This window comes from Artibeus jamaicensis, unplaced genomic scaffold (assembly GCF_021234435.1).
Source record: "Artibeus jamaicensis isolate MK-2021 breed Jamaican fruit bat unplaced genomic scaffold, CSHL_Jam_final scaffold_537, whole genome shotgun sequence".
In the NCBI taxonomy this organism is placed as follows: Eukaryota; Metazoa; Chordata; class Mammalia; order Chiroptera; family Phyllostomidae; genus Artibeus; species Artibeus jamaicensis.
Window position 1 is genome coordinate 14,855,832 of NW_026522047.1, and position 1,153,433 is coordinate 16,009,264.

General features: G+C 41.4%; 5 protein-coding genes, 1 non-coding gene and 2 pseudogenes across 21 annotated transcripts; 4 read left to right on the forward strand and 4 right to left on the reverse strand.

Moving 5' to 3' along the window:
* Window positions 1–28,616: 28,616 nt before the first annotated feature.
* LOC119034975 (histone-binding protein RBBP4-like) lies at window positions 28,617–29,536 on the reverse strand (annotated as a pseudogene).
* A 49,495-nt stretch (window positions 29,537–79,031) lies between these two features.
* On the forward strand, window positions 79,032–135,040 carry IL15 (interleukin 15). 3 transcript variants are annotated; one of them, XM_053658499.1, is made up of 7 exons: window positions 79,032–79,051; window positions 125,136–125,234; window positions 126,181–126,278; window positions 127,675–127,759; window positions 129,020–129,064; window positions 131,478–131,615; window positions 134,626–135,040. In XM_053658499.1, exons 2-7 carry the CDS (start codon window positions 125,223–125,225, stop codon window positions 134,740–134,742), a joined length of 495 nt encoding a protein of 164 aa, XP_053514474.1. In that variant the 5' UTR covers window positions 79,032–79,051; window positions 125,136–125,222; the 3' UTR covers window positions 134,743–135,040. The 3 variants fall into 3 exon arrangements, with proteins under 3 accessions (XP_053514474.1, XP_036981970.1, XP_036981969.1); XM_037126075.2 differs by lacking the exon at window positions 79,032–79,051 and adding an exon at window positions 79,416–79,497; XM_037126074.2 differs by lacking the exon at window positions 79,032–79,051 and adding an exon at window positions 79,712–79,983.
* A 102,541-nt stretch (window positions 135,041–237,581) lies between these two features.
* Window positions 237,582–753,312, reverse strand: INPP4B (inositol polyphosphate-4-phosphatase type II B). 5 transcript variants are annotated; one of them, XM_037126042.2, is made up of 26 exons: window positions 753,115–753,309; window positions 667,572–667,634; window positions 516,529–516,593; window positions 505,184–505,394; window positions 503,093–503,137; window positions 482,042–482,160; window positions 479,737–479,853; window positions 416,113–416,163; window positions 409,279–409,358; window positions 390,174–390,285; window positions 383,829–383,901; window positions 371,793–371,940; window positions 359,379–359,509; window positions 358,907–359,011; window positions 349,690–349,798; window positions 332,219–332,396; window positions 322,820–323,023; window positions 310,296–310,452; window positions 295,785–295,957; window positions 294,500–294,623; window positions 293,317–293,434; window positions 290,241–290,381; window positions 288,954–289,051; window positions 284,212–284,324; window positions 280,757–280,911; window positions 237,582–243,624 (listed from the first exon to the last, which is right to left on the reverse strand). In XM_037126042.2, exons 4-26 carry the CDS (start codon window positions 505,272–505,274, stop codon window positions 243,492–243,494), a joined length of 2,775 nt encoding a protein of 924 aa, XP_036981937.2. In that variant the 5' UTR covers window positions 505,275–505,394; window positions 516,529–516,593; window positions 667,572–667,634; window positions 753,115–753,309; the 3' UTR covers window positions 237,582–243,491. The 5 variants fall into 5 exon arrangements, with proteins under 5 accessions (XP_036981937.2, XP_053514157.1, XP_053514158.1 ...); XM_053658182.1 differs by lacking the exon at window positions 237,582–243,624 and adding an exon at window positions 243,657–245,024 and having other exon boundaries at window positions 753,115–753,312; XM_053658183.1 differs by lacking the exons at window positions 237,582–243,624; window positions 753,115–753,309 and adding exons at window positions 243,657–245,024; window positions 725,064–725,199.
* LOC119034974 (V-type proton ATPase subunit D-like) lies at window positions 676,481–677,090 on the reverse strand (annotated as a pseudogene).
* Window positions 753,313–866,129: 112,817 nt separating the features above from the next.
* USP38 (ubiquitin specific peptidase 38) lies at window positions 866,130–892,817 on the forward strand. The gene is made up of 10 exons (XM_037126061.2): window positions 866,130–867,317; window positions 869,111–869,246; window positions 874,451–874,580; window positions 876,293–876,394; window positions 880,307–880,465; window positions 882,554–882,747; window positions 885,453–885,546; window positions 886,220–886,326; window positions 887,404–888,760; window positions 891,610–892,817. Exons 1-10 carry the CDS (start codon window positions 866,636–866,638, stop codon window positions 891,769–891,771), a joined length of 3,123 nt encoding a protein of 1,040 aa, XP_036981956.2. The 5' UTR covers window positions 866,130–866,635; the 3' UTR covers window positions 891,772–892,817.
* A 78,544-nt stretch (window positions 892,818–971,361) lies between these two features.
* GAB1 (GRB2 associated binding protein 1) lies at window positions 971,362–1,082,766 on the forward strand. Of its 9 annotated transcripts, none has more exons than XM_037162345.2 (12): window positions 971,362–972,438; window positions 1,049,097–1,049,391; window positions 1,057,787–1,058,009; window positions 1,058,381–1,058,461; window positions 1,061,790–1,062,391; window positions 1,063,588–1,063,673; window positions 1,063,876–1,064,179; window positions 1,072,341–1,072,430; window positions 1,074,188–1,074,281; window positions 1,075,987–1,076,110; window positions 1,078,360–1,078,482; window positions 1,080,804–1,082,766. In XM_037162345.2, exons 1-12 carry the CDS (start codon window positions 972,367–972,369, stop codon window positions 1,080,960–1,080,962), a joined length of 2,253 nt encoding a protein of 750 aa, XP_037018240.2. In that variant the 5' UTR covers window positions 971,362–972,366; the 3' UTR covers window positions 1,080,963–1,082,766. The 9 variants fall into 9 exon arrangements, with proteins under 9 accessions (XP_037018240.2, XP_037018244.2, XP_037018243.2 ...); XM_053658349.1 differs by lacking the exon at window positions 971,362–972,438 and adding an exon at window positions 976,664–976,785; XM_053658346.1 differs by lacking the exon at window positions 971,362–972,438 and adding an exon at window positions 987,945–988,121.
* A 10,621-nt stretch (window positions 1,082,767–1,093,387) lies between these two features.
* SMARCA5 (SWI/SNF related, matrix associated, actin dependent regulator of chromatin, subfamily a, member 5) lies at window positions 1,093,388–1,128,384 on the forward strand. Of its 2 annotated transcripts, XM_053658399.1 has the most exons (25): window positions 1,093,388–1,093,596; window positions 1,093,744–1,094,008; window positions 1,097,115–1,097,189; window positions 1,100,747–1,100,913; window positions 1,103,244–1,103,344; window positions 1,104,736–1,104,836; window positions 1,105,590–1,105,769; window positions 1,106,925–1,107,080; window positions 1,107,168–1,107,299; window positions 1,108,584–1,108,652; window positions 1,109,969–1,110,078; window positions 1,112,346–1,112,572; window positions 1,114,759–1,114,880; window positions 1,114,966–1,115,118; window positions 1,116,686–1,116,818; window positions 1,119,658–1,119,806; window positions 1,119,999–1,120,118; window positions 1,120,936–1,121,046; window positions 1,121,975–1,122,088; window positions 1,122,279–1,122,401; window positions 1,123,112–1,123,244; window positions 1,123,851–1,123,969; window positions 1,124,385–1,124,597; window positions 1,126,298–1,126,405; window positions 1,127,140–1,128,384. In XM_053658399.1, exons 2-25 carry the CDS (start codon window positions 1,093,832–1,093,834, stop codon window positions 1,127,203–1,127,205), a joined length of 3,159 nt encoding a protein of 1,052 aa, XP_053514374.1. In that variant the 5' UTR covers window positions 1,093,388–1,093,596; window positions 1,093,744–1,093,831; the 3' UTR covers window positions 1,127,206–1,128,384. The 2 variants fall into 2 exon arrangements, with proteins under 2 accessions (XP_053514374.1, XP_037018246.2); XM_037162351.2 differs by lacking the exon at window positions 1,093,388–1,093,596 and having other exon boundaries at window positions 1,093,603–1,094,008.
* A 5,992-nt stretch (window positions 1,128,385–1,134,376) lies between these two features.
* Window positions 1,134,377–1,141,897, reverse strand: LOC119061742 (uncharacterized). Its single transcript, XR_008390234.1, has 4 exons — window positions 1,141,818–1,141,897; window positions 1,139,865–1,139,950; window positions 1,138,996–1,139,074; window positions 1,134,377–1,135,759 (listed from the first exon to the last, which is right to left on the reverse strand). It is a non-coding gene; the product is annotated as an uncharacterized LOC119061742 (transcript).
* Window positions 1,141,898–1,153,433: the final 11,536 nt, after the last annotated feature.

Below are 1,153,433 nucleotides of genomic sequence, written 5' to 3' on the forward strand. Positions count from 1 at the left end.
ATTTTACCCCCAGTTCTTAACTATTTTTTATGAAAACCAAACTATGGCTAATGTTTTTTTCTAATTGTTGTTAGATTCTGGGAGGAGTAAAGTCAGCAAAAAGAGTTTCCAATTTTTGTGTGTGTAAAAAGGCCTTTATATCCTGTAATTTCTATTAGTGTTGATAAGAAATAGTGCTGCTTTGAAAATCCGGCAGAAACAGGTAGAGCATAAGCAGACAGAGGTCTAGTTGTGTCTTTCATTGTGGCTCAGCTTTGTACACACAATTGGTACAATTCTGTCCTACGAATCCTGAACTTCAGAGAAACTTTGGTCAGTCCCGGTGACCAAATAAACACAAAGCGCTGGAAGCTGAACTCAGACCAGAGTAAATAAAATGACCTTTCCTTTGTCAGAGAGTAAGAAAATCATTTCTTGTTTTGATTACTTTCTGAATAATTCTTGCCTGTCAATTCTTACTTCTGTTTTAGTCTGACGCGCATCGTCTTTGGTTGATTCACCAAGTAAAATTTGCATCTGGCCATAGGGATGTCTGCTCTCTGGCGTTATCAGTTGTCTTAGACGACTGACTCCTGGGATTGTTTGCACAGCACTGTCCTCGGGGAAGGCAGCACAGATGACGGGCCGGCAGAGGGTGGCGGAAGGGAGCTCGTGCTCACCCCACAGGCCGGACTTAGTGCGGGAGGCCCGCACACGGTGTCTGGGCTGCTCCTTCCTTAACATGCAGCCAAGATGCAGCCGTGTCTGGAGCACGGTCCCTGTTACATGGGTGATTTCATGCCCTCTTTATTTGATTAAGACTTAGAAGACATAGCATGTTTTAGAAATTATCATAAAAACTGTCATAATAATTATTAAAATAATTAAAATGAGTTATTCCCTTTATGCAGTTGTATGCACAGTACTTTTCTAAGACCAATCTATCCTCTTTTGGCATCTAATTACACTATTAAAAAGGAGGAGAAGCTTGCAATCAATTAAGCAAACAAGCTCAGTATGTAGTTTTTTATAGTGCCTTTTTCTGACTTTGATTACAAAATTACAGTGCAAGGAAGTTCAAATGTAATCAGGGAAAAATAAAAAACCTTCTAAGGGAGGTGGGAGAAGAATGTTCATCTCATCTGGTTAAATTATTCTTAAAAATGTTCACTCTGGTGTATTGATACATCTGTGTTTTTAGTCACCTCTGCTATTATTTGTATGATTGAGAGATCGAGTCAGAATGACTGTGGCTGGGACAGTTAGCCACTCAGACAGCCAACAGTCTGGAACAACTTTTCCAAGTACGGAGCACAAATACTGGACACCCTAGCGATTTTATGTGGTGCTGCCTCTTCCTGGGAACACAATGTTTGCGATCACAGCCAAGGGTCAAGCAGGGCAGGACGGGCCTAGGCTAAGGGAGAGAGCAATTATAAATCTACGCGAGTGAGTTTCGATGGCACCCTATACTCTTTGGGATGTTATCAGGGGGTAGTGAATCCACAGATTCACAACATGTCCACCTGGTTCTGGAGAAATCCATTGAGTTTCTAGGATACTTGGTGCTCCTGGATGAATTTCCATTGCCAAATTTGCTTTGGATCCTCTGCAAGGACCGCCTACCTGTTTGTTTGTCTGGCAAGGGATTTTGCAACATTTTTACAGAGTGGGATGGCGGGTTCCACAGAGTGATTAGATGCTGGCCATCATTTCTTGGCCTGTGATTATGGCACCATTTCAGTCCCTCTTGGAACTGCCCATTCCATCAAGGTTCACCGGCACAATGCTATGCTAATTCTTCCAGCAATCAAGGCAGAACAGCAAATTGCTTGTTTGTAGCCTCGGCTACATATTTTTGCCTCTTGGTTAAAGGAACAGTGGTCAAAGTGATAAACTCTATAACTCTCTGCCAAAAAGATGCTCTAGACATCCAAATTGTTTTCCTAGGTATATTATATTATGTGAATGTGTCATGAGGCAAATGTTCTTCTGATAGTTACATAAAGTAAGGGTTGTGGCAATAGCCTGCTTTGATGTAAATGCTACATGATTTTATCTTCATTGTCCTAGTTAGACTTTAATAAAAACAGAATATTTTATTCAGTTTGTAGGAGACATTTTGGATAGATTACTCACTTCTTTTATGTCTCTTTTAGGTCATTCTTAAAGTAACTATAATAAAAGCATATACATTTTTGGCCTGGTTGGGTAGGTGAGCTCATTTGGTTAGAGTGTTGTCCCATGCAGTAAAAAGTTGCGGGTTCAATTCCCATCAGGGCACATATCTAGGTTGAGGGTTTGATTCCTGGTTGGGGCACATACAGAAAGCAACTGATCTGTCTCTCTATCACTCACTCATCTTCTCTCTCTCTCTCTCTCCTTCCCTTCCTTTCTCTCTAAAATCAATAAAACATATCCTTGGGTGAGGATTAAATAAAAAGGATATACATTTCTATGGATCAGCTTGTAAAGACTTACTGAATTTGATGAAGAAAATTTTGCATTTTTAATTATTGCAAAATAAAAATTGGTGGTCTTTACTGTTGTATTACTACTTTATATAATGTGTTATACAGTTTATAAGTTTTAAGCAACAAAAATATTTAAAATGATACATATCACATTTTGAATTATGTAGCTAAAAGTTATGTTTACATAACATCATCACAGGTTCTACTGCCTACCTAAACAAATTCAAAGCATCGTGATGGAATCATTATGGGACAGTGTAACAGAGCCAAGAGTTAGCTATTTGTCCCTTGCCCTTCTGGCTTGCACAAAATTTTTTCCTTGCACAAAATGATTTCCTGCAAAATCATCTACTCCAAAACATTAGCTTTACACAGGGGGACATCAAGATCAGAATGGACTCAGGAAATCATTCAAGGTCCCCCAGCTAGACAGGCATAGAGTCAGACCCAAAACTCTGCCTCTGGTCAGTAGGATTCATGGGCCGTTGGGCCAGTGAATCCCATATTTGATTTCTGATTTTGACAAGTGACCTAGAATTGCTCCATTTCTTCATCCATAAAATGGGAGTAAATGACCTGCTATATGGGACACCATATGCCATGGTGAAGTGCCCAGTATATCTCCTGGACTACTCAACAGGTATGACTTTCCTTCTCTCCAAGGCTCTTTGCAGGGTAACACTGAGGAATAAATGTTCTCCTCAGCTGTTCCTTCTCCTCCCACTGGTTAATCCATGTAAAATAACATTTCCAGCTGTATTTATAGGTTTCTCTAAGCACCAGGACAATAAGAAAGTGATCTTTGCCAAACATTGTAAATCACTTTTTTAGCAGTTGTGTTATCTTGGACTTATCTATTCTAAACTCTAAAAGATACCCTCACAGTGACGTTTAGGAGATAGTGAAGTTTAATTTTAGGTTTGGCACAGAAGTTCCAATGACTCGAGGTGATGACAAACTCCTCGCAGTCTAAAGGGCCTGAGGCGTGTAATCCATTCTGTGGCTGAAAGCTCACAGATCACCAAGATGAAATGAATGAAGAGGTTTTCCAAGTGCCCTGGTTGTACTTTCTGTTATTAAGTAAATAGAGATTCTTCAGATCCATTAAAAGTCATTTTTTCTTTTTTTAAAAATTTTATTTCGTTATTTTTCAAGTACATTTTTTTTGTCTATTTCTCCCATCCCAGCCCCCCTGCCCCGGTCTCCCCCCCTCCCCCCGGCCCCCCCCCCCCCCCCCCAGTCCTCATCCCTGCGTCTTTCATGCTTGTTCCTCAAAATCCCTCCCCATTTTTCCCCTTAAATTCCCTTCCCTATCCCCTCTGGTCACTGCCCCCTTGTTCTCTATTTCAGTGTCTTTGTTTTTATTCTCTTTGCTTGTTTATTTTGTTGTTTAGCTTCCTATTAAAGGTGAGATCATATGGTATTTGTCCTTCAATGCCTGGCCTATTTCACTCAGCATAATGCTTTCCAGTTCCATCCATGTTGTTGCAAAGGGTAGTAGCTCCTTCTTTCTCTCTGCTGCATAGAATTCCATTGTGTATATGTACCACATTTTTTTGATCCATTCATTTACTGAGGGGCACCTAGGTTGCTTCCAACTCTTGGCTATTGTAAATTGTGCTGCTATGAACATTGTAGTACACAGGTTCTTTGAAATTGATGTTTTAGGATTCTTGGGATATAATCCTAGCAGTGGAATTGCTGGGTCAAAAGGCAGTAATTTTTTTCTTATAAACAGTGACAGGATGGCCATGGGTACAGCAAGCCCCTGCCAGATGGTAGTACCTGCGTGTCTGAGAAGGAAAGCTTTGTTCTGTGATTACCGCACTGTGAGGAGCACTGACTGTGTGCCAGGCGCTGTGCTAGAAAACGTATTCTCCCAAGGGTTCAGTTTAGAGCTGACAGTCCTATACCACGTATAAGGCTAAGATACAGTTTAAAAAAGAAACATTAGACTCACAAACCAATGCTCATTTCTCCATACCAGTTGCGTTTCCAAACCAACTGTTTCTGTGACTTCCTTTGCTAAATGGAAGATTCAGTCTGAAATACTCCAGAATCAGAATGAAGAAGCTATTGTACTACTAGTACAGTGGAATTGGAATGGCAGTGTTGATTCCTTTTTATTACCCTTGGCTCCTGAGTTTCTAAGCTGTGAATTTGTTGGTCTTGTTACTGGGGAGAGCCCTGAGTCAGGAGGTAACCCCCTAAAATTGTTCTTTAATTCTTGCCTTGCTGGCAAGAGACAAATTCAAGAGGGAGAAGAATACATATAGTGGAAACGAGAGACGAGTTTATTTATGAAACACAGGCAAACATGAAATGGTGAGCAGGCACCTGCTAGTCCAAATGCCCTGCATATGGAGCAAATAAAGTTGTTAGTGAGTCTGTTAGTCTGTTCTGTGCACTTGAGCTGAGGCTACAAGTGGGCACTCAGCTAATTTGAGTTCGCTATCTATTGGGGTTCAGGGGTCATATAACTTACTCCGCTTCCAGTTTCCCCTGCTTCTCCCTGTTCTAAACCTCAGGAACAATGCACAGCTGTGAAGGCTTTCTTTCTCAGCTGGTAAAGGCTCTTTGTCTTAGAGAAGTTGTTATAGAGGCCCCCTGGCCCAGCACAGAGGCTCAGGACTCCCCTTCTCCTGCACTATCTCTGCCTGTGATGTTCGGATCACCCGGCAAACTTATTGGATGGGTATCAGGACTGCCACGTTGGAGGGTGAGACACATCTCTCTCTCTCCTCCCTGCCTTAGTCTACTACTTGTCCTGCCTAACATAGCAGTCTTGTTCTAGAAAATAATTAGTTTTCTAAACTTTTTTTTTGAGCTGCTAGATCCTTCAATGTTGGCATAATAAAACAGTTGGAATGTGGCTTCATCAGGAAGGATGAGGAAATTCCAGCCATTTATGGACTGAGCTCAGAGGAGAAAGTGTGACAAAGTGAACAGTTTTCAGAAACAGAAAAACAAAATAAAATTATGCTTTCAAGTCTAACATTTTAGTCTTTAATCCATTTTAAGTTTATTTTTGTGTATGGCATAAGAGGACTTAAATGTTAGACTTGAAACCATAAAAATCTTGTAAGAAATCATAGGCAGTAAAGTGCCAGACACCTCTCGTAGTGATAGTTTTTTCTGATACATCTCCTCAGGCAAGGGAAGCAAAAGAAAAATAAACAAATGGGACTGTATCAAACTAAAAAGTTTTTGCACAGCAAAGGAAATAATCAACAAAATGAAAAGACAACCCACTGAATTGGAAAACATATTTGTCAATGATATATCTGATTAGGGGTTAATATCCAAAGTTAATAAATTAATAAAGAACTTATAAAACTCATCACCAAAAGAATAAACAGTCCAATTTAAAAATGGGCAAAGGACCTGAACAGACGCTTCTCCAAAGAAGACATACAGGTGGCCAATAGACCTAAAAAGATGGTCAACATTACTAGCCATCAGAGAAATGCAAATTAAAACCACAGTGAAATGCCACTTCAGAATGGCCATCCTCAATAAATCAACGAACAACAAGTGCCAGCAAGGATGCAGATTGCCTCTGGCCATCGCTGTTGCCTGTGTCCATGGGTATTTGTTCTTTAGCTAATATCTTCTGTTTCTTTCATCTGGTTCCCCTCGATCTCTCCCCTCTGACAGCTGTCAGTCTGTTCCATGTATCCACGCCTCTGTTGCTATTTTGTTCATCAGTCTATTTTGTTCATTAGATTCCACAGAGAAGTGAGATCACATGGTATTTGTCTTTCACGGACTAGCTCATTTCACTCAGCATAATACTCTCATGCTTGTCTGCATCACTGGGGCTGCAAGAATCTGGATGATCTGTTTAAGTAATGCAGGGCAAAAAAGAGAGAGGGGGGTCATGGAAGGGGAAGAGGGCAAAAAGGAGAAGGAGAAGCAAGCAGCATAATTAGGGAAAGGGAGACAAGGGGGGCCAGGAGAAAGATCATACCAACCAACACTCTCATTTGTACTCTGGTGCAGATGCTCCCTGTTCTGACTGGGCCGCAGCCCAGAGCTCTAGCCTATTGAACTACCTTCTCAACTGCGAGCAGTTTATGAGTTTAATTATCACCTCACATCTCATGTCCACTCATTGAGGAGAAATATGTCTTTAGAGTCCCTTTAAAATTGGATTGCTTCTGTGGGCTTAAACCTACAGGAGCTTTTAATTTGGACTATTTGTTTCCTAATAAGGAGGATTTGTTTTTCTGCTCCTACAGAGAAATTGTAGAAGTCACAGTGTACGCACTCCTGATGTGAATCAGCTCCGGAGGACACTCAGGGCATATGAGGGCCAGGTGCTGGGTGCCGCTGTTTCTACTGCCTCAAAAATTAGAGATGGAAATGCCCTGTTCATTCACCCAGTACAGCTCTCTGCCAAGGCAACTAAATCTGAGCATTTGTTCCTTTCTGAGCAAAGTCCTTTCAGGACTTTGTGTAGTTCATAAAGCATCAGGCTCATACAATTCCTGGAAAACCTGGTCTGCCAATGTGCGTTATGACAATGTGGCTAAAGGGCAGAGTATGATGACTCACTGAGGGCTGATGCGTATACATGAGAACAGTAAAGATTGATCAGTTTTTGGACACTCCTAAGATTCGTAAACAGCGTTTTATATTGTGTTTTGTTTGCCAAGGTATTTTTTTCCCATATTGTCTGGGTCAGTTCTTGTGTCATTCCTATTAAGATAAGCAAACCCTCGTCCTATGTCCCTTTCACAGATAAAGAACTCGAGAGGTACGGGTGGCGGAGACTCACGGGTGATATTCATGTCATGTGTTTTCCTGTCTGTCCCTTGTCCCATTCACCTCATCAGCTTAGCCGAGGAATGTTCCCTGGCTTATTCCCGAATGCCCACTGTTGCTTTGAAGCAAGTGACACAACAATTGTGTGAGAAAGTAATTAAACCAAGTCATGGGATGCGAAGAAAAGAGATGTGTCTGTGGCGACGAAGACAGGGAACCATGAAAGGAATTCTAAAGTGGAGGGGCTGCCTGAGCACCCTGCTGTGTGGGGCTGAAAGACACAGGTTCCGCCGGACTTCCCTGGAAGATTAGAAACCGAGATCAGTTGCCCGCCACAAGCCTGTTTTTTTTCTAATGGCCCCCTTCCGTTTTATTTGCTGTATATTTGTCACATTACAGTATTTCCATGGTGACGAGCTATGATATTACAAACACTAATCAAATCAGAAGGAAGAAGACCAGGGAACAGAGGACTTCCCGGTCACTCAAAAATAACCTTTAATTACCAGCTCTAAGACAGCTTAAAGGAAAATGAAAGGGTGCCATAAAACAAAAAGGAATTATGATTATTCAACTTGCCAAAGGTCTTAGATGCAGAAAACATGTCAGTTCTCATACTTAGTAAATTTAACAGTTGATTCTCAGCACACTTTTTAATTCATCATCTTTTAAATTCATTTCCATAATTCGAGAGATGAATTCAGTGTTATTTTTAAGTGGCTAAGAAGTAGGAAATATTTTAAAGGTGTTAAATTTTTGCTGTGGTCAACAGAAACAGCTACACAACAGCCCCCGAAGTCTGTCCTTTCCCAGGAGTGACATGTGCCGCTGCTGCCTTTCAGAGGCAAGCGTCCCCCAGGCTGCGTTTATTTGTTCACAATGCAGGTGCCAGCACCTGCGTGACCTTTCAGGAGACTGAGGCCAGTTTTCTGCTCCTCTGAACAGATTACCACTTGTGAAAGAAATCAAGTGCCCTTTACGTGCATGTCAGCTGACCTGCGCCACGCATTTCTTATCCTCTCTTTGGAGAATGGAGTGGGATTCGGGGTCGCACAGACCTGTCACTGCGGAAGGAGTTGGTTCAGTCACGTGCACCAACCGAATTTCCAAAACAATAAAACGCTTCAAAGTTCATTAACTCATCTGTTCACCCACTTATTCATTTAGTTGGCAAACGTTTACATAGTACCAGCCATTCCAGGTATGTCAGCCCGGGATCTCAAATATGATAAAAGCCTACAAGGGGAGATCATAGCACAAGCCCTATATTTAGTGTTTCAAAGGCAGTTCAATGCAAATGTGCCTGCTCTTCACAAGCACAAACACACTTATTTACACACACACCGGAAATCTGAACTAGACTATGAGCCCATTTAGGAAGCAGTAAGTGCTCCACAATGACATTTTAAGAATTAAAGATTCCATAGATTAAAAAGCATGAAAGGACCAGTGATGGGTTGCCAGCCATTTAAATTGTCAAGGAAAGATACTAATTCTGCAGGACAACTCCTGTTTACTATCACTTTCATTTCTTTCACCAGAGGATATGAAAACACCCTTTTCCTCCCCGAACAGGAAGGACTAGTTCTCAGAGTGAAGTAATCCACGCCAATCGACTATATTTAGCTGAATGAACAAGTCACCATGTTGCTTTTTTGTCTCCTTCATTTACTAGAGGACACTTGCTCCAGTTCCCGTTGTACACACTTCCCAGGTGCTGGCACCAGTCCATAAACTGCATTTTGGGGACAATGGCAGAAAGCACTTGGGCGCTGCTGCTCTGTGATCAGCCAAGAGGCCCACACGTACATCCAGTCTCAGGCACTAATTACTGTCAGATCTCGGTCACGTCGCTTTCCTGTTGCTCAACTGGAAAATGGGGATTCTAATGGAATTTGTAAGGATTAGATTATATAACCCATGTAACATTGTTACAGTGCCTTCCAAGTAATGCTCAGTTGACAGCTATTGTGACAACGGAGGTAGCTCTAGGTGATCCAGATGCCCATGCTTTCCGTTCTCCTCCCTGGCTGTCGAAACTGTGAAGAGCCTGCGAGTTCAAGCTTCCAGGCTCACAGATCAGTCTGTTGCCTCTTCAGGGATGCTGGCAAAAAACATGACTCTTGGTTCAGACACAAAGGAGAATCACTCATAGCAAGAGCAGTAGCCAGAGTATGAACATTTGTCCCCATTCCTGAGCCCTGGTCCCTACAGACAAGTGCTAGGAAGGCGAGGGGACTCCTGAAGAACATGGTGGGCTACATTCCAAAGAGGAACCCTGGGCATAAGGACAAGTAAGCCTGCCTGCTATTTTCCCTGGAGAGAAAGATTATGTTTTTTACATTGAAAAGTAAGCAAACTTGCCCTTGTCAGAGAGGATGACATCATCTCCACCTTTCAAAGCTGTTTCCTATACAAACATCTTTGAAAAGATAGTGGAGATAAAAGGCAGTCAGTGCCACCCTGCCAAACAGCAGGTGCAATAGAGATCCGTGGAGAATGGTATCCTAACTCTCCCTACGTAAAAAAATTAATGTCTTTTAAAACTCAAGTTTTTAGGTCAGTTTTAGATTTATAGAGATATTGAGAGGAAGGGTCAGTGATTTCTCACCTATTCCCTGCTCCTACACATGAATAGCTTTCCCCATTATTTTTGCTATAATGGATAAAGTTATACTGATACATCATAATTGCCCCAAATCCACAGTTTGCATTAAGGTCCACTCTCGGTGTGTCCTTTCTATCAGTTTGGACAAACATGTGATAGCATGTATTCATCATTAGAGTATTATCCCAAGTAACACTTCATACTTTTCATAAATTGTATTCAATTGATTGTTCCTCTTCTCCCATGTACATTTGAATTCTTTTCATTGTAACTGGATTTTCCCATAAACAGCAAAAAATTCTTGAATATCTACATTCCTAAAAAGGAAAAAAGCATGTGCATATCCAGTTTTTTGAACACTATTTATTAAAGAAACTATCCTTTCCCCCATTCAGTATTCTTAGCTTCCTTGTTAACTGTTAGTTAATCACTTATGTGTAGGTATATATCTGGGCTTTCAATTATATCCCATTGGTTTATGTATCTGGTTTTATGCCATTACTATACTGTTTTGATTACAATTGCTTTGCAGTATAGTTTGAAGTCAGGAAGTGCAATGCCTCCAGCTTTGTTCTTCTTTCTCTGTATTGAGCTATTTGGGTATTTTGTGGTTCCATATAAATTTAAGGAATGTTTTTTGCAATTTCTGTGAAAAGTGCCATTTAGAATTTCGATGGGGACTACATTGAATTTATAGATGGATTATAGTTTTGACATTTTAACAATATTTTTTCAATTCATGGATATAGTATACCTATCCATTTATTTTGGCTTTAATTTCTGTCAACAATGTCATATAGTTTTCAATGTACATATTTTTCACCTCCTTGGTTAAATTTATTCCTAAGTATTTTATTGTTTCTGATGTTATTGTAACTGTTTTCAGATGGTTTATTGCCAGTGCAAAGAAATGCAACTTGTTTCTATGTGTTAGCTTTGTATTTTGCAACTTTACCAGTTTATTGAGTAGTTGTAGCAATATTTCAGTGGAGTGTCTAGGATTTTTTTAATGTATAAGATTATGTCATCTTCTCTCTCTCCTCCCCCATCTTACATACATATATATATATGTGTATATATACATGTATATGTGTATATAATTGTTCACATACATTAAAAAAAGAAAATCCTGCCATTTGTGAGAATGGGGATAAAATCTGAGGGCATTATGATCAGTGAAATAAGTCAGAGAAAGACAAATACTGTATCATCTTACTTACATGCGAAGTCTGCAAAACCCAAGTTTTCATAGAAACAGAGTAGACTGGTGGTTACCAGAGACTAGGGAGTGGAGGAAATGAGACGATGCTGGTTGAAGGGTATAGACTTCCAGGTATGAAACAAATAAGGCCTGGGAATTCAATGTACAGTGTGGTGGTTATATTAGCAACAGTGTCTTGTATGCCTGAAAGTTGACAAGAGACTAGATCTTAAATGTTCTCACCACAAAGAAAATAACCAAGAAGACAAACAAACAACTCAGTAACTCTATGAAGGGATGGTTGTGTTAAGTTACCTTATGTGGTAACCATTGATATATATATATAAAATCATTGCATATATATTGCATTATATATGTATATATAATCATTGCATTGTATATCTTAAACTTAGTTTATCTTATATATCATTATATATCAATAAAACTGAAGGGAAAAAAGAAAACCAATTAACTCCTTTGTACTTCTTGTCTTCCATCTTCTCCTAGTTACTATTGTATTCTCTTCTTTACAACACAGTTTTTCAAGATGTTTTGTGCTTGGTTCCCCATTTAACTATAATCCCTTTACTCTTTTTATTATTAAATAGAAAACAAATACAGGAGAAGTGCACAAATCACATGTGTACCTGTGTAACCTCTATCCAGGTGTAGAGACAGACCAGTATCAATACCCCTTACGATCCAGTAATTTTAGTCTTAGGTAGGTAAGCTGGGGTACATGAACTAGGACACGTGTACAAGAAGGTTTATAGCAATATTTTTCAATTTTGTAGAAGTAAAACAACCATCTACAGAACAAGTATAATCTTCCCCTTATCATACCCTCATAATTCTCCCCTGCAAAACTTACTTCTTTTACAGATAGCCACTGTCCTTGCTTACAAGATAATAATGTTGTTACTAGGCTCTAAATTTTACCAATGTATTTTAGTCTTTACTGATTTTTGAATTTTATGAAAATAGAGTCATAATTTGTATACTTTTGTGTCTACATCTTTCAGACCACATAATAAGTAGGAGATTTACCTATATTCTAGGCATACCTGAAGTTTACTGGTATGGTTTATTCCTTTTCATTGTATATAGCATTTTATTGCATGTGTATTCTAAAATTTATTTATCTATTCGTTTGTAGATGTTGTTTTCACTGTTGTAATATTAAGCAATTTCACTGTAAACGTTCTTAGAAATGTGTCCTATTGTATGTACTCTAGGTTATATACCAGAAGCAGAGTTGATGTATTACAGGCTCTGTGCATCTTTAATGCTAGTAGATCATTGCCAACTGTTTTCCAAGCCTTCATTCCTAGTGTACAAGCAGAATAGTAGGGTTTCTGTCTTACAACATTTTATTTTATTAAAAAGTAAACAGTAATATATGTCAGACAATATTCTTAGCACATTGACTTAAGTTTTATAATATAATAAAGGTGAGCTAGTATTGCTCTTCCCAGTTCCAGGTAATGAAATGGAGGCACAGGGAGGTGAAGTGAATGAACGGCCTCAATTACCATGTTTAAAAGTGGCAGAGTTCCGTTCAAGAGATTAGGTTCTTAACCATTTGGAGATGTGCCTTTCTCTTCTATGCTCACATTGATTTTCAGACTTCAATATTTTCAACAACCTTGTTCATCTGTAATGGTAAACTTATTTGTAGTTTTAATTCACATTTTCTTTAATATAAATGAGATTGAGTGGCTTTTCAAGTGTTTGTTAAGCATTTGGGGATTCTCTTTTGAGGATTTCAGGTGGAAGTCTCTCTTACCTCAGGTTCTATTGGATATTTTGTTTTTTCTTATAGATTTGTAGGAGTGTTAGAGGCTTTCATTTTCTTAATTGGCATCTCTTAATGAACAAAAAATCATTAATAATTATAATGTAGTTAAGTGTATGTTATTTTCTCTATAGTTATGCCTTTTTTGTTCTATATTATAAATTATGTCCACCAATAATTATATGTATAGATTATCTATATTCTTGTCCATACTATTCTCTATACATTTTACTTTTGTCGAGATTTCTAATACATCACAAATTCACACTGCATATGTTATAATAGTTAATTTTATGTGTCAACTTGGCTAAGATAGGATGTACTAGTCTGGATGTTGCTGTGAAAACATCTTTAAGATGTGATTAACATTTATGGTAAGTAAAGGATATTATCCTCAATAATGTAGATTGACCTTATTCAACCAGTCGAAGGCCTTAAGACAAAAAAAATGAAAGAAAAAAAAAACTGAGCTTACCCATAGAAGAAGAAATTCTGCCTCAAGTTCGTAACTGCAATCCTGCCCGTTTCAGCCTGAAGCACATCCTATGGGCTTCAGATTCAAGACGGCAGCGGTGACCTGAGTGTCCAGACCTCCGGCCCATCATACAGATTTCAGATTTGTCAGGCCCCACAGTCATGAGTCAGTTCCTTAAAATAAGCCTTTTAATGTGCATGCATACATATTTCGTTGCTTCTGTTTGGAAAACAGTGACTTTCACAGATTTTGGTACCAGAATAATTCTAGATGAACAGAATCTTAGGGGTGAGTTTTCTGAGTTGGGCCTGCAGTTTCTGGGGCCAGTTCTCCAATATGATTAGATTTAAAGACACTAATAACTCTGTTGTCATGGGTAAGGGGGGCCCTGATAGTTCACAGCACGATGAAGCAATGGAGGTGTAAATGCCATCACTGGACTGGCTGGTTGGCACTGTGTGTGCTTAACAAAGCAGGGGAAGAAAAGGACAAGCCCAAGTCCTGCATAAACAACTTACAGGTTTCACTAAGTCCTGAAAGAAAGCCTCATCTCCTGTAGCTGCAGAACTTGTATTTGATCTTTCTGAATAGTAAGACACACAGTAAGCTTGTGAGTGGCCGAACTACACCATAAATTGAATTTCTAAGCTGACAAGATATCTGCGATTAAAAGTGAGTGTATTGATCATGATGGAATGGGATCCTGAAAATTGCAATGGGAATATATGTTCTTAAATTCAGATGCATCCTCTTTGCCAACAGAAGAGGCCACTCCATCCCCTCCAGAGGTTGGCTGTGCTTTGCTCGAGGAAACTTTAATGGTGTCACCTTGCACACACTGCTGAGTCCCTTCAGGACACCCCACCCCTACCTATTTTTGCTTCTTGAGCTCTAAGTAGACACAAGTCCCAACAGATTTCTGCCCTCTTGTTCCAGTTTCATCCAAATCATAGCTCAGTTTTAGAGTTCATTTTGTCCTGGAAGGACAAAGGGCTTCTGGGATCAATTAGGCCTTGAGTGCCCTGCTTACCTTGTTCTCTGGGTTCTTGTTTTCTCATACATTTTGAGCCGATAATTCTTTACTATATTATGAATCTTCCATGTTGAGAAACTATGCTATTCCGTATTTTCCCTTGTTTTTGAGGTGCGCTGTGTGTGTGTATGTGTGTGTGTGTTTGTGTGTGTGTGTGTGCAAATAGCCTAGCCTGCTGGGATGAAACCATGGAAATCTAAAATCTTCTTGTAAGCATGTTAAACTTTCGTTTGGGAAAAGGTGAAACCTTACATTCCCCAGTGACGGTTGCCAATCATATGTTCCTAAGTTTTTATTCTACTTGTAAACTGATGATGCATTTCTGGTTATTTTGGAGATGTGCTTTTTTAATGATAATTGGATGGTATGAAAAATTCAAAGTAAGACTAGAAATAAAATAAAATCAACCACTTTTGTTATGTTCTAGTATGGCATTGAATTCATAAATAGGAATGTCAATAGCTCTTTAGAAGCGGAAGCCATTGTCTGCTTTATTTAACACTGAGAATATAGGTTTGAAATCCAAGTGATTACTGAGTTCTGTCATTCTTTTAAATATATTTTATTAATTATACTGTTATAGTTGTTCTAATTTTCTCCCTTTACCCGCCCCCCCACCCAGTACCCCCATTCCCTTCAGCAATTCCCCTCTGTAATTCATGTCCATAGGTCATGCATATAAGTTCTTTGGCTTCTCAATTTCCTATACTATTCTTAACTTCCCCCTGTCTATTTGTACCTACCATTTATGCTTCTTATTCCCTGTACCTTTTCCCCAATTCTACCCCTCCGATAACCCTCCATATGATCTCCATATCTATGATTCTGTTCCTGTTCTAGTTGTTTGCTTAGTTTATTTTTGTGTTTGCTTTTTATATTCAGTTGTTAGTAGTTGTAAGTTTGTTGTCATTTTAATGTTCATAGTTTTGATCTTCTTCTTTTTCTTAATAAGTCCCTTTAACATTTCATATAATAAGTCATTGGTGATGATGAACTCCTTTAACTTCACTTTGTCTGAGAAGCACTTTATTTGCCCTTCTATTCTAATTGGTAGCTTTGTTGGATAGAGTAATCCTGGTTGTAGGTCCTTGCTTTCCATCACTTTGAATACTTGCCAGTCCCTTCTTGCCTGCAAGGCTTCTTTTTAGAAATCAGCTGATAGTCTTATGATAGGTAACTACCTATCTCTTTGTAGGTAACTCTCTGTTTTTCTCTTGCTTTCAAGATTCTCTATCTTTAACCTTTGGTATTTTAATTATGTTGTGTCTTAGAGTGGGCCTCTTTGCATCCATCTTGTTTGGAACTCTCTGTGCTTTCTGGACTTGTATGTCTATTTCCTTCACCAAATTAGGGAACTTTTCTTTCATTATTTTTTTCAAATAAATTTTCAATTTATTGCTCTTTCTCTTCTCCTTCCTATGATTTTGATGTTGGTATGTTAGAGATGTCCCAGAGGCTCTTTATACTACCCTCATTTTTTAAAGTTTTTTTCTTCCTGCTGTTATGGCTGAATGCTTATTCTTCCTTACGTTACAAATGGTTGATTTGAATCTTGGCATTATCCCCTCCATCGTTGTTTCCCTGTAGATTTTTCTTTATTTCACTTAATGTAACATTCTTATCTTCCCAGGTCTTTTATATGCTGTTGCCGTACTCAATGAGTTCTTTGGGCATCCCGATAACCAGTGTTTTGAACTCTACACCTATTAGGTTGATTATCTCCATTTTGTTTAGTCATTTTTCTGGGGTTTTGTTCTGTTCTTTCATCTGGGCCATATTTCTTTGTCTCCTCAATTTGGCAGCCTCCCTGTGTTTGTTTATGTGTATTAGGTAGAGCTAATTTGACTGCTCCTGTTTTAGTAGTGTAGCCTGTTGCAGGAAAAGGCACCTGTAAATTGTATGGAATGGAGCCTTAGGTAATCACCAGGGTGAGGCAACCCACTTTACCACTTTGTATTCTTTGTGGGGGAAGACTCAGAGGAGGGACAATGCTGCTGCCTGGCTTCTGGAGATTGGACCAGCACTTGCCCTGTTTTTAGTCACTTTACTTACTCCCCTTTGACACTGGTGCCCTTCCAGTTGTTGCCCTGGTGCTGAATCCCAGTTTTAAGTCTGTATAGGCCCTTTAATCAGAGTCTCCTAAAAATCTCACAGTTTCTTCTGCTGCACCAACCCCTACTGATTTTTACAGCCAGAATTCATGGGGATTTTTCTTCCTGGTGCTGTGACCCTAGGCTGTGTGGTCTGGCCTGGGGCTGGGGTCCTGTGCTCCTGAGATATCCTGTCCGATTTTTATCCACCACATGGATGTGGGCCCACCAGTTCTGCCTCCTCTCTGTGTCACACTGAGTCTCTGCGCCTCTCCACCTGTCTCTGCATCCCCCACCTCCTACCCTTTGGATGAATGTGCTTGTTTAAATCATTGGTTGCCAGGCTCAGTACAGCTCAATTCTCTGACAGTTTTGGGTGTTACTTGTTTTCAGGTCTGGTTGTGCTATTTTCTGTAGCTGTGTAAGAAGGTGAAGTGTGTTTACCTATGCCTCCAGCTTGGCTGGAAGTATTTTGCTTGAATTCAGTCATTCTGATGAAAGAGTTATTGCCATGACCTCAAAGTAGGAAAAGGGTCTGCCTTAAATGATAGTTGCATCTAGAAATATATATATATGTATGTATGTATTTATATATATTATTGTTTATAAACATCAGAAGTAAGTTTTTAGTTATATATGGCACACGTTTAACCCCTAGACTTTTGCTTTTGATGCATTTATACATATAAAGAAGGATTTTGCAAACAGCTACAAAGAGGTAGTAATAAAATTGAAGTCAAGATTTACAACTCAGGGGAAAATGTTAAGGACACTAGGGGTTGTTTGGGGGAAGAGTTGGCTGAAGGAAAGAGCACTCATTGGAGAAGAGACATGAACAATGCAATGTTTCTCCCTCCAGAGCAGCAGTTCTCTGACTTGGCCTCACACTGTGCCCACCAGGGAAACGTTAAAGATATGTTGGTCCCATCCTCAGGTTTTGCAACTTCATTGTTTTGGGATCTAACTTGGCCATCAGGGTTTTTTGTTTTTTTTTTAAAAAAAACTCTCCACGTGATTCTTTGGTGCAGGGAATTACTCACTATAAAATTAATTTAAAGCAAATTCCTGACGTGCAATGGCTCAGTCTGTAAAATTTAGGTGTAACTGTTCTGGTACTCAGAAATACCACGAAACAGAGAATACAAGAAGATGGGATATCCATGTTTCTACTAAAAACAGAACAAAAGATACAGCGTTTCCACTGCAGCATGAGAAAATTTCACTGGAGAAAAAAAATACTTCCTTAAAGTTTGGTATGCAAGATTCTGGAATGGCTAACCAAGGCATGTTGTGGCACTTTGTTATTCGTATTGATTCCAGGCGGTTTTGCTTCAGGCTCTACATTCATGCAGAGCTGGGCTTGAATTCCTATCCCTGGACTAATTATGTGTGCAACCGTTGGCACAATTAAATGCTCCACACCCAAGTTTTATTATTCATTCAATTATGAAACAAATATTTACCAATTACTACCAGGCAGATACTGCACAAGGAACTGGAAATAGATCAGTGAACAAAACAGTGTGCCATACGAATGACACACTGACCTTATGAGACTATTTGCAAAGATTACGTGAAAGTATATGTAAAGTGATCAGTAGAACACCTGGTTATTATTATTAAAATTATGTAAAGTATTGTCTAAAAGGGATACGTAGCATTAGATTGGAGTTAAAATCAGTGGGAATTAGTGGTCTATGACAGTGGTTATAAATTTTGCTACCCTCTGTATTTCAAGTACAGCTTAAGACAAAAAGACAAAGGAAAGGCAGTCCTCCCAGAAACAATCAACCACCACCACCACCACCAACTACAACAGCAACAAAAATTCCAAAGCATATGCTATGTCCTAGGACATGGAGCCATCAAAATGGCTCAGAACCACACTTTGGAAGTCATCCACACACTCTTTAACACAGGATGTAATAAAGTACTTCTTTCAACCTCCCTTCGTTTCTTAGAAGAGAGGATGTTACTGATAAAAAGACATGAAATCCATGTATGTGAACTGGACAGCCCCAGAGTATTAGCACTAAGTATGGAGCTGAATAACTGGTTTAGGAACAGTTTGTCTGCCTCATTAAAATATAGAGAACTCTCCTTTAAAAAAAGGATATACTTGGAAGAGAGCAAAAGTTTAAAGCGGAATAATGTTCAGGAACATCTATGTTGCTCCATAAGGTGTGGGCAACATACTTAACAGCTGAAGGAGGAACTATGGAGTGGGAATCTGTTATGGGAAGCCAGCAGGGGTCTATAGGAACCTCCATTAACCACCATCACTGGGAAATGTCAACCATTTACAGGCATGTAAATTGATCACATTTTTTGGACACAACTTTTTATGTAAAATTTGTTAGAGAGCTAATAGAGCAAAAACATTTGAATTTTCTTCATAGTTTTACAGCTCCTGGCATACAGTAAATTCTCGACAATGTTATTTTCTTTCCCCCTCTCTCTTCACTGTGTTTATGTACTCTCTTCTGTGCATTAGACGATCCCAGAAAGGGCTGGTGTAAATCAATACCACACCTGACTGTGAATCAGTCTCTGGGGCTCCTGTGTCGGTAGATGTGCAAAAAGAAGGGCCCACCAGGTAGTGCACCTACTCTCCTGAAGGCTTGCTTGTGTACGGTCAACCGAAGGGTCCTTTACTTAATCTATTCTGTGGAAAATCCTCAGTCTGGGCACGTTCAGGCCCATGTGCACCTCACAGAGACTGATTGAAGTTTCTAACCTGTGCTGATCGGGGCAATAAAATGATCTGCATCAGGACATCAAACTCCTCTTTGAAAGTCTGATTTAAAACTCCCAGTGTTACCATCAATGGTAGAAATTAATTTGTTTCGAAGACTGCTTACATAAGTGACAAATTTTGCTGAGTTTACGGGAATGGAATTATAAAAACAGTAATAAAGGAGGGGAGACTGACATACTAATTGAGCGAAGTCGTTTTTAGAGCATCTTGCCATAATATTTTACTGTATACTACTAGCCTCTCTATATAGTCTTCAGCATTATTTTAAATACTGTAGAATAACATTGTCCAATGAGAAAGGAACAGGTGAGCATGGTTTGCTAGGATGGGGCAACCCAGGTGCTGCTGAGATAAAGTCGAATTGAGACCCTTGGCCGTTGCACCGCCCGCTCTGTTTTCCCGCTGCTCAGCCTCCAGCTTTACTGCTGTGCCCGCAGAGGCCCCCTGCTTGTGTTTCTCCTTCTCCATGGACCGCCTTCCACACGCCCATCTTCCAGTTCTCTGCTCTTTCCTTACGGTTCCTCACACTTGACCTCTTGACCTCTTACTCCATTATTCTTTTCCTGTGCCTGCAAACAAATGAGACTAGGACAAAAAGGAAACAAAAAATATTAAAGTTTTGTTCATTAACTTATTTTTTAACTTTCATTGAATTTATTGGGGTGACAGTGGTTAATAAAATTATATACAGGTTTCAGGTGCACAATTCTACAATACATCATCTGTATATTGTATTGTGTATTCGACAGTTTTTAAATTAAAAATGTTAATTTTTTCACCTCAGTTTTTCTATTTCCTTAATAGCTAATGAGCTAAACTTTTAAGGGCATAATTATTACATTTTATGATTATGCATTTACTCATTCAAACAATAAGTATTTGTTGGGAACCTACTTTGTGTAAGACATTATAATACCTACTGAATTTAAGCCCTACAAATTTTGTTATTATTCGGACTTTAACATTATGTCACTGGGAAATAAGATCCTAGTGGGAAAGGCAGAACTGTGCTAGAAAGCAATACACACAGAGTATCTCTATGTTCCATACTCTTTTCTGTTTTTTGTAAACAACTGAATATTTTAGTGGCAGACTAATAGGAAGATAATTACAATCCTGTCCAAACTCAAGCTGATAATGCAAGTTATTGAGGTGGATATTCAAGGACACAAAACAGATTCTGGGCAGGCAGTTGGAAAAAGTTACTGGAAGCTAATGTTTTGTTTTCTTTTTGAGAGTCAGAATGAATCTTTTTTCATTTAATCAAAAGTATATGTCTATGTATATATATTTACATTCAATATTATTTTGTATTAGTTTCGGGTGGACAGCACAGTGGTTAAACAATCATATATATATCACAGCATTCCCATGATACTTCCAGTACCCACCTGGCACCATTCGTAGTTATTACAATATTATTGACTCTATTCCCTACGCTCCACTTTGCATTCCTGTGACTGTTCTAGAATTACGATCTTAACTTCTCATTCCCTTCCCCCTTTTCATCCTGTCCCCAAACCCTCTCTTTTCTGGCAACCGTCAGTCTGTCTGTTCTCTGTGTTTATGAGTCTGTTTCTATTTTGTTGATTTGTTTTGTTCTTTAGATTCCACATACAAGGGAAATTGTACGTTATTTGTCTTTCTCTGACTTGTTTTGTTTTCTTTAAACAAAACATAAATGAAAACTCTTCGATCCTAAAGGACTATAAATTAAAATCTATACTTCATCATGGCTTATTGATTGTGAAGGTAGAAAAAAAAGAAGAAGAAATGAATTGTCTGGGGCTTGGACCTTCTCCCTTCACTTCCCATAACAATCGCTCCTCTCACCAAACCCAACCAGGCCTCCTGGACAGTGGGGAGAAGGGGTGAGAAGAGAGGAAATACAGAGATTCCATTCTAAGACACTTGGATGGTGTAGCTGAATTAAGAAAGACAGTACTTTAAGCAAGGATTTGCGAGGAAAATGTCAAGAGGAACACAGTAAAGATCTAACACCTCTTGGGTTATATTGTGCCTGTCATTGTTCTGGTCCCTGCTGCGACTGCTAATAATAGCCATAAACAGACTACATTGTCTTCAGGCACCAGAGCAGGAGCCGATTTCCTGCAGAGCCCTCAGATTCAGCGCGCTGATGGCAAAGCCCGGTCCCGTGGGTTCTCTTTTCCTCACTGTTTGGTCCACATCCAGCCCACAGCTCCGGCAGTCAGAGCAGCTTTGTTCGAGAGGAGGCATTTCCTCATTTTATGTTGACTACATTCAATGTTGTGCAGTTCGAGAAACTGGACATCAAGAGACTTGGGTTCTAGCTCCGGCTGGTGTGGCTCGGTTGTTTGGAGCATTGTCCTATACACCAAAAGGTCACAGGTTTGATTCCTGGTCAGGGCACACGCCCAGGTTGTGGGGGTGATCCCAAGTTGGGTGCATCTGAGAAGGCAACTAATTGATGTTTCTCTCTCTCTTTCTCTAAAAGCAATGAAAAAGTGTCTTACCCTCACCCTCAGGTGAGAGTGAGAGAGAGAGAGAGAGAAACTCAAATTCCAGGCTGTTACCTGTGGAATGAACCTTAAAATTCACTTGGGGAAACACTTAAATTTTACAGCTGACCAAAGGAGGCATGAGAGGCGAGGTGACTTACCCCGGGGCACCCAGCTGGGAAACCTGAGAAAACTCCCATAACCCCCTTCCCTGCTTTCACTCCACCAGGGAGCTTCCCTCTTGGTGACTCTATCTGTCACAAAATTGAAGTCTCAGTTTCCCCATCTGTGAAGTGGAAATAAGATAGGTATTTTGCAACATTGTTATAAATAGAAAATACTTTTGAATGTCCACTGAGTAGTATAATGCCTCAGATATTCAATACAGTAACTCCCCTTATCCACAGGGGATACAGTCCGGGACCCCCAGTGGATGCCTGAAACCTCAATTAGTACCAACTGCTCTCCATACTGTTTCTTATTATACACGCATCTGTGTGATAGTAATTTGTAAGTTAGGTGCAGTAAGAGAGGTGAACAACAATAACTAGTAATGAAACAATTACAACAATATGCTGTACTACAAGTTGTAGAATAAGGGTTACTTGAACTTGCAGTCGATCTGATAACCTGGACAGCAATTCAGTGACTGATGGACCGGGAGCTTATACAGCGAGGATGCGCTGGACACAGGGACGATTCGCCTCCCTGGTGGCGACAGAGCAGGATGGCATGAGATTTCATCACACTACTCTGAATGGCACATGACTAAAAAGTTGTGAATCGTTCACATCCAGAGCCTTCCATTGAACATGTTGGATTCACGGTGGACTAAAAGGAACTGAAGTCGTAGAAGGCAAACTGCAGCTCAGTGGGGCCTGCTGCATGTTCATCTCGTCACCCTGCAGAGGGCTCCATTGTGTTGGGTGCAGCACAGCAGACAGCCGTGTCACCGGGGGGCTTTCAGAATGTCTCCACGTTCCTGGTGGAACACCTTTTGTTGATGAATCAGGCTGATCAGAATAGAACTGAGTCTGTTTTATACTAAATTGTAATGAACTGTGTGTGTGTCAGGTCTTTCCTGTAATTTATTTGTTAATGCCGTCCGAGTATGACTGTGTATCTCTAAGTCCATTGACATGGTATCGGTGGCTTCTCTAACGTTTGATCGTTGGCAGCATGAGGAATGCGACAGGTTGGAGAACTGCTCTGTAGACAGGACTCCTGGGTGTTTGTCCCAGTTCCCGTAGTGTGGCCTGAGCCACATGAACTCCTCTGATGGATGATTTCTCAATGCCTTTCTAATTCTAACACACAAACGAGTCTCACCTGTGGTAAACAGAAATAAATGTGGAGTAGTATGGCATTTTCCATGAAATTAGTCTAACACTTTTTTTTGCCTTAAAGTTACTGAAAATTAAAGCAAAAGAGCAGAACACCTTAAATCAGTGGCAGTGGGCTTTCTCTGACCATGAAATGTACTTGCTTGAAATTTACGGTAGTGGTAGAATGAAAACAACCCTTAACTCAGAAACACAAGAATAAAGTCTATTAAGAGCTGGACTGAATTTAACTGAATCCTGTGAGCGGTGAAGGAGAGGCCCACATGTGAACACTGAGAACACCGTGGATGATTCGGGATTGTAGTACTCGCCTTTCTGTGAGTGGAGACCCAAGTTCCTGCTGCGTGTGTGCCGCGTTGATTAAAGAAGCTATAGTTCCACGGGCATGGACGTCCAAACATCAGACTTCAGAGGTTTTGAGGGTTTGGTCCCGCACCACCACAATAAAGTGAATACCACAAAAGCAAGTCACGGGGATCTTTTGGTCTCCTTGTGCACATAAAAATTATGTTTTCACTATGCTGTAGTCTACTGAGTGTGCAATATATCTAAAAAACGTACAGACCTTAATTAAAAATAATCTGTTACTAAAAAATGCTAACCATCATTTGAGCCTGTTGGAAAAATGGTGTCAACAGACCAGCTTGATGCAGGGTTGCCACTGATGTTCAATTTGTTTTTTTTAAAAAAGTGCAAAGTATGTGAAGTGCCATAAAGCACATCGCAATAAAATGAGGCACGCTGGCGTCCAAGAGCACCTGTTCTCGCCTGGAGGAGCCCAGAATAAGTTCCTGTCTAGCACTTGGCTCCCAGGGACCCACCCTTCCCAGAGACTGAGCCTGCTGACTCCACACTCCTGCCTCCGTCTGGCTCTGGGAGTCCAGTACACGGAAGGCAGGAGGGGCAGCTGCACATTTGGTGTCCGCTGGATTTGACGTTTTGAATTTTTACTCTAGCAGCTTGCTCATTGTATGAACTTGAGAGGAGTTGCTTACCCTATTTGAGCCTCTTTCTTTACCTTCAACATAAGCTTAACAAATGGTAACTGTTACGTTGTCCTGTGTGATATTTTTGGCTTAGTCTTTGCTTAGATTTATATTACAGTTTGGGTGTCTGGTCTAGTTTACGACAGGTTTTCATGCTTCCAGATTTCACTCATGGGGTGTATATATATCCTAGCCTAGTACCTAAATGAGGTCCCTGTTCTTTTCCAGTAGCCCTCTACTCAGTGCCATTTCTTGACACCTAAGTTGTACCCACACACATATCACAGTCAGGCAAGACAGCACAAACCCTTAAATAAGGGATAGCTATTTCCAAATAAAACATAAGAAGTATATAATCAATGATTTCTTCACTAATAAAATCCAAATATTCAATCAAGCAAAAGACTTAATTCAATTTAATTCTTAAATATAACTATGGTGGCCTAGTATAAGCCCAGACTCACAACTTCTCCCTCCAAACTTCTGAAAATATTATATCTTTTAATATTTTATCTATCATTCAGAAAAGCAAATACTTAATCACTTTTCCCAAATCACTAAATGTTCATCTTAGCCTCTTCATTTCTCTGTGTTGGTTTCTTTTTCCCTTAAGGGAAGCCGGGGGGAAATCACCCTGCAATGGGATATTGCTCACAAGTCTGAAATTGTTCCTTCTCATGGGATCATAGAAGAATAACAGATTATAATTAATATTCTTAAACAGGATGGACTAAATCCACTGAATATTTTTCTAAAGGACAGACTGTTTACATTGAGATAAAATGAGCAGACCTACTAATTCCTTGGCTGATGACCTTTTGGTTTAGGAAACCCAAGCAAATGCTTGCTCAGACAAAGCATTAAGGCGAAATCTTCATTTTTGTTCACCAAATAAAACAAAAGAAAATTACAACTGGATTTTTCTGTGGGCCCACAAGTTCTTCCTAAGGGAGAATCATGCAAAAGATCAGAGCATGCCTCCATTTCTAGAACCAGTCCATCCCGCAGACCCTGGGTTGTAAGGTGAGGGCAGCCCCTCTCTCACCCAGGGAGTGAAATCAGCTCGGGGGTCCTGTAAACATCAGACTCCCGAAGATTCCCACTTTAGAAAAAGGGTTGGCAAGCAGGTGAAGACTATGGCAGCTGGTAAGACCTTTGATTCGTACTGAGTCTTACTGTCCTGGAATGTTAATCTTATTGCCATAGGAAAGATACGAGGAGGGTCCTGCTCAGAGACTGAGAGGGACCCTGAAAAATACACACTCAACGTGGTCCTCCTGAAATCCGAGGGCATGCCTTTCCATGTCAGACAGCAGACATTTTGTTTTCAAATTCGTGTTCATTGCACCACCTAAAAAGGTTTCCTGTCACAGAGCAAGAATTCACATATTTGTTTTGAAAAGATCTTTCTTTAGAATCCTTCTACCCAGAATATATTCAAGAAGTGTTTTTGAAAACAAACACCCCTCATAGAATGCCAAGCAAATCAATATTTAGGACAATTCCCTTCTGCCTTTTCCCCCTTCCCCCCACCAACTCTATGATTCTGGGGCACACACCTATTGGAAGTCTTGCTCGCCTCGATGGATGATCTTTTAAAACCTGGAGTTGAAAAACACTATTGTCAAATACCTACTAACATCCCTCTAAAATTTCCCTCTCCATCTAAGTAAAAGAGCAATATATTTTTTGTCCAAAAATGTATTATGAATTCATGGTAGTAACTGCTTTGTTTCCATTCTCAGTTGAACAACCAGCATTTCTCCAGTAACTCTTTCTCTTGTGTTTAGTTAGATCACGACAGGGTGAACTTGACTGTGCTGTGGATAGCAACACACCACTGTCCTGCAATTACATGTCCACCTGATGTACCGCGGCAGGAAGTGGAGAAGGCACCAGCCTCACCTTCTGGGACTCGGCTGCCTTCCTTCCCTTGCTCACTTCAACAAAGATTGAAAAGGTAGGCAGGCTGTATTTAAACAGAGAGGTAGCTATTTCATTTATTTTTGGGAGGAAATAGTTGTTTTAGATACTTTAAAAAGAAAAGAGCCCTCTTGGCCCTTGTATTTAACTATCAAAGTCAAGAATAAGACAGATAACATTTGGAGTAATTGTTTTAAAGTCAGGAATTTAACATGTATTTATTTCCCTTTCTACACACCCATGTCCCATTTCCATTTCCTGTTCTTTTGTATTTGAGACTGTGGACTCCAATTACGGATTTTCAACAACATTAAGTTTAAAGTACGGGGTTATTATTGAGTTTTCACTTAAATTTTGAAAATTTTATGAAAACATTAAAAAAAATCTCTGCATAGTTGTAACTAGTTTTATTGTTCAACGCTAACCAATTTGCAAGTCCTTCCCCATTTTAGAAACCTTTATGATGATCAGACTCCCAGTGGGGTGGAACACACCTCCGAGGTTCTGTTTTGTTTCTCTAATTCGTAAAAGGGGTATGGGTGTTATAATTTTTTGAGCTTTTGCATGTGTAAGAGCAGTTACTATCACACATGAGTGACATCTTGGCTTACTTTGGGATCCTGTGTCCCAAACTTTTAATCTCAGACATCTATACCAATTATCCAGTTTCCTACTGGAATTTGGTATTCAAGAAAACACCCTACTCTTCATAGTTGTATGAAAATATTTTATTATTTTTTTCTGGCATGCAACAGATTTTGGTGTTTCCTGCCTAGCAAAATATTCTTCTGTTCTGTCTTTGAGTATAGTTTCTTTTTTTGTTATGCTTCCATTTTTACAACATCTTTTATCAACATATTGGATCTCTTCTCTCTATTCTTCAAATATTATCAACCAACCATTTTTATCATTTCTCTCCCTTTTCTGGGAGAAATTTTCAGGTTTTTATATCACTGATTTGATTTGCTTGACATCAATTCTGTTCTACGCTGACTCCAACAAAGACTTTAATCCTGTTACTACAATGAAAAAAAATTCTTTAAAGTTTTTTGCTTGTTTGTTTTCTGGGTTTTTTTTTGTGCGTGTATTTTAGCTCATTCTGCTCTTACCTTAGTCTCTGCAGTTCTGTTTCATGCTGCTATGGAGTGACCTCTAGCTGGGTCTCTGGATGGCAGACAACCTGGCGTAGATCGCCCGCAACCACGCTTACTGTCACTTGTGTATTTGTAGAAACCACCCTCTCAACTGTGTACAGTGTTAGTGCAATTTTTGGTGCCTCGGAAACGCGCACCTGGCCCTGAAATGGGACACTCTGCTCCTCTCAGCGTCTCCATCGTAGGAGAGAGAACACAGGCAGCCACCCACTGTTTCATCAGGTGCCGTCCATGAAAAACCAGTCCTCAGCCAGTGGCATTTCCAGGGCCCTTCCTGCCTCTGCTTCTGTGTGATCTGCTTCTGTTTCCTGCCTCCGCTTCTGTGTAATTTGTTTCTGCTTCCTGCTTCTGCCTGAGCTGTGTCTGAAAAGTCATTATCTTCGGATGCACATACTGCTCTCCATGGCCTTCTACCCGTGGCCTTGTTATATGAGAGGCACTGTGTTGGATAAGGGCAGTTGAGAAATAAGGGACAAGGTCTTGGCTGTCTGAAAAGATGAGAGGGGGTGGCTGTTCGGTTTTCTAATTAATGTGATGCTTTAAAAACAAGCAGTGAAGATGAATCACAGCCTCATGGTCAGCTGTGTCATTCTAGTTCAGAGGGTCGACTGCACGCAGGCTACTGATACTGTTCCATCCAATTGCTACAGGGTTAAAGTTGGTGGAAATACCTGTCTTTGTCTGGCATTTGCATTTGATTCTTGGCCTTATTTTTTTAATGTAGAAAAGAAATTTATTCCACTATAAGCACTTACACAGTTAGTTATGGAGAGTAACAGGCCGCTGGTGACACTGGTCACCCCAAACAGACATGGTATTTTTTTAAAGCAACTTTTATCCAGGATTAATTTAATTTAAAAACACATACAAGACATTGTTTCACTTTTCTGTACTTAATTGGACAGTCTGTCTACCTACGGTATAATTGTCAGGTAAAAACATAATATATCTTTACAACTTGATCGTCCCAAGTTTGTTTTTTTAAAACATTTTACAGAAAGGAAAGGCATGATATGAAAACAGCTCAAGAAATACACTAACAAGCAAAAATATATGGAGGAAAAGGATCCCATGGTTCCAACCTAAGAACTGGGAGGAGACTGGTCTACATAGCGAAGTGTGCATCCCGAAAAGTCAGCCGTGCAGGTGTCAGAGTAAGGATTTATGTGGCTTGAATCTTTGCGGTAGTTGGCCTTCATGGCTCAGACACCTGACTCACTTGGCTGTTTTTTATTTCTAGCCTTTACTTAAATGAGACTGGAAAACACGGGGATATAATATAAAAAAATAAAATAACCACACACAGTATTCTTTTTTGGTGGCTACTTCAAATCTTTGTTACTAGAAAATTCCTGAAGTAACTTCAAATACGAGTCAGTAGTGTTACTGAATCCAGCCCCCGGATGATGTTTAAAAGACACCCTCAGTTTGGGCTAACAGCAGTTACAGGGGGTAGCTGAGCAGAGTCTGTGTCTCAAAGTCAGTGTTAAATCAATGTCAGGGTTGAGAGAAACAAAGGGGTGTCCAAAACCAAGGAAGTGCAGATATAACTAAGCCCCCTGCCCTTCTGGATCCCCACTTCTTTCAGAGTCTTTGTCATTACATGTGTTCTTTGCCATCTGTCTCACTTGCATGATATTTTCTTCTGACACAGAACAGATCATCCCACATTCATTGGGATTCTAGGAGAAATTAGGTATCTGGACAGAGTGACCACCATGAATGAACAGTTCTGGTGGCACATCTTCTGCATCTTCCGGGGACTGTTCTCCTCCACTTTTACTCAAATCTCAGACGTTCAGTCTACCATCAGTACCACTGGAAGCCAAAATAGTCTCATTCTGAGGTGACCACTGAACCTGGAATGTTTCATCCTTAGGTGATTCAAAGGAATGCAGCTTAAATTTCAGATTTATCAGATTCTCAGTTTTATCAGCTAATCCTGTGGTGAGACTGAATTCACTATAAGGATTAAAAGAAAGGCAGTTCACTTCAGCAGTGTGAGCATCAACTGAGCTGCTTGGTCTGGACATATTATTTTTGAATGAGTGTCCCAGATTGTAAGTTTCTGATCTTCAGCAACTGATCTACACAGAGACTCATGGAGCAGGCAACACAAAACATCTCCTGCGGTCACATCCTGTGAGATGGTCTTTGCAGCCACAACTTTCCCTTCCTCTGGAGCAGCACTCGGGCCCCGTAGGCAGATGGCGTGGTCCTCTGAAGCACTTAGTACGTGCCCTATGACATTTGGGTCCCAAGAAAGCCCACAGCCTCCCATGTGATGTCCGTGGAGATGCAAGTCTGGGTTGCACTGTCCAGGAGGATCTGGTTTAGAGGGACGCTTTGTATTGCCAAAAACAAGAATATCACCAGATGGAGCGTCTGCTGCAATGATGCAAGGCTTCTGTGGCATGCACTGTGCCCTTTTTACGTCTCCTTGGTGGTTAATCTTTATTTCTATTTCAGTTTTTTCATATTTTGTACTTTTCCTATATTTTGTACTTTTTGTTGATCACACATTCTTCTGCATCACCGAGGCTGCTCCGTGGCCCACCATGGCAGCCTGGCAATCCAGGGGGATTCGGGTTCTAACATGGTGGGAGGGGGAGGCTATCGGTCCTCACTCTTGTCCTTTTTTAAACTATTGTTCATCATGACCTTTCTTTATGGTGCTGTCTGTAATATTACTTGCAAGTTGGAAGATAACCTATCATGATCTTAATCAAGAAGTCAGAGTCTTCTAAATTCAGGGGTAATTAACAAGCCAACAAGTGTTGTAGTCATTTTACCATTGACATGGGAACAGTCAACAAGTCCATGCTGAAGCAGTGTTCCTGAGTGGAAAGAATGCCAGTGGCAGAACACTGACAGTCCCCCACCGCTTTATTATGTGACCATAAAGAAGTCACTTAACCTTTTAGAATCTTTATTTTTTCATAAACCAAGCGACATGCTTGGTCTGAGGACCTCCCATGGATGTAATGAGGATGAAATGAGTTAACACTTGTTAAAACTCCTTGGAATCATTAACACTCTCCACCCAGTTATGGGTTAACTGTGCTACCAGGTCACAGAAGTGATTCATTAACAATTTATTTCTGAATTTTCAAGCCATTACCAATGTAGGTTTTGGACACCAAAAGTCAATGGTAATTGTGAGTGCTTCAGCCTCTGTCAGTAAAAGGGAAAAATAGGGTTTTGTGTTTGCCAGGTTGTTAAATTTACAAGACTTTTTACAAGAATATTTATAGGCACATCTTGGAGTTCTACAAATAGATGCTTTCTTTCATAATTTTTCTTCATTATTCATAAGAACATGTAGATTTTCACCCTCTAACTGTACTGCCTCTTAGCAGCACAGAGGATGAACCAAAGGAGATCAAAGAGTCACGGTTCAACTTTAGCTGCTGTTATTACATTTGAATAGAACAGAAAAGTAGGCAGTTAAAATTAGAAAGCATTGTGTAGAAAAGGAGGCAATAAAAAATTTATGTTTAATTGTCTTTAAATCTAATTGAAGGCAGGGACTTCTAAAGAGAGTTATAATTTACAGGCTAATAAATGCCACAGAAATCTTATTAACATGAAAATTAGCAAACATACAAGGAGAGACTAGTTTGGAGTATGGCAACTCTAAGGGCATGGAAATAAAACACACATTAATTATGCATTTTCTTTTTAATTGCTGTGTAGCAGGTGTCCCCAACCTCCCGGGTCAGGGATTGGTATGCTTCACGGTCTGTTAGGACAGGGCCGCACAGCAGGAGGTGAGCGGTGGGTGAACGAGGGAACCGGTTCCTGGTGCCAAAAGGGTTCAGGACTGCTGGCGTATGGTGCTCTTTTCTAAACGAAGAGAATAACAATAACCTCTAGGCAGTTTACCACAGTTGCAGGTGCGTTACATCAAATGGCCTGCCTTCACAGCAGAGCAAACCACTTATTTTAAAAAGCAAGGCTCTTTATTGGAATCTGACGAAAACTTTTTTTTCCTTCATCCCTAAACTATTGAAAGACTGTCTTTATTTTCTATGCTAATATGACTTTCTCCTTCACTTTCAAATAGGAAAACTGAGATGAAGAGAAATGGAAGAATATCATTTTTAAAAATCCTTTTCCACTTGGTGTTATTTTGCATGTCTTTTCTTCCTGACAAACTAAGTATGTCTTGAGGAAAAGACCATGTCTTACCCACCACAGACCACCACAGACCACCACAGCCCTGGGTGGGGTCCCTTGGTGTGCACCGTCTCGGAGCTCCAGCCCTAATGCTTGCTGCTCATGCATGCCTGGAAGGAAATGGTGAAGAGTAGGCCTGGGTTCTTTCTGTGAGCCTCTGGTGTTCCTTGAAACATCATTTTAGGAAATTTAGGTTCCAGGAGAGTCCCAGTGAAGTCTTGGGGACAGTGCGTGCTTCCCCCACTAGCGACGTGTGCCAGTAAATGCCAAGTATTGCCACGGAAGCCTGCTCAAGCCTCGGGGTTCAGATTTTATTTCAGCTTTATTGAGGAATAGTTAAAAAACAAAATTGGAAGACATTTAAAGTGTATGTTGTAATTATTTGAAATGTGTGGACATTGTGAAGGGTTCCTCCCAGGTAGTTAATCAACATGGCCCTCACCTTATTTGTTGTTTACTAAAAACATTTAAATTCTACTCTCTTAGAAATTTTAATTATTTGGTTCAGTATTAGAAAGAGAAGTTGGTGAAAGGGTATGCACTTTGAACTCCAAGGTGAGTAAGGGTTGGGAATCTAATGTATAACATATTGGTGACTACAGTTGATGCAGTTGGTGACATTGTGTTGCATAATTGAAATTCGCTAAGGGACTTAGAAAATTTTATTGGGGACCAACCATGTAGACATGGCTGACTATCCCTGACTGCCCTTTGTCCCAAGTCCCTCCAGATATCAAGCTGATACTGCATGGCCCAAGGCTCCCATCATAATAGAAATCGTTAGCGTAGGCAACTCACAGGAGTCTCTGACCTCCAGTTAAACACAGATATTCCTATAACACATAACATTCCAAGAACTGAGAACTTATTACCCAGGAGCTGGGGACAAAGGGCAAGGTTAATCCTTTACTGCATATATGCACTCTCTCTGTTATTTATACACTATTTATGACATCAGGACTATTTCCATTATATTCAAAATAAATAAGAATTGGTTGAAGTTGCTGAGTACCTCACTGTTGAGATTGTACATGAAGTCATTGCAGCTGCACTGGAGCCAGACCTGAAGGCCCAAGAGACCCCAGAGTGAATGGCTGCTCCGAGCTAAAGTGGTCCCTGGCCAGTCAGCCTCTTCTCTCGTGACCACAGGCCACCAAAGGAGGAGAGAGATGGAAACCACGTCTAGTGGGAGTAGCAGGACCTCCCCTTCGATGTTGTCAGTCAGATTGCCAGTTGGGTTTTTGCTTTATGTTTTCTATCTCATATCCTTTATTCCAGCCAAGTAAACTTGGTGCTGGAGAAAGTACACTGTGTCCTGTGGATTTTATTATGAATCCCAACCCAAGACGCCTGCGGATGGTCGAGCAGATTGGATATTAGACTATGTAACTAATATTTGTGGTGTCTACAGTGTGGTTGACCCTTTTAATTTTCTGATTAATTGCTTTAGTTTCTACTAAACTTTATTAGTAGTAAATTTATTCTCTCTCCTTTGAGATCTTCTACACTATTATTCCCATCCCTGACCTGGTGAACTGTTCAGGAAACTGAGAAGCAAACCCAGTCAGTGCCACTATAGTTCATGCTGACCCACCACGAACTGGGGAAGATTTAGATCTAGGGCTCTTCCTTAGAGGATCTTGGGTTTTTATATAGATAAGTCTATAACAAGGAGAGAAGGGAGAATTGTGGGAAAATGATTTTTGGTGAGGATCCCAGGATCACTTAAAGGGGAAAGGACAGGCTTTTCTGCACACAGTGGTGGAAAAGAATGCAGCTGGGCCCTTACCTAACACCATATACAAAACTCAGCTCTAAATGGATCAAAGCCTTAAATGCAAAAGACAATAGTAGAAGAAAACACAGAATAAAGCTTCATGTCAGTAGATTTGGCAGTGATTTCTGGAATACGACACCAAAGGCACAGGCAACAATTCATGAAAATTAAAATTTTTGTTCATCTAAAGATAATACTAACAAAGTAAAAAAGCCACCCACAGAATAGGAGAAAACATTTGCAAATCATTAATATGACAAGAGATTAACATGCAGAATACAGAGAAAACTCCTCAAACTCAACAATAAGGAAAGAAAAAACCCAATTTAAGCACAGGCAAAGAACTTAAATAGACATTTCTAAAAAGAGAATCTACAAATGGCCAATAAACACATGAAAAGATGTTCAAACATCACTAATCACTAGTGAAATGCAAATGAAAATTACAGTGAGACACCACCTCACACCCATTAGGGTGTGTGCTATTAAAAAACAACAGAACCCAACAACAACAACAAACAGAAAATAACAAGTGGCCAGGAGACAGAGGCAACAAAACCCTCCTGCACTATTGGTGGGAACGTAAAATGATACAGCCACTATGAAAAGCAGTATGGAAGTTCCTTGAAAAATTAAAAATAGAAATGCCATATAACTCAACAATTCCACTCCTGGATACGTAGCCAAAAGAACTGAAAAGAGGGTCTTCAAAAGATTTTTATACACCTGTGTTTATGGAAGAAGTATTATAATAGCCAAAATATGGAACCAACCCAAGTGTCCATCAACAGATTAATAGGTAAAATGTGGTGAATATATATATTTCTATATATATATACATGAAGAATATAATTCAGGCTTAAAAATGAGGAAGATTCTACTATAGGCTACAACATAGGTAAACCTTGAGGACATTTATGCTAAGTGAAAAAATACTACGTGATCCACTTATATGAGATACATAAAATAGTCAAAATCATAGAGACCGAAAGTAGAGTGTGGTTGCCAGGAGTGCGTGTGAGGAGGTGCACAGTTATTGTTTAATGGATACAGTTTTAGGTTTACAAGATGGAAAAAGTTTAGGAGATAAATGATGGTGACAATTGTGCATCATGAATGTATTTAGTGCCACTAGACTATACAAGAAATAGTAAAGATGGTAAATTTTATGTTATGTGTACTTTGTCACAATAGAAAAAAATGGGAAGAAACTCTGCTATAAGTCAAGGGCAATACCACAAACGAGAAGAAAAAAATGTTATATTTTAGTATCTATAATGGCACTTCCTTTCTGCTTTTTGTCAAGTGGCCCTGAATTTTCATTTTGTAATGGACATTGCAAATTATATAGCCAACTCTGTGATGAAAATGTCACTCAGTCATTCAAAAATACATTACCTGATTGGACCAGCTAAGATATAGATGAATTAGCTGACAGAATTCTTCAACAAGTGCAGAGAAATAGAAGCAATGTAATAAACATACAACACAATTGAACTTGCCAGAGTCTTAAACCTGAATCAGATAAGTATGGTGGGACCCAGACTGTCTTTCTAGCTGAGAACATATCTCATATCTTAAACACTGCTCATTACAGTCATTTTAGGTTAACACGATCACATATTTTAGGCTAATTTAAAAACCCTCTGGTGTAGATTTTGAAAGCGGTATTTTGAAAGCAAAAACATCTGGAGAACGGATTTCTGATTAGGGCACTTTGAAAGTTAACCAACCAGCCTAGACTGTAGATTAAAATTTGCTTGCATACACATGCATTCAACTATTTCAATGAAAATACTGCTCCAATGATGTAAAGCCCAGGCAAATGCCTCTTGGGAGCTCTAGAACTCTTCCCTTCCTGCTAAACAGTGACTGATTGCCTTCCACTAGCTTTTAAATATATGTAAGTCTAACCCATCTTTATTTTATTTTGTTAACATTTTTTTATTGTTGTTCAAGTACAGTTTTCTGCCTTTTCCCTCCACCATCCCCACCATCCTTTCCCTCCCCTCCTCTCTCCCCTGTTTCCACCCCCTTGTTATTGTCCACGTGTCCTTTATCACTGTTCCTGCAAACCTTTCACTCTTTCCCCCTATAATCCATCTTTAAAAGCAAACATGCTCCCATCTCTATCTTAACCTTTCTCTGACACACACACACACACACACACACACACACACACTGCCTTGACTCCAAGGTATCACACCATTGCCACCAAACCATTGAACCTCTCCATTTCTTAGTTTCCTTCCCTATAAAATAAGGACACTAATATTTACTCTGAGAGAATTCTATATCCTTTCTCCCATTTTCAGTGTAAGTATTACTTCCCCTGGAAAGCCCTTCCTGGTTTAGTTGTTCTTCCTATTTCCCTTATAACACTCTGGCTCCCCTTTCATATTACTCATTATGCTCCATGTTCCTTCACTTGTCTGTGTACCTAACGCACCATAAGCTCCGAGACCAGCAAATTCTCATACATTACTCATATCTGGCTCTCTAGTGCCAGGCAGAATGGCTGCCTAATGAGTATTACTTTAATATGTTTTTATTCATTTAGAGATATCTATATAGTTTGCAGTTGCATCTGCTGTTATATAAAGAAAAGTGTCTTATTCAAGCTGCCTGTCATCTTTTTTTAGAAGATGCAGTACTTTGTGATAGCAATTCACCTCTCTACATGTTAAGTGCTTATAAAGTTTAGACATGCCTTCTGGCTACCTTGGAAAAGGACATTTGTAATATTATATCTATATATCTTCTTCCTATCCGTGTTCTACCCTCTACCACCCCCTCCCAAAGAGATACATCCGTTTGTGTTCCCTGGATGTCTGTGATTGATAGCTTTAGCCAGACTCCCTGCGGCTTGGTCATAGCCGCCGGAGTGTCATTCAAGCAAGACTGATGAAAGCAAGACTGAATATCATTGTTGATTGAGTTTAATTGTCCCTGAAAAACTCTCCCAATGTTCCCTATGGAAAGAAACAATTAGGAGAGTTTAAAGTTCCTAGCATTCTCAGAGTTTGAGTTTTTTCACCTTTGAAATATAGGTGATAACCTATAATAAATTTAAAATTCTGAACTATAACTTCTTGACATTGTCACCATTTCTATCAACAAACATAAAAACATATGAGAGAACAATTATAAAAAAGTAAAACACTGTGGAAAGCAACATGAAGATTCCTCAGACAATTAAAAATGGAACTACCATATGATTGAGTAATTCCACTTCTGGGTATCTATCCAAACAAAATGAAAATACTAACTCAAAAGGATATACACCCTCACATTCATTGCAGCTTTACTTATAGTAACCAAGATATGGGACCAATCTAAGTGTCCATCAATGAATGAATGGGTAAAGAAAATTATATAATATACACATATAATTAATTGGTGTATATTATATATAATGAAATATTATTCAGTCAAAAAAAGAAGAAAATTTTGCTGTTTGTGACAACATAGATCAACCTTGAAAGTATGACTTTAGTAAACAAAGTCAGGCATAGAAAGACAAATGCCATATGGTCTTTCACCCTGGCTGGTATAGCTCAATGGATTGAGCACAGGCTGCAAATCAAAGGGTCACCAGTTCAGTTCCTAGTTGGAGCACATGCCTGGGTTGTGGGCCAGGTCCCCAGTGGGGGCCACATGAGAGGCAACCACACATTGATGTTTCTCTCTCTCTTTCTCCCTCCCTTCCCCTCTCTCTAAACATAAATAAGTAAAAGTTAAAAAATACCATAAAATACCATATGGAATCTAAAAACAAACAAACAAACAAACAAAAACCCAAACTCATAGATACAGAGAACAGATTGGTGGTTGCTAGAGGAAGGGCGGAGGCTAAGGGTGGGGGCTGGGCAAAATGGGTGAAGGAGGTCAAAAGGTGTAAATGTCTAGTTATAAATAAGTGATGAACGTGTAATGTATATAGCATGGTGACTATAGTTAATAGTATTGCATATTTGAAGATTGCTAAGAGAGTAGATCTTAAAAGTCCTCATCACAAGAAAAGGAAATTTTTTCATGACTACCTGTGTCACTGGATGTCCCCTAAATTTACTGCTGTCATTGCACAGTATACACAACTATCAAATCACATTGTGTACCTGAGCCTGACATAATGTTATCTGTCTACTATGTCTCAGAAAATGCATACAATCAAAAGTATTAAAAAAATAATATTATGCCCATGGACAAAAATGGAGTCTTAGAGTCTCACACAAAGTCATGGTTCCTGGGTGACGGTAAACACAAAATCTCAAACAACCCACTAGAGTCAGCATTCTTCTCACTGTGAAAAAAAATGATGCAATAATGTAATCCTTTTGTATTGAGTTAAATTGAATGGGAAATATGTTTATAGAGTTAATTAATCTAATCATAATTTCTCTATTGTAAGAATTATTTTACACTTTATGATGTGAAAGATGCGTTCCTTCAAATCTTTAATCAAGCTCCATAACTCATTTCACCATTAAAGTGTAACATATGTCATGAAAGCATAATGTGCCGTAGATCATTCCCCTGACAGGGCTTCATAAACCATGGAGTCCAGGAAAGTAAATCATGTTGTCTTCTACGCCGCCTTGAAGGCAAACATGCAAACATGAATACGTACAGAAAGGAAATACAAAAGCAAAAGCACAATTGGAGGATAAAACATAAAATGTCATTAAAGACTTTAATGAACATTTATGCACTTTGTGCGAAAATAGAGTCCATCGCAAGTTTTTTTTATTCCCCTTTAAAGACTGAGAGGATTAATTCCTGATTATTACACATCTCAGTTCTGTGACCATATTCAACTATCTTGGTTCTACGGTGAAGACGGTTCAAGGAGGCTGGTGCAGTGTAACTGGACCGCGGGCCACCTGGACACGGCTGCACCACTAACCGTCCTCCAGAAGCCAGTTCTGAGCAAAGTATTCTCTGGCTCAAAAATCTGAATGATTCTCCATGTGCTTAAAGAACAGTCTCAGAATGGAGCTGCTGTCTCTTACATTATGCTCCAGCCAAACTTCATTATTCCCTTAGCTTCCCCTGCTGTGCGTTTTCCATGTTGCTCCCTCTGCCAACAATTTCTTCTTTGTTATGAATCCTGTTCTCCATACATGGTTCTTCGAAACCCCTGCCTGTGGTGGTTACTTTCTATCCTAAGTTGTGATTTGTTTCATATTGGCCTTAATTTCTTATAAAACCATAAGCTCTGTGAAAGTACGATTCAGAAAAGGTTAATTTTTGAATGCTCTAGAATGTATTCAATAGAATATTTGCTAACTAAAATTAAATTTTACATCTCTGGGACTGAAAAAGGAAATTGATTCCCATTAGAGTAATTCTTGCTTTTCATGCCTACTTAAATCTGGTGCTTTTAAGAGACGAGGGGTGAAACAAAGAAGAAAACAGCCAAAAGCAGTGGGTTCCCTCTGGGTTTTTTTGTTTTTTGTTTAGTTTTATTTTTAAGAAAAAAATGGCCAGCTTTCTGCCTCACTACTTATTCATACTTCAAATTTTTAACTGGTCACTAAATTTCATAAATAAGTGAGTCTAAGCAAAGCAAAATGTCAATTAATTGTTAGTTGGAAAAATAAGAAATCATTCCTTTAAGTGCAAAGAAAATATAAAATGGAAATGGAGCAGATCTATTTATGTCCCCAATATGTTAACATACAATTAAGACATAAGACTTGCAGAGTTGAGCAAATGCTCACAATTCCTGGGAAAAAGCTCTATTTTCCTCAATGACAAAAAGTTATAAGAACATTTAAAAATATCACAAATGTATAAAATTGAAGAAGACCTGATATTTAGCTCAGACAGTAAAAATCACACCAAAATAAAATGAAACAGTAATTATAAAGCTCCACATTTTGGAGGAAGATCACATTTTAGAGTTCAGAATAAAGGTAAATTCCACACTCCCTAAACAGACATATTTTTTTCTAATTTCCAAAACCATTTGTCAACATGTTTCAGACATTGGCTACCATGAATTACAACACCGAAAAATCACACTTAGATTGGAAGCGAAGTGAGATTACTGTTAGATCATATCTTATTTTCAAGCACTCATCTCAAAGCAGAATTTGGTATGGTGAGTGTTCCTTCTCTTTCAATCTCCTGGGAGAAAATTTTCAGTTATTTTAAGTCAACTGAATAATAAAACCCCAAAAGATGTACTATCTAACTCTCTTCAGAGCACCATAAAATTCATATGTGGTTGCACAGAAAAATGTTAGGGCTCTGTCTTCAAATTGATTGGTCGTGAAATTGGGGGCCTCTCTGGCACATCAAATGCCCAAGGACACCTGTTCAACTAATTTCAATAGGAACTTTCGCTTGCTCTAAACTCTTAATTTCATGCCCTACATAGTATATAACATCTTGGGATGAATTTTGCGTAAATTTCACTTATGAAAGTGGTAATAATATGCTCTCAATTTTCAAAACTTGGGGATTCAGATTTTGTTGTCTCTTTGTATTTGGGGTTCTCTGACATGATTAGCGTCAGTCCAACCAAACACAGCCTTTGACTCTGTTCTGCCTTATTCTCACACGTTGCTGGTGTTCTTCTGTTAATATTTCTGTTAACATACCCTCTCTCGACATTAACCTTCCATTGCCTCGGAACGCACTTTAACTCGGTTCCCATGTGCAACCGCTCAGATGGAATTGCTCCCTCAGGTGTTACCAATGACGGCCTAAATCCAGAACTCTCTTCCTAGCCATTCTCCTTGACCCCTACAATACTTGGAATTGTTGGTAACCTTTTCCTTCTTGAAACGTTCTCTTCCTCTATGAATCTGACTATTCCTGCATACCTTCATGGTTCTTCTCTATGAACCAGATTATTCTTTCTCATGTCACTGGACTTACTGCTCCCTAGGTGTTCGCATTTCTCTGGGTTCATTCTTGGTCCTTTCACCTTTAGACCTTATTTTCTTGGGTGATGTTGAAGACATTTCAGAGCTAATAAAAGCAGAGTTTATTAAGGCACTGCAGCTACACACTGCATAATGACATTTCAGTCAAAGTTGGACTGCGTATATGACAGTGGTCCCATCAGATAACAATGGAGCTTTCCATCACCTAGTGACACTGTGGCCATCGTGATGTCATAGCGTGGATGCATTACTTACGTGTTTATGGTGACACTGGTGTATACAAAGTGTTTTCTTGATCACATTTCTAGTAATTCTGTTTCTACAGTGCAGGAATGCATAACTATCTACTTTATATGAGTATTTTTAAATAAGCCTTTCAGTAATGGTGAAATAAAAAAATACACAAAAGCACAGATATCTAATTTATTGTTAAAATGACAATTTATTTTCAAGTTATATTTTATAACTTACATTTGTCTAGAATTTGGCATTCTGCAAGAAACTTTGAAAGGAGTGGGAACACTTGGGCAGAAATAGATCCACATGAATCCAGGTCACTGATCTTTAACAAAGGAGCAAAGGTCATACAGTGAAATAAATATACTCCTTTTAACAAATGGTGCTGGAACAGCTAGACATCTGCAGGCCAAAAAAATAAATAAATGAAAAAGAATCTTGACACAGAACTTACATCATAGAGCTAAAGATAAAATGCAGAATCACAAAACTCCTACAAGATGATACAGGAGAAATTCTAGATTACTTTGGGTTTGGCAATGGCTGCATAGACACAACATCAGAGGCACAGTCCATGGAAAGAAACAATGGGTAAGTTGAACTTCATTAAAATTAGGAACTTTTCTTAGGAATGAGAGATCAGCCACAGACTGGAAGGAAATATTTTCGAAAGCCTACCTGTAAAGGAACTCTATTCAAAATATAAAAAAACTCTTAAAGCTCAACAATAGTAAAATGAATAACCTAATTAAGTAATGAGCAAAACACCTTAACAGACACCTCACCAAAGATACAAAGATGGCAAATAAGCAAGTGAAAAGGTGCTCCACATCACAGGTCATCAGGAAAATGCAAATTAAAACATGATACCACTGCACACTTACTAGAACGCCCAAGGTCCGAATGCTGTCGAGGATGTGGAACAAGAGAAGCTCTCACTTGTTCTTGGACGGGAATGCAATTGGAAGACTGTTGGTTTCCTACAAAAGTAAACATACGATCCATTAACCATGTTCCTTGGTACTGACCCAAAGAAGTTGAAAACTTAATATCACACAAAAATCTGCTTATGGATGTTTCTAGAAGCTTTATTCATAATTGATAATTGCCAAAACTTGGAAGCACACGAGATGTTCTCCAGTAGGTGAATGCTCAGTAAACTGTGGAACACATCCAAATACAGTATATTTAGCACTGAAGAGAAATAAGCTATCAAGCTGTGAAAAGACGTGAGGGCCCCTTCAGTGAATATTAGCAAGTGAAAGAAGCCAGTCTGGAAACAAACTGCATACTGTGTGGTTCCAACTATACAACATTCTGGAGCACACAAAATCATTAAGATGGTAAAATGATCACTGGGGGCCACGGATTAATTAGGTCACCATTATGTTGTTAACATCATCATGAACATACCTTCCTTCATCCTGCATTTCCTTCCAGGTACCACCCTACTTACCTGTTACTCCCTCACAATCAAAGTTTTTGACATTTTTTAAAAAGAAAAACATACACTGTAGTTTGGCCATTTCCTCTGTAAAAAGCCTTTTATAACTAACTTTGATACACGTACATGGACCAAAAAAAACAAATACTTCGAGGACCACATCATATATTTCTAGTGCCCTCTTCTAGTCCAAGCTCTGGAGTTGCAACCTCAACTTGATTCCTCATTCAGCCTTAGCTGAGCTATAGCTACTCTTGCGCTTTGAACAAATCATTCATGAAATACTCTCTTCTGCCTTAGAAATCATAGTTTACAAATCGTTGAATTTTATTTCGTTCTGCAATATTCTTCCTTTTCTCTAAATGGCACATTCTTTAATCACACAAGTTATTTGGGAACTCGAGAAAACACAATTATCTGGATGCCAGAGCAGCTTTCGGAAAATAAACCATTCTTAGCATAAAATCTATAAATCCAGATCCTGCTATTTTACCACATAGAATAAAATCCACTTATAAAGTCACCTTTGAAGTGCTTGCATGCAGAGAGAAGATGATCTCTCAGAATTACAGCTGGATATTTATCTTTTATGGGAAAATTCAAGGAGTCCTAGAGACTCTGGACAAGCATATTACAGTTTCTGAGAAATTTTCAAGAGCTGATTTCTTAAGAGAGTGTGACATGAGTGGGTTGGCCTTAAACAGTGTCTGTTTTCTTTAACCCCTTTGCCCACTGGAACCAGCACTAATTAGGCAGGTTGGAGGGGCAAGTTTCCTGCAGCCCTCCCTATGGTGCATGCACGGTGACCACTGCACACCCGTAGTTTTGAACTTCATCTGGAGCTTCTTAAAATGACATTTCTAAATGTACTGCATCCAAGTTTCATGAAGAAGAGTTCAGGCATCTCTCCTTGGGATTCTGATGCAGAGTAGGGGGAAACCACTTCCCTTACAATGGAGCCACCGAAGCTAGAGGAGGAGAGAAGGATAAAGAAATGGATGCAGGCTTATTGAGAACCTCCTCTGAGCTGGGTCCTCTCTCTGTTTCTCAGTTAGGACTTGGTTAGGCATTAAGACTTGTGCTTTTCTTAATTCTTAAAAAAAAAGGTACAGAACAACCAGCATTGCAAATTCATGTAATTTTCTTTGTCCAGCTTTTTAAAGTTTATTTTCGAAGTCAGTTTGGTTCTTGGATTTTTTGAATACATTGGTTTCCCAGTGGTGTTTTCCAATTCTATTCAGAAATGAAATGTCTGAGAGGATAGCGTTTTATTAGTGAGTTCTTATGAGTACGTTGTTGAAGAAGAAGTTAAGAACGTTTTTACTTTATCAAATGGAAATTTTATACCCAATAATTAAGCGTTGGGACATTAAGACAATATCTTGGATCTTCTTTCTGACTTTCTAAGCCTCAGTTTCTCCATCTGTTAAAGGAAGTTGTCTTTCTTTGAGTTTTCCTGGAAGCTGACTTTGAAACAGGAATTTGAGTATAAGTACTTTATTGGAAAAACAGAAAAAAGAACAGTAGGAATGAGTAAAAGTGAGACAGTGAGGGAAAGTCAGCCAAAAAACTGTGTGTTCTGGAGGAGTTAATGTGTGAGACTTGAAGCTGAGTCCCGCTGGAGAAAACTGGGGAGTCAGTGCAGTTACCCCACAAGAGAGGGAGGGGCAAGTGACCAGCTCTGGTCAGTCTCTGGAAGAAGGCTGCTGCATGGGAGTACATTCACTGCTGGCTCCCTCTTCCACGAGCCGACAGTAGAGGCGAGCACTGTGGCCACAGCTAGAGAAAGCGGGGGGCGGGGTAAAGATTGAAGAAATGCATTTGCTGCAGGTTGGATGTTGGACAGTGCGCACTAAAACAGCAGGGAAAAGAGAGTGCAGGTGGGACAATAACTGCCCTTACTTCACAGGGTTCCTGGGAAGAGTGAGTGAAGCAACGCCTATCAAACACAAAACATGCTGCACACCCAATGCCTGTCCCTCAGCCTCATGTGCTTAAAAAGCTTCATCTACTTACTTTCTTGAATATCTGTTGGTTCCTTTTTTGTGCTTAAATGTTAACCTTAACTTAATTATTTTGTAATAATGCAATAAATGGATGATCATGTAAAATATATTCTTTAAGAATCAAACTATTTTCATAATTATAATCTCTTCCTGGTAGTATATTAAAGTAACAATATAGTCCAGAAAATTACTACATTTCCCCTGTTTTGTGTACATTTTCCTAGACCAGGCTGTTTAATGACATAAAAAAATGTTGTGTTCTTGCTACTATCATAGAGCAAAGTCAATACAGCAGTGAAAGAACAAGCTGTGTTCTATTCTGTCTCATTTATCAAAAAAATTACCCCCTGAGTTCAGACATGCTGTGATTTCAGATAGATGGTGATGTATTGACCTGCAGTAAATAGTTGGATTCCCAGGTTACAGTTCGGTTTATGGCAAAATGTAGTTTGATTTGTAAGGAGAGGTAAAATAATAGGAAAGGTATTGATATGAAATACATAATAGCAAGGCACTATTTTTAACTGTTTATTTTAGACTATCAAGAGTTTTGAAAGACGTGATTTGGTCTATCATTGTTTGACAAAGCTGTAAAAGCAGAGAATAACATCTTTCTTCCAGTCTATTGATAAGGCCTATGACTGCCTGATGGACAACCTTTAGAGAGAGAGTGTGAATTTTATGGCATGACTATCTCCATTATTGGCAGGAGAATTGTAAATAGAAGTTCAAAACATGAAAGAAGTTAATCTGGCCCATGTATAAGATAAGTGAGCATCTCCACAGAGTTTTAATTTAAAAAAATCTTCTATCACCATCTGTTCCCTGGATCTAAGGAAGCAGTGGCAGTGACTTTGAAAGCTCTCAGATCTCTGTTTCATCTTTCCCTAGGAGAAGCTCCCTACACTCACTGGTGGAAATGGGACTAAACTCTTGTCCTAGTGAGAAGTTCTACTTCTTCTATTTCAGTTCTCCTTGCCTCCTCAGTGAGCCTTTTCAAAAGAAAGTCGATAAGTTTGTTAGATGCTGACGTGTGTATGAGTGTCTATGAGGCCACGTTTTCAGGAACAAGGAAGAACAGAATGTATGGAATTAGGCCCTGTGGTTCCTAGGATTCTTTCTGGAAAGTCAAATCAATGCACCAAAATGAGAGCAGGCTGGCGTGTGTCCTCAACCACAGCTAAATTCCTGTGATATTCTGGGAAAAAATTCAGCCAGAAGGCAGCTAGATCTTGGTATAAAATTTGGTTTAAAATGCTCAGATCTTTGTAAAGCTGATAGATGTAATATTAAATTTCATTAATCCTGGGTGGTATTAAGATGTTTAAGGAAGCCAGGAAAGTGTTTAGAGAATTATCTTTTGTGTTCCTGAGATGAGTAAAGACAAAGAAAAAGTGTTTTATTAACAAAGGTAACACATTCAAATCTGATGAGGAGGAAAATTCCTCTTGATTATATTTCATTAAGCAGATGTCCCATGGAAGATGTTGTTTTGCCATTTGTAAGAGAGATAAAGGTGAAGAAGGAAATGTAAAGTTTATTTTTATGAAAATAACTACCCACTAAGATCAGATTTGAACATCTGAAGACAAACCCCCTGAGTATGTACCTTAGCCTCTGGCTAACACACCGTGTCCACCTGCCCTCATCCATTCTAAGTCTAGAGCCTCAGCATCCTTCTCCTCGTCTCGTTTGCTCCCACGATAAACACCTGAGGGCTTCTCTGATGTGTGATGTACCAGGGGCTGTATGTTCAAGAGCATCAACAAACACAGTTGTGTTCTTTAGTCTGTAGACTTTAAAATAAGAATGACACATGATCAAATTCATTTCGCAGCTAGAGTTGTCATGGCCACACAGTCTGGATGGTGGCTTGGAGTGAAAGGGACTGGGCCTCTGAGGTCCAGGGTTCAGATTATCAGTCCAAAGTTGGGGAAGGTGGATGAAGGTAGAGAAGCAGGGATAGATTTGAACATCATTTTTGTGCTATGTCAGTAGATCTGAGTGAGTAATTTTACATGTTTAATGAGAAAGAGTAGTCATTTTTGCTTCCATTTCTCTAGCATAGCAGGAAATCTACATAACAGACATGATTAAATTTCCTTTACAGAAACTCAGAGGAAAAATAGTAGAATGCCATATTCCCATCTTAATGCTTCTTGAGTCATGCTGGGGATTAAGTAACACGTTATTCATGAGACCGATATACAACTCACAGAACCTATAAATATATGGCTACCATTGTTATTCTTGTGGATTAATAGTACTCAGTGCTTTCTGGTTTACAAAGTGCTAGTGCATATTACCATCTGATATCTCCTTTGTCCCCATAAATATGCCAACTTCTCTCCCACACGGCATGTTCGTTCATGCTGTTTCTTTTAGTGGGAATGCTTCAGCTGCTCTCTTCCCGTGGTCACCGGCTCACCCTTAAAGTTGTGGCTTAACTGTCACTTTCTCATGGACGCCTTCAGTGCTCCTCCAATTTCAACTATGTCCTTCTCTATATCCTACCATCATATGAGGGGGACCCCCCAAAAGCCAGAATTATTTTATGGAGGGCGGGCCCCTTGTAGTACGGGCTTCCCCTGCTAGGTGAGTGTTCTAGGAACCCAGCTGTATCACTGGACCTGCTGGTGGTGTTGTGAGAGGCTGTGTTTGGCTTCAGTAAATTTTTTGAAGACTCAGCAAACACGTTTGCCTGTTTCTTGACAGGTGATTTATGAGCACACTTGCTCACACCATGCTCATCGGTCAGCAGGTTTTGACCAAAGATGGCACAAATCCCATGCCCCGCCCTCCCTGTTCTTGATCTCACCACCAGTGACTTTTTTGTTCGTTTCTCTGGGTGAAAAGTCCTCAAAGGGAAACTTTTTGTCAATGTGGAAGAGAGGAAACAAAAAATGTCAGAAGCACTGAAAGATATAAAAATTGATGTGTTCAAAAACTGTTCTGAGCAGTGGGGAAAAAAGTCTTGATAGGTGTTTTTTATCCAATGGAGAGTACGGAAGGTGACTGAAGTTTAAACATGTGAGAATGAAAACACAAACTTTTATAAGTAAATTTTGGGGATTCCCCCTCGTTTACAGAAAAGTGCTTTTCCTTCAGAACACTGAACACTCCTTGTAACTGTCTGTCCAAGTGCGATTCCACTGTCAATGGCTTCCTCCCCCACACCATCAGATGCACAAGGGGGTGGTTTTGTTCCCTGCTGCACCTCCAGGCCTCCCCACAGTGACTGACTCAGTGCAAAGAAAATAAATATTCCTTTGTTAAAGGATGAAGACAGTTTTTTAAATTCCCTTTTGCATATGGAAGACACATTGTACATCTTTCACTGTATTTGACTTGAGATACTCTCAGGGTTGTGTTGGCATCGTTATTATTAACACTGTGCTGATTTGTAATTATTCTGGGTTAACTGGAGCATGAATCCCTTGAGAGAATTTTTTCACAGTTTATTCACATTTGCACTTCGTTTCTTAGTTGAGGGCATAAAATAGAGTAGGTCCAAAAGTTTGCTGACTGAATGAGCCATTGAAACCCATAAGGATATTTTCCAAAAATTCAAGAGAATGTGATGACTTGAATTAAGATTGTAAATTGTATAAATTGAGGTCACATAGAAACAGTGATTCTGTATAAAGTAGAAGCAATAAGGCTAGACAACTTATCAGCTAATTATGTGTAGCAAATGAGAGCATTAAAGAATGAAATTTCAAGTGCAAGGACAGCCACTTTGGAAGGAAGATGTTACATTTTATTAGGGTGAACCATGTGCAATTCTTGTTTTCATAAGGCAAATGCAGTCAGTCAGTATTGCCAGTTTCATGTGGTTCAACAGACACATTGGATTTTTACAATGCTGGGTTTGAGATACTGGGAGTATCTTTGCATTCATTCCATATTTAAATGGAAAAGTCTGTGAGATTTTGGAAATATTTACAATTTGCACTAGATTTTTCAGTCCGGTAGTCATTTGAAATACAGTCATGAGAGTATAAGGAGGAAAAGGAAAAGAATCAAGAAAAATCTTGAAGAAAATATATACTGATGGGCACTTAAGCCGGTTCTACATTTTTTTCTGATAGTGACCAATGCTCTACATTTTGGACAAAAATCTTATTTTTTCAAGCGTCCCTTTTTTATTTACCGAAATGTCAATAATACCAATTTCTATGGTCACTCCAGCTAACTCAGTTCTATAAATATGTATTTGCCCACTGCCGCGGGGCTACGGCAGTAAACCACAGGTAGGGCGGCACTCTGTGAGGAGTGATGATACCTGTGGCACGCGAACCCGATGTGATGAGCCCTTTATCCACAGCTACAGTCAGAGTTACGTTACTTGAAGAAACGAGAGGGGTGAGTCTTAAAATTGCTCTCTCTCTTTGGCTTTTTAATGCCATTCACAGCAATTTTTTTTAATGCAAAAATAAGAAATTTGCAGGAAGATTTATGCACAGTATTGTTCAATGAGTTATTATGTTTATTGGTGGAAATTTGGAAACAAATGTGTAAAACAGAGTATGAACATTCAGTTGATGAAGCTTTTAAAATTCATATTTTTGAAAAATATTGATAGGAGAAATGTTCATTATATAAAATTAAGTGAAAAAAAGACCATAAATCTCTAAGTACTGAATAATCTTAATTTTTAAACACACATGGGGAAAAAACTAGAAGGAAGTATGCCAAAATAAATTATTAGTGGTTCTTTCAATGGTGTTGTATTATGAACAATTTTATTTTTTTCCAGTCCAGGTACTTTATCAATCATGGAAAATGAGCATATATTATTTTTATAATTAGATAAAAAGACATACCATATTGATTACTGAGTGCGATGACATATTATTGTAGAAGAAAAAGCAGATATAATTTTTGCGCCCTTGAGAAGCCTGCACAATAAAGTTCTAGAGATGAGTTATACATTGTGGGAAGTTTATAATTAAGACTAAGTACAACAGTGAAAAAAAAGGATGGAAAGAAACTTAATTTGTATACCTGCTAGTCAGGCCCGTGCTAGGTACGTTCACCAACATCAGCCCATTTCTGTGTACCAACAGCCCTGTTGGGATTATCTTCGTGATGAGAAAGTTGAAGCTCATTGAAACTGCATATCTCGCCCCCTCTCATCTGGAGCTACGACATGGTAATTTGAGGATTCAAGCCCAGGACAGAGTCATTTTTGTAAAAAAACGGTGTTTCCACCTTGTGTGCTCTTCCAGTGGGAAGCTCGAGGAGAGACAAAGCATAGCCATCACCCTGAGCATTTCAGTGGAAGCCATGGAAACGCACTCATTTTTCTTGAGACATTTAGGGATTGTCACCAACCAGAAAAGCTGAAAAGTGTTTTTTAATCCACTCAGGGACTAGTTCAGTGAATGTCTTATATACCCATCGTGTTATGAGTACAGAATTTTTGTGTTTCTGAGAGTCGATTGCTTTCAAAGTCATAACTTGACTCTCTGTACAGTCATCAATTGCTTCTGCAAAAGGGGAGCTCTTAAACACCACAGGCAAAGCAGCGATGGGCGACGGACGGCTGTAGGCCGATGACTTTTCAGGCGATTCTCCTTATCTACAAGTGATATAAACTGGCACAAAGCCAGAAAATGGGTGTGCTAATCAATCCAGCTTTCACCTGTGACAGCTCTCTGCCCGAAACAGTGTGGGCAGTCGTGGGTCCTCCCGCTCATTTGTCTATATCACGGGGTCTTGAGCTGCATTTTCTCTGACACAAGAGAAGAATTTATTCAAAATAATGGCTCTCATTTAGCTGGGGCCATTAGATCTATCAGCACGCCCGGACAGCACAAGCAGACCTAATTCTCCCTCTATTACACAAATAAAACCTCCCCCTGGGCTCTGCCAGGAGCTCAAGATTGATTAGTTCGTCCAGGCCTCCATTGCAAGATACCGAGAATTTCTTCTGTTGTTTGATTCAGAATTTTAATCACACAAAAGGGTGTGGGAGTAGAAAAGAGGGGAAAATGTGGAGTGTGTTTTATTTAATAAAAAAGACAGTAAATATTTGATTTCACTTTAACTTTTATACATTAAAGTGCAAGTATATGGTCATTAGTCTTATTATTTTAAGAACTGTCATCTCTTTACTTCTCTCTTAATGGAATGTTAAATGGCTTGGGGAAACAGGTGAGTTTCTTCACCACCAGAAAAAGTGGAATCTCATTTGGAATTTTACCAACAGGTCTAGTACCCTGAAATGAAACAATTCATTTTCTTATGTTACAATATTATTAAGACCGACCGTTATTTGTGTGTACCTGAACCTCTGAAAACCAAGTATTTTTTTCCTTCACTTTTTAAATGAGGATACCAGGACTAAAAACATTTGAAAAAGTTATTCTAGGTACTAATTATTTGACTTAGAATTCTAACGGAATCTTTCTAAATTAAAGATCCTATACATCATGCTCTTTTCCATATGCAATGCTCACTTTTACATAAAATATACTTGTTGAAGCACATGAAAATATGTTCATCACTATTCATTACAAATATGCAAGTTGTATTAAAACCACAATCACATGCCATTAGGAGGGCTATTATAAAAAACAAACTGTGGAGAGCAGGATCAATAAAATGGCATTGGTCCGACTGACATAGCATTAAGTATATAAAACAAAGTGGGGTCCCTCATGCGAACCAACATAGCTGCCAGTCAGCCAGGACACTTTGGTTCAAGAGAGAAACTACCTAAGTCAGAGCAGACATGTCTGGCAAGGAGACACACTTAAGATGTCTGCACACATGATGAGAATAACCATGTCTGCAGAGTGGAGTCACCCATAGATACGCTCCTGGGGAAATTCTACACTGCCATAATGGGTGCCAAGAAGAACAGCCATGTGCCACCCATAGGCTCCTGGATAAATTCCCCACTTGGCATCAGAGGTGCCAAGACACTTATCAAAAGACCCAGAAGGGTGGAGTACCCCACTTTCAAGGTACAACTGAGGCAGGTTCCAGACCACAGATGAGAAGCTGAGCTCCACACCCCAGAGGGCTGCTCCATGCCACGCTGATATCCCTTGGCGTCAACTACCAGAGGCTCTGCCCTGCTGGACTGAAGACTTTGTCTGCCCTGCTGCCCACCTGGCTCTGGAGACCCCTCCTTACAGGACGCTGGCAGGTCCCTCACCCACTGTGCTGTCTTCCTGACCTGCAGACTGAGACTCTGGGACTCGGGTTCATTATTCCCCTCGATTGCTCTGTGTGTGTGTATGTGTGTTATTTCTCTTAGATCTTCAAAGTGCAAGTAGGATATTAATGTGTGTCGATGTGCTACTTGAGTGACCCTGCATTCAATAAAAGCTGAGTGAACAGCATAGTCACCATGGGTGACTCTGGTCTGTTCCTTGGTGCTGGGCTGCTCAGCAGGCAGCTCACTGAGCAGTTGCCTGGTTGACTTATAGGAAAGATTATGTCATGAACATACACTCGTGGCGCAAACAAACAAATGACAAATGTTAGCAAAGAGGTGGAAACATTAGAACTGTTTGCATTGCTGGGGAAATGTGAAATAGTGGCACCACTGTGGAAGACAGTGTGGCGGTTTCTCAAAAAGTTAAACACGGAATTACCATGTAATCCCACAATCCCACTTCTGGGTGTGTACCCCAAAGAGTTGGATGTGGGGGTTCAAACAGATAATTGTACACCACTGTTCATGGCAGTGTTACTCACAATAGCCAAAAGGTAGAAACAAACCAAGCGTCCATGAAGAGATAAATGGATACCTAAAATGTGGTATATACATATAATGGAATATTATGCAGCCTTCAACACTAATTAAAATATGATACTGGCTATAGCATGGGTGAACATTGGAGACATTATACTACGGGAAAGAAACTAGACACAAAATGATAACTATTGTATGATTCCACTTATATTAATTATCAAGAACAGATAGATTGATAGAGACAGGAAGTAGAATAGAAGTTACCAGGTGCTGTGGGGAGGAAAAATAGGGGAGAATAATTATTTAAGGAGTATAGCATTTCTCTTCAGGGTAATAAAAAATTTAAGGAATTGAATAGTGGTGACAGCTGGAAATTTTTGTTAATGGACGTAAGGCATTGAACTGCACATTTAAAAATGGTTCAGCCCTGACTGGTGTGTCTTAGTTGATTGGGCTTCATTCATAAAGTAGAAAGGTCACTGCTTTAATTCCCAGTCAGGGCACACCCCTGGGTTGTGGATTTGTCCCTGGCTGGGCACGTGGGATAGGCAACCGATCAACGTTTCTCTTCACATCGAAGTGTCTCTCCCTCACTTGTTTCCTCCCTTTCCCTCTCTCTAAAAATAAATAAAATCTTTAAAAAATATAAATACATAAAAATGGTTAAAACGGTAAATTTTGTGTTATGTATATATCACAATAGAGAATGTAACGGTTGAAAAATGATAAAATTGGGGTTTCCAGAGCCCTCTCTCTGATGTAGATTTAAGAAGCTGAGCTTCTATAATTGCATGACAATAAGATGGCACATATTCAAAATGTCAGACAAAGTTGTGAGGTGTGCTGATGACTGGGTGCACTAGGAAGAGAATGACTGGACAGAGAAAGACAAGATTACGGCCGCCTCGGTATCACTGTGCATCTGCAGCCACACAGTCTCCAAAGTGGAAAGATGGGAGCATTCAATACAGCAGTAACAGGATTAGTTGAAGGAAGTCACATAAAGCTTCACTGGGGATACAGAGGTGAGTCCATGCGGATGAGGTGGAAGCACTGGACACGAGTGTGGATCTGATCAGGGGCTCTCGGGCAGGAGCAAGCAGGTCAGGCTGAGATTCAGAAGATCGCTCGGTATGTATGTAGCTCTAGTGTTTTGTCCCTGAGTTCTCACCCTTAAGTAATCCTATTATTATCAATGATGGTCGATCTCTCCTCTCTGAAATGCTAAACAATGCTTTACTTGATGAATGTGTAGCTTATCAACCACAGAAAGTTGGACATTAAATACAGACATTATAATATATATTAGCCCAGCAGCATTTATATACTTTGACTTCAGGATTTGGAATAAATTTTTTAACTATTGGGGCAGTTTTATGTATTTGGTATCTAAAGAATTTATAATGTTTAACAGAGTTCTTTGAGTGAAAGCATCTGAAGGTAAATTTAAATGTTTAATAGACTTTGGAATTGCACTTTTAAACTAAAACAATATCCAAGAATTTGACTAAATCTGCAAAAACTGGAGATGCATTATTCACAATTACACTATATTATATTTGCAAGACAGTTTTAAATGTATAGGCAGCCTTTTCTTGTTATGGTCTGCATTGGTAGGAAGTTTTCAAAATGCTGTCAAAATAAAACAAATTTATAAATACAGTCTAAAATATTTTAGAAAAAGTGACTTACTAAATTTGTCTAAGGGCTTAATTATTTAAAGTAGTTTAGTCTATTCTATCTGAATTAATTGTACATTCATCAGAGAAAATGTGGAAATAATTGCTCCTTGCTTACTAGTTTTAAAGAGCGGAACAGGGTTTGTTAGTTAAATGAAGAGCTTAAGAGTTTTCCGTTATCATTACAATTTTAACAAAAGTTATATTAATACAAAAACTAACTAATTATGCATAGTATTTGCCATGCACAAACCCCTCAAGACAATTAAAACCTCACACTGATGACCTTGACACAGCAACTGCACTAATATTCCCAATGGTCTCTTCCCCATTACTTCCCCCTCCCACACATTATCCAGACACAGCCTGGGGTCTTCCTGCCGCCGCGCTCCTCACTAAAGAAGGGAATCGGAAGTTTTTTCTGTGGGAGCTCTTTCGGTAGGGAAAAGTCACCATTTCAACCAAAAAAGTGCCTCTTCTTCCTTATTTTTCTCCCCCTCCTTATTCTTCTCTTCCTCCTTCTTTCCTCCTTCTCCTCCCCCTCAAAGATCATTTTCTCACCATAAGGGATTATACTGTTCCTAAACTCTTTGCTTGTGTAATTTTCTAATGGCCATTCCATAAAGCATTCCTTGCAGGTTGACTTGTTATAAATGCAGGGAAAGGCCATTCTGGAAGGCATCAGTTCTATGATTTTGCTTGTTAGATTGATTAGTATTTTTCAAGTCAGAATTAATTTGAATGGTAGAAATACAAAGATACCTCAGTGCTCATCATTGATTCATTCCAGTGAAGCAATGGGCGATGAGGCATTTTCTCTTGCAGGACAGCATTATGATTCAGACAATTTCTAGCAGGTGCGAGGAGTCCCGAGCAAGTGTGAAGTACTGAGACATTTTTTTTCTTGTAAAATTTGGTGAGTACAGGGTCTGCTGAGCTCAGAAGCTACTGAGTATTTGAGGCGAGACTTGTAATGCCAAGGTCAGGCATAAGGGAAACACAGTTTCTAAGAAGTGGTGAACAATCACTTAAATTTTAGCATGCTCTTATAATCCTGCTTTCCTTTCTCATTGACCAAAAGAGAATCATATTGGATAAACTCACCTGATGATCTTGAGTAAGAGATATAGGATTCATTTGTTCAAACGACCCCCTTTCTTCCAGACTGGCGAACCTAGTGAACATTTACTAATAAAGTCCGCATCAAATAAGCCTGGTTCTCAGCACAACGTAAAACCACCCAGGGCAAAGTTCCCAAGACAGGCTCCATGGACTTTTGATGGGCTTGCCATAAAAAGACGGTTCTGGGGTGAGATAAGCTGGTTAAAGTTAAACTAATTAAAAAACTACCAGAAAGACACCTGGTATTCATTCGGATGTAAATTCTAAGGAACACATTCCCACCTTGATCTTACCGTGGCCGAGTTCCATAGCATTTTGCTGCAGGGAGTTTTGATTACTGCTTGCTCTGCGTCCCCTCATGAAGCCCTCGAGTTCCACAGCATGCAGTTCAGAGCAGATCATCTAAGTGTGAGAGACAAAAGCGTGTGCTGTGCCCCTTATTCCTTTTGCTGTCGTTTAGCTTTCCCGTCTCTGTGTGACCTTAGGGATGCTTTTAGGAGGGTTTTATTCGTTGTCTTATTTCTATCCATGGAGTGAAAAGTATTTCTCCAGTGATGAATCTTAAAGGGAAGGGCAACTGGGGTGCAGAGCGCAGGGGAACCCACCCCCGGACCCAGCCTCCCAAGGACACACTGTGGGAAAGTTCAGTCAGTCGGCTGGGTTAAGGCTGCACCTGTAACTGAAATCATAGGTGAGAAAATAAACATCCATTTCATTCACAATCTGATGTCACTTCCGGATGCTTCGAGGTGAAGACTGGAAGTTCCAAGTATTTTGGAAGACTTTTCACTAACATGCATCGGGTTCCCTAAACTGGCACAGCTAATGCCACGTGTCTCTGGCTGTGTCTGGCTTGCTGAAGCACCTGCTGGTTTCCAAACACCAAACTTGAAGGATCTTTTGGTTCATGGCCCCTCTTGACTCCTCTGCTTTTTCTTACCATGTCCCTCGGGCCCATCTTAGTCTTTGCACGTCACATACGGGCAGTAAGGAATCAGGAGGATGGAATCATTCTTATCCCCATCATCACTGAGTCCAACTGCTGCCATGGCTTCAAACCACGGAGGACGACCACCTGGCTGACAGTCTCGCCCTAGGATTCCTGAGGAAGTATACCACAACCTTTGTCTTACTTACTTTAATGTCTTAAATTCCTTTTACCAGTTAGCTTTGCTAAAATGGAAGAAAGCTGTATGACAAACAACTAACAAATCCTAGAGGCATGCAGAGTTATATGCTGATTGCTCACACGTCTGAAGTTAGCTGGGGATCAGCTAGGCAGCTTGCTGATCTTGGTGGGGCTCGCTCACATGTGTGGGGGTTAGCTGGGTGTGCTCTGTGCTAATCTGCTTTCACAGGTGCAAGACAACTCAATTACGATCCATGTCTTTCTCATCCTCCGGCAGGCTGGCCTGGGCATGTTTTTATGGTGGTGACGGAGGCCCAAGCTGACAAGCAGAGACAGGAATTCTTCTTAAAGTTCAGGCTCAGAACGGCCTCACTGCCATTTTTGCCTTATCTATTGGCCAAAGCAAGTCCAAATTCAAGTAGCAGGACAGCTCAGCCTGTCCACAGGGGCGGGCCCTGCAACGTTACATGGCAAAAGAATTTAGATACAGAGAGAGATGAGTAACGCAGTCAGATGATGCGATTTGCCACATCTCGGTCCCAGACACATTTGGAGTTGAGAGAGGGCCAACCAGAGCCTTGGTGTTTGTCCTTCTGTCCTTCCTCTGCCTCAGTTTTGTATATTCGCCAGGACCCTAAGGGGCTGGCTCCCTCCCCTGCCTCTTATCACATGGACGGACCTCCCTTACACATCCTTGTTTGGTTAGGCCCATCAAACAAGCCTCTTTCGTTATGAAAGAGTGAAATAAAATAACTTAGGAAATTCTTTTCTATTTTCAACAGCTGGCACTCATGACTGAACTGTTGCTAGAGAAAGCACAAAATTTAAGTTTGAATCTCAGAGCCGACTATTGGCCTCTCGCTCTTCTTCCCTTGAGAAGTAAACCTTAAGCTTAACTTCGAAAATTTAAAGCTGTTAGTGAATATGATTTAATGGAAAAATAAAAATGCATCACTTTAATATTTACAAAATACACTCCTATTACATTTTATTTCTAACTCCAGGTACAGATTTTACTTCAGGCAGTGGATTTTGTTGCTTGATTTCAGAGTTTATTCCATGGATATTTACATTTTGATATGGGACTTAAGCTGTTTCATCTCTCTGGGTTTCCATCTCCTCATCTATAAAATGAAAGGTACTGGAATTAAAATGTAAGAACTTGAGAAAGTTACTTAACTTTTCAGGGTCTTAGTTTTCTCCCTTGTAAAATAAAAGTTGCTACTGGAAATCCTTTGCAACCCAATACCCTGTTATCCTTAAAATTTCAAGAACGTTCAAGACCTAAAGTCAGTACTCAAACAGTAGCAGTGGAACACATTTAATCCTGAGCAAATGGGAAGGTGGCTCTTTGGAGACAAAGGCTCTATTCAGGGTGGTTCAAATCCAACCAGGAACTACAATACAAGTTCTAAGTCCAGCTCTGCTGGCGACTGGAACACCACCTGGACAAAGACAAAAGAACTGGGGAATATCGACTTTCCAAGAAAACGAGTCAGGCAAACCTAGTCTATCTGCATTGAAAGCAGCTAAGAGATTGAGGGAAGATTGAGAGTCCATGCAGGGTAGAAGGAGAGTCAACTGGGAGCACAGAAAACAGCAATAGCGGTGGCGAAAACAAAGCTTGTTGTTCGGTAGTTCTGTAATTTATTGCACTTCAATATTTCACTACCTTCATTTTTCCACTAATATTCACAAATACTCTGGGTGCCTGTCACTTGTAGTCACAGCATCCTATTGACACACTGGCCTCACCCAGAGATATTAAGAGATTACTAATAACTTGATAAAAATATTTGTGATATAAATAAAATTACTAATATGAACAATTTGCAATTATTTCGAAGAGAGACATGATGCTCGTCACTGGTAATGCATCATAAGTCAGTTTCTTCAGAGGGGTAACACTAACCAGAGTAAAGGGGTTTTATGTTTGATATTGCATGTGGATAAAGAAAAAAAAAGACTTTATAGAAAAGAAAAGACTTTAGAAACATGGATCTAAACAGGCACAGACATAATTAGGATGAAGGGAGTACCCCTCCAGAACTTCCTCCTGTGGGCATCCAGAGATGGTGGGTTATAAACACAGGGAATGCTTCTCATACATACTATTTCCTCCTTAAGGTTTAAAAATAAAACCTTGAACAGCAGTTTCCTTCTGGGGCAGTAGCCAATGGGAGAGGGCAAGAGAACTTTGAGTTCTTTGGCACAGGTGACATGATTTTCCCCTCCAACTTGAGAATCATGCCCTCTCTTCTAAACAACTATAGGCGGGACTGGTATAGGCCAGGACTCAACTCTGGTAACTACCTCATTATATTACTAGTGTAGGAAATATCTGTCTACCCAACCCCTTTCTCTCCTCTCTTTTCCTCTCTTCTTCTCTCATCTCTCTCTCTCTCTCTCTCTCTCTCACACACACACACACACACACACACACACACACACACACACACACAATGTTACCTGACAGCTGCAAACAACTATACAAACTATGCTGTGTAAAGTAGTAATATTGGAACAAACTGACTGGCATTTTATATCATGGATATAATGTGCCATAGGGTATAAGGGAAGAACTTGACAGTATAAAAACAATTCAAAATTGCTTTAAATAATAGAAAACATAGGAAATACAAGCTATAAAAATAAACATGTTCAGACAAAAGCTACAATAATATATTGGCTAAATCATCAGATGAGTAACAGCTGACAAAGAAATTAAACTAGTGTGTTGAGCAGCACATCAAGGAGTTCCCCCAGAGAATAATAATAGGAAATTAAAAGATATGACTAATAGCAATAGAAGACTGAGTATAGGTACCCCAAAAGAAGAAAAAAATAGAAAAGAGGAGGAGGCCCTGGCTGGTGTAGCTCAGTGGATTGAGTACAGGCCTGTGAATTGGAGGATCGAGGTTCAATTCCCAGTCAGGGCACACGCCTGGGTTGCAGGCCAGTTTCCAGCAGGGGATGCACAAGAAGCAACCATACACTGATATTTCTCTCCCTCTCTCCTCCCCTTTCCCTCTAAATATAAATAAATAAAATCTTTTTAAAAAGAGGAGGTAATGCAAGAAATGATGAAAATAATCTTCATAAAATCAAGGATGAGAGACTCTGATTAAGAAGGTTAATATTGAAACAGGTTAATAGGAGAAATGTCAAATGAAAGACAAAGGAAAACTCCAGACCCATGCACACTGGGGTGACACTGAAGAAACTTAGAGATAATTTCAACGGCTTCAAGAGAGCAAATAACATACAAAAAAATTAATCAGAGCCAGATCAAATTTCTCAGCGGTAGCACTGTAAGAAAGAAGGAAATAGAAGAATACGTTGAAGATACTGAATGAAGTGGGGTTAAGGGAGGGGCAAGTGGAGAGAAGGGGTTAAGGGTACAAACTTCCCATCATAAGAAAAATATGTGCCAGGGATGTGAGGTACACCGTGATGACCAGAGCTACCACTGCTGCATGACATGTAGGAAAGTGGTCAAGAGAGTGGATCCTAAGAGTTTTTGTCACAAGGAGAACTCTTTCCTTTATTCTTTTCTGTGCATTGAATCTATATGAGAGAATGCATGTTAGCTAAACCTATTGTGGTGATCACTTCATAATACATGTAAGTCAAACCATCACACCGTGTGCTTCAGACTTACAGAGTGGTGTGTCTGTTATTTCTCAATAAAATTAGAAAAACCAACAGGTATCAAGTGAAAATAATTTTGGACGTAGAGCTTTATACTTAGTCAAATTGTCATTCAAATGGGAGGACATAGTAGCACCCGAAGTTGGGGCGGGCAGAACTGTAAATGCCCACCAAGGTCCCCGGCCGGTGTGTACACGCCCATGCAATGCTCTGGCCCGTAAGCGTGATGGATTGTACCGCCGTGATGAAGTCATGTTGGATGGTGGGGTTGACTTGGAGAGAGTTCATTCAGGAAGGCTTTGTCTGATCACCTGAGCCCTGTAAGTCTGGATCTAGAAGTCTGAAACAGGGAGATGCAGGGACTTAAAAGAGCAGAGACATTCTCCTGCTGGCCTTCAAGAAGCAACGGCCACGTTTTGCAGAAGGTGACATAGCAGGGAATGGCAGGCAGCCCCCTCAGAGCTGAGAACGGCCCCTTGATCAACAGTCAGCAAGAACTGGATTCCACCAGCAACTTGGAAGTGGATTTCCCCCCGGACCCTCCAGGTAAGATCTCAGCTCAGCTAACACCTTGCTTTCCGCCACGAGAGACCCTGAGCTGAGGACCCAGGTCTCCACGCAGAGCTCTGCCCACTGAAACTCTGAGCTATTAAATTTGTGTGGCTTTAAGGAGCTAACTTTGTAATATGTGGTTACACAGAAACAAAACGAATGTGGATGTGTTGCCACAGAAATACTTTTTTGAAAACAACTGGAGTTGTTTTCAAGTAAGAAGAAAAATCCAGTGAATATTTCAAGAGTAAGACAAATGAAGAACATAAAAGCATACTTTTATTTCACTAACAAACATGGTTGAAATATCTTAGAAAAACATTAGCTAATTAATACCAACCATGTAGCTTTTTAAAATCATGGGGAAGTACAGTTACTTAGTTGTCCCAAACTTAAACCACCATTTTATTTTGCTCCAGGCTTTAGAGATCAGGAGTCTGGAGAGGACTGACTGTCACAGCTCGAACTCAGGGCCTCTTCCCCCTGCAGGTAGGTGTGAGCTGGGGCCGTGGTCTTCTACTGTATCTAACAGTTAAAGGCGGTGACCTTCAGCTTGGCCCTGTACTAAGAAGAATGGCAGGGATTTCAAATGGCTTCGTTGTGATCTGATTAGAGTCTTTAAAGACTGTTATCTTGCCTGGGACTCAAAAATGCCATTTACCTGTCAAAGCTAATGACTTTATTGTTCTAGCTGCCAGCTGCCTTTCCACCAGAAAAAAGTTGGGAACTATAGAGCAACAGAGTCTATAATTTAACCCGTTATGCATATTTTAATGTCAAACACACACAGAGACCAGCTTTGAAAATTTCCTAATTTGCTTAGTCATACAAGCAAAGCTTAATTTAGTTTATTTTGCAATACTGACTTGACTCAGGTCATTTCTTGCTTATGTGTCTGGAAATAATAAACAAAACTTGAACTGCTCCTCAGGGGTGATATGAGGTAACTACTGAAATTTCTATATAATCAATCACTGTAAATATAAACAGTCAGCTCTGGCTGGTGTGGCTCAGTGGATTGAGTGCCAGCCGATGAACCAGAGTTCAATTCCCAGGGAGGGGTACGTGCTTGGGTTGTGGGCCAGGCCCCCAGTAGGGGGCGTGCAAGCAGCAATCACACATTGATGTTTCTCTCCCCCTCTTTCTCCCTCCCTTCCTCTGTCTCTAAAAATAATAAATACAGTCTTTAAAAAATAAACAGTTAATGCTGTCTCACTGTAATAGCTACTTCGACACAAGATATCCTCAAGTCTCATTCCATAGTTTGGTTTGAGTACTCCAGGTTTGCAAACTGTCTTGTAGATGTGTGCACAATGCATTTTGGGTAATTACTACTTCAATGATGTATTGGTTTACTCTGGCTATTTACTCTTGGACAAAAATTTCACACCTAGTTTTTATTTACTACCAATCTCACTGACTCTATGCTAAGTTCTATGTTACAATCTTAGCCTTGATGATGAATAAGACCACATTTCTGCCTTAGAGGAGTTCCTAGCCTCAGGGCAGAGACAGCTGTGCAAAGAGCTAATCACACTTTCACGTAAAAGGTCCTCTAATACTGGCACCAGCAAAACTTTATGAGGACACGGACAAAGCTCAACTAAAAGAACTCAGGGAATAACGGCATCTTAAGCCTCAAGCGTGTACTCCTGCTAAAACGAAACTATTTCACTGGTGAGAGATGACATGATTTAGCAAGGTCATACGGTGTGTTACAGCCAGGGGACAGAAACTGTCACCATCCTTTATTGGGAAGAAAAATAGTTTCTGCTCAATGCAGAGTGTTTGACCTGGTGTCACATGAAGAAAAGCAACCAGTTTTGCCCTTTTTATTTTTTGTTTGCTTGTTCGTTACTTTTTAAATTATTGTTTAATTGTATTAATTAAAAGATTGCTTTCTAAAACTCCATTGTGCTTGCCACTCAAAACCCCAATGAGATATGGCCCCTGTTAGAATAGCTGTTATCAATAAGACCAGAAATAATAAGTGCTGGCGAGGATATGGAGAAAAGGGAACCCTCATTCACTGCTGGTGGGAATGTAGACGGGTACAGCCACTATGGAAACCATTATGGAGGCTCCTCAAAACATTAAGAACAGAGTCACTATATGACCCATAAGTAGCAACCCCTCTTTTGAGTACCTAGTTGGAAAATTTGAAAACATTGATTCATAAAGACACATCTGCTGCTGTGTTTATTGCAGCATCATTGATGGCAGTGAAGACATGAAAACAACCTAAGTGTCCTTTGAAAGATGTTTGGATACAGAAGATGTGGAACACAGGTACAATGGAATACAACTCAATCATCAGAAAGGGTGAAATACTGCCATCTGCAACAACATGGGTGGATCTTGACAGTATCATGCTCTGTGAAATAAAACAGACAGACAAGGACAAGAACCAGTTTATTTCACTCATATGTGGCACCTAAAACAGAAAAGGAAAAAATGAACAAAGGAAACCCACAAACTCACACAGACAACAGTAGGAAGGTTATCAGAGGGGAAGGAGGCTGGGGGAAGTTGAAGAGGGTGAAGGGGTCAAAGACACAGTAACAGAGGGAGACTAGACCTGGGTGGTGCAGCACGCAGACGATGGTTTACAGGATCTCACCCTTGAAACTTACATGATGCTGTTTACCAATGTTACTCTAGTACACTTAATTCAAAAAGAAAAAAATACACCATTTTCCTAAGATCATTTAGTTAAAGATGCACATAATTTTGTCTCCAACAATTAAATTTATCTCTTTTAAAAAATTTTAAAATCTCTTTGGCTATTGCAATTGCCTACTATATGTGAGACATTGATGAAATGCTGTTAAACACGTCAACAAGAAAAAATATAATCAGTTTCTAGCCTTATGAGTCTTCTAGAACAAGAGACTATGGTGCAAAAATAAATTTACTTCGAATGAAACTAACACCATCAACATGTTGTGGAAAATAAGATGAATGTGCTTTGAGTTTTGATCTTCCTGCTTATTGTTTTTGGTTGCTGTCTGTCATTGCAACAACATAATGTAACTTCAGGTTTAGGCTCTTAGTAGCTTTATAACTTCATCCTTAGAACAGAATTTTAGAATGTGAAGCAACTCTAGATGAGGACAGTAAGCATCAGAGAAGTTTAGTTTTCTGGCTGAGGTCACATGGGTAAGGCACTAGGTTCTGACGCAATGTTTTATACTGTTTACTCTCTACATCAGGCACAGCAAGTCTGGCTGGTTGCTAAACATGGCTCATGGCTATGTTTAGCAACCAGTATTTTGTTTAGCTACTCCAGTATTTCAAAATAATATCTTTGATTATTCATGCAGGACATATCTTCAGTTATATCCTGAGTGGGACAAACATGACTTTAGAGTTATTTGTATGAAAAATAATATAATATGAATAAATAATAATACAAGAATAAACTCTGTTTTTCACATACTCACAAGGATAAATCTACTTTTGCCCCACCCTGTATATAGGAATGATTGGAGCATTTTACAATAGTGAGTCTCCAAGGGTAGCTGAGCCTGAAATTCCTGCTGAATCTGTGTTATCATAGCACATAGCATGTACTGCATGAAATGCACTACTTGCAATTCCCAGACCTGCTAGGCTCTTTTTAGCTTTTGGGTCTTTGCATTTACAGCACCCACTTCTTGTGACAAACATTCCCAACTTGCCTTTTCTCACACTGGGTACTATTTATTTCAAGTCTCTGCTGAGGAGTCACCTCCCTAGAAGTTGGCCTGGTCTGACTTGGCCACATCTTCTACTTGTAAGCCCTGCAACCTACAGGCAAGTCTAACAAAGCGCATCAATTTTATAGTGTACTCACCTTTTGACTTCCAAACAAACTGAGGGCAGGTATTACCTACTCTTCTCGGGACCTCTAGTGCCACACAACCTCCGTGATGCACTGAAAAGTTTCAGTAACTGACAAATGTTACTATGTCAAACCGTGAAAAGATGGCGAAAGTGGCATGGTAGTTAGTTCCACATTTATTCATGCAAAGTACTCTAGCTCTTAGAAAACTACTCTAGCATAGCACTTTCTTTGGATTTGTGGTTTAACATTGTATGCTTTTTAGTATTTCATAATGTGTTAAAATCCTCCAGAGAAAATAATTATAAATCTTAAGTTACATAGTCAACATGGTGTTGAAAAATGCAGCATACAGATGATGATTTACAGAATTTCACACTTGAAACTTACATAATGCTATTTATCAATGTCACCCTAGTACATTTAATTTAAAAAGAAAAAAATACATCATTTTCCTAAAATCATTTAGTTAAAGATGCATATAATTTTGTCTCCAACAATTAAATTGATCTCTTTAAAAAATTTTTAAAATCTCTGGTGTTGGAAAAAGGGAGAATAGGCAAAAAAAATTTACTACCTAAAAACAAAAATTTTGAAAAGTATGGCTTAATAAAGTTGAATCTAGGCTAAACAGAGATAAAATGTACAAGGGTGTAGAAGAAGAAGATCAATAAAATTTAGAGTGAAGCTTCTTGCAGAGAAGGCTTTGAGCTCTGAGTCTCTGACGGATGGTTTTGCCAACTGAAGACTCTGCCCAGGCAGGCAGCTCCCTCAGAGGTGCACCCTGGGTTTGGGGTTTATCACCACTTTCTAATCACATCTAGCTACTAGCTCGTTCTCAGCAATGAACTCCCAACTCAAGGAGCCCTTGTGTCTCTCTGGCCTGCTATTCCCTTTCTGAAAGCAGAGCAGAACTTGGAGAGAGAGGAGGAAGTGGGGGCAGAGAAAGGCAACCTATATCAATATTGCAGATACATACTCAGGGATAAAAGAAAACTTGTTATACTGGCTTTTCTCATTCTTATCAGTTTGCTAATCACTTGTGATAGTTGTGCTTGGTTGAAGAGTTGATTTAAATAGTAACTTAAAAAAACCCTTGAGTCAAATCATAATTTCTAGATAAGTTTCAGCTCTGAGTGGAGTAGAGTTACTAGCAAGTTTGATGGTCTTTGCAGCTGTGAGATTAGAACTCAAGCACCTGGATTTTACCGAGCAGTATTGTTCCTATAAACTCTGACTCTGTGCAATAGTAGAGGGTGCCAATCAAGGGCTGGAGCAGAGCCGAGCCCCAGCACGGGCAGTGTCAAGCAGTCGCACCCTTGTTGATCTGATGTACAGGACTGTACGGATCAAGTGAAGCGGTCACCTCTCGTACAGCAGGCAGAGGCACTCCATAGGACTGAAATGTATCTACACACTGAAGCACAGGAAACCAAAGAACAATAGGCACAGACCAGAATAAGCTAATATTTTTGGTGCGAAATCACTGGTACAAGATCCAAGGAAAAGGCAACTACCTACAGGGAAAGCAGCAATATCCTAAGAGGAATCTAACAACTGCTCTCTAAAATCTTGAAAAATGTATCTGTGTGCTTTCTGGACATTTTTATCTCCCTCTGCCCTTTCAGCAAGTATGCTAAAGGCAGATGTTTTCCCTCTCTGTTTCTACAGTGGGAGAATGCAGAAGCAAAAATAATGACCCAGAGGAGCCACTGGCACAGAAGGATTACCACGTGCCTTTGCAAGGATTTTACTGCTTGTAGAAACTGACTGATTGGGACTGAGGGAAGAAGACAGCACTGAAAGGAAGGGCCCGGCCAAGAGGTAAGAGGTAGACAAGACAGCGCCACGATGAGAGACTCAGCACTGAGCAGTCTCTCTGTGTAGAGCCTCCCTGGAATCTGCTGTCTGTGTCCAGCCCCCTTTGCAAAAATTTTAGACTTTTGTTTGCTCATCTGAGTGTGGAAGTATCTTGGGTGGAGATGAAGGGATGAAAGGAAAACTCTACTCCTGACCAGAGTAGAAATAAACAGAACCATTTGGGCATTTCTCTGTGATCTGGACCAATAGTGAATATGCTGCCAGTGTTAAAATCTTCATATATGAGGTCATCAACTTCAAGCAACATAATGAGTTCTAGGAAATTCTGAGAAATTCCACAAAAGAAGTAAAAAAATCTTTCAAATGACGAATGCAATTTTTTGAAAAAGCAATCACTAAATAAGTAAATGGGATGTAAGATATTGATAGAAAAGCTCTGAAGCCAGGAATGAAGAAATGACACAGGTCCAGAAAGGAACTGAATCCCAAGGCTGCCCAGTGACCCAGGGAAATAGACCTAAGTAGCTCGGAGCTTCTTAGACTGAAGGCAGGCAAGACCTAGATTAGAGCCACTGTATGGTGAAGAATGAGACTGAAGATGTTGGTGTAAAGCCCAGAGTTATAAACACCCGAACCATGGAAAGGCTGGCACAGGAGGCCTCTCTGACTAGGACTGAGTTTGGCTAAGGGGAGAAGAATAGTTTTCCCCAGATATTTTTGCCCATAGGCCTGCTTCTTAATGGGCTTGTAGCTCTCTGGGACATAGAGAAAGTAAAATTCTTTCTGAGTGAAACATCCTCGTATTGAACCTCAACAAATTCCCACAGCATGTTGCCAGTCGCGTGCTCAGAATCAAAGATCAGGAAGCACATAAATAAAACGAGGACTCGTGAGTGGTGGGTAACAGGACCGACAGCAGAAAGTGACAGATATTGGAGTTATTAGAAATATAAAGTGAGCATGACTCATACACTTATATCAATAAAATATGGAATAAAAAACATGAATAAGGATCAAGCACCTTTCAAAGATGAGTAGGCATAGTTGAAAAAAAGCAAAATTGAACTTTTAGAAATGAAACAGGTAGTCAGTGAAATTAAAACAAAGTTAACAAAGTAACAGTTTAAGAAAAATTATAAGGCAGGAGATAGAAATGAAGAAATCATATAATTGCTACAGAGACAAAGTGATGGAAATTTGTGAAACCAGTTGAAAACGTGAAAGATAGAAAGAGCTCGTCTAACACATATCTAATCAACGTTCTGAAAAAATAGACTGAAGAGACCATATTTAAATGGGCAATGGTTGAGAATTTCATGAGAACTAGTGAACTCATTCTGATGAACACCAGCAAGTCCCCAATAAGATGAATTACTTTATATAGGTACAAAACTTTTCATCAGTGAACAGATGTCGTTTTCTGCATCTGATTTTCAGCAGGGCCCAATGTATTATTGCCATTGTGCTGGCCAGTTTTCCTTCCACCTGCATCCCTTTAATTCTCAGCTTGTTATTTTTATGTAGCATCCTACTGTTCTATTCATAGGAAATAAAAAACTTCAGAGCACCAAATAAAACAACAGGTAATTAGAAAAAGCAGAGAGAAGAGGTGGATTATGAACAAAGAATTGGCAACTAGTCTAACATGTGACTTCCGGATAGACTTGTCAACAGAAGCCAGAAGACACTAGAATAACATCTTCAACATGCTGCAGGTTTCTTTCAATCTAGATTCATCCCTAGCAAAAACATCTTTCAGACAAAGCCAAATAGAGACATTTTCATGTAATAAGTGGTCTACCACAACATATTCTCCCTGAAGGAGCATCTGAGAAATATACTTTAAGGAAAAGGGAAAAGGTGTTACGGGGAAGGTCTGAGATGTGTAGGAACATGGGACCCGAAGGCAAATAATTGGAGAGGACTTACAAGAAGCGTAGCAGTTTGGATGATACTCTGCTGCACGGTATTCATGATATATTATGTATGTTACATGTGTTCTTTAATGGACTGAGTACATTATAATTTTGTTTTATTTTTATCTAGGAGATGCTTTTATATACAATCATTTTTTTTTAGTGACAAAGCATCTTATAAAAATCAAGGGGAAAAGCTTATTCAATAAATAGCTTTGAGAAAATTGTACATCTATTTGGAAAAACCACCACATGAAATATCAGTATGACATGATATAAACAAACATCAAATTCCAAAGAGGTTTGAACTACAATGTTCCTAAAGAAGATACAAAAAATACTTGTATAATTTTTATATGAAACAAAGACAAATTTGAAACACCATGAGCAAAATTAAAAGATAGGAAAAGGCATACTGTAGCATAAGAGAAAGAAGAGCATAATACTGTGAAAGTCCAGTGAAAATTAAATCTTTGGGAAACTAATTTATAAGAGGGAAAAAAACTTTTAGGCAACTGTTTGGCTTCTGAAACCAGACTCGTGTGTTTGCTGTTCCTGAGAAACATGAGCCTCAGTCGCATGCGTAGAACATGCTGAGAAGGAGGCAGCTGCGTGCCACACTCAGGTGAGAAGCTGGGAATGAAAGGGAGGCGGGCGGAAGGACCACTGGTTGACGCCGTGGCGATAACACAATGGGCCTCGCTGAAGATCTGATGCGAAGACAGCATCTGTGTGTTGAAGAAAACTTCCAGAGTTCTCTTAGAATAAGAAACAAAGTAGCAAGGTGAGAGAGACAATAAAAGAACCATAAACATGCAAAAGAGAACAGAGAAGCAATTTTAAAAGTATGGATAGTCCCGAGGAAGGAAGCTAATAGTGGGAACATCCACAACATGTGTAGTGAGTACCTCCCTTTCACAGGACCTAGGCTAACACACACGTCACATCGCTCACTAGGATACTTACTACTAGGTGAAGTCAGCATTATTTCTTTGATTACAATACATAAGAGGAAATTGAGCCTAAAAGAAGTGGCTTACTAAAGATCACATGGTTGGAATCTGAACCCAGGTTTTTTTTATTCAAATGTTTGAATTGTTTATCTTTCCCAATAACATCAACAAAGTTAAAATTCAAGTTACTTTGGTTAAGAGTCATTTTTGTATTCATAACAGGCAAAATATCAATGAAAAATATGAAAACTTTATACTTCAAATAACATAGCATAGAAATATTATGTATATATCATATAGATCAAAGGAGAAAATAAACACACCAATACAATTTGAGTGTTAATGCAGATCTCTAAAATTAAATGAACAACTATTGAATTCAGTAGTTGACTTGCAAAATCCACATACATCATTTAATCTTAAACTTTATATATATTTGATGTAAATATGTCAAAAGAAAAAATGTAACATTCATGTAAACCAAACAAGTTCAATTGCAAGGTAATATCAGTTGTTCCCTAAAGACATTTAATAACTTTAAAATGTCTCTATGATAAAATGACTTATTAAATGAGAACATACTTCTTTCAAATGATGAATAGTATTTTTCTAACCAACAGATGAAATTACATTTAAAGGTTAAAATACCAGAATAATTCCCAATGAAATCAACACACAAGGTGGTTGTACCCCTTCATGCACTCACCTGGGAAAACAGTGTCAATGAAATCATGTAGTTATTTGATCATGTGAGATAGGACAAGAGTCTCAAAGCCAGGGCAGTTCTTACTAAATGTTATTCCTGCTAAATGTTAAAACGTATCACAGTATTTTGCAAATACAGCTGTAAACAGGAGGAGCTTGACAGGAACCTAACAGGATAAGTGTAGCCATAGGCAAAGAAGAAATTGGCATGTAATTAAACAACTCGTGTATATAGCCGTGGCTAAGCATCCCTTTGGGAGAACAGAACTTTGGATGTGCATTGCCTTCCTTTACTTAGCAAGTAAATGAAACTACCTAACAAGCACCATGTTTCACTCTTGCATAGAATACCCCAAGTGGTGAACCCCTTGAGTTCAGTGACAATGTGGCTATTGAGAAGCAGGATATGTAATATTATATAATCCTAGGACTATTCAACATTCAAACATACAACAGAAGCCTGAACCATATTAAAATTGCTGAATTTTATATGGTTAGGCTTCCTGACAACCAACCTGTGGGGGCAGAGCTCCCCTGAGATGCTGTGGATGAGAATAAGTCTACCAAGACATGATCTGCTAGGGGAGGAAAGATGGCCAATCTCTCAAAGGGGAAGGGCCTTGAACCTGTTCCTCAATGGGCTTTTATTGGGTTTAATTTGCACTGGAATACAGTAAAGGTCATTAATCACTATCAGGCAGTAATGATCAAATAACAGATAACATACAAAGAACTAGGAGGGCTTATTCTGAGTCAGGGTCAGATAGCCAAAAGGTCATAAAACTTTGGGGAACAAAATCATTTTATGCTTGGACCCTTATCATTTAAATTGAGGGTATTATAACAGGTTTCACAGGATTTTATGCATTCTTTCTTAGGACTGATTGCCCTGGAAACTGCCCATTCCAGCACAGGGCCTCACCCGCCTCCAGCATTGTTTTAGGCTTAAGTTGGTTGGGGTTGCAGGCAGCCAAGAGATTAGGAGACTTTTTATAGAGAGAATGAGGACTCAGCCTAAGACAAAGCTGAGGGGTGAGGGTCCATCACCCCTTTTCCATAGACCCCTAAGTCCTTCCATGATGGCCCCTTTGAGACTGTGCCTGTCTTAGGTTGTCCCTCCCTTGAGGAAATTTACCCATCATTGGCTAACCAGTCATCCACCTGGGAGTCAGGCAGAGTGAAGTAGGCTGCACCCCTGCTGGGAAGATAAGTTTTATCTCCTTAGTGGCTGGTGGTCTCAAGGTCTTTTTACTCAGCCTTAGCCATAGGGGGTTATAGCTTCTGAAACCAGGCAGGGCAGTTCCCAACACCAAACAACCTGTTCACCCCAATGAAAACTTCATTGTGTGAATTACCTTAAGTTAAGTCTCACACTGCTTGGAAAGTATGGTGCGCTTGTCAACAGTTTAAATGTGGATACTGTAGCTGCAAATGGACTTGTCCAACATCAAAAGAAATGAGGTGGTGAGTTGGTATTTGACTCCAGGTCTCTCTCTCCTTCTCCAAAACTCCCTGTTCCTAGTCTACACTTACCACTTACTATGTGCCGGGCACTCAGCTCCAATCCTAAAAGTAGCACCACAAAGAAGAGGTTAGTAAATAAACCAACAAAACACCCGTTTTCTTTTCAGCCTGTCCCAGCTCGAAGACATTTACTCATCTGGTTTCCGAGGTTTCTGACAGGCATCACCAACCTGATAGCACCCTCTCAGCAAGGAAACAGGTAGAGCAGGCTGGGACAAATCACGCCATCACAAACAAGCACCAAGGAATTATTCTAAACAAGGAAAAATGTGATGTGAACTTCAAGGAAAGTCTCCTTGAAGGAGAAACCTCTTGACATGGCCTTTGAAAGAGGCTTTGGCTTCATGCATCGAATATTAACCAGAAAAAAAATGCACCTCACTTTGGAAGGGACAGAGAAGTAGGAGGTAGCAAAAGGGTGCATTCTCTAGGGTAAATATAGTTTTACCAATGTATAAACAGAGGTGAAACTCAGTGGGTCAGCTAATGTAAAGCTTTAAAAATAACGCCCTATGGAATTAGTATCTGGTTTTTAAGGCAATTGCCTTAAGGTTCAGCTGTGACTGCCACCCAATACGTGAGGTTGCTGCTTGATCTTTTCCTTTTGCAAGTCAAAGTAGCACTTTATCATCTGCTCATGTTAATTCAAAAAGCTACTCAATGAAATCTGCTTTACTTCTTACACTGAGACTTTTTTATGGAAACTTGAGGTGCAGACATTATTTTGTCTCTACATATGAAAGGTTACTAAATTCAGACTGCACCCAAAAATTGGATGGCTCACTTACAAAGCTGAATGCTTTATCAGTTCCCAGAGAAAGATGTTCATTTTGTAATTACTTTGAAGTAATATCACGAGATGGTTTTAACAGGGTTGTTTTTTCCCCCACGGTTGTTTCTTGATTTAGTCTCCACGAAAATGTATGTAAATTTGTGTGAACTCCAGTTTTGGCATATGTAAATTGGAGACACAACTCCCACCTTGCTGAGTTTAGTTTTAGGATTAACCATGATGTATATTAAGCCACAGGGCTGTACCTGCTGTAGTGCCGGCAGTGAGTACTGTAACCGTTGTTAATCATACACGGACCAGCGCTCACAAAATATTAGAGAAGCCCGGGCTTTGCTCACGGACATGGTTTCAAATATCAGATTCAACACTTAATTTCTGATCCTGGACAAGTTATTTTGGATCTTCAGTTTGCAAATGAGGCCAAATGGATTTTAAACTGGGCGCACATTAGAGTATTTCCCAATTATGTATTTTCCAATTATGCCTTGCCGTGCTACCATCACAAAACAGTATCTTACCACTGTGAATCTACACCTGTGAGTTACGTTTGAATACTTAACGGTACTTGTTTAAATAGATTAGTGTCTTTGAGCCTTTAATTCCAGGACTTTCTCTCAGTTCTTGAGTACATACAAATTAGTATATATCTGGCATGAAAACTCCCACTAAACAATCATAAGAAGAAAAGCTAGCTAATTATGATTATATTGTGATAGTACCACAAAGTAATTTTGATAGAAAATTATAGAGAAGATTTTTGTGCAGGGTTATTTGCAAACCACTACTTGTAATTTCATTACCCTACAAAAACCAAGCACAGCACATTGGAAACTTCTTCTTGTGGAGGTTAGTCACACACTTTCCCTTTGGAAAGGAGGGGCTATACCCTATACTAGGACTGCTTGTCTCTAGTCTTTGGTACGTAGTAACTTCTGAGTGCAGAGTTACCAATGAGTAAATGTTAGGGAAAGGATGATTTGACACCATTAGTTTCAGGCTTGTCCAGGCCCATTCTGAATCCACAAATCTTAGATTTCCCAAACTAAGCAATTTATAAATGGAAACAAAAGTAGATTTTAAAGGCAAGACCTGTATTTTGGGGGTGAGACAAGCAAACAAAACAGCAAAGCTTCCAACACAATTCCCATGCCCGTGATTAGCTCTTTGCGTATGGATGAAAATACCTTTAAATAGCATGCACAACTGTTTACAACACTTCCATTTTCACTGTATTTGAACAGAAAAGTTAACTTGGCAAGAATAAGATTTTTCTTTGCCTGCGCTATGACTTTATTTCTTATTCATGTTTCAAACAGAAAAAATCTTGCCAACCCTCCCCTTTGAAAGCCATGTTTTAGGAAAATAGCCATTCATTGTTTTTGTAGGTTGCTCATCAATGGTAAATGCAATCAGTGGTAAATTTTGAAGTGCTTTCCTGGAACATAGCACCATTTTCTACATGCAGTAATGGGCAAGAATCCAGACAGGCATGATATTACACATACGTAAGTAACACTGCTTTGCCGTTTCAACTGAATGGAGTGGTTAGTTACTGCTGTGGTTTGTTGCATGAATGCAGTGTTTGTTGACAACCCTTTCTTACTCTGGCTTGTGCTGGCTTTTGATGAGTCCTTATTGGAGATATTTTGAAATGCAATCATTATTGTCTATTTTAAGATCTACAGCTGAGGAAATTCAGTGATTTCGTGATCCCTTCTTAAGGCATCAGTTCGGAGGTCTACCGTTACTTAGATATTTCACTAGATACAAGTTACCTCGTTTCTCAATGCCCCAGTTTCTTTCAAAATAAAGGGGAAACACAGGCTGAGTTTCTTTGTAAGACTGAGGCCTCTTTCTGCATGGCTTTCAGACTCCTCTGATCAGACGAAGTGCAATCTAAGTTGACACTTGAGATTCTCCAGGTGAATTTTCTATGAGGACGTCTTTGTTTGAATAACAAATATGTTAAGCTGTAAATCATTATTAGTGGGTGAATAGTTAAGTTGTACAGCTATCACAAAATGTTGGCTTAAAATAACGTTTAGTGTCCTAGAGAAATATGCATAATTCCCAAATATTAAAAATGCCACACTAAAAGGTACGTGAATCAAACACAGAATGTGTTCCACAACAGCAATAATTATTTGACGGTTACGGCTCCTCCCCCTCGACCAGCACTAAAGTTTATTCCAGAAGAAAGCCATGTGTCTTCGATAACACTTTGCAAGTGTGTGTTCCGAAACACAAGTTCTGTAAGTGATTTGTTGGTGTTCTACTGTAAAATGGTTCTCAGACTAATAAATTTGAAAAATGAGCCAAATAATATCAAACAGGATTTTAAATTGCAGGATTCTCTGGAACTTTTAGTATGTTAGTAATCATTTTGGACTCTAAAGAGAGAAAAATAGTTCATATTTTGATACAAGTCCAAATATGTCACTTTTTTCTATTCATAATACTTTTTCTGTGTTCTGTCCAAATCTTTCCTTACCTCAAGATTGCAAAGATTTCCTCCTGTGCTTTCTTTACAGTCTATTTTTTAGTATTTACATTTATTGTATTAGTTTTTATGAGTGATACGAGTTTGGGAGTGGACAATTTTTTTCAACTAAAACCCCAGTTGTTCCTCTACGGCTTGTTGAATAGATTATTGTTTCACTTTCACCTTTAGCACAATTGCCAAAACAAATTAGCCGTGTAACTGTGGGGTGTTTTCCTGACCTATTTATTCTGTTCCATTGCTTTTCGTGTGTATTCTTATGCCCTTACTACACTACTCTATTGCTCTGGTCTTTTATAACTTTATATTTGGTCTTGCTCCCTGGTAGTATAAATTCTCCCACATTGTTCTTTTTAAAAAGTGTTTTGCCTCTTTCAGCTTCCCTGTACGTGCATATTAATTTCACAGTCAGCTCCTCCAGTTGTACAGGAAACCCTGCCAGGATTGCTTGGAATTCATAGACATATGCTGGGGGAAGACTGCAGTCTTAACGTTGAATCTCTCAACTCATGAATATGGTATCTCTTGGGACATTTAGATACAGAGTTGATAAACTTTATCTGTGAAGGGCTAGGTCATAAATGTTGTTTAAGCTTTGATAAATTATATGGTCTCTTGGAATGTCTCAACTGTGAAAGCAGTCAAAACTAAAAGAGACACATGAGTGTGGCTAAAAACAAAACAGGCTGCAAAGCTGCAGGCCAGAGTCTGTCAGCCTTTGATGGAAGTCTCTCCAGCTTCTCACTGCAGTGTCCTGTTGTTTTCAGAGTGCATGCTGTTAAATGTGTGCTTTTGTAAATTATACTTAAAAAATTTTAACTTCTAATGATTGATATATAAAACCTATACATCAATTACTGGTAGGTTCCTCAGGAACTGATTCTCTGCAAATAAAGACCTTTCACACATTTCTTTTCATTCTTTGTGACTTTTATTCTTTTCCTACATTATTGCACTGTCTAGGCTCCCCAGTATCAGTTGGATAGGAGTGATGAAAGCAGACCTCTTCACTTGGAGCTGACTTTAGGGGTCAAGCATTCATCTTTCACTACCAAGTAAAACAGTAACTATAGACTTCTTTGAAGTTCCTCTTTACCAGGTTGAGAGTTTCCCTCCATCTCTTGTGTGCTGAGGGGTTCATCATGACCTCACGTTGAATTTGGTCAAATGCCTTTTCTCCTTTATTCCATCACTACTGAGCGTTACACTGATTGGCTTTTAAATGTGAAATCAGCTTTGCATTCTTTGCATGGATGATATCCCCATTTGTTCCTGCTGTGTTATCCTTTTTATACACTAGGTTTGATTGTTAATATTTGTTAAGAATTTTTGTGCTATGTTCAGAAAAATATGCTGCTGTAGATTTCTTTTCATGGAATAGCATTGCTGGTTTTGCCAGAGTAATTATGAACTCATAAAATAAGTTGAGAAGCGTTCCTTTCCCCTATATTTTCTTAAAGAGTTTGTAGAAGATTGGCATTATTTTTTCTTATTTGTTTGAATCTGCCAATGAATTCGTTCATGTCTGGAGTTTTATTCTGTGGGAAGGATTTTAATTATGAATTAAATTTCTATAATGGATAGAGATTAATTTAGACATTGTTTGTGTGTATGTATATGTATCAGCCTTTGTAACTTATGGCTTTCAAGGAATTTGTCCCCTGAAATGTCAAATTTATTGCCACCAAGTTGTTTTTTATATTCTTTTTTTTTTGTCTATGGTGTATGCAGTGATGTCTCCTCTTTCAATGTTGATACTGGTAATTCTGTATTTTCTTTCCCTTTTCTTTGAGCAATTTAGCTACAGGTTTGCAAATTTTATTGATTTTTTCAAGTAAATAACTTGTTTTCATTGATTTTTCTATTCCATTTTAGCTTTTTATCTATTGTTTCCTTCCTTTGTGTGTATTTTCCTAGTTTGAGGTGGGAGCTTATTCTATTAATTTTAACCTTTTTATTTGTAATGTAAGTGTTGACAACTGTACATTTTTCTCTAAGTTGCATCCTGTAAATTTTAATATGTTTTCTTTTCATTATCATTCAGTTCAAAGTATTTCACAACTTCCTCTATGATTTTTTTCTTTGACACGTGGTTGACTTCAAACTTTGTTTAATTTGGAGAATTGTCAGAACACACATCAGGAAACTATCACACATGGCTCTTGTTTAAATTTAGGACATAAAGCATGGGCAGAAGATGGCCTCAGGAGTGAGTTAATACGACACTCTCATATGATATATATGCATGGATATACATTAGATAGGTACTGACATAGATATATGCAGCCTCCTGTTGTAAATCTAAGATAATTTGAACTGGACTTTTATTGACAAAGGCAGCCTTAAAAGACTGTTCAGAGTCACATTATCAGCACATCCACTTTTTATTTTATTTAAACCACTTCTCCCCCCTACTGAGTACCAAAACAGTTAGGATTCCACATACTTTTAAATATAATAAGAATTAAGTCTGTCACTACCTAATTGCTTTCAATTAATCTGAAACTTGAAACAGGGGTCCTTCACACCTTTGCACTTCAGAGCAAACCAAACCATCCACCTCTAACCAGACCTGGCAGGAACCTGCCCGCTACTAGTTCTGCTCTTTCTGACTCTGCCAGCCTCTCATCAGTCAGTCACTGTATTCAGATAACCTGTCTGCGTCAGTCCTGTAACACCCAGGGCAGTTTCATCACGGACGCGCAATGAGATCAGGAAGCATAAATGCAAGAAGGGAACTGGTGAGTTTCCTTCCATGTAGTGACTAATATTGCTCTGCAGCAAACAAAATTGGATGGAGAGCTACCACCTGCGAGGCTTTTGTCCTCAGGAACTGTCTGTGTTACAGGCAGGGGTTGTCAATTTAGAGGCTGCAGAGAGGAGGGGATGTGTACTCAAGCCAGACTCCCAAGTTCAAATCCTTGCTGGGCCACACGATCACCTGTCACTTCAGGCATGCCCTGTAATCTCTCTCTGGGCCTTGATTTCTCCACTTGTATGATGGACAGAATAATAGTTCTTATCTCACAGCATGGCTGTGAGGGTTTAATGAGTTAATAGTCGTGCTTTGCAGGCACCTAGGGATACACCCTAGGGACAACAGAAATATTAACCGGTACTGCTACAGCTCTGACAAAGCAGTAGTTTAAGAAGTGCTTGAAAGTTTAAGTAATCTTTAAGAGAAAGAGCATTACCCCATCATCAGGACCAGCAAGGAATCAGAGAGGGGAGCAACCTTGAGGCAAGGCTACTTTTCACAGGTGCTTTAACCAGAATAGAACTTGGGAATATCTTAGGCCATGTTTTCCGAAGACCAGAAGATCAACTTGTTTTCTTGGCCTGGGGTTTGCTCTTCAGAAAATCATAAATAGAGTCATAATCATGGACTTTGAACACGAAATCAGATGAGCTCACTTTAACTTCTTCCACGTAGTCTCGGAAGCTATAGAAAACATTTACTGGAAATTTATTTTAAAGGCAACTGCCCAATTGCCAAACGTTGTCTTTGGAATGAAAAATCAGATACTAAAACGTACTAAACTATAATTTTATTGTTAATTCTTTAACTTCAAATAAATATTATGGTCACTTCTGTGAGTGTAGTTAATTTCTGCTGCTTTCCACATTATAATTTATTAGTTCTCTTAAGGCAGTCTCAAATTATGTCATCAATCTTAGTCTCTGCATTTAACATATATGGTGGAATTTACTGGTTCACTGGTGTGAGTAATTTTCAATATCTTGCTAAACAGCCTGTGGCAACTGGAAAACAAGCTGCATATATTAGCCATTTCTGTTTGTGCACAGGGCAAAAAGAATTTATGCTGAACACCCAATGTTATTGAGTTGCAGGCACTTACATAATTAATTCAAAAATACTCTTCTTCCTGTAATTGAGAAAACAATATTACATATTTGGTAGGCAAGCAGTAGAGCAAAGCACTTATTATGGCAACACTTAGTTTTTATTTCACTTTACTGTTATTTACATTATTTAATCTCCCTAATCCAACTAAATATTTTGTATATCATTCTGCCCATCTCCTTCCAGAACTTACATATAGTAGAAGCCCAATCGATATTTGTAGACCAACTTTATTATCCAGTGTACTCAGATGGTGCTTGAAAGCTTAGCTCTGTGGAGAAAATCCCCTGCAGTGCCAGTGTGCTGTGAAAACTCCCCTGTAGCTTAGCACATTCTAGGTGGCTGTATATTAAAAGTGTACTGCCAGCCATTGATTCCCCTCAGTCCTGGGGACAACTGACGAGGTCCTGCCGTTTGCCAGGTAGTGAACCCGGCTAAGATCAGATCCTCGCAGTTCTCCTGGGCAGCCCGAGCGAAGCCGGTTTAGCAGGTGAGGATGAGTCCTCTGGCGGCAGCCATGTCTGTCTCTACCAGTTGGTGCTGAGTGTGGCCAATAAGGTGCCTGCCCGCCTGGACATCTAGTTGTGCCACCAGCTGCAGGGCACACAGCACCTACAAGGGAGGCGGAGGAGGTTTGGAAGGAGTTCACTGTGCGGGGGCCCAAGAAGCTCTGCTGTTGTGCAAGTTGAGGCTGGGGACACAGGCCCATTTCTCTGTCCCCGACCTCTGTGTTCACACGGACACGTGCTTTAGTCCTTTTGCGGTTGCCATAACTTTTGCAAAGAGCTCCAATCCCGACGCAGGTTCCCCCAGTGTTCTGGTTCTGCCGATGAGAGAGTCAGTATGCTGCTACGCATGGTCTGACTGGGCTTGAAATCATTGGCTCCATCACAAGAAATTCAACACTACATTGTTTTGGACAGAAAAAAATGGTTGTGTCATTCAATTATAATTTCTAACTATGGTAAAGTGTTGCAAGGTTGTACGAAACTGTTTTTACACTTTTATAGCTCGCTTATTTTGTTTTATGTGGAACTTTATGCAGTTTGATATTTAAATCACTTCTAATATTTTTATATTTTATTTTTAACATGTATGTAATTTAAAAAAGCACAGATCAATGTTTTAATAAGCTCCACAGAGCTTTATCTTTTTTTCTATGACATAACTTTAAAAAATTTCGTGGAGTGCCTTCCATTAGGGATTTTTGGTGGTTGCACAAGTGTGCAAGGTTCTCCAAAGTACTTCCACAATTGGGCAGAGCCTTCACTGCTGATTCTGGCACGCAGATTACTCAGCTTCAACAATAAAACACTGCAATAACAATTTCACGAGATGCCATTAAACGGGATCACGTGCAACGTTTACATCCGACTGCGCACCAGACTGGGAAAGTGACCAGCAGACTGGCTCATCCTTCAAGTTCACCCTCCGTGCTAGTCGCCTTGGACAAAGTATTAGTTACCCAGCGTTTTCTCTATTAAGACTTCAGAGCCTGACTTTTTCCAGCCTGCGCAGCGAGCCAAGGGTCTGGTCTGTATAGAGTCCATCCCAAGCCAACACATATTTCCCTTTTTCCTGGGGGGCTCTGACGCGCCCCATGCCGCGCCCACCCCACCGCCGCCCCCCGTCCGTCCCCCGGTCGGGGCTTCGCTGGGGAAGCCTCCCGCCAGCACCCCACCCGGCTTCCTGGACGCAGCAGGTGGGCTCTCCCGTCGTCTCCTCGCTCTTTCTCCGCAGGTGCACAAGGAGGTACAAGCCGAGGCAAGGGGGCCAGCGCTCCCGGACCACCTCCGGCCAGTCCTCCTCGTTCCGCGCCCCCCCGGGGTGGCAGTGGCAGAAACCTGACCTGCGTACCAAGCCGAGGGGGCGGGGGCCGCGACATCAGGGGTAGTTACCTTCGGGCCGCTGCCATCCCTCCCTTCCCCCCAGTCGCCGGGACTGTTTATCTTCGCCTCTGCTCCTCACTCTTTCTCTTTCACTTTTCTTTTCGCCGTGGGGGGGGGGGACTCCCTGGCTTCGGAGCGCTCTGGGGAATCCCAGTTCCCTCGCTCCCTGTCGTCGTAGCCCAATAGAGAAGGGAGCCGGGTGGCCGTGCCCGGCTGCGCTGCCCGCCGCCCCCGACCCTGCAGCCGGGACTCGATGGAGGTACAGAGCTCCGTTTCTCCGCTTTGGGAACTGGGGTGCTGGTAAAGAGGGCGATACAATTTTGCCAGCGGAGTCTCCGCCTCGGGCCCCTCCCAACTCCAGTTGGACCCACCCGTTTCCCCCAACAGGCTGCTGGCCGGCTGCCCCGCCCTCTTATGGGCAACACTTGACCGCAACTTCAGTTTTCGCTTGCACTTCGTGCAGAGGTTTTCCACCTTCTGGCCCTTTATATCTCTCGTGCGCTGTTCTCGCCATCCTCCACTTCCAGAGGAGCGCAGACCGCTGGTCCACCTGCGCATCCCGCGGGCTCCCCAGTGCGCTGCCCTCTTTGCGCGTTGCCAGCTGCCGGCGAGCCTCCAGGGCTGGCTGACAGCAGAGACGTGCGCCTGGCCAGCCTCGCCAAGCCACCGGTTCGGGAGAAGACGGGGTCTGGCAGCACAAAGCGCTGAGTTTCTCACCTACTTGAGCTCAGAAAGTTCAAGAAAGGTACCGCAGCTCCCTGCTTCTTCTCTGCTCCCTCCCAAACTCGAGGGCCAGTGCAAACCTGTGTGAGTGTGTGCGCCTGCGCGATTGCCTCTACCTTTGCTGAGAAAATCAAATCGCCCTCCTCGTCTTTAATCAGGACCCCCCTTTTTTCCTCCCAGGGAGAGGAATTTGCAGGAATGGTATCTGCTTGACAGTCAGCCTTGGATCTATATTATTAGTTCCAACCCCAGACACTTGTCTCTTAGAAAAGCAGTATTAGGAACTTGGAAGAAACGTAGACTTGTACTGCCATCGAATCCCTTATTCAAAGTGGCTTTTCAGCCACCGGGCAGAAGCTTTTGCCTTCACTTCCCTTGCCTTCGGGGTCGAATTCATAAATGTTCTCTCTGACCAAAGTCTGTAAGTTTAGCACCTGGCTTTTCTTCTGCCTGTTGTTTCAGATCTTATATTTGGGTTCTTGATCTATTTTGAATGATTTTTTTTTGTGCAGGGGGACAAACTGTGGATTTAAATGAAAATCCGGTTTTTCTACTGTTATTAAAACTACATATTGTGAGTGTATAGAATATATTTGAATTTAACCATGTAATTCCATGCATGTAAGAGTTTGTTAACTTCAACATCTGTCTTCAGGAATGCTTATAACATTATTCTAAGATGAGCCAGAAGTTTTGAAACTGGAAGTGAAGTGGTTACCACTAGCTATTATTTTTCATTGTGTTTTTTAAAGCTACTTTAAAAAAATTACTTTATTGTGGTGACATTGGTGAATAGCATGTTATAGGTTTTGGGGCACAATGCTGTAATACAGCTACTTTCTAATGTCACGGTATTGGTTATGGCATCACCTGGTAGCTGGTGGGCATCTTCGTCTTGTTGGTGTGTCTAAAGGGACGGGATCGAACCAGTAAGTCAGGTCTGGTTGGTTACAGCATCCTGCTGTGCAGAGCTGAAGCCAAACCGTTCTACTAAAAGCATGAAGTGCAATGTTGATTAAATGTTAAACACCTGCCCTTGTACTAAAAAGCACCTTCTGTGGCCATGGTAGACAGAGGGAGGAGGTACTAGGGAAAGAATGTGAAAATATATGAAGGAAAGGACTGTAAATGAAGCTATCGCCATTTAAGATTTCCAAAGTGATGAAAAATTTTAAATTTTACTTTATTTAGTTAAAAAGTCTCAAAAAGTTCTGAAGTTTTGTTGCAATAGTGCTTTAATGCCGTATCCTTATCTTTCTCCCTCGTATCCTTCCAAAGTTCTGGTCGTACACAGAGTGACCTTTCCTGAAGCAGCATCTGCTTTGGGACAGAGAGACCAGGAGGAGTTGGGATGGCCCCTGGTGGGGAAGGTTTAACAGGCAGAGTGTTCCCGTAATTCTACTCAGCTTTTCAAGTGGGTCTCTGACCCCAAACCATTTCTAAAACATTGGAATTCACTGCTCCGCTGACTGGAAGTGGAAACTCCAGAATCCGATTTGAAGTGATAGCGCTGGAATTTGGAATTTTCCTACAGATTACTGGTGGGTTTAAGAAAAACAAGGGGGTGCTTTTTGTTCTAATCTGTGGGATTAATATATAAATGTCAACAGCTGTGTCCATGACATAATGAAATGCATGTTTATACACTTCTTTGGAGGGTGGGTAAAACAGTGGTTTAAAATCGACTGAAATAGAGTTTGATAATTGAAGGATTTTAAACCCAAAAGGCTCTTCATCTCACATTTACTGGCTCTGAGCAGACCCAAGACCTAAGAAGGCTGGGAATGAAGCCCTGAAATTTGGGTATAACTGGATTTTTCTGAGGAAAATACCCATAATTCTAAGCAGTTTTTAAATGGGTCTCAGACCCAAAAACACTTTGGAAAAGTTTTTAAAATTTAGAAGACCATCCTTGCTGTTAAATTGTGTTCATTATGTAACCATTCTTTTTAAAAAGAATTTGTTCATTTATTTTTAGAGATGGGGGAGAGAAAGAGAGAAAAAGAAACATCAATGTGTGGTTGCCTCTTGCGCACCCCACACTGGTTCTCAACCCAAGCATGTGCCCTGAGTGGGAATTGAACCTATGACTCTTTGGTTTGCAAGCCCACACTCAGTCCACTTAGCCACACCAGCCAGGGATGTAACTGTTCTTTTGAAGGTTAGGTAACAGGGTAATACAAAAATTGTCTTTGGGCCCACAACTTGAATGATAGGAAATGGTACTAATCCTGGTTAATTTTTTGAATCCTTATTAGCTATCAGATGTTGTTCTAAGAATGTATTTTTTAAAATTGTCATAATAAATTCATGTGGTGGTAGGGAATGCATTTCAGAGCAGAGGAAATGGGAGCATAGAGTAATTATATAACTTTCCCAAGGCTACAGCTTGAGAATGGTGGAGCTGTGATTTGAACCTGGAGAAGTTTGGTCAGTGGCATTTGTGAAGGTTGACATTATTTCCATAGAAACACTTTCCACAATTTGACAGTTACCATCAACCACTATTTTATTTTGATGCAGTGTTATAAGGACAGAACATCGGGTTTAAAGGAATGCTTATATGGTGCTTAACATGATTGACATGATTAAATATATATTTAAAGATCACCTTTATGACCAAATAATATTTTCATGAGTGTGTATATGTGTTTGGTTCTTTGGAGAAGTTTCTTTCATGCTTTCTGAGTGAACACATTTGTCTGATTTGTACTGTTTTTGCTGACAGAGCTTGACAAATGTAGTAGGCAAATGTGGATTGATCTGTATTATCCATCTATCTGTGTACTTATCCATCCAAACAGAAGCCTGGGATTCATGGAGAGATCAATCAGGATGGAAGACTTCCCATTATTATCACGCCGGCGGTGGGATAGTCAGCTTCAGGGGGGTCCCCTTTCAGAAGGCTTTCTGGTGTGAGGGTTGATGAGGAGCCAGCTTATTTCTTCAGCTCAACTATTGGCTCTCAGATGAATATACCCAGTAACTAAAGATTCCTGCCTGAGGCTGTTGAGACTAGACCATTGCCGAAGTGCTCCCTGCGGCCCTATTTGATGGGTCAGTTGGAAAAATTCCATACGATAGTTGAGAGAGCATTTGGGGTGGTAGCTAGTAGTACTGGAATGTGTTCTCCCCTAACTATTTAATGGCGAATTGTACTAATTAACTATTAAAACTAAATAACTAGTATACCAATTATTTTGTTTATGTCAAGGAATGGTACCCTTTGTTTAAAAAGTTCTTTAGCGCTAGAATCAGAAATGGGGAATAAGAGGCTCTTTGGTGTCAGTTCAGTTCAATGATACTGTTTGTGCACATTTGATCTCAGGAGGCAGGGTATTTGTATGCCTATACTGTCCAGTGTTTTAACCCTCTTCCTGTCTCCTGGTGTCTTGCCGATTATTTTAGAAGGGCAGGGGACCATATAGAAACCACATAAAAGTAGACAAAAATTCGGAGTCCCCATTAGCTGGTCATGTTCTACAATAGAACAGGTGCCCGTTGCTTCCTCTCAACACTGAGGTTCCTCCAGGGTGCAGACGGAATGCGGGGAAGAGCAGGAGACTGACAGGAGGTGCTCACTCACACAGAGAATTGTGAGGCTGGTGGTAGGGGGAGCTCTGTGCACCACAGCTACCTGAAAAGAGACAGGTGACAGAGTCAAAGATCCCTTGTGTCATTGCACTCTCCTCATTGGGTCTCCTGCTGAGAGACCATCTCCTAGGAATTTGAGACACAGACTCCCCCTCACACACTGTCAGCACTGACCTCTGAAGTTTTCCAGCAGTTATTCTTTAACTGAACATTTTACAGTTAGAAAGTTCATAGTATAGTTTCCCAGTTTCTTGGCTGTCCTCCCTCCTCAGCAACAAAAATATGTCACTTAAATTTAATTTTGAAATAAATCCTTTCATTGTTAAAAATGATTATGTTTCTTTAAATATTAGTATGTAATTAACCAGAATAACTCATGAACTTACAATGAGAAATACTTCGGCATAAAACTAAACTATATATAGAGGTAGTTATGGCTGGTATGAGATTAGTGAGCTCATCGGAGAAGGTTTCTCTGATGTCACCTTTTCCAGTTGTCCCCGAGTTTGGCACTCTGGAGAGGCAAGGCATGGGGTAAGGTTCTGGATGGGGAGAAAAATGCATTTTTTTCATAAAATGAGAGAAGGGTGACTATGAAAGGGGAACAAGGAAAGGAGAACTTGCTAGAAATCTGCTTGTCTCAGGCACATTTCAGGCATACCCTTCATTAAAAGGTATAATAATTAACTACTACAACTATATGGAAAGAGCGATCTGCAGACTGGTTTCTTTAGAACTCTTTGTGCCTGCGCAGACCTTGCAAAGTCGTGGGCTTCCCCAGGAGCACCTGCACTTCACTTTGAGGGTCTCTGGTCCAGCTCAAACTTATTGTCCACACCCTTCCCTTGGTTTCTGGGTTACCATGGTGCTGGGGGGAGGTTGAACAGTAAAGAGTAGAGCCTGGCTGCTGTACAGGCTTCCTGTTTAGAGGGGGCAGGGTGGGGGGTAGGGTGGGAATGGGTTCCAGCTGGACTTGGGGGCTTGCTTGGCTTGCCTTTGTAGGCTAGGCTCTCCCAGCCTCAGCTCCAGACACACTGCCCTGGCTGTGCTCTGGACACATGAGCTGTTCCTCGCACTTCCCGTCAGCCTTCCTCTGCTGATCCTCGGCAACTTTGGCTGCTCCCTCTACTGCCCAGGCTGAAAGATTTCTCCCTCATGTGAATTTATCCGGTGCTGTCTACATTCCCCTATATCAGCTTTTGTCTCTTTAAATTCATCTTTTTATGTGTTTGTCTCTACAGTAACGTTTTTGATAAAAAGGTAGGAGAGTGGGGCCCCTGTGTCCAGCCAGGAGTTGGCCGTGTAGCTACTCTGCACGGACTTCAGTGAGAGCGAGTCAGGTCCTTCAACGGCTCGATGGCTCAGCAGAGGAATGTGAAGCGTGTAGAAAACATAAGTAAATATAGCAATATAAACAAGACAGTAATAAAAACAATGTCAGCATATGGTAATAAGTCAGCATTTAGGAAATTTCATCTGGGGTAGGCCTTATTGAAGAAATGACAAATCAGAAGTAAGAAAACTGGCCCTACACGTGGCAGTCTTTCAGGTGTGGAATCTCCTGCCTACCATCTGCTCGAGGGCACAGCTCTAATACTTTACCCTTTCTTTCCACCATCACTAGTTTTCTCTCTCTTATGGGTCTTTCCCATCCATATACATCCCTGCTGTAGTTTTTTCCATTTTATAAAGACCCAACTCTCTTGACCTCGTGTTTCCCTCCAGCCACCACCTAGTTTTCTGTTCCCCTTTTATGGAAAAATTTCAAAGGCAACTCTACCCTCTGTCTCTAATTTCTCTCTTCTCTCTTGAACTGTTGGCCCTGGCCTCGAAGCCCGCAGCTCCACTAAACGTGCAGTTGTCAGAGGTCGCATGAACCCCCAGGCTAAATGCAGCGGCTCGGCCTTGCTTCCCTTCCTGTGCATCACCCGAGAGTTTGGAGTTGACTTGCTGGCCTCCCCGCTTCCTTATTTCCTTCGACCTCACCAGCACCTGTTAGTGTCCTTTACTGGTTCTTTATTCCCATAACCTTTTAAGGTCTAATCTTTAGGTCTTTCCTCTATCTGCACTCATGCCCTTGGTGATCTCATTCAGTCTGGTGGCTTTTACTGTCTTCATATACTGCTGATTTCTAAATGTCTCTCTCCAATCATGACTTCTCACTGAACTGCAGACTCAGAAAGCCAACTGCCCTTCAACATCTCTGACTGAATAGCTAGTAATCATCGGATTCCTGACGTACCAACACCAAAACTGCTTCTTCCACCATCTTCCCCGTCTCCTTGACAGGCAGTTCTATTTTTTTTGACATGCAGAGGTTGTCCGTAATGTCTCTCACATCCCACCTACATCTTCCCCTAAAGGTCTCAGGGTGTCATTGCAGCCAGCAGGTGGTCTCCCTGCTCCACACGTCACCCCGTATGCAACCCCCCTTCTCCTGTGACACAGGGGCCAGGATGTTTCCCTTAACCAGTTTCCAGTTCCTGCCCTGCTTCCATTAAATAACAAAAACCAAAGTAAACGCACCAAGCCAAAGAAACAAAAAGAAGCCCCTGAAACCAGTGACTTAAGAAAACAGTAATTTTTCATTGTCATTATCCTACAACTGGGCTACCTTTGCTGGTCGGTTCCCCTTAGGTTGTTGGAAACGAAGCATTGAAGTGAGAGCTCAGCTGGGCTGCCTGGGAAGTGAGAGCCTCCTCCTAGGATTCTTCCTCTGTCCAGGAGAGCTCGCTCTTGTTAGCAGCTGGGAAGGCTGCGTCCTGTTCAGAGAGAGTTAGCCATCTAGAGACGTGTTTTCCCTTGTGTTTAGCCAGTGGTGCTTCTTGTAGTACAACCTTCTTATAAACCGTGGGGGTTTCCCACATATTGTTACCGAGGTTTCTTCTCTTAGAAAAGAGGTACCCACAAAACTCCTAAGAGAGGCTCCTCTTAACTTTGGCTGCAAGTCGGAAAAGCCCTTGGGATCTGCACTGGTGCTCTGTCGTGGCTGACAGTCTCCCTGAGGCACTGCGTTTTGAATCTCCGCAAGGTCTCAGCGAGGGGTGTTTTCACCTATACACTGCACTTGCTCTTTAACCTGAGAGCACATGGTACTTTTGGACCCTGAATTTGATCTTGGCCCTAAGACTATTTCTTTCTCTGAGAATCGCCTGCTGCTTAGACAGGCAAGCATGACAGTCAGTTTTATTTCCCAACCTAGCAAGTCCCAAGTTGAATGATTTCCTTTAAATTCTGCCTGAGCCTGAGCATTTTAGTTCATTCTTTTCTTTCTGTAATTAACCCCAGGCAACTAAATGAAGTCACTTACCACATTTGGAAGCCTTAACCAGATCCAGAAGTTCATGAGGCACATGTCCTTAATTCTGTATCATTGCTGATGACACTTATGTTTCTTCCTACTACCTAACTCGAGCTTCCCTCTCTCCAGCCTCTGGTGATGATCCCCTCAGTGCCTTTCTGGCTGTCACTAACCGTGTCCTTGCTCCTCTTCAGGTGCCTCCGCACCACCTGGTCTCCTATCCATTTCAGCATCAATTCTGAATTGCTAAGAAATAATCTACCCCAGAATTTACTAGTGTAAAATAGGAGCCATTTAATTTGTTCCACGTTCCCAACCTAGAAATTTGGACAGGAAACTGGCAATGCCTTGTCCCCACTCCACGATGTCTGTGGTCTCAGCTGATGTGACTGTAGAGGCTGACTGTCTGAGATATCTCAAGACATTGGGTGTTATATACGAGGCCCCAGTGCTGGCTGTTGGTGGATTCCTTCATTCTCCTCCACTTGGCCCTTCCACCAGGCTAGAATAGGCTTTCTCGGAGCACGATGGCCTCATGGTTGTAGATGCCGTCCACAGTATCCAGCTACTATAAAAAAGGAAGTGGGAGCTTCAGATGCTCTTAAGAGGCCTGGATGTGGAATTCACTGACTGTCACATTTGTCTCATTCCATTGGGAAAGGCAAGCACAAAGGTTCCTCCTGGATTCAAGGGGCGAGGAGGCTGACTCTGTCCCTCGATGGGTAAGTGTGCCTTGCTTGTTCAGGGCAGGGAGGCACTGATGCATGGCAGCTATCTTTTGGAAACCTGCCATGCATTGTGATCCTGTTTAAATATTAATTAAGTCAAGCTACTCCTCTATTCAAAACTCCCACTGCCTTCTCGTTTCACTTCATTATAAGCCAAGTTCCAGTGGTTAATGAGGCCCTAGAGGATTCGTGCCTCTATTATCTCATCCACTGTTTCTCTCTTAGCTCACTAGTTCAGTCACATCGACAACCTTTCTGTTCCTCTACCGTCCTGCTCTGTCCTTATCTAAAGGGTCTTTGAACTGGGTGTTCCCCCAGCTGAGAGTGCCGAACGTTCTCTCAGATACATTGCATTCCCATGACTTATTTATGTGCAAGCGTAGTTAGTGCCTTTTGACACCCTTCATTCATTTCACCCACCCCCACCCCTGCTGCTGGCAACCACTAATATGTTCTCTGTCTCTATAGCTCACTTTCTTTTTGCATATCCATAGTTAATGAACCACTTCCTTATGAAGTTCTCTGGACAAAACCCCAACTTTACCACCTCTCTGGCCCCCTGAAAAATATTGACCATATTCCTGTTTGTGTTCTCCCCACTTGATAGACACATTTCTAATACTGTGCTCAACATTGGACGCTATTGACTTGTGTTCACACTACCTCTCTGGAGTAAATGATATAGGTGGTACTAAGGATAGCAAGAATGGGTTGGTGGAGTTGGAAGGGCTGAAGTTTGAGAAACATTGTGTCCTGTGCTCAGCACCTGGCCTAGCACATAGTAAACCTCCAATAATATGATTTTGGTTGTCAGTAGTGATCGCATATTGCTAGGAGTTCAAGGGATAGAAGACTCTGAGCAAAGGAGACTGACTAGATTTGACCAGAAATAAGCCATCCGTGGTCACGGAGCTTTGGGAAACCATTCCCTGCATATTCAAAAAAGGAAAACAGAATTTCCTGAGGGCCAGGCTACAGATAGCATCCTCACATTCATTATTAGGGTGATGTTCATGAGCTCTTTAGATTAGCATGAATTTTATAGAACTAAAAAAAGGACTGTTGAATATTTTGTGCCAGCTTGATTATTGAAGGGATAATTGTATAAGTTGCAAAATAAATCCTCAGTAAATGCAAGGAAATAGAAACAAGTCACACCCTATTCTCTAACTTCCTTGAAATCTGAATCCTTTCATTTCCTTAATTCTACTTACCAAGTGTTTAGAAAATAAGTTTCAGTAGACAAAATAGATGACAAAATAGATTACTACTATTTGTAAAAATAGTAGATATTCAATGTATTTAGTGCCTCTTCTCTCCAGGATTCAAGAGAACAAATATATAGCCATAACATTACTTTGTCACTTTAAAATTTGCTGTAACCCCAAGTGCAAGGTAAAAAAATTATAGTTTATGTCTTTAGGAGTTAACTCCCAAAAGCAAGATTCTAGTTCTCATTGTTTTGTGAAGGACCTCTAAAACTTTAGGCAAGAGACTTTATGATGGCTTTTTGCTCTTTAGATTTGATATTGAAGTATTGCTCTTCTCAAACCTTGACCTTTTAAAATTCGCGGCACATCCCTCTCACTCTGCTTCCAAAATTCATAAAACATTTGCTCCCATCCTTGGGGTTTGAATCTAGGCAAGCAAGCAACAGACCCTAAGGTCTCCTCAACAACAGCAGCCTGAAGAGCCTATACTGCTGTCTTCCGGGTTTAACGACTCCTTGACTGTCTACTCTTCCAATACATTGCTCCCCAAAACTCCTTCCCAGTCTTTTGCTCTGGTGAAAGGATGAGCCATTCCTTGGGTCTAAGCCATAGACTTAATGCAATTGCATCGCTAATTTTCAGGTTCTGTGTGCCCCACCACCCAGGCTCAGACCACAAGTACCAGTCAAGGTTAACACATGCAGTGAAGCAGGCTTCTCCCAATCTTACCTTTCTGAGAAAATAAGGGTGGGAACAAGGTACAGCAACTATAACCCTCCTCCTCATCTCTTCCTCCACTTCTGGGTCCCGACTGTCCAGCTCAAATTGAGACACAATTCCCTTCTCTCTCCCACAGGATTTTCACAGATTTGGCATCAGTTCCTGAGCATATTTGGGCATTGCACAAACTACCTTATTTCTCTGGGACCTACAGGGAAGATTTCCAAAGAGGGAGCCATCTGCCCTTGCTGATTCTTTATCTAAGTAGGAACTGGGATTTATTGCCTTCCCTCCTCCCAGCTGTTTTATACAAGAAACAGTTAGCTATGAAAACATATGATAATATTTGCCACTATTATCACGAAGCCATGTTGGGCAAAAATCCCAAATGTTTGAGTGTGAAAGGAAAAGTGCGGTGCCTTAGCTACAGAGAGAAAGAGATTGTGAACATTCCATCTTCTCGTTTGTCTAAGGTAGAAGGGCAGTGACTTGCTGCAGTGAGATAGGGAAAAGCAAAGTAGTTTGAGAGCACTTGTGGATGGCACGACTTCTTTAGTTGTTCTGACCCACAGAGTAACTATATGGAAATTGGTGGAATCAGTAGATTGCACTGTTGAAGTATTTTGCTGGTGGGGCTGGTGCTGGTGCAGGATAGTTACATCTAAGACCTGAAATTAAAACAATTCGAAGTCTACTAAAACAACCCTTCAGTTATTGTCAAAATATAGGGGCTTATAGACTCCCTGTTGTAACCCCATATTTTAGGGGTAATTGGACCTCTTTTAAAATTGAAGCTAATATGGAGAGACAACACATGTATCACACATGCCTCGTGCTGCCTGTTCACCGAGGGAACTACCAGTGAAGAATTAAACTGGGAAGCCGACACAGTCAGCCCCAATTTTACTTCTTTGTGTAAAAGTACAACAGCACGTTGAGCTTCCTGGCACTTGAGGAATTCCCTCAGGGGTCAATTCTGATGGTTCTGAGGTGTCACCCAAGACAGATGAATCCCATCATGTGCTGATAACCAATTGTGACCTTCGCAGATGTACTGAGGCCCTGGAAGGAACTTCAGACCTGGTCTGACCTCGCCCCCTTATTTTAAAGACAAAGCAACTGAGGTTCAGAGACATGAAGGACCCTGCTAGTGTCCCATAGCCGTCCAAAGACAGAGTCAGGACCAGAGCCCCAGACCCCAGAATTCCAGAGCCTCGAGGATCTGGTAAGATCAGGAAGGCTGCCAACATCATCCAAGAGCCTTCAATCTCAATATCATGTGAACTGTCATTTTAGAAATTATGATATGCTAATGATGCATGATGAGAAAGATGGTGGTCTTCGTGGAGTCTAGTAAAAGACGCTGAACACCACTGCCATGTTTACACAACACGTCGAAGAGAGATTCTGTCTGTAGAAATTAGTGTTTGTAGTCCAAGCACATGATAGCAGTGCCTTAATTGTTAGTTGCCTAGGGCCTATGTTCTAAAACTGGATGGAGATAATTTTCTACATTGCATTCTAACCTAGATGATATATTCTACAAGACTTTCCAATTTTCTTTGTTCCCACCCCTTGTTTGTCAAAGAATCTTATCAGTAGCTTGGACATTTAAGATAATAATGCAGCCTCAGTTATTCTCCATTGGCTCTGGTGCAAGAAGCGGTCACTACACCTCTTCATGCCCCCTTCCTTCTAGAAAGCCCCCAAAAGTACACCCAATAAAAAGGGTCAAAATCTTGAAGACAGTAACGCATGTGTAATCTTATGGAAGGAATGAGGCACATTGGGTGTTCGATGGTGTTAATCTAGCCCATGTTCTTTGCGCAAAAGTTAAGGATCATGAAAGAGAAACCTGGAAAGCAAAGATTAGAAAGAAGAAAGGAATGGTAACCTATTCATAGTGGTTTTGGGAACTCACCTAACCCGGGGGCAGGCATTCTGTTAGCTGTGTCTCAGGTGATCAGATACAGCTGTGGGCAAGAGGAAAGAAGCAGCAAAGCTGTGAAAGACAGATAAGTCCTGCTGTCCAGTTCAGGGACAGAAGGCCAGCAACCATATGGACTGAACTGGCCTCAAGAGCCCAAGCACTTGACCGGTTGGCAGACAGGCTGCCAGAATGGAGACAGTGTGTACCTCAGCAGTTTTATAAGCACTATTGCCTCGCCGTAGTCTGCTTGTCAGGACGCAGCCTGGCAAGCACTGCTTTAGAAACAAGACTTATGGGACTTTTATAGCAGATTTGTGGCCACGGTGCTGATTCAGAGATTCAAAGTTCAGGGTAAATCAGCTGCTACATTTCATACAATGCCACGTATTTAGCGTAGGAGATACCAGAAGCCTCATTGGCAGGCATGATTAAACACTGGAAGCGTGACAACCAACTCCAGTGGAACTTTAGGGTACAGTGTGGTCTGAAGTGCCTCTGTGTTGAGAAGACCAGCTTTGCCTTCGACTTTTTAACTTTGCTGTGTGGTTTATGAGGATTGTGCTAAACATACCTCTTTGCTTCTGTGAGGGATGGGTGAGAAGCAATGGAAATGGTCAAATCCAGTTATCTGCCAGCAGGGGATGTAATTAAGTCATTGCTTTCATCAATAGGCTATTATCAGCAGGTAATAAGAAATGTGCCTCGTTACAAATTGTCGTATGGCATCTCATGCTGCACCAGATGAGCTGTGTCTTCCGTGGCAGCACCAAGCAGTCACACTGAGATCGGTGTCTTTGTGGCTACTGTAAATCATAACATACACTTTAATAGCTAAACAATTATCTATAGTGGCTGTACTGGAAAATTGTTTGGTAATGATTGGCTGGTTTTTATGATGAAGAACCATTTTAATGTGGCTCTTTTTATATAAATACCTGAACGATTCAAAAGAAGAAAATTCATTTTAAACATATTCTTGGGAACTTTTTATTGGTCATTTGTCTTTAACTGAAAATGTTTGAACAGCCAGGAAGTCACCCAAATAGCTTTGCATATCTGTATTTTTAGAGTTAAAAGTTCTGTGTGCGTAGTATTTCTTCCACATAAGGATGTTGTATAGTCCGAGCAAAGAGGCAATGACCGGTCGCTGCTAAATTTAGACCTGTCTCCTTTTCTATTGCGTGGAAGCTGCAAGTTAACAAGGGGGGGAAGAAAATATTTCTTCTCAAAAAAAAAAGAAAATATTTCTTCTCAAAGGGCTAAAACTACAAGGCTTCTTTCCCTCCTCCTGTTTTTCCCTTCTCTTGGTATTGTTTCTTTTTCCACTTGCCTCTCTTCCCTCATCATGACTTTATGTTCTTCTTAAGTTAGCTCCAATTTATTATCTATAAAAACCTGACCTTGCCTGGACTGGTGGTCTCTTCTGCCCCGATTCTGCGGTACTTGGCTGTGCCCTTTTCATGGCCATCTGACAGCCTTTTTCTTTGTGAAATTTTAAAATTCTATCAAGAAGTGGAGCTCACCAACTAGATCCGGGTGACTCAGCCCCCCTGCAGCCGAGATGTGGCGCCCTGTGGCTTCTGGGTTTTCCCAAAACTAAAGTCACCTTTGAAAGGGACAAGATTTCAGACGCTGAGGAGATTCAGGAAAACTGATGGGGCAGTCGATGGTGATTCCAACAAAGGATTTTGCAAAGTGTTTTGAACAGGAGAAGAGACCCTGAGAGAACTGTGTGAGGTCCCAAGGTGCCCACTTTGAAGGGGACTGAGTCGTCATTGTCCTGTGCATAGTGTTTCTTGTAATCTTGTATGTTCTTCAGTAAGTGTCTCTATTTTTCATTTTATATGGCTGGATACTTACTTCCTGGACAGACCTTGTATATCTTCAGAAATTTTTTAATGAACATCTTGGTTAAGGAAGAAAATGCCATTTGTCATAGACTATGTAAGACGTTTTCTGAGGACAGAGAACATTGCATATATCAGAGGTAGGCAATTTTTTCCCCTGAAAGAGCCAGATGGTAATATGTCAGGCTTTGTAAACCAAATAATCTCTGTCTTAACTACTCAGCTCTGCCTTATTGCTGGAATGCAGCCCCAGACATGAATGGGTGAGGCTTTCTTCCAAGAAAACTTTATTTACAAACCAAGTGGCAGGTGAGGTTTCACCTGCAGGGCACGGTTCATTGACCTGTGACACGTAAGATGAAGAAATTCTGCATTGCACTTTCTGCTGTTATTTAGGTTAATTTTAAAGGAACTGGAGTGCTTAAAATTAAATAATAAGTATACTTCAACTATTCAGTTTCTGAGTGATTTTACCAACATCAAGAAGTTAGAGACTAATGTGGATTGAATTTTTTGAATGGCTTATTGACACTTCTGAAAAATATTTGGGAATAATGTAAAATCAAGTTTAGTCCCAAGAACTACACAAAATAAAACTACAAACATGGAAACCCAAAGAACTGGCTTTCTCTTGACAAAGTAAACACAAGTATTTCATTTCTACTTTCAGTTCATTTAACTTTTTTGGAGAAGATCTCAACCATGTGCATACATGGATATAGGCAGTAAAATGCAGGGGTTTATGAAAACTGAAACTCTTCATAAGAAAACTAAGAGGAAAAAGGCAATTCCTGTCTTGGATAATCACTTCTGGCATCAGGAAGTAGGAAATATAAATGGAAAGAAAAAGCGTGAAGAACATGCTTTCTATTTCTTGTAATTATTAACAAGGTAAAACTTATTCTTTAACTTCATATTCTTCCTTGAAACTGCTCCACTTCCCAGAATTGTTTTTGGGAATTACCAAACTTAAGAAACTTACTAACAGTCTCAGGGAAAAACACATATGAGGTGTTGCTACCATTAAGGGACCCAGTAACTCATTAAAGGAGCGATAGATCATGATAGAACAGAGTTCCTTTCAGGAATGAAAGATGAGGAAGTCTTAAGAGTAACTCATCATATTAATTGATATACGGGGTAAAAGCATGTGTTAATTTCTATAGAAGCTGAATAGTCATTTGACAAAATTCAACAACTCAACAACTGTTCTGGATGTTTAAAGAAAAAAGAGCAGACAACTAAACAAAGCAAGTGTTAAATATTTTATAACCATGACAAACTGACAGACTGTGGACTAGCATATACACACACACATCCGAGCCCAGAGACAGCATTTTAAATAATGTCAAAATGCTGGGTGCATTTTGCTGTCCCCCCTCCAAATACTAATGAAGTAAGGGTACACAGTCCTCCCCCCTACCATTTATGGTTTGCCAGAGTTATTAGTCAACACAGCTAGACAAGAGAAAGAAATTCGAAGATGAAATTTAAAAAGGTGAAAGTAAAACTGTTGTTTGTAGATTACTTAATACTTAGAAAACCCAAAAGAATCTGAAAAAATTTATTATTCAATTTTGGCATCTAAAAGTAAAGAAACATAAATGTGACTCATTAAAAAAATTCTTTGGTTGGCAAAAACAAAATCAAAACAAAACAAAAAAAACCCAACTTACTCTGGGGAAATTCTAAAGGAGAATGATAAACTGGGAAAACTATTCGCCTCTAAAATCACCAAGATATTTTCTCTCTAGTATCTTAGAAATTGTGAGAGTGTGTGAGGAAATATAAAGCAATAGAACAGTAGAAAAAGACTATGAGTGGACAGTTTACATGAAAAGAAATACCAATTGTGAAACTATAAAAATCCTAGAAGAAAACATAGGCAGTAGATTCTCAGGCATTTCTCAGAGGAATATATTGGATGATGCTATGTCTCCTAGGGCAAAAGAAGTAAAGGATAAAATAAACAAATGGGAAGCGAATGGGACCACATCGGAATGCACCATCAACAAAATGGAAAGAGAAACCACTGCACTTCATGGGTGAAGAACATCTTCACCCATGATACATCTGATGAGATACTAACCTCCAAAATATATAAAGAGCTTTACAAATCAACACCAGGAAAACAAACAATCTGATTAAAAAATGGGCAAAGCACCTGAATAGACACTTTTCCAAAGAGGTCATACAGGTGGCCAAAAGACAAACAAAAAAATCTTCAACTTCACTACTCATCAAAGAGATGCAAATAAAAACCACAATGAGGTATCACCTCACACCTCCCAGAATGGCTGCTATCAATAAATCAGTAAGCAGCAAGTGCTAGTGAGGATGTGGATGAAAGGGAACCCTCATGCACTGTTGGTGGGAGTGCAGACTGGTTCAGCCACTGTGGAAATCAGTATGGCGTTTCCTCAAAAAATTAAAAATGGATCTGCATTCTGACTCAGCAATCCCACTTTTGGAAACATTTCCTAGGAATCCCAAAACACCAATTGTAATGAATATATGCACCCCTATGTTCATAGCAATGTTATTTATAATGGCCACAATCTGGCTATTATAAATAGCCCAAGTGCCCATCAGTAGGTGAGCGGGTAAAAAAGCTGTGGTACATTTACACATTGAGATACTACATGGCCATACATAAGGAGGAAACCTTACCTTTTACAACAACACGGATGGACCTGGAGATTACCAGGCTAAGTGAAGGATGCCAGTTAGAGAATGACAAGTACCATATGATTTCACTTGTATGTGAAATCTGATGAACCAATTAGACACAGAAGCATGGATGCATAGGACACACTGACAGCTGTCAGAGGGGAGGGGTTGGGTGGAACTGGATGAGAAAAGGTGAAAGGATTAGCCAACAAATATGTATACATATATATGTATATATATGTATATATACATACATATATGTGTATACATTCGATTGCATTTTTTAAGGACACTTTCAAGGATCCGCAGGAACTAATAAAAATGGTTGTTTAAAATGAAATGGTGGTGGGGGAGGGAAAATAGGGAGGATTGGGGAAGGAATGAGGGCCTGATTTCTAAATGAATACTTCATACTGTTTTGTTTTTCAACCATGTGAATATGTTACCTTTACAGAAAAATAGTATAAAATGTTTATATTTGCAAATTATTAAAGTGACAAATTTTAGTTTGTATTCTAGATTTTTGTAGACATTGAATTTCTTAAAGTGTTTAATTATGTTTTCACTTTTTAAAATTAACTTTTTAGTTCCCTATATTTAGGGATATTTTTCTTTTTTGAAACCAAATTTTACAATCCCTTACAATATAAGAAGCTAGTACATTTTAACACATCTCCCTTTTTTTAGTCTGTTCATCTTATCATTTTGTTTACTATACATTAACTTAACAAGACTTAATGATTTCTATTTTGTCAACTCTCTCAGTCTTATTTTTTAAGCATTTAAAAATTGCTTTAAAGCCTGTTCAGAACCCTGGCCAGGTAGCTCAGTTGGGTAGGGCATGATTCTGATACTCCAAGGGGTCGACAAATCCATGTTTCTCTCTCTCACTCTTCTTCTCTTTCTAAAATCAGTAAATTTAAAACAAAAGTTTCAAAAAACCTATCCAGAATTAGATACTTACATATTTTTTTCAAGCTGTGTTTTTTTAAAGCTGGAATTTGTCATATGATGTGAGGTGAGCATTTGCTCCTGGTAGCTAACCAATGACTTCTCACAATCTTTGTTAAAAGTCACGTTCCTTTACCTGCTGCTTCATGAATCCGTGTTTGATTTAGTCATCTACCCATGCTTCAGTGACAAACTTATTTTGATTCTGCGATAAATTTGAACATCTATCAGATCTAGTTCCTCTTTAGTACTTTTCCATCTCAAAATTACTTCCACCAGTAGATTTTTCTCTATCAATGTTAAGATCCTAGTATCAATTTAACTTTCTATGTCAATCTTAGTTCAATTTTACTTCCCATTTTATTTCTTCTAATTTAGAAAAATATCTCTGTAATATACAGTGTGTCTCTCCAGTAGTAAAGTATGCTTCTCAAACTGTCTGTCTGCTTTTGTTGACTTTTTATATAATGTTCAGAACACTCCTGATCATATGCATTCCTAGCTGTCATATGATTTTGTCATCAGGGTCTATCAGGGGTGTCCAACCTTTGGCACTCCTGTGCCACACCACAAGAAGGAGAGTTGTCTTGTGCCACACATGAAATACATCGTGACACATAATCTCAAAAAAAGTATCATAATGTTTTAAATAAATTTACAATATCGTATTGGGCCACATTCATAGCCGTCCTGGCCTGCATGTGGCCTGTGTGCAGCTGGTGGGACGCCCCTGGTAGATAAGTTTTTTTACATATTTTTCAAGTATAGAATGATGAATATGAAAATTATTGGTTATGTAATTTTTATTTATCATTATTTTGTTCCAAACCATCTCATAAAACTTGCTGTTTTCATTCTTATGACACCTTATGTAATTTGCTTAGCTTAGTTAATGAAATAATTGTAGAATATGCTGGTAGTGGTTTTAGCCACGAGTAATCATAACTCTAGTTTCTATTTTTATGCCGTTATTTGCATTAATTGAAAACTCCAAGAAAATGCCAAAGAATGTCACCAGAGTATCTTATTCTTATTCCTGAATGCAATGAGAATACCTATAGTGATTTGCTAGTAGGCTTGAAGTTGGTATTAGTGTAAGGAAGATTTTATTATCTTAAGAAATTATTATTTTATTTCTTTAATTAAGGACTCATTGTGTTTTTTAAAAGGATGGGTGCTGACTTTTGTCAAGTACATTTTTAGGGCACAGTTGGTAGAGGGTCTAGGAGATTGGGTTGCCCGGAATTTGACGCTGGCAGTTCCATCACTTGTCAGAACGATCTGTAGGAGTCATTCCTGCCTCATCCAGGTTCTATAAACAGCACAGGAGCTACAGCCTTTACCCTGATACACATGGCTCTTGGATTATGGTAGGTGCTTACTAAGCAATAACGGTTATCATCATCTATTCAGATGATGGCATGGCTTCCCTATGGGACAATTTAAGATGAAAGAATTTGAGTAAAGCAAGTCTTACTCAAATCTCAGATAACAGTGGCTCATCTTATTAAAGGCAAGTGCCTGACTACCCTGTATTCGAGCATCTATGGTTCAATTTATACCTTATGTTTTCGCTCTTGGTATGCCACTCACCTTGAAAAAAATGAGTTTGCTTTGTCTGTTCAGCAAGATTAAGAAACAACTTTGTTTTCTGCTTTTCAGAGCTCTGTTTATTCATTTATAGGAAGGAAATGTGGCATTAAAGCAAATACTAATTTTTGACATTCTTTGGGATTTTTTTAGTTATAATGAGAGAGAACATGGAGTCCATTTATTTTTGTCATGTAATGTGTGTATACACACAAGCATATTTTTTGTTTGGTTGGTTTTTATTTTTATTTTTTTTGACACCAGAGGTGTCAGAGAGGAAGGTGCTTGTGGCATGTAATGAGTTTGAACCGTCAGGCAGGAACTAGATCACGTATTGCCATAGAGTTTATTCCAAGTATTATTTCGAACTGAATCCCAAGGGTACTGCGGAACGTTCAGAGGGTTTTTTAAGTGGGGAAAAACATGATACAATCTATGTTTTACCAGGATCTCTAGTCTGAGAAGAGCAACTTCGGGGGTGGGGTGCCCTTGGATGGTGAAGAGGGCAAGTCTGAGTGAGGGTGGATGGTGGTGTAGACTCGGACTGAAGGAACAGTGTGGCAGGTTGAGAACAGTCAGAGGAGACAGAATAAAATGCCTAAAGCTGCATATCATCGAAGTTCATCGGCCCAAGGACTACTCGGTACTCTGTCATTTGACATGGCTCAAGCAGATCAGTAGCCTTTGCTTTAGATAACAGTTGCCCAGAAAACCTGGCTTATAGCATCTTTCCTGCAGAGTGCTTTTGAAGTAACCATTGGCCTCCTGTACAAAGTTTGAAATGCAAGTCTGCTGTGCTTGAGGACAGGTGAAAACTGCGTTGGGGGAGAATCACTCTCTGTGAACTGCCTGGGACCCTCGCAGGCAGTGGAGGTCACCCTTAATTTAACTAGTAACTTATTATGGGCTAAGAAACCAGCTAACCAAATTTGCTAGGGAGATTTATAACACAAAGACTTTCTGTGCATTGATTTTGTGATACCTTTGTTGTTTGTTTGTTTTTTTAAATTGTTTTTAATTTTATTTTTTCTTTTTACCCTTTGACCCCGTCACCCACCTCTTCACCCCACCCCTGCCTCTGACACCCCCCAGTCTACACTACAGCCACAATGTCCCTTTGTGCCCAATTCAGCCACTCAGCACAGTTCCCCCGAGGGTGGTGCGTAGGTTGTGTCTCTGCATGAGCTTTAGGAAGCTGTGAAATGCCTGTGAGGGTTAGTCACCCACACTGTTGCCATCTGCCATGAGTAAGGTTAACCCTCAGTTTTAACTTTCTGATACAATAGGTTATGTAAATATTCCGTGGAACCCTAACCTGACATTGTTAACATGTGTTATGGGACATTAAGCTTTGTCTACTGTCACTATTAGTAGAGTTCACTTTACAGCAGTGTAGTTTGTGTATTAACAAAGTGTACAGGATGTATGACCGCAGTTTATTAATGGGTTGGTTAAATCACTTTACAATTTTATAAAAAATTGTGAAGTGATTTTGTGATAGAGATAACATTTAATGCTGCATATGCTGGAAAATAGATGCACATCCTTATGAAGCAACATTTTCTTTAGAAGGGAGGGCCTTTTGAAAGATAGATGCCGGAGAGCCCCTGAGCCTCGTTTGTTTACCTTCCCTGGCGGTGCTTTTCAGGCGTCTCTGCTGTGCCGGGTTCAGCTTGCTCCGCGTCACCTCGCCGCTGCCTCACCCATACACGCCTGGGGCTCCCTCTTTGGCCATCTTTGCTATTCCCTATGGGTTTGGGCAGATACTTCTGGATTCCTTCCAGAGAGAAAGCTTGGGTGTATTCACCCAGTCCTTCTCTTTGCTTATCTGATGCCTGCCTTTGTTTTTTACTCACCTTTGGCTTCCTCTTGAGTGGGCTCCGCTTCCTGTTGGTATTTATCAGTGGTCTAAGGTGGGTAGGGACGGTCGGGGGCCGGACTAAGCCTGCCACCAGATGTACTCTCCACCCGCTCCCCTGAGGGAATCAGTCCTTGCGTGGAGGAGTTAGCGTGTCTTCTTCTACCTCTGTTTCCCTTAGCTTTCTCAGGCTCCTGCCTGCAACATCTGCTTACACATCTTTTTGAACCTGAGGGCAGCCTGTCTTCCAGCCTTCCTAGACAGACAGTGTTTTCACTCTCTACTCTGGAAGCAACCCTACTGGCCAAGTTTCATTTTCAAGGTAGGAGCCGCAGACACACTGGGCAGTAGGCGTTTTCCAGGCAGGAGGCGGCGTTGGTTTACTTCTGAGGAGCGCAGCAGAATGTTAGGAACGTGGCTGCCGGCCGGGCGCCTGGTGCCCGCTCCGGGGCTGCTGCTTACTGCCTGTGTGGCTTGGGGCAAGTCCTGTGCTTCTCTGTTCCCCAGATTTCTCACCTTTGAAATCTATTGATGACAAGACCTTTGTTACACAGTTGTTGTAGTGAAAACATTAGTAGATGTGGAAATAGCTCCAAACGATAACTGATAAGTAGCACTTGTTAGCAATTATTCTTTTACTATTACCATTAATAGTAAAAATTATCTTTGTTTTATGTATTTGAAGGCAGAGCATAAGTAGAATATGGTAAATTGATAAATGTAAATATTTTTCCATATAGAGTGGGTAACAGTTGTATTTTTTGTATTTCAGTAATTATTGCTAGCAACTAATAATATGAAATGAGGTATAGTTTAAGGCCTATATAGTTTATAGTAATTTATAAATCATTAGTTGTTTATAATTAAAGAACTACTACAACAACTTCTAGCCACTGTGTGGCCTCAAGGATCTGTTTGCATGTACGAGAAAATGTGCTAGTTTGAGAGTCTTAAAGACTCATTATTGATCATCGCACTGTTTTCAGTGGATTCACAATACAAAATAAATTATTAGCTCTCACTCTCACCCCTTCATGACAAAAAGTTAAATGTATTTTAATTGTTTTTCTTTTATCTCAGTCTATAACAGAGGCTTAGAGAGCATGGTGTCGGGATGGAGAGTGACTTTGTTTTCTGTTTGGTCGAAATCTAGTAGTGTGACCAAACCCAGGCCCGCGGCCTGCCCCAGAAAAACACAAACTCGTGAGGCGGGTGCTGGTGAGGAGGAAAGCGGTTTATTCCATTGCCGGCTGCCTGAGAAGACGAAGACAGGTGTCTCGGAGCCCGTCTTAGCATCTCAGTGCAGGCAGAAGTTTTTATAAGGAGGGAGAGGGAAAGCAGAACAAAGAGATCAAGGAGAGGGGCTTGAGAAGTTCACTGTCAGCAGACCAGCAGGGTCCGCTCCGCCGAGGATCTCAAAGCTGGCCTGGCAGTGTTCTGGGGCGGGGCATTCTGGTTCCATGTCATCCTGGTTTTGTGGTGGTCGAAGGTCAGCAAATCTCCCAGAACTGGGGTGACTGAAGATTAGAGTCTGTCACTTTTTAAGTGAGTTCCTAGGATTCATAGGCAAGTGTGCTGTTTATCTTTAAGCCACATATTAGTCAGAGAAAGAGTTTTTCTAGAAACAGTGCCAAAAGAATTGCAGGGTGGGTACAGTTCTCCACTGTCCTAGTAGTTGCAACGCCATCTCTAACTTTAGTCTCCTTTCTTTTCAAGTGACCTCACTACAAAATATCACTTGGTGGCATTAATCCATCTTTGTTGATTTGTGATCTCAGTAACTTACATGCCACAAAAGCTTGAGGGCATCTATGACAAAACACAAAACACAAGCTTATCCATTTTGCTCAAAACTAGGGATTTCAAACACTTGGGAGTAGCAAGAATTATCTGTTGACAAGCATTCACAGGATCCAGATGGAACAGCAGACTTCATACATTATCACAGGGGACACTCTTAACTGCTTACAGTTTGGTGCTGCCCCATTGGAAAAAAGAAACACAAACAAAGTGATAACAAAAGTAAAAAACTCCAGTTTGCAGACAATTATATATGTTGATTATAGTCTCTGAGCTATAGGGAACAGCTTTGATTCCCTTGAAAAATGCAACACAGTTCTCAGTCTTCCGGCCTCTCGCTATGCCACCCCTCAGCTCAGAACATTGCCCACCCTCTTCTTCCAGAAAGGCTGCGTGTCCTGTAGGCTGTGTGTCCTGTAGGTGTCCCAGCGTCTGCGCTATTCCTCCAGAGAGTCTCACCTCTCTTGCGTGTTTCATAGCGCCCTCCTCGAATATGCTCACTATGCCATAATTGCTGTGGGTTTTTCTGTTTTCCCCACTGGACTGGGAGCTCCGTGAGAAGAGACATGACATTGGCCTTGACCACACGGCAGCTTCACTTTATAGCACAGCCCTTAGAGCATTCCAGTGGGGAAGCAACATTTGTTGAATGAGTTAATTTTTTTTAAATATTTTATTTATCTTTAGAGGGGAAGAGAAGGAGAGAGGGAGAGAAATATATCAATGTGTGGTTGCCTCCCGTGTGTCCCCTGCTGGGAACTGGCCTGCAACCCAGGCATGTGCCCTGACTGGGAATCGAACTGTGGTTGCTTGGTTCCCAGGCCCGCTCTCAATCCACTGAGCTACACCAGCCAGGGCTTTGAATGAGTTAATTTTGAAGTAGACTGGAATAGAAATTTGTTTTTTCTTTATATTCTTTATCTAATTAAATATAAAATAGAAGCCATTTTTTTTGTCCTGGATCAGGACCCGTAGTTGTTTGGTATTGAGTAAGAGAAGACATATAGCGATCTGTGTTTTTAAGTATTCACATGGTTTCTTGTTAAATGGTTGCTTTATATGATTGAGGATGTGATGATACTTGATTGACTTCGTATTTTTGGCCATTCCTTTAGCATATGGCTATGGGAGTTATGGTCCCCCAAACCAGATTCCTCTATTTTGCCATTCTGCATCATGGCACCTCCTGCTTTGACCATATCTTTCTGCTTCCTGTAGCTTTTCAACAGCTTCCTTGGGCCCCCCTGGAATAATGATAATCTCAAGGTCCCACTGTCCTCAGAGGGAGATTTCTCTGTTATTAAATGACAGCTTTTCTGTCATGTCTGCCTCTTGTAACATAAATAAGAGATAATATGTTTATTATCACCCCACAGTATATTTCAACTCCCATTCTGTAGTTCACCCCCTTCCCCTAACTCTGGTCTACGTATCTCATATGTACAAAAATGCCTGCTGCATCCTGATAGCAATCACTGAGACTCACCCTCTAAGTTTACCATATAGGTTTTCTTCTCTCAAAACACTCTACTTTTTTAATCCCATTTCTACCATTCCAACATAATTAATGACCTGCCCTTTTCTCTTAACCTACACTTGTACATATTTAGACAGTTATTTAGACACGTTATTTAGACAGTTGAACAACGTAAGCAAACAGAATGTTCATTAAGAACGGGATCTTTCTCATTTGGCTCCTAAATTTAGAAAGTTTTGCTGAAGTTGATATTAGATTTATGCGCAGGTTTCAGGTAACTTTTCAGCTGTTCTTTATGGTAATAGAGACCCACAATCTGCAGCACCCGTGCCCCGTGTTTACCTATGAGGATCCTAATCCTTTTGAAGGGGATCTAGTTGTTGTCATCCATGTTGTCGTGTGTTCAACTGGTGTTCAGCATGTTTAGAGTGCAGTGCAAATTAACCACTTATTTCAACGTGTGTTTTGTGGAGTCGCCTGGTCAATTTATTGTCATATCTTGGATGAAACTTGGTTTTCATTTCACACATCTGTTTTAATTTCACAAACCTGTAAGTCTCTTAAAGGTATAGGGGAACCTAGGCAAAAGTGATACCCAGACAATTTTGCAGGGTATTTCCCAAAAGGTCGACTTCTAGAATGTGTCAGAAGTCTCTGAAGTTTCATAAAATAAAGTATTTAAAGGCACAGTAACTGCATCTGAAAGTCTTACTGCATGCTCTATACTGTGCTGGGTGCATTGCCTACATCATCTCTTTCTCCCCATCATGGCCACTTCAGATTTGTATCAGTTCTGTGTTTCAGAAGCTCTAGGAGTTAAATCAATTGACCTATGTGTTTGTTTTCTATCCTGTGTTATAAATCATCACAAACTTAGTGACTTAAAACATCACACTCATTAATTACATCACAGTTCTTCAGATCAGAAGAATGGATATGCTTGACTGGGTATTCTGCCCAGGGGCTGACAGGTAATAATTAAGGTGTCTGCCCGTCTAGGCTTTTACCTGGAGGCTCTGGGCAGAATCCACTGCCAAGCTTGTTTGGGTAATCAGCAGAATTCAGTTCCTTGGAATTGCAGGAGTGAGGTCCTTGTTTCCTCGCTGGCTGTCAGCAGGGGACCCTCGCCACTCCTGGAAGCCCCCAGCACTCCTCCCATGTAGTTCCCTCCGTCTTCAGACCAGTGAAGGCTTGCGTAGTCTTCCTCATGATATGAGTCTCTTTAGCTTCTCTTTCTGCCACCAGCCAGGAAAATCCTCCCTACTTTTGACGGTGCATGTGACTACATTGACCACTGCTCCCTCTCCCCTCCCCAGTAATCTCCTCACTGTGCCACATGTGCCCTGTGACAACACAACCGGGGATGATATGACAGTCACATTTAGGGTGGGATTTCTGCTTCCCGCACCCTATTACTCAAAATAGTAATTGGCAGAGTTGAAGGCCAAGCCTAGGTTTGGTTGAACTACAGAACTTGTTCCTATACCACATTCATCAGAGGGCCTGATTTTATCCATGGGCATTAATTATGGAAACCCGCCTTATTGTGCTCTACCCAGACTGTGTTGGCACCAGAGTGCTATAAAAAGTATTGCCTTAAAGGGTTCCAACACAAGCGTTACATGCACATTGGTCTATCAAATACGAGATCCAGATGGTCAAGAATCACATGAATTGGGTTTTATTGTGCTCTACAAATTTCTGTGAATTGTACTTAACATCAGTTTAGCTTGCCCTATTTTATTTTAAGCTTTGGTTTGTGCTTTGTTCCCTGTCTCTCCCTTCTGTTTATCTTAAGAACACACTTGAGAAACTTGGTCGTCTGAGATCCATGCTCATTTCAGTTTCTTTTGGAGATTTGTGTGCAGTTTTAGTTTTTCTCCTTATTTAAACACTTTTCAGAGATCATTGGCTTTAATTTCCACAGCAATGTGCTAAGGGAGCTGCTAAAGATATAAAGTCAATCAAGAAAAATCCCATTCTTGATCACATAAAGCTACCATTAACTAGAGACCACATGGACTTTTATGAAACAGAATATTTGATCTGGTGCACACAGTGATGAAAAAATAGCCTCGTGCCATTTTGTGGATTTTAAATAACTTAAGCACATATGTGACATATATTTCTTAGGTTACTGAGTGTATGCTATTTATTTGAAAGAACCATTGATTCTTTTGTTGTCACCTTTTGAATCTTCTCTTTTTATTCCTTCAGATAATGAGAGGAATCTTCTTTTTCCCCATGATTTACCAGATCAGACAGGGCATCAGACTGTAACCAGTTCAATTGTGTTAGAACATTGAGACAAAGCCAGTCCTGGCTACCTCAATAGCTAAGTCATTTGGGACAAGTCACTACACACCTCTGAAACTGATTGTCCCTGACTATACCATGATCAGTTCAAAAATTCTATTATTATAAACATATATTTGACATACTTTGGTCAGTTTCAAAGTTGCTGGAAATATTTAATTTATGTCAACTTCACTGCCTAGAAATTTGTTTCTTGGATCTCATAAAGATATGTGAAAAAAGTTTACAGTGTGCATGAATGTTATAGCAAAATTGATTGGCATGTGCCGGGGCTTATCATAACTAATCAAGTTACTTTTTTTCTTTAAAAAGTAAATTTTTCTTGGGTCCCAATTTTTTGTATACTCTGCTTTTCTTAAATATATTTTTTGTTTCTTTTTTCTGTTATTTCACCAGAAATATCTTCTACAGTATTTGAGTGTTATTTGGTCACAATTTATGCATCACTGTCCTTACGTTAATGAAACATTAACATTTCTACTGTCTAAAATAAATCGCCAAAATCCTGAAACACCAACATCATGCATGATAGCTGACTATAGCCAGCGTGGCGGTGTGTTGTCTTAGTGAACTTGTTTTTTCTTTCTTTGTGAAATATGTTGTATGAGACCCTGGTGGTGTCATTTGGATGGGTTTTTTTCTCAAAATTGATGGCCCAGTTGTGACAAGTCAAAGCATCCATGTGATGTTTTAAAGTGTTAAAGAAAATTAAATGAACAGTTAAATTAGAAATGGGGTCTGAGCTATAACTTCTCTCCCTGGAAGGGAGGCTATTATGGGCAACCTGCACATAGGGAATGGTTTTTCTGGTAATAAAGTTGGGAAAATAGCAACTGGAATAGAACAAAACTATTCACGATGCCGTTCAGTATGCAAAGAACAAAAGGAATTTTCACTATGCAAGAACCTCTACTACTATATGTTTGCAATGATGCTTTTGTGCAAGGGGGAAACAGATGTTTATCTGTTTTTCTTTTGGTTTTATTTTCTCTTAACACTGCCATTCTGTCAGTACGTGGCTTCATAAAACTGTAGGATTCTCATAGGAAAACCACCGAGGCCATGTGCTCTGGAAGCCAATGTGTTGATTTTCTAGCTGGGTAGCAATATTTTATTATAGCCGGAGGGAGTGTGTGACTAGGAGTGTTCAAGGCAGGAAGCCTAATACCACCAACACCAAATCCAGAAGTGAGCTATCTCCTGTGTTTTATGTGATTCATTCTACTGGATGAATATCGTATTACGACTTTTATTATTTTGTGGTTTGACTATCAGAGACTTGTCAGATGTTTCTGTTTCTTTCTAACCCTCGATGGGAAGTTTTGTTGTAAAGCTTCCTTCGTGGAGATGACTTTATGTCTTGGTGATAAAGAAAAAGTCCCATAAAACTTGATCGGAAGCTGTCTTTCTGAGTTGCCATCCTGTGTGTTATTAAGAGCTCAGAGCTGGAGCGTTAGTTTGACCTCAGAGCTGTGCTTGCCAGGGGTATCTTTTGGACATGCTCTTCATCTTAATGCTCTCTTTCTACAGAACATCTCTCCCACCAACCTTCCCCCAGGGTCTCAATGGCCTTGTCCCACCCACCCCTGCTGTACATTAGAACCAAGCTTTGTGGGTATCGTCCTTGGCTATCTGCATCATCAGCACCATATACCATTAATGTTCAGCCACTCACCTCTTCTATTATTCTAGCCAGGGGTGTCCAACCTTCTAGCATCTCTGGGCCACACTGGAAGAAGAATTGTCTTGGGCCACACTAAATACATTGCAACATGTAATCACAAAAATCTCATAGTGTTTGAAGTAAATTTGCAATTTTGCATTGGGCCTCATTCATAGCCATCCTGGGCCTCATGCAGCCAGTGGGCTACAGGTTGGACACCCCTGCTAGACGTCGCTCCGAAGAAGTGTTTCCTGCTGAGAGGCCCCAGTGAGTATTAATTGAACATTTGGAGGAGATTTTTTCACGTTAATGCCATTCCTTCCTCATTAAAACTTCTTTGTTTTCCACTTGCACTTTGTGGCCATGTCACCTGGGTTTACATCTTTCCTGGTTGGTATCACTGATGCTCAGCCCAACTGGCACACACAGGGCTGTACCCTGCAACTAGTCAGTGTCCTGTCTTGTGTTACTGAAGTGGAGCCTCAGGGAGTCTTCCACGACCGAGCATTTTTACTCTTTCCCCAGCGTACCTTTCAAATGTTTCTCTGAACTCCTCTGTGAGATCCACTGTGAAACAGGATTTCTTCCCTTTCTTATTTTTTCTTATCAGTTTCGCTTAATTAACCGGAGTGAGAAGAAAGCAGAGAAGACATTTTCTTTAAAAAGGGGAATAGAAGTCACAGTCATCTTTTGCTTTCCCTGGAAGCAGGTAGCTCATCATCCGAAGAGGAGTCTAAACTCTACGGCTATCTCTCCACCTTTTCCTTTAGAAATAAGCAGACAAAGGGGGCAATGGCAGCCCTGTCTGGGCAGGCTGGCTCCCTTGCCTTCGTGGCTCCCAGTCGCTCAGATCTTGAAATGCTCTGAGTGGGAAAAGAATTTTCTTTCATTTTCCTTTCTGCTAATAGTGTTTATTTATGTAAGTATTCAGTATGTAGCTCGAGAATGGGTGTCCCAGGGAATCAAAGTGAAATAACAGGGTTCTTAACATATTTTTCATTCCTGCTTAATTTATGCTTCATATTTTTTCTAGTAGAAACTGAAAACATGTTTGTTTGTTTTTTCCTTCTCAAAAGGCAATAAGTCTGGAGGCCTTGTTACCCTATGATAGGACCGTCTTTTTGGACGATAACTCAGAGATAACTACAGGTGTTCATGTTCAGCTGTTAACTGGCTTGACATCAGTGCGCATTAGTGCAGAAAGTGTGTTCTACCCTTTGGTTGTACATAACTCCCAGGCTGTAACAACCCATTTTTTCTTTTTTGAGGCCAAGAATCATGAGTTTCTTTAGGCATCCTACAGACTTCAGATTTCAATTTAATTTACAAGCTTATAGCCAGTGTTGAAGTAATTTCTGGTGAGAAGTGACTTTTTTAGATAGTTGTTCACATTTTTTTGTGGTTAACAGTCAATATTTGATACAGCATCTGAATAGGTATACTCCATTATCAATGACCAGTGTAAAACTTGGTTCTTCTAGTTGACCTTTGTTCCCTTAGAAATAGTTTTTGCTAAACTGTAGGATTTTCTCAACGTTTGTTCAGAGTTAACAATGAAGACACATTTCACTTATTATCTTTGCACAGAAGTGATTAATACAGCTCCAGCTTTGTTCTCCTTATTTATACCTCCCTCTTCTTAAATGAAGATCTCTAGTTGTTAAAAGAGAATGTGAACACTAAGAAAACTGGGTGATGATAACTCTGAATTTTGTGTGCTAAGTCTAACCGTGGAAAAACACTGGTAGTGAAATTCCACAAATAAAGTTAATTTTACCTAGTTACAGATTGTTCTCCTGTTGAACTTTCGAACAAAGCTGCTTAGAGTATGAGATACTAGCTAGAACTTTCCGTCAGAACATCAGTGGTATTTTACCTCTGCATGCTTAAACCCATATGCATAGTCTGTAGTCACATTTAAAATATGTAAGAGCTATAAGAGCAGAGCTTTTTTTCTCTTATTCTCTGCAGTGGCAAACACATGCACACAGCAGAAAGCCCGCATTGGAAAGTTGCTTGAACAGTCAGGGAAAGGAGAGAGAGCGTGTAGCATCCCAGAGACAATATGGACTTAGCATCTCCTCTGGGTTGTTCTGCTAACTATGGGAATCTGGAAGAGGTTATTTCATAGCTTCTGGCTGATGTTTATCTTGGCCATATATTAAGACAACTTTTGAAGTTGACTTTTACATCAGTCGATGGTATGATATTTGTTTGAAGGTGGAGAAGGTGATGCTAATGGGGAAAAACAGAGCTTTTAGGCTGGAGGGGGGGTAGTAGAGATTTTCTGGGGGGAAAAGCACTGGCCGCTTTTCACTTTTATCTCTAGGCACAGTTCTGAAGGGGGCTGTAACCCAAACTACTGTGAATGGGTTTATACAGAGATTGAATAATGACCAGCAATACAGAAACAATATGAATATTTGCTAAAGCAAATCTTAAAAAATACAGTTAAGGAAGCAACAATAACACACAGGGTCACAATGCAGATGGAAGCTCCTACAGGGCATGTGTGCTGGGTGGGCTGGGGAATTTCACCAGGATTTTACCTAACTGTGACCAATCCTGTGCCTGTCCAGCTAAGAATGAACATGTGGGCGCCTCATGCCATTAGCTGCGAATTCTCCCTCTTGCAGAAGTGAGACTCTTTCCTTTCCTGTAACAGGGATTAGTGTTGATGACTAGGAATCCTAAATTAAGTTATGAAAGTAGCAGGATATTTAACAGATTAGAGCAATGGTTTGTCTAACAAGTAAACAACTGACATGAGTGTTTATACTAGCTGCTGTTAAACAATTATTTGTGACTTTTTCATTTTGGTTATGCATTTGCAGATGCACCATCACTATCTGAGAATCTGAACTTGTATTCTATCACCCAGAAAATTAAATCAGATTCCTCAGCTTGACTGTGAAGGTCATGTGCCATCCAGCTCCAACCTGCCTCGTCAAGTGCGTTTTCTTCCAGAACTTTGCAGTCTGTGGCGCTTCTTCAGTTTTCTCGTACTCCAATCGTACTGTCGATGCTGGGTCTGTATTAGCTGGAGCATCTTCCCACTTCAGATTTGAATTTTATTCACTCTTTAGTATTAACCTCACTTGCTACCCTCTCCACAGCCTTCTCCACTTGCAGTAGCATTTATCCATTCTTCTTAATTATTCATGTATTCAGGTAGTTGCGATCACTGCACAAGTGTTTATTGAGTACCTTCTATGTTACAGGGATATCCTTTCCTAAACATGAGTTTTTATTGCATGTCTAGTCCTATCTAAGTAGTTATACTGAGACTGTACTTTAGGGTTTGTTTTACTTCCCCTATAAAGGTGAGCTCACAATGGCAATGATGATGGGTTGTCTGTTTGTTTTTATTAAGGAGAGATTATGAAAGTGTAAGACGTGACCAGGCAGGGAGCATGTGGCTGGCTCTGTGTCTCCTGTTGGCTATACCATCATTTTAGGGTACTTAAAATCAAGAAATTTATTAAGCTTCTGTTGCAGTGCATATATGGATATGAGACACCCAGATAAACCTATTTTCTGTATGTTTGTTACTGACATGAGTTACAAAAATTATTTTATAGGGCCAGCAGTCTAAAAGAAGGGTCCTTAACCTGAGATCCTAAGACTTCTAGAGGGATGAACATTTTAACTTCAGATGATTTTGCCCAAATTGTTGGATATGTGTTTATGTGCATTTTCTGAGGAATTGATGAACAGCTTTTAAATGATAAAGGTGTCATTAATCATTAAAAAATGTTCAAAAGCTCCCAATCCCACTATGTATAAAGCAAGTAGCCCACGAAAGAACAAGAGCCACAGAAGAGCAATAACGCCCTCAGCTGGGGTGGGGAAAAGGTAAAATGGTATCTGACTGTGGTCCTTAAGGAAAGTCTTCCTTAAAAAAAGGTGAGTCTTGGAGTAGATGCCATGAATCTTTTCCCTTCGGCTTCCTCATAGAAAAAGAAGATAAATGATAGGACCTCAATTATTTCTTTCTTCTTGATTAGATCACTAAATGCCTGTCAAAATGCCAGTCACATCCTGGGCATTCAGAAAACATCTGTTCATTACTCCTGAAATGAAACTTTTAAAATGTATTGTCCCAAATATACCCACTGTCTTGAGTTAAATGTTTAGACCATGATAGCATGAGCTCCCCAATGTTCTGCAAAGGAAAGGTAGGCTCATCAGAGGTTTGAGTGTCATTGCTCACACTCTTTCACTCGGCAGATAGGAACATTTAATTCACTATTTCTCCTTTATTGGTTCATAGCATTTTTAATACCTTTATATTTAATTATGCACTTTGGGTCTCCTCATTCGTCTTTATGGTTTGTGAGGGTAAGAACTATCTCAGATCCACCCAATATTACCCAGCACCAAACGGGAGCTTGGTAAATGTTGAATGCCGAGTGAAGGGTGCATATCAAAGTACATCGAAATAATCTGTCAATGGCCTAGTTCAGAATATTCCAGAAGGCAGGTTCAGATCTCAGCACTGCCTTGTCCTCTGTGAGTTACTGTTGGCAACTTTCTTAAACTCTTTGCCCTCAACTTCCTCACCTGTAAAGTAGAATAATGGCAGCATGGACCTCATAAATTGACCTGATTGGATCAGTTAAGTTAGTAAGAGTTAACTTAGTGAGCAATCAGGTTTATGGGGCCTCAATGGTGTTTGGCTCTCTTTATGAAAAGGAATGTTAAATTATAAATACAAAATATGTCACCTAGAACATTTTTAAGGCTTTATTTAGATAGGAAGAAAACTGAAAAATACGACGAGTATCACAAAATATTAACATCATGATTTTCGAACATCTGAATCATTTTTGTATACTTTATTTCCTACAAAGTTTTATCTGCATACACCTGTATGTCCTCTTTTATATGATAATGAAATTTAATATTTTCTATAGGGAGAATCAAAATAAAATATATTTTTTGAATATATTTAATATATTCTACCAATATATTCAATCTACCAAAGTAGATTGAAATTTGTTATTCTTATTACTGATGGCTTAGGAAATATTAATTTACCACAACTGCATTACTGGAAATAACACATTTCGAACTTCCTCCACAGCTTCTTGCTCACTCAGCTCGTCTTTGGAGGGAAGCCTGGGAGATGCCCAGCTTTTGGGCTGCACTGGGCAAGACCTCAGAGCGGCCTGTGCCTCCGAAGGGGCTGCAGCTGGGCCAGGTAGCCCCTGCTCTCTCCCGACTCTTGGTCCTCCGCCACTTCTGGGAGGTCCCACTGTGAGAGTTGCAGGGGGAGGGTAAAGTGGCGGAGAGTCTGGGACATAGTGGCGGGGAGGCCTTTTGGCAGTTAGATTGTGCTTGGAATCCAGATAGATTGAAGGACGTTCTGGCAGCCTGCCTGTTGACAGCACCTGCTGCAAACCCAGAATGACTTCTGTGAGGTAAAAGGCGACCACCCTCAGGGGCTTCCCTCCATGTCCCCCTACCTCCCCAGGGCTAGGGCTGTGGCTTCCTCATTATAGGCATTGCAAAAAGACGTCGAAGCCCCGCTGATTTTGTGTTAAGTCTGCCTCTCGTTCTGAGTGCTCCATAAGTCAGCACTTAGCACTGCTCTCTGACTCTTTCATCACCAGAGAAGTTTTCAGTAAATCCCTAGGAATTGTGCAGTGAATACCTTTGTGGTCTTATGTCCTTTTTTTGTTTAACTTTTAGGAATAATTCTTTCTCTTTCTCCATTTTATTCCAATCAGGGTAGGATTTCAGATGACCTGAACTTTTACTAAATGGGACTTTTAAATAGGTTGTGCCAGACAAAATTTGTGTTTAATACTTCATGATCATGTTACTATGAAACCCTGTTGATAGGACATGGCCATATTTCCTATCCTATTTCCTGTGATAGGACATTCCTTTGGGAGTGAAAAACCTGTGGTCCCAGATACTGAAAGTGCTGCTTCCTAGTTTTCAGTGGACAGTCCTCTCTGGGAAAAACTGTCCTTTTAAAGGTCACACCCTCTCCCCAGGGGCATCCTCCATCCAGTGTTCTTTGAAGGGAGGGGAGCATTAGAAAGGTCCTGTGTTCCCAACTGGCACAACTGCAGAGGACTGCCCCAGCTTCAGGGCTCCACAAAGCCCAGGCAGTGACTGTAGAGTGGCCTGCATTCCTCCTCTGCCCAGTGAAGCTCTCTTGCCTTCCCCAGTATGCCTCCTGCACAGAAATCAATCAGAATCTCCTTCCCAGAGAACCTGCCCCAAAACACCATCAATTTTTGAAGAAGTGCACTCTTTTTAATCACAGCTCTTCTGGGGATGAGGATAGAGATCATTTATAAGATGTGACCCAATTTCAGAAACGTTCAAATTGAAAAAGCGGGCTCCTTACATTCCAGGGAGCACGAGCCACACAAGTGCTGGAACAGTTTGCTGCGTGGTCCTTCGGGCCCTGACCAATAACCTGAAGCACTTAGAAGGCTTTCGCTGAAGCCATTATCTAAAGGAAGGTTAAAGACTGTTGTTCTTCTTTCCTTTCCTCACTGCAGTTTTCTCTCTCCATGTTCTCCTGGCAAGATCTCCTCTGAACTCAAGGTTTTAAGCCAGTGTGTTCTACCTCCAGCCCTGCCAGCTCTTGAACTTCTAATCTGCTGACTCCTCTGCCCTCCGGCACATTTCTTTGCTCTCCCACCAACTTTCCAAACTTAAACACATCTGGGTGAGTCATCTTCCCCTCACACAGCTCTGTCTCACGTTCAATCTCAATTACTGGCCCACGGCTTTGACCTTGCAAACCATAAAACCTGTTAATCATCCTCGACTCTCCCTCCTCCCACGCTCTGTATACCCAGGTAGCCAGCGAGACCTGCCAATTTTGCTGGGAAGTAGTATTCTAATAAGCAACTTTATTACTGCGTCTCAGTTCCTATTACTACTTCCTTAGTTTCATTCCTTAAGTGGACAACTACAATAATCACTGACACGTTTTCCTACCTTCAGTCTTGATTCCTTTCAATACATCTCCTGCACACTGGTCAAGATAGTCTACATCCAGCTGAGATTTGATCATGCCCCTGCCCTCGTGAACACCAGGAAGAGCAAATCCCGCGGTCAGGCAAGGCACTGTCCACCATGACTCCAACCACACTTCACTTATCACGGTGCTCCCATGCCCGCCCCACGCCCGTTCTCCAGCTTGACGTGCTAGTGAAATTGGAGGGCTGGGCCGCACGTGCCTGCTTCCTATTGTTTCAGGCCCCTGTGCCCTTGCCCATTATTTCCGCTCTGCCTGGAAAGCCCCTTCACTTTCCTTAGACTGGCTAACTTTAATTATCCTTTAAAGTATTCTCGTCATCTCCTCTAGGATGTTTTCTCTCAGTATCAAAATCTGGAGACCCAAACTGTCATGGCATTTATAGCACATAATGAACATATGAATGTGTTTCTGTGCTTTTCTAAAGGGCAGGGACTACGTTTATTCACCTCTGTAGCCCGAGGGCCAGGCACACTGAAGGTGCTCACTCAGTAAATGTCCGCTGAGCAAACTAAAGAGGGAGGAAAGGAGGTCCCTGGTTTTCTTTGCTGACTCATTGCTTATTTGGTATATTATCAATATTCCATGATTCTTCCAAGATCTCTGTCCTGAAATCCATTTCTCTCTCCATCTCTAGATAAAACTGGCTAATAATCATGAAACTGATTGTTTTCAAAACTGAACTCCTGAATTTTTACTCAGACCTGCTGCTCTTTCAGCCTTTCTCATTTTTATTGCTGGCCGTGGCGTGTTGGAGCCAGCCCTCATGGACCGGGATTAACTATTCACACATTTTGTGAACCAATGGTTAAACCATTGGCTTGGAATCAGTGTGAAAGGGTATTTACATAACAGAAATTGGCAAATGTTACAAATCAGTGTGTGTTTTTGAAAGCCAGCTTACTTGCTTACCACAGACCATGGCCCTGCTCATTGTTAAGTATAATTTTCTAAAAAGTGTTTTAATACCCCCTTATTTTTCCTCTATCTAGTTTGATTTGAAGCTATGTTAGTAGATGCACAAAGATTCATGATTATTGTATTTTGTCGTAGGTTGTAATTTTTATCTGTGTGCATTATCTTTTGTGTTGCTTAGTCCTTATCATTTGAAGCGTAATTATTCTAGTATTATTATTACTATACTTATATTTGCTTAACATACCTTTTTCTGTTCTTGCATTTTCAAGCTTTTTGTAGCATTCCTTAATTTGTTTTTTATCCTCACCCAAGGCCATGCTTTTTGATTTTAGAAAAAGGGGAGGGGAGGGAGAGTGAGGGAGAGAAACACAGATGTGAGAGAGAAACATCAATAGATTGCCTCTCACCCGCCCCAACCTGGCACTGAACCTGCACCCTACAGCCTAGCATGCACCTGGACAGGGAATCAAACCCATGACCTTTCAGTGTATGGGACAATGCTCCAGCCAACTGAGCCACACCAGCCAGAGCATTTCTTTACAAAAATTATTAAATTTTTTGAGGTGACAGGTAATCAAATTGAATAAGTTTCTAATGTGCAGTTCTATGATCCATCATCTGTATGTTGCCTTGTGTGCTCACCACCCAAAGTCAAGTCCTCGTCCATCACCATATATTTGCCCCCCTTTACTCTTTACCTCCCTCCTCCCCACTCCTCCTCCCCTTTGGTAACCACCACACTGGTGTCTATACCATTTTATTTTTTGTTTCATTTCTTATAAATAGCATAGTTTAAAATGTATCTCTTTGTCTTTCTGCCTCTCTACTTTTAAAACACAATCCAGGTGTCCGTCTTTTAGCAGATCGGGTTTTTGTCACACCTTTGCATGTGTGGGTAAATGTACTTGCATGTTAAGACTGACTCCTCACACACTATGTTTTACGGGTAATTTTTTACTGGGCTTCCTTTTTTTTCTTTTCTGCCTACAATTCCCCAACTGCCTTCCATTAGATAGCTTAAGTATCCCTTTGTTTGTCTGGTAATTAGAATAATATAGCTAGGGTTTTCTTTTTCTGTAGTAAACTTGGTTTTTGCAACTAATCGTCGTGAATGTGTTGCACATTCTCCAAATGAAATGATAATCTTAATGTGAGTTTTCTTCTTTTTTTCCCCACATCACTTCCCGTATGTGTATTGCTCATGTTTTTTTCTTCCACATTGCCAGTTGGAAAAGCACATTTGAGGTCAGCCCCTGGTGGTGGGAGTGACTGCAGGTTGGCATGAGAGAAATTTGATTACAGGTATTTTTTTATAGCCATGGTTGTGGTGGTGGTTTCAATGATGTATACGCTTGTCAAAGTTCTGCATGTCGTATATCTAAAATGGGTGTGCTTTATTATCTTGACATTATTCCTCAGTAAAGTTGATATTAAAAGTGTGGTGGAGAATATCAGAAAGAGCAAGGCTGTAGGGTATAGAAAAGATCCATTAGAGGCTGCATCTCAGAAATTATAATGGCACATTTCTTGTGTGTCATACTTTGTAGCTTGGAATTTGAAACTGGCAAACTAAAAGTAGCAGAAAGACAAAATGTGGGGGAATTTAGGGTGCTGTTTGGGGTCATATTTCAGGGACTGATGGGGATACCCGCTGGTTAGGGGGACAGGTGCAGCTACAAGGCCGACAGTTGTGGGAATGGGGACTGGGCAGTCGTCAACAAGTTAAAAATCAAATCCAACAAAGATGTTACATATTTTATACATCATGGATGCTTTGATGCATTGGAGCTACAGGACCGAACAAGATAAACAGTTTCTAACCACAAAAAATCTCACATTTTTGCAAGATAAATGAATGAATGAGATAAAAAATGGTACTCAAAGATATTGTCATTAGTTATTTAGACCCAAATGTAAATGTGAACTCATTTTATGCCCCATACTTCCTTACTTATCGCATATCTTTTTCTTTTTTGTATAACTCTTTTTCCTGGAATGCATTTTCACGTATTTTTTTCGCAGACATTCTGTGGAGCCTACATTTCCTAAGGTCTGTTATGAAAGAATGCTCTTTGCCCTCTTTCTCCAATATCAACAGCTTTCTAGGTTTAAGTTCATTTCCCCTTAGACTCTGCAGATTCGCTCTATCTATTGTAAGCACCATGGTCGGATTCATCCTGATTCTTGTCCTTGAGAACTTATGTTCTCTCAATGGGGGCTGTCAGCATGGTTTTCTCTGGGAATTAAGAAATTTATTTAGAAATGACCATGGTTTGTATTCATCCCTTTACTTCCCTTCAGTGTGACAGCTAGTGTTTTATTCCACCTTTATGAATTTTTTAATAATTTCTGTGATTATTTCCTCTTCTGTTCTCTTTGCTCTTTCAGGAGTTCCTTTTCAGTGCTATGTTGGCATCTCTAAACCTATCTCATAATTTTCAGCTCTTTGTTGTTTTGTAAGTACTATGGTTTGAAGGAATCTCTTCACCTTTCCCAAGTCTTTTAAGGCAGCACTTTGGGAGCTCGCTGTTCCTGGACAGCAGGCTAAGTACCACAGCTGGGCTGCTCTTGGAGAAGCTGTCCACCTTAAAGAATTGTGCTCACTAGCATTTTCCAAAACCACACAAAACCTTTCCAGGAATGTTTGCACCTAATGATAAAATAACCATGGGAACGCATTGCTGCACAGAACTGTGATCAGAGAGATGGCCTCCAGCTATACATATGCATTTTCATTGTCTATTTTATATGACAAACTTCACCCTTTATAATACCATCCATTTAATGCTTTTTGACTAGTCAGAGTAGCTAAGGTGTCCAAGTTTTATCATTGCCTTTGCCCTTGGCAGTATAGATATTTAAGTGTTTACAATTTGCTTTGGAAGCATTTTCATATAATCGAGCAATTGGTATTGTTTTAAGCATTCCCAAGAACTTAAATGTTTTATTAAAAATATGTACTTTATTGCTGTAGACTTCTAGTCAAGGTGGAGGCATAGGTTGACACTCATAGCCTCCTTGCACAACCACAAAGATAATTACAACCAGACCTCAAAACAAATACTGTATTTTGCTATGTATAATTTGCAGCCATATTTTTGGCCCAAACTTTCACGAAAAAATCTTTTGTTTTAATTTTTTAATTAATTAATTAATTAGTATTTAGATACTTGTTTTTCTTGTATTATTAAGGAGTTTTGGCATCTATTTTTGAACATGTTATGGTACAAGAAATTTTATGTGACAAATAATTACAAAACACAAGATACAAGTTATAAGAAATTTTATGTACTAGTAACAAATTAGTACTGCCTGTGTATATTGAGCATCCTTATTTTTTCCTCAAAAATTTGGGCAAAAAAAGATGTGTATTACACATGGTGAAAATATAGTAACAGCCAGAACCATCAGAATATGAAGCTGTATGGAAGTCTAACAACCAAGGATTTAAAGAAGCCACATTCATTCAGACTGGTAGGAGGGGTGGAGTTGCAGAGACCTTTGTGACGTGGAGAGGTGGTAGTGGTGGTGGCAGAGTGGGCAGCCCCACATTCACATGTGGTGGATAAAAGTCAGGAGGGGTACCTTGGGAGCCAGTGAACCCCAGCCCCAGGCCAGACTACACAGCCCTGGGTCCCAGCGTCAGGAAAATAAATTCCCATAACTGCTGTCTGTAAAAACCAGTGGAGTTTGGGATGGAGAAAAAAACTGCCAGGTTTTCAGGAGAGTTTATTTAAAGGGCCCACATGGACTTAGAATATACACAAACCCACCCACTCTGGGAATTGTCATCAGGGCAACAGCTGGAAGGACACCAGTCACATGCAGGAAGTGGCTGAAGTGACTGGAAATGGGATGAGTGCAGGGCATTCCTCTAGAAGCCAGGCAGTGGCATTGACCCTTCTCTTAGCCTTCCCCCTACACAGAACCACAAAGAGGTGAAGCATGTTGCCCCACCCTGGCTATTACCTAAGGCTCCACCCCACATAATTTATAGGTGCCTTTTATAGGGAGTCCAAGCAGCTCTACCTAATACATAGAAACAAACACAGGGAGGCTGCCAAAATGAGGACACAAAGAAATATGGCCCAAATTGGGGCCATAAATCTGTTGTTTAGAAAAAGAACTAAACAAAATGGAGATGACCAACCTATCGGACTGAGTTCAAAACACTGGTGATCAAGATGCTCAAAGAACTCACTGAGTATGTCCTCATACTCAGATACTCACTGAGATAACTCTCATACTCACTGAGAATTATGGCAAAAACATAAAGGAAGAAATGAAGGTTACACTAAGTAAAATAAAGAAAAATCTACAGGGAACCAATAGTGAAGAGGATGAAACAAACAATCAGACAAATGATTTGGAACACAAGGAAGGAAAAAGCACTCAGAACAGCAGGAGGAAAAAAGAATTAAAAAACTGAGGATCGCCTTAGGAACATCTGGGACAACCTTTCAAATACGAACATGTGCATCATAGGGGTGGCAGAAGGAAAAGAAAAGCAAGAAATGGAAAAGTTATTTGAAGAAAATAATGAGAGAAAACTTCACTAATTTGGCAAGAAAAAAAAAAAGACATACTGTCCAGAAAGCACAGAGAGTCCCAAGCAAGTTGGACCCAAAGAGGACCACACCAAGACACATCATAATTAAAATGCCAAAGGTTAAAGATAAAGAGAGAGTCTTAAAAGCAGCAAGAGAAAAGCAGAGCGTTACCAACAAAGAGTTCCCATAAGACTGTCAGCTGATTTCTCCGAAGACTTTACAGGCAAGAAGGGACTGTGAGGAAGTATTAAAAGTGATGAAAAGCAAGGACCTGCAACCTACATTACTCTGTCAAGCAAAGCTATCATTTAGAATAGAAAGGCAAATAAAATGCTTTCCAAAGTAAACCTGAAGGAGTTCATCATCATCAAGCCATTATTATGTGATATGTTAAATGGACTTATTTAAGAAAAAGAAGATCAAAACTGTGAAGGCAACAAGTTCACAACTGAATCTAAAAAAACAAACTAAGCAAACAACCAGAACATATTAACAGCTGGGAGTGGGAAGGGAGAGAACAGGGGAAAAGATGCCAGGATTAAGAAGTATAATTGGTAGGTACAAAATGGACAGGGGTATATTGAGAACAGTATAGGAAATGGAGTAGCCAAAGAACTTATACGCACAAACCTTGGACATGAACTAAGCGGGAGAGCTGCTGGAGGGAAGGGGGTAACAGGCAGAGGGGAGCAAGGCGGAAAATTGTGACAACTGTAATAGCAAAAATGATAAAATATATTAAATAAAAATAATAGAATATATATTTAAAAATGCATATATTTTATAAACCTTGTACAAAATAGTATTTCTAAAATAGGAAAATCTACCTAGTCATTTATTTTTGTTGTTTCAATAAACTGTGAGATTTATAGTCCCTATTAAACATGTTGTGTGGAATTATAAGAGCAGTAAATATCAACTTTAGATATTATATTTGTATGAATTAATTTTTAAAAATCACAGTAGTAACCGTGGTAACATAGTTCATAATGAACACAGATTGTTTCATGAAATTTTATATTTGACATTTTTATAAGGTGGGTGCCAATTGAAAGCAATTACTGCAAAATGCTAGTTTCCTAATGACAGGAAAATTTGAGACTTTAAAGATACCAGTTTCTCAGCTGTACTTGAATGAGACTGATTAACCAATCCTCAGGCATCATGGGTCCACAAACTATGCACTAAAGGTCAAATTCACGGAGTGTCTGTTCTGACAAATGAGGTCATATTGGAACACAACCGTTCATTCATGCATTGTCCAAGGCTGTTTTCTCACCATAACAGCAGCCCTAAGTCATCATGACAGACCCTGCAAGACCTGCGTAGCCTGATGTACTTACTATCTGGCCCTTTGGAGAAAATGCTTACCAACACCTGCTTTCTACAATGGCCACTGTTTTGTCCACTCTCACCTGCCACTGCTTTCCTGCTGTTATAGAATGACTCAGCACTTCTCTCTGAATACGCATTGTGCTTGGCTGTGTGTGTTCTTGCTCCAGCTTTTTCCTCCACCTCGAATGTTATCTGCCCTTCTTTGAGGTGCAATTCCAGTAACAGTTTCTCCATGAAGTTTTGTAATAAAAAGAAAATAAAATTCCCTAGATATAGCTCCCTTAGGCTCCCTGACATATACTCTACAATCTCCTGCCTCTGTATCTCTTGCTTTCCCCTACAGGCACACACCACCATGATGAAGTTTTCTTCCTATTCCTGGCTTACTACTCCTTGCAGTTTAATGTGGCCAGAGGAAGCATACATGAGCATGCGGACTAGCCTTACTTTCTGGCCATTCATGACCATGGACTTCCAATAGGCATGGCTGTCATCCCATACTTATATTAGTTCCTTCTCTTTCTTACCTTGATGGCTATTTCTTTTATTCTTTTCTGTCCTCAACCCCAAACACATCCTCCTCACCCTCCTTCTCTGCTGACAGCATTTAGTCTTAATGAACTGAGAAAAGCAGAGCAATAGTCGAGAACTTACAGCGCCACGTCGACCTCCCTGCCAATAAAGGACAGTTGTACTCTCTTTCTTTGTATTCTACACTCAACCTTGGTTTGCCCTTATTTGTAGTGTTTTGGGTGAATAAATAAATGTCTTTACTGCATAAACCAATACTCATAACTCTTCTTTTGTTGCTAAGTCTATTAAAATTTATATTACGTGTGTGACTAGGCAAGTAAATAATTACATAGAGTAAAACAAAATAGCAATGTGCTAGATGATGTTTTCTCACCGGGATAAAATACAGTATTGGCATAGAATAGAACACGTTTACAGTTCTTTCTGCAAGTCACTGTGTGTTAATGTGCCTGTCCACTCTTCCAGACCTGTTACCCCTGGGCAGGGACGTCCCCCTAGGCTGGCAGTGCTGGTCAGCATCAGGCCTTCGGGCCAGCCAGCACCCTGCAGTGAGACCCAGTCACGGAATTCCACAAAATCCCTGTCTGAACCCTGTGAACTCTCTGAGGGGTGGGCTGAGAGGTCATCTTTTTTATTACAAGATACAGGCATCCAGGTGAATGAAGGCCAAACCAAAGATGCTGATCACGAGGGCATTTTATGACCACATGCAATTCGTGTGTCAGGATTAAACACTGCTGCCGTAGTTCTCCAACAGTATCTCAGAGCAGGAAGGGGACAGTTTGTTTCACCCCTGTATTTGTGTCTCATAAAGCAATTCACTCCGTGTCAGCCACTTCTTTTTGGTGACAGTCAAATGAGATAATGCCCCAGGGAAGAACTGGAGTTCTGTTTTGCATCAGAACTGTTTTTAAAGGTCTGTTTCTAAACTCCCAGAGAGCAGCATGTTTTTATTTTTCACATGGGATGGGCGAGATGGGCCAGGTACTTCCTACAGGGAGTGGCCTCCATTTCTCAACCACAGAACTTGAAATTTCTTGTTTCCCTCCTCTCTTTGCCCAACCTGGATCATGAAGGAGATGTTTTATGGCTGCATGTGCGACATTTACCTGAAGCAAACCACTTCACCTCTCAGAACCTATTTCTTCACGATATAATAAGAGTGATAGCTCTCACATAACGATATTGTCAGGGTTGAATTTGATAATGTACAGGAATAATTTTGTAAACCTGAGAGCACTAGGTAAGCAATACTTAGTCTCATTAATATCACTATCATGATAGTCATTTTATTAATAGTGCACATTGAGTCCTGGCCAAAGAGAAAGGGGTAGAATAGTTTCCCTTTTCAGGCGTTTTTGACCAACATAGGTCACACACGCACACACACACTTTTAGTAAAATCATTCCCCAGGAAGTAAGAGGCAAAGCAAATGCTCCCAAACCTGCTGTGAAATCCCGATTCTTTGCTGTGGGCCCAGAAAGCTACCTCAGTTCTGTGGCCAAATGATAAGCTGTAAAAGTTTCCTTCTTGGCTGCACTGGCCTCCATATCGTCAGCATTCTGGTGAGAGGCCTTAGTCTTCCTTGATGTGCACCGGCTGGAGGTGGCGGACGGAGCAGGGAGTGCAAGTCCGCTGAGACGGTGGTGAGAACTGGGCACCTGCTTGTCTGAGACCCGCACGGCTGCAGAAACCCGGCACCGGGAACACCATCGTTCACTCCAGTAGCTTCCTAAGGCCTTGTTAACACCCTCAGTACTGCTCAGTCCCATGGTGATAAATACTGTTTCTGAACCATATGGAGTTTGGGACACCACAGCTAAAAGGGAGGGAGGGGATTTAAGAGATCTTGGGTGAAATTACAAAGATAACTTTGAAGTTTTATTAAACACATTTTTGAAGCTCTGAGGTAATGTAGACAGAGAACTGTTATGAGAGTAAAAAGAAGAATATGCTTCAATTAAGCCAGCTGATGGAAGACTTCGATCATATGTGACAGAAGGATAATATTGAATATGCTGTAGAAAAGTCCTGTTGGATATACTTTTACAGTGTCTTCTTAGTGCCTAGATAAGTGCTAGTTTTTCCAGTTAAGAGTTGTATGCTTCATCTGGAAAAGAAAATTATTTATTTGAGTTTACAGAATTTAACCGCAGTGAATACTTATGTGAAGGAATGCAGCCGATTTTGATTTTTGCTCTGGGGGGTCAACAAACACATAAAATGAGAGAAAAAACTCATTGTTTATGTTTTTATGTTTTGGCTTTTAATTTTTTAATAAAATGGCATTAGATATGGAAAGGTATAATCATCTTCTCCACTTCTTTGAGTGAGAAACATATAATTGTGTTACTTACAAAATTCTCAAGTGATGATTCCGTTAACAGTGACATATTTTGTTCAAGAACAGAATTCAACTGAGTCAATGTGAAGCTCTACTTGGCCTTATTGACTCATGAATTAGACAGTACCCCGTCTAGGGGCAAAAGAGCGAGGGGGTATGTAGACCAGGCCCTCTGTCTTTGTGGCAGGATGGCAGCCCCGCTGTGTTTTCTGTGGGAGATGCAGAGGCCCCACGTGACAGTTACCTCCTTGTCCACCGGAAAACGTCACACTGGCTGACGAAGACGATAGGCCTGATGTCCGGGAGACTTTGAAACAGAAATGGAGTCGGGTGTTAAATCCAAGTTTGTTGTCGTGGGCTCGACCACAGGCGATGTCATTTGGGGCCTGAGGTTTGCTCTTTCACAATTTCAAAGACTGAAAACCTCTATTCATTTCTGCAGAAGTGGCTCCTTCTGTTGTAAATTAAATGATCGGAAGTTTCTATGGAGCCGTGTGTTTGGTTGCTTCTATTTTTCACTACTGACTTTAGAATTTGCCAATTCAGCACCTGAACATAGTGGGAAGGGATTGGGCTTTATAATCAGACCCGGTCTCAAATCCTGGCCGCCGTCTGCTTGCCGTGGGTCCGGGGCAGCTTACCAAGGGGCTGCTGACCCTGCCCCACAGGACTGCTGGGGGATTAAATGTGACGCACATATTCAGTGACTATTAGAGTGCCCATGAAAAAGTAGGTGCCCAGTAAATACTGACTTCCCTTTCTTCTTCCCAACCCCCACCAATTTACTTGTGTTTTTAATGGATCGCCCTTTCCCCTGGCTTGTGTCATAGGAAGTTTTCTGGATGGATGGCTTCTGGGAACCCATCGTCATAGCCAGCTCTTCTTCAATGTGTAAGGATTCACCCGGGCATTGAGTAATGAGAATTTCGGTAAGAATACTTAGATAAAGGCAGTGCATGGACTCTCCTCAAATGTCGCTTAAATCTCAGCTGCTTTATAATATGACTCTTCTCTCGAGATCTTGGGGTGTAACAGAGGCCCGTTCACACTTGGATTGTCCTTATCTGGGAAGTAAATATAATACATTTTTAAACTCTATGAGCCACCTCGATAGCTTGGTTCTTCATGTCCTGCAAATGTACTATTTCTGGTATCTTGCCCATTGTTCTTTAAACACCCATCTCCTCAGTGCCATGCTCAGCCTTTGAGGACAAGGTCTGCTTGTCCCTCACCCTTGGGGCATAGAGTGAACGAGTCACAGAGTTTGAGTGGTTGAGGGGACAGCCCGCACTACTGTCTGCTACAGCTTCAGTGACAGGAAGGAGGCAGACAAAAGTGTCAAAACTCTGGGAAGTCTTTAGATAAGTGTTATTTCCAAGTCACCAAGAAATATGATTATGTGGTGGCTCTCGTGATAGTATGGAGTGTCTTCAGTTGGCCCTCTTTCTATCCAATTTTTCTCTAGATGATATTAATTCATAATTAATTTTCATATAGTCATATGAAATTAATACAGAACTATAAGCCCATATTAATAATTTATGTTACTAATATGCACTGCATTAAAAATGTTGAACTATTAAAAATGAAAAGAGGAGAGGGAGATTAAGGACAACAGAAAAAAATTAGTGGTATTATTAGTAAATATGTAAATTCTCTTAAAATTCATGTGTATTAAAAACATAGTAAAGAATATTGCCCACAAGAGGCAGAGCTGGAGGGGAGGGAGCAAAAAAGGTACAGTCCAGTTTTATTAATTCTGATAAGGAACATTAATTTTTAAATTTTGATCTAAAGAAATGATGAACCATTCATTTAAATAGCACTTCATACCTAAAAAAATGTAATCATTTTCTCTATGATTATATTTTTCAGAAACCACATTTGAGAAGTACGTCCATCCAGTGCTATTTGTGTTTACTTCTGAACAGTCATTTTTTAACCGAGGCTGGCATTCATATCTTCATTTTGGGGTAATTTTATCTTTAGGCATAAATACCGCCATGCTAACGGCCTTGGGCATTTTTCTCCAATATTTCCTCTGTTGAATCGGTGTGTGCTCGGTTTGCAGTCAGTCTTTGGGGTAGGGCAGAGGGCAGAGTGTGGAGGCTCAGAGAAGGTCCGGTGAACGCTGAGCGTGTCCGTATTCCAGAAGCACAGAAAAGAGTGTTAACATCCTGCGGATGGATTGGACCTCTTGGTATACAACTACCTTTGGAAGTACATGCCTTATTAATATTCTACATGGTTTTCACTAAAGTAAAATATACATCTTGGTATATGTAACTGTACCGAGAAGTACATCCTTATTAATGACCTGCATGATTTTCATTGGAGTAAAAAACAAACAAACAAACAAACAAACAAGGCTCACTCATGTTACTTTTTAAATCTATTTCTTGACACTGACTTCTTCTATCCTTGCAGTCCTGTCCTAGTTCATTTGGAAGCATTTCTTTCTTTCTTTAGGTGTTTCATTTTTCCTCCCAATAAGCATTCACATTTCCCACTCCTATTAACTCATTTCTTTTTTCTTAGATGGAACTTGTACACTGCCCCTGTTGGCCTACAAACCCAACCCATAGTTCCGTAACCTTACTCAGTGCAAGTTCACGGAGTGGGGAACCAAAGCTTTGTGCAGATAAATCTCCCTCGCGAGAAAGATTAGTGTTGGTTCTCGTGCTTTTGTAAAAATCTGTCAGGGCCCAGGTATTTTTCATGAAAACGTCAAGCCACTTGTTCCATGTATGTGTCTTTTGCCCAGATAGTAAATTTCTGTTATGCCAAAAGGAGTAAGGATATGAGTAAGCGCATCCCCCTCGATGGGCTAACGTCTGTGATGTTTACGGGCAAAGCCGCTGCGCACAGAGCGGTGACGTGCGCAGCACGCAAGGGGCACGTTTAATCCACGGCCAAGAACGTTTAAAATCAAAACCATGCTGCAAAAATGGTTATTGCTTATTTTAAGATTTTTACCTGCATAATAGATTTGAGAGTCTGGTGGGACTTCTACTGAAAGAAAAATTAGTAATTCATTCAAAAGCATTTCTTGAGCACTACCACACACCAGGTACTGTTCTCATTTCATTGTAAGAAAGTGCACCCAGTTTTTTATAAGTGATCCCTTCAAATTAGGTGTTTCTCTCATCTGGGCTGGTCAGTCCCCAAGTTAGCTTCAAGTGTCAAGGTTGCCCCATGTGACTGGTGTTTCTGTTCATCCACAAGGCTGTTGAACACACAAAGGCAACAATTGCACTCATCTTTTCGCTTGTGAGAATAAAAAAATCTGGCTTGCTCTTTTGCCTTTTGTATTCATCAAGACAGTATTATGTTCATTCAAAATGCTGTCCTTTTTGGTTTTGCTTTCAGCTGTATCAGTGCAAGTCTTCCTAAAACAGAGGCGAACTGGAATGATGTAATGAGTGATTTAAAGGCAATTAAAGATCTTGTTCAAGTAAGTACTTATGTTTCCATGAACAGCCTGGCATCACTGCTGAGGTGTGTGACTTTTCCTGTGTTTGGGTGTCTGTCTTAATCCAATCACACTTGAAACAATAACACTTTTGTAGAAGTGTGTGAGCCTTCTAAAGCCTCAAAGGAAATATTTTACTTACAGTTTTCAGATCCCAATTATCTTTCGGCTCAGTTTATTAGTGGCCCAGCATGAAGAGCTTGTCACCACACGCCACAGATTCACTGCTTGTGCTGCAGAAACCAGACACCTTTTGGCACTTGCAAGGGGAATGGGCTGGCCCAGGGAAAGGCTCTCTGATCTGTGGGCCCGAGATCCCCACTCCACCCCAGTCCCCCACAGGCCTGCAATAACCTGCAGGGGGCTGGGGACAGAGAAAAGGAGCCACTGACAACTGTGTTTAAGGAAGGGTCTTCTGCCTCCGTGGGTGACATGGCAGTGCCCAGGGGAGTCCCAGGGGCATGAAGTGAGCCAACCCTTCCATGTCAAAACCACAAAAATCCTGCAAACTGAGCTGTCACTGGAAGCCCACATCAGAACCTGAGTGCCACACCTAATCAGGGTGGCTGCAGGCTGCAGTAGAAGACGTAGGTAGGCCCAGGGTCTCCTACTGTGGTAGCCCAAATACTGGAATGCAACTGGAAATCGCTCCTTATAGAGAGAAGCAGGACAATCACAGCCGGAATGAGAAGAGAAGATCGGCAGACTCTGAAGCTGACATGGATTTGGTGTTGGAATTACGAGACAAAGATTCTAATGCAGCCATTACAAAAATGCACAAGCTGGGAACTGCAAACATCCTTGAAACAACAGAGGAAATCAGAAAGTCGTAGCAGAGTAATACAGTATGTAAAAGGGACCAAGTGGAAATTACAGACAAGGAAAAATACAATAACCAAAATACAGAACCACTGATAAAACTTCATGGAACTACACACACACACACACACACACACACACACACACACACACACTTTAGTGCACATTAAACTGGTGAGATGTGAACAAGGCGGGCAGATTGTAGCAATGTAATTTTCCAGTTGTACTCTGTGCTTGGCGATGCAGGATTGGGGGCAACTGTGAAGGGACTCTCTGTAATGTCTCTCACAATTGCACATGAATCTAACATCATCTCAAAGAATTTAATTTTAAAAGCTTAATTTAATATTGTCAGTGGGTTATTCTCATTCTATCTAAAATAATGCATAGTGTTTCATGCTTGCTAATTTTGTCCTCTTGCAGTCTGTACACCTTGATGCCACGTTGTATACTGAAAGTGATGCTCATGTGAGTATAGTTTTTCCAAAATTGCTATATTTTCCAGTTTTGGAAGTTTAAGAAGTATATTTTTATAAATGTACTGAAATATGTATAGTTTTAAAATGTACATTTTAGTGTGTTCTTATATGACTAATGAATCTTCGTAAGTAATTGTTGGGATTATGTGATTTGGGGACAAAGAAGTACACAGGTGCTATTCTTATAAAATTTATAAAAGCCTTTTCCATCAAGGTCAAGCAAACTATGTTATATAATTTGGGGATGCAATTAGATCCTGATACACTTTAATGCAAGAATCATGTTAACTGATTCCATTTAAAATTATCCAAAATGTCAGTTGTTTCCAGGGCAGTAGTTTATTACCACCTTTAACCATATTTTCTACAAATTGCTCACCTGCATTTATAGTCCATGCGTGGCATGAATCTTTACAATTGTCAGTAAAGGGTTCTGGCTGTTCACTCTATCTGTGAGAAAAGAAATATGCACAATCCAGAGAACCTATTAAATTCAAAACTAATCTTGAACTTGTTACATTAATACACTGCACTGGCATTGCAGAAGCCATGATTTCTGTCATGTTGCTGGTTCTTTCCCTCCGAACTGGTTACTAAAAATCAAGAAACAAATTCCTGACTTTTTCACCTCTTGCACACAAACTCGGTGTTATGTACATTTGGAACAGTGAGTCCTCTGTGTTATCCCTCAATTAGAACATCCCTGAAATAGAAGGACTTTCTAAACATTGGAAGGAAGCCACAGCCAGACACTAAAAAAAACAGACGTTCATCAACCACTTAGATTAGTGCTGTGCACAGAGAAATTGCCTCCCTCCTTCAGCGTCTGCGTGCATTTTATTTTTCTTTGCATTTTTCCTAAGCAGAAAGCAGTTAACCACCAACACTCAGCATCTTGAGATTGCTTTTTTTTTTTTTTTTTTGCATAGAAGATAACCTTGCAACTCATGGGTTGTAGAAAGAAGCTGAGATTGAAGTTGAGATTTAAATCCTGACTCAGCCACTTCTTAGCTGTATTACCTTGGAAGTCACTAAACATTTCTGGACCTGTTTTATTATTTATTTTATGATTTTTTAAATTTAGTATTTCTTTTATTATCAACTTGTGGTAGCATTTGCTCTTTTGCTCCTGAGTAGCTGCTGTGGGGGGAAAGGAATTAGTCTCCCCTTATCCTTGCACGATATGACACGTTTCAAGAACCCCAGTGGATTCTTGAAACCGTGGATAGTACTGACGTTGCTACATACTCTGTGTTTTCCCGTGCCTGCCTAAATACACATGTGAAAGTTATTTTATAAAGTAGGCCCAGTAAGAGAGTAACAACAAACCAGAAACAAGTAACAATAAAATAGAACAGTTACAACAATGTACTGGCCTCTCTCTTTCATGATGTCTTATTGTACTGTCCTCACCCTTCTCGTGGTGGTGTGAGATGTGCCCACGTGATCGGATGAAGTGGGTGGAAGGCGCAGCCATGGGAACATAGTGCTGAGCTACTGTTGACCTTCTGGCAATGCATTGGGAGGATCAGAGAGCCATGCCCTATGCGTTATTTCTGGAATTTTCCCTTTAATATTTTCACACTGTGGTTGACCGCAGGTAACTGAAACCAGGGAGAGTGAAACCACAGGTAGAGGAGGGGCTGCTGGGTTGCCAGACACAGGCCCATGAGCGTGTTCCTTCTTTCACCCCCCGGCAGTAAGCACACACTCGGCGCCCACTGGGATCCGCACTGTACTAGGTGTGGAGAACACAAATTTGAGCAAGGCCTAGGTGGGCGAATGCCCAGATGTTCCTGAAATGTGTCCTTCCTTTCGGCTTAGGCCATTGTTGAGGTTAACCCTTGTGGAAAATGTGTTTTTGTGGTACCTGAAAGGTAAGCTTCTGATTTGGCCAGCCAGGTACTACCCTGCTCTGGTGTTTGCTAATAAATTTCATGGAATCACACCTGCCTCTGAAACTTTGGAACCTGCAGGTATAACATGATAGGCAGCTCCCGCTGTTTAACATGTTAACAGTGCAACCCAACTATAAAACTCCTCCCACTATCAGTGATAGTGTTGTCCGAGTCTTTGGCCAGCGCCATTACCCTTTCACACAGAGATGTGCTCGGTAAGTAAAGGTCGCCTATGATTTCCACGTTTTCCAGTTTCGTGTTTTTTTCTTCTCCACATATCACCATCCTTCTTGTTGCTTTGTAGTCAGTTTGTTTTGGTTTCGATTTCAAAGCCAAAAAAAAAAAATCAAAGCTGCTTTCTATATAAAACTTTTTAGGGGTGTTGTGTTTCTTTAAAAATATTTGGAGTGGCTTTTTTTAAAAATCAAAATTGCATCTATGTGAAAATGGAGACTGGGGAAATAATTCACTTTCCAAAACCGTTCTTTGTAACTCTATTTTCAGCCCAGTTGCAAAGTCACAGCGATGAAGTGCTTTCTCCTGGAGTTCCACGTTATCTGTCAGGAGACCAACGATGAGGGCATCAGGCAGATGATAAATAACCTTATCTTCCTAGTAAAGAACAGTTTACCTTCCGATGGGGTGAGTTCTCCAATAGCCACAGAGTCATTCATAGCGGATGCTTTGGGCCGGCTGGTGGAAGTCATGATGCTGGGAGGCAAGCAGGTCCTCCCAAGGGAAGGGGAGTTTTTTTTCAGGGGAATGGCATTCCCAAGAGTCAGCATCAGGGACCTAAACGGCTCACCGACTCATCCATTCACAAACGTGTGATACACGCCGCCAGGCTGTGTGCTTGGTGCCACAGTGCCCGGGGTCAGCCTGTCAGGTCGCTGACTTCACGAAGCTGATCACCAGGTGCAGTGCACAGACGTTCATCTCATTGCATAATGAAGGGTTTGGCGTGGATAATAGTAGTCCCCCTTTATCGAGTGATTAATGCTGTGCCAGACACGTTCAGTCTTCAGGGGTCGAACTGCTGGCAATCCGCCGGCCGAGTCCTCGCCAGAACTCTGCCAGGTAGTTGTTACCTCTGACTGTTCGCCAGGCGGAAGGAGCTGAGCGCGGAGAGCTCCAGTTCCCGCAGCTCAGAGAATGGGGAGGCCGGCGGATTGCCGGCGGCAGGCCCAAACAGTTTCACTTCTGAGTCTGTCCACTCATCTGCTGAAAGGATAAATGCTGCAAAGGGGTAACAATAGAAATATGAAAACTTGAGTGTTAATTATTAATAATTTAGGTGATGGCAGGCAACATGAGCAATATGGGGTACCAGGAGGGCGAATCCTGGGAACTCCCATAATAGGCGGGGGAGGGGGAACCAGCCACGCAAAGGCCCTGCGGTGTGACGGGTATGGTTATGGCTTTCATGGCAAAACACTGGTGGCCAAATCATAGTGGAAGCAAAGAAGTTTTCTGAACAAAGAAGCCATAATAATAATTAATTAATATAACAAATCATTTTTAAGGTTTTCATTTGTTTATTTTTAGACAGAGGAGGGTAAGGGAGGGAGAAAGAGAAGGAGAGAAACATCTGTGTGCGGTTGCCTCTCCCACGCCCCTACATGTATGGCAACCCTATGCTTCACACTCCAGAGCTGCATCCACAGAGACACGCCAGCCAGGGCTAACTTAACCAACACTTTTTGGGCCTTATTGTATCTAGGTCCTCAAGGAAAATGGAAATGAAAAAAAAAAGACAGATGGTTCCTGCTCTGTAGAGGGGGAAGCCTAAATAAACCAATCGATAAGCCAGTGAGTGTAAGTCAGCTACTTACTAAATCCAATGGCCCCAAAGAAGGCTGGAAAAAGCGCTGGGATTCTACTTAAGCGAAGGTTCACCTACTAAGCTGACATCTGGTAAAGACGTGAGCTTACGAGCCTTAGGTCTGGGAAGCGTGTTCCGGTGGCGGCAACTCCAAGTGCAGGGCCCCTAAACTGGTGTGGCTGGACACCTGGGATTTTCCCCTAAAATTTCTGGGCTGCTTGAAGTCTTGCTCTAATGTCACCTTCTCAGTGATGTCACACAGTCCCATGGCCATGGTCCACGTCAGCATGCCCACTACCTGATATACCATGTATTTTACATAATGAATATTTTCTGCGTTTCCCTAGTACAAGGTCAGCTTCAAAGGGGAAGGTTTTTTAAATTTTCTTTTCAGTGCTGTATCCCAACTCCCAGAACAAAGCCTGGCCTATACTAGGTACTTGACATATTTATGAAATGAATATATTCATGTTTAAAATACTCTCATGATCTGTTATCTCTATCTTACTAATAATTCATAATGGTATCAATGGTCAACTCTTTTATGCAATTCTCACAGTCACCTTCAACATCATGACACAGTGTGGTACATGTAGGGGAAAGAGTGGCCAGGACTGCACAGTCAGAAGACCTGGCTGTGGGAAATCTCCTTGATCAGGTCAACCGTGACAGGCCTTTTGACATCTCTGCTTTCCTGTCTGACATGGTTGTTTTCAGGATCAAAGAAGGCAGTGCAATATGAAATGGGGCCAGTGCCTGGCATAGCATCTGTGCTTGATAAATATTGCTGGACCTGAATTTCAAATGCTTAATGGATATAAAATCTAATTTTGATTTTTCCTGGTACAGCTTTTCCTGGTTCAGATGATCCCTGAAAAGTGTATTTTATTATGCTGCATTTGGAATATTTCCTGGTTCAGATGATCTTTGGAAAAGTGTGTTTTATTATGCTGCATTTGGAATATTATGCTGCATTTGGAATATTATGCTACATTTGGAATATTCTAGTTATCCACGAAACTGTGTTGGGATTACAGCACTTTGTGGTCTTCACCTAAGTAGTTCCATTCAGCCGGTAACGATTGTGTGAATACCGTGTGCAAAGCCCTATGCCAAATGCTAGGGAAGCAAAAATACATGGCCTTGCTGTCCTGGAAGAATTTAGAGAACAGTGGTATAGAAAGCATAAAATTCCCTAACATCAGTGTAATGTGTGCTGTGAGGGTGAATCTAACCCGGGGATGGTGAGAATGTAGCAATGGCACTTTTAGCTGGATCACAGGAGCTCACCGGTTCAGGAAAGATCCTGGGGAGACAGCTGCTGAGTCATCGTGGGTGTGAGTCATAGTAGCTGACACAGGAAGCGTTGAACAGACCGAGAAACATGAAGGCAGGGAGGCACCGAGGAAGAGGCACACGGCCTGTGCAGGGGGGTGGAGGCACAAGCTCAGGGTTCCTAGGGCCTCATGTTTGCGGCAGTGAGGAAAGCGTAAGACGTAAGTGAGGGACAGCTCCGGGAGGGCCTGCGTGCCCTGCTGGAAGGCGTGGACTTCATTCCAGCGTGGATGACCAGAAACCTTGGGCTCTAAGCAGAAAGTCCATAGTCTAATAGATGCGGCATGTTTTCCAGTGTCCTTAATCCAGTGTCCTTAATCCATTATAAGAATAATAAGCCCACATCGAATCTCCTGGTTCTTCCTACTAGGATATTAACCCGCCCAAGTTTTCCTTTCTCAAGACTTCACTCACTATAAGGTTCCATAGGTGTAACATTCCCAGGAGAGAAATACGTCAGACTCCACACTTTAACCTTTTCTTTTCATTTGGCAGAATATCACTGAATCTGGCTGCAAAGAATGTGAGGAACTGGAGGAAAAAAACGTGAAAGAGTTTCTGGGGAGTTTTACGCACATCGTGCAAATGTTCATCAACACGCCATCGCAATGATCCTCTGCAGCGCTTCTGTCGCTCACAAACGGCTTGCTGTTGCTTAGAGGCCACAGAGCACTTTGCATTTCCAATGTGCCGCCAAAACAAGCTTTTCCGGCAGGAAGATCATCAGGACTGTGGGTCAGATGAACTCTTAGAAATGAAGGTGAAAAAATGGCGTTGAGGAACATGGTGTCTATGAACTGCCTGCAGACTTATTTTGTTCATTTATGTTTAACTTATTACTGAATTGTACATATTTGTAGCGTAATATTAAATGTTGAATAAAATTGTGTACATGTTTTATCCTTTGAAATTGCCCTGACGTTTTGCTTCTTGTAAGAAAATAGGGGACATTTGTTTGAGGGTAAGAGTCAAAGTATGTAACAAGGACTTGGGCTGGGACCCCTGGTTCAGGTAGACGGTAGGTTCCAACCAGTGCGGCCAATGCCTGCCAGCCTTTCTTTACCTCTCCACGGGGCGTGGCGCCTGGAGGAAGAGTTGGCTGACTACCAATGAGAGAGGAGGAGCGAGGTGTGAAACCAGGGCTTCCCTCCCTCATTCAGTTACTGACGTAAAAAGAACTACTGTGAAAGAAAGAAACTGCAACATCTGGCACATAATGTGCATCAATAAATCTTAGGTGGGGGTGGCAATAAAACCTTCACTGAGAAGTGGACTTACTATGGGATGCTAAAGTACAATGATGTCTGTATTTCATGTTTTCCCAAGTACAGGTACTTCATTTTCAATTTTTGCCATATTTGTATAATTATCTACTGATTTGTTAGCACCAACACTTTCTGACATGAAATAATTGCTTATATGTTTTTGCAATACACTGTCTAAAATTTGCAAGCTCACTTTTAGTGAACTGTGACTCAAGCGAAATATTCTTGTTTCATCACAAACTTCTTTCAGCCAATTCCCTTCTCGCCGTCTGCACTGAGACACTGGCTGTAGGGTGGGGGCTGATCTGTGGGTTTGTTCTCTGTCCATGTCGCTGGACAGACTGGTTCTCTGCTGGGACATTCCCTTACCACCCGGTGCCCCTTCTATGCTCACACACCTTCATCGTTCTAATCGATGTATGCCTCAAAATTTCTTTGAAGATAATTTCGAAGAAATCTGTATTCTGTTTGACTTTCAAAGAGTCATGTGGTTTGGCTATCAGTTTGCTTTTTGATCTCCATCCAGACAAATAGTATTTGGCAGCCACACTTCCAAGTTTAGGGATTAGGAGAGTGGCAATTGTTTGTTTGCTTGTTTTTGTGTTTTTTAAAATGTTATCTGAGATGGAATTTTTAAAATGTATATATATATCCCCCCCTTAGTTTTCTATTGCTGAAAAGTAGGGAAAAGTCACCATTTTAAACTATAATTTTTCAATCCAACCCTTAGACAAAAGTCAGCCTCCCTGCAGTGTTTGTGGGGATGGGGAATAAAAATGATAATGGCAGTCACGTCAGCATAAGATTTTATGGTGACCGATTATCTATTCTGGTCATAGAACGGTTTTAAAACTTGGCATTTTCAGTTCTCAAAATTAGAATCCCTCTTTCATTAGTTATTTAACATGAATCAATTCAGTCAGTCTTAAGAACACTCTTAGCTAACTTTAGAATCAAGTGATGATGTAAAACACTACGTTTTATTTTTCATTCTTGTATTTTTAGCGAAATTAGTCTTTCATTTTTGTTTCACAGTTTTCCCTTCTTGAGCTGCCCTCAATAATTAAGCAGCCCAATGTCATTTGTCTGGACCAGCAATTTTTCAACTGGTGCGCCGCAAGAGTTTTTCGAACATGCAAAATGTGGCCATTCAGTCAGGGGCACGGACCTCTTTTCCATTCGATTGTCATATTTTAAAAAATGACAACAGCCAACACAACACTAGGCACCTGGTGTGAATGAATTGCAATAAAATCGACTTTTTGTCAGCTTGGCCAAAAAGTACATAATTTTTGCTAAGCCGCACAATTTGAGTCATTAGTTCACGTGTGCCCTGAGGTTAAAAAGGTTGAAAAGTCCTGGCCTGAAAACACAAAGATTCTGTGTTTATGTCTCACCTACTGCCCTAAATGCTAAACGTGTTTGCCATGCGTCACACAATAAAACACAAATCCGTAGGCTTAGAACCTCAAATAATAAAGGTAAAGCTAATAAAAATCAGGTTTACAGTCCAAAGTGCTACTCTTATCTTCATTTTAAATGCAGAAAAAGGTGTACAGGAACATATTATTTCTCACCTCTCCCACAATAAGCAAAAAGAACCAGAAGGTAGAGGACCCGGAAGCGCAGACAGGTACGAGACAGATTGGTGAGCCCAGAGATTTTTAAAGCCCAGGTCTAGTTTTATAGTCTTATTCTTTACCTTAGAACAGAGAATCAACATGGAATTGTTTTGTTTTGCTGCCATTGTGAGAGAAGCTTTTGCGTTGATGTGTTACTAAGTATGGCCATCAAACTCGATGGTTCACAAGGAGAAAGTGACATATACAACATGAAAATCAAGCAATATTTTAAAAATCAAGTGATATTCTCTCCCTCCAGACAGAAGCACTAGGGAATGCATTTTTGTTCCTCCATCTGTGTTCTATCAGGCTTCCTGTAAGCTTTCTGCACTCACATGTGAGTCATGGTCGGCACACATATGTCATGTGTAAATACTTTGCCCAGAGGCAATCCCATTTCCATAGATACTTGGTTCAATGCTTCTGAGTGTGTCTGATGACCTAATTTGGTTTTTAAGAAGAATAATTATGCAAGGTAAACTTTAAGCTTCATTGAAAAGTCTGTGTAATCTATCTGATGCAACACAGGAGAAAAATTAATGAATCATTAATGAAGAGCTGTGATATTTTATTTCTTCAATGCTGGATTTCAAAAGAAGTTAACTCTGAGAAGAACCGAAGATGAAATTTTTTACACAGATGCAGAATCAAAAATTATACATTCAGTTTTTACAAACTTGTCAACATTTTCAGAATTTTATCTTCATTGTCACGCTCCAGGTGGTTCACCTCCATCATCATCACTATCTTCTGTCAGGTAAGAATCATCTGGTCTGATGGGCTCTGGTAAGGATTTTGCTTTAACACTCCAAAAGAAAGAGACTGTTATTCTCATGTATGAAAAATACAGGAGGCATTGTTTGTAGTGTCTAGAGAAGAGTTGAAGTCAAAATCTCCTTCCCACTAAATCCCAGGACAATAAAATTATTTCTAACAACATCATCTTGCATGGGCCTCATTAATTGCAGTCATTGAATGAATTCCGTGCAACAATGAATGGAGATGAAGTTCAGCATGTATTTAATTATTTGCTCACTGTCAACAATAACAAACCTGCTTACTGTACATGTGACATGAGAGACAGAGGTCACGGGGATGAACATGTAAGCCCACTGCTGGGTTCTGAGTTTTACTGGTGGTTCTTGTGGTATCACAAGCAGAAGAATTTCCTGAGATTCACATGGAAAGACGGGGCTTTGTGGTAAACTTTATTGATGACATTAAATGAAGGAGGTTCCCCTCCTGACTTCCCAATGACCCAGCTGCCTCCATCTTGCCATGGAAAAGGTCCAATCTTGTCTTCAGAAGGGCCGGAATAAGGGCCACTGCCCAGAGTTTCTGCTCCACGTTGAAGTTCAGTGCAGGCCAGCAACCGGCCAGCTCGGCAGGTGTTTCCAGCTGTGGTCCGTTGCCGTGCCGCAGTGTTCGGGCTCCCTCCTGGAGCCTGCGTGTGGAGACCACATGGCTGTGGGCCATCCAGCTGCTAAGAGCTCATGGCTATGGAGAGAGGGGATGCATAAGTGCACAGTGAGAGTGCAGGTTTCAGGGTGGGGGTGGGAAGAGAGAGAAAACACTTCTTTGTTCCCCTCAGATTATATTAGCTTGGGCTTGGAATGAACCAGGTGCTTTTTCAAAATGACCAATTTCCCAAACTTTTGTAAGCTTTGGATGGGTCCACTCCCCCTGGTCAGACTGACGGGCCTCTTTGGTCAAGTACCTTCCCCTGTGCCCCCCCAACAATCCCATACTAGAAGAGAGAAGGGAGGAGTGTTTATTCCCTTGGTGGAGTGATGCCGTGGTCCCTTGGAGCATGGACCTGCAGTTTTCTGATGGAGCAAACAAGCTCATGCTCCCCAATTTATTAAACTCAACATCTAAGTCCCTTTGCTCCCCCTTTCATCATTAATTAGCTAAATGCCAACAGTAATGTGAGGACAATCAGAATGGAGCAGTGGTCAACATCTTAACACAGGGAAGCCTTCTTGAAAGAGACTTTAAAATCCCATTTTAATAAGAACTATTTGATATGATGGAGGTGAGTCCTTCTCATCCAGAGAAAGAGGGTAGAGGAAGGCACCAGCTACTGTGGACAGGGTAGAGTTAAAACAGGAAGTGGAAGGGGAAAGGCGGGCGTGATGGGAGAGAGCCCAGTGACACAGATTCAGGGGCGCTGGGGTTACGCTGTATAGTGGCTTAGAGGACACAAAGGCTGATGCGTTTAGGGACAGGGTAACGAAGGGGCACTATTTCTGAATAAGTGACAGCTAAGCGCCTAAAGGTGAGACCGGAATGTCAGCACAGTGATGGCTCCACATGACAAGTCCTATCTTTTCAACGGTTTGAAAGATCATGATCATCAGCCAAGTTCAGTTTTCTGAGTTGATTTAATAACGTCAGAGAGCCCCAGTGTGGCTCTCTGAGGACACACCAGGCTGATGGAAATGATAATCCTCTTACACTTTTATGGTTCTTTAAAGTTCACAAAGCACTTTTATCTGTATTATTTTATTTTATAACAGTTTCTGTCCCCTGTGGGTATAGATGAGAAGAGATGCAGAGCCTATAAAATATTTTGCTTATGTTACTGATGTGTAAAACACAAAAAAGGAAGAAATCACCTGAAATTTTGTTTACAGTCAGCTGTGTATTTATTCTATGCCCTGTTGCCTTTGATATTTTCTTTCAAATAAGCACGGGCATAATACTTGGGGTGGAAAATTATTTGTAGTTAAAGAAATAAAAACAGAGTTAAGCGCATATTGTGATTCCATATTTTGATTATTTTTTCTTCACACAGTTCTATTCTGGTGTTTTGTTTGCTTTTGTCCAGATGGCAAATGCACCATTAAGTTTATCCAGCCTGAATTAATTATCTTTTTATAATAAAAGAAAACACTTTTCTTTTGACAAGTAAGATGTTTGTGCTGTATTTATGAATAAATAAAAGCAGTTGTTATACACAGCATTATTAATAGCATTGCTTTAAACATCTCAGCTAAAAAGAAATCCACTCTATTCAATATAAGGTAGGCTCTTGGTGTCCAAGAGTTTATTAAACAGTGAGAAGAAGCACAGGCCTATTATCCATACTACACTATAATAAGAAAATATTACATTTTCTACCAGAGAGGCATTCAATTCATAGTTGCAGACACAGGCAGTGCTCTTGTGAGTAGTTGTTGTCTTTGCTTGTCATTTGAGTGATTTTTCAGAGCTTCACAGGTGAAGAGTGTGGAGGTCAGCAAAGTGGCTTTCTCTGGACACAAAGCGAAGAGGCAGCTACAGACAGACATTACTGAAACGGCCACAGAGATGCTATTACCCGTGTTTCAGTTGAATGGCTCGTGGATGGGTGACGTGGTCATTGGAGGAGGGATTTTTCCTTTGGTAAGAGAGAGTAGGTTTGTAAGCAGAGGAAGTCTTTATACTCAGAAAGACTTTTGAACTCTGAACAAGAAAAGGGAAGATAAAGGATAACCCTTGTCGCCACCATGAGATTATTTTTCTTGGGGACATCTGTTTGGCCTTCAGACTTTCCCTGTTTGAAGGAACTTGGTTTTCTATGAAGTCACACTCTTTCTCAGAAGAGCTGACTTGTCCCTAAGGATTTATTTCATTCCTTAACTAAGGAATGAAATAAAATGTGCCCAAAGGAACGAGCAGTTGCAAACAGTGCTGGCCGAGGGCCGGCCGTGGGAGCCGTAGGCTTCGAGGGCGTGCACTGTCTGCAGAGAACTGGAAAGCAATCATGGGACGGTACACTCGAAACCTATGTGATCTCACTAATCGATGTCACTCCAATAAATATACGAAATGCAAGAAAACGGACTGGAAGTCTGTCTGCCTTTATGATCACACTGTGCCAGTGATTCTGAACAATGCCGGTGTTAAAATACAGATGGTCCCGACTTAAAATGGTTCAACTTAATGATGTTTTGTCTTTACCATAGGCATCCAAGTAGAAACCATGCTTCACATTTTGAATTCGGATCCTTCCCCAGGCCACTAGCGTGCACTACAGTACTATCTCCCGATGCTGGACAGTGGCAAACTTTGTGCTTTTCAAACTCTGTACTGCTTTGATTTCTCTGTCGCTTTATCATCTTTCAAAGGCATGTTTAACCTGGGTCCTACGGTAACGAGGCTATCTGTGTATAATTTTAGGAGCTCTCCAACCCTCAGGAAGAAAACACAAGTGTGCGTGACAGTGTGCGTGTGCTGTTTCTCTGGAGAGGGTCCATAGTTTTCGTCAGAGTCTTGGTGTGTCCCATGAATCAAAAAGATTAAAGAATGCCTCTTGGGAAATACCCTTTCTTCTCTGTTAAGTTGAAGGGTCAGTCAGTATTGTGTCACGTGATACTTGTGTTGTACTTTAGTGCACATCTCAGGGTTAGAGGGTGTGTTGCTGTTAGTCTGTGGGTCACATGTTGAGCCACAAAACTATGTGGCTCACAGTTTGACATCAGGCAGCTTTGGCCTCTGAGCTGTTCCTGAATAGACTCCCCAGAGACAGGAAGCCAGATGTGGTCTCCACCAGCTCATCCTGGGCAACCTAACCACTCAGAGCCTGTTCTCTTATCTCTAAAAAGGCACTCGCGACACCATCTGCCTATCAGGACCATTGTGAGTTAAATCAGATGCTGACTATAGCTCTTCACACAGAGTAGGTACTACATATCTTTCTCCCTTCTCCTGAGCCCTTTTTTCACTTCCTTTTACTCTAGTGAGGTGATTACTTAAGAGTTATACTCAGCAACACTGAGGATAGCCCCAGGTTGAAACAAGTACTGTACTTCACATGCTCAGAATTTTCTTGAGAAAGTTCTATTTTAACACCTTCTGGTCTTAAGAGAACTAACATGCTAGCCTTTTTTACCCATCAGATTTCACCAGTCAACTGCCAAAACAAATTATCTATGTTTTGTGCTTTTCAGCTTAGCAGCAGTTCGCCCTGGGAAATTTGGCTCAGAAGGGCAGAAAACTCTGAGTTACAACTCCTGAAGTTCTGCAATGCACGTTACAGAAACAAAGGGGAAATGCTGAGGCTTTGCATTTGCAAAGTCTGTCCAATGGCAAGTTACCATGCAACAAATTCTATTAGCCTTCCTAACAATGATTTCCATAAATTTCAATTACTTCCAGAATCAAAGAATATTCTATTGCCCAATTTTTGCCTGAGAACAAACATCAGGTCTGTTACTATTTCCACATGGCAGAGTCATCAGTTTATATCCTAGTTTTATTGATGAGATAACTGAGTTTCTGAAAAATCATATGATAGTTCTACAAGGAGTTTTATTCCTAGAGATTTGTTCTTCAAATTGTCTCTTTGACATTCTCTGAATGAATTTTACTATTGCATTTCTTGTCTCCAGCTGTGAATGGCCATGCACAGCTTCTTTCTCCCTCTCTGTCCCTCCCCAGTTAGATATACATGTGTATATACATAACCATGTATGTGGTTATATATGTGAACAAGTGCAATGTTAACAATACTAGCACAGATTTCTTCAACTATATCTGGACAGTCAAGCATCAGGGAGTTCTCGCGAGGTCACACTACTCCCCGAAGACAGAGGCCCTTGGTGACGTCAAAACACCCAGGACTGAAGAACTAACACACACCCAGGGATTGGGTGGTTAAGTAAATCCTCCCTTTTGAGACAGAGACTCTAAAATTAAGCAATAGTGTTAGAAACCACAAATCTTTGTTTTTCCTAGATCAGCACCCCGGACCCCTTTCAGAAAGGGGAAGAGAGCCCTGGCTGGTGTAGCTCAGTGGATTGAGTACAGCCTGCGAACCAAAGGGTTGCTGGTTTGATTCCCAGTCAGGGCACATGCTTGGTTGCAGGACATTGTGGGCCAGGTCCCCAGCAGGGTGCACACAAGGGACAACCACACATCGATGTTTCTCTTCCTCTCTTCCCTCTGTCTAAGTATAAATAAATAAAATTAAAAAAAAAAAAGAACGGGGAGGAGAGCACTCTGACCCATGTCCCAAGGGGATGGTATTCATCATGTTAATGGCTGTGGCTTCCAGAGAGACCAGAGAGGCAGCATGTATTGTCTCTGATGCACTTGATGGTTCAGGGTTCCCTGTGGAAAGGGTATTCATTTAGAAGCTAATGTAAATTAAAGTACCTGTCTTTGTATTGCAGTGATTTGAAGTGACATTCTATTAAAGGTGTTCCTGACAAAAACAGGATTAGGTAGTAATGGGACAATTAAATAAGAATTATGCTTGGCTGGTAACCTTGAGCCTAATAGTCTTCAAGAACAACACAAGTCTTCCTCGCGCTCCATTGGTTTTACACCATAATCACTTTTTACAAGTGGCAACTTCAAAACCTGAAAAATGATAGGTTTGGGCTTCTGTTTTCTACCACCTTTTTCCACTACTATCTGCTCAGAGAATTTTGCAGTGATGAGAATTTGATAGTAGGTCAAATTAATGTAAGTTCCATGTTAATTGCAACCTTGACACTTTGCCAATAAAGAAAGTAGTGACCGAATCATCCTGGCGAGAGCATGAAATCCTTCATTAGCAAGGGCCATGATCTGAACTATAAGAAGAAATAACCATGACCTCTTCCCAGGCATGCAAGCCCCCCACTTCACCTGACATGGGAGTTGGGATGCAATGCAACTTAGATGGTCTGAAAAGGACAAAAATTAAGAAGATGAGTAAACAAGATCACATATCAAATCAATTAATATCACTAATGTAATTAAGTTATTACATGCGGCGGCACTAATAAGGTGACATTGCAGGTTTTTGGTGTAATGAGATAGGTGAAATCTAGCAGATGGAATGGCTTGAAAGTGACTTGGGAGGGAGGATAAGGATTTGGGATATTGTGCTGTTCGCTGTAGTAGGTGAGAGTTAACCAATATAACCGGTGCAACTGAGTGTTGACATTGAAATAAGGTGAGAGAAGGCAATGGTAGAACTGTCTTAAAGGCCTCAAGGAGGATGGGACTGGGAAAAAGGAGGCAGAGTCACACTTCTGTCTTCTCTAACTCAATAGTGTACTACATGGAAGTCTACTGGTGGATACATTCTTAGAAGTCTTGCAGGAACTCAGGAGTCTTGAAAGGAGCTTGTTGGAGGTTAGAGCATGTCTCCTGGGAGAGCTAACATCAAACATTTCATGGATGAGTAGAAGTTCTCCAAAGAGCGAGTTCTAAGCATCCCTTCCAGTACCTTTGCCCTGACCTCAGGGTTTTCACTGAAGCCGCTTTGTCCCCCTCACTTTCACCTGTTCTGCGACAGTCTCCTGCTCAGGGACTGTCTTCCTCACTCATGTGGAAATGTATACATCTCTCCTTTCTGGCTCATTTTAAGTAAAGTTTTTACAGTGTCTTGACCTTCAGTGTTTTGCAGGTTGTTTTCTGTTAGAACAAGGATAATATTATGTCTTATTTTCTACCCACCATCACTTTCCCTAGGGACTAAGAGTTTGATCTTTTCTACACACATTTCCCCAAATAACTTCAGAAAAAACTGTTACTCCGGAGCAGCAGTTTTCAAACTTTTTCATCACTAATTACCAAAATTAGTTTATGCATGAACTGATTATCAAAATTTTGTAGTACACAAAAAATATGTATTTTTGCCAGTCTAACAAAAATAGGTATAATTTTGATTCATTGACACAGGGTGGCTATTGTGTTAGCTGTTGTCAATTTTTTTATCTGACAACCTAAGGGAAAAGAGGTCAGTCAGTGCCTCTGATGAAACAGTCATGTATGCTGTGTTTTAAAAATTCTTGCAGCATACTGGTTGAAAATCGCTGCTCTGGAAGATCCTGCTTGAATTTCCTAGCCATCACTCACAGAAAAATTAATCAATCCAAAATGCTGCTTGGTGTTTGAAAGAGGAGGCGGTTTCCACAGAGGGCCAGAGCTGGAAGAATTGCCAGGGAGTTCTAATGGCTCATTCTTCATGGAGGCTGCTATACTCCGGGGCCAGTTACTGAGTGCATGAACCCTGGCTTTTCTAATAATTGTTGAGACTGGCTTAGATCTTCTTTTGTGTCATTGACATTTCAGACATTCTGGTGACTTTTTGAGGTCCCTTTGTGGTTTTATGTAATTCTCAGGTAGTCCCATGTCTTTTAATTGACAGCATAGGCCCTGTGCAGTCCCAGGTCCCTCTGCCCCTGCCTGGTTTGCGTATCTGTACAACTCTGTGTTCTCTAAAGCCATCTGGCTGGACAACCAAGGAAAGACCATGACGCTTCAGCTTTACATTAAGGTGTCATCTCAGAAACCCCAGACAGGGAGCACAGATTCAGGCTGCCAGTCACCTTCTGCAGAGAGGATTCTGAGGAAGATGCATGTACATAAAAAGAAGGCAGGCAGCAACTTGCATTAGCAGCTATTGCTACTTTAAGTTTTGGTACTTCCAAGTCCCCATATGGAACCTTTGTCACCTGTTCTGGATGATAGTACTACGGTCCCTCTGGACTTAGACACTATAAATTTAAAAAATATCAGTAAGGAGCCCTGGCTGGTGTAGCTCAGTGGATTGAGCATGGGCCTGCGAACCAAAGGATCGCAGTTCATTTCCCAGTCAGGGCACATGCTTGGGTTGCAGGCCAGTTCCCAGCATGGGATGCATGAGAGACAACCATACATTGATATTTCTCTCCTTCCCTTCCCCTCTAAAGATAAATAAATAAAACCTTTAAAAAAATCCGTAAGGAAAAATAAAGAATGGAATGTTTTCTTCGTCCTTAGATAGAGGAAGGTTAGCCTGAATGACTACACAGCCCGTGAGAGGAGGAAGGTTCTTACAGAGAAGAAGCGTCAAAAATACAACCCCCAACACACACACTCCCGGACGGACTCGGACCTGTAATTCCTTCCCCATCACATAAACTCTGCAGCATCATTTAGCACAATGGTCCAACAGAACATCTTGGACCCTGGCCATACTGTGTCATTGAACTTACAGGATGTTTCTGGGTGGCCGGTGTGGCTGAAGAGAAGTGTTGAGAGCTCACCTGGCACATCGGTCTTGGAGAGGATCTTGTTGGGTGGGGCTGATATTGCCCGGAAATGGTAAAATAGAAGTGGAGCATCCTTGAGCGCCCTTAAAGCACCCAACAGTGGGTGCCATGGGAAAGTTGTGGGAGATTAACTGAATTATTGAGACTGGTTCAAAAATTTCTCTTAATTTTTGAAGCTCTCTACAAATGTCTCTATCTGGATTCTGAAATTTTGCATTAAATGGGCTCACTTAAATTTTCCAGTCTCATCTCTCTATTTCCCTGAAGTTTCCTCTTCCCTTAACCTCATCAGTTGTGACATCCTGGAATTACTAAGACCTTCCTTCCTGTGAGTCTCCATCCTGTACACTCTAAGGCTCAGGGTAAGCAGCACTTTCTCCAAAACTCTTTTTCCAAGACAGCCTAAGACATTTCAATCCACCACCTTTTCATAATTCTCAGTAAAAAACCTATGCATCATGCCACGGTATCATATTATCTTGTGAGTGTAATCAACTTATTTTCAAGCAGGTATGATTTGTTTCTCAAAGCAAGCATTGAGTTGGCAAGTTTCTCTCAGGAGAAATCTCTGTCTTTTTTGCATTCCCAGGGTACGAGGAAATCATGCGAGGAATTGTTCTGCTTGCCAATGTGTGCAACCAGATGGGTACGAGCAAGTCTGCCTACCTCCAAAATCAGCTCACCCAGCCAATGACTGCGAATGATGTAGGGTCAAAAAGAAAAAGATAAAGCTGATGACACTCAGCACTTCAGAAGAAATCCAGTGGAGAGAGACCAATAACCATTCCTAATCGGAGGCCCACGTGCAGCTTTCTGAATTGGTTATTGAGTAGTTGGGAAGTGGCTCCTGCATAGACCAGATACTGGTACTGTTTTTCGATTCCTGAAACAACTACACCTTTCATCTTGGCTGATGCAATCAACCAAGATGGCTGCTTGCAGCTTGGCTACTGTTCTTGCATTGATTTTTTTGGATTATGTAAATCCTATGTGTTTGTTATAGGAAGATTTGATAATTCAAGTTTTAACAGAGGAAAAAAATTAAACTTCAAGTCCTGCATAGTATTGTTCTGTAGAAATAATCACTGTGAACAATTATTTTTTAAATAATTCGATTCTCTACTTGCAGTTAATTATTTTCCCAAAGTTAATCAATTGCATTTTGTTACATGATTACTCTTCCACATGTACATACTTAAATACTTGCCTAGACGCTCTTTAATGTTTTTTCTTTATCTTCCTGTTAATCTTATTATTTAAGCAGACCAAAACATTCTGCAGGTACTGGCAATATTAACAATTGAAAATGTGGAAAAATAAAATGAAAGGTAAGATTTGGAAGAAATTGTAAAGGAAAAGTTTTACTTCTGCTCTTTTTTACTACTGCCCTTCTCTGATTTTACTTGTTCCCTTTGTTCTGACTTGCTGCTCAGTGAGTAATCGCTGAGTAAAAGATGACTTCCTATTGGCTTTCTAATGGGGAGAGAAGGTTCTGGTCTGAGGAGGCAGGTGTCTGACTCCTTGGCAGTTATCCATCTCATTATAAATGTTTACATTTCCATCTTCTTATGTGTTTGCTCATGTTGGTACCACTGAGATTTGGGTCTCACATACAGAAGCCGCATAATGACTACACGATAGTTTTTCTCTGAGCAGATCTAACGAGAAGATAGGTAATAACTACTTATTCGACTCTAGTTTCAACTGAACCCAACAATTAAGATACCTAAAAGTACAATTTCTATACAAGGGGAGACCCCTCCCAACCCTGAATTTATTTATAAAAAATGTGTATTTATTCTTACACATTTAAACTTTAGTCACCTTCGAAGGAGCAGTTCTCTCCATTTGCTGCGATACACCCACTGAGATATTTTTTCTGTTGCTCAAAACAGTTTTGGAACTTGTCAAATTTGATGCCTTTTAGTGCTTCCACTGTTTTTTGTTTCGCCTCTTCCACATCAGCAAAACGTTTCCCTTTGAGGACTTCTTTCATCCAGGGAAACAAAACAAAACAAAAAAGTCACTCACAGCCCTGGCTGGTGTAGCTCAGTGGATTGAGCATGGGCCTGCAAACCAAAGGATTGTGGTTCGATTCCCAGTTGGGCACATGCCTGGGTTGCAGGCCAGTTCCCAGCAGGGGACACATGAGAGGCAACCATACATTGATATTTCTCTCTCCCCTCCCCTTCCCCTCTAAAGATAAATAAAATCTTTATTAAAAGGTCACCCAGGATGAGATGGTGTGAATAGGAAGGATGGGATATGGGGGCCATTTGTTTTTGGTCAGAAACTACTGGACACTCAACGCGGTGTGAGCAGGTGTGCTTATGAATCACTCATCATGAAAAGGGCAAATGCATTTAAGGAGTCTTAAAAAAATTCACTGAAGCTGAATGCAGCCTCTCACAACAACGCCAGCTGGTACACCGATACAGATGGGTTCCTAGAACACTCACCTAGCAGGGGCAGCCTGGGCTACAAGGGGCCTGCCCTCCAGAAGACAATTCTGAGTTTTTATGGGTCTCCCCATATTTCCATAAATTAACATTCACTCCCGTTTTTCTATTTTCAATAGGAAGAAAACAGGGTCTCTGAGCCCCTCACTTGAATGCCAAATGACTTTAAGGGAGATTTAAGAGCTTACACATATTATTTGCCCCCCAAAAGCACACTCATGTTAAAAATATATTAACTCCTCTTAGAAAGAGTACAGGCTGGTATAAGAGTTCAGAAACCCTGAGCATCCGATACGCAGCACAGCCTACACTGCCTGCCAGCCTCCCAGCACAAGACCTCCCGGGTGCTCACCAGAGGTACCAGTGGCCAGGCAGAACGGGAGGCCCTGCTAGGTGCATGTGTCCCAGCCTGCTGCAGTCGGAGGGCAGAGCAAAACACTCCAGGCTCTGTGCTGAACAGGCCATGGCAGCAGCCTTCGACTGCAGTTGGGGCAGGATGGCTGAGAGAGACCCTTCAGAGGTGCCCACGGAAGGAGGGTTGTCTAATTTTGATGGCAGGAATGGGATCTGAGAGCAACTTCACAGGAACTGCCAGCTTCCCACCACCCAGTGCTGTGCAATGGTGGTCAGTCATTAGAGGAAGACTGAGAGCTGAGAGGAACCCTCCCACAGGTGCAAAGGCACTGTGGTTGAGGAGGAAAACTGAAGTGAACCCCTAGCAGCCCGGGTCTTATACTGGAGACCAGGCAGTCTCTCCTGAGGAATCTGCAAACAGACCTGCCTGTAGAGGTCAAATGGTTTCAAACAAGGATACCAGAGCAATTCAATAGACCAATCTTACAAGAAGCAGTGCTTGAAGAACTGGATACAGAAAATAAAAACATTCATAACATACATGAGAAATAATTTGAAATGAATTATGGTCTTAGACCTAAAGCTAAATGTATACAGTTTCTATGAGATAACAGGAGAATCTTTACTACTTTAATTTAGGCAAATATTTATTAGAGCAGACTCAGCAACATTAACCATAAAGAATCATTGATAGACTGCAGGTCATCAAAATTAAAACTTGTGCTCATGAAAATTTGCCATTAAGAAAACAAATACGGGAGCCTCAGACTAAAGAAAGTGTTCTCAACACGAAATCTGACCGAGGGCTCTTTTCCAGAATATATAAATAACTCTTAAATTTAATAAAAGACAAAGAACCCAATGTGTAAAAGACTTAACACATACCTCTCCAGAGAAGATGAACCGATGGCCAATAAGAACAAGATAGTATGCTCAATATCGTTAGTTATTAGGGAAAGGCAATTCAAAACGCCGGTGAGAATCTGCTACACACCAACGGAAATGGCTGCCGTGGAAAAGCCTGATAACACCAAGTGTCGGAGAGAGATGTCCTGCCATGTTCATTGCTTCGGGATGTGTTGAAATGTATGACAAGTTTGGAAAACAGTTTGGCAATTTCTTAAGTAGATAAGCATAGACAATGCCCAAGTGTGCTCCTAGAGACAAAAACACTTTATGGCACTTTAATTCACCATTGTCCTCAACTGGAAACAGAACCAGTGTTCACCAAAAAGAGAACAGATTAATAAAGTGTGATATACAACTGAATGCTAGTCAACAATAAAAAGGAACAAGTTGCTAAAATATGCAATAATATGGGGGAATCCTGAGATTTTATAATTATAAAATTCACCAAAACTGTTATGCTAAATAATAGAAGAGAGAGCAACAAAGGACCTAGTGTAAAATTCCATTTATTTAACGTTTTAGAACAGGCAAAACATATCTATGGCATTTGCTTCAGGTGCAATTTTAACAGGAAAGTGGTAGGGGACTCAAGAGTTGGAAAATTTTTATTTGAAGGTGAATAGTTAACAAGCCTAGTAGGTAATGCATATGTTAAAGGTATTGTTTCAGGAACAGGCAGGTAAGGCCCACCACTCCCAGGAGAGACAGCCAACCTCTCCTGGGGCGCAGCTGGAGACATCCCAGCCATTGTGTTCCAGAGAGAGACAGACGCCACCCGCAAGTGCCCTGGAGGACAGCTAACTGCCCAGGGCAGGAATGCCGAAGTATTTTAATTTAATTTTCCCTGAATTTCCCAACCCCTTACCACACACTTTGTGCTCCGTTGTAAAGAGGCTGGCTTGGAAGGAAACGTAAGGGGTCTGTTAGGGTGTGAACCCTCCTTCTTCTCAGATTGCGTCCATCTGAATAAAGTGCCCATGGAGGTTCAGTCCCTGTCTCTGCTCATTGGGTTTCATGTGTGACAGGCAGCACCCAGGCGGCTTTTCTGGTTTCCTATTGACACAGGAAACTTCTTGTGTTGATGAAAACACTCTGCCCTGACGGTGGATTATACAGATGTATGCATTTGTCACAATCCTTGACATGTACACCGAAGATTTCTGTATTTCACTGTATGTAAATTACATTTGACAAAAAATTTTAAAACTTTCCAATCTTACTTTTAGTCAAATACACATGACCTGAGACATTTTTCCCTCAGTGGAGTTAGTATAGTCAGATTTAATCTTTAAAAATTTTTTTTAAAGAATATCTTTTTCCTCCTAAGACTTATACATAATTCATGTTCACAGATATGAACCCAACCTTAAATTGAACTGAGCGCACTGAGTGAGTGAAGTTCACTCCCTAGCAGGTGTACGGCAGCTGCTCGGTGGGGAAGTCTGAGTATAACTAGCAGCCTGACTAATGGATTCATTATCACATGGAGCTTGATTTTCCAGTGCAGCAATTGTGTTAAAATGTTCAAGCCAGGGGACTTAGTCCCTATTTTGCTTTGATGTCTTAAACAATGGAATATTCTAAAATATTTAGTCATACATTCGCTAAGAATTCACTGAAGACACGGCCCTTCCCAGAGCTGTTTTTTAAATTCCAATAGCACGCTGAGACCGATCTGCAAGCCAGCATGCCAGTCTCATTTATCTCAGACAGGGCTGCCCTTGAAGGTCCTTGGGTTTAGGTCCTCATCTAAGTGATAATCTTTCTGCTCAAAACTTTAAGAGCTAATTTTTAAATCACAGGAAATGTTTACCACAGATCTCTTAAAATCGGCTTTATCATATTCTTTATTCAAATATAGTTCTAAATATATTTGAATCCCCTCTAACTGTGGCAGCCCAGAAAGGCTGGAAAAATACAGAAGTGCTGGCAGGTGTAGCCAATTGTGGGAGGAGTCCCACATGGGGCTGCAGAAGAAGGTTCACCCTGGGATTTAAACACAGGTGCAGCAGCCATGGGGATGGGAAACCACGTGGTTTTGGGGGGAATTATGTGGTTTGGGGGCTCCCTTTACTATGTGGCTTAGAATGCAGGACAGGCCACGCAGGAGTAGGGACAGGGACAATTTGAGACCTTGCAGGGAAGGAAAGGGGCAAAAGGACTCTTGCTGGTGGGGCTTGAGAAGGTGCCACGTGAGTCTGGATTAAGACCTGGAGAGTCCAGTGACACAGCTGCTGGTGATGAGAGCCATGGGAGACCTGCCAGCTGAGTGCACATGACTAAGAGGAACCTGGAGAAGCGTGCGGTGGGCTTCTATTTTTTTCCCCCTGAGATATGGTACCCACGACTGGCCTGCCAGGGCAAAGCAGGAAGAAAGGACTGTGTGGTTTCTGGGTGTTTTAGGGACTTTGAGTATTTAATGGCACCATTAAGTCATTACTCTAAACCCATATAACTTTCGAATAAATAGTTCCTTTCACTTTCACCAAACTCTGGCATTGAGAGCCATAATTCCAATTCCCTGGTGGCAGGCAAAGGGTCCCACAATGACAGAGGGACCCTACAAGTAACCCCCAGGTACATTCTGTAACATCCTGGAGTCAGGGTAGGCCACACCTTCAGTTCCTGAAACAATATCTTTTTAGCTGTATTAGCTACCAAACTGATAAACTATTACTTAAAACTAAAATTCCCCAACTTTTGAGTTTCCCCATCAGTAGGACACGTTAGAAGTTTCAGCTTTATCCTACCAAGTAAGTATAGAAATCAAAGATTCTTAAACAGGGAACTAATATATTCATATTTGTATTTCAGAAAGATTCCTTTGCTGCCCATGCCCAAGGTCTTAAGGTCTTTTTTAGATTGAATGAACGTTAGATAGGTCTCTGGAAATACATTTTTGGAAGAGAGCTCCGTGGATTCACTGGGCCACCAGAAAGATGAACAAGTGGTTCTAGAGCAAATTAAGCCTAAACTCACGGGAGGCAGAATGATAAGACAGAAGCTGCCCTACTTCGGGCACATCACAAGAAGGTAGGGTCCCTTCTAATAATTCCAGGTAAAACAGAAGGGACAAGAAGAGAAGAAGACCAAACATGAAATGGACTGCTTCCATAGACGAAGCCATAGACACAAGTGTAGGGGACCTGGCCAGGAGTCAGAGCCAACTCAGTAGGATGGCGAGAAACATGTACAAGTTCCTGACCTCCCTTTTCTTAGAGTATTTACTTTAGAAAGCTTAAATGGCAAATTCTTTCTCTGTTCCTATGAAATGTATATAAATCTCATTAAAATCCTCTTGGCAATTTACAACCTGGGGAATACCTTTCTCAAGGACCTAAAAGCTGTCCCTTTGAAATGTAAACACCAGGAAAGATCACTCTCCTATCCCCCAGTCTCTGTGGGAGGTAGAAACCTAACTACCTTGAGCTACTTGTTCCAAGTTGTAAAACTACTTCCTGTCACGAGGCTAGGAGAGAGGTTCCTTTTTATTTGGGTTAGGTCAATCGGCAAACATAGGAGTCATACAATTCCTCCAGCCCAAGCTCTTAAAGATTCTCCAGCTTCTCATTTTAGCAGAGAGCAGTCTCTCCTTCCCATTGCAATAGTCAAGAACAAAGTCTTCCTCACCTGTTTAACTATGTCCATTGCAATTTTTTACATCGACACTGGTGTGGACAACTGTTTAACAGATAAGGGGGAAGGCTCACTGAGTGTAGGTAACTAATTATGAATATCATATGCAGCCAGAGCTGTTGAGATTTCACGAAGAAATTAGAAGAGGAAGAAACAGAAATAATACATATTTACAGAGCAGAATCTATGGGATTCGTTGACTATGGATTTTTAGATCATGAATGAAATCGATTCTCAAAAGTTTTTTTTAGACTTGTTTTTTTACAAGAGTCAAACCTTTTGATTGGGCAAACGATGCTAAGACATCGTAATGAAAATTCATATATGAAAATAATGATGGTTAAGTGCATTTTCCTCACTGCAGCTGTCTGTGTGGGTGTTTGGAGGCCTGCAGGAACTCCACCTGAGACAAGGTTCGCCACGTGGGCTGAAGGCACAGTTGGCAGGGAGAAGCCTGTGGTAGCGGGGGAGGCTGGCAGGGAAGGGGAATTTCGCTCCTAGTCTTCCTTTCACTGCCCACCACGAGCTCTTGTAAATACCCTGCTGGTCGCTGAGGACTGTTAGGAGACAAGTGTCTTGCACCTGACCTCTACATCCATCAAGGCAATCTCATCACTTCTGTGTTTGATTAGATTTAGTGCTGGATAAAGAGAAAATGCCCACTTGAGAGAGATTGGCTAATAATAGCACTGAACAGATTCAGATTTTTCTGCATATTTTCAACCAGAACATAAAACTCTGTCTCGAGGGCCATTCTCCACATTTCATCAACAGACGGTGTCACAGTCGATTGCTGTGCTCTTGTACCAGGGTATAAACTCTGAAACAGCCATCCAAGGCAGCATTAAATATAAAATGGCTGAGTCATTCTGTCTTACAAGGAAACATATGGGAACCTTTGCTTCCTAATAAAGAAAACAATAGGGGTGGAGACAGTAGCCAGGGATTAATCTGAATCATAAAAGCTTCCACACTCAGCAGACAGCTTGAAATATGCAACAGTTTTAGACTGTTAAGTTTCAAGTATAATGAAATTTTAGAGGGAGAGTACTCGATTTCCCAAAATTTCCAATAAACTCAGTCCCTCATTGAGTCCCCAAAGCCCAATTTCTCCCAATATCATCCCAGTTTACTCCCAGATTTTAACCGTCTTCCCAGCAAGAAAAATCCAGAAAGAACATGTTTAATCTCATCTTTCCATTTGAAACTTTGAAGAGCCAGCCTGCTGGGGGTGAGGCCATTTGGCTCTATTACTGAATGATTTAGTGCTTGGAATGAGGACAGAAATGCAAGAACAGAGAGCGTGTGGTCATATAACCAGTGGGTTCTAAGGGCCCAGAAAATTCATATTCCTTCTCCCATTGTTTGGTATCATACCTCAAAATAACAGAACTCCAAACCACTGGGCATCGAGAACATATTCAGGGAGAAAGAATGTGCAGTTCTAAGTTGGAGCACAGAAAACATTCCCTAATTTAAAAATACAATAAAAATGAAAAATTTTGAACAATTTATTTTGAACAGTAAAAACTAATAAATACTGGGTGAGAATTTTTCCTTCACACAGTCTTCCTGCCCTCGCTCCCCTTCTCTGCCTTCCTGAGGGGCCCCTCCTTTTGCACCGACCACTTTCCCTTCCAACAGCGGTCAGCAAGGAGGTCGGACTCCCTCCTAACCGGGCTTCTGGAGATAAACCCAAGTGAGTATCCCCGTGTCTTTCAGAGACTTTGTGCTCTGTGGGGGCCAGGATACGGAGCTTCTGTGATGGTCCCTGAACGTACTCTTTCCACAGCAAACCTCTGGGCATTACATTTATAGAAAACTCATGTTAGCAAAATGCTTCATGTTTTCTTTTTCCTCAGGAAACAAGAGCAGAGTATTTCATCTGTTCAGTGATGGAAAGGAGGTGGAGGTCTACTTATTCAGAATTTTTGTAATATTTTCTCCAATGAATGTGTTTTCAGTCAGTTTTCTATTAATTATTACTGCCTCTTAATCTGACTTCTGTCTCAGTTTTTTTAAGGTTATATTTTAATTTTCTTTAATTAAGAAAACTATACAAATGTTCATACACTGACCTTGTTATCGATTACTAAGATTATTGTCTCCTTTTAGAATTTTTTCAGGGTGATTTTTTCCCTCCTCTGAAATTTACTTTTGCAAATCCAGGGTTTATTTCTTTTCTAAGTGAAATCATACGGTGACTATAATTGGAGTTAATTCTAGTAAACCAGAAAATGATTACTATATACCCAAATTAGCAATCTGGTCCTCTTTTACAGCCCTTATTTCCAAAATTGCTTCCTTTTCAGCCTTATACCTCTGGGTAGGGCGTTCCGATGTCACTATTACCACTTACAGCACTGGTCCCCAGGGGCTCAGAGATGTTTTCCCAAATGATTTCCGAACTCAATCCATCCTTCGGTAATTACATTTGTAGATAATGGAAGAGAAACTATTAACAGAGAGTGCTTCTAAATCATAATTAATTGCACATGCAAATGCACTGCTAAATTTGGATGCTCAATTAGACAGCTAATTGCATCAAAAATGAAAGTGTGCCCTTAAATTGACAACGCGGGCCCTGGTCCACCACGTGCGTCCTCACACTTAAATAAGCAACCGTCCCCTTTCTTGATGCAGTTGTAGGTATGGAAAGGGAAAGAGCGTGTCACCTGCAGAAGGTGGAAGATACAGCCAATTGCAACTGCCCCACCATTGACATCTGTAATACAGACGGTTTATGGTCTATTTGAAACCAAATCCCCTGAAGATGAGGCACCCTGGAGATCACAGGAGTTTCAGGGCTCTCTAAAAACACTCATGAAGCAAATGACTTTCTTATGCAATAGCTTATTCTTTAAAAACGCAGGAGACATTTTCCCACGGGCCTTTAGCTCCCATAACATTTAGTGTCTTGAAGCTCTGTGATAAGGAACTAGGAGTTAAATTGGAATACTTAAATTACTATAACCAACATTAGTGCTCATTGCTACATTGTCTCATATTTGTATAGCAGTGAGAATCAATATGTGAATATATATTTGCTCATCTCATCGTAATTCCAGGAGGTGAGTAGAAAATGTGAAATTGTCTATACATTATAAGGAAACCACCATTCAGAGGACTGATGTGGTTTACCTCTCAGAAAGCCAACAGTAGAAAAGCAACTCCAATTTCCACCTTAAAACTCAGTCCTGGGGTCTTCCATTAAACCAGCAGTGAATACTAAAATTATGCTTTGTGAAATCAGTGAGCCTAAAATCTCTAGTTCTCTAAATTTAAAAATTTGAAATGACTTTGTAATTTGAATAGAAAACCACTTTAAGAGTAAAAGCAGTACGTTAGGCAGAATATTGGCCCCCAAAGATGCCTGCCTATGTGCTCATCCCCACACCTGGGAATATGTTAGGCTATATCACAAAGGGGATATGGGAATATGTTAGGTTATATCACAAAGGGGAATTATAGCTAGTTATCAGCTGACCTTAAAAAGTGATCTTAACACTATGTGAGCAGGCCTGATGTAATCACAAGAGTCCCCAGAAGTGGCCAAGGGAGACAGGAGAAGAGTCTGAGGGCGCTGGGACTGCAGCAGAAAGGTGCAGGCGGAGTCAGCGTTGCAGATTTGAAGATGGAGAAAGGAAGCTGTGGACCAAGGAATGAGGATGAGCTCTAGAAGCTAGTAAAGGCCAGCACACGTGTTCTCCCCCAGAGACACAGGGAACACAGCTCTGCTGACCCCTTGAAGGTGGCCCAGGGAAGGTGGCCGTGCCAGGCTCCTGACCTCCAGAGTGGCAAGATAAACAATTTGTGTTGTGCCAAGCCACTGAGCTTGTGGTGAATAGTTATGGCGGCCAATGGGAGGTTCACACAAATCGTGTCTAACACGGACACTGCTGAACTGTAAACTAATGCCCGGAAAAGAAATGAAAGATGTCTCCTCAATGTTGCATCTGTATCAAGGTGACATAATGACACATGGCATTGGCGACTCAGCCCATCTCACTCCATTAGAGCTCAGAACCCATTCTTGACCTTTTCTAAGAGTTTATGCACAGTTACAGAGACTGCTGGATTCGCCAGACCTCGCTGTGCAGACCATCGTTGTTATTTTCCATTTTGCCCACACAAGCCTCCTCGGGCTCTGTTGGCGGGGGCCCACATTGCCGTAAACCGCTTTGATCGCCGACTCTCTTTTGGACATTAGGCTTAGTATCTTGAATTGATTTCTCACTTATCCCTGGGAGAGCCTAAACATAATGTAACAGAAGACTTGCTCAAAGGTGTAAGAAGTGAGATGAAAGAGATGATTTGGATTTAGCTAGAGTGAATTGCACCTTGAAATTAACCAATTTGTGTCCTGGACAACCACCGTCAGAGGAAAAACTTGGCCAGTAATAGAATTTCATTGATTCCAAGACAGTCAAGCTTTCACACTTTAGTGAGTTAGAAATCAACATTCACCGTAGGACTGATAACATCTTACCACCCTTCCCAGACAGATAGCTGTATACAACATCACTATTCTTAATTTTTCATTTCTCTTTGCTTGCTATTTTGTGCATTATTCTGACCCCAGGTCAAATCTAATTGGCCATGAATGAGAAGCTGGTATGTAAGCAAAAAAGGCACAAAAACCCAGCAGGGCATACATTTGCTCTTAGTGAGACAAATATTTGTTGCTGGCAGAATAACTAAAAATATACATTTCTTTTCTTTTGGCAAATCAAAGGATTAGAGAAAGAAAATACTGACAAATAAATAATGAAGCTATATTATACTTTCTTAGTGATACATAAACAAAAAGATTGCCTTTTACATTCCAGACAATACAATTGAAGGCAGGGGAAATTGACTAGTTCCTCTGGAGAGATGTAAAAAAAAAATTCAAGGCAATGAGAGTCTACTATGACTAATTCATGAATTATGCAGGACATTCATTACAGCATTGATTCATAACTTAATCAGCAGCATTCTTTCCTAGTAGTACAGTCATTGATATCTCAGAGTAGAGAAACAGTAATGAGGAGAAGAATGGAGGAGCAAGATGGGTGATTTAGTTTATACATGGCTCCTATCACATGGCACAGAGGTAAGAGTAACAGAATAGGGAAACATTTCAAATCATTACAAATTAGGTTTTACTCCTTAGCTTTATTCCATAAAACTAGAGCAACGTAACTTCTCCGAACCTGTATTCCGATGTATAAAATGAGATCATATTTACTTAAAGCTGCGAGGCAAGGCTTAAATTCACTTCTCCCCTGCTTCTCTTCCCCTATAGTCCAAAGGAATGCTCGTGGGTCAATCGCAGGGAATTTCCACGGGATCTGGAATCAGAGGCGGGAACTCAGTTCCTGGCTCCGCCCCTCGCAGTGCGACCTTACCCTGGTTAGCTGACTACTCTGTTCTGGGGGAGGTCAGCCTCCGGGATGGCCCTCGGTGCGCCCTTGCGTAATCCACTCCCTAACCACCCAGAGAAAAAAACCGCAGAGGAACTGCGGTTTCGGTCTCAGGCAGCATGTGCTTTGGGGGAAGCCAGCTGCCTCGTCTTGAGGTTCCTCAGACAACGCTGTGGAGAGGCCCACATGGAAGGAGCTGAGACTCCAGACGAACAGCCAGCAGGGAGCAGAGGGCTCCAGCCAAGAGCCATCGCAGCAAGTCTTCCTGGAAGCAGAGTCTGGAACTGGAGTCAGGCTTTCCAATACAATGCAGCCTCAAGTGAGTTCACCCCGTGGGATACTGGGGGCCACAGTCACCCCGCGAAGCCGCTCTGGGGCTCCAGACTCCGAAATTGTGAGGTGAGGTCTTGTTTGTTGTTTTAATCCAATAAGTTTTGATTCATTCTTTCCATAATAATAAAAATGAATACTGTCTCTCATCTAAAAAATAAATATAATATTCACTTCCTAGAGTTTTGGGAGGATCAAAAGAGAGCATATGGCAAAATATCAATACAAATGTAATTACCAGGATCTTGCAGGTCTATATAACACGCCTCAGATACCCTGGCTGCTCTTAGATGTCCCCTTAACTCTGAACAAGCCACTAAGAGGTGTTTTGTCAGGGACCCCAAGTCCATCTTCAGGTTTAAGGATTTGCTAGAAAGATTTACAGCACTGGTATACTCATGGTTATGATTTATTACAGTGAAAACATACCAATTAAAATCAGCCAAGTTAGAAGGAGCCTAAGGCTGAGTCCAGGAGCGGCCAGACGCAAGTTGCTGGTTGTTCTCTCCCAGTGGGGCTGTACGGACAGCACTTAATTCGTCCACTAACAATGCGTACTGACACCTACAGAGCAGTCAATCAGAGGAGCTCACCTGAATCTTGGTGTTTAGGGTTTTGATTGGGGATCATCACCTTGGCACAGAGCACCCATGTGGATGATCTTACTCACCCCTCAGCTTCTTCAGAGACCAAACTGATACAGTGTGGCTCAGACCCTGCCCTCTCCACCCCCACATATATGACCTTGTTAATGTGAACTCTCCAGTGTGATCCAAGGCCCATACAAAGACACTCATCACGGACGCTATTCCAAGGACTTTGAGATTCTCTCCCAGGAGCTTGCAAAGGCCACTTTCACTTAGAATGTGCAGGATTTGAGCTCCTTGACCCTGCTGAGTTAACCCTTTACTGCGTAGGTATGGTCCTATAGATTTACAGGTTTACATTTACTCCTTCAACTATGAAACATCCTCACCAGGCACTCTAAGCTGCCTCTTAATATCCAGTCATGATAGGGCTATGTTGGAATTACACTATTTTCATGCATTACGGGAACATCTGGGTGGCTCTGGTATGCAATGGAACTGAACTGTAAAGATTCCCATCTTTTTCCGAGAACCAGTAGAAAAGCCCCAGACGTCCTTACTGGGACGGCGCCTCAGTGACGCTGCGTGGTGAGCTGGCTGCAGTACCCAGACAGAAGACAGAAGCTTACTGTATTGAGGAAGTTGCAAATGTCAAAGTCAGCTCTTGGCATTCTTGTCTTCTTTCTACCTAGTCATATAAATTTCTCTTTGTTTGAAAATTAATCATGGTTGCAAATTAAAAAAATAAAAATAGAAATTTGCTCAACATGTATTGGGTATAATGTATGGTTTTTGGTGGGAGGGAAAAAATGATGCACACTAGTTTAAATATTTTTCTGAGAAAATGTTGCAGATTTCTGAGTCAGGCCCTGGCATGATTAGCGTTAACCTGGGAATGGAGTAGGCTGTAGAATATACTGGAGGTGGGAGAAAGGGAAAAAGCCAGACTGGAAAGTCAGACTCATTGACTCAGGTTGCACCAGTGAGCAAGGAGGCAGGAGTAGATTTGGAGGAAGCATCCAGCCTGGCAAGTCTCCCTGCGAAATCATGAGGTGAGCTGCTTAGCAGTCCTAGTTCAGGAAACGCCAGACAGTTCAGAGGCTCCACACTTAATCAGTCCCCTGTGGCACATTTAAGTTGTTATTAGACATTATTAAGAAAACACACATTGTTCTCCAAGGAAGGGGGTCCTCCCCGTGATCCCCACTTTAGCCTAAATGATTCAGGCTTTTCAGCTGACTGCGTTTAGCTTCCAACCTGTCTCGTCACCTCTTAACCTTGCTGCATATTCCATCCATTTTTATCCTCCCCTTCCTGTTTGGACTTTATATTCCACACGTTGATTGTCCCGGGTCTTCTCAACAATCCTTCCATGTTGCTCCACTGCCTGTCTATGTTCGCTGCACCCTGTCTGTGCTCCCCAGACCGCTCCTCTTCAGTCGGCTGAGAAGTCCATCTGCCTGGTGCCTGCGAGGTTCTCCTGACATGTGAGTAAATGAGAACTTCGATTTATACCAAACTATAGAGGGGCATAACCTTAAACCCTGGGACAATCAGCTTCGTGTTTGAAACTGTTTTCTTCCTCCGTCCCCACTGGGTGACCTCCCCTGCCTTTAGGGGGATTTCTGTGGAGGACTTTATTAAGGTGAGAAAACTGGCTTGTAACCAGAGGCTCTACATTGCCCCACACAAAACTTATTTATGGAGGTGAATCAGTGTTCATGTTCCCAATTCATGTTCCACAAGCTTAGCCTCTATATTGTAGAGTTTAGCCTCTAGCCTCAAAATCCCTTTTATCTGCTACAAAATATCACATGATGATCCCCATAAACCAGACTTATATATGGTTGTAGGAAGGGATGAAGTACAAGTTCAGCCTGAATGAAATAAAAGGAGCAGGTTGCCAGGGTAAGCAAGCTGCTTCCCAGGCAGTGGAGTTCAAGGTCCGCAGCACCTTATGCCCAGCTTTTCACAGATAAGCAGTCACAAAATCAGTTTTTTGATGACTTAAAACTAAACATAGCATCATCTGTTCAAAGGTGTGACCACTTCGAGCTTCTGGAACTTGCTTGAGTATCCATCTTTAAGAGGTCAGCTCATCTTCTCTGGCTGCATGCTTTATCTTAAGTTGTCCTTTTAGCTCCTGGGCCACTGTTTCAGACCTGGGCACATCTCATAATATGCCCTCTCTGATACCCCTAAAGTTATTACTGCAACAATCCTCAAAATTCCAAGTGATTTAATGTTTCATTTGAGGTACCACAAGGAAGCTGGGAGAATAGACTCTACTTGCCTCATCTTTGAAGGGAGCGATGGCAAGAAGTAGATGGCAAAGGTAAATCACCAAAGCTGCTGTGGGGGTGTCCGGCCTTTAGTGTCTCTGGGCCACACTGGGAGAAGGAGAGTTGTCTCGGGCCACATATTAAATACATTGCAACACATAATCACAAAAAAGTCTCATAATGTTTTAAGTACATTTATGATTTTGTGTTGGGCCGTGTTCACAGCCATCCTGGGCTGCGTGCGGCCCACAGGCTGTGGGCTGGACAGTCCTGCTGGTAAGGAAAGCCCTGGATACTTGAGAAGGAAGAAACAAGTGGCAGAAAGATAGTTATGGGGCTTGATTAGAGTGAGCATATGTTCTGGTCTGCTTGGAGCAGAATTTGTGTATAAATATTGCCCTGGAATGATTGTTAAAAGCACCAGTTTTACTCCAGAAGGTATCCTGGTTTAGATGATAAGTTAGATGGTGGCCCTAACCCTAACTGGCAGGTGGCCCACCTGGTCACACCGGGAGAACTGAGAAGCAAGCCAAGCGGAGCACTCTGAGGCCTAATGAGGTGCGTGATCCCTGAATGCCCCAGGATGTGGGCTGGGCAAGTGCCGACCGTATCACAGAAAAGGTGATAATTCAGGTTGAGAAGACAGGATTAAGGGAGAGATTAGGAGCTCCCGGGAGATGTCCAGGGAGCGGCTTCTGAGCGTTTCTGAGGCAAAGGCTGCAGCGGAAACCGGAGTGAGTTAGAGGGTCTGCAGTGGCCCTGTTGTGAAAATGTGATAGTTTGAAGAAGAGAAGGAATAAAAAGGGGGGCAAGCATATAAATGAACTGATCCTAAAAAAAGAGAGATTGAAATTTAAAAGGCTCTTAAACATATGGAAAAATGCTCAGCCTGAAAAGGTGATTGAAATTAGAATGATGCTGCAGTAGCATCGTGTAACTGCCATGTTGGCCGTGTGCAAGGGAGGAGGCCCCGCCCTCTCACTGCGGGCGGTGCGTAACTTACTACAATCTGAACGGAGAGCGGCTTAGCACTGTGAACTGATATAGAAAATGCATGTTCCGCTTGACCTAGACATTTCTGCTTTCAGAGAGTATCCTCCAGATGTTCTTCCATGAGTATGAGATATTTACTATAGAATTATTTGTAACATTAAAATATTGGAAATGACCTAATGCCTTCCAATAGGCAACTGGATAAATGTTAGCAGAAAAGTGTTTCGTGCTTAGTATGTAACAGGCATCATTTTAAATGTTTTATTTGTATAGACTATTTTATTTTCTCTAAACCTGTGAGGTCAGATGACAATTACTCCCCTTTTATAAATAAGGAAACTGAGGCACAGAGTGGTAGGAAACTTGGCCAGGGTAATATAACTGTTAAATGGGGGATTTGGGATTTGAAATTAGAGCCTCATCTCCTAACCATTGGCATAAACATCCCTTGTTCTACAAAAGAATAAGGCCTTTTATTGTTTGCATTTTGAAAAATGAGGTACACTTATGTGTACTTGCATGGCACCATCTCTGAGACATAATTTTAAGTGAAAACAAATTGGTGAAAAACATTGTATATTATATGCTATCACTCAAGTGAAAAAAGGGATCTCTGCCGTCCGTGCAGAGACCCCCCCAAGAAGACCACACAAGAAACGGGTCGTCTCTGAGAGGTCAGAGGTCGGGAAGACACATGATGCTGTATATGGTTTTGTGCCTTTTGGGTTTTATACCATGTGTTTCTATTACTTTTAAAATAAATGTTTAAAAATTAAAGTATAGTGGACACAATATTATATCGATTTAAGGTATACAACACAGCGATTTGACTTTTATATACCTTACAAAGTGATCACCATGTAAGTCTAAGAACCATCTGTCACCAAAGTTATCACCATGTTATTAACTATAGTCCCTATGCCGTACATTATACCACCGTGGCTTATTTATTTTATAACCGGGCATTTGTAGCTCTTAATTCTCTTTGCCTTTTTTACCTTTCACCCCACTTCTCTCCCTTCTGGTAACCCCCAGATTGTTCTCTGTGTCTATGAGTCTGCTCCTAGTTTGTTTTGTCTGTTCATTTGTTTTGTTTTTTTAAATAAAATTAATTTTTTAGAAGTAAAAGGAAAATGCAGGTGATAAAACAATAAGATACAGTAAGTAATAATGACAAAATTAGACGGTGATTGACCAAACCTGGGCTGGAGGCAGGTGAAAAGCTTGGATGATTGGATGCTCTGATGATGGGCTTAGAGAGAAGGAAACTGCCAAGGGAACAGGAGGCTTTACACCAGTCCCACCACGCGTTGTTTACTGGTTAAAATACATCTAAGATGAGGTCTGGACCAATTTTAAGTATACAGTATAGTATTGTTACCTCTGTGCATATTTTTGTACAGCAGATTTCTAGAACTTACCTTGCACGACTGAAACTTGACGCCCATTTGTATTAGTCAGCTCAAGCTTCCATCACAAACTATGTTAGACATTTCTTTTCTCACAGTTATGGAGGCTGGAGGTCTGAAATAAGGAAGCAAGCAGCTCGGGCTTCTTGCCAGGTCTCTCTTCTTGGCTCGCAGGCGGCTGCCTTCTTGCTATGTGTTCACATGGCTTCTTGGGCGTGGGGTGGAGAGAGAGAGAGCGCTCTTGTGTTTGTTCTTACAGGGCGTTAATCCCATTAGACCAGGGCTCGGTTCTAGTGACTATATCCTATCTCTGTATAGTCACATAGGGGTTGGAGTTTCAACATATGAATTTGAGGAGGACACAGTTCAGTTCACAGCACTGTGGGAAAATACCCCTGCATTTCCCTTTCCTCTCAACCCCTGGAAACCCCATGCTACTTTCTGCTTCTATAAATTTGACTACTTTAGATATCCCATGTAGGTGGAATCATGCAGTATTTGTTCTGTGACTGGCTTATTTCACTTAATATCATGTCCTTAAGGTTCATCCATGTTGTAGCATATGCTGGGATTTCTTTCTTTTTAAAGGCTGAATAATATTCCAATATTTGTATATATCATATTTATTTATCCATCCACCTGTCTATGGACATTTGGATTGTTTCCACACCTTAGCTGTTGTGAATAATGCTATAATGAAAATGGATATGAGTCTACGGCCATACCACTCTGAACACACCCAATCTCATCTGAAAATGAATATGATTCCTTTGCATTGAGGTTGTAAATTCCCAAATAGAAGGGTTTGCTGATGTTTTCTCAGGAGCTTATAATTACTTCATCCCTCTGGCATCTGTCTCAAATACTGCAGTTACAGTATTATAGGTTTCTTTATTTGTCTACATCAGTGAATTTCAACCAGTATGCTGTAAGAATTTTGAAATATGCAACACCTGACTATTTAGTCAGGGGCACTGACCTCTTTTCCTTTAGACTGTCACATTAAAAAAATGACACCAGCCAACACAACAATAGCTGTCTGGTAGGAATGAATCAAAATTATACCTACTTTTGTCAGATCAGCAAAAAATACATATATTTCTGATGCGCCATAGAATTTAGTTTATGTGTGTCATGAGGTGAAAAAGGCTGAAAAGTGCTGGTCTAGAAATTCACCTTTAATGCAGGTTGTCTGGAGATGCTGCAGATGATTCTGCTGTCTTTCGTTCTCAGTGGTCCCGAGCTCCTGGAGCATGCTGGTTCCATCAGCTCTTTTGAGTTGGGAGAGTCAGAAATTAGTCCTTCCAGCACTCTCCTGAAAAGCCAGAGCATTTGAGCCATGTTCCCACTCTTTTCCTACCCAGGGAGAAGCTGGGAGCTGGGCTTTCCTCCTGCTGTTCCTCCGGGACCCAGGAAGAGGAGCTGCAGTGAGTGAGCGCTGTTAGTCCAAACCTCTGCCTTTGTTCTCAGCAGATTCCAACCTGATGCCCTTTCCCGTCAGTGCTTAAAAAGCTTCAAGCAACACAGAAACCATTTCCTTGGGCAGCCCCCTGGAATGTCTGGCAAATATTTCAGTCTCGTGTTTCCCTCGCCATGGGGAGACCAGGAGCTGAGAGTTGTTTCCCAGCTGTGCCACGCCGAGCGTGGGGGAGGGACTATGGCAAGTGGGTGCCACGACTTTTCCCACCAGAGTTGATGTGGCCTATTTCATGCTCACCTGGGGTGCAGGAGCCTCTGAACTGTTGTCTAGATTTCTCACAATGGAATTGATCCGTGTATTGTAATTGAGTCAGTGACTCTGTGGGGGGTCCTAGGGCTTCCTACTCTGCCATCTTGCTAATGTCACTCTGACACCATCAAACAGGCAAAAGTTTGGTGAAATGTGTGCATGTCCTAATGTGAATGACACAGAATTTTGAACAGCTCAGTCCACGAGGCCTGCTGCCAGAAAATTTGGAAAAGGCTCAGTGTGACATGAGATGGTCACCAAAGAAAGACCTTGTCTTCTGGAAATTTTTACAGCCTTGCCTTATTGTCTCAGGAAGAGGAAAAGAACTCAGCCCGAGATTGGCAGCTCTACTCCAACAATGACGCTGCCCAGTAAATGGGCCATTAGCCGTGGTTGCTTTTTACAGATCGGGACTGCTGTGGTCCTGTGGTGGTGACCACTGTACAATGTATATATTTTCTCTTAAATGTTGCTTTGGATCTCATTGTTTCTTTTTAAGCTTGTGGCCAGAAATTCTCAGAAGAAGTTGAAATAAATCCAAAATTACCAACAAGGTCTGACTGCTCTAGTCCTGGCTTTTGCACAAGGAGACTCTGTAATAACGATAAGGATGTTTTGAAGTTGAAGAGAGAAGTTGTGAGTCGAAGGAAGCAGAACAAACAACTGAGAATAGCACGTGAGAACAAGGTGATTTCCCTTCTCTGAACTTTTTGATGCATAAGAATTGGGTGGGGAGAATGTCCCTTTCAAAATGTTTTTCAGAGTTGAAAGAGAAGTGATTTCCTCAAATCCTGTTCTAGTCAATGTGTTCCATTAGCACAGGGGTTCCAGAGAGCTCAGAGCAAGTGGCCATGGGTTGCATTTAAGGGAGCAAGGACGAAATCAACAAAAAAAGAAGAAAATGGGGACAGTTAGGAATGAGATCACCCAAAGCCCGCAGTAACTGTGGAGAAGCTCCTCAGGGCTAGTAATTGTCAATCGCACATTGATTGGAGGGTCGAGCCTGGGCAGAAGTTGAAAGGGCAGGATTGCAGAGTTGACGATTATTGAAACGTGTGTGAAATTAAGTAATCCCGAGGTACCCATTTAAAATAATTCCGCTCCGGGATTTATGATCCAGGTATTAACTTTTTAGTACTTAAGATTTATTGGGCTTTGGTCGTGGGGATGGTGATGGGACAAGCTGACAAAACCTTTAGAGAATATATTTTTTCATCAAAAGTAGAAATAATATGCAAGAACTCTTTGACTTGTTTTGGAATTGAAATTGGTCTTCGTCTTTGCCTTCTCAGTCAAGGGCGTCTCCCAGGCCCCTTGACATTGCAGCCGCCTTCCCTCCAGTCGTCTCCAGGGACCTAGAGCCCTGAGCCCTAGAGCTCAGAGAGGGAAACTTGCTCCTTTTATCATGCCAGGCTTTTGAATCTCACATAACTAGGATAAGTTTCTTGGTAAAATTTGTATTTGTGAAAGGAACATGACCATGTTATAGAAATCCTGAAACACAGGCAACACTACCTCTGATTTATTCATAATCTATCATCTTGAGAATCCATGATATGATGTTGGTATATTTTTTCAGGATATTCATACTCTTATATATTTTAGATTGTGTAGTAAATTCAGTTTTGTACTTTGCTTTTTTATATAGTAACTTAGGGCCATCATTTTCCATTTTTTTGCATAACATCGCCATTATTCACTGATCTTCAGGAGTTCTCTAGAATTACCCATCATCATCAATTTTTCACTTCTGTTTATATCACCACTGAATAGCTTTGCACATACGACTTTTTCTATATGTTAGATTATTTCTCCAGGCCAGTGTCTCAAATGTGAATTACTGTGTTTAAAAAGTATAAACATAATGGTATTTTTATTCTTGTTGTTGATTTTACTGAACACTTTAGGTACATTTTTAAAAATATCATCTCTATACCTGAGGTTGGTGTTTCGATCTCGTATCTGGATCATAAATCTGAGCTTGAGAGGCGAAGTAGCTTACTTGAGATCACACAGCTGCCAGGTGGGTGGATGGGATGTGAACCCAAAGCAGTGAACCAGAAATGAGAAGTGAAAACCTTGTACAAGTTGCAACCCAGTAAGAAGATGGACGTGGTCTCTGCTGTTGAGATCTGCTCTGTAAAGGGAGAAATGCTCTGTAAAGGGACAAGTCAGCCTTTTGACTCGAGTGATTTTGTTCTGTATAAGGAACCTAATAGACTCTATATGCCCTTACCAACCAGAGAATAATATCAAAGCATTCACTTTATCAGTCATTCCTTTGAACTAAGGGAAGATTGTACAAAATGTTGACAGCTGAAATACACCCATTAAGCATTAAGGTGGCTTTGATTATTGGCTTAATGGATAACTATATACATCAAACCAAAAGCCTTAAAAACTGCATTTTTGACTCACTTAATTCACTGACACCTTTTTTTAAAATTATAGGTATTTTAGGAATGTAGTTCCCTTTAGAATTAATCTTCTGTCAATAAACCGAACTAAATAATGTCCACTAATTTCAAACATAGATTCCAACCAGTGTAAACCTTAAAGTACCATGGTTAAATTAAATTAAGATATTCAATGATGTGGTCTAAAAATTAATATATCTGTTTTTAAATGGGGGCCTCAACAAATGACTATGAATAGGTACATCAGAATTGCAGAAGTGTATTATGGACACTGAACAAAGGTACTCAGGATTTTCTTCAATAGAAACTGTTATCTGTACTTCAATTAGAAAGCAGAGTCAACTCTTGCCCAAGACTCTGTTTGGTTCTTTTTAATCTCTAATCAGCATTCTGTACCTTACTAATGAGTCAAAAAATATGACCTGAAACCAAGGCAGTAGACTCTGCTCTTTTTTTTTTTTGTGATTTCTCAGAGGATTCACCAGAAACAAAATGAAATTCAATCCTATGAAAAGACTTTTAGAAGCTTCTACAGTGAACTGACATAATGTGGGAAGAATGAAAAAAAAATTACCAAAAAAGAAAGAATTGGCTTTTAAAATTCTAACAGGAAAATATTCTGCTGCTACCTAAGAAATGGATCATTAGGCTATGTACCACTATGTGGAGGAGTTATTCCTTCATCTTTCTGTAACACATGCTATAGAATTTCTTGTTTCTTTATCAGACTTGATATAGTTCTGTTCGAGTCTGGAGGAGACTAAGCTTTCTCTCTCAATATTGTTTGCTAGCTTTTTTTTTCGTGGTGCTTCTACATGCTTCCTCACTTGAGGTTTTTATAAGATTGTAAATGAAACATTAAGGAACAAAATTTAAGAGGAGGAATTCACAATGCTCCCAAATATTTAAATAAAGTATATGTCCTGTACCAGATACAACAAAAAACCTTTGCTATTTAAAGTGGGTACTCCGCAAATGGCCCTTTATGTATGAAGGACCCATGGACAAAGCCAAAGGGGTATAGAATTGAGAGTCAGAGGTGGGGGTGGGCAGGGCAGGGGAAAGTGGTGGCTGCAAGATGGAGAAACTGTACTTGAACAGTAATTAATAAAATTAAATTAAAATAAAAGTGTTTTTGCAAAATGCTTTTCCAGTACCTTGAGCTCATGTTTATCTGAACTGACTGAACACTGTGGGTTTGACTCTTTCATTTTACAGCCTTACTCAGAAGTACAGAGATACAGCTGGTGATGAAACAGAACAGGTCAGACAGGCTGACATAGTTGGAGTGACACATTGTTGGAGTGAATGAATGGCAAGGCCTACAAGTTCCTGAAAGAAGGGTGAGAATGAAGTTGACTATAAGCCAGGCCCGAGAAGGCGTATCACGGTGGGAAAAGGAATCCAAGTGGGAAGTTCTCCCATCCAATATACAAGACTGGGACGGGAGAGGCACAGCCATAAGGAACTATGAGGACTGACAGTCAATGTTAAATTGTTTATTTGAGGTTGATTTGACCTGTTGGTGCAATGTCTTGAGTTTTAGTGACTGAAAGAACTAGGTTCATACGATACATATCCAGGTATAAACCATGCTAAAAAATGCAAGATCCTTTATCAGATTCAAAACCAAGTCTCTCTGAGCCAACAATAACAGGTACAGAAATCATGTCTGTTGTGGTAAATGTAGGTAAAATTCAAAGCTTCATGTCAGGAGCCAGATGGGTTTGAAAGACAGATCCCCTTTCTTTTCTCTGCATTCAGTCTAATCACCGGGGAATCTTCACCACTTACCAGTGTTCAGATTGGCTAAGGTATACACGAATCCATAATCCCAAAGTTGTTGTATGACACTGAACTATTAGTAGTGGGCACCAATGATGTGTTCTTGCCTCAACGCATGGTTATTTCTGTGAAAATTTTATATGGAGGAGATTCTGTGTTAAACTATATCTCAATTAATATTGATATTACTTAAATTTTACTGCATTGGGGAAGGGAAGCAGGGAATAAACTATATTTTATTGAGATACTCTCCCAAGTGCAGGGTTAATTTTTATCCCATATGTCAATTCTTGATTTCCGGGAATAAGATCCTGAAGACAGAATTAGAAGGTCAAGATGTTGATTGGGAAAACATCTGTGCAGCCTATAGGGGAGATAGGGGCGTGGGAGAGAACAGAAGTAGGCTGAGCATTCCTTCAGGTGACATTCAGGTAGCATGCTTGTTGAAGGAGGGAAAAAGAAGGAAAGATGAGTGAGAAGAGTGGCAAACTACAGTGAGTCTCTGGGAAAGCTTAGGTCAGGCCAGTGAGGAGCCGCAGGGCAAAGCCTGTGCTTGGAAGAGCCTCACATCCAGTAAAAACTGCCTGGTTCTAGTGCCCTAGCCACGCTCATTAATTAGCTCGGAGCAGCTAGGATGCTCCCGGCCTCATTGGATCCCAAAGGGGTCACAGACGGGTCACAGATGGGTCACTCTTGAAAAAAGACCCTGTACCTCCATAACCACCCAATCATTTCCATCACCCTGAACTAGAAATTCACCTCCCTCCATCTATTTCCCAAACCTGGTTAAGTCCAGACCAGAGATGGAAAATTCATGGTCAAGTTCTCCCTGAAGACACTGCTAATCAATCAGCGTAATCTTCCCTGCTAATCTCAGACACAGATACAAGGTTATTCTTCCGAACAGCTCTCAAGGAAACCACTGCACTATTTTTGGCATGTGAGATAAAACCCAACGGCTGCTTGCGGTTAAGTCTCTGATCTTTTTATATGGACAGGAGCAGGGATATAGGTCAGAACAACATGGTACAAAAGTGAAATTTGGGCCTTCACATGGGGGGGGGACATTTTCAGTGTCTTTACATATGACCTGTTTCAAAATATATATACAATATGCTAATAATACATGTATGTGTATATATAAACATTTATACATATGAGATGCATATACAGCTATATTTATATCTTTGTGTGTATATATCTATCTATATCTATACCTAGATCTATAATAGCTTTTTAACCAAGAAAGCCAAACCCATACCCATTTAGTAGGCAATCTCTCCAACCTCCCAGTGATGGTTTTTATTCATACATACATGGTTTCTGTATTTTGGGGGTGGGACCGCCCACCCCAACCGCCGTGCTGACACGGCACTTCCCACACATCATGCCTGTGCTGCCCTGAGCGCGGCTGGCAGCCAATCAGAGATGCCTGCTGCAAGGTCTGTATCTTTTCACGGAGCACTTGGCATAATCTTCACATTACGGATATTATTCTTTAATGCAAAAATGGAATAATGCCATTACAGTGGAGATCAAATTGGGTTTTGCCTATCCAGTTCTAACATCTCTTTGAAAATTTTCATTTCCTCAAGTTTCCCCTGGCTGGGGAAAAGAAAAACTCTCTGGAGCATGAGCTCTCTAAGGAGTTATGCTTATGTATTAAATTCTTGCCACTGGGCAAATCTCCTGACCAGGAAAGATGTATTCTAAAACTTTTATAAATAATCCCATCCCTTTTAGTAGGCTTCTCCCTGCATTCTAATTACGTCTTTGAGAGAGGCGAGAACAAATTCGATGGCCGCTATTCTTATAAGAGATGGGCCAGTTTAGACTGAGCTGAATACAGCCCACAGCCCTTCTCAATATTTTCCCCCCAAATCTTTATCAGTGTGTGGAGCAGAAGTTATTTGTCCCGATTTGATTGGATTTTTGAAAGCAAGAGGATTTAGAAATGCTGCATTACTCATTTATGACTCAGTGTGGGGTTATTCTGAAACTATACACTGGTTCAAGCGGACCCAGGGGTGTGAGCTGAACCCCAATTTCACTTGGGTTGTCTGAGAAGTGATTTCGCTCCCTGTCCCCCCACCACAATTAGAGGTACTTATAATTTGCACGTGAATGTGTACTACAATCTTAACAAACTAAGGCTTGACCACGGAATTAGGCAGAAAAGAGGCAACAGAAAATGGTATGGATTGTTAGAATGCAGTGAAACTGCTGGATTGGAGCTCGTCTTGGCATGAGGATGCTGAGAAACCCAGAATCAGGGCAATGCTTGCTTGATTCATTGCATCTAAACTTACTGAATTGCTGTGTCTCACAGGAACATTTACAGTGTAGATGCCAAGTACATGTCCTGGCTTCCTGAGGGCCTGGCTAAGAAAGCGCAAGGGGGCCAGGTGGCGGTAGTTGTCTTGAGAGGAGTTAGATAAAGCCCCTCACTTTTCGACCTGTCCCCAGCAGGTCCGCAGTAACCCTCTGCTGTGGTTGGCCCAGCACCCTTTGTTTTCACCTGGGTTCATGGATGACACAGAATGCAGAGAGGCTCCCACGACTGGGAAAAGTATCAGAGATCTGGCTTTGGTCTTAGACTAGGCTTTAAACAGACACACACACACACCTTCAATGTTTGGTTAAGTAACATCCTCGTCCAATTGCCAAAGGGGCCTCAGAGTGAGAGAGCAGAGGGACTTGGGCACAGAGCTGAAGGAATGCCAGACGGCCAGAGGGAACATCAGATAAGCTGACCACAAGAATGTAATCACCCCAGCACTTCTTAGAACAAACGCAGAAGTAGTTATTCTTATCTCCCTTCTGACCACTTATCTCTGCAGACATGCAAACCACTGCTCCTCAGCCGTGCTGGTCAAGCTTTGGCTGCTGTACAACCTTCCTGGGTGGCAGCAGTGAGCTATCCACTCCTCCAGCCCTCACCCTGCAGGGGTGAAGACAGTTGCTAAGCAACCTGACAGAAAGGGGAAACAGCTTGACTTTGACGTGGAAAATTCCACTCTCTGCCCTTACCTTGCACAAACCTGCCCTGTCCCCAGCTTTATAAAAGCAGCCAAGCAGAAAGCCTCTTCGAGGGCCTTCCTTTCCTCTGTGCTGCCTCGCTTATACTCACTCCAGCATAGGCTTCATAAAATTCGTCTCAACTTTTCTCTGGTGGCTCCCCTGGATGTCTATGTTGGGGAACCCAAGGACCCCACCGCCAATAATGAGAGGACCCTGAGAAAGAGGCCTCCACAGAGGATAACAGTTTATAGGCAGAGCCAGCCCCTCTCATGGGCCTAATCTGTGGTGGGAAGATGGATGCTACCCTACCCAGGTGTGGCTGCTGCTGCAACCCAGCCAGCTTCCCAGGTGGCAATCTGTGCAGCCACACAGGGACCCACGCCCAGAAGGCTCCACACTTCACTGAGTGCTCTACTGCCACTGTATTACATTTTTGAACAAGGGACTCTGCATTTTCATTTTGCACTGAGCCCCACAAATTACAGGGATATAGTCTGTTCCGGCAGCAACTCTTTCTCTAGTTCCTCCCCAGTTTCTATTTATTGAAATAGTCCTTCACTGAACTGGCTCCTCCCTAAGGGGAAATGCTGTCTGGTGGCGGTAGGGCTGAATCTCGACTCTTACTAACTTGTTATGTCCTGAAACTCAATCAGAAAAAGGAAAGTTGCTCAGGGTTTGGAGGAAGAAGTGATTCAATGACTATTGGATTACCTACTCAATCTTTCCAAAGAAAAATGATCCAATCACAAATCATAATAATTTTCTCACCAGATTATGCTGACCAGTAGAAAAAAGAACCACTTTTCATTTTAAATTAAGGAAGACAATTAAATTCTCAAAAGTACCCTCTCCGGCACAAGAACATCCCACTTCTTACACTGAGCCTAAGTTGTTGCTATGTCTTTTTGATATCCATTTCCAAAAGAGAAAAATGTAATAATCTGCTAATATAGAATGAAAAAGTAGGTTTGAGAATTCTGAGCTGGGCCTAAATTTGGACAAAGTATGAAAAGAACTCTAATCTTTAGATCCTCAGTGGGAGACTTGGCCAGTAAAAGGATGTTTTAAGTAAATGTCTAGACAGCTGATACCTCATTGTCAGTACGAACCTGAAGTTTCAGTTTTTATAGACACGTGGTTTCCCCTCACTTTTCAAAAGTCTGCATTATGCCACTTTGCTTTTAGGAATGACCTACATTAGTACCACTTTTCACTAAATAAAAGAAATCCAAGGACAATTTTCCCTTTTAGGAAAAAAGGGGATAAGCAAAGTCAGGGCTCAGCGTTTGTTTTGCATGAAGCATTACAGAGGCAGCAGCACCCTAAGTGGCTGGAGGGGCCCCCCAAGCTCCTTCCCCCGAAACTACACGCAGCATCACGCCCCGAAGCTTTGAACTGAGTCTCTGAGCATCTGTGCTGTATTCCAATGTATTTTTGTGCATCTGTTAGCAAGATGTGTCCTGCAGTATCAGAAAAACCTAAGAAAACTCATAAGGGTGTTAATGTTTATCATAAAACTGGATATAACTAAGTATATTTAGTATGATTTGGCAGGTTGTTTTGAAGGGTCTTGAAAAGCTAAACAAATTGTCGTGTAAATTAATGGTACTTGCTTTTTCACTTGGCGCAGTTTCAGCTTAGGAGGTGGGATGCTGGGGGTGGACCTGTGGTCTGATCCAGGCTTAGTTCACGTCTGGTCAAGTCAGCACATACTGCCTTAGTTGGCAGTCACCCAGCTATCTTTGTGGTTTTCTAATAATCTTTGTTTAGCTTTGTAAAAGCAAGAGCTGTCTAAATTGCTTTGTTTTCTGCACATATTCCAACACCAGAGATAAATCTGAAGTGACATGAATTCATCTCCCTCCTCACTTCAGACTTTACTTTTAACGTTTATAGGAACGGTTACAAAAGGAATAAACACACATCTTGAATAAAGTTGAAAATACTGTTTTAGTATGTCTTTGTAAAATTTAAATCTGATGAACACTTTTCTCAAAGTTTTCAGGGGAAGGATTTCACACACGAAGGGTGTCTTGTGCAATAGTCTGAAATGAAACGTTTCCTTTGAAGGAAAGGTGTTGTTGAGAACATGGGAGAAAGTCAAAGGGATTCCACTGAAAATGTTGTCCGGCCCCAAAGGGAAACTGCACTCCTGTGATTAGTCACATGGATAATGGTCCTCTGCAGGAATTCCATCTTTAAAAATCACAAAATAATGTAAAGGTTAAATTTCTCTCACATTGTTTATTGAGCAAACACTCCTTTCATACTTTGACCTTGAATGAATAGTTGAGTGTGTAAAAATTTGAAATTGTGGAAGAGCTATACAAAATGTTGTTTCTTCTTTCATTGCTGGAGACAAGAGACAAAAAAAGCAAGATACTTCAACTGTGAATCAGAAGCTTATTTAGAACAGCAAGGTTAAAGTCTCTATAGTACTAAGAAAGTACCTACAGAGGCATGTTGAAAGTTTCCCCCAAATTATCTTCTGCTTTTTCAGAGCCTGTGAGGTAGGAATGGAGATTATTTGAACAATCTGCAGAAACCCATTCCTAAATCTTTTCTCTTGGCTTCTGTGCTCCCCAGGGAAAAGTTCTTGTGTTGGAGAGGCTATTTCAGAGAATTTAATTGTGTTCCTTACCATAAAATCAGACCTGTCTGCAACACTTCAAAGCAGTTAGGAAACTGTCATCCATTTTGTTCTTTTTAAGTAGTGGCCACCAGGGAAAAATGGAAAACTGTCACAGTGGCAATCGCGGGCATTCTTTTTCCTTTACCTTTTCCCACTGACTCCTAATCCAAGCCTCATGCAAATATGGTTTTAGGGTTTATAGAAGAAGAGCAAAACTTAGCCTTAAACTTATTTTCTGGTTCCATGGTTTCCTCCCTCTTAATATTTCACAAGGGAGCTGACTTCCCCATTTCATATGCCTGAGAAGGAGCATTAGCACATCATTGCGAAGGACCAAATTAGCTCCCATTATCCCTGGGGTTGGCCTGTGGAAATTGATTCCTGCTCATCATAGAGATGGAACTGCCTGAGTGTGGGGAAGCCAAGCAGTGAACTAACAGATGCCTAGTATTTCTCTAAAGAACTATAAAAATGACTATCGCTTAGGTCCCTGTAGAAGAAGTCATTTCATGCAAAATAACATTAGCAATGTGATTGGAATCTTTTATAATTAGTTATTATTTCTGAAAGCAAATGTGCTTGGGAGAGGTCAGTACCCCTCACTTTTCAGCTCTCATCAGTAGGCATAGCTCTAGACTCAAAGGCCTTGGGGAAATGGCTCAGTAAGTATCGCCTCCAAGTGTTACTTTGAGGAGCCGCTTATCTTCTCCTCTCTTTCCCTACGAATTTCAGTATTTCTGTCTAGGTTCTGTTGGGGCCAATGTCAGGCATCGGGGTGGGAAGTGGTATCATTTTCAGGCTACCACAGTGTGCAGAGTTAATGTGGCAGGTCTGAGCCTGCTACCCTTTGGATAGCAAGTTTAACCTGAGGGCAAGGCTGGCCCTGGGCTGCTGTCTGGGACCTTGGATTTCAGGAGTGTTCCCACCATTCCAGGAACTGATAAGACTGATTCACTGCACATTAAAGTGTTTGTACAAATAATGTGGTCTGTGTTGAACACCTGTTTTCCCTCTGGGTGTCTGGAGTTTTGGCAGGTGCTAGGCAGAGGGTGAATAGGTTGCTAGTCCCCAAGAAAAGCCTTGGGCACTGAATTTCGAATGAGCTTCATGTAGACAACACCAGCAAATGAACAGGTGTTGCTAAAAGAAGTAAGTGCACCCCACATAGATATGCTGGGGGCGGAGTCTAGAGTCTAGGAAGCTTGTGTCCGGTTTCCTCCAGACTGACTACCCCCCCGATGCACCTTATCCTTTGGTGACTTTGCTTTGTGTCTTTCACTGCAATAGGTCACAGCCATGACTGCATTGGTCTGCTGGGCTCTGTGAACCTTCCTCATGACTCATCAAACCTGGGTGTGGTCTTGGGGAAAGAGGAACATACAAGGTAGAGTAAAGAGGACACTTGACCCATCTTTCACCCAGACTTTTAAAATTATAGTCTTAGGATGCATCCTTTTTTATTATTTGCTGTCATTTCAGAGAGCCTCTAAAAGAACTCAAACACAGCATTGTGTGATTTCTGATAAGCTTCCATACAAGCTATAAACTTGGAAATAAGGCAGTATTGTAGATTCTATATTTAAATTAGTTATTTCCATAATAGTGTATTATTGTCTTCTACTCAAATTGAATATTGTGGCAGCTTTCATTTTTAAAGAAGTTATCTTATGAAAAAATTATTTCCTCAGTAATGCTGGTTGTTTGTGCAATGCTACCCTAAAAAGACTAGGGAGTTTGATTGCATTTGTGTCCCTGGAGAAGAACTTGGAGTTGAATTTTCTGAGAAGTGGAAATAAAAATATGGTATCTGGGAAAATATATTAGGGACTAGAAGCTATAACTCTCTCAGGATATCTTTTCTGTTGTCTGAAATAAAGAACTATAGCTTTAGGTGGTTGTATTAAACATTGCATTAGATTATGTCAAAGTCCTTCAGAAATTCTTCAGATGGCCATGGATATTACTTAAATTTTTAATAAAATTTAAGTGCAATAGGATGGGTGAGGAATATTAGATTAAGTTGGTTACACAGCAAGCACAGAGCAAAAGTAGGAGAATGAGACTTCTCCTAGGAATAGTCCACTCCCCACATCTTCTCCACTTGCAGGCATCTCGTATTCAGTATCAGTGGATCTCTGTGGAGGCAGATGCTCTTGTGTGTATAGATGCAAACTTAGAGCATTTTGCTATCTCCTAGTGCCAGGATAAAAGTCCATTTCTACAAAACTGACTCCTCCAGAGCGAGAATAGATTGCTTCTACTATATGTAAACAATAATATGCTTCAGTCTGCATTCCCACCAACATGCACTAGAGTTCCCTTTTCTCCACATCTTCTCCAACACTTGTTTGTTGATTTGTGGATGATAGCCATTCTGACCAGTGTGAGGTGATATCTCATTGTGGTTTTAATTTGCATATCTCTGATGGCTAGTGATGCTGGGCAGCTTTCCATATGTCTCTGGGCCCTTTGTATGTCCTCCTTGGAGAAGTGTCTGTTCAAGTCTTTTGCCCATTTTTTAACTGTTTTTTTTTTTTTTTGTCTTCCTGAAGTGGAGTTGTGTGGGTTCTTTATATATTTTGGAGATCAAACCCTTGTCCAAGGTATCATTGGCAGATATGTTTTCTCATATAGTTGGTTCTCTTTTCATTTTAATGCTGTTTTCTTTAGCCGTGCAAAAGCTTTTTATTTTGATGAGGTCCCATTTGTTTATTCTTTCCTTTATGTCCCTTGCTTTAGGGGACATATTCGTGAAAATGTTGCTGCTTGGAATGTCTGAGATTTTCCTGCCAATGTTTTTCATAGAACTTTTATGGTGCCATGACTTATATTTAAGTCTTTTAACCACTTTCAATTTATTTTTGTGTATGGTGTAAATTGGTGATTGAGTTTCTTTTTTTTTTTTTTTTTTTTTTTTTTTGCATGTAGCTGTCTAGATCTCCCAATACCATTTGTTAAGGAGGCTATTTTTACTTCATTTATGCTTCTTCCCCCTTTGTCAAATATTAATTTACTGTAGAAACTTGGGGAAAACAGTGTGGAATTTCCTCAGAAAACTAAAAATGGAACTGCCTTTTGACCTGACAATTCCACTGCTGGGATTATACCCTAAGAGCCCTGAAACATTAATTCAAAAGAACCTATGCACCCTAATGTTCATAGCAGCACAATTTACAATAGCCAAGTGCTGGAAGCAACCTACGTGCCCATCAGTAAATGAGTGGATCAAAAAACTATGGTAAATTTACACAATGGAATTCTATGCAGCAGAGAGAAAGAAGGAGCTTCTACTCTTTGCAACAGCATGGATGGAACTGGAGAGCTTTATTATAAGTGAAATAAGCCAGGTGGTGAGGGACAAATGCCATATGATTTCACCTTTAACTGGAACATAATCAAGAAAAGAAAAAAAGAAACAAAATATAATAACCAGAGATATTGAAATTAAGAACAATCTGACAATGGCCAGAGGGGAGAGGGGAAGGGGACAGTGGGGGGAAGGGTTTTCAGGAACTACTATAAAGGACACGTGGACAAAACCAAGGGGGGGGGATGGAAGCAAGGGAGGGAGATAGGTTTGACTGGAGTGGGGGGCAGTGGTGGGGAGAAAATGCAGACAACTGTAATTGAACAACAATAAAGTAATTTAAAAAAATTTTAAAAAGAAAAGAAAAGAAAAAGTAATATGCTTCAACCTTTATCTAAACAGAACTTTATCTAGATTATTTACGAGAATCAATGTGCTTTAATTTTGGGATTTTGGGCCAGATACCAAATCTGCTTACCAACCAAAGGATGGGGCTTTGGTCACATTGTTAATTTTTAAAATCTTGCTTTTATAACCCATAAAACTAGAATAACACCACCTAATGCACAGTCTGTAGCAATCACCAGATGAATTACCAGTATGTAAATACAAGAGCTACAGGCTATGCATGGAACATCGTGGTAGGTATTAAATAAGTGGTCAAAACTCTGGCTTATCCCTTGTTGTGTGGGAGAACCATAACCTTTGACAGACAGATGGTGAAGGAAGCATGAATGAATAAAATACATTTCTACTCAACTCATTCTAGAACTATTCATTAAGTTTCCCATGTAAGACATGATATTTTGGTTGAAATATCAGTTTGGATTTCAAAGCATTTCCTCTCTTGATTTGTGAAGACTGTTTCTTTCACCACGCAGCATTTTAACACCATGGAACATTCTCCTGATTAATAATCACATGGACCTCCATTGAACCTTGTTTTAGTGTGAGGAGGAAAGCCTACTTCTTCATGGTCATCACCTGCTATTTACTGGAGATGATAACGACAGACACTGATGCTTGCTCCTCTCCCTATCTCTGATTAATGTGTTGACAGTGTAAATGTCTTCAACTGTCACTGGCACTCAAGAACAATGTGATCCAGCATATGAATTTAAAAAGTGCTTCTGAAACTTCATATTATATAAAAATGTTTGGAGACAGAAAGCTTACAAAATAAGGCAAGCCTTAGATAATGAAATTAGAGCAAGCAAGGGTTAAGAAGTGATGGGAAAGGATTGTGGGGAAGCTGGAGAAGTAACAGAAAGTCAGAGAAAATGTTTCATAGCACTAACATGGGAATATGATAGGAAAAGGCCAGAAGGACCTGAAACCACAGAGAAAGGGCAGGTTTGCTTTTGGGAGTGATGCCATGAAGTTCACCGGACATGGAATAATCCGGACTTCCTGCCTATCATGGGCCTCCTGTACCCTTGCCACACTGAATGCGTGGCATCCTTGATATACCCTGTTGACATTGCCAAGCTATTGATCGTGCTGCTTCCTTCATCTATGGATCTGTTTACCCGAGATGTGCTCAGCATTGAAGACTTAGTTCATGCATCATTCTGTCTATGAAGACTTTCTGAGCCTAATCCAGATAAAACTGATCAGTTATTCCTTTGGATCACCTCTGTACTAATAATCACTTAGATTAAATATCTGTAGTACACTCTTACACTGGTTCACGTGGTTCTTTTCCTTTTTGTTTTTTTAAAGATTTTATTTATTTATTTTTAGAGAGAGGAAAAGGGAGGGAACACAACAGGAAGAGAAACATCAATGTGAGACAAGAATATCAATATAAGAGAGAGATATTGATCAGCTGCCTCCTACACACCCCCTGACCAGGGACTAAACCTGCAACCCAGGCTTGTGTCCTGACTGGTAATTGAACCAGTTACTTTTTGCTTTATAGGGTTATGCCCTCCCACACCAGCCAGGGCTACATGGCATTTTTCTTTTTGTAGATTATAATCTTCTCATGGGCTAAGAAACTAATTCATCTTTGTGTGTGTCTGACACAAAAATATATTTTAGATTAACGGCCACTTGCAAGAATAAACACAACAAGAAAAGGGGAAAACAAGAAATAAAATAAGGAATGCAAAAGACTTAATAAACTGAATAAAGTGGTAGAAAGGTAGTAATTTTCTTAACCTAGGTGTACCAAAGCTATGAAGACAAAAGTTTCTCCTCTGAGGCCAGTGTTCAAAACTGAGGCCAGTGACTGATTATTAAAAAAAAGGTCAAAAACATTAAAAAAAAACCAAAATCTAAACCTTTAAAAAATTAAAAAGTTATGAAATTTACATTCCAAAAATAAATTTAAATAAAAAATTTTTAAACACTAAAGCCAAAGCCTGGCATTCATATTTTTTAATAGCAAAAACTTCTTGAAAATGAAGATGGTTCTCTGACATTGCAGTTGAAAAGTCCAAAGCCAAGTGAGGACAGACACTAAGGTTGGGCAAGAAGTTCAGAGACATTCAGCTTCCTGCAAGGCCAGGAGTAGCTCCCAGAATTTTACCTTAGCATTGTCAACCTCTTTCACCTGTCTGGTTTTCCACTTGGAATTGCACTTGAAGCACCAGTGATTTTCCACAATGTAAAAGCATGGGCTTGACAACCATGGTTCTTAAGGCTGTCAGAACTCTGCATTCCAGCACTGGTCACATGAGAAGTTTATTGGCACCAAGATACTTTATCGTTACGCAACACCCAAGAGTGAATGCTTCTTAATGAATCTGACCTAGGGCTGGCAGTGTTAGTGCTGAAGCAAACAGTAAATTTTCAGCAGCCTCATTCTATGTAATCTTCAACTTCAAAGTTGTAGTATGAAGGCCTATCATTGGATATAACTAAATACATGGATTCGCCAGCTGCTGAGACTCTGTAGGTTTTGATATCCAGCCATCATCACCTGCTCTCTTATTAGAGAGTTCTCCTGATCAACTTGTTGTTTAGCTCTTTGTGAAGCTGTCAAACTCTGGTTTTCTAAAGTAAAACTTGAACAAAATATTTTATATTTATAGCATTTCTTAATTTACCACTCCAAATATACATTATATATAACTGAACTAGAAAAGGGAGATGAAATATATATGTATTCAATTCACATATACCCATATTAAATAACTATTAAGTATCAGAAGGCACACTGAGAATTAACGCAATATAAAAATGACTCTTGCCTTGTTTCTGCTCCAACAAACACGCAAATAGTGGACGAGGAAGAGAAAGATAGCAGCATATAACTAAAGCAAGAAGGAAAATGATAACTTTAAAATGACAACTATTCTATAGGGGTTCAAAGAAACAGAAATTCTCATAAATCCGGGGATAAAGGTAGGGGATGGAAGTAAGGAAACAGTCCATGCAAAATGTGAGAGGGTGTTGAGGGAGAAAAGAGATTTGAAAAAATAAAGGATGCCTTCAAAAATAGCACAGACTGAGACAAGGTTCACTTTGGATGAAGCAAGGGAAATTGAAGACTGAAGGAAGAAAAGGTGGGAAAGGTGGGCTTAATCAAGTTCATCACATCAAGTTCAAACCAGAGGAAGTTGCACTTACTTTAGTTTCTTAAGGGGATTCATTGGAAGTTTTTGAGACAGCTAATAACATGTAATGACATGATCAGAGTTGCATTTAGAAAGATTGATCTAAAATTTGGATTGTTGGACAGGAAAGGTGATTGATTGGAAAAGTCAAAATAAAACAGAATAAAAGCCTGAACTTTGCACTTGAAAGTACAATTGGACAGAAGAACATTCCCTTACATAGCAGTAGAAAACTCCAATATTTGTCAAATGATTGGATGTAGGTATTGAGAATAAGAAAAGAATCAAGAATCAGTTCAAGATCTTTTTTCTTACCTAACAATCATAACATCAACAGAAGCAGGACAGGGAAATTCTGGGGGTAGGGAATGGGATAGATGTGATGTTAGATTAGGTTTTGGATGTGTTGATTTTAAGGGAATATTTGATAATTCAGGCAGATAGAAGTCTATAAAAGTTTATAAGATATGTTGGTAAGGCTTTTAAACAGTACACAGGGCTAGAAATAAAAAGGATCTGTATTCACGGGCCAACTAGTGATAAAACTATATGAATTGATAAATTCACCAAGGGAAAGAGTGTAGTGAAGGAAGAGATGCCCAAAACAGGGAACTTTGGAAAAGTAGATGGTGGGAAAGAAGAGATGGATAATGTAAACATAAAAGTGAAAACTAAGGAAAATCCAAAGGAAATGCTAGAAATGAAATGACTATATCTTTATAACAGAAATGAAAATACCTTTGATGTACATTAGTAGGTAAGATATAGCAGAGGAAAGACTAGGTGAGCTTGAAGATGGGTCAGTAGAAATTTTCCATAATAAATGCAAGGAGAAAAGAGAAATAAACAAACATACCCCCAACCAGAACAGAACATCCAAGAACTGTGGGGCAATTTCAAAAGGCATCATCTCCTTGTGCATAAGTATCCTCACCTATAAAATGGGAATAAATACTAACAGTTTTCTCATATGGGTGTTGGGAGGGCTAATGGGCTAGTACAGGAGAGTACTTAGAATGTCGTTGCACACAGACAATTCATCATCAACACTGTCATCAAATAAGTTATAAAATGCAAATTTGAACATGACAGTATCACATGTGCCACCTTCCCTGGGGTCTTTTAAAGTGAGAGATGGTTTCCCTAACCCCTCAAGCTTCTATTAAACACTTTCCAGAGCCCATGGTTGTATTTAAGCTGTGAGGCATGAGCAAAAATGGGGAGGTGGTGATGTCCAGTGTTCCTGTTTACAGTCACTACCACACTTTTCTTCTGCTGGTATATCTAAGAGAAAGAAGACGGCCATGTATAGTGTAAGCAAGCTTCAGGTGGGGTTAAAGCATCAAGGGACAAAAAGTATCCTTCTGACAGTAATAAGAGGTGATGTGAATTTTTTGCTTGCATTTTTTCTCTCTGCTCTCAGACAGGGACAATGCTTAAAAGGACATTTTGTTATCCAAGGCACGATAGCTCTTCTCCAAAGATGAGTTATTAGTGTGACACCCTTTTCTGGTTGTCACTTTTCTTTGTGTCAGCTCTGCACAGGCTGACAGAATCACATAAACTGTTCAATGCAAACATTCAATCATTGAATTAGGTAACATTAAGGTGTCTTCCAATTCTGAGATTCTATGATTTCAACGAATGAAGGCAATGTTGGGAAATAGTTGATTAACTCCTGTTTCTGTGATAGTAACTGGGGTCATTTTTCAGACAATGATAATTAATGTTTTTTTCTAATTAATTAGGAAAACAAATCCTTATATCCATTAATAAAGGGGTCTAATATTCTGAGGTTTCATTTAACATTTTCTTTTTGTGTTAATGACTTTTCTAAATGTAAGAGAAATATTTGATCCTTGAAGGAGAAAAAGTTTTGCAGAGCAATTGGTAATTTTGAAGGTTTAAGTACAAAATATAAACATATGCATATATATGTACATATGTGTAATATTAGATTTGAGTGGAACAACAAGCAATAATAAATTTTTAATAATTATTATTTATCCTAAAATGAGAATGATGTTTGTTTTTCCTCAGTGAGTCCAGAACCAAAAGAAGTAATATTGACAAACTATTGGAGATTTCAATTTAGTACCTGAGAAAAATTTCTGGAAGAGTAATGATGTTGGAGTGAATGCCAATGTAAAGGTCATTTTCTGTAAGATAATCTGATAGTGGAGTGGGTGTGTTGCTGATTCGATGTTTCCTGGGTGATCAGAGGAGGGTTTAGAAAATGGGCGGATTGTCCCATCCACAATTTAAGACGTATTCAAATACCTGTCAACATCCAAATTGAAATCTTTTATAAATTAAAGATGATGTAAATGAAACAAACACAGTTTAGGTTAAGCACAATGCCACATGCAAAAATTGTATGATTTTTTGACTTATCATTTCTACTGTCACCATGTAAGTATAGAAAGTACAGGTATATTTATTTCAAAGCTTATTGTGGTTAATTCTATGTGATTTTTTCTACTTAGCTAGATTATTCAATAAACATCTATTGATACTTCTATATAGCTTTAAATATTTATATTAGAAAAAAGAAACATGTGATATCAATTTGCTAATGTTTATTTTTAGTCTTAGAAAATGAATACCATAGTTAACCCAAAGGAAAAGTTTAAGAAAGCTAATAGAGCAAGAGCTGTGATTTATGAAAACAAAAGTGGTATTTTAACTAGAATATAATTATAAGAAAACATCAAATGGAAGAAATCAACAACCTAAAAGATTGAAACAGCTTTTCTCTTAATCTTTCTCTTACTCAGGAACATTGACTTCACTTCTCTTTTCCCCTCGGCGTCAGCTCTATCTGCTTTCAATGGCAGGGTCTGCCGCCACATGAAAGGAAGGTGCCCCCCTATGACAAAGAGTCACCAACATGGGAGGTTCAAGGCACCCAACCACAGTGCACCCTCAGGTTCCAGGGGGAAGCACTCCTGGGTTTAATTTGCCCATACAATGCCTCATTTTTGCAGAGAAAAATAAAATTGGGGGGGATTTGCTGTTATGAAATGCAGGCACTCAGAAGGATAGGCGCTGAACATCCTAGCAAAGGAAGTCTTGACCTACACCCTCTTTCGTTAGCTTCTGCCAGTAATATGCTCGTATCTCATCATTGAGCAAGCTTCTTAAACTCCCCAAAGAGCAGACCTCTTTTTGGAGGGACTTCAGAAAGATGTTAGCTTGGATTTATGTGTCTTTAGTTTGTGTTAAATATAAACCCTGGCAGACTTCCTTATTTTCTACCCTACTAATGCGAGACATGGTTCCCTGTCTCTGACTTCACCCTGGCACCCTGGTTATGGTGATATGAACACTGGCTCGTGCCACAGTTGGTAAGTGTCCTGTTCTGTGTTGGATCCGAATGTCAGAAACAGTCTCACATTGTTGGCTGGGGTGGGGGGAATGTATATGTACACACTTATGTATATGTGTATATGTGTATATATGTACATGTATATGTATGGATGTGCATGTGTATATAAATAAAATGGTGTGCTATAACCTGGAACGAGTGGGGACTACGGCACCAGGAGTTCAGTGTTCTTTGCACACACTAAGGGAATCAAGGAAGAATTCTTCTTCCCCCCTCCTGAGAGTCTGGGGTTATTTAGGGTAACAAGTGTTCCGGCTCCTTGTTTGCAGACTTGCTTATCACTAAAAGTCATCTAAGTGCTAGTTAAAAATGCAGACTCCTGAATCTTTCTCAAGAGCTTCCAATTGAGGTGGTCTGGGATACAGCCTAGGATTCCCTATTTTTAATGTGCGCCCCCAAGGTGACTTTTACAATTAGACATGTTTGAGAAACATGCTCTGCCTATTTCCGAGGTCTAACAAGTTGAAACCATATGCACAGTCTTTTGAGACTGTTTTCATTGTTTTCTGCTTGACTTATCTGATTTTATCAATTACTCCAACAGAAGACAGGGTTCGTTAACCTGCTGCAGTCACTTAGTGCACCCCTGTTCCTTAACCTCTCCAAGCCTCACTTTTGAAGCTGAAATGTGGAGACAATATTAACCATACTATCCACATGCAAAGGGTTTTTAGAGAATATAATAAACCAGTGCCTATGAAATATTTAGCATAAGACTTAGAACAGAGTAAGCCTGCAATAATGTTGGCTGTGGTTATTATTTGATAAAATGATCTTTCGCTTGTCTAAAGTAATAGATTATTTAGAAAAATGTTGTAATTATTCTCCTCCCTGTTCTAAGTGTCTACACAATGTGACTTGGCTGTGACTCACTCTAGGAGATGGAGCTTATTTTCCCTATACTTAAATCTAAAATTCTTGTCGATTGCTCTGACGGACTGAGTGCAGTGGCAGAGTGAAGTTGTGCTAGTCCGAGCCTTGGCCTCAAGGGGCCTGTGTAGTTCCCCTCTATGAACAAGCCCATACTAGCCTGCTGGAGGTTGAGTGACCATGTGGCTCAGCCCAGCCCCAGAGATGTACGGAGCCCAGTCAAGGTCAGCAAATCGCTACCCAACCTACAGCCAACTGGAGGCAAATAAGCCAGTCCAGTGGGGATTGTTTTAAGTATAGTGTTTGGGGATAATTTCTTACACAGGCACAGATAACTGCCAGACCTGCCATACAGCCATTACCAGCAAATGCAGACACAGAGGAGATGGATAAGTTGAAGCACAGATCTGGAGGGACGACAGGGAGCTTCCACACAGCTGCGGCTCTACAGAATGTACTGCTCAAGTTCTTCCATCATTTGCTTCTGCCCTGGCTGCCTGGAAAAGCTCCTAATCTACCAAAGCCCAATTCAAGAATCCTTCTTCATCTTTTCTGTGCACCAGAAGGCTGACCTCTGAGGACTGCACCATCCCGGCAGGGGCTGATTGAACTTGACCAAGGAAACACACACGAGGTAGAGATTAGAGTGTGAAAGCGAGGTAAATCTGGGTAAAAATTCTCCTGGCTTCTTCCTTGCAAGGCCATGAGTAAACAATGGTTGCATTCCTCTACAAAGACCACATCTGCTTGGCAATCCTCCCTCAGCTACATCAAAACCACAGTTCTCTGTATATTGTATTACAGAATTGTACACATGAAACCTATAAAATCATTAAACGATGTCACCCCAATAAATTCAATGAAAAACTGTAGCTCTCTCATCCTGTGTGCTCAGCATCCTGTGTGCTCAGTCATCCTGTGTGCTCAGCATCCTGTGTGCTCAGTCATTGTGTGTGCTCAGCATCTTATGTGCTCATTCTGTGTGCTCAGGCATCCTGTGTGCTCAGTCATCCTGTGTACTCAGTCATCCTGTGTACTCAATCATCCTGTGTGCTTAGCCATCCTGTGTGCTGTCACCCTGTGTGCTCAATCAACCAGTGTACTCAGTCATTCCCACAGAAATTCCTTTACTCTGCCCCCAGAATTGGAAATAATGGCCTCTTTCAATCCCCCTCTCCCTTCTTTATATAAAGGAATAACTGATTTATTGAAATATTATTTATATACCATACAATTCACTCATTTAAAGTATGTGATTCAATGGTTTGTAACGTTTTCATAGATTTTCATCAACCCTCCCAAAAACCTTGTATCTTTTAACAATCATATCCCCATTTCCTCCCCCCAGTCCAGACTAAAGAAACTGCTAATCTATTTGCTATCTGCATGGTTGCACTTAATGTGGACATTTTATATAAATGAAATCATGTAATATGTGGTCTTTTTCTGACAGGCTTCTTTCACTTACGTTTCATTCATGTTGTAGTGTTTATCAGTATTTCTTACATTTTAATTGACAAATATTTTATTTACAGATATACCACACTTTATCCATTTATCAGTTGATCAATATTGGGCTATTAAAATAATGTTGCTGTAGACATCTGTGTAAAACTTTTTACATGGACTTATACTGTTATTTCTCTGAGCACATATACAGAAGTGTAACTGCTGGATTGTATGATAACTCTGTGTTTAACCATTTGAGGAACTGTCAAACAGTTCTATAATATAATTACACCATTTTACGTTCCCAACAGCAATATATGAAGTTCCCATTTTCCATACACTTGCTGACACTTCTCTGTCCTTTTTTATTAGTCATCTCAATATATGTGCAGTAATATCTCACTGAGGTCTTGATTTGCATTTCACTGATGGGTAATGATGATGAGCATCTTTTCATGTACTTATGGCTACTTGTCTATATTTTTTTTGGAGAAATACCTGTTCAGATCCTTTGCTCATTTAAAACTCCTAGTCCCTGAAACACCTCATTTGTTTTTGCCTAGATTCCTACTAGGACCCTAACTGATTTATATCACAGGACCATCCATATGTATAGGACAGACTTTACTTCAATTTTGTGAAGGGTTAGAGTAAGCCACTCATGCTAGTTGTGCAAACATAAAGGGGAAAATCATTTCCCTTTCACTACATCGACCTCAGCAGTTTTTTTTGAATTGAGGCTGTATCTCAACGTGGTCTCTTGATGATCTACTTTCCATTTCAATCATTTATTGCTGCATCACCCTAAAAATAGAAGACTGGATAACTCTCAGTCCAAGTCATAGGAACTGGAATTTCAGAACTCTGATTTTTTCAATGCAGACTTTTCTGGTGTGCTTTAAAAAGCCCTGACATTTGAAACATCTTAATAAGAAAAACTAGGCGAGCTTGAAGATGGCCTCTTCTTGTGAAAATAATCCAGACTTTGGTAAAACCCAGCAGTTCCAATAAAGTTGGGGTTTGGAGCCACACAGAACTGGGTCTAAATATCCACTCTATTGTTTATTGATTACATAAGTTTGTACAAGGTTCTTGACAGTTTCAGCCTTAGTTTCCTTATCTCTATATCATATATAAAATATTTGTGAAATGGAAGTGGAATAGCACAAATGAGATACCTAGAAAGCAAAATAATAAATAATTATTCTAATACAGTTGTCCCAATTTTTCTGCATTAACCCTCCTCTGCCCAGGACTGCCTTCCTCTCCCCACCCCCCGCCAGTCAATCCCCACACTACTGTCTATGTCCATGGGTCACTCATACATGTTCTTTGACTAGTTCCTTCCCCTTCTTTCCACCATTATCCCCCTCCTCCCTCCCCTCTGGTCACTGTCAGTCTGTTCCATGTTTTCATGTCTCTGGTTCTGATAAACAGTTATTTCTTTCCCCACTGTTCTTGTATTGCTGTTTCACATTAGTCTGTTTCTGGTTCTAAAAAGTATCTTTGACCTTCATAATGCTAAGTATGTAACACCAGAATTATGTTACAAAAGACACAATTTATCTATGGGATATATGAATGCATTCAATTATATGCTTTATTATTAAAACTCTGAGATGCACTAAAAACTCATTTCCTTTTTATCATAAATATCTTTAAAAATGTGTTTAATGGTATTTTTTCATGACCATTTAGTCCCGTTATACCTCCCTTGCCCCTGCAATCACCACACTGTTGTCCGTGTCCATGAGTCCTTTTTCCTTTTTGCTTAATCCCTCCACCCCCAACCCTCTCTCCCTTAGCTGTAAGTCTGCTCTCTATCTATGAGTCTGTCTCTATTCAGTTTGTTCATTAGATTCCACATATGAGTGAAATCATTTCCTCTTTTAACACAATAAATAAGACAAAGTGATAGGCCTCAGAGAGTTCACATTGTTGTTGTGAAGACAGGCAATCTATCTACTTATAAAATTGTAGACCAAAAAAGTAAAACTGTGCTTTGGGGTCTCTCCACAAACCTATAACCTTCAGAAGCAGCCTCGCCATTTGTCTAAAATGTGGAAGAGAAGACAAGGTTGAAAAAAAGGAGCATCAGATCCTCCATTTATAATGGGGAGTATGTTACTATTTTGTATTGACCATGCGCCAAGTGCAACAGAGCAGTTCTCTTCTCAACTCATCCCTCTGAGCTGATGAATTATGAATATGGAGTGAGGAGCCTGTCTTAGGATATTAATGCTCTATGTCAAGGAAGCAAGAGAAAAAGCTCTGACCTTTGGGAACACAATGAATTTACAGGGAACCAGTTCTCCGGGCACCCATCCTGAAAAGTGGACTCTTATCGAAACACTGCAAAGACAAGATACCCTCTTAACTCAGATAATAGCCTGTCTCCATCCTGAAAACTGGGGAACTATGGTTGGACTATAAAAGAATCCAACTGTGCAAAGAGCTACACAGGTATTTGAATCTTGCAAGCAGAGATATATTTTTCCTGAGTGTAAATGGAACATCAAACAAGCACATTTTAAGTACGCAGGATGCTGGCAGTTGCAGAATCTGGTTCTGGTTGCGCTTGTCCTTAAATTATGTATAACCACTTGATTAAAGTGAGTCAGTTTGAACTCAGAGACTTTACTTATTTTTACCAGTTTCTACTAAGTTCACTCTGTGGAATATTTTTTGATACCCCCGGATTAAAATTCATGTATATTCCACAGTGTTCGCACTCACTCTGGGATGATAAAATCTCCTTTTTCTTAGGTCCTAGAAAGTCCTATCAGGTTAACTACCACGTCCATCACCTAGTATTATGTTACTTGACCATGTTTCACAATTTCAACACTCGTATTCCATGATCTCCAAGCTGTTTTTTCCTGCCTTCTAGTAAATAATTTACTGATTTTATTTATTTTCTGTTTTCCTTCTCTAGGAAGTTCCTTGAGGCCCTCAAGGACTCTCATTTTTCTGCATGTGTGGACGTTGTGTACTGATAGGTTCCTTGAACCTAAACCAGTGGTGAGCACATATTTGTTGAAACGGACAATGAAAGACAAATACCACATGACCTCACCTATGAGTGGAACCTAATCAACAAAACAAACAAGCAAGCAAAATATAACCAGAGACATGGGAATTAATAACAAACTGACAGTATCCAGAGGGGAGGTGAAAGGGGGTAATGGAGGAAAAGGGGAATGGTCATCAAGGAACATGTACAAAGGACACAGGGACAAAGCCACAGAGGGGGGAGGATGGAGGATGGGAGGTGGGATGGCTGGGGTGGCAGGGGAGTGGTGAGGGGAAATGGGGACAACTGTGCTTGAACAACAATAAAAAAAGAGAAATCAGTTTAAAGTTTGTTTCTTTTCCTGGGATGGGGGTTCCCCTTTAGTGGGATGCTGTGATGGACAAGGAAGTTGGGGCGGCCCCTGTATCCCTCACTCCCTGACTTCCCCCCACTAACCAGCAGCTACTTGTGGCTGCCAGAGGCAGGAAAGGTGATCAGGCAATACAAAATTTTCTATGGGTGTACTTTGTTGTTGGACACCATAATCACAATGGCAACAGGCACACGGTTTGCTAATACTTTTCTCTGGGGCATAGTTGGTGGGTTCTTAAGAGATGTCACATTGTGGACATTCTTTCACCTGCATGACTCAGGTGATGCCTTCACAGTACATAGGCTGCTGGTGACACTATTTTGCTTCTGCTTCCAATATTTTATTTTTGGTGCTTTAAAGTACAGTCATATGAGCTCACTATAACAAGCAAAATATTTATATATCATAAAGGTTTCTGTAGGGAAGACAAAACTCTTCTCTTTATCCCCCAAATAAACCAAATCAATGCTAATAACTCTTTTCTACAATTTCCTCTTTATATATATATATATATATATATATATATATATATATACACACACACACACACACACACAAGCATACATGCAAATATGGAATTTTTGTGTGTGTATTTATTCTCACTTAAAACTATTCTCTGCTCATTACACTGATAAATTGCACCTATGGTGGTTCAACCGTTTTTTCTAATGTCTCCATTCAGATAAAGCCAGCATGCTGAACAAGCATGATTAATGGCATAATCAAACCAACTTCGCCTTTTGTCTTGTATCTCTCCCCCCTTTTTATCAGTTACTTAGGGCCTTTGATCTTTCCTTACCCCGGGATGAAAACTAAGGTCACTTTAAGTCTCAGATATAGATTCAGTGAGATAAATATAATGCTCATTCCTAGATATTAATCAGATATTCAGAGTTCAGTTAACATTAAAATTTTCTTCATTTTCCCGGCTTGGGTCCACCTTATTACTTAATTTTAATGTAAGTTTTAAATGCAGATGGAATTATTGTCGTGTGAGAACACTGCCAAGCAGGAGCTACATGGGGTAGTAGTACCTGGGGACAGGTGAGAGCAAGTTGAAACCGAAGGAACAGGCTTTTACATGGCAGGCAGGGTGGGGAAATCTAGGTTCCGAGGGCTTCCTAGGGATTGGCTTATTTGAGTAAACACAGTTTTTAGAGCATGGCAGCTGGACCTACCGGTTGGGTACCTGGTCTGGGGTAGTTGGGCTGTGTGCTGCATAGCTGGATAGCACGGGAAGTGGTTGTGGTGGGGGCTCAGCAAACTGACCGCACTGGGGAATTGGGAGTGCTGGCCGCAACGCCAATACTAAGTCATGACAGCACTTGTGAACGATTGTATTGCCAGAAACATCAGCTTTCCAACACAGCAGTGACAGATGGGAGTGGAAGATTTCAGGTTCAGCCTTGGGTGAGCCTGCCTGCCCCTTGGCAGAGTGAGCCATGGCTTTTGCTGGAGGAGGCCAGTGGTGTCATTTCGGAGGCAGACTGTGTGTCCCATAAACCAGATTCTCTGGGCCTCCTGCAGAATCTCCTGGAGAAATAAGGCATGGCCCATGCAGTGAGGGAGGCTGGCGGGTTCCACCATCTGCAGGATGAGTCAGCAAGGTAGGGACCCGGGAGAGGCCGTGGTCTGCGTCAGGTTTGTGTCCAAAGGCCTGATAACCTCCAGAGCCCAGAGCTCATGGTTGTCTAGTCGGAAAGGGAGCAGGCTCCAGACCCAGGAAGAGCCAATGTCTCAGCTGAGTCTGAAAGCAGTGGGGGGAAAAAACCCGACAGACAATGTTCCAGCTCAAAGGCCCTCAGGCGGGAAGGATTCTCTCCTCCTCTGGGAGACAGCCAGCCTTTGTTCTGTTGAGACCCTCCCCCAACTCCCTGAGTACTACCTGTGAAAGGCAGTCCGCCTCCCTCGGGGCTGCTGATTCCAAAGTTAAGTTTGAACAGAAACACCCTCGTCAAATCACCCAGATGATGTTTGACCAGATATGTGGACCCAAGGGCCCAACCAAGTTGACACATTAATTAACCATCACACATTTTCCATGTATTTAGTTTCTATTTACTGGAGTAGCTTCTGTAAATTCTTTGGATTTTTTACTTAAAATCGTAACTGATACAAGTACCGGTTTAAATTTGACATTTAATGTTTCACCTTCTATCATGCGAGTTTAAATTTAAGTTAATAATTTAAGTTTAACAGGATGTATATCTCTGAGAAAAGCTTTTGATATGTCCAATAATGTTAAACATTTCTCCTTTTTATTATTTTTAGATAGATCGCCCTTTTAAAGTTAAATTTCTTTAACTTTAAAGAAGTTGATTCATCCACTATTTCAAAGTTAATTTTATAATTTTTAGGTAAGGGAACATTTTCCCCCAAACCTTATATCTAGTTAAGATTAGGGAATTGGTCTGTAAGATTTTTGAATTTAAGGTTTTTTTGTGTCCAAGTTGGTAAACAGAATTTTTAGAAGCCCAGTGAAGATACAAAAAACTTTTTATTCAAGTCATTTAAAGTTCTATATAATATCACTAGAAATTTGGACAGTTGAGTGCTATTACTCATTCTCATTTATAATACTGGTCCTATTTTTAAGGAAGTATATTGAAATATATTGTTTTAATAATTTGTTTTTGCTTTTTAAATGGCTTTTATTTAATATATTTATAGGGTTTATTCAAATGCGTGATTTTTTTTCAAAATTTTACATTTTAATATCTCTTATTCTGGTACGTGAATTTAATCTTAAACCCCTCCCTGTATACTAATATTTCCATTTCTCTTTTTTTAATGATTACAACTACATTTGAATAGTATCTTTTCAACCCAAACTAATACTTTATTCCCCAAAAATTTTATTTAAAAATGTAAATATTGATTTTCACCTTAAAGGAACTACTGTGTCAATTAAGTTACATGATTTTATTTCTTACATGTTGTATTATATGTGCTATTATTTTACTTTTTCTTTATTTTCAGTGGTTTCATCAGTTCACACCTGACTTCGTTTTTTTCTCATTTATGTAAGAGTTATAAGTTTATAACTTTCCAAAGTTTATATTTTTTCCATTTCATCAAAGTTTATATTTTTTCTCATATTCATACAAATGTCTCTAGTGTTACATAAAAAGAATAACACTAATAATCCCACACAGAATGGGTCACCTTTCCCATCTCCTCCCTGTTCTCTCCCACCACTTCCTTTTTTCTGCTCAATACTCCCTAATTTCCAAGTTTTACTTAGCTAGCTTCATACTTTGAGATTTAGACTTTTAAAATAATTCTTTTGAAATTTCTCGCAGCTATTTTAAGAATTCCTATTTAAACCATTTATGTCTTACACTTCATTTTGCTGATATTTAAACCAAAATATTTCAGTGCATTTTTGCAAAGGCCAAGGCCAGAGGTGTCAGAACAGAAGTCAGAGAAGTCGGTAAGACCAAAAGCTTGTGATTCCTGCCGAACTCAGGCTGCGCAGACCAGACATGGACCTATGACAGGGAGAGGCCCCCGAGATCCGACCGGGTAGGTTTCTGTAGCTGGGCCTTAAGCCAAATGCTTCTTGTGTGGTTCCACCCAGCTTCTGGAGGGGAGATGGATGGGGTTTCTGATAGACCCTGGCTATGGGCTGTACAGGCAGGAGTGTGGCATTTATAGTCACATCGATTTGCTCTCAAAGACCTCCTCTACACTTCTTAGCAGGTGACACAGGCAGTCACTACTGGCCTCGACAGTCTCAGTTTCCTGTCTGTGAAGAAGAAATAGTAAAAACCAACTCATAAATTGCTCTGAAAACATTTAAGACCACAGCCCTCTGAGATATGTGCTGTTAGGCATTCAAGTAACACTGGGTCTGTGTCTTTCCCCTTGGCCGCACCTGATACTCATTTCCAGACAGTAAAACTAATTTGAAATTCATTTCCCCGCTGGGAAGAGGAGTCATGGGAAAAACAGCGCCTCTCCCCTCCAGCCAGGGATGCCTGTTTCATTTCTGTGTTCGCTTCCTGTCCCTGCCCAGACACACCTACAGAGTTGGCAGGGCCTCCAGCTGGCAGATTTGTGACTTGCAAAAATATTCTTTTGGCTTTGACGGGCAAGTACTTTTTGGCTTATCTCTTCCTAGTAAGAGGTGTTCATAAGTCACTGGAGTTTTCACTTTGAACCCAAGATCTAGTCAACTACACAGTAAAACAAAAACTCAAGGTAGCTGAGGGACAACACTAAATTTTGATTAATCCGGTATCTTAGAGTGTCTCTAGGCAACACTAACCGCCTTACAAAATGATTTACTGCCTGACACGTCAACTTGGGAGATACACTCGTTTTCAGCTGAAAGGGGCTTTTCCCCCATGCCAGGCCGACGCTCGGCCTCCAGGCACAGAGGTTTGTCACATGTCAACACCTAAGTCCTCTCCTGCCCCCACCCCCTCCAGTTTAAAAAACTTATTTCTAAACATACACTAAATAAAAGCTTATTTCACAAATAATTCATCAAGGAGCCTTTAGTTCAACTCATCTAACTGGTTATCGACTGAAACACTCTCCCCATCAAAAGGAAATACAGTTGGTTGTGGTTCATGCATTTGTAAAGAAATATAAAACACTTGGGTTATGTTTAAGCTTTGCACACATAGCATTGTATTAGAGTCACCTCCTGCAGTGGTTAGCTGTGAGGTTTTGTCCTGGGTATGTAATGTGGGGAACTGCAGGCAGGGACATAGTGGTCTTTGAATTACGGTCCCCAGACAGCCATTAACGGAAGCTTATTAGAAATGAACATTTCCAGACCTCACCACAGGACCTACTGAGTTAGAAATTCCTATCCGTGACTTCAAAAGCCCCCAGGGTGACTGTGATACATGTGAAAGTTGGGGAACCAGTGGGTTAGCAGACCAACCATCACATTTCTGGGGTTTGTCACAGAATCAAGGAAAAAGGCCGTGCGTGGCGCATGGTGGGTACGTTGGAATGTCAGGCAGCAGCACTGCCATCGACAGTCATCCAGAGACCCTCCCGGGCTCCTTTCACATATTCTAGATTGAGAAGCAGGGATTTAAGCCAACAAGGGGGACAGTGTTAGCCATTAAGTCACACATTAATTTGTAAAAGTGTCCATCACACAGACTGCAATGATGCAGGGATCCATGTGAGGAAAAGAACAGAGCGTGAGGTAGAAATTCCAGTCGCTACCCGAAGCAGATACCCAGTTTTGAATTCAAGTTCCCTGGCTCCTCTGCCTGGGAAGTCATCCCTTTGGGAAATCGTCCAGGATCCTCTTTGTTAATGGATTCTTCCAGTGGTTCTCAAACTCAAGTGTGAACAAAATGTCGTCTGGAAGGCACATTCCTGGGTCTTCCCCCTTCTTCATAAAACACTGAGAAAATGCAGATGAGGGTTCTAAATCATATTTGGATAAATGTTACTAAGTCCACCTCTCTCTACCCATTTTCCCTGTCATGCCAGGGCACTCACACTATAGTGAAAACCAGATCGTGCCAGCCTCCTCCGAAAAAATGGTCGATGACGCCCAACCACCTGGAAGAATAAACCCTAGGTCTTTAGCGAGCAATAGTCCCTGCCTTTGTATAGGTATGGATGCTTGCCTGACATTTTCCCAGAAAGTGTTTAAAGTAAATTATAACAACATATGGGCTGTAGTAAAAGAAAGACATGGTGGGCATGGAAATCTTTGCGGAGAAAAATGAACATGGGAAAAGTAAGATGAAGGCAAGAGTGAGAGCACTGACCCGGATGGGGTCTGCCCAGTGAGGCCCCGTATGGCTGCTCTGAGCCGGCCCCCCGTGGCTCTCGAGGTCTAGCAGAAAATGCAGGGACATGCATGATCGGTTGACTAAGTCGTAGATTCCAGAAGTGAAACGTGTATCTAACTAATGAGGAAAAGTATGACTTGTCTTGATAGTGAGACCAGAGAGAATGTGTTTTCGTGGGGCTTGAGAAAGTGGATCCCTTGCAATATAATGAACACGGTCCTTATACTAAGTATAGCAATAGGTTCTGAGGGCAATTTCACACATTCTTACACTGGACCAGTGGTACGCTGCCAGACATGGGGCGTTGAAGGGGTGGGGTGTTCACGCCTCTGTTTCAATTGAGGGATGGATTTTAAGGTATCTAGAGGACAGTTCTACAAATTTTACTAGGAGTGGGGCGTGAGTTAAATGAATATGACATTAAATTTTAATCTAGCAGCTATGAACATTACCTCACCTCACTGAGCTTTAGTTACGTTCTAAGCAGCAACAACTTCCAGGTCGTACTCTGAAACAAACACCCGAAGCACAGCCCTGGTCCCATGTTGTTGGAGTTTACGCAGAGGCATTGAACAGACCGCAGTAACGGGTGGAAAGGGCCGAGGTGGGTTTGCAGTGCCGTCTCAGCCGGACCTTCCCCGAACCTCCCAGATGGGCGTGGTCTATTTCTACCCCACGTCTCCTTCTTGTCTTTATCCTGTTGAAGGAATGGCTATGACTGGTCTCGCATTACAGCCAAGTTTCCTGGCCTTTTAATACTTAAAATCTATCAATGTCATGAAGACTTTGATGACCTGATTAAAGATAATTTTTAAAAAATAATATAATGCAATATTACATATGCTTTTAAAACCTTTATACATTATTACTACTCTCAACATATTCTGTTATACTTTTATGTGAGATATTGTTTATCTAACGTTAGATTCCCCACTACACAGACACACAAAAACACTCATGCACACACACTACAATAACATATTTCTCTGACAAATTTTCTCAGAACAAATTTTGAGCCTCTGTGGGATGCCTTATTCATGCATGTACAGCCAGTGGCTAAAAATGAGACTTATGTACACAAGACAGGCAGTAAGTAGATGAATCAATGACAGAAATAACATGTGAGCATACATTCTGTGTCAGTGGACTTTCCAGTCCAGCCACAGAGACATGACTCATATGAAAGGCATCTACAGCAGACTCAATGAAACAACTTGTCCTCGGTTGAGTTTCCTTGGTGGCCAATTGGGATCTTTGCAACATAGTTTACATGCATTCTTCCTAGCCAAATTTTCTGGCTGTATTCATCTAGAATTTGTATGTGTTTTGTAAACCTAAACCCTGGCTAAAGATGAAAGTGACATCCTACTGCAATTTGGTTTTGTTGCCTTTAACATAGTGAAGCTATGTTAAAGGATTGAGTGAGAAGCATTTCACTGGCCCACGCACAGGAGACCATAGTGTAGCAAGATTTAATTAGGTAGAAGGCTGCTCCTGTGTTCCATCTGCCTGTCCAACTGTGGAAAAGTCCAACTGTGTCTTCAGTGTGGCCAAAGCAAAGTCCAGAGTTGTGTCATTTTAAAGGGTAGTCCTTTGGAGCCTGCAGGCAGCGGCTAAGTGGTCTTAGTCCCCATCCGGGTACCTTAGTGCTGTTACTGGCTGTACCGCTGTACCGAGCTACTGCTTGGACCCTGGGCTTGGAGTCTGCACAGCTGTTGGCTACAAGGCATTAAGGCCACATGGCCTTGCAGAAAGAACATGCAAGCTCATGGGGCGAGTGCAGGTCACCGAGAGAGAGAGAGAGAGAGAGAGAGAGAGAGAGAGAGGGGGATTGTGTTTTTCCTTAGATTATATTATTTGGGGAATCCAGGCCAGGAGCTTTTTCAAAATAACCAATCAGCTTCCCAAGCTTTTGTGGGCTTCTAAAGGGTCAACCCCCTTGTTAGATGGACAGGCCTCTATGGTCAGGCACCCCTGCTGTGCCATTTATCTTCCACTGCACACGTGCTTCCCTCCCCTGTTCCCCACAACGACCCAGCAGTAGGGAGCGGGGAAGGGAGGGGTGTTAGTTCTCCGCAGGGCAATGATGTGATCCCCTACAGTGTGTAAAGCCCTGCCTTCCTGGTTAAGCTAACAGGCGTCTGCCTCCTGAGTGGTGATGCTCTGCAGTGTCCAATTCTCTTTGCTCTCTTCCTTATTAATAAGTAGCTATCTACAGTAAGAGTTCTACTAGAACGTTTGTAAGTCATAAAAGCTTTACAGCCAATATGCTCACCATCCAGCTCTTACCCAGGTGATCGGGTCTAGTGCAGGCAATGAGAAGGTAAAGAAAAGTATCTGACGCCGTGAGATTTATAATGTAGGAGGTTGCAGTGAGGGTGAAGAGGAAGGGGAAAGAATAGTGGGTCAAAAGCAGCACATTAGTTGGATGATTAAAATCTTCAGATATTTCAGATAAGCAACAAGAGTGAGGTCAGTGAGGAAGCTGCTATACATGAAGTGGCTTTGCAACTATGCTATCTTAAAAAAAACCTGGTGTTCCAACTCCATCCTTAAAAAAATTTGTATCAGAACTTCAGAGACCCAGGCATCAATGTTATTTTTTAACTCCTAAGATGATTTCAAAGTACAGCAAAGGGTTCACCCCTGCTATCATTGAAACCGACCTAAATGCAAAAGCCTGGACTTGGAGAAAAGCCTGTGTTGGCGGTGGGCAGCCTGTTAGATGGCTTTGATATCATTCCTCGGGAGGGGGGAACATTCCTTAGAGCCCATATGTGGGTTGTGACAGCAGCTACTTCTAAAACCCTATTCACGGTGAAGGTTTGTATTAGAGAATTTATTTGGTTTAGGATGAAAACAGTGACCTGGTTCAGGATGCTAGGAAATAAAGTATGAAAGCTGATGTCTCAATGACAGGATGGTCTCCTTCCCCTTGGACTGGGGTCCCCTTCTCCTTTCTTCTACACACTCACGTAGCACAGAAAACACAGCAGATGCATTTGCATTGAGCAAAGATCACAGATTTGTTTTAATCACCACCTTTCCTTCTTATGGGGTGTAAAATATGTCAGCTTCATCATTCGTAATCAGAGCCTGAAACAGATGCTGAAGGTTTAATTTAAAATGATACGTGTCTTTATAATAACCGGCAATGTGCTCCCCAAGGACTGTTTACCTTCCCCCTTCCATAAGCTCAGCAAAAGGAAGCTTAATCTTAAAAGCATTTGAGGAAAATTCAGCCCAATGAATGCGACTTTCTTTAGAGGTAACATTTAGTGGGGTTATTGCATAACTATGCAGGGCTTCCTATGTCTGGGTTGAGTGGGCGTTTGCCGGAATGACTTGGTTTCACAAGCTTTTATTTCCTGGCTTATGTGATTCAAAGTGCTGGTACGACTATTGGTCCTAAGGAGCTTTGCTACCAACACGTGGCAGTCACGCTTTTACTTTCTTCATATTTAAACACGAACTGTTATATGACCAACACATTGCTAGACCTTCAAGAAAAAGATTTTGTCCATTGGTTACCATTCATTGACTTGCTAAATTTAAATTTTCTTCGAGAAATGATTTTACTATTCTTATTTTTAACTTCATGCTTGCTTTGCTTTGTTTTGTTTGACTATTTACAGAGGTTTAAAAAATGGACAAAATTTCAGCAGATGCGCAACAGCTTCCATTCTCTTTGCCATGTCTCCCTATGCTATGGCAATAAGCCTGCTGGGCTAGTTCTCATATGGAGAGGGGAGGTGAGAATTCTCTCTGAAGTCCATGGAGTAAATACATCTTCCTACATCTTCCACATACCTAACTGGAGCTATGGAGTCTGAAAAGGAAGTAGGGATTTTTGAGAATGAAAAGTGACTTGATTTACTAGCTTCTAAATATTATCTCCTTTAAAAATAGTGTTCAAAAATCCATGCTAAGCGATAAGAACCCCCCCAAGAAAAAAATCAGAAGAAGCTGAGCAAGAAATTCGCAAAAGAAGAAGTAAATATGTTAAATCACATTTAAGTTGACAAGTAATCAAAGATATACACAATTTAAAAGCACAAAACCTTATTAAATGGACAATTAAAAGAGCATAGTCCCCTGTGTTGGAGAGAATGTTCTGAAACAGGATTTTTATATAATGCTGCCATCAATATTAATTTGCTTAAAATGTCTCCAAAGCAACTTGGTGACAAATGTTTGTATTCTCCAAATTATCTCCTAAGACTGTTAGAAAAATAAATATGCTTTTAAACAAAGATAAGTAACTCTCCCCAGCATCAACCAGTGCTGACTGTTAGTTGCCTGAGTGGGCTTGGCGAGTGTCCTACTTAACGTTTCATATTGTCCTTAATGCAGCCCCCAGGCATTTGTGTCGGTAACAGGTGACAGGTGGCCAGTGACAGAGAGGTTGTGCGAACCGTTTTAACAAACTACAGAAATGATCCCTGAAAGTATATTCTTTGCACTATGAGTTTTAAGGAGCTCTAGCTTTTCCCCATCCGCTGAAATTCCATCCATTTTTTAAACCTCTGTAAATAGTCAAACAGAACAAAGCAAAGCAAGCATTGAGTTAAAAATAAGAAGAGTAAAATCATTTCTGGAAGAAAATTTAAATTTAGCAAGTCAATGAATGGTAACCAATGGACAAAATCTTTTTCTTGAAGATCTAGCAATGTGTTGGTCATATAACAGTTTGTGAAACAGACTTTGTAAAAAGAATCTCACAACAGTGGCATGAACATTTGTCAAAATGAAGATGAAATCTGAGATTAAGTTGGCAAGTGTTCAGGTGAATCACTGTCTCCTCTGACAGGTAACATCCCAGGGATGGCATTAGCATCTTAGAGAACCAACGCAGCACCTCTTCCTTCCTTAATTCCACGATGCTGTTTTCGCTGGGGAATTAGTACAGACTTATCATTGTACGTGCAAAGAATAAAGGATTCAGAAAGACTGAACAGAGCCAGAAAAATACTATCCTCCTGCTTTTTAAACCTTTCTCCAGGAAATTTGATCTATATCTATATCGACTTTCTAAAATTAAAAGTGTGAAAAGATGTTTTTCCTGGGCTCTTATATGAAGCTAATAAAAAGGGCCCTATAAAAAGAAGTGTATATTATCTGCTTCAAAAAATGTGACCAAGAGAACTCTTGTTTAAAGCTGGATTCCTTTAAGTTAAACGAAAAAGCATTTTTTTCCTTCAATTCTATGTTTTTCTATAAAACATTAAAATCTTTGGTTCCCTAGTGTAGGAGTTTATAGAAATGGAGAGTGAGAGTGAAACCACCTTTTATTGTCAAACTTGAGAAACGTTTATTATGAAGCCCTTCTGTTCAGGATTCACAGCACAGGATGCTAGGGACACTGTCAATGCCCTTATTTTACAAGGGAGAGCCCGGAGGCTCAGAAAGTCACATTAGGGAGGTGATACAGCCAGTCAGTGCCAAGGCAAGATCTTACCAGGGCTTGTGACCATGGCTCCTTCAGTTGCATCTCCAGCCTGGGAATATACACTGTGAAAGAATGATGTGTTTTCTTTCTCAGGCTGAGCAACAATGATGTACTGGGGGTCTGTGACTTCCAGATGGGTCTAATGGAGGGCAGAATGCATCCGCAGTGTTTCAGGTTCCAAGCTCCTCTTCCCCATTCCCTCCATTTCTCTGTCCTAAGATCCCTGACTTGCCGTGGGGTCTGTTGCTTGAAGAATCTGACCCTGGTTGTAACTTTATATCTTATACAAGCTTCTTGTGTAATTCCACAGAATAGGATTTTTTTTTTTTGCAGAAATACGATTGCCAATGAACTTGAATCTTTCTGTGACTTTGTCTAGACTCATCCCTTAACATCTACCATTACATGAGATAGTACCTACAAAAGGGCTTACGCTGGTGCCTATGGAACAGATATAAATCTAGCTGATTGATGAAGCATTTATTTTATAGCTCTGACTCTTCTTCTAGTAGTCCTGGGACCTTGCAATCTTCTATAACCTAGACCAGAAAGTTCCTGCAGTGTAACCCTTCAAATTGCAGGAGGGTGGAGTGATAATTTACTTTTCGCCGACACATCCTACACACCTTCAGCAGTACCTGGCACGGTGTAGACTCTCAAAGTGCGATTCCCAGTGAACAAACAGATGAGTGGGTGCAGAGGGAGGAGGCCACAGTGTCAGCCTCGAGTCCAGCTCTGATGCTTGAAGCCCAAGCTCACAGGCAAAGCAGCTGCCCAGATTGGGGGATGGAACTTATTATTTGGGGGCAAGAGGTCTGATTAAGAAACACAGCTTGTGAGAGGTGCTTCCTTTCACAGGGTTAAAGGAATGAAGGAAGGTGAGAAATGTCAGTAAGGATGTCTATGGCACTGCTCCAACTGTGAGAATTTTTCAGTTTAATTCCTGTTTTAGTCAAGGTGATTTATCTTATATTTTGGGCAGAATTTTTTCATGTAAATTATTTTAAGAAGAATTGAACAACACTGGCCTCAAACCCAGCAACACACTGGGTACAGTTTCATTTACTTGAAACTCCTGGCTCTTAGATAATTTCTCCATTAGCCAAATCTCATCTTTCCTTTTCTTTTTAAAAAAATATTTTTAGAGGATGTCCTCAAGGAACAAAGGTATATTTTAAAAAAGATAATATTTAATTTACCAATGTGACTCAGATTATTTACAAATGAACTTTAATGAGAATAGTCTACAAACTTGCCTTAAGATAATTTAAAAAGTAATGACTAGATTTACTAAGTTAAGTTGAAGTCCTTGAGTTAATGAAATGCCTGATATTATTAGGAAGACATTTCTAATTTTATTAAATGTTTCTAGGCATTAACTTGGATTTTGGCCCAAACCTGTGAGATTATTGTAAAATGGTGAGGGTCTCATCCGTGGTATGGATTTTTATACATGGTAACCTGGTATAGAGCAGTACTATATATGTGAATATAGTGTGAGCTACAGATACCATTATCCAGTTTTCAATCGCCTGGCTAGGAGCTACATTCAAAAGGGTGAAACTAATTTAATGCTGTGTTTAACCCAGCTATGCTAAATATTATTATTTTTTCATTAAGTAATCAATATAAGGATCTATTTGTCTTAGTCTGTTCAGGCTGCTGTAACAAAATACCACAGACCGAGTGGCTTATAAACAACAGAAATGGACCCTTCACAGTTCTGGAGGCTGCATGTCCAGAACTGAGGTTGCTGGCATGGTCAAGTGAGAATCGAGGCTGCAGACTTCTCATTGTGCCTCAGGTAGTGGAGAGAGCAAGGAAGCTCTGCTCTGTGGGGTCTCTTTCATAAGGGTGCATGTCCCAATCATGAGGTTCCACACTCATGACCTGAGCACTCCCCACAGGTCCCGCCTTTACATGCCATCACATGGGGTATTAGGGTTTTGACATATAAATTGGGGGGGGGGGGCATAAATATTCAGACCATAGCACTATGAATGAGATATTTCTCATTTTTTGGTGCTAAGTCTTCACATTGTCACTTTAGACAGTCACATTTCAAGAACCCAAAAGCCACCTGTGACTGGTAGCTACTATCACAGACAGCACAGGTCAAGAGGCTGAAAGATTTTAGAGTGGGACAGTTCTGGATGTATTTCCTGGTGTAATCATTGACTAACTGAGACACTGAAGAAATTGAAACTTTCCAGATGCCCATTTCAGCAACCCTAACATGGGAATAATTTATTGCTCCACCATTTCTGTGGAGATTAGAAATTATATATATATATAAAGCATCTACTACAGTGTTGGGAGCTCAGGAGCCATAACTTCCTGAGGAAACTCAAGTTTCAGTGCTTGAAACATGATTTCTACTAAATGCAGCAGCTGTAAGTAACCATCATCACTTGATCCCTTTGAAATTACAGCAAAATTCTCACAGCTAACCCTCTTCACCAAGAAGCCAATATTGTGTAGGTATGTGGGAGGGGCTCTCCATAGGGAAACAGCTGAAAGGTGACCTCATTAGCACGCAAAAGAGAGATAATACCGTGGTCACTGCTCAATATGCATTTATCACAAGGCAGCTCACTTTTTTCATTAGAGCTCACAGGACAAGGGACCGGCGACATATTCACTTTGGGGGGTATTCTGTATTATCTTTATTAAAAGGCACACATTGCCTTGGTAAAATAACACAGTTCATTCTGAAACAAGTTAAAGCATTTCTATGCACTCTGAAAATTCATTTCCTTTTGTTTCAATTCACATTCATACCTCATCAGTTCAATTCCGATCTATAAGCTTGATTTCTCCTCGTCACCATTCTTAATAATAACCTCAAGGAGACCAATTCTGGGTAGTTATCAAGGAAGAGTGTGAATTTATACTTCCAGAAAGGATTTGAGTAGACTCTGGAGGGAAAGACAGAAGATTTAGTTTTAAAACATAATGGCAAAAGAAAGCACATTTGCTAGTTATCTGAGCACCAGTCGGCTTGGTCTGTACCATGGAATGCTAACACAGGCCATACAATTAGAGTTTGCACAGTACTTTTTAAACCTTGCAAATTTTTTTCTCATGCTAATGATAACACTTAATCAGAAAATGTATATCTAGGGATAAACGTTTACTGAATTCTGGTAAAACTTGCTTGTTTAGTCTGCAATACCCAGGTAATTAGATCTATACAGAAGGAAAATGGTTTTCTATGAGAATGCCAAGACAGATGACAGATTTTTGAAAACTCTGCCATTGTTATACAGTGACAATTCAAAAGAAAATAGGTTTTTCCTTCCAGTGGATTTTGTTAAGATTCAGACTAAGGGAGTTTAACCTCAACAAGCCAGGTTTTAAAATGGAGACCTCCACTTTGGATGCTTCATTGAAGCTTACATTTAGGAGATTTCTCTTTAAAAGGACACAATAGAATCATAGAAGTAGTTGGAGGTTCTAGAGAGTATCATCTTCCTCACTTAATAGGTGAGATCCAGGAAAATGGAGTGAGTTATCCAGAAGCAAAGTGATGGCTGGGGACAGTGGGACCGTGTGAACCCAAGCAGTGTGACTGACTCTCCCTTCAGGCCTCCTGCTGTAGAAAGTTGCCGCTAATTAGGGAGATGATGCACAGGCTGGGGTGGGTGACAGCTGAGCAGAAACAATGGGAGATTTCTTGACATTTTATCCGTTGGCTTAATGTGTTCACACATAAAGTAAAAAAAAAAAGTAATTAAATACTTTATTCTCAGGCACTAGAAAGTAGAATTATGGAAATTATGTGGGGTTTTTTTGGTGGAGGAAAGTTGTGATTTATTCAAATCATTATTTCAAAGCCGAGCTTTATTTTGACTAGGGACGCCATTGTAATATATTCAGTGTCACTTTCATTGTCAATTGTTCTGTTATTCATGGATTGTGAGCAGAGGAAGACAAGTTGTTGCTACTGAAGCATCTCTAGGAAATTCTTCTGGGCAATTAGGCAACCATTTCCTCCCTCCATCGTGAATCACTGCAAAGCCACAAGGCTTAAGTAATGGATTAGATGAACACTTGCTAAGAAAATAACTAGCTGGCCTCTTATCAGGTATATGTCCTCTCTGTATCGATACTTCATTTGGGGGTTCACAGGTTCAGGCGTGCCTTGTGAAAGCATCGCAGAAGCGGGTTTGCCCACCTTGCTCTGAGATGTAAGGACTCAGCTGGTCTGACTGTGGGGACCTGACACTCCTGACCTCTCACTCACTATCTGTGGCCCCGCTGTGCTCTCTGTACACAGGAGGCACCAAAATGATGAGAAACGTATTTTTCCAAAGCAAATAATAAGTTAATGTAGAAAAATGTAAGTGCCTTGAAGCTAAGAAATAGAGTAAATTCAAAACAAAGATAATAATGTGTATGTGCTTAAAAGTACAAATGGAAACGTAATGGAAAACTGTTATTTAACTCCTGAGGCTGATAGAATGAAATGGAAGACTGAGTCTGACTTCAGTGGGGGCTTTACAGTGCTGAGAGCAAAGTCAAGTCCGATGTGGCTAGTCAAAGTATAAAATAAATGCCCATAACTTAACCAGTGTTGTTCATCTTCACTAGGAAAAATAATAAAGGTGAGACTTTCAGGTTCGAGAAGAAATTTCTCCTTATTTTCATAAGAGGACATGCTGACCAAATTTGAATTTTCTCATGCAATGGCATTGTCTCTCTAAGCAGTTACTTCCTTTAGTATCATTGTACCTTTTGTTATTGACATGTCTCCCAGCCTATACTGACTATTATCCTCTTCTTCAGCAAAGCTTATCTGATCCCTCTCTTAGGCTCTCTAGGTCACCTGCCATTCATATCCTTTTGATTTGTAGAATTAGTGTTGGTCAAAATTGAATTTTATTATATGCAACATCCTTCTATAACATTCATCTTTTTAAGCCATAAAACTGGGCCACTAAGCCTCCTTGTTGATTAGTCCTTCCCAAGATTCTGGGATTCTTCTTGCCTGAAGAGAAAGAAGAAACATAAAATACCAAAGTCAAGAGCTCTTCAGAGTCAGTTCAGTACCAAGCCTTCCTAATTCTTTCTCCAATTGCAGTATTCCATATTGTGAATGCTGGCTCACCACTCAGCGAAGCCCCATTTCCTGGCTCCTGGGCATAACCATATCCTGCATTATCTCTGTCATGGCCCATGTTCCACTTCCCAGCTGGTTTCAGCCAGGCCACTGAGGTCTAGCCAGAGGAGTGTGATCCAAGTTGGTGTGTCACGTCCATGCAGCCCATGACAATCTCTTACTAGTTCCCCCTCTCTCGGCTGCTGTGTGCAGGTGGGCATGATGACCCTGACGTCCTTGGGATGACACTGACAGTCTTGAGATAGAGACTGTATGGTTTTTTGGAATCGCTGCTTAAAGGAGAGACACTCATCAATCAGAAATAGTCATGGAAAATATACGTGAAAAACAAAGTTCCCTGATTTAAAAAAAAACACTAACATTTGGTTCTTTAAATATTACACTAGCTATAATGACCTTATCAAAGCCAAGATACACATTCCTGCAAAAAATTCTGGTTCTCAAAAATTGGTCCCTGTTTACTGGCCCTCAGTCTCAGTTGCTCTCTGGGGCCTTGCCCTGTCTCCAAGTCCTTCCAGAGATTGAGCTCTGGGCTGGGGAACCTGATCTGTGTAACAGGCATTGCACTGACCTCCTGGCGTGAGGGCCAGACAAGCACCATGTGCTCTCTCGTTACTCAGACACAGTTTGGGAACGCCATCTGGCTTCTGCTGCACACTGCTCTCCGGGTTCCTTCTTCCACGTGCTGACTCTAGACGGTGCAGCATCTCCGGCTCTGGCTATGAGCATCTCCTTGTGGTTGTATAAACATTTCACATTTTTAAAGTTTCCTGGCTGTGGAAAACATGAATCCTATGTTGTGCTTTAAACTCTAATTGGCAGAATTATTCCTTTAAATGAAAGAAAGAAATAACACCAACAAGGAAGAAAATCTTTTGCATGGTTTTCAAAATGAAAAAAATGACCATCTTTCAAACGTATTGAATAAATCGTGATACTTTGAATGAAATCATAACCATCACTTAATTATCATAAGATGGGTGAGGAGATTTCAGCTTCTTATGATAAATGATTACAAATTTCAGTGAACAAATGCATTTCTTGCTAATAAACACCCTAATAAATGAAGTTTCCTATAACAAACAACCATGTTTTCTACATGACAGATGTGGCTACCCACTCCACACCCAGGGTACCCAGACTCTTGGAACTGGTGTCCTCGCTGGTCCCACCTCCACTGGATTGGACTGGTCCTACATACTCTGTAGGATGCAATAGAAGTGAAGCCTCATGACTTCCAAGTCTAAATCTGTAAAAGCCTCCCAGCGCCTGCCTAGTTCTCTTGAAACATATATGAAGGGAGAAGCCAATCACAAATAAGAAGTGCACCCACCACGAGACCCCCTTTCCTCTTTATGAGGACGTCCTCCTGGCCATTCGGGAGGACCCCAAGGACAAAGACAGCTGACCTTGCCATCGAAGCTGAGGTGCCAGACTTCTGAGTCATTTCGTCATCTAGCCCCAGCCACCCTGTTACTACAGCCGTATGGGAAATGCTAGATAAGACCTGCCCACTGAGCCCAGTGAAGCAAAGGATCATGATCAATAATAATCAGTCACTTTAAGCCACTTAATTTTGAGGTGGTTTATTATACAGAAGTAGATAACTGGATAGCACTAATAATTCTTTTAAAATATAAAAGAAGCTCACAACTATAGCAGAATTCTTTATTATTTAGTAAATGCTGGTGTTTTATTGTCCTCCTCTCTATATAAGTTCTAAGTAAATTGAACAAAATGTGCAGCAAATGGAGGCCAGTATATTACTTTTTTTATTAATAAAGGCTCAGGGGAGGTTGCAGGAGAGCCAAGTGAGTTTCAGAATACGTAACAGCTTAATAATCAGTCACCCACCCTGTCACAGGTCAGAGAACCAGGCAACTACCCCCACCTGGAGGGGATTACCTGAGTAAGTTTCATGGAACAGAAAAAAGAGAACGGGTAGGCAGATTTGCTTTCAACAGGAGCAAAGAGCAATTTATGTTTTCTAAGTTACCAATCAGGTAAGTCCCTGCCTCACCCAAGGTGCACACAGGCAGAGAAGGTCCATGGGTTACACCAGTCACCACCCCCTCCCACAGCTGTGGGGGAGGGAAATTTCCTTTACTGTCAACGGATCTGACAAAGACCTGACAGCTATGAGGAAGCATCATTGTCACTGAGCATTTTGACGTAAAAGGTTATAAATATTTCCTTATTGTCTCAGTCTTTTCTTTCAGCAGCGTAAGTGCTAATTCAGATCTTTGCACTGTCAGAATCACTTGTGACAATTTCTTCACTTAAATTTTCTAATTAAATGCCTTTGGAATGTGTGCCTATGGTTTTATTTATAATTTTATCCAAAGCAACGCCCAAGATCTGGACTCATAATTTATTCTTCATCGTTTATCACTGAGTGCGAATAGGTACAACAAAGGCAAATAATAAGTTACACAGGCTCTGAACATGTCAAGCCACCTTAGACTGGTTTTGTGACTTCAGTGTCCTCAATCTGGATATCATAAACACAATTTCAGAAAGTCCAAACAAGCAGGGAAAGTGGGAGACTCCAAGGTTCTACTTAGGCTAAAACAATGAGTATACCTTAGTGGCGCCATGAGTAGAAGATAAGAGAGTAAAAACCATTTCGTTTGGAGAATGAATTTTCCCAGGGCTAATGAGCATGTAAACCGTACCTGGGTGACCATCAGAACTGCACAAATAGAAATGATGGGCTTGAGTCATTTAAGAAATTCAGACTTAGTGTACAGCTATTCTGAGGTTGTAAACTTTAAAAAAAATACATGAAAATAAGAATTACAGGTCACTAATGACTGATCCAAAATGCAAATTATACACTAGACAATAGTACCACCATCTCTGTGGAGGAAGAAAGATAGGAATGATAAGAGGTATTGCTAGGATGTCCATAGTCCGTGAAAATGAAACTGGGCCGATTTTCATTTTAAATTTGCCCGTGATTAATGTGCATTTAAAGAAAGTGTGGCCTTTTTGCCCTGGATCCTTTTACATGGAAAATTTACCCTTGATTTTCCTCAGTATCACAGATTCAATCTGCTCTTTACATTAATAAGCTCTTTCAAGCTGGAGCTTTATTTAGCACACTGTAGGTTTATGTAACTTCCCATAGCTGTATTTTACTCACAATATACTCATATTTCATCACATAAATGACTGCTCTGATAGTTCTCACTCCCTCGTGGCCGACAGAAAATGTAACGTTACTGACATGGTTTGTAGTTAGAAAGGAGAGTTAAGGACCAACTACTTAACAGCTTGAGTATTGCTTTTACTGCTCCCAGGCTAAGCATAAAAACTGAGCAGTGAGAGCTTCTTCAGTTGTATTTTGAAGGAAAGAAAGTGGGGAAGAGAGGGAGAGACGGAGAGAGAGAGAAAGGGAGAAAGGAAGGAGAAGTGAAGAGATGGAGAGGAGAGAAGAGAAGAGAGCAGAGGGGAGGGGAGGGGATGGGAGGAGGGGAAAGGAAGGGGGAGGAAAGGAAAGGAAAGGAAAGGAAAGGAAAGGAAAGGAAAGGAAAGGAAAGGAAAGGAAAGGAAAGGAAAGGAAAGGAAAGGAAAGGAAAGGAAGGGAAAGGAAAGGGAAGGAAAGGAAAGGGAAGGGAAAGGGAAAGGAAAGGGAATGGGAAGGAAAGGGAAAGGAAAGAAGGGAAAGAGAAAGGGAAAGGGAAAAGGAAAGGAAAGGAAAGGAAAGGAAAGGAAAGGAAAGGAAAGGAAAGGAAAAAGGAAAGAGACTAAGCTGGGATGTCCGGTATGTGGGAGCAGGTATGAGGATGACTGTCTAGACCTTGGGACCACCAAGGATGAGACAATATGACAATAAATACCTTAGGAGCGGTAAGATAGACAAACATGCAAACTATCGCAGTAGAACAGTAATTGATCGTTGAGCCCTGCATCCCGGAGGATGTTCAGAGTCACAATGAAGCGTTCGTTAATTCTCACGTGTACTAAACATTTTCTGTATGCTAATTAGCATGAGACATGCATGCATTTGCTTTAAAAATGAAGATTTTACTTGAATTAATAAATACATTTGTACCTTTTTACAGCTTTTAACATTTATAACACCTTATATATTACGTCTTTTTCTCAATCAAGGAATTCTAAAATCTGGCTGTGACAAATGAGAATCTGAAACTGTCTAATATAAGACAGAAAAAACAGAGTCTCCTAGCCAAAGCTAGTTATATATTTTTCTTGCTAACTTTTAGCGCGCTGTTTATCCCCGACAGAATAGGTAAGTACCCTCTGCCACAAAGGCACATTTTTCTTGAGGGAGAATGGGGATTCGAGGAGAGCACCATTAAGCTGGAAATGAAGCTCTAAGGTAAAAAAAAAAAATCTCTTTACAATTTCAGGCCGACCATGAACCAACCTGTGAAATTTCACTCGGGTCTGCAGAAATCAGGTGTGTCTGAGACACAACCTGTAGACAAAGTGCATGCACACTTCCCAGAGACCCTCAAGGAGGGACTGTCTGTCTCGGCTGCATCTTAGAATTACCTGGGGAGGTTTTCCAACTCGGGATGCTCAGGCTGCACATTAGGTCCATCACATCCAAAGCAGGGGGTTGGGGAGAGATAGCCTGGGAACCAGACATCAGTCATTTTTACAGCTTCCAAGTGATTTCAGGGGGCTCCCAGGGCTGGAGTTGGCTGCTCAGAGGCCTTACAGGCTGGGGGAGCCGTCATCACATGATGCTGTGCCTGATGAGCTCCTCAAAGGGATAACAACTTAAAGATTTCACATCTGCAGCCTGTTACTCAATCATCTAAGCTCTCAAGAGACGGGATAACAGGATTTGTTGATTTGGCAAGAGGAGTTGTTAGGGCCTCTGAGGAAATATTAAGCATATCTTACCGTGTTTCCATAATCACTTTGCCTAGGCTTGACTCCAAACATGTCTCATTATTTTACCTGATAGCAGATATGGTGCACCAGAGCCCGAGTGAAGTCTGCTGCTTCAGGGAATATAGTTTTATTTTTCAATCTTCCATAACAACCCTATTGAACCATGGCATGACCTTTGTGTGAAATTATCTCATTGCATATACCTGGAGTGTTGTTTTTCTACAATTTTCTGGAATTATTTTTTTGGTGTTCAACCCCATTTCCTGGAAAAAAGTTCTCATCTGGTAGAATTTTAATATCAGTAAGTGTTTCATGAGGGCTCACTCTATGCAAGGTACGCTGCTATGTGTACATTATAAAAAACTAGATTTGAGAAGACAAGACCCTTCCTCTTAAGTAGGTCACACCGTAATGGGAATGATTAAAGAGTAAGACATGTAGGTGCAGGAGCACACATTGGAAGAACTTCTCATTCGTTTTATGCAGACATTCTGTGAAAAGAGGCTAACATGTGGAGACAGGACACGATTTATGGTGACAATTCAGCTTAGTCTTTTTAACAGTGTAACTTTTTTCTGATTAATGAATTTACATGAAAAAGAACTGAAAATATAAAAATGTATAAAGAAGATAAAAGTATTACTAGGAATTCCAGGTATATCGCATATACATATATCACACATTGACATATGTGTACACATGTTGATATATAGTATATCTGAACAGACATTTTTGTGTGTTATATATATACATACATACTTATTTGCATGTGTGCAAAACAATGTATTACACCAGCACACAGTACTCTCGCACGGCGCTGAATGACGTTTCTCACTGTCCCGGTTTCCAATCGGTTGGGAAACAAAGTGTAGAAGAGGGAAGGTTATAATAATGTTTTTGTTACTGATAAAGACTAAGTGGGGGGATGGAGTTTTGTGCGACAAACCAAAGGATCAGCTAAGTTCAGGGTTATGCACTAACGCCTACCCTCCCGACCACGGGCAATTCTGGACACTGGGAGACCCTGCTCCACTAGGGGTTGGCTGAGCCCTGGAGGAGCAGAGTGGAGGTTAAGCTCTTTGTCAGCAGGCTGGTTCCCAAAGAAAAGTATGAGTCAAGTTTAGTCTTTGAACATTTACATACAATTTATAGGTAATAACATTACATATACATAATTACAAATATGTACGATGTAGAGATTCAGCATAGTATTAGTGTTCCAATCTTCAAACCAAAGCATGGCTATGTCTGTCTAGCCAAGTTGTTCTCTATGGAATATCGGAAATATTTCAATAAAAATCAGATGGCATACTTTGGTACTCCAATCATTAAATGCATAAAGACTTTGTATTCATAAAATTTCAAGAATGAAGATGTCCTAATTTCACCTTTAAGCCCTCTGCCAATTTTACATTTCTAGGCCAAAACTAAAGTTCAAAGAATATACATGTGTACTCTTGCAAGTTAAATCCAAGTGATACAAATTCCAAAATGTAATTGCTTTGACTTTTCAAAATAAATTCAAAAGTCATCCTTCCCTACTTGCATTCTTGCTCAGTTAGGTAAAAGGAGTTCACCGCTCCGGGACAGAGTTGGATTTTTTTCCAGCAGCTGCAGCCTGGGAAACATGAGGATGCCGTAGGGCCTCAGAAGTTCTTAGCTCAGTGCCAAGACTCTCAGTCCCATCCCAAACGGAACTCTAAAACCGTACTCAGCAAGTAGGCCGAAGCCCACACCCACCAAGGTTAGCATAAAGCCAAACCCCGGCCCCTAGAGCGATGACCCCTGGGGATAATCCTGTCCCTGCATGTGGTGCTGTCCCAGGACCTCCTAGTTGGGCCCGAGGAACCAAGGCCGATGGTACTTGGTGGAGACCTTGACTTGCCTTTGGGCTGCCAGCCAGTCTGCTCTTCGGGAATCCACATCCCATGAATTTAATTGGTAGGAACCACTCAGCAAAGGATGAATTCTGTCACTGTGAATTTATTAATATGTGGGTCCCTGGGGGACGAGGGTATCCAGAGGCCTGCTCTCTCATCAGGGTGGTGGCCTTGAAAATATCGGCAACTTTGCAATGGCAGCAACCCTTCCCTAAACCAGGTGTTACTGGAAAATCCTTTCTCACGCGACTTACTGGAAACCTTCTAACTTCCACTTCCCTGTTAGCCCCCCCCCCCTGAGGAGGATCTTTACTGTTAGTATTGACTCCTGGGTCTTCTGGGAGGTATTTCGTGTCGGTGTATAGTGGCACACTTTCTTTGCCTCTCAGTATGGAAGCAATTCAGCCTAAAAATACGCTGCCATCCAGAAAAGGAATTCAACTTGGAGCCACATTTGTTTCAGCTGGAAAAGCACCCTCAGCCTTTCTGGACTGAAGCTGCCATTGAGGCTGTTGCAGGCTGATGGAGGCAGTGGCCCTGAGGTCTCAGCGACAGCCAGTGCCTCAGCCATGAGAGCCTCTAAAGTCTGAACTATCTTCTTCGTTCTCTTCTATAAATTCCTTGATGCCCACATGCCCAGCTACAATAATTATCCAGATAATTGCCCAGATATTTTTCCTACTATTCTCATTTTTTATGATTGAGCCTTTGGACTAGACACAAATTTAAGGTCAAGTGCTTCAGAGTTTCAACCTGTGCCTTCAGTACACAAGGGAGTGCCACTTACTACCACCTGAGGCAAAGGACCTTGAGCCTTAGCCATATGATATTTTAACATTTTAAAGCCAGAAGCTCCCCAGTGCTGGGTGGCTCACGTGTGACCTTGCTGACTGCCATAGACATGCAGGTAATAATCTAACTTTAGCCCAGCTAGTGATGCCAGGCCAAGCTGTACCTGCATTGCATTAAAATACAGCAGCCTGCCAAAACTTAATGTCTGCCAAAAGCCACTACCTTGCTCTAGCCCTTGCCTTGCTCTACAAGGTCAAGATCAAACTGCAACAATCTGCATGGTCAAGCCATCTGTGCTGGCTAAAGGCCCAAGCCTTTGGCACCATCTCTATAAAAGTCTTTTAGGGTCAAGGTCACAGTGAGTTGCAACCACTCGACAAAGGCAAAACCACCTATTAACTAGTGTTTAAGGAGTCTGAGCTGGGTGTGAGCAGCTCAGAGCTAACTGCTGCTTGAAACTCTACCTGGCCTCACGTAAATGCTGCAGGCCACCACCATGGGACTCCCACGTAGACACTAAATACTAAGGTCGCTCAGTTCATTCCGCATGAACTTGGCTCTCTCCATTCTTCTCGTGCCCTTTTTCAGTGTTCTCAGTGACTGTACATCAAATTTAGCAAAAATAATATAGATAGTATACATACGTATTCTCCTTAATAAAATTTAATAAATAAAACAAGTTATCTGACATACAAAAGACAAACATACCAAGTATTTATTTATTTTGCTAAATTTAGACCAGACCATACAGAGTAATATGGATTCTGTGTTCATATATTAAAAAGTATTTTAAAATCTTTCCTAATGTCAAGCCAATTTAAAAAAATTAAAATACTTAAATCACAATCCATCATGACATGGGTGAAATGCCAGCCAGTGCAGGACAGCTTTATGGAAGGACACCTGTTCTTCCCTCTCTCCTGTTCGATTGTCTAGAGGCGATCTCTTGGAACTCTGTTAGTGGGTTCTTCTATTTATGTATTTTTTGAATTGAAATATAATTGACATAATATTATATTAGTTTCAGGTATACAGCATAATGGTATAACACTTGTGTGTATTGATCATAAGAACACATCTAGTTAACGTCCACCAACACACACAGTTATACATTTTTTTTGGAGAACTGCTAAGATCTACTTTCTTAGCAACTCTAAACTTAGTGTCTGCCAAAAGCAATTCAGTATTAACTGTAGTCACCATGCTGTATAATACATCCCCACGACTTGCTTATCTTATAAGTAGAAGTTTCTACTTTTTTGATTCGTAGCTGGTTTCTTAACTGATTCTTTGGTTGTTCTTCCCCTCATCCCTAAATACCACCTGTACTGCTGTTCTTCAATTGTTCAGTTTTAGGAGTTATTTACTTCTTTGTCTCTAGTATAGTTAAATCAATATTTTAATTAAATCAATAAGCTAAGTGTAGTTTAGTTAAAAATGTATTCTTTTGTAGCTTTTTTATTTACCAAGAGGTTCTTATTTTTTAACCCTCTTTGTCTCTCTATTCAAATATTATATTTAGATTGTTTATTTTATCAGACCTTCTATGGACTGTTTGTTCACTTGTTTTACTCTTTTTACCCTGGAACATCCTGTCCCCCAACTGCCACCTGGAAAAGTCCCTTCTGAGGACAGTTTCCAAGTGGTCACCCTGGGGCTTCTTCCTGGGAAGGAGGCCTCCTTTCCTGGAACTCGTCTTTGTCTTTCTTGGATCACTACCTTATATTTCTTGAGTTAACATGTGCGGAAAGTGATATTTCTAAAAACTTGTAATTATGTTAAAAAAATTAAACCCTTAAAACTGTGTTTGTTCCAAACATTTGACTGAAAATTTGGCTAGACTTAGAATTTCAGTCCAAAATCCATTTCTTTCAGATCTCTGGAGGCTTTATGCCATGACCATGTGACATCAGTGTGACCGATGGGAAGGCTGCTACCCAAATGATTATTGTTCTGTGGGTGACCTCTTTCTCTCTGGAAACTGTGAGAAACATGTCTTTATTTCGCTGGTTCAAAAATTATACAAATACTTGTCTAGGAACAAAACTTTTTCAATATGGAGATTTATATCCTTCAAGAGTTGACTCTGACAAATTCTCTTGAATTTATTCTCTGATATATTATAACCGTCTGTTTTCTATGCCTTCTCATTATGAACTGCTATTAATCAGATCACTAGTGAGTATTTGTTATTCAATAAAGAATTTCCAAAATGAGGGACAAGTACTTGGGTTGGATTGATCATCTTGGGTCTGATAAAATAAACTCTTAACAGTTCCTTGAGTGTTGAATCATCATGCCTTCTTTTAGGTAAGATCACTGAACAAGTAGCTGAACTTCTTCAGAGGTCACAGGGAGACCAACCCCTTACTGTGCAGGTATAGCCACCTGGATAATTTACGTAAATTTGTCCGGGTCTTACAGCCAGTTAGTTGCAGGGCTGGCATTAGACTGAAGGGTCCTCCTTTCCTAGCGAGGTTCCTTTTCTGTTGTGTAATGCTTCCCCAGTCAGTCACAACTCAGTGGAGCTGAAGCACAGATTTGCACACCTTAGTGCAACCATCATGGGTATGGTATGCAAAGGAAATTGTAGGGACTGTTATAAAAACAAACAAACAGGAAGTGGAGAAGGGCCCCTGAGATGGCAGACCCTGGAGACCCCCTTCAGAAGTGTAGGTTTTACTCCTCCCTCTCTCCCTATCAATCACTGTTCACTCCTGCGAAGGCTTATGGAGCCAAGTGCCAAGATGCATAGTGGTCATTACGTGTATTTAATATTTAAATATAACATTGCTTCCTGAGAAATGATTATCAAAGAATCATTTAAGTTATTTATATAAAGTTTGAAATGCATGTGGGATTTTTTTGTAGTAGAACAGGGGCCTTAGAATAAGCATTAAGACTGAATTGCGGTGTTGAAGTTAACCCCAAATGGAGCCCACAGTTGGAGTTTACTGCTGATTCCATAACCATGAAACCCAAGCTTAAACTGTCCTGATTTCTGTGAAATGCTGACTCTGACTTCAAATAAAACAGAAGCTTTCCTTAAGTCAACATCACCTTAACCTAACAGGAATGTAAGTTTCTCGTAATCAATCAGTGGGGAACAATGCACTTCCTTACTCTTGCTCTGTACTGCTGAGAAATGAGCACTTTTCATTTTGAAGCTTAACTGTTGGCAAACATTTTGCTCAATAAAAATTCACATCAAACAAAACCTTCTGAATTCTCTCATGACCATTTCTACCACACCTGCTATGGATGTTAGTATGGAGAGGTTAGTTAAACTCTGCAACTTTCTTCATTAGTAAAATGTGGAAGTAGGATTTATTGGAATATTCCAGATACTAGATGAAATTATGCATATGAATTAACTAGCACACTGGCTGGTATCTGAAATGCACTTGTTAAGTTTTGTTAAATCAATGAATGTTAGTTTGTGTTGCTTGTTATATGGGCTTTCCATAAGATTTCTCATGCGTAGAAGTAGTTGATGAATAGTATTTCCACTAAAGGTAAAGGGAGAACTTTGTTCACATTCAAAGTCGCTGACAAGCAGTATTATCTCAATTGACTTGTTTATAAGCAAGTAAAAAGAAAGCTGCAAATGTCTAATACAAACTGAGAGAATAGTTGAGGGTATATGTCACTTCTGCTATTGAAAGGCTGTAACAGCTTGCACTAGGCTGGAGGGATGTTTCACCTGAATAAAAATATTTTCTCTCTAATTGTATATTCACAAGATTCTGGGATGTATATGTACTCAAAACATGCTATAATAATTGATCATCAGTGATAAAAGATTAAATGTTTAAATGTATAATTTAGGTGCTGCTCCGTATATTCATTCATTCAAATGATTATTCATTCATATGGTTATTCATTCATCTCCTGTATTCATTTATTTATTGCATATTTATTGAGGTCCAAGTTAATAATGCTGAGGCTATGAAGAGAAAGTCTCTCTCCATTACCTAAGTCATTTGGAAAAACAGGAACAATACAGGAAATTAGAACAAAAGTAGGCAGCTTTCCTCGCTGCTCCCATGTACTTAGACTAATCTTTGCTCTTCGAAGAGCCAAAGTCAAGAATACAAACCAGCACTGTCCAGTAGAAACAAAAACCTCATGTGTATTTTCATATTTTCTAGTAACATTTAAAAAGTTTCTCTCAAAACTTTAAAGGTGGAATTAATTTTAATGTCACATTTTCAAAGTACTACCAGTTCAACATGCGATTGATGTTATTAGTGAGATAGTCCATATATATTTTTACACCAAGTCTCTGAGACCTGGTGCAGATTTTATAATTAAGACCTTTCTCAGTTTGGACCAGCCCTGTCTCAAGTGTTCAGCAGACACGTGTTACTAGTGTTACCCTATTAATACAGACCACGGACAAACTATAGGACGTGCACATATCTTTTTGGAGGTCACCCTTCAACCCACTACATTCCCTTAGAACCTCTAGAAGAAGTGCAGTTCGGCCAACACCTCAATTTTAACTTAGTGTGACCCATTTTGAACTTCTGACCTCCAATACTGTAATAATAAACTTCTATTAACTAAGTTTATAATAATTTGCTACAGTAACTGTAAGAAACTACTAGCATTCATTTCAAATTTTGTTTCCTCCAGCCAGTGTATTTTTGTAATTGAAATTATTGAATAAGAAGCACTTTAGCAACCTGCTAGTAGGGGAGACACGTGAAGATGTCCTGCTGACAAATGAAATCCCGGTTTGGAACGTGAGAGCAAAGTCACAATTGACTCAGGAGTGGTAACGATCAGGCCCTTGCAGCGAGAGTGGCAACAGGGCCTGGACCAAGCCGGCCGGCCAGTGTATTTGGTCTTCTGATAGATTTTTCCTTTCCAGCTTTTATCCTGTAGGAAACGGCCCCCAGCTGAGGCTTCTTAACGGCAGCATCAATGAGTTTGTTTAACCAGGTGAATTACAAGGGTTAGGAAGGAAGGATGGAAAGAAGGAAGGAAGGAGGGAGGGAAGGAAATGTTTGAAGTGTTTTCATATTGCTATTCACTGGCTCCTCCCAACCATTTAAAAACTTCCTAATATTAATATTAGAATGTTCAATACCTTTTCCATGGATTTCTGAAGATATATGGTAACCAAAGATATATGGTAATCATAAGGTATATGATTACCAAAGTTTAACATGTACAGACAGCACTGACAATTTCTGTAACTTAATTATATTTTAATCATTAACGCAGCAGAGCATAAGATGCGTAAGATGAAGAGAATTTTTGACCACTTATTTCTGGTAGAAATAAACCTTTGGACACAAAGTCTATAAGAAAGTATTATAATAGCACATAGTTTATGTTTATGTTGTTTTACAAACATCGATATTCTTCAGCTGTCATTTTTGGGGATGTTTTCAAATTTGGAGGGTACACATGTCTTTTGGTAAGAATTCCAGAATATTCTATTTCAGCCACAACTCAGCCCTTTATTGCAAAGACAAATACACTGAATTTATTTGCTCAATTGTTAGTACGAAATAACACAAAGAAGGCAGAAATGGAAAATTTCATCTCAGTCAATGGAGAAAAATAAGCTGTGCACTATTCACCTTTCTCTTCATATCAAATAATTATATATTTTTCTGGGTTTTTTTTTGTTTCCATATTCTTAGATTTTTACCATTTTTTCTCCACTTCTAAAGGCATACATTTCTTCTAAGTCTTAGTATTTCCCTATTGGAACCACTGATGCCAACACATACATGGTCACTTCATTTCTTCTATGAATGTCAGATCATTAAGTTTTCAGATAACTGAGGGAGATGGATGTATAACAATGGCTACTGACACAGTTTAGGCAGAGGAAAGTAACTTGCCTGAAATAGGAGGTAGGAATTTTAGCATTTGAACCCACAGCTACCTACCTCCCAAGTCGTCCACTTTCTATTATATGATGACAAATCTGCCCCCATCCCAATCACAGCAGCCATGGTCTTGGACATCCTAGGAAAGATTACTCAGAGTTCCCTGTCACCTTTCTGCAACAGACGTGGGCAGAGGATGGGAATATTTGCTTTTGCCTTGAACTATGATACTTGTATCATTAATTAAGCTTTGTTATTGAAAAACAAACAAAAACAAAAACCCCGAAACTTCAGTGTTTTTTGGAGGAGGCAATGCATTATAACTATGATTATATATGCCCTTAGCTTCTTACAACAAATGATGTTTAGATGAGGATATGTATGTTTATTGAAGAAATTCACATACTCCTCAAATATTTCAAAATTTCTGACTTTAGTCTACAATTATATTTCATGGTTCTGATGGTCTCATAGAGGGCCCACCCTTAAACTCAATACTTTATTCATTTTTTCTAGCCAGTGAGAATCCAGAAGGGCCATTATGCCGCAGTGCTATTTACAACCACCAAGGTTTGCAAGCTGCCCAAGTGTCCATCAGTAGGTGAGTAGATAAAAAAGCTGTGGCACATTTATATAATGGAACACTACACAGCCATAAAAAGGAGTAGAATTCTACCCTTCGCATGCATGAACCTAGAGAACATCATGCTAAGTGAAATAAGCCAGTCAGAGAAAGACAAATACCATACTATTTCACTTGTATGTAGAATCCAATGAACAAACTGAACTAACAAGGAAAATGGGAACAGACTTATAGACAGAGAGCAGGCTGACAGCTCTGGGGAAGGGGGGCTGGGGAGGCCTGAGCAAAAAAGAAAAAAAGAAGAAAGAAGTCGTGGGCACGAACAACAGTGTCGTGACGATGGGGGAGGGGCGGGTGGAGGTGGAAGTGGGTTAGGGAGGGATGAATGATGGTGAGAAAAAAGTAACATAAACATATAATTTAAAAAGTGTGTTCACTGTGGCAAGAATAAATTCTATTTTCATCATTTTGTAACTTTCATTAAGTCAGAAATTGGAAATGCTTGCATATTGTTTCATTTCTGCTGAAGCCAATTATCTTGCCTCGTCAGATAAGTTATGACAATGTCAATACTTAAGACACTTTCAAAATTGTCATTACTTGCTTATTCATTTCTTTTCTTTTTTTTAAAAATTGTCTATAAATTGTGACAAGCTGCCTTCTCAGCTCTTTCAATTTAAAAGTTCACTAGCTCATGCAGGAAAATCAAACTATTCTTAATAAGGAAGCCGGTTTATTGGGTAAAACTTGCCATCTTGTTGTTGATATTCCACCTAAACCGGGAAAACTAGTGAAAACTTCACATTTGTCTACCGTGACCTTAAGGGGAGAGAATGTTCTCTGTCACACCGCAGGTCCTTAGTCCCTGCAGGAATTCAGTCTCTTGCCCTAAACTCGTCTTTGTGATTTTGCCGTCTTAGCAATATGTCAGAACACAGAGCAGAGGAGATGCTTTTTTGTTAAAATGCTTTCATGAAAATAATTAAGCATAATTTGGAAAGGAAATAAAGTGATCTATGTTGCTAAAAAGGCTGAGGTTGCTTTTGTATGATTATATGGTCCCCGCAGCTAAGTTTAAATCACCAGAAGATTTGTCAGAAAGTAAATATTCGGCATGCTGAAGACTTCTGGTAACTCTGGTTAACACTATTAACTACTTCAGGGCAAATAAAAACAACCCATGCTTCTATGAAACCAAGAACAGTGAGATTTCTTCCACATAAAAGTCATTTGGAATGCATTGGTGACTTAAAACTTGTATTTAAAAATTTGAAAATAATTAGGTTTGTGTACAAATGATTGTCCTAATAAAAATGTGTATGGAAACTAATGAACTAAGCTGTGCACTGTACAATTAACTACTTAACTTGCTTTTATTTGGTTAGTTAACTAATCGAATGAATTACAGAGATAGTAAAATTGGCTTTAAAATGTTACATTAATAGAGGCCCTGAGATCTTTCTTAAAAGTCCATCATGATATAAAATATACCTACGGAATGGAGAGATATTAAATAGGCAACTTACCCTTTCAAGTCGGTGTTGTTTGGTGAAAACGAATCTCTGTGGCCTGGCAGTTCCCAGAGCCAGAGGGATTATGGAGTGGGAGACAATCCCAACTTTAAAGATGGTAATAAGTAAGTGGCAAGCATGTATATTAGCACATAAATTATCCCCCATACTGAATGGCCACCCCATTTAAGGTGCTGAAGAAGAGGGTGAAGTTCTCTGTACCCTGAGCCCTGGTGCTGCCTCATAAAAACGGTCAAGGGATTGGAATGACACCTGTTGTCATTTGTGTTCTTATTAAACTGGGCTGCAGAAGAGATGGAGCCACTGAGAACTGTGGCGTGGGAGCCCGCAGAGCCATCTGGGGTCACCGCGGGTCACCTGTCAGTGTGTGCATAGCCCGGGGGTGCTGTTCCGCAAACAAGTGCAGTGGGCTGGGTGTGGTGGGACACAGCCTGCCGGAAATCAGGCCTGTGAAGGAGTAATGTGGAAGGAGTCCAGACAATAAAATTATAGGGTAACGTAATCCGCATTTTGGAAACTCTCATGATATTACGGATCCTGGTAAAATGATCACCTGACAATTAGGTGAGTGGTTGATAGGGAACATGAAACACTGCAATGCAGCCCCTTTCTGAGAATCTCTGGCTTGCCAGGGAGAAATGAACCAGTTTACTGGGAAACAACATTAGTCCAATGTTTCATTTACACAACACCAGGGAGCGATCAAGCAAAAAATGTTTCCGAAGTGAGTCAGTGTAGTGCCCAACATTACACAACATGAATACTCACCAGAAGAGTAGTTCTAACTCCTGGCTTGTAGAAATGACAGGGAATAGAGGAAAAGCCAGAGAAAAAGAGAGTTCAGAGAGGACTCACTGCAGAACTCTAGGCAGGATTGGGCGGGGCTGCCTCGCCTGTGCTCTTGGTGAATGGACTGGGATGGTTTCAAAGAGATTGTCATTGAAGAACAATTAAATTGAAGTAAAGAGTTTCTCCACAGCCTATGTTAGGTCAACTCCCTCATTTTCCAGATAATGAGAGTTAAGTTCAAAGGCCACCTGCGATAGTAGGAACCAATTGGCATTACCCTCCAGATTCTGAATTGTGGTGGGGCCTCCCCGTGCTGAGTGTCCCCGACACTACAGACGTGGAGGAGAAGTCTGGAGGAAAATTTAAATGCTGACACAGAGAAAATGAAATATTGAACTTGAGCCTGGACTAGACCGACACCTGTAAAGTCTTCTCTGAGGAATCCGCAGCCCCTCCTGCAGATGTTAGCTCAGTAATTCAGGAATCCCACCCCCATTTGCACTCTCGACTTTGTGTGTAGTCTTTACAAATGGATTAATTTTAAGAAAAACCTGGCTGCCATGCACAATTTCATCAAATAGCGAACCTTTTGTAGCTTCCTAGCAATAGATACAGAAAGCATTATTGTTGTGTGTTTCTCATTACCTTCAGATAATATTCACACGGAGAAATGCACTTACATCCTGCTGTCAAGTTCAATTATGTGATCACTTCATCTGCACTGCTTTTATGAGGAAAAAAGAGACATCCTATTTAAAATACTTGAAATTGATCTAGAACATAGTAGCTACATATCCTGCTCACTTGAAAGATATTTTTGTAAACTGTAAATCACAACACTGATATTCATAATTATTTCATCCACTTCTATAGTGACCTTCGTAACCATTTTGTACTGAAGCATGCTGGGTAGCTCTAGCTTCCAAATGGAATTAAAACAAAGAAAGTCCTGAAGTCACCGTTTTTTCTCATCGGGCTGAGAATCAGCAGCACCGATGGGCCGTGTGTGAAGGTACAGAACTGGTTGTAACAGAGCAGGTCGTGAGCTTCCTTATAAGATTGTTATTGCCATTGAATGTGCACCGTTGTGGGACATGGCCCTTTAAACCCCGCTTGTAAATCAATAGCCAGCCTAACAATTTTATTCTCTGTCTCTCACTCCAAGTGTATTGAAGATCTGTCCTCAAGAAAGGACTCTGAGAGGAGGTCCTCATATGCAGAGTAGAGGAATGGAGTATTGATCTCTCTTTAAAGGAAAGAACAGAGTCTCAAAGCTCAGATGTAAGGCCTACATTCCATTTTCTGCACCCAGCAAACCAAAGGAAACAGGATTAAAAAACCACAAACCACAACCACCAGGACAAACCCCTTATTTTCTACATTAACTCTCTGCGTGTCCTTTTTTTGTTGGGACCGTAATTGTAATATAGTTGCGATAGGTGAAATGCTAATAACAATGAAAACTTTTTTTTAAAAGAAGGAAACCAGGGCAGGGAAAATGAAAAAGTAACAAAACAAGAAAGAAAGGAAGCCAAGAGCATGGATATTCCCAGCCAGAGACCCACTGTCTAGTCAGCTCTTCTACCTGACTTCCCTTTATAAACGCATTACACTCAAGTTCCACACTCAGAACAGAGAACGGTACCGGGCTGTTAAATAGTTTGAGTTGTAGGCCTTGCTTTGCCACTTATTTAAAATAAAAACACTAACCACTTTTAGTTTATTTTTATGTGTAAAATGACCCTGAGAAGAAATATAATCCCTATAATAACTACCCCATAAGTGCCCAGAACACGTTGTCATTCCATCTGGCCCTCACTGCAGCTCCGTGACACAGGTGTCATTGTCCCATTTCAGGTGGAGAAACTGATCGTGCTCCCAAATGCACGTGGCAAAAAAAGTGGCCAATTGGGATTTGACTAACTTGAAAGTTATGTTCTTTTCTCTTTCTCTTTTCCTGGTCTTATTTCCTTAAGAAACTAGGTGAGATGCAGTGAAAAAAATGGGCTGGATTCTTACTCTACTTTAACTTTTAGAAAAGAGACAGTATTGTTTGCTTTGGGTTTTAAGTTCTCAGAGTTCTATAAAGTAATTCCTGGCCCTGAGTGGTGTAGCTCAGTGGATTGAGTGCCGGCCTGCGAACCAAAGCATCGCAGGTCTGATTCCCAGTCAGGGCACATGCCTGGGATGCAGGCCAGTTCCCCAGTATGGGGTGTGCTAGAGGCAACCACACATTGATGTTTCACTCCCTCTCTTTCTCCCTCCCTTCCCCATCTCTCTAAAAATAAATGAATAAAATCTTTAAAAAAGAAAGTAATTTCTTAGACTATACGTGAAATACACCTAGGAAATGGACTAAATGTGTTAGGTGGAATTTTAAATAAACAAAGAAACTCTTCCAAATCATTGACAACCATTTATACTTTGAAAATATAATCCCATTTTAGTACTGTTAGTTTAATATTACTCTGAACTTTTAGAGATGAGTCCCAAGTCATGTGCAGAGAAAAGGCTTGCAAAATTTTGTCTAAATGAAAAACATCTGTAATTTTTTAGTTTCCCACTCTCATATACCCCCTGAGAGGGATGCCTCACGTCCAAGGTTGCCTCACGTCCAAGGTCACGTGTAGTCAGTCCTCCACTGTGTGAGGAAGTTTGGGAGTGGTCTCCAGAGCAGTTCAGAGCAAAACAAGGTCTGGACTTACCCTGGAGGGTGAAAGTCATGTGTTCCGCTCACAGGTGCACCGGTCTCCCTCAGACAATTATTTTGAGGATCAAATGAGATAACCACCCTAAAGCACTGAGCACAAGGCCTGGCACGTAGTGAATGATCTGCCCTTGTTGACGATGAACAAATGTTCAAATTCCTTTAAAAATCCTACAGCTATCTCCCAATTTTTCTATCTCATAAATGTGGGTTTTCACACATTTTACTTCCTTATGGGTGCAGCTCAACCATCCTGCCATCATTCACACAGCTGCAGGGATGTAACTGCTCCGAGTGGCAGTGGGGCCACTGTCGTGCAGAGGGCACAGGTCTCGGACTCAGAAGTCCTCCGCGGGTGACCGACGATGAACTGGGTTCTCTTTCTGAGCCTTATTTCCTCAGCTTCCAGTGTTGTTCTGAAAAAACAAGGTAAAGTTAACACAATACCTGTCACTGAGTCAGCAGATAATAATAGATGCTTGACAAATACTAGTTGATTCTCCCCGTCTAAAGTATGTATTTCAGGAGTAGGAAGTATGATTTGGATTTCTCCTTGTCCTTATGTGGCTCATCGATCTGCACACTCTTCGTGTCTACCTAACAAATAGTCTCAGACTTCATGAATAGAATGTATTTCCAACTTAATTTGACTGTGTGATCAAAGAGCTGAGTATGTGAATTTGATGGTTTTCTCGCTGAAATGTCTGCAATGCTCTTTTGCATCTTATAACTTCAAGAAGGTTGCTACTTTCTTTGTTAACAATGTCCAAACAAATACAATGTTGAAAACAAATGGCAGGGAAACACAGTGGGACATGAAATTTACCAGGTGGAAGATCGAGAAGAATTAAGTGTCAGAGCTCTGGTCCACATGTCTGCAAAATTGATCTGACTTAACAAGTTTAATGCAAATGGAGTTGTATTGTTTGGGGTGTGAATGTACATACACACCTTTAGCTGTGTGAGCACATCTTGCAGTTATCCATTTAGAATTCTCATGAATAAATAAATATAAATAGGTCGTTTTCACTTTAAAGATTAGCTTTTTTATCTGGCATTTAAAACTGACCATATACTAGCATATGAACAGACAGACTTAAAAAAACATGGTCAGTTGGGACCTGCCCAAAGACAGCTCAGGAGTACCGTGTCATTCTTTGTAAAGGAAGTACTTAATCTCTGGTCTCATCTTCTTGATTAAACCTGTTTGTTTCTTACTCTTCCTATAAATCATTTTGTAGCAACCACTACTAGACTTAAAGCATGAAGCTGCTAGCAATCATACCAGTTTTTTTACTCTATAACTTTGTTAGGTGATTTGGTACAGATATTCCAGTCTGTTCCCTAGCTAAACCCATGTATCATTCAGGAATTAACTGTAGCATCCCTCTGTGAGACTTCCTTTACCCCTTCTTTCTGTCCAGGACTGGCATACCAACTTTTCTTTGCACTCTTAAATCCCTCTGTGTGATATTAAATTTGTAGCTCCTTGTTTGTTATATCTACTACATTGTGAAAACCTTGTTTACAACCTTGAATTTGATCCCCTCCCTCAGTGCCCAGTGCATGGAACACGCTCTGTAGCCATTGGTTGCAATAAAGAGAACCTATTCTTGGGCTTCTTTGTGTATCTAAATTTATTCCAAAGTGATCCCTAAGTTTCCACTGGTATGAGAAGAATGTTTCTTCACACATAACTTACCTGAAGGAGGCATTGATAGGTACTATTATGAAAGCAAATTCTGATTTGCATTGCAGTGGTGGGTTTCCAACTTCTCACTCTGGTACCCGAGAGGGTGATATACTCACCTCGTGAGAGCTGTAGCCTGCAGTTTGTAATGGGGTGAGTTCAGAGAAGGGTGCATGTGATAACTTCTGTTCTGTGTTTTTGGTTTTCTGCTTTGAAAAATAAAATGAATGATTACTTTTTTGTATCTCACAGAAAGGACCTGGACACTTGCCCTGACCAATCTGACAAATAAAAGATGGTTTTTAAATTGATCACAGGTCTTCCTCTCTGAGAGGGTTCTTTCATTTACTTGATGGTCCCAATTATCAACGTGGCAAATCTGCAAGATAAAGGTAGAAATAACAGATGACTTGAAGAACTGTGATTTGATAATGATGTATAGTGTGACTGAGAGAAAAGAGAAGAGCCAGCAAAGGTAAAATACAGCTCCTAGTTCACAGGTGGTGAACTCAAGGCCCGAGGGCCGAATCTGGCCCTCCACCTGGTTTTATCCAGCCCCGCACCTTGTTTTTACCCAGCAGCAGCGCCAGACTCTCGCTTAACTGTTAAGTAGTTCTATTTATACAGTCCTAAATTACATTCAGCCCTTTGAAGGCAACCATGAGGCTGATGCGACCCCCAATGAAAATGAGTTTGACACCCCTGTCCTAGTTAGTAGCTGTCCAATATTCAATACAATTTTATTCATTTAGGATTGCAGATGTCTTAAGGACATTTCTAGTTATCTTGTAGAGATAGAATAAGAAGATACATTTTTTATTCCTTTATTAGGAAATTGAAAAATCAGAAAACAGTTTCACTCATCAAGTTGGTATAGATGTCATCTACCAAAAATGACATGCAAAAAAGAATTCATAATGCAACTAATATTTTATCCATAAATGACACCCAAGATCCAAGGGTGCCAGATCTTTTAAAATATTATATTCTTTCAAGAAAACAAAAAACTTATGTGTGTTTTGGATAGGTAGTATTAACTCCATTTAAAAGTGAAGAAAACTAAGCAAAACACTCTTAGCTTTTCTGACACACACTAAAGCTAAAGAAGAATTAACTGACATAACATTGTTACTACTGGCATCTCTGGGATTCATTTCTCTAATACATTTATTTTGAAGTTACACTCAGAACACAGGATAGTTAGAACAAAAGTGGAAACCATTTTCTGTGGACCAACACCTCTTTCAGATAAAACAGACCTGTATCATTTCAGGCAGATGGCTGTCTATGCAAGATAAAACAAGCAAGCCAACTAACTAACTAATACACAAAACCCAGGAAAAATATTCTACAAACCTCCCAGAGATTTTCTGTGCAATAAGCAGAACTCAGCAGAAAAGGGTGTAGCACTGTTAAAAACAAGACAATGGGCCCAAAATGGAGTTGCTTATGCTAAGTCCCATATCACCAAACTGAGACCCAACTTACTTATGGTTTTGGCTCTCTTGGAAATGGAATCTTAAACCAGTCAGTCAGGAATCACCAGCTAGTGATGAGCACTAGTTGGGTCACCTGCCTGACTGAGAGTCCTGAGGGAGTGGGAACGAGGAAGTTATACTAGACAAAAACCAGGGTGGTGATTGCAAAGTCACTGTCTTTGCAGGGGTGTCCAAACCAAGGTCCACGGGCTGCAATGCAGCCCAGGTTGGCTATGAATGAGGCCCAACACAAAATCCTAAACTTACTTAAAACCTTTTTTTTCACTCATCAGTCTCCATTAGTGTTTGTATATTTAACATGTGGCCTAAGACAACTCTTCTTCTTCCAGTGTGGCCCAGAGGTGCCCAAAGGTTGGACACCCCTGCAAAGACAGTGACTTTGCAATCACCACCCTGTTTTTCTGTCTAGTATAACTTTCTTGTTCCCACTCCCTTCTGCTCCTTACAGCTCCTTTCTACCTATCAGGTCAGATGTTGCCTGATTCAGGAATCATTGAATAAAGCTAGTAAGATCTTCAAAATTTACTCAAATTTTTTTTATTACCAGATCCCTTATTTCCTTTTTCCCACTAAAGAAGAAATACATTTTATTCCATACCTTAGCACCAACAGCCTTTTCTGATCAAAGGTCAATTCAACTCATGAAGCAGTTCTTGAATACCTGTAACTGATTAAAATCCAAGTCCATGTTGAACCTTCTAGGTAGTTGAAATTGTATCGTGTAAGGAAGTAATCTCTCTTCGCCCATCTCCCTGCCTCCGGATTTAATGAGAGTGGAATCGCCACGAAAGAGAGGCAGGTGCTGTCAGCTTCCTCGATGATTGACTCTATCTCCTTCACCTGTTTTTCTAGTGCAGCCTCTGCAAGCAAAATCAATCGCACAGTTCAGGCAGGCTGTTTTTTTTCCATCTCTCAAAAATTCACCACGCATTTCAGTGTTTGGGAAAAGCGTTTTTTAATAGTATCTTATTGGTTTGGGGTCCCAAGGTATTTTGAGTCAGATGATGTGTTCACTTGCTTACATTTGTCTAAGTGCTTTCCCCCACCCTGGTCCAGAAAATTTTTAGGATTTAATCTAAGCTGATTTAAAGATTTAAAACCATTATATATGCAACATCCATGCAATTTGAATTAACTTATACAGACAAGCTTTTTTCCAATCCTCTCAGTTATAAATGTGAATGCTCATATTATTTAAATCCATGCTAAAAGATAGTAGCATACAACGGCAGAAAAAAACGAATGTGTGTTTTTATCTCAAACACAGTCTAAAAGTAATATTTACGTTACCTCCCAGGTCTAGAACAAAATGATACAATATCCTTGCAATTTTCTTCCTCAAAAAGATATTCTAAGAACTACTAATTTCAAGAAATGCCTCAAAATATGAAATTTTCTTATAGGTCATATTCATACATCAAGAGTTCTTTAAATTATATTTAAACTATTAGTTTTCTCTCAAGTCTTTATATATTATCTCTTTCTCCAGCCGTTTTCTAAAGCAGTACATTTAGAAAAGACATTTACTAAAAATATTTTCTAAAGGGAGAAATAATTCAAATAAAATTCTTATACTCAATTTCCCTAGGTGTTCTGACAATTTTTATAAAGATGAGAAAGGTTGTGCTAGAAAAGCATCTAGTCTACTAACTTACCACATTACACAGTTATAAGATAATAAACCCCACCAAGATTATTTATTAAGGGAGATTTTAGAAAATTTGTTTAGTGTATCACCTTTTTCTGTCACCTCCTGAACAAATTAGCAGCTAGACAAAGTGTAAGGTTACCAGAGATGAAGATACAGCATTTTAAAAAAAAATCAGAGGTACTTTTAAACTTACCAGAGTGGTCGAGATGGTACGGAGACTTCCTTTACAACTTCCCCTGGCTTCTCGTAACGTCACAACACCATTAACTAAACCGGAAACTTTATTTCGATTTCTCAGTGAGACTCTTTTTCTGCTCCAGGATCCAATCCAGAATCCTACATTGCATTAGTTGTCACGTGTTGTTGGATAATACGCCCAAAGTAGGCATGCACCACAATTTCCTTATCCCTTCAGGGAATGTGAATTGTTTCCGGGTTTGGGCAATTATAAATCAAGTCTCCATCAATCTCTGTGTGTAGGTTCCCCTGAGAACATGCAGTTTTACTTCTCTTAGGTAAATTCCTGAGAGCGCGTGGCTGGCTGAGGCACCACACCTGTGTTAATGTCATGGGACACACTGTCCCGCTGTCTTCCCGACTGGCTGTGCCATTTTGCATTCCCACCGGCAGCAGTGTATGAGATTCTGCCTGTTTTCATACATTAGATAGCATCTAACTCCAAAAATGCAACTTTACACAAAAGTAATTTCTATAAACAATCAGGCTGCTTTTATTATAACTTAACTCTCAATGTTAGAGCTCCCAAGAGGCCACTCTCAGGCATTTTCCTCACTGGCCTCAGTCCGCAGACCACATGGCTGTCCGTTTTCCCGTCTTTTCCTTCGGGGGTTGCTCTCCCCAGTGTCTTAGAAGGTGGTCGTTCTAAGTGCCCACTTCGCCTGCCATGGAGGTTTAGAGGGGACCCAAAGTGGTCCCCAAACAGCCCGTTGGGGGATCGATATGACTGCTGGCAGGGAGAGGATCTTTTTCCTTTGAAGACATTAGCCCGAAGTGCTCGGAGGGTAAACCTAGCAGGGACCGAAACCGTCATTTAGACAATTAAACATCAGGCGGCAGACATGCTGAAGCTCCACCCCTGCTCTTCTCCAGTTTACGAGTCAAGAAATTGCCTTTCCATTTAAGCTGGGTGCTTCGTCACTTCCAGCCAACCCGTGCAGTCTACTGCTCTGTATTTCTATTAATTTACGCGTTCTGACGGGTTACACTACTCTATCCCCGCTTCAGACTCTTCTCTGAACCCACATTCATCTCCACGATGAGATCCCAGTTTCTGCTTGGAATGGACGACTAGAGCAGCTGGAACTCTCTGGTTCAAAGCTGAACGATTGGTTTTCCGTCAAACCTACCCCTGCCTCTTTCTCCTACATCTCAGAATGTCACCGCCACTTTTTGGTCTCTCAGGTCGAAAATGAAACTCACCTGAACTACTTGCTACCCTTCACTGCCGCCCACTGCCCACCCATCAGTATGTCCTGCGGTTCTTACTGCCCAAATGTTACACAGAATCTCTCCACTTCGCTTGGCGGCTGCAGCTCCCCCCCCCCCCCCCACTTTGTAGCTTTCCAACTGCCTCTCGGCTTTCAGCTTTGATCCCCTGTAATGCAGCTTCTGCACAGCGACTGCAGTGACCTTTTAACAATATAAACTAGGTCACTGTTAGTCCTCTGTTTGGAACCTTGTAATTGCTTCTAATTGCATGCAGAACTTGGATTCCTTTTCCTGAACCAAAAGGCCTGTGCTCACTCTGATCTCATCTCTCCCCAGGCCTCGTGCTCCGTGGCCCATGCACTGCCTGCACTCAAACACGCACTGTCCCTGTTGGCCCCCTCCCTTCCTTTGCTGGATGATTCGTTTCCTTTACAGCTTAATCTAAATGACAATGACATGTTGGAGGGATGGTCCCTGCCCACCCATCTAAGGTGAGAACCCCCAACCTACACCATGACTCTGCCCAAACTCCTAGATCATTCACCTCATACATGGTGATTAATAATTATTTACTTAGCTATTTTTTAAAAAATATCTGCCTCCACCACTAGACTGGGCAATGAACTCCTTGAAGAATCAAGCCTCTTGTCTACCTCTAAACACCACTTTTCTAACTGCCTGACAGCTACACGGACACTCAACAGTACCTGCAGAATGAGTGAGAGAAGAAAAACTGAACGTATGAATCCATTTTAAAGGATACAAGACAGAAGAATTAGGCGAGTAAAGGCTAATTCCATTTGGAAGGATATGGGAAGATTGCTTTGGAACAAGAAGCATATGAGTTAAATTTTGAGAGTGGGGGATGAGAGAGAGAGAGAGAGAGACAAGCCCTGTGCATGCAGACTACTGTCCTAGTACAGTTTCATGTGGAGGATACAACTGCAGGAGGTGGAAAATATGCCTTGTGGAGAAGGTAAGGCCAAATTGTGTCTTTTACTGAATACCAATCTTCATTTAGTTTGGGTGGAATGATAGCTATGGGGGTAGTAAAGGATGCATACGAAAGAAATAGCCATGGCAATGAAACAGGGAAAGGCACAGATCTGAGGAGAAGTGGTAGATAATGAACAGACCTAGTGACACATGAAATACTATATGGCAGCAGAGATGGAAGCGTTAAAGTTGATTCAAGCTTGTAAACCTGTGTGACTAGGAAATGGATTCCATTAACAGGGACAGGCAACCTAGGAGAGCTGAACTGAGAGGAAGGCAATGAAAGTATGAATATCCTAAAGTGTACACATTCAAAAATAGCCAGTAGCTACTTGGAACGGTGGGCCCTGGAGCCCAGCTAAAATATCAAAGATTAGTTCATTGGCACCAACTGCCAAGAAGAAATGTGTGGAGTATATAAGCTGAGGGCATCGGTCCAGGGTTCAGTGCAGGAAGTAGACCTCCAGTTGTTTTCTAGCAGAAAACAATTTAGTACATGTAATAGGGGAAATTGGATGTTTACACAATCATTATAAAGGCCGGAGAAGCTTCACACCAAGAAAGGACTCTTCTCAGGCTTGTTGTGGCTTCAAGCACCTCTGAACCACTTGTCAAGATTACTATTGCCACTCACCGGTCAAGAAAATGCTGCCACCGACTGGGAAGCTGGGGAATAGGTATGGGTATGGGACTCTGACTGCTGCTTATCCACCCCTGCAATATCCACCACACTGGCGCAGAAAAGGCAAACACCCCATGCTCTCTGCTGTCTACCTCCCAAACACGGCATAGGTGGGTCTCACAGTGGTGAAACCCATATCTTCAACTCTCACAGTAAGTGTGCCAAGGACATGTAATTTCTAGTCTTAAGTTCTAAGTGATGAGCCTTCAAGGGACTAAGCCACAGTGGACATGGATGCTGAATGCTGAGTAACCCCTAGAACATGGGCAATGGGCAAAGGGCTACAGGAACAATTTCCCATTTATTTTTCAAGAATATATGTAGAGGCATTTGAGTACAGATGATAACTCTTCTATATAGCTATTTAGATGTGATTATTTATAATTTATTATAACAGTTGATAGTTGAAGGCAATTCCCAAGGAATTTTAATTAGATCTTGTTGTAAAAATTAACTAAATGCAGCCCATGCTTGCAGTTAAAGAAAGAATAAAGTTTTGCTATCTGGAGAATTTCAAGAACATCTCTGATCCTATATCAAGAAACATTCTCCTTCTGTATTATCATCAATATATGTTCATCCTAAAGTGCCTTTCTACCTGTAAGCGGGAACAATGCTGTAGATAGCCCTGTTTGAAAAGACTGACACTCCCATCAAAGTCAAGAAAACTTCTTCCAGGGCTACACCTTGGTATCTCCGGAGAGTGGATTCATGAGGGTGGGTGGATGTAGATGGAGCATGTCAAGCCAGCATTTATCTTGACTAAGTCATACTATTAGCCTTATTTTACAAATGAGAACGTGAAGGCATAGAAACATGAAGTAACTTGACACATGCCTGCTTCTAACCGAGTGAGGGAACCAACACTTGCACCTGGCGTCCTGACTCAGAAACTCCCCGTCCTCAGCCCTGTGCTGGAGTCCTCCCATTAGAAATGATGGCTGAACACCTCAAAGGACAGAGTAGAAAATAAGACAGGGAGAATGCTGAGTCTGAACTTCTGGGCTTTTCCTAAGTGTAAGAAGCAGGCAGAGGAAGCAGAAGCAGTAGCTGAGACTGAAAAAGAGACTGAAAAGTGTTGAGAAAGGAACTCAACCTCCTTGGTTGTGATGGGTGCACACATTCAACATCAAAGGAAGTAAAGGGTCACCAAGGAGACGGTGGTTTAGGGTCAATTGGTTTAAAAATGGAGAAGCTGTGATACTGAGCAAAAAGCAGATCGCTACCATCATTACTATTATTTAATTCTGAAACTAGGGGCTATACTGACAAAATCATGCCCACGAAGAGACAGAAGTAGCTTCTACTATTTGAGTACCACATTCCTAGTGTCCTACCCAAATATTCTTTTCCCTTTTCAGTTACTATTAATTTAAGAACTGGTTCTTGAGTCATCCTCATTCATGAAGACATCGAGGGAGCAGACAACTCAGTGTTTGTTGTTATAAGGAAGCACAGAATTATGTCCACTTAGGATAAGTGCTGGCTTGCCATGTTCCAACTACATCCACCCACCCTCCTGTTTCCACTCTCTGGAGATCCCAAGGTGTAGCCCTGGAAGAAGTTTTCTTGACTTGAGTGGGAGTGTCAGGCTCGTACGACACTCAGGGAACCGCTGCGTGGATGTTTAAGGTAACAGAGCATCACTTTCCTCGATTACTCTTCTAGTTTTACCACAGGCAGCATTTTGCTCTAATTTATTATGCATTGCTTCACCACAGGGCTACCTACAGCATTGATCTTGCTCAGATGTGAAAGACACATTCGTATGAATACATACTGATGATGATTATACAGAAGGGGAATGTTTCTTGCTATATAGGATCAGATATGTTCTTGAATTTCTCCAGATGGCAAAACTTCTAACTTTAACTGCAAGCAGGGGGTCTCATTTGGTTAATTCCTTTGCAACAAAAGCTAATTAAAGCTTCTTGGGAAATTGCTTTGTACTATCAACTGTAACAGTGAATTATATATAATCAGGTCTAGGTAGGTATATGGAAAAGTTGTCACCTTCCTGACTACAAAGATCGTTCAGTGACTAGTCCAATGTTGAAGGATTGGCATCTGGTGCTTGGAACTTCTTAAAAATTGTGGTTGGTCTTGGTCCCCCAGAATAGCAAGCCCCAAAAGTGCATTCTGCTAATGACTATGAGGCTAACCTTGTATCAATGCAAAGTTTGCACTGTAATCATGGTCCAGTATAAAAGTAGTTTATTCTCTTTGAAATATTGTACACTCCACTCTTCTAATATTTTCATTAATTTTTGGACATTGCTATATTTATGAAAATGAAAAAAAGCATATTAGGGAGAAAAAGACAGAAACATAAAAAATAAAAATCACATTTATTTAAACAAAAATATACACACAGTGTACAATGAATATGGTTTCCACAGAACGATAAAACGAAATGATACTTCTCCAAATGAGCATTATAAAATGATCTAACCTACTTGTGCCTCATTTCCTAGGAATACACACATTATCAGTTCATCTAGAATATATATGTAACATAAAAAGAAAACAAGTGCCAACATTTCAGATAAGTACCACAAGAATCTCAAAATTAGATGTTAGATTAAATAAAATAATAAAATATTCACATGAAAAGTGTATGCGTGCAATGAATTGCACCTGTGCAGTGAAGCGGGTGTCTTATACAGTTATAGACACGTGGAGTTTGCCTTTTAAACATCTGAAAGTTCTGTAACATGAAATATTTTTAAGTACTGACAGTGGTGTGAAAGCATTGCGGAACCGAACAGATCCTGCAGCAGTCTTGCCAAAATCCGAGTCCACATTACTTACTAGTTAACAACACGGCACCAAGTCATCATTGAAGATGGACTGTTGGACTGTGTCCTCCGGAAGTATTTAGACCCTTTCGGGATGGTTGTGAATGCATTCAGACTGTAAGTATGAGCATGCAGTGTCTTCTTAACCCCGTTTACTCAAAGACCAGCAAGATACGGTTGGTTTATCAGGCACTGCCACTTGTATTAGGCACCCTGTTCCTGACAGTCACTCTCTCTGGGTACTGTGCTTGATTGTGAACCTTGTTTTCCTCTTGGTAATTTAAAATGATAAATATTCATGTCATCTATAAAAATGCAAGCTCCAGAGAACTGATTGCATGTACTTTTTATTGGTTTTTATTGTCACACAAGTTTTCCCTATCTCCTTGTGAGGAACAGGCAGGCATAATTTGTTTCTTTGACATCAGAAATGCTTCAGGCATTCTCTTCCATGCTTAGTGTGCCTAATGTGACTCAGAAAGTAAAAATCCAAATGTCCATACCTTAACTCTATACCTAGTTGCTTTGCAGTGTTTTGTCTAAAACATTAATTTTAGCCCCGGCTGGTATGGTCCAGTGGGTTGAGTGCCAGTCTGAGAACCAAAGGATCACCAGTTTGATTCCAGTCAGGGCACATGCCTGGGTTGTGGGCCAGGTCCCCAGCAGGGGGCACACGAGAGACAACTGCACATGGATGTTTCTCTTCCTCTCTTTCTCCCTCTCTTCTCCTCTCGAAAAATAAAAATAAATAAAAATCTTTAAAAAACAAAAACATTGATTTTACTTGCCTGTTCTGAAAGACAGTTTTTTCTATAGGTCATATCTGTTTGGAAAGTTCTGACTTAAAACTGCCAAAGAAACAAAAGTGATAATATGTTGGAGCTTTATATAGCAATGAAACGTAACTATGGAGGGGTATAGGTTCTAGAGACTGCTGCTGGACAGAATGAATGTGAATTCACCCTATGACTGTCAGTCAATGACACAGGTTTCAGAAAGTCATTCTCCAGCTCTTGAGGATGACTTCAGTTTCCTGTTTGCTTCCCTCATAATTGCTGATCACAGTTTATCTCAGACCAGTTTCTTAAATCTGTGATAAAAGTTAATAGATTCCCTATAAGATTACACAGAGCACCCTGTATACTGAACTTAACAACTGATAGACCACACTATTTGGAAATCAAACACCTTAAACATCTGTGGTGACTTAGCATAGTGCCAGGGTTTAATTTGTTTAAACTAACAGTTTGGGTTTCGGTTGAGCTGTATTTATTAGAATCTGGGCACAGTAGTATGCTACTGTGTTTTCCTGCTTTTAGCAAATGCTAAAATTATAAACTTCAAAATTAGTACTAAAGCACATTTTCACTGATACTCTAATTAGGCCAACATCTCCCTGAATTTAGCCTGGAGTTGGTACTGCTTACACTGAAGCCTCACTGCCAAGATTTCCCTGGCCAAACTCAGAGAGAGAAATGCATTGAAAAGCATCCTTCTGATTAAGAAACTTAATTATTAATAAAATACAAACACCAAATGTTGCTGATAGCCTAATTAGAGTCTTCAGAGAGGTTAAAAACTAAAACAAAATTTCGGTGACCTGAAGATGAATAATTGTATTTAATACCATTTTAATGATTTTTATGGCTTCCAATTGTTTATTTTCCCGAGATAAAGTGATGATGGCATCCAGTTGTGTGCCAAGAAATCTGTAACAGCTGGCTATCCAGCAATGCCAGACCATGATCCGTAGCATTGGGATATTGCTGTGGTGTAAATACTCCCACTGTGGTCAATTTCAAGCTACCAACGTGATGTTGCTGCGTGTGGAGCCAGGAGATACGCAGCAACATTCTATCATGTAACGTTGGGGCTGTGCACATGCAATTCATAAACAACCTCAAGAATAGAGATCAATGGAAGAATGCAGTAGACTGATCAGGAAGTGGGAGCCTTGCTTATTACCTGTGTTTTCAATAACATGTTCAGTTGTGTTTTATAATTTCATATTTAATGATGGCTGTGTTTGATAACTAACTTCTAAAATGTAATGGTCCACCTTCACGAGTCAGCATTAGGTAGTTCCGGGGCCTACTGGTGCGACCTCTCCTTGGCACATATCAAATTTTGCTTGGGAAAAATGCTGTCAGTTACCCAAATATTTCCTTTTCCGTTTTGAGTCTTATTTTATGCAAAATACCATTTTAGTTGATGGAGAAAAGGGAAGTACCCCCCCCATGTAGAGGCTAGAAAACTAAATTTTAAGGATTCAGTTTTTAGAAGAAAAGGTGTTCCTCTTACAGAGTAAGCCCTGGAGGCCAGGTGCATTGTCTGGTGCTCTAAATGGGCATGTGGACACATCAGTACAATCTGTCAGCTGCATCAAATGACCGCTCTGACTCACCAGGTAACGGGACTGACCAAAGGTTTCCATCAAAGGATTGTTTGGGACGAGTGTAGTCACACTCATGGCAATATTTACAAGAAAAAAAAACCACACAAGAGTCCTGGCTGGCGTAGCTCAGTGGACTGTGCGCAGGCCTGCGAACCAAAGGATAGTGGTTTGATTCCCAGTCAGGGCACATGCCTGGGCTGCAGGCTAGTTCCCAGCAGGGGACATATGAGAGGCAACAACCATACGTTGATATTTCTCTCCCTCTCTCTCCTTCCCTTCACCTCTAAAGATAAATAAATAAAAATCTTTTAAAAAATTGTAAAAAAAAACCCACACAAGAAACAAATGAATGATGTCCCCTGAGGGTGGGGCTGCTTCAGATACTTCCCGCCTTCCCGATCAGCCACCCTGTGAAAAATCCTTTTTTAACTGTGCCTTCTGTAGGACTCTGGCAGTAGGGAACACAGCACTGATATGTACATTTGATGATATTACAGGGGGCATGTTTTTGAGCAAAACAATGATCTCATTTGGAAATGCCATTTTCTTGGTTCATTTTCCGTTTTGACATGATCTCCTAAAATCAGCCTGCTGGGGTATGCATCTTTGAAATCAATGTGTGGATAGAAAGCATGACTGTACAAAGGAGGTTATAAAAGTTTTTTGCGTAACCTTGGCTCTTTGATTTAGACAGCCTTAATAATTAAGAAATAATGAAGTAGTTTTCCAAGGATACTTGGAATAGCTCTTAGGAAAGAGCCAAGTCGATATTTTTGTCTATGTGAAACGTGAATTTCTTTGATGAAATCCACCTTTATTTATTTATTTACTTATTTATTTAATTGCTGTTCAAGTACGGTTTTCTGTTTTTTACTCCCACCCCAGCTCGAATCCACCTTTAGAAGTATGCACAAATATAGGCACCCTGCAGGGAAATGCGGGTGACTATATTAATAATAAACAATCACTCAGATGCCTTTGTAGTTCAGGAATCGCTACCTTTTGAGGCATCTACATTAGTACTTATTGTAAAAGAAAAAAACATGTTTAAATGTCTCCCCAAAATTAAAAAAAACTTATTATTGTCTTTCTAGCTAAATATTTTTCTACATCTGAGTCAAGAGTTTTCACTTTTACAAATGCAAACACAAATTCTTACGCATAAGAGTATTTACATGGTGATAACTCACTTAGGCTCTTGGAACACAGGTGCCACATGACCTACTGAAGGAGGGCTCAGGGTTATCTGGGGAGATGCCCCTCATCCCAGACCGTCCACCTCAGATCCAATGGCACAGTGAGTGTAACCACAAACCCTACCGTTTTCAAATGAAACGGAACAATTCAGAGATTATAGTTAGTCCCTGACATGGAGAATGAGGTACAAAACAGAACACCGAGGTCACTTTCCCCAGGACAGACCCACAGCGCACACGGTCGTTTGGCAACTGCCTCAAATGTAACGCCTACGGTCATTAGCAAAAATAATAGATTGATAATTCTAGTATTAAACCCCCCAGAGGATTATCTAAAATTTGTATTAATTCGAAAAAACTCACGAACCTAGAGATCTGTTTGGAATCCTGATTTCAACAAATGTCTTCTATCACATGAGCTATTGAAAGCCCATAATACAATTCCATTCAGTGTGGTCATAGCTAAGACACGTCTGTGTAACCAGTTTCTGGCATTTCCAACTGAGATTTGTGCTCTGAATGGCATGCCCCTCGAATGAGAAAAGAAAACAATGAATTCTTAAAATTTGGAGAAAACAGGATTCATTTGTTCAGAGTGTGGTCATCTAAGTTTCCAGTCGTGACTGCCGATTTCTGTTTCACTCAATAGCATTTGCCCATAACTGCCATGTGCATTTGGCTTGGCAGTTGGGAGGAGAGCTAAGCCACAGGGAAGGAAGGTAACAGGAGGCCGTCATCGCGGTTCTAAAGTTATCTAGGTAGGCGACTCGGGGCAGAGCTTCCCTGGGCTTCGATGTAGCCATTTATAAAGGTGTTACACTAGGTAATGTCTAAGGAAGCTTCTCATTTAAAATTTTGGATAGTTTATAGTGTTATTTTCCTGAATAAGGACACATTGGAAATTCAGGTTGACAAATAATTGTTTTGGTCTGTCATTAGGGATGGCTGCATCTATTTTAGAAGGTTTATGCACGTATGCTACTCTACACCAGGCACACTTACACCACCTATAGTCTACACCAAGATGACTTTTGGAAAATGTCTCAAAGACATGCTGTTGACTGTCATAAACTCGACTACATCAAGTTCAGGCTGATGAAGATTCTCACTTTGCGAGTCCTTGCAGTTTCTTGTTCCTCACAGTGTTTTGCCTATTATCCTATTAAACTTTCTCTTGTGGCACTTTTACAACAGGACCATATAACCCAGGTCAGAACTTTGAAAAGAAAGCATGTTTTTGGAAAGTATTTTCACTGCTTTACTGACACTGTTCATCCACCTGTTCAGGAGGGGTAGTCGCATCTTAGCTGGACGACAAAGTCTTTACAGGCACAGCCGCAGGCTGTCCTGGAGTCCAGACCCTGAGCTGATGCAACCTCACTTCAGCTCACTAGAAAACTGCGGTTAAACCTCAGAAACGTGCTCTAAGAGTACGTGTGAGAAAAGCGGTGAAATGACATTGCCATGCCCCCTCTCTGCACCCGCACCTGGCTTCACTTTGGAGGGACAGCAGTGCTATCTGCATGGCCTCGAGTCCCCTGTGGACCTGTTTCCTCAGAACGTCTTCCATTAACGCACTCCATCAATGAAAGCTACACATTCCAAGCTGATCTCCACCAGCAAGAGTCAATACACAGAAGCTCAGAACTAGAAAGGACAATATTATGTAAGATTTTTTAAAAAATGGATTTCTCTCAGAGAAATGTGCTGATAACCGGTTCAAGTAACTCTTATACTTGGGCAAATATCCCTGGTCATGTCCCTCCACAAATTCAAGACAATAAAAAAAAAGGTAGAGATTATCCAACAGATGCGTATTTGTGTCCCTGTTCATTTACACGGTGGCAGCCTTAGGTGTCGGCCTTCCCGTAAGTCCCCTCTGGAGGTCTGTAGTACTTGGGGAAAGCCATCAGCTGTAGCATGTTGAAAGCATACTTTCTGCATTTGATATTCTTCAGTACATTCTCTATGCGGCATCCTTCTCTGGTAAAAGGGGAAAAAGTACAACTTCATGAAACAGAATAAATAAATATCCTTTATTTGTTCAATGCAGAGTTGCAGCAACAGTCCAAGTAAAAATAACAAAGATTCAACTCTACATTTTTTCCACAAATGATGATACATCTTACAAAATTAAATCCTAGGCCAGGCCCAATACCATTATTGCCCCTCTGAAAGAGATGATTAAAGTCTCTTTGCTCTTAACAGATCTTTAAGGTTTAATAAACTCTTCAAATATAATTTGCTCCACAATACAGCTTCACTTTAATCTCATAAATATATTTGCCTTTTTATAACTCTTCCACAAATTAATTTCTTTAAAACACATTAAAATCTATATGTAGCCCTAAGGATACAGGTTCTAGGAATAAGGCATTTAATTTATTAAGTCTGGCCCTATAGATTTTTAAAGGAAAGTTCAATCTCTATTTTAGTTCATTATTTTAGCTGTGCAACGATGAGAAAAATGGCTTCCGGAACAGCCTGGTCCGAGCGTCCACTTTATAAAGGAAGTGCTTGTGCACAGACGGTACAAAAGTCACAGGGGGGAAAGGGAGCATCAAGACACAAATGAGACCTTGTTGAAAAGAATAGAAAAGTACTCTGAAAGCCAAATCAACCCAAACAACCGTTACAAACAGGTTAATTTAATTACAAAACAGAAATAGCCATTCTCTCCACAGAGCTACTCGACAGAAACGGGTTAATGGCAGCAAAGAAATAACAAGACTACAGGTTAAGAAATCAAACAGAATGTTCTATCAGCTGATGGCGACAGTGGTTTGAGCACAGTGGCAATAAAGTCTGGAACCTCCCCCATCTCTAGGATGTGTCTCAGAGTTTCAGTGTGTTGTGCAAATTCAGTCTTAATTCCTTTAATAAATTCAGTGGGAAGAGGAACAGGAGGTGCAGACCTTCAAGCTTTCAGGATTCTGTTCTTTGTCTTATTCCAAAGATAGTAATTTAAAAATTCTTCTTGAGCTAGGGAACAGTGGGAAACAATTCTCCATGGACAAAAGAGCAAAATAATTCACTGAATGCATAGTACTTCTTTTTGTAGATTTTAGGAAAAAACAAAGAAGACACAATGCCCACATCTGTTAGTTTTAAATTCTCTGAATCTTAAAATGTAGAAATGTTACAGCGTTGTCCCCATAATTTAAAGTCCGTTGTCCTTTGTAGAAAAGAAAGGAATACAACATGAAACTTATTGGTATTTGGCTAAGAGTAACGCAAGACTTAAAATAAGCCACACAACCAGCAGGTGTGAGCTGACAAGCAGCAAGGCGACAGGATAGAAGTGTCGAGAAGTTGGCTTGTTATCAGAGAGACAGCCTGTTTCAGGATCATCAGATTCACTCAGTGCTCCCTGGGTCTGTCTGCTGTTAAACAGGGTGGGGGGTGAGGGGAGGAGAGAAAATAGCATAGTGTTCACACAGCAAAGAAACTCAACCTTACACATTCTGCAGCAGAACACATTATCTTACACAATGAGCCTGTTTCAGAAGGACATTTTATGCTAAATAGTCCCAAATACATCCTGTGTATTTTTTTTTTGCATTGACAAATGTTTCTCCTTGACAAACACTATTACAAAAGGAGATTCCTTTTGCTTTTGGTGCAAGAAGGAAGGGAGAGGCACTCTGATGATATTCGCATGGGTTGAATCTGTGTGTACAATGAAGAATCAAATGAGCACAAAAGCACCAATAAACGAGACTCCAAGAATAAAACTAAAATATGAACCAGCCCATAAAAATTAATCTGATAAGTACATCTCTGGCAAATGAAATGAAAACAGTATGTAGTGAAGCAAAAGAACGTGTCTGGCATATCTGAGCACACCCTGTACTGGTACTGCACCTATATGATGTGCTCCCATTATAAAAGTAGTTTATGGAGATGGCTTGGTATTTAAAATGAATGGAATACCTGACATGCCATCCTCGCCAGCCATAAGATTAGTTTAACAAAACCCCAGTCTGTGTCGTCCTGTTCCTTCAGCTCATAAATTCCATTGTCCCCTGTGCATCTTACTTAAATATCTATCTCCTGTACCCTCCTGAGCTTAAAAGAGATCCATTTTTGCAGAACGACACTTTGAACTATAAAGGATTGTAAATTACCAGATTGTGTATTTTCTGTGTGAGTAAAAAAACGGGCATTTGTAATTGGGGTTAGAGGCAGCTACAATTATGGCAAATCTTAAACAGGCCATACTGATACACGTTGAAAATAAAAATTGTTTCCTATGGTATATGTCATCAGTATTCAGAATTTTAATCATACTTAGTTGTCAAAGGGTGGGGGGTTGATCTCCACCAGCTCCTTCAGGTTTTGAGGCAGAAAATGCATCATTGTTCAGTGTTATGAAAAGTGCCATGCAAAAGTTACTTCTAAGCAAACCCCATAGCTGACAGGGCCCCCTCTCAACAGCTGCAGCCCCTGCAACCCCCCCTAGACAGGAAGTGTTTGACCAGGTGTTGACCAAACCAGTGGCCACACTTGGACAAACCATGCTCGTCACTGTTTCAAACAGCAAATAGATCATGTCACATGTGCTCGTGTTTCCCATTGTTTAGTGACACCTGAGGACCCTAAAGCCAGTGACCAAGCGAAGTCAAAGCTGATCTGGAAGACCAAAGATTTACTGAGCAGAAAAGAGGGTTATTTTGGACTTGCAAAATTTTTATCGTCAATTATACAGGGACCTTGGTGACTCATTGAACTTCCTGCTGCACATTAGGCAGGAAACATGCATTCGATTTGAAGGTGTGTTTCTCTTTGAATGTGAGTGCGAGTCCTTGTCCTGTGTTATTTCTTCTATGGGCTCATCGGGTGCCTGAAATCCCTACACTGCTAAGGCCAGGGAGATATTTTATTCACTTGTTCAGTCGATTACTACCAAGGGGTATCTCATTCTTTTACAGTTTCTAGTATTCACGGATCCCATAGAGAATATAATAGATTAGAAGAGCAACATGTGTAGAGGCAGCTGTGATACTCAGTCCATAACAGTGTGGACTCAGAGGTCAGACCACTGGGCTTCCAGCTTGGTTCCATCATCTGCTAGTTAACTAGCCCAGGGCAAAGCATTTAACATTTAATGTCTCAATTTGCTTACCTTTAAATAGTGTTAATAATAATAATAATATCTACTTCATAGAGCTGCTATGAACTATATCACTTCATAGTTATACTGACCAAGAGCCTAGCACTGACCAAGCACTCAACAACGGTTATGATTGCTGTTACATCACTTGAAAATGAAGAAATACACGCACCGTGGTAGTGTCTCTGGAACCTTTCTCCCTAGCGGGGAAACGTGGTCATGAGTCACACTGATCCAGACCCCAGTGCTCAGGGGAGGACGAGCCTCAGAGGTGGCGAGGAAGGGGCAGGGGGCTGGTCAGAGCTGCTCGCTTTCATGTGTGTGACTGAACTATGGCTACGCAAAGAAATCCGTCTGCACACCACCTCACTGCCCACGTCGGACATGGAACAACCATAACTATTTCAAAGAGGCCGCAGAGCAACCTGAATTAGTGTTAAACACCCAATCGGCCATGCTGTGGTCTGGCTGAAAAAAATGGTGGGAAATAAGGGTTCTAACTCATGTTTGAACAATTCTGAGAATCAGGGAAAAAACACCACAAAGAAGTCCATTACCATACACCGGTCGGTCACTTTGGAGGGGGCTTGGTCTAACATGTGAACTGGCCAGGGGCGGGTGGTGGGAGGAAGCTGGGTAAAGGGCCGAGGGAGGCCGGCTGGGTGACCGGAAGGTCCCCTTGGGTTTTCAGATGCACAAAGTAAAGAGAAAGGCCCTGAAGTGCTGTTTGCCTTGTTCCCACCCCCAATCCCGCCTCCACCAGCTACACAGACTTGAGCAAATACTCTCTCTCTTTCCACTACGATCTCACCATCCACACAGGGACAAGAGCATTGTTCAAAGGATTAAGTATGATGGCGCATTAAAAAAACTTAGCACGGTACCTGGTGCAAAATGAGGCCTGGATAAATGTCAGCTATTGTCATTCCTGTTATCCTCAATATCATCCTCACAAACACACCCTTCTGTCCAGCTTGAAGGTGAAGGCAAGCTGTAGTAAATCTTAGTGACATTGTCAGAAGTACAAATGCCTATTTATCTTCTATCTATGTACATGTGTATCTATGTCTCTCTCTATCATCTGTCTCCATCTCTTTATCTATCCAATTATTTATCTATCTATCTATCTATCTATCTACCATCTATCTATAACAGTGCAAATATTAGATTCTTATTACAGAGTTAGGTAAAACATAACCACAATCTACCAATATAATACTGCAGAAATACTCTTCTTTCTGGAAGGTCCACACCTAGGTAGGCTCTGGCCGAAGGGACCTTGTAATGTTCCTCACCACAAATGCAGGAGACTAATTTATAGCAGGTGGCTTTTTCTCCTACAAGTCCAAGAGCACATTTAACATTTTCCAGTCTGCTTGTTATATATATGCCTTCTAAGCAAAAAGTACTATATTAAAAGGTTGTCTTTTTTTTTTTTTGAGGGGGCAGTTTTACCATGGAATTAATTTGCTGTTTACTGGCTTTAATCTCAGGAGAATACGACAACACATGGAAAATGCCTCCTGCATAGTCGATCCCTGACTCACTGGGATTGAAAGCAACAGCCCAGGAGGCCCCTGACTCGGTCACAGAGCAGACCCAAGTGCTCTTGGGGCTGCCTCTGTGCTTCCCGCTAGGAGGAGCAGGAATGGTCATTTCCTCGTGGGCACAAACCGACTTTTAAGCACTCTGCAAGTGCCAAGAGCAAACGAGGGGCTAAGTGATAACATCCGTAATTTCCTCACCAGCAACGGACGACCAATGATTAATTAGTGGTGCCATGTAGGGACCCTAATAGTCCCGTCACTGGCTGCTGCCCTCCCTGACTCGGCAGGTCGCCATGGAAGCACATCACAAAGTTGTCTCCACTGAAAAGGTGACATAATCAGACATTTCGGGACAGTTACTGAATCTGCAGGAGAGAGAATCATTTCGTGCTTCCAAGACCTGTCAAAGCAATCACTTAAAATAGAAACAAGGAAAGATCTCACTTTTAAACACGTCCCTGCCTACACGAGGAGACATTTCCTCTACTAAAACCCGATGTCCGTGCTCAGTATTGGCTCACGCCGCCGCCCGCTTCTGTCCTCGAAGACTGTGATCTCCTGGACCAGAGGTGCCCACTGCAGGCATCTGCTCATCCCCTTTGCACCCCTGCCAACCAGAACTGGAGACCTCCTAGTTCCCCCTGCTGGGTAATCATTCACTAATAGTTTTCCTAGTTGCTATTTTATTCCTTTGACCACTACAGCTCTTCAAGTTCCCCCAAAGGAAAATGACCAATGAAAACTGAATAGACAATAGAATACAACTCAGTCATAAGATGAAATACTGCCATTTGTAACCGCATGGATGGACCTGGAGAATATTGTGCCGAGCTACATAAATCAGACAGAGAAATTTAAGAACCATATGATGCCACTCATATATGGGATATGAAACAGAAAGCAACAGGCAAATAAACAAGCCAAAAAAAGCCTCATTGGCATGGACAGCAGAAGCGGTTACCAGACGGGAGGTGGGGTGGAGAGGTTGAAGAGGGTCAAGGGCGTCCAATACAGTGACAGAAGAATACTGGACTTCGTGTGGTGAGCACACAGGGCGATACACAGATGAGGCAGCACGGAACTGTGCACCGTACAACTTGTATGATCTTATTAACCAGTGTCACCCCAATAGATCTGATTACAAAAACTCAATAAAAAGTATTTCCTTTTGACCAAAAAGCTCCCATAGTAAAAGCTCCCATACTAAAATAAGACTATGGCATACCTAATTACACCACGCTTGGAGCTACAGACATACCATCCTGAAATCATGAGCCAAGATTTCAGAACTAATATCTTCCAGAGCTTTATTGGACCATACATTCATCTGATGAATTAATTTTAATAGAGCATCATTTTCAGGCCCTGGACCACTGGATCGGGTCCGTTTTTAAACTGGCAGATCCGTGTAAAAAAGAATATATAATGTAACACTGGCATCATAGAATCATAGGCTCTCAGAGGTAAAGGGGCTTTTAAAGAAGCTCATGTTGAATCACACATTTTATAGATGGCGAAACCAGTCCCAAGGCTTTGCCTGCACTTCTGTGACGGCAGCCTGCAAGGAAAGGAGGCGGCGGGGGCAGAGTCGCTGGGTCAGTCGGCTGCCCTCAGGGTCTGGTGAGAGAAGGGGGTGGGGCCTTTTGTTTTCAGGTGAGACTAAGGTCCGTGAAATTTAGCAACTGAAAATATTCTTAGATGACAAATGATCTACCCAATCTTTAAAAAAAAATTCTATTTATAATTAGAATGGTAAAAGTCAATTTCCAGAAGTTTTAAAAATCTGTGCAGTTATTTAACTAGAGGGGACACTTTAATAGAAGCATATTAAGTATGGGATCATTTCCAATGGCCCAGAAGCAAGATTAGCCTTGATGGCCGCTGGCTCACCAGCTACCTTTAAAATGCCTTCTTTATTTCTAACTGGATTTCAGAACCTAATTCAATTATGTCAACCATCTTAAAAAGCCCCTAAATGAAGAAATTACTTGATAGACATAAGACCGTGTCTTATGAGTGTCTGGGTAACAGAGTGTCTCTAATAATCCTGCACACATTTGCTATATAAGAAAGAGCAGCCGTGAGCAAATCAATGCACTCAGAGAGAGTGTGAGCCCTCCCCGCGGAGCAGGGGCTCCTAGATGCAGGAATCCAAGGGGAGGGCTACTCGGACTGCACGAGGCTGGAGCACGGTAACCAGGAAGGTGGTGGAGGACTCGGGAACCTGGCACATCAGGAAAGAAGGGAGACGAAGAGAAAAAGAAGAATTCCACTGCGGCGGAGAAGAGGGAAGTGTATGGTTAGAAGACTGCTGATTTCAATAGTCAAAGGTTCTGTAGTTGGAAGTCTGGGTCCCCCTGAGGAGCAACGGAAGTGCCTGAGGTAAAGAAAGAGATCTCCCCTGTAACCAGAGCTACCAGGCGAGTGCCACTTCGTACACAGCATCTCACCCACTCCTGACAGAGGGTCACAGCGTTGGGGGTGTTATCTCCACAGGCTCAGAAGGGCTGAACGACTCCCTCAAAGAGCAGGCAAGGGGTTTTCATCCCTGTCTGGCTAATGGAGAAACCATCCTCCTTTTGCTTTCCGACTGGGATTCTTGAAGCACAGGTTTCTCAGAAGCTGCAGGTGTGATTTCTTGCCAGTTGTTAGATTAGAATATGTGACCTGCAAGGCTGCTTCTGTCTCCGCCTTCCTGTGGCCCTTTGATCCTTGACAACGCAACTACAGGACTTTGGAGATGCATGTTTTTCTACCGACAGGTGGCGTTTCAGCAATAAACCATTGGGGCAGCTGCCCAAACCAAAGGGTGCAAAGCAGGTCAACATTGTATCTGGTCTCTCAGGTTGTTCCTGCTCACTCTTATCTATTTTCCTATTCTAGTTTCAGAATTAAATAAAGAGCCTCACTTATTCCTCTGTTTTTAATGCATCTCGTTGGTATCACCTTTTGGATTCTTCTTCTCATGTCACTCTTTTAGTTTTAAAAATACCTTAAGATTGGAAATATATTTTTGTTGGAAAAAACAAGGCTCCAGGAGTGAACCTTTTGGATGGTACCCAAACGCTGCCTCAAAGAGAAAGAAAGTACACGCACCCAGAAAAACAACTCAAGAAAATACAGGAAAGTGGCTGGGTATCAAGTGGAGATGTGTCCTATAAATTTTTTAAAAAGGACAGGGAGGAGACATAATGAGATGAAAGTATAATTGCTTCCATCAGATCATTATCAGAGAACTGATTGCCGTTTTGATCTCTGAATTTGAGAAAGGAGATTTGGATGAGTTCCAGAGAGAAATGTCACAAATGATGAAAGAACGGAAGAAAAACGCTGACAAGGAAGTGTTTAGGGCTAATTTTGTTTGGATAAAGGAAGACTAATATGCGGTGTGATCGCTGCATTTAAATGTAGATAAGATGGTGGTAAATACTTTTTGAGACATTAATTTGTGTTTTGCTCTCTTGTATTTCAGGCTGTGGTACAGAGGGCCTGTGTCTGTGCTGAAAGCAAGAGCAGCCTGGACAAAATAGATTTGCCCTTCTTGAATCCTGTGAAGGGGAAAACGCGAGGTGTCCACTGAGTGGGAAAGGACCTTTGAGGGCTGAGAGGGACCGGGAAGAGGAAGAAAAGGAAAGAAAGGAGTGAGGGAGAGGGAGGGAGAGGAGCAATGACTGGGGAGATGACGAAGGGAGATGACAAAGGGACAAAGTTTGGTGCCAGAAAAGTGGAGAAGCCTCGTGCATGGTTCTGAGTGGTGCCTGGTGAGGGGGGACCCCTGAGGGAGAGGCTGGCCCTGGATCATGGGCCAGCTTCGCCAAAGATTCCCTTGTTTTGAGCTTGGCTTGGATGCAGTGAAATGAAGGGGCTTAAAGGTACCATAAGGGACAGGAAATAAGCACGTCCGTGGCGGATGACTGAGACAGAGAAGCCTTCCAGCAGTTGCAGTGCAAGAGAAGGCCTGAGGCAAGAGGGGACCTGGGAACACTGGAGACTGACTTCCTGTCATCCTGGCTGACGGGAGCTGAAACGTGGAACAAAACTTGTTTAACAGAATTCTTCTAAAAAGAAGGAAACCAAAAACCTAAAACACGACATCTTACGTACCTTAGTTTGTGGGCAGGTAGGTAAATAGGCCAATTCTACAAAGGAGTAAGTACACAGAGGTAGATATACGCCTACAGCTCATTTTCTACTTCCCATACAATGTAATTGTACAGGCACACCAACAAGAGGACTACATCTTAATCGCTTCAAAGTAGCAGCGAGAGAGCACCAAGGAGACTAGTCAGGAAAACATTCTGTTTGTTGTTCAAGTACTTAAAAATATAAACAACCATTATCTCAGTGCTCTGGTTGTCATTCTCCTGGAGTTTGGCATACCTTTTGTGTGCTGGTTAAGAGGAAATTAACATGCAAAAGTAAGACCTCTGAGTCTGTTCTTGATCCGCACCAGACAGAGGATAATGAGGTAAAGCCATGGCCAGCTGGTTCCCCGGTGAAGCTGGGGGTCTGGCAGAGCCTGCCTGGTTCCAGGGGCTGCTCATAAGCTCCGAAATAAAAACAGAACTCCACACGGACCCCTGGGCATAGCCTCTGCTGTTCTGCAAGCAGCCTGGGAAACGTAGCAGGTCTCAGTAACGAGGCTGTTTGGATCCCTGTAACAGTAGAGAAAATCAAGCCCAGCTACCTAGTTAGTACCCACGCAGTGAGGCCTCAACTTCTCCCCTTTAAAAACAGAGGATGTTAACAACTAACCAGAAGGATTATTGTGAGACTCTGTAAATGCACCTCCAACCTTCTCCATAGTAGGAATAAGTAAATAAGGACATAAATACACCCTCCCCCTGCCTCCCTTTGCTAAATCTCAGGTCTTGTGCAGGCAGCGAGGACCTTGAGCAGAGCAGAGCTGCCCAGCCCCGGCCTTTTCTCATTCTCTTGAACACTGCACACTTCACCTTCCCGCAGTGTGTGCACTTTCTCTGGGTGATGGCAACCAGTCCCGTGACCTCCCTATCATCTCATGCTGATGTGTCTTAAGTGTATCTCTCTAGTTCAGACTTCTCTGAATTACAGATACATATACTATATCTTCACTTGGATGTCTAACAGGTATTTTAAGGTAGTGAAGGGTGGCCAAACAAGCCACCACAAAATACGCCACACTGGCATAAGGATTGTTTTGAGCTAATGGCCCTTGAAAAACAGCAGGTACAAGACAGTGCTCTGACCTCAGCTTTTGCTCCTGAAAGCAAGAGAGTAGAATCCCATGGAAAAGATGCCCTCCCCATGCCAAGAGGAAAGAAACATCCTTGTCACCACAGACAAGGATTCAATGCCGAGAGAATCCTATACAAGGTGACTATGTTAAAATAACTCTTATTTTTCCTCTCCTTGTTCGGCCTCGGAACAAGTATTTAGTTTTTGACACTTAGAGTCTTTGTTTTCTTATAAAGATTTCCATGTACGTATAAAATGTGTATGCTTTTTTCCTATTTAATTCTCAGGCCCAGTGGGAAATGCTCACAGGGTAGAGGATCAGTTCGACCTCCCCAACAGTTTCAAGGTCAGATCATAAATCGAGTCCGCTGCCTCTCCCACCTTTCCAAGCCAGCTGCTCCCTTCCTTCCCATCACAGAAAAGGACGCTCACCCACGCTTACACACTCACATTAAGCACTAGAGCTCTCTCTGATTCCTCTGCTTCTTTGCACCCACGTCCATCTGTCAACCATTCAGGCCACTTCGTGCCACCTCTACTGCTGCGACCTGTTGGGACCCACCGTCACCTTGCTCTTGTTCTAACAGGAGGAGTTCCCCTGCCTTCGCCACTCTTGTCCCTCTGTGTCACTAAATCCTAAGGCGTCCATTGAGACACATGGCAAAGCAACGAAGGCACATTCTAGCTGCATTTGAAAACCAATTCCCAAAGAGCTTTCCTGGAATGAAAATTCAACTGCTTCCAGCTGCCCACAGGGAACCGAGCTGTCAAAAGAGCAGGGGTGCTTCCCCATCCAGAGGGAGGTGGAAACATTTCAACTGCTCAGCACTGAGACCAGAGCTCGTGCATCTCAAGGAGGAAGTTCGGCCGCATCCTCTTGCTCCGTAACCTCCCGGGTTCTCAGTTCCTCACACCACAGACTTGTCTGTGGTATCACAGGGCACTAGAGGGATCCTGCCAACCTTTACAGAGACAGAATCCTGCTTGCTTCCGGCCTTTTGTGTTGCATCTGACACGGATGGAGTTGAGTATGAAGCAACTCAATAGGAGAAGCTGCATTCCCAGTGTCGTGTCCTAGCAAAGGTTCACTCCAACCCCCTTGTTGAATAGGAGCCTCGGAGGGAATCAATTTAGACATTGTGTCCTTGGAACCGTTAGAGTATTCATCCTTCTTTATAAGGACAGGGTCTCCTTTTCTTCTGCTCTCCAATCTCTTCCTATTTTTTGTCCCCCAGTTCTCTCTTTACTCCCACCATCCTCAGCAAACAGCAAGATGCCAATTTGTGTTATCTGCTTCTGGAACTAAAAGGCCTCTGAAAAATCTGGGGGAGGAAAGAGACAGTCAAGAATTTTAGAGCTTAGATTTGCAGACAAGTTCATGGCTAAAAACAATTGTTACACAGCTATGAAAAGGGCAGTGTGAAATATACCAAAGAGGACTAACTCCAGGGTATAACTCGAAGTGTTTTACACATATCATCATTAATCTCTGCTACAGGAAATGCGTCTTAGAGAAACAGACTTTTGTGATGGTCAGGAAAGACTAAGCAGAATTTCAATGGCTTGAAGGCTAGAAATTGGGTGGGGTTGGGGCATGTAAGTAACATAAAGAGGATGAAAACAGGAAAATATCAGATGCATATGGAAATGACCCAGTTGGCTTTGGTTATAGTAATAGGGCAGCAAGGAAATCAATGGAAATGTTAGCATACTTTCTTTTTTGTTGCTTATTTGTATATTTTAGACATTTTCTAAAATAAACACGTATTTTGCAACAAGAAATCCACCAACATCATTTTAAAATTGGGCTGGACCATGTTGCAAATGTTTGTGTTTGACGACCAAAAACTATCCCGAAAAAAATTATTGCAAAAGTCTGATTGGTTACGTGCTGTTGGACAGCACCCTGATACAACAGGTAGGATGGCTTCAGCCAGAACTGCAATGGGAGTGGAATGAACCAGAGGCAGAGACCGAGGAGGAGGTCATTGTGATAATCAAGGCAAAAAGTGATGAAGGAGGGAACCTGGAGTGACAGGGAGGACGAGGAAGTTACAGAGGCTGAAAGAGAAGTAATCTGCAAAAATAAATAAATAAATAAATAAAGCAGAGTAGCATACGGTAAGAATTTAGATAGGTAATCAGGGAGAGAAAAAAGTTGAAAAAAATGTTCAGAATTTAGGGGGAAATGCATCCTATCTAAGCATACTATGTTTGATGTGTATAATGAAATATAGATCTAGAGAGACTCTATACTGCATTCTAGGCCCTAAATTTGGAAGTTTCCTGCAAAATGTGGGTGAAGTCATGCAGGCTGGGAGCATGTGCTGAGCAGAGATGAGAGCTAAGGGCAAAATGGGGGAATGCCTGCGTTTGTAAGGCCAGTGAGGAAGGAAGCCAATGGGGACCCGGGACCGGGGCAGAAAACAGTCACAAATTCAAAGAAAGGTGTTAACTAGAGTGACAAATGCGACAGCAGGAGCAAGTACAATACAAAGTTGATAAATGTCATTGCATTTGATTACATGACTTGGAGCCTTCAACCTTCAGTAGAACTTTAGAAACAGAAATTCGTTACAAGCAACTGGTGAATAAGTGACATTGCTCGGATGACAGCATCCTGTTCTACCTCAATGACTGTATGTCCGGAGACGGGACAGTGACAGAAGAAAGCCAGCACAGATCATCTCAGGGAGGCAGCAGGGCTGGCGAGACTGTTTGAGGATCGGAGCAGTAAGCATGTTTGGAGGCACAGGGGGAAGTGGGAATGGGGGAGATGGAGGGATATGGGATAGTTGGGCATCTGATTCTTTTCAGGAAAAAAAAAAGTACAGTTATGGGTTGGAGACTAGCTGTAACACAGGATGCTTTTCCTGTTTATTGAAAAGTCCTGACTAAGTGGAAATCCACTAACCTCAAAGCGCCCTGATTCATCCGGACAGGGAACTGAAGATAAAGGCATTTCGAGGCTGGGACACAGGGGATGTGGGAGAGTGATTAGAAGCTTAAGCTCTTTGCGTTTTGTGACACCATCACAACATTTTGCAATGGACTCTCAGTGGTTTAGTTAGAAAATAACGCCAAGGTGGAATCTCTGATCACTGAACCATTCATGCCACCGTAAATCAGAACGTCTGTGGGGCTGCTGGTGTGTCCAGAGCAGCACCAGTGCGTATAACCTTGAAGCCCAATGTCACGCAGACCCCAGGAGTTTCGATGTTACATTTACATACAACTCTCAAATGAGTGTATATTTGTCCTCATCGATTCATTTTTCATATGGTTGTTTGACTGAAGCTTTCCGATGACCCTATGAACATAAACTACTACTTACTAGAAGCCAACGCTTCATCAACACAGCAAATGACTATGCTAGAATTCATTGTTCTGCTTCCTTTGTAATTTCCAATACAGCTAATGATATTAATTATTTGACACTACATTTTGTGTCCAACACACCAGCCCTGATCACGGTCATGGGGAATGCCTATAACTGACTTCCCAGAAGCAACTACTTGGGGTAAATCAACGATCCTAAAAGATTCCCAGCTGTTTTCTCCTTACCAGATGGATACTTCCTTTTATTTTTCTGCATAATGCTGAGCTTTTTCTTTTTTTTTGTAAAAAATTAGAACTGTCTTCACATGTTATAGTAAATTGACTATGGATGCTGATTAATTTCCCCTTTTGATCTGTGCCTCTCAGTCCCATCCCCAGATAAAAACTACAACTCCATAAAAATAATAATTCTCAAACTATCCGTGATAAAGTAGGTTGGGGAAATGCAAGGTTAAAAAAAGCAAACCGGATTTATTTATTTACTTATTTGTTCAAGGAACAGTATTACCGGCATCGTGCCTTGAATCAGAGTCAGATGGAGTCAGAGTACTCAGAGAGAAGGATATCGACACAGGAAAAATGGACAGATCCCAAAATGACAAGGGCCCTGGCATTTCAGGGTGAGGACTTTAGCACTCCCCTCTGTGTAGTGGGGAGAGACATGATCACCTTTGTGTAGAGCACCCTCATACAAGAGAGCACGAGAAAAGGGAACAATGAAGAGACTGCAACAGTGGGCCAGGGGAAAAGGAATAAAGGTCAGGAATAAAACAAAAGAAACATAAGCGAATGAGAGATGGGGAAGGGGGTGATCTGACATCTTGGGGAAAATGCCTTAAAAGACTCACAGGCAGAGCAGTGATTATAAATTCTAAGCACCAGAAAAGGGTATTTTATCTTAAATTCATTTTTTCCTCTCTTTCCTTCTTTGTAACTACACGGATGCAGATAACCACACCGAGTCTAACACAGCCAACATTTCTGACACTTGTTACAATTTTCTGCCATAATTCTTGAAATGGCCGTGTTGTTTGCCAAACAGATGGCTATCGAGACAAATATAAAACATCACTCACAGCCAACTGTGGTAATTGCTTAGAGTTAACTTTTTCGATTAAAATAAAAAATGTGTCAGTAGTTTCATTCTTGTAGAACCAAGAGAATCTTGGGGGCACCCGAGTTTCTTTTTTCTGCTGGTTTGGTTCAGGCTTTGTTGCACATCAGTGAGAAACCACATTCTGTATCGATTCTCTTCTCTTCAATTTCATACTACCTACAGACACAGAACTTTGAGAAAGGACATTTTCCTACTTCTCCCTCGTTTTGACAACTCATACATTGTGTGAAGCTTTTCTTCAACTCAGACTGTTGGAGCTAGACAGGACCCCTGGAGCTCACGGGGCCAATCCCTTTGTTTTTCAGATGAGGACGCTGAGGCCTCCACGGGACTCATGTGCAGAGCTGTGGTGCAGAACTGGGACTGTGTGCAGACCAGTGAGACTGATGCCATTCTTCTGTCCCCACACCACAAAACAATCTCCTCTCGGCCGCTCCCTGGCGGAGAGGAAGGAGCCGCTCTCTCACCCCGACAGTCCCGTATCCTCTCATTACTGTACACATTGAGAGGCTCATTCTCATGGGAAAATGCGCCTAGGGGTTCAGGAGGGAGCCGAGCTGGAGGCTGTCTGTGTATGACTCGTTATGATCTCTCTGTTCCTCAGCAGTCCCTACGGCTTGTGGTTTATTTTCCTGGACAATCAGGATGTGAAATTGGTCTTTCTGAACCTGCCGAGGTGGCTGCTGCTGTTCCACCTTACAAACCACAGATGATTCCAGGAAACGACAAAAATGAAGGGATGGGTTCACATGACGCTCATTCACAAAGCATCACCTAGGGTCATGGAAAGTTCTGGATAAAAGTTACCATTTATTGAGTGCTGACTATTTGTTTTAGTCACTCTCATATGCAGATGGAGAAAATTCTGAGACATGGTCCCATGCAGGAGAATATGCACATTTGTTATAAACTCCATGTGCCTTTATTATTTCACCCAGCAGTCACAAGTCTGAGAACACACCCGAACAAACACCTCCTGCAAGTCAAAATGCACGGAGTTACTCACTACAGCACTAGGTGTAATTGTGAAATATTGGCAGAGAGCGTTAAGTGCCCAATCCTGGTGATTAGCTGATTTCATAATTGCTTATCACTTCACCCCCATGATCTTTAACTTTCACACCATGACTGTGAGGTAGCTACAAAGATCCCTTTGGCAATGGGAAAACTCAGAGATATTAGGTAGAATTTCCAAGCTTACCTGGTAAGAAGAGATAGCAACAGGATTTAAATCTGGTTCCTTCTCAGTCCTAAGTCTACGCCCTTAACAACTGTGTGACACCTTCTTTTTCTATATTCTGCACTGTGCAAGAAACCATGTAGATACAGTACCCACAGACATGGCTTTACCCAAGATAGCCCATCATACTCAGAATACTTAGAGAAAAACATGTAGCATGACCCTAAATGAAATGAAGGTTTTGAATCTAAAGAGTTCTCAGTGTGGACTTAGCCTTCAAGTCCCACACCCCCTAGTTTGCTCCAGCCTATGCTTATTATGCCCCAGTAGGATTTAGGTGGAGGCCACCTAGGTAAAGGGGCATCATATTATAAAGGAAATAAAAAGGAAGAAGACAGAGGCACAGATTCATGGTGTTGACTGTGGTTTTACACACTGGCTCCGTGAGTGCGTAGGGGCTGGTATTTATGAGACAGAATGGCGAGGAGATGAGGGCGAGACAGATACGGAGGCCTGCAGGGACAATCAGGTGAGAAGGAGATGAAGTGACACCACAAGACCATACGATTCTACCTGATACACTGGGTTTTCGAAACATTCCTTTAGAAAAATACGGGGTAGGTTGAACGTCGAGAGACTGGAAACAGAAAAGCCAGTGAGAAGAATATTGAAGCAATCAAGGTGCGAGGGAAATAACACAGGGTGGCAGAGACACCCTGTCACCACAAGGGGAGGACACGGCAGAATTTCAGTCAACAGACAGATAATTGAGACTTGGGACATCGCTGTTTTTGACTCCACAGGCCCCAGCTTCTGGTGCCACTGTCACGGGCAGCAAGAGAACAACAGAAGTCAGCTTAATGCACTCATGAAGCTCTGCAGCCAAGGGACAGGAGCCAAAAGTGTTTATACTTGTTTAGAAAATGTGACGGGAGAATTGTATCATGTAGTACAGAAAGTACAGGCAAACTGAACTGTTGTCACAGGCAACTTAAGTTTGGCAAAACAGTACCATGTCACAGTGAGTGCATTAAGCTGCTTGAATTGTGTTGGTTTTGTTCTGTACAATTTGTACATTTGGTTTGGCTTTATAGGTGTACAAGAGCTAGAGGCATAAGGAGTCTATGCCTGGTTTTACGTCTGGGTGTATATGAGTAACATCATACTAAGAACAGTTTGTGTCAGAACGGAACATATGCAATGATTGCTTTCTTGAAGAGGTCAACATATGACTCCAGTTTGAGAAAGAGTCTTCTATACAAATAAGATTGCTTTTGACATCGCTGGCTTTGACAAGGAGGTAGTAGTTATTGGTGATGTACAACTTAACAGTTGACACAGACTGGTGTATTGAAATCACGTGGCAAAGGGATGGGAAGAATATGCAGGGTTAAATAACAGCGGCAGTCGAGATCACATCAAGAAGTGTAGGCTGTGCATGATGAATTATGGAGGGGGAACATAGAATGAAGAAATAAAGGTAATAAAACTAACCATATAGATTTTGATGGATGCTCATTACTTAGTATAATAGCTGCACTTGGCTAAAATATGAGCTTGCGGTTATGTGGTGGACATAAAATACATTTCTGTCCAGAAAGATGAATATATCAATAGGTAGGAAGTGTTTTCTGGACAGATTAATAAATGACAATTTTCCAGATGCACTGAAAGACAAAGCATTAAGAAATATGGAAGACAATTCAGATGCCATATCTAACTATCCAAAACCACGAATCAATTAACAAATGGCCTGTGGATCACAATCATGGACTCAAGGGGTTGATTTTAGACTTCTAGCAGGTTGCATTGTGGAGCTCATAACCTCATGGCTCAAATATGTACTTTCATTACTTTTTCTAAATAAAAATAAATAATCCATGGAAAAATCAGCTGCAAAGCAGTTTGTAAGGGGGCCACAAAGAATTGGCTTTATATAAGGAAGTTCCAAAGTTAATCTAACAGTGATCTAAGACAGTCTTATGTAGCTCTATGAAGTGAAAATGGACTGGGGTGCTTCTCTTTTTGTTTCAAAGAAACATATTCTAATGGATTTCAATTTAGCAGCAGAGGAATTTATTGTCACTCACATTACCTTAAAATATCTGCAATTAGAGAAAATGAATAAAAAGTCAACATTGATCAAAAACCAAAATACAAATTATTAGGTTATAGTTCCCAATAACTCTATAAATTATCAGTCTTTCAAAATAATTCTCAGTAGATCACACAATGTATTATATAAAGAGATTATCTATCTATCTATCTATCTATCTATCTATCTATCTATCTATCTATCTATCTATCTATCTGGCGTGGTGCTTATGTACTAGAGTTGGAAAATCCTAGCTTTGAATCTAGTTTGCCTCTTGCTACCTGTGTTACTTGGACAAGCAATATCATTTTGCTAACTTTTCATTCTGTCATTTTAAACAAGGGGATGATAATAGCATTGTGATACACAGGTTGATACGAAAGTCAAATACAAACACAAATAAGTATGCCTCTAGATAGTGTGTTTAGCATCCTGGCCTGTATTAAGTACTCAGTAAGTGGTAATTATAATTACTAGTGTCATTACAAATGTCATTAAGTTTATTTATTAAATGAGTGACAATGAAATAATCTGCAAGCTCTCTGTCCTAATGACTAATGAATTTTGAAAACCAGACAATACAACATAGAATCGTCTCTGTAAAAGTTATAGTTCACAGTAATGGTTTCAAGGGAAGAGCACAGCTATTATTTCTAATAATACTTTGTTCTTATGATTTATTTATAGGAACAAATGCATATTACATTACTCTCTCTCTAAATATTTTCCTAAACTTTATGAGTACAAATTTGAGGGGCTGTTGAAAAGAGTTTGTTTTTTTTTAACCAAAAGATAATGAACTTGTTTGCTTTTACAATTATACATCATGGAACTGTTTCCCTTACATTCCTTTTCCATGTCTAATTTAATCATATGTAAAGCAGAAGGACTGAGTCCTTCAGCCTTATGCTTTATCTTAGTGCACCTGAAATAAACATTTGACTTGGCTTATGTTATGCTCTAACAACCTTAATCAAAAATTATTAATATATATCAGGATTTTTGTTCAAATATTTACACGATGAATAATTATAAATATTTAATCTCTTATAATTGAGATGATTATTAGAGAGGTTGGATGCAGGCTGAATTATGAAAATGCTTAGGGGTTTCTAAAGAGGAAAGATGTTGCTCTTTTATTATGGAGCTGGCTTATTTATCCCCTCGGTACCACTTAAAATTTATTTCTACAGTCGTTGCTGCCTGATTGCTGAAGCACAACCCGTGTTCCTCTGTTCATCAACAGAAACAGGAGCGGCTGCGCATAGACATAAATTAAAACAAATACACAGGTTCCTTTCTCTTCCCTCCAGTGCGGCATAGACAGGCACACACTCACAAAGCAACATTATTTCCTGGAAAGATCTAGTCTAACATACATGGGACACTTTTATTTAACATCGTTTTGAAAACTATGCCTTGATTCCATCCACTGCCCAAATGTGTGGTGTTTAAATCACCTCGTTTCCTAAGGTGACAATTCCCCAAATGGGGTCCCAGGAGGTCCTGATGGACGGGCAGCACTGGGGCACCAAAAGCCCACTTCCTCTGTGGTGGAATCTTCCTAAGACTTCAGGACAGAAAGGTGTTGGGGGCTTCTGGGAGCTGGCAACAGGCCATTTGTGCCCTTGGGCGGTGAGTTCTCAGGCATTCACTGTAAAGTTAGTTATTTGTTGAAATGTACATTCATGCTTCATGCACTCTAACAGTAACATCAGTACTCTGACATGACGCACTGAGATATTCCAAGGGCATCGATGCATTGATGCATGGCAGTGCCTCACCTCAGGCAGACACTGCATGGACACTGATGCTCTGTGTGAACAGAGAGGACATCCATAAGTGGCTGGACACTAGTGGCGGGGCTGCTGGTGCTGGTATTTCGTCTCCTATTCTTTGTCCCAACAGAAGGCCACCACATCTTTACAAACATGAGCGTTAAAATTATATCCCAGCCACAGCCCAGCTTATCAAAAATGCTTCAGATATGTTGGAGTGCTTAATTCAGAATTTATCTGAATTCCTCAATTTCTGTCCAAGAAATTGTGAAAGAGAGAACCCAGACACTGCAAGGGACAGTGAGTTACTAATTGCCCACCTCTCTCCCTGAGAGCAAGAAGGTTACAGTAAGAACTCAAATTCAGGTCTTTCCTGTGTCGACTTTCACCAGTGGCATGGGCTCCAGCAACCATTCTCTCGTTCCCTGGAGGCTTAACTTAGGCCTGCTGAACACTGGCCTAAAGATGTGTAGGTCGGCACAATCATTTATTCATGTCCGTTGGATGCAATTTCGGACTTTAATAATAAAATACTAAATGACACCTAGGATGAAATGAATGTGTCTTCCTAAAAGCCCAGATGGTTTTAGGGAGTTACATGGACACTAGAAAGATATGTTGTTGTTTTCTTCTTGGAAATATTTTATGACTCTAATCAACGTATCACTTAGTGTATTTAGTTATACATTGTTATACATTATGAACCTTTGCCTTCCGCTATTTCTTAAGATAACATTGCTGACCTTTTATGCATTTAGAAACTCCTTATGGAAGTGTTCTATAGGTCATTTGAAAAACCCTCTGATGACCCTATATGCTGCTTTGCTGTCCTCTATTTTGCATAACATAAAATGCAACAAAAGCTGGCTGACTCCCCTGTGCTCCAGGTAATAACGTGCTGAGCCACAGTGCTTTGTTTTTCTATCTGCTTCTGTGGAAGTGAGCACCTTCTGAGTAGCAGCTGGAAACTCCACGACTGTATCTGAACGCTTTTATATGCACGTATGAGATAATCACTGCTGCAAGTTCAAGTTCATTACAGCCTCATTTCAAGTTCCAGCTGGGAATTAAACTTAAATTGAGACTGAAATGGGTTTTGTTATCCCTATTGTGCTGCTTAGAGGAAGACGGTGCACGTTGATGGGGAGAATGATTGCCTCCGGGGCACGACTGGAAATAGTTCACAACACACACACACACACGAATCTAAAAAGCAGGTAATTCCAAAAATAGTCCAGAGAATTTTTTTTCCCACTAGAAACTAACTTAATGGTAGGTATTCACCTGCCTGGATTAAGGGTCTGCGACATTTCTTTTAATGTTTTCTGATCCACTTCATTCCTAGTGCTGTGATTATGGGAGGCTGGATAATCACAAAGGATTCCTAACACAGGCTTAAATATATCCACAGTCAGATTAGGGCATTGGTGGGCACCAATAATTTAGGGGTAGTGATGCTAATCAACTTAAGGGAAACAAGCTTCATTACATATGGTCTGTAAAAGGGAATAGATGAAGGTCTCTCTAAGTGTGGTAACTTACTCAGAACAATCTGTTCTCCTGAGCTGGTATAGATGCTTCCAATAAGCTAATTTAAACTATAATCATTAGCTGAAGACTGTTCACTAAGGCATTTTAGGACATGAGAGTGACCAAGTACGTGTGTGTGTGTAAGACCTCATTCACTAGCTGAACCTTCTAGATTCTTGTCTTTGTCTCATTAATTCAATAAACCATTTTGGTGGACCGACTCTGTGCATTAATAATTCCAAAGTCATAGAAATCATGATGCTGTTATGCATCCGCTTTTAATAGCATAGTGGATTAAAGTTGTCTTGGTAGTTAAATAGACCATTATTAATATTAATACTAATAATCCCTGATTTCTAAGAAGCACCTAACGAGAGTTTCAAACACTGCATCCCTTTTTTTCACTTATAATGATACACGGATGGACTCTGGACTTCGCGTGTAGTACAGGCCGTGATATAGACAACCATCTACCCCAAATTCATAAAGCAAAGGAGGTCTTTGTCAAACAGCAAACTTATTTCTTATCCTTTGTCTGATTCTCACATATGCATTAAGACTAGATGAAATAGTGCCCATTAAATTCTTAAAAATGCTACAAAAAGGGAAGTACCTTTATGTTTGAGTTCACTGAAGAGACAGAGCTATATACATAATATCCTGGGTCATCAGGGTTTGTAATTATAAAGTCATCATTTTAAATCATAAGTGTGGTTAACAGTATTTGTCCAATGTCATAAAATCTTATTTAATTATCTACAAAACTGTTTCTCTCTTACAGAAAGTCTTGTTCTATGGAAAGTAATGTGAATCCTTTAACAAAAACTACAAAATAATTACTATTTGAAGAGTTTATGAGTTGGAAATCCTTTTTAAATGAGAGAGGCTTAAAGTATAAACACTGCTACTGTAAGTACATTTCATTTTTAAAAATTCAAGCCACAGAAGATGTTACATGGTGAATCTATTTTCAAAAATATTAATCTTTTGAGGAAACTTTGATTGTAAATTGGATGCAGTGGTTCATGAAGCAGGTGATGTGGTGCCCGTATAAGTTCAATTCCACTAAGGAAGTGATGGGAAGATGAAGAAGGTCAACGAGAAGGACTTTTGAGTCTCAGGACAACCCAAGCTCCAGGCCCCAGAAAGAAAGATACTACCGAATGCTTTGGCTGGTACCAACCAAAGGTGAGTGAAGAGCAATGTGGCCCAAAGACACACAATTATTTTACAGGGAAATTCACAGCTTCTAGTACTAAATTTGGAAATCTAAGTCTGCAAGGGGTTGGTAACATTAATATTTTATGTCCACAGTTAGGTTAGGATACACTGATGAAGTTGGAAGCCTGCTGTCCTCTAGTCGCATCTGGAAAGCAGAACACTAGCGACAAGCCCAAATTAAGGAGATGTGCCAACCTCGAGCTGAACTTTGCAACTCCAGTGCACCTTTGGTCTCAACCTAGTTACCTGGGGACCCTAACGTTTTTAATCGGAGAAACTTTTCACCCCTTACCTGTCAACCATACAAATGACTGAGAAGTAAAAAAAAAGAAAAGTTAACAGGATGCAAGTTTTTCTTTTAAATGTTGTTATACTCTGTTGTGTCAGGGCACCTAGATTGCAAAATGACAGGTGCCATGGAGATAACCAATTACAGATGGGGACCTACGACTACATCATCAGGTAACAATCCTACAGTTAGGAGATGTAGCATGTGTCCTGGGAATACTTAAAACGATAAAAATATTCCATTTTAATATGAGGATGTTAAAACATTAAAGATCAATCATTAGCTTTTTCTATCTGCATATTTTTTACCTGTTTGTTTTATTCTAAAGTTACAGAAACTTAATTCTGTAATTAAATTCTTCATTGGCTTCCGCTTGTACAATTGTATTATTCTTCCTCTCCAGGGTTGGTAAATGCTTGATGGCGAGAACTAATGCAAAACTTCATTCAAGCCAGTGGCTGAATGTATCCATTTCCACTCACGATTCAAAGCAGTGAAGTCTCAGCAGCTATGTTATATGCAAAAGACATTTTGACACGCACACCCCCAGGGTTGGGCTGGAATTAAGAGGTCAGTCAGCACCGACATGGATGTTAACAAGCCCCTACGCCACCAGAAATCCATCTGCCTGGGCACAAAGCTTATGGAAATGCTCACATCCCCACACGCAAAGGATTGAGGCATAAAATCCAGAACTGGTAATATTGGTAATATTCTCTTTCCTTGAGCTACTGATGCATAAAATTATATCAAAATTCGCTTTCTTATTCCCTAAAACTTTCTGCAAATCCATTCTCCCTGTGAAGTGCTCTTTTTGCTTCTTTTTAAACATTTCGAGAATCCACCATGCCTAAGTTACAGTAAAAATACAACGGATACACATATAGTCAGTCCATTATTCCTCAAGACCCAGCTCAAATGCTCCAGACGGCAGAGGGTCCCAGCGTCCTGCGGGCAGTCAGAGTCCTCTCCGTTCCACCCCGAAGCCATTCACCGCAGGAGGCTCCACATTTCTATTTGTGTGTGTCCCCTCTCTCTCTCTCACCAGACTGGAGTTATCTTAGGGCAAGAGGCGTATTTTACCTACCCAATGTGCCTTAATGAAAAGCACGTGAAAATGCACTAGAGTCAAGGTCCTCCTAGAGAGCCAGCGTCGCCCTTTCTGACGAGTGCACTGCACACGGGCCGTGTTCGTGCTGGTCAGTAACTAAACGGGTTGGGTTAAAGTTGATCGCTGAGATCACTAAGTCTTTAGCTTCAGTAAATACTGGAAGCTCATTAGCACAATACGGAGAATTAGAGTAATAGTTATTTGTACACGGATTTGATACTTTCATCGGTTTGCACTATCAAAAAGACTTTGAAAATGAGGATTCATTCTGATTTCATGGACCCATACGAGGAAAGACAATCCTTCATTTTCACAAGTGGTTTTAAAATAAACATCATCCTATCAATGGGCTTTTATTTTTTGGATCGTGACTTCTTTGTTTTTCTTTCCTTAGAGTATATTTTTGAAGAAGCTACATCGGGGCCAATCTGTCGTCTCTTCCGCCAGCAAACACTAGTTCGAGAGTACACTCTCCAGTTCAATATTGCATTCCAAGCACTGCAGAGAGGATGACTGGGCCACTCTCGCCCAACAACTATGAACAAGAGGCTCAGAAGGAAAGGTTTGAGATTTTAGAAAACCAAACAGTGAGACTAAAACAAAATTCTATTTGATATAAGTAATATTTTTAATATAACGAACACATTTGGCTCATGTAGGAAAATAAGTGGGGGGGGTCGTGGACAGACTCAGCATATGACAGACAGTCTGATCACCTGGAGGACACCGATGTCTTTGTGCATATTCGGGTAAGTGTTTCAAGACCTGGAGAGTCACACAAGTGAATTTCTGGTTTTTCTTAAGGTCACTGCTGTCTCAAAAATCGTAATTCGATAAAATAATCTACTTGTAATGATTATTGTCAATACGCCCCAATCTTAAGCCTCTAACAAAACAGGCTGATGTTGCTAGAGTAACCAATCGCTTTTCAAAAAAAAAAATCAAGAAGTATCAAGGCTCTTGTGGGGGGAATATATCCTTCCTTAATGTCCCTGTCTCATAACAATACCAACTTAAAGGTCACCCTCTCTCTGTAGCCCTGACAGTGCCCCACAATCACCACCAATAAATTAACTGTAGCCTTCTCTATGTCTCCAAAATCCTTTTATACATAATATACTAAAACCTTAACCCCTCATTATGCAGATCATATTTGAATGTGATTCTCTCCCAAGAGGTTTTGAGCTTTTTGAGGACAGGGAACACCATATTCATGCGTGTATCTTCCACATGAAGCATGATTCTGGGTAAGTCGTATGCAATCATCTGCACTCCTTTGCCATGAGCAAGAGAGAGCATTCAGTGCATCTGCTCCTTATGGTAAACGGCTCCCACCCTGGTGGAAACATGGCCTAGAATAACATGAAGCAGTTTCTGCAGAAACAATGGATGGGGTTGTGATGAATCGGGATCAGCCTTGGAGACCCTGGGTGGCAGCAGGAGGAAAATGGAGACAGACGCAGGTCCTCACCGTGCCGTTAATGGTCTTTTGTGGTGGTGAGTAGACCCGAGAGGGGAGCATCGCTCCCCCGACCCCACCATGGCATAAAACAGAGCTAGTCTAAGGGGCTGCCATCCCACCTCCTGTGCCCACCCTGGCAGGGAGGGCGGGCCTTCCCGAGGGAAAAGCAGATCCTAGGTAACCGCAGCGCTTTACTGATACCCAGTTCTCTTTGCCTGATGGTTCAGTTGGGAACTGGAATTAACTTGAACCAGTCCAAACTGTCTGATTCACCAATTTTCAAACTGGGCCAACACTTTGTGGGTTGATTCTTAGCCTAAGAACCAGCCACGAATTGGTTCCAGCCACATGCTGTGTATACACAACTAATTGTTGGTTTTGCACCTTCTGTGATTAGTTGTGTATATATAACATACACTTCAAAAAAATTAACTGAAGCTGAACACAGCCTCTCACAACAACACCGGCTGGTACACTGACACAGATGGGGTCCTAGAACACTCACCTAGCAAGGGCAGCCTGTAGTACAAGGGGCCCACCTGCCAGAAGATAATTTGGGGTTTTGGGGGTTCCTTTTTGTATATAATGTGGACATCACACATATTCAGGCCACCATAGTTAACTCAGGGCTAAGGCTGACAAGAGTAAAAATATTCACGTTTCTATTTCATTTCAAAATAGCAATTATCCCAGTAGAGCCCAGGAGAAACCTTGTTAGACAGCAGTGTGCATGGCAATGGACTACGTGTTTCAATTTATTATGCAGTGAGATAAAGTTATTTTAGAAAGATCATGCAATTTAGGGATCTGAAAACATGGAAATAAACACAGATCAAGAGAGGCAGCCCAGGCTGCGAGCAGCGGGGACCTGGAGTGAGAGGGCCTCACACCACTTTCTCGCTGGGTTTTTTTTTTAAGTATTTTATTTATTTATTTTTAGAGAGAGGGGACGGGAAGGAGAAAGAGAGTTAGAGAGACATCAATGTGTGGTTGCCTCTCATGTGTCCCCTACTGGGGACCTGGCTTGCAACCCAGGCATGTGCTCTGGCCGGGAGTTGAACCAGCAACCCTTTGCTTCACAGGCCTGTGCTCAACCCACTGAGCTGCACCAGCCAGGGCTGGGGTTCTGAGTAAGTCATCTCACCCTCTGTCGCTGCTTCCTCGTTTGAAGACTTAGTCCTTAGGATTAAAATAATGTTTAGGAGAGAAAGTATCTGTAAAGTACCTAGAAAAGTATTTGGCACATAGCAAGTGTTATATAATGAAAGGCGAGTGAGGAGGGAAGCAGGAGGAGGGGACGGAGGAGCACACGCAGACCTTTGTTCTACTTTACTCTGTGTTCTGCACATGATATTTAGAACACGGTGTCCAATTCTGCTTTTACGAAGGGCATTAAAAACAAGGAATGCATCGAGCGATGATAGAAACATCTTCTAGGAAGGGCAGGAGTTGTATCTACCTTCATACCTTAAAGGGATTAAAACAATTAAGCAGGGCCCCAGCCGAGTAGCTCAGCTGATTAGCGCATTGTCCCGATACCCCGAGGTTGCCGGTTTGATCCCTGGTCAGGAAACACAAGAATCAACCCATGAATGCATAGATAAGAGGAAGAACAAAAAAGAGACTTTCTCTCCCTCACTCGATCTCCTCCTTCCTCTCTCTCTGTCTAAAATCAATAACTAAAAATAAAATTAAAACATTTAAGCAGAAGACAGCAACCACCTTTAAACCCTGGCAGGCTGACATAAAGGAAGAGATGCTGCCATCCTCTCTGTTGGCCCAGACACAGAAAGGCATTAACGCCCAGAAGTTACAGGGCAACAGATTTCAGCTGAACATGAAAGTACATTTCCTAAATGCATAGCTGTCCAGCCACGGGATGGCTGGTACACAAGCTCCCGGCTACTGGACATGTGCAAGCAAAGGTTATCTGACAACCTGTCAGGGACGCTGTAGAAAGAATTCCTGCCTTCGCTGGCAGGGTCGCTAGATAATCTTTAAGGTCCCTTTCAAATCCTGCAGCCTTAAAATACCATTAATATGAAAAGTCACAAGTGCATAGAAATGGAAGTAGCTTGAAAACTGACTTTTAGACGAGGAACAATCAGGGCTTGAAAAACATTTATTCTGTACCAAAAGCTTGTGGTCCTTCACCAACCCATGAAAAATAACGAGCAAAGTAATCAGTCAGGTGTATTTGGGGAAGGTCGATATGTCAACTTACAGTTATTATTCTTTTCTCAGGTTGTCTCATTTCAATAACACACAAAAAAGGTGGCCTTAGGTTTTTTCCTCAAACACTGAGCTCTAATGTTGCTCCAGCAAGTCTGCGTAAATTCTCGCTGTTGCTCAGAGATTTCTGGCTCAGGAAGGGAAGGCTGGTCCCACTGCCTGAGGCCTGTGGGCTCATTGCCACCACGTTAGATTCCAGGGGCAGAATCTCCGGCTGCAAGACCTTCCTCAAAACCTAACTGGAGGGCTGTTACAAACTCAGGAGCAATATCTAGACTTAAAAACAATTACGTTGTTAGACGTTACCGTAACAGATAGTGAGGCGTCGGAGCAGGAGATATCTAGCATCCTTCCAACACCGACTCAATGGGAGGGTGTGTTTGTGAACCTCAGGGCTATATATCCTGATGGAAGTGGGGAAAACGATGCTCACGACACTTGCTCAGATTCTGTGATAAAACTTTTATCCTTTCAAAAATTTTTATTTATTTTAATTGTTGTTCAAGTACAGTTTTCTGTCTTTTACTCCCATCTCAGCCCACCCCTCAGTGCTCCCCACCTCCCTTCCATCCCCCCCACCGCCTTAGTTGTTGTCCATGTGTCCTTTATACTTGTTCCTGAAAACCCTCCTCCTTTCCTCCTGAAATTCCCTCCCCTCTCCCCTCTGGTCCCTGTCAGCCTGTTCTGTATTTCAGTGTCTTTGGTTATATTTTGCTTGCTTATTTGTTTAGGTTCCTGTTAAAGGTGAGATCATATGGTATTTGTCTTAAGTTGAGATACTATATTTTGCCCTTAGGTATCTTGGTACCAACTGAAGTATTAGGCCACAAAATGATAATGCTGCAAAAGGTTTCTTTTCTCTATAAATAAGAATTCTGCTTCAACAGTTATTTTATTTTATTCTTTTGCAGGGGCATGGCAAGCTATCAGATCTCTGAGCATTTCTCCTAGTGGAGAAATCAACATCTGTGGGGACTGCAGGCTGCCTCCCTTAGAACCACTGCCTCTCTCATCTGCTGGGGGAAATGTGCAGTCCAGACGATCAGTGCAAGCAGGAGGCTTACGTCTGTTGGGGAGAGAGAGCCCCCCCATGCCAGGAAGACCTTCCCCTCCACCCTGGGCAAAGGGCTGCAAGAGTCAGCGATGAGAGTTGACACGGGCTTTACCTTGTCAAAGCCCACATTCATCAGAAAGCTGCCTTTTCTCTCCGATCCTCTGCACACACAGGTCCAGATCCCATCATGATTCTTTTTTACTGATTGTGACAAAATTAGTTAAGTCAGAATTCTGCTTTCACACCCGATCAAACTCCAGGAGAAAACTGGTCTTGGACAACATATTGGCAAAATGTGCTGACACTATTTTAATATATAGAAGGTAAGAATATTCAAAAGATACTCCCAAATCAAGTAAAAAAGTTTTCAAAGACATGCCCATAGATTCATTTTCATTAGTACTAACCTGTCAGTATCCCAGAATTCTTAAGGCTTTTTGAAAGTATCAAATATTCCTTTTACCCTAGAATCTATTAGAACATTGTTAGTGTATCCTACTTTTGTTTACTCAAGAAATGTGGGCAAAGGTGGCAACATAAACAGACACATGCACTGAAAAACTATACACAGCAGACAGCGAAGGTCATTCACCTCACCACAAACAGAAATGGAACAGTTTCCAGTTTCCATCCTGGTCTGAAGCCATAACCTGGGCAATGTAACGTTTTAACTTATCAAAGAACTTCAAGGACTGCAATTCTGGGGAGGCTATAACTGACTATGGGAATATCAAATCATACTGTTTTCTAAAAGGACATCCATTCAACCCCCACATACAGCCCCACCACTGAGAAGTCATTTCCAGTCATGTGCAGTATCTACTCGTATGATCTGTCCAGAAACTACACAATTCGTTAACAACTTTACAGTTATTAAAATGCACGGTCAGGTTGCATCCATCCAGTCAAACCACAGATGATAAGAGAAAGAACTCAGCAAGTGCTCTCTGGGTTTGCTGCCAACCAGGGCAGGTCTCGTCAGCTGCCTCGGCAGCCTTTCGACTTCACGACCGGGTAATACTTAATCATACACACTTTGTACATATGCAGTGAGATTTTCATCTCTGGGGAAAAATAATTTTCTGTAGCGACTGGAGTTTTTGATAAATGTATCTCTTTCGGGAGCAGCTACAGTCAAGTCAGCTCCATCTTGTGAAGAGAAGGGCGGCCCCCCCACCTTTTCTGGCAAGAATGAAATCTCCTGGCAGCTCTGATACGCCTTCCTCTCACTTTTGTTCCAGTTTCTCCAAGAGAAAAAAATATTTATCACAAAAATCAAATAAAACTATCTGTGTTATATAAATTCCATCTCTGAATTTATGTTATGGAATTAAATTATGAAACAGAAACTGAGGAAAAGATGGTATCTCTTGTATTTCTATTTTCTAGAACAAAAGATCAGTCAAGGTGATTTGCAAACTCTGAAGCATATAAAAATATGCTTTTGTTTTCTCAAATAGTTGAGAAGATGGGTATCATTTAAAAACACAGAAACTAAGATGTAAGAGACTAGATTTTTTTGCATTTTGTGAAAACAGTAAATCAGTGTTATCCAACTTGGTTTGATGGGTGCTGAGAGCAAGTTTGGGAAGGGTCTTGAGCTTAGGAGAGAAGGATGCTTGATGTAAGTTTATTTTTAGTATTTAAGTCCTGCCTTGGTTTCAAAAAGAACTTAAGGCGGTTTAAATGGCTACATAATATTCAGTAAGATGTCAAGAAAGAAAAGTGAGTAACAGTAAATGCAAGGGTTAGGTTATAAAACAGAATGGGAAAGGGGGCTACTGCACCTAAAAACAAGAGCCCATTGGAGTGTGCTGTACATTTGCAGTCGATGGATCACAGTCCTGGCCCTGTGCATTTTAATAGTCTCTGCAAAAGGGGAGGTGCACAATTAATGCACCCACGCACATGCACACAATCACACCCAGCTCCCCAAGCCTACCCCAACTTATGCATGCATGCAGCAGAGTTGTTCTCAATAATTATAAGTCTGAAGTTCTTGCTATAGTAACAAATGCAAAGAATCTTCACGAAAAGGGAACTTTACAAGGTAATGAAAATTGGTCCTGGCTGGCGTGGCTCAGTGGATTGAGTGACAGCCTGAGAACCAAAAGGTCACAGGTTCAATTCCCAGTCAGGGCACATGCCTGGGTTATAGGCCGGGTCCCCAGTTGGGGGTGTGTGAGAAGCAACCAATAGATATATCTCACACGTCAATTTAAAAAATTTTTTAAAATAAAAAACAAAATTGTCTGCCAACACGGATAAACCTTGAAAATATTATGCTAAGTGAAAGAAGTCCTTCACAAAAGACCACACAGTGCATGATTCTGTTTGTACAAAATGCCCAGAACAGGCCGAGGCGAGCGGTTGTCTCTGGCGGGGAGAGGGACATTGGAGAGACACTGCGAATAGCCATGGGATTCCTTTTGGGTTCTTCTAGAACAGGTTCTAACATTTGATTGTGTTGATATCAGCACAGCACTGTGCATATACTGAAAACTACTGAATTGTGTACTTTAAATGGGAGAAGGGAATGGGATGGTATGTGTAAGTAACTTAGATCTCAATAAAACTGTTAAAATGTGCAGCAGCAGCAGCAGCATCTGGAGAGCTCATTAGAGCACTGATCACTGGCTCCACTCCTGAAGGTCTGGCGTGAAGCCTGAGAATCTGCAGTTCTAGAAAGTTCGTGGGTGATGGTGCTGGCGCTGGCCTGAAGAACACATTTTGAGAACTAGTGCATAGACAATGCCCGAATGGGCTCTTTCTTCGACTTTCTTCTAGTTGTTTGAGGATGTCACAGCAACACCCAGTTTAGGAAAAACAATTCAGTGAGAAGCCATTATGACAAAGAAGCAGCAATAATCACAACAGTGACAATCACCATTACAGGGGCATCAACAGCAGCCACACGGCATTTACTATTTACTGACCCGGACGATGTAATGAGTCAAGGGCTTCCATGAGTGTTATTTAGTTTAATCCTCACAACCACAGCTCTGTGAGATAAGGAAGTGATGCTGGTAAAATGACCACTTCATCCTTCCATATCCTGTTACCAACTTCCTTTGATACGTAGTTTCACTTTACAGACAAAGAGCCTCAGGGATCTTGGAATTTCATTCCCACTAATTAGTGGAGAGTCAGGTGGTCCTGACCACCTCCAATGTCCGTGCCCTTAACCATCACTCTGTACTCACTCAGCCTGCTCTCCACTGAGCTGGCTTCATTGTTACATTTTAGAGGATTCAAGGCAGTGATTCCCCCCCAAACAATACTGTGATACTTAACAAATGATTTGTTGCTAGTAATAAATGACTACTTTTACAAACAACATGCTTTAGAAATGAAACTCTTGATCCCTGTAATGATGTCATTCGCATGCACATGAATTCTGACCGACTCAGTGAATGGAAGGGAACAGGGTGTAATTGTGCATAATGTATTTTTTCCATAGGACTTGAGACCATTACCCTTTGAGCATAAATGTATTGTACTGGACATTTGAACTTTCCTGTCATCTGTGATCTTCCAACCTGTAGAAAAGTTTGCAATCTTTTAGCTGCTTCTCTATAAAAACTATGACCTCCCAGGCCAGGTTTCATTAAAGAATGTTCTGTGGAGATGGCGTGCTGTAATCACAATTCAGTTTAGGAGGGCTGAGACCCTTCTATGACTGCATTTATCAGAGGATAGTAAGCACTCTGATGAAGGCAGACAGCACACTAACTTCGCATTGCATAGTGTTGGATTTATTTTCACGTGTGTTAAGACAAACACACCAGGCACCTCAAGTGCGTGGATCCTTGGTGGCTGACAAATGGCTGTTCATGTGACATGTGGAAAACTCACTAGGTGGTTAAATGAATGATCGCAATCTGGGGAGCATCCTAATATGGGAACTGGATGCCCAAACCAACTTGTAAACTTTTAAAGTAAACAAGACTTGAGACAGAACCTCGATATTTGTTTCACATGCCCAAGTTAACTCTGAGTTGCTTTACTCTTTGAACACAGTATGGTGTTCAGGGGTTCGCTTTGGTTCCTGTGTCTCAGTCTTCCAGGAACATAAACAAACTTTGTAGATTTTGGCGTGACTGTTCTGTACAGATTGTTCAAGCCCGGGCTGCCTGCATCTCAGGCTTTTGAGTAAGAACAAGCCCTTTCTAGGACTAGTTCCTGCTACAACTCATTTTCCAAGTGCGAAGGCATCAGTCATCTCGCTAATAGCTGATAGGTTTCTGCCCACGTGGTCTCCTGAGATGGGGCTCCTGGCTTCCTTAAGTTGCTGGTGAAGCCTGTGGGCGTTCCGGAGTTGGGCCCCCACACGTCCCACTGCTTGAGCACTGGGACACTGTTATCAGTGGAGCACAGACAACCCCTGTTCCAGGTCAGCGGCTCCTTGATCCCCAAACCTTCTCTGCCATGATCTTGGAGAGATACGCTAAGCCTTTTAGAAACCAGGTATCAATCCTGAGACTTCTCTTCTGAGACCCTGAAGACCAGGGAAATCCCTCAATTTCAGGAGGTTCAGGGGAGGGATGTTCAGAGAAATGGGGGATGGGGAGGGAACACAGAGCACAGGTGACATTTACTAAGCAGAGCTGCCCTGGTCCCCTGGGCACGGGGACTTTAGGTACGTGCTCCCATGTAACGACGCCTACAGGACGGACAGACACTGTTATCCCTCGTTCACAGACCAGGAAACTGAGGCCTGGAGATGGAGGAACTTGCTCACAGGTGCACAGATAATGGCATTAGGGTGCAGACTCTTAACCCCAGGTGCTCCTGAGATTAAAAACCTGAGTTTGTGGCAGAAGTTAAATTTATTTTAACTACCTGCATTTATATTTATATTTGATTTCATTTAATTGAATAAAAAATATCCCATACACTTATATGTCTAGGTCCTCAGTGAATAATTTCAAGAATTGAAAGCAACGACTTATTCAGAATGGTGTGTATAAAGTAGGTAGCTGCTGTGGGCGATGTGCTCAGTACAGGGTCTTCAGTTACAAATACTTAGAAAACAAATATATACCAAGAAACTTAGGGAGAAGAAATGGACCTCAAAACCACTACTTTTTTGGTAATAAAATATAATGACACACGTAAATGTATGAAGAAGCGTGCCTAGATTAGCACACGCATTTTGTTCAAGGAGGTGAGAGTTTTTTCGAAGAGGCAGGTTATGGTGATCATTCCAGTAGGATCAATTCTCTACTGATGGCGCATCTGTGGACATCTTAAGAGTTACTTGCTCCACTATGATTTTTAAAGAAGTGTATTCTTTGCAGTATCTTTTACCCTACAGTCAGCGGGAGTAAAAAAACATCCTAAATGGGGTGGTTGTCATGTAATTATTAGCAACCCCAAGATGACAGTCACTCCATTTGGGCTTATTACTGTTATTTGTCACAGATGAGAGCTGAAGTGATGAGGCAAACACACCACAGATTCTCAAGGGAAGAGAGAACACTCAGTGACAATGGGAAAGCTATTCTCACTTATACTGTTCTGCGCAAACACATCCTTTTCAAAGAGTCAAGAAATACCGAAAAGCTTCAATTACCTATGTCTGCAATGCTTATTATTCACTTTAGTATTTGAAATAGGGCATAATATTAAAAAATAGCAGTTCTCCTCTGTCTAGTACCATCAAACTAGTACCAGCAAAGAAAAATAAGCCAAAGTAGAAACAAGACTAAGAAAAGAAGAAAGATGTTTTTCTACTTCAACACAAATGAACTACATAATTAGAAGGTGATGCCAACAAAGCACTTCTTACTCATATTTCCTGTGAGCAAGTCACAAGAAATAAATAAAGCCTTTACAGATATCAATTAATGAAAGGTCACTTACTTATAAAGCAGAATATTTAATAAATTATGTTCCCCAACGTAAAAATTTCAGGTGCAGCAGGTTGAGAACGTGACATTCAACGAGATCATAAAACTCCATAAGGATGATGGGCCTTTTAGTCTCTCTCTATGAATTAAATATTTACTAAAATAGAATGATTAAAGCCTTGTATCTTAAGGGTGATAAATAGGTTGTAGGCTGAAACACACCTTGATTAATTTTACTAACGACATATCAGCCATCTTAATTTTAAGCAGCCATTAGAAGACAACAGATTGAAGAGGAATGTAGCATAAGGAAAATAAAAGTTAGAGACAGACAAGTAAGTAATGGTGTCACCCTGTTATACAATATGAACCCATAATTCCAGACTTCCTATAAGGGAGGTAACAGTGCCCTGGCATATTCATTTCAATTTACTTCTTAGAGCCAATTAAATTTCCCGACACAATGATTTTTTGGATAAAACATGACGTTCTATGACTCAATCAAATCTGGTGCTTTAATTCCAACCCTAATGATTTATGAATCAAATGGAAGGGTGAAATCCCTACCAGAAATGCTTCTGAAAGTGCAGTAGGATGAGGTGGCATTCAATGGAGATTCCCTAACATAAAACTAAATGCTGATACTGCATTCTCTCTTTCTTTAAAAAAAAATCTGCTGATTACACAGCCACCATTTTGTAAATATCTGCTGTGGAAGATCAAGGGAGAATTTGACAATACACACACATGTCGAAATTCAAAGACAGAGTTCAGAGACTGGCTTATAGTCTTACCACAAAGCCATTCAAATCGATTACGGCAGTGTGTCTGGTTTCAGTGAGGCAGACCTGAGTCAAGTGTTCTCAACCCTGGCTCCATTCCAGAAGCTAGTTTGTCGTGGGACTCCTGCCATTAACTTTGGCACCCCAGGGTTTCAAATGGACCATGAGGGTTGAGAATCATTGTTTTGGTCTCACAACACAGGCAACTACTAAGAGTTCCTTACAGAGTCAGATGTGCTCAGACCCCTTGCTAACTTTCTAGTTTGAAAATGGCCTTCTTCCATTTCAGTCAGACTGTAACTAGAGGCTAATGTCGGGAGTGTGCAGTTGCCAAGGAAAACTGGATATGTATTCATAGAATATTGATTGAGAACCTACTATCACTAGGCATTGTTCTAGGTACTGGTGTCCTTTCAGTGAACAAAGAGAAATGGAAATACCTATTCTCGTGCAGCTTATTCTGGTGTGGGGGTCTGTAAATAATCAGATAGATAAAGCTTTATTTGTTTCTTTTTATCAACAACAGTTTGCTCATCTATATATAATAATTTGAAACTTTTACAGAGACAATAAAATGGGAAAATTTAATATAGATAAGGGAAAAATAAAAGTAGGAAGGCAGTGATATTGCAACCCCAGTGAACTTAAAAAGAATTCAGACCAAATAGCCTGAAGTGTGGCTAGAATAATTCAAAGGTAAAATAAAAATTGCAGGTGATGTTAAACAAAAATTTAAAAAACACTCCAATACATTCAAACACATAAAAACTAAAGGCCTTTAAAACAGTGATTATGATGTGCATTTTAAAGGCACTGGATGGAGGGGCCCCAGAGTGTGGAGTAAGAGGCTCTGCCAATCCTCTCCTTCCCCAAAATCATGACCCTGGAAAATGTTGTCAGAAATAACCATTACCACCACCTGAAACAAATAAGGAACAAGTTCGCCTTCCAGACAGCTTACGTTGGTTGAATCAGTTCAGTCCTCGGGTGCCTCTGGTCTATCATATCATACGTCCCTGCTCTCCTCTCCAGCCCCTTTGTCCATCTGCAGTGACACTTTCATCCTTTTTATGCACGTTAAAAGATTTCACCCTCTGATTCTAAATTTCCCCACTAGTCCTGATAGATTTTTGAAAAGAGAGATTACTTCTGAAAGAAGTTTTTTATATCAACCAAATGTGTTTTATATGGCTCAGATGTTCATGTCAGTCCTGTAGGACATCCTCGTACATCTATCAGAAAATCGTGATAGAACAATTTCCCGAACAATGGAAATGGCAAGAAACATGCAAGGGGGTGAAACAGAGAACTCGAACCTCTCATTAGTGGGGAAAACACACAGGCACAGGAAGCAGCAGAGTCTCCCTTGGAAGACCAGAGCAGTTAAAAAACAAGCAGAAGCTGATGGCATAAGCAGCCCTTTCCAGACAAGCACAGGACGTCCCTTTCTGGGAGCCAGGCGCCCGCCCCATGCATCCTGGCTTGGTTCTGCATCAGTCTTTGCGGCAAAGAGACGATTTTGTTTAACTTTTTAATTAACGTGTGTCCTTGCTGACAGACATTGGGAATGGGGCACTTTTTCCTTCCCATTATGGCTTTGACTTTAGATTTAATTACTGTGGAAATGAATCAAGAGACATGACTCCGGGCACTGCATTTTTAATGTCAGCGGAGCACCACTGTTAATTCTCTATTACCAGTGCCATCCCATCTGCACAATGCATGGTGTGAAAATAATTGTCCGAAGGAGGTTACCCACCTGGACCCCCTGCAACCCATGGGAAGATCACCCGTAGTAGCCGTTTGGAAAGGTTTTCTTTGGATTGTGACTTAGTTTTATTCTGTGCACGTTCATAACCACTTACAGACAAAGACACTGTGCTCATCAAGTATGGCATCTGAAAAGACCAGAGCCTGTTAACTTAAGTCTAAATGAGTTAACGAAACAGAATCTCCATGCATTGTATCAAGATCCAGCCACCTTCTCCTCTATTGCCTAGAATGAGTAGGAGGGGTACTTCAAAGTGCATCATCTTTCACGTCATGAGTGAAAAGCTGTAAGCCATGGAAATGCAGTGAAGTTACTACGTGGTGAGTCCTCCAGTAAAATATGGATCTGGGCAACACACAAACCAAAAAAGCAAACCGAAATCGCGCGATGACTCCCACAGAGAGGCAGTTAGACAGGTGGAGTACCTCCTCATGCAGTCCAGGGCCCGGATAAAGAAGTCCTTGTGCAGCTGGTGCTCATCTCTCAGGATGGAGCACTGCTCCAGCGTCACCGACATCGACGTCCTGTCTTTGGCACTTTTACAACAGGTGAAGCGAATGCCGTTGAGTTTGCGACAAATCTGCAACACAAACGCACACCCCACGATTGTTCACATGTCGGGCACTCTAAAGGGTGGGACTCCTACGCTCTTCCTGTCTAAGCACACCTCATGTAGCTTGGTCCACGGTAGTCTGCTGGTCCGATCTGCCCTACTGAACGCAGAAGCTGTACCTTTTCATGTCAAAAGTGAGTGGAAAGCTAGATTTTCTGTGGTTCTCTGTATGGTGTGAGGTGTGGGACTGTTGACGCTGTGTGGGGGGGATAAATATTCAGCAGAGGCAGCCATGGTCCCTGGCAGGGCTCCCAAGCTGTTGGGGTAACCAGAAGGATAGCCACTTAGGAGTGACACCTTCATTGTGTAGGCAAAAACCATCTACGTATCCTGGACTAGACACTTGATTCGAATCCTGAATAATGAATATGACCCTTTCTAGTCTTGGTTTCATGTTATGAAATTTCAAACATCCCCATGGTACCAGTGTGGCAGGTGAGGGAACCACTGACCACTCATCAATACAACTGATAGGAATGAGGACCAGTCCCATACCTATGACCACTGCTAATTGCACATCCGCTGTGTACCAGGTGCCATGCTAATAAACTTCATATAGATTTGAAATTTAATTAACTGCACATGAACCCTGGAGGAAGGTATGATTATTTTCAATTTACAGGTGATGACACTGAGGTTTGGATAGGTCAAATAACTTGTGTACAACTGATGCTAATGTAAGTCTACTTAACTCTAAGGACCAAATCTGTAACTTCCACCCTACTCTGTTTCGGTCTGTCATTCTTTCTTGCTGTTACTCTGATATAAATCAGGAGAAGTAATTGCTTTTCTCATCACCTTAAGGTGGACAAGTGATTCATTCCATTCCTTTCTCTTCTCTACCCCATGGTGTATCCCTGATATGAGATACCAATAATCAACTTTAGCATCAACAGTGCTAAGCAACATGCACTTACAATGAATCTAATGTAATATGATATAAGCCTGCTTTATTATCTGCCACCACGGAGACCTTAACAGTCGCCTGCTTTGAGGAGAGGATAATAATAATACAGTGTATCAAGGGCTTAAACTGTATTTTAATAGTGATTCTTATACTTAATTTAGGGTTTACCTTTACCAAAGGCCTTATTAGACCTTTGGTACTTTCTCACCACTTCCAGTAGAAGTGACTTAAAGACAAGGAGGAGAATGATTTCAACATATGATCTTTTTCCATCTAGAGAACTCCAATTCTTTCAAGTGAACTGTATTTTTTAGATTTCAATACAAAATAACAAAGAAGGGGCTGTAGTCATAGTAATAAAATATAAACCTCAACATCCACCAAGGAGATAGATTTTTAAAAAGAATGGGTATTTAAAGCTGTGTGGGCACTACTGCATGCAGGGGGCAATCCCACCAAGGAGACAGGCTGGGTTTGGTCTCTGCATTTCTACCACTTTCCCAAAGTGTATGAGCTTCATTTAACACATCCGATTGGTGCTTGGTCTGTAAAGTCTCATTTTTATTTTTAAAAATTCGGGTAAAATAAAATCAAGTAGCTTTAGATTTCTCAATTAGCATGTAAAACTTTATCAGGAGGAGTATTTTCACTAAGAGATTTAAAGAAGGGAGTAAGGAAACAGAGGCCGAAGCAAAAGCTTTCTGGAGAATGTCAAAGGGGATGTCTGTATTTCTTCATTCTAGCAGCATTGCCAGGTTTACAGGATATTGACACTGAGCTATCAGCCTACAGATATGCTGTTAATAATAAAGTCATGTCCCCAGAGAAGGCCAATTTCTCACATCGGGCTGCAGGTACTTCAATGCAGCAAGAAGTGGTGAGTAAGCCGTATTTGGTCAGTATATACATTTAATAAAAATATTTCATCAATAAATAGAACTATGGGAAAACTTGTTTCTACATTCAAATGGGAAAGTACATATACTAAGACAAAATACACATCGTGTTCACATGTGAGCATCCTTCATTTTCTCATATACGCAACTGCCTGGTATGTGTGGAATGACATGTATCTGTCCCTGTGCTGTCAGAGAGCATCGGTAAAGGATCAGACTTCCTTTGTGTTATCATGTAATTAGCGGGATAGCAAAAATAACTCCCAACCTGCCTTCATGAATTTTCTGTGAGAATTAACAACCACAGTAGTGTTCAAAGACACAAAGAGCAGCCACAATGGGGAGAGAGCTATTAAAAACAACCTTCATGCAATACAGTATGGCGCTAACTGGGACCAGCGTCGATGAGCTGCTGGAAAGCCACGTTTCATATCATTACCTTTAATGCTCTTCCCTGGGGCTCCAAGAGGGCAAGTAGGGAACGTAGAGCAGCTTTCCTCTGCCTTGCTCTTGGAAAGTTATTTTACATCTAGACTCATGGCAATTTATCCACTCCCTTCCCACAGAACAGAGGGAATAGTACTGGGTTATAAGTGAAGCCCTGGCAGTGGTGGGAAAGGCCCTGTTTCAGACACTACGGGTAGAGAATGAAAAGACCACACTAGAAGATGGGTCGGCCTAACTCCAAACTCCATGAGGAACGCTGAGAAGAAACCACACATGTGGGACTCATCATGGAGATTCCCAAGCTATGCCTTTCCTACGAAAAGATCCATTCCCGAGGGTCTGACTGTTCAGCAGAATCTGTAGGCTCATGTGAACTGTTTCTGAATGGTCGCCAGACAGGAGCTGACAAAACACAGGCAAGGTTCCTTTGCTCACCCTTGTAGAACTCTGTAGTGGAAAACAGGGCGATCTTTTATCTGGAGGGTGCCATTAAATGAGAAAGAACCACTCCATATATAGCTCATTACCCCAAGAGCAACCCATCAGTAATGTATTCTATGCCAATATCTAAATTAACAAACACATTTACAAGCTCATTAATTGAACAATATGTCCAGGAGCCTCACAGAGGCTGTGAGTCAGAGACCTGATCCCCACACTCTGTTAAAATCATAAGTCTCTAGAGCATGATATGGGCCATTGACATTGAAACATGCAACATCAAGAAAATTAAAGACGCTTCCTTTTAACCTCAAAGTGTCAAACACATCCAGGATTTATGAGAAAAGCCAATGAATGGGTTAGGATTCTCTCTCACTGAGTTCATCTTCTCCCAATTTGTTTTCTATTCTACTCATAGCACGACCAATGCCCCGGAAAACACTTCATCTCCTGGGTGATGGAGGATGACACCTGGTGACTCAGAGTGCGGAGGTTGGTCCCTGCCTCAGAGGCACCCAATGAGGCTCGCTGGTCCTCGTGGTGACAGTGAGCAGATTCTGACAGGACAGTGCTTACTGTTGCGGCTAGCCACATGATTTCCACATTCTTCCTTTTTTTGGCTTGAATATTCTGATGGAGATTTTCTAGTAATCCCTTTAAATCATGCTGTTCTTGAAAATGTGAGATGTCTGAAAAGGAGAAAAGGAGAAAAAACACTGTCAGTATTAAGTGCTCACGAAATTTTCCTCAATATATTTGACAATGTCATTTGGAGCAGGCTATGTGAAGATAATCATACTTATTAATCCTTTAGTTTTATCCTTAAAAATATAATTCATTTTCCCTATTCCCCATTCCATGGGACTGTGATAATATCAACTGGATATATAATACTATTACAGCAGCAAGAAAAACCATTCTTAATAATGATCACTGCTTCAATCAAAGTGTGGCACAGATGAGGCAAGGGGATAGAACCTTCCATTTTTCACTATTGAATAGCCAGTCTGAATCAGGAGAATGTATACAGTAAATATAAAAATTCTGCAAAGCACTGCTTTAGGGCAACCTGATATCCAAGATACTTAGGTGACTTTTTTTACAAGGCTCATAGTCAGAGGCAGCGTCAAATAAAAAACCTGGTCTCCCAACACCAGGAATTTCCTCCAAATCCATGCTGGTGTTTTCACAGTTAGCTGTGGGTACTAAAGAACAGTTCCAGTATTAACACAATGGTCCAGCTTCTTCAGAATTCTGAGACTCCAGAATAAAGCACAACAATTTTTTCAGAATAATTTAGTTTCATTGTTGACACAGAGAATTTTTAATCAGCCATTTTAAACCAACTACCAAGCTCTTGAACAGACATTGAGTGGCCATTCTCTGCTCTAGAGCTAGTGCTCCAGCACAGACAGACGCAACATCCCTTAGTAATTTCAGCACCTGCCCGCACGGCACGCCTTTTAGAAGGAGGATACTTTGATGTGCTTAAAGTTTCCAGGTTACTCTTCCTATATCTCTAATGATAAAACTTGCCTTATATAGAGCACGCCCCTATCAATCCAATACTTTGCTTGATGCTGTTGTTTTTCAACCTGACAAAAATCTTGCAGGCCACAGAACTTCCCAGAAGAAGTATCAAAAGTAATGACTAGTTTGTGGATTAACAGGTAAGATTTCAATGATAGACCCTGATATATCCCCTAAAAGTCACAGTCACTTGGAACATTGGTCTGAGTATGAAAATCAGTCTCTTTGAATGTAAATATCTTCAATAAATCTTGTTATTGCTACTCAGTCCCGAATTCCCCTAACACGATATTTAGACAGCAATGAATCTCTACACCTGTCTCCACAGGAGTGTTCTTTATTCAAATGGGGCTGAAGAATGTAATTAAAAGGCAAAAGATACAAGAATGTTCATTACTTAATTGTTTAATATTAAACAAAAATTAAATTGCACAAAGAGAACAGTAAACTATTATATACTGTTGCTATGTCATATATAATAGGTAAGATTAGTAAGTGCTGCATGTATCAACATGGATACAATATTAAAAACTGTTGAGCAAAAATTGTAAACTATCAGAGGATTCCTACAGGATAACGGCAGTAACACAAAGTTAAATGTGCAAAACTGTACCATATTTTCTCTAGTTACATACATTTGAAGTAGGAATGTGTATGAAGGTGCAAAACACCAAATTCAGGCGATCGGTTTTCTCAGAAATGTGAAGGTAAAAGATGGCCACCGAAAGGGAGTCCCCTTTAACTGAAAATACTTCTTTCTTACAAAGTCTGTGAGACCGAGGGATGAATTTCTGAGTATTATTTTATGATCTGTACTTTTCTGTTTGTTCAAAGCTTTAATAATTGTTCTTAAAGAATGAACGGAACCAAAAGTTCCAGAAAAATGACTTCTTGTGCCAAATCTGTCCCTGCTTTGGCGCGTGGTCTTCAGCGAGTTGCTTCACCCTCTGTCCCTATTTCTTCACTGCAAAATAAGGACAATAACCTTGTCAAGATTCATCAACTGTGGGTGGAAAACAATTAATAAAAGTCTTGGCAGAAGAGACTACATTATAAAATTATGTGTCAACTCTGAAAAACAGAGGAAGATGTTAGTAGCTCTTAAGAGAGATCATAGCCTCGGACAGGATGCCTGCTTTCTCAGGCAAAAGTCGGAATTTATCCAAAGTAGAAAATGTTCTCATCCACACACACAGGCCAGCACAGGGGTCTGGGTCACAGACATTCACACACCCAGAGCCCGACTCCCACCACTTCCCAATGGGACAGAACAGCCAAGTCCAGAGGCACTTTCCAGTACCCTCTTTGTTCTTGTTTTGTCAAACAGGACTTCTTCCTCAGCAAGAGTTCTGACCATGACACCGGCCTGAACCAAAGGCAGGGCAGGGACAAACGAGCAGGAGCAGGCCCGTGCACTCTCAGCTGATTGACCTGCAACACTAATGAGGCCAAGGCAATAGCTTCTTCGCCTCATGGTCAATGATGTTAGGTTGCCAGAGTGCTCCGAGATGAAGTGGAAATGATGGTTGTTTTCCCAGCTCCTGTTCCACCCATTTCCCACCAGCAGCAGCATAAAATGTACATGGGATCAATCACATTCTCACTCTGAAGTCAACTGGTACAACCCCATCACTCTTGAAATCAGGACCAGTTCAGGAATGTGCATGTAAATCTAAGCCAATTGAACTTGACTCTGACCTTGACCTTGACAATTGTTTCAGGGGTATGTGCGAGTGGGAAGAGAAACTCTTTATCCCTTTGGTTGGGCACAGGCGTAGGTCATGCCAGCCATCCACGAGTCACAAGGGGACCAAATGTACGACAGTGTCAACTCCAAGAGTAGCAGAGCAATGAAATGGGATGGGGAGGGTCATCTGAATATTGCAGAACCACTAAACCAACTGGGGACAGGGACATGAACTATTGTAAAGCTAGGTTACAATAGTCCGCTTTTCCTTCTCAGCTCACAGGGCCAGACAGCTCCCCCTTACAGTGCTGACCTAGGAGTTGACAACTGGAAGCATTCCAATAGACCTGTGTGACTGTATTCTTCTCCTTTGTTGGTAAAAAGGGCAAGACATGAACATTAGCACTGAGAGAGAATAGAGAGACCTGACATGATACAATAAGCTGATACGTGGTTACTCCCCATTTAAAGGGTACAGAAAGCAGCATTTCATCTAATCAAATCACCATCAGTTTGCTCTGAATCATGTAGCAAATGTGATGGGGACTCTAAAACATGGAGGAGTTTATGCTAGTGACTTTGGAAGTGCTTCCCTTAATTTATTTCATTTTATTATTTTATTTGCTGAGCTCAAATTTTAGTGTCTTAATGATCTGGGCAGATACAGAGGGGCCTTGAAAGGTTTCAGAGATCATGAAACCCAAAGGGAAGATGAGAGCAAGAAGAGAGAGAAGCCCGCATGCCTCCCCCACTGGTTCCCCAGCTGATGCACGAGGCCAGGGAGCGTGTGAGTGGAAGTAGAGTCTGATGATTAACGTGCCTCAGAGTCAAGGCAGAGGGAACAACTGTCTGAGAGCCACGTCGGATTCAAAGGCCATGTGGCGGGAGAGGTCCATGGTACACAGTCCCAGACAGAACAAACAGACTCCACAGTCAAAACAGCTCGATTGCAGACACTCGCTCCTGGATTCCGATGAAGATTCCGAAAGGATGTATAAAAAAGGGTGTGCCCATTCGTGGAGTATCCCCACGTGGCTTAAATAAACCCTTTTCTCATTAATTTCCAGTGTAAAAACAGTTTTTTTATCTTATTAAATTTTCAAGGAATTAACAAATCTGAAATTCATAAGTACGCTGGCTGCCAAAAAACCTCCCTGTACTTAATTTCATTTGGCATTAAAGATGTTTTATGGGAAATCCAGTAAAACAGCAGGTGAAGTGTTCCAGCTACACACACATGGACACACACATGCCACCATAAAACTCCGAGACTGTGTTCACTGTGCTATGAAAAGACCTGAGCACTCTGCCGCCTGAGGTAGTTCAAGCCCAAGTGTCAGGAGACAGGTATCTCCAGAGCAGTGAACATGTTGCTAGTGACTCAGTGACAGGTAGACTCTTATTATAGCTTTCGGTTAAAATATTAAAATATTTCTCACTTTATTAGAACTTAGTGTCTTTTATTGCTGTGAACATCTCAACATACCCACAGATTTTGTACCCCTCATCAATGGCCTGGGAAGACATCCCTGCTTCTCCGAGTTTGGACTGCTCAAATGCCACGTGCTTAGTTTTGTGGGGAAAAATAGTAAAACGGAACAATGGCCAAAAAACAAATACCCAAAGGTATGAATCAAATTTCTGTAGGCTTGAATGCCTTAACATTTCTCATGGTAATATTGCAGTAAGTATATTTGATAATTGGTTCCTTACGCTGTATCATTTTCTATTCCCCACAGAACTTGTATCCTACCTGATTTTCTCCTGGTATGCGCATGAGGCATCTGATGTAGCTTATCGATCAGAAACCTAAACCTTTGTTGAAGTCTTTTACATGGTCGAGAATGACATAAGGATTTCTACTGGACTCAATGGAGCTTTTAACTTCTGGCATTTTTTCTGATGGCAATGACATTAATGTCCTAACATGAGCAGGCGGTGGGCCTGGCCACCTAGGCCATCAGCCTTTTTTCGGCTCTGATAATCTCAAAATTGCTCCAACCTTCATGCTTCTTCCTTCTATTGACCTCTATGTCTGACCCTTCTGAAGATTTATAATCAAGCAGTTATTATTGTTGTTTTCTGTAATTCACACACTTACAATCAGGAGGCATCTGTTCCATAAATATCGTGTAATATTCTTTTAGAAGTTCAAAATTTTCCTGATTAATACTTTCCTGCAGAGAAACATCTCCAAACCTAAAAATAGAAAAGGGAAACAGTTCTAGGTCATAAAGTAGCCCCTGAAAGGAACACAATTTCTATTCCCTTTGAAAACAGATGGCAATGGTTTCCTATGGAGATGCTCACCTTTTTTAAGCAACACTGCACAATGGTAATTTCAAACCCATTCCAGTCCCATGGGCCCTGATTTAAGTGCCCATCCCTTCTGAAACACCAAAATATTCTTACAACCACCCATATAAACTTGAATGAGATATCAAGTCTAAGACAGCAGCCCCTGTGCTTTGTGCAGAATTGATATTTGCTTAATGCCTCCCCACCTCTGCGGGGCTGTAGCTCTGAGACATAAAATAAACTGCCCTCTCTCTTTTTACCCTCCAAGCTTCTTCTTCACCCATGGGACCGGAGGAGGACCCAGGGACGAGGACCAGACTGGGCTGCAGACAGGCTCATCCACACTGTCGGGTGCTATGGCGCATGCCGAGCCCTGCAGTCTCCCAGAAGATACTCCGCCAATATTTTTTTTTGTCTGCACTATGAAGGCCTAAGCCCTCTGCCTAAACCCACCGCACTGGCCCTCCTTCCTCTGCCTCTTTCTCAGGATAAAACTTTCTATCTGTATATCACTGATCTTGTGCCTTCATTAACCATTTTCTGGGGTAAAACTTAACACCCACTTGTCCATAACGGATGCCATGTCAATGGCTTTCAGTATGTGTGTCTCCAGGCAAATATCTCCATTCGAGTCGGGATTTTCCAGATGCCAATTAAAAACCTGAGTGTGACTGATCCTACCCCACTTCACATATAACGCACCCCAAAACTGAAACCACCTTCTTCTTGTGTTTAGAAAGAAACGTATTTTGCGGTTAACTTGGGTTCAAAATCTCGGCACCTGTTTAGATTTACCAAACTGGTAGTCACAAAACAGTCATGTGGGTGCTCAGGACAGCACAGGGAATACAGTCAGTAACACTGTGATGACTAGGTGAGGTGCCAGGTGGGTGCTGGGAACATCGGGGGGACACTTTGTAAAGTGTAGGGCTGTCCAGCCAGTACGCTGCACGCCTGAAACTGGAACGAAATAATAGTGAATGCAAACTGCACTTGGGGGAAAAAATACAATACATAAATAAATAAATAAATAAACAAATAAATAAAGAAGAAGAAAATCCGAAGGACCAAGCTCCTGCCCACAGCTCACCTCTCAGCGAGGGTCTGCTGCTCGTTGATGCCGACGTTAAAAAGCACAGGGTGCACTCGAAGTAGCTGGCCTTCTCTGACCTGCAGAGGCAGGGACTCGAACATCCTGGCGGGGAGCTTCACCTCCACCACGTAATGCTCGCTGGAGGGAGGGAGGAAGCGGGGGCGGCAGAGAGAAGAAGCGTCACTGGTTTCGTTTGTTTTCATGTTCGATTCATTGGAAACAAACAAGAGCGAACCGTCGAAACACAGCCCTGATTTAGGTTTTTGCACTGCGATCTGCTTAGTTTCTGCTATCCTATTCATTCCATGATCATTCCGTTCACTTTGCTACTAAATTACTTGGCATAAAGGGTTGTTTACGTCTTTGATTTCTCTCCATTAGTCTGAGTTCCTTTAGGGAAGGAAGAATGTTTCAGGTCACTTCTGTGTCTCAGAGCCCTGTGCATAAAAGCCTCACTATTTGTTTTCTTAATTTAGTTACTTTTAAAACCTGACCAGTATCAAGAATAACAAAGTAATTTAAGGATTTTTTAATATAGTGAATGTAATAAGTCAAATAATTTATAATATTTTCATAACCATTGCCCAAGTGTTCTTGCTGTTGATGGACCTCCCTTTTTGTGTTGGCCCTGATGAAAATGTAATAGTTTCATTATTTAAGGCTAACCTTTGGCAGTTCCTTGTCATTTTGAAATACTACCATACAATAGGTGCATTTTTAAGAAATGGAAATTTCCATTAAAAACTACTTCTAGTGTTTGGGGTTGAAAACTTAAATTAGGAATCACAAATATGGCCAGCTTGTGTATTTTGAAACTTGACAGTGTGGGTTGAACACAGGAATGTAGAGAGTGTTGCCCAGAATTTGGGGAAATCCACATGATTTCAGGACTACATAGACGGCTGAGATTGTAACACATGTATTGTGTTACACGGGGCAGTTAAAGAACCTCTTTGTGGAACCTTTTAATGTTTCCTCTGCACGTAGATAACCAGTTGTCACGGCACCATTTTTTGAAAAGCTTCTCCAAGTGATTTGCTTCGGCACCTTTGTTGAAATTGACCCAAAAGGTAATAGTTTATTTCTGGACTCTCTATTCTGTTCCACTGATCTAAATGTATATAATTATGCCAGTCCTATATGGCCTTGATCATTGCAGTTTTTTAGGAAGTTTGAAATCGTAAAATAAGTCCTCCAACTTTGTTACCCTTTTATAAAATTGTTTTCCATATCATGGGTTCTTTGTATTTTCAGGTAAATTTTAGAGTTAGCTTGCTGATTTCTGCAAGAAATACAAGTGATATTTCCATTGAATCAATAGATGAATTTGTGGAGAATTGCCATCTAAGCAACACCAACAATTCTAATTTGTGAACACGGACCGTCGTTCCACTTACTCAATGCTATTCATGTCCCTAAGCCCTGTTTTGTGTGTTATACGTTCAGTGCTTAGAGTACTTTGTTGAGTTTAGTCTGCTGTGATTATTCTTTTTTGATGTTTTCGTGAACGAAATGATCTAAATTACCACCATTTCTGACAGCTTCTCAGGAACATGCTTTTTTCTGCTTTCCAGCCCAGATCTAGTTGCAACTCCCCCTCCCCCGCCCCGGCTCTGAAAGCAAAACTGTCAGTCTACCTGGGCTGCCTTTACCTGCTAATGTGGTGCAGACAGAGCCGGGGGTGATGAGGGCAACCCTTGGCAAAAAGGCCCAACTGTCTTGTCCAATCGCACGAGTTCTCCATGAATAAGTGCTTCTAAATATGTGTGTGCATCACTCCCTCAGTCCTGAGAAGACTGTCTGAGACAGTGCTGCCCAGTGGTGATGCCACTCTCTGAGGAGCGGAGCTGCTAAGCTGCTCATGGGGCCGGGATCCCAGAGGTCCCCCTCTCACCTGCAGGCTGCCTTCTGAATTTAGACACAGCCCGGAGAGTCCCCTCAGAACCAGCATCCTGTCCTCCACTCACAGAAAATGCCCCGGTAAACGTCTCTCAAAAATTGTGATAAAAGTATCAGTTTCTCACTTTCGCTACACATCTTTATAGTTTTTTTAGAGTGGCACTATTTTCCAGGTGTATGTAATAACCAGTTTTACTCCCCTTTCTTCCCATGAATGGCAAATGAAGCATTCGTTGGCAGATGAAGTATTTAATTTTATGAGAATGTGGTTTTTCTTGATGTATAAGAAGCAGCCACCTTTCATTTCACCCTGTATCCAAGTCATTCTTCACACGAAATTTAAACTAATGATCGGATGTTTACTGTAGTCAAGAAAACAATGAATTTGAACTTACTTAGTCTCCTCCATCTCTCTCTAGCATGAACCAATCTCTCTCTTTAGTACATTCATGCTGATTCATTGTGGTCCAAGGATGTTTTCAAACACTGCATACCATCAGAAAGCATTGAAGAATGCTAACACCAGAAATGGTTAAAATTTGGAGGACTTCTGATTGCAATGATTTACCCTGGGATATAATTCTTCTTTTGGAGGTCTACATGACACACCATCATTTTTCTTAATTATTTCTGATATTCTGCTCATCATGTGCTGACCTGAGAAGCTATTTATTTAAAACCATTCTCGGAAATCTCAGTCTGGAAGTGAATAATCAAAAATAATTAAGAAAAATGGTGGTATATGCCCCTGATGTAGAAATACATCTTTTCTAAAATGTTGCTGCTTTTAACAGAATTTAATATGAAGTCATCTCAAGAATTATGGTGCTATTAACCAAATGATTTCAGCAGCAAAAGTAAAAATACCCAGACCTTTACACTGGGTAGTAATAAAGAGAAAAGTGTTCTCATGCAAGCTGTTATTTTGAATTCTTCATATTTCATAGGGAAGCAAGGCACACTCACCTCACTACTGCACGATTTAGAGTCATGAGACTTCTAGGCATTTTTCAAGATCTTCCCCTGTCACATCATCTACACTTGTTTCTCCCACAAGGGAAAACAGAACAAAGCAAGAATGTCCAAAGCAGACCTTAGTTCTCCTTGGCTCCTTCGCCAGAGTTAACACAAACATCTAACACAGCTTGGTCTTCGGGACATGGATGCCACTCACCGTCTTCCTGTTATCACCGGCAGGACATCGTTGGATTTGGCTTCGATTATTTTAAATGCGACTTTCTTCAGGTCGGCAATGCCCACCGCCATGTCCTCCAGCATTCCGATCTCGTCACCTAAACAGGGAACGGAGTCTGGTTACACGCACACTCTCTGAAGAAAAGGCACTTGGCAGCCCACCTCGCTGGTAGAATCTGTTCCAGCATTTTAGTTGACGAGATTGGGAAGGTGCTGAGTCCATTCCCAATGCCTTTCCTCAGAGGCTGAAGGTTTTCATCCGTGAGATAAGAACCTGGCCAACCGACCCCAGCAGCTCCTGCACCCTTTGGGGGGTGGGGACGTGCAGAATGCGCAGGTTGGCTGGGAGGATGGAGAGACGTTTTGACCGCTTTAGGAAGCAAAGTGCTGAGAGGGACTCTTTCTACTGGCAGGACTGAGGTTTGGCTTCTAAAAATAGGAGCGATGGCTAAACTGGAGATCCTACCTAGGAGGCTCAGGTGAGTTTTATGTGTAAATATACTGATAAATAAAACCTAGGAAGGAGTGTGACCAAGTACGATTCTAGGTCAGCACCATCCAACAGAAGTTGAATGTGAGCCACACACACAGTTTTCAATTTATTGGTAGTCACATTTTGAAAAGACTAAAATAAAAAGGTACAACGAATTTTAATAATACATTTCCCTCTAACTCAATATATCTAAAATGTCATTCCATTTATAAATTAATAGAAACTAAGGATGACTAGAACACTCTTTTCTGACCAGTCTTTAAACCTGGCAGACATGTCCAGTACACAATGGTTTGGACTAGATCCATTTCAAGTGTGCGACAGCCACACCGGGCTGGGGGATGAACAGTGCCACGTGGACACCGGACGGCTGGGCTTTGGCAACCCAGCCATGGGAACTAGGATGGCAAAGTGCCTTTTAGGTTAAAAAAGCCAGACAGCTGCTTAGGTCCCTGCTATGAAGTAATCTATAATTCGATTTTCATCCCATAAGGGGGTAAAAGCCCAGTTACCCAGTGAACACAAAGAACAAAAAGTCGCATCATTTTCATAATGCTCGATGCAGTAAAGTTGGACTTTCCATTTTTACGTTTAACAGAGGACCCCAAGGACCAAGCATCCTGGGAGGAGGAGCAAGGCCTCCCCGTGCGCGGACGCCGCCCATACTCACTGTATGTGCTCAGCAGACCTTCGTACTGCGCTACCAGCCCCACTGTGTGCAGCTGCTGCAGGAAGCCGGGGTCGTGCAGACTGGTGTGTAATTTGATGATAAAGCCACAAACCAATCCAGCAAGCTAGAAAAACAAATCATTGAAGAATTGAGGGGGTCAGCAAACTTTAATTTAAAAATATGAAAGACTTCTGAGGCACCAGAGATTTAATTAAAAAGTTTCAAGTGTGTGTAACAAGACGCTGTATTCTGTGCCCAAAACCAGTCGACAGTCTTCTGTGGGGAGAGGGGGTGGGGGCGGGGCCCCCTTGGGAAAGAGACCAAAGGATGGCTCTGGGGTCATGCAGACATGTCTACCAATCCTGTCTCTACCCTGTCCGGCAGTAAAATAACAACATGTCACTTAACACTTACCAATAGTGTTATTATTTTTAAAAATACTTTATGCACACGAGAGTAGAGACAAGGGTGCTCGTTTCAGAGTCACAGAAAAGACTGTCAGGAGCCCGTCATGGAGAAAACTGCGTCAGTCGGGGTCTCATGCCCGATGTGCAGCTCCACTTATCGCTGGACCATCCATGAAATAGTGAAGGATGGGGCAGTTTGCTTGAAATGTTCCCTGTGCCTGGAATGTTCAGAAGAAGGGGCCTCTGTCTCTCCTCTCCTTGTGGTTGTCTATAAAACTCGATCATGGGTAGAGGCAGGAGGGGAGAAGGGAGGCCCCTGCATGGCCGGCCCTGGAGCCCCAAAATAGGGCTGGGTGGAGGCAGAGGAGATGGTTCTGTCCATCCTCCTGTCTAAGCCTTCCTGCTGACAAATTCATTTCAGATATAAAAGAGGAGACCATTATGAGGCCCACCCCAGGCTGCACAAAGGAGGTGTATAAATAGTTGGTTGCACGCAGGCCCCTTTGCCAGGCCTAGCTGGCCACCTGCAGTGCAAGGCAGCTGTGCCTTTCCTCCTGCTGGGCCCTGCATGGAGACCCCAGGGCATGATATGATGACAGCGTGGGTGACTCTTTCCTCCACAGTCCCTCTGCTCCGTGAAACAGAAGGTACGTTTCAGAGACTTGGCCATCTCTTTGCAGAAATAATCATAAGCTCTTACAAGCTGTTTCCATGTAACTTTTGGTTCATATTTGTTACGAATAAGAAAAACTGGGTGCCACAACTGTAGAAAAGGATCCTTTTGAAGATGACACCGCCCAGGGAAGACCCTCAGGCTGACCAAGGAGAACCCTGAACACCCTGCACTGCACAGTGCCCACAACACAAGAGGCACCTACTGCTTGGCTGAAGACGATGTCCCTTCTCAGGGTCAGCATCAGACACTGGGGCAAGCTGTACGCCAGTTCCTGAAGGAGCACGAAGGTCAGGGACTGCTTGGCTCGGTTCACCACTTCCTCCATGCAGTCCTTCAGGGTCAGGATGAGGGGGTACAGCTGTTCATACCAGTCCTCTGGGAGGGGAGGGGTATAAAAACAGAGGCACGGGTGACAGAAGGTCTTGCAAGACAGAACCAATTTATTATTCTTTCAGTGACATTCTAACCACCATTCAGGACTCGCAAAGGTTAGAATTGAAGATCTTCCACTGAAATCTCTCCTCTGAACTCCACATGTCTATAAGCAGCCGACCGGACCCCTCCATGTGGGGGCAGTTAACCTGTTGACCTTAGAGCCCCTCCCCTGTTGGCCCATCTCTAACCTGGGCACTGCCTTTATCCCAGTGAATGGTGCCATGCAAGTCTTCCCCTGCTGGAAGCACAAGTGTCTCTGGACTTCAACAGTCTTCACCTGGACTGGGCGCCAATCCAGTGCTGCTGTTCTCATAACCCGGCAGACAGTCACCTCGCCCTCGCCCTTGGCCATCAGCGCTCACCACCCTCCCGGGACCCCTTGCTATCCCACTCCTTGACTGATCCTTCTCCCTCCAGCCACACACACTCAAATTAGTTTGAATTTCATCCCATCACTCACTCTCTGGCTTCCTCTCTTAAAATACTCTCTAAGTACTAAAGTATTCAGAATGAAGTCCAAGTACACGAAAGAGCCTCCGCTGTCTGACCTCTACTGCTGCCTAGTCTCCTCTGTCAGAACTCTGTCACTTGCGGTCTCGGTCGCAGTGAACGGACCATGTTCCTCCACACCTGGGCTTCTCCTTCGCCTCGGGGTCTTGTCTCCAACCCTGGATTACCTTTCCCGGGCATCCCTTCCCGAAAGCACACCTCTCCTCTGCAGGCTCCACTCAGCGTTTCCCTCTCCCAGGACCTCCCCACTAACTAGCATACGTAACACAACCTATTCACTGAAGTTTGGGCTGAGTTCATTTCTTTTCTTGCCCACCGCTCCCTTCTCTCTCTGTTCTAGAACTACCAATACGCTGTTGCTCAGCAAGAGAGGGAGCTCGCTGAGGACAAGGGGTTTATGTTTTAGTCACCGAATCGCCAGAAACTAGGATTGTGTCTAATACAACAACGGAATTCAATCAGCTTTAACTGAATGAATGAAGTTACAAAAATATATATAACCAATGCCTTTTAAGATAGAGACAAGCACGAGGAAATCATATTTTTGACAGTACTTGAAATTTGAGTAGGTTTCTCTTGAAACCAAGATACAAAATTGGAACCCTCTGTCCTTCGGTAAGCCTAGGTTTCTAATGCGTTTCAATGATACATTTATGACTTTGACATATGATGGAGATGTAGTTCCAGTGTGTTAAAAAATCAAAGCCCCGACACATGTCAAATATCACCAGTTCTGGACTGTATGACATTCCATTAAAATATAAGTAAATGAATAGTGTGACGGAGAGATTTAAAGAAATGAGTGCAGGATGAAAATTAATTCCGCGTCAGGATCTGAAATGATATGCATTTCTCAGCACCCAAGTGTGAGCTTCATCACGAGTAATATGAGTGGTCAGTAACCAGGCAAGGCCTTGGAAGAGTTATAGGGGACAGTAAAAATAATCACAATCACTATTACACCATGTCTACTGTCACCCATTTACATTGTGGTGTCACAGACTAAGTAAAATAAGCCAAAATGGTTGGTAGGGTAATTCGTGACCTCAACTTAATAAAAAGACATGCTCTTGCCCACACTCTCTGCCAATGCTTATGTGAGGCTAGGATGAAGGACACAGCAGGGACCTGGGGGGCTATTTAAAATATTGTAGAATTAAGTGCCATGCTATGAATAAAGTATGCTAGAGAAAGGGGAATTCAGTGAAGGCCTATTAAGTCTGTAATCATTTAATAAGGGACTTGACTTCTGGGCGGCCTGGGATAAAATATAAACAATGGTTTGATTTCAACAAGCACTGATTACCTATTGACTCTAAAGTCACCATGACATGTTCAAAGGCAGGTGGAGAACATCACCTACTTTCAGACTGAAAGACATAGCAATAGAGGAATATTCTATCTTCACAGGCTTTTCATACTGGTAGTTTTTTATGTCTCATTCTCTCTACCACTCCTTATTTAATTATTGTTCTTAATATGAATATATAAACTTTGTGCATGAATGCACAAAGAAAATAAATATTTCAATTAATTGACCCAGATGTCCATCTTAAAAGACAGAGGGCAACAAACCAATTTTGCTTGTGGAGGTCTGGAGAGATGAATTTCTACTAGCAAATTCTCAAACATAAACAAGCTCAAGCAGCAGGTGGCGCTGCTTTCTCACACTGCAGCAGTACCACGGGGTCACTGCATTCAAGAAACTGAACTTTATGCGTGTGCCTAGTTCCCCAGCAGCACCAACCTGCTCTTTCTGCACCGCACAGCCTACCACCCCGTGCAAGGGGTCAAAAACTAGGTCATGAGTGTGATATGCTCTTTCTAGTTAGAAAACGGAAAACTGACTTGGGTTTACATTTTTTCCCCTTGTTTAGAGACCAAGTCACAGCTCAAGCATAGCTGACTTTTTTTAAAGGTCTTTAACAGAGGATTGCCACAGATCTCTTTATTTCCATCAGAATAATTTCTTTATTCACCTCTTAACCTTTATTCATCTCTTATCCTTGCACGTAGCCTACTTAGTTGATTCTTAATCATAGATTGCAATCAGGAAAAAAAGGCTAATTTTTAGTCCTACTAGAATAAAAGTGAAAACCTGAGATAAAGAAAAAAAGAAAATATGTTAACACTCTAAACCTAGGAGCATCATTAGACACTTGTCTGATGCTAATAGTAATCCGGTGCCTGCATTTTACTATAATTATATAAACTTCTCATGACTAAAATGTAAGGAAAATGATCATATAAAGCATTAGTTATGAATAATAAAATCATAAATTATTGAACAAGGTAGAATGCCTTAAAGATAGTAGTGAGTTTCTAACAGAGAGTTGTATGAGAGCTAAAAATGCTTTTCCCCCCCAGCAGATGGAGAAAAACTGCAGCAGCAAATGCAAATCGCAGTGACTCCAGCTTTGCCCCTGTTAATATTCACTGGGTGCAGATCTCAGGCTCTGAAGCCGACAGGACGTGGTCTGGCAGGCCAAGGAAGGGCCAGACTCAGTTCATAAATGCCTGTTTGCTCTGACGGGCATCCAAATCGCTCTCACAAAAGAACAGCAAAAGCTTTAGTTTTCTGCTGGAAAAAAATTTTTGTGGAAAGGAAAAAGCTGCATGTTTTGACAATCTTCAGATCCAAGATGACAATTCTGACACCTCTTCCCCTTTAGCTTTGTGTCTCTCCATGTGTTGAATCTGACATGGTGTTTACATTGTCCTCGTGATAAAGCCATGTCCGAACAGGGATGAAGACGGCATCCATTCTTCACTGTTTGGTCAAAGAGGAATTCCCGAAGTGCACACCTCCACTCTCCTGAGTTTACTTTCTTCAAGAATCAGCTCAGAGCTCACACACACACACACACACACACACACACACACACACACACACCACATCATCCAGTGAGGCCGGATAGCTAAGGGGTCACTGCAATATCATCATGGCACCAACACCTCTCCAGGAGCTAATGGGTCCAGTTGGCACCAAAGTGCCCACACTTCCGATTCTACCCCCGAGCTCTTTTCTGTGACAGAGGGAAATACAGAAAGTACATTTTAGTGTCTGCATGAAAACTCGCTGAAACCCCTAACCCTGAGGCCGATCAGCAGCATGTTTCCTTGGAACTCAAAATGTGTGAGGCAGAGCTGAGCTCTGTGAACTGGGCTGGCGGCTGTCCAAGCAGAACCTATTTTCCAGCCGCTTACTGGTTTCTAGAACATTCAAGTGACGCTTCCCAAGGGATTCAAAAAATGCCCACTGGGGAGGCCCCCCTCACTGCCTCCACGCACCCTCTATTTCTTGTCTGGGACATCCGTGTCCTCTGAGCTCAATGGCACTCATGTTCCTCAGGAGAAACATAAAAGGCCAAATACCAACCAACTGCAGCAGGGTATAATGCTTTCTTTCCCATTTCTCAGCTGTTTTCTTTCTTTGTAGGTACATGGTCTCCTTTGCTCCTTTAAAACAATTACCTTCACACACGCTTGCGGCCATTGTTATTTTCATTAATCGCAACTTTTCAGACAGAAAACAAAGAGATGCTAAAACATCACCTGCGCATGAAACTTTATGCAAAGAGGCAAGAGGAGAAATGAGCCCAGCTTTGGGGACTCAGCTAAGTTAAGAAGACGAGGGACTGTCACACCAGGCAATTCCAATGGCCTTAAAGGAGACCGACAAAATTGCCAAGGTTGTGAGAAGAACAGACACCAAACCCCCAGCCAACGGGTTTTCACAGAATGCCCAGATCCCACCCACAGACCCAGGGCAGTGGGTTCATGGTTAGGGGCTGGGAGTGAGGAATGAAGATACCCCTGCTCACAGAGTCCTTATGACTTTGGAAGGACTCATGTTCCCCATCAACCCAGACATGGCAGCCTCTGTGCCCCCCTGAGAGAAGGCCCTGTTTTCAGGAATGACTTTACAATGTGCGCACCATAACTGGAGGGGGTTGGTTAAGGCTTCCTCCCCAGACACCTTATTGCTAAACTCCTTTGTATGAGGAGCATAAACATGGCTGCCTTTGGTCACAGAACCTGCTCATGGGAGCCTTCACATATCCGGATGTGTCCCCAGGTTACAGAGCACAGAAGCAGGCTGGTCCAGACACAGGGAAGGGAACACCTGCTGAGGCTTACTCCTGCCCATCTTTATCCTCCACCTCCTGGCTTTGGTCCAGGAACTAAAAAATGAACCTGCATATATCTTCGTTAACAAATGCTAACCTATCTTCCTTATATCACCTTTTTCCCCCTTTTTACTCCCACCATAAGAATCATCCTCATTTCTTAGACAAATAGAACTGTTGGGAACCGCCCTGCCTAGTTTCAGAAGCTGTAACCCCTCCATGGCTAAGGCTGAGTGAGTGACCTTCGGACCATAAGCCACTAAGGAGACAACGCTTATCTCCCTGGCAGGAGCTTGATTCTGCTCCTTTTTCCATAACTGGCCTTCAGTGCTAGGTCGGTTAGCCAATGACAAGTAAGATTCCCCAAGGGGGGAACGACCTAAGACAGGCATGATCACATGGAGGCCCCAAGGAAGGACTTGGGGGGCTATGGAGAAAAGGGGTAATGGACCCTTTCCCCTCGCTTTTGATGAAGCCTGACTTCCCTGAGTTCACAAGAAGTCTTCAAAAATTCCTTGGCTATCTGCCTCCTCTGCCTGACTTAAGCCTGAAACAATGACATAGGGTGGTGCGGCCCTGTGCTGGAGAGGGTGGGTTCCCCAGGTGATCAGGCCTGAGAAAGGATATGTAAAATCCTGTGAAGCCTGCTTTGCTAAGAATGCTCTTAGTTAAATGATAAAGGTCTGAGCAGGAAATGAGTTTGTTTCCCAAAGTTTTGTAGCCTTTTTAGGTGATAGACCTGACTCAGAAGAAGCCCTAATAGTTCTTTGTATGCTATCTACTGTTTGATCCTCACTGTCTGACAGTGATTAATGAGCTATACCTGTATTCCTGTGCAAATTAAACCCAATAAGAGCCTGTCTAGGCAAGGGTCAGGGTGCTCCCCCCTTGAAAGAGTGGTCAAGCTGCTCCCCGCTTGAGGGAGTAGCCATGCCGTCCCTTTTCCTCCACAGGACTCGGTAGTCCATGTGAATTTGTCTCATATCTTATCCATGACACTGCAGGCTGGTGTACTATGTCATAGAACCTCTTGGCTGTGAGGTTCTATGAGTGTATTTAATACTTATACCTCACAGCCCCTGTCCTCAAGGAGGTTAAAGTATAGAAGGGAAGGGAAGAGGTATAAAGCAATACCTACAATGTCAGGGAGATGGTTAGTGCTGTAAAAGATGGGATAGCAATGAAGCACATTTACAACAGTGAGGAGTTCAGAGACCAGAGGGGACATCTCTGGTGAGAAGATCATGTCCTGCCCCCATTGTATCTTTTACTGAACACTTGAAAATGTCCTGGGTGGTTGTGGTGGTGGTATGGGGGAGTTCAAGAAAGCTCAAGGCTGCAGGCGGTGAAGACCTGGAAGTGAGGCTCTGTAGAAACTGAGTCTGAAGGGGTGTCTCGTTTGACGATGCTAAATGCCACAGAAAGACAGGAGTGACCGCATGGGGGCAGGAGGGGCTGAGATGGCTCAAGGACTCGGAAAAGGCTGAATAACATAGAAGTAGATGTTGAGCCTGAAGCTACAGGGGGAAGAAAAACAATGGAAAGTGCAGTGGGCAGTCACCATAGCAGGGTGAGGGGAGGCACAAGCAGGGGTGGGAGAGAAGGGGGAAGGAGCGGAGCACTCGTGAGCAGAGAGCACAAAGATAAGACACAGACCTAATCTAGAAATAACAGGTCTCGTGTAGGGCACATGAGGAAAGCTTTATGGCAGCCCTGGGAGTTATGCTGCACCTTCCTTCGTCTCTCCCTCAGGGCAGTCTTAAAGGGCACACACATATCTTAAAACGTACTCATCCTTGTGTCTGCTGAACTATGACCCAAGCTAAGTGACTGGTCTGCGCACCTTCCAGAGGTATTGAAAAATGGGCGTACTGTTGGACTCAGACAAATGGCTGCAGGAAGAACAAAGGCCACCTTTTCTCATGTCAGGGGAGGCCCTGTTTGTTTAAACCCTGCCAGCCCGAGAACACAGCGCCGTAAAACTTTACAGGCTTGCTCTTAGAAAAATAGCAAAGGAAGTGCACCAACTGATATCCTGGTTAAACTCCTCATCTCGTAGCACGAAGTTGAAAGCCTTAAGTAAATTCTGCTAAGACGGTTTCCAGGAACTAAATCCATTAATCAAACAAGCTCTGTGTTTGGTGGAGCACAGAGCTGGGACAGGGGCTTATGCCGGACCTGGAGGGGTCACCCACACACACACATCAGGCTTGTTTTGCCTTTCAGCCTTGAAAAAACTGACCTCAGGACTCCTGCCTACATATGTGTTGAGCATTTAAGAATAAGCTGCATAGGTCATAGGTCACTGAGCCACCCGAAATCATTAAGACATCTATCTGCATCAGAGAGCTCGTCATTTAAATTTTGTCCAGCAACCAAGATTGAGAAGCGACAGGTACTGCTATGATACTGAGTTGATTTAAGCCTGCATCCAGAGGAAGGTGGACGAGATGTATTTTATCCCGAAGCGAACTAGTCAAGTTCAAGGCAAGTGAAATATAGTGCACCATTTTTTAAGAGAAATATTTCTACATACACAGCCAAGCCTCATGTAAAGAGCTGTGAGTGCTGCACATAGTACCGTTTCTCTATTCCGTTCTGCAATCATCTGCCACAAAGTTCCCAGATGGGACATACAAATCTCTTTTCTCTGTCTACCCCAGTTTCTCTGTGGGAGTGAACAGGACAGTTATGAAAGAGTTAAGTAGTTTTTCAAGTGTGATTGTGAATACATGGCAATATTTCTGCATAAAGCACAATTCCATAGCAAACTTTTAAGAGCTATCTACAGGACTGGTTTTCATGAAGTTATCTCATAAAAACAACATTTTGTGCAAAAGGTAATAGCAGAAAGTTATCTGTAGAGAGAAAGATTAGAGATGCTTTTTCCTGGAAGGAACACAGCAATGCAGCCTAGTGGTCAGAAGGGCAGGCTATCGACTCAGAGACCCGCAGGGTGGGAAGCCAAGCTCTGCCACCAGCGCAGGCAGGACAGGGCACAGGCGACTTCCGCTCTCACTCCATCACCCACGAATGTGTACAATCAGTCCTATGAGCACAGAAAGAATTAAGTAACATGGGCAGAGCCCATGTAAGTAATACAGAATATTCAGTAAAATTAATACCAGTGAATATTAAGTAATATTTTTTAAAGTTTTTAGCACATATTAAGTAACCCTGAAAGTATGAGCTGCTATCTTAAAAAAAGTGAAACAACCATAAAGAAATTTACATCACATCATGTCTCCGTACCCACCTGCCTTTGTCTCTGCTGCGTGTCCTTCTCCCCTATTTCTGAGAGAAGCCCCAAGAACTCCCGTGACTGGGACCTGCTGTCTGGAGGCAGGCCTCACCCTCTCACCCATTTCAGAGTACCACTCATCAATCAATCCCCTCCCCTCCCTCCTACATTATCGATGTTCCCTTGGTTACTGGCTCACTCCCTTTGTTAGCACACAACCATGATGTTACCTCCCCATCTCGAAAGAGTAACCCTTTCTTGACTCTCCTCTACAGCCTCCACCCTATTTCTCCGCTTCCTTTCACAGTGAACCTCATCAAGCAAACTTGTCTCCACTTGCTGTCTCCACTTCCTTTTCTTCTTCCTCCTCCACCTGCTCTACTTGGGCGTCAGTCTCTCTCCACGCTAACGAAGCTTCTCTCCTCAGTGCTATCCACGACCTCCACTCGGCTCCATCCCAAGTCACTCCTCAGCCCTCATTGCACGGGACCTATCAGCAGCATTAGGCATGTCGAACATTCCCTCGTGGGATTCCTTCTCACCCTGGATTTCAGAGGACCACACTCGCCCAGTGTCCTCGCATCTCACTGGCCTTATCCAACTTTGTTGCTGGTTCCTACACTTCTTGCTGAGACACTAACCCTGGGATGTGCCCTGTTGTGACATCAATCATTTCCCTTTTCTCTGTAAAACTTAATCCTTTGCTGACATTTTTCAGTTTCATGGCCTTAAGTGCCATCTATATAGAGACAATTTCCAAATTTTTATCTTTGCCTGTTCCTCTCTCCTGAATTCCAGAGTCTTACATCTAACTGTACTCTTGATATTTCCAGGTGAATATAACATGTTCCGAAGGAGCTCCTGCTCCTGAGCACAAAACCTGTTCCTTCCAGTGTCTTTCCTGCTGTGTACATGCCCCCCTTCCCCTCCAGTTTCGCTCAGGCCAAAAATTCAATCATTCTCGACTCCTCCTTTTCTCTCACTTTCCCTTCAAAATCAGAAAACTGTTAGTATTACCTTCTAAACGAGTACAGGTTGCAAATATGTTCATCACCTCCACTGCCACCACCTTAGCCCAAGCCACCATCACACCTCACCTAGATAATTGCGTTAGCTCTCCAACTGGTCTATACCTGCTTCTACCCTTTACATCTACAGCCTACTCACACCCTAGGAGCCTAGGTGTTAAAATACACACCAAATAAGTTTAGTCCCTGCTCAAAACCCACCCATGACTTCTCATTTTTCTCAGAGTAAAAGATAAAGTCAACACAAAAGACCTACATGATCCTTCCCCCAGCTTACCTCTAAATTTGTCTTCTGCCCTCTTTCACTTCATTGAAACCAAGTGGGCTTCCTTGTTATTCATGCTCATGGCAGACACATGTCTGTCTCAGGGCCTTTGTGCTAGCTGTCTCCCGTACCCTGGAAATCCCTCCCTCAGTATCCACAGAGGCACTTTCTTGCTTCCTGGTGTCTTTGCTCAAACACCAGCTTCTCAGTGACACTCTCACTGACTAGAACACTACATGTCAACCCCTGCCCTCCAACAATACTACCAAACCCTCCTACCTTGCTGTATATTTTCCCATGACATTTGTCACCATTGACATATTACATAATGACCTTATTTCTCATGTTATTTTTAAATGTCTCTCTGCTGCAGGGAGACAAAGTTTAGGAGGACAGCTGTTTTATCTGTCTCGTTCGTTGCTGTATCCCCAGTGTTAGGAATAGTGCCTGACACATAGCAGGTGCTCAATTAAACTGTGTCAAGTGACAGAAAGGAAAGAAGAAATTACTTTAAATAATGCAGCATCTTTATTATCATAAAACTTTATAACTGGAAGCAATTTTGAACTTTTGCAGATGATATTATTTTACCAATTAAAGTGAGGTCCAGAGAATTTATATGAGCTGCCAAAGGCCATGTAGCCAAATAAGTAAACTGTGAACTTACCAAGTTAGCTTGGCCCCAAGTCAAGTGTTGTTTTGTTACATCATTATTCACTGCACAATTTTAAGGAAAACATTATTTTCCTGATAAGAGCAGACATTCAAAAATGTCATCCTGTAAATTATTATCAGAATTCTAATTTTACAATAAAGATATCTGTGGTGTGTTTTCTTTACATTCTACTAAGTATTTTTTAACTTGTAAACGTACTTTAAAAACCGCTTCACCTGCTAACCTATGAGTTAAAAAGCCTGATTCATCCAGGCTTATTTCTCACAAAATTCTAAACGTTCATGTGTAGGAATTCATGGAATTCACAAATATTACTACTGTAAGCCCTTTGATGAAAATGATGCTCTGTGCTTCAATCTTGGCACTTTACACATGGAAACAGATTTGTTACATGGTATGAAACCAGTAAAATAATTGTCTAATATTGAGTATAAGTTCTGGAATATAATGATTTTCATGAAGGTATGTGTAAATATGCAAAAATATTGAAGTTATTCACTTAATAATATCAAGAAAAATCTGTTAAAATAAAATAAGAAGCCATGAAGATGAAATGTAAAACACAGGAAATGCAGTTAGTAATATTGTAATAAGTTTACATGGTGACAGATGGTTTGTAGACTTAGGGTGGTGACCACAACATAAGGTGTATAAATGTTGAATTATTATGTCATACACCTGAAACTAATACAATGTTGTACCCCAAATACACTTAAACTAAGAAAAAATCTGCCAAAGCATTTATGTCAGGGCTTATAGTTGGGTGCATTAGAAAAAGGTATTCAATGACATAGGATAGATGTTTGATCTTTCCACAGGGCATTTCATGGTGTTCTTGTGAAGGATGAGAAATTCAGGGCATGTAATGAGGTGAATGGATAAATACGTTAATGGCTGGCCACACCTTTCCAGAGAGTAGCACTCAGCAGGTGTATTTCAATGCATACAGTTCTTTTTAGTGCTGTTCCTCAAGGATCTGTTTTTACCTGTTTTCCCATCATTTTTATCCATTACTTCTGTGAATTGACAGAAAGCATTTATAAAATGTGAATAAAATAAACCTGGGTAGGACAATAGATATGATGGATGAAAGAAATAGGTATTTATTAGAGTGTACTAAAAAATGTATTATACTGCAGTCATGGGTTTAGACATCAATCTTTTCAGTAGAATTGAGATAGACTGTGTCTTAATCTCCTTGTGCCCCTAATATTCCACAATTTCTAACCCACAATAGTGTTTAAATATTACTTGATAAGCCTGAAAAATAGGTCAAATTTAGCAAGGTCTAGAGATATCGGTGGAGCTCGCAGTAAAATGTGGCTCACTAATGAGAATGAAGATAGTATTAATGGAATAGCCTCTAAAAGTGAGGAGGTGGGTAGTCGTCCCATGTGCCTCTGCGTTCCATGCTATTCCTTTGAAAATGACCGAGACAGTGGCAATCCAAAAATGGATACTGTGATGGCTTTCAGGTATGTTAGGTGATAATGTGGGAAAAGAAAGTGAATTTGTTAGGGCAAAGGATTAGATCTGGGCCAAGGGTAAAATGAAAGGAAATGTATTTCGATCAACAGCTAGGTTTTGCCTCTCTAGAAATAAAAACGGTTTTCTATCAGTGGAGTTGTATGGCACGGGTTAGGTGAAAATGGGCAGAGACACTGTGGGTAAGCTTCTTTGCATAATTTAGGTAGTTCAATTACAGGATCTTTAAGGGGATATCAGGATCTATGATTCTAATATTTCCTGATTTTATTCTTGAGTCCTCAACTTACTCTGAAATTGAAGGTATGTGGTGTTATACATATAGTACATGCTTCTAAATATGTTTAAGTGTATGAAAAAATAGGAGGAGAATCTCATTCATAAAGAAAACACATAAATACATATAAGTCATGAACATTTGGACCGGTTACTCCATTACTTATGTTCAGAACAGTAGAGAAGGTTGACTTCTTTCAGCACTTTTGTATTAATCCTGAGAAGACATTTATGAAGATATACTATAAAACCCTGGATCTAAAACAAGCAACCTTTGCAACCACACATTAAAACATTATAAAATACGTTATTAAAGGAAAGTCTGCAACTTGACAAGAAAAATGTCTGTGGGTTAGAGAGGAACATACATGGATAAAGGTAGACACATTCAGAAGACTGCCCGCTTAACCATGTTAGATGCACACCAGCAAAGCAAATACGAATTACAGCTGAAATGTAAAAATGGAGGGTGTTGATGGAGAAAGAAAAACTGACTGTTAAATGATTGACTTAACCTATGAGATTTCAAAATGTATCCTAATGTAAAACATAAATTGACAGAATAAAAACTCCAGAAGTTGATTAAAAATATTTGCTGAGCTTAATATTTAAAGGAAAAAAAACAAAACTCATACAACATCAGGAAACAAACCACTAATAAATGATGTTGCAACAAATGCCTATTAGTATGTACTACATCATACATTCCAATAAATTATAGGTAATGCAAATTCTTCACTGACTCAGTTTGTTAATTAATTGTAAAAAGAGAAGGATGAAATGCCTTTTCCCTGCCAGTGGTGGGCTGTGGATAAATTTGGACTATTGGAGAAATCAATTTTATCACCATAAATAATATCTTGAAATGAAATATTAAGTTATATAATGTCAAACTTCACAAATAACCAGAAATAACAAAACAATGATTTCCATCCGAAGTAGTATGAAATCAGTGAAAATAAAATGGCTGGGACGCCTGTAGTTAAAAGGGTGCTTGTAGGTACTGGTGGTACTGGTGAGAGTACCCGTCATTAACAAGAGCCATCTTGTCCACCTAAATGTTGATTTCTACATACTAGATTCCAGTACATGATACCAGGGTTCCTTGGAAATGGCTGCACCTGGCAACGGGGCAGGGAAAATACACATTTTGACTCATTTAGTTATGAAATTGGACTAAGTTCATTATTAAAACTGATACCATTAAAAGTGAGCATCCCCACAGACAGTCAGACCAAGTTGGTATGAACAGGAAGAACATTAGTGTACACTCTCCACCTACGTCAATGTACCATAGAAGGCAAGGCCCACTGACAACAAAAAGACCCTTCGAAAGCCGCTGGTTCCAAAATGGTTTGGGAATGGTTCTACTGTTGCTCAAGTGATAAAAGACTGATTTTCCCACAATTAAACTCCTGGTGAAAATGTGAGTAATGAAAAACCAGGAAACAAGTTAGAAAAATATGAATTTAACTTAAGAAGCATTCGTATTTTCTTATATTTTCTTAAAATAAGAGGAAAAGCAGGCTGCAGAAGAAAAGGGCAGGGCAATAATGTTTCTGCTCTCCAGAGACTTAGGATGTATAGCAGCGGGGCTAGGGCAACTCTGAGAGAGATACTGGGATAGAGATTCTCACCACCATTAAAAAAATGGTATTAGCCTCCACTGTTCTATCAAAACGAATCAAATTAGCAAACAGATTTTAACAACCCAAAAAAAAGCCATTTAGAGGGACACAACTATAGTTAAATGTTGATTATCACATTTGCTGGTCAGCTGTGTCAAGCCATACCTTTCAATTATTCATCTATACACCTCTCTGTCTGTAGACACACACATACACATGCCCACATATATGTGCATATATGTGCATGTGTGTATGAGTATGTACATGTATCCATGAAATCTAGACTTCTTAATATGTCTTTGGAATAATGCACAAAAGTGATTTTTTAAATTGAGTTTTATTTGTTTTTAGAGAGATGGGAAGGGAAGGAGAAAGCGAGTGAGAGAAACGTTGATGGGCCGCCTCTCACAAGCTGACTGGGACCTGAATGCACCATCCACGCATGTGCCCTGACCAGGAATCAAACCAGTGACCCTTGGCTTTGCAGAACGACATCCAACTCACTGGTCAGGTTTGAGCGACACTGGTCAGAGCCAAACATAGTATTCTTATGTGGAATCAAACCTTCTTAAATCCTTTTGAAATAATTCACAAAAAATAATCCTCAGAATAAGGCGAAGAGCAGTTTATCTATCATACTGCATTGTTTTCAGGCCCCATTCTGAGGTATTATATCCTGATATCTCTCGAAGTTTCTAAGAGATTTAAGATCAGATGCTTGTTTTTCTTCCTAATATAATCTTGGAGGAATGCATAAAAGTAGATTAAACTATGTCAGATTCTTTAAAAGAAAACACTGTGCTTCTTTCAAGAAGGTTGTTATGTGGCAAAAGAAAAAAAAGACACGAGCATTTCAAGCAGTGCTGACAACACAGCGGAGATGCAATTTGATAAGTAGCCTTCCATCATCCAAGCCAGGGCCAGAAAAGCACGCTATCAGCACTTTCATCAAAGGCACTACTGACCCTCTTTTTCTATCTCGTCTTAGCACGACTTTCTCATTCTGTTTACTCGACCACTGGAGAAAGAGATTCCTTACCCCCTGGGTGAGTTACAATGGAGTCCACGGCCGAAGGGTCCTTCTCTCCGTTCTTGCTGCCACCGCTGCCTTCACTCTCGCCATCGCTTTCGATCAGCTTATCCACCATGGCAATAATGCGGTTCAGGCTCTTCCCCACGTTGGCCCACACCCTGTCCTGAAAAGAGCATGAGTATCAATGCACATTTTGGCTGATTCCATTTTAGAGAAGTAGAGGAACAATCATAAGAAGGCGGAATGAGTGACGAGCTCCAGTATTCCCATCCATCTGGCCGGGCTATGGATAAACAAGAAACCCACTTTCCCTTAATAAAGTAAAATTTAAGTGTCATTAAATCTTTCCAGTTAGTTCACTATTTTCTTCTGTCATAAAGCAATGATAAACTGCCCTATAATATTTATCCATAATTGAGCCCAAAGCCTGACATTTTAAACTGGATATATCTATTTTTCTTATTAATATTTAGTAAGAAAGAAAAGACACACCAAGATTTTAAAAATACGTCCACCAGTTGCATTAAAAACTCTTGTTTTTTTAAATTCTGACAGGATATACATAAAGTTTACCATTTTAACAATTTTAAGTGTGCAGTTCAGGGCCATTAAGCACATTCACACTGTTGTGTGGCTGTCGCCACCATTTAACTATAGACCTTTTTCATCTCCCCCAACGGAAACTCTGTACCTTTTCAACATGAACTCGTTCTTCCCTCCCTCAGCCCCTGGCAGCCATCATTCTACTGCATGTCTCTATGACTGTGACTGCCCTAGGAAATGGAAATTCATAAAGTGCAGTCTCCAGCTAATGGGAATAAACTCTGCTATTGAGGAAAAAAGGGAGAGAGGGCTGCTCTTAATTTCCAGATTAGCTTGTACATGAGATAAATTTTCATCTCTCTTCCTCTTGCTCATGTTGAGAAGAACTTTCATTTTAACTCAAAAAAAAAAAAAAACAAGCAATATTGCATGCTGCCCTTCTTACGTAAAGGAATACAAGGGATGGATCAACTGATCTTAGTCATGTCGCTGAACAGCCTGCACAGAAGGCTGTTTAAAAGGATGATTTTCCATTTTATACCTATACGTTACTCTTCTTCCTTTATTGGTACCTTGAGTTATAGGATTTCATTGATAGGAAAAGTAAATTCTGCAGCCACTAGAGTGATCATTGGAATGAGGAGCAGAGTGAAGCGTGTTTATTGACCAAGGTCAACAGCCATATAGTAAAGGGTTATGTGGCAAACAGCAGGAAAATATTTAAACCATTGAATGCTTAGAGGGCACATGAGCTGGGAGGCTGTTTACTGGGCGTGGGAAATGGAGCAGTTCCTTACGTGATACTAATACACAGTTCATGCATAATCAGGTACCTTACTGAAGCCACACTCAACACAGCACCCTGAGTAGACCCATTGTATCCTTTACTTTTGGGGAGGAGATCCTGCCAAGCTGATGACGAGAGGACTCTGAACTTTGTTGGTCATGCTTCCTTCTCCTTTATGGCATCTACAAAGTAGATTAAAGCTATCAATTTGATTTGCACTTCTGTCTCTAATTCCAGACTATGAATTATTTGGAAGCCGCATCCTTAATCTATTGCACAGGGTCTGGAAGAAAGGCAGAGAGGGAGGGAGCGAAGGAGGGAGGAAGAGAGAGATGCCTCCGACTCAGAAATACATTGAGGGCTGCTACGTATATCACCTGGTACATGAACAGAAGCTAATTTAACCTCAAACACCATCAAATAAGTTTACTTTTAGATATAAAGAGACATCAGGTAAGAGATGTTGTTGAATAACATTAAACATTAAAATGATACAACTGGATTATAAATTCCACTTGACTCAAAAGACTTGATTTTCTAGCCCATGATTTCCCACAAAATTGTGGTACATGGTGGGAATTCTTCTTTATGAAATGACCAGAACTTGAGGACAAGCTAGACAGAGGAAGGTCGGGAGAGGGAGCCCAGGGTCAGTTACAGGTGTGTGTCACCTCACAGAAGCAAGATTCAGCTTCAGTCATCTAAGATTTAAAAATGAGCCCAATGGCAGATTCTGTACTATGACTCTACAAAAGGACAGACTGGTCACGCATACCCTTAAGTCTGAAATAAGGAGTGTCACAAAACCGGAAATGGAGCAATCATTCGGCTAAAGGGTCAGTCAGCTTGGATCATGGAACACGAGTGGCTGGTATTAACACAAGACAGAGTTGGTGTCAAGGCTCCACACCCATTCGCGAGACTGGGATATGAACAGGGAGTGGAATACAAGGGGGAAAGATGATGGTTCAATTCCTAGGAGACTGGAGTGCAAGATAATTATTTTGGGACTGGGGAGCTACAAATGAGTCATCAGGATTCTTGAAGGGAGCCTTGAATATCTGGTTTCCCTCCACTATTTGTAATATCTCTGAGAAAACATGCACATAAAGGAAAATAACCGGCAAAAATATATTCTTGTTCTGATGATTATCACTCACAAGGTTGGTTCATGAGGGGAATTTGTTTTGCTTAGATTGCCAGTATGGCTGGGGCCTACTCCACTTTCTCCCTAACTAAGGTCACACAGTTTATTTCAGACTGTTCCCATGAGGAGGAAGAGGAAGGGCTGGTCAGTGGGGAGAAGACCGCAGCAGCATAAGGATGGACAACAGTATACCTGGTGCTACCAAGCCTCCCCCCTCTCACTAGGGGAACAGCCTCCAGACCCTGTTTAGCTACTCAGCCACATGAGATATTCAGAATCAAAACAAAACAATAAACCACAAGCACAACCTGTCAGAAAAACAGACTGCTGGGCCTTTTCCCCTGAAAACAGCCGCCGCTATTCTGCTGTGTCTCCTGCTGTAAGAAAGAAATAATGGAAAATCGGTAGATTAAAAGACTAACCTTTATTAAATGGAACCTAGCTGGTGTCCTTGACCTTCATGGAGCCTTCAGACTACCCAACTTCTTAGAGATGAAGTAGCTACAATCTTTTTCTTGGCAATGCGGGCATAAAGTCAGTGGGGGAACTAGCAGTAATATTTATTCCATTCTGAGTCAGGTGCTGATCTTGGTTCTTATTTATTTCTGGGTTACAACCTAAGCTCAAATGAAGGTCAAGCTCAGTAGCAATAGATGCAAAAGTCTGATGGATGTAGCAGGGAGTAGTCAGGGGGACATCACACCTGGCAGAGTGAGCCTGGAGGGCAGGGGTCATGGTGCTTCCTTAGCATGCCACACATTTATGATCTTGGTAGCATGGAGAAAAATCTTGACTGTTTGAGTCAGTAGTTAATTTTTTTTAAGTTCAGCATTGTTTAACTGATCAACTTTTTCATCAGCAGGAAAGTGAAGACTAAACCAGCACTGATATGGGTGTCCAAAGTAGCCCTGCCGTATCTGTACCTTGTTGCACAATTCCAGAGGACTTTGATTAGAACTGGCCAGTGGATTAACATGGCCAAGTGCTGTCTTTAGAAAGAAGCTTCGGTTGATCTTTAATTGAGCGAGATTTGCACTGTGCTGGCCCAGCTCAACACTGCAAGCCTCTGTCCTTTCAATAGCTTGACAGCTCTTTTCCCTGACCCTGTGTTTACCAAAGTGGTCAAATGAAAGGATTTGCACTTAAAATACTCTATGGTACAAAGTGGCACATGTAGGGCCCATGCTCTATAATACAGACACCTGTACACACACACACATCATGTCCACTAAAAATAGCCAGACACGTGGCATCCATCAGAATAAAGTGAGGTTTCCCAACCGTGGCTTCCTCTTGATCATTTTGCCTCACTTCACCTATTTACATATGTAAAAATCCCTGACCTTCCTTTCCCATATCCACACTGCTGGCTTTATCCTGAAATTCAGCCCCTAGTCACACTGTGGATTCAGATACTCAGCCATTGTGTCTCCAGTACTGACCTGTCCATGTGTCCCTGGTTTGGACCCAGACCCACATGTCAGTTACCACACAATCAGGTCTCTGCCTGAGTGTCACATTTATCTGCATCGGTCACCACACTCATGTCACCACTCCTTTGATCACATGCAGGTTAAGTGCTGCAGCCAGCCTTCATTCTTCTCTCAGCCTAGAGGCCTCTCTCTACTTGAGTCAACCTAGAAACTTCTCTTTCTTTCTTTCTCATCAGCCTGCCAAATGAAAACTGCTAGGATTATACCCCAAGAATCCTAAAACAACAATTTCAAAGAACCTATGCACCACAATGTTCATAGCAGCACAATTTACAATAGCCAAGAGTTGGAAGCAACCTAGGTGCCCCTCAGTAAATGAATGGATCAAAAAATTGTGGCACATATACACAATGGAATTCTATGCAGCAGAGAGAAAGAAGGAGCTACTACCCTTTGCAACAACATGGATGGAACTGGAAAGCATTATGCTGAGTGAAATAGGCCAGGCATTGAAGGACAAATACCATATGATCTCACCTTTGACAGGAAGCTAAACAATAAAACAAACAAGCAAATAGAATAAAAACAAAGACACTGAAATAGAGAACAAGTGGGCAGCGACCAGAGGGGAGAGGGAAAGGAACTTAAGGGGAAAAAGGGGGAGGGATTTTGAGGAACAAGTATGAAAGACACAGAGATGAGGACTGGGGGGGGGAATGGGAGGGAGGGGGGAGACCGGGCGGGGGGGTGGGGTGGGATGGGAGAAATAGATAAAAAAAAATGTACTTGAAAAGTAACTAAATAAAATTTAATATTAAAAAAAACTTCATCAGTGTTCGTTATCTTGCTCTCCTAGCAACAGGCTCCTAAGAAGCTCACCATATATTTTCTGAGCCTCTGCTGTAAGCCTGCTTGGTGATGAACACTGGAGACATGAAGGAGATCTTGGAGAAACACTATTTCTACCTGCTTTATATGCGTAGAACGCCTTCTTCCTTGTCTTCCATCAATCCAAATCCTACCCCTTGTAAGTCTCACCATCTCCAAGAACTGTTTGCCCTGCCCTTCCTCTGCTTAGAGCTTTTTTTCTTTCTGATAGACCAAGGGCTTTGTGAGGGAATGACTATTATTTATTAATCCTTTTATTCTCAAGTCCTCCGGTGATAAACAAAAGAAAGAGTGAATGAATAAATAAATGAATGAATGAATGAAAGAAGAAAAGGGTGTATATTTTTCATCTCTAACTTTCTTAAAACTTCCCTCTAAATATTTCAATGTTTTTTTCTCTGTGTCACATGACCACAGCTACTTTGGGAATCACTTCCAATATCTCAGCTTTATGAGTGCTGGCCATTCATCTGAGTTAGGTGATATGGTTGTTGAGGTCAGAATCTACATTTTATACGTAATTTGTTTTCCCCCAAGTACCTACAGCATTGCTACCTGCACCATTCATGCTTAACTAACATCTGACTGAATAACCTGCTATTTAGGAATAAAAACAAATGAAGGTACAACTCTAAGAAGTATTACCACATCTTCAAATAAAAGTTAGAATAAGCTCAAACTCACAGGCAAAGTTCACCCCAATAAATGCTACATCATGCTAAAGATTTTGATTCAGTCAAAACATATTAAGTAAAGCATTTGTTTAATAATGAAATATTTCCATTGATTGACTAAGGCTTTTAATTTTAAGTTGGTAATTGGATGTTATCTGCACACCATTAGATAGTTACACAACTGGTTGAATTATAGGACATGATCAGTCAGTGTGCAACACACAACCAATCTGCAGGATCGATTTTTTATAAAACCGGAGGTACCTTAATATAACAACAGCCTGCCTGCATGTACCTAAGCATTTCTTTTAAAAACAAAATGAATTTTGGGGATTTGAAATTTTCCATTTTGGAAATAATGTCTTACTAGTCACATTAAAGTGTATTAAAGTTTAAGGGCACTTGATTTAAATGTAATCATAAAATTTTAAAGTGGGTATATGTAAGCTTGCGTACTTTCTACACATGGCCACTTCCAGATACCTGACATTAAAGCTGGCATCGTAAAAGTCAGGAAAATACCCAAGGGAGATGATGATACCCAATGTAAAACCAAGGGAAAATCATTATTACATTAACAAAAATGAAATATCTATTAAAAACACTGGTTCGAGTTGAAGGATGAACTGCTGATTCAGCAAATCTATCCATTCGCTTATTCCAACAATCACTCTGAAAAAAATGCACTGAACTAGTCTGGAAGAAACACTGCGTTGGGTGCTATAAAACGGGACTGAAGGTGAACGTGTTAACTGCACGTGGCAAAATCTAGAATTTGGCAGGACTTCATGAATATGCATGCACATAAAGATCTCATTTGGGGTTTCTCTTCTTTAATAGAACATTTGTGCATTTTAATGGACAGTCATGAACTTTGCTTAATCACCTTTTGTGGACTTGAACATCAAATAAGTATTCACAGCACATTTTTCCTGGGTGAAATGGGCCGGAGAAGTTCAGGAATGTTCCCATCCATCAAAAAAACAGATGATGGAACAATTCAGTTGTCACCCAGGGGACTGGCCTAATTCTCCCTGTCTTTGCCTGCCTTTTCTGATGGGGAGAGCAAACGCTTCTCATGGCCCTTCTTCATGAAGAGGATAACAAAACCCAACAATCTACTATGTGTGACTTAGAGAAGAAAATAAGGCTGGGACAAGGAGGATAAAACAGTTGCTTCTATTCATATTTGATGAGAAAAATCTAAAATTATTTCTGTGTAACAAGGACCTTTGTAATGGGCATATGAATAATCAAATGAAGTTAAAATTGCCACCACTGGCTCTCTGGAAGCTTCTGGAGGCCTTAACTCACCATGTTCTTAGCCTTGGTCATCTCTGATGTTCTGTATTTGTCTTGAATTTTACCACTTTCTATGTTTGGTGATAATTTGAAGATGACTTGAATAGTCATCTCTGAGTTGATTATGGAATTGGAAATTGGCGCTAAGAGGAGAGGACATAACTGGGTGTTCTGACTGGAAGAGAGAAATAAAATTCTTAAAATAATTCATGATTCTAGTATGGAAAAAGGTACCTGACATAGTGCAGAGTTATCTTAAATTTAAATATTCTGTTTCAAAATAAAAAGGTAAACAAGAATAGTAATTTGAGGGCAAATTTAAAAGTCATCTACTCTACAAGTGAGTAACAAGCAACTTCGTGTGCAAGTTCTCTGCTAACTGAGTAGATACAGCAGTGTAAACAACACTGTCTTTGCCCTGTAGGAGTTTACCAAGTTTATGAAAACACGTAAGAAGCAGACGTATAAACAATTGATTACAATTCAGTGTTTGTGAGGCTCAGTGATCATGGGATACAAAAATAATGCTTTCTTATACAAAATGTTTTGTAGTTGAATATCTCTCTCTATATAATATATATCATATATCTACATAGAGAAACTATATCTATGTATATACACATACATACATGTATATATATATACATTCTATCTATTACACAAAACTTGGAAATAAATGGTGATATTTTAGTGAACATTTCACTCATTTAGGTAACTAAACTATAAGGTGTTTCTTTAGAAATGCTAAATCATAGATCAGTATCCAGTTGTCTGTATGAACTAATTACCTCTAGAAATAAGAATGATTGATTTCCTTCTTATAGGCACAGGTCAGTGGTTTCCCAAAGTGTAATTCTAGGCTGTCAGCGAACTGAACAGAATCTCTTTTGAAAACCACTTTGCATAGGTGCCTGTGCGTTATGCATGGTCTAAATGATTTGTTTTAGTGGTCAGGTCTAAGATGGAGACAGAACTGGCAAGAGACGTTGAAAATAAAAGTCAGCACACAGTGCTTGTAGAGGAATCGGGCAAAATGTGTTTGTCCTCAACGGTCAGCAATATTTTATAACTATCTGTGGTCTCTGCTCCGCACTGTGGTGATATAAACAGTTCCATCAATGCTTCTGTCTAGATTAAGCATTCACGTTTGTTCCAGACACCGTTAGTAGAGACAGGTGTGATACCAGATGGACTGTGAGCTGTTCATAAAGAACCTACCAGAAACCGGGTTGTGTAAGTCTTACCACAAAATGCAGTATTTGGGAATATTGAGTTACAGATAAATGATATTTTTTTCAGTTTATAGATAGAACATTACTGGAATCCTGAAAAAACTAGAGGGGAAGGAAAGGAGAGAGGGAGAGAAACATCAATGACACATCCCCTCTCATTTAAGCCCTGACATAAATATTACTGTGAATCTGTACTATTGTTTTCATAATCTATAAAATTATTGAAAAATTATTATAGATTAATATGGATCATCTACTGTGTTCATGTGACACAAACATGTGATCTCAATAAGGCACAGCAAATGTTCTCTGAGCTTAAGAGTGGAAATAGAACTTCAAATTTGATTTATATTTACAACACAAAGAAAGGAATGAGTTAGGTAATTTGCATGCTGAAATGTCTGATACAGAAATGTAGTTCAACTAAAAAATGGGTTTGCAATATGGCTAAGTAATAATATGGTTTTCCTATTCTGCTCTTCGCTAGAATGAAACAGAATATAAAGGCTCAGAAGTTTATCTTTCTTTAAACAATTTTTTGAATGTGGATAGGCAGATTTAGCCACAAACCCATCAGGGTAGTAATGTTGAAATTAAATTATGTGTTATAGAGAATGGTATGATTACTGAAAGCCACAAAACTGGGTCAACTTAGTGCTTTGGGTGGATGGCATGCTTTTGTGTTTTGGACAAACTAATCTTGGAACCCCAGCTGTTGGGAGCATCTGCTGTAGAAATGGAAAAAAGAAAAGCAGCACGACATCTTTAGCAGCTACAAGCGAGTAGCCTATTTCTTTGTACAGATTGTCATGAAATCTCAATATTCCTTTGGAATTAAATTGTTTAGTAACTTTTCAGAAAAATCAACCTTTAAAGCACTCAATCATTGACAAGTAAAATTAAGCAAATAATAGGTATTTTAGTTTCAATCTCTTCCATATTGACTAGATAATTATTATCTAGATTCATGTTATCAATTTTGCCAACAAAACAAGTTGAAAAGAGGCAGCCTCATGCTGATTTAGAATTAATAGAGATTCTTTCTCATAACCTCAAAAAGAAAGATTTTTACATCTATCAGCAGAGTAAAATTCAGGAGTTATTTACTAACATGTATTTACTTTAAAAATATTTACTGTAAAAACCTAAATGTACTTGTTCATATTAGGTAATTATTAAAACCAAAGTCACTGTAAGAAATTAAATGAAACAAACAGATTTTTAAACATGAAGGTCCTTCTTATATGTCTAAATTTAACCCAACATAAGTAGTCAGATAATATTTTCATATAATATTACAGAAACCCAATTAAATTAATTTAAAACATTGAATTAATTCAAGAATTTGACTAGACCTGTGATCAGTGCCGAAACTTTTCTAACACCTAATTAACTAGAAAAGTAGTACACAAAATTGTTTCCAATTCATTAAATAGCACAATCTCCAAAGGCCTTTTCAATTAGCTACATTTTCTTTGAATTTCCACAACTTTTCAAAGCTAAATAAAGCTTTGCAAATAATGTTAAGTGGTTACAACTTTGGCGAAGTTTTTAAAGGGATTTTCATCTCTCCATAAAGAAATATTTCTAATAGAAAGTGGTTGGAAATATTTCTAATAGAAATAAGAACTCTCTCTAACAATCAAATTTGGTGATTACTGGCAAATACAGTAAAATTTTATTAGCAAGAGAGAGTTAGAACTAACTTTTCTGAGTGGGAAAGATTTTCCTTGTAATTAATTGTGGTAAATTGAGACAAAGCATTTGTATGCTTTCTAATAACAGTGGGTTCCAGAGGAAATTCAGAAATTATGTGAAAGGAGACGGAGAGATACATCTTCATTACTACTCCACTGTTTTGCCTTTGAAGAAAACCGAGGCAGCTTAAGAAACTGAGAATATAGCCCTGCATCAAGGGGGCGAGAAAATCAGGAAGCCTCTTCCCTAGCGGCAAGGCTACCAGGGTATTTCCAAGGTAGTGGTCAAGGGCAAGCCAGCAACCTTGCGGCTCCTACTGCCAACTTGTCAGCTGGCTGTTCACAGGGACTGAAATGATTTCCAATTTTTTCAAATCTTGCTAATAAGCTTCTCTACCCATGTTCTTTGGGGCTCATTTGAAACTTTAACGGTTCTCCTCAGCCCATCGCCCTGTACCTTTGTCTTTGTGGTTTTACTCTAAGGATAGAAGAAACTACATAGGTTAATATCCAGTAAATAAACAAGGAATTCATACAACTTAATAGAAAATATGTGCAGAACATCTCGGTAGACATTTTTCAAAAATAAACGTACAAATGGCCAACAGGTACACAGAAAGGTGTTCCACGTCACTAATAACCAGGGAAATGCAAACCAAAACCACAGTGTGATGTCACCTCACGTCGGTAAGAATAGCTACCATCAAAGAGACAAGAGATAACCAGTGTTGGCAAGGATGTGCAAGAAAGAGAAAACTCCTGTACTAATAGCAGGAATGTAAACTGCTTTCTCTACCATGCAAAACAGTGTGGAGGTTCCTCAAAAGAATTAAAAACAGAACTACCATATGATCTAGAAATTCCACTTCTAGTTATTTATCCAAAGAAAACAAAACACTAATTCAAAAAGATAACCAGCCAAAGGAAGGCCTGGAAGAGCTGCTTTTCCCACAGCCCTGGGAAGGAACAAACCAGGCAGAACAGGTGCTTAGTGAACCCTCTGAACAGAACAGTTCACTATAAACCTCCTCGCCTCACCCTACATTTTCCACTGTCTTCCATCTCAGCAGCCATAGGAAGGTTCTGCATATCACGTGTTGTGTCCAAGTCACATTAATGGGACCTGCCTTCTACCACCTGCATCTCTCTTGTCTGTTAACCTGTTTTTATTCACCACTGGACTCAGCTCTAGCACTGAAGGACCTACAAGTCCCCCAAATTATCTAAAGAAAAGGAAATAAGGAGGGAGGGTAGAAAAGGCACACTGCTGTATGGCAGGCAAGAGACGAGGTGTGAGGAAGGATGTGCATAACACAGTGAAAATCGTATAAATAAGATACTCAGTTCCAAAATCCTCACTTAACAGAAAATGGAAATTGTTTGTGAAAAGGTTAACACTATGTTTAATTAAATGCAATACAAGTTCTTTTCTACATCTACCCAAACTCTTAAAATTCACAGTACGCATTTTGTGGTAGACCCAGTTTTCGCATTTATCTCAAAGATGGCACTGGTCCTCATAATAAGAGAATGTAATTTGCATATCCTAAAGAAAGCAAACCCAGAGTGGTCATACTGGAATGATCCAATGCACTGGTCTGGGCCTTTCCAGGGGATGGAGTGTTACCAAACAGGTAAGTCATGTATCCCACGGCCACCCTAAGCTAAACAGGTGCTGTTATTTTCTCTTTACAGTGGAGAAAAATTGAACTTCAGAGAGGTTAAGAGGTGCAAATGCCTTGGAGCTGTAAATAAATTGCAGAAGAAGGTGAGGTAAAAGGCAGAAATATTAGATTTGCTCTTTTGAAAGTGCTTCAGAGGGAGAAGTGCAATCTTAATCAGCAACAACAAACACTTATTCAGCGTTTACCTCTCAGAACCCAGCTCTGGTGTCCCTCCGATAGAAATTTTGTCAGAAGAGAGAGTGAGCTGCACTTCACAGCCCTTCAGACAGCAATTTTTTGAGAGATCTGGGCCTTTTAAATCATGCACTCCCTGAACACCTTTAAATTTAAGTGGCAGGAAAAGTAACTGTTAACTGCTTAACATCTACTCCAGCTAGCATACTATTTTCTTCATTAAATATAGGACACAGTGGAGAGTTTCCTTCTGTGTGCGTGTGTACGTGGAGGGACCTTGGATAGTTCACAGGTGCTGACCCGGGACCCACACCCAGCACCTTCATGTCCCTCCCGTCTCATTCTGCCCGACTGCAGTTCCCAACCACGCTGCCTTGTTGTGTTTTCTCGGCTTTCCCTTTTCTCAGATGCTTTCATGTGGCCATCCTTCTGCTAACTTTAGAGCACCTGGAGTAGCATCTGCTTTTTAACATACAACCATGAACAAGAGGGGTTTTAAGAGATTCTTATGTCTGCTGCCATTTAAATGCTAATACTTTCTAAGGTCCACCCAGAACTAAAACACTGGACCGCAACATTGGAAATATTAATTGTATTCGAGTAGTGCATTGTAGACAATTTCTGACTCTTTTTTGAAAAAACATTTTTAATGGTTCATATTGCCTCGGCAATAAGTAAGAAAAAGCACTATAGAATCTGGCAATAGTGACACCTTTGCTTTGATGACATATTCTTGGTTATGTATATACAATTTATTTGACAGCAAATAAATTTTATGTCAAAGAAATGTGATCTGGAATAAAAATTCCATTTGTAATTTGCCCCTAAGGAAAAATGTGTCTTATTTATCCACAATTTGTACCATGACTGCTTTCTACCTTGTTTTGATGAAAAGCAGCGATTCCTATCATATGACTTCATTCCTTAGGACTGAGCACCCGGAGGCAAGTGATGTGGAAGGAACTTACCCACTCTTCCTCGTCATAGTCGGAGTGATGGGGTATGGAGTCCTGCCTTCTCACTGGTGAGGACGGACCCTGGGGACAGCCCTCCTCTGCGCTGTTCTTAGGAGAGGGTGGCTTTGTGAGGACACCTCCAGGCCTGGCAGTGTAAAGTGCTAACAGAGCGCTTCTGACCAGCTGATCCTTGAAGGCATGCACAAACAGCTCTGTCTGGAAAGAAACCCACACGGGTTAGAAACATCAGGGTAGGCATCTCAGCACAGGGCCATGAAAAGGTCAACTGCAGATCTTTTGGCACTGAGAGGGTGTGGATGGTGGGAAAAGTACACACAACAGAGAGAAAATGATTCATGGTGATGATAGAACTTAGTTCAGTTCGGGGATGTTGCCAAGGCCTTGGGTCCTGCTCTAAAAATTGATGCTGAGGTTCTATGTGCACTATACCCGCCATCTGTCTCTTCGCTTTTAGTGCCACGTCCTGTCTTCAGAGATGAATTTCACTGGGGATAACCATTTGAACACCATCTACCTTTCAAGAAATGCCAAATAGACCTTAAAAAGGTAGCCAGACTATGGATATTCGATATTTTAAAGAGTTAAAGGCTAAACCAAGGCAAGCCTTTGACACATAGTAGAGGCAGGAGACTTTTTAGTAACATGGACAGATTTCCAGAGTAGAGATGGCTTAGGCAGTCTTCCCCTGAAATCATTTGGCTTTTATTCCTTATTATTGCCCCCTAAGTCTCCTCCACCCAATGGTTTCAGTAATGCTCAGTATTAACAAGGTTACTGTAAAACCTGCCATAGCAGAGTCTACGAGCTGATGGTCAATACCTAGTACATGCTGGTGTAATGACAGCTTCCCAACAAGAACTTCACAGCTGTGCTTCTCAACTTCCCAATGAAATGTTGACTAGCTTCACCCCATAGTATACTGGAGAGGGCAGTAATTGATTTTCTATATTATAGTACTCTTAACATGCACATGCTCTAGCAATGTGATCACAGAGGAGAGAAGTAACTAAACATTGACCCACATTGGACTCATATTTATACTATGTAATCTCTTAGAATGGATTCTTTAACTCATAGCATTGTTTTTGATAATAGTGTGTCTAACCACTATTCAGTGAGACACTCTTGGATATGTAATGCTGACTTTGCTATAGCTGTTACTCTGGGTAACCCTTCATTGGTGCCTTCTCAATGCGTACTCAATACTGCCATGCCTAACTGATGGTTACTAAAATGTCTCTAACTCTCCTGTTGCAATAACTCCCCAAACAATAAAAAAAAGTTAAAAAAAGGAACAAAACAAGGGGTTAATAAGATGATGTCATTATCTGCATAGCTCCTCTTTGCAATAGATGAAGAAGTTCTAGAACTGGAAGGGACCTTAAAGTGGACCTCTTCATTAACAGATAAGGACACTAAGAAACAAGTGTGGTGACCTGCCCAAGGCAGACTGCCTTTTGGCAGCACAAATGGAGCAGATCCAAAGTTTCTAACAAATTCAATAGCTTTTCCCCTTACTCCACACCACCTACCAGCCACTGTCAACCTAGAGGTTTCCGTCCTTCCCCTTCATCCCAACCCAAACTTCCCAAGTGCTTTGAACAGCTACCAGCTCTCAAAAATTAGTATGTCCACAACTATCTACATAACGATCTTCACTGCTCAACTTTATTGGATGTTTGAAACACTCCTTCAATCTACTAGTCCCGTTGAAGGTACTTTACAGGTAAGTAGTAAAAAAAAAAAGATTATATAAGAATAAAATGTTGGACAATATTTTGATAGTAAACTAGAAAATAAAAAATAAAAAACACCTTTTTATCTTAAAAAACATAAAAAATGTTATACTTGACTGTATTCAAACAATTCAGTATAGTTATAGCAAAATGGGGGCATTTGTTTTTACATAATTTTCCATATAGCATAGATGTGTGCATCAAAGTAAATATAAATATAAAAAATGTGAATTTACTTCCATTCAGCTTAATGAAACTATTTCTCTGTTGATAGTTTAAATAAAATCTTTTGATTTATTTTTAGAGCAAAACAGCTTGCTCTCTTTGAATTCCTGCTACTATAGCTCTAGTCTCCATAACTCTCACATAATTACCATGGGGCTGAATATCTATTCACAGGCAGTGAAGTCTTGTTTGGTTCTTATAAGTGCAATCATTTTCTTCCTATAGCATGAATACACAGAGAGATTCCACTTCATTTATTGAAGTCTCATCTGGGTTCATTTATCACGAAGATGTGGAAGATAATACAGTACATTCTCACAGTTTTACAACCCTGAAGTTTGGGGCTAAAATATAATATAATATACAAAATATAATATGCACAAAATCTTAAGCAAATACAATAACAGCTGATCTTTAAATTTGTTTTTATAGTGAAAAATTTATCTGATTCCTGGGAAACTCTTAGATCACCAAGATCCTGTACATAGAGTGGCATTCTGTTAGCAAATAGAAGATACTCTATCCACGTTACCTGGACAAAATTGTAATTCTCTTGAGCAACATGACTTAGTAAAGATAGACCAATGTAGACCCTGATGACTTGCAGTCAGCTAAATCAGCTTGAAGAAACTCATATAGTCAGTCTATCCCAATATGCCTGTGTTTTGTTTTTCTTACAAATGAGATGACACTGGGGAGCCAAAGTCACGGCTAGAAGGGGGCCGTGTCTCTGAGTTGCTCATTGACTTGGATTTCTGAAAACCCTCTCCTTTCCTGACTTAGCTCATGCTACACTAAATGAAAAAAAAAAGAAAGAAAGGTTGTCTCAATGTTATTGCAAGGGTAGGCAAAACAATTCATTTAAAATATTGTTTTAACAATATACTAAAAAAGCATGAACTTAAGCAAAGGCGAAACTATTTAATTTATTTGATATTCAAAAAGAAAGAAATGTTATTTGAAAAATGAAATGGTTTTTTGCCTTACTGACATTTCTCCAATTCATATTTATATATATGTATTATATATACTATACATGTACTATATAATATATATATTCTTCAAAATAATTTACAGAATTATCCACAAGTATAAAATTACTAAAATTTACTTCTAGGAATAAACTTGCTAGTTTCCTGACTATAAGGGCAGAGGACTAGTTAGGCCTCTTTTTAACTAGTGATCTCAACAAATTAAAAGAAAGTCCCATTCTATTTAGAATGACCTTATTGTTACTGAAAACACTCAAAGCTACGTGTAATCCCACCTGCAACATGGAATTAGCCTTGGCATGAACAATCATTTTAGTTGCCATATATATGGGAGGAAATCATCCTGTTTACATTTAAATTTGATATGCTTTCATTGTTTCACAGGGCAATAGTTCTGCATTCTGACATTAGTGCTTTGATTGTGTTTACACATATCACACAACATTTCTTAAAGGAAAGAACCTTGAACTTTTGGCCAAGAGTGTTACCTGACATCTGGGCAGCCCATGGAAATTAGTTACTTGGCCTTGGATAAATGACAAAACCACTTTTCTCCAGTTTGTACGACGTAACAACTGCCTGTGAAACCTACAGGAGTTCACTGTAAACTGTAAAGTGAACACTTCTATTTAGACTTCTTCTCTTGACTGACCTTTTTTCAGTTTTCTCTGTTGATTTATAATCCCCTGCCTATTCAGCGATCCTAAAGAACCTTAAACTACTTTCTTGAAAGCTTTTTTTCCCCCAATTGGTGATGTAACTCCTTCCATAACTTCAACTATCACTTGTTTGTCAAGGTCTTTACAATCCGTCTCCACTCACCTCCTTAACCAGCCCCGTCAGCTCTTTCCACCTCAAAGTCTGTTGGGTTTCGAAGTCTGATCTCAAGAGTTTTTTTAAAAAAATAAATGGGTTCTCCATTTTTCTATCTGAGTGATATCGTTCCAATTCAGCAACTCAGAGTCCAAACAGCTGGATCATTGTCATTAATATTTATCTTCTGGATTACTCACCACTTTCTATTAGTTATATCTTTTCCATAAATTCAAAGATTGACCTTTATTTTATATTCCCACAGCTAATCCCAGTTAAGATCCTTTCTACAATCCATGTGGATACTTTCCTTAGTTTCCTTACCAGTTGATTTACTTTAACTTTTCTCTTTTTTTTCAGCCTTTTTCCAAGGCCATCAATATTAAAACGTAGACTTCATAGTCCCAGCTCAGAACCGATGAATCAGAAGTCGTTTTTTAGCAAGCTCCCCAAGAAGACTGCTGATATTCCGTGATGCTCAGTGATTCAAATCTTCTGTCTCAGCTCAGCCTGTTTCTTGCTATTGAAAATGATCTTCACAAAGTCTGCCTCCAGTTCTTCTACACTCAATAGCCTTCTCAGAGTCTACAGAATAGGCTTTCTCTTGGGTAACTATGTGTGAGATCACTAGATCCTATTGCTTTTTTTTTTTTTGCTTTATGAGACACCATTGAACTGTTTAGTAAAGTATGCACATAGCCGTGTACATGTTAGTGATACATGAGAGTTCTAGTTCATTCCATATCCTCCCCAACTCTTCCCATGCTGAGCCTTTCTGACTTAAGCTTTAGAGTAGGTGGTTAGTGGTATCTCATTTTAGTTTACATTTACATTTCTTTTAAAAATCCTGAGTTAACTTTTAAAGTAAAGTGCCTTTTTCCCCATCATTAAGTACAATAGAAGGCTTTGGTATATTATGCTAACATTGAAAGGATACAAGATTTAAAATGTGTGAGATTTTTCTCAAATATTCTGTGAGTATAGCCTCTAATATTTGTGACAACATCCTTTTTGTTGTTATTGTTCATCATTTCACATTCCATTCTTTTTGATTCTTACATTGTAAAGGTTCAGAACCATGTCTACGTAGCATTAGTCCTATAGTGTTGAGCAGCACATCTCACACACTTAGGTGCTCAGTGTTGCTTTATGATGAGCAGGATAATAATGAGCATCTGAACGAGGTTTATTAATCTCTGTGGAATGAAGAATGCAACGGGCATTTGAAACTAATGTCACACATATACCTTAGCTATGACAGACAGTTCTACCTTTTTTACATTTAGGCCCTTATTTTTTCAGTCTGGATTTTCTTATATTAGTTTTCCCTCTCTCTTTGTCCATATAGCATTGCATAATTTTAATCTAGGGAAAATGCATTTTTATTCTACTTGATTATAAACCTTTTGTATCTTATGTTAAAATGTGGCCTGTGCTTTGTCTATTGAAATGATTCATATAAACTCAGCTGTGTTTTGTTATGATCCTGTATCATAAGGAGCTAGCATAGGGACTTGAGCCTGGGCTCTACAAATACCAAGTGGTCAGCAAGCCAAGTTAAGACCTGGTGGCCAGAAAGAACACCAGGTAAGCTGATAGCAGGAAAGTCACCACCTCTCCATTCCCTTCTCAAAAACAACAGAAGTAGCTGATTTTACCTCCCTTCTTGCTGTCTGCTTCCTTGTAGATGTTGAAACTACTGACCCACATGGGCAGTTGACCAAGGCCTGTCCTTTATATGACCTTCCTAGAGTGACAGTAATAAGAAGTCTGCTATCTCACCCCCACTACACAGGGGCAACTAGAAAATGAAGTCACCGGATCTTGAAATGAAAAATTCTGCAAGCTTGCCACTTTCAAAAAGCCCACATTTTCTTGCACACCTGCCTTGTCCTCAGTTTATAAAAGCGGCCAAGCATAGCCAGCCCCTCAGCCAGTTTGGAGGCCCTTCCTCTCCTCTGTGCCATCTCCCCTGTGCTCCAGCATAAGCTTAATAAAATCTGCCTGGAAATTTCTCTGGGGCTACCTCTCTACTTCTGTCTTGGGGAACCCAAGAATCCCAATCCCAGTAACAATATTAAATAATTTCTTTAATAGTTTCACAAACTAATATGCAGCAAACAAACCCAGTTATACGCCAGAAAGTACTAAAAAATAAAGTATTAGAACAATGTAATTGAGTTTGTGCACATTAGGGCATAAAACATTTATAGACAGATTTTATTCCCATGAAACTTCAGTTCTGTCCTTCCACCACTACTTCCCTACTTGTTTCCTTAGGTCTATATGCAGTGTCTATCTTAGCACACATGGGGCATTTGACAATGAACCATAATGGTCAGCTCATAGAATTGGGAGCCAGACTTACAAGGCAGGTGATTTTGGGCTTATTACATATACTTCTGTATCTCAATTTCCTGTATCGTATAAAATGAGGATATTAAAAGTACCTACTTCATGGATTAGGAAGATTAAATGTTAAAAATTTTAGTACCCACCTCATCACTTAATGAAAATTTAAGACCTTTTAACAGTATATCAGAGTTAGTAAACTTCCAAACTAGCTATTACCATTATCATCATTGGCAACAGAACTATTAGCATTAAGAAGCTTGATTTTCTTGGGAAGAACAGGCCCGTGTCTTAATCCATTTTATGCCTTCACTGCAGGGACAGTGACTGGAAAATAGTACAAATTCAATACATATTTTTAGTTTTTATAAACTGTGTGTTTTTGTTTGTTTCTTCCACCAACAGACACTTAGAGGGATAGAATTTTCCTGGGACCTTTTGCCCTGTGGCTTGGCTGTCGGCAGCAGTAGAGATCATTTGCATTGCCTTTGGATCCACAAAACATGCCTGCTCTGGGACTCTCTGAATACGACCTGTTAGCCAGCTGGGATCTCTGTTGCCCCTTGCTCTCCCCCCTACCCAACTCTGAGTATATATTGGGCTGATGCACCCATGGCTGTCATCTCCAGATGCAATGTGTTTCCTGAGAGGAGAGATGCCATCTCATTACACCGTAACTGAATGCCTCCTTCCCCAGCACCCACGGGCTTTCCTCCGCCTTCCCCAGTCCTCCGTCTACCACAGTGAGCTCTCGCATGTCCGGCTGCTCAAAGGCTGTACAACCTTTAGAGTTCTATGATAAGTTTGAACACAGACAATTCCTATTATGTATTAAATATCCTGTAGAAGTGAGTTCCTAAGGAAACAGCTCAAGCATTTATTGTCTAAACATACCAGTTCAGATTCAATAAAAGGAACAAGGAACTATTGACAAAGAAAGGACTTTTATTCTCTAGCCCTCACTTTGCAAGATCCTGATCTCAAAAACAAAATGCTTTAAGCTAAATTTTGCTTGTATTAAATTATATTAAAGTTTAACATGGCACTAAAAACATTTGTCTTCTATGCTAGATTTGTGGATCATGCTTTATTCATTTTTTTCCATTTTTAAGAAGTGTTTATTAGGCCATCGCTAGGAAAAAATAAAACAGTCTTGGGGCATGGAGCCCGAACCACCAGCACCATGGCCAGAAAGAATGACTCATACTTCACTTTAAACCATGAGATACCTATTGTCCTTATAGACTATGCAAAACTCTGTTAACTTGGGTAATTCTTTGAAATTCCAGCCATGCATTCTTCAAAAAAAAAAATGCATGGCTTGCAAACTTTAAAAGATCCTCCTGATTTTAAGGGCTGACAGATTTATTAATAGCTGAAACTTGTCTACTCAGTAGAAAAATATGAGGAAAAAGTCGGAGCAATGCTGAATTAAAGGAGAAAATACCTGCCCTGTTTCCCCACCCAAATCACTGCAGCAGGTTGTAAATGATGCGGGAAATGACAAGCCCCCACCCCACGCACAGGAAGAGTATAAATTCTGCTCTGTGATCACTGCCGTGGTGTGCTACTCACTAACTTTCCCTGCTCAGGTAAATCCAGAAAACCTCACCTCCGTCTGCAAATTCGAAAAAGAACTGAACCAAAAATGAAATTATATTATTTTACTCTACATAATGCTCTCTTCATTTTTTCCCCAGTTTTTCCTGGCCATAACCTATTATTGACCATTAGCTAGATTTATTGACTATCAGAATATTTAAGTGTTGCAGAAGAGTTTGTCTAAAATTTTCTTGTACTTTTAAAAACTAAAGTGTCAGAACCTGTGTATGACATAGAGGGTTCCAGACCATTTCCTCCCTTCTTGGTTTCTGCCTCCTGCGGCACGGACTAGAAACTCCCTCCAGAAGCTATCTAGTCACCCAAACACAAACACAAACCTGGTGTGACTTGACTGGAGCTGCGTGATTTTGCACATTTTTTAACTTTTCAGAGTTTCATTATTTGCCTTTGTGAAATGGAAATAATAGATATCCTCCACTTGAAGATTAAATGAAATAGCATCAGTCTTGAAGCCTCTAGCACAATATTTGACAAAGTCACTACTTGTAAGATTTGGGTCAATTTTTCTTCCCCTGTCATGATGGAGGAGAGAAGGAAGGCTGCATTTTGAACTGGCAGTCTTGGGTTTTGATATTTGACTTTTCAATTTATTAGATAATTTACTTGACCTTGCTGAATAGGTATTAGCTAAATTTTAATAAACACAGATATTAGTTTTATCCTATGAGAAACTAGATAATAATGTACACTCTAAATGAAAATGTATTATTATTATAAATTAGCATATCTGAATAAAAAATATAGAGAGATAGGATCCAGGTTTCCATGAATCTATTCTTCAGGGATGTGAAGAACTGCACTCTTATTTTATTGTAAAATAAAACCAGAAGGATTTTCTTTGGTCCATCTCTTCAAGGGCATATGTATTGAAAGTGCCTCATGATAAATTGTGAGGTGCCCTTAGATTGCAGAGGTTAAGAACGGATGTATTGGAACTGGACATCAGGACACCTGATCTTGCATTTAAAATCAAGCAACAATGTTGCCTTTTTTATCCTGGTTCTCTCTACGTCATTCAGGTGTCCTAATTAGCTATGGAGGTTGATGGTAAGTGCCTGCCCAACGCCAGACTACCTTTCCTCTCTGCACGTAAGGTGTTGAGTCACCTTCGGGAAAATTGGCACTGAGGTCCCCCTGCATTTCAGACAGTAATTAATATTTTGTATCTTCTCCCAGTAGATAATGTTGAAAGTGAATCAGGCAGAGAAATCATCCCATGCCACTCTTAAGAATCCACATCCAACGCCTGCTTTCAAATGAAGTGACATTCCTATTCAAATGTATAGTTTCACATGCAAAAAAATTAGGTGATCACCAGAGGAAAATAAAGTAATCTTCAAAACCTAATTTAATTCATTCTCTAAAACCATAAATGAAAGATAATACAGGATGTCGAGGAAAAGAAAAAAATATATACCCACCAATAACGGGTTTCATGTCCTACTAGGGAAAAACATAGCACTCAGGAAGATTTGAAAAGAGAACAAGGCCAGCTCAGTTTGATCCTATGGCAGGACTTGGAAGCTCACGTTTTAACATTGTCTGTTTTACATTTCCAGGTTCCAGGAAAGGCCAGGTATGCACAAAGCAACAGCGATGGGGATTTGGGCATTTCATTTCCCCCACTGCAGGGATGGTTTGGATCTTACTTTTTCGGAAAGCATCTTTAAAGAATTCTTCAGGCTGTCTGGAGAACGCTGGCTTGCAGAATCAAGCAGGAGGTCTGCATGGGTTGCTATCAGAGGCTGCAGTTGATTGATGTTGCTGAGAACTTCCTTTGCTTTGGCTGTGTTTTCAGGTGAATAGTAAATAAACTGGTACCCAGTACTGCAACACAAGGGCAGAGGCAAGTTACACACTGAGCAGAAAGAATGTTCAGCCCTTACTATCATGTGGCAAATGATAAACGTAAGTCCACATATCTTGAGTTCTTAATGAACACATAAGAACTACTCTAAGAGATTCTTTCAATGTCCCAAGGGATTTTTTAAAGTAAAATGACCAAGATATTTTTTAAGATTAGGTAAAATAAATCCAGTCCTTATTCAACCACTAAGAATGTTCTTTACAATTACATATGTCAAGTATTGAAAATCAAAACAAATTAGTATTAGGGCTAATTTGTTCAGGACACAGAGCACAGAGGGAAAAGGCTGAGCCTTACATTCGGTGAAATCCAAATGAAAATTGAGCTCTGGTACTTACTAGCTGGGTGACCTTGAGCAGCCTTCTATTTCCTGATGAGGGAGGTAGGAATAATTATCCAAATAATTATTTATAATGATAAGAGGTGGGTAGGATTGGTGATCATTCATGTGAAGTGCCTAAAAGAGTGCTCGACAGAGAGCAAGCATCCAATTACCACTACCTATTTTCTCCCCCATGATACTTAGGGCGAGAGAGCACATATTAATAGCAGAGAAAGGAAATTAATGCCAAGTGGGCATATGGAGAATTTTATTGGATAGGAAAATGGCATTTCTAGCAGAAAAAATGTCTTTATGCTATTATTTCATCACTTTTTTTGTTCCTTGCAGTTTTTAATTTGAGTTATGAAAAAATCTAAAATTGATTGCTAGTTAAAGCATTGCTGACTTTTATAACCATCATCTAGGAATTGGCCAAGCGTGGTATGGCGGCAAGGATTCCGTGGAGGGAAGAAATCTTTGGCCAGCTTCATTAGGAAAGATAAAGGAGGCATTCCAGCAGGGAAAGGAATAAAATAGCAAAACACCAGCCACCAAGAGAGAGAAGTAACTTTTGGTACATCTGCACGGTTGGTGCAAAGCTCGCTTACATCTCTTTACATCCAACTGCCAAAGCACGTTTCACAGTATCTTGCAAACGATGTTGAGTATTAGTGAATATTTTCTCATACATTTACCAGATAAGTAATAAAAATTCCCATCATCCCATTTCTTATTTTGAAACATTAGAATCCAATAAGAAAAATTTGCATTTAGGAAGCATTCTCCCTTTCTCCTGACTCCAATGATTTTCGGGGGAAAGTATCACTTTCTTCAGGGAGACAACATTCTTTCGCAAACATTTAATGAATATCCCTATGGTGCTACTTATTTAATTTCTTCTTGCACAATGATTAAAAGGAATGTGCTTGGCTGCTTGAACTCTTCATGAGACATGACAAGAAGTCAATGAGGTGCACAGGTTTATGCAGAAAACACATTGCTAGAATGTGACACTTAAGAGAATTCGCTCTCAATTTTGTAAGTGACTTAAATTTCAGGAGCAGAAGCTTAAACAGAAAACATACCTTAACTACTTGGTATATATATTTTAATGCAAATTAAGGCACTAGACAAATAACAATGGCGAAGCGGAGAAAGAAAATAGTGTCCATGACAATTATCTAGGTTTCTTTCTGGCTCCTGGGATCTTAGGCAGGAGCCTACTAAGGCCTTAAACAGAAATCATGAACTGGGATGTCCGCCTGTTCATCTGTACTCGGACTGTATACAAAGTTTAATCCACGCAGCCTGCAGTAAACCAAGCAACCCCACGCTGTCTTTGTAAAGACGATGATTACCTGAAGGTACTGATGGGCCCCCAGGCTGGGGTTGGTGTTCAATGCCCAACAGCCCCGACAGCAGGGCGGGGGTCTTGACTGCAGACCTGCCCCGGAGAGCAGTGTGTAGTCGTCACAGGTGGGCCCTTCTCACTGATGTGCTCTTCTGTCATTCTAATTTGCTCTCTGGTGTCATCCTCTGGGTCCTGGCAGGCCTCCCAAGTGGCTCAGCTCTTATCTGGAAAGTCAGCCTTCTCAAGGCCGTGGGTGGTCTTCCACTTCTCTCTTTCCACACCTGTCCCCATTTTGCCAGTGTCCTCCCTGGCCTCCCACACTCATTCCCACGCATCCTCTTAGAGTCCCGTCGCCACTGCCTCCTTTTCTCCTCGTACCACGCTGTCCTGGCAATCCACTGCTACTTTATTCCTGACATTATCTACTCGCATTATTATCTTCTATGTATTTCTTACTCTGACAGCTCCCTTAGCATCTCCTCTCCATTTGAACCTAATGCACGCATGTTCAAGATTTATTTCTCATATGTTCTTAGGGTGAGCTCTGAGTGTTTATCTTTAAAAATGCAGATGCCATGACAATGCTGTCATGGGCCATCAGTATAACTCCTGGCCTGTCTCCTGAGTCGGTCTCTGGTGGAGCAGACTTAGGTAGCAGCCTTCAGCCCTCCTGATTAGGTCTTTTAATGATGCGTGACTTATCTAGTGAGGCTGAAAGATTCATTTTCCACAATAAAAGCCAAAGTTGGTGTCCAAGATGAAATAGTATGGTGTGGAAAAAAATCACCACCACAAAATAACTTTAAGTCTACATAAATTTCATCTACCTATTCAGTGCCTTACTTCTTAAACATGTCATATATTTTAACAGTTATAGCTTCTTAAATGGAAAGTTATGAGTATAATTTAATTATTGAGATAAAAAGAATATAGCTGAACTCTGTTTTATAGTGGTCTGAAATTTAAACTGAATGCAAACACTTGAATTAACTATCAATCAGAAGAAAACCAGAAGAACAAAATATTTTATAGGGTGTAAATAATATAGCAAAGCCTAGATAATGGAAAATTGAAATTGGTTTTATAATCATTTTCCACTGGTGAAACAATTGCTGTGTATATATGTGAATACATACATTTTAATTTCATTTAGATTTATTTACTTCTTTAATATCACTTAATTAGAATACACACACCCTTACTCACCTCCATGTGTGTGTCTGTTGTTACTGGGGTGTCATAGTGTGGAGATATAAAGAAAAATAAAGCACACAGTGAAATAACATTCACATTCATGTACTCTGATTGCCACCAAAATACAATGATAACAAAGACTGTGTTCCGTCCGGCGTCTGTACTGCACTGCAGGCACTTTTTGCTGGTCTCCTTGAGCCCGTATGGGTTGGCTTGCTCCAGGGCTCAGCCCTTGGAACTCTTTCCTTTTTCATCCCTTCTTCTTTTTTAAATCTGGTGTCCTTCCTAAATAGTCTCATTTAATCTTGTGGTTTAAATCCCTCAGTTGTGCTAATGATCCCCAAAGTCACATGTCTAACCTAGACCTTTCTCCTGAACTCCAGTTACAAAGAAAAGCCCCCTGATGCGCCCTGGAACCACGGGAGGCCCTGTGTTGGCCGAGAGGCCAGTTGAGGGGCATGTCCTACAAGGTCCCGCGCTTGCATGGCAGCTGGCTGGTGGATCAGGCCAACCTTTCTGAAGAAGACCCAGGGGTCATTCAATTTGGACACATTTGGGACTATAAGCGCATAGAAATGGATCAGGTTCTGTACAGCATAGCAGAGAAGCTTAAATACAGTGGAGTTGTTTCTCGTGTGGAAATTACATTAGTCCCTGGCCTCACAGGGTTTAGCAATGTGCTTCAGGAACTTGTGGAAGAAAAAACAACTGTAAGAACAACACCCTAATCTTTGTGCTTTTCCCCAAACATCCTTCCTAATTTTATATATTTATTTATTGTTTGTTTGTTTAAAATAAGCACTGGAGGAATAAAGCATTTGTTTTGTTTACATCCTATGGATTCCACTCATGTAAGTAAATGAGTTACATGTTCTAAGCCTAAATTGATGTTTATCTTTGAAACTACTCATTTAAAAAATATTGGTTTCATGTTGACTTAGAATCAGCATTTTTGAACACGGCTTGATTCAGCCACTTTTTAGCTCTGTGACAAGTGGTGCCATTAAGAGGGGAAAACCTAAAATTCATTTCAGTTCACTTTGCCCTCCAGGGGAATTTGCCTATTGGCTCCGACTGCAGGGGCTCCTCCTGCCTCACGTTTTCGACTGTAAACCCTCATCTGCAGTTTCTTGACCAATGAGACTGCTTGTCTATATTTACATCCTTTCTTTAGCCCTGTCCTTACCCCCGAAAAGTTTCCCAGGCACAGTTATGTGACCTTTAAATAAACACAGCCTCATGTATTTTCACTTCCATTGCCTATTCCTGCTTTATGCCCAAATCCACTTGCCCTGATTTCCTTTGCCAACATCCAAGGGGCTGGTCAGTTCCATTTCTCCTGGTCCGGGGACTATTATTTTCATGCTCACTCCCGTAGGAAAATGTGATGGAGGAACACGCAAGCCAGGTCTTCCAATTGCTCCCTGTAAAATATTTCCCAACTCCATCCTGGACTGTCCATTCATGTGCCTAATCAAAGTATAGAGTAAAGTAAGGGGAACAAGAGAAACCATTTCCAGATACATCGCAGAAACAAATGTTCCCCTTCTGGGGTGATGGAAATGCCGTAAAACTGGATTGTGATGAGAACTGCATGGCTCTATCAATTTATGAAAAATCGTTGGATTGTACACTTAAAGTAGGTCAAGGGTACGGCATACAAATTACCTCACTACCAAGGCACAGAATGGGTCGGTGGTTGCCAGAGGGTGAAGGGAGAAAAACAGGGAGATGTTGGCTAAGGGGGACAAAGTTTGAGTTATGCAGATGTGTCAGTTCTGGGGAACTGATGTGTGACGTGGTGGCTATAGTTCATAATGCTGCATTGTGTGCTTACAATTGGCTAAGAGGGTACATCTTAAGGGTTCTCACCACAAAAACAAAGAAAGCTTAATTAACTTGATTATTTCACAATGTGTGCATGTATAAAATATCAAGTTATAGAACCTGAATATATGAAATTTTTATTTGTCAATTACACCTCAATAAGGCTGGTGAAAAATAAAAGTGAATGTTCTCAGCCTAGGATATTACAGTGCTGGTGATTATGATTCTGGGATGGGAATACAGAAAAACAGAAGGTATAATGAGGGAGTCATTTTATTTTTTCCTGTTAAATCTGATAATGTTTTTTGAAGGGTCGCTAATAAAGCCAGTCATTTATACTGTAGAATTAAGACTAATAATGCGAATCAATCTTTCTCTAGCTCTCTCTTTCCTTTCTCACATTTTAATAGCTAATACATATTGGGTATGTACCACAGACCTGGCACTACGCTAAATTATTTTCAGGGATTAATCTCTGAAGAACAGATTTTATCCCATGATACACATATGGCCATTGAAGTCTGGTGGATTGAGCAACCTGGCCTGGATGGCATAGACGGAAGAACCAGGGTTCAAAACCAGGTCTTTATTATTACACGCCTGACCCTTCATTACGTTTTACAATATCATGGACATGGCAGTGACCCATTTTACATTTGGAAAAGTTATAATATGAACACTAACACAGGAAACATCTTTTCTTTAGTAACATAATGGTAGAAACAGCCAATGAATAGTAAAATAATATGTAATTTTTAAAGCACTCATCTTATTCAAACAAAGCTCTATATTACAACACAGCTTTAACTAAAATAAGAATTTGAAGATCATCTCACAAGTAAATTGCTCTCAACAAATAGCTCCCAGCGGCTGTGTTGTCCATGCACTGAGGGAAGTGAAAGGCCAGCGGCAGCCAGCAAGGTAAGCAGGGGGTGAACATAAGGACACTGTTCCTCTACAGGCCATAGATGGGGATTCTGGCAGAGCAGGAGAAAGGGAGAGACCTGTTTGCCTCATCACGATCCCCCAGGACCTTGCCAGCCTCAGGCTCTACACTCTTGTGTGCATATTTATCCTTCAGGGCAGCTGTAGATGTGGGGCTTGCGTAGTAACCACTCAGCACTATAGCTCCTTACGCTCCCAGCTCAGACAGAGGTTTAAAAGTAGTAGCAGGAAAATGGAGACCACTGTATCTGAACAGCAATTAAAAATGCAAATAAAATAAAATAAAAGTAGTGTAAAAGGATGTCATATGCATCCACCTTTTCTAGGCGTTTGCAGTCGGAAATTTTTTCCATGTAACCTACTTCCCATATTGGCTGGGAGGGGCAAAAGGGTTTTACAGAGCCATTTCTCTCAGTCTACAACTAGGTGAAAAGGAGATGAAAAACAAAACTATCCTAAAAGAAATACGACTTCGCGCATATCCATCTGTCCCACTCAAAAATAAACATATTACCCTTTTTTCTTTTGAAAACATATTATTCTTTCTCTTTTCACCTTCTTGACATTTAATTTCTTCTTTATACTTGAAATGCTCTAGTGGAAAATGATTCTACATTATAGTAAACTGTTCGAATGATATGACACACAGAATCCTTTGCATGTGCATGTGCGTGTGTGTGCAAATAGAAATAAAATCATAGTAACTAACCGCAAGGAAGCTTTCTGGAGAAGAATAACTGATTTACTCTAGTTTGTATCCTATAATCTCTCACAGTGAAGAATGGGGGGACCTGTCGAGAAGTCTCTTAACGCAGTGTCTAGCAGTCTCCCTTCTTCTAGGTTCACTTTGTATCCTTAGATTCTCTAGGACGATTCTCTAGGGAGGTTTTATTTTGCATAAATGTCATTCATGGTAAATGGGTTCCCTTCATACCTGAGAAGCTGAATGGAGTTCTGGAAGAGAATGAGCAAAAAACAGTCCCCAAAGTAGGAGCAGATTACATAGCACGCCAATTTAAGTACAACAGTATCTAGTTTCCACACTAGCAAGCATATTATCCTTTCAGAAACAGTCACCAATATGTTTAGGTTGATTTCCTCTGTGTACGTTTAATTTCATGTATTCTTTCAGGCACATTTTTGTGTCCATCCCTACATAGTTCATAACCCACATGCAAACCAAAATGACTACAGAGAGTTCTACTTTAGCGATGTAGAATATTTTGCTTATCTATTCATTCAAGTTGTTTCTAATAGTTTACTATTATGAATAGAAGCAATAAACATCTTTGAAAATTTTACTGTTTTTCTTTTATTATTTTATTGTTGGTATATCCCGAAACAAATGGTTTCCCTGAGTTGTATTTGGGAGGGCTATAAATAAGGCTGAAGTCCTAGAAATATTTTTACTGACTACTGGACGCAGCAATTTTAGGCAGACTAAATTAGTAGCAGACCCGGGTGCAAATCATCATATCGATTCACATTTTTCTTAATAGGATACATAAAGTGATTTACTTTTAAATTATAGTCTTTTAAAAGCCCCAGAGCAATGGAATGGGGTGAGTTTTGAAAATTTCTATCTGGTAGATGACAAAACCAATTCCTGGAAAGGTCATCTGTAACTAACATTATTCCATAGAACTAACATGGTCCATTTATGAAGAACATGGGTTCTGGGTTGAATACCTACTCTTTGTGGCAGGATGAGTTAGTGTGGAAGCACTTGAGAGGGGAGTGAAGTACAACTTTCCATCTCTGGTTCTGTCATTATCCGTATGGGTGATTCCATTTCTGGACCTCAGTATTCTTATCAATAGAGATTCCACATTATTTCCAACATTTAGAACATTCTTTATTGAGAAAAATACCACAGAATCATCAAAATGATTTTCTTGTTTCCCAAAACTTCTTCTCATATTGACACAGACAACTGGCTGTATTGACCAAGCAATGAAAACAAATGATTTATGACCTGTACTCCTTTTCCCAGTGGACTTGACATTTAGTCAGTTACAGAAAACAGAAACCTGAGACTCCTTCAGCCCTGCCAGGCCTCCCTCAAGACCCCATCCAGCTGGATTTAATTCCTATAAAGTTTCCTAAAAATATTGAACTCAGTAGTCACTATTTCCTCTCACCATCACTGTTATGACGGCCTAATTGTTTACCCTTCTTAGGTTCTCTACACACGGTCACTCAAAATGCAAATCTGTCCTGATGGTGTGGCTCAGTGGGGTGGCTGTCCTCCTGGAAGCCAAAAGGTCGCTGGCTCAATTCCAGGTCAGGGCACATGCCTGGGCTGTGGGCCAGGTCCCTGGTTAGGGGCATGCAAGAGGCAACCCTCCCACTCTTTATGCCCTCCCTTTCCTTCTCTCTAAAAATAGCAAATAAAATCTTTTTTAAAAATGAAAATCTGATCATGCTAATCCTCAGACAAAAACCTGTCAATGAGTCGCAATAGCCTAAAGGATGAACTACCAGGACTTGGTATAGCAAACAAGTTTCCTCAGGTTTGGCCCCTCTCTCCTTCCCAGCCTCAGACCCTCTCTCTCTTTCTCTTCTGCTTTCTCCTCATCGCTCTCTGAGCTGCTGTCTCCCTGGCGTTTCTGAGCCCAGGCGCGGCGAATGGCACTGCCACACTCCGACACACTGCACAGACCTGGCTGGGAGTCTCGGTACCTCTGGAATTTTACCTCCCACTCAAGACACACGCACAATCCAAACGCAACTGCCAAGCCCTCCTAAATATCTCATCGCCAATCTCTTTCGATCCGTCTATGCTGACACCACCTCAGGCCAAGCCATCTTTCCTCTCCACAGGTTCACTGCCACCACTACTTGCTACCACAAGCCATGTGACAGGGAAGAGGACACGGAAATTGTTCAGGCATGCTCCCTTCTAACAAAGATTTTGCAACAGGGTCACTTTTTCTCACGTTACATGAGACAATTGTACAATTTTTCCATGACATAGATCCCATAGGTACATTTTTTTAAGTTAGTACCTTTACTATAATCTTGCAAACAATGAGATACTCTACACTTAGCATCTATACTAAAAATATACAGTATTTTAAAATTTTCTGGACATTTATTTGTAGATAACTTTTTTCTTGTTGTTTGCTGCCTTTGGAATGATGGATATTAAAATATCTAAGCTAATAGCTGTAACGCAGTCTGGCAGTCACTCAATGTTTAAACTGAGCACAGCTTTCTTTCTTGGATTAAGGCCCTACCAGTTCAGGAGACATGACCGTGTCATGGTTTAAAATCTTTCCTACTTTAAGATGAAGGAGAAATGCAACTCCTGATTTACAGAAAATAGTTCCTCAAACCATTGTACCTATTCATATTTAGATTGGCTATTTTTATAAAAATCATCACCTTTCTCTTTTCAGAACACATAAAAGTATACTTTCCCTTCCTCCTGAGGTTCAAGTGAACACTAACATGCTAGTTCTTGACAAATGGCTGTTTTTAAACCCTATGAGACACTTCCCACAGTTGCGTCCATGTTTCCGTTTTTTAATTCCAAAGTCATTCCCTGTGCTTGGTACAAAGTCCAGTCACATCCATCTCCTCAGGCAGAGAGGAGATGGCCGTAGGACAGGCAATCTTTTTACTTCTTTCATTCACTCCCTTGTATTTGTTTAACAAACACTTATCAGAGCAGTTCCTGGGGATACTGGGGTTCACCAGACAGACACCCCTCCCCTCAGAGCACACACAATCTAAAGGGGAAGGCAGACAGTTAGAAAGCAGACATGGTCTAGCCAAGGAGCCAGAGACGAAAATGTAGGCAGAACTGAAAATGAGGAAGTTCTGTTAGGTTCACAACAGAAGGTGATGTGAGAAGAAGCTGGAGAAAAAAGAAGGGTCGGGGCACCCATGCATATATTATGCACCTTAGACTTTATACTCCAGGCGCGAGGTGGCTAGAAAAAGTTTGAAATCATGAAGTCACTAGATTGTATTTGCATTCTAGAAATATTGCTCCAATCAAGGTGAGAAAAATGGACTAGAGGAGAGCCAGCCTGATGAAGAGATTTTCAGGTAGACATTGAAAAGATGGGTGATTCTATGAGTTAGGTTTATCCGAAGGCATAATTCATTGTTGAAATGAATGGCTTCCTGAGAAATAAGAAAGTAGAACTGATAGAACTGATTTTGGGGGGAAGATTGGGGGGAGGGAGGAATGAAAGCAAGGGAAGAAAAGGAATCAAGAATTGCTAGCTACGTGTACATTGAACATCTAGGTGCCTGTTGGTGACTTTTATTGATAAAAGGTATCCTCAAGAGAAGGCTGAGGGTAAGGGGTGAGTGATGACTCCCTCTGTTGACTTGGAAGAGCTTGAATGACACCATTAATGAGAGGCTGTCTGCTACTTGGCTATAAATAGATGTCTGGACCGCATGAGCCACACCTGGGCTTAACACAGAGACGCCATCTAAAGAACTGTGCTCAGGAGACCTGGCAAGTGTGCCTCTTATGCACAAAGATACAAAGTTTTGGGGGGATGTTAATACGGCAGCACCTCTAAAATTCAACAACCTCAACCAAGCAATTCTACTTTTAAGAATTTATATAAAAGAAACCCTCATAAATTTTGAGAGAAATTTTGAGAATAAGAGTGTACCATGCAAACACAGTGGTTATAACAAAAATTAGAAATGGTGGAAATGATCAGCAACATTGTTTGTATTGGGTAGATAATTATTCTACATTCAATCCATACAAACCTACTTAGCTTTTGGAAAGCAATACATCTACATATATTGACATGAGACATTCTTCAGACATTTTTAGTGGAAATATTCTTGTTCGTCTTTTGCATATAGAATAGCTACAATTATTAAGCCCTCATTATATGCTAGGCAGCATTATAAATTTTTTGCTGAATGTGAAGTCATCAAATTTTCAGAACAACCCTGTAAGTGAAGAAATATTTTTTCATGCTATGAATGAGGAAACAAAAGTACAGAGAGTGGAGGTAATTTGACTAAGGTCACAAAGTCTGTAAGTGCTCAAGCCAGGATTTAGTTCACAGAGAAAGTAGAGTCTACTAATTATCTGTGATGAAAGTTTCTGCCCTGCCCCAGATCAGGGGCCAGGAAAATTAAACTCAGTTACAGAAAAATCAAGAACATTACATTCCCACGACCTGAATTGGTGAACTTGACTTCTAAATGCTGAAATCTCAAATACTTGGATGCCTACAAGAAAATGCATAGAGACATGCATTAAGCTGCTCCAATTGCTTTATTCTGGGAAGAGAGCATGAAAAGGCAGGCTTTTCACATCCCATGCTTCTTTATTCTTTGAATTTGTGTGCTACAAGCACATTTTACTTGTGTAGTTAAAATGAGAAGGAAGGAGCAAGCTGCATTACAAACTCATTTAGGATCATATGCAACTCAGCAAAAATCCTTCCATTCCTGTGGAGCACATTGAGTTCAATACTTTGAGTCCCATTATTTAGCTGGCACAGTACGCCCGAGCCTGAACATGACTATTTCATTGAAAAATTCTATCATCTCCATACTCCAGGTTATAGATGTGTGAGATAAAGCCCATTAATTCTGGAAGATCTGATGTGCACAGGGAGCTGCCTGAAGGGAAGTACATCTAGGGAATACCAGCCCGGTACCCAGTATTGGCAGACCTAGCTGCCTATTTGCTCGAATATGAACTGAATTGAGAGCTAAGAGTGGCTGAGGGGGGGACTGACTCAAAGAAAGAAAAGAATATACCCCCAAGGAATCAAGTTGTGCTCTACACAAAGATTTAAATTTCCATCTCCTTGAAAATGATGTATTGTCGGCTACTGGATATAGTTCAAAAGGAAAATGAAAGGAATGCTGGGATTTTATTCATGCTTATTCCCATTTCCATTGGGTCTGCATCATACTTTTTGTTATAAAAGGTTTTTTTAAAGAGAAGAAAATGCATTTGAAAATGAATAGGACATGAATTTTAGCTATAACCTATAAGACTGATATTTTTGTACACAAATTTTGGTGTATTGGGAATGACTTCCAAAGAACTGCAAACACTTATTTTTAAATGGAGAGCATTCAATTTATACAGGCTGAAGCAAAAGTAGGTTCATGGTTGTGAGTACACAAAACACAGAGTTTATTCTTACATTATTGTGTATTAATTATTGTATTATTTTCCACACAAACAACTGTAAACCCATTTTTGCTCAACTTTGTACACTTTGAAGAATTAGTCATTTTAAGCCATTTGGAAATTTTAAATTTATAACAAAAAATAAAAACATAGATTGTAAGTGGAAAAACAAATGAGAAAAGAGGGCACCCATATGTTGCCAGTAAATGCATTGTTGAGAAAGAAGAATATGGGTGGTTTTAATCTCCTTCTTTTGGCCTTTTTACATTTTCCAATAAGCATATTTGCAAAATTGGAAAATTATCAATAGAAAGTTCTTGTTAAAAATACATTATTGAATGATAGAAATATTTCTGCTTCAAAGACATATGACAAGATGTCAGACTAAACAACTCTGCCAAATTTCTGACAAGAGACCAGGCTAGAAGAGCCTTCAAGCAAATACTTTGGCAACAACTGCATAGTTTGCTCACACGTTACTGGAGAGAGTAGAGAAGGGGAGGGCTGGAAAAATTCTGCTATAGTTCTGCTTAGAGGCCTCAGCTCTATACTACTGACAAAAAGGGTTCAGTTGTTTTATTTCCCCTACATTAAGCAGTGGTCAGTGATTCTATCAGAAGAATATATTTCAAAGATCGTGCATCCAGTTCTCTCATTTCTGGTTTACTGGATGCTGGCTACACCTTAGGCTACAGAGAGCAACCTGAATGCAGTATTTTTCCCTTTCTTCTAAGAAGTCTCCTGTTTATAACAGAGAATGAGGAAATATCTACTCTAGTTCTCCTTACAGTAGTGAGGAAACTGTTCCTCAGAGTTTTTGCCATGTGGTGAAGTAGCCATAGATCTCATAAAAGGTAAGTCTGCTTTGTTTAACTCTTTGAATCTCTGTTTCACTTCCCTTCAGAAAATTCCCCCCAATTATAGTATAGACTCAGGTTGTTGTAGGTTCAAGGAGAGCCTACAATATTTCTATTAGTAAAATTTTAGTTCATGTTCCTTATGACTTTTCCAGATGATTACTTTCTTTCTTCCATTTGAAGCTGTGGGGTGGTAAAGGTTGATTATGATCGTCTGGAACAGATGGAGGGGGAGGTGGACAAGCAAGGGTACACGTTCAAGGTAGGCACATGGCCTGTGTGCCATTAGGATTCTTTGCAGGGGCTTCCCTCTGAGTTCATTCCAGATGGACAGGCAGATCACAGGGAATGAATACTCTCAAAAAGGAGTTAACAACGTCCCTCACTGGCTTTGTTTTTCTGTACAAAGGCTCTTGGTTTTCATGAGGTGTCTTTTCATCTTCATGAAAGAACTACGCCTTCAGGTCATGGTCCTACTGAGTGAAAATTCTGGCTGAATCTGAAGTTCCTGCTGAAATCAGAAATGATCAAAGCAGGAAAACAAGTGGTGAATCACTGCCTCCAGGATGTGTAGATGTTTGATGTGACAGGACACTCATAGGTTACAAATATCCTGGTCTTTAAAAAATATGTGTGTGATTACAGTTTTGTTCTCTTAGAAAAATCTCATGTTTATAGCATGAAAATCTCTATAATATGCTCGCTTTTATTTGTTTGGATATTACTCGATCCAAATGTACACAGATCAAAATTCTTATAGCTTTCCTCTCATTTTCCATTCCATTTTGCAACTGTTGAATGAGTTTGGAATTCATTAAACAAAATTTTGTGTTGAGAGGGTTATGATACTTTTCTGCATTTCAACAAATATTCCCTTACGTAGATTTCTTTGCTTCTGATACATGCCAATTGAGGTTTGATACATCTCTCAAGTTCACCTCATCTGCGTCACTATTCTCCTCTCTATTCTCCACCCCCTTCATCTGTCTTCTCCCTGAACTATTCACTTCCATCTGTCGTAACCCTAGCTACACGTTAGATGCACCGGGGAAGCTTTTACAACACACCGATGCCTGGGCTCCATTTCCAGGACTTGCCCCTAATCTGACTCGGGTGATATCACGGCATACACGAAATGTTTTCAAAGCCCCGAAGGTGATTCCATGGTGCAGCCGAGGTTGAAAAATCCTCACTGTCTCTATTGATCTGTTGTATTATGATTATTTGTAAAACCTTATTTCTCACTGGAATTTTCGGCACTTTAAATCAGAGATGAGACTATGCCTGATTCACAGGTGAATTCCAATGCCTGTTGAACTTGATCTATGGAACGAATGTACGCTAAGTAGCCTGTGGGGCACCTCAGAAGACCCACAATTCAAGACAGCATCACCTTTTACTCAAAACATCACAAAGTGTTATGAAATTATCGAGTAAAGACAAATCTAACACACCATAACTGTGACCTAGTAACACTACAAGGGAAATCAAAATAAAATATTAGGACACAGAGTCAAATCAACTTGAGAACTCAGGAGGGCATCATGGAGGGGGGTAAAACATTAGGATCAATCGTATAGAATTTTGAATGGGACTGCGTATATAATTTTGACAGAAATAAATGCAAATAGAGTGGAGATGAGAATGGAACCATTTCTAGTAAAAGAGAACAGAGTGAGGAAGAGGGAAGAGGTGGGAAGGTGTGAAGTCCATTAAGGAAACAGTTTTAGAGCCTTTAACGAGCAGCTTTAGGGAGAAGAATGATGGAAGTAGGAAGCCAGCGGGGTGAGTCCACAGAGGCTTTGAAGGCCCAGTGGATGAGACCAGCCTCCACGAAGGTTTCTGAGCAGGAGAGTAATGTACCCAGATATCTGTGCTTTAAACAAGCCAATCTGCCTAATGAATGACCCCGTAGCTTTTAAAATAAGTTTTTATGAGACAGGAAGTACATTATGGGAATACCACAAGCAGATAAGGCCTTTTTCATGCTAAAATCCTTTTCACGATGTGGTCAATATGTTCATCAAACAATAGATCCCTGAGGAATTGGCACATCAGTGACTGTACTCAGGTGACAGTATTTCATTGTCTTAGCAGAGAAAAGATAAATGAAGGTGCAGAAGTCAAATGGCTATGGTAGTTTCCCCTAAAAAAACTGTACTGAAAGACTTTTCGGGGGGATAGCAAAAGAAAAAAGAGAGGTAAAGAAAATTTTCTTTACTTAATGTAATTTTCTGCACTACCACATATATGTGTAAGTGGAACTCACTCATTTCATAGAGTCACATTCACTTCCTCTCCATGATTGCTCTTCACTAGCAAATGCAATGTCTGCGGCTGAGAAAACCTGCAGAAAAACAGCTTGCGCTGTGTGATGTTACTTTAGGCCTACCGCCTTTCCCAAGTCAGCTCTCACTGGGACAGTGGCTGTTCCCAAGGTCACCTGCCTTGAAAGATGTGTTCGTCCCCCACCACAGTACTGGGGAGAGCTCTTTTAAGATCTACACCAAGTTATCTGTTCGACTTTTTAAAAAATTTCATTGCATTTATCAATAAAGCAATAGGATAAATAACACACAAACAACCTAAAGCAAGTCAGTGTTTACAAGTAGCAGACACGTTTCTCTTATTTTAAATTCAGTGCAACAGCTGTGTGTGTTTATATGCATGTGAACATTCCAGTGAGAAGTGAGGGATACTGAAGAATTCAGGTATTCATGAAGGTATTTAAAACAAAATACGTTATTCAGAGTCGAACCACACAACTCGGCGCTTGTCTGCACCAGTAGCACACAGTGAAACCGAATGAAATAATATGGACGGTTCTGTGGCTCGCGGACCAACGCTGTGTGTTCAAGCAGACCTGCGGATGGTTCAGCCCTCTAATTATGTTGTACACTTTAAAATTGGAGTGAGAAAGACTAATAAATTATTCTCAAGGTAGAGATGTCCAGTTCTAGACAAGATGGAGTAAATACAATCTATTTTACTTCTCCTGCTAATCACAAAAATTACTCGAGTGAAAACATCTCAGTCATTTATCAGAAGACTCCGGGAGCAAAGGAGGAGGGTTGGCTGGGAGCCTCAGGAGTTAGGGAATGACAGGGGAGTGAGTTATAGGTTTATTTATTTATTTTTCTGTCCACCACCTATCCCAAGGGTATTAGAGAAGTCCCTAGTGCAGCCCAATGCCACCTAAAAATAGAACCCAAGAAAAAACAAAGGACGAGTAAAAGGGTGGCCGGACACAAAGGGAACTTTTACCCATACCTGTCTATTCTGGGGGGGGGGTGAACATCACAAAAATAGCATTGTCTCTCCCCCTCCACTTGAAGGCTGGCACAGCAGGGGGTCAATGAGAAGCACCATTCCCGGTAGAAACCATGGCAGGAACCTGCATTCCACTCCCATTCCTATTTGACTAAAGAGATGGCATCCTTCCCCCACGGGGTCTATAACCAAACTGACTTCCTTAATTCATGGGGCTTCTCCCCCTGAAGCCCCTGGCTGGAATTCTGCTTTCCTCTCCCTGTTAGAATGATGAAGTGACAAAACTAGTTTCTGCAGCAGAAGGAATGACCTGAAGGAGTTTCTCTGTGGCGTTGGAACAGTTCTTTGTGATGGTTGCTCTCATCCACACCTGTAACACAATTCCACTGAACTATGTACGCTCCTCACCAAAAACAAAAAGCCAAACCCAGAGAAATCAGAACATTATACACCTAATAATAAACGTATTGTGTGGTAAATATGATAAAACTGGGGGGAAAGGAAGGTTCTGGTTTTGCTACTCAGGTAAATTTTCCAGATACTATCAGTAAATCAACCATGATGACAGATACTATTTCCCCCTACCTTTCAAAATTCAGGCTCTTATTCTAAAAAGAGTGACTACTTGGAAATAAGTTACTGTTCACATCAGGGTAACACCCTGATGGTTTACAGAAGTGCAGTCAGAGCTAGAGGATGTTATAAGGTAAACTTAATGAACTACTGATGCAGTGTTTCAAAGTAGTCAGAGAAACAAAAAATTGACAAAGTATATTATAACAACAGTAGTAATACTTCAGGTTTTGTACCATACCTTTTTCCCTAAGGAATTGAATATTTTTCCCTTTTAATCTCATTATTTAACTAATAGTGTTCTGTATGGATGTCTCTTTTTTCAAATGGCACAATTATGTGCCCTGCCTCAGACCACAGCGGAAATCACCCACAATGCGAGAGTCAGAAATCAGGACTCATGATCCGCCTTCGGTGTCTGGCTGTGTAGTTACACGGGACTATGTTTTCAGCTACATCTCTACCTGAACATCATTCCATTGAATGAGCAACAGTGGATCCTAGAAAACAATCTATTTCTTGTAGCTTTGTTTACACAAAAATTTCCTGCCTGCAGAGCACTACTCAATAAGCCACATATTCAAGCGTTTATTCTAATTTAAATTCTGCTCCAGTGTTTTTGTTTTGGGAATCCAGCAACTTTAAGTTACTAAATAGGTTGAGATATAAGAACTATTCATTGTGACGGACCACGCTTCTTTATTCTAAATGGAGAAGAAAGTGTATAAACTTCCCCAAAGGGAAGATAACATCATTCGTGCATCTCGTCGTCACTTACTTTCTCCTTTCTGTTTCAAATCTGTGGAGTAGTTTCCGAAGACCGCCATTCTTAAATCCCTGAAAATGGGCAGCTGGGGCTCCCACGGTGATAACATCGTAGAGAGCATCTGGAACAGGAATGGACAAGGAGATGGACATTTTGCAAACATTTCTCTCCCGCACGCTGTTTGCACAGGAGCATACACACTGTCAGAAGTTTGAGGTGTTATTCTGTTTAATTTTGCAGAAATAACTCTGAACTCGCATCTCAAGGGGGCAAGAGGAGCTAATCCATCTTTCTAAAAGCCACCTGTGCACCTAAACAAGTTATAATATTTCCTTGATTTATGACTACATCTTAATTATATGCTACTGTGTAGAACAGTATGTTCTCTCATTCTTCTGTGTACTTACTGAGATAACATGCTAATTGGCCTTTTGTGTATTTTACTTTATTGAGTTTTGCATCACTTAACTTGCAATCATATTGAAATTCAACAATAATGAATCTTACAAGCTAAATTTACAGAGAAAAGAAGCATTTTGGTTCAAGGCCAGAACACTACTAGTGCATTTTTTAAAAATCTATATAGAGGGGTTCCTGCCTGTGTATACTAAATCTTACTCAATATTAATGCATGCTTCTGCAATTTCCTTAGATGACAGGGAAAGAGTACACAAAATGTCTCTTGATCTATTTTCCAGCAAGATACTTTGTTTTTTTAACAAAATATTCATATATTTAAAATTGAACCTCAATTCTTTGATCTTAAAAGCCACCAAGTTTGATACATATTAAGTTTTGGGCTTCAAAACACACCATCATTTTTATATTCTAATGAAAAATATTCCCATAAGAAGGAAGCCTGAGTGAATTCTTCTTGTTAAACTGCATTTTACTGAGAAACCTAATTTCGTAGTAGATCCTTCTCAGATTGATTTTGGTATTGATACATTGGCTGTTTTTCAGATCTCATTTACAGGGAAAGTGTAAATTATTTTATTAGCTTCATGTAAACACCATGACTTTTCCATAGTGGTTCGAGCACATGCACCTGTGATATTTTTCTTACTAAAAAATGTCTTCAAAATGCAAGGTCACAAAAAACAATACAACCCAAATCAATCCGACAATAAGGCAAATACTGAACAGTCACTAAATAGATTACTGGAGTGGTAATCTTTTGCCTTTTTAAAACATCGCCAATGAAGTAGAAGCCAGGTTATCTCAAAGTAACAGAATATTAGACCTCTAGCCCTGGCTGGTGTAGCTCAGTGGATTGAGTGTGGGCCTGTGAACCAGAGTATTGCAGTTCGATTCCCAGTCAGGGCACGTGCCTGGGCTGCAGGCCAGTTCCCAGCAGGGGAGGCATGAAAGGCAACCATACACTGATGTTTCTCTCCCTCTCTCCTTCCTTTTCCCTCTAAAAATAAATAAATTTTTTTAAATCTTTTAAAAAAAGAATATTAGACTTCTGTGAAATTTAAAGGTTTCTTTTGTCCAGAGAATTTTAACCGAGGCCTAAGAAATGGGTTTCAGATGTCCATTAATATACATAAATTTTATAACTGCCGCTGTTTTACTTCCCAGAAATGGGTCACAGCTTTCTCAGATGGTCATGAGACCACCCCAAAGTTAGCAACTCTGAATTTTAGTCCACCTTCGTGTATCTGCTCAGAAACCCAAGGGCCTTGAGAAGTTACCTGCTTTGGGAGGTAAAGTCCCAAAACTTTAGTCTAAAGTTTTAGACTTTAGTCTAAACTTTAGACTTTGGTCTAAAGTCCCTGAGACTCTATACTCAAGGTCTTCAGACCTCTGCCTCCAGAACGGACAGTCAGTGGTTTTAGTGACTGTCACCTGGTCCTTGGCTCTGGATCCCAGCTCTGCCACCTGGAAGTGCTGTGGCGTTGGGACACTTACTTAACCTCGCCAGGTCGCAGCTGCCTCAGCTAGAAACTGGAGTTGAAACTAGTGAAAAGTGATAAGCATTCAGTATTATTATGAATATTGTTTCTGTATGAAGTCATCCCACCAATTAAGCAAAGGAAGGTGATATCTGAACTTGTGCTTACGTTTCCATAACCTTTCAGTCTGGAAAAGAAAGTGATGCTTAGATCACTCTTCGGAACACAATCAGTTCCCATGTTCATTGGAACTAAATGCAGAAGGGAGAGTCATCATAGTGCTGTAATGAACCATACTGCACTTCTGCTGAAACCCGGGCGACCAGCCATTACCAACTGCACGCGGAACTAACTACAAGCTGCATACACACGTCCCATGAAGCCCAAACAAAAGGCATACCTAACTCAATGGTTAAAAAAAATAAACCGTAGACTCGCTGGACCCAAAAAGTTTCTTGCCTTTCCACCCCACCCAGCAAGAAGGGAGGAGTGAATGTGAGTGGAAAGAGAAAGCATTCTTAATCAATGGAGGTTCACATTTCTTAATTCTGCAAAATTTTCAAACACATGTGACCACACACATGCTGCCAGGGCCCATTGGGAGGTATGGTATGAGGCCAGGCACCGGAAGGGCCCTGAACGTAAGTGTATTAGCTTCACGGTAATCTGTGAGTTTCCGCAATTTCCAAAACTGCTCTCTAGGCACAGCAGCCTTCTCTTCCTCCACCTGCCTCACTCATCGCGGGATCCCAGTGATCTGGGAAGGAGCCAAGAAACTCTGAAGTGACAGGTAAAGCACGAGAAGCAAGCTGTTCAAACACACTCCACTCACAGTAAAGAGCTGTTTATTTATTTTTAAATCTAAATGAAGGAGTGTGTGTTTCTTGAATCCACCTATACTAAAACACTTCCAACGTTATGAACAAGCTCTTTCCTATCCAAAGTTTTGACTTTTACTTATTTCCATTCTACGTTCTATTCATGAACTCATCCCTTTGAAGGTTTTAACACTACATTTGTACTAAAGCCTATAAAATCTCCATTTCTGGCTACTTGTGACCTCTTCACTCTTAGATAATCCAATGGCTGACTGCTTTATGCACACCTCTGAACGTCAGCCAGCTATTAGGTTTAACTTGTTCTAACTCTTCCAACCTGCCTTTCCTCCCTGGTTTCCTGAGACCAGTACAGAGGTCACATTCCCTTCAGCCTTCCAGATCAAAATTCTCGAGATCTCAAGATCATTTTAAATTACTTTCTTTCCCTTAACGTTTTATCTGATGTGTTCCAACAACTCTGCTCCCCAGACTGTGTTCTCTCTTATCACTGTAAACTCTCTTTACTGTAATTCTAACCTTCCTCACTTCATGTCGGGTCACTACTGCCTCTTCCATGTCGGCTTCCCTGCCTCCACAGTGTGGACGGCTTCTCCCATGGGGTCCGGCACTCAGTCTCTCTCATATACGTCACAGATTAGAAGGACATTCAAATGTCTCAACATCACGCATACTATAGGTACTCATTAATTATGAACAAACAAATAAATAAATAGTTGAGGCTAAATTCAGTTTGTCTAATTTGTCTTTAGATTATTTAGGGAATTACTATTCTTCACTGAAGAATAAAAAGTTTAAGCTCACTATCTAGAAAAAGCAGTACTGGAATCTGGAATATACACATCTCGACGGGAATAAGACAATCATAAATCCCTCCATGAAATATATTCAGTAAAAGAACAAGGAGAGCTTATGATTACCTACATGCAAACAATTCAAATTAGACCCTTCATGCACAAAAATCAACCCGAAACAAATTAGAGCCTTCAACCAAAGACCTAAAACTGTAAAACTCCTAGAAAAAATAGAGGGAAAATGTTTCAGAATATTGGTCTTAACAATGATTTCGCAGATATCACACTAAAAGCACAAGTAGCAGAAGAAAAAAGGGAACTGGGACTATATCAAACTGAAAAGCTTCTGATAAGGAAAGAAGAATATAAAAAAGCAACATACAAAATAGGAGAAAATACTGCAAACCATATATCTGATAAGTGGTTCTGTTCCGAAATATATAAGGTACTCCTACAACTGAATAACAAGACTCCAGTAAATCTTAATATTTTGCAATTGTTATTTGCTGGTTAGCAGTTATCTATGTCACTGCACCAAGCTATCTGTTTTGGCCCCTTCACCACTGAATTTCACTTGCTATTAACTATTATGAAAACAGTAGGTAGTTCTTTGTGCACCATGGCATTTATTTCCAGGTTTCTTAGTTAATGAAGAATGATATATGAAGTACTATGTTTGTTCTTGGCTGGAGCAGACATGCTCCTTTAAATTTAGTTAGAATTAACATCCATTGACGTTTCTCTGCTAACATCCATTAGCAGAGAGCAAACACATAAAAAATCATCCATAAGAAACAAAATTCTATGATAATCTGATTAGTAATATTTGTCTCATTTACAAAACTTCTCCATTTTATCCCACTCTTTAAATTAGGCATCTTTGTAATATGAATAGTCCTTAACTGGGTATAATAAAAGCTTTCTGACTTTGGGTACTAAAAAACAATTTTAAAAATCTAGGTGGGCATGTAATTTTACAGGAAATTTAAGCAAAAAATGTTAAAGGTCCTTTTTTCCCTCTCATATAAAATATAACCTGTGCATCTTCTTTCTTTTATATTTTATACCTCAAAAATTGCCCTTGGCTTTGTGAAAATGGCATAGTGTGCATTATAATAGGGAAGAAAAATTCAAGTTGAGTCTCATCAAGCTAAAGATACTAAGTTGATTTGAAATTTAATAACAGGACTGCCTCATAGCCTTTTAAAATCCATTTAATAATAGAAATGAGATAATAAGTCTATTTTTCCCAGAAGATCTCTTTAAAATTCCTACAACTATAAAAATAGTGCTAATAAAAAAAAGTAGACACACTGATCTCATTTCAAAGAACAATTTAAGAATAATCCCTGACTCCAGAATGGCTCACAAAATGACTTTGACATGAATCACAAGACCACAGGGATTTTTAAGGGAAATCTGTTTCAAAATAGTCCAAGAAATGTGGCATCCTTATGAAACACATCTACAGGTAATTATGCTTCACTGATGAGGCGATACACCCAAACCTCAAAATGCGCAAGCGAGGGAGCTCCAAACAGCTCCTGTCATTCATCACCACCACCACCCCACCCCCATCAATGCAGGGATTAGAAGTCTAAGAGCCAGAGGGGCCGCTGCCTCTCCCACAGTCACACTGGCAGTTCTGGTGATGTCCTGCCCAATTCCAACTACAGCTTTGGGATGTCATTTAGTAGGTTCTTCCTTTTTCTTCTTTTCTTCCTTTTTTATTTCTTTGCTATGTACTATAATATGCTATTATTTATCTTTAATACATAATATAATTTAAATATATAATAATATCACAAGAGTCCATATTTTATACTATTCACACCTGCTTTTCCAAGAAAATAAAATTTACTGCCCTGCTGTTACTCAGTGGATAGAAAGCAACATAATTATACTCTCCCCCCCCCCCTTCCCCTCTAAAGATAAATAAATAAAATTAAAAAAAAAAAAGAAAATAAAATTTACTGAGGCATATTGGAGAAAGAAATTTTTTTTCAATTTCAGGATTTTGTTTTTGTTATTGTTGTCATTGCTGTATACAATCTCTATTGTAGTAGGTATTCTGTTTGTTGCATTTAATTTAAGTAATGAATAAGGATGGAAAATTAACTTCATGGGTCTGGGGGCACCCAAAGTTAAATGGAGGCTATTTCATTTGTCACTATGAGACATGGCAACATTAGTTCTGCTCAGTTACTTGTATTAAGAGCTAGACATTAGTCTCGTATTTGGTAAATCTGCCTGCTACTGTTTATAAAGCTGCCTCTCCAAATAGAGCAGGCACACTAATCAAAGGTGAGTAGATGTAGTTTACTAATGGTAATAATGAAAATAAATGTAGGCTATATCCAAATAACTCACCAGTAAAATACCTGGGCTTGGCCAATCTTACTTGCATCATTACCTTGTAAAATGTTGTCTGTAATTCAGCTAAACATTTAAAGCAGTAACAGTGGACCTTAAATAGATTTAACTGCAATTCAAAATCTGCTAAATGTATATTATATAAGCAAGCAGAAAACTTGATTGACCACCATCTACAACTTTAAAGTGTTTTATTTTGCAAATAAGTAAAGCAAAGCTCAAGGGGGTTATTCAGTTGGTGTAAGACAAAGAAGTAAGTGGTAAGGCCCTAGGAATTCAGTCATTTTCAATATCTACTCTAACATATAGTGATGATTTGGTCTATAGAGCACCTACTTTATCTGAATTCCAACTGCAAATAACTTTTAAACTTACTATAAAACTACAAAAAAATTTTAAGACACATACATTATTTAATGTTATACATATTACATACATGCAATATATACATAATATATTCTAATTATAGTATGCAATAGAATTCAACGCCTTCACATTAATTCTTGGCTGTTAAGGTATCTCATCTTTTCCCATGTTTTCTCTTTAGGACTTCAAAGGGAAGAGTCGGTCTTTCTGAAAACTACTATGTCAAAAATCCTCTAGTCTGTGAGCTGTACCTTAGTTCTTGCTTTCTTCCCTACTGCTTGATTTTTTAATCACAAATAAAAAGTCCTTCATATATCCTGTTACAGGTTAAATTGCATCCCCAAAGAAAGACATCTTAGAACCTGACCTTATTTGGAAATAGGGTCTTCACAGATGAAATGAAGTTAAAATGCAGCTGTTAGGGTGAGTCCTACTCTAATGTAACTGGTGTCCTCTCAGGGGGAATTTGGACACAGGGACAGACACACACAGAGATGATATGAAGACACACAGGGAAACACCATGTGAAGACGGAGGATCAGTGCGATGCATCAAAAAATCAAAGAAAACCAAAGATTGCCAGGGGGAAAAAAACAAGAAAGAAAGCAAGCAAGAAAAAAAAGGAGCTCGGATGAGGCAAGAAAGATTGGCCTACATGTTCCAGAGGGAGCTGTGTTCTGCAGACGCCTTGATTTCTGACTTCTGACTTCAAGGACATGAACCGACCCTTTTCTGTTGTTTAAGCCACCCTACCGATGGGGCTGTGTTACGGCGGCCCTAGCAAACTGGCACACATTCCAGACCAGACTAACCAGAACAAACGCCATTTGTCTTTCTAAACTTCTTTTCTTTTAGTTTCCGGTTTCCTTCCAGGTTGGAAAAACAGAAACTAAAGGCATTGTATTTATGCCTTGGCTCATGCCAGTCTATTTTCCAGATAGTCTCTTATGGGGGAAAAAGCATCATGTAAAAGGTTCTGTCATTTTCAAGAAATAAATATGATGGAAAAGTTCACTTAGATAAAATAATAATTTTTTGGTGGAAGTGTTTTAAGCATCACCACCAAACATTTGAATGCGTATTTAAAAATCAGTCCCCATCGATTCGGCCCCGACAAACCATTTGGTGTGACGATACTTCATCATCCATCCATGGCAGTCACCCCAGGCCATCCCTTCCTTCCTTGTCTTCTTTCTATCAGTCGCTAGGGACTTGCATGTGATAATTCTTCCCAAATGCCTCTCTAAATCATCTTGCCTCCGATTCTGGCTACTTGCTTAGATTTCATTGCCTCTTAACTGATCATTTTAACAGCCATGATAAAACCAATAGATCTATTTTCTTCCAGTGGGAGCAGCAGCCACGAGTCACAGACCCTCTGACTGTTCATTCTAGGTGTGTCACGTGCCCCAGGTCACCAAACCACACAGAGGACAATGAAGATTAGAAAGATTAACTAACGGGCTTAAGGTCCTATATAAAACCTGGTGAAGCTGCAATTCTATTCCATTTCACTCCAAAATATATGTCTTTTACAGTATCATAAAAGTCTCTTCCTACTGGCCATTAGAAAAAAATTATGTTGGTGGTCAGATAGCTTTTAAGTCCTTTAGCTTCTTTATTACTTGTTGATACTCTGGTTTTGATGATTTCCTTAAAAAAAAAAAACCATTGCATGTTATGTTCAAACTACTGACTCAGTAATCAAAAGTTCCTATAAATCCTTTGGGCAAACCCATCTAACTTTTATTAGTTCTTTCATTTTACCAGTTCTTTCATTTCACATTAATTCCTGGTTAGAAGGACTTAAGTTAAAATTTCAGATGGTTAGTAAGTGTTATCAAAGGTAATAAAATCATATATCAGAATGGTGCTTATAACTATACTGGAACTGGCATAGTAGCTGGTTGTACATATAGAATCAGTATTCCTAAGTTTAGAAAAATGTTTAATTTTTCTCATTATAAAACTTCAGATGATTCTAAAGCAGAATAGAGATTTCATTTTAACGTTTTAAAACTTCTAACCTATATATTGTGAGAATACCTGCACAATAGAATTCTGGAGGTAGAATTCAGCTCCAGATGGATCTGTGTGTGTTTGTTTACATGTGTGACACACTTATTATGGATGATTTGATGACCTGAAGCAACTTCAGGGTCCCTAGGGAGATGGGTACTAGCATTTATCATTCAAACAGAGAGACTTAGGGAGGGAAGGAGGCAGAGGGCTGGAACAACAGGCATAATATGGGACTTTGCTAAATAGGGGCAGATAGTCACCCCAAATATACATAAAACTGATATAGCAGTAAGTTAAAGAAAATGTGAGGTGAGAAGAATATTATAAAATATATATTGTTGACAAATGGTAAGGAATCATGTAGAATGGCAATGAATACAATGCCTTATTGTTCACTCTGAATACTATTCAGGTGTATATATATGAAAGCCTATACATTTTTCCTTGGGAAGTGTTTCTTGCAGCTGAGTACATCAGGATACTTGATGACCTTCTATCTAACAAACTGCCTTCTCACAGGGGAGGCAGTGATTCCGGGGAGAGGCCCACTGAGACCGAGAGACCTCAAGTGAGCCCAGGCTTGGGCTTTGGTTTCTCAACACAGGAATACTGTGAACAAGTCTTGTTTTTCCTTTTTTTTCTAATTCAGACAACAGCCCAATTGCTAGCTATTAGCCATCCCAGATATGACTTAAGGAAGTTAATATTTATTTTGCATATTCACCTGTAAATCAACTGAGATGAAGCACAAGCAACACATTGCTCAGAAACACAACCAAATGATAATAGCCCCTTTTGTAGTATTCGGGGCTGTTATCAGCTTCAATGGTCTTATCTTCATCTTTACATATTCAAATTGCAAATTCTGCCAATAGTAGAGATTTTAAAGAAACACAGTAATATGCTTTGCCCATTTTGAAAAAAAAATACTATATATTACCTTTCAGCTGAGGGCTGTGTACGTGCATTCTCTGCAGATGTAGATTTATTGGAACAAATTCTAATGTTTTCTCTCCTTTGCTGCTGCTTGATTTGAAAGAGGACCCTAGGTGGGAAAAAGTACAATAGTATCAGTAAATAAATAATAAGTGTGTGTGTGTACACATGCTAAAAAGAAAAGTCAGCATAGAAAACTGTTACAAAAGCTTCTGAAAGAAAAATGTAGTTGTATAATTTGCTTTTCTTCTCAGAAATTTAAGTTTTTAACTCTTACTTATGCTTATAATAACACCACGAGTGCTTTTTTTTTTGTTATTTTTCATCCCAAGATAAAAGCATTAGAAATAAATGGTGCTTTTTAAAAAATCTTGGCCCTTTTATGTTCATAACAATGTTTATTATTGTTTTCACATAATCTACCCTCATACATGAAGTGTAACTCAGGTTGAAAATGTAAGTTCTTGCTTCCACACCTGTTTCCTTGCTGAGCTCAGTCAGAATGTCTTGGTACATATTCACCATTTGATCACAGTGAGTAAGGACATTTTTCCGTAGATTGTCCCAGTGCGGAGAAAGTTCACCAAGTTCTTTCAGTTCTTGGTTTCTGTTAAGAATGGAAAAGAGGACAAAACATTTATTTTGCTCCCAAATTCACAGATACAAAGTGCTTAATCAGGGTTGACAAACTCATCAGAAACTGATTCACCGTCCCTTTTGGAAAAGCTCTTTGTGGTTTTAGTGGGGAAGTAATCATTTTAACCCAGAGAAAGCTATAAATAATTTAGACCATGAAAGCATAAAAAATTCTGTATGTAAAAGAAAAATACAGGTCAAATTCACAGATATAAATTTCACAAAGATGGCAAAGACTTCTGTAATGTACATAGAGGCCACTCAGCTAAAAACAAACACTGAATCTCAACAGAAAAACGGCTAAATTCTAGGCTTCAACAATCCAAAATAAAGTAATGGGGGAAGGATTATTGAACTATGTCTGAAGGAAACACAAGTTATTCAGGTAATCTAGTTTATATACAATAGAACTGTCATTTTTCAAATCCTCAACAGAGGATATGTTTTTATCGATTTTAGAGAGAAAGAATGTGAAAGAGAGAGAGAGAGAGAGAGAAACATCCATGTAAGAGAGAAATATTGATTGGTGGTCTCCCATGTGTGTCCTGACCGGGGATCAAATCCACAATATTTTGGTGTATGGGATGGTGCTCCAACCAACTAAGCCACCTGGCCAGGGCTAGATGCAATTTTTTAAAAGCTCATAAACGCTATGATCAGGTATGATTCTATTGCCCTCAGTTTCTTTCAAGAGATCAATTTAAGTAAATACTGCATAAGTTTTGTCCCTTCTTTATCAAAAGGGAAAGCTAATCATGCCATTTAGGTTTTAATTATTAATTTTATCTAGTTCTCTATCCTTTATCCAAGTTAACTTAAATAATCAGAATGCCTTTTTAACTTATAATGATAAATGGTTTTAATATGCTGCTTTGTTAGATCTCTTATTCATTTCTGTAACCTTTTACCAACAACATTTTCATGAGGCTAATTTAACCATCAATGATGAAACTTCTTTGCTGTTTTGGCTGTGAAATATGTTAAATACCAAGCTAATAAATTCAGAAGATGTAGAATCTTTAACATCCTGTTAAATGTAAGAGTAATGGATGGTGTGCAAAATTGTGACTTGGCTTCAAAGGTTCGTAGCTGCCTTTGTTGTGTTTCAATAGGGATGTGGTGTAGTTTTGCTATAACTTTCATCTGAGCTCTTTACAATTTTTGTGAACAATAATTTTATTCTCAACTGTCCCGAAGATTACCTTTCACCTCACAACATTCATGGGAGAAGAAGTAATTAATCAACAGACAGTGAAAGCAAAAGAAATTCACCACCAAAGAGTGGGTAGGAGGGAAGATTGAAAAACTGGGAAGTCAAGTCCTTGGTTGGCACTCAAATGACAGCCTATTTGAATTCAAGACAAAGCAACAACAACAACCAAAGCAAACAAATAATTCCGAAAGCTTCAGATACCCAAGTCTAGAAGTAACTGGGCAATTAGGTTAAACCTGAGGCGGACAGCGTGTATGATGTGCTGATTTGATATGTCAGGTTTCAGGCTGCAGTTCTGATAGATACTTATGACAGAAATATCAGGTATTCCCACTTAATCCTAACAGATGCACCAACAGATGATTAATACTAATAGGTTTATCATTTGTTTTCTCTGAATCCTTATCAGAAATAGTAATTAGGCCGTGGCTGGTGTAGCTCAGTGGATTGAGCGTGGGCTTGCAAACCAAAGGATATGGGTTCAATTCCCAGTCAGGGCACATGCCTGGGTTGCAGGCCAGTTCCCAGCAGGGGACGCACGAGAGGCAACCATACATTGATATTTCTCTCCCTCTCTCCTTCCCTTCCCCTCTAAAGATAAATAAATAAAATCTTTTAAAAAGAATAGAAATTAGATGAAAATATCTAAAAAAAAGAAATAGTAATGAAAGGGGAGGTGGTGAAAGATAAAGAGAGGGTGACGGTGAAGGCCCTTCCTACAGTGTGGGACCCTGGCTTGGTGACAACTCCTTACTTAAGAAAGACCTGGCAAAGTGTGGTCTGAGCATTTAGTGATCTGTGGGGAATGACTTGTGATATACTGGAATTAGTCCATAAGCTTTTTGTTTAAATTTTATCATACCCTTCCAATATGTCAAAATATATACACAGGAACACAGAGAGAAATCTGATGCTCACTGTTTAGTTGTTCTAGAAAATGACATTGAAAAGGTATACATTCTGAAAAAGACAAATAACCAACATAAGGTGTCTCTGCATTAAAAATAGTTCAACTATTGGGGAGTAAATGTATAATAAACAGAGTCAAGTAACGAGATGTTGTAAACCAAAGTGGGGCAGAGTAAGAAAGTAGCTCTAAGTTTAAAAAAGGAAAGAAACTCATTACATTAATACACTGAGACAGATAAAGAGAGAAGAGAATCCGGTGCGCCAGAAGCAGAACACTTCTCAACCAGGAAGCCCAGGGCTGTTTATATCATGTTTTGATTTGTTACTCGGTGAACAAAAACTTTGCAGTTGAAGGGCTGTGCTTTATATCTCAATCTCAGGAAGGCAGAGCCTGAGATCCAGCAATCCCAGGTGAGCCTTAGGGAGGTAAGAAGAGAAGCGTTGCAGGAAAAAAGGAAGCAGACATAGGTGGTATGTTCCTGAGCCGGGCAGAGCTTCACAGGGAAGCGCGGCTGGTTGCTAGGGCCTGTGGAACAACTTCAGGTAAGTCGTATGGAGCCTTTGCACATTGGAGCAGCTTGTTAGATGGAAGAGGAGACATGTATATGCCACTTCCTCACCGTCTTCTATGTTTCACTGGTAACAATTCAGCCTATGGGGACATTTATGCCTTTGCACTCAGTTACAAAATCTGTGTCCTTTGGATAGCTGCTGGGGAAGCAGTGTCAGTGGGGACAGAACTCTCCAGGGTCTGGCCTGATAAAACACAGGGCCAGAGTCACTCTGGCTCTTTCCATGGTAGATGCCATCGGAGGCATGCTGATGCCTGGTCTTAATCTTCAGAGACAGACACAACTGATGATGTCAGGAAATCAAGTGACAATACATGGGGCTCTCCATTGAATAAGTGGTTGGACGGTACAGGCATGTGAGGGTTAAGCCAGTATAGAAAAGCACATAAAAATAAAATGGCTTAAACTACCAAAATAGAACTTAGTAAATGTAGGAGAAAGTTTAGCGTCTCTTTAAAGCTTCTATTTAAAATATAGTTTAAAAGCCCACAGATGATGGATTCAAGAGGGGAAGTCCAACATGGGGAAAATTTGCTCTGAGCCTGGGAGCGGCAGAGACTTATGTTATTCATACTTTTTGTCCTGTCACTTATCCCCTAGGTAGAATGGACACACACAACCTAGAAATGAGCCATTGCTGAGCCCTTTTGACCTTGTATGATCTAAGTCTGTAACCCTGGATTGGTCAAGTCTTCCTTAGGAATAAAGAAAGCTTTGAAAATGCATCTTCACATGGAATTACTTACTGGGATGGTTAATTTCACGTGTCAACTTGACTGGACCACAAGGTGGGTGGCTTCAATTTCATGAAGTGGTTGGGTGGCACCATAAAACTGATGGAAGCTCAACTCCACGTCAGGTGTCAGAGCAGTTTCAACCCACAATTCAAACTGCCTGTCCTTTAACCCACATGGAAATAAAAACTGCATCCATAAATCAGAGCCTTTTTAAAAAATGCCTTTTTGTAAATGACTGTGGGGTTAGCATTGCAATCCATGAGCCACTATTTCACTGAGAAGTGACTGGAGCGGTCATTCACTCTGATTTTCACTTGACATTTGAGTAAGTGGATGTCGTACCACGCAAGTGGCTGCCGGACGCTCAAGGAGGTTCCAAGTTACGTGCACAGAGTAAGCAGTGGGGCCCAGTGACGACAGGACTTACTGTGATCCCAGGATCTCTTTGTATTTGGTAAAGAGCTAAACTCAGTAATTCCATTTCAGGTGACTACATTAGAAAAACATGAGGAATAATAAGGATGTCTCACTCCACCCTAAGAGTCTATTTGTTCTCCATGATAAAGGTGATTTGGTATTTCATTATAAATAACATCTTATTTAACCTTCCAAATTTGTTTTAACATTATAAAATGTGGACGACGTCTATTTTTTAATACCATGAAGCTCAGTGTTCCCCTTATATCAAAAATGATGGCATATTATAAGAAGTTTCTCCTAAATCCACATACATTTAAATTAACTACATGCCTTTTTATTGTGGGCAGCCATGGATGTTACCCACAGCACCTGGAAGGCTGGTAAAAGGAGTTAAGGAGCTAGAACACGCATCCCCCTTTTTGTTACTCCTGTCCTTACTTTTAGAAATTGTAAACATTTCTGGGCAGTTCACCTTCCAACTCCCACCCCTGACTCTGGAGTGCAGATGTGACCCAGGGAAGTTCCATAAGCAGATGCAATTCAGGAGGCCCAACAAAATGCCTGGCGGTGGTGATTTTTAGTGGCCACATCAAGATTTTCCTGATAATCAAGATTACTTTTATATAGGATGTATGTCTTTATTTATCTTTAAAACAATCCACAGACATCATTCTATAGAGCTGGACTAAGCCAAATTAAAAATTCAGTTGCACCCGGCACATTTCAAGCACTCAACAGCCACACAGCTCTCACACTAGACCGTGCAGTTTAGATATTTCCATCATGAAAACTTGTATTCAGCAACCTTGCTCTGGACAAGAGAGGAACACAGCTGAGAAGTGGAGTGACTTGTTCAATGCCATACTGCTAGTAAGTGGCAGAAGCAAGACATACACTCAGGTCCTGTGATTGCAAATCTTGTTCTCTTTGTTATTTTAATTCCTGCTGACTATGGCTTCTTCTAAGATAGAATCTCTAAAAAAGAGGACAAGGCTGGAACCTTCCACTTGAGGCACTCATCTGAACGTACCTTCCACCCAGGTCAATCTGGAGCTGGGGCAAATACTTGGCTCAAGTGTGCACTTATAGACAGCCTTGGCTACCGTAACTGCCGAAAGTTCAAACAACAAAAACTTTGTACTTATTTTCTAGTCATTTATCATCAAAAAATGGACAAGTTCCTCCTTTTCTGTGGCCCTGACTCATCTGAAGCCTGTCATCCCAAAGCCTCTGTTTCAGGTCCAAGCGGCAGCTTTGCGGGAGAAGACATGCCCATCCTGCTTCTCTGCCCACTTGGAATTTGTGGCACCATGTAGTAATTATGCTTAGGAGGTGTGCTCAGTTAGTAAGCTAAAGATTAAATTAAATTGTGGACTTTTTTGTCTGAAACACAATCAACTGTCAGCTAAGATGAAAAACAACAACGAGAAGAGTTTCCATATATTGAGTCTTGTGTGAATAGGATTCTTTACATCAATGGTGCAAGTAGTTTGCACGTATAAAAGGTCTGTGCATGTTTGTGCCAGGGGTTTTCATCACTTCGTCAGTAGTTCCCTACAACCACATAAACTTGTTATTTAATCCCTTCTTCACAGTCGAAAAAATGGGAGAGGAAGGCAGTTAGACCAACTGTGTCATGTCCCATCCCTGTGACAATGCCGTTGGGGGGCCAGGTCCCAAACCCAGAGCCGCACTCACACACACACACACATACTAAGACAAAACCCTATAGTTCTAAGCATTAGAATCTTGCGATTGCCCATTTAATTACTTTAGTATCTCTGCAGGACAAATAATAATGTTATTACCTAAAAAGTGAAAAAAAATCCTGGAAATTGAGACATTATACAGTTTTTCAAACATATTTATGAAATATGAAATGGTGGATTTTGAACTCAGGTCCATAACCATTCCAATTCTGTGCTTTAATCACTAGAATACAGTCTCCCCTACTCATTTCACTAGAAATGAAGAATCTTGGCACAAGAGACAAAAATGTGCCATTCACAAGTTTTGCCTATTCTGTTCCTGTGGGGACATTGTAATACCCAAGCAGCGAGATCAAACCCAGATTCCTATTGCCAGCTTGGTGATACTAAGCACTCGACAGGACCTCTCATTACATGATACCAAGAATCCCTAATGATGAACCTAACGGCAAAAGACATCTGCCTTCGGTGGTAGAAGCTGGTAGGGGAAATAGCTTTTCACGATAAATAACATACCACATGGTATTCCAACTGCACGACAACATCGCACAGAGAAAAATGAACAGAAGAAATGGCACTAATCAGGTATGACTCAAGAGTAGAGGCCTGATGGGACATATTTATGCATCCTTTTTGGATTTATAGGAGTTAAGGGTTTTTCTCAGAGCATGAAGGAAAAAGGGAGAGAGGAACACAAAGGGAAAGTGGAAGAGACATAACACTTTAAAAACATACGTGAGGTTCATCAGTTTGAACTTTATTTGGTATATAGGAAATCTAAATAGAATAGCTGGCTCACCATTACTTTCCCACTAATCAATGCTTCTTTAAGGTCAGTAAAGATTTTCAGGGTGCATTTATTTTATCCAAGGATGCAAACAATACATAGTAGAGGCATCTTAAAAGGCATGTGTTTTTGCCGTGACAAAATACACGAGGCAGAGGATGAGGCTGGAGAAGTAGGTGGGAGGAGGTCCTGCTTGCCCTGTGGCCCATGAGAAAGGGAAGTCCTGTCTGGTGATACATTTTTAAAACAGAATATAGACTACATCTCAGAAGGCTAACTTACCATGTTAAATGGAAAGGCCGGGTCACTACGTTGCAAAATCCTGCTGTATAGCTTTTGGTAGAGTGAAGATGTTTTTGAAATAGAATTTATCTGAATATATTCTAGCTCTAGTTTATAATTCCTAATATACACTTTTATCATTTTTGAAAAGGCATTCTTATAGTGTTATCAGTTTGAAATACAATAAACCTTTTTTAAATGATGGTCATAAAATGCTTTAAGGTAAGGTACAATGTCAGAAAATTAAATATCTTCTGCATTTTTCTCAAACTATATTGAGTGCCTAGAAAATCAAATTGACAGCATTATGATTCTATTTAAATAAACACATAGAACATGTCTCTGAAACATATATTTCTGGGAAGCAACCAGGTTTCCAGGGATTTTAAAATGCATTACTGACCATCTTGTTCATGGAGAAGAATACACTATGTGTGTTCAGGAAATAGATTGATATGTAGTTATATAAACACTCTAAACATAGTTCTATGATTCAGCTTTGAAAATATAGAATATAGAGTATTTTAAATATGTAGTGTTGAACAAAAAAGTGTTTTCCTTCATTAATACAAAATATTTAATTGCCGTGAATTTAGTATACATGCAACATTTACAAACACCAATATCTAAAACAAAGCATTTATATTTTCTCAACAAAGTGGTAATAAAACTTTTAAAGTTTATATGTCCCAAAAGTCTATTTTATTTTTCCTATTTAAGTATTTTGCTTCAGATTTAAACTTTTTTTATTTATAAGATTTTTTCTCTCTATGATACACACATATATTTATATGGTTTATATAAAAGCTAAGAAAGTCTCCAAGTTAATTGGTATGAAATATTCTTATCTTTCTTCTAAACTCCTAACAGTAATACCAGAAAGTTTTTCACCACCCTTGGGATCAGGAAGAAAAATACGTACAGGAAAGAGATGAAGAAGAGAAAAAGAGAAAACCACATGATATAAATCAAACCAATGTTTTCCTAGGGAGTTTTATGGATCATGAGGATCATTTTTCCTGAAATACTTCATTTAAAAAAAAACTTTTCATTCCATTAAGGTTTTCAAATATTGCTTTATACTGTAGAAATGTATATCTTTTGGAGAAAGCCTAACACCATATGGCCACCAGAGCCTCCCATCCAAACACACACATGTGCACACCATGATTTAACGCTGTGTCTGTAGCTGTCACAGAACACCAGTTCTATGGGCACCACCGTTTTGCCTAGTAACTAACATATGTCAGTGTAGACGGAGCACAGCAAAACTTTGAGGCAGTGCACCATCTGAAGCAAATACCCAACACGAACAAAATATGTGGCAACACTGAAACAAACTGTAAACATTTTAAAGGCCATAGTTTGGCCTGTCAGGCCAGAAATGATGGTGGTTGGGATTAGAGTAGATGAAATTAAAATGTAAAAACTAAATGGGTTTGAGAGAAGTTGTGGGGTGGGAGGGAGGTTGAAACAAGTAACACACTCCCTGGAACCTGAGTCCGATGAGGGTTCAAAGACGCTGAGGGAAGAACTTCGAGTAAAGCTCTGCCCAGCCTGGAGGGTCCACCCCACCGAGAAAAGTGTTCAAAGTCCTTTGCAGGATGACATCCCATTCTTGCACTTTTCATTTAATGTATTATATTATATCATGTTAATATTATAATTTATTTTTATATTACATTAGTTTGTATTTATTTTAAATATAACTGTCAAGTTATTTTCTCAGTTGGATGGCATATAGCTCCAAATAGATTTTGAATAAAGTTTTTTGGGTGACATTTTCTGAGCTCCTGCATAGTTAAGTATGTCATTTCCATTGCTTTCATTCATAACAAGTTCACAAACTGACCCTACAAAATAAGATGAGATCACAGCCTTTCTATCTCAGAAATCAGTCACTGTTACTCCATGAGCTTCTGCAGAGAAGTGTAAGGTTATCCTGATTCCAATAAGTAAAAGAAAAAAAAGTTTTTTTCTGCCTAAGTTTTCACTGTTTTTCTTTTAAGCTTTTGCGTTAATTGTTCTTCTCCCGAGAACACTTACAATTATTTGGCAGTTTCCAGCTTTGTGCCCTGAATGTCTAACATCTTCTTTCTCATCATTATAAACTTTTTTCATATTCATCCTCCATATTACTGAGATGATCCCTCAGTGTCAAATTCTTTCTGCTGACTCTGTGGATTTCACTTGGCTGCTACAATTTAAAATTTCTTTTTTTCCCTACATTAGCCTTTTCTTCTTGGCATGCTCACTAAAGGATAAGGGTTCTTTTTTTAAGGCTTTTAAAAATCCTATTCCATAACAAATTCTTATATTCCACTGAGATGACTAGTTGATTTTCCTATATATGTTTTCTGTTTCCCTTTGGGGTTCAGATTGACTTTTTTCCCCATTTTACATTAAATGTTAAAGATTCATTGTTAAAGTTTTTCAAACATGTTCTAATAATGGGAGATTGACACAGAAAAGTAGTTGGAGAAATGAAACTATATATGGAACAGGCTGTTCATCACAGTACCTAGCAAATTTTCAGACTCTCCCAGGTTTCTATATAGTTCGTTTTGTAGGGTTAAAACGGGATTTTCTCCTCTGAGCAATTCCCATTGTGTACTGATAACAGTTCCTGGTTCTGTCCCTTGAGGGAGAACTTTATAATGTGGGGCTACTGCCCACCAGCCCCTTCCATGAGTTTACGATTTTTTTTTGCTACATATGCACAGCCAAAAGAGATACAGAGAAGCAAGAGAACGGGATGAGTGGAAGGCACTCAGTGTGTTAAAAAGTAATACAATAATAATTATGGCGGCTATGCTTACTAATATTCAGTAGCTTAGTGCCCGCTTTCTCCTTGTCTCCTACCCGTCATTCCCCCGGGACTGAGAGTGAAAGGAGAGAAGGAAGAGTAGGGGCAGGAGTGGGGGTGCAGGGAGGAGCTGGGGAGCACCCTGGGGAGAATGCAGGAGTAGAAGGCCAGCCGTTGGGCCTTTGTGGGACTTCTAACCTGATGACAAAGGACAGATTGTGGCAGCAGGAAGGATCCTGATCTTCACTATCTTTCCCACTAGCTTGCTGTATCTTTAGATGAAATAGCATTAGTGGTCTATCAACTAATATTTTCAACTCTAAAATATTACCCTAAAGATTAGTCATTATGTTGTATATAGAATTATGTTAATAATAGTCTAGTGTTTTGTGCAAACTCACCATTCCCCACTGTCTGTCTTTATAGATGTCTCAGTGGGAATTTAGAACTGCTAAGTTAGATGCAATTCCAAGTCCACTTTATAAGGCGAGGCTTAGCCTTAACTTCTTAAATCTGCTTTCTCGGGCAACTCTTCTTCTGTGGTTCTCTGCTAAAATGAAGGTGCTAGGTTCTCCCTGACACCTCTAACTCAGCTTGTCTGTCAGTCCTTCCTTATTCTATGAGCCCTGTGAGGAGCATTCATTCTCTCCGTCCCTTCTGTATAAAATGGGACCTTTGCATGACTCTAGTTGGAGTGGTTCTTAGTGTCTGAGAGTCTAGAAAACGTCAATGTTGAGGATGACAATTCTTTTATGACTTCGAAGATCCAAACTTCGTTCTCCTTTGCTCTAACACATAAGCTTTCTTATCCTTCCTGGGATTCGTTTTGTCTACCAGTTACTCTTCGAGTGAGCTACAGACAGGGACAGTATTGAATAATTTGGCTCATATGAATTTATTCTTGCAGTCTGCTCCTGTAAGTAGTCTGTTTGGGTTCCTATACCTTTTACAGCCTCGCTGGGCTTGACTCAGTGACTGTTGTCTGGTTTCTGTGGCTTGCTCCTCCTCACTCTGTTACACCTCAAATATCCAACTCCTTGTCCCTCTTTCCATCTTTATTTCCCTGTATCCACCCAGTTTTCTTATAATCCAGCTTGCTGTCTGATTTCCCTAAAGCCCAGGACCTGTTTTCTTTTTCTTTTCTCACTACTTGGATATATAGTATTTGTAGTCATTCCTACCATCACAAATATAGCCATGTACCACTTAATGAGAGGGTTGCATTCTGAGAAATGTCTCATTGAGTGATTTGCTCATTGTGCAAACATCATAGAATGTATTTCCCCAACTATTTCCGCTGAGTGGCACAGCCTTCTACACACCTAGGCTCCTGGTCTAGCCTATTGTTCATGGGCCACAAGCCCAGGCAGCACATTACTGCACAAAACAACACAAGATTACATCAAGCACAAGAGAATATGATGCAACTGAGAGACACAGTAAACAAGAGATGTATGAGGTTGCTTTGGGCATAACGTGGCATATACTGTTTTGCAGCAAAAAAAAAAAATGTTAATGAGTAGGAAGAGTACACTTTTAAAATGAAAGTAGAAAGTATAATATAATAAAGATATAAACTAGTAGCATAGTCATTTATTATCATTGTCAAGTATTATGGACGGAACACGATTTTCTACGCTGCGCTTTCACAGGACTGGCAGCAGAGAGCACCTGTTTAAACCAGCATCACCACAAATGTGTGAGCAAGGCCTTGTGCTGGTGTAACATTCTGACTGCTGCGCCACCACCAGGCAACAGAAAGTTTTCAGCTCCATTGTAACCTTGTGGGGCCCAGTTGTGCATGAGGTCCCTCACTGACTGGCACGCGCTGAGGCTCACGATGAGCAGCTGTGCCCCGCCTCATCCACGGTGTGCTCACCGGTCTATGCCAGTACAGCATCGGACTGTAGGGTCTACCGAAGGGATATGACACTCTAAAAGTACCTTGACGTACTAATGGCGCATAGGCAGGAATCCAAATTTTGGACATTTCACCCTCTGTTGTGTATTTCAGCAATTAAAAAAAATGTTAACGACTAAAAATACTGGCTAATTTTCTGAGATTTAGGGCCTTAATAGTGTTCAGCATAATATAGTATTCAGCATTTTTAAAGTCACTAGAGGTATAAAAAGCAGAGAAACAAATTGATTAGTCACGGCTCAGAGAAATTCTCATCGACGGCCAGCTCTCACATTCCCCTGTTATTATAGCGATGGACTTAATTTTGTTGTACAAAAATACTGCCCATTCACAGGGCATACTTTATCAATCAACTCATAGAGTTTTCAGACCAAAAAATATGTGACAGTCTTCTTACAGATGAGTAATCCAAAGAAGAGTCGAGTAGGAATTTCTTACAGAAGCAGTTACCAAAAACAGATGAGGAAACGACACAGGGATTATTGGTGAGGCCAGAGCTCAGGTTATTGGCTAGACTTCAAGCTATTTAATAGGAACATAACGCAAACCACAAAGGAGAGTCACATATGTTACCAAAATTTTTTCTTGTGGTCATATTTAAAAAGTAAAAAAATAGCAGGTGGCATTAATAATATTCTTATTTAATCCCAGTTATGAAATCAGTCTTTTTTGTTTGTTTGTTTCTTTAGGTGCCAGAACTCAAAATCTGGTGTGTATTGAACACTTACATAACATCTCAAATTAGACTCGATCCATTTTTAAGTGATTCATAGCCTCACAGGGCTAATGGCCACCACTCTGGACAGGGCAGGCCCAGAGTTTTATGTTACCACCATACTTGAAGAAAAAGTGGTTTGTAGAAAAAATAAATAACTCATGTGAGAGGTGATTCCCTTACCTACACAGGTCTTCCTTTATGTGCAGAGAGATCAGTTCCCTGGGAACGTGGAAAGACAGCGCGCTCTCCGACATCTGCTCCCGGACCCGCATCCACTTATTGTCAGATGTGGGAAACCTGTACAACTTGCACACCGGGTTCTTCAACACTGAGGGAGAAAGAGACCTCAGTGGTTAGATGAGAGGGACACACACAGTAGATGAAGATCAACTGCAAAGTCATTAATCAGGGTACCTTCTAATTATGTATTCAACTAAAATGGTGTGGGCTTTTTAAAATCATAATCCATTAGTGTATTTGAATTCCTAAGTATTTTGTTCTTACATCTTGTTTTTTCAGTAGCTTCTAGGACATATAGTCTTCATTAAATTTTAAAAAAACAAAAGCAAACTTATAAATATGACTACTGTTCTCCAATTTATCACATACTGATTCTTTCTCTTCTAGAAATTTCCTTAAAGCACAAGTTTATATGAATATAGATGAAAATATATGTATTTTTATAATAATACACACTTTGAAAAATACATATGCCTGAATTTCTTCCAGTTGCTCTGAGTCAATTTTATGCACTTTTATAGTAGGTGACAAGTGATCATTTTTTCAGAGGCTTTGCATGACCCTACTCCTAAAAATTATTTATTTCTTAAATATCAGGGAAGTTATTCCTAGGCTTACAATCTATTAAAATTCAAACATCATATATACTTTAGAGGCCATGGATCAATAACACACTTCCCTGAAACCACATGTTATCAGAAGCAAGATAAGGAGATGCTGTACAAACCTCACTCGTGGTGGGCAGGCAGTGATTAGGGGATAAGTGACAAGGTCGTGCCATCAAGAGCTTTAACAATTTAAAGCAAATGTACAGGGCCAGGTATTAAGATAACACTTGGTTCTATTTCTGTGTGAGGCCAGCACTCCTACCACATCCCCACACGTATATTTTGGGACAGAATATTATTTCTATTTCTGTTGGGCATGAAAGTCTCATACATGAAAGCTTAATGTGTGATAAAATATTAGGTCAGTCAACAGTCAATTACCTATGATTACGTGTTTCTAATTTACCAGTAAAGCTGATCAGAAACAGAATTTGGCACTGAAATGAATGAAAGGCTGTAATGATACTGAGCACAGTATGTGAGCCAAGTCTCCTCAATGTATAAGGTAAAAAGCCTTTCAAAATTTTAGGGTTCTACAACATCCTATCTCATTCCCGACTTGGGTAAACACACAGTATTTTTCTGAACATTAAAATGAGGATCTATTCGTCCATTTCTCTGCAACTATTCATTTTCAGAGGTACAGTTTTGGGAAATTATCATTATCAGTATTGATACTATATCAGAAATCTTGATTTCAAATATCCCATTCTTCAATGCCCAGATTCAAAGCTTCCAGGGCACTTCCCTACCACCTACTAAGGATTAGCCAGAGTGTTTATTTTTCAAAAGTGCCAACAGAAGCCATAAAACATTGAATAGAATATTTCCAATCTATTCATAGACAATACTTGACATCTAAAGTTTTATGATCACATTTAAAATCATATGACCATATTTAACATAAATATAGAATGTACATTTTATCAATTAGATTATATCACAGATTCATATATATAGTTAATGATATTTAGTTTCTTTTTATTGAAATATAATTGATATATACCACTATATTAATTTCAAGCATGCAATGTAATGATTCAACAGTTGAATACATTGTGATATGATCATGAGAAGTCTGGTTACCATTTATTGCTATACGTAGTTACACATTTTTTCCCTCATGATGAGAACTTTAAAAATCTACTCTGTTAGCAACTCTCAAACATGTAATACAGTACTATTCATCATAGTCACCATGGTGTGCATTATGTCCTCCTGACTTATTTATTTTATTATTGGATATTTGTACACTTTAACCCCCTTAACTCTTTATCCCCAACCCCTTGTCAACCACCAATTTGTTCTTTGTGGCTCTGAGTTCTCTTTTTTTCTTGTTTGCGTTATTTCTGGGTTTATTTGTTTGTTTTTTAGATTCCATATGTAAGTGAGCTCACACAGTACTTGTCTTTCTCTGTCTGTTTTATGTCACTTAGCATAGTGACCTCAGGGTCCATCTGTTTTGTTACCAGTGGCAAGACTTCATTCTCTTCAATGGCTGAGTAACATTTCATTGTATGTAAGTAAGTACCACATCTTCTTTATCTGTTAAATAACTAATGGACACCTGGGTTGTTTCCATGTCTTGGTGATTAAAAACAATGCTGCAGTCAACATGGGGTGCATATATCTTTTTGAATTAGCATTTTCATTTTCTTTGGATAAATACCCAGAAGTGGAATTGCTGAATCATATGGGAGTTCTATTTTTAATTTTTTTGAGGAGACTCCACACTATTTTCTATAACGTCTGCACCAATTTACATTTCCACCAATAGTGAACAAGGGTTCTCTACATCCTTGCCAACACTTGCTATTTCTTGTCTTTTTGATAATGGCCATCCTAACAGATGTGAAGTGATGTCCTATAGTGATTTTGATCTATATTTCCCTGATGCTTAGTGATGCTTAGTATGATTTCATGCATCTGTTGGCCATTTGCATGTTTTATTATATTTTTTAAAATATCTATTAAGATACTCTATGCACTTTTTTTGGATTATTTGTTTCTTTTGCTATGGATTTGTATAAGTTCTCTATATATTTTGAATATTAGACCTTATTAGATATATTTTCTTTCATTTGAAACATAAAAACTTACAGCAAGTCAATGAAAAACTGTATTTCATTCATTTTTAATCTGACAATGTTCCAAAGCTATAAGAATTTTATTATAACATTTATTGTCATATCTCTAGAGTTGGAGAAGAAAAAAAGTATATTTTGGATTCAACAAAGTGTCAGTCAGATTAAACCACTCACAAGATGTTTTAAATTCCAATATAGTAAACATGATCAGGAGTACAAATGTATCCTTTTATAGTAAGACAAAAACTCCATCTCCAAATTGTCCAAATATTTTCTTACTAAGCTAAATAAATATTCAACTTCTTGGCTTATCTATATTCAGTATACATGCTACCTTCTTAACCTATATTTTAAGAGTAAACAAAATCACTGTTTCCTTCAAACCTTGGTTAAAAATATTTGGATTTTTCTTCCATTTTATAAAACAATAATTATATTTAGAAAGTTTATACTTTGAATTAATTAACAAATTCTAAAATTCTTCATTTTCTGTTATCACAAAACGAGTGCTACGACTTTTGATTTTACTGTGTTTTTTTTTTTGTTTTAATGTTCCTCATTGCATTCTAAATAGAAACCTTTGTTGAAATAGCTTAAGCAGAAATCAAAGAAATCAAGAGCAATTTAATTAATGATCTCTGGAACCCTCCTAGTACACAACATCAAGGATTCTATAGAAACACAGCTGTTTTTACTGGAAACTCCTGGGGTGAATAATTGAAAGTATCAACTTGATCATTAAAAAAAATCCCAATAATGTCTTCTATCTGACTTGTATAACACAATTCTGATCTTGTGAAACACACAGGTCTCTGAGCACTCAATTTCACCTATTCATCAGGATCTCAATATTGATATAGTGTGATCCACTTTAAACCTAATTCAGTCCAGTAGGATTTCTTACTGAACACCTACTATGCATAAAGTAATAACACCTACTCTGTATCTTAAAGTATCATAGAATGGCATGTGACTTAAAAAATAAAAAAACTCTGTCCTGACTTATAACTCCCACGCACATTTGTTGCACTGGTTACAAAAATGACCAGGTAACATGTTTCCAATTCAAAATTCTTGTTGGTTTGGTAGTGGGGAGATTCTGTCATCATTACACCAAAAAAAGTATGGTATTCCTGCATCAAATATTGAACAGTGGGTCATAAATGATGAATTTTTTGTCATTTTTTTAAAGCTTCTTCCCTGCAGCAGAGATAAAATTTTGACAGGTCTGCACATGCTCTCTGGCTGTGTGAATGAGTCTCTCATGTTCACCTCTGACTATCTACAGATGCCTCAAGTCATTGCCGGGGTCTTCCAGACAAGAAGAAGCTAAAGGGCTTCATCACCACCAAACCAGTGCAACGTGAAATGTTAAAGGGCCTTCTTTAAGAAGAAGAAAAAAAGATTAAAACTATGAATGATAAAGTGGGAATAAACACACATCTATCAAAAAATTGAATCTGAAAAAACAAAGTAAATGAGGAAACAGAACAGAAACAGACTCACTGATACAGAGAACATTCTGACAGTTGCCAGATGAGAGGAGGTTGGGGGTGGTGAAAAAAGTGAAGGGAATACAGGTAGTTACAAAATTGTCACAGGGATATAAAATACAGCCTAGGGGATATAGTCAGTAATATTCTAACAACTCTGTATGGTGTCAGAGGGGTAGAAGATTTACTGGAATGATCACATAGAAAGTTATATAATGTATAGTTGCCAGGGCATACACCTCAAGCTAATATAATATTGTATGTGACATGTAATTGAAAAATAAAAATGACTTTTTAAAAAGATGCATTTCTTTCTTTTTTTATTATTGTTTAATTATAATTGTCCCCATTTTTCCCCTATTACTTTCCCCTGCCCTACCCATCCCCCACCTCCTACATTTAGTCTGCCTCCCCCCACTGTCTTTGTCCATGGGTCCTTTATACATTTTCCTCGACTTGACCCTTCCCCTTCTTTCCCCCATTATGCCCCTCTCTCTTTTTCTCTGGTCACTGTCAGTTTGTTCTTTATTTCCACCATATAATAGGCTCAATCCAGCAATAATATCTATCCAACATCTATTATAAGTTCTTTTTAAAGAGAGTCCTGTGTGTGTTCTCTTTATTTGTTTCACTGCTTTTGCTAAAACAATGACCAAAAAAAAAAATATCACGTGACAGATTCTACCCAGAGAAAAGCAGCAGAGATGTTCTGGACCACATCGTGGCCTTGTGATGGCTGAATGGGGGTCAAGTTCTGCGCTGGAACAGAAAGTGATACATCCCTTGCATCCAGCACATCGGACGAATGAGCACAGAGACAGAGAGTAAATGACAGATTTCCCCCCAAATTGAAGCACAACTCCATTTTCGGTATTATTTCTCCCAGACACAGTGACAAGATACCGAGCCACCTGCTTTTTAGTGGATTAAGCGGGTGTGAACGCTCAGCTGCTCCAGTTCTGAATCACTAAAGTCAAGATGCCAAGGAAATGCTCAAGGTGGACAGGACACCCAAGAGAGGCGACTGCTGGAGAGACCTGGGGCAGAAGAGACACAGCAGGGAGACACCATGGGGGTGATTTTCTCTGTGTGTGTGTTTGTGTGCGTCTCAGTTAGGGAAGTCAGTGGATTGGACAAAAAACTTGGAAATCTGGAATCAGGCCCCAGGGGCCCATCCAAAGCCTCGTTTCATAAGATTGTCTTTTAACACATTTCTCCAGAGGAAGCACATCCGGGATTATCTCCATGTATTTCCTTGCTTTCAGGGGGTAGTAGGAGCCACATATTGAAATAGAATCTGACTTTATTGGCTTCAAGCCTTAAAAAACCATGATTTTAATGTACTTCAGATTCTTGTAGAGATTCTATTCATTCCGTAGCTTTTAATTATGCAGTTGTTTAATAGCTCAATTATTCAGCCGAATATACATACATTGCCTAGTCTCCAAATGCTGCATTATTCTTACTACAGATAAGTCTGTAATCCAGTTAGATAATGACTCGATTTTATTTGTACTTGAAACTATCTTAGATTTATATACAGCTTAAATGTGTAGGTTGGGTCTTTTTAAGATTGGGTGAGAGCGGAAAAGCCCAGTAGAAATCACTAAAACACTATCCTAAGCATGGTTACTACAGAGGAGAGAGCAAGAAAAGATAATGGGAACTCTGAAAATACAGCAAAGAGATGTCTTTTTATAAATAATAAAAATTCAGGAAGGGGGTTGGAGTCCGAATGAAAAGGTGAAGGGATTAAGCCAAAAAACAAAGCCTCACAGACACAGACAATAGTAGGGTCATTACCAGAGGGAAATGGGAGTGGGAAAGGTAGATGAGGGTAAAGAGGGGTAAATAGTGATGATAAAACACTTGAATTTGGGTGGTAAATACAATACAATGCTCATATACGGATGATATATCATAGAATTGTACACCTAAAATCTATGTAATTTTATTAAAGTGTCACTCTATTAATTCAATAAAAATTTAAAATAATAAAGATCAAATTCATTGTTAATAAACTCCCAAGGAAATTTTAGTTACTATTCTCTAGCTTTGTTATAAAATCTAAGTTATTATTGTGTGCTGTTCTGTTGCCAGTAAACAAAGATAAAAACAAAATAGAATAGGAATAGGATAAAAGATGGGTTGGACAAAGTGCTAGTCTAGTAAAACTCATAAACTCTTGACCCTACATTTTCAATTAAAGGCCAAGAATAAGAAGGACTATCATAGATATCAAGATAAAACATAAAAATAATATTTGTGGGACTTTAGCCTCCAATTGGTGATAACTGGTGAGTTGATAGTACAGAATTTAGATGTTAAATTTTGGGTGAAATGATTTGCTTCACTCTTTCTGATTTGATTTGATCTATTTAATTCTAGTTCAGTTACTAAAACAAAAACCAAAACTAGAGAAGGTAGAAGCTGGCTCATATTCATGCTGAGCAACTGAGAACACCCTGTAGCATCCTGAGCTCATCTTGTTTCTTGCCAATTTGCCTCTGTTCATGGCTTTCCTTGCAACGCAGGGAAGCATCCCACACCTCTCCCTGTGTGCAGTAAATACAAACACTCCTCAGAAATGAGCTTAAACCTTGCAACCCAGACATTTCCCAGCATTCCTTTCCCCAAGGGAAGAAGAGTGAGTGCACCAACTGGTTACATTAAGAGGGGGAAATGCAAGAGGAAGGGCAATGAAAATCTCACTGCTAGGGACCACACAGGCATCAGAATGAAGAAAGAATAAACCACAGTTGAAAGAAAGCCCTCCTCCCATTTCTCCACAGAACACCAACTTTTTGACTATATCATCTTCTTGTGTTTATTTTTCTTCTAGTTTATCTAAAGTGGGCAGTGGAGGAGGTAATGTATTTCAAAAGATAGTAGAAGCATTTGAAGGTGTTTAACAGATGATTCCATTGATTGTGAGATGGTGAAATTCACTCTTTCACTGAAGCTTAGCATCCTCAGTATATTAACACATGGTAACACATGAGAATTCCAAAAGAGCAAGGTTAATGGACTCCACATTTGTTAAAACAGCAAAGGGTAAAGAAATCGGTGAGTAAGTATATAAGATCAAGGGCCATTGCTATAAGCCAAAGTGACTCCCAATTTTATATACCAGAGAGTTAAAGATACAAGGGCAAAATCTAGTTAAACCAATGTGGATGAAATACAGCAGAGATGTCTTTATTAATACAAAATGATATCATCTAAAATTCAATAAGGTAGTAGATTTAGTACCTCAAGAATGAAAAGAAAAAAAAGAAAAAAATCTGGGGATGAGTTTTTGCCTGGAATTCATCAAGACTCAAATAAGTATAGTAGGACATTTTTGACAATCTCTTAAAATACTGAGTCATGCATAGCTTTCAATGGCAGTGTCGTGAGAATGTAACCTCAATGTTTAGCTCAGTTGTGTGATTTTGTGAAAGGCAATTAAAATCTATGTTGTGAGATGAGGAAGAAAACATTTCAAAAGGAGAATTTCGTAGTGATCTTTTGGAAAAGTAATAAATTATTTTATGTCAAACTTAAATAATTACATTTGCACAGCCTTCTCATGGAGAGGGCAATGGCACAGTTTTTTGTTGTCTGAAGAATAAATTCAAATGAGAATATATGCCTGTTCCCAGCCATCTGACAAGCATTTACTGAGTTCCTATTGTATTCTGGCCCTTGAGAGACAGAAATAAATAAGCAATGTTCCTTATTCTTGAATAGTTTATAATCTAGCATCTTCTGCAAAGCAACAGCAGTAGATGGCTTAACCTTATTTTGGGGGGAAAAATCAAAGATATAATGGCCAATTGTAATAAAAGGTGTGGTTCATCTGTGAAGCAAGAAGTAAAAATACTATGAAGTTCTCCATGTAGGGAGAGGTGCACATATGTAGGATCGAGGACAGGGCGGTCCCTTGCTTTGGTCGGATTCCAGCCGACACAGTCACAGAAATCATGGCTGTCAGGCACACCCTTGGTGACACCGAAGGACAGTGCACACATTGATACACAGCATGAAAGTGGTCTTTAAAGAATATAAAGGATAATTTCATGACTCAGGTATGGAATTCAACCAAGGAAGATGCTGTACCAGATGTACTGTTTACCGACAGCGGGAAACTCACTGAAAATGTGAAGATAATAGAAAACTTGGGGATAGAGGCTGTTCACACCATAGATTTGGCACAGTAATAGAAGGATATACCAGAGTACTTTGACAAGGAAAACTGGGACAGTTAAGAAACCCAGACAGAATTGTCATTCTGACAAAAATTTAAAAAGGCATAAGACTAACTGTGGTTAGTCTTATTAAATATCAATAACTCCTGAGACAGACATCTGTAAATGACAAGAAAGTAAAATGTGCATCCATGTGAACCTGATGAAAATGAGCACCTTTATGAAATATTGGTAAAAAAGAGATAAAACATAGCAAAAGCTAAACTAAGCTTTAGCTACTTCAATCATCTGAGAGCCTAAAAAGAAGTCAAAGGCTGTCCAGGTTGATCTGGTCATTTTTTAAAAATTGACGTGCAGAGAGGCTGACCCGTCTGTCAGGGTCACACTGCTGGTTGGCCTTGACACCAGATCTGACAGCCCGTCCAGTGCTCTTACGCTACAGCCGCAAGAGCCCATTTGTTCCTGTTCTGCTGCAGACAAGGCGCCTCAGTTGATGTGATTCGCTGCACATATTAGAGACTAACTGTCTTGGACTTCCCTGTGTTCAGAACTAACTCCACCTACTCCCCCCTCCCCCCAGCAACAAACAGATTTCAGTGTTACTACCATGTCACTTAAATGAATAAGCAAATAATGAAAGAGGTAAACCTACTGTTCTAATATCTTTATTCTATGAGTTATGTAATTAGAAAGTCAGACTATTGTGAGCAACAGCTTTACATTTCTAATGCTTCCTGTCTTCCAGTGTGCCATGTTTTGGAGTACAATACAATCCAACAGCTGAAAGGAACTTGGTTTCCTATAGGGTTGAGGTGCTTCTCTATCTTTCTTACGGAATTGCAAATTCTGCCCTGTTCCTTCTCATCGCTTCTCTCCTTCTGCCCTCAATTCCCCAGACTCCCAACATACACATTCAACCTGGGAGACAAAACAGGACATGAAAGAAATGAGACCTCAGGGGGAAGAGCTTTTGCTTTTCAGTCTTACAATAGATAACGGAATTTTCTGAATTATAAATGAAACCACTAGAGATATAAATAGAAGAGGGAAGAGCTGCTGAAAGATATGACATTCTCTTCCTCTCACTCAATAAGTACTTCATAACTCACTGGGGGCTGGCAACCTCCATATAATACATTAATGCACAGACTCAAGAAGAATGTCAATAGCTCCCTTTGCCCACAGATTTAAAAAATACCACATGGGAATATAATGGACTCATTCTAAAGTTACAGAGTTTAGACAGATAAATAAAGAGAACAAAAGACAAAGGTACACACAGGCCAAGTTCATACATATTCTATATCTGTACGACACACTTTCATATTTTGAACAGAAACGTTTCATGAATAGAACTTAGTTTGTATTTTTAATTTTTAAAACATCTAGCACACACAATGCAATATACAGATGATGTATTATAGAACTGTACACTTGAAACCTATATATTTTATTAACCAATGTCATCCTAATAAATTTAATTTAAAAATAAACCAAAAACACTAGCCTTTAATACATTTGATAGTCACTTAGTCTTATCTTTGCCAACTAAAAGAAAATATGTGTGGCAAATTTCCAGATTCTGAGTGCTGCTCTGGGTTCACTAGACTAAGATTGAAAAATGTCATTGGAACTCAGTGGAGTATCACCACCAAAAGTGTCCCCTCCATGAAAAAAGAAGCAGTCATCCATCATCTCTCCCCCACTAAGGAAGTATATTTGAATTGCAGGACGCATCTGCTCCCATCAGTTCCAGGCAGTTGTCTTTTCATGTTCCAATTTACGCATCAGGAAGAGCACCCGAGTAATTTGCAAGACTCACTGCAATTCCAAGACTCACACCTTTCAGGTGTGAGTGCACCAGTGTTAGGAGGTGCTGCTTTATTGCCCACGTGTTTCCTCTTCTCTGTCTCCTCGGGGGAATATATTCTCTTACTTAGAGAGCCATTTTTTCTTGTTTTGTCTTTGAAATTTATATTAAACCCATGAGGATTTTTAAATGATATTTCTTTTTGTGGGCATAAAAAATTACAAAGTTCACAGGAGTGAGTAGCTAGAAAAATTATAGTGTAGATGATTTTATTGATAACATGATTTGTTCAAACTCTATTGAAAATGAACTTATCTCCCACACTCAATTTTATTTCTCCAAACTGACATTTAGTAAGTTAAATAGATTGTCTAGATATATTAAAATAGAGTCATAAAGGTTTAGTTAACTTTCAGGTGGAAAAATCAATGAGAAGAGGATCCTTGGAGGATGTATTAGACAGTTTCGCCACACTGATAATTTATCAAGTGCTTCTACAGTGCATGACAGGCCTCTCTGTCTGGTAGCCCTTCACTGTTCAATGAACAGCCCTCCAACATAACATCCGTAATAAAAATAAAGAAAACAAAAAACATGTCATTTGGTCTTAAGCTGAGAAATAGCTGCTCTTCTTTGGTAGAATCCCTCATTCTGTATCAGCATAGTCAACGTGTTGTTGTTATTGTTAGATTTGACTCTGAGTTCTCTGTATGTACAAACACAGTCAAAGCCTTGTCTTCCCTCTCCCCTCCCCTTTATCTATTATTAGTGGCTTCCTTCGGGGAACACCTGTTAATAGTTTAGGGGTTATGTATTAGTAAACCTTTGATGCACGGTATTGGTCATTAAGCTCATTATAAAGCTACCTATGTCTTTGTTTAAATGTACAACACGGCAGGGCTAGAAAAATATTAAAGCTGATTTTCTTGTTATGCCAACGTGTTACTGAATGGCTTTTTAGTAATAGCACAGCCTAGTAATTATGAGCAAAGGCTTTGGGATCAAAACTGGATTTAAATTCTGAACCTGCTATTTGTTAAGGAGGTGACCTTGACCAATTGTCCCATGGGCATAATGATGACAGTGCCTTCTTCACAGCACACATCAGACATCAGAAAGCCAGGTGAGACAGGCACATAAGGCACTAAGCACATTGCCTGGCTTTGTAATAATCATTACTTACTGTTCTTATTATTACTGGCATCATAATTTACATTATTATGCAAACATTAGTTCCATATTTTATATATACATTTTATCATACATTTTTAACTGTAGCATAAGTGTCAGTTTTATTTACAAGGTCATAATTTAGCACATTGCTAAGAGCCTTGTTGAAATTCAAATATATTACTGTAAGTAATATAGCAGATGCATACACACCCCTGAATGCACAGGCACGTGTATGAATTTTTCCCACCAGGTCCCTAGATCCACTGTTCCAGCCACTTTGATTTGAGTTCTATAATTAGGAAGTCAAACTAAATAAGAGCTTCACATTTCTTACACTTACTCTGTCCTCCAGTGTGTCTTGTTTCCGATAATATAAAATCCAACAGCTAACAGGATTGATATATCCTCGTATAAAGATTTAGAAAGTTAGCTATACGTCTTTCATATAAACTTGCCAAGTCTTCCACACTCTGCAGGCCCCTCACAATTACCAGTTTGATCACTAAGTGTTCACACATGATTCTGTGAGCAGGCCACCCAGGTTCCGCAGTGAGTTCCCAGGAAATGAAAGTTCATGTTCAGGTGAAACTACGTTTCTGGAGCTGAAGTACATACCCGCATTCAACAAGGGTAAGTTGTCTTTTCCGCTCATGTTCTCTGGGGCTGTACATTCATATACCAGTGCGCACTAGAAAAAAATAAACAGGGAAAGAAAACATGTTTGAAAATAATCAAAATAAGCAAATTCTTTGATGTTGTTTGCAGAAGATGAAGCTATACACATGCTTTCAAAAAATTCTAAACAACACATGGAAAACTATTTGCAGGTTTGTCTTTATGATGAAACTGGCTTATCCTATGATTATTTGAATATGACATGATTGTATTCTATAATGACAGACTACATTTCAGTTCTAGTTAAAGATGACCCAGAAAAGGAAGTAAAAAGTGGGAAAGGAATGTCCCCGAATGTTCCTACGACAGCAAATCTCATGTGACAAGCTGAAGAATTTTGTTTTCCTAACAGCAGGGATGATTTCGAATCAATAAAAAGCAAGTTATTTTCTAGCCTTTAAGTAAAGGCAACTTTCAATATAAAATAAAATATGTTGCGATATCTAACTACAAAAGAAAAAGAAGAGTTTTGTTTCCAGCAGAACAATGCAAACACTTGCTCACCGAGCATTCGGGCAATTCATAAATCAGATGACCCAGAGGTCACAAGGCCCTGAGCCCTTTACAGAGCCGACGCCTTTCTAGACAGAAAAGAGGAAAGACTCAGAGGACAATGTTGCCGTGTTCCCAGTGAGGAACCACAAGTGAGAGACAATATTCCAGATAATCTGTTAGTAAGTGTGGGACTCTCCTTCAGCTTCCCATGAAATTGTAAGTAACCAGGGAAGCAAGAGTCTTCTGGCCCCTATTTTCACACTAGCACCAGCATTTGTTTCTTCAAATGAGTTTCCTTCTATCTCCAGCCAAAAAATAAACAAAGAAGAAGAAAAAAGCCAAGGGAAGGAGAAGAATGACTTTTCAAAGCAAATATGTCAAATATGTCAAAGCAAATGAATGCAGATGAAAACAAAACAAACAAAAACCCAAAACATCCTTTTGGTGAAGAGTTCTGAGGAACACGGCCATTGTGGTGGGCTCATGGCTTTGCTCAACCCCCCGGACTCAGCCCAGCCTCCCAGAACGGTGCATCAGAACTGTGGGGGCCGTTTCCTACCCATCCTGACCACCGGTCTCCCTCCACTCATCCTCCCCCTAGCCCTGGATGCCTGTGAGAGTCATGGCCACTGAGGTTGTTGATGATGATTGAATACATATATCCTTCAAGCATTTTCAGATGTTCGTTTAATCCTTGATTTAAATGTTACTTTCCGGATTCTTATAGTCCAATACTTCTTCTTCTATCAGAACCTTCATCACATTATTCAGAAAATTTCTCGAGTACTTATATTGGGGTCCTAGTTCACTAAAAGAATAGATAACTGCGAACAGCTCTGAAAGTGTGATGTTCTCTAAATTCTGACAAACCGGAAGTCAGAAGGGACCTCTACATTTTTTTAATCCACAGCTATTTTGGAAATGCACTTTCCAAATCATAAGAGGAGTGTGCAGTGATGCTGAGAAATCCTTAAAACCCTTTATCTCTCCGATTTCCATCATTTCCTCTTTTGTTCTGACCTACATAGGGCTGTTAAAATAATGTTTCATGAACACGACATCCATCATATTAATGGTTCTAGAATGCACAATGGTTATTTACTGACCCAGCAAATCCTATAACCTCAGACTAGAATTCACATCCTTCCCTAACTCATTTCTCTGATGTCCTTCCATAAAAGCACCAGGTGTATAGCTACAGGCCATCCTCCTTTCCAAAAGAAGATCGTCATCTACAATACAGTGTAGACAGTTGAGATGAAACCCTTTTAGGGAAGAAGTCCATTGTGCACAGGGACCAGGCTGCCATCCTGAGAAGTTGCTCCCCTGCATGGAGATGCCCTGCTCTGGGGAATCAAAGCCGACTTTCTGTTTTCTACCGGGAGGCCTGCAATATTGACAAGCGGATACAGAAATGTGATGTCATACATCCATAATCCCGTCCACACTGGGGGGAGAAAGTTAGGATGATTTTAACCTAATAGCATTCTTATCTTGCAATTTTTGTATTGTGCTTTAAAGCTCTACTATTCACAAGGGCCTCAAGATTTAAATCCATGAAACATAAATAAATTATCCCATAAATACTTACTGAGCTAATTAATATTTTCATACTTGGCCTTGGCAATTATTTTCTTCAATTGTTCCCTGAGTGTAGTTTATATCTCTCTTTAGATCGAAAGATGTTTTAAACAAAAAAAATCATATTTCTTATTTCCTTAGCCCATTTTATTTTGTTCTGCTGCAATGGACCCTAGAACCATTTTCACACTGTGCTAAGACATCACAGAGAGTGGAAACACTCAAGGAGATGAGGCATCTGTGCTGAAGGAGCTGAAGCTACATACGCTGTTCATTCTTTTCACAGTGACGGATATTTGCAGCACCACACACTTACATTGTGTGTGCTCACAGTGTAATAACTTCACATCTGTGACTCTGAGCAGGCAAGTGTCACGCACTTTTCGGACCACCTGTAGCTCCATACACCTGCTCATTTTGATGAAATACTTTGAGAAGTGCCATTTAATGGTAATTGTGGCCAAGGAGAAGAAACAAGATATGTAAAATTCTTGAAGCTTAATGATTTTAAATGTCACCAAACACATCAATTTGCTATTCACTGGGCTAGAAAATTAGCCAAATTGTAAGAACAATGATCATAAAGCTCTGCAGGAATCCCTCCAAGACCAATACTTCTTGGCAAAGCACTTTCATATCTGTTAGCTTATTCCTTAAATCCTGGTTCTTTAAATTTGGTCTGGAGTCTCCTGGAAGTCCCTGATAACATTTGTTTTTGCATCCTCTGTGGCATCCAACAGGATAATGTGACCGTGTAGAAGTGAGAAAAAAAAACCACATGGAGTAGAGGGTAAGGTGATCAAAGCAACAGGGGCGCATGTGCGGGACTTTAAGTCAGGAAAGATGTGGGCTCACACCCTCAGGGAGGTAAGAAGCCGCCGGAGGGATGGCATGTTCCGGGTTCCATTTTAATAAGTGCTCTGCTGAGCACAGACCGAGGTGGGGTCGGGAGGAGGGAGTCAGGGAGACATTTAAGAGACTATTGTGAAAATGTAAGTGACAGTCAGTGTTGGCAACAGTGTAGGGGTCATGAGTCCTCGGATTCCGGATTCACTGAGAAGTCGGAATCAACAGGATTTGCTGACATATTCACTGTGAATATGAGGAAAAGGAAGGGGTCAAAAATAACTCCAAAATGAAAAAAAAAAGTTTGGATACCTAATGCAATAATTCACCTAATATGTTGGCTCTGTCCTTGGACAGAGCCTGTTAGTATTTTTTTGTGAACTTTTCTTTCTACTGCTATGCAGCACAGACACTTTGTCTTCTACTTCCATGGATGCTTATATCAAATAAAAGTTGGAACCGGTGTAGGATGGCGAATACCCGCCCTGCTCCATCTTCCCTGGGGGAGAAATATACAGGGTGCAGCCAAAAGGGGGTTGACAGTGGCGAGTGTGCGAAACACAGAATATATCCTTGTGATATTATTAACTAACCATTGTATTATTTTTCATGCAAACAACTAGAAACTTGGTTTTGCCCCACCCTGTATATTAATAATATGATTTGAGGAAACAAGTAGGTAAATGTATATGAGAGGAGTTTGTATTTTTTTAATATTTTGTTTCATGCTCTGAAGGCTATGTAAAATTCAAAATGAAAATACAGTTTTTTATATCAAAGGTACTGCTAAAAACTGAGTTGTGTTCCTTAAAATTCACATGTGGAAGCCCAAACACCCAACATGAATGTATCTGGAGATAGGACCTTTAGGGAGCTCATTAAGGTTAAATGAGGTCATTAGGATGGGGCCCCAATCCAATAGGGCTGGTGTCCCGCCCAAGAGAGAGGGACACCAGAGCGCTCCCTCCCTCCCTCCCTCCCTCTCTCTCTCTCTCTGCAATGTACCTAAGACAGGCCACATGAACACGCAGCCAGGAGCCTGCCTACCAGGAAGAGAGCTATAGCTAGGAACTGAATCACCTGGCATTCTCACACGGGACTTCCTAATTCTCCACAACTGTGAGAAAATAAATTTTGGTATTTAAGCCACTCAGTCTATGACATTTCATTATGGCAGCTGAGCTGATTTATATGGTTATTAATCTTTTATCTGCTTCAATATGCATGAGGGACACCACGTGTCATTCACCCTCATGACTTCAGGTCTAAGAGTAGTTCTGTTTCTTTCTCCCCCACCTATGCACACCAGTGAGGGCGCTGCCCTTTCTTTCCGTGACTTCGCCTGTTCACGTGCTTCAGTCCTGGACCAGCTTCAAGACCTAAATCTCCATTAGTAACAAACTGTGTTAATGCACTTCAGTGATTTTGATTTAGCGAATCAGCAAAAGGGTCTTGGCACTGGCATTTCTAACTAACAGCCCAGATGACTGACCACGCTTCGAAAAACACGGAGATGAAGGTTATTTCTACGTGACTCATCTGAATATCGTGCAGAGTGGACTTAGCCCATGTCCCTCACTCAATCGCAAATAAGCCTAGGGAGAGTGTTTATGGCAACTTTATTTAAAAACTTGCAAAAGGTCGAAGTGTACTCAGAATCCAGACAAGACAAGGTAGTGCCAGCAGAGCTGGGTGTGCTCACCATTTTTGTCACCTGTGACTCATGTGCAACGCGTGCTGACACTGTCACCTCCTATTTCTAGAACTGCTTAGTTGAGTCTCTTTTCAGTTCACAATTCTGGGTCAGAAACATAAACTCGGGTGGGGCATATTCCTGCCTATCGGACTCTCTGGTTATGAAAGGAGTGTGATTCCATTTGTGCCACCTCATCACAGCGGCACAGCGCAGGACTCACAGGGCGGGTGAGCTCTGAGGACAGGGTGGCCAGTCATGGATTCAGAGGCAGGGACAGGAGCCCCTCTTTGAAGTGGGGGGTGTGTCTGCTCCTGGCCCCCCGCCGGCTCGCTGCGGCAGGTGCAGACACCTTCTCTGCCTGTTTCTGCTCTCAGTCCCCGCCTCTGCCCCGACTCCTCCCTCCTTAACTCACACCCGAGCAGCCACGTGGAAGTGACCGGAATGGTCTTACGCAGAACTGCAAAGAACACAAGGCTCGAATGAAGGGGACCTGGCCCCAAAACAGGGGACTTGACTGCACAGATCCTCAGAGGATCTGCTACGAAACTCTCCCACGATCCTGACATGTGGCATTTGGAAGAAATCTGATTCAAACTCCAGCCTCCTTGGGATATTTTCATGATCTATGATATGCTCCAAGGGAGAGCAAGGGAACAGAGAGGAACAAGGCTGGAGGCGGCAGATAAGACCTCAGCTTCCTCTGGGGCAAGAGCAGTGCAGTTTTGAAATGTAGTGTTAGACACACTTTGTATAATTAATAATTTTTAAGTGTTACATAAATGCCATCTTCTGTGTAATTGTTTCCTTACTACCAGAATTCAAATGCTCCCAGATAAGAGACACTAAGCCAGAAATGAAGTCAGACTAGGCCTCATCATTTAAAAAAACGTTCATTTACAAAAATGTAGGAATTATAACATACACACAAACTCATTTTCCTGAAAAAAACTATTACCAGTTTTTAAGTCTGGCCCCTGCGCTTCAGTTAAACAGGAAATTGCATTCCTAAGATGGAAATTTAGGATACTACTTGATATCAAGTTTCTCTTCCTTGGAAAAAAGGAAGTAGAAAGAAAGTAAAAAATTTGGGGCACATCTTGATATGCGTTGACCTTTATCCTGGACTTCAAGGAAGCTGCGGGGCCTCCGGCGCACGCTGCCCCCTCCTCCAGAGCTGCCCCTCTGCTGGACACTATTCCCTGCTTCTCTCTCTGCCATGGCATGAGGCACAATGTTATTGAATCTGCCCCCCTTCACGTGAAAATGAAATCCAAGTTTACACTGCATTTTCCAAAGAGCGTTCTGAGAGTAGCCAACTGCTTGCTTTTGGCAGCAGCCCTGCAGGAATTTTTCTGGGCATTTAACAAAGGGCTAATTATGGGGAAAATGCCACCCAGATCTGCACTTTTGTTCCCACTGAGAAGGTGCAGAGTCAATACAGGAGCCAGCAGTGAGGAAGGTGTTTCTGAGGGGCACCTGGCTCTGCAGAGTCCCGTGGTCCGGGGGATGAAACAGGCATACGGCACTCCAGTTCCAGAGCTGATTTCTTCTCATTTAGCTCTTGAAGAATGAGACTGCACACCCCACAGAGGTGGTGGTGACTCCAGCATCTGGCAAAGATGATCACTTCTCATTTAATTTGTGCGGTGAGCTGGCTGAGACCCTACCTTTTGTCCCTGCACATCTGTCGTGATGTGGTCGGCTTCCCCATCTTCAATCTCCCCCATCCTCACGACACTGACTTCTATGGTGCCAACAACTTTGCCACCATCGGAAGTTCTGCAACCAAAAATAAATGAAATGGAAAGGTGAGAACCTCGTCTTTCCTTAAATTACAGTTAGTCCCGCCTTATCAGCAGTCTCACTTCCTGCGATTTCAGTTACCTCCTGTTAACTGTGGGCCAAAAGTATTAAGTAGAAACGTTCCAGAAATAAGCAGTTCATGAGTTTTAAACATGCATGCCACTCTGAGTAGCATGATAAAATCTCCCAGTCCTGCTCCACCTTGCCCAGCACATGAACCATCCCTTTGTCCAGCATCTCCACCCAGGACATAAAACCCAATAAAATATTCTGAAAGAAAAAGACCACATTCACATAACTCTTACAACAGTATAACATTGTAATTGTTCTAGTTTATTATTAGTGTTGTTCATCTCTTGGTGTGCTTAATTTATAAATTAAACTTTACCATAGGTATGTGTGTATAGGAAAAACCACAGAGTACGGTATGTAGCATAGGGTCTGGCAAACCCGCAGTTTCGGGCATCCACTGGGGGTATTGAAATGTATGCCCCATGGATAAGAAAGGACTACAGTATATCCAAACATATTTGTTTCTGAAAACCACTAACACTGCTATTTACTTCATTGGTTTTAATTAAACAAATCTGCTTAAAACACATCAGTGCATGCTAATGTTGGTGTTGTTTTTAATTTCAAAAGGAAATTAATGATGCGTTTGCAAGGTGAGTGCGTGGATTGTCAACAACAACTTCCAGGGGACGAGAGCTCCGCCAGGCCTCTCATCCGCCGGGAGCCGTGGGTCCGGTCCTGTCTGGCAGCCTCCACATCTCTGTCCAGCATACGCCTCAGCCCTGCAAGCCAATTGCGTGGGATGTGGTGCCCATCTATTACAGAAAATGCAGCTGAATGCAACAGAGAGGAGAATCAGCATCCCCATATCCCTCTGTCACCAGGCCATTGGCTACAAAATCTGATGTTGTGTCTTTGCCCCAACATCATTTTTCTTTCTAAGAGACTAGGTAACAAGGACTCTCTCTGGGTAAACAAGAGAAAGTTAAGGTATACGCAGAGCGGAAATTAATCGTGGGATCATTTAGTACAACCTATTGCTCTCTCAGATTGAAAAATTAGAGACTCAAAAAGATGGAAAGACTTGCCCAAGGTAAAGGATTCTCTCATTTTTTTTCTCTGGACAAGAAAATATACAGAGTAAATGATGCCATTGTACCACGGAAATATTGTCACAATAATGATATTTCTCCCTTGAACCTTTTTTTTAAAAATAGGTAGCAAGGCACCCCCTGTTATGTGGTACTGTACCTTCTGTCTAAGAATAACTGACTAATAGTAGTCACATGACAGTTTTCTTTTTTTAAGATTTTATTTATCTTTAGAGGGGAAGGGAAGGAGAGAGGGAAAGAAATATCAATGTATGGTTGCCTTTCAAGTGTCCCCTGCTGGAAACTGGCCTGCAACCCAGGCATGTGCCCTGACTGGGAATTGAACCATGATCCTCTGGTTTGCAGGCCCACACTCAATCCACTGAGCTACACCAGCTAGGGCACAGTTTTCTTTATTTAGTCATGTTCTTTTCTGAAATTTGTTTTTAACTCTAATATGCATATGCTGTCTTTCTTTAAATCAATTCCTTCTAAATGTCACTATTTTATTATTGGAGATTTCAGAAAAGAGGCCTGGGAAAATTAGTATAAGTAGTTTACCAAAAAGGTTAATAAAAATAATAACTAAGTTAAGTAACAATTATGTTACTAGATCATGAATTATGCTTTTGAGAAAACTGAAATAGAAAATTCTGTTGACATACACAGCTAATGTTACAGTGTAATAAAATAAAGATTGTGTACACAAAAAGTTATTTACTTGTTAAATAGCATATTAATATTTCTTACTAAGACATAAAATGCTTCTTGGCAATTTTCTAAGTCAGTATAAATCATAATATTGACTCAATTACTTAAAATTGACACAGAAAGTGTATTCATCACCAAGAAGACGTGTACACAGATGACAGTATAATCTGCAACTGGGTGAAAAACTACATTAGGTTCAGCTCTGGGGTGGGTTTAAGTTATTCATTATACCCTTTCCCCACTGAAAATGACGTAAGAACTTGTCATAAATTACGATGTGACATAAGTCTATGATTTTTCAGTACCTAATAGTCAAATAGTTCATTGATTAGAAGCCTCATTGGTAGCACCTATAATTTTTTCCTAAGGGATTTGTAGACTTTCTCCCCTAAACTGATCATTAATAATAATTAAAGATATCTCTATCTTCTCAGAAGAGTTATTTAATTTTTTTTTGCTTGAACAAGCTGAGGTAGCTTAATGCACACCCTGTGTGTAATATTCTAAAGATTTTCCTTGAACTGAAGCAAATCATGCACGTGATGATTTGGAACAGAAGGCAGACTCACCACAGCCTAACCCGGGGCTTGGCGATACACCGATATGTGCTGTATCAGTTACAAGTGGGAACTCGGAAATTAGACTTCCCCTACCTGCCAGCTGCATGACCATGGGCAAGGAACTTGGCTACAAGAAACTTCCTTGGCAAAGTGCGGATGGTGATAACTTTGTTGTAAGGATTACATGAAGTGACACGATTTTTGAGATGTGCTCAAAACAATGTACAAAGTAAGCGCTCCCCCCCGTCCCCCACTTCTTCACTGAGTAGTAGTAGCAGCCGCAGCAGGATTTGTATGGTCATTAACGTGTTATAGTATATTCAATTTTATTCTCCCCAGAAATGTTTTACTAAAATAGTCATCCAACATTATAGGAAAAGATGATAGGATCTTATGTCATATGTGTTTTAACAGTGATAAAGTACTCATTAGAGATATAAAGCTTTAAGTACTAGAAGATGATGTTATAAAGCTTCCATTCTTCATAGGGCAAAGAATACAAATTTAGAAATAATTTCAATGACAGCACACATTCCAAAGTGGCAAAGTAAATGATTGAGCAATGTATTGTAGGAGTAAGCTTCTGAACCATAGTTCTCTCTATTCCTTTTTAAAAAGTATCTGGCTGTTTTTGCAATAATTTCTATGTCCCCGGACTTCCTACTTTGCTTTATTCCATAAGGCTTCCACTTAGTCCCAGAGCAAAGTCAAAGCAAGGAGCTTGGTTAATCTAGTGACATTAGAGGGATTCTAGAATCAATATCTTTCTCCAAACCATTTCAGATGGGACACCCTAAGTACCCTGAAGCATGCTTCTTCATCTGAGATTTGTGGGAGAGATAGTGGAGAATACAGGTTATTAACTAAACATCAAACCCAAGATACCCAGAGCATCGTTCACCCTGCCGACGAACCTGTGCTTAAAATGCAGAGTAAGTTCTTACTTGCTCTGTATGAATTTTCTACACACAGAATATGGACATTAAACACTTCTTTCCAATCAGGAGAGTCATGATTGAAATATCTATTCCAGGTCTCCAAAGGCTGTTTCATAGAATTTTAGGGGAAAAAAATTCTTGAATGCTTAGTTATGCTTTCAACCCATCAACTTGGGGAGGCTAATAATAATAGCTTAATCATTATTCATCACAAAAAAATCTACTGAATTTTATGTAGTAGAAATTCAGCATATCTTTATAAGAGACATATTGAAGGGAATTCTGGACTTGAATCAAGAAACCCAAGTACCGCTTCTGGCTTGAATGCTAACTGGCTATGTGACGAAGGACAATGTCACTTCAATTCTCTGGATTTTAGCTTCCTATACTGCAAAACAAAGAGTCTGTTTCTAGCAGCTGCTCTATAATATCATCAGTAACCCCACACACACACACTAATCATGCCTGTGATTCCATAGTATGACTCCACCGTAGGTACCACAGGCCATCAGAGGCTGCTAAATCCTTGGGGAAAATCTCAGACACATTCTAGTCTCTCATCCTCACCCCCCACCTCCCTGTCCAACCTTCCCCCAAAACAAAACAAACACATGAAATGCATGCTAAACCTGGGAAGACACTCAAAACTTATAGTCCAATAAAAGAGCTGGTTTTTCTCATTATATCCAATGCATACATATATATTATGTTGGCATTATGGCATCGCATCTCAGTATTTTTTATAAGAAAATAAATTTGACTGAACCAAGAAACACTTCTGTAAAAATGTATGTGGCAATAAGAACAGGCTGTGGTAATAGATAACTACCTCAATTTATGTGAAGAAAAAAAAGACTATACTATTTCAAACAGTCTATTGCCAGGTCATTACTGCTACTTAATGAAGAGAAATGTAAGAGAAATGAAAGATGGATAGTTCATGGCCGCTATAATACTTCAATCACAACATCAAGTTCTTATTTCCTTCAGCAGATACATTTAAATATTTAACAATGCCCACAAGATGAAAAAGTGGGGGATTTCAGCAACACCAATCTATACTCTCTTTTCACTTAGATTTCAGCATGCATCATACATTAGTAATTAAGATTTTTTAAAATCTGCCTTTAAAATAATTCCCCTAATGCCTCCTAATGAAACATTCAATTTCCTGGCTGGAACATGCAAACATTTTTAGAAGACTTGAAGAAAAGGGGAAGGGAGACCGTCTTTCTAACAAAGGACAGCTGAATAACATTCTTCCTATAAACTTCTTCACGACCTATTATACCATTCTTAGCAAAGCAAAAAAAAAACACTCTGGAAAGGTTAAACAGTAATGTGTAAATAATTCCTCTATTATGGAAATGCCACAGAGACATAAACCAACAAATGACTCTGCAAACATCCTGGGAAAACCCATCCTGAGCCCTGTCAGTGTTTGTGAATATAAAGTAAGCCTGCTGCTATGCACAGATATCTTCAGCGGCAAGACATGCCTTGCATTTAAACCATCTACACATGTAACTGGGAAATGAAGATCTCACCTGGATGAAAACAAACGAAGACTGTAAACAAACAAAAAGAGTGAGTGAGGGACCCAGCACACCCTGACGGTCTTTCTGGCAAACACATTTCACTGGCAATGCTTGATGTACACAAGGCTCACAAAAGTGAGAGTTCTATTTAAATATGTACAACTAAACATACCTCAATTCCAGATGAAATACATACATGTAAGAAGCCACATAATACTTTCAAAGTAGAACTCAAATAAAACTTTTTAGTAGTTCTTACTGTTAGAATTTAAACACTGAGGTTCAGTCCTTGGTGTTTATTTCTTTCTGCGTTATAAGTTGGCCTTCAGAAGTTCCACCCATTAGTATGGGATTCAGTTCTCTCTTCTCGGAGACTCTAGCACAATTCTCCTACATTCCCTATTCTGTCTTGATTTCCTGATTTCGAACTCCAATTTCCTTTTGTCCTGATAGCATCATGTCACATTCTATAAGCTTGAAACCTAGCATTTCCTTTCCTCAAACCCCAACTCACATCGACAGCCTACTATTCTCCAAAGACCAAAACCACAGAATAATCCACCTCTCTTTCTGCCTTGCCCCTGCCTTCCAATGAGTCACCACATCTGACTGATTGTTTGTCTACAAAGTTTCTTTCATGTGCTCCTCTCCATTGACAAGGTCCCAATTAGTTTCATCACCTCTGCTGTGTTACACCTGAAGAGCCCACATCTTGTCTTCCAGTAGCATTCCCTTCCATCCCATCCATGTAAGGGTTTCTTCTCAAAGCCCTGTTGCCTCTTTTTTTAATTTCCCTTTCTGTGTTAAAAATCCTTAGATGTTGCCCGATGCCAACCCAGAGAATCTGAAGTATAGCCTGTCTTCAAGTGCCTCATATCAAGACTCATTAAAAGTTCTATACAGCTCCATAGCTTTAGTTCAAACTGGTCCATGTCTTCTCACACCATTAAATAACAGTGTGCTTAGTGGAAAGTGCAGTGAACTTTTACAAAGTTCTCAGTTATGGTGTTGGCTCTTTGTACTAAGAGCTATGTGACCATGAGCAGGTACTTCTAGAAATTTGTTCTAGCTATAAATGTGAAGGTTGTAAACCATTCAACTTATCTCACCAGAGTTATGTGACCAAAAATAAAATACCTCACACTTAATGATAAAAAGGCTTCAGGGTATGGCAGTGACTGCTATACTTACACAGTCTGGGACACAGTTTCAAGAGCACACCCTAGATAGGCTGAGCACCCATTTTTCAGACTGATTGGCTTGTAGAGTCCTCTCTAATGATAAAAGTACTGCTAAAACCGCCCCCCCCCAGTAAAATTAGCAAAAGCAAATCTTCCCTTTATCATGACTCTATTAAAAATACAGACATAGATTTGAAACTTCTGTTCCAACATTAAATGTGAAAAACAAACTGTCTAACTGAATGTAAGAAATATCCTGTCAGCTAGTGAGAAAACAAGATTGACATCATAAAAATGCTTTCTTCAGGGTTCAGAGGCAACCGACATGACGTTCAAGTTAACAAGATGCCGTGATTCGCCCACTGGTAGATAAGATATTGCAGGTAAGAGGGAGTGAGCACCTGTACCCTGTCCCACCCACTGAGCGCAGCCATAAAACCTGGACAGAAGGCGCACGGCAGCCATTTGAGGATTCGAGACCATAGTACTGGTAGAATTCACTTCCTAAGGCCATATACCTGCCCCCGCCACTCTTTGTCCAGCTATGGTATGGGATGACACCAGCTCCTCAGAACAACTCCAAGTTCTCAACACGTGGCTTCTCTGCAGGCAGTTCACGAGAGGGCAGTTTTCTTTTCCAAGGCCAGAGGGAGAATTTCTCTAGTCTGCTAAGATGATATGAGTCTGATATCTCAGACACCCAGTGGAGAATGTGTTTTAAGGAGGGAGTTATCCCCTGTGCAGATATGCCAAGAGAGAGGGGCATGGAGAACTGTCTACTGGATTTAACAATACAGATGCCATTCATTCCTGATCATGACAAGAGCGATTAAGGTGAAGTAACAGGGATGAAAGCCTGGTGAGCATGGGTTCGACAGGCCATCATCAGAGGAAAAGTAGAGACAGCTCATATAATGGTTCTTCTATTAAGAACAGCAGGCTAGTGGAGTTGGAGTTACAAAGAGATGTGAGGGATTTGGCGGCATTTTTAATGCTAATAGGCATGGTCTGGTACAAAGGAAATAATCATGATACAAGAGTAAAAGGGGATAATTGTTGGCGGAATATTTTGGATAGGTGACAAAAGATGCAATCTAAAAGACAAGTGAGGGGTTGACTTTGGATGTGGAGCAGAGTTCACTTATAGTAACAGGATGCAGGGTGAGTAGGGGCTGATGGGTTGGTAAAGAAGGCGTGGGAAATTGTCAAATTCCTCTTCTCAGTGAAACAGAAACTAGATAAATGCACTGAGAATGAGGAAGAGGGGAGATATTTTGGAGGTCTCGGAACAAGGATGTGTAAAATAATGGTCGAGAAGAGCAGGAGGGCAAAAGGAGCAGGGAGACCTAGCAGGACTGTAGACTGGTAGTGAGGGCACCCTCGAAGTTAGGGGCCATGAATTCTCATGAAACCCAGAAGCACAGAATTCCAAGCATCCTAGCCTCCTCAGCTGTGAGGACACAAGTATGGAGAAAGTGAACAAAATGTTAGCTCTAAGGCATGACTTTGAGGATCAGTGCCTTGGTAGCATCAAGGAGTGACAAGGAGGCTAGTGGGAAGATCTGAGATGGGAATCAGAAAATAGAATACTTAAAATTAAGATGTGGAGGGGCGAGATTAATGACAAAATCTAGGGAGTGACCAAGGGAATGGGTTGCAAAGCAGGTAGAGAAAATCCTAAAAACCCAATGAATTGACAAGATCAATTCATAAGACGTATAGGAGGAGCAGTGATAAAAAGGGACACAGTGAACTGAGAATTAAAATCCTCATGAAATGAGGGCGGGTGATCTCTTTCAACCATCCAGGTAATGTGACAAATCCAATGAAATATCTGAGGCCATGAACCTCAGTCCACGAGAGTTCTCAGAGGACGCCCACGCTACGGCAGGTGTGAGGGCAGTGATTCAGCAAGGCTGTCAGGCAGAGAGAGCCAGCTGCCAGTTAAATGAAGAAAAATGACTGAGGATGGGCGTGGGGCTGAGGAGGGGCCTCGGGCATCAGAATAGAGTTGGGGAGCAGAAAGCACTGGGGCCAGAGTTAGAAGTGGACAAACAGGGAAAACGAGGGACGACCATGTGGAAGAAGGGTTTCTGTGTGGGGACCCAAGAATGAGTAATGGTTTGCCACAATAAGGAGACTCAGTTTAGCTGGGCAAAACATGCATGGACAGACAGGGCGGCACTTATTTGAAAATACTATGAAACCTGAAATGTCCCCTTCTCTGATTTTAGGTTGTTTTGCTACATTGTCTTAATACTGTGTTGCTAAGTCACCTGGTAATTACTTTAGAGGTCAAAATGTAAAAACATTTCATAGTAAAAACAGTCTGGATAGAACAATAAGAATCCCTGCAGAAATTTTTGTTAAAAGGAAGGAAAGTAATTAAGGCAAAATTCAAGACTCATGGCAAGTTCAAGTACATGAAAAGTGAATGTCTTTTATTCATGCTAAACGGAATCGGAAAATCAGCGGAATCAGTCAAATGTCCTGTACCAGTTTCCCAACATGAAGTGCAGGAGAGGGCAATATTTGTTATCCAAATATCTCCCTTTAAAAGAATTATTTTACCTTTTTGGATCATAAGAAAGCATATTTATTAGTAGTTAAGTGTTTTTCACATCTCTAAAAATATCCATGTAAGAAAAATAAGGGACCTGGGTATTTGGCAGCTGACATTCTCAAAGGAAGCAAAAAGAGTAAAAATTCAGTCAAAGAATTGGAATTGTCAGTTCAAGAGAGATGCTTCCATACCCTTTTGTAAATTTTTTAGAACTGAATTGAAGTTCATGTGCCAAATAAAAGTTTCACAAGCTTGAAACAACCCTGAATGCAGCGGTTTTTCTGTTTCATTCTGAGATAAACTCCTGAAAACCCAGTATTAAAACTGAGTAAAATCGGAGAACGCTTGAGCAGAAAGTAACTCTAAGCACCATCCTCTACCTTTTGTAGAAACTGAGGCCCAGGGAGATTCAGAGAAAAGGTCGAGAACCCCTCACAAGTCATCAGCAGAGCTGGGATTGGTCCAATCAGAAGGCTACATCTGATTTTTTTTATTTGTTTATGAAAACCAAAAGATGAAATGATGGTTATTTCTTTATCTATTTACATCTGGCTTCCTGGTCACTAAGTAGTAAGGCTACCCAGAACTTCTGTCCAACTTGGCTACAAATCAGGGGTTCTTATGACCATCTTCTTGGATTTGGTCATTTGCTAGAACAGTTCACAGAACTCAGAAAAGCACTTAATGTTCACCAGCTTATGATGTTAGAAATGGCATCATAAAGGGTGAAGATGCACAGCCAGATGGAGAGGTACATCAGGTGAGGTCTGGAAGGGCCTGTGTACAGGAGCCTCGGTCCTGAGGATGCAAATGCACCCCCCCCCAAAGAGCATGAATGTGTTCACCAACACAGAAGCTATTTGAGCCCCATACTTTGGGTATTTTTCTGGAAGGCTGCTCATGTAGGCATGGAGGAATGCTCACACAATTTCCAACCCCTCTCCCCTTGGAAGGTAGGGTGTGGGGCTGAACGTTCCAAGCTTCTAATCATGTCTCGGGCTTTCTATCAGCCAGCCTGTACCCAGGAGCCCAGGTGTCTGGTGCTTGGAGGAAAGATCAGGGAGCTCAGAAAGCAGGTTTCCTAGGACCTTTGGTGCGAGCTGTTGGGAGCTACTCCAAACCATCACAAAATAAATGAAAAAATTTTCAGAACAGGACAATAAATGTATTGACTGATATTAAAGCACACACACACAAATCTACTTTCTGGACATGTATGTCGAGTTAATGCTAGAATTTGGATCCTGGCTCTTTCCAGCGACGTGACTTGGTTTCCAGTCCCAGCCACGGCCTTAGGCAACCTGCATGGCCATGCCACAGCCTGCACTTGCACTTCACGGACCAGCTTGGTGCCCTGATTTATTCACACACATGACTCAAAACAGAGGGGAAACTCTTGCCCAGAATGAGTAATCGTGTGCACTTGTGAAATGATACTGGTTCTCCATTCTCAGTCTGTCCTCTAGTCTCAGAGTTCCCTGGGAGTCTATTCTTCAGATTAGTTCCAGAAGGAAACCCTCCTAGTACTTGAAAGTTCATCAGCCTTTCTTTCTGACCATCCTTCTGTACTCTGTAGCGAAGACATCAGGTGGAAAGTCTGTAATACTTTTATGGAGGAATGAACCCATAGGGTATAAAAAAGGGAAAAAAAACACTCTCCAGGATATATATACATATACATATATTTCTGTTATTTACTTCCCTTAGCTTTGAAACTCAGAGAAAATTGGTCTGCTTCATTTTATGTGCATGATTAGAAATGTTTTAAAATCATCACCCCCTCAACATTGATTGCTTGCCTCCTGTATACACCCTGCCCTGACCAGGGCTCACACCTGCCACCCAGGTCTGTGTCCTCATGGAGAACCAAGCTGCAAACTTCTGGTGTATGTGATGAGGCTCTAACCAAGTGAGCCACCCAGCCAGGGCCATGACTGGCATTTCTGAACTCAGAGAATTTATAAAAACAATCTTTGAGAAAAAATAATAATTTTATAACAAATATTATAAAGCCAACTATATGTATTTTTATTATTTTCCCTTCACTGAGGCCTTCACATATCCTTTATTATCTCAATATATTTTTTCAAATGCACTTGGCAGGGAAGATAACATTGTTTGAATAGCACCTTCTTCAGGTCCTGGCAGGGTTCAAGGGAAAAAAGGAGACGGTATGAGAAAGAAAGAACAGGGAACAAGCTTTATTTTCTATAGACATACAAAGGAATCTTTTACTTAAAACCTGGCTTGTGAACCCATAATTTAAGTTCATCTCAGTGGCATTATTATCATGAATAGACAGATGGGAACATTTAAGCAAAGTCATTCGCTCCCGGTGACAGTGTTGGAACCCCTGTTCCCTCCAATGTCACAACCACAGGCGCTCCCCTCCGCCTCGGAAGGCTCTGTCCCTTGGCCACAGAAGCGGCTCACTCCCACTCGTCCTAGAAATAATTCTCGGGAGCTGGGAAATGGAGCACTGGATGGCAGTCTGCAGGATGGCAGTCTGTAGGACGGACCAGTAAACTTGAGAAACCTGAGAAACTGCCTCTCCTATTAACTGGGAAAACCCCTGGAAGAATCTTCAATTTGATTTTAGATAAGAGAAAAATAATCCCCATCTGGCACCATTTCTAAATTGAGGATTGAAAGTTTTAATCCTGCCTTGACTTACAGAGACTACATCAATTCGGGGGAAGATGAAAATAAAATAAAGCTTAAGTTCTATATGCCACGCCTTTGATGGATGGATGAGGATGAAACCAAGTTTATTACGGTACCTCAACTTTGTTTCTATCAATATTATGTTTTAATTGAATATGTTTGTTTACTTTCCAAGTTACACATGTGAACAGCAGACAGAAGTAATATTCAGCATGCATCTCCAAGTGAATGTGGTCGTTTAATTTGCTCTTATAATAAATAATATAATGTAGGCCCAGTAGCACTTAGGTTGGGTCCAATTAAACCTGCCTTCAATCATGTCAGTTTTAAAAACTTACTGTGCAAGATGGTAAAATTGTCCCATAATATAAAAAACTCGTCGGTGACACACAAATCCTTAGTTATTTAATATTGTCTATTGATTTCAAATAAGCTGAAGTGCATTGACCAAGGGACCTAATGGGTCACCCACAGTGAGGCTGGCCCCAGTGCTAGAAGCAACACCCCCATCCCCTCCTCACCCCCACGGCAACACAGCCTTGGGAAAAACAATTTGCTTATATAGGTGCAAAATGTAATAAAGTAAAGCAAAATAAACTTGCCTTTTCTTTTTTCCTGCTCTCTTATCATTTTATCTTTGATCCCATCCTTCTCTTTTGTCTTCTAAAAATTGTTTATCATATTATTTTTGTGTATTTTCAGTCTCCCTATCTTCCATTCATAAAATAGCATTCTTCTTCCTTTTCCTGACTCGATTCGTTTATCTCACTGAAGTCTTATTGCAAACAATCTCTTTCAAGCACAATCTCTTTCAAGCACACTCTCACCACGAGACAGCCACGCTGAGCCACAGCATGAGACATCCGTGAGTTTCACTTAATGAGTCAGGGCACAAAATCCCAGGACAGAGCATCCCAACAGCGGGAACACATTGTCAAGGGTAAGGTCATTTTCTATAGCACAGCTCAGTCATGTATATTAGGAAGAACTGACAATGTGTCACTGGAAAAGCAAAGTCAAACCTCAATGGAAACACAGTTAATAAATGGGAACCTTCTGGGGCGCATTGGCCTCTATTAGCTGGAACAGGAACGATGAGCTCTGACCTGCTTCTTCAAGCACCAGCCCTGAACCAGCCCTTACACCAGCACTGAAAAGCCTGGTGCCAGAACATGGCCCTTTGGTGAAACTGAGGAGCTGATGGCGAGCCAAGGTGGAGGAGACCAGACCTTTTCACCAACGTGCTTGGAGACGGCTGCCCCTCAGGTCTTCGTGAGAGTGAAAGTGGAGAACACCGGGGTCTCGTGGCTGCACTGGTCCCTTGGGCAGGGCATAGCACAGATGGAGGAAAAATAACTGGAAGGCAGTGCGGCCAAGAACCTAAGCTGTGACGTTGACACATCAACAGATGGGTTGTCCGGTTGCCTGAAGCTGAAACCGAGCTCAAATCCCTGAGAAGAAGGGTTTGTAGTTTGAACAACACAGGTACTCTGACCCCAGTTTCAGAAAGCACCAAGGGCACACGAGCCCCTACCCATGAGGGAGGAAGGCAGGTCGTGTGGAGAGTGAAGTGTGAGGCTATGGATGAGGCCAAAAAGCGGATCTGTGGCCTTGTAGACTTTGGCTGAGGTTTTTGCACATGTTCATGTCCACGTTCCTGCTTGTTCAGAGGTGGGGGGAGTACAAAGTTTAAAACAGGACAAGAGCATGATCAGATAAGGACTTGAGAAAGGATGAGTTCAAACGATGGCTCTTATACTAGATCAGCCGAGAAAGAAAAAGCACCTCGAGGCAGAGCTCAGGGAAGAGCTCAGCGTAGGACACTTGTATTATTGGGTGACTGAATCTAAGAGTGTATCTACTTATTCAAGCTTCGTAAACTCTGTCAATGAACTTCAAAGGCTACGCATGCATTTTGTTACTCCTTCCCCATAGGTTTTGGACAAATATCACAAGTCAGTGTCTACGTAGGACCTGGTGTGAGTGCAATGCAAACTGCCGTGCCGCTGGCGGCACCTGCAGCCATACGATGGGCACGGGAGAAATCACAGGAGAGCTGTGAGTGCGTGTGCGTGTGGCACTGCGGGTGGAAGTGGAAGGGGCGTGTGCAGGAGCCAGTGCTCACTTGGGGGAAGACCGCGTGCCTGCCTACAGGTATGTGTTAAAGAACATACTTCTGGGGGAAAGAGCTGTTTTTATTTTCAACCAACATTTCGTAAGTTACAGAGCTACCTTCCTTGGGACCTGGTGTGTGTTAACCTGTGAAGAGGTGTTCCATGAAGAGAGCTTCTCATGGTCAAACTGGTTTGGGAAAAGCTGCAGGTGATGTACGTCCTCTGAGAGTCCCTGTGGACCTTGAGGACTCATGAAGGCTCTGAGAGTCTTACAGCAAGGAAGTCCACCTCCCTTTTTTAAATACAGCATTTTCAAACTTATTTGTCCATAAAACTTCATTCAGTAAACGTGCACATATAACTGAAGGAGGCTAGTGTTCAAAAAATCCTGCTTGGAAAAAGCCGACACAAAGTTTCCAGAGCAGCAGAAACACGGGTGATAGGGACGAAAGTGACTTTGGTAAGCACGGCAAACACAATGTAACATTTTCAAGTCAAACAGAATTCCCTGCAGGCCTAATCATCTCTGAAAATTATCTTCAAAGCTAAATTAGCTCTCAAACTTCCTAGGCAGGTAGGTCTTTGTGTACAGCTAATAACTCGGTGTGGTTTGCATTTTAAAAGAGGGAAGACTGCTTTTCTAAAGGAGTGGAGTTGCTGTTGAAGTCCTCTAGATGTGTGTTGTCTTGTCAGTGACTGAAGACTCAAGTTTGCAATTTGACAAATACAATGTCTTTTGAATAATGCAAACTAAGGAAGTGCTATTTGGTCTCCATGGTCATACCATTTAACTGAAGAGCCATTTAAGTGATAAATAGAAGATGGTTCAGTTGCATGAGATAAAAAATATTAACACCGATGATAATAATAATTTTAGTAGTAGGTAATGAGAATGATGAGCATTCTCTTTTACCGGCTTTGCCTCAGATACCATTTCAGGCACACAACCTAAGTTGTGTATAATATGTTTCATTCTCACCGGAAAACAGACACATGCACACACACACACAAGTCTGTGAGGTGGGCACCACTGTCACCCGCATTTCACAGATTGGGAAACCAGGCTCCAAGCAATCAGCCAGCCTGCCAGGCAACAGAAGGGCCAGGATTTGGCCTCAAAATAACATGTCTCCACTTCCTGTTATCCTAATCTGATACTATCTGTATACTTTGCATTCTCTTACCTTATTATAATAAATCAATGCAACTTTAACAGTTATGACAGCATGGCTCACGTTAGAGCTTTTGATAGTTTTAAGCAATTGAGCCCCTAAAAAACATTAACGCAGTTACATAAAAGAATAAAAGCAGTTTCAGAAGCCAACGCCCCTACTCCTGGGCTGCTGACTCCCTTCACTCTCACAGCCTGGTCCTGAGAGAGGTCTCTTGAATTGACTTCTGCAGACTGCTTTAGTATAATCAGCAATAAAATGCATGAGTAAACTCTCAAAGCAGTTTAGACGCGCTGCGTTGCAAGTATAAATTTCTGTTCTGATTTCAGCGCTGTGTTGCTAAAGTATGAAGTCGAAACCAATTTTATTTTTCCCCATGTCCATTGGGATGCTGCCTGTTTTCGCCAAGCTGCTTTCCACAAGCCTCTTGCTGGTATCTGTGCCTAAGAAATCAATTCTCGTGAGACAGTGATGACAGTCAGCATTTAGGTTCCAGGTAAGTACCCATCCCTCAGATCCTAGAAATGGCGTGTCCAGATCAAAGGTTAGGTTGACTCCTCTGCCCTTGACAAGCTTAGAGAATTGTGGAGAGAGAATCTCAGCAAACTAGGCAAGCAAACTGAACAAGAAGCAAGGAGAACGATCTCCGTAGAGGACCTTCTGCTAACGCAAGGAAGTGCACAGGACATCGTCATATTTACTGATTGTCCAGAATCACCCCCATTTCTGGGAACAGATATTAAAGAGCAGACATGCGTGGTGACGCAGTGGCTGACAAGCTGGGACTTGAACCAAAGTCTGGGGTGAAAGTCTGGTGTTCTATTACATGACATTCCTTACTGAGACTAAAAAAGAGAAACAATTTATAGTTGGACGGAATGGCTGCTGTTCCAATGTGATCACAGAAAAAAAGGCATGAGGCTCATTTTACTTCAGGAAGGAGAGCAGAAACGACCACAAGGCGATGAAACTCAGGACAACGTAGGGACACTTCTCTAACATGGGCTTGTTGGAAAATGGAAGAAGGCTTGGCCCTCCGAGTTCGAGTCCCTGCCACTACAGGTGTCCAAGAAGAAGCCGAGGTGCCAAGGTCTCTTCAGGGCTCTGCAATGATTTAATTCCAAGATACTAAACAAAACATCTATTCTCTAGAAATCCCTGATATCGAGAACCCTTCTCTCCCAGTCTCCACATCACCACCTGTCCCAGCTGCGTGACCTCGGAAACTCAGTCTGCTTAGCAGGGCAACAGGAAGAGTATCACCTTCCAGGCACGGTTACTAGAAGATCAAACACGATGGCCTTTTATATGCATACCCCTCATAAAGCTCAAAGAATGCTAGTTACCTCTTCCTACATGTCTATGTGGTCCGAGCCAGTGTCCCAGTCAGAGAAGCCACCTGGAGGAGCTGCCTGTCATGGCCACTTGGATTGCACCAGACACGGGGAAGGGAGGGCTCCCCTTAGACATGTGTCTGGTTTGGTCATGGGCATGCACGTTGTTATAAACATGTTGTACAGATGTTGTTACAAAAGTATTCAGTCATACGCAGAATTTTAAAGAATGGGTCTAGTGTTCAAAGTAAAAAGACTTGCACAACTTTCATTTATGTGCACGAAAAGAGTAGAGGTAGGAGATTAAAATTCTAAGCAAGTTTGATTCCATTTGAATAGAGAAAAAGACATTTGTCATTTAAAACTGTACCATCAGTCTACGGCCAAGGTCGGTCTCAGGTTTCTGTGGAGTTCAGACACACGCATCGCAGTCTGAGAACCAACGTACTGGGACTCACGGCCCCGTGGCCCCAGAAGGCGCCTGGGTTCCCAACACATGAGCCGCTAGCAGCAGGTTCGTCTCAGTCACGCTGAGTGCACTAGAGAAGAAAACTGTGTCCCGCCTTAAAAAGCCTTTTCATAGCCTTACTTCAGCTCTCAAGTGAAGAACATGAGTTAAAAATACGTGTTTTTTTTCCTGTTGTTCTTTTATTTTTACCAACAACAAGACTGAAGTGTGTGTGTGCATGCCTGTGCATTTATAAAGGGTAAATTAACAAAACTTCAAGAAATAAAAACATACAGATATCATAATTTGGATCTTAACTTCTGTAAGCACAAATATTTGATGATAGAAAATCCAAGTATTCACAGTTTGTGAGAAAAAAATAGCCCTAAAATCATGCAGATGGCCACCCACATATACTGCCACACAAACTGTGATATGTACATACACGCAGGAATATGTATGTCTACAAATGTTACATAAAACAGGAAAAATTTAAGAATGGACAGCAGAAATCTAATGTTTATTTCTTTAAGAGCCTTCCCCATATAACTATACACTGGAAAACACAACAATCTGAGAATTCTATTGCTTTAAAAATGTCTGGACTCTAAAAGGAATAGAAGTCAGATACAATCAGTGAAAAACAAAACAAGACAAACAACCAAAACATCCTTCTTATCTCCAGCTGGATGCTCTTCATCTCAGTACCTCAGAGACCATCAAGGCAGCAGAGAGAAAGGGAATTATGTCAGAAGTAAAAAACACGAAGCCCCAGAGATCAAAGGCGACATAAGTCTATAATGTGTCTGGTTCACAGGGACAGAAATCCCAACATGTGGCAAAGCACAAAAGGGAAAGAATAATAACTTAGCCGTTTCGAAATTGACTTTCAAAAGTTGTTTTTTTCTAGAAAACCCAATTCAATGCTGCTTAACTTGTTTTCTTATATACCATCAAAGTCAAGTGAATAGGCATTAGGAGTATTGAACCAAAGGTAGAAATTTGCCCTGGTAGCCTCTAAACCTGAGATTATTCTATTCCTATTTCTTTCCAAGGGCTGTACTCTAAACTTGAGCCTTCGGTTCCCCTCCCCCCTCAAAGGCAGCGGGTATGTTCAACTCATTTTCATCTCACTAAGAATTCTGGTCCCCGGGTTGCTGTGTCAAAGGCAGCAACTACATGTTGTGTATCATGCTGCTCTTAATAACAGTCAGGATAAACTCAAAACTGCAGCTTGTCACTCAGCAAAGGGAGGAATAAAGCTTAATGTGGCTTATCTAGAAAACACGCGCCTACTAGTAGTTCTAAGTTAGCTCAGGGTCTGATCATCTCCTGAGTTCAGCGGCCCTGGGGGCAGATCTAACCCCCTGCTAGGTTGGTAATAGGTTATTTTCTAGGGTATCAGTGATGTTCAAAGCTAGACTTGTCAGCTGGCCCTTACAACCTTCAAAATAAAAATAAACGCAACAAAACTTGATTGGGAATAACACTTGCAAACTATAAAGATTTTTTAATGTCTTGTGAATAAAATACAACACCAAAAAGAAACAGCAGATATTTAAGAAATAGCCTCAAGGAAGGCGGAGGAAAGATGGTGGCTCCATTGTGACCCACCCATGCTTATTTTTCTGCATGAAAATAAATTACTTTGTATTATTTTGTACTATCTATTAAGTCAAAATACAAAACTGTACAAGTCAAGAAAAACCAGAAAAGGAGACAGCCAGCAGCACAAATTCCAGCATAAATCACTGCATTTTTACTAAAAAAATGAGTGGTTACAAATGGGTCCTTGGCAGCTGGGTCAGACAGCAAACACACTTAAGACACTGTCTTTTACAGAGAGTAGTCTCTATGTTCAGCACAACACAAGCATTTCCCATTTGCAAGTAGGGTTCTATACCATTTTCACAGTCATTGCTTCTGTACAAATATTGCAGACAATGTCCTCCATGTACGGAACTACAAAAGTTATTATACAGTTCGAAGACAACATCACTGTTTCAAATTTAGTATAAAGCTAAAAAGAAATATTTTAATAGTCTTCTTAGTATTAAAACACTATGGTACTTCCTGAAGATTATCTCATCTTTTATATCAAAACAAATTGTACATACACTCAAAAGCAGCTCTTACCTAGTCCCTGTTTCACAATGAGTCTATTTTAACTTCTGTTTTATATGTAGGAGTACAGCAGCAAAATAAGATTTAAAAACAGAACAACCATTTCACCCTCTAGTATCAAAAAAAAAAACAAACCCTGTCATGTTGCCTCTAACCAATATATTTCAATCCTAAGAATGCACTCAATTCAAAAAGTAACATTCTAATAAACAACAAAAATTACTTAATAACATGCTCATTATTTCTATTGCTTTCTTACTTTCAAAACATGTCATCACTTTAATGATAATGCAATGTTCTACAAGGGCTAATAACCTTTGACAATCTGAAACGTGAACTTGAATGTGAACTTAAATAATGGCTGTTTCAATGTAACTTGTTGCAACGGAAAATTGTAAGCCATTTGAGAACTGACATCTAAACATGTGTAAGAACTGTGACTCTCAGAGCCAACCAGCATTCAGTAAACACCACTGAAGGTGATGAACTTGAACGGCATTATCTCGGACTGAGACCCACCTCAGGCTCAGGGCAAGCAGTCGCTCCTTCGACCTCAGCAGTTCCCCCACTTGAAAGCTGGCATAGCCCAGGAAGCTTCGCTGAGAATGAGAAAAAGAACAGTTTTCATTAACTTTGGAGGTTCCTAATATTTTTGCTGTCACACCAACTACAGGAAATTTGTCTTCGGAAGAATAAATGTTAAATCTCTTGGCCTGACAAACATTTCACAGACTGAACTATAATAATGACCAGTACCAGCACCTCATGGGGTAAGTTCCAGGGGTACAAATGCATCCTTTTCACTAAAAACAAAGACAAGTATCCTGGAAAATAACAAAATGTGTCCTACAAAAGCCATGACTTTTCCATCAGCTAATTTTCTCCCCGTATGAACACTGGGGTGAAAGAAAAATGATAAACTTTCAATAGTTACCAACACGGTTGCCGTCCCTACTAGAATCCCTCAAGTCCCTGGCAGCGGTAACGTTGTATTCCAGATATGAGCAAATCTGTTAGTTGGAGCTATTTTTATGTGGGACTCTGGACAAGTTATAAATAGCAATGCTGTATTTCTCCCCCGTCCCAGCACTGCTTAAAGCGTTCGTTTCCTTTGTTATTTCTATACTAGCACGGGACAATTTCATTCCAACACACAAAAAGAAATGGTACTCGTTCAGCTACATTTTCCAAAATTGCTTTTTTAACCTGTCATACTGCGCATTGACTATGTGTGAATATCCCCTCTCTCCACTCTTTGACTCCTAAAGGAAAGAATAAGACTCTAAATCAGTTTTTCTTTTCCAAGATAAACATCTTTCATGACTTTTTAACATTCCTGGCTACTCCTGATTTAAAAGTCTCAGTATTAGGGTAAACCATGAACAGGGGTTTTCATTCTGCCCTCAAGGTCAAGGAGTAAACATGAAACTATCAAACCCACTGCTACCCAACAGGTTGTAATATGCTACAAGAGTCAACACTGCATGTTCCAGAACATTCTCTCTCCAGAGGTCTGTTGCACTAGAATGAGGGACTGGGGGCCAGGTGGGTCTTTTCAGAGGAAAGTGTGCAATTATTCTACCCATAAAAGGCTGCATCTACACTGAATGTTTGTTGAAATAGGAAAGAAAAGCTTCTGGGAAGAATTGTCCTTCCTCTTTTCGAAGTTCTAATATGGAAGAACTGCTGCAAAAGATTAAAGGCCAACATTTGAAATAAATCCAGTTTTAAAGTTAGACATGCTTATATGTTAGTAGTGATCAACCCAATTGTTTAACTTGAATTCAAAGAGCTGCTTTAGACACGAAGTTGCCCGGGTGCTGGAAGACTATGAGACTGTTAGGTGAAGGACATCAGGTGAAAATGGGCATTTGTGGGAACCGGCTCTGAGGCCAGGTCAACGAGAGATGGATGCCCATGAACCAGGGCAGAGAAGGCCGTCCAGGAGCGGTGTGGACCAAGCACGCAGAAGTGCAGGGTGGCTTTTCAGTAAGGGGCAGAGAGAGCCTAAGAGAGATCCAGCGGAACAAAAGCACTTGTACGACTTCATCAGAAATGCCAAGGAGAATATCCTTAGAGAAAAGAACATGGAGACTCTGCTGTTCTCTAGTCCCTGTCCTGTTGGATTTTTCTCTGTTGTCACTTATTGCCACCAACACACACACACACACACACACACACACAATTGCTTACACTGTACCTGTCACCCAAATAACTGAGATTTGAGGCTCCACAAGGAGCTGTTTCGTTCTCTGATAAACTCCCACTGCCTCGCGCATGGCAGACATGTGATAAATATTTACTGACCATAAATGAATGAATGGCATGGGCATGAGCTGCAAGTTATTCTGTTAGGTACAGGAGCACCATTTATCAGCTACCACAATTCGCTGAATGTGGAAAATGAAAACAATGTTGGTGTGTAGACTGTGTACTACTGTGTAGCTTCATTGAACCTTTGTACTTTAAAGAAGTCTCACTTTCTCTTTTACTGATATCAGCATTTTTCATTTAAATTTCCACTGTACACTTCTTATCCTCCCTTAAAAAAAAAAACGTCTTAACTGATTATAAATTTCATAATGCCTCAGCATTTGCTTTTTGAGATTTTGATGGCATAGATGGTTTTAGAATTAATTTAAGAAAACCCTACACATTGCATGAATGTTATTGTAGTCTGTTCAGCAAGTAAAAGAGCAAATGTCCCAGACTGGAATGTAGCAAGGAGAGACAGGTGGAGTAGCTATTTTCAGACACGGCCAACAGACGCGCCATAAGGCGCAGCTGCAAGTAGACACAGTGGCCATAAGCCACTGGATGTCTCTCCTGTCGCCCAAACCAGGAGCTCTGTGGAAGTGAGACCTTGGCATCAGCGTCTGTGAGCCCAGGACAGTGCCCGGGACACAGGGGCGGCACCGGGAGTGCTTGTGTGAGCCACGAATGCCCGTGGGCCACTATTTCCCAGCACAGCTGTCAGCCACCTGCTCAGTCTCACGGGATAATAGGCGACCTCACAAAAACAATACAACGCATTAAAAATCAACCCAGGAAACGGCATCATAGCATTTTACATTAGGGCAACGTATCAGACCACAGGAGCTGTTATTTAGGCGTGAACGTTATCAGATTTATTTTCAAAATACCTACACTAAGACTACCTGCTGCATGACATCCCAAAGCTTCATGACGATGTATAGTTGTTTCACACTGCGACACTAACAGTGGCATTGCCTGTACATTTATTTTCTGGAAGGTTTTTATGTATTTGCTTTACTTCAAAATAATTAAAACTAGGACCCTCTGCAACCCTCGAAATTGGAAAACACGTCATTCACTCGCATGAATATTCACTGGACTCCTGGTAAAAGAAGGAATTAGAGGGACGGTAGCCTTCTCTATTTTTGAAATCTGAATTTCCATGGGGAAAAGCAGGAGACAAGAATGTAATATAAATAACTTTGTTCTGCCTAATGTAACAGAACTTAATGTAAAGCTATTTCATCTTTGTTGTCACTGTAATCATAATCACAAAATTCTTTTCATTTTTTTGTATTTTAAATTGTACTCAAGAAACAATGTTTTCTATCACTCCTTTGGTGTGGTTTTCAAAATTCTCACTTTGGAGGCTTTGAACTGGGAGTTCCAATACCAGGGGAAAGTAAAAAAGGAGAAACAAACAATGTAAAGCCTGGGAGCTGCCGCTCAGAGGTCTAAAGTGTGGTGCTAAGCCCATCATTCTGTTTAGAACGGAAATCCAGGCAAATAAACCCCTCCCCCAGGCCCCAGGCCAACTACCCAGGGACAGCGACAGCGTCACGGAGCCTTCTCTGTCTTCTCTCTCACAAACTGGGGTCTTGGACAAGCTACTCCCTGCCTCTGTGCCCAAGTTTCCCTGTGAGAAAGTTGCATATGATCGCTGTGTATCTTCCTCACAGTTTTGTTATTAGAGTCGAAGCTACCCACTTAGTACACTGCTGAGGAAATGGGAAGAAGCATCCGGGAGTATCAGCATGGAGATTGAGGTGACTTAATCCATCCCGAATCAGGTGAATTAAAAGTCTGATAAGACTGCCTTATGTACTCTTCTAAGAAGTCAGAGTATTTAAAAGTATATATTTTCTCCTATGTTCTATGAGAAATTCCTGCAATAAAATATGTATATACACATATGCATATCTATGTTTAAAAATAAAAATTAGATTCAGAAAAGTACATAAATTTAAAAAATTATAGATAAAAGTGAAAAAATTAAGATGCCAAGGGAATACGGTCCTATACAGCTACTGTCATTGAACACAGGTTACCTGTGATTCCTTATAGTTCGGATTTTTATCAGACCACGAAACGCTTGTCGGGCCTAAGAAATGTGCACCTGGCACTTGAGAACATGGAAGTTGGTTAAGTCTGTGTATGAAGAAACTGGGCCCAAAGGACTTAACTGGCTTACACGGGGTCACAGAACTAGTTAATATGCAGAGGCCAAGTCCAAGTCCAGGTTTCTTGCTTTTCCCCGTCACACCGTGCCTTGTTGCGGAGACAGGTGGCAATCTCCGTTCCTTCTGACAGGCCCTCTGTCTGCACCACTCACAGCTTCGACCTTTCTAGCCCACTCACAACAGTGCCGCGCACCATTATCCTTCTGGTCCACGCACCCAAAGCAGATGATCATTAAATGGCTTGATGCGTGATTTCAATCACTCACCTGGCTGGAGAGAGTGCTTTCAAGCAGAGTGGAAAATAGGAAGGCACCTGTCTCAATCCCTGGCTGCTCTCTGCGGGGAGTGTACAGATAAACAGTTTCTCTCAGCAGCCCTTGTGGGGACTCTGAGCAAGTCACAGACCTCCCGACCACTCACCGGGTTGCCCGCCTCCCTGGAGCAGTGCTGCACAGGGGGTCAGACGAAGCTCCATCCCCTCCACGTAGCCACAAGCTGGCCAGACCTCAGTTGTATCTGTGCATCTCCCAAAGCCTTTGCTCAAAATACAGGCTTCCTTTATACTCAAATGTAAAGGGAGCTCCGAAGGTTTTCCAAGTACCTTCTAGAGCTGCATTGTCCAAAGTGCAGCCACTAGTTTAGCGTGGTATAAGCCCTGCCTCCAAACTGAAATGTGTTCTAGGTATAAAATACACACCAAGTTTCTAACACATGGCACGAAGACAAAGAAGTGCGATTAATGATTTATTAATAAGTAATTGTATTGATTACACGTTGAAATGATTATATTTTACACATAGTCTTGGGCTAAATAAAATGTTACAATTAATCTCCCTTGTTTCTTTGTACTTAAAAGCCTGGGATACTAGGAAGTTTAAAATTAAACTTGTGGTACACACTATATTTCTGTTGAATAGGCTGATTTAGAGGTTAAGTGGATATAGCGAGGATACTTTGACCTGTCCTTATAAAACTCCATGCAGGAACTGTGGTGTAAGTTTCTGAAGGTCTTTGAGGAGTTGAAGGTGCTCTCCTGGCGCTGATGCATGACATCTCCCCTCACGTAACCCACAGGACAGTCCTTTGTCAGAGCCCAGGTACTTTTTCCTCACTGTCAACTGAACGGTTACGGTCACATGGTTTCCTATGCCTTAGGAAGAGAAAGTGGGCGCGTGAACTATTCGCACACCCGTGTGCTCACAGGAGAGCCAGCATTTGCATTATCTGCTGCACAGAGGTCTCCACCAGGCAGCGTCAGCCCGGAGCATCGAAGCAGCAGAAAGAACCCTCCCCACCCCCCAGCCCCGCGGACTAGCAGAGAGGACACTCTCCGCCCACCGCAGCGCGGGCAACCGGGGAGGGGAGGGCCGGACGTGTGAGAGGGTCAGACTCGGCTCTCCGTCCACGGCTAGGGCCAGCCTGTATGTAGCGGGAAACGGGGGCGAGAGCGGCTGGAAGAAAATAATTTAAAGTCAGAGGAGAGATTCAGCTTTTAAAATGAGCAAGATGTATTCCAATTATCTGAATGAGAAAAGAAACAGGTAATGGAAAGGAAATTCACACAAGGAGGTCAAGATGTCTTTAAAGCTTCAAGCAAAAGGACTGAATACAGAATAGTTGGGAGTGGGCGTGAGCAGTTAGAGAAGAAAATTCAACCATCTCCTCTGGGATGTCAAAAAAGAATTCCTTATAAAATAAACATTAACTTATCAATGGTTGCAAATTCCACAAGGTGTTACCTTGTTTGAAAGACTTGTAAAGGTGTGATAACTCAGTTTGAAGGAAGGTGGTCTCCAGCAAAAGGTGTCTGACCTCAGCCCGGAGCAGGGAGGAGGCAGTGAAGGCCTGAGGCACTGGAGAACCTAAAGGAAGGCCACGTAGTCTGGGTCCCCCCGGAGCCTGGCCGAGAAAGGGAGACCAGTCCAAGAAGTGAAAGAGAAGGCAGAAGACGGACATGGAGGTTCCCATGAGTCTGAGGGATTCCTCCTGCCCCCAAGAAGAAACCAGAAGCTTGTGTTAGGCATGAGAGAGCACCGAGTACCCTTTATTTATATTCTTCCAGGCACAGAGATGCCCAACACTCTTCTCAGGCAATTCAACTTTGGTGCGTATTTTTGATGGGCTGTTTTGGCAGGTTCAGATGGCGGCTGTTGCCAAGGAGGAAATGAATGGTACCTAGTAAGGGGCTCCCACACTGACCTGGAGAGGGTGTCAGTTGCCTGTAGGATTTTGGGGAATTTCAATAGGCCTGCAGCTAGGTACCCCCAGGGCTCCCTGGACCCAACATTTCTGGACTCTCTCCCCCTCTTCAAATGCACAGAGCCCTCTCAGCCTGTTAGGCCATCTTTTCAGGTACCACCACTGCCCACCCTGGCCTTGTGGAAGCAAAAATCACCTGCTACTTTCTTGCTCTTCCAACGTCTAAAAGCTGGGGGTACGGTGATTCACCTGCAACAGAAACCATTGGCAGGAATTTCCACGTAGGTGGCACCTTCTGTTTTGACCTGCATGACTGTTCCAACATGTTCTGGCAAAGAAAACACAAAACCTCACCGTCCTGTGGCTGGTGGGTTCTCTGCCTCCTTCCTGAAGAGGGTGCGCTCATACCTACAATTTTCCCAGTTGCCTATTGGTCCAGGAATGTTAGCTGGGAACTGCATCTCATCTACCTGCGGGGCGAGGACTAGCCCCGTCTCAGGCCAGATGAAGTGAATATGGATTCCTGGGAGGGTGATTTTCAGGAGATAACAACAGATGAATTCCGTGCAATCCAGCAAATATGTGACAGAGCTTCCTTGCCTAGTCACACCCTGTTCATTGAACTCTCATTCATCAGCTATTAGGCAGGAGGCCAGGGAAAACCCAAATGATTAAAGACATGATGCACGCACCTTCTGGGAACAAAAGAAACACTCACCCCAATCTCCGGCAGGGGATCTTTGTGGTCAGGCTGGACACTGGTTCGAACCTACGGAGAGAGACAAATGTGTTCCGTGAGACTCTGGAGTAGAAACCAGTGCAGATGCTTCACAGGCACTGCCTTTTATTTTGCTTCATCTGACGTCAGCTCAGACTCTGTGGTTAATCATTATGGAAGTTTCTGTGTACAATTCCCACTGCAGCGTAAGGAAGCTGACCTTTTATAGTTCCTAGATGTCCTGATTATCCTCAGTACGCAGAGCTGCCTGGATCCTCACTCATGACCACTTGCCAATGACAGAAATACCTGGCCTTTAGGTGAATCACCTTTAGTTTCCTGAAAAAGCAATCCTCATCCAATATTCAAGGGCAAGGACAGAATTGGCGGGGAAGTTATTCCATGCACGCTCAGGAAGTATGTATCCTCTTAAGAAGCACCCAGACCTTACAGGTTATCCCTCACTTCAGAATTCTAGGCCGAATTGTCAGATACCATCATCTGGATTCACTTGAAAATGAATTCTCAATTGGGGGAGAGGGAAAGCGTGTGAAATAATCCATCATCTGGGTAGGCTTTTCACACATTTGAAAAGCATTCCAAGTGACACAGCAACACCTTCAATGATAAGTAGACATCCATCTCCTACTGAGCGGTGAGCCCTGCTCCTTGCTGAGCAAGAGAATTACTGGGGACCTTTTCAAACTTTTAGTGATCTTTCCTGCCCCAGATATGGGTTCTAAAGTTCGGCTGCCAAGTCGATGGTTCTCTATGTCAACAAAAAAGCGTCCAGCCTAAGAAAAAGTCTTACGAGAGTTTATCTGAGCCAAACTGACAACTGTTGGGGAGCAAACTCCCAATGGATTGAGAAAATGCTGCAGAGAATGGCAGGGTTGCAGCTTACTCTGCACACGGAGATGGCACCTGGGGATGAGACAGCAGGGCAGTGTCCCCTTCTGCTGACCATCAAAGGTGGTTGTACCTTTGATGGGTCCAAAAAAAAACCCTGCTCTGATGTTTCAAAGGTGCACTACCTTAGATGCTCAAGAACAATAGACAATTTCAAAGGTGTCAAGGAAGTAAAGGCCCAGGAAAATCATTACCCACTGTGACCTGTGTCTAGTTAGCAAGTTTTACATTCAGGCTACCCTGTGTTACTATGGTCTCTGGGTTTAAAGGCCACCTCACGGGCCTTACAGGTCCAGTATGTGGTCTCTTTCTCATCTCCATCTATTTAAGACAAAAATATCTCATGTGAAGATAGCATGACGATCTTCCTCATTTAAGAAGGAGCTAGTAAAGGCAAGAGAAAATATAGAGCCTAGGTCTTGTATGTCCTGGTTGAAGTTAAGGGTGAGATAAACAAGCTAAGCAAATACAGGTCAATATACAACACACCCTGTTTAACTGGAGAGCAGTGGGCTGGGGTGGGGGGGGTGGTGCTGATTGGACAGAGGGACCCAGAACACCTGGATCAACACTGTAGAGGTCATGTGATCAAAACCCTCTTGGAGAGGCAGCACTGCCGAACACATTTTTCTTCAAATCCTTTCGACCCCGACACTGCTGACCCGGTCAATTCTCCCAGGCCGAAGGGATGCTTACGATCACCCTCGTGATGCCCCAAACATGGCCTGCTCAGCTTGAACAGGGTTTCCATTGCTTGAAAAAGCCTGCAGGCCATGGTAAAACAGTCCACTTCAACCTCCAGCTTAACACTCTTTACAACAGATCAGTCATTATGACACAAACTTGTTCACCAGAGGACAGAATGAATGACAAGAGAAATGTAACAGAGCAGCCATCGCAATCTGCAGAACACGTGGACTCAGGATTTCATGACTCAGCGCTCACTGAAGCATTTGCGATTCAGTAGCTACATCGATGTTCTTTAGTCCAGAATGTTCACTTGGACCATTCAGCCTCATCACGTGGAAACCATTAGCTGGCCTCAAAGGACGAGGAAACTATATATTAATAGTGAGCTGTAATGGACCATGGAGCATGCGTATATATGGTGTATCTTTCCCTCTCTCTCTCCACATGTATAGGTATATAATACATAAATAGATCACATATATGGACTATACATGTATACATACTATATACTCATATTTAGAAGGGCTATATAGACAGCGAATAAATATTCACACACTTGCAACACATAGACACGTACATATATGTGTATTTACATACCACTTTAAGAAAACATTTAATGCCCAAATAACATTAACCAAAGGGATATGCTTGAATTTAGAAATAAAGTCAAAGAAGTCAGAAGCTAGTGAAGGTCATCACATGTAGGACCTCGTTAAGTAGGTGTAAACAAACTATGTGACGTAATGTGGGGTGAAGTTAGAATTAAAGCCACGATTTCCGCAATGTGGTCATTGAACTCCTAAATTTATACTGATTTTATCAACAGAACACTCATTTCTTACAAATATGAGTAAACAAACAGAGAAAAAGAAGATTCTTAACCTGAAGTTGCAGGAATGAGAAAACTACAAAGATATTCACGGACAGGTCGCCATACGCAGCATGCGTGAGTGTGTTTGAGAAAAGAGGGGAGAGCAAATGTGCGTCACTCTACTTAGTACAAGTGTTTTTGAAAAGTAGGTCATGTCACATTTTCTTAAATCAAGGCCTGTTTAAATCAGACCTTGAGCTTCTCCTGGTTTAGAGCAACTGGAAGACCAACCTTTTATAAACTAGTTTTAAATTGTATCAAGTTGGATTTTCATGTGAAACATTTGTTTATATCAGTATATATGTCCAGTTGTAAAATATTCACATGTAAGGTCAGTACTACTGGTACCATGACACATGGGTTACACATCCATGATGCATCCATGACATTCCCTCAGTACCAGGAACACAAACTAGGTGGCAGGCATGGGGTTTGCCATTGAATAAGGGCCCGTTGCTTCTATCTGGGACTTCAGAGTCTGGTGGGGGAGACAGATGTGTGCATCGCCCAGTACAATGTGCTAAATGCTGTAACGGAAAGGTGAGCGTTTTCCCGTGAGCCTCCAGGGAGAGTAGTAACCAGTTCAGCCTGTGAGTGTCGGGGAGATGCTGTGGGTTCTGAAGGATGAGTAGGAGTTTCAGGCAATGAAGGGTGTGACAAAGCACGAAGTGCTATACACAAGGCATGCATCGCAGAGTTACAAAAGGCCACTTATGGTTGAAAGTGAGTATTTGGATGATGCTATAACATGAGGACCTTCCTGGAAGGGGCGAGAGGTGAATGTGTTTGAGGAGACAGAGTGGGGTCACGGCCGTCCAGGACCACCTCCCACGGAGCTCTGTGCCCTCTACAGGCAGTAAGAAACCACGGAAGGCGGTTGGGCAGAGGCGTCCACGCTCAGAGCCCCCGAGTCACCCCAATTCTGTTCTGAGTCACGGAGGAGCATTATTTTACCTCTTTGTGCCGGTCACCCTGATGTCAGTTACCCCTAACGTGGGGTTAGTAATAGGTCTCATCGGTTGTTGTGTTACATCTTTTCAGGACTTAGAGCAACACCTGACACAGAGGAAGAGAGGAAGGAAGTGAGAGAGAAAGGGAAGGGGAAGAGAGGAAGGAAGGGAGGAAGAAAAAAGGGGGAAGGGAGGAGAAGACAGAGGAGAAAAGGGAGGAAGGCTGAGAGGCAGGGCGGTCGGGAGGGAAGAGAAATATTTCACTGAAAAAAAAAGTTAAAGCCCTGGAGAGATGTAGAAGAGACCTCTTAATGAGAAAGGGGCAGAGCAACGGCTGTCACTGACTTGTGGAATATTTCAGCTCATGGTTAACATCAAGCCTCCTGAGATTTACTGGCCTTCCTTAGGAATTCTCTGTCCCTTTTTTGGTCTCATTACCAGTTCTCATCCCTGTTTTTCCTCACTATACCCCTCCCTGTCCCTTCCCAGAACATAAGAATGTCTGTCTGAGTACACATTTAAAATCATACAACTTCCTTTTGTCTAGATTTTCATGGTACCAAACAAAGCAAGACAGATCAATTAAAAGGAGTGATCATGCAAAAGATTATATACTTCATTTTGGATATTTCTTCAGGTTCATGTAAAACAAATTCATTTCCTGCTCTCAACTTCATAAGTTCAGAATTCTACATACTAAAGTTACCTTGGAAAAAGAAAAAATCGACAGGTAACCAGGTAGCACAGAGTGAGTTATACTCACTGTTCCATCAACACTCTCCAGACCAGCTCTTGGACTTGAATTGTTCCCAAGCAGGAGGCTGCTCGGGCTACCACAATCGCGGCTGCATGGGGCAGTCCAAGGCTTAAGTCCATGGAGAAGAGCTCCCTAAACAAGCCACCCTGGTACGAACAGTGCGGCAGGAGGCCCCCATGGGAGGAGGGGAGGCTGCAGTGGTTTCCACAGGTGAGTAACTACGAATGAGGAAAGGGTGTTTCCTCAGATGCTAGGACACCACCAGGCTCCCAGATCCAGAGAAGGGGTGGCCATGTGGCCATGACTCTGTGCAGCAGTGTCTATGTCCCGGTCTCAGGCAAATCCATCCCCTCATTGCTCAGTGGGGAAGGAGCAACTTTCACCCGGACGCTCAGCGAGAAGGCAGATCGGAAGATATCGGCAATGACAGGGGACACCCTGGGGACACAGAGAGAGCCCAGATGCTCTTCTCAGATTGTTGTCACATCTGGTAAGGTCTCTGATAATGAATATGTCACTGAAGACACCCTTTTTTTACTAATTAAAATGTTATTCTACTTCTCTGTGTATCTCGAGTTAGACGATATAGTAATATCACATTTACTTGGAACGAAACACGAAACTACCTTAATATTGAAACACAGGAAAACCTGACTAGCCCTCGTTCACACTGGGAGAAAGCTGCTCAGTCAGTATTACATTTCCTAGGGTGCCTTGTATTGGGGAATAGCCAAAAAGATGCTTTTTAAAAAGTTAACTGAATTTCAGTGCTGGAAGAGGTCTTAGACATTATCATACAATGTTTCTTAAACTCCCGTATGCGTTCTCATCACCTACAGGTCTGCAGCTTGGTGGAAGCTTGTTATAGAAGCATAGAATCTCAGGCTCACTCAGACCTACTGAACCAGAGTCTTCATTTTAACGAGGTTCCCAAGTAATCCATACACACACTAAAGTTTGAGAAGCTCTGACCTACGGGAGAGCTTATGAGTGAAATGGGTCACAGATAAGAATGGTAGATACCCATTTGCACATAAACATAATAGGAATAAGGAATGGGCTTTATTCTTCTGGCATTGAAGGTATTCATTAATTTCTTTCAATGTTAGTCATCTGCAAAAGCTCTAAATAATGGCCCTGGCTGGTGTAGCTCAGAAGATTGAGTGTGGGCCTGCGAACCAAAGGATCATGATTCTATTCCTATTCAGGGTACATGCCTGGGTTGCAGGCCAGTTCCCAGCAGGGAACGTACGAGAGGCAACCATACATTGCTATTTCTCTCCCTCTCTCCTTCCCTTCCCCTCTGAAGATAAATAAAAATTATTTTTAAAAAGCTCTGAATAATATTTTTGATCAGAGAAGTGCTTTACTTTGTTATGCAAATTAAAGAGGTACTCTGGTCATCCAGTCAGCAGTTGATCTGGGTCAGAACTGGGCTGGAATTTTGGAGAGACTGTGTTGAGGGCTGATTCTCCACCTCCCCAACCCCTCCACTCCCCCAACCACCCAAGCCCACATGCATATGCTGAAGCTCCAAATGCCAATGTCTCAAAATGTGACTGCATCTGGAGACAGGGTGATCACGTCAAAATGAGGCCTCCAGAGTAGGACCCTGATGAAAGTGGACTGGTGTCCTGATAAGAAGAACAGCCAACAGTGCTGTGGACACAAAGGAATGACCATGTAATGAGTCAGCAAGAGGGGGCCCCTGTGCAAGCCAAGAATAGAGGTCTTACAAGAACTCACCCCAACACACACCTTGATCTTGAACTTGCACACTCCAGAACTGTGAAGAAACAAATATCTATTGCTTTAACCACCCAGTTTGTGGCACTCGTGACAGCAGCCCTAGCAAACTAAGACACCCGGTCTCCTGATGCTGTAGACTAGAGTTTAGCCGTCCGGGACTTTGACTGAGAGCCCAGCTGGCCTTTGCTCTTCCACCCTGAGAAAGTGTCGGATATTCCCAGGTGCCTCCAAGCACCTCCTCTGCACAGTGCCCAGCACAGCTTCAAAATCCAACAAATAGCTTTATAGGCAGCCCAGCTATGAGCTGGAGTCCCCTTTAGTCTCCAACAAGTCTGTTGCTTCAGCTACACATGAAAACCAAAGTCTCTGCTGGGTTCTCTGTCTCCCAGCTGCAAAGCGCTGCTACTCCGACTTCTGCTGCTGTCAACGCCTTTCTAGTCCCTCGGTGTCTGAGGACTGTGTCTCCTGCTCCTTTTCTGTGGCCCCTCTCCCCAGTCTCCTAGGCACTGGGGACCCGTGGGTGGTTTCCCCCTGTTTTCTAGAAGCTGCCTGCCTGGCTTCTGAGCAGCCTGCAAAGCTCAGATTGCCGCAAGTCTCTTCCGAGAAAAAAATGGACATTGACCTGTGGTCTCTGGGCTCACTACTCCTCATTTCATCCAACTACCTCCTCCAAAGCACTGCTGGCGCCCTTTCTCTGAACAGCAGCAGCCCCGCGGGTGGGCAGAGGCCTGCAGAAGAAAACCCACAGGCTCCTGTGGGCTGTACTCCCAGAAGTCCTTCATTCCCTGGAATTTCAGTCTCTCTCATCGTCACTATTCTCACTGCTTGATGATGTTTCCAAACATGATTTCTGTAGCACGTGTGGCTGGTTTCTAGCTTGTGCTCAGGGGGCTCATTGCTTGCCCCACCTACCACGTTCTGTTTAACTTAAGCTTTTTTAATATATGAAAGTATTGGAAAGGTAAGAAATCTTCCAAATGGGCTTAAGAGATGAAAGGCAGTATTTAACAGAGCCTACTGAGATATGTGTAGGGCGAGGGAAAATCCCATTATGTGGCGGTCTGTCTATTGAGGTAAGTCTTCGATAAACCAGTTACAAATGCATAGGTAGTTCTCTTGGTAAAAACAGAGTTTACCCTGCAGCCTGGACACTATCCAGAAATAATCTGATAATTATTTAGTGTGACATGCTGTCTTGGTCTTTACTAGGTAACTGCAATTATCTTTCACATGTCAAAACATATTATACACAATTATGTACACAAGAACATTCCGTAAACTCCCAGCCAAACAGGGATAACAGGAGGACAAATAGAAACACTCTCTCAGTTTAGACACACCTAATCTTAGAGGCTTTCCATTTCTCAAAGGCTGTGGTGTTCACACCACAGCTCTCTCATCTCATGGGTTCCTCCGTGCTTAATTAGTGGCTCATTAAGACTTCTAATTTTGCTATACGAATGCACCGTTATACTTAGTTCTACCAATCATACTGGAGTCGTGTGGTTCTCCAGGTGAATGATGCCGGCAAATGTGGCCCGAGAGCCACATAACTCTGAGTATCCCTGCCATTACCCACGTTTTATTCCATTTCCCTTTCCCACTATTACAGAGATCTATGACAGGCAGGTGAAAAATTACCAAAACAGCAATAATATCTTCAGACATTGCCTTTCATTGTCAGAGCAGCTCTGAAAGATGCAGGCGCTGCTCAGAACCAGAGAGGCTGGCCCCGAGCTCTGGTTTTCGTGGAGGTCAAGGAGGTCTCTTTGAGTGGAGGTCAAAGAGGTTCTGAGAGCTCCCCGCTCTGCCTTTCAAACTCTGGAGCTCTGCACCTGCCGCAAAGGGACACGAGGCTGAGGAAGGCGGCCCTACTCAGATCCCACCAGCTTTCTTGTTCCACATCTACAAGCCACGGCCCGTCCTGGGCACTTACCTAAAGCAAAAAGGCCCAACCTCTAAAGAGCTGAACAGTTTAAGACTACAGACTTTTTTAAGTGTTAAGAAATATTTAGGTGATTTTAAAAATGAAAATAAAGAACAAAGGAGCTCTTTGCATTGCAAAAACACAAGCTAAAAATGTGTTTCATAGGCACTGAAGACATTAACTGATAATTTATTAAACAACTCTTCATTGCAAGCTGAGTGCTCCATTCCTGCTGACTTCCAAAGCCCCACGTGAGGAAATTATCGACATGTAAAATACATACAGGGTCCAAGTCAAATATGGTGCATGTATATTAACAGTTTTTTTATCCGGTCAAACCTCTATTACTGCTGCCATCTCCCTTCCCCTCCTTCTCCACTATCCCAAACTACAAACGCAATTGTGCGTTTTTCATTCAGAAAGTAGAAAGAGAGTCACTGTGACTGACCCTTGTTCCCAACACTAGACCTGGATTAGGTATGTGGCAGCCCAGAAGGAAGTATTGTAAAGTTTATCATTGATAAGTAAGGATGATGGAGTCAAAGGAAACAATAACTATACTCCCTTGACCTGTGCGTTAATTATTCGTTACACATATTAATTTTTTTCACTTGTTACTGAGCTGCGTTATTCATGTTTTGGCCACTTTACAGATGAGAAAACTCAGTTTCAGGAAACTGGAGTCATCACCCTGGGTCCCATCCACGGCAAGCTGCAGATCAGACGTCACGCGCTCTGCTTCCGAAGCCTGCGCCCCGTCCCCAGCAGTGTGCCTCTCCTGAGCCCAGACGGATGGTGACTTTAATTGTCTTCCCTCTGGCAGCTTAATGAGAGTTTTAAAAACCAAATATCTATTAGCCTCGGGGAATAGAAACAGACACAATTTATCACATTGCCAGACTCAAAAACACCGTCCTTACGTAGTAACAGCCCTCAATTAAGACCACAGTCGTAAGTTAATGAACAAGCCATTAGAGAGAGAACAGTAATATCAACACACACACACACACACACACACACACACACACACATCTATTAATCTGTTGCTCTCTGAAAGTCGTTAGTCCCAACACTATAAGGTTAAATAATTTCTATGCAGCTTTACAACAAAACAAAATCATTGTGATATTATTACTTGATACTTTAAGGGACCATTTACAACCCAGGGTTTTATAATCTCAGTCCAAAAAAGATTGATCACCAAGCCTTGAGTAAAGATCAATTAACTTGTACAATCAACCCACAAAGTACATTTCTTGATGAACAGGGAAAAAGTGGTGGATACAGGCATAAAGGGGAAGGGCTCTCAATGTAGCTGTCCAATGAAGTATTTGTCACCAGGCAAAGGCAGGACAACTGCAATAGCTCTATCCTATGATCACACTAGTTTCTTTCTCTGTGGAATTCTACCAGAGAATCTGATCATGTGATCAAAGGGGCTAAGTGTTGGCCAAACATGAGAACTGTCTGGAAAAGTTTAAAAAATGAGGGTAGCAGGGCCCTGCTTGCTTATGTTCCTTTGACTGACCCATTTCTAATCACTCAAAATTTCTCTTCCCATTTAGTCTTCAAGACAACCTTATGGGGGAACTGAGGCTCAAACTTTAAGTAGCTTTCAGGGAAATAAACTCAAAGATAAGGAACATTATCCCCAGAGTATGTAACTAGTAAGTGAAGGAGCTAATGCTTCTACATGAATCTGCTTTATTGCAATGCTTTCAACCCTCTGTTGTGCTGCCTGCTGTGTGAGATGAAATAATATCACATGTCCACGTCACACAGACAATGAAGGGAGCTTGAAGCCAAGCTCCCGGTTTCCTTGCAGAAGAGGGAAATGTGATCACGGCAGCTCAGACAGGAGTGAGGGATGTCTCTTCTCAAAGGAACATCGTGAGCCAGTGGTCAGGGGCCACTGCCAGGCTCACTCAGCATTGCCCTAGAACAAAGGCATTCAGTCAGATGTACTTGACTCTTCCCAGGGCAGGAGTAGCAATACCAATCCCTGTAACCTGTGAGGAGCACCTGGGACACAAAATGCCTACAACTCATGAAAACCACAGATCTGTGGTCCAATCAGAGGATCGACAAGGTCCTGTTATTTTCATAACAGTTCTAAGATGGTATTTCCCTTTTGTACACTTACTCTTTCACAAGTGTATAGTGTGAATGCATTTCCTATATGCATTTTAATTTTTGTAAAATACAATAATTTTAAAAACATGTATTATTTCTGTTAACATATAATGGGCTTGTTATTTGCCATTTTAAATGAATTAAGGGACATTTTAAAATTCGCTGATTTTTAATTTGTAACATGGCAAACATCATAGTTATTAAACTCCACACAAACAAAAGCCCTTTGGGATTCCTGATCATTTTTAAGACTGTAAAAGGGTCCAGAGGTCAAAAGATCAAGTATCACTGTTTATAGGTGATCTTCAACATTTAGGATTTGTCTCTCATGCTTCCCAGGTCAATGCTACCATTTTACAGGAGATTTGACATATGGGGTCTCTTTCAGAGGGGATGTGACATTCACCATGAACACCCACTGCTCCCGCCCCTCTAGATCACTGTGCCAACCTGAACTTGCCTCACTCTCTTCTCCCTCCATGTCTTTGCATGTGCTGATCAGTCGTTGTAAGTGCAAAAGTTATGGTCAAGATCACTTCATGGACTTACTTCCTAGCATCAGGAAGACAGGGTAAATAGCAAAATGAAATAAAATAGGGCAATTGAATAAAGTATTCATGGGGTGGGGGGATATTTGGTGAGAGTGGATTCCTCTGAGCAGGTGACTTTGATTAAGACCTTCATAATGAAGAAGACCCAGCTGAGAAAGAAAGAGAGAGAGAATAGTCTTCTAGACGAAGGCAACAGGAAGTGCAAAGGCCCTGAGGCTACAATGGCTGAAAGTGGTTGATTTAAAGGGAAAGATATAGGAAGTAGAGTCCAAAAAAGGGCTGGGCTCTAGCAAATATTCTATATTTCAATTACAATGGAAACTCTAGCAGGGTTTTGAGCCAAGAACTGATGTGATCTTTTTCATGCTTTAAAAATATGACTCTCATTCTACCCAGAGAACAGGCTACAGAAGGTCAAAAGTGGAAAGGATGAACAATTCAAGTCATTTGCAAATTAGTTTTATTATCATTACCCTCCTTTTCCTGCAGTCAAGATCAAGCTAAGTGTTTAGGTTTTATAGAGATAATCACTGGGCAGCCTTGAGTCATTTAACGTTTCTGAATATTTATGGAAAGCACTTTGATAGTGACAGAGAAATTAAGTGGCTATGTAAATTTTCTGTGTGTACAGCTACATTAATCTATAAGGATAATAATGTCCAACTGGTCATGAGAATATTTGTGGGTGAATAATTACTGAAATAAATGTAGTGATAAATAAGAAATGTTGTGCTATTTTTATCCTACTTACATTATGGATATTAAAGAATAGCACCGCTGTTGACATATAGAAGTATTGAGAAGAAGCCCGGTACCTTGGAGCATGAGGGAACTCAATTCCTCAGGAAAAAATGATCCACAAACCAAGTGATGAATTGCAATTACTAAAGAAGGCCCATGAATAAGACTGGTTGTGGATGCATTTGGCACTTCTGGCAGGTACCCACACGGTAGTGGTTAGGAAACATCTTCACTGTTCCATCTTTGCGTGTGAACTGCATCGGTGAGCAATGATTTGAAGACTTGTGAATAGCAAATGGTGATGTGTGTTTGAGAGACTGTGAACGGAAAAAGCAACAGCTTTGATTTTTCAACCCAAACCTTTGTTTCCAGCACAAGAATCCTATTCACAGGGCCTCTGAACAGCATCTTTCCACGTGGACACAATTTTGCACATCATTCAGTCTGACTTAAAATACACCTTGGGAATCCATCTCTGGGCCTTTTAAGTTAAGGGTGTGGAATATTCAACATATGCACTGGATCAGTAGATGCCTTTGAGGTGGCTTTTATTTTCTAATCAAAGTTTTTCTGTTTTACAAAATAAACTGGTGGCTAGAACCAAGTACACACAAACACAGAGACACATGCTCACAAATGTACAGAAGCGTTCAGTAAAGCAATTCAGTACCATTAAACTATAATCATTCAACTAATGCCAAAATAGACCTAGTCCCTCAAAACATTTAAAGCTTTTAAAATATATCTTCATGGATGTCTAAAACCTTTACTGTCTCAAAGAAACATATGAAACCTGGAATCTTAACACCTAAAATTCTTAACAGGTGGACTCTCTCCGTCGTTTATGATGCATGCATTATACGTGGAGTTCCTACTTGGTATTCTTGCTCAGTATTCCATTGCTCGGTATTCCTCTCAGTAGCGGAAGAGGCAGGCAACACTGGAGCTAATGAGTTCAGACACTTGAGAGGAAACTATTTAAAACCATGTGCTGTAAGCAAAGTCCGCTCACAGGGATAAGAGAAACAGGTGCATTATCAGATACTTTTCCTATTGAAAGTTGTACTTTTACCTTTTGCACCTCTTCCCTTGATGTTGTCAGAAGGAACCTTTCGAACATTCTCAGATAAGGGAGCTGGTTATTACTCAGACTAGATGAGACCACCAGCAGGAAATGCAGGCGCGTTAGTCTAATCGTGCTGAATGGGAGTCTGCCTTCAAGGACAGTGGTATGCAGGTAAATGTTTAACTGCATTTAACATGCAGGGGATGGGGATGGAAGGAGGAGCTCTGCTTTACAGAGCGGGCTGATTTCTGGGGTGTAAAGACTCCCACCCTGGCCCATCTCAAGCTACTGACCTCAGACAACTGACAGTCGAGTTGGGAGGTGAGCAAGCCCAGCTCCCCAGGGTCCGTGGGAGCAGACTCCACGAGGCCCAGTGCGGAAGTCGGCGCAGCAGGGGGCCTCGGGACCTGACCTCCCAGGGGACAGTGAGCCTGGCTGAGGCTGGCTCAGGCATCAACGCGAGCAGAGAGAACTTAGTACAACACAATCCTATTCCCAACAGGGGTTTGAAAACAGATCCACCTTTAGTCTCACATCTCAGGGGATGAGACCATCTCTTAAAACCCGTGACTGTACTTAATATTAATCTCGGCAGGATTCAAATATCTGTGCAAGAGGTGGCCAGTCCTACCTACTTAGTCAGATTCCCAGGGGCTGCTGAGACATTCTTTTCAAATCAGTGGAAACTTCGGTCCTGGGAAAGATGCAGAGACACACAAAGAATCTGCCTCATCAGAGCTGGTCCCATGACATCTCGGGGCCCCAGGGTCAGTTCTAAGTGCCCTGGCAGTGAGTACTGGATGCTTCGAAATCTTCTCTGTCTTCAGAGCCTGCGGTCATGGTCTTTACCACCATAGACCATGGGATGCACCAGTGTTTGGAAAAGTATCTTCAATGAATGTACCACAAAGTTGGAAAAAAACCTGAGGTTGTCAGTATATCCCCTGGTCCATAAATAAACTTGTTTATAACCAGGACTTCTAGACTAGTCTAAACTCTTAGGACGTCTTCTACTAAGGAATTTTAAACATTGGTTCAAACGAATTTCTTTAAAGGGAATTAATCATGCTGATGATGTTGCCTGATTAAGAGAAGCCAATTTTTAGAATGGTTGTCTTGTACACGTTTTATTTCTCAGCTTATTCCAAACTAAGCTATCTGATATGCTAGTTTGTGCTTGTTACCGTGTTTCTAGGACTTCCCACAATTCTACATTTTAAAAGACATGATGACATTATGATGAGACTTTATTCTCGGTTTTTGTCCATTCCTTCAAATAAGACATAAGGGAAGTAAACGCAGACATTGGGTGTGGGTTTTGTAATAAGAGATCACTGACTTTCATAGACACATTAATATTCGTGAAAAGGGCATTGGAACAGAAGAGTATTACATGTTCTCCTTAAGAAAAAGAGAAATACTCCTCAGTGACTTTGGTAAGTGAATATGTAAACTTACTGAAGAAAAACACATGGAGTAAGAAAATAAAAAAGCAGACAGAAAAAAGACAGGATCACACTCACTACTGTGAGAGTGCTCTACCGTTTATGAGTCAAGGGGTGCTGCTCTAGGAGAGACATTAGAAACTATTTAATCCAGCACTTTGAAAATCTGCAAAATGAAAACTCTACATCTCCAGCTATACTGAGGCATGTCTGACAAATAAAAACTGCATAGAGTTAAGGTGTACCAAGTGACAATCTGATACTATGTAAAGTGATCACACGGTCAAACTAGTTAACACTGCCACCCGCCACATCAGCCAGCCTTTCTGGGTGTGGTGAGGGTACTTAAGCACATTGATCCAGATGGCACCTTTCAAGCCTGCAACACAGTACTGTTCGTCATGGTCACCCTGCTGCACGCCGGAGCCCCAGGACGTCATCTTAGGACCGGACCTAGACACCCTTTGAATGCAGAGGGTGACATTATCTTTGTGTCACTATCTCTCTAGTGCCACAATTACTCAGAACAAAATTAGGTCTAGACTCGATGTTCTATGTATTCCTTTAAAAACATGTAAAACCACAGACATGTGCCTATAAGAAAACCTTGGGACACGAGACATTACATGGAAGAACCCACTCCAGGTACATCCTGATCACAGGTGTGAGGAGGGCACACAGGCTTGTGTGATTGAATTAGCAGGGACCTTACACTTGACCTCTGTTTCCTCAAAGTCAGGTCCTTGGGTCAGCAGGTTTGGGATCTCTTGGGAACTTGTTAGCAAAGCAGAACCTTTGCTCCTGCTCCAGACTGCAGAGTTAGAATCTCAGGTCATCCTGGGGTCCTCAGGCAGACCCCCCAAGTACGTTAGAGTTCGAGAAGTCCTGATTTGAAGGATGCATTCTTTCTAAATGAAGGAAAGTTTGCTAAATGACCAACTCTTTTCTTTATATCATTGGTTTCTCCAAAATCAGTTTTGTAGAAATCAGGAGGACTGAAAATTCATTTAGCACTTTTAGTTAAAACATATACAAATATTTTTTATGTTGCATCAAATAGGGTTCTCATACATAAGAAGAAAGGAAGACTTGTCCGTAGCCACCATATGATTCAACAGCATAATGCAACTGCATGGTCTGATCATTATCACAGGCGCTAAATTCGTGTGTTTTTTGTTTGCTTTGTCTTTGGTTGTTGTTTAATACACATTGCAATATGTGTTTAATACACATTTAACACTCAGGATTTAGAGTGTTTATTAATACATAAATAATATTCAGTATTTAGAGGTGAACTGCCTGCCAATAAGGAATAAATTATTTAGGGAGCTGCCATTCCTGTATCAAAATCCCTGAAATCTCTCTAGAATTTTGGCCTCCCAAGATCTCCCAGTGATGGTCCCTGTAACTGAAGCAGGCTCCCTAACGCTCTGTTGCTACTTTCTGGGAAAAAATGCAATGGAAAAAAGTCTCCGTTAAGGATCCAAGAATTCCCAAAGCAGCTGGAGGAGTTATAAAAAGAAAGGCATTTGCCCATTTCCATGGGAGCTTCTTCACTTCTCCCACTTGCTGTATTAATAGTAACTCAGATACAACCTTTCGACAGTGCAAATAAACCCTCTAGGAAACCAGTTCTGACGTGTGCTTGGGGCCTCGGGGTTGCTCCTCCCCGGCTGCGGCTCGGGTCCTGCGATTTTTCTGGTCCAAACCACCTCATGTTAACTTCTCACCACACTCCCTCAACGTCTTCACTCTTGAGAATTTAGCCATGAAAAGCAGCACTGATTCTCTTCTTCATAACCCAAGCTTCTCGTGAATCCCTGAAGGGTGTTTTTGCTTTCCATATGGCAGAAGTACCGAACCTGGCTGCAAATCTAATGGATATATACTGTATAATCACATTTCTCGTTACAGTATTCATGTGTAAATGCTCAACCGTCAAATGCCATTGAAATTTTAGAATAGTGGCTTTGGACACCCTTTGTGAGACATGGAGAGTCAATCATAAACTGCAGAACATGAAGAATGGGGAATCAATTGACTTTTAAAAAGGCGTTAACCTATTTTTATGCAGAAAGAAAACCACATGATTATATATGTACAGTTAATAAATACAAGCTACACACACACAGTTTAATAAGTACAAGTTATCACCAGTATAACCACCACCTGTGGAAGAAATAACTCAGCCATCAACCTAGAGAACCTCCGTTTTGGGCCCTTCTCACAGTGCAGCCCCTGCCTTCTTGGCCAGAGATGACTGTGGTCTTTCTGTAAAGATTTCCTTTTTTCCCTTAGAGTGATCCCACCACAGAATGCACCTGTGTAATGCACACAGGTGGTTCACAGGTGCATTGCCTGGCTTTTCACTTAATGCGCATTCAGAAATACGGGATTATTTTTTGTCTTGCTTTGCTTACTCAATGTTCTTTTTAGAGCTCTCCAAGTCACGGCATGTAGCTAAGGTTCATTTATGTTCATAGCCAGATAGGAATTTCTTGTACTACCCCAGTGTGTTCACCCCTAGTGCTTCTGGGCATGTCTGAATTATTTCCACTATTCTCCAGCACGAACGAGAAGGAGCTGCTGCTTTGAGATCCTTGCACATGCGGCTGGAGCACACGTGTGAACCACTGTCTGGGGCGGTTACTGAGGACAGGAAGTGCTGGGTCTCTGGAAAGCACATCTTCAACTGGACCGGAATGCAAAGTGGTTTTTCAGAATGGTTATATCCGTTCCTTCCATTCATATGAAAACCACACCCATCTTTCGGTCCTTCAAACTACTCAACTTTTTAATTTTTGTCAAAGAATGATATGCCATTATAGCTCATTTAACACTTCTCTGACTGCTACTAATGAGGCTGGTTCTCAAATGTGTACCAGTCACTTGAATTTTCTTTCTAGCAAAGGGCTGGTTTGAGTAGTTTGTCCTTCTTTCTATAGTTATTTGTCTTATTTTTGTCGATTTGTAGGGTACTTTGTTTACTTTATGCATAGAATGGATCATAGTCCTTTGTAATTTATGTGTGGCAAATGTCTTCCCCTCCTAACTTGTCTTCACACTCCTTTCATGGTTTCTTTGTCACCTGACTCTCTTAAACGTCCACTGAGAAAGCTGTGACGATACGAGGGGAGAGAACTATATAATCATACACCTTTACAAAACTCTATCTCAGGAAGGCATCCAATGTCATGATCTCCGACTCTGCTCCCCAGACATGGACTGTCAGCCCCTGCACCCTGCTTTCAGCCATATCGTCCCAGCATTGCCTGGGTGCTGCTACCTTGCAAACGCTTTCAAGACTCTCCATACGTCTTCCACAGGGCCCTAACACCTCGATCCTGACCTACATCTAACAAATACTCTAATTAAAAACCCAGTTAATCGAGGGCCACATAGAGACTAGCCATCCAACTGTCCTAGCAGTTTAGAATTAAAGAACACTTTGAAAGAAAATAACGTATCTTCCATGCGCAAATCCGCTCATTTCCCTTGACATGGGCCCAACAGATACATTTTTTCCTGCCTTTCAAATTCAACAAAGCGAGGCTCTCAAAGTCTCAATGTCTCATAAGTGTTAAGTACTCATTATCTATTCTGATTATCACAAGTTATAAAAATAAAGCTTATATTTTAAATATTCTAATTTCCACATGTTGTAATTTGTGCCAAATGTGCCAACCCCTATTTGGTCCTCCAGATCTTACACTCCACCATTTAACATTTTTTTTATTTATTGATTTTGAGAGAGAGAGAGAGAGAAACATCGATTTGTTGTTCCACTTCTTTTTGCATTCATGACTGATTCTTGGATGTGCCCTGACCAGGGATCGAACCTGCAACCCTGGCGTGTGAGGATGATGCCCCAACCAGCTGAGCTACCCACCCTTTTCTTCTTTGCCTTCTGCCCCCTCCCCACCCCCACCCCAGTACCACCCCAAGGGCTTCCTTGACCTCTGGTTTTCAGCTGGGTTCAGACAGTGGGAGCCCTGGCAGCAGTTTGGGGCCCAGAGGGGAGCGGAAGGTGGGGATGTGCAGGCCCTCCGTTCCCTTCCTGCTGGGCAGCCGCCCCAGCCTGCTTTGTTCAAAGTGCTCTGTTTTCCGGACACTGTGCCTCCTTCTCTCTTTCTGGCCTAGGAGTGGTAATGGCTCTCTCATTAATAAACCAGGTGACCGCGCCAGTGGTTCTACTTTGCAAATAGTCCCTTTGTAAATAAACCCTCCTGGAATTATCCTCATTTACCAGTGCCATCTGTTTCCTATTGGGACTGTGACTGATACAGGTTTAATAGCCATGTTTGTGAGCGAAGAAAGAGAAGCAACACAAAGCATTAAGGTAGATTACCGTGAGGGCTGCTTTCCTGGGCTCACAGCACACGGAAGCTCAAGTCCTCTTATCGGCGGAGCTGACGGAATAATCCGGGAGCCCAGAAACCGTGCTGGGCCCTGGGAGTATGATAAATAATGAAGAATGAAATATTCTTCCCCTTGGAAGGCTGGGTTCTTTATACCGGGACTAAGTTGTAAACCCTAATCGTCAGCTGCCAGCCGGGTAGCTCTCAGGTGTGGGTGGAAAACACGCCTCTCTCACAACAATCCTCTGCACTCCCTTCTTTAGTTTATTTGTTCTCTCTGCCCCATTTCAAAACTGAAAGGTGCATGATTTAGTGCAGGAAAGTGAATTATGCTTTCAGTGACCCCATGAATCCTGTCACAGAAGGCCATTCAGTACTTTTTCTTACTGTTTTTCTTTTTCTCTTTCCCTAAAGTAAAAAAGGCAGTTCTGTTGATGCTTATTTATCTATTCCTCATTGTACACCTCTCTTAGTTTCTCATGCCTTCATATATCATTCAACATTTCTCATCTTATTTGTAGTTCATGCAGAGCTAAAAAGCAATTAAACTGGAAAAAAAGAAACATTATAATTAGTTACATGAACAAATACCTCAGGATGCTACAGAGAAATCTTTTTATTTTTCAACTACAACACTGTTTCCTTATTACTTATTACTTTTCCTTAAGGAAAAGCCTTATTACTGATATACCACAGAAACGAAGGTCCCTCCACACTAGGGTATGTTAGTAACTGGAATCACTAACTGGAAATACATAGGGTGTATGTGATGAAGGACGAGCAGAAGGGGCCCCTCCCCACCTGTTCCCCGCGGGGGAGGCAACCTCCTCCCGCCCAGGAGACAGACAGGGAGGCTTCGTCCCGGGCCCTCGCTCCCCACCCTGCGAGGCGCTGCAGTAGGTGGCGGCGGGAGCAGTGACAGCCAGTCCCTCTCTCCCCTCTGAGTGCGGATCCTCCCCTTCCCTAGACACGTGAGCCCAGGCAGGGTCCTTCTTCTTGTCCTGCCAGTTGGCGCGAGCCTCTGGCTCCCTGCTCCCCATCTGTCAGCAGCGGTGACCAGACTAAACAAAAGTGACCCGAAGGCCCCTGAAGCAGCCACAACAACATCACGGGGGAGCTCCTTCTAACAGGTCTTTAAATGCATCTGGAGAAAAAGAGAACTGAGCACCTTTTGCTTTTTTCATCTCCCGTCCTAAAAAAAGGGCCGTCGGCAGCTACGGCGTCCGAGCTACAAGATCGAGCCCCAGCACCTTCAAGTGTGGTTCACCGTGCTCATGCCATTACTGGAGTCTGATAATAAAAATGAAGTGACACTTTTTAAACAAAGAAACACTACACAGGTTTCACTGTGCTTAGGAGTGAGCGTGCAAAGCTACTGATTTGATGGGAAAGGGCACTTTCCTTTCTCCGGTGACCCACTTGTTACTGAAAGCAGCAGACAGCCCCTTGGCGGCCATGCTGTTGGGTGTCTAATTCAACACTGCTCTTCTGTGTGTCTGAACAGAAGTGATAAAAAACACACACTTTATTTTAAAGAGTAAATCAGGATGAAGAAAGTCCCCAAATGTGGAAATTACATCAATTAAGTTATACTTTTAAAGTTACCAAGTACACAGACACAGTAATCTTATGAAGCATTTCATTTGTATCCAATGTAGATGGGAAGGCACTGTAGTTAATATATGGGCACTGAAGTTAGGAACATCAGACAGTGGCTTCTGTAGCAGCTGTGCAGTCTTGGTTAATTTACTGCGCATGGCAGACAGACCTCAGGCTGGCTCTCGGGAGCCCTGCCCACTGTGTCCCTGCCCTGTGCAAGCCCCTTGCCCTGGGCGTGGACAAGCCGTGACTTACTTCTAATCTGGAATCTGGCCAATGTGATAGAATATTACTCTTGTGATTGTCATATCACATCCCAAAGGTGTTGCAATGTCATCCTGTGATTATATTATGTTACATAAGACTGGTTTTTTTTAGCAGATTGGGGCCAGACTTCCTTCTTGCATGAAGTAAATGGCCACGTTGGAGAAGCTCCCAGGACACGAATCTAGGTCTCTAGGGCTTGAAGCAACCTCAGTCAATAGCTGGCAAAGATCTAAGGCCCCCAGTCACACAACCACAAGGAACCGAATTCTGCCGAGACCTGGGATAAATAGGGAAACAGGGTCTGCTCTACTTGGCAGTGTGGCCAAGACCCTGATTGCAGACCCTAGGCACTCAGCTAAGCCCACCTCCTAAGCCAGAGAATGATGGATTGTTTTAATGCTAAATTTGTGATGATTTTGTTACCTCTCTTCCTACCCTCAGATTCCCTGCAGGTAAAGTAGAAGGGATACAGCCTCCCAGGGTGTTACAACTGCAAATGCAATACTGTTTCCAACCCGCACTTCCCAGGACCTTGCTCACGGAAAGCTCTCAAAAATTGGCAGCGACACAATTATTGCCAGCATACTAGACAGTGAAATCTCAGAAGAGTGAATTTAAGATAAAGCCTTAGAAAGAGGTGAGGTCTACTAACATGAAAAGCAAAGATACCATCAAAGAGTGTAATGATTAACCAAGGACTTGGTAAGTCTAATTGTGTTACATCTCTTTCTGGAACAGTACTGAACAAAACTGAAAAACAGAAGACAGTGGTCTTGAGTGCTCCCCAGCCTTACCACCTTCTTCCTTCACTCTCTCAGCTCTTAGTCCAAAGTTCCTCTTAGCAGGGGTGCATGTGACGGAATAGAAAACCCACTGTAAGGTAGGGGATCTTATCATTGCTTCTGCCACACAAGAAACACAATGGCCTCTTCTGCCGGAATAGTATAAGAATTGTTGCATATTTGCACATGTTCAATTAAAGTTACAAGGAAATGTTAATAAGAATATGAACATTTTTATAATATATAAGAATTTTGAAATAGACCTCACACATTTTGTATGGAGGAATATTGCCGAAAAGACATCCTGATTACTTCATGCCAGTCTCTACTGTTATGCTTACTGCCTTGATTTTTGAAACTGAGCTTTATTTAATATTCTCATTTTGATTTCAGATCACTTTAATTACCAATAAAAAGCAAGCGCCAACACTGAATGGGTTATTACTTATGCGGTTGCTTTTAAAGCTAGAATAGTTAGTGGCCTCATTCCAAAGGTTCTATAAACCAGTTCTATAAGTGAATGCTATCATAAAAAAAATTGGGGTTGAAAACCTATTATTAGTGGGCAAATGCAAAGCAAAGAATAACTGGTACTTTAAGAGTATCAAGTGCAAATCAACATCATTAACTTAAAAGTAAAAAATGTCATCCATCCTTCAGTTTCGTTAGAAGAAATATATCATCAGTGAGCAGACGAAGGATTTCATTTCTACCCTGGCCATTCAACTGTCTGAATTAGAATAAATTTGAATATTAGCAACACAGTAGCCAGCATGCAACAGTTCTGTGGTCTCGGTTTATTGCTACAGAGCAAGCAAGATGTTTTCCAATATAACCACTCAAACAGAAACCTACCTGGTCAATTAACCAGGCATCTCAAGAACTGAGTAGACTCTATGGGCCATTCCAAAGGGTATAGTTCCTATTTTGTAATGACAATGATATTGATATTCTGGAGATGAAGGGATAGACGGATACAGGACATTTATTTATTGGATGCAAGAACATCCTTCGCTCCAGAGTTCACATAAATCCTTACACCTGTGAAGGCTTTCAAAATACCTGAAGGTTTATAATAAATCAAGCTAATATAAATTGGCCTTTCACTAAACTGGAGAATTGGAATTTTGCCTGCTTCTTTTCAAAATGTGAATCCCAAAATCAGAGTTCCTAGCTGACTGGACAGAATAGTAGCTCTGAATCACCCTAGATACTTTTTATGTCCACTTTTATTTACCCTATATTCTGATTTATTTACCTCCTCATCAACCAAAATACTAAGTTCAAAAATTAGTTACTAGCGATTGCTCATGTCATTGATTAATTATAAATTTGGTCAAAGCACCCCATCTCTTCAACCCTTTGTTTTTAGTAAAAGAGAGGAACTATCCTTTACTCTTTTCCCTTGTATAGGGACTCGAAGAGATAAACGCATGTGAAAACACACCACAAACCGTAAAGCACTGTATAAATTTAACATAAATTACCATATACACTAGTATTATATTTATGGCCCATGGATAGCTCAATGAGTATCATGTCTGCTAAGTCATAAGCTACAATTTAATAACATTTATTAACAATGAGATTTCCTATTTTTCCACAATGTCACCACTGAGCTGTTTTTCATATTGAATGTTCTTTGCTTATCTTTCTAATAATCACTATAAATTAACCTTAATCCATTCAAATTTTCTAAAATAGCCCCCTTCCCTTGTGAAGGATCATATGCATTAAAGAGAAGTAAACACACACATAAGAAAAAACTTTGCAGATGGAAAAAGAGCATTAGTCTTCTTAATAGTTAGATAATCTGGCCAGGTTCTATCTGTAACACAGAACCTAAGGGGGAGAGTAAAAAATATATATACTTACAAAATTGAATATAATGTATATTTTTAAACAAAAAGTTGTCTAGGCAGGACTTTTACTCAACATACAAGGCTTAGCAGCCCAAAGGATGGCACCATAGTGGGAAAAGTGGATGTGGTGACTTTTCCTATGTCCATCAAGCCTATTTCCAAGTAGCCCAGGACAATCATGGAGTTTTACAATAACACAGCTTCGGCAGGGCGTGAATTTACAAGAACAGAACAAGATGTCAGCTACAGCAAGAAAATCAACTCTTTTTTTCCAGCAATACACTTGTCTATCATCCAGGAAACAAGGACATAACTTTGTTTGACAAGATGATAAACATATCACTAAGACACTGATAGCTTTTCTTTAAAACGTAAAGATGTAAAATAATCCTTCGTTCCACATTTTCCCCCATTTTGTGTCATTTAGTTAGCACACAACACTATTTTCTCTAGGTGGAGTACTTTAAAATAAAACATTGTTCTCTTGGAATCTATCTTCTCATTTGATTTGCAAAGAAGTGCTTTATAAGCCCTCCTTAAATTATTCTAAGCTCACTTGGCTTGGTTGTGCCTATTTCTATGCAGTCTTAAATTCACAACTTAATAACACTGAAGTGTATCTAAATCACTTATATTTGGGAAAATATGCACAATAATAAATTCTTTATGGCAGTATCTATGCATTACAAAATCACAGTATTATTCTTTAGTGGAAAAGGAGGTATTACATAGCCACAGCCATAGTTATAACTAATTTGATGCTATTACAAGATGTACTAAAGGTGACAAATCTCTTGAAAAAGAAGACATTTCTTGGTGAGAGGAATCTATATTCACTATCAGATAACTATTTCCTAATTTTTAAATACGCCAGAGTAAAGACTATACTTTCAAGGTTCATTTCTACAGTTCATTAAAAGTGCCGGAGTGTTTGGGGAGGGTGGGAATAATTGGTGGGAAATCAAGCATTTGAAAAATAGTGATGAAAATGTAGAAGAATAGCACATACCACACGTTCATTCATTCATAGAGGGGTGAGCGGAGGCAGGAGTGGGTAAGGGGAGGCGGCTGCACCACTCAGTGCACATGGCCTTGGGCGCTAGAAAGAGTGACGCACACAAACACACACATTGGGACTTCACAACATGAACCACAGCCACGTCATTCAGGAAGTGTGGAGTCTGAGCAGAGACAAATAATTCACTTCCTACAAGTCGAACTTGAACAGCTTCGTTCCAGTAAGTCCCAGTGGTCTTCGTGAGAAACCAGAGTCACAATAATTCATACTTGGTTTAACTTAGTGATGATCAAAAGAACCAGAATGATGAAAGAAAACAGAGGCCTATGCGTGCATAGACGTAGGCTAAGGACTGTCCACTTCCTCTGCAGTTGCTAATCCTTCATCTTCCTCAGTGCCCATCGAGTTGGCCAAAAAGTTTGTTTAGTTTTTTTCCATAAAATAAAAGACGCATTTTCCCATTTCACCAGTAACTTTCTTGATTTGGATATTTTTAGTATGTCAGCCATCTTCTACTATTGGCTTCTAGTGGGTAGAGGCCGGGGTGCTCCTAGACATCTTCCAGTGCATAAGACAGCCCCATAGCAAAGAATTCTAGGGCCAAAATATCAATAGTACCAAGACACTTCAAAACCACTTTTGACATGTTCCATCAGACACAGCACCTTCTCCACACATCGCACAAATCTTTTAAAACATTGCATATCTTCTTCCATTAGGAGGGTTAGCAACAGGGGAGTGGGAGGAGGAGAAGGGGGGAGAAGGTACAGAAAATAAGTAGCATAGACAGTAGATAGAAAATAGAAGGGGGGGGCAAGAATAGCATGGGAAATATAGAATCTAAAGGACTTGAGACACATGGTCATAAACTAAAGGGGGGGGTAATGGTGGGGATGGGGGGGTAGGGTGGAGGGGAATGAAAGGGGGAATAGAACAACTGTAACAGCATAATCAATAAAAAAAATTTTTTAAAAATGGCTACACAAAAATCTACCAATTTTAGTAAGTTTCTTTTTGTAATGAACACTGATACGAGAGCTATCACAATACAATCTAACAAAATTGTTTCAAATGCAGTGATAACCAACAAAGCACTACTAGAGCCATCGGAAGAAAAAACCTAAACACACGTTTTGGCCAACCCAGCACCTGGACTAGTGAGTGGACTTCTAGGCCAATGTTCTCCTACATCTTTACTTTCCATGATGTGACTGTGGCATTTGGGGAAAACTGTTTTTCATCTCAGCTGTCCACCTCAGTTTCTTGATGTAGACATACAGTAGCAACTCATTTAAGTCATGCATATATTGTTACAACAACAAGGAAATGGAATTGGAGAAAGAAACGAACAACAGTGGAAATAGTTCTAATTTATCAGACAGCGTTATCATCCTCTTACAGGGTGCTGAGCTGGGCACTTAAGACACGGTCTCTGCAGCCTAGGGATTTATGAACTAAAACATGAATAACACACTCTTGTCCTTTTTCCAGAAGAACCGAGATCTGCCCTGTGGGCTTCAAATTAAATCCAAACATTAGAACTCCAAGATAAATTGGTCATTAGCTTTATTCCATATCACTTTTCTGCTTTTTGACTCTTGCCCTCTGTCACTCCATAATTTAAAGAGACTTTAGGAACACAAAGGCTGAGAGAAGAGATTTTTTAAAAAAACCAAATAACCTCAAATATTAAATAACATGAACAATAAAGCCAAAATGAGACTAGAAACAAGTGACGTAGTAATGATGTGGTGAAGAATGAAAGTCTCTTTCATTAACCAGACTGGCAACCAAATAAACAAAGGTGGTAAGAGAGATCATCTGGAAGAACAGAGGTCATCAAAAACTGTAAATTAAAGCCGAGAACAAAAGAGGAATAAAATATATACATATACATATACATATACATATAATATATATATATATATATATATATACACACACACACATATATAAAAGAAATAAAAAAGATGGTTGGGAGCTGTTTAGCAAAACGAATTTTCCTAGATGGAATTATGGCTTTAGCAAGTTAGCAAAACAGACCAAAGTATAACAAATACTAAATAATTTAAGCCTATGCTATCTAAATAATTGAAACATTTGGGTTAAACTGGAGTCTTGTGACATTTTTATATGACAGGGCAATGTTAAGCAGCCGTGGTGTGAAAGGGCTGAGTGATGACAGGGGCAGAGCCAGCTCCCCAGAGGAAGGTCCCAGGTTTGAAGGGACATCAAAAGTGGGGCCTGGTATCTCTGGCTGTCATGTCATTGACCAGGTTCAGTTGCTTGACTGACCCAAACGGAACAGGCAGACGCACCAGGCCTGCTTACATCGCAGAGCTACTTTAATTTGTCATTTCACTCCCTGCAGAGAGCACCGAGCCCTTCTGTAGAAGAACACTGCAGCAACCTGTGCGTTAACAAACACGTGGTCTTGAATCACCTAACCAAGCAACCACGTTTTTAAAATGTAAAGGAGAGTTTGGGTGACAATACTTGATTCCATCATGTTGAATGCCATTCCCTTTTATGGTAAATAATCCATTTTTCAAATTAACCAAATGAGTGTTTAAATAAAAGACTGATGTCATTTCAATTTCAACTTTAATAGATATATTAGATTGCTAATATATTAATTGCTCCAACACTAATTGCCTCTATATTAATTGCTCCAGCACTAGTTCTCCAAGATTAATAAGAGGGTAAGAAATGGGTCGACTGCTGCAGTTTTAAGGAAGTTAAAACATTCACCCGCTAGTCACTTTCAACAAATATATACTGAATACCAACTGTATGCCAGCCACTGGGATCAAAATTCTTCCATAGCCCCAGCTGGTGTAGCTCAGTCGATTGAGTGAGGGCCTGTGAACCAAAGGATTACCAGTTCGATTCCCAGTGAGGGCACATGCCTGGGTTGAGGGTCAGGTCCCCAGTTGGGGGTGCACAAGAGGCAACCACACAATGATGTTTCTCTCCCTCTCTTTCTCCCTTCCCTCATTAAAAATAAATAAATACAAATTTTAAAAAATTCTTCACCTAACTGCTTAATGGGATAACACTGAGAAGCTTAAAGAGTCAGGGCTAGTAGGCACTAGTTTTCATATGAAAAGGCCACGTACATTCCAGTCACCCGGTCATTACGCGGCCAGTGCTCTGTGGGGAAGGCACAGCCCTCCTCCTTAGGAAACACTCAGAGTGTCACATGCCGGCTGACATCAAATGAAGGTCAGGGGTAAGTCAAGTCAATACAGGTCTGAGTACCTGCCACAAGGGTCGAGAAAGTCACAATAAAATTAATTTATTCACCTTTAGCTGAACTATGAAAGATGCTTTTAGGTTTGTTTAGCTTCCAAATTGGAAAAATCAAAATAAAAAATTTAAATTAATAAACACAATATTACAAATGTCGTAATTAAAGTATCCAAACAAATACTTTCTCCCTGACCTTTTCTCCTGAGACCTCTCTGATCCCGTAATACAGAAATAAAACATAAGCGCATCCATGAGATGAAGCAGGGTCCGCTAGGTGAACACCCCGTTTTCCAGTTTTAGGTGCGTGTGTCAGAGGTGGTTCCGGAAGTGGGGACAACCTTCCAGAAGAGCAGGAGGCTGCCGGCAGGCCCACCTTCTAGAGAAATGTCCCCACCCTAACCCACAGCGGTTTCCCGATACCTGAGAAAAAACAAGGAAGGGCCTTTGTTTCCATTGGCCTCTATATTAATTGCTCCAACACTAATTCTCCAGGATTAATAAGAGGGTAAGAAATGGGTCAACTGCTGCAATTTTAAGAAAGTTAAAACATTCACCAGCGAGTCACTTCAATGTTTGGTCTCATTTTAGAAAAATCTTTTATTTCTGGAATATTTTATCTTAGAGGAAGACTCATTAGCCAATCAATTTTTTGGACCCAAACTGTGTACCCAAATCGGGTTAAATCTGGAGCCCCAGTACCAGCCACATGCCTTGCCATCTAAATCTTCCCCCACATAGAGGATTAAAGGAGATTCTTGAACTCACTGGCTAGCATGTGGAAGGCCCTTTCCCTATCCTTTCTTTTTTTTTTTTTTTTCATCCTCACAACTGACAAGTACAAACCTGGGCTATGAGGAAATAAAAGAACATCTTTTTCAAGGTGAGCTTGGCGACAAGCTGAGTAAAGGAACACAGCTCCAGGGCTGCAAACTAGAACGGGCACCGCCCCAGGCAAGGATTGTCCAAAGCATCCCTAGTGAGCAATCAGAAGCCAGAGTCCTTGCCTCTGTGGCCACAGAAGACTGGCAGAGCAAAGCCTCGCCGGCCTAAGCGTTTCCCGTGTCCACTGCAGTGAGTGCCTGCTGTGCCAGAAGGAAGACGGATTTCACGCACTCGCAGCCAGCTCCGTGCGGGGAGCCAGAGGCTGGCGTTTACGGCTCAGCCTGGCCAGCACCGATGAGGAATGCCGAGCAGATGGTGTTTTCCTTGGGTTTTCACACTCCTTTGGAGAGGAAAGTGCCTGTCCCTCTTCCAAATTTAGGAGCCAAGATCGTTATGGTGATAGCCTTTTATTGATCATCTGAGCAAAAATAAACAAACTTGGGGACACTGTAGATCAGCAATAGATCCCAGTGCAGATTTAGACTTTGACGTCACAGAAGATAACCCATTTTTAGTATACCTCTTTTTATGTCCCTTCAGAAAATAAAAAACAATTGATGTACAAGAGATAAGTGAAACTTCAGCAAACCACTATCTAAATGAGGTTAAAAAGACAGATGACATCAAAGGGGAGCTCTTGTTTGTATTGTCTGTTGGACTCCCTTTGCAAGTTACATTCCTGGGAAGAAAGATTTACTAACTCATAGAAGCTTAGCACTAAATGATCCCTTAAGAGAATGCAAGTCAAACTACTCCCTCAGCAGGCGCCCTACAACCACAGGCTGGTCTGGACACCAAGACGACCTCATGGGCCAGGTTTTCCATTTTCTCAGAGAGGCAAAAGAATATTATTTTTCTTAAAAATATGAAATACAGGCCTTCTTTAACATCAATAATATATGAAAATAAAATATGTTATAAAGATTATATGTCAACACAATACTCTTTGAAGTAGAAACTTTGGTGAGAAAAACAAAGAGAGTAACCACTCTATCTGAATGGACTATCAAGAATTGTGCTCCATGAAAATCACATAATAAAACCTTCGCCCCACCCCCACCACTGAGGGATCAAGGGATCACACGTCACATCTTGATTTTTCAGCTATACTTTAAAAATAAAAAAACCAAAAGAATTTTAGGCTCAAATAATTCCAGGATTTTTTTGAAATCAACATTGTCAAAGAGGTTGTAAAAAACAGCCATTAGCATCACTGTCTGACTAGAGAATCTGTTTATTTTTTTCAGTGTAAAGCAGAAATAAAAGTTGTGTTTTTTGAAGATCCTCAACGCACTCCAAAAATAATCATGTTCTAGGACACACTCCATTTTCAGTCCAATCAAAGCCACTTCTTGTGCTCTTAGCGGCAATAAGCCATCAAAAGAAAATGACCAGGAGATGTGGGGCCAGAGCACTCAGGTCATGTGTTGTGGCCCACCGAGAGCAGCCCACTCCATTAGGCTTTCTCCGAGCGCTCAGGGATGGGCTACTTCCAGAACCTATGGCGCACCCTTGCTTTATTTATGCAAAACAATAAAACCGGAATAATTGTCCCATTCTTTGTTCAATCACTGGTGTCCAAGTTTCAATTGCTATTGTTTAAAATAACAGAAACACAAATCAGAGAACATCATGCACAACATTGAATATCCCCCATCGTGGTAACTATTCTTCTATTTTCTTCAGCAACACAAACGAAATCCTGAAACCTAAATCAGTTTCTCTTACACATCACCCATGCTAATGTAGTGCGATTGCTCACCCCACTTCCACTCACCCTAGACTGACCTAGGTCTGCATGCATGCTCTAACTCTTTGTTATAGCAGAATAAGCATACAACTCAGAAGCCACCAAGTCTCGACCATAAGGGGGCCTCCTGCGGCATAAATATAAAGTAGCCTGCTATTGGTAAGACAGGCGATGATATGGGAGTCACTTAAGAATCTCTAAGCCACAATTATTTTTAAAGATGTCAAAGAGCAAAAAATGTTCATGATTCTGATAGAAATGATGAAGTCTCCTGTTATGCTGCAAAACTGCCCTTTGTGTTTGCGTCTCCACCTCACAGCAGCTTCACCTACATCTGGACCAGTGGCTACCTGTCAGCTCCTAGCCCATTGCCTCCACGCGGCCCTGTGATGTCGAGGCTGAGACTCTGGGAACCACACTGGCGTCTCCCCAGCTGGCTCTGTGTTAGGCCAGAGACTGAAAAGTCTGGAGGAGGAAGAAGAAACACTGTCAATCCTGTGGGCCAGCTGTCAGTCTTCTGGTGGTTCCTAGGAGCTTCGCCCCAGCTGCACTGCTTTGCCCGGGAGCACAGGCCCAGGTAGTCTGCAATGCTGCCAATGTGTGCAGCCTTCTGGCGGGACAGGCTCTCGCCTGTCTGCACTGCAGAGTGGGTCCCAGGCCCTGGGGACATTTTGTCCAAGGTCATCAACAGTGACCTAACTTTGAACTCTACTGGCCCTTTCCTCCAACGTTTTAAGTTTTCATAGTTCCAAACCCTTCCCTTTCTTCCTCGAGCTTTAGGGGAAGCTCTAAGAGGGCTTTTCACAGTTGCCATCTTTGTGATCATTTTACTTAGTTAGAATGTTACGCCTACTTCATTACTTCTATGCAATATCTACGTCCAGGGAACTGGTGCGGTTTCTACCTCCTGACTGGGCCCTGATGGACTCAATAACCCTATGGGAGATGGGGTGGGGGGAAAGCATTACAATTCCTAGTTCACACATTTCACAAAGTTATGTTTTCACCCTGGGAAAGGAGAACCTGGGAATTGAACTCAGTTCTAAACTCCAATCCTCACTCTCCTTCCATAGAAACTGCTTCCATGTGCAACCTGATTAAAGTATTTCTCCTTGGGTACTTTACATATGCAATCATGAAGCAGAGGCGGAAAGGATATAATACAAGGTGACTCAGATAAGCGTGGCTATTTAGAGTCAGATCTTCTGTACGGAGCCCCAGGTTAATTTCCACCTAAAACTCCTTTAATTTCAATCCATTCCAATAGTTTTAAGAGTTTGGGTTCAGATGTATTCTTATTCCTGGAGTACAATAAACAGTCAGGATCCATTCAATTTGAGCCCATTAATGCATGTCGAAACCAAACTGGTGAGCTCATTATTTCCTACAGAGCTTTAAAACAGGGATTTAAAAAGCAAAAGCAAAATACCAAATAGAATGTAGCTGTTAGTATTGCATTCGCTTCTTGCCAGATATTCTGTAAACATGAAAATAGATCCTGGGAGCCGCTGTTTAAGATGAAAGCAATAAAGATTTCCAGATGGGTCGCTCAGCAAGATCTTTGCAGACATGGTCTTCCTTACCCTTCTCGGCCACATAGAGTGTTTATTCTTCCCTTCTGCTCAGTCAGTGCGTTTCTGAAGTCTGCTCTGTGTTCCTGTACGTTATAGGAATTCCTGTACGGCACACACAACTGGTGGGCCTTGCAGCAAAGCCGATCACGTTGAGAACGCCACAGATACTCCCCAAACGGTCTCCTCCCCCGCTGGCCGCCTTCAGACGGACAACAGAACAGTGAAAGCAGAAAATATACAAGCAGATACATTCACTCCTATTCTTCTTCCCTCATGCCTTTTCCCAACCTCAGGATGGAAACCAGGGAAAAACAGACTGCAGGTACCATCGCATCTGCAGTGCCGATGCCATATAAATACATTCAAATACACATTCTGTAGACATAAAAACAAAGGTTTTACTATTAAGACATATACATCTATCAAGAGCAAGAGAGAAAGAAAGATAAGTGTAGATATTATTTTTCTACATCACACCACATTCCTGAGCTGTATGTTCATATGTCTCACCAGGAATTAAACAAATTCATCTGCTAATTTAATAGGATTGGACTTCAATTCCCTTTTGGAAGCTTGTGGCACATCACCAACAGAAAACAAAGTATAACAGGAAGTGAGAAAACAAAGGGAACTGTCCCACCTCTCTTAATTACTGCCTACTAAGTAAACACCTGGGAAGGACCCACCCCACTCTGGGAGCCCCGACACTGTCAGAATCTGCCATTGAGGAACTGATGGTAAATGACAGCATCTGAACAGGACCTGCCGTGTGACGGGCCATAGACCACAACAGGATGTGCCAAATTACCCGTGGAAGCCTGAGCCGATGACAAGTGGCCTATTCGGTTATGAACAGAGTAGCTTGGAAGCCTCATGTGGTGTCTTCCCAACTCGCTACTCAGACAGCAAAAGCCCTGTGCACTTGACTTTGGAGATTATCTGATACTTGGGATCACAGAACCTAAACATGCTCTCACAGAGCACAGGTTAAAAGGTTAAAAGTTACTACCTGTATATTTTTAAATGTCCATCATAAAAGAAACAATATCTATGTTTTCAATCTTTAACTGATGAGATGTAACTGAATCTTCACCCTTCATTTAGTCAAAATTTGTAGAGGTAGTGAATGGAGATCATGCTAACAGATTCATTGGCAAATGAATGGTCAAGACTTTGAAAACACTAAGATCTTCATCCTGCAGTGTTTTATACTGTGCATATAAATATTAGCCTCTAGGGGGAACTCCAGGCTCTTTGCCTTAATTTTCCTGAAGGCTGTGTCAGGAAAAGAGGAGGAGTCTCCAGTCCTCTAAGGGGAATGCTCTCACTGATCAGATTCCAGAACATGGACTGGACTACGTCTTGGAGGACTGGGGCTTTCCAGGGGTTTAAAAGTCAACATAAGCAACTACTTTTCCCTCCGTACTCTATTCCTTCCACGGGGCAAGCTGGCTGAGTCACTGCCCTGGTAAGCTCTGCTCTCTCTCTTTGTTTATCTATACATGTATATATGCACACAAATGTGTGTGTACCTGTACATGCATGTGTACATATATACATATGCATATTCAAATGTATATGGGATTATCTGATTATTGCCTTTGCTCAGCCATCCATATCCATGTTCTCAAGGGCAAATATTATGCAAAGCAATATGTGGCCTTCCTGATGCACTGGCCACAACAACCCAGCACACCAGATCATTCTCTGATTTCCAACAGTATGCAGGAATAGCCTAGGGTGCTTATTCTTTAAGTGCACAGAATATCATTAACTAGTTTTGTGACCTTGGGCACGTCCCCTTGTTCTAGGAGTTCAGAAATGTAAATGGCTTCTAAAGTGCTTTCTGGCTCCAAAATTTTATGCCTTTTATCCCTATCAGGTTCTTTCCAATGGTAAGTAAAATTTCATTCAACAGCTCTTGGCAGTCTGAGTCATTCCCCCACTGGGTGATTTCATTGACATAATGCCACTCAAGGTCATTGAGTTAAACCCAAAACATCCAGAAAGCACATAAGACCTTGAGTCAAGTGGATATGACTGGTTGACTGCAGGGACTTGGAACACAGCAGCTGTAACCAACCTCGACAGGCAAATATCAACAGCAAAGTCACAATCTGCCTTTAACCCAGCATATTGGGTGACATGTGTGATGAGGTTCTCAGAGTCCTTAGGACACGGGCTCAGCAAATGTGCTCGCTAACTCTTCCATCTAAAAGCTCTGTGGAATGCACAGACACTTTGCACAAATCACCCTCCTGGCTGGGCAAGCGGCTGTTCATCCTCCGACTGTGAAGCACTTCAGAACTGGTCTGGATAGGCACCACCCACAGAGGAATGAGATTTTTGTAGGGAAAGCAGAGAAGGACAACTCTTGTCCTCTGACAGACTTGGAGCTTACTGTGTATATTTCATCTACCTGGATACTCAAGGAATAAACTGGCCAGAGCAATTCAGGCAGAGGACTTAAAAAAAAGACAGAATCATGAATTCCAGTTCTTCCAGAGAAGCCAACTATCAAAATAAACTAGGCATGGTGGAAGGCAACCAAAGAAAGATGTTAAATGCATTTAATCCAATATCCTTGCTTTACAAATTAGGAAACTGTAATTCAAAATGGTTCAAGCCTTCATTGGAATAATTTCTATGTGGGGTTACCTGGAGGCTATTATGTAAATGGAAATTTCTGCTTGTGCACACTCCTGAGTTTAGAGAATCGAGTGAAATGTACCCAGCTAACATAAGCCTTGTATGTCTACTTGTGTATAACAAAACATCTGCATATTTAGTGGCTTAACACAGCAATAACATGTTCTTCTTTACGGTCCTGTGTGTTGACCAGGCAGGTCTGTTCCTTTCATTTGGGCTCCCTCAGGGGGCCCGGTCATCTTGAGTCTTGGCTGTGTGGGGGCAGATGCTGTAACAGGGCCTCACTTTCATGCCTGGGGCCTGAGCTGAGATGGCTGGACCAGCTGAAACTTCTAGCACTCTCTATCCATGCAATCTTTTATCTGGGCTTTTCATATAATGTTGGACATATTCCAAAAGGATAAAAATAAAAGCTCTAAGTCCCATTATGTCACTTTTGGTGCCTTCTGCAGGTCAAAGTAAGTCACAAGGACAGGCCAGATTCAAAAGGTGGGGGAGTAGACTCCACCTCTTTATAGGAGAAGCTACCAAGAATCTGGAATATGAAATGGAAGCAACCTAGGTGTCCATCCGTAAGTGAATGGACAAAGAAGATGTGGTGTACACAATGTCACATTACTCGGCCATAGAAAATAATGAAATCTTGCCATTTGTGACAATTGGATGGACTTAGAGCGGTTATGCTAAGTGAAATGTCAGAAAAAGACAGACGCTGTACCATTTCACTTACATGTGGGATCTAAACAACTAGGCAAAAGAACAATCAAAACAAAACGTATATAGGCATATGTGCATAAACCTCCATACACAGGCATCTCCATCTATGTAGTTTTTGTACAAGCACTATTTTGTGTGCATTCTTTGGGTGTCATCCTGACACTTGCTCTCTACTGCAACCACATCGTCCTATGGCTCTTTGAGTCTAGTTGTATTCCCACTACTCCTCTCCAGTCTGCTGCCAGCAGGCTGGTCCAGCCACCACTACCTTCTCTACTTGCTCAGCCCAACCCACTTTAATCCATATTCTACATAATAGCTAGAGTGATCATCTAAAAATACAAATCGGTCTTGCCTCTTCCCTACTCAAGTCATGCAGTGGTTTCCTAAATTAGGGATAATTAAATTATTCTAAGTAAGGTAAAATTAAATTAAAGTATCTTCAAGACCATACTCATGTCACAAGGCTAATCCATAACAGACGTCATGAACGTCTGGTGGGATGGGCACTGCTATTTGCCCAACTGTCATCACTGTGTCACTTCTTCCTGATGACCAGAACCCCAGTCTCATTAGGGTTAGCGATGTCCCCAGTTTTCCTTGGAGGTAGAGATGGCCACCAGATTTCCATCAATGAGATGTAAGTGGAAGAACGTGCTGAGGGATTTCCTTCAAGTTTCCGGATGAATATCCATTTCTCAAAGATGCTTTCCTAATTACCCTTAACAAAATTAAATTCTCTCCTATTAATTTCTGCCTCAAAGTCCTCTTTCTCTACAGCATTGGGTGCGATTTATAACTGGACTATGAATATGTTGGGTGGCTGCCTCTCTCCAACTCCTCTGCCAAGACCTGGGAGGACATTAAACATTTATGTGTGACTGATAGGTGAGCATTGTCACCTCTCCCAGTAATGGACAAGAGAGTTAATAAGATAATAAATCTTGTGAGTTTTTATCAATATTATTATATTATATTATATTATATTATATTATATTATATTATATTATATTATATTATATTATACTATATTATATTATATTCCCATTATGTCAAAAAACATTTGTCTCCTTTTGTTTTGTTAAAGCCCAGTCTTGGTGATGTGGTGAATATAACAGTAAATACAACATGCCCACAAGAAATGCATAGACTGGTACAAAGGGAAAAATGTACCCCAATAACCATAAAAAGTGGCAGGTGATAAACAGGGCAGAGGTGCTATGGGAGCTCAGGGGAGAGAGAAGTCCCTAATGACTGGAGCGCTAGGGACATATCCTGAGAGACAAGCTGACCATGAAGCTGAGCATCACTTCCATGGTGGCAGAAGATGAGGGTATGTGGGTGGGAGCAAAAGCAGCTCAGGGATAAGAAACCCCAGAGGCCCTTCCAGAAAGGAGAAGCTCACCTAAAAACAGATGCAAAGCAAATATATCTTTCCTGTCTGCTTCCTCTAACACTTAACTTGAGGGAGCACTTGGTAAGAACCCAGTTTGGTTTGAGGAATAGGATACTGTGCTTGAATAAGACAAATTTAAGGAAATCCACGTGGAGATGGAAGAAAGAGGGAGACGCAAAACAGGAGATGGTGTCCCACGCAAATTCTGTCAAAATCCTCAGTAGGGGGAGGGGTATGTAAGAGATTGGAGTAGTTAACACACAAATTATGTATGTCCAAATTAGAATTGGTAAAGATGGAAAAAGAGTCAGTTAGTTATAATTGTGAGAATGTTGATTATTAGACATTCAACAGAAATGTAAAACAAGAAAAATAAAATATAGCTTTAGAATCAATTTTGGTTACACACACAAACATGTTCATACACAGGCACTCATGGCATATTTTTAAATTGCTACAACATGCAATGCAATAAATCATCTATATAAGCCCACCGTGTCATGTGCTTAACATTAATCAAAAGGACACATGTGATGTATATGTTACATGCATGTAATATGCACATCTGTTCAGAAAAAGTCCCACCATTGTTAATATAATGAGAACAGTTTGTGTGACACCAATGGAACCTGGCAGCCAAGGAGAGTGGACTGGAATGCGCATGCGTGAACAATGACAACTTCACTGTGCTAGTCAGTGGGGGCGGTGGACACTTTTGAGTGAGCATGTGTACTGTGTGGCCATCCATTCAAAATGACTGCATGAGTAGAGCAACAAATCTGCATCAGATTTTGCATTAAGCTTGAACATTCTTCTGTAGAAACTATTTGGATGATTCCGAAAGCTGTATCTATGGGAAACTGGTGTTTGGCAGCTTCATCATGACAATGCACCCGCTCATGCATCATGTCTCATGCAGGGTTTTTTGGCAAAACAACAAATCTCCCAGGTGACTTAGTTCCCCTACAGCCCAGATTTGGTGCCCTGCGACTTCTGCCTTTTCCCAAAACTAAAATCACCTTTGAAAGGAAAGAGATTTCAGTCCGTTGGTGAGAATCAGGAAAATATGATGGTGTAGTTGGTGATTGGGAGAGCTGTGTGAGGTCCCAAGGTGCCCACTTTGAAAGGGACAGAGGTGTCATTGTCCTATGTACAACGTTTCTTATATCTTGTATCTTCTTCAATAAATGCCTCTATTTTTCTAAGTACATGCTTGGATACCTTCTGAACAGACCTTGCATGTATGCATACTAAAATATATAAAGCTATATTATATATAATTACACAGAGCTATATTACTTCATATATATCTATTCATACATAGATACTCATATATTTCAACATACCTTGTATGTCTACAGACTACTCTTAATTTAACTGTGGTGTTTTTGACCCTCCCAATGCCTCTGAGGGTAAATAATATTATTATTCTGCTGAACATTTTATAGACATGGAAGCCAACATAAAAAGATGATACAATTTGGCTAAAGACTTTGAGTCGGTGCTCAACGTGCAGCGGGGCCAGGACCTTGACACTCACTGAGTCCAGGGACCTTCCTGTTACATTTAGAACAGCCCAGCACCACCTTGTCCCGAGGCGGGTGAGGGATGATTAAGGGGGTGTCTCATATGCAATGCCACCTGGATTTATACATCACATTTCTCCCAGAGGCTTTTTGGATAATATCTCGTCTGTCTCCCGACAGCTCAGAAAGAGAAGTAGGGGCAGGGAGGCTCATCTGCATTCCCCAGGATGGATTACCTGAGGGAGGGCAGGGCCAAGGCCCAGGGAACCGCTGAGCTGGCTCCGCAGCCTTCAGACCAGAATCAAAGCAGCTGTTTCCCTCCCTGAGCTCCTGAGTGGAGGTGGGGGGGGGGCACAGGGGAGTGGGGTTGGGGAGATTACGAAAAAGAGATGTAAGTCTGTTATTTCACTGTTTCTCTTTCTAATACCTCTCTCTTGTGCCTCTGTCCAGAGAAATACGAAAGGACAGATAACAGGATCTTAAATGAGACTTTTTCTGCTGCTCCAAAATAGTGATTAATGCTTGTTTAATGCTAAGAATAAAAAGAATGTAAGTATCCCATGTTCTAAAGAGAACTGCAAACAATAAGGGTCTCTCATCTTCAGAGCTTCTGACATTAAATGAACAGCCCTACGACCCCCATACATTTACTCCAGTTTCCTGACTTCTTCTACCTGTCAGAAAGACATTGGGAAAGGAAAGAGCAAAGAGATTATCAAAAGCCATAGATTCTTGGCCTAATGGGGAGTCTATAAAATCTCCTCCCAGCAAACAAGCTAATTAAGAGGAATCTGAGAGAATTCTTTAATGGAGATTGGGATTCTAATACCTCGCTGGTTTCCCTCAGTTCCCAGCATTGCCGACCTTCCCTGGAGCATCTAAGTGGGGGGAGAGGGGCTGGCAGTAGACAAAAGGCGAAGAAAGGTGATTGCAATATTGCAGCTGATACTTCCAGGATTTGGTTCCCGTTGACAAGTACGAATGTATCTTGGAAGAGAGCTGGACTGGAACCACCCTCCCAGTCCCCTCCAGAAAAGGACTGCTAGCCAGGTGCAGGGCCTTGGGTTCGGGAGACTGTGCAGAAGGAAAGCTCCCACAGAGTTCTCCAACAAACTCATGCTTGCCCCACCATGAGAGAGCCCACGTTGCAATAGCAAGAGAAGGACAGCTTGGGAGACAGCAGCAATCGACAGGGAAGAAATGAAAACTCTAGTCAGGTAAGAAACAACTGCTTTTTTTTCCTTCCTATCTCAGCACACAAGAAAGAAGGAGAGGAACAATATCTGAACGCTGGCCGACCAATCCTCCCCTGAAGCTCACAGGTGAGCAATGAGTAGGAAGAGTAGACAAGCAAGACACACCCCTCCCTATGATGTGGGATTGGAGGGGAAGTTTTGTAAAAAAGAAAAAAAAATGTGATGGGAATTTTCAACTGGACAGAATTTGAAGAATGAGATATGACTTGGGAGTTCTGGTGCCTGCCTAGGATGGCCTCCAGGGATCTGCTACCCAGCTGGGAAGAGGATTTGACATAACACAACAGGGGGGCGAAGACTGGTGAAAAATAGAACCACTCCATGTGCGCTCCCTACTGAGCACACGCAGATGCAAAGACCAACTGAGACCATGAAGGCTTCAGCAGCGAGTGAAGAATATTATTTATGCTTCTCTACAGAGATGATTTACTAGGATAAAAACAACCCGTAAGAAACAGGCGGAAGAAGAAACACACAGAAGGGAACGTTCACGGCCCATGGTTTCCGCAGAACCTGAAGTTTGCTGCAGGTTCTTACTCTGCCACTCAGATGCGAGCAGTGTACAGCGAAGAAGCGCAGAAAGTTTACACTTGACACTACAAGGAACATTTATTTCAGACATGCAGCTACATCAATTAAATGCGATGAGTATTCAGAACATTACTCATTTCTCACGGCAGCTCATTACAATGCGTGTGCCCTGCGAAAACAGCCAAGATTCAGTGAGGCATAAAACCACAAACCCTCATTATATAAATCATGCATCACTATTTTTTAAAAATATCAAATTTTTACACTGGTCTTCTCCAAATTACTAATACTGGTCAAAATAATCAATTATTTTCCTACTTAGGGTAACTTCCATTTGACCTTCCATCCTGATTATATAAATTGATCCTATAATTATCTTAATTCAACAATCATTTAAAAAATTGTTTCCCTACTTTAGAATATTACAACCATAATTTTTGCACAAACTATTAGAGAATAAATGGGTCTAATAAAATAATATTAGAGGCAGCTATTTTTTAATTTAAGAGACTCATTAATTAAGTTTCTGCATGAGAATAAGGTAAATCATACAAATGAAAAAGGAGAAATAAAACGTGACTTGGTTATATAATAACGATTTAGTGTTATGGAGGCAAATTGTCACTCTATAATCCACGTGCAGCTTAGCACTATTACCCATAGTATCTGATGCAATACAAATAAGAATTCAATTCAGTTCGACCGAACAAAGATTTCCTTAATACATCCTGTGAGGGACACAGTGTGTTGAGGGTTAACGTTGACTCAGAAATGCAAAGATAAATAAGACATAGTCAACAAGGAGGAAAGAGTGGAAGGAATATAAATGTCCTAGAGCTTGAAAGGATCACCATCAGCTAAATGCTAGGGAATAACGTACTTCCCAACTAAAGCAAGTTGCATTTGCTGTATTGGTCAGAGCCTAGTAAGAAACAGATGGCCAACTCAAAATGTTTCAGCTGAAGAGGATTAAAGGCAAGGACCACTTAGAGAGAGAGTGGGTCAAGAGATCCCAGGAAGATCCAGGAAAGTGTCTAGGCGTTGCAGACCCTGAGAAAGAAGATACCTACAGAGCAGGGCTCCTGGGAGCTAACTGGGCTCAAGGTGAAGAACAGAGACAGGCAGTCATTCTTACACAGGGGGCCTCTCACACGAACTGCACTTCAGAGAGAAGCCTGCACTGAAGTATCCACCTCTGTGCTGAATTGCCTGCATGGTATTCCTGCCATTTGAACCAGCTCTTATAAAAGAATTTCTGGAATCCCATTTCAACCAATAGGGCGGAAACTTTCCCCATCCAATCGGAGCTGCACAGCCATATCCTCAGCAGCATCTTCACCAACTAATCAGAGCAGCTCCATTCTGACCAATCAGAACAGAGCCTCTTGGGCTGATCAAACTGCAAGGATTTGAAGTCTTCATTTGCATGAGGAGGGACCAAACAGGGACCAGGGGTAGAAACTTCTGTCTGTATAAGTCGGTTCCCCTCTGGCTCTGAGAGTGCACTTTCTTTTTCCACCAAAGACTAAAAACTACATTTCCCAGGCTGGAGCTGAAACAGCAAAGATGAAACACAGATGTCTCACTAGAGTAGAGCAGAGCAGACCTGTGCTGGGCAGGGCAAACTTATCGAGCCACAGAAGGGCCACCTTGCCCCAGGACCTCCCAACACCCATTTCTGTCATGAGGCTTGAGTCTCTGGGGACAATGTGTATATGCCCCAAACAATAAAAGAGAGACACAGAATGATAATTACTATGATACCTTAGTATTGGTTACAAATATTACCTCTTAATTGTAATCTAGGTAGGTGAAAATAAGACAAATCTCTTTCTTTTGGGTGATACGATCTAAATAGAAATCATCACAGAAAATGCAAAATTCAAACATTAACTTGTTTGGGCCATATCATTGTAACATATAATTGTGCCAGTTATACTGGAGGTCTTCATAATTAACAAGGCCCAATTAATAACTAGTTTGGCACAATTCCATAAAGACCTATGAATAAGCCAATAATTTACAGTGGAAATAGATATTACATGACCACATTTTAAATCAAAAAGGTCATCACTGGGATCATGTAAAAGGCTGGGAGGCCCGGGGAAGACCTGCCATGCTGATTTTTCTGTTATGAATAGATAGGTCCTCAATCCCTGCACTGTGGGAGGCTGTCATTCAAAACCACGTTGTCTGCAACGTATTGATAGACTACCTCTAGTTTCTAAGTCGTACAAGGGTATGAATATAGCAGTACCAATTAAACTGAAAAAATACTTTTGAATGATCCTTAAACCAACAACATTTGTTAACACAAGGATTTACATTTTTTAGGTTTTCCTCTCAGGGAAAATGCTGGCTGGACAACTAATAACCTTCTTGAGAAAATTCTCTTTGCACCATGTTTTGCCCAGTTCCCTGGCTTTGGCTTCAATAGATGCTATTAATTCTGTCTGGTACCACATGAGAACCCAAGAGGAGATGTAACGTTTAATAACATCAGGTAGAAGTATGTACGTTTGGAATGCTTCTAATTTGCTTCTGTAGGATGAATGTCCTATATGTTTTATTAATTAACCTTTTAGATTAGTTTGTTCATCTATATGAATATATGTGTATATGCAGTCACTAAGGGATGTCTAATTTAACTGCATTAACTCCCCCTCCACCCAGTTATTTCCATCTTTATCCAGACATGAAAGCTCAATGGCCCTAATATAGTTAAAATTGCATGATTTTTCCTACCTTGGGTCAAGCAGATTAGAGGTGGAAAAGTGAACTTTCTTTGGCACACAATTTTCTCGAACTTCCCCTAATTCTCTAACTCAAACTTTATATAGTTTCTAACAGATATTGTCAAATGTTGAACAGCAGTAACAAAAATAAGAATGTTGTGGAACCTTGTGTACCAGGAACTTTGCTAAGGGCTCGATATGACTAATGCCCTTAATCTATGAGGAGGTTCTATTCTTGTCTCCATTTCACAGAAGAGGAAATGGAAGCTTTATTGATGTTAATGAACTTGCTCAAAGTCACATGATGAGTAACTAGCAATGCTAGGACTCAAACTCAAATCTGCTTCTCACCAGAGTTTTTGTTCTTAATCTTACATTCTACCGTCCCCAATTAATGTATAAATAACAAACCTCACTAAGTCACTCTAGAGATGCTTGATGGACAGTTTCAGAATTTGTCAGGTTCATGGCTCTGTCACTACAGTGGGACTAGAGATTTACTTTGTTATGCAACTGTATATAGTTTATATATTTGGACAGAACCCTGAGGGATTCTCTGAGGGATTATGGTTTGGTCATTCATTATGAACTTAATCTTGAGCTGACAACAAGAAACCATGGTAACAAAAAATAGTTGGAATTACTGCTTGTCAGTCCTGTCAAACAATAAATAAGGAGAAGCTTATCCCCCAGTGTATGTCCTATCCCTCTCTATTAAGACACCCAAACACACCAAAGGCTCACCATTGTCTAAAACAACCCTTCTGTTCAGCCACGCTGCCTTTGCAACCACATTAGCTCACCAAGACTCAACAACACGAGCCATTTATACAAATAACTCATTAAAACAGAGATCACTCTTCCTGCTTCTGGAATTAAAACAGCTAAATTGTTTTCTCATATATCTTGCAACAAACACTGTAAGATAAAGTCATAATTATAATAATAAAAAAACTCACATCTCCAATTCCAAATGTTGAGTTTAATTTGGGTATTTTCATAGTACCACTATCAATTTAAATTCATTGTCTTCAAACCCCCAAAATAATTTCTTTCTTTTTTAACACTCAACATTTTCTACAATGACATCCCTCTCCCTTCAGCCATGAAATGTTAGTAATCAAAGTCTATCTTTAATGTTCTGTCTAATAATAACCGATGCCTATATAGCATGCAACCATTTATAAAACCAAGTTATGCTTAATTCATTTGTTTATTTAAAAACCATAGAATCTGAGAGACAGTACAGCTGCAAAGGGTTAGGAAATACTACCTCTAATTATTCAAAAGGCATATAATCTAGTTAAGGAAGCATGCAAAGAAGGAAAGTGTCCCAACTCCTTAAGTAATTGACGGGATACACGTCTGTAGAACTCTTAGGGGATCAGAGAAAATGCTGACCTACGTGGATTGAAGAGGACTTTGAGGAGTGCTCCCCAGAGGGGCGGTGACACGACACATCAGGCAGGTGAGCACAGGGAGAGAACTGGCGAATGGAAAAAGGGTAGCAAAGGCATGGAGACGTGTGGGATGTTCAATAATCCAGGAAAAACAAGCCTGTTGGGGAAATACAGGATTCCAGATGAGTGCCAGAGAGTAAAAGAGGGCATTTGCTGAGATGATGCGCCTGGGCCAAGTCAAGAACAGTTTTGTGTGCCAAGCTAAGTAGCTTGGACACTTCTCCAATGGGAGGGGCAGGAAGAGATGGAGGTAGAGGAGGAGGAAGGGCCGAAAGGAAGGAAGGGAGGCAGTAAAAGGTAAAAAAGGATAGAAGAGAGAAAAGTTAGGGGATCTTGAAATCTGTCTGCTCCCCTGAAGTATCCAGGGGTTACTCTTGCTCCAGAGCACACAGATCCTGCTGCTAAAACAGCACATGAACTCTCGGGGGTCTATTTTTCCCCTTTTGCCCACCTTCTTGTTCTTTCCAAGAGACACCAATACTGCTGAGAACCTCACTTTATATCCTAAAAAGGAGGGCTTCTTCCTTCAGTGTTTCCGGGAAACACAAAATCCTGGTAGATCAGATAATGTCTCACTGGCCCGGCTTAGGGCACATGCCCGGACAATTATGATGATACATACAGATATACCACTAGTAATGGACATATTGATTACTTAGACAATATAGGGGTTTACAGTCATGCTCTCGTTTATATCCCCATTTATAAATGAGAAAACTGCACACCCAGATTTAAATGCTCAAAGTCACTGACAGCCAATACTCCAACCCATGTCTGTTCATCCCGAATGGCCACGTTCCAGATATTTAGAAAAATGACTTCATTATAGTCAATTACCAGTTTGAAACAATGTCCAGAAATATGCTTTGAAAAATGGCCCGCTCTCATGAGGCACACTAACTCCTGCACGATGAGTCCCTACGGGCTTTGTTTAGGGCTCTCCACTCTTCCAGATACTCCTTAAGTATAAGATGCCTTGATGAAACTAGTTCAGACTGAATAGATTCCCCAGGTCTTTTATCTATATAATATAATTCTGTGCATTAAATAAAGGGAGTGCTTAAAATGCCATAAAGGTAGAAAACATGGCTTGAATTCCATGTTCAATGAATAAAAGTAGAGAGGGTTAGAAGGCACCTCAGTGGTGGCAGCTGTCCCTCCCCAAGTACTTTCTTCCTTCCTCGTCTGACTTCTGACAACAGGTAGAAACGGGTGCCCCTGCCTGAGCAGCTGGACACATTCCCAAGGACAGAAAATCACGGTTGAGGACGTGTTTTCTCTCTTTCCCACTTTCCTGCACTGACTCTTGGTATCACCAGAAAGAGTGTCTCACACGATGGCTGAAGTGGATTCTCCCTCCGTCTCAGCCCTGAACCAAAGACTTAGTCTGTCTCTCTGTTTTCAAATAAACACATTAATACAAGGGCACACAGCGCCCTTCTCTCCCGGGTTTGAAATGTACAGGGTTTTAAGTGGGATCATTTCTCCTCTTTGTGAAAACAGGGGTCAGTCTCAGATAGCTGCAGACTCTAAGGATTACCGTTTTGAAGATCAGACTTGGTTATGCAGCATAGTTGAAAGGGCTCTGATGGAAGAGCCAAGCCCTATATGTGTCATAAATTCTATTTTTGCATCTATACTGAATAGATTGGTGCCCTTTCGTAAAGCAGAAAGTGTTTGGGAAGATGAATAGAGTAACAACAATTCACCTTTTCAAGTTCTAAACAGCTAAGATCATAAATCTCAAATACTGAGAGCAAAAAATACATCTTGGTGAAATTGTTAGAATTGCTCCATCTGAGACCTAAAAATTTACAAGTAAAAACACCCCTGTGGTAAAGTATAATAGGCAATAAATATTAGTTACCATGTTATTTATGGCCAGCTAGGTCAGTTGGTTAGAGCGCAGTCCTGATTTGCCAAGGTTGAAGGTTCTACCCCTAGTCAGGGCACATACAGGAGGCAAGCAATGAATGCATCAGTAGGTGGAAGAACAAATCTCTCTCTCTCTCTCTCTCTCTCTCTCTCTCTCTCTCTCTCTCTCTCTCTATCTGTCTATCTATCTCTCTCTCTTTCTCTCTTCCTCTTCCTTCCTATCTCTCAAATCAATTTTTAAATTCAAAATTTTAATAAAATAAAAAAGCACCAACTCTGGAGCTAAATGTCCTGGTTCATAGCCAAGCACTTCTACTTGGGAATTTTTTTATCTCCTGTGCCCCAATTTTCTCATCTGGAAAATGGAGCCAATACCAATATTACCTAATCTTTGTATTTGTGAAAATTAAATGAGCAAATATGTAAAGCCTAGGCAACAAACAGTGTGTAGTAAAGATTAGTGGTATCAGGGAATTAGTGCTATTCTGAAAAGGCTGATGATTATTATACCTCAAAAATATAAATAAAACATATTTAAGCATGAAGATGTAAGGTAAAGAGTTACTTAAGAAATACTATCTTTTCTCATGTTCCTAGCTAGGAATCTTCTGTAGTTATTGTTAAAGCAAAGAAAAAAGGAAAATGAAACAAAAATTTCCCAAAGTTAATTATGGCACTAAACTATAAATTTATCATCATCATAATAATACTAAGAATGGCAGCAAGAGAGACCAGCACGCACTGAGCAGCTACCTTAAACCCAGCACCATACAAGAAGACTTACAATAATCACTTACTTTGTCCTCACAACTACCCTGTGCGATAGTTTCTCTTATCATCACTATTTCATTGTTCAATGGACTGAGGCCCAGAAAGATGAAGTGACTGGCACATGCTTACAGAATCAGTACGTGTGGGAGCCTGGAGATGAACCCTGGCTCAGACGACAACGGCTCACAATTTTAAGTGTAATCTCAGAGGCTGTTGTTCTAAACCAAGGTGCATTTTTCATTCTCCTGTTTTACTTATCATTTCTTTCAATGATCTGAATTTCTTAGCAAACTCATTTAGGGAACACATACACTAGAGAGTTCTCCCCACCAGAAAAGGGGGCGATGGCTTTCCATCAAGCACCATTTTGAAGATGGTATGGGAAAGGACATTTAAGCCACAAATGAATGACATTTCATACCTGTTCTTCTCTCATTTTTCCACGTGATTTTATTTTATCATGGACTCCTGCATCTTATCAAACTAGTTAACATTTTTATTGATATTGTTATAAAGATGAAGAAATGATTAGACAGCACTTGCGTTATTTAAGAAAGAGCCATATTCCTGGTGATCTTCACTCCTTTCCCATCAGAACCTCCAGATACATACAAATGATTCTCAGTTCCACTCACTACCCGTGTGGGATAGCTTCAAGCCAAACATTTTATAATTTCTCATTGGGTAAACTGATCCATAGAAGGGAATGTAACATGGGCACTGCTTCAGAGGAAATTTTATCATTAAAAGAGAATAAAGGAGAAATTTCTACTGAAGGCAAGACCGATTACCAAGAAGAAACTTGCAGCTTTGCTATAGACACCCCACCACCCACTGCCACAGAATTCCTGGTTCCTTAGGTGGCCTAGGTCTTCTCTGCAAGTGTGTTCAGATCTGCTCTAAAACAGTTTCTGTATATTCATCCACGCTCTTCCTCCGGTTTGCTCCCCAGTATTACAGCACTCACTTAGCCTTCACCCCTCGGACTCCACCTTCTCCTCAGCACCTCACTGTTTTTTGCAAGGCCAGCGACCTCCTAGTCTGAAATTATGTGGTTTTGTTCACCTTCTTTGTAGATCTAGGCAACACTAATTTTCCTCTTCATCTCAAAACTCTACCCTAATTTGGTTGCTAGGATACTACACGACCTGGTTCCTGTCACGTCTGTCTTTTTTGCTGCTTTGTATCTTTTATTTTCGATCTTATTCATTCAACACAGATTTGTTCAGGAACAAACTTTGGGTTAGAATCTGGGGACGCAAGGGCAAACAAGATGGCCCCTGTTCTAGAAAATCAAAGTCTGAATGGGAACTAGATGCATAAAAAGAGGACTATGGTATCAAGTGACACGTCTTATATCACATCAGTGACTCCCCACGTGCAACCCAGGGGACCAGCAGCAGCAGCAGCACCTGGGAACTTGTGAGAAGTTCAGCTTTGTGGTCCCCGCCCAAACCTATCAAAGCAAAAAGCTGAAGAAGTTTTAAATGTGGTAAAAACACATAACATAAAATGTCTCAAGTTAACCATTTTTAAGTGCACAGTTCAGTAGTGGTGAGTGTATTCGCATTGCGGTGAAACAGCTCTCCAAACCTTTTTTGTCTTGCAAAACTGAAACTGGATGCTCATTAAACAATGGCTTCCCTTCACGCCTCCCTCTGAAGCCCTTGGTAACCACCAGTCCACTTTCCGTTTCTATGAATTTGATTATTTTAGGTACATATATGTGGAATCACACAGTCCTTGTCTTTTTTGTGACAGGCTTATTTAATGTAGCATAATGACCTCTAGGTTCATCCAGTTGTGGCATGAGACAGAATTTACTCTCTTTTTAAAGGCTAAATCATATTCTATTGTATGCAGACACCACACTTATCTTACTCATCCCTTAATAGATATTTGGGTTGCTTTTGCCTCCTGGCTATTGTGAATAGGATCCTAATAGGATCCCACACAACCAAGATATTGTACTAGGGACCCTGACGTCTCTGAGGTCCTGATTTCAATTTTTGTGTATATACCAAGAATTAGGATCAGTGGATCAAGTGAGGATTTTACTTTCAATGTATTGAAGAACCTCATTGCTGTTTTCCATGGAAGTTGTTCCATTTTGCATTTCTACCAACCGTGCACAAGGGTTCCCATGTCTCAAAGTCCTAGTCATGGAGACTAACACTTGTTTTTTTCCATTTTCTTGAAAGTAGACATCTTAATGGAGTGACGTTGTTCCTTATCATGTTACTGAAAGCTAATTATCTTTCATTCTCCATATGTCAATACTTCCAGAGGTCCTGACTTTAATTATTTTCTCTTATTTTTCTTTTTTGATTCTCTCAATTTTCAAAGCTCCCTTCTGCAAGGATGCACCCAAATCTTTATTCCAAATCTTTGGTTACTGGCCTAATTCAAAATAATGCATTGCCAACTTTCTTCTTTTTTGACAATTCCAATATAGAAAGTTTGGAAGAAAAATAATACTTGTTTTATTAGCTTCCCTCACTGTTACTGGTGACCACGGCACACAGTTCTAGCCAATGGGATGCAAGAAAAAGTCTGGGGCCAGTTTACTTTCCTGAGTACAAGGGTCGGAATCAGCTGAAACTATTTCTTTCCCCTTTTGCTGAATAGAAAAAATAAAGACTAATTATTTAAGCTAATGTTTGAAAAAGGTTTCCAGACAATATAAATCGTATCACTTTCCCTTAATTCCATGCACCTACTTCCAAATTACTGCTTAGACATTTCCACGTGAATATCCCATCTGCATGTAGAACTTACCATAACAAAAATCAAATTGACATCAAAAAGAGCATGTATTTGTCTTATGTTTATCCTGTCTTTTTCTTTAACCTTACTTGAGGGCACTTTTTCATTGTTTTTAGAGAGAGAGGAAGGGGGAGAGAGAGAGAAACATTGACCGATTGCTTTCTCATACATGCCCCAACCAGGGGATTGAACACACAACCTGGGCATGTTCCCTGACTGGGAAATGTACCCACAACCTTTCAGTTTATGGGATGATGCTCCAACCAACTGAGTCCCAGCAGCCAGGGCCATGCTTTCTTAATACCTGCCACATTGTACAGAATAAGTATACAAATAGTGAAGTGAATTAATAAATTGTGACATGACTAAACATGGTATAGCAAATAATCTCTAGAAACTTCCACTTGGAGAAAACAGCTCTTCTCCTCACTGACCGTTTAGTCTTGATCAGCATTCTGCGGTAAGATCTCACAACCTTGCCAATGAGGATCACCTCCTCTAGAATGTCAGTTCATCAATACTGCAGCCTCCCAAGCTGAAACCCAGCTAACCTGAGACAGGTACCAAATAGTAGGAATGTGTAAGCATCACAGCTATTCCACAGAAAGCTAAAGTAGGCTTATCCAGATTAACACGAACAATCAAAAGGCCACCAGGGCATTTCAGCACCCACGTGTAGGTAGATAACGCTGACCCCATGAGTAAGGGGAACTGCAGTAGCTCTTTTCAGTGTCTAGGCAGAGCATTCCAAAGTAAATGCCCCCTCTTTTCCTTCCTGAAGGTCAGCTTAAAGAGACCACATTTATGAGTGTCATTATCTTCAGTGGTAGATTGATTGAAAGTCATCATCAAACTGAAATTATTAATAAAGCTAGGAACATTAATATTGTTCCTGAAAAACTTCTGCAGTGGGATTCAATCTCAGACTTAGGTTCTGGTCAGTATTTCAATATGACATTGAGCCAATTATTTAAATATACTTGCCAGCTCTCATGTGACACAACAGGGATCCTATGAAGATCGAATGGGAATGTTGTGTGTACAGATTCTTTGTAACTATGAAGGATTTATGTCATTTATCTGTTCTTTGTTTTCTGTGATGCCCCAATACTTAGAACTTCTATAAAGGCTGATGTACATAACTATAAGGTAAAGTAGTTCTCTTACTCACTGAAAGGTAGCCTGCCATCCAGTAAAACCACTTGGACACTGGTCTGATGTTTAATCGGTAACACTTGAGCCTTTTGTTCTATTTTACCTTTAGTGTTTCTGAGGGTCTAAATGGTCAGACCCCTGTCCCCATAAAAGAAAAACAAAAAGTTTTCTTTTCACAGTTCTTAGGTGGCCATGGTCTTAGAAATTTCCTCAGACGAACTCAACTAGTTAAGCACTCGGGAATTTCATAAGGCCAGGCTAGAGAAGACACATTCTGCTAATCTTCTAACAAGCATCCTTAGAAAGAGAGGGAAGACCATGAGGATAGAAAAGAATTCTTTATTCACCATTTTTACTTTCTGCTACAACCACGGTCAGAGTCTCAGAGAAGCCCTTCATTTGCGGCAGTCTGAACGATGTCTCAAAAATCAAAGTGGATGATGTCTCAAAATTGGAAGAGAGGGAAGAGGGACAGGCTGACCTGCCGGTCAGCCCACCAGGTATAAATAGGATCTGAAAAATAAATCTTCAAAGAGAGAGCTATTTCCCTCTCTTATTCTTTGTCTTCTGTGGCTTCAGAAGACAGGCCTGCTGTCTGGAACCCAAGTCAGAAGGTAAGAATCAAGCAGCAAAATGACTATTACAACGGAAAATGGGGACTTGCCTTTGCAGTCATCATCTCTCTCAGGGTTTTTCCTCCCCTTCTGGAAAGAGACACTCAGGAAATGAATGTCGGAGTATCAGAATGCAGAGGACCAGATCAATGAGATACTAAAACAGAAAACACCTTCGTATGCACTGCGGTTCATGTGTCTCAAACTGCAACATCTCCAGGGCGAGGTACAGGGGCTGCGCCCAGCCACAAGTGACCTGCAAGGACATACATGCCATGTCCAGGCTGACGGATGCACTGGAAACGTGGTCACCCTCGAGGAGGCTGAAACCGCGAAGCCTGTAATCCATCTCTTGGAAACGTCGCGTTACCCCTCAGCAAAGACCTTCTGAGTCCAAGGGTCCAACCAGCAGTAAAACGCTGACACCTGAGTTTCTATTGCATTTTCCGTCCCCACAGCACTGCTACGTGCGTTAGCCTGCTCCGCTTCTCCCGGGAGTACACAGAGCAGGCGTTACAGTCTCGATGTCAGAGCTGGGGAAACTGAGACCCCCGAAGAGCGACTTGTTCCAAGTCACACACCTGAGTGGCAGATCTGAGACTAAAGCTTCCAGCTCTAAACTTGTACGTTCTTTGTTCTCAGTGTGGCTTCATGGTTGAAAAGGAACCCTTGGGGGGAGGGGGGGACAAAGAGTGGTGTGTCCCTGATCCCGAGTTGGAAAATGTCCTCACTACACTGTTTCCATACTCTGTGTACCACCTGACTTTCCCATAATGGCATTCAGAAGCCATTCTTACATCCGCTAGTGGGGGTTCCAGTGCCTCATATGGTCCACTACAGCAGTTTATCTCCAGTTTCAAATTGTATTTTCCCAGGTACTTGTTCACATTGGAAGTTCAAAGGCATAATGCCAAGGGAAGGGAATTTATTTATTCCAGATGTGTGCTGTGGAGTGCAGAATGGGAAAGGCAAGAACACTGACTCTGAAAGACATGCCACTGCCTTTAACCCTCCACTAACCAAAAAGGTTCTCTTGACAGAGAGAAGAAAATTTCTCTGAAGATTGGCATTGCCCTCAAATGCTCTCAGTATATTTTGGCTTTTGGAGGGGCAACAAATAAACTTGATCCTGGAATTTAAAGTTGAAAGCCTTACTTAATGTACATATCTATACACATCTGTGACTATTACTCAGTGTGCACACTCATATGTAAAGCTGTGTGCACACATATGTGTAAATATGTAAGGGCATGTATACAGTTCCTAACATGAGGCTCCAGGTTCTCTGTTGCTCTGAGGCCAGAAGAGGCTACTGCGTAGTTTGCTGTGGCTTAACTCAGACTCAGGCATGAAAAGCTCAGATTCCAGGATGAAACGTGGCAGCTGTAACATATGCTTCAAATTCACTGCCTGGGAGTGGGCTGGGGTTGGAGGAGGTGGGTGGGCTCTTGTTTATGTTCAAATCCCAGCCAGTTAAGGTTTTCTGAAGAAACTGCTTTCCCACATTCCAAAACGCTACTACAACCATCGGCGCCCTCTTCCAAAAAACCCAAATAGTAGTTTAAAAAATATCAGTATATTCTTTACAATTGTAAATGTCCCCATTATCCCACGTGTGATTAAACAAATTTCTAAAATGCCTCCCAAAAGCTGCTTTCTCCATCATGGTTAAAACTGTTACCCAAGTTTACATGAAAGACCAGTATCTTTTGTGACTTCACACACTGAATTCCCTAGGACGTGGCATCAGGGACAGCTGCCAGCTTGGCGTTCAGCCCCATCCTCAGTGAGCACATCTTAAAAGACAGTTTGAGTTAATGTCATGAAACTCAAGTAACCTGGCTTCTGGCAACATGAAAAGAAAATCTCGGGGATGTGAAAACAGATGTCCCTTCACATTTTCCAGTGTGACATCACCTCCCGCCCTGGTATATGCGACTTGTCTCAGTAAGTTTAAAAATAAGTTTTATGTGAATTTAAATACCAGCCCAAACCTGACTGTAATTAGCATTCCATTCAAACAACTCGAAGGAACGTCTATGTCTCCATAGAATGTCCTTTTGTTCCCACTGTGCAGCAGCGTACATAAACTTATGGTAATTGAAAGCTATTGCTAGCTGCAGCAAACCAACCTTTTAAATCACTGGTTTCTGCTCCTTTCTAAGCAGAAGAAATGTTTTGGCAACACATCACATTTCAGCTTTGCAAAACCAAGAGGGAGTGGGAAGCCAGGCAGGGCTTGTGTCCTCAGTGGGTCTGTCTCGGGGTTACCCACATCGGGCGGCGCTCACTAAGCTCCACCTGCACTTCCAGGTGTGCTAAGAACACTGCCAAAGGAGCCAGACCCAGACGTAGCTGGCCAGCTGGGCACTAAAGGCCCAAGCTACTGGACAGCTGATAACAACTGGGAAATGCTTGAGGACAGTAAGAAAGAGGTAAACACCCAGAGTCCAGAGAAATAAGGCAAAGCAGACACACCTCTCCTTTCGGGGTCCCATTAGACTTCCCAAATCTCAGTGGTCAGTTCTCAGATCACTTAATTGCTGTTAGCTGATAAAAAGCCCTGGATCAGCCCCGAAGTGTAAATTCATTACCAAGTTTCCTGACATTAACACAGCACAAGACGCTCCCACTAGTAGGATCCTGCTAGCATCCCCTGTGAGTTCCTCCCAGTTATTCTGGGGAGTTCCCAAGGGTTTTACCAAGTATTGCAAATGATTGCCATTTTCTTCCTCTTCTGTGCGGGGGGACATTTTCAGGGGCTGCCTTCACTCCCTGAAGGTGGGTCCCTCACTCTCTGCAGGAGCAGAAGCCCCTCCCTGTCCCAGAGCCACCGGCAATCCCCAGGCCATCACTGGTTCCTGTCAGTTTCTCCCCTTGCAGGACTACTGAGAGGCCCCCAGCATTAAATCAAGACTTCGATTCAAATACACTTTGAACAGTGTGCTCAGTATTTCTACCCTTCTTCCAAGCTTGGAAGAACTCTTTAAATATGTTAGAAATCAGTCCAGGGTCTCTGACTTGCTAATTTTCCACATCTACATTTTCTCTCTTGTTCATGCCACGTATGTGCATGTGAAGTGTGTGGATTTCCATATAGTCAAATGCCAGGCTTTTCTTCAGTTTACTTAACAAAACTTCCCCAGCCGCCCCTTCCTAGATGACACAGTCTCTTTCTCTATTTTACCAGAGCTTTAATGTAACGTAGCCTACACATTTAATTAACCCACTTGAAATCTATTTTTATAAGCGGAATATGATGAGATTATAATATTATTTTCTTCCAGATGGTCATTGAACCATCCCTTTTTTATATTAAATAATCCATTCTTTTACCTGCTGAGTTAAAACCATCCACAGAGTTCATTATCATGCATCCTGGACTCTGCTTCAAAGTTGGTATTTGGCCTCATCTCTGTGTTTGTCATTCCTGTGATCAAACCATACAGACTTGATTGCAATTGGCTCTGTGTTTTGCTTTGATGTTTTGATGCTTGAAAGTCTCACTCATTACTTTTAAAAATGTCCTTGGCTAGTCTTAGATATTGACTTTTTAAAAAAAACTTTAAGATCACTTTAACCAACCCCAATACCCCTCTCCATAAAAAATATTTTTGATATTTCATTTGAAATTATATTCAATTTATAAATTGAATTTGAGACAAGTTCTTTTTATGATAGTCTTTTCTTCCAACACAAGTATGCTTTCCCATTTGTAAGGATCTTATTCTACATTTTTCAATAAGATTTTATACCTTTCTATGAAATATATGCTATAAGAGAGAGAAGCAATTGATTTTTAAACATATTTATCTTGTAACCAACCAACTTACCAAATTATCATATTTGGTTTTAGGCTTTCTAGATATTTAATCATATCAATAGAGGAAAAGTTTTGTTTCTTGCTTTCCAAATTTAATATGGGTAACATAATTTTCCATTGTGCTTTCTATAGCCTCCAAGAAAATGTTGAATAATAATAATGATAGCTATTAATTTGGTGTTTAGTTGAAATGATTTTAGAATTTCATTGTTCAGAACATTTATATTATCTTATTGTGATAGATTTGTATTACATTCTAATAATACTATTTTACATTAGATATAGCAACTAGGTTTATTAACACCTCTTCAGCATGCAATGACATAATGAAACAGTTTTCTCCTGCTGTTACCAATAAAATGCATTATGTCAGCACACGCACTTCTATTGAGTCGCACTGCTTTTTTGAAATGAACTCTACTTGCTCAGAGCAAGTTTTTTTCACCATAGGTCAATTCCACCAAATACTATGTGTAATTTTTGTACCTATGTTTTGTACTAAAATTTGGTTATAGCTTTTCTTTTAAACACTCATGAGGTTTTGATATTAAACTTATCTAGCCTTCATAGAATGGACTGGGGACGCTTTCTACTTTTTCCCCACTGTTGCCAGGGTAGATTGTTTATGTACCAGTGACTCAGAGATTTCTAGCACAATGCCCAAAACGGTTAGGGAGAACTAACTGCTCTCCACCTCGGCTGTGTTTTTTGGTCAAACTTAACTACCTAAATTTCTGCTCCTTTATGATAAGGGATCAGAGAACTTTCTAAAACTTCTGGGCTGACATTCATCAAGTTACATTTATGTAGACATGACTAAATTCCAATCTCAGGACTCAACAGGCTCAAACTAGAATCATCTTACAACTCCCCCACCACCCTTCCCAATGATATCTCATGATGTTTCAAAATAAAAGTACTCGCTGCTCAAAAACTTAGAGTAAACAAATTAAAAGCCACTGTTGAGTGTTCAGTAGAGGTAGGACTGAGAAGAGTAAGAGTCCCTCGTTCCCTTAGAAATGCAGGGTGGATTAGGCTGCTCTCTGTGATTAATAAAGTTGCCAGCTTTGAAAAGGGAATGGGAAGTGTATTTACCTAATCATTTCTATTTTCATTGGAAAAAGGCAAATTAATTCTAGATATTATTTTTTTAAGCTCAGTTAAACAGTGCTTCTATAACTCACACATCTGTAGACAGTGAAGGGTGGACAGAATTGAAACTACAGTTCTGCTGACTTCCATGGATGAAAGGGGGGCTCCCTCACAGTCCAGCAGCTGCTCTGCTATTGCCACAAAAATGGGAGGAAACTTGTTTGGCTTCATGAGTAAACCTACTTCCTTATTTCACTGTCAAAGAGCAGTCTTTTTTCCATGCAAATGGCATCATTTTCCTGGGGGAAGTGAGGAGGTATCCACGACTACCTTTTCCCCTACAGTGGGAGCCCAAACAAAAACAAAGAGGGAAAACTAACAAAATCCCTGAATAGATGATACAGTACAAGTATCATCTTGTGAGTGTGGATGACACAAAGAAAGAACAGGAAGAGGCTAGAAAGGGGGAAAAACAATGTCAAGATCAGTATAGAGTGTAATGCTCTTGATATGCAAACTACGGAAGTGGGGAAATAAAATACAAAGATGGAAATGCAAATTTCTGGAGAGTAGAATATATACTAAAGGGAAGAACTTAAATATGCAGCATTTCTGCTCTGGTTAAGATTGTGTGAAAACGGAGGGTGTCAATAAACCAAAATGAATAAAGCCCAGGGAGTGACAGACCAGTCCTAGAGGAAGACATGGCCCTGCCTGGTACTCCTGGCTGAGCAGAGGAAGAAGAGGCGTCTCCATTGAGACCAGCTGAACTCGTACTGAGTCTTCATGAGCACATGGGCCCCGGTGTGAGAGGTCTGACTCCTGAGCAGTTCCAGACACAGCATGAGTCTCCCCCATCCGCCTACTCCTTCTCACCGCACTTTACACCATGAAGGAGGGTATTTCAAGGTGCAGGGAAGCTGGGAGAGTCCCCCCGAGCTGCACAGGCCTGGGGAGCAGAGGCTGATTGGCCCATGCAGGAGGCTGAAGTTTGGGAGACAGAAAGTTGGTTTCACATATAAAAATGAATTAATGTAATTCATCACATTCATAGAATAAATAAGAAAAGCATTTAAGCATCTCAATACATGCCAAAAATTATCGGACTAAATTAAACACCATTCATAATTTTTTAAAAAACTCTCAGAAAATTGGAAATAGAGGGGAATTCCTCAATCTCCTACAAAGCATCCATGAAAAACCTAGAGTTCAGATAATATTTTATGGAGAACTATTAGACACTTTTCTCCTGGGTTTGGGGACAAACCAGGACTTCCACTGTCCCCACTTCTACAAATATTGCCTTGGACATTCCCTGGAACTAAGCTGGTATAGTATGGAATGAGAAAATGCACAGTGACCCAAAAGAGAGACACAAGTCTCTCCTTACTCACAGATAACAGGATGTATATTTACAAAATCCTACATAATCTAAAAAAATCCTTTAGAAGTAATGTGTGAGTAGCAGGGCCACAGGGTAATAGAAGGTCAATATACAAAAATAAATGTATTTCTATGCACTAGCAAACAAGTGTTGAAAACTGTTTTAAAAATTGTATGATAGCATAAAAAGATCAAATACACCTAGAAATAAGTCTAAAAATTATTATGACCACATATAAGTGATATGAACACAAATATGTTGCTGATAAAATATAAAGATCTAAATAAGTGAAATTTTATACATTCACCATATTTATAGATCAGTAGATTACATATTGTTAATACGTCCATTCTCTCTCAATTGATCTGCAGATTCAACATAACTCTAATAAAAAACTCCAATAGGCTTTCTGAATAAATTGACAATATGTTAAAAAATTTATAAGGAAAGACAAAGCCTCTAGAATAGGCAAAACAAAAACAAACAAAAAAATCTTGATAAAAGAACAAAGCTGGCAAAGATAGAGGACTGAAGGTATCTGATTTCAGGGCTTCTATGAAGCTACAATAATCATGTTATTGTCATAAAGCTAGACAAACAGACCAATGGGGCAGACATAACATCCAGAAATAGACCCACATGTATCAGTAGGCACTTGATTTTCCAATCAAGGCACCAAACAAATTCAGTGGACGAAAAAGTACTTTTAACAAGTAGTGCTGTAATAACTAGATATCTACATAGGGAAGAATAATTTTGATCCCTACCTTATTGTTATCACAAATATTAATTTGAGATGAATTAATTGTAAATGTTAGAACTAGAAAATGTTTTGAAGAAAGACATTGGAGAATATTTTATAGGCCTGAAGTAGAAAAACTTCTGAGGGCACTAAGAGCACTAACTATGAATGAAAAAAAACTCCATAAACTGGATTAATCACAACTAAATATTTCTGATAGAAAAATATATCATTAAGAAAATTATAAGGCAAGCCAAAAACTAAAACGCAAACAAAGCAAAACCAAAATAAACAAACAAAAACCTTGCAAAACAAAGCACTCATATTCACATACATACATTCTTAGAATCAATAATAAAAAAACTTTTCTAAAAAATAAAAGACTTAAACAGACACTTCAAAAAGAAAAGATAGATGAATAGCCAATACGTACAGAAAGGGTGCTTAACATAATCAGTCTGATGAAAATGCAGATGAAGACCACACAGTAAGAACCCACTTCACACCCACTAGCACGCTAAATGAGAGAAATCCACAGTGCCGTGGTCGGCGGCGTAAGTGGAGAATAAAGTTATACAATAACTCTGAAGAACAGCTCAACAGCTTCTAGAAAAGTTAAACACGCATCATAACTCTTCACTGTTTATGCTCCAAAATAAAACAAAATAAAATAGCCGCACAAACACTTGTACTCGACGGCTCATTAACGCTTTATTTGTCGTTGTCAAAACCTAGAAGCAATCAAATGTGTATTGATAAGACAATGAATATCACTGTGGTAAATCACAACAACAGAATATGGTTCAGAAATTTAAAAAAAAAAAAAAGAGTACACTACTCTGTCAGTCAGGAACATGAGTGAATTTCAAAGTCATTAAGTTGAGGAAAAGATACCAGACACAAGAAAGCATATATTATAAGACTTCATTCACATAAATTTCAACAAGCAAAAGAAATCTATGTTGGTATGTATGAGAAATTGGTTGCCTCTAGGTGTGTGGGGTGGCAATTGACTACAAAAGGGTACATGGGAACTTTCTGGAATGCTGGCGATGTTCTAGACCTTGCCTTGGGTTGAGGTTATGTGGTCGTATGCCATTGTCAAACTCATCGACTTGAACACCTAGGATCTGCCTGTTTTATTGCATGTAAATTATACCTCAGTGAATTATAAATATGCTCTCAGTGAATATGTACTACTTGACAACAGGTAAACAAAGTGGAGTGACTTGGGAAAGGCAGCGATGCTTCAGAAGCCTGCGCTACTGCTACCTGAACTCAGGAACTCCCCTGGAGACCACGTCACTGCATGGGCCAGAGCACTCCGAAGGGCAAAGGCCGAGTGAAAGAACAGGTGGAGAACACCGTGGAGCACACATAAAGGAAAGGGAAAATAAAACGAGGGCAGGGGGACCAATGCAAAAGTTCGAGACGTGGACTTAGCCATTCATAACAGGTGATAACAGCTATTTTTTTTAATGAATAGTAGTTGGCTACTTCATTAAAAAATTTATTCAGCAATTAGTTACATGCTTAATTAAAGTACTTAAAAAGTTTGGATATTAGCTCTCTCCCCCAAAATGTCAAATGAACATTGACACTTCTTTCAAAGAATCATTTTTAAGCTACAAATTAGGAATGCTTTTAAAGCGTCACTAAAGTAAAAATGCCATACCATGGGAGTGAAAACAAGGGAAATCCTATAAACAATACATGTATCATAGCATAGCCTGGAAAAATAAAGGGCCTTTGACTTGGCCTACTGAAGTTTTCAGAATCCCTATTTCTTCATCTTTAAATTGGACATCATAATACTTCCCTCCAAAAATGTTTATGGAGATTAAAGAGAAAACTACAGCTAACATTAAACATGGTGCTTTGTATGTACTTAATGATCAGTAATCTCAGCTTCTATCCTCTTACCCATGGCACCATATCTTCTAGCTAGAGAAGGTCAGCTCATAGAATCTGTATCTCAACAGGCTTAAGCTTGTAAGAAGTCAATCAAGAAACTCAAGCCAAGTCCAAGTGTACTAAATGTAAACGACTTTACTTCCCACAGAAAACCATAAAAGTGAACCAGACACTCCTATGTAGGGAATTGTACTAGAACCAAACTGCCTTGGGCATATAACACACAATGCAATAAATTTACACCCAGTCTTGATGAGGTCACGTTTCCTGAAAGGCACAAATGGAGGGTCACTAGTAAATGGTAGTAAAGAATGTCTTAGAACACGTATCTTCACCTGAGAAATGTTCAGTTTGTCATTTCTCATGGGACTCTGACCTGTAAGCTGAACGTCCAGAAGTTGGAAATATATTTACCCCAAGAGCAAAAGAAATGGACCAGTGTGCACGCCTGCAAAACACATTAGAAATTCAAATTTCTGCCACGGACAAAAACAATTCTGGGACCTGATCATGTTTTGCAGATTGATGATGGTCTGAGGCTGGGTGTTGTTAAGACCCTAGTTCACTCCCTTGCATGGGAAGAAGGGCAAAGAGAGACTAATGTTGATGGTGATGTTATGGATGCTTTCCTCCACAAATTTCTCCTTCCTCTGAGTTTTTTTCTGAACCTATTGGAGACCAAGCTTGATTCCATGGGGCTGAACACTGCAAATGATGTGCTAAAAACACTTCTGTCTATGCTGTTTCTGTTTCCAGGAGATTTAAAATAGAGGATACAACCACATACAGCCACAAGACATCGACCTCGCTGTAAGAACCGGGCCCTCATATCCTAAAATTGGCTCTAATTTCAAGCTTTTTGAAGTCCCCACCAAAGAGTGGAATGTTACAGCAGTCCACTTTTAGAAAATAAATAATTTCTTCATGGTGGGAAAAAACAATAAAAAAGTCACTCCGATTCTCATGATGACCCTATCACCCCCATACTCCACTCTCCCAGACCACGACGAGTGGGAAGGATGCAGATGAAGTACGAGGAAGCAACAGTCCTTCTGAAGCAACACGTAGCTCTTCCATTCATTACAATGATTCATTGCATTTCTACTAACCTCAGTAAAATAATCAATCTTAGGTCCAGTTGTATAGAGGAATATAAGAATCACCTAGATAATGGCTGTATCAGAGGCACAAATGACAGTTAATCATTTCTCCTTTAATACTGTGTAAATGAATATGAAATAGCAAACTAACAAATTTATTTCACTGGTTAATTCCAAGTAACCATAAACTCCGTAGGAAAAGACAAACAACTTAGTCATCTGACTCGACCAACTAGAATTCAACCATTATATAAGACCTCACTGTCCTGGGTCAGCCTAACAGGGTCACTGGTGATTAGGATCCCATATTAAAGCTACTTTTAAATACATGCATACAATTCATTAATTTTCTAAAATGCATAAATATACACAACCTCATTCCTCAAGCTTTAAAAGTATTGTGATCTTAAAATACTTAGGTTATTAAGTATTGGTAGTTATAAACTGCACTTTAAACCCACCTCCTGCCTGCCCCTACCCCACCTCCCTCCACCCCAAAGAAAAACTTCAGGAGTGAGAGAAAAAGTGTGGGGATGAAAAGTCCAAGTCCATGGGGAGTATTAGCATATCAATGAACGGTGTTCCTATTTACACTTCCATCCCCAGAGCTAACAGTTAGTTATTGTAAAGAAGAGGTTGTGCCTTAATTAACAGCACTTGGTTAGGGAAAGCTGGTTGCAATTCTCAAGTGTGTTCAAATTTCACAAGTCCTGTTTCACAGCAGGGGTTCCAGTTCATCCAGTCCTTTTGTGTGATGACCCCATCAGAGGAAGTAAGTCTCTAAAAGACCCTAAATAATTAGTTTCCAGAAATAGAACCAATAAAAAAACATAATTAATGAGTAAGCTAATTAACCCTAAAGCAATAAAGTACATGCACTTTGTAAATGAAGACGGCTGAAGGGGACAGAAACAGCATTGGTGTTTCATGTCTCTTAACACTGATGAGTCTGAGACCTTATCAATCCGAGAGTTTAGGGGTGATGCTTTCATTCCTGTAGCAGAACACTTTGCTATCTCTGTCCCTTCCATATACTCTGTCCTGTCTGTGCCTGGGGCCTGTAGGGAAGATTGCATTGGGTCGTGTGCTTGGAAGAACATAAAACCCCATAGTTACTGCTTTGCTTTCCCTGCTATCCTGAGTGTTTCTCTGGTTATTACTCCCTGCACAGTGATACCGCCTCCTCCGCCATCCATCTGAACCCTCTCTCTCTCCTTCCCAACTTTATGATTGTTCCCCGTTCTCTTCATTTCTCTCTCTTCTCCAGGACAGCCATCAATCTGTGCGTGGCCTTGCCCACAATCTATCAAACCTGGTCCAAGTCAGTCCTCTCCTTTTTCACTTGCGGCTTCAAAAATCAAGGAAAATGGAAAGAAAAAACCAAAACTCCCAAGCAAATATTTTTTACAGTTGCCAATGGTAACCCTAATTTCGTGTTGCAAAGTAGTTTTTATTTTCCCCTCTTAATCAAGGAAGTCAGAAATAATAAATATAGTGCCACTTAAGAAAAAAAACAAAGTAAATAAAGAAAAGACTTCAGTTAATCTTCTTTTACTTGGTTTTTCTTACTCGTGAGGGACCGTGGGGCAGCAGCCAAAATAGCAATGAAAGCAACAGCTTACACTTATTAATTAATCTGTATCAGTTAGTCTTCTGAATATGTTACCTATATTACCTCATTTAACCCTCACAACAACCCCACACAGTAAATATTATGAATAAAGAAACAGAGGGACTGAGAATTAAGTCCCCCAGGGTCGCAAAGGGAGTAAATGTAACAGGAACCAGATAGACTACATCATAGACGGACCAGACAACATAATTATTTCTATCAATATTTCACACGCATGCTGTGCATGTAATTAGGCTTTCCTTCCTCACATTTAAAGAGATGACTTTGATGAGTTAACCAAGATGAGTTGAAATTCCTTCAGCATAGAATATTTTTCTCTATTAAACCCTCCCACCCTGCATCTATGTTACATATTTTGTGTAAAGTGTAGAGAGGAAAGGAAGAGCCAGGAGCAAGACAGAAATGCCCAAGTGAAGGCATAGTTTAAAGTGAGCTTTCCCTTGGACAAGGTGCTGTGTCCTAGCAGAATCCCTGAGCTTCATCCAGGATTCTCCTGGAACCCACTGGCCCATCTGCCCTCCAAGTGTCTCCTGGTTTGCGCTTCACTGTTGACCATCAAGACTTCCTGCTAGAACACAGACTGAAATTCATGCTAAAGGGAGAGACTCAAAGGAGAAAGCTAATTTTAAATGTCCTCCTTGTCAGTGCCTACCCAATAGCATTCTCTCCTCCCCAGAAATTTTAAGAAAGGCCTCTCCAGATACTGGCTGGGTGCCTAACTGTCTACCCAGGAGGTCTGGTTCAAGTGGAGGAAGTGTCAGACCAGATGGAAGACTGAAGAATCTATTACCCAAAAAAAAAGCCATTGGAACTTTGATATGACTTCCATGGAAAGAGGACAATTAAAGCTTCTGCCGAGTGCTCTCTATCACGTTTGCTTTGGTGCCAGGAAAAATATCAGGAACCATAGAGGGAATTTCTCTCCATACTTTCATAGAAGAATAAATTGCAAAAGCAGAGTATTTTGTCAATCCCATTTTCGAGTAATTATAATATTCAGACAGTTTTGAACTATTATTTAATTTCTTCTATTTACATTCTAACCATGGTATTACTCTTTCAGCTTCTTAAAAACAACAACAAAACTATAAATCAAGAGATTAGCCAGCCTTCCTGAAAAAGAGGAAAACCAGGTCTGGAAGCTTCTGCTCTTACCCTGTTGCCATTTTGGCACTAAGCCAAATGAATTTGGGGGAAAAAAATCTAAGCAAATTATAAACATAAGACAAGCATCAACACAGTATAAACACCCTCTTTGAAAAAAAAAATGCCCATTACACTTAAAAAAAATTCAAGAGTTTGGAGAACCATAACTTCTTTTCCCAAAGAAAAAAAGAAGTGCCAGCACTTACGGTGTCGTGGGACTTATCCTTGACATCATAGACTGTGAGCTTTATTGTGGTCTCCTCATAGATGGGATACTCAGAGGGGAAGGTGACCCCCGTCAGAAAGAGTGGGTCCCTCGTTCCCTGTAAGGCACAGGCAGACAACGCAGATTCAATGAGGCAGCAACTGCAGTCGGAGCAGGCAAGTGGCACATGAGAATGGAGTAAGGGTGTCTGGGTCTGTTCGCTTTTCTAGGAAATAGTTCCGTGAAGAAATCTGATTTACCAAGTGGTGCTCACCTGCTACAACATGGCCCGAGGCCCCCAGTACTGATGGAGCCGTTGATAGTAAATGCCCTGCTCCTTGTCGGAGCTGCTAACAGCTTGAAAACCAATTTCTCCTTTTCATCATACGCAGAACCCCACTTGGGGGTCAGCTGTCAGTCCATTTAGAATACGTTTACAGGAGAGAACCTGGCACTGATACATATAAACTAAGATATTGACTGATCCGATTAAAATGAAGCCATTTTCTCATAGAGATCCATTTGGGAAGCGTGTGCTGTCCATGTATTCCTTTCTGCAATGATTCCACAGAAGGCCATGCCCTGGTGATGCCCATTTGTTTTTAGATGCTCAGCTCTGTGTTTTTCTCAGATCGATTAGAAAGCTAATGAAAGAAACTAATTATGATGGATCGGGGGCTCTGAAATTACTAGCTCAGGACACAGTGCCTGGGATGTCTCCATGTCTCAGAATTCATTTTTACAGAGCCGGCATCCACCATTACATTTTATACTTGCATTTAAACATCTATACAGGATGGGGCAATTGTAGGTTTGCAGATGTCTGCATGGGAAATACAACAATTAATGAGTACTAATATGAGGATAAACTCTGTTTTCTGTATTCATATGTAAACCTACTTTTGCCACACATGCTTTGCTGTATAGCATTGAGGTGTTTGCTAGAGTTTTATAAACCAGTTGTCTTTGGAAGTTTCTGAAAGCTCAAGTAATTCATTGACTCATTCATTTTTTTCTTCTCTTTATTCAGTAAGTACTACTTCTATTTCTCGCTGTGTTAGACACTTTAGAACAGAAAGTGACCCAAAAAAGCCAAAAACAACTACATATATATATATTCAAATAGAAAAATTTGGAGTTTGTCAAAATAAATCATCTCTTTTCAATTTTGACAATATCTTAAAACTAATGAACTTGGAATAATACTTGAAAATGTTTTCATCTAAATGAACTGTTGTACAATTTCAGTCAAGTGCTCCTTCTATGAATTAAGACTGATTGCGTTTGTTCACCTTCAGCATTCATTACAAACCATGCCAGTCCGGAATCCAGAGTTTCCACAGGGCACATTCTGGGCCGTGCCGGATCTGGGCCGTTCCCATTAGAGAAATGAGAGGCGTGCAGTCTGAATCATTTATTCCAGCAACTGCATGAAGACTCAGGTCAGCACTGAGCCAGCCGGCGCTGAGGCAGCCTCTCGCCGAGAAACACCTCGTTCAAAACAGACAGGGCTCTCAGGTCTAAGAAAAGCAGGCAAAGCTGAGGGGGTTGAGGGGGGTCTTTCTTTAGTCCCAGACGCTCAAATAAGATCTCTCTCTAATTTGCAAAACGTGTCTGATAAGAACTAAATAATCAAAAGGGAAACACTTCCTCTTTTGAATCTGGTCCAACATAATAACAAGTTTCCTCTCGACACACAGTGAATGTTACATTAATAACAATACATGTAAATAGGAAGTCTCTCATCTGGTGAGTAATATTCACACCTTTTGCCTAGAAACATTATAGTTTCTCAAAATCATCATGTACCTTTCTTTGAAAAACATTGTCCTTTAAAAAGACAGACCCAAACACCTGAGCCTATAGTTTCCACAGACAGACTGAAGAATACAGGAAAAAATGAAAAGGGCAAAAAAGCATTTCACAAGTTTGAAACTTCTCTGGGTACTTTACGACTTTCTCCCCACCTCCTGCCCCAATAAACATTCATTTAATTTAAAATTTGTATATATATATATATATTTTTCTCCACTTGCTGTTATACTGGAGGATTCAAAGTAGGAATTTTTCTTTATGTTTACTAAATAAAAATAAGGTCTTTTTTGAAAAAGGCAAGTTGCCTTGTTTGTTTATTCAGGGAAGTTACCAATGCATGCTTAATAAGCTCAGGTACGCTTTTCTGAATGACAAAGGACAGTAACACAGCAAAGCTACAGGCCATGAGCTAACTTATTTCAGCTGTTGCTCAAATCCAGGGGAAGGGGGAGAGAGAGAGAGAGAGAGAGAAATGTGCAGGGCGTGCTCACCTCCACGATCTCCGTGCTGGAGTACCTTGTCAGCCCCTGCGCTGCCGGGTGGACTACGGAGATCTGCACCAGGGTATTCAGCTTCCGATCCCGGACAGGAGCCACCAGATCCTTGCACGCTGGCAGCCGCAGAGGAAAGAGAAAGAAAAGAAACTGACACCGTATCTCAGGGAAAAACTTCTGTCCCGAGTTGGAAGTGAACTTCACTGCGGCGCTGAATGAACTCTCCGGGGACTCGGGCTGACTTTACAGAGGAAGTCCCTTGGAAGTACCTTACAGAAATAGGAAGTCACGTGCTGTGGGGCTGAATTGAGAGTTCATTTCCACTGACCACATTTGTAGCTCTTGCAAGTCTCCGCTGCCCCGGGATCCCAGCTGTAACGTGTGACTATGCACGCACAGCTTTGGGACTTGAAGGACTTGAAATAGTCATTGAACCCTAGCCTTTAATTCACACTCTTAGACTAAGTAAACTGAGTCAGGCCATAGCCAGGAAACCCAGCTGTCCCGTATTGACACTGGTTGGAATGCACACCCTCTCCTTACCTAGCTGCTCCCTAGAGCCAGCCAGCCAGCCTCCTACACTCAGTCATGCACAGGGACAGAAACTGGGCTGGGCAGAGAGGCCAGCCTACCACAGCAGCGCACGAGCCACAGAGAAAGGAGGAAAGGTGGAGGAGGCAGAGGAGGGGTTTAAAAAAAAAAGTCCTCTGTCTGGGATTCCAGCCAAAGTCTGGAAGGGAAAATGTGGAATAAAGACGGGTTAAATGCTTGCCCAGGGGCCACAAGTGTAGGAACTTTCCCTGGAGACACCAGGCTCATATTACAGCCTCTCATCACCTTACCATATTTACTTGAATATTTCCTCCTCCCACATATCATTCTCACAATTTGGCCAAGCAAAATCCCAAATCATATTTCGCTGCAGCAAGCCCAACACCTCCTCTCACTGTGTTTCCTCCTTTGGCTTTGAAACAGGGATTTCACTGCCCACAGCTGCACCTTTAAATATGCTGCGGAGTTTCCTTGCCAGAGGGAGTCAGGTCAAGCTCAGGGGACGGCTTGATGTGCGCAGGGACCCAGAGAACTAGCCCTGGTCCTGGGCTCACAGGGAGAGCAGGCTAGGCTCCCAAGCTTGCCTACCCTAGCCCCTGCCCCTGCCCAGTGCAGAAAGAGAAAACGGGTGCGATTAAGCTACTGGGACAGAAGAACTAAGGCTTAACTCTAAAACTTGAAAGCAAAGGTCATTATCACCTTCCAATTGCTTCCAGAGCATCTCATTTTGCAGGCGTAAAACGGGATAGCAGGAGCTTTGGAACACAACAGGCCTGGTTTTCCTCCAGTGGTACCAGCTAAGCAGTAACTTTTGTGGCCAGACTTCGCTCCTGTAGGGTATTTTCTCATCATTTTTCCTGATTTAAACCACATGCTCCAGTTAAGGGAAGCATGTGGAAAAAATAATAGCTACAGTTTATTTAACCCTCACTATTTTTGAAGTATTTGGGTTCTTATCTCTTTATTCCTCAAAATGGTGCTTTGAATTATTTCAGGTTGACCTACTAGTGGCGAGTGGCTTAGAAATATTAGGCGCTCAGGTCTCCATCACAAGGCCTCCCCAGCCAGTGGCCTGCATCACATACCGGTTGCCCCATTGCCTCCCCTGGCATTGGGAATTCCTCTCCTGCACGGCGGCACTGCCCTTTGGAAGACCCACCACCAGGACTGTTTACTGCCCAACCCAAGACGTCCACAGTTTTTATAAAGTACCGAGGTGAGGTTTCAACCATGTGAACATATCACCGGAAGGGAGAAAAAAGTTAGATTTAGACTTGACTGTATTTGGTGGTTGTTTTGATCATTTCCTCTACTTGCCTTACGAATGTGTTCAATGTGATCACACTGTTGGTTTTCTGCTCAGTGTGCAGCTCTGCCTCCGTTTACTGGTATTGAGCTGCTTCTGATCTGGGATGTTCAAGCCGGAGCCCATTTGTTTCAAAGGCATGCATGCATCTTGCCCGCCTTCTGCTCACAGCCTCATCACCACATCCCTGCCATGTGACACTTTTGCTCCAAATAAGTTATCCCTTTTCTGAGTTCTTATCGGGCTTTGTGGTGGGCTGTGGTTATTGCCCAGAATTGAGCAGCTGTTCTCCCTTTTACCAGAGAAACCCTCAGACTCCCTCCTAGTGAAACACGGAGGAAAGTTCCATTGGACCGAAATATTCTGCCCAAACCAATGTGCAAATCCCCTGCTAGTGATGAAGTAAAAACAATAATAACGGCACTCTGTGTTTCTTGACTTTCTATAACTAAAAACAGAGAACAACAACTCAAGTCATATCTTGGGGTACACATATTTCTTTTCTTCTCAACAACCCAGAGAATTTACTGGTCCCCCACACTGGTGCAGCAAGGTCAGTCAGAATTCCTGAGTATCACAGATTCCCTGTGTCCTAGCTTTGCAACATTAAGTCCAAAACTCTTAGATACTCAATGTCCTCATCTGCCTACCTATTTCTCAGGGGAGACAGAGGTGAGGAAGAACATGTATGGCCTTCTTATGAATAGACTTTCTTTTTTCTATGCAAAATAAAGTTTACTAATATCATTAGACTAATGTTTGCCAACATTAATACCAACATTTAGCAGTATTTAGTACTGTTATTCTGCAAAATAATTTTATTGACTCAGTCACATTCAGACAGCCCCTTAAAAGTTCTCACCAAGCCCACTATTTCTTTGTAAACACCAAACCCAGTACGAGTCACTGCATTTCATAAAGTGAAACCCATACACACCACGGAGCCACACATACTGAAACTGTCTCACTGGACGGGTGATAAATGATGAGTGATCATGGAGAGATTACTCACTTGGTCACATCAAGTCTAATCTGCACAGGAATTACCCAGTAGCCAATAAGAAGCTGGAAAAGTCTGTTTTCAGAAATCAAAAACTACCCTATCGAGTCTGCCAGCCACTGTTACCACTGCTCATTAACCAAGCAAAACTCCGATTTAGAATGACCCTCATAAATGGCCCGCTTCTCCTGTTTTGTTTCGTTTTTTGTTTTGTTTTGATGGTCCTTGAGTCAAATGGGTAGTGACAAATAAAGCCTCTCTACGATCATTCATTCATCAGTGGACTTTTATTTTTATGTTCACTTCTGCCTTTTTACTGGCTTTGTTTTGAACTAAGCTATGTAAAGGTGTTCACAGAACCCAGAAGAGTTAAAACACACAAGATGCTGGTACGTTGACATTCAAATGCCCTTGTGTCCACTGAATGGACAGGTTGTTGTTTTGTTGTAGTTGTTTTACCTAAAGGGGGGAAAATAACAATATAGATGCAATAAGTAATTTTTTCTAAAAAATTATAACTTGAAACATTTCTTTAGGAGAATTAAAGGAGCTATAAGAGACAATTTTCCTGTGAACTCTGCTATAATGACTTGCAGTGTGAAGGTCCACTTTGTATCATTAGAGGCTGAAAGCGAGATGCCTACAGGCATCTCTGGCCCAGATGTGCGCAGGAGCCAGGAGGGTCTCACTCTGTGAGGAAGGACTCCTCCATAGAAGTGCGACCATAAAAACGAATGAAGCTTCAGCATCTCATGGGAAGTCTAGGCATTGAGCCAACCGGAAAGAAAAGGCTGCATCCAAAGGGGAGACCTCCGTTCAAATTTATTGCCTGAAAAAATGAAAGCCCACTGTGGCTCATTTTGAGGATTTGTCACCCAAAGCTTGAAATTCCAGTCTCTGTGTAGGCTAACACGGTAGGAGTCATGTGGAACACGCCTGTGACTAGCCCTGGTCAAAGGACCAGTGGTTGCCAACATCTGCTCTAGAAGCAAAGATACTGCTTGGATTCTTAGAAAGAGAACCCGGGCCATCTTGTGCCCAGAAGATTTTCAAAGAGCTAAGAGTCCAGAAGTTAAAGGCCAGGGTCTTCCAGCTTCTGACAGAGTTAATATTCTGTCTACATAAAAATTCTGCTTTCACGAAAGCTCAGGCTTTGTTTCATTCAGCCATCACGTCTAAATCACACCAAGGCTCTTGAATCCATACAGCCACTCTGTCTTTCGAGTCAGCCTTGGCGGGAAGCCTACAACTGTGTCTTGACTCCTCTGTCAGAGAGCTCAATCCCAGCAACAACTGTTTTGAAGTGGAATGTAACTTTTTTCTTCAGGAGCCTTTGAACACAGCGGCACCAGCCAAATCTGAGGCAGTCCAAGTCCCCTCCAGCCCCCTCCCCCCACCCACAACCCCCTGGATGTGCAGTACACATATAGGTAAAGGTGCCTGCCTCAGGCTTTCACAAGCTATGCTGTGACACGCCCCCCCCCACCGGCCCAGGGCAGCGAGAGGTCCCTGTGGACTCCGACCAGTGGTATCTTTCCCTTTAAGAGCTCCGTCCTCTGTAAAGTCAGGTTATTTTCTTGCCTCCAGTCATTTCATCTGCCCTCTTGCCCTTCGGCGTTAGTGGCAACTAACCTCCATTTATCCTCTTTCCTCCAGGACAAAGCAATGGCCACAGCAGAGATGAAGGTGGAGCACTTTAATCAGACTCTCTACATCTCTACCATCCCATTCTCTAATTAGCCAAAGGAAAGTGAGGCTCAGAGGGGAAGCCACACAGGACAGCGATACAGGATAAAGGAATATTTTATTTTAACTTGAGATAAAATTGTATTTGAAGCCTGGATCTAGCCTAAAAAGCTATATACCTTAGAGATAAATGACTCAATCTCTTTGAGCCTCTATTTTCTTATCTGTAAAATGAAGTAAAAGAACAAATTTCATAGATTTGTTGTAGATATCACATGAAGTAAAGTATGTAGAATGTAGATGCCCTTGAAGTTATCATTAACATGAATATAAACATAGCTGTGCATTGACACAAAAACATACTTTATCTGATATTCTTGTGACAATTATGTGCTCAAGATATTCCAGATTGGTCCTGATTTTGCATAACTTTATTCTTTTTCAACAAAAGCATGTATCTGTATCTGTGACCTTTTTGTACCTTCTTGTTTCCATATCAGTAAGGAAAAGAAGTAGAAAAACTCTACACTGGATTATTTGTTAAATTCAGAAATCATAGGTGTCATTCATGCATCACCTTCTGTGCCACCAAACAGGCATCCTCACACTGGTTACTTTCACCAACTGAGACACCAAACTTGGCAGAAGGCTTTCTTTTCTGTCTGCTCTCAGATGTGCTACACACGAGTGGTCAACTCACCCTCTAAGCAGGGGTTTAGCTAGGAAGTAGTTACTTTCCTCTGAGGATAATGGTCCGCAGGGAGGCATTATGTTAACAACTGAAGTGTCCCATGGGCCATGGACAGACTTGCCCTTCTGCTCTGTGTACTTCCTTCATCAAAGTGGAAGACTGTTAATTTTAATAAAGCTTCTTTTCCTTACAATTAAAAGGAGATGTTACAGATAGATGTCAATATACCCTGATGAAAGCATACCTTTCATTCTCTTTAAAGAATACTCATAAGGAACATGGCAGACTCCCTCAAGGACAGATAGGGCCAAGGTACAGAGGACAGGAGTCAGTTGGAACAGGAAGCGGCCATATTCAAACAGGATTTTAGGGAAACAACTACCCGGCTTCCAGCTTCCTCAACATTACCATTCTTACCTTACACCACTAAATCAGCCACTTCCCTAAGGCTGTGGGGTGGCTCAGGCGCTTCCAGCCTAGAACACAGTTTTCTATTTACTTTTCAGATTCTTAATATTTGGTCATGTTTCTAAAAAATGTCACATATATCCTGTTCCTTGTACTTCAGAAAATTAGATGCCACTGATCAAGTGACATGCCAACTGGGTTATGTTTCCAGTGCAATAAATCACTGGACTTCAGTACATGGTTCCCCAGTTTCCATTCTGTACCAGTGATTACACCTACTTTAAACTAAGTTATATCACACATTAAAAGACACATGTAGCACTTCAAAAGCCTAATATCCTCTCTTTCTAGTTACTTTGCCATTAAATTTCTTCTGCCTTCCTGTTGTTTTTTTAATTCTTTTTTAAGACCACAATCTTCTGAAGAGTAGGGTCTTCACCTCTAAAGTTCGGAGCTCCTGATGGATTCAGAAGACAATACTGCGTCCATCCCAGAGTACTGCAGTCCATAGTTATTCGGTGGAGTGTAGTTAATGACTGATTGCACCGCCTGACACTAACATCCACACAATGAAAATACTCCGAGCGGTTAATACTATTCACTCTTGAATATTTCCTTCAGGCTATTTCTTAGGAAAATGTGGCTGTATATGACGCTGAGCTGATGTATACTCATTCATATATATCCTTCCACTTCATTCTATAGTTTCTGTAGAATCTCTAATAAGAGTCTCTCATTGATTGAGCTGTCACACCTTGCTCTCCACATTCATTTAAGCTTATTTCCAACTGACCAAGCCTATTTTCTATAGTTTTTCTGATTTGGTATTATCCTTTTGTGCTCTCTGCTATCTCCAACTTCCTCTCTAGCATGTTTCTCTCATCAGCCTGAAAGGTGAAGTTGTCGAAGTTATCTCTTGCATATTCATAAGACCTGGGACTATTAGAGCCAGGAGTACACCTTTCTTAACAAACCACAGCCTCTCCCTTCAGTTAAGTAACCATTTGTTAAGTCTTCATAGAAATAAACCAAAAACGTGTTATTTTTCCCCTTCGCTGCTGAGTGGAAGGCTTTAATTAAGACACACTTCCTGAAATAATACATGAACTACACAGAGCTGCCTACACAAGCAATGTTTTCTTTTGGAAAAAGAAAAACATATAAAAGTTGGTGTGGAAAAGGTGATTTTAAAATGTGGAATTATATTTTTTCTTTTTCTTAAGGTACTGAATTCAAAATATTAATATTTCATATGTAAAAGTAGGTGCTTTCGAGGAAAATAAATATAATCACATCACCTGAAGAAACAGCATTAATTTTAGGCTTCCAGCAAGTCAGAGGGTAAAATGTAATTCAGTATTTAACGTTCAAAGATAAGAAATCAACCCAAAGGCCCTGGCTGGTGTGGCTCACTGGACTGAGCACTGGATTGCGAAGCCAAGGGTCTCCAGTTCGATTCCCAGTCAGGGCACAGGCCTGGGTCCCAGCCCAGGTCCCTGGTAGGGGGCACTCAAGAGGCAACCACACATTGACGTTTCTCTCCCTCTCTTTCTCCCTCCCTTTTCCCCTCTCTCTCTATAAATAAATAAATGAATTCTTAAAAATCAACCCACAGAATCAACATGCACACACAGACACTCTCACACACAGAAAATGACTAAATAAAGAAAGCCAACTACTAAAAGAATACCTTGCACCTACTAAAATACTGCTAGACTTTTTGCTCCTCCACTGCCACAGTGAAGTGCTAATATCACACAAATTTAAAATGACACACGAAGCTCCCACAGAACATGGGGGTGGGGAACAAAGAGCACAGCGGACCGCGTGCCGGCCGCCTCTCACTTCCCTCGTGTGAGCTCTCGCGCAGGACAGCGGCGTACCCACTGCCGCCTCATTCTTCTGCGAGCTCCATATCCATGTTTTTGACTAATCAGTCAGATTCATAGATCACAACATATGGCTCCATTTATTTATCCATCTATCTATTTATTTATTTATTTATTTATTTATTTTACTGATAGCTCAGTATTAGGCAGCCCCGAGTTAATGTTTTGTCAATAACATCATTCTGCTCAGTCGTGATTTCAGTTTGCAACAAAAATTTTACGACTCTCAACACTATAATAGAATTCAAATAAAACTTTGAGGCAAGGACAAGGCTAATACCATAGGGAGAAAGCAGATGACAGAGTTATGGAGGAATACAGGCAGTAATTGGCAAGAGGGAACTGAAGGGATTTTATTAGAGAAATACCGCTGCTCTAGAATTCTTGCTACATTGAGATTTGAGCACCACTGCTCTTAAATTTCGTTTCAATGGATTTGAGTATAAATTAAATGGATCTCTTCAACATGAAAAGCTAGATTCAGAAAAAGAGAAAAGGGTCTGGAAATAAAATGTGTTACTTTTCCCCCCATAACAATATAAAAGCATGCCACCATATTTCATAGGCATCTGTGTGCGTTGAATAAAAACATGTTGGCCTTTTTTTTTAAGTGGCTAAGAAAATGACATTTGCTTCTTTAGTTGGGGATATTTTACATACTAAAATAAACTACCCACTGAGTAGCACAGGTCAATTTAAGTATCTATGAAGAATCTAGAGAGAGAGAAACAGGAAACCGCTGCCTAGAGCAATGGTGCTCTCAGGAAATGCTCTGTTGTTTTTCCTGTTCCGGAGCAATGGAGAGGTCAGCTGTGGGGAAGATAGTACGTTTGCTAATGAAAAGAACAAATGTGTTTACTGATGGGCACCTAGGTTGCTTCCAACTCTTGGCTATTGTAAATTGTGCTGCTGTGAACATTGTGGTGCATAGGTTCTTTGAAATTGATGTTTTAGGATTCTTGGGGTATAATCCACAATGGAATTCTATGCAGCAGAGAGAAAGAAGGAGCTACTACCTTTTGCAACAACATGGATGGAACTGGAAAGCATTATGCTGAGTGAAATAGGCCAGGCATTGAAGGACAAATACCATATGATCTCACCTTTGACAGGAAGCTAAAGAATAAAACAAACAAGCAAACAGAATAAAAACAAAGACACTGAAATAGAGAACAAGTGGGCAGCAACCAGAGGGGGAGAGGGAAGGGAACTTAAGGGGAAAAAGGGGGGAGGGATTTTGAGGAACAAGTATGAAAGACACAGAGATGAGGACTGGGGGGAGGGAGGGGGGAGGATGGGAAGGCAGGGGGGAGACCGGGCGGGGGGGTGGGGTGGGATGGGAGAAATAGATTTAAAAAAAAATGTACTTGAAAAGTAACTAAATAAAATTTAATATTAAAAAAAAAAGAACAAACGTGGTCCGTGGCTCGTGTAGCTCAGTGGATTGAGCGCAGACCTGCGAACCAAAGGAGAGTGGTTCTATTCCCAGTCAGGGCACATGCCTGGGTTGCCCAGCAGGGGACAAAGAGAGGCTTTATCAACCATACATTGATATTTCTCTCCCTCTCTCCTTCCCTTCCCCTCTAAAGATAAATAAATAAAACCTTTTTAAAAAAGAACAAATTTGGCCTAAATCAGAATTGTTAGTACCAGAAAACTCCCATTCTCCAGTTTATCAGGGCTCCCTCAGCTTCTTTCATGTCAAGCCTCCAAAAATTCTATTTAGTCTTATTTTCATGAATATTCCCTAAGTGGCTGAGACTCCATTTTCAAGCCAATGAACGAAAACCGAGTCTGTGCTTGTGTCTCTTCCAGCTGGGACACCCCACACTAAATGCGGTAACCCCCAAACTGGTCTGGCACCATCGCCTCACGCTGCATACACACTTGGCTCTGGGCGCGTGTGTTCCAAGTGCACACTCCGCTTCAGGCACAAGTGCTTGCCGCTTCTGCTGTTCTTTTCAATAGGAACAGATGGGCTACTTAAGAAAGAATGAAATGTTATTCCAGGAATGGTGCCTCTGAATACTAAAAGAAATACCTCGTGAGTCAGTAATGGAAATCTGTAGTGTCAGAAGCAGGACTGCAGAAGTGAGAAGAGACAATCACTTTTTCCAGCACTACCAGTTTGACATGAGCGGCAACAGGATTCCCATTCTAGACAAGCACAGAACTCACCAGGGGATCCAGCAGCCCACGTGGGTTAGTGCAAAGAGGCTGCTTCCCTGATTTACTTCCAAACATAAAGGCAAGGCCATCGTGGAGACAGTTACAGGAGGCGCGGCAGAAAAGTCAGGCCCCCAGTCACCAGAGATGGACGGCTGAGACACAAGCTCAAATTTGTTGACCTCCAACTGAGGATGATGTTTTGGGAGTGTTTGGGGGTGTGAGAAAGAATACAGGAAATGAAGGAGCCTGGAATGTTGCCTTCAGGGCTCGACGGGCTGCGGAGAGACCCTGAGGTCTGCTTGTCCGGACAGGAAGTATCAATAGTAAGCAACCCAGGAAGCAGTTACTCAGTCTGGATGGGTTCACACACAACAGGCTGATTCAAGGTCTGGGTTCCACCCAATCCTGGCCGACGTAGCTTTTAGACACGCTTTCCCAAGCCGAGGTGCTTTTGAAGAATTGCAACACATGTATGGAACCTAAAAGCTTAAATGTGAGAAGATGGTTCTTAAATTAAGGTAATTTAAAAATTCTTTAGTAGTTTTTTTCCTATAAATGTTTTGGGCTCAGGAATTATATGTGGGATTATTAGCTGCTTTTTATGAAATTGCTTTCTCTCTAATGTCAACTATCTTACAAATCGACTTAAAGTATTACACCAAAGCCCTACATAGAGTGGAAAATAAAGGCCAAGGGATGGAAGAATGGAAGCAATAGATGGTTCTAAAAGGATAATTATCCTCCCATTTTATTGTTTCTACCTAGAACATTCTTTGAGGGAGGACAGGTTTCAAAGAGCTTGAAAAAGATAACTCCTGTTTTTTTCAACTCTCTTGAGTCAATCATATGTGCGATTTTCCTGTAGAAAAAAGGAGACTCTCAATATTCATGTTCAACATAGGGCTTTAGGGGTGTCATTTCTTCCATCATAAGATGGTTGACTCACAGGAAATGAAACAAGGCTGGTACAGATAAGCTGAAGCTAGAAATGACTAGTGATCCCGGAGACATGAGACAAGAGGAGGAAGACAAGTGGGTCTGCAGATGAGAAAACAAATGCGGAGTAGCTGTAGGGCACACGGGGTCCAACATTCAGAGCAAAAGCCTCAAGTGTAACACCATGTCGAAACAACGTGCCTCAGATAACTTGAAAGTGGGAGAGAGTGGTTCCACAAGAATCTGAATTTGAAGGGAACAAAGAGCAAGTCTCCGAATATTCGGGATCTCCACGGAGAGTAGCTCAAACCCGAAGCTCAGCAGAGTGTCTGCTAGGGGAACAGAGAATGCCTCAGAGTGCCAGCTACACAGGAAGTTTCAGAACAAAGGGGAGCAGATTCCACTGCCCATGTTAAATGAAAGAAGAAACACCTTCTCAGCTCGTCCAGGACATGTGGTAGAGCAGGTAAGACAGGAATACTAGGCACCTTCTATTTGAAAGTCTCCATGGCAGTGTTTGCTTGCTCTGCATAGAAAACACCCAAAGGATCAGGGTCATAGACTACATTCCTGACTGTGTGACTTCAGCTTTGTGATGCTGTCTCAGTGTCCCCATTTGTGATCTGGAAATGGGAACCATAATTATAGTTATTCCCACTGAGTGCTTTTGAAGAGCCAATTAAATATATAAAAAAGGATGTATTCAATTCCTAACAATGCATTAATAAAGCACCTCTCACTATCATACATGTTAGCTTCAACACCCTATGAAATAGTAATTATTATCCACAACTTACAGATAAGGAATCAGAGTTTGAGAGGGTATGGGATTAACCCAAGATAATAATTGGAATAATACCATTAAGAGGTCATGTAGGTACCTAGCACCATTCTCTGTGCTTTAAGTACACTGCCTCACTCAATCCACAAAACCACCCCATAAAGAGAAATTGTTCAGAGTTGCACAAGCAGCCAGTAGCAGAATCAGGATTCAAATACTCTCAGGATGGCAGCTCAGCTCACACTCTCAAACGCACCCTTGTGCTGCCTTCTCTCAAGGCTACACGCCCTGGGCTGAAACATGACCTCAAATCTCCGGACCCCACTTCACTGCTACTATTTTAGTTATGTGCTGTGCTTCTCACTATCTGTATACGTACCATATTTTCCTTTGTATAATGTGCACCCACATTTTTGGCCCAAGCTATCAGGGCAAAACATATTTCACTCTAATTTTTTCATTCCATTTTACATTTATATGTAAAACCAATTATTGTATTCCAGGCTATTATTTTGCATATGGATATCATTATTGCTTTCTAGAGTTATACTTTTAATGCATAGGCATAAATAAAAGAAGTAAAAACATTTATATAGATACAGAATTAGTCCTACCCATGTATAGTGCACATTCTTATTTTTTCCTCAAAAATTTGAGCAAAAATTACCCACTATACACTGCAAAAAAAAAGTGATGTTCTTAAGAGCATCTCCAGAACAAGACTGTTGTGTCCTGACGCTGAAACCTTACTTTGTAAAGAATTGTGGGCGTAAAATTCTACACAGCTAAGCAATCATTAGCTGTGCATCCTAGCTCCAGACCCCCTTATTCAGCTCAGCCTATGCCTGGTTCTTCCTGTCAGTTCTCTCCAGAAGAACCCTAAGGGCTGCAGGGTTCTATCCTCCCTCATGTAACTTATTCACAACAAAACATTGGTTAAATAATTGAACTCCTTGAGGAATGTAAAATAATTGCTTTGTACAAGTAATGGTATTAGTAATAATTAGAAAACGTTTCAAAGGTGTATGTACATATATACATTTATTTTATGAAGAAATGCGAGAGGAACAGAGCGAAGGCATCCACGCAGGCACACAGTTCGTGACTATTCACTGACCGTCTAAATGTGCCCAACATGACGCTGGGGGACAGGTCCGCAGCAGTGGACAGGAGCACAAGTTCCCTATTTTATGAAGCTTATAATCTCATGGGTCATAAAGGTTAAAAAAATAATTTAGCGAACATGTTAAACAGGGTGGTTAACATGAGAATTTGAGGGGAGCGTGGATCAGGAAAAGCTTCTCTGCCGAGGAAACTGTGAGCTAAACATGCCAAGGAGCCAGCTTGGGGGTTGGAGGGAGGCAACAAATGCAGAGCCTCAAAGGTGCGGCCTGTTTGAGAAGCAACAAGACCAATGGGGTGGCAGCACGGTGAGCCAGAAGACTGGCACTGGCGAGGCGACGCTGGCATGAGGGAAGCAAGCCACTGAAGGATTTTAACTAGGGACAGGCAGTAATCACGTTTATATATTTTACAGATTGTTCTGGTTCTTCTGGCAGAAGGGACTACCCAGGGGCAAGAGCAGATGCAAGGAGACCCGAAAGGACGCCCCTAACGCGCCCTAATTGGCCAGGTAAGAGCTGATAACAGCTTGGAACTGAACGATAGCGGTAGCAGTGGAAAGAGGTGTCCCAATTCAGAACAGTTTCAACATAAAAATTACAGGGCATGATGGATTTGATGTGAAGTTTGGGGAAAAGAAGAACCAAGAAAGATTTATAGTTTGGGGATTTGCCTAACTGACTGAATGGTGATGTATTTTACAGAGATGGGCATCGAGGGGTAATAAAATGTTTTGAAGGACAGAAATGGAAATCAAAAAATCAGGTTTTAACTTGACTTCAAGTTTAAAAACCTTCCTAGATGAGCCAGTGGAGGTATCTACTAGTCAGCTGGAAATGGGAGTAGGGAGCTCCATGGGCAAAGGGGAACAAGAGTTACAAACTTGGGAAACAAAGGCCCGTAAATGTTATTTAACATTTAAGTTTGAAATCACTTAGAGCAAGAGCATGTTGAAGTTTTGACCTGGGATGGCCATTTTGCTCAAACTGACTTCTGCCACCTCTGTCACTGGTAAAGTAGAGGTCACACAGGAGTAGGGGGCAGAGCACTTGAAAAGTCTGGGGCTTTCTCCTCCTAGGCCAGTCACTTCAACCGCGGGGAACTCACTTAACCCAACCAAGAGCCAGTCTTTGTTGTGAAATGGAGACGGCACCCCCTTGGCCAGCTGCAGAAGTCAAAGCCAAGGTAAGACGACTTTGGGAACAGACTGTTTGGTACAACAGAAACAGGAGGGGCTTCCCTGAAATCTTGTGCCCCTCCCTTAGGTCTCTCCTCTGCCCCATGGCATGGTTCCCTGGTGGCCTAGGTAGGGTACACTCAGATGCCATCTTCGCTGCAAGAAGGCAGACTGACAAATTTCAGCCACACAGACAACTTCATAACCTCGGCAGCTTTTGACTTTACGCAAAGCAAAGCCACCTAATGAACTAAGCCTCTGGGTAGTCCTGACCCCTCAATTACCCACCCATAGCAGACAACGCTGCCGAGGTAGACCTGACCCAGTAACGGGTCTCTGTCAGTAATGAGACAGTGGAGGGAAGAATGGGAATGTGCAAACCCCACAGAAACTGGGTGGGTGTGTTGATCATGGGCAAGAGATACATGAAATTAGAAAGTGAACATTAACAAAATAAATTCTAACAAATAATTTGTTAAACCTATGTGGAACAGTCAGTTTAGCCTGGTCAAAGACCTCCTTTAATTACAGGCTTCTATGATATATTTACTCAAAAAGAAATTTGACAAGAAGAACAGACATCATTTACCAAGGAAGAATTCGGTTAAATGATACAGTAGTGGCACAAAGGAAGTAAGAAGAGAAATTCGGTAGCTCAGATGCTTCTCATTCACTAACAGATGTCTGGGACCTCAGCCTCCTGAAGCGTTGCCAAGCCAGAAAGGAGACCAGGGTGAATAAGAAGAGACTACATCCAATCTGTTGCACACATTAAATCCCGCGTCCCCACAAACCACGACCCACACATGGCAGACCTGTTAAGAAGCTCTAATTGGTTTATTTTCCCTCCTTTCAATTAAAGCTCTAATTGTTTCAGCGGTACAAAAACAGTATGTAGGTCTTAGATAACTTTTAATTGCCTCTCCTTTCCCATTCCTGTACTTTTAAAAACCAACCACTAAGAACATGGCCTTTGGAGTTAAATCTGTATTCTTCTACTTCCTCTGCGTATGCCCTTGGGCAAGTGACTGAATGCATCTGTGAATCATCAATAGTCTGTTGTAGGGAAGTCTGCTGTAGGAGCAGAGAGACAGAGGGGAAGGGGTACAGCCTAATACCTGTTCATAAGTGATGGCAATCACTGTGCTCAAAAACACGGTGCCAAGCTCCTCCACTCCAGGAAGTACTCACAGAGGGTGATGAAGTGATTCCACCCGCATTTTATTCGAAACAATAAAGGTTGACCAGTCATCAACGGCATGTCAGATAGCAGTTTAAGTGCTTTATGGGTGTTAACGCATTTAATCTTAAAAAGAACTTTGTAAGGTAGGTACGGATATCCTTCCCCTGGTACAGATAAGAAAACAGAAAGTCAGAGACACTGTAACTTTTCTGAGGCCAGGGAGCTGGGGGACGACAAAGACAGCACTCAAATCCTCGCAGTTGCCTTTGCACTCCCATCGTTAGCTCATGAGCTATATTGCCTCCCCAGATTGTAATTTCAGATTGTAAACTGAAATCTGAGCATGAAATGCAAATACATTTCTATTAGCTGTGTATTCTTTATGTTGCTGTGTGGTTGAAAAATGGTCATTTTGAAAAATAACTTCTCAAAAGTACAGCCCGTGCTCCAGTATGAGCAGATATTGCATCTGTGGATTTAACCAACCTCAGACCAAAAACAGCATTTTCCATCTGGGGCTGGGAATCTGTGGAGAGACAATTACATGCATTGCTCTACCCCATTTCACATAAGGAACTGGAGCATCCATGAATTTTGGTACCCAAGGGGGTCCTGGAACCTATAGCTGTCAAAACTGAGACAGCTCAGAGACAGGTATGTTGGGATGATTCTTATGTGGGCAAACTGTGCACAGGTAGGCGACTTGGGGGCACAGTATTACTACAGGGTCCACACGGTCCAGCTTAGCAAGGCCTGGGCCTCCTCTGAGTTTCATCTAGCACTGCCCCAATGTCAGCAAAACTCAATTAATTCTCCCTCACACCTACACACAATTTGTTAGCCATAAGACAAGGCTTAAGAAGTGTGTTCATTTAGAATTTTAAAACAAATTCCTAATATGTGTGCAACAATTATAGGATATTGCAAGAGGATTCCCAGAGACTTAATTTATTTTTAGAGTGGGATTAGCAGTAATAAAGAGGGAAATGTAAATGAGCATGAAACGCATCAATTTAGAAAATGAGCTGAGGGATTTTGTTTCATGGATTTAGCTACACCCTTTGCTTGAATTGTCCCTCAACTCCTTCTAAAATCAACTGAAACCCTGCTCCTCCTTCCAAGGCTGGTCCAAAGGCCGCCTCCTTGGAGAGGTTGTGTCTGATGCCACAGTTATATTTAATCACTCTTATGCCATCCTTCCATTGATCCAGGCATGTCTTTCTTTTGCCCTGATTCCAATCTGTCCGGCTTTGCAGCTTGTCTCACCCCCTCCTGCAAACCCTTAAAAAGCAGGGGTCAATAATGAGAGGGCACTGCTTGAGGGTTAAAAGCAGGAGCCTCAGAATGGGGCACAGCACAGCTTGAACCCGCACTGTCACTCCACTTCCATCAGATGTCTGGAAATTTGACCATGAGGAAACTTAGATTTTTCCTTTCTCAGGTGCAGATAATATGGGGGAGCATGCTGTTTTCAAATCTCCTGGTTCAAACTGGTTCACTTTACCTATTCATGTCTAAGTTTCTTTTCCTATAAAGCAAGGATGATAATAGAGCAAGTACCTCATCGTGAAAATTAAAGTAATTAATTTCTGTAAAAATTATATAGAACATTGTATTGTGGGCAAGTAAGCTCTCAATAAATCTCAGTTATTGTTAATGTTATTATCCTGTAGGGTGTGGAGAGGAAAACATATCTTCCTGTTGGTCAGGAGGTAAGCACCTAGGCTAAGATGCTCCAAAAACAGAGCTCTTACTACGCTATTGCTGCACCCTCCCAGTGCTTGACGCAACGCGTTATTGAGAAAAGTTGTCCCCAAACTATTGTTAAGTGGAATGAAATATTTTGTAAGGAAAGTAGCACACTCTTAAGAATCAAGAAAAGAGCAATAAATGTGTAACAAGGCCACAAAATAGGGCCAGCACAGGCCTTGTCTCATTCTTAGCAGTTGCTTCTCTGGTTGCTTGAAGATTATCTTGTATAAAGAAGTCATGTTTTTATCAATAGATTAAACATGAAAATATCCCTCTGTGCTTGGTGCTCCCTTCAGCTGGCCTTGCATACCATGCAGAGGGTAAAATACTAAAGCAGTCATCCTAAAATCCACTCTCCCGCTGGGGCTTTAAACAAGTCAGTGCTTCATAATCATTTAGAGAACACAGATCGGCAGAAGGAAAAGTGTGAACACAGGAGAATTGGTGAGTTTGGCCTCCAAAGAGTTTTCCTCTTTCAGAGAAACATATAAAACAACAGCCCATTTATAGCAATTCATAAAGTATAAGTGGACCAGACAAACAGCTTAATGAAGGCTCCAGCGAGCTCTACAAGTTGTGACCGTAAAGAGGTGAGACCAACTCTTACAATTTACCACTTTGGGCACATTTAAATACCCATTATGTGACAGAGAACTGGTCGCATAATTTACATGACTTCTTTTCTGACTAAGCCATTGGAAGTAAAGAGGCTGCCTGTACAAAGTCCAAAATCAGTACACATAATCCAATATGAGATCCAAGATGAGCATAGAGTGCTTAGAATCAGCACTTTCCTGGACAAAGCCTTAACAGGCGAAGAGGACAACCCCTCCTCATTTAAAACCACTCTAATATTTGAAGTCACCTACCTAAGGACATCTTGTCATTAGACCATGACCTACTGTGATAAAACTGAATTTTAATCACTGAACTCCAGGGTGGTACACATCACATTAGTGCCTGTAGTTTTGAATTTTTGATATATGTGGTGTCCACATAAGATATGAAAACACATTCTTAAAAATGTTCTATTGATTCTGAAGATAGTAAATGGAGGCACACGACCATAAACATAATCAGACGGATAAACTTGAGAAACAGTTCATAGCAATTTCTTTTATATCACTGTCAATATTAATCTTCTCAATACATTTTCAATAATGGTTTCAAGAAAGAAATGCACCCAGATTTTAAGAAATATTTCTCTTCTTAAATGCCAGCTTTGTTAAAATGAAAATAAGTATTCTCTGGGGAGTTTAAGGATTTCTCCCTTTGTGAAAATAATTGGATTTCAATATACTCAAATGAAACAATGAAAGATTTGTGGAAGCCAAGTGCAGTTTTAGGGTGAATTATGTAATTTAAAGGCATCCAACCATGAGAAATGTAGTTGAAAATGGACATAAGATATTCACTTTTTTAGTACATGCTTATCTTGGCATAGCAAGATATTTTTACCCAATTAGCTTGCTCAATTAACTAAGCATCTCCTACCTCATTTAGTCAAATAAAGATTTGGCAGGGGAACTTCAGCAAGAGAGTCATTTTACAGTGGCATACGGACAAGGCAGAAACAGATCCTCAATAGAAAATAACTTATCTGAAGCACTATGACACCTAGCAAAATTAGTGGTCGTTTTCTCAATGTGACTTCTCAATTTATTTGAATACTCTTTACTCAAGTAAAGACTTGAGAATCAAGTATCAAAAATTTAGTTGGAAAAATAAGTAGAAAAAGCTCCCTACTTAGTTTGTTCTATTTTTGCCTTAAAACAAAAATAAATTTTTGTTTGAAGACATTAAGAATTTTTCCTAATAAAATAAATATGCACAATTTTCTAACAACGATAAAAAAGATTTAAGTAACTATTATTCCCTCACTATTCCTCATGAAATGAAGTTAACTATATAATGATGAAGTGTTAAAGAATTTGTGGGATTAAAAAACTTAAAGAAAAAAATTGGAAAGACATACAGTAAAACCTATTGTGTCCTTGAAAGAGTAGTTTTGAAGTTTTCTCTTTTTCAAGAAATAGTCTCAAAGTGCTAAGAAACATAACAAAGAGTTTGGGGAGTGTATCTCTCAAGATCCATAATTCAATTCCCTGAAGCCTATAAATAACCTTCTTCTGTTTAATCTCTACACATTTCTTGCCCTGTGATAAGATAAAATTATCTACTGTTAAGAGTAATGGGGGGAAATGAGGTCAACTGTAACTGAACAACGATAACAAAATAAGCTAAAAAAAGAACTAGTGTATTTTTTGAATAAATATAAAAGAAGATATTTGAAGTTGTTCTTTTTTAATGGGAAGATGATCATTCTGAATCAATTCTTGCAGGGGTGAAATCTCTTAGATCTATGAGCCAAAGCTGGAGATAGAAGCCACAACAGCACTGCTATTAACCCGACTGGACTTTCAAAACAAACAGCAGAGCCAGGTCTTTGAACAAGACAGAGCCCGGTAACTGAAACAGAAGACCAGGATTTGGTCCAGACACACTGTTTCTTGAAAGCTGACCACCAGGTTTACCCAGCATCCTCCCCTACAACTGCTTCTGCCTCCTTCAGGCTACCCCGGTTCTCCAGGGTGCAACTAAGAGGGCTTTATCTGTGCCTTGAGATACACTCCAACCACTCAAACTAATCTTCACTTTTCAGATGACCTGTCAAAAATGTTAAAAATATGATTTTTTTCACTACAAATAAAAGGTGGCTAGATGAAGACTCAAGAGTAAGAGTTACAGTCAGTGAGTTAAGAGATGCTTAGGTGGCTTCGCTCCTTAGCTCCCTTTCTGAAAGCGGGTTCTTTCTGTGTCTGAGAATTCTAAGGAAAAAGTATGACTTTATTGGTGTTACCACTGAAGTTTCCTGAAGCTCCACATACTTGTTTCTCAATACTTAAGAAAATAAAAAGAAAAAAAATCTAGAATCCTTAACTTACACCTTTTAGCTACATACATAATAAAAATTAAATATTAAAAAATAAATTATACCCAAATCAGGAATACTGACCATGCTAACTGCTGGTGAGGCTATGGAGTAACAGGAGTCCATACATTGCTGGGGATGTGAAATGGTGTACGGCCACTTTGGACAACAGTCTGACAATTTCTTACAAAACTAAATACACCCTTACCATATAATTCACTAATTGAATCCCTAGGCATTTACCCAAAGGCATTGAAAAGTTATGCCAACACAAAAACTTGTGCAAGATGTATATAGCAGCTTTATTCATATTTGGCAAGACTTGGAAGAAACCAAGATGTCCTTCAATAGGCTAATGGGTAAATAAACTGTGGTACATCCAGAAAATGGAATATTATTCAGTACTAAAAAGAAATGAGCTGCCAAGATATGAAAATAGATAGAGGAAACTTAAATGCAGTAACATTAAGTAAAAAAAAACAAAAAAACCCAATCTGAAAGGGCTGCATACTTTATGATTCTAGCTACCCAACGTTCTGAAGAGGGTAACACTGTGGAGACAGTAGAAGGACCAGTGGGTGCCAGGGATTAAGGGAGAAGGAAGGATGACTTGGGGGAGCACAGAGGATTTCGAAGGCAGTAAAAATACTCTGTACGATGCTATAATGATGGAAACCCATAGACTGTGCAAGACCCAAAGAGAATCCAACGTAACCTATGGACTTTGGTCCATAGTGACGCGTCGGTGTAGGCTCATCAACTCTAAGACATGCACCACTCGGGCAGGGTAATGCTGACAGCGAGGGAGGCTGTGCTTGTGTGGAGGGAGGGGGTGTGCGGGAAGTCGCCACACCTTCTCATAAATTCTGCAGTGAACGTAAAACTGCTCTTAAAGTCTTTTAAAAACAGAAAACAAACTATTAAAACAAAAAATCATAGTTATTTTTATCAATAATTTATGCCTCAAAATGAAAGCATAATTCAATATTCAAGAGGAAGAATAAAAGGATATTTTTGAGCGAGTGAGACCGGTTGGGGCAAGAACCCTGTAAGTCCTATAAAGGAAAACAAAGACTCCACATTGAGTCAGTCTCCAGCCCAAGGAGTGAATAAGCAGACACACAGGTTTCCAGAAATGCTGAATGGCAACAAACCCCAGTCACTGTGTGAGAATGAGTTCTGAGCACCACATCTGTGGTCCCCAGACTTGGCTGACTAGCCCACCTTTGTCCCCACTGAACCCTATGTCCTCGGGGTACGGAACTGACCTTAGGCTTCAGCTCAGATACTGTATGTAAAAATTCAGAAAACAGCACTTACCTTATAGAAAAAAATGTTTAATGCAACAATGTTCATAAAAGATTATAAAATATATAGTAATATAAATAATGTACTTTCAAAACTTGTAAAATTTCATATACAGATTATTATATTTATTGATATAAAAAAGATGGGATTTCTTACCAAGAATGAATTCCAACTGTGGTTCACTGGGTGACTTCTGAATACCTATAGATAAAATGGTAAGAATTCAGGTTAAAGATATTTAACTCATCATCAAAAATATGCCACTGAATATTAGTATATTTTGCCCTGCCTGGAATATATTAACACACTTGGGCGGAGGAATAAACTCCGTTGTTCAGACTCATACACAGCAACCTGTCATGGAAGGACCCTTGTGTAGCAGAACAAGGTACGACTAAAGACTTGACTGATCTGTCTCACTCCATGGCCATAACAATATCAGAAATATTGTTTTTATAAGCTGTGACTGATATAAAACATTTCTAGCTGTGTGTTTCTTTTGGATGCCTATAGATAGGAATGGAACCTTCAAAGAGGAATGCCCTCTCCAAAGTACTCTTCTATCTAGAGTGTTTTTTTTTTCCAAACCACTCCAATCTGCTATACATAGTAAATTATTAATTAAAGGGATGTCTCTAGTTAGTTTATAAAGGATATCATGCTGGTGATTATACTAATATCAACTTACTGATAGCTCAAATCAACATTCTATTAAATGCCTCTATGTCTTTTGTTGGAGATTTTTAAAAAATCTAATCACATGGTCAGTGACTTAGGATGAAGTAGAAGGAAAAGGTTGCCTGAGGACAAAGGGAAGAAAATGGGAACATCTGATGGGTAAAGGTAGACGGGCCACGTTGTGGTGAGTGACCGTGGGGCAGGTGGGTGCCTAAGGACCACACCCAGTACATGGGGGGCTTCCTGAACAAGAGTCAGGGAGAACTGGGATGCTGTTGTACCCACTCGTGGATGGCCAAAACTAAATTTATAGGAAAAGAAACCATTGGGCAGTAAGTGTAAGAATTTTATACAAATCCTTCCCTTGTCTAGTTTTACTGATGGATTCATCAGATACAATTTAAATTTTACAGCATCTGGTCACTAATATATTGGTAGAGTCACCTCCTAGTGTAAAAAAGTCATTCATTATTTTCATTTAAAGAGTTCGCAGTGTTTGCATGGTAACCATTTTATTTTTTTCCCCTGCTGACATTTAACAATGCTGTGGCTAACAATATGACTCTTTCCAAGAGAGGTAAGAATGACAATCACCAGGTTGGCCTTTGTGCATTCCACACAATGTGGATTTTTTAAAGGTTATTAACAATTAACTCTGCTGTAAACTCTGACAACCAAATTTCTCAAAAAATGCACCCAATACCATTTTCTAAAGATTATTTTTATAATGTAAATTAAATGAAAGGTTAGGCATATATTTGCCAGTGTTTATAACTGGGCAAAAAGGAATCTTCTGAAATGAAAAGAAAAAGATACAATTCATGCTAAAAAATAAACCCAAACTCTAGAATTTTAAACACAGGAAACATACAATTCTTCCAGTAATTTTAATTTTGTGCACAGTACAAACCCGGATTACAATGTTGAGATATAAGCTAGGCCCAAATCTCCAAGCTCGCTCTGCTGTTGGGACTTGGTGCTCCCAGGTAGGCAGGGACAGCAATGCAACTGTTTTGCCCTAATGCTTCCCAGTGATATGTGTTTGGTTTTAGAGAAAAAACGTCTCTGCTTCCAAAACAATTTCACATGACATTATATAAAAGCTAAATAGAAGGTGTGCTTAAAAAGTATTTGTTAGAGTCTTAATATATATTCAAGAACTGTGATTCCACCATTTGATATTTAGTGGTTTCCTGGACCATCATCTAACTCACAGAACATGATAAAAGATAAAGGAGCAGTCCTGGCTAGGTAGCTCAGTTGGTTAGACCATCGTCCCCATGCACCAAGCTTGTGGGTTGAATGCAACCAATGAATGCATAAATAAGTAGAACACATTGATCTCTCTCTCCACCCCCCTCACCCTCTCTCTTCCTTCCTCTCTCCCTCTAAAATAAAAAAGAAGCATTTCATAGACTCACAACACCAAAATAAGTAGTGTGAAGGAAAAAGAGTTAGTCAATCGCATGCCATTTGTTAGATCCCCAGTTTCTGTGAGCACACACATGTGTGTTTGGTCCACCCAGTGTGCATTGTCAGAGTCCCAAGGGGGGGCACACACATACTTACTTGTCAACTGAAAGTCCCCAGTGTCATCTGCCTGGGGTGTGGGAAGAAAGTGCTGGCCTTCCTCTGACGCTCCTTCCTCTTTGATTTCCATGATTAACCTTCACAGTTGTATAATTTTCCAATGTTTTCTGCCCCAATGTCACTGCTGATGACTCCTGGTCTAATATCGATGTATCTTCACACTAAAGACCTGATATCCCACTCTGAAATTCTGCATTTAGGAAACATCAAGAGCAAAAATGTCAGTTACTTCAAGGTTCAGTCTGAAGCTGAGAATTTAAAAAGTGGGTAGAGATTATCACTTCCTGCTTGCTTATACTACTTCTACATTCAAGATCAATTCACCCGGTTAATGGAACTCTGGGTTAAATGGGTCTTTTCTCTGCCATTATTTTATGGTCATATGAGAAATTCTAAATCCTGAAAGGTATAGTCTTTCTCTCCTGGTTCATTCTGTAAGAAAGCAGACAGCTACAGGGGCTGCTGATTTACATGCACCCAATTTAGCAGCGCAGACGGCTAGCATCTTGTCGAGGTGTTATAATGCTTCGCCAAGGTGAATATTACTCTCACTCTTTCCATTAGAACTGCCCTGTCTGCTCATCTCTCCAATCATCCTTGTTAGGACATTATTCATGGACACATAAAGATAATTTGGCAGGACACTCTTCTTCCAAGATGAGCCAGCAGGTTGTACAGGGGAGTTTCCCACCTCATCATTAGCCACAGAGTCTCTTACTGCCCTGCCTGATAAAAGTTTAATTGTTTAGTGATTGAGATAGATGCTGAAAATCACAAATAATAATCCCTAATAGCTAAAGCTTGAGGGGAAATGAAAGGGACAGCAATGTGATGAAAATTAGCATGGGGAAAAGAAAACCCCTCCAAGAATGTAATATCCTGTGATGAAGACAACCTCAAAGGCTTTCAAATTCATTTTGATATTTAACATGATATGCATGACCAAGAAGGAATTAGGAAAAAAAATCAATGTGGTTTTAAATGAACTGACCAGCTGAATTAAAATGTATAAAAATCTTTAAATGTCTACCCAGCGCTTTTCAATGAGATAGCAGCAAAAGAGCTTGGGCTTGGAATACCAATTTGGTCTCCAACAACATAAATCCACAGCCTTACTCTTTGTTGTTCTGAACAAAGCGGCTTCATTTATAATTCATATTTAGTTTTGAAGATAATCTGGCAAAAAAGTTAAATCCAGAAAGCATTTTGAATCTCTAGAAAATAACACAATAAATTTGCAGATACATACACATTGGTTTCTAAAGATACAACCAGGAATACTTGCCAGGGTAAAGGGCCATTGCGCCATAGTCTGTCGATTTGAAAATCATATTTTGAATTACGATAATGCTTTCTAATTGATTCTCCACTGTCTAAGTTTACAGGTCTTTCTGATGAGGACAGACATGTATTAACTATACCACATTCTCTCAAGAACCTATGACAAAATGCAAATGCATGGAGCACTTAGATACAGGGTTTGGGTAACTTCACTCTGTTTCTGGATCCAAGACTCAACCCTCATGCCTAATGAGTGACATTAAAAATTAAAAAAAGAAACTTCTATATATGTCCTTTGACTAAGCCCTTCACAGTCTTTAAATCGGGCCCCTACTCTCAGTAACAAGGATTTATCTTTATTTTATATCATTCAAAAATAATAGCAGAATAAAAACAAAGGTTTCAGGAAAAGGTTTCCTTTGATAAAAGATGCCACAAATTGACAAATGTGATATTTTACTTGAAAAAAATCAGGCATTTTTTTAAGGTCAAGGTCCTCCTGGCTTCTCCTGAGGCCCCTGACTAGGCAGCGTGATGGACTAGCATTCAGGGGCAACATCTCTGCCCAGGAAACACAATTGCATCAGAGGCCAATGAATTCCCCAGGCTTCAGTGTGGTTTTGCTGCCAATATTAAATTCAGTGAGGATCTGCTTTGTCATAGGAGAAAAAAGATGAGAGTTGTCAGGACTCCAGTTTGATCAAAAGTCTAGCTGCTGGGGCTCAGAACTGAACTAGCCAATGCTCTTCTCATCTTAACCCTGAGGAAGCAGCCCTGATGGGAGCCAGAACAGCAGACCTGTGGATTTAGCAAGAGCAAATAGCAACAGTTTTTTAAGCCTTTGCCACTTAAAACGTGGTCCCTGTACCAGCAGCATCTACATCTCTGGGAAGCTTGTTAGAAATGCAGACCATTGAGCCAGACCCACATCTACTACGTGAGCATAGACATTGTAGCATAGGGATTCCTGTGTGCATCTGAGCTTGAGAAGCAGCCCTCTGAGGCACAGAACACCCAGGATCCAGGCTCATAAACTGGGAGTGGTGAAAAGGGAGTTCCAGCAGATAAAGGAGTCAATTTGGGCTCAAGGTCCATGTTACTTAACCTTACTTTCTAGATTGATGCCAGGAGCTGTCACGGCTCCTGGCCTGGACTTCATTCTCTCCAGCCACTGACTCACGTCCCACCTCCAGGGCTCCTTTCTTCCCAGGACCTGTTACCTGCCCCGGGCTCCTGACTCCCACCTATCCTCCCCCGCAGCTATTACTTGGCCTCTTTGTGATAGACTCTTGCCAGTGGCCAGTCTTACTCCAGCCTAAATTCGGTCCTGACTTCCTTTATCTTGGCTCTCTCTAGCCTCAGCTCTGCTGCCTGGCTCTTGGCAGAGCATGCAGCTCTTGGCAGTCAGACCAGGTGCCTCTGAGGCTAAACAGAGCCAGGTCATGGCATGACACACTCAGAAAACTGCTGGAGCTTGGAGGCTCACAATAAGAGCTAGTCATCAACGTAGGACCATTGTCCAATGGTTCACTGAAAATGTCTGGACTGTGGGGTTTAGGGCACACAGTGGCTCAAAGTGTGACACACTAAGATGGAGGGAGAAGGGGTGGTGACAAGAAAATGAATTCAAAAATACAGCATGCCACACTTCCCTTTCTTTCCTGTAAGTACCAGATCAAAGGGGCTCTGCCAATACCCATCCAGTCTTCACAGAGTTGTCTTCACCACTGCCTCTGAAGTGCATTTTTGGCCAAATCGTCGAAGGATTTATGTGCCTATTCTGGGTATATATTATGTGTTATGCTCTGTGTCATCACTTCAAATGCATCAAATTAATACTCATAACAAATTTACGATATGAGTATTTAAGATAAGCTTCACCAGCTTTACAGCTGAAGAACTCAAGGTTAAAAAGTAATTTGCCCCGAGACCCACTTAGTAATTACAGAATCAAGGGTGGGAACTTGAGCATCTGATTTCAGAGCATTCTCTCTACTCTATTTACCGTGTCTTTTAATTTTACCCTACAAAAATTTACAAAGTTTTATTATCCTTTAAGAAAGAAATCCGGGCAATGGAAAGAGAGAAAGAATGGAGGTCTAGAAAATATTGGTTTATGCTTTCATTTACATTTTTTCTTTCTTGAAAATAAAAACCTCTGGAAAACTTATGGTCTATCAATATAGCATTTAACACCTTAGTACCAAAACCCTCAGGAAAGAGAAAGCCAGGTCATGATAGATATTTTCATGGTTCTCTTTGTAATACGGTTTCTGATTGAGACATATTCATCTCTGGTTCTTTTCCTTGGTTCTGGTGGGCATATATGTTCAATGGACAAGTCAGCATTTAAAAAATCAAGAAAAAAATTCTAAATAATTAAAGTTTTAAGGTAGAAACTAATGATTGACTATGTCCAATTCTCTAGGTCCAGCATCTTGGCTGCTTAACAGAGGATAACTATTTTCTTCTTTTGCTTCTTTGAATCCAAGGGCTACCTGTTGAAGAGCATGACCCAGTAAAGAAATGACCTCAAATCGTGAGTATTAAATGACCCAGCCAAACCTTGATATTCAGAAGGAAGGAACCCAAAGCAGCGATTCATCAAGTGGAGGGACCACGCCTTCGGTTTGTTATAAATCAGAGGACAGTCTGCCACTCCACTGTTTGGAATTAGAGTAGGAACAAAGTTGGTCTCTGCTGTACACAAAGTAAAAGGGCATCTCTGTTGATCGATCTCTGTAACAAGACGCCCTTAATCCTGAGAATCCTCAGGGCTTTGCCTCAGCACCGCATCAGGTCAGAACCAGAATTTAAAGTCTCCAACAGTGGCCTGATGTCCTGAGAGGGACACTTGGACCACCTTTGGGAATAGAGTTAGTCAGCCATCTGATGTGTTCGAGAGTATTCTGAGTTAGTCACAAAGATGGCTACATCCCGGAGAATCACAAAGTGAGGGCCTGAAATATGCTTGATTGAATCCCAGTGATTGCTTTGCAGCAACTTGGTTACCTGTGTGTACCTATCGTCCCTCTTTGGAACACTGGGCTACAGTACTTTGAGAGAATACAAAATTGAAGAGACTTGAAGGAAGAAGGAGTCATCCCATGTAGGGCATGAGAAGACAGAGGCCCAGAGATGGGACAGAAGAGCCCTGTGTGCCCAGCTGGCTGATGGCCACGTGGGAATTAGAGAGAAGGTCTTGTGTTTGGAGGTGGCTCTTTTCCCTTTCCTTCCGAGTGCGGTGCCCTGGGCTGCTTCTCGCTGGTCATCCAAAGGATAATGAGAACGAAATCTGTCAGAAAAGGCCGGTATCTCACAGAAACATTTTCTTTTATAAATACTTCATGAGATACCCTGGGCTTTGCTTACTTAACAAAAACTTGTCAAACCTGATCTGGAGCCTCAAATCTACTTTAAGAAAGAAAAATTACTCTTACACTGCAAAGGCTTTAAAAAATAGTACAAAAGAGTTATAGAGCACTTCACTACAACTCGGGTATTTTTTTAATGGCCTTTACTGTCATCTGAAAACAAAGTTAAAGACAGTTTATTGTCCACACTTAAGATAAGAGTTGATTTTTTTCTAATACTTTTATTCAACAACAGCATATCCTGACTCCTAGCAGCCCACCTCAGGCCCACGTTGAGAAGCAGAGATGTATAGAGACAATTTCAGTTTGGCTGGTGGTTGCTTTTTATTTTCACTTTTACTAAATAAAAGGACTCAGAGAAAGTGCCACCTCAGCAATGTCAAATGTTTCAAAATCCATAAGAACTATGACACACACATATACCCAGGCCCACTGAACACCCACCATGTGCTCAAGCAAAAACTAAAACTGAAGCTGTGGTTACATCCCCAGGGCGTGTCTAATACAGACATCAGAAGTTATTAATTCCCAGACTGATTGAATTCCTTATGATGATACATTTCAGGTTGAAATTAGCATGAATTAAAATATCCATTGTTTCTGACAATTAATGGCTCATTTTCTGTTGAAATTCGAAATTTCAAAGTAAGACATAATGAATTTAATTAAAATTGTATCTTCTGCTTTTTATTATGACAGGCAAGCATAAATGCACATATGTGATTATTCAGATTGCACGTTAGCTCTCCAGAGAAGTTCGCTGAGTGCCTGAGGTTAATCCTCAAGGAACATAATAAATACAGCAAGACTAAGTTTCCTCATTCATATTGCCTATTACATATAGATAATGAATTTTAATTCTTTCATTACAAGCAGTTTCCTTACACTCCAATACATACACAATCACACATTGTATCTGAAAATATTCTTCAATAACCTGGCACTACAATGCAAATTAAGAACGAATAATGTACAATAAAAAAGGAAAATTCAGTTCCTAAATGTGAACTGGGCAGCATCTCTATTAAACGAGCAGTGAAATTCCAAGCCACTGTTCCACCTGCAAGTGCATCAGCACTTCCCCGTGCCCCTCATGGAACTAGAGAACAGGGATGGATTTGACAAGTCTCCGCAGTCCGGGCTCATCTTCCGTGGTCATGTGGAGTATAAGGATTGCCACTAAGGCAGGATGGTGTTCAAGCTCAGGTTTTAAGTGAAAAGGCTGTCAGTATAAATGCTGAACAAGACAACATGGGTGGACTTTCCTTCTTTGTTTTTCATTTTCTCAGTCTCCAACTGTGGCTCGCCACCTTTTAGGACTGCTTTGATCTCATGTGGAAGGAGAAAAGGAAATACCATCATCATCAATTCACAGAACAGTTACTGAACTTCTACCACATGGAACGTACTATTATAAATGAAAGGGTTTCCTAGTATATTCTGCCATTGCCAAAACACTAGTCTTCAATTCTCAAAGAGCAAAAGCAAGGTAACACCCACCTCTGCACCCTTCTCTCCCTCCTGCCTCTGTCCCAACCCCCATCCCCACCCCACCCCAGTTTCAGCTTAACACCCCCTGCTCTTTTGCCTTTAGTGAACTGACTTGGAGAGTTGCCTCACTAGTTTTTGTTCCCTTATCTGGAAGGTCACTAAATGTGATTTGTTTGATGATTTTTGGTTGTTGCTCTGGGTCTGCCCTTCGTGACTGACCTCTGTGTTGGTCCAGCAGGCACGTCTGAGTCCCTCTCACCTGCACTTCCTACTGCAGGCACTCAGTACAACTGAGGCTGCGTGGAAAACTGGTAAAGAGACCTGTTGGGAACCCAGACTGCCCAGGCTCCAGGACCTGGACGATTTACTTAGCCTTACTGTCCCTTAGTTTCCTCATCATGATGGAGAATATGCTAATACCTATCTAATTAATTGTGGAGAGATATGGATTCACATATGAAAAGTCTTTAGTCTTTCCATCTTCTGCAGAAGTGGATCACAGCAACTAAACACTGTGTCTCCCACTGACTACAAGTCCACACAAGAAGCAAGCAACCTGAGGCTTTTCAAAAATAAACAAAAGGAGGAAAATCGTGACAAGGGGCAAACACTTGGAGAAATTTTAAACCATCTGAGGGTGAATTTTTCCATTTTTACCCCCAGTTTTTTTCTTGGGGTTTTGACCTGAAAGCAGTTCCTAATCGGTTTGTCTGTCTGTTTGACATGGGCCATAAAATTACGATCAATTTGAAAGGATTAAAGTCATGTAAGTATGTTTTCAGAACATAACGGTAAATCTTAAGTATATTATAGTAAGTGAAAGAAGCCAGACTCAAAGGGCTACATACGGTATGATTCAGTCTACATGGCATTATGGAAACAGAAAACAGATCAGTGGTTTCTAATGGTGAGTGTTGGGCAGACAGACTGACCACAGAGGGACAGAAAGGGAGGATTTGAGGTGACGTAAGTGTTCTGAATCTTGATTGTGATAGTGAGTATAGGACCGTTTATATTTGTCAAAAATTCTAGAACCATACATCAAAATGCAGACATTTTACGGTATATATTTTAAACAGTAAATACAAAACAAAAAATGTTAGAAGATACAGCATATTGTCAATAAATATAACTAGCATTATTAATATTAACAATATTGACTATTATTAGACATGGCTAAGCAATTGGGAAAATGGCCTAAGAGAGGAACCATTGGACTGCTTTGATAATAACTACTGTGCATCAATCAAGAGGAATGCAGACATAGAAGGAAACAAAAAGAAATGTTTTATAAAAGACTAAGAGAAATGAATTGGGAAAGAAATATTAATGTGTCGGGGCTAGGAGTCCCAATTACTAAGATTTAATGGACAAACTCAAGTTTGACCTGAACGGGAACCCATAAATAGGGGCTGCCTCCAGCTTGGGGTTGGGGTGGGGAGGGAAGCTGTGGGACCGGCCTCTGTGGAGGGGCCGTGCCCAGCATCACATATCTACCCACATCATCAATTAGATAAGAAACCCACGGTGAGGGAGGGCCACAGGGAAAGGGAGGTGGGCAGGTGTCTTGGGCGTCAGAGCACCTAGACCCCTGGGACAGGGACAGGACTCCCCGGAACAGAGAAGCTGAAACTAAGCATGCATTCAGAAAGCCGACGGGTCTCAGACAATGGTGGGACTGCAGCCCGGCGTCCTCGGCCTGAATTCATGCCCCCAGTGACCCAGCCCCCAAAGTCAGCAAAGGATGCCATGTGTCCACCCCCTTGGTGGGTTCTTTGCTGAAAGGTAAGAGGATGGAGTAGTGCATCGAGGATGGAAGGAAAGAGCCGTGAACATACGGGGCTGGGCTTTCACTGGCTTGCTGTCAGGCTCACAGATGGGGAGCAGGAATAGCACATGAAAACAAAACAAAACAAAAGCCAAAAAAAAAAAATCAAAGGGGGTCAGATAATCTCAGAAGATGCCTGAGATTGCTTCATGGAGGAGAAAATATCTGATTGGACTTGTAGAGATTTGTACATAAAAAATGTGGGGATAGATTAAGGGAAGGGAAAGAAGAAGAGAGACAAAGAAGGAAGAACGAGGAACAACAGGGAAAAATACTGAAAATGGAGGCAATGCAGGCAAAGACAAAGCCACCGTGTGGACCAGGCATAAATAACAGGAAATTAACTCGTCTGACGGGAGCTGAGTGCACGGAGAAGCAGCAGGAAGGGGGTGCACTATCCATGAGTGAAATTGTTTCTGCTTCAGATGTTAGACAGGGAGTTTGTAAACCAGGGATTAGAACAAGCTGGGCGATCCAACTTCCTGGCGCTATTAGTTCACAGCTTCACTCAATTAAACTAATATTAATCGTGCAACGATCATACCTAACAGCTCATAAAGTGCTGCAATTCGGAAATAATATGTCACGATGCCCTTAAGTGGGGTTGACAATCTGCAGAGAGAATCCAAAATATCTACAAGAAAAAAAGAATTGCTTGAGGAAGGTTTTGACTCCAGGGTACAGAATCAATAACGTTCTCTGAATGTTAGTATTTTCGATAGTCTATGCCAGCAATTACTATATATCTTCAAATTTACCTTTGTTTTTTTTACTTTGTTTTCTTCCTTTCTACGACTTAATATATCTAGCTCCGCTACTACATACCAGTCAGTGTGTTAAGTCAAGAGATAAACAAGAAATAAACCATGTAACAAAATGGGATTTAGAAATTCTGTTTTAGAGATGGGTAAACTGAGATCGAACATACTTAGAAAATCTGTCCAGGGTGGGATGGGGAACAAGTTAGGGTGCTGGGATTTAACTCAGGCCTCAAAACTTTAAAACCATTGTTTTTACATTGAACAAAGCACAACCCCTGAAAATAACAATGCTTACAAATTACCTCACTTGGTAGAGAGAATTCCTCCTGCAAGAGGAAACGTTAAAGTTCAACTTCACGCCAAATAGCATGTTCCCCGGATGCCACTCACTTTAACATGGCGGGGGGGGGGGGTATCCAATTTGGCTGGAATTTACCATTTCTACTTTTCTCCCTACTTCTCTGTTTCCATGTTGATCTTTGTTTCTTTCTTCTCCTTTTTTAAAATCCATTTTCAGTTAAGATTTCCTATTAGATTTCAAATTTGAGGCACATCTTTAAAAAAAGCAAATGTCAAAAATAGTAATTAAGGGACAGCTGCCTCTTGTCTTTCATGAGGATGAACTAAGGCTTTTTGTTGCTACATTATTAAACCCTCTGGAATTTTTCATGATTTTTAAAAAATAATAGTTACCCCAATTGAAAGCTACTGAATTGATCTTAAAAAGTCAATAGCCTTTCCATCACAGATGCTAGGAATCTTTCTTCTGAAAGAAGCAGAGGTTAACTCTCATACTCAGGGCCTTGAAACTTTCATTGCTGCCAATACAAAATCTCCAAATTTATATTAAATCAAATCATTCTTAGCTGTTACAGTAGGCACTACCCCAAGTCACTTTTCTCACTTTAATACTTTTTTAAATTATGAGACTTTTACAAATCAAGAGGAATAAGCATTTTCAGTGGAAAGAAATGATGCAGAGCAGCTGGGACGCAAACAGTATTTTGTGTTTTCCTCTGTTTGATTTAAGAGAACAAATATTACTAATATTGCTGTTGAAAACCACTTAGTGCGCTCGTACTGCAGTGGTCCTTATTGGCACTAAAGGCTATATTTTCACACGTAAAGTATAATCCGATTTTGAAGCAATTAGCCATGTAATTCTGGTGAAGAAAACTCTCCTGCCTAACAAAGCAAAACCACTGAAGCAAACAGGTTTTTTTCCTGGCTTGACTTATCTCAATCGTAGGAAATTATCTATTGTAATTAAATGTGCAGAGCCATAAAATAAGTCAGTTACTCAAAAGCAGGCCAGCCTCAGGAGTACAAGAAACCTCAACATGCATATGTCTGAGAAAGAAACTTTTGGAATACTTCCTAAGGTTAACCTGGAAATGACTTTGGGAACTATCAAGCTAATTCATGGTTCACACACACCTACACACACACATATGTATCATATGAACCTATAATACATTAATGTGCATTTAAAGCTTCTGAGAGTGTTAAAATATCCAGAAATTTTCAAACTCTCTTGACCCCAAACCACTTTCTGCTACACTTACAGAACCAGCATTCAGAGCACTGAACGCATTTGAGAACCTCTTTGCTCTCATAAGACCGGTGCGCTGGACTTTGGCAGGAGATGAAGGAAGGTAGGCTTGGACGGTAGATTTAAAAGCACCTATATTCTGGGGACCAGGTGAGAAGCCCAAAGGACATTACACAGAAATGCCAAGAGCAGAACATGGCCAGGCACAGCTGGTTCAAGGGCACCAGTTAGGCCCTGTGGGACTGTGCCAGTTCCCATGCTCATTTTCATCCTCTTTTCTAGCCAGCTTCCTCTTATGTCTCTCGCTACCTCTGTGACTTTGCTACAGCTGCTTTATCATTTTCTTCAATCATTTCTTCATTTCCTGCTGTTCTCTCTGCCCAGGACTCTGTTCCTCACACTTCCACACTGAGTTCAATGTCATCTTCCAGAGAAACACTCTCTGTTTAGCCATTCCACAACAGCTTCCTCCCTTGCCACCCAGTATTTTCCCCCACAGAACTCTGCTGTTTCTCTCCATGGCATTAGCCAGTGTTTATTCACATCCTGATGTGTCTTTATCTTGTGCCACCTCTACTGCAAGACAAGGAAAGGATGATGCCAGTGAGTTTGGGTCAGTTCTGTAAAATTACCAGCTGCCTCGCAGAGGACTGTTCGCCATATAACAGGCCTTTAATAAATGTGGTTGATTTAATAATAAATAACAATGATTACTTACTTACCTCAGTTATGTCTAGGATTTGCCTAACTAAAATTGATCGATTGTATTCACAGAAATCACTGTTTCTATCCCTCTCTCTTTCCCTCCCTTCCCCTCTCTCTAAAAGTCAATAAGCAAGTCCTCGGATGAGGATAAATAAATCGATCAATCCCTCATTAGGATATGGCCAGCCGGCTATAACATGAGTCACACAAATCCTAAGACAAGAAACTGGCAGTTCTGTAAAATGTGTTTTAAGTAACAGGGGCTATAATTTTGAATTAATCATCAATATAAATGAGTATTACGTGGTAGTTACTGAGAATCACTCTTGTACCTGCTGTCTTGCTGTATTCCTCAAACAGCTCTGCTCCGAGATGTTGCGTGGCTGACTTCAGAGCTCTGTGAAGGACAAAAGGACAGCGTGTTAGGACTGGAGCTTCACTGCGGTCTTCTCTTACCAAAGCAATCCCAGCTAAAATGCTTAATGTGCTTTATAATGCATGTCATTTCAAACTTGAGGACATATGTCATCCACATCAGATCCATGGAACAGAGCAATTTCTTCTTTGTATTCCAAATTAATCTGCTTTATTCAACTCACAGAGCTCCACTAGAAGGTTGGAGAGCTGACCCTTATTTATTCGCCTCCATGAGTCAGGCACTATTCTAAGTTACATGGATTAACTCATTTGTTCCTCATAACCACTGGGAAGGCCGGGGTTAGCTCAGCAGTTCGGAGTTAGGCAAACCCTGCACATTCCAAAGAGAGGCCTGTCTTCAGCTCCTAGAAGACAACCTCTGGAATCGTCTGCCTGGCAGAGTGTATGCCTGAGGCTGCAGCCTAGGCTGCTCCACTCGGACCAGCTACATGTATGGTGAACACCTGTTCTGACTTGGGGGCAGTGAAGTCTGAAGTTGGAATAGCTGAGGTCAACAACCCAGTGCTGCAAGCTTATGTGACTGACCCTAATAAAACTACATGACGGTCTTGCAACAAAACCCTAGAGACTGAAGCTCAGTTGAGCAACCCTGGTTGACCACACATCTCAGACACCGCTGCTGGAAGAACTGAGGATGTAACTCCACTGGGAGGGCACACCTGAGAGCTGGCAGCTGGGTTTCTACTTATTGTGCCCTGTCCCTTTGCTGGTTTCAGCCCATAGCCTTTCACTCCAATAAACCATGAGTGCAAGTGTAACAGCTTTTATGAATCTTGGGAATGCTTCCAGAAACTCATGCAGCTAGAGGTGTTTTTGGGGGTATCGCTGGAGAGAGAAAGGTCTTTGAGGTGTCACAGGAAAGAATTCAGGGGCATACAAGAGGAGGTGAAATAGCAATGGCAAGATTTCTTAAAGCCAAAGTACACTCTGGGAGAGAGAGCAGGCAGGTGTGAAGAGCCACGGTGCCAGTCCCTGGGGTAATGCTCCTTTTACTCTCTTGGGCTGGGAAAACAGCAGGTTTATTTTGAACTACCCAATCGTATCCTCTGATTTCCTTTAAACAGTGTCCTGCCACTTGGATTCTACCCACAATTCATTAGGTTTGCCCACAAGGAAGGGGTCAAAACCACAATGCTGATTTATTAGAAGGGTATGACTGAGGAGACTTTTTAAAAGATTTTATTTATTTATTTTTAGAGAAAGGGGACAGGAAGGAGAAAGAGAGGGAGAGAAACATCAATCTGTGGTTACCTCTCATGCACCCCCTATTGGAGACCTGGACGGCAACCCAGGCATGTGCCCTGACTGAGAATTGAACTGGCAATTCTTTGGTTAGCAAGCTGGTGCTCAATCCACTGAACTACACCAGCCAGGGCAAGGAGAGGCCACTTTGAGGTAACTTGTGTTATGGGTCTATGCATGTGCTAATAATGGAAATTTTCCCCTGCCTCTTCATCCCCCCAAATCTACTTTATATAAACAATGAGTACCAAAATAGGGAAAGATATTTCACAGTGAAGAAGTAACTTACTAACAAACATATGAAAAAATGTCCAACTTCATTAGTACTTGAGGAAATGACCATTAAAACAATGATCAACAATAGTTCATCTAACAGACTGGCAAAGAAAAAGAAATGTTCGTGCTTAATGTCATTTTGATTTTGCTTCTAAGTGCCATTTGCCAAATCCTAAGAGCTCTAGAAGTATTTTGACCCTGTCCCACAAAACCTAGGAAGCATTTTCACCGTACATAATTTACAGGAGATGCTCTTCGCAGGCACACCCTGTTCTAACACTTCCTAAACCATGATGCCTTTTCGGCAAGTGACTGTCAGACATTCGCGGTGGCAGCACAGGTCCCACGGCCAGGACACAGGAGGAAGGCGATAAATGTGTTGAGTGTACCAGTGCATTAGTGAGCTCATCTCTTCACCTTTCAAGTAAATAAAGTGTGGTGCTGGCTTCTCAGAAATATGTTTTCATATCCTTTGATCTAGTAACGTCAATTCTGAGTTTCTATTCTAGGGAAGTAATGCTAACAATTTTTTAAAATTTATATGTAAAGAATTACTACATTACTACTTAAAATAGGAAAAACGTGGAAACAGACTAAATACAGTAGAGAAATGTTTGAAAACATTGCTATAATAATTTGATGGACTATTGTGTCATGTTAAAAAGAAGAGTTGAAAGTTCAGATTTAAAAAGGTTTATCCCGAAATATTAAAGGTAAAAAGCAGGATTTAAAGTTGTGGATTGCAACATGTAACAGGTGCAGCAGAGCAGGAAGGCTCAGCAGAAATCCCCATCCCCACCAGTATTTAACTGCATCGCCCCGTCTCCTTCAGCCTCAGTTTCCTCATTTATAACCTGGAAAGTAGTAACAAGATTCCCTATCTCAAAATGTCTTTTTAAATTAAAAATAAACTTATATGATTCAAATAGTATTAAAAGTACCTATCACATAATAAGTATTCAGTAATTGCAGTTTACATAGCTTACCTTTGAACTATTAAATAAAAACAAAACCTATGCATTCCAGATAGTCTAAATATCAATATATCAATGTGTGAGCAGTAGTTTTGTGTGGTGGATTTTCAGCTGTTCAGTACTTTTGGAACGTCCTCCCAATTTAGAAAATATCCCACCTTTAAAGTTTACACATCACCAGGGTGGATGCCAGAAATCTACTTCTCAGACTTCATTACCTGTTGAGGCTAAATTATCCCTAAAGTGATATACAATGAGGTCTGTTCAGAAAGTATCCAGCTATGTAATATGAAACCTAGACACATTTATTGAAGAAAATACAAGATACAAGAAACATTGTACATGGCACATTGATGCCTCAGTCCCCTTCAAAGTAGGCACCTTGGGACCTCACACAGTTCTCCCAGTCACCATCAGCTGTCCCATCTTATTTTCCTGAATCTCATTGACAATCTGAAACCTCTCCCCTTTCAAAGGTGACTTTTGTTTTGGGAAAAGGCATAAGTTACAGAGCACCACATCTGCACTGTAGGGGGCTGAGTCACTTGGGTGATTGGATGTTTGGACAAAAACTCTGTACAAGATGTGATACATAAGCAGTGCATTGTTGTGATAAAGCTGCTAATCACCAGTTGCCCATAGCTGTGGCCATTTTCACTGTACTGCATCTCTCAACCAACAAAGAACGTTAAGGCAGTACTCCTTGTTAATTGTTTGGCCTGGAGGGGCGTACTCATGACGGACAACACCTTTCCAATTGAAAAACAATTAACATGGTCTTGATATAGCTACCACATTGCCGTAGACCATTGCCTTCTGGACCATAGCCTTAGACCCACCATTCACCTCCTACTGTGATCTTCTTGAGGAAATCTGGTTCATTGGTAGTGGTTTGAATCAAGTTATTAGCAACTGCAGCACAATGTTACTTCTGCTCTGGTAGCAGAAGCTGCAGAATGAATTTTCCCAGGACACATTTCATGCTAAGATCTTCTGCCTAAATCTCAGACACAGTGGCTTTAGGAATCCCCATATCAGCTTCCAGTTCTTGTGCAGTTGGTCACCAATCTTTCTTTATTGCAGCCCGTACACACGTTCAACACTCTCAGGTGTTCCGTTTGTCGCAGGCCTTCCAGAACGTGGATCACTTTCAACAGATTCTTGACCATCTTTGAAGCATTTGTGCCACACTTTTATTTGCACTGCACTCATTACACCATCCCCAAAAGCCTTCTGAATCATCCGAATAGTTTCTGTTGGAGGAATGTTCAAGCTTAATGCAAAATTTGATGTGGACTCATCACTCTACTGGCCCAGTTATTTTTAATGCAATGGCCATATAGCACACATGCTCACTCAATGGTGTCTACACAGCAAAGTCATCATTATTCACACATGTGCACTGCAGTCCACTCTCCTTCATTGCTAGGTTATATCAATGTCATCCAAGCCATTCTTGTTATATTAACAATGGTTTGACTTTTCCCCAGACAGACCTCTCATACGTTGAGAATGTTAGGGGGGGAGTGTATGACCTAGACTTTTCTGATAAGATAACGTTGTACAAGGCTTTGATTCAGCAGCACATGCTTTGCAGAATCCATCTGACAATCCACTCTGAAAGCTGACATCTTCACTAGCTCTGAGAGGCATTCTGGGCACAGTAGGTACCCTCAGGCCCATGTGGGGGCGGTGGAGCCTGTGGTAGCATCAGTAACCCGGGGGTTGTCCTGGAGTGATGCTCATGTGGTTGTGGTTAAGCTTGGGGCTCCTGAGTGGGCAGCCTCTGAGCCTGAGCCTGTGTTTCTTTAAAACCTGAAGGGATCCTATGCACTTTTGCCTTCAGCAGACCTTTTTCCCATAACACACACACACACACACACACACACACACCAATACATGTGTTTGTGTATGTAATTAGACTTCATGACTGCACTGACATAAAAATTGATATAATACTACTACATAATAAAATTTTTCCAACAATTTTTTTCTTCAGATCTTAAAAAATATTAAAACCCCCGAAAGCATTGTAGGTCATTAGCATCATGTCTACTGGCCTGATAGGAAGATTGGCCCTGCCTAACATTTTCAGATAAACTCCCTTCCTCTATAAACTAGCTCGAGTCTATTCTGTGTTCAAGCTGTGAAGCCTGATTATACAGATGGTAAAACTACAGTGACATGTTTACTTTTTCCAACTTTTTAGAACTTTTCAAAATTAAAAAAAAAAGCATGCATTACTTACTAAAGGGAAAATGAGATATTGAGAAAAAGAAGAAAATCTGACTGATTTATGTATCATCAGCAGTTTATAGCATTAAATGACAAACTAAATTGCACTGAGCCACAGTGTTGAATAAAATTTGGACCCCAAAAACAGTATGGAATTTTCTCAGAAAAATAAAAATCGACCTGCCTTTTGACCCAGCAATTCCACTGCTAGGATTATGTGCTAAGAATCCTAAAACATCAATTTCAAAGAACCTTATGCACCACAATGTTCATAGCAGCACAATTTACAATAGCCAAGAGTTGGAAGCAACCTAGGTGCCCATCAGTAAATGAATGGATCAAAAAATTGTGGTACATATACACAATGGAATTCTATGCAGCAGAGAGAAAGAAGGCACTACTACCCTTTGCAACAACATGGATGGAACTGGAAAGCATTATGCTGAGTGAAATAGGCCAGGGGTTGAAAGACAAATACCATATGATCTCACCTTTAACAGGAAGCTAAACAACAAAACAAACAAGCAAGCAGAATAAAAACAAAGACACTGAAGTAGAGAACAAGGGAACAATGACCAGAGGAAAGAGGGAAGGGAATTTAAGGGGAAAAAGGGGAAGGATTTAGAGGAACAAATATGAAGGACACAGAGACGAGAACTAAGGGGGGTGGAAATGGGAGGGAGGTGGGGAGCACAGGGCGGGGGGGGGGGCTGGGATGGGAGAGATAGACAAAAAACTGTACTTGAAAAATAACTAAATAAAATTATTATTAAAATTGAAAAAACTAAAAAAAAAAAAGGTAGACATTGGCATTTTGGAAGGGAAACTCTTCTACTTCTTTGCTTTTCTCAAGGTGGCTAGCCAAAATGGAACAGTAAAAACAATACAAAACTGGGAATCTGGAAATACAGATTCTAAGTATTCTAAGTCTTTACTTTGCCACTAAATCCTATGTGACCTATAAAATCCAGATTTCTCTGACCCATTACGGATAATGTAGACTCAACATGTAAAGACCTGATTTCTAATGAAGTATCAGATCCCTAAACCAATAGCTATATGAAGAGGTAAAATTAAAATAAAACTGTCGGACAATGTCATTTCGTTAGTCTTTAAGATTTTCCTTTAACGAATGAACAAGAGAAGTGTTAGTGGGATTTCAATTGGAAGCACACCACCATTAGTTATCCCCGATTCATGAGGTCTGCATGTTTTCCTGTGCATGGAAACCAACAGATCTGTATGTTTCATGCTCACAGGTAAGAGTTTCCCTCAGCCCTGGCAAAACCTGTGTCTACACTACCTGGGAGTCCGCTCTCCTGATTCACTTGTTCAGAATGTACTGGGTTCTTGTATGAGTTACAGCAAAACTAGCTTTTGAAATAGTTAACCATGAAATCTCAGCCACTCATTTAAATGACTAACTCATTGATCCAACTTTTGGCTGAGAGGCGAGGGAAGGCGCTCTCTCTTACGAAGTTATTTAGGAACCCAGGCTGAGAGAAACACCACCGTCTTGCCAGCAAGTGACTTAGTCACCCTGAATGTCATCCAGCAAGGAGACCAGGGGGAAGGGAGAAGGAGGATGATAGGAGAGCCCTCAGTGGGGCAGGCCTGCAAGTGTCTCTTGTGGACCAGGGGTTCTGAACAGCCACAGCTCTGCATGCTGGAAGAGGCTAAGATCTCAGACAGCCACCTCCTTCACAGAACCTTACATTTAAAGGGTTTGTGAGACTCAGTGAGTCCAAGGCAGGTTGTACACATCTGTCTCAACACTGGATGCCTAAATGACGAAGTAAGTAAAATGATTTGGTAATAGGGTTTTGGTAAAAGCAGCATCAGAAACAGATGAAGACAAGAGGATAATCAGAAGAATGTAGTGATTATAAGCTGCAAGCACTTCTGGGAAGACGGATGGAACAGGGGTCCAGGAAAAATGTGGTTCTGGACAAGAAGCATCAGAAATATCTCCAGGGCCAGAGTCATGTAAGAAAAGGGAATTTCTAAGGGGGCTATTCTCATAGTCATATAATAGAAGGTCAAAACACTCCTCAGGCTGACCTTCAGGACATTTTATGATCTGCCCCTTTCCTGTCCCCTTCTTTACTGGCTCTCCACATGGAATTGTCTCAGCCATTTCCAAAATGACTCTTATTTTCAGCTTCTGCAAATTTCCTCTTTCCACCAAGAAGAATATCCCCCCCCTTGCTATCCCCATATTATATATGTTATGGTGGCTTGTTACACGGTTATTTATTGTATGTTGTTATATGAGTCCACTTTTTAATAGTTTATTTTTATTGTATTTTTTCCATTACCATTTATCCCCCTTATACCCGCCCTCTTCCACTTCCAACCATCCATTCCCAGCAATCACTCTTTTTAAACATTCTTTTACATAGTAAAAGATAAGGTGTTACTGAGTGAATGACTGAAAAGTAACCAGCTTTATACATTAAACTCTTGGTTTTTGAACATTCTGCATAGCAGAATTCCCCAGGGACTCAGGGGCCTCAGTCAGCATAGCCAGGGTATCCTGGTCACACCAATGTCCATTTTTGAAAGCTCCTGATGGATTGATTTCACTAGGTCTGGGAAAAATGGAAGACTAATTCTGCTGAGTCTTGGGTAAAACTGTTAAACCACATTTCAGACACAAACCCAATGAGCTCTGTGGTTTAATTACCCACACATAAACTGATAGGCATACGATGTAGCACTGCAAAGTTGAGAGAGAACTGGGATCCATTTCTTAGACCAAGTAGTTAAAATTGCTCAAGAAGGGAACATCTATTCCATTTGGTGTGGTCCATTGCATAGGAAGTAGTAAAAGAAATGACTGCGAGTGAGCCCCAAAGTCAAAATCATCACAATTGCATTACTTTCAGTACCCTCGAGAGAGTGAGGGGACAAAAGAAACAGTTCAATATTACAGAAAAAGGCACGTGGCAGCAATATGTGGATAGTAGTTGGGAAATCTTGTTAAACTAAAATAGAGAAAGTTAATTGCCTACAAGAATTCTGGTGACTGTTTACCGAATCCCTCAATATGAGCCCAGGAAAAATGTATGCTGTGGATAAGAACCACAGGCATGGGTCATAAAGAGTAACGACAATGTTAGTGTTAAGGGAAAAGAACATAGTTCTACTTGTTTAAAGTTCAACCCCAGCTCTGTCAATTTTGAGCTAACACGGCTCTGAAATTGTTACTCTTTTGAGTAGTTTTATGCACAAGCAGTAAATAGTACCAGTCAAATGCCATAAACTGCCACGTGTACAAATCACCTTTCCAAACATGGAAAGACAGGCAGAATCAGACGACAGGGAAACCTTCAAAACAACCTCCAGATCAACCGTTATCTAGGAATAAGATGTTTTTTCTCAAAACAACTTACAAGATTACCTTTCAAGGAATGTCAAAGCAAATAAAAGTGAATGTTTTTCAGCATATCAAAGGAAGAGAACAGTTGGAGACTCAGTGAACTGCAGACTGTGGTCCAAAGAGAACATGTAGGCCTTAGAGTCTCAAAAAAAGAAAGAAGGAGGAGGAGGAGGAGGAGGAAGAGGAGGAGGAGGTCAGGAACTAAACAGACCAGAGTGACTTTCCCCGAGGGAGATAGGATCTAGGTACATATTGAGATATGTGTTCACGCACCTTCATCATGTGCTCAACAGGGAAACCATGCCTTGAAAATCTAGATGGCTCTAGAAAGAGATTTCAGAAACTGGGGTTACAGTTGAGCAACAATAACACAAAAAGCAGTGTCAAAAAATCAGGCTGCTGTGATGGTCCCCTGAAGCAGTATTGTGCTGCAGCAGCTCGCCCAGCCCAAGGGGACCACAAGTCCCCCAAAGCCACACTCAGGGACATTGTTAGCATCATGAGATCAGCCACAGGGGGTGTTTAAACCTGGGAAATGGGCAAACACAAAAAATCAGGACTTCTTGGGGTTTTGTTTTGTTTGTTTTCAGGAGAGCCAGCTTGCGAGCACACCAGTGCTCTAAAGGTACATGTCAAGACTCACGAACTATGACCCCCAAAGAAGGAACATATGGAAAAACCAAGGAGCGTAGTGACAGAGCTCATCTGGGCCTGGGTTAGATGTGTCCAATCAGATGACAGAATACCTCCGTCATGTTATCCCACAACAGAGGGGAGGATACATAAAATTTGTGTGACTACTAGATGCTTTTGTTATATTCAGAAATGAATGACTTTATATCTCTCACTATAGCAAAAAATTCAGAAGAGGATGTTAGAAAAGCACATGCCTAGACCAAAATCAAAAAGGAAGAAGACTCTCAGATGTAGCTACATCTAGCTAGGAATCCTTGAAATGTGCCAAGTGCTACTGAGAAACTGAATTTTTGCTCATTTGATCCTAGTTATTTTGAACTTAAATAGCCATTAACCATGTGGCTAATGGCTACTGTATCGGACAATGCAGCTTTAGAAGTAAAAATTGCACTCCCCACCAGGTACACGAAGGAGCAGTGTCCTTCTTAACTTTGTAAGTAAAGAGCAGGACTTCTGAGGAGCCAACAATGTCTTCTTCCTCCATGGTGGCCAGACTCAACTCTGGCGAACCACAGGAGATAAAGGCTATGAAAAGCGACAGTTGGGGCAGGGTGGAGGACTTCCACCCTGCAGAGCTCTTATTTCTAATAAAATCACATGAAAATAATCACACCTGCCTTCTTCCTCCCTCCCCACTCACCTGAGCTTCTCAGTCTGTTGTAAATTAGAAGGAACTGCATTCTGTTCTGCTTCCCACCTTGTGGTAAGTCTGTGATAGTGGACCCTGGAAGGAAGTCTGCATTTGTCCAGCTCTGTCCGATTTGGTGGTCATGTTTAATTTCATTGTGAAATACTGAACGCTCGACCTGCCATCGAGTATGTCATATCATCCAATCAAGGTTTTATCAGTAATAAAGCTGTTATTGAGAGTTCCATCTGTCTGATTTCTGTGCCTACTAATCAGTTCCTTCTGAATATGGAGGGAAAAGAAAAAGAATTGACTGACCACACCCTCTCCCTCAGAATTTCAACACTCAGTATTTCTGATCATTTAATGGCTTCCAAAGTAACACGTAGAATCTGTCTTTGTGGTAAACTCTATTTGTTCTAAGAGTGACTGACTACCTGAATGACACTTTCAGGCACATATGCAAGCTCTGTATGTATTTACTATGTCAAGGCCAGAGGAGTAGATCATACAAAAGTGCTTTGTGCTGAGATGAAAGCCTTTCCTGACCTTCTTGTGGTGGTTAGTCCTGCATTATTCGCATTCATAGCCTCTATTTCTTCTCCTTTGTGACGCATCGTATCTTAATTTGTGTTATTCAGTAATGAATAGTGTATAATTCCTGCTGGATTTTAAACTCGAGTTTCATAAGAGAAGAGACTCTGTGCATCTTTTGATCATCATTTTATTTCCAGCTCTTGGAAAAATGACTGGCACAGAAATGATGTGCTCAATGACTGAATAACGCACTAATTTATTTGATGACCTAAAAGATTATCTTTAGTATCAGCAGAGATTATGATGTAAATTAATTTTTGGCTCTTTCTATGCATCATCCCCAGAAATAAGGGTCCTATAAAAGGAGAACTCTTGTTTGGAGGAACATAATAGTCTCCAGGAATAGAAGACTAATAACAGTCCTAATGATAGGAACTAATAATGATGACTGAACTCATGTTATGCTTTTGCTTCCATTCCACAGGTCAATGTCAAGGGTCTGACAATAGAGTTAGCTGATTATTTAAAGTATATAATCACAGTTCTCAGGGCAGAAAAACAGCCTCCATTTGTTGAGTGTCATTACGTTCAGACACTGTGCTGAGCACTCCAGAAAACATGACAGAGTCAGGATAGGAGCAGTTTTGGGGCCAGGTTTCTCTCTTCACCAGTTTGCCAGAATACCTCCTGGTCATGGCATTCTTGAGGTTCATTCATAGGGCGGAAGCCAATGAGACATCTCTGTGAGTAGAGATTACTAATGGTCTTAAACAGCTACGTCTGATACTCAGTTTGAGAGTTCCACTTTTGCATCATTGTTTCCCAAGGTCTTAGGTTTGCAAACTTGAGATCTTGTGCTTGATGGACTAATGTAGAGCCCATGGATATATTTTGCATCAAACTGGAAAGCCAGAAGCTAAGACGGGGCGAGTACAACTATATGATTAGAGACGGTAGGAAAGACACCTGGCCCACACTGATGGATGAGCAGCGGCCAGACCAGATCTGTGGAATTCAAGAACACTCACAAGAGAGTCAAAAAAGTTCGTGGGTTTCTCACCACTGTATAGGATGAGGACTCAAGATTATTGTTGCTTGGATAGTAAATAAATATGTGATACTGAAAAGGGGACCTATCCCAAGAATCTGGGGCCCGAAATTAACTAGAAAGGGCCAGAATGGGCTGAAAGGGCTGGAAATGAACTTGAAACTGCTGCTTAGGAATACAGACAGTTGTTAAGAACTAGAGCATGTCAGGCACAGTCAGAGGGTTACCATACAAATATCAGACAAGGCTTCCCGCCCTAAGACACCATGTACAGTTATTCTCACTGTAACCTAAGAAGATCCAGAAAACAGCACCTAAAACCATCAGCAGAATATGAAGTATGATGCTGCCATATGCAGACTAAAATGAAACACTTTGCTAACTGGCAAACATAAGCTGAAAAATAGCATCCACATAACAATGAGTAGCTTAAAAATCAATACTACTTACAAATTTAATACAGATTTGTGCAACAAATTTCAATGTATTAAGGCAAAAGAATATGCTTTAAGGAAATAAGATCCTCAGCCTTTATAACACCAGTCAGAAATACACTCTGGAAATACACATATATCTGACAAGAATCTGTGAAGTTTATTGAAAACTAAGCCATAAGCAGCTAGTACAAGAAACTTGGATATGGCCTATCTTTAGGGTTAAAGGCTACAAATTCCAACAACCATACCTTAAGGAGTCCAATGGCAATCAAACACTAGAATTAGAAGGGTCTGAATGTATCACCAATTAAGTTCCAGAATATTTAGAACAACATCATAAGCAATTTAAACAAGAGCTAATATCTAATATTTTTTCAAAGAAAGCATCTATAAAATAAGAAATTCCTCAGAAAAAGATCTTTATTTCAATATTATGAAAACAATTGCAATTAGAGGTCTTTAATTGTTGATTAATAATGATTTCTACTTTTAAAATATCTATGCAATGAAGAGGGAACTGAATATTATCAGAATGTTAATTTGTCACTTGGGGGCTCTAAAACCGAGATACCAGGCTACTCCTCACAGAATCCTCGCTCTGCACGGGATTGCAGGAAATTGAGTCTGTTTCTTTCTGGGCACGGAAGCAGCTTTCAGAGGCATGTGCAGATGTGATTTTCTATCCCGGCATGAAGGGAGATATAAAGTTACTTTGATAAAGGAGACTTTGATCTTGGGCCAAAAAGCTGAGGAAAGAGAACAAAGCAATCAAATCCAGGCCTAGTCTCAACCTTCATTTAAATGTCTTTAGGACCACCTCATGGGAGTGGAAGTTGTCTCATTTAAAATAAAAATGAAAAAAAAAAGCTTATGTGTTTAAGTTTCAGATTAGTAGTTTATCTCTGAGTTACAAAAAACAAATATAACTACAATAGATAATGATATTCAAGCAGAGCTGTTTTATGTTTTATGTACACATCATATAAATCAATACTCCTTCACCAGCTAAGCAATAAAATAATTTATTTTTCATAACATAGTTCAGAAACACTATTTTATTTGATCTTCAGGACAGTGCCAGCGTGTATAAGAGCATGTATCATGATTTCTATTTCACAAAAGTAAAATAAATCTCTAAAAACTAAAAAATGTATCAGTAGTTGCCTATTTTACATCTACTATGTGAACTGGTTTAATTAGAAGTTGGACTAGGTTGAGAAATTATGATTTGAATGAATCCATCTAATTCTAAAGAAGTGAAGCATCAAGAAGAGAGATTCTGGGTCCCTGAATGACCACACAGAAGGTCATTCCATACTCCCGCCAGCAAAGTACAAGAATCTCAGTTGCCCCACCTCCTCACCAGCATGCGGTGTTGTTAGTTTGACCGGTGTTACACGCTCAGTCCACCATCGCGGCAAGCGTGGCTTTAATTTGCCTTTCCCTGATGACATCAGTTTAAGCATTTTCTGTATGTCTATCACTCACTTTTCACATGTGCATTTGAGAATATCTAATCTTTTCTCCCTTTTAAGTGGGAAGTTTATCTTATTCTTATTGTGTGATAGCAGTGTTTATACTCCGGATATAATATTTTGCCAAATATATTTCTGTCGGAACACATCTTTGTCAGGAATCTTTCCTTCCTATCTGTGACTTGCCATTTTGCTTTCCCAGTGGTATCTTTCAGATAGAAGTTTTACATATTTATACACTCCAACGATTAGTCTTTCTTCTTCTGGTTTGTGCTTTTTTACTGCATGTTAGAAATCCTTTTCTGCACAAAGTTCCTAAGAGTAGTCTCCTTTTTGGCTTTTAAAAGGTTTATATTTTAGTGCTTGCAATCTGGAGTATAGTTCATCTAATGAGAGTAAGAGCTGATGTTCATTTGGTGACACAGACTCATCCAGTTCTGGCAACATTTATTGCAAAGAATGTCCTCAATGATTGCCTTGGTGCCCATATCAAAGATCAATTGTCCATTGCATGCAGGTCTACTTCTGGACAGTATTGTGATCCATTGACCTATTTGTCTTTATTTACGCCACTACGTCACTGTCTGGATTAGAATAGCATTACAGTAACTTCTGTGCATTTGCATGTAATTTTAGTATTAGCTTGTCAATTTCTACCCTCTCCTCAAATGCACTCTGCTAGGATTCTTTTTTTTTAAGATTTTATTTATTCACTTCCAAATAGAGGGGAAGGGAGGGAAGAAAGAGAGGGAGAGAAACATGAATGTGTGGTTGCCTCGTGCATGCCCCAAACCAGGCACCTGGCCCACAACCCAGGCATGTGTCCTGACTGGGAATCAAACCCGTGACCCTTTGGTTCTCAGACTTACACTCAATCCACTGAGCCACACTGGCCAGAACTCTGCCGGGATTCTGATTTGTATTACATTAAATTTATAAATCAATTTTGGGAGATTGACATCTTAATAAAATCAAGTTACTGAAGCCATAAGTATGAATTAAAGATCTTCTTTAAAAACTCTAAACAATATCTTATAATTTTCTTTGTAGAAGTCTTGCATGTAATTTACTAAATCTCCTGGAGTATTTTATACTGCATCTAAAATACTCTTGGAGTATTTTAGTATTGCATCTAAAATGATGCAAATATAATAATGCATCTAAAATGAATTCTCTAATTGTTTCTGTATCTATATAAAAATAGCTTTGTGTAAAATTGGTCTTGTGTGCTGTGGCCTTTCCATATTCACTTAATTCTAGTAGTTGCATTTTAGATTTGTCAAAATTTCCTACATACATATATCTCCCATGAACAATCATAGTTTTAATTATTCCTTTGACTTTTTATGACTTTTATATCTTTTTCTTGCCTAGGACCTCCAGTACAATGATGAATAGTACTAGTACTTTGTCCACTATCTTAGCTGGAAAATATTCAGAATTTCACCATTAGGAATGATATTTGCTGTGAAGTTTTTATTATGAACGAGTGTTGAATTTTTCAAATGCTTATTCATGAGAATAAGCAACTCATTTGAGTTGATCATATAATTCCTTTCTTTCTTGTGTAATGTGGCACAATATATGATTAATTCTTGAATGTGAAACCAATCTTGCATTCCTGGGATAAACTCCAAATACTCATAATAAATTATCCTTTTTATATTTAATGGAATTGCTTTGCCAATATTTTGTTATGGCTTCTCATCTCTGCTCATGGGGGAGAATGGAATGTATTTTCTTCTAATGTCTTTAGTTTGGGAATCATGATGTCTTTATTAAGTTGCTTGGAAGTGCTCAGTGCTCTTATATTTTACAAAAGTTTCTATAAGATTGGAATATTTTGCTTTTTAAATTATGGTAGTATTAATCAGTGAAGTTGCATTGGGCTGGAGCTTTTTCTGTGGGAACATTTTAAATTAGAAATTTAATTTGTTTACTAGATTGAAGACTGCTTACATCTTTTTTCATGTGTCAGTTCTGATTCATTGTGATTTTAAAGGAAATTCTCCATTCATCTAAATTGTGGAAGTTATTGATCTAAAAGTGATTCATTTGTCATAATATTCACTTATATTTCTCTTAATAACTTTGTGACATATATCATCATCTTCTCTTTCAAATTCAGTATTGGTAACTTATACTTTCTCTTTTCTTGGTCAGCTGTTCCAAAAGTTTATCCACTTCATCAACATTTTAAAATAACTTCCATTCTTTTAACTTTCTGTGCTTTTCTATTGCATTGATTTTGTCTTGTGTTTATTTCCTTTCTTCAACTTAGTTTGGTTTTATTTGTTTTTTCCTTTCTAGCTTCTTAATGTGAAAACTCAGGTTACTAATTTTAAGTGTTTCTTCTTTTCTAACATACAGATTTAAAAATATTCATGTGTTCCCAAACACAGCTCTAACTGCATCCCACCAGTTTTATTATGTTGTATTTTTATTATCATTTAGATCAAAATATTTTCTACTTTTCCCTAGGAATTCTTCCTTGACTCATGAGTTACCTAGACATGTATTACTTAATTCCCAAATTTTGGGTGAGTTTCCAGATATTCATATAGATGTACTTAAATTTAATTCTGCTGTACATATTGTGTTCAGGGAAACTACTCTATAACATGTCATTCTTTTGCAGCCTGTGACAACTTCTTTCACGACCCAGCACATGGTCTATTGTGGTGAGCGCTCCAGAGGTACCACAGATGTGTGTGTGCCGCCAATATTGAGGATGATACTCCACAAATGTAAAGTACATCAGTTTGATGGATGATGCTTTCAAGTTTTTAATATGATCCCTGTTTCTTTTTACTGTCAAGTGCTGAGAGTGGGCATTAAAATGATCGGATTATTTGTGTATTCTCCTCTTAATTCCAACTCCCCTTAATTCCTCCAATTTTGGCTTTGTGTATTTTAACCTCGGTTATTCAGGTGCATATATATGTAGAATAGTTGTCATCTGACATATTGGTGCTTTTATCATTATGAAATATTTCTCCTTTTCAAGTAATAATCTAGTCTTGAAGTTTGTCAGATTTATTATAGCTACATCAGCCTTCTAATTTCTGATTGCTAGTTGCATGTTCCATTATTTTCCCTTCCTTTTACTTCAAAATACCTCATATATAGGTGTCTTTATATTGAGTTCAGCTCTTATGGACAGCATATACTCTATTTTATTTCTTCTGTTGCCTTTTAAATTTTATTCTTTGTAGAATTTTTAATGATAGCTCTAAATATCTCCATTTATATCCTTAATTTATCACACTCTACTTCTAATTATTATTGCATCACCTCAGGTAAAATGTAAGAATCTTAAAACAATAGCATAATCCCATTTTCTCACTTTTCCCTGTGCTATTATTGTCATATTATATAAACCCACTAGGAATATTACTGTTGTTCTAGTCAGTTTTCAGTTAAAGATAATAAAAATATAGAATACGGGCTTCCATATTTACCAATATATTTACATGTATGATCTTAAGTGCTCTTCCCTTTTTCTTGTTGATACAAGTTCTTGTCTGGTACCACTTGCCTTCAGCTGGCTTAAGGGAAGCCTACTAGACACCTGGGCACATTGCCAAAGAGAAGGATGCAAAGACATATCTAATATGTGTCCACCCACTACCCACCTGGCACATGCAGAGAAAATTTAAAAAACACTTCAACATAAGCTTATATAGATGACTACTTGCAGTGATGTGACCTGCCTTGACTCTTCAAGGACCATAAAAAATAACTACTCCATAAAACCATTCATCCTATGTAGCGAGCTGGTCCTGGGGTTTGCTACCACTCAGAAAAGCCCTACTTCTACCCTTGACTTATCCAGAAGCAAACAAGCCAGCATTTTGAGGGGGAAAAATACTTAATAGAAACTTTAATCCCACAAAATCATAAGAAACAAATACCGGAGAACAAGGAGTTATTTTTAGCATATCCCTCTTGATTTAAAGGGGGTTTAATCAAGAAACACAGTGAGTTAAAATAATGCAAAATAAATTTTAAAAATAAGTTTTAATTTTGTTGTTCTAAATGTATGTATAACCTATAATGTGTTTTGTTGAAAAACTAGAAGCCAACTAAGGTTTGACTATGTTAACTCAGGTTATGAGATAATTTTGCTTTTTTCCTAGTGACTTTATCTACAAGCTATGTTTTACTTCAGACATACTGCATAAGATTAGAAATTGCTTTTACCTGGAAACTGAATTCATGCCTGTTCAGGTGTCGCCTGGAATGTTATCCTGAGAGGGTTGTTACCACCGCCCCACAGGGGTCACTGTTGCTGAAAGATTCCGATAACCAATTCAACAATCCTCTGAGTATCCTTCCCTCTAAAAGAGACCAAACCTGCAGGCTGCTAAGAAACTATTTAAATCTTACTGTATGTTTAATGAGTAGTCTATACACTCCCTGCCTTTACTTTTTTCCCCCCAACCCTGCAACCTGACCAAAACCCTATCACTTCCTGGTATGACTTTCACTGAGATCACTGATGAGAGTCTGAAGGTCCAACCCCTTGCCTGGTCCCAGGCTTCCACACCATGCCTCTCTGTAGCCTTAGAAAATGTTATTCGCTTCAAGAAGTGGACTGGATTCAGAAACATAGCAAAATAAACTCGGGAGCAACATTTTCTTCCACAACAAGCTCTAAGATTTCTGCCAATTCTGAGTCAAACCAATAGCTAGCACCCTGGAAGCTGGGGAGGCCAAATGTGGGGGAATAATGCATGAGCTTTCTTCCTTAAAAGGTTGGGCTTGGCAAGATTGAAAGGAACTTTAGTGAAGGCCATGGGCAAAATGCAATATAGTATACTTTTGTGAACAAACATGGTAGTCAAACAATTATGGACTCCCTATAAGGGTAACTGAATGAACTCTGGTTTCTCTTGGACACTACAGGGCAGAGAAAGTCAATCAGGGGTGTTAGGTCTCCCTGTTCTTGAGGTCAGCAGATTACAGAGGGACTTTGAAAACTGAGTTGGGTTTCAACAAGCGATTGAAACAATAAATTCTTGAAGTTGCAAATTCATTCCCTATTTCTTTAATATATAAATCTTCCCCCAGTCTCTGGCCAATTTTACAACCCAGGAATGTCCTTCTCAAGAATCTGGGAGCCATCCCTTTGAAATAAAATCATTAAAAGGGGAGTTGCAGAGCTGGGTGAAAAAGGTAAAGAGTTAAGCAAAAAGAAACCATAAAACAAGCAAACAAAAAACTCGTAGACACGGACATCAGATGGGAGGTGGGGGGCAGTGTAGAAGAAGCTATAAGTGGGGATAAAAGGTGATGGAAGGAGAATTAACTTGGGGAGGTGAACAATCAATACAATATACAGACAATTGTTATAGATGATCTATTATAGAATTGTACATCTGAAACCTATATAATTTTATTAACCAATGTCACCACAATAAATACAATAAAAAAAGTTTTAAAAAAGAATAGAACAGAAAGATAGTGCCTAACTACTAAAAGCATTCATTAGCAAACTCAGATGGCTAAACACATTGCATATGGACCCACACCCCACTAATGTCTCCGGTACTTTTCCATTAGCTCATCGTGGTGCTTAAAAATTCTTCTGCCTTTAGTTTCAGTGGGGTTGAGTTCCCTCTCTCTCTCCACTGCCACAGTCTTCTGAGTAAAGGCCACCTTGCCTGCTTAATGCTGCCCACTGCGATTTTCCTCTGACAACCACTGCAGAGTACTTCAACCATCATATAGTGGTGGTAACAGTTGTGATGAATAAAACAGTCAATAAAATGTCTTGACCCTATAAACCTGTGATTCTCAACCAAAGGCAATTTTACCTAACAGGGGGCATTTGGTCCGGTCTAGAGACATTCTTGGTTGTCAAAATTTGGTTTGCTCTTGGCATCCAGGGGGCAGATGTCAGAGGTGCTGCTCAACATCTACCATGCACAGGGCTGCCCCTCGAAACAAACAAACACAAAAATAATGTAGTGCAACTATTAATAATGCATGCTTGAGAAACCCTGCTGTGAGCAATTAGGATTCCCCAGGTCTCACCAGAACAAGAACATTAGGCTGTGCCATGAGCCCACACCCTAAGGGGTTAGATTATAGCTCCTACAAGAACAAGAGCAGGCAACTGAAAAATAACTATACATAGTTCTCAAAGAGCATATCACTGGGGAAAATAGAGTGAGTAGAACCAATAACATCGAGAGAAAATTAAATTATTACATTAACGCCAAATGGGCCCATATTTTGCATTAGAATAGAATATGGTTCTTCCACGCTCTCACTGGGGGGACATGCGCCAGGCATTTCATTCTCAGGCTCAGTGCTCTCATGTGCGTGAAAGAGAGTAACAGCATCGGCCTCATGTACCACTGTGAACACTCACCAAATGTGACGCATGTCCACTCACTGCTCAGCCTGGTGTCAGGCCTACAGCACGTTCTCACTGTACAGTGATGAGCTCAACACCACAGTAAGAAAGGAAAACAGGGATCCCAGACTTGACTACTTAATTAATAAATGAGGAAATGGGTGACATCTAATTAAATCCTAAGCTCATCATGTAATATACTTCGAGATCAAGCTAACTCTTCAAACACCATTATTTTTATGAGAATTTAAGATCAAAATAATCTAATTTGTGGGCTCAGTGTGTCACTTTAGATTCATAATAACTTAAAGACATTTCCTAGTAAGAACCTAATTAGATGTTTAATTAGTCTGCATAGGCTAATGAACTGCCACTCTGCCATTATCTCCTTTGAGGTTCATCTCAGTCAATTTATTTAGGCAGTAGTAACTATGACTTATCCAATATAGATTAATAGATTGATCGCCACCAGCTATCGCTATCTCACTGACAAAAGAATGGCTCTTCAGTTAGTCCACACCTCCCTTAGAAGAATTTCTAGTTTACAGATGTTCTCTTAGTAGCTGGCAAGTTAACTTAGGTTACCTTTTCATTTCCTTTTTATTTACTCAAAAAGCAGTTATTGTAGCAATAATAAAGAGAAAGCATAGAGTTAATTCACTTATGACACACTGATCTCATTGAATTTGGCAAGGACACAATAAAAAAATTAAACCCTCCCCTTTTACATATAGTTAGAAAATTCAAATCAAGACAAATGGACTTAAAATCTTTATATGTAGTTCAGATGTAAATAAACTTGGCTTTTTGAAATGTAAGGATATCTAGTGCATTCTTTACACACTGAGTAGTAGACATTAGATATTTTTATTTTTATTTGTCCCACATTAAGAACTTCTAGTATTTATATTTGTCTTATGCCTGCTTGGCAATATGCTAAAGATTAGCTGAGTTTCCTCAAGAGCTATATTTTAAATTTACAAATGCATTAGTGTGTGAGAAGTAAAAGCATGATATCTTTTGTCTCCACTCAATAATTCATTACTAAGTCAATATATAAAGAACATTTTTCAAACCACCAAACTAAAGGAAACACAGTTCAAAAACAATGGGTATCCCTCCCTGAAATTTTCTAAGCCAATTTTCCCTTCAGATTGACTCGTCAGCTTCAAACTGAACATGACTTGAATGTCTGCAGTCCTGGGAAATGAAGACTATCTTGCTTCATTTTCTATTCTATATAAAGCAGAGTTGCATTAAAAATTTTAAATGTCTTCCCTCTTTATGAGTTCCATAGGGCATATTGTGGTGAGTTCAATTTGCTTTCCCTACTTTAACTTTCTCATAAGCTCATTTTTTAATTTTATCCTAAAATGATGAGTCAAAGAATAAAGTGTTAAAAGTGCTAGTCCCTTGTAATGTACTTTTGAAGAGAGGAACATTAAGTGTAACTTCAGTGAGGTACAGATCAGACCATAATGCTAAGAGGAACTTTTAAAAAATAATTATTCAGAGTGGCCAAGCTACAGAATTACCCTTTACAATGACCCTAACATGAAGACAAATGACCTGTTCAACAGTCCATCTAGAAGGGAACATTTTTTATCCAGAAATCTTCCATGGACATTTTTTTGGAAGGACTTTTTTTTCTGTAAACCACTTAGTACCCCTTACAGATCCTGAACTAACTCAAGTGGGCATGTTAGTTTGTTTGGAAAACAAGACCACTGCATAAATAGGTAAGTGAGTTAACAATTGAATCAGTGGCTCTCACCTTCACTTGCAACCCCTCTCTGGAGCTTTGAAACACAGCTGGGATGCCCAGACCGCCCCCAATCAACAAGATCAGAGTGTCTAGGATGGGAAAGAGGCACCAGTCTTTTTCAATGCGCTCCCCAGTGACCTCAATATGCAGCCCATGCTGAGAATCAATGCTTTAAAGGAATGAAAGGTTTTGTTGCAATTGCCCCTATAGCATCAAGTTAAAAGAAATATTTGAATGTATTTTCATAATGGAAAACATAATTGGTTAGAGTAGAAGAATGACCTCTCCACCCCCCCCCAGTATAACATTTATAGTGAGGTTTAAAGCTACTACTGAAATAGGCTTCTAAATTTTTGTACTTTTTCTAATAATACTCCAGGAAAACATTGAGATCATTTTGGTATATGTATATTTAAGTTGATGCAATTCAACTTGACATAGCCCTTTATAAAACTCTAAAATACGGAAGTTAATATGGCCAACCCAGTCAACTGACTCTAGGTGAAATACAAGATTCACTCACTGGTTAGGCAACTTTTTTCCTCAAAAGCAGACCAGCAATATAAAATTTAGCATAAGAATATCATAATAAAACAGAAGAAATAACTTTTAAAAATCTTGTTTAAAAGTACCATGATGAGTATATTCACTTACTTAAAAATAGCCAAGTACTTTTTAGGTACACAGGCATATAAGGTATCTGAAAACACAGTGCCCCTGTCCTCACCAGCTACTGCCCAGCTGGCTGACCTGCAAGTCAGGCCAGAGACTTTGACCCCATTTACACACCCACAATACACCCAAGATATCATTCAGCATCAGCACAGGCCAAGTTCCAAATATACTGCCAATTGTCCATGTAACACAACATTTTCAAATCATCTTGTTTGACATTCTTTCTTTATGCCCCATCTTCTAAAACATCCAGAGAAGACATAATGTAAACATTGCCAGTTGAACCTGTATAGGCTTATGCAAAAAGAGGTATATAATTCTCATATCTCCACTTTCCCCAAGTTTTCTGTTCCTTTCTTGCTTTCTCACTGTCCTTTCCTTTCCATCAGCATCATCATCATCTTTATTGTCACAATTATCTAGGCAGAGTCTCTAATATATAATTGTAAAAGCATAATATGCATTATATATAATGTATATAATATAATATAATTATAAAAGTATAATATATAATTGTGTAATCTGAAAGCAAAACCATGGCATTGGAAAATGATTGTTGATCTATTTGGAACTTTTTTAGTTCCTGATTATTTTGTATTTTTCTTATAAAATAATTTGCGCTCATGATGCTATGTAGAAGTACAGAGAAAATGACCCCACCGCCACCACAGCAGTTACATCCAATACCGGACATCTTCACATGCTCTTCTCCATGAAGTTTTCACAGTTAAAGTCATACTAAATTTTAAATTCTCTACGCAGCCTTTACATTTTCTTCATATTATGTTTAAAGAATTTTTTAAATCTCTTAACAACTTTTTATACTATAAAACTCATTTGAAATGATAAATATGAAAATCCTTAATATTACAATGCACTTCGAGAGCTTCAGAATATTAGTTTAATGAGCAAGTATTTACACATTCTCTTCTAGATTCTGAGGAAATAAAAAGACATGATTCTTTCTCTGTGGAGTTTATAGTCCAGTTGGGAGAAACAGACAATGAAAAATAAACACATCAGATCATTTCAGATGGTGGTTCTTGTCCCAACAATCATGGGATCCTCATTCGGAGAAGGGGCTCATTGGAGAGGAAAAGTACTCAGACCACGTCCATCTCCAGATAGATGGTGTTGGGTCTGAGGTTGGAACAACAAGCAGGAATCAGCCCCGTGAAATTATTAAGGGGTATGCAGTTGTGAACAGAGTGGACCGATGCTACCTTCCTGGAAATTCTTAGATACGTGGAATAGACCTTCATGAAAGTACAGGCAAAGAGTGGGCAAGCCTTGAAAATGTCACCTCCTTGCCACTCCTCATGCTTCCTCTTGAGTCCGATGTCAACCTTTGTCCCTTTCCTCAGAAGCCACTTAAATGCCAATTCCTTCGTTACAGCACAAATCGATTACAGGAGAAGTAATACGACAAAATTCATCTCTGAACTTCTAACAAAGATGCAATTAAATCTTATAATATAATATAATTAAAATGTGTGTTGTCCTTTATTTTTACTATAAATTTACCATTTCTCGATCCTTCAAATTGGTGTCGTTCTTATTGTCGTCAGTGTTGGAGCTGAAATGGGTCCAGCTTGTGCACCTGGATTAGCACTGCCGTCAACATTATGGAGGATAGACAGATTCCAATTAGCAGTAGGACCTTACCAAAACTACTTAGGCAGCCACAGTTTCCCCATCCCAATAACAATAATGTGAGTTCTAAAAGATAGGGGGTAGGGAACTCGGCTTACAGGCCGACACACACAAGCCTCTAGAGAATAGGCAGGGCAGGCAGAGAGAGAAACCGCATACACACAAGTACATGCACACACACCCTGAAATTATTTCAAATACTGTATGAATAAAGACCTTAGTGCTAGCAAAAATAAGACTTAGTTATGCCGTATTGCTCTGTGAATGGCTGCCTCAAACTGGTGCCAAGAAGGCCACAGTGGTGCGCTGACCAGGAAGGGTACCCACCAGCTCCTACTTGGGTTTGGGGAACCTGAAACTCCGCATTCACTCCTCTCGGTCACAGACGTCAAGTTTCAAATGCAGTCATAACCGGGCATGACAAGGTGATGCGAAGGGTCCTCTAGGTTTTCTCTGATCCTCTCGTTCTCACAGCCCTCATTAGGGGACTTTCTCCACACTAACATAAACATTTTCAGGGAAGACTGTGTTGAGGCCCGGACTCTGCATTTGGAATAAAACTCCAAACGACAGTGAGATGACTCAGTCCTGCCCCGAAGAAAGGGAGGGAGCTCAGAGGAACCCCTAGAATGGCTTTCACGCTGCCCCCCTCAGAAACCCAGCACCCCTCCTTTGGAGTCACCTCAGAGTAGGGAAAAGAGGGCTGACCCGGCGGCCTTGACCCAGAAAGTCCACTTTCGTGTGACACACAGGTATATAAAGACATGGTGTCCGAAGTGTCCCATGGCTAGTGCAAAAGCTTAAAGACCAGAGCCAGTAAACGGGAAAGCCCTTTACAAACAGTAAAGCATTTACTGTTTGTAAATGGCCACTAGCGATTTACAAATGCTAGTGTAGTATCGCTGCTACTGTTTCTTGGTTCCTGTGAAAATTTAAATGCCCGTTTCATTGGGAAATTGCTTAATTAGGTCATAAATCTCAACAAAAGGCACTGTTCCAAGTCAGCTTCATTTTTGTCTCTACCATTCTGTGTGATAAGCACATTGAAAAAATTCCTAAAGGGATTCAGCCAGTGGAGGAAGCTGGAGCAGCTGACTAAACTTCTCTGTCGCCGATTTCATTTCCACACGGGGTCAACCCAGTCAGTCACCCTCTGCAGTCAAGAAACTCCCCACCCTTCCTGGTTGTTAGGAGGAGCATTCAGGAAATGGCCCGGCCCCCTGTGGCTGGAAGTGAGGACCCTACGGATCTCAATTCAATTGTTACACCCTGGATATTTAATCCCCAGCTATAGCCAAACACTAAAGGCATATTGAAAAAATAATAATAGCAGTCCAACTTAACTCAATGAGCAATATTTTAGTCCTAAAAGGAGCAACACAAATGCAGGGCACTGTATGGGACTTAAGTAAATAATAATTCATAGCAGCCAGTGTTCATTATGTACCAGGGATTGGCCTGGGTGCTTGGCATACATCAGTTTATTTACCCCTCACAACAACATGATGGGCTCGGCACCATGATTTTCTTCGACAGATGAAGCCCAGAGACAGTAAGCCACCTGCCCAAGGTCAAGGTTGGAGGCAAGATGCAGACCTAGGCAATCAGGTTCTAGACAATACCACACAATGTTTTGATTTTTACTTTCAGTGAAGTTAAGGAAACAACTATATATTTTTATCTGAATTATGCCAATTATATGTATGCCTTTGTGTGTGGTATCCTCCCTCTGCACCCCCAGATCCGCACTCCATGCTTTGCTACCTTATTCTGTACACTGCAGTTTGCTCTATTTGAACAGCACCCAATGGCTTTCAGTTGGGTTTAGCAATGGCTGGAGACAAGAGGTCGAAAGGAGACTAAGGTCAGAGTATTTACTTCCCTGGTTCCCTCAGTCTTCCTAGCTGCACCCTTCTGTTGAATTGACAGCTCCTGTCAAAGGATTCACTCCTCCACCTGTCCCTTCCTCCACCCCTAACCACTTAGGGGTCACAACAGCTCTCTGCTGTCACAAGTCCTGGGGCACTGAGCCATATTTGTTACTGTTCATAACCCCTGACTACATCTTTGATTAAACTTTTACTATACTTTCCTCCAAGTACCCTTCCAAGACCCTGAGCAGAGAATTGATTTCTCCCTCTAGTTTACATAGGACTGGACCAAAAAAAAAAAAAAATCCAGCATAACCCTCACTATCCCCACGTTCTAGCTTTTGCACAACAGGCACAGGAAATAAATTTTACAATTGTCCAAAAAAATCCATTACACTTACTAGAAGCATATGTGAAAATTATTTTTAGTTTTAGTTTTTTGTAAAAAAAAAAGCCAAAAATTGAGGTCTACAAATAGAACAGCATTTTTTATTCTAATAATAGTCATAGGGTCTATGAAAGCATCCTGAGTTACAATAACAGACCCGTTCTCACCGGGTGTTAGTCTCTTGGAGTCAAACGAACTCACTGAAGGTTTCACTTCAGAGTCATAAATAGACAGTTCACCTAATTAAATACAAAGGTATTTGATGCTATGCAGCTGATAATACCAGACAGCTGTCTTCCTGGAACCAGGTAGTAAAATATGCCCAGGAAATGTGATTCCATGGGGCAGAGGAGACCAGGTGCATCCCTGTTTTCCCTCCAATGCAATCAGCCATTTATCAGAAACAGTGCATGCTTGTGACTATGTCTCAAACAAAGATGGTAGGCATCTGAACTGACCTTAACATCTTTTCTCAAAACATCTCAAGTTGATCTGAGAATTTATTTTACAAGACAACCAATGGCTGGGGATGGATGCACAATACATTGACCCATCACAGCAATAAGTATTTAGGGAATCTCTTGAGGTACTTCTGGACTGGAAGGAAACAATGGCCATGACCAAGGACAGGAATCCTGAATCTTACTTCTCTAACTCTAGTTCTGCCGCCATGCCCACGTGTGAAAACAGAGCTACCTGACTATGAAATGACAACCATCTGTATAAGCTGGCCCACAGTCATTGGCAAGAACAAAAGTGACGTATGTGTAAAACCATGATCTCAAAAAACCTTGTGCTGCTTCACCTTGCAGAAATAAGTCAGACACTAACTGAAGTGACTGGGATCCTCATTGTACTGAAACAGTCAAAATATATGTTTCTTTCAAATGACACACGCTGCTTCTTTTCCTCCCTGCCTGGAGCAGCGAACCTGTAATGGCCTCCTCCAGTGGCCAGGACCTTCTGGTAGTCACACACTCACACAATTCTCTCCCACGCTGACTAAGACTAACCTGTTTAGCCAAAAAGATATTATAGAAATGATAGTGTGTGACTTTCAAGGTTAATTCACAGAAACCATCTGGTTTTTGCCTTGTTCTCCTGTCACCCAATCAGGCAGAAGCCAGTTGATCAGTAGAATAGCCCACATGATAAGGAACAGAGGCCTCCTACCCAAAGCCAGCACCAACTACCAGTCATGAGATTCGGCTGCCTTGGAAGTACATCTTTACATCCTAGTAAAGCCTTCAACTGGATGCATCTCTACCTGCCATCTTGACTGTGACCTCATGGGAGGGTCCAAGACAGAATCACTCAGCTAAGCTACTCCTAAAGTCTGCATCCACAGAAACTGCAGGAGATAATAAGTGTTTGCTAGCATAATCCATAGAGTTGCAACATAGCAGTAGATAACTAAAATATGCCTCATTCTGATTCTCTGCTCTATATAAGGTGTATCTTGTATGCACCTATATCCTTCCCCCAACCATGGCACACGCATGTCCATATTCCAAGCAAGCCCTCCACACAGGAGTATAGCAAAATGTCTAGTTTATGCACAAAATTAAAGAATTGATGCTCAGAGATACACATGCCCGTAGTTGCGTAGTTTGTAGTGAAAACAGTGAAGGTCTATCTGAAAAATGCCTTCAGCCAAGAAATTGTTTACAAAAATAATACCACACATTTGATCTTCATAATGCATATAACTCTAATTCATTTGCCACACAGTGGATTATTCTATTGTCTTATGGTAGCACAAGAGGCAAACTGGTGATATCATTTTATTAGCCAGACAGAAGTAGTGAGTGAGTTAACATCCTGTCATTAACTCCTTTGTTAACTGCAGGAACTGAGTTACATTATACTGAAATAAGTGAGTTGGACTGTAAGAGGGACATGGCTGAATTACTGCAAAGGTCTAGAAGGGCATTTAAACCAAGTATGACTTCTTCAGCTGCAGTGAAATGTTAAGCAATTATTTGTTGCAGCTATGAGTCATGATGGCATTACACAAAGAGTACAAAAATATTAACAATAATACCAAAGGTACCTAAAGCAAGTAAGGATTTCTTTCCCACCTGTGTGCTTCTCCATATAAAGTCAATTTATCATTCACAAATAAGATCAATTTTAATATATAAGAAATTAGAGAAGAAACACATTTATTCTTCATATCACTGTATTTCTAATACTAAGATAGCAAAACAGATAAAAATCACAATTCTAAAAACTTTTGGATAGCTATAGAATTTTTTAGTAAAACTAAAAAACTATTTTTAGTATGAGATTCAGACATAACAATTGGCCTGAAAACACAGGTTACTTTCTTAGGACTGATGTAAATTTCTCTTTAAAAAAATCAGGATTCTAAATGAATCTAATGAATATTAAATGTATTAAATTGTCCTTCAAATGAGATTTTACTCTACACAAACTCGGGATCTGTGAAGGGCAAGAATTTTCTTCTATATGAGATCATAAAACATTTTTAGAGCTGTAAAAATCAGAGCAAAATTAAAAAGTTAAGAAGAATGAGATTCAAATGTTTGATCCTTAAACAAACAGCAGCAGAATTTTACTGAATAGAAAGTAATATAAAGGGCAATGGTTATGGAATAAGAATGACAATGTGCTTTTCTGAAACACTCAATCAAGGGTTAACTTGTTAATTCTTGGTACTAGATCTTACATATCTAATCTTAACATTTTGTTTCATATCTATACTTAATACCTCTACTGAATACATTTATAAATTACCAAAAGGGTAGGAATGAGGGACATTCACTCCCGTTATTAAGTTGGCTGAGAGTGCCTTAGGTGTGGGGCAATAAAAAATAAAGCATAAGTCAACAAATTTTTGTTTAATCAATTTTATTTATTGTTGCAGTAAAAGTATACCTTTGTGAACTAAGGAATTGAAGATATACCTAGTATTTACATTCTTTAAATAAAATTGTGAATGGATCCATGTTTCATATCATTTCAAAAGGGTTGTTATTTTACTCTGAGATAACATTGATTTAGTTCTGAGAAATTTTGTGCGTGCAGTTGTATCTACTTCCGATATATTATAAAGCTTTTCTTTTTCTTCAGGTATCTTACAGTATTTGTTGAAACAGTATTTGTTGAAAGAGCTGAATAAATAAATGAAGAAAGAAGTTTTCAGCCATAAGTTCTGGAAATGTTTTCTCATCCATGTACTTATTTGTTTGAAAACTGTTATTGGAACGTTGATCTCTGTGCTCTTGCCTTGCTTTTCAGTTGCATATAGAATTGTGTGCAAAGACTACTTCTACTACTTCCTCGCCCTCAAAACTTACATTGTGTATAATGATCTGCACAATAACTTCTCAAAAAAATCAAGCTATTACTTGTATGTCTATTACAGGCCTAGCTAAAAGGAATAAACTTAGGTTCTGATGTTAAGGAGATGGAAGAAAATATAACCAAAGAAATCAAGTTAAATTATATGAAACAATTATGGAGAATTAAGTGCTATGATGTATAACAGCATTCCCCAAAAGATCCATGAGATGTTAATAGATATCTTATTAAAAAAAGAAAAGTCTCCCATGGTCAAATAACTTCGGGAAATAGTTCTTAAGACATTACCCTCTTGGCAATTCACCATGTCCATTAGCCTACTAATGACTGAAAAGTTTTTCAGCAAAGAAAATGGTTGTACTTTGATTAATCCAGAATATTCAAAATTTCTTTAGCCATGGAAGCCTTAGCTAAAATGTTCTATTTTTGGTCATGAAAATTTCATAAAGAGAAAAATAACACAAGTATTTGCCACCTTATTTTAACAAGTATTAGCATTTTGCCCTATTTGGTTCAGATATTTTAACCCAAATAATAATAAAAGATTAGCTATACAATGAAGGCCACCCTATCCCCTTTTCTTTCCTCCTTCCCAAGAAGTCACTATCATTCTAAAACTAGTGTATATTCTTTCTGTTCATATTTTTACTTTCACTCAAATATTGGTGTCCACAGATAGTACATAAGATTTGTGATTTAAATTTACAAAATAATATATTTTTGTACACATGTAATTTATTAATTTTGTTGAACATTATGTTTAAGAGGTAGATTTACGATGATACTTATAGAATTAGCTCAGCTGTTTTAATTGAGAAATTGTGTTCTTTGTATACATACACCTCAAAAATTAATTATCCAAAAGCCTATTAAAAACACGAGGCTTATTCCCAGTGGTTCCCCAGTACAAACACATTGTGGCGAACATGGTTGTGTGTACATCCTTGGATGTCTGATGTTCTCAAGTGCAGGCCCAGAAGTGGAACTGGTAAGTCATCGGTGCCTACGTGATTAATGTTAGCTGAAATTCAAACTTCTCACCAAAGCAACTGAGCTAAGTCACACACCAGCCATCACACTGAGGAATTTCCAGGCACTCACCTCTTCACAGACACTCAGGTGTGACTTTATACTAACCTGATGTGAGTGAATTTATACTGTGCTCGTGTATGATGCTAATTTCCCTTGTTATTTTTAGGACTGAACATATTTTCATAAACATATCTGCCATCTAACTTGACTCCTTTGTAAACTTTGAAGGTTTGACAGAGTTGAATATACATCTCATATTTCCTAAACTGATCTTACATTGCTCAAATGCACTGCAAATAATGTCCCTGGTTTATGATTTAATTTCCATTTGGTTTATTATTTCTTGTGTTGTATTTTGAGAGGTGTTTATGTTTTTATAAAGCATATACTTTGGTGTTATTTGTTTTGTCCTAAAACTTTCAGAGCATTTTTCATGTTGAGGGTTTTATGCCGCCTGCCATTTACTGCATCATACAGGCACTTCACTGTCTCAGTGACATTTCATGACTAATCTGTCCCTTCCACACTGATTTCCAATACCACAGCAGTATACAGTAGGTCTCTGCAATGTAGAGGACATCATGAGTAGCTGAAACAAAGGAGGTGGTTCTCTACTGCACGAACATATTCTGCATGAGGGGCTGCATGGACCAAGTGGCTTTCAGTAGGGTCTGAATACTGGATGGACATGAGGACATAGGTTTGGGAGTCAGATAGAACCTCATTTATATCCTTTCTGGAATACTCATTGCAAGTGAGTTCATCTTGCTGCAAATGAATTTCTTCTCTCACAAATGAATAGGAGCACTAATAGTTTTATTTAATGAGACACTGTATTTAATAGCAGTTACAATATGGCCTTGCATATTGTAGGGGTTCAAAGTCTCTGGTAGTAATTGCGGTTCCCACTGTAGCTAGTGATAGTAGTAAGAGTGGTCTCGAGGCCTGATAAGGTTAGCAGCTGTTGATCTGAAAAGATGAAACAAATCTGAAAGAAAGGCCTAGGGAAAGAAAGCTCAAACTGAGGTACCTTCTGACAACAAAGAGGAGAATTAGAACTGACTCGGAGCTGGGCTTTGGAGGACATGCTGTAAGAGGAATTGAAGATACCACCTTAAGACGGAGATTCGCAATAAGTGGCTCCTGCAGCAGCAATTCTTGAAGACTCACTTGTTAGGTGGGCCAACTCGGGAGCCCAGACCCACTCAGACGCTCTGACCAACCCGAGCCCCAGGAATCCGTGTTTTAACAACCCCTCCAGCCCCTCCTTCCCAGGTAACTGTGAGCCAGGCTTAAATTTGAGACCCGCCCATTTGGAACGCACTGAGCAGGTGGGGATGCTGAGAGAGCAGGTGAACAAGGCACACAAGGAACTGTCAGAGCTGAAGATGTAGATTTCTCAGTGAAGGGGCTAAAACTCTCTTCTGATGCCTTTACTTGCTTTTGGTTATTGGTTTTATTTTACTGAATGGCTTCCCAATCTCAGAATCATTACTCAGCTTTCAAGTTCTCCTCACAGCCCTCCTACTCGGCAAAGCCATGCCAAGTTTGCAATACTTAATCACTCTCCATCCTTCCCACAATCTTCCTCCTACATTGTTCTCCTGCTTTGAGCTTGGAGGCTCCTCAGGGAAAGCAATTTGTCTGGCACAATTTCATCTAACATTAAATGTCATGTACAATACAAAGCTTTATAAATAATAGATGAGGGTAGTAATAGCCTAGAACCCAGCTTTTAATAGTAGAAATCCCTGGCTATTAAATATAAAACAGTTACCGGTACTGTATGTATGTCTAGAGACCCTTCCCTCGTCCCTGAAAGACAGAAGTCTGTAAAGAATAGGCTGTTATCGGTACTATTTAAGAGCACTTTTCTTTCAAAAACCAATTTCATCTGAAATCCAATAGGTGTAAGTATGAAGAAAGAGATGAGTGGTAGCCAGACACAGAAAACGTTTACCTCTTTGCAGATTTCTCCAAGGTGTTTTGGAGGGAGCTTTATTGATTGTTTGGCAGACATGGAGGTGGAGAAATAATGAGACATCTCATTATAATAGCCTCCCAGAGACTTGAGCAGTGTATTAATTTTGGCCATAATATGTCAATTCCAACAACAGAAAAATCAGCTCCACCACGGTGACAAGAACCAATTGCGCAGACCTCTGAGATAAGTCAACCTACCCCTGCACGCTCTGGAGCAGGAAACCTATGGGAGGACCGCCTGCATTTTAAACTAGTTCTGACAACCTTATAACATCTGGGAATCCATAGTGAATAAAACAAACTTCAGGGACTCAAAACATGGCACTCCTATTACTCATAAACACAAGATAATTCTGCTGTGTTTCTTCTTGTGATTTTCCTCTTGTTTTATAAATTCTGTATCACATGTATGCATACCTGTTAACTTAAAATCTATAGACTCTTAGGATAGCATGTAAAAAGTAGGCCAATAAAATATGTCTTCTATCATTGCTTTAGGGAGGGAAAGGAGGAAACAAGCAATCAGGAAGAAGTCTCTGCCCATCTTTCCAGTTGAAAAATTTTGCCATCAGAATAAATAGGTTTTCTTGGAAAACTAATTCCGTGACTTAGGGAAGTCCTTGGCTATCAGGCAGAAGAATGATGAATCTTACATAATCAAAACATGCTTATCTAGCATCAAAAACTTGAAATAGTGTTAGGCGACTCTGCCACATGTAGCTGCTTGTGCACATTTGTGTAGCCTATGAGACATAATTTCTTCTTTATGAGTCCAAGCTGAGGGTGTAGCTTTGGACATTATTACAACAAGATTTATTGTTATGTAACCCGCACATGAGTAAATGGCAGTGTCCTCTGAACAGAATAAAACTTCTTTTGAGTAGCTTTGTTAACAAGCCCATGTGAAGGTCACATTCACTGTCAACTCCATCATCTCAGGCTAAAGGGAAAGACTGCAGCAAACGAACCAGGACTCTAGTCGGGGATGGGCCGTTGCTCCATAAGAAGCCAGATTTGCTCTTGCCATCTACAAAGACCAGTGCTTGGCTTCTTGTCCAAATACAGATATGAAAGCACTGATTTAGCCAAATAGAACTAATAAGCACATACATAATCCATCCACTGTTTAATGCATGAGAAAGTTTTTAATCAGTATTATTTTTGTTTTAATTTACTTTTATATCAACAGCCAGACATTTAAAATCCTGAGTCAGGCTTCAGTAAGAACAAAAATCAGACATGTTTCAATCCGGCAATCCCACTGCTGGGACTCTACCCTAAGCACCCTGAATCACCCATTCAAAAGAACTTATGCACCCCAACGCTCATAGCAGCATTATTTACTATAGCCAGGTAGTAGAAACAGCCTAAGTGCCCATCAGTAAATGAATGGATAAAAAAAACTATGGTGCATTTACACAATGGAATTCTGTGCAGCAGAAAGAAAGAAGGAGCTCCTACTCTCCATGATAGCATGGACGGAACTGAATGCTTTTCAAAGCATTATGCTAAGTGAAATAAGCCACACAGTGAAAGACAAATACCATATGAATCTCTACAAATAGAATCCCTACAAATAGAACCTAATCAACAAAACAAACAAATGAGAAAAATAGAACCAGAGACTTGGAAATAAAGAACAAACTGACAGTAACCAGAGGGGCAGGGAGAGGGGGATAACGAACAGGGAAAGAAGGGGAAGGGGCGAACAAAGGAACACAAACAGAGAACTCATGGGCATGGACAATGGGGAGGGGGATTGATTGTGGGAGTGGGGGGTGAGGGGAGAGCAATGGGGGAAAAGGCGGGACAACTGTGACTGAACAACAATTAAATAAATAAATAAATAAATAAATAAATAAATAAATAAATAAATAAATAAAATGTTGTTATAAATATCCAATTTCCATTTTGAGTTTATCACCATATTAGATTTATTTTCCAATCATGAAGATCTAGCTGCCTGTCCCCATGGCTGCCACCACCACCCTGGTCCACACTAGCCCAGGAATAATGATAACTTCCCACCTGAGCTCCGCATTCATTCACCTGAGCTCGGCGCGCTCTTCTTTCTCCGCAGAGGAATCAGATGATCCTCTCCAAAACTCAACTGGTAGAATATTTTCCCTCAGCTTAAAAGCTTTCCGCCCTGGCTGGTGTGGCTCAATGGATTGAGCATGGGCTGTGAACCAAAGGGTCACCAGTTCGATTCCCTGTCAAGGCACATGCCTGGGTTGCAGGCCAGGTGCCCAGTACTCAGCACGTGAAAGGCAGCTAGACATAGATATTTCTCTCCTTCTCTTCCTCTCTTTCTAAAAATGAGTAAATAAAATCTTTAAAAAAAATATCCAAGGCTCTCATGGTCATAGGATAATGCAGAGCAACGCATGTTGCAGACCTGCAGGCACCCGCCACTGTCTCTCCAACCTCTTTGGTAGGAGAACCCTCCCCCCTTCCTGCTCTTGGCTCTGCCTCTTCCTAGACCCGCCCTGTTGGCCCTGCCAAGACACTCTTGATTCCCATCCTCTCCTGCTCCACCTTGGCCCACCAGCTCTCTAGCCAGTCAGCTTTACCTTTTCAGAGAACATTTCTCTGACCATCCCACTGCACCCCAAAGAGGTCAGGGCTCCCTGATACATGCTCTAATCATCCCATGTTCCTTCAGCTTCCGGCACTTTAGAAGACGGCCACTTCGAACTCATCCGTGCAATCATTTAACCAGTTACTGTCTCCCTCACCAGATGGCAGACTTCATGGGGGAGGGACCCATGTTAGTTAGAGCTCACCGGCCTGCCATAGAGGAAAAAACAGTCACGCAGTAACTGGTGAATTCCAAATGTTGATATACTTACTTATGAGACAAAATAAAAGAAACATTTAATGAAAGTTAGAAGAACAACAGTGAAAATATCAAAATACTTGAGTAAAATTCTAAGATATACTTAGATGTATAGAAATTTAAATAACTAACTGTACTTGTGAAAAGTACCGATAACAGATAACTGGAGGAAAAAAGGATTGGTCAATTCAGATCTTCTGATTTTACTCAAAGGCCATTCATCTCTGGACCTGCTACCCCTTGCTTTCAGAACACTTAACAATAATTTTATTTCACTGTATGTAAGCCATTGTAAATCATCATGGTAAGTGTTAGCTTTCATAGTGCCAAGAAAGAGATTCGGCTGCCACCAGCTAATGCACTCAGAAAGCAAGTGGAACACGTGCCGAAAACAGAGCCTCAAGAATAAGCGAATGGGAAAATCATTTCAGGGCTCTGGTGCCCAAAATCACATCTAAAGAGAGATTGCACCGCTCACCCTTTCATCTTTGGAGGCCAATGTTCAACATGTGTGTAAAATGTCATCAATCTCACAGTCTGAACGAGCTGCTTCAGCTGTATGAACATGTACACAAGACAAATGTCCTCACTGCTCCATAGCAAAGCTCTGCTTACAAGACAGTCTGCTTTTAACAGTGTGGCACAGACGCGCGTACCCGACCACAGGGACTGCTCATCTGGTCTTCATCTGGTGTAAAAATTCAGAACAAGCTCCCAACCATTTGTTTCGACTTTCAACAAATAAAAACCACTGTTGCCCTGAATTCTAAAATGTACCAAAATGGTTCTGAAAAAAAAAATCAAATAAAAATAATGGTGAGCCTTATTGTCCTAGTTGATCCAATAACTTCTTGCAAACATAGTAAGAATAGTAGGTAGGTAGAACAAAGGATAAGTAGAAGTAAACTCACTGTAAATCACTTAACCCTATTCCCATATTATACTTCTTTAAAGAAAAGACTTAAAAAGCAGTTTGATTTTCAGGAACAAAGTGAGGTGAAGCAGGGCCAGATGGCAATAAAAAGTTCACCTTAACCTCATTAGAAAAGCACTTGAACAAAGGCAGTAATGGGTTCATAAGAAGTGGCAGGAATATGGTCCACTTTTAAAAGTGGTGAGGACAACTCCCGAACAGGCAGGACCCACCACCACTTGCCTGTTTGAACACAGAGGTAGAATCAGGCTGGTGACCGAGTCACCGTCCCAGTCACCAAATAGTTTCTTTTTGTTTTCCTTCCTGTGCACACAGTGGGATTGCATTTCATTCAGATGGCATGGCCATGAACTTGCTGACAAACAAAAGGAAATTATGAGTGTAACTTGGGGTGGAAGCTTTAACAGCTAGTGTGCAGTTTGCAAGGCTTCATTCTCACCATCACTGCACCGCCATTGCTGCAGGTGGTGGACACGCCTTCATCCTGGGCCTGCCATGGCAACCACATGGGTTAGAGCCCCAGCCCACCCACCATGAACATGTATGGTAAGCAAGAAACAGGCCTTTGTTCATTTACGACTTCAAAAGTTGAATTTGTTTATTTCTAGTATAACCTAGCCCATCCTGAACTATATATTACTTACATACTCAAGTTATCAAAAAATAATTTCAAATCTATACACTTGAAATTATTACATTTTCTATATTCACTTATTTATATAGATAACATGGGCATCATAGAATAAAAGAGACTCAGGGATGCATAAATTAAAAAATGTCATCAGATTTCAAATTCTTTAACACTCTTTACAGCTCTCTTAAATTTCCTTTTAAGCTTTTTAACCTGAGAGAGGAAAACTCTATGTGTTTATGTAATTATCTACCAGGAAGTATAGCATTTGTTGTACATTATTCCACAGATACAGCACAGTTTACTGAGAGCAATACCACTTGTTCTTTGAATGTATTCCTTGGAGAAGTAAGGGTTCATTGTCTAATGTTTTCCAATCTAATGCCTTTGCTCATTTAAGCTTTTAACAGTTCAAGTTGTTCATTTCTCTAGTATAACCTAGTCCTTTTAAATATTTAAAACATCTAAAAGAACATCAGTTTTCTTACATTATCAACAAGAGTACATACCATCTTGAAGGACTGTACAAACGACTATATTTATGCATAATTCACTTAGCATCACCAAACATTAGGAACATTATGACTCAGTTGATGATTCAACAGAAGTCCCTGTGCACCTAGAGACGCATCTTTTGTCTGCTGGCCAATGATGCCCTTGAGTTAAGTAGCAACTCAGAGAGAGAGAAAGTCTGAGAGAGAGTTTAGTTCATCCACCTACACAGAGAGGGGTAAAGCTTTTTCTGGCTTCCAGAAAAATGTCAACAATTTTCATGTCATTCTAGCAAAAATGAAATTCCAAGCAGGGAATTCTGGCACATCAGAAAATCTACTACCAATTGCTGTGCTCATGGCATATCTGTAGCCTCTTTTCTGCGAACTACGTGGCAGTATAGCAAAAGCGAGCAGTGTGCTTTGCCAGGGCTGCTCATCTTGATTTACTAAGAAGAAATACGAGAAAAGTAATTGAGCTATAGCAGTTCTCTCATCTGTACTCAAGGGCTAATATATCACTTACTTCAAGGAACTGTAAGGATAACAGGAGCTAATCCATGCAAATCACCTGCATGCACTAGTGGCCCCATAAATTATTGTTATTATGGTAATGATAATTATTTTCAAAGTTATTGTTATCTAAATCAATAAATTATATGTGTGTATCTCTCAAGTTCCATTCTCAATATCATCTTTTTTCCACTCCATGCTTTTTTTCCCCATGGAAATCTCATTGACTCTGTGGCTTCCAGTATCAACTCTAAATTAAGATTCCTAACTTTTTTTAACATACTCACCCCTGATTTCTAGGCTAAGGTTTGCAGTTCCCCCTAGACCATTTTCAACTGGATGTTCCATTGTTTTCCAAACTCCTTCTGCCCACATCATGCATCACATCCTCAATCCAAGACTGGCCTTACACTTGGGTGATGATGACCCTTGTCTTAGGGCCCAATTTGGGTTGGGGGACTTCTAGCCCTTCTCTGATCGCACCCCTCCCCACAGAGCAAGAAATCTGCAAAACAAAAAGGTCTCATTACTATATAGCAATATCATAATTGCCCTACTTTTTCAAGGGCAAGTAAAATCACTGACAGATTAATTATATACAACTAAATTTCCCAATTATCTGTATAAAAAGTAAAATAAAGTAAACATTCAGCACTTGATTCTTGAAATCTAACAGTCTTACACTTAACATTTCTATAAACAATGCTAGCTGATTGACTAAATCTTGTTTCAGTGCACGCCTTGATAATTAGCTGCACTCCTCTCCATTTTCCACTTCAGAAATCATTCTGATTTAACTTCCAGAAATTGGAACTGAACTATTGCTAAGCAGGAAAAAGATAAATGACCATTAATTCAACTGATAATTAACCACCTGAAAATCACAAAAGACTCTTATCATCCTCATTTTCTGCCTTTCCACAGTTAAGGATTTTATTTCCCTCTAAGTGGAAAAATTATTTTCTCAAAGCAAAAGAAGTAGCAGCTGCACAGAGGGGCGTGCCCTGGCATTTGCAGAGCTGAACTTGCCTCCTTCTGCACTTCCCAAACATCTCCTATCAGAACTTGCTGAATCTAGGCAACACCATGTGTGGCGGGAAGGGGCTGTGTCAGGACCCAGAAGGCTGGGACCACCCCTTCTGTCATCAACAAACTTGACTCAGAGCAGGCAAAACCACCAAGGCTGGGGCACCTGGCGTTGACTTTCTTCTCTGCCTCTGAATGGACAGGCCTGGTCGATTGGGCAGGTTGATGCAACTGTTTTAGACTTCCCTCTCCTCCTCTCAAACGTGTGAATCTTTCACATACAAAACCCTGCTCTTGTAGAAGTGAGCTCTAACTTTGTGGGACCTGTAAACATGCTGCCGATCTGATCTTAGGAAATGAGTGTTCAGTATGCTTCGCTCCATCTGCGTGTGCGTTAAGGATTCGAGAAACCAGCTGATTTTGGAAAACACATGGATGGACCTTGAGAATATCATGCTAAGAGAAATAAGTCGGGTGGAAAGTCAAGGGCCATATGATTTCACTCATATGTAGGATATAAAAGCGAACAAATAAGACAAAAACTCAGAGACAACACGTGACAGTTATTAGAGGGGAACACGGGTGGGAGGGAGGGAGCAAAGGACAAGAGGGTCCAACATATGGTGACAGAAGGAGATCCGACTTTGAGTGGTAAGCACACAATGCAATATACACATGATGTACTGTAATATTGTATACTTTGAACCTATACAATTTTATTACCAAGGTCATCCAATAAATTCAATTTAAAAAATGGAAAAGTAACAAGTGCACAACTTTTTAAAAATACAGAAACAAAAGCAGCAGCTCCCCAGGAGAAATCACTTGAGTGACGAAGCGGAAGCTGTGCACCACTGACCTCCTCAGTGGCCAGGGGGTCACTTGGCATCCCGGGCCTTGGCCGCCCCCAGTGACACTCAGAGGCCTACGTTCCGCTCGTGAGTGTGCACTTCCAGGGACACCTCATGCTCTGTCTCATCTACCATTTTCTAAATAGTCTGTTTCCTCAGAGTTGCCCCATTGGTCCAGAAAAACCCCTATACCTACTGGAAGATGTAGTTCACCTCCTTCTACAAGCCCACTCTGATCACTTGCAGGAAGAATTAAGGATATATATGCTATTATGTATTGTTTTGGTAATTATTTCTATGTCTGCCTATCCTGCCAGACTGTAATGATCTCTGTATTTCCAAACCTAACAATGTTGGGAATAGTGACAGGACTTAATGCAACTTAGTAAATAATAATATTAAATTACTCTTAGTGAAAACATTTTTAAAATCTCGGATTTTTTTTCCTGGCAGCTTGACATACCAATGCTATCCCATGAAATTTCAAAAGGTTAATTTTTTTATCTCACTTGTACTCCAGTAATTATGAGTTTAAAACTGTTGCTGCCACAAAAAGTAAATAGCCAAGCGTTGCTTCTGTTTAATGTATTTGAAATGAACTATAGTTTTACTTTATGTGTTTTCTGTATTGGCCCAACTACCTAGGATGTGGTCTAGCCACACCTGATGGTGTACACAAAACTTGCATCTTTCCTTGAATCTTCTGTTGATGTTGAAAACTAAATTCTGGTACCTAAACATAACCCCTAGAATTAAAACCAATGTTTATAGCATGCATTCCTATAAGTCATAGTAGTCCAAAATTAACATCTATGATATAAATTTTATAGATAAAGTTGAAGGTACTGGAGAAAATTTACAGTCTAGAAAATACATAGTGTTTTGTAAGTGATTAATTTTGGAAGCTTGACAAATACTACCATGCTGTAAATATCAACAACCATTACCAGCTACCTAAACATACATTTTTATTAAAACCAAACATATTGCTTTAATGAGAATTTTAAGGTAAAGGCCATGAGCCACTTCCTCAGAGCACAGAAATGAATCTTTAAAAATACGACATTGGAATTCTTCTATGGCTCCTTGAACTTGGTTATGCTGAACTCCAGAGAAGAGAGAGAGGAAATGAAAAGCCTATGTTTCCAAAACATGCTGCGGTCACCTTGGACTCCAGCACGGCTGGTCAGCCTCCAGCACACCCCCACCTGAGGCTTGAACAGCTCTGCTTTGGGATGAGCGTGACTACAGAAACCTCGCCCTCTCTTAGTGACACTTTCCACTTCTGCCTCCCACTCTTCCTCCAAAACCACTCTAAAAAGTCCCAAATAACTTTCCAGGTGTTTACTAGGCATGAGTTCCAGGAAACAGGAGATACTTATGGTAGTTGTGCTTAACAGGACAATAAACATGACTCATGAAGAGCAAAAGAAAACTTTCAAATGAAGCATATGTGTGTATGCAAACTGACAGCTCATGAGTCTGTGGGCAATCGGTAGATACAGAGTTCCAGAGATGGGAGTGAGGAGTGAGATAAACAGGACCTAGGTAGGGCAGGAGGGTGGGCAGATAGGGTTCTTAAAGGGAAATCAAGGTAATACCTTACATGGTAGCCAACTACATAGGCCTCAATGGACAAAATGGAAGACAAACCCGTTCTTAGAGAGCAGAGATCGCATGCCAATCCACAGACACACGTAGAGACAGAGACAGGGAGGACGGATGGAAAATATCTCACCACAGGTGCCCCAGAAATATTTAATGAGTACTCCAAAATTTACCTAGAATTTTTCAAATCCTAGTTTCAAAGGAGACACAATGGAAAACTAAAGTTAGCTAGAATTCAGGATGTACACATTCTTATGTCAAGAAACTTACCATTCTCTTTCTTGAGAACTTACACCTTAAAAAATAACGACATAGCCCTCACCTAAACTTGGACATTCTGGACAAGATCATCACCAATGATCCCCCTTCCCGGGAGAGGCACCAAAAAGCACAGCTTGGCTGTGATCGCCAATCATCCACCTAAATCCTCATGCAGGTGGCTTCTCATACTCCTTCTCTGTAGGCATTGTACAGGGTCTGGCACAAATACTCCCCTTTCTATTACAAAATCTTTTAATACAAAGTCATAAGCATGTAACTCTGTAAATAACAATATCACTCTCAAGCACAACATATGACACTTTAGGTGAAATGTTCAGATTAAAACTCTAAGTTATTACCCTACCGACCACACTCGAGCAGGCGTTTCTTCTGCTGGGCCCTATATTTTAAACACAAACATGTGCAACACCAGCTGCTACGCTGGTGAGCTCCACAGGCTAGAAGGGCAGCCGACCATCTGGTGTGTGTTAAAATGGCAATGTCTTAAAAATACTTTCTTGCAAGCCTGTGACAGGGCAGAAGTTTAGAAAAACAATGTTGACATTCTAACTGTGATCAAATAAACTCACCAGGCTCGTATGTATGTGAGTAGGTATACATATTAAAAAACAGACATAACAGGAATTTATATAACCATGAAGCTAAACACTTGAGTTTGCTTGAAAGATTATAGTTCAATTATTTAGCTCCATGATTATATAACTTCCTGTTATGTCTGTTCTTTAATATGTCAACACATTCAAGCAAACTCACATGTATTTATCTAAACATCTGTAATTCTGGGTATCATAGTTCTTTGTGATATCATGAGAGGATACCTTGAATGAATATGCCAGTTGAAGAAAATCTGACTCATGCTCAGTCTAACCTTAAAGAATTTGAAGGGCCCTCTTATAAACACTGAGAAGCATGTAAATGGCATCTTGCTGAACAAGCCGCTTTAGAATAATAACTATTTCCAAGATGAATGTTCATTTATGTATCCATATTGCAGGTAGGGGCATGCAGGTTAAACAAGGTAAAAATATACTTTCCCAGAATCATTTTAGCAGAGTAATTTCCCTACTAAAATAAGATTTCCTTCCACTTAGATATTCCAGAAAGAACTTTAGAGTTATGAGCTACACAGTCTTTTACCAATGAACACACAAAAAAAGAATCAGTTAAAAGAAGGGGGGAGACAATGCTGAGGTTAGAAATTATATAAGCTTCATCATACATTATACGAATGTATCATACATTTGATCCTGGCTCTGTTCCAGTCTTTTTTTGCAAAAATTTAAAAAAAAACAAGCTACAACTACACTCCCCATAACTCACTCACATTCACACACACACATACACAAATACACACACCTACACTCCAAGGAGACATTCATTTGCTAGTCACGGCACCAGGACAGCAGATGTACACCAGAACTGCTCCTTCATTCTAAAAGCAAGAAGTTTGGATGATCTCCAGGCTGAGAAACCCAGCCCCGCTTCAGGCTGCTCACACCACCTGCTAGATGTTTGCTGTGCTGGGCACCCAGATACCTGAGTGTGTGAGGAAGCAATAAAACAGCCAGAGGACATTTATTTTGCATACCTACATGATAATATAACAACAACCCAAAACTTATGCTACTGAAGCAGAACCTGTTTAAAAGTATATTTCGCTGAAGAATTTTACCAGGCAGACTGCTTTTGCTTTTAAAGATTATCTGTTAATTTAATCTGTCAACGAGGTAAATTATTTTCTTACATTTTTTGTGTATTGACTGATTTTTTTTAGAGAGGCAGAAGGAGAGAAACACTTATTTGTTGTTCCATTCATTGGTTGCCTCTTGTATGTGCCCTAACCGGGGATTGAACCTGCAACCTTGGTGTATCAGGACAATGTTCCAACCAACTGAGCTACGCAGCCAGGGCATGAGGCTAATACACTCATTGGAAGACATAGCAGTTGAGTCAACTGCATTGACTGTCAGTTCAATCAAAATATTTGCTCAGTAGCCTGGAAAAGAACACAATTGGAATTACTGCTTCCTCCTTTCCCTTGCCTTAATTTATTCTATGTCACACCATGTCTGGTTGACATGAGACTGAAACCTATGTTATTTTATGGAGACCAGTGAGTCTGCAAGTTGCTTCCTGGTCTTCCCTGTCGCGGCTGCCTGCCAGAGCCTGGTGAGTGGGAGACGGGCCAAATGGAATAAACTCCCACACTGTTCCCCAGCTCGGACCTGAACATTTCCCTTTGTAATCTGTTTTATACTTTGTGCTTCTGTTTAGGAAAGTTGATCAAAGAATTTCTTGGGAAAAGGGGGAACTGATAGGCAGAGGAGGGCTATATGTTTATGATAACATAAATTAGTATACTTTAGATGACTTTTAGAAATGCTAACATAATATGTAACAGGAAAAAATTTAATAAGTTTTTCATAGAATCACCAATTTCAGGGGGGAAAAGTATTGAATAAGAATAAGATGTTACCTTGGCCCAGCAGCTCAGTTGGTTAGAGCGCCATCCCAATACACCAAGGTTTGATCCCCAGTCAGGACACGTACAAGAATGGACCAACGAATGCATAAATAGGTGGAACAACAAACCAATGTTTCTCCCTCTTTAAAATCAGTCAATAAGTCAATACATTTTTAATGACTATGGTAGATACTGGATCCACTTCCATCCCCTTCCTCTGTTCTGCTCCTTGTCAGAATGGCTGGACTTAGAGGTCAAAAATCTAGCTTTCTGAACTCCCTTGCTTGAAGTTTTGGACGCAGTTTAGTTCCTGCCGAGGAGATGTCTCTTCCTGACATCTGGGAAGTGCAGGGGAGACAGTAACCCAGAGCCTGCAGATGAGCTCGCGCAGACCTGGTATTGGGGCAGCCGGACACCATGTTCTCCACCTGCTTGGTGAGCCTGGAGAGGCTGCGACTTGCGTGGTGTAGCAGTGGGGCGGGGTAGCAGCCACTCCTGACCGCTGGGGCGATGCCAGAGCTTTGGTGCAGGAAGTTACAGGGGGGACCTCCTGACCCCCACTCCTCTAGCCTGTCGAAGGTGTTGTGAGCACTTAATTTTCGTATTAAATCCACTTTTGCCTGAAGGACCTTGAGCCGTTTCTGTTTTTCTGTTTCTTGCACTGAAAAAAGTAATTGCCATGATAGAGAAAAATAGTCTGTTCTGTGAAAGCATTTCTTATGATATTAAAATGTTTATAGAATGTGTCCCTGGGGTTAATGTTTCTATTCCCTTACTTTTGTCCTGTATCATTATGTTTATCTTTTGCCAAACAGATCTAAACTTTGCTTCAAATTCTTAAAAAGATTCCCCTTCTATTTCTTCCTCTTCTCCTCCCTGTGCACACACAACTCCCAATTGTCCGCTCTTCGGGTATTTCTTCTGAGACTTTTCCGCTTAGGTTTTTATAATTCTCGAAGGCTTCCTACAGCCATGCCCTCCCCTGGTGCTTTTTATCCATATCGTATCTTCAGGTTTTTTAAGGTTGTATTGATTTATTTTGAGAGGGGAAGGAGGAAAAAAGAAGGGGAGAAACATCGATGGGCAAGACATCAATCAGTTGCCTCTCACATGCCCCCAACCCGGGACCTGGCCTGCAACCAGGCATGTGCCCTGACCGGGGATTGGGAATTGAACCAATGATCTTTTGCTTTCTGGGATGACACTCAACTCGCTGAGCTACGCCTGGTCTCAGGGCTACCTTCAGTCTTCATCACATCCTCATTTCTCTAACACCTAAATATCTTTGAATTTCAATGTTCTCTCTTCTTTATCATTCAAAATAATTCAGCAGTCCCAGCCTCTACCCCCAATTTAAATAAGCAAGTTCATCTCAACTTTGTTTTGCTGGTTAGCAAAACAAAGGCCAACCTTATAACTGAAGGTATTTTTGTTTGTTTTGTTCTTTTGTTTTTGTTTATTAGTATGTGCCTGATATCTTACTCTTTGTCTCTCATAGCTTTCCAAAATGTTTCTTTTAAGTGAGTATAATTCTCTTCCTAGCTAAAGTGCTGTTGCAAAAACAGCAACGAAAAAGCTCTTCTTCTACTTGGTAGAAATGACTGACTGTCTCTCCAACATTCGTTCTTCCCTTCATAGCAGACAGTTGATGGGAAGGAGTGCTTGGGTGGGGTGATGTTCCTGGTCCTATTTTATTTAGGTTGGCCTTATCACAAATTTTGGCCAATGGGACATAAGCTGCAGTTATCTGTGGGCTAAGGCGGTTACATACTAAGGTGCCTTCCTCACAGTCCTTTCTCTTTCTGAAGTGACCTTGAAGGCCATGTGTTGAAGATGAATGCATTTAAAATCGAAGGTGGCAGCAATCCCTGAAGGACTGTGTGGAGCAGAGTTCTCACCATCCACGCCTGCCTACTGCATTAGACAGTGACATAAACAAGCAATGCACTTTTACTGCGTTAAGACAAGAACAGCTTTTAATTTCGGTACCATAATTAACATACACGCTTCTAGCCTTGACTAGATGGGCTGAGTCAACACTAATCAAAATGATGTTAGGAAAACACTGTTGAGAGAAAGAGATTATTGAATAAGGGAATATATTGAGGAAATTAGCATCCCTTATCAAAATTAACTTTTTTCTTCATAATTAAAATTTAAAATTTATTTCTTTCCATTAGATGTCTCAAAGTTTAAAATGCTAATAGGTTATATCAATCTAAACAAAACAAATGATCTTGAAAATCTTACTTCCCAGAGCAATAAATAGTATCTAATGAATCAGTACACAGTTTAGGACATAAGGACCTTTCCAATTAGAGTGCTCATGTCAATGGGAGTGAAGGAGGGAAACCGTAAGTCATGCAGATCTCTCTAAAACTGGGGAAAACACCTCTTTAAACGAATGAGCATAAGCATTAAAGAGCAATGTGGATATTCTTATAAAGCAGGCTTTTCTTAGAAAAACTGGTGATATTCAGGCTGGATGGTTTGTGGCTGCGGGCGTTGTCATGTGCGTTAAAGGATGCTCAGCAGAGTGACTGGCCCCTGCTCACAATACTGACACCCTCCACAAGTTAGGGCAGCCCCAAACACCTGCAGACTTTGCTCAACATCCCCTGTCAGAGCTGGGTCCAGAATCACCTCCAACCGAGAACTGCTGCTCCAGAAGATGAGCATTATTTTAAAACAAACAACAAACAAAAAGAAGTTAGCATTTTTCTCATTTTTTGTCTCCCTTGATATTAGTTCCTGATGATGCAGCTATTCTTTTTTTTTCAGATTTCATGTATTTATTTTGAGAGAGAGGAAAAGGGAAGGAGAAAGTTAGAGAAACATCAATGTGTAGTTGCCTCTCACGTGACCCCCACTGGGGACCTGGCCTGTGACCCAGGCATGTGCCCTGACTGGGAATCAAACTGGCGACCCTTTGGTTCACAACCCACTCTCAATTCACTGAGCTACACCAGCCAGGGCAGCTATTCTTAATAGTTAGATTGAATTCAAATGTCTCAGTTGACCATACCCCATTCTGTTCATAATTTAAGTTACCCAACACCTGGCCTAGTCCTTTTTAAAATTTTAATCAACAAATTGAATACAAACATAGACAGTAAGTTTTTTATATTCATAGGGAAAATCAAGTCTTGTGAAACAGATAATGTATTAAATGACTGAGTCATGTGTTCCAAAGATTTTAGAAGATAGTATGGTGGGAAATTTAATAGTTAACATCCTGATTTATGCTTTGGTTCTAATAGTCAATAGCATATACATGAGTAAGAAAGCAATTTATAAGAAAAAGTGTGTAAGTATAAGCTCTACAAAATTTTAATGAGCCAATATTTGAGGAAACTGCTGATATTAATGGAGTATTAGGCCATATTAATGAACATGTACTCATCAAATCACAGACTGTTAGTCTCATTTGAGTCCCCCCAAGAATATCTAGAGTACTGGGTTTTCTTCAGTGAAGAAGATTATCATGGAATGCTGAGAAATTAGAATTTATGATCAAGGAGAATCATTAAGACTGAAAGGAATACAGGAATCATAATATATTTAATAGGATGGCTTAGAGGATTATGTTGCCTCAGGGAGAAAGTTTTCAGGACAACACCAAAAGCCATAATAGCCTTGAATTTTTGTTTTATAAAAAAGACCCGAGCATAAACAAAAATGTTGGGGGGAAAAAAGATTTTTAAAAAAATTTTAAAGCCCTCAACCCAATCTTTCACTCCAGCTATGCCGGGAAAACTTAAAATAGAGAGATCTGTGATTAGCATCTTCTCCTTTAAGGTAACAGGAATCCTTGGGGTGCATGGGAATACCCACACTATACTGGTACAGGCATCATAGGGTGGAGGAGATTCCAAGGAATACCATATCTTAAGAATCTACGTAATTCCTCAGGAGGGAGGGAGAGGAGGAGGAAGCTAGGGAGTGAGGAAATGGGGGAGGGTAGAGAGAGACACAGAGCACATGGCGTCCCCAGGGTCCAGCTCCTGTGGCGCAGGTGCCTGGGAACGGCATAACTGTCTGCGTCTCCAGGGTCCAGTGCCTGAAGAACGCAATGGCCAGCAACACCCACCACCCAGAAGCTTCCCCTGGCATACTTCTGGTGTGGTCGGGGCCAGAGTGCCTCTGGGGACACACTGGCCTGTAAATAGAAGGTGACTTTCCCACAAGATCCAGAAGGCACATTGCCAGCAGGTGTGGCCAGCGTGGCACCATGGCAACTTCTCTGCCATCTTGTGAGCATGGCTTTGCCTGTGCCATCAAGATCTGGACTTCGGCTTGGAGGCAGGTAAGAGGAAACCCTTCCTGGGTGCTCTGTGTCAGAGGGAGGGAAAGCGATTGCTCCTTATAGCTACCGTTTTCCTATCAGTTCCCCCAATCCTTGGTTACAGTTGATGCTTCTTCCTATTACACTTCTGTCCAAATTAAAGTGTGGTTTTCACTGCCTGATTAGACCTTCACTGGAAGAATAACCAAAATGTTTCTTCCCCGTTGTAAGAAAATGTAGCATTCTTTGTGAGAAAATGAGATGATTTCATATATGAAAACTATCTCACAAGAAAAACTAGCAGATGCTAGCTTTATTTAAGTTTATGCTAATCTTTAAATAATCTCTCTTGCCTTTACCTAATACTCATGAAGCAACTGTCTGGTACCTGAAACTTGATTTAGCACTCTGGAGGCAAATATTAAAGAGTTAAATTTATTGAAATGCTTTTCTCTCCTTGGGTTACAAATGAATCTTGACTTTCAGGGATACAGCTTCTGGATACTTGTTGTTTTTTTAATAACCAATGTCCTGTGAAGCTCATTTCCCTCTCAAATTAGGAATACTATAGGCCAATAAAGCCATTTTTCTAGATCAATAATAGCTAGATTGTTTTTTTGAATACATGTAATTCTGATAAAATAAGATGCTGTGTATACCAACACAAAGTCACTGAATGAATTCAACTTTTACACAGAATAAACACTGTAAATCCTCCTTGTTCAAAATGAGCATCAATTGGTTTAATTGTGTAATAAAAAGGTAACAGATGTTCAGAGAAAAGGAAAAAATGCATATTTACATACTCAAAACAGTATCTTTCTCATTATCACGGCAAAAAAAAACAAGAAAGATAACCCTCTGGAAATATCATACTTTTGGATCTAAAAATCACATTGCTGGAGAGTGGAAGCCCATTTTTCAAAGTACTGATGTCTGGGCACAATTCCGAGTGCATCTTGTTTACACTTACAAGTTCATACACAAGATGCCTGCACGTAAGTGTAGGAATCCCGACAGAACACCTCTCATTGAAGGTGCTCCCACGTTCCATCCTTCTACTGCAATCCCCGCGTAACCACCATTTCCAATCCCGGTCAGAGGCACACTTTGTTCTCTGATCTGACTCTCTGTTACCATCACCAATTCTCAGCTAACTGCAGATTTGGTCCATGTGAGCGCTTCTATTTTCAAGTAAATGAATTTTATGCAAACTCATTTCCACTGTCACACGATTAACTCCCCTTTAACATTATAATCTGTGATATTTTTGGATGATAGGCAGAAATGAAATGGAACTTTTCTTTTTGATGGAGCTAAAGCCATTAGTGAAACTTCAAACAATGTAGTTAAAAGGTCATTTAATTCATTGTAATACAAGTGCTTTTTTCCCTTAATCTTAGAATTCAATTGCAGTGTCAGCATTTAAAAAAAAAAGAAAGAAAAAAAGAAAGAAAGAAAGAAAGAAAGAAAGAAAGAAAGAAAGAAAGAAAGAAAGAAAGAAAGAAAGAAAAACTCTCTTGGTGATGCTTAGTAACGTTTGCTCTCCTACATTGCAGGACTTTTTTGCACTATAAATCTTCAACTATTCCCCAAAGTTTAAATTGCATGAGCTTTCAGGTAGCCCTATTTTAACTTGGAATCTTGAAAGATTTTATGTTCTATAAAATTCTAGAAACATTGCTGAAATATTTGTAAACCTACAAAAGTACTACCTGTCCATAAAAAATGGATGTTAAACCTGATTCTAAATGAGATGCCAAGATGCTAAAGACAATAGGCATCAAAAGAAACTGTGGGCATGGCCGCCAGGAGGAAGCCCAGGAAACCCTGGAGACCCTGCAGCACGGCTGTTGCAGCCCCCACTCCACATAACGGTCCAAGACGAGGAAGAAGTGAAACGTGGTGCAGAAAGTCTGAGTGGAAGTTTGAGAAACTTGTACCCGTAGCTGAAGCCTAGTGAGGGGCTCTCAAGGGGCCTGCTCAGAATGTTTATGTGTGACTAGTGCAATGTGTGTGTGTGTGTGTGTGTGTGTGTGTGTGTGTGTGTGTGTGTGTGTGTGATGACTGACTGATCCGGCAGCACAACCAGAGCACTACTATTGTGTTGGGAGCAACCTGGGTCTCAAAGTTCCTCAGATCAAACGTACACGTGTTTTCTGTGGACCAGATGTGGAAACCCACCGCGGGGGGAAAACAGGAGGAAGAGACTGGAAAGAGGCCACGTAGAGGGGCCCACCACAAAACCGCAGGCGGGGCGGGCCGCCACAGCTGGGTAGGACAGCTTGGAAGCTTGTTCCCAAGTCACGAAAACTGCCATCAAAGGAGGTCTTCCAAAGAACCTATGGAAGCATCCATGAGAGAAAAAAATCTATTGAACACCCCAACTAGGCCAAGAAAGAACAAAATAGATGATATCATCACTTAAAGAACAATCTACACGCCCTTCTGTTCCTCTTTCCCACCCCATATTGACTCAGAGAGGGAAGGAGAGAAGGAGAGGCCAAGCGAAGAGAAAAGGGGCGGGTCAGACCTGACTCCTGCAGGCAGGTGGCTCTCTGAAGCCCTGCCTCAGCTGGAGGAGGGGACCAGAGGGAGACTGAGCGCTGACCGGTATGTCGGACTGGACAGCCCATTTTCTGAAACAAGACTGTATTTTAGAGTAAAGTGACCTTAGGACTTTCTGTTACCCAAGAGTAATGAACTTGTTGATGTTTTCATCCAGCAATGGAGGAAAAAATTCTCCTACTGAATAAATTTTACATGGACACTGGAAAACACAATCAAATGGATTTTATTATTACGTTCTAGGATTCGTGGGTATTTTTAAGTCACATATATTATTTATACCAATCTGTATTTAAGTCTCAGGGTCCCTGACTATACTGGTGTATGGAAAATAACCCAGAAATTATTGGTTGCTAGAAATGTATCTGTATTAATGTCCAAAGTGTTATGGGTATATAATATTAGAATCCAGTATATCAAGGAAACAGCACCTATGTTAATTCAAGACACAGGGAGGTAGAGACTCAATGTAGTTATAGTGCTGCAGTTCTATACCTGACGATGATGACGATGACGATGATGATGATGATAGCTAATATGGGCTAAGCACTTATTCTGCACCAATTATGATCCTGAGCGATCTGTAGTCGGGAACTTGCATAAGGCTCTCATCAATCCTAGAAGGCAGGTAATCCTGTTATCCCCAATCTAAGGAGAAGGTAAATGAGACACAAAGAAGATAACTGAGTAACTCAAGGTCACTGAGTAAGTACTAAGGAACAGAGAGAGAAACTCAGCCAATATGCCTGATAATCAAAGAGGAACAGAGGTCAAGAAGGTAAAGTCTACCATGACCCCAGGCTCTGGCGGAAAGGCAAGCCCAAGGGACAACTTCTTATCCATCCTTTGGTCCTAAGAGAACCTCCTCCACCTTCACATACTATTTCATCATCTGTGCAGAGAACACGAGACATCAGATCTAACAGCAAGACACACAGTGTTCAAATAATTCAGGATGTAAATTTCAGAAAAAATGGCTGAGACATTCACTTTTCAGCATCAGTTTTCTTCCTTGTATCTAATGTTTATCTGATAGAGTGAAATACTACCAGTGGAATCCACTGGACCAGGGCATATGTGTCAAACTGAGAAACCCAGGAGGTGTCCCGTGGTAGACAGCAGACAATGCGCCAGTGGTGAGTGTGGAATTGTACTGCTATGTCATCACAGTGACGTTCGAAGAGTCCTACTAGGTAGTAAAGGTGGACGTACTTACAAGGTGTTTAGTAATACACTTTTAACCTATACTGTTAGCTAGAAATATGGGAGTTCTCAAATGATGCCTTAAAGTTTTTACATGTTTTGTGAATTCCAAAACCAAGGCCACACCATTCAACCTTGGCACTGCACCTTGGAAACATATACCCTTGAGGACACAGAAGCAGTCAAAGGGGGTGCTGAATTCCCAAAGCACTTCATTTTCCAGTTTATAAAAGTTATACATACTTTGTAAATAATATTAAGATACTACAGATAAATAGAAAGACTATAGAAATCACCTTCATTTTACCATGCGGATGCAAACACGATTAATATTGTATGCTTTTTTCCAAAATTAAGATCGTATTACATATTGTTTTGGTCAACTTAGTATTTCAAGCATCTGTTTGTTTCATTCATAATTATTCAAAATAATCATTTTATTCTCTGTATAGTTCCCATTATATAGCAATATACATGTTCTTTATTCCCCTCTTCCTGATCCTGTTGCTTTTTTTTTTGTACTTCTCTTGCCAAAGCAACCAGAACAGTGCATAAGTTCAAAAAGCTGAGCAGTTACTTCCTGTGAATTCAAGAGCTATCTCCAAATCAGTACTGTGCAAATAATATCTCTGGACTCTCAGAAGTCTGAGAATGCTAGTCAGACCCTTTCTTAATAAAAACCATCTGTCTAAACAGTGAGTATGTTCTAACCCTGCCACCGAGTTTTGGGGATCTCTCAGATGTACCCAAGGACACTTCAGCTGCTGAGTCCCCATCCCCTTGGAGAAATGCCAGGACAATAGTTAAACACTAACTAGTTACCAGTGCCCCCAACACTCTGCAGTAATTTTCTACAACCCCATTAGCAACACTGGAGAAAAGCAAAAGGACCTTCACCCTGTGGATCACCGGTAAATCAAAGAGAGAAAGAGCCAGATGGGCTGTTGAAGGTCACCGGGTTCACCCCCATTTTATACCTCAGGAAAACCAAAGGCCACGATGGTTAAGTCACTTGGCTGAAGTGACACAGCGTGCTGGACGAGACTCAAAGCCCGGTGGCAGAAAAAGGCTGTTTTTGCCTTTCTTGAGAGAAAAATACCATTTCTAATTATATACATTGAAATACTTCCTCCTCACTTTCAACTGTAAATATTTCCATATCTGTGGAGAACAAATTTGGAGACCAATTTGGAATGTGATATGTCATATCTGGTCTTTTTTTTGAGACTAATATATTTGGGGAGCCCATAATAAATCATTGGTTCTGCAAAACTCAGATAACAACAGCTTCATCTCACGCACTTATCACCACTACATTTTATCTGAGAGCCTGAATGCTTAAAGACTGAGAAAAAGGCTCAAATCCTTCAATTTTCTCAGACAGAGGTATAAGCTAAGGGCAAAACAGACTCAGACTCAGGTCAATGGTGAACCTGGGGAGATGCCCAAAGGAACAGCTTTGGAAGGTAAACACATCTCTTGAACACCTCTCCAGACCCCTGTAAAGGGGTCTCCTTGGAATGCTTCAATGGCAGGAGAGCCAAGTCACCAAGTACCTGTCACTACAGAGCACTGTTCCCTTCATGGGTGAACCCCGACAGAGTCATGGACTTGCTGGCAAATGAGTAGAAATGGTGAGTAGTAATCCTAGCATTTTAAGATTTTCTGTCAATAAGGGAACAAAAGCCAGAACATTTCAAAAAATATAAATATCCACAGAGAAGCAAAAAAAGTCATCAAAGAAAGAGTCTACTTCTGGAAATATAATTGAAAAGATCCATATATAAATTAGCAGAAGAGGCTAACTCGGATGGCCCTGTCTTAAAGAGAAAAAAACATTACACAGGTTAGCACATTAACTTTAAAGCGCATGTGAACGGGGGAAGCAAAGCCAATTGCCTCCCTAAAAACTCATCTTAATTGTTTCATTGGGAAAATGTCTCTGGAATTGGCAAATGCGTTGGTATGACGGAGTTATTTTCATCAGATGCTTTAGAGATACACTGAAGCATCATCCTACAGAATCCTTGAAACTTCAGTCATTCTGGATGGTATGCTTTCAGCATAACAGAGGGGTTACCTTTCTAAGTCCCAAACACAGCACATACTTTTTTCATTTAACATTCTGACAGAAAATCATTCTAAAATGTATTAAACTTTGTAAGACCTTCCTTAAAAGTGCATGGGGCATAATGTCATTTTCTGCGATGGCCATCATTGTAAATATTTATTATGTCAAGTTATAATAACGTCATGTCTCGGGGCTGCTCAGAACTGTATACTTGCTACTGCCCTTAAAGCCAAAGCACGTCAGAATTAAACAGGACGCGAGAGCTTGTCCAGCTTTCTCAATTACAGACAGGGCACTAGTGTCAAAAGAGGAGTAACATGACTGAATAAAGGGGACCTAAATAGTGCCCCCCGGGTCTCCCATGTTCTCATCCAGAGTTCTTTCGATCACCTCAAATCACATACCACAATCCATGCTGCTCCTTAGTTCCTCCACCTGTTTCTTTACAATTCTTCTCTCTCCTCCCTGGTGCATCCCATGCTCACCATCCTCACTGTGCTGGAGAGTCAGTCCCCCTGCCCCCATGGCTGTGCACCCGGCGAGGAGCCCTGCAAGCCTGGCACCATGGGTTGGGGTGGAACCCCATGCTCACCAGAGGGGGTAGCTGCAGGTCGTGTTCTGGGGGGTTCCAAGTCAACGGAGGAGCATGATCTCAAATGTAGAGAATGAACTAACCTGGACCTCCATCAGTGGGTCTGGCCCAATGTTGGAGTCAAAGATACAGACACAGCCAAAGAGGGGAGGGGGTGCAGCAACCAAAAAGCTGAGCAGGAGACACAGGAAGGAGTTAGATGTGGTGATGGTGAATCCTGTGGGAGGTGGTGTACGTGAATCCCAATGACAGAGGTCCCTGGTTTCATCCCTACAACTGGGTGGCTGTATTTTGCAAATACATAAAGTGGGAGGGAGGGAAGGTGCCAGCTTTTTGAAGGGAAGGTGAAGGTGCCAGCTTTTTGAAGTCTAGTCACTCAACCAATTCTAATTTGAATGTGGCTTAGAAAAGAATTCACACCCTGATGGTTAGACGTGGGCATCATAGAGATCAGAGTGGGTAACCTGGTGGTCTGAATTACTAGGGGTGCTAGGCGCTGGACCGAAAGCCTGGGACCTTGCTGGTCCAGCAGTTTCACTGGTGTACTTCCTGCAAAACAGCTTTTCCAGGCTTTATCCCAGAGCATCTGAGGTTTCAGAACAATTAAAATTCTAGATAGATGAGGTGTTACTGATGCTGTGGTTTCCGTATCTGTAAACAGGTAAGGCAACAGTCCGATGCAGCAGGAAGAGGAGAAAGGGGCATTATAAAAGCCCGCCAGCCACGTATGAGCCTGTCCCAGCAGGATGGTGCACTCCCATGCTCTGAATTTTGTCTAAAATGAGGTGACTGAGGTTACCAGGGGGTAAATGACTTGTCTGAGGTGACACAAAGGCAGAGCCATCGCCTCTGATGAAAAGCATCCAGTACGAGAGCCAGGGCCCCCATAGGTCAGGCTGCGACTGAGTCAGAGGGAAACCCTCCCCATGAGGTGCTTTGTCCCCACTTGTTTCTGTCGCAGCAGAAGGAGGTTCGCTTTGCAGCACAGTCCGGAAGAAAGATCGGTAGTCTCTGTAGAAACAGACAGGATGATTCATGCTACGTGGCCCATAATTAAGGTCTGTGAACGCAAAATGAGCAAACCAGAATGTTCGTAATCTTGGGCAAGGTGTGACTTCAGGGGCAGCCAGACCTCATTCTTTATTTTAATGTCTTTGAGGCAGGAGAGGCAAAATTCTCTGAGCTAAGGGAACTTTCCCCAGGACAGTCCTTTTCAAGTTTTCTCCCCCACCTCTTGATCTCTCACTTCTATCATTAAAAAAAAAACATGCAGCTACATGAATCTTTTATTCCATGGCCAAGAAGCCAGGTTTTCCTCTCATCCCTTGTGCTTTGAAGTGCTCATTCAATTCGAACAACGAGGGGCCGACCGAGTGCTGGAGGCCCTGGCACCAGCCCCCTGGTTAAGACAATGTGGTTCTTGCTTTCACAAAAGCCCACAGTGTGGCTGGGGAGACGGAGGTGTAAATAAATTACCTGGCTCTGTCACTACAGCTAAAACACATAAATTCCATCACCCCAGTCAGTTCAAGTATACATCAATAACAGCATGCATCTTGCCAGTGGCGCGAGCACCGAAGAGCCCACGTATAGAAATAACCGAGCAGTGTGCTTGACCCATTCGGTGCTTTGTCCCAAACAGTAAGTGACGACACAAAACAGCAATTGTCCTGCCCAAAGAGTGAGAACGAGTAGGAACAGGAAAGAAGAGGCTCCTCCTCCCACAGTGATGTTTGTTGCTTGATGGTCTCTCAGCCAGTGTCGCAGGCTGAGCCCTCGCCCCCCCCCACTCCACCCAGAATGTCTGAGGACACGGACCCCAGTTGTGGCTGCGTGGACTGGCAAGTAGACTTTTCAAAGCTTCAGCAGAGTCTGGGTTCCGAAGGAAGCCTGAATACTAAAGTCTAGTGCCACACAAAGTGAAGGGAATTAGTGGGGTTTTCCTTCCTGTAACTACAGGAAAGGGAGAGGGAGGGGGAGGGGAGGATGGAGAGACAAGGCGGGAAGCTGGGTCCTAAATTGTAAAAATGCCTGAGGGGCACTCACAGCAACGACTGGCTAATACTCCACCACTAAGTCATCTGTGTTGAAGTGGTGTAATTCCTTCCCAACTCCTCAGACCTGTTATAACTTGTCCTAGACACAAGGGTCTCAGGAGGGCGTTTCTCTTTATTTGGGGATCTGGAAAGCGCCGAGCTCTGTTTCTGTGCTGAAACAAGGTGGAAGTGTAGCCTGCGGAGACTGGCAGGCTGATCCACAAACTAAACCCACTCAGGTCAAGCAGAAGGTCAGAGTAGCCCAGAGAACATCAGTCACATGCAGCAAACGTCAAGAAGCCGGAGAGCCAACGACCTTCCTGGGGCCTGGGACAGGGAAACGGGCCAATTTTATTTACTTTTGAGGAAAGGAATGCCCTCGCTGATGCTGGAGTTTTACTTAAAGTCCCGTTCAGGTCACGTGAATGCGGATGCAGTAGACAGCTAAAGTCCCGTGTTGAAATCCCTGGCCCGGGCCTAAACCTGGAGCAGCTGACAACTCGCGCAGGGCGCCTATTTCGGAGGGGTAGTGACGGACTCAGCATCAGCCAACCAGGTCAGGGCGTTTCCACCATGAAGTCAGAGGGAAGGTGTAGGAAGTACTCTGGAATCACTCTTCAGAATTTGGGTAAGGAACCTATTAGGGGTGAATGCTTGTGGCAGAAGCACCAAGCATATGCAATGCTATAGACCCTCAAAGGCAGGCTGCCTGAGTTTGGGTCTGCATGTGAACCACCCGGAAATCTGCCAAATTGCAGATCCTGATGAGTACGTCTGGGGCAGAACCTGGGACTCTGCATTTCTAACTATCTCCTTGGGGCTGTTTGTCTGGGGTCCACAGCGCAAGCAGCAAGGCTAAATTCCCTCATGAAGTAATAAATAGAGGAGCCTGGCATTTATGAAGTAAATTAACATCGTACTAGTGGGGCTTTTTTCTTTTGTGTTTCTCCTTCAAAACTGAAGTCTTTGGACAGAAAAATAAAGATATTGACTGGAAACTTGCCCCAACCAGCATGGTGTCAGAGAAACTAGGTTCCCACAGCAGACTGGTGATGAGACCAGCTTCTGAGACTCCAGTCGCCATCATGTGCTACCAAAAACTAGGAACCTCCTCGGCACATGTGACACCAGGGGCTAGTGAGGCTTTAGAGAAGGGACTACACTGACTCTCAGAGAAATAAACAGAATATAACAAATAAAACAATTGCTACCATTTGATGTTTCCCATCTGTCAGGTACTGTTTTAAGTATCTTATTACTTAATTCTTAATATCTCAGTAACCCTATGAGGTAGGAACAATTGTTATCTCTGCTTTAGAGATGAGGAAGCTAAGACTCAGAGAGGGTAAGTTACTTATCCAAGATCACACAGCTACTCAGCAGGACAGGTGTTGGAGCACAGGACATCCTGCTCTAGAGTCCACACTTGTGACCACTCTGCAGTCTCCTCCTTCTAACACCATTGCTCCACCAAGATAGTTGTTGCTATAGAGACCAGAAATCTCCATGATGCAAGGGCATTTCTGGTCCTCTGAGGAACAATGGAGAGTCCAGAGCTCTCCTTCTTTCTCTGAGTGTTGTCTTCCCCTGGTTTTCAGGGCATAGACTCTCCTTGTTTCTATTCTATTTTTCTAGAATTCTTCTCAGTTTTCTTTTCAGTCTCCCTCTTCCCCATCAGACCATTGAATGCCAGGCTTCCTCAGGACTGAGGCATAGTCTCTCTGTTTTTCCAACAGACAATGTCAGCCACTTCTTTGGTTAGCACCTCTACTTAGATGACTCCAGGTCTCCACCCTCTCCCCAAGTCTAGACCCAAATATCCAACTTGATGTCTCTATTTGCATGTCTGAAAGTTGGACCCAAGTTCTGATGGTGGCCTCCATCTCCCCCGCCACCTTCCACCTGGTGGCAGAGGCTGCTGTCTGTACCCTACCCATCTCCCCACCTTCCACCTTCCAGCCCTGAGTGACTTGTCTAAAGGCCTTCCCCACGTGACAAGCAGGAAATGCTGGGAATCAAAGCCCACTAGTGGACTAATGACGAACCAGAGAGGAGCTGGACATAAGCATCAGCTCCTTCTCATCCAGCCAGGGTAACTCTGAGGCCCATGCTCCATCCAGCTTCTAGAGTCCCCAACAGGCATAAGCTCTTAGATGTCATAGCAAATTCCCCAGAAATGCACCTTTCATGGCCTACCTTCTCTCTGCCTCACTTCCTCATGTCCCCATCAGTGTTCCCCTGGATCAACTCCCAAATAAACCATTTGTGCTTCAACCTGCCTCAGTGTCCGCTTCTGGAAAAGACCAGACCAAGGCACACCCTCCACCTGATTTTCTGTGAGTCTTCCCATCCCACTGAATGGATGCATCATCAATTCTACTGGCTAGAAACCCATTTATCCTTGACCTCTTCTGCCCTCATAACAATCTGGATCCACCACCATCAATAAGTCCTAAAAACTCTCTCCATTTCATAGCTTGTAAGTAAGCATTCCTCCAGCTCCTCCATCACCTTCCAGTCTGATTTCTATCATCTCTCCACTGAAATTTAAAAAAACAAAAACACTTTGACTGTTTTTCCTCCCCATTCTTGACTCCTTCAAATCAGTTTGCAGCAAGAATATTATGCAAACCTGCTCGGGTCCCATGCCCCAAGTTCCCCATATTTAAACCCTGTGGTGGCTTTCCGGGGCTTTTAGGCAAATGAGCGAGCTGAACCAGGGGAAACAGTGCCGTGGGATTTGTTTTGCTCTTCTGTCCAGTTCCATCTCCATCAAACTGCTCCTCACACCCTGTGCTCCGTCCCGTCCAGACCTGCAGCCGGTGCTGTTGTACTTTCAACCTCACTAATGGATTTTAGTGAAGTGTGAAAACAATTTAGCTGGTCGAGATCAGCATTTTATTTTAATGAAATGGGAGAAGAGAAACACATCAGAGTGTTATTCGTCAGAACTTTTTTTTTCAATTATATGTGTGCTGCATCATGATGAGGACCCTATTTATAACCAAGCATCACCGTCCGGAGGAGTTTGCACAATGATGCCTTAAACGTATCATGTCCTCTCCTGCCACTGAGCCTCAGCAGACACTGTTCCCTCCACCTGGAAAGCTCCACCCTCACCTCTTTGCCCAGAAATTTTTAGCACCCTCCTGAAAACAACTGTTGCCATGCTGGGGTCCTAGTGGCGGTGCCCGGGTTGGAAAGACTGCCCCCCCCCACAGGCAGCACCACATGTAGCTGAGGAGGACTCGACACCTCCAGCTGAGGAAGATGACAAGTAAAAGCCATGAAGAATCCAAATATTAAGCTGCAGGGTGGGTACCAGCCATACCAAGCCCACCGGTGTCTGTTGGGAGAAAGGGTGGGAAGTGAGCCTGCAGAAGTTCCCCCAGGCCCTCAGAGTACAGCGGGACATTTAGGTGACATTCTGGCACAGTGTGAAGGACAAACTGGGGGCTGACAAAATATGGCCACTGTATCATAACTAGAAAGCTAGTTCAGCAGACCAAGTGAGAGCTGATAAGCATATTTGTAAAGGCAGCGGTGCCAGGGGGAGCTGACGGACCAAGCCTAAAAGATAAGGGGATGGGGGAAATTTGTGTGACTTGCTTACAATGCCGTCTATCCCCTGTGCTGATTAGACCCTCCCTAACTGGAAATGAGCATTCTGAAGTTGATGCACATGGTCTCCAGAGCCACCTTTAATAGGGTGAGGACCCTGAGGCTGGCAGGGAAACAAAAAATGTTAAAAAGCATTCCAACATTTCTGCCTACTGGCAGAAAATGTCTATATTTACTTTCCTCCTATTCAGTGAGAGCTCTCAGCTGTGGGTGACCTCCGGGGACACCCCGGCAGGATTGTGGGGATGGAATGAATTTAAACTTCTTAATTGGTAGGTAAAGAAACGGAGGCTCCTTGCCTCATCGTCTTACAGGCTCAATGGCACAGCTGCAATCTGGAGCCAGGACCTGGGGCAGCCAAGGAAAAGCTCTGTCCACTCTACCACAGTGGCCAAGGCGGAGTCCTCGACAAGATGCAGGCGGGTCTCATCTTTCCACACCAGCAAGACCAAGAAACTGGCCCCAGCACACTCTGTTCCCCCTGCCACTGAGGAGGGGTAGCAACCCACACAGTACCCTTGTGTCAATGAGACCGGCCATTGCTAGGGTCCCTGACTCCAGCCAGGAGTTCAAAATGTATGTAAGAGGAGAAAGAGCTGTTAGTGTTTAAATGAGGATGTGGATTAAGATTATGGTAATTGAAATAGAAGAAAAAGGCAGCCCAGTGTGGGGTGTGGCTCAGTGGATTGAGTGCTTGGCTTGAAAACCAAACAGTTGCCAGTTCAATTTCCAGTCAGGGCACATGCCTGGGCTACAGACCAGGTCCCCAGTAGGGGCACACAAGATGCAACCACACACTGATGTTTCTCTCCCTGTCTTTATCCCTCCCTTCCCCTCTCTCTAAAATAAATAAATAAAATCTTTTTAAGGCAAATATTAGAGACAATTTGGGAAAAGGGTGAGAACTTTTTGTCTGACTGGGTATAAGGAATAAAGCAGAAAAAGGTACTAAGAAGAAACTTGGAGCCTGGGAAAAAGCTGGTGGCATTGGCTCAAATGGGTCCCACGGGGAGGAGAGGCGTCCTGGGTCCCAGGGAGAAAGTCCGAGAGCTCAGTCAAAGGCAACCTAACTTAGAGAAGAGGGCAGAACATGCAGGTGGAATTTTTTGCTCATGTGTGGTCTAGCGGAAATGCTTTATATTACCTGAGACAGTTTTATTTCCACTCTGTGTCAGAAAGACGAACTTGGCAGTTACGGTGAGAAAGACAAGGGCCTGAGGAGGTGTGTACATCAGATGGGTGGCGGCTTTGATCATCTAAGTGGACACCTGGGTGACTTGATCTGTCGCTGGCCCCGTAGATTCAGGCTGGGGAAGAGAAGACAGACCCAGAGGGGCTCTTTCTTCTCACTTCTGATGTCCCGAAACTAAAACAGCACAAAGCCAGTGCTCAGAACTGTCCTGCTGTGACCCCCAGTCCCAGCCACCAGCCTCTCAGGGCCCAGTGGGGTTTCACACAGTCGCTCCACAGAGAGAGCGTTCAAAGCAGCTGCTGGGAGGGGCGTGGGGTGCAGGAGGGGCTCCCTCAGAAGTACTCACTGTGCCCACAGAGCCAGTGGGGGCAGGGGGGAGGTTGTTGGCAGGAAACTGGGAGGAAGAGACATGGAGAGGAGAAAAGAAAAAATGGATAATAGTCAGAGCTGAATTTAGGCTCAAGCGTCAAGATCAACATTGATTGGTAAGAGGTGAAGAGGAGAAATGTGTCAAACTCCTTTAGTTCCCAGAAATGGAACTTCTGTGAAAGTCAGACTCGCTGCAGAGAACGACTTCGCAGAACTGAGGAGACACACAGGCCTTGAAGTTCACCCAGCTCACCACCCCCACCTCCCACAGACACACAGAAACACCATGGCCTCTGCCCAGGAGGAGACTGAGCCGGGGAGGTCACGTGACTCGCTGGTGGTGGCAGGGGCTGCTGTCAGGGACACGCAGGGTATGGACACAGGGTTGTGCACACACTTCCCTGGTGTCCTCCTTACCACCCCAGGCGGCATCACCAAGCCTGTTACAGATATGGTCGTGGTAAACCCCCAAATCTTGAGGAATCCTTATGGGTGTCTGATAAATAATAGCATAAACTGCAGAGGTAGGGAAAGGGAGCATCTGTGATGAAATGGAAGATGGAAGCGAGGTAAATTCTATTCCATATAAAATACAAAATGGAATTGAGATCCCCAAAAACAGGTCGACCGGCAGCAGCAAGGCGGCCCGCAACTGTGACGGCTGAATCAGTGCTTGCAGGGCTTGCTTCCCTCCGAGATCTGGTCCCACCCCAGCGCCACAGGAAGCTCCAAGCAGGCAGCTCAGTGGCAGGGCACCGGGTTTCTAAGCTCTGGGCTGGAAGGTCAGCACCTAGTTCCCCTACACCTGGGCTCGCCTTCCTGGGCAGGCTCTTGACGCCCATTCCTGGCACCAACCAAGGCAACCAGACTTGCCCTTTTCAACCCTAAAACACAGGTCCCAGTGTTTACTTCTGAATTCTGCATGCACCTGTCATCCCACACCTCTGGAAGAGCCCCACAGCTCAAATTCTGGCCTCCTTCCCCTATCGGAACCCTCTTCACAACCTTGACCCCAGATTCCGAGTCCAGCCTGTGCATTCGGGGTGCTTATGGCCCATTTTGTCTGTTGTGGCTGGAAGTCCAGATGGATGCTACTCTGCTGTCTGGGTTCCTGGCGTTAATTTGTCCTGCACCCCCTTCCTCACACCCTCCTGATCTGCCAAATGTCATTATCGTGGTCCAAATAATACACTGACCACAACTTGGCTTTGGAAGCAGAAGATAGGAAAAGAAGAAAGATGAGAACTTAAAGGTGAGGAGAAAATGGGGTTTCTTTCAGAAACAGTTATTACTAATAGGCTTAAATAGGAAGTCTAAAAGTGAGAAAATTCGACAATCCATAGAAATCACTCAAAGTCAACTATGTTATGATGCTGTTAACAAAGTTACTTGGAGGTCTCAGTGGATCACCATAAGAAAGGCTTGTTTTCCATCCTGGTGTATAATTAGTGGGTGTCGAGGGGAAGGGAGAATTTGCTTTATATAGAAACTAGGCCAAAGAAGTCTCAACTTCTGGAAGCTGCTGGGTAGGAAGCAAATCTCTTTGATTTCCAGGGGATGAGAGGCTGGAAGACCAAGAGGGCATTTTCACAGCCTCAGCCAGGAATAACACAAATCCCTTCCTCTCCCTGCTCATTCATTAGAAGTAGGTAAAGAGCCCCTCCAGTCTGCAAAGAGGTGGGAAGCCCAGCGTCTGCATGTGGCCCAAAGGAGAGAAGGACTGAGGCCAGGAACGCTACGAACACTGGTGCACAGTGACTGGTTCCAGTCAACATAGCTCTAGAATTTTTGCAATTGTTGCATTGGCTAAAGGGGTAACGCACCAAGAGTTGTGATAATGCTTCTTATTTTTAGTGGACGATGAACAAAGTAGTTTGCAATAAGTTTGATAAAAAGGAAATGAGAGTGCACACGTGAAAATCCGAGAGCAGCTAAGGTATCAGAGTGGCTGTGCTGCTGCCGTTTTATTTCTCTGTTGTTTTTGTGTGTTTTATTTTTGTGGCTGGAGAATTTTTTAACATCATTTTAAATGTGTCTCTTGTATTTAATGAACCAAGATTTAGGATGGAGCATTCACCTCTCATTTCTTATGGGTAATCATAGGTAATCTTCCAAAAGCATAAAACAGCAAAGATGTCCTGTTAAAAGCAACCTGCAAAGAGTAAAATCATATGCATCCATTTTATCAATATTATGATTTAATTCTAGAGTGTCACCTGCACTTCTAGACATACTTCAGCTTGTAGTCACAGCCCTTCACAGAAAAATCTGTGACAACACAACACTAGTATTAATCATGGCACTGTTTTACCCAGACTTGACATTAAAATACTATAAATTCTCGGTGCATAAATTGAACATTTTGGCAAGAGTATGCCAAAAATAATGAGAAAAATAAGCTGTTGAGTTACCCTCTCCTGTTACTTGCTCTTCTTCCTATGTTATATGTTGAAAAGGTTTTGAGTTATTAAATTGCATTTAACTCATGGCCAGGGCTGTAAATGCTTCAACAGCCTGCCATAGGGTCGGGGCAGCTATGACTCTGTCCACTGGACCTGCCTGGAGCCCCCTGAGCAGAGCAGTGGGCCAGGACTAGGCTCTGTAAGGCCTTGTCACATGTTCAGACATCATATCGGAGAAGCAGCAGGAAACACACATAAACAAATAAATATTCCTCCTCTCATTTCCCAAAACGGGGTTTACCAAGCAATGCTTCCTCTATTGTGCTCACCACAGAAGTAAAGTGTTTTGACAAGATCTAATCCTCAGCCCCAGAAGCCTTTGGTTTGTGAGACATCTTTGGAAAGACTCAATGGCCATAGCCTTTACCAAGCACACGCAGGCCCCATGAGAATGGCCAATTTGACCTGGTCCCCCATCCCTTCTGCAGCTGTGAGGGTACAGAGTCGAAAGGCAACCAGCCTGGCCAAGGACCTTAAGATACTTCTTAATCCTGAAAGCTCAGAAACGCTAGTATTGATTGTTACAAAGTCAGTTCCACACACGATGATAAAACCTGTACTTTCATTTTGGTGATAACTGAAGTGACCTTTTTAATACTTTCTGTTTTTCTGCAGAAAATAATCACCAAGCCAGCATTATAAATCTCCCCCCAAAATATTTCATTGGACCACACTTCAATTTAACAGAATATCTAGGTCAGAGCTAAACTCACTGATGATATAACTCATAAATTGGTAGCAGGATTAGAACTTATTTTTTTTATCAGGTGTGTTAAAAAACCAAAAGGTAAAATTTTTTAAATTTTCTATTTACTGATTTTCTAGATATGTTTTCTGGTAGGGAAGAATAAAATATAGTACTGGTTTAAAAAAAGAGACTTGAGAAGAGATGAAATATACTTTTGAAGCAGAAATCAATTCACAAAATTATTTCACTTGAATAAATGCCCATTTTATAAATTTTTTTTTAAATAGAGGGAGAAAGATTCCATTACTTGCTCAGCTTTCTAAAGGTGATTTATAAATGGAGCAAGAAATAGAATGTTTTCTCTTAACTTTAATTCAAACATCTGATCTGAGAATTTGGGGTGCTTCAGAGGATCTATAATGACTGAAATCTCTATTCATATGTACTTTGTAATAAAGATTCTAACTAAAGTATAAATAACATTTTTTCCAAAAAGTTTCAAGTCCCCAACATCGTATCTACATCTCTCTCTCTCCCTCTCTTCCGCCCCTCCCTCCTCTTTTTCCTTTAGATTCTCACAGGGGGAGCGGGGAAAGAAAAGTGAGATTTTATCAGACAGTTCTGACCTAGAAAGAGAGAAAAAATGACCTTTAACACAGAGAAAACTGAGACAAATCATGAAAGAAGAGAGTAGGGAGATGCTCCTGCATGACTCTAGATGGCCGAGGTGGGGGAAGTTTCCAGGGTTTTTGTTTCTTGAACAAGGACAGAGATTTTCTCATGAGGCTCTGAAAGGTTTGATAGCTGAAAAGTAATGTGAAAAACAATCACTTCTGCCACAGAGTGATTGTTACAAGGCTCAGCACCTTCAATAAAAAGATGCTTCTGTTCAATTTCCAGTCACATCAAATTCTCATTACAAGCAGCTAAATCCCATCTCTCCATGAGCCAGACTGTATCACAAGTAGCAGCTTCATGCATTAAGTTTTGTAACACACTTACATCCCATACATCCCAGGTCACAAAGCAAATGCTAGGACTTTTTCCCCTCGGTGAATGACTGGCTTGGGTGCTAAACTTCAATGAGACCAGGGACAGAGAAACACTGATCACCAGGGCACCTTGAAAATAGGAAAGAGATTCTGTTTTTGTGAACCACATTGCCAGTTCCCAACTGCTTGCATAAATCCACCTTTGTGTTAAAGAAAAATATTAGAGGTTGCTGAGAGTTTAATTCAGAATCCATGAGGAGGAAAATTAGAAAGGCAATAAGCCTCCCTCTCCCCATCCCCCAAAATAGGGCAATGGTAGAAATGTCAAAAGCCTACTTAGTAATTCCCATGCCATCCTCTCTTCTCCTGTTATTTGCAAATATTAGATATTGCTAGACTTCCTTCTAAGGTCTGGTGAGAAAATGAAATCCAACGGCAATATGGTTAAAGTTCCCAGACTAACCATGGCAATGAGTACAAGGAGGGTCAGACCATGGTAACAAATGCTGGGGTGCAGCACAGGGGCACAGAGTCAAAGCAGAACTCACCTCATCAGTAAAGAGGGCAGCGGACTTCACCTTAGACAGCTTTGCCCTTTAAAGAAAGCTCTTTCTGAGCAGTGAAGAGCCGCTCAAGTAGGCAGAAAGATGGATATTGCTTTCAAAACAGAGAATAGGTCAATTGATATGACAGGATGAAAGCTGGGGGCCGTCCATTATTTTGTATGAGAGTGAAGTTAAAAATGAAAGGTAAAAGTCAAGGATACGAGAATGGTGGGCCTTCTTATGGCAACATTGTCCACTGCCCTGCTTCGAGTCTGCAGTTTGCTGCGTTCGGGAATGCTGGCTTCGGTTTAAGACTTACCCGAGTCCAAGTAATTAACTAAATGCTGCATGTTTACGTGTCCTGCGCATGGATAGGTACGAAGGGCACAACAAAATGGGCTGATTGAAGAGGGGTTCCAGGACAGAGGTGGAAAGGAAACATTTGGCAATGGAATGGTTTGAGGACGAGGTGAAATAATGGTATTCATAAGGCAAGAACGGTGATCGTGGTGACAAATTAGAATCCAGTTTATAGTTACACCGTGCATAACAATGATAAATTCATGTACATTAGACCCATGGCGTAGATTACAAAAATGGCCATAACACTTTGTAGTGCCTCCAGTCCAAGAAACATGGAGTCTCTGCTCCTCCTCGAATGCGGGTTAGTGTCGTGACTGGCTCCGGCTAACAGAAAGTGTCAGAAACAACACTGTGCCATTTCTGAGAATAAGCCTCAAAAGGACCGCAGCTTTTCCCCCCACCTCCTTCTCCCTCTTTCTCTCTCTATCAGACACTGCCACCTCTGTCTGAACAAGCCTCAGGCCCGGTGGGTCTAACCCTCTGCATGACAAATGAGTCACCACAGCCGTCACCCTTGCTCCAGCCAACATCGGCCAGTCTCAGGAGCAGAGCCAGCAAGCCAACTGGCAGGTGACGACCAACCCGTGAGCAGCCCCAGCTGTATCACCGAAGAACTCTCTGGCTCACCCCAGACAGAACTGCTAGCCCACCGAATCATGAGCTAAATAAGAAGCAGTTCCCAAATCCTGTGGTGAAATTTTTATGCAACGAAAGAAAATGGATAGAATCTAAACACGTATATATTCTACAAAGCTTCATATGTCAATTATTAGCTCACTTTGCCAAACCTTTATTGACTCTTCACTGTGCCCCAGACATGCTGACCGAGGTCAGTAATAGCACCTTGGGGACACAGACCTCTGTGCACAGTACGGCCCTGGGGATGCCAGCCAGGTGAGTCAATAAGGACACCTGATGAGGACTTGAGTGGGCCAGGTGAAGTAAGGGGCAGAGGTATCTCAGAGGAAATGGAAAAGGTAAACGGAAGTGGAACAGCCAGGTATAAGCAGGAAGATACAGGAATTTATATTAGTGGAATGTGAAGTTTTAGTCAGGAAAGGGCAAGCAATGAAACTGGAGGAGTTAGGAAGACCCAGATGGAAGAAGGCTTTGAACGCTCTCACGAACCCATGGGAACAAAGCGGGCATATTGCCAGAGGCCTGGCCAGTTGTTCTCAAACCTTAGGGCCCCTGAAAACAACCAGTGGTGTTAGGAATAGAAATGTCTAGGGCTCTATCCATAAATTCTGACCCAGGAACTGTGTGACGGAGGCCAGAGTCTGGGCTTCACAGTTTTGTTTTGTTTTTTAAAGATTTTATTTATTTATCTTTAAAGAGGAAGGGAAGGAGAGAAGGAGAGAAATATCAATGTATGGTTGCCTCTCATGAATCCTCTGCTGGGGACTGGCCTGCAACCCATGCATGTGCCCTGACTGGGAATCAAACCACGCTTGTGTGGTTCGCAGGCCCGCACTCAATCCACTGAGCTACACCAGCCAGGGCTGGGCTTCACAGTTTTTAATTTACCTTTTCACTCTGCAACCTGGGAGTGTCTGATGCAGACTGTTCCTGAACCACACTCTGAAGAGCATCACTGGGCAAGGCAAGGTCTCCTGAAGAGATTTTAAAAACAGGGTGACTGGGGACTATCTGTATTACTTTCAGGTTGGCATTTAAAGCTGATTATTCTGGATGCGGTCTGGCTGGCAAAATGAAGGCATTGAGTGAAAGAGGCAAGACCGAGAGAACCTTAACAGGACCAGGGTAGAAAGAATGGGGACCGATGCGACATAGTTAGGTTAAACTGCCAGGGATTTTGATGACCGGAGGGATAGAGGGGGCGGGGAGGTGATATGTCAAGAACGGCACCCAGATGAAATTTGATTTTAGAGATCTTAAAAATGGGCCGAAGGTGCTGATTTGGAATTTAGAGGTACAGAATTCATCAGCATGAGGGTATAAACCAAACCATGGCAGCTGGAAGGACATTCTGGGAGAAGGAATACGCTGAGAAGGGACAGAACCCAGAGGCACGTCAACACTTAAAGGACATCCAAAAGATGCAGAGCATCTCAGGGGGCCGAGAAGAAGTCCCATGGAGTCAGAGGAAAAGATGGCGATGGCGGCCTTGCAGTCCCAGTCACTGGGGACCAGCACTGACTGCCTCCAGCTCACCGTGACGTGCAGTCGCCCTACGTGACAGTGAAACCCTGTCATCCCAAGTCTCCTGTGACCATGGCCAGGCTCATGTCACTAGAGTTTTGGGTGCAGAAAACTGGATAGAATGGTTTGAACGGCTAATTTGAGAAAAAAACATGAAAAAAGAATCTATACAACCTTTTAAGAAATGATAAGGTATGCAGAAAATTCTAAACAAAATGTAAAAAATATATATGTAACTACTTAAGCACTTGGGTGAACAACCTTGCAGAATCTATCTGACCATAGATAATTTTAAGTAAATAGGATCTTTCATCTTGTACATATGTCCATTTATATTACAGTATATGTACTAAAATTTGTTTCTTTCACTAAACAATGTTGTCACCTGCATGTGAATCATCTATACTGAGGCTGGGAAACTTTTTTCGTAAAGGGCCAGAGAGTAAACATCTCAGGCTCCGGGAGCCACGTGGTCCTTCCTCGGCCCTGTCTGGACACTGTAATGTGGGAGCACCTCAGACAGGGCATCGGTGAAGATGCAAGTGTGACTGGCCCAGAGGCTGCACTTGGCCAAATGCTGATCTGGACCATCATTTTGAATGACTTCACACTGCTCATGGCTGCACCATAAACGATGTAACCAACCTCACCTTGAGAAACGTATCCCAAGGAGGGTTTCAAATGTTTGAAAATGCAGGTGCAAATGTGTTTACTGCTGAGTCACAGATCATGCTGGAAAAACCAAAATGTCCACCAGAAAAAGATTGATTGCATCATTCCAGTATACATAATAATTCATTTCGAAATCCCTAAGTTAGAACACCAAGCATGTTTTTATCTCTTTTCTGAATTATCTGGCCCCTAACTCAGATCAGTCTCTTCAGTTGCAGAGATCTGAAATTTTTTTCAATATCAGTTATAATGTGGTTGGTCATGTTACTTTGACTTGACCATGACAGGAAGAGAAATAGGTATAAAATTATAATATATAATACAGTGTATATAATATGTAAAATTACAATATAGTATAATATAACATAGATACTATAAATCTACAGAACTCACTCAAATTCTCCAACTGTCCCACTATTCATTGTTCTCTCGGGCAGGATCCAAGTCAAAATCACGCTTCCCATTTAGTCATCATGTGTCCTTGGTCTCCTTTAATAGATGCAGGTTCTCAGTCCTCGTTTTCCCTGAACTTGACAACTTCCAAGCTACTCGTGAGGCACTGAGATACCCCAGGACCAACGACCTGATGCCCAAACCCCGGTTTCTAAACACCACGCTCCAGTAAAAGGAAATTGTGAGTTCTTGGAGAAACGGTTGGGGCAGGGATAGCACAAGCGGAGCCTGAAATCTGGTGGGGCCAGAAAACACAAAAGCACGTAAGGGTGTGGGGTGGGGCCCGTGCTAAAAAGATGCAGAAGCCAACTTGGAGGTGAGTTGCACAGGCCAAATCTGAGAAAAGTGAACAACAAAATAATGTTTGTGATAGATTATAACCCAGCAAATTAAGAATTCATTTGTTCATATTAATATAAAAATTAATGAACAAATGAATGAGTGAATGAATGGATAAACAGAATAAACTTTCCCTTACTATAAATTTCCAACTAGTATCTGCAAATTAAGGAAGCAATGAAATACAAAATCGCCATTTAGCAAACACCACAGTATTAAATGTTTCCAGCAAGAATTGTCGATGGATGCCAAAATCAGTGGTAAAGGTGTGATAAATAACAAGATACTTAAGTACTCTCAAATTATTTCCCCATAAGATCCTTGTTCTGCACATAGAAATACAGTAAACTTTTCAATGGAGAAACCCAGCACACACCATCTTAGCCAAGTAATCAGCGTTACCATTTTCAGTAATGGCACAAAATCGACATCCTAGGCCTTCTAATGTGATGGATTGAGAAGGTCAGAACCTCACTTTGTGGTATCTTTCCCAAAATGCAAAACCCGAATTTAAAAATGAAGGAATACCAGAGAAAAATGTATTGATGGTCAGAGCCCAGATGACCTAGTATTAGACCGACCAGGGTGCCCCACGTATGAGATGCACTTTCAGCCTGGCCTTTATTCAGTCCACAGAGAGAGCTATTCAAAGACTTTTAGGAAGAAAAATTACAGGATGGGAGCAGAGCCTGAAGAAGATTAAACTGGCAACGAGGACCAGATACAAAATGAGGGGGTAAAAATGAAAGCTACGGAAGGCATCCATGCCTGTTAAGGAGCTGTTACATTATCGCAGGCACGTTGTCATAATAATCTCAACCAGCGTAATGGCTGTTAGAAATGGAGAAGAGGAGAGCAGGCTGAGAAATAATATGAAGAAGAATGGAAATGATTTTCCGCTCACTGAAGGTGAAGGGGCTGGAGAGGTGTGAAGAGAGGATGGTGCCTGTCTATGAGACTAAGCAGGCAGCACGAAGAGTCGGTCGGCGGTCAGAGGAAGAGACAGAACTCGTAGGAAAAATCGCTTGTCCCACGAAGAAACTGACTTTGAAAAGAACATGTGACTTGGGCAGTGTTACAATGTCAGTATGGGGTGGAACCAGGACTTAAACCCAAACCCAAGTTCGGAAGTTTCTACAGCCTATAGGAACCTCGGTGTCTGTTGAGACTTTCTGAGGGGCTAAAAGAATGCAAACTTCTGCAACAGTCAGTTTCGTAGTGCACAATCAGACTTATGTGCAAAATTATAAGCAACTCATAAAAATGTAAAAGAGTAAGTTCCCTTTTTATCTCTGAGTTGCATTGGGCTTTACAAAGACATAAGGACCATGTCCCCACCCCTGGGGCTTTCCACTGTCACCTGATTGACTGTCAGAGCCCAGAGGACCTCAGCAGTCACCCACTGCAGGACCATCACTTTACAGATCTGGTAACCGATCCTGCACATTCAAACATTTATATGTAAGTTCGATAGAAAAGATATGGTGTGAGTAATTTGATTCATACCAGGTCTCTCAGCCTATTTTAAGAGCAGACAGAAGTCGAGTTTTAGGTTTTACTTCCTTATATAAGTTGGCAAAAGTGTTGCATCCTAAACAACTACGTTGGAGAAGAGCCTCATCCTTGGAATACATTCGAAGCCATAAACAACAGCAAAATCAAGGGCAGCCCTGAGACTGAGCAAAAGACCCGCCGCTCAACCCACCAGGCATAAGTAGGCCTTGGCAGGAAATGCGGGCCCTGCAGAAGATGCTGATCACCAGCCGTAACTACAAGTAGTCATCCCCCGGCAGTGCACTCCTGGTGCTGAGAGGTGCCATGAAGACTGGGTGCCCCCTCCAGCGTCTCCCTAAAGGGAGAAGACAAGGCTGGGAGAAGCAGGGCGCTCATTTTCCCCACGAAAAGTGTACAACAAACAAGAAAAATCTCTTCATTTTAGTAACACATTAAAAGGCTGAGTGAATATTGGCTAAAATAAGTAACTTTATTCTCACTAAATATTTTTCCTTATTTCCAATACCTGTGAAATACATGCATTCACATTAGGGAAAAATAGACATAAAAAGGCACGTCCCTTACAGAAACACAGTGCTTATCTTCAATTAACCACAGCCAAGGCAATCACATTTTTGAATCCTCCTCTAACCACAGCTCATTACATACTCTAAGGTAGGTTTTTCATTATGACCATTTATTTCTTTATGCTCCTGAGAAGGAAGAAAAAACATTTCTAATTCAGATACTCTACCTTCTCGCAATTAAAACACAAATTTACTTAAGACACTGCGTCCCTAAAACAACCGTGTTTCCAAAAAGGGAAATTCGTTAGTAACCATCAAATGCTTTAAAAGAGACAAAGCTTCGACTAAGGGAGTACAGTGCCAGCTAATAGGGGAGAGCCAGCAAGCTCAGGCTAAAGCCTTTTTCTCCTGCATTCATTGCCTCTGATTTCAGTTTAGTGTTGATTGTCCTTCTCCCTCCCCCCTTTTTCTTTTCCAGTTTGCTGTTGGATAGAATAATAAAGCACAGGGAGAAACAGCAGTCTGATCTTACCAAAGAAGTTGTTTTTCTCAAGTCCTTTCTCTCATTCCCCAGTTAGTTCCCAGCCCAACCCCACTTGGTGAGACTGAACCTTCCCCCTTCCGTGTGTCGTCAAGGTCCAAAGTCTGCCGCCGCCACCCCAGTGCTTGACTCCCTGGGACATTGGCTGACTCACGGGACCTCGTCCCATTCTCCTCTCATTTAGAAATGCTGAAGCGATAACCAGATGAGGAAACAAAGGAAAGACTGAGACCTCACCGCTACCATCGGTCAACGCCTCCTTTCCCCCTCTCCTTAGGATCGTGGGAAATTTCAAGTGTCCCAAAGAAGTTCATGAAAACTAGCCACATAAGGTATTTTTCCAGAAATACTCAAAAGTGACAACTCTCTAAATCAATGGTCTCTTGGCCATTGTTGATATATTTAGGACAGGAGAAATGCTTTCGTAATCTTGCTAGATAGTAGATAGTAACGATATAAGTAATAGTTACTAAAGATAATACTGTTTGATGGGACAGCCTTTAATACATGACTCAGAACTACTTAGGATTGAGGCAGAGTTGCTTCTCAGATGGAAAAAATATCAAATAGTTATTTTTAAGTTTCTCAGGAGGTGAAAATCCAGTGACTCTGAGAAATACTTTACAATCATATAGACCAATTTACTATGGTAATTGCAAAAGGATTATTAATGCTTACAGGCCAGTGGTCTTGACCTTTCCAAATGTCACTGTTTTGCTAAAACTAGAACTTAAAGTGTGTGATATTTACCTTAAAATTTTTAGGTGAATGAGATAGCAAAATAATAAATTATTTAAATATATCACCTACAACAAAACAAACAAGCAAGCAGAGAAAAAAAACAAAGACACTGAAATAGAGAACAAGGGGATAGTGACCAGAGGGGAGAAGGAAGGGAAGTTAAGGGGAAAAAGGGGGAGGGATTTGGAGGAACAAATAGGAAGGACACAGGGACGAGAACTAAGGGGGGGAGGAAATGGGAGGGAGGTGGGGAGCAAGGGGCAGGGGAGGCTGGGATGGGAAAAATAGACAAAAAACTGTACTTGAAAAATAACTAAATAAAATTTTAAAAAAAAACTGATGTTAAAAATAATAATAATAATAATATTAAATTTATGTGTATTATCATATATAAAAAAAATTAAAAAATAAAACCTTTAAAAAAATTATTAATATTTATACTATCCTAGTGATCTTGTGGACTTATGTAACTATATTATTTTAAGAATATCTAAATAAAATGTGTCATCTTTCAGGATTAAAAAAAAATGAAAAATAACTAAATAAAATTTAAATATATATATATATATATATATATATATATATATATATATATATCACCTACGTATTTAGTCTGTATGTGGACATGAAAAAGAAAGTATTTTTTTCATTGCAAGGGACAATACACACACACATACAAATTCTGTCCCTGTGTCTCCCCAATTCTAGATGGCAACTGGATGGCAAAAAGGAAAGGGAAAACTACAGAGTTTTCCTTTCTTTATCTCGATTTTGACCTCACATTTGGAAAAGGTGAAGGATCATTCTGGCCAGTGTTTCTTCAATCCCGTAGCCTTCTGGAAGAGAGGATATCAATTTCATAGCAATGCCATAACCATTTATTCCCCGCGCAGCAGGGCCGCTTGCCGGATGGAAACATAATTGGAAAAAAGTCTTCCTTATGTGGCATCGTGAACCATCTGCCATATTCAGGCTTTACAATATGTAGCAAACTCGAAAGGAAAAAAAGTAGAAATAAAAGTTTCTGGGACAACATCAGCACCTAAGAGCTACAAAGAGATGACATTATTAGGGAAAGACACAAAAATTAATAGCCTATTATCATGTAAAATACCACTGCAAAGAAGCATGAATTTTTATTGCTTTACAACTATTCCTCTGTATATTCCCAAGCCATCAAGAAGCGATTTAGTTATAATTATTTATTAACAACCCTATAGTGTGCTATGTGCTGAATCTCTTCTAGCCAAATCTGTGCCGAAACAGTGCTTCATAAATATTAAATCCCTCCATTTGCATAACAGCCGACTTGGTAGGTGAGCACTGTTACCACACCTACCTTACAGTTGGAGACACTGAGCCCAAGAGCCAGGCTGGCAATTTTGGCAGCCCCGTAACCAGAGTTTTACTACTCTCAAGCAATGAGGTGCTGGTGACTGCTTCCTTGCTCTGCTCTGGGACCACCAAAGTTTCTTTAAAATGTAGCTGACTCGCAAAAAATGAGGATTGTATCCTAAGGCTAATTTCAAAGTTAGCGGTAACGTCCAGATTCACATTTTGGCATTCTGTGGTTCATGGAACACGCCCTTCCTTTCCCAGAAAGCTTTCCTATAAAACACAGGTCAACATAAAGGATGAAAGTTGCTTTCACTTCACCAGTGATAAATAAATACAGTGACTGAACCAACTAAATCATATATACATATGTATTTTATTTATATATACTTAACAAATGCCACCTCTCATACATAAATTTTGTATACATAGGAAATGCAAAAGTCGGAAAATAAAAATCAATATTATTTTTTCCTCCTCTTCCAAAAAACGATGTATTATTTTGCATGAGAACCTAGGCATAAGAATTAATGACAGCCTCCCATCCACCCTGAAAAGTTGAAGAAAGTGGAGAATAAATAAAACTCAGAGAAAAATTAGTTTGCATCTCCCACAGGGAACCGCAGTATGTGTCAGAGAAGTCACGTTGTTTTTCAGTGTCTGTGAAAGAACAGAAAGAAACCAAATTGCTTCCTTATGTATTTCTTTCACACCAAATAATGAGCCAATTTTCAATGACATTAATGGTAAACAACCAAGTCCCAGGAGCCCTGCACTTCCCCTCGCTCTTTTTTTTAAAAATCCCTGACTACTCACTTGAAAATTAACTTAAAGCTCTCATTACACCTACTTCTTTATCCACTGAAAATTTTCAGTGAATTATAAAAATCAAGTAATATTTTACTGCAAATATTTTTCATTACTCTATTCAAGTGTCATAATTGAGGGGGAGGTAAAATACAAGCTGAAAATTTGGTTAAAAATGGTAATTTTGAACTAATTAGACTGGGGAAAAGACGCAATAATACCCTACTATTGACTATAAGCTCCATGAAGACAGGGTCTGCATCAATTCTGTCCTTGGTAGGAAACCCAACACCCAGAAGATGATCTAGGATTAAGCCATTGTAAACCTATTTACAAGGAGAAGAAGAGACATATTAGCAATTTTTAAAGAGTATGCCATTCGAACATTTCTGCATATAAATAAATGCTTTCACAGAGCTCAGATGAAGTTAATCGTAGACGGTACTACCTGCTGCCTACATACAGCACACACACCCAACTGTTCATGAATGGTACTTCCTTCTTTCATTTCAGGCTTCCTTTTCCTTCCATCATCTCATTGCACATACCCCCACCCTGAAGAAAGGCATATCCTCTTCCAAGCTATAGCAATGCCAAGTTCCTCATCAGATCTTTTCTGTTATTCTACAGTTGCACTTGATGATTACCCTCCTGTTTTCTACCTGGCTCCCATTAAAATTGATTCTGTAGCCCAGCCCCACCTCCCCAAAGATTCCTGGATTCCTCACTCAGTCCTTAGCTGACTCTGAGGAATGGAAGAGTGCAAATGGGGTGGCAGGTGGAAGGCGAAGATGAAGGGGCCAGGGCACCCCCCATTGTGCACTCAGAACTATTGTGCACAAAACTATTGTGCATTCAGAAAAGCTTCAAATCCACCCAGTGACTGTTGATCTGCCTCATTTTTTATTTTTTATTCCTCTCTCTTGACTTTACATTTTGACTCCACACCTTGACTTCCCACCCCACCCGCTGAGTTTACCTGCATCAGGTTTGATCTGGTTATGTAAAAGAAGGCAGCTAACCAATATTCACATATGCTCATTAGCATTTATGTTTAAAGTAGTCCAAATACTTAAATATAATCATAAAATGCCTCAGACTCTTCATTGTGAGTTTTATTTAGTAACAACACCCCATTCTTGTCACATGTGTTCAGCCTTTATAAATTCTTACATAAGTAGCATGATTGTTTCCTCATAATTAAAAATCAAAGAAGTATTATTTCACACCCTTCTAGAGATTGAAAACATAAGCCTGTGGAAAAGAAAGTTTTATTAACAGCCATGGAATTAAATAAAATGATATTTTGATGGTTTTGGTCATGGGTGACAAAGAGGTAATTTAATTCAGCTTGTTCCAAAAGTTAAGAAAACACCAGTTAGCAAAAGAAAACATAGATCTATATTTTAGCCAAGTAATATTTTTAAAAGCTAAGTTAATAAAGAATGTTTAATTGTTCCTGGTATGTAGAGAGCATGCAGTAAATATTAACTAATTGAATAAATGTGTACTTACAGCCATACTACCCAGAACACACCTGATCTCATTTGAATAAATGTGTGAATAAATTGCTTTTCTGTTTTATACCAGGCTGTTAAAATAAATTTGAGAATATTTAGCTATTTTCTGCATTCTTCAGTTCTTTATCACTCCTCACACTCAGTCCACACTGAAGATTTTGTCTCCTTGGATTGTCAGTAGTAGGTCCCATTAATTTTATCTTCTCTCCAAAGCCCTTTCTATCTTTGAAGATTGCCTGTCATACTGCCCCGCTGTTGAATTCAATCCGATCTAAAAAGCACTATATCTCTGGCATATAAAATGATGGAATTCTGCTCAACAGCTGGAGTGGTAGGGAAAGGGTGCCGCCTCGTCGCCAGGGTGCTGCCAGGCACCAGCGGATATGTGCTCCAGGAAGGCCTGAGAGCAGGCTGTGCCTCCCGGACAAGCCCTGAGCTACCTGCACTCTTTCAGGTTTCTGCAGCAGGAAGTGAGAAGTTACACTGATGCCTGTGTAGCAATGGCATGCTGGGTCGCTTAGCCATGTTGAGTTGGTGGGAGGTTGGAAAGACATCACAGTATAACATTGCCTCTCACAACTACAAAACGACCTCCCAGCAAAAGCACAGGTCAGGGAGAAATTCGCACGTGATTGTTATTCATGGATTAGGATGGTCTTTGCCCCTCTGTTTACAGGACTGCATGGCGTACAGAGGAAAAGCTAATCCTCAGTGAACTGAGACTTTTCAGGGTGTGACATTTTTTATCTGGGTGCGAGTGTTCCAACTCCTCCTCTTAGTCACTCTCTGCCCTAAGACTGGATTCTTACACTGCCTGCACTGTCCCTCTCTTTTCCCTATTGTGAAGTGTGAGAAAAGAATGCTTACCCCCATGTTTGTGAGTCCCGTAGCAGCACTTAATGAATACTCAGTGGATGGATGGCAACCATTAATGGGGTACTCAATAAATGCAAATGTATATGTATGTGTGCATATATATATATGTACACACACATACACACACATACACACACATTTATACATTATATAGCTATATATTATATAATTGCATATTATATAATATGTGCTTATATATTATATAATGCACTACATAATGTACTACATAATATGATCTTTACTAATTATATTGCATATTATGTGTTGTATATTTTATATACTACATAGTATATAATGATATATTTACATTATATAATTGTACATTATGTGTAATATGTATTTGTATATGGACAGATGACTCTTGAATAATGCTAGGGTTGGGGCACTGACACCCCACACACCTGAAAATCTGTGTATAACTTCTGACTCCCCCAAATTTAACTACAGTTAGCCTACTGTTGACTGGAATCCTTACTGCTAACACAAACAGTTGATGAATGTGTATTCTGTATTTATATGTACTATACACTGTCTTCTTACAATAATTGAGCTAGAGAAAAGGAAAGGTCATTAAGGAAATCATAAGAGAAAGTACATTCATGGTATTTATTGAAAAAAATCCACATTTAAATGGGCCTGCACCGTTCAAAGCCACAACTTGCAGAGGTCGCACATATGTTAAAGAATTACAAACAAGGGCAGGGAGGGCAGGTTGGTTTCGCTGGGCTGCAGCCCCCACAACTGTCTGCACCTGCTGCGACCCTCACCCAAGGATCCTGCTGGAAGACAGGAAACGCCCACCCTGGTACCAAGCTCCTTATCACGGAAATGATGGCCCAAAATGGAATTCCTATGACTGCTCTCTGTATCCTCTCACCGGTGACAGTGGGGGATGGCGTAGGTAGGTACTAGTAACTAGAAGTGGGGAGACAGATGGCTCCGTGGGACAGCCAGCCAAGCACATATGTGGCAACCTGAAGAACAATTAGCTGCTACCTCAGAGGAAGGTGGTAAAAGTCAACCCAAAGAGAGCCCTCCAGGGGGTGGGGATTCAGAAACGGCTTCTTGAGTCTGTGCGGTCCCAGCCCGGCCCACGCTGCCCCAGCCTGGCTTGGCCTTTCCGCCTTCAGAATCCTGGGCAACAATTTTCTCCTCGTACAGACGTGCTGAGTGAGCCCCCTGATGCTGGATGCTGTCTCCACAGTGACTCTCAGCCTTACCCTAAGAGTATCCCTGAGGTACTATGTTCTCATGTCATCTCCTGATGTGCTGTCCCTGGGGACAGAAAATCACCAATGTAGCAACAGAGCACTTTTCAAAATTGTCAGGATTCAACTTAAATAGCATCTCCTCCCTGACTTCCCTGACTCTTTTGAGTTGGAATTTAGTGAGCTTCCTCATATCCTCATAATAGCTGATACATGCTGCTTGCATAGCACTTCCTCCAAGATGCTGTGAAATGGTGTGTTTGTTCACTTATGCAGCGGTCTCCTGCCTTCAGTTGAGTAGCTCCCTGCACATAAGGAAAGTGACACTCATCCCGTGCCATCATGGATGGCACGGGCTCCAGACAGGCAGGACTCATTAAGTGCTACATGGCTGGATGAATGAAATGAATAAGTGAATGAATAAGTGGAAACACAGATTTAGTGGCAATCAGAACCCGGTTTCCCTGAGTGGCATCGGGCAGGCTGGCCCTGAGAACCTTGAGCTATCCCACTAAAACCTCGTTAATCCCTAATTTGGCTGAAAAATCTCTCAACTCTGTTAAGGGTCAAAAGAAGAGAAATTGACTGTGAAATATGGTTTCCCCTAGGAAGTGTTAGTCTCGTTATTTTGGCTCTCAGTTCAGCCCCAAATCCCATTTGACCCACAGAATAGCAGAATCTTGATAAGAGGCCAAACCATAGGGGAAAATATAGAAAGGAAAGGAGAGAAAAGGAAACAAGAAGAATTTCCATTTGACAGGAAAAATAGGTGGGTTCACTGAAGGAGAAAATCAAAATGAGAATTATAGCAACTTTATAAAAAACCACAGAGGATTTTGAAGACCTACTCTAATGTAACAGAGTGGGTTGGAAGGCGACCGAAGTTAATTAAGTGAAGCCAAGCTTTTTACCAGCCGTCCACTTTCTCCACAGTACCTCACTGCCTTTCTCATCCATTTCTATGCTGCTATGTTATGAATTTAAAAGTCCTACAGTAAAATATTAATAACAAATATATAATAATATAAACATTTCTGGGTCCCTGTTTCCTCATCCAAAAGCTATTGTGGTATCATCACAATAGCTAATTCATAGAGCCTTTGTCAGCATTAGACATAGTCAATGAGTGTAAAGTGCTTAGACAGAGATGGCATATTGAAAACACTTACAAATATTAGCACTAGCAACTGTCACCTGCCTCAAACTCATGTCGATTTCAGTGCAGATCTCCAGGAAAAGCTGACGTGAAAATGGAGCTAATACAAACATGATGAGTTGGGAGCCGTGTCACCAAAAGGAAGGCGGTGAGAGCTACACTTGACCATTACACCCTTACACCTGTGGACACACTACTGTGTATGTCAGCTGCCTAGTTGCTCCAATAATTCAAGTGTGGTGTGCAAAAGCGCATACTGTTTGAGCCCAGGTTACAGTGAAGAAACTGCACCTCTGCCTGTCCCCTTTCACTGCTGTTACAGACGCACTAAGTTGTAGAGGAAGATCAAGGGCTTTTTAACGAACCCGCACATCACTCATGGCTTCCTAATGGCCCACATGGAGCAGCTACATTCCCGGTCCATTTCAGCTGGGGAATTTTTTTTTAATTTAACAAATTATTTAGGGAGCTTCTTATAGGCACCAGGCATTTACTTGGTGCTAGGATTCAGCAGTGAACAAAGCAGGCTAAAATCCCTGACATACTGGAACTACATTCTAGTGGAAGAACGATCCAGAATAGTAAAGGGCAGAAATGAAAGTGTGTAGCCTTTGGAAATGCCATCTACTAAAGCTCAAAGATAAGCTGCCCTTACATTTGAAATGATGGGGTTTTGAACAAAAATTTTTCTTTTACTTTGACATTGTACAAGCTATCTGGTGAGATTCTTAGGGATGGCTGCTACATGATGACCAATTATTTCACCTGATATGCCCGTATCTTTCTTATTTGCACAAGGAATACCCAATGAGAATCATATATCAAAAGAAACAATGTGAGAAAAATGCGTGGGCGATGAGGATAATAATTACAGATAACTTAAAGGAAAAATACCAAAGCTTTAAAAGGAATGCATAAATCATGTCACTGAGAAAAAGGGAAAGGCACAAATTCACTTTCAGGGTCCATTCATTACACCCTCTAGCCTGCCTGCCTTCCTCTATGACTCTGGTGTCTCTACTTCAGTGTTTTTAGACCGAAAGCAGCACTTGTAGTCTGGGATCATACTCAAGGGCTGGCACTGCAAAATGTCACCTCCTCCCTCCACACCTGCCGCAACAGAAATAGCAAATCCAAACCCAGACTCTTCAAATACAAGGAGCGATTCAAACAGAACATGCTTTATTTGAGAATCTGACTGTATGGAGTTGAACGGAACATTGCATATTTTATTATTTGTAAAATCATGCACCACCTAGACATCTGTCAGACTTACAATAAATGTGTGCATTTGTATCTATTTATACACACAGGTGCATACACAATATACAGGGTCCAGCACAAACAATGCCCCTTTTTATTACAAAATATTTTATTACAAAATCACAAGCATGTAATTCTGTAATATAACAATATTACACTTAAGCATGCCTTATGACATTTTAGGTGAAATGTTCAAATCAAAACTACAAATTATTACACCCATGTTATTACCCTACCAACCACACTCAAGCAGGCGTCACTTCTGCCGGACCCTATAGATCAGGGGTGTCAAACTCATTTTCATGGGGGCCACACCAGCCTCACAGTTGCCTTCAAAGGGCCGAATGTAATTTTAGGACTAAATGTAACTACTCCTTAACAGTTAAGCGAGAGCTCAGCGCTGCCGCTGGGTAGAAACAAGGTGCCGGACTGGATTCGGCCCACAGGCCTTGTGTTTGCCACGTGTGCTATGTACTACACATACACACATGTCTATGTATGTGGGAGGCTGAGCAGGCCTTGGCTGATCTCTTAGCAGAACACTGCTGTTGGGAACAGAGAGGAAGATGCCACTACAGGAAAGAAAAAACAGGAGAAACCACAAGACAGCATCCCGATACCTAACCAAGCCTTAGACTAAAGGATGGTCAGGGAAGAGATCCCAGAAAAAGCACCGCCTGAGCTAGTTTTGATGCATGGCCAGGAGCTAGCCAGGAGAATGCCTGAGGGGGATGCGCAAAGACAGATGAGCTGAGGGAGTGCGTGGCACTGCGAAACATTAAGACTCGTTCAGATCACCTCTAGGGGGGCAGGTACATAAGGCATAATGAGCGATGGGTCCCTTTCTATTTTTCTGCATTGTCACCAGGGGCCACGCCTCACTTAGCTAGGATGTATGCCACTGAGGATATGACACAGTGTCTTATCCAACATAGATATTTAATAAATGCCCCAAGAATTAAATAGCAGATAGCAGGAACTCTTGGTCAAGTAAGAGTGAAACCTAACAATAAAAATTGCATTTAATACTTAGTGTTTACATTTCCTCGCACTGTATTATAATTTCTCACTGAAAAAAAAACAAACAAGAGAACAGAGTATAAATTAATTGCATATTTCTTAGCTCTATTTATCATTAACTAGAAAGTCCTGCTTTCTAGGGTCACCTCCTAGAACTTCTTTGGGTCATTTTAGTTCAATTGTACAAATTATAGTCAGGGATTACCAATATTAATAAATTGCCACAAAGATGTGTATTTTCCCTGTAGGTTGGAAAACCAGGACTACACAAGCATTTAGATTTAAATATGCTAAACATGTAAATGTAAACAGGGAAAGGGCAATATAAAGAGGCTCTCTCCATACTGAAAGCAGGCCCATTCAGGAAGCAGCGGCAGTTTTCAAAGAAGCCCCCCACAGTAGTATTTATCTGGATGAAATCACACTTTGCCACTTAATAAAATCTGTACCTGCCTCTTAGGGGCTGACTTATAATCACTAAGTTTGTGAGCCTGGCAAGAACCAAAATGGTCATCTATTAATCTACAATAAGAACTACAGTGGACACATGAACTGGAATAATAAGGAAAACATGACTGACCCAATTTTTCCCACTAATCAAACATCAATGTATGATAAATAATATCCAGGATGCTTCCTTATTTTTAACAGGAAATTGCTACCCCCTGGCCTAGAACCCTTAACATTGGTTTGACCCCGTGAACTGCTTCCACACAGGGAGGCCAATTTGCAAAACCAAGTGTGTTGGTTATCTATTGCTGTGTGGCAACATTACCACAAACATAGTGACTTTAAAAAATACACATTTATTATCTCACAGTTTCTGTGGGTCAGGAGTCCTGGAGCCCCTTAGCTGGATCCTCTATTTAGGGCTTCACAAGGCTACAGCCACAGCGTTCGCCAGAGCCACGGTCTCACGTGAGGCCTGACTGGGGAAGGATCCCCACTCACGCTCACTCACACCATTGGCAGCATTCAGCTTCCCGTGAAGGAGTGAGAGCTGTGTTGCCTTTTCAGTAGGCGGCCAGAGGCCCCCTGCAGGTCCTTGCCACATGGCGTCCTCCAACAGGCTGCTTATTTTCTCAAAGCTAGCAAGGAAACGCTAGCAAGAGGGATGCAAAAATCTCATGTCACATAAATAGGAGGTCACGTAGCATATCCCATTCACTCCCCAGTGTAGATCCTGTCCCCTCTGCAATTGGTCAGAAACAAGACACAGGTCCCATGCAAACTTCTGGGAAGGAGATCTCACAAGGGCACGAACCCCAGGGCTTGAGAATCGCAAGGGCCACCTTAAAAGTCTGTTTGCTGTTCCACGTAGTCCTGTCTGTCTAGTGAATGACGCAAGAGTTGAGTGCGGATGGCCTCGGGCCAGGAAAGACTGATGAATCCATCCGTCTCCTCTCCCTCCCAGACGGCCTCGCCACACAGCGTCTGTGGGCCCTTCCTCCATGAGCCCTTGTCCAACAGCTGCTGACAGGCTTTGCCTTTGTGACTTACCTCCGTCATGGCACATCCAGCTTCCCTCTGGTCCTTACTACGCCACATTCGTTCGCCAAGGCTACCTAATAAAAATATCATAACCTGGGGAACTCAAACAACAGAAATTTATTCTCTCACAGATTTGAAGGCTAGAAAGTCCCATATCAAGGTTCTGGCAGGTTTAGTTTCTCCTACAGCCTTTGTCCTTGGCTTGTTGATGGTCCTTCCTCTGTGCGCATTCTGTCCCTTAGAAATGTGGCAACATCAATCAGCTTACAATTGGGTCTCAATTGTCTGTGACCTCTTTAAAGTGATTTACCCATCTTGACTGGGAGCCATTAAGGTTTTATGTGAAACTTTAACTCTCGAAGGGAAAATACAGCTTTTCTTAAGTTCCCAGAGAATTTGTGATTGTGGACTCCTAAAACTTGTGGTAGCAAAGGGGCCACATGCTAAACCTGACAAGTTCAGGCGAGGCCTGTGTGGCAGCTCCACAAACTCAGACACCCACAGTAACCACATGGGATGGTCTGAAAGTAACACTTATTAACTTCAAGCAAGTCATGGCGGGCGGTCACGTCCTAGGCTAGAATCTCCCTTGACAAAAGCCCATCTTTGCCTTAATTGAGCCTGTCTGTTGTCTTGTTGCATCTACTATAATTACCTCTGGAATGTCAAATTTCCTTTTTCCAGATCCCTCAAAGCACAAGCACCTCACCAGAGCAGAGACCACAGATCCTCCCATTGTTATTGCTACCATGTTAATTGCTGACTGTTAACTATTCTGTACCCACTTGGGTAAAAGCAGTGTCTACCACTGTACTTTTTACCCAATCACAGAGGTTTCTCCCACTTTCTCCCGCCTCCCTCATCTACCACCAGTGGACGTCCTAACCTATTTAAGTCTTGTTTTGTGGTTGTAATTTATAAAATAAGCTGCAAAACTGATATTTTTCCAGAGCATTTTCTCAATCCGTTGAGGTTTGGCTTTCCTGCAATTGTCATCAGTTTGGTTTAAACAAACCCATAAAAATTCTTACAGGTTTGGACGTTTCTTATGTTGACAAACTGAAAAGTAAACGTGCCTCAGTTTCGTGATCTGTCCCTCCCCAAAAGACAAACACACAATAACTGCAGTGTTGCTAAACCCAACGGCATTGTATTGAACACCTGCCTTAATTCATCCAACACAACCTACTGAGTCCCTGAAAGGAAGCTACATCCCCTCTGCAGTCAGGCGGCCAACATTTAAGTGGAAAACTCTTGGTGGCAGAGGTTGGGGGGAGGGGTAGATAATAAACAAGCATGCAGATAAAGACATATCACATTTGTAATATGGATATGATAAAAGATAAATGCTAGGAAGGGACTGTGAAATGTGAGTGCTAACCAGGTGTGAATGCTGGTGGGCTGTGGGAAGGAGAAGTCTACTTTTTGTTGGATGGGGAGGGCTGGCCTCTCAGAGCTGGAGACTTCTCCCCTGAGGCCATAAGGGAAAGAAAGAGTTAACCAGGTCAAGAGGGAAGAGTGGTTCCTTCCAAACCAGGCACCAGCAAATGCAAAGACCGGCAAGGCCTGGCAGACTTTGGTGTGTTGGGGCCCTAAAGAGACTACAGACAGCAGTGGGGACAGGGAATGAATAATCCAGCTCTTGCTTACACTGTCTAGTACCTGACACACAGAAGCATTGTGGCCAAGAAAGCAAAGGGCCTGGGTTCCACTCCCATCTCTGCTGCTTACCAGCTGCATTAATTAAGATGCAACTTTCCTACCTCACAAGCAAGCAAGGGGTCATTGTGTTTGCAGGTCTTTGCAAAAGACTACATGAGTTAAACAATGCAAAGCACCTGGTGCCCAGCACTAAGTCAAATGCTCAGCAAATATCAGCTATTTTTACATAAAACAGGCCCAACATCCTATTCTCTTTCTTTGTGTTACTTCCTTTGTTAAACCTGCAGCTGAAGAACTTCTGACACTTACAAAGTTGTTGGTTTTTTAATTATTATTAAGGATCTATTATTAAGAGATATATTTAATTCGGGGGACACAGATTCAAAGGCTTCATGGGATGGCTGCAGTTAGAATCCAGATGTTAATTCTGTCAAGAAAAAAGATCCCTGTGTAGGTCACAAAGAATGCTTTAGGGAGTCCATTTCTGTGTTCAAGTATTGTATTCAAAGACAAAAACATGTACTGAATATTCAGTTTTCTCACTTTATCTCTCCTGTCCCCACAAAAATGTATGGAACATTGGCATGCTTAGAAAAGGTGGAATCTGTTCCATTTCATGGAACAAAGTTAAACCAAAGAGAGAGAGATACAGTCAATTTGGTCAAAACCATTTAATCCACCTTTCATAAAGTTTCAACTTCTGGAGCACCTTAGAAGGTGCTGTTTCAGAATTCAGCAGATATGATACATTCATTGTTATGTAGGATTTTACTTTATTATATGGCAACTGGCCTCGCTTTGGGAGAATTTCTAAATTACAATATGTATAGGACTCATCCTTACATCAAAGAGGAATTCAGGACTTTCTTTCACTTCCCTACTATGAGATTTCTGAAAAAAATATGTCTCAAATAAATGTATAATATGGACTAGTAGGGGCAGAGAGTGGCATGTCTTGTCATTATTTGGGGTATAAAGAAAAGAACCAAAGAAAAGAGGGTTGAGATAAATCTATCAGGTGTAGAAAAAACATACTTTTGTCTACTCTTTGAGAAAAAGCATATGAAATCTGGGAAAACAAAAATGACATTTTATATTCCTCAAAGAGCTTTAGGGACTGTTTCTCCGAATTTTACACTGCAGAAGGAAAGCATGAGAAGATTCCTACACAGCACTTATCTCTCAGGTCCAGCTTCCCAAGGCCTATTGGCAAGCAAACGCACTACCCAACTTCCTGACAGATTAACAGGTTATTGATCAACATGATATCTTCTAAATCACCGAGGTCAGCAAACAACAATTCTCCTCCAACTTTGGGTTACAAAAAAAATAGTAATTCTGTTCCTTCTGAGGCAGAATAGTAAGAAGCTAGAAAAATTTCTTGGCAAAAAGAATGGGGAAACCGTGACAGATGACTTACTCAAATTGGCCTCACCCAGCACCCTGACTCACTGCCTCCTTCTCCTCTCAATGACCACTCCCTTAAGCATTAAGCCCTCAGGACAATGAGGTTCCAATCAGCATCAAATGATCTTCGGAACAAAGCCTCAGGTCTGTTGACCCCAAAGACAGAGTTTTGGTCAAAATAGATGTAACATCTAGGCCTCGGTGGTGCTTCAGCACCAGGCCCAGAAAAGCAGCCAAACCAGACAAAGTGATATCATGGCTGATGTCGGGACCAGATGCAATGATCAGTGACCCCCCTACCCTAGCACTGACCAATCAGTAGAGACCATGACCCTGAACTAATACACTCATTTTAATAAATCAGCATATTTGAGGAGACACCTGGAAAGCTGGTGAATATTCTATTGAGACCCTCCCCCCAGACTTCCCCTAAAATTGCTGGCTTTAGAAAATAGATGTAAATCCTTAAGACAAAGATCCCAGTTTGTATTCTCTCCCTAGAGCATTCCTGTGCCTCCTTTCTTCAGGTGTATATCTTTGCTTTGTTTCTCTGAAGCAATAAAGGTCCCCACAAGATATGCAAGGAACCAGGGGAGCAGTGGACATTTGGGGTCACTTTTGCCTCTGCAACTTGTTTCCTGAGTGTACCGCCCAGCTGGCACACTCCTGCCTCTGAGACTTTCTTTCCATAAGGCCGAGGCAGCTCTCTAAGCAGCCTGCGCAAATCTTTACTCCAAGGGCACTTTCACTTTGCATGCTAAATAAACTTCCTCTGTGCTAGAGTTCTTGGCTCTGAATTTTTTCTTGGCCCAACTCAAGAACTGAGCCGACACCATGGGTAACATTTCCATAATAATTATTTCCAGTAATTCACCTTCCTTCTGATTACCTGACGGGAAAACACACCATTAGAATTCTTCTAAATTGGGCATCGCTGGAGGCATACTGTTCTTTGTATGAGATTCCCCGAGAGTCCCGCAACAATGTGGTTCCTGCGCCAGCTGATCCTGGATCGACAGGGGTTGACGACGGCGCAGTGCAGCGATGCTACTAGGAAATTACTAGGGGTAATGGTTCATGTGAGAGACGCTCATCATCTTTTGCAATTGGGTTAAAATGAAAGACCATTACTCACTCCAAGGAAAATGCCTACTTTAAAAACACAAAAACACATGCAACAGCTGTGCATGATGGGAGCCAGCAACTGCTGTCTATCCAGCGATTTGGCCCGAACCTGCTGCGCTGCTCCCCAAACACATTACCCTGCTGCTGCCAATGTGTCCTCACTGCAGAGGCCCTAGTGGCAGGGCACACCTCTCCACACATGTCCCTAAACCTGCCAAAAACAGAAACATCTAATGGCTAAGAGATCCATTCATGGAGAGCTGAGGGTGTGCAAAGCAGATGTAAGAAAATGAGAATTCATGGTGAAAGACCTGAGACTGGACCTAGAATTTGTGCCCTACGTTTATCACAGCTGTCAAGTGAAACCCCAAAGACAGAAGAGAAAGAAGCACAAGGACTGGCATGTGCTTCCCCTAGATCCGCTCGAGCGGGTGGAAAGAGACCCCAGTAACCCGAGGCCTGTGAAACTTTAGGTAACGCGCCCAAACAATATTTTGCCACGTGTGGGGGAGAACCTGGGCGGAAAAGATGCAAATTAAAGTGTATGTCACTCACAACTAGAGATGTTCCAGAAAGAATTCGATGACTCATAAAGGTGATAGCACTAGTTATTAAGAGCAGCATAATCAATCCATAAAGAATATGGTCTGCCGAAGACAAGAGGAGACTTTTGTAAAAAGCCTTTTTGGTAGGAAGTATGGTGAAAAAAAAAACAAACCTCTTTATGAAATAATCATGGGCTGGCTCACTTGGGGGAGGCCTCAGTCTCCTACTTGGCACCCTTTATACTTGTCCATCCATGAGTGCTAAGTGAAGATCAGGGGAAAAAATCACCTTCTCCCATAAGTTCCCTATAAAACCGAAACGAATAATACAGCCTGCACGATCATGTCACAACACACCAAGAGACCGGCAGGCTGTTCAGTGTGCATTTTGCTACTGACATTCAGTCGATGTACATTTTCTCCCAACCAGAGATGAATTACCATTTATATTGGATTATATATCTATATATAGATCTAATATCTATATCCAATATATAATCCTATATATGTATATATATGCAGAGATTAAATGTCTGAAGTTGAGTCTCCCTTTTACCAGTTTATTAGCCATGCGCCCTTAATCTGAACTTATCTAAGCCTCATTTTCTTTATCTGAATAAAAAGTATAAGAATAATATTGTACAGTACGTCTTACCTCCAAAGAGCAAATTAAATGTATGTGTATCTCCAACTAGCCTCACCAACTTCCTACTCTGAATCGGGTCATATTTATTTTTAGACCAAAATTACAATGATTCTGAGACCCTCCCCGTGTCTATCAATTATTTTTGAGAGTTCTGAAAAAGGGCTTTATCAGCTCAGCCATTTTCCCACTCCTCTCCTGCTCTACTGAGCCTTCCTGCTGCCCAAATGCTGCTCAGAAAAGGGGGCCCTACCTGCCACCCCTGCTGCCGAGGGAGCACTTGTGAGAACACCTTTGTTCTGGGCCAACTCACCTACCTACAGATGCTTGCGAGCGGCTGGCCCTCCACGTGCTGAAGCAGTGCTGGATTCCCTGTAGAGCCAGGAATCATGGTCCTCTTCCCATCTCAGTGATGCACGCACGCAGTGCGCCTGGGCCATGGACAGCCCAGAAGCTAGAAAACCTCACCTTTCTCCTAGAATCCCACAGCCTCCATCAGGGAGTCTCTAAGCTCTCCTGGGCATGTCTGCCCACAGGGTATCACCCAGTCCCAGGAACTAAACCGAGAAGAGATCCCTGTGAACCCTTCTAACTATTCCTCTCCTCTAATCCCTCACTTCCCACAAGTCCTCTGTAAAGGTTTTCCATACACAGAGCCCTGAGCAAAGGCGCGAATGCAAAGGAAAGCTGGCGATGACCGTTGTAAGGTGGCTGCGATGTACAGGTAGCACAGGACACTGAAATCAGTCAGCTGAAGTCCCTTTTTGTATGGATGCATTCACTTATCCACTAAATATTTCCCTTAGCAAGTTTATCAAACTAGCTGGATTTGTAGACAGATGACAAGATAGAATATTACTTGTGTCGTAGAGTAGCGTTCAAATTCACTCTTTGGGATTATTCCCTGAATAATACCGCAGAAAACGCCATGGCCTTTTCTGTGGTTTTCAGATCTTAAAACTTGCATTCTTAGGTATTAAACAATCCTATTCTCATCAAAATGAAGATTTTCTTGGTCAGTTTAAAGTTTCTCTTCATCCCATAATTCCAGCTGTTGCCTCAGTTCTCTTGTCTTTGATCTTGTTCTTTGTACCAAAAAGAATGACATGTCGCTCTGCCCCTTCTGGTCTATATTCTTCACTTATTTCAGACATTTATTCAGACAGCGTGACTTCAGAATTGAGGCACTTAATTTTGCCTCTCATCGACAAATGTTATAAAAGGCATGTAGATATTATCATTCTGGCAAGCAAAACAAGGGGAGCATTAATAAAATACCCTATCAAGAATGTTTCACTTTTATTTCTTCGACTCTTAGCTACAAGGACTTCCCTATGTTTTTGTTCTTGTTGTCATTGTTTTGTGTTATTTGTACTCTCCATTATGCGAAATGCCAATTTAGGTATGTTTGTGCAATGATTAGTAAATAATTACATTTTAAGTAGGAATATGTGAGTTTCGGCACCATAAATCACCTAATTTATGGCGATAGGGTAGATGAATACTGAGTCTTTCATATCTTGGTAGTTTCTTCTCTTTCTGCCTAATTCTTTCTGATTCTGCTCTTGGGGGAAATTATTCCCTGGGCAGCTCCAAAGAAGAGCCTCACTCCCTAGGCACCTTCATGCTAACAGTTTTCACACCTATAAACTAATACATCAGTGATAGAAGTCCCTGAGATGTTGAACTTTTTTGAATTTGCCTTCTCTGGCCACACCCCTCCACCAAATTGTCCACCGTACAGAAAGGTTAAAGGTTCGTCAAAGTGATTTTTATCAGAGCATGGAAGAATCTCACCATACAAAGTGTATAGCTGAACTACACTTAATGTAAATGTGAAATTTATTAGTCAAAGTTGGATATTTTGAGAGGGAGAAAGGAAGTTAGTTTTTATTTTTACCCTGGGCCCTCAGACATAAACAAGACCGTCCTAGACAAACGTGGGCATAAACCTCCCTAGTCATGGGAAACAATCGACTTGACCATATAGGAGTGATTAGACAGCCATCTGAGGGAGCGCTGGGCTTTCCCTATATTGGTCCAATATAGGCTACCTAGCATCATCTTCCTGGTTATAAATCCACCTCACTTCTTATAAAATGCTGAGTTAGATTCTTTTATTATTTTTTTCTTTCCTAAAATGGCTACAGCAGTGACTGCCATGCTTGTTAGCCATGAGATTCTGTCCCTTATTCCGTTAAGAAGTAGAATTCATTTCCCCTTTTTCCCTCTCCTTGAGTTTGGACTGGTCAGGTGACTCACCTGGACCAGCAGTAAGGCGTGGAGGAAGTGATGGCATGTGATGTCTGGGGCCTACAGCTGAAGAGACTTTGCAGCTTCCCTTTCTGCCCTCGCGGAGTTGTGCCCTGAGAGCACTTTCATGTGAAGAAGTTCAGGAGGACAGTTTCGGCAGCTGGTCTGACCCACCACGACAGGGGCCGGGCCTGGCTGACACCACCTGCTCCACCCCCGCCCGAATGACTGAGCCCAGACAAGACCAGCAGACGACCTTCCAGGCAGCCCACCAAGGGTGAGAAATAACGGATCACGTGTTGTTGTAAACCAACGCATTGTGGGTTGGCCTATTATACCACAGAGGATAACGGTAATGAATACTTAAATTATTTTCCCCACCAGAGCTTTTAGACACTTGTAGTTTAATAATTATAGTGAAGCTACTTCGGATGTACCCAAGGCACTGAACTTTAAAGACTGTGCATGTTTTTTAAAACAACTACCACAATAAACACAAATGGCCTCTCTGCTACCAGCTAAAGCAGCAAGCTTGCCCCTTTTGCCTCATTGGTGTTAAGCAGAAACCAATAAAAGAGGGGCTTCATTTGTACCAACTCAGGGATCGCTCCCAGTCATGCCCCGACTGGCTTCACAACTGCACAGATTAGAGGGCGCTTTTTTGGCTTTCTGTTCCAACCTCCAGAATTGCTGGCATCTCAGTTATCCTTAAACAAGCCACACCTTTTCCTGCCTGGGCTCCAGAATCTCTGTTCATTTATTAAAATCTGCTATTGTGATGAGCCATGTATTGAGCTGGAGGAATTACATCCCGCCATTCACACCTCACATCCTCAGCATGGAGGAGGCACTGGGGATAAGAAATTCCTTGCTCCACTTTACCCAGTAGAACTGAGGGGACCAGGACCCCAGGGCAAGGACTGCCTCAGACGGAACCGGTAGGATGCTGCAGATTTGGATCCGCCTCACTGCCCAAATTCAGTGCTCTGGTTTCATCAAAGGCCTTTCCCTGGGCCCTGCATGGTCCATGGTCACACACCCAGACAAACTGGTGAAGCAACGGTGCCACCATTCCCTGGAGTCCTAGATGGGCTCATGCCAGCTCTTAAACAGGTCACAATAAATTTTATAAGCTTTTCAGATAATTTCAGAAGAAATCATAGTTAAAAAACAAGTGCCATTTAAGAACCAGTGATAACTTATTACCAATCTGCATTCACCTTGGTAAAATACCTACTATCTCTAAGCTGACTGGTGTCTTTTTCTGGAACACCAAGAGCTGTTCACAAGCAACAGCCGTAAAGTACCACCAAGCCAGAAGGAACGCTCTTTCGTATACAAGGATCAGTTTGATAAACAAATGCCTCTGGCCCCACAGTGTATTTGTTCTAGAAATAAGTACCCTTCTAACTTTAAAAAACAGAAAAAGACCAAGACAGCCTTTCTGTATCCAAAAAAAGCTAAATTAAAAAAATATATTAGATTAAAACACAGCTGTTCAAATACATATTTTCAAATATTTTGCATCGTAAGAATGTTTGCCTAAAGGAACTTTTCCACCTTCTCACACACAACATTCCGTCTGGCCTGGAAGGCTCTGAAATTCCTCCAGGAAGCTGCTGGCCGGGTTTCGGTTTTGTTAGCAAAAAGGATTCTGAAATCCGTGTACTCCGAACTCAGGTCAGCTTCTAAAATGAGGAGTATTGATAGGGACAGTTACAACTATCTACGGCATATGTACAAATCTAAAGTGAAAACCAGAGGCAAACCTTTTAAATATAAAGTGATGATTCAAAATATTTTTAAATTCTAGTTTTGCTTTTTTCTTTTTATAAGAGATTATATACCCAAGGTAAAAGAATTAGAAAACCAAAAAAATGCAAACAAGTAAATAAATCTAAAATATAAATAAAATAAAGCTGTATAATTGTATATTAAGACTAGTACATTATAAATTCAATATTTTCATTTTTACATATATGATGTTATAATAAAAATATATTATAACTTGATTTTTTTATTCAACATTTTGGCATGAGTGATCCCATGTCCTCCAATAAAAATTAGAAACTCAGTTGTTTAGAGTATCGTCCCAATACACCAAGGTTGGGGGTTCAATCCTTGGTGAGGGCACACACAAGAATCAACCAATGAATGCATAAATAATTGGAACAACTAATCCATGTTTCTCTCTCTCTCTCTCCATTCCTCTCTCTCCCTCTCTTTCTTCCTCTCAACTCCTTCTCTGCCTCTCTAAAATCTACAAATTAAGAAGAAATTAAAAACAAAAGGAAAAAAACACAAATTTTAATGCTGTGTAAATTCCACCTTATCAATGTCCAACAATACATTTCATTATTCCTTCTCTTGGATAAATATTGTGGAAGTATACAGAAAGCAGATAAGCATTTATATTTAAATGTAAAACTAGCTACCAATTTCAGCACATACAAACATAACTCTACTAAAAGCTATAGTGGTAGCTTATTTATTACTCCACACTCTGAGCACTGTCTACTGGTTAATATAAAGCATTTATAAATGTGGTCTCTGTGCTTGTACGTGTGTGATGGAGCTTCACACGTTTCTAAGGTGTTCCAGTCCTGGCTGACACTGAGCTTGACACCAACATTGGTCTGGCCTCCCAGTCACTTGATCTCTAGAGAATGTGCACTGGATTCTGGTCTGCCAATCAGATCCAAACAAAAGCTAGAAAACCTTGAGCTTGTTCTCCAGATGTCTATGAACAAAGCAAGTTTACGACTGACACCACAGTACGCCGCAGTGGACAGATTTACTTTCATTTTTATTTTTGCACATGACACTAGCCTTGTGCTATGAAATGATTATATGGAAGATGCACAAATTTATACAGGAGATATACTTTTTAAAAAAAGAACATACATTAGCTTTCAGAAGGGTTCAAGTCATGTGACCTGCTAAGGATGAAAAGAAGTAAAGCTCCCTCCACTACTGCCCTCAGCTGCTGGAAAATCTGCTTTTCAACCTGGCTGCTTCTATTTCTACTCTAAGGAGCACATGGCAACAGCCCCTCCACAAACAAGGACCCGTGGGGCATACCTAGGGCATCAGCATCTCACTTGGTTTTATGCTCCCCCATATCTGACTCCTCCCCATATCTGACTGCTTCCTGCTGTGTCCTCAGGACACAAGGTGAGCATTTACAAAATTGAGTATGTTGGGGGATGGTGTTTCGATTTTTTGGATGAATGAGTTATTGAAGGCCTGCTGCCTTCTAATTATAAAAAGCTGCCGTGGTTGCTACATCTACCATTAGTGTCCAGTGACTACAACACATGACCATTGGATTCCTAAACATAAGAGCAGAGATGTCCTTTTCAAGTTTGAGGCCAGAATCACCAGGACGCCTTCCCTTCCTTGACCTCCGTGCATAAGGCAATAGCCAACAAAGGGGCCGATTCTCATCCCTCACCTCTATGAAAATGTCTTGCCTTCGACATTACATTGAGTTTGGAGAAAACAGAGACTGCAATCTAACAGAATAATATAAATGAATTTTAACAAGAACCTCATTTGCTGACACCAACATTCTGGACTATGAGGAATTTACAAGCCTTCTATACCTTCTAACTAGCTTTTCTGTTCTCAATACACTATAATCCACCACCCATTGCTCTCAAAACCAGTCTGGTAAATATGAGCGGACTTCCTGGGTTCTACTAGCAGCAGCCTCTGCTCTCCACTGTGACTCTCCATCTGGGGATTCAGTGTCTTGAAAGGCCAGTTGAGTCGCACCCTCTCCAACCAAGAATCAGCAGGGGCCACTGTGACGACAGCGTCCAGAGCCAAGGCCCTTGCTTTCATGCTCTGCTCCATGTTTGCTGCATCCCACCTCTCCAGCCAAGGCCATTATCTCCAGCTTCAACCTCACACTCTCTGGGTCCCACCAGGCCTCTCCTGGCTGTCCCCAACCTCTACCTTCACCAAAATGCAAGCACATTCTCACCTTCGGACAGGTCCTCATCCACTCCGAAGAGACTACATTTCTTCCTTTCTCCAAAATCCCATCTATGCTTCAAAGGAAACTCAAATCTTGCTTCGTGCAGTATCTTTTCTCACTCTACAACATCAAGATTTCCTTTCTTTGACTTTGTATTTCCTTTCTAGCTCATTCCTTTAATCTTCCTCTGTGGCCCACCTCTCCAGTTACATTCCCCCATCAAAACTTCTGACAGTTTTCTGATAGTGTCTTGATGTAATTAACATGAAGGCTGTGAGACTGTGTGAAGGGTCAGAGATCCCCTAGGCTGCATACTAATTAGTAAGAGGCTAATTTAATTCACCATCCAGGTCCTGTCTAATGCAGCTTTGCCATGAAAAAGTCATAAAAATGAAGCTGAGCATTTCAACTTAATCAGAACAGAGGTCTGTGAGTATAGGATTGTGTGTGCATACATAGATTCGTGTTTCTATCCTAAAAGACAGACCCCAGCTTTCTCCCCTGTTTCTCTCTGGTTACTTCTCTTTCCCTCTCTTCCGAAATATTACCACACTTAATTTCATACTGTTAGATATTGTTAGATATCATATTCAATGAAAGTGTTTAAATCTCACTGATAGGGACCTGAAATGAACATGGTCTCCAAAATGCTTTATTGCCAATAAAAATTGTGATCCAAACTGTTTCCCCTCCCAAAAGCTATCTAGGGTAGCACCTATAAATATCCATTGTGCTGATGGCTTCCTAAAAACGATCACCTGCTTAGTTGTACTTAGCATCCTGATTTCACAGATACTCATTTTCTCTGGAATAAGACAAACATTTCTTAAAGAACCAACTCTTTCCTAAGCTCTCTTGATACTGCCTGTTTGTTCACCACTCCTGCCGTCCTCCCACGCACCCGGTGAAGCAAGTGGAACCATAATTCACCGATAAGGAAGGACGCTGATGGCCTGGTACTGCTGCACTGGCCCCACCTCAGGGAGCGGCTCACAGCGGGAGCCAGCCACCTTCCAGACAGATCGTCACACCAGGGGTCAGCTGAAGGGCCACCTGGAGAAATGAGTTTTAGTGACAGGGTGAGGGAAGGCTCTGCCGCTAATTTCATAAAGTTTAGCCCATGAAACAATAAACAAACAAGCTGACGCTCTTCCAGGCACAGAGTGTCTGCTTCCCAAGCACCGTGTCTCCTGGAGTTCAAAGGAAACAGCACAGAGGCAGGGGGGACAGGACCCCTAATAAAGCATCTGTTAAAAAATCCAGCCACACATAAATCTTATAGAAAGGCAGGGAGCGGGAGACTGGCTCTCCTTCACCTTGTCTCACCAAAGAGTCACAACTCCCAGGGAGCGCGGTCGAGAGAGCGGCTCCGAGGTTGGCATTTCTCATGTCACTTGTCATTCGTCAGACTTCATCCTTTGTTAAAGGTGGGCCACCAAAAAATTATTAGAATTAATCAAAATATCACGTATAAGTAGCAAAATGACACAATGTCATTGCAACAGAACTATAATTCAAATCATACATTCTAGCGAGAAGGGAAGAAAATGTGATTTTATATACTTTATGTGCTGGAGTAATCTTTCCAATGGGTAGATTAAGAAGTAGATGATAAGGGCAGACCGTAAGAAAGGAATGGAAAAAATATACTTATTTAGAAACTCAAGAAACGGTTCTTTCTGAAAAGTTTTTGGGTGCATGTGATTCGACATAGAATCATAATTCTAGAATTTGAAACGAAGTAAGAATTATAGGACTCGTTTAGCTTAACCTCTTTGTTTTAAAGATGAAAAAACTGGGACTTAACAAAGTTAAGAATGTCCACAAAATTACACAGACTCAGGAGAATTCAGGTCTTCAGATTTTGTTCAAGTTTTTCATCTTTTTAAAACAAATTTCTCATTTCTTCCTGTATCTCTGAGTTTAACCTTTTAATTTCCTTTTTTCTGAAGACTCATTTACAACATGACCTTTGAGGGAGCTCAGTGGGATGATGGAATCGCTCTGTAGTCTGACCGTAGTGGTATTTACACAAGCCTGTATTAAAATATATAGAACTGTACACCATAACAAGTAAATTAAAAATATCTGCAAATGATCTTCAATGTTGTTGAAGGAGCTGAGTTTTTTGATCTAATATATCTGAATTTTTCTTATTATTTCCAACAGAACCGAGAAGAAAATGAAGGACATTTTCATCTGTCTGTCCATTATTCACGGATCCCGTTGTACCTGGGGGCCTACTAGTTCACTACATGTAGTTGTTCTATTATCAAACATAAATGTAAAATAAGGAAACAAGCATGAAGTGTAAATATTCCCTGTTATTAACCAAACCCACCAAGAAATAGCTCCTGGTGAAATAGGAATAATTACAACCACCCACCATTTGTGGAATTCCTATGCATTAGACACTGTGCTGGAGAGTTTTCAACTATATCTGGTACAGAAGGATCATTCAGGGGAAAAATATATCTATGTTATGTCAATCATCTGCATTTAATACACACACAAGGGATAAATCCAGGAGATCAAGGCAGAATGGAAAGGGTCTGGTCACCTGAATCACTCATTAAGATTGAAGTGGAAACTTCACTCTCTTCATCACTCTGAGATATTTGACAAGTTGTTTTGGGTTTTTTTTAACATCTCTGAGTTTTAGTTTCCTCACTGATAAAAGGAAAAACCTTCCCTATCTTGCTGGATAATCGTGTGAATTAAATATTACGATGTATATAAATAATCACATGAAACATTTATTTAGTAGTGTAAGTTATCACCTGCAGAAAAGTCTGGAGACAGGCGCTGCTCTCCTCAGCTTTCACAGAGGAAAACTGAGACCCAGAAGGGGAAGTAACTTACCGAAGACCATGCACAGGGTCCGGCGGAAGTAATTCCTGTGCTTGGGTGTGGTTGGCAGAGTAATAATATATATGTAATAATTTACAGTTTTAGTTGGAGCAGTTCATCTAAAATATCATATGGTGTGCTTGAGTGTGATATTGCTGTACTACAGAATGACATGCTTATGATTTTGTAACAAAAGATTTTGTAATAATAAAGGGGCATCGTTTGTGCCAGACCCTGTAGTCAGTAAGTTGAAAACTGGGACTTGGACCCAAGCATTCTGGTTCCAGAGCCCATTTGCTTAAACATCACATTATTGCCTTTGTTCTAATGACTTGGCACAGAGCAGATGCTTAAATAATGTTTGCTGCTGTGACTGCAGCTTTCTATTTTTTATTGCAAAATAATCTCACTGGCCTCCTGGAAGCTCCAAGTGGGAAAGGGCTACAAATGTTAATGATGTAAATAAAGCCATTTTGCTAATACTGTGATACGTGTCATTATATTTCCCCTTCACCAAGGCAGTGAAGTCAGAGATTTCTTTTAAATGCTGATGTTCATCAAAAGTAAGGGCTTCCTTAGAAAAAAAGAAAAAGCCCCCAGCCCTTACATCCCTCCTAAATTCTGGACCCAGAGGGCCAGCAGCTAGAACGCCAGGGAACTGGGGCAGATAAAGAGACGGGATGTGAAATGGAGAACAGAGTGAAAGTGTGTGCCGCCCAGTCCCGGCGACTGAGAGCCCACACGCCAGCCTGTGTGGAGGAGAAAGGAGCTCATCCCTGGGCCAAGAGAGGAGAAGATCTAAGGGCATGAAGAGGAAAAACACCCACGAAGAGCACTGGGGACGCAAGAGGAGGAACACAGTTGGCAAGCTGACCAAGGCTTCTGTACAAAATGCAGTCTATCGTGGGATATGGGCACCAACTCAGACTCTTTTTATTAAAAATTTCTGTAGTCATCCCATGCAAATTAGCTTCTGCTGAAAAGGATGCTTTGGCCAGTCAGACTCCTTCCACTGCAGGCTCTTGAACCTGCCCTTCCATCCCAGATCCTCAGTCAGACTGCCTGAGATGACCTGTGCAAATCTCCATTTCTCCTTCCGATTTCCTTATCCAAGGTCAATCCCAGCCTCACGGTGTGAAATCCTCCGTGTATGCTCCACTCCTATGGAGCCTGCTCTGATTCAGGCGGACACTGTCTATGTCCAGGACTGCGTGGACACACCCTAGAAGTCAAGGAAGGGACATGCACGGTGGCTGTGCTGCCTCTCACTTCTCCTTCACTCCGTCAGGAGGATGATTCCATCTTGGTGGACTCTCAGCACCACATGACTGGAGTTGGCACCCGAGTCGGCACCTTTTGGCTATATCTTCATACCTTTCTAATCTATCCTTCCTGCTTTGCCAGAGGCACCCTCCTAACAGAGATCCACTGCGGTGGCAAAGTGCTCAGATGGCCTCCAACAGTCCCATCCCCTCGTACACATGGCTTATGTAACTTCCTCCTTTTGACTCTGGATTGACCCATGAACATGATGGACTATACATCACATACCTGTGATCAAGTTAATTATCAGTTGTTGGTTTTTTTTTTATTTTAAGGCAAATCTCTAAAAGGAATATGGCCCTTCCTAAAGTCAGCGAGAAATGATGTGAGAGACTCTCCAATGCTGGCTTTGAAGACGGGGATGGTCACTGTCCAAGATTGAGAGCAACTTCAAAAAGCTCAGATCCACCCCTAGGCAACAGCCGGGAAGAAACCAGGGACCTCAGTTCTCCATCCACAACTAACCAAATGCTTCAACAATCATGAGAGCTCGGAAGAGGTCCCTGGGCTCCAGGTAGGAATTCAGCACAGCCCACGCTTTGCAGCCTCCTGAGACCCTGAACACAGAACGCAGTTACCCTGTGTCAGTTCTGGCTTACAGAGCTGTGAACAAATAAAACGACTTTTTTTAAGCCACTGAGTTTGTAGGACTTTGTTATACAACAACAACAAAACACACACAGCAAACACATCCGCCTTGTCTTTTTCCACTTGAGAAATATAACTGTTTCCCCAAAATGGCAGAATAAACCTAATAATTCTTAACATTTAATGAAATTGCCTCAAATATTACTTGATGTAATAAGGTAAACATTTCTCCCACTCTGTAATATAATCCTCCATCCAAAATCACTCATAAAACTGTTTCCTCCACGTATCACTCATCCAAAAGAAAACCCCACAAGACTACAGTGTTTTATTTTTTTTAAGATTTTATTGATTTATTTTTAGAGAGAGAGGAAGGCAAGGAAAAGAGTGGGAGGGAAACATCAATCAGTTGCCTCTTGCACACCCCTAACCAGCAACCCAGGCATGTGCCCTGACTGGGAATCCAACCAGCGACCTCTCGGTTTGCAGGATGATACCCCCAACACGCTGAGCCACAAGGGTCAGGGAAACACCAAGGTACTTTTTAAAATATTTTATTTATTTATCTTTAAAGGGGAAGGGAAAGAGAGAGGGAGAGGAATATCAATGTATGGTTGCCTCTCATGCATCCCCTGCTGGGAACTGGTCTGCAACCCAGGAATGTGCCTTGACTGGGAATCGAAACTAGATCCTCTGGTTCATAGGCCCGCGCTCAATCCACTGAGCTACACCAGCCAGGGCAGACTGAGGTATTTTTAAAGGACTCTGCTTGAATAACTTTTGCAAGTGGCTAAGTGCCTCCTACTGAAGGTTTTGATGTACAGGCCTCCAAGAACCAGAGCCCTTCCCTGAGACACGGGAGCCTAAAGGACACTCCTTCGTCTTGGAGCCTCTGGGGCGGGTCAGCGCCTTCAGCCACCTGCACCACACTCAGAGTGTCTCCAGCACCAGTTTCCTGCTGCGAGGATTTCGTGGGTCCTCACATTGTTTATACTTTCCGTGATTCATCTTTTCGACTGGCACTTCAGAAGACACGGCCCCAGTCTATTACGGAGTTGCTAATGCTTAGTTTCCTTGCAGAGAAAATACACTCATTCTCTATAACAGGTGGGTTCTTCCCAGGGAGTTTCCCCCAACAAATGACGAACACGAATGAGAGCCCAGGCTGCCTAACAGGGAAGGCGTGCTGCGGAGAGGCACCAGCAGAACATCACAGAGACGACACAAAACAGGGCTTTCCTAGGACATAACCCATCCTCCAGAGTCCCAGTACATCTATGAAAGGCAACCGACCTCACTCACATTTTACTTATTAGTCCCTGTTTTCTCCCACTTTTCTGCCTCATGGAAGCTCGATTAAGCCATCATGAGACCTATTTCTCACCTTTCCATGCAGTTATTTGTGGCCATGAGTGTAAATTTTGGCCAATGAGATACAATTTTGCGACTCCTGTGCTCTCCACATCCTCGTGCCCCTTTCCCACTTTTAGGAAAACAGACGTGACCGTAGGGCGGAGGGGTATTTTTGGAGCAGAAAGGGAAAGCCAGGTGTGGAGGCTGGCAGGACAGTAAACAAAAGACAAGGGATCTGGGTGGCCGCCCAGGAAGCACTCCCGTCAGCCTGCCTGCCAGGCTGCACTGTTGCACAAAACGGGAAGGAACTCGGTCTTCCAAGCCACTGCCACGCTGGTCTTTGTTTCAGCGGTAGAGCCCATCCTAATGAAGACCGAAAGACTGAGGAAGTTGCAAAGATGGAGGAGAGGAACAAAGCTGTAACACACAGGCCGCTCAGCTGTGGGCAGCGGGTGACACTGTAAACACGGGACACTGATTTCTCTGGGATTATGATTATTACCACCGTTACAGGAGAACAGGAGGAAGAGCTGTGTAGGAGAGGATGTGAGAACTAAATCCTCCACTTCCAAGGAGAGAAGTTCATAGACAATACTTAAAATTAAATGTGTAAATAAGGATGTAGCTGTGTAGGCCTGTTATTGAGGGGTGGGGATAGAAGACTAAAAGAAATGACTAAAACAGTTGAGACTATTCGCTTCGGGGGAGTGGGATTCGGGACCCAGGAGTGGTGGGGTGGGGCCTGCTGCCTCCGGTTGTACTTGTAAGTACATTTACCTCTGTGCATGCATTATTTCTTAAAATAAAAACAGTGAAAGAAAAAAAGGCAGGTAACGCAGGGACTAAAACTCAATTCGTATAACACCTGACACCAACTCTTTCTGTTTTTACTGCACAAAGCAGAGGACCCACAGGAAGAGACAAGGAGAGAAGTGGAAAGCTCTACAACTTGGGATCAGGGGCCATTACGCGTCTGGTACGATTCTGCCGGGTGCCCGCCCGATTGCCTGCAGAGAAGAAGCTGTCCTCAGAGATGGTTTATCTCTTCACAGGCCTCTGGTGCCCGTACCCCCGATGCAGCCCTGCTGACACCCTCTCCAGGACAATCCCCTGGGGCACAGCGGGGCAGAAGGGGCATCTGAAGTCTAATCCTCCCTCTTCCCCTCCCCACACGAGTCACCTTGAGCAAGTCACTTCACCACACCTCAGTTTTCCCCTAAGTATCGTGGAGGTGATAACTTCTTCACCTGGGGTTGATGTACCAAATAAGAGAGCTAACCAACAGCATTCAACTACGGGTCCTGCCGGAGCAGGTGCTCATACACGCCACAGTTCTCGTCTCTCTTGTCTTACTGTTTTCCATCATCGGTGCCATATGATTGGTTGATTGGTAAACCCCCAGTAAATATCTGATGGTGAATGGTGTGCATGTAAACTTTCCCTCTCTCCTCCCAGTTAGATTAAACCTTGAACTTCCAAATGCCTCAACATTTGAAACAAGGTAGAACCTATTTTCTATAAAGGAACTCACTAACACTCTGCACCGTCCCCTCTATCAAAAGGCATTTTCTCAGTTAGTCTGCCTAATGCACTGCTACACCGTAACACTTACCCCGACTGCAAGGCTATGAAACCAAATTGGCCCAGAATAGCAGCAAAATACATAAAATAAATTAGTGAACAGAGACCATAAAGGGCAATGTTCTCTTTGCTCTCCGTTCTACACAATTGCTTGCAAATTCAGTGATAATGAATAAATCTTGAGGGGATCCACAAACTCAGAACTATGAGAGAACTATATCATTTCCAGGAACGTCAAAGGGCTGGTTTGATTATATTTTCTTATTTCCTCTTCCACATTCTTTTGGATTTTCTCAAGGTCTTGTTTTCCAAGCTAGATTTCCCACCTTCTCTGAATAGTCTTGCCTATGTCACAGTGCAAAGGAGAAGACAAAATCAGGGCTACAACTTTATTTCCATTTGAAACCCAATTACTCAATTAAGGTCCAAAAAACTCTTTTTTAAGACATTTTGGTCTGCAATGAGGTGGATAAAATATTGAGGAAGGACAAGACCTCGTTCTTAAAATAATGTTCAGAAGCACAAAGTGATACAAATATCCAGTTAAGTACAATTCACAGCAAATCAACCCCAGCAACACCATCAGAGAACACCAACCACCCTCAGAGTTTCCAGAAACAGATGCCATCATTGAAAGTTTCCTGTATCTGGTACCCAAACCAGTCACTTCCAGATACATTATCTCCTTCAATCCTCAGAGCAACCACATTCAGGATGCAATGTTACACACTTGGTCTAGAATTCAGGTTTTCTGTCTTCTAATCCACTGCATCTCAGCATGGCTTCAGAAACTGCTGCTCTTTAAAACAACAACAATAAATTTTCAAAACCTCCCGTGAATCCTTTTATCATTGCTGTGTGGCATCAATTTTCCTGGTTAAAATGATACTTAGGAAAATGATCCCGCCTGGCGGTCCAACTCAGTAGGTGAGCGCCATCATCCCCACAGTGGGACAGTTCTTGTCATTTTGTTCTCTAAACTTCCATTTCAGGGAGTAGCGGATTAGCATTTTCTGTCCTCCACGGGTTCTCCTGCCGGGATGCAGCAGCCCAGGATTTCAACGAACCACGCTCTTTCAGAGCCGGCCCCCATCCAAGTGAGAGGATCCTACACGTGCTTGTTTTTTAACATCTGGCTTGAAAATTATCTGACAAGTGCAGCTAATTTTGTACACCCAGGATGTTAAGTGCTTTAAGGCACCTGAATGAATTATGTTTCTAACAAAAAAAAAAGCCCAAAAACCTTTGCCTTACATTTTCCGTAATTAACTAGCATGAGGCTATGGTTAAATAACGACACTTAAAAGGATTCTGTAAAGTTAATGAGTAGCACAGTTAATTATACAAGTTTAAAAATTAGAGTCTATGGCAACATAGTGCAGGTTCTAAACTTAATTTAATTTGGTTTTTCACATTATGTGTATTGAAGTGCACAGGAAGGGCGGAGGGAGCTTCCCAGTATGGTAACCTATAGATATTTTCTCTGACTGTCCTCTTACTAGCTTCCTGCATTTTTTTTTGGGGGGGGGGGTTCAAAAGCAAGACATATTGTCAACTAGAAATCCAATATTACTCCTTAAACATTGACAGTGATACAACTTATAGAATATTTGATTAATTAATTCTGAAATGCCAAAATACAGGTTAAACCAAAACTGAAGATATAGAGCAAACTTAAATCATAATCCTGGGGAAGATTTCCAAGTTATTCAAGTGAGAATAAGAAACAATAGACAATGATAAAATAGAAGTCAGTATGCCAAAGGTCATAACGAGCAATCATTCCTAGTCATGGGGCACTAGCACACGAGAAAATAAACCAGTATTACAACTGTGAAGATGTAGGCACTGTATGAATTCCTGGCATTCGGCCTTAACATGAATATCAACAAGACATAGCGGAATTTCAAAAATAGGTTACAATCCCAATTGCTTTGAGAGTCTCTCCAGTTGCAATTTTATATCTTTTGTGATAGTTAAACCGCTGGGGTTTCTTAATTTAGCAATTCTTTTACAGTTGAAAAATACTTTAAAAATACAAGTAGATCTTTTTTTCATGCTGTGTCAGATCTTAAGGATGGTTATTTAAAAGAAGGAGTCTTTCAACTCCATGCCCCTGTAATGCATCAGCTACTGACAAGGAGCGAGGGAAGCTGGGTTTTCTCCATCTGAATTAACAGAAGCTGGAAGTCTTCCCGTCACAGGAGACAGCCCAGCAGAAGGTGTTAGCAGATGCATGGACAGGGACAAGACATTAGTAGGTGGGGCCCAATGCTGCCTGGAGCTCCAGTCTTCCAGATGATCAGGTGGGCACAGAGGTGAACAGGATTCTGAAACATAACTAGCCAGAAGAGTGGGGGAGGGGTAACACAGTTTGACCCTTTGCACACATGTGGTCGTGCTCTTAAAAACTTCCCTGAACCATCCTGCCACCCCTCATTATCACCTCATTATTAAATAGCATCCCACGTGTGGCCTTTGGGGGAGCCAGAGTTGTAACCTTCTGTGGCAGGGACAGCTAACTCTCCACCAAAATCTGCCCTCTTCACTGCGTAGCGTGGTATGAACGCTGCCAGGCTGCTGCCTCATCAGAGACGTATTCCACGTTCATCCGTGGGGCTAGATCCCACCAAAGAAATGTGCGAAGAGGGGATTGAAAAGCTCCATTCTGAAGCCTTTAAGAAGGAGTTGGACCAGAAGTACAGAACTCAGGGCACGGTGGAATTGAAAGGTGAAAAGAACCTGAGTTCCTTGAATGAGCCCATCGAGGAAAATTCCCACTGACCAGGAATACCCCCACTGGACTCTTACAGATAGGAGAAAACCCTTTTAAACTGTGTTTGTTAATTGGAGCAGCAAGAGGAATCTTATAACTCTAAATCCTAGAGCGAAGTAAAGTAAAAATATAAATATATAAATTTTTAAATGTCTCACTATAGCAATGTCATATAAATAATTACAATCTTAAAATAGATGAATAAGTCTCAACATTGAAAAGCTATAACCAGGACTTCCGCCAAGATGGAGGTGTAGGTGGAAGCACCTTGCTTCCGTGCACAACCAAATCTAAGAGCAACTATTTTAACAACAAAAAACACAACCAAGCCACACAGAAAATTGACAATACGGAGTCCAAAGACAACGAAATGCTCAGCTAAACCGGTAAGAGGAGGGAAGCCAGCAGCGGAGAAGGTTGGCAAAAAAAAAATCCCCGAAGGGGCGGTGCGCAAGTAGCTGAAAGCGCAGATTGAGGGCTAGCTACGGGAGCGCACAGGGAAGAGGCACGGCGGGCTGTCTGCGGTCGGACGCGCATCTGCCTGCGGATAAACCAGTGAGGAGGGGAGCAGGCGCGGGGCAGCAGGCTCGCAGAATTCCGATCAGATAAACAGGCCTGGGCGAGTGGTGTGACTGGACGGACTGGGCTAGCGGAGAAGACCGCCATTGCTCCCTCTCTGACCCCGCCCCCACACACAGCGTCACAAACCAGCGACCTGGGTCGCCCCATCCTGGTAAACAACTAAGGCTTCGCTCCGCTTACTTAACTACTTAACGGCACGAATAGACCAAAAATGGCTCAAGGACAACTCAGAGCCCCAGAGCCGATCAATCTAAGCGATGAAGAAATAGCCAATCTTTCAGATGCACAGTTCAAAACACTGGTTATCAGGATCCTCACAGAACTGGTTGATTTTAGTCACAAATTAGAGAAACATATGGAAGCTAAACTAATTGAAATGAATGGTAATACAAAGGAAACCAATAGTAATGGAAAGGAGATTGGGACTCAAATCAATGGAGTGGACCAGAAGGAAGAAAAAAATGATCGAACAGAAAAGAATGAAGAAACAAGAATTCAAAAAAATGAGGAGAGGCTTAGGAACCTCCAGGACATCTTTAAATGTTCCAACATTTGAATTATAGGGGTACCAGAAGGGGAAGAGTCACGAGTGGAAACCTTCTTTGAACAAATAATAAAAGAGAACTTCCCCATTCTGGCAGAGGAAATAGACTTCCAGGAAATCCAGGAAGCTCAGAGAGTCCCAAAGAAGTTGGACCCAAGAAGAAACACACCAAGGCACATCATCATTACATTAGCCAACATTAAAGTGGAGTTGAAAATCCTAGAAGCAGCAAGAGATAAGGGGACAGTCACCTACAAAGGAGTTCCCATCAGACTGTCAGCTGATTTCTCAAAAGAGACCTTACAGGCAAGAAGGGGCTGGAAAGAGGTATTCCAAGTCATGAAAACCAAAGACCTACAACCAAGATTATTCTATCCAGCAAAGTTTTCATTTAGAATGGAAGGACAGATAAAGTGCTTCTCAGATAAGATCAAATTCAAGGAGCTCATCATCACCAAGCCCTTATTATATGAAACATTAAAGGGACTTACCTAAGAAAAAGAAGATAAAAAAGATGAACAGTGAAAGGACAGCAAACTCACAGTTATTAACAACCACACCTAAAACAAAAGCAAACTAAGAGGACAGCTAGATCAGGAGCAGAACCATAGAAATGAAGATCACATGGAGGGTTAGCAACAGGGGAGTGGGAGGAGGAGAAGGGGGGAGAAGGTACAGAAAATAAGTACCATAGACAGTAGATAGAAAATAGATAGGGGGGAGGGTAAGAAGAGTAGGGGAAATACAGAATCTAAAGAATTTGAGACATGTGTTCATGAACTAAAGGGGGAAATGGTGGGGGAGGGGTATGCAGGGTGGAGGGGAATGGAGGGGGGGAATAGAACAAATGTAATGGCATAATCAATAAAAAAGTTTTAAAAAAAGAAAAGCTATAACCACTGAAAGGCATTTCATTACTCTAGAACATTTAATAAATATTAACCCTCACCTTTTTAGTAAGGACCAAAACATTATTGGATCAGGTTAGGACCCCTTGTTGAGATAAATTACCAAAATTAAGGAAACATTCACTTTGGTGACTGAGAAATTGAAAGAGGTAAAAAACATACACAGGGGTGAGAAGTTGACAAGGTACAAAGGACGATGGGAGAAGCAGACCAGTTACTCCAGCTGAACTTTATCCTCCTGGATATGGTGAGTGTCTACCTTTCTTTTGTTAAAATAATCAAGTCAGATAAGAGGCATGGAAGCACTTTAAAAACTGTCAAGTACTGAGAAAAATAAAGAAATGCCATTGCTAAAAAATTAATCAGAACAGCTTTGTAGATAAAAAAAGATAATGAAATTATATTAAGTGCATTTATCTTTCAGGTTAGATTTGGCAGTTCAAGAAAATGTGGAATGTCACAATTTAACGTAGGAACTAGAAGTAAAATGAGAGTGAGAATTAAATGAGTAATCTATTTCAGAATAAGTAAATGGACATTTTAATGCAAAGAATATATTTTTGGGGGAATAAGATTGCTTAGAAAATTAATTTTTTTAATACAGTGAGTAGGTCATTTTAAAATAGCCACTTAATTGTGTATTTTAAAATATCTATCTAATTTGCTGAAGTAATTATATTTAATATTTTATAATAAACTATTTATTATTCTATAAGCAAAAACTAATAGGTTTGAGATTTATATTTGGGTAAGTTGAAAGACTATTTTAATTGTTTTGATCTACTTCTAAGTATTTCTATACAGCCCTCATATTTTTAGATAAAGCATTAAAGATTTTTTAAAACCTTTTAGTCAGTGAAAACTTTCCCTGATAAAATTTTAAAATATGGAATATAGAAAGAGGGGGAAAAAGATATATTTTTTCATTGTTTGTGTAAGTGAACTAATTACCTTGAGAAAATATTTGCAGCTATTCCAAAAAGATGACAAAGGACTACTTTGTGTCAGAGAAAGGGCCGAGTTATAGATGTACTTTCAGACAATTAGTATAAGGACTTCACCTGGACAATGTCAAGCACTTAACTCTCCAGTCTGATGACTCTAATTGTCTATGACCACCAGGCTCACTCAGCAGCTTCACTCTGGACCTGAACAGGAGGGCCGGAGAGCCCCCACCAGAGGCTAACTCAGCATCTTGTGGATTTTTACCACTCGCCACTGTCCATGCCATCTGTGCTTTCGTTCCAGTGGTAGCAGGCTAAGCCACGCCTCGTAAACGCGTGTTGTCTAGGCTCCCGGAGCCTGGCTGGTGACTGATGGCCTTAACTCCCCTGGCCTTGAGGCACTTCCTGCTGCTTAGCCCCGCCCAGGTTTCCCTCCTTCCACCCCACGCTGACTGTCCGGCTTGCTGGTTCCTGGATCTCTGTGAGCTCTCACATACAATAAAGTTGTATGTGACTGTATTATGTATACACATTATGACAGATGCATTAAGTAAAAAGATGAAAGCATTCATAATAATTCCCCTGGGTAACTCATTATAAGTGATTTTTAAAAAAATGTTCATAGTGTATCTTCATATTTGTGTACAAATTTATTATTCTTATGATCAGACAAAATATTTTTAAATATCAAACTTGTATCAGCTATTAAAACCAATCCTTTTATGTAATATCAAAGAGGTAAGACTGGAAGAGAGAAGTAAGAAAAAGGGAACAAAAGTAAGCTTTTCTACTGTTTCTGTTAAATGAATTCACTAGCATCATTGTTCACAACCTAGAAGCATGGAGCAAGATATTTCTAACAAATCAATCACATGAATTTCTTTTTCTAACATTTTTGAGACTGTTCTAAGATTCAGCCCTGGAGATACATTTTTTAACATGAGACTGACAATGTGTGTGTGTGAGAGAGAGAGGGAGAGGGACAGGGAGAGGGAGAGCTTCCTTTACTTGCTGCCGATCACCTACAATTTATTAATGTCCAATAACACCACTAGCCAAAACAAAGAAGTAAAGGCAAGTGCTATCTATCAACCTTTTAATTTGCTAAAATCCCTTCATGAGGACTAATAACCCTAAATATACACGTGCTTGATAAACAGGCCATTTCAGGAGAATGGAATGTCAACACGGCCTGAGGCGGTTTTATGATGTCCCATCTGTCAAAGTCCCGGTGCTGGGGCTCAGCTGCTGTAATAGCACACAACACACCCACCCGCAGAGCGCGAGGTGTTTGTCTGCACCTGACTCTGTGACCCTGGACTGACCATTCTAGCTTGGCACTCGAAAGCCTAAATTCTGGGGCAATGCTGACCACAATGACGACATGCAGGACTCAGGAACTGCCGCCCGATGATGTCATCAGAAGGACTTGTTGCCTAAACGAGCTGATAGGAGATGGCTTTCAGTCCCTGTGTGCCTGCCTGACTTGAGACCCCGTTCTCTGCCCGTTATGTTTGTCCAACCTTTGTGTTTTGGCTTTTTCTCGTTTCCTGCGCACTGTCCCCTATTTGTTCCCCCAAAGTCCTGACCCACTTGGCCAAGACTTTGATATCCACATACTGGGGGACAGATACTGATCATAATGCTGACAGAATTGGCCTCCACAAAGCACAGATCCCCAAGTTTAATAACAATACTGCCCCCAAAATACTGGCCTTTTTAACCTGGGTGTAGAGAGGTGAAGAGTGCAGGTTCCAGAGTCAGGCTCCTGGGCTCTACTCCTATCTCGACTATTTGCTAACTTCGTGAACAAGAGTGAGTCCCTGAACCTTTCCAGGCCAGTGTCTCCTCCTGAGAAAATACCTCCAAGGGCTCACTTGAGACTTCAATGAAATTCCTTATAAGGAGCTAGGCCCGCGGCCAGCACTTGGTTACTGGACCTAGGAGCAGGCTATCGGTGAATAGTAAAAAATATAAGGCCTTCCATAGCAATAAAAAGACAAAGAACAGCCTGAAGGCCCTTCTGTCCAAGAAGGAAGTCTCAGAGTAGATGATTAGGTAGAGATCATTGGGCACAGGAGTACAGTTCAGGAACTAACTGCCTGTTCAAGAAGTACAGTAGATGAGGAAGAACTCTCACCGGTCGAGATCAAGCAATGGTGACAGTATGAATTTATCTTTTCAGGAGAACTATAAATAGGAAGGCAGATCATGGTGACATTATTTTTGAGAAGATGATGGGGACGGACTGCAGAACTAAACCCACAAGGCGGCCAACTGACCATTTGGACTATAATAAGAAGCAAGTCACTAGAGAGGTCAACCAGATCAGACTTCCTCCAGTCCCACGACACTGCTGTTTCCTGCCACATGATAAAACCAATCCCATTTTGCTAGAAGAAATACTTAATTCTAAGTGTCTGATCATTTTCACACTAGTACAGATTTCAGTTCCTCTTGGAAGAGGAATTTTCAGATGGTATTGATTTCACAGTTGTGTGTGTTTCTCATTAGACAACTAACTTTGTGTGTTATCCTGGGAAATTACATGTCTAGGTTTTGTCTGCATAGTTTCAAAATTTAGATGGTTGAGACAGGTATTCTGTAGGTTTCTTCCAAGTCGAAAAGATGTTGCTTTTGTGATCCACTGCTCCAGAAACAAAGACTAAATATAAGAGAGTTTTAACACCCAACAAAAGGTGTAGAAAAAGATGAGCCAAAGGAAAATTTTGTCATACACCTATTCATGAGAGAAAATTTTCATCCGTATTTTTGAACTGGAGGAAATGTTAGAAAACCTGTCCTCCAATGCCTTTATATTAAGCACGAGTAACAGATCAGGAAGTTAGAGCAGGAACTAGCAGTTGTTATTTCCTTCCCTGAGTGAGGGTGGATTATATAACATCCCTGAGACGTCTTCCCAAGAGACAGCCCTATGACTTCTCCAACCCTGAACATCCCTCTCCATAGTAAGGCTGAGGGTTTTGTTCTATTGTTCAAATTTTTTTTTAAAAAAAGAAAGTTTAAGAAAGTCATTTCCTTACTAGTGAAAACATATTTCCTATCATCTACTTCAACATATGTCTAGGTCTCAAGCTGTCGCTGAAACAAGCAGATACCCAGGGCCCCTGACCAGTCATACTCCAGAGACCTGTCGTCTGTGTTGTGTGGTATTTATACATTATGCCTGTGCATTCGGTTTCTCTGGAAAATAGAGTCCTGCTGCCTTCGCAAGTCAGAACAGCATCTGCTTAGAGTCCAATGACTCGGTGAGACACTTCATATACTTTCTTTAAAGCAGAGATCCTAACAGGATCAGCACAGTCCCCTAAGAATTTCTTGGACACTAAATGGCATTGGAAACTGTGGAGCCCCTTTCTGTCCTCTTGTAAAGTCCTACATGTGTGCTTACCTACTGAAGGCATTATGTTATGATAATTTACTTTCTTTTTTATTTCCTCATTTATGGCAGTAGCTCAGTTTTTAAAATTACATATATGTATGTATACATATATAATTACAACCTACCTACATATGTATAATTTAAAAATTATATGTGTGTGTGTGTGTGTGTGTGCGCGTGCATTTATTTATTTATTTATTTATTTATTTATGGAGGTAGGTTGTCTTATTTCTCAACTTTACTCCAGGGGAGTAAAGCCAGTATACAGAGACAGTTGTTCCGAGAAGGTTGAAAAGGCCTAATAACATCAATACCATCAGAGGGGCCGTGGGTGAGGGCACGAGCTAAGCAGGGGCAGTACTTTTGGAGCCAGCAGCACCTCAGGCCCCTTCAGAGGTTTGAGTTCTTGAAATTGAAGAGTTGAAAAGCCCTTATCTAGCAGAAAACACTCTTCTAGGGAGGATCTTTCAGGTTGTCTACGAAGGCTTCCATGCTTATCCAGAAAACTGCAGTGGCCTCTCTCACTGCACCAGAACATTCTCCTCAGTCAGTAAAGAGGTCAATACACCCTGAGCACCTTTCGACAATATTCCCTGTGTAAAAAAAAATTTTAAACACACAGTGTGGTCTTATCTAGACATTAGAGACTTGAACAATTTCATTTAGAAATGAACAGCAGCTCTTAATGAAGGTGTAGCTTCTCTTCTACCCCATTTTCTCTTCAGGACAAGCTGGCTGGTTTCAGCTGGCTTTGCACTGCATCCACTTCAAGTTCAGGTTTGGAGCTAAAATGCCACGACGCATAAATCTCATTACAGGTCTTAGCTTGTGAATTCAAACTGGACTTGATTATTTTCTTAGACTAATTTTAAAATGGCACTTTAATGTAATATACAAAAACTTCATGTACTCCTATTAATGTGATTTCTTCACCTTGGGCCAGATACCCCAGCCAAGAAAGTAACAGGAAAGCAAATCAAAATATTTCTCAGCTACACTGTGTTCCAAAATGACCTACTGCACGCCAGATCTTATTGCCCATTTTTACCCGTCACATCCCCCAAGGGAAGCTCTCCTACTAACATGATCATTTGTTTTAGGTTTGCTTCCAAATTAAAAAAGCATTTAGTTCCTCTTTTAAAGTACCTATTACTAAACAACCTGAATCTTTATTTTATAGTTGGCTATTCATCTGCATATAAACATGAAAAATAAAGATGGAAAATTGTAGAATCAAAGACTCTTGCCCAACATGAAATAGTTCCAGCAAGCGCATAATTTAAGCCTCTTTAGTTAACAGATTACCTGCGAGCTAGTCAGGAATTGAAGTCACTAAAAAGAATAGTACCTTCTGTAGTAATCATTTTTACTGGTGAGGTGCCAGTTCACCAAATCCAGTGCTGGAACTGGGCTGCCCATACTAGAAATGTCATCTCATTGGTCTTATTTCCATTGCACAGGCAGCTCACATGGTTTTAGGCCTTGAACTTGGGAGACATTCTTGAACTACCAGGGCAAAGTAGAGCTGGCCTAGGGGCCATGGTTCTCCTCCCTTGCTCAGGGTCTACCTTAGTGCCCATAACCCAAAGGTGAGCCAGACCCTCTTCACAAACACTCATAAGAGTCGTTTACTGTGTAGTTATTTTTCTCTTGAACACATTCCTTCTCAGAAGCCGGAGGGGGATAGTCCTGTCCAGCCTCAAGGCTACACGTGTGTTGGACAGGCTACAGGGCTGCCCGAGTTTTCATTCAAGTCTGCATACAATGGGTAAAATAACATGGCTGTTTCAGCTGCTTTCATAAAACCCCACTTTCCTCTCATTTTGCTCAGTATATACTCATATTGACTGTAATTACATGGCCCTTGAAACAGTCAAAAGCACGTATTTATGTTAGCTTCTCTTCTAAACTCCGTGTGGTCCTTTCGTGAGTCACGGATCTGAAGTCAACAACCTTTCCCGGCACAGGCATTACACCCCTGTTATCGTACAAACAAGAGAAACCTTCTATTCAGAGCAGCAGATTTCACTTAACCTGGGACACCAGGCACAAGTGTCTTAGCCCTGGAAGAGCCCACTGAACCGAACCAGGCCTCAGGAAACCCGGGATGCACTTCAACAGGGAGATAAAAGGCACTGCAACCGGCGGCAACTCTTTCTTCTCTGCTATGGTTGCTAATTAATCACCTGCCCTTGACTGCTGGGCAAAGCTGAAGGAAAAAAAGAGATTAAATAGACAGGAAAGGTCAGGTGTCTAAAGCTTAAAATGAAAGCGTAAACTTAAAAGTGTCATTAATTTTGGCATTAAAGCAAACATCTGGATAATAGAAAGCAGAGAGAGAGAGAGAGAATAAAAGGCTTTTCAGGGAGTTGGGTGTCTGCAAATGCCACAGAAATGAAGGTTGCTAATGATGGGAGAGAAATAAAAAACAATAATGAGAAGATTTATAGCAGAAGCAAAGACAGTCAATTGGTTCTAATATCTTTTTTTAAATCTGCCTTGAAATTCCTTAAACTTCATCATAACAAATTGTATTGTGTGGCATTTTAATGCTGTGTGTGCATTCGATCTTAATAAATACGACTGGCAGATATGACTGTCTATGTTCTACAATATTTCATCATGTGTAATTATTCCAAATCCATGCGGAAACAACTCAAAAGTTCAGCCACAAAGAGCACTATTTCTTTCTGCTTGGTGTGCAATTTAATCTTAATGCACGCCTTCAGAAGGTTTTGTATCCTCTGTTGTCCTGCTGCTCTGTGAGTTTTAGCTTCATCCTTGAAGCCGTATCTGCAATGAAACTATTTCATCTACTGCTGACATTTGAAAACAAATCTTCTAATGATGTGGAAAATGATTTTACAAGAAGTTGTTTTTTTTCTATCAATTTTCATGACTTTTCTAGTTTTTTTGGCAATTTTTTCCCCAAGAAAGACTATTTAATGTAATTAACTTGGCAAAAACACCTCTGTCTCTTTTCCTTTCTCTCTCTCCCTCTCTTCCTGTTATAAACATACCTACCCAATTTAACCTTGAACAAAGGTGGTACAAAAAATGGCATCAGAAATCTGAAGTGTTATCACATCCCTTTTGAAGACTTTGTCATTCATGTCAATGAAAAATAAACACTGGAAAAGGAGTCATAGCTCTTAAATATGTAGCAAAAATAATGATCCTTAAGAGTCATTCAGCTATGCCTCTGATAAAATAAGTATAATATTCTATTTGTCGTTAAATTGTATCACTAATTCATCCATAATAATTCCTACCTGAAACAGACAGTGTCAGTTTCATACAAGGACATGACTGAGCTGATGTGCGGAGCAAGCCACACACGAAGAATTGGGCACTAGTTAGCTGGGTTATTACCCTGACATCCCCATGCACGTCAAGGTTATAAAATAAAAACTTCCTTGTCTAACAGTTAGCATAGGTAGCTAGATCATCAAAACAGAGAAGGGAGCAAACCTGACTAAGCTTAATTAGGTAGGAAACTGTAGGTTCACACATTCAGGGGATGGCAGCATTGCCCCACCAGGGGATCAACAACCCCTCTACCCTCCCCTCACCCCTCCTGCAGAGAGGAAGGGCAGGCTTTCCAAGCTCCCTAGGGTACAACTGGCCCAACACCAGGATTTGGGGTGGTAGTAAGAAAGGGGGAAATTCTTCCACTAGGCCAGTGGTGCAAGGGGAGGTCCTGCTACTTTGAGGCATGAACAGTAGAAGCTAAGAGAGTGACCACAGGAAGGAAGTTTCTAGCCTGAGAAAAGGGTGGAACTGGATAAGAGCCACAGAACTCCCCAGAAGACCTAGGAAATGGACTGGTTAGGAAGAGGGCCCAGCACAAGCCCACAAAGGACTGGGAAATGGATTGGGTGATTCAAAAGAGCCCCTGGTCCTTCACAAGCCCAAGATAATAAAATTGGAGCCTAACACAGGCAAGGGCTCGCTCCCTTCTCTCTCACTCAGTAACATGCGTTGGCTCACCCGTTCATTCCCACACGCCCTCTCCGTGACAGCCATGCTGGCCTAGCAGCCACACACCGGGCAGCAGCCTGGGCTCTGAGCAGGAGCTGGGTGCAGCCAGAGCACAGCTGGGAACAGGACTAGACTAGCCCCACGGGGACAGAGGCTGCACTGGACAGAGTTTGACATGGATTGAACCAAGGGCACAGAATTCTGGACCCAGCCTTTCCTCTGAGCTTGATGAAGACAAGGTTGCATGTCTTCCGCAGTGGAACAGAGCTAGCCCAGGACAGTCTGTGTTTGCTCCAGCTTCTGTACACCTGACCACCATCCTGCATCCTCCCACCTGTGGTCCCCAAAACGCTTTGCTCACGACACGAGGACCCCATTTCCACTGGCAACATAGCTAACCAGGATTCAGCGACACATGGAAACCAAACTTCATAATCACTTACAGGACAAAATCAGTAACTTATTTTATTAAACAAAATGAGGTTATAGTAGCCAAAATAAATAATATAGTTTAATTAAGAAAATGAACACTAATTTTATGTTATAAGAGGAAGTCATATTGTATCAGATTCAGTATTTTTAATTATTTTATGTATAAATATATAAAAATCATTTTCATTTATTCTCTCACAACCTTACTCAGACAAAATAACTAACTAGCCTTATCATGGAGTAACTATTTTGGTTGAGTGGGCAAAAAAAAACAAGATTGGGGAGATGAAATAATTTCTTAACATAAGAAGTATTATGCCAATGCATACTAAAGTACTGTTTTCATGCAGTGCATGAAGTATGAGGAAGAACAAGCTGATGATAATTTTATGGTAATTTTAGCTGGAGAGGAAGTAATCAGACATGACATAAAAGAGACCCTCATAATTCTGTGAACATTTTAAATACTTAATATTTGCTTTAGAACAAGATGTACTGCTTGGCTTCTCTATAAAGGGTACCTTCTCATACACCATTCTTTTGTGCACATTTACCCAGTACAACACCAGCTTTCCCTCCCAATGGCACCTAGTATTTGCCATGCACAGAAATGGCAATAAAGAGTCGTACCCCCAGCTACGTTTTGAAGAAATATCAATATCCTGTATTTCCTAGAACCACTTCATAATCAGTAACGAGAGGTTAAACTCTAGGTGTTCTTCAGTCGAAGGTAGAGTTTTCCAGAGAAACTCAGGTTCATCAACATTGAATCAATAAGTCATTACTCAAAAAATGCACCTTTCTCGGGTATAAAATGTACTGTGACTGTTAATATTCTTTTCTGTTTGTCCCTCCATTTTTCTTAAAATGATTTTCAAGCCACTTGATGATTTTAAAATGTTAATTTTATGCTTTTACTATTATTACTAAATACATCTGCAAATACCTCTAATGAAAACATCAGAAAATTAACCATGAATCTGTGAATTATGCACAAGAATCATGTTGCTTGAAGATTTAATCCTGAGCACGGGAGCTGTGGATGGCTTTGAGCTCAGTGCTGCAGCATCCAAACGGACCACCTCTGACTAATTCATCAGGACTGCTCTACACCTGATTGAATAAAACATGCACGACTTCTCCCAAACCTCACCGACAGCCTTTGGCCTCCCCACCAGGCACCGGCCCAAATCTAACATTAAACCAGCCCTGCACTTCTGACCGATACTGCACAGTTGAACATCTCTCAAGAAGCCATGCTGACGCTTCCTACAGGTTTTAAGAAGCTGGCAATGCCCCTCTTACGCACAGAAGAGAGGCATCTTTACAAGAGAAGTTCCCCGCCACTGTGTAAGCTGAAATGTGTGCAGGAGGGAGAATAAATACCTGAAGACACCAACGTGCCGGGTGCACCAAACCCTCTGCCTGCATTGAGGTCAATGCAGGGGTGGGGTGGGGACAGGTCAGTTGCACTGTAATGTGGTGTGGAACACAAAGTAGGACAAAAAAGAGGACTCTCCACATGCCCACCGTAGAACGCTGCTGTTTGTTCCCTTGCGTGTCTGTCTCTTTCAGTACCTTTTGTTTGATACTGAAAGCTGGAGCCTCATCTGTGAACGTGAGCACCAGGTGCTGATCTGTATTTGAACACGTCTCACAATGATGATTTATGCAGCCTTTGTATTTGGTTACTTTTTTAATCTTCACTCTGTCCTTATGCTGTGCGCTGCTTCATGGATGTGAACATTTAAAAATCATTTTAAGCTCATTAGAAAGGCTTTTAGCAGATGAGATTGGGACACATAGTTAGTTAGGAAATGAAAAAGCCAATTTAAGGTAAGAATAAGAACAATACATGCTGCTTTAAACATGCGGTCTTACCCGAAAAACAGACATACTCACATAATGTTTGCCAGTCTGAGGTTGAAACAAGGCTGTTTCTCCAAGTACACCTACTCTGATTGGGGAACCACACTGGACAGCGTGGTTCTCAAATAAAACACAACCATAAGGCAGCATTTCAGTGTGGGTGTCTCCAAGGTGGGGTCTGCAACACAGGGCTAATTTACCAGACAGAGGGTGCTCAACAACACCCCTTCCCCCCACTCCAAACAAAGAGCTAGTTCTTAACAGGTTCCTGGGAAGTAACCTCCAAGCCCTTAGGCTATCTTGTCTGATAAGACCACATTCGCATACCCGAGGGGTTGGGCCAGACAAATTTGTTATGCTGCCAACGTGATATGGGAAATGCCTATTTTGTCTGTTTCTATCACCTGGGGCCCTGGGCCAGCACATCAGTGTGACACATGGGAGAGCGCAGACTGAGTAGTCAGGTCAGTCACGTGGTCCCTCCACACCTACAGGAATGACTCCCCAGAGGAGCACTGCACACGGGGTTCCAGCCAGTGAACCTCCCTGGTTGGCAATACTCCATCTCTGCCATCCATCTTTGCTGCGAGTATGAAGTGCCATCCACAGAACTCTACAGTGAGTGGAAAATTGAAACTCGTGCCTGCTCTCTCCTAGACACTGTCTCAAGTACCTTTGACCTTGACTGATTTTAATCTGCTTCCTTTTGCTGTGACAAACTGTCACTATGAGAATAGCAGGACTTTTGAGTCCTCCTAGGGAGTCATCAGACGCAAGGGTGATCTCAAGCATCCCAACGCAGAAGTAAGGACTTAAAGGGGGTTGTAAAACAATGAGAGTTAGAATAAATCCAGATTTTTAAATTTTTCTCTTTATTGAAGTTGTCTTCCTACGTATACCAGGTTTGGAAGTTTTTATGAACCATTTTCAAAAGATTCAAAATAATTTCAATTTATTTAATTAATTTACAAGAAGACCAATTCTCTTTCATTTTGCATCCATAGTTTACCAATTTTCAAAACTCTTAATTTGCTTACTTAATGATGATAAGAACCGGTTTGTAAATAACCAATCTCTTCCCCTATTTGGAGATTAAAAAATATCCCCACAGAGTACTGCCGTGTAAAGTAAAAAATGCCTCCCTCCTGGGCACTCTGACCTTTGGATTCCAAAGGATGAAAAACTGATATCTGATGTTTCATTATCCAAAGGAACTGAGTTGTATGAGTTCTGTGTTGGAAGTTTGATGTTAGAATAATACTTAATAGAAAATAATGTTGATACCTATAAGATATCAATCAGTAGGATTGGAAGAAAAAGCCAAAACCAAAAGTACTTTAGCTTTTTGGGATGACAAGAAAAGTGTATAGTGAACTGTACATATTTCAATTATTATATATTATGTACATATGTCCACATAGTATGTGATAAATAAAAAGCTTCTCTGAGGAGCTTATCCTTTGAAATTTGAGATAGATGGTTTTTCTACAGAAGTGAAAGTCAGCTGAATTTTTTTCTCAGCCCTATTTTGGTTCTCTAACAGTTGTGCCCTTGAACTCCTGAGTCATTTTTAGTAGTGTACATGCAGATTGCAGACACCAACAGTCCCAGGGCTTCAATGCTACAGCCCTGGAGGAAAAGGACGTCTCTTCTCAGTGTGTGCTTTGTCTACGTGTCTGCTGAAACAGGAGGGGCACTAGGAAAGTTATTTTATCAAAACTCTGTAAAGCACTGAGATCAGAACACAGGACTTCTTGGTGGCAGTGGGACAGGCCACAGAACCAGAGGGAGTGAAAAGATTTCCCCATTAGGGAGGCTTTGGAGGGACACCAGTGCACACGATGAGCATCGTGATTTACACCGAGCAGGAGACCAGCCTCTGCATGGAGCGGAAAAGATAAAGCAAAGTGCATTGAGCTTTGGTGGCTTCTAAGCGGCATCAGTAGAACACAGTGTACAGGAGAAAAATGCCACCTACCACTGGGAAGCTAAGAGGATCATAACGGGTTCACAGGAGACAACCCATGACTACCAGCTTCGGGAAATGAGCCAGCCAAATGTCCTTTGGTCAAGTTATTATGACCCTGAGTTTTACTCTCCAGGCTGGGAAGAGATGGGGATATATGAATCATACCTGGAAACAAACCAGCAAACCTTAATACAATCTATTAAGTACTACAACCGGTTTAATGATAGAGTGATTTAAAATGGGGGTACCAACACCAATCTGTGTTGAGGAAAGGGAGGGGAATTTGGGAAAACTTCACAGACTAATTGTGAAATTAAGTCAAGGCAACTGAGACTACGTTCGCCAGGCAGCAACAGGCTTGCCGGGCATTTCAGGCAAGCACAGAGAGGCAGAGGGCAGTACGGTGCTCCCGGAGAAGCCGTGATCTGGGGAGGCCACAGCACAGGGTACGTATGGAGGTGAAGTGATAATAAATAAATCCAGAAAGATAAAACTTGGATTTGTCCACTGCCAAACTCAGTTTATAGGCGTAATAGAGCTTTCTCTGGGATCTTTGTGGTTAGCATGCTTCCAGGTGGGGGAGTGGCCGCTAGCCAACCCAGATGCCCAGCAGACAGGATTAGTGAGATTTCAGGTGGGTTTTGTGAAACCCACAAAATGGGACATTCTTAGAAGGCAATCTGGACCTTCGTGAATGACTCTACCACACAGGATTGCATACAGATGATCTCTTTGTAGGGATTTAAGATATTAATACCAAAAAAATTTCATATAACTTGTCCAAGAGCATGTGATTGGCTGTTTGCAAAGCTATAAGTATGGCAATCTTCTCAGACTGGAGATCAGTCTAAGTTAATAGTGTGAAGTCTAACACTCCCTTCCCCTCTGGCCTCATGCCTACTTAGGCCAAAGAGCTCTAGAAGCAGCGATTCCCAAAGAGCCCCAGAGCCACAGAACGGAGAAAGGGCTGAGAATTTAGGAGAGTGGTAGAAAGGGGGTTTGATAACTCAAGACATTTTTAAAGCTGATCATTTAAGTGTGACTTAGTGTATCGCCTTTAACATTTCATTGCATTTCCCCAAGTGTTCAGGGACATTGTTTTTGAATACCAGTTTGCCCTGATATTCAGCCACAGCCATTTCAGCTTGAGACCAAGAGCCAGAACGTGTTTTATCACATATACCTTGGTCACATTACCCCGTCAAAAGACAAACGGACACCTCCACATTACTAGTTCCTCAGCAACATTATCATTGGACGACACTGGTATAAAACTACAGAAAAGTTAGCCAGGGTGATCATTCAAACCCCAAAAGGTCGGCTTGAACACTGCACACTGGTTGTATGTTAATAAGCGGGAATAAATCAAAGCACACATGCGTGACTTTGAACATTCTTAAAATGTAACATATTCTAAGCTGCTGACAGAAAAGTGCATCCTTATTTTCTCTGACATTATTCCCTAATTCAAACTCAAGCATGTCTTCCATAATTCCGAAAGGTGTAATAGTCAGTAGTACATCAAAGCAGGGCTGTTGCTTCAGATACACTGCTTCCCCATTTTCCAAGCCATAACAATATCACTCAATGAGCAAAAGCTGACTTCTCCTTTTGCTTATATATATGATATTTTATACCAAGAACATTGGAATATTTACCATTTTATAGATCTTCCCTGGCTACAGAGAAGATAAAAAAAAAAAAGTCAATTGCACTTTAGAACAATCCTTCACTGGGGAGACATTTTTAGGGAGTAATGCTTCAAAGATTGCCCAAGAGTAAAAAAAATGTATTATAAATAACATTTCAGTGACTTCCACGGTGAAAATTCCATGGTACAGTTTTTGATATGTGTACTGTCGTTCTGCTGAAATTCTGCTATCTGCATTCATTTCTCCAAATACAGTCAAGAGTTTCCCTGTAAGCTGAAGGAATCTTTACATTCACACACCAATTATACTTTCTCAAATAAGTTTCTGTGTGCAAATGTATCCATAGTATTTAAACATCTTTATTAAGTCAATTGACTTCAATTGGTAGGACTAAAAATTATCCGGTGCTGGGTAACAACGAAAGATTAACTGCATAGTATATATAAGCCATAAGAAGATACTTGATTTGAAAAGCTGGATTACTGAAGTTAGTAACAAACAGTAAGGCACAGCTTTACAAATCCCAAAAGGCTCATTTTCAACATTAGAAGCGAATGAACCCTTAAGCTATTGACCAAATTTTTCTAAACTCTAGAATCAGGTGGGAATCGAGGCTGGAAATGTTTCAAAAACACTAAGACTGTGTCTTCTACTCCCTGGACAGCCCATGAGGATTTATTACATTCTCCAGAATGCCAGGGTTTAAATGCTTAAGTAGTACAGGCTAATATTCTAGTTCTCAATGAACAGGAAGGGAAAGTTAAAACAAGCATAGGGGGGAATCGACAAAGTGACCAACTGTAGGTTAAGAACCCTGAGTAGGGAGAATGGCTGATTCTGGTAACCTTGGTTGTGCACTTGAATAAGCACTATATAGTTATATCTTGGGTTAAAGCCAAGAAATAAAGTTCAAGTTGAGAAGCAGAGCAAGAGTCTAGTGGGCTCTCTGTGTGAGCTGCCCTGACACGCAGTGGTTAGAATTCATCGTTGAGGCTGGAGGACAGATGAGGTCAAAGCAATAAAACCCAGGGCAGCACAGCATGTTCAAGCAGCGGGCAGATCGGTGAGCCTCAAAATACTGTTCATTTCTGACAAGTCGTATCAGCCATTCCGAACTTTGCTGTAGTATAAAATATGTTTCACAGATTGTGTGACATATCCCCAAAGCAACTTCAGTTACAAGTGACAATCTTCATGTATTCCTGGGTTCCATAGTTGACTCAACATTTGGAAAAATAAACCTTTGTTAAGAGAAAATAGCTCCAACAGAGAAAAGATTATGGATCCCTTTATCTCCACTCTCTAGAAATTAGAAAGCAAGCTATCTCACCCACATGGAACTGAAGAGTAGGAACTACCCAGTCTGTAAGAGATGGGGCATGATGACCAAGATTTGCTTGGAAGAAAGTGGATGTTGAGAAGACAAAAAAATTACCTAGCAAGATTTTCTTTGCTTTTTGCTGGAAAACAGTGATGAATTTGGGGGGGGGGATGTCAGGATTCTTGATAAAACTTGGAATCAACAGTTTTGCCACTAAGAAAATGAAAGATTTATTATCATTATTACTATTATTGAAAGCTATGAGTGCTGAGAGTTACTAAAAAAAAGAACATCAGATGGAAGAAGATGTGAAACTGACCCACTAACAGGGAATCAAGAACACACTACAAGGCAGAGAAAAACTAGAAGAATTATATTAAAGTATGCTTGAGATCAGAAAGAATATTTGATTACTTTTACTTATTCATTTTCAATTCATTTCAAAAGGGCTTCATAGGACTTACTACAATATGTACAATGCCAAAGTACAAAATTAATCAATGAAAAGAAATCAAGAAACAGAGAAAATAATCACTGAAAATCCACTAAAGTTCTGTGGGGTTTGTACACAGAAACATATAGTATAAGGTCTTGTACAGTTGCTCAAGCCGGGAGCTTTGATTTTACCAGGATTTGAAACAGAAGGGGTTGCAAGGGCAGTGAGGTTGCTAACTCTCTCATGTAACTGCCCTTTTTTCAGGAACACCCTTGAAGGAAACTCAGAAGCCTTGAGCTAGTCCAGCTAGCAGGAGCTGGGAGGGTTCTGCGGCCAAGGCCAGGCCGGGAGGGAGTACCAGAAACAGCAAGCAACCGGGAGGCACACAGAACACGGGGCCTGCTGGTTACAACGTGGAAATTGCTAGGACCAGAAGACGCGGTGGTGGGGATTGGATGACGTGGACGGTATCTGCGGAGCCGCTGCAACACAGTGGTGTGCCGCGGGACTCTCGGTCGCCATGTGCATACCCCAGGCCCCACACTTTGATCCTTGTCACGATGAGGCATCAACTACACTGCCAGGGTGACACTGTCCTTGTCCCCATTCCAGTGTCTGCCTCATCCTCCCTTATCTTTTAGGTGCTCCCCTGTCAGCCCTGTCCTTTCCACCCTGTCCTATGGAGCCCCTGTCCCACTGTGACAGCCAGGACGAAACCACACTCTTTGCCTTGAAGAAACACCATCCGGTCTGACAACACTACGCGGCTCCCTCATTCACCCGTGACCCTGCGTCCTGTGGACAGACACTGAGCCAAGCTGCCCCCAGCCTCGTGCTCCAGGCGCCTGCCCCTTTCAGACCACCGCCCTTTCTCATCTTACACCTTGGTTTTTCAGAAAATGTTGTCTTCAGCACAGTTTCCTGATTCATCTTATCACCAGAATGAACCATGTGATCAATACCCAGTCGTCCTCTCATTAGTGAACCGAAGGCCGTGTCCTTGTCTTGCGCGTCTCACATCTGCTGCAGGAAACAGAACTTGCTTCCCTTTTGAATACTAACATGTCAGCGAGACACTGAGAGGAAGCACGGCAGGGCCCTGGAAACTTCCCCAGTGCACCTCGGTATTTCTTACCTGCACAGCTCTGCACATGCTATTCCCTTCTCTTCTAGACTGCCTTCCCGTAACAGTGTTCTCTAGAAGATACTCCTCCTCCAGGATTCGCCCTCAACTTCTGCTACACGTCCGGAGCCATTTCAAGGAGCCACCGGCCCACTTTTGTGTCCCCACTGTACCTCGTACATCCACCAAAGCAAACGAACCTCTCACAGCAACTGACTCACATGTCCATTTGTAACAGAGCCCTTAGAAGGGGAACTAGTACCCAGGGCCAAGTGAAGGTCCTCAATCCATTGGCAGACAACAAATATTTGTGAAATGAATAAAATTTTCTGAAATTACGTCTCTCACTCAAAAAATGTGTTGAGTGCTTTCCACAGGCATTGCCAAAGCTGTCTGTTCATGAAACCTATTTGGTTAGGTCTAAAGCAAATAATTATGATTCCTTCGACAGTTGCCCAGACTCTGTTTCAGTTGTCTTGGAACAAAAAGGCTGCAGAATGTTTGATGAGCTAGTGACACTTGCCTATTCCGTGGGGTTACTTCTCAAGATCTGTGATGTGAACCTTCTTAAAGAAGTAGCCCAAGCTGATGGCATGTAACAGAATGGACCATAATACAGTTCACATGAAAGCAAAGCCTCACAGCTGCTGGAAATCGACATGTGGGAGTGAATAAATTCCGCCTGACATAAATGCCTATGTTCATGCGCCGCTGAGTAATTTTTTAGAAAATAATATTTATCTTCCCTCTTTACAGTAGAGCTAAATTCACAAGGAAGTACTAAGGTCTGGTTTCATACAATTTTAACAGCTGAACAAACTTTCTTTATCTTGCAAAATACACAAGTAGGTAAGTATAGGTAGGTAGGTAGATAAATAGATGGCAGCTACCATCTGCCTAAGGAAATGCACTGACATTCTACTTTTAACAGCATTCTCCATTTCCCTATCTCATTAAGGAAGTGAGTGACAACCTAGCTGTATCATATTTTGCTGGTAAGAGCTCTGGTCACCATCAGCACCGTCTGGTTCTTAATATCCTTTTGAGACACACTAGGGCATCTTTTATTGATCCGTTATTATATGACTCAGGTCCGTGGCAAAGCACGAAGACCCTGCCTAGGAGCTCGAGCGAACTAGGTACCACGCAGGCAGAGAAAGAATGCTCGGGAGCATCTTGGCCTAAATGCAACACAGAGAAAATGTTTCAAATGTAACTTGTGTTCTTGTAGACTAGAGAAAAATATTCACCATATAAACCAACTACAGAGAGGATAAAGTAAGGGAAAGGCATATGAGTGAAGGACATATTTTTAAATAAACATAAAAACCTTTTGTTTTGCCCCCAGTCCCCGTTTTCGTCAGGGGCAGCCCCTGCTGTCCCCACCTCTGCATCAGTGCCCTGCACATTGTCTTCACTGAAAAAAACTAGGCTGCGGCTTACTGTGCTCTTGATTTCATGTCAATTTGACATCGAAACAATCTTGAAAGAGAGCCGGCTCTCCTGCAGGGAACTGCTGGAGAACTGGCAGAAAGGACCGGGAAAGGAGTTCTACACCGTCATCTCCCACTCCTCCAAGAGGGCCTCCCAGCACCTCCAGCTTCGTTAGAAAAGCCAGTTTAGACTTTCTTTTTTTAATTTTTATTTTATTGATTATGCCATTACAGTTGTTCTATTCCCCCCTTCATTCCCCTCCATCCTGCACCCCCCACCCCTACCGTTCCCCCCTTTAGTTTATGACCATGTGTCTTTCCAAATGGCTTCCAACACAGACTTCTCCATTCCAGTGAACAATGAAGGTGACCTCTTCGCAAAGCCTAGCAAGGGGTTAGCAGCTGGGCTAGGGGTCCTGGCTCCTCTCTCCACCCACCCCCAGACCAGGCACCACAGGAGTGGAAATTTTCCTGGAATCTACTTTTAGAAAAGCATACCCAAAAGCTGTTTATGGCCAAAACCAATCTCTTCTTTACCCTACTGCTTCACATTCTGGATACGATTCTCAGTTACCCTAAAGTGTGCAATCCCATCTGAGCTCCCCTGCTGACCTGCAGGACTTGGCGGAATTAAGGACTCAGGGGGCCCTCTGTTTAAATCCACCCCCAGGAGACTAGGAAGCTCTAAGCGCCCCTCAGCCCTCCGATGGGTCTCATTTCCTTCTCATCCTGATGTTATGTTTTGCTGTGACCATCATCACACTTTCTAACAAACTCTAAAACCCCACTGAGAATACTCAGAGGGCGACAATAGCCTGACACCAAGACTAGAATGTGACTGTGAAGCATTTTGGGAGGAAAAAGCAGTGGGTGTAAAAGGGCACCTTTTGTTGCTGTTGTTAATTTTAATTTCTCAGCAGTACATGATATAACATATGCCACAAGGTCCATGTTTAGAAAACAGATGGCACTGGAAAAAACTTCCCCTGATTAGTACTGTAATACTCAGTCTGTATGTTTTAAGGTCAAACCATGAGATATTTTTATTAGACTCAGGCAGAGGTAAGAAGACCACTAAAGAAAATGTCTGGGAAGGAACCCTGTGTCTGAAAACCATCACTAAGATCACACTGGTTTATCCATCCACAATCGGTTAGAAACAAAGCAATATCGGTGTTCTAGCTGCCTGATGCAGATAACCTCCATTTATTGTCTGACTCTTGAATGATCTGCTTCTGTTCTCTCTACTCAAACCTTTCCCAGGCAAGTCCAGAAAACAAGTAGATACTTCTCAACTACAAAGTCCCTAAACTACTGACCTGGGATACTAAGAGCCCTTTGTTGGTGCCTCCCTTCCAGAAGCAAAGGGAAAGCTCCATGTGACGAAATGCCAGGGAGAACCAGCAGGTGTGAGTTCCATTTCTGACTCGGCCACTCACCAAAGTCAGGCCCTTCACTCTTGGGCCTCATTGTCTCCCCTCAATCAAAGGGGATTGATCAAATAACCTAAGAGACCCCTTTCAACTTAAAATTGATAAAGAATTACCCAGTGTCCTCAAAACAGATTAATACCGGTCCTTCACACAAAAAAGAGAAGGGCCATGAGAAATGGGTTTTCGTCCCATGAAAGGCTTCTTTTCAGAAGCCACACACAGGGCAGACTAGGCCGGCTTCTCAGCTGCCCTCTCATTACTTTAAATAGATTACCATAACAGACAAATAAAACATATTAAAAGATAAATAAATATTGAAGGTAAAAACTATAAAGAATATTAATAGGAGGTATCCCTCCCTCCATTTCATAATTCACTTGCTTCTGTCTGACAACAAGATTTACAATGAAGCTAAAAATGTTCTCAGATTAAATTCAACAAACTATTCTATGATTAAATTACTTATCATTCTTGAAAAATATATTTGCCTTTATGTTATGTACAGGGATACCAGCTAAAGTGTCTCAGGAAAATGTTTTCCTCTACTAAGGGCAAAAACTGAAGGAGCAACCAATTTCTTATTTAAAAACTGCACCTCACTCTTGGTCCAGTTCTAACACAGGGTCCCTGTGGATAGGGAAGGGAGGGGTAATTTGCAAAAATTGCAATTTATTGTACCTAGACCACCTTCTTAATCGTCTATTTTTGTAATGTTAACACCTATGCCTGTGTGGTAAAAATAATTAAATTATCCGTAAATTGTGCAAAGCATTACCCAGCAGAATAATCTTCTTTACAGAGACATCAAAATCACAGACTCTAATTTGGGACTGCAAAAGAGATGATGCTCTGAAATTGTGGTCCAACAATTAACTGAAAAAGGGGAGAGTCCCAAACATGTAGCTGATTCTCGAACAACTCTGTCAAAGTTGAAGCATGTGCTCCATTAGCCAGGAAGCTCAAAACAAAGTATTCTGTTAAACCGAGTTGCTATTTTGTTTCCCTAGAAATAAATGTTAAAAAAAATTAGCACACTGAAATAAATTTTAATAATGCTGCAAATGTTCTTTCCCCTGCAAAAGATCTGAATGCCTTAGTTCTTAATGTTTTTTTCAAAGAAATGGATGGAGTCAAATGCAGCTGTCACTTTCCTCATGCAATTATCTGTAAATTAGTAGTTTATTTTTTAAATAAAAATGCCCAAGTCTATGATTGAAAATAACTGGTTGGAGGAAAAGTAAGATGTTGTGGCGTGTTGTTAGCAGCAGGCCTTGAAGGTGGGAACCCACCCAACAGATATGACTCCATGAACTGAGCAGCAGAATTTGTCGGTCATGTAACGCTCGTTAAGGCAGCTACCGCACTGCATCCAGCAGAGCCAAACGTTATCCCATCACAAAGCCAAGTGCAACCAAGACTTAACTAGCAGGCATAGGTCTCAGTGGTCACATACATGTGGTTCACTCAAATGAAGGCCATGTTATTTACGAGGATATTGGACTGCAGGGGACAGGATGGGCCAGACAAAAACACAAAACTAGACACTGTGGATCAGGCCAGAGGTCAAGTTCAGGAGAACGGCCTGAGACCCTGAGGATTGGACAAGTGCCCCAGGTCAAGCAGGAAAGGGTTGAGTGCCAGAGGGGCCTTCAGAGGATGAAATGGTTAGAAGGATCCTAGAAATCTAGAGACCGTGTTTAGGGGCCAAGAAGTGAGAGGGCGATGCTAGCAGAGATGGTATCATGTTTGCTCTTATCTTAAAATGAGTCATTTCCTCTCTGTCCTCCACTGTGTTCCCTGATAAGTCGGAGAGAGCCCCTGTGCCTACTAGCACTTACTGGTGGTCCTGAGGAGGCTGGAGAACCCCAAGAAAACTTCACAGAAGGTCTTCATGCCACAACCAACCTCATTCCATGACTGTGCCCAACAGCTTGAGGAGACAATTATAGAATGAGGCAGCCACCCTCAAAGAGCCTAAAACCTAGCTGAGGGGACAAAATATATAGGTTTGCTTAAGATCATTGAGTTCTGTGACCTGAAGCAAAGAGACGTATAAGGAAACCAACTGTACTGTGGGCTGATATCTACAGGAGTGAAGTTCCTATGGCATCGCATAATGTTATAACCAAACGACATTATTATTGGAGGACACATGGCACACCCGCATCGGTGCAAGTCAACAGCTGACCCCACCCCTAACTTTGTGGTACAAACACTCCCTTCCCCCACCTGGTCCTAATCCCGCCTCCATCCGTGTCCACCCAACTTTGTCACTTACTTCACTGCTCACACCCCATGAAACTCTCCTATCCTTGCACCTGCAATGCCAGCTCAAGGCTGCCTCCCTCTGCCCACCATCAGCCACTCACACAGCCCTCTGAATATTTCCAAACCAGGCACTACACAGCCATCCTCTTCTGTGCCCCTCCACTCCCCGATGAGGTTCCAGCCAGCCAGCTGAGGGGTCTCGACAGGGGGCAAATTGGATAACAAGGATATCTGTGCAGAAGGAGGCTTATAGTTCTACTCTTTTCTTGTAAAATTACTTATTATCTGACTTTCCTTTGCCTGGTTCACTTGTTTTGATGAAAGTTCTTTCCTCCTACAAAGACACTGACAAAACCTCAGTGTGTGGCCCAGCCCACCCCATTGTACGCATTCGTTCTTGGACCACAAGTCAGAGAGACTGAACACTGTCAGGACACTGGCAAGCTTTCGCTTCCAGTGAAAAAAGTATGTCAGGTATATAGTTCATTATGCTAGTAATGAATTTTTTAAAAGCTTCTTGGAATCACATCTTATACATGTTGACCTCAGTTGTGAGTAGCTTAAACTCTGGTATTGTGAAATGATTTGTTGTACAACACTTCATAATTTCCAGGAAAAGGAGCCATTAGAAATAACAGATTTCTAATCTAATCTGTCACTAAACATAAGGCAAGTAAACCCAACATTGCCTCCTCCTCTGATTCAGCCAAGCTTTCCCTGCCCCACACCAATGCCATTGAACTCACCCCTAAAAAAACTGCCTAAATTTACAGAGTTGCCATTAATAAAAAAAAAAAAAAAGGATCTTGTGGTATCGACTGTGAGAGCAAATTATTATATTAGGTATTTATATTTATATTAGCATGTAAATCAAAATAATATTCTAACAAAATAGGGAAGTGAAGTTTATTGTTTATCACAGTAGGTTTTAATCACACAATAAAGTTCTGTTCATCTTCTCTTAAAATATCTTATCCAATTAGAGAAAATTGTCAATCAACCTCAACTGGAAAAAATTTGGACAACATATTCTTAGGGAGCTTTTCTATATGATTAAATGACAAAAGCATATTGCTTTTCATAACTTTGTGTGATGAGAACATATACTGCGAACTTACAAGAAAAACAGGAAACAAAGGTGAGATACGTGAGGAGTGGAAGGAAATGAGGCCAACACAACTCCCCCAGATCATGATGTAAACAATCTCAGATCCCCAAACCACCAGTGCGTATAAACCCCAGATCGCTAGGCGCAGGTAAAAAGTTCCTGTGCAAAGCTAAGACATTGCAAGTCACTTTCTAGGCATTGCCTTACTCAAATCCTTTTTTTCTCCTGCATTCTTAGGTGAATTGTTATAATAATGATGATAGCAACAATATCCTTACCCGATAAACTCAGAATTATAAAGACTCCATTCAGAATTTCAAATACCCAGAAAACTGAACGTTTAACAAAATAAAGGGCTATATAATTTAAGAGTAGGTTCTCAGAATGAAACACCTGCTTAAATTGACAAAGAAGGTAGTGCATGGTGAAACATTCTATTCTGTTAAAATTCTGGTCTCTTTATAAGTACTTTATTTAGCAACCACCCCTTTCTCTCCCTTCCTCCACAGTAAAACATCTTAATAGATTTGCCTATACTCTTGGCCTTCAAATTGTCTTTTCCCTCCTTCCTTGAAACCATTTCAATCAAACTTTTGCTTTCATTATTCTATCAAAATTTCTGTTATCATTTCACCAATGACCTCCCTGATGCATAACCAATGGTCCTGCAACCATGATCTCAGAGCTAAACAACCGCACAGGTCCCAGCAACTGAATAGTGACATCTGCTTCTCTAGTTATGTTAGGGTACAGGGCCAGAAGGTGGCTTTAGTCTATGGTTGTGGTGATTCCTAGCAGTAACTTCTAAAGCCACAAAGGGTCTGGCAGAGGGTGCAGAGACTAAGCTCAATAAATGAGGAATGTTGGAAGGGAATTTCAGGGGGAAAGGTTGAAGGGTTTGCAGGAACAAGAATAAAGGACACATGGACAATAGCGAGGGGGGGTGAAAATGGAAGGGAGGTGGGGAGGGCTGGGGGGTGGGATGGGATGGGGAAGGCAGAAAACTGTACTTGAACAACAATTAAAACAAAAATTATAAATAAATAAATAAGGAGTGTGGCTTCAGTCCATGGGTATTTGTATGGGGGGGGGAGGGGGCAGGGGGGGTCCAACCTGCAGCCCACAGGCCACGTGCAGCCCAGGGTGGCTGTGAATGCAGCCCAACACAAAATCGCAAATTTACTTAAAACATGAGATTTCTCTGTGCGTGATTATGTGTCACAATGTACTTAATGTGTGGCCCCAGACAACTCTTCTTCTTCTAGTGTGGTCCAGAGACGCCAAGAGGTTGGATGCCCTTGGAACCTCTTGCTATTTAAAATGAAGGTACTAAATTATGAGCTGTCATTTTCAACTTAAAAATGCACTAGATGGAGAGACTGCATGATTTGTCTTTCCCATAAATACACAATATTGAGTTGGATATGGTTTTAATAATTCATCTCTGCTGTATACCTGGTATCCTTTCAACTCAATCCATGGGGGACCAGATCCTCAAAAACAGGACCAGTCAGTCAGATTTCTATAGAACTGTCTTTATGTAGTTCTTCCCATTATGGGATAGAAAATTTCTTTTCTTCTACATATCTGTTCCAAATTCTATTAACCTCCATCATTACTTCTAGTGTCAGAAGCAACCTAGGTGCCCAGCAGTAAATGAGTGGATAAAAAAACTATGGTGCATTTACACAATGGAATTCTATGCAGCAGAAAGAAAGAAGGAGCTCCTACCCTTCACAACAGCACGGATGAATCTGGACAGCATTATGCTCAGTGAAATAAGCCAGGCAGTGAAAGACAAATACCATATAATCTCACCTATAAGTAGAACCTAATCAGCAAAACAAACAAGCGAGCAAAACATAACCAGAGACATGGAAATAAAGAACAAACTGACAGCAACCAGAGGGGAGTGGGGAGGGAATCATGGGGGGTGAGGGGAAGGGCCGTCAAGGAACATGAAGAAAGGACATATGGACAAAGCCAAAGGGGAGTAGGATTGAGGGTGGGAGGTGGGGTGGGTGGGGCAGGGGGAGTCGTAGGGGGGAAATGGAAACACCTGTATTTGAACAACAACAATTTAAAAAGAAAAGAACTGAAATGCAAAAAAAAATAGAGCATTCTTAAGAAAAATCTAGACATTTCATACTTGTCTAATTTATTAATCCTTTGTTTTTGTCCTAGGTCATTCACCCCTATGAAACCAACATCTTCAGTTCTGGCAGCAGGGGCTTTTTCCTACCTCAGATTACAATCTGTTCTTAGAATCAGGTCACATGACCTTTCTCTGAAATTGTGTGTGGTTTTGTGGTTAAGACTCAGTGAAACGTCTTGAATTTATACTTTCATGCCAATCTTCAATATAAAACTATCTGAGCCAAGCATACTTAGTTAGTATTGTCCCTAAAATTCTGCAAAAGACTGAAAAGAAACCCAGATGATTTACACTTTTGTTATCTCAAAAAATGTTGAGATCATGTACCAGTCAGAGTTACAAACTGAAAACACAGACATTGGCCCTGGCGACCTTAAACCACAAGGGAATTCACTGGGAAGATATCAGGACTGATGTGAGGCTGGAGGACCAGTCTTGGGAAACTGGTGGGAACAAGCAAGCCCCAGGCAGGTAACCAGAGTCACGGAAAAAGTCACAGAGAGAGACTCATCTGGTCCGTGTGCTGTTGTTAGGACATCCTGCACAGATGACAGCCACACTGTGTCACAGTCCCCCACCCCCTGACTGCCGCAAGACAAGGGGAGAGCAAATCACAGCCATTCCATTACCACAGTGGGTCATGGTCACCCGCTCCTACCCAGGGTCTGCACAGTGAAAGGGTGTGGTGTGGCCCAGAAATCAGCAAGGTCAAGCCCAGGCCATCCTTGAAGGAATGCCACACAGATCCTGTAACGCTTGAGAGCAGCCACGCCCTCCTGGGTGTGACAAGGCTGAAAAAAATCATCAGAAACACCCCAAAAATGAAAAATGGTAATAAGAAGCATTGACTAGCCAGGAAAAAGGTGAGATTTCGGGGGGGGGGGACGGCTCTGCCTTCTCATTCACTAAACATATGCTGATATATGTGAAATTGTGGATCCTGTTTTGAACACTAGCTGGAAAGCTAGCATTTCTCCCAGCAGATGCCATCATGAACAGCATATATTCAAAGTTCCCAAAGGTCAGGGGGGGTCCCTCTGCCCTGATGTGCAGAGAACAGAGTTGACCACGGAGAGCCTGAAGGTGTGGCACCGTGGGAGACAGGTCCTTCTAAACGGCCACCATAATACACATGTGGGTGGGCTGACGGTGAGTTTTCCAAACGTGAGCACATACAAAGACTATCCAGATAATAAGCTAGCTCAACAGAAAATGGTCTGCACCAAATCAGCTAACCCTACACTCAGACTGAGAGCCTGCCCACAGCGACCCCACCGTCAGAGCTGGAGGGCTCTGTGGACAGACAGCCCGGCCCATTCAAGGTCGTCCTGACCTGTAACGCCACGTATGGACTATCACCCATTCTGTGCCTTCAAAGCTTCAGGCCTCTTTAAGCTTCAGTTTCTCACTAAAATTATCCTTTTAATGTCAGTCTGTTACCTATTGATATGAAAGACTCCAACTCGGCCTTGGGTGGTATTTATTTCATGTGTGCGGTTCACAGAAACCTTACTGATGGGCCCATCTTTCAAATGATCTATTCTTCTTTGTACCAATCTTTGTCATAACACATAAAGCTAAATTACTTATTCCAGACTGTATAAATAGAGACTATTTTTTCAGCAAATAATTAAATGAAAACATGGCATTGAAGCTTACTTAGGGTTGACAAAATATAACATGTTTTTGGATAAAAACTGATATTTGCAAATACTTTTCTCCCCCAATTTGGTTCCACAAAATTACTGATCTTGCTGCTGGCTCCATTTACAGGAGGATGACATGGAAGGAGGTCTTGTTATAGAGAAGTGTTTATACTCCTACATAGTGCAGAAGACTAGTGTGCCTAGAGCACTTGCTGTGGAATCAAAAAGATGTGTGTTTAAGCCTGTTTGTGCAGCCGTGCAGGAAGTTCATGTCTCTAATAGGACCTTTGCTCTTTTCTCCTTCTTCCGCTCACATCCACTTCTTTGATCATGAAGCCCTTAGGATAGCAGATTCTGGTCGGCATCACACTGTCTTAAGAACAGAGCCTCGGGCCTCTTGACCACAGAAACAGAGTTTCTGTCAAGCCAAAGAGAACCTCTGGGCTTCGGTTGTGTTTCAGCCCCAGGCCCATGAAAGCAAAACAACTCTACAGACCACACCCTCCCAAAACCAGACGGACCCACGCCTTGGGCGCCATCAGGACCTGACACACTGGTAACCACTCGCTGCCTGGCCCCTGATGGCTCAGTAGAGCCCACAATCCCAACTCCTTCAGTCGCCGTGACTAATGATTCTTCCTGTGTATCATCTGTCCCTGCATGGGACATCCTGGGGCCAGGTCTCTGAGCACCAGCTCACCTGTGACTCTGGACTTGGCACCATTTCCTCCACTAATAAACCCTTACTTTCTTTGCTGCAAACTCCTGTTGGTGTTTGATCGGACTTTGAAGTGCGCAGGTGAACTGACCTTTTGAGTCCAGTAATGTTCAGAAGCTTGTTAGCTGTGTTATTTTGGACAAGTTCCTGACCCCTTTTAGCACCGGTCCCCTTACTTGCAAAAGGCAGATTCAAAGGGAGAGCCTGTGAAACACTTGGTACAGTACCTATTACAGTACCTATTACTCTCTTTCCTGCTTTCTCTGGGAGCCTTTCAAAGGCATTTCCATGCTTTAATTAACTCCACGGGTAGCCGTCATGTCCTCTACTGCCAAAAAATAGTGACAGAAGTGACAGCCCCAGCTCCACATCCAGAGATGACGAGATTAAATCTAAGAGGTTTCGTGAGTATCTGTGCCATTGGCCCTTCCCAAAAAAGCCACTTGCTCTCACACAAATTCATATCCGAAATCTCAGATTTCTAAATGATACATGGTTTTTCACTTTAAAAAAGATGAGTACATACCTTACAATAACGACATGTTTTGCAGTTAGTTGGATTCAACGGTCAGGCCACAATACTCTTGGTGGCCAGATTTACTGTTAAGGGGACATCCTGAGGGGCAAAGATGACAGCATTAGCCTTAAACAGATTGCTAAGAAGGCTAGGGAGAACAAGAGCTTTAGGAGAAGAGAAGTAAAATATGCTCCCATGAGCCGCGAGTGCAGTGAGTCCTATTAAACAAACCAGCACCAGGCCCAGTGCACAGTGTTTTCTGTTCAAGGGCACAGTAGATACATAGCACGTGTTTTCTGGGCAGTTTGGTCTCCTACAACACGCCCCATGATGCTGAAGGAATGCCCGCTGCAGCCATCAACATTCTCAGAACTGGTTCCGACAGAGAACGTGCTCCTCCTCTCTGAGGGCGGAGTACGTGGGTACCGAACTCTGAAGCATACAGGAGACTGGGAAAGTTGCAGCAGTGAAAGGAAGATACTCGGGGCTGGAAATCGAATCCTGACTCGGCCACTCACTGAGTGAGCTTCCTGACTAGAAACCTAGTGAAGCCGCTTCTCAAATTAGAACCATTCAGCGGCACCTATGTGTGCACAGGCCATGAAAGCCAAACCCATTAAGATGGTTCACCGGATCGTTCCTCGCCTGGCCTGTCACTCCCTCGGCTCTGCTGCTCAGCCTTCATTCCTGTCCTCCAGGTCATCGTCACAGGCAGTTTCCTTCAGTTACCCCCACTCGACACCCCCCCCAATCTCATACTACCACATCTTCAAACTTCACCAATGCAATTCCCCTGGTCTGAACATCCCTCCCCACTTCTCTTTGCCTGGCTAATAGGATCAGGTCCTAGCATTCACGACAGCCATTGTCTTGGCTATGAACGCCCACAGCACCATGGGATACACAGAGCATGGTGCTGTTGTACCTAATTGTTAACTTATCTGTCCCTCCCTCTGGGTTGTAAGCTCTGTGAATGAAAGAGGGAAGCATATGTGTGCCAACATATCTTGTTTATCTTTGTAAATCCAGAAACTAGCAGGCTTCTTTCTTAACCCATGGTAGGTGCTTACTAGCCATCCTGAGAGACTGCCTCAGTACATGGAGCAGTAATTCGGGCTGCTGAAGGGCTCCACACACAGAGAAGAGGTGTCCTGCCCTGCGATCATCTATCAGGCCAGGAACGTGTGTTTATTTATAAACCTGTCTCCTATGTTTCACCGACACGAATCATCACCCACAGGTCAGTTATCAGTGCTGGTTACCAGACCTTAAAAACCACAAGTTCGCTGAGCAGCAACTTCCCTCAGCTGAGGCTAAATAAGTAAGCCTACCTTTACTCCTCCTTTCAAAGACAAGTCAGGGACCTCACATTTCCAGCCCCACAGGGGCCGGACCAGCACCACCTTGGAGGGCCATGGGTAAACGCATATTGTATAACGGGGGGCTGAGCTGAAAGGAGAACACAGGCCTTTTCTAAACAGGAACAGACAGCCCTGGCTGGTGTAGCTCAGTGGATTGAGCATAGGCTGTGAACCAAAGGGTCACCAGTTTGATTCCCAGTCAGGGTACATGCCCGGGTTGAGGGTTTGGTCCCCAGTAGGGGGTGTGCATGAGAGGCAACCACACATCAATGTTTCCCTCTCTGTTTCTCCCTCCCTTCCCCTCTCCCTAAAAAAAGTAAATAAATACAATTTTAAAAACTGAAATAAAAAGGAACAGACATTGCTCAGTTCCAGCAAATTGTCCCCCGATCTTCCTCCTGGTTTTTCTCAACCTGGAAATCTAAAATTTGCACAGGAGACCACTCATTTTTAGATTAGTCTTATTAAAATAATAGAAAACAAAAAAATCTATGGGCCCTGTCCAACTGTTGTGAATCGTCAGTTCGTGATCTTGGCTTTAAGCGGAGGAGAAAGAAGACAGACTTTGAGGCTGCTGGTGGGTAAGTACCAGGCCTTCACATCCACGGACTCCCTCGCCTTGGGTCAGCCCCTCCTACCCAGCGACAAGTCCGCAACGTCAGAGCAGTCCTCAGGCACCCTCCTAACTCTCTCTCTCTCCAGCCGTTGGCCAAAGATCTTGATTCCAATTCAAGAAGAAAATCCACAGACATTAGTAAACAACCCCCTCATCTTCCCCTCCTCAGTCTACAAATTTAATCTGACTGGAGCCACCCAGCCCCAAAGGAGAGGGGACCTTTCTCCTTTTCAGGGCAATCCTCCCACCACTGTCCCTATCACACCCCTCCATTAATTAGCTGCTTCCCTCAGAGACCTTCACCTTCTCCTCTTTCACAACTTAGTCATAGTCCCATCTTGGTGAGGGCGACTTAATACCCACAATCCCCTTATTTAAATTTCCTTAAAGTAAAGTTTACTTTTCCCACTGTCCTGTAAGCTTTAGTATTATGTTAGCATAGATGTATACAACATGAAAAATCGTTTTCATGGACATACACTAAGTTTTCTGACTTTCCAAAAAATATGCTATTTGCCCAAAACATACAAAGTACTGCTCAAGAATAATCCATTCTACACAGCAACTGTGCCGTCAGAGCTCCTCGGTTCAGTTAACACTCCGCCATGGGTCATAGATCCCCAGCTCTCACGTCAGAGAGAGAGAATCAAATCAAAGCGGGAAATGAGCCCACGTTGCTCAGTTGGCCGGAAACACTCGTCTGTGAGCACAGCCAAAGTGTTGGCTGCCCACTGAGACTAAAACGATATTGGAATCGGCTGGAATTAGACATTCTGTTGAATTTCAACTTGTGACTATAGATGGAAGGGTAAAAATTCCATATGGCAGGGAGAGATCATGTTTCTGAAAGTTTCACCCCCAAGTGCCAAGACAGCAACCGACAGGCACATGGGGAGTGTGGGAAGTGGTGCTCAGAGACAATCTATGGTCTGATTGCTGCCCAAGAGTATGTTTTCCTAATCAGGAGTGGGTTACAGAATCAGTTTAGTGGATTGTGGCAAGCATTTTGAAAAAGAAGCTGTATAGAAGAAAATGAAATACAGAACGCATGGCATGTACAAAAAGTAGTAATTATGGGATGAAAAACTGCACATCGGGGGTTGTGTGTGTGTGCACAGTGCCTCACAGTACAAAATATATTTCTTACTGTGGACTGTGATAAATATAGGAACCACTGGTCTGTGTTTATCAAGCTTCACGAATGAGTAATCTACATTCTCTGCCTTCATCTTCTCGCTTCCCAGTGTCAAAGCATTGTTTCTGCTTCAGCAAACCCACGAAGATTTCCCTGCGTGGTGTTGCTGATAGCGTTCCAGTGGTCAGATTAGATGTAGCCCCTCCAGGCACACTCAGAGCTGAATTCTCTGCAGTGCTGTGCATCAATCCCTCCTTCTTCAAACTTGCATTGCTTTTGGTTTCTGGGGCACCATTTTCTAAGGATTCTCCCACTCTCTCCCTGGTGACTTTCTCTTGGCTTTCATTCCTGGGTCCTGTCCCTCAGTCTTCCCATGACATCCTGGCATTTCTACAGAACAGAGCTCCGGCCTCACACAGGCCACATAAACTAAGACTGAACTTTACCTCTGCCCTTTGTCTCCTCCCTGTCCCTACTCACTACCATCTCTTGCCTAAATTACTGCAATAGGCCAGCGACTGGCCTTTCCTCCTGTCTGTTTGCAAGAGTGGTCACAGCGACCCTGGTAAAAGGAAAGTCAGATCAACTCATTCCTTTGAACTCACTGGCTCTGTGACCTTCTTTAGGTTTTTACTCAAATAGCTTGGTGAGGACTTCCAGGCCTTCTTTTTAAACCAACAGTCCTACTGCCATTATAAGATGCCTGGTCTGCCTTTCCTGCTTCACTTGTCTCCATAGACCTTGTCTAAAGTCCTACACAACTGCATATTTTCTTTCGTGTCTGTCTCCTCTTACTGGGACGTAAGATCCAGCAGGGCAAGGATTTCAATTTGGTAGACTACTATATCCCCAGCATCCAGAATTGGTAGCTCATGCTAGGAGGCCAATAAGAATTATTTATAAAAAATGAATGACTATGACCAATCACATATTCTCCGTGTGATGAGGGTAGGCTTGAGCACTCAGGGCTATGAAACTTCCACACTCTGCTACGCAGTTCTCTCCATGTGTAATATGATTCATAAGAGGGCTTTTGGCTATTACGCAAAAAATAAGAGCTATTTCTGGGAAATTGTCTGAAACTCACAGCCAGGTCTGAATCCTATGTTAGCAGTGCTGCTGCTGCTGAACTAGACAAGATGCAAATACCCGCTTACTGGCCTGGTTGAACAGATAATGCCAATGTCTTAAAGATGCTGTTTGGGGTCCTCCTTTTTCTTTGTCTACTTCAGCACACACACAAATGCTTCCATTGGCCTAAAGGGTGATAAAGGTGAATCAATGTCCTTTCTTATTTTCCTTTCAATAGCCGATAATTATGTAACAAAAGGAGAACAAATATTAATTATTTTCTCCATGAATTATAACAGATCACAACTAGGTTTTTTTTATTCACTACTATAGCATTTTAAAAGGTATTTGCTCCTGTAAAAACACTAAGCCATTAAGGCTTTTCCCCTATTAATAAACAAGAACTCAGCCCTCAATGGGGATACCAAAAACTAAAAATCAACTTAGTCCTCTTTCTACTCCCAATTTATTTCCATTAAATTTTCAGAAACTCAGAACAACCCTCTCACTTAGTATTACTATTTTCCCCATCATACAAGTGAGAAATTGAGGCAAAAGAGATCAGAAAACTCCTTTAGGGTCACCCAGATATCCAGGAGAAGAGCTATGATTTGACTCTGGAACCTAAAGTATGGGAGAGAGGAATTATGGGATAGGGAAGATATCTTGAGAAATGTGATTGATCGTGAGGAGGTTAAAGGAAAAAAGAGAAATCAAGGATGATTCCCAGGCTCCTGGCTTTCCATAAACTGAAATGTAGGAAGACGGTTCCCGCTAAAGACAATGTCACTGAAGGTTATTTCACGCATGCGGACTTTGCTTAGAGATCAAAGTCAGTACCATGTTAACTGTACCGGGTGTCGTTCCGCATTTTCTTCTGTTCACCCCATGTTTGGCGCTCTCTGCACACAATGACATTAATCGGGGCACCATCACTTTTAATGGGAATGGACCCTTGCTTGGAAATTTAAGTGTTTGCTTTCCATTTTGTTCAACTGAATTCTAGGAACTGCGTACCAAAAACTCGGATGGGGCACAGGGCACTCGTCACTTCACAGCCCTGCAGTTAACTACAATGAGGTGAGGCTGATGAATAAACTCGGTGATCGCTGATATTATTTCCCTGGCCCTGTTTGTTTCTTTTTCCTTTGTAGCCTGCAAGCTCAGTTGTTACGAGAAAAATCAATGAACAAGCTTTCAAGGAAACACACCCAGAGACAAGAAAGGCCCTTTCACCTTGAAGTTACTCCTTTCCTTTTTTAAGGCTGTGAAATCCGTTCCACAGCCAGAGTTCTCTTGCCAGTCAACAGAAGCCGGGTGTGCTTGTGAAGACTCTCTACTGCGAGAACAGGCCCCCAAGTATTTTCATGGGGATATCTTCTGTTAGTAGGATAATTTCCGTGAATCACATTGTTCAGAACATCAGGCAGGGCTGAGGAAAGGAAACTAATGTAGCCAAGAAAATACGCGATTGTCCACATGTCCAGGGGCTCGAAAAGAACAGAGGGGCCTGGGAAATGAACTTCCGCTGTAGGCCAGGTACAGGTCGCAGCTGCACCTCAGTGGCCAGTTGTTTCATCTCATTGCCTTTCCGATTTCTCACAAGTACAATGGAGATTCTGGTAGATGGATGGCAAAGACAGTCCCAATTCTCCCTGCTCCTGCATCCAGCCCATTGGTATGGGGCTTTGCAGCTCCTCTCATGCAGTGGGAGAATCTATTCCCTATCCTTTGATTCCAGGCCAGCCTGGAGATTTGCTTTGGTCAACAGAGTGTGGTAGAAGTGACTCCGTGCCAGTTCTAAGTGGAGGTCTCAAGAACCCTTAAGCATTTCTGCTCCTTTTCTCCCAGAACTCTGACACCATCAGAAGGACAAGTTCAGTTTAGATTGAGAAGGAAGAGAGAACCTGTAGAGCAAAGCCAAGTCAGCAGATTTGTCCCAACCAAAGTCATAGACACATGAGCACTCAGCAAGCTCAGCAAAACCAGCCCCCGTAGGGGACTTCCCAGCTGACTGCAGATAAGAGGAGCAAACCCAGCTGAGATCGGTGTCACCACTCAGACCATCTGCAGATGCGTGCCGATGGTTTTGCTCACAGGGTGTTTGTTGCACAGTATGATAGTGACAAAATAGAAACAGAGATAACAGTGAAGACAAATTCTTACTGCTGCGTTGAGAACAGTGCCTGGCATCAAATAAGTAATCAATCAGTATTTTCTATTATTATTGGCCATAATTTGTCCTTATCACACAGAAGGTGAGTGGACAACTTCCTAAAGAAAGAAAGTTTCCCAAACTAAACTCCAAAAACAAAATGAAACATGTCTACCACGAGTTTCATGAAATCTAATGACAGAATATTGATCTATCAAATTTATAGCGATTCTAATAAATTCATAAGAAAAATCAAACATGGTTTTATAATGGGAAGCAAGTAAATTGTCATGGCAGTAAATGACCCCCAAAGTCCTTCTCCTGTCCTGTGTGAGTATCTAATATCTGATCTATGGCCAACCAATTAGATCAGACATCAAACTTCTTCCTCGAACAATGGGCAGGAACCTTTTATTTCATGACTAACTGACCAGGTAATTTTGGAAACTGCTGAATTTTATACCTTCCTTGTAGAGTTTTATGATGCACATTCGAATGTCAGTTGCTGAAAATCCTGCTGTAAAGAAACCTGTATAACTTGGTTTAGCCTAGCATTTCCTAAAAGTAGTGAGCTGTGAAAACTTCTGCACTTTAGCGTATATATACGTTTGAGATGCTCATGGAATTCAGGAGTGCTAGGTGCCAGGGAAGCGCACTCTGTAGAGAGGCATCTGGGATGCGGCAGGGGAAAAGTGGTCTTTCAAAGTCAGGCTGAGGCACTGGAGTTTCTGGAACAGTGCTGGGGGAACCGACCCTCTTTACATTTTAACTTAATCAGCATCCCTGCACAGACCAGCAAACGTGGAAGAGAAACTCACTGGTGAGTATGGAAGTGGGAGCTGATTCTCAACGTGAAGCTAAAAACAGTTTGCTTAAAATTGGCATCGTCTCTAATTCAAAATACTTCATGAACATCTGTGTTATATAACTATTTGGAAATGATAAAGGAACAGACTAAAGACATATTTCCCGATTGCATGCCAGCCCTGAGCCCCTATAGGGGGTTAAGTACTGGAGGCGTAGAGTGGACTGTTATAGACCAAGCAAGCTGTGTGCTTCTGCCCCAGGTTCAATGCTGAAAGTGCCTGAACTGAACATCTGGCTGATGACGTGCCTTCCATTTATGAGCCGCACTCCCACACTGCACCTGCTCCCCGAGAAGAGATTACATGGGTCAAGCAACTGCAGCGTGATTCCAAAGGTTTGCCTCATCACCTACACACTCGACTCAGCCACAGACAAGAGGAAATCTCGTAAGTTATTTTTAGTGGCAGTTCTAAAATAGAAATGCACAAAAAATACCATAATGTAATAATACCTTGAAGTTCATAATGTTACAAACTTCAGTGTGAAATTATTTCTTTAGCCTATGTACTAGATGAGTTAGCTCCTTCCATACTGCAGCAACTAAAACAATTTTTTAATCCTAAAAGCTGCCCTGCCTAGTGTGGCTCAGTGGATTGTGGGCCAGCCCACGAACCAAAGGACTGCCAGTTGGATTCCCAGTCAGGGCACATGCCTGGGCTGAGGACCAGATCCACAGCAGGGGGCTCTGGAGAGGCAACCACACATTGATGTTTCTCTCTTTCTCTCTCTTTCTTTCTCCCTTCCCTTCTCTCTAAAAGTAAATAAATAAAATCTCTTAAAAAAATCTTAAAAGCAAGAAGTGTATAACATTTACATCAGTATTTTCCTTGGTAAAACTGATTTCAGGGAAGAAAATGTTTTCTTAATTCTTTTTCCTAACTTTCTCTAAGATATTTTTTCAATTCATTGAAGGCAGAATTTTTCAAGGGAGAGAAATAGGAACAAGTGTAACTTTTAAAAAGTTTTTTTAGTTATTTATCTTTAGAAGGGAAGGGAAGGAGAGAGGGAGAGAAATATCAATGTATGGTTGCCTTTCATGCGTCCCCTGCTGGGAACTGGCCTGCAACCCAGGCATGTGCCCTGACAGAGAATCGAACCATGATCTTTTGGTTCACAGACCTGCACTCAATCCACTGAGCTACACCAGCCAGGGCTACAAGTCTAACTTTTTAATAATTACTTTAAAATCTGTTTGGTGCTTGGTCCATTCATAGCCAATTACCTGAGACTAAGTTCTAGCTGATGCTTAAAATCCAACAGATTAGTCTGAATCTTCCTGCTAATGTGAATCTGATTTGATTGGATATTAACTACATTATTTGAAAATAACATTACTAGTTTGTTTGTTTGTTTGTTCATTTGTTTTTAAAGAGAGGGGAAGGGAAGGAGAAAGAAAGGGAGAGAAACATCAAAGTGTGGTTGCCTCTCCAGTGCCCCCTACTGGAGACCTGGTCCACAGCCCAGGCATGTGCCCTGACTGGGAATCAAACTGGCAGTTCTTTGGTTCGTGGGCTGTCCCATAATCTACTGAGCCACACCAGCCAGGGATAACATTACTAGTTTCAATTGAACGTTGGCCAATACTATAATGTTCTTATTCATTTCTGGGGTAAAAAAAATCTGAGATACTTTTACCTGATGTTTTAAGGAGTAAACAATTGTGTGTATTATAATTCATGAAAACATATCACTGTTTTCAATTTTTACATTGTTTTCTTTGTCAACTGGTGAGCAAGCATCCATAACAGTCTCTAGAATCTTTCAAAATGTTCTGAGTATTTTGAAACAACAGAGGACATATCCAGGAAAGTTCAGACATTCTAAAAACACAGCGTATAGATGCGGATAGTAAAAAATTGATGCCACACCATCTTCTGATGGACTAAGCACCAAAAATGCTTCTTCTACAAAAAACAATGAAACAAACCCAAAGCACAAATACTCCTGCAATCATAGCATAAATGAATCATAAAGTATTGACACAGAAGGTTAGCGCTCTGGCCTCGGGTATAATTTCTGACAAATTCCTCAGCCTCATGCATGGGTCCCATACCACATCATTCCTCGGACAGAATCCTGGCAGTAAAAGTAACTTGCTGCATGTAAACAGAAACCCCAGTTTAGAAAACAATTTCAAAATCTTTTATGCTTGTAATCTTTCTCCTCAGATCTCAAAAATACTCCTTCTACTTTCAAAATAAGTACTTACTACTCTCAGGTGAAGTGTTCTGATAAAGTAGCAATTGTTTTTTGTTTTTACCAATTAAGACCACAGGAACCCTAGGAGGTTGCTGCTGACACCTAGTGGCATCATTTTTTAAATACCAAATGCATTAAAAATGTGGCTCCCCGGAGAGAAAAAGGAGGGAACATACATATCACATACACATTTGCCAAGGCCAGTGGACATCCCACATTACAAATTATTACCTCTGCCCACACCACTCTGCCTGCAACACCCTGTTCCCCTTCCAAAGCACCTTAGTACGGCCACACTGGAGAAATAGGACCAGTCACAAGGGCTAAAGCCTTAGAAGAACCGATTCACTGAGAGTCCTCAGTCCTCTCCTAGGAATTGCCAGTTACCTGAGAACCCCAGTTCCCAAAGGCCCTGCCCCAACCATGCTAGTCCCAGTTTCATCTCAACTTCCCAACCACCACAGTCCCCTCCCAACCTCCACAACTAATGTTTAGGTACTTCCAGGGTCCTCGCCTAAAGAGACTCAACTATACAGAGCTGGGAATATGTAATTTCAGGCTTCATATCCACAAACCTGTGAACGTACCCTAGGAAACACTGAATTGGTGAATGAATGATTAAATGGACGAGGGAGGAAATCACAATGCACAATGCTTTTCCCATTGATTCTGATGGAAGATACACAATATCCTCCTAAGGCAGTATCTGCTCTGGGGCAAAAGGGCCCTGGCTGAGTAGCTCAGGTCAGGTATCCCTCCGATGACATGTGCAAAGTGGCACCACACCAGTGGGTGAGACAATCAGGCCATCTGCCTCTGGTGAAGGGAGCACGTTGCAACAGCTAAAAACTGTTTGCTTTATAAGTTAGCATATTTGAATTTTGACTTTATTCTCACTGAAAGATGCAATCAAGGGAAAGTAGACTCCCAAGGTGGTCATAAAGAATACAAACGATAGCTAAATTACAACTCTCATTATACCAGAGAATCTGTTAGTCATTAAAATATTCCTCCAGTAGAGCTGGAAATAGCTCGTTCATTTCAATTTCTCTCCTTCACTCACAAGTGGGAGCAAACGAGGATGACAGAAGAAGGATCTTCTTGACGATCATAATGAAGGGAAAAAATCTCTTATCCGTATGTGTACCTTTATAAAATGAAATTATACATGTACATACCTGTACACATGCACACATGGGAACTATTACAGAGCAACATGTGCAAATCAGTGTGGCAGGTACTGGGTGAGTGCACATGGGTCAGGGGAGAGAAACTGATGTAGAAAATGAGAAACTCCGGAGGGTCTGTCAAGAGAAGTTTTCAGGTTATGTAGACTTTGGAATAAGGGGGAAGGAAGACTGGCAATCAGAGTGGAGTTTTCGGGATAAGGAAATGATAAGAACGTTCAGGGTCTGCAATGGAGTTGGAGGAAAACAAGGTAAGAAAACAAGTGGGGAACTAGTGGGAAAACTTGAATATTGGCAGGAGATGAACATAGATAATGCTACAGTGTATAGTCTTAGGATTTTTTTTTAAATTTAAGAAAATGAATATCCCACAGAACCTAATACTCAGAAGAAGTAAGAATACAGAACAGTTTTGCAAATAGCAAAAATTATAAAAACCAGAAAGGCAAGTTCATAAAAATTATTGTAATAACACTCATGCAAATTGCTCCTTAAAAATTACTTTTTAATCATGTCTCCATGAGAAAATTTAATGTTTTGTTCTCTGACTTTCAGTTTAAATTCTCTTTGGGGGTGCATTTTGCCTGATATTGTAGCCATATTCCTGTAAAGTGTTGTGTGTAGCATCCAGGCAATGTGACAATTACATCACTCCTTTTATCACATGCCGTAGAAATGTTTGTAATATTCATTAAATTCATGGACATTAGGTTATGTATTAATCAACCTGCAAGTTTTGATGCGTTACTTCCCATTGTTATTAGTAGGCACACAATACATAATGTAAAACATAATTTGTGGTAAGCCCTTAAAATATCAGATTTTTATCCTTTTCATTCTCAACAGGTATTATTACCATGACAACACTTTATCCAGCCAGTAATAATAAATCACAGTGAAACAAGTCTCTAAACAATATTTTTATAACCTACATTTAATGCTCTTGAACGTAAGTAACCCCATACATTAGCCTTAGGAAAATTTATTTTTAGTTCTCAAATTGTGATTATACTACATGTAGATTTCAACCTAGAGTACTTCAAAAAAATTGCTGAATTCTTAATATCAATTAACAATTGATATTACAATTACAATTTCTTATAGAAAAAGTCAGATATATGTGAGAATAAAACTTAATATTCCTACATAATAAAAATAAATTGCAGACATGACATTTTCTTAATCAAAACTCAATCTATTTCCAGGACACATGAACCTATATAAAAACAGAACAGAATAACCATCTGTATTTTTTCACATAATCATACTAGATATATAGAAGGAAATTTTGACCTGACTAGTTAAAGCTGCCTCTCTCTGGGTGCCAAAATTAAGAATATTGTGACTAGTCAACATAAATAACTTCATATAGCAAAACACTATGTGAAGAGTTATTTAAGTGCCTCTTTTGTAAGAGTGGATTATAGAACTTTCAGGTATCTGTACACACCAAAGTGCCTGTTAATCCAATAGACGGCTCTCGGAGCTCATTGCCAGAGTTAGTCCTAGTCAGCACATGCAGCTGAGAAAGCTAACCAGTCCCATTCATCTGAAATAGCACCTTCACTAATAAGTCTCAATGGTGTACAATTTCAACACTGAAGTTTAAATGTATATATTCCATCTGAGATAACAGAGACCAAGCATCAGTACATTAGTACTCACTGACTTATTAACAAGAACTGTTTGTAAGACTGCAAACACCCTAGTTCATGGAAGCCAAAGGACCAGCCTAGAGAGACGACAACATCAACACCATTCCCCCCATCCCAAGTCTCTCCCACACACCCCACTCCTAATGTTCACACAACCCAAGGTCCCAGAGCACAATCCCTTTGGGAGTTTTATCAGACCAGAGCCCCTGGACTCTGGCAAGATGCCAAACTGCTCCTTTATTCACCTGTTGAGAGGAAACACAATTTTCACTCTGCAAACACAATGCTGAGAATCCCACCATGCCAATAGAAACATCCCACTTCCACCCCAACTCTCTCTTTCCTAAGTTCAATTCAAAGTGTTTCCAGATCTTAAATAAAAAGCCTGATGAAATTGAACATATTTGTATATACATACCTCTGAAATAATAATTTCACACAAATGCATCCTGGTTAACCCATGCTTTCTCCCCTTCTCCTTGTATTCTAAAGACCGTGGGTCCTTGGCCCTCCTCATTGAGCTCATCTCATACAGTGTGCTTCTCTCTTTAATGCATCATCATCCATCAATTCTCCCTCAACAAGTGCTTTCCTACCACCTGTCCCCTTGTGTCTACATCACAGAGCTCTGTTCCAACCTCTTCCACACTGCACAGGTATCATGCTTATTGCACTGTCTGTGGTGAGTCCTGGTTAACAGTGCTCTGCACAGGCAGCCCTCCGTAAGTGTCACTAAACATTTAAAAATATTTCATAGATTCAGTTAACATTTTAGTATAGACAAACCTTGAATAGAGTGCCTACAATTCCAAATTGCCTTTAGGGGAAAGAAGTGACTTCCTTAAGGGGTTTACATCTCCTTTGAAGAATGAACTAAAATCAGAAATAAGAAGAAACACCCAATTTGTAATTTAACTTAACAATTTATTTTTGCTCAACTGCACATTCAAGTTCAGAAACAAGTTTCTCTGCTGATGTCCATTGAATGTAAGTGCTACCTTTGCTTCAAGGCTCATTTGTTTTTGGGACTTCAGTAATTTGTCAAAAGTGAAATCCAATCAATCAACATGCAGTCTAATACACATTTTCATAAAGTTATATGTATAAATACATACAGAAACATCATCTCTTGTAGCTATGTAAACAGATAACAGTGAATAGATGGCTTCAGTTCCCATCACAGTTCTAACCTTCTAGAAACTTCTATGAAAGAACTCTCTTAGATGGTATATTTATTCATGAAGTATGCACACATCGTATGTCTATATCTTACACTTTGTTTACACATATACATCAAGATATTTGCATGAGTGTTCATATTTTTAAGCCAACATATGTAAGTAAATCACATAGAAATTAGAAAATTTAGTAACTATATCTACAACTGGGAAGCATAATCAGGCATGCTATTTAAAAACCGTATGATATAATTCAGTCTCTCCCAAGAAAATATGTTTTATATGACAGTGTCCTCATAAAGCTCAACAAAGTTTTAAAGGAATTTATACTGAAATTTTTTCCCATGTTCAAGAAATAATATGTAAAACCATCTAACCAATGTTTAAATAAAAAAAGATTCTTATGACTGCACCCTGACAAGAATCTAATTCTCTTATTGTCTATCATTGTAAATACAATAAACTAATTGGAGTTATTTCCAAAGATAATACAATCTTCTAGTTGATATCCTATTCATATATTAACATAAATAAAAGACTAGTGTCAAAAATTAACCATTATCCACAGTGTTGATAAGCTAAAATAAACTTTAAATTTTCAAAAATATGGTAATCATTATAACCATTCCCTCTACTTTTCAGATAATGTTTTACTGTTTTGATGGGTCATTCAATAACTAAAACCAGTAATCAAGGAAAGCCATAAGGTTAATGTTTCAGGGTTAAATGGACTAAAAAAGTATAAATTCACAGTAAGTATTACCTTGGTCAAATTTTTCATAAAAACGTGCAGATCTCTTGCCAGGTGACACCATTTCTTTGGGCTCTGTGGGCAAGGAGAAAAGAGATTAATATAAACAACCTTTCTTTTTGCTCTTTAAGTGCTTCCTAAGGACAATTCCTTAGTAATAAAGGTCAGAAAAGAAAATCATTCAACAAAATATTCAGCAGCTGCCTTGGGAACCATTTGCTTAAATGCCAAATAACTCCCCTACAAGTCCCCACGCCCCTGCCACCAAGAACCTGGCTGGTTGGGGCAGGCGCTCTGCCCAGTTCTCTTTGCCCCTCTCGCTTTTCCCCCTGGAAGCAAGACTCCCACTTGAGCAAGGACAGGCATTAGCTTCCATCACGTGAACAGATAAGATGAAGGCATGTCGAGACAGAGCACTTACTTGGCATACAACTGACAGAAACAGAATTTGCAATTATCCAAACTTACTTTCCTCCCTCCCCCAGAGAGTGTGGGTCTTAAAATATTCATGAAAGTTTGGTTGTTTTACTATTCCGTTTTTCCACAAAAGTGATAAAATGAGATATTGTGAGATGACTCTGTAAATAATTGCAGATTACTCTCCTCATGAGATACAATTTTAGAGCTTTTCCTTGCTGCAATGAGGAGAAAAGTACCTTATAGAAGTCAAAAGTTATGAAAACATATCTTATTCCCTCCCTTGGCATATAACAATCTTGAGGAGTATCCCATAAAAGATTTTATTGCATCATTATCTGAATGTGCACACTGGAGGATAAAAAACTCAAGACTGAGCAATAGCTTTCCAGAAAGGACCAACACGTAGATAGGTGAGAAATTTAAATCCACCCTTTAAGAACGTTATTTGAAGAAACATTAACAGTTAAAAGCAACATTGACTAATTGGCTATAGCAGTCATTATAAGAATAGTCACATAAAGGCAATCACCATATCTTACTAACTGTGTGAACTTGAGCACGTAAATTAAACTCTGTAAGCCTTCATTTTTCATCTGGAATATCAGGATGATAATTATTTCTACTCCATGGAGCCGATAGGATAAATAAATGAGATAAATACATATAAAGGACATAGAACTAATGAATGTTCGCTAGTATAATTATCAACATCATTATTACTCCTGTTTACTGTCATTCTCCTTTTTAAAAAATGCGTCATGTGTATATTGCATTTTCTGTTTACCACCCAAAGTCAAATCTCCTGACAGATATTTGACCCCATTTTCGTTTACTTGAAACCTACATAATTTTATTAACCAATGTCACCCCACTAAATTTCATACTGGACATCACCTAATTGGCCTATTGAGTAACATTACTCTAATGATGAAGGAGATAGAGGACTTTGGGGGAGTGGAGAAAGAAGATTGAGTGGTGGGAACATGAGTAAGCCTCCAGCCAGTTCCCTACACTGTCTCCTGTCCATCTTGCTGAGGATTTTAGTTCAGAGAAGCCCTCCAAGAAGCCGTGGTCTACTTCAAGAATTGCTCAAAGTAGCTGACCCTTCTCCACTTTTGTGAACACATAGTCCAATTCAGAAAACACCTAGTGGCCCACTACTGCAAACCGAGATCCATAACCGACTTTAGAGAAAATGTAGTAAAGAAAAATGACTCAAGAGAAACAGTTCAGTGGAAGAAACATCTGTAGACAATTATGTCAAGGAATTGGTGAAAATACCATCATTAAATAATGTACAATGTGCTAAAGCAACAGAAAATACTGAAGAACATTATGCAGTCAGGAAAGGAGGATTTAAAAATTATCTTTAAAAAATTAATCAGGACAGCTGAACTCGTACACACTGGCTTGACAATCAGTCTTGTTCGGTGTTAGAAAAGTCACTAGAGGAGGACTTGGAAAGACTAACTCTGACAGGCAGGTAAGTAGGGGTGGATCTTTCCAAGAAGCTGGGACAGTGCATTTGAAGAACTGGAAGGACACAAAAACATGGAGACCAGATGGCCACAGGGCTGACCTGCAGTACCCACTGTGCTTCTTCTCAATCTCCCATCAAAATTGTCACCCTACGTTAAAAAAAGAAACACTGGGGTAGCACCACTTGGAGGAAAGTGGACCAAATAAAAACAGGCATCTCCAATAGTTGCATCCTTAATAGAAATGATTGAGAAACACTGCTTTAGACTCCAAACTCGTGCTGTGTATTTGGAAAGAGCATGACACGTGACTAGAAATAGGAAGGGGGTTCGGCTCACACCAGCAACAACCCCTAACCCCAGGGGGTTTATCAAGCAGAATCCCGTCTGTTGTGGGTTGAACTGCGTCTTTCAGAAGACATGAAGTACCACCTAGTATCTGTGGAGGTAATCTTATCTGGAAGTAGCCTTTCCAGATGTAATGAAAAGGTAAGTTAGGATGACATTCTATGGGGAAGAGTAGCCTCTTAATCCAATATGATATGTGCCCCTATACGATGAGACACAAATTTAACTCTCCATAGGAGAGTGTCATGTGAAGACAAAGACACAGAGGGAGAGGATGTGACTAGGCAGGCAGAGACAAGAGCGATGCGTCACGAGCCAAGAACTGCGGCAAGCCCAGAAGCTAAGGGGAAGTCGATTGAATAGATAATCTGCTAGAGCTTTCAGAGAGAACGTGGCCCTGCTGACACCTTTATTTTAGACTTTTAGCCTCAAAACAGAGAGAAATAAATGCCTCTTGTTCTAAGCTGCTCTGTGGTAATTTGTTACAGCAGCTCCAGGAAATTAACGCAGCATCTGTTGAGCCAATAAGAACTCGGCCTTTATCTAAACACCCTGATCACTTGGAGCTTTAAGAAAATCTTACAGTTACATTAAGTTACCAAACATATTCTCAATTTAGAAATTAGAATAGCCAGCTACATATAAAAACTGATTTAAAGGTTAAATTATCCCCCCTCCAGAGTTGGGCTCTGCAGCAAGTCAATGAAGAAACTGACAGCCAGTGAAGAGCACCCTATACTTCTCCCCCAGGTCTTTCTTCTCCGACCAGTTGACCCTAGTTCCAAGCCTCCGGAACATGGGAGTGGAGTGAAAGACGGCAGGTAGAAAAAGAAGAGGTAAATGGAGTGGGAATGTCTCTAAAGCCGATTCACAGCCAGTCTTTGTTCCTTCTTCCCCAATCACTGGGGACTTCCAGTCTGTTCTGCCTTTCATGTAAGTTGTACTGTCTCACTTTATCACTTGCTGCAGCCACAGCTCCAAGTGACACCTCCAGCTTCCATCTGCTGAGACAGTTGGGTCCCTGGGCGGCCTAACGGGATGGGACCGTGACTGCCTCGTGACAGTGTCCTCACACACAGGGTCCACAGCCATTCCACAGGGAACTCTGACAAACCGTGGGGAAAAGAGGCGACTCCCAACACAGCATCTCTACGTTGGGCTACTGTCATTGCCCACCTGCTCGTCTCCTGGTCTTTAGATCCATCAGGAACCAGCCCAGTGTTTTAGACACCCACCCCCGGACTTCACAGGACACACATTACACCTCACCGTGTATCCAGGAAGCACTTCTTTCCAGCAATGAGAGGGGGAAACAGGCTAACACCCCACACCTACCTCCTTGTGCATATTCCTAGTGGACCCAAAAATCTGTTGTGATCTCCAAATATCCCGCCCCTGTTTGAGTATGAATGTAAAAGTTATCAAGCTCCTATTAGGGAATGTCTACAATGTGATCTATTTCATAAATCACTTTGATATCTAATATCTCTTCCCTCAAGGGGTCAAACTTTTCCAATTTTACAACCTATAATATTAGCTTTTATAATTTGAATTTTAGGAGACCCATGGGAGAAGCAGCTGGAAATTGCGTGGGATATCTCCTGGATGCACCGATGTTGTTTTTTTAAGTTTCCTGATCATTCCATGAATTTTACATTGTCCTTCAATATAATCTGTCCCACTGAGTCTGGCAGGGTGCTAATGGCTCCCATGTTGTCCCTCCCAGTTCCAGTCTCCTTGCCTATTCCTCCTGGGCGCGGTTCAATTTTTTTCAACACCTTTCAAATTTACCACCCTGTCAAAGCTTTAATGCCAACGTCCATACAAAGTGATCCCCAGGTTCTTTGGACCCGGTTGATTTATGATTCTCTGACCTTGTATAGCAATTACAGTTACTGCCTGTAATTTATATTGTCTTCCTGGGTAGCCTTATGCTGTCACGTCTCCCCAACGATACTTGAAGTTCCTCAAGGGCAGTTATTGCATCTTCCGCCTCTCATCTATGCCCTGCCCCTTCAGTACTTAATTCAATGTTTAGCACATAGGAAGGAGGTTCCTAATAAGTACACACCCACTTGCTATGTGTTAAATACCTATTAACAAAGATAGAGCTAACTCATGTGGCATAAATATCTTACCATGTCCTATGATAGAAACTGCATAACAAGTCCTTATTGTCACATTTGAACAAACTAATATGTCAGATAGGGAAAAGGCCACGAAGAAATATGAGAGAGGTATGGGCCATCCTATAACAAGGATGCCAATATTTGGAAATATATCCATAGGTAAGGCTTTTGCATTTCTCTGGGTTTGACCTTGCCTTTCTGATGGAGGTAGCACTTTCTTCAATGAGAAGACAGATAAATAAAATAGGAGGAGGAGTCTAGAATTTGACATCCAGCAAGAATTCTGGATCCATAGTAAGACAGTGGTTTTGAATATGAGGCTTTCCTTAGGAAGAAAGGAACTTTTAAAACCACAAACTGCCATAACATAGTAGAAGTCAGACCTAGAGAATTATTATATCATGTAGTTTTGTGATTCTAAGAATGGAGAAAGCATAGGGGACAATGTAAAAAATACAAAAAACTACCTTGGGCTTTAAAGTTGTGTGGATACGAAGACAGAGGAGAAAGAGGGAGAATATCAAGTCCTCATCTCCCTTCCCTGAGTTAAACCCCAGATGAACCTGGGGACAGGAGCATTAGGACTGGCTGCCAATTTCAGGACAAAAACTGAAGAGCACTTCAGATTCTCCGAGAAAATATTACTCTCCCCCAAAATGAGGTCACACGAGGCCCACTGTCCCCAAAGTCACAGTGCCATAAGGGGAACAGTAGAAGAAAGAAGAAAAATTCTAATGCACAACCACTTACTCAAAAGTTGTCTGAGTCACCCATCCCTGATAAGAAGGAACTAAAGCTTGTCGAGTCCACTGTCCTCATTTCACAGCTGAGGAAGCTAAAGACCACGCTGCTAGACTCATTCACTTAAGAGTATCATGCAGTGAGAACACAGAAGACGAAATAATTCCAATATTTCTAGCACATACTGAAATAATAAGAACATAAATTAATATGATTTAGTTCATATTTTAAAAAAAAGAAGTCCAATGATTTTAAATCCATTTTAATCAACAATAAAATATGTTTAAAATTAAAACAATAAATGATTATTCCATAGGAGAATTAGTCATTTTATTACAAATCTAGTAAGGTTACTGAATTTAGGGTCATCGTACAAAAATCAGTGGCATTACTGTATAACAACAAATTAAAAATAGAAAATATGCATTCAAAATTGAATTTAAAAACCTCAAATACTCCAGATTAAATCTAACAAGAGATGTTCATGACCACTATACCAGAAACCTATAAAACATTATTTAAAGAGGTAAAAAAGCCAATGAATAAATGCAAAGCCAATAAATAAATGTGGCATGTCGTGCTCATATTGGAAGATTCAATATTATAAAGATGTCAGTTCTCCTCAAATTGATTCATATGTTCAGAGTAATTACAACTGAAATCCCAGCAGTTGGTTTTTAAGTTAACAAGCTAACATTTACACTGGAACGCAAAGGGCCAAGATTAGCCGAGGCGACATTAATGAAGAACAGAGCCGGAGGTCTTCAATTACCAGATATCAAAGTTATTATAAAGTTTCATAGTTAACACAGTGAATAATCAGTACAGAAACAAACAAACAGATATGGAATGAAACATGGAATCCGGAAACAAACCCACGCAAATTGTGGCAACTAATTACGCAAGTAAATTATGGCCACTTTGACGATGCAGAGCAGTAGGTAGGGGTAGGGCCATCTCCCTCCTACAGAGGGCGCTGTATCTAAATGTGGGCGATGAAACCGGAGAGCTCTCAGAAGGTACTATCCTCCCCCTTGAGATAAGCAATGCTTTCTTAAACAGCATAGAAGTAGAAATCATAAAGGGGAAAGATGGTAAGTTTGACCACATTTAAATTAAGGACTTCGTTCATCAAAAGATGCCAAGTAGAGGATGAAAAACCACAGAGCACAAGAAGAAATATATATATATATATATATATATATATATATATATATATATATAATATCTGATAATAATTAGCACTCAGAATATTTCAATAAACTCCTAAAAATCAATAAAAACAAGACACACAACTCAATAGAAAAATGGGCAAAAGACATAAATAAAAATTTCACAAAAAAGGGCATTCAAATTTTCAATATATTCAAATTTCCTCAACTTCATTAGCCCTTTGGAAATGCAAATGGAAATCACAGTGAGACATCACTACCTGCAGACAAATATGGCTAAATAAAAAGAATGCATGCTCCCAAGACTCTGCAGGGACACAGAGCAATGGTACTGTCATTCCCTGCTGGAGGGGGCTGATGGTGAAAGTCAGTAGAACTTTAGCAAACAGTTTGGCAGTCTCTTAAGTTGGACGTATGCACACCATACAGCTGGGCAAATTTTGTCCCTAGGTTTATAGCCACGATACAGGCCTATAACAATGGTTGACGACATCACATACAAGAATGTCTATAATGGCATCCTTCATGGTAGAGATCAGCTAGAAACAGTCTTGATACCCATTAACAGTAGAGCTGATTAAGAAAAGTAAGATCTATTCAAACAAGAAAATACTATATGTTAATGAGGATGAACAAACCACAGTTTCATCAACAATATGAATAAAGATCACAAGCAATGTTTAGGGTAAAAGGCCATAAGCAAAAAGTACATACTATCATATGGGACAGCATTTATATCAAATCGGGGGGAGCTCTTGTTTGGTGTAAGTGACAGGGAGAGGACGTGAGGGGAGATTTTGAGGTACTAACATGATTCTTTCTTAAGCTTGGCGCCTGGGTCTTCAGGCAGGTGTGTTTGCCTCACAAAAATTTATCGAGCTGTAAACTTTAGATTTGCTCACTTTTCCCTGTGCCTGTTACACTTCCACAGTTAGCCTTTTTAAGTGGCATTGGGACCTCCTCCCACCTGTTTGTACTACTTAAAAAAAGCAGGCATAAATAGATTTCGAAGATAATCCCTGATGTTAAAAATAATCATGAGGAAATGAAAGAGCGAATTTCAACCTGCAAATGCTGTTCCTCACCATCTACAGGTGTGATGATTCAGAAAAGTACGTGCAGGCAGAACATGGGCGTTTTCCCTAAAACACAGCCATTTTCCATATTTTCAACACATGATATTTCTCCTCAAATTACTTATTCATTGTTAGCTTTGTTTAACAGAAGGGAATCTGCCCTGGCTGGTGTGGCTCAGTGGATTGAGCATCGGCCTACAAACCAAAGGATCACCAGTTTGATTCCCACTCAGGGCACATGCCTTGGTTATGGGCCATGTCCCCAGTGGGAGACCCATGAGAGGCAACCACAAGTGGATGTTTCTGTCCGTCTCTTTCTCCCTCTTTTCCTCTCTCGAAAAATAAATAAATAAATAACGAATAAATAAAATATTTTTAAAAATAAAGAAAGAAGGCACACTAAAGCTTTAAAAAAAGGGAATCTACCATAAAATGCGTGTATATTCTATTTTAAAGCATATTTGCATATTTAACATATACAAACACATTTGTATATGTGCATATGTTAAGAAATGTTTACTTTTTGAGCTATACTAGCCAGAAACATCATCAGTAAGCATTGGACCTGACTTTGAAATATTTCTTTGCAAATACTAAAACTGCTACCAGTTGGATTCCTTTTTTACTTTTCCCTTGTTTATTTTATGAAACAATTATTTCAGAAAAGAAAAGCACAAAACAAAGGTTTAGAAATATAGGTTCTTATAATTGTCTGCATTTAAAGTTTGGAAAGAAAATATAAATGAAAAAAAGGAACACAATAAACACCTATTTATCTTTGCACACAGTAAGACAGAAAGAACACTTTCTTTTCTGAATTAGAATTATACCTACAGCAAGCATGAATAATGAAATTGCAAAGGCAATAATCAAGGCCTGGGCACTTTGAAATGTATGCCAAACCTATGCCAGAGGGAAGGCAGACATAAAAATAACGACACCAAAGCCATAGGCCATGGTTAAAGCAAATCAACAATTGGATACTAGGAATAATTAATTTCTACACATTTTTACTTATTTTTTTCATTTGAAATTATTTTACTGTTTATACTATAGTCACAATCAAACTGGCAAAACTGCTCCATGCCAGACAGAACAGAGCCCGGCCCTGCAACGTAATATAAGCGAGGGCTTTTGCAAAGCTGGAGGACGCAGGATCAGCGGCGGCCGTCTCAGACAGCAGCGCCCAGGTGTGTGAGTGGTGGGGGTGGAGGGTGCTCCCTCAGTACTCGGCCAGATGGCTGCTGGCTCCAAAGGAGACTTTCCTAGTGTGCTCAGTAAGCCAATCACTTGGAATAAAGGTGTAGATGGAGCCGCAGAAATCTGCAGAATAAAGTTCTCCAAGTTCCTGGGTGGATTCTTTAAATCTCTGTGATACATGGTTGCTGAATTAGGATTCTGCAAAGGTAGCCCCATAAATGGACATCCAGGGAAATCTTAGAGACAGCGAAGCTCTTAGGCCAAAACAATAAACAACCGCACAAGCCAAACCCACACACCGTGAACTAAAGCAGTGTCACGTTAGGGCTTCTGAAAGGACCAGAGAGGAGAGATGATTCAAAGACCCTCATCCTTCCCTTCAGCCAAAAGGTGGGCAGGCACCTCTCCAGCTGCCCCCGAGTGGTCCAAGTGCCTCTCAGACTTTTCCTGGAGAATCCTTTTCTTCTCCTGTATCTTCTTTAACCTGTACAACTCCTCTAGCTCTCTGTCATCCAGCTCTACGGTGATATAAGCGAGGGCACGTTGGACCTGGGGAAGAGGACATGTTCAATGGCACTGACACACCTGGGGTTATCTCAATAGCTTCATGCAGTAACAAAGGAAGTCTGCAGCGAGGCTAGTTCCGCTGGAAGCGCCACTGCTTTGGGGTGACCCGTCTTTAATTTAGCCATAACCCGGTCGGATCACAACTCATTTCTTCCATGCTGGTGCTCAAATGCTGGCAGAGTACCACCGGCTACACTGTCTTTCCTCACTGGAATCTTCACTTGGGCTTTATTCAGTCTGGGTAACAGGTACTGAAGTCCCCTGCTGTGAACTTAGCCTCAGCAAATGAAAAGGTAGCTCCTCTCATCACTTCACCCACCGATATTTTTAGGCTCTATAACCTTCTTCAGGGCCTGTCGAAATCGAAGAGTGAAGTCTCAGGTTTTTTCTTCAGGAGGTTTCAATCTGTCCCTGCTGCCTCTCATGGAGCCATCATCAGACAGACGTGGTGTGTCCATCTTTGCCGACATTCTGGTGAGGACAGCTGGGTATGGGTCCGGCCAGGGACCGTGGCTGCCATGCAGCCAGTCAGCTGGTTGTCTGCTCTTTCATTTTTTAATAATCAGAACTTTCACTTAGTTGACAAAAACTTTCTCATCTCAATAATAGACTCTACTTTCACCAGTAATTTTATTTTCTTAATCATGTTTTCAGTCTCTGTTTTTATTTTTCAGATAATCAAAGTACTTTCCTATAGGCAATTTAGCCATAAAATAGACTCAAGTTCTACTCTTTGAAAACAATTTTTTAATCTCTAAATTGAATTGTCTTAGATATTATTGCAGTGATAAAAATAAACATTTAATATTGCCAATGCTGCATCGGATATTGTTCTGAGTTGCTGAATTACAATTTAATACTCATAACAAACTTCCTTGCCGGGTGTGCTGTTAGGGAACTGAAACCCAGCTTGGTCATCAGAAGTCACCTGAGCCCAAGCCAGTCAGCAAAGGCAGGATCCGAAGGCAGGCAGCTGCCCCCCGGCCCCACCCCAGCGACTCTCCCCTGGCGCGAGACCACCTCTGCAGTCACAGGTGAGCTGAGTACCTGTCACCATGGCCGCGTCTTACTCCTTAAATACAGTGCTCAGCTCTTACTGTGAAGTCCCCCATTTTTTTTAATGCGTGTTTTATTAAAAACTTCCATTCTGTGTGTGTTTTTGCTATTTTCTATATTTTTCATATATTCACTAGAACTATAAACACACTATGCTTTGAATTTAGAGTGGTAGTAGCTCCTAAGAGTTTAAAGCAAATTATAGGTATCATGCCATTTGCATTTAAACACACATACTCTTCCAGCACTATTCTTCGAGTTCACTCTTAAATAGTTTATTGTACATTTTCTCGTGTTTCCCATTCTGTTGCCGAAGTCGGAGTCTAGATACCTTATTCTCAACGGGTGGCCCATAAACTGGCAGCATCATCATTGCCCGGAAGGCTGTTAGAAATAGAGAATTCCAGCCCTGACCCGTGTGGCTCATTAGGTTGAGTATCATCCCACAGAGCAAAAGGTGGTAGTTTGACTCCTGGAGAGGGCATATGCCTGGGTTGAGGGCCAGCCCTGGTGGGGACCTGTGCAAGAGGCAACTGACCGATATTTCTCCCTCATATCAATGTCTCTCACTCTCTCTCTTTCCCTCCCTTCCCCTCCCACTAAAAAAATAAATAAATAAAATCTTTTTAAATAAATACAGAATTCGAGGCACTGTCCTAGACCAACAGAGTCAGAATCTTTATTTTAATATGAACCTCAGGAGATCCGTGGGCATATTAAAGTTTAAGAAACCTGCCTCAATGATATATTTGCCTAAATGAAAGGCTTTCTTAATCCTTGCTTGACCTAATTCATTTCCATAGGTTCCCTGAAAGATATTCTTATCAATTTTACCACTGTTTTAGTCTGTTACAATTATTATTGAGTGTTTCACTATCTCTGTAAGGTTTACTGCCTGTAGCGTTACTGAATTTTACTGAACTGACTCCTGAGGACTTAAAACAGAAGCTCCCCTTCCAGGGCCGTTGGAAAAGGTACTTGTTTGCACGGTGCTGTATCCTCCCCAAGTGACAACAAATGCAATCACTTGGGCAAAGACAGAGGCGACCTGCTTCAGCTCTGGTATGTAGCCTTGTAAATGCCTACGAGAGTTACCAAGTGAAACGATCAATGAGGTAGTAGCTGCTGTTTCCTCAAAACCCTGGGAGACTTTCTGCTATATTAAAGTACAACTCTGATCGCAATTCCATTGTGAATTCTCGGATTTCTTTGTTCTCAGGTATTCACTTACAAGGTGCCCTAGGGTGTTTTGGCTTTTTATATAAGTTGACCTGGAAAGGTTCCAGAAGAATATTTTAGTAGGAATACAGGATTTTGTTTCTGGCTAAAACAACCAGTATCAACAACCACCAAAAACGACCACAATAACTAATAAAACCCTCAAACAAACAGAAATATCCACATTGAAAATCATCACAATATGATTCAAAAAAGTCAATTAATGCAAAAGAAAATCAGTCTTGAAAATGTCAGAGAAAATTCTGTGTTGGTAAGTACTTTTTACTGGTTTAGTGAAGTACCAGAACCCATATCTCAATAGGTCTGTCCAGAAAAAGCCCAGCCATTGTTAAGATAACGAGAATGGCTTGTGCAACATCGATATTCCCTGGCAGACAAGGACAATGGACTGGAATGCACATGAGTGAACAATGCTGAATTCACAGTACTAGTCAGTGGGGGTGTTAGACACCACTGAGTGAGCATGTGTACTGTGTGGCTGTCACATTCAAAATGACTGAGTGAGTAGAGCAATGAATCTTCATCATATATTTCATTAAGCTTGAACATTCCTCTGTGGCAACTATTTGGATGATTCAGAAGGCTGCAGCTACGGGCAAGTGGTGATTGGCAGCTTCAGTATGACAATATGCCCGATCGTGCATCCTGTCTTATGCAGAGGTTTTTGGCGAAACATTGAATCTCCCAAGTGACTCAGCCCAGATTTGGTGCCCTGCGACTTCTGCCTTTTCCCAAAACTAAAATCACCTTTGAAAGGAAAGAGATTTCAGTCCATTTGGTGAGAATCAGGAAAATATGATGGTGTAGTTGGTGATTGGGAGAGCTGTGTGAGGTCCCAAGGTGCCTACTTTGAAGGGGACAGAGGTGCCATTGTCCTATGTGTAGATTGTCCTTGTTGTAGATTGTGTCTGCTTCAATAAATGTCTCTATTTTTTATATTACATGGATGAATACTTTCTGGACAGACCAAATATCATGTACTGTGAAAAACAGAGGCATTTACTGAAGAAGACACAAGATACAAAGATGTACGAGGACATGGGCCTTCAGAAAGGAGAGTCCAAAGAAGCAACAAATAGCAGAACTAGACTGCCAAGGACTTAAGACTTTGTCATTTTCAGATGGGCAATATAAAATAAATATGCTATTTATAATGTGTAAGTATATGAAAGAGGGAACTAAAAACCTAAGGAAAAGTAGGACATAAAAACCAACTGGAATTTTCAAAGATCAAAGGTAACTTCTAGAAGAAACAAATAACATGACCATCTTTGTATATGCACTGAATAGAAAATTCAGGACCACTTCATAGTGAGGTAATAAAACGGAAAGACACACTTGAACAATTACATAAAAGGTGTCAAGGAAAGAAAAAGTGATGAAACACATGGGGCGAAGGATGGAATGGAAAGTTCTAACATGTGACCAGATTTCCTGAGGCAGAAATAAGAGATACCGAAGGAGAAGCCGGGGCTGGGCCTAGGGTGAGAGGAGAGCAGCAGCAAGGGCAAAATATCTAAGGAAATTCACTTTCCTTAAATTATGCCACCCAAAGAGGCAACACCGAGACCAAAAATTGGCTAGCCAATCTTCCAGAACTGAAACTTGATGTACAGGAAACACCGTGTTTTCCAAGTAGGATGAATAAAATAAACTTTACACCTAGGGACGAGAGTAAAACTGTTGACTATCAAAGACAAAGAGGACTTCAGAGCAGCCAGAAATAGCTGACGGACCCCTTCAGTGTGGCGCCCTTCCCATGCCATCTTTACCAGCCAGTGCGCCCAGATTACCCCTTCTCTTGATACTTGTCTTCAGTTAATTCCCATACTCCCCCTGGGGAGGATCCAGGGCCCAGTAATGACTAATAAAAAGGATACCAGTGGTCAGTCCCCTTGCATCACAGTAGGACTTCTCTGGGGTACCCTGAGGAGGCAGAGCTTCCTTTGGTATCAGCTGCTCTTCCACTAAATCCACATTTTTTACCAGCTGCCTTTGCTATTTGATAGTGCTTCCCTAATTTTACTTTTCTGACTTCCACAAAGAAGGCTGAGAATCTGGGGTTTGACTCCAGGAAGTGAAGTTACCAACAAGCAAATCCAAGTAAATCAGCAGCAGATTCTCATAACAGCAATGGGTACGAGGAGGCTGCTGAACAGTGCATTCTGAGCATTGAGAAAAAGGACTGTCTGTTGAAACCTGTATTCCCAAATTGTCATTTGAGGCAGAAGTGAAATAAATATCTGCTTGGATGTATCAAAAGAGATTTTACCAAGAGGCACACACCACAAAAAAATTTTTTTTCAGGAAAGATTTTGGGCAAAAAGAAAAAGAAATCATACCAAATGGGAAGTCTAAGACACAAAAGAAACTGGAAAAAAACAGTAATCAGTGACCATGTAGATCAATTTAATCAACAATAACTGTATTTAAAATAATATTAATAATAATGTTTAATTTAGTGAATAAAATCAGGTTGAACTAAGCTATTTTCTAGAAAAAGCAGGAAAGGGGTTGAATTCAAGTTGTAATATCTTGTATTGTTAAAGAGGAGATGATAGAGATTAGCTAACTTTAGACTAAGTATGCAAGCAAAGATTTAAGGCCCATTTCTAAAAGACAGAAATCAGATATATTAACTTCGAACCAGCAAAGAAGAGAGAAAAAATAGAAAACCCCACTCAGAAAAGAAAACTTCTTTCTCTGGATACAGTGGATTAACTGGTCCTGGATTAGTCCACTCACTATGAACAGCCATAAAGTTGGGTAAAATATATAAGGCAAATACTCTGGGGGCGTTCTACAACATATAGCGCAAAACTGCACTTTTGAGTAAAGGGAAAGCCTCCCAATTTCCCCAACTCTCTCTTTAGAAATAATTTTCCAACCCCCATAAAGCAAGCAGGCATCCAAGCAAAGCATGTGGTCCTGCTGCATGTAGCAGTCAAGATTAGAGTTCAAGGAAGCGACAGCAGACCGAACGTGCAAGGCAAGGAGGCAGAACGGAAGGAGTTGTGCAAAAGGCAAGTCTCCAAAGTCTGAGCAGTATTCCCTGTATGTGCAGAGCGAGAATACATAAAGCTTTTTAGGGAGTCACTGCTACTAGTTGAGAATGAAACAGAAATATTAGAGGTCAAGTGGGACAGGACATTGTAGTTCATGCCAGTCAAAATGAAAGAGCTGTTTAACACCTCCTGATACTGTAATTTCTTTACAATGTCAGAGTAGATGAATTGAAAAGTGTACTAAGAAAACAGAAGATGTGACACACAGAAATAAAACACATCAAAATAAACTGATCTAGAGAAGACACATGTGTTGCAGTTATCAGATAATAACTTCAAAGCAGCTACAAAAATGTACTTAAAGAAGCTGGAAAATAGGTTCAGAAAATTAAAGGAAAATATCACTTTAATAAAAGAACAGATAGGAAATCTCAGAAGAGAAAGGTGAGCTTTTTTAAAAGGCTAATAGAAATTCTAGAACCGAAAAGAATAATAAATAAAATTCAAAATTCACTGGATGTACTTAATAGTAATTTTGAGATGGTAGAAGAAAGAGTCAATGAAGCTGAAGAGAAATCAATAGAAATTAAGTAGTTCCAGAAATTAATTAGAGTTCCAGAGAACTGTATGGCAATATCAAATAACCAAATACATATGTAACAGGAGTCATAGAAAGAAAAGAGAATAGAACACAAAAGTATTAAAATAAATACTGGCTAAAAATATAATCAATTTGTTGAGGAAAAAATAAACGTATAGAGTTAAGAATTAGAGGACACGCCCCCAAAAACATACAATTAAAGAAACCTACACCAACACACATCATAGCCAAACTGCTGAAAACAAAAGAGAGAGCAGTCAGAGTCGAGGGCAGATCACTGCAGGAAACAACGCTAAAACAACGGCTGACTTCTCATCTGGACAAGGCAGTCCAGACCACAGTGGAACAGCACCTTTGGCATTTTTAAAGAAAAAAAGAAATGTTATTTAAAAATTTGTATCTAGTAAAAATATACTTCAAAAATAAGTTAAAATAAAGATACTCTATTATGAAAAATATTTGGAGAAAACAAAATACAAATAAGAATGTTAAAGAAAGAAGGGAAATCATATCATGTGAAAAGGCAAATCTACAGAATGAAAGACACTGAAAAAAGTAAATAGTGGGTTATATAAGGATTTTCCTTATTCCTCTAAAAGATGACTATTTTTTTAAAAAGCAATTATAATAGCATTGTAAGGTAGTTTATAAAACATGAAAAATCAAGGATGTGTGAACAACAACACAATCAATACGGGGTAAGTGAATGGAATTCTACTGTCAAAAGGTACAACATTTTGGAAGCGGGAAACAAAACCTAGAAGTGAGAAGCACACAACATGAAGTGGTAACGTAAAGGATGGCTAAAGGAACACTAAACGGTCAGGTGCTAACATGATAATTTTGACCCTAAGTAGACTTGAATAAGTTAAGAGTAAGAAAGTGTTCATGCTAGAGCAAACACTACCTCAATGTAAAAAAGCAAAAGAGCTAAGAAGCCAAGAAAGGAAACAAACAGAATATTAAAAATACCCAAATTCAGGAAAGTAGCCTAAAGTAGTCAGGAAAGGAACAACAAAAACAAACAAAAGTAAGAGATTAATGAAAAAAATAAGATGAAGGCAAATTTAAATAATATCAACTATTGAATGCAATGTAAGCAGAGAGAAAGTTAAAAACACACAGAGTAAACGAGCGGTTGAGAAACTATAACCTACAGGCCAAATCTTGTCCATTTGTTTTTAAATATTTATTGAAAAATAGCCTTCTCGGTGCACTTACACATTGTCTGTGGCTGCTTTTGTGCCACCATGGCAGACAGAGGTTCAGTAGTTGTGACAGAGCCCACGTGACTGACAATGCCTAAAACGTTTACCATCTGGCCCTCAACAGAAAAGGTTTGCCGACCCTTGGACTAAAAGTTTGCTGACCAATCATACGTATAGCCCATTTTGTGAGACTGAATTAAAAAGCCAGATCCAACTATATACCACAAGATTCAACTTGAATTTAAAGAAAAATATAAAAATAAGATGAGAAAAGTTATACAATGTAAACAGAAAGATAAGAAAGCTGGCATGGTTATATTAATATGAGGCAAAGTAGACTTCAAAACTAAATATATCCCAAGAAATAAAGATGGGTACTTCAAAGTGATAAAAGGATCCATTCATCAGGAACACATGGCAACCTTAAATATGTGTGTACCTAATGATAGAGATTCAAAGTTCATAAAGTCAACACTGATAGAACCAGAGGGAGAAATAATCAAATCTATAATCACTGATGATTTTTAATACCCTCTCAGCAATTAATATAAATAAGAAGACAAAAAAAAGTCAGCAAAGAAAAAGATGAGCTTAACATTTCACCCAACCTCCTTGACCTACCTGACAATTACAGAACACTGTAATTACGCAACAGCTTTAGTACCCACGGTCTTTTCAAACACCTGGAAGAGTCACCCTAATCTAGACATAAAATAAACCTCAATATATTTCAAAAGACTGAAATCTCCCAGAGAATGTTCTCTTCCCAAATTGGAAAGACATTAAAAATCTTCAATTAGATATGCCAGAAAATAAATCACTGAAAAATTAAATAACCCATTTCTAAATAACCCTTGGGCCTAAGAAATAAAATGAAAAAGGAATGAGAAAATGTTTCAAACTGTGTAACAATAAGACTAAACAGCAATATTATGGAACATTGCCAAAGTAGAGATTTAGAAAGAGATTTATAGTTTTAAATGCCTCTACTAGAAAATAAAAGGTCAGCTTTTGACTTACGAACCTGAAAAGGAAAGAGCAACTTAAAGTCTAAGTAAGGAGAAGGAAAAATATATTAAAAATTAGAAGAGAAAATAAGAAAACATTAAATAGACAAATAATAGAAAAAATTTTAAAGAAACACAAAATGGTTCTTTGAAAACTTTAATAAAATTGATAAACCCCTAGCAAACTACTCAGAAAAAAAGAGAAATTAAGAAAATTAGTAATGAAATAATAAATATTGCTAGAGACCTTATAGACATTAAAGAAAAAATGGAAAAATTATGCCAGTTAATTCAATAACTTATATGAAATAGGCATATTCCTTGAACAACTCAATTTACCAAAACTGAATCAAGGAGAAAAAAATAAGCTAAATGGTATTTCTCCTTCTATTAAAGAATTTGAATTCATATTCAGAAACCTTCCTACTAATAGAAAAAGCATAAAAGAGGAGAAAAACAAATAGAAGAGGAAAAATACAAATAGGAAGTGCAAAATGAAAGCAGTAGAAATTTCAAATGTATTATGAGAAACTATATAAAATAGACTTAAATGTTTCAATTAAAAAATAAGTGTCCAGCCCTGGCTGGCATAGCTCAGTGGATTGAGCACGGGCCTGCGAATCAGAGTATCGAGGTTCGATTCCCAGTCAGGGCACATGCCTGGGTTGCAGGCCAGTTCCCAGTAGGGGATGCATGAGAGGCAACCACACATTGATGTTTCTCTTCCACTCTTTTTCCTTCCCTTTCTCTCTCTCGAAAAATAAATAAATAAAATATTTAAAAAAAATAAGTGTCCAGCCTGATAAAAAAATAACCAAATAAATTTAATAGTATGGGCTTTAAAAGATACAAGTGTACACTGGAGCACTAGACATAAACGGATGAGTGAGAAGAGTAAACGCAGTTGCATGAAGGGAAAGAGAGCGGTGTAGCCACGTTGCTCCCCAGCATCAGACAAAATGCATGACTGGGGACAAGGAGTCTCTACCCAATGATAAACATTCAATTCACCTGAAAATCCAACAGTGAACAATTCTTACACTGTGTTAGCAATGCTATATAAAATAAAAATTGATAGGAGTACGAGGACAAAATAAAATATTTCCCCTCACCCCATCTTGATGGAAGATTTTTAACACACTTAACGTACTTTGAGAATTTCTGAGCTCTTAATATAACAAGCAAACAAAAATTAATGATATGCCAAATATTTGAATACAAATTATAAAAATATGTAACATGTATTCAGTAATATATAAATGATAAAATGACAGAGTCCAGTAGCAAACAAAAAAGGAAATGTATTCTTCTTAAATATAGATATAAAATAGTCATCAAAATTGACTAAATATTGTTCTTTTTAGACAACTGCTCCAATTACACTAAAAATAACTTGGAGATCAATCACAAAGATATCCAAACAATTAAGGTAAGGTTTCAAAACAGATTTTGATCTGGACGTGATCTTTAATGAAAGTCCTTTGACCGTGGGGCCCGACATTGATCGCTTCCAGGCTCCATATCAAACTCTGTGCAGTGCAAGGACTGATGACAATGAAAGGAGCTACAGCGATGAAGAATGACAGGATGAGGGTAAGAAGACCAGAAGATTAAACCTAGAATGTGATTCAGGGCTGGATCTCATTCCAGAAGGGAAAAATGCTTTAAAAGACATTATTGGGATGATGAATGAAATTGGAATAAGGATTGCAGATTAAACAAATATTAATACTAAATTTTCTGAATTTGGTGAGTGCACTACAGATATGTAACAGAATATCCTTGTTCTTACAAAACACTATTGCTGCATTATGAAGTGAAGAACCATGACACATGCAACTTACTGTCATATCGTTCAAAAACTCAGCACATTGTGTCTGCTTGCACACACACGCACACATGCACGCACGCACATGATCCACTAGTTGGAGCGGTCCCAAACCCCTACTTACAGATTCAAGGGGAAGTAACAGATTCTGTATTCACCGTGTTAGTCACATGCAAAAAACATGTAGGATGATACTGGTGTGGGCAAAACACAATCTGTCATAAATCGTGAATAAAGAAATGGAAATAGTCTCTCATAATTAACATATATACGGAAAGGATTACCAATGCTCTCAAAATTGTGGAAAATAAATAAAGCTTTTTCCTGATAATTAAAAGGACAATGAATGGTTAAAAGCTTTGGCTGTGGAGTGAAACAGACATGGGTAGGGTTAAAATAAATTACCCAACATGGATCACGAGGGTAAGATTACCTACTCTACTCTGCTGGTCACGGAATAATAAGGGCTTACTGTTACCATTATAAATACTGCAATGTTTTTGGAAAATATAGAAGTATGAGAACAAGAACATTTGTCGCTCATGATTGCCTCACTCAAGAATATCCAAACTCATTTCAACTGACATTGCCAAAACAAAGTAAGAGTCCTGTTTTTTAAAAAAAGGACACGATTCAATATAAAAACGGTGTAAAAAAAGACAAAGATCTTGCTGTCTGTGTGCCACCCTGTGATCCCAGGGGACATGGCTGTGTAGGACAGATGCAGAGTCAGGGCAGCCGGGCGTCTCACGCAGCAGGCGACAGGGGAGGATGAAGCCCCTGAAGGGGCCAGAGGAGGCCTCACCAAGCAGGGGGGACACAGAGCGCAGCTGGGCCTCAGATCCGTGGGGAGCAAAGGGGACAGGCCTGAGAGCAGCAGAGACACAGGGGACAGACTGAGGGATCCACTCATGAAGGGCCCTGGGGGAAGGGTCAGAGCAGATTGTTGGGGCCTTTTAGGGAAAGCAATGAATAAGGAGTAATTCCTCGGTCAGGTGAGGAGCATGGATGCCGAATTAGGGAATTTGACATGAATAATTTTTCCATGAAATTTGAAAGTTCTTTTTTTTTAATTGTTCTTCCCAAAGCCTCTCATATCCCATACATATCCCATTAGGGACTGAATGTTTGTGTCCCTCCAAAATTTATAGGTTGATATCTAATTCCCAATGGGATGGTATTAGGAGGCAGGAACTGTGGGAGGTCATTAGGTCACGAGGGTGGAACCCTTGTGAATGGGATTAGTGCCCTTCTAAGAAGCCCAAAGAGCTAGCTCTCTGTCCTTGTGCCTTGTGAGGATACAATGTACAGACACAATGAGAAGTAGCCAATCCAAAACCGAAGAGGGACCTCACCAGAGCCCAGCCACGGTGGCGTCCCGATCTCAGGTTCCCAGCCTACAGAACCGTGAGGCATAAATGTCTTGTGTTTATAAGCTGCCCCATTGATGGTACTTTTTTATAGCAGCCAAAACTCACAAAGACGTGTCTGCTTTTCAAAAAAAAATCTGCTTTAAACTACTTAATGTTTTTTAGGATGTAGAATTCTGTTTTATTCCTATCTGGGGGCCTGCTGTATAACATATTATATAATGCTAAAATACAAACACCACAAGCCTACTGACATCTAAGTTGAGGTTTCTTCTAAGACCTGCTTAGGAAAATAGACATTTTTCAGAGCTGTGAAATGAAAGCCAGCCACATAAGGCAAAGACCAGTGAATCACATCATAGGCAGCTGAAAAAGAAAATGAAATTGTTCCATGTGGAGAGCAGAGATCTAGGAGGCCCGAGCTGCCTTGCAGATGGGGAATGGTGGCCTGGGCAAGGACATTCTGATCCAAGAGGCTGGCCCAGTCATCTCCTGAAGATCTGCACTAACTCTCACTTACAGATAGTCCACACACCACGTGTGTCCTCAGTTTCCCCACCTGTAGGTCTTTTCCAGCTGTTACTGGTCTAGATTTAAGGATCACAGCCAGATTTCTGCCCCAGCCCATCCCTGAGGTTTGGAACAATCTGCCTGCATGTGTCATATGCAAACACCCTGCTGGCCGCTGGAGGAAAAGGCGGCTTTGCCCTTCCACAGCTGGACCATTTGATTCTAAGCAACTAGCTGGGGAAATCCTGGACTTAATGAGTCCTTCTCCTGCCCTTGGAAGAGTCACAGAATGCAGCTGTCAGACACCAAGAGTTGCACGGGCATCTCACAGATCCTCTGCAGTCCCTCAGATAACATCGTGTTCTTCGTTATCAGTTACCAACTGCCTGACAGCTGAGACTCCACCTCCTCTAAATTCCCCAACAAAGGATGACTGGATGTGTCTTCCTTACTGGGCTGTACATGCTGACAGGTCTTTGAAGACCAGCAAATTTTATTTTATTTTTTTCTACAAGAAAGGGAAGGAATAGCATCTGTGGCTGGACAGTTACTGAATCCAGTACCCGAGCATCTGTCTCCCCTGAGCCAGGCACTGGGCTCACTTCTTCAGATGTGGTTCAGAAGAGAGTAAGTGATTCCTGGCACACTGCAGCCCAGGGGACACAGCTCAGAGCAGAGGAGTGCTCAGAGCCTCGGGACCTGCCACCGAGCCTTTACCCTGGAAATGTCTGAATCAGGACTCTAGTCAGAATAAATGCTTTACTGAGATGGGACGGTTACCAGACACCCACAGCACCCCCACTTACGACAACCAGACTCGGTCTAAATCAACTGCTTATATCTTGCTCTAAAAAAGTGACACCAATTTTTATTTCAAATGCTTACTTATTTCAAGGTTAAACGTTGAACTGTACATTGGGGGTGGGCACGATGATGCAGTCCCTCTTTGTCATTCTCTGTCATAGCCGGTGTCATTTGGTGGCTGGCTTGAGGCTGTCAGGCTACTTACAATAGAGACCTACTTCCGAGTGAAGCCAAAATGGGTTTGTCGTCGACCTGCCGATTATCACCCCAGCCTCAGCAGTCAAGCCAGTACGACGAAGATGAAGACAGGTCAGCCCTGGACAGCCCCTCAAGACAAATTTGCATATCCATTCCCATCTCTCCTTGTCTCTTTTTTATTATATTTGAGGCTTGCTGGGGTCAAGGGACTCTTGGCAATAAATATCTTTTCAAAGAGAGAAAGACCTCACATCTTTCACAGATTTGTTTTCAGGATGAATTTTACTGTTGAAAGCTCATCCACAGTAGAATATGCCTCTCAAAGAGGAAATGGAACATTTTTCAATAAACTGTCCCCACCCAGGGAAAAAATGAGATGAGCTTTATGTCAATACATCTATGACAAAAAAATATATGTGTGAACTTTGTCAGTATTGTTTTCTATTTGTGCAAATTGCCACCCCAAAAAATGCAGGATGCTTATTGTGTGAAGTGTTAATGGAAAACTCTGAAGATGGCTCCCTCCCGCCTGGCTGGAATCCCAAGGATAACTGTCCTCCGCCCTTGCCTTTGCTCCTTTTTTTTTTTTTCCACAAATGTTCAGTCCAGGTCTTACTGATTCCTAAGAAAACACTAGAAAGGCATTACCTTGGTGACTGATTGCCACCTTCAGCAATTGAAAAATAAGAATAACAGCGGTCCGTTTCCAAGTAAGGTCATCGCTACTGGCACACGTGGAAACTGTGCTCATTCCCACACTAGCTGATCTGGAATGAATTTTTCATTCAGAATTGCCCTTTATACTTTTAGTAATTCCTCTGCATCTCTTCTCTTCTCAAAAATAACTCCGAAATATTATTAGCCAGGGGTTTCTTTTGCCTTCGATTTCTCAAGTAAATGAGTCATGCTGTTCTCTAGGACCTCTGTTACTAATGAGCTTCTTTATTTGGGCCGAAGCACTAGTGGCCCTGAGTGCTGACAAGCAGTAAAAATAATTGCTTGGAACTCAGATGGTGCCTTTGTGTGTGAATAAGCCAAGTGCACTTTGAGCTACAGACCTGCCTTTTCGTTCCTTCTACTCCCCCTTCCTGCCCACACCAATATTTATTATAACGTTGTCTTTTTTTCGGTTATGCCATGTCCATACTTTAAAATTATTGGAACAGTATTTTAAATTCAGTTTTATGTTAATCAGCAAAATGTATCCTTTTCCAAAACCAAAAAAAATGTTAAACTTCAAAGTTATTGAAATGATCCTGGGGGTTCTTCTATTACATATTGAAGATGTGCATATATTTCTACCAACTTAAAAATATATGTGTATCTGCAATATGAAAGGATTCAGTCTCAAGGTGAAGGGCTCGTGAATTTGATTTTGTAACTCTTTTCTGCTTTACTGAATTTATTAAATACAATGAGGTTTTAAGAACATGCATCAAATAAAATTGCTTAATAATTCTCATGTAGCTAAACTCTGACCCAAACATGAGGCTTTTGTACACTCCCCTCAGAACTGAGGGGGGGCAGATATGCCCAACAGTGGACTGATGTGGGCAAAAAAAAAAAAAAGACTAAAATATCTTCCATTTGCCATGCACATTACAATTTCAAACTGCGTAGCTCCTCATGATCAGACCTGCCCCAACTGCAGCTGCCTCAGAGGCTTTGCAAGGATTCAGTGCAACAATGCAGGCACATTCCTGGCACATAGACAGGTCACAACAAATGGAAACTCTTATTCCTGGCCCTGATTTCTCCTTCTTCTGTGGATGGAGCACATTTCTAGTCCGTGTGTTCTCATATACCTGTTAGTCTTTCCTTCAAATTAGCATTGAAATCAAGGAATAGCCACCGACTTTCTCTTAATTTTTTTTCTGAAAGGCGCCTGAGTAATTCATGGTGGATGAATTCCTCAGACTATATTTTATGTCTATACCAATTTCTCTCACTTTTTTGAGTCTACACTTCCCTGGGATCAATTAGAAATAATATTACATTGACTTTTCATGAACTTTTCAAACAAATTTTTGTGTTTAATTATCCATCTCTTCAGAGATTACAGTCCATGTTCTCTCCCAGATACTTCCTTCTCTGGCAGTAATCTCAATTAGTCCTTTTTTCCCCCATTACTTCCCAATTGCAAGGCTATCATATTAACTTCTGAAAGAGCTGGTGTGAGACTGTCAGACGAAGGGAGAAAATTAGAAATGAAGGAGCTGTTGCTTCTAAGAGCTGAAGGCCCTCCCTTCACATCCAACATGGAGCATTTGCCCATAAAACCAACAACACAACGAGGAGATTAATCTGGAGCCACGTGGAAGTTATTTGAAAAAAAAACGTGGCTTTAATGAACTTGCTTTAGAGAGAAATAAAGTGTCACCCTGTGGTCAGTGGAAGAGTTTATCCTGTTACCACTGCCCTGTAAAATGGTTCCTTGGTCTTTAGTAGCTGGCTGCTATGCTCAGTGTATCACAATAACTTTTGGTAACTTTTGCAGTGGCATTATAGTAATATCTACTGTCTGAAGGAAAAAAGACCGTTGAATTCACAGTACAATGTACACTGGGAGAAGTTACTCCCCACATGCGCCCTTTTCTTCGCTCACAGAATCCTAATTTTGCTCAGGTCTTCCTCATTAAACCCCAATTTTCTCCAGGCATCAAATGCTTCACTGGCTTTGGTGAAGGCAGCCCTGTGTCTGGGGCCAGCCCCAGCACTAGCCCCGGGGGGTGAATGAGAATTTGTCCAGTCCCCTTTGCCAGGGATTGCCTCATCCTAGGCCATGTGACTTAGCTCAGGCTGATGGAGAGGATTTTAAAAAGAGATGCGGAGAAGGGGCTCCCCTTCTGCTCCTGGAGGTTGTCATATCTGCAAGTTGTTATAAAACCAGCACCCATCCTGGACCTTGCGGGAAGTCAGCCTAAAAGGAGGTGCTGGGGACGGCCAGGTAAAAAGATAAATGTGAAGTAGAATTTTGATGACACCAGGAAACTGTTGTTGGATGAACTAAACTCAGGACTGCCCTACCTCTGGAGTTTTTGCTATGTCAGATAATGAATCCCCTTGTTATTAGACATGTTAAGATACTTGCGGCCAAAAGCAGCCTAACAAAGCTACAGCAATATCATTTTATGAGATGCTTGCCAAAGGCTAAACAATGCGCATCACTTTAGGGCTGGGCCAGAGGCTCTGCTCTTATTACGTAGCATTCTAAGGTCTATTCTCTCTCGGCTTCCAACTCACAGGCATGTGTTCTTAAAACTTAGAAAGGGAAGGTGATGCAAAGCATTAGGCAAAATAACAAATATGTCAAATATGGAAAAGTGAGAGCATTTCATAACACTCACCAAAAAAGTCTAGTGGCGCATAAAGGACAGGCCTGGATCTGAAACTCTCGTATTTGTCAATCTGCAATGCCTACCGAGCAGATGCATCCTTACAGGTTATCTGAATAAGGCATATGAGATTGAAAACAATATCAGATTCTACCACATAAAATAAGAGCCAGAATGGCCAAGGTTAGCTGTAACAGGAATAATGTTAAGTCTTAGATCCAGGTCCTAGAAAATGCGGTGTACAAGTATAGGAAAGGGTTGAAGAGAAGCCCTAGTGGTCTTCATTGTCCCCAAATTTGGTACATACAAGCAGTATTATGTGGCCACCATAAACTTTACAAGATCTTCCTTTATCAATTGGGTATAGTGTGTAGAGATAGGTCATTTTAAGCCCCAGTTAGGTATCTAAATCACCTGTGTCCTTTTAAGTATGCAAATGTCTGGCTCACCTCCAAATATAGTGAATCAGAACACTACAGCATTGGACCAGGCTTTGAGCATTTTGTAAAATCCCACAGTCAATAGCCAATGAGCTGGTCTGCACTCCAGACCAGGCAAGATCTGCTGAACTCAACTCTAACAAGTAAAGAGGGAAAATGCTGCAAATTCTTATGTCATCATATTAAATCTGGAATACGCCATCATATTAAGAAACATCAATAAATTATTTTAACAGCTTCTCTGTTGTGTCATGTGAAAAAGACAATGTCTTTCAACTCACAAAAGAGACACGCAGAAGAATGTACAGAGAACGTGGTAGAAGAACACAGCTCTGTGCGTTATCTGAAAGGTTATTGTTTTATACAAACTGGCCATGGGCATGAAGGACCAGCAGTGTGCCTGAAGTTAGCGTCAACATCTGTAAAAGCTTTCCCAGTCAGCTCCAAGACGAAATGATGCCGAAGAGCCCAGACACCGTCAACCAGCAGTAAATCATGCAGAAAGATTTTTCAACGGCTGACTCAAAAAAAATGAGGTAGTCATGCTATAAAGAAGCCCAACGTACAATAACTGTTCATCGTAAAACAATAAAAGTGAATCTTAATCATTTTCATTATTCCAACTGTCCTTGTAATAATGTGGGTACAAAAACCATTGAAAGTAAGTTTTTGTAAGAGAAAATGCTCCCTGCCCACCACATCTCTCTCTTCTGTCTTTGGCCAAACAAGGGTGTGGCCGCATCTGGGGACGCCACCGCCCACCACGGCCCCTCCCCCAAGTCTCCTCCGCTGCCTGAGCTGTGCTTCTTGTTTAGGTTGCAGATAATATGATTACCTTTCAGAGTTCTTCCTGAACAACCTCCCCAAACCTGGGTTGACCCTGCAAAAATGAACGCTAGCCCTCACCCCCCCCCCCCCTGTGTAGAACCCTGACGCAGCATCGATCGTGCTGTCTTGTCCTGTTTTATTTATTTGTACGCCCCCCATCTTGCAACGTGTGCATGCACCCACACACACTGCAAGCTCCTCCTGGGCCAGGACACAGCACCTAGCATATTGTGGAAAACGCAATACAAGAAAACATATTTTTCATGAACGAATGCATTGTCACAAAAAGAAGTGACTTTTTGCCATTGGCTAAAAAAGCACACAAATCTTCTTGAACATTTTTCACTGTGTTCTGCAGCATTCCCTGTTTCATCTCCTGGCCTGGGGAGCAGGGTTCTCAAGATGAAAACCTGACTGGAGTTCTGTGCATAGGCTTCTTTGGGTACTTTTGCATGTTGGTTCCCCACTTTGGAAACAGCAAACATGGGTAACATCATAAACTGTATTTGAAATCATGTCTGTGAAAGCCTTTCCAAACTAACGTATTGTGGCTGCTCCTGGTCAGGATGGAGAAACACGCTCATGTCCGCACACACAGCAATGTCTGCAGGTGACTGGGTCATCCGTTTCCAATCAATCTTATATTTTTTTAAAAAGGTTCACATTGGACGTCACAGTAATCAGGGTTGTGTGAGGTTTTTGAAGCCTCTTCTGTCTTAGAAAAATTCACCTGAAAGTCTTTGTGAAGCTGAGCAAACGTGTGTGGCGTTTGTTGTTTTCTTGTTTTTCACACATTGACGGAAGCGGAAAGATTACACGGCCTGTTTTGTCAGATATCCTGTTAAGTGAATTGTATTATGGGCTCCCTGTTACAGTAGGATATTGGGGTAACGCTGACTTTTTATCCTTTGAATCTGATGGTTCAGGGAAGAAAACAGTCTTAGCCAAGGGTAGAGCATAAACCATTTCAAAATCTTTGAGAACGTAACTAAGCCAACTGAGTAGACATGGAGGCTGGCCAAAGGCAGCTTGTGAACCAAAAAATGATCATTTCTGATTGTCTAGAAACCCTAACACAACTGAATGTTAAACCAAAATGTGTCATACAACTTGAGCCCTTCAAGGGGGGTTAGGGGCTAATACCCTTCAGGGCTCCATGCAGAAAGCATGGTCTGTAACAACACGCAAAGTGCATACACGCACACCCGCACTTTTATCATTTGTTTGTTCTGATAGAGTCCACGTTTCTGTGTTAGCTGCCCTGGCCCTCATTCTGTGTCCCCTGGCTTTCTGGAAGCATTTTAGAGCCTGAAAACACTCTAGGTGGTATTAGAGTTGAGCAAAAGAAATTGAGCAAATGACCACACGCACTTCTGTTCTCCAGCTGTCTTCTCCCCACCCACCCACATACCCTCAAACATATACACACAGAGTTTGTTCAGGTGCAGACGAACCTTGAGAAGGTAGGTCATCTCAGTGATTTAAAATCTCAGTGTAACTCTGAGAGACACCATAATTTGATGAGTAGGTTTACTCAAGAATTAAATTACTTGCCCTGAGCTACCCCTCCTGTGGGTGAAGCTGGTTCATAGCACATTGCCAGTACTGGAGGAATCCCACGGAAGCACTTTGCAATAAGCCAGCCCAAATTTTTCCATCATTCTCCTTGCCTGGTTAGCCTAGACCTAATTCACTGCAGCAAACCGTTCTAAGACACAGAGAGAACAAGATGTTCTCTTTAATCATTCAAGTTGAATGCAGTGTATATGGGGGAGGGGGAGGGCATACATCTGAAGAGGTGTGAGCCAGGGGAAGGAACATCAGAACAAGAATATCTTAGCCTCTAGCTGTGTCCCCTCAGAAAAGTCATTCAAATTCTCTAAGCATACATTTCTACCTGCTTGCAGCTACATTTTTAATAGACACTTACATAATACTGTGAATTTTGGTTAAAAGCTTATAATTAAATATATTCTAAGTCTTTTGCCAAATATATTAACTTGTCAGCAATGATGAAAGCCTTTCATAATTTTATAAAATGTAACAATACATTTTACTTATGAAATAAAAATGATAGATTTCACAGAAATTGTTAAATCTATAGGTTTTACAGAAATAGGTTTAACAGAAACTGGACCTCAGTATATATGAACTCCCCTCCTTTTTGGATTAAATCCTCAATAACAAGATGTCACATCAAGAAACAAACAACAGAATATATTACACAGCACCAAGATAATGCCCCGGCAAAAGATGGAAGACTTCCACTGAAGACATTGACATGTGCTTGCCAAGGGAAACTGAGCTTGAGAATTGCAATGCAACACAATATCCCATCTTAAAAAAGAACTCAGAAACCATAAATACATTCAACTTGACCCTTTGCTTTTTGAAAAGAAGAATAAAGACTATCATGAGGAAATGGGAAATTAGCAACCACAAATCAAACTGCCAGCTATACCTCCAGAGTAAAAGCAGTGCCAGACCAATTTTAACTAAGATCCAATGGTTATGCTTACACTCTTTGCAGCCAGGAAACTTTCCAAAGACAATAACAAATTTTGCTTAGTAAAAGGAACATTCAAAATGGGAGGGGCAGAAATGAGGGGGAAAAAAGCAAATAGTCAAGACAAATAAAATTATTCCAGCTCTTACAAGAGGAAACAGAAATTTCTGGAGGAAATTAATGATTAAACATATTCATCGACTGCTTCCTAAATGCTATAATCTGCTCTTTAAAATTCTTTGAGCTTGTCCAATTTTAAGATGTTTTATTTCAAGTTGAAAAAGTTAGGACAAGTGCTAATTTTATAAACTTAATTTATGAGAGAATAAATTTTTTTAATAAGCTTTATCATATCCTCCAGACATTTTTCCCTATTTAATGTGTAAAACAAAATTATGCATGTGTATGCAATATAATATATAATTTACATCCAAACTATAAACAGCATTTAATCTGTACTACATAAATAAAAACTTACAAATACACCAAAAACAACAATAAAAATCTCTTCTCTTACTAAAATCATTGTGTTCATTCTGACCCTTTTAAAATGGTTGTTGAAAGGTGTATGAAAGAACACACACATCAAACAGATACTAAAACCCTCAAAGGTCATTTCTTACTTTCTACAGAAATGAAAAATTCAAGGCAACTGTCAGAAAATAGCTGGCACAGCACCACACTGGGCAGACATCAAAGAAGCTGTTGATTTTTTGGTTACCTTCAAACAAACAAACAAAAAATAACTTCGTTGGTGCTCTGATGATGCTGGGATGCTGCCCTGTAAACATAACCAACTTATTTTGACAAGAACAGAGAGCAACCAGCTCTTCCCCTAGGGGCATGTTAGAATCCAGAGGGCCACTCCTTTTAATGAAAGTTTCTTGGGAGACACCCCAGATCTGAGGGCTTCTTTATTATGCAAACCCTCAAAAGTCAGACCTATCCTCTGTATTCCCACCCGGCCGGCCACCTCCCACCATGGAGATGATCAGAATAAAACTACTCGACCTAATAAGAGAATTAGGCACAACAGAGGGATACAAAGTCAATATTCAGAAATTAATGGTATTTTGTGTATACTAACAATGAAATATCAGAAACAGAAATTAGGGGAAAAATACCTCTTACTATAGCAACAAGAAAAATAAAATAGTTAGGAATAAACTTAACCAAGGAGGTAAAAGACCTCTACTCAGAAGACTGCAGAACACTGAAGAAAGTTAAGGAAGACACAAACAAATAGAAACATATACCATGTTCATGGATTAGAAGAATCAACATCATTAAAATGTCTAGACTACCCACAGCAATCTGTAGATTCAACAAAATTCCTATCCAAATGCCAATGACATATTTCACAAATACAGAACAAATATTTCAAAAATTTATATGGAACCATAAACGACCCCAAAAAGTCACAGCAATTTTGAGAAAGGAGAACAAAGTAGGAGGGATCACAATATCTGACATCAAACTATATTACAAGGCCACTGTAATCAAAACAGTCTGGTACTGGCATAAAAACAGACACATAGACCAATGGAACAGAATAGAGAACCCAGAAATAAACCCATGTCACTATGGACAATTAATATTTGACAAAGGGGGCAGGAACATAAAATGGAATAAAATTAGCCTCTTCAACAAATGGTATTGGGAGCTGTGGACAAGTAGTTGGGGAAAAAAATGAAACTACACCACCAACTTAACCATACATCAAAATAAACTCAAGATGGATAAAAGACTTAAATATAAGATGTGATACCACAAAAGCCCTAGAGGAGAACATAGGCAAGAAAATTTCAGATATTCCACACAGCAATATTTTCAATGATACAGGGCAAAGGATATAAAGGGAAGAATAAACAAATGGGACTACATCAAATTAAAAAGCTTCTGCATGGCTAAGAAAACATCAACAAAATGAAAAGGGAACCAACTATATGGGAAAACATATTTGCCAACAATACCTCAGACAAGGGATTGATCTCCAAAATATACAAAGAACTCACATGACTCTACTCCAGGAAGATAAACAACACAATTTTAAAAATGGGCAAAGGACCTGAACAGACACTTCTCCAAGAAGAATATACAGAGGGCCCAGAGACATATGAAAGGATGCTCAGCATCACTAGCCATCAGAGAGATGCAAATTAAAACCATAATGAAATACCACTTCACACTGGTCAGAATGGCCATCATTAATAAATCAACAAACAAGTGCTGGTGAGGTTGTAGAGAAAAAGGAACCCTAGTGCACTACTAGTGGGAACGAAGACTGGCACAGCCACGGTGGAAAACAGTATGGAATGTCCTCAAAAAACTACAGACGGAACTGGCTTTTGGTTCAATGATTCCACTGCTGGGGATTATATCCTAAGAACCCTGAAACACCAATTCAAAAGAACCTATGCACCTCTATGTTCATAGCAGCATTATTTATTATAGCTAAGTGCTGGAAACAGCCTAAGTGCCCATTAGTAACTGAATGGATCAAAAAAACTGTGGGGCATTTACACAATGGAATACTATGCAACAGAAAGAAGGAACTCCTACCCTTCATGATAGCATGGATGGAACCGGAGAGCATTGTGCTAAGTGAAATAAGCCTGGTGGTGAAAGACAAGTACCGTATGATCTCACCTATAAGTGGAACTTAATCAACAAAACAAACAAGTAAGCAAAAAAGGACTGGAGAAGTGGAAACAAAGAACAAACTGACAGTCGCCGGAGGGGTGGGGGAGACAAAAAATGAGAAAAGAAGGGGAAGGGGCAAGTCAAGGAACATGAATAGAGGACTCATGGGCCGGGACAACAGGGTGGGGATTGACTGTGGCAGGGGGCTGCGGAGTGGGGCACTGGTGAGCAATAAGGAAATGGGTAGGACAACTGTCATTGCACAACAATAAAAAATAAAGTTAAAAAAATTTAAATACATTTTAAAAAAGAAATCTACTGTGAAACAAGAGCTCCTCAGGAAACTTAAGAAACTGGAGACCTTCGGGTGCGTACACAGGAGCACAGAGGTTGGAGCCAGAGCACACGGGCTCTTGAATAGGAAGCTAAGAAGTTACACTTGGTCAAAAAGGCCACAGGGGACTACTAACTCCTTAAAGCAAGGGAAGTATGTGTTCTCAGTAAAGTAGAGGAAGTCATCCACTCTAGGGGTGGGTGACTAATCAAGCATTTGAAAATAATAAAAAAGATTTGCTGCCGTGACTCTCAGTAATATTCTAGAAAGTTATCATATATAAATAGTTTAAGACACACTGAGAACGTGGCTGAAGAGAGAGAACATAATGCTACATGGACGTCAGTCCAGAAGTTTCCATGGCTCTCTGCCACAAAGTTTGGTTGCCTGATGGTAAAGAAAGCTGATAATGGAGTAACCCAACATTACAGATTAGCAAGAAAATGGAAATGTTGAAATAACTAACCATGGGTCTTGAGGGACAAGCAAGGCAAGTGAAGTCTACAAGACACTTAGGAGCCAAGGCAATACAGAAGGAAGGGGGCTGAAGACTGGATCTGCAATGCTGTGAATTATAACATGAGTCACTGTCACCTAAGTATGTACTGAATCTGTAGGCACACTGAGTGATGGGTTGCACCAAAACACTCTCTCCAAACACAGAGCAGAATGTAAGCCTAGACCGATCACTTTGTGTTTGGAGAAAGAGCACCAGTAGACAGATGGAAGGTGGTCCCTGAGGTTGGACTAGACAGATCTCCTCACCCTCCTCCAAGCAATCACCGAGGACCAGTTTGGTTCAAAACAAAATTTTAAAAATCAATTTCTTTTGGTTACATTTAGAAAACTGTACTGGACTTTTATTGCTAATGCCATCAGAACTCCTATAGTGCTGAAGAGAAGCATTAGCTAAACCAGTACAACAGCATAGTGTGCCAACACCCTTCTTTTATTTATGTGACCTGGATTAAAACTGAGCATCATTTTTTAGTCACTGTTATCTCTCTTTTGTAAGGTAGGATTTCAAGTCATAAAAATGTGCAGGAAACTGCCAGTGAAAGGTACTGGTTTTATGAAAATATAGTAAGAATATGATATAAATCAAAACTACTATTGTTTTCCTGCTAAGCAGAGCTTTATTTTTTTCAATAAATATTTTGTTCATTGAAGTTGGTATGATGGTTTTTTCCATCCCATTAGATTCTCACTTAACAAGGTATTTTTCTCTAAAGAAAATAGAGATATTAAATCAATATAGCATCCTATAGAAAAGTACAGAATAGTCTAACATCTGCATAGACATCCTAACTACAGACACTGGAATCAGCAACAGAAATATATATTCACGAACATGGACAACATGGTGATTGCAGAGGGGAGGGGAGTATAAGGGGGATAAATGGTCATGGAAATATAATAAAATGTAGAATGTGACATATTTCAAATATGTATATATATATGCTAATAATGATCCTTTTAATTAACCATATTCCAATGCTTTTAATTTTATTTATATTGTAGAGCAAACATTATTTAGAGGGTATAGCCCATCAGTCAATCATTTATATAATCCATTGCCATGGTTTAAAAAGATATTCAAACATGGAATAATAACAGCATAATATGCAAGTAAAACATATACATTTGCTTCTTCTCACTTGTCTATTTAAAAATCACCTGGACTCTTTACTAAACAACTCATTCATAGTGAGTCTGTAGTTAGCAGAAGGCAAAAATTCTTTTGTCATAGAAAAATCTTAAGCAGAAAGAATTCAATGAGGGCTTCTTTACCTGAAACCATAGAAGCCTAGAGTTGGGATAGAAATCATGTTCATGGGTTCTTAAACCTAGAAGGTCCACAGATAACAGCAGCCCTTGAAGTTACATAAAAAATCATGGATATGCTTGTGCTTGTGCATTTGTGGGGAGGAGGAAAGAGTGGAGATATACGGAGATTTCAGCAGATTCTTAGTTGATTTACTGAACCTAAAGAAAAAGCAGAAATATCCACTTCCACTTATTTGACACATCAGATGTGACAAATCTAATGTGACAACTCTCTATGTTCTGCACACGTAGAATAAGCTCCACTCTACACATCGGGTGACTGAGACCCAAACTGGAGACTAGAGGCACTGAAAGTCAAAGTCATGGAACCAGTTGGTAGTTTAGCTGACACTGGTCTCTCCAACGATGATCTAATGCTCACTCTTCTTCCCACGTGGCCCCTATTCAGAGGCCTCCACTGTGGAGTGTTAAAAATAGAGCTTTTAAGAATGGGAAGTTACGATGCTTTAATGTCTCCCTGGTCGTTCTTCTATCTTGTTCTTCCTCTGGAGCAAACACTTTAGAACTTAAAATTAGAAATTTATTTAGAGCGGGGAAATTCAAAGAGGCGATCTACCTTTGTGTTCTAAACCTGGAGGAGAAACACGAATTTTAATCTGTCAAATACAAGTCTTTAACACGAGAGCAGGTAGCTTACATCATGCAATGGAGACCCCTACCGGTGTTATAATCTTTCTTTAGTATAAAGTGATAGTGAAGAAAATGGGTTCTGTGAACAGACTGAGATCAAACCCAGACTCCCTCAGTTTCCAGTGGTAAGATGTCACACAACATTTTTAGCCTTTCCTGTGCCTCTGTTTCTGATCCACTGGGGATAATACAAGCGCATGTCCTAATTTTGGTTTCCCAGAAACAGAACCTGGTGGGATCGTGTGTGTAAATAGTTTACTTGGAAGCTGCCTCCAGAAGGAATGAGGCAAGAGTGAGACTGAGCTGTGCTGGGTTAAAGTATCAAAGCTACTTCTACAAGGGGTGGTAGCCTGAGTCATGGGGACCTCTGACATCAGGACACAGAAGGCCTCTTAGAACTGCTGATCTGAAGGAGGGGAGGCTGGAGAATGAACACACCATCTCTTGTGCCCTTTGACCAAGAGTTGCCCTGAAAATATCAAATCTTCTTCACTCTTGTACACAGACTCACAGACAGATCCGGTGGCTTCCTGCAGCTTTGGAGAAGGCCTGAGACAGAAAGCAGATGGACACACAGTGTGTTTGAGGTGAGACACACAGCATGAGTCTGAGCTCGAAAAAAACTATCTGCCACAGCAGTGACTGATCAGGGCCGAGTCACTGAGGACAGTGACACAAGGCACTAAAAGCATTGACTCTATTATTTACTTGAAAACATTGCTGTAGGGATTTAATAAAAGTAAATTAAGTTAAAGTGGTTAGAACCAACCTAACATTTAATAAGAGATCAATTCATTTAACTGCGATTATTTTTCTTTTAATATTTATTGAGTGTCTACCAGATGCCATGTACAATGTATCATGTGATACAAAACAAATAATAATAAATGACACAGACTCAGCCCTCAATCTCTTCACAGTCTAACAGAGAGAGCAAAAGCTTGGGCATTTGTCAAAAAGGCAACACATTTTACAATAAAAGTGTACACTGAGTCTGACTGCTACCCAGAGCAGGGAGAAACACACTCTGCCTAGAGATCTCAGCAGTCAGAAAGGTCTCACAGAGGATGTGGAATCTGCATAGAATCTTGACAGATCAGTAGGAATGGCCTTGGGTTGGGGGAGCATTTCAAGTAGTGAGAGCAACATATCCAGAAGCAGATCAAGGGTCAAGAAAACATGAGTTCTGAAAGAATAACCAGGGGTTCAAGGGGACCGGAACATAGGATCTCATGGCTGCATGTCAGGAGACATAGCTGTATCATGAAGAGACAAAGCATGATGGTCAAGGATAACATTTGCCTTAGTTTGGAACTCATTCTACAGGCAATGGGGAACGATGGAGGGATTCAGGTCTTAGGAACTTGTTAGAAGTACCCAGGAGGGATGATTGGTGGAGGACAGCACTGGATAGTGACAGGTATCCAATGGGAGGCTACTTCATCCGATTTATCTGAGATAAAGATGATGGAGACCAAAGCTAATCTAAAAGAGTGGCAGGGAGGATAAGAGGCAGGGTGTATACATTTTGGTGACTGGATACATGTGGAAGTTGAGGAAAAATAATGTTTCTAAAATGACATCCTCCTGGCTTAAGTAATTGATTGTTTAGTAATGTTTGCAAGCAAATAAAGAAGAGATAAACTCTCAGAGAAAGGGGAAAAATGAGTTCATTTTGGATTTGTCGACTCTAAGGGATCTACCAAGTTTGTGTGCATTTCCATGGCAACGTCAGCCAGAGGGACCAGCTGAAGTGAGAAGGCCAGAGAGCTTCCCATGATGCTCTACTGGGCATTTTGCAGTACTTTTCTGGGCCCAAAACTGAAGCTAGACCTTAATAAGTAAACCCAAAATTTAGTAAACTACAAGCTGCATAGGACCACTTTTTAACTCCAATAATTGCCTATATCACCATTAGAATACATATGAAGTGCATGATGGGTGTCTTAGAATATGATGCAGATTAATGTTGTGTCTGACATTCCACTCCTGATGATTTCTTATTCTTAAGACATTGTTCTCTCTACGAGTTTTTTAACTGTAAAAGTGCAAATACTTTTGGATCCACACACTGAGGCATTATTACTCATGGCAAATCTATGTTTTGCTTCATTAATCTAGTTTTTTTTTTATTTTTTGAAACACTAACAGAGTAGGGGCTTTGATGTGGGGGCAGAGGAATGGAGTCACTTGTAGCACAGAAGGGGAGGACAAGAGAGGAAGACACTAATTTTTCTTTGGGATCACAAGTCATCACCAAGGGGCCAAACCACTGTCTGGAGGGGAGGGGGGCTTGGGTTGAGGAGGGGTTCACAGAACGTGGAAAACAAATAAAGTCCAACATCACTATTTTAGCTCTTTGGGCTCCACTTACAAAGTCTGACACAGCTGTAGCATCAGCAAACTACAGTGGAAACACTGAAGACAGACCAACTCATGCTTCCAGAATACTAATAACAGCATTCGTTTGATTGTTTATTTGTTTGTTTGTTTGTCTTTACAAACTCAGATTGTTTCTTGAGTATGAGGATTTGCCAAGGAACCTGAAGCATCTCTTTGGTTGGAAGTGAAGTCAGCAACCTAGGTCCAATAGCAATGTTCAGTTTAGAATATGAAGTTATATAAATTAAAATTTTATAATAAAGATCAATCTGTATTTGACCATATTAACCTAACTAAAAAGGCTGTCCTTTGTGAGGAACCTAAGCCAGTCTCTCAGCTCACAGAGTGGGTGAACTTTCTGACAGGTCATTTCTTCAGTGAATGAATAGCATTGGTTTTCCTGCCTAATAAGCTGGTACCATGAGCATCAAATCTTCATCTCCCCTATTAAGTGAAACTATTCCCACTGCCCTCCTACCATATTCTTTCATTAGGCAAGTACCTTAGGTCAGAGTTTCTTTTACCAATTATAGGCCTCATCAATTCCCCAATCTCGGTTTTAAAAGGCTCTAATAGGAATTTAAGTTCCCTATAACGAACCAGAAATTCCATTAGGAAAAACATCAGGGAAGAAAAAGTGGTTACGGAAGCCAAGGGAAAACACACATGCTCATCCATTCAGTGCTACCCTGTACCGAGTCCTCTGAGAAGCAGTGATGAGATGAACATGGGCCCCACTTCCAAGGGGCTCCCGGCAAAGCATAAGAAAACAGCTGTGCGGTGCAGAGAAAACTACAAGATGGCAAAAATCCTCAGCTTCAGGAAAAGGAACCAACTCCCTGGGGACCGGGGAGGGGTTGCCAATGAGATACCATTAGTCCATCTATCAGTCGGCCAATGGACACTTGTTAAGGCAGGTGCTCTTTCAGACGTGAAGGACCACACTCTAGTTGGGATGCGGAGGAAGAAAAGTGTCCTGCACCAAGGAAGGGCTCGAAAGATGAAATCAGGAGAGAGGGTGACTGAAGGTGTTCATGCACCGAGATGGTCAGGGGAGGCTTCTGGGAGGGCTGGGAGAAAAACACAGCCATGTGAAGCTCCCAACTGAAACTTGCCATGTTTGAGGGCTAGGAAGGGGTCAATGTCCCTGAAGCAAAGTGAACGAAGCGAAGGAGAAGAAACGTCACAGGTTCCTCAGGGATCAGAGTCTGTGGGCCTCTGGATGATGTGGTTAGAAATGGACATTTAATTGTAAGTAGAAGCCACCAGGGAACTGTAAATGAGAATGATGCGGCCTGCTGCAGGCCACAGGTGTTCCGTCTGGAGCCTGTGTGAGAACCGATGGGAGAGTAGCAGTAATGGCAGGCCAGAGACTGCAGAGGAGCCCGTGGCTGTAGTCCAGGTAAGCATGATGGTGGCACTAATCCAGGGAGGACGAGGTGGTGACAGGGCTATGGATAAGAAGACGGTGACGATGACGGAGGTTTGGGATGTGTTTGGAGGTGAACCAGCAGGATGCATGAATGAATGTGAAGCAGAGGGAGCTCCGGGCTCCCTCTCAGGTTTGGTCTGAGCAGCATTACAAGTGGTGCTTTCACTGAGGGGACTACTCCTGTGCGAGGGGAGAAAAAATGGAGAGTTTTCTGATCATGTTGGGCTTGAGATTCTACTTAGAAATCCAGCTGGGGAGAAGCAGATAATGGGGAAAACAAGTGAAGAGAGAAGAGGGGGAGGTTCAGGCTAGGGAGAGAAATGTGTGAGCCCTCATATAATAGATGGTTCTGACACTGTCGGAACACCCTGGGATGAATCATTCCACTCGCATTCATGAGGTGTCTGCCGTGCGTGCAGCAGATACTTGTCTTTGTGCCGAGAGAAGTAGGATGGCCATCTTTAAGGAGCTTAAGACAGTGTGTGTGTGTGTGTGTGTGTGTGTGTGTGTGTGTGTGTGTGTGCGCGCGTGTTGGGCGTGAGGCATAAATCAGTGAAATATGCAACAGGAGGAAATAGCTACAATAGAGACCCAAGCAGAGTGGAGTGGGAATACAGTGAAAGATGTGATTAATTCCAACTGAACCATCTGTTTTCAGAGGCTATGCCATTTCGGGTGACTCTTAAATAATGTGCTGATACTCATAGGTGGATGAAGGGGCAAAGGGTCTAAGGTCAAGTGTGGGCAACAGCAGAGAGGAGCAAAAGCAAACACAAAACACCTTCACCGAGCAGGAAGGGATGAAGAAATAAACACAACACAGTCCCCAATAATAAAGGAGCACAAGGCCTGTGTAAGGAGACCTATGTGTACACAAAGAATAAAAGGGAACTACCCAAGGGGGTCAGAGAAGTGTGCGGATGAACTCTGAGAGCACACTGATACCGTGGAAGCTGATGCCTCAAAGACCTGGTCCTAATTGCTCATAGGGCCCCAATCCAGGGGCTGGACCCTCTTAGAAACGGATGCTGGAGAGAAAACTAAGGACCTCTTCCCAGACCAGACACAAGAAAGAGGTGAGAAGCAGATCCGTGCTACCTCTTGCTCTTTGTCATACACCATAACATTGACCTGACTATAATTAATATCAGCAAAGAAACTAAAACAATAGCTTTGACGGTAGACATCAACTCCGAAGGTCAGGGCCTTCTGCTAAGAGACTACCTTATCTGCATTTACTATTGCATGCAAACCATCACTGAGGAACACAGAGCCTGCAAATGACAGGCTATTTCCTTCGTACTTACACACCTGTATTTCAAGGTGCCAGAACTCTCTAACGGACTGCATGTTGTTTAGTATTAAAAATCCCTTTTCCTATTTTTTAATTGGGTTGCCCATCAGTAAATGAAATGTACTACCCAAAGCAATATACTACCCAAAGCAATATACAGATTCAATGCAATACCTATTAAAGTACCAATGGCATATTTCACAGACATAGAACAAACACTTCGAAAATTTATATGGAATCATAAACGAGCCCGAATAGCAGCTGCTCTTTTGAGAAAGAAGAACAAAGTAGGAGGGATCACAATACCTGATATCAAACTGTATTACAAAGCCACTGTAATCAAAACAGCCTGGTACTGGCATAAAAACAGGCACATAGACCAATGGAACAGAACAGAGAGCCCAGAAATCAACCCAACCCTCTACAGTCAATTAATATTCGACAAAGGGGGCAGTAACATAAAATGGAGTAAAGATAGCCTCTTCAGCAAATGGTGTTGGGAGAACTGGACAGCTACGTGCAAAAAAATGAAACTTGAGCACCAACTTACACCATACACCAAAATAAATTCAAGGTGGATAAAAGACTTAAATATAAGCCATGACACCATTAAACTCCTAGAGGAGAACATTGGCAAGAAAATCTCAGATATTCCACGCAGCAACATTTTTACAGATATGTCCCCTAGAGCAAGGAATATAAAGGAAAGAATAAACAAATGGGATCTCATCAAAATAAAAAGCTTCTGCATGGCTAAAGAAAACAGTATTAAATTAAAAAGACAACCAACTGTATGGGAAAACATATTTGCCAATGATACCTCAGACAAAGGTTTAATCTCCAAAATATACAAAGAACTTACACGACTCCACTCTAGGAAGACATCGAACCCAATTAAAAAATGGGAAAAGGACTTGAACAGACACTTCTCTAAAGAGGACATACAGAATATCCAGAGACACATGAAGAGATGCTCAATATCATTAGCTACCAGAGAGATGCAAATTAAAACCACAATGAGATACCACTTTACACCAGTCAGGATGGCTATAATAGACAAAGCAACAAACAACAAATGTTGGAGAGGGTGTGGGGAAAAGGGGACCTTAGTTCACTGTTGGTGGGATTGCAGACTGGTACAACCATTATGGAAAACAGTATGGAATTTTCTCAGAAAAATAAAAATTGACCTGCCTTTTGACCCAGCAATTCCACTGCTAGGATTATACCCCAAGAATCCTAAAACATCAATTTCAAAGAACCTATGCACCACAATGTTCATAGCAGCACAATTTACAATAGCCAAGAGTTGGAAGCAACCTAGGTGCCCATCAGTAAACGAATGGATCAAAAAATTGTGGTACATATACACAATGGAATTCTATGCAGCAGAGAGAAAGAAGGAGCTACTACCTTTTGCAACAACACGGATGGAACTGGAAAGCATTATGCTGAGTGAAATAGGCCAGGCATTGAAGGACAAATACCATATGATCTCACCTTTAACAGGAAGCTAAACAACAAAACAAACAAGCAAGCAGAATAAAAACAAAGACACTGAAGTAGAGAACAAGGGGACAGTGACCCGAGGGGAGAGGGAAGGGAATTTAAGGGGAAAAAGGGGGAGGGATTTGGAGGAACAAATAGGAAGGACACAGGGATGAGAACTAAGGGGGGTGGAAATGGAAGGGAGGTGGGGAGCACGGGGCGGGGGAGGCTGGGATGGGAGAAATAGACAAAAAACTGTACTTAAAAAATAACTAAATAAATTTTTTTAAAAAAATCCCATCAGCTACCCACATGTATGCCCACAAACATACACTGTTACTCTCACTATATTAGACATGCTGAGATATTTCTTCATCTGAGATCTACTCACTAAACTTTTTTTTTTTACAGAAAGAACTCAAATTTGCCTGAGCTCTGATGTATATACACTAGCTGGGCAGCAGACACGACAGAAGATACCTCCATTTCATATTCATTTCTGAATTCCTGAAGTCCCATCACTCTCAGAGCACCACAGAGCAGAGATGGGTGAAGAGGAAACACATAGGCAAAAAAATACTCTTTTGCCAGGGGTAGCAGGAGGGCAGTGATCCAAATGCCTGCTTGTGCTGCTTCCCCAGAAACCGAAATTGACCTGGGTTGCCAAAGAGTGAGAGACATCTGGTCCTGCGGATAACAGTCACGGATGCCTGCCCTGCAGAAGTTAATCCTCCCCGCTGGAGCTGGCCTCACGCATCGTGATACCAGACAGTATTTAAAACTGAGCTGATAATAGCCAGAAGAAAACCTCTGTGGGTTTTGGTTTATGTCTTCATTTTGGGCTTTTTTGTAACTTTCTAGTGTTTTGTGTTTCCTTTTTTTACAAAGAAAGAAGAGTATGTGTGCACCCATACAATCTCAGAGGCTTTTCTTCAACCCATTCCTCACAGCTCAACAATTACTGCCTTCTTCCTATCTGGAGTGTGTAATCCCAAGATGAGCAGAGAGAAACTCACCATCTGGACACCATAAGAAAATGACTAGCTTCCGAGGCCTGCCTGCAGCCACCCGAACCAGGGGTAGCAGTGGAGCTGGGTGCAACCCCTGTCATCACTGAGTACAAGATGAAGATGCCTTCGGGCCCATTCTCACCCAACTGTTCTTCACGCTGACATTCTTTTAGCCTCTACTTGAAGATCAGTGACAAGCACTCTTATCCCTCCAGAGGTAGATTAGTCATATTTGGAGACCTCGAATAATCATAAAATTCTTCTTTTAATCTGGGTTAAAATCTGCCGCAAGGTAACTTGATCAGTTTGTTCTTGATCAGTCACTGGGGACCACACTGAACAAGGTGCCTTTGAACTACTTGAGGGCAGGGATTATAAGTGCTGCAGTTACAACCTCTTCATAAGCATTTATTCAATGATAAGTCCCTCATAACTACCGTATTTTGCTGTGTATAACGCACACTTTTTGCCCAAATTTTTTAGGGAAGAGTAAGGATGTGCCTTATACATGGGTACAATGATTACACACTATGAGCATAACAATCCTGTGTATAACGTGCACAGAAACAGCGGTGTGCCTTATACACAGCAAAATGCGGTACCCTCTATTTTTGACTAACCATTTTGTCTATAACCTGGCTGCCAGTCACTCACAACTTTTGCCTTCTGCACTTTCTGTTTGTCTTTTTTTTAAAAAATAAAGCCTTTATCTTATGTATTTGAGACTTGCATACATAATGGCTTCTCACCATTAGAAATAATGTTGACTGTAGGGGTTTTGTAAGTGTTCTTTAGCAAGTTGAGCAAGTTCTCCTAGTCATAGTTTGGTTACAGTTTTTACCATCAATGAGTAGTGAATTTTGCCAAATGCTTTTCCTGCATTAACTCATAGGAGCCTATAACTTTTCTTCTTCAGCCCATGATGTGGTAGCTCCTGGTCCTTTAAACCAATGGTACCACTTGTCCCTCCACATAGCGTATGATGTTAGTATTACCTGGTTTGTTCCCACTAATATAAATAAAACATGTGTTAACTTTCTAATTGGATTAGACATTTTTGTTTGATATCAACATAAGCCCCATGCTTATTTCCCCTCATGAATTATTCTTAATTTAGGTATCTTCCACTATGTTCCCAGAGTGGGGCTTTTATTCCTCACTATGTTACATTTAGTATTAAATTTTACTGTATATTCACTCAACAAATATTTATTGAGTGCATTTTATGTGCCACTCAGTTCTACGGTGCTGGGAATTAAGCAAAATGGGCAATGTCCTTGCTGTGGCAGAGCAGGCATCTGGTGGAGGAGACAAAGCATAAATAAATTGATCCCAATATACAACGAATGCTAATACATACCATGGAAAAATAGAGCAAGGTCTGGCAATAAATAGGGTAAGAGAGGTCACTGAGCGTGGTCAAGGAGGACTATCCCATTTAATACAATACTTGAAGGATGAGAATTCAGTGTATTGAGATTTTTTCCTTTGAAAGCTGCCATCCAGCATGTCTTCTCATTCATTCATAGTTCTGCATTATTAAAAACAATTAATAGGGCAAGACCAAAAACAGAGCTTATTTGCTTAGAATTGTTGATTCATCTAAGAGGGAACTACATTTCCTAGAATTCCTTTCTCTGATGGCTCTGAGCTAAGATTGGTCATAAGAGAAATTAAGGCAAGACTGAAAGGCAACAAGAAACAGCAGCCATGTTTATGCTTCCAAGGTTGCCATTGGGCCACATGCTTCCAAGCGAGATCTATCTGACTACAGACAGATCAGTTGCGACTCTGCAGCTGACCTTGCCCGCAGCACCTGGAAGAGCCACACTCCTTCAGCTTCTCCAGCTCCCACATCAGGTGCAGCTCTGGGCCTCGGCTTCTCCTGCCAGATACCTGCATCATCAGAACCGGACACTTGGAGGCTGAAGCAGGATCCAGACCATCCTTGTTGCAGTTTGTCCCTGCAATCTCCCCTCACATCCACCTCTCCTTCCTGGTGTTCTGCCATGCTGACTTCAGCCCCAGCAGAAGCATCAGCCTTACATAAACACTTTAAACCAGCTCCCACAATTACACAGTCAGCCCCCTATTTCATGTTACTCCTGGGGCTCCATTTTACAGCTGAATCCTGACTGATGTAGGGACCTACCATCAACGCCTTTCCTCTTACTACTTCTGATTCAACTTGGAGCAGAGAATCACTGGACCCACCATGAGTTCATTCGGATGTGCTGTTATCAGTCACATTTCTGCATATGGCCTGCAAGAATGTCCTTAGAAGATTTGTAAATACCTAAATTAAAACCATCATGTGTACAGTTTTACCTGGACCTCTCAGTATTAGAAACACATTATAAGAAAAAAACAAAGTTAATTTGGCATGATTTCTGGTGATCGTCATTTTCTTTCTCAAAGGTGACAAGTCACCTGTTTAGCAATTCCTTCCAGAATCTTGTAGGAAATTGCTGTCAGAATCACTACCTGGTAGTTTTCAGAATTTATCTTTTTGCTTCTTTGAAAAGTAAGGCACCTCTTGGGTTCCCTGTGATTCTTCAGAGGTTACTGACAGAGCTTCTCTAATCACAGCTATAAATTGTTTTCTGTGCCCCAAGGATATAATTTGTCTGACCCTGGAGACTTGCATTAATTTAAAGCAGTTTGACATGCTCTTGCTATTTCTTGTCAAGATTCTTACCAGCTGTGGGCTAAGGTCTAGTGGACTTGCTCTGGCCAAAATAAATAAATAAATAAGTTTGGAATAGGCCCTAGAGAAGCAACACCGCTTGGTATGTGGTATATTGTGGTGCTTCTCAAACACTAATGGGCTTATAAATTACCCAGGATCTTGCTAAAATGCAGGATTTTTCTTCCGAAAGTGTAGATGGGGCATGAGATTCTGCATTTTAACAAGCTCCCTGAGGTGGTGCTGCTCTTGGCCCCTCAACCATTTGTTGAATAGTGAGAATACAGTGAGAAGCAAAGGCAGTTTTCCTGGGAAGCTAATGAAGCTTGAGGACCATCATTTGGTCCTTGAAGTTGCCAGGAGCTACAGAATATTCTAGGTGAATGAGAGGAAATGAGGCTGCAATTAGAAAGCATTTCTATAGATAAGCATTTCTGGCAAAGTACATAGAGATCTCAGAAAAAAAGAGAGCTGGACCTCTGAGGTTTGAGTAATTTGTTCTAACTTCTCCCATTCTAAATATTCCAAGTGCATCTAATCTTATAAATTATTATTTTGTATTGTTGTATTCAAACTGAGCCCCCCAAAATGTATACATTTCATAGCCAGTAGACGTGAATATATCCCAGGGAAGAGAAGGAAGTTCAGAGCCACACAAACTCAGATCTGCCAGTTAATAGTGAGCTCGGGCAGACAGATGCTGGCCTGGGTTTGAAGATGATCATGAATAATGATTGGAACTCAGTTCAAAGCTACTTTTAATCTGACCTATTCCAAAAATACCAAATAGCAATGCAAAAATTGCTAGAAGTATAGAAGGGAATGAGTATCTACATTGCTTTCCTTATAACTGGTAGATGTACATCTAAAGCTTGCTAGCCTAGAAATCTGAGTGAAGAAAGAGGCCCCTCTAAGCAGTGTTCTACAACAGTGGACTTTTATATTTGATGGGCAGACCCTATGATGACCCCAAATATTCCTCACCTCCTAGTCATAAGGTCTTTGTGTAAATTACTCCCCTTATAACTTGCTTCTAGTCAACAGAATGTGGCAAAGATAACAGAACGCACTCCCAGGACTACAGTGATTACAGACAAGCTCTGCCCACTGGCCTTGAAGAAGAAGTCACATATGAACTGCCTACAGAGAGAGCCACATGTCAAGGAACTGCAGGGGCCTCTTGGAGGCCAAGTCTAGTCTAGTCCCTAGGGCCTCAGTTCTACAATCCCAAGGAACTGAATTCTGCCAACAACCACATGAGCTCAGAAGAGAACCCTGAGGTCCAGATAGGAGCACAGCCCTGCCAACTCCTTGACTGCACCTTGGTGACAATGAGCAGAGGACCCAACCCAAGCCATGCCCAGGTTTCTGACACACAGAAACTATGTTATAATAACATGTGTTGGCTTAATCCACTAAATCACTAGTAATTTGTTACACAGCAACAGAAAACTGATAACAAAGCATCACTACATTGGCACCCAAAACGAGGCAACAATACTCCTTTGGAGAGAGGCATGTCCCCCAGGCCTAATATCCCCATTCCATTCCATCTGGAATGGAATATCCCCATTCCAGAACACAAAGTCCTCACCATCCAAGCTCCTGGAGCTACCTCCCTCTCCTCTTAGTCTGTCTTTCTGGGCCTAGGAGTCTTCGTGTAGGTCTTTAGGTACCTCCATAAGAGACACTGGCATAACCTACAACAGAGACCAGCTATGTAATTCTTAAGATCTAGTGCAAAATAAAAAGGTGGGGCCCATTTCAAACTGTTTAAAGAGTTAAGGATGGTGATAGCAGAGCACTAAACCAAGCACTGGGTGCAACTAAGAACAGGATTCCGTTCCTAGCTGGGTCTTACCACTACATTAGATGTGCCTTGAGCAAATTGTTTAAAGCGAGCCTCAGTGTGCTCATCTGCAGAAAATGCTGTGCAGTCCTGGCAGCACCTAACAGCGTGAAATGTGTGTATGTGAACTGTGCGTATGTGTAGATTCTGGTCTAGGTTAGGGACTCAAGGAATTCTCGCTATTTTTAACCTTCCTTTGGGTCTGCTTATCATTGAACCATCAGCCTCAAACACATACACATCCTTCTGATTGTTTTTTTTTTCTCCAAACACAGAGAATACAGTAACTTTAGTTGTCCAAAGACACATTGGTCACAGGTGATGATTTCTTTTGGGACTCATTACTCGTTTTCAGATCCTTCTTCCTGCTTTATTATGTTTAAAAATTGGCAACATACATGAAGACTTAGAGTACAGATTTGCAAATGTGAACATTTTAAAAAACAGAGCTTTGTCGTCTCACTACCCTACTCTGATAATCCAGTAGTTAGAGAGCTCGCTCCCATCTAATATTCCCCGGCAATACGGTGCCCTCTGCCCTGTGTTACAGACGTCACAATGGAGATTCTCAGCTGGGTTAAGGCGCTGGGATGGAAGGAGCAGCTATAAGAATCCAAACAGGTAAATAGACTGAAAAAGACTCTGGTGATTCTGACAAGGCAAGTATAAAATTCATCACCATCACTTGGTTCAGAATCTTATTTTAGAAAAAAATTTCCATACAGTTTGCCTTCTAGGGATAGACAGGGTTGTGTTTTTTTCTGTATCATTTTTTATGAGCCTGCAGCTTTTCACAAATTGCAATTCCCTGACCTCTCCATCATGTAAATTTTTCTTCAGGCAACATATGACTTTAATATTGAATGAGAGATCTTTTCATACATACGAAAAGATGAGGTAGAGTCTGAATTCAGGGCATTCACGCTAGCTCACCCCCATGAGTATGAGAACTGGTGCAGTTCCAGAGGCGTTGAATTACCAACTTATTTTAGGTTATGTGAGCAGGAAAGGTAACTTTCTATATGCACAAGTGGAGTTAATATGCCTGATTTCTAGGGGACCTCTGCAATAGCACATCCCTACTCAATCACTAACAGAATCACAGCCAACTGTCCCAGGCATCTTAAGATGAAATTCAGAATTTTTTCCCTGAGACAATTTTATTAATGCCAGTTATAAAAATTGACATTATTGAAATTATAACAGATTTCTTATAATGTGTTCAAGATTATTTGTGGGCTAAGCTACACTACACATTGGAAAGTGTTTAATTTTTGTAAGTTCCCAAGCAAGTCATTCACAAACAAACTTTTGGAATATGACCTCCACCTCATTTGGGGTCCACATGAACCTATAACATTTAAAACCATCAATAATACAGACCAAAGAAGGCTGCAGAGAAAATGGTGCCTCAGCGATAGGTTTACTGTCATAGCGGGAACCTTTTCATTCTATTCTGACGAGTCTGTGATTCCCAGCGATTTCTATTACCACTGTCACTTTGTACCAATACTCACACGGACGTCTATATCGGTGTGTCACCCCTCTCTCTTTTCCTACGTCCCGTGTTCACAGAACAAACAGTGGTGGCTGAAACCATGAGAGGTCACTCCACGTTCCATCTAAGAGATCGGGAGGCTCTAGTTGGCTTTTAACGAATCGAAGTAGACTCTGACTATAATAAGCTAAAAATGAACAAATAAAGGAAAAGAAGGAGAGAAGGGTCTTAGCCAGGTGGCTCAGTTGGATGGAGTGAAGCCCACACATCACAAGGTTATGGGTTCAGTCCCTGGTCAGGGAACGTAACCTGGTTGGGGTGTATATGGCAACGGATTGATGTGTTCCTCTCTCTTCTTCCCCGCTCTCTAAAATTAATAAACATACCCTTGGATGAGGATTTTTTTTAATTTTAGAGAAGGAAAGAAGAAAGTATAAAAAACTTGAGAACACCATTAAAACGACATTGTGCCATGGGTCCCAGGGGCAGACAGTGCCAATGGGAGCAAAGCAGAAGAACTGGGACCTGGGGCACAGAGCCAGACTTGCAGCGGGTGCCCACAGCCTGCGGTGCCCCTCAGAGGAGCTCCTGTTTCTTAAATAAGACTCCTCAGCTTTATAGTCTCAGCACAGGAAGAAAGAAGAGGACAACTTCTGGCACCTCAGTGACAAGTTCAGGTTCAATTGAGAGAGAATTACATCTTTTCTCTAAGTGCACATTATTTTCACAGCTTATTAATGTCACTTCCACAGAGCTAAGTGTCTGCATCTCCTCCTATGACAAAATCCTGTATGGTTTCTCATCCTTGACCCTCAACAAAGTTCCAGAAGCACGATGACGACAGTTTCGAGGAAGGCTGAGTATCAGAGGGACCTGAGAGACGGAGGTGGGTCAGATACATTTGCAGGGTAGAATCAATAGGACACATACCAAACACAAGATGGTGTTGGAAATAGGGCCGAAAAGCAAAGTTACATTTGACTCTATCATGCCGAGGGCACACACATTTAGCACTGAAGGCATTAATAAACTCCAAAAACAATTTTCCTCTTACACCAAAATTCAATTCTGTCTAGACTGAATCTGATCCTAATGTACTTCTCATAAAGGTGTCAGAAGCTGGACCATGGTTTCTTTTTCGGTTGTGAATATAAAATTAATGAGACTAGAGAGGGTGCCTATGAGCTCATTTATCTCAAGACCTTAGAGGATTCAGAGAAATCAATCTCATAATTCTCACTGAATTTGTGAGCTAAAAAGTGCTTTTAAAAATGCACAGTATCATTGCTGTGGTTCTTCTGTGCCAGTGAGACAGTGTTCAAACTTGACAGATTTTCTTTTCTTATTGAATTTATTGGGGTGACACTGGTTAACCAAACTATACAGGTTTCAGGTGCTCAATTCTACAACACATCATGGGTAGACTGTACTGTGCATTCACCACCCAAGTCAAGTCCCTTGTCCATCACCATCTGTGCCCCCTATACCCTCCTCCCCTCCTCTACCTCCCTCCCCCAGGGGCAGATTTTCAACAGGACTGTGGTGGGACTGGGAATTGGTGTAAAAGGGGTTGTTAAGGAAGCAGGAGCTGTTGAGGCTGTGTTTTCAGAGATTATCCTACAGGGATAATTTAGGGGATTTAGGTCAGCACTTCTGCTTCCAATCAGAAAAAAACCGACATGCACCCCACCTGTCCCTCACGAGTTCCCCGCTGCAGATGAGTCATCCTCCTGCTGTTGATGTTATTCCCACAGGTAGGCTGGGCTCCCCGCCACTGGTTGCCCAGCTGTGAACAGACCCTCGCCCTGCATGGCTATGGTCGGAGGCCACAGCTTTCAGTCATCATCAAAGAAATCTCTGTACAGCCAGGGTCGTTCAACATGGAGTAAGTCATCTTCCAAGAAAGTGATTTTCACGAAGATCACTTTTCTGGTGTTTCACCAGAAACACCCAGGAGAAGATGCAAATAGGTAGTGGATGGCTATGGTTAGATTAGATAAACATTTCCTGTTTATGAGTTAATTAAATTTGAGAGGTATAAAGCAAATCAAAGATGAAAAATCAGATTGGACGGAAGACTTTGCAAGGGAGAAAAGAATCCATAGGTTCAGTGAGAATGAATCTTTATAAATTAGGATGTAAGTCTTCACTGAAGGTGCATACCATTGGCACTGCAACTTTAAACGTAACAAATGTAACAATAAAATAAAAGAAACATCATGAAAATGGACTTCCCATGAGAAAATAAGCATTCACAATAAGAATTTAGTATTGTCCTTTATAGAATTACTAAAGGAAGACCATACTTTACTTGCAAGTCATTTTCAACGGGAATGACATATTTCTTCTTTTCATCTTGCTAACCCCTTTAAAGCAATGGCATTTTAAATGAAATTGGATATCTTCCATATTAGCAATATTTATGTCAGAGGGAGGACTGAAGCGCCGTGGAGAGACCATTTTTACTGACCTGGCTTCCTCTCCCCTGTTCTCAGCTTTTCATTTCCAGTTTCATTTTTTATGCCTCCCTTATGGAAGTTTAATTTTTAGACACCCTATTTTGCCACATTGGCATTATGATAAACAAAAACTTAGAATCCTCTGTATACTCTGAAAAACACTAACATGATAGAAAATAAGCATTAGCAAGACTAGAAACCGCAGCAAGTTACCAGCTTTCTCCGAACCTCCTACCACTTTCTCACTGAGGCAGGCTCGGCACCCGAAGGTGCTGGGGTCTGGTTGGCAAACGGTCAATGCGGAGCGCGGAGAGAGAAAGGGCGTGGTGGACAGCTGGCCAAGGGCATCACTGGACTAAGAAGAATAAGAGGTCAATTATCTTCCAAAAACATAAGATTTTAAGGCTAAGAAAAATGCCAGAAACTTTGGTTTTAGCTCCTGTATCTAAAGAGCTTACAAGTCGTGGCACACAGGCTTAGAGCAAGGAAAAAGCTTTAAAAACGAAAGATCAACAACTATTATTACGCCAATCAGAGAAATGAGATTTCAGGACAAATCACCCCAGAATCTGTAAATACAGAAAATCACAGCCAAGAACAGTCTACCTAGAGCAAAGCTATGGGAGCCATAAACTGCTAAAAACACCTAAGTGCATACTCGAAGTGAAAGCCACCTGAAAGGCTACATACTATATGACTTCGATTATTTGATATTCTGGAGAAGGCAGAACTAGAGATATTTTTAAAAATCAGTGGTTGTCAGGAGTTCAGAAGGGGACAGAGAGGGATAAATAGATAAAGCACACAGGATTTTTAGGATGATTAAACTAATCTGCACATTACTATAATAGTAGATTTATGACCTTATGCATTTTCTAAAACCCATAGAACACAAAACAAAATTTAAAAAAAAGAATTTATCATCAAACCACTTATTAATAGTGCTGTCACCTACCATTTAATTATAAAATAATACGTTTCACATTTGTTCACTACATATCCACACATAAATTGCCATTCCTATTGTATCACTTCATTCATAACCTGAACACCTTGATCCATCAGTATTATTTATTTATTGACGCAGAACATAAATATTTCACTGCCAAAAATATGAGTAGTAATCTACTGAGATCAACCTTTCAGTTACAGGACAAGAGGTAATACACACGATCATATTTTCAGTACCGAACTGTACCAGTGGCTTCATAGAATTAGCACAATAACATCGATTGAAAGCATAAAGGACTCTCCCGCACACCCTCACTCTCCTCGCCATGTGTAGCTCACCACCTGGTAAGCTCTCCACTCACACTGAAGTGCATTCGTGTGATTCTGCCACTAACATTGCGATCCCCAAGTCACTATGGGGAGTTTCTAAGGCAAACCTTCTTGTTATCATGTGCGTCCTATACATACATCCGACCCCCAATTCTCATGGCCCAAAAGAAAAAATGTGCCTTACATACAAATTGTCACTCAACAAAGATACAGTAGTGTAACGGTATTTTTTCCTGCTTTTACTAATTTTACAGATCCAGACAGAAGACAGTTCTTTTCTAGCAATTTAAAAATTGACGGTATTATATAAGTGCCAATCTACAATGCTGACATTTTTCTGCACTGCTTGTTAAAATACTAATTCAACTCTTGAATTCTACATGTATTTCCTTATCAGGAGTCACCTAGCAACACCGCCGTGGAGAAGTGGCGATGGAGGTGGGGACTGGGACCGGGTGCAGTGTTGGTGAACATGTGTCCCTGACGGTCACCTGCATGTTTGCCTCATGCACCATAGGGTGGCAGGACAGTGCAGTCATGGGCAATGGCTGTCACCGACTCGGAGGTGTTCAACACAGACAGGGTAGGAGAGTGGACAGTGGGGCAGGCAGCCTGGGGGAGAGGTTGTGGACAGAGTGTTGACCCAGAGGCTCCCTGGTCCAGGCCCTGCAGGAACCATCGACAGCCACCTGTGTATCCTGCTCTGAGCCAAGGCCATGGTGCCTGCTGCCCTCCCGCTGTGTGGCAGTGCTGGTGAGGGTGCCCTGGATGGGGGAAGGTCCCTGGGAGAGTCTGAGGTGATTCCCTGTGTCACCACGGAGAAAGGAGCATCGTAGCTACTGACAAGCTCCTCCAACAAAACCTCACATGGACACTATTTAAAAATCAACCGATGATTTGGACGTTGTCGGCATGATTTGATAAGTTTAAATGACTTCACAACTTATAACGCCCAGTAAGCTGTTTCATGTGTGGTGACAAATACGCACACACATACTGTTTAAGTTTGAGAAGCAAACGACATGGATAATTAAAAGCTTAAACAATACCTAGCTGACCACAGAGGAAAAATAAAAATAATATGTTACTTCACAGGTGCCTTATTTATGCTTATTCATAATAAAATGAGGTAGAAAAGACATCAGAACACCCAATTTTAGCAAAATAATTTGAGCAATAAAAAATTCTAGTTCCCATAGACTGTTGCCAGCGTCCTCAGCTCCTTGGCCTTGGCAGGTGGTTGAGGCAGAAGCAAGACAGCCCTGTGTAAGTACTCACATTAGAAGAACGCCCTTCTGGAACATCCCACCAGCCACAGATGGAGGATCTCATCCAGCTTTTAGACGCCGAAAATTAAAAGGCTTCCCTGTGACCCACGCCAGACACATGGGTAACAGAAGGCACACCCAGGCATTTAACACCCGGCACCCTGCCTCAGCTTCCCCTCTAGGGCGCACGATCTAACTCCTCGAAATGCTGACATTTCAAACCAGTCTCACTGTAGTGGGAGGTTCTTCCCCTCCAATCTGGTGCAACATAAGCCTTTCTAATGTCTCCAGCAAGGAGAATTAACACAGGAGCTGTTCACGTACCAAGACAGTAATGAGAAAAGCTAATATCGCCCGCATCCCTTGAAACCTCATCCACCTTTCATAAACACTGTCATTTCAGAATGGAAATGCACATCTTTTTCTGAACATTCTCATGGCAACCTGCTCTGTCATTCCTCACCTTTCACTGGATACAAGATGAAGAAAATGCCAGCAGGGTCTTCCAGGAAAAACCTCTCCAGACAAGTCATCACATGGAGCTACACTATCTAGATGAACAGGGCCCAGAGTTTAGCTGGGGGGCATCTGCTGGGTTAATGCAGCGACTGTAACACAGTGTTTCTCTGACAGCAATTTCGTCATGTCTTTCCGTCCCCCCCCACCCCATGTTACTAAGCGAGGTAATAGTGTTTGGTGTTATTCATTTGAGCTGTGCTCGATGCCTTGTCACTGGCAGTAAAAAAGATCAAGAAATCAACAATAACATATAAAAGAAGTTGGCAATGCCTTCTAGTTACATAGATTATAAATCCCAGCTAATAAAAAGTTTCATTTTAAAAGATTACAGTGGCAACAGCAAAATAAATTAATACTAAATCAACATTTGACAATGTATTGGTGTCCTACGTACAGTAAAAGCACAAAGTGACTGCAACGCCACCTCTTATCTCTCACTTCCTTTCATGATGCTGCATTTTGTGTCTTTGGGCAGTATTTATATTACGAACTGAAATTCTAATAGCAAATAAAACATAGTGGCAACTGCTTTAAAAATCATAACACCAATTTCTCTGTGATGCCTAAAAAGACACTGTATTCCACACCATCAGAAGAATGTCTCCAATTTGATGTCATCCGTCCCCAAGGAGGAAAAAGTCACCAAAGAAAGTCTGAACCTTTCCCCAGGTGATGCCAGGTTGAAAAGCGCTTCCCTCTCTGGGCTGAAGGGGAGCTGAAGTGGGGTCGAAGGGGGGCTGGGCCAGACCGGGGGTGGGGGGGCGTATAGCTGGAAAAAGGGACAGAATCCCTGCCCTGGCGGGGTGCTCCTCCCTCATCGGGGAAGAATGACAAGAAAGCAGGTTGCAGAAATAAATAAAGACCACACATCCTCTTTCCCTACAGAAGAGACCACATTTCAAACACATTGTCATCAAGCAAAAGTAAACTCTCGGTGGAAGACCAGGGAATTGCCATGGGGGAGGGGTTCCTTCCCAACCACATCCCCAGGTTACACCCCAACACTGAGAAGGTTAAAAAATTACTTAGAGCATGAAGTAATTGGCAAACATATGTTAACGTACACTGCAAAACATAAGTCTGTTTTTCTTGAGACCATATAGGTAACCAAATGCTAAGACAAAAATAAAAACAAGGATAGAAAATAGATGTCACTATCTGGTCAAGCTACCTACTGCTGCCCTGGCCACATCATCTGTCCTTTTCTCCGCAACGACTTTACATGGTTACTGCGTGAAGAGAGAAACGTCATGGACTACTAAAACTCAATGTGGCCTCCCGGAGACATACAGAAGACACAGGAGCTAACTGACTTTCCAGTGGCCAAAGCTGGAACAATCTGAGAAACAAAATTCGCAAAGTAGTATGGGATTCTAATTCAAAGAATAAAATAAATATTCATAATTCCACACTAAGGTAAATGAATAAATAAGTAAACAAATACATAAAAGAGACAGTTCTCCCACGCAGGATTCCAAATAATGTGTGTGGATGCCCCGCCCTCAAGGTGGAGCTGGCCAACACCCCAAGACCGGCCCTGGAGGGCGGTGCGGACAGTCGGGGGTTTGGAGCGCTCCGACTTCACAGCAGGGCGCTCTGACCAACGCAGCCTCACCGAGTGACCGGGGCTCACGCCCACGCTGTGTGCTCCTGACACGTTGCCATAAGAGTGGCGTAGTCTTCCCCTCAAGAACCACAAACCCAGTCGAATCATGAGAAAATGTCAAGTTCCAACAGAGGGGCCTCCTACAACGTCCTCAGACCTGTCCGGGTCACCAAAAACGAGTCCAAGAAAACCATCACCGCCGAGAGGGGCCTCGGGGGACGCGAGCACTGAACGTAGTGCTGGTAGGATCTCGGACCAGAACAAGAGCATTTGATCAAAAGTAAGAAAATCTGAGGAAAGGTTGGACTTGGTTACTAATAATGAATTAATATTGGTCCATTAATCTTAGCAAAAGTATCATAATAATATAAGACATTATTAAGACTGGAAACTGGGTGTGGCTCCCTGCAAATTCTGTACTGCTCCATAATTTCTCTGTACATCCAAAAGTGTCCTTGTTTTAATGATACCTGTGCAAATACAAATCTTTTATGCCACTCGTAATTTTCAGTTTAACAAAACAATTGCCTCTTATGCTCTCATTCTATGAAACATAAGCTGTGATGGAAAAATGACACCCCAAACTATGCCCTTGCAGGCATTCTGTCACCATTCAGTTTTTAACTCTGTAAAGACAAATGAGGTAACAAGCTGGACAAAAATTTGCTTAATGCTATATATATATATTTATATGCATTCGCTTCATCCTCTACATATTTTTCCTTATTCCAAATCAGGTGTCTTGTCTGGAGACATAGTTCAAAAATGTGGATGCCCTACTCTCACAGGCAGGTAAAAACCTACTTCCTGAAACCCCTTTCTTCTCCTACCTAATAGGTAGGTATTAGTTTTCTCTTCACTTCTGTAAATTGCTGGCTTTGTACCCAAACACGATGCTTTTTTTTTCCCTTCACAGTGGATCTTGTTGCCTTACTGTAAAGAAAGGAAAGTTCTACTTTCTATTGTGAAGTCAGAATGCTAAATTTGTGTCACCACCATTGTTACTATGGCAACAGACGGATGTCAGAAAAGGGATCAGGACCACTCCCGGACAGAAGGAAACACGTGTCTTCCGCCTCTGCGAGGGGTGGGTGCTCTGGGTGGGGTGAGGCACCTCTCCCTCTGCACCCAAGGCTGACTGAGTCCTTAGCCACAGACACTTTGAGGAGGCCTCATTTGCTACTCTCGATGCTTAGGCAGCAAGAAAGATAATACTCAGGAGAGATTAAAGCGGGTTAAACTCCAAGTTCCTGATTTTTCTTTCATAAGAAATTATTCCATCAGGAATGTGTCAATGATACTTTTTATTTATTTATTTATTTATTTATTTATTATTTATTTATTAGCCCCACCAGAGGCTGTTCTTTGCATTGCTTTTTTTTTTTTTTGAGAGAGAGAGAAGAACAGGCAGTGAAGGGGAGAAGAGAGAGAAAAAAACATTTGATGCAAGACAGAAGCATCAATCTATTGTGTCCCATATGCACTCTGACCAGGGATTGAACCCATGAGCTAGGCATGTGCCCAGACTGGGACTCAAACCATGAACTTTCAGTCTGCAGGACGACACTTAAACCAACCTAGCCATACCAGCCAGGGCACAATGATACTTCTTAAGTATTTAATTATGTATTCATACTTTTCATACCCTTCTGTTAAATCGGCTGTTATAGAAAAAGTTAAGAGTCAGTGGAAGGAAAAGAATTTACTCAGTCATTTCCCACAGGCTTAAACTATTTTATATCTTGAAAAAAGAAATAGTAACAATATTCCATGGCGCCTAAGTTCTTTAGAAAAAAATCACATATAAAAAGATACATGCAAACATATGTCTGGGTATTATATATATAGAAATGTTCATAGGTACCGGAAATGTTTATAGGTACCATTTGAAACTGGGTTATGTCTTCCTTACAATACATTTGAGCGCTCAAAGTAAAAATCATCATTTTATGTAATGACCATTTCTTAAGCATCTACTGTGTTCCCAGCACCACTGGGAATGGATATACAGGGTCTGGCACCCAAAAAAAAAAACAACCCTTCTTTATTACAAACTCTTTCATTACAAAATCATAAGTATGTACTTCTATAACATAGCAATACCACCCCTCAAGCATACCACATGACATTTAAGGTAAAATGTTCAAATTAAAACTATACATTATTACACCCATATTATTACTCTACCAAGCACACTCAAGCAGGCCTTACTTCTGCCGGACCCAGCGTATAAACAGATCAGGTCCAGTCATGACTTTCAAATGTGACAACAGAGGCAGAGATTAGAGGATCCATCTGCAAGTCAGGAAATGCCAAGGACGGCCAGCAACTCCCAGAAGCAGGGAGAGGAGCAAGGATGGGCCTTCCAGAGAAAGACAGCCCTGCCGACACAGTGACCTCGGACTTCCGGCCCCCAGAACTGTGAGAGGTGCACTTCCGGTGTTCTAAGTCACACGTTCACGGTGTTTGGTTGCAGCAGTCCGAGGAAAGCAACACAGGGGGTGGGATAGATACACATTCAAAAAGGAATTTCTGTAAGAATCAATTCTGTTTAAATAGCACCCTTCAAATGCTGTGCACACCAGCCTTCCCCATCAAAACAGTCGTTCTAGATATAAAATTACAAAGCACAAACAATGAAGGTGGCGATCAGAGAAAGAACAGGATTTAATTATGTTCTCAGTGGTTAATGGGCCTGTTCCAATACCTTGCATTGCACCCTTCATTCAGCAAGGTGGTTGATCCTTCTGATTACAGGATCAACGCCTTTAAGTGAGGTTTCCAGCCATGGCTAACAAGCAACATAAAACTAAAGAAAGGAAACTATCAATCACAGCCCCACTAGGTTTCTAAAACACAAGCAAACTGCCTCCGACAAGCCCCTTTCTTCCCCTTGCTCCTCTTTGATAATTCAGTCTTTTCAAAGTCAAACTACGGATGAAACACTTTCGTCTTCTAACACACAGCTGCTTCAGACTTTCTGCAGCCCCCTTACATTTTCCTGTGTCCAATTCATCCCTGTGCCTATCCAGGGAGTTGATATCCAGGGAGGTGACAGGTGGACCGAATGCCTGGGCCACAGCAGGCCCTTCGAAGAGTGGTGATCGACCAACCAAATGCCCCATCCACCCATGGAGCTGGGAATGGAGACGCCCTCTCTCGCAGCCCCACCCAGGGTGTCAGCCTTCGAGTAGAATTACAGCATTTTTAAGAACCATTAACACTGCCTGGGTCTCTTCTGTTACCATATTTGTGCCACTTCATATTCCGGATGTGTCTGAACTAAAAAATAAAATAAAATAACATCTAAACTGACTTTATGACTGCTCTGTACTGGCATGAAAAGGAAACCAAAATAACAACACAAGGACCAGGAAATGGAACCTTCTTAGATAAGCTGATGGGGGTGGTTTGGGGGTTTCCTGCTACTAGAAATAGAAAAGTGAACAGGCAGCTTTTCCAGAAGGGGAGAGGAAAACGGGGAGGCAGAAAGAGAGAGAGGACTTAAACAATAGGAAAGCAATCAGATGAGGGGGAGGAATCAAGGAGTCAAAATTGTAAGAAAATAGAACTTCAACAATGTTTAAAAAATGAGAAGATGAAGAGTACCCTGCTCCCCTTGGCATTTTCTGGAAAAGCAGGAGAAGCACCTGGAACGGCGTGGAGCCTTGAGCCCCTCCGGACCCCCACCCCTCGCCAACGCTGCACCTCCTCTCTGCTCTCACCTGCGTTTCAAGACCGTTGCCCCTTCACTGAGCAAAGCCTGCTTTCCCAGGAATGCCGGGCCAGCTCATTCCACTATTGACATCTTTACCAAAGTAAAATTTCCATGGCTTTTCCTTATCAGAAGCTATTTCAGTGTGTGATCTGTTTCTTTCAAACCGACTGGTAAAGGCTTGGACCCCGCAGACTGAAAAACACGGGGTCTGGTTAGCATCTGAGTCACTCCGAGCAGCAGGTAGAAAGTGAAGCAGACAAAGCGGGAGGTCTTAGAAGGGCAACTAGAAATTCCAAGTGAGTCTCAGGGAGCTGCGGTACTAGAATTCTCAATGAAGACATTCACCCACTTGATCTAAATCGACAGCCACCTTCCAATCTGGCTGAAACACCAGTGTAGTTTTTAGGCCACGAATTCTATCTGCATTCCTCCTCCCCCCCAGCAAGATACACAGGCAGGGCATTCCCTGAGGCCTCAAAGCTGGTGAAAGTGAAATTCAAAGGTATATTGGTAGAGGCTGTGCTGACTGATACCCGGTCGGCTTCCATCGACCGGGCCAGCGTCCGCTGGAGCCACCTCACCACCTGCCCCTTACCCTCTACACACATACTCTGCACAAGCATGTACACATGCACACACACACAAACACACACACTACACACACAGCCCGCAGATAATGACCGGCTGGCACCCTTGGGTAACAAGGTGTGGTGTCGTTTATGGCGTGGTGTATGCCTCCACAGTCCCTCCTACATTCAACCCTACAGTGAATGTACACCCAGCCAAGATCAGAATTTACCTGCAACCACATTCTGGCTTCCCCAGCCTGCATCCCCTCTTCCCTACAGCCTCTTCCTGCAGGGCATCCCCTCCGTAGCTGACGGCCCCCGAAAGCCTGTCTCTGCTCCGCCTCTGACACCCCAGCATAAAACAGTATACACATCCAGGCTGGGCTATTGACTCAAATTTTGAAGCCAAAATTTGAATGGCTTCTGTGAGATTAAGTTAGAACAAATCCTACCTCATTTGAAGTCCCCTTGACTTTAACAGATTCTAAGATTCGAGAACTAAAAAGATATGGTAGGCAGAAGACCCTTTTCAATTTCAGTTGACAAGCACATTGCCCTCCCTGCTGGGACAGCACTGGGAGGGAAATTCTCGATGCAAAGGAATGTCAGGATGCACTACGATACCTTTCCTGTGGCCCCTTTTCCACACCTGTAGTTGGTTGGCTTGCTCTTGCTGGGGGCGTTGTTTTTAATCTGTTAATGCAGAAGAGTTGACTCCAAAGCTTAAAGAAAGTATTTGTTTAGCCAACTCAAAGTCCCTTTATTCTCATTTCAGTCTTTTGTTTTATGAAGTTGGCCTTGTGTATTTGCTAAATTTTAAGAGGACTTCTATCTCATGGCTTCTATTATAACTTAATATTGGCTACACTCAGTTAAGAATTTAATCTGTCTCCTGCGTTTTATTAGCAAACTGTGTGAAATATCTTCACAATATGCAGGCTTGCTCCTGTCTAGTTGGTTATTTCTCTTAGGAATTATAATGCCTCTTGAGAACTTGGTCAACTGCTTTTTTATTTTTAGTTTTCACTTTTTAGTAGCAGCATTATAAAAAAACTTCAGTGAAGATACAGTATTTATTATATTCTCTCGACCCTAAATTCTCTTGAGTACATTTACTTATTTGATTTAGAAACTACTTGCTCATGAAACAGATTTATATTTTAGTCAATTTCTACTTTCACACATTATATTAAAAAAACAGGCTGCCTTAATTAAAATGATACTACAATGTGGCTATACATTTTTGGGAGGGTAATGTTCTTTCTTTGTTGCTTGGTATAATCCAAAAACTTAATAATAAGCCTGATTAAAAACACATTTACTGTATTATACTATTGGCTCACCTGATTAATATTAATATATTATTACTATCAATTTCCCTTTTCAAATTGCCATCAACTCTATCACCTTATTTAACATGGTTTTATTTTAGTTTATTCTGTGAATTTCCAGTTAACTACATATCCAAATATTTTCCTATGTATTCAACACTCTTATTAACAAACAGGTAGAGGAATACGTTCTTCCTTTTCTTAGTTTCTTGAATATGAAATGGGAAGAGGAAAAACTGCCTCACAGGATTTTGGAGAGGACAGAGCCCGGCAGGTGGCGAGTGTTCACTGTTCGCCAGCCCGACTGTCACGGAGCACGGTGTTCCAGGCCACTGGTCCTGTCTGCAGGTCTAGACACACAGTACGCATGGGTCCCGGACGCACGGAGAAGTGAAGACACCTGGAAGTCTCACCACCTGAGCCCTGGCTAAAGGAACCGGTGCTGTTCTCCAAAAGGAAGATGAGATTCTGCTCTGAGTGACCACGAAGGCCAAGGTGAGAGCCCACGGGTGGACGCTGTGGGGTGACAGACTCTGTTCCCACCTACGGAGGAATCTCTGCCTGTCCCAGGAGGTAGACTGGTCCCTGTCACTAGAGACTTCGACTCAACGCAGGGCAGCAGCTTCTCGGGGATATTGTAAAAGTGATTCCTCTACTGGCTGGCAAGTGTGGCCAGGAGAACTTGAGACTCCTTACAACCTGAATAGAAAACAATAAAAACTAAAGCTCACTGCATGTTTATTACGTCCATCTTGGTTGACTTAGGGACCGGCTCCACCTCTCCCGATACACAATTTGGGTTGACAGAGCGGCCGCCCTAGGAAAAGATACCAGTGAGGGAAGCAATGGAAATGTCACTGATCACGACTCGTCACAGGCCGGCCCAACACAAAAGTCAGGGAGTGCAATCCTGTGACAGCTCCGGAGGCAGAGGCCAGAGGTGCTTGGTGAATGGAACTGATGGCAGCCACATTTTCACTGCCAAGTTCCCAGTGTCCCTTCGTTCAAAAGCTCCTGATACCTCACGGCTTCTCAAAATATCCTTCCCAAACAGATAACGCAACAGAGGAGACTTTCTTCGGTAGAACAACATAGTGATGGTCTTCCCCTCTGTGTCTGCGTCTCTTTCACAGTGTTTATACCTCTTCTGAAACTGTAGGGCTCCCTTTAACATGAATTAAAAAACAATTAAGATATAAAGTACTACGAGACTACGATAGCATCTACTCATTCCCAAAACAACCCACTGAAGTAAACTGACACAATTTTAATATGGAGGCTTTTAAAAAACATAGGCTGAATTTCTATCAATCTCAGTAATCTTAAGTGATCAAGATATATTTTCATTAAAATACTTTACTATGGTTTACAGATCACAGAAATTGCTAAATATTTTCTCTTTCAAATGACCTTCACTTTCAACACTGATTCACGAAAGACTCAGTGGGCAGGCCGTTGGTCGTCCCAGTCAGAGGGATGCTGCGTTAGTATAAAAGTGTTGTTCGCTCACCTGGAATCTCCACGCAGACAGCAAGGCTGCACCAGGTAAGAGCAGCCGGTCCCCTGGGCTCTGTTCCTAAACCACCTCTTCCTCCCTCTAAACAATCTCCCAGCCTTTAGTCCAGGTTAGGGATCGCTAGGTGCCAAGTGTTATCTTGAACCCACTCAACTACCTAAGTGATCACTTTGAAATGTGACATGAAACGTACTGCAACTCCAACGCCAACAGCTACGGCGTTTTTGGTGTGAACCACCCCCTCCAAAGGCACAGTCCCCGAGCTCCCTCTGCACAGTGCCAGCAGAGTGAGTTTCTTTGCTGAGTTGTCACGACCACCTCACACTAATTCACCCTCCCCAGCCCTTCACGCACACGTGGCAGTGCAACACCTTCCTCTCCGAAAGACGGTTTGATCCCCTCAATATTATTCCACTTTATACAAATGAAGCGTGCAAATAAAGAGGACACTTTCCCTTAAAACATCTTCAGCACTAAAAAATTACACCTTAATTCGTGTTTTAAAGATTCTATTTATTTCTAGAGAGAGAGGAAAGGAGAGGAGAAAAAGAGGGAGAGAAACATCAATGTCAGAGAGAAACTTTAATCAGTTGCCTCTCGCACACTCCCAACCGGGGACCTGGCCTGCAACCTGGACACGTGCCCTGACGGAAAACTGAACCAGCAGCTTTTTGGTCCACAGGTCGGCACTCAATCTACTGAGCCCCACCAGCCAGGGACTTTAATTCTAATAATATAAATTATTGATATCGAATGTTCAAAATGGAAACCTTTGCCTTTGGGTTTGGAATATAGTTCTTGACAAGGTCCTGAGGACTTTTTAAGAAGTCATTTACATCTCAGCACCAGAGAAGTTAAAGCTAGAAAATAATACTACATGGAGCAATTTGGGGTAATAACCACAGCCTTGTTGCTAATCTCCTCGATGAGCTAAATAAAGCATACGTCAGACTTTTCTAGTGTCCATGCTCTTTTTGACATATTTTAAAGGGTAATTCATTTGCATTTTGTGAATAGAATAGGTTATTTTCTTTCTTTTGACTTCTAGAAGACTTAGTACTTTTCCCAGAGGCGACGTGGTCACTAGGAGGACTTGAATGGGAGTAGCGATGATCTCGCTTCTTGTCACCTGCAAAGACAGATGTCCACAAACGTTCCCGTTCACTTGTTTGAGACTCTGAATCATGCAGTTTGATATTTCCACTAAATTTATGACATGAATTTAAGATTTTGACTGTCATTTTATCTGGCTGCCTTCATCTACCAGCAAACTGTTCTCCTTATCTAACTTGCAGTTCAGTGTACAAATAGAAAGGGCCTATTTTATGCACTATATATTACTGGGAACACAACAGTAAAACCCCTGATCCTGAGCAGTTTATAATGTAGGAGAGATATTAACAGTGGGCATGTAAACAAACAAGCATAACACAAAAAAAGCGTGTGGAAAGTGCCACGCCAGAACCACAGCTGGGTCAGTGCACCACGCTGGCAGGGAGGGGGTCCCAGCCAGCCAGAAAGCTTGGGGAGAGCTGGGCAGAAGAGCGGCCCCAGGCCTGGACTGGACCGCAAAGCCTGGGCAGGATTCTGAGAGACAAAATTGCAAAGGAAGCATACTCTGAAAAGAGGAAGTAGGAAGAAGCAGGGAGAGTGCATTTGGGAAAATAAAGTAGCCTCGCTGGGTGTAAGCTGCAGCATGGAGCACAACTAAGAAGAAACAGGGAAATGCAAAGCGTAGATTCTCAGAGCCACGTAATGCTCCGGCTAGAAGGAATCTCAGTGACCCTCTGTCCAATATTTTATTTTGGCAGATGTAAAAAATAAAGGCCTTTTTTCGTTTGTTTCATTGTTTACACACTCTGTTCCAGAAACGTAACTTCTCTTTAATTTGATTATTTTGTCCACTTCCATTGCCAGGCACCCATGTCTATTCAATGCAGTAGTCTGAGAGAAACCAAACAAATTCATCTGTGAAATAACACATGTACCTGAGAAAAAAACTATCACATCTTTCTGTTTCCAAGTCTGAAAGCCAAAAGTTAAGGATAACAAATCCCTTCCCTAAGTTTCAGTTGGTTTATTTAAGTTCATCAATGTATTTGGCCCCACAGAGGAATGAGGCTGATATGCCCTTAAATTTCATATAACATGGTCTCTGTCCTAAACACTCTTGCATTTCAGGACGACGCCACAAAGGAATTAACAGCAGCAGTTCTGGCATGTTCTTGAGAAGCTGCAGAGCCTTAGGTTTGCTCCTGGAGCGTTTTGCCTGCTGTCCCCAACTCTCCAGTCCCAGTGGGCATGGCCCTGTCCCCTTGATCATCCTCCCATGTCAAATTGTTTCCGTAAACTCCAACACACACAAACCAAACTGAAAACTGTCTCCGCTCTCATCACAGTGTCTCTACCCCCACACAGGCGCTGCCTCTGATATTTCGGCAGCAGCGTCCTTCCCTGTAACGCTCTTCTTTTCAACTATTGTTTCTCCGTGGACGCACACAGACAGCTGAGTCTGTGCTGCTATTCCCTTTGACGAGGCCCCACACCACTACGGTCTTCACAAGCTCAACTCTCCAGCTTCTGACATACAGCAAAAATGAATAACCCAGCAAGCTCCCTAAAATAGCTGAGATAAAGTACAATGACCATTTCATCTTTCAAAGCTCTTGGAAGCTTGTCACTGTGGTTGAAATAGCTTTTCCTTTGTAGCTACTGAAATTTGCAGCAGCGTCCCTGTCCACAGGCCCACTGGGGACTTTCTGTAGTATCTATTACTCCGGAAGTCATTTCCCCCACCATTGTTTTCCAGGCTCACTCAGGAGCACAGATCGGGCCTTGCCTTACTCCATCAAAGTAAGCTGCCCCTTGCTTTCGAGATGAGTCACCTCCTGTTCAGAAAAGCAAGAAGCTCTTTATTTTCAGGGTCCGTCTCTGGTTTGCCTCTGCACAGCAGTAGCTTGTTTTCCATACTGTTCTTTGAGAAAAGAACCTTCTAGACATGAACCAGCCCTACGCTGTTAGCATAAGAGCTGGGCAGTATTAATGAAGACGGATTTCACCTTCACCCTCTACCCCTCTGCATTTAAAATGCTTTCCCTTATGTGCAGGTGATGCATGCCCTGAATATTAGCAGAAGTTAATTTCATTTTATCTGCTCTACTTGAAGCCAAGTCTTCAAGCCCAACCATCAAATTTAATAAAGTCACATGCAAATGAGAAGGTCCTCATGTTAACCAGAAAAAATGCCAATAATAATTTGTTACTATTAACTAACAAAGATGCAGTAGTAACATACATCCCCATGCATTATAGACATATATATTTCTAAGGGAGGGATAAAGAATGCTTAACATTGCCTGCAGCATGAAGTAGAGACAAATCCAAAGGCATAGACACATTTCCTGAAGAGAAGTAGCAACTTCTAGAAATTAAATTGGAAGTATTTGTCCTGTATGGTACCACGACTGTTCCAACCTCACCCACCTAGAGTTCTGCCAACCAACCATCCTCTATGGAGACACAGTGACAGTACTTCCACTCACTCCCCCACTCAGCAAATATGGACTGGACACGTTCCATGTGCAAGACATTATGCTGAGCACTACTGGTGAAAAGTAATAAAATCCCTGCCGATTTGGAGATTACAGCAGCTGGTGAATTAAAGTAATAATTGATTTCTAAATCTAAGATGATTCACAGGAAGAGGGAATTGGACACAACTCTATAGACCTCAGACTTAAAGGATAGGCCAGGAAATGACAGCGAGGAGGATGACAAGGCAAAACACGAAGTGAAAAACAGAAGAATTTGCGATCTGCTTTCAAAGTCCTAGAAGGTGCGGTTGCCTCTCACACATTCCCAACTGGGGACCTGGCAAAGTCCTAGAATTCAGGTAAGTTGCAGTAATACATACAATGCTGAGTCCACAAGAAATAAAATCCCTGAGTGATGAATGGAAATGAACAATAAATCAAGACAGCGTGGGACAGATGTTAATAGCAGGGAACTAGGCCTTGGGGAGGCCGAGGTCCCCTGTGAGAGAACAGGGGTTAAAATGAAGCCCTGCACCTGGGTCCCCAGGGGAGGACGACACAGGACCACGCAAGGGAAGCCCTGTTTGTCAGAAGCGGAGCTGGAAAGCTTCCAAACGTCAACAATGGGAACAGATGAAGAAACCTATCTCTGAACTGGAAAACAATAGAAATTATTCTTTCACAAGAGTCTGAGGTTCCAATGACACTGCTTATACAGAGAAGGTTGCGCAGGGGCATGGTGTCTTGCAGAAATAAATGCAAATTCCTTTTGGAGAAAAGGGTTATCAACTCAGGTCCCTTAAGAATCACACAGATTAATTTTAGCCCAAAATGTGCTCACATGAACCAATGAATGAGAACAGGCCATTGTGACAAGAGTCAGCAGAAACCAAAGAACCTTAAGACCTAAGCTAGCAGACCTAACATACAATATAAAGAGCAAAGCATGAGACACCTAAGGAAATAAAAGATGGGATTTAAATTTGAAGGAAGACTAAGAATGATCTAAAATGACCAAAACAAAGTTGACCAAAGAAAATGACCAGAAAAAAGAACACTAAATAAAATTGGCTAGCCCTGGCTGGTATAGCTCAGTGGATTGAGTGCAGGCCTGCTAACCAAACAACTGTGGTTCGATTCCCAGTCAGCGCACGTGCCTGGGTTGCAGGCTAGTTCCCCTCTAGAGATAAATAAATAATACAATTGGCTAAATATATTATGTTAAAACCTTTCCACCAAGCTCTCGTCCCTCTGGTCTAGACTATCATCCTATCGATTACTCCGTGACCCCTGGCTTCTGACTGAGTGTGGTCAATGCAGAGCACAGGCAGGAGAGAAAGAGCGAGGAGGGGAGAGTGTTGTAACCTTGGCTCCGCCTCTCTGCTGTCTCCAGGGTTGGCTGAGCCTCTTGCCAAAAGGTCACAGAAGGTCAGTGCTCTACCCAACCCTAGCTTCTTCCAGTTTCCAGTAACCCGTCCCTCTTCCAGTTCCATCGCTGTTATTGCAGAGTGCTTGTACTCTTCCTCTATCCTGCCTAACCAGAAAGAAAAAATAGGCCACTATAAAGAAACAGCTATTCAACTGACAACAAGATTCTCAGTAGTAACAGTAGAGGCCAGAACACCGTGGAACAATGTCTTCAAGTGCAGAGAGAAAAACTGTCGCCTTGGAATTGCATAGCACTGTTATTCAATAGCAAGTCCAAAACAAAGGCAGCTTCAAGTAAACAGAAACCAAGAGCGTTTAATAGCAATAAACTCCCAATTACAGTAAATATACTTATAAAACAGGAAAGCTACAGAAAAAAATAGAATAAGAAAATATAGTCAAGTGGCTGATTATAAGATCAATACACTGAAATCAGTATTTCTATACACCATTAACAAATGGTAAGAAAATGTAGTGTTAAAAGAGATACCATTTTTAATAACTACGATAAAACTTAGGTGCCAAATAAAATTAACATAGGATGTAGAGGCCCTTCATCGAGCAAATGTTTAAATTGTATTGAAAGACACTAAATAAGAGAGAGATACATTGTGCATGGATACAAAGGTTATAATCAACATTATAACAGGGCAAGCCTACCCCAATTGATCTAAAAATTGAGTGCAATTCCAATCAAAGAGAGGAACAGGGTCAGGAGATGGGGCACAAGCCTGCTCCGTGATTTTTTTACTAATAGGCAGACTATATAATACATTTTTATCCAAGATATTTCATATTCAAGAACTAAATTTAAGAAAAGAAGAACTCGGTATCAAGAAAAGTAAAGAATTTTTTTAACAGAATAATGAACATGAGCTGATACTACCAGGTGGTCAAGTAAGAAAAAGATGGAGCTGCTTGTGAAATGCCCCACAAAGGCACCTCCTCCCGATGAAAATGCCACGGAGAGGCTCCCTGGAGCTGGGGGGTGGAGTCCAGACCTCGGAGAAGGGGGCGGAGCTGGCACAGAATAGACTCCTCCTCTCCTCCGCAACGCCTGGCTCTCCCATGGAAGCGAAATGGAGGCAGCTAGAGTAGAATACGCAGCAGAGAGGGTGTTTTCTTCTTTTTAACATGTGAGAATCTCGAATGCGTTCATCGTTTATTGGAAGGAAGCAGAGGAGAAGTGAAGATACGGGAAATAAGGAACGACAGTCACACAGCGACCCCTGAGATTCCAGGAGCCCACGCAGGAAGGGAGCCAGGAGTGGGGGCAAGGCGCTTGGGTATAGTAGGCTGGTAGGTAGTTGGCTATTAAACGTAATGCTTTCGTCGGCTTCTACTTTTACTGGAAACTAAGAGGTAAGAGGGCCTATGGATACGTCCCTTCCTAACACCATTTTCTAAGGCTGGTACGAGGAGTAGTAAATTCCAGGGGGTGAGCTGGAAAAATCTCACTGCCTTCCCAGAGACATTTATTCCACCAGCTCTAGATCAGAAATTGCTTGGCGGTTCCATGTGGCAGAGTCCTCAGGTGCAGACCAAGGGCGGGGCTTTGCATTAGTGGCTCTGACTCCGCGGAAGTTTTTAGGAAGACAAGCTCTAAGGGAAAATAAAGCAGTAAGACTGTGCAGCTCAGAGCACCATTGAGCAAAGAAATTGTGAGTTGCCTGCTTTTGCATATTAAAACATTAATCTCCCCACGGGGAAGCAGCTCCGTAATTTCTCTGCAAATGTCTTCCACAAGGATTCACAAGAGTGAAGAAAGACTCCTCACTACCTATTAATTTAAAGAACATGGTTCGTACAGATGCCCTCGTGCTTTCAATGATTTATGATCAGGCTGAAAACACCAATTTCCTCTAGCATTTTTCAGGAAGCATTTTTCAGGAAGCATTTTTTTTCCCTCTTCCCAAGACGAAGGTTTACACTGGGTGATCTGCAAATGAACCTCCCATAGAGACCAGCAAACAAATCTGCAATGGTCACACAATGCCAGCTCGCAACACTATTTTCCATTAGGAGACAGAGGATTCTTCAAAAAATGAGATTGGATGTGTGCTTATCTTAACGAAGAGTTGTCACCCAAGATGGGCTCATTTTCTTCAAATAGACATTGTTCTCAGCGGTGTGAGTAAAGTCCCACGAAGTCTGTGGCGGTGGCACAAATAAACCTTGGCATCATTGGCACCACACAGTGTAAACAAATCTTTTCTTAAAACAAAATATATTTTGTGCTCAAGATTTATCTTCTAAGACAGCAGGAGAGAAAAACAATCAAGCCCATACAATGGTTTTTCTACATTTAGCTTCCAACTTCTACAGATGGCTTTAACCTGTGGATTTTACAGAGGTGAACATTTATTCCTACTTCTGTGGAATGTCCTAAGTAGACAATTTAGTGACAGGTAAAATTTGTCAAAATTGTACACGTGCCCAATGCATGTACAACGACCATGTAAATGAAGCATATCGGATTCCACAGCTCTCATGAAAAACACAGAAGATGCTTCCTTCCTTCCACCTATGATGGTTTTTTTAGGCCACAAAAGAATTGGGCTAGAATGTTCAAAGTGCATAATCAAAGGTTTCCAAAAATTGCTGGCCCATTTTATGCTCATAATCATCATGAGGTCTCTAGATACTTTATGCAGATACAGAATATTTGCTCAGGATATATAGTTTTTCCAACAGATTGATCCAATCAGAGCTAAATAACCATTTTTCCCAACTTAAAATAGAACCAAGCCCAAAGAGAAGGATCCTGCAGACACCTACAATGGTTTTTAGCCAGCCGGCCTCCTGGATGGGCATAATCATCTTCACCCTTCGTGACCACCGCGGGGACAGCACGCCCTGTGCCTGGTTACCATGGCTGCGGGCCACCTGTGAGCAGCAATCATTTTCCTTCCCCGGCTGCTGGAGCTCCAGGGAAGAACCCCTACAGGGGCCTGGCCAGCAGGAAAGGCTTCCTCTCGTTCCTGCTGCCGCTGCTATGCCGTGGGTGAAGAGTCGCCGGTGGTGGCTGCTGAAGGAAGGACTTTGCTCAGAATCTCGGCTCTACCACTTCCTGAGTATGGAACTGGAGCATGGAATACTTCCCCTATGTGAGTCAGTTTTCTCACCTGCAAGATGGGGTAACATCAGCACCTCCCTCATACAATTGTGGGGGGTAAAAATGTTAATATGAGTGAAACAACCTGGGTGTTCAATAAATACTAGCTATTGTTATTTTTATCAGAATAGATCAGGTGAGTTCCCATGAGGACATATTTTCCCCCCATTTGCCTTTGATGGCTGGTTCTCATGGCTAAGACAGGGGTGATAAAGAACTCTGTGAATCACTCAGCCTCTGGGAGACAGAAGTTGACCGCACACTTCTACAAATAGTTTGTGATTGTTGTCCACAGTCCACCTGCCGCAGTGTGATAAACATTTCAGTGGGCATTTTTCAACAGGCTCTGATGCAGCAAAAATCCTTAGGAAGGGTGAGCTGTGTTCAAATGCTCGACCTGAGGCAGGCCCTCGTCCGGGTCCATCCCTGCCCCTTTCCTTCACTCTGCCCCTCACCTGCCCTCCTAAACCACGTGCACAAAGGAGCAGGCATGTGCATGAACAACAACGCATGCACACACACATGTGCACACTTTGAAAAGACCAGATCCTCCTGTTTTATCAAGAGCTGAACTGACAGATTAAAGTCCTTCTAGACATTCCTTAAGAAAGCACCATTTTTAGTTCAGTTGCTTTCTTGGATCATATTCTGTCCTTTCCAAGCTCTAACTCCTTTACATACCAACTGACCTTTAAAAACACACTGATTTTTCTCAGGTGAAATAGGGAAACATTGTTGAGGCCTACCACGTCCCATGCATTGTATGGGGTGATGGGTCGAAAAGATAAATGGGAGATGACCCCCTTCCTTGAGAAATTTGCAGGAAAAAAATTTGCAGAGGGAAAAAAATCATAAAACCAAATAAAGACCCCCCAAAAATATCAAAAAAAACTATATCAAATGAAGACACTAAATTTAAATGAAGACACCAAATAAAACAAATACAAAACAAATTGTATGATGGAGCTGCCAGAATCGCCCAACTACTGTATATAAGCCCAGACGTTACGGGGCAAAAGGAGGTCGACCGCTGCTGGGGTGGAAAACAGTACAGTGATTAACACAGGACAATGCGAGAGTCAGCTCTGCGGCGCATCTGCTCACAACCACACGCCCCCTGTGTTTGTGTTCAGCAAAGGGACCTTCTCCTTTCCACTGATGGACCTTGTCAGTCAGTACACTTTTTAAATGTGAACTTACAAAACGCATCTAGACTCATAAAATATTGTTGTTATATCTGCTTTATAAAATGGGATTCAATTTAAAGTCCTACTGTCAAAAAGTTGGAAAGCAGTACGTCTCATAAGTAATATCTCAATTCCTCATTCATTCATATAATAATAAAGGGCATTAATCACAGTAATAAAATAGCTTGAAGACTTGCTATTCATTGAACACTAGCTCTGGTCTGACATCCCTTATGACACTCAGTCCTCATAACATTTTTGCAAAGTGGGTGCGTTAATGAACCAGTTAAGGAGACAGCCCTAAAATTCACCAGAGGGGACTTGAACAGTTCCTGGCTTTCCCCGCAGAAAACCCCTCGGTCCTCCTCCACTTGGCAGTAGGAAATAACTATGTATTTGGACGAGAATCTGTAGGAGGTTCTTCAATTTCAGGAAAGAGTGTCAACTCTATCATTCTGTTTTCCTCGTGTTTTAGGCCTCAGGAAGCCATCGTGTATATTCAAACAAAAACACAGCCAGGAAACATCCCATTGACGTGTGTATTGCTCATCTTTTCCTGGAGAATAGTCTGAACCATAGGCGGTGCATTTAGCTTTTCTAGTTTAGACAATACAAGCTCCGACCCCTGCAAGGGCGGGGCAGGTGACGCACGAAGTGAAGTGGGCCAGGTGGGAGGGGTTGAGAGTGCCACCAGCGCAACAGACACGCTGTGTCTGAGGACAGGTAAACTCAATATGTTAATGTTTCCCTGCTTGAGCACAGTTTCAACTCAGTGTTTAAAACATGCTTATGTACTTGGCATCTATTCTGGAGACTCTGGGTGGATACTTCACCAAATGTAGCAATCTCATTTATGTTAGTTACTCAGGGAGTCAGTCAGTCACTTGAATGCATTTGTAATTCAAACTTTTAACAAACTTGAATAAGTATATCTCTCCATTAAATATATTCAGTCACCCACCCCTATCTGAGAAGAATCTATTTCGTTTTCTTGGTTATATTCAAAACTGTAATTAGAGGAACAAACAGAATAATAATAACTGTATCAGCGATTGCCAATATTTGCGATACTCCACTTTGATAGTATAGCTTATAACTCATTTTTATATACAATCCCATGTAATTCTCACTGCAAATCTATCAGGTAGTTATTATCTCTACTTAATAGATGTGAAAATGGGCTCAGGTAGATTATAATGACTTTCCCAAAATCACAATAGTCTAGATTTGGAAAAACCAAGGTTTACACCAGTTGTTTTTTTCTTAAATAAATGCAACAGTCTTTTCAATGCAACACAGTTGTGCCTCCTAACTCCTGACAGGGTGAACCCAGAATCAAAAGCCTGCCGTGGAGAAAGATGCCTGTCCCTGCCACATGGGCCGGGAGCCCTTCTGCAGAGACCCATCCCCACAGCTCACGCAGACTGTCAGGGGCGGGGGACTAGCAACATCAAATAATTGCTCAAGTAACAGCTAGAGTTTAACCCAGGATCATGGGATTTGGGTAGTGAGTTGAAATGTCCCAATGTATGCTTCTACCCACAGCACCTCAAATCTTGCGCTGGGTAGTATCCATACTATCAAATGTAACTTTTGAGACACACTACGTTGAGTCAAGCTCCTGAATGTATCTTTATATTATTACTGTGCTGCTGCAAAGAATATGTAGTCTTACTGTAAGCCATCTCAAATCACTTTTAAAAGTAGGCAGGGAATAAATAATGAATGAATAAATAGACACATAAATAAAAAATATCTAGTTTCTGCCAGCGAAGGACAACCTGCATCCAAATTTGGTAACATCTCTGAAGCAGTTAGTATTTGTAGAATATCCAAGTTACATTTTCATAGCCCAAAACTGTCTCTTCTTTCTACGGAGTCCAATAGATTCTTTGGAAACTTTTACCTATCACGTTCCCTGTACTTTTCAACGTGCTTTTGGAGCCCAGGTGGCCAGCCATCTCAATGGCTGGGGTTTCTCCTGGCTTTAGCACTGCGCTCCTCAGTCCTGAGCAAACCAAGAGGTTGGCCATCCCAAATGGAGCATGAAAATAAACTAGAAATCTCTGAAGAGACCTTGCAGAACTACAACTGTTTAATTCAGAGGCCGTTTATTTGATCCATAAATATAGTATAGTCATATTTGAGTTTTACAAAATACCAAGTATAAAAAACTGAAACTATAATACACAAAAACTGGCTTCTTACACAGACATACCAGGCACTACAGCTGAAAACTTGAGTAAATTAACATTGTTTTACATCAGTGTACACAGTGTCCATTGATATTTAAAAACAAGTTTCAATGCGTAGCACTTGATACTTTTTTAATCTGTTTCAGTTAAGAGTATGAAAATGGTCGGATCCAGGCTAAAAATTTTTTTTTCTAACCCAAAGTAAAGGCATGATATTTTTAACTAGGTATCAACTCCACTCAGCCACAATATTTTAAACTGTTACATGATGCCTAGTGGACTCGGGAAATGACGTAGTGCTGTAAGGCCATATGTGTTAGGATCCCAAGGAGAACCCTGTGGCATCTGGAATCCACCGCAGTTTCCTTGACGTGCACCGTCTACACTGGCCTGTCTTTTCCCTCTCACACACCCTCTCCCAGCCTCATATCACCAAGAGATTTTGACAGAGAAATCCAAACAAGTGGAAGAAAAACAGTCTCAAGGCTTTGAGACGACTTTCCTCACTGCCAGGGCACTGCTGTTTCAAGCATTCAACTAAAAAGAAATATATAAACCTACACATGAAAATTAGTAAATCTTAACAGAAACTAATTATAAGCTTTTCATTTGTTTTCATATGTTTTGAGCTCAATTATCTAGCCTGTAAAATGGAAAGTGATTGTAGAGGGGGGGGGCTGAAAATGGTATCTCAGAGAGGGGATAAAGGGTAGTGGAAGGAAGGGGGGAGGGAGGGGCTGATAGTAGAATGTGACATTGGACCCATCCACAGGGAAGCTCTTCCTCTCTCGGACAGGGAGATGAGCAGGGCCCTTACCTCACCCCGGTGCCAGTAGCTCACATAAAACTTACATGTACTACACAAAACAATTGCCCTTGAAAATGCTGTCACTGGATGCTGCGGCGTGGATGAGGCCTGAAGAGTCCTGCACACAATGCCTCTCCTCCTCGTCTGCCTGCAGCTCCCTGAGACAGGGCGCCAGCAGAGGCAGGCTCCGGCGGCCTGAAAGGAGCAAGTCTGGGCTTCGAGGAAACTGGAGAACTCCTGGGCACAAAAGCAGAGCTGTCTCTTCTGCGTTCTTCCAATAAGCAAACTGTTTTGTATACCAGGGTCAATGGAAAAGAGCTACAGTGTATCACTGCCTAGCATTTACAAAAGATGCGAACAAATTTCGTGTATGAAAATATTCCCGATTTTCATTTTTTGAGTCCCTGTAACTAGAATGCAGACCCAAATGAGTGAGTTATACCCTCAGGCTACCTTCCCGGCCCTGCCGCTCCACTGTAACGGGCCCAAATGGATAACACGAATTTCATCAGATTTGACAACTGGAAACCAAATATCAAACCGAGCTGTTTGCTGCAGTGTATTTGGTTGATATACAAAGTGTTACATATTTTTGGACAATTTTATGACATCTCATTACTGAGCTGTTGAAGTTGAACTGTTTTATATATATATATATATATATATATATATACACTGATGTTTTAAATATTTATACTAAATATATCCTCTTAGACTGATTTAAGGAAAAATAATTTAAAATACGTGCGCATTCAGAGTGAGGTTGTAGCCCAGGGATGGGAAAGAGAAGCCTTGGGGCCTGCTGTGCCCTCCCAGCCTAGACAGTGAGCGGCTGTCAGGCCAAATCCATGAACACTCAGGAGCACCGTGAACGTGGGCCCGTGGACTCACGCTGCAGAGTTCCCTGGTCAGTGTGGAGAAGGAATCATGAAAAGGGCAAATATTTAGACAAAAATGGCTGATGTCTAACATAGGCCCTTAACGCAGAGTGAGAATAATTCCCAAAGTCAAAACTGTACCAACAGATACACCAGATTCCTGGATAATGAGACTGAAACTTGTAAAGCTGCCAATTCTCCTCAATTCTACTTATACACTCAATGAAATTTTTATTAAAACACAAAAATATTTTGGGGTAGTTTTACCAAATTATTCCGAAATGAGTCTGGAAGAAATATTAATGACAAAGTCTTCAGCACTCCACACAAACACAAAGAAAATCAGCAAGAAGCAGCCATCAGTTCCACCAGATACTAAGCAAATAACGTCTAATCCCGTGTGGCATTACTAAAGGAACTGACCGAACAGAAGAATGAAGTAGGTGTACCAGAACCAGGAACCCACCCTGAAGGAGGGAGGGGGCAGGGAAAGAGAGAGAGAGAGTGTGTTTACCTCTAAGATAACATGTCCAGTGATGGGCCAGGGTTACGAGTATGTGGCAAGGTCCTGCCAGATGGCCTGTAGGAGGTGCTCAGTAAGTGCTGCTGGTATTGATCATGGTGATGGTGATATTATTCTTTGATGCTGTCACAATTATCTTTACTTTTCCAACTAGCAAACATTTTTTTGGAAAGTAATAGCCCTCTGTTCTGGTGAGGGTGGAGTTATGATTTATGTACTCCCGTGGAGAATTAGAATGAGGGCAATCTTTCTGGAAGGCCAGCTGGCAACGTGTCTGCGGAGTCTCCACAAGGCTGTGCCCTTTATTCAGTATATCACCTCTAGGAATCACTCCTTAAAAAATGAAAAACATAGACAAGGAATATCGGAAAGCGTATTCATGCAAGAAATATTTATCACCATGTAAATAACAGTAACAAATGGCAATAATGTAGAATTTGAAGTTGAGAGGACAGCTGAACAAATGGAAATGATTCACACACCTAATTACCAAACAGCCACAAAAAAGGTGAGAGCAGTGTTTACATGCACGAAAAAAGTGGTTTCCTTTTTTAGTCACTTCTGTAGATGGGAAGAGAGCTCAGCACAGTACCTGGCACATAGTAGGTGCTCAGTCAATATCTACACTGAACTGAACAACAGAATTCTGAGCAAAAACAAAATCAGAGCTTTTCATTTTCACAAACACACAAACACATACTTGCACACACTACACTCACACATTTGTAAAAGAATCACAGGAAATCCTAGCAGGAAACATGATAAAATGCTCATGATGTCATCTTTGGGTGATTTTTTCCTTCCTTGCTGGATTTTTCTCCACTTGACAACTTTTTTTAATGAAGATTTATTACACTTATAATTAGGAAAAATGAGCAGAAAAAAAGAAATAATGAAAGAAATCAACTAGAAGGCAACTGGCTTGATTATTTCTCATTACACTACGCCCGGCACTCACCATTCTTCACTCCCACCCGAAGCATAAAATGGGAATGAGAGTGTGGATAACATGAATAAATCAGGAGGCAGTCTTCAGACCACAGCCCAAGAATGAAGACATTACAGTAAATTCCAAAAAAGACCTTAAAAGCCACGTGACTAACACTAAGAAAATGATGTGGGGGCTTTGCCCCTACATAATTTATGCACATAAAAATGTAGTGTGACATAAAGCCTGATAAAAATTACTTATTTTCCTCTACAATTGAATTAGACATCTTCTTGAGCACATAATACTACGAAGACAGTATTGATTACTGTCAATTTTTTGAAATCTAAAAAAATTTCTACTCATTTAGAAATCTAAACGGTCTCCTTTAGGAGATTTATGACATTCTTGAAGAAAAGGACCAAACAATTTCCCAGACCCCCAGGTTCTCCAACACTCTCACCAAAGATAATGAGCCCCAGAAAGTGACGTGCAGCGCCACCGAGAGCGGAACATCTCCTGGAGGGGGACCACTGGGCGGCGGCCTGGACTTTGGCCCTGAAAGGCCTGTTTCCAGGTCGGTGTGATTCAGGTTCACACCTCAACAAAATTACACCTTACTACATGTCGTGCACGCTTAAGACAGATGGTAAAATCATGACTCAGTGCAAACTAAATTCTCTTCTTAATACATTTTATTGATTATATTACAGTTGTCCCGTTTTTTCCCCCTTTATTCCCCTCCTCTCTTTACCCCCACTCCCACCATCATTCCCCCACCTGAGTTCATGTCCATGGGTCATATATATAAGCTCTTTGGCTTCTCTATTTCCCATACTATTCTTACCTCCCCCTGTCTATTTTGTACGTAACAATTAGGCTTCCTATTCCCTGTAACTTTTTTCCCACTCACCCCACCACCCCCTCCCCACCGATAACCCTCCATGTGATCTTTATGTCTGTGTTCTATTCCTGTTCTAGTTGTTTGCTTAGCTCATTGCTGTTTTTTGTTTTTGCTTTTTTAGGTTCGGTTGTTGATAGCTGTGAGTTTGTAGTCATTTTACTGTTCATAGTTTTGATCTTCTTTTTTTTAGATAAGTCCTTTTAACATTTCATATAGTAAGGGCTTGGTGATGATGAACTGCTTTAACTTGAACTTATCTGGGGAGCACTTTTCTGCTCTTCCATTCTAAATGACAGCTTTGCTGTATAGAGTAATCTTGGATGGAGGTCCTTGCTTTTCATGACTTCAAATATTTCTTTCCAGACCCTTCTTGCTTGCAAGGTTTCTTTTGAGAAATCAGCTGATAGTCATATGGGAACTCCTTTGTAGGTAACTGTCTCCTTTTCTCTTGCTGCACTTAAGATTCTCTCCTTCTCTTTAATCTTGAGTAATGTAATTATGATGTGGCTTGGTGTATGTTCCTCCTAAGGTCCAACTTCATTGTGACTCTCTGAGCTTCCTGGACTTCCTGGAAGTCTATTTCCTTTGCCAGATTGGGGAAGTTCTCCTTCATTATGTTTTCAAATAGGTTTTCAATTTCTTGCTTTTCTTCTTCTCCTTCTGGCACCTTTATATTCGGATGTTGGAATGTTTAAAGTTTTCTGAAAAGTGCCTAAGCCTCTTCTCATTTTTTGAATTATTGTTTCTTCCTTCTGTTCTGGTTAAATGTTTATTTCTTCCTTCTGGTCCAAACCATTGATCTGAGTCCCAGTTTCTGTCTCATCACTGATGTCTCCTTGTACATTTTCCTTTATTTCACTTTTCAAAGCTTTCACTTTCTCCTCTCTTTTGCAGTCTAGTCTGTCTTGCTCCCCAGTTGTTCCTCCTGGTTTACCCACACACAAATGTGGGACCACCCGGTCCACCAGCCATTGCCTTGTCACAAGTCCTCTCCGCCCAGCTGCCTGTCTCCGCCCCTCCTACTCATCTGGACGAATGTTTCTTCTTTAACTCTTTGGTTGTTGGACTTCCATACAAGTTCAATTCTCTGGCAGTTCTGGTTATTTTTTGTTTTTAAGATTGCTGTTGTTCTTCTTTTGGTTGTGCGAGGAGGCAAAATGTATCTACTTGAGCCTCCATCTTGGCCAGAAGTCTCTGGAATGCAAACCAAATTCTTGTCTGCCAAGGCCTGCTACATCTGCAATGTGTACCCCACAGAAGTCAAAGGTACATGAGACAGGTGCGGAGGTCAGACATGCAGACGGTTGTGTCTGTTTTCGTCTAAGAAGCCTAATGCAGTCATTGGGTAAAAGAAGGTACTAACTACGTAATATATTCAATGAACTTTGCTGCACACTTCTGTTGATGAAAAACATATATATGACATAGAATATGAACTGAAATTCACAAACTGATTCATAAACTGATTTTCGGTGTATCTTCATAAACTGAAATTCAATCCTTAATTATATAAAGTCTGCCATTCAAGTGCTTCATTTCCCTAATGCCAAAATTCGAGTGCTTAATTTACCTAATGCCAACATTTTTTACTTTTTAAATGAAACATGTAGTGTTTATACTGTAATCATATTTTAAATTTTCCTTCATATGATACCTATTTTTGTAAATAGCGGCTTCATAAGTGGTATAATTTCTAGGATTTGCTTCGAAAAATTCCAGTGAGGGTGAAGTCACTGTGGACACACAAACAATGGCCACGATCTGACAATTTTTCAAACTGATGGACAGGTACAGGGGAGTTCACTGTGCCATTCTGTATTTTTATTACTATGTTTGAAACTTTACATAGTAAAAAGTTCTTTTTTTAAAGAAGTGCCCTTCTCAATTAGGTCAGGTTACACTGACTAACCCTTCACTCAGTCTCCATTCCCACGGCAGCCACATTCAGTGAACATGGTTGAGATGCCCGCCATATGACCTTGAAGAGGGTGCCAATGAGGTGGCTAGACAAGGTGGAGGTCCCATTCTGGTGCACAGGTGATGGAATACATCGACTAACTCTGCCATGACCCGTAATTCAATCATCCAGCCCAAGCCAGGGATGCCCACATCCAGATTAACCAAGAAAAAATGGCGTAGATAAGTGCAGCTGTCAAGTTATGGGTAAATGACAGCACTACACGGATGATCCAGTTTGGTCACTGTGGTGGTGGCCACTACAGTCACTATTACAGAGGACGTCAGGGGATCTGCGGAAATGTCGGTGAGACGATCTGCACTTTTTTTCATTGTCCATGGGCAACAGATAGAGACAAATTAATAATTACAGCCTTCAACTCCTAGAAAGAATTTGCTAAACCTGTGTAATGACGGGATTAGGATTCAAACGCAAATGGTTAACACAATGTCCATTTTAGAATGGCCATATTCTTTTTCTATCATCTTCCTTTAATTTCCCATTTCCCTTTCTCTTAACCGAGTCATAATCAAAATTTTGGCACATTTAATTCAATTAATTCCTAACAATTCCTCACATAAACAGAGCCCACATAAAAGCAGAATATATTAAATACTACAATCAAATCTTTAAAGTATAACAAACAAGCTCTTCTAAATATACTGCTAAGGATTTAGTTGCCTGTTGATTTTAATTTCATTAATTCACTTATGATGTAAATAAGTTGGGTTTAAAAGAAAAGTTTTAATGATGAATGTATTGCAATTGAAATGACCCAAGGCTACTAAGCATTGCACACTGCCACCTAGTGTCTGACGTCTCTCAGTGCAAACGCACAATGCACGTCTTCCGGAAAGTAGGAATCCTCGATTTTAAAGCAATTTATCCAGAAAGACAGATCAGAAACATATTTACTTGTAACTGCTTCAATATAAGAAGGCCATTAGAAATAAAAAGTGTTTAAAGGGTGATTTTTTTAAATACTGGGCATCAAGTATACAAAACATTCTATTAGGAACGTGATGTAGGCCAATGCTCTAAGTGGAATATGTGATTATCTAGCAAGTTTGGCATATGAAGATGTTCAATAAGATGTTAAATAATCACTAATGACACTCTTCAAGCTTTCTTAAGGGCGTAGCTATAATCTCCCCTCATCTACAGGTTATACTTTCAATTGAAAATGCCACTCGTTTTTTGTTTTACTTTATTTTCCTGGGGTGAATAATTTTTGTGTTTGAGTTGTGCTAATCGCTGGAGCTCATCTCTGATCTTTTGGCTTTTAGAAAACTAAATCCCCGAGAACTTGAAGTGAGACCCAGTCAAAAGAGAGGATTAGGGAAGGAATTGACTTTGCTACCGTTAGGGAGTCCATTTTATTTGCGCCATTGTATTCAGCTTGGTCTACTGAATATACCAGAACAACATAGTGTAAGAACTAAGGTGAGGGATGACTCACATGTCTGTCAACTAAGTTTTTCATTGTGAAACATATTAAAAGGATTCCATTTGAATCATCGTTGTGTAACTTTTCAACAATCACACTCCCTTGGGAGAAACATACAACTCTCACGTTCTCGTTTTAAAGTACTTAAAACGTACAGATGATACATTAAAAACAACTCGTATATAAAAATTGTAATAATTATATTTTTATTTTGTCTTGGGTACTTTTCATTGTTGTAGGTACTTCAGTAAGGCTGCTTATACATCCCGCAAATGTTTCCATCCTTGGAAATGTGGAAGATAGAGAACATTGCTCAGTAATTTCAACATTAGGCCTGTTGCAGTGCTTCATGTTAATAAGTGGAAAAGGCAAGTTAAAAGTAGATATACAGATGATAGACAAATGTATGGGAAGGAAGGGAGGGGAGGAGGAAGGTTGGTTTGTTAAGTTTGTTTCTCCTTTAAAGGAACTGTTGCCTCCATCCCCCTGAATTCATTAATTTAGATAATTCCCAAAGGAATCTCAGATCAAAGTCACACGATCTAGAAAACGTCTCAAGATTCCCTGTAATCAGCTTAACCAAGCGATTACCGCCCAGTCTACTTCCCTTAGTTCTGCTGCTAGAAAGCCTGCGCCACACAGTCAGGGCACCCAGGTGGTGTGGCTGCCCAACTGGGAAGACAAACCCTACAATACTGCAATTTAAGAAACTCAGTATGGAAAACGTGACTTACAAACACGTTATATTGAAATGCAGCCCTTTACCCCACGTGGGGATTACATCTATGATGATAGCTCAACATTCGGTCAAATTACAAAGTCAACTGTAAAAAACATTTAAAGTTGTTACTCCTCGCTATTCGTCGGCCTCGTGGTATAACCGTCGAAAACAAGAGAGTTCCAGTAAATGAGACAGTGATTACAACTGGGCCTTATATAGGAAAAAAAAAACCTGCTGCAGGTGTAGACACATATACAACGTAGCTATAATAATAAAATTCCATAAGAATTTTTAAAGTGCTCCCATTAATCTACACAATAGTAAAAACATATAAAGTGAATGAACAAATAAGTCTGGATTCAAATGAAAATTCTGCCCAGGACTCTGAAGATGCCTTAATATTTTCTCAAGTATATTAATGCACTTTCTGGGTACGCACCTCAAGTTTCGGAAAACAAAGGCTGACTTCCTCTAGCCCACCAAAATGCAATCAGAGCACCACTGGACTTATTTAAAAATAAATGTTTAAACTGAAATCATTTGTCTAGCAACCTGCTTTCTTAAGCCTGAGTATGAAAGTATGTGTATTTATGAGTGGGAGTATGTCCCAAGAAGCTCGACAATCAGGGGTTCCCGACGCAACATTAAAATGTAGTAACCACAGAGCCCAAGGGGCAGGTTGCCCAGGGCTGTTGAAAACTTAAGGTACAGAATACAGAAGAGACACACTGCTTTCAACTGAACACTAACATTTAACTTGAGATTATTTGAAATGGCACATTTCTATCTATTAATATCCCCATGGTTATGAAAGACAAGGATTTTTTCCATACCTATTACAAAAAGTATAATACTTGTGTATGCAATATTAGTACTGGCTGGGGATTGTGAAATCAGAAAATGTAATAGATATTCAGGAAGCATTTTATTCCCTAATAATGACTTTGCCATATTTTTTTTTTTTTACTTTTGTATTCTCAGATGTCAGGTACTTACCTGGAAACTGACATCCATTTGGTTGCTAAGGGATAGATCAGTTTGCAGGTTTTTATCGTCTTTAGGACAATAACCTCTTGGGTCTTATCTTGAAGCAGAGAAAGCTAACTGTTCTCCATGTAGGGGTTTCTATTTCTTGTACAAGAAGAAACTCCCAGGTTTCTGAAGAAAAATGAATTACTTTCAATTTGCACAATTTAGAACAGATATCTGGCTTTTCCTTAAACTAAATGATTTTCTATTTCACACAATTAAAATATAATATTATTATTACTTTATCATCAGATTTAACAGATGAGCCTATGTTATGAAAATTTTGCCAAAAATCTTATGAGAAATGAAGTCATTCAGTCAATGTGTATCCCCAAAGCAAAGTTCAAACCCAACATTTTGGAACTATTTTCTGCCTAAAACTTTGATCCTGTGCTTCTTTAAACAGCTGCTACGGGGACTAGACTAACCTTGATCTACCTGGGTTTCGTCATGCTTGACTAGAGGATCAAAAGCAAAGTCCAGTTATAAATATGTACATCCTAATTGGTCATCACCAATGTGATGAGTTTACCACAAATGTACATAGCAATCTGCCCACTCAGAGAGAATGAGAACATTCCCCTAAAATCAGAGCAGCGTCTCCATCAGCACGTGCTCCCTGATGACACCGTGCATCGAGGCTGTGTTCACGAGCACTGTTCACAACCTTTCAAGGGCAGTCTTCGAAACCCCATGTTAAAGAAGCACGCTGAAAAGGCACCCCATGCAGTCGCGTGTTGTATTACCACAGATCCAAGCAGCTCCCTGTCTAACGCCCATGCACTTGGCACCAAAGCCACGGAACATGTGTTCCAATCTCAGGCCAGTGCTGCCTTGGAGTGTACGTCACAGGAACACAAGAGAATGCATTTCTTTGCCTACTAAGTGGGACGCTGCCCGCTTGCCCCGTTCTCTTTTTACTCAACTTCTTGCACAGCACCAGCCAGCTGCCCTGTTGGCGACTCCTTGCTCTTTGTACCCTTTGCTTCAGCATTACGTCAGATTACTACCAGTTCCGGTCCAGAGCCCACTCAGAGAACTCCTGGTACAAGCAAGGTCTTTGAAATGCAGGTGGACACCTACACACGGGCTATCTCGTGCCCATCTTGAGGGGAAGAAGATGCATTTATGCTGTCTTCTAGGCTTTTACTTATTTGGTAGAGCCACACCTTTTTAAACAAGTCCTGTCACACTGAGAAAAAGAAGACAGGCAAACTGCAGCACCTGGAGTCATAAAACCTAATGACCTCAAACAACATCTCAGGAAGAGGGAGCAAGCCTGGTCCCCAGAAGAAAAACAGAGGCAAAGGAGCGGATCTGCATCATTAAACCAAGAGTAACAGAAAACCCTCCCGGGTTTTCCCAGTAAGTTTTTGCAGCAGCAGCAGCAGAACCCTAATCAATACCCAGATCCTCACTCTTCTAAAACCTCTTGGCCCCACACAGAAGACGCTGGTCCTTCTCCACGGAAGGTGGGGGTTGGGGGTGATGGCAGAAAGAATCGCCCAAAAGGAGGCCGATTTCAGAGGCGTGGGGAGGGGCAAAAACAGGTCTTGTGCAGTCGAACATCCTCCTCTGAGTCCCAGCTACCAGCCTGAAAGTCCGCGCAGGAACCAGCCCCTCCTAGACCTCCTGGGGCCTGGGCCTTTCTGCCAGAGGTGCCCCGAGGGCTGGCGGGGCTGGCAGCGCAGTTTTCAGACTCCAAGGATTGATTCCGTACCCCGCCCCCCTCCCCACCTGCGGCCTCCCTCCAAGGCCGGCGATTTCTAACCCTTTAGTGAGACCTCTTTCGGGTAGGACAAGTGAGGCTTGGTGGCCAAGAACAGACGTGCCTGATTCCTTGGCTGGAATGAGTTGCTGGGGGTGGGGGTGGGGTGGTCGTGGAGAGGGGCTCTTTAGGAAAACCCAGGACTTGGGGGAAGTGAGACCTCGGTACCAGTGATCCTCGCTCCCACCCCTACTCCTACCCCCACCCCCACCCCGGACCTTCGCCTTAAGGACCAGGCGAGGCAGGAGGGCAGGGAGAGGGCAAGGCAGTTCTGCGGCCCGGATGGGGTTGGGAGCGAGCCCCGAGGCCACTGCAGGTGCTCCAAAGGGACCACACAGGTGGGCGCAGCCTTGGCAGGTCAGTGAGGCCAAAGCTCAGAGTTAGCGGGGCCCAGAGAGTGAGTGGGTAAGGGTGAGCACGCGCGCCGGCCCGGCCGAGGGGAGCTCGGAGAGAGGGTGGGCGCCGCCACCGGGATACCCCAGCCACCAGGGAGACACAGCCCACCCCACCCCTTCCTCAGGCGACAGGGCTGGAGGGGCTACGGGGTCTGCAACGCTGAGAAACTTGAGGCAACACAGACAGGCTCCCCCCTCCAGGACATGCCCCTGCGCTCGAGGCCCCGCTCCAACGCCTCCCGAATCGCCCATCGTCACCCACCGCACCCTGCAAGGCCCCCGCGAGCCCTCGGATCCCAGACGGGTAATTACCTCCCGGAGGCGGAGTGGGGGGCGGCGGCGGCGGCAGCAGACACTTTGAGCCCGACTTTCCGGCGTTCGCGGGGTGCGGGTGCGCGCAGAGCAGAGCCGTGACCTGCTATTTATAGACGGGAGCCAGGCGCCCCGGGCTGCGAAGCGAGAGGCTGGGAGCAGCGGCGGCGGCGGCGGCGCAGGGCGCGGGCCGCGGCTCCCGAGGCACCCGCCGCTCCCTGGGGCTCCCGCGCTCGCCGCTCGCTCCCCTCCCGCCCGCCGCGCGCGCCCCGGCGAAGTTGTCACCAGCGCAGCTGCCTCTCCGACTGCTCACACGCCCCCTGGCACAATCGCTACTTTCTCCCCCCACCCCCACCCTCCCTGCTCCCCTTCCTCCCTGCACCTTCCCAGCGGTCTCCTCCCAATGTCACCAGCGGCCGAAAACAAGAGGCGGCAGTGACGGTCGCGCAACTGGCGCAGCTCGCTCCCCGCTACCGGTGGAGTGGAGTTGGCGCCCCGGCCACCTAGCTCGAAATGACCGAAACACGTTTGCTCTGCGTGCGGACACCCCCGGCCCTGACCCTCTGCTGGGACCCTCTGCGAGCGGGGCTGCGGGTGGTGACCGGTGACCCGGGGCCGCCGCTCAGCGGCCGGGGCGGGAGAAGCCACGGGAGGAGGGCGCTGGCAGCGTCAGCCCAGACCCGGGGAGGGGTGGGGGAGCGGGGAGGAGCGGTGTCCCCCGCTCCTCGGTCTTCTGCCTGCCGTCACCCTGGGACCTGTCTCTCTTGCCACCCGCCTCCGCCGCTGCCCCGTAGAGGTCTGACGGCAAAGACCCGGGCATTGGCTCAGCGCAGCCTACGGCCCCCCACCGCCATCCCCGCGTTGTGGCTGATCGCTGAAGCCGAGCCAATCCCAACTAGCGTGTGCTCCTTTGGCAGCCTGGGTGCGTGGGGACAAATGCGCACTCTGCGTGTTTAGAGTGTCAGGAAAACGGGGTACGTAATCACAGTCTGAACGGAGGCTCAAACTCCCCCACTCCCTCGCCAACCGCGCACAGGGGAAGGCGGGCAGCCTGGTTATTCCCGGCTGCTGGGTGTGGGGTAGATGAGTGTCCCCATCTGCGCCGTACAGGTGCCACCTGGCGGTTCTCTGGGAGAGGTTTTAACTGAGCTGCTCCAAGGTAACGCAGAGAGCCGGTCCACACCAGCACCCTCAGCCGCTTCCCTCCCCGAGGGGACCTGAATTTCGTATTTTAAATAAAAGAGTGAGCTTGCTGGTATACACGGGCTACGTGGGCCATGCAGAGAGAATGGAATCCCCAAATTAGGACGGTGACTTGGGGTTCGATCTCTACAGGTAGACAAAGTGGGAGGCCGCAGCTGCCCCCAACTGTCACCCCTGCTGCCACTTCCTGCATCTAGGCCTCCGTTCGCTCCGCCAACATTAACGAACGGCCAGGAGGTGAGAAGCTTTAACCGACAAGAGCAGAAACTGCGGTGCTTCTTGCCTTCCCATCGCTCTTCCTCGGGGATTGGAGCAATGCCCGACATGCTGTCTTTTCAATAAACGTTTGCAGAACGAATTAACTAACGCTGTGGGCCAGAAGCCGTGCTGGGCCCGTCTTCTCCTCTGTCCCGACGCCCTGCCCTCTCCTGTTCGTCAAGCTTGTTCGGCTGCGCTCAGCCACCATGGCAGGTGAGCTGGATGCAGAGGAGGAGGGTGAGTGACGCTCCGGGCAGGGCTGTGGGGGTGCGGATCCCCCCCCCAGGAGCCCCTTACACAGATGTCCCCTCTGAGGTGCAATGCTGACATACCCATGCAGCAAAACACACCGGCCACACTTGGGGCTTGAAGCAATGAATAAATCCCTTTTGTAGAAATCTGCTAAGGAGATGATGAAGCTTTCCCTCGGGCAAAGCTGCAGCCTTTTCTTCAACCACCAGACTGAGTGAGTATTAGATCATGGGGTGCCTGACCTTCACCACTACACAGAGAAGGTGCTCAGCACATCTCTCCTCTAACTTCACATGTGCGTGTTTATAAAGACCGACACAGTGCCTGCAGTAAGAAAACATTCCCTTACAAACAAAACAGTTTTAAAATAGATACACAGATACAGCTACTGTCTTTATGGACATGAACGCTCAATGTGAGATACCCAGAAAAGAACTTTTCTAATTAAAATCTAAATCAACGTGGTGCCGACCAACATGCCATTTACCCGGCTGCTGGAGGAACGTGGGCTGTGCCGGTGCGTGTCCTCCAGGAAGTTCAAATCCCAGGGCGGCGGAGGGAGAACACCGACCAGACACGGGCACCACACGGCATTTTAGAACTCCACCCCTCGGCCTGGTAGTTACCTTGTTTAGTGACTCGGCAGAGCTTTCTTTGAATAAGGCTAGAAGATGCAGGTGTTTCTACAGTTTATTAAACTCATTCAGCATCCGAGGTTTTTACAAACCTTGAACTTCTAGTTATCTGTGCCCCCAAAACATAAGTCCAACTGCCGGTGAAGGACAAAGTATTTTTCATTTCCTTCTGGAATATCTCTGCGGGGCCAGGGGCCGAAGGTGATTCCCAGCAGCTACCTGACTGACCAAAGCAATGAAGTCAAGCCAGGAAGTGCAGGGCTGGAGTCACCGCCACCCCCATCCTCCCATCCTCCCACCCTCCCACCCCTGCCTTTCTAAGGAAGCAGCTCACACTCTCCAGTTGCACAGGTCCATTGTTCAGGGGCATCAGTGCCGCACATGGGGGACTCCACACTCCCATGCTCCTTCACTGTTAAAAATCTCTCCTAAAATATAGCACCAAGTAGGACATAGGCATTTTTTTTATTCCACAGTTGTCCATTTATATGAACAATAACTTTGCAGATCAAGCCATTGTCCTCATCCCAGTTTTGAAGAACTTAATACTGGAAGAGTGCAGCTTTGATATTCGTACATTAAGATGATCTCATTTGTGCAAGTGTGTATATGTGTATTTAAATTAATGGGGAATGTTCTTAGAAATAGAGGTTTCACCCAGCTTTAGTAAAAGGGGAAAACTATCGTAAAAGAACCTGGCTGTCCCCAGCACTCAGAACAGGAATGCAGCTGGGCATCGGTGACAACTGGAAACCAGGACATGCCATCGGGACTGCATCTCCCCCTCCTCCCAACTGCTTTGTTCTTCCTCATTCTCACCCCTCGAGCTCTCTCCCTCCAATAGCAGGCTTTTCTACTTCTCTGGAGCGCACCAAGTTGCATAGTTACTAAAAGCTCTTGAACTTCACAATCTACAGGCCAGTTCCAAATTCTCAAAAAGTCCCAGGAGCTGCCCAACTCCCGTGCAGACACCCAAGGCTAGGGGATGGAGGGGAAGTCACATTCTCGCTGCAGCTCCTGTCTTAACCAGGTGGACAGTGGCCGTCATGCTGAGGCAGGAGGAAAAGGATAAACATTCCCAGGAAGCGGGGAGGTTATTAGGTCATTGCTGGCCATTGTCATCTCTTAATCCTTGTTCATTCTATTAACGCCAGCACAAAAGGCAGATGGGCACAGGAGGAGAAGCGTAGCAGCAATGACATCTGTGTGTGTGAACCCAGGTGCATGCTTAAATGTCGACCGAGGTGGCCTGCCTCTTGCTGATGGTGGTGTCTAAGACGGAGCAACATGGCTGAAGGAGCAACGTGGTTTTATGACCTCTTGACATGGGACTGGATGAGCAGAAAGAGTCAAATATTTCACAGGCAGTTTACTTTAGCTACTTTTTTTATGACAAACTAAATGAGGATATTTTAATGAAGGAAATGAGCATGATACCATTTACATTTATTGAAGATAAACTTACTGTTTTCATTTACATAATATATTTCTAAAATGTACATAAATTACACATTTGAAAACAAATCATGTTTGAGAAACAATAGGGTGATGAATCTTCACATTTCAGGGTCATCAACCCCTTTGAGAATTTGAAGTAGATGACGGACTCTCCCGGGGCTGGGGGTGGGAGGGAAACACCTCCATTTATGCAGATGCACCCCATTTATGGTGGGATAATCTGTGACATATGTATGGTACTTGACATCTGGAACTTCAAATATCATGTTCCTTTTGTCTTCCTCCAACCACTCCCATTGGAACGAGTGAAACAAAGTTTACAGATTCTCAAACAGAAGATTCAAAATGCCAAGGAGGGTGAAGCCAAAGACATTGGTAGGAGCATATGAGTCCGGGAAACAGGTTCCCCTCCCAGCACCCTGCCTAGAGAGACTATAAACGAACTACACATAAGAAGACAAAGCTCTTAGAAGGACGGGAGGAAGTTGCAACTCAGGGAAGGATGTTGTATTGGTTTGCTAGGGCTGTCATGCAAAATACCGCAGCCTGGGTGGCACAGAGGACAGAATTGCATTCCTCACAGCCCTGGAGGTTGGAAGTCCAAGATCAAGATGCTGGAGAGTCAGTTTCTCCTGAGGCCTCCCTTCTCAGCCTGAAGACGACACCCTTCCTCCGTGTCCTCGCGTGAGCTTTTCTCTATCTTCATTCCCTCTTCTTAGAAAGACACCAGTCAGACCGAGGAAGGGCCCACCCTAACAGACTCATTTTAATCTAATTATGTCCTTAAAGACCCCATCTCCAAATACAGTCGTATTCTGAGTACTGGGGTTAGAGGCTTCAACATAGAAACATGAGGGACACAATTCAGCCCCTAACGGATATGCATTGCATCAAACTCCAGAAAGAATCTGGGGGTGGAAGTAGAACATAGATTCCCCCTTTATGTTAAGAGGGCCCAGGATGAAGAAACTTGTATCCGTTTTCCCAACAGAGTGTTTGGGAAAACTCTGTCTTACTGGAAGAACCCAGGGCACAGCAGCATAAAGTAGGGATGTAAATGGCAGCCCGGCTACCCTGGATCCTCGAGGGCTGAGGACTACTGCCTGTCCAGCCCTTGGGCTTTCCCGGGGTGCAGAAGGGGTCCCTGTGAGCTGTAGGAGGTCTGGAAGTGAGTCGAGCCCTCGAGATAGAGCCACCAAGACATGAAAGAGAAGCCACCCAGGAGGGCCACCAGACAACACACTCAGAAGAGTGCAGCCTGTTGACCGGCACGCAGACATGTGCAGTGCACACACCTGGCCGGGGGCCGGAGCAGCGACTTCAGCAGGGTCCGTGGCTGTGCAGTAGCACAGTGTCATGCTTCAGTCTCACCTTGACTGTAACCGAGGCCGAGTCACCTCTTCAGAAAATGAGAGAGGTCATCAACACCCAGACATGTCCCCCAGTGTCATGATGCTTCATAAGTCCCATCTGGACCAACACGCTCCCCCAGAGGCGAGGGAGAAGGAGGAGGAGGAGGAGCAATAACATGTTAAACTCGTTGAAGACACTGCTGACCTGGTTTAGGTGACTGGATGGGACCAAGAAACTAAGTTTTCTATTTCTGAGTACAAACGGGTTCTTATAGGTTAATTTTATTGCACAAAAATTATGTTCCACTTTTTGCACCTGAAATTTAGAGATTCTACAAACTTCTAAAAATATATCCTTTATTCCTCAGGTTTTTAGTTCATTTTCAAGACATGCACAGAACCCCAGAATAGCATCGATGAATTCACATTAAGAATATTTGGCTTAATGATCTGATTCTTTATATCTGGTTGTGCAAAGAATCTTTTTATCTGAGAAATACTTGCTAAAATATATATAATTTTCCACCAAGGTATTATTTGGAATTCTATTTTCTTAAGGATAGTGTCCACACGCTGCAGCATGTGATCATGTTTAGTAAGTGCCAGAAAAAGAACAGAAGCATCAATAGAAAAATTATAGATAATCACGGGGTAAAGACAGCTATTGTCAGGGAAAGGTGACGGGATTATGCCGTTTCACTTCAAGTGATACAAAACCTTGTTTTAAACAGAACTCTTCAAAAGCAAAAACATCTGAATTGCTTTCCTTCCTGTCCCGGTGTGGAACCAAACACTTTTTTATTGCCTGATTATGTCACTTAAGAAGAAACTTGCTGACCAGACACGCTGATGAAGAAACTCAGTGGCACTGAATGGAGCAAGCGGAGCTTTCCAGACGTTAAGCCCACTTTCTCCGAATATTTTGTTACATTTCGTTCATCAATGTCTCCCGAGATCCACACTGAACCAGGCAAATATATCCTTCTCACCCTATTTTCAAAAATGTATCTACATCCAATCCTTATATCAACTGAACCCCCTGGCCCCTTCCTCCTGGGCATAGCTAAGCTCTGCCACTTCCTGGCGGCCTGCTCAGGCTCCAATGGGCCAGATTCGGTGGCCACAGCAAGTCAGAAGAGTTGAGCCTCACTCCATCTCCCAGTTCAGCCCGAATCCCCGAGACCCTGCTCCAGCCAGACTTCCTCCGTTCATCACAAGAAGCCCTGTGCTTCAGCAGCAGACAGGTTAGGGCACCGACCACAGTGCTTCCATTCACCAGCTGCGTGAGCCTGTGATGGGTGCCTTCAAGCCTCCAAGTCTGTTTCTTCAACTCGTAAAGTGGAGATAATGGCACTTACCTCATGGAGTCCGTGTGAGGACCCTCTGAGACACTGGAAGGACATGACTTGAGTGGACATCATCTATTGAGTATCCTCGTGCCCAGGCTGAAGAAGACAGACATGCGAGGCAAAAACCCGAGTTTCATCATGCGACTTTCTGATGGATGCGTCCCAGGCTACCTAGGTCACCTTTACCTATGACTCCACCTGTGTCACCAAGATTGCTCAGCACCTGTGAAAACTAACACAGCTCTGAAGACCCTAAGGTCTGTGCCGTCTGAGAAGGGACTTTTCCAGAGAGTTTGGAATGGAAACCCTTCCAGACCCACTTCCTCTGTCCCAGTCAACTCTAACAAGCATCCGCTGAGCACCTGCTGCTTGTTGGGAATGGTGCTAAAATTTGGGATAAAAAAGGTGAAGGTGGCCCTGGCTGGTGTGACTCAGTGGATTGAGTGTGGACCTGTGAATCAAAGGGTCGCTGGTTCCTTTCCTAGTCAAGGCACATGCCTGGGTTGCGGGCCAGGTCCCCAGTAGGGGGCATGCAAGAGGCAACCATACATTGATGTCTCTCTCCCTCTCTTTCTCCTTCCCTTCTCCTCTCTCTAAAAATAAATAAATAAAATTGGTTTTAACATTTCTTAAAAGGTGAAGGTGGCACAAATGTGATCTTTAGAGACCACAGCATATACAGTCCATTTTCCTAAACATATTATTATTTATTTACTACTCAATTTGCTTCAACATCACATGCATGTGATGTCACATGCATGTGACATTCCCCGCATGTCTAGGACAAACATGGTACAGGTACGTGGCAACACAGGGACAAGCATGCAATTTAGCGGAGAGAACAAGGCACATATGCAAGCCTGAACAAGGAGAGATGCTAAGCCACAGTGCCATGAAAATTAGAAGACAGAAGAAATCAGACCTAGCAGGGAGGATCAGGAAAATCTTGGTGAAGGAGGTGATGTTTTTGTATATGGGAGGGATTTCAGGGGACATGACGGGCACAAACCCCACACAAGGGCATTTTCCCTGGTGAAAACTCACCCTTCAGGGTCTGCTTCAAACACCACCTGCTCAGAGCAGACCACCCATTTAGTCCTGCTCCGAGCTGGCCCAGCACTGTGCCCCGGCTCAGTGGCACAGTGGTACCACTGTGGTGGCTTTGTCACCCATGTGCCTCCCTCACTGGGCTACAAGGTCCTCCTGAGGGTAGAAATCATGTTTTGCGTAGATTTAGTAACAGACATGAAGGTTCCAGAAAACTCTGAGAACTTGGAACCCAGGGAATTTTACATTTATTTATCTTTGAATCAAATTATAGCCAACTTGTACCTTTCCCTGCACTTGCTAAAAAATCTGTCCATTGGGTCTTAGGGTCCGTGGTACCTCTTTGGGACCTTGTGCTTGGATGGGGCCTGACTCAGTCCTGAGGCATCTTCCGACCCAGGGTTTTCTCGGCATTTCTTCCAAGGTCAGGAACTCTGGAGCCCCATGTGGCACACGAAGATCATGGAAGCCGTGGCCCATCCATCGAGAACTTCCCTGTGTCAATGCCCTCTAGCAGGCTACCCAGGCTAAACACGGAACTTCTCCGAGACATGCCCCACTTGGGGTCCTTCGGAAAGTATCTCAGTGTATCCACTCTCTCCCCTTCGAAGACTGACCTCTAAGAGGGAAGAAGGGTGATCACACCTTATTGCTGTTCTTCTCCCATCCCCTGCCTTCCCCCCTCCCCATTTGCTACTCCCCTACCCTATTGCCAAGGCTGCTACACACACTATGTCCTCTTCTGTCTCGGGCGGTAGTTGGGCTTCCCTTCCCGGAGCAACAATGCCAGAGGGGATACAGAGAAAGAATTTGAGTTACCGTGACGAGAAAATCCATCCAGGTTGTTTCCAATGTATCTTCCCGTGTTACACAAGTGGATAAATGAGTGTGTGTGTGCATGTGTGGATGGAATCATTAATTTTGTGAAGACATGAAATTCCAGAGGAACATTTTTTAATATACACTAGAGTATTGATTTCTATACCATATAAAGAAAAATATAAAGTTACCGATATTTTTCTTTGTAAATAGAACATAAGCCTCTTGCGCAGAACGCACTGCAATGTTCTCTACGGTAAAAGCCGAGAAATCATTATAGATAGCTCGGAGAGGTTCTTCCTCTGCAACACAGCACTTATGGGCAAATAGGATCATTTTAAACCCTAGGAAAAGGCTGAACAAAATTCATCAATGTGAAAAGACAACCATTTTATTTGGCCTAAAATGAAGTAACGTTTTATAGGGCTGAATTTCAGTTTCATGAACGTTATAATGAAAAGAAACGAGTGAGTCGTGTGATGCTTTCTGTAATATCAAAGCAAACCCCCCACATCTGAGTTAGCCTTTCCTGGTTTTGCTAGTGAAGGCCCTGAGAGTGGGCGCGAGTGTTTTGTTACCAACCTGGACAGAGCACGTCCTCAGGGACGCGGGCAGCAGGGGCCCGGTGAACACCACTATTTTGAAACAGGCACCATTTTTATCAGGTTCTCCAAAGGTACAATGAACTTGAACCATGTGGTCAGATTGATTTTTATTTGGGGAAAAAAGAAGTACCTTGGTGGGTTTTTGTAATGGTAAAGCCAAAAAGGATGTTTTTCTACAATGGGGTGTTCAAAATAACCAGGAAGCAAATAGCTCTACGTGGAAGTGTGAAAGGCTGCCTTCACTCTAAACCCTGTCCTGTCTCTGAAGATACTTGTGTTTTTGGGGGGCAGGTTTTGAATTGGGGGTTTGGAGTGGTGAAAGAGAGAGGCACTGGAGCTAAGCCAGTGGGGCAATGAACTCAAGGCAGGGAGCCTGTTCAAAGCTACATCTCTTTTAAGGAGGCAAAATGCCTCTTGCATCATGTTGACAGACCAAATGGCACCGCTGTCTACTCGCCATGTCCCTATCCCAACGTCTCAGCAGCCCTGATAGAAGTCACCTGTTCTGTTGGCTTGTTCTTCCTTCAATGTCACTGCCCTCTGTGCCCACCACTCATTTGTGAAGTACAGCTAAACACACCAGCAGGATGCCAGTGGAGCCTCGGCGCCTTTGTCCCCTCCCAGAGTGGGTCAGGAGGGCAGTAACAGGGTGGAGAAGCCAGCCTGCACCAAGAACCAGAAGATGATCGAGGGACTCCCTAAAGCAGAACAAATTGGTAGAACACATACACATTCTTTGGATCAAAAACTACTGGACTTCCCCAAATCAAGAGATGCCAGCTCCAACTATTCTCAACTGTTGGTCGCGAGGAAGCTGGAAACGCCACACACATCTGGTGGATAGTTACGAAGGACCAAGATACAGTGGGCAGACCTGAAACACTAGGTATCTGGGGGCTTGGCTTAGCTAGTAGGGTCCCCTCTCTCTGTGTCTCTCATTGTTCTCTGCCGCAGAAGCCCACAGCGTTGCTGCTACAGGGATGTTGGTCACCTTCTATTGGAAAGCTGTGAGTGAAGGGATGAAACGTGGGGGGCGTGGCTGTTCAGAACCACAGTTCGACTCTCTTCTGAACCCTTCCTTTTGATCATTAATATTTCTCAGCAAAATTCATTGTCTGTGCTTCTCTTTGGGGGTTCCCCCTTCTCCTCCTATAGCTGATGGAATGATCTTCTGCATTGTCCACAGTCCAAATTGCCAAGGATAGCATGAGACTGAGGCAATTAGTCTCCTCCCTCCTAAGAGAGCCTCTTGCAGCAGGCTGTCCCACGAGATGCATACCCACCTGTGGTTAGGCTAACCTCGGGCCAGGGGTCCGCGCTTCTTGAGAGAGTGTAAAGGATAGGCAGACACCTGAGAGCAGGGAACTCGGGCCTGGGGACCTCAGCCTCAGAGGGATACTGGGCACCGGGCTAGTAAAGGTCCCTAATGAAACAAATGCACACCCAGATACCTGAAACAGTAGCATCTGGTGAAAACATACACACATCCAGTGGAACATGTCTCCACTAAGGGTCACAAAAATAAAGAAAGAGGTTCAAGCGCTAGTCTTCACTAGACCAAGCTTAAGGGCATGACAACAAGAAAGTCTAATCTCTTACCATTCAAGTCCACTGCCTCATATGCCATTCGTTGTTGAGCCTTGTCTTTCTAAAATAAGGAAAACTCTGCCTAGTTTTGCTGTGTTCTTTGTAATAAAGCAGGCAGTTGTGGCTTTGACTGCTTCCAAAGTGAAGGCAGGACGGCCACATGAAACCGGAAACCACAGCCTGATTGGTAAGCTGTATCGCAGGGAGGCTGCAGCTCACTGAGCTCAGTATCAATGCAGGGCTAATATTTTACCATGCACAAGCCAATTTAAACTGTTCTTAAAGCGAATAAAGCAGAATCGTCAACGCTGCTTGTACAATTCCACAACTGCATGGTTTTCAGCAGCCTCTGCATGCTTCTTTCTTTGAAATTCCCTTGGCACACAGCTATTTTTATATTACCTACAGGTAGATTTGTTTTCCCCTGGAAAGAGGAATAAAATTAAAGTCAAATCCTGACTTACTTCCATCTCACGGTCAGGTGACACCCTCATTAAAATGGCTTGCTGGTGACAGAGGCAGGGACCCCGCATGGCCAGCACTGTGCCCACATTGCCACCAGATGTGCCGAGCTGCTCACATGAGTGTGTTCAACTCAGACTCTCTGGCAAGGGCACCGTATGCAAAATCATCAACTGATCTAAAGTTATGCTTTTCTCTTTTTGGTCTGACATCCTGGGAATCCATTCCCACACATATTGCAGGTTTTTGCCATCGCAAATGAGCAAAATATGGTGATTCTTCTTGTTGCATAAATCTTTTCCCTCAGCTTCAACTCGGTGCCTCCACAGCACATGCTGGGAACTGATTCTAGTTATGGCTGTGAAGGCACCACCGTGGCGGGGGGCTGGGCTCTTCTCCCACCTCAATCCCCTGGGGAGGAGTGGGGGAGTTGTCACAGGGCCTTTAGCCAAGAAAGAAACAGCTTCATCAGAAACCAGTCTGCTTCTGCTTTCAAGGAATACTAGGTGGGACTGGGACTTGGAAGGTCCTCCAAGACATAGGAATCTGCCAAATTCCTGCTCCCACTCCCTCCAACAAACGCCCTGATGTTCACCGAAGAGACCTGGACTCTGCGGGTCAGTGCTACGTTGCAATTCAGGCTCTGGTTCTGTCTTCTGACTCTGTCAGTTCAGCAGCTACAAAAGGGTCCTGCCGGCAGCCATGCAAGTTCCCTGACTCTCCGACCATACCTTAAGCTGAACTCTTCAAGTATCATTTAATCATTGTGTCCTTTAAGTTTTCTGGAGCAGACAGACAAATCCACCCCACATCCCCACCATAGTCCTCACACTCTCCGTTGTGACCACCAGGGAGAGCCTTCTGAACAATCCCAGGTGATGATCTAAGGGAAGACCACACCAGGAGGTCCCACTGTCTGTTTTTTTGATACTAGCAGGGTCTTAGTTGCTTTCAGTTCTAACTGGTGAGCTAACCAGTCTCAGAATCTCATTTCTTCAAGAACCTGTTGCTTGCAACCAAGATAGCCAATAACCACTCTGTGAAGGTCCGGGTATAGAGAACAAAACCTACCCTCAGTGGAGTGAGCAGAAAGGAGTTTGTTTTCTGGGCTATTGAATGGCTCTTCAGTTTATGAACGACTAATGAGTTGTCCGTAAACTGAAGAGGCTTCGGTCTGATTTTTCAGCGGAAAAGAAAATCGGAAGCCACGATGCACAAGAGCTGCTGCCCCAGCTGTGATCAGGCAGCGCGGCCCGATGAATCACGAAAGCAAGACCGCAGCTGCTGGCTCCGGATCAAAGGCTCCCACTTTAATCCACGCCGGCAAACATCAGAGCCTCGCACCACATTTCCCTCCATTCTCCTCTCCGTTCTGGATCCAAGCCTTATGTAAAAGCATCTGGTTTGCAGAGCAAAAATCATCCCCAGACATGTGGAAAGGCGTAGATTTTAGGTCACCAGCCTCTGCAGCGCAGGAAGTCACACACTATAGTAGGAGGTGGGAATTGGTTTTGATTTAGCCAGTCAACAAAGTCCATCACAGCGCTCTTGCGGGCTGCGGGGGTGGGGGGTTCCTGTGGGGGGGGGGGGTCCTGTGATGGAACTCCGCTACCTCCCGGCAGGGTTTCCTGATGCTGACCTGTCTTGTCACACTGTGTCCACTGACTGAGACCAGATCACCCATCTACGTCTGTTAGACCGACTGCACACCGCCCAAATTTCACACGCTCCATCTGTTAGACAAACGGCACACCCCCCGTTTCACAGGAGGAGTTGGTATTAAAACTCCTGCTCCATACGCACTACCTCCTAGAGGACTGTTAGTTCCTTCTTTTTGTCATACTCTTTACATGCAGTTATTTTCTTTAGTGCGCTGGCCTTTTCCTACCGCCACTGCTGTCTTCTTCACAGTGTCTGCTCCATAAAAAGATCTATGGCCCGTCAATACGGCCAACTCCAGCGCCACCCACTTCCACAGGCCAGGTCAGATCTCAGTGTGCACTGATAAAGGCATTTTAACGGCCTCCATCGAAAGAGATTTCTGTTCCAAATTTTCAAAGAGATCCGTATCCTCTCTTATGAACTTACTAACAATATTGTTCTTTATCCACATAAATAATAATAGTTCACATCAAGGAACTAAATAATATCTTGAATCTTCCCTTTAACTCAGGTACGCATACAAGACACTATCATTTTTTTCTGATTCAAGTATTTCCTCTCATTCCCAAGAGAATATTAATTATCTGATCAGTCATCCCCCGTTAACTAGATTTACTCTAATTAGCTCTTTCTTTTCTTTCAAACTTCTTGACTCTAGAGGCTTTAGGTTTGAACTTATGATTTTTTTGAAGAATCTAGTGAAAGAAATTATGCAGCTTCTTTCACACAAGATTAGCTTTCACGAAGATTTTTTTCGACCAGTGAATCACATACGGATTGCATTTATACCTCACTACCCCCTGACCCTCCTGTACTGGTCATCGCAACACCCAAAAGGAGCCCAGGGGTAGTGGTGGCTGTGACTACCTATGTGGAACCTTCCTAATAACTGGTCCATTCCAGCATTTTGTTCCTGACCTTGTACATAGTTTACATCTAGTGGAATACAGTATGGGGAGGGAGCTCTGTTTTATTTCTAGTTGAGATTTTTGGTGCATCGTTAACATGTGCCACCAATAAAAAGGCAGTTTGTACTAAAGCCACATATTTTTTGACTAGGCATTAGGCATGCAGTTAGTTTCAGAGTTTCTGTCTTGGATGAGCTAAGAAATTGGTTTTGTGTGAGTGTGTCTGGCATGTTTCACTCTAAAAATATGCTGTGGATTGCTCCTAGGTTAGTCTTCTGAAATTATATAACTTTCACACGTTATTTAATATCACTCAGATTTCTCTTTCCAGGCTGTTTTTAAAATCAACACGTTGTCTCCCCCACTCTCACCACCCTCCCTAAGTCACCCTCTGTTCTGCAAGGAGGTCCTGACTAGGAGAAGCGTTCATCGACTCTGTCTTCTTAACCAGCAGTAACAGAAAATTTAGGCCCCTCACAAGCTTGACTCCCAAACCAGCCCCATGTACTTTCCCACCTTTGAAAACAGACATTTCTGCTTGTTCTGAATTCCTCTTTTATCACACTGTTTTTTAACGCAGCAGCGAACGACACGGCTCCTCCGTGTTGACATCAAGTTCTGCCCATGGTTAACAAAGCACGCCGCAGCAGGCAAAATCGATGGCTTCGGTTCTCTGCAGCTTGTCTTCGTGATCGATGGATCGTTGCAGCAGGGCTAATTATGCAGCAATTTATATCGATTGTGTAGAGCGGCGGTGGTGAATCCTAGTGAGTAAACTTGCCATCATAAGATTTGCTTCTCCGTGGACTGTACAAACCCCAGATAATTCAAACTCCTCATAGACTTCCATAATTTGTAGAGGCCCGTAACTCCATGTGATCCAAACAAACCAGAGAGGGGACTTGGGTCTCCAAGTACTCACAGGTAGCTTTAAAATATGACTTAGAGACTAAGGGGGAGGTGACAAAATCCTTTCTTACCAATTTTCCATTATTATCCTATCTTTTTATCCTTTTAAAACAAAAGTAAGTGCAGAGATTATCCATGCACTTAATTTTATATATGAGCATGCTGGGTCAGCTGATACCATTGTGCTTATAGAATTGGTTTAGTATCAAATAGACCTTAAGCCATTTTTTCCACACTTAAGCACTGAATGAAATGAAGCCCTAAGACTCTAATTATTTTACATTTAAGAGTCAATTTTTGAATGGTTTTCTCAGTTTTGAAGAATCTGTCCTTTGCAGGAGGAAGATTTTCACACATGAGAACAGTGCCCTTTACGACTACAGCTCACTAGGGACTGTACTGAACTCATACCGTTGTGTGTGCGGTGCTTCCAAATTGCCCGCTAAAAGCCACTGATGTTTTAAAGATAAGTACAATAGTTTTCCAAATGGAAAATGTTATAAAAGACTATTGACTGGCAAGTTGTAGGGAACTCCAGTGGCTCTTGAATTACTGAAATAGGCAATGCTCCCTTTGCTCTTTACCTAAAATAAATGCAGTTCTTCTGACTCATGAAAGCTGCGATAGGTCAAAATCTTTTATTCCCATCTCAGGAACAATGTCACCAAAAAAGACACTGTGCCCTTTGCCTTGACTGAGCAAAACAACTAAGGGGATAGCAATTTCTAATTGTAGGATACAAGGCCTTGCTAGCAACCTTGTGACTTCAGGACATTCAAAAGCCTGTTCATTAACAAGATACAAAAATAAAAGAAACCTGAGTAAGAATATCCATTTAAATGTTTCATATGCTTAATGGTGTATGAATGAAAGAAAATGACTTGTATATCTTTTTCAAGAAAAAAATTATTTAAATAGGTCTGATTTGCTTTTACATTCCTTATTTATGTTTTATTTATCTAAACATGTGAATGTGTGGTTTTCCTTTTTACACAACTGAAATTGCTACCAGATCGGCCTATGGTTTTGATAAAGTAATATAAGGTCGAAGTGTAAAATTTCCATTACAGCGACAGAATAGGTATTCCACAGACAAAGAAAGGGAAAATGTTTTTGCTTGTTAGGTCACCCCTGGGATGAGAATTTCAGGGTAATTGATCAGAGAAGCAGAAGTACCCCATGCAGTCGGGTTTGCCATGGCATTATTCTGTGGTACTTTCATTTTTTTTTTCTAATTGTGAAAGTATTAACACTCATTTAGAAAATTCAGTACAGCATTTTCAATTAAAAATGTCCATCACAACCTACCCAGAGATATTTACTATTGATAATTTCACAAAATTTTTCCCAGTATTAAATGGTCAAGAGCATGGGATCTAGAGCTAGTTTAAATTGCTACTCTGCCGTTTACACACCTTGAGACTTTGCACAAGGAACTTAACTACTTTGTGACTCAGTTTCCATGTCAATAAAATGGGCATGGTAGAGGACATAATTCATGAAGTCACTGAGAAGTTTAAATGACGTGACACATAAGAAGTGCTTAGGAACAAACAGTTCCTCATACATGGGAAGGGTATAATATATAGTAACTTTAATTAGCATTGTAAACGGTTTCCCTTTTATATGTTTTGTTTTTTATATTGACGATTTATTATGTTTGGGAGGGTATCACTAACTTAAAAACAGATTCATAAGCCCTGGCTGGAGTGGCTCAGCGGATTGCGTGCCGGCCTGCGAACCCAAGGGTCGCTGGTTCAATTCCCAGTCAGGGTACATGCCAGGTCTCCAGTAAGGGGCACTTGAGAGGCAACCACACACTGATGTTTCTCTCCCTTCCTCTCTCTCTAAAAATAAATAAAATCTTTAAAAAACAGATTCATAAATCTTTTGGAAAATGTAAACAAAATTTTTAAAACCAAATTACACTTACTACATTATCAGGCATAACTACTATTAATATCAGGGTTGAAAGTTTTCAAATGAACTCTGAACATGATAGACTCCAAATACTTAGTTGAGATTTAAAACATACAGACTATATAAGAGGAATAAATTTAACGAAGTAATGGCAGACTTGTATACTAAAAATTACAAACACTGCTGAAGGCAATTAATTCCTAAATGATTATAAAGACATCCCATGTTCATGAACTGGAATGTTCAGTAGTGTCAAGAAGGCAGTTCTCCCCAGCTGCATCTATAGATTCTGCACAATACCTGTCACAAGTCCAGTAGGTGCTTTTTTTTTTGTAGAAAGTGATGATATGATATGTATAAAGCATTGCAAAAAACCTAGAACAACTAAACAATTTTGAAGAAAAGAGCAAAGTGGGAAGAGTTTGACTTCCAATTTCAAAACTTGATAAAACTATGGTTATCAAGACAGTGTGGTGCTGGCATAAGGACAGAAATATCCTTTTTTATATAGAAAAATTATTGTGTTTTCAAGCAATGATTCTTGGACAGGTGGATATCCACAAGCATAAAAAGTGAGTTGAGGTTCTTATCTCATGCCAGACACATACATTAGCACAAAATGAGTCATACAATTGAAGAACTAAAACAATAACATTTGAGAAGATAATGTAAAAAAGTATTTGAGAATCTGGGCTAGGTAAAGATTTCTTAAATACAACACCAAAAAACCATGATCCATAAAAAATTTAATAAATTAGACTTCCCCTAAATTCAAAATTTTGCACTTCAAAACACACTATTAATAAAATGAAAAGATAAGATATTGACAGAAAGGAAACATTCACAAAACACATCTGATTTCAGAAAACAAAAAAGTGTATCCAGAATACGAAGAACCCTTACAATTCAACCAAAACAAACAATTCAATAAAAACATGGACAAAGCTCTGAATGGACATTTAGACATTTCACCAAAAATAATATGTAAATGGTTGATAAGTCCATGAAAAGATGTTTCCCATCATTATTAAAATCACAATGAGACACTATTTCATACACATTGGAAATACCATTATCAAAAAGACAGATAATAACAAGTGTTGGCTAGAATGTGAAGAATCAAAATGCTTCCTACACTGTGTAAGAAATGTAAAATGGCATGTAGCCAATTTGGAAACAGCTTGGGAGTTTGATAATATTAAGTAAAAATTTACTATCTAGCCCAGCAATTCTACTCTTAGGTATCTAACCCTCTGCAAAAAAAAAAAAAATATATATATATATATATATATATATATATATATATATATATATATATATATATCTCCACACATCTATTTTCACATGAATATTCTTAGCTGTATTATTCACAATAGTCGAAAGTTGAAAACAACCTAAACATCCATCAACTGACAAATGGACACACAGTGTAGTACACCCACGCAGCAAATGCAATAAAAAGGAACGAGCCAATGCTACCTGATGTGGCTATTGAGTCTCTTCATTCACTTACTTACCATGGACACTTAGTTCTTAAACAACCAACCTCACCAGATTTCAAAACTTTTGAATATTACACTAAGTTTAAAAAGCCAGACAAAAGAGACCACATATTGAATAACTCCTTTTTTCTTAAGTGTTCAAAAATATCAAATCTGTAGACACAGAAAGTAGATTAGTGTTAGCCGAGGGCAGGGTGTATGGATGGGAGTCAAGATTAGCAGTAAATGGACATTGGCAATGAATGGGCAGACATTTATTATTATTAGGGCGATGGAAATGTTCTAAAACTGATTTATGGTGATGGCTGCACAACTTGGGAAATTTAATTTAAAAAATCATTGGATCGTATGCTTTAAATAGGTGAAGTAGATAATACATCAAATATGCCTCAATAAAGTTATGTTAAAATACTCTGATGAATTCTGTCCTCACCAATGTATTTCTGTGTCTCAAAAACAGTGTGTAGTCTACATACAACTACACAGAACCATTTTCGGGGTTCTTTCAAAGTCACTTATTTCTAAGCCATTCACTGTGAGTCTGCTAGGTAAGACATAGAAATCTGTTTTTATCACTGTCTCACATTACTAGTATTTAATCAGTGCTTAGTCACACTGTGCCAGAGAATTACTGTGCTAGAGTAATGTGGTAAATGGCATCGCTGGCAAGAGCAAAAGCAAAGACCTAGATGGCAGGAGGTCTGTGAAACCAAAGGACTGGTTTAGAAAAGTGAAGGCAGGCAACGGCGCTCAAGCCAGAAGACAGAAACTCCTCAAGAATGTGCGCTTTGAGCTCATATCTGAAATATATAAGGAGGAGAAAATTAGGGGACAAGGGCATTTCAGGTCCACCAGCTATTGGAACATGACAATGCGCTATGTTTTCGGAAGGTTCTATTCATCTTCCAGCTGCCGAGGGTACAATCTGCCCTGGGCCCACAGTTGTCTCCTGCAAGCACAGAGGGAGCCTGTTGTGAGTGGAAATGTGTCTGATGGAGGTGGGGGACCACCAGGAGCAGGAACACTAACACCACATAAAAGTTCTAACACCAATAAACCCAAGTGCATATCAACACAAACAGATCTTGATTTTACTTGTTTTAATCACTCACTTATTTGTCAACAAATCTACGGAGGCATGATTTACTTACTCTATAATCCACCCACTTTAAGTGTACAATTCAATAATTTTAGTAAAGTTATTGAGTTCTGCAACCATTATTATCATCTAATTTTAGAATCTTTGTATCACATTAACAATATCCCTCATGCCTATTAGCTGTTAATCCCTGTCTCTAACCCCATGTCTCAGGACCCAAGCAGCCAGCAATCTATTTTGTATCTATAATATTTGTTTTTTCTGGATCACTTTATATATACATACAATCATACATATGGGAGTATGGCCTCTTTCACTTAGCATAATGTTTATAAGAGTCATCCATGTTGTATCACGTATCAGTATTTTATCACTAAATACTATGCCATTGCATGAATAGACCACATTTCCTTTATTCACCAGTTGAAGGGCACCGACACTGTCCCCACTTTTTGGCTGTTAGGAATAATTATGCTGGGAATATCCGCATGTGCTTTTTAAACATGGATATACGCTTTCATTTACCTAGGGTAGATAGCTAGCTGTGGAAGTGCTGGAACCTACAGTAAAGTTACGTTTCCTTTTATAAGGAAGCGCCAAACTGTTTTCAAACCCACCATACCATTCCCATTCTCACCAACAGGGCAGGAGGCTGACTCCTCACATCCTCGATGACACCTGTGACCTGTCTTTTCAATTACGGCCATTCTGGGGGTACGGGATGGTGTTCGCTGTGGTTTTAATTTGCATTTCACTACTGACTAATGACATTGAGAATATTTTTGTGTGTTTGTTAGCCATTTATATATCTTCCTTGGTGAAATGTCTATTGAAATGTTTTGCTTATGTTTAATTAGGTTGTTACTTGGTGTTTTTACTATCAAGGTATAAGAGTTATTTGTATATTCTTTACATGTATGCATCCAGGTACGTGATTTGCCAATATTTTCTACCTGTCGCTGACCTGTCTTTTCCTTTTCACAATGATATCTTTCAGAGAGCAAAAGTTTTGAAATCCGATGAGGCCCAATTGATCATTCTTTTCTCTTATGGATCATGCATTCGGTCTCACATCCAAGAGATACTGTCTAAACCGAGTTACCAAAGATCTTGTACGTTCTTGTGAAAGACTTTTTCAGCTCTGACATCTCCATCTCTGAACCAGTTTGAGTTCATTTTTGTGTACGGTGTGAGGCAAGGGTCTACCTCCATCTTTTACAGACGCGTATACCCCATTGTCCCAGCACGCTTGGTTGAAAAGATTACCCTTCTCAAAATGCATTGCCTTGGCACCGGTGTGGGATATCATTTAACCAAAAGTTCTGTTTCATTTTTCTGTAAGTCTGCTCTTACTCTAGCGCCACACCATCTTCGGGTCTGGATATCCACATTACATTTTCCAGTCAGGGAGTCAACTTCCTTCTTCATTTGTTTAAATTGTTTTAGTTATTCAGGCTGTCTTCACTTATCACTGACATTTAGATTTTAAGCAGCCAAGTGCTTTTAAAGCTTCACTTATCTGTCAGTTTTTTAAGACATTCAAGTGCTATGCTGTTCACATAGAATGGAGAAAAGAAAACAAAAACTTTGTTTTTGAGGCCCAGTGATAGACCGGCAACCACATGAGCAGGACAACACATAAAGGACTATATGTAAACACAAAGCATTCAGTTTTGTAAAAACTTATATATATATTAGTACCATGTTGTTGAAAAAAGAGTATAAAAACATTTCTGGTAAACACACGAATAGGAAATGTTAGAGCATAAATATCTAAATTCAGTCATTATGTGGTTAATGTCTGATCTTTCTCATCACGCAGAGATGGAGAAAGATTCCATATATCGTTGGAGATAACATTATAAAATAATCAACTGTGCAAGAAATCTTTGCACAGTTGGAATGTATCGATACATTCCATATATCGTTGGAGATAACATTATAAAATAATCAACTGTGCAAGAAATCTTTGTCATAAGTACCAATTAATCCATCAAAACAAATTAAAATAGCTTTGCAAACTGTTATGATTGCTAAAAAGATGCAGTACGATCTTTTGGTAAGTATGTTTCTTTTATGTTTGATACATTCTTTTAGGGAATATGTTGAGAAGGGAACAAAATTATGATAAAAATCGGCATGTGCTTCTTCATATGATAGATAATATTGAATGTTTACCACTTACTTATGAATACACTATCCAATAAATCTTTAATGACTTTTTTTATCTGTGAGAAAAACAAAATGAACATAGCAATCTCAGCAGGCCAGAAATCTATAACTACTAAGAACAAGATAGCAATTTCTGGAATCAAATCTAGCCTCATGGTTCTTAGGCAGAGTCTGCTTTTCAAATGATACGGACCACACATAAACACAATCTTATCAGTATTCTGCACCAGCTCTTTTAACCCAAAGCATCCTGAAGTGGTAGGAAGTTTTCTGGTTTTCACCCAGAAATCCCCCATACGGCCGTGCACTAATGTTTACAAAGCTGAATGGCATCACTCATTATGAGAAATGATGGGAGATCTCCTTCTACATGGATCAACAAGGCAGGTCATAAAAGGAGACTTTTGCTAAAATTTGTCCATTGATGGTTCCTGAAAAAGAAACCTTAAAGCAGCACCAAATCACTCCTAGACTGGATTTTATTGGCTCCCATCTGGTCCCTCACTCGGGCAGGAACCAGCTGTGACATGCCCTTTCTCAGCTCTGAATCACGCACGGTGACAACAGAGAATATGCTTTGTGAGTTTGTTTTAAAATGCATTTGTCCTTATCTAGGAGTAGGATTACTGCTCACTCTAGGGACAAGCATGAAGCCAACTTGCCTGATCTCTTTCTCAGGTGGCACAGACCTACATAAAGTCTTCTGTAATGTTAAGATCAACTAACTTACAAAAGAAACAGCTTGATTTTACGTGTCATAAAGCCATCTGGCAAAAGCCACCTGTTACTTCCCTTACTTCCTACATCCATTCTCTCAGGTATGCTTTTTATGTTCAGCGACAAAGAAATAATAAACCAATTAACTGGCAAACGTTTTAACTTCCTGAACAGAGCACTTCTAAATCCACGTGTCCCTCAATACTAAATATGTTCTGCTAATATTGGATCAGTTCAGAGCAAGTTCTTTCCTTCAGTAATAAATCAGCCAGAATGAACAAAGTCGACCAAAAACAGCGTCAGCTTAGCTGCATTTTGTCAGTCATGTGCGTGGGGAGGCACATAAGTGAGTTCGGCAACCTGAAGAAGAGCTGTAGAATAGTGTTTCTCAAATTTTCGTGTGCTTGCAAATCACATGGGATCTTGTTAAAGCGCAGATTCTGATTCAGGGAGTTTGTGGAGTGGAGTCTGCTATTCTGTGTCTAAGAAGCTCCGAGACAGATGATCGCTGGTCACCTTGTAGGTTTCACAGCACGTAAAACTCTGCTCACTGTACGTGTAGAACTAACGGGTTTTAGGATGGTGGCTGGAGGTCGAGAGTGAAGGTCAATCAAATACAAGCGGGTATGTTAGAATGCAACTATTTGTGAAAGAAAATGTTTTAATTTTAAAATATAAAGAAACCTGAGGCAGATGGAAATCAGACAGATTCCAGGGTAGCAGATAGTCTCCTAAGTCAAACTTTTAGAGAGAAAAGCAAGAGCCAACTCACTTTTAAGGGAGAAAATTAGGCTGACCTTAAAATGACTCATAGCAATGTTAGTTGCAGGATATAGGGAAGTGCTCTACAAACTGTCATAGGAATAATGTGTAAGAATTTCATAAAGGAAAACAATTTCAAACACAAGGAATTTGAGGAATACAGTGTCCATGAGCAATTTCTAATAATACTACTTGATGATAAAGTCCAGCCAAACCAATGATGAATGGAGAAGCCAATGAAAAGGCTTGGGTAGGGACACTGAGTTCTTAGAACTACACAGCAATAAACAAAGCTTGGCAGACAGTTTATAAAAATAAAAGGTACAATACCAAATAAACTGACATGAATTTGTGTGTGTGCATGTGTGTATATATACACAAGTATGTGTATATTCATATACATGTATCTATTTGGTGATTATGTGTGTATATTTATATATCACACACATATCACCAAAACTAACAAAAGCAAAAATCATAGGAAACAAGGAAAATAGAAATAAAATAGAAGGATTTTAATTTCCCCATACCATGAGAAATCAAGGAGACAAAGAAGGAAGGATCTACATAACGATATGATTGTTCTAATAGATCATCACTCAACAGTCTTTGAGAAGTCCACACTCTCTTCTCAAATGCCCATGGATATTATAACCCGCACACCTGCTGAACCACAGAGAAGAAACCCGCCCACAGAGCACATGTTAAAGTTAAGATCTGGATCGAGTAGATGGGGAGTGGAGCTGGAGATGCTGGGAGGCTCCCCAAATGCGAGCGGAGGACAATGCTGCCAGCTAACGGGCCAGTTCTGAATAATAAGATCTTCAATCACCCTTGAGTCAAGGAGAAACATAAAAGCAGTATTCCACAATATATCACAGAAGAATTATGAGCTCAACCCTACTCAAATAAATATGAAAACCTGGATGTAATAGCTATCTTCTTAGGAAATATATAAAGAACCAAAAAGGATTCTAAAAAAGAGTAAATATAAGCAGATTAACATGGATAAAATGATCATTAGTGGTCTTTTAAAAATACATCTTTTGAAATGAACTGTTCCTTCAAGTCATTTGCAGAGTTTGTAATCTGGTTTTTGGAATTTTCCTCTTTATTAAAAACAGTGAGATATAATCCACCAGTCGTAGAATTCACCTTTTTAATGTGTGTCCGATTCAGTGATTTTTAGTAGATTTAAAAAGTTGTGCAACCATCATCACATCTAATTGCAGCTAGATATATAATTCTGAATTTTCATCACTACAAAGAGAAATCCTGTACATTAATAGTTAACCCCCATTGTCCCCTAGTCCCAGCTCCTGGCACTAGCTTACTTCCTATCTCTGGGTTTGCCCACTGTAGACATGTAATATTGGTGGAATCACACAATCTATGGCATTTTGCATCTGCCTGCCTTATTTCACAGAGAATGATGTTTCTGAGTTTCAGCCATGTTGTGGCACATATCAGAAGTTCATTCCTTTTCATGCTCAAGATTCGACTGCTTGGATATATCACATTTTATTTATTCATTTATCAGCAGATGAACATTTGAGCTGTTTCCAGTCTTTGGCTATTACGAATAATGTTGCCGTGAGCATTGGTGTATGAGTTTTGGGGCAGACATGTTTTCAGTGTTCGTGGGTATGTAACTAGGAGTGGAACCGCTGGGTAACTCCACTGAACATTTTGAAGAACCTCCAGACTACCTCCCAAAACGCTACACCACGTGTGTATTCCCACCAGCAAGGCAGGAGGATTCTGATTTCTCTACAGCCTCACCAATACTTGCGTGTTTTTTATTATACCCACTATAGTGATGGTGAAGTGACCCTCTCAATTTTTGAAAGTTCGTTGTATATTAGAAAGACTAGCTCCTTTTTTCTAAACATGTTTTGTTAATGTTGTCTCCCTGTTTATCATATTTTTAAATTTAACTAATAGCATTTTGCCAGGCCAAACTTATGTATTTTCATGTAAAGAAATTTATTAGTCTTTTCTCTATTGCATCTAAATCTTGAAACATAATTAGAAAGGCTCTCTCTGTTACAAGGTTATAGAGTAAATTACCCATGTTTCTCCTGTTACTGGTACATGGCTTCATTTTTCACACTTAGATCTCCCATTCATTTGGCATTTTTCCTGTGTGAAATGTGGATCAGACTTTATCTTTTCCCACATGTCTATTCAGTTGTTCAAATACTATATTAAAAAGTTTATCTTGGCTCCAGTGACTTGAGATGACACCTTTGTCATTTCTTCCATGTCCATGCGTATTTGGGTCTCTATCTGTACTTTCTATTTGATTTTTCTGGGCTATGTATATGCCAGTAAGTTACTTTTTTAATTACAGAAGTTGCATTTTAATATACAGGAGGGCTGGTCCAGATCTTTCATACCTTTTCCATTTGAGTATCTTAGACAGCCACATCCACAGTTTCAATCAGCTGAGGTTTTTATGTTGTTATGGTTCCGCTTTGTTTTGATTTGTTTTCAAAATAGATGCACTCAATTAACTTTCAGAAATCAGGTTCTTTGGCTACCCAAGATAACCGTTACTTAAATCGTGACGGGGTTGAGACCCCCGACAGACACTTTGAGAAGATGCTCCAGCGCACCACGTTGCATTTTTCGGGAGGCCCACAGCATAAAGAAGTGATTTACACTCTGACAGATTGTTTGTTTGGAAATACTGAGCTGATATGGTATTTTAATAACAGTAGAAGTGGAACCAATTTTTTATTAAAGTTACAGGGTCTTAATATAAGGATATCACTATCTGAAATCCATTTAATTCATCTTTCTGAAATGCCAGTAGCTCAAAATTAAACCTGGTTTTACTTTCATAGTGAAAGAGAGTTGACCAGGAAGTACATCAGATATAGAATTTCAAAACCAGTTGCATAATTTTGAGTTAAATTGTTTTTAAAGATCATGAAGCCAACTTTTCCATTTTGCGGAAACCAAGGCCCAGAATATCTGTACAGCGTATCTAAGCTTACACAACTAAGCCAGTTTCGTCTGAATGCAGACCAAGGCTTCCCCCTGTTCTCCATGGTGAAGTTGTGGTTTACACTGCAGTCTCTCACTCGCTGTCTAGATACCAGTCTCCTGGGACCGGAGTCCACATCTCAACATACCCTTCATTCTAGCACTCAGTCCAGTTCACATTTCTATGAACCAAATGGGGCATGCAAGCCCAGCTAAGTGAAGATGCTGGGTGTGGAGCTTCCCATCCACAATTGTTTATTTGTAGCCGTATGCATTTCTGATATGGCTTTACACACCCCAAAAGTGCAAATTCAAACTTTTTCTTTACAGGGATCTAATTACAACACTCCCCTTTCATTGGAAGACTCAATTGTTCAATAATTAACCTTGGCATCTGCTCATAATCTTTCTTGCAATGAAATGTGCAGGGATTATTGGTTAATTAGATCCTATAATTGAAACAAATGAAAAATAAGCCAAGAATTCTAGAGTCAGCAAAGCTGGGATCTGTTTGGGTTTTTTTTCCCCTCAAAATATGCTATTGTTTTTTCAAAAAAACCGTTTAAGAATATCTCTCAAAAAGAAAATCTACATTTATGAAGTCTAGATAGATCATTCACCAAAAAACAGACCAAGGGCCCATAAAGCAAAAGGTAAACCCAAGACAGCTTTCTGTTATTGTTACAGATCTGAGCCTGGTGCTGAGTGAGAGTCATTGTCTCTCACAAAGGTGAACGGGAACCACCTAAGCGTGGGGGTGCTGTTCCTTCCTCGGTGCCTTCATTTCTACTCTTTATCCTCTGATTATTACCTAATGCTCTATGTTGTTCCAGCATTTTTCTAAGACCCCCCCCCAATATATTACTTTTGCCTTCCTTCCACTTAAATCATCTTCTCAAAGATGCTGGATTCATCCTGCTCACTGCACAGACTTCAACAACTTCCTTTTTTCCTTACAAAGCCATTGGTTAACAACCTTTAAATGTAGGCATGTCTGTCTATAAGCCGAATCACTCCAGTTTTTCATATTTTCTATAGTTATCAGCTTCTTTTGTAACAGCTTACGCTCTGCTACCAATTTGCCTAAGTCTTACAGACTGCCAGCTAATTCCATGAGAATTTATCGCTTTAAGAGAGTAAAGTCACTGAGAGAAGGGGTGGGGGGGAGGGAGACAGAGACAGAGAAAGGGAAAGTAGCAGTCAATGTTTTTATGAAATGGAAATAAGGCCTCCTTCCCTCACCACTGAGCAAGTCTGCTTGTCTAGTGAAGTTTCTGATTCTTCTCTTATCCAGTGTAACTGCATGAATTGGTGCTCACTATTTCAGTATTAAAAATATGGTAAAATGAAATAAATAAGGCAGCATGAAAGCCGCAGAAAGCAAGATAACATGAAAGCTGTATTTCTGTCATTGATAGAAGATATTTATCTTTAGTTTAAATTTTTTAACCCATAGAGCTTGACTATGGTTAAGTACTTAGCATGGTGAGTGATGAGGCAGAAGAATGATATTAAGGTTTGACTATTATAAAAGATCTACAGTGCTTGAGCAGAGCCTTCGTTGAGCACCTACTTTTAAAAACAACCATTAATGAGGCAAAATCTTATACATTTTCTCAGTCTGTACTTCATTTTAATCAGATCTATAATAACAAAGTCAGGTGGAATGTTGAAATAACTAGGTATATCAAGACGTGATTTTACCATGGCAATAAAAGAAGTTTTAGGAGGATGAAATTTTCGACAGGAATTTAGATTTTTAACAAAAACAATGTAATTTCTTAGCCATCCATTCTGAAGACATAAGCAGGGAAATGATCTCCTTGACTTGCAGCCGAAGATGTACTTCGCCTTTGGGCATCTGTATATCTTTGTGAAGAATTGTCATTTCTATAAAGTTAGAATAATCCATTAAAATCAAGTATCAAAATAAACTACAATTAGACCAATTTTTTTAATCACCGTATCACAAAATTTTGACCCTGGCTTTCAAAAATAATGCAGTATATTTAACAATACAGAGTACACTAATGCAGTATATCTAATTATAAATATTAAAACATATGTGCCATTAATGTAGTTATTTTTTAAATAGTTTACTTTGTCTTTATCTTTTTTATTTTGTATTTTTGTATAGGCTTTAAATGCACATAAAAGTTGGAAGAGAAGTGAACGTATACAATTTATCATTAATAGATAAACATTTATAGTCAAGATTTTACCGAAAAGGGTATATAGTTAAAAAAATATGGAAACCACTTTTCTTTTTTTTTTTATTTAATTATTTTTCAACTACAGTATTCTTTTACTCCCATCCCATCCCACCCATCCTGGCCCCCCACCTCCCTCCCATTTCCACCCCCCTTAGTTGTTGTCCATGTGTCCTTTATACTAGTTCCTCTAAATCCTTTTCCTTTTTCCCCTGAAATTTCCTCCCCTCTCTCCTCTCCCCTCTGGTCACCGTCCCCCTGTTCTCTATTTCAATGTCATTGTTTTTATTTTGCTTGCTTATTTGTTTTGTTGTTTAGCTTCCTGTTAAAGGTGAGATCATATGGTATTTGTCTTTTACCGCCTGGATTATTTCACTCAGCATAATGCTTTCCAGTTCCATCAGTGCTGTTGCAAAGGGTAGGAGCTCCTCCTTTCTTTCTGCTGCATAGTATTCCATTGTGTATATGTACCACAATTTTTTGATCCATTCATTTACTGACGGGCACTTAGGTTGCTTCCAGTTCTTGGCTATTGTAAATTGTGCTGCTATGAACATTGGGGTACATAGGTTCTTTTGGACGGAAACCACTTCTCTAATCCTAAGTTTCTCAATGTGTGGTTTTCAAACTGCCCTTATGGCTTACCAAATGATCTACAGGTGATCTGGTGCCTTCAGAGGAAAAACCATTTTTAGTTATAAATTTTGCAAAGATTAAATGCAATATCAGCAATGAATTCCAAGGGACTGCTTCTAGGATCTTACCAATCGTTACATCATTGAGTGCGCACATCCACTACAAAGACAACGCTGAATTCTCACCATCACTGATATCCAGTTAACAGGCTGCCATTCACCTCAACTCATGTGTGATTAGAATTTGTGTGCCTGTGACTTACACTTGTTGCATTGGGTGTTTACTGCTTCTATTGCACTTCATCATCGCTGCCTAGTGTCAAGTTGCTAAGCCCCAAGAACACAGTACATGGTTTGGAGTCGGTTTATTGAAGCATAATAGTCCTAAAGCAAATATTAATTTAAATATTGTAACTAGGAACATCATCTCATTCCTCTGCAAAATGGAAAAAAATCATAATGCCCTAAGGATATACCACATGAAAAGTAAAGAAGACAGCACTATGTACATGGTAAAGTAATCTTAAAATACTGCTGATTTTTCCACATAATTTCTCAAGTCTTCACTCTACTTTGCCTAGAGAAATAAGACTGAAAAATCCAATCTCCTAAAAAAAGACAAGCCTTTTATCTATCTCAGTCTCCAGAATTAAAATTAAGAAAGATCACATCATCAGAAATGATAATGTCAAGGAGATACAATCCATCATTCTTACAATATTTCAAGTGTCAAAAATAATCTCTCTAGCACCATTCCGAAAATCAGCCAGAAATGATAACGTCAGAACCACCCTGCACTTTCTCTCACCGCGCACACTGTACTTCTGATGCTGCCTTCATTTCAGGTTCTTATCAAATTACTGCGAATTACCACCAACGGCATGTAGATTCTCATGAATAAAAGTAAACACATTTCCCCACTGTCTGATGAAAAGTAAAATACGACACCTCAAGACCTTTACAAGTCCATAATAAAGTTCTTTTCCAAGCTTCAAAATATTGCCCTTGTTGGCCAAAGTAAAATACACTTGTTTAATACCAATAATACTTCTAGAATATCTGTCCTTGCTACGGTGCAGGTCTTAATTGAAAAGACTAACATAAACAAATAAGAGGCAAGCGCACAAAAGTAAATAAGGACTGGACAAGAAGAGCACATAGTAAGGAAAATGAATGACGAGTGTCACAGTGAGCTTCAGTAACACAAAACAGCACGTGTTATGTACTTGCTCTCTGATCAATAAATGTACCTCAGGTTATCAAATATCCACATCAGAATCCTAAACCAGATGAATCCCTAAACCAACTTACAAATTCACCCCAAAGTGAACTCCCCCGAGCACAGAGGACTTGTGGGTCTCAGCACGTCAGCTCATACTTCCATTTGTCCTCGGAAGAGTGCCCTGCCGGCCTTATTTACTGTCACCAGGACTCGGAAGCAGCCCAAGGGCCCATCAGCACAGGAGTGGACAAAACAGCTGCCCTGCTGTTACACAATGGAATACTACTCCACCTTAAAAAGAAGAACATTGTATCCTCTCAGACAGCATGGACGGACCTGAAGAACATTTTGCTAAGTGAAATAAGCCAATCAGAGAAAGACAAATACCATACATGGCCTCTAATGAACAAACGGAACTAACAAGGCAAAAAGAGACAGACTCACGCAGAGAAAACAGGCTGGCAGCCCTTGGTGGGGGGATGGGAGGGCAGTGGGATCCAGTAAAGGACAAGGCCAACAGTGTGGTGATTTTGGAGGGGAGGTTGGGGTGGAGATGGACAAGGGGATGAGGGTGATAAATGGTAATAAAAACACAATAAAAAGATATTAAAATAAAATAATAAAAAATGAAAGCATAAAAAGAAAATTGCCTACTGGATATTTATTTGAGGCTGTGGCACAAATTACCACCCAGCGTATCTCCCTTTCTTCCTCTTAGTAATAAATTAGACAGCATTTCGACTTGCCGAGCGACTGCCCAGGAAGCAGCTACATTTCCAGCCTTTGTGAAGCGAGGAGTGGCTAGTGACGCTGACCGATGAGACGGGAGCAGAAATGACACGTATGCAGTATCCAGTTCATCTTCTGAGAGTCAACACTGCTCACCCTGTGCTTGCCCTTTGCCCTTTCTCGTTTTGTTAAAAAGGGGGGATGATGGCAACAGTGTTGCGAGTCACAGTGTCTAGAGAAAACAACAGCCTGGCCCTGCCCTACCCGGTCGGGAGCGCTGGCGAGCCGGAAGGAGGCCAGTGAGAATCCAGGTGAAGGAAGACAATCACTACACGTTATGGAAACATACGCTAGCATTTTGGACACAGTTTATACAAAGGTCTCCACACTTCCTGTCAACGTCAGAAAAAAACACACTTCTGCAAACGTAACAGGCCATCATTTTCTCCAAGTTCTCATTCATGTTTGACTTTCAACAGAATGCCAGGTACAAAGCACAGTGAAATGTCATCTTTAACAACATGAAAAGCTTTAAAACCTTACAGAATGCCTATGTGATGAATTAACCTTCATATCAAATCTCTTTTATATTAGTTCCTGCAAAGGACACATGGACAATAACAAGGGGAGGTGGAAACAAGGGAGGGAGGTGGGGAGAGCTGGGGTGGTGGGGAGGGGTAGAGGGGGAAAGGCAGAAAACTGTACTTGAACGATTTTTTAAAAAGAGCAAAAATAAATAAATATAAATAAATAAACATCTCTTTTATAACAACATTCTATATTATGTATACCACTGAGTATTTTACACTCCACAAACAGGGCAACACAGAAGTAGAAGCAAAAGTAACATCAGCAGTCAGATACATAATAAAAATATTGCCAAACACTACATTTTTCCAGCAATAATTAGCCTTCTTTATTAACAAAATTAACCCTAGAACCTCGAAGGTGAGGACTGGAAGAAGGTTACTTACCGAAGAAGGATGGGCAGCTGGCTCAGACCCCAGCGCTGCTCTCCCTGAAACCACCTTCTTTTCTTCCTTCACCGCCATCCTGGGCTGCTGTTACCCATTTAGTTCTCTTGTCCAAACCACAACTGAAATCACAATGGAATGATTAAATTAAAATTTTATGAAAATTGAGAATCACAAAAGGGAAATCTACTCAGAAAGTAACACTAAACTAAATATATAGACATTTATTTGTGTGTAATGGCTATAATATTTTGAAAATAATGTAAGCATGTATTTTGAATTCCCTGTGGCTGTCTCAGGTATGGAATAAAGGGCTTTCACTGCTTTAGGGGAAAAGTCCATAAACCTAGGAAAAGAGGAACTGCTCAGAGTTTGTGTTTAATCAGATTTGTTAAGTTCGTAGCTAAAAAATAGCCCTGAAAGCCTGGTTTCCTTGACCAAGAGCATGCTGCTGCCCCACCCTCAACACCCCCCACACACACACCCCTTAATTTCTAAAAACTTCTCTCTAAATATCAAGAAGTGAAATGTGTAGGATTTTCTACACAGAAAATCATCAAGCAGAGAAGAAACAATACGTACTAAAGAAAAGTCTCACCCAACAGCTAACAAAGAAAAGGAGAAGGAGAGAGACAAGAAGGCAGGGTAAATAATTCCAAAGGAGCCTCCTGCCAGCTCCCCCACCGCTGGGGCGAAACCCACCCCTGCAGAAAAAGCCCTTACATGAAGGGAGGGTGGCTGAAACGTGATCAGGTGGCCCTCCCAACTTGGCTGCAAAGCCAAAGTATAGAAACGGCCAAGGGAAGTGCCCGTCCAGCCCCCACAGTGATGGTGGTGGGTGCTGGAAGCAGATGTTTCCACACCCCTGAGGAGGAGGGAAATCACTGGGAGCACTAACCAGCATGCTTTCAACAGGGCACATGAGTGCGGAATGGCCTTCTCTTGAAGAATAAACTCTGTGTAGAGCAGACACCAGGGCAGGCATCATGCTTCAGGGGATCAGCCACTGCACAGGACAAGAGAGGAGGCTCGGGCAGCAAGAGCAGAGTAGGAAGACCCCTAGGTGGCCCGGCCAGACGCACTCAGCTAGAGGACTCAGTCTGCTGCCTCACTATCCTGAGGATAGCCAAGCTTCCTCTCGTCTCAGGAAACAGAGGGGAAGAACATATTTGACAGGATGGAAGCAACCTTTTATAGGAACTTGAACTTTGAATCAAATGCATGTTCATCCAAAATAGACTGTCACAAAATAGAAGACACTGGGTGAGCCTCTGGCTGGCAGATGCAAGGTGCCTGCCATCCCCTACCTCACTGGCAGTGAGGGCTGGAGAGAAGACGAGCTCAGATAAGGGAGCAAAGCTCCCCTGTGTGCACACCCTTACCGTAACTGTTAAACTTGACCGAGTGACATAAAGAACAGAGCTTTACTAATTTTCAGCTTACACACTACAGAAAATGTGGTGATCTCCTCAAAGCATATTGGGTGGTCTTTGGCTACCTCGACCTCTCTTTGACCTCTGATCTCTGCCCTTCTAGCACAGTGGTTAAGAGCAATTGGTTTGGAAGTCGGACTGACTTGGGTCCAAATTCTGGCTATACCACTTACCAGCTGTTTGATTCTGAGTGATCTTAACTCACCCAAGCTTTAAATTCTTCATTGTTACAATGAAGATAATAATTGGGCTTTCCTCCCAGAATTGTTGTGAAGAGTAAGTTATTCAATGAATTATACAAGCAAAGTGCTTAACAGAATGTGTGCCATGCAATAAGAGCTCAATGTTAGTGTGTGTGCATTTCACACACACACACACACAAAATGCCCTAAAACACTATCAAACTGTGCTGTATTTATATAGCCTTGTACTAAAAAACCCAATAGTTTTCATGTTCCCTAGAAGGTGATCTCCTTTTAGCCTGGCAATTCCTCAAATACAGAGATGCACGTGAGGGCCATTGCTGGTCCCCAAGCTCTGCACCGCACAGCTGTGCACGGTGTAGCTGGTGCTCAGTATGAGGCGGTGATGTATTCAGGCACTGTGTGCAAACATTTACCACCATAAGGACTAACAAAGGTTCAAACATACTAATTTCACCATGTGCTTCGTGCTATTATAAGTGCTCCACCTTATTAACTCATATAATCCCACAACCCTCCCAGATGAAGATTATTTTATGGCCATTAGATGAGGAAATTGATGTAAAAAGAGGGTAAGCAATTTCCCCGAAGTCATGAAAGCTGCAATTGGACACCTGGCAGTCTAGCTTAACTCACATACCTCACATCCACTTCACCCCTGGTTTCAGACTTGCTTCTTCTCTCCACTTTGTGGCATTTTAACTCTCAAATGAGAGTTGAGGAGGGTGCGAGTCCTCAGCACCTCTTCCAGGATTACTTCTTCCTCCCCTCCGCTTACCTTTTCTTTCCTAGCCTTGCTACACCAGAAGCACTGTCAGCCAATAAGAACATCGCTTCCGTAAGTAAACCAACCAATCACATTCCATGCGCTTTCATTGTCTGCTCTTGGTCTTCTCAACAATAAAGACGCACAGGCTCTGACTTCTTCCATTGCAGCTGGGTCCCTGCTGCTGCAAGAGCTGAGCCAGCCAGGCATCTGCAACCTCGTTGCCTGATGGGAGTGACTCACAAGCAGGTCCAGCTGCACAGATAGACACAACTTGATCCTGAAGCTTGGGGAGCTCAGCCTGTGGACGCGCCTGTGGCGCGGCGGCCTTGCCCGGCTCCGACACGCGGGGCTCTGCAATGCTATCTGTAGAAATGGCTCTGGCCCCATCACAGTCTGTCCACAACACCTTCTCTGCGATCCAGTGGGCACCTGGAGCTAAAACAGGCTTGCCCCCCAGACCCTGAGGAGCCATAACAGTGCTATTTTACGTATTAGCCTGACACCGAGTGTCTTACTTATTATAATTTATCGAGACATCATAGACTGCGATTTGAATGCTTCAGTAGGTGTCATTTCACGGTTTCAGCAGGTGGTGATGCCCATTCAGAATGGCTGACCCACGTCCTGGCCTCATCCTTGACTTATGTTCTGTGCCCAGATTCTGTAGGTAACTGGAAAAAAATAAAGATTAAAAAACGTAAGGCTATAACCTTTGAGAAAAAGTGAAGCCCACACATAGATGGCTTAAATTAAGTATTCTGTATGGAAATGAAAGATTTTTCTTGATAATCTGAGTAATTACAGAGTCACTTTTGCTCTGAGATCCACCTCCAGAGGGGTTAACAGTAGGCAGAAAATTCTGAGGGGCATTAATTCATTTTATATTTAAAAAGAAAGAAAAAATCTTGGATGTATCTGGAGACTAAGGAAAATGCAGGTCTCCATTTTCCATTGGAAACCAGACTAATGAAGAGCTAATGAGGAAATACCTGTTTTCCTCATAAGGAAAGTCTGTGCCAATGTAAAGAGCTAAGTTTTTTCCATGTATAAAAGGGCTTTAAAAACTGAATACCTACAAATTCATTTTATGCTTTAATTTTTGAGACAAGGTAACTTCAAAGAATAATTCTATAAATATGAGTACTAAAGTCTTATTAACATTTCCATATTCCCCTAAGTGGCTTTTAATCCTTCCTTAAGTATTATGATTTTTATTAGCAGTAAAAATGCTCACATTAAATATCTAACATATAATTATGATTTAAATAAACTATAAAATGTTTATTATCATATTCTAAATTCAAATAAAATTCAAAATAGCTTAAATAAACAAACCTATGGACAATATTTGTTCCCTAATAAAATATACAATTTATAGCAGTAAAATACCTTTCAGGCAAAGGACTGTATCTCGTACATCTTTTTAAGTAAACCCTCAGAAAACCCCAGAGCCGGAGAGAGACTTGGGAGAAGAGAGAAAACTGGATTGGTGGGCGTCCTGGCAGTGTCTGAAGCACAAGGAGTCACTGAGGGTACCCAGAGGCAGCGCTGACAGGTACAGGACAGGACCCGAGACACCAACCTGTGAAAAATACGACGAGGAGGGAGGACGGGGCGGGGCTCCAAACAACAAACTGGTAAGAAGTAAGTGCTCAGAGCTTTGGAGGGAAGGCCACGAGGAACTGGTGCCGTTACGGGATGCAAATGGCTGAGGAGACAAGGACAAGGACACGGGATGAGGGAGAAGGACCTTTATGGTGTTTAAAGGACAGAGAGGAGACAGGTTTTGTGTGGCTGCAGGTGAAACCACATGGGCGGCTGAGAGAAGCTGAGTCGCCCCGCACTGTGTGAAGCTGGGTTGTGTGTAAGGTGCTTGTGCCACTGGTAGAGTGGGGGGTGACTGCCCCAGGACAGGCCCCGGTAGGTGTGTGCCGGAGGGGGCCGGCACCACCCTGGGGGAGGGACAGGCTCCCCACCCTCGACTGTGACCGTCAGTCAGGAGATGAGAATTCCCGTTGCTGCTCCACAGCACAGTTCAGGTCAGGCTGTGAGTTCCCACAAGGCTTCACAGAGAGCGTGGAGATGGCCAGAGTCCAGCACAGGGATAAATGTGTTACTTCCCGACGTGGCTCCCCTGGGGCACACAAGGCCACCTGGGTTTCACAATATGAAGATTTCTCACTGTCTCCACATGGCAGGGGCACCGTGTGTGTGTGTGTGTGTGTGTGTGTGTGCGTGCGTGTGTGTGTGTGTGTGTGTGTGTGTGTGTGAATCCGAGCCCCATTCTCACAGTCCCAGAATGAGGGAAGGACCTGCTGTTCTGTCCATGGTTCCCCTTCTACAATTCCTTGCACAGATGGCTGCCCTTCTCCAGTAACCCTTTCCTAAAATGCAGGAACCTAGTCGTTTACTCAGAGCACGTGTACACTCGGGGCACACCCACAAAGCACGCTGAAGGGTGTGCCGACGTTCCTTCCTGGCACTCCAGAGTGTGCGCGTGGATCGGACAGGCAGAAAAGCCTCTCAGCCCCCATCTCACAGGCCTTCCTCCGGCCCTTGGTTTGGAACCAGGATGTAGAGTGGCATCCTCTGCCAGCCCTCATTTAGGTGGCATGGGCACAACTGGCCCCTCCCCCATCCCTTCCGCAATCGCTGAGTTCACGCTGGCTTCTTCATTGCCTTTCCAGGGACTCATTCACCTTGATCTACTCAAGAGGCCCCTGTGACTTATCCCCACAGTCCCCATGCAGTTCTCCAGACCCTCTGAGGAAATGGCCATCTCCCTGCAGCCAAGACAAAAATCACAGCTATTTTCATCTCATGCATACCTAAGAGCAATCTCAGAAACTCCTACCTTTCCGTGTCAAGCGCTGCCCCTCCAGACTGGGATAAACGCTGAGAGTCTGCTGACCCATAAGCCCAGACGAAGTCCTGCTGTGAGTCTTGGGGAGCGTCTCACCGCTGCCATCAAGGATGCCCTCCTCCAGGGCATCGGAAAAGTGCCTGTGGGGACCCTGTGGATCAGCCTGGCCTGGAACCCCCCACTGAAGTGGGCCCCAGGCAGGGACGACTTGAAATTACTTGATAAATGGTAATGGATAAAATACAATGAAAATGTAAAAAAAAAAAAAAAGAGAGAGAGAGAGAGAGACTACTTGCAGCATGATGGAGTTTCAGGAGAGAAACCATAAATTAAAATTATTTTAATAAATGCAATACTAGCCCTGGCTGGTGTAGCTCAGTGGATTGAGCTTGGGCTTTGAACCAAAGGGTCACGGGTTCAATTCTCAGTCAGGGCACATGCCTGGGTTGCAGGCCAGGTCCCAGTGGGGGCCATGTGAGAGGTACATTGATGTTTCTCTCCCTCTCTCCCTTCCTCCTCCTTTCTCTAAAAATAAATAAATAAAAACCTTAAAAAGCAGGGCTAAAAATTAACAAAAAATACAATAAAATAAATAAATGTGACAGTAGAAAGAAGGAGAGAAGTAGAACAATTACTTGGAGTATAGATCCATTTCAGGATAGAGGGTATTTCACTCATTTCCTCAATCATTCTACAAAGGCTTCCCAGGAATGTTCTGTGTTCCAGACACTGAGCCAGGCACTCAGGGACAATGGTGAGCCACAGCAGATGCCTCAGTCCTCACGAGGCTACGTTCGATCTAGGGTGGGGGAAAGGCCGACAGCAGTGAAGTAATCACACACATAACTAGAACAATCCCGTTGGCAGAAAGTGCTGTAACGGAAGCCTCAAGGATGCTGAGAGAGCCTGTGGCAACTGATCCTGACCTGACCCAGGCGCTTGGAGGAAGGTTCTCTAAGGAAGTGGTGCTTGAACTAAGATACAAAGGTTGGAGAGAAGTGGAGGAAAGGAGAAGAGAAGAGAACACAAAAGCCACATACTGCTTGAAGAAAATCATTTCTAAGTCTGGATCTGGAGAGACATTTTATTACAACATGCATTTGTGGGTTACGATGGGTATAATTACCATATGTGTACCTGAAAATATACTTGCATATGGTATACAAGCAGAAACACCTTGCTTTAAAAATCGCCCAAAATGATTTTTGTGAATAGCTTTAAGGAAGTAATTTGGAAGCAACAGGCTTTGTTAGGGTGAGGGCACTGGAAGTCAGTGCTTGTGTTGAAAGAGCCTGGGATCCAGCCCCTGAATGCTCTGGTGCCCCCATCGGCTCTCCTTGAGTTGAACAGCCCTGAGCAAGCCACTCAATTCTTTGGAGTCCCATTCCTCACATGTGAAAATTGAGAACATTATAACAAGATAGTTCCAATAAACTATTGTGAATGTTCTTTAAAATTACAAAACTCCATCTTTCTGTAATTATTGCCTGTTAAGATAAAGTAATTATCCAAAGAGTTCTGCAGTTTGAATTGCACTGTAAGATGGCTAGGAAAGGAATCGGTTCAATCTTACTTGGGGTTAAGAATAGCTTAAATCTTAATTTGGCACCTTAAAAAAGTAGAATAGGAATAAAATCTTTCAGTAAGTTCTTTGTTAAAATGTTTCCATTTGGGGGAAAAGAGGCTTCAGTTTGAAAGTCGGGCAAGAATAATGCTGACGGAGTTAAACATGTAAAGACATCTGCAGCATTACAACTCATTAGAGCACTTACTAGACCATAGAGTACAGCATCTGAGAAGCACCATGGCTCGGAACACTGTTTTCCTGATTAAATTCTCTATTTAATCCACCAAAAAATATATACAGTAAAAATAAATAAATAAAAAGAAAATTCAAAGCAGAACCATCACTGCAAAATGCTGGTCTGAGCCTGCCTGTCAACGTGTAGGGTAGTTCAAGTTGTGTGATCTTGAAGTAGTGAAAAATATCATGAAAATGCCATATGATCTCACCTAGAAGAGGAATCTAGTGAACAAAATGAACTAACAAAATAGAACCACAGGCATGGAAACATGGAGCAGACTGACAGAGACCAGAGGGGAGGGCGGGAGGGGATAAGGATGGAAAGAAGGGGAAGGGACTAGTTGGGGACCGCGTGTGAGTGGCCCATGGACATGCACAACAGTGTGGGCACTGACTGTGGGATTGGCAGGTAGAATGTGCAGAGGAGGGCGAAGGGGGAAAAACCAGGACAACTGTAGCAGAATAACAATTTTTAAAACCTTTAAAATATATAATGAGGAATTGGCACTGGTAGTTTTATGGGGCTGGAAGCTCGATTTTCATGCACCATGCTTTTTTGTTATTTAACCTTTGTTACTGTCCACCCTGGCTGGTGTGGCTCAGTGGATTGAGCGCCAGCCTGTGAACCAAGGGTCACAGGTTCAGTTCCCAGTCAGGACACACGTCTGGGTTGTGGGCCAGGCCCCTGGTGAGGGACACAGGAGAGGCAACCACACATTGATGTTTCTCTCCCTCTTTTTCTTCCTCCCTTCCCCTCTGTCTAAAATTAAATTTTCAAAAATCTTTAAAACCAATCTTTGTTACTGTCACCCCTCCTCTAGCTGTGGAGCTCAGCCTCTGCACAGCGCCGACTGCAGGACGCAGAGGGCATTGACTCACGGACCAGAAACGTCTCTGCGCCCAGCGATCCGCAGGGCGTGTCACTCCGCGGGACGTTTGCACGAAACGGGGCCTCCGTCTTTGTTCATGTGTTTTTAGGTCAATTTATCCTGTCTAGGAGTTTAGTTATATGATTGCTAATACTAAAGACAAAAAACTCCTGAAAGACTGAGTCTATACACAAAGTAGAGATTTATATAACCATTGAATTTGAGGACTGGGTACATCTAGATTAATGTATCTCAAACATACTTGACAATAAATACCTTATGATTTTTTGAAAATTAAAAAATGAAAAAAGATCGTGGGGCCCCAACCCAGCAAAACTGAATTGGAATTCCTTGTGGGAAAGCCCTTGCTTGACCAAATAGTTACCAGTGTCCGCGGCTATACCTGAGAAAGGCTGAACTGGGGCCAAGTTTCTGTACGAAACTCAAATCTCAGCCTTATATGGTTCTTCATATCTATGTACATGACAGTCACCTGGGGAATTGCTTTGTTTTCAATACGGAGTCCAGAACTTCCACAGATGAGCCTCCAGAATGGGATCTTATACCTGTTTTTGCTCATTTGTTCCCGGTTTGGGGAGGCAGGAACGGTGGTTTGTTTGTTTATTAATGTTCCCAGAGGACACTGCTGCCCAGGCTGCGTGCGGAACAGCCGCCCGCTCCGCCGGGCCTGATGGGCTTCATCCTCTGCCCCTCCAGACATCTCCAAGCCGAGAGCCCGAACCACTGCCACCTAAGGAAATTACAGTTTGTTTTCCCTACCTGGGAAAACTCGTATTTTCTCCACCTCTTTTTATGAACAGACACACTCGGTTTATGTAAGGAGGCAGATCATTGGATCCCTGTTATTAACGCATTGATGGTGAGTTAGCTGGAAGGAAGTGTTAACGCTATGGCAACGCCCCCTCCAGGGCAGAACGGGTGGGGAGGAGGGGGGAGTGGGCAATTTAGGCAGAAACTTCATTTGGCAGCAGACACACAAAAATCAGTTGACTGGTTAAATTGTTCGTGCGAACTGATAAATCCATCACGGATATGGCATTACACATTGTGAATACTGTAAAACTCAGCTATTTAGAAATTGCTTTGAAGAAAATTACTGTTCACTTAATGAGCACATTTCTCATTCTAAATTGATGTTTTGAATCTCTCTAATATTATAAGAAATCACTAGAAGTACACCAGACTAAATTTTTACTTTTTTTCCCAACCAACATATACTGAGGGCTTACTATATTCTTGACCTTGGGGGTGCAGCCCTTCAACGGCCTGGTCCACTACCATTTACATGTGGTCGAGACTAAGAAGGAAAGAATATATAACAATCTCTGTGTGTATATGTATATATATACATATACAGTAAAATATCTGACAAAGATAAGGCTGTAAAGAAAATAAATTGGGATAAGCGGGTAGAGCAAGACATTTATGGAATAGAGCATTCGGCACATCCCCATTACTTGGCGTTCATTAGTATAATTTATGGACGGGCATCTTCCTTCATATATGGTTATAATGATGATGGCAATATTACTTTCCACATTTATGGGTAGAGCTTTAAAAAAAAATAACCCTGCAAACTGCTCTGCACAGACAGTGCCACTGGCCAAGCCCTGACTGCTGACTGCAGGCTCCAGCGCAGGGCCTGTCGCTGTTTGCTGATCTTCTAGCGTCACAGGCGGCTCAGCTCCTTGAATGAAAATGAACGGCCTCCGTCACACTGCCGTGTGCCGTGCCTGCCCACAGACAATACCCCTCATTCATCACCGAGGGCAGCTCCCTGGGTGGCACATCGACACTTCTGATGGGCTTCTCGGTGGATGCCTGGATGGACGTTTCTCCGTGCGTCTTGGTGCAGAGCAGCTGCTCCGGGCCCTGCTGCCATCCGTCCTCAGCCAGCGCGCAGCCGAGAGCGCTGCACACACAGCTTGGTCGTCTGCAGGCTGGCTGCCTTCCAGGGCAGCTGGGAACGGCTGGTGTGACAGGATGTATTTATATAGCGATTATTACACTTTCAGCACGGCTGCAGGCTGATCAAACAGTATGTCCACACCAAACCAGGACAAATTCACTAGCCCTCCTGACCTCTTTTTGAAGAAGAAAACAGGGAAAGCAAGTCACAAATAGGCCATAGAAACGGCTACTTTATGTCTATGGTCATACCATCCTGAACGTGCCCAATCTCATCTGAAATGGCCACTTTATAAAAACAAAGAAATAGCGAGCTTAAGATATCTTTGATAACACCCCTGTGGGCGCCTGACCAACATGGGAAGACTAAGAGTCCTTGGCCAAGTTTGCTCCATATTTTCACCCATTGAATGAAGAATAGCCACCACATGTTTACATATACAAGCCACATCTTTTATTTTTATGGTGTGTCTAGGTCAAAAACTCTTTTCTATACATTATATCATTGTCTGTCCACTGGCTTCTCACTGGAAATATTTTTCAAAGGTACTATATAAATAAAATTTTAATGTGTTTAGAAAATTTCACTTTACTACCCAGAAGAGACCATGTTTACAGTTACTAGTTCATAATTAGCCATATCCATGGATGGAAGCGATGTAATCAAGTGTAGAAAATCCAAAGCAATCCAAAAGCCAGGTACACCACAGTGGTCCCACGGGGCTCCATGAACTGCACCACTGTGCATCAGATGTTCTCCTTACCCATTTCACAGTTGACTTTCACCTCCCCACTGGTTCCTACTGCCCTCTCTTCATCTGGAAACTATCCTCATTCATAACTTGCATGACACCACTCTGGGTCCTTCTTCCTACCTTTGGATTAACTCCCTCTTGTCCTCTCTCCCTCTGTAGGTGTCCAGGTCCTGACGTTCAGTATGCCATGTTTTGTGTCTACTCTTTGCATCTTCCCTGTACCTACCCCTTTCCCTCAAGATCTCATCTACCTTTACATCTTCAACTTTCATCTCTTTGTGGACTTAAAAATCTTCACCTTGGACATTAAGATGGGCATACATAGATTCCATATAGATTGTCCTATGAAGGGTAGTAGAAAAACTGACCATTTATTTGAAAAAATATAGATCCTATCTTCACACCATATACAAAATTTAATTCTGGATGGATTAAAAAGATAAACATTAAAAAAAATTTCTACAGAAGTACAGAGCAGTCATTAGGTTTGTAGATATATACATTTAAACATGAGGTCTATCCAGAAGGTATCCAGTCATGTAATATGAAAAACAGAGGCATTTATTGAAGAAAATACAAGATACAAGAAACACTGTACATAGAACAATGACACCTCAGTCCCCTTCAAAGTGGGCACCTTGAGACCTCATACAGTTCTCCCAATCACCATCAGCTGCCCCATCATATTTTCCCGAATTTCATCGATGGTCTGAGATCTCCTCCCTTTCAAAAGTGATTTTAGTTTTGAGAGAAGCCAGAAGTCACAGGGCACCACATATAAGCTGCAGTGGAACTTAGTCACCTGGGTGACTTGATGTTTCTCAAAAAAATCTCTGCGTGAAATGTGATGCATGAGTGGGTGTATAGTTGTGATAAAGCTGCAAATCACCAGATGCCCACAGCTACCGCCTCCTGAATCATCCAAATGGTTTCCAAGGAGCAATGTTCAAGCTTACCGCAAAATGTGAAGCAGATGCACTGATCTACTCAGTCATCTTGAAAGTGAGGGCCACACCATACACATGCTCACTCAACCGCATCTACCACCCCCACTGACTAGTACAGTGAGGTCGTCATTGTTCACACATGTGCATTCCTGTCCACTCTCTTTGGCTGCCAGGTAACATCAACATCCCACAAACTATTCTTGTTATATTAACAATAGCTGAATGCTTTCCAGATAGACCTTATATATATCTATTTAATATATTAATTTACATAATATATTAAATATATATCTAAGCATATCTTTATAATGTAATATAAAATAATGTAACTTGTTGTACAAATTGAACCTCTTTGATGGCATCTTCTGAGACAGGCTTAAGGCTCAGATTAATCCAGTGAAAATCAGAGATATAAATCAGTGCATCACAGATCCATATGCAGGGACTTATGAAAATTCATGCTAATGCACTACATCTGTTACAACTTTGCAGTGCACTGAACTATGCAGCCCAATGACGGACAGCACGTTGAATCCATCCTGAACGTCACTGAACATATTTACTGCAGCACAACACCAATAAGCTGTGTCCCGTGGATATGTACTTATCTTTCAGAACTTCTGGTCATCTTATTTAGTGAGAAAGTATATCATAATTTTATTTAAAATTGTGGGATTAAGGAAGGCCTTTCTACCTATATAATTAAATTAAAAAACCAGAGAAATAAATATTTTTCAAATAAGCCCTTAAAATGTCCCCAAAGAATGCAAAGTGTTAACAATGATTATCTTTAGTGAGTGGAAAGTTTTTATTTCTACTATAAAATTTTAGATTATTTATATCAATTTTAAAACAATAAATATTTAAAGTCCTATACAATGCTTGACTAAGCCACTAATAATCAATGTATTTCCCATATTGATAAATTTCTCTGTCAACATACTTTTTAAAATTGCTGCTAAAAATATAAAATTTAACTTGCTTTGAATGTTTTCAACTAATCAAGAATCAACATGCTGAGAAGAATAAATTTCTCTCCCTAAGTTTGCCAGCTCTAGTCTATAAAAATGACAGAAATAAATACAACTCTTTGAATTAGAAATGTCAGGAACAAGGAGAAGTGATTCCAAAAAACAATGGGAAAATAAATTATGGATAAAAAATAGTTGTTTCCCAGACTTTTTTGTTAGGAACACTAGTATTTCAGACTATAAATGCTCTATCAGGGAAACAAACTCACTTCCTTATCCAAAAAGTTTGGAAGAAATGTAGGCAAAGCAGGAGCATATTTTTTAACTTCCAGACTGGTTGAAGCCCTTCCCATAGATTCATGCATATGGTCAATCACTAATGGAGCAAGCTATTACCCAGTGTATCCCACATGGGTTTAATCACAAATCTTTTTTCCATGATAGCTATTCATGGTTCATGGCATACAAAAAGCCTGTCAACGTGTCAAGGAACTTGCTAGATGTAAATTAATTTGTTCCAAAAATAGAAATTACAAATTGTACCCCCAATTCCACAGCTAACCAAATAAATCAAGACCACAGGTAGATGGCACCATGTATTTCCCTGGACTAAATGACAGCAGAAAGTTTTAGATATTCATGGGAAATAATAGCCTATCTGTTATGCATCCTGACTTGTACTCCAGATATTGGAATTCACGTTCTACTTACCACAGCTGTGTTTGGCTTGGGTAGTGCTTTCTCATCCCTGTTAGTCCTCGTTTATGATCAGCAATTAAGACATATATGTTTTAAATGATTGATAAAGTTGTCCTCTTTATGTTTAAAAAGTTCAAATCAATAGCTTTTGAGTTCCGACTTTCACATATCCTGGATGAAATTATTCTAAAATACAGCACACCAAAAAGTGTGTAGCAAAATTCTCATGATTCGAATTATTTACACTGATTGATAGTGTCTATATTCACAAATAAGTCAAATTAAATGTAAGCGCATTATAATTAAATTCAGAAAGAAAGAATTAGTTCTCAACGTGTTTATGCAAACTAAAAGTATATGGAATATACATGGGAATTTGTATTGTACATTAACACAAACACAAACATATACACACACATATTTTTACATATAAAGAAGTGTATGCATTGGGGATCTTACTTTCCTTGCCCTCCTCATTAAAAAAATCTGTAAAAATCCTTATTGCTCTATGGACAAGAAATGCTCTTATATTTCTTGTATTTCTTGCTGGGATTTCTTTCTTCTTTAAACTAGCCTGCAAACACTTTGAGGTCAGGAAACAAACTTCCCCTTAAACATCCCTCCTCGTTGCAATGACTCAGGGGCTTATCATTTAAATATTCCATAATAACACGGGCTATCCATACAGACTGCAATACTGTCTAAACAATGCCTTAGAACAGGAGGCCAGGAAACTGTAGTTCTTGGGCTAAATCCAGCCAGCACCTGTTTTGTTGGTAAAATTTTATCAGAATACTACCACAGGCCATATATTTCGATTTGTCTGTGACGATTTTCATGCCATAGAGGCAGAACTGAGTCCTTGTAACAGAAATTCCTTTACAGTCAATAAAGCCCAAGATATTTGCTATCTAGCCCTTGACAAACAAGATTGCCAACCCCTAGTGTAGACTTCTAAACAGGCCAAATCTCTTTGTTGTCATTGTGATCGCTATTAGATCTGGGTTTGGGATTGAGTTTGTCCGTATGTTTGAATACTAGAGTCTCTCATTTCCTCAGCATTGACAGTTTTTACTAATGCTATTAAGTCTCACTGAGGAACTTACGGATGTTACATATTTTCTCAGTTTTGCCTCCTGGTTCAGTTCATCCTTGGAGATTGATTTTAAAAAGTTCCAACTATATAGAGAATTACTGGTTCACTTCCTAGAAAAATAAACCTAACAAAAGATAGGCAACACTTCTACACAGAAATCTATAAAACAGGGCTGAGAAAAATTTTAAAAGAGAAAGAGAGGGGCTCATTTTTTTAGTTATCAATTCCCTTCAGATTATTCTATAAATTTAATGAAATACCAATAAAAATTCCAGTAGAGATTTTTGTAGACTCTAAGAAGCTTACTCTATAATTTATATGATAATACAAAAAAAAAAGACTAGCTAAGACGAATAACAAATTTGGAGGATTTACTCCATCTACCCAGATACAAAGACATATTATAAACTTAAGTAATAAAAAGTGTGGTTTTGGCATATTAGGAATAAACAGTTTGATGAACAGAAGGCAGAATATAGAAAAATAAGCAAACATATATATTCATGGGATGTGTGATGAATAAAATAAAAGTGAAAAGTGAATCTTAACCTCTATCTCACATAAAAATCAACCCCAAGTAAATTATGAGACTAAATGTAAAATAGTAAAACTTCAGGAAGATAACACTAAACACGCCTCCCGATCATGGGGCAGACCTCAGGGAGGCTCTCATGATTTCTGTCCTCGGTGCTCACATCCTCCATGTGTCAGATGGGACCTGAGACTTGATTCTAACCAACGGACTATGGCAAAGGTGAAAGGACTTCAACTGTAATTAAATTCTGAAATAAATTGATTTATAGTTGCATTAGATCCTTGAACAACAAGGGTTTGAATGGGATGGGTCTGGTAAGTACAGTTGGCCCTTCAAATCTCTGGGATTCACATCTGAGATTTCCACCAACTGCAGGTTGGAAACAGTATTTAAATCCACAGTTGGGAATGCACAAACCTGAAGGGATGATTGCATGCACTGTTCTACACCATTTTATATAAGTGACTTGAGCATCATTGAAATTTGACATTCATGCTGGGGGGTCCTGATTGTAAGTTTTGGGGAAGTCAAAACTTAATTACAGGTGGATTTCCAACTGTATGGGGGGGGGTGCCCCTAGCCCCGGCATCATTCGAGAGTCAACTGTATTATCAAAAGAGAGATTATCCTCTTGGCTCTGACCTAATCAGCAAAAGCCACAAAGAGGGACCCAGGCCTCACTGCAAGAGGGACTTCCCTTGCAGGCCTGATGAAGAAGAAGCCATGTGGGAAGGGTCCATATAATGAACTACAGGCAGCCTCCAGGAACTCATGTGACCACAGTACAGCCAGGAGCCACCAGCCCGCAAAAAATACCAGCTCAGCAATCACACAGACAATGAGAATTCATTCTGCCAACAACCTGCATGATCTTTCAAGTACCAGTAGCTCTTCCCAGCTGAACCTAAATGCTAACACAACCCAGCCAACGCCTTGATTCCAACCTATGAGATGCACACAAGAGGACCAGGTGGAGCCATGCTCAGCCTTCTGACCCACGGTGCCTCTGAAATAATGCTATTTAAGATAGCGAGTTTCTAGTGTGCTATTCAGCAGTTATAGGAAACTAATGTGATGACTCTGAGACAGGCACTTTAAGGCACTATCAAGGGAAAGATGGATAAATCAGACTTCATTAAAATCACCATTAAGAGAGCAAAAAAGCAAGCTGTAAAGCATGAGAATGTATTTGCAACCATATTTTCAAAGAAAGGACTCAATTTTATAACACTCCTATAAATCAAGAAGAAACACAGACAATTTGATTTTATAATGGGAAACAAGTTTTAAACAGGCACTTCATATATAAAGGACATCAAATAGCTATAAACACATGAGTACATGTTTAACATCATCATTTTTCATGAAAATGAATATTAACACCAAAATAAAAAATTACTACATTTCCACCAGATAGCTAACAGTTTAAAAATAAGAAGAAAAGAAACTAATCCCAACAGTCATCAGGATGCGGTGTGTCTGGAACTCTCATACACTGGTAGCAGTTGTGTATGTGCGCGCAACTTCTTTGGAAATTGGTTTAAAAGTATCTACCAGAGCAGAACATGCACATCTTCTACGATCCTTCAATTCCACTTCAGGGCATATACTGAACAGAAATTTACATGCATGCACTAGAATATTCATATCCTCGAATATTTAACATTTGACCCTATTAAAAGTCAAAACCTGTAAATAATTCAAATGTTAATCATTGGGTGGGTGAATAAATTGTAATGTAGTCACACAATACAATGTTATACAACAATTACAATGAACACATAAAGGCTACACATGACACAGATGAATAGCACAAACAGAAAGCTGAATGAAAGAATCCAAACAAGAGGATGTACAGGATAGGAATCCATTTATAAAAAATTCAAAACGGTTGAAGTCAACTCATGGTTATAATGTCAAAATGCCAGTTACTTGCGGGTAATGGGGCAAAAGCAGGGCTTCTGGGCACCGCTAAATGTTTCATTTCTTGATCTGGGTCACAGCTACACAGGTGCATTCCTTTCGTGAAAATTCATAGAGCGATCATTTAGGATTTGTGTTCTTATCTATACAGTATGCTATTCCTTAATAAAAACTAGCAAAGACCATAAATATCAAAGGACTGATGAGGACGGACTATTGAACACATCAGAAGAGGAACGAGGGGTCAGCTCAGTGTGATTTGGGAGTCAGGATGGACAGACGGAACAATGGAACAGAATAAACAGTCAAATATCAGAAGCAGAGTTTTAGGGTCACTTGATTCATGCTGATGATTTATGACGTGGAAATAATCAGATCCGAAAGAAATAGAATAAAACTAGTAGTTTAGTATTACATAAAATAGTTAACAGTTAAAAGACCCAGAGAAACTAAACGGGCAGTTTCAAAGCAGAGAAAATGGATGTTCATTCAAAAGAGAACTAACTCTGAGGAAAGTGTCTGCAGAAAGTTTGTGGGCAGCAGACAACACACAAGAGCAGCACACGTGACAAGTGCACTCACGGAGCAGCCCGGGTTCCCTGGGGAATAAGCCATTTCCCTGACGCTGGTCGCAATGTCAAAATGAAATGTTATTGACTTGATTATATTGGTAGGCAGTGGGATAAAAAATTGAGATATGAAAAGAGTGTGCTGCCCACTACTGTTCTGGCTATTGCTTACTGAGGAACAAACTAAAATTTAGCAGATTAAAGCAACATGTGATTTATCACCTCTCATGATTTTGTAGGTTAGAAATTTGGTCAATCTCAGCTGAGCATTTCTTACACTCCATAGGGTGTGGATGGCTGTCACCTGGTGGTGACAGCTTGTGAGTGGGCTCACCAAAGGGTCCAAGATAGCTTCACTTGCACGGGTGATGCCTTCACTGCAAAGGCTAGAGGCTGCCTGGGCTCAGAGAAAACTGTTCACCAAAATGCTCACATGTACCCTCTCCATGTTGGCAGTTTCAGAGTGGCTGAACTTCCACAAACAGTGTTCCATACGTGAGGGTCCCAAGAGGTCCAGGCAGGACTTCCTGTGGCTTAGCTTTGGAAGTTTCATAGCACTACTATCACCTTGTCCTATGGAGCCAGTCCCGATTCAAGACCAGGAGGGTGAAACACGCTAATACATACCAAGGAAATAACGTGGATGTACGTGGAAAGGGTGCCAGCCATCTTGGAGCACGGTACCATACCCCCTCACTTCCTTGTTCTTCCAAGACATTCTACATGCTAAGTCAGTGGCACACATGAAGAATTACAAAATACACAAAGGACAAAAGGATCAAATGTTGGCCTGGCATAAAGATGGAAACCAACAACAGATGCCAACAAGGACAATTAACGTCCGAGGACTAGACGTCCTGCGTTTCTGGTGTAGGCTCTGGAGAAAGCCCCTCTGGGAGAACGGAAAGGAGGAAATCCTGAATAGGTTAAGAAAGAGTTGAATTTGTGCCACTAGGAAGAAAGGGATGGAACAGAAATGAACTACAGCTGTAGAAAAATAAAATCATATTTTTGAACTCCTAATTTTGCAGGTAATTCAATTACTACCTATGTAACTACTTTAAGTTTTTGTTCCCATTCACTTGATCATCTTAATTATTTATTTATCACAATTCAGGAATGGTTACCTCTGACAAGCAATTTCTCTGTCTACCTATTTCACCTTTCCTGAAACCTTGATATTCTTCTTATATTCTATTAACAAAGAATGAACCGTCTATTATTTGCTTCAATTCCATAGTCTTGATGACTTTAAAATATAATTTGCCTTAGACATAAAATATTTACCATTTTAAACACTTAGTTAATTTCTATTGACTCACACTCTTCTAAATATTTCTCTCTCCAGATGGTCTAGTCTATTATTCCTGGAGTAGTGTCTAAAATTATACCTTCTCAAGTTCATTGTTATTTGTTTTGCAGGAAGCTTTTGTCCTTGACCACAGTTATGATACTTCTTCAGAGACATTTGGGCAAATATTCACTGAGATACATAACCAGATATAAGTGAAGCAACAAAAAGTACTTTTGAAGTATAGACAGCACTTTAAAGAATAGGATATCAAGGGATAAAGACAAATTTGTGTGTTCATTTACCATAAACAGACAAAAAGCTCATAGGCTCAGCAAATGCTCACCAACCACTATGGCAGATACAAACACTACAGTCTTTCCCCAAAGAAAGTCTGAGTCATCTTTCCAACTATACTTTCCCTATCAGCCCATTCCATCCATACTACACCCATAATTCACGTGCCTCCCAGCCATAAGGGTTCTGCTCCTTTGACAAAGGATCTTCCAACATACGATCATGTTCCCCTTCAGTTTATTCCCAGCCAAGAGCCACAGTGATCCATTTAGACATGTCAAAACATGTCTCTGCTCCAAAAGGAAAAATAACTCACTGAGAACAAATCCCAAGGCCTTACACAGTAGACGAGACCCCAGGAGGACCTGGGCCAATGCTGCCCTTCTGCTCTCATCTACGTGTGTGCTGCCTTCACTCACTGAGGAGCCATGCGTCACACTGGGCACCCCTGCCAGAGCCGATCTTACCCCATTTCCACAGGTTGACCTCTTACCTTCTGCAAAATCTTTGCTCAAATATTCTCTTCTTAATAAGACTTACCTTTTAAAATTTCACCCACCATATCCCTTATTTCTCTCCATAGCACTTAAAACATATTACATAATTGCCTATTTTCTTTATTTTCTGCCTCCACCCATCAAAATGTAAACTCTATAAGAAAATATTGGGGGACTTCCGCCAAGATGGAGGCATAGGTGGAAACACTTTGCATCCACGCACAACCAAATCTAAAAACAACAAAGTTTTAACAACAATAAATGCAATCAAACCACACAGAAAATTGACAATACAGAGTCCGAAAACTACGAACTGCTCAGCTAAACGGGTGAGAGGAGCGAAGCCAGCAGCGGAGTGGGTCGGGCAAAAAAGATCCCCGGACCCGGGCAGTGCACAGGCAGCCGAGGGTGCGGATCCCATGTGCAGGCTAGCTACGGGCGGACACAGAGAAGAGGCGCAGCTGGCTGTCTGTGGTCGGTCGCACATTGGCGCACAGATAAACCAGTGAAGAGGTGAGATAGATTGCGCAGGCCCCGGTGGCGCAGGGCAACGAGCTCACACATTTGCGCTCAAATAAACAGGTGGGGGCAAGTGGTGAGGCAGACTGGGCGAGCAGAGAGGACCACCATTGCTCCCTCTCTGACCCCGCCCCCACATACAGCATCACAAACCAGCAACCTGGGTGGCCCCGCCCTGGTAAACAACTAAGGCTCTGCTCCTCATTGTAACAGGCACAAACAGATAAAAATATGGCTCAAGAACAACTCAGAGCCCCAGAGCTAATAAATCTAAATGATGAAGAAATAGCCAAACTTTCAGATGCACAGTTCAAAACACTGGTGATCAGGATGCTACAGAACTGGTTGATTTTAGTCACAAATTAGAGGAACATATGAAGGCTAAACTAATTGAAATGAATGGAAATGCACAGGAAACCAATAGTGATGGAAAGGAAATTGGGATTCAAATCAAGGGAGTAGACCAGAAGGAAGGAAAAAATGACCAAACAGAAAAATATGAAGAATTGAGAATTCAAAAAAAAAATGAGGAGAAGCTTAGGAACCTCCAGGACATCTTTAAACACTCCAACATTCAAATTATAGGGGTACCAGAAGGGGAAGAGGAACAGTCACAAGTGGAAACCTTATTTGAACAAATAATAAAAGAGAACTTTCCCATTCTGGCAAAGGAAATAGACTTCCAGGAAATCCAGGAAGCTCAGAGAGTACCAAAGAAATTGGAGCCAAGAAGGAACACACCAAGGCACATCATCATTACATTAGCCAAGATTCAAATGAAGGAGAGAATCCTAGAAGCAGCAAGAAATAAGGGGACTGTCACCTACAAAGGAGTTCCCATCAGACTGTCAGCTGATTTCTCAGAAGAGACCTTACAGGCAAGAAGGGGCTAGAAGTATCCCAAGTCATGAAATGCAAGGACCTACATCCAAGATTGCTCTATCCAGCAAAACTTTCATTTAGAATCAAAGGACAGATAAAAGTGCTTCTCAGATAAGATCAAATTCAAGGAGTTCATCATCACCAAGCCCTTATTATATGAAATGTTAAAGGGACTTACCTAAGAAAAAGAAGATAAAAAAGATGAACAGTGAAAGGACAGCAAACTCACAGTTATCAACAACCACACCTAAAACAAAAGCAAATTAATAAGACAGTTAAATCAGGAGTGAACCATAGAAATGAAGATCACATGGAGGGTTAGCAACAGGGGAGTGGGAGGAGGAGAGGGGGGAGAAGGTACAGAAAATAAGTAGCATAAACAGTAGATAGAAAATAGATAGGGGGAGGGTAAGAATAGTAGGGGAAATATAGAATCTAAAGAACTTGAGACACATGTTCATGAACTAAAGGGGGGGAATGGTGGGGGAGGGGTGTGCAGGGTGGAGGGAAATGGAGGAGGGAAATAGAACAAATGTAATGGCATAATCAATAAAAAATGGTAAAAAAATAAAATAATAAAGAACTTGAAAAAAAAGAAAATATTGGGGTTTTTTTGTACACTAAAGTACCACTAACTAACCCTTAGAACACTGCCTGGCACATAGTATGACTTCAGTAAATATTTGTTGAATGATTAAATGACGGCATAGATTACAGGTGTAACTACCTATCATCTATGGTAAAGATCGGTTATGCTACCTTTCTTTGATGTATCTCCTCCAGCCTTTTGAGAAACCAAAAAGATAAGTGTTTTCAAAAGGAGCCCTTTACACTATTTCAAGGGAGCATGCAGAAATAGAACATGCAAGCGAAACCACCAGGAACACACAATCCCCCGGATACACCCTCTGTATTTTGTCTTCACTGACCTGACACATTCTAAGATTAATACAGAAACCTTTCTTCTTGCATAAAACACTTGTAGAAAAGGCAGTCCTTATTCCACATCAGGTGAGCTAGTGGGAGACTGTGGTGTCCATGGTGCTATGGTCCTGAAAACAGGGCAAGTGTTTGGGAGCAGATCTGAGTAGTCCTGTATAATCTGACAGTGAGCCAAAGAAAAACAGAAGTAGACAAAGTCAAGAAGCCCATAACGCAGAGTCCCTCTGGACCAGAGATGTAAGTTAGATCTCTGTGGTCTTCACGATCAAGCAGTAAGTTTTGCGAGAGCTTCCTGGGACGAAAGGCGGGACAGGGAGGAGTAGTGTGAGAAGCATTTGCTCTTAAGTCCTGCAGTTCTCGTGCTCACCATAATGACTAAAATTTAAAAGACTGACAATACTAAATGTTAGCGAGGATTTAGAGCAATTGCTGATCATATATATTGTTAATAGGAATAATAAATTATGCAAATACTTTGGGAAAGGTTTGACAGTTTCTTATAAAACTAAATGAATCCTCCTTACAACATGGCCTAGAAATTTTCCACTTCGAGATACTCACCTAACAGGAATGAAAACGTATGTTTATAAAAAACACTTGTACAAAAATATTCATGCAATTCTTATACATAATGACCCAAAGTGTAAAAGTGCAGAGTCCATCAAAGGGAGAATAAATGTACAATCTTTGGTTTATCCATATAATGGAATCTTACTCAGCAATAAAAAGGATTGAACTACTGATACATGCAACAACTTGGACAGATCTCAAAAGCATCATGTTAAATAAAAACAAAAAAGGCAGACACAAAAGTCTACATATTGTGCCATTGTGACCCAATATTGACTTCTAGTTAATGATATGCATATTGAAATATTTGGGAAGAAGTAATCTGCAATGTACTTTGAAATGCATCAAGAAGATAAACTAGATTAAAGGATGGAAAAGGAATATATAAATATGTGACAAAGAACATATAGGACAATATAAATGGTAGAATTAGTGTTGTGGTTACGTATAGTGGGGTTTTTCCACTGTAAAATTCTTTCAACTTTACTGTACGTTTAAAAATATCATAATAAAGTGTTTTAAAACTCAGCACTTCAGCCTTCTGCCCCATCCAATAGGGTAAATCCCTCTGGGCTGGCATCTTCCCTGGACAAATAAGCACAGAGAAAGACCGTGAGGCCCCAAAGGCTGTGGCCAGGCGCCCCAGAAGCTCCTGTTCCCATCCCTGAAAACTTGTTCAAGGGTTAGCCTGGAGTCTTGGCCACTGGTTCCCTGGCATCCAACTTTGACAAGAACAGAAATATGCTTTTCCCCAAAAAGAATGAAATATAAATAGATTTTAGACTCATTGGTCTTGTGATCATGAAGTTTTACATTCACTCATATACAGGAATGTTTAGATATAAAAAGAAGGAATTATTTCAGCCCCTTAATTTGTCTTTTTGTTCTCCTTGTAAAAAGTAAACTAAAATTCATGGCAAGAATCCTTATAAAAGAAATAAAGTAATGTAAAACGATCATAAAACCAATCACATGTTTTATAGAAAACAGAAGAATAAAATTACTTTGTGAGATGTCAGATCCAAAGAAGTTTATCACCAACAAAAGACAGCTTTCAATTGCCTTTAAGCATCTAAACCCACTCAACTTCTTGTGCCCTTTCAGGACCAGAAAGCCGTTTTATTACCGTTTGAAAAGACTCTACTGAACTTTGGTCATACTAGTAGAAATCTTCAATGTGAATTCTGTTAAACAAAAAATCTTTTTAAAATAATTGTCTTTGAAACTCATAGTTACAAACAGAAGGGTGGTTACAAGAAGGTAGAGAGGGTGGGGGCAAGGAGAAGTGGGAAAAGGGTGTCAGATCCCTGGTAATGGGAAGAAACTAGACTTGGAGCAGTGAATACACAAGGGAGCACACAGATGTCAGACAATAGCGCTGTGCACCTGAAAATAACGTAATGTTATTAACCAATGCTACCTGAGTCAATTTCATTAAAAATAATTATTGTCTTTGTGTTGTCTTTTCCATTATGTTTACTCAGCCTTCATCCCTCAGCCCCAAGCAGAAGAACAAAACAAAGCAAAATACTCAGATTTGCTGTAACCAGATCCTTTAAAACCAGGGGCTCTGATGATAAGCTAAGATCTACTGAATTTGGCCTATGCAGAGATGTACACAAAAGCACCACAAGTTGAATACATCCAGGAATTGGGTATGTCTCTCAAAGCAAATGCCATATAGTAATGATTTAAGAAGCCAAATGAAGTATTAGCTCAATTGACTAGTAGGACTCTGTCAGGATAAAAATTCCATATGAACTATAGAGAAACAAAAAATGCAATGTATTTCTAAGAAGACTCACCAAATAATAATTAAAAGAATGGAACTTAATGGAAATGGTCAGGGGAAAGTAGTGGGCAAGAAAAGTAAGAAAAATGGTTACTTTCTGCCCTTTGTTGCCATTGAAATAGAACAAAGATGGGACCTGACTGATCTACAACAACAGGTTAGAGAGATAGAACTCTCACTCAACAGTTTCTTTTCAATCTTCAGTCAACTGAATGTCTGTAAGGAATTGCACCCCCTCAATTAAGTCCTTCCTTCGGAAGCTCCTCTCTCCAAAAGCTCTGTTCTTTATTCTTATCCTTCCTTGCTAGTCTCCCTTTTTGTATCCACTGGCACCCATGGTTTCAAGGTCACAAAAGGAAGGCAGGAATTTGGAAATGGACTGAGTTAGTCTTCAGGTAGTTTTTTTCCTTTTACTATTTACTTTTGCTTTTACTTTTAGTGGCTCTGCTTCTGACTATGTGGAAAAGGTGAATGTTATCCAAGATTACATCCTTTCAGGACCCTTTTACTTTTTATTCTTTTTCTCCTGCCCAGTCAATCTCACCTGCCACACGTGGGTAATTCTTAAAACTATATTCCAACTTTAATCTCTTTCCAAAGCTCCAAACTGAATTTTTCTCTTTTCAGGTTTCTTGATGGTACATAAAGTTTTACCATGTTGAAAACCAAACTGATTCTTTCTGCCTAAAACCTCATTGTCTAGTATTTTTTATTAATGGCATTCTATCAAAGCAATCCTCCAAATTAGCAATTTATGAACTGACCTTTAGATCCTCCCCACATGAGGATTTTTGAGGGGTCTTCCCCTTTCTATATTGATATTTCTTGAAACTAAGGATACATCTTATTCATTTTCCTTATGTCGGTGCCTAGAATAGCAGTTAGTACATGTCAGGTATACAAAGCGGGAAGCGAATAAGGAAAGAAGGGAGGCAGGCAGGAAGGAAAGAAAGACATAAGGAAAGGGAAATGGGAAGGAAGAAGAAAGGAGAAGAGTTGTGAGGAGGAAAACAATTAGTAAAATTACTGAGCTATCACCCATAATAGGATGAAGCTTATAAGAGCAGACAGTTGACATTGTCATTCATTTTTTTAATTGGAATGACATTATTGGAAGTCCTTAGAGTAAAAATTAAGCCCTTCAGAGCAGCAGATCAACCAGCGAAAGCTTGGAAGGAGTGGGGACACTTCACAATAAAGAGACAGAGTTTGGAAAATTCCAAGGCAAAGTAAGAAGAAAAGAGCAAGGCATAGAAAGAGAGAGAATGAGGCAAATGGGTCCATGGCAATGCGCTCACAACTATGACTGGCAAGTCTTCCATCACTTCTAGGAAATTCATCAAAGCTTGGCGGGACTGAGTATTTTCATTCTTGCAATGCAGTGAAATGCTGAGATTTGGAATCTAAGTTTACACGGGGTAAAATCAAGGCTGAACTCATAGCCATAAAATGCACAGGACCAAGGTCCAGGCAGATCTGGGTTTGCATTCATAGTCATGTGTCATCGTGAAAGCGCTTGGCCTTGCCATTAAGCAGTGTGGCAGCTGAAGCAGGACCCCAGCCTCCATTAGGGAATTTGATACAGATGATCAGATCAGATGAACAATTATCCTATCTGAAGAACAAACCATAATCACGAAACCAGGTGCTCAAGATTGTATGAGACATTGCCTTACTCCAAACTGAAAGAGAGGAGGCTAATTCAGCCTAAAATTCTAATAGGAACTCAAGAAATTCAGCTTTGGTCTTGGACAACCCTTTCTTACACCCATTTAGTGTAAGGGTGTAGTCTCCAAAAAGGTTTAATGGAGCTAGGATAGCCTTGAAAATAGGCACTGGCCCATACTGCATAAATTTAAGGAAATCTTTACAAGCTAATAAGGGACAGTTTGGCAGTAGGCCAAATCAGTGTACTCTTCCCCATCGGCCCAGGGGACTTTGTGTTCACCGAGGTGTACTTTTTCTCAAAGATAAATGAGATGGGGAGAGAAAGAAGAAGGCGGGAACATTTAGTAATTTGAAGTATTTATATCTGCCAAGATCAGGTTCTGGAAATATAACCTTCCTTTTACTCTGCAAGACCATTGCACCCTTCATAGTCATTCGGATGCTATCTGGGCTAGTTTATTTCCTTTCTGTGCTTCAGTCCAAGTTTTATAACATAATTACATGTGTTGTTATATAAAAAATGAATGAAACCACTCATTCTGACAGGCTAATGAGGTACAGGAGTGCAAAATGCTAGAAGTATGTGATTTTATAGACAATTCTGCTACTATGTTTGTTTTGTAATAAACCAAATTGTGAGCCTCCGGAATATGCTGCTGTCTTATAATAAAAACATTCACAGCAACAAACAGGAGAAGAGACTTCTTACTTTTCAGAGATAGCCACTCTGCTGTAGGAAAAAAAATGACCTGGGCTGTTTTTGAAGCAGAAATATGAGTAAACACCCAAGAAACACTCTAAAAACTGATGTTAGTCATCAAAATAAACTAGCAAAGCCTCCAAGTCATCTGGAAATATCCATCTTGTGGAGGTTATCACAATCTTAGATACTGCCTCCTCTTCTGTCAGCATTTATAAAACGTTTTTTCATTTCACTGCTTTTTTCGGTTATTGGCATTGTTCCCGGCTAGTATCTTTTCACTCTAAGACACTTTCTGTTACATTTATACTTTAAGTTTAAAACACTGTCCAGATACTTCACATTTTCAAATGTGTATTTTCCTCCAAAGTACCAACTTTCTGCACAAGGTAGACCCCATTGTCTTTGACCAAGAGACAGTCTTTTTATCAATCAATAATGTTTATAAGCACGATCATATGTTCCATTTTTATTTATTTTACTGATGTTCAAGCACAGTTGTCTCCACTTTCCCCCACCACCTTCCCCTGCCCCACCCACCCCCACCTCCCAGCCTCAATCCTACCCCCTTGTGTTTTTGTCCATGGGTCCTTTATACACATTCCTTGAGGAACCTTCCCTTCTTTCTCCTGTTATCCCCCTCTTCCCTCCCCTCTGGTTACTGTCAGTTTGTTCTTTATTTTGATGTCCTTGGTTATATTTGGTTGCTTGTTTATTATGTTGATTAGTTTCCACTAATAGGTGAGAGCATATGGTATTTGTCTTTCACCACCTGGCTTAGTCACTTAACATAATGCTCTCAAGTTCCATCCATGCTGTTGTGAAGGGTAGGAGCTCCTTCTTTCTTTCTGCTGTGTAGTATTCCATTGTGTAAATGTACCATAGTTTTTTGATCCACTCATTTACTAATGGGCACTTAGGTTGCTTTCAGCACTTGGCTATTGTAAATTGCACTGTTATGAACATTGGGGTGCATTGGTTCTTCTGAATTGGTGTTTCAGGATTCTTAGGGTATAGTCCCAGTGGTGGAATTGCTGGGTCATAAGGCAGGTCCATTTTTAGTTTTCTTAGATAATTCCATACTGCTTTCTATAATGGCTGCACCAGTCTGCATTCCCACCAGCAGTGGACTGGGGTTCCCTTTTCTCCACAACCTCGCCAGCACTTGTTTGTTCATTTGTTAATGATGGCTATTTTGACCTAGGTGATATGGCATAACACTGTGGTGTTAATTTGCATCTCTCTGATGGCTAGCGATGCTAAGCATTTTTTTCATATGTCTATGGGTTCTCTATATATCCTCCTTGAATAAGTGTCTGTTCAGGTCCTTTACCCATTTTTTAATTGGATTGTTCATCTTCCTGGAGTGGAGTCGTGTGAGTTCTTTATATATTTTGGAGATCAAACCCTTGTCCAAAGTATTACTGGCAAATATATTTTCCCATATGGTCAGTTCCCTTTCCATTTGCTGATGTTTCCTGTAGCCATACAGAAGCTTTTTGACTAAGGACCTGGCCTACAATCCAGACACGTGCTCTGCCTGGGAATTGAACTGGTGGGCCTTTGGCGTACAGGCTGGCTCTCAATCTCCTGAGCCACAACAGCAAGGGCTAAATGTTCTATATTTAGCACCAAAGAAAAACCCTGGTGATATTCTGTAGAGTCCAGACTTTTTCTTTCTTCCTTTGACATTTTCCCTCATACAACCTGGCGACATAAACTGTCAATATATAAAACAGCAGTGTCACGTGTTCCAAATTAAGAGCCATTGAACAGTTTGGCCACTGTGAAAAGGGGAATAAGTGGGTTTCTAACTACAGTGACATCAAATGCGAGAGAAAAGACACACTTGATGTTACCTCTGAACCTCTGCTTTATAACTGACCTACTTTGCATGGGATGGAACGAGCTCCCTCACTGCTTTCTGACTTAACTGCCCAACCTAAAGCTGCCATCCTACCTCACCTACCTGGAACCTGTCTGTCTTTCAATTCAATCTGCAAGTCATAGAACAAGGAGAGAATGCTCTAACCACCAAAAATGCTATTTATACAAGAGTGGCTCTTGCTCTGTTTCAGAATCTGTTTATTCTTAGTTTGAATAGAATTCAAAGAAGGCTAAAGGCAATACGGTATAATTACTAAGAGAACAGACTCCAGAGTTAGCCCAAGTGGAATCCTAGCTCTGCTGTTTGTTAGCTCTGTGACCTTGGGCAAGTCACTTAAACTCAGTGCTCTGCTGGATCATCCTAAAGGGAGGAAAATAAAATAGTATCTTTTTTAGAGTTGTTATAGGATGAAATTAATTAAAATATATTAAAGACCTGGAACCATGTCAGGCACATAGTATTATTTTTTACTTCTAAGTTTATAAAATATTATGAACAGCAAGAAAGAAGAGCATCAGGACTTCTGTAGGCACTCGCACTGACACCAGCAAGGATTAGCAAGTAAAAGTCTAACAGCACCAGGAGGAAGCATGGGTAGCATCTAAAAATAGACATAAGAACTGGGGTCATTGAGTGTGGGAATAAGAACCTGGTGAGTACCCAAGGATTTCATTCTATTACATCATAATAGCATACTGAAAGTTTATACAGAGGAACTTGAACCGTCATGTCTATTTCAGCTCAAAAATATAGTTATTTATTACAATGACCCCAAGTTTCCAGAAACGATGAAAATAGGCTCAACAATTAAACTGAAGGTGCAATATGTTTTGAAAGATTTTGGTTCAAAAGAGCCAAATAAAAACTGTAGTGCCTTAACAGGTGCATATTTAGCTATCCAAAGCACTCATTTATTAGGAAAGATTTCATCTCTGTGTGGTCTTTTTATAAGAAGATACTGAAAGTAAAAACACAGCAAATTATTTCACAAGGAGGTGTGGCAAAGACAGCTAATGGTCCCCCACCTTTTATTCCCCAAGCCTTCATTTTAGAAATAGGGGTGTCCAGGGCACATGGGGACTACCTATAGTCCCGAGACTCATGTCCTCACCTCCCTTGCAGTTCAGTGTGTCCATGTGACTCAACACTCATCCCTTGGGTATGAGTAGAATCTGCTGTATAACTTCTGTGATGCCTCCTTCGAAGAAAATTGCTTACCTTCTTCTTCCTCTTCCTCTCTCCACAAGCTGTACTGAGAACAGGAAGCAGTTAAGCCAGTTTGTTCCTACCATGCAGGTGAAGTGGCAACCAAGGAAATGGCTGAACCAAAAGACAGAGGAAACTGGGTCCCGGGTCCACTTGTGCAGGGAGCCAAGTGACCTACCTACCTTCCCTGGACCCCATGCTTCCTCATTCTCTTCTGCCTCATTCGAGCCAAAGCAATTTTGGGTTTTATTGTCAGAGCAGATTCCTATTATATTAATAAATTTAGAGGAAACAATAGAAATTAAATTCAAATCTTATTGAGCGCAAGTATTGTGCAAGTTACTATGTCAGGCTCTATAAAGATGCTGAATTAATTATATGCAAGTTTTGCCCTTAGAGACTTTATAATCCAGAAAACATGAGCTAAGTACCCAGACTATTATATTACCACATAGTCTACATTGCTTCTGTCCAAGAATCATAAACAAGGTGTTATGGGGCAATAGCAGGAGATAATTCTGTTAACTTGGGCCAAAAAAATCTGGAATCGGGACAATTTTCCTAAAGATGGCCTTTGAGGAAAAACCAACCACTCACAGAATTTCCAGCAGAGAGAAACAATGACAGGAAAGGAAAACAGTATGAATAAGAGCACTCTGGCAGAAAAATGCATGTGGGTTCATGTGTCCTGTTAGACTAGAGGGTAGCTGGGCCTTGGAATGTAAGCATAGCCACAATGTGAAGATCACTGAATGCACTGAATTATTATAATTGTAAAATATGCATCAAGCTCTTTCTATATGCAAACATTGTGCTAAATGCTTCTCTCAATTTATCCTTAGAATACACTCTAATCTCTGCAATATCCCCTCCAGGGAAAGGAATCTATATAGAATTCAACAGGAAACAGAAATTCTGAAGAACTCGGAGACAATGGATATCCCTCTCACTGGGTGTCGGATGGCTGATCAGCACACAGGAGCGTGCAGTGCAGAATGCGAAGGCGGCAGTGAGAACGTTTTGTGATAAACAAGGCAAGAGAAGGGGGCTTGAACTAGTGTGGCTGCTGGGAGCTAGACTCAGACGTTCGGAAGCACTGGCAAGCGATCGTGCGGTTGTGTGCAGAGTCCCACAAAAAAGGAAGCGGAAGATAACCCTAAAGTTTAGGACCTGGTTTTGAAATGAACAAAATCAGGAGTGATGGGATGTTTTTTACAAACAATCAGGAGGTAGCAAGGTGCTACCTGACTTGTCAGAATGTTGATGGAGTCCACGCAGAGGGACGTTTGCTTTCTCAGGACCGTGGCATATGATGTGATTTTGCAAAATCGGCTCAATATTTCTAAACCTGTTCTGTCCTCTGAAAACTAGGGATACTAGTTTAATAGGGATACTAATTTAATACTAGTTTAATAGGGATACTAGAAAACTAGGGATACTAGTTTAATACTATTTTAATATTATCCCTAGGGATGCTAGGGTTAATATCCAACTCACGGACTTTATTTGAGGGCTAAAGGAGAGAGAATTTTTTAAAGGACAGAAAAAGCACCTAGCACCATCTAGCACACAGTAAGCACTCACTATACAGGTATCTATAGATACCGATTTATAAATACAGAGATATAAATTGGAGATGTGAGAGTTTATAAAATCATCAAAGAAAAGAAAAAGTTTTGAGGCCAGGACCTCAGGAAACACCTTCATTTTAATGCACAGTAGGAGAGACGAAAGCCAGCGAAGGAAACAGGGGAAGACATCAGTGAGGTAAGAAGTGAAAGGTGAGTGGAAAGAAAATTCGAACAGAGGACAGTTAACGTGGCACATGCAGCTCAGGGAACGAGAGGGAGTGGAGCGCTGAGAAAAATGGTATGGATGTCAGTGACAGAGTCAGGAGAATGGGTTTGTTGGGAGATGGAGACCTCAATGTGTTCGTCCACATACAGAAAAGAGTTGGTAGAAAGATTAAATTTACAAAAGAAAAACTGAGGAAATGAGACCTCGGAGGGAGAAAAAGAGGTTAGATGGGGGGCACGGGCGGCAAGGTCACGTGCACCAGGGAGAAGCGTGCACTTCCCTGCGTGGGGTGGAGGGGAAAGGAGAGGCCGAGGGGCTGGAGGAATGACAACACCGAGGCAGCTCTGCCCCAGGAGAAAGCTCGTCTAAGCTGGTTTTCGATAAAGTAAAATGTCAAGCTGTCTACTGAGGGGGCTTAAAACGAACATAACTGAAGACCTGAAAAAGTGTTCAGTTTTTCTTTTCCTTTCACAGGTAAAGACCATTGACCCAGTTAGGACATTGCTTTGTAATGTTTTCCCTTGCATGATACTTGATCAGGTCCCTCATTCTGCTCAAAGTGTACATTTTTCTAATGTTTGGAGAACATTTCTACAGAAAATAATCTCCAATGACTGAAATGAGTCATTTCTAGTCCTTAACGACAACTCTAAGTATAAAAGGAATAAACAGCCACCGTGGTGGATGGGGCGGCAAATTGCCCAGCACCATCCCGAAACCTTCATCTTCCTACAGAATGATCATGGTGCAATTTTCACAGGTCTCTTTTCCACTGTCCTGGGTTGAGTGATGTCCCCTAAAAATTCACATCTGCCTGGAACTTCAGAATGTGACCTTGTTTAGACCTTTGCAGGTAAACGCAGATATGATGGAAGGAGCCTAATCCAATATAACAGTGTCCTTATAAGAAGAGAGGAATTTGGGCACAGACCTAAACATGGCAGGGAGACCTGTGAGGACAGAGGCAGACAATAAAGTTACGCTACCACATACGAAGGAATGCCTGAGGCTCTCAGAGGCTGGAAGACTGGAGAAAGATTCTTCCCCTACAGGTTTCTGAGTGAACGACCTGGGCCAACATCTTGATTTTGAACTCCTGGCCTCCAGAATTTAGAGAACAACGTTCTGTTGTTTAAGCCACCCAGCTTTCGGTCTAGTTGTGACAACCCTAGAAAATTTACACACCTACTGAAGAGAAAGAGGGGAGCTAAGTCTCACCATGACTACTGGGTGCTCCCTAAGGCAGGCCTCCCAACAACCACCAAGAATCAAAAGACCTGTTTTCTACCAGAGTGTGGGTGCATTGAATCTGCACCTCACTTCAGAAACATTACGGATGCAGTTCTTTTTTTTTCATTTGCAATAAGTTTGCTTTTATTTATTTATTTATTTACTTATTTATTTATTTATTTATTTATTTAGATTCCACAGGTGAGATCAAATAGTATTTGTCTTTGTATGACTTATTTCAGTTAGCATAATGCCCTCAAGGTCTATCCACATCGTTGCAAAAGGCAAGATTTGTTTTTGCGGCTGAATACTACTCCACTGAGTGCGTGTATATGTCTATACAATTTCATAACTTCTTTATTCATTCATGCATTGATGAACACCTGGGGTTTCAGGTATCTCTTCAACATAGTGTTTTAATTTTTCTTGGCTAAAGACCCAGAAGTGGAATTGGTGGATCATTTGGTAAACATACTCTAGCTTTAATTTTTTTAAGAAGCATCCATACTGTTTTCCATATTGGCTGTACCGATTTACAGTCCCACCAACAGCACACAGAGGTTTCCTTTTCTTCACATTATCTCCATTTGTTATATTTTGTCATTTTGATGATAGCCATTTTAACAGGTACAAGGTAGATATCTCATTGTGTTTTTGAATTTTCCTGAAGATTAGAGATGCTCTCATGACAAACAAGCGATGATTCATCTGCAAGCCCTGAACAACGATGGGGAGTGGACATGAGAAAAAAAGCATTTTAAGATACGTTGTATTAAAAATTACCCAAGCACCACTAGTCCCAGTTCTACAGTCTCAGTCAAATGAGAATGCAAACTAATCATTCAGAATAAACAATCAGTAGGAAAAAATAGCCTGTGGCCCTAATCCTTTGGAAGAAGTCCCTTTGGAAGAAAAGATACCCAAATAGAGAACCCTGAGCCTGGAGCAACTGCAGCAATGAAAGCAAACAAAGTGTTGGGATTCCATCTAAAACTCCTTAATCACCCGTCAGAAGGAGACAGGTGCATAAACCGCCAGAGGAAGCAGCAAGGACAAAGGCCCACTGCAGTCTGAAGACTCTGCCGCTAAGTCTTACCACACATTTGATAAAAACAACCTGACTCTCTACACTTTGAGCCTGTACGAAAACACAGGAGAAACTAAATCAAAACTTAGAGATCAAGGTCTCAGATTGTAGTACAGTTACTCTGGAGAGGTGGTGAAAAGCTCCTACAAAGAGCCATCAGACAGCAAGAGAAAAATTTTAGACCTGAGCGGCTGCTTTTTCTTGAAACAATAAAATCAGTAGGAGATAAAGGGAGAAAACTGTTCCTTTTTTACTTAGTGAAATTCTTGGAGATATGCTGTTTGTATGAGCAAAATGAAATATATATGTATGTATGTATATATATATGTGTATATATATGTATGTATATATATATGTATATATATGTGTGTGTATATATATATACACACACATACATATGTATAGAAAGAGCCACAGTAGAAGAGGTTATGACGATATTATTTGTAAAGAACACCGAAATTTGATTCCAAAATGCACTGGAATCGTTGCAGACGTCTACAGAGTAGCAAGAACAAAATGACTTCAGAAAGGTACTTCTTACCGCTCTCTGTGAGTGGGACGTTTAAAGAACATAGAAGATGATGAAAAGAATTTGAACCTGAGGCAACTGAGCACCCAGACTGGGATGTATGTAAAAGATCCCAGCGCTCAAAATGGATCAGGTAAGACGGACCTGCGCTTTGATCTGCATTCCTTCCATAAACTCTTTAACCACAACCTCCGATAGTTTATCTTCCCACCCTCAAGTACTATTCCAGCAATTCTTTGCCTATGATCCACTGATCCCAGTGACCTTTGCCCTGTCCCTCATCTCCATCAAGTCTTCCTGTCCCTGCCTCATGTCCCTGCCTCCATCTCCATCAATTCCTCACAGCCCTGCCCACACAAACTAAATAACATCCGCCATAATTATAACCTGCCCTTTCCACAGAACCCCCAAGTCTCTACTCCTCTCTTTTTCCATTACATTTACCTGCCCCTTCGGCCCAACCCCCCACTTCTGCACCTGGGCAATTGAACAGAGCTGAAGAAAAACACATGGCCACACTTACCCTTCTTCCTTTTATCCCATAATCCCTAACCTCAGGAGAACCCTTGCCCAGCAATCATTCCGTCTTCATGGTCCAAGGACCATGGTCCATGGTCCTTCCATCTCCCACACAGATAAGAATTTCAAGTCCTCCAATTTCCAGCACCGTCACCTCTCTGCTGACGTTCCTGTTTCCTATTTCTCTGAAGAGACAGATGAGACCCTAGGAGGAACTTTTCAAAGTCCCCTCACCCCATCTGCTTTTGTATCAGCCTTTCTTCTTGATGCTGGAAAGGAACCACCCACACTCCTCTCAAAGTCTGAGCCTCCGTCTTGTGTCTGGGTTTGACCACTTCTTACCTTTGCAAAGGCGTCACTCTAGCATTTATCCTTCCTCTTCCCATCATCATTTTTCCTCTCTCCTAGATTATTACCATTAGCATAGAAACGTATTACAATATCTTGAAAAACACAAGCCCTGCCTTGTTTCCACATTCTTCTTTAGCTATTGCCTCATTTCTCTATTCCAGACTGTTCAGAAACTTTATTTTATGTCCTGAACTTCATTCTCTCTTTAACCCACTTCCACAGGCTTTGACCTTTACCACTTAATAGAAACAGGCTATGTCAGATCCCCGACTGCCACAACACTGTTATATGCGGTGACAAATTCTTAGTCTCTCTCGCTTTCCTACCAGCAGCATTTAACAACTGATCATTCCTTCTTTGAAATACCATCTTCACTAGGCTTCCGGGATGCCAGTTCCTCTTGGTTCTCTGCCTGCTTCCCCAGTGGTCTCCTTTATTCTTATCTACCCAAACCGGTAAGTGTTGCAGTGACTCAGGGCTCAGTCCTTGGAACTCTTCCCTCTTCTATCTACACATTTTCCAAAGGTGATAAAATCTAGTCTTGTGGATTTAAAAGTCAGCTATACATGCGTAACTTCCAAGAATATCTGCTTTACCCAAATGTTTCCTCTGAACTCCAAGCCGGTATGTTCTACTTTTATTATTGCATGTCTGTAATTGGGTTAACAATATGCAAGTTCATTTACATTTTGATCAGATGTGTGACTGACATGTATACATGTTAGTCTCTAACATGACCAAGGACACTCATTCATCAAGAGGCAATAACAATTGTCTTATCAATAAGCACATTGGGAAAACTGAATATTGATGTGCAAAAGAATGAGATTGGACCCCTGCTTCACACTACTCACAAAAGTTAACTCCAAATAGATTGAAGACTTAAATATAATACCCCAAGTCGAAAAACTCCTAGAATGAAACATAGAACAAAAGTTCTTCAACATTGGTCTTGGCAATGATTTTTTGGATATGTCAGCAAAAGCATAAGCAACAAAAACCAAAACCAACAAGTGGGACCACAATGACAATCAGAATTGTACTACGTGCTTTCCATCTTTATGAGATATTGTCAGGGAAGGGAACATGAAATTGGTTAATATTGAAACCCAAGCTGCTATATTTTTGTCACCAATGCCCTGTAAATATAATTCTGCCTGAAATTTTCTGGAACTATTTCCTTTTGGTATTCTGGTACTTTCATTACTTTGCAATATATAGAGATTATCCAGTGAGGAAAAGTAGATGTGATTAAAAATGTCAGATCAAAACTAGCTATGAAATATTAATCTAATAAGCAATTCTTAATTTGCTTAATGATCACAAATTTATTTCAATTTTCCTCTAACACTTGTCTCAAAAACTGTTTCCCTCAGAAAGCTGCCCCAAGAAATATACAAGCCAAAGATATTTGTGAAAAGATATGTAATCTCACTAGCAAATTAGAAAAATTAAATTCAAATTAAAGTGACTCACTATTTTGGATTGCAAATTAATAGCATGTCTACAAATAATGATATCTAATATTAGGAAGGTCATGTGGGAGTATCAATTGCAGTAATGTTTCTATGTAAAGATTGATTAAATAAATAGATAAATAAATAAATATGAAAGGCCTTAAAAAGAGCCCTTGACTCATCAATCCTAATTATTCAATGTACCCTAACAAAAAAACGATGCACATAATGATTTAACACCATTGCTTACCATCTTGAACATTGAAAAATGACCCAAAATTCCAACAATTTGGAATCAGTTAAAAAGGCACACAGTTTATCTCTACGATAAAACACTACGAATGTTTCAGGGGTGTGTACAGTGACATGGGAATATGACCCTGGTCTACTGTTAAGTGAAAACAAGGGCATCGAGCAGTGTGTATAATGCACAGTTTGAGTCTGAGGAAGAGGGAGAGAAGAACTACCATGCGCTCAGAATGGGTCTCTCCAGCATGCTGTTATGGTTTTCCCCTCTCTTTTGCTTATCTGTTTCCTGAACTTCCCACAGTGACAAATGGTCTTATAAAAAGAGTAGTATTTGCTCTTTAATCTACTTTCCATTTTTAAAAGCTTACTGACTTCTGCACACCCATAAATACAGTTTGTAATCATTTAGCTGATACTTTTCCTTGCAAATATGTACTTGGTTTCACACATACATGTTTTCTTCACTCGTCAGTTTTCATGTCAACTTGTAAGTTCCAAAATGTCAAGGACAACTGCCTCTAATTCTTCAATCTTCCTGATGCTTAATAAAGTAGTGTACACAAAAGGAGAAAGGAATGGGAAATTGGTTAATATTAAAACCCAATTTGATATATATTAGCATTTACTGAATATGTGAATCAGAAATATGTGATGGACAGAGGCCTTAAAAATTAAAAGTAGATAAAAGCATGTTCGAATTGCTGTTGTCTATATTCTAAATATGTTTGACTAATATTTCCCAAATCAAACCCACAAATACCGTCCCTGCTTCAGAGCAGTTACCATCTGAGACTGTCTCAGCCTCAGCATCTGAGTGCAAACCTTTGCTCACGAAAGTGTCCCCAGAGCTCTGGGTCCTGCCCGCTGGGTTGGCCAACCTGCCTGCTCTGTCATTGCTGGGAACCATGGTTCAGGGCCCCTATTACACTTCTGGAGAGTTTTCCTTTATACATGTCATACACATGCTGCATGATATAAGTAAAATATGCATATTACAGCATTGCTTATAATAGCAAAAATGGCAATATTAAATGTTTATTAAGAGACATATGACTAAATAGATTATACTCCATACATATGATAGAATATACGCCGCCTTTAACAAGACTAAGGCAACTTTTTATAGGTACTGTTAAGGAACTGACCTTGTAAAGGGAACAAAGCAAAATATAGAAATACATATGGGTATAGGATGGCAGCATGTGTTTATGTATCTGTGTGTATACACATGTGTGTATGTGTGTGTGTGAATGATTGGCCAAAAAGTCCATTTGGTTTTTTCTGTAAAATAAAAGACGCATTTTTCATTTTCACTAATAACTTCATTGATTTGGATATTTTCATATGTCTGCTACCTCCCACTCTTAGGTTCTAGTGGGTAGAGGCCAGGGGTGTTACTAAACATCTTCCTGTGCATAAGACAGACCACACGAAAGAATTATTTGGCCAAAATGTAAACAGTACCAAAAACAATAAGTCACAGCACCTTCTTCACACACTGCACAAATCTGTTTTTGTGCTTCAGTTGCACTTTTACCTTTCTTGAAATAATAAAGCAGGAGATGCCAAAAAGGCTGCATATTTTTTCATCTTCAATATTAAATGGCTACACAAAAATTTACAAATCTTAAGCTTTTTTAAAAGTGTGCTGCTATGACAGCTATCACAGTACAATCTCACAAAATCATTTCAAATGGGGTTGAAGACAACTAAGCACTACTAGCACCATCGTAGCAAACAAAGAACTTGTTGGCCAACCCAACAGGATCATTAGAGAGTATACATATACCTAGAAAGAAGAACTAGATGACCAGGGGACAGTGTGAGAATGAGATGTTTTCCAAACTAAACCCTTTTGTACTTTTTGAACTTTGAAACCAGTTCATGAATTTTTAATAAATACAAAAACTTGGAACATACATTCTTTATTAAGTGGATTTCTTAGTCACATACGTGAGAAGCAAGCGGGCACCCCAAGCCTTGGGGAAGCATGCAGCACCGCGGTTGTGTGACCAGGTGAAAGCCATGCCTGCTGGCACCCCCTGACGTACAGAACTGTTTTCTCTCAAAAAAGTGTGGGCAAAATTGTGCAGAAGTTCAAATTATAGAGCCCCTGGGAACATAGATAAAGAGATTTTGACCACATCTCTTTTCAGATCATTGTTATCACAACTTTCTAATTGATCAATACAATCCCACTGATGAGGATGACTCACAATAGTCCTGGCAGGGGACTTCAGCACTAGAGGAAAGGCATAGGGACCGGTGAGCCAATCACAGTTCGTGGTGGAAGAACTAACTGCAGTGGAACAGGGGGCTGTGACTTGACTCTCTTGCTGAGCTAGCTCCCTGATAGGTGTCCGTGTTTTGATTTTATTGTGCATGTGTCACAAAGAGTTGAACTTGGCAGCCCAAGTCTGGAGCACCCTGGCAAATATCTCACTGGGGGAGTGAGGTCAAGTTACCCTGAAGTACCACTGCAGCCTCTTGCCATCTGCCCCACTTCTCATGGCTAAAGAGCATTCGTATTGGTCACAATACTAACGTGACCACCGAGAAGCTTCACACTATGGGAAGAGACCTCTAGAACATCCCCTCCTATACCTAAAAGCTACTACTACATCTGCAGTGGTACCATTACAAATATGACTTGAACGGCAGAGAAAATCACGAGGTCTTCCATTTTTAGCAGCAGCATGTGGGGGTAACAAAAGCAAAGTCATCGGAAGACAAAGACTTCTTCTTTCTTAATGAGAGTTTGGAGGTGTGGCTATTCCTTGAACTATGTAGGTCCCCAAAGGTTATGAGTAATGTTTAACTTGATGAATGAGCTGACAACGTCATAAATAAGGTATTGGATGTGACGGTATCTTGGGCACATGAACGCTCAAGCCAGAATTAAACTGAAGTATGAAATAAATATAAACTTCTTTGTACACCAAGGTGGTGGAGTGGGCCATACCAACAACATAAAAAAGAAGTATGTGCATGGGAAAGCTCAGGGATACCAAAAAAAGCCAAACAACCACAGGGGGTGGGGGTGTCTCCCAGAAGAATAGGACTAGAGCAAAGCTGGCCTCCCTGAGCCTGGAACTGGAAGGTGGTTCAGAGCACAAAGCGGTTGGGAGGCTGAGCAGCAGGAATCTGGATCTCACCCTATTGCTTCATCACTAATGTCATAGCTCTGCCCTCCATATTTTTTCCTTTTTCTGTTAGCCTCCACTCTCTCTCTTTGTTTCCTTCTCGTAGCTTCTAATTGCACATGATTTGGCTCCTTCGTGTCCATAGCCATTTAGCTTTGGCTCCCTCTGCTAACTGCCTGTGAACTTCCTCACTGACAGGAGCCACAGCAAGAACTAACGGGCCCAGGCAGACCTTGCACGGGCCAAACTTTCCAAGCGGAACCTCCTTCCACTTATCTGGCAGCCTGTTGTTGGACTGTCCTTGGGTCGGATGCCCATCAGTTCCACCTGTCTTGGTCGTAAACCACAAGCCACAAGTGGGAGTGCGGGAAAGAGCTGAGCTGGTGCAGAGCAGGCTGCCCAGGACTCCCACCTCCAGAGTCTGAGCCCAGGGCCATGTTTTCTAGAAGAGGCCATGGAACTTTGCAGAATCCCGAACCAAGTGTCCATGCTTGGAAACTATGAGACCCTGGAAACCTCATGAAAACTATGTCTAGAGGAATATGGCAGGGATTCTGTGTAAATGCTCATTTTAACAAGGGCTGAAAACATGGACTATGAGTAAAATACCAAATTAAACTCATTCTAATTCTACATCGCTGAACAGAGTTCAGTTAGAATTCAGTGAATCAATGAAACTTTCACCACTCCCCTTAAAACACTCCCTAGAGTAACAGAATTAAGAGTTCTATGCTCTCTTCTTGCTCCTTGAAGCCACTCAGTGTGCCCAACCCCTCACCCCATGTAGTACAGAGTATGTTATGATGAAACCAGAGTTTAATGTACGCTCCCCAAATGCCCATGTTATACTCACAGCCCCTAATGAGACTACAAGTTGAATAAATTAAATTTCAAACTATTACGTTGAGAACAGAACAAACAAGTAATTAGTATGCTAATATGGTGATCTTTCAGACATGAGCTGATCGCTGGACCAGCCTCCATCACAAGAATTACACCTTGATTTAATGGCTTCTTTTTTGTACCTGCCCAAGGGCACAGGAAAACACACTACAGGGTTCCGGGGCAAGGATAATGGGAAAGAATCAAGAAAGTTCACACTGTAGGAAGAATTCCAGAACATTTTCTTAAGCTTGCATTTAAAATCGCAAGGGCTTCAGTTGCTTGAGGAAGGTGAAAATCACAGCCAGAGTGCTTGGCAACAGCTTGGCTGAATGTTTACAAGTGCTGGGTTTATTTTGTGACTTTAATTGCTCTCTCAGGAGGATATTGAGACTGCAGCCATGTGTAAATACCGTAATTCAATTCTGGCACTAAAAAATTGAATTAATTTTTTCCAAACAAATTATGGAGAGTAACGCAGATTTAGACCTTCTCGGTTTTGTCTGCTCATTTTGGAGGTTGAGGAACATCTTTAAAGTTTTGAGTACATGTATATTCTATCTCGTGTTCCGTTTCCTTCTCCTTATTGATTTACTTTGCTCGGTAAAACATTTTACTGTACACAGAAGCAAGCTTGGAAGCTTTTGGCAAATCAAACATTATGTTTCTCTTACTAGTTGCCCCTAAGGTTCTGAGCTATAATGATTTTTCTTTTGACTATGCTATTATTTGGGGAGGAAATGTATGAGATTATAAATCTATTCTCCTGTGTTATCAATGCACCAACACACAATTGTAAAGGGTTAGAAGGTCCATTGCTTCACTATAATAAGTGAATATTAGACACGACATTCTTATCACCATGGCATAAGGTGGGTCCTTTGTGACCTCGTTATACTAATAACCTTCCATGACAGTCTTTTACCTGCATGAGAAATGTCATGGCTATTCAGGCAACACAGGTGCTCTGAAACTGTTGTATTCTGAGGCAGAAAGCACTACCCTCACCAAGCAATTGCCCATGATATTTGTATTTAACAACCGTAATATTCTCAGGTAGGAAGCTCTATCCCCCAAGCAATTACCCATCTTGTTTGTATTTAACAAGGTGCATCTCTGGCGCTGCACTAACCATGAATGGCAGTAATAAAGTCTGGGAGATCGATGATGAATCAGTTCAAATGAAGAAAATCACAGTAAATGAGAAAGGACGGAGTATTGAAAAATAAAAGGACAAACTGAGCAAAAATGAAATGGAAAACATCCTCAAGCAAAAAGGATAATTTTGTAGTGTAACTAGCCAACAATTCATCCAACAGAAAGTAGCTAAATTATCAAAACGCAACACCAAGCTGTTCTAAACGTGAAACCGGGAAGAGTAACATTTCTGCAAAAATTAGAGGGTTTTAAGTGTACACACAAAAAATAAGGATTTTGAACTTTAAAGTGAAATAGAAAAGAACAGTTGAAAATAATCACCTACATTTCAATTACAATGGCAGAGACAGTTACCTTTCACAACAGACTGTCACTAGCCGCCAGTCACAACTCCTTTTCCTTGTGTTAAGGCTTCCTTCTCTGGCTTCTCCTCTTCGGCACGTTTGCCATAAGTGCTGATCGTACAAGATGAAGGTCACCGGTGTTTTCCTCTTTTTTTCTTTTTTAATTAAATAAATTAGATGTGTAACATTGTGTAAATTTAGGGTGCACAGTGTGTTACTTTGACAAAGTAATATATTGTGATATGATTGCCAATACAGTGATATTTATCACATTACATAATTATGGTATAATATTCCCAAATATTAAATGTCATGTTCTGCACCTTCATGACTCATTGGCTTCTGAGAATATATTATCATCATTTCAAAAGGGAAATATATAAAATTATCTTGTCCTCATATTTTGCATGGGGATGAAAAATGTTATCTAAAAAAAAAACAAACAACCATTAGTTCCTGGAGACCATTTAAGCCAGGGGTTGTCAAACTCATTTTCACCAAAAGCCACATCAGTCTCATGGTTGCCTTCAAAGGGCCGAAATAATTTTGGGACTGTATAAGTGCAACTACTCCATCACTGTGAAGGAGTTGAAATTACATTTGGCCCTTTGAAGGCAACCATGAGGCTGATGTGGCCCCCAGTGAACATGAGTTTGATACCCCTAATTTAAGCTGAGCTAACTCCATTCTTCTAGAGGGGAAATAGGTTTATCAAGTTAAGAATGTAATTTTTTAATACATCAGTTTTCCTAAAATAAATTTAACACCTTCTAACACTGTAGTTTGTTACCCTCTCTCCCTCTGTGCAATGATACCTTTAACTTGGTAGTTTGATTATTTCTCAGGCAGTAGGGGTGTATAGAGCAAAGGTAAAACAGTCTTGAATAACCCCTAACTTAAAGAAGGACACTCACACCCATGTGGTCTTGAGATGGCGTCCGGAGGCAACCCCAGCCATTGGGAACGCAGAATCTTTCATTTCTGCATATCTGATATCTTTACAGAGTCTACTGAATTTTTGGAAGTCACTGAGGGGGGTCATGGCAGAAAAATACTCCACATTTTGGATTTTTTTAAAATTTAAATTGTAGTTAGTGTTTGGACACAATTTAGGAAGTTCCCACTATCAACATTTTCTCCGATTGTAATATAATTACATTCACATACCTAAACACACATAGGCATTAAATATGAATACACCAATGGTTTTGTCATTAAAGGGTTTTCATCAGGTGAGACCCCAGAATTGAGAGTGAAACCAAATTCAGATAACCAAATACAATGTGGACAAAAATTAGAGGTTGGATATTACAGAAGTTTGAAATTGATAACCATTTGGAACTAGAGATCAAAACTAGACACACACCTAGTCAGGGATCAGAGAGAGTGCAGTTGCCATAGATTTAGATGCGTCATCCCATCGAGACCCAGGACCTGTGAGAATATGAAACATCAAGGTGAGGTCAAGAGAACTAGATTCAGATTGTTGAGGAAACAGGTGCTATTCCTTCCAGAATAAAAGCCTGCTCTACAGTGTGATAGTCCTGGGCCTAGGTACAGAAGGAATTCACATTTGAAAAATGCTAAATGGATTAATCTAATTAGATGAAGAATATAAACACAGCCAGAGATATTTCAGGTTCTGTTCCAGACCGTCACAATAACAGGAATATTGCAATAAAACAATTCGTGTGATATTTCTGGTTTCTCGTGAATATAAAAGTTATGTTTACACTATACTGTAGTCTATTAAGTATGAACTAGCATTGTATATAAAAATAATGCACACACCTTAATTAAAAATACTTGACTGCTGAAAAATGCTACCCACCATCTGAGCTGGTTGGTAAAATGGTATCTATTGACTTGCTCAATGTTTGGTTGCCACAAAACTTCAATTTGTTAAAAAATGCAAATCACTCTCCAAAAAATAAATAAATAAAATTTAAAAAAAAAATGCAAATCTGAAAAACACAATAAAGCAAAGCTCAATGCAATGAGGTGTTCCTGTATATGACATCCAAAGCCAAGATGAACACACCCTCTCGGTTCCTGGAAATCTTTTGCAAACCCCATAAGAGGTTTCGCCCGGAGGGCTTTGGTGCCGAGAAGCATTTTACAGTTTGAGGTAGAGAATGAATATGTGTTATCATTAAGCTGACAGAAATGTTTGTACTTTTCACAAAGGCTCTAAAGCACTTGTTTAAAGACACTCTAAGTGACAATTTCTACACACTCCTTACTTCTGGGAGGCCTAGGAAACAGTCTCCCACCCAGACTGAGATACAAAATTGACTTCCATGAATTTTCATGAGCATTTAGATGATTTTCAGACCAAACAAGTCTTTCCTACAGGCAATTAAGCAACTTTGGGAATACCAGTGGCAGTTCTGCATGACTTTGAGCTTGAAGTTCACATCCAGTCATTTTTAATTTCGTTCAAAAGATAAGAACTATTCTCCCCAAAGCATAAAGAGGCTTAAAACAACATTGAGGTGAAATATTAGAACATTTGGGTCATATGATGCTGACTAACAAAACTGACACATATTTCTTTATCTTCCCATACAAAAAGAAAAGAAAAAGCAATGAGAATTGTAAGAGCAATAGACACATGTTAAAATAAATTATTGATGAATTGCCTACCCCTAATTATAGCTCACATAGGTTATAAAATAATTATTGACAAGGCCTCTGATACCGCTATTAAGTTTTATAGAAATGAATTGGATGACATATCAGTTAACTACTTAATACTACAGATTCCGCCCACCACGCTCACCTTGACCTCTCCTTCCACATCTGTTCTGGGAGATGCAGCTCCCAGTGCTGAATACTTATCAGAGGGTAGGTGGAGGTGACTGCTTCCAGGTGGTAAATTAAGGGTGGTCAGAGCAGAGTGAAATGCCCTCTAGAGGCTATACTGGTCATAGGCTACCTATAACATTATCCAAGTTTCAAAATATTTTTTGGAAATTCCAAAAATAACTATTTCTCATACTTGAAGAATAAAAACTGAGAGCAGAAGAAATTTCTCACTCGGTCTCACAAAGGCATCCCCCACGAATGCCTGCAATAGATCAGAAATGTGCTGGAGGTCGTGCTCATGGTGTCTGTTGTCAGGTTAGGAGCAGACAGGGGAGTTCTAGCAATAAAGGTGTGGATGATACATAAACCCAATGGGAAGAAACTACCATGTTACCCTACAAATACCAGACCCAGAGAACTGATTCTCATTCAAGTTTAAAAATCTGTGATGTAGAAGATAAAACCTCTGTGATATGGAAGATGGAACCAGCTGTTGCCTTAAAACTACAGAGATGTCGGCTTCTCAATGATGGTTATCCAAAAATAGAAGAAATATTTATACTGTTTATGTGTTGTTTAAATTTCATCAAATGTGTGAAATCGTGGATTCAGTGAATAAGAGATTAAACACAAGATAAAAACTGAGCTGGCAGAGAAAAGTAAAAATTCAAGGAAACCCTCAGAAAAGGCAAAATAAAATACAGAATAATTAAAATACGCGTTGCAGCATGTAAAGTACGGTATTAGGACTGCATAGAATTTAAACAGTTACAACCTAGAGAAATTCTCCAAGGAAATGACAGCTACAATGACAGAGAACCCAACAGTGGAACAGCCACCGTCACTGAAAAAGAAATCAGAAGCATTGGAGCCAAAATAATTGTGAAAGACCTACTAGAAGGAAAAAATTAAAATGCCTTAAAGTAGAAAAAATTAAAGCATAGACACTGATAGACTCAAAGCACAGGCATTCATAGATTCTAGGCAAAATTAATATATACTAGGCTAAATTCAATATAAACCAAATAAATTTCTAAATTCCAAAACAAAGTTTTATAAAAATTCGAGCAGAAACAGAATACTTTTTTCTCTTCCTCTTCTTCTTTCTCTTTCTTTCTTTCTTTAGAAATAAATAAAGGACCAGGAATGATTACTTTTAGAATAAAAAAAGGCAGGCCTGATTCATTGAACCCAGAACACCAGAATTATCTTCAAAATTTTAGGAGAGAAAAACGTAGCAACCATTTTATACCCAGATAAGATAACATGATGAACTAAACGGCTTAGGGAATATACTAACATTGATATATATCTTCTTTAAATTTAAACAAAAAAATTTTCTTTAGAGAAAAGTTAAAAGTAAAAATGAGAAAATAGAAGTATAAAAGGACAATGTAAAGCATTTAAAATACAAAATCCTGAAAATATGGTATATCAGAGAATAAGTTAAGAAGCTAAAACAAAAGATTACAAAATATAATGGTTCCAATAAGATGGCAGCTTAATTCTCTTTCCTGTAAGAGTCTAGACAGGAAAGACCATCCCTGGAAAGCAGGTGGTGTTTCTTCACTAGGTCATGTGAGGACCCAGGTTCCTTCTGCCTCTTTGCTCTGCCATTGTTTACAGCGCTGTCCTCATGTATGTGGTTTAAGCAGGAAAGGACAACTGTGCCCACATTCTAGGCCAGGGGAAATGGAAAACGAAGGTGTGGGAAGCAAATACTGTAGCTTCCTTAGACAAAATTGATCTGGAAATTGCACACATCACTTTGTTTACATTCCTTTGGCAAAACTTAGTCTTCTTTATTTCTTAAAGACATAGACATTGCTAGGCCTCGGGGAAAATGAAAACCAGGAATTCAAATGCCTTCACGACTCTTTCTCCATCTTTCACCATTTTTCATGTGTATAAGTCACTTCCAGTCTTTTTCTCTTTCCCAAGCCAGGCATTCTCTGCTTTTGTAATCCATAGGGCAGAAAACATGGCCTACAATAAATCTAGTGTTGAAAATCCAAAAGACCAACCAAAGTAAGACCAAAACGTAACAGCTGAATCTTCTAGAAGCCAGCGTGTTGCAGAGGCGTGGCCAGGAGGCCGGTGGACGGTATTAGCATGGCTGTTACCGCACCAGCTGTGTAGGTTGTTACAGCAGGGTACGAGTGCTCCAAGATAAATCCCTGGGGCAAACAGTCCCACGAGCTCCCGCTACAAAGAAAAAGATGTCTGCTACTGAGACAGGTTGAAATGTTCCAAGCATGTTCTAACACCAATTCTAGCCATTATCATCTACCTAAGGGGTGAGAAAAAACAGAGAAACACTTAATAAGCTCACAGTCCAGAAGCATACATAGGCTTACCACAGAACTGAAATCTAATCAGGGGACCTTAGCATATTTGCCCTCCCACCCCACCTTCCCGCCACATGTTCTACTGTCAAGAATCATATAGTCCACCAAGCAGGCTAGAAAATTTGTTGAGTTTGTGCCCAGGGAGTGAAAGAAAGCTGGATGAGTATATAGCCAATCTCTACCACGTAGGTTAATTCCATTTTTCACTATTAAAAGCAGTGCTACAATAAATCCCTTCGGATATATTCTTGTACAGTTCTGCCAGTATTTCTGTAGGATAGCTATAGACCAGGAATTTCTAGGCAAAAGATACATAGAAAGTATTTTGTACATTCCTATTTGAAATAAGAGTATTTTAGCAGATATGTAACAACATACCTGCTGGATACTCTTTTTCTAAAGTAACACATAATATTTAACTGAAAGTATTCTAGTATGCACCAAGTAAACACGGAGAAGCTGGCCCTCAGAGCACTGCCCAGTCTGGTCTGACTAGCTCCGTGTTCTCGGGGGTATCACTTGGACCACTCCGAGTCCCCAGTTTGAAAAATAGGTAACAGCAGAAACCACACCAGTTTCTTGAAGCAATAAAATAATGAAAACTGGAACATGGAAAATGCTAGAACATAATAAACACTCAATGGATGTTTGCTTCTACCCTTCTTTCTCCAAGCTATAATAATTCCTATCACTGAATTTCTATAGTATTCATTTATATTCTTTTTGTTACTTAGCATATAATATTGACCTTTTATCATTGTTTATCTTTTCAGGTGATGTCTTATCTCTCCACCTTGATTACTAAAAGCTACTTGAGAACAAGAACTATGCCACATTCTTCTCTGGGTCCTTATTTCCCTGCCCGGTGCAGTGAAATTTCCCTTACTTACAGTGTGGCCCTACATAAATATTTGTGAAGATACCAATTAAATCGAGCATACCAGCGGGGGAGAGAAAGCAAATGAAACAAAAATCTATCCCAGTTATTTAATTTAGGAAAAAAACAACCCTCAGAAATCTATAGAGATTAGTTAGCAGGAAACTGAATGATAGCATTTAAAAATTCAATACCCCACAGGAAGCACGAAAGCATTTGTGAACACTTCACTGAAAACCCAGGATATGGAATAAGCATATGTCAACTTACCAAATGCCAAGTGTGTGTGTGTGTGTGTGTGTGTGTGTGTGTACACCTCCAGACAAGGTTAAGGGACTGTGGTAGTAGATTTTTTTTCATTTGAAAGTGTTATTTGAGAATTATTTAAAAGAAAGTAGGGAGGCAGGGAAGAAAGGGGAAAGAAGGAGATGGCAAGAGAGAAGAGGAATGGAATGAATTTTTCAAAGACTGCAAAACTGGCTCAGCTAACGAGAGCAGGGAAACTCAGAAAGGATGCCAAGTCAGGTACAAACCTGAAGTCAGGCAGATCAAAAAAGAATGGTGTGGAACTTCTGAAGAATGCCCAAAACCATTGGCAGAATCTGTGAATGCGACCTACAGCATCGGTGGGACCACTGAAGAGGCTTGGTGTACCTTTCACCAGGAGCAGGGAGAGGGAGGGGGAAGGGGAGCAGGAGCTGGAGCTGCCTTGGGGGGAGGGGGGGTTGAGAGCGAGGCGAGGCCGGGGGAGGGAAAGAAAAAGACCTTTATTTATCCCTCAGCCTCCCCCTTTTTCATTTCTCCTTTTCATTGTCTGTGGGTCTTCCCTGTTCCCCTCTTACCCCCAAATTCCTACGAATTTCTCTACCATTCCCTCTTTCCTTTAAAGAATTCAACTCCAAAGATATATTTTATATCAATTGCTCTAACTTTCATAAAAATCTGAAAGAGGTCAACATTTAAAATAACAAGACTTAGCATTCCATATTCCGGGTGCTTCTTGAGAACAAACTGCAGATTTGTCGACAGGGCCGGGTACCGTGGGAACAAAGAGCCGGCACCCAGGCGCTTCAGCCCCTGCGGACAGACAGACTGCCGTCCCGCACGCCCTGGGTCCCTCCCGGCCGAAGTGCCGGCGATGCGGTCTGCCAAGCCCCTTCCTTCACTCTCCTTCTTGTGTGACATGTCTTCCTTTCTTCTCCCTACGTATTTATTTTCTTCTTAAATTTTCCTGAGCTGTAACTATAGTACACATGTTGTTTATTTTTGTCTATTCTTAAGTATTTAATGGAACAACTGGACACTTTTAGTTTTCTCTTTATTTCATAACACCCCCCCTACCAAATATGCTTTCACATTAGTCTTTGACTAAGAATAAAAATATCCTTAGCATACATCCAAAAACAAATAAATAAAATCATTTTGTCTTGCTTTATTGCTCTTTCAAAACCAGTACAAGTGACAAGGTTTGTCAGTGTCACAGAAGCGAAAACAGCATATTTTAATATGCGTAAAGGTTTTCTTTGACAACCATGAATATAGAAGTGTTGTTTATTTGCTTTTCTAAATAGTAATTATTAGCCTCTGTTTCTGTTCCCAGGGAAACAAAAATCACTTTAGGATTCCTGCATTCCCCGTGAACACAAATTTATTCTTCCTAGAGTTTATCAATGAGCTTCCTGAGACCTCTCTGCCCAGGTGTTTGTGTCATGGTCGGTCCCTGTTCTCTTCGGCCTTACCCTCCATTGACCTCCCCTCCTCATTTACATCTCATTTGTATATTTGACATTTTCTTACATAATTCATCACTGTCCACCCTCCTGGACACAGGTAGCACGATGAGCCTGCCATGCTTCTGAAGATGTCAGGTGAGACTCATCGCCAGAATTTTATTTGTTTAGTTAGCAAATATTCGCGGAGGGCCTGCTTGGCAGCAGGTCTTGTTCTGGGTGCTGAGGAAGCAACACAGACCATGACGCAGTCTTCACACCCAAGAGTTTGCGGTGAACAAACAATGATTGTCTTGCTTCGAACAAAGTGGAAATTGGACTGACTGTATTACCCTACTCCCTTATGTTTATGACATAATTTTAGGTTTTATAAAAAAGAAAATACCTGCTCTTAGGAAACTAACAATCTACAGCTACATGTGCCAATCTGTATAATGTCATATGCATTTTTAACATTTATTTAAGACACACCATCATTTCAATCATGGCTTTATTGGAGGGATGTGTGTGTGTACTCAGCTGTAAGACATATCCTGATTTCAGGAATATTAACTAAAAAGGTGGTTAACAAGCCTTGCTGATGGGGACGCTACAAATTAAACATACCCATAATTCTCACCATTGTAAAATGTAAAAAGTAACTAAGCAACAAACTCAGTTAGTAGAAGAATAAAAATGCAATGAGACAAACATTTTCTTGACCAAATAGTTCTTTTAAAAAGAATTTCTCATCAGGAAAAAAAAAGGACTGAAAATTAAAAAGTACCCAATTCTTGAGGGGGGCAGAACTCAGGGTGTGGTGGTGTGACGTAATCAGCAGCAACTTTTGGGAAATGTCTAGTAATCTAGATAAAATGCTGGAGCAATTTTCAGATAGATAATAATGACCTTCAAAGTCCTTTTGAGAAATTAAAATAACGCCACTCGGCTTGCTGTCATCTTGCAATAAGCCTAATGGTCTTTATGTAGACATGCTTTTTTTAAAAAAGAAATTTGACCTAACAATAATTAGTTAATCACTTATTTCTCCCCAAAGATAGCTTTACCAAGAGGAAATCTTTGGATTGGTTTTCTTTGGAGCCTTCTCCCTGTGGTAAGTGTGACACAAAACTTTTACATGTGCTCGCGATCTGAAAAGTGAGTGACAGTGATCAGTCAGATATTCCTCCGTTTTGCCAAGGAAGACCAGGGCTCTGGTTTGAGAGGTAATAGCGTGATTGAAGGACTGTCACTCAGGGAAGGACAGTTCCCCTTTAAGGGAAGGAGAGAGAGAAGCTCAGGATGATATGAAAACAAGCAGTTTGCCACCCAGGACACACAGACTGTTTCATTAGCCAGAGTTCAGCTTTGCCAGTCCTAAGAGAAGAATACTTATGGGCAGGGGACAGGGCAACAGACCAATTTAAATCAGAGGGACGTGGACAACAGCATTCAAACTGGTGGAAAAATTATATTTAACATTGGGTGTTCTTCCTGTTATTTAGGACCAGCTTCCTAATAGTTTCTACTTGACTAGTTCCTCTTTGTCCATCAAGTTCTAATTTCGAATTAAATGTCTCCTTCTTCAAGAAGTCTTCCTGACTACCCCACCTAAAGTATGTCCCTCTCAGTCTCTCTCGTAGCAACCTGTCCTTTTCCTTTATAGCACATCAAGTAATTTGTATTACAGCTGTTTGCGACTTCCTTGGTGTCTGTGTCTCCCACCAGACAACAAGTTTGGTGAGCGCTGGAACCAGCTGTCTTGTCCACCTTCATGTCCCCAGTACCTAGCGCACACTCAACAAGTACGTGATGAACAACTAAGTAAATAAATTATCTGTGCTGACATGCAACTATCCCCAGGTACCAGGAGGACTACGCAGTTCTAGGTCTAATTTACTGCATGAAATATGACTGTTAGCCAGGGAAACAGAGACAAACCCCTGATTTTGCAGCTGGTAAAAGTGCCTCCTTCTGAGCAACAAGCTAAATTTGTTTTGTGACAGTGGTGGTCTCCATAGGCTAGAGATGAGGAGATATTTCTGCACTTAAACAGGACCTGGAAGGGTTATCCTCCTCGGTAAATGTAGTTCAGCCCTTCCAGTTGGCAGCTGTTCTGTGTTTTAACACAAAGTGAATAGCTTGGCCTCATATGCTGGCTAGACATTAGCCTACCCACCAGTTCCCTCTGGAACTGTACTCCGCAATGCATTCGGAAGTGCATGCTGGGCCTCTGCTTGCGATTCAGAGACATACACCAGGAGACAGCTATTTCTGAGTGTCAGAACTGTGCTGGTGAGAATATCCAAACAGTAAGGCAGGATTGGCAAGTCTTGTATTTGGATTAGAACATTCTAGGGATAGTGTTGCAGTAGCAATGTTCTTATGTAACTTACTGAACTTTGGAAAAATGGAAAGCCTGTGAGATCTGGGTTTAGAATAATTTTCCCTTCAAGGTTTTGTTGGGAAAATGTAAATTCCAGAGGAAAAATAACAAAAATGAAAAGGGAAATTTCATTTTAAGGATTTCCTTTAAGGATTTCAGTGATAATCTCTCTGTGGAAACCTGATAGTACTACCAGAAGGTATTCTGATTTCAAGCTTTTCATATTACTCTCCTTGCAGTAATAGGATTATTGGCATCTGTGTATATAATCCTCTTTAATTAGCTGAGTTGTGTAATCCAAGATGGACTGTGAAACAGTGAGCAATTTTTTTTCAGAGAGTGCCATCTAAGAATGTACATAAACAAGATCTTGTGTACCATTTCAGAGTCTCTTCCGATTATTATGTTTTTTCATGGGAGGTATCATTGACCTTAGATCTAGCTTTTAAATATAATGGATTAATATAATAAATGATAAAGTTAGAAGACACAAGCATTAGAAGAGGAAAAACAACCTATATTAACTGGGATTCTTTTAACTACATGAAACAAACCTCAAAACAAACTAGATGAAGCAAAAGGGATATTTGTCAGAAACAAACGTAGGTTCGTTTCTGACTCCAAGAGGAAAGTGGACCTCGAGGAATAAAATCAAAGAGTAACTCACCGGGGCCCCTCTTCCTGCCTCTCGCCAGTGTCTCAGTTTCTCCAAGTGGTGAGAGACGTAGTAGAACCAGCAGTTCTTGATTACACACTTTCAGCTTTCTAGAGACAAAGAAAGGAAGAGAAATTTTCCCCCTTGGAGCCACTTAGGGGAAAAAATCCAGAGAAGTATTCTGATTGGCCCAGTTTGGGTTAAATGTCCACTCCCAACACAATCATCATGTCCAAGAGGATATGATAATCAACTTGGATAGGGGGCTGGGGAGCAGGCACAACCCCAAAACAAGGAGGTAGAGAAGTACTATGATCGAACACCCTAACAGAATACCAGGATTAGAGTGGGGGGAAGAGAAGCCTAACTTTCCCACCAAAGGCTAAGAGAGGGATATTTTTGTAAGAAGGAGAAGAGTATAGAAGCTGAGTAAACAAAAGCACAAAGATCATCTCACTTTCTCCCCATATCAATCCCCTAGAGAAGAAAACTGAAGAGGAGTGGAAGAGAGAAGAGTCTTAACTGGAAACAGCAGTTAACCCCCTTGTATACAGGGGACTACAGGAGTTGCATGTATACACTTCTCAGGGCATCTTATTTTTTTAGAGAAGGGTATGGTAGGCAAAATAACAGCCCCAAAGACATCTACGTCTTCATCTTTGGAAACTTACATGGCCAAGGAAGCTTTGACAACGTGGTTGTGGGTGTGAACTCAAGAAGGGGAGAGTTCCTGGATCATTCACATGGACCCAATTTCATCACGTGACCACTTAAAAGCGGAGAACCTTCTCTGGCTGTGGTTGGAGAGAGACATGATGGCAGAAGAAGAGAGACGTGTGAAGCTGTTGGCTGTGAAGTGGAGAAAGGGGACAAGAAGCTGGGCAGCGCAGGTGGCCTGTAGGAGCTAGAACTCTAAGGAAACGTTCTCTTCTAGAGCCTCTAGAAGGAAAAACACCCCTGCCTACGCCTTTAGTTCAGTGAGACCCACTGTCGGACTTCTGGCCCACGGAGCTGTGGCATAAGCATGTGTTGTTTCACCACTAAGACTGTGGTACTCTGCCATTACAGTAATAGGGGACCTAATATAAAGTGGTATGAGACCTAATACAAGGTGGTATGAAGCTTACGAATGGGCCATACACATAATCTCTTAATATCATTTGCTTCCGAGGACAAAGAAAAATTGTAAAAGAGCTGAGCTTGGGGTGGGGTGTGACTTTCGATTTCTATTTAGAGGCTTTTCCCACAAATGAGTGAGATGTGATGCATAAATTCCACTAGGCTCTCAAGTGATGTAGTCCCTTATGTCAAAAGGTCAGTGTATGAATGTGGTTTGTTTCTTCTCTCCTGACTCTTCCTTCCAGATACCCTAAAAGTATAGAGAATGTTCAGGAAAGGAAGCTGAGCCTATCAGCAGACGCCCCCTGGGTTGCAGATTTCAGCCCCGAACAATAAGTTCCTGCTTCTCCCATAAGCGACGTAAGGGAGCAGGAACCATGGAGAAACCCTGGCCTAGGTAGGAACCCAGGTCTGCGGTGAAGACCAGGACTGCAGAAGCAAGTCATCACATCTGCCGGGTTTCTGCTCTCAGCAGTGATGCTCTGGATCTCTGCAGGCAGGAAAATGTGCAACCACATCAATCCTCAGGAGAGATGCCACTCTTAAAAGAAGCCAACCGGGGGTGTGATAGACTACACATCCTGACAATCAGCACCACTTCCTTCTTCACTGAAATATCCAACAAGTAAGTTCTAAGTTTAGTCGATAGTGGGTGGACTACAGAGAATTGAAGTAAAACCTATATGCATTAGTTACATAGGCAGATGACATCAAATATAAGCTCTTTGAGGGCAGGGACTGTTTCATTCATTGATTTATATTCAATGCCTGGGAGTAGATCCACACTATATACATGCATATTGGCTGTATGAAGAGCATTCCAATCTTTTCATGGCTTCAGCAGATGTGAGGAAGTCCTATGTGGCTTGAAATCACCCTGATAGAATAAAATCCTGACCCAACTTATCTGAAGAACAGCCAGTTTCAGCCCTGGCTGCCATGGCTCAGTGGATTGAGTGGGGGCCTGTGAACCAGAGGGTCGCCAGTTAGATTCTGTCAGGACACATAGCTGGCTTGTGGCCAGGACCCCAGTAGAAGGCATATGAGAGGCAACCACACATTGATGTTTCTCTTCTCTTTCTTTCTCCCTTCTCCTCTCTAAAAATAAATAAATACAATCTAAAATAAACAAGCAGAAAACCAGCCATCTTCAGAACAGTTTTTCCTTCTGCCTGGCAGTGCATGTCGGTTACTTAAAATGAACAACAACCCTCTGGCTGTTATAAAGACACACACCAGTGTCTGTTTACCTCCCAGGGAGGCTGGGACAGTAGATGTCCAACATCAACAGAGCCAAAGACAGGACAGTATTACTGGGTGAATCTCCCAGAGCCATGCATCTTCTGTCTTCTTCCCAAACCAATAGCAATAACCTACAGCACCCTGGGCCTGTGCACTGGCTGTTCTTTCTGCTTGGAAAACTGTTTCCCAGAACTTCATACACTTGGCTCCTTCTTGTCATTCCTGGGTTAGCTTCAGCATCACCTCCTCAAAGAGGCCTTTCAGTCTGCAGCAGAACCCCCGTCACTCCTTCCCTCATCACCAGGCTTTGTCGCTGGCTCCTACTCTCATGCTCCCTTGGTTTGTGTTTTGCTTTTGTTTGTGTTTGATTTGTATCTGCTTCCCCATGAAAGTGCAGCTCTAGTTGTTAGTTAGGTGACTTTGCAAGCCTCGGATTCTCAGAGCCTCCTCGGTTTCGCATCTGGTCAGCGAGTATCAAGTGAGATAACAATGTAGACTGACTTCAAACATAGTCAACTTTTAAGAAGTACTGTTGAGAGAAAAAGGGTATTAATTTAGAGAGCTTAATCATTTGAGTTTAAAAATTGACAAATATCATTTTAAATACTCGGAAGGGATATAACTTACTATTCCATAAATAGCAAAACACATTTCAATTTTATAGGAAGAAATATATGGGGAGAGGGATAAAGATAAAACCTTGATTTTTCTCAAAGCCATAAGAGAAAATGATAATTACATAACACTATGACTTTAATACAACTCTTTAGATGAATTAAAAAAAAAACAACATTGCCAGAATTTATCCCTAAAAGCATTTTAATTCCTTTTTAAGATTCAGAAACAGATAAAATATTCCTCATTTTTTGCAGGAAAATAATGTTAATTGCATGATGCTGGAATGTTTCACCAACTTTCACAGTGTAATGAGCCCATCTTGTGGCCTTTCATAATATTGCCACTTTTAAAGTGAAAGATTTGCCAGCCACGGGTTTACATGGTGTCATTTATTAAACAAACCACTTTGAGCACTTACTATGTGACAGGTGTGCTGACGGCTGTGGATGCAGGAAGTGTAAGAAAAAACCAGGTCTTTGCTCTGAATTCATACAAATCTAAAGGAGAAAGAGACTTTTAAGCAGAGATGATTAGAGTAGTGTTACTGGTAGACAGTCTGTTCAGAGCGCCAAGGAGTCTCCCCCATTGGCTGAGACGGCGACAGGGGAGGTTCTTACACTGAGCAGGGAAAGCTAGAAATACCAATGGATAGGGCCCCACTGTGAAAAGCTAGCAAGATAATTGGATGGGAAAAAAAAGCCCTTCGTGCCCTCCAGTACCAGATTGGAGGTGGGGCCAAGGGAAAGGCAGACTTGTGCACCACAGAAGTCAAAATGATGCAGGGGAGGTTCTGGACCAAAGAGGCCCGTCACTCTGACCTGGGGAAAGAAGGGATTGGTTGAGAGATGGATGCAGCCCAATCGCACGAAAGTAATGGGAGGTTAGTTGGTCATTTTGAAAAAGCACCTAGAACGTCCCACACCCAAGCTAATATAATCCCAGGGGAACAAACAGGTGCGCTCTCTCTCTCTCTCTCTCTCTCCCTTTCTCCCTCTCCCCCTCTCTCTCTCCCTCTCTCTCCGCCCCCCCCCCCCGTGGTTCTCTCTTGCTCATGACCTACATTTGTGTGATGAACTTCCCATGTTCTCTCCACAGGCCATGTGATCTTTGCAGCCACGTGGCCCATGGCCTGCAGAAGGGAGCCTCTCTGTCTCTGTTGCCCACCTAGGGATGCACCTGCCTGGGCATTTGCACACTCTCTTGCCTGGGAGCGTGCAACCGTTTGGCCCTGGAAGCCACATGGCCCGTGGCCATGCAGGCTCCACACCCAGGCTCTAGGAAGACACCTGACATAAATGGCAGCCAGGAACAAGCTAAGCTTCTTAGATGGGGACTAGGACTGCTTGGCCGATACCTGCAGGCTCCAAAGGACTGTACTTTGAAATGTATCAGGAACATTTCTAGAAGAACCTGAGATTTACTCTATTTATAAGTTTAATTTATTCTATACAAAAGTTAAGTACTTCAGGCAGTGTTGCTTAAGAAAGTGTTAGCTTGTCTAGTTTGAAGTATTTACTTAAAAGGAAAATCAAACATATTAAATTTATTAAGGGCAACTTAAAATGTTTCAGAAAACATTATTAAATTTGTAAATGGATTTTATTGCTGAAGTGAGTTTATTCAGCCTGATAGAATGACCATAAAAGTCCTTGAAAACATGGTTATTTGCCCTGACCCATGGTGTGGGTCAGGGGGTTGGGTGTCAACTCGCAAAGCAAAAGGTCACCAGTTTGATTTCTGCTCAGAGCACATGCCTGGGTTGCAGGTTCAGCCCCCAGTCGGGGTGCTTACAAGACGCAACTGGTGTTTCTCTATCACATCGATGTTCCTCTCTTTCCCTTCCCTCCTCTCTAAAAATAAATAAAATCTCTCTTTTAAGATGATTATTTTGTTTATTTATTATAAAATTGTTAGATTGAAAAAATTTTGACAGTAAACTACAAGCTAAAAAGTTAAACTTTTTCAAATAACCAAAATATTTTAAATATATATTAAAAACACATTTTAAAATATTAATATAAATACAAAGCATATTTATATTTATACGTATATAAAATTCATAAATATATTTATATTTGAAAATATAAGTATATTAAAATATATATTAATACAAATATTTTTTAAATATACAATCTTCTCCAAGGCCAAAAACCAATCCTGGATGGCCAGAATGCAAACCGACAGAATCCAGAGCAAAGGGCCCTACAGAACAGAACGCATGATATCAATGCTTCAAAACGACATTGAAGAGAAGAGAAAGCATCAGCGTTTCCCTTGTAGTAGAAGAAGTAATACTGTTTTTTTGAAACTTCTGTTTGGGTCCTGTGTGTGTTTGTGCCTACATGCATATTGATCACAATATAAAATTTCTTTGTATTGAAGACACAGAAAACTTTGAAAGTCACTGACACAGATACATCAGCACCTCCCAGTAGCTCAGCTCCCCACTAGACAAGCAGCTGCTCAAAGGCATCTGGAGCTTCAGAAGCACCACAGGGTTTCATCTCCAATGATACGAATTCCATCAGCAGGGAAAAAGGCTGCTTTCTTTCATTTCTCAGTCATGAATAATTACTTAATCTAGCAATCTTCATTTTGACATTGCATTCAACTGAAAACAATTGGGTCCCTACCAAACAATCCAAGTCATCAAAGGCAAGACACACTGTATCTTTTCATATATCTCTTCCTGTACACTTATTTTCCATTCATTCCCTAACACAACGAAAATCCACTTATCCTGAGAACGTCATTGTCATCAAATGACTCAGCTCCAACCACCTCCGGGCACTATGAGCCCTCACAGAAGGTGTCACTTTGGAAGAGGAAGGAGAGTTTGTAGCTTTGCTCCCATAGAGTGCAGAGCACAAAGTCTACTGACTGGAGAAAATCCACATGAGCTTAGAATGGGATGGGATTAGTTCCCCTAAAGGAAGGGTGGCCACCTTTAAAAAAATTACCAGGTAATCTTCATAGAGAAAGCTGGGTGATTGAGCATGAACTCCATCAACATAAACATTGTCACCCAAAAAGACCCACGTACACCTCTACCCAGACACTGACCCTGTTCTTTCGTAAGTAGGTGTCCCTCTCTTGTGCCCAAGCTAAACACCTCCTGAAGTGCCTAGAGAATATACACACTCACGTCTTCATTTGCCATCTCTCCAGTGTATCTTCCAAAATCTCTCCTTCGGATGCTTTATCTCACCACATAAACATGACAAAAATCTCCCCCGTCCTGAAAGTGATTCCCTTGGTCCTGGCAGCCCCTTGGCAAACTCCTTCTCTCCTTTGCCACCGAGATCCCAGAAACAAGGCCCGCTGCTCCCCTGCCTGACTCAGCTCCCACAGCCGAAGCTGTTGCGTGGGAGCTGCAACACGGAAAGCACACTTGGGGGGTCCTAAGCATCCCACAATTGCCCTACTTGGAAGGCACATTTCAGCCCCTGCTGCTGTGAGCGAGAAGAGCTCACACGTTGTTCTGAGATCAACTGTGAATCACCCAGGGCTCACAGTTTCGACTCTGCCACAGACCTAAGTTATTGCATTTCATCCTTTTTATCCATAAAGTATGATTATCACAAATTTGACTTGAAGAGCTAATACATATAAAATACTTAAAGTACTGCCTGACCTATGGTGTCATATAATTGTTGTCATCATTATTTTAATTGGGCCTCTTTCTATGGCATTTAATATTGTTAATAATATCCTTCTTAAAATTCTCAATCTTCTTGGCCTCTGTGATATCATTTTCTTGAAGTTTTTCTCCCTCTCTGCCATCTTTTCAAGTTTCTCTTCCATTAGCTTACTCTTAAGTACTGATGGGCCCAAAGTTATTCTGGATTCTTTTCTCTTTTCACTTGACACACTGTCTTTGGGAAATTTTAGTCACTCCCATAGTCCCAAGTGCCAACTGTACTCTTTATTACCAATTCATTCTCTCCCCCCTCCCCCCTCCCCCCTCTTTCTATTTCCATCTCCATCTGTCTATCATTTTCTCCAACAAATATTCATGGACACATTCCACGCCAGGCAGCATGCCAAGCACTCTGGCCAGAGCTCCAGGTCCACAGAACCAATTTGATTTCTCTCTCTGTGTCTCGAAGGCATCGGAAATGCAAGATGTCCAGAACTAGACACATTACTCCCTAGTCCTCCAAACGTGTTCCTCGTTCTGTAGTCTCTGACCCAGAGACAAGCATTATCATCCACCAGGGTGCCCGATCCGAAATCCCAAGTCACATCTGAGCTCTCTGCCCTTATCCTACCTGCTTCTAATCAGTGGCTCAATTCTACCTCTTAAATATTCGGCCTGTTGTGTGGTGACCTTGTGCCCAGGCCCTGGAGCCAGATCGCAGAAACACCACTGCTGACTGGTAACGTTAAACATGAGTTGCTATGGCCCTCTAGACCTCATTTTTTGCCTTTGTACAATGAGGATGGAACCATTTCATAGTGGTGTGGTATTAAACAAAGCAATCTGTGTACAGCACGCAGCACTGTGCCTAGCACACGGGAAGTATTCAATAAACACAGATTCTTTCACTGGTATCATCCTCATTGGCATTGTATTAGTTCAAATCTCTATCTTTTCTTCGCTAACACCCTAACCGATCAGCAGTAACATTCTCACTGGTCTCCTGGTACCTGATCTTGTCCCTCCTTGGCCCATTCTTCACACTTCTGCCCAAAAATCTGATCTGAAACACCTTAGCATAAAATAGAAATGCAGTGAACTATGAAGTGAACAGTTTATAGTCTCTTAGTTAATCACATATGGAGTGGGAGGGGAGATCCCCAAATTTGATCTACCTGAGAATTAGTATCAGGTCAATGGTAAAGATGGAGACTTGTAATCAACTTTCAGAAACAAATCGTGTTTGCAAAACATTGGCAAACTTCCTTCAGGACAAATACTACTCACAACCATTAAGTTTCACCTAACCAAAACTAGTGGTTGAGGTCATTTTATTACAAGACTCTGATTCCTTATTGATTGGTCAAAACATTCTGGAGATGAATGTTTACAACTATCAAAACTAAAGGAAGTCCACTAAGAAGAGCTGGGTAGTATTGAATTTTTACAAGCATTTTTAAAGCTGAACTGTTAACAAACTGAAGAATTTTTTGGAGCTGAAAGGGATGCAGCATGAAAAAACAAAAAGATCTAGTTGAAATTTATTGTTTTAACCCAAGAATGCAACTGTTAAAAGGCTGGGCAGTGTTAAATCACATTGGTAAAATACTTAGCATTTTACACATTGTGAAAAACATGTTCAAGAACAGAAGTACACACTGAATCCTGTGTTTCCATTCCAAAGTGGGAGAAGCCTTACAGCAGGAGTTAAAATTCCCCTTAACCTGATAGGCTGGAACAGGCTGGAATCATTCGTATCCATAAATACTGATCTCTTACATGCTAGTCTGCCTCTTAGTGGTAACTGCCAGTAACATTGTGTCTTGTCTTGACTGAAATGCAACCAACCCGCACCTACCTGTATCATTCAGATGGAAAAATGCTCCCCCACAAAAAAAGCATTGCTTACTTACTTTAGCAAGGCAAAAGAATTAACCTGGAAATGTGCAAATAACTAGTAAAAATTTAATCAACCTTTATACCATGTCCTAAAATAAATAAATAACTGCATGAAACAGCATTTTTCCATTATTTATTTAACCACACTTTTAGTCAGAAAATTAATATTGTTCACTATTTAAACAAGGCAATGTTACTCTCTTGGTTATGAACTCAACAAAGCCAAAGGGAAGAAATATTCAGAACATCTGATTTTTTTTTATGTTGAATCAGCTCCACTTTGAAAAGATTCTGCACCATCCCAAGCCTCACAGAATAACTAATGTCTTCATTATTGCTTTCTTTGGAAGTAATTTCATCTGTCATATAATCCCATCTTGAGCTACATTATTAAAAAGTTATAAAAGAGAGATATGAAGATCAAAATTAGTTCCTTCACAGATGAAACCACCGAATTAATGAGGCAGTATTATTCATACAGCAACAAAAGGAAATGTACAACCCTCACTGCTGTTATACCCCCGAAACACATTAGAAGGCACAGTTCCATATCCTCACACAACAAATCCTGGTTACAAATTTATGTCATTGTGTGTGCATACATTTGGAGAGTTGGGAAAGAAATATGTTCAGAGATTTTTTTTTAATGGCTAAAGACTAGAAACAATTCTAAAAACAAAGGTATTTTTCAAATTCTGCTTTCATTCAAAATACAAAAATCTTATTTCAAAAAACAATGTTAGTAAACAACGCATTGGAATTTTCCCGAAATATCTGGGACCCAAATTGACTCCTACCCCTCACTCTGCATAGAATAAAAAGGTATACAGATCTACAGACATGTCCGTGTTTGCCGATGGTATCAGTCAGCTTTTGGCACATGGGGGAGGAAAAAGAAAATAATGTATTTAACTCAAGAAAGCCTAACAATGAACATAACCAATAATATATATAACTTTTAGCCTAGTAACAATTTCCTACAAGGCAAATTAAAGTTGCTCATGAAATTTAGTGAAAGAGTGGATGAATCATTTTGAAACTTTCCACATTGGTCTACAGTTACTACATTCTCCAGAAAAAAATCCTTAGCAATAATCAACATTTTCACTGTATTGAGACAAGAAATTTTCTAAAAAGCCGTGGTTTCTCTTTCATTAGCTGCATCAGGTCCCTTTGAAGTTCATGTCCAGTCTCTGGAGGCGAACTCAAGGGCGTGTTCTCAAGAACGGCCTCTCCGTGAGCCCTGCTTTCAAACGGAGAGTGCCGGGCTGCTGCAGAGCCCCTGCTCTGATGGCCATGGCACCACACGATGCCAAGAGGTAAACGGGCTCTCATCACCATGGGCACCAGACCCTTTCCTCTGTATCCTTCACCAACACTCAGTTCTTGGCATCAACTTTGCTTTCCTTCACATCCTGTGCAACATGTGCTTGAAAACGAACACCCAGCTCTCCACCCTATTGGACCTGTCCCTACCTTACAATATCCTACAAGGGCAGTGTGGTTTGGTGGAACTTACACGGGTTTTGAAATAAGGCAGATCTTGGCTAGAATCCCAGATCTATGACCTTGGGGAAATTACCCACCCTGCATTTGTTCATTGTTTGTAAAATAGGCAGAATGATACTTGTTTTGCAAATTTGTGGTAAAAATGAGATGGAGTACACATGTAGATGTATTCCCCTCCCCAGCAAGTGGTAACTATGCAGGCTTACGTTACAGCAGTAAGTTCCTTCTCTCCTTGTGGCCTCCACCCTTCTGCACAGCAAGGCATTTTAATAATGCTAACAAGCTTCGGTGCTCTTCACGCCCTGCTCTCCACGGGGTCCACTCCTTATCATTGATCCACTTCTCACCCAGGAGACCCTTGCAGGACTGGAGTCAGGTCTGGAATTTCTGCACAGAAGGAACTTGGACCAAAAACCTGGTAAGAAGGAGACATTAGGGAAAAAATGTCTTAAAACAGTTTGCACAGCAAGGACACAACTTTGGTTCCAGTGTAAAGAGAGGGACTTTCGCATTGATGCTGTGCTTGCAAAGCGAGCACCCTGTTTGTGTTTATGCTGTATGTTTTCAGGGCGGCTATTTAGGAGGCTGATGGAGATACAAAGGACCTTTAAAAACCCCCTTCTCCCATCATGTCCAGTCGCCATTTAGCCAGTCACTAGACATTATGCTCCATGACATTTTTCAAAATTGCACTCATATATTGCATTAGTATCCATGTCCAGAATACCCTTCCTTTCTCAAAACTGGTTTATTTCTCCATGCCCCTTCAAGAGATATTAAAAGTCATAACCTTCTCATTCCCCATTACCCAAATTTCCGTGTTCTTGAATCAGGAGAGCTGCAATATCCTGGCTCGTGCTGGAGCCAGACTGCCCACGTTGAGGCGGGTGGGGACCTTAGGCAAGGCCCTTATCCCCTCTGCCCCTCAGCTTCCTCACCTGTAAAATGAGGGTAACAGCAGCGCTCTGCCCCAGAGGATTGTTGCAAGGACTAAATGAGTTAATAACTGTGCAGTTTGGCATAAAGTTAGTGATCTATTAAGTTTAGCTATTATTAAGTTAAAATGGTACCATCTCTTACACATGCACGTCATTCACACAGACACTTTTCTAAAAGCAAATGACTCATAATCAGTTCCTCTAGATATGTGGAAATTAGCCCCACTGAGTGATACCTAACGTCTATTTTTACTCCACTTTTATCTGTAGCAAAGTGTTCTTTTTCATATATTCTACATATATTTACTGAGTACCAACTATGTGTATGTGCCAGATACTGTGCTGGAGGCTGAGGATGTCACTGCAGGTAAAAAGACCGACCACTTCTCCCCTGGTGATACTTTCGAACACTGGGGGAGACCACCACCCACCCAACAATCATAAAACAGAGGGGAAACATGAGATCTAACTATGAAAACGCTACCAGGTGAGCTATGTGAAGGTAAGAAGGCCAATTTGCCAAAAATCAATTTGCACAAAGCCAATTTGCCAAAAACTCAATTTTCCTAATGACTGATTCTCTGAATTCCCTAATAGACGATTCATTAAAAGCTAGTTCACCAAAAGCCAATTTCTAGAAAACCAATTTGGCAAAAAGTAATCTAACAAATCAACGTTTCACCAAATGACCAATTCACTGAATTACTGGGGATTTTTTTTTGAAGTCTTTATTTCACAGAAGTTTCAACACAGCCCTTTGGATACAACCCTTTAACCCCAAATTTGACTGTCCCTCTAGGCTGAATGTCCATTTCGTGTTCTCGTGTTTCAGGTGCCGAGCCTTTCTCTGATGCGCAGTGACCTGGTGTAAGCAAACGGCGGGCTTCTTCTTAAATGCAGTTTCCTGTCTTCAGACTTACACTTCTACCTGTCTCTGCCTCTTGCAGAAAGACGGCTGCAGAGAGCTACCCTCGAACAGAGTTGATGAAGAGGTCTTCTACAAGTTGGCTTTTGCCAAACTTAGTTTTAGCAAATTGTCCATTCATGGAATTGATTCTAAGTTAAATGTTTCTTCATGAAACTACCTAAAGTTCATGCTTTGAAACTAGGGAATTTGGCCCAGTCAGACTGGTGAGGAAAGGAACTGAACTGAAGATAAATGTTAAAAATCAACCAAGCAAAAAGGGGGAGGGAACAGTACATGCAAAAACTATGTGGAGGAGAAAGTACTGACATTACAAGAGTTTGCAAAATAGCCTGGGTGGCTGGAGTACAGAGGACACGGGGATGGCGGGTAAGTGTGAATCGAGGCCAGAGACAGTTGGCAGCTAGACCATGTTGTGTCTCACAGACCATAATACAGACTTCTGCTCTTACTTCAAGAATGGGGAGCCTTAATATATTTTAATTAGGGGAAGGACATGATCAGTTCTGCGTTTTGCAAGATCACTTTGCAAATGGTATAGAAACCATATTGTAAGAGTATACCAGTAGAGATTGTTTTATCTGGAAATTTATTGTTGCAGTAGTTCAGGAGAGAGAAGCTAGTACTCAGGCTAGGGAATGGGGACAAAGTGAAATGAAGTACATTAGGAATAGAGTTATTTAAGAGGTAGGAACAACAAAATTTGTGATGGGGTATTGGGCACAGGGCTGAGGAGGAGGAACGTGTCTTGGACAACTTCAAGACTTCTGGTTTATATAACTAGGTGGTGATGGCCACCCCATAAAGGGTAAACTAGAAGACCATATTTGTATAATCTTCTCTTTGAATGTAATGCTATGTCTTTGTATATTTTATGTATTTATTAGATTATCTTCTTTCAACTTTAAGTCATTAAAAAATTAAATGTGAATTTGTTTGAAGATATTTCTGCAGTTTAGGGTCTCTTGTAAGTAGGTATTCAATAAACTATAATCTTTTTGATCCAGGCTCCACCATTTACTAGGTAAATGATTGACTTTATGCAACGAAGTTAACCTCGCTGTGCCCCAACTTCTTCAACCTTAAAATGGGAATAATACTACCCCTGCCTGGAAAGAAACTAGCTAGCAGTATCCCTGCAATCTACTCTCTCCTTTTACTAAAGGGAAGCCCCCAGAAAAGAAGTTTCTCTAGTTACATTTCCTTATGAAAACACTAATAATAACCCTGGCAAACTTGAAGTTAATTATGCCAAGTAATTATTTCACCAAATGATGTTAGTGAGAAAGTCCTTGTTATGGACTGAATTGTGTCTCCCCAAAATTCCTGTTGAAGCACTAACCCCTAATGTGACTATATTTGGATATAGGGCCTATCAGAAGGTAATAAAGATTAAGTGAGGTCATAAGAATGAGACCTGAGTCTGATGGGATAAGAAGAGGAGGAGATATAAGAGAGCTCTCTCTCTTTCTCTGCACGCAGGCAAAGGGAGAGCCACGTGAGGGCACAGTGAAAAGGCTGCCACCCACAAGCCGGGAGAAGAGACTCATCAGAAACCAACCCTTACTGCACCTTGATGATGGACTTCTATCCCCACGAACCGGGAAAATAAATTTCCATCGTTTAAGCTACCCAGTTTGCAGGACTTTGTTATGGCAGTCCTAGCAGACTAACACAGTCCGTACCTATGAAAGACTTTGGCAAAACAGACCAGTAATATGCCTGGTCTATTTTGATTGCTTATAGTAGACACATCTGCAACCTAGAGATTTATGAGCCGCACACAGTACTGGACAATGTCATACGAACTAGTACCTGCCTGAGTATAAGATGGAAATGTGTCATCACTGAAAAAGCATCCTTTGTGCAACCTGCGTTACTTATTTAGAGACTTTGCATTAATCTGCACCAAAATGAATCCTGACGCAAGAAAGGACGTGGGAATCCGTGTCAGTGGCTTCAGACCGCTCTCTGCTGAGCCTGGGCCTCGTGATCACTGACAACGAAGGTTCGTGAAGCTTGATGCCAGGTAAGACCTCTGTCCTGTGTCTGATTTGATGATGCAACCCTGTGTTCAGACCACTGTCTCACCAAATCGTGGTGAAGATCAAATGAATCGGTACTTGTGAAAATGCAGTGCCAAGCCCACAGCCAGAATTCATTAAGCATCACTATGATTAATATATTATTATAATCCTGAGAAATAATAAGAATTCTCATTTATAAAATGAATATCAAGTGACAGGCACTTAAGCTAAGTGCCGTCCATGGATTATCTCATTTAATCATCCAAAAAGCCCTCTGTTCCATGCTTAATATCGACCTATGAGAAGCCTGAAGCCTGGAGACTTCCCCAAAGTCATGGAGCTAGAACATTGGCCCCAGGTTTAAACCCAGGCAGTCTACCTCCCGGTTGAGCTCTTATTCTTGATTCTCAGTAACACTGCCCTGCTGTGCTGTTCTGTCTCTGAAAGCCAGATGCTATTTCAGCATGATGAAAGTGTAATTTATTAACTAGCACCGAAGTGGACTTAAAATGTTAATGCAGTTTCTGAATATATGTGACTTCCACCCAAGGAGTTACACTATCCACCACTTTTCACTCCACTTCTCCAAGTGCAGTCACCATTTGATGTCCCGCTGAGCTTGGCCCTGTGCTTCCCCGCAAAAGGTGCAGGCTGGTCTGTCTGAAACAAGGCGATCAGACTGGAGTTTTAGGAAAATTAGTGTGAGGTTTGGAGACTTTATTTTTTTGTCTCTTTGCTCACAGATAATGCAAGCTATTCCATGCCCTCATGGTTTTCTTATAAACAATAATAGGGATAAGCAAAAAGAAAGGGGAGAAAGGTAAGTCAACTACCAACTGTGCTAATAGCAATAATTAGATTAATATACATGACTAACATATTACTCTGGAGAATAAGAGCATTAATTAGATCTGAAATTATATTTAGAAATGGCATAAGCATTCCATAGTTGTTATTACATAAATGACAGTTATAAACCACAGGCACTCAATTTGGTCTTATCCCATTGTATTCCTTAAGGATATTCATTTTTATAAAATATCTGTAGATTGAATATTAAATCCTATTTCTATGGACTTTTTGCAGTCCACACAATACTAGAATGAGCGACTAAAGAACAGTGGCCCTGATACAGACAAATAGAAGATAGTCACCTAATGTTACCCAGGAAGCATGATGGTGGGCAAGTTTCTACCCATTGCAGTTCCGTGTTCAGCCTGCAAATCAAGCAGGAAGCAAGTTTTCCTGCCGACAGGGGTACAACACAGCCTTTGCCATTGCAGAAATCAGGGCATGACAATGAAAGCAAGGTGCACAGCAGTCATTTGAGGGGAGGGCTGTACCAAAGGTAAGCGCTAGGGACTGCAGATGCAAAGGCAAAGAAATTTCTGCAAATAGTAATAAGGGCTTTGACCCAAAACAATGCCATCACTCCATGGCACATTCACACGGAACCCTCCAAGGAATATTAGGAGGATGTGGAAGAAAATAAATCTAGGTTGGACCAGAAGAGATGAGAACACTTATTAAGGAGGAAATAGAAATTGACAGTAGTATCCCATTTGCAAATAGTTAGTATCTAATTTTATATACAGAAACATAAATCAATTGTACATAAAAATGCATATTTGGTTTTTTTTAGAAGTCCTTATGTCAAGAATTTCTTTCCCTAAGTGTTGTTACAAAGAGGTATCAGAACTGGAAGGACCTGTTGACAAGGGCAATCTGCCATGGCAGTCAGCATCACGCATGTTCTTTCAGGGCATGTCAAGAACCTGCAGCCCTGACCACTCCTTGTCCAGGCCGTTTCTCAAGGTTGTGTGTGCAGAAAGCAACTCCAGAGATGAGGTAATGCACCCACCCCCCACAAAGAGCAAGCTTGCTTACCGCTTGCTATAAAAACGGTGGATTCCCAAGTTCAATGTTCCTGTATTATAATATAACTGACTGCATGTGTGTGCTCCCAGTGGGCCTTCTGTGTACCCCATGTGAATGAGGGGCAAGGGAACCGATGCAAACACATTGATGCATCAGTGAAACAGTAACAGGCTAACTTACTAGCTTGTAAGTGTGGTGAAAGCAGACCCCAGAACCAGCAGACCCTTTCTGACTCCGTCTCAAGATCCCAGGGCCCAGAATAGATGGATGAAGAAAATAACATCTTTCATAATGTGCTTTTTAATACATTTTTGTAGAGCAGTTTTAGGTTATAGAAAAATTCCACAGAAAGTTTTAATGGTGTTCACACTCCCCCACACCCAATTTTTTCCTATTATTAACAACTTGTGTGGTGTGGTACACTTGTTACAATTGATGAACCAATACCGGCACATTATTAACCAAAGTCTATAGTTTACATTAGGATTTACTCTGTGTTATACATTCTATGGGTTTGACAAACACATCATGTCATCTGTCCACCATTACACTCACATAGCGTAGTCTCACTGCCGTAAAAACCCTCTGTGCTCTACCTAGTCATCCCTCCCTTCCATTTAACCAGCTGACGAAAGAGGGGAAACAACTATTTCTGTGTGTCATTATGTCATCGAATGATGTGCACTAGAATATTTACTCACAAAATATCCCCGGGGAATGAGGTGGCACTGTCCTCATTTTGCAGATGAGGAAGCAGAGATGCAAGTATGTAACTTCCCCAAGGCCATGACATAAAAGAGAGGGTGGCATCAATCCACTTAAGTCTGTTTCAAAAAAACAGCAATATTTCTTCCTCATTAACCTGGAAGTACAAAAGCACATGACATTAAAAACCAGAAAGATGACTTGGCCTGCTTTGTTTCCCACCACTGTGGCCTGCTTTTTAGAGCTAGAGGGGGTGCTTCGAATGAACTCTCTGGCTTGCTCTTTACATGAGAGGACCTCGTAACCAAAGTTGACTCAAGTGTCATCTCCCTAAAATACAAATACTTTCTACTACATTAAAGACTACCACAGCTTGTTTTAGCTAAGCAATAAAGCTCCCGTTGATACATGTTTGAGAAAGAGTATTACAAAGCCTCCGAAATGTGGCAATAAAATGTTATTTGAAATATTTAATAACCTATATATTGCCAATGTCCACATCATCTTAACAAAATTCTTCACCAGTTTATCTTTAATAGATATTCCAGTTAGAGAAAGGAAAGTAACATGCATAATTCCTAAAGATTTATGATATCACTAAAGAACTTATCTCCTATCAAATCTCTCTTCAAAAATATTGACATATGCCAAGGGATATCCCAAAAAGTGTTTACCACAACTGAAGTTCATTATTTAATCATTAGTGAGTGTTGAGCACTGGGAGGCACTGTGCTGGGTGCTTGGTAAAAATCAGGAAGGAAGATAAAACAATCCCTGACCTCACAGAACTCACCGCCTAAGGTGGAAGAAAGACATTCAAAAAATAAAGAAGAAGTCATTCAACTGTGATAGGTGCTAGAGAGAAACGCAGGGTGCTCTGCAGATATTTTACAGAGCAGCTGACCTATTTTTTTAAGTTAGGTGAGGCCTCCCTGGAGACGGGGCAGTGGAGATCCGGAAGGACGAGGAGGTGAGACGTGGGAAAAAGACCATGAGAGCGAAGACCACTACACAGACCCGAAGAGCCCATCTAATAACTAGAAACATCTGCTGCAATTAGAGTCATTATTTTATGTAAAACATTCCAAAACTGAGAGGATAATTTCCACAAAAATTTTAAGAAAAAAATTTTACCTTCAGCCAAGCAATGGGTAATGTGCCTTGCATATTTCATTTACTTCAGTTGTTCAACAAAACAAAACTATGAGCTTTACAGACCCTGGTTTGTTCTCTCTATAATCTGCAATGACACAGTGTGTCTTCCACACTAATTGTCTTGGCAGAAACTTTAAAAAGAACTGAAACAGTAAATGATAAGGTTCTCCTTTCTGTCTTCCATCTAAATCTTTAAAACCTGTACCGGGGTGTCCAACCTGTGGTCCGTGGGCCGCACGCAGTCCAGGCCGGCTATGAATGGGGCCCGACACAGAATCACAAATTTACTTAAAACATTATGAGACTTCCGCCAAGATGGAGGCGTAGATGGAAGCACTACACCTTCTCCCACAACCAAGTTTAAAAACAACAAAGTTTTAGCAACAAAAACGCAGCCAAACCACAGAAAATTGAACTACATGGAAGTCTGACAACCACAATCCCTACAGCCAAACTGGTAAGAGGGGCAGAGCCAGCAGCAGAGCAGGGTCAGGCAGGAAAGATCCACCAGACCAACCCAGGTGCATGACCCAGGTGCACTAGCAGCCGTGGGTGGATCCCAGGTGTGGAGAAGCGGGAGGACCCACTGAGAGCTGATCGGTCACACATTCTCGCACAGATAAACCAGTGAAGGAGCTAGTGGTGGTGAGACACACCGAGCAGGCCCCAGCGGCAGGAAGCAGCAGAGGGAACTGCCATTGTACCCCTCTGACCCCACCCCCACATACAGCGTCACAATCCAGCGACCTTCGTGGCCCCACCCTGGTGAACAACTAAGGCTCCACTCCTCATATGTACCAGGCATGAACAGATCAAAACATGTCTCAAGAATAACTCAGAGCCTCAGAGCCCCAGAGCCAATAAATCTAAGCAATGAATAGCCAAACTTTCAGATGCACAGTTCAAAACACTGGTGATCAGGATGCTCACAGAACTGGTTGATTTTAGTCACGAATTAGAGAAACATATGGAAGCTAAACTAATTGAAATGAAGGGAAATACACAGGAAACCAATAGTAATGGAAAGGAAACTGGGACTCAAATCAAAGGAGTGGACCAGAAGGAGGGAAAAAAATGACCAAACAGAAAAGGATGAATAATCAAGAATTCAAAACAATGAGGAGAGGCTTAGGAACCTTCAGGACATCTTTAAACGTTCCAACATCCGAATTATAGGGGTACCAGAAGGGGAAGAGGAACAGCCACCAGGGGAAAACTTATTTGAACAAATAATAAAGGAGAACTTCCCCAATCTGGCAAAGGAAATAGACTTCCAAGAAATCCAGGAAGCTCAGAGAGTCCCAAAGAAGTTGGACCAAAGAAGAAACACACCAAGGCACATCATCATTACATTAGCCAACATTAAAGTGAAGTTGAGAATCCTAGAAGCAGCAAGAGATAAGGGGACAGTCACCTACAATGGAGTTCCCATCAGACTGTCAGAGGATTTCTCAAAAGAGACCTTACAGGCAAGAAGGGGCTGGAAAGAATTATTCCAAGTCATGAAATCCAGAGACCTACATCCAAGATTGCTCTATCCAGCAAAGCTTTCATTTAGAATGGAAGGACAGATAAAGTGCTTCTCAGATAAGATCAAATTTAAAGAGTTCATCATCACCAAGCCCTTATTATATGAAATGTTAAAGGGACTTACCTAAGTAAAAGAAGATAAAAAATATGAACAGTGAAAGGACAGCAAACTCACAGTTATTAAGAACCACACCTGAAACAAAAGCAAACTAAGAGGACAGCTAGATCAGGAGCAGAACCATAGAAATGAAGATCACATGGAGGATTAGCAACAGGGGAGTGGGAGAAGGAGAAGGGGGGAGAAGGTATAGAGAATAAATAGCATAGACAGTGGGGAGAAAATAAACAGGAGGAGAGCAAGAATAGTATGGGAAATACAGAATCCAAAGAACTTGAGACACGTGGTCATAAACTTAAGGGGGGAGAATGGTAGGGGAGGGGTGTGCAGGGTGTAGGGGAATGAAGGGGGGAAATAGAACAACTGTAATGGCATAATTAATAAAATATATTTTTTAAAAAAACATTATGAGATACATTTGTGATTATGTGTCACAATGTTTTTAATGCGTGGCCCAAGACAACTCTTCTGCTTCCATGGTGGTGCAGAGACACCAAAAGGGTGGACACCCCTGCTACACAAACCCTGCACAATGATCTATTCCAGCATTCTCCCTGTCCCAGCAAACATGAGTTTTCAGATTGGCTGCATGCCCCTGTCCAAGTTGCTCAAAGCCTTCATTGTGCCCAACCAGAAAGTTTTTTACCTCTCAATACTCAAAAGTAGCAATAATAGTACTGAATTCCTGTTATACGTGAAGAGGAGACACACAGCCCTAGTCTTAGGCAGAAGATAAGGGGGTTGACCAAAATAGGAATCAAACAATAATTAATATTCACACCCACCTTTTCCTCCTCCATCATGTGTTGATGATTTTAGGTGTCATCAAAGGGACCATTAGCTTTTTACACGCCTGTAAATACTGATGTCCATCTTTAGGTTTGGCATCCCCCACCAAAGTAATATGAATTACTTTGAATTCAGCCAAACAGTTACAACTGTTTTAATCTTTTGGGATTTTTTTTAATCAAATTTCAAATATCCAATTTTGTTTGAATGCGACACTTGGTAAAATGTCTATAAATCAACAAGACACTACTGTTGCTCAAATACCGCTCAGGCAAGAGGACAGAAACTCAACACCTAGCTTTTAAAAAAGTTCCGCTTAGTGATAATGAAAGTCTTCAAGATAGCAGAAATAATTGCTGTAGGAAGTAAATTAAAGTTAATGAATAATAAACCTTGATTAGCTTCAAGGTCCTCAGATTTCTTCATAAGCTCATATACCACCCTGTGCCCTTTACAAAGCAGACGTGTTGCCAACAGGCATTTCATTCATGACTAGTCAAAGTCCAAGCTTGTCCTTGAAAAGGCATTAAGGTTTCACTTTTGTTTCATTATAGCTTCTGTTCTGAAAGGGTTTTTTTTTTTTAATCAGAGACTTTCATCAAGATTAATCCCATTATGCCCTTTATGCTTATTGATTTTAGTTGCCACAAAGAGCCAAAGTCATCTTTGAGACTCTAATTCCCATAAAGCCGGGCACACCCCTTTTTCTGACCCATTTTTCACCCTGTTTAACGCCTGAAATCTTTCCACTGTGCCCTGTAAGACACAATCAGTAGCAAAATTGCCGTCTCTGAGCATTACCTTCACTACTTGCTTTAAAACCCGATCAGCCTGCAGCCCTCTTGGCTGCAGCCCACACTCCACTGCTACTAGCCTACAGGTAGAGATGATGACCTTTCACTCCCTTTAAAACTCGATCAGCCTGCAGCCCTCTTGGCTGCAGCCCACACTCCACTGCTACTAGCCTACAGGTAGAGATGATGACCTTTCGCTCCCTTTTGCTTCTTCTGGGCCATTCTTCCCTCTCCTCCATTAACACTCCTATTTGCATTTGATGACATCAGACTCCAGCAGAACTCCCTCCCCCTGCCGCGTGTTCCATCAGCACCCAGGCCTTGGAGATCTTCATTCCTAACTCCCTGACGCTGTCTGCAACCCTCCTTCTGTCATGACCGTCGGCTGACCTCAGGGTTCACATCGATGGTCCCCCTAACATATTTTCCCCCAGCGCCTTGACCTCATCTCCTCGGATGACTTCATCCTCCACCTACTCCGGCTACTTACATTCACCCCAACCTCAGCCCTTGCCATTCCCAACAACTACCGCCTCTCAGTCATCTCAATTCTAGGCTTTCCATTCTCTCATCTGTGGGGCGACTTTCCTCGCAAGTCCTCCCGTGTGCCAGGGATGAGAGTAAACATGACTGAGACATGATGTGATCTGCTTGGGGAGGAGAAGTGGCCAGTTCCCCAGAGGAAAAAGGCCGTTAGCAGTGGCCAGTTTATCAGGGGAAAAAGCCATTGAGCCCCTTCCTCCAAAAGCTTTTATTGGGTTGTAACACATCGGAATACAGGGTGGCACAGATCAAACAGTAGATAACATTTCAAAGAAATCTGAGGGTTTAGTCTGAGTCAGAGTCTGTCAGGAACAGAGTTCCAGGGTTTCTTGCTCAAAACTTAACATATGAATGAAAGCACTCTTAGCAGAGCAGATTTCACAGGTTTATCAGGAAGTCTTTGTGATGCCAGATTTTTCCCCAGGGCATGCTCTAGCAAGACAAGGAGCTACACCCCTCCCCATCAGGTATTCAGGATTAAGGGGATTAGAGCCAGGAAGCACTTCTCCCAGAGTACACAAGGACTCGGGCTTTGTCAAAGCCAGGGGGTAAGAGTCCATTGCTCCCTCTTTGTTGCAGCCCCCCAAGTCCTTCCGATGGCCTCCCACGTGACCATGTCTGGCCTAGGTTGCCCTTCCTCTGAGGGGTCTTACCCGTCAAAAACTTCCAACCACGTTTTGGGGGCAGGGAGAGGAAACTGAAGCAGACTTTGCTACCAGAGACAAGCTTTGTCTTCTGCAGCTCATATTCCAGAGGTCACTGACTCATCCTTAGCCACACGGGGTAGAGTTACAATTCCTAGAACCTGGCAGAGTGGTCCACAACACTCATCACTGTCTATCTTTCTAGCTCTCTACCTCTGCTTGGACTCTAAAAAATTCCAACAACCCTCTGACTTCACTAGAAGCTACAATTCATTTATTGTAACATCTTTTTATTGTCTCTCACCTCTTATGCCTCAACTTTTACCCCCCTCATCTAGCTTAAATTGCACAATCATAATCATGATCATAATCAATCCCTTACATCCACTCTGAACTCTCCTGCCCATCTCTTGTTTCCTTGTACTTGGCCAAACCGCAACCCCGGTGGTTTTCAATGTGCTGCCTCTGAGTACTTGTACCTGTGCCTGTAAACACGGCTGCAGGAAACAAACAAATTCCCTGGCCTCATTTACATTCACAAGCTCTAATTTCAAAGGGGCCTTGAATGCTGTCTAGGACTGTATTTCATTCTCCTAAACATCTATTACATAGCTTCACCCCTCTCCTAAAATCTCCAACTCTTCTTTTTTCTGTCTCTCAACTGACAAACTTGACTTCTATTTTACTGGTAAAACATAAGCAATAGGACAAAAAAACTTCCACAGCCACATTCCCCCACCTACCTGCAGCTGCCATATCTCCTGCTACTGAGTGAATTTGTTTGTGTTCCTAGCAAAGGGAAACACTGTCTCAGCAATTCTGCTTTCTCTCTTCAGTACCAATAATTTCCTCCTCTTTCCTAGATTTTTTCCATTAGCCAACAAATATGCTTTTTCTCGCAAACAAAGCTTTTGCCTGATCCTGTTTAGCTTTATGGCTATCACCCCATTTTCCCCCCTTTCATTAGCAAATCTCCTTGAAAGAACTGTTTATACTCACTGTAACCAATTTCCCATCTTCTCTTGAGTCTACTATCAAGCTTCAACACCCATCACTCCATCTAATTGGTTATTGTTATGTTGTTTAATGCTATAGTCAGTTCTTAATCTTCATCTGGTCCGGGGGTCCAAACCTTGGCATCTCTGGACCACATTGGAAGAAGAGTTGTCTTGGACCGCACATTAAATACATTGTGACACATAATCACAAAAATATCTCATAATGTTTTAAGTAAATTTACAGTTTCGTATTGGGCCACATTCACAGCCATCCTGGGCCTCGCGCAGCCCACAGGCCACAGGTTGGACACCCCTGGTTAGACCCTTTAGCAATGTGACATAGCTGATTCATTTCTTCATGTGGCTTCCAGGATTCCACACTCTTGGTTCTCTTCCTACCACACTAGCAGCTTCTTCATAGCCTCTTCCCTTGTTCCCTCCTAGACTTCCAACTATCCTGATATCGAAGTAACCAGTTTAGAGCTATTTCTCTTCTCTATCTATGCTAATGCCCTTAGTGATCTCAATCACCTCACAGTGAGCAAATTAGAAATGCTGGAATTGCCTTGGTTTAACGTAGAGGAAGGGGTTCAAAGGCTTACGGAGACTGAAATGTTAGAGTGGAGTCCTTTAAGGCCTCCTTACCCACATTGGTGCGGGGGGAGGGGGGAGGCATCCAGGAAACATATCTTTCACTTGTAGTGTGAGAAAGAAATTTATGAGAGGCGTCCCAACATCTTTGAAGCACTCAGTGACTGCTCTTCTCTACAGGCCAGACCCTACAGTGGGGATCAAAGTCGCCAAAATGGAAAATCTAAATGCAGTGGAAGTGATTGGATCCTGGGGTGGTAGGAGTCGAGTGGCCGCCCCCTACTGCCATGGGCAAGGTGGGTATGGTCACCATAACGGACAGGAGAGTCAGAGCAGCAGTCAGGAGAGTCTGACTTGCAGAGACCTATGGAGTCGGCTAGTTTATCATGGTGTTTCTAGAAGTGAAATATGCATGAAACCTATAGAATTCTTACTTGATATAAGCAGAAGAATTCTGGGTCAACTGAACAAAAGTCTAAGGAAATCATAAAAAGAGCAAGTCATGACCTCTTAATCAATCCCCAACTTGAGCTAGTTTATAGCCTCAGCCTCTCCTTGAATAAAGAGGTTGGGTACCCTTGAGGAAGGACCCCAGTACACTGCCAAAAATTTACACTGTGAATTTTTCTCCCAGCCTTCCCCAAAGTGACCTACATTCTTTTGCCAGGGTAACTATGCATTGGGGGGGGAAATCAAAGCTTCAAGAGACTACTGGACACTGACTCAGAACTGACACTAATTCCAGGAGATCTAAAACTCACTGTGACCCACCAGAGTGTGGAGGTCAAGTGGTCAATGGAATTTTAGCTCAAGTCTGTCTCAAAGTGGACCCAATAGGTCCCTTAACCCATTCTGTGGTTATTCCCCCAATTCCAGAATTAAGACTAGAACAGACATACTCAGCAACTAGCAGAATCCCCATGCTGGTTCCCTGGCCTGCAGACTGAGAGCTCTTAGTGGCCAAATGGAATCCATTAGAACATCCTCAACCTAGAAAAATAGCAAGCCAAAAGCAATCCCATATTCCTGGAAGGCTGCAGGGATTAGTGCCAGAATCAAGGACTTAAAAGACACAGGAGCGGTGAGTCCCACCACATGTCTGTTCAGCTCACTTATTTAACACATTCTGAAGACAGACAAATCTTGGAGAATGACAGTGGATTGTCATAAGCTTCGCCAGGCGCAGACTCCAACTGCAGTTGCTCTACCAGATGTGGTTTCATTGCTTGAGCAAATTAAGACACCCCTTGAATACTTAACATACAGCTATTGATCTGGCAAACATTTTTTGTTTTTTCTCGATACCGGTTAATAAAGACCACAAGAAACAGTTTGTTTCCAACTAGTAAGGCCAGAAATGTACCTCTCCCGCATGGGACTATTCCCATTCTCCTCCCGCATGGGACTATTAACTCTCTAGCTCTAACTTAGGGTCCTAATTTAATTTGCATGTATCTTGGTCATACTTCCCTGCCACAATATAGCACACTAATCCATTCATTGATGACACTACACTGACTGGACCTGGTGAGCCAAATACAGCAACTACTCCAGACTATTTGGTAAGACACTTGTATGCAGCTGTACTACACTCCTTTCTTAAAAAAAAAAAAAAAAAAAAAAAAAAGCTGCTGGACTGCTGTTGAGCCTTAATAGAGACTGAATGCAACCAGGAGCCACCAAAACATCATGTGACCTGAGCTGCCCATCAAGAACTGGGTGCCATCTGGCACACTAAGCTATGCAGAATACACAGCAGTACGCCACCATCAAGTGAAAACGGTATACATGTGATTGGGCCTAAGCAGGCCCTTTGGCACAAGTAAGTTACCCATGGAAGTGACCTGAGTGCCTCTGGTCTCCACTCCCGCCACACTACCTTCTCACTCCCCGCCAGCACCTCTGGTGTCGTAGGGAGTTGCCTATCATTAATTGACAGAGGTGAAAAAACCAGCCTGGTTTACAGATACAGTCTTGGACAATATCCAGGCACCACCCAAAAGTGGGCAACTGCAGCTTGATAGTCCCTCTTTCTGGGACATCCCTGAAGGACGATGGCAAAGAGAAATTCTCCCAATGGGATTAACTTAGAGCAACGTACCCCATTGTTCACTTTGCTTGGAAGGAGAAATGGTGGGGCATGTGATTACATACCAATTCATAGTCTGAGGCCAATTACTCTTCCCCAGCCACTCCTGTTATTACCCAATGGGCCCATGAACAAAGTTGACATGGTGACAAGGACAAAGGTTATAGAGGGGCTCAGCAATATGGACTTCTACTGAACAAGGCCATCCTGACTACAGCTACTGCTGAGTGCCCAATCTGCCAACGGCAAAAACCAACACCAAGTCCCTACCATGGCCCCACTCCCTGAGATGGTAGCCAGCTGCCTGGTGACAGGTTGATTACATGGGACTTATTCCATTATGGAAGGATGAGTGTTTTGTTTTACAGAAATAGACATCTACTATAGATATGGATTTGCCTTCCCTGCATACAATGCCTCATGCAAAAACTACCACCTGTGAACTTACAGGATACCTTATCCACCATCATGGTATTCTATACAGCACTGCTTGTGATCAGGGAATGCACTTCACAGGAAATGAAGTGCAGCAGTGAACCCATGACCATGCAGTTCACTGGTCTTACCATGTTGCCCAACATCCTGAAGCAGCTGTCTTGGCAGAACAATGGAGCAGTCTATTAAAGACTCAAATACAGTGCCAGCTAAGTGAAAACAGCTTGCAGGGCTTGAGCAAAGTTCTCCAGAAGGCTATATATGCTCTGAATCAGCATCTGGTATGTGGTGCTATTTCTCTCATACCCAGGATTCACAAGTCCAAAAATCAAGAGGTACAAATAGGAGTGGCATCACTCACTATTATTCCTAGTGACCTATTAGCAAAATTGTTGCTCCCTATCTTATGCTCTAATGGCTTAGGAATCTTAGTTCCAAGGGATGGAACACTTCAGTCAGGAAACACAACAATGATGTCTTTAAACTAGGAGCTAAGAATGTGGCTAGGCCACTCTGGATTCCTCACACCTTAGAATCAACAGGCAAAGAATGGCTGTGGTCGCTGGGGTGTCTGATCCTAACTATCAAGGGGAAACTGGACACTACCCTGCAATGGAGATAAAGAATGTTGTCTGGATTACAAAAAATCCTTTGGGACATCTCTTAATAAACTATACCCTGTTGTTAAAGTCTATGGAAATCTACAACAATCCAATCCACACAGGACTACTACTAATTACCTTGACTCTGCTTTGGAGTAATCACCATGGTTCACCATCCCTCATTCATCCTTAGTTCACTCCAAATCTCCCTTGCTACATTTCAAATCTACATATTCATTCCTCTTCATGCTTTACTTTCTACATTATTTTTGTCTTCCATTGTGCATTCCCAATAAACTTAAACTTTGTCATTTTACCTTCCATCTACTTGCAAAGAAAAAGTTCCAAAAATTCAGGAGCTATTCTTGTGTTGTATGGTGATTGTCTTTTAAATCCATCAATTTCCTCATTTGTCTTGTATCTTTAATCTCTTCCTACAAACTCAATCTTAAATTTCCTCTACCCAGGTCCTATCTCAGCTAAACTGCAATTCTTTTCAAGATGACCCTAAGTGATGTGTTAAATATAGTGGTGTAATCATTTCATAAGTTTATTAAAAAAAACAATGGTATTTAGCAAAGTAAACTTACAATTTTGTTCATTTTCCTATTGGACACTTTAAACAAACCATTTCTTTAATGTCAAGTCTATATTACAGGTTATTAATGTGTGAGTTTACAGGTATTACTGGCCAACTGTACAGGGCTATAATTAGGTAATATTTTCCAACATAAAGGCCTCTGATGAAAGCCGAAATTCTTACTGTAAATCCTTGGAACTTGAGCGAGTGCAAGCAGGATGACTGCATGAGTTCTTCCTTGTTGTAAACTATCTTCAATGTCAGCATATCATAAATTAAATTATATGGCATTTTCACCTAGTTTTCTATTTTCAAAGTATTCTTTAATATGACACAGGCATCTATATGTTTTAATTTTCTCACCTGTCATTTTCCAGTAACTCTCCTCGCATTTTTTGAGTTTTGCCTCAAAAGTTCAAGATAAGGATTATTTGCTAGTGGCTTGATAAAACAAAACTCAGCTGATAATGGCCATCGCTTAATGAATGCCACCAAAGCTGCTACAGTTCTTGCTTTATCAACCACAAAGGAGGAGAAAGGCAGTCGCACTTAGGAACCCTAGCTCCTTTCTTGATGGATGAACCCACACCTTAAACAATTTCTCCTCTGGGTTTTGATGTTTTCCTTCCTTCTCCCCAAGTACTTGCGTTTCCAAAACTTTCTCCTTCGCAAGATTTTACATAAATACCACTTTTTAAGGCTTTAACGAACAACCTGACCCGCAAAAAACCCACAGAGATACGCAGGTGGGAATCCCACAGTTAAGGCCACCTCAACTGTTGAGGCCCACGCTTCGGGCCTTCTCCAGTAAAGTCGCCTGTGACTCGACACTTGATCGCCAATGATGCGAGCGTCGCCCAGCGACTCGACTGGAGTCGACTGCGCAACAGCGAAGGCTGCGGAGAAGGGAGGGGATTTGAGCTCCCGCTGGAGGGACGAGCCGCCGCAGGTGCAGAGAAGAGGAACGGAAGAATTGGGGCGGGGCGGCGGGACGAAGGGGCGGGCCTTTTCCGAGATTCCAACACCGTCACTTCCTGTTTGCTGGACTTTCTGAATCCGGGTCAAGGGTGTTCACCTCTCCCCGGCTGCTCCGGCACCCTCGGTGACAGCGGCTCCAGGCTCAAACCAGGGCCCATTTCATCTCAAGATCTCCTGGAGCTCGGACGCCCACACCTGTCCCGGGACGCAGACACGCGCTTCCTCCACCTGCCGGCTCGAAGCCCCTGACCCTAAGCACTGGCCGCCGCCGGAGGACCTCCGCTGGCTCCTCCGTGCTGATGCTGAGAAGGACCGCGGGCTCGGGACGGCGGCAGACTGCGGGCCTCCGGCTCCTTAGGCCCGCTGCGGGCGGTGCCGGTTCTTACGCGCCCCGAGCCTGCCTACTCCGACTCCCACCCGGGCTTGGATGGGCCCCCCTGCCCGATAAATGTGGCTGCTGAGGCGGCGGTGGCGGTGGTCGATCCCGCTGCTGCTGTGCTCCAAGTTCACCTCCGCCCCGGGGCCCTCCTGCCCCACCTCGGGGCTGTCTTCGCCCGCTCCCTACCTTCTGGCCTTGCAGCCTGGCGACAATGGACAAAATTTTAGAGGGCCTGGTGAGTTCTTCGCACCCGCTGTCCCTAAAGCGGGTGATTGTGCGGAAGGTGGTGGAGTCGGCTGAGCATTGGCTAGACGAGGCTCAGTGCGAGGCCATGTTTGACCTGACCACCCGGCTCATCTTGGAGGGCCAGGACCACTTTCAGCGGCAGGTGGGGCACCAGGTGCTGGAGGCCTACGCACGGTACCACCGGCCCGAATTCGAGTCCTTCTTCAACAAGACGTTCGTGTTGGGCCTCCTTCAGCAGGGCTACCACTCGCTGGACAGGAAGGACGTAGCCATCCTGGACTACATTCACAACGGCCTGAAGCTCATCATGAGCTGCCCCTCGGTGCTGGACCTCTTCAGCCTCCTGCAGGTGGAGGTGCTGCGGATGGTGTGTGAGAGGCCGGAGCCGCAGCTGTGTGCCCGACTGAGCGACCTCCTGACCGACTTCGTGCAATGCATCCCCAAGGGGAAACTGTCCATTACTTTCTGCCAACAGCTGGTTCGAACGATAGGCCACTTCCAGTGCCAGTCCACCCAGGAGAAAGAGCTGCGGGAGTATGTCTCTCAGGTGACAAAAGTGAGTAACTTGCTGCAGAACATCTGGAAGGCCGAGCCCTCCACTCTGCTGCCATCCCTGCAGGAAATTTTTGCAAGCATTTCTTCTACAGGTAAGGGTCGTTATATCCAAAAAAAAACTTTCTTGGAAATTCAGCCTGTCTCCCCCACACACCCCATGTTTGCTTCCCTACCCTGAGAATATTAATGGAGAGCAAGTCAGAGAACCTCATCCCAAATTTTATTCCCAGCCACTACCCTATTCAGGCTGTCGTTTCCACTTTGAAAAACAGGCTGTGTTTTTATTTTAAAGGTGGAGAAGGTCGAGGGCTTTGAGCTTTGGCACTAAACAAGTTGCTTAATTAACCAGCCTCTGCTCAAGTTTTGGAATGCTTTGAGGGTGACAGCTGCTATATGAAGCTTCTATTTATTAGTGACTAATGCAGCGTAATAATCTTTACCATATTATTATTGTACTGTAACCTTATCATTGTCTTATGAGTTTTTCCTGTTTTTTGATTAACCCCCCTTTTTTTTTATTTATGGACTCTGCAGTTTGTTTTATTTCCTGGCTTATCCTAGTTAAGCATGTAGTTTCTGACTATGGCATTTTCTGTCTGCAGTTGTGTCAGTGAAAGAGGCTGCAGCTAGAAGGAGGGAAGGGAAAGATCGTGAGGACCTAAGGAGGGTTTTTTTCACTTGGGTTATGGCGGGACAGCTGCATCCTTAGAAAGCAGGGAGCGGTCAAGTGACATTTAGCCAGAAAAATGCCTTGTCACCCAGGAAGTTACCTGTCCATTCGCATTCTTTGGTTGGACTTGGAGCTTCCAGCTCTGTGAGTTGTGAAACAGTAGATCCAGAACCATGTTCATGGCCTGTCTACTTGGTACAGCCGTTCTCTCTGGTTGATGATGGAGACTGAACTTGAGAAGGAGGTGGTCTACTTTTATCTTGAGAACCAGAAATAATAGCAGAGTTTTAACAAGCTCCATGCTTTCTGATGAATTAGGTACATTTATGAAGGGATTACCAACTATGTATTTTAAATATGTGAGTTGGGGTTTTTTTTTTAATTGAAATCTTTCTTGTATAGCCAGTGTTACATTTCTCCAGAACTTTTCACCCGTAGCAATAAAGGTGGTCACCTTGGATTTGCTTAATCTTTATATGGTGTAAGCAAAGTCCCCTCAGAATTCACCTTAATTTCACCCTGGTTGGTGTGGCTTAGTGAATTGAGCACCAGCTGTGAACTGAAATGTCACAGTTTCAGTTCCCAGTCGGGGCACATGTCTGGGTTGCAGGCCAGGTCCCCAGAAGGGGGCATGGGAGAGGCAACTAATAGATGTTTCTCTCTCTTTCTCCCTCCTTTCCCCACTCTCTAAAAATAAATCAATAAAATCTTTTTTAAAAATTCACCTTAATTTCCTTTAAGAGACTTATCCTAAAAGAGTCTAAGAGTCTCTTAGACTTTTTGTCTCAATAAAATGAGAACAATTTAAAGACTACTGTAATTAATAATTATAAGTTACTTTGGGAGAGCAGACGTGGGAATTTAAATGCCTTGCATTTCTGCTTTATAAGTGAATGTTTTAGCATGACAGTGACTTAATATTAAAGAATGCAAGGAAGTAAAGTAACTTGTGGACTAAATGTGGCAATACTGAACAAGAGTTCCTATATTGCAGCAGTCCTGTCTATAAATGAGCAACCATTGCTATTCACTCTTAATCTCTGCTGTAACATTCCTTTCATGTTAGAGACCCATGATGAGGTGGAGCATAACAACTGCTTCCTGATGACACCTTTGTTTCAATTACATGTTCGGGGTTTTTGGTCATTGTTTGCTCTCAGTACTTCACTTGAACCTTCTTGCCAATGTCTCTTTTTCTTTTAATTAAAAAAATAGACGCATCATTTGAACCTTCCGTAGCATTGGCAAGCCTTGTGCAGCATATTCCTCTTCAGATGATTACAGTTCTCATCAGGAGCCTTACTACGGATCCAAATGTCAAAGATGCAAGTATGACCCAAGCCCTTTGCAGGTACTTCTTCATGACACTGCAGGTGGTAACCTTGAATTTGGGAGGTGGAGATACTTTGTTGTATTTTGTCAAGAATGAAAAACTCAAGAGAAATGTTTAAAATTGAAATCATGGAATCAAATATATAAAGATTCTCCAAATTAATTGGAATGAATTGCTTACCTTACTACAGGCTCAACAGGCATCCCAGTAATTCACAAATCCATGTTTATTTCAGCTTTTTCGATTTCCAAAAACATACATATACTTATATTTATTTTACAACCATAAGTTGGTTGGATTATCAGTATATTTTCTTTGCTCATTGTTTCTTGCTACCTATTTTCTTCTCTCTGGGGTCTTTTTTTTTCCTGCTTAAGTACATACTTTTACTTTCTCTTTCAATCAGGAGCTTTGAGTGATACACTGGTAGCATTTGTTTAAAATGTTCTTCATTATTTTTGATTTTTCTGTATTATATTATTACATAGCTACTCCAATGACACTATACTGTTAGGATCTGTTTCATATTATCTCTTTTCATTTACTTCTCCCTTTATTATTATCATTTTATTAATTCTCATTTGTATGTGGTTTAGTTCCAGTTCTTTATGTAAAGTCCTCATTGTTCATACTTTTAAGAAAAATATTTTTATCTCCTCCTTCTTTCCTTATGAAACTCCTTTCGTGTCCTGTTCGGCAGTGACGCTCCTTTATCAGTGCGACTTGCAACAGCACTAAAATCTCTCTCTTTTTGAGATGCCTCATAAATTATGTTGACCTCTACGTAAAATAGGAAGATTTAGAGAATTATACATTTCTCAAGCGAAAGTGAAATTAGAAATCAGTTGGTCCATCACTTTTATCGCCTAGGTAATAATAGCTAAAATTTTCGTTTCATGCCATAACATTGCAACAGAGTCTTCTCCTTGGTTTTTTTGCTAGCGGTGACCTATCTCTCTTCCCCAAGTCAGCCCGATCTACTCATTTTTACCCTTCTGATCCAGAAACTTCAGTGCCTTTTACCAGTTACCGATTCAAATACAAGTTCTACTCCTTGGCATTTAGCACTCCTGGTCTTAATTTTTCAGTATTTTCAGGACAGCCATGGTATCCAACTTCTGATTTTATTCTGTTTTTAAAATATATTTGGAAGATAATTTTTACTTATTTGTTTCTATGGGAAGTTGTGATCCAATTTTTGTATTGCCTTTCCAATTTAGCTAAATGATGCTATTATGTAATCTACCTAAAGTAACTATTATTACATTACAAATGTAGTTGAAAAGAATAGCAGTGTGTATTTTTACCATACTTCTAACTTATACTTCCCTGTACTCCATACCTCCCCACACATAATACTTAACGATTTACTGTCATTTTTTTTTCGGTAATACAAAGAAATGCAAATACCGTAACAGGACCAGATAAGTAACAGTAAATAGGCCAGGTGCAGCTGAAATAGTTGGGGAACGGGTACACAACCACCATCTAATAGAGAAAGCTGATCCTCAACTCCAACTTTCTTGTTGCCGTAAGGAAATCTGAGTTAAGTATTATTGATGTGACTTTTTGAAAGAAGGTAAAAATCCAGGTTTTTATGTGAACTTTCTCAATTTTTCAAACTGGACAAATACAGCTGAAGGCTTGAATTAGCCCTTAACCTGTCATCTGAAAGTGAAAGTTGGTTTTGTTCACAAATTAAGTTTAAATCTATTTTGTGGTCTTTCATAATGTTACCAGTTTTTTTAGTTGTTTTTTTTAAGGTTTTCAAGTTGCTTGTTTTTTTTTATTTTGGGCGGTTATTTGGGGGCAGGTGGGGATTTGGGGGAGTTTTTTTAGCTATAGAAAGAAATGCTTTCATTTATTCAATAAATTTGAGCCCCTTCTCAGTGCCGAGCACTAGGATGAGTTCTGGGGATACAGAGATCAACAATTAAAGACTAAAAACCACAGAAAAAAAGATCACTGCTCTTAAGCTCATGGTTCAGTGGAGGAAACAAAGAATGTAAATTACAACTTTGGTTAAAACAGTAAGAAATTAAATCAGTATATTAGGGTTAAGGGTCCTTAAAATTCACATAGCAGTCAGTAAATGGTGGATACGATTACTGTAGTGAACCATAGAAAGAACTCAGGCTCACTGCTGGGCATGTGCGACTTCAATCAGATTGGAGCAGGGCAGGAGTGTAACTAAAGTGTAGTCAAAAGCATTGCCCCCTACACCAGCAGGGCTTAGTTCAGACACTGGTCCTCCTGTGTGCTAATTGTGTGGCTGCTGACACCTTTCCTGGCTTTTCTTACCAATTTGAGGGCAGAAGCCATAGCTTACTCTTTTACATCTTCAGCACTTAACATAGTACCTGTTATATAATAGACACTCATATTTGTGGCTTCTAATTTGTGCTACTTCTGATTTGAAGTTTCCTTTAAGGTGGTTAGGAGATTGTGTAGACATGGGGTATGGTAAAGAAGCCTGAAGTCCAATTTTTTATATGAAATTTCCCAATTTTTAGGACATTGGAACAAATAAAACTGAAGTCTGAACTAGCCCTTAATTTGCCAGCTAAAAGGGAAAGTTGGTTTTATTCTCCACAATGTAAGATTAAATCTATTTTGTGGCCTTTTATACTATTCCCAGTTTTAATGACAAGATTTCCAAGTTGTATGTTTAGTTTTGCGTTTTATCCATAGAAAGAAGTAGTTTATGCCCCTTAGGAAATGCGATGCTGGAAATGGGGAAGACAGAGGAAATGGCTGGCTGGGTGGTCAGCGATAGCGAGGAGGCGTGCTCCAGGGGGGCGTTCCACTCCGCCCACTCTCCCTCTCTACCAGTCAGTACCCTCCTTGGACCTGGGCTGCTGCGAGTGCTGGCCTGTGGCCCTGGTTCTAGAGAGCCCAGTGTGGCTCCGCCCTCTCCATGCCCCTCCCCAGGGAGCAGAATATATGTGCTCACATATATTCTTCCTCTTTCTGTGTGTGTATATATTTATACTAAAAAAAAAAAAGTCATGGTTTTCTGTTAAACAGCAGTTTTCAAAAGACTTACTAGTATTTTTGTTTCTTTTTTAATTCAACAGCATTTCAGATCTTCCCATGTTACATCCCCATGGGTAGATTCACATAGATCTGTCTCATTCTTTAAAACTGCATGTTCCACCGTATCAGTACCATAGTGTACTCAGCCCTTTCCTTATTGAGGGACATGTAGACCGTTTGCCTTTCTCCCATAACACAAACAGTGCTGCAGTGACTATACTCTTTATATAGAAATGCAGGCGTCTGGCTTCTATTTCATGTATGTGAAGTGGCCACAGACTTTTATGAAAACCAACCTAACAGTAGTTGGAGGACTTGGAACAGCTGTCAGACGACTTCAGCAGTGCCGTTGAGCCATCGTGGTTGGAAGGTGACCAGAAAAACAGGGGAAACAAGACGTGTACAGAAACGGGACATACAGATAACGTGTAGTCACCATGCATTTGGGGCAACCCTCAGTGTCTAATGGAACATTTAAATCTTAAGATCAAAAACCTTAATAAAGGTGATACTCCAAGTGTCAATGTAGATAATTATACCTTAGCTGTAATGAAAATAACTATTTCAATTAGAAGTCAGTTTTTTTTAACATATTAGTATGTTAGCTGCTTTTGGTCTTGTGTTTACATACTTAGTATATATACTTTACATTTTGTACAATCACTGTATTTATTTATTGCCACAGTATTGGTATATGGTGGAAGAGAGACATTACTAAAGTATCTCCAGTGTTACATAGTGGGTTGGCCAAAAAGTTAGTTTAGTTTTTTTTCCATAAAATAAAAGACACATTTTTTATTTCCACCAATAAATGTATCGATTTGGATACTTTGACTATGTTGTCTGTCTCCCACATTGTATGATGCTGGTCGTTTTCAGTTAATGTCTCAGTTTGATTGTTACCAGCCGACGGGTCTGCCCTACTGTGGAGCATTGTCCAGCGAGAAATCTTTAGCATGAAACTTCTCAAACTGCTTCTGACACATTTGATCAGTCACAGCACCTTCTCCACCCAGTATGCAAATCTTTTTTTACGTTTCAGTTGCCTTTTTACCTTCCTTGAATAATAAAGCATAACATGCCAAAAATATGTGTTTTCTTCCATCTTCAATATTAAAATGGTTACACAAAAATTCACCAATTTTGATTTTTTTTTAAATGCACACTGCTATGACAGCTGTCACAGTACAATCCAACAAAATTGTTTCAAATGAAGTTAAAGACAGCTAAGTCCTACCAGAGCCATCGCGCAGAAAATACCAACGAACGTTTTGGCCAACCCCGAACTAACTCACCCTTCACATCAGCCTACACAATAGTGTGTGTACCTGTAATCTGCAGATGAGGAAGCAGACACAAAGAGGTTAAATAATTTACATACATATTTAGGGTCCCACAGCTGATAAGTGGGGCACTGAGGCTTTTAAACCAGATCACTCTGACTTTGAAATCCTGGGGGTGGTTTTCAGGACTGTTTTCTTGTTATATAACCCTCAGATTGGATCAGGGATTCAGATCACGTGAACACGTGGCCCATCGCTTTCCTGTGGTGGTGCCATACTTCGTGGTGGTTGGTGGTCTCTGTCACAGCCTATCACTTTGCTCTTATTCCCATTTAACCGGGTCGGTGTTCAGGAAGAGAAACCGCAAAGTGAGGCTGTTCAGGGTATTTCCACATTCAGGGCCCTTTTATCTACTTGAAGTTTCCTTTTTTTTGCCTTTGTTTAGTAAGGTTTTCACAGGGATGATGAGACCTGTGTCACAATTCGAAATAGTTATTTTTAACTGTACATTTCGTATTTTGAGAGGAAACATTTTGGTTTATATCCATGTGTCCTCCTCAGACTGCTATATTTAAACCACTCTTCTTAGAGTAAGTGTGTCTAATACTTATTATCAGTATATAGCATAAATTTAAAACTTTATGTGAAATGATAGTGTATCAGGAATTCTTTTTATGGAAACGTTTTATACGTAAGAAACTCAGCTCAGAAAATTGCAAACTTCTTGAGTACTTGTAGCACCTATTATATTCATTTCTACATCTTGATAGTGCTTTTCACAAGCAAGCTCAGTAAATATTGAGTCACAAAGTGAGTAGTTATCGTCTGTAACCTGTGATTTCTAGTGAAATAATGTTTAAAATATTGTCGGCACTGATGCCTCTGTCTGTCTTCAACTTCCAGGATGATCGACTGGCTGTCCTGGCCGCTGGCCCAACACGTGGACACGTGGGTGATCGCGCTCCTGAAGGGGCTGGCAGCGGTGCAGAAGTTTACTATTTTGATAGATGTGACTTTACTGAAAATAGAACTGGTAAGCAGGAGTTTACAAATTGATTAGAGTGTATGACCTTACAGAACCAGTCTTTTTATCTTTGGGCTGTCCCCTTTAAAAACATTTGATTTTGAGTATGTTCTTATTCGATTTTGTTTTGGATAATAAATTCAAATAGGCTGTAGACTCGAAAACGCTTTTCACATATAGGTAACCAAAATCATTTTGCTGTTTTCAAATATCTGATATGAGAACTTGTTTCTCCATTACCCCTTGACCAGCGAATAAGGCTTTTGATAAGATCACTCCGCCAAAACTGTCCCTGACACCAGTGCTGTCCACTGTCGCCAAACTTGGGAGTTGCTTCCCGGCCCCTCTCATTCGACCTGCCGGCAGCCGCAGCGTTTGACACAGTTGGTCGCGCCCTCTTGAAACACTGTCCGCACTTAGTTTCCAGGACCTTGTACGACTCTCCTGGTTTCTGTCCTAGTTCACTGGCATCTCAGTCTCCTGTAGTGGATCTAAGTTCAGAGCGCCTTAGAGTTTCGTGTTGGGTCTACTCTCGTGTCCACCCACCCATACATCTGTAACATACACCTGAGTACATCTCTAACTTAACAATTGCCAGGTTTACATTCCTAGTCCAGTATTCCTCCAGGACCTCCATATTCATGTATCCAGTTGTCTGTACTTGGATCTCAAATTCAACATATCCACAGTCGAAAAAATTCTTGATTTTTTCCCTCCCAGGCCTGGTGTTCTCTATTTCAAGTGGTTGCTCAATCCTTCTACTTGCTCAGACCAAGCATCTTGAAGCTACCCCTGCCTCTTTCCGTTCTCTCTCAGCGCACAGCCTACACATCCTATTGATTCCACCTTTAAAAAATACCCCCAATGCTACCACTCTTAACCAGCTACATCACCTGGTCCAAGGGCATCATCGGCCCTTGCTGTGACGGCAGTGGCCTCCCCGCTCCTGCCCATGGTCTCAGACAGGGGTCACGCAGGTCCTACGTGACCTGGCCCACGGCGGCTTCTCTCCCCCAGCCTCCCCCCATCCGTGCCTCAGGCTCTGCGCTTCCCGTTGCTGTACCCTCCTTGCTGTGTCTCCGGTGCACCGGCACAGAGGCGTCGGGACCTGCGGTGCTAGGCGTTTGCCCTGCTTGTCACGCTCTTCTCCCGGGTAGTCGGTTGTCAGGCTCACTCTCGTTTCCTTCCAGTTTTATAGTCAGGCACCGCCTTCCTCATGAGGCGTTTCTTAGGTGCCCTGTGTGAAATAGCAGACCCCTTGGCGGCCCAGCGTTTCCGACTCACCGTGCCCCGTCTTCACAGCACCTGCCTCTGTGTCTCTGTCCTGTCTCCCGGTCCTCAACAGCAAGCCCTGTGAGATTTTTTTCTGATCCACTGTTGTATCCCCAGTGCCTAGAACAGAGCTAAGCAACAGCAGGTGCTCAAATATTTGCCGAGTGAACTGAATGAATAATGGGCCGGGGATTTACTGTCCGTAAACGTGATTTGACAGATTTTCACTTGATCAGAAAGTTTAAGGGTCGGCTAGGCCACTTTGTTCCCCTGATCTCTTATTGTATTATTTCCCAACTTTTTCCCTTTCCCGAAGTTTAATAACACATGTTATGATGGAAAGAAGGGGGATATTCGTGTAAGTAATTTTTTGCCCCGGGAAAATAACCACTGGTAGGGTTAATGGTTTCCTTACAAACTCTGTAGGTGCATGTCTTGTTGTTTTGAAGGTTTTTAATCGACTTTGGTTCCCTCTTGTGCGACCTGGTGCCCTCGCAGTTCTCTCGCACACGCTGCTCAGTTTTCAGCACTCTCCGGAGGCGTTCCACTTGGTAAGTTATGACGCACACTTTCTACGTTGAAAAACCTTGTCTTAAAATGTTAGTTTAACGTTGAGTCACATTTGCATACAGTGAAAAGACTGTAGGTTAGTTCTGAGGCCAAGTATTACACGTAGCGTCGTGATTCCTTAGAAACGTGAGATGGTGGGGTTTCCCTCAGAAGAATGTATTTTCAGAATGTTTTGGATCTCACCAAAACCACTCCGCTTGTTGCCACAACAAGCAGTTTAAAGTTACTGTGCTGCATGAGATGTCTCAGGAGATGTCGCGTGTCATTGTCCCTCATAGTTGTCTGTCGCACACGTGAACAGGTAGGAGTAAAATGGTTGAAAGCCACTGACTGCAGTCGAATTCCAAAGGCATCAGGACATCAGCCCTGGAGGTGGGGCTCTTCGCTCTCTCTCAGTCCACACCCTACAGATTCTGTTGGCTCCCCCTTTAAAATATGTGCAGAACACCACCACTTTTAACCAACTCCATCGCTGCTTTTAAATCGTTTTAATACTTTGATGATCAGTTATTGCAGGTGAGAAATGACGAAAGTTATTTTGGGAACCTGTCCATTCATGGAGGGCCTCACAGGAAAGCCGTGCTTAATCTGGCAGCCCGCCTCCTCCAGGGTCTGCTCCTCGGTTTTAGGGGCGAGAACTCATTATCCGTGCGTCCACAAGGTGAAACTCCTAGGAGCCCCGACCCACCACAGACAAATTCAAAGGAGACTGATGAAGAAGTATAGGGTTCCAATTGTTGATTGTTAGCTAGAAACGTAACCAGTCTCAGAGAACCATATACTGACATAGGCTGTTCAGTGCCTCGTTCCCACGGAAGGAAAATTCACAGGCTTTGTGGTAAGTAAGCCTTGCTGATGAATGGCTACATGTTACACATAGATGTCGCTCAGGACGTGTGATTTCTGCAGCTGAGTTCCCCAGTTGTTGAGCTTGATCATCAATCAGTAATCTTGTGTCTGTTAAGACAGACAGAACTCAAACTGGAGCTAACAGCAGGCACACCCGCAAAGTCCCCTGTGGGAAGAAATGGTCAATCACTTGTCCCTGTCTTCGGGCACAGTCACATGTGCCATTTGAGAATGGGTTTACTTTCAAAATTTCCGAGAAGTAAGTCCCTAACGTAACTTAATCATCCATTCTAAGGATTATTACTTTTCACATAGAACAAATTCCTTAATGTCTCTGGGGCAGGGGGCGGGTGGGATGGGGGGAAGTGATTGAGATATCAAATGGTTTCCTTTGAAATATTTGGCTTATTGAAGTAAGTACATATGAAATCAAATCTACATACTGGGTATGGTCTGACCTGTTAAAATTAACTTGAGCTAAAATTAACTTGGCCTCTAGTAGAGGGTCATGCGGTAGTTCCGTCACCTATAGCTCTAAATAACTCAGCAAAGGACTCAGGAGTTCCGAAGGATGAGCAATAACCCGGCGTCATCAGCATCACTGTTGTATGTTTAAGGGTATTTTAGAGCAAACCAGGATTAATGTTAAGTGTGTTACTATGGACCAAGTTGCTTTCCTATGCATTTTACAAATGGAAAAAAAATTTAAACGGAAGTAAAAATATCAAAGATTCTAGCTAAATAAATTTACATACGTTTTCTCACATAGCAACTCTAATGAGTATTACAATAATGTCTACAAATACAGGGGTAAGCTAAGCAGGTTTACAGTTGTGAGTACTTGAAACAGTTTATTCTTAATCATTATTAACTGATTACCGTATTATTTTCCATAAGTACAACTGTAAACCTACTTTTGACCAATCCCTGTATTTATATTTGCTCATTTAAAAAAAAAATCAACTTTCAAGCATTTAGAGGGTAACAGCCTGCTCGGACATGGATCTGTTACAATGCCTGTGAAGAAGGTAGTCTCCTGCTGTGTCGGTGAGAGTTTTGACTGTAGAGGATGCGGTAGCAGACAACTATATTGCCTGGTTACAAAGACCAAATTTACACTAGAAAAGTTTTTGAAAGATGTGGAATTGTAAATTAAATAATCATTTTTTAAATGTTTTTCTCCTCTTTGCATCTCTCTCTCTCCCTCCTTCACTTCTGAGGAAACAAAATAAATTAAGAAAAAAATTTTTTGGTTTTTGCCTATTTTAGCTAGAGAATATCTGATAGATATGCAGCAGAATTGTGATTCAGATTTGCTTAGAAGTGGAGAGGTGATAGCAGTAGAATGAACTCATTAGGAACTAGAAGATAGTACAAAAGCTGAAATGTGATTTAGGACTTCAAGCATAATTGTAAACCAGACAGAGCAGAAAGAAAACAATGGTGTTAATGTAAGAATATGGTTTTTCTTTTTAGGGAAGGAAAGGGAGTTGATTAGGATATTACTATAATTGTTGTTGATGCTGTTTAATGATAAAACCATAGAGCTATAGCTTCACTTTAATCACTAGTTAGCAACCAAAAAAATGTTCTACAAGTGAAATAAAAGATGCTCTTACATATGAAGTGTAAATGTATAGTACCAGACTATATTGGGTTGTCCAAAAAGTTTGTTTTTTTTTTTTTCCGTAAGAAGGCTATAGTAGGTGCTTCGTTATCTTTAACTTCATTCAAAACAATTTTGTTAGATTGTGTTGTGACAGCTGTCATATCAGCATGTATTTTTTTAAAAACTTGTCAAAATTGGTGAATTTTGGTATAGCCATTTTAATATTAAAGATAGAAGAAAATACACAACATTTTCAGCATATGTATGCTTTTTTATTTCAAGAAAGGCTAAAAATGCAACTGAGATGCCAAAAAAAGATTTATGCAGTGACTGGTTGAACATGTTAAAAGTAATTTGTGAAGTTTCATGCTGGAGCTCTCTCGCTGGACGATGTCCCATGGTTGGGGAGACCAGCTGAGATTGATAGCAATCTAATCAAGACATTGATTGAGAACAGTCAACATTCTATGGTGTAGAAGATCACCAACACACCCAAAATACCAAATCAATAAAGTTATTGGTGAAAATGAAAAATGTATCTTTATTTTATAGAAAAAACCACACAGACTTTTTGGGCAACCCAATGATTAATAATTAGTCAGAACGAGTATAGCACTCTACTAAGGGAATGAGCCATTTCTGCAAAGTAGTTTTATTTTTTAATCACCTCTTAAATGTATGACTGGTTCTATATTGACTTTTTAGTCTAATTTTATAAGGATAGGACATTATTGTGCTTATAACACTAACGGTTTTCTACATGTTTATGAACAATAAATATTTTAGATTTACCTCTTATTTTTAATCCCAATTCCTTTAAAATAGTTTCTGCTTCCTGTGTTTTTAGAGTGGGGAATGGAGGTCATTTTGTAACAATAACCATGCTAGCTAACATAAGACACTACCCCTATGCTTATGTGAAAGACAGGTATTCCTGTACACTGAGCTATAATTTTGGTTACGTGCATAAGGTATTTTGAAGACTTTTTTTTTAAGGTAAACTTAAATGTGCAAAGTATGTGTAATTCTTTCAAGTGAAAAATCTAAAATTCACACTAGATGGAGCTCTTAAGCTAATTCTAGGTTCACCTTTCACAAGTGTGTTCCTGTTAACAGTCTGGTAATGTAATGGCCCTAACATTTTACAGTGGAAGGCGTTTTTGAGAATGCAGAGACTTAAGGCTCCTATTTTGTGCCTTAGTTTATGTTAGGTGGAGAATAAGGATGGAAAGAGGGATCTTATGTGGAATTATAATCATGTAACTTTGAAAACTGGATTTTCCTTGATATTCCAGAAATGTTTTACTTCTCAGTTTTTTTTTTAGAAAAAGCCTGTGGCTAAACAAACAGAAATGTATGTGCTGATTGTGTAACAATTGGATTTTATTTGTTGCCAATTTCTATAACTTGTATGTTTGTCTTCTTTTCTCTTCAGATTGTTCCTCATGTAGTTAATCTGGTTCACTCCTTGAGAAGTGATGGCCTACCTTCCAGTACAGCCTTCTTGGTGCAGTTAACGGAATTGATACACTGTATGATGTATCATTATTCTGGATTTCCAGATCTTTACGAACCTATTCTGGAAGCAATAAAGGTATGATCATAGTGTACCACTGTTGGTAGGTCTGCAGCACATGATGTGAAAGAGGAATGTGGTAAAACATTCCCATAACCAGCTACTCAGTTTACTGCTTTATGGTATTATGCTTTTTATTTGTGAAAAATGCAGTTGAAATCAGGGTTCATTAATATTTAGTGGGTAATCTCTTTCTTATTTGCCATAACTAATCTAAATTAATAACCATGTTCAACTCTAGAATACCATCAGTTATATGGCATGTCTTTACATTTCTAACAGCTTTTGAGGAAATTTGTGAAAGAAACGCTATATTAAGTGTCTGCCTACATCAGAGTGCATCGCAATATCAGAAGGGTTAAAAGATGTCAGATGCACCTTAGAATCAAGGAAAGACAATTTAATAAAATATTTGACTTTGGTTTCTTTGCTGGTTTTTTATTCCATTTTAGCTATGAACAATTCATGAATGTCCATATTTCAGAGAATCTTAATTGACTTATTTGTGCACTTACGTTGTTTTGTAAGTTTGTGTACACGGTGGATCTAAAAAGCACTACTGCCGTTTTTCTGGAAGAATGGGTCAGAATAAGCACACTTTGCTTCTAGTGAACTCACTGCATGATCGGAGTGCAGCAAAAGAGCTGGAGGACTTGCCTCAGCCAGACTTAACCACAAGTCATCCTACGCCAGTTCTATTAATAGCACTTATTTTTGAGGTTTGAAACAATATAAGGTCTCATTTTCTTTACGTCTGTATCTGAAATGAATAAAAACATTATCTCTTTACTGTGTATTAGCTAGATTAAATGATATTGGTTGAGCCCCGAACACAGCGCTGTTCAGCGATGAGCACATACCATTGGCATGACCTGTGACGCTTGCAGAAGTACACGTCTCACGAATAGGAGCTGTTCGACAGCCATGTTAATCTCGCTCTGTGATGTCACTGTGTCCATAGGTGGAAGGTGGCACTGTTGTTAATTGATTGCTATTCTTCGTGCTTTTCACATTGAAAATTGTATTGACTGAAATAGGCTCAGAAGAAGCAAGGATCTTGCTCTGAACTCAGGAAAGCACTTTCTAATAGCTGTCAACAACAGCAACAAACATCAGATTAAAATTCCTTCAGAAATTGCCTTCTAAGGTGCCAGTAAGTACCAGATGGTAATAGCAGTACAAAAAAGCCTTCATGGTTCTCCCAGCTGTACTTGCTCTCCAGTGCTCTACTCATATTTGAAATCACTTACTCTAAACATTTTATCTCATATATTAATTACAAAACAAGTTAAGAAGAATCTCATTTTGTAATAATTTTCAGAATGGTTAAACATGAAATTGAGTTTCATTTCTCAAAGTCAGAGGTCATTGTACTTAGATGTTTTCATTTTTACCCCTGATTGCTTTGAGATTTTATTTATGAGAGTTAATACTGGGTAAATATTAGTAGTGAATGAAAAGGAGGTGAATTTAAGTCCTTATTCTACTGCCTTTGAATAGCACTGCAGTTTACTCTCTGATCCCAAAAGTCTTTAAAACATTTTTCAGGAAAATAGGAAATATAAATAGTTCAAATGAATTGAACTGGTTTTTTAGTATGCCTCAGCCTGATAAACTCTTGAAATCTTTAGGAGATTTCAGTATATTTTAGGAGACAATTATTTTTGCATATAGTGTAATTTGATTGGTTGATGACCAATATATGCATATACACGGGGTGTACTAATTCCCATGTATAATGAGAATTGTACTTGGGAATCAGCACTAAAATGTGGGTGAGCATTATACTCAGCAAAATATGGTTCTTTGTATCTGTTCTTGTGTTTTGTAATTATTTGTAACATAAAATTTCTTATACCATAAAATGTTCAAAAATAAATGCTAAAGTTTCTTTATAATACAAAAGACAAATATCTAAATATAAATAAGTAAATAATTGAGTTTAAAAAATAGAAAGATTTTTTTCCTGAAAGTTTGGGGCAAAAATGTGGGTGCACATTACACACGACAAAATACAGTAAATATCAGCGGAAGGATCTTCTTTATGATGTTAATTAATAACAAAAACAGTTCATATTTTAAAACTTTCTTCTTTGTGGTCTACAGGACTTTCCTAAGCCCAGTGAAGAGAAGATTAAATTGATTCTCAATCAAAGTGCCTGGACTTCTCAATCCAACGCTTTGGCATCTTGCTTGTCTAGACTTTCTGGAAAATCTGAAACTGGGAAAACTGGTCTTATTAACCTAGGAAATACATGTTATATGAACAGTGTTATACAAGCATTGTTTATGGCCACCGAGTAAGTTTAAATTTGAACCTTTGTATTTTCCTTTTAACTGTGGAAATTGATGCATGTTGATGAAATGTATAATAGTAAGATTGCCTTCATATTATTGCTTATAAATGGCAGAAATATTAATATTTTCATATAATTGTCTTATATTCAGGAAAATTGCTTTTAGTGCTCAGGAACTACTAAAATATTAACTTACATAAATTCTATTTTTATGTATATATTATGTATTATATATGGAATCTTGTGAATTACTCTTAGTATTTATTAGTATAACTCAATTGAGGGATTGATTTTTATGCCAAAGAGTTGGTGTTCTCAATTAGTGGTGTGTTATTACCTGTAAGACAGTGTATTTTTTTAAACCTGTGTGTCTTTTGGAGGGGCTCCTATTTGGTTTTTTCCTGCTTGAGATAATTTGCAGTTTATCAGATCAGTAACTTCTTTGTGTTGCCAAAGAAAGTTCCGCTCTGCTTTCCACCCCAAGTTGGTTGATACTGAACAAGTGTAAAAAGAGGCATGTTCCTTTGCCTTACAGATTTACTTTAAATTCATTTTCTTTTACAGCCAAGCAAATAGGAATCAGAGGTCATTAGCATGTGAATGCTGTCTGTAAAAGTAGACTGTCCTAAAGCCAGACACACGGTTGGCTTTTTCTCTTCAATACCAATACAGGGTTCACGGGACTTGACTAAAGAGGCTCACAAGTTGAGTTCCAAGTCTTTGTAAGTTGTTCTGTCTTCCTAGAGGAACCATAAACTAAAAGATGAAGGGTTGGCTTTATTTTATTTCCTGACCCCAAAATACAGGGTCTGGCTAAAAGTAGATTTACAGTTTTGAGCACCAAAACACAGTTTATTCTTGTATTATTATTTATTAATTATTGCATTATTTTCCATATGAACAACTGTAAACCTACTTACACATGCCATGTACAATGCTCATCCCAGTCATCAAAAAATCAAATTACACTATATGCAAAAATAATTGTCTACTAAAATCTCCTAAAGGCAGAGTTTACCCAGCTGAGGAATACTAAAAAAAACAGGAATTCAAGTCACATTTGAACTGTTTTCCCCACTCTGTATACTGTCAACACTATGGTGTGTTTGTTTGGTGTAGTATTTCTTTTGGTTTTTGGTTGGTTTGTATTTGGGATTTTTTTGTTTGTTTTTAAGAAAACGTCTGTGCCTAGATGCGAGTGATGCCAGGCCCAGCCCTGCAGACGCTGGAGGGAGCGGGGACACAGGGGGTTCCTTCGGGTCGGTCGGTCTTGACAGGCCGCAGCAGTTCTCAGGGCCGCTTACCAAACAGTCCAATGCCAGCGTGTCAGAGAAGGCCAGCAGCACGTTTTATTTCTTTGGAAACATGTGAATCCTTCATGGTTTTTTTAAAAGTTGAACTTAAAAGTATATAAAATAAAATTTTTTAATAAAAAAAATCAGACACTTCCATTTCCAAAGATAATTTAAGTTTTGTGTGCATTGCTCCAGATCTGTTTTTGTAGCTACAAGATTTTATCTAATACAAAAACGATGCAATTAAAAAAATATTTATAGAGAATCCTACTTACATATTTTCTAGCTATTTGATTTTACTTTTTATCTTTTAATGATTTGTATGGAGAAGTATCCCCATGTTAGGGCAGTGACAGAACCATGTCTTTCTCAGTAAAAGGTCTGCCATGATTTATTTAACCTTACTTCTGTTGATGAATATTAGCTTGTTTTGCTCATAACGAACCTCTCTCAGCCGCTGTGCCTGTGAGTGTATTCTTTGACTAGGACGTGCCAGGTGCTCTCTAGAGAGGCTACAGTATTTGAACTTGTGCACTAACACATGATCGTACCTCTGACCTCATACCTTTAGCAGAACTTAAAGTTTAGCGGTCTTTGAAATTTTTGCTAGTCTGGGTGAAGATGTCTTTTAATTTGCATTTTGCTAACCATTACAGAGTTTTTCCTACTTTTCGTCAATATTGTTCACTTGTGTTTCTTTTCTGTATAATCTATTCTTACCTTTGTGTACCTTTCTCTTGTGTCTTTTTTCTTTTTCACAGTGATTTCAGTTTCTTCATTCTGTGCAGTTCATATTTGCAGAGTGTTTTATTTGCAATTTTATATTTTATGTAATCAGATCTGCTATTTTTCATTTAGAGTGTGAATTTTAGAATAAGTTCCCTCTCTAAATTTTCCCTTTTCTTTTTTGAATAATTGAGTAGTTCTATATTGTTCCATTCAGCTTATCACCCCAGCTGGCATTTGCGAGGATGTAAACTGTACCAAACTCCATTTTTTTCCAAGTGGACACCCAAGTGTTCCTGTAACACAGTCTTTAAATCACTCTAACTTCATAGACTGCTTTAGTGACGAGGTCTCCTTATTTCATGCAAATTTGAAAGAATTTAAACTATTAAGTAATAACCCAAATGTAAATTTAGGTTACTAATCAACAGTTTAATCCATTGCTACTTGATGACCCAGAACAGAGGAAAGGCGCGCAGGCCGTTTGCAGGCCGTGCAGCCAGGGCTCACGGGCCGTCGTCCTCCCTCCCTGCGCCCCACGCTGCGGGGGCGGCTTTGCCAGGTAAAGGGCCATCGGGCAAGAGAGGTTGTGCTCTGAGGATAAGTCCTTGAACTAACTTTCTTTTAGCTTTTAAAATGCATCTGTGTGTACGCATTTTCACAAAATTGTATTTTATTCTCTTTCAGTTTTAGGAGACAAGTATTATCTTTAAATCTAAATGGGTGCAATTCATTAATGAAAAAATTACAGCATCTTTTTGCCTTTTTGGCTCATACACAGGTGAGTGTAAGTGTATGTAGCATTATATATGTGCATATACATAATATGCATGTTAATGTAATATTCTTTAAAGTTCCCATTATCCCAAACTTGGTAAGCCCTTTTTAACTGATGAACTAACATAAATCTCACCCGGAACAACCAATCCACTTAGAAATGCTGCAGAGGTGCTGCCTAAAGTCAGGATGTGCACTAAGTTTGTATTTCTTCCTCCTGCTTTCCATTCTTGCTGACCTATTGTTCTAATCACTATAGAGAAACTCTGATTGTTTATAGATACTAAATAGACCAATTGTCACTGTAATGAACAGTTAAAATAATCCTGTGGACCCCAGCACACGACGATCATGGGGGAGGATGCCTCAAGCATCATGTTCAGGATCAGACCTGGGTTCTGATGTGGTCTGTCACTAATTTAGCTGTATGCCCTTGGGCAAGTCCCATAGTCTCTGTGGATCGTAATCCTCATCTGCACAATGAGAAGTTATGACTGAAGTTTATCGAACTGAATTTGTAACTAATTTATCTGCCTTCATGTTTGACAGCTCATAGTAAAGGTCAAGTGCAATGTAATTTTCAGTAATCTTGATTAAACATATATTATTAAGATTTCACTTCTTTGGTTCATGGTGTGCAAATCATTTCCTTGTACTGTCTCTACCGACATCAAAAGAGAGAAGCATACGCGCCGCGGATCTTCTTCGAGGCCTCCAGACCCCCCTGGTTCACGCCCAGGTCGCAGCAGGACTGCTCCGAGTACCTCCGGTTTCTGCTGGACAGGTACACAGGGTGTGCAGCGCTAGGGTCGGAATCGCGTTCTTTCAGAACAGATTGGTCTACACAATACTGTTTATAGCTTTAGAGATGTATTTCAAGTGTTAATTTTTAACATACCTGGCACTTATTATAATTTTTGTGTTCTCTTATTATGAATTCGGTTTATTTTCCCTTACTTTAGACCAGTTCTCAAAGTGTGGCACAAGGACCCCTACGGGTTCCCCAAACACTTTCGGGGTCTTTCCTTTTCTGCTTGTGTATCTGTGTGTGTGTGGTTGAGCCCAGGTGTACTTTATCCAGAACACCACATCACATGAGATGGAACACGAGCAGATAGGATCCAGCCGTCTTCTGTTAAGCCAAGTACTTGAAATACATGCAAAATGTGAGACAGTGCCATTCTTCTCACCAAAGGAAGTGGAAGCCTTTACAGCTATTTTTCATTAAAAATGTTATTTATACTAACAAGTAATAAATGTGTAATTGTCTCACTTTTGGACACAGTAAATATTGGCAGGCGTAATAACCATGTGGGTGAAAGCTCTTGGGTGAGAGCACAAAGGGGCCCTGAGACCCACCAGTGCAGTGGCTGTGTCTTCGGGCCGGCTCGTATTTGGGTGGGTTCGGCGCATCTCATTGTCTCCTTACCAATGGCTAATAAAACCTATTACCTTCTTGTATCTTCCTGTCTTTGCCTCCCTTCTGTTATATGACTGACCAGTACAGTTAGTGGCGCTTCACATGTACAACCTTTCATCCACTCAGCTAAGGACAGGTTAGGCGTCTTTGTGCCAGGCAGGCAGAGATGTACAAGACAGGTAATAAGCACAGGTGATGAACCAGAACATAACAAGGGCTATAAAATAGTAGTATAATGAAATAGAGGGTAGCAGTAGCCCATAGCTTCTCTTCTAAGCTGTGTTCTCAAACTGTTTAATATTCCTCTTGATTAAAAGAAGAGTTTAAGTTAAGCATTATATTTGATAAAATAATTTCTATATATAAGTCACCAGTATGTTTTAATAGAAACGACACGCAGACCCCCCTGAAGCAGCTGTATAACGGTGTGCTCTCCTGCAGGCTCCACGAAGAAGAGAAGGTCTTGAGAGCTCAGTGCTCACACGGGCTTTCGGAAGGTCTGGGATGCACCGAGCCTTCTCTCCGGGAAGCAGCCGGTCAGGCGGCGGCACTGGCAGAGGCCCCTTACACCAGTGATGGTGAGAAGACTTTGATAGAAACCATGTTTGGGGGAAAACTGCGAACTCACATATGTTGTTTGAACTGCAGGAGCACCTCCCAGAAAGTGGAAGCCTTTACAGATCTTTCACTTGCCTTTTGTCCTTCCTCTTCTGTGGACAACTTGTCTTTTCAAGATCCAGCATCATCACCCAGTGCACAGGACGGGGGTCCAGTGGGAGCCTGTGCATCTGGGCCTTCGGAAGAGCCAGGTGGTTATGGTCCAGCGACAGCGGCCTTTGTCTGCGACTCAGCCCTGAGCGAGAGAATGGCAGGCAGTGCTCCTGATAAGTTTTGCTGTGCCGACAGCACTTCTGTCCCGAGTGAATCCAGCAAGAATTTTGTAAATGAAGATGTACCTCAGAAACTGGGGGGTGAAGCCACACCTTCAGTAACTGACTTACTAAATTATTTTTTGGCTCCAGAGATTCTCACTGGAGACAACCAGTATTATTGTGAAAGCTGTGCCTCTCTGCAGAACGCCGAGAAAACTATGCAAATCACGGAGGAGCCCGAGTACCTTATTCTTACTCTCCTGCGATTTTCTTATGATCAGAAGTATCATGTGAGAAGGAAAATCTTAGACAACGTGTCACTGCCACTGGTTCTGGAGTTGCCAGTCAAAAGGACTACTTCTTTCTCTTCGCTGTCAGAAAGTTGGTCTGTAGACGTTGACTTGAGCGACATTAGCGAGAACCTAGCTAAGAAGTTAAAGCCTTCCGGGACTGAGGAGGAGCGCTGCCCCAGACTGGTGCCCTACCTGCTGAGTTCGGTGGTGGTGCACTCCGGCGTCTCCTCCGAGAGCGGGCATTACTATTCTTACGCCAGAAGCATCACAGGCACTGAGCCCTGGAACCAGCTGTGCCGCCGCCCCGAGGCTCGGGTGGTGGCCCCCTCCCCAAGTCATTTACTAGAAAGTCCCAGTGCGGTTATGGAACAGGGCCTGGAAAATAAGGATGTATCAAAAGAGTGGTTTTTATTTAACGACAGCAGAGTGACGTTTACTTCATTTCAGTCAGTCCAGAAAATTACGAGTAGATTCCCGAAGGACACGGCTTACGTGCTTCTGTATAGAAAACAGAACGGCACTGATGCTCTGAGTGGTAATACTTCAACCAGCGGACTCTGGGTGAACGGAGACCCGCCTCTACAGAAAGAACTCATGGACGCTATTACAAAAGACAATATACTGTACTTACAGGTGAGTTGGGAATACACCTTCCTCATTTGGGAAAAATATTTATAAACAATTGATAGTTGGTGAAATGAGCATCCTAATTTTGAAATCCAACTAACACATCTTCAAGGAATGTACAGAGTAGTAATTCTGAAATTTGAAACTGGGTTTATATGAAATGGGCTCATCCTATATAACTAAACTCTCTTACTTTCTAATGTGGTGAGTTATGAAAAGTCATAGGTGCAGTAGCGAAAACTTTACTTGTTTTCAATGATAAAATAGGGGGTTATTATAAAATCACTCCACACAGAAATATGGAAAGTTGAATAAAATGGAAGTATTTTCCCTCTCCCTTCAGTCCCACCTACTTGGGGAAACAACTGCTAAATTTGGTGTTTATTCCTTCGAGATCTTTGTGTGAGTATTTGAGGGCTGTTTGTTGATATCAGGTAGATAAGATAAAGAACACTAAAGGCAGAACGTGTAAAGAAAGCATGTTCATATTACTTAAGGATCTGAACAATGAAACCCAGAAGACAGACAATTTGTAAGTAAAACCTTTCATGGGAAAATGTTTTATATAAGCTGAATTGACTTATAACTATACTTTTTGTAAGGAATTAGTGATTTTAATACTTTCAAGTTAGTAAAGATCTTGCTCAAAATATTTTTCTTTGAAACCTGTGAAGTTTCTGTTGATTCAAAGGACCAGCAGTAAATTACAAGTGAAATTGTAGTATATTAACCAGCTAAATCCAAAAGTTAACAAAATTTTTGCTTAAAAGTCCCACAACTACAAATAGGAAGGACACAGGGACGAGAACTAAGGGGGGTGGAAATGGGAGGGAGGTGGGGAGCAAGGGGCGGGGGAGTGTGGGATGGGAAAAATAGACAAAAAACTGTACTTGAAAAATAACTAAATAAAATTTAAAAAAAAAAGAAAAATAACTAAATAATAAAAAAAAAGAAACAGACAGTGTAAGAGAAGAAAGGGGCCACTATAGCATTGATTTCACTGACTTCAAGGGAATTTTTCTCAAAAGTTTTTAAACTTACTGTATTATAAAATAGTCAAATAATGATATATGACAAATTTTTAGAAGAGTGTGGCAATGTACTAGAGAGTGACAAAAACAATACAGAAAAAAAACCCCAGAAACTCGCAGTATTTGTTAGAACTGACTCACAACGGCTCTCACGCCCAGTCAGAGGGCTTGTGAGCCCGGGGACGGAAGGGGTGCAGCCGCGCCCTCGCCGGGCAGCACGCGAGCGCCAGGTAGGATCCTTTAACGTTACAGAGGCAGAGTGAGGGTGGAGGGCAGGCTGAGATAGAAAGTCCCTATGATGTGAATAAAGAGATTAGGACCCAGTGCAGTCTGGAGTTTTTGGAACTATGCAGCTTATTCCTGTATCAGTGACCGGGTGAGATCACCAGAGGAGAGATGGATTTCAAGAAGTTGAGAAACTGCTCCAGTTCCTAGGGTGGGAATGCCGGCCCGCTCTCAAACCGCAACACCTACTTGTTCTGCACCGTAGCGCTGATTCCCTCTGCCTTGTCAGTTACCCCGTCACATCCCAGCCGTATAGTACTTGAGTGGGATGTGCCACATCACGGTTTTATCGTCACTGTAAAGGGAGAAGTGTTACATACTGTCCTTTGGTTTTTCAGCATTGTGCAGTTCTAAATTTCATCTCACGCCTCAGCTTGGCAAGTCATGTAAAGCAAAAGAGATATCACTAAATTAAAACTTAATTTTATTTAATAGTTAACATCTTAATTTTAACGAATATTTAACTATTCAATTTCTAACAGAAAAAATCTAGTTAGAAATTATATAATAATATTACCATTACCTTGCCAGGTGGAGGAAAGTATCTGGACTTTTAGCTTAAAAAATAGAATATGGTACAATTTTTGTTACTAATGGTGACTGTACTCTGAAAGCTCTTCAGTGGGGTCGTGCCCAACAGGTTAAGGCTGACGCTGCTGCAGTGGCTTCTGGACCTGGTTGACGTGACCCCATTTGAGAGTTACAGACCCTTTCCCAGAAAATTGGGAGAATATTTTATATTTTTTTCCAAGAAGTTTATGCCAGTTTTTAGAACCCAGGTTTATAATTTGCCAAATGAACTTGCCAGAATTTATTCACTTTTTCCTCTTTTGCAGCTAAGAGCCTAACAGTGTTCTGTCTAACCTGGGCTCATTAATATTTATTGAGCACCTAATGTGTGTCTTGAGCACATAAGTGAATATGATCCCTGGTAACATTTTTAATGGTCTCATAGAGAAAACTTTTAAGTATTACAGCAAGAAGATAGGCTCTATTTTCCTCAGTAGTGTTTTGCGATGTTTACTTTTACTTAGTAATATTATAAGGAAAGAAGAAAAATCCAACCTTCTGTCATTATTGATATCTTAGACTGTAAGACACTTCCAGAAGAGCCCCACTCCATGCAGAGTAGGCAGTCAGTCCATTGTCATAACCTTTGATTTCAGCATCCTCTGTATTCAAAGTGAAATCCATTCTTTTATGTGTTGATAAGTGAAACAAGAATTGTAACATTGCTGCAGAGGAATTTTAGGACCGTGGGCCTCAGGTTCCTCTTCTGGGAAGTCCATGTGGAAACAGACAGCCTTTAGGACCCGGTGTTCCGGAGACTTCCGCCAGGATTGCTGCCCTCTGCCTCGTCTGCTCCATCCGCCATTCTGTACTTAGAGTTGGAAAGGATTAGTGTGGTCAGTGTTTTTACAGTTACTGCGATGTGAGGGATGTTACTAAGGATGAAGGCAGTTTAAAAATATTTACGTAGATAACATCCATCCATTGTATTCAGCATTCTCATTTTGTTACCATTAATTTTAATTTTAGGAACAAGAGCTGAACGCTCGAGCCCGGGCACTGCAAGCTGCCTCTGCCTCCTGTTCCTTTCGGCCAAATGGGTTCGACGACAACGACCCTCCTGGAAGCTGCGGCCCGACGGGCGGAGGGGGCGGAGGCGGATTCAATACTGTCAGCAGACTCGTCTTTTGATCCTGAGAGAGTCCAAAATGCACTGGTCACAACCATCCCGCACTATGACTGTTAAAATGTCAGACTGTAGTAAGAATCATATCTTTTATTTTTCTTTTCATTAGACCCTTATACTTTAAGAAAACACACTCAGTGCTTGTTTTTATTCTCTTGACCATACATTTACTAACGAAATGCATCATGGGAAAAAAATCTACCTCTCAGAATTTCATTTGCTTTTGTGGTTAGACATGCTCGACCAAAAAATTTTCTGAGGAAAGTGTGTACCTGGTCCCTAATTAAGCTGCATTGCATTTAGTGGAGGCATTTAAAGGCTTCTATCCTCAGTTTTACTGAATGAAAAAATATAACTCATCTAGCATCCTTTATAAAAGAATTATGTCAGAGGTGAAGGAAATATTGTTTAAGAAGGAAATCCTTTATTCCCCGTGTAGTTACCCCATCGTCACACTCAGATCTCTGAGAACACTAGAGGTGACGTGGTCCCCGATGAAGGCAATAACACGGCCGGTCAGGCCGGAGTCCTGTTCAGGTGCGCTCAGTGCTCCCCTCGGCATCACTGCGTCTGCGTTTCCCAGACGGATGTTCTTAAAGGGATTATTTATACATTTGTGCTGAACCGATTTTTAAGAAAGGTGCATGATCCTAGAGGAGCAACATTTTTACCTGAAAATTGCTAACTTTGTAGTATTTCTAATTAAGAATTTTAAAATTCTATTTCAGGGAGTCTGTCTTCTGTGTGTTTTGAAGGAGGAGTTCTGTATGTGCCTTGCAGTACTGTAATTCAAAAATAGGGGTCTTTGGCTGTGGAAAAGCTTTTTTAAAATGAAATGTTAGGAAGTAATTTTTTGTGCTAACATTAAAATTATAACTTTTTGAAAGGTATTAGATTTTCCTGAAGTAAAATCTGATGGTTCTAAATCGGTGTGTGATAGTTTGTTTTTAACTCTTAGAAGAATTCAGAGGAAATGAACGTAGTCAAGTAAAAAAAATCTTTTTTGATTTTGTTACTTATTCCTCGAAATATTAAACATTGATCACGTATATTTAGAGTTGTATATTTGGGTTTCCTTCTTTCCTTTGAGGTTTTGCACCATTGTTTCTATTTCATCGTTTTCGTTAAAATGATTGTCAGATGCTACCCTCCCACGCTTGCTTTTGCCGGGAGCGGAAACAAGCCAGTCCTCCTGAGTCCCGAGGACGCAGCCTTCCAGAGCAACGCCGCTGTCCCACTTTCCTAAAGGTTTCAACTCTGCATGGCTGTGCATGGTTCTCAAGATTGGTCTCATTTATTTTGAAAACAGGTTGAGGAAAGAATGGTCTTCGGTGATTTGGGGTTTATCTTTTCCCCAAGCTTTTAATGGGAGTGATACGAAACGACAGTCCCCATCTGCATCCCACCGCGCCCCACTTCCAAGTTTCCAGTCACCCAGAGAACTGACTGGATTAGCTAAGAACCAGAAATTCTTTGCAGAATCAAGCAAGCTTTCCTCTGTAAATGAATGAACCAGGAGAATTTTTATCACACTTTCTTTCCTATGGGTGTCCTCTTGTTCTAATGGCAAATTTCTAAGCTACCCTGTGTGATTCATAGCTTAGATGATTTCTAATCAGATTGTATCAGTCTCAGCATTTCCTGAAATTGATAAAGTCATGTAATACTTGGTGGATTGATATTGGGTTCAGCTGCTTCTAGAAACTTCCATAAAATCAATTAGACCTATATACACAGTTTTATCAATGAATATCAAGTTATTTAAGGATTTTATGTGTCAAGGTAGTATGTATTGAATTCTCAAAATGATGGCAAAAAGATTAAAACTCTAGTTATATAACAATACTGAAACTATTTGGATAATTTCATTCCAATACCAAAGGCTTAAAATTAAAGACTTCCTTCTAAGATTAAAAATGTAGTTACATTAGTTATTTGCCGAATTTTAAGTATTATACCTATGCCAGACTTGGAACCAGAACAATCAGAAGCTTTATTCAAAAACCCACCCAACTCAACTTTTTTCAATATGCTAATACTTGGACCGCTCTCACCTGTGTAGTCCTCGGTCAGCAATTAGCGCCTCTTCCTCACACCCGGCTTTAGTTCATTGTCATTTGGGCCTCTTCTTCGTGCCACCTTCCCAGCCCTTGTACTTCCCTCTGCCTCTTGCAGATGTCAGCAGGTCTGACTTCAAGGCCGACTTGGAGCACCACTGCTGTTTCTCTAGTTCAGTCCAAGCTGATCCGTTTATGAAGCCACTTGTTGCTGTTAAAAAATTTTTTTATGTTTTAAAACTCATTAGGCCTCACTGCTGACAAAAATGAAAAACTAAAAATCTAAGTCTGTTCCTTTCAAAGATCTTTTATTACCACATTGAGAAAAGTAGGTTTTTTTCAGAGATTTGCAGAAAGAATTGTTCGGTCCAGCAAGCCCTCAGAACCCATCCACAAAGTAGTGGCTGTGCACTCCGACCCGCAACACTCACAGCTCACGCTGCAGAAGGGGACCCGCGCCTTCTCCATTCAGACGTCTTCCTCCGCTCCCTGCCCGCTGGACCATCAGGGACGCAGAGTTGTTGGGTGAGAGATCCCGGTGTCTCATCTCAATACCGTAAGATTCCAGAAGAATCCCTTGGGTGTAGAAATAAAGATCCGTCTAGAGCTACTGCGGACCGTTCATGACAGGCTCCCAACGACTGTTATATTTCCAACTGTCATTTGGAAAGAACAAAAATATTTCAGAAGTGCATCTCGAATTCAAATCCATGTGGGTTTTTTTTCATTTGGTTGTTTTTTTTATGATAGTGTTATTTGTAAGAATAGTTGTCTTTTTATATACTTCCTCTTTAAAAACTCCCCTACCCTCTGATAAAAGTGTGGAATGCTTGTGTGCCCAGCAGGGTTTACGGAAAACCTGACTGGTGTCGTCCGTCTAGGACAGGTCTTGCTGGAAACCAGCATTTGATGGACTTTGTTCCAGTTCTTAAACTTCAGCAGCTGTCTTCCCGTGGTGGTGGACTTCAACAGCATCATGCATTTATATATGGCATCTTCACTCAGAAGAATGCTCTGCTCTCTGCATACCTACATCCTGGGGGGCGGTTCCTAAAGAGTTTAGATTTATAAAACTGCGTATTTCTGAAGTAGGTAAGGGTGAGTGATTCACATTTGATGAAAACTTTCTAGGAAGCATTAAGCATTTTTAATGACTCAGCAACACCATCGAGGGGACTGAGGTGGATGGGGTCCTGTAACTAAGAGGTTAAAGTGCAGCCACCAGGAAATTTGAATTAAAAGTTATCCCAAGTTTAAAAAATAAGTCTAAAATATAAGTTGTTCCACAGACATTTATAAACATTTACCAAACTGCCACATATCATCATAGTGTTAGCTTTATTTTGTTTTGACTAAGTTCGTTTTCTTACGGAGTCCTCTTTGGAAGCGAATGAAGCTTGGAATGAGTAGGGAATTTCTAAAAAACAAGGATTCAAAGTATAAACAGTGCTTTAAAAGGAAAAAAATATGAGCTTGTAAAGAAACGGCATCTTTCCCACGTAAAAAGAGATTTGGCTATAGAAATACTTATTAAAGGCATGAAGTCAGTATTTTTGTAAAGCCAGCAGTCTGGCATTCCCAAGTCAGAGGGTCTGTTATGTAAAGCCTTTCGCCCCGACATTACATAACCAGCGTGGCCCTAACATGAAAAACAGAACCTGGGGAGTCAGCCAAGCACGCTGCCAGCTCTCACCCATGCCCGCTTCGACCTGCTGTTGTTTCTCCTTGGCAGGGCTCGTGTCTTCACGTTGTGCTGTGTGTGCTGGACACATGCACGTGCACCCACGCCCCTTGGTTTCAGGGGGATGGACGGTTAGCCTCTGTTAACTAGATCAGCGGTTTTAAGCCTCACATGTCAGAATCACTTCAAAGGCTTTTTTTAAATAACACCGTACCCAGGCTCCACCCCAGACCTAATAAACTGCATGAAGACTGGGCATTGATATTTTTTGAAGTTCCTTGTGTACTTTTAATGTGCAACCCGGATAAAGACATCTAGGCTAGAGAAAAGAGAGGTTCGCTTCCTAAGGCATTTTTCCAAGGAAACTAACCTGTTGAGTGGCTGCCATGTGCTGGACGCTGCTAGATACTGTATTTACACGTCTTTTCAGCTAACACCAGCCCTGTAAGTGGACTCGGACCTGCCCTCCCTTACCCTCTGACGGATAAAGAAAGACAGTGGGAACTTGCAATCATGCAGCTGAAAAATCAGAAATTGAGAATTTTTTTAGATCAGAATTGAGATTTTTTAACACATCTTCAGAACTCCAAAAGACAATGCTATGATGAACGGACAGTACTAAGGAGAAAAATGGGAGCAAAAGACTTTAGCAAATTACATAATAAAGGCTTGCAAAAAAATTTGTGAAGTATAATGTTTATAGTCTGCTATCCTTACGCTTTTGCACTCCAAATGCAATCTCTACAACAACAGAAAGTTCTGCTTTGTTAAATTGGTAGTGTGCTGAACGGTGGAGAAACATGGTCCTTCACAGACCCATTGGCCATCCTTGTTCAATCTCTGCCTGCCCTGCTCGCTTGCACTCTCCCATTTCTTCCCTCCCACCCTCCTCACTCAGACTGAACCTTGCATAGTTCTTGGTCAGACGACTCGTGGATGCGCCATCTCCAGACTCTCACACATGCAAGTCTCAGGAGAGCCGGCCGTTCCCCTCACCCCACTTTTCCCTCCCTGTCCTCCACAGATTGATTCCTGCTCCCCTGGTGCTATGCTCAAGTGTTATACTAACCTCACAAACCGATCAGTCTCCCTTTTTATCCTGGCTTCTATCTTGTGCTTCTTGAAAAGGCTGTGGCTTAGTAGTAAAGCCAAATTAGCCCTCAAGTAAAAGATGATTTTTTTATACCCAGCCAAGACTAAAAGCAATCCTTGAAAGACTCAAACCCACTGCCAAGTAACTGCGTGGAGAACAAAGTCCAAAGCAGCTGTTTTCAACCTTTTTCATCTCAGGGCACACGTAAACTATTTACTGAAATTTTGCAGCGCACCAAAAAATACATTTGGGGGCCAATTTGACTTTTTTTTAAGTTTAGTTTTGATTAATTCACACCAGATTGATACTGCTGTGTTGGCTATTGTCTTTTCTTAAATTTACTTAACAACCTAAGGGAAAAGAGGTCAGTCCCCCTAAACTAAAGAGGTATTGCATGTTATAAAAATTCTTACAGCACACTAGTTGAAAATCATTGCTCTAAAGGAATACAATAAATGCAGCATTTAAGAAAGTAAAATTCACAATATCTGGCATCTCATCAAAAGTTATCAGGCAGTCAAAGGAGGAAAATAAAATGCCTACGCAGGGGAAAAACCAATCAATAGAAACAGACTCAGGACGTTATGAAAAGGGAGAAGTTGATATGCTAGCAGCTTAAAGATACATAAAAACATGAACACAGTGAGTAAAGAAACGGAAAATCCAAGAAACTTAACAGCACCCCAGCAGAACAAGCAAAACCACACCAAGGTACAACATAATCAATTTAGTTCAAAACTGATAAAGGATAAAAAGGGTATAGGAAACCTATCCGAGTGGCATGGTGAATGTAGCCCAGCCCCTGACTTGGAAAACCAACAGGGAACGAGTCAGCACACAGGAACCGAGCTCATGGATTGGTTCTCCCATGGGGAATCAGGCCTGCACTGTACCTAGGCTGCTTTGAGACTTGCTTTTGCTAAAACTCCCTCACCCTGGATTGAGGCAGCAAATGTTTGTTGCATATCTTTAAAGTAACTTCCTAAAGTCTGTGCTAAACCTCCCAAGTATGGCGTGTAACCAGTTCAACCACTTCTCCCCTTGCTCTGCAACATCCTTCTCTTAGAAGTAATTAGCAACATTCTTTCCTTTGTTATCTGTAAAAGGTAATCACTTGCAGCAAACCTGTGCACAGTAAATGAGGACCATCCTCAATGTAATGTGCCCAGAAAATCAGTAAAAGCCTGTCCAAGCAGGGGTCGGGCCCTCTCTCTCACTTAGAGGGTAGCCATGCCATCCTTTTTCTCCAGAGGACTTCTGCAGTCCGTGTGAATTTGTTCATCACAGCCACAACAGACGGACCCTGAGGGCTGGAGTCTGCATCAAAAGGGAAGGGAGTAATATGTACAGATTGTCAGATATAAAAATGGTCATGGGGTTATAAAGTACAGCATAGGGCATATAATCAATAATACAGTGATAACTATATATGGTGCCAGGTGGGTAATAAACTCATTGGGGTGATCACTTCATTATTATAAATGTCTAATCAATTTATACACCTGAAACATACAACATTGTAAGTCAACTGCAACTGGAAAAAAAGTTTAGTTCTAAAGAGGAACTTAAAAGCAACCAGAGGAAAAGAACATGTTGCACGTAAGACAGAGGTCAGCAAACTACATGCAGCCCTCAAACCTATCCTTTCTCCTTTCTCTTTGTCAGAATTTACTAGAACATCTCCACACCTAGTAGTTTATATCTTGTCATGACTGTTTTCACAGTAGAATGGCAGAGTTGAGTAGCTGTGCCAGAGACTGTAGGGCCTGCAAAGCCAAAAATATTTACTAGAACACTTTAAAATGTGTAATCTCGATACAGAAAAACAAGAAAGACAGGAGTCTTGTTAGAAATTATGCAAGCTAGAAAGCAGTGGAATGGCCTCTGAAAAAGGCAGGAAGAAAAACTGTCAAGCAGAGAAAACATCATTCAAAATGAAGGTTAAAGACTTACTTAACAAAACCTGAATTTTTTTTTTGAATACTTGCACCACATGCTGTGTTACAGAAAATTCTTCAGGCCGAAGGAAAACGATACCAGATGGAGACTTGGCTGAACACACAGAAATGGAGGGCTGGACATGTATTTGGCACCTGCCGGAATTCGCAGAATATCCAGGAAAGGAGGGACAGCTTTGGAAAGCTCCAGACTCCCACTGTGCCCAGGAGCAGCGGCCCGGCCCTCCCGCTGTGTCCAGCACGCCGTGCAGACCGGGCGCTCCCTCCCTCCCCAGGAAAAGAGTGTGGACACGCTGTAGAGCAGGGTTGGCAACCACAGCCTGCGAAGCAGCCACTAGGTAGAAAACCCAAAATGTTAACATGAGAATGTTTAACCTACGTGTAAACTAAGTCTTAGAGTTGGTGAGTGAATTGAGCAAGTTCCCTGAATATAAAGCCAATATACAAAATTCAAGTGTATACCTATTATATCCAAGGAACAAGAATATAAAATGTAATCATATCAAATACAGTAATTAAAGTGTCTTTATAGAAACCTAACTACATGGACAAGACCACCACACACAATATGACAAAGCATTATTTAGGAAATTGAAAACCTAAATAAGTCAGGGCTTAGAAAGCTCAATATTATAAATATCTCATTTCCCTCAAATTGACCTATGGGCCCAGTACATTCCCAGTCTTGGCATTCTCACTTGTGTTAATTAAGAGGCTGATTATAAAATGGAAAGGGCTTAAAATGGACAGAATGCACTTATTATTTCTGTTCAAGAGAATCCAGAAGTAGACCCACATTTTTATGCACACATGATTTAGGACAAAAATAACATAACCATCCATCCTGATTTGCCAGAGACAGTTTCCAGGACACAGAACTTTCAGAGCCAAAACCAGGAGAGTTGCAGGAAAGTCAGGAAAATCAGGATGAGTAGGTCCCTAAACAAAGACAGCGCTTGACCACAGTGGGAAAAGGATACTCTTTTCCATGACCCATAGTGGAAGGACTGGATAATTGTGTAAAATCCAAGAAACTCGCCCCTTACCTTATACTATGTACCAAAATGAATTTCATAAATCTAAATCTAAAAGGCAAAATAACAAAAGACCACTCTGTAGAATATCTTCAAATCCCAATAGAAAACTACTTCTTAAATGGAACCTAAAAAAAACCTTTGTCGTGAAGGAAAACAATGGTAAAGCAGATAACTTCTGGAAAAAAAATGGAAAACCTCTGTTCATCAAAAACACCAGTCAGAATAAAAAAAGACAGCCGTGGAGTGGGGTATTCATAACTCCTCAGTAAATATGGAAAGAGCTGCTGCAAGTCATTTAAAAAGACAACCCATAGAGTGAGCAAAAGAGGGGCAGGAACTTCAAAAGACAACATTTCTAGAAAAAGACATTCTGGAATGTCTAGACATTTTGAAATGTCTTTCAAAAGAAAGACATTTCTAATCAACAGACAGGAAGACTGCTGATCTTCATTAATCAAGAAATGTCAATAAAACCAGGATGGTACACCATTAAATGCTCATAAAATGAATCAACTTTAAAAGATTGACAATATGAAGTGTTGATGAGGGAGTAGAACATAGCCTTTATACTCTTACTTACAGGAGTGGAGATTAGTAAAAGTATTTATACTTCAGAAAACTGGCAGTATCTTCCAAAACTGGACACATGTATACTCCATTACCCTGAGACTTACTACTAGGGATTGATCTTAAAGAAATGTATGCACAGAACACCTTTTAATGTGCTCAAAGTGTGGCTTATGGCAGCCTCAAGCCTGAAATAACCCAATTATCTATGAAGAGAAGAATCGATAAACTGGCATATTCACTCTAAATTTCAAAAGAGCAGTGAAAATGTATGAACTGCAGATACACAGCCCAACATGGCTGATCTCACAAGCATATTATTGAGGAAAACAAACCAGTCACATGGAAAGAATACACACCCATCAAACGGTAAACTTACAATTTTGTACTTTTCTGTATGCCTTTTATCCTTGGAAAGAGAATTTGAAAGTTTTGCTGTAACTGCAGTTCTTCTGAGGCTGGCCAAGGAAACTATAAGCCTAGAGGCAAGAAAGCAGTTAAGAAGCCAAGAGAGCTGCAGAAAATAGGGAAGGTGAGAATGAACTGGATGCATATATGTAAATCAAGTACCTATGTTTAATGCAAATGAAAACATCAGTTCCTCAGGGGCACCAGCCAGCTGTTCAGTGGTCAGTGGCCCGCGGGGGCTGCCACCGGGCGCAAGACAGCTCTAAACAATGGTGAGGTGCCAGGACCACGGCAAACCACGCCTCTTTCCCATCCTGGAAACCCATCATCAGGGTACTTAAAATAAATACGGATCTCTCCTCTAATTATGAAATAATGGCAAATGCTGAAGAAAAAAATTCTGGGTGCCCATCTTAGAAATTTCCGTTTCAATCATATTCAGAGAATGGACCACATACAACTTCTGAAAGAGGAACTTATTAACGACTTCTCCATTCTCAAGGCAACAGGCTTATTTTAATGCCCCTTCTGTCCGCCACTTATTAACCAGTCAGTCCATGGCTCTAAAAGAGAAAGTAACTCATAATGTTTGCTTGCCTTATTAGAGCATCTTGTCTCATCTTAAGTTCATTTTTATTTCTTGGGTTTCGGGTTTCATTCTGCCCTCCACTTCCTGGAACTGACTCCAGTGTCTTTATAGACCATCACAACCTGAAACTAATATACTATTGGGTACAGAAGTGCACCTTTTGCAGGTGCCTGCCCTGTGGTTTGTGATCTAACTCACAACATTCCAGTAGGGGGCGCTGCTGCCCCGAATTCCTCCAGGACCCGTACTTGGCCATCTCCAAGGCTCCTGTTTACAAATACCATTCACACTGTATTTTTTACAGCTAATCTCTTCAGAGAACTTGATCATTTTTAGGTGTGAAAAATATTCTTGCCCTTAATTTGGTTCTGTCTGGAGCAGTCTGTTCTCAAACATGCTCCAGAGTTAACGAGGAAATATTGAAAACTGGTTTAAAAGCATGGAAACATCCTTTTCTGTTGTAATTGATGGTATCCAGTTCCATATGTCTCTGAGAAATAATTTCTTGCCTCGGATAAGTTCCACCCTTTTGGTTTTTAGTAATAACAGAAGTAATTGCCTAATCAAATTAGCCAATGCTCAAGACAAGTGTGTTACTTTCTTCACACATGGCTAGAATCAACACAAAACTACAAATAAAATAATGATGATGATAATAATACAAAACTTGATCCTCAATCTCCACTGCCTTTCCCTAAATCTCAACAAAACGGTAATAGAGAAAACGTTCCCACCAAACCTAAGAACTGCGTTTTGGGAAGTGATTGCCTAAAACGTTCTCTTCATCAAGGGCATTATCTGTCAGTATAGTCAGCACTTGTCAGCAACCTGATGACCATCTCACCGTTCATCGTAGCTAGAAACATGTAAGTACAAAGAGTATATAAAAGGCTATGTTTGTGTTAAATACTAGGAAGCAGAATAAGGCTGCCATCGGGCAAATAAGCTGCCTTCCCGAATCTACTATTGACTCAGAATAAACGCCTTACACGACTCATACCTTCATTTTCTAGGTAACCCAGTGTTAGTGAAGTTCACCTTGTGTGCTGCAGGCTTGGTTTCAGGGACGAACATTGAGAGAGTAATAGTGTGTTTTATAGAAGATCTTCATTAAAAAATATGTATGTTCTTTAGATTCCACATGTAAGTGAAACCACAGGGTATTTGTCTTTCTCTGACTGATTTCACTGTGCGTAATATGCACTAGGTTCATCTATGTTGTTGCAAGTGGTAAGACTTCATTCCTTTTTATGGCTGAGTAATATTCTATTACACGTGTACCATAGCCAGACTCACAGACACAGAGAGCAGACCGGTAGTTGCCAGATGGGAGGGGGATTCGGGGAATGGGAGAATGAGGGGAAAGGATTAATAACTACAAATTAGTAGTTACAAAATAGTCACAGGGATGTAAAGTACAGCACAGGGAACACAGTCAATACTATTCTGATAACTATGTATGGCACTAGTTGGGCACTGGAAATAATGAGGGGAACACTATAGAAAGTATATGGTTGTCTCATCACTAGGCTGTAGACCTGAACCTAATACCTGAATCTAAGAAAGGGAGTAAATAACAGACCACTGCCCCCCAAAACAGAAATAGAAGAACTCACTCCAAAAGTGTTTTGTGCTAGTATAATATAGGAAACATTAATTTGTATGTCATTAAATCTAGAACTAAAAAACCAATGTATTAATTAGCTACTAGAAAGCATCTTCCAAGAAAGAACTCATTTTAAATCAAAAGAAGATGGTAAGCCAAGCCATTGTGCACTAAATATAAAATTGTAAAATTTTAAAAAACATGTATGATTAGAGTCAGCAGGACTTCAGCAACAACCTGGAAGGCACAGGCGAGTCAATGACTTACTTTCTCCATAGAAATTCAACGGAGCTGCTAACAAGGAGCCACCAAGCAAGCGACCAAGCCGAGCGACTGCGGGGGAAACAGCGAGGGAGCAGGGCTGCGGGTTGACTGTAGTCGCACATTTGTGCGCGGATAGACAAGCGAGGGAGTGGGAGATTGGACCGGAACCCAGTGGGTCCCCACAGCAAGTGGCAGGGAGGGCGCCGCCATTTCCCTGCTCTGATTCTACCTCCACATACAGCGTCATAACCCAGCAACTCTGAGTGGCCCGGCCCTGGTGAACCACCTAAGGCGCTGCTCCTCACCCAGCAGTGCTAAACGGCAGAGGGGGTCGCCATTTCCCCGCTCTGACCACGCCCCCAAATACAGCGTCACAACCTAGTGACCTGGGAGTCCAAGGCACCACTCCTCACACTTAAAGGGCGAGAACAGACCAAAAATGGCTCAAGAAGATCTCAAAGCCCCAGAGCCTATAAATCTAAGCGATGAAGAAATAGCAAAACTGTCAGACGCACAGTTTAAAACACTGGTGATCAGGATCCTCACAGAACTGGTTGATTATAGCCACAAATTAGACAAATATATGAAGGCGAAACTAATTGAAATGAATGGAATTGCACAGGACACCAATAGCAATGAAAAGGAAACTGGGACTCAAATCAATGGAGTGGACCAGAAGAAAGCAAATAATGGCCAAACAGAAAATAGTGAAGAATCAAGAATTCAAAGAAATGAGGAGAGTCTTAGGAACCTCCAGGACATCTTTAAACGCTCCAACATCCGAATTATAGGGGTACCAGAAGGGGGAAAGGCACAGCCACCAGTGGAAAACATTTGAACAAATAATAAAGGAGAATTTCCCCATTCTGGCAAAGGAAATAGACTTCCAGGAAATCCAGGAAGCTCAGAGAGTCCCAAAGAAGTTGGACCAAAGAAGGAACACACCAAGGCACATCATCATTACATTAGCCAAGATTAAAATGAAGGAGAGAATCCTAGAAGCAGCAAGCGATAAGGGGACAGTCACCTACAAAGGAGTCCCCATCAGACTGTCAGAGGATTTTTCAAAAGAGACCTTCCAGGCAAGAAGGGGCTGGAAAGAGGTATTATTCCAAGTCATGAAATCCAAAGACCTACAACCAAGATTGCTCTATCCAGCAAAGCTTTCATTTAGAATGGAAGGACAGATAAAGTGCTTCTCAGATAAGATCAAATTCAAGGAGTTCATCATCACCAAGCCCTTATTATATGAAATGTTAAAGGGACTTATCTAAGAAAAAGAAGTTAAAGAAACATGAACAGTGAAAGGACAACAAACTCACAGTTATTAACAACCACACCTAAAACAAAAGCAAACTAAAAGGACAGCTAGATCAGGAGTGGAAACATAGAAATGAAGATCTCAAGGAGGGTTAGCAACAGGGGAGTGGGAGAAGGAGAGGGGGGGAGAAGGTACAGAAAATAAGTAGCATAGACAGTAGATAGAAAATAGATGGGGGGGGCAAGAATAGCATGGGAAATATAGAATCTAAAGGACTCGAGACACATGGTCATAAACTAAAGGTGGGGTAATGGTGGGGACGGGTGGGGGTAAAGTGGAGGGGAATAAGGGGGGAATAGAACAACTGTAACAGCATAATCAATTAAAAAATTAAATAAATAAATAAATAAATAAAGTGCCCTGAAAGTGGGCAACGGAAAAATGGAAAAACCAAGGCTCTGAATCAACTATTAATCCAATAGTCAGGCACACAGAAGAGGGAATTGGTTTTCTCTATTGCCAGGAAAATCTGTGAAGTATAGGATGATACGGACCCCAGCCTGCGGGGTCCGTGTGTTGTGGACGTCACGAACAAATCCACATGGACTACAGAAGTCCTGCAGAGAAAAAGGGATGGCATGGCTGCTCTCTGAGCGACACAGAGGGCCGGGACCCCTGCCTGGACAGGCTTTCATTGCTTTGCTGGGCACATTACATCGAGGATGGTCCTCATTTACTGTGCACAGGTTTGCTGCAGGTGATTACCTTTTACAGATAACAAAGGAAAGAATGTTGCTAATTACTTCAAAGAGAAAGATGTTGCAGATGCAAAGGAAAAAGTGGTTGAACTGGTTACGCTCCATACTTGGGAGGGTTAGCATAGACTTTAGGAAGTTACTTTAAAGATAGGCAGAAAACATTTTCTGCCTCAATTCAGGGTGAGGAAGTTTTATCAAAAAGCCAGCCTCAAAGCAGCCTAGGTACAATGCAGGCCTGACTCCCCATGCAAAAACCAATCCGTGGGTTTGGCTTCCTATGTGCCAACCTTGCTCCCCATTGGTTTTCCAAGTCAAGGGCTAAGCTACGTGGACAGGTTCCCTAGAAGAGGGCTTGTTTTAGTGGTTGTCATAGAACTTTAAACAATTTATCATTAACATACTGAACTATTTGTAAATGTTTGCCTTTGCCACACCATTTCTAAGTAGAAAATCTGTTTTAAATTTTCCTACTTTAAATAAATTGAATTATGTGATTTTTTGGGGGGGCCATTACAGAGTCTCAAAAAAGTCTATGTAACACAACCTTCACGAAAGTGTTGGGACAGTCAACTGCTAATTCTGTGCATGTGAAAATACGGCTGGCTGCAATTAGATTGCATTCCCTCTGAAATGCAATCATCTTAGCTCCATCTGTGCACTAAGTATCCACCATAACACCTGACATTTAGCAGGCACTTAATAGGTGCACATGGAAATGAGCTCTGAACCTCTGAATTCTGACCCCCCCACCAGAGGCTTCATCATTCTCTTGTGCCCTGAAAGAGCACATTATCTTTAGGAGTTTACATCTCCCTGGGGAGAACACAAGTACCCAGGTCCAGAGAAAAGAATTTGATTATGTGAAGAAGACCTTACTCATGGAACTTGCTAATGTTCCATTCAATGAGAACTTTTAATTTTGAAGCCTGGAAAATTTCAAAGATATAAAAAAGAAAGATGCATAATGAACCGCCATATACCCCCTACTTTTTCCTCCCCGGGATGATTTTGAAGCATCCCAGACATTGTTTTGTTTTTAAAATTTTCCATTTACATCAGTAAATCCTAAAAACTCCTTTTAAAATAAAGTTTAACCTTAATCAAATGTTCACACCTAAAATATTAACAATGATTTCTTCATATCTGGAAATGTCCAGTAAATATCCATAGTTCCCCAATTGTCTTAGAATTTTTCTTTTACATTTCTTAAAATGTTTTGTCTTAGAATGTTTTTGTTTGAATTAGAATCCACATCTGGTCAATACACTGCAACTGATTCAGATGCACCCCCTCAGACCTCTTCAGCCTGTGGGTTTCCCTCCCCATCTCTCCCTCTTTTATTGTCCCTGCGAACTGTGTTGTTGCCGTTGTTGAGCGAGCCCTCTCCCTGCCCTACGGTTTCCCGTAGCAAATAGCCCTCTAGAAAACGCCATCAGATCACTGTTCTAAAGGCACTTAGAATAATTACTTACTGTATGATTATGCCTCTAATTTGATACACAGTTAGATTCGTCTTTTTCTTAATTTCTCTTTTCAGGAATTGTTTTTAATTGAATACTTAGATTGTAAACATATGAAACATATACATGATTCCAAAATCAAAACTATAAATCCAGGTGGATTCAAAGATCAGCTTCTGTCCTTTTCCCCATCCTATTTCCTCCCCCATTAGTAACACATTTTGCTTAATTTTATAGTTGATCTTCCTATTGTTTTTAAAGCAAATATAGATATATATTTTAATATATTTTATTAATTATGCCCTTACAGTTCTATTTCCCCCCATCATTCCCCTCCACCCTGCACACCCCCTCCCCCACCATTCCCCCCTTTAGTTTATGACCACCACGTGTCTCAAGTTCTTTAGATTCTGTATTTCCCCTACTATTCTTACCTTCCCCCCTGTCTATTTTCTACCTATCATCTATGCTACTTATTTTCTGTACCTTCTCCCCCCTTCTCCATCTCCCACTCCCCTTTTGCTAACCCTCCATGTGATCTTCATTTCTACGGTTCACTCCTGATCTAGCTGTCCTCTTAGTTTGCTTTTGTTTCAGGTGTGGTTCTTGATAACTGTGAGTTTGCTGTCCTTTCACTGTTCATATTTTTTATCTTCTTTTTCTTAGATAAGTCCCTTTAACATTTCATATAATAAGGGCTTGGTGATGATGAACTCCTTGAATTTGATCTTATCTGAGAAGCACTTTATCTGTCCTTCCATCCTAAATGAAAGCTTTGCTGGATTGAGCAATCTTGGTTGTAGGTCTTTGGATTTCATGACTTGGAATACTTCTTTCCAGCACCTTCTTGCCTGTAAGGTCTCTTTTAAGAAATCCTCTGACAGTCTGATGGGAACTCCTTTGTAGGTGACTGTCCCCTTATCACTTGCTGCTTCTAGGATTCTCTCCTTCATTTTAATGTTGACTAATATAATGACGATGTGCCTTGGTGTATTCCTTCTTTGGTCCAACTTCTTTGGGACTCTCTGAGCTTCCTGGATTTCCTGGAAGTCTATTTCCTTTGCCAGAATGGGGAAATTCTCCTTTATTATAAGTTTTCCACTCATGGCTGTTCCTCTTCCCCTTCTGGTACCCCTATAAATCAGATATTGGAACATTTAAAGATGTCCTGAAGGTTCCTAAGCCTCTCCTCATTTTTTTGAATTCTTGTTTCTTCATCCTTTTCTATTTGGTCATTTTTTTTGCTCCTTCTGGTCCACTCCTTTCATTTGAGTCCCAGTTTCCTTTCCATTACTATTGGTTCCCTGTGCATTTCCATTCATTTCAATTAGTTTAGCCTTCATATGTTCCTCTAATTTGTAACTAAAATCAACCAGTTCTGTGAGCATCCTGATCACCAGTGTTTTGAACTGTGCATCTGAAAGTTTGGCTATTTCTTCATCGCTTAGATTTATGGGCTCTGGGGCTCTGAGTTGTTCTTGAGCCATGTTTTGATCTGTTTGTGCCTGTTACGTATGAGGAGCAGAGCCTTAGTTGTTCACCAGGGTGGGGCCACCCAGGTCGCTGGTTTGTGACACTGTGTGTGGGGGGGGGTCGGAGAGGGACAATGGCGGTTGCCTCTGCCACTTCCTGCCACTGGGGCCTGCGGTGGCCCGTCTCACTGCTAGCTCCTTCACCAGTTTATCTGTATGCGAATGTGTGACCGCGATCAGCCCTCAGTGGGTCCACCGCCTTGCTCCCCCCGTGGGTCTGCCCACTTCTCCACACCTGGGATCCGCCCACAGCTGTTGGCACACCTGGGTCGCATGCCCGGTTCGGTCCGGTGGATCTTTCCTGACCGACCCTGCTCTGCTGCTGGTTCTGCCCCTCTTACCGGTTTGGCTGAAGGGTTCGTTGTTGTCAGACTTCCATGTGGTTCGATTTTCTGTGGTTTGGCTGTGTTTTTGTTGCTAAAACTTTGTTATTTTTAACTTAGTTGTGCGAGAAGGTTCAGTGCTTCCACCTACGCCTCCATCTTGGCAGAAGTCCTCAGATATATTTTTTATTTCTACTTATGTCAATCCATTAGGTAAATGGTAGCACACTCTACATGATTTTATCTACCTTCTTTTTTAAAAAGTCTACCCTGGAGACCACTCCGTAGTAGCATAAATAGTCCTCTCTCCCTCTCAGAGCAAGCATCCCCAGCTGTGTAACAGGCTAGTTCCTTAGTCTGTTCCTTGGATGAGTCCATGCCCGTGGGCATCCAGTTACTGGCCTGCTGCTGCTTTCGAAGTATTGAGTACCTGTGCTCACCAGCGGTGCAGAGGGGCCAGGGCTCCACCTTTCCACAAAGACCAGGGCACTGGCAGTGGTCCTGACCCCCATCCTTTTTTCTCAGACGCCTTCTGTTCCTACCCATTTGTATCTTTTCTGTTTGGGGGGGGATTTGCTCCCTCCACGTTCTCCTCCTCTCTGCTACTCCCCTGTGTCATTTTCACTCTGTTCTGTGGTGCAGGGTGGGGGCAGGGCCTGCGACGCTCTGCAACGCTTCAACAGCCTCGTATTTTCTTCTCCTTTCAAAGGGAGCTTCTTTATTTTCCTTTGAAAACCTTATTATTTTGATAAAATGATTGGACTTTTGGCAGTCATCAGGGAGAAAAACACCACACAAAATGAAATCATTTCTAGCATTTCCCGTTTCTGAGAACATTCAACCATTAAGCATTTCAAATGTTTCTAGCCACCACTGCCCCGCAGGTACCAAAGGCACCCTCTCGCCTCAAGGATCATGGGCCATGCGGCCATGGGAAGGATGGTAGATACCCACATCCTGCAGGTCCTCCCTTAAAATTGATTTAACAACTGGGGGGACTTTTACAACAATTCACTAACACAAACAAAACTGTGTTTGTCAGAAAGATTGGCCACGTCAAGATAGCAGGACTATGAACCCTTAGGGGTTAAGGGGCAAGTTCAGGGAAAAAAACAAAGAACTAAAAGGCAAGGAAAGGGTTGGAGACAGTGGGAAAGAAGGCCACACAAGACAAGTTATTACTACTTTGGAGTCTCTCCCTATTAACCATGACCTCCCTCGTCCCCCAAACACACACTCCAGCCAGATCGGGACCGAGTCCTCCTTCCTGCATCCTCTCCTTCTCTACGCAGTTATTAGTATAACCCGCACACCATGCTATTCACTGGATTTTTTTTAACTCCACTTAGATTCTTTTCACGTTAAAATAAAAAGAACTTCCTCATTTTTAATAGCTGCTTAGTATTCTATTGTAAGCATGCATCTGTTCATGGATTTGGAGTTTTACATATTATGGAATTTTTTGTTTATTTATGTGTTCATTTTTCTTTTTTTAAAGATTTTATTTACTTATCTTTAGAGGGGAAGGGAAGGAGAGAGGGAGAGAAACATCAATGTATGGTTGCCTCTCATGCATCCCCTGCTGGGAACTGGCCTGCAATCCAGGCATGTGCCCTGACTGGGAATCAAACTGCAGTCCTTTGGTTCACAGGCCTGTGCTCAATCCACTGAGCTACACCATCCAGGGCTATGTGTTCATTTTTCTATTGGGTTCTTTATAAATTGGTCAGCACTCCATATTAGGAACATAATCCTTTGACTTGATTTGAGTTTTTGATATTTTTCTCATTTTAGTCTTTATCCATATTTATTTCACTCATGGTGTTTTTGTCACGCAGAAGTTCTATTTTAATGCAGTAAAAAGTAACAAACACTATTTTTAATGGCTTGTACATTTTGTGTCTCAGTTAAAAAGAATTGGTGAAGGAGAAAGGTAATTGTGCATTGAAAACAGTCAAGTCTTAAGGAAAAGAAATATTTAGAAGACTGAAAAAACATTGGCAGGTTATGGAGGATTCAGAAAGCCCCACCCTCAACACATGGCCATAATCAAAGTCTGGTAGAAAGGCCACACCTATTCTTGTGCCAGTTTGGGGCAGGGACAGAAACTGTCAAGAAACTGAAAGTGGCAGTTTATTTTTTAATTGGTGTACAACACATATTGTAAATTGAGTAAAGTGCAATCATTAAGTATACAGCTCAATACGTTTTCACATACTGACATTTCCTGTGTAACTAACTATGACCCAGATCCAGATACTGTGAATACCAAGTTCTTGACCAGCTGAGAAATGGAGGAAGAAAGGATGTTTAGTTCCGGGGGTTAAAGAACTATGTTCTTAGTACAACACAGTGGAAGGAGTACACGGGCTGGAGAGCAACGAACAAGGGTCCAAGTTTCATTGGAAGTAACCCCCTCGGCCTGCTCAAAGGGCCTAAAGTTCCATCCTCCCTGAATTCTCACTCTTGTCCGAATTCATTTACACAGGAGCAAAGAAAACAAGGCTACTGAGTATCCAAAACACCGGGACAGGGTGGCTAAGATGTCATTTCAAACCCATGTCTTAGTGAACAAAACAAGTAGATTTAGGTGGGGCTTCTACGCTAGAGATGATGTGGGGTGAAGACTTCCACTCTCACACTGGCGTTTATTCCTCTCTTCTTCCTTTTCTGCTCCTGGGAGCTGAACCCCGGGGGCAGGCTTTCTCTTCAGCTCTCCCAGTTGTGGGTTCTTCCCCCAACATGGGACGGCTGCCCTGGGCCAGCGCTTTTACAACTGCGCAGATCGAGTTCTTCCTGGAGCGCACTGAACAGTTGTTTTAGCTCTCAGAATGAGCCGTGTCCTCCAACTTAGTCTTTATTATTAATAAGGTTGAATCGACTCTCCCATCAACTCACTGCTTGTTTTATTCCCCAATTTGTTCAGAAACTGGATGGCAAACGGGCTCTACTGATTGGGACCCCAGTCCCACCCACTCACGACTGTCTGGGATTTCAATTCCAAACAACAGCCTTATGTTTCTGTGTCTTGATGTGTCAGCTTTTGGAGCAGTTTATTGATCTTTATAAACAATGTGGAATCTAGCTTACTAACTAGCTCCTTTTCCTCTGAGGACTTACTTTTTTTATTTTTAATTCTACTACTGGTCATTTTTGTAACTTTAAAGAACTGTGTTTCCTGTTTCTTCATCCGTCTGCTTCAGACAGTATTTCTCAACTCTCCCATTTACAAAACGAGGCATCGGTTCCCTCCATTTTGCTCCAGCTTCCCTCCTACACCATCTTCTATCTCATCAGCTCTGCCTTTCACTTTTACTCTGTTAAAATTCATAATAATGTAAAAAAATGCATAATAATGTTATTTCATGTAGATTCACATATATGCACTACCATAATTAAATGTTCTAAGCTGCCCAAAGACTAAATTATGAAAACTAGAAAACAATGATAAATATTTAAAATGTTCTTAAGGGAATGCCGTTCTTGGCAGAACAAATAATGTGATCAGACCCATGAAGACTGTAACGTGACCCTGTGTCAGTAAACCTGTGCTGCTTGAAGGAACCTGTTCCAGTGTCAGGGTCAAATGGATGTTCTCTTCGTATAGTCCGCCAGCCATTCAATATCATGCCACTTTTTTGTTCACTTGGTGTTTAGGCAATGAGTTTTATACAGATGATTGTTTTCTCCGATTGTCTTAGTCTGCTCAGGCATCCATAACAAAACACCACAGAATAGGTGGCTTAAATAACATTTATTTTTCTCACAGTTCTGGAAGCCCAAGATTCATGTGTCAGCAGAGCTGGTTTCTGGGCAAACCTCTCTTCCTGGCTTGTAGGTGGCCACTCTCTTGCCATGTCCCCGCAGGGCTTTTGCTCTGTGCATGGGCAGAGAGAGACATCTCTCCAGAGATCTTCCTTACCAGGACACTAGTCCTATGGAACTGGCCCCCGTTCAATGATCTCATTTAACTCTAATCACTACCCTGAAGACTCCACTTCCAAATGCAATCCCATTGGAGGTTAGGGTTTCAACATATAAATTTTGGAAGGTCACAATCTGCTCCATAACATCCATGTTTGTTCAAAAATCTACACATTTCATAAATGTAAGAGTAAGCATTCTCTTACATCCATAAAGAAAGTATCATTTACCAAGTGTCTACAAAGTAACCTGAGGATGACCTAAAACATTAAACCACAAACTTGTCTGCTCTGGGAAATATGCATAAAGTTATAAAATTCCCAGGCCAAATTCCTCTTGTTTTCAGAGAAAACCTACATTTTAATCTCAGTCCTACAGCTCCCCATTAGATCACTGAGGACTGGGCAGGTGTTCCCAGAGATGCCAAAGAAAGCCCCTGCCCTCTGCCCCAGCCTCCTCTCTCCACCACTCCCGTATCCCCGTCAAATTGAGTGACAGGTATTGCCACCTAAATACATCCAGGAGCGAAGAGGTGATGACGACTCAGATGCGCACTCACTTCACGAGAGCACAGAGTGAAAGATACCTTAGACAGCCACTTACCCAAAGATTCTCACTTTGTAGTTGAGAAAACGGAAACTTAGAAAAGCTGCAGGACGTTTCATGCCCAAACTGCACAGCAAAGTATCTGAGAACCCAAAACTTTTGATGTTTCGTTCTGTGTCCTGTCTGTGAAACCTTGATGCACTTCATTCCCCTCAATGAGCAGGGTCTGGAATTCAGAGAAGCTGCCTGATTGTTGTGGATAAACAGCTATTCAACCCTGAGCAAGAACCCTAAATTGTGTGTCTGTTCTGAAGCTTAGTGTCTAATTACTGCCGGGAGCTGAGTTGGAAGAAGCTGAGCTGCCAGGTATGAGGTGGTCAGTTAAGATAAGGGGCTGAACTGAAGCACCACTCAAGCCTTTAGTCACTTACCGGGCAGTATATTCAAGAGGCAGAACAGGAAAATTCCAGCCCCAGCTCCCCCGCCAGCTTTTAGGCAAAGGTCACATGTATCAGAGCAGATGGAGGACCGCCTCACTGCCGAGGAAAACCTGGGACGGCAGGAGGGACATGGGGAGTGGAAAAGAGCAGAACACCGGGAGTGTAGCAGTGTCTTAAAGGCTCTTATAAAGAAGCCTCTGAATGGAGGGACTGGGCCTAGGAAGGTAGATGAGTGTAAGAGCTCGGCCAGACTGCGTGGGGGCTGAGTGACTGTGATTCCCTTCAGACTGGACACCAAGGGCAGAAGGGCACTTTCCCCAAGAGATCTCCAGATAAAACTTGGACATTGCCAATGGAGAGGCTTGAAAGATGGTACAGAGGATTCTGGCCTGCAGCCGACTCCTCAATTACATATGGAAACACTGGCTTTTTGTATTCGTGGACATGTTTGCAAATAGTCCCTAAGTCCCTAGACATGGCTGTTGCTTAAGATATATTTTGTTTATCAGAGTTAACTAAGTCCAAATAAAGCAAATTAACACCAAATTTTCTCCAGGGTAAAGACACCAAAAATGCTATAGCTGGACATTATTATGCATTATTATGAGTGTTTTTCTGTGTTCAGATATAGAGCTGGGCATATTGCAAGAACTCACCCAATTAATACACGTTTCTCTTTCTTTTATTTGTTTGCTAACTATAAAGTTCGGAATATAATTCATGGTTCATTGTATTTTCTTTGCTTGTACTACATGGCTTTTAAATTCACTTCCTGATTTTGTTACCCCATTCATTGTATGTGGTGTTAATTATAACCTCAAATATTTCTCGGTAGAAATAACTTTCGTGGAAGTGATCTTAGTAGACATAAAGAAGATGTGAAAGACATGTCAGCTGGCATATAAAAGGTTGCGGCTGCTCCCTGAGATCTCATCCCGAGAAAAGATCCCCCAGAGAGCACAGAGGGGACGCCCTGCCCCATTCTTGCCCCCAGGCTCCCACTTCTTCCCTGCTCTCAACCCACTCCCTAAACTAGAGCAGAAATCTGGAGAAAACGACATGGAAAGGGGAGGAAATTCACAGTCTGAACCAAGCCAAAGCATGTCTCCGCCCACTTGGGAGGACTTCTTAAAACTTATTCAAGCAAATATTGGTCTATAAATGTGTGATTTAAAAGGCTGGATATTGAATGTGGAAGGGAAATGGAACTGCAGAGCGAGACTGAAGTATTGTGTGAAATTTTGGTCATTTTGCCCATTAACTGAAAAAAAAAATATTTGCTTAGGATTTCTTTGCAGCACCGCCTCCTGGGCAGCCAACAGAACAGGAATGTGCTGGCCCAGGTGTGGTGTGGCCTTTCACCGGCCCCGTTTCAAAGCTGAACATCTCCAGCTACGCCTTCCGATACTGAGTGTATTTACATGCCTTCCTTTACTTCAATAAATCACAAGCAGGGTGTTAGTAAGTGGATTAAAGTGGAAACGCTGCAAAAGAGAGAGCAACTACTAAGCCTCATCTTTCTGTCTCTCCCCAGCTCTGCTTCAGGCTTGGTTTTTAAAATGAGTTCTTCTTCTTATTATTATTACTACTTGACATACAGTGAAATTAATTTTTCAACTGCTGTGCTGTCCTATGAGGTTTGTTTGAACTTTTTTCTTTTAGAATACTTAGATTGGCTTGGATAGAAAAGATGAAAGTTAGCTCTCAATTTTCTAAACTTTTGTTGATTTTAAACAATTCAGAGTTGTTTTAAAAGTAGGCATCCAGTATTTCCTCTCCTTGTATTTTTTTTTTATGACTGATTTATAAGTCTTCCCAATACCTTCCTCTTTTTCCTCTCTGCCCGCTCTGTTTACCATTTGTTGGTCTTCTACCTGGCTCTATCTGCTTCACATTCAGGCAGCCAGCAGCACATGCTCAGTAAAATACCGGCATATTTGGCCTGACTTTGTTTTCTATCTTCATGTTGGAGCATAGAGAGTAAGAATCTAGAAGCATAAGTTTTCCATCTTCTTAAAAAATAATAATCCATGCTGTGGTAATTGGCTTACATTTTTGAAGTCCAGGTTCAGCTGGCCTATGTTGTGACTTTAATCACAGGTTCTGGTTTTTTTTAATATACTTTTTATTTTATTGATTATGCCATTACATTTGTTCTATTTCCCCCCCTCCGTTCCCCTCCACCCTGCACACCCCTCCCCCACCATCCCCCCTTTAGTTCATGAACATGTGTCTCAAGTTCTTTAGATTCTATATTTCCCCTACTATTCTTACCCTCCCCCTATCTATTTTCTATCTACTGTCTATGCTATTTATTTTCTGTACCTTCTCCCCCCTTCTCCATCTCCCACTCCCCTGTTGCTAACCCTCCATGTGATCTTCATTTCTATGGTTCACTCCTGATCTAGCTGTCCTCTTAGTTTGCTTTTGTTTTAGGTGTGGTTGTTGATAACTGTGAGTTTGCTGTCCTTTCACTGTTCATCTTTTTTATCTTCTTCTTCTTAGGTAAGCCCCTTTAACATTTCATATAATAAGGGCTTGGTGATGATGAACTCCTTGAATTTGATCTTATCTGAACGCCAAGGTGCCTCTCCTCATACATAACAGGCACAGATAAAACATGGCTCAAGAAGAACTCAGAGCCCCAGAGCCAATAAATCTAAGCGATGAAGAAATAGCCAAACTATCAGATGCACAGTTCAAAATACTGGGATCAGGATACTCACAGAACTGGTTGATTTTAGTCACAAATTAAAGGAACATATGAAGGCTAAACTAATTCAAATGAATGGTAATGCACAAGAAACCAATAGTAATGGAAAGGAAACTGGGACTCAAATCAAGGGAGTAGACCAGAAGAAAGGAAAAAATGACCAAACAGAAAAGGTTGAAGAAACAAGAATTCAAAAAAATGAGGAGAGGCTTAGGAATCTCCAAGACATCTTTAAACGCTCCAACATCCAAATTATAGGGGTACCAGAAGGGGAAGAGGAACAGTCAGGAGAGGTTCTGTTGAATAGGGCCAAATCCCAGCTGTCCAAATGGCTGGAAATAGGCAGTGCGATTGGATCTCAATCTAAGGGCACCTGGCCCCGCCCCACCCCACCCCTCTCTGCACTGGTCAGAGTCTCACCCTCTCTGCTCTGTCCTGGAAGGCAGGAAGCAGAACCTGAATAAGGAAATGCAGGCAAAGGTGTCTGAGACTCTCCATCAACCAAGACTGCTAATTGTCCCCACTTTCCTTCTGGCCACTCTGGGACCACCAGGAGTCCAGTGACTGCTTCAGCCTCCTTTATTCATGAATACAAGTAAAATACCCTAAATGGCATTGGGCACACTCTCCTCCCCTTATATTAAATGTACTAAAAAGGACAAAAGATATACATGATGTCGATATATTTCCACCGTTTACCACAATTATGTTACTTAATATTTCAGAATGATTACATGTTAGGATTAACTATAGACTTATCCATGTCAAAGAAAATCTCTCAAACTTAGTCATAAGCAATGAGTCAGTTTCCTCCAGTAATCCCTCAGAACGAGCATATGAGCGAAGATAATGAGGACTTCTTCATGAAAATAGGACAAAAACAGTACGTAGGACTTGAAACCATGCCAAACTATTTTATGTCTAAATATACATAATAAAAGCAATAGTGTAAACCACAGGTAAGAATGAACTTGAATGAGAGCACTACTCAGTGTGACCCATCCAAGTAGAACAACTTGCTGAGATTCGGGGAGAAAGTTTGCCTGACCTTGACTGTTACTAATCAAGGGTAGGCACTCAGGGGGTCACAGAGAAGGCATTTTATCCATATATGCGTGTGACATCAGGTAACAAGAAAGACAGGGAGCGGCATCCTTATGTCAAGGACCCCAGGAAGACAAGCATCACCGACAGGGCCTTGGATTCCATGTTTCTTTCTCATACAGAGAATCAGTTTTCCATTTTGATCTGGAATCAGGACATGTATTCCAACAAGAGCAATGGCCTTAGTCACAGTGAAGCCCTTAACACAAAGGGGAAAAAAGAGCACCCAGTCTCAAGATTCAGATCAAATCAAGGCAGTGAGATGAAGTGGGCACAGATTTCTGCCTCTTCTATTACCTGAAGGGTCCCAAATACTTATCATGACTCCTGACACATAGTAGGAGATCAATAAGTATTTACTGGGTAGATGCATAAATAAATAAGCAATGATTCCACATTATTCCTACTGAAATGAACCATTCCCTGGTATAAGAACATCAGACATTTAAAAATATGTTTTGGAAGTGTAGTAGCCTAATTCGTTCAGTATTCAGCTAACAAATATTATATCTGAAATTATTTTAAAGCAAATGCATAAGCATAGTTCTTTTTTAAAATTCAATAAATAAGTACCATGCATATACTGCATGCAACAATATGAGGTTTGTCCAGGAGGTGTCCAGCCATGTAATATGAAAAATAGAGTCATTTACTGAAGAAGATGCAAGATACAAGAAACATTGTACACAGGACAAGAACACCTCAGTCCCCTTCAAAGTAGGCACCTTGGGACCTCACACAGTTCTCCCAGTCACCATCAGCTTCCCCGTTGTATTTTTCTGAATCTTACTGACAGTCTGAAATCTCTCCCACTTCTGGTTTTGGGAAAAGCCAGAAGTTGAAAGATACCAATCTGGGTTGCAGAGGGACTGAGTCACCTGGGTGATTTGATATTTTGCCAAAAAACTGCATAAGACGTGATGCATAAGTGGCCATGTTGTGGTGATGAAGCTGCCAATCACCAGTTGCCCACAGCTGCAGCCTTCTGAGTCATCCGAATAGTTTCCGCAGAGGAATGTTCAAGCTTGACACAAAATTTCACGCAAATTCATTGCTCTACTTACTCAGTCATTTCAAATGCAGTGGCCACACAGTACACATGCTCACTCAGTGGCGTCTACTGCCCTCACTGACTAGTACAGTGAAGTCATCATTGTTCACTGTATACATTCCAGTCCATGCTCCTTGGCTGCCAGGTCACACCAATGTTGCGCAAACTGTTCTCCTTATATTAACAATGGCTGGACTTTTTCCGGACAGGCCTCATACATTATAATATGTAAGAGTAAGAGCTCCAAAGCTCACATGCTTGTCCATAGCTGCTGTCAATGACAGCTTCTCTTTCTCTCTCTTTGTTCTGTTCTGTTCTAAACCTCAAGAGTGTCTCCCTTTCATAGAACCTAAACCAGAAACCTGATGAAATGTGGTTTCCAGGCTTCCAGATGCTACAATGATGGGAGAAATAGACAAGAGTTGGAATGTTGCTAAGATCTCAACAGAACACACAACACAAAGATTTAAGTCTACAATCAAATGTAAATGGTCTTCATTCATCACGTGGACTTAGTCTTTCTCCTTCTGTAGTTTTGCTGTTGTCTTCCTAGAAATCGCAAGTCCAAGAACACCTTTAGATGCCGTCACAGAAAGAGAGGTGGACTGGTTAGACACTGCTGACCCTGCTTGCCTGTGGACCACTTAGAGAATGTTATATTAAAGCCTTATTTGCACCAGGGTGTGTTTGGTGCCGTGGGAGGGCACGTGCCGGGGAGGAAAGAGCGGATGCTCTCAGCCATGTTTCGCAGAGCAAGGTTGAAGTTTTAGTATCAGTCCTCTATGCAGACAGGAAAGCACTGAATAACCAAGTCAACAGAAACAGCAGGCAATAAGCCTCTACTAGAATAAACCCGTCTTACAGAAAGGGGAAAGTGGCTCTCCTGACTGACCACCTGGCCTGTTTTCTCATACCCACTCAAGAGGCCTTCATTACAAACTGTTTTTAGGTTGGTGATATCTGTTGGGGGAGAACAATGGCATACTCTACAAGTCAAGCTAAAGAGAAAACACAGAGTGAAATAATATAATCACTTTCCTCCCACTTAAAACAGCACAAAACAAAGAAGCTGCTTCTGTCCACCCTCCCAACTTGAGCTCCCCATCCAGGAGCTCTGGGCGGTATAAGGACGAGTAAGCACAGACCACTCACCTTCTTCCATCCTGCTCCCGCCACTCCCTTGCTCTCAGCTCCTCTCTCCGGGAGGGAGCCTCCCTGGCCACCCAGGCTGCAAGCTCCGACGGGAATGCCTCCGGGAATGGGATTACAGCTGCCTAAATGGAGAGAAGCGCCCAGCCCTGCCTCTCCTGACCATTTTCTTGGGTTAGGGAGTGCTGAAAAACATGGCCAAGTATCGGGTTTCTATTTTGATCTGTGAACTAAGAACAACACTCTTTTATCTTTTTCCCTCCAGTCCCTAGACAGTTTTTCTCCCGTAAGTGCAATGAAAGTTCAGGCTCCAAAAAGCCACCTAGGAAGATGACCCACTGCCGGTCATGATCCACACCCCTTCTCTCTGTAGATTTAACAGTAACCTTAGCAACAAGGCAAAAATGGTGCAAGGAGGGAAGGAAAGGGCTGAAAGAGTGTATTAAGATTTTAAAGTTACTTTTCTTTTTCCACTTGGCTCCATTACTCAAGATGGATAGAGATAAAGTACTTGGAGAATAAAAATACAGTGAGAACTAGCCAAAGCACTAGGATCCTTCTTACAGAGAGGGAAGGGGGAGAGAGAAAGGGGATTTTAATTTTTATTAAAGGGAAATAAAATCTCTACTAGGAAGAAGCCTGAATTGAGGGCTGCAAAAACTTTCATGTGTATTAGTGGCATATAGAAAAGACTGAAAATGAGTTGATAATGTTTCTCTTGAATGTATTCACTCACCCCCAACCTAGTAGGTGGTGTGCTTCAATTTCTGCTTTTCCCTAGTATATAGAATAGAATGAGTGCCATTAAGGAAGGATCATCGCCAGACTAATCCTTTCCTTCTGTTAATCCTCTGTAATAATGAATAATCAGTCATAGGAAAAAGGAGATTAAAATTAAAAGGTTTAGTCAAACCCTAAAACTACAGGTTGAGTAAACATAACCACAGTTGTTGTGTGATTACAGAAATGGCTTTGTAAGAAGCTGATAGATAAATAATCTCTGATATGGAGACTTCCTCCTGCTCAATCAGTTCATCATGCACAAGCCTCAGTTCAAAGTCTATCATGCTACATGGCTAAACATATTAGCGCCAACCTAGCTATCCACAAACTGGAAAAATACAATATACATGGGGCCAAGCAAACAAAAACCTACTGGGCTGTTCTGAGTAAGAATTAGGCTCAAAACGTCAATAAAAGTACCATTCCTATGCATTTTTAACTGACGGGCACTCTGTCATCAGATTTACATTGCAGAAGCCTAGATAAAATTATAAGGCCTGGAAAAATTATAAAGGCTGATAAAAAAGTTCCTGCAGGTATAATTTTGAAACATAAGGTTTGTAGGTCCCTCTCTAAAACAACGCCACCCTTTTCAGAATGAATGTAACGGAAGAATTCCAAAGCAGCTGGTTTTTCCTGGGACGGTGCTGTATAAGGGTGTCTAACAGAAACCTCTCCCGATGTGCGAGATTTAGTCCTGAAATGCGGCATCGATACTGTCACAAAAAAACGCAGCATTCAGAGGAGGGAGCTTTTCTTCTGCTGTCCCCTTATTCCTTTCATTCTTGACCATATTTTCATGATTATTCCCAGTTTTGATTTACTGTGGTTTTCCTATGGAGCATTGTTAGAACTTTAGGAGGGATGATTCTTCACTGTTCAGGTCAGTTGTAGGAAACTAGCCTGCCTAACCTTGCTCACTACACTTAGCAACACCTCCAGTCATTCTGACATCACAAATTCTCCCCCACATTTCCACATGCCTGCCAGGAGGTGATGCCTCGCAGTTAAGAACCACCTTACGTCAGATGTGTGTCTCTGCATGCTTCTTGTGGTGGGAACACTGGATTTCCTACTCGTAATGCAGAGGTTTCTCTCCAGGAGTGTATCCATGTCTGCTGAAGGCACCACTGAACATGACCATTGTGAGTCAGTGTTTTCTTACCTTGTTCAGAGTCGTGAGCAACTATGGAGTGGAGTTTAGTGTGTTTGCTTCCCACAGTTCACTCCCAGGCTGTCCCGGCCCAGCCCCCGTTCACCGTATCCCTGCACTTTCTCATCCCATCTGAAAGGACAGGGGAAAATATCTTCCCAATGTGGCTATTGCACCAATTACAGTCTTGTCAAGAGAAGGACGATCTGTCCCGGTTGAAGGACCCACTGTCACGCACTAAGGTATTTCCCTGGCAGCATGTGCAGTGTGCCCTTGACCAGAGCCTCGGCCATGAGAGAGAGACCCCCAAGACCAGGAGAGGAGTGTGCAGGCTCAGAAACCTCCCCAAGGGTAAGAGAGAAACAGCCTCCAGGACACAGGGAGAGGAAACGATGGGTAAGAAAGAAGGGAGGTCGCCCTGACACCACTTAGACCATCTGCGCCAACCTGCTACGGCCTTGGAGAGCTGGGTCTTGGACACCTGGGCCCCTTCTGACAGCGGCCTGTCAGGTCTCGGCTCTGGGCTCCTGGAGAGTTTTCCGTCTTTCCTGTTACTCAGCATAAGAGTGTAGAGGAGCGAATTCTTAAGTTCACATGACGTTTGGAAAGAGGAAAACCTTTCTTTCTACGTGCGGGTGCCGATCCCCGCATGACACCCTGTGGTATGAACACTGACACACACTGGAACAACAGTGAAAAGTAGGGGACGTCGCTCTCAAGTCCCAGCTCCAAAACTCTTTTTCATTTTTTCTTCTGCCTTCCAGGTCTTATTTTAAATTGCAACCATCGTTTACATATTATTAGGTATTGTGGAGTTGTTTTAAAATACCGTATCACAAGTGTTAACGGTACTCTTACCTTGCTTATATAATTATATTTAATGGTTGTATTGTCATTCCTCTTATTGATATGCTGTAACTAACTCCACTATTCACTTACTGCTGAATATTTAATGTTTTTCTTTTTCAGTTCCTTGTCTCTATTACAAAAAGAAACATCTGTCCTACATCTGTCAAAATATTTCCTTAGGAAAAATTCTCTGGTCTAGGGTTACTTGCTCAAAGGGAATGAACGTCTTTATAGCTTCCACTAAATGTTATCTTATCCCCCGAACACTGAGATATGCTGGTTTGAGATGCTGTTGCTGCACACTGGTACCTAAACTTTAGTGTCACCTCAGGTGACATCCAACAGTAACTCCGAATTGCATTCATTGGGTTACTGTCTTTGATCAGGCTGAGCTTGAATCCTCTCACCTCTCTGTTCAATTCTTTCCCAGAGCTGAGGCCGGAACAGCAATAGCAGTGTTTGGACTTCCCGCTGCTTTCATCAAGAGTGAAGCTAAATCGCAGAAGAAAACTCAAGAAAGACAGAAAATGTATTATTTGCTCTTTGCATTTGGGTAGTACACATTTTCCTGACTTCCTCCTGTGATACAAAGAAAATCCTCCAGCATTTTGTGAAAATCCTATATAACAAGTTAATGCTTCTTTGGCAGGACAACATAGAAATTTACTCTAGTTAGCCAATGGGGAAAAGAATCTATAGGAAGTATATTGGTGAGTCTGATAGAGAATAAGGCGTATCTTGGTCACGTGGTCCTTTCTTAGGAGACATTTATAACAGGTAACCAAAAAAACTGACTAAGTGGTTTCAGAAATAAATAGATTCAATTATCTGGCAGAATAACATTTCAGATATTCCAGGGCTGGTTCTGCCACTTAATGACATCATCCAGGAGCCAGACTCTCCAACCTTCCATGTCACCAGCCTCAGACTATCAGTCTTTCTCATGCATGGTTGCCTCACGGTCACAAGGTGGCTGCCTTAAACCAGGCATTCCTTTCAAAGGCAGGAGGCTGGGGTAAGGAAGGTGACTAAAGCAGAAACTTACTTTTGTTTCTCTTTTATCAAGAAACAATCAATGTTTCTCAGCAGACTTTGATTACAGGTGATCACACAGAACTGGATCTCTGAATATCTTTAGGTAGAACTAGGTTATGGGTTTATGTCCATTTCTAGACTACAGTGGAAGCCCCGCCCCCTGGTAGACAGCCCGAGTGTGCACCACATGTAGGAACTTGGCAGTTTGCGGACCTTCCTTTCTTCTAGTAAATGGCGTTCCTTAGTAAGAAATTCAATGTCTTTTTCTCCCTTAGTTCAAACTCCAAAGGCCTAAGAGAAAGGGTCTCACTGGCTCCATGCGTCTTCTCAAGGAGAACTTCAGAGTGACGGTAGGACTCCAGGAGCTGCCTCTGAGCACCTACAGGTGGGAAAGGCCAGAGCCTTTGTTCTCAGAGGATGGGAATTGTCTTCAGCCGCAGAGAAACACAATGGACATCCCTTACGCCCATTTCAGTGAGATCCCCGTGAAAAGTGTTTATCGACTTCCTAGCTTGTATCCCATCCTGTGGAATCTAATCTGCAGACTCTGGTCCTTGTCCCTAAAGAGACTGTGATCTACTTGAGGAGAAGCTGGTAAAAGCAGCACTAAAGGAGTAGATGAGAGCTAATTGTGAGAGGTACTGTATAATAAATGCACTGCCCCTAGCAAGCTTTCTTTAAAATAATGGGGATATTAACTACTCTGGGTAGAAGAGGAAAGGCCTAGAAAGGTTTAATTCACACAACCAACCCTCACGTAGTTAATTTTGCCTTAGTTTTTCCTCGGTTACCTCTCACCCCAGGGTCACAGCCTCTCCTAACATTACGTAACCCACCATCTGCACGGCCTTAGGAGAGACTGTCTCAAAAAACGCTGGTTCCCTCGGGTAGTCTTCTTTGCCTCCTCCTCCTCTTGCCTTTCTCAGGACATTCGTCTCAAATCCCTCATCCCCACTCCCCCCCTTCATGTTCTGAGTGGTTACTGAAAACTCTACTATTAGGGGCAAAGGTTTTTTAAATCTCTTTTATAGCCACAAAACAAGCACAAATATAGCATCAGTTAATGACTCTGCTCCTGGTCTGCTGGGCAGTACACAGCAGTCACTTGAACTTTCTGTGCTGAAGAAATCATTTAAAGAAAAATAATATGATTTGTCTCTTTCCCACCCTTTTTTACCAGGTTCCTAGTGAAAATCAGTAAGATGCCCCCCCCAAAAAACTTGGTAGTCTTTCAGCAAAATATTTTGTGAAAATATACAGTTTTTTATAAGACAATAACAGATCAAATGAATTTGTTACGTATCCTCTCTCTCTTCTGGAGAGAGTTAATAGCCTTTCAGTTGAAAAATCCAATTACTGAAGTCTGCATAATTTCTCCTGGTCATCAGAGAATTCAGAAACACTACAAATCCATCTAAGAAAAAAAAAGTTCACACCCTTAAATGAATTACAGCCATCGGGACTAAGGTCTAATTAGAAATGCTACTACCATCTGAGATTACTTAGGAGCCAAACATAAATCGCTCCTAAACCAAAACAGAGTGAACTCCCGAAAGCCCTGGAATGGTATTCGGGTTCGAAATGTTCAAACCTAACCCAGATCTGGACCCTTTATCACCACGTGGAGGGGTCTGTTCTGAAATCATTGACTGTCATTCAGGACTATCCGCAGGAAGCAGATCCTTAGTAACAGGAAGACCTTGTAAAAATTTCTCCTTTCAGAAAAAAAATAGCAGCAGGGACAGGGGGCTGCGCCCCGGAGCAGGAACCCACGCGAACCGGACGGCATTATTTTCAGATGCAGTTGGAAGCCACTTCCTTCGTGAAGCTTCCTTGATTCCACAAATTAGCAATGAACTTGTCTGTGGTGGGAACTACCGGAAGCGATCGTTTTCATCTTTTCCTAGCATTTCTTTTACCGACTTATATTACTGTCAGTTATTTCCCCCCTAATCTTCCTCCCCAAAGTTGTAAGTTCTTGGGGAAACAACCAGTTCTTTCACATTTTTGTCTCCTCCTCACCCCCACCAGTGTCTGGAGTAGTTAGTTATTAGATATTGACTCCTAGTGTGTGTCAGTCACTGTGTCGGCTTCTGGAAAGAAAATGTACAGCCAAGTTAGCACCGTTCTCTTGCCCATCGTGAAGTCTGCGGTGAGTAAGAGATGCAGCTGAATTAGCAATAAGGACAAAATTCATGTGCCCTGTGCTACGAGGTGAGGTGTTTATTTCGATGCCGTGCCTGCCATCATGAATCCCTCCGGGGCAGCATTTCCCAGGGAAAACGAAAGGCACTTTGTTCGGTAGCATTCCAGTTGCGGATGAATAGGAATTCTTGGGAAGCTGCGTAAGTTCCTACTATTTTGAGTTTTTGGTAAGAATCCTGAGAGTCTCACCCCAGACTCTATGCACTCAGCTGGCGAGGGTCCCTGGAGGCATCCCGAGGATTTGGGGAGGAGGGAACTCTAGGTCTTCCAACTCCCCAGCTTTGCTGATTGGTCCTTTCGATGAATGTATTTTTACACATTCCTAAAGCCAGTGGTTTGCTTTTGCTAACATATGTGTGAGCCTCATCACTCACAAGACGGTCAAGGAACTGGACCTGTGGATGTGAAGCCACACAGCCAAAGCACACAACCTAGTTTCAACACACATGCAGTTGAATTATGAATAAACAATGATCTAAACTTGAGAAAAACGGGGGTTCAGACACACAAAGAAAATGAACATGTAACTCAAAATGAATCATTTGTTCAATCAACTGACAATGACTGCTGGCCCATTTATTACATGTGTGTCATTTCACAATTACGTAGTCACTTCAGAGTTTGGGGGTTGTTAAATCGGTGAGTCCTAGGGTGACGGTTGTTGCCTAGAAACTCTGCCGGTCTCTGGGATAAGTGCAGGAGCAGGTGAAGTGAGACGAGATAGAGAAGCCAGCCTGCAGCCGGCACAGCCTGCGACCTTCTGGCGTACTGTAAGCAGAAGTGCTCAGTCCATGGCACAACCCTGCACAAGGGCAAGAAGTGTTGCTTGGGAAAAATGTTTTGCGGCAAATGAAGGAAAAATCTTCAGGAAATAAACATATATGAAGTCTCACCAGACTGCAAGCCAGTGAGAAGTACCTCTCCCCTTGTTCTAACTGATGTGTGTCTGCTACATCCAACAGCTTTCTGTCTCTGAATCCCAGCCCCACCCCTGGAAGGAAAACAACAGAACATAAAACACATACACGGACTTCCAGGATGGACAAGATGGCACCGAGTCATTTTCTCTTCTCACTTATAAACTCTGGAAATGGCACTGGAGGACTCTGAGAAGTGGTGAGAAAAAGACGAGGTCTGGGACCCCAGGAGAGGAGGAAGGGCACAGCGCCAGGGCATCTTCTATCCCCCACCCATCCTGCAGAAGAAAGCTACCCAGGCAGATTTTCCAACTCCTGACCTAGCAATGGAAGCAGCGTGTGTAGGTTCATCGTCAACTAACCCGCCACCCCTCCCCCCACCCCTGCCAACCTTCGCTGCCACATGGAACAAGAGTTCCTCTGACAACATCAGGAAAGCCCAAGTCCACAGTCATGGGGGATTGTTTGGGAATTGGGAGCCCTGAGCTACGGAAGGTACTGTCCTTCCTTGCAGGGCCTGAGACTCCCTTTTTCTGCCAAGAGAAACTGAGGCAGGTGTGGGCAGACTGGCAGGATAGACCTGGTTACAGAAAGCAGCCAGGTCCAAGAGGCCTCTTGACCACTGTAGACCCAAGACGCTCCTTTGCTCAGAGACACTGAAGTAGCTGGGGGCACTATAGGGGCACCCTACCACCCTCCTCCTGGCCAAGTCACCCAACGTCCAGGCCTGGGACCACCCTTCCACCACCTCAGCAGCACCAGCAGGGCGCCTGGGAACCTCCAGGGACTGATAAACCAAGCCAACTAAAATAATACCACAGAAGTTCTAGGAACTGAACTGCCATTGAAACCACAGACCGCAAAAGTAGGCCAGAACCTGCAGGCTAAACCTAAACAGGATGAGTGCCTGCTACAATAAAAGACTTAAACGGAACCCAGAGTATCTGAGCATAATTGACAAAATTCCAGGATACAGTCGTAAATTACCATCATACCAAGAACCAAATATATCACAACTTGCGAAAGAAAAGACATATCAACTGACACCAGCCCCAAGACAGAGCAAAGGTGGCAATTACCTGAAGAGGATGTTAAAACAGACATCACAAACATGCTTCGTTAATAACAAATCCTCTTGAAACACATGAAAAAACCAGAAAATCTCTGCAAAGAAACAGAAGTTCATAAATAAAAAACAAATAGAAATTATAGAACTGAAATACAGCAACAGGAACAAAAGCTCACTGGATGGGCTCCATAGTAGAGTGAAGATGGAGGATGGAAGCAGGGAACCTGAGGCAACCATCGCAATTTGGGAAAATAATCAATGCATAAAGATAAACTGGTATTTCTAAGTGCTAAGCTTATATTGAACGCAAAAGTGGCAAAAATAGCTGAAGAAATGTGAGCAACTAAGTGCTTTTCTCGCTTTTCTTCCCTGTGAAGAAGGACTGCTTGGTTGACACCCAATCACATTCTCCAGGCCTGCTTTCTCTCTTGCTGACCCCAAGTCTGCTTCCAGTGCTGGGCCCACCCAGGGCTTCATGGCTCAGGCTGGTGACCAAAGCCACAGTGCTCTCCTCTTTACCACAGCCTCCTTCCTTTACCCAGGGTAGCTGGCTGGTGGGCCTTGCAAGGTGGCTGGTCTACCAGTTGTCCGGTTTCAAATGGATGCTCTGCTCTGGTCTCTCCTGAGGTTTTTGCCTGTGTTCGGACTGAAAAAGGAAGAGACCTTTGGCCGCATGGTCACCTGCATTCCAGACATTTTTCTCTGGCTTTTCTTCCCTTGTCCCAATGGGACAGTGGCCTTCCTCTAAACCCTTTCTGTTTTATAATGCTCTTGTTGGACACAGTCTGCCATGGGGCTTCTTTCTCTTCTTTCCGACTTTTAAAAACATAAGCAAAGAAGTTCTCAGGATGCAGTGGGTCACCAACATTCTTTCTTGTGTTTGAAATGCATTTAAAAGCTCACTGAATTTGCTTTAGAGAAACTTTGTAACCTAACATTAAAAACTATTTCAATAAACAGAGTTTTTAATTAGGGAAGTTATTGGTTTTCATATGGAAGTATAAAAGTTTCTTCTTTATTTTCTCCTTTAGTTTTAATTGATACATATTTAAAAGATTGGATTTTAACATTTACCTCTAAATTATCTGGAAATAATTTTGATATGTAATTTATTTTGATTTGGACCTATACAAATCAGTAAAATTACAAAAAAAAATTATGAAGGTAATTATAAAGAGACATTTAATATTATCTGTAAGCTCTTTAAAAAAATTGACTTCCTAAAGGAAAAATTATAACTGTGTTGTGGATTTTATAACATATGTAGAAGTAAGACATATGACCAAAACAGTACAAAAAGAGAGAGGAAAGAATTTGAAGGCTAGCATTGTAAAATTCTTATAATATATAGGAAGTAAAATATTATTTGAAGATATTATGGTAAGTTAAAGATGGATATTGTTAATTCTAGAGCAACCACTAAAAGAATTAAAAAGAACTGCAATTAATAAGGTAAACAGTATGTGATAAAATTAAATCAGAATTATGTAATGCAATACCCAAGAAGGTGGAAAAAGAGGGAGAAGAGGAACAAAGAATAAATGAAACAACTAGCAAGATGTGAAATTTTAATTCAATCATGTTGATAATTACATGAAATTTTTAATAAAAAGAAATATGTGAAACTATGAAAATGTTTGCATAAAAAACTCAAAGGAACAAGCATATATTTTTAAGATTTATTCTTAAGAGAAGGGAAAGGAGGGAGAAAGAAATGAAGAGAAACATCAGTGTGAACATTGATCAGTTGCCTCTTGCACACCCCCAACCAGGGGCCAGGATTGCAACCCAGGTGTGTGCCCCAAATTGGAATCAAATGGGCGGTTTGCAGAAGAATGCTCAACCCACTGAGCCACCCCAGTCAGGACAGGAACAAGCATATCTGAAAACCAATCAAATAAACCTTCTACAAATTAAAAACATAATATTTTCTAAAAAGTGAAATGAACATATTTTAATGTATACATATTCAAAGGAGAATTAACAAAGAGGAGTAGATCAGAAAAATTATTCAGGAGTCATCATAAAGAAACAGAGGATAATTGTAAAAGAGAAGTTATGAGAGTTATAAAGACAGAGTAAGAAGGACTGGCATAAATCTCATTAGGGTTCCAAAAGTTCCAAAAGACGAGAGAATTTGGCAGAGAAGTGTATTTGATGACAGAACAGTCAAAATTTTCTTGAAATAAAGTACTCACAGTTTCAAGAAGTCTTACAAATCTAAGAAAGATAAATAAATAAATAAATAACTATAACCAGATACTTCATAGTAAAACTGCAGAAAACTAAAATGCCAGAGGATTTTAAAGGTGCTCAGAGGAACGAAAATTAGACTGACATATAAGTGCTCCTCAGAAAAAAAAGCCAGAAGACAATAAATGTATTTCATGTACTAAAGAAACAATATCTCTGAAAATCCCTCAGTTAATAGATTACAGGTTCAACAGTTTTTTGTTTTGTTTTTCATTCCAGACACCCAGTGTATTTCTTATTTTTATTATTTTTTAAACATTTCTTATTGTTGTTGAAATACAGTTTTCTGCCTTCCCCCCCCCCTCCTCACCACTCCAGCCCTTCCCAGATTAGTTTCAACAGTTAAATGATGAAAATATTCCCTTTAATTTGGGGAACTGAGAGAAGGGTATTCATTATCACCACTTATATGCAATATTATACTGAAAACTGTAGCCAGTGAAGAAATATAAAGAAAAAAACAGAGGTTCAAAAAGGAGAAACAAAACTACCATTGTTACAAGGGGCATAGATAATACAAAAGAATTTATGGGTAAATTATTAACATTAATAGAAACGTAGCAATACAGCTGGATACAGCGTTAACACACAAAAACAGGTTGCATTTTTATAGACCTCCAAAAAATAGATAAAATGAAGTTTTTCAAAGGCCATTTCCAGTAATTTTAAAAAAATATGTAACTAAGGGAAACCTAACAAGAGATGTGAAAAGCTTCTACGGGGAAAACCACTAACAGCTCGAATCATGTTAAGAAAGGCCTGGAGCATCTGCAATCCTGCCGGCCACTGTCGTCAGCTCAACTCAAATAAACTCATAGAAAATGTAAAGTGAAAAAAAAGGAAGGTCTAAATAAAGGGACATGTATATCATATTCCTGGATTAGAGGGCTTCTTATTAAAATGTCAATTCTTGAGAAAGAAAGTTGACTGTAAGCTACTAGAACTAGGACGGTGGGGTGGGTTTGGTGCAGGAATAGACGTGCTATGGAGGAGAATGGAGACGCAGCCATTTGTCTCCGAGGCGCACACAGCCACTGATGAGTGTCCGAGTTGGCCTTACAGTGCAGGGCAAAGTCACTGGGCAGGTCAGTGCAGCACAGAACCTGTCTCAAGTAAAGGTCTAAACGTGAAAACAAAACAAAACAAAACAAAAAGCCTTAAGACTATAACAAAGGAGAATATCTCCATGGCCTGGAAAGTAATGTAGGATTTTTAAAAAGATTTTTCTTACTCTGGCTGATGTAGCTCACTGGATTGCGTGCTGGCCTGCAAACCAAAGGGTTGCCAGTTCGATTCCCAAAAAGATTTTTCTTAGTGGACAGTTTTAAAAGAAAAGCTAATAAATCCAGTTACATTAAAAACAAGAATTCCTCCAAAAGCCACAGGAAAGAGAGCAGAAAAGCAAACCACAAAATGTGAAGAGGTATTTGCACAGGAAACTAGTATTCAGAATAAAGAACAGAATTGACTTAAAGAGGAAAAAAGAAAAAACTGAGAAAAAGATAGACATGACTAAAGAAGAAACTCAAATGACAAACACATGAAAAATACTCAACTTCATCAGTAATTAGGGACATGCAAATGAAAACCATAATAACATACCATTACACGCCTACCAGTTTTGCAGACTTTTTAAAGTCTGGCAATGTGACATGCAGAAGAAGTGAATCAGTGGGAATTCTCACACGCGTTTTTTGGTAGGAAAAGGGGGACAACTGCTTTTAAAACAACTTTTCATCACTAGTCACTTTGAACATGTGTGTACACTGCAGTATTAGTCATTTCACTCTGACATACACACAGTAGGTCTCTCACACACCCGAGCACCTATAGACAGGGAGAAGAATAATCGAAGGAGCATCGTTCACAAGGGCTCCAAGCCTAAAACAACCCCAAAGTTTATAAACAGCTGACGGATAAATAAAATGTAGACACTAACCAGCAGTGAAAATGAAGGCACTCCGTCTACATGGATGAATATTGCGAACATAATGTAGAATTTAAAAAAAAACAAATCTCGTAAAAAAGGGTGCTTACACCGTGGTTTCATTTACAGAAAATACAAAAACAGGCAAGACTAAAATGTACCTTAGTTCAGCATGCACCTATTGGCAGCAAAATATAAAGAAAAAGGTGGTTAATAGACACAAAATTCAGGAAAATTGTTTTCTCTGGGGAGAAAGGAAGGGAGTTGAATTGGGGAGAGGCAGAGAGGGAAATTCTAATACACTCTCAGTGCTTCAATTTATAACTTGGTTGACATGTAGAAGGGTGTTTCATTACTAAAAATGTACACGTATATTTTAAGTAAAGTTTAAATGCTCCTACCAGGTATGTGTATATTATAGGTTTGAAAAAAGTTTTTTAAATAATAAATCTTCACTTCTATTCAAAATGGAGTAACAGAGACCAAATTTATCCCATTGCCTGAAACAAAAGCCAACAACAGCAACAACAAAAGCACAAAATATATGAGACGACAGTTTCAAACACTGGACATCAGCCATTGAAGGAAAGGTATTGCAAGAGACAAGAAACAAATGAGGGGAGCCCTACACGGGCCCTACTTACTGCTTCGAGAGTGTTGCTGGCGGGAGGAGCAGAGGCCATTCAAGCAGAGCCCCAGAGATGTCCCGAGCTGAGAGGTACAAAAGCCTGGAAACCAGTGTGGCTGGAGTTCACAGGACCAAGAACTAGAGACGGAAAAGCCACATGGGGAGAGAACCGCAGATCTGCAGAGTCCCCACTGAGAACTCAGCAGAGTTCTGATGGACACATGCAAGTGAGGAAGACACACACATCTGGGGAAAGAACCCTCTGAAAGGACCCACTGCGATAGTACTGACCCCATGGGAAAAGACACATCATGGGGTATTTACTGAGTGACTCCTGTACGCCAGGCAAGTTAACACGTATATCTCTTCTTCACAATGACCTTTACGATAAGACAGAGAAGTAACATCCTCGCTTTACAGAAAAAGAAGCCGGGGTTCTAGAAGGTAGTAACTTGCAGGGCTCTGCAGCTAGTAAACATAAACGCCTGGGTTCAAGATCAAGTCTTCCGACCACAACAACAGGTCTTGCAGTTTGCTGTGCTCTCTGTCCTTACTCCATGGCGGGTGATGGACAAAAGTCAGAGAGAATCAGCTTTTCTTTACTAACTTGCTGGAGCTCTCTTCCCTTCCTTAACAACTGCTTGAAACTCACACACAACCCTTAAAATGGATGCACTCCCCGTGTCTTATGAATGCTGCAGCTATCCTTCACCCTTTAATTCAAGGTCAACTTTCTTTAGAGGAGGGAGGTAGTTTTATTTGATTCACTTAAAAATAAACCCAATACCTATGGTACACCAGAACAGACTTTGGAAAAATGCTTACATGGAATTTTAAATATTGAGAGTTTTTCAAATGATTTTTCACCCTATAGAACCTTTTCCATCTTCATGAATATTAGTGGAATCCAGGAGCTTCATGGAGTCACCCTGAAGGCAGCGTCAGACATCTTACAAGGTTGGTGGATTGAATGAGCCGAGTCCCTAAATGAAGAAGCCTGGCATTGGGCACAGTGTGGGCCATCTCGTACCGAGCGATGCCAAGGGGGTATCCTTTATCTGGATCACTGGGGTCCTGAAACCAGATGCAAAATCTCATGTTTCTGTGTGTGCAGTTTTCCTGGGTTTCTAAATGAGTCTGTAGCCCTGTAAAGAAAGACAAGAAACTTTCCCTCAATACTAGTAGTTCTCAAAGCACAGCCTCTGGCCTGGCTGCAGCTGCCACTGTAGCACCTGGGACCTTACAGAAACTCCAGGTACAACACTTAAACCTCACCTAGACCTGCCGAGTCTGGGGCGGGGGCGTCCTGTGATGCGTGTTGTAATGAGTCCTCCAAGTAGTCCTGAGGCTCACAGACATTTGGGACCCCCACTGCACCCCTCCCTTGGATGCACCCGAGAAAGCCGCTAGTTCTCATCTGGTGGGAAAAGGCCTCCCCTCATCCTCAGAGAGCTCCCCTTTTTTTTCTTTTTCGGTCTTATTCAAGCTTATATTTAATTCTACTTAATGCAGGAAGCTTTCCAAGCTGGGAAGAATTAAGTTGGGCTTCTCTCATCATCTGGAAAGAGCCACCTCCCCCAACTCCCACCGTCTCTCAGCACAGGATATTCACATTGTTTCTTAAAAGAAAAATAAATAAATACAGAAAACCAGAATCAAAACTTCAAACCAACCATAAAAAGCCCTTGGCGTGTGTTTGGACAGTATGTGCATAAACATGCAGCATGTTTATTTTACTGTTGTAGAGCTCAAACTTCTGGACTAAAGGGACTATAACTTCTATACACTCTTGGGCAACAGAGGAGCCAAATAACTGTTGAAATACTGGACAATAATAACACTATCCCCAAATTATGATTCTGCCCTATCATCTGCTATGGAGCCACAGGGCCCAACTGTACTCGTGTTGATGTAATTGCTTGCATTTCAATGTATCCATCAGAGACCATGTCCCCGCGGTGCTCTAGCTACTGTGTGGATCGTCCAAGAGCTCCGACCCCTGTTCCCATGGTCACTTCTCTGTGACAGCCTGTGCTTCTGGCTTGGCTTTCCCTGGGAAGAAACTCTGAAAACGTTCTTGGTGCTGAGCCATGCTTCCATCTGGGATAAAGATTAAGAAAGTAATCTTTTGTTCAGATTATAAATGCCAGACACTGTCACATCAACAGTCCTCCACGTCCCAGTGGTGCTTACTTCAAACATTGGCTTTTCCAACCCTCCCTTTGGAAGCATGTGCTGGTGATTGTTGGGAGGAGAGACCCACTGCATTCGAGAATGCTTACTCCACACTGCCACTAAGAGAATGAAGGGAAATCCCTAGACTGTGTTGTGTATCAGCTGTCACGCAGCACGATGTTCCCCCGATTGAAGACTTCCACACTCCAGGGAATCATGAGAACTGTTAAAGAGGTCACCGTGTCGGCTTCGAGCCAACAGTACACAGACCACTGTCGGCGAAAGGCCGCTTAGCCTTGGCGTTAGCGTTGACTTACAGGAAACCGCTCAGCGGTTATCAGTGAAAGAGCTCTTGAACCATTTTTCTCGCAAACTCTGAAAGTGAATGGGTCAAAACTGATGCACCGAAAGAAAGTAGCAAGAAAAACGTGAGCGATAACAACTCAAAGAAAAGAGAAAAGAACAAAGAAAACATGGAAAGAAAGAGTAAGTGGTAAAGAAGGGAAAGCCGTGCGACAGAACCAACTTGGTTTTTAACTACAGCAATAATTTTAGGCACGGTCTTTCCAAGGGAGGCGTAGTTATAAAGGAGCCTAAGATCTGCAGGATTAGTATTGCTGATGTTTCCTTCAGCCTTAAGCTCCAGGACTGATCCTGTCTTTACTTAAAATTCTGGAATCTTGTTCATTGTGGATTTTAATATTGTTTAACTATTGGGATAAAATATTATTTATCCCGAGTGTGAGTTTTTGAGCACCCCTTCAATTTTTCACCCAAGGCAAGTGTCTCCCTTGCTTCACCCTAGTCCTGGCCCCACAGAGCAAATTGTTCCTGCAGACTGGACTTGGTGGCATCAGAACAAGAGACAGAGATGCAAAGGTATTTATTTCAAATGGAAAGTCTAGTAATTAAGTGTCTGGGGTCAGCTGAACATAGATTTTGAGGCTAGAAGCTCTCTTGGGAAGCGACTTTCACAAAGCGTGGGGTTGGAGAAAGGCTTGTTCCTTGAGGAACGAAGGTGGAAACGTCTGTTCGGAGTGAAGTTTCTTCCCTGTGTTCATTTGCACCATCCTGCTGCAGCCAGGCCAGCTGGGCTCTCATGGTCCTCTCTTGCTCTGTCACAGGCCTGAGGCCCCAAAGTGGAACCGAGACTCTCGTCCTGCCAAGTCTGAGGAGGAGGTGAACCAGGAGCATGGCAACTTCTGGGCCGAAGCTGCAATGTGAACCTGACATGACAAGCTTCTCCCCAGAGCAGTGTAAGAAGACTCAGGGAAAAGATACTCTGCCATCCATCTGTTAAGTGGGAGAGGCCATAGATTACGGATGGTATGTAGCACACCTGGACCTGGAGGCTCCGCCAGGAGACTGCGGAGAAGCATTTAGATGGCGAAATTCCTTATGGAATAAAACTGAAGTGACCCAGCTGAGCTAATTTGACCTACGTTAACTTTCAAAGAAACGTACAATTTCAGTGAAACTGCAAATGTGGGTGGTTCTAAAAGTTGGTACACGTTGTTAACAACACAAGTTTTTATTATCTTGTTATACCATTTGTTAAAGGAGAACACACCGAGTATTAGGCATTTTACTGATGTTACCTTTTTTAACCTTCCTAATGACCACCAATGGGAGACTTCACCATCCCCATTCTCCGTTTGAGGGAACCGGAGCTTAGAAAAGTGATTCGCCTGCAGCCACATCAGGCAGTTTGTTAGTCGTGGACGAGGCTGGAGGTTTCCCGAGCCCAGCCCACACCACAGAGGGTGTGAGCTGAAAGGCCGGTGCACCTTCCTCCACACCAGACCACAGACCACGGACCGGGTCTGCTCTGCCACCTCATGGGCTGGAAATTAGGAACAGTTTCTACCTGTTTCAATGGCTGGGGGAAACCGAAAGAAGAGTGCTATTTTGGTACCTGAAATCCAAATTTTAGCGTCCATCAATAAAGTTTTATTGGGACCCAGCCACGCCAATTCACTGTCTTGTTGTTGATGCTGCATCTGCAGAATTGAGTGGTTGATACAGAGACCGTCCAGTCTGCATCTCAGACATTTACTATCGGACCCCTTTAGATAACATTTGCCGACCCCCAATCTATAGCAACCTTAATGTCCTGTCAATCAGATCAAACTCCTTTGTTCTTAAATTAGAGTCTTCATGGAATAGAAAAATGTAAACAAGCACGTACATGTGACTGCTGGCTCCTTGATAAGTCATGAACTTCTGCCAAACCCATGACTGATTATAGGAATCATACAAAGCCAAGAGAGATCACCCGTAAGTTGCAGCAAAAGAATATTTTTTCCAGCTATATAATTTTATGGAAAAAGAATAACAAACGTACGGTAAGGTAAACACCACCACACCACAATGCAAACAAAATGAAGACGCTATTGCAAAATTCTCTATTTAAATATCTCACTTTTAATGTCTACTCCCATTGGATTTCTGCTGCTGGCGTTTCCCCTGACAGGCAGGCCTCTGCTGACCCAGCATCCCTGACATCATTGTGTGAAACGTTCTGGGAAGCCAACAGGCAGTTCTCGCCCCCAAGCATTATTCATAATGCTAATGTCATCACTAGGAGCCAGCTATGCTCCCATAATCCCCTGCGAAGCAGAAGGAAGAACACTGCAGAAAAATGCCTCGATGCACCAGTCTGGCTTTCAGACCAACCTGATACGATGCCGTTGAATTTCAACAGGCGAGCGGAAAGGAAATGACTTCAATCAGAAGCAGGCTTGGTTTAAAATGGTCTTGTGTGTGTGTGTGGTTGTTTTCTTTTTTCCTAGATGGTTCCAGAAAAAATAAATATGATTCTTGTGAGTGTCTGCTTTGGAAGTTGTTTTTTCCCTTCTTTGTCATTTGCTGTGTGACTCCCAAGGGATCATTGAAGAGAACTTTCCAGGAGGAAAAGAGAGAGAAGAGCCAGTGAAAACCTCAGTTTGGTCACCATGTTAACTCTTTTTCACATGTGGGTGAGCTCTCCGGCCAGCGACGAGATTGTTGTTAAAAGCCCGCCTGGTTCCTTGACTACAGTGAAATAGGCAACTTTTAGTCTAGAACCAGACCAGTTGGAAAAGTCCTCTTTAGAAATCTTGATAACTATGCTGGAAATGACTTAGAACCAGGTGGTACAAGACCGAACCTTCACAGTGTAAAGTGCTGAAGGAAGGAAACTTAAAGAAAAAAAAAGACGAATTCCAATAAGAGCACAGATAACCCTTTAAAATGTGGGAAGCAGCTGAGTCAGACCCTGTCAGCAGCTTCACTGGGGCCTGAGGGCTTGTAACAACACGATTAAAAAAAAAAAGTACTAGCAACTTTTATCCAAGGATCCCAAAATAGTCTACAAAAGTAAAGTCATGATCGTTCCGACAGAGGGGGTAGGTTCGGGGTGTTACCTTGTCTCTCTAAATCAGGGCACTCTTGACATTCCGAGCCGGATGAGTCTTTGTCGTGGGGGCCATCCTGTGCAATGTTAAGACATTTACCAACTTTTCTGACTCCCACCCTCTAGATACCAGTAGATCCACCTTCCTTTCCCCCCCGTTGTGACAACCAAAAATGTCTCCCAATATTACCATGGTGTCCTTTGCAGAGCTAAATGGCCCTGGTTGAGGACCACCATTCCACATGAACAAACCAAGGCACAGAGCAGCCAGACTTACACAGCCCTGGCCAGGTGGCTCAGTCGTCTGGAGCATCACCCTGCACACCAAAAGGTTGTGGGTTCAACCCCCCATCATGGTGCATATGGGAGGCAACCAATTGATGTTTCTCTCTCTCCATCTCTCTTGCTTCCTTCTTCTCTCTAAAATTAATCAACATATTAAAAAAAAAAACCTTACATACTAGTGCCCAGCCAAAAGGCAGTTACTGACCCTGAAGAAGAAAACGATGGCTCCCGAGTCCCACGCATGCGACCCTTACCGCCACCCCTGCTGCCCACCACAGTCCCTGAGTTATTTTTCAGGTGGGCCCCTTCTGAAAATACATCCCCTAAAAGTTGTCAGTGTAAATTTTCCCTCCTGCTACAACACTTGACTACGTTGACTATGTCCGATCGGGGTTACTCTCCTGGGAGTCACCAAATGAATCCTGAGACCGACTCCTCTGTCAAAGGACCCAGTCCATGCAGCAGGAACGGTGCCCAGAGCAACTCTGTAACCGCACACACAGAATCCTGTCTAGCTTAAAGCATTTCCGAACAGCAGAGCTGCTTATGGGCAGGATGGGGGCAGAGTGATTCAGCCAAGCAGATGAATACTTTTTGATCTGTTAAGTCCCTGAACTGCATTATCCTTTTTTTCGCAGCGTCACTTGGAAACGATTGCCACATGTACTTCTGTTAACTGATTTATTTAATAAATTTGCGTACGGATTTTTCAATATGTCTGTGCTTGTCTCCTGATAAATTATAAAGTACCTACCCCCTCCCTCTTCTTTGTTGACATCGGCTTGTGAACTTGTTCATCTCTGCCAGTGAGTCAGCAAAGTCAGGTACAGATTAATTCGAGCAATGAACCGAGTTAAGCATTTTGGGAATAGGGACAGGTGTAAGAACTTATTTTTATAACCTGAGCTCTGGGAGGCACAGAGGGGAGCAGGACGGCAGGCTGGTGTAGGCACCTATCACGCAAAACGGGATGTAAACCCGTCACACCCTGCTCTGTAGCTGTTCAGTGGGCATGAGTTGAATGCCCACTGACTCTGCGGCCCTGTGCGGACACTAAGGGGAATACAAGAATGCCTAGAGTCAGCTCTGCTTTTATTTTATTTTATTTTTTTTGCCTAGGCTAACAGAAAAACTACTGCATATGCATAAGTAATTACTATGAGGCAGAAGGCAATCAGTGCTGTACAGAGGAGCAGGCTAAGTGTGTGTTTTGGCGTTCACAATTTTTGGTCCCACGACACCACAGACATTTCAGTTTTCATCTGAGGGGGAAGCTCAGATGGAGTCAAAGGGGCCCTAAGTGTAGAATAAAAACCCGGGCTGCATTGCAGTTCTTTCATTCTCTAGAGGCACACCCGAGAGCATGTTACTGAGCCTCTCTGAGCCTCCATTCCTCTGTCTATGAAAAGAGAACAAGGGTAACTATGAACGGCACAGTTTGGTTAAACTTTCGGGCGAACATTATAATTTGCAAAGAAAGGAGTGAAGCATAGCCATACTTTGCTTACTGCTTACCTTGTGCAAAGTCCCTCAGTATATCTTTAACCTAAGCATGACACGGGGATCATTGTCTTCTTAAAGATAAGGAATCTGAAGGCCAGAGAGATTAAGTGATTCATCTAAAGTCACACAGCTGGCTTTCAACAGACTGCTGAGTCCACTGAACCTCGCCTGTGGAACTTGAGAGTGTGAGTAATTCCTGTATCGCCACACTGCCATTTCACCATAGTCTCTATTTTGCATAAAAGGACAAAAAAATTATGAATAAACAGGTTAATATGACACTCATTAAAATATGAGGATTGATAAAATAACCATCAAGAAAAATATTGATTACCATATTTCAAGAAAAAAATACAAGTTACTCTCAACAGGATTTTAAAAAAATATCGTATTTACTTATTTTTAGAGAGAAGGGAAGGGAAGGGGAAAGAGTGGGAGAGAAACATCAGTGTGTGGCTGCCTCTCATGTGTCCCCTACTGGGGACCTGGCCTGCAACCCAGGCCCATGCTCACAGGCCCGTGCTCAATCCACTGAGCTACATCAGCCAGGGTTCAACAGGATTCTTAAATGGGACAAGACAACTTAGAACTTGAGAAAAAAAAGAAGTGTGAGGTTTCGTGGCAGAAGTCCTGGTCTTACACTTTCTTTGTTTCAACACTTGAGCAGAATGAGGGCCTGAGAACCTTGGGAGTTTTTCCGAGTTTGTGTTTGAACCCAGGAGCCAGCCTGCCTCCGTTACCCAAAAAGGAAGAAAGGACTAGGCTACAGCTATCTTCTGGGGTACGAAGAAGAGAAAGAAATCAGGTAGCTCTTCTCAAGAAATGAAGACATGTTCTTACTGGCGGATTGTATAGGATGACATATCGGGTGGAAATAATCTATTTTTATGCATTACAGATTGAAAATGTTGCTTTTCTGGGACATAACAAGGAGACAGAGAATCATGAAAAACACTGGAGGCCAATGAGGATTCAGAGAGAGACTCCTGTACCCAGTGGTCTATTATGGGCTGGCTGCATACAACTCTCTCATTTAACCGTTAGGACAGTAATGGGAGCACATGACATAGAAAAGGGGGCCTCTTTGGCCCCACCTAGGCTAGCCTTGTCCCCTGAGTGCAGAAGCACCTCCCACTGACCTGCTCTGCAGTGCTCTGCTCACCCCGCACCAGGCACACACAGGGAACACCAGCTGGTAACATAAAGCAGCGCCAAAGCTTCCAATAGCTGGTGACCTTCGAACAGACCAACGATTGGCAGCCAACACTCAATTATCTGCAAAAGGCTTGCGCATCTCCTTGGAAAACTCCTGGCATGGAAGTGTACTTCCACACCACAGGGGACTAATTCTCACAATGTAAGGGAATTTTTATCTCTGCCCAAGCAAAGAATTACACAGATAAATCTGTAGGTAAAAAAGAATCCTCCAAGGCCGCCAAAGCTAAAGAGAAATTCATTTTCTTTGGGGAATCTACTGCTCCCCTCCATCTGGGCGGATCGCTGGGGTTACCCGGAACCTCTAACCTTACGGCAACACTGAAAGCAAGTATTAGTCTATTTTTATAGATGATGAAAATAAGTCTTAGAGGTTAAGCAACTTGCCCCAGGTTACACGGCTGGGAGGTGCCAGCATTTCAACCTCACTTACCTTTGGTAGGGCACTCCCCTCCCAATAAAACAAACAGCCCAGTGAAATGAGGGGAAACGCTCCTTCTCTTTAAATGCATGACTGAAAACTTAAACCTTCTGGCTCAATTATCCGGGCTTACACCTTGTCAGCCACCTACTGTGAAGGTTACATTTTATCCTGGCCTTTCATTTGTCTAGTTACTTTCAGGCCCCTGTCAATATAAGTCCTCATGAACGAAAGGGTAGTGTTCATGGTAGCCCCGAACCATGGCATCGCAAAAACAAAACCAAAGTGAAAGAAATAACATCGAGATATACGATTCATTCCAAGTCAAACAGAAAAGAGTTTTCAACTTCAAAAAACAAACAACAAACAAACAAAACCTTAGATCACTTTAAGAACACGAGCAATAAAAATTACTGTGAGGCATTAATTATATTTGCTCTCATTTACAAAGTAGAAATTATTATGCCTGTATCAAGTTAAAACTAAAACTAAGCAACCTGCTCAAGGTCATTGGCTTAGTAAGGGCTAGAACACAAATGCAAACTAGGACTTTCTTGCTTATAAACCTGTAGTCTCCTACTGCACTAACACGTATAACAAAGAGCTGTTTATATATACAACCCTTCACAGAATGACATCTCAACTCCTCATAAATACTTGGTGGTGGAAAGTTGCAAGACCGAGAAATCTAAACTGGTCCAGTGCCCAGAAATCTCCACCACTGGACTGACTTGGGTCTCGAAATGTTTACATTGCCAACAGCCCACCAGGAGAACCAGTTAATTTGGAGAGCAAGCTGGATCGGACAGCATAATAACCAATTAACTTGGGGAAAAAGTCTCAAGAGACACTGCTCTCAGTGTAGAAGTGGCAACATGAGGGCACTGGACACCCATGAGAAAATGGCTTCACCGCAAAGACCAATCCAACTGCTGGACCCAGGCTTGCCCTGGCTAGAAGCACCCTGACCCCCATGCACGGAGTACGGCTTATGAAAGATCTTTCAACAAAATTGTGCTCACACCGATCACATGCCTCTGAGTTCCCAGCTGCCAGTACAGAAAATACTGTATTTGGAAGACAGGGCCTGTGTCTATATTACGTCTTCCAGAAGTGAATTGAATCAAAATCCTGATTCCTCAGCCAGAAACTGTTGCTGTACCAGAAAGGCACAGAGAGACATCCTGACCCCGAATCTCTCTTCCTCTGTTGAGCTGGGCAGACACAGGCCCTCTAGCCTAGTTAAGCCTCAGCCTAGAAGGAGGCTGAATTTTCTGAGGCCAGTGTACTAGCAAAACCTTGAGCGCTTGTTAAAACGTGGATTGATTTCTGGGCTCCATCCACAGAGGTTCTGATTCAGTAAATCTGGGGTGGGGACTGAAAATTTGCATTTCTTGGGTTGGGGCCTGAGAATCTTGCATTTCTGGGGTGGGGCCTGAGAATTTGCATGCCAAGTTCTCTGGTGATGCTGACACAGCTGGTCTGGGAACCGGGTTTTGAGAATCGCAATTACAGATGCATACTCAGACTTTGTCCCCAGGGTCCTGCCTCTCCAAAAGCAGGAGGAAACAAGATAAATTCAAGGAAAGCACACCAGGGCAAGGACAGCTGCCTGACACCGCCCTTTCCCAGAGCCCTCCTCAGCTCTTTCTAGAACTCTCTCAGTCCCACCTTTCTTTGAAACAGCTACATCAGGAAATAAAAAAGGAAAACAATCTGAAGGGCAAACTATGTCCCCCTGCCCCCCCAAAGGAATGGGAAGAAAATGTGAACTTTGCTCCTCCCCAAGAAACTCGACTCCTTATCACAGTGACCCAGTCATTGATTTTTTTTTTAATTTGGGGAGCCCAATGAAGCTTAGATGTGCCACTAACAAGGTTTACAGTCTCTGGTTGTATCAGAGAAACTTTCTTTTGCAAAGGCATTTACCATAAAATAAAAGAATGGACACATCTGACGCTATCCGTGCAGAAATTTCATTTGCACACCCCAGAGAAGCATGCTCTAAAGTGAATGAACACACGGTAGCCTTCCAATTATTTCTTCTCGTTAGACCCGCGGTTTCTGAGAGTGCTTTTACCATGCAAAGGAGAGGGGCTGGTGTTAATGCTATCCTGCATTAAATGGTTGCTGGGATAACTATTGATTTTTTCCACCTCAGATGACTTTCAATTAAGGAATGTGCACACATAAATCAGAAGTGGAAGAATTGCCACTTCTTCCAGCTGAATGGTCATTTCTAAAAAGTTTTAGGGGTTAGGACCTATAAAATATTTTTAGTTTGGAAGATATGTTACAGGCTGGAATGCTGGTGGGAAATATCCACTCCGTGAAGAATTCCCGCTCCAAATGCCAGGATTAATGAACATAAACAGCTCTGAGGAAAAAGGGACCAGCATCTCCTGCCTGGCAGGGCCCTGGCAGGGCTCGCTGGAAACTCCAGCACCAGCCAAGCACAGCGAGGCCAGGCCTCTTCCACGCAGGGCTGGTCCAGTTCCAGGGAAACGCCTCGGGCTTGGGAGAGCTCTGGAAAGGTTCTGCTCTGGCGGGCAGTGAGCCAAAGTTCATTTCTTCTTCTGCCCCGGGTTCCCCGACAGAATGAGTCAGCTTCAGGACCCTGAAGGCGCGGGCTACCATTGAGGAGGCCTGCAGGACGCCCCCAGAAATAACCCCAGTGCCCTGCCAGCTCTTCACTGGGAGCTGGACCACCCTCCCAGAGTTTTGTTTTGTTTTGAAACAGCATTATGGGGAAGAAATGTAGTATTTACTGAAATTATCCTGCTGAGCTGATGCATTATTCTGCTGCGTGCTCACATTTACCCTGAAGGACAGGAATCATTGCCTCTTGTGTTATACGTGAGGAACAGGGCGTGCTCAGGGACGTCAAGTAACATGCCCAGCTGCACACAGCCCCTTAGTGACAGAACTAAGATAAAGACCAGAGCCTGTCTCATCCAAAGTAACCATGTCTACCAAAACCCTCTAATTCACTAAACAAAGGGAAACCATTCGAAGCAGCTCTACAACATTTCTTTTAAGCCTTTCAGACACTGAGTGGGGAACGGGCAGTTTGCAGCTTTTTATCAATGCCAACAAGGGACTCCCACCACCAGGTCCTTGCGTGACATCTCGCAGTAGGTGAGCTTGGGTTTACGGCCTTCCCATCTCCCAGGATCCCTCGTCCACCAGCCTGGACCTGCATCATCCTCTCCATCTCAGCTCTCCTGCAGCTCCTGAAGTTTTCCAGAACCCCGATGAGGTCTCCCACTCCAGCCCCAAAGACCATGCCATTGTGTTTGTGTCTACTCTCCTGTTCCAGAAGAACCTACCTAATCACAGCAGGGGGGGCAAGCACCCCTTGCTTCAGAACAAACCCTTCCCTTCCCACCATCAGCCTCTTCTTATCAGTACTTCCAACATTTCCACAGACCTGGGCTCAGCATGGAAAACGAGAGTGAAACGTATCTGAGTGAAGTCACGTATACCGCCTGAATGACAAATGGGTTCAGCTCTTCAGAGACGTCTGCATGTTAGAGCTTCCGGTGAATCGCTGATGCTCGGTGCACAGTCTTAGGAGCCACAGGGGTGTCTGGATGCAGTCCTTCCCACTTCCACCGCCTTTCACTTCTCCCTCCCTACACACTAAGAGAGGCTGCCCCGCCTGAAAGTTTGTCAAAGTCTGATCGAGCATGACCAGGGTTTGACTTGGTGAGCCTTTCTGCTGCTGTAGTTTCTTCCATAAAAAAGAGGAAAGGGGATTTCATGTTTCCACAACCAATCTTCTACCTAAAACTGAAACAATGCCAAGAAAACCCATTGTGTTCAAGGCTGCCTGTGCAGGACTGCCTCAAATTCCCAAAGACCTGAATGGTGTAGTTTCTCCCCGCACCAGAAAATTTCATTAAATAGTATACATCACAAAACTTTACATTTTCTTTGTAATGTGGCCCAAATATTCTTTGTTCAGACATGCTATTTGCTTAGGGTGCTTCGGGAGCCGGGAGGTCCTGCCCACTCAGCATCGGTGCATGTACAGCTACAGACACCCCAATTCCAGACACTGAGATGTTAAACTTGATATGTACTTTCAAAGCGTAAGCTGTCTTGTACTTATTACTAAGGAAACAATGCCCTGTGTGTTTAAAAATCCAATGCCCTACTTTACAAAGCAGAATGGACAGAGGCTCCTTTCCTGGTGTGGCCAGTTAGAAATAGAAGGAGGGGGAAACGAATACAGTGGGGACCCTTGGGTGAGGGTGTAGAAAAGCCTGCCATCTGCTCTTTGTCACTCTGTATCAGGCGATCTTCTGCCCCATCTCTGGCTTTAAGGCACCTTCTGAGGGGGTGGGCTGTGTCAGTGATATCAGAAGAGCACATTATTGCAAATCATCACCCCAGGGGACCTTACCTATGCGTGTCCTTCACCTAAGTCAGTCCCCCAGGCCTCAGAGCTATGTCTCAGTCATGCCCCGGGCCCCTCTGTCCTTGGGCCTTTGCTCAAGCTGTTCCTTGCCCTGGGACACACACTCACCCAACCCTCTGTCTTCCTCCCACTAACTAAATGTTATTCATTTCTCAAGGCCTATTTCAAAGGTTATTTTCATCCAGATGTCTTTCCCAATCCTTCCCAACGGGGGTACGTTTCTCCCTGTTGGAGCCTCTCAATGCTGTCTTTGTATTTGCCAAAAGGGCTTGGTATCACAGTTGTTGGTACTTCGTACTCGTCAGGTTTCCCTACTAGAACTCCAATAAGAAAGGAAACCAGAGGGTATTCATCACTGTGCATTTAGTGAGGTTGGGCACCATGTCTTGAAAAGAGGACAGGGTCAGTGAATGTGTGTATGTGTCTAGTGTGTGTTTAAAGTTGTAGAAGGGTGACGCAGACTCCAGCCCTCGGGGTCCATGTGTTGTGGCTCTGATGAACAAATTCACACGGACTGCAGAAGTCCTGAAGAGAAAAAGGGATGGCATGGCTACCCTCTAAGTGAAAGAGAGGGCCCGACCCCTGCTTGTACAGGCGTTTATTGATTTTCTGGGCACATTACATTGAGGATGGCCCTCATTTACTGTGCACAGGTTCGCTGCAGGTGATTACCTTTTACAGATAACAAAGGAAAGAATGTTGCTTATTACTTCTAAGTGAAGGATGTTGCAGATCAAGGGGGAAAGTGGTTGAACTGGTTATACTCCATACTTGGGAGGTTGGGAGGTTTAGCACAGACCTTAGGAAGTTACTTTAAAGATAGGCAGAAAACATTTGCTGCCTCAATTCAGGGTGAGGGACTTTTAGCAAAAAGCAAGCCTCAAAGCAGCCTAGGTACAATGCAGGCCTGACTCCCCTCAAGAGAACCTATCCATGGGTTTGGTTTCCTGTGTGCCTACTCGCTCGCCATTGGTTTTCCAAGTCAGGGGCTAGGCTACATTTGCCATGCCAATCAGAATGGTTCCCTACAGAAGGGTAAAGAAGAGAAATAATCCTAGAATATTCCCTTCTTTTTATCTTGGAAAAAGCAAAGAAGGGTACTTTGTAAGCTCTTTCCATATTCCAGGAGTCTCATGCTGCCTTGCTTTGAATATGAAATTCAGGTTTTTGCTCCTGACTCTTCCCTCAGGCCACTGAGATCCAGCCCAGAGACGAGGACTCTTGTCTGGAAGGACAGGAGTGGGTGCAGGCTAGTGCACACCAGTCGGAAAAGGAAGCAGCAGGAGACTGGGTTTCAGATAACCAGAACTGTTTGTTCGTCCCCTACACTGAACCTGCTTGGTGGCCTTGCAGGTCGGTGTCCATATTAAGGCTTTGTGTTAGTCAAAAAAAAAAAAAAAGATAGTTTATTTGGGACTTCTTTCACATCTGGGACCTCCAACAACAGACTAGTAAGTGGCCTGTGGCTTTGCTGTCCTCTCCGAGCAACAGAACAAAGCAGCCTAGTGTTTTTATCCCAGTCAAGATGCTGGCTTAGACAGCAATCAGGAAAGACCATCCGTGGGAAGTTCTTCAATGTTGCCTGATTCCCTATGGGACACGGGAGTCCTTCTCACTTAGCAGTGCACGCTACATAAGGCATCGCTGGATTTCCCCATCATGCTGGCGAGGCTTGCTTCCCACCCCACCACTGCCCCACTGGGGGTCAGGGGCCCCCCTGCCATACACAGGGACAGTGCTCCTAAATGGTCTGAACTGCTGACAAGGAGGAGAAGTCCATCTGGGGCAGTGTGCACAGTTTCTAGGAGACTTGGCCCCTCTCCAGGGGCGGGGTGGGGTTAAGGAGAGGCCTGCCCTTGGTTCCCATGCTTCGATCCTGAACATCGCTATGTGTTATGTCTACACACAGCCTCCTCCCTTCTCTCCCCTCTACTCTGCGCACTCTGCCAACGTCGGCTCTGGCCAGGCAGCTCTCCTCCAGTTCACCTTCGTTAAGGTATAAACTGCATGGTAATCTCTTTTCATTATCTAGAGTATAAGACTGAATAGTGCCTGTTTCTTCTTCTTTAGCTTCTTCACTAACTAGTCAGACTCTGGTTCTGCACACAACCGCTCGGTTTTCCCAGGGAAGGGGCCAACGAGAGACTCAGGGAGCAGAGCTGAGAGACTCAGATGACGTGATTGGTGCGCTCAGGCCGGGGGGTGAGTCCTTCCCCAACCAGGTGTCCCCAGCAGGTGCCACCCCACCCTCCCGCCCTGAGCACACACCTGTATCAGGCTCGGAACTTCCCAGGCTCTATATCCCTCTCCCTGAGATCTTCTGTCCCCCATCTCTGTAACCCAGCAATGAAAGCCGGTAAAGTGCTGCCGCTTTGCTGTGGGTCAGCGAGAAATCACCCAACATCAGTGCACTTTCACCTATAAAAACAGGGTGTTACCCAAGTGAGGATAGAAGGATGGAAGAGAATGACCATGTCCACCTGCTTTACAGTTTCTTCTGAGGCCACCCTACATGACCCTTGACAACTCATCTTCCACCTGTCTCCAATAGTAATAGGACCCCATGTACAGGGAACCATTCCGCATGGCACGGTGAATGTAGCCCACCCCTGAATTGGAAAACCCATGGGGAGTGGGGTCCAGCACACAGGACCCACACCCGTGGATAGGTTCTCCCGTGGGGAGTCAGGCCTGCATTGTACCTAGGCTGCTTTGAGGCTTGCTTTTTGCTAAAAGTCCCTCACCCTGAATTGAGGTACAAATGTTTTCTGCCTATCTTTAAAGTAACTTCCTACGGTCTGTGCTAAACCTCCCAACCTCCCAAGTATGGAGTATAACCAGTTCAACCACTTTCCCCCTTGATCTGCAACATCCTTCTCTTTGAAGTAATAAGCAACATTCTTTCCTTTGTTATCTGTAAAAGGTAATCACCTGCAGAGAACCTGTGCACAGTAAATGAGGACCATCCTCGATGTGATGTGCCCAGCAAAGCAATGAAAGCCTGTCCAGGCAGGGGTCGGGCCCTCTGTCTCGCTCAGAGAGCAGCCATGCCGTCCCTTTTTCTCTGCAGGACTTCTGTAGTCCGCGTGGATTTGCTCATCACAGCCACAACACACAGACCCTGTGGGCAAGAGCCCGAGTCACCCAGGCACATCCTGTCACCTCAGTGGGGATAGCGGCTTCTACGCACAGAATGTCAATGCCTTGGACATCCTCAGACGCACTTCCTGGGAGTTTTTCCCTAGGAGAAGAGGAAGCATAATGGATCTCTAAGAAGCTTTGAGTATAAAGAGCAGGGATTCTCAGTCCTGAATGAGCCTGGGGGTACCCATGAACCCTCTGAAATTGTATATAGTTCTATGTATTTTTGCGGGCAATTTCTGGTCAAAAGAACCAGATCTTTCTTAAAATCCTCAAAGGGATCCAAAAAAAGGGGGCAGGGGGCATTAAGAAGCACAGATCAAGACTAAAGGATCATTTAATTGTAGTAATTTTTCTATGGAATGCCACAAAAATAGACTATTCGCAGTCATCTAATTCTGGGTTTCTCACGCTGGTTTAGATAAAGGACAAGCTTAATTCTTGGCCTGCTGAATTTAAAGATAGCCTTGAAACTTTCATTCCTCTGTAAACATGTGATTTTTCAATACATTTGGATTTCTCAGAAATCGTTCACAAAACCCATGCCAAGATCTACGGCCCCCTTGGTACTACACTGGGCTGCCCTGAGCCGCAAAGTAATTTATGACCAGCCTGCTGTGTTGGGCCCTCCTTCCCGTGTGACTAACAGGAAGAGAAGTTTGGCAGCAACTCGGCCTTAATGAATGAAAAATGCAGACCTTGCAAATCCCTCTGCATTTAAATCCCCCAGAGTCTTGATGCAGACGCATTTCCAAAAAGCCTGCATTTCCAAGATGCAATATGCCGTCCTTAGATGTCTGCCGTGGGCTACCCAAAGTACACTGGCCTTTTTTAAACAGATTTTTATCAGCCAAGCACATACAGTAATTTTTTGTTGTTGTTGTTAATGATAAAATGGGGAACTCTGTTGGAATGAGAAACTTTGGTGAGAATGATAAGTCACAGATTATCCCGACATAGTTCAGGCTGGTCTGCACACAGAGTCAGGAGAGAGAGAACGGGTCTCCGAGACCACTCTTCGGCACTCCTCCCAGTCTCTTGAAGAAGGAAGCTGACTCCCAGCGGGCTGTGCCCTCCTTCAGGGTTTTCTCATAGAAACAAATGGTGCCAAGAGAGAAGCCACCACTGAATTCTCACAGGCAATAGCCAGTAATTCCTTCTCATTTGTGATCTTGAATTTAGTGTGGAAAAGACTCCGGGGAGGTGCAGAATACAGAGCGGCTGCTTCTTTCTTAGGATATGGGACCCAGGCTTTCCTGGGGGTGTGGGGGCACCTTTCACCCCAGGAATGGGATTTTATTACCCCGGGCAGGGCACAAATGATAGTGCAGGTTCCCGATCCATTATTCAAGACCCCTCAGGCCAGGAGAGTTTCAGAATTTGGAACTTCCCAGATTTGTAGAAGGTTAACACAGAGCATGTGTTCTACACCCCAGCGAGGAGGCAGAACTTGTAATGAAACAGACTCTATTTTAATCTTCTTCCCACATTCAAGTGCTGATCATGTCTCCCCCCATGGTCTTTTCTAGAAGCCCCAAGGAGACTTTCCCCAGGTACCATGGCCCAGACATAATCTAATAAGAATTCCAAGTAAAAATCCTTTCCCTGCTCTTGGGAGGAGTACACCGCCCTGATCACACTGCTGCTGTCAATGAACCAGAGCTGAGGCTCAGGTTCAAGGAATCAGGAAGGAAAAGTGCTGGTCAAGGCAACCAGTAGCAATGACCACCACCACCTGGACTGGATCAGAGAGTCACGGCCATGTCCGTGGTCTCAGGGAAGGAACAGACATGGCCTAAATGACATCTGACTGAAGTGTTACCCACCCAGATGCCTGATACATCTGCCTCCTCTAAGAAGCCCCCGTGGACACTGAAACTTAGACTTGTTCCTTAGGTACGAGGACCAAACTCTGGTGGCATGACCAGTGGTCCTCAGTGCCCTGTCTCAGGATGTGATATATCTGGCTTGGTGCTTTCCTCTCATCAATATAAGGGAAGGGGACAAAGGAGGAGGACGCGGGAGTGAAAGAGTGGAAGATGAAGCAATAGAGACCCAAGTTAGAGACTAGACCAGTGGTTAACACACTGTGGCCCTTGGGCCAAATCCAGGCTGCTCCCTGTTTTATAAACAAAGATATATCGGAACCGCCATGCCCATCAGTCTACACCTCCTTTCTGGTTGCTTGCGTGCTGTAATAGCAGAGTTGAATAATTGCAACATAGACCGTAGGACTGGCAACGCGTCAACATTGGCTATGTAGCTCTTTATAGAAAGGTTTGCTTGCCCCCCAGTTAACCCCCAATGGGAAAAAGCGAGGTGATAAGAGAACAAATGCAAGGTGACACTTTCTGTCCTCAAATCAAGGGAGGAATTTACAGAGATCCCAAATAATGGGCTCATGTAGCAGCAGGGAGTCTAGGTTAAGCACCCTAAGACCAGAGGCAGGTGAGAACTTGGCCATGACCACTAGAAAGAAGGAAATAGCCAAAGCAAGGCTGGAGCCTGGCACGCGCTGCAGGACTACAGAAGCACACAAATGAGTCAGATGGGAATTCAAAGTGAAACCCAAAGTAGATGTATGCTTCTTCCAAATGGGCTTGGAACCAGGGAGTGGTAAAGGACGTGCATGTATGTGCACGCATGTGTGTGTTTGTGTGTGCATGTGTAAACTAAAAAATTTGAAGGCAGCAATCCCATCATCGGAGTGAGAGCCCCACACCTGAGTGTGAAATGTGGTGGTCGGCACAGATTTGGAGCACAGAGCCAGAGCCTAGGTTCGATGTGAGCAGTGGACCAGCGCTGGTTGGAGGGAGCCCTGGGCTATTGAAATGACTCCTGCCTCCAGTCAGAATTGTTCTGGGAAGTGACCTGAACTGAGTCACATAGGGAGAGGTCAGCAGCTTATGTGAGAGTCCCTGCAGGCAATAGGAGCAGGGGCACTGGGTGGCTAAAAAAACCTGTTTCCACTGGGGTAATTACTAGAGACTGTTGAGCTAGAATCACCACTCTTTACCTTAGGTAGTTCAAAAAAAAAAACAAACCAAAAAGCCTACATTATTTTCCAACTCTCTTTTTTCGAGATTCCTTTCTATTTGTTTAAGTACGAATATTCAGCTATCTCCCCCTTCCCCACCCTGTACTTTAATGACATTGTGTAACATGACGCAAGATGATATTTTTAGTTAGTGTTTCCAGGTGGCAGCTGGAAAGGAACTTTAACATCAGTATCAAAGGTACTTGAAAATGGAACTGTGGGATGCACTTCCCGTAGGCAATGAAGTCACCCCGTAGTGTGAGGGTTCTTAAGCGCCATTAAAGAGGGTGCCCCCTTCTGGGACGCAGTGTCCTTGCCCGTTTGGGTTCTTCCACAGCCCAGATCTCATGGGATAACCCTCGGAGATTTAGGTAAACTTGGTTTGAATTCCCAGAGTTGTAGCTTGGATGAGCCCAGGACCTTCTAACATTTTCCCGAGAATCCCTGGCCTTTAAACCTCCTAGTTCCCCCAGTCTTTGCTCCTGCATCTGTTTCTGTAATCTGGGTTTCACCCTGTTACGGGGTGAATTACCTCTCCCAAGAAACAGAGGTTGAAGTTCTCAACCCAAGATCCTCAGAATGTGATCTGATTTGGATGTAGGGTCTTCGCAGATGTAGTCAAGTGAAGAAAGGCACAGAGATGAGCTCTAACCCAATATGACTGACATCCTTCTAATAAAGGGAAAATTTGGATACAAAGAAGGCACACACAGAGGACAGATGAACTGAAGAGATACAAGAAGACAGCCGTCAAGACAAGCACACTTAAGGCTACCAGAAGCTAGAAGAGATCCTTGCCTGGTGTCTTTGGAGAAAGAATAGCCCTGGCAACACCCTAATTTTGGACTTTGGGGTTCCGTAACTGTGAGACAAAGCGTTTCTGTTGTTCTAAGCCACTGAGCCTGTGGTGTTTCCTCACAAGCAGCCTTAGGAAACTCACACACCGACCCTTCAGCTCAGGCTCAAAGCTCCGCCCCAGCTACAAATCTGCGCCCATCAGGCCTCTCATTTGGGACTCGGGACTCCCCAGAGCAGTCACCATGGCAGCCTCGCCCCTCGCTCAGCCCCTCCCTCACACTCCTCCTTCAGGGACAGCTCCCACTGCACCAAGCCCACCTGCCGTCTCAACAACTATGGAAGTTCTAGAAAAGAAAATTGCTCCATTTCATGTTGCTGCCCCAACGCTTCATCCTGGGGTTCAGGTGGCTGCTTACGTTTGCACCTATAGCCCTTTGTCCACTTCCACCACAAAGGAGCAGCCAGAAGATGTAGATGTTTCAGTTACAAGGTGGAAAGAGGGGAAAGGCCGGGCCTTTTTTGAACCCAGGACCTCTGAGACACAGCACATTGGCTTGAGCATAGCAACCCCAGGGGCTGGTCCTCAGCTTTCCACACTGGAAACACTCAGCATGGTCAGGTGGGTGTAATCTCAAAACCAAATGGCTAATGCAAGGGGCCTACTTAATTCGCAATATGAATTATAATTGCCAAATGTACTGAAATACTCAGGTCCTTTCTTTTAAAACATGGTTTTTTTCCTTCTCTAAATCAAAGTGCACTGAGACAGGCAAAACCATACTATGACTTGGATTAGTGATAAGTGTCAAGTCAGGGTGAGTGCAGCCTGTGTATCCTGGAACAGAGATCTCAAAACGTGAGCTCTAGAGGCAGATGCAACTGGCTGAGAATCCCAACTGTACCACTTATGGGCTACGTAACCTTGGGCAAGCTCCATAGCCTCACTTTCTTCATCTGTAAAATGAACATAATGACGCTTAACTCATGGGATTATTCTAAGAAATACGTGAGTTGCTATAGGTGAGGTGCTTAGCAGAGGCCTGCCTAATCCTTCCGTGAGTTATCTCTTACTTGTAGGAAAAGACCAGGTCCCTGGGCCTAGTGGTTGAGGGGTGGGGGAGGGTGGCGTCTGCCAGCTGTTGCCAGGAGCTATGTTTGTTGCTGATAACAAGGATTTAAAATAACAAGATTTAAACAAAATAGAATATTCTTTCTCCCTCTCTCTTTCCCATTCATATTTCTCTCTTTCTATCTCCCCCCCCCACACACACACACAAAAGCAATGGGTAGCCAGGGCAGGTATTGTGATTCAAAGTCAGAGGTCATGAGGGACCTGGGATCTTTATTCCTCTTTGTTCAGGCCTCTCTATCAGCAAGTTGCTGCCTTCCTCCAGGTCGTGTTGTAGGATAAGATAGAGCTCCAGCCATTACATGTGAATCACACACAGCTGTCCATCTCCTTCTGGAACCTTCCCAGATTCTCAACTGAAAACTCCCGTTTACACTTCATTAGCCAGAACATAATCATATGGCCACACCTAGCTGCTAAGTAGGCTAGCAGAGTGCCCAGTTTTCAGCTGGGCACTTTGCTTTTCCAGATAAAATTATAGTAGGTCCCCTTTTATCTGAAGGGGACTCGTTCCAAGACTCCCAATGGATGCCTGAAACACAGCACACACAAGTATGAACTGTATGTATGCTGTGTTTTTTCCCATGCATGCATACTTGTTTAATTTATAAATTAGGCACAGTAGAAGACTAATGAAAGCTAATAACAAGATAGAACAATTACAATAATATACTCTAATAAAAATTACATGAACATGGTCTCTCTCTCTCAATATATCTATGGTACTGCGCTCACCTTTTCACTTAAAGGAAGAACTTTACGGCTTCTCCTTGGCATGTCCGATTGCCAGCATCACCGCTCTCACATTTGGGAGCTGTTATTAAGTAAAACAAGGGTGACTTGAACCCAGGCACGGCGACATCACAACCAGCCTAGAGGGCTACTAAGTGACTGACGGCCGGGAAGCCTCTACAGCGTGGAGACGCTGGGCAGATGGAGAGTCATGTCCTGGGCGGATGGAGCGGGACTGGAAAGATTTCATCACCTTACTCAAAACGGTATGAAGTTTAAAACTTAGGAATTGCTTGTTTCTGGGATTTTCCACATAATATCCTTGGACCATGGTGGACTGCAGATGGTAACTGAACCCTGGAAAGCAAAGTGCAGGGAGGGGGAGGCTACTGCAGAGTGTACTTACGAGGGAGAAGAGGAAAATGGATTTCGACAGTCAACTTTGGTCTCTGGAACAAGGGCCTTTGTTCTTTTCTAGCTTAATCTTCACGTGGGCTTGGAGCTGTAAAGGACTTGAGGTTCCGAGGTCTGAAGAGACAGAAGGTTCACTGAGAAAGGCCCAAAAGAGAGCTGAATCTAGGAGACTAGCCAGGATCTCTTCGCCTAACAGTGCAGGTTGTTTCTAGAGAAAGAACAGGAAGAGAACCAGGGCGAAATGAAGACTCTGATTTGACAGGGGTTCTCCCTGTTTTAGAGAATAAAACTTGCACGAGTTCAGTGTTACTGCCCATTGTGAGTCGGTGCTCTGTCAATGCCTGTAAGGCAGATATAAAATAAACTGTGGACCATAAAGCCCGGGCCTGGCAACTGGCTGCTTCAGTCTGGGGTTTTGAATAAGTCGCCTTCCTCCTTAAAGTTGGCAGAAAAAGGAAGACACATTTAGCGAGTGCCTATTTTAAAGGTTTGCATATTTTACATCATTCTGTCCTAACAATGGTGAGGTAGATATTCTTAACTCTGGGCACAGAAGAACAAACTGAGGCTCAGAGAGGTTGTGTAACTTACCCAGGGTCATGCAGGTAGGAAGTGGCGGAGCCAAGCCTGCGCCCAAGGCCTGTCTCACTTTCAGCCTCAGCTCCTTCCAGCTTCCATCCTCTTCCTGGTCCCTGGACGAGGTGAAAATGAGCCTGACCCCTTGGAGAATGAATGCATTGCCAAGGGCCAGAAAGATCAACTAACTTAACGAAGACCTGGGATTCTTTCTCTACCAGTTTTGCTCAGCATCCTCTCTTCTGTTTTCTGATGGGTCTGTTGTCTCAGGCACCGTTTTAGGTGATGTTGTTGACCGTGGTAATGGTACCATGAAGATGATGATGCCTTGCACTGGGTGTCCATTCTCCTGAGAAAGCAAAGACGGGGTTGATGGCCATCTGCCTTTAGAACACATCACACATTGTATCCACTTCCATGAAACTCTTGGTGCATAAAATCCCGAAGTAAGTAATTTAGTTTAATTTCGCTTAATCTAGCACCGTCTAAGATGTTCCCTGTTTCAGTCAATGGCACTATCTCATCTTCCATCCAATTACTCCCTAAGAAAGTGTCACAGACACCATTCACCCACACCACCCCCACACATTTCGGGTCCTGTCTACATCCTTCACATTCCAGGACCTAAAGGAATGCAGACCTTTTAGGAGTGAAGGACATAGTGGAAATCTATATAAAAACAGCTAGATCAGTGGATGCCACACGAGCAAATGACTCAAGAACAGATGGACTCTTTCCCACCATCTTGGCCCTGTGCACACCCTCTAGAACTAGACTTCCTGGAGATTAACCCTACTGGACTATAAGCTTCTCAAGGGCAAAGATTTCACAAAACTCCCTCTTAGTAACTCCTCACACAGTGGTGTCTATTGCAAGAAAGGTAAATCAGTAACTGAGTAAGTCGTGTTTCCTGGAAGGAAATTCCACTTCTCAGACTGGAGTCTCCAAAAGAAATATATTCCTCTAAGCCAACTGATAACATCCTAAACTCTGTTATGCATAGAATATGGGAAATCAAGGGGGAAAAACACACTTTATCCCACCGTGGAGAAAAAAGGACATGTTAGCACCGAGAAGGCCCACTGTTGGCTATATGAGTGGGGGCCAGTGAATGTGTTTCCTGGGCCACATCTGACTTCATCATGGAGGGTGTGCCTTCATGAAGGTATCAACCATAAAACAAAAGCCAACTAGGGACTCCATCACCAAAAAGGACTTTTATTCAGGATAAAGAAAGGATTGCAAGCTGGTACATGCACTCATGGCAAGACATGTGCCATGACTGAACCGGACAAAGATGGAGGAAGTACTGAGAGAGGGGGAGAGGTAGTTGAGGAAAGGGGCCGTTACAACCTACATCCAGGTGGTGAGCAGAGCGTTCTTCCCCGGGGGGCTCTGGCAATGACACAGAGTGTGAGAGAGGCTCCCGCAGGCCCTGCTAGTTCCTGTCCAGGTCAAGGACTCTGTCATAAATTCTGACAATGGACAGAGGGCCCGAAGCGCTCCACAGGGACGGCATCTCCCACGGGCCTCAGCGATAACCACTTCCCTCAGGCACTGGAGAAGGCAGCTTTGTTTAATGTTCTCAGTCTTTCTATATTGTTGGTAATGTAGGAATTCCCATCAATTTACTGGAAATTTTTATTCAGGTATCTTAAGTGCCAAGATAAAAGAGGGGGAGAAGGGTCATCTTTAGAATACATTAGTGCTTATATTTAAATGACCTTAGAAAAAAATTTTTAAAAAATTGAGACCGAATGAATGAATGGGTTATAATAGTTTCCTAATCCACTACAAAATAGCAGGTATTTGTGTAATAATTGCATAAAAATCTGTTAAAATAATAGGATAATAAAACCTTGACTAGAAAGCAATACAACTTTTGGAAATCATAATAGTATATATATTTTAAACAGGTTAACTTCCTTTTTATTGATTGCAAGTAGCTCACAATTGTCATAGGACAATAACTATGGTTGTGTTTATACTCTTTGCCCATTGCCAGCTTCAATTTTTTGTCAAACAACTAACAGTCTGAAAATCGTTAATGACTTATGCAGGAATTCAAAGATGTAACTACTTCCAGATAAATACATCAATGTTTTTCAAAGAGAAAATCTCTGGATTTAACATTTCATTAAAAAAAGAAGGAAAAGAGAACCTATAGAAAAACACATGACTAAACCATTAGCTATAATTCGTGAAAAATAACTTTTACAATGAGCCTAGACATTGGATTCAAAACACCATATTTTTCTTTTCTTTTTTAAAATTTATTTTAATTGTTCAATTACAGTTCTCTGTCTTTTACTCCCATCCCAGCCCACCCCCGCAGTGCTCCCCACCTCCATCCCATCCCCCCCCAGTTTTTTTCCATGTGTCCTTCATACTTTTTCAGTCAGGAGTTGGGGGTGGGGTTGCTTAAAGTCTGAGCTGAAAGAGCGGGTGCCCTGCGTCTCCACTGCAGCAAAGTGTGTGCTCTCAGGGCCCCCGCGCCCAGTTCTCAGACTTCAACCTTCGATTTTCACTCCTGTTCAGACTCAGCATCTCCTTTTCTCTCATGCTTCCCGGCCTCGGCTCTTTGTAGGTGCATAGTTCTAGAAATGTCCAGAAATATCCAGATGTTAGTGGCTCTGTCTTTGATGCTGTCCTGAGCCGTGTTTTTATCAGACAACTTGGGGGACCGCTGAACTGCGGGAAAAGGCTGCTCCCCGTGGACAGGTCAGTGAGGCCAAGCAGCCACCGAAGGTCATTCACCCACAGGCACCACAGCAGTTTTGGGCTGAGCCCTGTATCAGTATAACTGAATTGATTCCCCATCCTGCCCTGCTGCATTATTGAAATTATATCTGCAAGTGTCTCCAACACATGTTACTCCATTTGGTTTGCAATTCAACTTGTCCCTGGCTGCCGATTGCTGACACCTCCTACAACCCATTTCGGTGCCTGTCATAAGAATACCTGTTGCCAGCTCAGCTGTCCCACCACAGGACAGCCTTCTAGAGATTGGGCAACATCTGATACCCAATTGAGAATCCAGTCACTCACTGAGCATGCCCCAGACTGGGTTTCAGACAAGTCTCATCTTGCTAGGGTGCCACAGAGCATTGTTTTCTCATCTGTGGATGACACAAAGCAAGGAGGTTTGCTAATATGATGAAGACTTTTCAAAGCTCCTGAGAGGTTGGAAAGCTGATTCAAAAGCAGCAGAAGTAGATTTAGTAGTCCTAAATTTGGGTTCCAAATACCATCTCATAAATGCAGGTGCCAGGAAAAGTGGCTTGACTATTTTGCATGAAAAGACTGGAGTGTTTTTGTTGATCGTAAGTCCAGTGTGATGTGATTTAGCAGCTGTAAAAGCTAATCCCCTTGTGGGCTGCATTAACAGGATTGTGTCCAAAGCACGCCAGGCAATAATCTCAGTAGACTCACCTACAACGGGTCAGGCAACAGCTGACTGCTCGATGGTGACCTCTGTTCTAGAAGAGGGTCATTAACAACAGCATACAACACAGGGGTGGGAGACCAGGACAAGGAGATCTGGCTCACCATGGCACAGGGAGTTGTTAGGACCACTGTTTAGCCAGAGCAGTGGCTCTACATCAATTAAAACTCTTTTGGTTCAACAGGAAACTCAGTTGGTTTAGGCAAAGAGGGGGTCATGAATCCTAATGATATAAATAGGGCAGCCATTCAAATGAAGTGCACAGATATGGCTGAACTAGTCTCTCTGGCATTTACTTCGATTCATTGGTTTCCATAGAATACAGGCTTTATTTATTTATTTTTAGAATACATCTTAAAATTCCAATTTATTTATTTATTTTTATTGAATTTATTGGGGTGACATCGATTAATAAAATTATATAGGTTTCAGGTGTACAATCTTTTTTTCAGTTTTATTTTATTTTTTTAATTTATTTTTTATTGATTATGCCATTACAGTTGTTCTATTCCCCACCTTCATTCCCCTCCACCCTACTCCCCATACCCACCATTACCCCCCCTTTAGTTTATGACCATGTGTCTCAAGTTCTTTAGATTCTATATTTCCCATACTATTCTTGCCCCCCCGTCTATTTTCTAACTACTGTCTATGCTACTTATTTCCTGTACCTTCTCCCCCCTTCTCCTCCTTCCACTCCTCTCTTGCTAACCCTCCTTGAGATTTTCATTTCTATGTTTCCACTCCTGATCTAGCTGTCCTTTTAGTTTGCTTTTGTTTTAGGTGTGGTTGTTAATAACTGTGAGTTTGTTGTCCTTTCACTGTTCATGTTTTTTTAACTTCTTTTTCTTAGATAAGTCCCTTTAACATTTCATATAATAAGGGCTTGGTGATGATGAACTCCTTGAATTTGATCTTATCTGAGAAGCACTTTATCTGTCCTTCCATTCTAAATGAAAGTTTTGCTGGATAGAGCAATCTTGGTTGTAGTTCTTTGGATTTCATGACTTGGAATACCTCTTTCCAGCCCCTTCTTGCCTGTAAGGTCTCTTTTGAAAAATCCGCTGACAGTCTGATGGGAACTCCTTTGTAGGTGACTGTCCCCTTAGCTCTTGCTGCTTCTAGGATTCTCTCCTTCATTTGAATCTTGGCTAATGGGTGTGTTCCTTCTTGGGTCCAACTTCTTTGGTACTCTCTGAGCTTCCTGGATTTCCTGGAAGTCTATTTCCTTTGCCAGATTGGGGAAGTTCTCCTTTATTATTTGTTCAAATAAGTTTTCCACTGGTGGCTGTTCCTTTCCCCCTTCTGGTACCCCTATAATTCGGATGTTGGAGCATTTAAAGATATCCTGGAGGTTCCTAAGACTCTCCTCATTTCTTTGAATTCTTGCTTCTTCACTCTTTTCTGCTTGGCCATTATTTGCCTTCTTCTGGTCCACTCCATTGATTTGAGTCCCAGTTTCCTTTTCATCGCTGTTGGTTTCCTGTGCAATTCCATTCATTTCAATTAGTTTTGCCTTCATATGTTTCTCTAATTTGTGGCTATAATCAACCAGTTCTGTGAGGATTTTGATCACCAGTGTTTTAAACTGTGCGTCTGAGAGTTTTGCTATTTCTTCATCTCTTAGATTTATAGGCTCTGGGGCTTTGAGATCTTCTTGCGACATTTTTGGTCTGTTCGCACCCGTTAAGTACGAGGAGCGGAGCCTTGGACTCCCAGGTCGCTTGGTTGTGACGCTGTATGTGGGGGCGTGGTCAGAGCGGGGAAATGGCGGCCCCCTCTGCAGCCGCTTGCCGCTGGGGCCTGCTCAGTTCCGTAGTCTCACTGCCCACTCCCTGGCTGGTCTATCTGTGCACAAATTCGCGACCACAGTCAACCCACAGCCCTGCTCCCTTGCTGACTCCCCGCAGTCGCTCGCTGGGTTGCTTACTAGGTAGGTCCAACCCTGCACCTGGGTTCCATGCGCCCGAGTCTGTCTGACTGAGTTTTCCTGTGCAACCCCGCTCCACCAGCTGCTGGTTTCGCCCCTCTTACCGGTCAGGCTGAAGAATTTGTTGTTATCAGACTTCCAAAAAGTTCAGTTTTCTGTGTTCTGGCTATGTTTTCTGTTGCTAATATTTAGTTGTCTCTAAACTTGGTTGTGTGAGAAGGCACGGCGTCTCCACATATGCCTCCATCTTGGCAGAAGTCTCAGGTGTACAATCTTATAACACATTATCTGGGTACCGTATTATATGCTTACCACTCCGAGTAAGCCTCCTCCGGTCACCATTTATCCCCTTTCCCCTCCCCCACCCTCCTTCTCTTCTGGTAGCTGCCATGCTGTTGTCTGTGTCTAGGAGTGTTTTTTAATTGTTGTTTTTGGCTTAATCCCTTCACTTTTTCACCCAGCCCTGCAACGTCCCCTCCCCTCTGACAGCTGTCTGTTTTCTATCTATGATAGATGTCTGTTTCCATTTTGTTTTTTAGTTTATTTTGTTCATTGGCTTCCATGTATGAGTGAAATCATATGTAGAGTGCCAGCTTTAAATATTTTGAATATCACCCCTGGAAACAGGAGTGGCTCCGAATCCAAGGTTAGAAATACAACCTAGCTTTAGGAAGGGCTGGAGCCAGGAAATGGCCCGTCACCGGGGAGGCTGGCAGTGCTGGCTCTCTGCTTCTCCCTTTCTACTCCATTAGTCTTTGTCTGTGTGAGACAGCTCTCTCCAATCTCTAGTCCACTTGGCAAAAACTGGCTTTTGCTTGATCCCTTCTCCAAGTCCCCCACAGAAGGAATTCTGCTTAGTGTAGCACGGGTCAAGTGCTTACCCCGTCCCTGTGAACTGTGACCGAGTGAATAGAATATTTTATTTTTTAATTATATTGGATTAATTATGCCATTACAATTGTCCCAAATTGGGAAAGTTTGGCCCATTTGGCCCCCTCCACCTCGTACCCCCCACTCCCTCAGGCAATCCCCACACCATTGTTCATGTCCATGGATCATGTGTATAAGTTCTTTGGCTACTCCATTTCCTATATTGTAGTTTATATCCCCATGGCTATTCCTCAACTACCTATTTGTACTTCTTAATCCCTTCACCTTTTCACCCATTCCCTCATGACCCCTCTCAACACCTGGCAGTCATCAAAATACTCTCAGTATCCATGATTTGGTTTCAGTTCTTGTTTGCTTAGTTTGGTTTTTAGATTGTTTTCAATTGTTGATAGATATATATTTATTGTCATTTTATTGTTCATGGTTTTTATCTTATTTTTCTTAAGTAAGTCCCTTTAACATTTCCTATAATAATGGTTTGGTGATGATGAATCCCCTTAGTTTTTTCTTGTCTGGAAAGCTCTTTATCTGTCCTTGATCCTAAATGATAGCTTTGCTGGTAGAGCAATCTTGTGTCTAGGTCCCTGTTTTTTATGACTTTGAATATTTCTTGCTAGTCCCTTCTAGCCTGTGAAGTTTCTTTTGAGAAATCAGGTGCCAATCTTATGGGAACTCCTCTGTAGGTAACTAATTTTTTTTCTCTTGCTGCTTTTAAGATTCTCTCTGTATCTTTAACCTTTGGCATTTTAATTATGATGTGTCTAGAGTGGGCCTCTTTGCATCCACCTGGTTTGGGACTCCCTGTGCTTCCTGGACTTGCCTGTCTATTTCCCTCACCAAATTAGGGAAGTTTTCTTTCATTATTGTTTCAAAGAGATTTCCAATTTCTTGTTCTTTCTCTTCTCCTTCAGGCACCCCTAGGATACAAATGTTGGACCTCTTAAAGTTGTCTAAAAGGCTCCTTATGCTACCATTTTTTTGGATTCTTTTTCTTCTTGTTGTTCTGACTGGTTGTTTTTTTGTTTTCTTATGTTCCATATTATTGATTTGATTCTCAGTTTGATCCACTTAACTGTTGTTTATCTGTTAATTATTCTTTGTTTCAATTAGTGTATCCTTTGCTTCGCACTGGATCTTTTTTATGCTGTTGAGGTCCTCACTAAGTTCCTTGAGCATCCTTTTAACCAGTGTTTTGAACTCTGCATCAGATAGATTGCTTATCTGCCTTTTGTTGAATCCCTTTTCTAGGGCTTTGATCTGTTCTTTCATTTGGGCCATGTTTCTTTGTCTCATCATTTGGCAGCCTCCTTGTGTTTGTTTCTATAGATTAGGTGGAACTGCTACAATTCTGTGTCTTGGTAGTGTGCCCTAATATAGTAGATGTCCTGTTGGGCCAGTGGCACAGTCTCCCCTATCACCCAAGCTGGGTACTTGAGATTCGCCCTTCATGTGGGCTGAATACACCCTAATCTTGTTGCCCTATTGCTGTTGCTAAGTCAATGGGAGGGATTTACCCAGGCCATCAGCTGCAGGGACTGACTGTTACCACTGACCACCAACCTCTGCCCTCTGTGGAAGATCAGCTATGCCAGGGCAGGGTGGAGAAGCTCTGATGTGGTCTGTAACTATCCACTGGGTGGGCACACTCTGGGGTTTCCCCAGATGGTGCAGGCCAAGGTCAGCCCCAACCTGTGATTTTCCCAGGGCTCCCATACCTGAGCTATAAAGCAATCTGAAAGGGCTGCTACTTTTGCTGGGCTTGGGGATTCCCAGGCAAAGCCAAGTGGTAAATCTAGGCTGGCTGCTGCTGGTGCCAGGCCTGGGGCCACTTAGCAAGAGGTAGGAAGGTTGGGGGCTTACTGAAGCTGGCTGTTGCTTGTTTGAGAAGATTTAGGAAGTCGTGAAGCATGAACTAAGACCAGTAATCCATATGAAAAAGCAGCTTGTGTGGCCCAGTAAGTTAGGTGGAACAGAGTCTCTGGGGATCTCCAGGGTGGGGCAAACAGTGTTAGCCAGGCTGATGGAATCTCAGATATGGCACCAGCCAGCTCTGTGGCTCTCTAAGGTGAGGGTTAAGAAAAGGGACATTTCAGGGCCTTTGCCTGCCTTTCTGTATGGGAGAAAGCTGTCCCCTAGCTCTTGCCTTGATGCCAGACACTTTAGTTTCTCCCAGTGTGCCACTGATGCCTTTCAAGCTCCTACCCCAGAGCTGGAGCTCAGAGAGAGTGAGTTTGAGTAAGTCTCTGTGGATCCTTTAAGAGGAACTCCTTGGGGCTCCGGAAGTTTCTTCCACAAACTCAGTCCCCACTAGTGTTTGCAGCCCAAAGTTTTAAGGACTTATCTTCCTGGCACTGGGACCCTGGGCTGGGGGGCATGCTGTGGGGCTGGGACTGCTCAGTCCCAAGATACCTCTCCCAAATCTTGACCCACCACACGTGTGTGTGGGACCAGCCTGCTCTTCACCTCTGCCCCTTGTATGGAACACTTTTGACAGATATGGCTGCTAGGAACCCAGCCCTATTAATTGTGATGGGAATGATTAATGAATCATTTTGTAACACATAAATACCCAAAACATTTTGTATCAGTTTCTTAATTTGCTTTGGTATCACAGCTCCTTTGAAAAGTTGAAGAAACCTGTTTCCCTTTACACAAAAACACACAATTTTGTTTATGCTTCCTAAACAAATCCTTAAACCTTGAAATATATCTGTGAATCCCCAAATAAGAACCCTGGCCTAAAAAATTAAATACTTAGTGGAGCAAATATAAAATATCTGCCTTCAAATAGCTGAAGAACTGTCGGAGAGGGGGATTAAAATACATCAATGTATGTACAATGAAAAGATTACAATGCTGTATAAAATTGAAAATGCGGTCGTCTTTCCAGGTAGCATACTGGATGGTTTTTACTTTTTTGTGTTTTTCAATGATCCTATATATAGCTAGTTTTATAATCAGATAAAACATTTTTTAAAAGCAGAGATAATGAAGTTTTCAAATGCTTCAGACTGAGTTTAGAATAGTGGGTAAAAGTGACAGGAACCCAGACTGTGACTCAGTGGCAGTGGTTGCCGTAAGGGTAATTCCAATGTCCCTGAATCTATGCTTTCTTTCCCTTCTCTAATCTGTTCTCACAACAAAAGCCAGTTGTGTTAAAATGTAATCACAGCACGTCTCTCTGCTCAGAGCCCCCCAGTGGCTCCCCAATCCCTGAGAGTATAGTCACAGTCCTTGCCTCGGCTCCACAGAGCCTGGCCCGCTGGAGGCTTCCTGCACCTCCATCTCCTACTACGCACCTCCCTCCCGTTCAGTCTGATTCCTCCCTTCTTTGGATTCCACCCCCTCCTTCAGCCTCGGCCAATAGCATGTTCTCAGGGAGGCCCGTCCTGTTTTACACTGCATTTTCCCACTCCGTCACCACCATTACTCTCCACGCTCTGTACCCTGCCCACTGTTTTTCTCAAAGCACTTACCGCCTTCTAACATACTACACAAATGACTGATACTCTGGTTTATCATCTGTTTCTCCTACTTGAATATAAGCTCCATAAAAGCAGAGGATTTTGTCTTTAATATTTTTGTCCTGTTTGCTGAATCCTCAGCACCTAGAGCAGTGCCTGGCTAATAGTGGGTAGTCGGTACATATTTGCTGGAAGAAGAGAAGGAGAAAAGGAGGGAAGGAGAGAAAACAGGCTTGAAATGGCCAACCAAAGATGGAGTGGCTAGCTTATAGAAGGGGTTTCCGAAATGGGAGAAAAGTTTGGTTTGGAAACTTCAAAGTTTCATCGCAAATCTAAGATTCTACATGACAAGATTCTTCTCTTCTTCCACCATAACCCAGATTTTCACTTACTCAGATTTTTTTTTTTTACTTGCCAATTTTTTTTAGACAGGAGTCATCTGGATGCAGGGATTAGAAACCACCCAGTTCACATTAAATAAAGGGGGGAGTTTTAATTTAATGCATGGGATCTCATGCATCCCAAGGTCAAGAATTCCAGGGTGGCCCTTTCAAAGGCTGAAACCAGGATGGTCCCTCTGCCTTCCCGGTACTTTGTGAGTATTCGGCTGACTTCTCTCAGTAGGCACTCGCGTCTCCTTACTGGAGAACTGCAAGATCTCCCAGCCCCATTGCCCATCACTAACCAATTAGAGTCTCTGTCTCAAATCCAGATTCTTTCAGAGTGAATCTGATTGGGTTGGCACAGCTAATCAATTGTTTTCCCATCTGTCAAATGGTACCATCAGCTGCCACTGGAGACAATGGCACTAAAGAGTGCAGCTGTGACAAAAGAATCCGCACTGGTGGGCTTGGGATGGGAAGACGCACGTGAGCTGAACAGGCAAATTGGCTGGCACACCAACCCCACTCCCCTGGAACCTAACCGCGTTAACACTGCGAACAATCTAATTTCATTTCCCTAGCAGTTTCCTGTCTGGAAGAGGTGGCTGATTTCTTTGAAGCTAAAATAGGCACATACCTCACTTACAAAAATAATAAACAGCTTTCTGAGAAACTTCTGAGAAAAATTTTTTTTACCACCTGGAAAAGCACAGTAAGAGGGTTCATCTCCCAGAGTAAAAGTGGGAGAGAGGCTTTATTCTGAAATAAAACCAACAGGGCTCAAAATTCTATACCATAATGACGAATGTCTATATAATTGTTTTTATAATAAATAAACTTAAAACAAAGGAAGTATAACAAATGCAGAAACATGCACAGATCATAAGTGTTCAGCTGGATGAATTCCCAAAGGTACGTAAATGGCCATGTGATCAGCGTCCACATCAAGAAATCAACATTATCACCCTAGTAGGAGCAATTCTTCCCCTCTCCGCCACACGTATCCCAAAGGTAACCACCTCCCCCCACCCCCCACCCCCCACCCCGACTTCCATAGATTAGCTTTGCCTAAGTTTAAGTCCTTGCCTCCTTTTCTTTCTCCTACTCAGTGGGCTACCTTGGTTTTTCTTTAAAAGTGATTTTACTGAGATATAATGGACATGAAATAAAGTGCCCATATTTAAAGTGTTCAATTTGATCAATTTGGACAAATGTGCATACCATGAAGTCATTACTACAATCAAGAGAAGTGAATCCATGCCTCCCAATTTCAGCCAACCACTGATCCACCTTCTGCCATTATAGATTGGTTTGCAATTTCTAGGATTTTTATATAAATGGAATTAGGAAGCATGTCCGTATTTTGCCTGCCTCCTTTCACTCAGTATAATTATTTTAAGATTCATCCACATCAGTACATGCGTCATTCCTAATTCATTCCTTTTTATTTCTCAGTAGTATCCCATTGAATGGATATACCATACTTTGTTTATCCATGAACCTAATGACAGGCATTTGAGTTCTTTCCAGTCTGAGGCTCTTTAAAATAAAGCTAATAAGAACATCTGTGCACATGTCTTTGAATGGACATATGCTCTCATTTATATTGGGTAGATATGTAGGAGTGGAATGTCTGGGTCATATGTTATATGTACATTTAATGTAAGAAAATGCCAAAATGTCTTCCGTTCTGCACTGTCCTGAGCAGTGTATGAGAGTTTCAGTTGCTCAATCTCTCAATAAGTCTTGATGTAATCAATCTTTTTCATTTTAGACTTTCTATGTGTATAGTTGTATCTGATTGTGATTTTAATTTGCATTTCCCTGATCATTAATAATTTTGCACATATCTTTTGATGTGCTTGTTATCTGTATGTCTTTTTTGGTTGTTTTCCTTTGCCCATGTGAATTAGGTTATTTTCCTGGTATCGTGTTCTGATAGTTCTTTATATTATCTGGCTACAAGTCTTTTATCGTATATTTTATTTGCAAATAGGCCTCCCAGTTTGTGGCTTGTCTTTTCACTCCCTCAATAGTGTCCTTCCAAGAGCAGGTAAAGGTCTTAATTCCGGTGAAGACCAATGTATGATTTTTTTTTCTTTCATGAGTTGTACTTTGGGCGTCCTATGTAAGAGACCTTTACTTAAGCCATAGTCACACAGATTTTCTGTTTTCTTCCAGAAGTTTTATTTCAATCAGGTTTTATATTTAGGTCTGTGACCTACTGTGAGTACAGCCGTGCATGTGCTGTGAAGTATACATCGAAATTGGTTTTGGGGTTTTTCTTGCATTTCAATATCCAATTGCTTTGACATCAATTATTGAAAAGACCATCCTTTCTTCTTTGAATTGCCTGTGCACCTTTGTCAAAAATCAATTGACCATATATATATGAGTCTATTTCTGGACTCTTTTCTGTTCCGTTAATCCATTTGTGTATCTTGATGTCAATACTACACTGTCTTTATTGTTGTGCTTTTGTGATGCAGACTCGGACCAGTGTGGTCCGTGTGTTGTGGATGCGATGAACAAATCCACACGGACTGCAGAAGTCCTATGGAATAAAAGGGACAGCATGGCCATCTGCGAGTGAGAGAGAAGGCCCCGACCCCTGCCTGGCCAGGCTTTCATTGCTTTTCTGGGAGCATTACCTCAAGGGAGGTCTTCATTCATCATTGTCAGGCAGTAAGGCTCAAACAATAGATAACATTCAAAGAACTATGGGGGCTTATTCTGAGTCAGGGTCAGTTAGCTAAAGGGCCACAGAACTTTGGGAAACAAACTCATTTCAGCTTGGAGCCTTATCAGAAAATTGAGGACAGTCTCAGAAAAGCAGGTTTCACAGGATTTTATGTATTCTTTCTTAGTCCTGTTTGCCCCGGGGACCGCCCATTCCTGCCCAGGGCTGTACCGTCCTCCAACATTGTTTCAGGCTTAAGTCAGGCAAGGGAAGTAAGGCAGCCAAGAGATTTGGAGACTTCTCTAAGATAGAATGAGGACTCAGGGTATGTCAAAGCCAAGGGGTGAAGGTTCATCACCCCCTTTTTCTATAGCCCCCCAAGTCCTTCCCTGAGGGCCCTTCATGACCATGCCTGTCTTAGTTCATCCCTCCCTTGAGGAATCTAACCAGTCATCCACCCCAGGGCCAAGCAGGGTGAAGTAAAGCAGGCAGAGGCAATGCCCCTGACAGGGAGATAAGCTTTGTCTCCTTAGTGGTTCATGATCCCAAGGTCTCTCACTCAGCCTTAGCCACAGGGGGTTACAGCTCCTGAAACTAGGCAGGGCAGTTCTCAACACCTTTATATGACTCTTGAATTCAGGTCATATAAGTTCTTTAACTTTGTTGTCTTGTCAGTAGTTGTGGTTATTCTAAGTCTTTTGCATGCATTTCTGTACAACTTTCAGAATTAATTTACCAATTTCACACACACAAAAAGCTTTCTTGGGAATTGATTAAAATTGTGTTGAATTTATAGATCAGTCTGGGGGGAAAATGACAATTTAACAATATTATCTTGTGATTTATGAGCTCAATATATTTTCCTTTGGTTTTCTTTAATTTCTCCCAGCGTGTCTTGAATCTATGGATTTACAATTGCAACAAATTTCGATAATTTTTGGCCATTGTCTCTTCACCTATTTCTCTGTGCCCCCTTCCTTTGGAGACTCCAGTTACATGAATATTAGGGCACTAGCAGTGGTCACATTTTGACTGATGCTCTATTTATTAGTTTCAGTCTTTTGTTCCCTCTCTGTTCATATTGCTGTGTTCAAATTCACTAATCTTCTGCACTAATTTGTTAATTGCATGTAGTGTATTTTTCATGTCAGTCATTGTATTTGTCATCTCTAGAAGTTTTATTTAGGTCTTTGTCATGTCTTCTATGTTTCTGCTTAATGTGTTAAGTTATTCCTCCAGATTCCTAAACATGGGATATAGTTATAACAACTGTTCTATTTTTGTTAACTAACTTTATCATCTCTGGCACTTCTGGGTTGGCTTCAATCAATTTTTCTCCTCATTTTGGGTCATACTTACCTGCTTCTTTTAAATTTCTGATTAAGTGTCAAACATTGAAAATTTTGTTTCATTGGGCTTTGGGTAGTTTTGTTTTCCTATAAACATATTGAGCTCTTCCTTGGGAAATAGTTAAGTTACTAGACAACAGCTTGATCCTTTGGGGTCCCAACGTTTGTTGAGTGTTCTTAGGGAGGAGCGCACAGCAGCATTGCCACCAGGAGTAATTTTGCACCACTACTGAGATTCAGTCCTTCAGGGCAGTTCACAGTGCCTTGCGAATTATGATGCTTTTCACTGTGGCTGGGAGAACAGGAGCTATTTCCACCCTGTGTGATTCTCTGGTGATTTTTCCTTTTAATCCTTTCCACTGGTTCTTTCCCCACCATCAGATAGTTTCTTCACCTGCATCTGCTGATGGATATTCAGTGGGAGACTTGACTGGGGCAATCTCCAGATCAGATCTCCAGAGCTGGAGAGGAGATCGTGATTCTAATTTTGTAAATTTTGTGGAGGCAAATGGCATATAAAGATGGCTGTTGGATTTCCAGATTGGTGGCTCAGGCAAGAGAAGCAGGCTGGGGGTGGAAATTTGGGAAGTGTCTCTGTAAAGTCAGGATAGCACCACACGTGAGAAAGTACAGATTGAGAAGAGAGGTGGTTCTGCCTTTTCTCCTTCCTCAAAACATGTCTCATTCTCCTCTCCTGACGTCTTTCAAATATCCGACTAAATGCCCCCTCCAGGAACACTTCCCAAGTATCCTACCTGACCTAGTCCCACCTTACTCTTTCAGCTGGACATTTCCCTCCGAGCACACTTTCCACAGTCTGTGCTACATAGACTTCGTACTTGTTTACTATCATCTTCTGTGGCCACCACTGGAATGCCACCTCAATGCGTGCGGGGACCTTTGTATGTCAACCCCCAGCACCTCATTTCCTGTGACAATTGTATTTTCAAACTCAGAGGAACTCCTTAATGTGAATGTGTGTTGATAAGAAAACAACTGAGGTTATTGTTCCCAGAAATATTCGTTTATCTCCTAATATTTTTAGCACGTTTATCTGATTATCTATTTACATTACTTTCTAAAATCTGCTTTTCATAAATAAGCTTGAAAAGATATTTCTATTACAAGGTCATATTAAGCTCAGAACCAGGTACCGTAATTGTAAAGCACACACAACAAGGCACACAGAACACCTAGTAAGTTTCCCTTTTCTAGTCTAACATCCCAGGAGTAGATTTGAAACAGTCAAGGGGAAGAAACTGGCAACCAAAAGAGCCAATGTGAGGCTTTAAAATATCCCAGAGATAGATCCAATCAAATCATTTGGCCCCACAAAAAACTAAGCGTTCCCACCACTCTTGCAGGGCTGCGCCGGGGAACAGCCCACGGGAGCCCAAGTGGGTCCCTTTCTGCTCGGCCCCTCGGGCAGGTATCAGTGGCGCTCCCCCTCCCTCTAGGCCTCTACCCCTCGGTCTCTGGAGCAATTTCCCTCCGGGCGGTAGTGCTTTGCAGGATGTCCAGTAGAGAAAACTCCCCAAATTTCAGATCTCATACACAGTACAAACTCAAAGTAACACACGGTGCGCCAAAATGGTAAACCCAACAGAACATTGGAACCTTCCTCACTCCTCCCCACGCCCAAGCCTGGGCTGCGATGCCCTCGCCTCAGCCTCCTCCCCCTGCCGACTGGGGGCTCAGGCCGCCACTGCCCCCGGGCGGCGGAGGACCCCGCTCCAGCTTCCCGAACTACAGATCCCAGGGTGCCTCAAGGACTCCCGCTCCCTCCCTCGCTGGCTCCCTCCTCCTCCCGTCGCCTCCTCCCAAGCCCTTGTTGTTTTGGCTGGAAGCGCCCGGGCGGAGTTTCAGAGAAAGTCCGAGCTGAAATCGGAGCCGGCCAGAACGTGGGAAGGGGAGGAGGATAAGGAGGAAGAGGGAGCCGTGAGGCCGGGAGAGGGAAGGATCGAGGCCCGGCGCCGGGCGGCTCCGAACCTGCCACTTGGGTGGGGGAGGTAGCCCCGAGGAGTGCAAGGGCGCGGGACAGTGGGATACTTCCCCGAGCCGATCAGCCGTTCCACCCTCCCTCCTCGCTGCTCTCTTCCAAGGCCACCAGCCCGCACCCACCCTTCGGCGGGACCTGCTCGCTTGCCGGCGCCCGCCGCCCGGCGACGCCCGTGCTTCGCCGCCAACCCGGGACGTGCCCTGCACCCCCTGCCCACGGGACCCTCTTGGTTCCCCCTTTCTTCCCAGCTTCCCGAGCTTGCTGAGAAGTGACCCACCCTCCCCCCCGGGGAGGAGTAGGGATAGGATCGCTCCCGGCGCACCGAAACCGAGAGCGAGAGCGGGAGAGCCGGAGTGGGCGCCACACTGGGTATTGTGTGTGTGAGTGAGTGAGTAGTGAGTGTGTGAGTGTGTGAGTGTGTGAGTGAGTGAGTGAGTGAGTGTGTGTGTACAGCCTAGCGTTTGTTTCGAAAACGCTCAGGGGAGGTCCTGTCCCTAGGGGGCGGAGCACAGCGGACAGAGGCCCCAGCTCGGTGCCGGGGCAGAGTCCCGTGGAATCTCATCACAGCTGGGGGCCGGCTGGACCAGGCGCCTGGCGAGGAGGCGGGCGCACTAAAAGGAGGCCCCTGCCCCGAGGTGTCGAGGTGCCCGGAGAAGCAGCTCACTTGCGTTCACGTCAGAGGATCTGCAGGGCAGAAGCTTGGCTGCTGAGCTTGGGCACGCCACACGGCTAGCCCACCCCGCCCACCCCGTCGGACTGGGGTGCCCGGCCGGAGAGCGAGGTCCCCACTGCTGTACAGCCGGGAGACGTCGGCTGAGTCGGGAGCGCGCTCGCCTGCCCCTCCGCTGCCCCAGCGGAGCCAGAGAAGCTCGCAACATGAGCGGCGGAGAAGTGGTCTGCTCTGGATGGCTTCGCAAGTCCCCTCCGGAGAAAAAGTTGAAGCGTTATGTAAGTAGAGTTTCGGCCGAGGTTCCTGGGGCTCCACGGGCCTCGGCTCCCGCACCTCTGCCTGGCGCTCTCGCCAGCGGCTGCAGCTAGCCGCGCGCGGGGCTGGTTAGTTCGCGTCTTTTTCCTCTCGGCCCTTTTGGGACCGAGCCTGAAACCTCATGCCCTGGCCTCCACTTCACCAGGTAACTTTCTTCCACCAGATTCTAGACGCCTGCTTAGCGGGCCTCATCGTCCCAGAAGAGGGCCCGATATTTCCAGCTAAACCTCTGCTGCATGTGTTTTTATGATTTTTTTTTTTTTTGCAGGGGTGGGGAGAACAGCATTCTCCTTACCTTATATTTGCATCTAATCATTGCGGGGCTGCTGGGTACTAAATTTCCTGCACTAGGAAAACCGCTGAGCTTTGTAGAAGTCACCAGCCCTCTCTTGGGTCCGCACACCCCTTGCTTTCTCCCGCGGTGGGTTACGGGAAGCGGGCTGTGGATATGAGAAGTTGGAGTTAGACACAAGCATCTCAAGTCCTCAAAAAGAGAAAGAATGAGAAGTTATTACGCGCCCTACCGTTTGCTTAGCAGAGGTTCACATAATTCGCGGTTTTTTGAATCCAGCGAGGTTGGAGTTTGGGCCGAGAGCCTTGGCAGTTTGCTGCGAGAGGAGGGCGCTGTGGGGAGCCTAGTGGCTGGTGTTTGGGCGCCTTGGACATGCTGTCAGGTCCCTCAGGAGGGGACAGCTGAGGCCCTTAAGGATTTCTGTGGTCTTTTCCCAGGCCACCAGAGTTGCTTAAATGGTATTTGTGTAATTGGTACAAGATGCCGATTATGTGTAAAAGCTGTTAGGAAAAATATTCCTTGAAAGAATCAAACTTACTTTGGTGGCAGTCCGTGCCCTTTCCAGGGGTATGGGATCTTACCCGCTTCGCCCCCACTGGTTCTTTGGTCGTTGCCCCGCTGCAAGGAAAGAAAAGGCACTTTTGCCCTGGCATATGGAGCAGATTTCTTTCTACTAAAATGTATTTCAAAAGCAAAATGTATGCCCCCTTAAATATAAATTTACTACCAAGGAGCCAACACTTGTAATGGAAGCTATTTCTTGTTGAAGGATATCTACACTCAGTGTTACAATAGAATCAAGTTAATCTTATTAGTCACTGTTTGCTTGCACAAACCAAAGTGAAGTGCAGCACTTAGCTTCACAGACAACTAACTGATCAGTTTCTTGTTTATTTTCTGCCAGATTTTGTTATAGACAGGTAATTCTCATTTAAAGACTTGATGCCACAAAACCTAAGAAAATTCTCCAGAGGTTTTGAATCCTTCTACATTCTTTCTTTCCAGGCATCACTGTTTGCCTTCATACCCTGGTAGAGATACTAACTTTACTGCAAAAATTTGGGACAGATGTCTTGCCTCCCCACCCTGTCTTAAAAAAAAAAAAAAAAAAAGGATGCATGTGTGTAAGAAGAGAGATAAAGAAATGGATTTGTTTTGAGGAGGTGCATTTGGGAAAGACCTAGACCTAAGTGATTTGGTTCTTGGGGAACCAAAGAACAACACATTTGTTGAAATGGGTGCTGATGCCAGAGGTTCAATGCATTCTTTCCCGGGGTCCGTCTATGGCTCTTTCAAACGATGCCGCGCACTGGACTAAACACCATGACATCAGGAAATGCAGTAGGAAAAAAGCCCTGCCTCTTGGGCTTGCACTTGAATATAACATAAACCAGGAAAAAGTTAGCCAAGTGCATTGTCTTAACAGGACCAAAAAGAAAAGGAAAGGCCAAGTTTTTTAAAAGTTACTATTTTATTTGATCATTCCAGCAGTTTTTCGAGGCCACTTCATCTCTGTTTTATAGACAAGAAAACAGTCTACAGAACTAGAATGTGGCAGAGGCAGAATCTGAACGAGAATCTGCCCAACTGGGCTATAGAAGGTTAATTTATACTAGATCACCTCTACATTTCCTTTCAGATTATAATTTTCTAAGCGTCTGTATTAGTTTGGAATGCAAGGAAGAGGTGGGGTGCAGGTTAGTCAGGCATTGCTAAGGAAACATAGACCCTTCAAGTGGCTTTCTGCACCTAAGAGAAGATGAGGTAAGTATATGAAACAGTGAGCCCACAACACGAAGACGTTTTTGATTGCGTGCCCAAGCTGAGTGCTATTTTTTTCTTTTTTTTTTTTTAAGAAATCAGAACATCTTTTTTTTTTAAGGTTTTATTTATTTATTTTTAGAGAGAGGGAGAAAGAGAGGGAGAGAAACATCAATGTGTCGTTGCCTCTCACATGCCCTACAGTGAGGAGCTGGCCCGCAACCCAGGCATGTGCCCTGACTGGGAATCGAACCAGTGACTCTTTGGTTTGCAGCCCGCACTCAATCCACTGATCTACACCAGCCATGACTGCTTTGTATTTTTTTTTAAATACATGTTTTGAGGAAGAAGCTCAGTGTAGTCTGAAACCATGGGAATAGTTTTAGAGAGATAGTGGGCTCCTTAAATTGTATTTCCATCAGGGGAAGACTCTGCCAGCAGCTGGAGGGCGGCCGAGTTTTTTTCTTACCTGACGGAATACCAGTGTTTTCTTCACACACTGGTGAAGTACATAGAAATGGCCCCGGGAGACAGTGGGCAGGGCCGCTGTCAGAATTGAGGGGTCTAAGAAGGTGGCTGGGGTGTTACAAGTTAAAATGAAGCTTTTGTGTATTTTAGCTGTCAAGTTGGCTGCCCAGGAGATTCAAAATTCCCAGATTATTGATCTTTTGGCTTTGATATCCAGTTCAGATTGCTTTTGTTAAAGTGTCTTTGACCCTCAGAGATATAGGCATGTATTTATGCATTTGTATGGTTGTTTTCTATTTGTGTAAAATCTTATTTTCTGGAGAGAAGGACACTTTGCCGGCCACCAAACTGGCGAACTGTGGCTTGGTAATGGCTTCTAACGAACGGATTTGGTGCGGAAAGATACCTGGATGTGTGGGACTGGGACTGTTAAATGAGACTTTAGAAGTTTGAGCATTGATTCTATTGGGAAACAGTTGGCCCATGGGACTTGAACGTTGTCTCACTGTTTACAATATTTATGTAGTTGTCCCAAGATTGATTAAGATGATCCATGAGGGCTTTTAAGTGACAAAACATTGTTTCAGTGTTATCTTTAAACGCCATCCTAAGGGAGGGTCCCAGCACATTCCATTCACAGCTCCATTTTATGTGCATAGTTGACGGTCGACTGAAGCAGCATCGTTTTTGCATATTGGGGTGTTCATCTGATAGGGCAGCTTTTCTGGAATTTTCTGAGTGAAAGTGGAATATGAGAAAGTGAGAGAAAGAAGCCTGGAGTCCTTAGCAGCTTTCCTAGCCTTTTTGTCTCTGTAACTTTTTCTGTCTGTATTGGCAAAAGGGTCTTGTAAGGTGTTTCACTCTGTGAATTTTTTAGAGTCTATTCAAAGTGGAGGTGAAAATGTACCCGCTTTCTTTCCATTGTGCTGCTCCTGCATTGTTTCTGTCCTGCGTTATGTATTGAACAGCTGCTTTTTTTAAGGACCCGACGGAATCATACGCAGGTCAGTGCCTCTGAAGGATACAGAAAACAAGGAAACCTGGGTAGCATGCACTCCGCAGGCTTGGTCAGATTTTTCAAGAGTTATTTAAAGACATATCAGCCATTTGAAATAACGGTGGAATTTCCATCAGGACTTGAAATTTTAGCTGAGATAAAATGCAAGTCTGGTAACAAAGGAATGATTCAGGCCAGCTGGCAATCACCCTAACCCTGCAGGAGGGGCTTCACTCTGGCCTGCCTCAAGCCCGGCCACCAAGTTTGGGTTCCTCCCCGGCCTCGCTGTCAGCATCGGGCAGGTGTGCAGTCTCAGCAGGAGAACCTGCTTCTGAGGCCACGGCAATGGCCTGTGAGCTGCCTGGGAGCAAGAACCCAGCCGGTTGGCGGGTGTCTAATCCGCACCCAGCTTGGGGCCTGCTCTTCAGCTGTCAGTTAAGAGAATGGTTCTTGTCTGGACTCCCAGAACACTCCCCTGGTGCTGGAAATGGGCCTAGAAACAGAAATAGCTTCTCTGGGTGGGCACCTGACATCTTACATGGAGAGAGGGTCATGGGCAGCCAGAGCAGCAGCATCTCCTTGGTTCAAGGGCAGCCTGGGGTCTGTTGTGCTCAGCATCCAGCCTCTGCTCAATTGTGTCACCACCACGACAGGATCGAGATGTCTGGAGGCTCTTCCTGCCCCTTTTGGCAATTGCTGGAAGCAATCAATGGGTTCTGAAGCTGTTGCGTACAGTGACTAAAGCAGCAAGATTATTTTGTTGAAATTTTTTTCCTTGCAGTCCTCATGCTGGTAAATATTTCCCTCAAATTCCAAATGTTTTCTTTTTACCTTTTCCTTTGTTTCTGTTAACAAAGACCATCAACTAGCAATTCCATTAAGCCTTTCTGATGGTTAAGGAGAGCTAATTCTTTCCTTGTGCCCGGCTTCATGATGAGCACAAAACTCTCCATGTAAAACTCGCTACGTTCCTCAGTCTGCTCGTTGTCTTCTGGGAGTCAGGAGTACCTACCGTTAGGAAAGTGTTTCAGTTTGCAGGGTAGTTTTGAGTTCTACTGATCAAAAAATTTGCTTTTACAACTTTAAAATCATTGTGTTTGAACAAAATATAATACCGCAAGAATTACACTTGGGTAATCTGGCTGCCAGTGGCAACAAAGCACTTTTTAAGACTAAGTAAAATTCCATATTTTGAAGTTAGCATAAAATATGTAGATAAGGCCCTGGCCAGTGTGACTCGGTTGGTTGGGCATCGTTGGTTTGATTCCCGGTCAGAGCACACAGCTGGGTTGCAGGCGAGGTCCCTGGTCACGGTGCATATAGGAGAGGCAGCTGATTAATGTTTCTCCTATATCGATGTTTCTTTCTCCCTCCCTTCTCCCCTCTTTCTCCCTCCCTTCCCCCTCTCTAAAAATACAATGCATAAAGTTTTTTTTTAAACGTAGATAAGTTCTTGATAGTTTGTAAATTGAAAACTTTAAGTGCCAGCCCTCTGATTTTCTTACAGGGACTAACACCCGACAGGGGAGGTCGGAGGGAGGCTACGTAGGACTTTATTTTGGAAAGGTTTGGGGTAAACTGTGCTATGGTGTAAGGAAGCCCTGACAAAGTGTCAGGGCCCAGGATTTGACTCGACTTGGCCAGTCTCCACGTGACCTTTTGACTGATCTCGTCCTCTTTTCTCACCTGTAAAACGGGGAAGAGGTGGGCAGTGGATGTACAGTCTAAACTCTTGCAGGTTTTCCATTCCTCTTGTCAGACCCTTCCTTGGTAAGGAGAAGCAGATGTGGAGCTTCTTAATAGTCCTCTTTTCTGGGAAATAAATCTTAACTTATGGTTCACTTAAAGTAGTTTGGTGACTGTATTTAGGAACTGCTCAAGCTGAGCTCCAACCCTGGGTGTCTTGCTTCGTAGAGATGCTCAGGGCAGCTGAGTTTCTGTGCTGGGTGCTGTGTCTTTAGCACCCAGGGCAGGGCCTGGCTCGGAGGAGAAGCTCACCAAATCTCTGTTGACTGAACAAATAAATGAACAGGTATTTCTGGAGCTTTTGTAATGTGCCATGCATGGTATACAATGGAGGAAAAAAGCCCACGCCCTGCCCTTAAGGAGTTTCTAATCTATTTGTGAAGGCAAACTGTAATTAATGCATGTACATTTAAATTGTTTTATAAGACAAGTTAATAAAGCCATATATGATTAGTCGCCAAATGAAATGATACAAATAATTGCTTAAGAGTTCAGATTGAGAGGGGTGGGGGAGGAGGCTGCCAGGGAAACGTCAGAATTGAACTTCAGGTTCAGTTCTTAGAAGAACTGAGACACTGCCGGCAGAAATAGCACAATTGTAAGGAAAGTCTGATATTCGAGGAAGAGCGAAGAATTTGAGATTAGACACCCTCGTGAAAAGAATGGCTTCAGAACACCTGAGGTTTCTGCGTGGAGTTTAGACCCTGCGTCCGGTTCCAGACTGGTCTGTTTCTGCTGGATTCTAATGCTCCTGGGTGGGAACCTGACCGCAAGTGGATTTCGTGTATCAGACTAGCAACAAACAAAGCAACTTGTTGGGTCACCTGGACTTATTAAAATTCCAAGGGACATGTGTTCTTTAAGATTTCTCTATGTCTGTTTTGAGCTAAATAATTCATTCTGGCAAGCGTTTAGTTTACAACAGAGCGGGAGCATGTTCTGGTGGGAGGGAGAATAAAAGAGCCTTTGATTCGTTTGCTTCTGAGTTCCAGCAGGAGGGCCAGCACTGCCTTGGGCTAGCCTCTTATTTTGGACTTTGGAAGCCATCTTAGCCCAGCTGTGGGAGTGCCCAAGTTAGTGTTGGAAGCAAGAGAATAACCCCATTGGATCACGTTAAACCCCTCCAAGTGTTGATGGAGGGGTTTCTCTCCTTTCACATTCCTCGAATTAACACGGTGGCTAATTTCCACAGAGTTAGAGCGCCATCCGCATTTGCCATTTGAACTTAGGTTGAAGTCACATTTCTGTGACTCCTTTTATCTCTGTCTGTCCATTAACTAGAGGAAACTTATCAAGACCCAGGTTCCTTTGTTTCTTCCCTCTTGGGCTACAAAGCACAAATAAAATTAGCATTCTTTTCTTCTTTAGGTTGCTCCTGAGGGAAAGTGGCTCATTGTACTGTGGATTTCTACATCCAGTAAATAAGTAGCCTCTTCAGTTGCCAGTCCCATAGCTGGGGGAGACTTAATGAATTGTAGATGAATTCAGGCCTGTGGAATTACTGGGAAAAGTCATTTTGGGAACTGGAAGTTTTTGACCATTCCACACTTGTGTGTGTGTGAGGACCTTAAATAATTCAAGAATGCCTTCGCTGAAAAAAAAAAAAAAAGGGACTCTTTTATATTTTAAGTGATTCTTTTATTCATAGGGTCAACATTCTCCCTAACTGAAGAGACAAATTCTCATTGCTGAACACATGTTGAGTAGATTGCAGCCTGCTTTATAAGAAGCAGTCGGGACTGCACTGAAAGTGCGCCTGTTAGGTCGTTATCGCTGGTACATTAGCTCTCGAAAAATTCTGATTACAACTTGTAGCAGCCAAGCCCTGTCCTGCAGTGTTATCTGGGGCAGAAATTTTCCATGCGGTTGTTTCTAGCAGAGCTGCTACATGGAAACTGCACACGAAGATGTAAGTTGCAAAGACAAGAGCTTCTAGAAGAGGAGATGTGAGTTATCTTAATTTTGTTCTGCCATTTAATTGTTCTTTCCTTCGTGTGGGTTTCAAACATTGTTATCATATTTCTAAACGGAGTTTTCCTTTATTTTTACATACTGGAAAGAATGCCAAATTTGTCACGAGTTTTTCTTATGGTGTTGGGTTTTTTTTGTTTTTTTTGTTTTTGCTCCCTGCTTTTTACTTTTGAGTTCATACTTGGCCTAGGTAATTCCCTGTGCACGAAAAAGAAAAAAACAATGTCCCAGAAGGAAAATAAAGAACATGGCTACATTGTTCCATGAATTAAAAACAATATACTGAGAGTCTAAACATTTCTTTTAAATGTAAAAAATCTTAGGTCATTTTTTTTTTTTGAAGGAAGAAAAATACTAAACTGCTTTAATGATCCTATTCATTGTTTTTCTTTATCCTTTTTTATTTCTTTTCCTTTGTTTTGACTCATGTAGTCTAAATTTTGGGGGGAGCAGTATTATACACCCTTCTTTAAGAACATACACATGGAAAAAGAAAACTAGAATTTCATTTCACATCGGAAAAGTGACGGGAAGATCATCTGGTCTCAAAGTGGGGGGGCGTGTCAATTAACATCAAGCCTTGTTAACTTTCACACCGCTCGGTTGCATTGCCGAAGTTGTCCTTATTGTTTAGCTCTCCCTCCAAATAAGCAGGTGAATGTAATTTTAGTTGAGAGATTCAGTTTTGTGAAGTGAAAATGCAGGACAACAGCACCGGGAGAAGGCGGGCCATGCGATTTATTTCTGTTCTCTTTTATATTATTTCATGTAGCAGTGAACCCATTGCTACGGAATTGTTTGCTAACTGGTGTAAGTGGCAGAAAGGGAAAAGCCTTCTTGGATCCCTGGATCCCTGCCCTCTTTCTCTTTTCCTCTTATTTTCACTTCTTCCTCTGTGACAGAAGCCTGGTCACACACAGCACAAAGTATGCTTGTCAGAATCCGGGCACACAGATTCTTTCACCTTCTCCGTAAAGTGGTTGTCGAGACCAGGAATAATAATGGTCCACCGGCTCGCAGATTGTTTTTCTCTCCTGAGAGGCAGGTTTAAGTTACTACTGTGCTGGGAAATGTGGTTAGGCCACTTTCTGGCTAGCAGAACTCCTCCCCGGATGACTACCTGGTTAAAAAATGAAGCGCCTGCCTGGTGTGCTCTCCCAGCTCCAGGCCATCACTCATTCCCATCAGCGTCTTGGCCGAGTCTCACAGTAGCCAAGATGAAAGTGCTTCTGGTTGGAGGGATGACCCACCTGATTGGCAGGAAAGAAGTGCTTTCATCTTTGACTCTGGGAAGAGAAGCACTTGGTAAAAGGCCACCTCTTGTGTTTTGAATTCCAATGGTGTTACACAGAGCTTGATGAGGGCCGACCACCTCATGTCACTTAGGGAGGTATTGCTGGAAGCCCCTTCCCTCTGGCAAAGTTATAATTGACCCTAAAGCGGTGTAGGAGTATTGGATTTTACAAGTTCTCCCAGACCATGCCAGTTTTAAATGCTTGGAATGCTGAGAAAGGTAAAAGGAATTACTGAACTAGTACAATAAGAATGCAAAATATTTGGGAAGGTAATTTTTTCCTAGTGATGCTATTACATGTAATCCACACTTTTCTGAGTAACCTTCATTGGGTATATAGGTCATTTATCTCCAGAGAGATGCACAAAAGTAAATTGCTGCTGGTGAATAGTATTCTTCTATTCCCTCTCTTCATTTAAGCAAATAGTCAAAACAGGAAAAGCAGGCCTAATACATTTTAAAATATATTTTTTCTAATGACCCACAGCATACGAAATAGAAGGTGTATACACATAATTCATGTACAGAGAAAATTAGAGCTTCATTTGTCATCCTTGGGTGTTTGTTATAGGACATTAATTTCTAGAGGACAAAGGTGGCCTTTGTTCTCTGTGTCTAAAAGGTACAGTGGGGCACCTTGCACAGTCTCTTGAACAACATGACCAGATAACCGTAGAACTTTAAACCTAAAAGTATAAATCATTGAGTCCGGCATCTCTCAATCTTTTCGAACCCATTTCTCTTTAAGGGATTGCTGGGATGTCCTTTGACCTTTATTCCAGCTTCACTTTCTATGATTCATATCATGGAAACAATAGCTATATGGAATACCTTTTCCAATTACACATCTCTCTTCCTCCCCTAGTCAAAAGTCCAACCTTGTTTTATGGGGATTGAAAATCGGCCTCTGGGAGAGTCATCGGTTTGTCCAAGGTCACACATATTAACCAGCTGCTCCGGTGGAGCCGGAGGTCTCACTTCCCAGGTCAGGGCCTTTGGTCACTGAAGCGATGTCCATCGTGAAGGATTCAGAGGAAGAGGACCCAGAGAGCACTCTCTCCGCCCTCAGGCGCTTGTGTCCTACAAGGGACGTGGGTGTACTCGCCACTGCAAATGTATTATGATCATTGAAGGGGGGGGGGCAGAGCCCTGGGAGAATTCAGCAGAGGGAGGCGGATTCAGGGACTCTCAGAAGGATAACAAAGGTGGTAAGAGATGTCACCGGACTCTTAAGTGGGTTTTGTGCACTTAGCTGTGCCTTCCTCCTCACCTGCCACTCATTTCTCAGTGGAATGTAGACCAGGTCCTTCTCCACCACTCTTGTCTAAACAGCTCCCACGATGGTCCCTGGTGACCTCCTGGTTGCCAAATCGAGCAGAACTAGATTTGGAGATTTGGGTTCTTGTTTTTCATGGAACTCCTGATGGAAAGAAATGACCAACCCCTTTTCTCAAAATAGATTCTTTCCTGTGCCTTCCTGAGCCCAGGCCTTCAAGTGCATCCTCAGGAGTCGGAGTTCCTCGGGTGCTGGGGGCAGCCCTGGCTGGTCTCTTCCCCCCGCTCTCCCTGCTGGTGGTTCTTCATCTGCAGTGAGTTCATGAACTCCTTTGAAAGTCTGAGAGAAGCTCTAGGCACTCGTTTCCACAGAATCCTTACAGACTCGGATGCAACTGTTACTCGGACCTGGCATGTCTTCTAACCTTTAAAGCCCACCCATGGGTCTTAAATGCCTCTGACTTATAGGCGGGCAGAGGATTTGAGGATGCTGTCTCCACCCATTCCTCGCTCCAGGCCCGTGGGTCTGTGGAGGTAGCCTGCAGCAACTCTGAGTCAGCACACCCGCCGCGGCTCTCTCAGTCCGGCCTGTCCTCTCACTGTTCCCTGTCACTCAGTCTACCACCATCCCTGGCCTGCCGGCTTTACACTCAGTGACCATATCCCGTCAGTTTTACCTCCCAAATGTCCCTTCACTCACTGACTCCTCTGTCGCCTCAGCTATTTTTGCCTTTCTTCTGGGTTGTCGCAATAGCTGGTTGTCTTCCTCCTTCCATTCTCGTCCCCCCTCCAAACTGCCCTTATCAAGGCAGCTGGCAGGACCTTTCTGGACAGGGATCTGATAACACCAAGCCTCGGGCAGAAGCTGCTGGGCTGCGCTCCCTTTTTCCTGGGAGTGGCCAGGCCTCCTTTGTGACCCGGGGCATTGGTGGCGGCCTTCTCCCTCGCGTTTTCCACATCACCTCTCCTGGACTTTGATGTCCCAAGAGGGCCCTGTGACCGCTCACTCTGGCCTTTGCCTGTGCTCGCCCCCCCCACCAGGCATTCTTGGCTCTCTCCCCTCTCTGCTGACTTCTCCTCATTCTCCAGGGCCACACTGGGACCCCTGTGAGCCTTGGGGACTTTTGCCTTTGTGGGCCACCCCCCCATGAAAAAAATAATAAAAATTATACTTTGCAACCACATCAGTATGATGATGAATATATTCCGAGCTGACTTTATTATTATATATTCATTATTATTATACAGATTTTGCTTGACTTAGGAGGGCGTCGTATGCCCACAAACCCATAGGTTGAAAATAAGCATCTGTTGAAGATGCATTTAATCCGTCTAACCTAGCGAACGTCAGAGGTTGGCCTGGCCTACCTGAAACGTGCTCAGAACACAGTATCCCACATCACTGGCAGCCCGGGCCCCTGCTGAGTGGGGGCTGTGAGTCTGTGGATGGCCTGGCCGGCCGGCTGCCGCGCTTGCCGCCGCTGTTCAGCAGCACGAGGGAGTATTGTGCCAATTATTGCTAGCTCAAGAAAAGATCAAAATTCTTAATCTGAAGTGCGGTTTCTACTGAAGGCAGGGAGCTTTTGCACTGTCATAAAGTTGAAAAATTCTAAGTCAAACCGTCATAAATTGGGGATTGACTATTCATTTCTTACTCTGATTTTAAGAGAAATTAATATTAAAACACTTTCCATGGCCGCCGGCAGGCCGCATGGTCCTTAGCATGGTGCCGCCGGTACCCAGTGGATACTTTGGTCTGTTAAATGGACATAAATACTTTGGAGACTCAGCTGATGGATTGTGACCAGGAAGGGTGAGGAGCCAGCCCACTTAGTTCTTTATTTTGTTACGCGGCACTTCTGTAGTGGCTTGGGTAGCTTACTAAAACAGGGATTGTGCATTTTAGGCCCTAGCAGTGGAAGAATGTATGGAAAACAGGGTGATAAAAAGAGTTCTATATATACACACACATATATACACACAACACACAGACACATATACATTTATGTATGTTAAGAGCAAAAGGCATGAGATTTTTTTTATGATGTCAGAAATAAATTCTGTAAGTTGTTTCACTAGCATGAACTGTCCGTGATGTTTCTGTGGTTTTTCAATGGGAGTGAGGGGTGGTTTTGCCCCGACTGGGGACATGTGGCAGTGTCACATGGAGACTTTTTAGGTGTCACAGCGAGGGGGGCTCCTCGCTGTAGGTGGGTAGAGGTCAGGGATGCTGCTAAACATGCTTCAAGGCACAGAACAGCCCCCCAACAGGAATCACCAGGGTGGAGTGTCAATAGTGCTGAAGTTAACGCTCTTGTAGAGGGATCCTTCACACAGCTTGGCTCCTACCTCGTATTATGTAAACAGTTTGTTTCCCCACCATTCCATGAAAAGCTCTCATCCAGGTGCAGGATGGTGTTGTCGCACTGGAACCAAACATTTATTTTTCTGACTTCAGTGAGGTTGAGAAAAGCAGTCATCGAGGTGACTGAGCTTTCTAATACCAGAGGTTGGTGCTGTGTGTGACCCTTTCCCATGAGGTTATAGGATTGGCAGAATCTCTCTCAAACCGCCTGCTGTCATTGAAGTTGTTACAGAAACACTCATTTTGTTCTTGCTAATTCTAGCTAGAGTACAACTATTTGTTGTCTGGGTGGGGAGGGGGATGCTGAGTCATTTATTCATGCTTTTTATTACCTCTTGGCTTGAGTATGGCCATTCATTGTTCACAAGCCGCCCAGCTTGTTTACTTTTTATAAATTACATGTAATCACTCCCCTTGCAGGTCTGGCTGCTGTAATTGGCAGCAGCCGCGGAGCAGGGCTGACGGGTCTACGTTTGTGCTGATGCCTCACATTCAGTTCCTCCACGCTTGCTGTGCTCTCCACGCTTTCTCGACTCTTCCTTCTGTGCTTTAAAGGGAAGGCGAACAGAGAACCGCCCCGTGCTCTGTCTTCTCAGATGCCTGATGGTCCTTATTTAGAGCTTGGTAGAGTCCCTGTGTCCTTTGGTTTGGGAAGAGTCAAGGGTTTTGGTCAGTGGTCTTCAGATGTCAGTGTGTTTAGCAATCACCTGGGTAACTTCTTTTTTGGGGCGGGGGATAACTTCTAAAATGAAGACTTTTTCATTCACTTCTTTTTAAAAAATTGAAGTATACTTGCCGTACAATATTATATGAGTTTCTGGTGTACGACTTATTCAGCATTTGTATCCCTTTGAAGTGATCACTGTGGTAAGTCTAGTAAATCTAGGTGGAGGTCCAGAAAACTACATTTTCTAATCCAGACTCCTGCTCATGCTGATGTGGTCCTTACATTCTACTGGGAAAAATCTGAGTTGGCGTGGAGGAAAAAAGAGAGGAGGAAGAAAACCCAATGGAGTGGATACATACGCGTGGCCTAGGGAGACAAGAACCAAAATCCAGGAAGTAATTTAGCCTCTTTTCTGTGAGATAAGGGAAATACGCTATAACACTTAAAAAGGTATGCGCTTGGTGTTTTCTAGCAGTGATGTAGGGCAAACTGTCTCCTAATGACATAGTTAGAGGATGACAAAAGTGAAAGGGACTTTCTAGAAAGGTTAGACTCTGAGAAAGTACCTAACTATTGCTAAGAAGCTCTAAGGGCGTTATTAACTCAAAGATACTGAGTTGTACTCAATACTCAAAGGTATTATGTAGGTATTGATTTAAAAAAGAGTGTTCCTGAATCAAGAGTTTATACATGACTTGAAGAGGAGACAGGAACGAGGACTGTTCACCTGCGTGTTGGTTATTCTGGTTATTGGGTCTGAAAGCACATTATTGAAATGCAGTCCAGATTTCTGGGGTTAGTTCTGGTTTCAAACATTCTTTCCCATGGTCTTTATTATGCATATGTCTGGTTGGCCCCAATTTTTGGTTAGCGAGATGTTTTTGATTTGTAAGAACACCAAAATAGTTGTATTTGACCAAAGAAGTTCTCTTGCTTCCCTGTCTGTCTCACTCTCTTTCTCTCTCTCTCTCTGTTTAACATATGTGTTCTATCTCTTTTAACCTAAACTTTGATTTTCAAATCTATTTTAGAGAAAGAAAGTGAAAGAGAGAGATAAGCAAAACAGACTGTTTTGGAAAACTGATCCAGAAGTGGAACCGAGTAGGAGTGGTTGTTTAATCCTAGCAGAGGACCCAAGCGAAGGGTTCTCTTTCCAGTGATCTACTGAACTGACTCCGTTTCTAGAAAGCTGTATTATTTTTTGACATGTTATTTTATTAGGGAACCTTTGAGATTTCTTTCAATTACCTTGCAGGAAGATCTTGACACACGCCTTGCCAAAAGTAAGAGGAATTTGGCAGTTACTAATAAAACATCTCTAAGTCTACCATTAGCTTTCATTAAATCATTCTTTCCCCTGTTCTATCTCTGTGTCAGAGTGTCCATTTACTGTACCTTAACCATCTCTGTGTCAGAGTGGCTTTTTCCATGCTAGGAACCTGGACTGGACTGTAGAACTTTCCATCACCGGCGTGCCCATCTTTCCCCTCTCCCTTTCTTTTTGTGCTCTTCCACGCTCTCTCCCTTCTGCCATTTCTTTACTTCAGCCTTAGGTACTATACTATGCCCATCTACCTGCAAGATCTTATAGGATCTTCCTGTCTCCTTTGTAAGTGTTGAGTATCATGATTGTTATTTTTTTAAACAGCTTTTTATTTTTCAATTACAGTTGATATACAATATTATATCAGTTTCAGGTGTACAGCATAGTGATTAGTGTTTTTATAACTTACAAAGTAATCAGCGTGGTAAGTCTAGTACCCATCTGACACTGGACGAGGTTGTTGCAGTGTCGTCGATTATACTCCATATGCTGTGCTCTACAGCCCCGTGGCTGGTTTTATAACCAGCCATTTGCACATCTCAGTCCCTTCCCCATTTTCACCCAACCCCACAGCTCCCCTCCCATCTGGTAGCTGTCAAAATGCTCTCTGTGTATGAGGTTGTTTGATTATTCTGTGTCTTTGATTCCACATGTAAGTTAAATCATATGGCATTGGTCTTTTTCTGTCTTGCTTATTTCATTTAGCATAATTTCCTCTAGGTTAATCTATGTTGTCACAAATGGCAAGATTTTGTTCTATTTTATGGCTAATGGTTCGTTGTATATACATACCACCTCTTCTTTACTCCTTCCTCTCTCGGTAGACACTTAGGCTACTTCTGTATCTTGGCTATTGTACACAAAGCTACAGGAAAGTGGAATTGCTAGGTCCTTCTTGGTCTCTTGTTGTAGCCTTTGTTTTAAAGTCTATTTTGTCTGATGTAAGTATTGCTACCCCTTTCCATTTACATAAAGTATCTTTTTCCATCCCTTCACTTTCAGTCTGTGTTTTTCAATCCAAAGTGGGTCTCTTGTAGACAGCAAAGTAATTATTCTGATAGGTGTGTAGTCATTGCCATTTTATAACTCATATTTTTAAATCATTTCCCCCCTTCTACTTAAAGAAGTCCCTTTAACATTTCTTGTAACACTGGTTTGGTGGGAGTGCACTCCTTTAGCTTTTTCTTGTCTGGTAAGTTCTTTATCTGTCCTTCCCTCCTCCGCCATCTTGACCTGAAGTCCGTCATTATTGTTGTTGTATGTAGTCCCTGCCACGCCCTCTCACTGCACTGGCAGTCCCAGTATGTTTGGTTAGTAGATCACTTGGCTGCTGAAGTGAATAGTAGACGGGCTGCTTCTGATGGTGGTGGAGGCTCAGAAGCAGCTTCTGCCCTTTGCTCTGGTGACTGGGAAGGGCTCGCCTCCTGGATCCCTGCCTGATCTAGGGAACGAAGGCTGGGCTCCTGACTTGCGCTCTTCGTTGCTGGTAACCTTGCTTTCTTGCTTCTATATGTGTTTTACCAATACACTTGGTAAACCTCTTTTCTTCTCAATAGTTTTGATTATTTTTTCAGATTTCTTCTACAGTTTATTCTGACTCATCTGTTGTTTAATATGGTAATAGACGTTTCCAGTGAGTATTTATATTGGCTGAGAACAAGTATAAATGCTGAAGGAGAACCATACATTCAATAGTCATCCAAGTGCAGCATCCAAAAATATAGCTTAACTTTTCACTGGTAGTATTTTAACATATACTGCTTTGGGTTTAATGTATAGAAAAAGTGTTTTCAATATTAAGCAGATTTATTGTTTTTTGCATGAGTTAATGAAGGAAAATGTTGTTTAATAATTATACAAGACTTATTAAATTTAATATACATATTTTAGCCAAAGAATAATTGTATTTTTACTTAAATTTGAATAGAAAATATAGATAGATTCACTTAAAATTCATAGTATGTTGGTACTCTGATTATTTCTGTGTTTTAAGGTATAATTTTTAATACTTCAAACATATAAATGTTTAACATCCTCCTACTTATTTCAGTGATTCTTAAACAACTAAAAGATACTATCTTATGGTACTTCTTACGCACACTAAAGTTTTTAGCTAATATGGTTTTTATTCCCAAGCTGGAGAAATAATTGTATATTGAGAAACCCATTTTTTAACTAAGGGAAATTGGAACATGGATATGGAAATATTTTTAATCTTTTGAATAAGATTCTAGCCTTCACAGCATCCTGTCTGTTTTCAAATAGAATCTGTTGTCTTTCTAAACCATGTGTTTCCAAAGCAGAATATATTTTCATAACTTTGGAGACTTTAATTGAAATGGTTGAGGAGAAGACAGTGATTCAAGGAAGGATAAAGGCCAGTTTTTCTTAAAGTAATGAAAGGAGGAAAACTTCCATTCTTGTTTCTGTTTGTAATGAGAAAAATGGGGCTATAGGGGACCGAGGCCTTGGGAACACCCCGAGTCCAGGGTGAGTTGTCTGCAGCAGGCAGAGGTAGGTGGGACACAGGTTGCCTGATGCCCAGCGCCTGCCATCCCCTACCTGTCATATCCACCTCCTTCTTCAGTGGGTTGGTATAATTTATTTCTTTTCATTTTATTTTATATATATATTTAAAATTGATTTAAGAGGGAGAGAGAAACATCAGTTTGTTATTGCACTTACTGGTGCATTCATTGGTTGATTCTTGTATATGCCCTGACTGGGGATTGAACCTGCGAACTTGGAGTACCAGGATGACGCTCTAACCAACTGAGCTACCTGGTCAGGGCCTGGACGGGTGCACTTTCTAAAATTCAAACACTCCACATCATAAGAACATTTTAGCTGCCTCTCAGAGCAGTGGCAATATGGTAAATTCACCCCAGTCTCTCTCCTTTTATTTTTATTGGGGATTAAAAACACATAACATAAAATTTACGCACGCCTTTTGGGAAGGTGTGCACCTCACCTGTATGTGCTCCGGCTCTGCAGTAGGAGGATAATTCTGTGGGATTTGCTCACCTGCTCGACACAGGAGAAGCTACTGCAGTACACACTGGAAACCCCACACCCGTTTCTGCCCCTGAGGAGAAATTCCTACCTGATTTTAGGTTCAGTGCTCAGCTTAATCTCGAGCATCTGATAGTGAGTCACCCTGGGTAAGTGTGTAATCCCCTTCATACTTTCCTTTCAACCTCCCTTTAATTTTTAAACTTCAGATACTGGGTCCTGATTTCCTTCCTAAGGTCTGGTGAGCCGGGGCCTCATTTAGGAACTAGGAGATATCGAGATTATTATTATTATTATTATTATTATTATTATTATTTAACCAACACTTTCTGTTCCACTGAAAATGAAGCTGCAGAGTGCCTAAGTTTTAAAATTCAGGCTATGTGTGGAATGTCTGTGTGGACGAAGAAACAAGTAAATGCTTTTGCAGGGCAGCAGGGAGAAAGAGGAAGGACAATTTTTAAAGTCTTTATTTTGTGAGGGAAATCTTGAGATTTTTTTTTTTTTTGGATTATGTACAAACCAAAAAGGAGGACATTTTTTATATCTTTGGGTACACAAAAGAAATACTTGATATTAGGCTAAAAAGATAATGGTTCAGTAGCTGTGTTAACTGGATAGGTCTCCAAGTTCTGCTTTTAGTTCCAGTCGCTGTTATCTCTCCAACACGGAACTACTTCCATATCTTCATTTGTAGGCTGAAAAGTATTTCACTGAGGAAATACTTTAAAAAGAATACTTGCAAAGTGGCTTGGAATCTTTAAGGTGCTTTGAATATGGTACTAAAGAAATGGAAATAGCCACACTTATATTTTTATACCAAGAGCGCAATATAGGGCTGGGAGTGACTTGAACATCAAAATATTTATTTTTGAGGACAGCACACATCTGAGCAAAGCCATGCTCCCCGGATGCTTACTTAGACCCGGCCGTCTCTGAGCCAGCAGCAAGCTCACTGAGCAAGTGCTTGGCACGCCCGTTTTAACCTGCACAGGTTCAGTTCACGCGAAGAAAGGGAGGGTGGGGTTATGAAATGGGAGCACCATGTGAGCCTCATTAACATATTTTGAAGAACTGTATTTGAATATTTGCCAACTTAGCTAGGCTACGTGGAGGCCTGCCAGTGAGCAATGGGAATTTCTGAGAGGACTGTAAAGATTTCAGCCTGCAAAATGCTTCCTTTGTCTTCTTGGAGGGGAAACATTTTAGAAGACCCCATGTAGGATCTTTTCCTTACTCTCCCCACATTTTTTCTTATTTTTTGAAATCTGCAGAAATCTTGGATCTTCTCTTTCACCACATTTTTTTTTTTTTTGCAATATATACCATAGGGCTTGTCTCACAAACAGCTCTCAGTAATCTCTCCTGGGTGAGTGTGAGCTCCTTCTTGGCCTGTTTTTTGTCTTCGCAGAATTAGTCCTGCAGCTCTTTCTGGGAGCCTTGCTGGGGAGCCCCTTCCACCAGCTCCCCGTGCGAACGCTCACGTGGGGAACAGGCCAGACAGGATGGACTAGGGTGCCCGCAGAGCCAGCTCCTTCCCAGCAGACGCTCACGTCCTACAGACGCCATCCTGGCTCAGGTCCCTGTACAGTACAAAGCTGGTCTTCTCAAGGTGCCAGTTTTGTGGCCTGTATCTGTAACCTGTCAAAAATACTCGTTTGCCTTTGCATTGACACCTGCCTGGTTGAAACCACAACTTTAGGTTCTAAAACTAACCACAGCAGTAGCCGACTGAAACCAGCGGTTCTCAGGCACTCTGCCGTATCGGGTTTTAAGGGTGCGAGGATGAGGCACAGTGCCTGGGTGTGGTTCTCTAGCTCTCTTTTGGGGGCAGGACAGGGGAATACTCGCATCGCCAGGGAGCTTTTTCAAAAACCATCCACCTTGATCTTTTTCCCTCCTGTTTACCTACTGCGGTGAGAGGTGGGTAGGGGTGACGATGTACTGAGGTGGCATTTGACTCCAGCGTCTGAGGAAGTCATGGGAGCTTGCCGCGGCGTAGTAGTTTCCATAGTTTAGGTTAGTTTTCAACCATGCCCTGTGCTTACTCTTTGGAATGGAAAGATACAGCCTGGTGATAGCAACTTTCACTCCTCCAGTCAAAGATTTGGATAGTACGTTCAATGTGCACTTAGCAGGATTGCCGGAGGAGGGTTCCCCACTCCCCGACACCCCACCCCAGCTGGGGCCTTGCCCTTTTCCCTTTGTGTCTATATAGGTAGGTCTTAAGATTGGCTTTTTAAAATCACAAAGATGGAGCCTCAAAAACAGGAAAGAACAAATTTGATCATACCTGTTAAAAAACACTTTTAAAAAAATGAGAACCTAGGAAAGAACTCTGGTGCATTAAACCAAGTCCTAAATTTTCTAATGGGTATTGTAATGAGCATATATATTTATATTTCATATGCCAACACGTGTGTGTATATGTGTGTGTGTGTATGTATATATATGCTTTTAGACTTCTAGACTAAGTTCTTAAATTTCAACTGTTTTTTGTGGCACTTTACTGATTAACTTGTAACTTTGTTAATGTTTTAATGATCATTATACTTATACAATCATTGTCTACTCTAAACTAATTACAATGATTCTTCATAACTTTTCCCCCCAGTTGATCCGTAATAGCCTGTATATAAGAAAAAACATACAGGTGATTGTGATCCTGTAATTCATAAAGCACTGTAGGGTTAATGAATACCTTTGATTACCATTTTAGTATTTTCCATTTTTATTATAAAATGTTAAATGCTGTATTTGTGGAGCTTTTCTGTGGTGTTGGTTTATCATGTTGTAGGAATACTTACGACACGTTTACCAGTTTCATGTTTAGTACATCTTCGACATCTCTGAGGGTGGTAGATGTGAAATCTCTTTCTCAAACAAGTGCATGCACGAAACTGAAACAGTTTATTCAAGCTGTACAACCACGGTAGTGAAACTTGAATTCTGGCACTGGGCCCACATCGAAGCAAATAGAATGTGCGTGTGGGAAGCAGACACTAATCATTGATAATCTCTTTATAATGAGTTGATATTTTTAGGTCCAAATATGACTTATTCAGTAGGTTTCCAGATTAAAAAAAAACCTAAATGAAATGTAAATATTGACTTTCGTGTCCCTTTTGGTTTTAATGACTTAGTAAGTTCATATTTGTGGAAATACATAGAATGAGAACTTTTTAAATTAGTTTTTGTATTCTTCGTACTTTACTCACAAAGTAGAAGGAGAGAAGAGTGAATGAAGAGGCCGCCTTCAGCAGTAGCGAGGTCCAGCTCCTATAACCATCGTTCCAGCTCCTCGTCTTTCCGTCAGCTGGTTCCCCAGCTCCCGGCTTATTTACATATTGTACTCTCCAGTCCGGGCTGGCTTGTCCTGTTCGGTAGGTTTGTTACAAACTGCGGAGCTGAGGAGACGTGTGATAACGTTTTAAATGGCCTTAGAAGTTAAACAGCGCTTGAGAAGTGCTGTTGCAGAGGGCCCCAGCTGTCAGGTGTCCCAGGGTCCCCAGGGTGTTCTTGGGGGGCCATTTCCGTTTTCTCTGAGTAACAGAAAATAAATGTGAAACTAGTACTCCCCGGCCAGAGGACCACTCCTTTATCCAAATGGCATCAGCATGCCATGTCTGATGCTAAAAGTAGATGGTAACTGTCCGTTAATGAGTTCTGTACCCAGACTGAAACCGGCACACCAAACTGAGCCTTCTTCCGTCCATGCCCAGTGTGAAAACGGGGAAGGGCAAAGGTAGCTAGATGAGCCGCGTTCCCCTCTTGCCTCGCTGGGTGATGAATGTTCCCACCTGCTTTGTGATGAGCACTTCCTGTTCACTGCACAGTCCAGGGCTCAGCAGACGTATAGTGCCTTGCTTGTCCCCCCGTATAGGATGATTGCTTTTTCTAAAGTGTCCTTGTCCCTATGCGTTCAGCTCTATGCAGGGTGTGCTCAGCCCTCTGTGGATCTGTGTGTCCCCTTCACTGTTGCGTATGTCCCTCCCAGGTTCACTTTCCATCAGGTCCCCAAGGGAAGTGGGGATCTAATGGTGGATGGAGGAGTCTTTCCTAGAAAGCTTCCCCAAACCACATGGGGCATCTGAGGTTTGCAGGGGTTCCGGGTGTCAAAGGTTATTTGGTCCCCCTAGAGCGATGGCCGTGACCTCCTGCTGCCATGTGATGCTCTGCAGTCTCTCACTCTCTTACCTGTTTGATCTTGGGGCTTTTCTTTGAGCAGAAAGACTGAGGAACCCTAACTTAGAAGATCTCAGCTTAGCAGCAACCTACTTTTTTCCCCATGAGTCACTCTTAATTCAAGATGTCCTAAAAGAGGTCATTTCTGTAAGTCAGGCAGGTTGCAGCCTGCTTGATTTTTTTTATTATTTATTTATTTATTTTTAGAATCTTGGGTTAAATGATTTTAGAGAGTAGAAGAGGAAATGGCTCTTTCATGAATGTTTGTGCAAATGATCTAACCTCACATGAATGAATCCTGGCTTATAGACAGAAGCTTCATTTGCGTAAGCAGATTCACCACTCTGTAGCCTAGTCAGAAATAATGAGGAAAGGATAACGCCACATATATCACATACTTTTTAAAATCACAATTCAGAGTTGGGCCAAGCTTCAAACAGTTCACATTCTTCTGACTTTTTTTTGAAAGATTATTTTTGCTGTTTCAAATTTGCTTTCACTGTTTGAGATCAAAAATACGATTTTCTATCTTGACTTTTTAGTTTTGAACTGAAGATTAAAAACCCTGTATCCATGGAATGACTGTCCTTTCAGTGGCTACTGTTAGAGTTTATGATCAGAAGATTGTGAAACCTTTAGACAACAAAATGGAACATGCAGTCGGGTCTAGGACAAGGAACTCTACTTGAATATTGCAAAAATAGCAAAAAATTTTTTAAAAAAAGAATGAATAACTGGCAACACAGACACTTCTTCCTGTAAGTTCCCTTTTCTCCCAAATCCTTGCCATCATACTAAAAAAGTTTTCTTGTGAGTTGATTTTTCCCAGAATCCTGCTGTTTACTACTAGTAAGAATTTTCTCATGTGCCAAAGTTTTGTTTTTCATGTGATTTCTGCAGCCAGTTGGGTTTTACTGAAAATATTTTTTCAAGTACAGTGGTAAAAGTTAATGACAATAAGCCAAAAGGAAAATTTAACACAAACTTCTGGACAGTTTAGTTGTAGTTGGAGAAATTGAATGCATTACCCACGGTGAATGAAGTTAGAGTATTGTAGGAGAAATATTAATTCTTTTTTTAAAATAGAGAACATTAAAAAAATTTTATTTATTTATTTATCTTTAGAGAGGAAGGGGAGAGGGAGAGAAACATCAATGTGTGGTTGCCTCTTCTGAGTCCCGTGCTGGGAACTGGCCCGCAACCCAGGCATGTGCCCTGACTGGGAATCCAACCTCGATCGTGTGGTTCGCAGGCCCACGCTCAATCCACTGAGCTATACCAGTCAGGGCGAGAATTATTAATTCTAATTAAAGTATGAGTACTTATTTACAGGTCCAAAGATTATATTTTTTTACTTTCAACCTTGTCTTTTCCCCAAAGATGTGTATATTTAAAGATTTCTCTATCAGGCTAACACAATGTGAAGCCATAGTTCCTTTGGGGATAATTAAGCAGGAAGATAAAAATGCAAGTTTTTTGGAGGGGTCAGTTGGACTTCTTGAGCAATAGAATACCTTAGAACATGCAGAAAAGCAGCGGAATGCTTTTTAGGGCATAGTTGGTGTTCTACATCTCTCAGTCCCAGGGAAAAAAGAAATCGTATTAGATACTGCTATTCAACAGCATGGTGATGTAGTCGTCCTATTGTTCTTGTTAAGAAATGATTTCAGAGACTCCACAACACCTTGCTTGGCAGCTTGCTCTGACTCTGACTTACTGGGAGGGTCTCAGTGTATTTGTTTGCCCTGTGAATCTTACCATGGCCTTTGACCGAAAGTAGTAAAATGCTACCAGATTTGGTACACCAGTCAGGATTCTCCAGACACCTCTGGCTGCTTTCATTGGAAAAGGGCTTCATTAAGCCTAAAGTAGGTAGCTCGCAGCTGAGAACCTAGTGTGGAACTAGGAGAGATGGCACCAAGCTGGTCCAAGGAACCTGCTGCTGCCCGTGGGCTGTGGCTGTAGGCCCAGATCTCACACTACTGTCACCGGTGACACGGGACACTGAGCATCGGCCATCGCTGCCTCTGGAGGCTGCACTCACTGCCATCCTCTCACCCAGGTTGCCGTTTACTCTTCTCATGCCTCGTAACTCATCGGTCCTCAATCTCTGGTCCCCAACCTCCAGTCCGGGCCTGGTAGGAACCGCACAGTAAGAGATGAGCTTGAATCATTCCCCCGACATGCCCTTCCACCACCATCCCAGTCCATGGAGAAGTCGTCTTCCACTAAACCAGTCCCTGGTGCCAAGAAGGTTGGGGGCCGCTGTTGTAACTGCTTGAGATTCAAAGTCTGGGATGGGTTCCTTTGTCAGAGCCGGAGGACCCACCCAATCATGTGTTTGCACTCTGTTGCAAAGGCGGCTAAGAAAACGATGATCTCTAATTCGCTGCTCTGTAGTAGCAAGGTTAATGATTTTCCAGACCTGGGAGGGGGAGTTCAGATGCTGGTCAACCTAAGGGAACCATAGGAGCCTGCTACTGCTGGCATATCAGAGGATGAAAAAATGGACAATAGCTACACTCCTACTGTACTGAAAATAAATGTTTGCTAGTAATAAGTATGAGGGGAAAATGTCAGAGCAGAATATGTAGTTTCTCAGTGTCCCCATAACAGCAGCCTCCACGCACAGAGAGCAAGCACTCTGTTTATTGGGCAGCTGTCAGGTTTTGGGTGATGGGTTTTCGGGGCTTTTTTATTTTTAATCTCTAGTCCACACAATAGTCTTGAGAAGTAAATCTCATTGCCCACAGTTTTCCACAGAGAGAAACTGATGCTCCGAGTCACTTCCCGAACTTACACAGCTGGACTGTGGCTTTGCTGAGTGTGTTCCAAAACCTCTATTCTTTATGTTGAAACAGGTCTCCTTCTCACAAAAATTCTGTGGGAAAAAAAGGAAAGATGACCTCCCTGATGTAAACCAGAAAATTTGGGGGGGTTGTGGGTGCTTCTGTGTTGTTTCCCTTACCGATCCATTGCTTATCATTTATCATGAGTTGGGACCCCTTCCCCCCAGGCTCCAAGGAGTGGCTGGGGCTGGAGCTCCAGGTTAGGGGACCGGAAGAAGTGTCCCTGAGGGCGCTGGGTCTCCGTGCAGTCGTTGGGAGTTCGTAGAGAAAGAAGAGGTGGTGGGACCGTACAGAACACTCATTCGGGGGTGGAGTGAAAGGGGAGTTCTCAGCAAAAGACAGGGTGATTTTTACGTGGTAGAAGGAGATCCAGAGTAGGTACCTGTTTGGGCAGCCAGAGATGAGAGTGTGAGAAGGAAGGTGTGATTGGGAGCCAGGAGCTGTGGGGATCTCTGTGTGGAGAGTGGGCAGTGGAGTGAACTGGCCCATTTGGAATTTGAACCGGTATTCTCTGACTTCTACCATTCTCTGTAAATCCACGGTGAAGTGCAGTGATAGAAACACCACCTGTATCGTAGGTTTACATACTCAGTGGACATGCAATTTCGTGTCTAAATTTTTAGTGTCTTTTTTAATGATGCTTTGGTTTTGGTGGTTTGGGGGCGGGCCGCACCCACACCATGGACAGCCGAGACAGACTGGAGTGTGTCCTGCCTCCCATCCTGGAGTCACAGCTGTTGATCTCAGATGCCATCGTTCCTCAAAAAGGTCTTAGAGGGAATCCCACTCGGTGTTGTTTTATGTCTGCCCACGTGGAAGCTAATCTGCCGCTTTCTTCCTACTCAGGCGGCCTTGTGTAATCTCCTAACCTGTTTGTCTTTCTGCAAATCAAAGCGCCTCATGTCATCTCTAAACATCCCAGTAATGAAAAACTTCAGAAAGGATGAGTGATCGGAATGTGGTTCTGTCCAGTGTCATCTCTCCCTCTTTAGAGTACACAGACATGGGACTGAAAGGAAAAGAAGTGTTCCTGGATGGACCGTAGACATTTATGGGGGAACCGGGGAGGTGTCAGAACAGAGCTCCCTGTCTGTGAGGCTGGGTGTCCAGAACCACCAGTCTTGGGTGCGTGGACCGCCTTCCGTGAGTTCCTGTGCTGGCCACGCCCACTCCCACTCACAGCAAGATCCCTCCTCTCTCTGGGGGCAGTGACTTCCCTCCTCTCGGTCCCGTCTTGGATGGCAGGGGTCCCCTGCCCCTGTGCCTTTGCTAGTGTGTACTCCCACAGCCCACGTCCCTCCTGGCCACCTCCGCCCTGCATCAGCTGGCACTGGGATTTGCAAAAAGGGTGGGTCCAGGGCCTGTGGAGATGAAAGCTCTCCTTGCATGTGCTTTTTAGTCATTTGTTTCCTTCACTCCCAGTGATGGAATGAACGCAGATGGAAGAAGGAGGAGGGGAAATGATGCTGGACATGTCTGATATTCTTTTCTTTTTGTGCTCATCAAACTTCCCCCCCCTCCACCCACTCACCCTCACCCCATTCTCCTTCCTAACCCTTCACTGTCTGACTTCCCTGATGGACTATAAGCTCCAGAAGGAGAAAAACTATGTTGATTTTGGTCTTTGTTGTGACCCCCAGTGCTTAGCCCAGGGCCTCACCTGTTTACCTCCAAATATGCTTGTTTGGTGAATGAGTGAGGAACAGGAGGCAAGGAAGGGGAGTAAGCTTTTATTTCTCCCTATATCGTTGTTGACGACTTTACACTAGTCTGATTTCTTCTTCATCTCCATAGTCTCTAACCTTGAAGAGGCCTGCCTCCCCGCAGCAGCAGAAAGAGGGTTCCCCTGGTGGGGTGCTAGACGCATTGTCCAGGGTGCAGTTTCAGCACGGTGGTTGGTCTGTTGGAACTCTGTAGTTAGGGAAGCTTTTGTGGGCTGGCCAGAGAGGTGAACCGTTATGTACAACATTGTTTGTATGGGAAAATGCATTCTGAGTTCAAATAAATCTACTTTCCTACAAACTTTTGGATTACAACCTCTCCATTCGTTGGGGACTGCCATTGCACGATCTCCCATTCAGGCTTTTATTCATTACCAATTCATTACCAATATATAAATGGACAATGAGCCATTTCTTTGTAGAAGGAGCAGAGCCAGCAGTCTTTCCTTCTGAGATTATAAACTGTTACATTAAAGTGAACTTCATTCATCCAACAAACATGGTAGTTTATTTCAAATGTATGTGCAGAGTGCCTGGCACATGCCCGGCCTCATAGGAAGGATTCTCATGTGAATAAAACAGGGGCTCTGTCTGGGCAAGGTCACAGTCAGAGTTCTCGGGAAATAGGAACTGGACTCATGCAGCACACGAAGTCACTTCCAGCTCTGAAATTCAGTAATTTCGTGGTTCTCAATTGCTCTATTCATTTGCTCATTTTCCTTGCCATGCATTTTAGGCAGTAATGCAGTAAGCATATTTATATTCATGAGTAAACACTTCAGAGCAATAACCCCACCTTTCCAGCTATTAAGTAATTCTAAATTTGATCTCTGTCTTTATTATTAAGAATGCAAAATCCAGGAACAACCATTTATGCTTTTATTCTGGCTTTTTATCATAAAAAGAATATAGCCAGACACATCATGAACTTAGACATGAACATAGAATGATAGGGGCCGTTACTCGGAAAGGAGAAGTATTCTACCTGGCCATGTGGCTCAGCTGGTTGGAGCTTCATCCCCTATGCCAAAAATGTTGTGGGTTCGAGTCTTGGCGAGGGCCCATACAGGTCGTAGATGTGATCCCCTATCAGGACATGTACAGGAGGCAGTGACCAATGTTTCTCTCCCACATCTATGTTTCTCTCCCTTCCTCTCTCTCCAAAATCCGTGAGCATATCCTTGAGTGAGGATAAGGAAGGAAAGGAAGGAAGGAAGGAAGGAAGGAAGGAAGGAAGGAAGGAAGGAAGGAAGGAAGGAAGGAAGGAAGGAAGGAAGGAAGGGAAGGGAAGGGAAAGAGGGAGGGGGAGGGGAAGGGGCATTCCACAAGCACAATATGCTGAAGTGGGCAAAAGCAGGTGTACGGTTGTAATACAAACAAATAATACAATTGCTAATAAATAATAGTGTAAGGGTAAGCTCTGTTTTGTGTACTCGTAACTCTAACCCTGCTTTTGCCCACCCCTGAATATGGGTGTTGGATTAACAAACAATTTTTGGTGTTTTCTACATGCTTTCCTGTAATTTTCCACCGTTTCACAGCATGTGTGTGTCACTGCCTCGCTGCCACCACGCACACTTGTACACACACACATGGTGTGTGTTCAGACCAGTGAAAACATTACAGTGTGGCGCGCTTCCCCCCCCCCCCCCCGCGCCCCCCTCCCCCCCGTTATTCACCCCTGTGTCTTCATAAATGCTCGGTGAACAAATCCTGATTTCTAGGAGCTGGAATACGGGAAATTGGGCTGTTTATATAGAAGACTTTATAGACATTTATGAAATGTACTTACAACTCCCTGGAATAAAACAAAATAAGCATTTTTTACACTTTTTGGAAATAGTCTTACTCTACGTTGAAACTTGGAGAAGTTTCCTGGTAGTTAATTTCAAATCTGTTTTTAACCACAGACTTCTTTATTGGTGAATGTCTTTTATTTTTAGTGAATTAAAGTCTGTAATTCAAGTAACACATTAACTGTTTCTATCAGTGAATTACTGGCTGTTTCCTCCTAGGACCTGGACAGACACAGGTACTATGTCTAGCTTCTAAGATTACATTCAGTGGTCAGGATAATGGGGTAACTTCTGAACTAGCACTTAAACTCAGATTTGTAAGTACATTTTGGAGTGTTAGTTTTCTTCTTTATGTAATAGCTCCCAATACACTGCATTTTTTTATTGCCTTGCTGCTTTCTTATTTATTGTTTTAGCAGTTTCTTTTAATGTAAAAACCAATCTTTAACTGGATTCAGCTCCCCATAATTATGGGAAATTAAAAACCCACATTTGAAGAGTAGTTCAGCTATAGTGAGAGAACAATTCATAAATTATTCAGGAATTTGCTTCGGTGATGCTGTAAGTATTCTTTGCTGTTCTGTTTCGTACAGAATGATGACCCATGCAGGTATACATCTCAGCAATGTGGACTCTGGCTTATGGGGTTCCCAGTGGTATGGATGAGATGAGACAAATTCACATGGACTACTGAGTCCTGTGGAGGAAAAGTGATGGCATGGCCACTCTCTCAAGAGGAGAGTGTGCCAACCTTTGCCTTGATAGGCTTTTATTGCTTTTCTGGGCACATTACATTGAGGACAGTCCTCATTTATTATGCACAGGTTCACTTCAGGTGGTTACTTTTTACAGAAAACAAAGCAGATGCCACTAATCACATTACAGAAGAAGGATATTTGCAAATCCAAGGGGAATAGTGGTTGAACTGGTTACACTCATCCTTGGAAGATTTAGCATAGATTTTAGGAAGTTACTTTAAAGATATGCAGTAAACATTTGCTGCCTCAATTTGGGGTGAGGGAGTTTTAGCAAAAAGCAAGTCTTCAGTCAGCCTAGGTACAATGCAGGCCTGATTCCCCACAGGAGAACCTATCTGTGGGTGTGGATCCTGTGTACAGGACCTCGCTTTCCACTGGCCTTTGCGAGTGGGAGCTGGGCCTATGCCACACAGAACAGTCTCTTACATTTCCCCTCTTGTTTTTAGTTAGGACCGCTATAGATCCCACAAAGCTTGCTACTTGCTGGCCTCTCACACGACCCTGGGAAAATAATTTGCAAATGCGTCAAAGTACACAGAGCATTATTATAATCAGTAAGCAACCAGTGGCTCCAAAGACCCACATTCTCGGATTAAACCCACCAATCATTGTCAGGCAGTAATGATCAAATAATAGATAACATTTAAAGAACTATGAGGGCTTATTCTGAGTCAGGGTTAGATAACTAAAGCGCCATAAAACTCTGGGGGAAAAAAACTAATTTCAGGCTTGGACCCTTATCATTTAAATGGAAGACATTCTAAGAAAAGCAAGTTTCACAGGATTTTATGCATTCTTTCTTAGGCCTGATCGCCCCAGGGAACCTGCCCTTCCCAGCACAGGGCTGTATCCACCTCCAGCATTTTTTCAGGCTTAGGTCAAGCAGAGGAAGTAATGCAGCCAAGAGATTAGGAGACTTCTCTAAGATAGAATGAAGACTCAGGCTATGTGAGAGGGTCCATCATCCCCTTTTTCTGTAGCCCCCCAAGTACTTCCCTGAGGGCCCCCTTGTGACCATGCCTGTCTTAGGTCGTCCCTCCTTTGAGAAATTTTACCCATCATTGGCTGACCTATCATGCACTAGGGGCCAGGGAGGGTGAAGTAAAGTGGGCAGAGGTGGTGCTCCTGCCAGGGAGATAAACTTCGTCTCTTTAGTGGCTTGTGTTCCCAAGGTCTCTTTACTCAGCCTTAGCCATGTGGGGGTTACAGCTCCTGAAACCAGGCAGGGTGGTTCCCAACATTATAGTGCCTCTACTAACAAACTCATGATCTGGAGTTGACAAGAATCTTAAATGATTAGAACCAACTAGACTCGTATTAACTTGGTTCAATCAATACCTGCTGTTTCACCATTCTAGAAATTAAAAGTAGAGATACCTCAGCAAGTTTATTGGAAGATTGTTTTTAACTAAAGTTTCAGTTTTTAGGTGAAAATCACATTATTGCAAAGGAATGAATCAAATGTAAAATGAAGGAAAGGCTTTTCTTGATAACTGGCACATAATAGATCCTTGATAAATACTAATCATTTCATTTATGACAGAGAGATAAATATTTAGATTTAGAAGCTGGGGCCACCTCACAATCCACAGGTCTGCACACTGTGAGGCATTTTCCTTCTGTTTTGCCTGAAGTATATGCACATGGTATAGAATTGGTAGACTCTTTATGGTTTTATTACCTTTCAGTTTCATGTTCTTTTACTCTTAAAACGAACATCTAATTAAGTTCTGTTTTCACTGGTGGTGAGTAAAGTTTTGCTTATACTTGAGGTTTTTCTAAGTTCATTGTGTATAACAAAATACAAAGTCAGAAATTTATGGTAGATATTACGCAGAAGGAGACATTGTTAGCTTTCTAAATCCTTTGACCCCTTCTCAGAGGAAGACACAATAAATTAAATAGTAACATCAGGCCCACTTTGTCTAACTAAGAACGAATGAATGAACCACCAGCACAAAAGGAAACCCAACACCTGATAATGTCTGGTTATTCTTTTTTTATGTGGTGGCAGAGCACATATACAATGGGATGCAGCCTCAGGTTTTAAAAAAATGCCATTTGAAAATTCAACTTGATGTCTCATAAAGGACACTAATCATTTATACTAACAATGTTTTTTTGTGTTAAATTTTGAGCTTCATATGTCTTACACTTAGCAGTTATTTTTAATACCTAAAGTGAACCTGATTTAGGGATTAAGAATATAGTAGATTCATTTCTTCCAGGAAAGTTCTAAGGCAATGAATCCTAAACACTTAAAATAAAGTTCAAGTTATCATCATGTCCCATGTTCAGAATGTATGTGGTATTCTCTATGCATAGTAAATGTGTATGTCTAAGTGGAAAAAATGTATAGGACAAAACAGCCTAGCTCTTCAAATTCTTTATAAACATAAATGTTAAAGTGGATTAATTTGTTTTTTTATAATAGCTTTGTTGAGCTGTAAGTCACTATAAAGTTTGCTCTTTTACTATACGTCCATCTCTGCTTTCTAATTCCAGAGCATTTTTATCACCCCCCCCAAAGAAGCCGCATGTGCATTAGCAGTCACTCCTCATGTCCCCTCCACAGACCCCTCCATCAGCCTCAGGCAGTTACCAATCTACGTTCTGTCTACGTGGATTTGCCTCTTCTGGATATTTCATATCATGGCATACAGTGTTTGGCCTTTTGGGTCTGACGTCTTTCACTTGGTGTAACATTTTTCAGCGTCCTTCCCTCCATGTCACAGCGTCTTTCAGAACCCCACGCCTTGTGATGGCCGTTCCATCATATGGATGTATCAGTTTGTTTATCCAAAATGGGTTCAATTTATTTTCGAATTAAAAATTTACAGTCTTCAAGGCCTTCTGTGATTTTCCTGGCTCCTTTCTCTTACCTCTCTGTGTTCCAGCCCCATGCTGCTGGGTCTTTGCTTTTTTTTTTTTTTTTGAGGATTATTTCAAATGCAGCTTTCTGAATTTTTCCCTTGATCCTACCAGTAATAAGTGATGTCTCTTCCTTCAGATTCTCACAGTTCTGCTTTGGGCTATTTTATATCTGCCTCTCACTTCAGATTTGAATACATGAGACAAGGGCATTTCTGTTGCCATCAGAAGTAGTCTTATAAATAGCCAAAAATCAAAAATCAATATGTAGTTTTTAAAGTAATGAATGAGATCATTGGAGGTTACCTAGGTGTCCTAAAGGTGAGGCTGTAATTGATATCTTGTCGGATGCCAAAAAACTGTCTCAGGAATTAAGGAGGATAACTCGTTTTGGAAAAACCTGCCTTCTCATTATTAGCACAGCCATCTAGTGTCTGGCCCACAGTTGGAGCGCAATAAATATTTGTGGAACTGGACTCAATATCCGGTAGCAGGGCTGGGAAATTTTTCAGGGTTTTTAGAAAGGAATTTCTATAGTATGTATTTATAAATACACGCAAAAGCCCCAAGTTGAGAAGGGAGTGAGAACACATGTGGGCCACTCGAGGAGAGCGTGTGCAGGGGCCTCTCTGCAGGAGAGCCCTGAGCTGTGGCTTCTCCCTTTTATATGGGATGGGTCGTGTTTGGATGTCAGCAAAGGTTTTGTTTTTTCTTCTGCCTTCCCGAGGAGTGAGTGCCAGTTACACTGAAGCCTTAGTAAAACAGACTGTTACACGTTCTACTGTAAGTGCAAGGGCTTGAGGGTACAACTTCCTTCTTTTTGAAGCTTTGTTTGGATCTGCCCTTAGTCAGGTGGTAGGATTGCAAATCCAGGTGAGGGTCTATCAGTTCCCGCGATGGGCCATTCACAAACTGCTCCTCTTGAGTGCAGCGTGGCCTTTGGTTCTGGACTGGTGTTTTTAGTCACATCCGTATAGGGCATTGAGAAGGGAGAAAGATGTGCTGGTAAGTCCTGTTTTTAGAAGAAGAAAGAGTGAACAGGGCTTCTACTCCATGACAGAGATTTTTGTGTATTCTAGTGCTGATATGTGGTCAAACATCAGAGAAAGGGCCAGACCGCAGCCCAGTGCTGGAAAAGGTGAGCACCAGACTCTTGGGGTTCTCTTAGTTTCTGTTTTCATCCTGACCAGTTGTCCCCAAAACAGGACTGTGCTGTTTTTGGAGTAGATGATGCTACTCCATCACCTTGTGATTGTCTAAAACTTAGATATTTTAACAGTCTGAAAACTTGTTGCAGTAGGAATTGAAAAAGCTTTATGACTTTCACTTTTATCTTTTCCACTCTTACCTCTCTGAAGTTGCCAAATATGTGCCAAATTTCTATAAATATGTACAATTAAAATATTTTAATTATAGTGCATAAGTAATTACTCTTGGCAGTAGATTCCTAAGGAAGTTTTTCTTCATATTTTGTGCCATTGTCAAAATTCGGTTCCTTTTTATGGAATAATACATAGAGATGTCTTTATCTTCCTTTGTCTAAATTCATGTGGTTTTATGTGTACTTCTCACACCTGGTCTTTTGTTTGCTTAATGCTTTGTCATGTCCCTGGGCCACGTAAAGACACATTGAACTTTACAGAACATTTTCACTCATTTTATACCACTCATTTGGCAATGAGAAAAGATAGTCTCTTCCCACTGGATACATTCTTTATAAGATAAAATTCAATGCAGGGTGAATATGTCCTATTGCTCTAGCGCTTGCCACAAAAGATACGTCTCAATCATAAAAGACGAAAAGGAGAAGTTTGGTGGCATTTGTTCTTTCACAAACCTGCATCTGGAGACAGAACTTGGACATGGTTTCCTGATAGCTGCCGTTGGTGTCCCCGATCTGATACTGTTGCGAGATACCCTGACGCTGCTTCCTGTGTCTGAGGGAACGTTTGGATGGGAAGCCGAGTTGCTCGCTACACTGGGAAACGGCTCTTGGAGAATGCACAGGACGCCCAGCTGCTCCTTGACACGAGGCGGACTGTAAGCTGTATGTTGGGCTGTCTGGCTTCACCGGGGTGGCTGGTTTTGGAAACGTGCTTCAGATAAGTGAAAGGCCTGGTGTTACTGTCCTAGTTGTACTAACACTAACGAACAAGAATTACAGTCGGCTGTACCCAGGGAGCTGAACCCCAAGGAGCTCTATCCTAGAACGTGTTTGAACAGAAAACTGGATGAACACCTGCCTAGGTGGGACATTGGTCAGGGACCTGGTGGGGAGCAGGTAGCAACATTCAAGTTGGATAATTTGAGGAAGGTTTCAGCAAAGGACAGCTTACCAAAATATAGAGCCCAGGAAGCATAATATAAGGGCAAGTAAGAGGAGTGGGCAGGGCCCAGCACCTAAAGTGAAAGAGGAAAAACGAGAGATTGTCACCAAATGCCAGGAGAGGGACTGTGTAGAAATGGCTGCCTGGCAGAAGCTGAGGTCTCCGGACAAGGGGCATGGGGTCCATCGAGAACACACAGGGGCGCAGCCGGGCAGTCTCTCCCTGACCCTAGGCTCCTTGCCCTCCATCCCCTGTGGCCAAACCCAGTCGAAAGCTGAAGAGCAAGAGTCTGGCCTGGTCCTTCGAGGTCCAGCCTCCCCAAGCTCAGAGTGGGATGGAACTCGCGGAGAGTGGATCTGGCAGGGGGCGTGCAAACTGCCCTGTACAGAACAGATGCTGTAAAAAGAGATTTCCATGTCGAATGGGACATCCCTGCCATCCCATTGATAATATGGGACTCATTTCTATGGGGAATCATCAAGTCTCAAAAATACTTGAGGTTACCTAGTTCAGGCATCTAGAAAATGCAGACTTCCTAGTCACCCAACATCTACTTCAGTAGTTTCAGTGATAGAGAACAAAGTCTTCAAGAAGCAGCTGGTTCTGTGGTTGAACAGCTCTAGTTATTCGGAAGGTGTCTCTTGCCCTTTTATCTTGTATCTCCATTACAGCCTTTTTGTGTTGTGTACTGGTCATTCATTTATTCAACAGGCACTTATTGACTGTCTGCTCTAGATCTGGACTTGTTCTTGGTGCTGGACATTCAGCAGTGGACAAGACAAGACTCCTGTATTCACAGGGCTTCTAGATTAATGGGTAGAGACAGATGTTGAGCAAACAAACCTGTAATGTGACGTCCAGGGCCAATAACCACCAAGGTCATTAGCCGGTAACCGTCTTCACGGGACACAGTGATGGTTCAGGCTTGGTCTGAGTTTGTTGTGAGTCGTCTGTGCAATGCAGTCGCCCGAAGGCCTACTTCCATTTTAGGCTGTGCGAGCAGAATGCCCAACACCAGAGAGGTAGTGTTTCCTCTGATTTCCTTCTGTCCAGCTAGATCTGGAGTGTTGCATCTACATTTGAGGGGGCTGCTGACAGATGGGAGTTTGTTGAGGGACATGTTGAGGGGACTGTCCCTCTATAGCCTTTTAAATAGAGCACAGAGTGCCCAACCTCCTAACACTTTCTCCTGTGATATGACTTCTATACTCCTAATCGACCTGGTCTTTCTCAGATAATTATTTTCCTCTTACAATGCTGCTTCCAGAATTTAACTGGGTTCTCCATATGTGGTTTGGTTCATGCCTAGTGGACTGTCTGTTCCCTCAGTTTGGTTATTTAATTTTAGTAATTCGGCTGAGGGTTAAATCAGTTTTTTTAAACGGCCGTGTTACTCCTCACTATGAGAGTATTGTTAAGCCAGGTCTCCAGCATTTGTTTTTACAGTTTATGCTTATACTTAAATATGAGATTCAATATCTATCTGTATTTTAAAAAAGTTTTAAATGTTTATTGATTTTTAGAGAGAGAGGAAGGGGAAGGAGAGAGACAGAGAGACAGACATTGATGTGAGAAAAACATTGTTGGGTTGCTTCTCATATGCATCCCAACCAGTCATTGAACCTGTAACTTAGGTATGTACCCTGACTGGGGATTGAACCTGCAGCCTTTTGGTGTATGGGCTGACACTCCAACCAACTGAGCCACATCTGCCTCTACTAGAATGTCATCTCACTGCTGTGCATGCAGAATTATAGTCCTTTGAACTTTGAACATCATCTGTCATCTAACTTTGTCATCTACAGAATTAATAAGCATATTCTCAAGTTTCATCCTTGTGATTAATATAATTACTCGACTAACAAAGACTAATGGCACCAGACCTTTCCTTCAGGTTACCGCCACTTAATAGTCAACCTTAGGGTGGCCTTTCAAAAACTGGCCACACCTTCACTGTGCCATCCAACTCACATTTCTTCATTTTACCCACACAGTTTTGAAGAGTGAAGAGGTATTCTGTTTATGGCATTTTTCTGATCCCAGACTTATCAAAAAAACATATTAGGATAGTGGCCATGACATTGGGAAATACAGTAAGCCATTGCTGCTCCCTCCTACCCCCCAAGTCCTAATAATTCATGGACCTGACAACTGCAAGGTGGGATCTTACCTGAATCGATGCAAGCTTACCTGTCTGGGGTTCACCCTTTCTCCTTCCCTGGAGACTCCACCTCCGAGTGTAGATAGGAGATGACCAGTAGTCAGGGCCTGGACTGCGGAGGAGGGGATAAGGCGAAAATTTAAAAGTGGCCTTTGCTCCCTCTTTTGAGGATGGGCTGCCATTTCCAGTTGGAAGTCTCTTTCTCGATCAAATCTAGAACACTCAGCTAAACTAGACATTGAGTGACCCAACATTCTGACTTGCAAAAGTTGTATCATCCTTCCCAGGGTTTTTGTCTTGCTTTTCAGAAGCTCAGATGAAAGGGAGAGCGTGGCTGTGTTGTCGCAGTTGCTGCTGCTGTACCTGAGGTCTTCCTGGGAGCCCCCACCTCCTCAGCCTCTTACTGCACCTGCGGGCAGTGAACTCAGCGTGCAGCATTCGGCAGGTGCCCAGAGCAATAGTACATGGTGTTCATTTGGCTTTTCATTCATGAGTACTGTGTTTTCTTTAGAGACTTCCTTATTTGTGGGTTAGGAAAAAGATAGTCTTGACCTCCTTCTTCCTGGATATGCTTTTATTTTCCATAGACTTTGGTATCCTGTTTTCTAGGATTCTCTAGATGAAATGTTGTAACACCTCGGCTCTGCTCAAATGCCCACGAACCCATACACCTTGCTGGTAGGTAGTACAACTTGCGAGGGGAGAGTGGCTGAGGCCGTCTCTTGCCTGATACAGAGAGAAGTGTCCATGGACTAGAATGTGGTTAAATGTGACAAACCCGTAAAGTCAGATGATTTGTAACTGAGGGTGGGGACTGACTGCAGGTTCCAGTAACGTGCTTGTGCAGGTTGGAGGACCAGTATCTTAGAAGGATCCGTGTGTTAAAAGCGTAAAGACCAGAGGCTGTTAGTAGTTCCCCTTGCTTTTTATGTGCGGCAAAGAAGAGGCCGACTCCCACCTAATGCACACCGCTGTGGGAATCTTACACTTGAGCTTCATAAAGAGAGTTCGCTCAGGCTTTGCAGATTGCTTGGGTGTGTTCTGCGTTGATTTTATACTGGGTACCGAATGTCTTTCCTTTGGACCCTAACTGATTTTTTGTTGACTGAAAAAGTGGGAGTCATACTAACTTAGGTTTGGTACCTGCAGCTTGTCCAGGTTCACCAGGGCATCCTTGTCCCCTGACGGTGCTTCAGCAAAGTTGCCATAGCTGTCATTGGCTTTGGTGAACACTTGTCCCGGTTTATACTGTCGTCCCGGTGTAACTCACTCTCAGAAGGGTCTTGGTCTGGAAGAAAACGCATGCGATTCCCTTGGATACATCCCAGAACACCCTAGAAGGCAGGTGGTTCCCACTGCGTGCTCATTGCGCCGCCCTCCAAACCTTCTTCACTCCCCTCTCCCTGCAAAAACTCCAGTGACTTGCAGGACCAGAAGACCTAATAATACCTGGAATACTGTTTGTCTTCCTGGAGGGACATTTGACCACCTAATCCCTTAGAAGGACAGAGATGACGCTCCTGGCTCAGGAGCAAAGCCTCATCGTTTTGGTAGAGAGAAAAAACTGCTGATACAACTGAGCTTTTCTAGCTGGATTGACCGATGTAAAAACTTACTCGTGAAGCCTTCTTCTTAGTGACAGCTGCTGAGTAAATGCAGTTTTGATAACTAATGGGTCCGTAAAGACCCTGCGGGCCTTTGCAGCCTCGCTGCAGTTTGCTTTATCCAAGTTCTGCCTGCTCTGTCCATTGCTGTCTCTTTCACGGATGGTGGCCCCTGGAGGGCGGGGACCCTGGTGTCCTCTTCGTGCCCCCCAGCACCGTCATTCAGGAGGGGCTGGGGAGGAGAAGGAGCTGTGAATAAGTCCTGTTGCTTTCTGCTTCCCTTTCAGGAGTTGAAACCCCTGAGCTGCCTGTGTAGGAAAAGGAAAGGTTGTGATAAGTATTTTGGAAAATGGCACGCACAATTTTCTGAAGACAACGAATCATTTGGTTTCCCAGGTTTGTGACTTGTGGCAGGCATTCTCAGCCTTGGCACGGTTGGCTGACCCGGGTGGTCCTTCTTCGGGGCTGCCTGGGTGTGCTGCCCGATGTTTGGTTAGCAGCAACGTTGGTTCCTACCCACTGGGTGCCGGCAGCTCACCCTGCCCTCAGCTCTGACAACCCGAACTGTCTCCAGACAGAGGCCCCCTCCCCCTGCCTGAGAACCACTGCTCTACGGGAGTTCACGTCTGGGATAGAGACAGACCAGAGACACCAGCAAATAGTAGAAGTTGGGGGTTGGGAGGGAAGTTAGGGGTCATCGGCGTGTCGTGTCCCCTGCTGCTCCCCGCCCACCTCCCTTCCATCACACACCAGCACTCGTTTGCGCCTGAAGAAGCTATGACCCCGGGGAATCAGTGGATATAAAAAAGAAAGAAGGCAAGTATTTGAGGGAATATTGATTGTGGGACTGTAGGCTTCTCTGTTTCAAGTTCGTTTGCAGGTCAAGCAAGTATGTCTACTTTCAGGCCACTCAAAAAAGGAAACATGGCCTTATGAAAACAGATAAGGGAGAGCAAAGGATATAACACAGGAAAAGTAAAGGGTAGCACCCCTAAAAAAAGGAATTTAACATGGGTGCTGAGCGTCTCCCAGATGAAGAACAGAGCAGACTCACCAGGCTATGGCTGGGTGTCTGGTGCAGTTCTGTGGGCTTCATAGGAGACTATTTTGAGTGTGTGTGCCTAAAAGGAAATGGCAGAGGGCGAAGTAAAAATACTCTGCTTTTTTTCACAAAAAAACAAAAAAAACCTTGCTTTTTGTATCTAGGTAATCGAGATAATGATGAGGTCTTTCCACTGCAGGTTATGTTTTATAAGGGCGTTTTGTATCTTACTGAGCATTCTCACAGAGAGTAAGAACACCGTATTAAATATTAGCTGCTTGTGGTTATTTTAAGACCTATCTCAATAACTAAGCGAAATTTGGTTCTCACACTTTGTACCTTTTGATTGCAAACAGCTTTAAACAGGTTTATGTTGTCCTTCCTGAAAAATTATAGGATCGGCAGACTGAGACGCTTTGGGACTGAAATTGGGCAACTCTGAGTTTCTCAGGCGTGTAAGCTGCTTTGTGTTTTGATCCCTATCGCTCTTAGTCCGTCCGTCTGTCTGAGGGTTCTGCTGGAAGGACTGTGCTGAGTGAGGATGTGAGAGAAAATGGCAGGATGCTGAGCCACGGGGTCCGCAGGGTCCGCAGGGTTTGAGGTGAGATCCGGGGGGCAAGTTCTGTTAGCACTGTCATTTGAGTGTCATGTTGCAATTACATCAGACTGTTCTTGCTCTTTGTTTTTGTTTGGTGAGGATTAAGCATAATTCAGAGACCTCTGAACCTACAGAACAGGAATGTTTCTGGAAAGTTAGGAGTCAATCCATTTTTCACAAATCAGAAAGCATCGGGAGAACTTATTAATTGAATTCATCCAGGTGTCTGGTCACCTGTGCCCTTTTAATAGCCAGTAATCACCACTATTCTGTGCTTCGTCTCTGAATCTGTCATCTGGAATGTTTTTTATCTTCTCAAAACTAGCACCTCAATTCTCCATGGCAAAACTTTCAACCATGTATGTTGATGGTTTGTTGAAAATTCCTAACTGAAAAGCTGCTATTCTGCTTTTCGTATTTGAAATCCCTTGGCCAGGAGACATTTTTCTGAGAGCAGATCTTTTGGAGGCTTTGAAAAGTTAACTGTTCGGGCCGGACGTCCTTTCTGAACTTTTTGAATCATTCCAACATTATGCTGCTTTATCTGAAAAGCGGACTCTGACGTGAGTGACCGTGGAGTCCTGGCAGACGGGGGCATGTCAGATGTCTTGGCAGAGTTTGGGGGTGGGGAGGGGACTTTCCCACTTCTTTATGTTATCCACAATCGCAGCATGTGGGAGTTTTATGAAATTTCTTCTGTTGCCCTGAAATGCTTAGCTGTTCATACTGGCCCTGCAGCTCTGTGAAACGCGCTCTGTGTGCGTCTGTGTGTATTTAAATGAAATGAAAAAGCCAAGTGAAATCCAAGACATTCCTCAAGTTTGCAGGGGTGATTATTTTTAGGCCCTGTTCCTGTGTTCCAAAAGATCTCTTTTTCAGTACGTTGACTGGAACTTGGAACAGAGCTGCCTACAGAAACAATAGTATAGCATACGTGGTGGTAAAGTTTCCACACCAGCCCCCAAGTTCGTTTAACCCATCACATGTCTGCAGCCTTCGTAGTACCGGGGACAAGGGTGTGCCGCATGTCCGCACATGGTTCATCGCTATTCAGCCTGCAACCTATTTCAGTGCTGGAAGTTAAATAAAATTGAAAAAGAATTAAAAATGAATAAGGAATAAGTTTTATTTCTCGTAAAAGGTGGGTGTGGAGGGAAAGCCATTTTAGAGACTTGGTGGCGGGCGGAGAGCCCCAGGGGGACCCGAAGACAAGCCATGGGTGGTCTGAGCATCTTGGACAATCGCACCCACCTCTCAAGTCTCAATCTCTTCAAATGTCATGACGTCGCTTTGAGAATCAGAGCAGGAAGTACACATGAAGGTGATCAGTTGAGTTCTAGGCAAGTACATAGTATCAGTTCTGGTTCTTTCCTTCATAATGAACATTCTATGTCCTGGCCTTTCTTTTTCTTGACACACTTGTAGTGGCTGCAAAACTGTGCCGAACAGCAATTGATAAGGTCCCGTGTAGCTCACAGACACGGTAAATGCGTGTTATTTTGACTCACTTAGAAGTCAGTAACACTGGCTTTTTGGAGACAGTTGGACTTTCTGAGGTACTCTCTCTCCCCTGGTACTGACACTCGTTTTTCTAGTCTCCATATCTCTCCTATTCTTTCCTTGTCGAAGCATTTCTTTCTCAACTGCCTCCTCAAGTTTTAGATTACACCCCAGGGCTCCCGCTGTAGGCTGGCCTCCCTGTGGCCCTGGCCTCTCTCTGACCTGTGCCTCTGGCCTCGGACCAGCTCCCCACTCCTGGCTGACCCCGCTGTGGACCAGCTCTGACGAGGGGCCTCTTCTGCTCAGGTCTCACCTGATACCAGCCAGAGGCAGCCTGTCTGCAGCGCACAACCTGGCAACAGAATTGTTGATGGGACAGGCCAGCCTTGGGCCTGATCCAGGAGTCAGACTAGAAGTGCCATGGGCCTGATACCCCCAGACCCAAGGAGCTTTTCTGGAAGAAGTAGGATTCGGGAAGGAAGTAAGGATTCGGTGCCCACAGGGAAAAGCTTTCCCATTCCCTGCCTTGCTCACTGGGGCAGGTTGGGGCGGGGACTTCTCGTTCACATGTAAGGTTCACAGTACCCCACCAAACAAAGAGGCAGATCAGAAGGGGCTTACTAAAATATTTTTGTGTGAAGTTATAAATGTAAGGACCAGACAGAATAGTAACATTTAATATTGGAAGAAGCCTTAGAGGTCAGGAAGTGCAATGTATTCCTTTGGGGGCAGAGGACTCTTAACCTGGACAGATGAATGTTTTGCAAATGCCTTGTGCTTTCTGTTCCTGGGTCCGTTCATAGCAGGGCCTTAAGACACTACATCCGGGTCTTGTATGGGTGACTGATTTTGCACAGCTGTGTGCTGAGATCCTAGGATCTACCTGCCAAGCTACACAGGGCAGAAACGAAATAAGAGGTAGCCTGCTCCACCACCTCTGACCCCCTCCTCCCAACACAGGGAGAAGTAGTACTATTTATTAAGGAAGGTAATTTGTAGGACCTTAGAAACAAGAACTGTGACATGATTCCTGCTCTTTCAGAGCCTATGTTACTGGTTATCTTCCATCATTAGAGGGAGCTGACTCTGGACCACGAAGCACCCACCAAATTGGATGTTTATGCAATGGGTTCTAGTTTTGTTTCTTCCACTGGTTTTAGTAATAGCCCTGGCTGGTGTGTGCTTCGGTTGGTTGCAACGTTGTCCCAGGCACCGAGAGGTTGTAGGTTTGATTCCACTGAGGGCACATACCTCAGTTGTGGATTTGAGTCCCCGTTGGGGTGCATGCAAGAGGCAAAAAATCGATGTTTCTCTCTGTCATCAGTGTTTCTCTCCCTCCCTCCCTTCCCCTCTCTCTAGTATCAATGGGCATGTTCTCAGATGAGGATAAAAAAGAACAAAAAACTCTCCACTGGTTCTAGTGAAGACCTAAAAAAGATTATTTACTTCCTGGGGCTTAGTTTTCTTGGCCACAAAATGAGGAGATTGAATCCTAAAGCCTCGGGTCGGTGTGTTTTCTGAGTCACAGTCTAATGATACTTCCTTATTTTCATCATCAGGCTTTGATCCTTATTATTCTGTTTATTTCAAGAAATTCTTAGCCTAGATGTAGACACTAATTAATTTATTTGTTGATGCGATAGGCAACTTAGCAATCTGTAATGGTCCATTTCTTCGGTTTTAAAGCAGAACAAGATTCCAAAACCTATGTGAGATCATTTGGGTTATTATGTACCTCATTAGGTTTGTAAAATAGATTATACCTGATTTTGGGTATTCAGAGGCTTAGAAAGTAAATTAGAGGATGATTATCATAAAAGGGCTTTTGAGTTTAAAAGGAATTGGGCCACAGAATTTTTGTTTAATAGCGCGTTCCTCTGGTGCATTTGGAAGGTGATACGGTTCTCAGAAGCTGAGTTTCCGTGCCTCAGAAACACACGGTTGTATTTACAGCTCAGGTCTCTGTAGCGGCGCTGAGTGTGCGCACCCCGAACCTGCTTTCTGTCGTTTCTGTGACCTAATTGGGACGTTTGTGCGGTTTGGGAGGGTTTTTTATTTTCTGTTGTGTTGGAATTTCACTGACCTTTCTTCCCTCCCTCTCCCTGTTCTTTCCAGTCGTTCAGGCAGCAGGTGTCTGTGAAACAATTAGCTCCAATGCGGGAGCTTCTCTCTGGCATTCGGATGGGTCACCCACTCTGGGGAGGCACCTTGACTGGGGAGGTGGGATGCTTTCTGGAAGGACAGGAACAGACCCAGGTTCACGTTCACCAAGTTACTTAACCCCTTGGAATCTCCATTTTTCATCTGTAAAATGGGAATAATCATAATAAGGCTGATAGCACATGATTGATGAGAGCATTTATCTTTTATGGAGGGGCTGATGGAAAACACACACCCAGTGTCAGGTAGCTGTCTGCCCTCCCACTCCACTCGTGGCAGCAGCCACAAGATGTCGTGCTGGCGCAGTGACTGAGACGTCCCTGAGGTTTAGGCAGACGGGGCTGCGTGCACTAGCAGCAGTCAGTGTGGGGCCGCCTGGTGTCATGGTTAAGCCCTTGGCCTCCAGAGCCAGAGAGCCTGGGTTCAACTGTACTACCTCCGTGATCTTGGAAAAGCCACTTTTATGCTCAGTGCCTCAGTTTCCTGATCTGTAAACTGAGGCTGATGGCACTTACCTCTTTGGGCGAGTGGAGATCCCTTGTGTCCATTTGTGTGAAGTGATCAGAGCAGTCCCTGGCATACACATCTCTGTGATGACCACGGTCTATTCCAATGCAAACCCCCCAACCCCCCACTTTTTGTTGTTAGAGTTTAATGCAGACTTTAAAAACACGGCATGGGAGAGCTCTAGGCTTTACGAAGAGAACTGATCTCTTCCATTGAGGAGGCTGTTTCCGAACAGTGCTCAGCCAGTTTCATTAATAGGAGATAGATTTGCTCTTAGAAGTCTCCACCAGTCTTTCATCTCTTCCTCCCTGCCTGCCTGTCCACTCTGTACAGCTTTTGTTATTAATGTGGAGCAGTTGAAGTCACTGACTTGGGCGAAGGCCAGGCCGGCGTTTCTGTGGGCATATATTACCTTCCTAGATTCTGGTTATGAGCAGGAGGATGGCAGCCAGAGGTGCGGGGACGCTGCCCTTCTAGGCAGCCTGCGTGAAAGGTGTGTCTTGTCTTCACATTGATGCTAATAGATCAGAATCTTATTTAATATCTGAGCCATATATTTTTCTCTCTTAGCCTATGACCTTTCTCTCTTTGGGCTCTCATTTTGTATGCTCTCTGGTTAGACGAATGCTGTTTTGTTATGTGTCTTTGTCTGTTGTTTCATTGTTGAAAATCTTCTTTTCAGGTAACTAAATGTTTATTTAAGGCAGTTAAATTTTCTCCATAAAGCTGTATGTTTCTGTAGGATACACAGACAGACACATTTGGGGGTTATTCAGTCTATTTTGTCTCTTTTCGGTAAATAAAATAACCCTATAGAGAAAACAGTCATTGAACTAATAAGTGAAAGTGTGTTTCCCTTAGGAATAGTGTAATTCGAGAACACACTTTTATTTTCTGCTCTGCCTTTGTGTTTGGGGCTTGGGAAACTAGTTTTTATTGTTTTGGAAAAGCCATGGAATTTTATCACACATTTTCCTGAAACTCCCTAGCTTCACCTTTTCCTGAAATATTTCTTTCAAAGTCCTGTTTTCCTCTGTTAGGAGGTTCCATCGCTTAAAAAGTAAAGGAGCTTGATTGGTTTAGGCCTTTCGAATGAACTGTTAGCTCCATAAAAGAAGAGACTGCTTGTCTAAGAAACGGCACTTAGAGGATCCTGTGACCATTAGTGTAAAACTTGGGCCTGCGCTATGTTAGCTTGAACCATGACAACTTTTTTTTTCAGTGTCTGCAAATAAATACTTGGCCTTGGGCCCCACTGTGCCTTGTAACTGGGGGTAGGAGGTAGTTCATTCTGGTTTATACTTTATTCTGACTTCTGTTCCTTCTTGTGTTTTTTAAAAATAGTTTTATTAACTCTTGTTGTGAAATAAAAACTGATTTCTAGTTGATTTTAGCCACTGCTAAATTGTGGCATGCACATATTTCTTTTTCATTGAACAGTTATTTTTTTCTTCTTCCTTGCCCTTTTTTTTTTTACAACTGAAAGCAGTAATGGTGACTTAGGATTCCTGGAAATATCCTTCCATAATGATATGTCACAGGTGCTTGAGTGCTCTGCACACTCCCCGCTTCATTTTTAATGTCACTTTAGTGGAGAGGAAACTGGGTGATAGCTGTGTGTCCTGATGAGTCTGGCCCCGCCCCCAGCGGCTCTGTTTCTCCCCAGGCCGTGGTGGGTCACGGATCTTTCTGAAATGTGCCCTGTCCGGACGCTGAGAATTGTGCTGTTTAACATCTGAGTTTCTGAGGTTTGTATGTATGACTTGGACGTAATGGAGTTTGCAGTATTTCCCAAGCCACACGCTGCGACCTCTTCAGAACACGATGCAAGGAGAACGTGGTGCCTTCAGTATCGTAATGTTTTTCACGCAGCCCAGTTCTTTCCAAACACATACTTTTATGGGATGTTAGAGAACAGTTTGAAATTTCTGGGAAGAAAAGAAAAGTCACTTGTGGTTTTGCCACTCAGAGGAAAACTGCTGTGGCAATGTGGAGGTATTTATTTCCAGACTACTTTTTGGTGCATATTTATATAAATACATAGTCATTCTTCAAAAGAACATCTAGAGACCTTTTGGGAGCCTGCTTTCTCTTAACATCACAATATATGTGAGAACATGTTCCATATCCCAGTGTGTTCTTTAAAAATATGATTTTAAATGGCTGCCTAGTTTGGCATCCGTCATAGTTTGACTCTGGAAATACTTAAGAGATGCTTCACATTTAAAAAGTCCTTTCTGGGGAGTGAAGTTTTCCTTTCTCACTTTAGAAATAATTGGTTTGAGAAATTTATTGTTGGGGACATATTAATTTTGTGCTTTACTCAGGATAGACTTATTTATTCTTCTCTACGTCTTTGTAACAAAGCATTTTCTTTCAGTATGCTACAGTCTTTGGTATGGCAACAACCATAATTATAATTAATTTTTAATTAGCCATTCCTAGCTGATTCAACAAGTGAAGTTTTCAAAAGTCAGCTTATACTATTTAAAAAGTCAAACTAATTTTGAAGTAGGTAAACATGTTCACAACTGAATTTGGGGCTCATCTGCCATGATCAGTCGGTGCCACTGGCTGTTTCAGGGGGACCTCGACTTTCCTTGCGACTTTCTTTGAGCCTCCAAGTGGACAGGACGGGAAAGGCCGGGCAGCAGAGCCAGCTGGTGCCCCAGTGGGCGCCATTCCCGCCCTCCACCCCCCACAGAGGTGGACGCTACACCTGGCAGTGAGGGTGAACAGCGAGTGTCTGTGGCGCTGCTTGCCCTTTCCTGGAGAGAAAAGAGGCTCAGCTCTTCCCCTCTGCTGGCACGTTTTGAAAGTGCTCTGCGGACTCTGTTCAGCCCAGAACAGCAGGTGTCTGGGCAGTTAACTTCTCATGGGCAGTGGAGGCGGAGGAGGCAGAAGCAGCCCCTGTGGCTGTCTCATGAAATGCACACTGTGGCATTCTCCGAGCCTTTCTGAGGAATCTGGGCGAGGCGTTTAACCTTGTGTCACTCTGGTTTACTTGGCTTTCAGGAGGGAGTAGTGGTTAAACCAAATGGAGCCTTCAGTCAGGAGGTCTTGGTGGTGCTTTTCAGTTTGAGAAGCCTGGAGTCACAGGGCCATCTCTAAACTTCACCCTAGAATTGACTGCTGGGGCTCGTCCTCGGCATGAGGGAGCTGATTTGGGGGAAAGAATGTGCATGAGAGTCATGTGTCCCTGAGTTAATCTATCTGGACAGCTACTGAGGAGCAATGTGACGTCGGGCACATTAATCTTTCTGGACCTCATCTGTAAAAAGAGCGATCATCATAATAATTGCTTTCGAGATAAGTGAGAGTGAGTGCTGGATAAGTGCATGGCACAGAATAAGCTCTCACTAGATATTAGTGCCTGTGAGGATGATAGATGGTGCCAGGTCATCTGACCGCAGTGTGGGTTTATGATTGATTGTGGATCGTCCAGTGGCGTTACAGCAGAGTCCTTCCCTTCTCAGAACACAGCCTCATGCACTGAGATAAGCTTAAAAATGGCAAAGCTTTATAAAAAGATGCCTCCAAATATATTGGCCTGAGTATAAGTGTTGGGGGCTTTCTTTTTTTTTCTCTCTCTCTCTCTTCCTGTCTCAGAACAATGCAGATGGTCAATACTGGCCCAGGACTAGCATGGGCCCTTGTAGACAAATCCCTGTCATCATGTTTCTGTGCCATCCCAAGGGCGTTGTCCCCATCTTCGCAGCCAAAGGTGACTCACTGTGACTCTTTTCAGTCAAGAGGTGGGGTTGTACAGTCATTTTCACTCACATTCTCGTCATCGGGACAGTCACATGACCACAGCTAGCTGTCAGGGAGGCTGGCACACACGCCAGGTGCCCTGCAAAAGTTCCTGTGACTATAGAACAGGAGTCAGCAAACCAGGACCTGAGTGGCGTCAGTCAGTCATTGTAAATATCATTGTATCGGAACACGGCCACACCCCTTGGTGTGTGATGTCTGCGGCCGCAGCCACACTGCACGGGAAGGAGCTGAGTAGCTGTGGCAGAGACCACGTTGCCTGCAAAACCTCACATAGTTACTTACTTTCTGACCTTGTACAGAAGTCTCCTGACCTCTCAGATAAAATAGGGGAAGGAGTGTCTGGGGAGCATCTGGTAGTCTCTTCTTCGGTGAGGGACCTGGGAAGCAGGTGAGTCACTCGGTGCCTTAGGAAATGCAGAGCCGGGAGTTTGTTCTTAGGGAGGCTGGTGACCAGTGGGAGAGTGAGTGGGGGTGCAAGGGATTGTGGGAGAGGTCATGTTGAAGGGAAGATTTAAGGAGCCAGGCATGAAGTGGTGGAGGTGAAGGGGGCGAGTACAGAAGGCTGCTGACTGAAGTGAGCTTCTGTCTTTAACGTGGAGCATCAGCTGTGGCTGGTGTGGCTCACTTGGTTGGAGCATCATCCCATAACCAAGAGGTTCCAAGTTCAATCCCCAGTCCAAGCACATACAGGAGGCAATCAATCAGTGCTTCTCTCCCTAAAAAACAATGAAAAAAGCCCTAGGGCGAAGACAAGATAGTAACAACAGTACTAAAGTGGAGCATCACAGCAGAGGTACTTCCCCCGACCCCGTGCTGCGCCCACTACTTGCTTTGCCACCTGCTGCAGTCCCCCGTGGCCAGGGGCTCTCTGCCCGTTGCCTTCCCACTGCTCTCCCTGCACAGAGCCTCAGCCTCCTCTAGACCCTCCAGGGTGACCTCCTGTAAGTGTGGCTTCTGTGTCACTGCCTTCTAAAGGACTTCCAGTGGGTTCCTGTAACCCACTCAGTAAAGGGCTGGCTCCTTGGTTTGCTACTTGGGGTCTTGTCACTCAGAATTTCTGTTTCCCTTCACAGCCTGGCACACACGCTGGGCTTCTGCCTCACCAACACACCTCCTGTCCGCTCTGCACTTTGCCTCCTGAGCCTTAACTCTGCCCAGAGGACTTGAGACCCAGGACTGTAGCTGGCGCAGGGCAGGCACCTTCACAGCTGGGCACCTGCACCACCCACATTTGTATTTCCTTTTCCAGCTGGGCCCTTTCTCCCGAACAGGCAGTAAGCTCTCCCCCCTTGAATGCTTACAGGATGTCATTTGTATCATCTGCAGTGTTCATGATTTTCTGTGGTGTTTCTGTGGTGTTTATTCCCCGTCTGCTCCTAGTCTTGCAGCCAGTGAGTGTTAGGTCCTCACTTGAGCTGCTCAGCCCTCACTGGCCTCTAGCAAGGGTTGGTCAGTGTCACAGTGATGCTGTGTACAAACAGTGCCTCCCACCAGAAATGGAATTATGACCTGGAGGAATGTATTAAGTGCAAATGGAAATAAAGCCCCAGTAATTGTGATGAAATGAATGCCACTTAAGATCTCCACCCAGTGTTTAGCTAGTTTTTAGTGAAAAAACACTACATTTTAAAAGTATTTTCTTAGGACCTGAAACACTGTTTGAATGCAGTCCTATTTGGAAGTTTTAAACAGTTCCTTAGCAGCCAGACTGAGTCAAGAAGTCGGACCTCACTTCTGTGAGGCCTGAGGACGGGCCAGTGGGCGGGGCCTGTGGGCGCAGAGGTGGCCCCTGTAGAAGAGTCAGGACTGGACGTCTTCTACTGCCAGAGCTGTTCCTGACTGCCTAGAGCAGCGGCTTTCAACCGGTGCACCGCAAGAATGGTTAAAACATGCTGTGTCTGACTACTTAGTCACTGGCCTCTTTTCCCTTTGATTGTCAAATAAAAAAATGACAACAGCCAACACAACAGTTGTCTGGTGTGAATGAATCAGAATGATGCCTATTTTTTTTGGCCAGGTAAGCAAAGAATAGATCTTTTGGTGTGTCGCGGAATTTTAGTCGTTTGTGTGTGTCGTGAGAGGAGGCAGTTGGAAATCTCGGGCCCAGGAGACCCATCTAGCGTCACTCACATTACACTCACAAAGGTTGTGTTTTCACAGCTTCGTCTGTCCACAAACGTTAATCAAGTGTAAGATGAGCTTTTGTTTTTATAGAAATGATTTACCCTCCGGAGTGCCAGGTTCTTTTTCTTCTTCTGTCTTTTTAACCAAGCACACAATGGGGAGACCAATCTTAAGTAATGAAATACTTGTTTACGCTGGTAGAGAATTCACGGTGTTCACTCATCTCCTGTTAATTAATGCCTTGTGAGGCTGGCGGTGATTTGGGGAGGCAGATGGGTGCACGTGGATTCTAACTGTGTATTTAGACCTTCTGCAAGGACTGGAAGGGGGGATGCGCCCTGGACACAGTGAGTCGTGAGGCTTCACCTGTGAGTTCACTACCTGATGCTGGAAATACAGGTGCTTACAGTTCCCGTCCACCCCCCTCTCCCTGCCCCTGCCCAGCAGAGAGGGCTGTCTGACAGGCAAGCACAACAAGAGAAAGGTGGTCTTGTCTTGTGCAATCTATGGGTTTTGCAGTTACTGAAGAATAAGACCATTTATTCTGGAATTTTTATTCAAGCTTGTGATACGGTAACAACTGTCACCGCTATGTGACAGTTACCGCTTCACCCTGTTACTTACCCCTATGTGGGCACCCTGTGCTGTGTGTCCAGGGTCTGGACGGTGCTCAGCAAACAGTGAACGCTCAGCGTGCGTCTGTGGAACAAGCAAACAAGCAGACGCTTGCACCTCCTTCTGAAGAGCTTTCTGGAGGAGTAAATGGATTCTTAAGCAAAATAACTTTTTTAAGGGGTGAAATATAAAGACAAAAGAAGCTCATCTTTTCAATCCCTCTTCCCCCTGGCAAACCCCTCCAGGACTACGTAGGCCCTGGCCCCGCTCCTGGTATGTGTTTTAAAAGTTTGGGAGGAGGAAAGGTGTGTGGTCTCACGGCACTGAAAGGAAAACCCCAGGGTTGTGAAAGTGCTGCTTGGGCCCTTTCGTAATGGGCACGGGAAACGCGGCCAGAGTGAGTTCGTTTTGAACTGATCCCGTGTGTCAGCAGAGGTGCAGACCAGGCTCCGTGTGTAGCTCGATGGAATTTTGGGAAGGGAGTGAAATATTTCATCCATGGGCGGTTTCAGCTTGGCCTGCCCGCTGTCTTATTCCTTCAAAGTCCAGAGAGGAGGGTTATACAAACGTTCAGTAAACAGATGAAGGTTATTTATGAACAAGGCAAATGTAATTTATATCCCTGAATTTTGAGCTCATAATTTCTGCTCATGGCAGATAAGAGAGAGCACAGAAGAAAAGTCTCGGTTAGGGCGAGATTGTACAATTGCAAAGAGATTAGGTTTCCTTTTCAGAAACGCTGTCCTGTGAATGGCATTGGCACCGAGTCATCCAGATCTGCAGTGGAGCTTGGCTTCACCGCTCTTTGTCCCTGGGGAAAAGCTCAATCCTCCAAATCTGTTTCTTCTTTTGGACAATGAAATACTAACGTGCTTTCCTCAGAGGCCCACTAATGGGATAATTCAATGTAAGGCACTCAGAACATTGCTACATGTAGTGCTTGAAACAATTGTGAGACCAAGCCCATGCTGCTGGAACAGTGACCCCAAATACAGTGGATTAGAGGAGACACACTCTCTTCATTGCACGTGTAACAAAGCGAGCATGCTAGGCAGTCATGCTCTTTGCAGAAATTCAGGGGCCCAGGCTCCTCCTATCTCGTTATGCCACCCTTGCTGCATGGAAGAGTCCATCTGCGTAGTCAAAGCAAGGTCATGGGCACTTCTCTATCCCAGCCTGAGAGAAGGAAAAGAGTAGGGAGGCATCATGCCCAGTGTCTTCAGGCCCAGATCCAGAAAAAGTACCCATCCCTGCCGCTCAGTTTGCGTTGGGGAGAACAAAGCCACATCCACCTACCAGAGAGGCTGGGAAGTATGATCTCTAGCTGGATGCCACGTCCCCAGGTACAGCGCCTTCACTGCGGAAGAATGGAAGGACAGATTTCAGTGAGTAGCTAAGGGTCTGCAGCACAGCGCTTAGGTCACGTGACCATTATTTCTTTATTCGAAAGTAGTAGTTCAAGTAAGGATTTTTTCTTTTAAGGATTTTATTTTTATTTTTAGCAAGAGGGGAAGGGAAGGGAGGGAGGAACAGAGGGAGAGAAGCATCAATGTGTGGTTGCCTCTTGAGCACTCCATACTGGGAACCCAGCCCAAAACCCAGGCCTGTGCTCTGACTGGGAATTGAACCTGTGATCCTTTTGTTTGCAGAGTCATACTCAATCCAGTGAGCCACATCAGCCAGAGCTCAAGTGATGTTTTAGATATCCTTGTTCTTCTAAGGGAATAGGAATTAAAGAGCGGCTGCAGCACAGAATTTGTGTCTCCCTGAAGATGTTCCTTGTTTTAAGGGGAAGGGGTCCTTTAAGTAATGAGTCGCAAATCCAGGCAGGCCTTGAGGGAGAACTGAGAGGGCGGTAAGGAGGAGTAGAAGGGGTAGGAATGTGAGCAAAGGGGTGAATGTTGTCAGCTGTGCTCCTCCTTCTTCTCAGGCGGCCGCTAACCAGAAAGGCCCGCTCTGTAAATTAAACTCAGCCCCTTATCTGACCTGGTGAGGACAAAGTACACCGGCTGCTAAAGGAACTTTTTCGAGGAGCTAGGTGGTTGTTCCCAAGCGCAGAAGGAAGGCAGAGACGAGGGAAATTGCGCAGAGCGGTGTTCACCTTGATTTTTTCCTCTGTAAAAGGCATGCTTTGTACTATGGAAAGGAGAAATTTATACGAATAGCCATTGAGATTATCTCTCGACTTGACACTGTTGCCAAAGGAGGAAACAAAGGCTAAACCCACGAGTCTCTGCATTTAGAAGTACTTCAGGTAAAAATTAACTATTAAGTAAGCAGCTTTTCTCAACAGAAGAAATGCACAAATTCTTAAGGGCATCGAAGTTGGGGGTAAAGATCTAGTTTACAGGAAATATTTTTAACAGCTTATAAAGTTTACCTCCTCGCAGTTATTTTATTCTGGTGTATTTACCAATTGTTAACAGCAGGAGGGAATAAAATGATGTCCTGAGTTGCTCCATAGTATTTGAGTAAAATATGCAATTTCAGGCTTGAGGAGTAACACACTGGACCTGGTGCTTGCAAGCCGTGCCCGTTTGACAGTGGGGTGACCTGTTTTTGTTTTTCTGGTAGCTCATTGCCTGGCTGCTGAGATTAGCTGCCTTTCTTTTAAACAGATGGTCCATAGTTGATAGGGAAGAAAGTATAAGTGAATTTTTAAAAAGATTTTTATTTGTTTACTTTTAGAGAGGAGGGGAGTGAGGGAGAGTGAGAGGGAGAGAATCATCGATCAGGTGCCTCTCAAAAACCCAACCAAAGACCTGAGCCACAACCCAGGCATGTGCCCTGACTGGGAATCGAACTGGCAACCTTTTGGTTCGCAGGCTGACACTCAATCCACCGAGCCCCACCAGCCAAGGCGTGGATTTTGTTTCTCAGTTTTGATTTTTTCCACACCAAAAACGGCAAAAGTGGCTAATGATACCTACGCAGAACCGAGCTGTCCAAATGGTCACCTGTAGGGAGCCGGTCGTCTGAGAGGCGAGGTTGCAGAGGGAGCTGGTTGATTCATGGGGTCAGAAGCTCAAGTGGAGTGCTACACCCCCTCCTTTCTGACTGGCTTTACTGACATGGTTGAGGCATTGTCCGAATAGAGCTTTTGATTTTTTTAAAAGAAAATGAAGTTGTGGTGAACCGTTTGGAGCTTTACCAAAACTTATTTCAAGAAACGTGGGCACTAAATGGCGACAACATGTTCATATTTTTGTGTGCATAAAGCTTGGTTCTTCCTGGCTCTGCCAGAGGACCAGGAAGAATGCAGATTGAAAATTCATATTCTTAGGGTTTCCAAATTCCACAGGGGTCTTGAGCTAGTAGTTAATTAACTACTCTTCCTTAGTTTCTGACATTGAAGGTAAATGAACATTTCAGTAATGCACCAATGAGTTCTTCTTCATAAAGGACGTTGAAAAGTGAAGCATTTCTCTAGTACGCAGATGCTGTTTTTGGACATCATTGAGCAGATTGCAGTAGAAATTCAGATAATGTGAGAAGGATGGCTGTCCAGAGTGTTCTTGTGAAATGCTAGCTTGTTAAAGCTCCCTTGGATTTTTTGTGTTTTCCTGATGCCCGTCATGATCATTGCCCCGGTTCCCGTCGATAAGCTCTATGTCTTGGTGTGTGTCCACAAAGCACCTACAATTCTTTGGTCTGATGTTTGCATTTTCTTTACTTTCACTGTTTTAGTGGCAGCCTGCCCTGGAAAGCTCTTGGATCTTCGTTATCTACAGATGATAAATTCACCTATCTAGAATCTTTCACTTTTGCTTCTGTCTCAGTTTGTCTAAATGTAACACACTATACTGGTTCCTGTGAAATAATAAAATCATAGCCTAGCAGGCAGAAACTACAGTCTGTTGGCCTGACTAGGTCTAAGGGGATTCTTTACATTTCTTTTCAAGATTTTATTTATTTATTTTCACAGAGAGAGAGAAACATCAATGTATGGTTGCCTCTCACACGCCCCCTACTGGGGACCTTGCCTGCAACCCAGGCATGTGCCCTGACTAGGAATCAAACTGGCAACCCTTTGGTTTGCAGGTCCATGCTCAATCCACTGAGCTACACCAGCCTTTACATTTTTTAAAGATTGTAAAAAAAGGAAGAATATGAGACAGAGACCACTGTAGCCCACAAGACATAAAATATTTCTAGCTGGGCCCTTTATAAAAATGTGCTCCACCCCCGTCACAGACCAGTGGTGTGATGTTCAGTGATTACAGCACTGGGTTCTAGGGCCAGACTGCCTGGTTTCAGATCCTGTCTTTACCACTTCCAGCATGACCTTGGGTCAATTACTTAATCTCTCTGTGACCCATTTTCTCATCTGCAAATGGAAGTAATTAGAGTGCCTAAGTACCTCATAGAGTTGTGGTGGGAACTTTGTTAATGTATAAAATGCTTAGAACAAAGCCTGGTACTTAGTGAGTACTCAGTAAAGGTTAATGATTACCATCACGGTGGTTGAACGTTAAAGACCATTTGAACTAGTCCCCACTTGCCGAGAGTGAATGTCCAACTTATCAAAGATGATTTTATGTTTCCTCCGTCAAGAATGAAGGCCCATTTCCTTTTTAATAGTGCCTACCTTGCTGAAAAAACAAAAGTCAAGACAGACCTATGCTCGAATGTAAAAAAAAAAATGGTCGAAAGCATAAAAGAGAACGATGATGATACCTGCTTTTTAAGTTAAGAAAAAGACTTTAAATGTGACACTAAAAAGAAAAATCCTTTGATGGATAGTGTGCAAGGAGCAATAACGTGGAAGTGGGAGGTAGGAAGGGGGGTATGGGTTAGAGAGAGGAAGAAGAGGAAAGGGGAGGAAGATTTAGAGCAGAAGGAGGCGGGGGGGGGGGTCTCCAGTGCCAGCGCCCCCCCTTTCCCTGGGGCCGCCTCAGTGACTGTGCGCAGTTGAATTCCTCCCGTTTGAAAGGAAGCAGGGCTCCTTTTGTCTATTTTCCAGTGCAGAAATGGTTCTGCAGCATAAAGTTAAAGTGTGCTCATGGAGCACACACTGCATATGAGGGGTGTCTCCCCAGGGGTTTTCTTGCCCTTAGCCACTTGCCTTAACCATCTAAACCATCCGTTGGTTCCCAGACACCTTTCTTTTTAGGTGCCCCACGTGCTGTGTTCAGTAGGAGAAGAATAAACTTAGCTGTTTACAAAATGTAGAAAATGTTTAAAAAATATATAAATGAAAGTGTCATTTATCCCCTCTTTTTCCTTATTGTTCACTTGAGTTGTTTATGCTGTTTGTGTCTGTTGGACTAAAGAGATGCGTGTTCCAGGACTGGACTTTGATGATGTCCAGGGACAGACGTGCAAAGCCACACTTTGGTTACCGTGTCTTATTAGCCAATGAAGACACTTGGCAGGGACGAGATTGCAGACCTTTCTGGCTTCGCGCTCCCAGAATCTGGTCCTCGGAGCCTGGTGACTGGCACGGCCCAGTGGGGCTGTGTGGGGAGCAGGGGGGCTCCGTGCACTGGAAGGCGTTTCGTGAGAGTGAACGCGACAACCCTTCCCCGTGCTCTTGGACCGTTTAGGTACAGGCAGGACTTCCAGGTCGACTTGAGCTTTCCTTCAGGGCAGTTGCAGAATTTGAAAGTCAGTCCTACTTGTGGACTAGTTTTTGTTTTCCTCCAGTAGAGCCCGAGTTCACTGAGGCTACACGTTCAGGCGGTCAGTGGACGTTTTGCGGGAATGAATGAATTGCTGCCACTCATTATTTCCACTGAAATGTTCTCCCCAGATGCATAGAGCTTGTCAGTCAATATCATTTTAGATGTCTTTGTGCTAAGAAGAATATTTTCAATTTGGAACGAATTCTGTGTAATAAATACACAGTTGAGCCCGTAAAAGGGAAATTAATATGAAATCCATGTCTTCATGGATTAATATTGTTGTAAGTCAAATGGTGAACAGGAATGTTATTTGGTGCACATGCCTCAGGCAGGTAAAGCCTCTAGCGGGATCTCTCAATCCCCCCAAAATGTGTGAGAGGACTTTTAAAGTACTCTTCCCATTATTCTGGGAGAATTGCACAGTAAATACTGAGTTTTGAAAAGAGTATTCTTCAAAGAGCAGTGAGTTGTAAGACATTATTAACCGCCGTGCTGCCCCCTTTAATACATGCTTTCCACGCACCCTTTTCTCAGGGTGTGGAGGTGACTCAAGTGAGAAGTGAACCCAGGCAGAGGAGGGCAGAGCAGGCAGGGCTGGTGGGCCGTGGCGGGCAAGCAGCAGCCTCGGAGATGGCGGACGAACACCTGAGCCAGGCCCGCCAGCGCCCACTCCTGGGGAAGGGGGAGGTCGGGCAGGGGAGGCCTCCCCACTGTGCACCCGGGAAAGGGGGGGGCGGAGGATGAAATAGGAATTAGGAGAGGGGCTTGAGGGAGGGCGAGGATGTGATCAAACCGATTGGTGAGGTGAAAACCGAATCCAGTAGATGTCGACCCTAGGCATCCTCTCTTGAGCGACCTGGGAGGGGGCGAGGGCCCTGACGCTGGACAGATGCAGTCCCAGCCCCTACTTGGGACCGTAGGGGACACCATGGTCATGACAGTGTAAATGCCCTTTATTGATTGTAAGCTCTTACACTCAACCTTTAGAGTAAACACAAACTAACAAACAGAAAATTGAGGTGGTTACAGAACACAGTATAAATGTTATGAACCTTGACAGTGTAAAAGTGTATGTGGAGCAGTTGAAAATGAGGCAATGGAAGGGTGTGAGGGAAGATGAAGGGAGGGGATGGAAGCCGGGTTCCAGTACATTTACATGCCGTGACTGATGAGCTGAACAGCGGCTCACGTATGTGACTGAAGGCCTTCTGGTCGAGGGGCTGCTGGTGCCACCACCTTAGGAGGAAGGAGGGAGGGGCATTGGGGAAAGTGAGTTGGCTATTAAGGCTGGACTTCAATAGTTAGTGTCTAAAAGTGATGTCATACATAAGCATAGGGTTTGGAAATAGGAGGTGTCTTTTTGTAGTGTCCTGCTAAGAAATGCTGACTTTAGTGAAGGTACTACTTATGGTACTTTGGGCTGGGTTTAGAGTAGAGTCCTTACACCTCTAGGGCTGGTATAACAGGAGGAAATTATAAATGCTAATTTTAAAAAACTGTGTACACAAGACCAGTGATCCCTGGGACAGTGGAGGAGGGACCACCAGGGGCGCCATGGTTAGGAAATCTGCAGCCATGGCTGGAAACTGGGAGGTCAAGCCGGGAGAGAAGGGAATACAGTCGCCTCTCCCCAAACACAGAGAGCAGGTGGGGATGGGCTGAAAGGACGAGGGTGTGGGTAAGTCACGAATGACCAGCAGGGGCACCAAGCAGATCAAAACCAGGACTTGCTCCTCTTTGGGTAGAACTAGGGGTGGATTTATTCTGTTGCCTGTAAGCTCTTCTGTACGATTTGATGACCCTCCTGCAGGTGTGACTTGAATAGAGCATTTCAATATAGACACTTCCACTCAGCACCTGTTATTTCATCTACTGTGCTAGGAGCTTGGTGGACAAGCATGACCCACGCAGGGGAGTCTGTCCAGAAAATGCTCAGGGTCTCCTTAAAGAGGCAAGACGCCCATCAGACTGGCAGACACATAATACACGTGATTACAAATTGTGATTAACACTCCGAGTTTAATTTCCTGGCACCCCAAAAAAGTCAGTGTTGCCTGTATAAACCTAAGTCTTTAGTAATGGTCCAGCACTAAGTTTTAAAATATCATTATTTTGCCATAGAAACAATTCTTTCTTGAGTAGCCTATTTTGCTCTTTTTCACTGTAAATATACATCACATGCTCCAGATCAGATACACAGACAGAACAGCTGCCTCTTCATTGTTTTGTTCCTTTGTTACTCATTTTAGTGAATAATTTGAACAGACTCCAGAACATTAAGTTAGATGTATAGACATGCTTGAAGAATTACATCATGATGTTAGTGTATTTAAAACTTAGTGATGTCATTGTCTAAATATAGTAAATTTTAAGAAAGTCCATTATTTGAGCCTCTTTACCCTCTATAAATAATTTGGCAGAACAACAGACAGCAGATAAAAATGAGCCCAAGGATGTATATCTAAGTATAGAGTCAGGGAAATTCCCCTACCTTCCCTCTTCCTGACATGCGGACTTTGATGACAGCAATAAATCTTTTGAGGCCCTTGGTAGAAATTTGCCTTTTTTTGCTTTTGTAGTAGCGATATGAGCAACGACTGAGACATTGGGAGAAACATTACAGGCGTAGGGGATTTACTGTTGTCTTCCTTGATACTTCCTGTGTCTGGCAGCTTTGTCCAACGGGAAAGGACAAATGAACAGAGGAAGATGGCTGAGCTGCACCTCCTAATCTCTCCCACTGCTTACAGTCTTCACAGCAGTCTGAGCACAGAAGACTTTCAGTCCCGTGTTGGTACATCCTGAGCATTTTCTTCTAATAAACCTGGGAACACTTCATCTCCCTTGATTTAAGTTATTCTGTTTCCCCCATGAAAAAGCTGCTGAGGGTGCTTTAAGCCGATGCTGCACACATGTAAGGTGTCATCATAAATCGCTGGAGACTCACTGCTTTTAGAACCTGCCAGAGTTAAACTAGTGCAGTTCTGCAGAGGGACTTAAAAGTAGTAATTAAGTAAACTTTGTTTGCCTTCATCCCTTTCTTCACCTCAGCATTTTTTTGTATGGATTCTGTCATTTGATTTTTATACCGTTCTGGGAAACAGAATTCCTGCCAGTGCAGAAGGAGTTTTATATGTTGGAGTCCAAAAAACTTTGAATCGCCTCTCTAGAAATCATTTTGTTTATAATAATCATGACTTATTATGCATTCTGATTGCACTAGAAGTTAAAAAGTGAAGCCTCCAGGTCACCGAAGCCCAGAAACTATGTCCAGTACTTGCATTTCCCCTTCAGGGATAGTTTTCGGGTGTTTTGTTTCACGAGCATAGTTCGAGCAACCCTGGCCGACCGTCTTGCAGATGTACGTCCCTGGTCACAAGGGAAGGGGGTGTCAGGGATCAGTTGTTTTTATAAGTCACAGTAGCCATGCCTGTCATCTTTGTGTTTAAAGAACTGTACATGTTGGTGCAAAACTCGAGTGTAAAACAGGTAAAGAGAGTCGGCTGTGGCCCATGACGAGATCACAGGCAAAGTGCACACCCCCTTCTAGCCAGAGATCCCCTCGGAGATAAGCGAGAGCTCTCTGGGAGGAGTCGCCCAGACAGGCCTGCCGTCACCTACCTGCTCCATTTCGCTTTACCTGTTCCTTGACTTGGAGTAACTGTGGAAACGAGTCCGTGGGTTTCGGATTTTGTTCTTGCTCTTCATCCCTAAGGCCCCTGGAAACCAAAAGGAAAGGGGCCAGACCATGTCAGCTTAGTAGCAGTCAGGAATATGTTGTTTGTCTGCTCAAATATTAAGAAAGCCAGGTACCACCTGGATGCAATCTCATGTAGCATTTTCCTTAAAAGGCATTGATTAAAAGTCCAAAGGTGCATAAGGAAATGGTAAACCTAAGTTGCTACAAAAGTTTTGTGTCTGGGGCAAAAGTGTTTCCTAGGAATGTGTAAGTTAGCTTTTCTGTTCCTGAGGGACTGATTTGTACAAGTCCCAAGTAAGCTGTTGGTGCTTAGTGTTTTGTTATACTCCGTCCTGTTCTTTTTCATTGTTTTTCCTGGTTTTTATAGTGTCTGCCTTTTCCATATTTTCGCTACTCAGAAGGACTCCACTAGGGGGCAGACGAAAGGACGGAGAGGAAAGGAAACCCTAATCCATGCATTGCATGCACTTGGACGTCATGCCGTGTTAGCTGCCCCTTCTGCATACGATGGGGAAATGTTTTCTGTTTGGTTATATTTCGTGTAATAGCATCCAAAGTAATTTTTAGCGTGCTTATTTCCACATCTGCAGGGTAAACATTTATACCGATTTAATGATAATTTTTCAGTTAATGGATTGCCTTTCTTTTGCTTTTCCGTCGTGTGTCCACCAAACTACCTAGTAACGAGCACGTAATGATTGTTTGTCATTGTGATGCGGACCCCTGTAGGGCCCACCTGCACCATGCATGAGGACTCCCCCATTCCTTCGCCACCTGCATGGTCCCCACTTTCTGTCAGGTGTTGGGTGTGTTTTGAGAAGAGAGCACTGAAGAGAAAGAGCCTAAATGATGGAATAAAAACAAGAGATCAGATATGGTTGCCCTCTAAGCCATTCAGACATCTATTTGTTTAACTTACGGATGCATTCATTGGTTGATTCTTGTTCGTGCCCTGACCAGGGATTGAACCTGCAACCTTGGCGTATTGGGATGATGCTGTAACCAACTGAGCTAGCCAGGCAGGGCACCAGAAGGGATTTTTAATGGCTACAATGCCGGATAGTTTTTATTTCTAATTATTCTTTTCAAACTGCTCATGAAGTTTAGGATGCCGTACGGGGTTGGTATGGGGACTTCAATTGGAAGTGAGAGAACCAGCCCCTCCTTTTCATCTGTGCCACATCTGGGAGGCTAGCCACCGATGTGGATTTTAATTTAAATTTTTTCCTGTTTTTCAATTATAGTTGACTTTCAACACTACACCAGTTTCAGATGTACAGCATAGTGGTTAGACATTTACATAACTTACTGAGTGGCCCCCCACCATGAGTCTAGTACCCTGACACCTAGTCGTTGCAATATTGGCTATATTCTCTGTGTTCCCCTTACATCTCTGTGACTGCCCACTTGCACTTCTCAGCCCCTTCACCTCGTTCATCCAGCCCCCCCAGCCACCCTGCTGCCTGGCAACCGTCGGTCTGTTCTCTGTGAGTCTATTTCCATCTTGTTTGTTTTATGTTCCACATTTAAGGGACATTGTATGGTATCTGTCTGTCTCTGACTTATTTTACTTGGCAGATACCTACTAGGTCCATTCATATTGCAAAATTTCATTCTTTTTTAAGGCCATGGAATGTTTTATTATATGTATACACCACATTTTCTACATCCAGTGTCCATGGGTGGACACTTGGGGCTTGTTTTCTTATCCGTTCAGTCACCCTATGTCTTCTATGAAGCATTTAATCCATTTACATTTTAAGTAACTATTGATGAGTATGTAGTTATCACTATTTTATTATTGATATTTTTGTTATTTTTCTCCTCTTCTTCAGCCCTTTAACATTTCTTGTAATATGGTTTGGAAGTGATGAACTCCTTCGGCTTTTTCTTGTTTGGGAAGTTCTTTCTCTCTCTCTCTCTCCCTCTCTCTCTCTCTCCACCCCCCGACTCCTTCTCCCTCTCTCTCTACTTGTTTTTAATTCTAAATGATAGCCTTGCTGGGTAGAGTAATCTTGGTTGTAGGTCTTTGATTTTCATCACTTTTAATATTTTGTGCCTCTGCTTCATCTAACCATTTGTTCCCTTGAATGTATTCTTCATTTCAGTTAGTGTATTTATCATTTCTGACTCATTCCATTTTTATGTTTTCTATTTCCATTTCTATGCTTTCTCTTGGTTAAAATTCTCACTGAATTCCTCTATGTGTCCCCTACGTTCACTGAGCATCCTTATAACTCGGCTTTGGAACTCTGTACCTGATGGATCGATTGCCTCCCTTTTGTTTGGTTTGTTTTCTGGAGTTTGGTTCTGTTCTTTCATGGGGGCCATGTGGCTTCGTTTCCTCACTTTGGCAGCCTCCTTGTATTTGTTTCTATGTATTAGGTAGACCTCCTACCTCTCTCAGACTTGCCAGGGTCTTGCCTTCTTGTAGTAGGCGCCCTGCGAGACCCAGTGACACGGTCACCCCGTTCCCTGAACCAGACACCCCACGCATGTCCTGGCCGGGGCTTGTGAGTGTCCTCCAGGGGTAGTTGAGTCTTGACTGCTGTTGGCGAGTCAATGGGTTGGGCTGACCCTCAGGGTCTCTGGCTTTGAGGACTGGCCATCAGTATTTTTTGAAGGGTGGTGGGATTAGAGATACTTTTTCTGTAATTTCTCAATTGAGCTTGTTGTTCTTAGTAGTTTGTTAAAAATACATTTGTCAAGAAAATGTCCATGTGTCTTACATGATTTTATTCTGGAGGATACGTCACTTGGATGTTGAATAACTAGATTTCATCACAGCACTTTAAATTAAGAGGCACAGACATTTGATGTTTATGACACAGAACTGCCGGGCTAATTTGCTGCTGCAGACTTTTCTTTCTCTCGTATTTGTAGTAGCTGCTAAAAAGATTTCTTAGAATTAAAGGCAGAGGATAAAATTTAAACCACTCCTACCCAAAAATTAATATAAAAATAATTTTACATACTTATAAGAGACACTATAGACATTTTTTCCAAAGCTAATAAAATACGCCTTTGAATCCCTAATGGTCCTAGTACAATGACCCCAGCAGTTCCAGTTGACGCGAGCATATGGTTTCCAGTTGGTCAGTGGAAAACTCTGGAACACAGGGGCACTGCGTTTGATTTAGCATCATCTCTCTCTTCAGGGGCAGGATAAGAATTAGGAATGTTGTCTTCAGAATGAGTACACTCTTGTAGCAGCTGGGAGGTGGGGATTAACGTCCATATGTATGTCCCACGGGCCTGCCCGTCGTCTGCAGGTGTAGGGGTGGGGAAGGGGAAAGAGAGGGCCACCGTGGGGAGTGGACGTGTGGAGTGGACAGCACGGGCAGCACACCCCCTTTCTGACTTTCAAGAAGGTCCAGTCTCATCACGAAGAGTTGGGGGCTGGTGGTCTTCTGGGAGGGCCCTGTTTTTAAGTGGGACAAGAAGTACCGTCACGTCCTTTGCTGCTCGCCTTCCTCATTCCAAACCCACCCCCCTGGACTCACATTAAACACCACCAACAGCGTTTTCAAAGTAAAACACTCAACCGTGAACTTCTGTGGGCAAGTGTGAGCTGTCCTGGTGACATCTCTGGCAAAGCCAAAGCCAATCCCTGGCCTCCGAACTCCAGGCTTATATTTAGAAGACAGTGTGGGTCCCGTATTTTTAAAATGCTGTAAACATGTTTGTGCGGTTATTTTTAGCTTTTACAGACTTCAGGGAATGTCCACGTCGGCAACTCAGACACAGTCAGTTGTCTGTTACCTCGGATGCCAGCCCCCGTGAAAGACTGATTGTCTCACGGGGTCTCTAACACGCGTGGAGCAGATGAGCATGTAAATTATGCGTGCACTGCATGTGCTGTATCCATATACGTGTTTGTATACATACTATACGTAGTCTTTTTAGCTTCTGTAGACTATATGACTTAGATAACAGTTCTGCTTGGAGTTCAGGATGAGTTGGATCTGGCCAAGTGGCACTGTTGTTGTGCCTGTGGCAGAAGGAGTCATTTTCTCTCCCCACAACCCTTCTCTCCTAGTCCTCACGCATTAAGTCATGTGCACACAAATCCTTACAGTCGCTGTTATTTTCAGTCCATTGTTCCTGTTTCCTGCGGGTCAGACATTCAGAGGCTTGGGTGCTGTAGCGGGAGGTGGAAAGCTGGCCCCCTTTTAGGGCCGACACACCACTGAGTGGGCAGGATAGCGCTCAGTGTGCTGAACACAAAACGAGATTTGGACGACAGCTTTTCTTGGGTGATGAGATTATTATCTGTGCGTGACATGGATGGAAAAGCATCCATCCCCCACCCCCAGCCCCACCCCAGAAGAATCCTGTTTTACACGAGGGCAACACTCCCCTGTCATGGAGGGGACGGAGAAGTCACCAATAATGCACTTGGGCTGAGTCTTCTGTATTCGCATCAGAGATCGTCTGGATGCCATTACTGGCAGAGTGGTTTCCTTGTCATGTTCAGCCGTGTACTCTGGTCCTCTCAGGATGAGGTTATGCTTTCTTGCATTCTGAGCGTAATGGGTTTCGTAGTCAGTGACTCCAGAATGCATAATTCGTCTCTTTTGAAGTATGTCTTTCTAAGGAAACCTTTTATTGCCACGTATCTTTTGTTCTGGAAGCCTTAGACTGGGCTTTATGTTTAGAAGAAAATTACATGAGGTATTATTTTGGCTTATTGCCTATAAACGTAATTATGGAAATTTGAAATTTCATTTTGTAGCACTTCAGTGCTTTAGTTCTTAATATGTAAGTGTTGTTTTGAAATGTGATCCAAATTTCAATGTATCGTTGTTTTACTTTCTTATAAATTGTGGATGTTCAAGAAGAAACTTAGAGGAGAAAATGAGGATGTTTTTGTATATTTTGCTGGAAACTCAAAACACTGTCTTCTACCCCAGAATTATTTGGGATTGGGTAACTGAACCACAAATACAGTGTAGAAATTTGTTGGTTTTATGGAAGACGCATATTTAGTTAAAAAATTCCAGATTGTTATTGATGTTACTTTAAAAAAAGTCTTCATTTAAGCAAGCACGTTCTTTTCCAAAAAAAATAACAACAACTACCTAAGTGACATGCATTTGTGGGACAATACGTTTGTGAAACACAGTAGAATTAGGAAATAGGTTCACATAATTGTTAGCATCTCAGCCACAGCAGCTTACAGCTGCACCACACAGTTTAAACATTAATTTTATCTTATGTTGTGTTATCATTTAGAGCTACAGTTCTTTGGCAAGCAGTTGGTATTGCTTCTCTCAAGTCAGAGAAATAGCCTGTAAAATTGCACAGTCTATATGTTAGCTCTAGCCACATGTGACTAAATTAAACTAATTAGACAGTCGATGTCAGCCACCATTCAAGTTCTCTGTAGCTGCGTGTGGCTCATGGCTGCTGTGAGGGTCAGCACAGCCATTTCCATCATTGTGGAATGAATGTCCTGTTGGGCAGTACTGCCTTCAGACTGCAACTGGAGTTCACATCTGTGCTGGAAAACTGTGTGAAGCACATCGATTTCCCACCACTTAAAACAATATGTAAGTAAACTCTCACCCTGTCCTTCAGTTAAACATCAGCACGGATACCATAGTTTACAGTGCGTAGCATTTGTCCTTGTTCAGTGACATTGCATACTACCCTCAGAGACTGGGGTGTCTTTAAACCCTGGTGCACACACACTGGGGAGTGTTGAGTATATGCACTATACAGTATATACCTGAATATGTACCTGTCTCAGAATCTGTGTATCCATAGAGAGAATATATAGTTATGTCTATATGCTAACATCAATAATGTCTTACAGGTAAAATACACAGACATTCCCACAATACCTAGGCACTGTCTGAAATGGTAGGTTCCCAATATTCACATATCAGCATGCTATCTGTCACACTGGCGTTTTCCTGAAGTGTCACTTTTTGTTGGCCAAGCCTTGTGGCGTTGGAGATTTGGTGGGGTTTGTGGCTGAATCCTCGCAGCAGTGAGAAGGCCCGCTGTTGGTTTGGTGTGTCATCCATTTATGGAAAGACTGGGTTAGGGAAAAACAGAGACGGCATCAGCAGGGTCACCAGGAGTCATTCGTTTGTTCGTTCGTTCAGGTAACACACATGCCCTTTAGGCAGCCAAGTCCTTGCAGGCTCTAGGCTGTGCTAAGCACTTAAAGTGGAGTGAGACAGGGTCATGGGGAGGAAGGCAACTGTATGGAGGATTGACCGGCATGCAGGGGGCGAATGCTCTGATGGAGGCGCGCACAAGGTGTGGGTTTCAGAACCGCTATCTCTACCTGGCGTAGGTGACAGGGGAGCCAGAAAAGGTGGAGAGGAAGGTGTGGACAATAGTCCCTCACACTAGATTCTACTTACTCCGAATGGAAAGGATCAGTTCTTTGCTGAGATCTCAGTTTTTTGAAAATTTTGCAAATCATGGGGGGGCAGGATCTTTAAAATACCACTCGAAAGTGTCGCTTTAATGACTGTGCAAGACCCCTTGATGGAAATAGATCATAATCTATTTACTCAGTCCCCTACTGTGACCCACCCTGCTGGTTTGCTCAGGATGATGAGGAGTTGGTTACCCGGGATGGGGAACTTTCAGTGAGAAAACCAGGACGGTGCTGGGGAAACTGGGCGCTTGAACCTCCCACCTGCTGTTGAATGTCTGGATTGTGTCAAATATTTACTCATCTAAACAACACCGAGCAGTGTTTTGATGCGACATACCCAGCTGCATCTTGCTTTGTTTCCTTGGATGAGGTTCCTGGCAACAGAATTAATGGATCGGTGACTCTGGGCCTGCTCAGAAATGCTCACAGCCCTTTACTGGACTTCACTGTGCTCACACTGTTCACATCTCCACAGGGAGGAGCCTGTCTGGACATCTGTGCTCCCTCAGCCTCCCCGGGTTCTCAGGGACATACACAGAAGACAGGTCCAGGTACATACTTGTTTATCACTAGCTGAGGTTCCCAATCTCTTAACTGGCCAGATTGTATATGACTCCAACTACCTTTTGTTTAGGCCAGAGGCAAGCTGAATGCAATTCCCAAAGATGGAGTGGACTTCCTGACACTGTTCTTCCTCTGGCCAGACCCTGGTGTGAGCTCACCGACTCCTGCACGTGGTAGGAAGGAAAAGGGTGGTGTTAGATGAGACACAGGGCAGGTGGCCTTTCTTCCCAATGCAGGTTCAGCTCTGCACACGCTGGGTCTCCAGGCCCAGTCGCACAGGACATTGCAGCCGGGCTCCTGCCTCCTTCCAGCCTCCTCCTGGGCAGGGTAAGGAGGCTTAGGGCTCTGGAGTGAAGAGCATGTCCCCATAGCCTGGCAGTTGGTCATTTTGATGAGATATGAACTAGTATTTTACAAGTAAAAATATACTTGACCTGCCCAATAATGCTGTGTTGAGAGGTACTTTCATGAGGTAACTGACTTCCCTATGGAACTTCAGTAACTAAATTTGGTCGTCCACAGTCTTAAATTAAACTGTTCTGTGCAGAAAGTTTTTTTTTTAGATTTTATTTATTTATTTTTTAGAGAGAGGGAAGTGAGGAAGAAAGAGAGAGAAACATTAATGTGTGGTTGCCTCTTGCACACCCCCTACCGGGGACCTGGCCCGCAACCCAGGCATGTGCCCGACTGGGTATTGAACAGATGACCCTTTGGTTCGCAGACCAGCATTCAATCCACTGAGCCACGTGAGCCAAGGCCAGAAAGAAGTATTAAAGTATAGTCCTCGTTCAGATATTCTTAATGTTCTTAACTGTGAACCCCTGAAATTGTGCCTTGTTTCTAAGAAAACATTTCAGTGCTTTAATCAGACTTTCAAAGCAGCCCACGGCCCTGGAAAGGTGTGAGAACTGTGTACTTTGTATATACTGAATGCTAAGGAGTGTTTGTTATTATTTCTTTATTTGTTTTCTGCAGGACTTACGCGGAGCTTCAGGGTGGGCATCAGTTTAACAATGATTTCAACAAGTAAACTGTATGCACTATTAGGTAATCGTGTAGAATTCCCTGAACTCCCTCCCCCCGCAGCTATTGTGGTATTTCTGTGGAACTGGATATTTTCATTCCTTTTGCTGTTATGAAACAGTTTCAGGTGCAGCTCCGTTGTTTTTGTCTGGGCCACAAGTGTAAAGTGTTTAAAAGGTTTGTGGGTCAGTTCTTAGCCTACATCTCGGCATTGTTCGGCAGTATTTTTGGTGTAGCCTTTTGTTTATATTCCTCAGCTAAAGTTAGCACAGATAACACTAGGCTAGAAAACGGTGACAATAGTTTGAAAACAGGAAATTTTAGGCTTGTGTGTGTGTGTTTGGAACAGATGACCATAATGACAGAGCCAGTGGAGTGGAAACTGCCATCGCGCCTGTTTTTTCCTTATTTTTACTCCGCGAGAAAAGATGGTGTTTCCTGGAAAACAACTCAAGTGTTTTAAAGCAAACGGTTTTCTTTTGTCCAGGCTTCATGGTTAATTTGTTTTTCTTTATGTTATTTACCCTGATAGTGTTATGGAAATTTTAGTATTTTTAATGGGTAACTCCCAAAAGGCCTGTTTTAGCTGTTTCAATATCTAAGTATATTATCATTGACTGTGACATGGTTTGTGAAGAAAAGCATAGTAGCACGAATATTAGAACCACTGGATTTTGTGGGGAAAAAGAAGAGAAATTTGTTCCTCTCTTTTAATTATTCCCAACTTTTCCTTTTTTTAACCTCCCAAATTTCAGTCTTTAAAAGAAAGTAGGTACACTTTATTTGTCTAAACTGTTTCCTGACTAAGAGTCCCTCCAGATGTATCCTGAAATGCTATATTTAAAAGAAGGTTAAATTCATTCATTAGTCGCAGAGTAAGAAGAGTGTGCATTTCCATACACACATGAACTTTTTGCTTTGTGGGCACCATTCCTCGACTTAAAAAAATTTAAAAACTTTTTAGAGCATTTCTAGGCATTAACTTTTTAGACACATTATATATTTTAAATTATGAGTAGTAAATAAAAACTCAGACTATAAAAAAGTATATAGAATGAAAATACGGAACTTGTCTGACACCCTCCCATTCCTATTTCCAGAATTTCCACAGTTAACACTTCCGGTGTGTCTCCTTCCAGACTTGTCCTCTAAACATAGTTTGGGTTTGTTGTCATTCAGACAAATGGAATCATATTTGTATAATTCTGCAACATGCTTTTTTTTCATTGAACAATTATCTTGTGGGCATTTTTCATATGTATATATATTTATATATCAGTCTGGCCTTTTAAAGGTTTTGTGTTGATTTATTAATGTGTAGATGTCTCATAGTTTACTTAAATTTAACCATACCCTGTGGTGGAATTTAGATTAAAACCTATCTTACTAAAAATAGCATTTTCACCCAGCGGTCTGACTATATTGATTGGATGGTGGTTCTCGATCTTGGTGACACATTAGCACTTGCAACCACCTCTGCCTGGGCCAGGGCCAGACCCCCAGACTAGGGCATGGTGGTCTCACGTGAGGCCCCAGGCATCATTTTTTTTTTTTTTAAGTTCTCTAGATGTGCTGTTACAGTTGAGACTCGCTGGGCCACCCTGACCTCTTTTTACTCACACGGATCTTGGCTATTTCTTCAGTAATTGACTCTTCCAGTAAAAAGGTACCAGGGTAGAGGGTGGACTAGATAGAGGGCTTTGGCAAGTGTTACAGCAGGCACGGGCTCCATCGGTGTGTTGGAGGGAACTCAGAAAACAAGTAGGAAGACACACACCTCTTCAGTCCTCACATTTTACATGTTTCTGAGATTATACATAGAGTCTGAATTCTACCAAAGAATCCACAGTAATGATCTTCTTTCCTGAATTATACGTCATAAAGTACCTTTTAAAAGATTTCAAAATAAGAAAGTTACACTGCAACCCCCCACTTCTCTAGGATAGTGTAGGGTTAGGAAGATTGCAGCGGTGACCTTCCGAAATGGAAGGGCTGTTGGCTCAAGAATGTAGAACACTCTGTTCTTCCTCAGGTTATTGGGTCCAACCTAACTGCATAGGGTTTGGCAACTGGAGATCTAGTCATCCGAGTTCTCTCCCAAGTGCTGGGAGGCCTAAGCTGTTAGCAGGGTTCTGGGGGCCTGCGTGCTGAGAGCTCAGGGCAGGGCAGCGGGTAGTGGGCTTGGCTTGCCAGGAAGTTAAGGAAAGCTTCAGAGAAGGGTTCTTGGTCTAGGTCTTGATGAATGAGTAGGAGCTCTTTGGATGAGAGAGGGTGAGTTAGACTAAAAACGAAGCAACAAAATACAAAGCCATGGAGGAGGGAGCAGACCCTGCAGGTGTTTGCTGCAGGCATCCGTGGAGGTGAGAGAGCAGAGAGGCCAGGAGGTGCATGTAGTTCTGAGGGCCTTGAGTGCCATGCTGTGGAAGGAGATCGAACTTGGCCCTAATTACCACTTAAGCCTTTGCTTTTCTTTCCCTGAGAGCTTTTCATTTGAGATGGCTGGCTCGCCGTGATTGTTCAGATGAACAGAAGTCTGTAAAAGCATTCCGTCCAGACTCTTAGGGCTTCACAAAGTGTGAAGCATTCTCATGGCTACAAAAAAAATAAAAATAGTAAGGAATGGTCTCGACTTTTGAGGGATTCGAAATCTAGTTGGGAAAATAATCCACAAGCATTTGGAACCTTTGGAAATTGTACGCGGTGCAAATGGCAGATGGTTCCAGACTGTTCGGTAGCCGTTCAAGAGACATTTCGGGCAGTAACTGATGGTTGCCAAGAGCCCGGAGGGAAAGTGTGGAGAGGACTGGACGGAATCCTGAAGAATGAATGGATGAGGCCCCCGATAGCAGAAAGGAGCTCACACATTCCCTGGTAGGGTGAATGTTGTGAGCAAAAGCAGGGAGGGCGTTACAGATCACACTGCGAAGAGCAGAAGGCGTGCGAAGATAAGGAATTAGACATGTGCTTAAAAGGATCTGATTTTTTTGACATTCTATTTTAAGGAGCGATCCAATTCTGTCTATGGATCGGATGGTTGTCCTCAGCCTTGGTGGCCCATTAGAGTTACCATTGAGCACTTAGAACTACCTGTGTCTGGTGCAGGGCTAGGATATAGTGGATCTTAGGTGAGGTCTGGGCATGGACTTCTCTTTTTTCAAGTTCTCCAGACAATTGTTATGTCCAATTAGGGTTGAGAATCACTGTACCATCTTGATCTCTTTTGCCCACTCATATATTCACCATTTCCTCAAAATTAGCTCTTCCGGTAAAGGTATGGGGAGAGATGTGGGGGTCTTGGCAAGCTTTGCACCAGGCATGTGCTCCATCGGTTACACCGTGGAGAACTCAGAAAACAAGTTTGCAGAAGTCGCCTACTTTTCTTTATACCTGAACCCATTTGCCATTTGGGCAAATTAGGCTTATTGTGTGACTGTGTTCGTGTTGTTGCAGATAACAGCTTGAGAAGAATGCAGGATGGATCGTTCCTCTTTCCTCAAGGGAACATCTCTGTGGGGAGGGCGGGGCTCCATTTGCACTTTCTTGCCAGTGCGCATGTGCCTCCCCGTTCTCTCTAGGGTGTGTGATAAACCTGCCTTAGGACCTTGCTTCAGTGCAACCAGTCTATCTTCAGTTTAATATATGCAACTTGTTTAAATACAGAACGTGTTTAAAAGAACAGTGCCTTTAAAATCAAGTTAAAAATACCCCTCATATCTGTAGAGGTTTATTATTATTTTTTAGTATTAACTTACGGCTTATACACCTCTACCTTGCTGAAAGTTCTCATCAGCCAAGTTGCAGATACGCTAGGCAGGTGGCGGTCCTGTCAACATCCCCTTCAAGCATGGGTGGCGTGGGAATGTCCTTGCCTCTTTGTTGGCACCACCGTGGGACTAGGCAAGGCAGGAAAGAAAGAAGAAAAGTGAAGAGACGTGACTGTAGCCCTCGAGAAACTCACTCTGAGAGTGTCAAATACCAGATCTAGGAACCAGGCAGAGAGGGAGAGCTTGGAGGGGCCTGCCCAGGGGCGGTGCCCTGAAGCGGGGTGTGGATTATGTGCCCGGAGGACAGAAGGCAGGACAGAGGCTGAGTGGTAGGGGAGCTGCAAGCATTTCCAGTGTGGTTGGAAGGCAGAGAGGCAAGAAGCGAGGTTGGGAGGGATAGGGAAAGACTGGGGCCCTGTGTTCTGCAGGAGAGTTTGGGGCGTTACCCCGTGGGCACTGGTGCTCCCCAGGCCCAGGGCAGGTGGAAATGGCCAGGCAGAGACTCCAAACGTTGACGGATATGTATTTAGTCTGGCAGCCTGACCTGTGTACACTGCTCCTGGGGTTTGTGGACTGTACACACTCGCCTCTTTTGTGTTAAAGCAGTAGCCCGAGCTAACCCTGAAACCCTGAGGGGATACCCTGGTATCGGAGCGTGTCTTTCAGAACACAGACCTGCTGACAAAGTCTCATTACTGCATCGTGTGTACAGCATCAAGTTGCAGTGGCTGCTACATAAAGGAAATGACAGCAAAACGTTCTGCCAGAAAGTTTTGCCTCGTTCCCCTCGTGTAAGCCTGCGTGGCATGGAAGTCCAGTAGTTAAAATGATTTTTCACATGACTTTTGTTGGAAATTGCTTTGAGTGCTTAGGTTTTTTAAAAATGTATTTTTATTGATTATGCTATGATAGTTGTCCCATTTTTTCCTCTTTATTCCCCTCTGCCTTGCATCCCCCTCCTACTCTCATTACTGCCCCCCCCCGCCCCTTAGTTGATGTCCATGGGTTGTAAATATAAGTTCTTTGGCTTCTCCATTTCCCATACTATTCTTAGCCTCCCCCTGTCTATCTTTACCTACCATTTATGCTTCCCTGTACCTTTTCTCCCATTCCCCGCTCCTGCTCTCCACCGATAACCCTCCATGTGCTCTCTATTTCTGTGAATCTGTTCCTTTTCTATTTGTGTGCTGAGTTTGTTTTTGTTTGGGTTTTTTTAGGTTTGGGTACTGATAGTTGTGAGTTTGTTGTCATTTTACTGTTCATAGTTTTGATCTTCTTTTTCTTAGATAAGTCCCTTTAACATTTCATATAGCAAGGGCTTGGTGATGATGAACTCCTTTAACTTGACCTTATCTGGGAAGCACTTTATCTGTCCTTCCATTCTAAACGACAGCTTTGCTGGACAGAGTAATCTTGGATAGAGGTCCTTGCCTTTCATGACTGTGAATACTACTTTCCAGACCCTTCTTGCCTGAGAGGTTTCTTTTGAGAAATCAGCTGATGATCTTATGGGACCTCCTTTGTAGGTAACTGCCTCCTTTCCTCTTGCTGCCTTTAAGATTCTCTCCTTCTCTTTAATCTCGAGTGCTTGGTTTTGAAGGTTTCTAGAAAACTTGCCCTTTTTGTCCATTACTGCTCTGCAGCACTGGGGAGGCCATGTTCAGCTTTCTCTGGGGCTACCCAGGCAGCAAGGATAAAAATAGGGCAGGCTTTAAGAATCCCAGATATTTTCGATAACAAAGGCCAACTTATGTGGACCCATTCTGTGCTCTGACAAAACACAGAGAAGCCTTTGTGCTGTGATTAGCCGGGCGCTCATGTCAGTACCCTCGTAGGGCATCACGCTTTATTCTGTGGCTACATTGTGCTTTGTGCCGTAATCCAGAGAACCTTTGTATCTGCCTTATTAAAGTGTGTAGTTTATGTAATTGCTTTTGTTTTCCAGTTTAATCTGAGCCAGATTCAGTGAGGGTGACTCATGTGGTGACTGAGACAAACATTCGCATTTGGCCCCCGTTAAAAATAAATACAGAAGCGGCAGGTGCTGCTTGGCTAAAATGCAGTGTTTTCACTGGTCGTTTCCAGCTGTGATGGGTTCGTCTGGTACAGTGTCTACTTGGACCTCTGGAATCCCAAGCCCTGTCTAGCCGGTGCACCTCGATTCGTTGCTGCTCATTTCTCGGGTGTTTGTTTTCACTTCTGGGGGCCTTTAAATATTAGCAGTATCATTTCAACAGGGAAGCTGTGAAATGGGTGGGGGACACCCCCCCAAACCAGAAGACCAAAGAGTGATGCATGAGCTATAGGGAAAGGATGCATTTCGTTCTTTTCCAATTTTCGTCATTTTCCCAAGATGTGTTTTGCATGTGTTTTGGTAAAGCCGTCTAAGTTATGTTCACTTTATTATGTATATGTTCAGTTTGGGAGCACTTTTCTCAAGTGGGAGGGGTTGTGAACGTGCACCTTTCTATTCCACGTATCCCATCTAGCTAATCTGATGTTCTCAAGAACTTCACAGCATTGATGTCACAGGGGAATTCTACTCATTGCACGGATATTTCTAGGCAGCAGGCACTGTGCTCTGTGCTGAATTTGTAATGGTGAACAAAGCAGATGTGGTCACTATTTTCGTGGACTGTACAGTCTGCTCTGGCAGTTAGAGGCTAAGTAAATGAATACAAAGAAAAGTTAAACTGTAGAATTACCCCCCAAAATCGCAAAATAGGTAGTTAATAAAGAGCCTGAAACTCTACGCTGCGTTCCCTGGGAGGGGTGGGTTGAGGTGGGAAGGGAAGGCTGCAGGTCAGGGCCAGCCTGGTAACAGCCCGGGGGAAGGGACATGCTGGACCGAAAAAAGAGCACGTGCAAGGTCCCAGAGGCAGGAGACAGTGGGGCGTCCTATACGCCGAGTGTTAGAAGAGAGGAGGGGCAGTGGCTGAAAACGGTTGTAGGTGAGCTCTGCCAGCACACCAGTGTGGTCCCATTCAGTATGCGGGCCTGCGACCCTCCGCACGGACCAGCACTCTGAGAGCATCTCCCACACATGCTTGTAGGAACTGACGCCCCTCATTCCTAGTCTGAGGCACTGGACCATGCTCAGTGAATATGCACTAAGGCATTGTAGAAAGATTTCAAGTGAGGCGTTAATGTTTTAAGAAGTCATTTCTGTGTTTAAAGATGGAGCCTTCACTATCTGGAGAAATCACTTACTGGAAGATAAGGTTCCTTGACAGCCCTGGATCAGTGACATGATGCTGCTGTATCATCTTTTCGGTTTCTTCTCTGTCACTCTTTCAAGCTTACTGCTTCAGATGGTATTATTTATTCTGAAGTAAATAGATGCCATATAGTAACCGAACGGATTTGTGTAATCCAGAAACCAGTGCTAAATTCATGTGAATTTAACACTGTGACTTTTCAGTATTATCTAAAGCACCTGTAGCACTCCACACCACCTGCTTCTGAACACCGATCATTTACTTTGACCTTGGAGCTGTAGTCAGACTAAGAGGTGAATTTAAAATCTTGATGATATTAAATAACTACACAATGTTTTTAGGACTTCATGATTTCTCTACTAATCTTCTTGTTAAAAGGTTGCATAAGTTTTTCCATGGAGGAATGTCTGTCCACTTAGCAGTAGTTCTGTAGATACCTTGTGAGGGCTGCTATATTCTCAGGTATTTTTATCCTCCCCACTCCTTACCCCAGCCCCCCAAAGAGAGCCTGGATTTGAGGGCTGGGGTAGAGAGAGGGAGAGAGTGCTATAGCCCCCAAAATGGCTGTTTTAAAGAAGCACCTCTATGCGTATTCTTTATGGCATGAAAAAACATTGGTGTTTTGAAGAAGTTTGTTATGAGATACATAACAAAATTTACCATTCGAACCACATTTAAGTGTGCGGTTCAGTGGCATTAGGTACATTCACACTGAGGTGCAGCCGTCTCCACCATCCGCCTTCAGAACATTTTCATCTTCCCCAGCTGCCACTCTTACCCATTAAACACTGACTCTTCCTCCTCCTCCCCCCCAACCCCGGCGTCTGTCTTTATGAATGTGGTTATTACAGGCACTGTGTATAAGTGAAGTCATACACTTCCTGTCTTTCTGTGACTGGCTTATTTCCCTTCGCCTAACATCTCAAGGTCCATCCATGGCTTAGCAGGTGTCAGAATTTTCTTTCCTTTTAAGGCTGAATAATATTCTATTATATATTTGTATTTATCTCATCATTCATCAGTGGACACTTGGGTTGCTTCTGCTGTTTGTTGTGAATGATGCCGCTGTGAATGTAGGTGTACCAACACCTGTTTGCGACTTCGATTGCAGTTCATTTGGATATATCCCGGCTACTGGATCTTTTCAAGGAACCGTCAGACCGGTTTCACAGTGGTTACACCGTTTTATATTTCTAGCGGCGATGCAAAACATTTATTTTCTGTTTAAGTATTAGTCATTCTAATATGTATGAAGTGGTATCTCTTTGTGGTTTTGATTTGCACTTCTCTGATGATAATGATGTTTAACATCTTTTTATCTGCTTTTTGGCCAATCGTGTTTCTTCTTTGGAGAGTCTGTTCAAATCCTCTGTCCATTTTTTATCTAGGTGGTTTATTTTTATTATTTTTTTTAAAGGTCATTGCCTCTGTTCCTTTTTTTAAAAAAGATTTTATTTATTTTTAGAGGGGAATGGAAGGAGAGAGGGAGAGAAATATCAATGTATGGTTGCCTCTAGTGCGTCCCCTGCTGGGAACTGGCCTGAAACCCAGGAATGTGCCCTGACTGGGAATCGAACTGCTATCCTTTGGTTCGCAGGCCCGTACTCGATCCACTGAGCTGTGCCAGCCAGGGCTATTTTTGTTGTTATTGAATTATAGGAGTTTGTCATGTATTCTGGATGTTAATCTCTTATCAGATACATGATTTATGAGAGTGTCTCATTACTCTTTTGATCGTATCCTTCAATGTATAAAAGTTATATATTTTGACACAGTTCCATTTACTTATTTTTTCTTTTGTTTCCTGTAGTTTCAGTGTCATTCCCAAGAAATCATTGCCAAATCTAATGTCATGAAGCTTTTTCCTATGTTTCATCTAAGAGTTTTATAGTTTAGCTCTTCTATTTACCATAAGTCTTTGACACATTTTGAGTTAATATTTATATGATGTAAAGTTAGAGTCTTCATTATTTTGCATGTGGATATCTAGTTTTTCGAGAATTGTTTGTGGAAAATTTAGCAAAAACTAAATCTTCTGCTCTGGCTGATGTGGCTCAGTGGATTGAGTGCCAGCTTTCAAAGCAAAGGGTCACTGGTTCAAATCCTAGTCAGGGCACATGCTTGGGTTGCAGGCCAGGTCCCTGGTTGGGGGTGTGCAGATGGAAACTTGATCAGTGTTTCTCTTGTGCATCAGTGATTCTCTCCTCTCCTTCTCCCTCCCTTCCCCACTCTCTAGAAATAAATAAGTAAAATAAAGACACATTTTTTAAAACTAAATCCTCCTTGTTTTGCTGACTTGATACTACATATTGATGTAATATCTTCTAACATCAATTTCTTCTAATATTCCATTAGAAGACCTAATAGGAAATAATAAATGTGCACAGACACACATTATTCATCGGGACATCGGTAAACTTGGTTGGCGTGGCAGATCATTCCGTGAAAACAAAGGAAACGTCATCCCTAGATAACGCTTTTGTAAAACTGATTCGATAAATGTGCTTCATCTTCAAAAATGTCCCGAGTTCACGCGGGATGGGTCTGCTGTGCTTCGCCTGCAGGCATGGAAGCGGAGGTGGTTTGTGCTACGCAGCGGCCGCTTAACCGGAGACCCAGATGTCCTGGAGTATTACAAAAATGACCACGCCAAGAAGCCTATCCGCATCATCGATTTAAATTTGTGTCAGCAAGTTGATGCTGGCTTGACCTTTAACAAAAAGGAGTTTGAAAACAGCTACATCTTTGACATCAACACCATCGACCGAATTTTCTACTTGGTGGCAGACAGCGAGGAAGAGATGAATAAGTGGGTCCGTTGTATTTGTGACATCTGTGGGTTTAATCCGACGGAAGAGGGTGAGTTCAAGATTTGTTATTCAGCCTTGCTCTTTCATGACTGCATTTTTAGCACTGTTATAAAATTCTTTTTATATTTATATATTTCAGTTACATGATATAACATTGGGGAGAGTTTTATAATAGTAACAAGATTGGGGGAAAGCAGCTTTAATCAGTCGGGGCAGAACCTTGGCATAGGTTTTAGAAAGAGAAATGTAATCATTCTGGGGCATTGTCTAGATACTGCAATAAATGTCCCAAAGAAGAAGGCAACAAGAAGACATACTATTTAAGAGCCTTTCTTGAGTTCCTATATAAATATTAATTTCAACCTTACAACACTGCTGATATTTGACTACTTTTGACTACTAAATTAAAAGCATTTTCATGTGGCTCACCTTAATTCTTCATAGCTTTATTTTTAAAGCTGTGTTGCCATGGTGATTATCAGTATCTATGAAAAGTGATTGAGAATCAGTCACAAAACATGAGGGAAAAGTAACAAACCAATGAGTTTACTTAACATGGAGGTAGGAGGGGCTCAAGGTTCGGAAGAGAGGTAGAGAAGAAAGCTCGGAGGAGGACAGATGGTACATTGTGGTCCTTTGAAGGAAGTGGTATTTCTATGTAAGTGAAAGGAGGGCTGCAGAATCCTACAGGCTTAGGGGTGAGAGAGAGGAAGGCCCAAGGGGAGGGATGGACTTCTGCCTGACTCCAGGGGGCCAGGGGCAGGGTGTTTAAGGATCTGAGGTTTGGGGAGCCTGTCCTGCAAGAGGTCTCAGAAGAATTTTGCAAGTGAAATTCCTCTCCAGGTGCGCTTCTATAGCTGTCCTGACCCCATATTCTCTTATCCGCTTCTCTTCCTTTTTCAAACAATCACTAAGAACTTGTGAAAGGGACTCTAATACAAATAGAAGTTTGCAGAGCCCAGAATCAGGAATAAGGTCTTTGACCTTATTGTCTTCAGGGTGGCACCCCCGTTACAAGTGTGTGTTTCTAAATGTCTATATTTAGGAGGGCTGGAGATTTAGTGAGAGGGGTGGAAAAATTGTCCCAGCAATCAGCATCAAGTGTTGAATTATTGAAGCGAAACAGTAATCATCTCTCATTAGCTCAGGTCAGCATGCTGTTTCCTCTCTGGCCTTCCAGCAGCCCCAGAGCAGGGCCTTCCAGGGCTGGAATTGGCCCAGCGGGTTGGGGAAACCCCTTGGTGAGACTCCAGAAGGCCCGAGGGAGCAGCTCAGAGAGGGGAAGGAGGCATCCCGTTGAGACGGGAGGCGGCTGAGGAACCAGTGCCCTTCAGCGGAGCTCTAGTGATTAAAAGCCTCAAGACCATGCGTGTTTCATGTGGGGAATTAAGCTTTGGGTTGTTTTTGTGAAGTTACTAAATGTGTTCCCATCTTAAGTAAGTGAGGGGTGTTATTTCTAACTCCACTTAAACTCCTTCCCTTTCTTGTTTGCACATAGAGTCTATATTTGAATGCAGTGGAGGGTTTTAAAATTAAAGTCACAAATGAGATAGCTTTTTATTTAATGGTTACTTAGCAACCACCTGGTAATGACAATTATTGGATTTAGACACCACATGAGTTAGGTGATGGATTTTTCGTTAAAATAACTTCAGTAGCTGTATAATCTTTTTACTGATGTTCTTTTGCCTGGTGCCTTTTCCATCTGGGACTTGTTTTGGGGCCATGAGGGCAGACTTTCGTCAGCACTGGTTACCTGGACAGATACGATGGGTCTGAAAGGCTAAGGGGGTGTCTTCCATCTCTCTTTGTTTTCTTTGTAATTCTCCTAAATATATTTAACAAAAGAAATCAGATGCCCTCTTAGAGAGCTGCATTTTTCAGTTAAGGAATGTGAGCAGCTAAGTTTTAGAAGCCCATTCAGGGGCTGGTAGAGTTGAGAACCCCCAAAATAAGAATGTTTAGCACTCAAGGGCCTCAGGTGAACTTTGCAAGTTTTAAGGCATGGAGTCTGGTCCATCTCTCCGCCTTAGAATGCTTCTTACCATCTGGGACCTTGAGGAACACTCAGTCAGATCTGGGAAGAAGAAAAGTTGGTCTGCTTTAGAAAGTCAGTTCAGTAATCAACCAAATTATTTGGGTTGCCTGCACTCTACTAGGCTTGGGGCATGTACTCATGTGTCTGCTGGGTGACTAGTTAGGAAGGCAAATGGCCAACATGACCTGTGGAATTGAGCATGTAGCAGGAGAGGTTTCATACCGAAATAATTTGTTACAGTTGTTCATAAATGTAAGATACATGTATATGTCTTCATATACAAATGTAAAGTTATACTCTAATATATATTTAATTTATATAACATTTAATCAAGCATTAATATATAATCTTGAATATGCTACTATGGTCCTTGATAAATATGGTTATTGCCTTCAGAGACCTTGCAGTCAGTCCAGTAGGAGAGACTGGCAAATAATCTAGAAATTATATACCAGCTGATAAGTGCTCTGCTCAAGAAAAAATAAATAAGCATAGAATTCAGCTGACTGAGTCTTAAGAGGGTCAGGAAAAGCCTTGGTAGTTTTCAATGGCTCTGTGACCGTGACTGACAAGGTGCTGAGAATGTTATTTTTGTGCTTAGAAGAACATTTTCTTTGATGTCAGTAGTCAGAGTCCAGCAAAATGTCTGTTTTCACTTTATTGATTTACCGGTATAGGGAGAGGGGGAAGTTCCCAAACTTGAAGGCTACACTGACCTCCCTCTTCAGTGGCCAAACTCCCAAATCCTTCTACAGTAGATTAAAATTATATTTGCCTGGTGTGACACTCAGTTTGTGAACTGTTTATCCATAACAAGGGAGGTTATAAGAAAATTAATAGTGTGATTAATCAACTTTTAATATTTATAATCTGAGTTGGTTACCAGGAATAGCTGTGCTAATCAAACCATTTTTATCTGTTCATTAAAACAAGCCCCTGAGGACTTCAGTTTGCCAATGCTCGCTAAATTTAGTTCATGAGCTATAGCTAAATGCAACTGCATTTACCTTTAATTTTACAATTTAGATTTTTTTACAAGTGTATTCTGGCCACCTCCTAAATAGCCACAGAAGTATCTGACTCTGCTATACTGAAGACTTGAGTTTCTTGGAAGAATCAGTATAAGATGAACAACTTTCATTGTATAGTATCAAGGAACCACGAAAAATATTTTATTTCATTCTATAACTTTGAGTTTTGATGCATAATAATAAAACTGCAAAAAGGTTTTCAAATCAACCACTGTGCTTCCTTTTATTTGGAGCAGCTGACTTTTCTACCCCACATTTAAAGATCTGATCAAATTCTAAACCTCCAAGAACTGCTGTTATCCTTTGTGATCACAGTCATACAGTTTAATATGACAAGGGAAATAGCAAATGTCTCTGTTCTTCCATTGACTTTGCTCCCTGCTTTATATTCTCTTGCTTCCAAATCGACCCCGCCACCAGTCACTAAACAGGTGTTTTTGTTTTCACCTCGCTCTGTCCCCCGAGTCTTTTGCTCTTCGCATTTCAGAGACCTGAAGATGTGCCTACTCTTGACTTTTAAAACTAATGACACAAAATGTTATTTCATTATACTCGTTTGAGACTAGACGTGGGAAGAAATCCACTGTGCTTAGATATTACCGTCTGAGAAAATAACTAACCCCAGTCCCTAGGAGAATAACTAATTTTCTCCTGAAAACAAAAGGAAAGGGGAAAAATCTGACCTGTGTTTTGATTCCAGGAACCTCTCAAAATATCGTTACCGTGTTATTTCCGCTGCCCCAGGTGACCACTGCTATTATTGAATACTCAGAATGCTGGCAGGCCGAATCTGTTTTCAAATTCTAGCTCGTTGAACTGTGTGTGGTTCCTATGAATGCTTTTATTTAGTAGATTTGAGGGTAGAAAGTAATTTCTTTTGTTTTTCTTGGAAATGTGCAGATTTATTTTTGTTCCCAAACCGACTTGGAAGCTGGTAAATCTGCTGAACAAGTGCTGGAAAACAGTCTTAAGGGTTGTGTACAGCTACTAACTTGGTGCAAAGGCTTCTGGTCTGATTTCAGGAGGCACCAATAGGAAGTGGCTTCTTATCAGTTGAGTTGCTTTTCTCAAAATGTCCAGATAATAGTAGCTGGAAAAAAAAGTTGTGGGAGCCCTGACCCAAAGTTGTGGGAGATGTGACCCAAAGGTTGCAAGTGCAGTTCCCAGTCAGGGCACATACCTGGTTTGCAGGTTCCATCCCTGGTCCGGGGGCATGTGGGAGGCAGCTGATAGGCATCTCTCCCTTCCTCGCTCCCTTCCCCCGTCTCTAAGAGTCAGTGAAAAAAATGTCCTCTGGTGAGGATAAAAAGAATAGCATGATTCTCTGTTTGATTTTCTTTTCTTCGGGAAAGTAGGTTAGTAAAGTGCAGGACTATCTGACCAACTGGGTAGTACACCTAAAACTAATACTGAGAAAAGTGAAAGTAATAATAATAATAGTAATAGCAGCAGTAGTAGTAGTAGTAGTAAAAGTGGGTTAAAGTAGCATGTAAGGATATACATATGCTCCCTTTCCTATAAAGCGGTGCTTCCTAATTAGGGCACTTTTAAACTTCTTTTTACTCACCTCTTTATTTGGCTATCACTTACTATGATGAAAGGCATAGAACTTAACTGTTCAATGTAGTTTTACATATGCATCTATATCTATGCATAAAAACCGGAATCTGTGTAACCGCCACTCAAATCAAGAAATGGAGCATCTCCAGTCCCCCGAAAGGTTTTCTCAGATGTCTTCCCAGTAACCCATCTCATCACAAACCCCAGCTATAACTGTTATTTTGCTTTTATAAGCATAGATTAGTTTTGCCTATGCTTGAACTTAATATAAATAAAACCTTTGAGTTTGGCTTGTTTTCCCCAATATTAAGCCTGGGACTCTGCCCTGTTGCATGTAGTTCTTCATCCTGTGTCGAATTCCATTGTGTGAATATATAACAAATACCGATCTGTTCGAATGTCATGGACATTTGGGTTGTTTCAGTTTTAGTTACAAGTAAAGCTTTTTATGAACATTCATATGCATGTCTTTTGATAGACATGAACAGTTAGTTCTTTTGAATATACATCTGTGAATAGAATTGCTACAGGTGTGTAGGATATACACACACACACACACACTAACTCACACACACATACATTTAGCTTTAGAAGATTTAGCAGCTTTAGTTTTCCAGAGTTATTGTATCAGTTGCTTTTCCGCCATCAGGATATGAGACTTTCTGTTACTCTGCACTCTCACCAGCACTTGGTATTGTCAGTCATTAATTTTAGCCATTCTGGGGGATGTAGTACCTCATTTTGGTTTCCATTTGTATTTTTCTGGGCACCAAGTCAACCAAGGAGGTAATTGTATTTTATTACACATTTTCAAGCTGCTGTCCCTGAGATCTTGATTCATTCAGTCTCTTGAGGTGGGGCCCAGGCACCTAGGTTTCTGAGTGCCCCTAATGCCATGGCACCTCTGGGATAAGAATTAGACACTTGTCACCACTAGTAGGTTACTAGTGACAACGTCAGAGGGCCTGTGACATCAACTTTGAAATAAAAAGAAAGAGTAGAGCTGCTTTTCTGTGCTTAAAGCTCTTGTGCCATTTGGTTAGAAAAAGCATATATTATTTTCAATGTTTAGAGGCGTTATCTCGGCAACCCAACTTCTGTGAGGGCATTATGGTTCCAGATGGGATAAAATTGCATTAAGCTAGGGATGTTTGTGGACAAGTTTATTACTTGCAGTTCCTCTCACATGAGCTTGGTGACTAGCTTCCAAGTCACCAAGAAAGTTTCCACAGCCTATTAAGGAGATAGTCTGGACACATAAGATAGCACATTTCTACTTGAAACACTTTAAATACAGGGTCCAGCCCAAATGACACTTGTTTATTATTATAAAATCTGTTATTATAAAATCATAAACATGTCATTCTGTAACGTAACAGTATCACACACAAGCACACCATATGACATTTTAGGTGAAATAGTCAAATTAAAACTATAAATTATTGCACCCATATTACTACCCTACCAACCACACTCAAGCAGGCGTAACTTCAGCCAGACCCTGTAGATTAGGCTGTGATTAGATCTGCAATATTTGATTAAAAAAATTGAAGAAACTGCAGGTGGCTTCACTGAAAATGGTAACTACTGTGGTTTCTTGTTTGTATCCATTTGTGAGACTTACCTTTATAAAATGTCCTTTCGTGAAAAACTGTGTTCAGAAATGAGATTATTTTAGCATTAATGATGGCAGACTCTTATTTGCTAAGTTAATCAGACATAGGTCTATGCAAAGTGCTTCTCTTTAGAGAAAAGAAAAAATTCTACAGCAGACCTGACAAGTCAGTATTCAATAGAAACAGAGCAACCTTGACCCATTTACCTTTCATTGTGAATATAAAGGTAACACTTTTGCAATAGAATCCAAAACCGTATTGTGTCTCAGATGTCACCTGTCTTCAGAGAAAAGGATCCTTGCTGTCTCCAACAAGGACATGAGCAAGACCTCAGTTTTATTACCACCTGCTCAGGTACAGTAGGTTACTAGTGACAACATCAGAGGGCCTGTGACATCAACTTTGAAATAAAAGGAAAGAGTAGAGCTGCTTTTCTGGGCTTAAAGCTCTTGTGCCATTTGGTTAGAAAAAGCATATATTATTTTCAATGTTTAGAGGCGTTATCTGGGCAACCCAACTTCTGTGAGGGCATTATGGTTCCAGATAGGATAAAATTGTAGTAAGCTAGGGATGTTTGTGGACAAGTTTATTATTTGCAGTTCCTCTTACATGATAATCTACTTCTTTCCACAGAAAGCTGGTTAAGGCTTTTCTTAGTGGTGTTTATTAGTTTTCTAAGTACATTTTATTAGGGGTTGGCTCCAACAGCTTTTGGCCCTTTAATGGATACTAATTATACTCTTCATGCCTTTTGAATTAAGACAGGAAATAATTTTACAAACATAAGGAAACGGTACAGTGATGTTTGGTTTTCAGAAACTTGATCCCAGCATTATTAGTAAAAACAGTACGTTGGAAACCTAAGTGAGGTAAAAAGCCACAAACACAGTCCTCTCAACTACTTGTCGAGGCCAGTGGGGGCAAATCACTGTTTTTAAAGAAGGTAGAACAGAAGTTTCTTTTTCAGATCAGTTGACTAACTTTGGCTAGAAATTTTATATTTGAGATTATTAAGACACAGTGCGGTGTTTGCATTCAAATATGCAGAGCTGAGTATACAGTCAGGTTAACATGAGTAAAATAATCCCAAAGGCTAATGATTTGAAAATAGTGCGCTTTCTGTGGTAGAACGGTGTCCCTTCCTTTTAAAAGACCTTTGGACACCACGCTGTTTGGAATGGTTGGGCTTGCTTTTTACAGCTGTTCGAAGGTCTTTCCTTCCGGGAGCTTGCTAGTGAACACAAAGGAAGTTTCTCTTCAGTCCTTGCCTCTGAGAAGTACAGTTGGCTCTCAAACAGTGTGGGGGGATGGGGGCGCCCAAACTCCGCTGTTCCTTGGTATCTGCAGGGCACTGGTTGCAGGACCTGATATAAAAGTTCATCGAATAAAATGCATACATTTTATATGTATGTATGTGCAGAATGACACATACAGCCGGCCCTCCACACCCACAGATTCCCAACCACAAATCAAAAGCACTGTTTTCAGTCCGTGCTTGGCTGAACCCAACAATGTAATATCTGGGGGGACACAGGGGGGTGACTGTGTATTTGTTAGACCGCATATAAGTGGACCCTCGCAGTTCAGACTTATGTAAGTAATTCAAGGATCAGCTGTGTATGTAAGTCTTCCCATATTTTGAATAAGATTTTTTTTTAAACGGAGTTTTTGAGTGCTTTTTCTCCTTCAGAAAACGGAGAGAATTTTGAAGCTCTAAGATGGTCCCACTGAGTTCATAAAACAAGGTCATAAAACAAACACCGTTGCCCGGCTGGGTGAGCCCCCCCACCCCCCACTTAGGATGAGTCACTCAGTTCATTCAGCGTATAGTCACCAGGTATAGAAAAAATATTAAAGGAAAGTGTATGTATAAAAACAACCACCTGGAAAAGTTACTCTAGGAGTTAACATTAAAAACTAGAACTCATTTTATATAGTGATCTATAAGGTTCTCCATGGCGTTTTGGGAGCCTCTGGAACATCTCTGCTCCACGGGTCTCACACAGTTGAAACAGACCAACTGTGTTCTGTATAATTGTTGCCATTTAGGTCGTGTGTGTTTTAACTGACATGACCATGGTTTATTTTAGCCTGTTTCCATGTCTTGAAACAATTTATCTCCAAAAGTTCCAATGGCTTTGCTTAAGGAAAAATTCTTAAAATGGGGTAGACAATGATGATCACACTTTGGCGTCACAGATGTGAAGCACCCTGGCAGCTCCGTACCGGCGCCGGTGGAGTTGCCTTCAGCCGTAACGACGACCCCAGCATCCGCCCAGGCGGACTTGTCCTCTGCTGCCCAGCCTCCTCCGTATCAGCTCATTAACCTTCCGCCCCATCTGGAAACTCTTGGCGTCCAGGAGGATCCTCAAGACTACCTCCTGCTGATCAACTGTCAAAGCAAGAAGCCTGAACCCACCAGGTAAACCATAGGTGCCCATGTGTGCGTGTGTGTGTCTTTTGTATGCGTGAACACATTTAGGAATCTTACCTTCGAGCTGTTTTAACCCTGATTTGGAGGTTTAAAAGAAACCACCTGTATGGGCTTATATTTTATGCATGTATTTCAAGTTTATAGCCCTCCACTAATGATTTCCGATATTCACAAGATTTTATTGAAAAAAACACCTTCTCTAGCATCTTTGGCAAGGAATATTTTTACCAAAAGCTCTTTTGGGAACCTGTCTCCTGTTTCATAGTCTTTGTTGCAGATGCATATTATTACTTGGTTGACAGATTTCACTGATTTGTAAATGGTGATCTTGCTCCATTTCTTATGTGATTGTAAACCAGCCAAGGGTCATCTTTTGTTTCTGAAGAAGGAGAGGAGTACCTACTACTAGAAGATTTTGAAAGCAAAACGATTCCATTGCAGTGAGTGTGTTGTGGTTGCTTTGGATCTGTGTGAGAAATTAATCATACAGGTAAAATCCCAGTATAGCAAAATCTATGGAAAATACAAATTGAGCTTTCATGAAATGTGATGCCATCAAATCTATTGCTAAAAGCTATGAAATCTGAATTTTCATACCTAGCAATGAAGCAGATCTTAGCCAAGCCTTGACTTTACCAATTTTTCAGTAGAAAGAAATATGTGGATTTTGGTGCTTGATCAGATGTATCATAAAGACTTTTCCAAATCCTCCTTTTTTTTGCATCTGCATCCACGCTCCAAGGCACCCCGCTTCTTCCAAGCTATAAATTTTCATTCGATAATTGAGTCATTGGAAGGCTTAAGGTAATGGTAAGTGTGGGAGCTGAAAAGTGATTGTCAGGAGGCCTGTCTGCCATTAGCAGCTACGATAACTAATGATACCAGGTATATTTATTATGCTAATTGTAGTATAAATCCTGGGGGTGAATTGCATAGTAGATGTGAACGATTTTTTAACAGGATTATTAGATATTAAGCATTATTTTTCATGACAAAAAGATTGGTGTTTTTTTTTTCATGTGGAAAGTGACTGTTACTAGGCTAGGAGTATACAAAGCACTTGTTTAAAAAATTTTACAGAGAATTTGTTGTGATCCCCAAATTAGTTTCTGTGACCAGTGTCCTAAGATGACAGAAACAAACACTCCAAAGATGGATTTCTACATCTTTGTTCTAATGGGATTTTACCTGTAAGAGCAAAAAAAAAATTTTATGAATCAACGTTAGTTAATAATACCAAATTCTAACTTGATTTTGTTTGTTTGCTGTGAGTATTTAAAATTACACACTCGCAACTTTGTTACCTGTGCTACTAACTAAGATTTCATTTTACAGAGAGTCACCAATTACTTTTCTAAAAGCCAACAAAGAGCTAAGGGACAATTTTCAGGACATTTTCTTTTTCGTTTTATGTAATGTCTTTCATTAATCTCACTATTATCACAACTTTCCTGTTGTAGTAGAAAGTATGCTCATAGATATTTTGCATCTATTGTCTTGCAAAAGTGACAACTAACATTTACGATGTGTCCACTATTTTGCTAGGTGCTGCTATGCAGGTACAGACTAATGACATAAGTCACAGCCCCTCAGACACAGTCACCTTCACAGTTCCCCAGTAAACCTTGTGAAGAAGTGAGAGCACCTGAACATGAAGTGTTTTTAGATGGAGGCACGCTATGAGACCTGCCTTGCAAATCCTTGCACAGCCCGCACGCCTCAGCCCAGACGTGTGTGTAGGAAACATCTTCCCACTCTTCCCTGCTGGATTAAATGCCTCTCTGGGTTTTCATAGCCTCTTGATTTCACATCCATATCTCTGTCTTATCACAGAATTGGACATAATTGATATTTTTATTCATTCTCCACTAAACTATAAGCTAGTCAGCACAGTAACTTTGCCGCTCATTCCGCTTCTGGCATTCTGTGTCTCCCATGTGGGAATTCAGTGACGGAGCACATTTTAGAATCGAGAGTAGACCTGTTGGAAATTCCTACACTGGGAGGAGCAGGGTTTGCATGACACCTGCCTGGTGAAAGAAAAGGAGCCTGTCATTAGTAATCTGCATGAAAATGCTTGAGGGAAAGGAGGGATGGGAATGAGAGTGATGGGAAGAAGAAAGCTAGGAGGGAGTCTGCTCGGGGTCGAGGTTCCCCTGGGGAATAGTGGGACGGAAGATAAAGGCAGAAAAGGTGGAGCTGCCTCAATGCCAAGGGCAGCAGTCGGGCTTTCTGGAGTTCCCACAAGCTGCAGGGACCCTCAACAGGAGTTTCTCCGAGTAGGCGAATGATAAGAAAACCATGGTTTGAAAACGTAGCAGTATGGTTCCAAGCACATGGGAAGAAAGACAAATAGAGGAAAGAAGTTCACTTAGGAGGGTCCAGTGGTGTTGCATTTAGCAGAGACACAGACCTGAGTTTGGGGCGGTGACAGCAGAAATAGAATAGGGGTCAGGCACTTGGTTAGGAAGAAAGACTGTGCCTGTGTGATGGTGGAGATCAAAGAGAGTGAATCAAAGCTGATCGGCTTTTGAGCCCAGAGAACCCGAATAAAGACATTTCTTTCAGTGGCACCGCGGCAAGGGCAGTCCATTGGAGAAGCAAGTTGGGTTGGGGTTGGCCCATGTGAGCAAGGTGATACTGGGATAACCAAGCAGAAATACATTTGAACAGCCGGGAAACATGGGACCCAGAGTTTAGAGAGAAGATGGGAGGTTGCCAGCAGACCGAAGGTGACCGTCTGAGGCAGGACAACTGTTAAATAGTGTGTGTGATCAAGGATGAGAGGATTAAATTCTGTTGGCCATTCCCAGGTGGAGAGATAAGAAGAAAGAGCCAGTCAGTGAACAAGGGACTAATCGGTGAGGGTTGAGGAAAATCACGATATTGCAATCATGGGTTCTTAGTAACAGTGGAGAAGAGTCCCAGTGAATATGCGGAGTACACAGGGCCAGATGTCCCTAAGAGGGGCAACAGGCCCTTACAAAACCATCACAAGTTTACTTTTAAAATCAGTTAAGTGTAAGTTCCTGCAGGGCTTCATTTTGCCTTATATCCACATTTTGTGATTGTACTAAATGCAGAGACTGAAAATGTACCCGAAGCATAGAAAATACTCTAACGAGATGCCTCAAGGTTAATTATAGTTTCGAATTGGCTCACTCTGTGCCTTGTATCTGGATCTTCATTATAGTAGCAGCTAAATGCTCGTTAAAGAAAATTAGTAGAAAGATACACAAAACCTTTTTAAGTTGCCACCTCCTGGTAGATCACACTGAATTTATTCAGTACGGTAGAACCATTAGACTTCCAGGTCCCCAAAACAGTGGAGCCGCCACAGGTGGGGTCACGTAGATGAACTGTGTTGGCACCAGGTTCTTGCATGCTGTTCAGAGGAAATGCTTTTCCTGTGTCTGTGCCTTCATCATTTACCTTTCTCGGAGTTTCGTACCTTTCTAATTCCAGTATTTTGGGGATTGTGGTTTCAGTGTGTGGATTTACTAGGTGGAGTTGGGGGAGTGGGCGGGTCCGGGACAGAAATTAGAGAAAACGCTTGTGGTGGTTTTGTGGTGGCGGTGGTGTTGTCTGGGGTATAATCGTAAAAAAATGAGCAGCATTCATGCTTTCAATCTTGTGGATCACACCAAAAAAAAAATCTAATGAAAAAAAGCTATGGATTTTGATTTACAAGCTACAGATATGTACATTAGAATGCAGTCCTGTGTCTTCACTGTGTTTTATTTTCTGCTGTTGACCATTTTTATTTAGAACACATGCCGATTCTGCAAAATCCGCCTCTTCTGAAACAGACTGCAACGATAACGCCCCTTCTCATAAAACCCCAGCTTCCTCCCAGAGCAAACACGGAGTGAATGGCTTCTTCCAGCAGCAAAGCATGTACGACTCCCCGCCGCCGCGTGCGGCGTCCGTTTCCATAGACTCCAGCCTTTATTACCTGCCCAGGAGTTACTCCCATGACGTTTTACCAAAGGTGTCTCCGTCGAGTACCGAAGCGGATGGAGAACTCTATGTTTTTAATACCCCGTCTGGGACATCGAGTCTAGAGACTCAACTGAGGCACGTGTCTGTTAGTTACGACATTCCTTCCACACCTGGTAACACTTACCAGATTCCACGAACATTTCCCGAAGGAGCCCTGGGACAGTCGTCCAAGCTAGACCCTATTCCAGATATTCCTCCACCGCGGCCGCCGAAACCACACCCGGCTCACGACCGGTCCCCGGTGGAGACCTGCAGCGTCCCGCGCGCCACCTCGGACCCCGACAGCAGTTACTGCGTTCCGACCGCGGGGGCGCCGCCGTCCCGCAGTAACACCAGCTCCACCATGGAGCTGAACAAGCTGCGGAAAGGTCAGCGCTCCTTGGCATCCTCTCTGTTTAGGGTTCGTGACAGAAAGGCCGTGTTTCCAAATAGTTGCCCTTCCAAGCATAGTAGGATGTCACATGGTGAGCCTTTGCTTCTTCAGCCTCGCAGTGGCCCACTCGTGGCGTGAGGATAGCGGAGTCTCGGCAGATTCCCAGGAGGGCGTTTGCGCGCGCCGGGCATGCCTGTGTGCTGGTCTGCCGCCAGGGGGCGGAGGTGGCGTGTTCCATCCCTGAAGGACTATGGCCGTAGTAATTCCTTCCTGCCTCGGGATGGGTGCCCCCCTCTCCCACTTTCTATAAATACTGGGGTGGGGGGAGGCAGACCCTCTGATGGGGCAGAGGAGCAGGAAATGGGCCAGCCACCCAGCGTCTGCGGCTCAGACCCTTTCCTGTGTTTGTGTGCCATGGCGGCCACTTTTGTGTCCCATCTATTGGGCTCCACTTCCTTCCTTCCTAGATAAGCAGTTTTTACACTTGTGTCTAACAGGTAACATCAGTTCCAGTCAAGCCACTCGGAGTTTTGTTTGGTGTTACTTCTCTGAGTTATTTCAAGCTCTGAGTCCCCTCTCCCCTCATTCCAAGTCACAGGCCTCAGGAGGAGAGAAATTTAGTCTGGGTTATACTCTGAGATTCGTAAAGTCCTGAAAATAGAAGGCTAGAGTGTGAAAGGCACATCCCCTAAAAACTTCATGCTCACAAAGTTTTATCTTGTCACAGTTTCCAGCTGTGTTAAAGCAGATGAAGATTTAATGCCTCACGAAGAGTACTTATGTCAGTGCTTATTTATCCATTCAGTACCAATTTCTAACTCCCTTCTTGAAGTGTGTGTGTAATCCGAGTATAAGTTAGTGAGATATGTTAAGTCCAAGATGGTGCAAAAGATAAGAAAATACAAGTATATCTTTTGGCATTTTTCCCACCGCATCCCGGAGTTAGACAGTCACTCACTGCCGTGATCAGATATCAGTACTGGTTAGCACTTGAGTGAGTGGCTGCATTTTCTAGTGCTTTAACGTGCCAGCTCAAGATACCTTTCTGTGAGCATCCTTTTTAAGATCCGTGTGCAGGTGTGCCTGCACGTACGTGTGTTTACAGAGAGAGAAAGAGAACAGATCATTCCTGATTACCCCAAGAACGGGCAGGTAGGGGAAGAGATGTTGATAGTTTGTTCTTTGTTTTAGATGCTAGTTCTCAAGACTGCTACGATGTTCCACGAACATTTCCAAGTGGTAGATCTAGTTCACTCGAAGGCTTCCATAACCACTTCGTAAGTATCATTGACCTTGGCATAATCGAGTGTAGATTTCATTGTCAAAAATCTTCACGCTTAGTTCCCTGAGACTAAACGAGATCATGAAAGAAAAGCCCCTTCTGATCCACATGAATAGGTGTGTCTTACAATTATGTTTTCTTGTGTGACGGCAGTTTTTATTTATTAAAAGAAAAATGTGTGTGTGTGTGTGTTTTAGAAAATCAAAAATGTGTTGACAGTGGGAAGTGTCTCAAGTGAAGAGCTGGATGAAAATTACGTCCCAATGAATCCCAACTCTCCTCCACGGCAACATTCCAGCAGTTTTACAGAACCCATTCAGGAAGCAAATTACGTGCCCATGACTCCGGGGACGTTTGATTTCTCTTCTTTTGGAATGCAAGTGCCTCCGCCTGCTCACATGGGCTTCCGGTCCAGCCCAAAGACCCCTCCCAGAAGGCCCATACCTGTTGCAGACTGTGAACCGCCCCCCGTGGATAGGAACCTCAAGCCAGACAGAAAAGGTAAGGAGAGCACAGCTCAGGAAAGGGTCAGGGTCGCCGGTCTGCTTGAACTGTCATTCAACCCAGAACAGAAATTGGGGCCAGAAGTTCCAAGGTGTTTCATATGACCTTAGTTAGTAGCTTATTTAAGCAGTGTTGCTGTTCATAGATTAATAATTGTCATATCACAGGTTGATGCCCAGGGGACGTTGTTAAGTCTATCTCGGGGGCAGAGGTCACAAACTAAAACACTTGCAAAGATTGTCAGGGGACAGGAGGGAGTTAGAGAAACTCATGCACCCTAATTGGAGGACCTGCCTGCTCCCTGGCCACACCCCTGTGTTGACTTGTGGAAATAATTAGGACCGGTACATGCAAATCTTCTGATGTGTCAAGAGAAGCCAGAAATGTTGGGTTTTATGTGTGCTGTCTTTGGACTTTTAAGTTCTAACAGCTAATGTAATTATTTTAAAAGAACAAGACATTGCAGACCAAACCAAAGTACATAGTATCAGACCCGGCTAGAGATTGTGAGGCACTGATGGTGAGATTGCTTGTGTAATCTTCCCACGCTGTTTGTGTAACAACTTCTTTAAACTGGTTCTTCCTTTACTGGGGTGTAAAATGCTTCTAGTCTATTCTTTCATACTGGCCTTCCTAAGTAACACTAAGTTCTCAAGTGCCGTGGTTTGTTAAAAATGTAGTGTAAAGGAAATTTTTCAGCCAACTTGGTGACATGTACCCGAGCTTTTAAAGTTTGGGCTATGACAGAGACAGCTAGCTGTGTCGCAGCATGGCGAGGGTGTGACTTAATCTGGACGAGCAAGTAAGGGAGTCCGTTGGCTCTGTGATAAGTGGCACAATTTCTGGGGTACTCAGCATACTCGAAAAGTCATGTGGCGTATGTAGCTTTTCAAGAGCATGTAAGGTCCATATAAATTTCTCATTATCCTGAGCTTAGATCATTAATGTTAATTCTAATTAAGTACCAGTTGTGGGGAAGCGAGACAGACTCAGAGCATCTTAAGAAAATGAGTTTTGTTTTGTTTGGCTGTAAGTAGGATACACCAGTGGCGAAGTGAGACAGTGATTGGGAACTGAGGCACTCCTAGGGGACTGTCCCTCCATCCTGCTCTCTGCATGTCTGTCCTGGGGGAGTCTTTGTATCTGCTTTGTTCTCCTTTACATCCTTTGCTTCTTTCTTCCCCTTCCACTGCGTATGCTCTCCTTTACCTGCTTTTCTGCTTTCCCAGAGCTGTGGCCTACAGCGCCCCTCTGTGGCCTGAGTCTGCCCCCTGGCTGCTTTTTCGTGCATCTTCCGAGGCTGCTAAGAGCCTCCTTTGTTACTCACTTCAGGTTGCTCCAAATTTCATTGGTTTCATTGTCTTTTCACATCAAGCCACACGATGGATTGTGCACCAGGCCACAGCTTGGCTGCTGTTGGGTCAAGTGCCTGACTTTGGTCCGACAGCTGGAAAGATGCTCACCTGTTGCATCCATGGCCACCCAGCCACCCCAGAAGCAGGGTCATGATCAGGATGGTTATCTTAGAAAGGGCGTGGGCATCCCCAGCTTTCTATGTAATAGCTTTTCCTTCTGTTACTCTTTGTCCTCATTTGTCTTTAAGTCTGTGAACACAGTACTTGGTCCTTTGCTTCGTGTACGGTATGTGAAAGCACGTTAGGGTACACATGCGTTCATCTCTGAGCTCACAGGCTGCTGAAGGATTAAGATACGAGTCTCCCGAACTCTTTGAAATATCAAAATAATTCACTTTAATGCTAGACTGGTTCTTCTCTTATTTTTCTCTAATTGGGGCGTGTTGGCTGCAGAGCTGCACTTTTTAACCCCAGATGTCACAGTTTGGGGTCTTGAGGGCCCCCATGAAGGTGGACTTGCTGCGGATCGGGTGAGGGCACAGGTTCCCAGGCGCATCTGTGCTGTCCCCTTGCCCCCACCTTCCTCCCCTCGGGCTGTGCAGAACACAGTTTGGGAACTCCCGCTAGATTTCAGTGAATGACTCTACATGGTAAGCATAAAGCAGAATAAAAAAAAATTCCTGTTTCTCTATAGAGGAGTTTTAAAATCATAATGATGAGCTTTAAGTGTTCTCTAGGTCTGATAGAACTCATGTTCCCCATAAGTGTAACACATACCATAGTAATATGGCATGTGTACTATATATGAATATAGTACATATTTTGCATACTTGTACAATTATACCTCCCTGTGTGTGTAGTGACAGTACTATCTGTTTTACTACACGACAGTAATTGTCCTAGCCTTCTCACTGCCCTGAAGTGACTTCACACTAGAACAGAACAAAGCAGGTTCTCGGTTACTTTTGGAGATTATGTTCAGTGTAATCTTAAAAAGTAACTGAACTGTTGAGAGGCAGTTCTGAGTTCATGGGCCAGGTTGTTATTTGGTAGCCTTTCTTAGATACCAAATGAATCAAGAAAGTATCCAGAATAAATACCCACATAGTTTGGGCAAAATCAAGGAGCATGGAATTAGAAAAACAGTAAAGAGGTTACTAAAATCATAGTAATAAAGAAAATGTCTTTGCTTTTCTTTAGTACTAGCCTACTTTTTCAATAAATACAATACAAGAGAGGATGCATGAAAAGGCATTTAATATGCAGGGCAAACTTTGTCGACCCATTTTAGAAAGTTGTAACTATTCAAGAAAAATACATTTTAAAACCCAAATTCAGATCCTGAAGCAAAGTTTATTCCTCAAAACTTAAACTGTAAACGACATGTCTATTTAATCGTGAAATTCTCCTCATGATGCATGCCATCAGATAAAATCTGTTCTAAATTTCTAATTTTGTCACGTCAGATACGTGACTCAATCTATTATTCTAGTAGGTCTTACCAAGTAAACCAAATAACAAGCAAACCTATTCCCATCAAATATGACTTGTTGGTTTCAGGGCCCTATGTAACCAGTTTGACATCCCGGATAGCCGGTTTCTGGAGAGCCTCCTCTGGGAGGGTCTACAATGAATGAGTGATATCCTAGTGTTGTTTATACCCCCAATTTTAGATGTCAGCTGCTGTGGTTCGTGGTACAGATGAGTTTCTAGCATACTTCTGAGTAACTTAAGCTGCAGAAATACATAGATGTTCTAAACCCACAAGTTGAGTGTCGTTTCCCGGCTCCTTTGCCCACCCCCCACCCCCGTGCTAGCTTCCTTTGCACCCACACCATTTCTGTCCTGACGGTACTTGTTTTATGTATGTTACTAGAGGAGACATTCATTTCCGTGTGTTGTCTTTGAAAAGCAGACGAGTCATTGGAAATGTAGTACAGATTGCATTTTTGATTGTTTGCACCAAAACTTCTATATTTTAATGGAAAAGCAGTTTGTCAAGCTTGAGACGTTCCTGGGAGATCTGTGGTGCAGCTTCTCTTAAAATCCATCTTTCTGTAAATCTGCTACATTTAATCACTACACTTGTCTCGGACCCTGCACCCCATTCAGTTTCCTCCCAACGTGACGGAGCAGCTGCCGAGCCTCAGATGCTGTCTTTGTGTCTGGCTTTGCCCACGCACGGCTTTCTGCAGCGGCTCTGGCCACTAGTTACAGCGCTGAGGTTTAAACAGCAGCACGAGGCTACTTCTGGTGTTTAGTACGTGAGTCTAGATGGCGTAGCATCAGGTCTGGGTCCCCCTGTGGAAGACCAGTCATCAGGCGCTGCCTGGGGTGGGTCTTTTGGTATACAGTGTGATATATTTGCTGTAAACATTTTTTTTCAAGACATCTGCTAAATAATTTTTTGAAGGTAGTTAAAAATGAACAAGCTTTCTCCAAGTGGCTCTTACACTGTAATAGATGTTTGGAAGATGGATGAGTGACACCAGTAAAAATAACTAGATTGTAATAAACAAACGTTCAGGTTGGACTCCCAGTCAGATTTTTGTCTGGTGTTGCGCTTTAAAGGAAGTGAGTACAGAGTGCCTTTTTACAGCACAGTCTTTGCACATGGATTTCCCCCACTAAATATTCTTGACCTTCCAATAGAATTATCATTAATGTGTTCTTCTTTCTACAAGGAAACCATTAAAACAGGTGTGAAAAGTTTGATTACTTTTGGGAATTAGCAGAGGATCATAATGCAAATTATATTTCCTCTTTCTTAAATTTTGAAACGTCTACTGGGATCAGTAGCATAACCTGGAACATGTCAGAAGAGTATAAATAATCCCACGTTGAGTTGAATGTACTCATATGTAGGCAGTACCTATTACAATACTACTTCATAGTGTCTGGACTTTGCCCAAAAAAAGATTGCATCTGCATATTTGAGACAACCTCGGGTGACTGCCTTGACCTTATTTGGGGATGACCAACTTTTAAAACAACATCCGTTCGCTTTTTTTCCTCCTTCAAGGACAAAAAGATAAAACTCGTGACATCGATCAGATTATCCACCACCAGCTCTGTGTATTGTAGGCTTGTCCACCAGCACTAGGGTAGGCCCTCTTCTGGGCCTTGGGTCTTCAAACCCGGGGAAGAAATGGTGGCTTCCCTGAAGAAGCCCCAGTCCATCCAGTGGAGGAGCTAGAAAAGTAAACACATTATCATAATTAGCATGAAAGGGGCTGCGGTTGAGGTAAGCTCTTGGCTCTTGGCACTGGTTAGCTAAGCTCCCTGGGGAAGGTCTGAGCGGGTGAGTGGCAATTAAGTAACGGTAGAGGGAGGGAGGGTGGTGGAGGGTCTTCCAGTCTGAACAGACAGCATACCCAGACCCTTTCAAAAGAGGGGCGGTGGGGCGGGCTCAGTCGTGGGTGGGAAGAAGGGAGGAAAGTATGAATGGGGGAACCTGTGCCAGATGCCTCCCAGGTGCCTGAGGCTGAGTATTATGATCCTCGCTAATGAGTTCGGGCTTTACTCTGAGTACACCCACCACTAAAGAGTTTTATGCAGACAAGTAATATAATCAGGTTGGCTCCAGAAAGCTCATCTAAGGTTTAACAGTATGATAGAAACAAATTACATTTTTCATGTGAAATGATAAAAACATCATACGTTCTTCAACATCTTTGTCAGAGGGTGCTTTGCCCTGTTTCCCCAATCCAGGGTTAGAGATGATCAAATGAGAAAGGCTTAACAGCAGCCCCCTTCCTGGCTCTCAGTTGCCCCCTCCGCTTGGGGACTTGCAGTGATTTTTAAAGCTTTGAGGGCCCTTGGAGTGTAGGTGGAGGTCATTTAGCCACACAGTGGCAGTTTGTCACTCCCGGGAACACCAGGTAAGTGAAAGTGCGCGTTAGTAACTGAAGGAAGGACTGCAGACTTGCAGCTTCTTTTAAATTCCTGGGTGAATGAACACAAACTTACATTGTCACTATAAATGAAACTGAAATCGATATAGAGGGATTAGAAAGTGGAATCTAGGTGACAGCGAAGATCTGCTGCAAGGGCCCCAGTGTAGGGAGCATAGCAGGTGTGCGGGGGGGTCAAAGGATTTTTTAACGTGTGGTGTGAACGCCCACCTGGGGGGTTTTGTAGGTACGTGGATTAGGATCTGCTGGAAAGACCTGAACCAGAAATTAAGGTTTACCAAACTGTGCTCCCAATAAGGGAACAGTCACATGGCCCAGAGATTGACAGCCTGGGTGAGGCAGTTTTAACACCTAAGGGTTAAAAGGACAATAGGAATTCACCAGTAGTCAGTGCTTTGTGCTAAATGAAAAAATAAACTTGCTTTCTTTGTTCCGACCTAAGTCTAGCTAAAGCTGAATTGTAACTGCCCTGGATTTAGAAGTTGAGGCTCCAATGAGCTCCTCTGTTTACGCTTGGAATTTGGGGATCCCGTTATCTTCAGACTGGCTCACTTTTGCTTCTACTTTAGAATTCTTATTTCTCACTTTTTATTTTCATACTTTTCTTTAAGGATTTGCCTACAGGCAATAGACAAGAAGACAGGGCTAAGACAAGCATCTTTATACCTTGGACTTCTTTTTCTTTCTCTGCTCATAAGCTGGGCAAACCTTGTATTCCCGTCTGGAACACAAATGTCACATGGAGTTTGGAAGGATATAGAGAAATAGAGCTCACAAAAGGCTAAGTGACTCAGCACAATTCAGAGCAGCATGCCCACGTTGCGACTTTTATCGTAAAATCAGCCTTAAGCTTTGTTTGGATGGAGTAGAAAGTACCTGTAAACTTTGTAAAGGCACTTTAAACATCTCAGTATGGTGCTGTTCTATTAAGAAAGCCGAGGAGTATACCCTTGAGAGTACTTGAGAGATAGCACTGGTTTTGAGGGAGGTAATAAGCTCAGTGTCAAGGGTTGGAAGGATAAAAGAGGGGACCTGTCAGACAACTGAAACAGGGAACTAGGTCGTAACTAGGTAGATTTAGCAGTCATGTGACCTCGATTATGTAACCACAGATGTAGGTAAGATACTGAGGGCGAAAGGTGAGACATGTGAAGAGTGACTGCTGGTAAAAAAAAAAATGAAACACAGTGAGGACGCAGGAGGAAGCTGAGAGCTAATGGAAGCAGGTCTTTTAGAAAAGGGAGAGGGCACGGAACAAACACTGAGGAAGCACAGTAGGCACTGAGGAGGTGCCAGCAGACCAAAAGTACTTCTAAAAGCTGTCCATAGTTTTTAACATCGCCTCCTGCGCCTGGCCACCATCTGCGGCATTCGAGTCTTTGTAAGACCTGAAACAACTGAGGAGTTCAAACCTGAACTGCAAACACTGACTGTCGAAGCTTCTGTATTTCCCAAAGGGACAGAGGGTACAGCGAGGTGGGCAGCACAGGAGTGCGGCCCCAGCAGGGAGGAGGCTAGCGGAGGCCTTCGTTCACTCACTTAACTTCTCCATCTCCAGAGGCATCTCAGCCATAAAATGAAGCTGGATTTGGTCTGTAAGGGTCTTTCCGCTCTAAAATAAATAAATAAGCTTTTCTATGGAAAAGCTTATCTTCTGCCTCTCGCTTGTTTGTTTTGAAGGGAAGTACACTATTTTGGAGGAATATAAAAAGCCGACATAGGCCTTTGTTTTAGAAAAGTGCCCGGCCAGCCTGGGCCCTGGATAGGTCAGTGCCGAGGGTAGGATTGTGGTCCAGAATGTTAGCACGCACGTCTTCGAGTAGGCCTGCCTCATTTCTGAATTAACTCAGTGTATTGATTGCCTAATTTATAAAATTGGTTCATTAGAGAATTTTCATGTTTTGTAATCTAGATGATCACATTTTCAGAAACTTAGATTTTGGGAGATAAGCTGCTAGAAATTAGTGAATTCTTACTTTGCGAAATCTGATGTCCACTGAGCTTTGTAAATGCCACAAAAAAAAAGAAAATTGGTGCCATTAAGGATAGAGTCGCCTGAATAATTTCTTCAAATGATGTCGCCATTCGGACATCCAGGGTCCTTGCAGGGATAAAAGGTGAGGCCAGCTGCTGGGTGTTCACTTCATCAGTCCTTGTATGTGCCACAGACGAAATGAAAAGAAAATGATGGCAAGTGAATTTATGCTTTCATATCCTTACATTGAAGCTAGACAGTCGGCAGTTCCAGAATCTAGACGTCCAATCCTTGCAAAGTGTCGTCACCAGGCAGCCCAGCCCCTGAGCATCCAGGGGAAACACATGTTGGTCTTGGATTAGCAAGCATTGGAGCATCACCTGCTTCTCTGAAAGGTCTTTGGTCAAAAGGGGAAGGAATAGCCAAGCCAGATTAAAGTTTTTAAAATACCTCCCCCAAATTAGGAGAGTACTATTATGAAAGCAAGTTGGCCTGGGTACTTTCTCATGAGACACCATACTGCAAAGGAAAGATGTACTTGAGATCTGAGTGAGAGATTTAAATTTTTTTTATTTGACCCAGTTTTCTAAGGCATGTAAGAAGAACTAACATGGTACATGTGTTTCCTCCTTCCCACAAATAAAGATAAGAACTAACGAGGCCATTTATCCCACTAAAACCTTGCCATCTTTTATAATACTTGGCTTATTGCATTGCTGCACGCAGCTCTCCCTTTTCCAGTGTACTGAGCGTGAATGATAGGTAGCAAGATTGAAATAGTCTCCACGAACAGACTTGTGTGTATGCTTTTGAGATGTAACATTTCTGCTCAGGGCTCTGTTGCTCTTTTGACAGAATCCATTTTTTCCAATTAAAAAATAACATATTAAGAGAGTCTTCTTTTTACCAATTAGGTCAAAGTCCTAAAATTTTAAGACCCAAACCCCATGGTTTAGAGCGAACCGATTCACAAACCATGCGTGACTTTGCCACGAGAAGAAAGGGTATGTACTTTGGCACCGCATGCTGGACGGGGCATTGGGACTTTATTTTGTGATTTTTTTTCCTTTAAAAGTAAAGAAGAACTTTAAATCCAACTGTTGTTATAAATAAAGCTTTCTAGCACGTTATTTCTAAACTGAATGCTTTCCATAATACACGAGTCCCCTTATTATACCTTTAATAGTAGCATGTTAAATATTTGATATTCAGTCAAATAATAATGTGTGATATGATTATATGTGATATTCAGCCTTGTCCTTTTGCATTACTTTAACCCCTTAGACATCAGTACATTGTTTATTTTAAACTCGTGACCTGCTTTGTGAATGCCAGTTGTCTCTTATATGTGTATATAATGTATGTGTTCTGAGATGGAATACAGGCTCATTTCCGTGGACTGAATGTTTTATGCCATGACTTAGAATTTGACAGGTAGAGACTGCTGTTAACCTTTGGGTTTCTCAAAAGTGTGACATAGAAATGAAATACTTTTAGTCAGCACAGTACTCTGTGCATGTCCATTGTAAGTGTATAGACGAACAAAACTAACTTGGACTTACATCAGTCCACAGAAAATCACATTGAGCTGTTGCATTTGAGTTGATAAAAATAATTCCTTATGAGCCCTAGTGAATCTGCCTAGCCCTTTAAAATGTCCATCTATTTTATAGTTTTATGGTAACTATAGCATAGTTGATTAAAAATACACATATGTGGACAAAGAGTAGAAAAAGGAAACCTGGAAAAATAAAAAATTTTTTTCTTTAGAATGGCAGGATGAAAGGTAACTAAAATACTTACCTAGTATGTTTGAGTGGTCTCCTAAAATATAATTAATATTAACAAGTAATGTTGTTTTAGTTTTTTGCTCATTCATTAATTCCTGAAAATTGTTTCAGTTGATGTTAAGGGAGAAAGATCTGTGGTATGTACTAGCACAGTAACTGCCTACTGCAATAATGAGCTAAATAAGGAGAGAGCTCTTATAAGTAAAACTAATAGGAATATTAGCATTTATTTATTTTTACTTAGTTTGGTAATGGATGTTGTTTGTTAAATTAAGCTAAAAATTTGAGGTGATTGTTTAATTATGGCCTTTTCTCAAAACTGAGTTTGAATCTAAAGATAAAATTACTGTTTCATATTATTTGTTTCCAGACTGGGCATGAATTAAGATTTGGTCATTATTTTTTTGTTTTGTTTTGGTTTTAGCAAAATTTTGTATTTCATATACTTTATATATTATTTTATATGTACAGTTGCATAATGTTATGTACAACTATACATATTTTATGTGTATTGAAGCTTTAACATTGAAGAATCAGAATGTTTTAATATAGAAGATTAGATCTCCAATCTCTGTATTTAAAGATAAAATTAGGTAAAAGTGAATGAGGAAATTGGGAAAGGTACAAATCAAGTAACTAAAAGAATTGCTTCCCATTACTCTCTCGTTCTCATTTGGTTTATCTTCATAAAATATTTACTTAAATTAAGAAGCAACGTGTTGTAATAGAGCTTTCGGCTTTTAGTCAACAATCACAAAACATTATCCGATTCACTTTGTCACTAACTGTTTAGTTTAGCTGTGCAGCCTCGGGCAAATCACAGGACATCCATGACTCTTGTTTCACCTGTGAAACCAGCTGGTCCTAAGCCACTCTGGTGATAACATACACATAGAGACAGAGGGAGAGGGTCTGCTTTTGTTTTCCAGATTTCTGCATCCTAAAATCTCTTTTCTTCTCTTTCATTTCAGCCAAGCCAGCACCGTTAGAAATAAAACCTCTGCCAGAATGGGAAGAATTACAAGCCCCAGTTAGATCTCCCATCACTAGGAGTTTTGCTCGAGAGTAAGTCTTTGCTTAAAATATGTAGCTTGGTTGTTTGTTGTAATGGAAGATATCTAGAACAGTGGTCTCCACGGGGTGGACCAAAAGGGGTGGTCTGGGGAGACCCCCCTTTTGGGGGTTCTGTGAAGTCAAAACTGTTTTTGTTGAGATGCTAAGATGTCACTTACTTTTCCCACTCTTCTCCTCTCGTGAGTGTGCCCTGGAGTTTCCCAGAGGTTACATGATCCTAGGTGACGTTGCGTGGCACATAATAGCATGTGTATTGTGTATTCTTATGTTTAAAACAGTTTTCCTGCTGTTTGTAATATAGTAAATTTCGATGGATATGCCCCGTGTAAACCAAACTTTCTTGCAGTTCTCAGTAGTTTTTAAGAGTATAAGGGATTCGTGAGGCCAGAAATTCCTAAGAATTACTAATCTGGAAAATATGGTCGTTTCTTACGGAAATTACTTAAGATTTACTTAAGTGTATACAGGGAAGTGAGTATGTAAAGTTATAAGCCTGCGTTGAATATTTTTTCATGTTTTATGTATCCATACAGTTATTTTAAATAAGAATATATATATATACATATCTGTGGGTGCTGTGGGGGATGAGAATAAGTCTACCAAGACATGATCTGCTTGGGGAGGAAAGGTGGCTGCTCTCAAAGGAGAAGGGCCAGGAGCCTATTCCTCATTGGGCTTTTATTGGGTTCATTTTGCACAGGAATGCAGGTAAAGCTCATCAATCACTGTCAGGCAGTAAGAATCAAACAATAGATAACATACAAAGAACTCTGAGGGCTTATTCTGAGTCAGAGTCAGTTAGCTAAAGGGCCGTAAAATTTAGGGGAAACAGACTCATTCTGCTCTTGGACCGTAAAATTTAGGGGAAACAGACTCATTCTGCTCTTGGACCCTTATCATTTAAATTGAGAACATTCTCAGCAAAGCAAGTTTCACAGGATTTTATGCATTCTTTCTTAGGCCTGATCACCCCAGGGAACCCGCCCTTTCCAGCACAGGGCTGCACCCACCTCCTGCATTGTTTCAGGCTTAAGTCAGTCAGGGGAAGGAAGGCAGCCAAGAGGTTAGGAAACTTCTCAAAGACGAATGAGGACTCAGGCTTTGTCAAAGCCGAGGGGTGAGGGTCCATCACCCCCTTTTCCTATATACTCCCAAGTCCTTTCCTGAGGGCCCCTTCGTGACCATGCCTGACTTAGGCCATTCCTTCCTTGAGGAATCTTACCCGTCATTGGCTAACCAGTCATCCACCCAGGGCCAAGCAGGGTGAAGTAAAAGTGGGCAGAAGGTGACGCCCCTGCCAGGAAGATAACCTGTGTCTCCCTAGTGGCTTATGGTCCCAAGGTCTCTTACTCAGCCTTAGCCATGGGGGGGGTTACAGCTTCTGAAACCAGGCAGGGCAGTTCCCACCATAAATCTGTAACTTTCTACTTATCAAACTCCAAATAGCTAGCAATGCTTTTTGTTCTACACAGGTAATTTGGTGCCCAAAAATATACCTTTGAGGTAGAACTACAAATACTGGTTGTCCATTTGGATGTGGGCAGTAAATTGTATTGCAATCACTGTGTACCATACATGATTATGAACTTAAGTGGCTATTTCCGAAAGGATGCAAACTGTCACTCATTTTTATTTTGGAGGTGACGTTAGAACCTTAGTCACAGTTTCTGTTTGTGACGATCGTTTCTGTAACTAGCTCCTCCAGGTTCCCCATGTCACCCCGACCCGACTCGGTGCACAGCACAACTTCAAGCAGCGACTCGCATGACAGCGACGAGAATTATGTCCCCATGAACCCCAATCTCTACATTGAAGACTCGGTATGTAAAGCCTTCCTCTTCTCTCTCTGTTCTTTACATCTGTCGCTCTCATCCTTACAGCTTCCGGGATACTTAAGGAAGAAGGATAAAAGACAACTTTTTGAGTGCTTTTTAAAAATACTATGGTGAAGTCTAAAACCAACAGAGTTACAGTGTAATACCTATCTCTAAAAAGGGGATGTAAAATTAGTTGAAAATTATAAAAGGTTTCCAGTTACAGTTTTTTTAAGATGGACTTGGTTTGTGAAACAACACAGGACAAGACACTGTACCAATGCCTCCTATTCGTTCATCCAGAGATGCAAAGTCAGGCATCCGTCATCTGAACCCTTAAAGTGACTCCTGGAATTCAAACGACAGCAGATCATTACTAAAGATAAATATTGTTATATAACAATAGCAACAAAAGTATGTTTAACAACGTTACGTATTTTTAAAAGAATTCTAGAAAAACAAAGTACTACTGTTGTTTTTATTTTACTTGTTTAATTCTCAGAGCGCTCACAGCAGCCCCTAGAATCTTAGGGTTTTTCTAAACTGTTTTGCGAAAACACCAGGTTAAAGGCTAGAACACAGTGACAAGCTGTTCCCATTGAGATTAGATCGAGAGCAAATAGACTTCCCTGTAAATTTTAACAATAAGACGAAAAAATTTCCAGTTCCGTAATAATTAGAAAACACTTTAACTCGCAATTCTGAGAAATTCTCTTCAGGAACAATGTACTGAGATAAAATGTGTACATCTTATGAACTCTTGAGTTCCTTTCATAGCCTTGTGATAACTGAGAATTCTGAGTGTTTCCAGTTAGGGAAATTCTAGGTATGGGTTCTTTCACTGGCCACATTTGAACACAGGATTTTTTTTTCACACACATATACTCCTGCTTGATATTTTTTTTCTGTGACAATGAAAAATCAAGTCATTTACAGGGGAAAAATCAGTTTCTGTGTGAATTTTTTAAAAAGGCAGGGGGAAAATGGCTATTTGTACTAATTAAATACCAAAACTTGCTTATTTTTTTTTGTTCCCTGCATGTTATTGTTAATATTTTGCAGTGTTTTATTAGAAATAGTGGATAAACTTGGCTTCAAAACCTGTTCCTACGAACACAGCCGTCACACACAGCCAGGCAGACCGATCACTGTGTGAGCACCCTGAGTACCATGTGTCGTGTGTACACATTGTACCGCCCGGCACCAATGCATTGGTGAGCCCTCGCAGCCCAGACCTCGTCTGGCTCACCAGGCAGCGGTCCTGGCGGACCTGTGTCACCGTGGAGGAAGAGCACCTTTTTCCTAATTCACAGGAACATTGAGCAGGGCTGTCAATTATTCCTTTTTGTATCATCAGCCTCCCTTCTCTGACCACTTTGCTTTTGTGCAGGTGTGTTAGTGGTACATTTTAAGCCCTGCTTAAAAAGGAGGGAGTAATCTGTGTTTTTCTAGCAGCTGTCTTTGCCCTGAATCCCAGCTTACTCTGTTCAACCTGAGCAAAAAATGCTGTTCACCATCCTCCGTTTTTCTTTTTCCTCTTTTAGAGACTAGTCAAAGCCAATAGAAGGCAAAGGAAATTAAGTGGTAAAAATTCCAAACGGTTGAAATAAAATAGACTTTGCCAAGGAAGTCATCATTCATAGCCTTTAGTTAGCATACTTCTTTCAAATTAATTTCAGTGTGAAAGACTTTAAATATAGAACTTTAAGAAATTAATTTACAAGCAGGGGGTATCAGGATCCTGCTGTTTACAAATGTCATTTTAATAATGTTCAGCTGGAGCTCTCACAACTGACGTTAGTTTGATGTCCCAGTCTTGGTGTGAACCAAGTTTGACTTTTTAAAAAATTGAATTTAGAGAGAGAGAGGAAGAGAGGGAGAGGCAGAGAGAGAGAAGGAGACAAACATTGATTTTTGTCATTCCACTTATTTATGCATTCACTGGTTGACTCTTACAGTTACCCTGACTGAGGATCGAACCCACAATGCTAGCACATCAGGACGATGCTCTAACCAAGCAAACTACCCAGTCAGGGCCCAAGACTGACTTTTGAAACTACTTCTAGCTTACTCTAAGTTTCAATCAGTTTTTTTAAACATTACTTACTTTCCCCAATCCTAAAGTTATTTAATTTTCTAAGCAGACTTGATCAAGCTATGTCCTTTTGAAATAGATATTTAGGCTTTTAGTAGATAACAAGCAAGAAAAGCAGCATGAATGTGTGGCAGTTGATTGTACCATATTGTTCTTTTAGAATCTCTTTGGCAGTAACAGTCTGGATGGAGGGAGCAGCCCTATGATCAAGCCCAAGGGAGACAAGCAAGTGGAATACCTCGATCTAGACTTAGATTCTGGGAAATCCACACCACCACGCAAAGTAAGTGAAGCCTCCTGCCTTAAATACAGGGCGGGGCAAAAGTAGGTTCCTAGTTGTGAGTACGTGAAACACAGAGTTTACTCTTGTATTATTTATTCATTATTTTCCACACGTATAACTGTAAACCTGCGTTTGTGCCCCGCTGTCCTGTTAGATCAGGTTTTCAACCTAAATAACCGTATCTCCTTTGGGGGGATTTTATTGGTATGGTTTCATTTAAATTTAGTAAAATCTGTTACCTAATGGTGTTTCATAAATCACAAGTAAGAAAGTTATGGAAACTAATAAATTTCTTTTTTCCTTTCTGATGGGTTGGAAGGCACACACTTTCTACTCTTTTAGTGGTTACCATTGAAATGCTTATGTAACACATTCTGAAGTTAATCATCTTTGCTCTCTTTCCATTGTTAGCTCAAATTACTTCCCTTCTGACTTTGGTGCTATTTTTGTCCAAACTTTAGGTTTTTTAATTTTGTGAAACCCACAAATTAGACAGTGGCAGCAGTAGCAGTAGTCTTATTATATAGACAGTGCTTATTTACATTTTCCAGCAGGGTTGCCAACTCCGTTTGTAAATTATTCCTTTTTGTATCATCAGCCTCCCTTCTCTGACCACTTTGCTTTTGTGCAGGTGTGTTAGTGGTACATTCTTGCAGTTTTTGTTTAGCTGAAATGTCGTGCCGCCTTTGTTGAAAAAGAGTTATCTTTAGTTCACAGTTCCTGATGGACGATACATTTTTTCAGAAAGTAGAAGGTGCTGTTCACTATCCTCTGGCCTCTCTTGGTCCTGTTGGAAAGCCTGCCGTCGCTGTCAGTGTGGTTTCGTCGTGTGTACTCAGTCTTTTCTTTCCAGCTGATAGAGTGCCCTTTTCTAGATCTTCCGTGATCTTCGGGTTTTACTGCCATGTGCCTGGACACCTAGACATAGATTTCTTTTTGTTTACCCTGCCCAGTAGAAGTTATATTGTCTTTACTTCTGCATTTTTCATTAAGTCTGAAAAAGTTGCAGCCATTATCTCTATAGGTAATGCTCTTCCGCCCTTTTTTTCTTCTCTCCTTTGAGGTTTCTGATCAGACATGAGCTAGAACTCCTCGGTCCAGTTTCTGTGCTTCTTATGGCCCTTCCGCATCCTCTCCCGTTGTCTGTCTGTGCTTACTTGGATAATTTCTTTAGCTCTATCACTAAGTTCACTAATTCTCGACTCTTCTGTTTGACCCCTTTGTATAATTTTTAATTTCAGGTATTTTATTTCTACTTCTAAGATAAAGTTCTGCTTTTTTTCCCAAATAGGCTTAGCTGACTTGAATAGCTTCTTATTCATTCCTTATTTTATGCGTTTTATTTTGAAATTCCTTGAAGCATTTTATACATATATATTTTATATTCTCGATGCAATAATTTCACTGTCTGAAGTCCTTGGACATCGGAATCCGTGCTTATTGTTTTTGCTAACTCACGCTCTTGACGGCTGCTTTCTTTGTGCATTTTGTACATTTTTACTGTGAATCCATTTCTCTGGGGCTCTGGTGGGAAGCCTGCACTGGTTTCTGCCAGGAAGCAGGTGGTGTCACCATGCTAGGACCTGTCAGTTCCCTTCAAGGGCCCCTGGCTAAACAAGGTGGTTCTGCTGGAGCATCTCCCTCCACCCAGGGCCTCCCGAGCACATTGCTGAGACTGACATTCCTCCTAAAGACGACAACCGCGCCTTTCCCACATAGCAGCTCTCTGCTCCCTCTGTTGCCCTCACTCCTTGGGTATTTTCCTTATTTTCTAGCAAGCCCAGCAGTGTACTAGTAATTACTTTTGTTTTAAGTTGGCTGGTATTTAGTTGTACTTTAGGAGTAAGAGAGCCAGCCCATCAGCCTGTGTAATTTGCCGTTCTGGAAATATGCTTTTCAGAAAACATTTCTTATTTCTGAAAGTAAGCACTGACACACGTTCCCAGGGCTTGAAAAAGTTCAGCTTGAGCTAAAGACTAAAGGGAGAAGCAAATTGTGCACCTTATGGTGAACCAGGTGCCTGCTATCTCTACTCTGCAAGACTTCCATCTGTGAGGGGAGCATCAGTTTGAATTCTTACCACATACAATCATTTTAGACTGGAGGGAAGAGAGTGCACTGTTAGGAGAGAGGCAACACTGTGAAACTGAGGTAGTGTCATCTTTGTTGTGATCAACTAGAATTTCAAGAGTTACTCCTTGTGTATGTGTATCTGTGTTTTAAGACTGAAATTTAATCAGAAGCAGAAGCTGTCCTTCATTGGTAGAAATGTATGGGATGTTTTATTTGCCTTCATTCATTCATTCATTCATTTATTCTAGCAAAAGAGCAGTGGCTCGGGAAGCAGCGTGGCCGACGAGAGAGTGGATTACGTTGTGGTCGACCAACAGAAGACCCTCGCTCTGAAGAGCACCCGGGAAGCCTGGACAGATGGGAGACAGTCCACAGAATCTGAAACGCCAACCAAGAGTGTGAAGTGAAAATATTGCTCTGCTGTGTCTGAACAAAAGAGAACTGAATTGTGAAGCTAAATCCTGATCGACCGAAGATGACTTGACACGTCTACTCTAGGTAGATCCTCAGCTGAGTAGAGTGGAAGTCCAAGGACCTTTCCGACATAATCAAGCAATTGAGACTGTCAATGGTGCTTTGTGGTATCCGAACAATTCATCACGTGTAGATAATGTGGGAAAATAGGATTGTGTAGCTCCCAGGAAAAAATTGGTTCTGTAGTTAACACACTTGTAGTATTACTGTATTTATGCACTTTTTCATTTAAAACATTGGTTGGGGTATTCCCAAATGTACCTTAACATAATTCCTTTGGGAGTTGTTGTTTTTCTTCACACTACTCTATATAACAGTACTAAGTTAACTAAGCTACTTTTATATTTGGGAATTGCTCTTTAAACTTCAGTGTATGTAACATTAAGACAAGAAGTAGATTCACAATTTACCTTTCTACCTGAACCTTCAGGTGGTAATCATTAAACTACAGAGTATAGTTGGACTCATCATTCATTGCCTTCCACAGTCCTAAGGATCATGTACATACTGGTATTTGGACCTAGTTCTCTGGTTCATGTTAGTCTTTAGTGGAAGAACTTGACTACATTTTGTTAATTACAGTATTCTTAGTTCACTGGGTGAAGATTCTGCCAGGTGGGATCTTGTACCTCGGGAAGACTGAGTAGTTACACTGCCCAGTGTACCTGCAGATCACGGATGGCATGAGGCGGTGATGTGCTCTCACACTTGTTAACGTGTATTCAACTGTACATTATTTGCAACACGTAGTTTATGTAACTAATCAGGTACGTACCAGGCACTAACGTGCTACTTCACTGATCAGGTTTAGACAGCTTTAGTCGTATTCTCGTGAGTCCTATGTTTGGGTTCCACTTTGGAATTAATGAGACAGTTGACATTCACTGTTAGTTATAGCAACATACTGTGATTTTTTAATTAGACAGTAATTCAGATTTATTACTCTAAGAATGAAATTCTATCTTTTGACACCATAGTGCCCTTTCTATGATTTTTCTTAACTTTACTTAATATTCTTCTTGGCCTTATATTTAAATCCCTATGCAATTAATATTTTATACCCGCATTTAAAAAAAATAGATGTTATGTAAGTGATTCTCGTATGTAGCACCTGTTGCTTTTCCAGTAAAAAGAAAATAAGTATTTTGTACTGTGATTTATATTCACTGTCTCAGTTCAGGAAATATGGGAGCCTTGCTCTAATGTGAAATCTATAGTCTTGGACCCCTTTCAGCCAGATTTCTGAAACCACCAGAGGAATTGTATAATTCTGTCTCACCTGTAACATCATTTTGTGACATGGATTTCAAGACCACCAATTATAGCGAGGCTACAATTATATTGTCTGTCTTGGCTTTGCTAAGTAATTTAGAAAGCAGATAGAGTTGTTTGTTTTTTAACTAAGTGACATGCAATCTCTTCTGTATTGATTTTGAGACCTGCTAACAGTTTTTAGAGGGGGCATTGAGAGAGGAGTGCCCACCGCTGAGGCGTGACGCCCCCCACGCAGACCCCTGCTGCCCGAGACGCAGGCGCCCTGATCCCTGGCCTCACGGCAGGCAGTGAACCTGCTCAGTGCAGTGGGTTTACCTCCCTGATCCACAAACTAAAAATGTTCGTGACCAGATGAATTGTAAACTGGTAACATTTGATACTTTTAAATGTTTGCTTCTTTTTAAACGACACCTAAAATGCAGAAGTGAATTTTGGATTTTTAAATAAAAAAGATGATTTGAATTTGGCGTGCACAAGCTGTTTTCTAATGAAACCACAAAATAACATCGACGGTTGTTGCTGTGTGCCTGACCCTTCAAAATGCACAGCACATTTGGCGTGTGATGACACAGAATTGTGTCGCATGAAGGAGACCATATGTGGAGGTCACAACACCACAGTAAACATATTAATTTAAAACCAGAAATCTCGTTTAAAGCTGCCTGTCAGAAGAGGCTAAGATGGTTACGGAGTTTTTAGTGTAATTTCTTCTTCGTTACAAGTTCCCAGTTTTGAAGATCTTCAACACTTTAATTTGTAGGAGTGTTCCCATGATACAGAAGAGTTTAACAATTCAAATGTCTTGGGCAGCTTCCGACATTGAACATTGTATTAACAAATTAAATTAAAAGACCGTATCTTATAGAGCACTATTTTCCAAACAGTTTTTAGCACTAGAATCCTTTTTAAATAAAATTTTGTGTGACCCCAATATATCAAGCCTGAAAAGTTTATTTATCAGTATAAGTATATTTTAACTTCACATTTGTGTTCACTTATTTTAGTCTATGACTGAATAACACAAATAGGAAATTGGGGTTATCGACAGTTGGTGAAAAGCTTCAGCAGCCAACTTATTTCTGTACTTTGTTTTATTTGCGTACTGTCAAGAAAATTTTGATTCATACAAACACAAGTAAGTACAAATAACAACAGGTTTTAAACACACTTCAGGAGGTTCTTAAAGTTGGATTCCGAGGTTGATACCAAAATAAATTATCTTGGCAGAGGAAGTTACATAGATGGGCAGTCTCCAGCATGGCAAAATTGGGGTGAGTAACAGATTAGAATGGGCATTTTTATTAAGTTTTTAAAATATGTACTTATAAAAACAAATTTGAGTCAAACCCTTTTACTACCCCAATCACCTCCAGGAACCAGAGTTTTGGCCTGAGTTTTGGCCAGGCCTGGACCGAAAACCACTGGTTTAATCACGTGACAGTTGACAAGTCAGAAGCCCTTCCCTCTCACATGTTTCATGTTCTCTGCCTTTTGTTCCTTATTTTGAAAAACTAAAATTTCATGGTTTGGATACCAAAGCACAGTTCCGTTGTCAAAATTCAACTTGAATAATATAAGCTCTTTAACTCACAGAGGGTATCAGTAAGCAGCTATAAAACATGGTCTTTATCTATATTCTAGTTTATACATTCCCCTCTTTATTTCTGTCAGTAGCACATAAGCTACGGTGAGCATTTTAAAGAATTCCACAAAGGTACTATGAGTGTGTGTGTGTGTGTATATATATAGCATTGTATTTAATCATTGATTAAAGTCACTTAGATACAGAAACACTGCTATACTTGTACAGTAAGGTCATAAGTCAGAATTTGTCCTGGACTCTTTGTATTAAATTAATGGGGGGGTCACAATCTTCATAAGTGCATTTAAACTGGACATTGAACACTAGTGTTTATTTTTCTTTTTCTACTAGTGAGTGGGAAGTTGCCTGCTTTCCCATTTAGTGAAATCTGTATTATTTTATATTTTGTTAAAAAGTTAAAATGCTCCCAAACATGCCTGGTACATCTTTATTTGGCCCATTAAAAGTACTGGTATTAATACTTTGAGTGAACACAAAGTCCTTAGAATTTGGGGACCAGCATGGCGGGCGGCTCCTCCCCATTCCTGCTCCCCCAGGTCACTCTGGCAGGACTCTGCAGCTAATTCTTTTGAAAATATTTCAGGGGTGGTGGTGGTTAAATTTTTAACTTTGGATCATAACACTTGGGTTCCCAGGAGTATTCAACCCAGAACCCATTCAATAAAGAAGAAAATATTTGTCACAAGCAGGAAGGACATGCACAGAGAACAACACACTTCTGGACACTCGACTTATGACAAGGTAGCTGGTTCTGCAGAGCAGCGGAAAAGTAGCTTTATTTTCGATAAATAATGATGGGCAAACTGGATATCCATAGAAATAAATAAAGAAAAGAAATCAATGACTTCCAGCTTACATCATAAACAAGTATCAGTTCCTTTTAACTTGTAGATATTGTGAGGGCAACACAATTAATATAGAATGATTTTATCATGATCTGGAGTAAGGGAAGATTTCTTAAAGAAGACCCAAAAAAGGATGAGTCAAAAAAGAAAAGATTGATGAATTGGATTATATCAAGATTAAGAATATCTGTCAAAACACTCTGAGTTATATTTGCAACAATCAGGCAAAATATAGAACACTCCCTATAAGACAACCGGCCTGGTTTCTATTAAAAACAGTGAAAAAATAAATAAACGAGAATGCTCTAGAACCAAGCAGACTAAATAGACATAATCATAATACTGTGTGTAAACCGTGATGGTGAGGAAAAGCTACATGAGACATTTTAGGCACAAATTTAAAATTTTTAATGAACTAGGTAATAAGTTATATAAAGAATTACTCTTAATTCCCTCAGTTGTAATAAGATTATTATTATGGCAGTGTAGTTGAATATCTTTCCTCAAATAGATACATGCTGAAATAGTTAGGGTTAGAGCCTCTGAAGAAAAACCACCTGAAAAATCTAGGAAAAATATGCTTACAATACACATATGGAGAGAAATCAGTTTAAACAAATAAAGCAAAATATTAATAACTAATAATTGTTGCTAAGGTGGTGAGTTGTTACATTGTTTTAACTTTCTATTGGAGATTTTCATAATATAAAACTGAAAATTAATTGAGCAGTGGCATGATTTTTCCTATACCTGGAAAGAAAGAAGAAAAAAAAAGGAAGGAAGGAAGGAAAGAGAGAAAAAAACAGATGGTTCATTAGAAGAATATGGTTTTTTTTTAAGATTTTATTTATTTTCAAAGAGAGGGGAAGAGAGGGAGAAAGAGGGGGAGTGAAACATCAGTGTGTGGTTGCCTCTTGTGTGCCCCCTACTGGGGGCCTGGCCACAACCTGGGCATGTGCCCTGACTGGGAAAAGAGCCAGAGACCCTTTGGCTCACTGCTTTTAAAAAGCTACTAGTATGTATTGGCAACCATTTTTTAAAACATTTAAAAATAGTCTCTTTATATCTTGCATGTACTCTCCACATTTCTTTCATCAAATTCATATATTAGTTTAAATAAAATAATTTTTCTTTTAAGTTTTTTTTTCATTTTCTTTCTTTCTTTATTTTTTATTGTATTCTTTCTGTCACCATTTAGTCCCTTTATACCCTTGTAGGTTTTTTTCTACATAACATTTTGAATAAACACAATCACATGTCTCAAAATATAAGAAGCATAAAATATTATACAACACAATGTATCCCTCTCATCAATGCCCATGTTGTTTGTCTTTCCAGATATTGTGCCTTCATAAGGAAATTCATGCGTATTGATTTATATATATTAGACTGAAAATGTCTATTGTTTTTTAGAATACTTCCCCCCTGAGATTATATTTGCCTATTTCCAGAGGCTATAAACAAATTTGTTAGTTGGTGGACATCGCCATCTTGTGTGTAAAACTGAATCTGCATGGTAAGTCTCCGTGAAAAGTGGAATAAATGTATAAATACCCTTTCGTGAAATATAGAGACCAGAGTCCAATTTGGTCTCTATAAATTTCCCCTTATAGAAATTTAATATAAATGGAGTCATATAATATGTGATGTGGTCTTTTGTGGCTTTCTTCTTTCCACTTAGCTTAATGTGTACAAGGTTCATGCGTGTGGTAGTCCATTTCAGGACTTCATTCCCTTTTACAACTGAAGAGCAGTGTCCCATTGTTGTCAGTTGATGGACATTCGGATCATGTCCGCTCTGGCTATTGTAAATACTGCTGCCACAAACATCCATTTGTTTTCCTTTTACTGTGGCAAAGATGGGAGGCCTCCAAGCTGAAATGATGAAGGCTTTACAACAGGAGGAAGGAGTTGTCTCCTCAGGACTTCACTTTGCCCATTGCCAACGTCACTGCACCCACAGTGGCAGCCACAGTACCTGAGGCTCCTCTTACTCCCAGTCACCTCGAAGGTCATTTGAAGTCCTGCCATCCATCACTCCAGTTCTCTAACCCCAAAGCAGTCATCCCATCAGCTGCCACAGTCTCCCGCCCCTTTCCCTTTCCCTTTCCCAAAGGTTTCCTCTGGTTCTCTGCAAAACTTCACCTTGATGTCATGCCCAAGTTGCCTTGACAGGATGTGGCTCCCCTGAGGATTCCACCTCCCCAAGTATTCCAAGTGGAGCTATTTCCCGTCGTACCCAGGCACTGGGAGCAGAGGCGAGTCCTCTTTCTCTCTAGCACTGCTTCAAGTAAATTTGCCTTCTTCCTCCCCAAACCCTAGCCCTTCGGGAGCTCCATACACTACTTGTTGTATGATCTAGTGAATCCTGGTCATCTGTTCTCATTCAGTGGTCACTCCCTTTCGCTTCCCCGTAGCTCACAGTCTGCCATCTCCTTCTCCATTCCTGTCACAGCAATCTGGGCCATGCAGGCCACTTCTGATCTATCCTGGAATCAGACTGACAAGGACAGAGCGACCAGGAGGGGTCACCGGGAGCATCTTCAAGGCCAGCTGTCACGAAGGCAGAACTGAGTGTTAAAAAGTGAGGTGGTGTGTCCTGCACCCTCACGTGGCTGTGAGCCTGTGATCCCAGATTTAGCCATTGATGGCAGTGTCCTCAGCCGGATCCTGGCCATTCTCATGTCTGGCAGTCCTGTGGCTTTGTTCTGAGAAGCATTCCTGAAGGACCCCCTACCCATCAGTGATTGTAAATTCCTTAATGCTCTCTACTGAATTCTTCTTTGCTTAAAATTACTGGACAGGCTTGTGTCTGTTTGAAATTTGATACAGGGGCCAACAATCTGGATTTTATTTTCTTACTCTCCTATTGTAAAACTGTGTAATTAAAGAAAACTTCCTGATCATAGTTTTGACTACAGATAACTCTTTTGAAAATATTTCAGTTGTGGTGGTTGTTAAAATTTAACTTTGGACCATAATATTTGGGTTCCTAGGAGTATTTAACCTAGAACCAACTCATTTATTTATTTGTTTGTTTGTTTTTTAAGTATATTTTATTGATTATGCTATTACAGTTGTCCCATTTTTCATCCCATTATATCTCTCTGCTCTGCACCACCCCCCACCCCCCGTTAGTTCATGTCCATGGGTTATACATGTAAGTTCTTTGGCTTTTCTGTTTCTAATACTATTCTTAACCTCCCCTGTCTGTTTTGTGCCTACCTATTATGCTTCTTATTCCCTATATGTTTTCCCTGATTCTTCCCCTACCCCTTCTCTGCTGATAACCCTCCATGTGATCTCTATTTCTGTGATTCTGTTCCTGTTCTACTTGTTTGTTGAGTTTGTTTTTGTTTTTAAGCTCAGTTGTTGATAGCTGTGAGTTGTCATTTTACTGTTTGTATTTTTGATCATCTTTTTCTTAGATAAGTCCCTTTAACATTTCATATAATAAGGACTTGGTGATGGTGAACTCCTTTAACTTGACCTTATCTGGGAAGCACTTTATCTGCCCTTCTATTCTAAATGAAAGCTTTGCTGGATAAAGTGATCTTGGATGGGGGTCCTTGCCTTTTAGGACTTTGAATACTTCTTTCCAGCCCCTTCTTGCCTGCAAGGTTTCTCTTGAGAAATCAGCTGACAGTCTTATGGGCACTCCTTTGTAGGTAATTGTCTCCTTTTCTCTTGCTGCCTTTAAGATTCTCTCCTCTTTAATCTTAGGTAATGTAATTATGATGTAATTTGGTGTGTGCTTCCTTGGGTCCAACTTCTTTGGGACTCTTTGAGCTTTCTGGACTTTTTGGAAGTTTATTTCCTTTGCCAGATTGGGAACTTCTTCATTATTTGTTCAAATAAGTTTTCCACTTCTTGCACTTCTTCTTCTCCTTCTGATATGCCTATGATTCAGATGTTGGAATATTTAAAGTTGTCCTAGAGGTTCCTAAACCTCTCCTCATTTTTTTTGAATTGTTTTTTCATTGTGTTCTGGTTGAATGTTTATTACTTCCTTCTGTTCCAAGTTATTGATTTGAGAACTTGTTTCCTTTCCTTCACTGTTGATTCCCAGAATATTTTTCTTTATTTCACTTTTCATAACCTTCACTTTTTCCTCTATTTTGCGACCATACTCAACCATTTCTGTGAGCATATTGATTACCAGTATTTTGAACTCTGCATCTGATAGGTTGGCTATCTCTGTATCACTTAGTTCTATTTTTAGAGTTTTGATCTGTTCTTTCATTTGGGCCATATATCTTGGTCTTGGTGCAGCTGTTACATTGTAAGGGGTGGAGCCTTAATATTCACCAGGATGGGGCAACCCATGCTGCTGTGCTGTGGCACTGTATATGGGGGAGGGGTCCAAGAGGGAACAATGCCACTTGCTCGGCTCTAGGCTGGCTTTCAGTCACATCCCCCGCTACCCACGAGCAAATGAGGCCCTTCTGGTGCTGATTCTTGGGTGGGTGGGCTCATGTATGTTCTAGGACCCTATGGGTCTCTCCAACCATCTCTCCTGTGAGGCTGGGAGTTTCTCCTACCACCTCAACTCTCACATATTTTTTACAGCCAGAGGTTTTGAGGCTCTTTTTCCCTACACTGGAACCCTGGGTTGTACTGTCTCGCTCCCCAGTTGTTCCTCCAGTTTATCCTCACACAAATATGGGACCACCTGGTTGGCCAGCCACAGCCTTGACAAGAGTCCTCTCCTCCCAGCTGCCTGTATCCACCCCTCTGAATGTTCTGGATGAATATTTCTTCTTTAACTCTTTGGTTGTCCGACTTCCATGCAGTTTGATTTTTCTGGCTGTACTGGTTGGTTTTTGTTTTCGAATTTGTTGTTGTTCTTCTTTTAGGTAGGCAAGGAGAAAAGAGCTATGTATATCTATATATGCCTCCATGTTGGCCAGAAGTCTAGAACCAATTTAATAAAGAAGAAAATATTTTTTATAAGCAGGAAGGAAATGCACAGAGAACTTGAATTTTTAAGTTGTAAAGAGTAAGGAAAAAGCAACCTTAAGTGACTACATGTATTTACACTCAACAAATATAAACTGACCCACTGATGTGAGCTGGCAACCAATTATGAGGGGACTATATTTAAGCCTTATTTATTTATTAAGAGCGTAATGTTTTTCTTTCATTGAAATCTGATGCAGACACCGGCAAGCAGTGTCCGCAGCATTATGGGTGAGATGAGACAAATTCACATGGACTACTAAGTCCTGTGGAGGAAAAGGGATGGCATGGCCACTCTCTCCAGAGGAGGGCGCTCTGACCCTTCCCTTTTTATTGGCTTTAATTTGCATAGGAATACAGGGCATACATGGAAAGCTCATCAATCATTGTCAGGCAGTAATGATCAAATAAATAACATTCAAAGAACTCTGAGGACCTACTTTGAGTCAGGGTCAAATATCTAAAGGGCCATAAAACTTTGGAAAAACAGACTCATTTCAGACTTGGACCCTTATCATTTAAACTGAGGATATTCTCTACAAAGTAAGCTTCACAGGATTTTATGCATTCTTTCTTAGGCCTGATCACCCCAGGGAACCTGCCTTTCCCAGCACAGGGCCGTATCCACCCCCAGCACTGTCTCAGGTTTAGGTTGAGCAGGGGAAGTAATGCAGCCAAGAGATTGGGAGACTTCTTGCAGACAGAATGAGGACTCAGGTTATGTCAGAACCAAGGGGCAAAGGTCCATCACCTCCTTTCTCCATAGCCCCCCAAGTCCTTCCCTGAAGGCTTCCTCATGACCATACCTGTCTTAGGTTGTCCCTCCCTTGAGGAATATTACCTGTCATTGGCTAACTAGTCATGCACTGGTGGCCGGACAGGGTGAAGTAAAGCGGGCAGAGATAGTGCTCCTGCCAGGGAGATAAGCTTTGCCTCCTTAGTGACATAGGGTCTTAGGGTCTCTCACTCAGCCTTAGCCATGGGATGTTACAACTTCTGAAACCTGGCAGGGTGGTTCCCAACAGAAATCCCCCTATGGAGCAAATAACCTATGTGGAAGAATCTGAAAAGACTACATAGAAGATGTAATCTCTGTTAATCCAGTGTTGGAAATTCCTATTCTTTGATATAAACTTAGTACTGTTTTATTGTTGCAATGTAATAGCCAGACTTTATTATCCTAACCTTTCACAAAATAAAATAAGTACGCAATGAACAGAGGCCCAACATTCCTGCTTTGTCTTAGATTAGCTTAACTTCTTTCTGTTACCATTCAAAGTTAAAACGCTGAGATAGTCCTGGCTCTTTGGCATCTTTTGTCCGCTGGCAATATCTCTTTGTCCCTGTTTGTACCCTCTTCAGTACAGTACATGCCGTTTGTTCTAGCACAGTAACACTAACGAGAGGAATTTCAGTTTTAGAGATATGTATTTGCATATTTGAGATAGAATGCTAACATGGTTTTACATTGTAACATTCTGAGAATGTGCTTAAGGCGCTAATTCCTTCTAGTGTTTTCTTGACACTATTCCCCTTACCCTCTTCCTTATTAAAAAAAGATTAGGTTCCCCTGCGTCCAACTACACTCTGATCCTTAGGCTTCAGAATAAGAATAGTTAACACTTGAAGCCAGAGCTCACTATATGCTGGGCACCACATTCAACACCCTACATGTTTTATCCCATTTAATTCTGCACTTCACCTTATTGCACTTTACAGATACTATGCTGCTGGATGGGGGGGGGGGGGTCCTGGTTGGGTTTTTTTTTTTCCTAATTGAGGGTTTCTGGCAAGCCCGTGTTGAGCAAGTCTTTTGGTATCATTTTCCCAACAGCATTTGCTCACTTTATGTCTCTGTGTAACATTTCAGTAATTCTCACAATATACCATACTTTATTATCACCATACTTTAATGGTGAATATTACATACACTTTGTTGATAAAACAGCAGCAGGGTTTGAGAGGAGTAAAATAAATTCTTTGAAAGAAGTTCTACTGTGGGTAAAATGCTACCAAAAAGCATCGCATGCAATCATTCCTAAAAGGAAGAGTCAATGATGGGCAAAACTCATTGGTGTCTTATTTTAAGAAATTGCCAGAGCCACTCCAACCTTCAGCGACCACCACCCCAGCCAGTCAGCAGCCATCAACACTGAGGCAAAAGCCTCCACCAGCCAAAAGGTTATGACTTGCTGAAGGCTCAGAAGATGGTTAGCATTTTTTTAACAAAGTTTTTTATGTTGTTTTGTGGACATAGTACTGGTGCAGACTTAATAGCCTTACAGTATAGTATAAACTTAACTTTTATGTGCACTGTGAAACCCAGAAATTTTTGTGACTCACTTTATTGCAGTATTCACTTTATTGTGGTTGTCTGGAACTGAACAATATCTTAGAGGTATGCCTGTAATAATAAAAAGAAAGCTGATTTCGGATAAGTTACATAACGTCTGCATTCTCACAGATAAGTTCTGAAGCTTGCTCTGGAACCTAGGATGCCCAAGGCCTGTTGAAAGTGCCTAAGGCTGTGCAAGTAATTAGTGTTGATTATCTGTTAACACTTCTTGAGAAAAGATGAATGTACATTTTTACTTAATATTTGGTGTTAAGGTGGTTGGTGATATGGGCTGAGAAAGAATTCACAAAGAGGAAAATATGCAGAGAGCAAAGTTTTATTTTTACTTTTACCCTCGGTGCAGAGAAACACACCAGCCTTGAGCATTAAGGGACTGAGTTTTTATTGGATCAAGAAAGGGGGTCGTAGCTGGGTAGTCATGGCAATAGTTGTAATCAGATTTCAGGCTGATAGTGTAGGCTGGTTTGTTTGGCTTTTATTTTTGAGTTCAGGGTCCTTGTCCACGGGTCTGGTATGCCCTGTTTGTGTAAATTTTAAAACACCTGCGCGGGGGAGATGCTTTTACTAATCTTCCCAAGCCTGAGATCAGAAGTCCAGAGAACAAGTTAATTGTGCCCCACAGACTGAAGGAGAGAGACAGCTAGCGTTGATGGAGAGGGTCCGACAAGGGCTTTTTGTCCTTCCATTCGGTGGTTGAGGACAAGATACAACCCACTGGCCTCTCTTCCTTACCTATTCTCTCACCTACAACATGGGGCGCTTACTTTCAGCATAAAAATTCAGATGAAATACCACCAAACTCTGTACGGAAGAAATGTAGAAAGTATTTATACAGGTTTGATATAGTTAACATGTAAAAACTTCAGAAAATCACACTGACGAGCACTTCTCTGTACACAACAAAACGCTGAAACGTCACGTGGGGTAACCATAGTGTCGTCAACGCTGTGGCGTCACGCCGCTAAGTGGAGGCAGGAGGAGTTTAAAGCTTGCACAGGGTCATCCAACTTTCATTAGGCGACTTCAGACCTGGGCAAGCTCTCGGCGAGTGACGCCAGCCCCCCGAGGCCAAGGAGACACCGCGGCTGAAGACGCTGGGCCGTTAGGAACACGTGTAAGACTGCGCTCGCGTCAGGCCACGGATCTGACGCACGAATCTACGTCACCAGGCTCGCCATCGACGCCCCGCCCATTCCTGTCCCCAGAACCTGCACCGGGGGCCCTGAGGGGGCGTGGCCAAGGGTAAAACGTGGAGTGCGCAGGCGCAGTCAAAACCCAGTCAATTAGCTAACTATCAATCTCGCGAGGGTTGAAAGTCGGTGGCGTAAGTGAGTGTTCTGGATGCAGGCGAGACAGACGGTATCCACAGAAGGAGACGGAGCGGCGAGTCTATATCTTCGCCTTGGTGTTTCTGTGGCTTTCTGTCCCCTTAGCCGCTACTCCCCGCCCTCCTGTAAATAAGCCCGCCTTTCCTGACCTCAGTGACCCGGGTGGCCCCGCCCACTCGCCGACGTGATTCCCGCCGTGAGGTAAGCCCTCGCCGGACCCAAGCTCCGCGGAAGAGGACGACGACCACAAGGGGAGGTCCCTGGGCTCGGCTCAGGCTCATCGCGGAGCCCCAGCGCGGAGCCCCAGCGCGGGGGGGCATTTGATTGGCCCTCTCGTTCCTCCATCAGCCCGTGGCGACGCAGCCATCAAGGCCTAGGCTTTCTCATCCGTGCCGCGCCTGGCCTCCGGCAGCAGCGGTGACGCAGACGGAACATCATGTCGTCCGCCGCCGAGCCTCCGCCATCCCCGCCTCCCGAGAGCGCGCCCTCCAAGCCCGCAGCCTCGGCCGCCAGCAGCGGGAGCAACAGCAGCAACAAAGGCGGCCCCGAGGGCGTCGCGGCCCAGGCTGCCCCCTCCGAGCCCGGCGCTGGCCCCGCGGACTCGGAGATGGAGGTGAGGGTGGCCGGTGCCGTGGGGAGCAGGGAGCTGGTGCCCTGCTTGCCTGTTACTGATCGGAAGCAGATCTGTACTTTTCCTCCCGCGCCCCGACTCGGCCTCAGGCCCCTTGGACCTGAAATGATGCCTTGGCCCTTGCGACCTGTGCTGAACCTGTCCGGGCTGACCATGGGTTTTTGGCATCTCACGTTTTTATAAAGGGACTCTTGCCAAATATTCGAGCGCTCTTATTAAACAGATGTTCTTGATTACCGAGACGGAGAGGGTTGGTTTGTTTTTTCACCCCGGACTCCCATAATTCTCTTCCGAACCTAGGTTTTAGTTCCACTAAACTTGGGGAGAGGGTGAGGGAGCGACCCCTGAGAGTGAGGGGTAGACGGGTGGGCAGGGAAGGCATTTAAAAGCTGCGCATCCCAGGACTTGGGCCTCCCTTTCTTAAACCCAGTCCTTGCGGGGGCGGTAACAGTTCTGGGTAGGAAACAATGGCGAGAGCTGGAAGGCCGAGTGCGCAGTGGGGATGAGCGAGGCGCAGCTGCTCCGGGGAAGGGAATGGTGGCCCCTCCCCGGCCCTGTTCCTTGGGGAGGGAAGCCACCAAGCTGTGGCAGCTGCCTTGGACCCCCATCTCATGTGAGGGGGGAATGGAGGGGTGAGTGAAAGAATTAGTAGGTCAGGATCGGTTGGTCGGCTTACAGTCCAACTCAGTTCCTCCTCGGGGGCCATGGCCTTCCTTTGAAAATTGGTGTAGCTCTCCGCAGAGCCGGCCTCCAGGGTTGGGGTTGGCCCCGGGGCTGGGGAGAGTGCTGGGGCGGGGCAAGCAGATTCCGGAGCGCCAGGCGGGTCTCTTGGGCGTGCTCCAAGGTTTTTCGATGTCTGGGAACAAAGTGCTTCCTTCTTCCAATTTTTATTCTTGGCCTTCGACCGGTTTGGGCTTTAAGCCCAAAGATTTCTGGGATTTTTCCATCCTTAGATAGGCAGAATGAAGGTAATACGCCTCCAAAAATGAACCTTAATGTAGAATTAACACAATAAAGGAATGGTGGTGCAATTCACCATTGAAGCATTTGGCGCAATAGTTTTATTTGTCCCCATAAGTCTAATTTAGGGAGACGTGACATTGTGTTACTAGTTTTTGAAAGCACTTTTAGTGGTGAGGTAGGTTTTAGTAGAATAGGACACCTGATATTGTGTAGTTTTCAATGATTTAAGATTTGTCTCAAAATCTTATCTCCTTGTAGCCTTTTTTTCTTAAGGTTTTGTATGGTTCTTTTGGACTGATTACCAGGGCTGTTTAACCTGTTTCCTGGGGGTGAGGGAGGTTGAAAATCTGTGACACTGAAATTGTGTTTAAACGAGCAGTTCTTTGCAAAGTCATGTTCATAGTTTTCATTAGCTTTTCAAAAGAATCTGCCATTCAAATTTTGGAATAATAACAAATGTCTCACTAGCGATCCGATTTAAATATTAGAAAACAGTAATTTAAAACCTAAACTAAGTATTTTGTTCAGTTGCAGTATTTTTTCAAGTTAAAGTATGAGTATTGATCTGATAACAAGTGCCCCGTGAAGTCTGGGGCACTTTTCTTTGCCCCACGAGGAAAGTGGAATCTGTGGTAGAACCTGGGTCTGGCTCTGACACTGACCTGTCATTGATCAGTTTCTCTTCACTGGTTGGTTTTTTATTTAGATTTTTTTTCATATTACAGAACGATTTGGGGGTAGGGTCTTTTAAAATAAATGTACCTTTAGGTTTTTTAACTGAGTTTAGAAATCATTGAGGTTTCCTGGTAAAAACTAGGTTTCAGCATACATGTGTAATAATATCTGACCATCTGAATCTGTTTCACAGTTGAAAGAAAAAAATTAATGCCCATTTTCTTGTTTGAAAGTAGAATTTTGAGGTAGGTTTTTTCCACAAACAGAAAATAAATGAAATCTTGCATTCATGCTTTTTTTTCCTGATAAAGCTGACTTTCCCAGAAGTAATAACTAGCTTTCCTGTGTATTGAGTTAATTTTTTCCTTCTGCTTGGTACTGGTAGTTAGGAAGCGATCCCGGTTTTTGGTTTACTTTGTGATCTTTCTGGCAGGGTGGATGGAGCCTGTCTCCCTCCTCATGTCTCATTATTGACTAGCCTGGTAGAGAGGTGCACCATCTGCCCCTGGTCGCAATCACCTCAAGTCCTGGAGGTCAGGTTTTTCTTTAACTGTGAACGAAGCAATGACTACTCTTGGAAAGCATATTTTTAAGGGTGTATTTGGCTTTTCAAAGTACCATTTTGTGGGGTAGGCGGCTTTGTTATTTTCACTCGCAGAGACCAGATTTGTGATGAGTTTTCACTGGTCCCTAAAGGTTAGTGATGAAGTTCAACTTGAATGTAGTCATTTGACCTTAATTCTAGTATTATACCAGCCTTTTCCCCCTAACTTTTTAGCCACAGATACCTTTATTAAGCACAGTTTTTACATCATTAATGAAAATTATGCTTTTTTTTTGCCAGCTGTTCCTTTGAATGGATGATTGGAACTGCAGTATAGAAGTTACTGCTGGGTTTGTCTGTGTGTAAATGGTTTGTGGCATTTTTTATGTCTGAGTAAATTTATTTGTGAGAATGGTACATTACCAATTTAGAAATCAGATTGTTTAAAAAAAAAAAGAAATCAGATTGTTTTCAACTTAGGCTACATGGAATTTTTTTGGTACTATTCCAGAAGATGGAAATAAGGGTGACTGATAATGCTGTTTTCCAAGTGTACCTTTTGTAGCACAGTAGATACTGCAGTCTTATGATTAGAAGGACATATATTTTCTTTGCTTTTTGTACTCTTATTTTATAATTTTTTTATTAGAAACATTTTCTGAAAGTAAGTTTGTTTTAGGATGTTGTCAACAATAATCTTTGTTTTATTCTTGGCAGCAGCCATGCAGTTTGCATATTTGGGTTAAATGGGTTGTGCCATTTTGGTATTTCATTTCCTATCAGGTAGATGTTAGCCATTTAAGTATCTGGAAAGTTTGACACAGGAATATATTACTTAGAATGTTTGGGGGCAGAAATCAGTCCTTAACTGCTCTGGAAAAACCATGCTTTTTTCCCTCCTACCAGGAAGTATTTGATGATGCAGCTCCTGGAAAGCAAAAAGAAATCCAAGAACCAGATCCAACCTATGAAGAAAAAATGGTATGTTCTCGGTATATGATTGGAGTCTGTGATGCTAACTTTATTAGCTGATTGCATGCACCAAACTTCTATGTTGTAATTGAGGCACAGGTGGCCAATTGAAATATGTGTAACATGGAATACTGCGACATTTGTAACATTTGCCTATATAAAGCAAATTGAGAAGTATTACCTGAATTCACATAATGTTATGTAATTATATGGCTTGTGTTAGAATAACGTATGCTCCTTACCTGTAGCTTTCAGTATGCATGGAATCTTTAGAAAAGAGAGCATGATGATGTTATGCTGGAATCCTGAAAGACCCAGGTCACGTTTCATATCTTCTAGGAAACTTTGTTGCATGTGACTTAACCAGTATGTAGCAAGAGCTTTAAATTTAAATTCAGATTTAGTAATGTGCTAAGTAATAACCCCACTCCACAACACAACACAACACAGTGGGCTCCGTGAGGGCAGGACACCCAGAACAGTATCCAACGTGGTAGATTTTAGCATGTTTTTTTGAAACTTACTTTGTCCTTATCCTTTGACATGTTCTTGAAGATCATTAAATATGTTTGAATCTTTCAAATAGCTTCAAAATCAAGTATAAGTGATTTATTGCATATGGTTTCTAGTATGCTTTGTGTATGTGTATACCTCTAATTGTCCTATCTCCTTTATTTGCTGTCAAACTTACTTAAAGAAGAAGAGATATTTGCCAGCTCTACTTTTTCACTCCTTAACTGTCACAATTCAGATTCTGCTGTTAACATTGTGCTAGTGAATGTAATGGCCAATTCTGTGACTTAATTTTAGTTTATTCTCCCTGATCTCACTTGACTTGGACCTCATTGGTCACTCCTCAGAAATTTTTACTTGCCTTAAGAAACCCTTTTTTTTTTATAATGATGTCCTTTGTCCTTCATTAATTTTGAACATTTCTTCGTAGACATTTTGGTCTTTATCATCAGTTTTCATCTACCATATTTATTTGTAGCCCAGATGCCTCCAGCCATTGTGTTTTCCTTTGCTTGCTGGAGTCCCTTTGGCACCTCTCACTTAGTGTCATTCAGTGAATGCAAGTTCCTCTTACTATGTACCTAAGCTGTCCCTGGCAGTATCTAGTAATTTGAATAGTTTTGGAAATTTAATCTCATAAATATAGGGTGGGACAAAAGTAGGTATACAGCTGTGAGTGGATAAACGTTTACTCTTGTATTAAAGTTTATTAATTACTGTATTACTTTCTGTATGAGCAACTGTAGATCCGCTTTTGCCCCATCCTGTATTTCTCACCTTTTCCTCAGCACTACTCGGTATTCTTCTGCAGCATTGTTTCATTGGTTTGTTCACCTCCTTTCTTACAATCTGATCTCTTCTGGATCTCTTCGTATTTTTGCAAAGTAATATTTATGACAAATCTGATGATAATTGAAGGTTTTCAGTGTTTTATTAGTACCTTTCATCTTCATGGTGGCCTCACTGCAGATTCTCATTTCTTCCGAGTTTTCAGATCTTCTCATTTTATTTTATTTTTTGACATCATGATCTTCACTTAATTTTCTTCTAATCAAGTTAGCTGGTTCCTAACCGTACATAATTCTTAATTGCCATCTGCTCTCTTCATTCTCATCCCAAGATGCTGAGTACTATTTGAGGACGTGAAATACTGTATTTTTCAGACCGTAAGACACACCTAGGTTTTAGAGGAGGAAAATGTGGGGGGGGGGGGGTTGAAGCAAAAAAATGTGGTAAAATATTTAATAACATAAAAAATATAATATTTCACCAATATAAACGTAAACAGAACTCAACAGCATTAACAACCATTATGCCTCCCATATTTGGAGGGGTGCATCTTATAGTCCAAAAAATACGGTAATAGTACCTGTTGTACCAGAACAAATTTGTAATTTTTTACTCTCCTGGGCTTTCAGTATTTATTACTAATAATCCCATTTAGCCATTCCAATGCTTTACTACTCTGATCAAGCTTTCTACTCTATTTCTACCAACACCCTCCTTTTCTGTAAAGAATTGCAGGTCTGTCTTAACTCCGCTTCCTCTCCATTTCCCAACGCACATGGCCTCTGCTGTCCTGTGTCACTTCCTCTTGTCTCAGAGAAGGAAGTTTCTCCAAGACTGTTGATTTTAGTAGTCTATTTGATTTTATAATTTATTTCCTTCAGGTGGCTGATTTTATTCTAATGTTTCTGATTTTTCATGTTTGTTAGTTTTTCTCCATCTCTCCTATTTAGTACCTCAGGTCCTTTTTACTTAAATCATGTCATTCTCTCATGCAACAAGGACTTGTCTTGTTTTCCCCCTTGTTCTTTACCACAGTTCTACTGAGAGTTTATTCTGTAAATATTCAGACTTCTTAGTTTTTTGTAACTGGTTTATAATCCCACCAATACTTGAATGAGTAGTGGGAGAGAATGTTGAAATCATTGCATAGAATTTCTGGTGGAATTTATTCTTACTTCCTTAAGGCAATAATGGTTCTCAAACTCTACCATGCAGATGGTAATAAAGACCCTTGGATGTTTTTGATCTAATGGGTCATCAGTCACTTTGAAAACAGGCTATCTTAGACATCTAGAGCCATTAAAATGGGCTTTTTAAAAGATTTTATTTATTTTTAGAGAGAGGGGGAGGGAGGAAGAGAAGGAGAGAAGCATCCATGTGTGAGAGATATATTGATCGGTTGCCTCTCGCATGCATTGGGACTGAACCCAGGCATATGCCATAACTGAGAATTAAACCAGTGACCTTCTCCTTCATGGGCAACGCCCAACCCACTGAGCCACATGTCAGGGCATTAAAGGTTTTTGAGCATTAAGAGAGGCATGCTAAGATCTAAGAGGGTAACCCTCCCCCTTTCTCTGTTGAGATGTCACCTCTGGTTAAAATTTCAGTGCTACTCACTTCCCATCTTCCCTCGCCTTGCTTTATTTTACCTCTGAGCATTAATCACTTCCTGGCAGTCTTACATAATTTACCTATTATGTTTTTAATATTGGACTAATGAAAAGTTCAGTAAGAGACAATGTACCTTTCAGTTTTTACATTGGTGTGATTTTTAAATTTTTATTTTCTTTTGAAAAATGGATCATTTTACAACTGGTATTTGGACACTTGTATTTGCTTTGCTAGGTAAAATGTCTTTGTAATTCATTGAAAAATTGACATTTTAAACTTTCATAGGCAGAGGTGTGTTTATAATTCAGTAAGTTTTAGAGCATATATGCAGTCATTTAACCATCACCACAATTATGTGAAACAGTTTCATCATCACAAAAGGTTTGCTCCTGCCCTCTTCTTCTTGCTATTTCAGATCTGCCTTCTATCATTGGTTAGAATTTCATACAGTAGAATTATGCAGTATGTATACATAGTCTTTTGTGATTGGCTGCTTTTACCTAGCCTAAAGCTTCTGAAACTCACCTGTGTTGTTGCATGTATCAGTAGTTTGTTCCTTGTTATTGCCGTGTTTATTGTATGGAAGGATGTTGAAGCCTTAATTTCTGAAGTAATATTTCTGATAAAATGTGTCTCCAAATTTTTTCCAGCAAACTGACCGAGCAAATAGATTTGAGTATTTATTAAAGCAGACAGAGCTGTTTGCACATTTCATTCAGCCTGCTGCTCAGAAAACTCCAACCTCACCTTTAAAGATGAAACCAGGGCGCCCACGAATAAAGAAGGATGAGAAACAGAACTTGCTATCAGTTGGCGAGTGAGTAGTAGTTTATATTTTTTATTTAAAAATTGTTTTAGTTCTGTTATTTACTTGGCCCCAGTTGGTTTGGGCAGAATGTAGTTTTATGTGCATAAGTAAATAAAATACCTATAATGCCTTCTCTTTTGTAGCGTTATACAGTTTATGGATTGCAACAACTGTATCGAGTAGGGAATTCAAATGCCATACCGTTCCTTGGCAGGAAACAAATGCAGAGGTTAAGTGGCCTATTTAACATCCCATGGAAGTAATCAGAATAATCCACGTTTGAATTTAGATCTTACTTGTTGTGTACTGTGGTCTCTTCCAAATCACATTATATCAAGGATATTACTTTTATTTAAGTCTTTGCTGGTGTGTGGCATGTTGTAATTATTTGTGCCACAACTATTTGTTTAAAATTGTGTTATGTACTTAGTTGTCGTTATATAAATTGATGTGTGAAGTTGTATGCCACCCTTAGGAAGCTGTTAAATGTGTGAAATAACTCTTACATGTTAGTTGGATAACTTAAGATATTTAATTTGTCACAATTGATAGATTTAGGGCAGTTTCGTCTCTCTGAATGACCGTGTGAAAAATGAAGTGTGATAAGCAATGAAAATTCTCAAGTTCATGTAAAAGAGGAAATTACAGACTAGTATCAACCATCTTAAATTTACTACACAATTTACAGAAACATGAGAAGTATGATCTGTGTCTTGAAGGAATTATCAAAAGTATAAACATAAGACCTACTTTTATTTGTTTTCCACTCATCCCATATATCTCGCTCCTTACCCATTGTCTGAGGGGGAACCCGAAAAAAACCGGTATCATCTTTGGGAGGATGGGCCCCTTCTAGTACAGGCCTCTGAGTGTTCTAGGAATCTAGCTGGCAGTGAATTTTTCCTGAAGACTCTTGTAGCACGTTTGCCCATTTCATGATGGGTGATTTAGGAGTGCACCTGCCCACGCCATGCTGAGTGTTCAGCAGCTTTTGACCAAAAAATGGCGTTTGCCCCACCCCTCTATTCACCGGATCTCGCCCTGAATGACTTTGTTTTCCTGGATGAAAAAAGTCCTGAAAGGAAATGTTTTGCCAAGTGGAACAGGTAAAACAAAATGGCAGAAGCACTAAAAGGCATCACAATCAGTGAGTTCAAACACCGTTTTGAACGGTGGGGAAAAAAGTCTCGATAGGTGTATTACATTAAATGGAGAGTACTTTGAAGGTGACTGAAGTTTAAAACTGTAAGAATAAATACACACCTTTTAAATAAATTCTGGGATTTTCGGACCCCACCCCCTGCCCCAGTATATAACCAGAGTGCTATTATTTAACACCTTTGAAACTTCACGAGAAGACTTTGTACTTCGGATGTATTTGCATTGTTTCAGACTTAAGAAACTTGCAGCTGTATAAATGGCATCAGGGTCATCCTCCGGAAGTGTGAACTACAGTGGATACCATAATGGGGGAGCAAAATGATGTCATGAAAAACATTTTTGTTAAGATCCTGTGAGATCAAGATATTTTGTGGTATAAATACAATTGTTCAGCTTGATCTGCTTGTTAGGATTTTTGGGGAAACAGTCTCAATAGATTTCTACTCTGGATAGAAATTATGACTTCTATAAATTAGATTTAGAAGTCATAAGAGTAGCATAATCTGATGGTCTCATTTAAAAGAAAATGTTTGTTGATTGTATAAAGCTATAAAATTGGATGCCTCAGAATTGGGGAATAAGTAGTTTTACTAACCTAAGATTAAGAAATCTGGTGACACAACTTTAGACAATTAGTTTTTGAAGGGATGTGTCTTACCCTCTTGGGATGTCAAATCTGGGGTTGTATATTTAAAAAGTTCTTAGTAATTCTGATGAACTGCTGATTAAGAGTCGTTGCTTAAGCTCCTAAGTGTCTATTCTGAATATTTTGCAGCTTTTGGGTTAAAATTGTAGTTTTTAAAATGTGATTTATGGGGCAGTATTTTTTCTGGCAAAAATACTTAAAAAGGTAACTTTGAAATGCAAATTATGAGGTTTTACTGGCTGCATATTTCCTTAAAGGTAAATTATCACATCTAAGTTTATTGTGTTCTGGTTAATTTAAGGTACTACTTTATTTGAACAGTTTTCTATTTTGGAAAAGCATGTAAAACATTTCAGGTTTATATTTATTCTGTATTCCTGAGGTTCACTTTCTTAATCTTAATATAGGTGCCTGTTAAAAAATTACTATTGTGAGATCTTGGTCAGCCAACCTGTCAATGTTGGTATAGTATTAGCTAGTTAAAATTAAAGCCAAAACTCATTATCACATGATTTTATTTTAAATTTGACAGCTACCGACACCGTAGAACAGAGCAAGAGGAGGATGAAGAACTATTAACAGAAAGCTCCAAAGCAACCAATGTTTGTACTCGATTTGAAGACTCTCCCTCATGTATGTTATACATATTTAATTACTTGATTTTTAGACCAGTTCCCTTTTGAGACAACCTTTAGTTAATGTTAGGGGTTTTCCTTAGCTATAATTTACTAAGGGAATTTTTAGTAATCTTTTGAAATTTACCTATTGGGAAATAAACCACATTTTTGACGGAGACGACAGTGTGGGTGGTGGTGGTGGTGCTGCATTTCAGGGGGGACGTGAAATGCCACTGTGTTTATCCCTGTCTGCATGAGCACGCGGAACTCGAAGTAATTTTGCCTTATATTTGTCTGAGGTAAGAAAAGGCACGTGTAAAGGTGCTTGATGAAGACTTCTCTCGTACATCTTGATTTGCTTAAAAATAGTTTCTGAAATTTGTTATTAGTGGTTTTGTCCAAAAGAAAACATGGTTAGTCAGGTTTTAAGTTTTACCCGTATATAATCTTGATTTGTCCAGTGGCACAGAAACTTCCATTTGTCTTTACTGAAGCCTGGCATTTTTTTTCCACCTTCTCTCACCTGATGATGACTAGTTTGTATGATCATACTAGTTGTCAGCAAAAAATAATATGTATATACATATATAAAAATAAAGGTCAAATGCAGGACATACTATGTGGATTTGTTTTTTAATTGCTGTTAACATGAATTCTTAGCAAATTAAACTTAACGCAAGACCAGGGTCTGGTTAAAGTGTGTCTTCGCTCTTTTTGGTGGTGGGGTGCTATGGAGTACTCAGTTTCCATCTGTAATTTTCTTTTTCATGTAGCTGTAGACGAGAGACAGTTATGTGGCACAAGAGGAAAGGAAATTGAATTATTTAGGCTATTTCTTTCTCATATTCCTATATGTAACTAGTTTTCCCAGCATTGGTTAGCTTTTCATCCTTAAATAGTGTTTTTCAAAAGAAGATGGGATACCAAAGTGCTAATTCAAAAAATAAAATCAAGTGATTGTGAGGTATATACCTGATAATTGTTGCCGGTGGGGTGGGGGAGTATGTAGTAAACCCTGAAAGAGATACAGAAGTTTCAGAGAAACTCTGTTTGGGGCAGAAACATCTGTGATGGCATTAAAAAGGAAATAGAGTCCAGAGTCTCCAGGACCAGGACACACAGGAACTGAGTGATGGGGTGGGTATTCTGTCTACGGTCATGTTTCCTGCAGGCGATTATCATCTTTCAGATCCATCTGTTCCTGCTCCACTTGAAACCACAGCAACTACCTTTAGGGGCTTGCAATAATATTGGAACTTGCAAATTTCCCATTTTAAAACCTAGTAAAGAAAGTCAGCCTTAGCCATGTAGGCCCAGAGCAAACTGGTTGAGTATCAGATGCAAAGTACTGCCTACTTATATTTCTTGTCTTTAAAATGTGTCTTGTGTTTTTTCTCTTGTTCTTAGATGTAAAGTGGGGTAAACTGAGAGATTATCAAGTCCGAGGATTAAACTGGCTCATTTCTTTGTATGAGAATGGTATCAATGGCATCCTTGCAGATGAAATGGTATGTGGTCAGTAGTTTTTAAGGTCATATTTTGTAATGTAAATATTTTATATCATTAAGTTTGTAAAAGTGAAGACTGTATAACATAGTTTTGTTGGTTACAATTTAGAAATGGTAGCAAACTAATTTCCTCTCAGATTGATAGAAGCAGCTCGCTTTAGGTGTGTTAAGTAGAACCTGTAACTCAATTATGAGGAGTTTTTTTATCTATGAAAGTAACATAGTCTTAAAAATACATTTTGAGAAACATGTTTTGGGTTGACTTGTAACCTAATGATTTGGTTATTTCCCCACACTTATATAAAAAACAGGTGAGGTCATTGAATGTTTCATTTACTATCAATAAATATATTTTCCAGGGTGGCGGTTTGTACAGTTCTATCTCATAAAACATTTTCTCTTGTTGTTTACATGTCATGTAGTGAATGTTTAAAAACATTTCCATATACCAATAGTTCTAAAACAGTTAATGGCTTAGAGATAGGATGGAGTCAAAAGAAATGGGTTTCAGTTCTAGCTGTTCTGGGTGACCTTGGAAAAGTTACTTAAACTTATGGCCTTATTGGATGGTAAGATAGTACCTCCTTCATAGACTTACAAGGATTAAATGACATAATACTCATAAACTTGACATGTACCAAATTTTGGCATTTATCGTCTATTAAAAATATAACTTTTAAATGTATATGTCTGGAAGTATAAATATGTGTCTTTTGTTTTTAATTGTTTTGTGGTTATTCTGAAATCTTTCAGGGCCTGGGAAAGACTCTTCAAACAATTTCTCTTCTTGGGTACATGAAGCACTATAGAAACATTCCTGGCCCTCATATGGTCTTGGTTCCTAAGTCTACATTACACAACTGGATGAGTGAATTCAAGAGATGGGTACCAACACTTAGGTCTGTTTGTTTGATAGGAGATAAAGAGCAAAGAGTAAGTTTCTAGCATTTTGGATGTTAAAAGAATTTGACTGTAGGTTCGGCAGAGGGGGACAGCTGGAGGAGGTATTAAAGACCTGGGGTCCAGTGATAAACGTGGTCTTTACAGATAGTAGTAGTTTGCAAATGTGGTACTGTCTTGGTGGTTAAGAATCATACTGGGGAAAAGGAGCTGCAGGCTGTAGAGAACTGTAAGAATAGAGTGCATTTCTCCTGCTTTTGGGAGTGGTTGCATAAGATCAAAGTCTGTCTTATTCTGGTAGCATTTTTTTGTTTTTAAGAGAAGATGAGTGAAGTGGTTGAAAATTTAAGGAGCCAGATATTTAGATTGATGCATATAATGTTACTAGTCATAAAACAGTGGTTTTTAAAGGTAGTCTAAGTCAATTACAGTAATTTGGTGAGTTGGTATGATAGCTATCGAAGTTAAAATGGCGAACCCTTTACACATCCTTTTAGAAGAAGAAACAGAAACAATACTATTAAAAATATAAAGCTCATTTTAAAAATTAACTCAAGTTGTATTTAAAGCTTTTCCCTATCATTTGGCTATCAGTGGTACTTACAATAATTTTTTTCCCCTTTATAGATACTTCGAGTATTTTAGGTTACCAAGCTGGTTTTTGTGTTTCGGAGCCCAGTTGTTTAACTACTGTTGCTTCACTTTCCTCAGTTGCTTGTAAAATGAAAATAGTAATAGCAGTGTCTTCGTACATCCATAAATACGAAAGGCATTAAATGCTTACTGCATACTGTCCTTCAGTCCAGTCCACTCTATGTCCGAACTACAGAACTGCCCCACCCCCTTGCCTAAACCTGTCTCCTAAGAATTTCAGGACCTAGTGGAATCAAAGAAAGAAACCACTCTAAGAGTCTGTTGAATTTTGCACTGATTAATTTTGTCAATTATTTTTTACTAAATGGCTCCAACACTTAAATGGTTAATGAAGTTAACTTTAGTGATAAGCTCGTTCTAGATGCTGGTACAATATAGGTAACGCTAGCCCTTTTTAATATTCTCACACCTTTTATGTATTAGATTACTTGTCATCCACAAATTTAATGTATAGTTTATTTCTGCCTGAGACGTGTGTGTGTGTGCACATGCACACACACACACATATATATATTTTTTTGTCTTGCTACACAGGCTGCTTTTGTCAGAGATGTTTTGTTACCGGGAGAATGGGATGTATGTGTAACATCCTATGAAATGCTTATTAAAGAGAAGTCTGTTTTCAAAAAATTCAATTGGAGGTACTTAGTTATAGATGAAGCTCACAGGATCAAAAATGAAAAATCTAAGGTAACTTGACTCTTAGTTGTGAAAATTGTTTGTGCTGTTATGTGATCGGTGTATAGTGTATCATAATGATGAATTTGGTTCTTTCAGTTGTCAGAGATAGTGAGGGAATTCAAGACTACAAATCGACTATTACTGACTGGGACACCCCTTCAAAACAACTTGCATGAGCTCTGGTCACTTCTTAATTTTTTGTTACCAGATGTTTTTAATTCAGCTGATGTAAGTATTTCTGATTGTTCTCTGATTAGAATCATGGTATTTTTTATTAAATGCTATTTTCTTGTAATAAAATTGGCCTTCTTTTCAGCACTGCTTGAGAAAATTATTTTTTGTGCATTTACAAAGTTAGCCTTGTATAACCTAGTACGCTTTTTATGCATCCTGAAATTTTACTCTTGTGCCTTTTGTTTTTAATTTCATTTTATGTTATTGTTTTCTATCTTTGCAATGTCACAGATTTGCGTTTCTGATGGGTGGTCATGGTGACCTGACTTTGTTTCGGTGGTTGCGGGTAGACTGCTTATGTTCTTAAGGCCCTGCTCTGGGGATTCCCCAAGTGGATTTTCGTGCTTCTCCGTGCCCATGTGTTAGATCCCGAAGACGGAATCTAAACCTCCCCAAGACCGCCTTCCAATTTGTTGAAATATGCCTAGCCATTTTTAATGTCCTAACAATCGTAGAACCTGAACAATTGCCTTTATAGATTATTTGCAGTGAAATGGTTAATTAGCTATTTTTACCAAAGTTCCAATTCAGCTGCCATTCCCCCCCTGAGGAAGAGAGAGAGTCTTTAAGATCAAAGTGTATTCAAATAAGTTCTTAGGTGTAAAAAAAAAAAAAAGAAATAGCAAAAGCATATGCATGTGCACACTTTTGTCTGGGGTGAATTTTTTTTTTTTTTTTTACTGTATTGACACTGAGTCATTTCTGTTAAAGATTTTTTTTAGTTAACAATGAATTTTAAGATTCTGTTTACTAACTTAGAAAATACATATATAGTAAATATACTGAAGAGGTAAGGAAAACTAACTTGTTTAAATCATACCCAACACTAATGAAATGTTAGTAATCTTAATATCACTTTTAGTAAATATAATTGAATTTGACGTTGTTCTGGAAACCTTATATCTGAGTCATCTGAGCTGTCTTAGGGAACAAACTGCAAAGTGATTCTAATCTTGAAGCTTTTCTGAAACTGAGGAAGGATATTTTTCAAGAATATTGATTTTCTAGTTTTTATAAAACAACTTGCTTTATGATTATTTTCACTGAAAATTGTCATCTTGATGTGTTTAGAAAAATGCAGGGAAGTAATTTCTCAAATTACTTACAAAGTTGTCGACAACAATGTACATGTGAAAAATGGGATTGAACTAAATGATTTTTGTGATTTATAAGTAAAGTATTAAACAGTTCTAGAAATCATTGTTATAGCTAGCATGATAGGATATTTGCAGTTAGTAATATCTCTGATCATAGGGTATTTTTATTTTTTTAATCTAGGACTTTGATTCCTGGTTCGATACAAATAATTGCCTTGGAGATCAGAAGCTAGTTGAGAGGCTTCACATGGTAAGTGTTTACAGGGGATTGGAGCAGGTTTCCAGTGAGAGTAATGATGGAGATTTAAATGAGTGGATTGCACTTCTGTTAACAAAAACATAGTGGCTTCAGAATCAGGTCTGCTTGAATCCTGCCACTTTTAACTGATCTTTTAACGGATAAAGAGTGGTGTATGGGGATTTTAGTGTTAAAACCTGGCATGCAGTCCTGGATTAATGACAGGAAAAAGTAGTCTCTTAGGGTTAAGAAAAAGTAAGTAGGGGAAAGAAGAGCTGCATAAGGATTAATATAAACAAGCTTCCAAAGGTTCATTCCATTTACAGTCTTAAGAAGAATCTAACAGGTTCCATTCCAAAAGGCTAAAGCTCCATCTGTTCTATTTTATTATTGTTACTATTTTAGAGAGAGGGGAAGGGAAGGAGAAAGAGGGAGAGAAACCTCAGTGAGATAATGATCGGTTGCCTCCCTCACGTGCCTAACCAGGGCCAGGCAGCCTGTGCCCTGACTGGGATTCTAACCCCTGACCTTTTGACTTTGCGGGACGATGCCCAACCCACTGAACCACACTGGTCAGGGCTCTATCTGTTTTTAAATCCAGTGACTGTGTAAGCAACTCCTAACAGTGCATTGTGAGCAGAGTTGATGTTTTTGCGGTGAATTATAGCTCTGTCCTTCCTATGAAGGTTCATAAGTGAAAGTTGGTAGATAAAGAGAAATTTCTCTAATAGACCCCCAGATTAAGAAATCCTGGCCAGCAGGAAAAAACCAGACCTTGTAAGCAAGGCATATAAGGCCTTTCATGACCTAACTGTAGTTCTCAACCACTGACATTTCGGTCTGGATAATTCTTCCAGGAGGGGGAAAGTGGTTTTCCTGTTTAACAGTATCCTGACACTTGCGGGATAGATGCTGGTGACAAGCCCCAATGTGTGATAGCGGAAGATGTCCATACTTACAGATGTTCTGTTTCAGGGTCATGGTTCCCCCTTCCATGATCTAACCTTTCTGATGGTTTTCCAACTTCTATTTCACTTTTTTATAACATATTTTTTTAATTACAGTTGACATTCAATATTATATTAGTTTCCTATGTGCAGCATAGTTGTTAGGCCTTTATGACTTAGGACGCGAGTTACATGCCCTTGTGTTACCCTTCAGGAGCTCACTAATTATTATATATATGGAAGGAGAAGTCCTAAAACTAACATGATATTCAGGCAATTAAATTTCTTTCCTATATGATTAATAAGCAATTTTAAGATCCTGAAATTAAAGTTACAGATGAGATCATCTCCTTTTTTGTTGTCGTTTGTTTTACTCTTAAGGTTTTGCGTCCATTCCTCCTTCGTCGAATTAAGGCTGATGTTGAAAAGAGTTTACCTCCAAAGAAGGAAGTAAAAATCTATGTGGGTCTCAGCAAAATGCAGAGGGAATGGTATGTAATCCCACTATTGATTCTTGACTAATTTTTATTTGTATATTGTTTTCCTAATTTGTAACTTCCTGGAATTTCTGTTCGCTGAATTGAACTCAGCCTGAAGAATTTTCTGGTCATACAACATAGGGCTTGCCAGTCAAATTTATGGAACTATTAGATGGTAGAATCAGGATGAGAGGTTTAGGAATCTGAAAATTCAACTTGAGGTTTGTTGAATGGGAATACAATAGAAAGCCCTCTCTCTACTTGAGCTTTTCAAAAAGGAAGCTGAGCAGATGTGAGACATGTATGGTTAACTTGGTAGGTCATAAATACTGGATCATATGGGTTGCTGATAGTCTGATGAAGTTACAAATTATCTGTATAAACATCAGAAAAATTCAGTGCTGTGTTTTATTCCACAAAACTACATTTACGTAATTAATTGAAAAGACTCCATTCCTCGCCCTGGCTGGTGTAGTTCAGTGGATTGAGAGCAGGCCTGTGAACCAAGGGTTCGCCAGTTTGATTCCCAGTCAGGGCACATGCCTGGGTTGCAGGCCAGGTCCCCAGTTAGGGCACATGAGAGGTAACCACGCAGTGATGTTTCTCTCCCTCTCCCTCCCTTCTCCTCTCTCTAAAAACAAATAAATAAAATCTTTTTTAAAAAAAGATTTTATTTCTTGTTGATGTCTTGTTTTAGGCAGGACAAAATGTCTTTTTGCAAAATTATGGTGATGATACATGGTAGCTATTTTTAAATATGTACATAGAACAAAATTTAAAATACTTGAAAACCCTTGTAAGTTGCTTTTTTCCTTGCCTAAGTTTTATGGGTGTATGAAATTCAAAGTGCTAGAAACATCTTAGTATTTTAATTTGTATTCATTGATTTTGTGATAGCTCAACATGAATCAACAATGTGAAGTGGATGCAGAGATGCTGTAACCTTGGCACATATTAATAATAAGTACGGTGTTTAAAGGCAGGAAATATAGTAGCTACCCTGTTCTTTATTGGTTATACCATATCTCAGGTATATTCAGTTCTGTCCGTAATATTGATAGGAATTTACACAAGGGGCTAGAGTTGTTAGGAAACATACTGAAAGGCTGTAATTTGTTTTTTATAATGTGAATACTTTATTGTCTTTTTTAAGATTTTATTTTTGGTGGGGAAGGGGAGAAGAGATCCCTGAGAAACACTGACGTACGAGAGAAGCATCAGTGGGTTGGATGCCTCTCGCACACCTGCAAACGGGTGTGGCTCAAGACTCAGGCATGTGCCCTGACTGGGCATGGAACCTGCAGCCTTTGGTTTCACAGGCCAGTGCTCACCCACTGAGCCACACCAGCCAGGGCGTGAAAGGCTGTAATTTGAAGAAATGGTGTGTTATTTGGGAAGGAACCGTCATAGAGGGCAGACCATCTTAAATGTTCTTAAAACTTCTGAAAGGTTTTTATAGGGTAGCAGAGATACTACACTTATCCTGTATGGCTCTAAAATACAAAACTTAAGTCAGTGCTAAAAATGAAGACACCTTTTTTAGTTAAACATACTGGTAAACTTTACAATAGAATTGTAATTGTGATTGGAAGGACCACCTTTAATTCTATTTCATGCCCCATAATTGGAGTTGTTGAGTATAAGTTGTGTAGATTATTTAAGATATCGTTCAGAGGTTTCAAGGTTCTGAAACTTTGGTATTTAGGCAGATTGTTCCTTTCTGCAGGGAATGTCCAAATTGTTAGTGTATAGTCAAGACTTTCTACAATCTGGCCTGTGGCTGGGGCTTTATTGCCCTATCCCATGTACTTCTGTTTGTACTTAAGTCGTGTTGTATTTATCTTAGGATCATCATTATGTTTTACCTCTCCTGTGTTTTCCTCCCTCCTCAGATTAGTGCTCTTACCCAGAAGCTATACTAGCTACAATGAATAGTAAATAGTGACGCTCTCCTGCTGGAACAGACTACAAAACAAAATTGTGTCTAAAATATACAAATTATGCTTATTAATTAATTTTAAATGTAGTATCATGCTGTTTTAATTAATCCCTGGATAAATTTATTCAATATTGGGCCTCAAGACCCAAAGCATAAGTGTGAACATTAGAACATTCAGGGCAATAAAGAAAAACAGCAGGAAAAAGAAAGAGGTTATGTATGGTAAATGCGTAACAGAAATTGATGGGTTGTTTATACAGGTATTTTGGGGTTGAGATGGGGAAGGGGAGGGACGGGAGAGAACATTTGAGACCTCTTAAGGTATTTTTCTCCTCAATAGGTATACTCGGATATTAATGAAGGATATAGATATACTGAACTCTGCAGGGAAGATGGACAAAATGAGGTTACTGAACATCCTGATGCAGTTGAGGAAGTGCTGTAATCATCCATATCTCTTCGATGGAGCTGAACCTGGTCCACCTTACACAACAGACATGCATCTAGTTACCAACAGTGGCAAAATGGTGGTGTTAGACAAGCTGCTTCCTAAATTAAAAGAACAAGGTATCTGTATTACCAGTATCAAATTAAGAAGTAGTGAAAACTTTTATAAAGTTATAACACTTTGAAAAGAGCTCTGGCATTTCCTAAAGTTGTAATGTAGAATATTTTAGTACTTCGGAGTTCCACCTTTCTCCAAATTATAGGCCTCAATTCTTTTAGAAAGTGATTAGGGCAGCCATATTCCCTGGATCGAGGGAGAAGAATTTTTGTATTATATGAGATCTGTCCAGAAGGTATCCAGCCATGTAATATGAAAAATAGAAACACTTATTGAAGAAGATACAAGAAACATTGTACATAGAACAAGGACATCTCAGTCCCGTTCAAAGTAGGCACCTTCAGACCTCACACAGTTCTCCCAATCACCATCAGCTGCCCCATTGTATTTCCCTGAAATTCATCAATGGTCTCAAATCTTGTCCCTTTCAAAGGCGATTTTAGCTTTGGGAAAAGCCAGAAGTCGCAGGGTAGCAAATCTGGATTATAGAGGAGCTTAGTCACCTGGGTGATTTGATGTTTTGCCAAAAAACTGCACGAGATGTGATGCATGAGTGAGCATGTTGAAGCTGCCAGTTGCCTGTAGCCTCAGCCTTCTAAGTCATCTGAATAATTTCTGCAGAGGAGTGTTTAAGTATAACGCAAAATATGGTGTAGATTCATTGCTCTCCTCACTTAGTCATTTCGAATGTGATGGCCACGTAATACACATGCTCACGCCACGGTGTCTTGCCACCACTGACTAGTACAGTGAAGTCATCTTTGTTCACACATGAGCATTCCAGTCCGCTCTCCTGGGCTGCAACGTCGCACCAATGTTGCACAAATTGTTCTTGTTACAGTAACAATGGCTGGACTTCTGGACATATCTTGTATATGCTTTCCCAGAAATACCAACTTTTTGTTGTGAGATGCCAACAACGCTCTTCCGACTTATGCACAGTTCCCAGATCTTTTGATATACAGTGGTGTTGTGCTTGTGGTATTGGTTTTCAGTTATTTAGTTTAATATTATGTGCATGGATCCAAAGCAGTTTTATTTACAGCATGCTGGCTTTTTTATCAAAGGGAATTTGTGATATGTGTGGGCATATTTAAATTTCATGAATGTAGAGCAAACTTAGTATGAAGCCAGTGTCAACATAATAAACTCATGGCAAAACTCCTTTTTTATTTCCATTATATCTGCTTGTCTCTTCAGATTGTGGATTTCTCCATTTGTGTTTCTCTGTGTATCTTGATAAGAATAATAGTTATAGCAATAGATGACTCTCCTACAGGATGCTGACTATGAAAAATACAGTAAAAGTTGTTAGTGAATTGGTTTTATTTTTCCTTTTTAAAACTTCTTGTAGAAATGTACTTTCTAAAGTGCCGTAGAAAGTGAAGTTTAATTACTTCACTTTGAAAGTAATTAAAAGAATTGAATTGGTGGGGAGGAGTGGCAATACTCAGATATTAAGGAAAGCTATAACAAATTCTGCAAGGAAAATGGAGACCGTTGAACATCCTTCTGTGCATTTGGGGTTGTGCAAGGTAGGACGCCAGCAGATTATCAGCCCAGGGAGTTTCATAATCATTTTTTCAAAATGATCCTTTTGTCTGCATACATTCTGTGGAAGGCTGTACAACTGGCTGAAGCAGTGGAAGGCAGTTGAATAATGTGAATCTTGGCAGATAAGTGAAGGGCTCCCAGTGGAGATGTGAGGCACTCATTCATAGCCCTCCAGTCTGGTGGGTCTTCAGCACTAGTTGAAGAGCGCGGGTATTGGGTATGGGCAGGATACGCAGGGCTGTGCACTTGGAAGAGCTGTGTGGTGGTAGAAGGTTATTTTTAAATGTATAAAAATGATAAAAAGTGATTTCAGGCTTTGGGATAGTAAGACATTCTAGGCCACATACAAATATTACTTCTATTTCAAATACTGTTTTCTCTTATGTGTAAGAGAACACATTTCTCTTATGTGCTATTAAATATTACTCTTTTTATGTATGTCATAAAAGAAAAGCATGAGGAATGGTTGACTTGGATAATAAGTAATGTACGAGTGTAGTTTTTCTTGTAATCAACTAGGTAACTTAAAATTAAGGGGTAATAGGTTAGTGTTGGTTTGATTAGCTTTAAAATTTTAAAGAAGTGTTTCTTACTGTTGAAGCTTCCGATAACATACTGTTCTATTCACCAACAGGTTCACGAGTACTAATCTTCAGTCAGATGACAAGGGTGTTGGACATTTTGGAAGATTATTGCATGTGGAGAAATTATGAGTACTGCAGACTGGATGGTCAGACGCCCCATGATGAGAGACAAGTGAGTAAAATCCAGGGAGGGGAGATAATAAAAAATTAGATAAAACCATTTGTTGTCTGACATTTCTTTTATTTTATGTTTATAGGATTCCATCAATGCATTTAATGAACCAAACAGCACAAAGTTTGTTTTCATGTTAAGCACACGTGCTGGTGGTCTGGGCATCAATCTTGCTACTGCTGATGTAGTAATTTTATATGATTCAGATTGGAATCCCCAAGTAGATCTCCAGGCTATGGTAAGAAATAACAAATACACGTATTCTGGGCTTACAGGTTTTTTGTAGATCAAGCTAATAAACAGGCTACAAGTGCCAGTGATTTCACCCAGTAGAATGTTGCTTGGCTCTGCTTTATAGTTGAGTGAGAATTTTGCAGGTGATCTTCTATCTAAGTCAGTATACAGATGCTCTTCGATTCACAGTGGGGTTTTGTTCTTGGGACATAATCTCATCATAAGTTTAAAGTATTACAAGTAAAAAATGCATTTAACTTACTAAAAATTGTAGTTTAGCATAGCTGGTTTCTACTGAGTAAATACTGGTTCCACAGCATCATGAAGTCAAAAAATTGTGTCAAACCACTGTTAGTCTGGGACCATCTCTATTTTCTTCTTACAGCTTTGCCACATCTGAGGACTTAGGAGTCCTGCTGTGTTCTCTGTCTTCTGGTGGCAGAAGGGGAAAGAGGGAGAGCTGAGGGAAATTTTTTTATGGGTCATATTTACCAGTTCCCCGTGTTCATTGGCCAGAACTAATCATGTAACTGACTATGAGAAAAGTGCTTATAGATGTGCCCTAGGATGAAAGGGAAATGGGTTTGCTGAACTGCTGACCTGCCTGCCACGTTAGATGCTGACCACAGCAGAAAGACTTTTTCTTTTTAAAAGGGGGAGGGAGAAAAAGAGGGAGAGGAACATTGATGGGTTGCCTTTTGTCCACACCCTGAAAGGGACGAACCTCCAGCTTCAGCCTGTGTCCTGAGCAGGAATTAAACCCACGGCCTTGGAGGTTGTAGATCACCCAGCCAACTGACCCACTCTGGCCTGGGAAGGAAGACCCTTTTTTGAGGAAGTTTATGATCTGTAGATTTGGTCAAAAACTTAAAAATTTCTAAGACTGATACTGCTAATGATTTGACCATGATATTGGTGACCATAAAAACCCAACTGTTAAATCTCGGGTTTTAGTCACTTTCTTCCTGGAGTCTTTGAAAGGATGGCTAGGGAAAGTTGATCAATTTAGACCGGGATATTTGGGAGGAATGTGGTTTGTGAACTTGCCAGATGTTAAACAGAAAATGGAATTCTCATTAATTTGATGACTTGTCTGTAGTTAATTAGGTAATATTTAAAGACTAATGTTTTTATAGTGGAGTTTATAGCAATGAAAATTTATACTTGATTTAGGTAGAAAAACATTTTGAATTTAAACCTAAGAAAAATGGTTTTTAAAAAACTTCTGTCATTAAAACTAATTTCTTCTTGCCTAGAGATGTTACATGTATTTTGTCTCAGCATAATCTAGTAATATTAATCTGGTAGTTTCTAACAGTCAGCAACTATGGTGTGCTCCATAGTTACTAAAAGTTTTCCTTTATTAGATAACCAAGTAATGTGATTGAAACTAAGAAAGTGAGAATTTAAGAAATAGTAACGTATTGTGAATCTGTTTTTAGGTATAATTATTTTGTTACATAGTTTTTAAATGCTTTGTACTTAAAAATACATAAAATTTGTTTCTCAGTATACACAAATGTTATTGTATGAATTTTTAACTTATTTGGAAAATATGGTAATTTGCCTAGGACCGAGCACACAGAATTGGACAAACCAAGACAGTCCGAGTGTTCCGCTTTATAACTGATAACACTGTGGAAGAACGAATAGTGGAACGTGCTGAAATGAAACTCAGACTGGATTCCATAGTCATTCAACAAGGTGAGCCTCAGAACCTTAAAAAATTTACCATGTGGGATTGATGCATGTTTTTTTCCTGGATTATTTAGGAGATTCTTATTAAGCACCTATGGAATCAAGCCAGCAGGCAGAGATAGTAAGCTTTGGTTTTGCTAAGAGGGGGATGGATTTGGGCTTAGGAAGGTTTACATTTGAATATGGACTCTGCCAGTTAGCAGTTCTTTCACACTGTCTGAGCCTGTTTTTTTATCTTATTAAATGAGGATAGAGGTAACTACCAATTCGTATTTTTAAGGATTAAAAGGGACAGTGTACATAAAATTCCTAGCATTCAGTGTGACGTGTATTAAGTGGAGCTGTGGTGATTATTATTTACGTGTACTAAGCACTGCATTGATTATTCTTAGTGGGACTGAAGAAATAAAAACAAAACTCAGAGAAGCTGATTATATTCTTTTTCTAGTCTGCAGCTCTTTATTGAGCTCCCAGCAGGCAGCCAAGCACTGTTCTTAGTGCTGACAAGGTAACGGGACATGAAACTGCCAGCCGTCCTGGTTTTCAAGGAGTTTGTAATTGAGTAGGAGGGAGACATGGAGTAAACAGTTATGGGAATGGGACTGCAGGAAAGAGGGGGTCGAGGGGAGATTCAAGTTCTCACTCTAGATCAGCTTTTAGAAAGAAAGACATATTTTCATGAGGCTTATGGTAAAGTTGGTGATGGGATACATAAAATGCCAAAATGGGGGAAAAAAAACCTCCATCACTAAACCCACATTCCTTACTTTCCTTCTCATACTGCCTCATGAGTGTACCCTCCTTACCTGTCTGTAAAACTGGGAGGTACACTGTTGACGTGTTTACCGAGTACTTTATGTATGTGTCTTGATTTTGCCAACCTGTCCCTGATTCCCATGTGAATGTCATTTCTTTGATTTCCCGTAATACCAATCATAGCATAGACTTTACCATCCATTGTCTCCTTTAGTCTTCATGCCAGTTTGAGCTTGAAATCAGGTAGAGAAGCAAGGCACTTGTCCATCATTTATAATTTAAATGTCACAGCTAGGATGTGACTCAGGCAAAGGATCAAGATCTGTTAACTAGGTGGTGAAGTATTTCATTAGGAAAGTCTCTGGGCACTTCCAGGGCTTGCTAAAGAGTGAAGTTACCTGTGTGCGATGTAATGGCTGAGTTGGGGTATCTTACCCTCACATTTTTTTGTGTTTAGATGTTCTTGTTCTCAGTTATTCTCATCTATGAATCGTGTTTGTTTGTTTTTAAATTAAAATATTAATTCCTACCCTGGCCAAGGTTGGTTCGGTTGGAGCATTGTCCTATAAACCAAAAGGGTCGTGGGTTTGATTTCCAGTCAGGGCACACACCTAGGTTGTGGGGTTTGGTCTCCTGTTGGGGCACGTACAAGAGGCAGTCGATCCATGTTTCTCTTCCCCTCTCCAATCTCCCCCTGTCTAAAATCAATAAGCATGTCCTTGAGTGAGGATAAAAAATAAAATAAAGTTAAGTAATATTAATTCCTTTATAGTCAATTTAGAAAATCTATTTGAGTTTTTCATTTTTCAACTTAGGGGTTTTTTTTTGTTTGTTTTTTCTAATTTACTGGGGCGAATTTTGTGCTAGTGGCTTTGTTAAGTCCGTTTGTAGATATATCAGTCTAGCAGCAAGCCTTGGGTGCATAGCTCTGTGATACTGTCTTAGGGACGAGGGACATACTTCAGAATAGGAGAAAACCCGGAGGTACTTCTCCCTGTCCACCAGGGAGGTAGTTTCCATCAGCCTAAGAACATTTTGACAAGTGTGATAGGCTTCCCTCCAAAGTAAAGTACCGTGGATACAGCAGTCCCCCCTTTATCCATGGTTTCACTTTATGCAATTTCAGTTACCAAGAGTCAACCACAGTTCAGCATCGTTAAAGGGAAAATTCCAGAAATAAACAATACATAACTTTTTTTAAAATCATCACCTGAAAATATGTTTATGGGTTTTAGAAAAAGAAGAAAAGGGGGGCAGAGAGACAGCAATATGAGAGGAACAGTGAAACTTTATCCTAAGTATGTACTTATAGGAAGACAACATAGTAGATGCAGGGTTTGGTACTATCTGTGGTTTAAGGCTTCCACTGGGGACTTTGGAACATGTCCCCTCTTGGATAAGTGGGGACTACTGTATACTCTAACTTTGCAACTCACAGTTGTTTGGTTGTGCCTTCTATTATGGACTTAAAAAACCATGATATAAAGTTAATGAAGTTGCGGTGAACGGCTTGGATCTTCATCCACCTATTACAGGGGGTTGGAATACAAACACCGAGGCCTTGGATAAGTGTGTGTGAATGGCCCCTGAGAGTGAAAACAGTTCTGTGTGGTGCCTTTTGTTTTGGTGCCTGTTTATTTGAAAACACAAATTAAAGAGTTGGCAAAGTTCTTCCCAGTTTAAGACCTAGCTTTTCTGATACTGAGTTTTTTTCTGTATTCAAAATAAGCTTTCAGTAGTTTCAGTTCTTAAGATGAAGAAGTTTTCAGAAATCCGTGTATGTTTCGGTCCTTACATAAAATTTGGCAATATGAAGGGTTTTTTGTACTTCACCATTCTAAATGGATTTGGGGGTTTAGTGTTAACATCTTTCTGCTTTCAGAAAATTCTTGTGTTTATAATGCTCTCATCCATTGATACTTTCTAAAAGATAATCTTACTAATTTCAGTTTTCACATTCATATGTGAATAAACCAAAATGATTGATGTTTGAGGCAAAAGGACAGCATTACACCTGACATTAGAATTCTAGGTTTCCAGTAAAATAAGGTCCGTTGAATTAACATTATACAACATAATCTGTTTTTAGGAAGACTTGTGGATCAGAATCTGAACAAAATTGGGAAAGATGAAATGCTTCAAATGATTAGACACGGAGCGACACATGTATTTGCTTCAAAGGAGAGTGAGATCACTGATGAGGATATTGATGGTATCTTGGAACGGGGTGCAAAGAAGGTGAGGCACAGATTAAATGATACTGTTCTTAATACATAACATTTTAGACCAAAACGGAGGAAATACTTGTTACGTGAATTATAGTAATTTTCATAAAAGGAAGGTTTTGTGTACTGCGAAGCCTGATCCTCGTGGACAGTTCTCTTGCTTTTTTAATTCTTAATCTGACAAGATGTTTCCTTTGTTCCCCAGACCGCAGAGATGAATGAAAAGCTCTCCAAGATGGGTGAGAGCTCACTTAGAAACTTCACAATGGATACGGAGTCGAGCGTTTATAACTTCGAAGGAGAGGATTACAGAGAAAAACAGAAGGTAATTTAGTATTACTTAAAGGCTTTATTTTGCTCACAACTTGGAATTTTAAGTGTTAGTTATAAATTTGTCTCAAACGACAGTCATTTCTGTTATTCACATCTAAATTATTTTTATTTCATGTTAAATTCAGTGCCAGAGTTTTAGTTCATAAGACCTGAAATAGTTTAAAGGCTTATGTTATGAAGAGTACTATATACTATTTAGTATAATATTGTGAAATGCATGATAGAGAAATACATTGTATGGGGATGTATACAGTAATTTGATATATTTGAAAATTAAAATTGCCAAAAATTGTCACTACCTTATTAGAAATTGTTTTTCATAGTATAATTGGCTGATAATAATTAAAGAAATTTCATAAGCAATAATTGAAATTACAGAGAAATTGGAAGTCCCTCGAGAGTAGTTGAAAAAATACTACCTTGTGTTTTCATTGTTAACCCTTAGACATGTATATCCTCTGAATATTTTCTAGGCTGAGTATGTATCAACATTTTTCTTCTAATTTGGATTGTAGCATACATTCTGTGGCATTTTTTTTCACCCAACAGAATTATTAATTTGGCCAAAACATACTTACTGAATAGCTCAGGCTGTTCACTAAGACTCTGTCCTGAGTGTTAATCACACACAGTGCAGAACGAGGTATCGTAGTCTCTCTTCTTGTTGAGTTTATAGTCCAGGACTTAATGGCTGTCTTTCCATTTGCAAACAGTAGTCGTAATGATACACAGAGTATGAGTCGTATTCATGTAAGATGTGCAGCTGTTTTATTAAAAGGTGGTGGTTTGAATTGTTTCCCACGTGCTAGATTGCATTCACAGAGTGGATCGAACCACCTAAACGAGAAAGAAAAGCCAACTATGCAGTCGATGCCTATTTCAGGGAAGCTCTTCGAGTCAGTGAACCTAAAGCACCCAAGGTGAGTTGATAGAGCACAAAAATTTCAAAAGATACTGGAAATGTGGATTTTTTTCTTACATTAGAATAAAAACAGATTGAGAATTACGTTTTGTGGGATTTTGTTACTGTTGCTTAGTTACAGTTGTCCCCATTCTCCCTGCTCCTGCTGCTCTCCCCTGCCCCATCCAACCCCTGCTCCCAAAGACAATCTCCTACCCTATTGTCCTGACCACAGGTCCTTTGTACTTGTTCCTTGGCTTGACCTTCCCCCTGCCCTGCCCCTCCTCCCCCAGTTACCCTCCTCCCCCAGTTACCCTCCTCCCCCAGTTACCCGCCTCCTACCACCCCTCTGGTCATTGTCAGTTTGTTCTTTATCTCCTTGTCTTTGGTTCTCTTTTGTTTCTTTGGTTGATTAGGTTCCACTTACAGGTTAATCATATGGTATGTGTCTTTTCACTGCTTGGTTTATTTCACTTAGCACAATGCTCTACAGTTCCATCCATGCTGTTGTGGAGGATAGGAGCTCCTCCTTTCTGCTGTTTAGTATCCCATTGTGTAAGTGTACCATGCGTTTTTGGTGCACTCATTTACTGATGGGCACTTAGGCTGTTTTCAGCGCTTGGCTGTTGTAAATTGTGCTGCTTCGAACATTGGAGTGCGTAGGTTTTTTTGAATTGGTGTTTTAGGGTTCTTAGAGTATAATCCCAGATGTGTTGTGGGACTTTTTAATAGTATTCCTTAGTCAGTTCTTAATTGTAGGTATTTTCTATAAATTAGTTGTGAATTGTGCGTTTAAATTTTGATTTTTTTTTTCAGTTTTATTGAAAAATTACCTTGCTTGAAAAGTTAATTAACTGTCTTGGTTTATGGAATAAAGGTAATTAGAGATAGATTTAAAGCAAAATAGTTTCTTCTTTATGGACAATAATATTTTTCTTTTTCTTTAGGCTCCTCGACCTCCAAAACAACCCAATGTTCAGGATTTCCAGTTCTTTCCTCCACGTTTATTTGAATTATTGGAAAAAGAAATTCTATATTACAGAAAAACTATTGGTTACAAGGTAATACAAATAATACTTTGTTCGTAATTGATCTAGTCTGTTTTGAACTTAATAAATAAATGTAAAATATTGTTATGTCTTCTTTCATGGTTGGATTAAAATTTGTGAAATGTCATATGTTGGTGAAGAATCTAGTCCACATTTTTTCTAAAATTTACTGATTGGTGACATAGGAAAATATATTTTTTAGGTACCTAGAAATCCTGACCTACCAAATGCAGCACAGGCACAAAAAGAAGAACAGCTGAAAATTGACGAAGCTGAACCCCTTAATGATGAAGAGTTAGAAGAAAAAGAGAAGCTTCTAACACAGGTATAGCTTTCAATCAACACAAAATTTAGTAACTTATTTTGTAAGGTACTGTGTTAGGTTGTGTTGGGGTATACAAAGAAGTACAAGGTTTTGCCCTCAAAATGAAGAAATTGGAGATGATAAAGTGTGGGCATGTGGGTAAAGGCTGTGTTTTTATTGTCACTAGTTGTTACGGTAGTTGCAGAGATTGTACATTTGCACTGGCGGAATCATTTTGATTACCTTTCTTCTAGTTTCTCAACTTCCTTGTGAGTCTCCCATGTTGCTGCTGACTCGTTGTTCTGTTATGTGTCTCTGCTTGCTACGTTGGTTGCTTCATGTCCTTTAGGGTTCAGTAAAGGCCTTTCAGAATCTGACCTTAACTTTCCATTAAAGCTTCATTTTCCCACCTCCTTCTGTCTCTGTTCTGTAACTGATGTTTTCATTCTTCCTGGCAAACTTCTGATCTGTCAAAGCTCAGCAAAAATGTCACCTTTCATACAGCATTTCTTGCTCTCTTTCACTCAGCTTTAATTGGGTATCTGAGCAGTATATGATGTAATGCTAAAATGTGCACTTACGTACAGGAAAAGTTACCACTTTAAAAGAATTTAAAAACGATAAAAGGTGCAACTGAAAATTATTTTCTGTAATACAAGTATTGATAAAATGTAAAGCATCTTTCCACATTCATTGTGCTGTGATCCAATATCATTTCTGTTGCTATGCAGGGATTTACCAATTGGAATAAGAGAGATTTTAACCAGTTCATCAAAGCTAATGAGAAGTGGGGTCGTGACGATATTGAAAATATAGCAAGAGAAGTAGAAGGAAAAACTCCAGAAGAGGTTATTGAATATTCAGGTAACTCTTACTATTTTACAAGGTATAAAAATATTCTCCGGCCTTTAGAGAACTGCTAGAAAGTTCAGATTTTCCTGCTGCGAATTATATATTTTGATAAGCTAAATTTTGCCCCAACTTAGAGCCTTGTTCTGTTCAGTTTCTTAAAAAATGAGAAGTGTTCCCTTCTTTAAAATGGTGTAATTAATTTTTTTACCTCAGCCGGGTAGCTGTAGCCAAGAAAATAAGAATAGTTTACTGAATGCTGCGCTGTCGTTTTATGTCTCATCTGTCTCCATAGCTGCTCAGGTGTTGGATATTATGTGCCTGTTGCCTTAAGTCGGTTGGATTGTCAAGTGAACATGTGTAGTTGTGCTGTGTGGAGTCTGCTTTAGAATTTCAGAGTAGCAGAAATTGCAGAGTTGGAAGTTACTTAATTATCCAGTTTAAGTCATTTTTTACAGTTAAGGAAACTGAGAAATTATAAGTACCCATTTATTTTCTGTTACTGTTTGGGAGAACTGGAAACATTTCTTAGCAAGTAAAATGGGAGCATTTATGCTAACAAGTTACATCTCTCTCCCCTCCTCCACCCATCTCATCTGTCCAACTTCTGCTCTGTCACAGCTGTGTTCTGGGAGAGGTGCAATGAGCTCCAGGACATAGAGAAGATTATGGCTCAGATCGAAAGGGGAGAGGCAAGAATTCAAAGAAGAATTAGTATCAAAAAAGCACTTGATACAAAGGTACTTTGCATGTTAATAAGTAATGGCAATTAATAAAATCACTCCTACCGGTGAATTTAAGAGTTAGAAAAACTTTTAAAAAGGAAAGGACAGATGGTTTAAAATTAAAATTTTCTTCAAAGAAAAACAAATGTCCTAGATGTTCTCTCAAAAGAATTCACTTCGGTATTTGAGTTGATATAATTTGGTCAGAGGCATTAGAAGTGGCCCCTCCCACATAGTATCAGAGAGTCCGAGTCTCTTTTTCTCTTCAGAACAATAAAGACTAAAGCAGTTTCAGGATGAATGAAGGTGATCTAATGCAATTGAGGTGTTACAGATAGAAAGTTCTGATTTGAGATAAAATATGTAGAGCTAATATTACTAAAGGTGAGCTAAAATAACATTATACAATGTGAAATCTGCCTTCTGATAGATTGGACGGTACAAAGCACCTTTTCATCAGCTGAGAATATCATATGGCACCAACAAAGGAAAAAACTACACTGAGGAAGAGGATCGTTTTCTGATCTGTATGCTTCATAAGCTTGGATTCGACAAAGAAAACGTTTATGATGAGTTGCGACAGTGTATTCGCAACTCTCCTCAGTTCAGATTTGACTGGTTTCTGAAGTCCAGGACTGCAATGGTGAGTGTGGGCTCTGGTGTCACGTGGCACACGGCTCCGAGTGCGTGTGCTCCTTAGCACACTCTAACTCAGGTAACTTCCTTAAGAGAAAATCGGGGGTCAATTTTTGCTGCAATATTGTTAGTATCGTAAGGTAAGCTGAATCAGTTCCTTAGAACAGTTCACATTCAGTTAAAAAGCTACTGTCATAGGTAACTTAAGTTTATTGGTCCTGTCCTTTGATGTCACATGTCTTTTAGCTTCACACTGTGTGATAGGACTAGCTTTTGATATTTATGTTACGCCCTAGAGACGAGAGAATGTCACTGCCAGTGTAAACTTCGGGATGTGATGATTGTGCTTTAAAATCTGCGCCATTCAGACTTGGGTTTGTAAGTGGCACCTGCCCGTGAGGATGCCGAGTCTGGGTTAAACGTAGTGGAACCCTTGTTTTGTGCTGATCTGATGCTCAGTTTTGTTTTTATTTTCAGTATCTGGCTGTTTTGGTTGGAAGTTCTGTTTCTCAAATGACCTAAATTAGAATTCAGAAAAATTTATCTGTGATGAATCAGTCTTTTTCTTACATGTCTTTACCACCTTTAACTTTTAACTTTGGCATGTTCTGCAAGATGACAGTGCCCAAAAGCTCTGTAGTCGTAAGTTTGGGGCATCCTGGGATAAACAAGGTTTGAACAGCTTTATGTTTGTAATACGATTTTCTTCTGTGTATTTAAAATTGTCAATCTTCAAGATGTAGGCTAGTGTGCAGTTTTTCTATGTTTGACCACGTAAGGTTTTTTGGGGTTTTTCCCCCCCATTAAACTCCCAGAGGGGCTGCTGTTTTCTGAAACCCTAGTTTGGGAAACGTCGTACTACAAATGGCCCCTTAGGATAAACAGTTGAGGTGGGACCCTTTCCTAACCCCTTCTGACAGATGTGCCTCAGTGCATCTGGTAAGGGGGGCGATATTCAGATTTTTCCGACCCTTGTATGGTGTATTCTATAAAATGGCATTTTTCAAAGACTTTGGTGTGACTGTGTTGTATCACTTAACTACAAAAGAAAAATAGAACAACTTTGCTCAGTAAGGAAGGGAGCTGCTAGTCAGCAAGGATTCAAATAGACTCCTGTTTCCTTCAGAGTTACCTGCTACTTTACTGCACTGTACTACAGAATCTTTTCTAGGGCTGTGTAGGTTACTGGGGAGAGGCGAGGTGGAGCTCTTCACAGGCTTCCGTGGCTACGTTTTTAAAATTGGGAAAGGTGACGTGCAGTACATTGTTTACCATATTCCACTGATGATGCTTTTGAGGGAAATACTATGTACACCTCTTACTGAAGTTATTTTTAATTGATTTGATTCTCAGATATGCACACTACTACTTGTTTGGATATAAATTACAGTTCTCAAGCACAGTCACTAAGGGGTATTGCATTTATTATGAGATGTTCATTTTCACTATTTTTCTTCTTAAGTGAAGGAAAGGTTTATGAAAACTACACAGTAGTATGGCTTTAGTGAAGTCAGAATATTTACAAAATTTTTATCCTTGTAACATGGATCTTATATGAAAACCAGTTTCTTTTGCTTTTTAAATACTATCTATTGGGAATGTGGTTTTATATTATCATATTAAAACATCCTGTGTTTCAAAACTAGTCATGAAAACTTATAGATGGAAAATACAAATTTGCCATGTAAATTTATGTTTGCAACTCAGGAGCTACAGAGGAGGTGTAACACCTTAATTACCTTGATTGAAAGAGAAAACATGGAACTGGAAGAAAAGGAGAAAGCGGAGAAAAAGAAGAGAGGACCAAAGCCTTCAGTAAGTAGTCACAGATACGTAAATATTTGTGAGCACTTGATGTTTTTTGTTGTTGCTGTTTTCTTTTTCTTTCTTTCTAAGAATGTGCACGTTACTTGGCTGGTACTGGTGGTAGGCTCCCCGGCTTCCTCCCTCCCTCGTCAGTCGTGGGGAAATCACATCATGATGGTGGGAGCCCACAATGTGGGGGTTTGCGGAAATCTGTGGAGATACGTCTCGTGAATGCCAAGGGTGTACACTTGACCTTAGGGGAGTTATAATTTTAAAATATTTTTAAAAACATTAAGAAAGCCAATGGCTTTACAGCTTTATGATTAACTTGATTTATTGTCCTTACAATATCTTAGCAGTGTGAAAGCACAACTTGTACGGTAAGAAAGCCATCTCATTTACTAGTACTCAGCTTATAAAATCATGAATAGACAAGTGTTTCTGGATAATAGCTGATATTTATATAACTTTACAAAATGCTTTTTATTATTGCTTTCTTTTGGAAAGAGGGCATTTTATAAATTTGTATTGATTTACCGCTGCTAATTGTGAGTTATTAATTTCATTATTAGCATTAAAATTTTGTGTTTTATAATATGAGGAGATAAGATTATTCTGGGTAAGAGCAGCTAATACCTGTTATTGTGCTGCAGTCGTTAGTGAAGAGCTGTGGTGTGTCTCTCAGTGGAGTTCATGCTGCTGTTAGTCTTGTGATGAGAAGTAACCCGTCTGTTTGCTTGTAGACACAGAAACGTAAAATGGATGGAGCACCAGATGGTCGGGGAAGAAAAAAGAAGCTGAAACTATGAATACACACTTGTTTCATAATCACTAACTCTAAACCAGTAGTTCTTTAATTTACGGGTCTTCATAAGATGTACTGTACAATGCTCAATTGTTATGTCATTCAGAGACATCAGGTTCATCTGTTTACTGAGCTAGAAACTTAGTGTGTAGTTTCACTTTTTTAAATGCAACAGCTGTGCTGAAATTTTTTTTATCATTAACACTTGAAATAATAAAATAGGCTTCATTTATTAATAAATGTTTCATTTGATTTATTTTTCTATTAGGTGCCATATGTGAAGATTGTGACTTTTCGTTTATAAGCTATAATTTCTACACTCATAAGGCTTTAAAAAAGCAAACAAGAAAAAAATTGCAAATAACATTTGCCCCTTCAGTTTTCACTTGATTGTGTAATTGTTTTAATTCACTTTGCCTTGGCTGAAATTTGGGTATCATCTCTGTAGTGCTGTTGAGTCTCTTCTGGAAAGATTATGTAAGCTACATTGTCCTCGCTTATTATATGGCTAGAATGAGGGGGAAGGCAAGAAAAATTAATCATTATAATCTATGCACATTTCTGTTACGCTTTCTGTTTCTGTAGTTGGTTGTGAGGTGAATGTGCCCCATTCTGTTGGAAAACTGGCCTTTTAGTTGTATAGCCAAAGACATTTAGTATCTTCTGGTTCCTTAAGGTGTTATGTACCATTTTATAAGAGGAATATTATTTTTTTTAAATGTTTGGTAAGAATTTTGACAGATTACCTTCTAAAGCAGCCACAACTTAGATAATGTCAAAATGAAGCTGATTTTTTTTTCCAGTCAGAGTAAGATGTGAATGTCAGGCTGTTTAAATGGAAACGTTGATAACAAAGTGTATCCCCTTCCAGTTTCCCTTTTTTTGAGTTTTAAAGAATTGAAAAATTTATTTTATTATATTTTACAATAATTTCTACATGTGAGCAGCAAGACTGACTGTAGTTCCGGTTTTTAATTTTTTATGGACAGCCTTGACCAACCGGGGGCCCTGCCGCAGGACCACCCCCGTGGTGGGGGGGGCACCCCGGGCCAGAGGCCACTGGGCGCCACCGTCGTCTGTGTACAGTTTTATATGTGCAGGTGGGGACAGACAGCGCTCCATTTTTCTAAGGGAATGCAATAAATGTAGCATCGTGAATAAATATAACTTTTATACTCCTCCAGTGGTCTTTTCTTTCCACTTCTTTATTTTCCTTTTCTCATTTGATCTTAATTCACGTATTTCCTTGGGGCCTTCTCTTTTCCTAGGACATTCTTTTCCCTTAATTAGACTTCCTCCTTTAAAAGTTCTATCAGTTGTCTTCATCTGCCCTTTCATGTATAAGATATATGTATAATGCTGATTTATATAGTAATACAACTAATAATGCTCACTTTTTCAAAATGTGGGATTGCTATCAGTTTCAAACAAAACAGTGCTTATGGCAAGTGGTAGAGGAGTTAGAATTTATTCTGTACTTACCCCAAATGATTTCTGTACTACCCCGGATCTTAAAGTAACTTACAGATCTAATGTATACAAAATTTGAGGACGCTTACTTTTCTTCATAAAAGGAGCTATCAAGGATCAGCCTCAATTTGGAAGAAATAATTGGAAAAATAAAAGCCTGCAGAGAATGTTACAGAGGTCACACAAGTGCTGTTTTCAAAGGAGGAGAAACGGGTCTAAAACTGGGAAGAGGGATGTGTGGGAGTAGGTGGAAGGTGGGTACGCAGAGCAGAACGCATCACATGGACCACCGAGCCGCCTTGAGCCTGGGGACTCAGGAAAGAAACAAAGGGAAACTGTTCAAAGGTAGCGGTTCAAATGTAGCGGTTCGGTTTAGCTGGTTGGAGACTGGTGTTCAACAAAGCACTCAAGCTGTTGCAACTGCATGTTCATCTAGAGTAAAGCGGAGCTGTGTTTTGTACTATTATTGAAGGAAAAACTGCTCAGACCATTTGTTTTAAAGGAGGAGTTACATTGGAGGAGATGGGCTAAAAATTGGAAGTAGGTTTCTAATTTCTCAATTGCCACTGGGGAAGAAGCTTTAAATGTAGAATGGTGCCTGAAGCCAACCTAGAAGAGGCTGGGTGTTGACACAGGTGAGCAGGGTTACAGCAGCCTGTGATCCAGAACAGTTCATTCAAAACTGAAAAGGCTCTATATATTGTTAGGAAGATTGTGTTCTATTCAGATCCGGATAAAATGGTTACAATGTAATAATTACTTTAAGCTTGAGAATTATTTAAATACTAATGAAATCTTGAAAGATAATGGAGATTTTTCCAATAGCAAACTTTTTAATTTAGGGTTCTTGACATATATATAGTAGATAAAACGTGCCTGGTGTTCAAGGTTTTTTTGTGTTTTTTTAATTTTTTTTTTTATTTTTAGAAGGGAAGGGAGAGAAACACCTATGTGAGAGAGAAACATTGATCTGTTGCCTTGTATGCACTTCAGAGGACTGAACTTGAAACCCTGGCCTGTGCCCTGAGCGAGAGTCAAACTGGTAGTGACCTTTCGCTTTGCCAAGCGGTGCCTAACCAACTGAGCCACACTGGTCGGGGTAGTGTGCTTAATGTGATAGCAGTGCTTAAACGTGTTAAAGTTATGTCACTTAATAAATCTGATTGAAACAGCCCTGATTTAGGGCAGTTGTACTTAATGGGCCTCTAGATGTTTGTTTTCCTTAAAGGAGATCAAGTATCTTGAGTGTGCTGCATACAGCATATCAAAAAAAGTAAACCGGTCAGTATTTTAGTATTTAACACATACCAGTTAGCCTACCAATTTATAGGTAGCTTTCAAATATTTTTCTCAAATGGAATCACACGCCCTGGCTGGTGTGGCTCAATAGGTTGAGTGCCTGCGAACCGAAAGGCTGCCTGTTTGATGCCCCTCGGGGCACGTGCCTGGGTTGGGAGCCAGGTTGTCCTCAGTTGAGGACCGTGCAGGAAGCAGCTGATCCATGTTTCTCTCCCTCCTCAAAAAAAAAATCTTTGAGGAAAAAAAGAATCATGCTTTATAATGTTTATAGTCTTTAAAATGTTAACTATGCTTTGCAAACACTTTTGCATATCCTTAGTTTGGAGGGTTCAGGTGTAGCAGCATTTTAAGGAACATTTAGAAATCTCTAAGAAAGACCCGCAGCCTCCTAACACTTAACACCATTTCCTGGTGAGTGTTACTGTGGGGGAATCGATGCAGTGGGCAGTCTCAAGTTGAAGGAGGACGGGGGTGAATCAAGTGCCGGATTCTGCACTTGCTCCAGGGGTGGAACACATTCTTACCACTGGTAAAGCTAGGAGCAACGCCTTAAAAAATGGTGTAATTGACTTCAACGGATCTGTGTCCAAGACAGCGTCTGGCCCCACATTCAGGTTTGTGCAGCCAAGGCTGAGGACCTGCTCAGGGTTAGGAAGTTCCCCATCACTGGTGAAACAGCAGCAGAAGCATTCTGATGCCCGTGCCGTGTGCACGCGCCTCTCACTATTTCCCGAAACCACTTCCTTTGCTGTCTCGGGCATCACTGGCACTGCAGATTTCACTCGAGAAACGTCGCCCTGAGTGACGTAGTTTGAAAGCTGTAAACTCGGGGCCTTGAACTACGAGCCCTAAGACCTCCACCTGGGAGCTTGTTCAGAATTGCAGAATTGAAGTCCTCAAGACTTAGAATCTGCATCTCAGTAAGGTCCTCGTGATTCATACGCACCCCCTCCAAGGGGGAAAAAAGCGAAAAGCAGTGTTTTAAAACATTTTGCCAATGCCAAATAGCTGTTGAGCATATTTTCAGATTAATGAGACCTCAGCCTGGGTTTTTTGGGGGTTTTTTTTTTTTTTTAGTGCAGATGAAGATAATTCGGTAGTATTTCAGAGAAAATGTCTATCTTGAATTGTGGATATGGAGATAGCTTACCAGGGGTTCCTCTGGTGAATTTATAAGTCCTCAATGTTGTAGGTAGGTTCTGCAACTTACAATGAAACAGACTTCACCTGATAAAGTCCCTAAAGCATCCCAACAGCGTTACAACAAACATTATTTGAGGACCTGCTATAGTAGCATTTAAGTCACAATGACACACCAAACGTGCCTCCTCCCTCCATAATAAATGCCTGGTGCTGCTTTGAAGATCCAGACCTACAGTTTCTGGTTAGTCCTGTTTGCTCATGAGCCTGCCACCTGGGAACAATTCGGGCGTGACGATGGCGGTTCTAGGACATTTCAGGGTGACATGTTGAATATCAGTGCTCCCATCTTTATCAGCACCTGTGTCTTGAGATGGAGTGAGGAACTCAGGGGTGGTTGGCTCTTGTGCATTTGAAGGTTCAGCCCCCAGACGAGGAGAGGGTGGACACCCCACACACACCGCTTTTCCCAAACACTGTTCACATTCTTCCTTGATATATAAGTTGTATGGCTCCACACTTTATCCCAGTTACTGCTTTAGAAGAAAAGTCTGCTTCCAAGAAGTTTACAAAGTACACATGGTGTGAGGCGGGGAAGTTAGGGGCTGTTGTTAAAATGTGACGCGGGCAGCAGAGGACCCCCGAAACCGTCAAACCCTGGCTGGGTCACTGGAGGAAGTGCCTCGAGGTCTGTGGCCGACTGAGCACCAATATCCACATTGTCAATTTTCCTAACTTGAGTCTCTGGCTGTGCCCTATCCTAGATGATGTAAGGTGTTAAGTATCAGCTTTTAAGCCCCAGTATTATTAAAAAGTAGTAATCCATTTCCCCGGGACTAAAGTTTAAACTTTTATTTCCTAGAATTACCATTCAATACATTTCATGAAACTGGCCTCAACACATCTCATTGACCAGGTAGCAGTAAAATACTCCGTTTGTCACTCCCTGTCTCTCCCTAAGGCAGTGTGTGACCCTAAGCACATGGTTAATGAAAAGACCAAGAGTCTTTTGGTCTTTGAACCTGTCGGTCAGGGAGGGGGAAGAAGCCAAGGAGCCACGTTCCTTACATTCTGGGTTGTCCTTGGGAACATACCCCTCTGCTCCTGGGATAGGAACACCTCAGTGTTGCAAGTGGAAGTTGCCTGAATTCCAAACGGAGACCACTACTGCACAGCCACAGGTCACTGACCCGAAAGGGAACTTGTAAGTCTGGTGTCATGGTGACTGGAAGGGAAAAGTCAAACCAGCTAAAGAGTGTTCCTGAGTTTGGCATTTAACCCTCCCTCCCTCCCTCCCTTCCTTCCTTTCTCCCTTCCATCCTTTCTTCCTCCCTTCCTTTCTACCTCTTTCTCTCTTTCTCTTTCCCTCTTTCTTTTCTTTTTTTCAAGCAAAGCTGTGTTTGCAAATGTTTCAGAAGAAAGAAAAAAATCAAAGGCCTAAAGGAGACATTTTCCAGATTCTGTCAAGAGCAGCCAATATATCAGGGCTGAATATAGAGTTTTCCTGGAATTTCCTAATAAGATTATAAAATACTAAACAAGTCATTAAAACAGTAATGGCATTGATCTCTGAAGGTCTTTTTTAATAAAGAGGTGGCTTATCCTAAAGAAATGGGAAACTGTCAGTGCCTACTACCAGAAGTGGTATTCTGGTGTGACTTAAGTTTTCCCTTACCAGTACGTGGAAACAGAAGGTCCCAAGACCAATGGTGGCACCCTCGCTGCTGCTGCTGCTGCTGCTGCTGCTGCAGCTGCTTCCACTGTATTGTAAACCAGATAACACTGGGTTTCATCTCATGACAGTTCTGAGGATTAGGAGTAACCACATGGGGTACAGGCTTGGGGAACTTCGAGGTTTGAGGAGTTTCACAGAAACACATCAGACATTGGCTCACGGCGAAGAGAGAATCAGATGGGCCAGAACTGGGAAGGCTCCAGCCCAGGGTGCAGAAGTGTTCGTTGTTTTCCATGCACTTGACATTGTGTTTCGGAAGGTTCTAAAAACAGAAAAGTCAATAGAATTCCAGCTGATTTTTCTCTCACTGTACTTCCTTGCCTCAAAGTGCTGGCATGTGACTCTTTGACATGGTTTTTGGTTTTTGCTTGTGTCTTCTGTAGCCTTCGGGCTCTGTCAAGGCTGACGATTGTGACAAGTACCCAGAGTCCCACGGGGCCAGAGGAGATGGGAGGCCCGGGAGGCCGAAGCCGTCTTAGGTTGTTCTTTCGTGCCTCACTCAAGCCTGCCCTGCACTGTGAGGACACCTTACCTATTTTCATTAAGAGACGATTTTGCGGCATCGATAGTGCTAACAGTGTAATGGTTTTATGTTAAGTCAACAAGACTCAACAGGCTACAAGGAAAAATAACTTTCCTTACGTTCCTGGGTTCCTTAAAATGTATTCCATGGAACTGGTTCCTGCTTCTCTGTCCAAAGCTGGGCAGACCCTCCTGCTATTCGGGCACTGTTGGTCAGTACCCACGGTGCAGGCGTGTGCATGGGTGAGATAAATACGTAGAATAAACAAGGCTCTTACTTAATCCCTACGTGTTAGTACCACTAAAATAGCCCTTTCCTCTGCCATCCCGTAGCCTCCCTTCCTGGTGTCTCTCACCTTTCTCCCTGCTTTAGATCTTTGGCTCACACCTACACAAGCAAATGCCCAGGCCCGAAGAATAAGCGTTTCTCATCAGCTTCACTCCTATCCCCTACTCCAGTCTCAAGTTTTAAGAAATTCAGCATGAGCATGTCAGCTTCGTAGGTTGGATTTCTTTACTATCATCTTATGCTGATTTAGTTTTAAAAATATGAAGAGAGGAAAGGTCATTTCTTCCCACAAACTTTACATTCAAATGTGACAAGTCCACAGATAGAAACAGGGAAACTGATGGGAAAAGGTCCAGGGGTCACAGAAACTCCTGCCTTATTCTTCTCGGGCGCTGGTCCCGAGGGCACCGTCACTCCGCTCACTCCGCTCCCTCGGTTTCAGCTTGTAAATAACTTCAGCGACAAGGTGAGTCTGCCGTTTTCTCTGGACCCAACACTTTATTTTTATTGAAATAAGTACATTTTTAAAAAGTGTGTTGTCTCGGTGCTCGGGTCAGCTGTGTGATGACATTAACCCAGTCACGCTGTTAAGACTGCTTTAAAGATACATGCCAACAGCAACGTGTTGTGTTAAGCCTTTATTTTACGCAGCCCCCATAGTATAAAAACACTCTCTGAACAGACAAGTGAGTAAGATTCGGATTTTTTAATTCATTAAAAAATGAATTTCAGTTGCCAGGCCCAGACGAGAACATGATATTATTCACTTAATTATCGTCCAACAAGGAAGAGCTGTGTGGGCTTTTATCAGTAAGAAGAGAGAGTGACACAGGAAGGCGCGGCTCTGTTTTTACACCGCTTTTTACGTTTCACAGCCGATGAGTGAGCGGCAGAGCACAGAGCCTTAGGCTCACAGCTAGAAGTGTCTCTTAGAGTATTCAAACCAACTTCCAAAGCTTTACTAGTGAGGAAGTCTAGGACTGGACGGATTAAAGCAATTGACTGAGAACATTAGAAAACAGCGTAATGGAGACCTGTTCAAATATTCACCCACACGTCCAGCCGGCACCTCTTGTTGCATTTACAGAGTTACTGGGGGGGGGGGGGTTAGCAAGAAAACATCGTTCTTCCTGTCTCTCAGGGTTCTCTAGCCATTTGCATGAATTACTCTTCTAGGGGAACACAACAGATGCATCAGTCAGCAGCCTGGAGAACACGATGCCATAATGTCAGATGCGTTTAAATGAGCCATTTAACATCTTGCTTCTTTTTTTAAAATTTATTTATTTATTTTTAGAGAGGGAAAGGGAGGGAGAAAGAGAGAGAAACATCAATGTGTCCTTGCCTTTCATGCACCCCCCCACTGGGGACCTGGCCCACAACCCAGGCACGTGCCCTGACTGGGAATCGAACCAGCGACCCTTTGGTTCACAGGCCAGCACTCAATCCACTGAGCCACACCAGCCAGGGCCATTTTACTTCTTTTTAATGGAAAAAAATTTTGTATTGATTTATGCATGAGAGGGTGAATGCAAGTGTCATTTTATACATCTATGTCTATATCTGTGTCTATGCACATGTACAAATGTGTACTTACATGTATGCATGTGTGTACATATGCAGAGCATTTCCAATAACACACTTTATTATTGTGACTAAGAATATCATCCTCACTAGTGTATTACCATATCTTATCTATTCAGAAATGAAGGAAATGATAGGATTTCATTTGTTTAAAGAAATGAAAATAGACTCAGAAGTTTAGGATGAGAAGAGAATTTAGATTTCATTTGTGAATCACAAGCCTTTGGATCAGAACTCTGAACCCGTGACCTGGAAACATTAAGCTAACACACAGAAGCAGGCATGAAAGAAAATACTTGTTCTTCTTTTTGAAATATTAATGACTAGAGGCTTTTTTCCATCACTGAGTCACTGGACTCTTCAGGATGAAATTTTCTTCCTGAAATTGAACAATCTAAGGGTGTCTACAATTTATTAACGTGTTCAATTTACACATTAATTTTTCACTTGACTGAAGTTTCTTGTCTTCTAGTTCTTTCAAAGTTTGGCATGGTGAGCAATGTATCATTCATTATTGTTCTGTGGAAGGACAACAGAGAAAAAATATAAACAATAGTATGAGGCATTGCTATATTTAAATACAACAGAAAAACGCATAAAATAAATTTCAGAATTTTAGCTTCTTACAGTGTTTGTCTTACATACAATTGTTAGGAAATGAAAGGAATTTGCTTTCGGACTAACTTTGCTAGAGTTATGTGAAAAGATACAGAATTTCCTAGGAAATCTATTCTGCAAGCTTTTGGTAAGGAACAAACAGAATCACCCTGCCCCCAGTTTCTAAAGAGATGATAAACTAACAGCGAACTTGTGTAGGGGCAGAATACACTGGGAAAGCAGTGAGTGATAAGTGAGTTGAATTACATAAGTTCAAGCAAAAGTTAAGGTGAGCTCCCTCGCCTGTAACCTCCTCTCCTGGAAATAACTTTCTTGGACATAAAAACAAGGAATCTGTCCAGAACTCACTGCCGAATTCCTCTCTCATTCTAGCATGTGGAAGAAAGGCACTGGGCTGGTCTACATCAAATCTTTCTTGGTTGGAAGCCTGGGTAGATGTTACTCCCAGAGAGTGCGTGAGAGGGGAGGTGGGAGCCTTTGCTCTTGTGGAAGCGGGGCGTTTCCCACAGGTTTCTTCTCTTGGGGTTATCAAAGGACTGTGCATCCCAAGCATTATCCAGTGGAAAATGGACTGGTGGAGTCACATGTGGCCACCGGCAGCTGACTCAGATTCCTTTATTCTCATTTCCCAGCAAGCATAAACCAAGCACAAGTTCAAGGAGGTGAGAGCCATTCATACTTTGTACTTCACCACCACTAGTTATGGGTGAGATGGCATGATCACTCCCCTCTCTTCCTGCCTTTGGTCTATAAATTACTTTAAAGACGTATTCTCTAAGAGTGAGACTAAACCATTTTTAAATAACCTTATATATTTTCTAATGTTTCCTGTGAGGTGGGATCCGATTTTAGAACCTGTTTCACTAACTTACTAAGACATATTTGATTAACTTCATTTGCACAAGTACGGGGAAGTGAATGAGCCTAAAATTTGGTTCATCTGAATTTCCACTGACTTCACCTATTTTTGAGACAGGAGTAGAGAACCGAAGCAGTAACCTTGTGAAGGGGGAAATGCCCATGATTCCTTGGATACACCACGTTTTGGTGTCTTCCATATCTTTGCTCATGCTGCCCAACTGCCTTGTCCTGAGAACATCCATTTCTTTTTTTAAGACAGGCCCCAGGTGATTTCCTCTCCAGAAGACTTTGCTACCTGCCCCAGTTTCTTTCAGATGCTGTCGCCTCTGCTACCTTCAAACTCGTCACTGCAAAGGACACGGACACATTCCATCTGTTTTCCCACTGGTCTCTAAAGGGCAGAGTCTCGTGCGGATGCGTCTAACGTGAGTACAGTGCCCACACACAGCCAGCATTTGATAAATGTTTGTTGCACTTAACCTTAGAAGGATATTTTGATATACTTTGGGGGATTAAATTGTCCCAAACTATTGTGGGCTAGTCCACAGAGGGACTCAAGATTGTATGGGGAAAAAAATAGAGGAAATGATACACATCAACTTTGTCACCAGAATAATAAGTAGTGGAAGGGATATATAAAAATTTAAGTAACAAAAAATGAGGCTTTGGGTGGTAAGTGCTCCATTTTTAAAAGTGTGAAAACTTTTTTTTTTTAATTTTTGAAACAATGCAGAAGTAAATAGATATTTCACAGATATTTGTTCCAGCTCCAAGTCCTGTAACAAGGTAATCTCAGTAAATGAAATGAATCCGGCACATGACTCAGAACTTATGTTAAGTATCTGCAGATAGGATTTTAATTATCCTTATAGCTGAGAATTGTGTACATGCCCCTCACTCTACAGAGCGTGAACTTCCTACGACCCAGTCCTGCAGCTTTAAGAACACCCGTGATGACGTGACGCCTACCTAGAAGTAATGTAGCTTTGGTAAGAGCTTTAATGTAGCTCTTTAAATCTCTATTTTTGATTCCTAAAGTCTAGAAAGCCTAGCAAGTCCTTTGAAGGTAGGAACATGGTTCAGGGTTAAAACTGGAATCTGGACACTTGCAGGACCTTGGTTCTGTCCTGATGGGTGGTGACCATGGGAAAACCTGTCGTCCCCCCCCACCACCACCACGCCCTGATCCGCCACGATGTTGCAGGAGGCAGAGTCGGATCCTTTCGCCTGAGCATTGAAGCCCATTCACAGAGACTGGTTCTTGGTAGACACCTCTTCTAATAGTCCCTTGGGTTTATGTTTCAGGCAAAGGTTAACAGGAACCAGGTACTAAGTTGGTGAGGTTATCTAAGAGGCCATAATGAATGAAATAAATAAAACCGACTAGGTATTCACATCAATATTCATGGCGGCAGCCACTTTTCAGCTCTTGTGCATTGCTCTCATGCTGGTAGGGAGTCTCCAGCATGTTTCAAGTTTACATTTTTTTTTTTTTCTGTAAAGGATACCAACATCTGGATTTTTTTTTTAATGTAAAATCTCCCACTTTTTGAGGCTGGCAGTAAACACTTTTTTTTGGAAAACATTTCATGGCCCAATGCTGTTCTAGATGAAGGAAATATACCCAGAGTTCTCCATGTGAGGCGTATTTCCTTAGCAGCTGGGAGCGAAAATGAAAACAGGAGCCCAAACGACTGGCTTGTTGCTCGGGGGAGGTTCTCTGGGGCCGGAGCCTGCGCACTAGACAGGCGGGAAGCAACTACTGCGGCCCAGAGCTGCTCTAGGTGCTTTGCTTGTGGCTCATTTCATCCTCGTGAGGCTCTGTTAGGTCGGCTTTAACCCTGCGCCCTACCGGGTCACCTCCAAGTATTCACACCGTTATCTCCGTGTGAGCAGCTTGCTGCAGGCTGCTAGCGCTGGAGTGTGGGTTGAAGTCCCCGACCGGTGCGGATCTGGGGACCTTAGACCACACCCACTGCAGCGTCTCCTTTATAGAACTCTACAGCGTGGAAAAGGAGTACACAACGGAGCTTCATCTTTGCTTGACTCACAGCGTTTGTGAAGTTTTTATTAAAAGGTGCTTTATGCCTAAGAGAGAGTTTCATTCTGCTGCAGACAAATGTCCACAATGAAAGAAAATGTTACAGAAGCAGCACTGATGAAATAGAACGCAAATGCATCCTACCTGGGCACACCCCTCCCAAATCAGAAAGAGGTAACTCGTTAGCTATGACCCTTCCCAAGAGGCACCAGGCAATCAGAACAGTGACACTGACCTGGATTTCCTGTTTCTACGGAGCTTAAAGGCTCCTCTGCGTTTTGTGGGAACTCAGTTTGTATGGTAACAGCACTTCTCTACAAGTAAAAAGCAGAAAAATATTAACGTTGCAATTTTATAAAACTAAGTCCCTATCAAGAAAAAGATCTCAGATGAAAAATATTGTTGGCTAAAGTTGTCCCCTTTTGGTTAAAATTCACTTTGTAGAGGTTTTTTTAGTTATTATTTCAAAGATATTACAAACTTCGGTACAAAGTTGAATTTGTACTTCTATGTGATATCGGTCGTTTCCATAAGTGAACGCACCGCAGACATCGACCCTGTCGTTATAGGAAAAAGCTAAAATGAACAGTTTTTTAAAAAGTGGTAAATGCTGTGTCAGATGGACTTAAACTTTGCTTAAGTGATTAAAAAATTCACTCATGCCTGAAAATTTGTGTGTGGAAGTCTGAAAAATTTGTTTCAGGAAATAAAATATGAGAATGGAAAAAAGCAAATGTCTTAAACATATATAAATCTGTCATGTTATTTTAAATATTTTTCATACTCGAATTATATAAATACTATAATTACAGATGTCATTATTTCATCGATAGCCATCAAAATATGTTACATCAAGTTAGACAAAAACTGTGGAGGCTCTTTCATTGGCAAAGGGCGGGTGGACTTTTCGGGGGGTTATAGGGCAAATGCAACATAATTTTTTTTTACCAGAGTAACTCAAGTACCTTTTCTGTGTCCACTTGAAAAATACAGATTTTTTATGCCATTTAGTTTCTCTGTGACTTTAATTGAACCCAGAGGAGTAAACCCACCTAGTGATGTTCACCCCAGTATTTACAGCAAAATTAAAAAGTGAATGCTCACCTCCCTCAGTTTGCGGATGCCATGAGCAAGGAGCAGTACGACCAGGATGATAGTAGCCATCACCCCAAAGATAATGACTATGATCACTGCAGGGGAAGAGAGAGCAGACAGTGACAAACTGTGACATGGAATGACACACAGCAGCTGAAAAATAGGACACATGAAATCCGGGTCACATCACTTTGCCTGCTTATAGAAAGAATATGAAGCATATTTTGTCTTTTCAAAAGTTAGGGTTTTTATAGTAAGTAACCATGTGAGAAACTGAGCCTTTGAATAGTAAAGTCTTCTGTTCAAGGTCACACATCTGGCAGAAGCACAACCCGAGGGTTCCGGCTCCAGACCCAGCATCTTTGGGGGGTCTCCCAGGCGTCACGGATGCGCATGGCTAGCAGCCATGAGCATATGCTGCCCCAACCTGGGGAGAACCATAAAGTGTTTCATAGTTTCAAGGTGACAGGAGAAAATGATGTCTCAGCATAGAGAGGGGTGCGGCGCAGATCACAGAATCAGGATCGGAACTGTCAGAGGGAAAAGCAGTTTGCGAATGAGGAAGAGAAGTCTCGTGAGCTTCAGTTACCCTAGGTGAGACAACTAGGGAGAAGCAACTCAAGACACCTGCATTCTAAGCTTCTTTTCCTTCTACATGATCCTTATGCACAGTTTATAATATAGTCACTAAAAATATATGTTCACATCTCTTACTAGGTTTACTTGGAAACAAAGTTTAAGTCAGCAATACTCATATATTCAGAGTACACAGGGTTCGGCAGAAGTAATGCCTGCGTGAGTGTGCTTGGTAGGGTAATAGTACAGTGTAATAATTTGTAGCTCTATTTTGAACTCTAAGGGTCCTATGCTGTGCTTGAGTGTGATATTGTTAGGTTACAGGATGACATGCTTATGATTTTGTAATGAAAGATTTTGCATTGAAAAAGGGTGTGATTCTGTTGGAACTTGTATTTGTAGCAGCTCCAAATGAAGCACATAGAAGGCAAAACATACAGGTCACATGGCTTATTTATTTGGCTAATTTATACTTAAAAGTCTCATGACTGATTAAAAATTAGTAAAAGTGACCCCCCCCCACTGGTATTGCCCAGCCTTCCTGCCCACTTAGCTTTCATTTATGACGTAGTGATTCAGTTCCACAATCCATTTTCTTTTTCTTGTGTGAAGATTGGACATAGGCCAAGTGCAAAGGGAAGCTTAGAAATGCAGAACAGTAAACAAGCACGTTCACGGCTGAAGCCAGAGCCACAGCAGCCCCCAAGGTGGGAAGCGACAATGTCCAGTTAGGGAGGGTTTGGCAGACAGCCCCCAAGTCTGGCAGATGGGCTACCGTAGGGCCCAGGGTGAATCGGGACTGACACACGAATGGCTTGTGTGTATTCTTGATGTGGGGCCAGTTAATGAGATGATGTGAAACTCTGCTTTCTTCACAAGAGGGGGGAGAGAAGTTCAATTGTTTTATAAGCTCTTAAGAGATTTTTCTCTAGTAACCATGGTGGTTAGAAAGCCAAACCATCCACCCTAAGAGAAAAATTATTGTGAAGTTATGTATTGCTATTTCCAAAGGGTTCAGGAGAATAAGAGCCTTGGCCGGGGAGCTCAGTGGGTTGGAGTGTCGTCCACGCAGCAAAAGGCTGCCATTCTCTCCCCGGTCCGGGCGTGTGCGGGAGGCGACCCATCAGCATTTCTCACACCGCTGTTTCTCTCCCTCTCTCTTCCTTCTTCTCTAAGATCAGTTTAAAGGGGGAAAAAAAATCCTCTGGTGAGGGAGTAAAAAAATAAAAAAAGAAACGCCTATTTTTAATTTTAAAAACAGCATATTTTGTTTGCCTTTACAATTTTGAGTGATTCAAGTTAATAACATCCTCTTTTGTTTTTAACATCGACACTTCTTTTCTCAGGCAATGGAGGGAAGGTCAGCCCGTGTAAAAAGTGACATACCTGCTTCTGAGAAAACGTGCTCCATTTGGTCTCTTGCCCCTAAAAAGACAAAATGTCAAAATAAGTCAGAATGTATAAGCTGGCATCTCTAAGAAAATACCACGTTGGAATTAGGTGGTTTAGTGGGTTTCTTTTCCTTAACTGCGTCTAGGGAGCTGTTGTTCAAGTCTCAGCAGCTGGTGACACCCCTGAGACACGGTTCCCATCAGTAGCACGTCCCACACCTACTTTCAACCACCCGATGAGCTTTCACGGGTCAAAATCAGGAAAGCATCTCATGGACTAAAGGGCAGGGCGTGAGAAAATAGTGAAAGAATGCCTATTAGTTTCCATAAGAAACAGAAGTGCATTTTAAAAAATGTAAAAATAATTTTAAAAATTAAAAAAAATTAATGTAAAGATGGTGATCAGAAAGGAGACATTGCGCCATCGCCCAACACGGCTGCACCCAGCGCAGCCCAGAAACTGGTCTCACCACCATCAGCTTTTCCAGATCTGGGCTGCAGCCACCAGCTGAATCCAGACTCTTACTGGGTCTCATCTGCTGTCTTGTCGACCGTCCCCCTAAACCCTAAATTCTCTGTCTGCGTAAGTTCCCAGTACTTCCCGTCTTAATGCTTCACCAGGATTAACCTCTCCCTGACCAGCCCACATTTCCCATTTCTTTGCTCTGCTGTCTCCAAATGCTGTTTGATGTTACGAAGCCCTTTCATTGCTGCTGCCCTGCCTGCAACATTCTGGAACTTAATTGTTACAAATAGCATGTTGCACTCTTCCATGCCCCATGGTCAAGGACTCGGTTAGGTGAGGTCGTTCTGCAGCAGTTATCTATGAAGGTTAACGGGGGCTTGTCTTCTCTTTCTTTGTGACAGCTGACACCGGTCAGTGGTGTGTGGAGTCCTGGCACAGAACGAACGGGATTTCGGCCCCTTACTGGTTGGGCGACCTTGGACAAGTCATTTAACTCCTTCGTACTTCAGGCTTCTCCTGAGCAAATGAAGACGATAATACCTCTCTCTCCGAGGTTCCTATGAGGATCCAATCAGGTACTGCCTGAAAACTCTCAGCACCACAGCCCCCCATGCCTAGCTGTTATTTGTGGGGCTCATGGTCTGGGGTGCCGTGTGTGTGTGTGTCTGTGTGTGTCTGTGTTGCCACTTAAATGCTTTCTGGTTTGACACCACTGTGCTGACTTCCTGTTGAACTCATTTAGAAAATCTGATTGTTTCACTGGAGCCTCATAATTCATTCCAAGCACTGAGCTTAATTTTCTTCTCTGTTAACATTTGCCACTTCCATATATCTCAGTACACTGTCTCGATGTTTCTATTAGTTAAAGGGTCCCGCAGCCACTCCCAGTCTTCTGTGAGGCTTTAAGTCTGGAGTATCCTGCTGCAACCCTGCCCTTGAAGACCCTCTTCCTTCCTGCGCCCAAACTGCCCCTGAAAAGTCGTCTTCTCCCCTGGGAAATAACCGGAGAGTGGATGCTGCCTGACACCCTTGTCTCAGCACCCAGCTGGGTTTAAAGTTCCCGGTAATTAGGTATTTCCGGTGTGTCAGGCTCGGAGCTAAGCAGTTTGACACAGGTCGTCTCCCTCTTCAGAGGAATACTGTGAGCTAAGCATTATGGGCCCCATTTAATAAGGAAGGGGACAAAGGCCCATTGAGGAGATTCCTCAGGGCCAGCAGCTGGGAGAGCTGACCCCCCCCCCCAGATTCACCACAAGCCCTCCTCCGCCTGCGCTGGGGGCTCACTGTCTGCAGTGCACCTTTCCACGGTCACTTTCATCCCTTTGGCACTTTGCTAAATTGCTTGAATTTCTTTACCTTACAGTGTTGTTTCTGTGAGATATTTCAGAAGTGAGAACGACTCGGAGGCATAGAGACTGTGTCTACTTACTAGCCTCTGTTTCTTAGAGTTTGTCACAGTTTCCTAGCAGTGACAGATCCCACTGAGTAGTGGCAGCGTAGCAGTAACTCCAGGGTGACTATTTGAAAATATGGACAAACCTGTTTGCCCTTGTCTTGTGACGGACTGACTTCTAGTAACAGACTGACTTCTAGTAACGGACTGACTTCTAATAACGGATTGTTCTGTTACTCTCAAAGTATTAGGATGAATTTCTGGGGTGGCCAGACCTGTACAAAACAGAAGGGGAAGAAGGCATCGAGAATGAGGTGACAGAGTGGAACACAGACCACACCACGAAGACAAACCCGTCCCAGGCAGCTCCCATCTGTGCAGCGTTTCACGTAATGGGGGAAACTCTCTCTGCTCCATGCCCTCTCACTCCATCTCCCAGATACAGTCCTGTTTCCTCAGTAAAATGAACACAAAGACACTCTTTTTTTTAATGGAATTTATTGAGTGACATTGGTGAATAAAATTATATAGATTTCAGGTGTACGATTCTATATACACCATCTGTGTGTTGTGTGGCGTGCTCACCACCCCAGGTCAGGTCTCCTTCCCCCCACCATCTATCCTCCCCCGCTCCCCTCTCCCTCTGGTCACCACCTCACTGCTGCTTGGGCTTAGGAGGGTGGTTTGGTTTGATTTGGGTTTTGCAACAAAGACTCTTTTAAATTCAGTTTTCTCCTTGCCTCACAGAAAGTAAAGCACTTCTGAAGTTCCTCACCCATACTTCTTTTCTCTCTGTATACATCCTCAGGTGTCTAAGCTACTTTCAAACTTCAAGGTAAGGAAGCCAAAATTCCACAGTGTGTAACCCTAACAACCACCAAGAATGTTCTAATGCATCATTTGATAGCCACGGCCATCAGGTCTATCTGGGTCTCCCAGGTTTCTCAGGCCCTAATCAGCTAACAGACATCTGTGGACATACTCAGTTCTGCAAAGTTGTAAAATTTTTGTGAATACATGGATTTTTAAACAGGGCTTTTTCCAATAGACCCTTTAGTCCACTCTACTTGATAGAAAAGATCCAACTAAACTTGTAACTATTATTAAACAACAGCCATGGTTTGCCTCAATCTCTTAGGGACTGGATTACAAGAAGGGTCTCTCCCTTCCTCCCTTCTTTCCCCTCCTGAGCTCTGGGCCCATAGCTTTCTGTAGCTAAATCAACAAGTCTGTTTACATTGTTTTCATATTAAAGGCCAATTTAAATATTGTCCTATTTAATTTAGAAGGTACTTTAACATTACAAGGTCACCTGGAATATTCACTCCAGCTTCCTTACTGTGCAGATAAGAAATTTGATATCATCAGAACTAGATGACTAGCTCAGGTTAACGCAGCTGGTGGAGACAGAAGCAGACCCAGCCTGCCCGCCCCCCCCACTGTTCCCCCTCCCAGAAGTCTCTCTGCCTGGCTGAGACCTTGTCGGCAAGATTTCTTCGACGTCTTAGCTTGTGGCCTGGTGAACACTGGGGTGCATTGTACACTCAACAAGGCAAGTGAATCTCTGGAGATTCCCAGCCGTCCTGAGGGCTAGAGTTTTGGTGATAATCGGGTTGTTTTTATTTTGATGTTTTTTTCAGACTGGTGTTTTGGCACTGCTCCCGTTCCATCCCTCGGCCCCCAGTGTCCCCTGCTGCTCAGAGAAACCAGTTCTGCTCCAGCAGTGTTGACACGCAGGCCCTTTTCTTACACGCTTCACCTTTCTCACGGGGACACATGCAGACTACACCTGGCAAAGGCCACCTCTTTCTGCTAGAGAAGTACATTGACCTTGAGGTATTGTGGAAGGTGTATCCAGCACCTGGTTACCCAGCAACAGAAGGGCTTTGGAGTAATACTGCATATTACCTTAACTGCACTGTGCTCTGAAAAACTCACCCATGCCTACTTGCAATGAAGTGCTGGCTGAACCTTAAAAGGCAGGTGAAGTTTTAAGCAGAAATGCATAGAAAGGGGAATTAAAGTAAAGAAAGAGCACGGGGAGAAAGGAGACCGGGGACAGCTAGCGGGCAAAGGTAGGCAAACCTCTCAGATTGGCAAAGGCTTAACGTTCAGGTGGAAATTTAGTGCAAAATAAAATAGAGAGGTAGGTTTGGCAAGGCCTCAAACTCCTAGTTTAAATTTGCATGGTCGTCTCATCTCACAGTTTTCACTTGCGTAACATCTGAATGGTTCCAAGCCTCTTTGGTCTCTTCTCTGCCCCGCCCTGACCCCACACTTGCTCAGGAGCAACGCAGCAGCCTGAGATGTTTGCGCTGGGCAGGGTGGGGGGTGGGCAGTGAGAGGGCCCTGCCGCTGCTCCTCTTGTACCAAGGAGGCAGGTGGACCTGTGGCCCCAGCACGCTGGTGGGGATGCAGCTGGGAAGAGAGGTCCAGCCTCCTAACATTCTGCTCTGTGCTGTATCCATCGAAACCACACGGCTCTCCCCAGCGGTGGACATTTCTAACATGGAATGTTCAGAGAAAGAGTAACAGCACAGTGCGATGTTGGGTGAATCCCCTGCAGGCTTGCTCTACAGGAGTGTCAAACTCATGTTCACCCGGGGCCACATCAGCTTCGTGGTTGCCTTCAAAGGACTGAATGTAATTTTAGGATAGTATAAATGTAACTACTCCTTAACTGTTAAGGAGTTGAAATTACATTCGGCCCTTTGAAGACAACCACAGGGCTGACGTGGCCCCAGGTGCACATGAGTTTGACACCCCCTGCTCCACGCCAAAGCTTCTAGTAGCTGGACTCCTGTCCCGAAGTGATAAAGTCAGCTCATGAAGCTGCTGGCTTGGTTTTGGTTCCCTCCCGACTTGCAGCTGATGGAAGTCTTATCTCGCAAAAGCAAACCCTTACAAGGGTACACCCTGCGTATAAAATGCCTTCAGTAGTTTCCAAGTCAGAGCACTGAATTTTCTGAGTGTTGTGGTTTTGGGCTTGTGATGACCATGAACACTGGTCCATGCATTTATTCCTGGAAGTTCTGCACCGCTAACGTGTGGTATAACAGGGACAAAAACTCACTTCTGCTGATTGTCATTCAATTCTTTTTCTGCTAAACCACTGTTTTCTGCAGAGCGCAGGCAGGAGTGCCTGCCTGTTCCAGATCACCTTTGGAAAAGGCTGTTGCTGTGGAGCAGCATTTTCAGGAAAATATTCAGTTTCGGTTCTGAACCAAAGGCTTGAAAAACTCATTCTGGGTCAAGTTGTAATAATATAATGATAGGTCCCCTGTCTGTTGTCACGCATTCTTCGTTTTTGGAATGGTTTGACTAAGCTGAAGTAGCCAATTACGACTTAGAACAACTGAGCTTTCTAGTGGGTTGAGCGCTGTGGTAGCGTCGAGCCTGCTGTTTTGAATAATCTGTTTGAACTCTCCGGTCAGTAGCTCTTAAAGGGAAGCACAGCCTGGGGACCAGCACAGCCAGCGGGTCAGGCGTCCGACACAAGGCTTTCCTGTCGCCTTTGTCTAGAACCAGGGCAGCTTTAGAAAACCATTTGACATGAGCCTGACATGCTTGAGAAATAATAGCCTTCACCATCTGCCATATTAAATGTGGGTATTTCTTGTGGTTTGACTTAGAAAACCTCCTCTCCCCCCACATTGGATTTCACCCCATGCCCTTGCCAAGGCTCATTTCCTCGGTGTGTGAGACAGAAGGAGTGGGCCCCCTCTGGTGGAAACTGGGATTACAGGCCCAGGTGCTTAAACCTGAGTCCAAAGCCACCTGGGAGCAGCTTTAAGAAACCCCCCAGCAGCCCTGGCTGGTGTAGCTCAGTGGATTGAGTGTGGGCCTGTGAACCCATGGTTCGATTCCCAGTCAGGGCACATGCCTGGGTTGCAGGCCAGTTCCCAGTGGGGGACGCAGAAGAAGCAACCATACATTGATATTTGTTTCCCTCTCTCCTTCCCTTCCTCTCTAAAAATAAGTGAATAAAATCTTTAAAGTTAAAAAAAAAAAAACCCACAGGAATTCAGTGTGAAAATCCACAGTCTAAAAACGAGTCTTCAAATTGCAGGCCGGGCTTCCTTAATGCAAGAGTTGCTAAACATTTTCTGCAAAGGGATAAAGAATAAATTTTTTTGGCTTCATGGGCCATGCGGCTGGTCCCAGTTATGACTTTGACTCTCCTGTCACAGTGTGAAAGCATCTGCAGGCAAGAGGTCAGCCAAAGCCTAGATGAATCTGGCTGCGTTTTAATGGTTATTTACAGATGCTAAACTTTTAACTTCATGTAATATTCACATGCCACAAAATAGACTTCCTTTGATTTTTTAAAAAGTGCTTTAAAATGTGAAAACTGTTCTTAACTTGCAGGCCGCGCAAACCCAGGCAGGAGCCCACGGCTGCGGGCTGCTGGCCACGGCATTGTTGCGGTCGCCCGTACTTCACAGACACCCTCAGATGACTCCAAGACACAGGTGAGATGGTGAATTCCTGTGTTAAAGGGTCATGAAATCAGTCCACTAGGTTGTCGCTGCCATTAAAAAATTAAATTGTATGAAACCGAAGGGAGCACATCAACCGTGGGTGTACCACGCATGGTAAAGAGTTATTCTTCTGTGGAATTTTGTTTCATACACGTGTGTGTTTACATGTGTGTGTCTGTGTGCAATGACTTGCAGTGTGCATTTACTATGTCCTTATCATACTTGAATCTGCATTGCGGTGGACACACCTGGTTATGTTCTATCTGAACACCTGGCCTCCAGACCAGGTGAACCTGGCTTGGAGACCAGGGCTATGGGTCTGGGGAACCCATAGCCCGTGGCACAGCTGAAATCCATTCAAGATGCCCACGAGCTGTCGGCCGGTCGTATCCAGCCTAGAACAAGCTTCTCTGGGCTGTCCAGGGCCCATAAAAGCAGTTAAAATTTCTACGTGCACTGAGTCATTGAGATGGGTGAGGTTCTAAGAGGGAACACCTTTTAAAACATAAACAGTGGCATGATTATCGGTGTCCAAATACATATATACCTTCAAAGCATAAAAGGATAAAAGCAAATAAACTATAACATATGCATCAAGAGGTCAGAGATAAGAAGTCGGTTAATAAAGTATGGGATGAAGATAAAATACACTAAATGTCAGCTGCGAATTCACACAGGCCTGTGGATTAAGTTTCTGTATTAAAAGGCACAGACCTTTAGATTAAGTCAAAGTAGACAAGGAAACGAAAACGAGAACCCAGCAGTATATACAAGAGCACATGGAGCTCAAGTAAAACAAAAGAATGCAAAATGTGTAAAAAAGTGCAAAGATATATTCGGCAAAGTAAAATAAATAAAAACAAATTACAATTTTAATATCACACAAAATAGAATTGAAGGCAAAAACATAGAGAAGATGTAGAAGATTAATTTGCATTGTTAAAGGACATGTTACCCAATGATTTTTTTAGTATTATTAATAGCTTTTATTTTTATTTTTAAGTATTTATTTCTCTTTTTAAAATATATTTTATTAATTATGCCATTACAGTTGTTTTATTTCCCCCCTTCATTCCCCTCTACCCTGCATACCCCTCCCCCACCATCCCCCCTTTAGTTTATGACCACGTGTCTCAAGTTCTTTAGATTCTATATTTCCCCTACTATTCTTGCCCTCCCCCCATCTATTTTCTACCTACCGTCTATGCTACTTATTTTCTGTACCTTCTCCACCCTTCTCCTCCTCCCACTCCCCTGTTGCTAACCCTCCATGTCATCTTCATTTCTATGGTTCTGCTCCTGATCTAGCTGTCCTCTTAGTTTGCTTTTGTTTTAGGTGTGGTTCTTAATAACTGTGAGTTTGCTGTCCTTTCACTGTTCATCTTTTTTATCTTCTTTTTCTTAGGTAAGTCCCTTTAACATTTCATATAATAAGGGCTTGGTGATGATGAACTCCTTGAATTTGATCTTATCTGAGAAGCACTTTATCTGCCTTTCCATTCTAAATGAAAGCTTTGCTGGATAGAGCAATCTTGGATGTAGGTGTTTGGATTTCATGACTTGGAATACTTCTTTCCAGCTCCTTCTTGCCTGTAAGGTCTCTTCTGAGAAATCCGCTGACAGTCTGATGGGAACTCCTTTGTAGGTGACTGTCCCCTTATCTCTTGCTGCTTCTAGGATTCTCTCCTTCATTTTAATCTTGGCTAATGTAATGATGATGTGCCTTGGTATGTTCCTTCTTGGGTCCAACTTCTTTGGGACTCTCTGAGCTTCCTGGATTTCCTGGAAGTCTATTTCCTTTGCCAGATTGGGGAAATTCTCCTTTATTATTTGTTCAAATAAGTTTTCCACTTGTGGCTGTTCCTCTTCCCCTTCTGGTACCCCTATAATTCGGATATTGGAACGTTTAAAGATGTCCTGAAGGTCCCTAAGCCTCTCCTCATTTTTTTGAATTCTTGTTTCTTCATCCTTTTCCATTTGGTCATTTTTTTTCCTCCTTCTGGTCCATTCCTTTGATTTGAGTTCCAGTTTCCTTTCCATTACTATTGGTTTCCTGTGCATTTCCCTTCATTTCAATTAGTTTAGCTTCCATATGTTCCTCTAATTTGTGACTAAAATCAACCAGTTCTGTGAGCATCCTGATCACCAGTGTTTTGAACTGTGCATCTGAAAGTTTAGCTATTTCTTCATCGCTTAGATTTATGGGCTCTGGGGCTCTGAGTTGTTCTTGAGCCATGTTTTGATCTGTTCGTGCCTGTTACGTATGAGGAGCGGAGCCTTAGATTTTCACCAGGGCGGGGCCACCCAGGTCGCTGGATTATGACGCTTATGAGGGGGCGGGGTCAGAGAGGGACAATGGCGGTTCCCGCTGCTGGGGCCTGCACGGTCCGTCTCACCACTGGCTCACCACCACTAGCTCCTTCACCGGTTAATGAGTGACAACAGGCAGCCCTCAGTGGGTCCGCCCGCTTCTCCACACCTGGGCTCCTCCCACGTATGCTGGCGCACCTGGGTCCTGCGCCCGGGTCGGTCCAGTGGATCTTTTCTGCCTGACCCCGCTCTGCTGCTGGCTCTGCCCCTCTTACTGGTTTGGCTGAAGGGTTCCTTGTTGTCAGACTTCTGTGTAATTCAATTTTCTGTGTTTTGGCTGCGTTTTTGCTAAAACTTTGTTGTTTTTAAACTTGGTTGTGTGAGAAGACGCAGTGCTTCCACCTACGCCTCCATCTTGGCGGAAGTCTCCCCAATGATTCTTAAGTACCTATGACAATTATAGCCCGATAATATAACAAAAAACATAAAGCAAAAATAGGAGATCTACCATAGCGGTGAGCAAATTTAACAGTCTTCTCCAATGGTGATAAATCAAGAAAGCCCAAAATGAGCCCTGAGAGGACCCGAAGGACATCTGCCTTGTCGTCACACGTGAGTAATGCAAACCTCTTTTCGGTGATAAGTCAATGGGGATAAACTTTACCACATATTCTGACATTCCCATGCACACATTTTGAAGTGACAATGATGCATTGCTTGATAAGATGTTTTTGAGATCTGCATCAAGAGGCAAATTTTTATTAAATGAGACTATTATTAGTAGAGCAAGATGTTATTATTATGAGATTATTAGCAATAATGTTAAAAGTTCAAATAATGGTCATTTAGGAGAATGTTTATTTAGGAGATGCACGTTAAAATATTTAGGGGTGAAATGTCATGATGTCTGTAGTTGACTTTCAAATGATACAAGAAAAGCACATATATTTACACACTTATAGACAGAGAAAGCAAAAATATGGAAAATTATTCACAATTATTGAATGCAGGGCTGGTGACTGGCTTCTTGCAGACCGAGCCTCCTGTTCAGAACAAGTAGAAAAGCTGAGCAAATGCAAAGCAAGGGCGGGTGGGCAGAGGCTACCAGGACAGCAGCAAGTGCGGTGGGGAGGGCAAGTGCGCAGTGGGGAGCTCGACATTGACCACCGGCTTTCCGCAGGAGACATCTGTCTGTTGCAGGTGGGACCCGAGAGGCTGTGTAGTTTGTCAGAGACTTTGCCGGTCTCTCAGAATGAGGGGAACCGGGTTCAGGGCCAGGGAGGCGAAGGTGCTCTGGCAAAAACTGACATGGTCAGCTGGGTCCCCCAAAAGACTACTCATTTCCTTCTTGTCACCCCAATCCTCATTATCATGCATCCTGACTGTATTTAAAGTTTTGATATTTTATTCTCCACTGATATTTTTGGAATTAATTTTGAGTGTTAAAAAATACAGCATTAAATTGTTTATCTTGTTGCCTGACTTTTGAGCCGCTCCTTAAACTCTGGGCTGCAGGTAAGGGTCCGCTTGCCTCACCCTGATCTTAGCCCCGAATGCTCCACATGAAGTGAGCGAATTCCACTGCATGACAATTTTTAGTAGCCTTAGTAAGGCAGCTAAAAGCAGAAAAATGGTTGACTTTCACTAACGATCACCTATCCTATTGGCAAGGTTAAAAAGGGTTCTGGCACAGAATTTGGCAAGAGGGTATGGAGGCCGGCACTCTCCAAATTTATTAATGGGTATATACATTGGTATAACTTTTGGGGAAGCAAATTTGGCAATATTCATCACAAGCTTTAAAATGTACATAACTAACATGGAAGTATATATCTACAAGGATGTCTATCCTAGCATGTTTAACGCGATACAGAGTAGAAGCAACCTAAACATTCAAAAGTAAGGCAGAGGTTAAGTAAAGCGTGGTTTATGCCTCAAATGTAATATTACAAAGCCACGAAAATGTTTTACAAGTATGTTTGCTGATATGGACAAAAATGCTCTCTGAGAAAAAGACAGTTTTCAGAATATTTCGCAAAATAGTTTTTAAGTACGTCTTTGTTAAAATGTCTGGGAAAACATCGGAAAGATTTGCACAAAAATGTTAACAGTGCTGATTTCTGGAGAGCAGAGTGGGGAATAAACCCTTGTCCTCTCCTGGGGAAGGAACAGAAAATGATGGGTAAGAACAAGCGCTCCATCGGCAGACCTCCTGGGTTAGCATCTGGCTTCCCGGCTCAGGGGCTGTTGACTTCGGACCAGTTTTTAAAATGTTTTGAACCTCTGTTCTTTTCGTCTGTGCAAAGGAAACAATACCTACTCCATACTTATGTGGTCAGGATAAGATGAAATAATCTATGTAAAGGGCTTAGCACGGTGCCTGGCACATAGAAAGTATTTAGTAATACCATCAAATTCTCATTTTTTTCTTAATAAAGATGTGAAAACAAAATGCATGGCAGCCCTCTCTTAACCTATGTTTTTTTTTTTTTTTTGAAGTATAGAACTCCTTTTGTCTGTCACTGAATAAGTGTTCATGTCACTTGATTCTCATTACCTAAGTCATAGGTGGTACAAAGATAAAGTGGAAAACCTGTAATTGGAATGGAAACTGTTGAGGGATATTTACAAGTCTCGGTGACAGGAAGTTAAGAGTACAAAGGTCTAATGTGAACCGTAAGGAAGTCTCCTTTTCAGGCTGGACTGGAAGAAACAGCTCAGCAGAAAACCTTGAACTTGACTTCTTCCTCATTTACTACCAGGGATCTAAACTGTTCTTCCCCTGGGTCAAGACAGTTTGTTTTTCTTGATCTCCCTAATTAATTGATTAAATTTAAGAACACCTCTGTAGGCTTCTGCTTACCTCGGTGAAGAGGATGCAAGGCCTTTTGCTTTGGACCTTCAAAACAAACTGCTGAGCTGCAGTCTGGCCTCAGCCTGCGCTGTGCCCTGGGCATTGGT

Bases quoted from the DNA above. Each gene is read 5' to 3' on its own strand.
- IL15 (XM_053658499.1), top strand. The intron at 126,279-127,674 runs GTAATTTTATCT...TTTTGCTTTCAG, and splicing joins ATTCATATCTTCATTTTGGG to CTGTATCAGTGCAAGTCTTC. The intron at 131,616-134,625 runs GTGAGTTCTCCA...TTCATTTGGCAG, and splicing joins ACAGTTTACCTTCCGATGGG to AATATCACTGAATCTGGCTG.
- INPP4B (XM_053658182.1), bottom strand. From the start codon at position 505,274: ATGGAAATCAAAGAGGAAGGAGCGTCAGAGGAAGGCCAGCACTTTCTT. The intron at 479,854-482,041 runs GTGAGCACGCCC...TGTGCCTTACAG, and splicing joins CCAGCACGGAGATCGTGGAG to GGAACGAGGGACCCACTCTT. The intron at 245,025-280,756 runs GTACTCCACCTG...CCTGTTTAACAG, and splicing joins GCCCTGGACTGCATGAGGAG to CAGACAGACCCAGGGAGCAC.
- USP38 (XM_037126061.2), top strand. From the start codon at position 866,636: ATGGACAAAATTTTAGAGGGCCTGGTGAGTTCTTCGCACCCGCTGTCC. The intron at 869,247-874,450 runs GTACTTCTTCAT...TTCAACTTCCAG, and splicing joins ATGACCCAAGCCCTTTGCAG to GATGATCGACTGGCTGTCCT. The intron at 880,466-882,553 runs GTATGATCATAG...TGTGGTCTACAG, and splicing joins CTATTCTGGAAGCAATAAAG to GACTTTCCTAAGCCCAGTGA.
- GAB1 (XM_053658346.1), top strand. From the start codon at position 987,996: ATGGTGGTGGAGGCTCAGAAGCAGCTTCTGCCCTTTGCTCTGGTGACT. The intron at 1,058,462-1,061,789 runs GTGAGTGTGTTG...ATTTTTATTTAG, and splicing joins AGCAAAACGATTCCATTGCA to AACACATGCCGATTCTGCAA. The intron at 1,072,431-1,074,187 runs GTATGTACTTTG...CTTTCATTTCAG, and splicing joins CTTTGCCACGAGAAGAAAGG to CCAAGCCAGCACCGTTAGAA.
- SMARCA5 (XM_053658399.1), top strand. From the start codon at position 1,093,832: ATGTCGTCCGCCGCCGAGCCTCCGCCATCCCCGCCTCCCGAGAGCGCG. The intron at 1,104,837-1,105,589 runs GTATGTGGTCAG...GAAATCTTTCAG, and splicing joins GCATCCTTGCAGATGAAATG to GGCCTGGGAAAGACTCTTCA. The intron at 1,120,119-1,120,935 runs GTAATTTAGTAT...CCCACGTGCTAG, and splicing joins ATTACAGAGAAAAACAGAAG to ATTGCATTCACAGAGTGGAT.